The sequence below is a fragment of the Aedes aegypti genome, chromosome 3 (assembly GCF_002204515.2).
Source record: "Aedes aegypti strain LVP_AGWG chromosome 3, AaegL5.0 Primary Assembly, whole genome shotgun sequence".
NCBI lineage: Eukaryota > Metazoa > Arthropoda > Insecta > Diptera > Culicidae > Aedes > Aedes aegypti.
In genome coordinates this window covers 324,237,182-325,390,614 of record NC_035109.1, presented here as the reverse complement: position 1 = coordinate 325,390,614, position 1,153,433 = coordinate 324,237,182, and the positions used below count along the sequence as shown (strand labels likewise).

Sequence of the window (1,153,433 nt, the reverse complement as noted above, 5' to 3'; positions counted from 1 at the left end):
AACAGGATGTCCTGAAGATTCAGGCTTCTGTATTCAGTTTCACTTAATAAGTGTTTACCAAGTAATTGGAATCGCATTTGCGCAAAAACTGGACAGTTACATATCAGGTGATACGAAGTTCCATAATCGGAGTCACAACTATCACACACAAATGAGTCAGCACGCTGAATATTTGCCATGTGATAGTTGAGTCGGCAGTGGCCTGTCAACGCTCTGACCAAGAGACTGCAATTCTGCTTTGACAGATTTGTTAAATACTTCGCCACCTTTGGAGATGGCTCAGTAATATACAATTTTGTTTGACGACACGACTCCAAACTATTCCAATATTGCTTGTGCTGAGTTGCCGCCCAAGAGTTTATCTGAAGCTTCACCCAGCACTTCGAAATTGGAATAGCCGGCTCAGGGCCAATGAAGTCATGCGATGCTCCATCGCGAGCTAGCTCATCAGCCAATTCATTTCCAGCGATGGAAGAATGGCCAGGTACCCATACAAGGTTTACAGAGTTGACTGAATTCAGTTCTTCAATTTGAGTTCGACATGCGATAACAAGCTTCGACCTTGAGTTGACGGAAGCGAGAGCTTTTATAGCAGCCTGACTATCTGAACAGAAGTATATGACTTTACCCATTACGCGCTGTTGAAGTGCTGATTGCACTCCACACATAAGAGCAAATATTTCCGCCTGAAAAACGGTGCAGTTTCTACCAAGTGAGTAAAACTGATTCAGCCTTAGCTCACGAGAATATACTCCTGCACCAGCTCTACCTTCAAGAAGGGAGCCATCAGTGTAACATACTATATTGTTTGATATACTTCTTTCCAAATAGCCAGACGTCCACTCTTCCCGTGAAGGGAATTGTGTGGTAAATGTCCTGTAAGGAAAGTTACAAGCAATTGTGAGATCACTTGGAGCAAGGACAATTTTGTCCCAATTCACCAAAAGTGGAAACAACGAAGTGTGTGTAGATCTACGATTCACTGGATTTTTCTCCAGTAGATCCAGTACCCATAAACGGTAAGAGCAAGAAAGTGCTTCTTGTTTAAGATATATGTGTAGTGGCGCAACGTCGAAAAGGGCCTCGAGCGCTGCTGTGGGAGTTGTAGAGAACGCACCAGACATCGCCATCAAGCACATCCTTTGGAGATGGCCCAATTTTGATTGGATTGTTCTCACTTCGCCCTTTTGCCACATCCATATGCCAATATTGGTCGAACAACTGTTGTGTAAATCCATTTGATATATTTGGGTTTGAGGCCCCAAGCACAGACAAACAGACGTAACACTTAGAACAAATCCCGATCAAAATCATAGTCACGATGACATGTACGCCCAATGCTGAAATCGGTGTGTTTGGCCGATGGACCAACAGATGGCGTTAGTGTGTAAACGTCAAACGCGAACAAAAACTATGCGAGCGCTGCTGGTGGTGGATTGGCCACCTACCATATATTTGAATCGGCCGTTAAAAAGGTGGTCGATGGACATCGGTGAGAGTGTGACGTCTGTTTGTCTGTGCCCCAAGTTTTACCAAAGGTTCGCCGGCATTGACCGAAGGCCATACAAGCTTTTTTGACTCTGAAATCAATGTGAGCTGTCCATAAAAGTTTGGAATCTAGAATGACTCCGACATACTTTACTGATCAGTCACATTAATCTCAGTGCCAAAAAGACGTAAAGGTCGAATTCCATCGCGGTTTCGTCTTTCCAAAAAAAGAACAATAGATGTTTTATTCGGGTTAACCGAAAGGCCATATTGGCGACACCAATTCTCGACTACCTGAAGAGCACTTTGCATCAGGTCGAATAGGGTGCTTATGCACATACCAACTATCAGAGCTAGAAAGTCGTCGGCAAATCCATAAGTTGGAAAACCGCAATTATTGAGTTGCCTCAATAGCGTATCTGCTACGAGATTCCACAAAAGTGGTGACAAGACTCCCCCTTGGGGGCATCCGCAAACGCTCAATTTTCGAATCGCTGCTTGACGCAATGTCGAGAAGAGATGTCGGTTTTTGAGCATTTGATGAATCCAATTGGTAATCATTGTAGGTAGCCCATGGTTTCGTGCGGCTTCCAATATGGCATCGAAAGACACGTTATCAAAGGCACCATCAATATCCAAGAAAACACCCAAGCACGATTGCTTCTGAGCGAATGCTTTCTCGATATCGTATACAACTTTGTGTAAAAGAGTCACAGTGAACTTTCCAGATTGGTAAGCATGTTGATTCACATGAAGTGGCATGTTTGCCAAATAAACATCACGGATGTGATGATCGATAATGCGTTCCAGACATTTCAGAAGAAAAGAGGTCGGACTGATTGGTCTAAAACTCTTCGCTTCCTCATACGACGCACGTCCTCCTTTTGGGATAAACTTTACAGTAATATCACGCCAGGATTTGGGAATGTACCCGGTAGCAAAACTGCTTACAAGTAGCTTTTTCAAAACATGTTTGATAGACTCAAATCCCTTTTGGAGCAGAACAGGATAAATCCCATCCGCTCCTGGAGATTTGAAAGGAGCAAAACTGTTAAGTGCCCATTGAATCGATTCAGTAGTTACGATACTGCGAGCCGAGGCCAGAGACTCGTAACTACATGAAAAGACATCCGGGGAAGTGTGTATTGAATAAACATTCTAAAACTTCTTCATCGGAAGAAGTAAAGTCACCATTAGGTAAGCGAATTTCGTTCACTTGGAAATCCTTAGATTTTGCAAGAATTTTGTTCAACCGACTGACTTCACTCAAACTGGAAACATTTGTACAAAGGTTTTTCCAGCCGGATCGTTCAGCAGAACGAAGAGCCTTCTTGTAAGCCTTGCGAGCTGACTTGAACGACTCTGATCCAGCTGAACGGCGTCTGTTCCAACTCTTTCTACATTGTTTCCTGAGTCTAGTCAGATCGGAATTCCACCATGGGGTCCCTCTTGTAGTCTTTACAGAGCGCAGAGGACATGCTTCTTCAAAAGCTTCCATAATGTAGGATGTTGTAGTATCAACGGCATCATCCAGATCACTTGGATTTTCAATGGACGGAGAATATCCATGAAATTTGGTCGCAACCAATTCAATGTAGAGTTCCCAGTTTGTTGACCGGGGATTCCTAAAACGCAAAGTCTGCGCAGTTACATTTGAATGTTCAAAGAAGATGTAGCGATGATCAGATAATGATTCCTCATCTGATACATGCCAATTCGTCAACTCGTGACTGATTCTATTCGAGCAGAGCGTTATGTCTAACACTTCTTCTCTATTAGAAACCATGAAGGTTGGGCGATTGCCTATGTTAAGTAATCCAAGGTCTGTACTACTTAAGTATTCCATCAGACTGGAGCCTCTCAAATTGATATCCGAGCTGCCCCAGATGATGTGATGAGCATTGGCATCACTGCCCACAATCAGCGGAAGGCCTTTTGTTACGCAGTGTACGACAACTCGTTTGAAGTCATCCGTTGGGGATGGTTCATCATGTGGTAAATATACCGAACAATAGACGTATTTCCTTTTGAGGTCACCAACAGAAACATCGATTGTGACAGCACATACATCTCTGGTAGTTAACTCAGAAATGAGTGTAGCAACGATTGCTTTATTAACGAGCACGCATGCGCGGGGCATGGAGCGCGAGTTTGCCATTTCAAGCTTGCTAAAAGTAGCAAAAACTGGGTCCACAAGGTTACCTAGATAGAAGTTCCCTCTACGAAAGTAGGGTTCTTGAACTAGCGCCACTTGGGCTGCACCATTTTGCATGAGTCTGCAAAGATTGATCGTTGCTGTTCTTTTATGCTGAAGATTGATCTGAGCTAACCTAACCGTAGCCACTACCTAAACTAGGCAGGATTAAGCTTTTTGCAATCTCAGCACGAAAAAGACCAGCAACGAAAAAACCAGATCGGTATCTATTTAAAGTCGCCAAAGGCGAAAGAGCACAGAATACACTGTGTAAAACGCATAATGCGAATCCATATAGGTGATAATTTAAATTAAATGTCAACATATTCATAATCCCACCCTTATTAAGCCTCAAGATAGAGACTGAAGAAGGGCAGCCGATTATCTCGGAGAAACACAAGGTCTCCTGCACCATTGCTCCGGGTAGCACAGGAAGGACTCAATACTGTGGAGGGCGCCCTGGTACCCCACAGGCTCCGTTTGCGGTTAGGTTTTATTTAGACCCCCCTAACCATTCATTCTTAGGCACGGTACGCATCACACCATAAATTAGGGGTCACCTGTGAGGTGGACTTTTACCACCGGAACAGGCAATCCGTAGTGTTAATTCTTAGCCAGTTGAAACAACCGCTACCGACACTACACGGCTATCTAGGCTGCTCGGGAAAAGGAGGTTAATATTGATCATTAACTCCTGACGTGCCCAAGAAGCACAAATTTTTTACTTATGACGACAAAACTGAACGTTTGTTCAAAGTTGTCTTGAAAGGTCTCTCAAGTGACTATAAATCACCTGAAGAGATCAAAAATGGAATAAATGATTTACTTGGATTTTCCCCAGTCCAAGTAATCATTATGAAAAAGAGAACCCAATCTGGCATTGTTCGGAAAGGGCTTTCTCAAGAATTTTATTTAGTTCACTTTAACAAAAAAGAACTAAATAATATTAAAGCTTTAGAAAAAGCAAAACTTTTGTTTGATGTCCGTGTGACATGGGAACATTTCCAGAAACCTGGAGGAAATTACCAGAACCCCACTCAGTGCCGTCGGTGCCAAAAGTGGGGTCATGGTACAAAAAATTGTCGCATGGATGCTAAATGCATGATTTGCGGAGGTTCTTCTCACGCCAAAGACGTCTGTCCAGTGAAGGAAGATACCACCAAATTCATATGTTGTAATTGCGGGGCTAACCATAAGTCCAATTTTTGGAATTGTCCTTCACGCAAAAAGGTCATTGAGGCTCGTGCCAGGCAGATGAAAGATAATATCCGTTACGATAACGGTCGTTTCCGGAATTTGCCTGGTAGAGTATCGAACAATGCTCATTTTTCAGTTAACGATCGCTTGATCATGAATCATACCCATCAGGAAGATCATAATCATGCTCATTCACAAACTAATTTTAATCCGTCGGGTAGCCGTTCGAATCTTTCTATTTCGAATGTATCTACCCACGGTAAATCCTTTGCCGATATCGTAGCAGGAAATTTGAACTCCTCCCCTGTTCGATCCATGGGTACCCATTCTACTTGTTTCAAATCAAATGAAAAAAAAAACCCTACCGCCACAGGTAACTCCGCTTCTTCGTCTACCGGAAATTCCAATGGGAAATCATCAGATGATATGTCTGCCTCAGATTTTAATTTTCTAACTGAACAATTGAATCTAATGATTGATGCAATGTTCAAAGCCACCACTATGACTGAAGCAGTGCAAGTAGGTGTAAAATTTACAAATCAAATTGTTATTGGATTACGTTTTTCTAATGGATCCAAATAATAATTTAAATATTTTAAATTGGAATGCTCGTTCTCTGAATGGTAAAGAGGACGAGCTGTTCAATTTTCTTACGGTTAATAACGTGCATATAGCAGTTATTACCGAAACGTATTTAAAACCTGGATCTAAACTCAAAAGAGATCCTAACTTTTTTGTTTATCGTAATGATCGACTTGATGGGGCATGTGGGGGAGTTGCAATCATCATTCATAGGCGTATAAAACATCAACTGTTTTCATCATTTGAAACTAAAGTTTTTGAAACTTTAGGTGTTTCTGTTGAAACACAGTTTGGTAAATATACTTTCATAGCTGCCTATTTGCCTTTTCAATGCTCTGGGCAGCAAGTTAATTTGCTCCAAACTGACTTGCGTAAATTGACTCGCAATAAGTCAAAATTTTTTGTCATTGGTGACTTTAATGCCAAACATCGGTCATGGAATAATTCTCAAAGTAATTCCAACGGCAGAATTTTATTTGATGAGTGCTCTTCAGGATATTTCTCAATTCAATACCCTGATAGCCCCACATGTTTTTCCTCTTCTAGAAATCCATCTACGATTGATTTGGTCTTAACCGACTCTAGTCATCTTTGTAGCCAAATGATTACTCATGCTGATTTTGATTCTGATCATGTCCCTGTTACATTTCAAATATCCCAAGAAGCGATTCTCAATCCTATCAGCTCCACTTTCAATTATTTACGAGCCGACTCGAATATATACAAAACGTATGTTGACTCCAATCTTGATGTTAACATTTCTTTAGAAACTAAACTTGATATTGACAATGCAAATTCCATTGTTGAAGCCCGGAGCATTGCAATTCCAAAATGTGAAGTAAAATTTGAATCCGTGATTATAGACGATGATCTTAAACTCTTGATCCGTCTTAAAAACGTGAGGAGAAGGCAATTTCAACGCACTCGTGATCCTGCTATGAAAATTATATGGCAGGATTTGCAGAAAGAAATCAAGAAACGTTTTGCTCAATTAAGAAACAAAAATTTTGAAAATAAAATTTCTCAATTGGACCCTGGCTCTAAGCCCTTTTGGAAATTATCTAAAATCTTGAAAAACCCTCAGAAGCCAATACCGGCATTGAAAGAGGAAAACAAATTATTACTAACTAATTGCGAAAAAGCTCAAAAACTTGCTATGCAGTTTGAAAGTGCGCACAATTTTAATTTAGGACTTACTAGTCCAATTGAAAATGAAGTTACTCAGGAGTTCGAAAATATTCTCAATCAAGAGAACGTTTTCGAAAATGCCTGGGAGACTGATTTGGAAGAAGTGAGAACTATTATTAAAAAATTCAAAAACATGAAAGCTCCTGGCGATGATGGAATTTTCTACATCCTCATCAAGAAACTTCCAGAAAGTAGCTTATCATTTTTAGTTGATATATTTAACAAATGTTTTCAATTAGCATATTTTCCTGACAAATGGAAAAATGCTAAAGTTGTTCCAATTTTAAAACCAGACAAAAATCCTGCAGAAGCTTCTAGCTATCGTCCAATCAGTTTGCTTTCCTCCATCAGTAAACTTTTTGAAAAGGTTATTTTGAACAGAATGATGGCCCACATCAACGAGAATTCAATTTTTGCCAATGAACAGTTCGGATTCCGCCATGGACATTCGACCACTCATCAACTTTTACGTGTAACAAATTTGATCCGTTCCAACAAATCTGAAGGCTATTCGACAGTGTTTGGCATGAAGGTTTGATTGTAAAATTAAAAAACTTTAATTTTCCAACATACATTGTTAGAATAATTTAAAGTTATCTGTCAAATCGTAGACTTCAGGTTAATTATCAGAACTCCAGATCTGAAAGACTTCCTGTAAGAGCTGGTGTTCCTCAAGGCAGCATTTTGGGATCAATATTATACAATATTTTCACATCTGACTTACCTGAGCTACCTCAGGGATGTCAAAAATCTTTGTTTGCGGATGACACAGGCCTCTCCGCCAAAGGACGAAGCCTGCGTGTCATCTGTAGTCGATTGCAAAAAAGTTTGGATATTTTTTCTTCATACTTGCAAAAATGGAAGATTTCTCCTAATGCTTCCAAAACTCAACTAATAATATTCCCACATAAACCAAAAGCTCTTTATTTGAAACCTTCAAGTAGACATGTTGTCACGATGAGAGGGGTTCCAATAAATTGGTCAGATGAAGTTAAGTATCTAGGGCTCATGCTAGATAAGAATTTAACTTTCAAAAATCACATTGAGGGCATTCAAGCCAAATGTAACAAATATGTAAAATGTCTCTATCCCCTTATTAATAGAAAATCAAAACTTTGTCTTAAGAATAAGCTTTTGATATTCAAACAAATTTTCAGGCCAGCCATGTTGTATGCTGTACCAATATGGACTAGCTGTTGTAATACCAGGAAGAAAGCTCTGCAGAGAATTCAAAATAAAATTTTGAAAATGATTCTGAGGCTTCCTCCCTGGTATAGCACCAATGAGTTACATAGAATATCCAATGTTGAAACATTGGAACAAATGTCAAATACAATCATTAATAATTTCAGGCAAAAATCGTTACAATCTTCTATTGCCACGATTAATGCGTTATATGTTTAGGTTAAGTTAGGTTAAGTATATTAAAAACTTTTTTTTTTTCTCTTATAAGCAGGTGAAATCAACTCACCTGTAAAAAAAACTGAACTGCTACGGCAAATGAAATGTAATATGTTGTTAACAAAATGTTAATAAAATCGTAGATTTGTTTTACCAAATTAGGATGATAGTGTTGTCAAATAACACAGAACACCTAGATATAAGAAATGAATGTAATGTTTGGAATGATACTAATAAAGAAATTTAAAAAAAAAAAAAAAACTTGAAATATATAAGAGATAAAAGATCCGAAAATAATATCTAAAATTTACTCCTGGAATATTATTAGCATATCATATTTAGCTTTTATAAGATCTCACCAATATCAGCGAGCTATTCCTTAGATCTTCCAACATCAAATTTAGCTATGGCTCAGAAATTCAAGGAATAAAATTTTGATTTAATGGTCACAACTTTGCTTCTGCTCGGGTAGTGAGATAGTGTTGAATTAGAAAGATCGGTAAGCTACCAAAGAAGGAGATATTACTCGACAAAATACATATTGCCAAAAATACATATTGTTCACCACCTTGAAATGCAAAAGTTTATGACAATTATGAGTGTTAGAACTTTTCGGAGAACTGAGCTTTTCTGGGAAACGGGATTTTCGGCTGAGAACTGGTGTTGGGAAAACGACATTCGCGAAACCGCCATTCGAGGGAAAGTAGCAGAGCCAGATTATGCAATCCCAAGCTACATGTCTGTATGATTGAATACAAATCACTCAAGAACCTTGAAGCTCATTCTTTGATTTCCAAAAAGCAGCGTTATTAAGGAATTTCCTAAAAAAATTGTTACACTTCTCAATTTTTCAAATTCATACGTAAATTTTTCTAATATTTCATTACTTTAGTGCAAAATCCTCGTTTTAAACAGTTAATACAATCAATTGTGTATCAGAAGTAAACACATAGTTGTTCTTTTTCATTTTAGGTATTGTATGAATAATTATCTTATGAAGATCCGTATTTTGGAAATCCACCAAAATTTGGCATAAATATGGGAAAAGCAACGCAAAAAGTTAAGCAGAAGCATGTACGGATCAAGTTTCACTCTATTTAAAAAACTAATAATTGCTTGGAAAATAGATGAGTAAGACAATAAACTCTGAAATATTTCTAAAAACTGTTTGTTATGTAGTTATTTTTATTTGTTTACTACCGTCGATGGGGGTGACAATGGGTCTAGGGGGTGAGATTGGGTCAAAACGGAAAAATATGTTTTGTGAAATATTTCAGCTAATAACGCTGATATTACTAAAATAAATAATTCATATGTTAGGGAACATATTATTACACATAATTCATAACAATATACATTTTTAGGAATAGTAGTTTTTGTGTAGGGTAGAAGTACCAATTATGGCTATAGTACCAAATATGGCAATAGTGGGAACAAAAAGAGATTTTTCTTATTGTTTTTATAGAATATAACAGCTAATATTCACAGGAACGATAAACCTAATTGTTTTTTCTGATAACTAAGCCTTGATAAGAACATTCGTGCACATATGTTACCTTCTTAGCAGTTAGCTAAGGAACACCCGTCACGAAATTTATGTTTTCATCCGGTTAAACTGCTTCAACCGATAAATGTATGTTGGCTAGTGAGAACAAATCAACAAATTTAGCTGGTGAGCAACTAAATCTACTATTTTAAGTTGGAAATCGTGTTATCTCCACTATGTCGATAACTGGTACAAAGAGTGTATGAGAGCCCAATTATGGCGATACTCTGGAGGTGGTTTGTTTACATTTTTTGATCAGTAAAATAAAAGAAATAAAGCTATTTTACGGGTGACTTCCACGACGGGACGGTTCGGTAAGGCATTATCTTAATGTTTTGTACTCAATTACCTAGATTTTTCAATCACACGTTCGAAAACGTTCACTAGCGGGAGATGCTAATTTCATGGTAGAGAGGGGTTTTCAGCAATACTCGATTTTTGAATTTTCGCTCTTTTTTCGTTAAATTTAGGCGCTGGAAAGGCAATGTGAGTTCATTAATGCTTTTTTGTATCATATTTTGCATTTTCACTACATTTTGACTCCTCTTCGAAAATTCATTTTCTCCCATGAACCCATTGAAATAAATTGATTTAACATCTATTCAACACAATTTTTTTGGAAACATTTATGAGCAATCACTTTATTACTTATTAGCGTTGCATTATCATTCGCTCTGGAAGGCGTTTGACTTCATTTCGTGCAAATTTTCGATAGTCCATAATTGGTACACTTTTATGTCGAATGATAGGAACGCTATAGCCATAATTGGTACAAAGACAACGCTTTTTAAAACCAATTTTTAGAAGCTTTAAATTAATTTAGTACTAAAACTGTTTAATTCAACTGTTTTGTAAGGCTTAAAACTAGTAATTAACATCAACACGTCATGCTTACGTTTTGGAAACGCGGTTAAAATTTGATTTTAATGCATACTGTTGACATATTGCATCCATAATTGGTACACCTACCCTACTACAGCAATAAACTTACATGTTGAAACTAGATAAAATTTACAACATTAAATATCTCCTGTACAAAGTATCACGCATGTACTCTAGCCTCTATCGTTGTATTAGTAGAATGTTGAAAGTCTTTTCATTACACATCACAGGTATTTTCCGGAATCTGTTTGATTTTACCACAAAAAAATCATTTTTTTCGGTACGATGTCTAAAACATTGAAAATGGGGGTGGGATTGGGTCAAGCAAGAACGATAGTAATTGAAATTCCAAGTCCACTTTTTTGACATTTAACGGTGCCGGGTGTTCTCTTTTTTCATTAAGATGTGTTTATTCTTTCTGAATACAGCATCTCTGAAACATCAAACAAGTCTACTTGAGTATTCCGTGCATTGAATAACAATACAACGCATTTTGACAATTTCTCAAACCAGCAACTGTGTTTCGTGCGCAGCAACATCGTAAATTTTTATCAAAAGAGTGTTTTTTTTTTCTAAATTTGATTATTTATCAGTGTTTTCATATTATAAAAACATCTCACGGAAGTACAAATGACTTGGATTGCTGAAGTACTGAGATTATGACGTCAACTTCTGCCTGAAATTTATTGATCGTGGAATGTCGCACCGAAATTTAACTATTTGCGAAGGTTTAAAATAATCACTGTTTCAGTAAACCTTTGGGGAAACTGGATGGGCTTTATAGCAATGGGCATGAGACCTTGAAGACAATTTGAGGGAAAAACCAAGAAAATTTATGTAAACTTGACGATAGATGTTGGGTTTACATATTTTTTCTCATAGCTCTTCAATTTTCAGTATAATCTTGTTGGTGGGTTTATCATACTTGTGAAACATCTTAGATATCTTTTTGTCTTGTTTGCATCGTTTTTTGTCAATATTTTTCAGTTGTGAATGGTTCGAAATAATATTCTCAAAAACAAGTTATTTCAATTATAGTGACCCAATGTCACCCCCTCTATGGGGTGAGATTGGGTCATTTTTCATTCACTTGTGGTGCCGCTGTGAATAAATATTTGTCTTTAATTTTTTGAACAGTTGTTTATGTACCATCAAAGTGCATACACACCAAATTTGAGGTTTATAGGAGTTAAATTGCGAGAGTTATTCAAAAAATAAATCGCACATATCCCTTTTTGACCCATTGTCACCCCCAACGACGGTAGTGTTGAAAATTGTGTGCCAATTCTCCATTTCCTAAAATACGGGACAATTCGAACATTTTCCATAAATCGACGGGACAGCCCGTCGAGGGGATGAAAACGGTACTGTCCCGTTAAATACGGTACGTATGGTCAGCCTGAATTTCTCATCACTCATTTCTCACTCCTTACTCCTCATTTCTCACTTCTCACTCCTTATTTCTCATTCTTTAATTCTCAGTCCCCATTCCTCACACACACTCTTCATTCCCCACTCCTCATTTCTTACTCTTCATTTCTCACTTTTTATTCCTCATTCCTCCATTGTTCATTCTTCACTCCTCTTTTCTTACGTCTCTTTTCACTCCTCACACCTCATTCCTTACTAATCATTCCTAAATCCTTACTCATCATTCCTTATTGCTCACTTCTCACTCCTTGCTCCCAACGCATCACTCCTGATGCCTCATTCCTTACTCTGCATTTCACATTTCGCATTTCTCATTTTACACTCCTCATTCCTCATTTCCTCTCGGAGGAATTGATTTACCCTCTCGGGGAAATTGATTTATCCTCTCGGGGGAATTACTTTATCCTTTAGTTCCATTCCACAAATGATTCCAATATCAACCTATAATTTCTCATAACACTGGAATGCCAAACACAACAGAAAACACTTGAACACACACACGCTTGCGAACCTTTAAATCAGGCCTGCCCAACCTTTTTGGCTTTTTTTCGACATAAATGTTTGGTGCGTTCACAAGAATAGACCGATATGAATAAAATTAGTCTCAAATGAATGCTTGGTAGTATATTTGTCTAATCCATGCTGTCAATTTTTAATTTATGTCGAACTCTTTGCTACCGATGCAATTAAGCTCAAAAAATGATCCGGCCCGCAGGCCGAACTGATTTTTACCTTTGCTTGCATCGCTAGCAAAAAGTTTGATATCAATTTAAAAATTTCAGCATGGATTGGACAAACATACACCATGCTTTCATTTGTGACAAATTTTGTTCATATTGGTCAATTCTTGCGAACGCACCAACAATTTATGTCGAAAAAGAGCAAAAAATGTTAGGCAGGCCTGCATCAAATATAGTTTTTCCTCATCCAGCATTCGACTTAACATGAACGAAAAAAAACCGTTTCGATTGTCTTCAGTTTCTAGGCCGAGTCTTTAAATGTTTAGGATCGCAACACAACCACCAACTGTGTCATTGTAGTGTCTGGAGGGAGGAACCGGCGCAAGTCAATCTTTTACACTAAGCTAGAAGCATGATCTGTTTCGGTGAGGACGTAATGCCAAGAAGATGATAAAAACATAAAATAAGCCGTTGTTTTAAAGATTTACTTTATTATATTTAGATCGCTGCACTATTTGATTCCATTAAACTCTTCACTAAACTCTCTATTAAACACAACATACAGCATACGTCTTCTCTATCCTTAATATCTAAATCATTACAATCTAAGTTTTCCAAAAAGTTTCTCTGAAGCTACAACTGGGCAATTTCAAAACATTCACATCTATCATTTTGGCATTCTCGGTTTCAGTGGCACTGTTGATGAAGAGTAGATTTCGGTTATCCCGCGTTGGGGGAACGGGGGTATCTATGAGCATTCTTCTATTTCTCAGTATTGAGAGCGGTCAGTTCACGGTTGTACTCCGGCTCGGGAACCTCGCGCCTGAACACCGTCTTGTACAGGAAGGCAATGCTGAAAGCCGCCGTCAGTGGTCCAACCCAGTAGACCCAGTGAGCCGTCCAGTCGCCGTTCCACAGGACCGGTCCGAGGGATCGAGCCGGGTTCATACTGGCTCCGGTGTATGGTCCCTAGAAGGTAGAAGGTCGTTTCCAATTAGAACTTTACGGTCAGCGATTCAAGGAAATTTGTATTCTTACAGCAGCAACAGCCAAGCATCCGATGGTGAAACCGAACTTGAGTGGGACCGAATCGTGCAGTTTGGAGTTGCGAGGATCCCACACTCCACAGCACACCAGAACGAGGACACCGGTGGCGAGGAATTCGATTCCTACGGCTTGCGCTGTCGTGATTCCAGCGTTGGGCGTGGTCACACAGAATCCGGCGCCCTTCTCCAGAGCATCCATGAAAGCTACCGCCGGGGTGAGCATCTTGAGCATTCCGAAGCCCATGAAGGCTCCGATGCACTGGGCCGCAACGTATCCGAGAGCCATCTGTAAGAGTGCGTGGAGAGGTGTTAGATCCTGTGAATAAATATATATGCAATTTTTTACCTTAGTAGACACCATTTCATAGACCCAGGCCGCGGCCGTCACGGCGGGATTGATGTGACAACCGGAAACGCAACCGAACACCTGGACTAGAATCATGACCACCAGACCGAAGTTGATGCATAGCTCGAAGTGAGAAGGTACATGACCAAGGACGCCGACGCAACCCATGCATCCTAGCAATACTAGAAGGCCTGTTCCCACAAGCTCCGCCAGCAGGATCGAGATGGTGTCGAGCGTTGATTTCTTCATCGTTTACTCTGCAAATGAGAAGAGAAATTCTAAACTTAGCATCGACTAGAAGGAAATCAGTTGAAGTGACTAGACAGGGGTCAACTTTCGCGTAACCCGGTTTTCCGTATCATCTACGGAGTGACCACTCGGTGGATGAAGAAGATGATGCTAATCAAAACAAGCTAGTCGAACGATAGTAGTTACGCCATCTCGAATACTACACGCTTGGAACGCGGCGTAACGATGAAAAACAAAATTATCAGTGTCGGCCTTATCAATGCTTATGCCGGCTTGGCCGGTTGACGTGAAATGGAGTTCACCACCCATTGCAACTACCGATGTGTGTACGTAGGTAAATGATCTACCGTGAATCCATTTTCTAAAACAGGCGATTGCTTAATTGGACGTAGGGCCATCGTTGAAGTGGTAGCACCGATGACTGATAAAAGCGCCATCATATGATAAGTAGGTATATGCTGTTCAATCAAGGTCGTCCAGCCCGCGTGATTTAAGCTTCTTCACAGCTAGGCATTCGCGAAGAAGTGTTACGAAATCATTGAGTAATACCTGATCTTCGTGCAGAAGACCAAATCTTGTCATTATTTCACCTTCAAGTTCTGAATGCGCAAACTGCTTGGTAGCAGCAAACGCTTAGCTGATAACAACACAGCTAGACACACCGAGGTAGGAAAATTTGGAATTATAAAATGATAGAGCTCGGTTGTTGAATAAGTACTGAAGAAGCACTTTTTGAAGCAACTGAAATGATAACCGGATTATTGGCACCATAAAATTTGTGACTCCAGGTTCCAGAGTCGTAAAAAGGCATCCCGATTACGATTGCTTTATGGCTCTACTGTTGCCGAGATTTGGATTTTATTACCTACACCTCTATCAGATTTGTTTACCAGCAATTCTATGCGATACTCGTGGAAAATCTCACATTTGATTACTTTTTCATACAAACTTCAATCTCTTTGTGAATACTGTTGAACTTGTTGTTGTTGTTGTATGGCGAGTCATTTTGTAAAGACTCATTGAGAACTTTCTTCAAAAATGTATTTGGAACCTATTGGTTGTGCGTAATGATGAAGAATGTGTCAAAAAGAAGAAAAAGAAGAAGTATGGAGCCGCATAGCCTTCAACCCTCATATAACTATGTACTACAGGGTAATAAGGTGAAACAGTTTGGAATCAACTTCTAAGATTGCACTAAAACTTCTAAGGCACTAATCACGCGAAGGAAGCATCCAACAAGAGTGAACTTTTTATTTTGGCTTTGTGCACTAGCAGATAGCTTAAAATAAGAAGATCAGGAACGTTTGTCTACTATTTCTCCAGTTTTGTGCCTTTGAAAACGCGAGTAGGGTCGCAAGTCGGCCATTGTAACAGCCATCATTGGATTCCGAGATGTTTCATCATAAGAGTCATTGATGAAACTTCTAAGTTGTTCTTAGAAAAACAATTTTATTAAAATTTTCTCCCTTATGAAACTTTGTCCCAAACATCTGTTAACTATCAAGATTCTATTGTGAAAATTAAAAAAAATAATAAAAATGAGGTTTTTGTGAAATTTAAAATTTTAGTTGTATTTTAGATTTTTTCATGAAAAAAACGTTAAACATTTTTTCAGTGTGTATTTTTTTCTTGTAGGCCAAACGGTTCACTACAACTTCTTCATAGAGCATTATTCTCTATAATCAACAGTTTCGAATTAAGAATTTTTAAAATAAGTTGTATGTAAAAGTTTATAGGCCATATCAAAAAGTTAATCTCGAGTCAAAATGATCGATTTTTCTATGGAAAACACTTATTGTATCATAGCAAAATCATGTGCAATATTTACTGCAAATAGAAGATGGTCAAGTTCTGACCATTTACTGTGACTGACCGATTTGACATGGAATTTGTCTGGTTTATGTTCGAAGCTATGTTTTGTACAATTCACACATGTTCTGTGTGTAAACAATACACAGTAAACTGTACTTTCTAAATTGATCATTGGCGTAGCTAGGATTTTTTTTCTGGAGGGGGCCTAGGGGGGGGGGGGGCTCGCAAATTCTTGGTTTACAGAAGTGATGTCGGCCATAATAATCATTATTTTCACAAAAATCGATGATTGCATAGATTTTATATGTTTGATATTTTGTCTGACATTGCTGCAAATCATTGATATTTGTAAATTACAAATTTTACTTCATACATATCCCTTTTTCTGTCTAGTTCAGTAAAACTACCTTCATGATGTTTTCTTAAGAGATTACGATAAATAACCCTTGTGATTCTTCCATGAACTTTGGAGGTATTCAACCATGTGATTTTAAAAAAATCATTTTTCATGATTTTTTTCCATACTTTTTCAGTGCTTTCTCCAAGAAATCCTTAAGCAGTTTTCACGGAGTTCCTCTTGGAGTTCCCACGGCAAATTATTTCTAGGATCAGTAGTTATTATTCAGTACATTTTTCCTTATATTTATCTACGCTTTCGTAGCTTATTAAAAATCTCGAAGGATCTCTATTAAATTGCTTGAAAAAAAAAATCTTGAAAAACACCACCAGAGTATGTTTTAGAAATTGTTTTAGAAATTTCTACAGGGAGGACCTCAACATGTTTAGACATACAAATTGCAATTGTTAGTTAGAAATATTATCCAACTGTTCATGAATAGATTGTTTATGATTTTCTGGAATAACAGAGGTTTCCTAAGAAATTCTAGGAACTTCGCCACAATTATCTTCTAGGAACTTCGCAACAATTATTAAACAGTTTTCCCTAGTTTTCTTTGATTTTCTTCCTATATTTTCTCTTCAGATTCATTCAACAAATATTTTATCTCTCTGTAGTTCATCAAGGTTACTTGAAATATTCGCACCCAAAATTATCCAAGACTTCTTAAAAAATAAAACTTTAAATGATTTTTTCAGGTGCTACTCTAAGGATTACTCTCAATATTTTAGAAGCAATCAGACAAGATTTAATAAATGTTATTAGCGATTTTTCAAAGAAGTTCCCGCAGATCTATCCACATTTTTAGCAGAAAATTCTCTAGGTGTTTTTTTAGATTTCTCTTGGAATCAATTTGATGTTGCTTCCTGCATACCTTCAGAACTCTCTTAGAAATAATATTTTAAAACTATACAGTTACAACGAAAAACGTTCAGCTGTTTTTTTTTTTTCAAAAACTTTTCCGTGAAAATACTCAAGGGTTACCTGAACAATTTATTCAAGGATTTCTACAAAGAATTATATTGAGGAAACACAGCGATGTCGTCCTAGGATTTTTTAATTTATTTATTAGTCAGGCTTTCAGCCACAGACTAATCGTCCTAGGATTCTTCAGAAAAAAATTACCATTCATCTTATTAATTTCCAAAGATTTCTTCTTTTAAAAACATCCCGTTTTAGTGATTCTTCGGAGGATTTTTAGAGATACTTTTCAACAGATTTACTAAAGGATTTTGCAATTTATCCTTGAATTCCCTAAAAAAATCTCCAGAAATTCCATCAGGTATTAAGGTTCTATAAATCACCTTGTATTTTTCTCGAATATTTGTCTCAGGATTCTACATCTAGAAATCCATTCAATCCCAATTTCTGGACTCAAACTACTCCATGAATACCTCAATATTTTTTGGAGATACCTTTACAAATCACTTTACTAATCACCGATCCTAGAGTAACACATCCAAAAAATTAAGGAAGAACTTCTAAAGATATGTGATACAAAAATCTTGTTTCTTTTCTATGTTTTTTTTTCTCATATTGGACAATGATTGGCGTTATGATGGATGGAATTTTTACTGAAGGTATTTGTATCAAACACCTTAGACAATATTTTGCATGAATTCCGAAGTTTCATGATACTGTGGCGAATAGATTGAACTAGGAACCAATTTTTTATTACATGAAGATATTTCAAACAAACTTTGTTTTAGGGACTCCTTTTAAATATTGTAGTAGAACTGTAGAAGTTTAACGCGAAAATATTGGCGGTATTTTTTAAGAACATTACCAAAGATGTCTTATGGTAGAATTTGTAGAATTATGGTCGAATATGTAAGATTTTACTGAATTGGAATGTTAGAGGAAAATTTGCATTGCTTTAAAAATTTGTTGAGGAATTACCAATGGACCTTTTTCAGGACATGATTAACTTTCAGGAACCATAAGTATAAGAATTGTGCAATTTTTGTAATAAGAAAATATTTTTACCAGCAAAATGTTCAAGCAGGAAGATAACGAAAGATAAATGATTATTTATTATCCTTTCTCTAGAGATGAATGATTACAGGATGAATAAAAACCTCACTTATGAATTGTAAAAAAACAATATCTCAAGAAGTTTCATCATAAACTTTTTCAGAAATTATTCTTGAAATCTGGCAGAATTTCTTTATTTCCTGAGTTCTGCTAGTAAGCTTCTACGAATTCCGCCCTAGAATTACACAAGACTTCAATCCCAGAATATGTTCCTTTTTTCCAGTTAATTTGCCGGATGCTTTTCCACAGATTCCGTAATCGCTTTGCTGGTTCGGGAAGCAAAAGTATTACAGGGGTTATCACTAAAGATTCGAAGGCAAAAAATACTTTTTGAAGATAATTCTTGCATAATCCGAGGATTTGAAGTAGAATTTGAAAAGAAAAAGAAAAATTTCTGGAGAAATTTGTGACGTATTTAGGAAACATTTTCGAAGGACTTTTGATGATCTTCGTGAAAGAATTTGTAATGAAATTTGATGGAAAACTATTCGAAGAAATTCACAGATAAATTTATAGAACAACTTTCGGTTAAATATATTAGTGTAAGGCTTGACATAATCAATGAATTTTTGGAAGAAATGCGAGGGAAAATTTTTAAGTTTTGAAATAATAAGTTTAGTTTTAGATGACTCCAGGAGCATATTCCGGAATCAATTTTTCAATAAAAAGAAGTTATAGAAGAAATGGTTGTCCTCCATGAAGAATTCAAGTTGAAAGTATGAACAAATCTCACAAAATTATTTGACTTATTTCCAAGAGAAATGTAGCATTCGTTGAGAAATTTTTTATATTGAAATTCTTTCAGGAATAACACATTTTGCTACGAATCAGTTGGAAACTCAAATTTAAAACATAATACTTTTCCTTGTAAAAATGTAGTATAGAATTTCATTTTATTCATGCGAAATTACTCTAAAGAATTCAGCAAAATCAAAGAAATAATTCATTGGTCCAATAACATTGGTAGATTTTGTTGCACTTTTTCACATCAGATTAAATATTTGCCATCCATCTGAAGAAAATGTAGCCAGGTTGATTTTTTTTTTGAAAAAAATTGTCATGAATTCCTTAAGGCTTATCAGCCATAAAATTAATCCCACTATCTTTTGTCTATGAAATTTCCTTAGTAATTTTGCCAATTTTTTAGTCAAAGTCGGACATTTTACGAGTTTATGGATTTTTTATTGGATTTATCGAGTTTTTTCCACTACTGTTCTCACTGTTCAAAGTAAAAGAACGTAGCTACTGAAGAGTTATTTGTCAATAATAAGAGTCATGTAAATTGATTCAGAAGATTTTTCTGCACGTCAGATAATTTTTTTTTATTTTTACATATGTTTCCATCTAAAATTCTAAGGGGGGGCCTGGATGGTTCTGGGGGGGCTGGCCCCCCTGCACCCCCCTGTTCCTACGCCAATGAAATTGATACATTTTATCTTATGAAAGATGGAACGATTATTGCTACACGAACGCATTACGTATCGTTTTAGCATTTAGCATAACCCCACATCAAGGAGTCGACAGGCGCGTGGTGTGCGCAAGGGCATATCGATCGCAAGGTTCTTGGTTCGATTCCAGGTTGCCGTGAAAACTTTTATTTTATAATTTTGGTTTCATGAGGCATCTATGAATTTCAACCCGATTTCTTGTGGCGAATTAACATAAGGGATTCCTATGAATTTCGATAGTCCATTTGCCTACACGGAGAAATAACACTACCCAAAAAATGTGTCCTTTAAATCAAATTTGAGTAAACTGCATTTAGTTTTGACCCACGGTTGGGTTGTTTTGCCGCTCCCGCAACAGCAATGTTGTCAAAAACAAAGAGAGAGGCTACCATCCTGCGTCGAATGTCCATGGAATAATAATTGGGTTCTTTTGAATTTACCCAAATTTAAGTTGTTTTAACCCACTACGAAGACTTCGAAAGCTAACGCTGGATAGACATTTTTTGGCACTGAGTTCATTTTTTCGCTGTTGTTAAACGAAAACTACTTACTGAGAGCTAAATACCAGTGAACTATTAAATTTGTGTTTTCAAACGAAACCCACGGAATAGCCGAAATGAGTCAAAAAGTCACAGTCAAATTAAAAAATGTGAAGTCTAAGGTAGGTTGATTTGTGGTTCGGTGTAAGTGTAAACGTCACAACATCACAATATTTAAATTCAAGACTAACAATCGAAAAGGCCTCATCTCCAAAAAGTAAACAAAGAGATTAACGAAATATTGGGTGACATGAATAAAAAACGTTGAACTTTACTACATGTAGCATCTACTCAAAAACAAAATCCACAAAGTTAACTACACTTTGGTATGATAAAAAACTTTTCGAACATGTAGTACTTACCCGGTCAACAAGTCAGTGATTTTCGATAGCGATCGATATAGATTCGTTTTGAACCGTTAGCGATCGCCATCGTTGGTCAAAGATCTATAAAGAATTATGAAGACTGGTTGGTCGGGTACTACTTTCGAACATGAGCAGTGACTGAAGCTGCACGTTAAGAAATTTCCATTCAGAGTGCAGAATGTTTCTGCACGTAAAGAACAATCTATTCAGAGTGACGGCTAAAATTAATACAATCATGCATATGACGGAAATGCATGGAATCTAATCGATTACGCGACAATTTGCACAAAATCATGAAGGTGCTGTTTGACAAGATTTGTAGTGTAATTTTGCGATTAGTCTGGTACTCTCTTTATGTCTATGATTTTATGATGATGGTACATCAAAGAATTTTCTGAATGGTTTTCGGTCTTCGTCAACGCCAGTGATTGATGATTTTTTTAAATATTAGCTTAACATCTATGAAGAGATCTTGAGACTACAGCTATCAAATTAGGAATCACATATTTTCTAGCACCAGTACTGAGATTCTGCTAAAATTGCGGTAGAATTTTGATGCTCTCCGTATATTTTCTTAACAGCATGTTGAATTCCGGAAGTTCTAAGTGTTTATGTGATATTCTCGTTATTTTGGTGGGGTTTCTGATAGTATCCTTGGAATTTCTAGACCTTAGAATGTAGAGATTTTTATGGGAATTGTAGTGATTCAATAGGGTCCTAAAGCCCTGTCCCAATTTTAGTGCCAAACGCTTATGTTTAGGCCAATAACACATGTTTACTCAATTTTCTAATGTTTTCCTTTAGTTTGAGTTCAAAAAACATTGTTTTATGTTATTTTTGGATTTTGTCACACCCCTTGGCTTAAACTCAAATTATGGGTGTATTTTGTTTTCCGTGTCCCTTTCGAAATGTCAGATAGGAACAACCCCATTGGTTGCAGTGTTAAAACTAAAACCCCTGTGGTGTTTTTGTCGACTAACCGAACGTCAAACATGATCAAAAGTGTCAAGGTTCATTTATGGACCCAATTTTTTAAATTGAAGTTTAAACATAATATAGCCGTTTTTTGAGCGGGAAAAATTGCTAAAGTAATTACAATAACATGCTCTTTCGTGTTATTGAACAAAAACAAGATTTCATTAAACATTTTAGGACCCAGTAGTAGTCGTTAGAATTCAATGAGGATCTCTCCTAAAACTCCAGGGTTCTCTTTGAAATTATTAAAATTCTTATCGATTTCCCAAAAAATCCCATTGAAATCTATAAAATATGTACCGGCATTCAAAAGGTTTATGTTCTTACAGAAATACCGTCTCAAAGATACCCACAGAATTCCAAGAGATTAATATTCGGAATCCCATTCCCAGCCCAATTCTAGAGTTTTTACCAGATTCCTAATATTCCCGCAATATTCCTAGAATGGTATTTAAACCTCAAGAATTATCATAAAAAATCCGACATCCCTATCGGAATCTCAAAGTTCGTACAGGAATTCCGGAATTCAAAAGGAAATCTGAGTTGTCAGAATTTACACGTAAAATTCAGAATTACATTATCTGAATTCCTACCGACATCCTAAAATTCCTAGAAAATAACATAATTATCGTAATGGCAGAATTCACACGGATATTACAAATTTGCCACTGCCAGTAATCTTACCGGAATCTTAGCATTGGCGGGGCGAATGTTTTCGTAACCTCAGAATTCCTAAGCAAAACTCAAAATACCTTCCGAAATATCAAAACTCATATCGTTTTCCCATGATTTGTACTCAAAATTAAATTATTCCATTCAATTCCGCAATCTCAAAGCAAGTGTAGCAACCTCTGAAGCTAACTACCAGTAGCTTTGTAGTAAATGCTACCTTTATTCATAGCAATGCGTTGTTTGTAGTATGTTCGAAAGGTGTAGAAAGGAAAATGACACAACCATGTTCCACTCGTGTTCCACATATAGCGTTTACTACCGAGAATGTAGTAAACTCAACTTTACTACATTTTATTCATACGGCCCATTGTGTTGTCAAACAATAAATCAAGTTTATATTATGCATTTATGCATTGTATATTATTTTATCGTCCAAAAAATCGCTGAAAAAACTGATTTATAGCAATGTAAATTCATTACTTGGGCTTATTCTACGACTGGGGTGAGGTGACAATTGTCGGTGTCGTATAGCGAGGTGACAATTCTCGACTCGAGTGAAGTGACTCCCCATTTGATTTTCACGGCGAGTCACTTCACTCGAGTCGAGAATTGTCACCTCGCTATACGACACCGACAATTGTCACCTCACGCCAGTCGTAGAATAAGCCCAACTATTTCACCAAAAGCTATTGAGCCCTTTTGATTTGTGCCCATAGACACCGTTGACGCCTGACGTGAGTTGACGCCTTTGATGTGAGTTGACGCCTTCGTTTACTCTAACATGTGTTGAATTCTTCTTGTTGTGGCTTATTTAATCTTCGGATGTGGCCTTTCCAAAATCATTCAAAATTGACGATAAGAAAATTGAAGTGTAGAAGAGTGTTAAGTGATTGATTAAGTTACATGAGAATCTCTATAGCAAAGGAAGATTCGTTCGTTCGATTAAATACGTGATTTATTGAATCCATGAACATAATGAATTTGCTACGGGAGTTTGTTGTCAAGATTGAACTTTTTTTTTCATGCAATTTTAACCAAATCGTATGTTTATTAATAAGTCGTGAAGTATAGACAGGTTGAGACAGGTGGTATTAGGTAGTATGATACAAAATGCATCAGTCTACAAGAACCTGACCGAAAATTTGATTTTGTTCGCTGTAGAGCCAATCGCTATCATACACTCGTATATTACTCTCTTATACCCTCTCTTATTCAATTGTTCGTCTTGAATTTCTTTGATTGTAATAGCCTAAAACTAGGCAATTTGAATGTCCATGTCTCCAGATAGTTAAAGGTATCTTAGAAGAATTTCTACTCATATTTGAAGAGGATCCAGTATATTTTATTCAAAAACCTCAAAAAGCCCGGATACAATAAAAGAGTGATTTGATTTTTTTAATGACATTGCTTGAAACCAAGCGAAAATTTCTTAGACGAATCCTTAACAAAAATTTCAGAAAAAGACTTGAAAACTTTTCTGATAGATTTTCTACAATATCTAGGTCAAAATTTTTAATCACTAGCTGAATTCCTCGAAGCAATGCCTGGAGTAAATCCAATAGAAATTTGAGAAGGTATGGCATGTTCTATATCATTTGAGACGTTCATGTTCAAACCATTCTATTCATGATATACTTGGGATGTGCAACACTGTCTTGTATACCGTAATAATATTTTTCTTTAGTTTATAGATATTTAAAGATGATGTTGAACTATTTCATTTTCATTAAGGTCAGTTTTACTTACATATACACACAGATTTTAAAGGTGTATGCAAAACTGTTGAAAAAGTCAGTACTAAACAATCCGCTTGTGTTAAGCCTATATGCAAACTTTTAGTGCTAAAAATGTTGTGTAAGATTAAGTATGAACTACTGAACTCATTTTTAAATCGTACAGTTTTTTGTTTATAAAACCATACTTGCTCATTTCAGATGTGAAGCTTAGCTTAGCTTAGCTTAGCTTAGACTGACTACACATATCAATGGTTGCTATTCCGTGATTGACCGAAGTCAGTGAAAATGCACAAAGAATCAACTAGAAGTTCGGCTGGGATTGGCCATAATCTTCTTCAGTGTGCATAATTCAGTGCCTCTATTTATACAGGGTCAATAACGGCGCCGGCCACGTCCTTGTAGTCAGGTGGGATTGGGGGAAGGAATGTTAGTGTGTAACCTTTGCTATTTGGAGACCGTGTTTGCCTCTGTATCTCCACAAAGGTTACTAGGAAGGATGTTTGTTAATGGGGAGGATCGTTGGGTCAAAGGATTCACTTTGATAAGTGATTAGACCATGATAAATAGTTTTTTTTTGTCAAATATAAATATGCTTTTATGAAAATATAATATTTTCATTTGATATGAACAATTTCTATGTAAAGGAAAATTATGCCGACACTTAAGGTGATGAACCATTCAAAGTTTGTTGAACAAATATCTAAATGTAACATTCCTACAGCTGTCAGGACGAAAGCATGTGTTATTATATTTTACTTATTTGAAAAGAAACAAAAACTTGATTGGCTGGAACATCATAGAACACTCTTATTCTTATGCCGACACTTACAGTGGCGAACCATCCAAAGTTTGTTGAATAAAGTGAACCTTTCGCAAGTCTACACTTGTAGTGTCGAACCATTCAAAGTTTTTTTTTATAATTACAAAAATAAAGATAAAAAGAAAGGGGTGTTTTGAAAACAAAAAAATGTTAAACATAAATAATTCATGAATTAGAGTTTATGTCGACACTCACAGTGACGAACCATTCATAGTTTGTTGAAAAATCATATTTACGTCCTACCGTTGTATCGATTAAATGTGCAGTCATACATATTTTATAGATTAGAAATAGTAGCATGAAACGAGCTCACCAATTGATCCGTCATCCTTGACTGAGCAGCAACAATCCACATTCAGCTTAACTCGTTTGCTCGGCTATATAAAAGCACTCAGAGAAAATAGGCGCACGACCCGAGAGAGAAAACAACTGACGACTGCTCGGGCTTTCTTGACGCACTGCCAAGGAGCAATCGTCAAGGTCGAAGATCAAACAGAACTAACCGATCGCGGAACTTTTTCACTTCACTCGACCGACGCGCGACATGTTTGATCCTGCCCTCGTCACCCGCTCCCGCAGGAGCAAGCGTCAAGGTCGGAAGATCAAACAGAACTCATACTTGCTCATTTCAGATGTGAAGATTTAAAAAGTTTAATTTACCAATAAAATGGTCAAAAACTCGAGTTGTAAGAATTTAAAATCATTTTTAGATTCAGTAAATATGGAAATTTTGTATTTCAAACCTGTTTTGTTATATGGTGATCAATTTCGCTCCAAAGTGTCATTATTAATTTTTGATATTAAAATTAAATTTTATGAAATGTTTTAGGTGATTTAATACAAATTCGTTTACAGAAACCGATAGAGATCAATGAAGTACTAATTTCGTCAAAATAATTATTTGATTTCCAAAACTTAAAATAACAAAAAGTTGTAAAATAGTGATAAATATGCCCCCGGATTACGGTACCGATAGGAATTCTACTTCACTTACACTTCCGATCCTGGGTTATGCCACTCGTTTAAGGTTTGCTGCGTGGATCTCTCACAAAATGATGAGAAAATCTTCGACCTTGCTGCTTGCAATTGTAGAGACAGTTATTCACCACATTATACAATTGTTCAACTAATTCCAATCGCATGCCACACTTATCGCTTCCGTTACTAATTGGGGGCACATTTACCAGAGACTTTCATCTCTCGCGCTCGCGTAGAAGTCATAGAAAAACGGAAAGTGCATTCACGCAAAACGTTACCAACTGTCGCTCACAAAAAAGCATTAGGAATGCTGAATTCTTAATTCAGTTCTTCGAGACGACTAGTTGCATGCGTTAACAGAACCGGAACTATCAATCGATAAGACAAATAGACTAGTTATCAGTTACTAGCTACGCTGGATACCACCCAGCTACTGATCATCATCTGCATATTGATTGGATTGCCTGATTTGAAATCTGGAAATGAATCGTCATATATAATGTTACACAATACGAACTGAGGTGTTTCCATCGTCAAAAGACGTATTGATCGTAAAAAAGTGAATCACCCTAGATAATTGCGCCTATCTTGTGGTGGATTTTTTTTTTGCTGAACTTCTATTTGTTTGTACCGAGATGAATAATGAGATTTGATTCTAATTTGACAGCACTCTGCATTTCAGTCAGCACAATTATCTCCAGCTTCTCGATGCAATGTGTTACTAAAAGAGTAGTTTTGTATGTGAAACTGCCGCAATCTGACGGAGTGACGCAAGTCCCATTTTAAATTTTGGCTATTTAGTCGGAAATCAAAATTTCGCGACAAAAGTCCAAGTTTTATAATGAACAAAATTCAACCTAAAAGTAATAAAAATTTCTATATAAATAATAAAAATAAAAGGTATTTGTATAACACGAAATGGCTCAGAATCGGGCCAAACGATAACAGTTGAAATTGTGAAGGATTGCAACGTGTTTGTGCGTAGAATAAATTTAGGAAACTTTCCGTAAGAATTTTTTTAGAAAAGGAGATTTTTATGCAAAAGCTAGCTCATTAAAGTGAATTTTATTTGTAATTCCACTGTTGCGTAAGTGTTACTGAATCGGTAGCACCTTGTGACTTTCGAGATTAATTCCTCACATACTTCTCGCTTGCTCTAAAAGATAAGATGCGTGTACAGTTAGTACTACTCCGGACCGGTATGAATGACAGTCATGCGCCATCACTTCATATTTGCCGCGAGATTAAACAAGCAGTAGTGTGACAATTCCATCTGCCACCGTATGTAATCACAACGATGGAGAACAGCCCCATTTATAAATATGGCATGTGTGGCTTTCGTGTGATTTACTCTACTCACTTCTCCAGAGATTACGAAGATAATTATCGCCTGGATTGAAACGTTCTTTTATTATTCGCTGATTGGTGCATCGCACGAGTCCGTTTAATTGGGACCGTCTTGGGGCATTGCTATCACTACTGATCTCACGAGGGTAAAGCCGGTTCCAACCGGTCAAATTCTTGCATAGCTCATTGTATGTAGTTCGAGACGTGTATCGAAGAGATATCTACGATAAAGCAGCGTTGGGTGGATTTTAAAAATTCACCCTTGCCTACCGGTAATAAATTACACCGTATTTTACATTTCAGCCGGTTTCGAAGACTGCACTCCGTCCTTCGTAGCGCCTTGTCAACAATCGAGAATCGAGGAAAAATAATATTCAAAATAAAAGTCAACAAACGAATTAAGCGCTGTCAGGCCACAATCACGCCGTGCAAGTGTTCGACAACAGTAAGCGTAGGGACGAGGTTATCGTCGGTCACTGTCTTGGTAGCACTGTCAATCACTGCCTCCAAACGACTTCTCGAATTGATTCATCCGCATTTTACATCATCTGAACTGAATTTACGTTGGATTTGTCACAGTCTTGAATCAATTGTGACTCATTTACCTCAAAAGAATAAGATAAAAAAAAATCTAAATCTTAAAGTTAAAGCTTTTATCGTACCAATATAAGAAAACATTGATTTTTATCTATATCATTGATATTTTATTCGACATTTGTTTCAATGTTTCAACATTGAATATTCTACGTAACTCATTAGTGCTATACAAAGACAGAAGGATCAGAAACATTTTCAAAATTTTATTTTGAATCATCTGCCGAGCCTTATACCTGTTATTACAACAGCTAGTCCATATTGGTACGGCATTCAACATGGCTGGCCTGAAAATTTGTTTGAAGATTAAGAGATTGCTCTTAAGACAAAGTTTTGATTTTCTATTAATAAGTGGATAAAGACATTTTACATATTTGTTACATTTGGCTTTAATGCCCTCAATGTGATATTTGAAAGTTGAATTTTATTTAGTATGAGCCCTAGATACTTAGCTGACCAATTTATTGGTACTCCTCTCGTCGTGACAGCATGTCTACTTGAAGGTTTCACATAAAGAGCGTTTGGTTTATGTGGAAATATTACACGTTTTTGTCTCAAGCATGAAAATACCGCTATCTACTTAATTAAGGATTGCTGAATCCATTGCCGTTTTCACAAATATCACAGCACGTCTAGTTTTTGAGATATTGTCTGTTGAAAATTGCATGCAAGTTAGCTAGCTTGTATGGCAATTTATTTGCTTAATTTACAACAGAATTCAAAATTCATGCATTAAACATCATTTATCATAACAGTTCTTAATATTTTCGGTGTTTAAAAGTTATTTTTTGATGGTTTAGAAAAGTATTGTATTTTGCCATATAAGAGAAACGAAGAATTTTATCGATTTAATCAAAATTTAATCGTTCAATTTCCACCAAATTATATCTAAAATGAAAGTTCAAGTCCTGTTATGCATGTTTGGTAAATAAGATTACAAAAAATTTGATAAATCATACTTTAAATTGTATGTAAACATCAATAAAACCAGTGTTTTATACAACTTTGGCGACCTGTAGCTAAAAATTGTGACGTGCTGTAACGTTTCTGAGAACGGCATCACATTCAGCAATCCCAAATCTACTAGAGACACATAATTTGGTTCTTGAGACACGCAAAAATGTCATTTTTGTTACGCTGTGTTATTAGTTGAGGTTTGGAAACATTATGAGAAATCTTCCATTTTTGCAAGTATGAAGTAAATATATCTTTTTTTTTTAGAAATCTACTACAGATGACACGCAGGCTCGTCCTTTCTTACATTTTAGCCACGTTAGTGACAGTTTTAATTAGTTTTCTGAGAATAATTCTAAAGGGATTTAGTGAACACTAAACGAGTTATGGCTATGGCGAATACCGGTACACCCACCCTACAATAGCAATTCGACCAATTATCGCCATCGAAATAATCGAACGATTTCTGCAACAAAGGCCATGGTCGTGACGCACAATTCTGCAAAATTCTTCACCCAATTGGCATCCTTCATCAGTCATCGAGTCGTTAGTAAGTCACTTTACCGAGGCAACTGGCGCTTATCGGCCCCAAAAAGCGAAACAAGCAAGAAGCCTTGGTCATCGGTTGCTCGCTTATCTGGAATGCTACCTGTCGTCGACGTGATTGTTTTTCGGTTCAACCTTTGAACACGAAACGTAGTCGTCGTCTTCGCGTCGGGTAAAGGCTACTGGGCTGAAGGTGCCAAAAGTCCCTCCCAAAGACAATGCATGCCGGCGATTAGGGGAGGTGCGAACATGGAAGTGTGTCACGGTCAGTTCTGATAGGAAGACAGCAAACAGTAGGTGAGGAGATGTTTCGCGAATAACTAAGATTGCTTCGAAATATTGAATTACGATAAGTTACCTGACAGTTGTGTTTATCATATCTAGATAGGAATGTTCTCAATGTACCTTTTACTGATAAACCTCAATGATATTTTCAATTTCGGCCTATGGAAACAAGTTAGTTTCATTGGACTCTGGGAATCAGCAGTTTGGTGTCAATACTTTAAAAATCAAATTTAAAGTTTATAAATACTTGGAAGCGTATCCCAAGTACTTATAAGCTTTAAAGGTTTAAAACCTCGAATAAAACTTTTAGCGAAATTTTTCAGAATTATCAAGTTTGTTCCATACGTAGCATTAGGTTACATAACGTATCGAACGGAAAACGGAATACACTTTGCGCAGCGTATCTTTCTGGCTTTAGCTACTTTTGGGATACTGGGTTTGCCGTACAGTTGCCACTCGTCGCTCAAAGACGCGTGGTGTGCAGCTCATCCTCCAACGGTCCAGGCATCATGACCATAAAGTACCACCTGTCTAATCAGCGTTTCGTACATGGTACATTAGGTGCGGAGTTGAATCTTTTTCGACCGTAGTTCACGTCTACCGCAGAGCAGACAAACTGACTGGATCTCTTGAAAATCGTATCTCAACTGTTTAGCACAGCTATTTGTATGAGATTTTCGTGCGCAGTCTTTAACATCAGGCGTGAAAGTCCATCATCCTGGCGTAGTCCCCGGAGAAATTCGAACGCTCTGAAATGTTCGCCCGAGATCTTCACGCAGTTTTGCTCACCGTCCATCGGTGCTCTCATTAACCTTCCTTGTGCATTGGGGTCATTTTTGACCAATCGGCATGGTAAATAAGCTGTAACTTTGTAGAGAAAAAAGATATAAATCTGAAATTTTCTGACTTTTCATAACTTTTGAAAACGAAAATTTTCGTGCTAAAAGAAGCTTTCAGCGACTTCTAGGAGCGGCGCTACAAAAAAAGTGACACATTATGCATTAAGGGTCAAAAATGACCCATGGCTTTAAGGTGAAGATGAATCGAAGCCAAAGTTCAAATTTTCAAGAGCACGGATCTGACGAACCAAACATCCGTTTGAGCTGAAAACCTAATCGATTAGTCACCACCAGCTTGTGACCAATCGATTAAGTTTTCAGCTTAAACGGATGTTTGGTTCTCCAGATCCGTGCTCTTGAAAATTTGAACTTTGGCTTCGATTCATCTTCACCTTAAAACGCTCTCAAAAATTCATTTTTGAACCGATTTTCGTTCTTTTAGCTTTATATGAAAGATATGGAACTCTAGAATGGAACCCTGGAAATTGTTTGTCAGTATGCCCATTCTAGGCACAAGGGCACAAGGGAACCTGGAACCTGTTTCAGAAGGAACTGGCGTATATCATATTCAGCAGTTCATACACATGTATATAACGACGGTTCAAATTTCATGGTTTTTCATTCCGATTTACAAGAGCATCAAGAGGACCAACATTTAGCCGACATGATTTGGCCGGTATTTCGGAGTATTCCGGAACCGGTTCCGCTAGGGTGTGATGTGGACATTGTCAGACCATCATATAGTACCATAATGCGACGGCTCAAAATACATGATTTTTCATCCAGATGTAAATTACAGTGGGATTCCGTTTTTGGCAACAAAGTCGAAATTTTCAGTTGCCAAAAACGGAACCATGCCAAAATCGGAACCCATTTTTTTAATTATTTTTTTCAACTATTATTTTTTGAAAACATCATTAGAATGTTATTACATCATCCTTATGGAATCATAAGGCATCAGAACTTCGGAACGGTTTTGTTCAAAGCAAATTTCCGGAGGGGTGGACTATGCTATGAATCTATAACCACGTAATGTTGATTGTGGCAAACGTTCTACATAGTTTTTATCGCTTCAATGATTTTTTTAAAAGCTTTATTTACGCTATTTGTATGTATGGGTAATGTAAAATCAATAATCGCATAAGTGATCTTTGTTCAAGAATTGGACTTTTCCTTGAAACTTTGTGAGAATACAAAACAAAAAAGAAATGTATTACCGTATTCTTTCAATGACGTACTTATAAAACAAAGGCGATGGATATTACAAAACTTCATGAGTTTGTTTTTTTGTTTTCATAATTTAATGAAAATTAAAAATCAGTTAAACTTTTAGGCTCTGGCGTAAAATTTGACAAACTTTGGTGAGTTTAGAATAAATTTATTTTCTGATGAAGCATATCATCTCATAGAGAATGATTTGCAGTAGTCAAAAGCGCAAACATGAACAAGTACATTACAGGATAATGCTATGAAATCTCAAAAGCCTGATAAGAATCTTCGGGTGCTTGTGAGGAATCTACGCTAAAACTCTGAAGAATCTTAGTAAGAATCCACAGGATCCCGCTTAGATTTCTCAGGATCTTGCTTAGGGTTTCGCCTCGATATTGCTGAAAATTCTCAGGTCTCCGATGATAATTTTCAAAAATTCATTATTCCTAGGCTACCATTATCACTGGCCAAATTCTTCAAAAAACCTTTTCAAAATCTACAACATTTCGCCAGAACTACAGTATTTTGTGTAACTAGAATACTAGAAATCCATTATCTCGCTAGGATTTCACAGTACGCCCTAGAAATCTTAAGAGTTTATTGGGCATCAGATATTGGACATAATCTTGAATGGCCAATTATACATTCTCAGGATTCCGCAATAACCCTCAGTGTCCGTTAGGAACATGCAGACATCTTCAAGAATACGTTGAAATTTTTGAGAAGTTCCCTAAAACCAAGAAACTCCTAAGGTTTCTTCAGGGTAAGTTAGGAAACTCATAGACCCAATTCGTAAGGATCCTAATGATTAATTTATGAGCCCCATATTCTGGATTTGAAATATTGTATAGAATGTAGTCTCTTAACAAATCCAACGTATTACTAAATCTCTATCAAATATGGAACGTAGCTTTAAATAGTTGCTGCAGAAAGTTCAATATAGGGTGTTTTATATATTTTGGACAGAGCGTTAGGCGTATATAATTTGGCCACTTCCACTTGATTTTGCCGTAAATGTCCAAATTATATACACGTAACGGTCTGTCCAAAATATTTTGATCATCCTACACATTAATACTACAGACAAAACATTTAGACACACTCAATCGTATTTATCGCACATTTCACTGATGTTTTTGACAATAAAGTGATGTTTGGACTGTGTGCACATTTGTCATGGTGGCGGTATTAAACGGCACTTCGAAATAATAATGAAAAAATGAAATACAAAAAAGTGAGATGAAATTTATGATTAAAACTCTGTGTGAGTCATAGACTTCATGTTGCTTTTGTGTCAGTGCTTGTGCTTTGTTCAAGTGTTCCAAATCTGAAGAAAATTGGTTTTATTTAGTGTATCACCTACTGGCAGACTATTGTGGGCTGGTCATTCAGTACGAATGCCTAAAAAAAGAGGTTTTTTTCTAGTTGAGATACTAATGGAGATTAATGGCCTCATGGAACATTGCGAATGCATGACCAATGACCATATCGAAGTAAATAGGCGCGTACGAGATGCCTTAGTAGTTGGTGGGATTTGAGGAAATATCGGCGAAAATAGAGCTCTGGAATGATGTCGGTGTGTAGTTGACTTGCTATTCAAATGACTAAATCAACAGACACAATAATATTCACAAATATTTACAAATTTCAATGGTATTCAAAAATGTTGCCAAAAACGGATCCCTTTTGTTGCCAAAATCGGGGGGTGCCAAAAATGGAGCATGCCAAAAACGGAGCATGCCAAAAACGGAATCCCACTGTATCACCATGCCATATACCTGGCGTTACGCACCTAGTGGAACAGAGTCTGCTTCGCAGCATTTATCAACGGAGAGGTTTGCCATCTGACTATTTTTGCCTATGTTTATCGCTTGGCAAGCACGATGATATTGTATACCTGGGAAGTCGAAAAAATTTCCAACCCGAAAGGATCCTCGACCGGTGGGAATCGAACCCATGCCCATTAGTTTTATCTTACTGAAAAGCTGTTTACCGCTGGGCTCCCCAAACATAAAAATATTATATTATAATATCATTTCCATTACGGTTATATTAGAAAAAAAAAAGATTATACAGTCAACTATCCATAACTGGATTTTGAACGGATCAGAGAATAAGGGTGGTATACAGTAAAAACTAGAGTAACCTGACCAGTGGATTACAACAGAGTTGAAACAGATTTTGTTATTCCGTTAGCGCGTTTTTTCTAACAAAGTATGTTGTAATTTTTAATGGTTAGTAGTTAAAGAAATAAAAATTGTAACACAATTTACTCAAAACTAAACTGAACTGAAACAAAATATGTTATAATTTAAACAAAAGTGTAACTCATTATGTTTCGAATCAAACCCAAATATAACTCATTTTGTTATTTTCCATTACTGAATTATAGCAACATTTGTTATAAGCAATTGCTCTCACAAATTTTATGAAAAATGTGTTATAATTATGTTCTAACTAGTAACAAATTTGAAGCTTTTGTTATTATAACTGGTTTTGTTTCAATTATGTTTAAATTTCTTCTATGAATTCAAAGTACTTCTAGCAAAAATGAAACAAAATTTGATATTTGTAATAAATCTTGATATAATCGTGCTACAATATTGTTGTAATCCTCTAGTCGGTAGTAGATAAAATAACAAAAAATACAATACAATTTCCTCTATACTAAACAAAATTGAAACAAAATATAATATGATTTAAACTAAAATGTAACTTATTATAATCAAACAAAAATATAACTCAGTTTGTCATTATCCATAAATTAATTGTAACAAAATTTGTTATGTTTTTTACATGAATAAAAGTGCACATGTATTAGTAACTTCCCTCAGATTTTTTTTATCACGATTTGTTTTATAATTATGTTATAAATTTAAACAAATATGAAACAGCTTTTGTTATTATAACTGATTTTGTTTTAATTATGCAAGGACATTGTTACAACTCAACGTGCATGAGCAAAAATGAAATAAAATTTGATATTTGTAACAAATCTTGATGTAATTGTGATACAATTTTGTTGTAATCCACTGGTTGCATATTGTGCACGTGCTGCAGCCTTATGTGCAGGAGCCATAAGATCCAAGATAATCTCTACTGTAATCCTTACAGCAATTTTTCCATGGGTTCCATAAGCGGTTACCCTGAGATTTCTCCAAGAAACAAATTTTGTTCGCTACCAGACCGTTTCCGATAAAACTCCAGAAATACCAGCAATTCCATCAGGAATATTGGCAAAAGTACCTCCAGGGATTTTTCCAAGGATTATTTCAGGAATTTTTGCAGGGATATTTATATAGAGATTTTGCTAAAACATTTCCTGCGTCTAGAATCACATAACAAGATTGTGACATTTTGTAACAAAAGCTGTTAAAATAACAGAAGTTCATCTAACTTTGTCAAGATGGCTTTGTTCTTAACTTGTCACATTTTTTTGTATCAGATTAATTACATGACATTTGTTATATTTCTTACATTGCATGTGTAAGTTGGTTGTAAATAACATCTAAAGTTTTAAAATTTGCAATAATGTTGTTTTGTTATGGCAGGTCGGTAACACGTTTTGTAATCATATTGGTATAATTTTAATAGGATTTGTTATATTCTATATTTATTTGGTGTTAAATTTGTTATTCCAACTACTAACGGTATATGTTTTATAACAACTGGTCTTATAATAAAATCATATAAGAGCAAAACTGTCATAATCTGGTCGAGCACTCTTCTTAGCATTCCTCCAGGAATATTTCTACAAGGACTTATGCAGTGATGTCTCTAAGGCTTCCTCGAAGTTACAATACAACGATGTCTTGAAGCATTACTCCAGATATTTCTCCATTTGTTTCTCCAGAATATTCTCTGGTAGTCTTCTCGAGATTCTTCTACGAATTATTCCTGAGATTTCCTCCGGGATCGCTCCCGAAATTCTCCTGGAGAGATTCATCTAGAGATTCTACAATTAATAACTTCTTGAATTCCTATAGGGGTCCTCAATAGTTTACTTTAGGAATTCCCTCAGGCATGCATCCAGAAAATCGCTACATGAATTCTTCTAAGGATTTTTTTTATATAATCTTCCAGGAATTCCCCTTCAAATTTCTTTAGAGACTCGTTCTGGGCCTCCAAAAACTCCTCCGAGCAATTCTTCGAGAATCCTGTATAAATTCCTACATAGATTTACCCATGAATTCCTCCAGAGATTTCATCAAAATGAATAATAGTTCATCCTGAATTTCATCTGCGATTTTTTTAAAGATTCCTCTAGGAACTCCTTTTCTCAAGAAGATGTTTGAAAGAAAAATCCTAGATGAGCTCCTGAAAAGATTCCTAGAGCAATTTCTGGAGAAACCTTAAAAAAAAACACCTTCACGCAAATGCTTCCAGTGGACCTTTTGTCATTTGAAAGAAGCACCACACCAGACCACGGACTAGCATGCAACGCCTAATTTCACAATCGAAACACGTACCTGACGAAAAGTTTTCCTAACTGAAGCGGGAATCGAACCCGCACTCCTTGGTCGATGTGGATAAATGCGTTGAATTCTAGAAAAAAAATAGAACAATCCCTTGAAGAATCCCCGGAATGTATGAAGTAATTCTTGCAAGAGTCAATCGAGGGATTCCTAGAAGAATTCTCTAGAGGAATTTATGAAATAATCCCTGGAACATAAAAAATGCATTTTGGCTCCGCTGTTTTTGTTTTTTCAACGGCTTTTTTATAATAAAGACTGCGTAGGCGAAAAGCATATTTCATTTAAATGTGCAGTTGATTGTGTACCAGCTCATCCTTGGAAAATTTCTAGAATCATTAAGATTTTTTTAAAGCAATCCTTTGTGATATTCCTGATGAAAAAGCTGCAGGAATCCCTGTAGAGATTTTACTAGAGAAATCGCTGGATGAGCCTCTGGAGATACTCCTGTAGGAATTTCTAAAGGGCTTCTGGAGGATTTTTGTAGAATCCTTGGAGGTGTCTCACGACGAATGCTGGTAGAATTTGTAGAAAAATCCCTGAAAAAATCCCTGTAGCCCCTGTTTTGACTCTTCTGAAGAAATCCCTGGAATAATTCTTCAAGAAATCCCAGAAGAAATCTTTGGAGGATTCACAAAAATCCGAATGCAACTCTGTCAAAGCAAGCGGTGCCGCTCAACGTACCAAGCACCCTAGCCCCAACTAACAGGAGTGCCAATCGGCATATCATGATTGATGCCAGTGATATCCTGATTATGGCATACTGGTTGAAAATTTGTATTCCAGCGGAGTTGGAGAGCGGCTTTTAGAGGGACCCATAAGAGATGATCAACCAAAATAAACAACTTGCGGAATGTGAAGCAGAGGCTTCTGGACCTATCAGTAACCGGCTAAGGTTCCCGCCAAGAAAGGAGGCGATCAACATCAAATTAAGTGAGAACTGAATGGGCAAAAGCCTAGACACTGTGACTACGACAGGTACTAGCCGATCCAGCGCAACAGGTGAGATAATTGATGGCCTAGGACTAATCGATGCCATGGATCGCAATAGGAAGTACCTCCTGCAAATACATGTGGCTGTTGAGCAACTCGATGACATCACCGAGATTTGTTGAGAGCAAATGCAATATCAGCAAGGACTTGAAAACAAGTCTACCTAAATTGCAACAATTAGTCCTTGCTGCGATGCAGGATTACGAGAAAGCCAAGGTAGAAGGCACAATAGACACTAAGTCGTGAAAAATTGGCAGGCAATGGCAATGCGAATATATCTGATGTTAGTATTTGATACGCAATGCGAAAGAGGGGACCTTCTAAGGATGAAAACGTGGCGAAATGACTTATGATTGCTAAGGGAAAAGCGATATTCGCGGCCAGGAAAGCTGGCACGAAAGCCAAGCTGGAGGTCATGGAAACAGTGGAGAGGCCAACACCAATTCTAAGGTCAAGAAAGGCAAGAAAAAAAAGAGCTACAGGATAGTCCGAATCAAGCAGTGTATCCACAGGAACCACGGGCGCAAGGCAGTATCAACCCGTGGATACGAGCTGGAAAGAAGAAAATAAGGAGAAAATCGGAAACGGCAATCAAGGAGAGTCCTAAACCGAAAAAAGTGAAACGTAGGAACTTAGGCAAGGCGCTCGTTATCTAAACGGAGCTGGCGAAATATGCCGAGGTTCTGAAGCTGATGTGAAGCACGGAGAACTTAACGCCATCGGGCGCAGATGTGCGGAGCATAAGAATTGGTGAAATGATCCTAGTCATAAAAAACGCCAAGTAAAAGGGTGCAGCTTATAAGCAATTAGCACAAGAAGTACTTGGCGACGAGGTTGATGTAAGATCACTGACTGCAGAAGCGACTCTCCAGTGTAAAAATCTGAATGAGGTCACCGATGCAGTGGAGGTTTCGGTTGCCCTCAAAGAGCAGTGTGATATCGACGTAGTCAATGAGACCATCCATCTTAGAAAGGGCCCGCAGGGCACCCAGGTGGCGGCGATCAGGCTACCGGTTGCAGCGGCCACCAAAGCGAAGAACTTGGGCATACTCAAGGTAGGCTGATCGGTTTGCCGGCTGAGCATGCAACAGCATTCTAAAGTTTGCTTCAAGTGTTTCGGGAAGGGCCAAAAGTCATGGAATTGCAATGGCCCCGACAGAAGTAAGATGTGCAGAAAATGCGGCACCGAAGGCCTTAGGGCAAGCAATTGCAAGCAAACCGCTTAGTGCCTATTATGTGTCGACTTAATGGGTTGGAGCGGGCACAAACGGAGTATCAAAGCAGCCAAAACGAAAGTAACACAGTTAAATTTAAAGCACAATGATGCAGCCCAGCAGCTGCGTTGGCAGTCAGTCTCGGAAACTAAGACCGACGTGGTGTTAATATCGGACCCATACCGCATACCAGCTTACAACGAGAACTGGATGTTGGATAGGTCTCAACAGCTAGCAGCTACAGGGACGACAGGACGATGCCAAATCCAAGAAGTAGTTTCTATCTCAAATGACGGTTTCACGATAGCATAAATTAACGGCGTGTTCGATTGCAGCTGTTTCGCGCCCCAAGGTGGTCCATTGAGGAATTTCTCCACATGGTCGACAGGATGATAGCCGAACTAGCTAATCGACAGCCTGGAATCCTTGCCCGCATTAAATGTAGAGCTGGCAAATGTGGGTACAATGAGCATCTTCCGCAGAAATGGTACAGAATCGATTATCGACGTACCGTTCTGTAGTCCTAACCCTATAGGAATCATGAACTGGCACGTTGATGACAATTATACTAAAAGCGTTTCGCTATAGTATAATGCAGGACGGACGGAGGGCAGTGCGATGTAATTCGACCCAAGTTCGAGGTTGGAAAACAGCGCGCTTCGACGGCGAAGTATTTACTGAAGCCCTGAGGCGCGAACGGAATCCTCTGAACCTAAACGTTGAAGAGCTAGTTGCTATGGTATCACGAGCGTGCGATGCTTCCATGCCGAGAAAAAACCTTCTAGAAAGAACAGGCCGCTAGTGTACTGGTGGTGCGAATCAATTGCAAATCTTCCAGCAATCTGCCTTCGGGCTAGACGAAGAATGCAACGCGCACGCACAGAAGCACAGAGAGATGAATGCGGTTCAGCATTCAGAGTGGCGATTCTACCCCATTACCCCGAATCTCATTACCCCGAATGCCATTAACCCGAAGGTCATTACCCCGAATTCCAAAAGCCCGAACGACCCAACACCCCGAATGACATTACCCCGAATTCCAATATCATGGGGAAATGTCATCAATATCATCATGTTAAGATAATCGTAAATTCGGGGAAATAGCATTCGGGGTGATGGAATTCGGGGTAATGGTACATTCGGGGTAATGGAATTCGGGGTGATGGCATTCGGGGAAATGGCATTCGGGGTAATGGGGTAGAATCCAGAGTGGCAAAGTTTGCTCGCAGAAAGAAAATCAAGAGTCGAAAACGGGCATGCTTTAATAGTCTGTGCCCGAGTGCCAATTCGAGTCCGCGTTGGGTGAAACCTACAGAGTGGTAATGGCTAAGACCAAAGGTGCCATAGCGCCCCAAGAGAATTCACCTGAGTTTATGCAATCGATAATTGATGTACTCTTCCCGCAGCCTATGGCCCAGAGCTAGCAGAAGTCGTGAAATCATTCGCGTCAAATAAGGCACTGGGACCCGATGGTATACCGAATGTTGCCTTAAAAGCGGCAGTGAATGCGGATCCGGACATGTTCAGAACCACGATGCAACGCTGCATAGATCAAGGAATTTTCCCGGATGTATGGAAGCGACAGAAATTGGTGCTATTACCAAAGGCGGGGAAACCACTAGGGTTGATCCTTAACAGGCTAGTACCGTATACGGAAGGTGCGGACGGCCTGTCCAACAACCAGTTTGTATTCAGGAAAGGTAAATCTACTCTGGACGCTATCCAGTCGGTCGTACGGTCGTCGGTCGGTGGCAATCGAGCATAAAAGGAGTGGCAACCGTTACTGCGCGGTTGTCACTCTGGATGTGAAGAACGCGTTCAACAGCGCAAGCTGGGAAGCAGTAGCCCACACACTTCACCGCCTCAAGGTACCGGTGCAGTTGTGTAAGCTTCAAGAAAGCTATTTTGATGGTAGAATTCTACTGTATGATACAGAAGGGGGACAGAAAAGCGTTTGAATTACCGTGGGAGTACCTCAAAGTTCAATCCTGGGCCAGATGTTATGGAAAGCGATGTACGTACTGAGGCTGCCCCTTCCGACGGGTGTTAAGATTGTTGGCTTCGCCGACGATATCACCCTAGTGGTCTATGGCGAATCGATGGAGGAAGTAGAGTTGACAGCAGCGCACTCTATTTCCATAGGCCGTCACAAGTCTAAGATGATAGTGGTCAACAACCGCAAGTCAAAGCAACGGGTGCTCATCTTGGTAGGCGATTGCACCATAGAGTCTTAGCACTCCCTTAGGCATCTTTGGGTAATGCTCGAGGACAAACTCAGTTTCGCTAACAACGTTGAATATGCCTGTAAAAAGGCATCTACGGCTATAGTGGCGGTTTCGAGGATGATATCTAACAGCTCTGCTGCAATTGCCATCAAATGCAGGCTCCCGGCAGGCGTGGCGCTATTCAAACAGAAGTATGGAGGTCCAATCTGGTCAAAAGCGCTTAGAACGAGCAGAAACCTTAAGCGGTTGGAAAGCACGTACAGGATAATGTGCTTTAGAGTAGGAAGTGTATATCGGACGGTATCTAAAGAGGCCGTGTGCTTCATAGCCGAAGATGTTCAATGCTTCACCCAAAGAGATACTAGAGGTGTTCACAAAGCGTGTAAAAGCCAGTTGTCAGAGGTTGGCAGCAGGAATGGGATAACCCTACTAAAGGTAGATAGACCCATCGGCTAATACCAAATGTGTCAGATTGGTATAAAAGAAACCATGGAGAAGTGAATTTCCACCTGACGCAGTTTCTGTCAGGACTTTATTGCTAAAGGAAGTACCTGCATAAGTTCGGGTTCTTGGAATTTCCTACGTGCCGCCCCATTAAACACACGATCGTATATGATAGGCTATAAGAGTACAAGGGTGGAGGCGATATACATACAATTTGCATGCAGCCTTACATACGTACATACGCCATGTACGTATATCGCCTCTACGTTTGTACTCTTATGCGCTATCGTATACGAGTTTGTGTTTACTGGGCCAATTGTGCTGGTGTGGAGGAAACAGCGGAGCATGTCGTGTTCGATTGCCCGCGTTACATTGTTGTGAGAGATCACATGCTGGCTACATGTGGAAGGGACAATATAATCTAGAAAATGTGTACATATGCCGAGTGCTAGAATGCAGTAACTACGGCTGTCACTCACATTATGCTAAAATTGCTGACCTAAGAGTTGGCTGCAGAGTACTGGCCCTTTGTTCGAAAAATGATTCAACTCGAAAATACCTTTGACCGACCGGAGATTCAAATCCTCGTCCAGTGGCATGGTTCTGCAGAATAGCTGGCAGTTTCATGCTACATCTCTTTAGTTTTTGACGGATATTGGATCTAAATTTATCATCTATATTTGAAGATCAATTTCACTCTTGAACTTTTTCTCAACTTCAAATTTCGTATACTGAAATTATTTATGTTGAAACCCCCCTGTGGGCAATCACCTAAATCATTATGTATCTGCGAATATCCTACACTAGTTTCTTCCCCAGCATGAGTGATGATCGTTTTGGGAATTATTTCCCAGCCTATTTGGCTCATACTGACCCAAATTACGTTTGAACTGTGTTTGTCTGCAGCAAAGAGCGTCATCCTAATTTCTTCAGATCTTATTCGGTTTTGTTCCTTCGGATGTTTTAGGGTGTTGAAAAAAGACAAGCGTCAGCTGCTGTCACGAGCAAAGCGTTTCTTATGTTCGTTCGCTGCTGCTGCTGCGCCAGGAGAAAATAAACAACCTCATGGGCAACGCATTGAGAGTAGAAGATAAGATGCTTAAAAATATTCGCAAGCTGTCATATCCATCACCCGCTACAATTAACCTTCTTGCGTACGCTGGCTGCGGAGATTAAATAATATTTGAGGAGGAGCATTATTTTGGTTAGGAAGTAAATTATAATCATCACAATATTGCATAAAATAAGAAAACAGAACATTTCAAAAGTATCACTTTGGGCTTGTAGATGTTTTGCATATCGATTGCGTAACTTCACACACAATTTAAAATAAGCTATGATAATAAATCTTCGAGCTGTTTAGTAGAATGTCTATATAAAAAATTAAACCGAATTAAGTACTATTACTAAACCATTTAATTCCACTAGAGTTTATATCCTTTAACAGATACGCGCATTTCGACCTCAACTGTAAGGCCGTCTTCAGTGTCGTGTACTAGACTCGACTTGAAGACAACCATCGACGAAACTTTATCAATCACGTTTTCTACCAAATCGGGTAATGAATTACTTGGGAACCTCCTTGCTTCAGTTTTGCACTTTAGTTGTAATCGACCGTTTTTTCTGCATGTTATGGTATAAAATGGGCTTAGTAGCTTCAAAAATTTTTAACTTTCAAATATTACAACACTATTCTCAACTGCAAAAACAGATCCCACGGATCAGTCTCACATATTTCAGAGTACACAATTAATCATGTTGAATATAATGCAAAGCAGTACTTTGACATGGACAGTCTTTATCGATTACTGTTCTTAAACTTGGCACCTGGATACACTTTTCAATAATGTTTGAGTCGTTTGAGTAATTATTTGGTGAATATAGAATGTTTAAATATGTATGAGAATGTTGTATAAAATAAACAATTGACAAAGAATGTTCTCAGTTAACAAATGTAGCAAAAAATCACCTTTCACTTTACACATTCGACAAATATTTTAAAAAGGGCGTGTCATTGTAGTCACGCCTCCTCTAGTGATAATCAATCGATCAAGTTTTCGACGCAAAGCTATGCTTGATTCTCCAGATTAGTGTTTGTGAAAATTGGAGGCATAACCAAGTCGTGACAGTGAAAATGCAAGTCATCTAGCAAACTCCAAATAAACAAGTGTCGTAAGCGACGTCGGTAGCACGAGCTGCAAGATTTTACCGGTCTGAAGCCAAGTCCTGTCCAACGCACGGTAGTATCCCGAAATAGACAGAGACACTTCATGTGACGTCAAAAGTCGGGACCCATGCGGATAAACCGTTTGTCACCTCGCGCAACTAACGTCTCAACCGGACAAAACCAGAGAAACCGCAAAATTTTCTTCACTTTTTTTTGCCAAAGTAGGATGATAAGCGAAAAATCGATTTCAACCGAAATGTGGTGTGTTAAAAGTCGGTAGTGATAGTAGATAAGTATTAAATTAGTGAGAATCGTTTGAATTAGATACTCACGGCTAAACAGCAAACACAGTTCTGTTTGATTTAATATTCTCACGGGAAATTTTCAAACAAAGCGTCTGGTTCATCAGCGTAAACATGTGATAATTTAGATGATAAGATGCCATGGATGGTTGAGTATTTGTTTAGTTGTTAAACTAATTTTGCGCTTCTATTTGCGTCCTTAGCTACCAGTATCGGAGACCGAAGGCTCCTAAATTTTCCATCTAATTTTATATAAAAAACTGCACGCTTAAACGAAGTTACACAAAATTGAGTACGATTCGCACAAAATCGAGCTCTGTTGGATCAACACATCAGGTGTGTAGTTTTAACACATTCTGAAAAATTGTCTATGTTAATTTCTGGTTCAAGCATTCGTTATATCAGTGAATAGGTGTTACATTATGCGTTACAGGGTTACAGATTATTCTATCGATTTGGTGTAACAGTTTTTGTTAAAGTTAATACTGAACGAGAGAACATGTTGAATTTCCAAGCTCAATTTTCTAGATCAGTGCTGTGGAAGATTTGAACAGTATCTTAATTGCTTAAAGCTGAAATGTGTATTTTAACGCGCAGCTTTACAGATTATATTTGAGGGTATTAACCCCAAAGGGAAAGAGCCTTCCTTAGCCGAGAAGTTAAAGTCCGCGGCTACAAAGCAAAGCCATGCTGAAGGTGTCTGGGTTCGATTCCCGGTCGGTCAAGGATCTTTTCGTAATGAAAATTTCCTTGACTTCGCTGGGCATAAGTATCAAAAAAGCGCTTAGTTAATAATTGTGGAAGTGCTCATAACAACACTAAGCTGAGAAGCAGGCTCTGAAAAAGAAGATGGACCCCAAAGGGTTGTGGGTAACAATTAGAGGCTTTAAGGTGAAACATCTCGGAATCCAAAGATGGCCGTCACACGACTTGTGCCCCTACTCACGTTTCCAAAGGCAGAAAACTGAAGAAATAGTTAGCAAACGTTTCTGATCTTCTTATTTTAAGCTTTCTGCTAGTGCACAAAGCCAAAATAAAAAGTTCACTGTTGTTGGATGCTTTCTTCGCGAGATTTGTGCCTTTGAAGTTTCAGTATAATCTTAGAAATTGATTCCAAACTGTTTCACCTTAAAGTTTTTCCTAAGTTTTGCGAACTATGTCTTGTTAGATAAAAAAAAATCAACTAGAGCTATTGTTAGTAACATCAAACCAGTTAAGTTTTCTATTATAACCAGCTCATAATCCATTGTTTGTTACAGGTTTGATTTTGTGGAGTTGAATATCAGAATGGAGAAACAACCTCCAATGATACCGCACTATCGATCAATTTGATCAATCAAATAAGCGGGCAAGTCGGAGCACAAGCCCAATGCCAACGGACGGACCAGTGAACATCATTCTAGTAGGTACAACTTTAACCGCTCACCATAAGAGAGAATATGTGTACCCGCCCTAAGGTGTTAGCTTACCAATCCTACCAAGTAACCGCAAGTGGATTCATTCAACCATAACATTAATATGATCTACCTTGGTTCACAACACCTGTGTAATATGTTCTGCAACGATCAAATCCATATCAATTATACGATGGAGGTTTGAAAGGAAACAAATTTTATCATTTAAGGGATGGACTACACACGGGTTTCAAAAACTTTACAATTTACTGCATTTGCAAACTGTTTCGCTAGAAGTATCTTTAGTCGTTGATCTAATGTAATGTAAATTAAGTACTTTCGAACGAGTTAATTGGGAAATGTTGGGATAATTGGTGATAGAAAATCCGTCTTAAAATAAATCTTTCGGAGGTGAAATCGGCAATTGAAAAATTCATCTCGGGACCAACGGTTTTACTTCCCTTCCGAAGGAAGTCGTCACTGAAATTTTTCGTGACTATATCGGGGATGGGATTCGATCCCAGGTCCTCGGCGTGAGAGGCGGTGTCACCAGGTCCGTCCCCTTATTTTGAAACATGAGAAATATTCATAAAAAGCAAACAATAAATTGCCATATCGTGTCATTTGCTGAACGTACAATACCAGCCAGGAAGATCGAGTATCTAACCTCGGTGAAAACTTTGGTCGTATGCTAAAAGAGAACGGGGTGTTTGCTTCTGCAAGACCGGAGTGGCTCACAACATCTTCTGTTCCCCATGTCAGGGGCGGCTGATCATCGTCCGAGTGCCAGAGAAGGACTAAAGCTAAACTGTGTTCTATGGTCCTCCGAACATTTAGGGGGAATGGTCCTTCGGAATTTTAGGGAGTTGTAGTCAGGCCCTGCAAGCCACACGTGAAAAATCAAACAACGAATAATCAACGAGATAATACGAACCGGGACAATCGTCGAAGACCACAGCGACGTAAAGGGACAAGCGATTGGAAGCTGTAAATCTTTCAGCTTCATCGGGAGCACACGCATACTTGCCGATGTGCTGAAGGACCGCGGATTCGGAATCGTTGCGTTTCAGGAAGTGTGTTGAGAGCAACGTCGGGTACGTGGGACGGAGTTGACGGAATGATTGGTTCGACGAGGAATGTAGGCAAATTCTGGAGAAGAAAAATGCAGCGCGGGCGGTCATGCTGCAGCAAGGGACCCGGCAGAACGTGGAGCGTTATAGACGTAACCGGCAACAGCAGACCCGCCTCTTTCGGGAGAAAAAACGCCGCCTGGAGGAGACGGAGTGCGAGGAGATGGAACAGCTGTGCCGGTCTCAAGAAACGCGTAAGCTCTATCAGAAGCTCAACGCATCCCGCAACGGCTTCGTGCCGCGAGCCGAGATGTGCTGGGATAAGGATGGGAGCATTCTGACGGACGAGCGTGAGGTGATCGAAAGGTGGAAGCAGCACTTCGACGAGCACCTGAATGGCGCTGAGAGCACAGGCAATGATGGACGGGACAACGGAGGAAAAATTTTCGTCAGTTCTGCAAATGATGGAAACCAACCAGCCCCCACTTTGAGCGAGGTTAAGGATGCCATTCACCAGCTCAAGAACAATAAAGCTGCTGGTAAGGATGGTATCGGAGCTGAACTCATAAAGATGGGTCCGGAGAGGCTGGCCATTTGTCTGCACCGACTGATAGGCACAATCTGGTAAACAGAACAGCTACCGGAGGAGTGGAAGGAAGGGGTAATATGCCCCATCTACAAGAAAGGCGACAAGTTAGATTGTGAGAACTTTTGAGCGATCACAATTCTAAATGCGGCCTACAAAGTATTATCCCAGATCATCTTCCGTCGTCTGTCACTTGTAGTAAACGAGATCGTGGGAAGTCATCATATCAAGCCGACTCCGTTGACGGCCGATCGACAACGAACCAGATCTTTACTGTACGGCAAATCCTCCAAAAATGTCGTGAATACCAGGTACCAACGCATCACGTTTTCATCGATTTCAAGGCGGCATACGACAGTATCGACCGCGTAGAGCTACGGAAAATCATGGACGAGAACAGCTTTCCCGGGAAGCTCACAAGACTGATAAGAGCGACGACGGAAGGGGTGCAAAATTGTGTGAAGATTGAAGGCGAACATTCCAGTTCGTTTGAATCCCGCCGGGGACTACGACAAGGTGATGCACTTTCGTGCCTGTTGTTCAATATTCCGCTAGATGGCGTCATGCAGAGAGCTAGGGTTGATTTTCACGAAATCTAGTAAATTTGTTTGCTTCGCGGATGATATGGACATTGTCGGCGGAACATCTGAAAAGGTGGTAGATCTGTACACCGCCTGAAACGCGGGGCAGCAATAGTTGGACTGATGGTGAATGCGATCAAGGCAAAGTACATGCTAGCTGGTGGTGCCGAGTGCGACAGGGATCGCCTAGGTAGCAGTGTTACGATAGACGGGGATATGTTCGAGGTGGTCGACGAGTTCGTCTGCCTTGGATCCTTGCTGACGACTGACAATAACGTTAGCCGTGAAATTGGGAGGCGCATCATCAGTGCACTATTGTCTAGAAAGCGGTTTTACGCGGAAAGATGCATTTTAAGCTTTAGAATAAAACATTAGACGAAAACGGTCCTCTACAAAGTTGTTTGTATTAGTTAGGCCCTTTGTTTGGTGTCATTGAAAATAAGGGTGGTCCACATCTTCATTGAAATGGTATTACTAACTTTCTTATTTGAAGAAATCAGAGTATACATGCTTCAACAGAGTTGTAGACCATCCAAGTCCAAGCAACTTTACCAATGAAAGTTTTTTTGTTGCTCTCAAATTGACCGATTTAGAGCTATTTTCCTATAATGACATAGAAGTGGTCCAAGAAAAACTGGTTTTCTGCCTTCAGCGTTTTCAATTAAAATGCCTCATCAAAGTAGTCTACAAATCACTTTCAGAGCTTTGAAAATTGCGTAAATTGTTGGGTGAAGGAACTTATTATTTCTTTCCGTTTGGGAGTTATTGGTGTTTTTCTTGGAAAAACAAGCCTACTTTGATTGTGAATATCTCTGATTGGGGCAAACATGAAACATATCTTTTAACTGCATTCTATAGGCAAATAAAATTGTATATTATATCAAAAAACTGCAGATGTGTTATTTTTGTAACTCTAATGAAGTATCTTTGAAAATAAAGAATTTGTAGCTTAGCTTAGCTTAGGTTAGACTGACTACACATATCAATGGTTGCTATTCCGTGATTGACCGAAGTCAGTGAAAATGCACAAAGAATCAACTAGAAGTTCGGCTAGGATTGGCCATAATCTTCTTCAGTGTGCATAATTCAGTGCCTCTATTTATACAGGGTCAATAACGGCGCCGGCCACGTCCTTGCAGTCAGGTGGGATTGGGGGAAGGAATGTTAGTGTGTAACCTTTGCTATTTGGAGACCGTGTTTGCCTCTGAATCTCCACAAAGGTTACTGGGAGGGATGTTTGTTAATGGGAAGGATCGTTGGGTCACAGGATTCACTTTGATAAGCGATTAGACCATGATAAATAATTATTTGTGAGCTATAAATATGCTTATATGTAAATATAATATTTTCATTTGGTGTGAACAATATCTATGTAGAGAAAAATTATGCCGACACTTGAGGTGACGAACCTATCAAAGTTTGTTGAATAAAGTGAACCTTTCGCATGTCTACACTCGTAGTGTCGAACCATTCAAAGTTTTTTTTAATTACAAAAATAAAAGTAAAAGGAAAAAGGTGTTTTGAGAAAAAAAAAAAATTGGACGTTAATAATTTATGAATCAGAGTTTATGTCGACACTCACAGTGACGAACCATTCATAGTTTGTTGAAAAATCATATTTACGTCTCACCATTGTAACGATTAAAGGTGCAAGCATACATATTTCATAGATTAGATATAGTAGCATGAAACGAGCTCACCAATTGATCCGTCATCCTTGAGCAGCAACAATCCACTTTCAGCTTCACTCGTTTGCTCGGCTATACAAAAACACACAGAGAAAATAGGCGCGCGACCCGAGAGGGAAAACAACTGACGACTGCTCGGGCTTTCTTGACGCACTGCCAAGGAGCAAGCGTCAACGTCGAAAGATCAAAAAGAACTTATCGAACGCGGCACTTTTTCACTTTACTCGACCGATGCGCGACATGTTTGATCCTGCCTTCATCGCCGGCCCCCGCAGGAGCAAGCGTCAAGGTCGAAGGATCAAACACAACTCTATCTTTGAAAATAAAGAATTTGTATTACAAAAACTTCAATAATTTTTGAAATTAAACAGATATCAGCAATATTTTTGCATGAAAATTTGCGTTTTCTCATGTTCTAAAAGTCGTTTGTGGACTACTTTGACGAGAATTTAATATTAAACATACTAAAGTTAAAAAAATATTTTTCTTGGATCACCCTACATTGATTGAGGAAAAATGCTCTGAATTGGTCAAATTTTGAGCTGTAGGAAAACTCTTTTTGGCAAAGATGATTAAAATATGACGTTATATAATTTCGTTAAAGAGTATGTTCCATTACTTTTGCAAATTAAAAAGATGATCATATTATTTTTGTGATATTGTGGACCACCCTAATTTTATAAAACACTAAATACTACATTTTTAGAAACAGTTTTGTCTTTAATTTGTTTTTCATTAAATCAATTAACTCATTACACGTAGTAAAGTGGGTAAAATTATGAAAAAAAAATCCACGTGCTTGGCTGGGATTCGAACCCAGGACTTTTGTATTTGTTTTTCATGATCTAAATGCAAAATATTTATAAATGCATACACTATAACACCTTCAAAATAGATTTATTGACATATCTCATTTATTCCACTTTTCACGTCAAAGTAGTCTATGAAGGACTTTTAGAACTTAAGAAAACGCAAATTTTCATGCAAGAAGATTGTTGTTATCTCTTTTATTTCAAAAGCTATTGAAGTTTCTGTGACAAAAATAAAAAGTTTCAAATAAATTTTATAAGAGTTACAAAAATAACACATCTGTTGTTTTTCGATATGATATACAATTTTATTTTGCCTATTGAATGCTTTCAAAAATGTTTTTGTATGATTGCCTCATTTTGCGATATTCACAATTAAAGTAGGCTTGTTTTGTAAGAAAAACAACAATAACTCCCAAACGGAAAGAGATAACGAGTTTTTTCACTCACCACATTACGAAATTTTTAATGCTCTAAAAGTGATTCTTAGATTACTTTGGTGAAACATTTGAATTGAAAACGCTAGAGACAGAAAACCAGTTTTTCTTGGACGACTCTATGCATCAAAGAAAGTAGCTCAAAATCGGACAATTTTAGGGCTCCAAAAATTTTTTTTTTGGAAATGTGGCTTGAAACTATGATTTCTTCAAAAAAGAAAGTTAGTAATACTTTTTCAATGAAAATGTGGACCACCCTTATTTTCAATGACACCAAACAAAGGGTCCGAAGTTAATCTTCTCATACAAATATTTATAATTTTTGTACATTTCTGCAGGTCATATTCATTAAGCATCATTGCACAGATAACACCTTTTGCTACTATTGTTCAGCAAAAATAGAAACTTGAACATAACTCACGTTTCGCAGTTGCGGTGAGAGTTTGAGAAAGTTCATATATAGAAACTGTTATGCCTTGATTTTTAAACAACAACAATTGCTTAAATAACTTAAATTTAACAACAATTACTTAAATTTTTAAAACATTAACAATGTTACGAAAAAAGGTGTTGGCTTGAGAATCGCTATGTGACAGTTATGCTTTTTGGGCAGTGCTCTATGTATACGGAAATATTCATGAAGTGATTTCCATATGTTCAAAAAGATAACTGAATAATAAAATAAAAGAATAGTCTTTTAAACAATTTCTTTTGAACAATGCAATGTTTAGTAAGTCATGGAAAATTTTGCGGATTATGTTTAGAGGAATTGCGGAGAATGTACCCTGGTGAATTGCTGAGGACTTTCTAAATAAGAACAAAAAAAAAACATTTAAAAAAAAAGTGCAGAAATCGCTAGTGTAATTTTTAAAATATCTCAAGAAAAAAAATTAGGGATCATTAAAAATTTCTCTACAAATTTATCTTCCATTCCTCCTGAATAAATTTGATAAAGTCTTCAAATTATTTATGTTGAGATGTTTGGGAGAAGCATGAATTATAAGAGTTTGTTCACAAATTTCATAACGCCAAAAATGATCATTTTCAACACCCACCCACTTTCTCATAGCTCATTTTGTAAGAATATTTTGCAAATTTTGTTTGACCTGAGGGAGTCTTCAAGATGTTTCCCCCTTCAGAGTTATGAAATATGCGAATGGACCCTATAGGGTTTAATAGTTGGACACCAAGAGGTTTATAATGACTAGAGATATTTCCCTAGTAAATTGTTTGTCCCGGGATTTGGACAAAAATTGAAGTTTGTCCTGGGATACCTTAGATTGAAACTAGCATTTTCGTTGTAATGGTAGTTGAATTTCGACTATACAATGTTATTATAATTGGATTTAAAGAAAAAGTAACGTTTTAGGGTGACGATGGCGGTTATGGATCCTATGCGTATTATGAACCAAAACACAAAACCACTAAATCAACACTCGAAATAATGTCATTACTAAGAGTATCCATGTCCATCAAGAATTTTCAAATTCGAATCCGACCCAAACTTGTTGATTTAGGGTTCGCATCGGATTTTGGATTTGAAACCCAGAGACAACAAATTTTGGTGTTGGGTGCCAATATACAGCTGTTTAAACAGTTGTGCCAAAGAAAAAAAAACAGAAGGATATTACAACTGGGTCAATAATAAGTAACGCTGTCAGTGAGGTGGATACCTTGCAAATCAAATGGAAGCTTAATAATAGGAAATGTAAAAATCGTAAACATTCCTATAACACAGCGTAACAAAAATGACATTTTTGCGTGTCTCAAGAATCAAATTACGTGTCTCGAGTAGATTTTTGGTTGCTGAATCTGATGCCGTTTTCAGAAATGGTCCAGCACGTCACAATTTTTAGCTACAGGTCGCCAAAGTTGTATAAAACACTGGTTTTATTGATGTTTACATAAAATTTAAAGTATAATTTATAAAACTTTTTTGTGATCTAATCCACAAGCATGTAATTTTGCATCTCAACTTTCATTTTGGATGTAATTTGGTTGAAATCGCACGATTTAATTAAGATTATACCGATTTTTTCAACATGCTTACTGTCCCCATACAAAATTGTTCGATTCTATCATATGGGAAAATACAATACTTTTTTAAACCGTCAAAAAATAACTTTTTCGCATTGAAAGTACAATAAACTTTGTTGATAAGTATTGTTATGCATATAAAATTTGAATTCTGTGGCAAATTAAGCAAATTAGTTGCCTTACAAGCTGGCAAACTTGCATGCAAGTTGGCTAAAATAGTCAATTTTCGCATTTTCAACAGCCAATATCTCAAAAACTAGACGTGCTAAGATATTTTTGAAAACGAAAATGGATTCAGCAGCCCTTAATTGAATAAATAGCGGTATTTTGGTGCTTGAGACAAAAACGTGTTCCGCAGTGTAATGGGCACAGGTGGAGTCCATAATAGGAATAAGGGCTACGGTTTTTCAAATGCATATTTCGCTGGCATGATCGAATGATTTTTGTGTTAAAAATGCGTTCCATGAATTAACGGCATGATACTTGTTTTAATTATGAATCGTGGTTTACGGCCAACCAGTCGAGTGGAAGTTTAACAACTACCGAAAAGCTAAACATTACATATAATTTGCAATTGGATTAGATGGACAAATTGATGTGAAGATTTGCGAAAAAGTTACACGTCTTCTCAGTGAGAATCGAACTCACGACTCCCCGATCTCTAGTTGGGGCGCGTTAACCACTACGCCATGAGAGGACTCATGAACGCAGAAGTTAACCTGAATTCGATTTCAGCTCAATAATCACGTGGTCCTCTTTCGCAAAGTGCACCTCGTTCGGAAGAATTAGATGCCCATCCAAACACAACGCTTTCTATATATATCCAATGCCTAGCCCGAGAGCGCATTGTTTTTTAGATATAGGAATAGCACACTACACTAGCCAGCAACTGCGCTGGCTGAGGTTTCTATTGTGTGGGCTTCCAATGGGTCGCGACGTTCTCAAACGACCGGTTACGGAACATGAGTCCGTTGCTCGATAAATACTTGTTTTAATTATGAATCGTGGTTTACGGCCAACCAGCCGAGTGGAAGTTTAACAACTACCGAAAAGCTAAACATTACATATAATTTGCAATTGGATTAGATGGACAAATTGATGTGAAGATTTGCGAAAAAGTTACACGTCTTCTCAGTGAGAATCGAACTCACGACTCCCCGATCTCTAGTTGGGGCGCGTTAACCACTACGCCATGAGAGGACTCATGAACGCAGAAGTTAACCTGAATTCGATTTCAGCTCAATAATCACGTGGTCCTCTTTCGCAAAGTGCACCTCTTTCGGAAGAATTAGATGCCCATCCGTAGTGGTTAACGCGCCCCAACTAGAGATCGGGGAGTCGTGAGTTCGATTCTCACTGAGAAGACGTGTAACTTTTTCGCAAATCTTCACATCAATTTGTCCATCTAATCCAATTGCAAATTATATGTAATGTTTAGCTTTTCGGTAGTTGTTAAACTTCCACTCGGCTGGTTGGCCGTAAACCACGATTCATAATTAAAACAAGTATTTATCGAGCAACGGACTCATGTTCCGTAACCGGTCGTTTGAGAACGTCGCGACCCATTGGAAGCCCACACAATAGAAACCTCAGCCAGCGCAGTTGCTGGCTAGTGTAGTGTGCTATTCCTATATCTAAAAAACAATGCGCTCTCGGGCTAGGCATTGGATATATATAGAAAGCGTTGTGTTTGGATGGGCATCTAATTCTTCCGAAAGAGGTGCACTTTGCGAAAGAGGACCACGTGATTATTGAGCTGAAATCGAATTCAGGTTAACTTCTGCGTTCATGAGTCCTCTCATGGCGTAGTGGTTAACGCGCCCCAACTAGAGATCGGGGAGTCGTGAGTTCGATTCTCACTGAGAAGACGTGTAACTTTTTCGCAAATCTTCACATCAATTTGTCCATCTAATCCAATTGCAAATTATATGTAATGTTTAGCTTTTCGGTAGTTGTTAAACTTCCACTCGGCTGGTTGGCCGTAAACCACGATTCATAATTAAAACAAGTATTTATCGAGCAACGGACTCATGTTCCGTAACCGGTCGTTTGAGAACGTCGCGACCCATTGGAAGCCCACACAATAGAAACCTCAGCCAGCGCAGTTGCTGGCTAGTGTAGTGTGCTATTCCTATATCTAAAAAACAATGCGCTCTCGGGCTAGGCATTGGATATATATAGAAAGCGTTGTGTTTGGATGGGCATCTAATTCTTCCGAAAGAGGTGCACTTTGCGAAAGAGGACCACGTGATTATTGAGCTGAAATCGAATTCAGGTTAACTTCTGCGTTCATGAGTCCTCTCATGGCGTAGTGGTTAACGCGCCCCAACTAGAGATCGGGGAGTCGTGAGTTCGATTCTCACTGAGAAGACGTGTAACTTTTTCGCAAATCTTCACATCAATTTGTCCATCTAATCCAATTGCAAATTATATGTAATGTTTAGCTTTTCGGTAGTTGTTAAACTTCCACTCGGCTGGTTGGCCGTAAACCACGATTCATAATTAAAACAAGTATTTATCGAGCAACGGACTCATGTTCCGTAACCGGTCGTTTGAGAACGTCGCGACCCATTGGAAGCCCACACAATAGAAACCTCAGCCAGCGCAGTTGCTGGCTAGTGTAGTGTGCTATTCCTATATCTAAAAAACAATGCGCTCTCGGGCTAGGCATTGGATATATATAGAAAGCGTTGTGTTTGGATGGGCATCTAATTCTTCCGAAAGAGGTGCACTTTGCGAAAGAGGACCACGTGATTATTGAGCTGAAATCGAATTCAGGTTAACTTCTGCGTTCATGAGTCCTCTCATGGCGTAGTGGTTAACGCGCCCCAACTAGAGATCGGGGAGTCGTGAGTTCGATTCTCACTGAGAAGACGTGTAACTTTTTCGCAAATCTTCACATCAATTTGTCCATCTAATCCAATTGCAAATTATATGTAATGTTTAGCTTTTCGGTAGTTGTTAAACTTCCACTCGGCTGGTTGGCCGTAAACCACGATTCATAATTAAAACAAGTATTTATCGAGCAACGGACTCATGTTCCGTAACCGGTCGTTTGAGAACGTCGCGACCCATTGGAAGCCCACACAATAGAAACCTCAGCCAGCGCAGTTGCTGGCTAGTGTAGTGTGCTATTCCTATATCTAAAAAACAATGCGCTCTCGGGCTAGGCATTGGATATATATAGAAAGCGTTGTGTTTGGATGGGCATCTAATTCTTCCGAAAGAGGTGCACTTTGCGAAAGAGGACCACGTGATTATTGAGCTGAAATCGAATTCAGGTTAACTTCTGCGTTCATGAGTCCTCTCATGGCGTAGTGGTTAACGCGCCCCAACTAGAGATCGGGGAGTCGTGAGTTCGATTCTCACTGAGAAGACGTGTAACTTTTTCGCAAATCTTCACATCAATTTGTCCATCTAATCCAATTGCAAATTATATGTAATGTTTAGCTTTTCGGTAGTTGTTAAACTTCCACTCGGCTGGTTGGCCGTAAACCACGATTCATAATTAAAACAAGTATTTATCGAGCAACGGACTCATGTTCCGTAACCGGTCGTTTGAGAACGTCGCGACCCATTGGAAGCCCACACAATAGAAACCTCAGCCAGCGCAGTTGCTGGCTAGTGTAGTGTGCTATTCCTATATCTAAAAAACAATGCGCTCTCGGGCTAGGCATTGGATATATATAGAAAGCGTTGTGTTTGGATGGGCATCTAATTCTTCCGAAAGAGGTGCACTTTGCGAAAGAGGACCACGTGATTATTGAGCTGAAATCGAATTCAGGTTAACTTCTGCGTTCATGAGTCCTCTCATGGCGTAGTGGTTAACGCGCCCCAACTAGAGATCGGGGAGTCGTGAGTTCGATTCTCACTGAGAAGACGTGTAACTTTTTCGCAAATCTTCACATCAATTTGTCCATCTAATCCAATTGCAAATTATATGTAATGTTTAGCTTTTCGGTAGTTGTTAAACTTCCACTCGGCTGGTTGGCCGTAAACCACGATTCATAATTAAAACAAGTATTTATCGAGCAACGGACTCATGTTCCGTAACCGGTCGTTTGAGAACGTCGCGACCCATTGGAAGCCCACACAATAGAAACCTCAGCCAGCGCAGTTGCTGGCTAGTGTAGTGTGCTATTCCTATATCTAAAAAACAATGCGCTCTCGGGCTAGGCATTGGATATATATAGAAAGCGTTGTGTTTGGATGGGCATCTAATTCTTCCGAAAGAGGTGCACTTTGCGAAAGAGGACCACGTGATTATTGAGCTGAAATCGAATTCAGGTTAACTTCTGCGTTCATGAGTCCTCTCATGGCGTAGTGGTTAACGCGCCCCAACTAGAGATCGGGGAGTCGTGAGTTCGATTCTCACTGAGAAGACGTGTAACTTTTTCGCAAATCTTCACATCAATTTGTCCATCTAATCCAATTGCAAATTATATGTAATGTTTAGCTTTTCGGTAGTTGGCATGAAACTTGTTGACAGACTTCGAAAAGTAATGTGGCATCTATGTTATTATAGCAATGAATCTCAGCTACTAAACGGGCAATAAAAGCTTACTAGTAAAAGTTATAAGAACATCATATAATTGCGTATTTTATATATGAAACTTCTATTCTAATGAAGTTACTTAACGAAAAATATACGGGTATGTAAAAAGATTTTATCAATGTTTTGAGTCCTAAGAATGAAACAATTTGTTTCAGCAAATTAAAAAAATCAGAAATTGAAAAAAGTTTAAACACAGAACAGAGCCATTGAAGGTACTATAGTGGATCTTAGTTGAAGATATTGTTAAAGACAAAAGTAATAAATAACTTGGACGAGAAACGAAATTTTGTTTTATTTGTTTGGATGGCTTTGAAATTAACTTATTTGGATATCGAATAAAGCTTACATTAAAAAAAAATATTATTTTACATGAAAATTTTGTGGTTTTCATCAAGCTCTACGCTCATCCCGGGTACATCGGGATATCACGGGGTGTCATAATGTGAAACGTAGGGACGTCAGATTTTAAATCTCAGGTAAGTCGGATACAAGATTTAAAGTATTAAAACAAAATATTCGTTAGTTAGGGCATGGGGGCGCTATGGCACCCCTCTGTCTCCCTCTGGCTATATCCATGTGACTGGGTTCCACTCCCTGTACGATTTTTTTTGAATCTTCATTAACGAGATTTTTAGCCCTGGGATAGTTTATCTCAGGACCAACGGCTTCACTTCACTTCCGTAGTGAAGTTGTTAATATAACATTTTTTTTGTCATAAGGTCTTGATGAATCGAAGCTAGCTCGCAAAATTAGATGAGCACAAATCTGGAGTAGCGGATAAACATCCACACTAAAAGTCTGATCGATTGATCACCACCAGCGAGTTTTCAGCTTAAATGGATGCCTAGTTCTCCAGATTTGTGCTCTTGAAGACTAGAGATGTGTCTTCGATTCATCTTTATCATAAGTCATCCCGGGAATGAGATTTGATTCCAGGTCCTCGGGCATGATACGCGTCCTAGGTAGTTCCTGGAACGGTTTTGGGTCTTTTATTTCTGAAAGTTTTCTTTACTTCCTTGCATATATGAGTAACATAAAACATAAAGCTTAGCCAAAAAAGGGTCCCACCTTAGTCGAGTGGTTAGAGTCCAAGGCTACAAAGCAAAGCAATGCTGAAGGTGTCTAGGTTCGATTCTCAGTTGGTCCATGATCTTCTCGTATTGGAAATTTTTCTTGACTTCCCTGGGCATGGAGTATAATCGGTATAACTATGGAAGTGCTTATTAGAACAAAAAGCTGAGATGCAGGCTCAATTCCAGTGAGGATGTAATGCCAAGAAGATGAAAAAAAACTCACATAACAGTGGAATCGCCATCCCAGTGAGAATAACCCAAGATTTGTGTGTGTTGTGCCAAAAATTATACTCATATACCTTCAGCAGGGTTTTGTTTTGGTCGGAATTAGGAAAGGTCGATCTATTAAACCCATGTGCACATTTTGAAGCGCAGTTTATGTGTGGAATAACTGTTTTTATCAATCCAACAAATATCGTGGCTGATAAATGATATTTTGATAACAAAAAAGATTTACCTACGTCATAACGAATTATTAACCACAGATGATACGGTGAGACGCAGACCCTCTACAGCACCTAAGTTATTTCTTGCCAGAAACGGTAATTCCCTTCTCCTCACAAATTGCGGTGCGGATCTGATTGTTTATAGCAACAAGTTGATATTGAATTAAAAGTAATTATAAATTGCAATTATAAAGTATTACTCTGAATGAAGTTGGGCGGCAAATATTGGTTACACAATCATCTTGGTTTTGATGCTTCTTGCGGTTGCATCCAATCCTACACTAAAAATCACCGTCTGGTTCTCTAGATTTGTTATCACCATTGATATATAGAATCTATAAATTATGTATGAAATCGCTCTAGGGCGCAAAAAGTATTATCGATATACAACGTTGTTATTCATTGGAGGTCGCGCATATATTTAACGATGTCACGTTTAACGCCACCAAGCAACCAAAATCCACCGTTGGGCCATGGTTCAAGCGAAGAATTCCGCCGGTCATCGTCGGTTTGCCGTATTGACGTGTTTCTTTCTTAAACGCAGAATTATTTATTTTCCCGACCATTCACCGCTGACCGATATCTGAGCGAACAGGCGAGCCCGCGATAATCCACCAATGATCATATTAATCCACGCTAGCCCTGTTCGACATCGGTTCGGGGCGGACGCTCATTAACTGTGATCACCGCTGGCAGCAACATTGAAACTCACTTGCTATTAATTGATTCGGTGTCCTCAAGCGCAGGACAACAACCGTGTTAATGCAGTGGACAAATTTGAACAGCACTTCTCCGCAAACACGTTGGCTATGAACACACTCGACTTAACCAAACGGAACGCACTTATCTTGGAAACACACCTCGTACTGCTTCGCACTCACTCTTCCAAGTGTCTTAAATCGGATTCTTAAATGAAAAACTTATAAAATCACCTGCAGCTGTGTAGCTTTTCACAACAACAATATCACTGGTGGGAATTCTGGGCAGCGGAAGAATCCTGCGCGTCCTGCTTCAATCGCCGACGAGACAGCACTGCCTTCAAGGTTTGGCTTACCGTCCGAAGACATCTAGCGAAACAGAACTTCTTGACCAGCTGATTACACGGCGGCGCATTATCTGCGTTAGAGCAACCCTAGCGCATTACCGGTGGTGCTGATAGGGAAGCTTCCGTTGATTGTGAGCCGTCGTCCGCTTCAAACTTGTGTGCACTGCCTCTAGGCGCGATCCGAGCCGTTGCGTTTCTTGTAAGCTTAAAGGGACTCACGGTGTGTCTGAAATCGTAATTAGCGAAAAAAATGATTATCAATTCCGCATCAACTATTCGAAAGATACGGTATACGAGCTTCCTCTCAGTGAAATTGGAAATGTTGCATCAAGGAAAATTAAAGTGTTTACCTTCAGATATTCCACTAAATAGCTCGAAGATTCGTCACATAGATTAACAAAAAGAACATTTTTGTCTCAATATTAAAATCATTTGTATGGAGTATATTTGGGATTGCTGAATCTGATGCTTCTCTGAAGAATGTTTCAGCAGGAATGAATTAAAAAAAAAAAAGATGAAAGATATTTTACAAATATTTACAGTAAGGCCCGTGAAAAAACTACACGCTTTTTTGGACCATGATTCTTTTTTAATGCTTTTTAGTCAAGACCGTCATGACCCCTGAAATAGAGTTAATGAAGATATCTCACCAAGCATTGTGTTCGTTCAGGAAATATTTAGCAGAGAGTAGCAAAAATAAAAATCAGAAAAATGAAAGGAATTTCTTTGAAAAAAAAAAATAATTAATTTGTGCTGGAATTATTGATGTAACATGTAAAGTAGTTTTCGAATTAAATATTAGTGAAAACTAGCGGAAAGCTCTACCGCTAAAATTTCAAATTTCATTCATTGTATTGAGTTTCTTTTTTCACTAAAATATCGTTAGATATTTTTTAACGAATTCTTGAAGAAATTGCTTGCGAATATTTTCGGGATATGAATTTTCTCAAAGATATCATCAACTGATGTTTCTGATGAAAATACAATCGATACAATGGGGTACAATTTTATATTTTAGTTCTGTGGGATTTTCTGTAATATCCGTCAGAATGAAAAGAATGTCAAGCTTAGAGTTTGCGGAACCAGTGGAAAAAAAATCATTAGTGTTCAGTCCACAGCGCAGCGAACCGAAGAAGAAGCGCATGCAACGTAAGCCCCGCCCAAAAGGAAAACGATCGTCACCGTACGCTTTCGTTGCGTAACAAACAAATATAAATATGCTCTACCTGCTAGGACGAGCATCAGTTTCTTTGCGCAACTCGAAGAGAGCGGACAACAGCAGCAACATTAATAGCAGCAGTTACATCAGTGAAGCGAGAAGAAGTCGAGACATGCTGAAGAAAGTTATGTAATAGTTAAGTGAATAAGTAAAATGAACTAAAGAAGAAGCTTGTGTGTGGCGTTTTGTCTCGAGCCGAAATTTCCGTGGTCCGCCAGTCGCCTGCGTCTCCACCACAGTCCTTGTCAGCGGTATTTTGATGGTCGAAACAAAAACGTGTTCCGCAGTGTTGTTCTTTAATCGAGGAGTTCTTCTTGAGTTCTCTAAAAATCCCAAAAATTTTTATGGAAATATAGGAAACTTGTAAGAGTTCCTTCGGGAAAATAACTTAAGCGAAAGTTCCTCAAAACATATAATTTCTTTATAGGAATCACATTTAAAACATACCATAATGATTCGGTTGCAACGTATTGACAAACATCGATGTGAGAATTTTCGAGAAATTCATGGCAGAAGTATCCGGAGTAAAGTTAAAAAAAAACATTTTGAGAATTTTTCATGACAAATATTAGTTTAAATATGAAAAAAAACCTTGAAGAAATCATGTACGGAATCCTGGATATACATTGACAATAGCTCTGAATCTATATTTAGATATATTCTAAATGAAATCCTGAAGGATTTTTTAGAAATCATGTTTAAGAAAGTTCTAAGAAAAATATTCTTATCCGCGAAAATCCGTGAGCAAAATTGTAATATAAATCTGTGTAGGAATATTGATGACTGTTTGATATGAAGTTTGGTCAAGACAAATCTACGGATTTCAAGAAGATACTTTAAAGTTTTGTTCAATATTTTATTTTTGACACCTTATAAACCTTCTTGTATTTATATTATGACTCCTTATTTTTTCTATATATTATTTGTTTCTTCAATGATTGATGAAATATTGAAGATTTGCTTGTAAAAGGTTCCAAACAGATTAACTGAGAGACCCAAACGCAAAGGGGTGTAAGTGACATTTTTGTCGGTTTTGTGTTAAGTTGTTACAGTATTAAGATTAAGCCGACAAAATGCGCAAAAAATTCTCTGAGTGTAATGTTTATACCAATAAATGCAGAAATTATCTACAAGCGAAATATCTCTCACTGGTCAACACTAGAATACGCCCTACATGCGTGATTAGGTTCACACACTATTGAACCTTGACCATCTCAACCATGATCGAAACTCATTGGAGGCCCCGAACAATATACTTGATTGAACCTTTGTCGAAACTAGTGGTTGGTCGCATGAGACAAGAAACGACTGATATCAGTGCGGTTAAATTGTGCAAAAGTGCTGTTAAAATACTCCGTACATCACGGAACGTTGAGATTTAGCAGGTAATCCGTGTACACGATAATAAATCGCTAAAAAGGTATCTAATGTGCCTCCCATTGATCCATTAACAGCATTGGATAGATTGCATGAGAACCACGTGCACCAATCAGGGTGCAAATTCGGCCAAAAGGTGTAATAGAGGTAATGTAATGAAATATCACCGAATTGGCTCATTACTAATCGGGTTATTCTAAGCCTAGACTGCATGTCCGACAGCAGACCACATTTTTAGAGCCTCATTATAGTTGACAAATCTAGAACAACTACATGAGATAACCTTGGTTGTCGTAAACCTTTAGCACTATTGTAAATTCTATTGCGTGGTTTTAGCAGTGACAATAACAATTGGACAAGCTCTTGGCAGAACACCCAAGAACAAGCTCAGAAAGGTCTTCATCAGGTAAGCATAACCATCACAGCCGTTCCTGACATAGAGGGCCTTTTATTTGTAGGCGCCAACGCTCACGGAGTTTCAAGTTAGGAAGTTCTCAGGAAGTCCGGAAAGAGCTGCCACGGTCCAGGAGACTGAAGCGGAAGACGTCATCTCACATACCCTACACCAGAGGCCACAGAGGTTCAACCGCAAGCTCCAGTTGAGAGAGATCGGGGTCAAACTGCATCGCATAGAAAAGTCGCCAGCGACGACGACAAGGTGTGTGCACTCGAGCAAGCGACGCTACATGCGGAGAGGCAAATCGTCACGTCGCTATTGATGGTATGTCACAAGCCTTCGAGCTTGCAACACAGTAGTGCAACGATCATGTCACATCGCTCTTAGTGCGACGACTACGGTGCATCGGTGTGACAAAGTGCAATGGAGTGACAAGACGACGGCCTTCTTTGTCGCGCTACATAAGGACGTGCATGGATGAAGCTTGCCAATAGAAGGATGCATCGTATGCAGTGGAATGGGCCCCAACGATAACTTTAGTTAGGAGAGATAATAGCGCAGTTGTTAATTACACCTATCGTTTGTCTGGTGAGTTGCAAGCTTAGTGTCAATGATGATGTCGCGCTACACGATAAGTGTTCATCTGCAACAACCAGACAGCTCACCAATCCACCAGGAGGTGGATCGTGCTGAGTTGTTGAGTTGAAGGAGAGCGAAAGAAGGAAGGCGCAAAAGTCTGTTTGACAGCTCTGCAGAAAGCGCGTGCGCACGGAAAGAGCGCCAGTTCGGCTCGATTTGCAATGATCGGTTATTATTATTATTTTTCCGCTATTGAATATTCTATGGTTTGGTTGATCGATGTTAAAGTTTGTTTTAAAAGCAGCTCCACTTATTTTGAAACATGTTGCCGTGTACAATAGTAGACAACACAACTAATTTAATTAAAATAATTTGAAATTATAATTAGTACATAAACAAAAGGGGAAAAGCGTTTAGGCTGGTTGTGCATTACGATAAAATCTCTTAACTTTCGTGGGCTTCGTGGCCTTGCGGTTAGCGGCGTCAGTCGTTTAGGCGTATTGTGCCACGAAGTGTGGGTTCGATTCCCGCTCCAGTCGGTGGAAACTTTTCGTCAAACGAAAAATCCATCACTGGACTACTGGGTGTTTCGTGTTGTCCGTTGCCTAATGTTAGTGATCGTTCAGTCTGTGCAGCCTATGTGCTGAAGACGGTGTAAATTGTCTTTATAAGCAATGCTCGTTGATGGTTCTTGTGGAAGGATCAACATGTTCGGCTTAACGAATCTTATTTTAAATAATGATTAACATCACATGCAATTGATCAAAAAGGATGTGATTACAATAGACTTTTGATATTTTCAATTCTGAACCACCGCAAAAAAAAAATATTGGGAATCAAAATTCTCCTGAGAGGGATGATGTGGTGGAGGCTCATTCTAATTAATATTGTCGTTCAATTATGGGGATATACTATAACTGTTATTGTTCTATACATACTTATTTATTATAATTACCGGTAAATATTGATACAGCACAATTCAAGTAATTAAATATCAAATAGCAAACATAGATATGGTCGGTGTTCAGACAGACTGAACCAAGTGTTTTTTTCAATCGAGTAAGAAAAATGTACCCAAACATGTGAAACATCAAAATATTATAGATATTTACTGTAATAATGGAACTTATCTATTTGATGATACATTTGTATCAATATAACATGGAAGATTTAAAATTGATGGAGTTCTTTACGCATTCTAAGAGCTCCAAAATTCATCTAGTCTGGTCTGTCTAAACACTGACCATATGATCCTCAAAAACTCATGAGAATGGTATTTTACTCTTTGAACTGTTATTTAATTTGGATGTGCTTAAAAGATTTATAAATAAAATTTATTATTGATGTTACGAGCTGTGTCTGCAGTGAAACTTAATGCTACGACAAGAAATATATTTGAATCAAAGTATTTTTATGTATAAATCATATGAAAAAAAAAAATGTTCCAGGAATTACTCTAGAATTCTTTGGGAGCATCTCCCGGGATGCTCATGAATCCTTCAAATCATCGCACTCATGAATCCTTCAAATCATCGCTGGGATTGTTCTGAAAATCTTGAGATTATTTCTGAATTATCTTCCAGATATCGCTTTGGGATTCATCAAAAAAAAAAAAAAAACGTTACCATTCCGGTATTACTTCTGAGATTCTTTCGGATATCCCATTGCGATTCTTCTGGACATCTTTTTGAATTTTTTTTGCAGAACTCTGTATGTGATTTTGCGTGTATCTCCTTAAGGATTACTTTTGAAATCCAGGTAATTAAATTCTTTGAAATTCTTGAAAATTGTTTTCGAAATACTATGGAAGATTTTACCAAAAATCATGATGCAATTCATTTGGATATTTAAAGAGGATTTTATTAAAAAATGTACGACTCTACTAGAAATTCTTCGAGAATTCCTCCGAAAATAACTCTAGATTTTTTTCCGGAAATATTTCTGGTATTCTTATGAGAATGCCTCTGGTATTCTTCCGGAAATGACCTGAGATGCTTTCGGAAATCTTTCTGAAATTCTTCAAGAAATTCCACTGAGATTTTTACGCCAATATCTTTGAAATACTTCTGGGATTCTTCCAAAAATCCTGTTGGAATTTTTTTTCGGATATCTTTCTATTTTAAATTTTTCAATAAATTTTGCTGGGATTGTGCTGTAAAACCTGCTAAGATTCATCCAAAAATACGACTGTCATTCTTCCGGATATCATTTAAGAATTCTACCGAAAGTTTTCGTGAGATTCAACCGTAAATCGTTCTGGTATTTTCAGAAATTCCATTGAGATTCTTAAAAATATCCTTCTGAAAAAATTTCTGAGAAATGCTTTGGGAATATAGAAGGATTTCCAGAAGAATTCCAAGGCGATTTACAGAAACATCACTTCTGTATGAAGAATTTTCGTTAATATCTGAAATAATCCCATGAGAATTCTAAATCCAAATTACAGTGATATTCAAAAGAATCCCAGAAGCTATTTCGCCAGAATCCCTGAAAGATTTAAAGGAAATTCACAGACATCCAGAAGATTTCATGAATATTTTCCAGAATAATTCCGATGTCCAGATAAACTGCAGAAAGATTCACGGAATAATTTCAAACGGAATTTTCGGAACCATTTGAAAGTAACTTTTAGAAGATTCTCAGAAAAAGAAATCAGTAATCAAAGTAATCGAAAAAATTATTTCAAGCAATGCTCGTTGGTTCATGTCGAAGGATCAACATGTTCGGCTTAACGTATCTTATTTTAAATATTGAATGACACCACAAACAATTAAACTAGTATGTGATTACAATTCTGAATCACCGCAAAAAAAAAATATTGAGAATCACAATCCTTCTGAGAGGGATGATGTGGTGGATGCACATTCTAATTAAAATTGTCGTTCAATTATGGCGATAAATTAAAATTGTTACTGTTCCATAAATACTTATTTATTATAATTACTTGTAAATATTGATACAGCATAGAAAAAAGACATTGGTTCAGAAATTACTCCAGAATTCTTAGGAATTTCCCTCCTAGGATTCTTCCTTAAATCACTTATGAATCCTTCAAAACCTCTCTGGGATTTCTCTGGAAATCTTGAGATTAGGGAAAGTGTACTAGTTATGGCCATAGTGGGTCCCTATTTGGCCACATGTGAAATTTTGATAACTTTTACATTTTAAAGATTTTTGAATGCTTTAACATCAAGCTATATCTTAAATCTCACTACTACAACCAACAAAATTTTTCAAAATTTGAAGACATTAAAGTAATCACGTATGGCGAAATAGGGAACCACTATGTCCATAACTGGTACACTTACCCTATTTCTGATTTTTCTCTTCTGAAAATCACACAATACTCCCAGATATCGCTTTTGGACTCATCTAAAAAAAAATCGTTAGCGTTTTGTACTATATCTGAGATTCTTTCGGATATCCTTTGTGATTCTTCTGGACATCTTATTGGAATATTTGCATAAATCTGTATGTGAGTTTGCGTTTATCTCCTTAAGGATTACTTTTGAAATCCTGGAAATTAAATTCGAATCGAAATTCTCGAAGATTCTTTCGGAAATTCAATGGAAGATTCTAACAAAAACCCTGATGCAATTCTTCTGGATATTTTTAGAGGATTTTGCCAAAAAATGTACTACGACTCTACTACAAATTTGTCGAGAATTCCTCCGAAAATAACTCTGGCCATTTTCCGGAAATACTTCTGGGATTATTATGAGAATACCTCTGGTATTCTTTCGGAAATCACCTGAGATGCTTTCGGACTTCTTTAGAATACTTTCGAGGATGCTTCCGAAAATCTTTCTGAAATTATTCTAGAAATGCCACTGAGATTTTTACGTCCATATCTTGAAATTTGTCTGGGACTCTTCCAAAAATCCTGTAGGAAATCTTCCAGATATCTTTCTAGAATTCTTTCGGGAAGCCTTCTGGGATTCTTTCGAAAATCTTTCTGAGGATCCTTCAAATCCTTCTGTTAAGGATTCTTGCAGAAATTCTTCCCGTATTACCTCTAGAATCTGGGAGTATCCTGAATTTTTCAAGAAAACTGTTATTCTTTCGACTATCTCTCTAGGATTCTTTCGGAAATTCTTCTAAAATACCCCCAGATTTCTTTCTGTTATCCTGCTGGAGGACTTCAAAACATCTTTCAAAGATTCTTCCAGAAATTTTACTGGAATTTTTATAGAAATTCTGCTGGGATTCTTCCGTAAAACCTGCCGAAATTCATCCGGAAATACGACTGGAATTCTGCTTGAATGATAAGCATTCAAGAATTCCACCGGAAGTTTTTGTGGGATTCAACCGTAAATTGTTCTGGTATTTTGTTTAATTACATTGAGATTCTTAGGGAAAAATATACAGGATTCTTAAAAATATCCTTCTGAAAATTCTTCTGGAAATTGCTTTGGAATTAAAGGAGGATTTCCGGAAGAATCCCAGGTCGATTTACAGAAGAACCACAGAGAAATCACTAATATATTATCAGGGAGATTTCAAAAGAAATTATTTTAAGGATTCTCGCAAATTTCTGAAACAATCTCAGGAGAATTTCTAATGGATTTTGAATGTTTTTTACAGTGATATCCAAAAGAATCCCAGAAGTTATTTCGCAAGAATCCCTGAAGATTCAAAGAAAAGTCACAGACATCCAGACGATTTCATTAATATTTTCCAGAATAATTACGATGTCCAGAAGAGCTCCAGAAAGATTTACGGAATAATTTCAAATGGAATTTCCCGAACCATTTAAAAGTCACTTTCAAAAGATGCTCAGAAAAAGAAATCAGTAATCAAAGAATCTCATAGGTATTTTTTTTTAAAGTCCCAGTGGCTGTCCGGTAGTTTTCTTGGAGGATTTCCATTTGAACTCAAGAGGGATTTTCAGAAAATTCTGCCAAGGATTTAAGAAAATTTCCAAGGAAAATCAATGATAAATCTCGAAAAAAATCAAACACACTTCCTTATGAATTTCCAGAAGAATCACAGAGTTTTTTTTCTCAAAAAATCTTAGAAAAAATTCTAAAGAATCACGAAGGAATTTTTGGAAAAATTCTGGATATACAAAATTATCTCAGGCAGAAACAATAAAATCAATAGCAATAAATCTGTAAGAATATAAGAAGGATTTCTGTAAGAATATAAGGAGGATTTCCAAACAATTACAGAGGAATTTTCGGATGATTTCCATAAATAAAGATGAAAAAAAAACCACCGTCATCTGGAAGCTTCTTAGCAGGATTTTCGGAAGTATTCCACAGGGATTTCTGAGAGAATTCCATTGGGATTTACAAAAGAATTCCAGAGGAATTTCCGAAAGAATCCCGAGAATTTGCACGGAAGAAAGTGAAGTGAAATAATAGATTTTTTTAAATTATAGTCTCAGGCGTCAGTCCGAGAGTATTCCAGAATAATAGGTATGATCTAAGACATTTTTCGGAAAGAATCTCAAAGGGATTTTTGAAGAACTTTCAAAGAGTTTCACGGAAGAAATACTGAAGGATTACGAGGAAAATATCAGAATTTAAATAATAATTTCGATTGGATTCCCAGAAGAAATCCCGAGAAATTTTGTGAGAATCCCAGAATCCAGATTTTTAAAATAGATTCCATTACATTCCATTACGGCAGAATTCCAGAATTTTACAGCAAAATCCTGAAAGGATTTCCATAATAACCCAAGATGGGTTTCTGGGATAGTCCAATAGTGAAGTCCCAAGGAGGTTATTGGAAAAATCAGAGCGATCAAAGAAATAACTACATATAATAATTTCAGAAGGGTTTCTGAAAGAATCTCAGTGGATTTTCAAGATGTCCTCTAGCACCACAACTAATATATACTTATATATACAACTCAATACTTAATTATAAATTGCGTTAAGCTGAGTGTACGCCATCCAGTTTGGGGGCGGATTGACGGTATCGTAGTGGATTAAAAACAATTATAGGAGAACGTGTGGAAAATACATATGAACTGCGCAGAATACATTAGACCGATTTACCATTGCTGCGCACTTCTAAAAGTATTTTATTTTTATTAAAACGTTTGATAATAGTAGAACGACAATGATCATCAGTTGATTTTCCGCTACTGTTTTTTTTTTAAATCACAATTGTTATTTCTTTCCGTGCACGCGCTCGGGAAATGAATCTGGCCATGGTGCAACAACCGCGCTACATTCGATGAATCCTATGCGACAAAAATTGTCGGCGCTATCCGTCAAAATCACTCACCAAAGCGATTTTGGTGGATTTACCATCACAGCTAATGTTTAGCATTGAGAAGTAGTAATGTTCATGGACATGAGGCATCTGAGTGAATAGAAGCAAAACATGATAGGTCACTTTATTTCGTAGCTTTGATTCCTTACACTACCGATTTCCTTTGTTTGAGTCATTTTGTATGGTTCCCTCGGCGCTAGCTCACTACACGTAACGTGCACGCTCAAAAAAGAGTTCTGGAAAACGTGAACTATCAAAAATACACCATGAACTATCATCATATTATTCTTCTTCTTCTCTATGGCACTACGACCCAACTGGGACAAAGCGTGCTTCTTATCGGAAGGCCGATTTCTTTACCCCCGCTCAGGCCTTAAACCTAGTTCAATCATATGGGTAAACGTGGTTTACGGCTTTTTTTCCTCATCTATAGAGCCTTTAAACCACTGCTTCCATTATTTAGGAATATTGTGGTATGACCCATATTTTATTTGGTGCTCATCAAATATCATTTATTGTTGATTATTGATCTTTTAGATTTCTAAGGAGTTCGTCTACTAAAAAGACCACAGTAAGGGCGATAACACTCCTCCTTGAGGACATCCCTTAGTAGATTTATATCTATATTGCGCACCTCCTAGATCACCAGAAATTATCCGATCCTTGAGCATAGTCATAACCCATTCGATAACACTTTTATCCAAGCCCCTTGCTTCCATGGCTGAACTCATAGAGCTATAGAATGCATTATCGAATGCTCCTTCAACATCAACAAAAACAACCACGGCTATTTCTTTGGCTTCAAGAGATTTCTTGATTTTATTTAACAGCGACTGCAGCGCCGTAATGGTAGATTTACTTGATTGATACGCAAATTGGTTTTTACAAAGAGGCATTTATATTTAACTTGTTGACTTGATGAAGTCATCAATTATTTTCTCCATTGTCTTTAAAAGGACAGAGGAAAGGCTTATAGATCTAAAGGCTTTGGGAGTTGTTTTATCCTTTCTTCCAGCTTTTGGAATGAAAACAACTCGAACCTTTTGCCACGCTTTTGGAATATGTATATGAAAGCGCAAAACTTGCTTTGAATATTTCAGTTAAGAGCGGGTAAAACGTCTCTTTTCCTTGTTGCAGTAAGCCTGGGAAAATGTCATCTTTCCTGGCAGATTTGAAAGGCTGAAAAGAACTCAATGCCCATTCAACCCTCGAAGGCGTGAAGATTTTACAAGCTTTCTGATAGGCATTTATCGACCATACATGCCTTGCCTCATCTGAGATCTGTTCTTCATCCGAATATGGGATCGATGCAGGGAAATGAGTGCTCATCATTACTTCCAGTGTTTCAGAAGAGTCAACAGTATAACTGCCGTCTTCTTTTTCAAGGCTACCTAAACCATTTGAATGGTCTTTTGAAAGGACTTTGTGCAGCCTTGCAGCTGTAGGAGCGTTGTTGATGCTTTCACATACCCGTCTTCAGTCCTTACGTTTGGCATGCCTTAGTTCTCTGTTGTATTCTGTTAGGGCTTTTTTGTATTCAACCCAATCTAAATTGATCTTTGCTCTATTGAACAACCGCCTGGATTTCTTCCTCAATCCTGCTAGCTTGTCATTCCACCAAGGCACATCCCTGTTAGATGACCTTTGTTGAATAGGACAGCTAGCATGATAAGATGAGACCATTTGGTCAATGATCCCATTTGAGGCATTTTCCAGTTGTGAAACAGTCGTGAACTGTTCATCGTTATACGAATTCTTATTCGTTAAATGAAAACGGTAGAGATCCCAATTCGTGTTCTTTGGATTTCTAAAGTTTTCTGTTATTTCTGATCCAGCTTTAAAATCGAACCGAATATGTTTATGATCTGACAATGATTCTTCATCAGAAACATGCCAGTTTACAATCTTCTCCGATAGCAGGTCGCTACAGATCGTGAGATCAAAAACCTCTTGTCGGATAGAGTTTACAAAAGTAGGAGAATCCCCTCTATTACATATATCTATTTTGTTAGACGACATGTAGTTTAAAAGATCTTCTCTTCTTTTATTAATATCGGTGCTGCTCCAAATTGTATGATGGGAGCAATTCTCGCTGAAACCAGGCCGCCATCGGCACCCATCGTTAGAATTCCAATTTTATGGGTGGTCCTTTCGGTTTTCTCAAATTGGTGGACCCCTCGTACGTTAGCAACTAAACAGTTTGCGAAAAAGCCCATTTTTTGATAAATCTTGGGTATTTCTTTACGTGATATGTCTCATATTTCCCTTGGAACACATAGTAAACTTAGTGGCATCGTATAGAAAAAGGATATAGCTTTCATTGAAGTTAAAGAAATTTTGGCGGACATTTTGAATTTGGCCGCCATTTGTTAGAAAAATCATTTTTTCACCATTATCGCACCGCTAATTTTGAATTCTGAGATCCCCATCAGAAAGCTGAGCAAAATTGCGTAAGATAGTATACAGAAACTAGGTGAGCAATGATATTTACCCTATGAAATGAACGATTTTCTAAATCATGTTCTACGATTTTGACGTATATGGCGAGTGCAATCAATGCAAACATCATTTTTTGTACAACAAAGAAACAAGTATTCAATCGTTGGTGTATTTTTCGAGTCAGATGAAGAATAGGAGTATTATTTTGAGTGAAAAAATCTGGCGGCCATCTTGGATTTTTTAGGAGAATGAGTTTTCACCTTGAGAGTGCTATCAAGTTGAATATTAATGCTACCGTTACACTTACTCTTCTTGTTGTTCTTCTTTTTCCTGACGTTACGTTCCTACTAGAATAGAGACAGCTACCTGAATGATTATTCTGCATATCTTCGAATTAAAAAATAGCATTAATTCTTTCATTTATTTGGTTTTGAACCATTGGTAGAAATGAACAATTAGTTAAACAGCTGATATAAGATAAGATATAAAGAATCTGATTTTTTTTAACGGAGGCCTCAAAATTCAACATGATGAGCGCTGAGATGGTAAAAACATCATTCAACTGCTAAAAACCAAGATGGTTTCGAAATCTAAGATGGCCGCCGAATTCTCTAACCTTAAAATTATACACCTGCGTTTCGGCATTACGTCCACACTAGAACAACGCCCTTTATCTTTCAATTTTGTTATTTTTCACATGTATGTTGGGCGGTAGTCAGTGTTGTAAAAAACTCAATTTCTCACAACTCAGGCTTGAGATTTTTCATGCGTGAGTTGTCAATCATGCAACTCAGCAGTCAAAAAATCATGGATGAGTTGGCTCACCTTTTTAACTCATTGTCTCGTATTTCCACAGTTTACTCACACACGGCAATAATTTAGGGTGAAGAGTGAAAAATTGATGATTATTTTTTCACTAATAACGGTTTCAGACACACCGTGGAAACCAAAGTGCTCGAATGCACGCGCGTTTCGGCTTTTGAACCGGACGATGTAATGGTTCTAACACTTTGAAGATTTCCCGCAAACTGATCGATCGGTAAGTCCGACCAAGATCAGTGACTTTTCCACCGAGCGGTTTGTATATTTTCGATTTTCTATTTTGTACAAACAGTAAGTGATCGTGCGTCACATGTGTGTAAACCGGCGACGTGGAAAAATGATGGTCAAACACATGATCGATTTCCCCCGCGTAGTATACGATTCTTGATGCACTGGATATTTGGATGCTATTGGTTGTGGTTACCGGCGGAATCGAGGAAATCGTATGAGACTGATTATTTTTAGTGAATCGTGATGGCTTATGTAAGATTGGGAATGGGGTGTGGCGGGTAATGAAAGATTTGTACATACTTTGTTGTAATCGGTCAGATGAACTTGAATCAATCAATCAGCAAACCGTGCCAAAAAGTGTGGAGGAATAAAATTGCTTCAATTGGTTTGACGCTATTTACTTTCACTACATATCTATTATTATTGAACCGAGCGATACTGGGTGAAAAAGAAAACACTAAAATTATCGGAGGCCCTCTTAGCCTAGTGATATTGTTCGCGGCTACAAAGCAAAGCCATACTGAAAGTGTTTTGGTTCGATTTCAAGTTGGTCCAGGTTTTTCGTAATTTTCTAGACTTCTCTATGCATAGAGTATCATTGAATCTGCCATACGATATACGAATGCGAAAATAGAAATTTTGGCAAAGAAAACTCTCATTTAATAAAACAACCACAATAAAAATTAAAATAGTTCCAAGTCATCATTAGACATCTACACACTAGAAATCATGGAATGTCTGCAGAATGTGACATGTGATGTCAGCGAAACATTAAGCATTCTTGGATGGAAATTCACCCCAGTAATCAATTTGCCCCCGGATAACGATACTCATTTTTGAGAACGAAATGACTGAAGCTCATCAATTTATTAATTTATTTAATCTCAAATTCGATATAATTTCGGTAAAATTGTCCAACAAATAAGCATCAATAAAAACTAGGCAATCAGTCCAACCGCTAATTTCACACCAGCAAAAACTAGTTGAATATGTCAATAGATTCACGATCAACAGCTCTCATCAGTAAACTTAATTAATAAGATTGGCGAATTTTTGACGAATCATGCTGATTTGGTGGTCGAAGACATCACAATATTTGCTCATTTTGTTATAATTGATCGCTCCCCCATGGCAACTAATACTAATTTCAGCACTGCTCTGATTGGATAAGAAAAACAGCACCGTGTGGACTAATTTACCCACGAATGCTAATTGTGGGTCAAATTTTCGTTTGAAAATCAAATACCTGGGCGCATGCAATTTTTGTCACACTAGCGGAACCGCCTGATACTTTCATCATAAATGTCACATGTTTTCGTGGGATGTGAAGGCAGTCAAGCGTTTAGCAATAGCAATCAGCTGATGGGACCAACGTAACCTATATTCACAAATTAAACGTAAGAACCATAAGTATTTTAGAAATTATCTATATTTTTCATCCTAACAGCAAACATGATGTGTTATTTCGATAGACCATGAGTTTTAATCCTCACACGGATAAAAATCTGATCCCCACACCATGATTTACAAATCATGAAATTCATAAATTGGTTACGTCACAATATCAGGATAACAAATCATAGTTCAAGGAGTCATAACCATGATTCCTCATAAGAATAACATCCAGTGTGAAAACACTAAGCGGCGCACTTTGCTTCATCTCATTCGTATCGATCGCTCTTATTTCAAGATGACGAAGCGGTTGAGTGATAAAGTACGTGGCTAGCAATCGGAAGGTTCTTGGCTTGAATCTCAATATATGCTTTTTTAATTTTTTTTTTATTTTGTACATCATAAACGGATGCACGACTCAGCATTTTTGGCATTTGAATCATGATTCCGAGCAATCAGCAACATAAACCTAACGCGTGTGTTGCGTTACGTCAATCTGACTCATATCATGAGTCCAAATCATGGTGTATTTTCATAAGACGAAAACACACTAGAATCATGATATCATGAGTCATAGGCTTGTTTTTGGACTCTGATTTCTACCCGTGCACTTAAATCTCAGAGTGGACAATCCTTTATTCACACGTCATTCATCGTTAAACTAACAAAGCAAATTGACTAAGAGTTTTGCTCGTGGATTAACCATTTTTACATTTGCATATCTGATTGTAAGTACTAAGATATTCGATGCCCTTGATTCGAGAAATTTTTCACCCGATTATAAGATTCTAAGATTGGGTTGGGATTTATCACCCCCATTTCAAATGGTCGAATATTCGAGTAGTGCAGTTCTTCTGTGGCAAAAAATGAGGTTCTTTAATGTGATTCAGGATTTGAACATAAACCTGCGAAACATTATACAAATAATGCTGGACTGGAGAGCGTTACATGATATTTGAACGACCGCTTACAGACTATGTGATTACTGATAAGCCGTAAAATGTGGAGATGTGCTGTAAATGTAGTGGCTTATAATTAAGTCGTATTATTTTGGAAAGCTTCTTCTTCTTTCTGATGTTACGCTAGAACTGGGACAGAGCCTGCGGGCATCAAAAATAGTGGCTCAATGAGCACTTCCATAGTATCCAGTATTTTAACCTGAAAAGACCATCGACCAGTGGAGTTCGATCCCAATCTTGCGGGACAATATTAATAACTCGGTAACGGAGCATTTCCAGCATTTAGCAATTTACAAGTTGTTTGTAAAATTGTCCGCTTAGGCACCACAATCCAACTTTTTTACTGTGACGATCTAGAGACTTGGCATGTTTGGGAAAGTATTCCGATAAAATAAACAACTCTCTTCAAGGCATTTTAACAACAGCCTTGCCAGTTTTCGAGTTATAAGCAAAATTACCCAAATTAGCAAAAAAAAAAGTTTCTTTTTTCAATGAGTTTGACGTTTTTCTTTTGAACCATTTCAGATAATATTGTTTGCGGATAAAAACATAGCAAACATAAATACTAGGGGAAAATTTTTGCTCATAGGGTTTCGATATACTTCGTCGCAAGCGCATTATTCGTCGTATTAAACTTGAAATTTGGATATACGTACTTACCTACAATATAGATTCATTTTCCAAGTGTAATTTCGCGAAAGCTGTTATGGCTTGCCCACTTGTACACCAAAAATGCAATAAAACTACTGTATTTCGATAAATAACTTCAGTTCAATTATCCACTTTGTACTTTTTCACGGAAATCGTATGGACAAAGACGTACCGACCGAAATGTGATTAGCGATCGACTGAGCCATGCCACATTACGATTCATATCGGGTAACTGGGGGCAAAATGCGCCATATATGAAAGAAAGTTTTCTTAGCACATTATTATAAGCTCTTTTTAATCATTATCTCATAGACAAACATGTTTTCTATCAAATAGTAAAAAAGCCATCCATTTTCTTTTTTTGTAGGCAATAAGGCTGATACAAATATTAAATTTCTTTTATGTCTAAGAGCACTTGAAAAGTACGGGGGGGGGGGGGTTCAAAAAAATTAAAAAAAAAAGATATTTTTTCGAATTTTCAATTGTAACGATAGTTGTTGAACTTTTTTCATTCGTTCTCTGGATCATTATTGCTCTTTTGTTGCTGTACAAATGCAATCAAGGAGTAGTGCAGAGTGTATGTTACATAGTCAGCATTGCATTCTGTTTCTCTCACACATTAGTGCCCACGCTTTGACGGCTGATGCATTCGATTTTGGATGAGAGGAAAACATATTCAAACATAAATGATGATTGCAAACGCAATTAGCAGAGATTTGTTTTATCGCAAGGGGTACGCTTACTTCACAACGCAAATTGTCATCATTATTCCGGCATGGGAAAAATAAAATTGAATTATATTTCCTTGAGTTTATCTTTTTAAACCTCCAGATATCAATGTTTTGCCATAGCACACATGTTCATAATGTGCTTTTTGTTAACATCCCAACACAATGTTCCTTGATAAAGGTATAAAATCAGCGCTCGACACCCCATAATGTGTAGCGTATACTGCAGCGCAAGGCATTATCACTAACAGCAATAATCACCAGGTCCTAAGTTCCAGCCGCACTCAGCTCAGAAATACAAAAAAATGCACCAAACATTCATTCATTTGGGGCCCCCACAAGACTCTGGCCCCGGGGCCCCCACATTTGTAAATCCGGCCCTGCCACTCTCCATAACTCGATTGGCAAGGGACCATCGACTTATAGAATTATCGAGTTATAGAATATTCCAACAAAATAAAAACCAAAACTAAAGGAACAAATTTCTGAATTTCCAATACCGTGCTGCATCGAAATCCGGACGAGACCAATATCCGGAAATTGTAACAATTCGTTGCAATTAAATGGTAATTATGATTAAAATATAAATTTAATTATATGCAGCATCATTTCATATAATACAAAGGTCCTTTTATTGTTACAAGTGACGTAGTAGGCCGAGAGGTTAAATTGTAAAAAATCAAAAACAAACGGACGCTGTCAAGAAGTAGGGGAACTTACGTATTATCGGCCGATTTGTTCTCTTCGTCATGGGGGTTTTTATCGACCAAAACTTCTGAAATTCGGCAGTAAGATGCACTTATATGGTGAAAGTATTGGTGCATAATATGAGCCCAATATGTTTTAGAAAACCACCCAAGACGAAGAGAACAAAGCTGCCGAAAATATAACAAGTCACCCTACATCTTTTCGCAAGTGCTGAATAAATAGTTCAAATATAGTGGATCGACTGTTTGTCTCATTTTTGTTAATTCAACTATCCGTGCATCAGTTACTTCAGTAAAGTAGGTGTTAAAAAGGTAAGTTCAACAAGTTTTCCACGAAAAATTCATTAGAAATCTGATACAAATTGTATTTTGTTGATTATTCGTTGTGTCCGGATTGAAAACCAGATTATTATAATGTTTTCAAATCCGGACGCATGGCATACACCATTTTAACATGCGTACTGTTGCTTATTTTTGTATAGACAATGAACGGAACATCGTTGAACCAAGTAGTGGCCAAGGTGAGAGAAGGAGGCTCGATCCGCGGGATCGCAAAACGATTTGGGATTGCCAAAAGTACGTTGGAGGACAAACTGAAATCAAGATATTCCGGAAATCGGAAGGGCATACAACCTGTTCTTTCGAAGGACGACGAGCAAGCTATTGCTAACTACATCATCTCGAGCGCCGAGGCTGGATATCCGGTCAGTGAGAAAATGGTCGTTTTACAGGTGGGAGATTTCTTGAAATCTGTTGGGAAGACAGGAGTTTTCAAAAACCAGCTTCCTGGACGCGGATGGGTCAGACGTTTTTTACAACAACAACCAGAGTTATCCAAACGAACTAGCAACAGAAGAGAATGTAAGGAATTGGTTCCGTTCGGTTACCAAATATTTGGAATCCAAAAACGCGCTTGACGTTTTAGACCATCCGGAACGTGTATTTAATATAGATGAGAGCTCGTTTGCACTGGTCCCTAAAAACATCGCTCCGAAAGCCCTGAAGAATGTGCAATCACTTTCTTCAAATACTGAAAAAGAAAACTACACTGTTCTTATTTCTGGATCAGCTGCTGGTGAATTACCTCCTCCCTTAGTTTTGTTTCCCTACAAATCACGCATACCGACGAATGTTGTAAGAAGCGTCCCAAAAGGCTGGGGAAATGGCCATACCGATTCAGGTTGGATGAATACCCAAGCTTTTTATGATTTCGTCGTAAAAGTTTTTTATCCATGGACCAAACAAAAAAAATCTGCAATTTCCGATAATTCTTTTCGTGGATGGCCATTCTTCACATGCAACCTTTGATACCATTAATTTTTGTCGCGATAAAGGTATAATTCTGGTGTCTCTATTGCCCAATGCCACACATTTCCTGCATCCGTTGGATGTTGCTTTCTTTGCCCGATGAAAGCAATTTGGTAAGACGAGTTAAAAATGTGGCCGTTTGAAAACCAAGGCGCAATGATTGCTCGTTCCGAGTTCGCTCCTTTGCTCGAGAAAACCCTCGCTAACATGACAAATAAAACAGACGCATTGATCAACGGATTCCGCAAATGTGGTTTGTTTCCATTCAATCCAAACGCAATCGATTACAAAACCCTTCCAACACCGAAATCAGCACCTTCTACCTTAGTAGAAAACATTCCGAAAGAGTTGGAGCTTAGCAATGACCAGCCTATAAATCCATCACCTGAGAGCGCATCCAAGTTTCTCCAGATGCTAAACAACAAACTTTCCGAATCGCAGACAGAATCTTTCAACAACCAACGCAACCAGTTAGTATGGTCGGGCGATATAGAAGACACTAACTTATTCACGCTCTGGAGAAACTTGATGGACGAAGTTGAAGGTCCTCCCGAATATCTGATAATTGATTCTTCAGGATTAGACACTATTTTGGAGGGAGTTGGATGGAATTGCAACGACAAGGAATTAGGTAATAAGAATTTATTGTTTTCCCTTCATAATTATAATTTACATTTTCTCAGAAGACAATTTGCAACAAGATTTACCAACTGATGATACTGAAGATTTTGATAACGCTGTTTTAGTTGTCGATGATGCAAACACAACGAACGGCGAACCTACATCTGACGAACAAGATACAAAGGTTACCGTGTGCAGCGTAAACGGTAAATCACTGCAACTTCGTTTAAAAAACAATATACAAAACGTTGTTTAAAGGGCGAGAAGCCACTCAAATAAAGATAAATAATAATAATATTGTGTAATTTTTAGAGCTTATTGAAATGCATACTTATGAAATTTACAACCCAGAGGTTGCCGGGGAAAACTCTTGTTCAAATAGTTCTATTTTGTACCTTGAAGACGAAGAAACAATCAGCGGACAAAGTTTTGACGTCAATCGGAGCACACTGGACTATGTATGCAGCATAAACGGTAGCTTCATGTAGAATTTGTTTTAATTTTTACATTGTATTTAGGTGATGGAAATCGAGAGATTCTTGCTGATGAATCAATGGAAGAATAATCTCAGCTTCAACAAGATGAATGCGAATCATCCATTGCATCAGTATCTGTAAGCTTACCTAAAAAGCCAGGTAATACAAATCGTAAACGGCGGGCATTCCCAGCTGTTGCCACAAGTGACGAATGGATGGAAATGTACAAAGAAGAAGCAAATGAGAAAAGCGGCAAGAAGAATTAAAAAGAATGAAAATTGACGAAAGGCATTCAAAGCAGATACAAAGAGAACAGGGGAAATTGAGAAAAGTTGAAGAGAGACAGTTGAAACAAAAAGCTAAAATGGAAGAGATGATGAAGAAACAAATTTGCGCCAAAAATAGCGGTGGCACAAAGAACAAGAATATACCGAAATGATTTTTTATCTTAAGACTTGTATGAATAAATTATTTAATCTATTTCCCCAATTTCCTGTACATTATATTTATTCAACAAATTTATGGAATCTTAAAAAAACTCAACACCACTCAAACTTTGATGCCTCAAAATGAATAGCAGGTAATCCTTATCTTTTCAAGTGTTCTCTACATTAGGAATCTTCAGACATTTTGCCTCGCGAAGCACTTTTCATAATTAAAACGTTACGCGGAGCTTCTTAAGCACGACTCCGTTCGTAATCCATTAAATCCAACAAAAATCGATAATAGAGTATTTTGTTAGTACAATCTTTATAAATTAAAATTGCGTTTAAAAATGTTATGCCTATTGTTTAGCCTTTCGCTAGTTTTTTTACCTGTGTTGTTACAACATCACTATTGTTGGAACATTGATTTTAAAATCTGAGCATGTATTTTGTAGCAAAATATTCCTCATTTTGTTTATTTTGTAAAAAACAATAGGACTAGGTATAATTGCGCAAAAGAAATCTGAAAGACTAAAAACACTCGTGCATTTAAAAAAAAATGACTAATACAGATACATCGATTGATTAATTACCCTCATGACTATCGTCAAATAGATATTGATTTATCCATTTATGTTTAGTAGGTTTTACTTTTTTAATTTATACATTTAGCTGTTCTATCATAACATCTTGAAGTGAAGATAAATCGAAGAAACCTTTCACATTTTCAAAAGCACGAACAGCTTTTAACAATGTTCTTAGCTTTAAATTTGGTAAATTGGTCATAAGCAATGATAGAATATTGCTGCGTTTATTTGTTCTATTTGTTTGTCCTCTCGCAGATTCAAAGAGTGGCTAGATTTAGTACGCATTTTTTGCATAATTAATGATGGATTTTCAAACAAAAAGTTAAGATATTTTATACCATCAATAGAAGTATAGCAGACCACCAGCCAAGGCTTCGCGGAACACGGTCTAAAAAACAATGGTCCACAAATGTTCTCTACATTAAATAATAGTGTTGCAACAATCCTTGAAGTGATAACAGATTTGAGTACGTTTGTATTCACAGAAGAACATTCAAATTAATGACAATACAAAAATAATGTAAGTTCAAAACGTGTAGCAATCCAAGTGTCCGGATTTTGATTCAACGCAACCACAGTGTCCGGATTTAAAGACACGACAAGCTACTTCATTTATAATATTTTGCATAGATTTCGAAGCAATTCATATATTATTTGGTGTTTCACTGCAAGATTAAGCTTTAAGCTTCATGAATCATAATAATATTCAGCTTTTATTTCCCCAATGATTTTTATTAAAGCAAATTAAAATTATGATCAGCTTAAGCGTCCGGCTATTGATGCATCACGGTACATTTATGATCACTTCTGTGTGAAAGCAATATACAGTTAACTCTCCCTTACTCGATATTCCGTATCTCGATATCGAGTTAGAGAACCATAGTAAAAGTTGGTTTTCATGGCTAACTCGATGGTCCCTTAGATCGCAGTTGCACTAGTTTTGTGTTCTGTGACTCGATACCTCTCTAACTCGATGGTCCCTTCAATATCGAGTAAAGGAGAGTTACCTGTAATGTTGTTGGTAGTATTTTAAAACCTATTATTAGAGAACTTTTTTCGAAATGCTTGAAAAATTACTTCTACTTTGCTGGCAATCAATATTTTTATTTTCATCTTGTTTTCAACTCTTATCACGACTTGCAACACCTCCAAACAAGAATTAGTGCAAGTTTTCCCCAATAAAAAGAATGTTTAACAAAGACAAACGTACAAAATTATGCTCCATTGAACAAAAACTCGTTTAAATATCTCAGATTACCTTTGAATTAGTGGACTTACGCATTCAAAAGATGCATGCAGTTTAGCTATAGGAAACGAATGTTGAGCACAGATTTGACTGAGATTTTTTTTTCTGATAATAAAGGACAGGGAAGCACCGTAGTAGCAGTAGTTGTCGTCAAGGAAATCGGCTAAAACACAGAGGGAAGTCCCAGTTGAGCTTTTATATCATATCCTTGGGCAGATCAAAGATTGCCGGGTAAGCTTATATTGAATAAGTCAATGAAATTTATGATTTTTATTATCATATAGTATAATTTACACAGTCCTTAAAATTGAGCTGCATTCATAAACATGCACAATGTGTTCTTAAGTGTAAAATACAAACTTTTGTAAACTGTAATCGCTTACCGATAAGGTTTTCAATATCATCAATGAGAATAACTTAATCTAATTTATCACGATACTTAGTAACCTAATTTAAATATGAGCAGACTTTTTGTAGATCGACTTCCCAGTAGGTTTCATTGAATTTGTTCCAAACTTAGAAACGGTTTTGCTCCACAATATGAGCCTTCATCTCTTCCGGTGTCTTTGTGACCATTGCCGTTTGTTCATCTTGTGGAAGTTCTCGTCGGAAGACGTACTTGTAGATGAGAGGCATAACCATACCAGCCAATGGTGGTGCGATGAAGTATATCTACAAATTGAAATTTAAGATTTTTTTTATCAAAGTAACTTTCTTGAAGAATCTCACCCAAATTGACTTGTAGCTTCCGTTCCACACTGCAGGCGGCAGCGTTCTGGCCGGGTTCATACTCGCTCCGGTGTACGGTCCACCAGCGATGGAGATGCCGGCAACGATCAACGCAAACTTCACCGGAGTACCTTCTCCCATTTTGCTGTTTCGTGGGTCCCACAGACCGCAGCACGTCCAAACCAGGATTCCGGTTACGAAAAACTCCACTCCAAATGCTTCCATGACGCTGAGATCATCGTGCGGTGCAGTGACGCAAGCTCCGTTTCCGATTTCCATTGCTGCGGTGAAGTACTTCATTGGGGTAACGGCCATCAGTAAGCCGTACCCGCAAAGGCCTCCCAAGAATTGAGCGATCAGGTAGAGGATGAGCATCTATGGAAAACGCATGTTCATTAACAATAAACTTTCTAAGTCACTACAAACAGTTACTGGGGATGTTTTATTATAATAATAGATGAAAAAATCTTATTATTTTGTCGCTCAAATTTTGAATCGCAAACATAAATTTCTTCATTTTTCTAACTTTAACATAAATTTGTTCTACTAATGTGTGAGACATTACATGATTTGTATAAAAAACTTTTGATTATTACAAATAAAACCATGAGTTTCAGAGAGTTCTATTTTTAACATTTAAATGGTCTAATTACAAGGTCCGTAACTGTATACAAACTGCCGCAAAAACTCACCGGAACATTCAACAGTCCGTACACCAGTGCAGCAATCGACACGCTCGGATTGATGTGAGCACCGGAAACGTGACCGAATGTGATGATGGCCATCATAACTGTGAAGCCGAACCCGATGCCGCCGGAAACGTTTGTGGGTGTGTTCCCAAATCCGGTGACGCAGCACATGCAACCCAGGAACATGAGCGTCGCGGTGCCGCTAAATTCCGCCAAAAAGATTGACATCACATCCCGAGCGTTGTGACCGGTACCTGGAAGAAAGCCATAAAAATGAGAAATTTATTAGTACCCATTCGCCTGCATGCTCGCAACAAGCGGTACCAGAGCATTAGCTGGTATGGCCTTGGTGCGTGAAATTATCAGCTTCGTACTTCCAAGATAGTCCAACAGAGAAGCAAGACTCATTGTTTAGGTTTGTAATTGAAAAAACAATAAAAACTAATTTGCGACTATGGTTAAAAATGTTTTCTATTGACAACCAACGTGGTGGTCTGACTAATATGCATGAAAGTGTTCTACCAGCCGGAACTGAAAACAGAATCACGACTGAATTTTATTTCGTGGTATGTGTAAAACATGTCTGCGTTTGCGCGCTTCATTCGGCTGAACGCATCAAAACTTTTATTTATGGGGTGCTTTGTATTGAGTGACATCTGTACGTTGTTATGGAGTACAATGGAGTCACGTATAGATCTAATGCGTACGTATCGTGTTATCAACCTGTATTGCTTTGAGTGATAGGGAAATTCCTTATTAAAATTCATTAACGTTCATGAATCGACTGTTGTAACCATCATTATCATCATAGCAGTCGTAACTAGAGTTTTGGTCAATGCGGAGTAAGATTAGGGGACCCGTCAAACAGAGGTTTTAAAAATATGCCATTTATCATCGAACAATTTCTTTAAAGAATTTCCTTTTTTTCAACGAAATGTTGGAGGAATTTTTGAACACGTTTAATTGAGATAATGTTGATAAAATTCATGAAATAATTTCATATAAAATAACAGAAGAAATGCCTTGATGAATTATTTAAGGCCACCTGAGAATAAATTTGGATGGTTTTTCGGTAGATATTCATGAATGGTTTAAAAAAATTACAATAAATGTTATGGTTTAGTCAAATACACATTAAAGACCCCCATGTCCCTTGTAGTTGCCTAATATTTTATGGCTCATAAGGTAATCTAGAATGCCGTGGAAAGTGTACTGCGATCTGTCAAACTTGGGTACCATTTCCACTACCGAGGGACCTAATGCAGTACTAGAAGTGGTACCCAATCTGAGCCCGCGTGGGACGGACCTGGTTTAGTCATTGGAGGATGATGCCCGTCGAGGAATCATCAAAATATTGCCTAGAACAATGGATCATTGAAGATAGTTTTCGCATCAAACCCAAGACGCCACTGTATATGTGATTTAAAATTGTGACAGCATTGCTGTTCTGTCACACACAAGACTACGGTGGCGCTATCTATGCTTTCCATAGCGGCCGTTTTGGTTATTTTAATGACCCATTTCAACAGTACATTGGTATTCTTAATATCAGAAACACTGAAACCTTAAATTGTATCTAAAGCATCGTTTCCCAAACTTGGTTTTCGCGACCTCCCAACACCTCGTCACCTCGCATTTTGTTGAACGAGCAGTTTGGGAAGCGATGATCTAAAGAATTGATTTTGAGATAATGCAGATACAAATATTATGTCACTATGTTCCTTTAAAAATCGGATGTTTTAAAGGGATGAAAAAGGTTGTATTTTTCTGTTTAACGTTTATTTATTGTTGGTTATTATTATTACTATTATTATTATTAAATATTTATGAATTCAAAGCCGTAACCATACTCAACAATTCAAAAAAGATATCTGAGCCTAGTTAAGTATCTATACCAGGGCCGCGTTTTTTTATAAGAAGGCTTAGCACTCTCATGCATGCAATCGATTGAACAACAAGAATTAAAATAAATTACAAAAAATATCTGTAAAGGCCCCTCAAATGTGGAAGCCCAAAGGCGTCGTCCGGGCCCCATTTTACACCTAGATCTAAAGTACCGTAAATTCGGGTGAAATTGATCAGCTTTCACCGTTTTTCTGATCTGTTTTCTATAATTTTGTCGATTCCAATCAACTGAATGCAGGAAAACAAGTACGACGGTGAGCCTTATTGGCTCATGTAACGAAATTTACTAACAAATGTGATTTTGGTACTAAAAATTATCTCTAAAATAAAAAATCGGGGGATCCCATTTCGGGGTGAAATTTATCACTTCTCCTTCTTCTTTCTGACGTTACGTCCCAACTAAGACAAAGCCTGCTTCTCAGATTAGCGTTCTTATGAGCACTTCCACAGTTATTAACTGAGAGCTTTCTTTGCCGATTGACCATTTTTGCATGTGTATATCGTGTGGCAGGTACGAAGATACTCTATGCCCTGGGAATCGAGAAAATTTCCTTTACGAAAAGATCCTCGACCAGCGGGATTCGAACCCACGACCCTCAGCATGGTCATGCTGAATAGCTGCGCGTTTACCGCTACGGCTATTTGGGCCCCTTAAATTTATCACTTATCAAAACGATTATTGTTAGTTTTGAAAACAACTCTACTTACTAAATTTGGGCTCCCTGAATCTGAATATGCTTGCCAAATTCTTTACAATGCAATATTAACGGAGATAATTCATAATTAAATTTCAAAAGTACCGCGTAAAACGCCTAAATGTAGGCAATTTCTAAAGGAATTTTGAACTAACTAACAGAAATTCTATTATTTTAACCAAATGAGCGAATTGGTACGAATTTCGATTATATCATCTGTTTTGGGGAAATGTTTTAAGTATCCTCAAAAACTTTCACGCTGACACCATGTTCATATCCTTGTTTAGAAGTAGAAGTTTATGGAAGTCTGTCAATACCTCTTCTGCATCTGCATCTGCCATGATTCTGCATTTTCACAATATTTTCATAGAAATAAGCATTCTTCAACTTCTAAAACGTCACAACACACTATTTGACCATTGTTAAGACTAACAACGTTCGTTTACTACAGTTAACATTGATATCGGTGCTTTATTAGTAAGAAATATAATCGTGTGACACGGTGATCAATTTCAACCTACCGATCAATTTCACCCCAATTTACGGTACTAAAAATAAGGGATAATCAAGGGGGCCCTGTACATCGCTAATCCAAGTCTCCAGCAAAACTTATGCATGCCATGCTTATTTTCTCTCTGTGTTCTTACAAAATGTCAGTTGCCTACAATCTATGTCAAACTTTGATGCCATGTGAAATTCACACTGCGATTTTGAGGTCCCTAGGAGTACGGGGCCCGGTGCGGACAGCATCCCCTTAACTACGCTACTGAATCTTAGAAACTTCAAATTAGGTTTTTTCTTCTCTGATATCTATTTGATTGAAATAAGTACTTATGTTTCAGTTGGAGCATAGAACACATTGAACACATTTTCATATTCTTCTTTCTGGCGTTACGTCACAACTAGGCTTAGTGTTCTTATGAGCACTTCCACAGTTATTAACTGAGAGCTATCTATGCCAATCGACCATTTTTGCATGTGTATATCGTGTGGCAGGTACGAAGATACTATGCCCTGGGAAGTCGAGAAAATTTCCAACCCGAAAAGATCCTCGACCGGTGGGATTCGAACCCACGACCCTCAGCTTGGTCTTGCTGAATAGCTGCACGTTTACCGCTACGGCTATCTGGGCCCCATAAAACTTCCTTAATTTTGATTGAAAAAACCTGATTTCAAAAATTTTGAAGTCAATGATTGATTTTAGTTTTTTTTCAATCATAAACATTTTGCCACGTATGGCAATAAATTCAAAAGCTTTTTATTTCACATTTGAGAGTTTGAAATTGATTATATCTGCATTATCTACCAAAGCTCTCATAGGAAAAAAGTTAGCCATTTTTGAGGATTAACATTGGCTCTATCTCAGTACTTCTATCAGAGTTTTGTAATGTAATTTCATAGTTTTTGTCGAATGTAAAATGACCGTTGGTACCCTTAAAAGTCTCGAAAGTTACACATATATTTTTAAGCATCTTCGAAAAAACATACTCTTTAAATCAAATGAAAACATTAAATGGTCTTTGTTTCATTTTTTGAGAGATTCTCATATTTAGTTTAATTCGTAAAAAGCTAAATCTAGAAAACCCTTCAATAAAATAGCAATACTGACATGAGTAGCCACAATCCACTTTCAGCTTCATTTAACTGAGAAAGAATTCACTCTGGAGACGCAAGGAAAATAACGTTTTTACTTTTCATGCAACAAATCGCTCTGATGACACAAAACAAAAACACGAATGATTTGGTCTTCCACGACGCACTCCGCACTGCCCAGGAAAACGCGGAAACCGAAAAACAAACAATAACTCCGGCGGTTAAAAAACGAAACCGTTTGCTTGTACTTTCGAAGTGCACTCATAGATCCAACGGATCAAACACTACTGTCAAACTTTGTTTTTTGACTCGCACTCGCAAACTTCGCTTTTTTTACTCGCACTACTCAAATTTACAAACTTTAAAAGCAAATATAAAGTCTAATTCACATTTTAGTCACTTATACTACTTCTAAATCTTAATATTTTTGGTTCAAACGTTGAGGTTTCTTTTTTATGTAATTTGAATCCACAAGAACACACGAATTTTTGGTTTTGAGACATCGTATATCTATGTACAATAAAAATCATATATCTAAAAACAATTTTTTTTTTTGCCGGATCCTTCATTGATATGCAGATGAAATCTCAAAAATGAAAATAAATCATATTAATCGACAAATTAGATTTCGCTTCTCAGAATCGTATTAATCGTTTTTTCATTGAAACCTGTCAAAATAAACTGTTATATACGAGAACGAACTGAACACAGTCGTATTTAGAATTATGAAATCTTAAAAAACAACATAAATTATCTCTGAATCGTTTATTAAAAAGGCAAAATAATCGTTGTAGTCGTTAATGATATCGATAACGTGTTTCAGCAAAGTATAAATTATAATGCACAAAAATTATTGTCTCCACTGTAAAGCTCAAACTTTTGGTGATGTTGTATAACACAAACTTATAAGTAACATTCCAAACATTGCATTCATTTCTTATATCTTGGTGTTCTGTGTTAGACAACACTATCATCCTAATTTAGTATGACAAAATTAAGCTTTTATTAACATTTTGTTAGTATCATATTACATTTCAGTTGCCGTAGCTGTTAGGAATTTTTCAGGCTTTGGAAAATTTAACGATCATTGACACACGAGCCATAATTTCATCCCATTTATCCGCCTGCATTCATACATCACGCATGACATTTATCGTTCGTGGAAGATAACGAGCCATGAACGAAAACAAGACAGACACACACCACCTACTGTTTGGCGCCAATCATTGTGTGTCAACACTTGTAACTGTGGTGTACTTGTGAAAACATGTGCCCATGCGCAATATTTAAATTCGGTGCTAACACATAGCACCTACCAAATAGTTATGCTTACGCGCGCGAAAGACTGCATCGAACCGTCGCCCCATTGGGGGCACAGTTCGATTGCAATATGTTCGTTTGCTATGAGCCATCCACTTGATGGACTTTAATTGTCACGCGCTGACCAAAGCACAAATCACTCCAGAAGTCTTCCGATAGACCCTATGTAATTGTAAAATGTAGTGCGACACTTTTGAAGTGCTGGACGGGTATAAAATACCCCTGTCCAGCCAAATACAGTCAGTTGATTCCGATGGTCTCTGATCATCAACACTTACTTAAGCTTATTAATTAAGTAAAATATCACTGCCTGGAACGGGTCCACCACCAAGTCTACCAGTAGGCAAGTAGCCTACCTCATAACATTCGTTGACCCACTCTCATTCTGATCAAGAAACAGAGGCGTATATTTTTTTAATTTTCTGTACTATGTTTGCAACCTAATGGTCAATGGTCCAAAGGATTATAATTAGGCTTCTCTTTTTTATTTTCGACTTTTGCAGTCAGCTATTTTTACTTTTTAGAGGCAGTGTTGATCAGACTCATTTCCCCGAAATTCGAATTGTGAAGCCATGAACTGTTATAACTGTTCCATGTATTCCTGAGATGGAGGGGGAGGTGGTTGGGCTTGAGTGTTGCACATGGGATCCGACAGTTTCGATCTCGGTGGGCCGCAATTCAAGTTTCGGTGAAATGATTCGCACTCACTCACTCACTCATTTCATTTCACCGAAACTTGAATTGTGGCTCTCTGGGATCAAAATTGATCGATTTTGTGTGCAGTACTCAAGCTTAACCATCTGCTTTTCTATCTTAGGAGGATAGATCACGGTTGTAGTAGTTCGTGGCTTCGTAGTTCGGAAAATGTTATTTTCGGGGAAATGAGTCTAAACAACACTGTTTAGAGGAAAGGTATTCAATATCGGCAGATAGAGATATGTTTGCCAAATTAAGTGTAATTGTAATAACATTGTGCATTACCAGAAAATATGAAAATTATTACCAATTTTATGCAAAACATAAATCACCCGAATTGCTCGATACTGTAAAATCCAAACACTGGAATTTTTACAGGTGATTTCACCTGCTTATAAAATAAAAAATAACGCTTTTAGTTTACTTGACCTAACTTAACCTAAATACATAACGCATTAATCGTTACAATAGAAGATTACAACGATTTTTGTCTAAAATTATTAATTATTTTAATTGACATTTGTTCCAATGTTTTAAAATTGAATATTCTATGTAACTCATTGGTACTTTACTAGGAAGGAAAATTCAGAATCATTTTCAAAAATTTATTTTGAATCGTCTGCAGAGCTTTCTTCCTGGTATAACAATAGCTAGTCCATATTGGTACAGCATACAACATGGCAGGCCTGAAAATATGTTTGAAGATCAAAAGCTTGTTCTTAACACTTCAGTCGCCGCGCTGTTTTATTTTGTACAACACTGGTGAAAAAAGGTCGCTTTTCGCTCACAACAGCAGCGTGGTGGTTCTGAAGGTTGCGAACCGCGCGACGACGGGAAGGTTAAAACAAAGTTTAGATTTTCTGTTGATAAGTGGATACAGACATTTTATATATTTGTTACATTTGGCTTGAATGCCCTCAATGTAATTTTTGAAAGTGAAATTATTACCTAGCATAAGCTCTAGCTCACTTAACTTAATCTGACAAATTCATTGTAACCCCTCTCATCGTAACAACATGTCTACCCAGACAACCAGAATGTACGTATAAACAAATTACCTTTTGTGTTATGCGATGCATATATGTGCAAAGTTTCACGTATAAGATGTCGCGAAAAAGCCTTATGCGTACAAAAGTGGAGGCGATATACGTGCATATTTTATATGATGAAACATAACATGTAATGCGAGTGTGAAGATTTTCTTGCGAATAAGTCTGTACTCTTATGCGACTTAATTTATGATAACAAATTTTATTTGACAGCTGCTACGGATTGATCCGAATTACTATGTACAAATATACGGGACTAAATGGAGTGTACATATGAACTCATAAAATAGCGTTTTATGCGAGGAAATTCATCGATCAAACGATTTCATCCACCATGTAGTGTGGGAGTGATGCAGTCTGTACAAATAAGCGACTTTGTTCGTATATTGTTATGCGACTTCTGGTTATCTGGGTACCTGAAGGCTTCAAATAAAGAGCTTTTGTTTTATGTGAGAATATTATTAATTGAGTTTTGGAAACATTAGGAGAAATCTTCCATTTTTGCAAGTATGAAGAAAAAATATCCAAACTTTTTTGCAATCGACTACAGATGACACGCAGACTTCGTCCTTTGGCGGCCTGTGTCATCCACAAACAAGGATTTTTTACATCCCTGAGGTAACTCACGTAAGTCAGATGTGAAAATATTGTATAATATTGGTCCCAAAATGCTGCCTTGGGGAACACCAGCTCTTACAGGAAGTTTTTCAGATGGTGATAGGTCATTTGGCATAAAGTCGTTTGGCATAAAGCCGTTTGGCATAAAGTTGTTTGGCATAATGGTCATTTGGCATAAATTCGTTTGGCATAACGGTCGTTTGGCATAACGGTCGTTTGGCATAATGGTCGTTTGGCATAATGAGTCTGAAATCAAGAATTTGTTAAGATGACATTCGTTCACGCTTTTTTTGGAGTCATGATACAAAATGATACTTTATTCAACAACCTTCTATTATACATATGCTGTTTTTTGGAGCTATAATTTTTATTTTATTAAATATTACATTGTTTCCAAGTGACAAAAGGGTGGCAGCATTCGATAACACTGATGTGCTCAAGTTATCAGCGAATGGAGACATCGTTTACTGCAGTTACTTTGATGGGTTGTGCTACTTTTTCCTGAATGTCGGTTTCCCGACTGTCGTTTCCCCGAACGCCAGTTCTCCGAATATCCCGTTTCCCGAAAAGTTTTTAGCACTCATAATTGTCGTAACTTTATACATTTCACGGTGGTGAACAAACTGGCCATCTAATATGTGCACCACTTTTCAGGGAAACCGCTCATTCGGGGAAACGGCATTCAAGGAAAAGGGCATTCTGGGAATCGACATTTGGAGAAACACATTCGGAGAAAAGTAACACAAACACTTCGATGATTCTGAACGCAATTTTTTTTTTCAAAAAGACACCTACACGTTAATGCTTCCAGTGGGCATTTTGCCCTTTGAAGGAAGCACCACACTAGACAACGGACTAGCATGCAACGCCCAGTGGTAGTCGGAGAACATTCCTCACGAAAAGTTTTCCGGCCTGCAGCGGGAATCGAACCCACACACCTTAGCACGATGCGGCTAAATGTCTGGTGACACTAACCGCACGGCTACGAAGCCCACAAAGCTGGAGCTTTTATATTTTGCAAATAAATGTTCCCTTCTTTTATCAAGTAATTTTCATCAAGCGTTACGTCCAAACTGGGACAGAGCTTGATCTGCAGCGAAATATTCTATGAGCGTTCCCTTTATGAATTACAGCGAACTTCCTTTGCCAATTTACAATATTCAAATATGTATATCGCGACAAGCTCAAAGACACTCTTTGTTCGGAGATGTAGAAAAAAATAACATTCCGTAAAGATCTTCCTCCAGACCCGTCACGAGTTTTATTTAGTAATGCTATCCAATGTCACAACAATTTTTGACATTCATAGCTTGGAAAATCTCTGTTGAGAACCTACCAAAAATGTTTGCTATGGGCTCGGTGGTGTTGATATCAGTAAAAGTATCTTCAAATTTTTGTTTCTTAATTATGAAAAACGTTTCTTGATTTCTTTCTGCAAATCCTGCCATATACTTTTCATAGTAGGATCGCGAGTGCGTTGAATTTGCCTTCTCCTCACGTTTTTAAGACGGATCAAAAGTTTCAAGAGCATTGTCAATATCAAGTTTTGTTTGTAAAGAAATGTTAACATAAAGATTATTATCGATGTATGTTTCTCATATTTTCGATTCAGCTCAAAAACAATTTAAAGTGGAGCTGATAGGATTGCGAATCGCTTCTTGGGATGTTTGAAATGTAACAGGGACATGATCAGAATCAAAATCAGCATGAATAACCAGTTGGATTCAAAGGTGACTAGAGTCGGTTCAGACCAAATCAATCGTAGATGGTTTTCTAGAAGAGGAAAAACATGAAGGGCTATCAGGGTATCGAATTGAAAAATATCCTGAAAACACTAATCAAATAAAATTCTGCCGATGGAATTACTTTGCGAATTATTCTATGACCGATGTTTGTCGTTAAAGTCAACAATGACAAAATTTGCTGCCCAAAGCATTGAAATGGCAAATAGGCAGCTATGAAAGTATATTTACCAAGCTGTGTTTCAACAGAAACACCCAAAGCTTCAAAAACTTTAGTTCCACATGACAAAAACAGTTGATGTTTTATACGCCTCTGAATGATGATTGCCACTCCCAACATGCCCCAAAAGTTAGGATCTCTTTTGAGTTTGGATCCAGGTTTCAAATAAGTTTCAGTAATAAATTATATAAGTACGTTTTTACCTGTTAGAAAATTAAACAGCTCGTCCTCTTTACAATTCAAAGATCGAGCATTCCCATTTGTATCATTCGTGATCACCAAGTTGAGAGCTGCGCAGTTTCCTGATAACAAATTAATTATGACTCGAACACAGGCATCCGGTTTTGCGCATCCTTCAGCTATGTTAAATCCAGCCTAGCTGCACAAGCCTCTCCAAAGGATACTTCAAATTGGCTACTATATATCTCTCCGATTATTATTATCAGCAACAACGTGTCCCCGCCAAGGTGTACACATTTCCGAAGTGCCGAGATTTTTACGACACCTACCGAGCACTCTCGCGAAATGCCCATAAATCATGGTAAATACGACGCCGACTCAACAGGCAACAAACTCACCTGTTTGCCAGTGACAAACAGCATCGCAATGTAATCGTTGACTTTTAGCAAAGGACGTAGGATTACCGTGTTGAAGTGTCAATGAGCGAGACAACGCCAAGAATGAATAGAAAATTTCCCAGATAGGGTGATTCCCATGGATGTTGGCTGCTGCAAGCCACAATTGCGTCTGAACCGAACTACCGATCAATCATCGAATGGGGGGTGGCCGTGGGGTGATTTAATTCGACTGCCATTGACTACTCGTGGACGTAATCGACTGACGAAAATACCCTCTACAATTAGGATCATGCAGGTTGGAGCCGAATCGAACCGATCGATTACCAAACCCGTTATCGTATCGCCCCTTCGGCTGTCATTGACGTCCGAACGTCGGGTCGTCCACGTCCCTAGTGTAATTGTGGATGAGTTTGGGAAACAAGAGGCGCCTTCTCCGATAAGAAAAATCCTACCTCGCTCGATAATGTCAAAAACAAATCCGCCTCATCCCCGTCGACTCACTTCTAGTCGTTTATTGGAAGGGAAGCTCGATTTGATGATGAACTTTGTTTTGGTCGTTGATTCACTATGATGCGTAGCACTGCTATTCTACGCATAAAGGCCCAAACGCAATGATAGCGGAACGGCAACGGAATGCGGAACCGGTTCGCCAGCATGAACTACAACATGCTCGTCGACTTAATGTTGCGTTTGGATCCAAGTATCTATAATAACTGTATTACAATTGAAATTGTTAAAAAATTTGTTCGAATCCATTAGATAAAAGTGATTCAGTAACAATGCTAGTAGTAGTTAATTTTTGGGCATTTCTGTTATTGACATCCAAACGGCACGCACTGTAATAGTAGATGTGTTGGGAAAACAAGAAGCGCTTCCACCGATAAGACAAACCCTATCTCGCTCGATAATGTCAATAACGAATCCGCCTCATCCCCATCGACTCAGTTGTAGCCGTTTACATACGCTTATAGTACAAAAAGCTCGATTTGGCGATTAAACTTGTTTTCGATCGTTGTTGCACTCTATGATGATGCTGGTAGCACGTGTTCAAACAAACGTCTTCAAATGGGATTATGCACTTGAGCTTGCGTCAACAGCGTTTCAACAAGTGTGTATCAACTTTCTTTAAATCAATTTCATAACACACTCATCGCATGTCTTTCCCATGCGAGATTAGCTTCATACTAGCTCTCGGTATCATTCGCTATATCTCATTACATGTAATAACGATGTACATAACTCACAATAGCACAGTCCGGTCACGTATTCATTCGCCAAACAGAACTCCCGTCTCTTCCCGAAATTAGTTTCAATTGATGCTTTGTTATGACCGAAGCACACCTCCCCCACGGTGCGTATGGAACCGATATTACCGAAAATAAAATGTCCACCAATTAAGAGCCTACCACTCGGATATTGTATTGGAGTTTATCTTCTCCATGAATATGATTATATTTCATTAAGGGAATTGAAAGTTATCGTGGTTAGAATGTATAGGGCTATTTTGAAGGGATAATCACATGCTCAGGCCCGGATTTGGGGGGGGGGTGCCGAGGGGGCAAATGCCCCGGGCCCCCTGATGAAGGGGGCCCCCCGAGAAGTGAATACTGTTCAATGAATTATTTTTACATTAATGATTAAAGATTTTAAATTGAAAATACGAATCCGATACCATTTCTAACAGAGATATTATGACATGAGATTATGTTTTTTTTTTAAGTGAGTAGCTAATTCAATACGATGTTTGTCTCATTTTTCCAGTTCCAATGAAAATCCTCTCTGATGAAAATCATCAAGGTTATATCAAAAACTTTAAAACTTTTCGCGGGTTAATAATAGCAAGCTGTCGCAACTTTTTGAAGAGAAACTATCTAAATTACAGTGCTCTTTGTCCTGGAATGATCTTGAAAAGACGAAGATACTCGATAATTCGTGGATTTTCCTGATTTCGCTATCACGATACTGAAACAGCTATTCTATCTGAAATCCTACCGGAGTTTCGATATTTCCATATTCTTCTGTAGTCTTTTCCAGTTGTATTTGTATATATTTGTATTAATATTTTCTTTGTTTTCTTGTAATATGTCAAATTTTACTAAAAGCTTAGAATTAACTACAGGTTTGACCCAAATCCACATATTTCGTTTGATAATAGCAATATTCACTAAGAGTTTAGAATATATCATAATTTTGGCTATAATCGACAGAATTTTTATACAATTATATTTTCCCCGATTCTTAAATTATTAGCTTATAGATTATCAAGGTAATTTTGCTATGGTCTTTGCAGGATTTCCGCTTGAAAGGCTATTTACAGATACTAGAGCATCATCTGCAAGTTATCTAAGTGTCCATAGTTCTTCCAAACTGTTGTTAATATCGGGAACATTAAAATTGTAAAGCAAGTAACTAAGACTTTAGCCTTGGGCACTAGGCCATCCCTTATTTTTCGAAAATGCGAAATGTTTTTAGTTCGTTATTGTAAAGTGCTCGTTTTGGTAAGAAAAAAATCAGGTAAAATTTTGAAGTCCCTACGTGGACGCTAAGTAGTCCCCCAAAGGCCTTAAAGGTATCAGGTGTACATGAACCCCGTGCGCAAATCGAGCTCGCTGCTCTAGTGCACGCTTCGTGACTACGTTTGTTTTCTTTGTAGTTGTTGATTTTATGTCAGCGTGCACTGTAATAAAGATGTACAAAGTATAAAATATTATTTTAGTAAGTAAGTTCCCGTCAATTTGTCAAATTAGGTAAAAATAACCTTATTTTTCTTTATTGTCAACATTTACCCTACTACGTAGTACTGGCCAAACTAATAACTTATTTTAAACACTAAAAATCTATTGAACAAAGCTAGTTGATATAACATTCACAATTACAAAGGAAATAAACTTTTATGGTGACTATCAACGCGCACAGGAGAATGTGTAACTATTGGCTGTTTATACCTATGTAGCGTGCACTAGAGCAGCAAGCTCGATTGGCGCACGGGGTTCATGTACATGCTTTCCAAATATCTTATTTTCGTAATACTAAGCTTCCCGATCATTTTGTACCAAGGGCCCCCGTAAAGAGATCTGACCCGGGCCCCCCGAAGCCCAAATCCGACACTGCACATGCTTCATAATATTTCTTTAGCCAAGCCTCGAATTTCAAAGAACTTGAATCTAGAGAACCAGACAACCGTTCGGGTTGAAAATTTAATCGATTAATTACCACCAGCGCAAACGGCTGTTTGGTTCTCTAGATTTGTGCTCTTTAAAGTTCGAGGTTCGGCTTCGATGCATCTTCACTAGACTGATGCAAATTTTAAAGGTTTTGCTCCCCTATGCTTAAATGGTGTCAATTATGATGAAAATAATTTTCCCAAAATTTGAAGCAATTTAGAAGAAATTTGATTGTGAAGTTTGTGTGGAAATTATTATGGAAAAAGCAAACCTTTTGTGTTCAGTCCTCTAACTACTCATCATAACAATCTATGGAAAAGTGAACAAACTCTTCTCATGTGAAATCTTCCCAGCTACAACTTTGCCGAAGACTTCATATTGATGGGACGTACACTCCCGTGCATAAGTTTGGGTTCACCCCCTTAAAAACATACAAAAATGTTTTGTCCATATCTCTGTGATTACTCGTCCAATTGAAACTCTCTTAAGTTATTCTTAGGTCGTATTTTTTTTGGAAACATTTTTAAAATTTTGTGTACGTAATTTTTACTTAAAGTCGTGACATTTTTCAAAAAACGCACCGAAAAAACATGGCTAATTTTTTCAGCATTGGACAGACCAAAAATTTAAATCAATGTGTCATTAGAATCGTAATCTTAGGTATATTCTTTTAAAAGCGCTCACGAAATTTTGGTGAAAAAATCTGAAAACTATTTAAACTGAATGAAGCAGTCATTCAAGTCATTGTGCAAAAGTTTGAGTTCACCTGAACTTTCTTAAAACACGAATATTCTGTGAAATCTCAAACCAATCATGTACGCTACATCATTTGCGCTTGAAAAAGTTATGGACTATTAAAATCGGTTAAAAAATAGCAGAGATATTGACAAAAATATTTTTCGTGCGACTCAGGTGATCCCAAACTTTTGCATGATTTGCATCATACTAAGGGGTTTCTTAAAATACTTGCATTAAATCCTGCTGCAAAATTGTACAGGCTCCAGAGACTATGGTGGATTAAACATGCTCTTCAAGAATTTAGTTTCAGATTCTTCAAGAAGATTCGTGAAACTAATTGTCATAGTAATTTAATTTATTCTCCGGGTCTCCTGGAGGAATCTCTCTCCAAATTTTTCTAGAGATTTCTCTACCAATCCTCCCAAATATACTTTTAGCTGCTTAGAATAATTTCTCCAGAATGTGCCCCAGAAAATCCATTAGAACTTCAAAGCTACTACCTCCAGTAATTTCCTCAGAAATTATTATGATTGTTTTCCCAAAACTGTCCTAGAATTTCCTCTATATATTCCTCCAGATAAAATCATAGAAATTTCTAGAGGTATGTCAGGAGAATTTATTGATTGAATTTTAGAAGATGTTTTGCCCAGGAATCGGTGGGAATGTTTTGCGGGAAATCGGTGGGTGAATCAGTGGATAAAATATTGAACTTCCTAGGGATATCCGAGAAAAAATTCCTTGGAAAATAATTACTAAACGTACTCTTTCAGAAATTTCCGGAATAGGGTGCATAACCACTTGGGAACTTCCACGATTCACTTTGGCATGGGGGGTTTTCTCGGTTGAATTGTCTGAAACTTTGCAATAAGAAGCGCTTCAGTACGACGCATATTGTTGCCAAATATGAACTCGGTAGCTTTGAAAAAAAAAAACCCACTGCCGATGTGAATCAAAAGTGCCAAGAATTGGATCCGGCTCCCTAATATCTGAACGTATCTTAAATAATTTCTCATAAAATTTCTAGAGAAGATTATGAAGAAACATACACAATAATTGTCGTAATGTCTCGAAGTTTTCTCAAGAAACAGTCTTAAATCTTAGAGAAATATCTGATCTGATGGTATGAACAATTAAATTCTTATTTCCTGGCTTCTATATTTTGTTTCTTTGGTTCATGTTCGGGTTAGGGTCAGAGGCGCGTTTACATTGGATTGTGCGATATTCGCCAGAATAACATCCGCCAGAAAGTACCATATGCCAGAAAAACATTTGCCAGAATGTAACTTTCGCCAGAAAACCATTCGCCAGAAAGTACCATTCCCCAGAATAGGCCATCCCCTAGATTTTTTTAATTTTTTTTGCAGGAATATCTAGTTTGCAATTATAGGAGAAATAACCGAGGCAGACCGTTAAAACAAAAATTGTAAGATTATGGTCCCTTGAAGACTATCTCCAGTTGACTTAGTAAGCTACTAGTAGCACTCTAATTCTTGGACTGGGTACAAATGACTTCCTTGCTGTTTAAAAAAAGGCGACTTCTCAGGCATTCAATGATGAACATCAACAATTGTATTTTTATCAATATGAAATGAACAGACATCGGAGGGAGCGTAAAGCTAGAAAGAAGAAGAGCACACAACAGAATAACAATTTCATTCATTAAAAGCTGCTCCACTATGTATGAGAGATACTGCTAACTGATGTAAAGATTTGATATTCAGCATGACGGATAAAAAGGTGTTTTAATATAAGCTGTACAGGGAAATATGGTTTGAAAGACTTCACAAGAGATTTTCCTTTCTTTTCACCATAAGCTGTTCTTCGAAATTTTGTTACTTCTTAAAGACTAGATTATTAGATATTTACGATATTATGATATACGTTGCAACTATTATCGATAAGATATTATAGCATGAGATTTAATATTATGTTATAGTTAATAGCAAATTTAATATGATTTTTATCTGAATTTTTCAGTTTCAATTAAAATGGTATTTGATATATGTTTTACAAAGAATTATGGTTTGGAAGATTTCATAAGAGATTATTCCTTCTTTACATCATGAGCAGTTCTTTGAATTTTTGTTACTTAAGGACTAGATAAATAGTTATTTACGAATTTTTGATAAACGTTGCAACTTTTTTTGCCATCGCTACTCCAAGCCATATCAAGTAGCGATATGCAATTACTTTTTTGAATACTTTTTTCTTGTACTGCAATTTACGTAACTCATAATGCCGTGAATCGCAAACCAGTCCCATCTGTAAGAAGTAGGCATTGGGAAAATGAACAGTGAAGTTTACAAACTCGTTTTCCTTACGGAAATTTAAAAAAATCTTGGAGCTTGAAATATGTTTGAATCTCAATGAAATTTTTACAATTTGCCTTTTACTTTGATATCTTAGTAAGACTGATATGTAGTTACTTTTCATTATGGGACAATCCGACTTGGTGTTTTTTTTTTCTAATATTTCCGAATAAAATGTGTTATCGCGTTAGTTCAGATATTAACTAAATTTTGACGAAAATGCAGATGGGACTGACTTGCGATTCAGCATATCTCTAAAAACCGATAGTGCTACCCGAATGTCACTCCCTTGAATGTCCTTCGAACGCCAGCTACCGTATGACACTTTTCCCTGCAATCCATTCTCCAGAACGACCAGAGATTTGTATGGATCGTGGTATCTGGACAGAGTTTCCCCTATACCCCCTTAAATAACCACGTGGTTTAAAGGACGGCCTCAAAATAGATGCATTTCAAAATGAATAAAAACAATCTACAGTGACAGAATGGTAAACTAGAAAGAACGATAATGAAAAATTAAGTGAAGTAAGTTAGATGAAAATTTAAAGAACCGATGATGAAAAAGAAGGGTGTACATCATATGAACCGTTCATCACCTTGAAATGTATAAAGTTATGACAATTGTGAGTACCAAAAACTTTTCGGGGAAATAAACCACTTGCGAAAACGGTATATTCAGGAAACTGGCATTCGCAGAACTGGTGTTCGGGGAAACTACATTCGGAGTACTGATATTTGGGAGAAAGTAGCACAACCCCAATTTATTCAAAATTACCTGGTAGTTGTATGAGATATTCTGTGAAATATTTTATTCTCATAAAGAACAGCTTGTGGTAAAAAGGAAATGCAATTTTATTAAAGTAAAACTGCTTAAAATATTGTATCAAAACATCATTGGCAAAAATCTCGTAAAAGTTGTAGAATAACAGTTTTATATTGTCTCCGGTCTGTGCCCTAGCAAAAAGCTTAAAATAAGGTTATTCTTCTTCTTCTTTCTGGCATTACGTCCCTACTGGGACAGAGCCTGCTTCTCAGCTTAGTGTTCTTATGAGCACTTCCACAGTTATTAACTGAGAGCTTACTGTGCCAGTGACCATTTTTGCATGCGTATATCGTGTGGCAGGTACGAAGATACTCTATGCCCTGGGAAGTCGAGAAAATTTCCAACCCGAAAAGATCCTCGACCGGTGGGATTCGAACCCACGACCCTCAGCTTGGTCTTGCTGAATAGCTGCGCGTTTACCGCTACGGCTATCTGGGCCCTAAAATAAGGTTATACTTTTATCTATTTAGTGCTCTTGAAGGGCAATAATCGACTATTGTGACGGCCATCTTTGGATTCCGGGATGTTTCACCATGAATTAATTGATTAAATTTGAAAAGAAAAATAATTCTGGGAAACGGTACTTTCTGGCGAATGGTACATTCTGGCGAATGGTACATTCTGGCGAATGGTTTTCTGGTGGATGTCATTCTGGCGAATAGTTTTCTGGCAAATATCGCACAATAATAAAAAGGTTAACCCCATGGAATCCTAAGCTTGAAATTGAAAGTTACTATATTTAAGTGGCTCAAATGCAAGGGTTGCAAGTGACATTTTGGTCAATATTGAGTTGATTTGAAGAAATTCTACTGCTTCCAATCGTTCTAACGATATTTTTGCTCATCAGAAAAAATAACATAACACTCTTAGAAGACTGGCTTGTTTTTTGATCAACTCCCATACAATTTGTATAGAGTGAAAAAGAATTCAAAGTAATTTCCCTAAATGTTGGTTGTTGGTAACACCATTTTGCTCCCAACCCTCTGATTTTTATGCCAGACTATGAAAGCTTTTCGTCTTCACTTAGATAGCAGGGACAGAGTGCTTTTAAAATTGGAAATTGGAGACCTCTTGCTTGCAAAATAACAAAAGCAGACCTAAAAGCAACCAAGTGAGACCGAAAAGAGACCAACTAGGAATCAAGGGATCAACACGAAACCTAATAGGAGCCAGGCGATAGAAGACTGATTCCACGGAAATTTTCATTCAAGAATTATATAAGTTTTCAACTAAGGATTTCTCTAAGCTCCGGAGATTACTTCTAATAATTTGTACAGAAATTCCTCTAGTATTTATTTGAGACTTTTTTTTAAGAAAGCCGTCAAATTTTATTTTCAGGATTTCTTCCTAAAATGACTCCCGGAAAATGCTGAGCATATTTTTGCTGAAGAATAAATCCGTGAGGTATATTAAAAGTAAAAAATCCTTAAGTAACCTCTGATAAAACTGTGAAAATTTTAAAGTAGCCACAATAGGTTCTCTGAAACAACTCTTGGACTCTTGAGGAAGTTTTAGAAGGTTTTTTCTAAATAATTTGCTAAGATAATCGAAAAAAACAAATCAATCGAATATTAGGATAGTGTTCCGCAATATATATGAAACAAAATCGCAAAAAACATTGGATAGAATCTCAACGGAAACTTTTGTAGGAGTTATTGGAAAAAATGCTGCTGTATTAACTGGTGTGAAAATTTTAATAAACTTCCAAAGATTGAGAATTTTTTAAGGAACTTTTTTCCACTTGGATGAAGTGCTTGAGCAATTCCTAGAAAAAAATAGATTTGTTCGAAAAACCCCTTATGCAATTTTGGATTTCTGAGAGGAAACGTGGATGAATTCTTGAATGAATCCACAGGAATAGGCAGAAGAATTCTTGCAGGGTTTCTTGGAAAAAATGCTTAAGTTTTTTTTTTCGAAAACTGTAAAATAAACCTGTGAAATTCCTGTGGATTTTTCTGTGAATTTCCTCAGAAAAAAGAATCTGCAGGAATGTAACAACTGAAGAATTCGGTTGAAGTAAAAAAATATCTAGAGGAAATTCTAGGATAGTTTCGGAAAAAGAAAATCAAATAATACCTGAGGAAATTAGTGGCGGGGTAAAAGCATTGGAGTTCTCAAGAATATCCTGGCGCAAATTGCAGGAGGCCCTAAAAATATTCTAAATAAAATCATTATAATAATCTTGAAGCTTTTCCTCGGGGAATCTGAGACTAACGCGTTATAGTCTAGGAAGGTTTAAGTGGAGCCTGTTAAATTTTGCATCAGGATTCAATGCAAGCAAAACAATGAAAGAGAGGCTTTAGAGATATTTTAGTTATAATAGACACTGTAGAGACCTTCCATTGAAAATAGAGACTTTTTGGACTTTTATATTAAAATAGAGACCAGAAGGTGGATTCCGACACGTATTTTCTTCGAAGAGAATAAAATTTTCTCGCTGCTGAGTAATGGAAGAAATTTTATTCTCTTCGAAGAAATTGCTCGCCGGAATTCGTCTGCAGGTCTCTCACTACCAGTCCTGTTTTTAGGATGATGCATTGGATCAACTTTTGTTATAATGCATTTAAAGAAATATGAATATCCATCATTTTGTTTTCCTTATTGAATCAATTTTTGTGTATGTTTAAACACATTTGACAAAAATAGTCGAAACTGCTTGCCTTTGCATTGAAGTGCTAATCGCAACATTTTTCAGAAAAAAACAGGAATGTTTTGTTGAGCAAAATCTCCATCAAATAGTTTCTATGTATATTGAACAGATGATTAATGGTTAAATTGGTTTTTCAAGCGTTCTGCTGAACTTTTCTTCATTTTTTGTTAAGTCGTGGGTAGGAAAATCATCTGACTGTCCTACCCAGGTGTTTTTTGTGCGTAGTACATGTCATACCCACTTCCCGCGCCACTGTTTAAGGTAATAAATACCACTTCACCCTTTATTGGGTCATCCTGTTAACGATCAACATATTTCAAATTCATAATAAATCTTCGAACTGTTTAGTAGAATACTTATAAGTAGATGAAAAAAACGAATTTAGTACTATACCATTTAATACCACTAGAGTTTGTATCACTCGAGTCGAGTCTAGTACACGACACTGAAGACGGCCTTACAGTTGAGGTCGAAATACGCGTATCTGTCAAAGGATACAAACTCTAGTGGAATTAAATGGTATAGTACTAAATTCGGTTTTTTCATCTACTTATATTTCAAATTGCCATAATAATGAGTTTGGATTATTTTATTATCGGGGTACCTTAGTTACAATTGCAATCGGGGGGCGGGACGTTTCGCATAAATAGAATTATATGACTTCTTTAAAACCCTACATGTTCTTATATAAAACTACTTTATGCGAAACGGACCACTTATACCACCTTGATGTTTTAAGATAAGAACCCTAACGTTAACCACCCTAGTGGTGAATACAATCAATATTAATTATTTTATAATTTGGTTATTCTAATATTGGACCACCCTTACGTTGGGCAACGATGTTTGTTGAATAACACAGCGCAACAAAAATGACATTTTCGCGTGTCTCAAGAATCAAATTATGTGTCTCTAGTAGATTTGGGGTTGCTGAATGTGATGCCGTTTTCAGAAATTTTCCAGCACGTCATAATTTTTAGCTACAGGTCGCCAAAGTTGTATAAAACATTGGTTTTCTTGATGTTTACCTAAAATTTGAAGTATATTTTATCAAACTTTTTTGTGATCTTAGCCACCAAGCATGTAAAAGAGGACTTAAACTTTCGTTTTAGAAATATTTTGGTTGAAATTTCACGATTAAATTTAGATTAATCCGATTTTTTTAACATGCTTGCAGTCTCCATACGAAATTCTTCGTTACTCTTATATGGCAAAATACAATACTTCTCTAAACCATCAAAAAATAACTTTTCCGCATGAAAAGTATTATGAACTTTGATGATAAGTATTGTTATACACATAAATATTGAATTCTGTGGCAAATTAAGCAAATAATTTCCCTTACAAGCTGGCAAACTTGCATGCAAGTTGGCTGAAATAGTCATTTTTTGCATTTTCAACACCTAATATCTCAAAAACTAGACGTGCTATGATAATTCTGTAAACGGCAATGGATTTAGCAACCCTTAATTAAGTAAATAGAGGTATTTTGATGCTGGAGACAAAAACGTGTTCCGCAGTGTAATTAATCATAATTTTACACCTTATTGATTCTTCGTTATCATCACTCTAGATCACCCAAGTGTTATGTTTAATACCATGGTCAACAAATCCCCACCAAAACTTTAAGTGGCGTTTTCATACCTCTTGAGCAGCTACTTTCCTAATAATGTTTAATTTTCCAATGTCCATTTGGCAAGTGGTTTCATTTCAAGTGTTTCTACGAATATAAGTTGAAATCTCGCATAACCTATGACCTCGCCATAAAAGCCATTGGTAATCGAGTGTTTAGCGCGATGCCTTTAAGAAAATAAATGAATCACGAAGCAAACTGTCACCACTCTGGGAGAGAGAGGAAGATCTTCTCTTCAGCGTAGCTTTGTTAAACCTACAAACTTGATTACCATTGACTTTCAGAGCGAGATCATAAATTAAGCGAGAAATATTGGCAATCTACCGACGATTATGGAAGCTACACCCTGATCAAAACCCAATCAAGAACTCCCTACAAAACACTGTAACTTCTGATTTTCTCGATAACGTGAAAAGATGTGGTTACTAGATTGGTTTACAAATTGATGCACTTTCAGGGAATATTTTGTCTTATGAACTTATCCCTTCAAAATAGCCTAGAATCTTCAAATCACTCTAGCACTTGTTTGTCCAATTTAAATATTTTCAAATTCATGAAGGATGCTCGAATTCTATATCTTCTGAATAGTGGGTTCTGTATTGGTGAACATCTTCTTCTACGTCTTCTTCTTCTTCTTCTTCTTCTTTATGGTATTACTTCCCAATTGAGGCAGAGCCTGCTCCTCAGCTTAGTATTCTTATGAGCATTTCCACACTTATTAACCGAGAGCTTTTTTTGCCAGTTGACCATTTTTACATGTGTATGTCGAGTGGCAGGTACGAAGATATTGTATGCCTTGAGGAGTCGAGAAAATTTCGTTTACGAAAAGATCCTCGACCGCCAGGATTCGAACCCATGACCCTTGGCTTGGTCTTGCTGAACAGCTAGCTATCTGGCCATTTCATTCGTTAATAACAGTTTCAAACACACCGTGCCCTCAGACGACGGCAATAACAACAACCAATTAGATTGGCCCTCGCCCAAAATAAGTCTTCGCACGTTTTTATTTTTATCGACGTTTGGTTGGCCGCGATTCACGCGGTTCTGCGTCTTGTCCTCCACGTCGGTGGATCCTTACCCAGAAACGACTGGTTGCTTTTCCCAACGTCCGAAGGGGCCTGCTCTGCCGGCATCGGCAGATGGGAATCTTTGCCATTCTGATGATTTGTGGACATTTTAATTTCGCACGCTCGAAAACCGGTTGCTCTTGGAATGCACCGCACACTTTCTCGTTACCACCGCCGCACTACCGTTACCTTGCACGTAACGTTTCACCAATTGCAGTTCAAAGTCAAATTGTGGGAAGGTAAGTAGGTACTGCTTTTTAGTCAAATGACCAATTCCACGCGGGCTTACGAAGCGAAGGCACGACCGATTTGCGCGCCAGTGCGAGGCGAACTAACGATCGCAGATGGTACGCTTTGCCGAGGAAATTGGTTTTCCCCTCTTTACTAAGAGGCGTCGCGTCGCCGTCGTCGTCGTCGGCGTATTTGGCTGGCAAGACGCATGTTTTTACGTATCGGCGCGTGTATATGGGGAAGATGGGATCTGATGCTACATTGAAAATGAGGAAGTCTCATGCATATTTGACTCCGGAAACGTATTTAAGATGTTATCAATTTGAAATAAACAATTGTTTTTTGTGCTTTTCAGAGTGTTTAGCCTAAACTCACCTGTATTACTGTATGTAATTCGAATACGAATGACTCTTTGAGTTTGGATGATATTTATCTCCGTGGTTTATTCGAACCACATTCTCTATCTAGCATGAGGCATTGTGAGATTGTAGGCAGATGTGAAATCGGATGCAACGCATATCACAAAAGTGCGTAGATGCTTTGGTTGTTTTGTTTACAGATTGTGAATCAGATTACAGGGTGGTTTTTAGCTTCATCATACATAACATAGTCGAGTATCAATTCATTCTACTTTTCAACAAACGTTATGGGTCGTGGGTACGCATATAGAACTATACCCCATAAGCACTGGAAACTTTTGTTATATTAAAAAATTAAAAATATATTCCATTAGGTTTGCATTTCAGATAATTTGTAACATATCATATTTACAATTACACAGCGTAACAAAAATGACATTATTGCGTGTCTCATGGATCAAATTATGTGGCTCTAGTAGATTTGTGGTTGCTGTTTCTGATGCCGTTCTTAGAAATGTACCAGCACGTCACAATTTTTAGCTACAGGTCGTCAAAGTTGTATAAAAGACTGTTTTCATTGATGTTTGCATGTAAATTAAAGTATGTTTTCAAACTATTTTGTGATCTAATCCACCAAGCATGCAGTATAGGAGTAAAACTTTCATTTCAAATATAATTTTGTTGAAATTGCACGATAAAATTTATATTAAATTGGTTTTTCCTACATGCTTGCAGTCTCCATACAAAATTCTTCGTTTCTCTTATATGGTAAAATACAATACTTGTCTAAACCATTAAAATATAATTTATGACAATCGAAAGTATTATGAACTTCGTTGATAATAATTGTGGCCTTTTAAGCGAATAAATTGCCATACAAGCTAGCAAACTTGCATGCAAGTTGGCTGAAATAGCCAAATTTTGCATTTTCAACAGTCACTATCTCAAAAACGAGGCGTGCTTTGATATTTTTGAAAATTGCAATTAATTTAGCAACTCTTAATTCAGTAAATAGCGGTATTTTGGTGCTTGAGACAAAAATGTGTTCCGCTGTGTAATTGATAAGTAAGCTATTACATTCTGACCTATGCGTCTTCTTCTTCTTCTTCTTCTTCTTCTTGGCATTTACATCCTCACTGGGAAAAATCCTGCTTCTCAGCATAGTGTTCTGGCAGGTACGAGGATACTCTAAGGCCAGGGAACTCAAGGAACTATCTATTACGAAAAGATCCTGAACCGACTGGGAATCGAACCCAGACACCTTCAGCATAGCTACATATGCATATATATATATATATATATATATATATATATATATATATATATATATATATATATATATATATATATATATATATATATATATATATATATATATATATATATATATATATATATATATATATATATATATATATATATATATATATATATATATATATATATATATATATATATATATATATATATATATATATATATATATATATATATATATATATATATATATATATATATATATATATATATATATATATATATATATATATATATATATATATATATATATATATATATTACATATATACAGGGTGTTTGGTTCCATGTTTTTAATAATTTGAGGGTAGATAGGTCTCCATGAGATATGAAAAAGTGCCCATGGAACATAGGGTCGCAAATCACTGCTAAGTGAGTTATTCACGATTTTAAGATTTTCAACTTGTTCATCTTTGGAACCTCATATCTAATTAACTATGCGTCATACATTAAATCTCAGCGCATGAATCGAAAGCTTATGATCTAATCTATCTTAGTTTCTTGGACGTGATTTTTGTAGAAAATGATTCAAAGGCTCAAATTATGAAAAGTTTGCAAAAAGTGACGGAAAAATCAGCATTTTTCGGCGTATTTTTATGAATTTTATTAAAATTATCGTAATTAATGTTAAAAAAGTTCTTCTACAAAATATGCATTAACTTGTTAGCTACCAAAGTGTCTTTGAGAGCAAAAGTGTATCTCTTGTAGATTCGTCACAATATCATGTTGAAAGTTGTGCTTCAAAGAGCAAAAGAATCAAAAAAAATATCGGCTGATAACTCTATTCGTTCGTCCGTTCGTGTGTTGATGCCTCCGCGTGTGGATGAAGTGCTCGGAAACGACAGATGTCGGTCGTGCCGAAGCGAAGGGGAAATGAAATCGCTTCGCAACATGCGCCATTTGTTTCTTCTCTTTGCGGCGTTTGGTTTGCAAACAGTCGTATAAATAGATTTAGTGCGGTCGCCGCACGACCACCGCAGTAGCGAAAGTGTGTTCAAGACTGATCCTTTTAAATTCCTCGCACTAGTAGCTGAGCTACGGTGCAGAGCAGATGCGGGGTGCGCTTGCGCGTGTAGCGAGGACTCAATTTATGCATTTCTCGCCTATGACGTGGAAGTTTTGATGCATTTTGAAGGGTTTTAGGTCGTCTATTGATTACATAGAGGTGGACAAGGGAGAGTAGAATTTATGACGTGCCATTCACGCCGTTGTAAAAGTACAACACTACCAAGTAAACCTGGCCCGTGATACACAGCACGAGCGAGGTGAATTTTTAGGTTCAATAAAGTAATTTAGGTATCGCACTAATGCTCAGCGTGAACTGTTGGAGCAGCAGGATGAAATATCTCACAAAATTAGTGACCGTCTATCCTATAACAGCTTGGTTTTCTGTATAAGGTTGCTTACAAATTATGTTCAATAGATCAATAATCTCTCAGTTAACTATTTTTATAAAATTAAATAATAGACCTACATGTAAAATTTCATATAACTTGCAGTGTCGTATCCAGAAAATTGCTCAGGGGAGACGAACGACGCAAAAACGTGGATATTTTTACAAAAATTGGGATGGCTTAAGACGGTTCAACCACATCATTTTGTTTTTCTTTTATCCAGCAAAATAATAGAAAAACTGCATAAAGTTAAGAATTTCTTTTGAAATTGAGACTTTGGCAGTTTAATAGGTTCTTTGTGCAGTCACAACAATTAAAAGTCACAATTTGTAGATCAGTACTTTTCTTAAAAAAAGCCTTAAGCCTTGCAATGTTTGTAATACGAAATCAAATATTTTGAAAAAAAAAATCAAATAAATCATAAATTCCAACATTTTTACTTCATTATTGAAACAATTCATGATAGATTGAACGAAAACGACACAATTTCATCAAGCAGGTTGATGCGGTTCTTGTACTAGAATAATAAAATATAAATAAACCTTTTGTTATGCTCTAAATCAAATAGTAATAAGATCAGTATCCAAATATTTGTAGTTCAAAATTTCATTTTTTTTTCTCTCTCTCTGTTTAGTTACTGAGTCTTATTATTTTAAATTTGAATTAAAAACCAACAGAAGTGTTAATTTTGAACGATAACATTTGAAATATTTGCAGTTTGCTCTAATAGATGGAAAATTAGGAATCAAATTGAATATAATTTAACAATTAAATGTATTAAAATAAACTTAAAACAGTCTCAGTCACAATTAGAAATTGAAGCTCTTTCCAAACTTTAGTCAAGTTTTAATCATCAAGTTAACTGTAACTCTAGCGATGGCAAAATCATTTGAAATTTGACTCATGGAACATATTCAAGGCATAAATGTGTATGATTTTACACGAATTAAATTTAAAAAAAAAATACCTGCTGGAAACCCACCAAATATGAGAATATGTCATTTTTCAAACAAAACTAGTTTCATGTTATTTAAAGCTCCCACAGCAATTTACGGATGCTAATGGTCGTCACTATGACAAGCCTGTAAAATTTCGTGAAGAGAAATATCCTTCATCATTTTAGTAACAGAACCTCCGAATTGTCAACCCTCCAGGAGGGCGAAAATGTAAACACGACACGTAGCAAAAAAAATTTTGGGATGAACAATATTTCATTAATAGTATGTCTCACTATCAAGAACTTTGGTGATCACTAAAGCCTCTCACTAATTTGAATTTCAAATCCAAATGTTTAATTTTAAAAATAAAATTCAATTCACATATTCCAAACTGAATAAGCCAAACATGCTTTTAAGAGCATTTTTCGTATTTCAAGTAGTTTCACACCAAAATCTTACTCCAAAATCCACTAAGGTGGAGAGGGAGGGAGGGTTGACCCTCAAACACACCCCCTCCCACTGATCACTTGTTTTTGTTTTGTAGACAATATGATCTTAATTTTCTTTCTGGTGTTATGTCCCAACTGAGACAGAGCCCTGAGCAAAGTCCACGAGACCCCTCCCAGCTCTGAAATTCTTTGGAAATGAGCATGTAGCTTAAGGACAGCCATAAAAGCACTGCAATATTAAATAAATGAAAAAAACTCTAGTGGAATTAAATGGTATAGTACTACATTCGGGTTTTCTTTTAATTATAGGTATTCCACTAAACAGCTCGAAGATTTATTACACAATATTCTTAATTTTTCTCATGATCTCAATTAAATGCTTTTCACACAAAACAAAAGCATGATTACTGCATCCAGATGAAAATATTAATTAAGAAAATTTTCAAGAATCTATCTTGCAATTTCCAAGTTGTTCCAAGAATTTCTCCACAAATTTCTTCAGGAATTCTTTCAGTTAATGTTCTCAGGAATTTCCCAGGAATACCTTCAGACTGAGACCACTTGAGGAATCCTTTGTCGGCCAATACCAGGCTGGTTTTTGGGAGGGCCGATCCGACAACGAATCAGATATTACCAGATACATCTTGCAAATGAACTTAGATAAATTCTTGGAGTATAACTAGCAGACTCACCATCTGTTTGGATTGGAGACGAGGTGTCAATGTCGTGTGTGAATTTAGATGGAAGCAAGGAGACGCACTTTGGAATTCACTGTTCAACATTGCACTCCAGGGTGATATTAGGAGATCAGGCGAGCAAAGAAATAACACTATCATGACACGGTCACATCTTCTTCTTCTTCTTGACATTACGTCCTCACTGGGACAGAGCCTGATTCTCAGCTTAGTGTTCTTATGAGCACTACCATAGTAGTTAACTGAGAGCTTTCTTTGACAAAATTGCCATTGATACTTTATGCGCAGGGAAGTCAAGGAAATTTATAATTACGAAAAGATGCTGGACCAACCGGGAATCGAACCGAGACACCTTCAGCATGGCTTACTTTGTAGCCGCGGACTCTAACCACTCGGCTAAGGAAGGCCTGCGGTCACATATGGTCCTTGGTCTTGTGGACGATATCGGCCTTATTTAATTCGATCGCAGGTCAGTGGAGGAGGTTTTCGAGGCTCTGAAGAATCTGTATTATTAGGGATTACCCCTGATACTCCTTCAAGAATTATTTTATGAATTTCTCCAGGATTTTCTCCAGAAATTGTTTGGTAAATTCTGGCAATTTTTTTTTTTCAGGGATTTCTATGAGATACATCAAAGGATTCCTCTAGGAACTCCTCTAAAATTTCTTGGGGGATTTCGCGGATTACACCTAGTACTCCTTCTCTTAGGAATTCAACTAGGGATTTGTTCAGAATTTCCTCCAAAGATTTTAACAGGAATTCTTCCAAAGATTCTATCAGGAATACATCTTTGAATGCCTCCAGAAATATTTACAAGGATTTCTCGTAAAATACTTCTAGAGCTCCCTCCAGGAATTCCTTAATTTACATTCCTTCAGCATTTTCTCCAGAAATACCACCAAGAATACCTCCAAGAGTTTCTCTGAGGATTCCTCTAAAAATACGTCCAAGGTTTCCTCCACGATCTACACAAGAAATAACTTTAAAATTCTACTAAGAATAGCTCCAGGGATTCTTTAGGATTAACTTCATGGTTTCTTCCAGGAATACCTTCAGGTAGAGGAATATCTTTCAGGATTTGTCCATAAATTACTGCTCACTGGAATATCTCCGATGAATTGTTAGGAATACCGTCAGGGTTTTCTCTAGCAATCAAGAATATATCCATAGATTTTTTTTTTTCAAGAGTACCACTAGGGTTTTCTCTAGGATTCCTTCAGTTATAACCCGATGAATCCTCTAAAGCAGTGATTCCTAAAGTGGGCGAATTCGATTTTCAGGTCCAAGGGGGCGAAAATTTGTAAAACAGAAATTGGGGAGCGAAAATCTAGAAAAAGCTGACATGGGAGCAGTTGAAAATAATTACTTATAACCTTTGAAGAACACACTCAAGTACAACTATACAACAAGAAACTATTACTAATGCATCTGAAGGAGAATCAATTCTAAACTAAACCATTTTCATGATTTCCTTTATCTTAGACTGCTTAGAACTTTAAGCATGTTCCGTTTAAAATTATGATAGAAAATACTGAATGATTGTCAAAAACAAAATGTTTGTAATATGCATTCATTTTTTCCATATCATGTGAATGATCGGTATTTGAGATTTTCTCTGAATCGAAAAGATAAATCACTGATATCCTTGAGAACACAGATAACATGTTTTGAAAGTTCAAAACATTTATCTGAGAATTTTAAGAAATTATTCCAAATGTTCAATATTAAATACCAGGAACTTTTTTGTATGGAACTTTGAAATTAAAGACTGTTCATTTTATAAAATTGACACTTTGTGCATGCTGTAACTTTTTAATTTATTAATGAAATTTTAATCGAGTTTCTGTACATCGTTCGACTAGTATTTTACATTTGGAACAACGATTAGAACGGTCGATTTTTGGAGGTTATCAAAACCAATGATTGTTAAAAATTGGCTGAAAAATTCGACAATTTATATTTTTTATTTTCATAAAAGGCTTGTTCTTAGAAAACATCATCAATCAGAAGCCTGATGGTAAAAATCGAATTATTTTGGGAGCAACAATTTTACAGATATCATAAAATCATTTTTCCCCTATATTTTTTAGAGAAAAATATTTTAAATTTGAAAGGAACTGATATGATTAGATTGTTTTGGTTTAAATTACGTCCTGACGGAAGTGCTAATATAGTATTAATATGAAAAATAACTTAGGCCTTCACAGAGTTACTTATTAAGTCCCAATGTCACATTTAAAGCACAATAGAAACACAATTGCTTCATTCTTAGAAGACCATTCAAAGTACATTGACAATCATCAAATTCGGCAACACTGCTGTAATGAAGTGGATTCTATTTTTCACATATTGTTTTCATAATATGTTATTCTGAGATTACTTATCGAAATATTCGAAGAAAATCGTTAACAATTTGCTGTAGATCAATAGATATGCGTACAAAACAGAGTTGTTAACGTTAATCAACGATTAACGTCGTTTCGTTAATTCGTTGACGTTAATCTTAAACAGTTAACGAAGCATGCGTTGATTGCGTTGAAATACGAAGGAAAATAGGCAAAATAATAAACAAACAGACGTCATCTTATGCACCTATATTATTTTGATTCACGAAAATTTGAACTAGTATCCTTTGATAATGGGCATAGCGACGTACGGAAAGAAAATCAGGAATGAAAAAACTACAAGACTAAACTACCTATATCTGCATATTTGTAACATTCGACAAAAGTAGGCATTTAGTAAATGATATACCAAGTTTGCATTTCATTGCAGTATTGGAGGAAACTAAAATTTCAAAAAATCACTATGAATCCATAAGTGCTTATTTGAGGCTGAAATTTTGTACAACTCATGTTGCATATAGGAAGAGTAGTCAAAAAATAATTCTGATAGAAATTTTGTTGCTACTACATTATGAGGCTCATGTATAATCTCAATGTGACTGTAATGCGGTTACAATTGCCAATGTGACAAAACAACTATGCATTTTTTTTTTCTAATTTTATAGAACAATCTCATAGATTTCGGTAAGTTGATCGAAAGTATTTGTCATTTGATGACTCTCTCCGGTACAAACTCGAAATTTTCAAAAATGTCGAATGTGACAAATATGCAGCTATGGTACCCCCCATCGACGAAGATATCGACACATGGAGAGGATAATTATATGCAGAATAAAAGGACCGAAGGATTCATCGACAAAGGGTGAGATATCGAGATTTGGATAGTAGACTGTATAAAATACTGTTCAGTTAATCGTTTTTAATCATTGTCCGATAACCGGCAATATTAAGGGATATGCAAAACGAAGGCATTTTTTGGCATACATATGTGGTTCATAAATTAAATTGGCGATTCCAAAAAAATATTAGCCTAAAGGGGGCGGAAGTTAATAAAGTTTGGGAAACACTGCTCTAAGAAGTTCCTCCAAGAATTCCTTTAGGGTTTCATCCAACAATTTCCTTAGGAATCTCTCCGATGATTCCTTCCGGAGCTTCTTCATTGGTTTCTCCAGGAATTCTTCCAGAGTTTCTCCCTGTTTTTAAGAATAATTTCTTGGATTTCCTCTTGGAACTTCAAAGATGCCTTCAGGAGTCCTTCTTAGAATAATTTCAGGATATTTTTCATGATCTTTCCAAGAATTCTAATGGAGATTTCTATAGTGACCCCTTCAGGAATCATTCCAAAAAATCTTCCAGCAGTGTCTCCATGGATATTTTCAAAGGTTCTTCCAAATATACCACCAAACATTCCTTCAATAGAATTTCTAAGGTTTTCTTCAGTTATACCCGGAAACTCCTCTAGCAGTTTTTCGTTGAACTATTCCAGGAGCTCGATAAGAATTCTTGAAAAGATCATGAAAAATATCCTGAAATTATTCTACGAAGGACTCCTGAAGGCATCTTTGAAGTTCCAAGAGAAAATCCAAATCGTTATTCTTAAAAACAGGGAGAAACTCTGGAAGAATTCCTGAAGAAACCAATGGAGAAGCTCCGGATGGAATCCTTGGAGAGATTCCTAAGGAAATCGTTGGATGCAACCCTAAAGGAATTCTTGGAGGAACTTTTTAGAGGAATGCCTGCAGGAGTCACCGAAGAAAAGTTTAAACAGAATTCCAGAAAGACTCCCTGAAGGAAATCTTCATAGTTTACTTGGAGCAATCTTTTGAGATATTCATAAGGGTAGGATATTTCTGAAGAAATCTTTGAACGTTTTCCAGTATTTCATGGGTTTATAACTGACGGAATCCCTGGAGGTATTCCTAGAGAAAACCCTAGTGGTACTCTTGAAAAAAATCAATGGATATGTTATTGATTGCTAGAGAAAACTCTGATGGTTTTCCTAACAATTCATTGGAAATATTCCTGGAGGAAAAAATGAAAGTATTTCTGAAGGAATTTCTGCAGGAATCTCCGAAAGAATCACCGGAGGAGTTACAGGAGGTTACTAGACAGCTCCTATACAAATCCACGGAGAAATTGATAAAAATATCCTGAAGTTTATCCAGGAGGAACCCATGGTCAAATTTCAGGAGGAATCTAAGAAGCTATTGCTAGTGGAATCTTAGCAGTAATTTATGGTATTCCTGTAAGGAACCATGAAGTTAATCCTAAAGAATCCCTGGAGCTATTCTTAGTAGAGTTTTAAAGTTATTTCTTGTGTAGTTTGTGGAGGAAACCTTGGACGTATTTTAAGGGAATCCTTAGAGAAACTCTTGGAGGTATTCTTGGTGGTATTTCTGGAGGAAATGCTGAAGGAATGTAATTTAAGGAATTCCTGGAGGGAGCTCTGGAATTATTTTACGAAAAATCCTTGTAAATATTTTTCTGTATGAGTGAAGAACTAGTCATATGTGTTAAAATTCACGTTAATAAAGAAAAAAAAAAATGTAAATATTTCTGGAGGCATTCAAAGAGGTATTCCTGATAGAATCTTTGGAAGAATTCCTGTTAAAATCTTTGGAGGAAATTCTGAACAAATCCCTAGTTGAATTCCTAAGAGAAGGAGTGCTAGGTGTAATCCGCGAAATCCCCGAAGAAATTTAAGAGGAGTTCCTAGAGGAATCCTTTGATGTATCTCATAGAAAATCCCTGAAAAAAAAAAATTTGCCAGAATTTACCAAACAATTTCTGGAGAAAATCCTGGAGAAATTCATAAAATAATTCTTGAAGGAGTATCAGGGGTAATCCCTAATAATACAGATTCTTCAGAGCCTCGAAAACCTCCTCCACTGACCTGCGATCGAATTAAATAAGGCCGATATCGTCCACAAGACCAAGGAAGGTGTCTCGGTTCGATTCCCTGCGCATAAAGTATCATCGTACCTGCTACCCGATATACGAATGCGAAAATGGCAATTTTGTCAAAGAAAGCTCTCAGTTAACTACTATGGTAGTGCTCATAAGAACACTAAGCTGAGAATCAGGCTTTGTCCCAGTGAGGACGTAATGTCAAGAAGAAGAAGAAGATGTGACCGTGTCATGATAGTGTTATTTCTTTGCTCGCCTGATCTCCTAATATCACCCTGGAGTGCAATGTTGAACAGTGAATTCCAAAGTGCGTCTCCTTGCTTCCATCTAAATTCACACACGACATTGACACCTCGTCTCCAATCCAAACAGATGGTGAGTCTGCTAGTTATACTCCAAGAATTTATCTAAGTTCATTTGCAAGATGTATCTGGTAATATCTGATTCGTTGTCGGATCGGCCCTCCCAAAAACCAGCCTGGTATTGGCCGACAAAGGATTCCTCAAGTGGTCTCAGTCTGAAGGTATTCCTGGGAAATTCCTGAGAACATTAACTGAAAGAATTCCTGAAGAAATTTGTGGAGAAATTCTTGGAACAACTTGGAAATTGCAAGATAGATTCTTGAAAATTTTCTTAATTAATATTTTCATCTGGATGCAGTAATCATGCTTTTGTTTTGTGTGAAAAGCATTTAATTGAGATCATGAGAAAAATTAAGAATATTGTGTAATAAATCTTCGAGCTGTTTAGTGGAATACCTATAATTAAAAGAAAACCCGAATGTAGTACTATACCATTTAATTCCACTAGAGTTTTTTTCATTTATTTAATATTGCAGTGCTTTTATGGCTGTCCTTAAGCTACATGCTCATTTCCAAAGAATTTCAGAGCTGGGAGGGGTCTCGTGGACTTTGCTCAGGGCTCTGTCTCAGTTGGGACATAACACCAGAAAGAAAATTAAGATCATATTGTCTACAAAACAAAAACAAGTGATCAGTGGGAGGGGGTGTGTTTGAGGGTCAACCCTCCCTCCCTCTCCACCTTAGTGGATTTTGGAGTAAGATTTTGGTGTGAAACTACTTGAAATACGAAAAATGCTCTTAAAAGCATGTTTGGCTTATTCAGTTTGGAATATGTGAATTGAATTTTATTTTTAAAATTAAACATTTGGATTTGAAATTCAAATTAGTGAGAGGCTTTAGTGATCACCAAAGTTCTTGATAGTGAGACATACTATTAATGAAATATTGTTCATCCCAAAAATTTTTTTGCTACGTGTCGTGTTTACATTTTCGCCCTCCTGGAGGGTTGACAATTCGGAGGTTCTGTTACTAAAATGATGAAGGATATTTCTCTTCACGAAATTTTACAGGCTTGTCATAGTGACGACCATTAGCATCCGTAAATTGCTGTGGGAGCTTTAAATAACATGAAACTAGTTTTGTTTGAAAAATGACATATTCTCATATTTGGTGGGTTTCCAGCAGGTATTTTTTTTTAAATTTAATTCGTGTAAAATCATACACATTTATGCCTTGAATATGTTCCATGAGTCAAATTTCAAATGATTTTGCCATCGCTAGAGTTACAGTTAACTTGATGATTAAAACTTGACTAAAGTTTGGAAAGAGCTTCAATTTCTAATTGTGACTGAGACTGTTTTAAGTTTATTTTAATACATTTAATTGTTAAATTATATTCAATTTGATTCCTAATTTTCCATCTATTAGAGCAAACTGCAAATATTTCAAATGTTATCGTTCAAAATTAACACTTCTGTTGGTTTTTAATTCAAATTTAAAAAAATAAGACTCAGTAACTAAACAGAGAGAGAGAAAAAAAAAATGAAATTTTGAACTACAAATATTTGGATACTGATCTTATTACTATTTGATTTAGAGCATAACAAAAGGTTTATTTATATTTTATTATTCTAGTACAAGAACCGCATCAACCTGCTTGATGAAATTGTGTCGTTTTCGTTCAATCTATCATGAATTGTTTCAATAATGAAGTAAAAATGTTGGAATTTATGATTTATTTGATTTTTTTTTTTCAAAATATTTGATTTCGTATTACAAACATTGCAAGGCTTAAGGCTTTTTTTTAAGAAAAGTACTGATCTACAAATTGTGACTTTTAATTGTTGTGACTGCACAAAGAACCTATTAAACTGCCAAAGTCTCAATTTCAAAAGAAATTCTTAACTTTATGCAGTTTTTCTATTATTTTGCTGGATAAAAGAAAAACAAAATGATGTGGTTGAACCGTCTTAAGCCATCCCAATTTTTGTAAAAATATCCACGTTTTTGCGTCGTTCGTCTCCCCTGAGCAATTTTCTGGATACGACACTGCAAATTATATGAAATATTACATGTAGGTCTATTATTTAATTTTATAAAAATAGTCAACTGAGAGATTATTGATCAATTGAACATAATTTGTAAGCAACCTTATACAGAAAACCAAGCTGTTATAGGATAGACGGTCACTAATTTTGTGAGATATTTCATCCTGCTGCTCCAACAGTTCACGCTGAGCATTAGTGCGATACCTAAATTACTTTATTGAACCTAAAAATTCACCTCGCTCGTGCTGTGTATCACGGGCCAGGTTTACTTGGTAGTGTTGTACTTTTACAACGGCGTGAATGGCACGTCATAAATTCTACTCTCCCTTGTCCACCTCTATGTAATCAATAGACGACCTAAAACCCTTCAAAATGCATCAAAACTTCCACGTCATAGGCGAGAAATGCATAAATTGAGTCCTCGCTACACGCGCAAGCGCACCCCCCATCTGCTCTGCACCGTAGCTCAGCTACTAGTGCGAGGAATTTAAAAGGATCAGTCTTTATGAACACACTTTCGCTACTGCGGTGGTCGTGCGGCGACCGCACTAAATCTATTTATGCGACTGTTTGCAAACCAAACGCCGCAAAGAGAAGAAACAAATGGCGCATGTTGCGAAGCGATTTCATTTCCCCTTCGCTTCGGCACGACCGACATCTGTCGTTTCCGAGCACTTCATCCACACGCGGAGGCATCAACACACGAACGGACGAACGAATAGAGTTATCAGCCGATATTTTTTTTGATTCTTTTGCTCTTTGAAGCACAACTTTCAACATGATATTGTGACGAATCTACAAGAGATACACTTTTGCTCTCAAAGACACTTTGGTAGCTAACAAGTTAATGCATATTTTGTAGAAGAACTTTTTTAACATTAATTACGATAATTTTAATAAAATTCATAAAAATACGCCGAAAAATGCTGATTTTTCCGTCACTTTTTGCAAACTTTTCATAATTTGAGCCTTTGAATCATTTTCTACAAAAATCACGTCCAAGAAACTAAGATAGATTAGATCATAAGCTTTCGATTCATGCGCTGAGATTTAATGTATGACGCATAGTTAATTAGATATGAGGTTCCAAAGATGAACAAGTTGAAAATCTTAAAATCGTGAATAACTCACTTAGCAGTGATTTGCGACCCTATGTTCCATGGGCACTTTTTCATATCTCATGGAGACCTATCTACCCTCAAATTATTAAAAACATGGAACCAAACACCCTGTATATATATATATATATATATACTCTATATACTCTATATTTATATATATATATATATATATATATATATATATATATATATATATATATATATATATATATATATATATATATATATATATATATATATATATATATATATATATATATATATATATATATATATATATATATATATATATATATATATATTTATATATATATATACCCAATAGCAAATTGTTTTATCAATCTTTTTCGATTTCGATGATTGAATTACAATCAACTGTTCGTATCGTGTTGTAGGACACAAAATCAAAGCAAATGCGATCCAAAAGGAATCATCTAGCTAGCCATGAAAACCAACTTTGAATATGGTTCTCTTACTCAATATCGAAACACAGTATATCGAGTAAGGGAGAGTAATTTTAATTAGGAACAACAGATTTCGTTTACATCGTGTTTAAAAGTCATCAGGTCATGTTGACTGTGGTGTTGGTGTAGGACATGTACTACGCACAAAAACACCTGAGTAGGACAATCAAAGGATTGTCCTACCCACGATTAAAACTTACATGAAACTTCTTTAATCATTAGAAAAACAAATCAATTATGGCCATCCAATTCCTGTATCTATTCGAGATATACTGGGTACAAGATGTTATCATATACTTAAACTCTTATTTAGTTTTTTGAATGAAATCTCATATATTGTTTGATACTCGTGCTTTGTGTGTGTGTTTTTTTTTCTATTTTTATTTGCAGATGTGAAGATGGATTCTATTTTGGAAGACCCCCTCCCTCATCCTGGTTTGGAAATCACTTCATACTTCAGATAGCTTGGATTCATGTTGCAGTTTGTGGCTTTGTTATGGTATATCTTTGCCGTATGAGCCTTTAGTTATAAGATTTCTTTTTGTTTTGTAACGTTATATGAAAAGATGAAGAGGTTTTGTGCCTCTTTGAGAAAGATTTCGAAAGGAAATCACTCAAAGGGGTTTTCCCTCTTCCAAAATTTTTGTTAAAATAAATAAATAAATAAATAAATAATATCCCATGCATATTCTATAAACACTAAACTATCAATAGAATTGATAGATTTTCATACATAAATGTTTTTTTAGATTTTTATTTTTATTTCTTTTTATTTTGTTTTATACATATACATATTTTTGTTTTATTTCACAATGCTAGTTTGAATTACAAAATTTTTATAAAAAAATATTGAAAAAAAAAAATGTAGTGCAAGTGATGCATTTTGTTTTATTTTATGTGTCGTGATGTCGCATGGATTTGAAGTATGTTTTAGATTTTGCCGAGACATGGTAAAGTCAATAGTTTCGCAATGTTGATTGTAAATGCCCATCATTTGATTAAAAGACACATTTTTGGCATAATTTGTTCGATGACGATTTGTTTCTTTCTAAAGTTTTATCGGCTCTATCAGTCTTAAGGCAGCTAAAACGACTTTTGCTTCTACTTCTCCGACGTTTCGGGGTATATTTCGCCTTCTTCAAGGGCTTAGAAACTGCGCAGCCTCTAAAAACTTTAGAAAGAAATAAGTCATCACAGTCGCTAGCATGCACCAGATGATTTCTTAGTTGCCTAGAAGGAATGTAGAAATTTAATTTTGATAAGATTTCTGTAGAATCAATAAGTTGCGAAACGCCTCTTTCTTGATCTCAGGGCCGCTAGCAACCCGCACTAAAGAACACTTACCCTTTTGCATTTAAAAATTCTCAACCTGCAAATTAAGTTGATGCATGCAAAGAAAGTACGCGACTAACGGAATGGAATGTAATTTTTAACTATGAAACTTTCATTGAATTTGCTCACTGAAATTTTGGTCTTCACTCAACTCACGCTTTTACAGTTGCTATCCTCCTTCGTATCTGATTCCCAGAGGAATTATCTTCAGGAATTATCATAGTGTTTTTTTAGAATGATGGTATCCTATAGGAATCTCTCAAGAAATCCAATCCAATCCAAAGAATTTCTTCAGAATTTGCTCCAGAAAATCCATGAGAACTCCAAAGCAACTACATCCAGTAACTTCCTAAGGTATTAGTTTGATTAGAAAATTTTTTTTCCAAGACTATCCTACAATTTCCTCCAGATATTTTTTCCCAAATCCTTCATCCGTAGCCAAAAAATGGTAAATTCCATTTTTTTTTTTAAATAGCTTAAAGAATTTTTTAAGAAGTTCTGTAAGAACTCCTCTCTCTGTTCAGGTGGATTTTTTCATCCACGTTTCCTCACAGAAATCCAAAATTCCTTAAGGGATTCCTCGAACAAATCTTTTTTTGATTTTTGAATTTCAAAGTTCTTGAGTCCAATGATTTTCGTAAAAATTTCTTTTAGAAAATCCTGCAGAATACTATCCCAAGATTCGATTGATTTTATCTATGCAAGATTGACGGACTTTATCTACGAAATCTTCTAAAACATCTTCAAAACTACAGCAGTGATTTTAGAGATATTTGTTCATTGAGGATGACTTTAATAATTACACAGGTTTTATCAGAGGTTACTTTTGTTTTAAAATACCCAACGGTTTGATCTTTCTGAAAAAAAATCTTGACATTTCTTTGGAGACATTCTTGGAAGAATTCCCGAAAAAAATACTATCAAAACTTACTTTAGAAAATCTCATAGAATTAGTGGGAGAATTTCTGTAGAAATGTTAGGAACAATCTCTGGAGCAATTTCCGAAGGAATCTTCAGAGAAACCTTTAGTTGAAATCAAAGGAAATCCGTAGAAAAAATTCTGGAGAAGATATTTATTGCATTTGAGAAGTTGTTTTGCTCAGAAATCTTGAAGGATGGAATCACTGCATAATATCTTGGTGGAGTTTGGACTTTCTTAAAAATAAAATGAAGAATTTTTGGAGGAATCCCGATTATTTCTGAAATAATTTTAGAGGAATTCCATTTCTGAGGTTCTCCTTGGGAAAACCTAGGTTGAAATCGTGAAGTACCTTAAATGTAATTCTTGAAGAGATTCCCTAGGAATAATCGTGACGAAATTCTTTGGGAAATAATAACTATATGTACTCCTTTAGAAATTATAGTAATATCTGTATATACCTGAAATAATTTCTGATGAAATTCCTAAAACATACACGAGCAGTAATACTTGTCTTTATGTCACGAGGAATAAATACAAAACGTCATACCTGCCCTGATGGTAAGAATCAAACTCTTATCTCCTTGTTCCTATTAGTTTTCGTTTTGTTTTCTTAATTCATGTTCGGTATTTATCGGCCTCTTTTTGTATTCCTTTAAGGTCTTTTTAACAAGCAACAGCTCCGAAGACGCTCATGAATCACTTATGCTTCGTTTACTCGCGAGCACCAAAAATGCGAGTAAAACAGCACTCTGATACTAGCGAGCAATTTTTAAACGTAGGGGGATTAGGGGCATAATGAATACCCGGGGCGAAATGGACACCCCCTCAATCTCTGAGAATATGCATACTTCATCAATAGTTTATACACTGCATGAAATCTGTATTGCATTTGAAATGTTTGACGGTAGAAAAGTTTATCTTTTGCTTCAATTGTCCTTTGAAATTTGACTTTAAGTTTTTCTCTGCTTTCAATTGGCATATAAGCAAGGGTGGGGGAATTTAATTTTTGAGCAAAATAACAAACCCAGAAATGTTTCTTTTTTTCATTTTCCCCCGATACCTTTTTGTTAGCCTTGTTTTGGACCTAATTTTCAATCTCACTTTTCGGGCATATGATTTGATTTTTGTTACCATGAATTGTTACCACGTCGTACAAACATAAAACTTGAAAACTAGCCGGGAGTAATTTGGAAAAATGTCATGCTATGGTCTTAAAACAAGCATTTGCTTGATGTGTCCACTATGCCCCGAATTCCCCTATCTGTGCATACCATATTTTGGTATAATACCCTTATTCGATTGTGCTACTTTCCCCCGAATGTCATTTCACCGAATGCTAGTCCCCGAATGATTCTTTTCCTTGAAAAATGTTGCAGTTTAAAAAAGTGCAAGAATAGTCTTTAGTGAAAGGGCGCTGAACTAGAAAGAACGATCAGCAATCAAAAGAAGGATATATTTGATCATTCTCGATAAAACACATCTTCCCACAATGCTGAGGACGGTAAAACTCGAAAGAATTGCCAACCAAATAAAGAAGGGTGCATATCCGATGACCGGTTCTTTCACCACCTTGAAATACAAAAAGTTATGACAATTATGAATGCTAAACATTTTTCAGGGAACTGGGCTATTCGGGGAACTAGCATTCGGGAAACTGGCGTTCGAGGAACTGACATTCAGGAAAAAGTAGCACAACCCCCTTATTCGGTATTATTCAGTTGTTCTGGTATTGTTATAGTATTATTATGTCATTTGAAAATATTTTTTAAAAACAATTAAAACTGCATTTGAAAGTTATTGAGGACTGTTTAAGGTATTAAACTACTCTAAATCTGACAATTTTCCATCCGTTATGCACCTTGATGAAAATGTGGGTGACAAATCAGATTAAAATGCAATCTATAAGCCAATTTTTCCAAGAAATCTATATTACATTTTCAGAAGAATACAGCGATCGCAATTATTTTGTGTTTTATCCGGTGTGTACCGTTTTGATTCGAATTCCAGACAGCTTTAAATTCCGGACACTCTACTTTGTATGGGAAAGATTTCACTCGAAATGTTTCAAAATGGGCCGTTAAAAAGTTCCCAATTTGAAAGATGATTTTTATAAACATGTTACATAGCAATCCATGAAAATTTACAATGTTCAACTAGTTTTGACGTCTTTCTAACGGATTAGTGCATTTAGTTAATGATTCGACTATTCTAATTGTGTTTTTCATGAGCTGTCCGGAATTCGAATCAATGTGTCCGGAATAAGAAGCAAAAGTGTGGTTGTGTCCGGAATAAAAATCATGAAGAGGCCGAACATTTTTGTTGATTAAAGTGAATTAAAGCTGTGGAATCCAAATCTTCACCCAGCATTCGAAATTTAAGTGTTTTCAAGGCCTGATTACGCTAAAGTTGTATAGGGAACGATTCAATTTATATATGTTTCGATCAGTTGAAGTTCACTGAAGCCTTAAGTGTCCGTAATATGAATCAAAACGGTAATTTAATTGGTGTAAATTAAATTCATGTGCGGGAAATTTCAGTTTCTCTAATGAATCCCGGTCCGAACACGATGCCACCAATATTAAAAAAAAAAAAGCAGAAGAACTAACAGCGCTATTGTTTTGGCTTTTAAATAAATTCCTTGAATCCGGAATCTTCCAAAAATATGGGAAAGCTCCTTTTTAATGTCTATCTTCAAATCTGGCCGAAAATCTGACATACGTAATTATCGTGGTATTGCCATTATCTCTTGTATTCCAATACTTTTCGAGTCAATTGTCAACGAAAAATTATTTTTTTTGCTGGAATCCCTGCAGCGACAACTGTACTTCATCGAGCATCAAAAGCGTGAGTTGAGTGAAGACCAAAATTTCAGTGAGCAAATTCAATGAAAGTTTCATAGTTAAAAATTACATTCCATTCCGTTAGTCGCGTACTTTCTTTGCATGCATCAACTTAATTTGCAGGTTGAGAATTTTTAAATGCAAAAGGGTAAGTGTTCTTTAGTGCGGGTTGCTAGCGGCCCTGAGATCAAGAAAGAGGCGTTTCGCAACTTATTGATTCTACAGAAATCTTATCAAAATTAAATTTCTACATTCCTTCTAGGCAACTAAGAAATCATCTGGTGCATGCTAGCGACTGTGATGACTTATTTCTTTCTAAAGTTTTTAGAGGCTGCGCAGTTTCTAAACCCTTGAAGAAGGCGAAATATACGCCGAAACGTCGGAGAAGTAGAAGCAAAAGTCGTTTTAGCTGCCTTAAGACTGATAGAGCCGATAAAACTTTAGAAAGAAACAAGTCATCATCGAACAAATTATGCCAAAAATGGGTCTTTAAATCAAATGATGGTCATTTACAAACAACATTGCGAAACTATTGACTTTACCATGTCTCGGCAAAATCTAAAAACATACTTCGAATCCATGCGACATCGCAACACATAAAATAAAACAAAATGCATCACTTGCACTACATTTTTTTCTCAATAAATTTCGTAATTCATACTAGCATTGTGAAATAAAACAAAAATATGTATATGTATAAAACAAAATAAAAATAAAACTCTAAAAAAATATTTATATATGAAAATCTATCAATTCTATTGATACTTTAGTGTTTATAGAATATGCATGGGATATTATTTAAGGTATTCTACCTCGTATCTTCTTCTTCTTCTTCTTCTTGTCATTTTCGTCCTTACTGGGACAGAACCCGCTTCTCAGCGTAGTTTTCTTATGAGCACTTCAACAGTTATTAACTGAGAGCTTTTTTGCCTAAGTTGCCATTTTCGCATTCGTATATCGTGTGGCAGGTACGATGAATACCCAGGGAAGTCTAGGAAATTTCCATTACAAAAAGATCCTGGACCGACCGGGAATCGAACCCAGACACCTTCAGCATGGTTTTGCTTGGTGGCCGCGGACTCTAACCACTCGGATAAGGAAGGCCCCTCTACCTTTTATGCAAGGCTCATTCATACCTTATTCAGGTTGTAAGTATTGAAAATTATCTGGTATGCAATATCTAAGCTTGGTATTCGTCAGCAATTTTCTTCTCCTCGGACAGACAAGTTCGCTACTAACTATCGATCATAACATGACTATCAAAGACTGTGCCAGATACGTTGTGCATCCAGATATATACCCTAGAAATCCTGTGTTAGATCAACTACAACTATCAACGTAATATAAAATTCTAAAATTTACAGAACTGTGAAATTGTTCATTGTATAATACCCATTTTGTACTCAGAGGTGGGATCCAACTCGTAATGTTATACCAAAAAGAAAAAGAAGTGAGAGTAATTGTCTTTCATGTAGATCATATGAATTTATGCCACACATAAATGAAGCAATTTTATCTTAATTAGACCAAACCGGTTTATCAAATAAATGTTATCTTGCGATGTTTTACAACCTATTTAGGCTTCAATAATTGTTCTGCGAATTTGTTGTGTCTGGTTCATGAAGCAAGGGGCTTAAAGTAATCGCTCAATACACCGCAAATACCATGCTTCAAATAATCCCTACCAACGCCAAAACATTTTGCATAGTCCATCTAATATCCATTGACTTGTGCTGAGATTCTGTCATAGATTACTGGTTATCATTCCAAAGTAGAGCCCTCATCTAGCGATAAGAGCGCATGCGCGGCAATGAGTCTGGCAGTCAAAGGTCTTATTTGGGCGGATTTACAGCAATTGCTGGAGATAAGAAACGTACGGGTAGACGTGATCTAATGCTGGGTACAAAGTTAGGCTCGATCAAGAAAATGCTGGTTCAGTTTGGATACGCAAACTACGCACGAATGCAACGAAATATTACAAGCCTCGAATTAGCAGTCCGGTTTCCTAACGAAGTCAAGAGTTTTCTTTCTTTCTTGTATCTGGCGTAGTGTCTCAACTGGGACAGAACCTGCTTCTCAGATTAGTGAGCTGCACTTCCACAGTGATTAACTGAAAGCCATTTTTGCATGCGTATTTCGTGTGGCAGGAACGAAGTTACTCTAGACCCGTATATATAGAAATTTCCTTTACTTCTCGACCGTCGGAATTCGAACCCACGACCCTAAACTTGGTCTTGCTGAATAGCTGCGCCTTCACCGCTACGGCTATCTGGGCCCCTCAGCAGTCAACAGCCCTCTGAGAAAGAAATCAGCGACATAGCAATGTTCGAAATCGCATTTCGAGATAAATTAGGAAGATCCAGTTCCGAATTTCGGATAGCAATGCAAACGTACGTGTGAATTGTGTTGTGTGATAAAATATCCGATCGAGCGTGAACGAGCAATATGAACACGTCTGCGTGATCGCCGCTGAACGCCGCCATGCATCTCTTGTCATGTGTGCGACTTATTCGACGATAAAACGTGATAAGCGGCGGTGCCCAGCAGAGTGACGTTACGGAATGCTTAATTAGATGACGGCCATTGTCGCTGTTTGTTCTCACCAACGATTTACGATCTAGCAAATATTGGCGTAGCCAAAAAGTTATGGACACGATCTATGAGGAAGTTTATTAGAACAATGGATTTGTCGGTTGGTATGCATGGTAGATAGTATGCATGATAAGGAAATACATGATAATTGATAGTTTGTTACATAGGGGATGTTTGTGCATAGAATGCTATAAACCACAGGAAGATTTTAGATGCTTTTGTACAGCCGCAAATCGCAAATCAGTCCTATCTGTAAAAATAAGGCATTGAGAAAATGGACTGTGAAGTTTCCAAACTCGTTTTTCATACGAAATTTCAGAGGTTAGGAGCATGTTCAAATTTAAACGAAACTTTCACAATTTGCTTTTCACTACTTATATCCTTCTAAGAAAAATATAAAGATGAACAAATCACGGTTCATTTTTGTGTTACATGGTGCGGACATCTGTAGTGGGACCAAGCATTGCAGAATTAGCTCTCATTTGATTATAAAATTTTGAAAATGATTCTGAGGCTTCCTCCCTGGTATAGTACCAATGAGTTACATAGAATATCCAATGTTGAAACATTGGAACAAATGTCAAATAAAATCATTAATTATTTCAGGCAAAAATCGTTGCAATCTTGTCACGATTAATGCGTTATATGTTTGGGTTAACTTAGGTTAAGTAAATTAAAAACGTATTTTTTTTTCTCTTATAAGCAGGTTAAATTAACTCACCTTTAAAAAATCTGAACTGCTACGGCAAATGAAATGTAATATGTTGTTAACAAAATGTTAATAAAATCTTAAATTTGTTTTACCAAATTAGGATGATAATGTTTTCTAATAACACAGAACATCTAAATATAAGAAATGAAGCTAATGTTTGGAATGATACTAATAAAGAAATAAAAAAAAGCTCTCATTTGATTTTGAAGCATGATCAAAGCAAGCGATAAAAACATCCCATCTGTTGCGGTCTATGATCAGCAATGTATCGCAAGTTGTAACAAGTTTGATAAATATGAGCAGCGAACGAGAACCCCAAGGAGAGAGCGATGATAAAATTATTTTTTCTCGCTTGTTTACCGTTGGGGATAAGTGTTTTACTTTACTAACACGATAAACAATCCCAGAACTTTCGATAGAAATAGTGCTCCCCAGGTTTGGAGCTTATTTATAGGGGTTCTATCATGTACTGCTATCCCCCCGATCTGATCAAAGTTGTAGCAGTATACGATTAAGAGTCTCTCATAATGTGCAGCATATTATGATAGTTACAGAGAGCGATACGTGAGAGATTCTCTCAATTTTCTCAGGATTCAATCCCTGAGTGGGACTGATTTGCGGTTACTTTTCATTATGGGAAAATTTGACTTGCCGTTTTTCCTATTTTTCTTTTCCGAACAAAACTTATTATCTCATTGGTGCAGCTGAAAGAGTATTTGAAGATATGTTGAAAACTGAACTCAACTCAATTTTGACGAAAATGCAAATGAGATTGACTTGCGATTCACGGCAGTGTATAATATGAATCGAAACATCAACTAACTAGGGGGAGATCCTCAAGTACCAGACAGCAACCAATTCCGAACATCGTCGTACAAATGAGAATTCTACCCATTACCCCGAATTCCATCACCCCGAATGCTATTTCCCCGAACTTACAATTTCTTGTCATGATGACATTGATGACATTTCCCGATGATATGGGAATTCGGGATAATGCCATTCGGGTTAACGGCATTCGGGGTAATGGGATAGAATCAACAATAATTCTTCCTTGAAATATGTAAGCCTTTTGAAAAAGTAGAGATGTTTGAAAACTGATTACAAGTGTACGTAACGCCTTGAATTTAAACTTATTGTATTAATTTTGAATATGGAAAAATAGTTTGGCTTACGCAATCATAGTTTGAAAGTAGGAATGTAGTTTGCACCATTTGTGAACTAAATGTGGACAAACTACAATTCTGGTCAATAACCTCTTATTTTCCAGTTTCAAACAGCTTGATTTGTTACATGATACCTTTGCAATATTTGCACAAGTATCTTAAGATGTATTTATTATCATGGATTTCATTGCTCATGGTATCAAACATGCAATGGAAATAAGAAGATTGAACATGAAGAACAAAACCGTAAATTGTATTAGTTTACATCATATATAAAAGCGTTTTATGATAGACGTTTCACAGACTAGGTATAACCATAATTACGCTTGTATAAGTCGCAAATGCATTGTATTGGGCACAAAATACCATTCCTGGTTTAGAATCATCTAGCTATGTCCAATTTAACAGGATTCGAGACATTGACAAAATTAGAGACATTGTATCCGTTATTAGCTTTTAATACTGATCAATTTGGTACTAGGATATATCATGAAAATGAAATGTCAAAATTTATATTAGTATTTTAAAATTTATTTTTGTACGCTACAAAAATGATTACATTTATGAGTGACCGGTACTGGGGGATCCCCCTTAATTCCTATTCTTGTTTTTCTGTAATCCCTTCTACTTTCTATGAACTAGGCGACAGGTTTGTTCGTCACTGTTTGGTATATCTCCTCATCAGTAGCGTACCCAGAAAATCGGTTAGGAAGGATGGGGGGGGGGGATTGATGGACATTGATAAATGAGGTACCACTGAAAAGTATAATACTTTAATAACCTGATGAAACATTTATGTCTAAATAAGTTTCGTGGACGATATCCAGCTTTTTACGCTAGCATGCCATAATTTTTGAAACCCCCCTCATTGATGTATCTTGCATACATGATAATTTTTATGGCTAGATAAAAGTAAGCTTGGAATATACAAAAAAAAAATTACAAATGTTCTTCATTGTTACTATACACAAACATTGAAAATTTTCCTTGTTTTCTAGATTGATGAAGAACAATCAACAGCAACTGGCATGATCAAATACCAAAATGTGGTCGTCCACCAGGAGATCCGGCTATTGCGGATGATTCTGGTGTAAACAGTTTAGAGAATCTACTAACCCATAACAAGACATTGCCCTGGGTGCGGCTATTGCAGATCCTTACTGTTTCATTCTAATTTTGAACTTAAACGATTGCTTGTGTCGATATGTACAAGTAAAAAAGGATGAATTTTGCAAGAAATGTAATTAAAAAAAACTCTGACGGCATCATCACCGTCACCGTCTCAGCGTAGTGTTCTTATGAGCACTTCGACAGTTATTGACTGAGAGCTTTCTTTGCCAAATTTGCCATTTTCGCATTCGTATATCGTGTGGCAGGTACGATGATACTCAATGCCCAGGGAAGTCAAGGAAATTTTCCTTACGAAAAGATCCTGGACCGACCGGAAATCGAACGCAGACACCTTCAGCATGGTTTTGCTTTGTAGCCGTGGACTCTAACCACTCGGCTAAGGAAGGCCCCTTGGAATCCTTGGAGATCCTTGGAATATACTTTTTGAATTCCATAGAACATTTTTGGCAGAATCTTCTCAAAATATTTTGCAGACTTTTGATAAATCCTTTGAATGATTCAAGTTAAGATCTTTGTCAAAAATAAGTCTCCACGGCAGAAAATTAGACTTGAACTCCATTTTTTTAATAAATGCCTTTTTTAAATATTGCTATGTGCGTTTGAAATGCAAATATCAAATGCGAGAACACCAAACGCGGTCAGATTTTCAACAAGGAAGGCGAAGTCAAAAATTTATTTTATTCGCTAGGTTGGCGGTAATATGGATGAAGGCCCGTTAGACTGGATTTGCACGTCAAACGCAAACAGCAATATAAATGATAAAGAAAATATTTGTAGCGATTTTTTTCCATCGATCAGGGAGGGGCAAGGCATTGCCAAATTCTCTGAATGGTTTCTGGAGAAAGTTTGTTTTAACACAGTTATAAATAAATAAATGTTGAAACAATATACTTTCCTTTGTAGCATTCTAATTAATTTCAAGCTTTTTCCGCTGGTCAAGAGGAGGGGGGCCGCCCTCTCTGGCAACGCCCCTGAATGCTTCTATGGACCAGTATTGTCCTCGATGTCATGAAGCATAGAATATTATCTGGGTTAATATTTGCAATCGAAGGATGTGACCGGCTTTAAAATTAGAACAAATGATGCTAAATTAATTATCAATTCACAGAAGATAATGCAGTTAGCGCTATTTATCAACATGGCACTAATTATAAGATAAAACATTAAAGTTAAGTGATAATGATACAGGTGGCACTAGTGGAATTGGCTTTATGCACCTGTACTGGCACATACGAACAGTAAACGAAGAATGCCTAAAGCTGACTCATGGTCACTATTTCGTTGTCAGCCTTCGATATTTTGAAAATAACATCAAATCATGTTTTATGTTATGACCAGGTAATTTTTATGCAAAACTCATGTCATCTTCTTTTTCTTCTTGGCATTAAAATCTCCACTGGGACAGAGCCTGCTTCGCAGCTTAGTGTTCTTATCAGCACTTCCACAGTTGTTAAGTGAGAGCTTTCTCTGCCTAAATTGCCATTTTCGCATTTGTATATCGTGTGGCAGGTACGATTATACTATATGCCCAGGGAAGTCAAGGAAATTTCCATTACGAAAAGACCGGGAATCGAACCCAGACACTTTCAGCATGGCTTTGCTTTGTAGCCGTGGACTCAAACCACTCGGCTAAAGGAAGGCCCCCCACTCATGTCATGTCCGTGTAAATTAACTTTGACATATTACTGCAAGGGGATGCTGTCACGAGAACGCTGACATATTTCATGATACAATTACTAGTTGAAATCATAGAGCGTCTCTCTACTATTGGCGTAGCTAGGAGATATTTTTCTGGAGGGGGCGAATCTTGTTTTACGGTCGCAAATTTGATTGTTTGTTTGTTTGTGATTTTGTCTCATATCGCTAAACATCAATGATATTTGTAAAGTATCCATTCTTTGTCTGACCCAAAAAAAAAATTGTTCAAGAATTCTCCCGATGAGCTCACGAGTAATATCCAGCGTGATTCTTCTACGATTTTTTCAGGTATTCAACCATGTGCTTTTCAGAGATTCCTTCTTTGTTACATATTGTTAGTTTAAAATATCATCCAGCTGTCCTCAGCAATTTCTCAGAGAAGTTCTTCGCAAATGCAATTTGTTTAAAGATATTATTGTTTACCACTAGAAGTCGTCTAGCGAATCATCCGAAAAAATTACTATTCATGTATTTTTCACAGATTTTTTTATTTATACGGCACTACTAAAGAATTTGGCAATTCATGCGGGAACTTCCATAAACACATTCTCCAGATGTTCCAACCATTTATTAAACTATTCCATTTTTCTCAAATGTTTATCCCGGGATTCTTACAAAAATAACATATGGAAAACTATTCACTCATAATTTTTGGTTCAAAAACTACTATGAATATCTCAATAATTTGCTTAGATATTTCTTTACAAATTACTCTTCGAATCAGTTCATATCGTATTCATGTCAGATTTATAGAGTAACGCAAACAAATTGTTTTAAAATTACTTTTAAAGAGATTTGTTGGATTATTTCAACTTAAGATTAATTTGAAGAAAATAAATTCCTTTCGGAAAATGCACCGTAGAAGTTCTGAAACTTTTTGACGAAATTCTCAACGATATACCTCACAGAAAAGCTTGTGTGTTTTGTAAGATTTACTATAAACATTCTTGCTCTGCTTTTCTCGTCTTTTATAAAGGACAATGATTGGTGTTAGAAAGGATGGAATGATTACTGGTTATTTATATCAAACATTTTACAAAATGTTTTGATATTATGGCGAACAGATTGATGTTGGAACAATTTTGTCCTACTAGCAAAAATTCCACACAACCTTTTTTGAAAGGATTGTTTTTTTCATTATTGAAATATAACTGTAAATGTTCGATACGAAAATATTGATGGATTTTTTAAGATTATCTTACGGTAAAATTTAAACGCAAGATTTTACTGAATTTAAATTTTAGAAAACATTTTGGCATTACTTTTACAATTTGTTGAGGAATGATTAACAATTTTTATGAGAACTCTGCAACCTATAACCTATACCTTTTCTTCAATAGAGGTAATAATCTATAGAGAAAGAATGTCGCTGGCGTCGCTTCATAAGTTTCATCAGGATATTGTTTAGAAACTATCCTTGAAATTTTGCATTATTTCTTCCTTATTTCCCAGAAATGTTGTTAGGAATATCCTTACAAATATCTTTATGAATATCTTAATAAATCCGTTCCGGCTAAGTGTTTCACCATTGATTCCTTCAATGCCATGTTAAAATCAAAAATACAAATATTCTTGAAATTTTCCAACAAATTTCCGTTGAAGAGTGGGAGACAAGAATCATTTCAATATGATTTCAATATTGATCAATAATTTAGAAGTTGCTAGAATTTGCACTTCGAAAGTAAGCATAAAGTCCCATCTCTTAAATAAACGAAAACCCGAATTTAGTATTATACCATTTAATTCTGCTCGAATTTATACCCTTTCACAGATACGCGTATATTGACCTCAACTGTATCCCGAGCAAAATCGGATAACTGGATGATATCAAAGTGATAACAACTTCTATTATTACTGTTTGAAATTATGTTTTCGATGATAACCAAATTATTTTGAAATTATGTTATCGATGATAACCAAATGATGACAAAATTTGTTATCATTGCATCCGTCACAGACATTTATGATAATATGTTGATAACAACATATGTTATCACACATCTGTCCTATAAAATTTTAATGAAGTGTTTTTTGTTAAACAAAGTTGACTTTTTTGTCACACAAAATTTTGTAAAATTACTTGAAGCGTAAGTTTAATTCAAAACACTCATCTTTCAAAATTTTGCCTTGATTTATGACCATAAAATATAAAAATATATGATAATGCTAATTTAGTTATCAACTTGAACTCAGTGATAACATAATTTACAATTACTTTGATATTCGACAAACAAATTTGAGTTCCCATTTTTGTTATGTTGGCTGTTAATTCAGCCAAGGTGATAACAAAATCATTGATCAAATGATGATAACCAGGTAACAAGATTTGTAAACATTTTGCTATTCAACTTTGCTCGGGAAGGCCGTCTTCAGTGTCGTGTTCGGTTTTTCGTTTATGCATAGGTATTCCACTAAACACCTCGAAGATTTAGTACCCGTCCCATGTTCATGTGAATCGGAGTGCAATTCTTACCAGTTCCGATCAATCATGGAGTAGCCACCATTAACATGTGTAGTCAGTCTATGCTATGCTTTGGAAAGAACACTCTTAAAAATAACACTGCGGAACACGTTTTTGTCTCCAGCACCAAAATACCGCTATTCACTTAATTAAGCGGTGCTGAATCCATGGCCTTTTTCAGAAATATCATAGCACGTCTAGTTTTTGAGATATTGGCTGTTGAAAATGCAAAAAATGACTATTTCAGCCAACTTGCATGCAAGTTTGCCAGCTTGTAAGGTAATATATTGGCTTATTTTGCCACAGAATTCAAACTTTATGTATATAACAATACTTATCATCAAAGTTTGTAATACTTACGATGCGGAAAAGTTATTTTTTGATGGTTTAGACAATTGTTGTATTTTGCCATATAGAAGAAACAAAGAATTTTATATGGAGACTGCAAACATGTTGGAAAAATCGATTTAATCGAAATGTAATCGCGCAATTTCAATCAAATTATGTCCAAAATGGAAATTCAAGTTCTGTTTTGCATGTTTGGTGGATTAGATTACAAAAAAGTTTGATAAATTGTACTTTAAATTTCATGTAAACATCAATAAAACCAGTGTTTTATACAACTTTGGCGACCTGCAGCTAAAAATTGTGACGTGCTGGAACATTTCTGAGAATGGCACCAGATTTAGAAACCCCAAATCTACTAGAGACACATAACTTGATCCTTGAGACACGCAATAATGTCATTTTTGTTACGCTGTGTAATGAGTTTTACGGATGACGTAAATCTTATAATGCATTATTATTTATTGACTTAATCTGATATATGACAGAATTTTATGTCTCTTTTGATCTATCATAAATTTTAATTGTTCACTATCCTGTTTTTACAATAAACTTGGAAATTTATTTTATGTATTTATATTTCAATGTCAAAAGCTATGGAAATGTAACATAACACTAAATTTCATGTTTATTAAGGCGTAAAATTACACGATAATGGATTCTGATGACAGCACCATGCTAACCATCAAGTTTGTTTTCATACGTGGGCTGTGCAAGTCGTCGCGTGCAAAGTTTACTGGAAAACTTAGTTATATGCTATCAAAATTATGTTTATTTTGTGAACTATAGTGAATACGATTGGTCATATATCTCTCCATCGCTACACCGTACAAGTAAAGCCGTAGAAAACCCGCAATATTTTAAAAGTGCCGTTTCAAACCGAGAGGATTATGAACGAAAAGATGGTAACGATTTCATTTCTGCTGATGGGGATGGTACACAAATTATGTCACGCTAAATTTGAACTTTTTTGACCCCCTCCCCCCCTTTTGTCACGTTTTTTGTATGAGTCCTTCGAAATTTGTGTAACGCTTGTCACGCTTGGCATGACCCCCTCCCCCCCGGAGCGTGACGTAATTTGTGCATGACCCCATGTGTGATCTTTGACCAGACAGCGGCGGCAATGAAAATATGTATGTGAACAGTTTCATTTGTATCTAAATATATTAAGCAACAGTGCGTTTCAAATCACAAGATGATGAAGGAAGATAATAAATGTGTAAAAGCTGTTATCATCTTTAAATTGTGCCCGAATTAGCCACGAAATTGGCTCAGTGAGAGTGAAATTATTATTTCCTGATCTAGATGGAAATTGATGTGATCTTGAATGTTGCTTATTTAGCTCAGATCTGAATATTTAAGTACAAAAGTGCATCTCAGGTATTTTCAAAACACACATGACGTGGGAACAAGGTAAGTATTTCTTTTCTTCGAAAGTTTCAATTTGTCTATCAATGTGGCACCAAGGTCATCGTGTGAAGCAAAGTCCTCGTCGTGGATGAAAAATTAATACACGTCATGGCGTGGAAGTAAGTCTACGTAACTTACTTTTACATCATGGCGTGTATTTTTTTTTGGGTTGTGAAAACGATGTAATTTTAAAAACGGATGTAAATTTGTGTCAAAATGATCGCTTCTTTTATGTGCATCTAACAGGACTGAAATTTAAACGAAATTTTCTAAGAGTGAAGTAAAGAATCTTACATTTACATCTTGCGAACCCTTCTTCCTCCTTTCTACAATGACGTATTTTATGGATCGTCACCTAATCTCCCAGAAAAAATACCCCAAAGACTTTCGATTGATAAAAGAACGCAGCCAATGATATACTGTTCTGTCCAGTTGATTTATTGCCATCACTTGGATTAAGTGCCGTAGTAAAATTGTCGTAATAAGGAGCCTGACACAGATAACCTCTGCGTCGGACGTTATCGGAATCCCGTCATCGCAGTACTTATCTACAATTTCACCTGCCATTTTTTGGTGGACCATGATTTCGCTTCGCTACCTACCACCTCTACCTCTCTGTTTCCCAAAAACGAACAAAGTTTTCTGCTTATCTTAATCGGTGTGTATAATGCCTATCTACCATAGCTTAATAAGTCAGTACAAAGTCTGTGTGGAACAGAGTGCTCGTGAAAAATCCTATTTTATAGTCAAATAAATTTACGAAAGAACATCTTCAGTGCGGACAAATTCGACAAAACTCGACAACACTACAGTTATAAAAATGTCTTCTTGTTTCGTGATAAACAAAATCAACGAGGTGCATTCAAATGGTGCGCGCGAGTAACTGTTAAAACCTCTTATTTCTAGTTAGAAAATCACACCGATTTACTTTCTTCGGAAAAAGAACCTATCGTATGGGCTATCTTTGGTTGTGTGTCGAGCGTTTGATTCGTTAAGCCCCTCGTAAGAACCTCGATTCATTTCCAGATCTTCAAAATCATTGGATAGCTCGCGATCATCTTCTTCTAGTTCTTCGTCCTCTTCATGGGTATTGTTGTTTGATTTGATCATGGCCGATCGCTTGGATAGAACCGGTGATCGCTTGATCATTCCACGCTGCCGACTATCGATGGATCCTCCGTAGCCACTGTCTCGAACAGCGCATTCCTCATACTTGGAAGGTGCAGCCTTGTTTCGTCCGTTGATCTCCGGTACTGTGATAGCTGCTACCGAATTCAAGGCTTTCATGAGACCATGGGTCGTTGATGCACTGTTACTCGGAGTGAGTGGATTGATCGGCACTGTTTCGTCATAGAACCTAGCTGAGTTAAACTGATTTCCATTACTGATTGGTTTCTTGCTAGATTTATGATTATTATTTCCATCGTTTCGTCCATTTTCGGCTTTGTAGATGCTCTTGGAGCCCATTTCGCTGGGACTCATCTGAACGGTGCCAGTTCGGGGATCGAAATGCTTTTGCGATGCATCCTTAACCGTGGAATTGATCTTCTTTTCTGCTTTCTCCATAGCAGCCACTGAAGACACATGCCCAGGAACGGCTGTTCGAGACGCCGTTGAGGTCGGTGTCGCAGAACCGGAATCGTCCTCTTCCTCTTCTTCCATGATCACCGACGACTGGATCCAGTCCCTAATGCGGTTCTTCTTTGCAACTCGATCCACGGTGGTCTCGATTCCGCACTGAGCCAACGTCGACAGGAGTCGGTTCTTCTCCTCGACACTACTGTGAAAAGAATACATTGAAGGACATAACTCGTCCGGTTCGTTTTCGGCCATTTCCTTTTCGGCACTCTTGGCAAGCCATCGATCATCCAAGTACTTCTGCACATCGCTCAGCGTCTTCAACCTCCGGTCCGGTCGGGGATCGAGGAATTTCTTGAAAATTTTGCACGCCCTCGCCGACAGCAACTTGAACAGCTTCGGGCAGCGTTTCATTGGAAATGTGAGCGTTGCTTGGTGCCACTGTTGAAACCTACAAAAGGGGATGCGATTACAAGTCGAGTATTGGTCGACGGTTATAACGAAGGTTGATTACCTGTAGAACCTAGGATCATCCACGGAAGCCTTTTGCCATGGCAGACATCCCGTCAGGCATACGAAACATACAATACCAAATTGCCAAACGTCGTGTGCAGTATCAGTCCTACAAGAAACCATTTGTATCATCACCATAAACAATAAATTGATAGATTAAGTTCAACTTACTTGTATTTATCATCGGTTTTCACCGTCAGCACTTCCGGCGGACTGTACGGAAGCCATTCATTGCGTCGGAGCACTTCCTCGCCGACACGTCGCGACTCGCCAAAGTCGCACAGCTTGATGCGGGCAAAATCCGACCGGAAGACCAGCACGTTGTCCAGTTTGATGTCTCGGTGGATGAGTTCTCTGAAATGGACGTAAGATTATTTTTTGAATGTGTCCTCAGAAGTTTATTCATGAATTGTAACGACCGTTTTGTGAGGTACTAAACGCGGTTTAGTTCTAGCTGAGTAGGCCTGAAATCAGCTTGAGTTAGCTAGGGTAAAGATTTTCCAGGCACTTCCAGGATTTACTTTGGCATGGGTGTTTTTCTCGGCCGAAGTGTCATAATAAGAAGCATTTAAATACAACCTATAATGTGACCACTTGTGAGCTTAGTAACTTTTAAAACCCTCCCTGCCAAAGTGAATCAGAAGTGGCAAAAATAGGAACCAGCTTCCCATTGTGCACAATGGATCATTAAAATAACCAAAACGGCCGCTTTGGAAAGCATAGATAGCGCCACCGTAGCCTTGTGTGTTTGACAGCACAGCAATGCTGTCACAATGTAAAATCCCATATAGAGTGGCACCTTTATTTTGATGCGGTGAGCACCGTCAAAAGATATATTCAATGATCCATTATTGAAGTAGAAAGAATTCCGAGCTCTAATTTTTTTTTAAAGAAACGTTCAGGAAGATCATAAGAATTTCCACCAGAAATGATTTGGTATCATTCGCATTTTGTGAGCTGTACAAATTTCATGGTGATGCAGTCTTAAAAGTTTGTATGAGATCTGCGTTTTTTGTTTTTTTTTCTTACTTTATCTAAAGACAGCGATTCGGAACTGATTGTGCTACTTTTTCCCGAATGTCATTTCCCCGAATGTCGGCTCCCCGAACGCCAGTTCCCCGAATGACCCGTTTCCCCGAATGCCATTTCCTCCAATGACCCGTTTCCCCGAAAAGTGTAGCAGTTCAAAAAGATGCTATAATAGTTTTCAGTGGCAGGATGGTGAATGAGAAAGAACGATAAGCAATCAAAAGAAGGAGGTATTTAATCATTTTCGACTATACACATGTTGCCAAAAATGCTGAGGACGGTAAAACTCGTAAGAACCGTCAATCAAATAAAGAAGGGTGCATATCAGATGACCAGTACGTTCACCTCCCTGAAATGTATAAAGTTATGACAAATATGAGTGCCAAAAACTTTTCGGGGAAGTGGGTTATTCGGGGAAACGGGATATTCGGGGAACTGGCATTTGGGTAACTGGCGTTCGGGGAAACGACATTCGGGGAACCGACATTCGGGGAAAAGTAGCACAACCTTCGGAACTATACTCAAACTTTTAGATAATAAATACACATTCTTCAGCCATCGAGAATCGATTTGACTTCTTGAAAGGCTTTTGGAGAACTTTAAATCCTCTAATAGGTATAACGGAAAGTTGTTCTATAATGTCCGAGTGAATTCTTTGAGCATAAAATCGAAGAACAACCATAAGTTGATCCAAACAGTCGCTTGTATGGTAATTTGAAGTAGGGTAGTTATAGCCATAGTTATTCCCTAGTTTACCATATGTAATAGTTCAATAGTTTTAAAAATTTGAATTGTTTCGTGTATTTTAGTAGTTAGATATATGTATCTGTTTGTTAGAACAACAAAAAAGATTCGTAATGAGATAGTTATTTTAAATTTTAAATATGGCCAAGTAAGGAATTAGTCAGTAGTAAGGCCATAACTGGCACACTTTCTTTAGGTATTGAATTTTATCTAAATTTAACAATGGACTTGTAGCGAATCATTATTAAAAATATGTTTTCAACAAATTGTACACAGTAGACCAGCCGAATTCAGAGCTATTTTAACCTATTGTTTAAAAATACACAAGAGTTTTGTCAAAAATTCGTATTAAACCAAGCCACACTCTCTGTTTCCAATAGTACAAACCCAAGGAACAAAACAATAATTTATTCTTTAATATAATCGATTGGTTATTAGGGTTTTGAGTCATTTGGCCGGATGCCATTTGGTTGAATGGAGTTTGGCCGAACGCAACTTGGCTGAAGGAGTCATTTGGTCGAATACTTTTCGGCCGAAAGCCGTTTCGACGAAAAATTACACTAATGGGATACAAACAGCACATGAGACGCTATGAGAAATACGTTATGAATCAAATCGTGTTGAGTGCGACTGTGAATCTTCTAGGAGAAAGACATCCCTGTCTATGCTCATATTACTACTGACTGCTTAATGCAGATAAGTGGATAGAGCATCTGATAATTATACCTTTATTAATTGAGAGAATAGCCTATTTTTGACAGAAGGTACAATTTCTTATGGAAATATTAGAATTTATTATGTCGAAAATTACTATCACAGTTTGACTCGCTAGAAAAGCTATCATTGAAAGAAGGAGAAATATCAAACAGAGTATAAAATCCAATATGTTGTTAAAAGAAAAATCTTTGATTACAAGAAGGGATAATCTATGATATCAGTTTAAGCAGCAAAAGCAGCAGTTTAATTCAAATGTTAGTTGCTTTTACACCAACAGGGTCTGTAGGGATTTGAATGCTAAACTTGTTACCAACTCAGTTATTGGGTCACCAAGTGGCTCGGTAGCTTAGTTGGTAAAGCGCTCGTCTAGCATATAAGAGTCCTGGGTTCAAATCCCAGCCGAGCACGTGGATTTTTTTTTCAAAATTTCACCCATAATTTGTCCATCTTTACCACGCGTAATGAGTTAATTAATTTAATAACCATGCGGATTGGATTACCGAACAGCTCAATATAAGCGTCAATTTAATTTCAGTAAGGACCCGATTTTGTCAGCCCCTCGATGAATTTTAGGCTGACAAAATGGGGAACCCGACAAAATCGGGTCATTTTATTTTATTCCTGTTTTTCAAATTTTGACGTGTTACATTGTTACATGGACTTTTAAGAGGGCGATGGACATGGGCGTAACCAGCTTATTTTTATCAGGGGCTCCCCCTACCTTATATTGGTAATATCGATTACCTCTCAACACTCAATAAAATGCATTGCCATTGCCCCCTCTGGCCACGCCCATGCGTGCAGGACATCAAACATCATCATCAATTTCAATGAAAACGTGGTAAAACATGACGATAACAATTTTTTGAAAAATTTAAAATAGGCTGACAAAATCAGGTCAAAAAGCTGACAAAATCGGGTCAGTACTGTATAAGGAAATAACTGACGCAGAGCGGTAATGATCAATCATAAATTTAATCACGATTTGTGATTGAAAGCTGTGATTATTTTACTATGGAGAGGTTCAAAAGATTTTTGTATGTGAGTATTCGTTAATCATGAGTAATATTCATCATTACCTTGTGTATAACCCATTTTTAGCATACTTCAAGGCATTTAGTGCATGGGAGTTTAATCATTGACCAATGACTGATTAATAATTAATCAATGATTAATCATAAAGACAATGGTTGAATTACTTTGGGGATGCCTAGTACGGCTTGAAGTATGCAACGAATATGTCATACACTTGAAAATGATTAACTTCTCTTATGATTAAAAAAAATATAATTGGGAAAGGTTTTTGCATCATTAATCGTTTTATCATCAAATTTTTATCATGATTAACTTAACGCTCTGGTTGAAAGAAGTGAGTATCTTTGATTTTCCAGGTCGCACTTCTGAATCCTATTCTTCAGCATTGCTGGTAATCACATAAATTTTAAGTTCATAATTCGGCCAAATGACATGCAACTAAACGACCCATTCGGCTAGATGGCATTCGGTCAAACGACGCTCGACCAAATTGTCGGATACCAATTACTAGAAGCTGAGCTCAGTTCATCATTTTTTTAACCTTAACACTTGTCTGAAATATTGTTGCCCAATTAAACAAATTCTACAAACAAAACGTATGATGAAAATTTTATATAAAGGCCCAGTCTTCCGAAAAGTTTGTGGCAATCATAATTGTCATAACTCTATACAATTCAGTATTATGAACAAGCTTATCATCTGATTTGCACCCTTCTTTATTTGATTGCCGGTTCTTTTGAGTTTCACCGCCCTCAGCATTTTTTGCAACATGTGTATAGTCAGGAATGAACAAAAACCTCCTTTTTTGATTGCCTATCATTCTTTTTAGTTCACTTTCTTGCCCCTGAAGACAATTATAGCACTTATTTGAACTGTACCTCTTTTCGGGAAAAAGGGTCCTTCGGGGAACTGACATTCGGGGTAACGACATTCGGAAAAGTTGTACAATCTGATACAGAATTAGGAATATCTCACTACATGACACTCGCTTAGAACTGAACTAAACTTTCTACAATACATGTATTTTGCCGTGTTTAACCATCTTGTTTCGAATTAAAGGACGGAAGATCCAATAAAACTTCACTTGAGTGCCGAATTGTCATAGTTTTTGTTTGTAAATAGCAGAAAATCTTAGAAAACTTATAGATTTTTATTATTTTCGGTTGGAATTATAATTAGATTAATGTAATTAACTAACTTCGTGATTTTTGTTGGGAGCGTATAATTGATATATAGTGCAAAAAAAAATAATCCAGGTTTCAAACGGAGTTGCGACAATGAACAGGTACTCCGCGAAAAAAAATTAATTTTAAAAGTGCTCCGCGAGTAAAAAAGTCTAAAAAACCCTGCAGTAGAGTTTATTTTATTAAGAAAAACTATAAGGGTACATCCCTATGGGGTTGTACGAACTGGTGACGTAGGACCACGATGGTTTATGTAACTGAATTTGATGTCATTGCTGTTGCTCGTTTTGACTTCATACTGTTTTCAGTGCTCGAAACTTTCGTAAATATTAATGCACATAACGATTTGCAATTTGGTCAATCATTCGTCATATTTATCTATGAAAATGTGAAATTTCACTTCAGGATGTATGATCATTTTGAAATTATATTAATAACCTCCTCTGAAATATACAGTAGCATTGGAAAGAACAGTAGTGATTCAGTAGTAGATCCAGTCATCGCTTTGTAGTTCTTATGGTTTGAGAGAAATATTATACATTGCTTGGCAATGTAATAAATTAAGTCGGAAATATTACTCCGATAACTCTTTTACGCACATGTGGTGGCCCTAAAAAGAGCCAAAGGCTTTGTTAGCACGAATGCTGTCATAGATAAATGGCACTACAGCATGTTATCAGTTGATTGCCATGGTTAAACGAAAAATCCTCAATGCAATGCAATGAACAAGTTCTCTGCTTATACGACGAACCAGCTGAATGTTTCGTCGTGTGGATGGCACACATCAGCAACCGATATTGGACCACACGGCTGAAGTCGAAATCTTAAAATGTAGCTCAAGTTTGAAATCTTGAGCAATTTCACTAGCAGGACGCTTGATTTGCCTAATAATAGTGGTAATGGTGGCTAACAGGCTTGATTCTTGACTGCACCACAGATGATGAGTTTGATTTTGACGGCGCACTGGTTGCGTCCTTCTCGCCCGATGAGATTTGCGGTGCTGATGACGATGTGCGCTTCAACAAGCGGCTTTGGTCGATTTTCTTCAGCCATCTCGAACAAATTAGGGAATATTACACAATCAACTCTTTAAAACACATTTGTTGGCTCTGAAAAGGGCCGATTGAATTGTTGAATTTGCGTAACACGGACACACTTTGACGGCGCACTGGTTGCAATCCTCCTCGCCCGATGAGATTTGCGGTGCGGATGACGATGTGCGCTTCAACAAGCGGCTTTGGTCGATTTTCTTCAGCCATCTCGTACAAACAGCTTGCCTCTGGTAGCCAGAGGCTGAGCAGGTTTGGAGGAGCTCTTACCAGCTCGAAAGCGAAAACAGAATGAAACCGAATTCAACGAAGGAGGGATGCTTTATACCCTTAGAATAGCAGGTGATGCTCCTCCTTTCAAATTCTTCATTTTCTTATCTGGGAAATAGGCTATATGAAACTGATGTCTGGGTAAGGGATGTACAAGATTAGCATTATGCTATTATTGCATCCCGACGGCACTGCAGCAGCGTCCTCGGAAATATCCTCAAATTGCCGTATTGTCAATTATTCGTAATAAATCAATTATTGTATGATGCTATGAGATGAATTAAGAGATTATAGATTATAGAATCGAAGTGTTCTCATAAAATATGGCAAATCAAAGACACTGTCGGAAATTCCACTCTAGTTTACAATCGTTGTGAAATGTTGAGCACTCACCCCGACGGCACTGCAGCAGCGTCCACGAATAGTCAATTACTCATAACAAATTAAATTTTGTAAGAAGCTGCGAGATTGATTGAGAAATATAAGATCTAATAAGGTCGGAAATATTATTCCTTCAACTCTTTTCCACAAATTTGATGGTCCTGACAAGGTCCGATGGCAGATAAATAGCACTGCGGGAAGTTATCACTTGATTGCCATGGTCAAACTGGAAATCCTCAACGCAAACAGCAACAGCAACGGGTAGTGGATCCCCGGGCACAAGTCGAAATCTGGAAACGATGCTCACTCTTGGAATCTCGAGCGATTCCGACGCTCGATTTGCAGCAACTCCTCGGATCATCAACTCTGGGGGCTTCTGGTAATTGGCTCCTAACGGGCTTGCTTCTTGACCGCCGATGCTGAATTTATCACGGGTCGAAATCTGGGAGCGCGGATAAATTTGCGGCGGCGACGACGATGGCTTGGACGCTTCTCCGAGCAGCAGTAGTTTGCCGCTCGGAGAAGCGCCCAAGCCATCGTCATCGCCGCCGCAAATCAATCTTGCGTCTTCCTCTTTCGACGACACAAATTGGACTGTGACGCGGGTGCAAAAGTAAAGCGAGAATGACTCGCCCGATCGTGTTCACAGTCCGACCGCAAAAAGAAGACTGAGGGAAGAAGCAGGGACCCGTTTGCTTATATAGTGGGAAGCGACACCGTCGAAAAGTGCTCGAACGTGATTGGTTGGATAAGAAAGGGGTCAATATTTATCAAATTTTCAATAGTTTAACAACAAAATTCACTTATCGGATATATTACTAACGATGCGTAGATACATTTCTGATCGAATGGTACTAAAATCGTAATAATTGGTTCATAAACAACTGAGTTATTAACGTTCAAAATCTCCCCTAATTTCGTTACATGTCTCATTTTCCGTACTTCTAAAGTGCACCCCAATATAGAAAACAAAGACGTAGTCCTACGTCAAAACAGTAAGGTGGAGAGTTAGACATATTGTTGATAGCAGGACGGAAACGGGGGCAAACATATGACAAGAATAGATGAATATTCTCGACCGTCTACCGAATGTCTAAACAAACAGTCGCATATGGAAAAATATTGTCTTCAAAGTTATTCATAATATGACAATTGACAAGTTTATATGAAACGGAGTTTAGTATTCAGAACTATACTTGTAAACCAAAACAAATAAATAATTAAAAAAGCACTTTAGAAGATCCCAATCAACAAATCAGAAATTAAATGTAATGAAAAATGAAAATATGCAGATTAAACTGTCAAAGTTGAGCATTTTTCAATAATTTCAACATATATTCGATTATTGCTAAATCAAAATTCTACACTTCATTACGTTTCGACCATTTAACCCTAGCTTAATAATAATTTGATTCAATTCACAGAATTTCAGGGATTTGGAAAGCAAAAATCCTGGATCCCGGGATTTTTTCAAGTACGAAAAAACAAGACCCTCTATCTCAGTTATTAATTCAGGCATTTTTTTAGCAGTTTTTCGAAGAGGTCTATCAATAGAAATTTAACCAGTCGTTCCCCAGGAAAATATCCCACATAAACAAGGTACCTGATGTTTTTTTTGGAGTTTTTTTAAGCATTTCACCAGGCATTGGTCCAAGTCCACTAATAACACATCCAAAAATTCCTAAGAGATCATTCGAGAAATTGGAAGGAATCACAACAAGAATTCTTTCTTATATAGTAATTCTTCTTGAGATTCATTTGTTTCAAAATTTGTCTGCTTCTAAGGATGAAAAATGTTTTCTGAGAAAGCTTGTGACAATTATCTCCTTCAGTTGTTTGCTTGGAAATTTATCTGAATTTACACTATTAAATACTTCCTCAGAAATCTCGGATAACCAAAATTCATTCCAAACTGTATTTTATCCAAGAAACTTTCTTGGAATTTCTATTATTATTGATTTTATTTGCTAGACTTTCAGCTCGTGGCGGGTTTGACCAAGTAAAAAACAGCACTTCCATGAGATATTTTGGCATGAGGGTTTTCCCGAAATTTTGCAATGAGAAGCAATTCAACACGATAATTTGCAATTCAACATGTATAATTTGGCTAAATATGAGCTTAGTTGCATTCAAACAACCCCTTGATGAAGTGAATCGAAAGCTCCAAGAATAGATTCTGGCTTATATCCAGGAAATATTTCATGAGTTTATCGAGAGATTTTCATCTGAGTTTTCCCGAAAGTTCCATGAATTTATTTTAAAAGTATCTCTAGGAACTCCTCAGACTCCTCTCAAATTTTCTTTAATGATTGCTCAGAGTATATGTTCTTGGAGTATTGTTATCATTTACCATTCAGATTTGATTACAATAATATGATGTTCGATTTTGTAGATTTCAAAATTTAAGACGGTTAAGTTCTTCAACAAATTTTTGATGTTACCTTTAGCCCTTTGATAGTCGATATAACGTTTCAATCAAGGATTAATGTAGGAACAGGAACTCCTTTATGATCCGTTCAGGATTACATTGGAGAATTTTTAGAGTGAACCATTTAGCATAGAAACGTGTTGAATAAGGACGATTCATACAAAAACTGGTAGCATTATAAAGAAGTCATATAATTCTCAATATGCCAAACGTTCATTATATGAAACGTTCTTATGCAAAACGTGTTTATGCGAAACGTCTTTTTGTGAAATGACGCTTTATTCCTCCGTAAAATTCTCATATACGAAAACAAAAACAGAAAATCTACAGTACTCGGTTTTTGTCAGTAGAACTCATAAACCATTCCAGAGATATTTATTAAAGAAATTCCAAAATAATTCTTGAAGCTGTTTCTTTTGAATTGAACAAACTACTGTGGGTTCCGCCAGATGTATGTGCATATATGAAAAGGGTATAATTTTCAAAGACTATATTCTCAACATGGTTTCATGAAATGACTTCGCTTCAGAAGCATCAATATATTCCTAGAGAACTTCAAAAAGAATATGAAGGAATAAAATCTCAGAAGGAAAAATCTTTGGTAAAATTTCTTGGTAATTCACTAGTGCAGTGATTCCCAATCTTCATGAAGCTGCGAATTAAATTCCGTTCTAATGAAATGGCAACGTAAGATTTTATAATTTATACGATAAAATCAATACAGTTCAAAATTAGAAACAAATTGACCGACAACATTACAAAACTTTACCAGAATAGGAACGATGTTCACCAAGGAACATGGTTGGAAGTTTAGGAAAAACCTATCAAAGGTCTTGAATTGATTCAAAAGATAACCTTGGCAGACACACTCTATGATGACGTGTACAATCCAATCTAATGTACTATCTAACAGATCATGTGAAAAATTTGCCATGATCATCTGGAGCAAATGATCAGGGCTCCAGTCTAGTCTATCGAAAATCATTGCCAAATTTTATTGAGGAGCTTATCCATTTAAAATCTTGCAGATAGTAAATCCAGACCTCCCAAGTATTCATTTTATAATCTGAAGTCATTTCACAAGCTATTTACCCTATTCTAATGTTTAAGGTGCAAGAAAAAATGGCTCAAAAGTCAGAACTGAACAAGCAGTTTTCTCCTTTTGAAACAATAAATTGATGAAAATAAGAACACACAGCCTTTATATTTGGCACATAAAAGAGCTGTGTGTTTTTATTTTCTTCGATTTGTCTGTTCAAAAAGAGAAAACTGCTTCTTCGGTTTTGACTTTTGCACCATTTTTACTTGGGCCTTAATACTGCGTTCCGCAAGAGTCTGACCAATATTGTTGTTACTTTTGGAAGCTATTATGAATATTTTAAGAAATTTGCCAACCCCATCACCAATAGTCAATAATAGTGGGCCGTGAGAAGAATCCATGGCAAATCGGTCAAGTACCGTAAGTCGTTTTCTCTCATTTTATCTGATTTTCCGTGTAAATTTACTAATCTTATTGTACATGCGAACACGTCGGAGTTCTGAACGAATGAACAGTGAAAGGATATGCAAATACGTTGTCTCTTTCGGAAGCCAACTCGTGACTTACAAACACCATTCCATTTTTGTTGATATTTTTTAGGAAAAAATATTTGCATGTTTTGAAATGTGTTAGGGTAAATTGCCAATTATTGCACACCACCCAACTATTGCACACTTGCCAATATTCGGGTCGTGAAAAATTACACTGATGGCAATGAATTGAACCCCTAATATTTATACTAAACACAAGTGAATGCCGTGCACCCCCGCTAATTTGAACGGTACCTCATGCAAACCATCGGGGTCCATTTTTAATTTGAACATCTAGTCACCCTAGAAACGTGTTTCTGGTTACTTCTTTCATTGTTTTGTTTTGATTATGCGTTCCGTTCCACAGCGTTCCATCTCACTTCACTCCGTTCCATGAGCTAAATGACGTTTGAAACATTTTTAATCTGAACGATGTGCAAATTAGCGGGGTACAGATTAAAAGTGTTCAGATTAAATGTGGTCAAACCAACGGGGGTACCCGGTACTTCATTCCAGCTACCAACAGTTTGTTTCATAATGAAAAGTTAAAAATCATACACCTTAAGCGGAATTGAACGATCGTGTGCAGCGGTATTCAATTGGCACCAAAATTGTTACGCAAAGACTCAAATATTTCCTGCAATAATATAGCTTCTAGCGAAGTCAAATCTAAACGGATTTCAATATTTTTCAACGAAAATGGAGATTTATGTTATGATTTCATAATGCAAAGAGAAAGTACTAGATAACATGTTTTTTTATAAATTTTAAAGCGTTCATTAATTGACGTACTGCCAGCATCTGTAGTCTAATTTATTGGCTATGGAGTAAATGCCGCGAGGTATGCAATGTCCATTGTAACAGAATATAAACAAAACTGACAGAACAAAATGCAGTTTTGCACTCCTACTGGCTTTTTCTTTGATAAAATCATTATTTCACCGAATTATCATGCAAACTTATCGTAATTCGTTAAATTTATTGTTTGGAATGTTGTATCACGCCGTTTTCAATTACTCTAGCGAGTCAACTCCTCGCAAAAAGCAAATTTAAAGATGTGTGCAATAATAGGATGCGGATATTTTCGAAGTGTGCAATTATTGGGTTTTGGCAAGGGTTTGTGAATGTGGAAAAAAGTCAATCAAATCAATTAAAAGCACAAACATCGATGGGAAATCTTATTGCCGAATATATTTCCTGGTTTTGAGCAAAATTCAGTTTAAGTTTAAGGGATTCTGACATATTTGACAGCCACATTACTGATGCTGCTTCCAACGTGCAATAATTGGCTATTTACCCTTTATGTACACTGTAACTAGCTTCGTAAATTGAATCAATTCGTAAAATGAGGGTGTTACCCAAGTAACCACTAGCCCCAGTAGCGCAACCAGGATTTGGTTCTGGAGGGAGTTTTGATATCTTGAAGGTAATAATTTTTGGGAAAGTAGGAAGCCAGACCCCATTCTTGGCTCACTTCGGCAGTGGGGTTTTTTAAAAGCTAGAGCGCTCATATTTGGCCACAATAGGGTAACGGTCGTATTTTGGACCCCCTAAGGAAGTGATTTTAGTTTTTTGTCCCAATTAATTAATTGCACTGCGTAATTAAGTCAAAGAACATGCCAAAATGTAGAGAAAAATTTCCTCTATGAGATAAAAATGCCCAAACGGTCATGTAGGGTTCAAAAAACATCGAAAATAATTGAATTGTGAAGCACTGTTTTTCATTATTTTGGACACAACAGTACATTTTGGACAGTCAAAGTATATATTTTGGACCCCCGGCATTTTTTATCGTTTGGCGACAAAGTCCATGACACTGGTTGTATAACATGCTTGCCCATAGTTTAATCAATCGATTGACAATGAAAAACCAAAGAAATTCTACGCCTTTAGTTCAGAAATTTCAAAAAAAGTTTTTGTTTACATTTGAAAAATTTCTGACGGCTTTAATTTCTGTGTGTAACGTGTTTTAACGATTGCATGGATGAACCGATTAAATTAAATTAATTTCAGATAAAATAAACACATTTACTATGTACAAACGGTTCATGCAAGTGCGGAATAGTCCCATCTTTCCAAATGACATGCGAATTGAGTTGGTCTTTCGATTTAAACAGGTAAATTTGCAGGAAAGTGGGCCAGGAGGTCCAAAATATATTGGTTACCCTATGCATCGTACACGGGAAAAAATTCTGTGGTTAAAAATACTATTTTAGCTGACTACGCCCATTCTTGAAACTACCATGGAATTTCAGACCAATTTACTATGTTTACGGTACCGTAATTCGGGGTGTAGTTGATCAGTGGGGAGAAGTTGATCATTCCCGTAGCCACATGTATGAACTGCCAGGAGAGCTATTATCCGTTTTCAACTATCACAAGTTATGTCATATCGTGTTACCTGATAGCTGCTTTTGATGTTTCTGAATTCGGTTCGTCGTTCTAGATAGTTATACCATGGAAAAACAGATTTTTAAGAAAATGTTCGATGAACTGTTGAAGGCTTCTACCCCAAACATTCGACTATTGCCAAGGCTATATAAAGACACCATTTAAATAAACTGTTTCGTACATTCCATACATGTTCTGTAAACCGAGTTTTATATTTGCATTGAGGATAAAAACTCAATTTCAGAGATAAAAATGTTCTTTTTGTGAGCGAGTTGCTAATTTCAAAGAAAATTGCATACCCTCAGGCGTTTTATTTGGTGTATTCTGGATTTCACAACATTAAATTCTAAAATTGACCGACTTATCAACAAGTTGTAAGATTTTTGAGACTTGATTCGGGATCAGTGATCCCAAATTTAGTAAAAGCATATCTTTTTATTTAAGGAAACGTGTTACAGTAATTGATCAACTTCACCCCGGAATCAAAAATTCCATTTTTTGATTTCTAAAAAATGTTTTTGTTATTATGATAACAATTCGTAAAAACTTCGTTTGTATAATTCGATAAACATCCAACCAGTACAGATTTAAAAAATATTTGGATGAGAATACATGCATCCTACTAGGAATTAAAGAACAGAATCGCTCAAAAGTGATCAACTTCACCCCATTTCACGGTACATCCCACTACATTACTGATACATTTGACAAAAATAAATTACAACAATCTGATTTCGACTACAGACATGGTAAAAACAAGCGCATTTCTGGTCTGCTGAAAATTGCCGGTGCGAGCGCTTAAGTTAACCCCCTAAAATGGTAGTTATTACCGCACATTTTTTTGCGTGTACTGATGCGCTTCTTACACCAAAGTTTCAGACAATTCTACCGAGAAAAACCCCCCATGCCAAAGTGAATCAGGGAAGTGCCAAAAAGGTTCTGCACTAGGGTGCGGCTTATTTTTCAAAAGTTCTTAAAACCAAAAATTCGTGTGCTCTACTGAATGCAAATCACATTTAAAGAGAAACCTCAAAATCTGAGCCAGAAATATTAATATTTAGAGGTGGCGCAAGCGTCTTGAAGGTGAATTTTCAAGTTATAAAAAATGACTTTCAGTGAAGTATACATAACTTTGTTATTTTTCAACCGATTTTTAAATCTTTTAGCACCATTATCTTCAAAATTAAATTTATGACAACTTCGTAGAATATCAAATTTGTCTAAAATCAAAACTAGTTTTAGTTTAAAATACTTTTATCCAAATTTTTCCTCATTTTACTAAAAATTTCAACGTTGTTTGCTCATAACTTCTTAAATACTCAATCGATTCCGAATCTTTTAAAAATTTTTTGAAGCAAATTTAGTTGTTTTCAAACCTTTCATACAACACATTTTTCTAAAAAATGGTTTTGACTAAGTTATTCAACAAAAACTACCCAAAAACATGATTTTTTAATGAAAATATCAAATTTATTTGAACTATTTTAGTTTTTTCGCACAGGAAACTACATTTTTTTCTTTAAAACTTTATTTTATAAAGAATCTGGCCTTAATTACGAGTTAAATAGTGCATATATTTTTTAACATATGCAATCATATTTTTGTTTCAAAATTGTTTAATAAATGTTGCAAAGTCCTTCTCAAAGGTTTAACAAATGAGAAAAACCAGTTTCAGCTTTAGAGATAATATTTAACTGGCAAAAAATTGAAAAAACTGTCATTTTTCGTTGAAAAATCATGTTTTTGTGCAATTTTTTCTGAATAACATGGTCAAGGCATTTTTTTAGTGAAATGTGATGTATGAAAGGTTTGAAAACAATTGAAATAGCTTCAGAAGCATGTAAAAAGATTTGGAATCGGTTAAGTAATCATGAAGTTATGGTTAAACAAAGTTGAAATTTTTAGTAAAATGTGGAAAAATTTAGAATAAATTACTTTTAACTAAAACTTGTTTTGATTTCAGACAAATTTGATGTTCTACAAAGTTTTCATAAATTTAATTTTGAAGGTATTGATGCTAAAAGTTTTAAAATCGGTTGAAAAATAACAAAGTTATGTTTACTTCACTGAAAGTCATTTTTTATAACTTGAAAATTCACCTTCAAGACGCTTGCGCCACCTCTAAATGTTAATATTTTTGGCTCAGATTTTGAGGTTTCTCTTTTAATGTGATTTGCATTCAGTAGAACACACGAATTTTTGGTTTTGAGAACTTTTGAAAAATAAGTCGCCCCCTATTCTGCACCCTATGTTTCAACAAAAAAATGGGTTGTAGAGTTTTAGTATATTTTGTTTTGAATGTGCATACTTGGTCAAACTCATAAAACAAGATTAAAATACATAACGCGTGATAATGCTCAATCAGCCTTTACTTATCTGTGTTCGTTGAATATTTACCATAGCATTCGTTGTCGTCCCATGTTACAGTATTCGATATGCAGAAGGAGAAAGCATTATCTGCGTATTTTTTTAAAACTGATGAAACGATTCTCCGGAAATTCTATGCTCTGAAGGTCGGGAAAGTTTGCAATGTAATGAGCAAATTGAAAGATTATTTATGCTGCGGATGGGACCTTTTTCCCAATATATTTAAATGGATGACCAACTTCTGACACAAATGCTTCAGTTAAGTTTTCAGAAAAGGCAAAACAATATTATAGCCTTACAGCACTGAACAGAATAAATTGCCCACGGGTCGCTTTTCATATTAAAATATCAAATTTGGAGACCTGGGTCTTGGCTTCTAGTGGGCTTTTAGTAATTTGCACTGAAATTCATAAATAAGCTTTCACTCACTTCACATAATTTCACTCAGCAGAAAATTCATGATATTTCAAACACAAACTTTTTTGTCATCGTATGTTTCGCATCGTGTAAAAAATGTCTTAACTTTCACTTTGATTTTATTTGAATACAAAATTTTAACTAAATAATATAGTTCTAAAAGCAATTTCGCAAAATAGTGGAATGAACAGTTTTATTTTTGTGTTTTTGTTAAATTTGGAGATTTATTATTACTCAAAAGATTGATTTTTTAAAGCTGCGAATTTCCGGCTAACCTATGTATTTCCAAGTTAGGATGTAAATTTTAAGTCAATCCAAGTACTAGAAGCCGAGATCCAATCCTCCAAACTCGACCATTTTGATTTGATAAAACGACCAACTTGCACTATATTTTTTTCAGTACTATCTTATAGTACAAATTTGCAAATATTTTTGTTTTATTAACCTCTTCAGGGGTCTAAGAATTTAAAGAAAACATAGAATAAGAATCTTACTGTTAAAACCACTGAAACTCAGAGTGTTAATACGAGCCTAAATTTCTGATCCATAATTGTAGAATGTTAATGAACTACAGAAATATACAAGATAAGCCTTATATTTTTTGGCCTCGGGTGGGGGGGGGGATGGTTGGTGGTGACCCCCGAAACCCCCCCTTGGTTGCGCCACTGACTAGCCCGCTTATTCGCCTTTAAGAGCTTATATGCCTGTTATAGGGTTAGTATCGGGCATGCCAGCAGTATAGTAGCACTATATTAGCACCGAGGGCGAATTAAATTGCCAATTGGTTACTTGAGTAAGTTCGTAAAACTAGGTTTTGTCTTTTGGAATCTTCTTGTAAGGAATTCGTTTTTAATATTTCGAGAAATTATGCTTTTTCAGTTTCCTGGACAAATTATTCATTTATCTATTTGGTTCTTAATAGAGCTTAAATGTGTACAAGTTAAGGTCTTCCAAGAATTCCATGGAGTTTGAGATATGGTTCCCGTGAGTAAATGGAGATGAATTCATCATTTCTAAGTAGAAGAATATCTCACAATTCTTAACCCAAGATGATTGTTATATTTTGTCAAGATTCCTGTTTCGATAGCTAAGTGCGTACAACAGATATTCTAGTTCATCTAAAAACTTCATGGGATAAATACATTCAATCTACTGGTGGGCGTGGGCCTCGTGGCCGTGCGGTTAGTGTCGTCAGGCATTTAATCGCATCGTGTCATGTGATGCGGGTTCGATTCCCGCTTCAGCCTTTGAAACTTTTCGCCAGGAATGTTTCACGGTTGTGCCACTGGAGCATGCTTGTCCGTTGTCTAGTGTTAAGTTACAGTCTGTGCAGCTAAATGGCTGAAGACGATGTCCGTGTCTTTTAAAAAAAAATCTACTGGTGTGATAAGCAATCATTTGATGTTTTTTTTATATGGCACAAACCCCTAACCATTCATACAAATAAACATTGTATGGGCATTGTATGGCTAAGTGCCGATCGTCTTGGTCCTCCAAGGACTAAATGAAGTTCAGGCTTAAGGATCTACAAGCCTAAGCTGTTTTATTTTGATGGTTTTTAGTAATGGCATAGAATATTAACCCTTTAGATAACTAAACAGAGTAGGTATTGAATTGATTTGTGCGGATGTTCTTGGTCCTCCAAGGACTTCATCGTATTTAGGCCTTATGATCTATAAGCGTAACCAGAGAACTGTTTGTAGGTTTTTAATATGGCACAGACCCTTAGCCATTTACATAAGTAGGGGGTAGGTTCTATTTTAATTATGATCATTTAAACAAACATGTTTTTTGTCAAATAATAGAAACAGCTATAAATTTTAGCTCTTCTGGGGTTAATAAATCAATTTTCAAAAAATGCTCACTTAACTGCATATGTATTGTTTTGCGGGGTAAAACGCCGCACTTGAGTTCGGTGTTACTCCGTGCTGTAAACGTACGCACACAATCATGCTTGCTTATATGCTGCATACATCCGGGCGTTTGTTCAGATGGTATTGTTCAATGATAGTATACATGCTGATGCGAAAAATGTGCTTTTGTAAGATTCCAATTAACGCGTAACTTCAACGTGGCATTACGTTTGGTAGAATTTGAATTCTAACGGCTGTTTTGGTATTATGAAATAGGGATGGGCGTTTTGCCCTACGAGTTTATTAAAGTTTAGGTCCTTCAATAAGCTTTTTAAGAACAAATTTAATATATTTTTGTATGTAATACAAACTAGGACAGTGCACAACTTGGTTCTCGTCGATAGTTTCAGAAATTTGATTATTTTTCGACCTAAAAAATGGTCTTGAAAATCGCACAAAATTGCAACGAAAACAGCGAAAAACGTTTTTATACGTTTTTCTTCGATTTTATTCTGACAACAGTGCGCGTTGAAAACCAATCAAATTGCTTGCTGGTGGTGACTAATGGGATAGATTTTCAACGCGGAGCGTTATTTGGTTCTGAAGTCTTGTGCTCTTGAAAATTTAAGCGAACGACAGGGATAGAGTTTTCAAGTTTTTTTTTTCTTTTGTATCTCAATTTATTTAAATTGACACTTGTGTGTTTGAACTTTTGTTTTTTTTTCCAAATTGATAGTTAAATTCTTGATTTTTGAATCATAAGGGTTTAACTGCAGTGGTACATTTATTTTCGAGATGTTACTGCAATCTGGATCACTTATCCAAATATTACATTACACTGAAATGAGATTCTTAACCAGGTCATACATTCATTTCGTCAACAAATTTATTTTGATTGATTATCGGATCGTGCTGGATAACGATACATTTTATGATCGATCTGACCCAAATGGCAGCAAACCAGACCCACACATAACCACATCCGAGACTCGTAATGACGATAATTTAATTTTAGAATCAACAAGTGACTTACTGCCAGCCGAAATCTCATCACTTTCCCTGTTTTCTAAAACCCGGCACAACTCGCATCAAAGCAAATCAGATGCCACCATCGTCCGCCTCAGCCGGTTATTGCTGCTGGTCTTTCATGTACAGCGTAATAGCTCCTCGCTACGCTTCATCCTAAATGTCGCGATCAAATCGCGCTAATTACTCATGGCGAAGTCTAAATACTTACTTTTGATGCATATAATCGATGGCAGAGGCCAGCTGCCGGGCGACCCGTTTGGTATGCAGCTCGCCAATCCCACTGTCCGACACATTGGATGTCAAGTCGCCTGAAAGAAATGGGAGGAAGAACTGTGAATCTGGTTCTTGATTGATTTCTTACTATTGGAATGGATGAAACCTACCCAGAGGGGCGTACTCCTGGGTGAATACGTAGAATCCGGCCGTCTCGAACGCCACATCGTACGTCGTGACGATGTTCTTGTGGGCGCCCAGGTGTAAACTAAAGTGGAATTCTTTGTAGAAGTCTGTCAGCGATACGAACGGTTTGGGTAGCAGTTTGAGCACCATTTCGGTGTCGGTGGCCCGGTGCTCTACCAGGAGGATCTTGCCGAACCATCCCTCGCCGACGATCTGCAGGATGTCGAACTCATCCGACAGGGTGACCTTGTCCAGCTCGAACTCCCGGATCTTGTGGATGTTCCCGTTGGATTTTCGGCTGGCGACGGACATCGTTGCGGCATTTGTTGTTGAGGACGATGTTGAATTATGCTAGATCTGGAGCGTTGACTCTGGAGAAGGTGCGGCAAGCATTCCTGTAATGAGAGGAAAAGAATACAGGTTACAGCAATCGGTAAAACCGTAACTTGGAACTTTCAATTTATCTCATCTGATTACTATTTCAACCCAAGCTCACCCCAAATGATTGCACACATTCAAATTTCACATTGACTTCTATTTCGAGGACAAATTCAACAAATGACAAGCATCCTCAGATATGGAAAATGGCTATAGGGATGGTACACAAAATATGTCACGCTAATTTTTTTTTTACCTTCACATTTGGAGCACTCGTTAATTTTTCTTCTTCTTGGCATTACGTCGTCACTGGGACAGAGCATGCTCTCAGTTCAGTGTTCTTAAGAGCACTTCCACAGTTGTCTTTGCCTAAGTAGCTATTTTCGCATTCGTATATCGTGTGGCAGGTACGATGATACTTTATGCCCAGGGAAGTCAAGGAAATTTCCATTACGAAATGATCCTGGACCGACCGGGAATAGAACCCAGACACCTTCAGCATGGCTTTGCTTTGTTTTCTAACCGCTCGGCTAAGGAAAGGCTTTTAGTTTACATTATAAAACTTAAATTTCATATCATTGGGAATTTGTTGAATGAATATTAGTTAAATCTCATATAATAGATATTGGAATCCAAATCCAATCCAAATTAGTTTGATAAATGTATAAATCTAATCAGACTGCAATTAAAATGAATTCTAAACATCAGAATCCTTGCACTCATTGAATGCTTCCTTCCTTCCAAACAATACCGAAGACACTGATTGCACATTCCGGCCGACATCGGCCGCAAATCAGCTGTTCCGGCCACAATCCGACTGTTCTTCAGAGACCCACTCAGATATTCACTCACGCGAGCTGAGGTGCCCTTTTGCGTGAAAATTTCATGTGCTCATCACTATTTCATCGATGAGCCACCTGCAGCAGAAGGTATAAATGCCAAATCGCATTTGAACGTTTTGTCTTATATTACTTCCGCTACGGTTGAGTTCAGTCTTGTACCTGAAGAAGAACGGTGAAAATGCTGCCCAGACTTAAATGGCTGGTGCTGGTTTTGGTGGTGTGCAAATTAGGTCCCAGTCGAGGGGATGACTTTCCTTCTTTGATATCTGCCAATGCTTCGATTGGTGCGTTTCAGAGATTTATGATTGTAAATTTTAAGTACTCAACTGGTTTTATAATTGGTTACAGCGGTCATTTTGGATCGAGAATATCTGGATGCCCAATACGACGATATTTTGGAAGGAACCAAACGATTGTTCGAACGGATTTTGCGTGATAACTTTAGGAATGGTGGATTGATAGTAAAGTATTTTTCCTGGACCAGCATTAATTTGAGAAGAGGTTGATTTACGATATTTTATTCATTATGCTTTGATTTATAATGTGATATTATTTTGAATTGGTGGTAGATTTTACAGCAGTGCTATCAATTTCAAATTGTGAGAATACCTGGGATGTGTATAGGAATGCAGCCAAAGAAAATTTGGTCATAATGAGTATTACGGACTCGGATTGTCTTCGCCTACCACTGAATAACGCAATTATGGTGAGAATACATTTAAATTTTAGAAAGTTTTCGATAAACGCGAGTGATTCTTTTACTGTAGATTCCAAAAACGATTCCTACTGCCGGAACATTTGAAGAACTACCGCAGGTTATTATGGATATGAAAGCCATGAAAGCAATTGATTGGACTTCGGCAGTATTGCTTTATGATGAAAGTTTTGGTAAGTTGATTACTTTACGGGCGGAACATACTTTTTATTTGATATAGAAACCAAACAGAAAGTGACATTGGGGAAAAATATGAATACGGTGATCCACTTAAATACGCCTTTTTTGTGACGCATATGTATTTCTCTAGAAGAGAAAGACCTGTTCAATAATTTTTAGATTTGTAAAACGAATTATATTCGTTACACGTTAAAGATGGTGAGAAGTCAAACCATGTCGAAATCTGAACTCTTCGTATGAAAATGCTCACAGACATTATCTTGAATCGAGATCCCTCTATCAGATATCCATTTTTGAAGTGAAGTAAAACTCTCCGGTACAGGGTGACTTGTGGTGTTTTCGGCAGTGAATGAAATTATCGCGGAAATGAGACGAAGTTGTCGTCGCGACCGATAATTTAGTTAGTGCTATGACTATCGTCGTGACCGATAATTTCACTCCCAGATTTTCGGCAGAATTGTACTCTTCGTCGTGGGTGGGTTAGTAGTGTTTGATCCTTTGGTCGCGTTGCTTGCTCTTGCGAGGGCGAACGATGAACATTTGTTCGGCATACAATTCATTTATCGAATAATATCGTGAATCCAGTCAGGCGTGAATATATCAAGGATCGCATCATCAACTATAGATGACTCCCAGATCCTTACCTTATCCCACTAACCCAATATCCTTTCCATGACAACTATGGAGATGCAGAAGATTCTTCGGTCTCTAAAACCAATGGTTGTCTAACTAACATTCCTTCCCTTCCCCTATGACCGTAAGGACGTGGCCGGCGCCGTTATTGACTTCTAAAGTTTGAGCTCTCGATTTGTGCACATTGAAGAATGGTAAGCTAATCCCAAGCCCCATTCACTAAATCCCTCCCAAGCAGCACATATTGTTACAAGTAGCTTACAGCAACGGCTACTTAACATATTCAAAAGTTACAATATGATACATTTGCAACATGGAAAAATACTGCTATGTAACCGAAAAAGCGCAAAAAGTCGAGCCTTATGTAACTTGTTTGTTCGTTACATAAGAAGTTTACGAGCGACTGCTATGTAATTTATTGATTACGCATGGGTTTTCCTGCGACAAAATAAATGAAACGGCGTTGAAGTTGTTGTTATTTTTGACCGTTTTGGAACCGAACAACCATTTTAAAATTGAATGTCAATAAAAGTAATACGTATGATTTTCGAAAGCGTTATTATTCACAGGTACATATTGAATTTAACATGCCGATTTGAATTTGTGGTGAAATCAATCATTTAACGTGCTCAAAATTGACGCGCTCATAAAATAGATAATAATTTTATATTGAATAACACATGCAACCTGGATTGTTGAGATATAATTCCATTAGAACTGACACAAAAAAAAATCGAAATTGGCACTGTTACTCAAATCAGCATTGTTTTTGATTTAAATTTAATTGTTTGTGAAGATTGTGATTCCAAAATCACGTTGTTTCGTGTCTCGCAGTTGGATTTTCTGGGTTGCCTATCATAAATCGCCATATAATTTCATCTTGCTGCAGAAACACTTCCGAACAACTGTTTGAGGACAGCCAATCTAAAATGATGAAAACTATTGAAAAGCTGTTAGAGAGGCTGCAAATTGTAAATTCAACAATTTTAATTAATCACTGGAAAAATATCTATGAAAACAATAACTAGTCATAGAATAGTAAAGTTCTTATATCAAAATTCACAATACGTATGAAATTTTTTGGCATGTAGTGTTGACCACTGTCAGCAAGTTACTCGTTTGTTACACATTAGTTACCCTGAAAGCTTATGTTATTTTGAAACAGATGTGTAACTATACTGAAACTGCCAATAAAATCGAGAGGGATTCGCGATAAGGGCCTATCTGACAAATCAATAACAATGAGAAAATAACCAATGAAATTTTCATGTGCAATTTTTAATCCCAATTGGAGAAAATATACTCCAACTTTAACTATTTCACTTTAATACACATTTCATAAACCTAGTTCCAAAATCCCCATCAATACCACACACATCTCCTTCAATTTTCCTAGCTATTTCGTAATAAAAAAATATTATACAGTTTCGCCTTAAACGCACTCAAGAATGCCAGTATCGCCCAATGTTATGAGCCTGTAATCGATATTATTTTCAGTGTCGTCTATTACTTTTGCGCCGTGTTTTCATTCTGGTTTCAATTAAGCCCGCCATGTACGCCTTGTTTATGTTTTGTTTGCAGTGTCGCCGTTTACTCTCGCTGTGTTTTGATTTCGATTTCAGATGCGCCCATCACTTTGATAAACAAAAACACAGGCGTAATCAATACAGTGTGTGGTTTTGCATGAGGTGAAGTTTCGTCTTCTACAAATTTGCGTTTTTTGGATAGTTAAATTATCGAAAGGGGAAAAGTTCAAGTGCAGTGAATAGACAATCAAGCTACAATTTCACCGCTATAGTTTCCTAAATTGTGTACATTTTGTCAGTTTCGCCTAATTCGCGAATCTTTCTAGAAATACACAGCTGTCAATAGGGGAAGGGGTATTAAAATGAACACTTAAACGATATCGGCTTGCTTTTAATGGGAAAAACGATGAATTTGCGATAAATCATCAAATAATGTGCAAAAATCCCCTAAGCCAATTGACTGGAACCTTACAAAAGTATGAACATTAAATGCTCGAAAGAAGGCAAATTCTACTGGTGCTATAATAAAAGCGCAAGTCGCATGATCGATTTCTCTTCATCGATCCTCTATTCTGTGAATAAAGGTGACAAGATGCGGGTTTGTTAACAATTTTTCACTACAAGACGCTAGGAAGTAATGCAGTCTTGCGTCCTGAGGTGAAACAATGAATTGAATTTAGAAATTGATCAAATTGTGCCAATATAATATTAGGGACTGAGGGTAATATGCCCATGATGAGGAAAATAGCGATTAAGATGTGAAAAACATGTTATTTTTATTATAATCGTATATACAAATAAGTTCTCTATCAAATAGTAGAAACAACATCCATCCATTTGAGTATTTCTAGGGTTAATAAATCAATCAAAATACGCGTGCTTATGGGTCATCCATAAACCACGTAGTCATTTATTGGGGGAGGGGAGAGATTCTACCCAATGACCACGGTCAATACAAATTGTAAATTTTGTGTATGGATAAATGACTACTAGGGGGAAGGTGGGTCTAAAATTGGGAAGAAATAACCGCGTTGTTAATGGTAGCCCCTTGTGCATTTCTGTGCTGTCACTCCAATAGAGCTTAGTGACATTTGAACAGACATAGACTAGCATACGCTTGTCATACACAGCTTGTTTTTGTTTTCCTCAAAGAAACTTGCACACGCTTTCCAGACTCATCAAAATGCATATGGAAATATTACCCAATTTGAAAAATTTACACCCAGTTTCTGGATTTTTTTCGAGACTGAGTGCATATTGTTTTCCTCTAAGGTTCACAACTATATCTACACTAGGGCACCCATACCATTGGGCGTGATAACCATTATAGGGCCTAAGTAACATGAGTGATTTCTCTTCATCGATTCTTCATATATTCGTCATCAAACGTCAACATCCCACCGCAAAATCGCTAGTGTTTGGAGGGGATTTTAACCTCCAAATTGCCAAATAACCTCCAAATCATCACCTCCAAGTTAGTTCTAATTTCCTCCGTTATATGAAATATGCTGGCGCGTCGATCGTCGCAAGTTTATCGTTAAACAGTCAATAATGCATACCTACAGGCGTTTGTTCTGATGTTATTGTTCAATAATAGATACATGCTGATGCGAAAAAATACATTTGTAAGATTCTAATTTGCGCGTTACTTCGTGGCATTACGTTTGGTAGAATTCGAATTCAACAGCTGTTTTGGTGTTATGAAATAGGGGGGTGAGGGTTTTGCCCCTACGAGTTGATTAAAGTTTAGGTCCTTCGATAAGTTTTTCAAGGACAAAATTAAGATATTTATTGCACGTATTACAAACTACGTATTCACTGTCATAGTTTGCAATACGTGCAATAAATATGTTAAATTGACCATGTGGGTGGACCATGTGGGAGTTGAAATCCCAGAACAAATTTCAACAAAGAAGACAGCCACTGACTGCTGTCGTTTAAAAGTAATTAAGCATAACAAAACACAATCATTTACGAGATTGACTGTTTAACGAGAAACTTGCGACGATCGACGCGCCACAATAATTCGTGGACGGAGGGTATTAGAACTAAGTTGGATGATTTCGAAATTTTGAAGTAAACATCACCTCCAAACACTAGCGATTTTGCGGTGGAATGTTGACGTTTGATTACGAATTGTCTAGAGGACCCAAACACTTTAACGTTTAAAGATCTGATTTCGATGATTACGACATCGAAACTTCAACAGCCATTTTTCTGTTCAAAACTGAAAATGTGTTCACTATGTTTCGGTTGGAGCTTGGAGCTGCTTTTGAAAATTATCGAGTTGATGACGGATCCTGCCCCCTTAAACAAATTCTCGTCATTCTGTGTCATCGGCTCAAAGTTTGGCGTTCCCCACAAAAGTAGAAAAGAGAACATTACAAATGTAACTAGATGTTCTGTGATATGTCTACTCGCAGAAATTGTCCTTTATTTATTAATTTGTTTATTAATTATAACTAGTTCTATCGCACAACATCAGAGATGTTAATTAACGCAGCTACACGAATTAAGACTAAGACAGCTAAATTTTCACATACTTTCATCGTCATTAACATATTATGGAAATGTTCATTTTATGTTGGTGGTAAAATACACGAGCAAAACAAACATTTTTGTTTTTTTTATCACAGTCCTAAAAAAACATCTATGAATGATTATAATCCCTTCGAAAATAGTTCTAAAGGTTTCTGATTTGACATCATTTCATTACGATATTCACCTCATTGAAAAACCTCAACATCTCCGTGCCTAAAATTACATCAGTTTTAATTTTTGAACGTGGTTCTGACTTCAATTTATCTCCGTATTAACAAAAACACTCTTATTTATGCTCTAAATCATCCGTGCGTAAATTTTTTTTTTGAAATTTGTTGTTCATGCGTAACAAGTTCGGTGTTCATTTTACCATCCTGTTCATTTTTTCACCCCTTCCCCTATGACAAATGGTAAACAAACTTCATGCTGTTACACACATGTGACTTAGCAATCTGTATGTAACATAGCGTGTTATTTGTTTCTTTGCAACCACAGATTCAATTACAATGTAACTTATTCATTTTGACAGCTCTAGGTTAAGTTACATGCAAGTAAAACTGCAACACCTATGTAATGTAAACAAAGCGTAAGTTACAATGTAATAGTTTGGTAACCAATCATCAATAAGATATGCTACAAATTATCTGAAATGCAACGGTCATGTAATTTGTTTTATTTTTATAAAATATTGCATTTGTTACCAGTGCTACTTGGGCTGTGCAACTTCGATTGCTCTGGTCAAATGGAGTAGCAACTACGAATTATACGGTCATTTATGCTCTATGCTAATGCTCAATTGTTCTCTTCGCCGTGGGCGGTTTTCGTAAAGCTTTTGGTCTCTAAGTTGTTGATGCAAACTTTTAGCATATCAACGTATCTTTGATATTTGAACGACAAAAAGTTTAAGGGGTTGTGTGCAAGACACGACCGCAGTGTTGACGTTGGATAACCTTAAGCTGGTTCAAAAAGGATATGGTTTCGAAAATGGTCTTAATGAAGGTCCGATTATTTTGGGTGGTTTTACACATAGTTCAGTTTATCGCAGCATATTTCGATTACTTCAAAATTGGTTAGAATGAGATAGTGATATTTTTGTAAGAAATATGATTCAAAACAACTCATACTCTTGGAGGCCCTGAACATCTATAAGGGCCCATTCACAAATTTCATAACGCAGGGGGGGGGGGTTACGGTTCATACAAAAACAGAACAATATCAATACAAAAAGCGTCACAAGGGGGTGGGTGGGTGTCGAAAATGATCAATTTTAGCGTTATGAAATATATGAACAATCCCTAAGGGTACATCCCTATGGGGTTATACGAACTGGTGACGAAGGACCACGATGATTAATGTAACCGAATTTGATGTCGTTCTTGTTGCTCGTTTTGATTTCATACTGTTTTCAGTGTTCGAAACTTTCGTAAATATTTATGCATATAACGATTTTCAGCCAAGTGTACGTTTAATCATGTCCCAAATTTACATTATCTTTATCTGATGAACGTGAGTTCGTTTTGTATAAATTTTACAATTTGGTCAATCATTCGTCATATTTATCTATGAAAATGGGAAATTCCACTTCATAAAGAATATTCAACAAGTTTGAAACCTCGAGCTATTTCACAAGCCAAACGCTCGATTTGCCTAATAATAGTGGTAATGGTATGCAACGGGCTTGATTCTTGACTGCACCACAGATGATGAGTTTATCCAGAGCCGAAATCTGGAAGTGCAGGTCAATCTAAAAATCTTAAGCGATTTCACAAATCTGGGAAATGGGTATGTGCCAATAATGAGTTGGGTTAGAATTACTTGAAAATTGCGGAAAATGATAATGCGTGAGAAATTAGTCGAACATGAATAGTTGGAAGGGTTGACATTTACTAAATATTCAATGGTAAGCTATTGATAATCAATAGTTTTCTTTAGTATGAAGGAAAATTTCTGATCCATGGGTGCCAAAATGACGAAAATTGTTCAATGAGAATTTTTTTTCAAAAGCATTCTGAATGTGTCGCAATTTTGTTACATATGTTCTCATTAAATATGGCAAGTCTAAGAAGCTGTTGGAAATGCCACTCTATTTTACAATCGTTGTGAAATGTTGAGTACTCACCTCGACGGCACTGCAGCAGCGTCCGCGAATACAGTATCAAATTGTCGTGCCATCAATTATTCATGACAGATACAATTTTGTATAAAGCTGTGAGATTGATTGAGGAATATGAAATGTAATAAGGTCGGAAATATTTTTCTTTTAACTCTTTTCAACACATTTGATGGCCCTGAAAATAGCCGATGGCTTCGATGCTGTCACAGATGAATAGCACTGCGGGATGTTATCAGTTGATTGCCATGGTCAATTGGGGATTTTTCAACGCAAATATATAAATTTGAGCAAATTATTTGTTTAAACGACGAACCAGCTAAATGTTTCGTGGCGTGGATAGCGCACAACACCAACGGGTTGTGGATCACCGGGCATAAGTCTAAATCTGGAAACGATGCTCACTCTTGAAATCTTGAGCGATTTCACAAGTCCGACGCTCGATTAGCAGCAGCTCCTCGGATCAGCAACTCAGAGGGCTTCTGGTATTTTGTTTCTAACGGGTTTGCTTCTTGACCACCGATACTAAATTTACGATGGCTTGGGCGACGATGGCTTGGGCGCTTTTCTGAGCGGCAGTAGTTCGCCGCTCGGAGAAGCTCCAAAGCCATCGTCACCGCCGCCGCAAATCAACCTTGCGTCTTCCTTTTCCGACGACACAAATTGAACTGTGACGCGGGTGCAAAGGCAAAGCGAAAATGACTCACCCGACCGTGTTCACAGTCCGACCGCAAAAAGAAGACTGAGGGAAGAGGCAGGACCGGTGCGCTTTTATAGTGGGAAGCGATACCGCCAAAAATGTGCTTGAACGTGATTGGTTAGATAAGAAAGGGGTCAACGTATTACAATTTTTCAATAGTTTGTTGCCAATTATCAATACTGTCCTTCATTTGAATCAACGCGTAGATAAATTTCCGATCAATTGATGTATAAATATTGAAAATTTATCGATAAATGGTTGAGTAATCAGCGGTTAAAACCTGACCACTTCTCGTTACATACTCAATTTTCCGTTTCTTGGAATTGTACCCCCAACAACATATTGCCGAAGGACGGTATCCAACATCAAAAAATTTGGCTTAGGCCAGGAGTCGAGTCATTTCTTGGAAATACTTTCTCATGGGTTTATTAAAAGGGAAAAAGATTACTTGGGTTTTGATCTACTTCGTCGTAAGCGCTATTATTCGTCGTATCAAACTTAAAATGTTCCACTACGGCGGATATTCAAATCTACTTGCAACCAACAAAGGTATATTTTCCATGTGTAATTTTATGAAAGCTGTTTTGGTTCGTCGTTCACCGAAAATGCAATAAAACTACTTTATTGCGATAAATAACTTCAGTTCAATTAATCACTCTGCACTGTTTCACCAAAATCGCATGGACGAACACTATCCGAGCGAAATGCTTAGCGATTGACCGAGCAACACCGCTTTACGATACAAGTTTCTTCCCGCCCCCATGTGTGACTTACTTCACCGAGCATTTATTTTCACTATGCAAAACCTTCGCACTTCTTCTCTTCCACCGCGTATAATTGAGTATGTAAACTATGTTCAATCCGTGGTACTGAGAAAAACAAGCTTGTGCGCATCAGTGTGTGCGCGATGTTCGGCGTAGAAAATGGTTCATTTGATTGTGTTGTTTCCGCTACACTGTGAGCAGCTGTCGTGATTGTTCGGTCATAAGGAATTGTGTTTTTATGTTTGGGCTGAATTTAGTTGACGAACAATGAATTTTAAGGGGACACGGGAGACCGTGCTATTTTCCCTATCTTTTGTCTCACTCTAACAATTATCATCAAAACTTTGCCGAAGCAAATCTCGAGTTTTAGTGAACCGATGAAGCTGAAAATTTAATCGATTGTGCACTACATGTATAAAATATAGTGATAAATTTTTCACATCCATATATGGAGTGGTATTTGAGATCTGCTTCTTCAAATGGATAGGATGATTATAATGACGTCCCGTGCGGCCTTAAAGGAAATAAATATATTTCGTCATGATGAAGGAATGGAGAGAGATGCCTTCTTCTTCTTCTTCTTGGCATTAACGTCCCCACTGGGACAGAGCCTGCTTCTCAGCTTAGTGTTCTTATGAGCACTTCCACAGTTATTAACTGAGAGCTTTCTTTGCCAAAGTTGTCATTTTCGCATTCGTATATCGTGTGGCAGGTACGATGATACTCTATGCTCAGGGAAGTCAAGGAAATTTCCATTACGAATAGATCCTGGTCTCGACCGGGAATCGAACCCAGACACCTTCAGCATGGCTTTGCTTTGTAGCCGCGGACTCTAACCACTCGGCTAAGGAAGGCCCCAGAGAGATGCCTGTAGATCTATATATTCTAGTAAAACATTTTGTTATAGCGTTGATTTGTTGTACCTTGACCACTTACTATCCAGCTTTTTACGCTAGCTTGCCATAAATTGTGAATCACCCCCATTTTACCTTTCTTGCTTACACTATATTTTTTTATATCTAAATCGTAGCAAGCTTAGTGATATGAAAAGTATTGTAAATCGTCAACAGACGTCAGAAGTGCTTTCAGGAAATGAAAATGGAAATAATATTTATTTTTTAAATAAATTTTTACTCGTCTTTTTAGGTTGACGAGAGGCGGAAGCTAATAGCAACAAAGGGTTATGAATTGAAGAGCTTATTTCATTCGGAATTTTTCAGTGAACAATATAATTTCTGTAGATGCCACTGGAAGACGGAAGACAGACCTTTGCTTTTCGTTGACCTAACAATTACAGAGAGGATGTGGAGGAATTGGAAAAGGTTTTTTTTTATAGGCGCTCCGTGCTTGTGGCCACTACTGTGCCGGACTCTGTTGATCAGAGTTGGGGAAAAAATCTGAAATTCATTCTACAGTAGCTAAACAAAGCCAATCGCAGTCAGCGAAGCCAGTGAAACTCACGCTTATCGCTACTGTAGGCAAAGAGCCTTGAAAATTGTAAAAAACCCGTTGCTAAGGGCAATCCAAAATTACTGTAGAAAAATGTTCTATTTCCCGCTGCATTTCCCGCATTTAGAGCCTTCAATGACACTCACGAGGTAGAAAATTCATGCACCCAACATAGGCTACTTGATGAGATTCACGTTTTTGAACTACTGTACTGGGAAAGCCGCGTGATTTTCGCGAAATTCAAGCCTACTACTATTACCATTCCCAGCACTGCTGTTGATCTGTAGCTTCTTTATCGATACAGATCTATTTTCAACTTATCTATATTTACATGTAGTTTCACTCTCTCCTACTCTTTTACTCTCACACCGAGCAGGTAGGAGAGAGCTCTGCTATTAGTGAGGCTAGCTGCCTGCGAAGAGGGTCAGTTTGTCTCAGTCACCATCTGATACTGACGGAGGATGGATGTGCTCCCCAATGCACGGTCCTCCGTGAGGCGTCTTCTGGTGGCTGGACGGGTTTTTTTTTTCGTGGAGGGGCTGGGAATCGAACCCATGACCTTCCGCTTATGAAGCGAAAGCGTAACCTCAAGGCTACAGACCCCCCTTGGAAAACGTTATCATGATCGACATATGAAATTTGATGAATCATACAACTCCTCTAGATGTAAAGTTGTTCATTCCATCAAGCTTTAAACTGTTCTCTGTCGGTTATTACAATTGGCAATAGCAGAATCAATGAGAATGACTTATTTTTTAGGAACAGTGAAGGATGACCTCAAGTCTATCGATTTGTCTTAAAAAGGGTTAGATAGTCCTGATTAAATCGAATGTTCAACGACAGTCTTTGAAGCGTGTTGTGAACGCCCCAGAATTTATTTTGCGTTTGTCATTTGTTTTATGCAGTCATCGATATAACATTATTGAAACATGGAGCATTGGAGAACAGTATGGTAATATGGTTGACAACTAAACACATATTAAAAATATTCTTTACGATCTGTTTTGTAAGACTAAATTTGTATTACTTGTACTTACACCAAACAATAAGCGGACTGATTATGTGTATAAGAAAGATTAAAATCGAACAGTTTCCCTAAAACGAAAGGTCTGTAAAAGTCTTGAAATTCCAGGAATCTCAACGGAGGTTTGTCATACATTCATTAATTCCAATGGTTGGGGACGGATCTGGTGTAGTGGTTAGAACACACGCCTCTCACGCCGAGGACCTGGGATCAAATCCCATCCCCGAGATAGTCACTAAAAATTTCAGTGACGACTTCCTTCGGAAGGGAAGTAAAGCCGTTGGTCCCGAGATGAACTAGCCCAGGGCTAAAAATCTCGTTAATATTGATAGAAAAAAAATTCCAATGGTTTTATATGGGTTCTAACCTAAAACAGTGAAAGAGAAATATGTTATTGAGAATAGTTGAACTTATAAGAATAGAATTATATTACGGAACAGGCAAAACAAACGTGAAAAATTCTTGAGACTTAAATCACCGTCCACTAAGATCTAGCTATGAAGAGTGCAGGCAAAAAATGTCAAAATCGAATCACCCCGACATTCATCAAAACATCGGCATGTCATTCTGTAGTATCCGCAACTCGGAAATATATTCGGCTGATTGCACCATCAGCCAAATTATTCTTTCGCTGCTACGCACAACATCATCACTCCACAACAATATTCACTCAACTGAATCTTGTTACAAGCGTGTGCTAGAATAAGGGCGTAAGTCGCATGATCGATTTCTCTTCATCAATTTTCTGTTCTGTGAATAAAGGTGACACGATGCAAGTTTGTTAGTATTTTTTGCTTCAGATAGCTTGGCAGCGATACAATCTTGGGTCTTGAGGTGAAAAAAATCTAACAAACTTGCATCTTGTCATCTATATTCACAGGAGAGAGGATCCCATGGGTGGCTGTCTTGGTAGTGTCATTCTCAAAACACACCCAAGCCGTTCCCATAGGGGACGTTAGCCACAAGGAAGTGACGTTTCAAGTAATACTGTTTCATATGGTATGCCCTCTTCAACATCTAATCCAATTTCTCTCGCCGTTCACTTACGGTACCTATCCATCTAGTATTCATTGCTTTCTTCTCCATGCTCCCTCTTACTTCGAGCAAAATAGACCGATATGCCGATAAACAAATTCAAAATATAATTATCACGGTCGATATCTTTGTATGTAAAATGAAAAAAATAGCTGACATACGAAAGAAAGGGAAAAAATAATAGTTTTTGGTCGTATCAGTCACATTCAAAAAGTTTTCCAGGCACCTGGTTCCATCCTTTTGGTTAAATTGTCCATATTTCGGAAGTCTTCCAGACACCTGGTTCCCTCAGTAAGTGGCCATTAATTGTTTGGTTAAGCTTGCGACATATTAATTTTCAAGATTTTACAAATCAAGTATGTTGAGACTACTTATGTCAATCATTTTTGGTCGCATTGCCCGGACACCTGATTCCATTGGAAAATTGTCCCTAAATGGACAGATAATGAAACAAGGCTTGCAACATAACAATCTTCAAGATTTTACGAATAAAGTTTGTTGAGGACTATTTCAATTGTTTTTGGTCACATTGTCCACATTCTGGAAGTCTTCAAGACACTTGGTTCCCAGGAAAGTGGTCATACATGAACCGGTTATAGAGCACATAGTCTTTAACACATTTGATTCGTAAAATCTTGAAGATTGATATTTCGCAAGCCTTGCTTCATAATCGGTCCATACATGGTCACTTTCCTGAGGGAACCAGAGCCCGGAAGGCTTCCGGTATGTGGACAATGTGAACAAAAGTGTGGTTTGAAATGAGCTCATTCCGTGAGCATTTCCAAAACTACGTTTCTAAAGCATTTTGTAAGTGGAACATCATACGGGAAAAAACCTACCCACTGCACCACGGAATAACTACGGAACCATAAGGCCAATATCATATTCTGTATGACATATGGAAATTAAGGACGTGATCAGTTCCATTGAAGATTTACGGTTCCATTGAGTCGTTTACGAATGCTCAAAACGTATCAAGGGCTAATGATCCAATGAGATTGAGAGATCGATCTTAAGATTCCGTATGGAGCAAAACCGGAGTTTAGTTAAGTTTACTAAACTACTTGACTAGTATCTTGGATCTGGGCTTTTCCGACGGAAAATTCCGCAAAAAAAAAGAAGGGGATCATAAAAAGATTCTTTTGTAGCTATCTCGGTTCCAGGAAATCCATTTTGTTGAAAGGGTCATTTTACCAAAATGCCATAGAGCCAAAGGCAGTGTAGCCGAAAAATGACACAAGTGGGAAACTGAACCTATGGATAACATATCATAAACAAGGATGATATGAGCCATATGTTATGAATGAAACCGTGCAACTGTGGGTCTTCCAGGAGAATTGCCTATGTTAACATAACTTCCTGCAACTTTAATTAGATAAAGTATAGCCTATTTTTAGCGAATGTTAAATCTCCTATGAAAAGATTTGAATTCATAATGATTACAATAACTGTTACAGTTTTACTCGTAAAAAGGCTTATAATCAAAAGAAAAAAATCATTGCCATCCTGTATACTATACAGTGTATAGATTGAAAAAGCTGCTTGTAAATCCGGAAATTAAACGTAATCAAAGTGAAAAATCGAGTTGGATCAGAGCGGAACGCGTATACGACAAGTCGAGTCTAATACACGACACTGAAGACGGTCTTACAGTGGAGGTCGAAATACGCGTATCTGTCAAAGGATACAAACTCTAGTGGAATTAAATGGTATAGAGTAGGTGTACCTGTTATGGCCATAGTGGTTCCCTATTTCGCCATACGTGATAACTTGAATGTCTCAACATTTTGAAAAGTTTTTTTGTGTTTTAGCAGTAAGATATAGGATATATCTTGTTGTTACATTCGAAAAGATTAAAAATTTGAAAGTTATCCGAATTTTGCATATGGCCAAATAGGGTACCACTATGGCCATAACTGGTACACTTTCCCTAGTACTAAATTCGGTTTTTCATCTAATTAAGTTTGTACACTTTTCTGACTTGAGACTGTTTGAATAAGTTTTCGATACTTCTCTTTTTCTGATTGGATTGGATCTACGGATCTACCAACTACGCTCTCAACAATCAATCTCGCTAACAATTTCTTCTTCTCTGCAAAACCGATCGGATTTGCAGACAAACTTTTAAGTGAATCGCTTGATTGTCGCTATGTTAGTACTGTTTTTCAAATTTCAAATTATTATTAATCCTCAGCTACGAGTTGCTTTATCACCGGTAGTTCTTACGGAATATGCTAACAGATCCTTCGTTGCACAACCTGCGTACGTCCGATCACCTGTCGGATAGTCGACTGGTTTGCATCGATATCTGGTTTAACTACCAACGAATACCCTTTGAATAAACCGACCACGTATGATCTTACTCACCGTGTAAGATTGTTGTTCTCGAACTCCGATTTGCGGAACTTGCGTTGTTTTGGGTGGTTCATCACTGTAGAAGAGGCACCTGAATCCTAATACTGCTCCCCCATACGATAGAACAATCGACCCTCATGTGAAATAATTAGAAACGAACTGTTGAGAAAGCATCCATAAGTATCTAAGAAGCACAAAGCTGCACAAATCTGATCTATTTTGATAATATGTGTGAAAACATAAAGAAAAATCGATTTTGTGCTGATTATGCTTCATTTTTTCTCCAAAAGAGCTCGATATTATGTGACTTCATTTAAGCATTCATGCAAATCATAACTTAAATCAAACAAAATATTGACTTTTGGGTATAAACATTATTTAGTATTCAATCCGAAATCCGAAAAGTTCCTCACGTACCGTGAAGGACAATTCAACTGTTACATTTTCTATGAAATAATTAGCGTTTGCATAGAAGACATAAGCATAGAAAATATCGAAAAAGTGTAATGCACATTTTCTCTTTGTTAGATCGGGACATTATCGCCAGAAGTATCGTCGCCCTCTCCAAGGAATCCGAAGACGTCAGACCATTGTCGTTGTCACTGTTCCGAATTGAATCACATACACACATGTGGGAAAAGCGGAAAGCTATTCGAAAGGTGCTAGTAAATCTTCCAACGAGATACATAGGTGAAGACTTCCTTTAATTTCACATTGCAATCAGCTCAACATTTCTTCTCAATCCAGGAAGAAACTTCATTGCAATCATTACTACGCAAACCATGGAATTGGTCATGGAAATTGCCAAAGAGCTCCGAATGGTAACCCCACTGGCACAGTGGCTTTATGTAGTATCGGACACTTCGGCCGATAGGAATAACATTTCCGCCGTCCATCCAATCATCAGCGAAGGCGACAATATCGCATTTGTATACAATCTCCGGCGAAACGCCCAATCTTGCGAATCGCACATGCTGTGCTACGTAGAAAATCTGATTACATCGTTGGTCCATGGACTGTCCAAGTTGATTCGCGAAGAGAAAGCTGTCTACGGACAGATCGCCGACGAAGAATGGGAAGTCATCCGAATGACGAAGGCTGAACGGAAAGATGAGATACTTAAAATCATGAGAGTATTCAGCGAGAGATCGAATTTATCATAGACACGTGATACTGATGATGTTTGATTTTACAGAGTGACCTGATTGGAAAGGACAGCTGTAACGAGTGCTCAATGTGGAAAGTGGAAGCCGGTGAAACCTGGGGCTACACTTATCAATCGGCGGCGGATGAGCTCCTCACTGGAGTAATGAGCACCCACAGGAAACAGATCTCATTGCTGGACGTGGGATATTGGACGCCTCAGGATGGATTCATCATGCGAGATAATATGTTTCCTCACGTGGCGGATGGTTTTAGAGGCGTTCATCTGAATTTCTACAGCTACCATGTAAGCAAGTTTTTTTGATAGCGTTATATATGGATTTAAGATATTTTGTCAATTAGGCAGTGATCTTTTTGTAATGGGTTTCTTAACAAATTTACTATGAACAGAATCCACCGTGGCAGTTTGTGACATACAACGAGAGTGGGCATCTTTCGCTATCACGTGGTGTTGTTATGGACATTCTTACGGAGCTGTCAAGGAAGCTGAATTTCACGTTCAACATATTGATCTCCCAGACAAACTTGGAGTACATTGGCAATATGACCGATGATGCAAATAATACGGTAAGAATAAATGCTTTGTGTTGTTATAAGTTCATAGTACAAGAAGGTTGGTCTTTTAGATCAATAGAGATGCTCACAGTATAACAACGGACATTCCAAATGAAATATTGCGCTCACTGATGGACAATAAGGTAATTCAAGATTTTTTTTCAGAAGTGCTTGACCTAATGATTGGATTTCAATGTTCCAGATTCTTTTGGCAGCGGTCGGAGCTACAGTAAGTCCAAAGCAGAAGAAATACGTCAACTTTACGACGCCTATCAGCATTCAAACGTACAGTTTTATCGTGTCTAGACCAAAGTATGTACACGTAGAAAACGTAATTGATTTATTGAATATAATCCGTTCAATGTTTTACAGAGAATTAAGCCGAGTCTTTTTGTTCCTGTCGCCGTTTACGATTGATGTATGTATTCAATATATTTCATTGTCGTTTGGAATCACAAATAAATCTTCTATTGCCTTCTAGACGTGGTTATGTCTGTCAGCAACCGTGCTTCTCATGGGACCGTTTCTGTACGTCGTTAACCGCTTGAGCCCATTCTATGAGCACCACGGAAGATCCAATACGATTGGCTTGGGAAAGTTGTACAACTGCTTTTGGTATATCTACGGTGCTCTACTGCAACAAGGTAAGAATAGATGTACACTCTAGTAGACGAACATCTATAGACAATTGAGAGAAAAATAGACAGTTAATCTTATGAACGATCATTGTCCCAACATCATTCTACTGGCATATTTCTTATTATAGACATTATTTGCTCCAACTTTTTGTAGGATGGGTTATGGAAAATTATTTATCATTATTCTGTGCTCTGAGAGTATGGTTTCTTTCATCTGGACGTCTGTGTATGTATTATAAGTGCATCGTCGTAGCACTACTTCCACCACTTCAATCGCGACAAAGAAATCATCTTAATCGCTATACGATACATATGAAAAACATGATGAATTGACAATGAAAGTCCTTAGTTAAAAAATAAGGCAGAGCATTCGGTAAGAAGAAGATGTTGTGGAATCTCTTGCCGCAGTATTATAAACATGTTTTTGCTCTTCAGAACCTCCCAAAAGTTCACAAAAAACTGGTTGTTTCATCGATACTTTTCTACATAATAGAATATGGTTTTTCACAAGGTGTGAGCTAATAAGTAGTAACATTCATACATTCTACACTGTTCTTCATCTTCCGTGTTATGTCCCAACCAGGACAGAACCTTTTTCTCAGAAAAGAGTTTTTATGGACAATTCCACTTACTGAAAGTTTCCTTTGCCAATTGCCAGCATTAGGATACTTTATGCCCTGGGATATTGAGGGCATTCCCATTACGGTAAATGAATTACTCGACCAACCAGTAAAATTAGATGTAGGGTAAGTGACCCATTAGTTGTGGGTGTCCCTATAGTTGCGGTAGTGTCGTTTTCACTGATTCTATTGCATTAGCCACACAACCGACACTGCCAATCGACGTATTGGCTTGTTGTTACACGAAATAGTTGAAAAAGCGTTCAAATTGCTGTAAAACTGATGAAATATCAGTGAAATTGCTAAAACTTTCCTTACTCGTACCAAAAGTTGCGATAAAGTGTACCAATAGTGGAGGCATTATGTTTCACTGATATGCCGTTGGTTACTGCGATGAAATCATGTTTCTCATTAAGTCAATATTCGTTACTTCCCGCTACAACATTAATATGCACATGAATTTAAGCAGTTAATTGAAGTTCAATTTTGCATAGTACCTCCACTATTGGTACATCTACCCTAGTACCTAAGCGGCTTTGAAAGTTTTCAAAGTCATATTAGGGCATCCCAAGTTCTGGAGAATTATCAGTGGTTTCCAAGGCATCTCGAAGGGCTTCCGATAAGACCCAAAGCGGCTTTCAATGGGTATTACCGGTTTTTGGAAGTGTTGCCGTGAGGTTTTAAAGGGTTTTTAAAAATAAAAAGGAAATCCCAAAGGATTCTTAAGAAACTATTCGATGGTGTCTAGGATTTCTTATATATTGTTGAAAGTTTTCAAGTGGTTTAAAAATGCTTTGAGAGTTTCTCAGGGTTTCCTATGGAGTTCCTAGGTGTGTTTGAAGGAAAAACAGTATTTCAAAAGTATCATCCGAGATTCTGGAAAGAGTTCTCAACGAGATTTCAAGGGTTGCCAATAGATTATCGTCATATTTTCAATGCCTTGATAGGCCTTAATAACATTTTTGAAATGTGAACCCTCGAAAAATTCTTTATAATTTCAGGAAAACCGTTCGAAAACACTTGGTAACCTCTAAAATCAATTGAAAACATCTGAAACACTTGTTAGAATTCCTATAAACTTTTTTGAAACTCCTTGGGAATTACAAAATACCATGAAAACTTCTGGTAGCCACTTGATAATCCTTGAGAGTCTGTGGGAAAATTATAAATCCATGAAAACTTCTGAAATCCTCCTCAAGCGATACCCCTTAGAATGGTTTAGAAACCCCCTCTAACAAGGGAAGGTCACGATGGTGTTACACGGGGTTTCCAACCGGACTATTTTTGTTAGATTCTACATGTCGAAGTATGAAAAACCCCAAAGCCTTTCGGGTGATGGACCAATGGTGTAGCCAGGAAGGGCTCCGAAAGGATCGATACCTCCCCGAACAATAGGCCTTTTCATGTGACAGGTTTGTCAATGCATTTGTTTACATCGGTGAAGGACCGGTGCTAACGCGAGGCTGTCATTTCCATAAAAGAACTGTCAAAAAGCTTCCCGATCAGCTGATTTTGAACGTCATGTGAAAAGGCCTATGTCTCCTTTTGCATTGGGCACCCTACTGTAACCAAGATCAAGACAATACACTGTTCCTGCTCTTGTCCATCTTCTCACTCAAAATTCGAATAGACCACCGGAGTTCCACCAGAAATAAATCCATGATAATTTATCGGTACCATTGATCGGATCTCATCGTAGCCATTTATTCAACGATCGTCGAAGGATAACAATCACTGCGCCTTCATTCATTTCAAGTATCGATATTTGTGTGAGTGCAGTCATTTTCTCACCTGTCACTGGCAGTGTTTCCAGTTTAATGACGCTTTAAAATGGGCTACGTTTTTATAATCGACGGTCAATATTATGGAAACTTATTGCGCAGTAACCATGACCTTGTCTGAAGTGGTGTGCACTGTGCAGTGGCTTCTAGAGATGGGTAAAAAGAATCGGAGCCATTCAAAAGATCCGGATCACTCAAAAGAACGAGAGTCGGTTCATTTGATCAGCACGGATCAGAAAAAAAAGTGACCCGAAAAACAAACGAATCGATTCTTTTCTACTAATCTCCTTCGTTCCTTTCTTGGCTTTATTATAACGCTTGACACGTGCCTTGCTATGCGCGCCATGGCTCACATGCAAACACAGTTTGCTGCAACTTTGTACTCTCAGCATACACAATCAAAGAACCAATTTGTTCCGCCCACTTGCATATAGGCATTTGAAGATAGAGAGAAAAAGTGTACACTCGTGAGTATCTGGGGCGGAATGTAGAATGAGAGAGCGAAAGATACAAAACCACGGCGCGTGTTGCGCAACAGGGAGTAAACCGCTTTTTTTCCTTTCGCTCGGTTCAGCGAGCGATTCGGATCGGAGCCGTTTTGCTAATCTCTAGTGCCTTCTGTAAAGCAACTTTACATTACAAATGCGTTCCTTTGTGGTATATTTGCGGATATGCTTCTGCCTTAGGGTTTTGCTTGTTGGCCGAGTTGAAATTAGTTTCAAGGAGGATTAAACAATTTTTCTTCTGCTGTTCTTTCACCAGTTTCACGTCGTTTCCAGCTGAGGGATCGGAACACACCCAAGCGAACTCATGGTGAAGACTCCGTCGGCATAGATTCGTCTAACTAGAGTCCTCCAATGGTTTTCCAGTGGGATACAATCGGAAGATCGAGCAGGCCAGGGAAAACCTTCGATTTTCTTATCCTTAATCCACTTTATTGTCTCAGATTTTTTGTGGATTGATGTATTTTCTTGCTAAAAATCAAATGAATTCACGAAAAACGGCGTTTGAAGGAAATTGGGTTTAATTTCAGTACTTTAATGTAAACTTTGCTTTTCAGTTTACTATAAGTGAAGGCCTCGGCTACAGAACGCGTCCCAAACCATGTAACTTCCTCCTCCAAAATTTCGTATGTGAAAATGAATCTCTTTGTTCTTTAGATCACGCCAGTACGAATTTAAATCAGGACCATCGAGGTTAGCCTTCTTGTCATCACTGAAGATAACCTTTTGACAGAAAGATAAATATAGTTCAGAATTTCACACCGAAACCATAAAGCAGTTATATCTTAGAAAGCTTTATAATGTTCCAGTCCCGATCCATGTGTTCTGGTAAATTCGAGTTTTGATGTTTTGTGTTCCTGCTTCAGGCATTGTGCACGCACCATATAACAACGCATAACTTTGGGTTTTTACCAACACCTGCAGAATAGAGACGTTTAAATCAAGCTCAGCTTTGATTTGGCGATGGTATTTTTTCAAATTTTATGAGGCGTTGTTTATTCTTCTCTTGTCGTAACTTTTTAACTTCTCTTTTATTGTTTTCGGATACTTTTTAACATAGTTAGATCTTTTAAAAAATTTCCAATACGTAACACATTGTGAGCATTTGATTAATGCTCTTGTCAGTGTCTTAATACGCTAGTATTGCAGCTTTCTCTCGTTCTGTAAGATTATTTCCTTTTGTCATTGTTTCATATTGACGTTTAAACGAACATGGAACAACATTCATCCAACAATTGAAAGACCTTCTTAAATGAGCTGGACACTAAAAGATTCATTTACCTCTGCTGAGAGCTTCAAACCAGGCTATCAACATGGATGGAGACACCATCTTCTATGGTAACAGAGGGCTCGATTGGCTTGTCAGATGAATCGAGCCCAGAACATCCAGTCTACTGTCAATCGCTACAGTTGACCTATGTCCTATGTTTTAGGTGTGCTTCAAACTGAGCAGATTGAACAAAGATGCCAGATTATAATAAAAAAGCGCAACAAAAATTACATTTTTGAGTGTCTCAAGGATCAAATTATGTGTCTCTAGTAGATTTGGGGTTGCTGAATCTGATGCCGTTCTCAGAAATTTCCCAGCACGTCACAATTTTTAGCTACAGGTCGTCAAAGTTGTATAAAACATTAGTTTTATTGATATTTACCCGAAATTTGAAGTATATTTTATCAAACTTTTTTGTGATCTCATCTACCAAGCATGCAACATAGGACTTAAACTTTCGTTAAAGATATATTTTGGTTGAAGTTCACGAGTAAATTTAGAGTAAACCGATTTTTTTAACATGCTTGCATTCTCCATACCAAATTCTTCGTTTCTCTTATATGGCAAAATACAATACTTTTCTAAACTATCAAAAATACTTACTTTTCCGCATCTAAAGTATTATAAACTTTGATGATAAGTATTGTTATACACATAAAGTTTGAATTCTGTGGCAAATTAAGCAAATAAATTGCCTTACAAGCTGGAAAACTTGCATGCAAGTTGGCTGAAATAGTAATTTTTTGCATTTTCAACAACCAATATCTCAAAAACTAGACGTGCTATGATACTTCTGTAAACGGCAATGGATTCAGCAACCCTTAATTAAGTAAATAGAGGTTTTTTGATGCTAGAGACAAAAATGTGTTCCGCAGTGTGATCGGTTTGAAAGATTGCTATACTCAAAGAAAAAAAAAAAAACATAAAAAGAACTTTGCCGCAAGTTTTGTCTTTGAAGCATAGGTTATCTCATATCTTTTTGACGCAGTGTATACAAACTTTCAATTAAAATCAGTGCTAATATTGAGCATGAGCATGAGCATAGATGACCGTACAATTCGCAATTGCTACTCCGTGATTGACCAGAACAATCGAAGTTGCACAGGGAATTTATGAATGGGGCTTGGGATTAGCTTACCATTCTTCAATGTGCACAAATCGAGAGCTCAAATTTTAAAAGTCAATAACGGTGCCGACCGCGTCCTTACGATCATCGGGGAAGGGAAGGAATGTTAGTTAGACAACTGTTGTTACTAGAGACCGAGTATACCTCTGCATCTCCACAGTTGTCATGGAAAGGATATTGGATTAGTGGGATAAGGCAAAGATCTGGGAGTCACCAATGGTTTGTGATGCGATCCATGATATAATCACGCCTAATCGGATTCGCGAAATAACTCGAAAAACGCATTGCACCCCGAAAAAGTGTTCATCACTCGCCCACGTAAGAGCAAGTGACTCGATCAATAGATCAAACACCACTAACGATCCGCGGCGCTTTTTCATTTCACTACTTGACCTATGCTCAACATGTTTGATCCTGCCCTCGCCCCCGCAGAAGCAAGTGTCAAGGTCGGAAGATCAAACCATTCAATTAAAATCAGTGCAAATATTCATTAAAAAGTGTGAAGCATACTTTTTTTCCATTGGAAGTGTAAAGCTAATAATAAAAAATATATTTCTTTTTAAATTCACTTCTGGACCACCTCTCATATTGTTATGCTCTAAAACACTTTTCTTTGCACTGTTTACATTTACTGGTCAACAATTCCCCACCAAAATTTAAAATGATGTTTCTTACCCTTTATTTAAAGTACCATATTTCCAACATAGAGGTAAACATTTCAGAACCCTTTTGATAGTTGTTCAATTTAATTGTCTACTAAGCATACCACATGAAAATTTAAGTATCTGCTGATTTTTTTTCCGCAAGTAAGGTCCCGAAAACAAAAACCGGTCAAGAACTCCCCCCTTTCCCCTTTATCAGCCTGTGCATTTTATGATGCCTGAGTTGAAAATGGTTTATGGCTGCTCAATCGGAAATGGATTAGCAAACTGGTGAGCTCGTTTCATGTTTTTTTTTTCCATTCTAATGAGTAAAATATGGTAGCACACAATTTCGTCTTGACAACGATAGGAATGTTGCGTTTTTATTTTCGTTCAACAAACTTCGACTGGTTTGTCACTTCAAGTGTCAGCATTATTTTCTTTTTTTTTTTCATATATACTCAAACTATTAATTTACTAGCATATCCAACATATCATTGTTCATCATGGTCTAAGCTCTTTTCAACGTGATTCATGTGACTCAACGATATTCCCCATTTAAAATATCCCTTCTAGATACCTTTGTGGATATGCAGCGGTAAACTCGTTCTCCGAATAGAAAAAGTTCTCTTCTTCTTTCTGGCGTTACGTCCTCTCTGGGACAGCCTGCTTCTCAGCTTAGTGTTCTTATGAGCACTTCCACAGTTTTTAACTGAGAGCTTACTATGCCAATGCCCATTTTTGCATGTGTATATCGTGTGGCAGGTACGAAGATACTCTATGCCCTGGGAAGTCGAGAAAATTTCCAACCCGAAAAGATCCTCGACCGGTGGGATTCGAACCCACGACCCTCAGCTTGGTCATGCTGAACAGCTGCGCGTTTACCGCTACGGCTATCTGGGCCGAAAAAGTTACACTCTGATATTCCTTCCCCTAATCCTACAGGAGCGCATGGACGTAACCAGTGCCGTGATTGGCCCTGTAGGCATTGAATCATGCATATTGAAGAAGATTACTGACATCGGCCGATCACGGAATAGCAACCATTGATAGGTGTAGTCAGTCTAAGATAAGCCTTCGGTTCCAAAAACCAGCTTAGTTATGAAACCATAACAAAACCTGAAATGTTCCCAGACCAGGGACGAAAAAAATCATGCTCACTATACTCAATTCACTGACATTTGTGCCACCATCAAAGTAACCGCACCACCTCCAATATGATTATACCGATGAAGATGGCGCAAAAGTAGATGGGAAAAACAAACAACGATGCCCGTGTGTCGTTGGTGTTTTTGATTATCAGAAGCAGAAGAGTATCAGTTTTAGAAAATTGATTATCAATGAGGTTCATATTAATTAAAAAATATGCTGCTATACGGGTAATGAACGATCCGATGCACGGAATCGATTATATTGACGCGTCTTTAGTGTGTCTCGTTCTAAAATTACAACTTCCCGAAGCGGAATGTAAAAAAAAGTCAAACTGGTTAGAATGAATATCAATTTTTGTTTCCGATAATCACAAAGCGGTTGAGTAGCAGCAGGTTAAAAGGAAACTGACAATCTTGCGCAAGTGCTTTTCCAATCTTTGTTGTGTTGTCATGGTGAGGATAAAAACAAATAAAAATCAACGAAGATTGTACCCTGCAAGTATCAATGTAGGCGAGGGTAGATTGAGTATTTTCGTCCCTGTCCCAGACAGCCAGAATGTACACTGGTTATTCTGTCAGGTCATTTGCATTTGAATTACATGTGGAATAGAGTGACTAATAATTGTAACAAGGTGGCCCATAATAGTGTCAGTAGTGTACATAGAAAATACATTCCAGGTAAAGTTCAACATACGAAACTGCGGGTCCAGGGCAGCATTTATATTAAAAAATTGTTAGCTAAGTTTTATGAATAGCGATAAATATTACGAATATAATATTGCTGTTTGCGTTTGACGTGCAAACCTTGGCTAAACGCGCTTCAAATGCGGTAACACAAAGCAATCAAAGGATACTTGGCAACCAAGATGCAATGCACCGCCAACCTAGCAAAAAAAAATCAAACTTTGACATCGCCTTCCTTGTGAAAAATCTTACCGCGTTTGGTCTTCCCGCATTTGATATTTGCATTTCAAACGCACACAGCAATATTATAAAAGTGCAGTGTAGTTAGTGGATTCCTAACGGAATCATAATAGCATGAAAAACAGCGAAATTTCGAGCAGAAGTGGTATAGGGGGGGGGGGGGTTGCTACATAGCAAAGCCATGCTGAAGGTGTCTGGGTTCAATTCCCGGTCGGTCCAGGATCTTTTCGTAATTGAAATTTCCTTGGCTTCCCTGGGCATAAAGTATCATCGTACCTGCCACACAATATACGAATGCGAAAATGGCAAGTTTGGCAAAGAAAGCTCTCATTATTATTAGCTTTATTAAGGAGATTTTCAGCCCATGGCTGGTTCATCTCCAACAGAAAGCTCTAAGTTAATAACTGTGGAAGTGCTCATAAGAACACAACGCTGAGAAGGCGGCTCTGTCTCAGTGGGGACGTTAATGTCATGGAGAAGAAGAAGAAGGTATCTGGGGATCTTTAAAACTTCCCCGTTCAATTTTATGGAGTATTATCAGAATTCAGGGATTCCTAGAGAACTCCAGTGATTCATAGCAGAATACTGTGGATTTTAAGCAGTATACCGATTATTGCCAGGGTTTGATTGAGATTCATAGCAGGATTTCGTTCGGGACTGAGTTGTGTTTGATCCTTCGACCTTGACGCTTGCTCCTGCGGGGGCCGGCGATGAGGGCAGGATCAAACATGTCGCGCGTCGATCGAGTAAAGTGAAAAAGTGCCACTTTCGATTAGTTCCTTTGGATCTTCCGACGTTGACGCTTGCTCCTGGGCAATGCGTCAAGAAAGCCCGAGCAGTCGTCAGTTGTTTTCCCTCTCGGGTCGCCCACTTATTTTCTCTGAGTGCTTTTATATAGCCGAGCAAACGAGTGAAGCTGAAAGTGGATTGTTGCTGCTCAAGGATGACGGATCAATTGGTGAGCTCGTTTCATGCTACTGTTTCTAATCTATAAAATATGTATAACTTAACTTTTGATCGTTGCAACGGTGAGACGTAAATATGATTTTTCAAAAAAATATGAATGGTTCGTCACTGTGAGTGTCGACATAAACTCTGATTCATAAATTATTTATGTCTATTTTTTTTATCCAAAACACCTTCTTTGAATGGTTCGACACTTCAAGTGTAGACTTCCGAAAGGTTCACTTTATTCAACAAACTTTGAAAGGTTCGTCACTTCAAGTGTCGGCATAATTTTTCTCTACATAGATATTGTTCATATCAAATGAAAATATTATATTTACATATAAGCATGTTTATATCTCACAAATAATTATTTATCATGGTCTAATCGCTTATCAAAGTGAATCCTGTGACCCAACGATCCTTCCCATTAACAAACATCCCTCCCAGTAACCTTTGTGGAGATGCAGAGGCAAACGCGGTCTCCGAATAGCAAAGGTTACACAATAACATTCCTTCCCCTGCAAGGATGTGGCCGGCGTCGTTATTGACCATGTATAAATAGAGGCACTGAATTATGCAAACTGAAGAAGATTATGGCCAATCCCAGCCGAACTTCTAGTTGATTATTTGTGCATTTTCACTGACTTCGGTCAATCACGGAATAGCAACCACTGATATGTGTAGTCAGTCTAAGCTAAGCTAAGCATAGCAGGATTTCGTTCGGGACTTTCATTAACCGAGTGGTTAGAGTCCGCGGCTACAAAGCAAAGCCATGCTGAAGGTGTCTGGGTTCGACTCCCGGTCAGTCCAGGATCTTTTCGTAATGGAAATTTCCTTGACTTCCCTGGGCATAAAGTATCATCGTACCTACCACACGATATACAAATGCGAAAATGGCTCTCAGCTAATAACTGTGGCAGTGCTTATAAACACACGAAGCTGAGAAGCAGGCTCTGTCCCAGTGAGGATGTAATGCCAAAATAAGAAGAAGAAGTGGGATTCTGTTGCTTGGGGAAACTTCAACATTTTCGACGATTTCCCTGAGAAATTCAATAATTTTGTGCCAAATCTTAAGATGTTTTAGCCGTATCCTGTGAATTTCTACTACTATCTACTTTAACAACGGGAGCTTTTCGAAAAGTCATGATCATTATAATTAATATGTTTTCATTGCAGGTGGTTTGTATCTACCTTATGCTGATAGTGGGCGTATCATTATCGGAACCTGGTGGTTGGGTAAGTCCTTGCTGATATTTTTCTCAAAAATTTGTCATTGATACCTTCTACATCTCGTTTCAGTCGTGCTCGTTATTGTCACCACATACTGCGGCAATTTGGTCGCGTTTCTAACCTTCCCCAAGATTGCCATCCCGATAACTACTGTCAATCAACTGATCCGTAACGAGCAGGGAGTTTCGTGGAGCATCCGTCGGGGAACGTTCCTAGAACAGTTCCTGCTGGAAACAGACGATCCCAAATACATCAAGCTACACAACCATGCCGGCTATGTTTCGGAGGAATCGGAACAAATGGTGGAGAGAATTAGGACTGGTCGTCATGTGCACATCGATTGGAGAACCAACCTGAAGTATCTGATGAAGAAGGAATTTTTGAAGAATGACCGATGTGACTTTGCGTTGAGTGTGGACGAGTTCTTGGACGAGCAGATTGCGTTGGCCATGCCGAAGAATAGTCCCTATCTGGAGTTGATCAATGCGGAGCTCACAAAGATGCACCAGTTCGGGTTCATTCAGCGATGGTTGGGGAGCTATATGCCGAGTGAGGATAAGTGCTCGAATGCCAGGAAGAGTACCGAGGTGGAGAATCATACGGTGAACAACGACGATATGGCCGGGTCTTATTACGTGCTGGTGATTGGATTTTCTATGGGGCTTTTCATGTTCGTGTTGGAATACGGTTGGCGTTGGTATAAGAGATCTAAAGAAGAGACATTACAACCTTTCACTGAATGAAGAGCTAAGGACGGTGCTGAAGGAAGAGTTGCAACTGTGTGCAGTAAGAAGTTGGGAAAGTATTTGAAATTGATTGTAGTTTTAATAGTGGTAGTGCTTTTCTGCAAAACGTTTGTGGTTTCGATGTTGTAGGAGGTTCTAGAAAAATTGCACGACGCACGTTAAGATTGACAGCTCACGAAGACGGGAGTTGAAAACCATCGTTAACCCGACCAGTGATGGTGCTTCAAGTCAAAAAAGAGAATCCATTAGACCCGGCTGGTGGTTGACCGAATGAGCAAGTAAGGTACATTGACGTTATGCTTTAAATGCCATCTTCAGCTGAAAGTGAACGAAAATAGTCGGTTTAATATGTATAGCGCACAGAAGGAGATTCTGTCACCTGTTGAGCAACGACTGAATACGTCACGATGAGCGAGAAGATCTGCGTTCAAGCGGCCGGCGGCCGGTTATGCTTGTCATCAGCCGGAGATTTCCCATCCGGTGGGCGTCGACAAGAGGATGACATAATAGTAGGGAAAAATTTTCGCTGCATGAGAGAAAGAACGAAGAAATTCATTCTAGGATCAGCTGATGCTAACAGTTTCAAACCGATGAAAAAAAAAATCAGAGATGAAACATTAGAAGATTTGGTGTCACAGTATAAAGAAAAAAAAACAAAAAATAAATCGTCGTACTAATAACTAGAAAAATAATAAAAAAACTCAACACACGTTTGAGAATAATTTAACCGTCTCAGCGTTCTGCGATGACGATTGAAACATGTTTGGCTGGTGGCCACTTTAAGCCGCATACCCAAAAAGTGAGACGATATTACCAACACCGAAACAGTTTATTGTTGATAGAAAAATGACGTGAATCAGCATATCATCACGAATGCCAAGTAAACATCAGCTTCGTGATCTATTGTGTCTAATGAGACTATTCTTAGTATCCATTTGAAATATAATTAACACGGAGTGCACTTAGAGAGACGACAAAACAGTCATTCAAGAGAAACAATCTGAGTGTGACATGATTTGCAATGTTTTAGCTACAGAAAAAAAAAACACCAAATACATTTGTTTGCACAGGAAAATAATCATTTCAGAAGGCTATCCGATGACCCAGAGGCCATGAGAATTGCCCGGTATTGTTCTATTGGTAAACGTTTTATCGACACGAGCTTGCTGTTTCTGCTGAGACCATTAATTTTGTATATTTTTGCGCTACATCTGACGTGACGGCATGGAAGCATGTGGAAATCTGAGCATTCACAACTTTAGCTCATATCGAGGGATTGTGCTACTTTTTACCGAATATCGTTTTCCTGAACGTCACTTTCAAGAATGATACTTTTCCTCGAATAGTCACTTAATGATTCGTTACCCCGGAAAGTACAGCAGTTCAATGTGGTAAAAATGCGGAAACAAAGAAAAAAAGTTATGATTTCGTATTTCTCATGTTATGAAAATTCAGCATTTACAAAAGACATAGAATCGTGAATCATTTTGCTGTAACGCCAGCTGTAGAATGTAACGTTTCTGAATTTTTAGAGGGAGAAAAATGTCAACTTAAATAATCTAATCATGAATAAAATTAATTTGTGAAAACATAATTTATATAAATGGATTTAGTTTATGATTCTTATTTTTTACATGAAGAGTGGTGATTTCGGTCATTAAATTATGTAGCAGGATCTGCTATTATGGTTACACTACTTCATGAATTTAGATACCTGTTATTTATGATTTCGGTTTTGCTGATAAAAAGAGGCAAGTTGGGTCATGAAATCATGGAGCAAGAGATTGGTATCATAAACTCATTTCGTGAAAACAAACATTACATGTCAATTAATATTCCAGTTAAGTCAACCAAGTCCAAGTTAAGTCAACCTAACGAGTGCTACATCTCTAACAGGAACGCGAAGATTTGGTGGTTAGGTTTGTTATTTGGCTTTGTTAGAGAACACTTGAAAATATGGTAAAATTCGAAAAATCTCGTATTTTTCTCTCCACATAAGACAACATCACGAAGTTATAACTCTTCAGGTATTTTAAATAGTAATAAAAATAATACTTTTCAGATTTACGAAAGGGTAATTCCTATTTTTTTGGGTAGGCAACTTTAATTTTTGATTTATTCGTGTTTCTACGTAGATATAAGGATTTGTTTTTGACCATTTACAAATGAACCACGGCTGGAATCTGATTTTTAGTTCCAATATAAATTTTACATGCTTAAGTTCAAAATTTCAATTTGAATGAGTGATAATCCGAGCAATTATCATATCGTCGCTGATAAATATATTTTTTCAGATTTTTATTATTCGCACTTTCTGACATAGAACAAATTTTATAAACCAAAGTCACTTAAAAATAACGCGATTTGTACAAGACTGATAAAAGATGCTTAAAAAAAATGTTACGTAATCAACACATTAATAATTAAATAATTCATTAAAAAATCGCAATCTTCTCTTGTTGGGTACAGTAATCAAATGTGTATAAATCAGCTTTGTATTTTCACTAGTCTTGAAATCGTAGTATGGTGAAGTCGTGCCCATACTTTTTGGGACACCCTATATTCCATCGATAATTTTTTGTGAGATATTCGAAGAGGCTACTTTCGTCGAAAAACGATGTTTTTTTCCATTCCCGACGTTTCGGCCGATAGGTTTTGGCCTTTTTCAAGGGGTGTAAGGTCTATCGTCTCCCGTTATAAATTGATTATTCTCTTGTGATTGGCGACGGAGAGCGCTTTATCATGCCTGCGTTTTAATCTTTAGGTTTGACAACGGATTTTATATTACAACACAACACAACCCTGCAACGAAGAGGTTTCATAGAAATTTCCGAACGAAATTATAAAATAATTTGTACATACATTTTGAGAAGCACAAACATATCCTGAGATATTACTGAGGGCTTGTTGGAGAATTTCGAGTTTCTTCCAAGAATCATTTCTGAAATAAATTATTGGTTATTGAAGAAAATTCTTGAACAATCTAAAGAAAAACATATAGGTATTGTGATTTTCACGAATGATTAGACTTTCATGACGAAGTTAAGAAGCTGCCAATAATTTACTGACCGGTATATTTTAAAACACCATTTACCTTTCATCCTTGATTGCAGTCACTTTCAGCTGGCTTTGACACGAGTACACGACCAACTGGATTATTAGAACAATGAACAATGACAATGACTGGATTATGAGAACAATGACAATGACTGAGAACCAGTTGGTTTTGTTGTGTTAACAAGACCAGCTGGTGAGTCGTGGACAAAGAGAACATGATAAACACTGAGCCGGCCGGGGAAAACTGCCATGAACATCAGGATGATTGCATGGGCGACGGTGATCGAAAAAGGCGAAATCTGAGAAAGACGAAATTCAGATCACAAAGTCTAAGTGGTAAAAAAAATAGCAATAGTGGAAGATAAATGAAAACTTCCGGAAAGAATATCTGAAAAATTTAAGAAATTATCTTTTATCGGAATTCTTGACAAATTCTTTGAGGAAATCCTGGATGAATTTGTTTCAAGATAACCAAACAGATGCTTGGCAACAACTCTGATAATTTTGATTTTTCTCCGTCAACTCGGAAGGGGGGGGGGGGGGCATACGACCCTTTCCCGCCTCCCTCTGGCAGCACCCATGAATGTGGGAAAGGGTCTGAATGGATGATTCATTTAAAACTAACCCACAGTAGATCGAATATACATCTGCATCAACGCCAGTTCATGCGAGAAGGTTTAGATAAGGTAATTTTTATGGCAGAGATTGCTTTTTAATTAGCAAACTATCTATGATTCCTTGCCCGTCTCTGATTCTTGCGTTTGAGAGTGGAAATTATAAGCAAGTGGAAGATATAACTACAAAGTACGAGGAAAGGGACGGGCCTAGGTTTAAACCTATGACCTGCTGCTTACGATGCAGAAGCGGTAGTCATTAGATTACCAACCCGGCCCCGTAGTTCTTGATGAAAGCTCTAGTATTTTTTTTAAATGAAAATCCTAAAGTTTCTCATAACGCAATTGCTCTTTAGAACATGAGCACAACATATTATTCGCAACAAAGGAATTGATTACGAAAAAATTGCCTAGTGGAAAGCCAAGGCTCTGCTTCCTGCTCCCCTCACCCTCTCTTCTGAAAACGCCAGTGGTCCTCAGCTTAAGGTGAAGATGAATCGAAGACAACTTTTCTAATTTTCAAGAGCACGGATCTGGAGAACCAAACTTCCGTTAGAACTGAACACCTAATTGATTGGTCACCACCAGGTAGTGAGCAATCGATTAAGTTTTCAGCTTAAACGGAAGTTTGGTTCTCCAGATCCGTACTATTGAAAATTTGAAGTTTGGCCTTAATTACTAATTTTAGTGCTATAACAATTTGACGCAAGCTATGAAATAATGCTGTGAAGATTTTGAACAATTAAATTTCTCAATTTTAATTACATCTAGGTCATTCAGGAGCCTTCCTTGGCTAAGTGGTTAGAGTCCGCGGCTACAAAGCAAAGCCATGCTGAAGGTGTCTGGATTCGATTCCCGGTCGCTGCAGGGTCTTTTCGTTATGGAAATTTCCTTGACTTCCCTGGGCATAGAGTATAATCGTATCTGCCACGCGACATACGAATGCGAAAATGGCAACTTTGGCAAACAAAGCTCTCAGTTAATAACTGTGGAAGTGCTCATCGAACACTAAGCTGAGAAGCAGGCCCTGTCCCAGGGAGGACGTTCATGTCAAGAAGAAGAAGGTCATTCAGGAACGAGATAAAAATCACCAAGAACTTAAAGGTTTCTAGGCTGATGAATATGAGGACCTAAAACACAACACGACAATCATTCAAAAAGTCAATTAGATTCCTAAGAGATTTTCTGGAATCTCTATAGATTCTATCGATGAAAGGAACATGGAACATGGTGAATCTTGTAGGAACGAACACTGCAAAACTAAGAATCATTTATATCTATTTAAAATCAACCTTTAACTTAAACAGAGCTCCAAAACTTTCAAAAAGCTGCGATATATTCAAAAACATTTCTAATGATCTTCGAAATCTTAAATTATCCGTTAGGTCTAGGATAAATGTCAAATTTAGTCTCTGTGGGCTCCATCCCATTACCCCGAACGCCATTACCCCGAACGCCATCACCCCGAACGCCACTACCCCGAATGGGTCACTACCCCGAAAGCCATTACCCCGAATGGGTCATTACCCCGAACGCCACTACCCCAAATGAGCCATTACCCCGAATAGTATGAGATACAGTACAGTATCTTGTTTTGCGTGCAAAAATGCGTCTCTAATGCAGGCTGGTAATTAATGGCATGTAAAATTCGTCGGTAAAATGTTCATCATATATTTATTCTTTCGAAATATCTTGATGGCAACTATATTCCTCTCATTCTTTCTGAGACAGTGCCTGTTTATCAGCTCAGTGGGCACCTTCGCAATTCAAGGGTTCATTCACAAATTTCATTTCGCCAACAATTGCCATTTTTAACACCTACCCACCCCTCGTACTTTTTTGTATGCAAATTCTACATATTGTGAATAAGCTGTAATATTTTGAGGACAACCACCCACAAACTTTTTTGCTCCCTTCAGCGTTATGAAATTTGTGAATGGGCTTTAATAAAATAAGCCTTTTATTGACTTATAGGAATTCGAATCCATAACCCCCAATATGGTGTTGCTTAACAGATGCGTAATCACCGGTATTTGGACTTGTTGGTGGTGTTCATATTGCAATTTTGTTTTTGAACAAATATTTTTCTTTCTTGTCATAGCATCACGTTGTTACAGTGATCATTCACGTCATAGCTGCAAACATTTCACCAGAAATTTGACCTTCTTTTTTAAATAGGCTGTTCTTTCACGTTTTTGTTGGATAAGCTAGTCTCTAATATTTCCATAAAGAACAGCTTTTTATAAAGGAATATATCTTGAAGGCATTCACTAAAGTGATTCCTGCTATAATTCTAATCGGAAATTTTCCCATCCTTTTATCTTCTTGTATTAAAACAGACAGGTCTCTTATGGATTTACTCACCACTTTTCTGCCATCATCATTTCTTCATTATCTTGAAACAAAAAAATATTTTTTTTTGTGGTTATCTCACAGAAATTCAAATTAATGATCCCACAAATCAACAAAAGTTCTTACTGTAGCGTCAATCAGAGGCCACCGATTTTTCTAGCATGTACAAGTGTACAAGTGCGATAGCGGCACGGTCGTCTATTAGGTTGGTTTTTAGGCGGGTTCCATAGAACAACTTTTGCAGCGACTATCTCAGGGTGAACTTCCATTACCATCGTTTAGGAAACAAAATCTTTAAGAAGATCTTAATCTTGATGCCCGACACCTATAAAATGAGTGAAAGAAGTGGCTACCGACGTCCAATAAGAGACTTTACTACATCCTAATTTTGTACATATTATAGCTATCCTTCTTATAATAAATTCACCCTTCTTTTCGAAATAGGCTGTTCTTCAGAGCATTGCAATGTGGCTGTGTGAATCTTCCCAAAATTAGAGGACAAAACTTAGTGTGTAAAAATTATTTGCTGAACAACTAGCTGCTTTTTTATCTTCCAATATTTGAAAAATACATTTTTGAGCCAAACTCGTGAAATACGCAAAATGAATCGTACAATTATCTCCCCACTCTCTAACTAGAATATGTCTCGAAATGTTATCCATTCGGGGTAATGGCGTTCGGGGTAGTGACCCATTCGGGGTAGTGGCGTTCGGGGTAATGACCCATTCGGGGTAATGGCTTTCGGGGTAGTGGCGTTCGGGGTAGTGGCATTCGGGGTAGTGGCGTTCGGGGTAGTGTCATAGAATCGTCTCTGTGACCTCCCGAAATCATACCTTTTTGAGATTTAATGCCAGAATGAAAGAAAATGGAAGCACCCAGATTTTAGTTATAATTTTCGAGTCTGGGTTTTAATGCATATTTCAAAAAAGCAACCAATTTTCACAGGGACAATTTCATTCTTCAGGAAACATTAAACATGATTACATCAGACTCAGACAAATTTATTTATAGAAATCAATGATTCAAATCAGTCTCTTGTTCCATATGCTGTTTTCAAATTAACTTACTACTGCAGCAATCGCCGCCAACAAAAAAAAAAAAAAAAGAAAGACAATCCTCTCCAGATGCCATCGTTTCTCTTCGACAGGCCAGTTTTCATCTTCGGTGATGATGTGATCTTGACTAGCCTTCCTTAGCCGATTGGTTAGAGTCCGCAGCTACAAAGCAAAGCCATGCTGAAGGTGTCTGGGTTTGATTCCCGGTCGGTCCAGGATCTTTTCGTAATGGAAATGACTTCCCAGGGCATAGAGTATAATCGTACCTTAATACCTGCCACACGATATACGAATGCGAAAAATGGCAACTTTGGCAAAGAAAGCTCTCAGTTAATAACTGTGGAAGTGCTCATAAGAACACTAAGCTGAGAAGCAAGCTCTGTCCCAGTGAGGACGTTAATGTCAATAAGAAGATGATGTGATCTTAGATTGGTGGTATAAAGCGCTATGTGGGAGTTTTTATGCGATTCATGAAATCGATTGAAGACTCAAAATGATTGTAATACCCAAACTAGAAACGACAACGAACTGGAAGTTAATAAAGGGTAATTTATGGCTTAGGCACAATTCGACTGTTATCGGCAACACATCGTTTTTATTGGTACATGAACATTGGTATCACGAGGTATCGATTGCTGACGAGATTTCCGAGACTGGACAAACAATTTCCCTGAAGATGTTATCATTTCAAACGAGTTAGCATAAAGTATCGTCATGCCTCATATACGAAATACAAATTCAACAATGACAACCTTGACAGAGAAAGTCTTCAGTAAAAAACTTTGGATAAGCTCATCACATACTAAGCTGAGAAGCAGACTTTGTCCCAATGGAGACGTAATGCTGATTGTGTATGAACAAAAATATTAGAAGAAAAGAAGAAAGAACTTCTCTAATTTGAAGAAATGAAACATTGTAAATTACGTTTCTACCTATAGAAAACGCCAAATAGCTTGAGAAGTGCATTTCGCACCACATTCGCCTAAAGTAAACCAATTAATTTCCTCCTAGAAATGTTTCGACATACTCAAACCTACCTGTTTACAAGCTGTCCCTAGGCGTGCTCTGTTTTCCACCACCAATTGCTGCTGAGATCCGTTCAGCAGGAGGCCACGAATTTTCCACCACTACACAGATCACCGATTTTCCGAGAACCCACCCACACAAATGTAAGTCACTCACTCACTCGCTTTCTTCGTCACGTCTGCCAATTACCAATTCTAATTCAAATCGATCTGTGTTTTCGTTTTTTTTCTCTTCTCGTCTGGTCGCACTACGACGTCATCGATGCGATCACTATTCAATTTTCACAACCAAATGAAAGCCATCCGAACCGCCAACGGAACAATAATATTTTCGCTGAATAAACACCGTGTCGGTTTCCTTGTTTCTTAGCGAATCGCCACGCCGCCGCCGCCAAAGTCGATCATTAACACGGCTTTGGATTATTTTCCTTGGTGGAATTTATCACCGCACCCCGAAAAGCGCACACGCGAAGCACTTGTTTCGGATCACGGTATAATTGGACCGGGAACAATTTTCCCTGCAGTGTGAATATCAGGTTTCCTACTGTAATGCTTTTCGGGAGCAAAATTTCTGGTCCTCTTCAGCTGTTCCTAGTAGCCTCACAAATCTATCATCGCCAGTGGCATTCGTCGAAGCACAGGAAAAAAAGTAGGGGAACTTGGGGTAATATGCATTATTGGTTTCCTTAGGACAAGTGATGAAACGCTGTGAATGGTTAACATCCTGATAATTCTACACATTTTGAATAACTAAATAGGGAGATAGAACAATAATTTCGAAAAGCATGTTCTGATGTAGTTCTCCGATTGTTTCCAATGTCGTTTTTTGAGAGTTATAAATTGACATATTTTATAAGCCTTGGTCATTGAACAGATGTTTAGACACTGGGTAAAGGCCGCACGGGACGTCATCATAACCACCCTATTCATTTGGAGAAGCAAATCTCAAGAACCACTCCATATATCGATGAGAAAAATATATCACTATGATTCTTTATATGTAGTTCACAACCCAATAAATTTTCAGCTTCATCGGTTCACTAAAACGCGAAATTTGCTTCCACAAAGTTTTGATGATAATTGTTAGAGTTAGACAAGAGATAAGGAAAATAACACGGTCTCCCGTGTCACGTTAATTGCCGATGAGATAATTTAGCGAAATAACACGATGGTTCCTATTTTACCTAGAGTAAGGTGGGACAAAAGGTCGACCTTAGTGAAATAATCACCGTTATGTCAACACACTAAATTATGTTCATAAATTTGTCCAAAACAGTGTCAATTTTAATTTACCGTACAATAGGGTAACTTTGATAGTTCTTGTAAGACAATCTGATAATTTCCGTATTCTGTCTTAAATATCAATATTTTACATTTTAAAAACAAGTACTACGTTAACCAAAGGCTCATCCACATTCAAAACCATGGGTATGACAAGCTTTGGCAAAATCTTTTTTTTTTAAATTAAATTTAAATTGAAGGAATCCTAGACAGCATATTGAAAGTAACTGTTTACATGCTGATCATTAACACGAGACTGAGAAAGCTTCAAGGTTGTTAGTTAGATCAATTTCTTTAGTGATTTATTATTTGATCATAATTTATGTCATTTTTCGGTCCAGACAGATTTGACTAAAATTAGAACAAACTGCGAAACTTAGCAGCCAATGATATTACAAAACAACAAGATGCTGTGAATCTGTCTATTATTATTTTTCTTTACAGAGTTCAAACTAATCAAAACTACTCAATTCGCAGATTTCAAACTAATGAGAACTGTCGTGAATCGCAAGTCAATCCCATATGTAAAATATATGCATTGAGAAAATGTACCGAGAAGTTTTTGACGACAGATATCTTGAAAACTGATATCAACATCATATGACTTACGATTCATAACAGTAGTAGTATTTCTGGCGTGAATTCTGCCAGAAATTTTCCAAAAATATAAATCATGGGAAGCATGATCTACTCCATTTCTAGAAATTAATCAAGGAATATTTTGCAGAAATGTTTACGACAATTAAATCAAGAACTTCTAGGGAGTGTGCTTTGGGACTTCTGTAAGAATGGCACTAAAGATCGTCAATAGATTCTTCCGGGAATGACTCAAGAAATCCATCCAATAGCATCATCGGCCAACGTGAACAGCACTAAGATGCGTAAATTCAGTACACGATGCTCCCGGACATGGGTATATCCATGAATTGTTCCATCCATTCTTTAGAAATCGCTTGATGGTTCTTCATATATATATTCCAGTAATATGCAAAGACATATTTCCAGGAATGCTCATGCAATTAATCCAAGAATATCTACATCTGGCTGTAAAAATTCTGTAGCAATGATATCATTTCGTGTTGAATAATGGGCAAGACAATCCTTTGACTGTTCCACTCAGATATTTTCAAGCGTAAGACATGTCCTACCTGTCCTATCCACTTCCACCGCCACTGACGTTAACTAAGTTTACTGAGCTAACACCCATAACACTGCGGAACACGTTTTTGTCTCAAGCTCCAAAATACCGCTATTTACATAATTAAGGGTTGCTGAATCCAATGTCGTTTTTAGAAATATCATAGCATGTCTAGTTTTTGAGATATAGGCTGTTGAAAATGCAAAATTTGACTATTTCAGCCAACTTGCATACAAGTTTGCCATCTTGCATGGCAATTTATTTGCTTAATTTGCCACAAAAATGAAACTTCATGTGAATAACAATACTTATGAACAAAGTTTTTATTACTTTCGATGCTCAAAAGTTATTTTTCGATGGTTTAGAAAAGCATTGTATTTTGTCATATAAGAGAAACGAAGAATTTAGTATGGAGACTGAAAGCATGTTGAAAAAACCGGTTCAATCTAAATTCAATCATGCAATTTCATCCAAATTATATCTGAAATGAAAGTTAAAGTCATAGTTTTCATGCTTGGTGGATTAGATAATAACAACATTTGATTAATCATATTTAAAATTTCATGTAAACATCAATGAAAACAGTGTTTCATACAATTTTGGCGTCCTGTAGCTAAAAATTGTGACGTACTGGAATATTTCTGAGAACTGCATCGGATTCAGCAACTCCAAATCTACTCGAGAACCATAATTTGAACCTTGAGACAAGCAAAAATGTCATTTTTGTTACGCTATGTAATTTTACATATGTCGATTTTTTTTAAACATTTTTACCGAAGACGCCATCTTTATAAGTGGTAATGCCCCTGCAATATCCACAAAACAAAAGATTCATGTTCACTTGCGCCACCTGTTGTCAAAATCTTGAATCTCTCGGCTAGAATATGTATAGATCTGAAGCAACTGAAAAAAAAAATGCCGAAGATGTCTTCTCTCTCAATGATCAGGACCCTGAGAACTAAACAAAAGTTTTCTGCTAACTGCATGCCATGAACAATGATAGACTATCATTGATAGTCAGTCTGTAACTTTCTGAACATTTAGGTGGGAGTTAGGGACTTGTTTCATAGCGCCAGTTGGCTTGACCGATCCTTGGATCCGGTTTACCGGTTTCCAGTCAGCCTAAGGGAAGGTTGCCTAGGACGTGGCGGGAGTTCAATGCAGGGCTCTGTTGAACTCCCACTGAAACTCACAGTTCCGCATGCACGTCTTCGTAAAAGCGACCCGTACCGCTTTTAAACTACTTTAGCCCATCATTAGGAGTGCCACCCGGCGCATTAGAATCTAGGCCAGCGAGAACCTGATTATGGAAGACTGGCAGTATAAGAACATGGACACGACTACGGACCATGCATAGGACCCACGCTACAAAACTGACAGCCTTACTATTCTACACTCATAGTAAGGATAGATGACACCTCTTTGAAACGGCGATTGGGTTAATGGTACGGTTGCCCCCGTCGTCCCGTTAAAACCTTGGCAGGCCTCCAAGTACGTGCTAAACCCACCACCTTAGCAAGGTTTCGTTGGCACCACAGACATTCCATGTTTTCTAGTTTATAGATGTGTTGTGATGATTTTGAACTATATCATTTGTATAAGGGTCAGTTTTGCATAGAAATATTCACACCTTTTAAAGGTGTATACAATACAGTTGAAAATGTTGGTGCTAAACAACCCAATTCCACAGCAATTTGGCAATCGTGTGGATTTATTAATGTTTTATGACAGTTACGTGAATTCTATGATAGCTAGAGGCGACATTTAAAGTTGCTAGAAGATGATATTTTGTAAGTCAGCTCTTAGTTGTTTTTCAAAACCTTTCAGAGACAAACTATATAATTGAAATTTGGTGGCTACAAACACTTATTCCTGACGAAAAAACGACAGATTAATGTTCATTTTCATTGTTTCTGCGTATATTCTTCATAATAGCATACCCAAACTGCAAACTCTGTTGAATACTGCTTGGTTTCCATGAAAAGCGAAAAAATGCTGTTTTGCTTTATTCGTGTGATATAATTATACACTATATAGCCTCTTTCAGAGTGGGCCAACTAGTCACGTTCTAATCTACAAGAGGTTTTGGGGGATGCGACGAAGGCAACGGTGCCTTTATCGTGGTTTTATGGGCGTTTATTTAAAGCACCCTGGAAGTAATTCGTTAAACTAAAATTGTTACTTGGGAATCCACCGGTGCTATGCCAAATGCCTACTTTGAGTGATTAAAATGTTATGTAAGCTAAAGTATGAACTACTGAACTCGTTTTTGATATCATACAACATAGCAAATATAGTTTTTTGTGCTCGTAAAACCATTTATTTTCGAATATTATGCTAATTTTACAAAAAATTACCTACAAATAGGCGCATTAGGTAGATTTTCAAAATTTTCAATAATATGATGAAACACTCGAGTTGTAAAAATTTTGAATATCATTTTCGGTTTCAGGAGACTCAAATATTGTAAAAAGTTTTTTTTTAAATCTTACACCTGCTTTGTTATATGGTGATCAATTTCGCCCCACTGCACTATGGTCCAGAAAGCAGTTTTACGCGGAAAGATGCATTTTGAGCCTTAGAATGAAAAATTAGACGAAAACGGTCTTCTACAAAGTTGTTTGTATTAGTAAGGCCCTTTGTTTGGTGTTATTGAAAATTAGGGTGGTCCACGTTTTCATAGAAACGGTGTAACTAACTTTCTCATTTGTAGAAATAATATTATACATGCTTCGGAAAAGTTGTAGACAATTCAATTTCAAGCAACTTTGCCGAAAAAGCTTTTTCGTATCTCTTAAATTGACCGATTTAGAGCTATTTTCCTACGGTGACATAGGGTGGTCCGAGCAAAATTGGTTTTCTGGCTCTAGCGTTTTTAATTCTAATATCTCATCAACGTAGTCTATGAAACACTTATAGAGCTTAGAAAAATGCTTAATGTAGTGAGTTAGAAAGTCAATAACACCAAACAAAGGGCCTTACTAATACAAACAACTTTGTAGAAGACAGTTTTCGTCTAATATTTCATTCAAAGGCTCAAAAGGCATCTTTCCGCGTAAAACTGATTCCTAGACCACTGTGTACTGTGTCTTTTTTATTTTTGATATTAATACTATTTTTATAATATGTTAAATATTATAGGCCATTACATAAACTGATGAGGATTAATGGAGTACTAATTTTGTCGAAATTTATTTGACAATATTTGATTTCCGAAGGATAACACAAAGAAAAGTTGTAAAAAAGTGAGCAATTTGCCCCCGGATTACGGTACCGTAAAACGGGGTTACTTTGATAGTTTCTTCAAAGAAAACTTGAATATTTTTACATGCTGTTTCAAAGATTTACAATTTATACTTTTAAAACAAGTACTGGCATCCTAGCTATCGATTACAGTCGATAATTTGGCAAAAGATTCATTTTGAATGGATATATAATTTTTCATAAAATCGAAAGTTGGTTTTCTGTTTTGGGGTAACTTTGATAATGGAGTATGATTCGAACAAAATTGAATGAATAACGAACATTTGTAGGGCATTGCATACCTCTAGGCGTTTAACGTTACGGTTTACGGTACCACTCAATACCGTAAATTCGGGTTAAATTGATCAGTAGGGTGAAATTGATAACCGTGCCATGCGATTGTATTTCTTACTAATAGTGCACCAAAATCAATGCAATCGTTTACTATAGAACGGTGTTTGTTTTGTATATTGTGGAATTCTGTGTAGTGAAGTTTTTTGTATTAAAGAATGTTTATTTCCATGAGAATAACGTAAAATTCCAAAATCTTGTTTGGTGTAATATTGACAGACATCAATAAACTTCGAGTTCTAAAAAAGGATTCGGACATGGTGTAAGCCTGAAAGTTTGTGAGGATGCTTGAAATATATCTCCTAAACAGATTTCACCATCAAAACTCTTACACATTTGCTCGTTTTGTTGAAATAATTGAATTTCTACTGCATGTTAGGAAAATCCTTTGGAAATTGGCTACAATTAGGTGTTTTTCGTGATTTTCTTGAAATTTAATTATGGATTATTTCCATAAATATTGTCTTGTTAAGAATTTGGCAAGCATATTCGGATTCAGGAGGCCCAAATTAAGTATGTAGAGTTGATTTCAAAACTAACAATAATCTCATTCACAAGTGATCAATTTCACCACGAAATGGGATCACACGATTTTTTATTTTAGATATTATTTGTTACTAAATTTCGGTACAAGAGTCAATAAAACTCACCGTCGTACTTGTTTTTCTGCATTCAGTTGTATGGTATAGATTACATTTTAGAAACAGACCATTGAAATCGTGAAAAATGATCAATTTCACCCGAAATTACGGTACTTGTGTCATGTACGATTTAACTATCATCAGGTTGTGATGGGTTGTTCGATCTTTGAGTACATTTTGTAATTTATTTCCTAAAGCAACATGTAAGCTATTAATGGTTAATGGTTTTACAGATTTATTATGTTTGTTTCCAGTTGACTAGGGCCTGGAAAAATAAAGCAAATGTGTGTTTTTTTATTGCATACAAATTCAGAAGGGGCCCAGATAGCTGTAGCGGTAAACGCGCAGCTATTCAGCAAGACCAAGCTGAGGGTCGTGGGTTCGAATCCCACCGGTCGAGGGTCTTTTCGGGTTGGAAATTTTCTCGACTTCCCAGGGCATAGAGTATCTTCGTACCTGCCACACGATATACGCATGCAAAAATGGTCATTGGCATAGTAAGCTCTCAGTTAATAACTGTGGAAGTGCTCATAAGAACACTAAGCTGAGAAGCAGGCTCTGTCCCAGTGGGGACGTAACGCCAGAAAGAAGAAGAAATTCAGAAAACCGTGATTTCTGGGTACCGTAGAGAACAAATTTCGATCAAACAATGTTTAAACTTAATTTAATCTTATTGGCGTGTTGGACAAACTTTAAAGAATAGAATTAGCTTTCAAATGGTGGTAATAGCAAGTGATTTTCATTTATGAGTATTGAGTTATGATTTTTAAAACCTAAAAATAAGCATTAAACACATTTTGAAGCATAGTGAAATCTCATATGAGCTGAAAATTTGACCAGACATTGTTCTTAGCATGAGAATTCAGAATACTGGGCTATTTTCCCTTTGAAAGAAGCACCACACTAGACAACGGACTAGCAAGCAACGCCCAGTGGCACAGTCGGGTAACATTCCTCTCGAAAAGTTTTCGGCCTGGGGCGGGAATCGAGCCCACACTCCTTAGCACGATGCGGCTAAATGCCTCAGTGACACTAACTGCACGGCTACGAAGCCCGTGTTGGTTTTAGACATGCAAATTGTTATATTCGGACCAACTTCCACGGCATGACACAAAATAAAAAGTATTCTTTTCGTATTTTTCAATGTGAGAGCATTGCTAGGATGCTTTGAGCTGTATTAGTTTTGGCCCTAAGTGGGGTACAATTTTGGATGAGCAAGGCAAAACTTCGAGCCATGTCGCGGAAAAACTTGCAAGTTACCGAAAACCTTCATTAACTTTAACTTAAAATTTAGCGGAATATGTATGATCGTGCGAAAAATGTAACCAAAATTGCACGTTTTATCTTATTTATGCGAAAAACTGCTGTATTACAGGGTACCATAGAACGGAGCATCTTTGATAATGCGGGTAGCTTTGATAGTGCAGGACTTAGAATATACTTAACGAAAAAACATAATTTGGGTTGTAATGCATATTACGACTCAAACAAGACAATGGTTGCACAGTTAATTGTCAAGTTATAGGGGACCATTCAAATATTACGTAACGCAACAAAGGGAGGGAGGGAGTCTTACATAGCGTTACGATCCATACAAAAAATTAAAATTTTCCATACAAGAGCTGTTACGTGGGGGAGGGAGGGGGTCTAAAATTGGAAAATTTTGCGTTACGTAATATTTGAATGAACCCTAGGCAGTTCCCGCCTAAGGAATCTTGCTGTTATAAGGTTTTAAAGTTTTGAAGTTTACATGCACACGACTAAACAAGTGTCAAATATACAAATTGAAATTGTAACTGCGAAGAAAAACCACGTGCTCCGGTGGAAATCGATCCCACGACTCTCTCGTCGGGTAGGTACCGTCAAATGAAAGAATTGAACAAGGTAGCATTGCTTTTTCTTTCAGATTGATGATTGTTTTGATCGTATTTCACTGACTATTCAGAACGATCTGAAAACAATCATTATCATCGACTGAGAAAAAGCAGTGCTAACGTGTTAATTTTTTACATTCCTTGAAGCTCATCGTGTTGTTCTTGGAACACCAACAGCGGATTTACGAATGTGCTTCCTAATTACCTATTTTTTACAATTCATTTTCGTGAGATAAAAGGTATCTTTTAAACGGAATTGAGTTTTAGAAATGCATAGTCATCATGTTCTGGAAATTCAAAATCCGAAATTTTCATACAGGTATGTTTTTTAGGGAGAACACTCCCTAAAAATAGTGATTTTCTAGAACCTTGAAGCACAAACCGCAACCAAACTATGTTTAAACTTGCTCTAATCATAAAACCGTGTTCGAATTGTAGAATTGGATAAACTACTATGTAGAGGTATTTTTGATAAGTTTTAATGTTTCGTTCAGTAGTTATAAATTTTGTAATGACGTTTGTAACATTTGTTTTGCATTTAGGCTAGAAGCTAAGCTTTTGAAAAACTTTTGCCCTACTCGAACTTTTGCCTTATTTTACTCTACAATTTTCTGCTGAACTTCTTATTGTAGTCATTCGCACTCCATCTGTTGGGACAGAGCGATCTATCTCAAAGTAAACTTAAATTATAAAAGTATGGTTATTTGAAACTGTTTTCAACTAAGTTAGGCCCCAATTGAATCATTTTCTAAGCGAAATCCATCTATAATTTTTGATTTTTCTAAAGATAAAATGAACTATTAAATACCATGATGCATTATGCCCCTTTGTTTAAGTGCGTCTTGCCTTGATGTTGTGGTGCATTTGTTACAAGGGTGAGCACATATCAAATAGATTCGTATATTGAATTTATTCATGTTGTTTGACACTCATTTCCGCACACATTTTCTAACTGGCGCATTTTACCCCAGGTTCCTCTATCACCGTCGGAGCATCGTTAATTACCTTTCGTCCGAGTTTCAGCAGACTTGGGATAATGTGTACGTAGATATGTACGCCAAAAATTACGGCGGTTGTCTTGTTATTTCGGGTCTTGCACTCTTTTTCACTCTATCGCCGCTCGGCAAAGTCGGTATCTGCTGCCAGAGCTTGAAGCGATTCTAAAATTATATGGGTATGTGAAATTTTTCTTCACTGACTAGCTTCGGCTCCTTCGTATGTCACATTTTTCACATATTTTCACTCAAATCCAATCAACCGCGATCAAAGTTTTCTAGTTTCACATTGCACCGAATTCAATTGAATAACTCCAACGTTTGAAGTTCGGAAATGTATCTCCAGAAAACCACACTGTTTGAGCGTTTTCACCAGGACTGGGAAATTTTCCAAGAAAATGAAAAGCGAACCGACGGAGACGAGTTGAATGGGTCGAAGGGAAAATCTAGACTGCGCAAAGACTGTACCAGATGCGATCCGGAGCGGTGTTGGTGATCGTGAGTTCCCCAGAAGTAACATTCCCACTGTCGGATCGTTCTGCGCAGTGAAAAGCGATCGTTTGTGTTTTCCCTCTCGGCATAGTGGTTTGGGAAGTTATAATATTGAACGTAACATTTTTCTGTTTATTTTTATTAGGGCTCACGTGCCATTTAACATAAAAGAACCGAAATAATAATTTTAACCAACGATTTTGTGAATTTAAATTTTTTGAAAATTTTTTAGGCCCATTCAAGTTCTACAATAATGTGGTTCCAGGTATGCTTGCGGTTTGAATGACTTCGTTATAAATGCCCACAACTTACGATCAAATTCATCTTCTGTTCCACTGTGTACCGTTTAATGTGTGTGCTACATTTACATGAACTCGGCAGGATCTATTTATAAGGTGGCAGTTGATAGAACACTTGTCACACAGCAATAGTGTCTATGTGTATGGAACGGAGAGCATATTGTTTGGCAGAGCAGTACCAATGAACGAGTTGTGAGCTGGGAAATAAAACGATAAGCACCACAATAAACATTCATTACGAGTCGAGCCGGTGTCTGCGGCTGACAAAATGTGTTCAAAGAATTTGAAATTATGATTTTTGCGTGTTGGCATTGGCGAAATTCTTCTAAAAAAAAGGAAATGAAGTGCCGGATAAGTGTGAACTTAGGATACATCGACATAGTCATGTTACTGTCGAAAACAGATTTTCTCTCATGTTTTTAAGTCATTCAGAAATTTAACGCTCGCATAAATTATCAGCCTTTCGTTATGTGGTTGTTAGATTTGCCGCAGGCAGAAGGATATCATGAACAATTATTACGAGAAGGCACAACAATTTCAAGCTTAAAGCCGTCAAGCTTTAAGATACAAAGCTTAGTCTAGTAGTAATTGTTTTTACAACATTTACATTTAAATTTTGTATAAAGAGTAGTTTTTGGTCCGTTGAATCTGTTGCATGTTCCTTTGAGGGCGAGCGACGGAATCCGGATCAATTGTGTCTGGTTCGCATTTTTTCGGAAGAAAAAAAACGAAAACGGGTGCGCGGGTGAAAAAAAAAAGGATCGACGCGTCAGTAGTATTTAGTCCGTTGAATCTGTTACATGCTCCTTTGTGGGCGAGCGACGGAATTCGGATCGTGTCCGGTTCGCATAGTAACCGCACTATCGGTATCGATCATCCGTGTATATGTTCACGTATTAATTAAACCCTTCAGTCGTCGCGCGGTTTGCCACCGTCAGAACCACTACGCTGATGCTGTGTACGATAAGCGAGGTTTTTTCACCACTGTTGTCCAAATACAACAGCACGACGACTGAATTGTTAAAATTATATCTTTATCGTTTACCAAAACGAATTCTTTCCCATATCCAAACTCCCAGTGTTTTCTAGTGGAAGTGCAGAGGACTCCTCGGCTTCCATAAAGCAAGTAACACGTCAACATTTCCATCCCATTCCCAAATTGACCTGCATTCGGACACAGCTGGCGCCGGAATTGTTTGTTATAATAATGAGAGCACCAGTACTTACACATTGAAGATGCAACTGATCCTGAGTAGTATCTATTGGTTCCCTGTGTAAGTACAGCTGTTCTTGCAATAACGGAGTAGCAACTGCGGGCGGTCAATCATGCTCATGCTCATGCTCATATGCATTCAAGTTTTGTTTAAAGCATTCAAGACCCACAATGTCGTATCGCAACCTACCATCGGACTACACTTACCGTTCTCTTGTATACATTCCATTGTTTTCAGAAATCACCAGTTTGCAAGCACTGAAAGTCCCAATGCTTGTACCAAGCAATACCGTTGCCGAGTAAGTCCGAATGCAGGTAATTTACTTGACGGAAGCCGTTGAATCTGCTGCATTTCCTTGAAAAAACACCGCCAATACATTGGGAAAGGGTTGAATTATTTGGTTGGTAAACGACTTCCCTCTTTTTATTGTTTGCAAAATCGATTTCATTGAGACTGAACATGACACGTAAAGCAATTTAAATCACCATAATTTCTCCAGTTTGTTTGAAATGTAGTGAGCACAGATTGAAAATTTGAGAAAATCTTGTAATACCTAACAGAAAAAGTTTCTGAATTTCAATGATGTGTAAAATAAAGGTTACGGTTTATATTAAAAAATATCATAATTTTTTGCACAATTTTGGAAATTTAAATTAGATTTCTGTTAAACTTTGCTTAAAAATTATTGAATTTTACATGGTTGTGTAAGTGACCTTAAGGCAGTTGAAATATGCGTTTATTTTGATTCTCCAAATATGTATATATTCGCATGCTTTACATTATTCTCTAATGGTGCATCTTTCTGGTGTTTTGTCTCAACTGGGACAGAGCCTGCTACTCAGCTTAGTGTTCTTATGAGCACTTTCAGGGTTGATAACTGAGAGCTTTCTTTACCGATTAACCATTTTTGCATGTGTATAGAGCAAAAGGGTAAAAGTTCGAGTGTATTTTTCTGCAAACATAAGCTTACGGCTGATAGAAAGCAAATTATCGCTATTTTATGTTACAGTCAGTGAACTTTTGTCTTACAATACATTCGAACTCTATCGAAGTTTGTTTATGACAATCATATTCAAGACCATCATAACTTTAAATGGATAAATATTTTGAAACATGTTTGTTAAGCAAATTTGTGGCCAATATACTGAAGGTTCACAGTGTGATATCCATTTCCTTTCGACTGTTATAGTAGTTTCAAAAAGCGCAAAATCATCAATTTGCATGAGCGTAGCCGGGATGTCAATTCAAACATGATGGTGGGCCTTCCTTAGCCGAGTGGTTAGCGTCCACGGCTACAAAGCAAAGCCATGCTGAAGGTGTCTGGGTCCGATTCCCGATCGGTCCAGGATCTTTTCGTAATGGAAATTTCCTTGACTTCCCTGGGCATAGAGTATCATCGTACCTGCCACACGATATACGAATGCGAAAATGGCAACTTTGGCAAAGAAAACTTTCAGTTAATAACTGTGGAGGTGCTCATAAGAACACTAAGCTGAGAAGCAGGCTCTGTCCCAGTGATGACGTAATGCCAAGAAGAAGAGGAAGATGATAGTGATATTATTGGGAAAGCGACCTCAAAAGTTTATTTTCGATTTTACGCAAGACGATCGCACACTTTTTGCATGAATCGTTAAACTATCAAGGTCATGTACATCCTTTTTCTTTCACAATGAGGTAAATGGAGTCCGAGTCCACAACACGTCTTGATTTAATATGATGGTTGAGTAACAGCTCTATTGATCCATAGCCTGAAATAAGATATAAGAATTTTATACATTAAAAAAAAAACTTATTAAAATAGATTCCCACTTTATTTCTCCGAGGAATAACTCCCATATTTCTCCAGGAATCGATTCAAGATTTTTTTCAAAAAATTATTTCAAAAACCTCTCTACATTTTTTCTTGAGATTTTGTTGTGACATCGTCGAATTTTTCTTTCGGGCCTTGTTCCAGGCAGCTTATTTTTAATTTTGCCATAAATTCCTTATGAATCCCAAAAATAATTCTTCCACCGACCTTCGTCCTGCATCCTCTAGAGATTCGTAAAAAAAATCATACGAGGAATCATTCAAAAGTTCCAAATTCAGTAATTCCTTCGAAAGTTTTTTATTGCTTACCTTGTAGAAAAATCCTATACCTAACACCAAAAATCCAAGGATTTCATTCAGATCACAATTAATCCTACGAGATTTACAGAAGGTTTGCTTAAGAATTTGTTATAAAACATTATAAATAAATTCCTCCGGAATCCTTCTTATTACTACTTCAAGATCAATTTGAAAAAAAAAAAAAAAAGAAAAATCCGCCAGCATGCAGGGAAATCTACATTATATATCCCAAGAAATCACCCAGCAGTTTCTTACAGAATGCAGGAAGAAATATTCTGATAAATTTTCTTCAAATTCTACAGATAAATTTTTGACGTTTTTAGAGGTATTTATAAATTATTGTGTTTAACCTGAAGATAACATTAGTGAAGCCGTGAAAAAATCTCCAAAATAATTCCTTACACATCTTTGGTAGAATTCCTGTTCAAATTTTTGGATGAATTCTGAAAAACAAAATCATTTGACTTTTTTTTATAGGGAAATCGCAGTATAAATTCCTGGACAAACCAATACCTCAATTTCCAGAGTAATTCTTGATTTTTTTTCCGAATCAACAATCAATTTTCGGGGAAATTTTAAGAGAACTCCAGGGAGGATTAGTGGTTGTATGACATTTGCCAGAAAACCTTTACCCTTCTTTATATTATTGGCTAATCTTTATAATTGTACTGTGTGTTTCTGCCTGCAGTTAACAGAAGGAATGGAAGTAATGTAAACAAGGTTATGTCATCTCAATTTTAAATAATTACAGCTAAAAAAAATCAATATAGGACTGCTGTCAATAAAAATGTCTGTAAAAAGGATCTATGTAAAAAAAATGCAAATATCGGAAAATGGACAATCAATATATGTCCTCAAATTAAAAAAAAACTAAATTGAAAGTGATTCAATAATGGAATATTTACCATGACCTTCATCTAATTTTTCATTGAAGATTACTCGAGTGATTCCGAAAACATTAATCTTCATAACCAACTTGTTTCGTAGAGCAAGCGACAGAATATGAGAAACCAATATATGTGTGTTTTTTTGGTTTCCACCATTAATCATGGCCACGTAGCAGTCCTGCTAAGAATTTGAAAATATCTCCGGTTCCAGATAGCTAAAACTAGCAATCAGGGTAAACACTGAAAATTGAAGAGTTTTCCGGCACTTGTCGCCAATTTTGTAAAACTACTTTTAAACAATAAATAATGCGGTTCAAATTATTATTAAGAGTAAAACAGTTTAACGTTCTTTTCAAGGACTGAATAATGTATTCAAATATATGACCGAAAGAACATTGGATAGTCATTTGAGTTATATTGTTCCAATGATTATTGGCGCTAAACTGATCATATTTCAAACATAATTTTCCCTTCTTTCACTCAAAGGCTGTTCTTTTTAGTTGTTTTGCAATTTTTTTCCGCAAAGATACACTATTCATATTTCTGAAATTATTCAACTAAACTAATTCGTGTCAAACGTTTCAGCTTTTTTTTTTTGCATAAAATTGTATGCGAAGGATTTTAACAACATAGACTAAACATGTAAATAATGTGAAAGTTTACTACACAATGTTTCATGCTATAAGTGCAAATAATATGAGTATATTCAAGATACAAAAATGACAAATATCGAAAATTTCGGTAGACTTGAGGTGAAGATGCATCGAAGCCAAACCTCAAATTTTCAAGAGCATAAACCTCGAGAAGCAGCCAGCGGTTTAAGCTGAAAACTTTATCGATTGGTCACACGCTGGTGGTGACCAATCGATTAAATTTTCAGCTGGAATGGCTGTTTGGGTCTCTAGATTTGCGCTCTTGAAAATTTGAGGTTTGGCTTCGATGCATCTTCACAAATATGGCGATCAATTGATATCAAGGTTGAAAACGAATTACAAAAAATGATTCTGGGGAATGGTTTTCTGGCAAATGGTCCATTCTGGGGAATGGCTTTCTGGCGAATGGTACATTCTGGGGAATGGTTTTCTGGCAAAAATCATTCTGGCAAATTGATTCTGGCAAATGGTTTTCTGGCAAATGTCATACAATCGGATTAATATATTCTATTTCTTATTGAGAAATCTCTGTTGGAATTTATTTTTTAAACTTTTTAATTATTGATAAGTGCATGAGTTACTTTTTCGAGAATCAAATTCTGTTAGTATCCGTTATGATATCCTATTCATCGAGATAGTTTCATTTGAACTCAAAATCTGCTAGAACTGAATTTGCTTAAGTGAAAAAACGAAATTTTGGATGCTTGGGTTATCTCCTGGCCCTGAGATGAAACAATTCTTGTAAAATTGAAAGAATAACGTCTTGAAGAATTCTAAGATGAATTTCTGGGGAATATGTGGAGTTATCTCTTGTCAAATTCTTCGACGTCATCTTTGAAAAATTCCTGTAAGAATTCACTTGAAGATAACTTGACAGACCCTTGAAATAAGAGTTTTGAGTTTCATAACAGATTTTCGTCAGATTATTCTCAAGATAGTGTTTGCGGTCTGAAACTAAAGTCCTCGTATGATTTCTGAATAGGGAGCAATGGTTTATAAATATAAATGATGAAAGTAATCTTCAAGCAATTCAAACGGAATATCAATCCCCCCTACTAGCAGAATATTTTTTAAACCACAAAAAAAAGTTTCAGGCAAAAATCGTTACAATCTTCTTCTAAACCACAAAAAAAACGAAATCGCAATAACGTGTTTACTTTTTTCCACAAGTTTACAAAAATTCTCCTGCTTTTAGAATCTGTATCTTTTTTGAATCATTGGTCAGCTAAAAGCGACACCAACTTTAAAGTTACGTCAAACAATGTGAGAAATTCAATTCAGGTTCCATGAATTTTTGATGTAATTATCCACTGCTTTTGCAACTGTATTTGAGGCTTTTTTAAGACAAGTTATGACGCATGGTTGTTACGTTTCAATGCGATTTATAAATCTGAAAATAGATAAGGAGGATCAGTATATTCAGCTATCATATAAACAAATATTTTTAAACCCTGTTTAACAACGAAGCCCAAGGTGTTTTAATCAAAATAGCAGTACTAATTAATCTTTGATGAAAAGCTCCAGAAAATTAATTTAAAATATGAGACATATATGGGGAGAACCCCCAGTACTGGACAAAGCTGAAAAATTGAGAAATCATGATCCAATAAAGATGGTGTGTTAGAAGTAATGGAAGCTATTATAGAGAGTCATGTTTGCGTAGAATAACACATCCCTAAAATATGCATGCCTTTTTGAAAAAGTAGAGTTGTTTGAAAATCGGTAAAAGAATTACGTATCGCCTTAAATTTGAGCGTAATTTAATTTTTTTTTAATATGGCAAATAGTTTTGATCACGCAAGCATGATCGAATATAATCAAAGTTTCAAAGTATGAATGTATTCAATACCATATTTCAACTAAATGTGGACAAACTACAATTTTGTTCAAGCACCTTCTGTCCCCTAGTTTCGGGCAGCTTTATTTGCTACATGATATCAGTGTCTCGAAATACATTCATTTTCCATGGATTTCATCGATCATTGTATCAAAGATACAATAAAAATGAAAGAAGAATGAAAATTCAGAACAACACGTGAAATTTCTTGTTTTTCATCATATATGAAAAACCTCTTTGATGGACGACTTGCTGATTAAGTAAAACTCAAATAACTCATGTGAATGTTGCAAATTCATTGAATTGCCAGTAAAATACTAATCTTAGAGTAAAAACATTCCATGATATACAAATTTACAGAATTCGAGGCAATTCCAGTTCGTGTCCGGTATTGGGTGCCACTTTTTAGGATTGGTTAATTTGATACTAATATACATCATCAAAATGCAATGTCAAAATTCATAATTATATTATCATTTTTTTTATGCGCTACAAAAATGATAATATTTATCATAAATGGGCACCAAGACCGCATAAAATAAATAGTTTTTGAATTTTGAATTTATCCACTTAGGTGTCCGGTACTAGGAATCTGATGGCAGTAGGCAGCGCGCGCAAACGGATGGGTTGAAAATTGATCTGTCACGTTTTTATCGTCTCCGCAAATTATTAAATTCGGCTGGTGAAATGGCTGGTGCAGTTTTTTGATAAAAAGTGCCTACAGCGGAAATAAAACGGATTATTCTACACGCGTTCTGCTGGGCAGTGCTTTGTTAAAGCCCAAGCAGAAGCTGAAGATGCATCGACGCCGAACATTAGATTTTCGGGAGCGCGGATCGAGCTGAGGGCTTAATTTTCAGCTTTTCAGCTTGAACCGCTGTCTGGTTCTCTAGATTTGTGCTTTTGAAGGCAATCAAAGGCTTCGTTTCATCTTTACCAGAAAATTTTTTTTTCTCGTATTGGTTTGCACGCGTTTTGAGTGCAAATCGAGTTCACGTTTTCGCGTCCCCGTATTGCTATTGCGAAATGAACACGCTGATTAAAGTAGCTTTCAGCTGCTCAATCAAGGATTGGATGATCAATTTGGTGAGTTCGTTTCATGCTTTCATTTTAAAATTACGTGCATATTAAAAAATAAATATTGTTATCATGACAACGATGGGATTGTCACTTAAATAATTTGATTTAACGAAATATTAACAGTTCGTCATAGTAAGTGTCGACAGAGACTCTTGTAAATTAACATTAAAAATCCCAAACCTTTCCTTTTATTTGATAAAAAAATAAACTTTGAATGGTTCGACGCTAAAAGTATCGATTTACCATATGTTCACGTTGTATTTAGAGTATTGATAGGTGATTTTTTTTACTGAAGTTGCATGAATCGTATCACTTACCAATGTGAATCCTGATCATGCAGCTATGATCCCTCCCCACTAATAAAACTCATTCTCGTGACAACCATGGAGATGCAGAAGTGATCTCAGTCTCAAGTAACATTGGATGTCACACTAACATTCCTTTCCTTCTCCGATTCCCCGTAAGGACGTAGCCGGCGCCGTTACTGACTTTTCAATGTTTGGAGTTGTCGAAAGTGTACATTGAAGATAGATAGCTACTCCCAAGCTACATCTGTTGGTTCCTTGTGTAACTTCGATTGTTCAATCACGGAGTAGCAACTACGAATTTTACGGTCATCAATGTTTATGCTTATATGCTTATTAGGTATCCGATACTGGGAATCTCCCCCTACATTCTACCATAATTAGAAAAATTGCGCAACCCAAACTTTTGCACGATGACTTGAATGCCTGTGTCAATAATTTTGAATAGTTTTCAGAGTTTTTCGTTTAAATTTCGTAAGAGCTCTTCAAAGAATATAAGATTACGATTCTAATGTCACATTGATTTAAAATTTTGGTCGGTTCAATGCTGTGGAAATTAACGTGTTTTGCAGTTTTTTTTTTCAAAATTTCACTATAGTGGAAAATGTGGAAACAAAATTAAAAAAATGTTTTGGAAAAAAACCTACGGAGTTAGAATAACTCACTGCCGCCATAGAGAGTTTCAATTGGACGTGTAATCACAGAGATATGGACATGGACAAAACATACTTGTATGTTTTTAAGAGGTTGAATCCAAACTTTTGCACGGGAGTGTACTCAAAATATGGGTAAGTATTACCAAATCTTCTATAACCAGAAATATTTTTTGATGTTAGTTACAAAAATCGAACATTTTCCATAAATCTCATAGCAACCTTTTAACGTCAAGGTAAATTCAAGATACAAATGTTCTTCCAAAGATCGTTGAAAGCACAATCAGACAGCCTTGCTCTGGGACAACTAGTTATCTAATATATGTACGTGAATACGAAAACTATGCATCATTATATTTTCCAGGATTATATTTAGCTCAACCCTCCACGTCTACGTTTAATGAGACAATAAAGTTCCTAGCTGTGCTGCAAATAAAATAGTTCCGATTGGACAGACATGTGTGCGCAAATTAGATACTTGGCATAAACGAGGAAAACGTGCGTCCATTAGATGCGCAACAATGATAAACACATACAGTCAAAACATTTATCTATCATGTAAACACATCACATCCAGAGTGAAAAGTATCGCACGCAAAGCCGATGACGAAACCACTCAGCGCGAGAAAAAAAGAGAAAATATGGCTGTGACAAGTGGGGAAAACATAGCCACACATTTCTGGTCTAGGGAGCGAGCGTGTCTAGTCAGAGAAAAGTATAAACTTCCGCGAATTCACACCGTCGTGTTCGGACGGGTCAATGAAATACATAATGATGAGTAATATTTGGCGGTGGGTGGTCAATTTTTGAATATTTGAAGATGTTTAATATCTGTGTTGATCGCGTTATTGCTCCTTCAACCAGTAACAGCATAGACATGTTCACGTTACAAATAATTATTCACATGGGCGTTTCCGAGGAGGGCCAAGCGAAACCACTTCAGAGAAATCATGCTCAAGAAATCAACTGCACTGCCCAGAACTGCATATTTGTACCATTCGACACGAAGTATTACGAAGTACGCATTTTTTGGCAGTAAAGGAAGAAACTAAGATTTCTAAATATTATTGATAGCTCAACAATACTTATTTTAGACTGAAATTTTGAACAGCTAATATTGCATATTGGGCGGTTAGATAGAAAATAAATCTGATAGAAATTTCGTTACTACTACACAATGTATAACTGTTATGTGACAACAAAACTTCATATTGTTTTATTTGCCATCGAGTTGGTCAAAAGTATTAATATTTTGATGACGTTCCACAAATAAGCAATATACTCAATGTATGAATAAAAAGCATTCAGTGTGTCATTCGATCAAAAAGCTTCAGGCTATAAGCGAAGCTTCGTAAGCTACCGATATCTCGACGTATAGATGTCACAACAGTGTACAGTTGTTCGTTTCATTTTGCACTGTCCCTTAGTTGAAAGCTCACTGCGCGGCCAAATATATCGTGCGTCTCCATCATATCAGTGAAGTACGCGATACAGTGGAGCATCAGATGGGTGAATCCAAATTAACCAATCCAAAGGGCAAAGTCGTCTTCACCAGCAAATCAACACTCACCATAATTGGCAAACGATATTATACCACAATTTCCGGCGCACAAACAGTTGCCTAATGCTTGAGTGGATTCATCACTTCCACCTGCACAGATAAACTACTAATTTTGTTTATTCAATTATCCTAGACCAAACTTAGAAACCATTCGTCCTCTGAGAACATCGAATCCGTAGACGGCCATTGAGACTTGTGTTTTCGACAGCAGTCAATCGTTCGGTATGAACCGACATACCATGTTCGAATTGAATTATGGGCGAATGATTTGAGAAATCGATAGAAATGAGCCTCCGGGGGGTGCTTCTCGGATTTGTCGTCGGTTTCTACTGGTAACCAAGATGAGGAGAGGGGGAATTAACACTTCTCCTCATGTGTGACTTCTGTGCTAAGCAGTTGTTGAGACATATCTATGGGTTGCGAGAGTGAAGATCCGTTTTGTAGCAGGATGAGCCAATTAGGAGTTAGCATTTCGTTCTGGATAGGTACCGAATGAATGATGTCCGCTGTGGTTCGATAGAACTAGAAGCTATGACTGCCGTATGGTTCATCGATTGGCTTTATCGTTTTATGATTTCTGGTCTGTCGTCCGACGTTGAGCTTTTGTTTTCGATTGTTGGAGGAACAATGTCTGTCAAATGCAGTCACTGCAGTTGGGAGGATAAAATGAGTTAGAGGCAGTGTTATTGATTGTCTCATAAATACTGTGCACTGAGAATAGTAGATAATCCTGAAACAAACTTAATCGTAAGATTGCAATATTAAAATACAGTTTGTAAGTTTTTCACATCAGATTCAAAATTTATCGTCACACACTTATCTTCTTCTTTCTGGTGTTATATCCCACATGGGACAGAGCATGATTATCATCTATGAGCAGTTTCACGGCTTAATTGATCTTTTTGCACGTGAATATCGTTAGGCAGCCTAGGTATCATTGGCGGCTGAATAACAGTTTATTCAGCTTAGAAGAAGCTGTGTAAATAGCATTTTAGCTTAATAAGCTGTTATTCAGCCAGCAATGTTGCATGGGAGGAACGTTGATATTCTGGGATATTCTGATATTGAACGTTGATATTCTGGGAAACTAAGAAAATTTCCAACCCGAAACGATTCTCGACCGGTGGGAATTAAATACACGACCTTCAGCTTGGTCTTGCTGGATAGCTGGGCGATCACCGCTAGAGTTATCTGAGTCCTTTTACACACATATATTTGCAACTAAAAAACCCAATTTCTGCAATTATTCGTGATAGAACCATAAAAAACTGCACTTTCTTTGTCAACGAAGGTTTGACTAGACGAGCGCTTTCTAAAACTCATTAAAACGCGCATTGTTGGCGCGCAGGGAAAGTTGGTTACCCTAGATGAGCGAGACGTTGCTTTGAAAATATACAAGTAAAAATATTTAGTCGAAGAAAGATAGAATCGAGTCAATTCATATTCGAGAAATATATCCAAAGTAGGAATGTTTGAAACCAGATTATAAGGCACTGATAATTGTAAGTGTGAAGTACTGTTATATTATTAAAAATCAATAATAAAGATTTTTTTCAGTTCAAGCTGATCATCAAATTACATATATGCGTTTAGATTTGCGTTAAAGCAGAGTGCATTTATTATGGTTGAATCATCACAACACGCATATTTGAACATGGTTCATTCTCTAAATACTTTATATCACTATTCGGAGTAATACGAGGACCAACACTAAATAAATCGTATTGCTGTTGAACATTTACTACTAACTCGATTTTCTTCATCTTTAGAGGGTTTTATCTGAGTTATTTATTTATTGATTTGAATAAAATTTAACACGAATTCAAAAATAGAAATGGATTGAAAAAAGTGATTTTTGGCGAAATTTAATAAAAATTAAGTAATAGCTGCCATTTCGTCCCAGATTTCGAATATGGCTTGTAAACCAAACAATAGCTTATTTTTTTATGACACTTTACACCACAAGGGTGCATTCGTGTCGTACCAAACAATAGCGATTTCAAAGGTAAGAGTTGATCTTTTATCACTTAATAATACATGGAGGTCTTGAATCATAGAAGAATTGGTCGGTGTTCAGACAGACCGGACTAGATGATATTTTGGCGTTCTGAAGATTCTTTAAGGACTCCATAAATTCTGATTTTGTCGATGCTATTTTTATACAGATGCATCATCAAACACATAAGCTCCATTCTTAAAGCAAATGGAGCAAATATTTTGATGTTTCGAATGCCTGGGAGACGTTTTTCTGAAAACATTAAAAAAACACTTGGTCCAGTCTGTCTGAATACCGACCAATTGATCACCCTAAGACAAAAAATTGAGTGGTTTTCTTGGAAAATCACGTAAAAAAGTTGAGTGCTCGGAATATGAGTCATGTTCGGAATTTAAGACAAAACGGTAAAATTGTCTTGAGCAAGGTTATAGATTTAAACGAGATGAAGAAGCTTGCTGAACGCATTTCTTATGTATTTTCAGATGAATCGCAATATAATTTTTTGTTCAAATATTTTACTTCAGTCAAATCGTCATTACTTTGGATTCTTTGGTTGGTGAAATTACTCAAAAGTACATGTTAAAATTCAAGTTGTTTCTGAAGTTATGTCTGTGGTGGTAAGTATTGATCGGACACTGAGAAGACGATTACTACCGTTTTGTCTTAAATTCCAAGTATACTCATATTCCGAAAACTGATGTTTTGCACAGAGATTGCGTTGAAACGTTTAATTGAAACATATCAATAAATGTTCAAAAAAAAACTTTGCTGAGGGCTACATATGAAATGATTGGAAGTCAGGATAAATTGAAATTCATCATCATAAAGTGGGCATGCAGCATGTTTCACCAACTATTCGGCAGGAAAAAATCGTACTCCTGGCGGGAAGAATGGATCGAAATAATCCAGGCTACTATGTACTGCAGCAAAAAAGCAGTGTTGCTATGAAAGTAATTTAATGATTATCTCAGTATGATTTAGACTTTGAAATCAATAATAACCAACTATCCTTCAGTCTTATCATAATGTGGTCTTCGGCAAAGTTTTAGATAGGAAGATTTTACATGAGAAGAGTTTGTTCACATTTCCATAGATTGTTATGACCAGCAGTTAGAGAATTGAACACAAAACTTTTGCCTTTTGCATAGTTATTTCCATATAAGCTTCAAATGACGTGGACATAACCAAAGTTCTTCCGAATCACTTCAAATTTTAGGAGAATGATTTTCATCATAATTGACACCGTTAGGGGAGCAAAAACTTTAAAATTTGTATCATTCTAATGAACAGTCCTTACATCATTCTGTATGATTCTTCCGCGTTATTGACTTTTCAAAATATTTAACTTTCTAACGGTGGATGAAGTTTTTGACTCTATAACATAAATTATAATAAAACAAAACAGAAATGTGTGAACTTTTCATAATACTTATTTCGGACGCTTCCTCACTTTTGCCTCATATTACGGACACTTTGATTCTAATTCCGAGCAACTCATGGAAATCGTAAATAGAAAAGTCAAATCGTTCATTAAAATCGTCAATCCACTAAGGAGACGTCTATATCAGATGGGCATGATGAATGTTCATAGATGTCTATGGAAAATACTCATTAAAATGAGCATCGAAAATGAGAAAAATTGAAACATTTCGTGTGAAATGGTTGCCATACAAAACAGTGTCGGGAATTTGAAACTGTCCGTGATATGAGTCAAAACGGTACTTTGAACAAGCAAAATGAGTTATCAATTTGGGAGCAACTTGTGTTTTCGTGTTATGAATATCAGGACTGTCACTCTTTAGCACTCTACATCGAACCAGTGTTTAGCTTTCATTATTGACCAGTGCAATCACACGACAAGGATCACAGTTTCGAAGTGTGCCTTAAAGAAACATTAAGGGCTCTATTTTATAAGCCGAGTCGAACAAAAACGACTGGGCTGTCGATCAAAAATTTCGCTCAACTCGGCTCTGTCAATCGAGGTTATGTGCAGTTGTGACTGGATAGCCCATATTCGGTAATTTTTAAATTACTTTTGAGTTAATTAACTCATTACGCGTGGTAAAGATGGACAAATTATGGGTGAAATTGTTTTCTCTCCGTATTTCATTCGCTCCTCCTATTGTTGTCAGAGAGCCAAGAGCAAAAAAACCTAAAACCCGATAGCTAGTGCGTTAACTCAAATGTGAGTTAGTCACTGTATTGAAAGTTGAGTGGTTTTAGTGCTTTGAAGATTACGATTCACGCGTAAATGCTATAAACAATGAAGGCTTGTATGAAGAATGTAAATTAAAAAACGGCAAACCGAAGAATTCTTAATAGCATGATCGAGGAGGCTAATCGTGTTAGACAAAATGTAGCGCACCTCGTGGGTGAAAATTGTATTGAGAGAAGGTTTCAAGCAGGGAAAAAAATCATACTCACTATACTCACTACAATTAACTGATATTTATGGCACCATCAAAGTGACCCCACCACCACCAATATGATTGTACCAATGAATATGGCACAAAAGTAGGTGAAGAAAATCAACAACAATGCCCGTTTGTCGTTGGTTTTTTTTATCATCACGATCATATAAGTGTTAGTTTTAGAAAGCTGAGGATCAATGAGGTTCATGTGGATAATCAAAAATTAGCTGTCATACGGGTAGTGAGCGATCGGATGGATGGAATCGATAATATTGATACGTCTATATTGTGCGTTGTGCAAAAATTACAACTTCCGAAATGCAAATCAGTCATGCTGGCTCGAATGAACCTCATTATTTCGTTCCCGAATATCATTGAGTTTTAGTTCGTTAAGGGGAGTCTGACAGCCTTGTGGGAAACGCTTTGCCATTCTTTCTTGTGTTGTCAAGGTGAGAACAAAAACAAATCAAAATCAACTAAAATTCTACCAAGCGAGTTTTAATAAAAGAGAGGGTAGATTTATAATTTCGTCCCTGGTTTCAAGTACCGAATCCAAAGGTAGCATCCTTATGCTGCTTACCAAAGATCCAGTCAGAATGCGCCCTATTTCATCTAACATTCGTAAACCAACCGAAAAAAGCAGCGTGGCTCGTTAAAGAAATGAAAATGTATTCGATTAGAGATGGGAAAAGTATTAAAACTTCGATTGATGGTTGTGCTACTTTTCCCCGAATATCGGTTCCCCGAAAGTCGTTTCCCCGAACGCCAGTTCCTCGAATGCCATTTCCCCGAAAAGTTTTTGGAACTCATAATTGCCATATATTTATACAGTTCAGGGTGGTGAACGTACTGGTCATCTAATATGCAGCCTTCTTTATTTGGTTGACGGTTCTTACGAGTTTTACCGTCCTCAGCATTTTTGGCAACATGTGTATAACCCCGAAAATGATCAAATACCTCCATCTATTGATTGCTTATCGTTCTTTCTATTCACCACCTAGCCACTGAAAACTATTCCAGCACCTATTTGAACTGCTCCACTTTTCGGGAAACGGGTCATTCGGGGAAATGGCATTCGGGGAAACGGGTCATTCGGGGAACTGGCATTCGGGGAACCGACATTCGGGGAAACGACATTCGGGGAAAAGTAACACAATCTCGATTGATATGGCGGAACACCGACTTTTGAAAAAAAAAAAAAACTAATCCCACGTATTTGGGGGCGTTGTGTAGATTATGTTTTCGCTCCAGTAAAGAAGCGTTACTTGGAACAAACGTTAGCAATGCTCAATTCCCAGCATAAAACAATTAAGTTTACGCTTAATATGAAGATCGATGAAAAGCTACCCTTTCTCGAAATCATGATCAATAGAAATGACGATGATACGCTGGAGCTTGATATCTTCCGAAAACCTACATCAACCGAGAGGTACATACTTCCGCCTCTAACAATTTTGGTGTCCAGAAAAAAACTGCCTTTCATTCAATGGCTCCAATCACACAACAAATTGGCAAGAAGCTCATTAAAACAATCAGAAAACCATTACAATTGACCGCTTGGGAGTCAATGTTCGTCATAAATAGTCAGGAAAAAGTACTGTTTTATTGCTTTAGGTAGTTTTTAAATAAAAACTTCCAAGAGCACAGAGAATTCGTGTACGCACAGCACGAAGGTACGATGCGCACTGTGATACAACTTTCTTGTAATCTTCTAGTCGGGTTCTTTTGAGAAAAAAAAAAAGATTTTGCATTAAATATTATTGAAGTTGGTATTATCCACCGCCACCTTTGTATAATAAATGTGTTTTCATGTTATGGGTATCAGGTCCGTCACTCTTTGACACTCTGCACCGAACTAGTTATCAAGGTTTCGTCATTGATCAGTGTCGATCACGTATCGCGTTATAACGGTCACAGTTTCGTAGATATGACTAAAAACCTTAATTCTTCCCAACTGTTCATCGGCTGACAAGTGGTAAACCGAGCCAAATGCAACAATAAAAAAAGCAAGTGGTGGTCATTCCTGGGTTATTTCGGTGTTCAAAAAAAAATTAACTGGTCATTTAACTATTATTGAACTAGAAGAGTCACAGGTATTTAATATCATGAAAATTGAGGTGTCGCATGCCTAGCTTTGGTGCTGAAACTTAGTGGTTCCATAATACGGGATTTTCAGTGACCATTCCGGTGCTGTAAAAGAACCAGAACAACCATCCATTCATCCTTTTGGCAAAATAGATCCAAACATAAAAACATCCTAAAAAGTTGGACGCCATTAATTTAGTTTTGAGACATAAATCCTTGTAATTTCATTAAATTGTCCAGATTGGCTACTTTCCAGAACTCCAGGAACCGGTTCCGCATAGACCATACTGGACCGAAATTTTAGAGGATATGCTCTGGTTACTTGTTCTTTCTTGCAGAGATTTTTCATGCTAAACTATCCATCAAACGAATAGTACAGATGTGAATTATAAATACTATGGTGAAAACTTAATCTTCGGATGTTTTGGCCAAGGCTGGGTTGTACGGTTTCTTTCAAACTTCAATAAATAACCTTTGCGTTGTTGTTAAAACATGCTTTTGCATGAATTGATACTTCTTTTAGATGACCAGGAAATAAGCGGATTCTGAGGCCATTTCCGTTTATTCTGAAGACGAACATAAAAAACAGGAAAACCGATCAACTCAATTTATAATTTTATTCAAATTATTTCAATATTATTATTCTTATAATTTATTCATTCGTCATCATTTATTTTTGATATTAGTCATGACTTCATATGTGCTGTAATGATTTAAATACTGAAGGTATTGATTAACTTACCCAAAATAAAGAGCGTCTGAACAACTTTTCGGTATGTTTCAGAAGAAATTTGTGTAAAATGTCTCATTATTGAGTTTTTCCTTAATTTATATATTGGCAATGGACCCCGAATAGATATATTTTTTCAACACCATAGCCTAAGCTTTCTTTTGATGAGTGTTTTTGATGCTCTTATTTTGTTTCAATAATGCTCTTCTACTAAAGAGCATCGCAACAAATGACTATCTCAATTTTTATAATAAATAAACTTAACAACTTTTTTTTCTTTTAATACTTGAAGTAAAAACGGCAGCCCTTTTTGGGCTCTTCTCCTGGAAATTCATTTCCACTTCTACATTGTTACACTATAGGAGGAAACACCCCACTACGACCCAATAATGGGGAATAAATCTACAATGCACATAAACTTTGGATGGTTCGTCAGATAGAGAATATACTAGTGTATCTGTATTTCTGAATGGTTGTCTCATTGAGGTTAATCGTGTTTCAAACATTAATAACTTTTTGTAAAAGAAGAATACTGAGAATAACAAATCTCTCTTTCAAAACGTATATTTTGTATTTAAAGTGTTGAAGGTTAAAAAAGCATTGGAACCATTCTCTCCAGCACAGCACCAGACATTGGTAATAAGAATAGAATAGTGCATAAACATGAAATATAGAGTCATTTTTCCTTTTTATGAGAATTTAACACCATCACCCGAACTCCGGTCGGTGGTCGTCTGCACCTATAGAACTAGCGTAAAACCGTACGAGAAAGTGAACTCGATGATATTGGCGGATTTTCCAATCGAATGGCTTGTTCCTTTTAGTGCTGCTTTTCCGCTCTTTCGGGGGTGTGCAGACTAGCTTGAGCATGATCGGGACCTTTACCGCGCGAAAGTGAGACATTATAGCAATTCATAAAGAATAAATAACGAATTTATGTTCGATTCCGATGGTGAGCATGGTGAATCTCTAGGAGAGTGAATTTTTCAATCAGTGAAGTGCAGTGAAATGGTGCTGCTGTCTAGTAATCTCTGTCGTTTATCAATTTTATAACATTATAAATTGCTGGATTGGTTAATGAAGTGTTAGTGGACCGTAAAATTACATTACCTTGTTGTAGTGCCGAGAACTTAGCCACCATACAAAACGACTCCAAAATAAAGTAAATGTTGTGATAATTGCCTGATAAAGTCATCCCATAAAACTCACTTTACCGCAATGCAACGAACCAAAATCACATTTCACCACTTGCAATTCAAATTTTTCTCACCCGCCGTTGGGAAGGTTGCCAACTAAAAACGGGCCAGAAATCTACAGTTATTGTATAACAAAATAATTACCTTTTTGTTGCAACATCCCCCTCCGATTCTGTACCACACACTTTGCCTTCCAGTTTGTCAGAATGTATGCAACTCGGAGAAAAAAAGCACCCAATTTTCCTCTCTATCTATTTAGTGTTTTCGTTGTAAAGGCACCAAACATACACATCCGGGAAAGAAGAGTAGTTTTTTGGCCACTGTCCAAATAAAAACAAGTGAGTGTGCTATTCATTTTTGGACCACTCGACAGCTACCTTCCCGTCCCCTTCTAGGACGGTGTGGCTACTCTGAATACCCCAGATGATTGTTTGTGACAAAACTAGCGTGGAAAATGGAACTATTTTCATACCAGTTGTCACCTTTGCTGCCAACTGGGAAAAACACTTTCTGTGGATGAATGCTGATAAGTTTTTCCAGATTAGCTACAACGACCTAGTTTTTCCCTAGGATAAATATGCACTTCCAAGAAACGTAACTTTTGTTTAATTATTTCTTCTTCTTGGCATTAACGTCCTCACTGGGACAGAGCCTGCTAGTTAGCTTAGAGTTCTTATGAGCACTTCCACAGTTATTAACTGAGAGCTTTCTTTGCCAAAGTTGCCATTTTCGCATTCGTATATCGTGTGGCAGGTACGATGATACTCTATGCCCAGGGAAGTCAAGGAAATTTCAATTACGAATAGACCCTGGACCGACCGGGAATCGAACCCAGATACCTTCAGCATGGCTTTCCTTTATAGCCGCGGACTGTAACCACTCGACTAAGGAAGGCTCCTATTTCTTCTCCTCGGCGATTTCGGTAATCCTTCTTGGACACTGTTATGGGAAAAAACCTCTTAAGCTTTTATTACACAGTGCGTGCAATGCACGAACGTTCATTCAAAAACATTCGTTCAAAATTTGCGTGAACTGTTCGAGATTCGTTAGGAATAAACTGTTCGCCCACGGTTCGAGCAAACATGGCTGAGGTTCCATGACTGATGGTCGTAGAAACCAATATTTGGCTTACTTATTGATCATCGAAATGTTACACACTTAAATTATTTTACGGATTCCTGTGAAATCTCAACAGCTGAACAGTTCGGTGAAATAAATTAACGGAGTACTGTAAATTTTTACAGTATTCGGTAAAAAATCACCGTAATTGGTTAAATTCCGACGAAATACGGTTTTTTATTTCACCGAACTGTTCAGCTGTTGAGATTACGGTAAAATTCACCGTAGTGTGTTTAGTGTGTACTGCTGCTCTTGCTGTTATCGAAGCATATTATTAACAACCGACTTCCCTAAGTGAATCCTTCTTTATTTTCAGATATGAATTCAAAATATTTGCCAGGCATTTCTCACGGACCTTTGTAGGAGTGTTTTCGTGGAATTCTCCTACAAACCCTATCAAAAACCCTTCCAAAAATTCATGCAAGAATGCATTGGCTTGTCTTCAAGAACCACCCAATATAAATATCGATGAAATGTTTTCCTCACGATTTCTGGAAATTCCTTGAGGACATCGTCTGTTGCAGTATTTCCTCCCATACCGATATACAGATTGCATGCTCATATTTTTCAGTGTTAATTATGTGGCTTCGTAGCCGTGCGGTTAGCGGCGTCAGTCGTTTAGGCGTATTGTGCTTCGGAGGGTGGGTTCGATTCCCGCCCCAATCGGAGAAAACTTTTCATCAAATGAAAAATTCTTCACTGGTCCATTGGTCGTTCCGTGTGTCCGTTGTCTAATGTTAGTTATGTCTTATGTTAGTTAGTCTGTGCAGCCTATGGCTGAAGACGGTGTAAATTGTCTCTTTTTTTACTTACAGTTTTGCTTCCCAAAGATTTTACTGGGGAATTTACATATTTTATTACAATGTTCCAGGAATTTTCTAAATCGTAAATCATAATCGTAATCGTAATCGTAAATCGTAAATCGTCAAGACTCAATCCAAAACAAAAATCAAGATTTTCTGTAAAATCTAATATTTTTGCAAATTCTTGAAAGAATCTTTTTCATTTACAAAAAAATATATAATATAATAAGTACTAGTAAATCTCTGACCTTAATACACCTCATTCCTCCCAAATTATCTCGAAAAATCTCAAAACATTTTTAAAGTTTCCTCCAATGCTTTCCCTCGAAAGATTTCCTAATAAATGTGTCCGACTGTTCTATTAATCGTTGCTTAAGCTACTACTCATTAAAATTTTGAATTGGCGCTTATATTGAGCTGTTCGGTAATCCAATCCGCATGGTTATTAAATTAATTAACTCATTACGCGTGGTAAAGATGGATAAATTATGGGTGAAATTATGAAAAAATCCCCGTGCTCGGCTGGGACTTGAACCCAGGACTCTTGTATACTAGACGAGCGCTGAGATGGATGGATATGGGTTATGAAAGGGGTCCGCGTGGTCTGTAGAGATTGCTAAATTCTAAACTTGTAACCAACTCAGTTATTTGGTCACCAAGTGGCTCGGTAGCTTAGTCGGTAAAGCGCTCGTCTAGCATACACGAGTTCTGGGTTCAAGTCCCAGCCGAGCACGTGGATTTTTTTCATAATTTCACCCATAATTTGTCCATCTTTACCACGCGTAATGAGTTAATTAAAATTAAAAATTTGCTAATATTTTATAAAATTCTAGAGATTACTTTAAAAATTTGTTCTACCATCTATTAGGCTTATAAATAAAAATGTAATTGCTGATCCAGATTGTTTGAAATCAAAATCAAAGAAAACTTCCTTAGGGCACTTCTTTACATTTTTTAAAGTGTCTGTTCTGATTCCAAAATCATAAACTTCTCAGCATATATATCCGCAAATAAATCTACAATTGTTTCCTCGAAGCCTAAGGGGAATTCTTTGTTTCATTTGTACTCCCAGGAATTCTTTCGCTTCTTTCTCAACAAATTGTTCCATACAATCCTTGAAGATTTTTCAATATTTTCTCGAGATTCCTCAAACAATGTTTTCAGACGCATGTTAAATCGATTTTCATATCCCAATAATTTTTAAAGGATTTTTGTTTTAATTTCTGGATGAATAAATAGGAGTTGGAGGAAGTATTCGCTGGAAAATTTCTAGGAAGGACTCATAATAAATTCCTGGAGTCATCCACACAGATTTAACTTGATAAAAAAAAAACAAAGGAGAAATTTTGTTAGAACTGTTAAAACAACTCTTGGATGAAGACTACAAGAAATGAAGAAAACAAGTCCTGGGGGGATTTAATTTTTCTTTTTAATTTTGAGTTAATTACTATAAACATAAAAAATAAAAATCTGAATGGGTTCTTGCTGTAATACCGGAAAATAATGCATGAGAAATTTTGAGAAATTTTCCTTAAAAACTTTTTTTTCTCAAAAATCTTGTTGAAAAAAGTAAAAGTACAGGCCATTTACTTCCTGGAAGTATTCCTATTTATTGTTATTTTTATGTGAACGAATTATACAGTCAATTGAGGATCAGTTTATAATCATCAATCAAACTGAACCAAATAATTTAAAATTTGAATATTTAATATTCTGAAGTTCTAAGGCTTTTTTATCGAATGTTTTTGTTCAAGTGTCTTCGGGTTGTTCAAAAACTCTTTCAAACATTTCTTGAGATTATCTTTAAGAATTGTTTCCGGAAATTTAATCTAAAAATGCTTTCAAATTTCTATCAGAGTTTTTCAACAAACATTAAAACAACAAAATTCTTCCCGGAATTGTTAATATAATTCTTTAAGTGAATAAAATGGCCCCTAAAATTCATTGCAGGAGGAACTGATACATATCAAAAAATCATATGCAATGATACGACTGATCAAATTTCATGATTTTGTATTCAAATGTACAAGAGAATCAAGAGGACCAACAGTTAGACATAGCCGGGATATTCCGGAACCTGAACCATCTTATACCCCTTTCGGGACGAACCAGCACAAGACAGACTTTTCAGAAAAGTCTCATTTAGAGCGGGATCCACATATTCTTTCTCTCCGTCTTCAAATGTCTATAGTCATTGAGTTATATCAACACCTCATGACAAGTAGAATTTATTCGGGATGTTTTCTACATAGTGAGAGGAATTAGAATATAAAGGTGGAAAATCGTCCGTCCCGAAACTATAAATAGATACTAAAATAAAACGATAGCTCAAAATTCATGATTTTTTATTCAGATCTAAATAGATGCCATGACAAATATCACAAATAAATTTTTTACATCAGGATATCCGGAATTGTTTTCTAAATGAAAAATAAGTAAATATTAATAATAAAACCAAAAAATTCAAAAATTTTACCTAATAGTAAAGAAATATTTTATTTCTAATTATTTCGAAAACTCAACCTGTTGGGTAGTTTCAGTTTCGTAACGTTTCAACACTTATTGACAGCAGATTCTATTCAATGCTAGAAATTTATTTCAATAATTATTTTAAGTAAGTTGACATTTCACTATTCTCTAACACTCCCATGAACTATTCTTATTTTTTTTCTTGCTTTCACTCAATTTACACTGCTCATAAATTATTCTAATATAATTCTCATATAGCTTTATCCGTGTTGCTAGTTTCACTAAAAATTTAAAAAAAAAACCTCCACAACAAACTCCCACCCGTGAAACTGGTAACAGGTCGAATCTTTATGTTGACTCATTTCCTTATAGAACTCTTTCGCTGCTCATTGTTTGTACCCTAATTTGTTGATGTACGGTTCACTGCCACTCCATTGGATAGCAGATAGCATTTGCCGTACCATACTGACTTTCAACTGCTTTCTTCTTTGCACAGAAGTCTAACTTGACCTTTTCAATAGCCTTTTTGAAAGCTTTCCTAATTTTGATCAACCCTCGATTGTACTCTTTTTTTATACGCCTCTGCTCCCTTGCCTCTGCACCCTCCAAGATTTATTCTCCTCCTCCAACAGAATAAGGCTTCGCTCAATATCCTCCATAGTGGTCATATTCTCTGACAATAATGAATTAAAATAAAATATTTTCAGATTGAGCTGAGTGTAAAACGACTGCTACAAAAAAGAAGTTTTTATCTCGACCGATTCCGAACATTCTCAAAAATAAATATCGGACATAACCTCAAAGCCGATGTCGGATGTTGGAGAGACGACGATGACGGCCATCTGCGCCTGCGGAACGGCTTCCAAAGTGGACGAGCGGATGATTGGGTGCGACAACTGGGATCGCTGGTTCCATAAGCGCTGTGTTGTCGTTAGGGCAGCAGCGGAGAAGGAGAGCAAGTGGTTTTGTAAGGCCACCGAGTGTCAGCAGCAGTACAGTGAGTACTTAAAGAAAGTAGAGAAGCAGGGAAGGAAGAAGAAGAATAAGACAAATAAAGCGATAGGGGTTAATTCCGATAGGTCTAGTATCTAGGTCAGTCAATAATCCCGGTTCTGAGTTGGAAAAGCGAAAAAAGTTAGAAGAGGAACAGCAAGCAAAAGAAAGGGAAATATAAATTGAAATGATCTCATTAGAGAAGCAAATGGAGATGGAAAGGGCTTTGAAGGCGAAGAGGATGAGGTTGGAGAACGCCACCAGGGCAAAACAGCGAGAAGATGAGATGGGAGCTTCTGAAAAAGGCTTTGTCGGATTAAAAGAACCACATGGTGGAGTTGAAGAAGATGCGTGACTCGTTTGAAGCGAAAATGAGTAGTGTGCAGAAAGAAATGAAGCAACTACAAACGAAGCAAAAAGGAAGTCAGAAGAAGGAAAAGGTTTTAGGAACGCCTCTCAGGAACCCGGGTGAAACGATGCCGAGGCAGCTGAAGGATGAGAAAAAGAAAGAGAAGCTGGCGCAGTATCGTTGCGGGGAAGAATTGGACGATAGTGAGGGAGACTCCGAGAACGAAGAAGAAGACTGCAACTCGGAGGAAGAAGAATCAGAAGAAGAAAGTGAAGAAGATCGTTCGGAAAAAAAAGAAGAAGAGCAGATGAAGCAAGAGCGCGAAGTCGAAAGCGAAGAAAGAGGTCGCAAACGGGCTTGGGGCTGCAGCGCAGCATGCCGACGAAGATGCAGATGGCAGCGAGGAATGGAGTAACGAAGAAGTTACCGGTGTTAACCGGCAGACCGGAGGATTGGCCGCTGTTTATCGGTTCGTACGAGACATCCACTGAGGCGTGCGGATTTACGGACATCGAGAATTTAGTGCGTGAGGAAAGCTTGATAGGACAAGCGTTGGAAAGTGTTCGAGGGCAGCTACTATTTCTGAAATGCGTTCCGAAAGTGATTAGGAAACATCGGCAGCTATATGGTCGTTCAGAGCAACTTCTTCAGTGTCATCTGGAGAAAGTGCGCAAGCTAGAGCCGCCGAAAGCAGACAAGTTGGCGACCTTCATTCCTTTCGGGACAGCGGTTGAGCAGCTCTGTGAGCACTTGGAGGCAGCAGGTTTAAAGCAAAATCTAGTGAATCCGTTGTTGTTGTAGGACCTCGTAGTTAAGCTGCCGTCCAGCGATAAGCGCGAATGGGTACTATATAAGAAGAGAAAAAGGACAGTTACGCTTCGTACATTCACCAATTTTTTTGTCTGGTATCGAAGCCTGCGAAGCAAACGTGTCCACCGAGTTCAAACCGGAAGGAAATTCAGCTAGCTCCGGTTTCGAGAAAGGGAGTTTTCAGGAGCGAGGTGCTGTTTACAACCACAGCGCAACAGAGGCAGTCATAAATGAGCCGGCAACAATGATGTCCAGCAAGAATGCGTGCAAAGTGTGCAAGCGCACGGACCATAGCCTGAGATTTTTCCAGGATTTCAGGAGCATGACACCGGCGGATCGCGTGAACTTCGTGCGAAAATGGAAGCTGTGCGGCATGTGCCTAAATGATCACGGCAATGCAGAGTGGAGAGACATTATCCTTTAGTGCACGTCGGATCCGGATTATTCGTGATGAACGCTTACATCTGATTGAACAGCATCATTAAATAAAGAATGATTCCGGTAACGCAGTCTTTTCGTGACAAATCCGTAGCCACGAGGGAGCATCGGTCACAATGATCGAAAAGGAACTGGCTGAGAAGTTGGAAGCTGAGGGCATTCCGCAGAAGCTCGAAATCAGGTGGGCTGGAGATGTCCCGAGTAACACACATGTTATAATTGTGTATTATCAACTTATATATGACTAGTTTTGGTCATATATCAGTTTATAATGCACAATTATAACATGTGTGTTGCTGGGGGTTGCCCGTGTCGAGGAGGACTCGAAGTGAATAAGTCTGAAGATATCAGGACTGGGAGGAGCGCATCAGTTGCTGATGAATGAGGTGTGCACCGTTGGAGAGTTGGCGTTGCCTGAGCAATCGCTAGATGCTCACGAGATGGCAGAGCGAGACGACCACCTTCGGGACATACCGGTTATATCGTACAATAAAGGCCACCCAAGGATTCTTATCGGATTGAATAATCTTCATACGATGGCGCCAATCGATGCCAGGTTAGGTGGATCAAGAGAACCGATAGCGGTCAATTCACCTTTGGGGTGGACAATATACGGCCCAAGTAGTATAGTAGAATCGTCCGATACTCATGTTGTGGGTTAGTTTGAGCGAGATAGCCGGACTTTCGTTAATCAAGCATATGCGAAGTAGTAGTAGTGTTCTGGCGAAAGGTAGTCGACCAATGTAAGAGGAAAAAGTGGCTGGTAGGTAATTCTGGAGTAACCGGAGAACGGCAACTGGATTTATGAGGAGTTTTGACGGCACCGTGCTCTACCTGTTCGTTTACCGTCTGAAGTGAGAAGTGAGAGCATAGACAAAACAAGTAATACGCGTGACCGGTCAACTACGGTGGAAGGTCGTTGATGATGATGTATTGTCAAACGAAAAATACTAAACATAAACAAAAACAAACTTGTCGGCAGTAAGTTGATGTGGAGTTTGAGCATTTTTTTAACAAATTAATTAGTTTTCTGTGTGAATATATCACGAAAAAGAAGTAGGTGAGAACGGTAATTACCCCAAATGATTTATTCGTAAGTAATAAAAATCTATGTATAACAGAAAGGTCTTGTGATCAAAATCATTACCGATACCAATTCGCATCGTTGCAAAAGGGAAAAAGAGTGAACTATTTATTGTAAGTTTGAAATCAATTAGGGTGAGCTGTGTAATTAAAATAAGATATTTTCAGATTGAACTGAGCGTTAAACGACTGCTACAAAAAAAGAAGTTTTTATCTCGACCAATTCCGAACACAATCTTAACTGCAGTTCAGGAAACAGGTCAGATAGGGCTCCAATAAAACCTCCTGGGATTCTTCCAGAAATGCCTTCAAGAGTTCCTATGTTATGTTTTCCAGTGATTCCTTCAGGATTACCTCCAGTGACTTATTTTGAAATTGCTCAGAACTTTCTGCAGTAATGTCTCAAGTGACTGCTCCACAAATTCCTCCAGAGATTTTCTCATGAATTTTTCCAGGGATTCCTCAAAGACTATAATCAGGAATTTCTACATCAATTTCTCTAGAGGTTTCTTAAAAAAAAAACATAATCTCAATCGTACAATAATATTAGTTCCGATAGGGTCCTATTTCTTTACTCCAGAGATTACTCCAGAGATTTCTACAGGGATTCATTCAGCAATTTATCGAAATTCCAACAGGAATAGTTCCTGAGACTCCTTCAGGCATTCCACCAGAGCTTTTTCCAACAACTTCTTTGAAATTTTCTCCAAAGATGACTTCAAATCGTTACATAGGATGTTCCAAAAAATGTTGAAATGATTTTTTTCAGGAATCTCTCCAAATAGTCCTGCAATTGATTTCCTCAATGAAAAATCCCTGGAAGAATAATCAAGCAGTAATTCTAGTTGCGATTTCCCTGGAGGTTTCTCTGGGATAGTTCCTGGAGAAAACTCTTCGAGAATTCCTTGATGAATTCATAAACAAATTTTTAGTAGGATCCCAAAGGTGGCAAGTATCTTTGGAGGAATTCATAGAGGAATTCCATCAGAAATATCTGGAGTGTTCCTGGAGAAATTCTTGGGGATATCTTGGCATACAGGAGTATTCCTGGAAGAATCCTTGGGGGAGTCGTTTGCAGAATTTCTGAAGGAAACTCCAACAGAATACCATGAGAAATCGCTTAAGAATCCCTGAAATAATCTCAGGGGTAATCCTGCAGGATTAATTCCATGAGGAATTCCAGTTAAGATTCTCCTGGAGGAGTTTTTGGAAAGGAAAGTATTGGAAGCATTGCTATTGGAAATCCTTAGAAACCTTATTGCGAAATAGGAGCCCCCATTGAATCCCTGGAGGATTCCTCCATAAAATCCTGCGAGAATTTCTTAATATTTTCTATAAGTTCCTCTTGGGAATACTCCTGAATTCTTTCAAGTATTTCTTTAGGAATTTATCTGCGGATTTCTTCAAAAATTTCTTCATGGAAAGTAACATTCTTTTCTGGAAAAAATATTGAAGAAATCCCAGAAAAAATTCTTGTGATTATTTCTGATGAAATTCCTGAAGAAATTCATGATAGAATTTCTGGAAGGATTTCTTGGAAAGATCCCCGAAGGTATTTGTTGAGGTCCAGAACAATTCTCAAGATAAACTTCTAGGTAAAACCCTGAAGGATTTGTAAAAATTGTTGTGTAGATGTAAAAATCCTGAATGTATTTCCTTTAGCGATTTTGCTGAAACTATCTCTAGGACAATTGCAGGAGAAAACTCGTAAGGAATCTTTTAAAGGATTCGTCTACGTAATTACTTGTAGAATCCCTGGAGAAATTCCTAGAGGAATCCCTGGAAAAACCTTTGGAGACATCTTTGTATTTTTTTGGAGAAATGCTTGGGGAAGTCTGGAATTTCTGGAGGAATCTCTGAAAAATATCATGAGAAATTGGTTGAATATACCTGAAAGACTCCGAATTCCTGGAAAAATCTCTGAAAAAAATCATTGAGGAATTTTTAAGGATGTTTCAGGAGCAATCTTATTAAAAATATTACTAAAGGATTCTATGGAGGATTCACTGGAAGTGTTCCTTTTGGAACTTTGATAAATTTGTGGTAAAATCCATGAAGAAATCTTCGAAAAAAGAATTTGGAGAAATTTGGAGAAGTTATCTTTTAACACCAATGTTTCCATTATCAATCGGATCAAGACGAATGAATAATTTGCTTTCCTTTCATATACAACTCTACGGTGGTTATGTTATGCACGAATATGTTCCTACAAAATGTTTTCTTGTAGTTCGTGCACGTATTACACAGTTCGCGCAAATATTCGTGCAACTGGCACTCTATGTTCGTACATTGTACGCACTGTGTAATCGAAGCTTCAGAAAGCCAATATAAATATTCACTAAATACGGTTGCCACTACGATCAAAAGGAAGAGTGAATCTCTGAATTTAAAACTTCCATCCAAAAACGTGGGTTTCAAATCTGTCACTAAACGTGTCAAAAATGGAAGAAAGAACGTTTCTCCGGAGTGCGAGCTCTCCTCCAAGGGTGACATGGTTAATGTTAATAATTGCATCGAAATGAGAACTCAGTTCAATGCTTTACAAATTTTCCGAACATCAAATCGAAGCAGCTTCTAGCTGAGGAAACAAAGAGCGCCGCCAGTCGTGATCAGTTGTTCCAAATTTGTAGGATTTAGGCAGAAGATCTTGAACTCCATTCGGGTAATCAAGATTTTTTCCGAATGGCAAAGAAATGTCAAAAATCTGTGTTCCCTGCTCTATAGTCAACAGTTTTTGAATCAATTTATTCAAATTATACTAAATTCGTTCCAAAAACTCATTTTACCAAATCGTCCCAATTTGCAATAATGTATGTCCTAATGTGGGCACATTTTCCACCGAAATAGACAACTAACCCGTTCCCAGTATATTGTCACTCATTGTCCATCTGTTGGCCGTCGAAACCACAATCCACCAGACCCATGCTGCTTATTGGCTGCTTGTTGAAATGTTGCAAATAAATAAATGAACCAACCAAATGGTTCGTGAAAGCACACATCATCACGGGACGACGACGACGCATTCATTTGCAGAGCGCCATGGGAAAATTGACAGACCGTCCGTTATCGACTCTGCCACTGTACAGCGGTTCAAGTTTCAAAATTCGTTAAAAAAATTACGCTTTCCTAATATTTACAAATTCTTCACGTAAGTTTGAAGGCATTGAAATCAATTGCCTCCATTTGTCACATTTCGTAATTATGGCGGTGCCACTTGAATTTTTGATTATGTTTCAAAACTAAAACATGTTTGGTATTAAGGTTTTTCGTGCCAGATTTTAAGTCAATAGAACCTCTGTGATCTGGTGGACCAGAGTATAATCAACCGTTATGGCAATAGACTAGCAGATGCCGGAATGCGAATAATCTGGCCCCTAATTAGGGCATCAATTAGAAATGCAGTGGGACTGTCCGGCACAGGTGATGGGTCTGTCATTTTCCGATGGAGTTTCCCCGCTGCTGCTACAATCATCACTGCTGCCTGGAGGAACAGAGACTATTTTTCTGACGGTGGAAAATTCGGACACAATGTTCGCTAGTCAAACCCCCCGGGGAACGCAGCTAATTACGCCATCATTCAATACATTTCGAAACATTACGCATAATTGAGTACCTAGCCTAGCTCGGAATTGACGGTTTCGTCTGCGTCGGATGCGGTTTACCGATTCTGCAACAGAATGAATATGTCATGGTGGAAATTTAACACTCCATTTGCTCACTGATTAGCTAATTATATAACTTCATGGTTGCGGTCCTACAGGATGTACTCAGGATTCCAAATTTCCATCATCTTGGCCGGAGAGTATAGCTGATAGGACGACTAGCATGGCGATTATGATGGCAAGAATGCCAGTTGTGATGAGCAAGCACGATTTCTCATTCTGTCTGCACATGGTTGAGCTCTGAAATGTACTGAGAGTTATGGTTTTCAATCATATTATTACATGAATGTACGTACAATTCACAATTTTCGCCTGATTTTGCTGGAGTCATCCAAATAACTGAACTTTGTACCGACCGTCGCCAAAACAGCTAATGCAATAATGATGGTCACCAACAAAATTATAGCCACAAACCAGCTAACTCGTGCGAGACTTCTAGGGCCTATAAGTAGTGGCATAATTGTACTGGAACTCAAATTTAAGCCATATGCTACTTGGATTGAAGGAACAATTTCATATTTCTATTTTTTCTAATATATTTAGTGTACTTCTACTACTAAACGTTGGACTAGGTACCAAATTAAAGTGAAACTTTGTTTTCACAAGGGCAGTTGCATGCGAAATTAACGGATTTTGAAATATTCATTCATCATTTATTCAATTAACATCTTAACAAATAACACTTAATCCGCAATTTAACGCCACAATGTTTGGTTCTACCCACGCTCAACAGAACGTTGCGTTTTTGTTCCGCCCATCTAGATCTGCGCTCAACGTCTTCTTGTATCAAGTGGATCTGACACGAATACCTTCTTTGCAGGGCTACTATCTGGCATTCTTGCAACATGCCGTGCCCATCGTACCCTTCCAGCTTTGAATACTGGGTTCGCCGTAGAGTTGGACAAACTCTTGGTTCATTTTTCGACACACTCCGTTTTCCTGAACGGCGCACAGTGGCACACCTGCACACAGAGGTCGAACAAAACCTCAAATGCGTTCCTCATCACTTGAAAATGATAACTTATGAATAAAACGAACAAAGCTTCAAAAATGCCACTATTTTTTTAAGAAAGATTCTAGAAAAACAATTTTTGTAACAAGTAAAAACTTAACACCGCTAGCGCATGACGGCTCACCATAGTAGCATGTCCGAAAGAACTTGAAACTATTAAGAACCAGAGCTACAGGTCCAAAGCCCTGATAAAGGTGGATGGTTGTGATGGCTATGACCGTGGTCATCATGTAAAGAACAAGCGGACGATGCTGTATCGTGTCAGCATCGAGGAGGCAGCCCCTCTAGCACGATGTAGGTAGCGCAACCCTGGTTAGGTGGCCTATCGAAGACTCTTCACCAACCAAGAAAGGCAAAAGTAGAGCAAACGGATTGATTTAATGGCAACAGACCCGGCAACGAATAAAGGACAACGATTGGAAAGTTGGATCTTGAAACGTGAGAACTTTGAATGAACCCGCGCGTGTTGGGCTCCTGGCTCGTGAACTGCGGAATGTCGGCGTGAATGTGGCAGCTATCCAGGAAATACGCTGGCCGAGAACCGGAGAACGCGAATTCCGAGCGGTGGACCCCATCGCCAACACTTCATTCAAGTACCACATCTACTACAGCGGTGGCGACAGAGCAGAACGTGGAGTTGGCTTCATAGTGATTGGGAAGCAGATGAAGCGAATTATTCGGTGGAAACCGGTAAGCGACCGAAACCGTGTGTTGAGAATGAAGGGCAAGTTCTTCAACTACAGCCTGATCAGTTCTTCAACTACAGACCTTCGCTGCTGCTAGAGGGATGGCAATCAGCGAAGGTTACATACTTCGCGCGAAAGAATATCCGCAAACACACCTGGCGACACCCGAGTGGCGATGCCTGCTCCCAAATAGACCACGTGCTGGTTGATGGGCGACATTTCTCAGATGTCATTGATGTCAAGACCTTCCGAGGCTCTAATATCGACTCGGATCATTATCTCGTTGTAGCTAAAATTCGGGCGCGGTTATCCAGCGTCACGAGTTCCGCAACACACAGAACGCTACGCTTCAATATACAACGCTTGTCGACTGATGGGGTAGCTGCGCAGTACCGTCAGCAACTAGACGAGAAGTTGGGAAGAGTCAACGTTGCTGGAGACGTCGACAGCCTATGGGACCCTATCCACGAAGCTGTGACAACAACGGCGCGGGAAGTGATCGGCACTGGTCAACGACGAAGACGGAACGACTGGTTCGATGAAGAGTGCCAGAGGGTGACAGACATGAAGAATGCCGCCAGAAGCCGTATGCTTGTAGCCGGTACCCGACAGAACAGAGAGCCGAAGAAAAGCAAATCCACCGCAGAAAGAAAAGGCAGCACGAAGAAAGTGTGGTAGCTGACGCACAAGAAAGCATGAACCGGAATGATATGCGGAGATTTTATGCAACGGTCAATGGTGCGCGGCACAATACCGTACCAGTGCCCGCCATGTGCATTGATCGAGAAGGGAATTTGCTGACCGATAAAACGGCGGTGGCTTCCAGGTGGAAGGAGCACTTTCAGCAATTGTTGAACGGTGAGAATGGAAATGTAGCGAGGAACAGGATGAACATAGATGATGATGATCAAGCTGTGGACCCACCGACCATAGGAGAGGTTAAAAAGGCTATCAGCGAGCTGAAGAACTGTAAGGTTGCTGGGAAGGACGAGATCCCGGTCGAGCTTCTCAAGCACGGAAACGAGCAGCTTTACCATTCGATCCACCGAGTACTTCTGAAGGTATGGGAGGACGAAGAATTGCCCACCGGCTGGTTGGAAGGCATCATCCGCCCTATCTACAAGAAAGGGCACAGACTGGAGTGTGCCAATTACAGAGGAATTACCCTGCTGAATTCGGCGTACAAAATTCTGTCACGCATCCTGTTTAACAGACTGAGACCGCTCGAGGAGTCCTTCGTCGGCGAATACCAAGCTGGTTTTCGTAAGGGCCGTTCGACAACGGACCAGATATTTAGCTTGCGAATGATCCTAGACAAATTCCGGGAGTATAACTTGCAGACTCACCATCTGTTTATTGATTTCAAGGCGGCGTACGACTCAGTGAAAAGAAATGAGCTTTGGCAGATAATATCTGAAAATGGTTTTCCGGCGAAACTAATTAGGCTGATACGTGCTACGCTGGATGGTTCGAAATCAAAAGTTCGGATCGCAGACGAGGTGTCAACCTCGTTCGTGACATTAGACGGATTGAAGCAGGGAGACGCACTTTCGAATTTACTGTTCAACATTGCACTTGAGGGTGCTATTAGGAGATCTGGCGTGCAAAGAAATGGCACTATTATCACAAGGTCATACATGCTCCTTGGCTTTGCGGACGATATAGACCTGATTGGAATCGATCGCAGGTCAGTGGAAGAGGTCTTCGTGCCTCTGAAGAGGGAGACAGCGAGGATAGGCCTGACCATCAATTCTACCAAGACGAAGTACATGGTTGCAGGTAGAGATAGAGTCAGGCTTGGTGGTGTAGGTGCTGAGGTAGTGTTTGATGGGGATGTGTTTGAAGTTGTTGAAGAATTTGTTTACCTTGGAACACTTGTGACATCTGACAACGACGTTTCCCGCGAAGTGAAAAGACTGTTGCGGCTGCTAATAGGGCCTTTTACGGACTACGTAACCAGCTTAGGTCCCGCAGCTTGCAAACCGAAACAAAATTCGCCCTGTATAAAACATTGATTCTTCCGGTGGCTCTCTACGGGCACGAAGCGTGGACGTTGAAAGAATCAGACCGGAAAGCTCTCGGTGTTTTCGAGAGTAAAGTGCTGCGGACAATACTCGGTGGGAAACTCGAAAATGGTGTATGAATCACGAGTTGTATCAAGTGTACAAAGATGCGAATATTATCAATCGTGTCGTGACTTAGTGCGAATGTCGGAAGAAAGAATTGCGAAAATAATATTCAGCAGGGAACCAGGTAGAAGTCGGCGGCTTCGGGAAATACCACGAATACGCTGGCTGTACGCAGTGGAAGAGGACCTGGCGACCCTAAACGTTCGGGGTAACTGGAGAAGTTTCGCCCAAGACCGACGAAGATGGAGCTCTACAATACGCCCGGCAATGGCGTGATGCTACGCTGTAGCCATCAAGGTATCAAGGTAGGTAAAAACTTAACATGTTAAGGCGTGTTTGCTGTTAACAAGAAAAGTAATCGCCTATCTCGATGCGTGGAAAATTTCTGGCAAGAAGTAGTCAAGGAAAGCATTCTTCTTTGATCGCAGTACGCAGCTGAAAAGAAATCTCAATTCAAATAGAGCTCACTGTAGAAAATTTCTTGACCTTTTGGCGGATTTTGGTACAAAAACAACGTTACAGTCTTTGTATCAATCCAACATCGATCGCGCGTAAAAGCACGATGCCAGAGCCAGCTAAAATAATGTCACGCCAACGTGAGACCTCAGGAAGGGTGGTAGGTCATTTGGCGTAAAGTCGTTTGGCATAAAGCCGTTTGGCATTAAGTCGTTTGGCATAATGGTCGTTTGGCATAATAGTCGTTTGGCATAATAAGTCCGAAAACAAAAAATTCTCAATTTTTCGTTTTTACGTTTCTTTTGAATCTTTCTGATGACATCAGGCTTGTTTTGGAGTCAATTGATACAAAATGACACTCTATTCAACAATCATTGTCTCTTGAATAAATTTAAGCATATTAGGAAAGTTATTGCCAAAAGTATTTTATAATTTATCAAGAAATTACCCTTCTTACAAAAATTAATTCTTCTTTTGAGTTTCGCTCTTGGAACAAATTTTTGCACTGAAGATTTTTATATATTTAGCACAAATTTACCCTTCTTTTAATTGTTCTATTTTTATCCTAAATATGATGTAACCATAATTATAGGTATGAAAACTGTTGATCTAAAATTTCAATAAATTTCTCCTTCATTTATGCATAGGCTGTTCTTTGGAGTTTTATTTTTTAAGTATTTTTTGTTTCCAACTGACAAAAGGGCAGCAGTCGATAACATTGATCTGTTCAAATTATCAGCGAAAAGAAAACTGCGATTACTGCAGTTACTTCGATGGGTTGTGTTACTTTTCCCCAAATGTCGTTTCCCCGAACGCCAGTTCCCCGAATGCCAATTCCCCGAATATCCTGTTTCCTCGACTAGCCAACTTTCCTGGCTAGCCCACTTCCCCGAAAAGTTTTTAGCTCTCATAATTGTCGTAACTTAATACATTTCAGGGTGGTGAACGAACTGACCATCTTATATGCACCCTTCTTTATTTAATTGGCGGTTCTTTCGAGTTTTTCCGTCCTCAGCTTTTTTGCCAACATGTGCCGAGAATTACAGAATACTTCCTTTTTTTGACTGTTTATCGTTCTCTCTCGTCACTACTTTTCGGGAAAACCAGTCATTCGGGAAAATGGCATTCGGGGAAATGGCATTCGGGGAAAAGTAGCATAATCACTTCGATGATTCTAAACGCACTTTTTTATGTCTTTTCCTTTTATTGTGCCGCAATAATTTTTGGCGTCCATTCTTCTATTGGTTTAATAAAAAAAATTGTCTGTTTTAAAAATAGGTCGATCTTTATATTTATACTGTTTTAAATTTTATTATTTTGTAAAGCTAAACGTTAACAATTTTTATATTTTTCTGTTTTATGAATTCTTGCCAGATGTGTTGTTAGAATGATAATTACTTTAGAACCTGCCAATATTCATCATATACTTTTTTTGGGGCAATATTATTTCAATCACAAATTTTCCCTTCTCTCGATAATAACACCGTCTATTATCGAGAGAAGGGAAAATTTGTGATTGAAATAATATTGCCCCAAAAAAAGTATATGATGAATATTGGCAGGTTCTAAAGTAATTTGATGTACACTGCCAAAATTAGAATTTATATTGAACCGTCGAAAAGTTTTGCCACAAATATTTTCTTCTAGAGATGTGTTGTTCATTTGAGATATGCTGTGAAAAGATTTTTTGCGTTAGAGCCTTAAACATTTTAAACGAAAACTAATCTGCTCTTGTATATACGCCATTTTTGCATTTAGTCGCATCGATAGAACTTTGGATTAGAGCTTTTGATATTTGGCAAAAGTTATTTTCATCGAGTGTTACGTCCAAACTGGGACAAAGCTTGATCTGCAGCGAAATATTCTGTGAGCGTTTCCTTAAGGAATAATTGCGAACTTTCTTTGCCAATTTACTGTTTTAAATATGAATATCGTAACAAGCTCAAAAATACTCTATGTTCTGAGATGTAGAGACCCGTCACGACTTTTATTTAGTAATGCTCTCTATTGTCCCAACAATTTTTGAAATTCTTAGCTTGGGAAATCTCTGAACGAACACCACGCTTGTTTAGAACTAGCCAAAATTTAATAAAAAGCTTAAGAATTACCGATATTTATTTTAAGTCGATCATTATGCCAAATGACTGTTATGCCAAACGGGGTTCAATCCTCAGGAAGAGCAAAAGATGCTTCTGGAGGCACTCGGTGTGATGAATTTTGCGCAAAATTCTCCGTCGATATTCTTCTTGTTTCGAAGCCATCTCAATAATCATTGAACCGATTGTTATGAAATTTTGCACATGTAAACAATACAGTTATACCCAAATTTCCATCAATTTTAACCCACGGACAAAAAAGTTACACACGGATAAAAAAGATGCATTTGCCTTACACTATATTTCTTCGCATGTTTTAAATCTCGACAAGTCTAGTGAATATGTGATGGATATTTTTTTGACTGCGGGGAGAATATCTCTACGATTTTTGGGCAATAACTGGATATGGATGAGGATTTCCAGCATGGAGTATTCCGGCAAAACACTAAAATTGTGAGGGGTCTCTGTGGGTCTGAATAATCATTCTGAGCAGTCATCAAATTTCTATCCAGAATCTTTTGGTGGTTTCCTCTAGTTATTTTATTTTGATGTTTTTCCAGGAATCACTGGGTTATACTAGAGAGTCCAGAAAAAAATCTTCCTTGGATTCTTTCAGAAATTTTATCCATAACTCCTCTAGAAATTTTATCCACAGATTCAACCAGAAATTCCACCAGGGATAATCTTTCAGGCATACCATTAAATTATTCAGAATTTCCTTCATTGATTCCTTCAAAGATCAATCCAAAATCCATCTCAAATCATTACTTCAAGGGTCTATCAGATTTTTTTTACGAAAATTCCAAAAGGAATTTAATTATCAATTCCTTCCAGCATTTCTTGAAGCAATTTTCCAAGGAATCCACCAAGAATTACCTTAAGGAATGTTTTATGAACACCTTCACGAATCCCAGAACGAATTCACGTTTTGAATCCCAGGAGGAAATTCCTGATAAAGGGCGAACACGAAATTATTGCGACACATTCAACAGAGCATAACTTTTCTACCATTGGGTAAAAATCAACCAAATTTTGCACACTTTCTCATTGATGTGTATTGTTTACATACTGTCAAATTCGAAGTCGTGTTTTTCGATTCAACGAAAATGGAGGTGAACCAACGCGAGTCGAGAGAACAAATTCTTTCCAAACAAATGGAATTTCCTGACCTGTTGCACCGGCAGTTGGGAAACATTTTGAACATTCACCATTCAACCGTCTCCAGTGTGTTGAAGCGGTTCCAGGAGCGGTTGATGTTGGACCACGGCAAAGGAGCTGGAAGAAAACCGGGACCAGAGAACAAAAAGACGGAGGGAAATGCGAAGCGGATTATTAAAGCAAATCCCGACGTCTCAAGCCGTGATTTGGCTTAAAAGATCGGCATGTCGCAGAGGTACGTCCAGAACGCAAAGAAGAGAGCTAGATTACATACATACAAGGTACAGAAAACCGCGATGAGCGACAACAATCGACGGCTAAAACTCGAACACGGAAGCTCTACGAGAAGATGCTGACAAAATATGGCTGCTGTGTGATGGACGACGAAACGTATATAAAAGCCGATTTTAAGCAAATTCCGGGGTTGAAGTTTTTCACCGGCAAGAGCAAGTTCGATGTGGACGACAAATTTGATAAGAAGAAAATATCGAAGTTCACCTCCAAATATCTCATTTGGCAGGCCATCTGCTCTTGCGGACTGAGGAGTGAGCCTTTCATGACAAAGGGCACAGTAAACGGCGAGATCTACAAATCTGAGTGCCTCGAGTAACGCCTTTTGCCGTTCTTGCAGCAGCACGACGAAGCTCCGCTATTTTGGCCAGATTTGGCATCATGCCATTATTCTTAAAGTGTCCTGGAGTGGTATGAGGTTTTGTTCCAAAGGACATGAATCCGCCAAACTGTCCGGAGCTGCGCCCGGTGCAGCAGTAATGAAGCGGGAACTTCAGAAGAGGAAGAAGACAGTCAAAGACGAGAAGGACATGTTAAGAAAACGGAAAAAAAAAACTTAGAAACTGGTACCGGATGACACTGTAAAGACTTTGATGGAGGGCATCAAGCGAAAATGCCTTCAATTTTACACTCAAGGCTCCATCGATTAACTTTTCTTTTGAATTTTGAAGTCAATATATGTATAAAACTACCATAAAACTTTGGTTTGATTCTAAACATTATAAAAAAATTGGCATGACATTTTCGGTGTCGCAATAATTTCGTGTTGGATGATATACTGGTGATTTTCCAAATCACTGAAATCCTTAAAATAAATAGAGGTATTCCTGATAGCCTTAGTGAGTCCTTGGAGATATTCTGGGAGAAATTTCTTAAGGATAAATTAAATAAGGATTGATGGAATTCCTCGAGGAACCCCTGATATAATTTCTAAAGAAATTCCAGGTACCTTCTCCGAAGGAACTCCTGATGATATCCCTAAAGAAACCTCTAAAAAAATCCCTGTAGGAATTCTAGGTGCAACTCCTGATTGGAACTATTGATGTAATCCCTAGAAGAACTTCTTTGGTCTCTCTGTAGGAATTCCAAATTGAATCCGTATAGGAACTCCTGATGAAATCCAAACAAGAGTTCCTATTGAAAGACTCAGGAGAATTCCTGATGGAATCCCTACAGAAACTTTTGATAGAATCCCTGCAGAAATTCCAGGTGGATTATCAAAAAAATGCTAAAGAAATTCCTGAAGGAACTTCTGAGGTAATTCCCAGAAGAACTCCTGATGAAATTCCTAGAAGAACTTCTGATGTAATCCCTGGAAGAGTTCCAAATGGAATGACTGAAGAATCATTTGATCTGATCTCTAGATGAACTCCTGATGGAATTTCTATAGGAACTTGTGTTGAAATTTCTGAGAAAAATGCTAATAAAACTCTTGAAGAAATTCCTGATGGAATCCCGGAGGAATTCTTCATGCAATTTCTAAAAGAAATCTTGACGCATTTCCTTGAGCAACTCCTGAAAGAATTTCTGGAGGAATCTATGCATCATTCTCTGAATGAACTACTGATGAAATCTCTGGAGGAATTTCTGATAAGATTCCTGATGGAACTCCTGATATAGTCTCTAGAGAAACTTTTGTTAGAATCTCTTGAGGAATTCCTGGTAAAATCTCAGAAGAACAACTCTTGATGAAATCCCCAAAAGAACTCCGATGAATGCCCTAAATGTACTCCTAATAGAATCCTTGGAGGAATTTCTCAATATATTATTGAAGAAACTCCTGATGAAACCCCCAGAAGAATACTGATGGAAGCCCTTAAGATACTTCTGATAGAATCCCTAAGAAACTTTGTGATGGAATCTGGAGGAACTCCTGATGGAATCCTTGTTAGAATTCCTAAAGATACTCGTGAATGAACTCTAGGTGAAATCATTAAAATAATTCCCGATGAAATTTCTTAAAGAGCTCCTGATGGAATCCCTTTAGGAACTCCTGTTAAAATCCCTGGAGAAATTCCTAATAAGATTCCTGAAGGAACTTCTGTGGAATTTCTAGTGGAATTCCTCAAGATATCCCTAGAAGAAATTTCATTCTATAGGGATAGAAACCCTATAGAAACTCCTGAGGGAATCATTGGAGTAACTCCTGGTGAAATCCCTAGAAAGACACCATATAGAATCCCCTTAGAAAATCCAGATGAAATGCTGGAGGAATTGCTGATCAAATTGTTGATGGGAACTCCTGATAGAATCTCTCGAGAAACTCCTGACATTCCTGATAGTATCTCTTGAGGAATTCCAGATGAAATTTCAGAAGGAATTTTTGATGGAATCCTTGGAGGGTCTCCTGATGAAATCCCCATGGAAGCACTAAGGGTACTTTTGATAGAATCCTTGAAAGAATTTCTACAAATATTCTAAAAGGAACTCCTGATGAAATCATTTCACATTGGGCTAGACCGCAATATTAGGAGGAAAAAAATATTTTGACTATGAAGATAATTTTTTAGAACAAAAGTGTCTTCGGCAAAAATGTTACATATGGTGAGGACTACATTTTGACATTAAGTGATATTAGGGTGGTCCACAAAATACGGAAATATTTTTGCCAACTTTTATGCTTTACAAGTTAGCGTTTTGAAGTGTTGTAGAAAGTTGTTCTTTGTTCAATTTTGAACAACTTTGCCAAAGATGCCAGCTTTGAAAGTCTACTTAAGCCCTTGCTATGGCGTTCTCAATGATGCAAAGTAGGGTGGTCCATGAAAAATTGATATTTTGCCCATACCTTTTTATTTCTAATTTTATCAAAATTACGTCTTCTACAAAGTTAAAGAACTAGTAAAAACCCGCATTTTGGTGAAAGAATTAAGTGATTCTATTAAGAATTCGTTTATGAGATATGAATCAGCAAAATATCAATTTTTCATGGACCACCCAACCCTGCATCATTGAAAACGCCATAGCAAGGGCTGCAGTAGACTTACAAGGTTGGCGTCTTCGGCAAAGTTGATCAAAATTAAACAAAGAACGCTAAGTTGAAAAGCATAAACGTTGGCAAAAATATTTCTATATTTTGTTGGACCACCACTTAATGTCAAAATGTAGTCCTCACTATATGTAACGTTTATGCCGAAGACACTTTTGTTCTAAAAATCCATCATCAAAGTCAAAATATTTTTTCCTCCTAATATTGCGGTCTGGCCCAATGTGCATTGAAGGATCTCTTGATGAAATCCCGAGACGAACTTCTGATGAAATCCCTAGACGAACTCCTGAATCCATGGACATACTTCTGATGGAATTGCTAGAGGAGCTCCTGATGAAACCCAGATGCAATCTCCAAGAAACTCCTGATAGAATCTCCGGAAGAATTCCAGATAGAATCCGTGAAGGAATTTTTGATGAAATCCCCAGAAGAACTCTTGATGGAATCCCTAGAGGAACTTCCAATGAAATCCCTAGAAATTTTTTTATTCCTGATAAAATTCCTGGACAAAAACGTGTTTAATTTCTTAGAATAACTCCTGATCCCTAGAGATGGAATTCCTGTAGGAACTCCTGATGGAATCTTTAGAGGAAATTTTGTGATGAATTACTGGTGGAATCTTTGAAGGAATTCCTGGTGGAATCCTCACAGCTTCTGATGAAAACTTTTGAAGTTATCCTGCAGGAAACCCTGCAAAATCTTTTGAAGGAATCCTCTCTTGATGAAATCTGTTTATAGAAACAACTCACTCATTTGCTAGACAAGCTTCAATTTGACATGTTCGAGGGTAGTTTTCACTTCAATTTCTACCATAACGAAGTACATGCTGCAAATAAAGGCACAGGAGGCCTAGTAGTGTTGGTGCTGGCTGAAATAGGGTGGGTCTTTTAGTACACAATCCCATATAGTTGCTTTAGTGGCTTTCGAAGGCCGTATTGCTGTGAACCGTAGCAAAATAATTTTTGCTATGAAGTTCGGAAGCTAGTGTTTAATTACTATTGACTTACAGCTTTTCAACTTCTGTAGAGAGATAATTCACCAAAGAAAGCGCAAAAAATATCTAATTATCGGAAAACAACACTGCGAAGCGTGTTTCGCTTCCGGGTGGCATAGTACCATTCAAATCACCTTCTGCAATCGCAAAATTATAACTCGAAAATCATTCTTACACCAACACACATTATACTACGGATCACTAAAAACCTACCAGATTAACCATCTTCGCGTATATCAAGCTGTTATCGCAGCACTTTTCTTCTAAATTTATTGTCGAGTGGCATAGCACCATCAGCCATTTTGCTCTTTCGTCGGCCGAATCGAAAACAACGCGGAACCGAGATAAACGTGACAGTGAATTCAAAAACACAGCCGCTCACGCGCACAGCCTGCTACGATCATTCAGATGAGGCCGCAAAGGGGTGTAAATAATATTTTGGTCGGTATTACGGACAGCTTCAATTTCCGAGCACTCTCCTTTGCATGGAAAACATTTTACACATTTTTTTTTGGGATTTTGTTTCAATTTTTGCCGTTCAAAAGTTTTGACAAGGTTCATTTTAATAAGCATATTTTCTTTGATATGTATGCAAGTTTATAATGCCCAACTGCTCCAGACGACTCTTCAGTGGCTTGATGATTTTAATTGATAATTTGACTATAAGCGTCCGAAACAAGAAACGTAAAACAATCCACAAATTACTATTTATTTAAAACTAGTGATCACGGAAAACTTTGTCATCAAGTAGGCTATTGAAAAACGCTGTCAAAACTCCCATACAAAGTGACAGATTAGTTTCCTCCCTTTTTTCAACTGTTCCGAAAACCAATCTCAAATTTTCCCCTCATACAAAAACGTCGAAAGCTATGTGCAACAGTGAAAGAATCGAGCGAATTCGTTGAATTGTTCTCTAGCCACTTCGTGACATACAAACACCATTCCATTTTTATTTATATAGAAGATTATCCATGTTATAGAATCGTTACTCTCTATTCAAAAGTTAAGTGTTTTCAAGGCTGAATAACGTGAAGGGGTCACAGTGCATGCTTTATTTTTTATGCTTTTTGTATACTTCACTAGGCTTTAAGTGCCCGTAATATGAATCAAAACGGTTAGATATTCTTCTGTTTCAAATGGTATTTTAGGTGATTTGCTCGACCGAGAGAAAATAATACCATAACTCGTAGACAATTGGCTTGTTTTTCGACGCCTTTATAGAGCAATAACACCGCTAGCGCATGACGGCTCACCATAGTAGCATGTCCGAAAGAACTTGAAACTATTGAGAACCAGAGCTACAGGTCCAAAGCCCTGATAAAGGTTGATGGTTGTGATGGCTATGACCGTGGTCATCATGTACAGAACAAGCAGACGATGCTGCATCGTGTCAGCATCGAGGAGGCAGCCCCTCTAGCACGATGTAGGTAGCACAACCCTGGTTAGGTGGCCTATCGAAGACTCTTCACCAACCAAGAAAGGCAAAAGTAGAGCAAACGGATTGATTTTACGGCAACAGACCCGGCAACGAATAAAGGACAACGATTGGAAAGTTGGATCTTGGAACGTGAGAACTTTGAATGAACCCGCGCGTGTTGGGCTCCTGGCTCGTGAACTGCGGAATGTCGGCGTGAACGTGGCAGCTATCCAGGAAATACGCTGGCCGAGAACCGGAGAACGCGAATTCCGAGCGGTGGACCCCATCGCCAATACTTCATTCAAGTACCACATCTACTACAGCGGTGGCGACAGAGCAGAACGTGGGGTTGGCTTCATAGTGATTGGGAAGCAGATGAAGCGAATTATTCGGTGGAAACCGGTAAGCGACCGAATCTGTGTGTTGAGAATGAAGGGCAAGTTCTTCAACTACAGCCTGATCAGCATATATGCGCCAACGAACGATAAGCCCGATGACATGAAGGATGAGTTCTATGAGAGCCTGGATAAGGCCTGCGGAGAGTGCCCAAAACAAGACGTCAAGATAGTCATCGGCGACGCAAATGCGCAGATCGGGAAAGAAGATGTAGTAGACCCGTCATTGGAACGGAAAGCCTTCATTCCGTTACCAATGATAATGGCCTGCGGCTAGTAACCTTCGATGCTGCTAGAGGGATGACAATCAGCAGTACATACTTCGCGCGAAAGAATATCCGCAAACACACCTGGCGACACCCGAGTGGCTATGCCTGCTCCCAAATAGACCACGTGCTGGTTGATGGGCGACATTTCTCAGAAGTCATTGATGTCAGGACCTTCCGAGGCCCTAATATCGACTCGGATCATTATCTCGTTGTAGCTAAAATTCGGGCGCGGTTATCCAGCGTCACGAGTTCCGCAACACACAGAACGCTACGCTTCAATATACAACGCTTGTCGACTGATGGGGTAGCTGCGCAGTACCGTCAGCAACTAGACGAGAAGTTGGGAAGAGTCAACGTTGCTGGAGACGTCGACAGCCTGTGGGACCCTATCCACGAAGCTGTGACAACAACGGCGCGGGAAGTGATCGGCACTGGTCAACGACGAAGACGGAACGACTGGTTCGATGAAGAGTGCCAGAGGGTGACAGACATGAAGAATGTCGCCAGAAGCCGTATGCTTGTGGCCGGTACCCGACAGAACAGAGAGCGGTACAGGGCAGCGAGAGCCGAAGAAAAGCGAATCCACCGCAGAAAGAAAAGGCAGCACGAAGAAAGTGTGGTAGCTGACGCATAAGAAAGCATGAACCGGAATGAAATGCGGAGATTTTATGCAACGGTCAATGGTGCGCGGCACAATACCGTACCAGTGCCCGCCATGTGCAATGACCGAGAAGGGAATTTGCTGACCGATAAAACGGCGGTGGCTGCCAGGTGGAAGGAGCACTTTCAGCAATTGTTGAAAGGTGAAAATGGAAATGTAGTGAGGAACAGGATGAACAAAGATGATGACGATCAAGCTGTGGACCCACCGACCATAGGAGAGGTTAAAAAGGCTATCAGCGAGCTGATGAACTGTAAGGCTGCTGGGAAGAACGAGATCCCGGTCGAGCTTCTCAAGCACGGAAGCGAGCAGCTTTACCAGTCGATCCACCGAGTACTTCTGAAGGTATGGGAGGACGAAGAATTGCCCACCGGCTGGTTGGATGGCCTCATCCGCCCTATCTACAAGAAAGGGCACAGACTGGAGTGTGCCAATTACAGAGGAATTACCCTGCTGAATTCGGCGTACAAAATTTTGTCGCGCGTCCTGTTTAACAGACTGAAACCGCTCGAGGAGTCCTTCGTCGGCGAATACCAAGCTGGTTTTCGTGAGGGCCGTTCGACAACGGACCAGATGTTTAGCTTGAGAATGATCCTAGACAAATTCCGGGAGTATAACTTGCAGACTCACCATCTGATTATTGATTTCAAGGCGGAGTACGACTCAGTGAAAAGAAATGAGCTTTGGCAGATAATGTCTGAAAATGGTTTTCCGGCGAAACTAATTAGGCTGATACGTGCTACGCTGGATGGTTCAAAATCAAGTGTTCGGATCGCAGACGAGGTGTCAACCTCGTTTGTGACGTTAGACGGATTGAAGCAGACGCACTTTCGAATTTACTGTTCAATATTGCACTTGAGGAAGCTATTAGGAGATCTGGCGTGCAAAGAAATGGCACTATTATCACAAGGTCACACATGCTCCTTGGCTTTGCGGACGATATAGACCTGATTGGAATCGATCGCAGGTCAGTGGAAGAGGCCTTCGTGCCTCTGAAGAGGAAGACAGCGAGGATAGGCCTGACCATCAATTCTACCAAGACGAAGTACATGGTTGCAGGTAGAGATAGAGTCAGGCTTGGTGGTGTAAGTGCTGAGGTAGTGTTTGATGGGGATGTGTTTGAAGTTGTTGAAGAATTTGTTTACCTTGGAACACTTGTGACATGTGACAACGACGTTTCCCGCGAAGTGAAAAGACGTGTTGTGGCTGCTAATAGGGCCTTTTACGGACTACGTAACCAGCTTAGGTCCCGCAGCTTGCAAACCGAAACAAAATTCGCCCTGTATAAAACATTGATTCTTCCGGTGGCTCTCTACGGGCACGAAGCGTGGACGTTGAAAGAATCAGACCGGAAAGCTCTCGAGCGTAAAGTGCTGTGGACAATACTCGGTGGGAAACTCGAAAATGGTGTGCGGCGCAGACGCATGAATCACGAGTTGTATCAAGTGTACAAAGATGCGAATATTATCAATCGTGTAAAATACGGCAGACTTCAGTGGGCTGGTCACTTAGTGCGAATGTCGGAAGAAAGAATTGCGAAAATAATATTCAGCAGGGAACCAGGTAGAGGTCGGCGGCTTCGGGGAAGACCACGAATACGCTGGCTGTACGCAGTGGAAGAGGACCTGGCGACCCTAAACGTTCGGGGCAACTGGAGAAGTTTCGCCCAAGACCGACGAAGATGGAGCTCTACAATACGCCCGGCAATGGCGTGATGCTACGCTGTAGCCATCAAGGTATCAAGGTAGGTATAGAGCAATATTTAATAGAAAAAATAGTTTTCCATAGTTCCTAGTTCTTCCTACAAAATCAAGGTGAAAATCTGTTATGTGACTGAAAAATCTTAATGCTTACTTTATTATTAGATTTTATTCAAATCTCGATTACTTTTTCAATTCGACGTAAGTAACTTTCATACGGTTTTGAGGCAGTTAATTGAGAAGAATCCCAACCTTTCTTCTAAATCTGTTTTAAAATGAATCCCCTTTTAAACATTTTTTTACCGTGTATATCACTTAAATTTTGCATGCAATCAGCTCGCGTTAAAACACTAGGTAGTTCCTATCTTTTCCCACAAAAAAATGTATGACAAAATGTCAAGCCGTTTCAATCAGTTACTTACGACGTTTTTGTACCAGTGTAAAATCGACTTAAGTAGTGTTTTGTTTTGATTCGTGGTTAAGTCACTTTGTCTCTCCATACAACGGAGCGGGAAAGTAGCAATTAGGAAGCGAAAGTGGAGAATCTCACATTCGTCGTTTTGTAAATCCGGAAATTAAACGTTCTAAAAGTGAAAAATCGAGTTGGTTTAGAGCGGAACATGTAGAATTTCGTTTTCGAAACACGTAGGATTGGTTAAGTAAGTTTGTTAACTTTTCTGACTTGAGTCTGTTTGAATAAGTCTTCGAGAAATATTTATTCTCAGCCGATCGGCTATTGGTTCACTTACCCCAGTGTTTTAAAGGATTGTTTTCTTCAACTGTTTGCAGTTGATGAAGAATTTACACTTGGAACACTTCTGATAAGTGACAACAAAATTTCCGTGAAGTTAAAAGACGTATTGTAGTTGCAAATATGGATTGGGCTAACAGCTAAGCTTGCAAATTTTCAAAGCCTTATATAAGACATTGTCTTTCGGGAGACATGACACTACCGGGAGTTCTGGATTAAACATAGCGAGTTTTGGCACATAAGCTTGGTAGATAAGTAAGTAGATACAGTACTGTTGGATGTGATATTGACCTACGCTTCTGAACAACTTTGGCAAAAACCCACAATATTTTTTTTATAATAATTTAGCTTTATTTACACTTTTTTTATTCATTTTTATTCGCAGCACTCGTCGGTGTGCTTAATAGTAAATGGTCTACAAATTCAAAACTCATCGCGCCAAACTTGGCTTCGTATTTTTTCACCGAAATAGTTATTCTTAGAAAACGAGTTCCAACTTTTTGTGTGTTTTATTTTTATTCGATTATTAGTACAACTTGGTTCGATTACGTCATGTTTAGTTTTGTTTGTTAATAAATACCTCTAATGTTAGTATTGCGCTGCGTTACGATGATGATATTTTGTTTCGTTTTGTATGTCTCTATGATTTTTTGATAAATGCAATGTTTTTTTTCATATGGATGCAATATGTTCATATTTTGATTGTGATGATGCTTTTGATGTGATTCGTGAAATCTACAGCTAGGTACGTCTTCTATTACAATGATGACGATAAAAGTTGCAAATACTCTCTAGGTTGAGTTATTCTAGTGACTATTTCATTGCATTTCCGTGTACGGTTTTACGACCTGTTAGCTTGTAAAATTTATACAAAATCCCTCGAGTTATGGCAGTTGAACTTCCATGAGTGATTTATCATCTTGTTTCAAAAAGGTTCTTTCAAGGGTCATGATAGCTTTGTTGCGCTTTACAAAGGAAAATCCACCTACTTTAATCCTAAAATAAACTATCTACAAAAGGGCATCGTATTTTTACACAACACTCATCTTATACACGGTGGCTGATGAGCACAATTCAACCTATAAAACATATGGCTCTAAAACTGCTCTATGATATTCACTCTTAAAATAAGTTAATAAACTTCGATATTTTTCATTGATTGGTTACAACCTAGGATAATATGCATCGGTGTGTTGGTGTTTGGAAATGAGACTCAGAAAACCGCGTGGACGAACGCAAATCATTACAGCACGCAATTAAAGATATAGTGGCTTATCACATTAAACAATATCACAGGTACAATATAATATACAATGATTACGTTTTCTTCCTCGTCGCCCGATGTATGCTTCGTCACTGTCGATTTATGGTTAAAATCGGTGTAATTAAGTTGATTATGATAAAAATGAACGTTGTTTAATGATTCGCTGGGCAAAACGATTTTTCGATCTATGGGGGAGGGCTGCTGTGTCACGAATTCACTCATTAATCTCGATGATGCATTATTGATGGGCTTAATTGCTTGAGTGGCCGTTTTGGTGCAATCGATGAAAATTCAATTTGTTTCGATTGTTTGTCGGAATTGATGCGGCGGCTGGTATAATAGGATTCCATTGAGCTGCTAGTTAGTATTAAATTGGTAAATCGACGGATGAACCTTGGATTCTGGATATTTGAATCAATTTTCATTACGAATTCAGAAATTGTAGCTTGGAATTGACACAACGTTGAACTTGCAAGTCCACAAAAGTTGCTCATCATACTTTCTACAATCCCCTTGCACGTGCCAATTGAAGTGAGGCCAAGAAACGTTTCTAGTTTGATAGTATGTGCCGAATGAACACGCATAAATCAAGTTACACAAAATTGTGTACGATTCGTAAAAAATCGTGCTCTTCTGGTCCACTCCTGGGATTTCTTCTTCTTTCTTGAAATATATGTAAAACATAAAGAAGCTTCGCAGTATTAAGCATATCTGTGGGTCGTGAAGTGTGAATTTAAGGCAACAATCATTGCAAAATCGATTGCACCAACTTTTTGCGTCATTTGAAACCAAAATTTTTGAAACTTTATGTGTTTCTGTTGAATCACAGCTTAGTAAATATAATTTCATAGCTGTCTGTAAAATTTAAGTTTCAAATCCCACATTGAGGACATTCAAGCCAAATGTAACAAATATATAAAATATCCATATTCACTAATTGACAGAAAATCGAAACTTTGTCTTAAGCTTTTAATCTTCAAACAAAATTGTGTAACTTTATTTCACAGAGAACACCCTTCGCTAATTCCGTGCTCTGATTCCACATCCAGGTGGGGTCTCACGTGTCAATTTCGGTGTAATACGGACGTGGTTGCCGATATCTTTCTGCTTCCGAGTGCGTCCCCGCCCCCAAGCTGAAGGCAGATTTTCACGTACGGAGAAGATGAAAGCCAATAGAGAGAAAATGCTGTTGACTTTGTCACCGACCGGGAAGATTAAACTGGGGTAGAATTGGCTTCTGTGGGTAAAAACTGAAACTTGCTAAGACCTAACTGCCGCCACAATTTGGTATGCAAAGCGTGTTTGTCAAATGTGAGTCTGATACGTGTCTCCGAAATGGCACGGTGCACACGCCTGGGTCGACGACAAAGTAGATGTGGGCAGTGATCCACCTACAATTGAGTTAGGGAGCAGTGTCGGCTAATGGTTGGTAGATATGTAAAATTATTCTAGGACTTGAAGAATTTCATAGAAGTTTCGACATTTTTAATATATATGAGAATCCTTTACATACGCATGAATTTAGAAATTATTGGATTATTTGCTTTTGTTTTGAGAATAACTAATATTAGCTTCAAGGGGACTTTTCTTAGCTGAGTGGTTAGAGTTCGCAGCTAGAAAGCAAAGCCATGCTGAAGGTGTCTGGGTTCAATTACGGTTGGTCCAAGATCTTTTCGTAATGGGAATTTCCTTAACTTCCCTGGGTAAATAGTATTATCGTACCTACCACAGGATATACGAATGCGAAAATGCAACTTTGGCAAAGGAAGCTCTCAGTTAATAACTGTGGAACTGCTAATAAGAACACTAAGCTGAGAAGAAGGCTATGTCCCAGTGAAGACGTAATGCCAAGAAGAAGAAGGGTGGTCCTATTGGCATAAAAATTGGACAATGTAATACAATTTGGTTTAGATCAGGCATAAAGGACATCTTCCAAATTGTTAGCGGCTTCGAACTCTACCCGCAATCCTTTTCATCCACACACACTTCACATCTCCGCTGTAGGTCTACATGGTATTCATCCACAAAGTGCACGCCACTCTCCCGCTCCCTCATTAGTATTCATCTCCGATCCCCAATTTAATAGTTGCTCACCGAGCAGACCTGAATGCTTAATTCCCCGATATCAAATTGGCTGCCCTCGGTGCATGCCGTTACCGTTGCGATTTGCACATGTTTCCTCAAAGAAATTTCCTTTCGTACCGGAAGTTTCAACAACTATGCTAATAGGAAAGGATTCGACGACGGAAAGCTCCATTGACATTCCGCTCACGCCCAGACTTCCCGAATGGCTTTAGCTTTCGATTGAAATTAATTTCTAGCTACGCTCTGAGGGTCCAATCACGACAATACTTACCCGATTTTAAACAAATTTAGATAAATCACCTTCAAAGCTGAAAGGCGGCATTCTGTCTTCAAAACATGTTTCTTTAAGGGTGAGGCTTATTTTTTTTAAATCTCATTAGTCAATGTTCATGTACTCTTCTGAATTTAATACACAAAAAAAGAGAAACTTGAGCTAATATCTACTATTAAGATTAAGATGTGGTGCAAGCGACTTGAAGGAAATTTTTGTAATTTTTCAACCAATTTTGTATTTTTGATCCATTTTCTTCAAAATAAAATCTATAAAAAGTTTAAGAATTTAAAATAATGCAAAAACTGTTGTTACTGTCAAGTAGTATGTTTATACTAGAACTAACATATAGTTGAATAACTGTTTTGATTACTAGGTATCAGATATCAAAAGAGCGGATCCAAAGACACGTTGCCCACAAATTGGGAGATTTGTGCCATCACCATATTTAAGCCTATTCATCATCTACCCAATGAAATAGAAAAGGTAAGGGACAGATCGGAGGTAATAGGGGTGGAGTTCCTTTGAGAGAATCTCATAAGCGAAATTAGAGCATTAAGCTCCATACCACAATGCACAATGGTCCAGATAGCAAGTTTAGGCGGACATGAAATTTTCGACGTCATTCTGTGGTTTTAGAGTATAGGTTGCTTCCCAGAAGTGTCTCGAAATTAGTAGTGCTACAATTCGTACGAAAGGGATTTTTTCTCTGTACTAATCGCAATAGTGTCCTATACGCCAACTTTTTTATGTTAATAGATAGCAAGTTGGTATGTTCAGCAAAGTTGTAGCATATTTTAATACAAAAAACTTTGTAGAACAAACTTTTTCTCTATCTCTTATACTTTCTGAGATAATTGACTTTTTATATGAAGAAAATGAAGAAAATCATTTTTTCACTCATAAGTCATTTATTTACAAATTTTAGCAGCCTACTATGTTCTACAAAGTTTTTGGTACTGCTATATTCTACAACTTTGGTGAATATACCACAGTTGTATTTCTTCTCGTTTTTTTATTCTCTTCTTCTTCTTCTTCTTCTTCTTCCTGACGTAACGTCCCAAAGAAGATTTTAATTTAAAATCATGCCGTATTAAAAGTCATAAATGGTAATATGTAGCAAGAGTTGAGAGGCATTCAAATTATTTATCTTGAGTCTTTGATTTATGTATAGCAGTAATTATTACAGTAGTTAAAGTCGTATTGAAATCAGTCATAGTAACCATGTCAAAAAATACAATTGCGATTGCTACTCACATCAGATCCAGTGATCTCACTGACAAATCGTAGAATCGCACAGAAGCATTCGGAATTGCACGAAGAAGCGCAAGAATTATAGAAAAAGTTTTGAAAATTATGCTTTTAAACAAATATAGTACACTCTACAAAATCAAACAGGTGTTGATTATTTCATGCTGAATCGTGGCGGCCATGACTTTTGTGTGTTTTATAAAAAAGATGTCTAATTAATGTGTTTTAATTGCAAATCACCCGTCATTGAAAATAGTCTTAAAAATATATATAAACATAATATATTCACCAAATTTCACTCAAATACTCTTTAAGGAGTGTAGAGTCACGGTGTGACAGGTAGGTTCATTTTCAAGTGCATCTTTGCGAGTTATTTTGCCTGTAATACGGTATGATTTAAAATTAATATCTCCTACAATAAGAAAACCAGAAGAAACACAACTGGGGTATATTTTCCTAAGTTGTAGAATATAATAGTACCAAAAACTTTGTAGAACATAGTAGGCTGCTTAAATTTGAAAATAAATGACTTATGAGTGAAAAAATGATTTTCTTCATTTTTTTTATATAAAAAGTCAATTATCTCAGAAAGTATAAGATATAGAGAAAAAGTTTGTTCTACAAAGTTTTTTGTATTGAAATATGCTACAACTTTGCTGAATATACCAACTTGCTATCTACTAACATAAACAAGTTGGCGTATAGGACACTATTGCGATTAGTGCAGAGAAAAAATCCCTTTCGTACGAATTGTAGTACAACTAATTTCGAGACACTTCTGGGAAGCAACCTATACTCTATACTCTATACCTATACTGACGTCGAAAAGTTCATGTCCGCGTAAACTTGCTATCTGGACCACTGTGCAATGGGTTTGAACAGTGCCCTAACAAGGGAACTTAAAACGCATGAGCGGAAAGAGAGTTTAGAGCTCACCACCAGTGATGAAAAGTGTTAAACAGTTCTGCTGAACTGGAACAAAAATGAAACCAAACGCTCCCGAGCGTAAGAGCGTAAGAGTTTTCGACATGCGATAACAAGTCTGGATCTTGAGTTGGCCGAAGCACGAGCTTTTATAGCAGCCTGGCTATCGGAACAGAAATATATAACTCTACTTGCTGTTGAAGTGATGATTGCATCACACACACAAGAACAAGTATTCCTGCCGAAAAAAAAAACTGTTCAGTGTCTACCAAGTAACATATAGTAAAACTGATTCAGCCTTAGCTCACGAGAAAATACACCAGCACCAGGTATACCTTCAAGAAGGGAGCCATCAGTGTAACATAATAATCAGTGCGCATCGTACCTTCGTGCTGTGCGTACACGAATTCTCTCTGCTCTTGGAAGTTTTCTTAAAAACTACCTAAAGCAATAAAACAGTACTTTTCAGTGCTACAAAAACAGTACTTTTCAGTGCTATTTTTTTTTACTATTGATCCCTTTACGATCCTTGCTTGGACCCGTGCCTTTGATTTTTCGTTGGACCCGTTGGTGAAAGCTAGCGGTGGTAATCCTTCTTGGACACCGTCTTGGGAAAAAACCTCTTTAAGGTCACGTCTTCTTATTCACTAAACATGGTTGCAACAACAAATAAAAGGAAGGGTGAATCTCTGAATTCACAACTTCCTTCCAAAAAAGTGGGATTTAAAACTGTCACTAAACGTGGCAAGAATGGAAGAAAGGACGTTTCTCCGGAATGCGAACTTTCTTCCAAGGGTGAAATGAATAATTGTATCGAAGTGAGCAATCAGTTCGATGCTCTAGACAAATTTTCCGAACACCAAATCGAAGCAGCCTCTAGCCCAGGCTCTTTGATTCAAGTGAGGAAGCAAAGAGTGCCGCCTATCGTGGTCAGTTGTTCCGAATTTGCGGGATTTAGGCAGAAGATCTTGAACTCCATTAGAGGAATCAAGGTTTCCTTCCAAATTGCAAAGAAAGGAGACTGTCGCGTTTTGCCGGAAACTCTTAAAGATCGTGAACTTCTTCTCAGACATCTTGAAGAGAAGAAGCACACATTTTTTACTTATGACGACAAAACTGAACCACGGTGCTCCAATTACCGTTATTATCAAATAAAATATACCATTCAAACGGCAGTCAGCAGTTGATGCCTAACGTTGTTCTGTACCTCTGGGCTGATTTTGAAAAAAATCCTTAGTCAGAATTTTGAGTAACGCCCTTTTGAAGTTTATATGATAGAAATCACTTAAAATATGCCATTTTTACTTGTTTAAACAAAGAGATTATACAAAAAAATGTAGTTTTGATTTTTTATCTGGTTTTAGATATTGAAAAATATTTTTATAAAGAAAAATTCTAGACCGACATTTGAAAAGGGCCAATGCTGTTTAGTTATGACTTATCAACCAATACACGAACAATTATACAGTGATACCTCCATGAGTCGATGTTCCATGACTCGATATCGACTCATGGAACCATACTAAAAACAAAATTTCATGGTTACTATGATGGTCCCTAGAAGCAGCTTTCCAAAGGATTGCTGTTCCATTGCTCGATATTTCCATGAGTCGATGATCCCTTCAATATCGACTCATGGAGGTTTCTCTGTATCTAACAATCTAACGCCTGATAGTGATTTTAGGAAATTGTCCAAAGCATTCAAATATGAATGAATAATTCTTGGACAGGATATGCAGATACGCCCTTTTGAAGTGTATGGAAAGAATATTGCATGGTGAATTCCATTTCATCTATAATCAACGGTTAGGTGCATACATAATCATTACACCTCTGCGGTTGTTCTTATTTCATTCAATTTAGCAAGTCGCACAAAATTTACACGTACACATATTGTCTAGATTGACATTATAAAAGGGCCAAAGTATAATTGAAATATATACACATCAATATAGCTGAACATCAAAGTTGATCGCAACATTCGAACATAACATATCTGTATCTACATAATTCAATATTCTATATTCTATTCAATCCTATATAATTCTTTTCTATTCTAATCTGTTCTATTCTATTCAACTCTACTCTACTTAAATTTAAGTTCTGATTCTATTCTGATCCACCCTACTTGTTCTTATACATATTTTTACAAATGCCAATGTTGTAATCAACAACTGCGCGCAAAAGAATTGAACGATACACTTTCGATGTTTGTTCGACTTTATAGCGCTGACAGGTCTGTGAAACAGCGCTATGCACAGACTCCGACGCCAGCTCATTATGTCAGCCTAGTCCTCGACCAGTTGCATTGCAGAAGTCTTTTACTTTAAACATGGTGATATGATATTTCGAAGATTTTGTCAGACTCTGCTCTTCTCAGCTCTCGACAAACTTGTTCAAATTACCTTTAAAACGAGGATCCAGCTCAAATGAAAAGCATCTAATACAAAATGCTTAAGTTCCTTAAAATACATAAAAACTATCATATATAAGTTGAAACCCTTATGTTGGGGAACCGGGAATTACCTCCTTCGACTAGGTGGGATGGCTCCTCAGCACTCGACCGGGTGGTTGATGTGGGTGATGGGCAATTATTTGTTCTCATACAAATTCTTTCCAGCGGACGGTGGGGTTTGTGGGCACAAATTTCCTTTCATGTTCAATTAACTACACACTCGCGGCGGTTTGATTAAAACACTATATTTACGGAAACACAATACTACACGGACTACATTTATTCGCTTACAAGCTAACAATTTACACTTAATTCTAAACACGAAATTCACATATTAAAAGACCTTGCGGAGGCCCATCTGCGCGTGTGCGTTTGAGGGTAATGCCCGATATTAACTGCCGCAGATGGCTACGGATGGTCATCGGTTGACCAGTAATCTGATCTCAAAATGGTCGGGTCCAGCGAAAGAGTTAAGAGAATAAGATCTCTCCCTACATCCAACTCCGGAAGCATATTCACCACTGCAAAAACATACGGCAAACTCTCTAACGATCTCCTACTCGCATCTCACATGGCCCATCTAGCAACGTAGGTAGTTATACGACGAGTTGTTTACTACGTAGTCGATCTATAGAAGCAATTCTGCTACGCTGGCTCATCGACTGGCTGGTTAGCAGTTAATCTGTTATCCATACAAAGCTGATATCATGGGTGTAGCTAGAAAGGGTTAAGGCGACTACACGACACCTTATTTGGACTTACTGTGAAATAATAATTCAAATCTTCATTTTTATGGATCATATGAGAAGCACGCATTAGGAGTCAGAATCTGTGCAAAGCAATTTTTTACAGAGCTGGGAGCGCTTAAAAGCTGTACAAATATCGAAAGAGTACCGTTCAAATCTTTTGCGTTCAGTTGTTAATGTTTACAGTGTCCATTTGTAAAAATATGTATAAGAACAAGTAGGGTTGATCAGAGTAGAATAAATTTAAGTAGAGTATAATTGAATAGAATAGAACAGATAAGAATAGAAGTATGTATGTATGAATATATAATATAGATAAAGATAAGTGATGTTTGAGTGTTTTGGTAAACTTTGATACAGTCATTATTCAGCTATATTGAAATGTGTATATTTCAATTATACTTTGGTCCTTTTTCAATGTCAGTATAGATAACATGTGTACGTGTAAATTTGGTATCGTTCAAATATTACGTAACGAGGAGGTTCGGTAGTGTTACGGTTCACACATTTTCCATACAAAAGCTGTAACGTGGGGGAGGAAAGGGGGTCTTAAATTGGAAAATTCTGCGTTACATTTGAACACAAATTGAATCATTCCTTCTATGCAACTTGCTAAATTGAATGAAATAAGAAGAATCGCAAAATTGTAATGATTATGTATGCAACTAGCTAACCGTTGATTACAGATGGAGCAGAATCCACCATATCCCATATTCCATATTCTTTCCATACATTTCAAAAGGGCGTATCTGCATATCCTGTCCATGAATTTTTCATACAAATTTGAATGCTTTGGACAATTTCCTAAAATCACTATCAGGCGTTAGATTGTTAGATATAATTGTTCGTGTATTGGTTGATAAGTAATAACTAAACATAGCATTGGCCCTTTTCAAATGTCGGTCTAGAATTTTTTTTATGAAAATATTTTTTAATATCTAAAACTATATAAAAAATTAAAACTTCAAAATTTTATTATAATCTCTTTGTTGAAACAAGTTAAAGTGGTATATTTCGTGTGATTTCTATCATATAAACTTTAAAAGGGCGTAACTCAAAATTCTGACTAAGGATTTTTTCAAAAATCGGCCCAGAGGTGCAGAACAACGTTAGGAATCAACTGCTGACTGCCGTTTGAATGGTATATTTTATTTGATAATAACGGTAATTGGAGCACCGTGTGAACGTTTGTTCAAAGTTGTCTTGAAAGGTCTCTCAAGTGACTATAAGTCACCTGAAGAGATCAAAAATGGAATAAATGATTTACTTGGATTTTCCCCAGTCCAAGTAATCATTATGAAAAAGAGAACCCAATCTGGCATTGTTCGGAAAGGGCTTTCTCAAGAATATTATTTAGTTCATTTTAACAAAAAAGAACTAAATAATATTAAAGCTTAAGAAAAAGCAAGAATTATGTTCGATGTCCGTGTGACATGGGAACATTTCCAGAAACCTGGAGGAAATTACCAGAACCCCACTCAGTGCCGTCGGTGCCAAAAGTGGGGTCATGGTACAAAACATTGTCGCATGGATGCTAAATGCATGATTCGCGGAGGTTCTTCTCACGCTAAGGACGTCTGTCCTGTGAAAGAAGATACCAGAAAGTTTGAATGCGCCAATTGCAAGGGCCCTCATAAAGCTAACTTTTGGGAATGCCCTTCACGCAAGAGAGTCGTTGAGGCTCGTGCCAGGCAGATGAAGGATAATATCCGTTACGATAACGGCCGTTTCCGGAATTTGCCTGATAGAGTATCGAACAATGCTCATTTTTCAGTTAACGATCGCTTGATCATGAATTATACCCATCAGGAAGATCATAATCATGCTCATTCACAAACTAATTTTAATCCGTCGGGTAGCCGTTCGAATCTTTCAATTTCGAATGTATCTACCAACGGTAAATCCTTTGCCGATATCGTAGCAGGAAATTCGAACTCCTCCCCTGTTCGATCCATGGGTACCCATTCTACTTGTTTCAAATCAAATGAAAAAAACCCTACCGCCACAGGTAACTCCGCTTCTTCGTCTACCGGAAATTCTAATGGGAAATCACATGACATGTCTGCCTCTGATTTTAATTTTCTAACTGAACAATTGAATCTAATGATTGATGCAATGTTCAAAGCCACCACTATGACTGAAGCAGTCCAAGTAGGTGTAAAATTTACAAATCAAATTGTTATTGGATTACGTTTTTCTAATGGATCCAAATAATAATTTAAATATTTTGAATTGGAATGCTCGTTCTCTGAATGGTAAAGAGGACGAGCTGTTTAATTTTCTTACGGTTAATAACGTGCATATAGCAGTTATTACCGAAACGAGTTTAAAACCTGGATCTAAACTCAAAAGAGATCCTAATTTTTTTGTTTATCGTAATGATCGACTTGATGGGGCATGTGGGGGAGTTGCAATCTTCATTCATAGGCGTATAAAACATCAACTGTTTTCATCATTTGAAACTAAAGTTTTTGAAACTTTAGGTGTTTCTGTTGAAACACAGTTTGGTAAATATACTTTCATAGCTGCCTATTTGCCTTTTCAATGCTCTGGACAGCAAGTTAATTTGCTCAAAACTGACTTACGTAAATTGACTCGCAATAAGTCAAAAAAGTTTGTCATTGGTGACTTTAATGCCAAACATCGGTCATGGAATAATTCTCAAAGTAATTCCAACGGTAGAATTTTATTTGATGAGTGCTCTTCAGGATATTTCTCAATTAAATACCCTGATAGCCCCAAATGTTTTTCCTCTTCTAGAAATCCATCTACGATTGATTTGGTCTTAACCGACTCTAGTCATCTTTGTAGCCAACTGATTACTCATGCTGATTTTGATTCTGATCATGTCCTTGTTACATTTCAAATATCCCAAGAAGCGATTCTTCCTATCAGCTCCACTTTCAATTATTTACGAGCCGACTGGAATATATATAAAACGTATGTTGACTCTAATCTTGATGTTAACATTTCTTTAGAAACTAAACTTGATATTGACAATGCTCTTGAAACTTTAACAAATTCCATTGTTGAAGCCCGGAGCATTGCAATTCCAAAATGTGAAGTAAAATTTGAATCCGTGATTATAGACGATGATCTTAAACTCTTGATCCGTCTTAAAAACGTGAGGAGAAGGCAATTTCAACGCACTCGCGATCCTGCTATGAAAATTATATGGCAGGATTTGCAGAAAGAAATCAAAAAACGTTTTTCTCAATTAAGAAACAAAAATTTTGAAAATAAGATTTCTCAATTGAACCCTGGCTCTAAGCCCTTTTGGAAATTATCTAAAATCTTAAAAAAACCTCAGAAGCCAATACCGGCATTGAAAGAGGAAAACAAATTATTACTAACTAATTGCGAAAAAGCTCAAAAACTTGCTATGCAGTTTGAAAGTGCGCACAATTTTAATTTAGGACTCCAATTGAAAATGAAGTCACTCAGGAGTTCGAAAATATTCTCAATCAAGAGAACGTTTTCGAAAATGCCTGGGAGACTGATTTGGAAGAAGTGAGAACTATTATTAAAAAATTCAAAAACATGAAAGCTCCTGGCGATGATGGAATTTTCTACATCCTCATCAAGAAACTTCCAGAAAGTAGCTTATCATTTTTAGTTGACATATTTAACAAATGTTTTCAATTAGCATATTTTCCTGACAAATGGAAAAATGCTAAGGTTGTTCCAATTTTAAAACCAGACAAAAATCCTGCAGAAGCTTCTAGCTATCGTCCAATCAGTTTGCTTTCCTCCATCAGTAAACTTTTTGAAAAGGTTATTTTGAACAGAATGATGGCCCACATCAACGAAAATTCAATTTTTGCCAATGAACAGTTCGGATTCCGCCATGGACATTCGACCACTCATCAACTTTTACGTGTAACAAATTTGATCCGTTCCAACAAATCTGAAGGCTATTCTACTGGTCTTGCTCTTCTAGACATAGAAAAAGCTTTCGACAGTGTTTGGCATGAAGGTTTGATTGTAAAATTGAAAAACTTCAATTTTCCAACATACATTGTTAGAATAATTCAAAGTTATCTGTCAAATCGTACACTTCAGGTTAATTATCAGAACTCCAGATCTGAAAGACTTCCTGTAAGAGCTGGTGTTCCTCAAGGCAGCATTTTGGGACCAATATTATACAATATTTTCACATCTGACTTACCTGAGTTACCTCAGGGATGTCAAAAATCTTTGTTTGCGGATGACACAGGCCTCTCCGCCAAAGGTCGAAGCCTGCGTGTCATCTGTAGTCGATTGCAGAAAAGTTTGGATATGTTTTCTTCATACTTGCAAATATGGAAGATTTCTCCTAATGCTTCCAAAACTCAACTAATAATATTCCCACATAAACCAAAAGCTCTTTATTTGAAACCTTCAAGTAGACATGTTGTCACGATGAGAGGGGTTCCAATAAATTGGTCAGATGAAGTTAAGTATCTAGGGCTCATGCTAGATAAGAATTTAACTTTCAAAAATCACATTGAGGGCATTCAAGCCAAATGTAATAAATTTGTAAAATGTCTCTATCCCCTTATAAATAGAAAATCAAAACTTTGTCTTAAGAACAAGCTTTTGATATTCAAACAAATTTTCAGGCCAGCCATGTTGTATGCTGTACCAATATGGACTAGCTGTTGTAATACCAGGAAGAAAGCTCTGCAGAGAATTCAAAATAAAATTTTGAAAATGATTCTGAGGCTTCCTTCCTGGTATAGTACCGATGAGTTACATAGAATATCCAATGTTGAAACATTGGAACAAATGTCAAATAAAATAATCAATAATTTCAGGCAAAAATCGTTACAATCTTCTATTGTCACGATTAATGCGTTATATGTTTAGGTTAAGTTAGGTTAAGTATATTTAAAGCGTTTTTTTTCTCTTATAAGCAGGTGAAATCAACTCACCTGTAAAAAATCGGAACTGCTACGGCAAATGAAATGTTATATGTTGTTAACAAAATGTAAATAAAATCTTAAATTTGTTTTACCAAATTAGAATGATAGTGTTGTCTAATAACACAGAACACCTAGATATAAGTAATGAATGTAATGTTTGGAATGATACTAATAAAGAAATTTAAAAAAAAATGTACAATTTTGTTTGACCAAACGACTATTCCAGTATTATTTGTGCTTGAGTAGTGGCTCACCCCCTTGGAATTACAGTAGCTGACTCAGGGCTAATGAAGTCATGTGATGCTCCATTGCGAGCTAGCTCATCAACCAATTCATTTCTAGTGATGGAGGAATGGTCTGGTACCCATAAGAAGTTTAAAAAGTTGACTGAATTTGAATCCTTCATTTGTGTTCGACATGCGATAACAAGACTGGACCATGAGTTGGCCGAAGCAAGAGCTTTTATAGCAGCATGGCTATCGGAACAGAAGTATATAACTCTACCCATTACTCGCTGTGTCATTGGCCAGATCACCGCGCCATAAGCGCCATCTACTGTCGGTGCGTTACCCAACTTGTGCTGTCACAAATGACCTTCTCTTGTTCCGGCAATTAGAGTAAAGTGAAATTTATAGAATGAAGCACAGCTTTTTCCACATTGTTTCCTGAGTCTTGTCAGATTGGAATTCTTCACAGATTGCAGAGGACATGTTTCTTCAAAAGCTTCCATTATGTACGATGTTTTAGTATCAACGAGGGGGCTGACATGGGGTAGAGGTTAGAACACACGCCGAGGACCTGAATTCGAATACCATCCCAAAGAAAGTCACTTATGACATAAGAGTTATAGTGATGACTTCCTTCGAAAGAGAAGTAAAGTCGTTGGTCCCACGATGAACTAGTCCAGGATTTAAAAAACTTGTTAATATAAAATAGAAAAAAATATATCAACGGCATCATCCAAATCACTTGGATTTTCAATGGACGAAGACGAAGAGTATCCATAAAATTTGATCGCAACTAAATCAATATAGAGAGCCAGTTTGTTGACCGAATATTCCTAAATCGAAAAGTCTGCGAAATAACATGCAAATGTTCCAAGAAGATAAAGTGATGATCAGATAATGATTTCTCATCAGAACCATGTAATCGAGGTTTCCAAAATAATCACGTGTTTGAGTTGAGTTCAAGATTGCGGTTAATTGAATTACTGTGCCACCTGCCAAGATTGAGAAATTTAGTATTTAAGGGTAAGTAGCCCGTCATTCGTTTTGGCAACAATGATTACTTTTCAGCTCGTATTTCAATGTGATAAAACTCAGTCTTGATAGTTTATATTGACTTGATAACGTATCACTGTACGCGCTAACATGCATAAAGTATGCTGATACTTTTTCAGCTGTGTCTGTGTAAAACCAACTGATTCTCTTTGATTCAAAATCGTGAGATGATTTGGCAGCAATAATCAAAAACGCGTACAAATTTCAATGGCGGCCTACTTCGCCTTAAATAGATCATTTAAATTCAATGCTGGAGTTTGTATTGATATTTCCGAATCTATTGTATTATGTAACGAAAGTTATCATATTTAGTAGAAATTGATATTGACATTGCATAAACACAAAAGTTTTAATGTTTAGAATTTAACAGCCTGCGTGTCCGGTACTGAAGATGTGCTCCTACTAGTTTAAAGTTTAAAAAAATCGATATTTTCACAAACTTTTTATAAATTTGATTTTGAACAGAATGATGCTAAACTAATCGAAATTGGTTGAAAAATAACAATATTTTGTAAATTTTACTGAACATTCACCTTCAAATCGCTTAAACCACCCATAGATCTGAATAATTTCAGGTATAATTTTGAAGTTTCTCTTATAAAAAAGATTAGAATTCGGAAGAGTATACCAACTTTTGATTCTGAAAACATTCGAAAAACAAGCCGCACCCTACACCCCATGGAAAGATCTTATCATAAATACCACGCTACCGCACCAACTACGATTACGCAGCCCTCTGTAACCTAACTGAAAGAAAAAGGATTTACTCGTTCGTTCGTTCGCTACCAACGAGTGCCCATCACTATCAGCGAGAGAAGGAATAATTACATAGGAACGTTCGAGCGTCGCACGGCAACGGATCTCTACTTGACCTGAATCGGTTCCTCGTACAGGAAGGATCCCTCCTCGCTGCACGAGCAACACGTATCGTCCCCGTCGTCCTCGCAGTCATCCCTCCCGAGGCCGCAACCGTTGCTCAGCGTCGTCACCTCGCCGTCCGTGTCACAACTATAACTATTAAGCATTTTGTCGTTTTCAGTCTCTTCGTGTTCGCTGATCGTCTCCTGTTGCTGCTGCTGCTGTCCGTTCGGATGATTATGCTGATTGTGATGATGATTGTGATGATGATGATGATGCTGATGCTGATGTGGGTGATTATGGTGATAGTTTCCATTGAGGGCGTTTTCAATATTTACATGCACCTTGCGGGCGAACTTGGACCGCTGAGAGAATCCACCACTTCCGCTGCTTCCGGTGCCGGAACCGTCCGAAGAGCAGGTCCCATTGAAGCAGGTGCCATTCTCGTGCTCGGTGGAGTGCCCATTGCTGAGACTGACGCTGTGCAGCAGAGGAGGCCGATGCGGTTGGAGGTGGGACTCGGTGGAGCCCACACCCGGTGCTGTTCCTCCTCCGTGGGAGTAGGGCATGGCTTTCATGGGTTGATTGCCAGCACCACCACCTGGAAGTACGTCACAGCTACCGCATAATCTGTGGGAATATAAAGGAGATGTGCATTAAGTGAGATTTGATTGGATTCGTGGGGTGGTCAAATTTGGGCTGACATTATTGCTACTGATCAAATTGAAGCAATATTCATTTGAGGTTTGACCGAAAATATGTGTTAATAGATAATCGTAGCAAAACGGGATTATATTGTCTGTGCTTCATTGTATGCTTTACTTGATTGGAATGCGTGAAACTTTAACTTATAGAACAATTATCATCCAAGTTGTTGAAAATGTTTCCTTCAAAATGAAACATGATAGCAGCATTCTTCAAGCAGCTTCAATGCTGTAATATAGCGTATATTTTAGAACGAAGCCACATTTCAAATTTTCAAGAACACAAGTCTTGAGAACCAAACAGTGCTCCACGCTAAAAATTTATCCCCTTGGTCACCACCAGCAAGCAAACAATTTGATTGATTTTTAACGCGAACTGTTGTCAGATTCTCCAGTCTTGTGCTCTTGAAAATTCAAATTTTGACTTCGTTTTATAATCACCTTAATTTAATCAATAAATCTTACATTTCAGTGTTCGATTCCGTGCCTCTTCTGAAGATACACTTCCCACAGATTGTTTTATTCATATAGGCATTAAGCCACTTATCTTCGATTCCATCATAGCAGTGTTGCCAGTTTCACTACACCTAGCCATTGCTATCACAACACAAGTTTTTCCGGTGCTTTTCAAGAATCAAACTTGAACAAAAATTAATCGGTTGGAATCCTGAACAGAATTCGGTTAGATTCTTGAAAAGCATAAGGATGAAATCCTGAATAGTCGGATTCGGTTGGATTCCTGAGCAGGATTCGATTAAAATCCTGAAAAAGATTAGGTTTAAATCCTGAACAGAATTTGGTTGGAATTTCGAACAGAAATCGGTTGGAATCCTAAACAGGATTCGGTTGAAATCCTGAGCTGGATTCGGTTGGAATACTGAACTAGATTTGGTTGGAATCCTGCATAAGATTTTGTTGGAATCCTGGACAAGATTCTTTTGAAATCCTGGAGAGGATTCTGTTGGAATTCTGAACAAGATTCTGTTGGAATCTTGAAATGGATTTTGTTGGAAACCTAAACAGAATACTGCTGAAATCCTAAACAGGATTTTATTAGAATCTTGAACAGGATTCGGTAGGAATTCTGAACAAAATTCGGTCGTAATCCAGAGCAGTATTTTTTCGGAATTCTGAATGAAATTTTGCCTGATTTTTGGACGAGATTCTGTCGGAATTGTGAAGAAGATTACCTAGGTATTCTGAACAGAATTCTGTCAGAACCTGAACAGGATTATGTCGGAATCCTGAACAGGATTCTATCGAAATCAGGAAACAGGATTCTGTCGGAATCATAAGCAGGATTCTGTCGGAATCCTGAGCAGGATTATGTCGAAATCCTCAGAAGGGTTCTGTCGGAATTCTGAGCAGGATTCTGAATTTTGAATTTAATTCTGTCAGATTCATGAGCAAGATTCTGTCGGAATCCTGAACAGAATTCTATCGGAATCCTGAAAAGTACTCTGTCAGAATTCTGAACAAGACTCTGTCAGAATTCTGAACAAGACTCTGTCAGAAATTTGAACAAGACTCTGTCGGAATCCTGAGTAGGATTCTGTCGGAATCCTGAGCAGGATTCTGTGGGAAACCTGTGCAGAATTCTGGCGGAATCCTGAGAAGAATTCTGTCGGAATCCTGAACAGGATTATGTCGAAATCCTCAGAAGGGTTCTGTCGGAATTCTGAGCAGGATTCTGAATTTTGAATTTAATTCTGTCAGATTCATGAGCAAGATTCTGTCGGAATCCTGAACAGAATTCTATCGGAATCCTGAAAAGTACTCTGTCAGAATTCTGAACAAGACTCTGTCAGAATTCTGAACAAGACTCTGTCAGAAATTTGAACAAGACTCTGTCGGAATCCTGAGTAGGATTCTGTCGGAATCCTGAGCAGGATTCTGTTGGAATCCTGAGCAGGATTCTGTGGGAAACCTAAGCAGAATTTTGTCGGAATCCTGAACAGGGTTCTATCGGAATCCTGAACAGAATTCTATAGGAAAATCCTGAAAAGTACTCTGTCAGAATTCTGAACAAGACTCTGACGGAATCCTGAGCAGCATTCTGTCGAAATCCTGAAAAGGATTATGTCGGAATCCTGAGCAGGATTCTGTCGGAATCCTGAGCAGGATTCTGTCGGAATCCTGAACAGAATTCTATCGAAATCCTGAAAAGTACTCTGTTAGGATCCTGAACAATTCTCTGTCGGAATCCTGAACAGGATTCTGTCGAAATCCTGAGCAGGATTCTGTGGGAAACCTGTGCAGAATTCTGGCGGAATCCTGAGAAGAATTCTGTCGGAATCCTGAACAGGATTATGTTGGAATCCAGAACAGGGTTCTGTCGGAATCCTGAACAGAATTTTATCGGAAAATCCTGAAAAGTACTCTGTCAGAATTCTGAACAAAACTCTGTCGGAATCTTGAGCAGGATTCTGTCGGAATCCTGTACAGGATTCTTTTGAAATCCAAAACAGGATTATGTCGGAATCCTGAGCAGGATTCTGCCGAAATCCTGAACAGGATTCTGTCAGAATCCTGAGCAGAATTCTGTCGGAATCCTGAACAGAATTCTATCGGAATCCTGAAAAGTACTCTGTCAGAATTCTGAACAAGACTCTGTCAGAAATCTGAACAAGACTCTGTTGGAATCCTGAGTAGGATTCTGTCGAAATCCTGAGCAGGATTCTGTTGGAATCCTGTCGGAATTCTGAACAGGATTATGTTGGAATCCAGAACAGGGTTCTGTCGGAATCCTGAACAGAATTCTATCGAAAAATCCTGAAAAGTACTCTGTCAGAATTCTGAACAAAGACTCTGTCGGAATCCTGAGCAGCATTCTGTCGAAATCCTGAAAATGGTTATGTCGTAATCCTGAGCAGGATTCTGTCGGAATCCTGAAAATAATTCTATCGTAATCCTGAAAAGTACTCTGTTAGGATCCTGAACAATTCTCTGTCGGAATCCTGAACAGGATTCCGTCGGAATCCTGAGCAGGATTCTGTGGGAAACCTGAGCCTGAGAATTTTATCGGAAAATCCTGAAAAGTACTCTGTCAGAATTCTGAACAAGACTCTGTCGGAATCCTAAGCAGGATTCTGTCGGAATCCTGAACAGAATTCTATCGAAATCCTGAAAAGTACTCTGTCAGAACTCTGAACAAGACTCAGTCGGAATCCTCGACAGAATTTTGCCGTAAACCTGAGCAGGTTTCTGTCAGAATCTTGAGCAGAAATCTGTAGGAAACCTGAGCAGGATTCTGTCGAAATCTTGAGCAGATATCTGTCGGAAACCTGAGCAGGATTCTGTCACAGCCCTGAGTAAAAATTTTGTCGGAATCCTGATCAAAATTCTGTCGGAATCATGAGCAGGATTCTGTCTGATTCGTGAGCCGGAGTCTGTTCGAATCATTAGCAGGATTTTGTCGGAGTTCTGAACAGAATTCTGTCGGAACGATGAGCGACTTCTGTCGAAATCCTGAGCAGAATTCTGTTGGAATCATTTGCTAGATTCTGACAGAATCATGAGCAGGATTCAGCCAGAATCCTGAGCAGGATTCAGCCAGAATCCTGAGCAGGATTCTATCGGATTTCTGAGCATGGTTTTGTCGGAATCCTAAATATGAGTCCTGTCGGAATCCTGAACAGGATTCTGTCGGAATCCTGAACAGGATCCTGTCGGAATCATGAACAGGATTCTGATGGAATCCTGAACAGGATTCTGTTGGAATCCTGAACAGGATTCTGATGGAATCCTGAACAGAATTGTGACGGAATCCTGAACAGGGTTTTGTCGGTATCCTGAGCATGATTCTGTTGGAATCTTAAACTGAATTCTGAACAGGATTCTGTCGGAATCCTGAGCAGGATTATCTCCTTATAGATAGATTTAAATGTTATTCATATATCTATAAGAGATCACTGGGTACGCCTGTAGGCCTATACACTCTAATCTGTTTTTGCGACCGTTTTTTAAGACCGAAATTCAGAATAACGACCATTTTTATAAATGATCAATATCTAAACAAATATTCAAAATAGAGGGTCATGATGTTCAGCAAAATTGTTCAGTTGATTAAGGGCTAACATGTAGGGGTCATTGAAATGCGGAATTCTGAGAATATCGCAAAACAAAAGTTCCATGCTCACTAGCGCTGCCTGGTGGCAAAATTTTGAATCAAATATCTTTTATAATGATAGCCCTTAAGCTACTAAACTATTCCGTCGAAGACCCCATCTTTCTAATTGGTTGAGATCTTGAGATATCCGCAAAACAAAAAATTCGTGCTCACTAGCGCTGCCTGGTGAAGGTTGGGTGACAAAACGTCGAAAGGACAAAACGTCGAAGGGACAAAACATCGAAAGGACAAAACGTCGAAAAGTAAAAAAATTCACAGCATATTTCATCGACCCCGATGTGAAAAAAATAAGTCTGGAAAACAGTGTGGAAAATTCGACGTTTTCGACGTTTTTTCCCATTCGACGTTTTGGTATTCGACGTTTTGTCCCTAAACCATCTTTCTGAGTGGTCAGGATCCTGAGATAACCGCAAAACAAAACTTATATGCTCACTAGCGCCGCCTGGAGGCAAAATCTCGAATATCTTGGCTTGAATAATGATAGTCTTTGAGCTACTGAACAACTTTGTCGAAGACGCCATTTTTTAAAGTGGTCAGGATCTTGAACTATCCGCGAAACGAAAGTTTCTCAGATTAGTGTTCTTATGAGCATTTCCACAGTTATTAACTGAGATCTTTCTTTGCCGATTGATCATTTTTGCATGTGTATATCGTATGGCAGGTACGAAGATACTCTTATGCCCTGGGAATCGAGAAAATTTCCTTTACGAAAAGATCCTCGACCAGCGGGATTCGAACCTACGACCCTCAGCATGGTCATGCTGAATAGCTGCGCGTTTACCGCTACGGCTATCTGGCCCCACGATATACGGATGCGAAAATAGCAACTATGGCAAAGAAAGCTCTCAGTTAATAATTGTGAAAGTGCTCATAAGAACACTAAGCTGAGAAGCAGGCTCTGTCCCAGTGAGGACGTTAATACCGTGAAGAAGAAGAAGACCCCATATAATTGACTCTTTTGATACCAGTCGAGCAGTGCTACCATCTATTACCAAAATATGAAAACTTGAACGGCCAGTTTGGAAAGTTCTCAACCCATGCTTCAACTTTGACAAATATCTCGGATCAGTATATCCACAGCAAGACGTTGCATTTTTCAAAACATAATTATAACCCTGATTTTTTTTACGACCGATTCTTTTTACGACCACCAATCATAACGGTATTCAGAGGAGTTCTTGGATAACCTTAACGAATCTTTGAGCTCAATTCTTGACAGACCTTGTTTTATGAGCCTATTTGGGTATAAATATTATTGATTATTCTACTAAAAATTACTATTCATGCTTCTAGATATGAAAGACACAATTGAGTCCTGGATAACCTTAACAGTCGTTTGGTTCACAACATGACAGGGCATGTTGTTATGTGCCTATGGATCAATGCACGAGTTCACTAATTTGATGTTTGAGCGGTGCCGAATTCACTGGTTTCCATAGTCACATAAATAACACGACACCGCTAAAACGTCAAATTGTGAACCCGTGCATAGGTCCATAGACCGATGCACGAGTTCACTATCTGACGTTTGAGCGGAGCCGTGTTATTTATGTGACCATGGCAACGAGTGAATTCGGCACCGTTCAAACGTCAAAATCATGAACCCGTGCATTGGTCAATAGAGATATAAATTTCATACCAAACATAACCTATCACGCTTGTAGATCCAAAGAGCTGTGTCCCGTGGAGTTTGTGACAGACTTAGAACTCTTTGACAAATTTGTGTAAAAGCAGTTAAGATGTTGTACTTCGTGTGAACTATTTAAGAGTTCTCCAATAAATTGCTGAGGAATTCATTGAAATGCCTTAGAATAGTCTCTGTTAGAACATGTCGTTGTCTGGAAGAGTTCTTGGTATGAATCATGTCGAAAACCATGAGAGAATCTTTAAATAGCTGTGGGAGCACATTTGAAAGAATGCTAATCATAATCCACGGCGGAAATTCTTGAACAAATCTATCAAAAAAGCGTTCAAATTATCTCGCTAGAGGAATTTTCACATGAATCTAGAAGTCTTCAATTATTTACGGAGCAAATTTTGAGCAGCAGCCAAAACGCTGATCAAATTCGCAACTTTTTCCATTTATATAGTGATCATAGGTTTGTGACGAGTAGTATTTGTAAACGGGTTTCCACAATTTTGGGGATGATAGTCATTGAAACATCAACTCACCGTTTCTGATGCTGAATGTGCATCTCGGATGAGGGCGTCGCCAATGCGTGCCCCAGCTGGTGCTGTTGCTGCTGCTGTTGGTAGTCCAGAAAGTCCTGGTGGGCTTGCTGTTGCTGCTGGAACTGCTGGTACCGCTGGTGCTGTTGACTTCCACGGGATTGATTCGACGGACAGCAGGAAATTGAGGACGCGGACGAGGAACTTGGAAGTTTGAAGTGTTGAGGCGGTGGTAGTGGTGGACCCATTCCGGGTGGGTCGGCACTTTTTACCGGACTGTTGTAGATGTCGTCGTTGAAGTAGACCTCACTGGGGTTGGACCCGTTGGTGAGAGATGAAGCGGAATGTGGAGGATGCGGCAGATAGAGATGGGTCGGTGGTTGCGGCGGTTGAGATGTCGGTGGACTGCGGAGTTCGTTGCTACTGCTTCGGGAACCTCGTCCCAGGAGCGACGGATCTACGTATTGATATGAGTGGTGAGCGCTTATATGATGAAGTAAAATGGTTTTGCATATGATGGGTTAGCAAGGGGTGCAGGGAAGATAGAAACGAGAAAATTTTGGTTAGTTTTAAGATGTTCAAACAGTGAAGCAGGGTGGAAATTTGGAGCCGTGGGTTACTTACTTATAGCTGGTTGAAAGACCTGAACCACATCGAGAACCTTGGGAACTGGAGGTTCCGATTAGCTCCGAGGGGTACACGTGGTTCAAATGTAGGTGGTGGTCTAGAGCTTGCGGAATGGGTGGCGGGTGTTCCGGTGGAGGGGGTAGGAAGTCGATCCAGTTAGAGGGAGCTACAGAATAGTGTTGTCGAGCCATTAGTACCAATTAAGGGAAGCACACCAGGGAGTAAAGAACAAGCAGAATGTTTCGATGGAGCAGACTTACCTGTACTGTAGGGCATCGCGAATGGTTTCGGATGTCCAGGACCATAGGGAATGTCCGACCTCAAGCTAGAGTTGGCTGATGAATACGCTTCATGACCATTCTGGTTGGGATGACCATTCATGATCATTGTGGTTGCGTATGGCGAGGGATTGTCCGGAGACTGAAAAGATCACGGTTATTTATGGTCACTTAATTTTATAATTTCCAACCTACCTTTCTACAATTGTAGAACGAAACGATGTTCCGTGGATCAACTTCGGCGTAATCCGTTCCAACATCCGTGTAGTTGGAAGGGTTTTGCGAACTCTCCAGTAGCTTCATCTCACTCAAACCGGAGTCCTTATCGGTATCGGTTGATCTCCAACCTCGATCGATCCAGAGGCAATCTTTCCGCGTGAGGTTCAAGCTGGCCAAGTCTCCGCTGGTTATGACCGGCACTGTGACCATTGCCTTGCTCATATTCTGACGCTTTTTGATGAACACGACCACTCCAACTACCGTGAAGGTCAAAATGATCAACAGGGCGAGCACTACGAACACCATAAACCACGTTTCGTGCATGAAGTTGTGATGACGATAGCCTCCGATATCGCTGAGAGAGTTATGGGCCCTAGGAGGAGCTATTACGTGAGCTGGATCCATTATTAAGTATGCGGGCTTGGAGTACGGCCCGGCTCCGACTCGGTTGAAGGCAACAATCTGTGCTCGATATGTTGCACCGGTCGTCAGGTTGTTCAGCATAACCGAGGTCGTTGTCGAATTCAGGGTCATTGACGCGAGCGTCTTCGATGAGTTTCCCGCTTTGACCTGTGGAAATTCATAACTTGTCAACTCATCTTCAAGAAATTCCCCACATCTTCTGAAACTCACCTGAATTTTATACCCCAGCAGCACCCCATTCTGATGCTCCGCAGGCGGTGGAGACCACTTGACCCATCCGGCCGTCAAGTTCAGCATCCCCGTTTGAATGTTGACCGGAGCTGCCGTCGGAGCATCCTCAGCCGTTTGTACCACTTTGGAGTTGCTGGGTTGTCCCTCGACATTCTTGAAAAATGGCGTCAGGAAGAACTCGTACCGGGTGAACTTGTCCAGATTGGTGATGACGTGCATCTCGGCGGCGTTGTTCGGAATGGTTAGCATGCTATATTTCTGCGAGTTGGCGCCAAGGTCCCGATAGCGAACGTACAACCCTTCGATGTACTCCTCGGTGCTGGAGATGTGCAGTTGCCACTCGAGTCGAACGGATGTGGAGCTTATCGCGACGGCGTCGACCAGTTCCAGGATCTGCCGGAAAAAGAGAGAAGGAAGAATTCCGGGCGGTTAATGAAATGGAATTTATTCGGCAATTATTTAGCGTTTGATGAAGTGCGATTCCCCTGGGGGAAAAATCGGAAATTTATCGACGAATAATGAAACGAAATTTATTCTAGTCTGCATTATTTATGCGGAAATGAATGATCTGCTGGAAATGCAATTCTGGCCGGTTAATTAATTGATAATTATTTGCATTTGATTTCGTTGTTGAGTGCTTCGGATGCGGTAATCCCTCATTCAGCTGTGATGCTGTGGAAACTATTCAATGGATAGTGCTTGGTTTTGTTTATGGTCTACCAATGTGACTCTAGATGCATGGCAACGGTTTAGTTTATCTGAACTAGCGTGTGGTTTATGATTGCATTGATATGGATTGGAAAGTGATGAATTGATGAGTATGGGAACCGGGAACCATATTATTTTATGCCTGGCGTCATGGATAACATCACAGAAGGATGTTTCTGCAGCGAAAAGGTTTCAATAATAATATTGAATATTGCAAGCACCGACACTATTATGGTATTTATCCGGTAAATTTATTTTCAACTGGATAATGTTTCCACCTTCCAATTTTCAATTCACTCAAGCCAATCAAGGTCTATTGAACACCGAACTCTTGGTACAAGAATTTCAAATTCCGTTTGAGCATTTGCATATCTAGATTTTGTGTGTTCACTTAACTGCTAATATGTCCAAAGCAATTAGGTGTATTACGACGTAATGATCAGTTTAGATAGCTATGTAGTATGGGTACAGGTTGTAAAAATAGACCATCAATACAAGATCTTCCGTAGTTTGGGTTCAAACCACGGTCAAACTCTCAAGCCTCCAACGTCTAACTTTTCTTTAAAATGAACTTTAAAAAAATATAGACCAATTTTGGATCTATTGGTCTCAAGCAAACCACATACTCTTTAGGATTTATTATGTTCCAGAAGAAATGGCATTAGCCACTTGGTTCAAGAGTTATTCCGGATTCAAATGGGGTATATTCGCTCCAGAAATGATGATATACGTAGATTTTTCAAGATTAGCGGTAGGAAAATTGTTCTTTGTGTACTTTCTATAAGTAAAAAGCTGCCAGAAGGCCGAATCACATTGTTTCTCATTGATTCTGGCCATTTCGGACACCTGGTCATCTGACACCGGTTCCTGAATGTACTCGAAAACGACATTTTCTCAAACTCAAAGAATAGTATCGTGCGATGGCTCAAAATGCATGATTTTTTATGCTGAACATCATAGATATACAGTCGACTCTCCATAACTCGATATACAAGGGACCATCGACTTATAGAATTATCGAGTTACGGAATACACCGACAAAAAAATACAAAATCGAAGGAACAAATTTCTGTATTTCTATTACACATGTGATCACTTCTGTAAGAAAATAATTTTATTTTGTTGACAGTATTTTACAAAAAAATAATTGAAATCTTTTATCGAAATACTTGAAAAATCGCGTTTTTTACTGACTTTTTTTACAACTTGCAAGTTTTTATTCACCTTCAAACAAGAATTAGATCAAGTATTCCAAAATAAGAATGATTTTAAAATAAATATCGAGTTATGGAGAGAAATTTACCTCTCATGTAATATCGACTAGTAAAGATATCGAGTTATAGAAATATTGACTTATGGAGAGCACGATGTATGGGAAATGGAAGGGACCGACAAATCCATCGCGTTATAGAGTATATAGAGTCCACTGTATATAGTTATAGAGTCCACTGTAATGCCATAAATCAGTATGAGATTATGCCCACTTCAGGATACTTTCTTTAAGCTTTTTAGTTACAGAAAGTACACAATGAATAATTTTATTGCCGCTAATCTTGAAAAATCTACGTGAACCATCACTTCCGGAACGAATATACCCCATTTGAATCCGGAATAACTCCGGATCCATGTGGCCAATTCCAATTCTTCTATAATTATAAATCATGAAGAGTATGTGGTTTGTTTGAGACCAATAGATCCAAAAGCAGTCTATAATTGGCCAAATTATGATTTTTTAAAGTTCATATATACCTAGTGAAAAGTCAGACGTTATCCCAAGCAACCAAAAGTTCTGATATAACTTAACAATCGAATTCAGAAGTTCACATTTAGCGTAGGGCTAGTTCCGTGGAACTTTATTGCTGATTAATAAGATCAAATGTATTTCAACGGTACTTGATGCTCAAAGAAGTACCGATTATAATTTTAGAATCCTGAGAGTTCAATCAAAGTTCAAACTGAACTTCAATCGAACCTCCAAACACAGAGTTCGTTTGAAGTACAAACCGAACTTGACATGAACTTTTTTGTAACATGAGAAAAAATAGTACAAACTTGTTGATAAATCTATTTCAAGCGTGCGCTAGTCTTCTAATCTATTATCTGTAATTCAATTAAAGCACTTCACGACAGCTCCACAATTTAATGACTTCTTGGCCGTAACTAGATCTGCTCTACATAACAGCCGTACCTTATCTGCAGCGTACTGCCAGAAATTGTGGCGCATTTAATAACCCAAAGCAGTTTCATAATCACTTTTGTATAATAATTCATTGCTTAGTTTAGATATCTCCGTCACTACAAGACCAATTCCTTCATTAATATTCACCTTTCAATATATACCACACATAAGTAACTATGATTCTTCTGTCGAAAACTATTCAGTGTTTATGTATGGTATTTCACAGCGACTTGCTTTATTTTGTTTTATCTAAAATGTAATCAAAATTATAGCACATTGGGAATCAAAACAAACTGAGTAATGCCAAATTGTGAAGTTCACAAACAGTTCTACGTGAACTTTTTCAAATTTTCTAGTTCTGTTTGGATTAAAAGTGAACTCTTAATAGTACTTCAAGTTCAGAATAAGTTCCAAAAGGGAAAAGATAAAGCCTAGATTATGAAATTAGTATATCGAGGAAAAAAATGTATACTTTCGATACGCGTACATGCAGCAGTGGTAAGGACTCTTCATAAAATCCATACCATTCATTAAATCCCGTACCAATTAGGAATGATCTTCAAATGCTTGCTATGGCTATCCGGTAAGAATGTTTTTTTTTGCCAGTTCATCGAAGTTTATTTTTTGGCTTAACAACAGTCTGTTCAGTTGCGTAAGCGAACCAATTGTAAACTGAACTTCGGTTAATTGCTTAAAAAGTTAGCTGCTTAGAAAGTTCTTCATTGAATTTGAAATAGCTGATTAAGCCAAAGTTTGCCGTTTTTTCCGCACTTTTGGTTGCTTGGGTAGGGGTTTAGGAGTTAATAATTAATTAATTTCTTCATACATGGGCGTAGCCAGCAATTCCACCAGGAAAGGGCAAGCCACTTTAGAAGTCCACTCAGCGGAGCATCAAACACTGCTGCAGATCATCATCATACTAATACTGGTGGCCCAGATGATCATCAAGACGATGCGGAAGCGATGGCTGAAAAAGGGCATCAAAGCGGCTAAATCCATAGCTGCATTGGACTTGTGAAGTTCTTATAATACTAAATAATCTCATTAGTTAATGATTTATTATATGTTATGTATGAAAGCGTGAGTCGAATGACTATAGGTTAAAAACTCACGTAAATAAATAAATAAACAACAACAATAACTTTAGAAGTTTATTCATGAATTTCACTCAAAACGAACATCATACACAATCTCTGCATCCGTTTTGCAATGTATTAAGCTATTTCTTATTGCATTACTTCTGGTAAGTTTTATGGAACCCTGTCAAAAATTTTGCATGAATTTCATCAAAAATTATACCATTAATATCATTCTATAGATTCTTGATGAAACACATACAAGAATAAAAGTTAGTTAAGACAAATTTCTGAGAAAAAATCCAGATATTCTACTATTTCATAAAAAAAATCTTCATTGCACAACCTTCTAGAATTCTTTTATTATAAGATTTTTTCTTAGGTCATAAAAATTCTTACATAGATGATAAAGTATTTCCTCATGGATCTCTTCAGCAACTTCTCCAAAACAGTAACAATTCCTTCATGAAATATTTCAGAGCTTCTAGCAAAAATCTACCAAGGATTTCAACAAGGTTTTTTCTAACATCTCTTGAGCAACTTATGTAACTCTTGCATAAAAAATCACTTGAGGTATTTTCTCGTTAATCTTAGTCTTGAATATTTAGTAATTGTATATAATAATTTGCGGGAAGCTTTTTAATAAGTCCTTAGGACAGTTCCAGGAGAACTCAGGATATTTAATGTCATATCTGGAGTAATTCTCAGAAAAATCCGGCATGAAATGCAAAAAAAATATACAAAAATATTGAACTAAAACAAACTATCGGGGTACTCTGCAAAGAAGCTCGAAAGTATCCAAAACCTTTATAAAGCAAATTTATTAGTAGAATCCCTGGGAAAATTTCTTGTGGAATCCCTACCTAAGGCAATGCTTCCTAATTTCTAAGGAAATTATAGATCAAATCTTTGTAAGAGAGTCCTGGAACAATTCCTGTAGGAATACTTCGCCAAGCTGTTTCTGGTGGGATTTCTCCAAATGATCATATAGAATTGAGCTTGTTACAAATTCTGTAAAAATTCCCGAACAAAAATTAGTGACATTTCTGTGAAAATCTCTTTAAGGGTTCATAGAGAAGTTCCCTTAGGTATTTCTAAATACAGTTTTTGATAAATCTAAACTTGCATTTCATAAAGGAAATCGTTTTTTTTTAAGCGGATAGTTAACAGGAGCAACTTCTCAAGAAAAAAAAACTAAAAAAATCTTAAGAACAATAATCTGGACAAATTTAACAAGGAACAAAAAACAGAACTCCTCGAATGATTGCAGGAAGTATTTGAACCCTCGATTTGAATTCCGGGCGTAACTCGTGAGAGAGTGCATGAAAAACATTAGAAAGAATTTCAGAAGGTGCCATCTGAGATAAATACTTGGAGAAATCCCTTTAATCTGGTGGGTTTCCAAAGATGCATTCCAAGAAATACCTTGAGCTGACGACTCGTTGGTGATATTCCAAGTACTTTTTGGAACGATTTCAGGATATAAAGTGACTATCGAAGAAATTTCTTGAAGAAACGGAAGGAAAGCAAGAGGAATTCTAGATGGAAATCCTATGTAATATATAAAGCTTTCATTTATCATTTTAGGTGTTCTTCAGAAAATGTCTGGATAAATTCATTTCGAGTAGTTTTTTGGTAGATTCCCCCAATGATATATTGTGGACTTTTGATGAAATCTTCAAATGATTTCTAGTAAAATCTTTGACAGAAAATGAGGCAATGGTGCACTCTAAAACAATCTCCAGAAATCAACCAAGATGCAAGGGACCAGGGAGGGACGAGGCAACGCAAATTCTCTATCTGGCAGAAATCTGATTTTAAAACTACAAGCGCTAACTAAAAAGTTTTTCATGACGCAATTTTATATGAATATGCTAAAAACAATTTGTGGAAATTTAAACAATAAATTGTCCTTCGTAACAAGCTAGTTGATTTATTTTTTTTTATCAGCTGGGGGGTGGTAACGGCCTTCCCCTGCCCCTCTCTGGCTTCGTTCATAGCTCCATAATAAAGCTATTGAAGATTTTTTGAAAACCAATGAAAACCAAGCTGCTGCAATAGAACTTACCTGAAATAATTCGGGAAAAACCATCAGAAGTCCACAATGAATCTTGATAGAAGCTTGTTTAAAAATATTACTATGCCAGAATCTTGCCAGCAATTCTCAAAATAAATGCTCGCAGATGATTCTCAAATTAAATCCATTCAAGATTAATTCGTATTTTTTTAATGTTAACAATTTCTTTAAAATCCTCCACCATTTCTACAGAAGTTTTTTTTACGAATTTCCTTGACAGTTCTGACAGAAAATCTTCCAATCATCCTTTTTTTGTTTTGTAAAGCTTTGACAAGGATTTCAAATATGACTTCATCCAATTTTTACTTGGCTAATCCACAGTAATTCCCCTAAACTTTGTAATATAAATTATGTACATTTGGTAAATTATCTATTATGGATTTCAGCTACAATTATTTTCTTTCCTACCTGTTGATTTTAGAGGAAAACGATCAATGGAGTAGAGAAGCTGTACTGAACCGTTTGGGCTATAAGAACAGAATACACCTCGAAAGAATATTGTATTCGTTATAATAAAAAATTCAAAAATAAAATTTAAGGTGATTATAGAACGAAGCCACAACTCAAATTTTGAAGAACACAAGACTTGAGAACCAAACAGCGCTCCGCGTAAAAAATCTATCCCATTGGTCATCACCAGCAAGCAAGCAATTTGATTGGTTTTCAACGCAAACTGTTGTCAGATACTCTCGTCTTGTGCATTTGAAAATTCAAAGTTTGGCTTCGTTTTATAATCACCTTAAAGAATTAAAATTACGCAAACCTTATTAAGCATTTTCAGTCTATTTAACATATTTTTTCATATTAATTACTTTTATTTTATTTTTTTTTGCGTCTCTATTGCAGTAATCCTTAAAGAAAAGTATTCAGGAAAAATCTTTGGAGGGATCATTGAACACTCGGATAAACTGTAAAAGAAATTCAGAAATGAGAAATCTTTGAAGAAGTTAATGTTGAGGAATCTATGAACATTTTTAGCAGGCAATTATGGAACTTCAATAATTTTGTTATGAAGAGCTCGAGGTTAAACTCCTAAAGCAAACCTTTTTGTAATTTCTTGGCACAATTTTAGAATGAATGGCCCAAGAATTTCTTTAATTAAAAACAAGAACTATTCTTGAGGGATTTTTCATGCGAAATTTTCTGAATGAATACGTGGTGGGCATCTGCAGTATTCTATGAGAATTCCCTGGGAATTCTGGGAAAGTTTTTGGAAGAATCCCTGAATATATTTTTTTCGTATAGTTCAATTGGTTCACTACAACTTCTTCATAGTTCGTTTTTCTCTGAAAGTAATAGTTTCAGATCTAGATTTTTCCAAATTCAAAGATTTTTTCAAATTGTATGCAAAAACTCATAGACAATTTTTAAAAAGTTGGTCTTAAGTCGACCATTTTTGATTTATCTGTGGAAAACACTTATTCTATCATACTTGAACCATGTGTAAAATTTTAACCAAAACGAAGATTATCGAGCACGATTTTTGATATTTTCAACTCATTCTGGATGAAATTCGTTGGATTTAATGGAATGGAATGGGATAAAATGGGATAGAGAATAGGTTGGAGAATAGGATAGAGAATGGGATAGAGAATAGGTTGGAGAGTAGGATAGAGAATGGGATGAAGAATGGAATGGAGAATAGAATGAAGAGTGAGACGGAGATACGAATGGAGAATAGGATGGAGAATGGGATGGAATGGGATGGAGGAGGATGGAGAATAAGTGGGAAAGTAGAATGGAGAATAGGATTAAGAATTGGATGGATAATGGGATGGAGAATGGGATGAAAAATGAGATAGAGAATGGGATGGAGAATGGAACGGAGAATAGTATGGAGGAGGATGAAAATTGAGATGGAGAATGGGATGGATAATGAGATAGATAATGGGATAGAGAATGAGTTGGAAAATGGGATGAATAATGAAATGGAGAATCGGATAGAGAATGGGATGAAGAATGCGATGGAAAATAGGATGTAGAATGGGGTAGAGTATAAGTTGGAGAGTGGGATCGACAATGGGATGGCGAATAGGATGGAGTATGGGATGGAAAATGGGATGGAGAATTGGAAAGATAATGGGATAGAGAATAGGATGGAGAATGGGATGGAGAATGAGAAAGAGCATGAAAAGTACGTGAAATTTAAGCGTATAGATTTTTCATTAGATTAGTGCAATATTTTTTTTTTAAGACAGAATAAGTGTGGAATATGAATATTGTTGAATAACTCTCATCGAATTCGATCATTGCGATTCAACTAGATTTACACAGCATGCACAAACCTTTAAAACCAGAACAAACAAAAACCAATCTCACAAATCCATCCAATTTCCCCAAACTGTCATCCAGAAGCATCCCGACAGCCCTTTCCAACCGAAAAAAAAGCTCATCAATCTCCAACGTCATTTATCCCGAGGTGCGCTCTTCTAGCCACCCAAGAACAAACCAAGCATCCGAAAGCATTTTCGTTCCACTTCAGAACCGAACGCCCTTCTTCCTGTTCGAGTTTAATTTATTTCCTTTTAATTCGTCTAATTTCGTCTTCCATCACCCATCCACCCCGCTCAGTCATCCATTTTCCAAGGGTGCCATTTTTTGGCAGTGCAACTTCGACGGACGACAGTATAAATAATCCAGAATAATAAAGCCAGGACCCCGAGTCGGAGCATCTTCGGCGTGGGCAAAGAAACGATTCGTTACTCGAGGAAGACTAACAGGAGAAAAACTACGTTTCTTGCCTTCTTGACTTGCATTAGCTTTCATTAGCATAAAATGGGGATAACTCTTGCGAGACTTTGACTTTTTGCTGGTTTCAGTCAGGATCTGGGAGGACTTGAGGGTTTGAGGGAAACCAGCTATGGAAGAAGTCAGTGCATGAAAAACTAGCTGACTTAACCTTTGTGGGCCCAACGTCTGTTTTTTTGGGAATTTTAAATTCCTAAATCAGCCACGGGACGGGTGTTTATTAGTAAGGGAGGAAAAGATCTGGGAAAGCTTAGTATTCTTAAGAACACTTCCACAGTTATTAATTGAGAGCTTTCTTTGCCAAGGATGCCATTCGCTTTCGTATAATGTGTGGCAGGCACGATGACAGTTCATGTCCAAAGAGTTCGATGAAATTTCCATTACGAAAAGATCCTGGGCAAATTATATTTATTGAACTCAGATGAGATGCAGCCATTTCTGATCAGTGAATAATTTACTTGGAACAGGCAAGCTCCGTACAACCATGTCTCGTTCTCTTGTTCAATCCAGCAAAGTGGGATAAAATATTAGCTTCAATCCCCCGAGGAGAAATTTACTAACTTCCACCAACTCTTACCACAATGTTTGAGGGGGGGTGGTCGTTGGATGGCGGAATTCTGTTAATTTTCCCGGGAAATTGATTGGAAATTTTCTGCCTCGTCGACTGCTGCCGGGTCTTACCTTGCCATTGAGCACCATCCGAGCGGCTTCCAGTTCTTCCGGCATGGTGACGCCATCGTCTGCCGAAAGAGTCCGGATCAGGTTGGACAGCGGGGACGGAGCCGAGTAACCGTAAGCGTTTTCCGCCCGCACCACAAAGATGTACGATGTGGATGGTGAGAGGTTTGTGATCTGCGGTTTGGAATGAGAGGGGAGAAAGAGCCAAGTTTTAAGTTGAATTAGATTTGATTTGTGTATGTGGAGAGAATATTTATATTCGTTAGGATATCCTTGAAAAAGAAATCAAAGTCCGAAAAGTCATGGTTGTCAACCTCACGGTTTTTTTTTATCCTGAAATTTGTATCCGAAAACTGTAAAACTTTTGCACAAAACGTCAAAATATGTCAATTTTGATCAATAATGTCCTTTCTTCATAAATCGATTGAGCGGAACTTCCAAACTATTTTTCAGAAAGCTGATATAAGGTTGAAAACCATGACGTTCCGGACTTTGATCGGGACACCCTAATATGCATATCATACCGTGGCAGTGTTTCCAGGAACCCGAATTGCCCGGATCCATCCCTTCTTCTCATCTGGGCTGTAATATTCCACCAAGTAGCCACTGACGGGGTTGTTCCAGAGCTTCTCCTGTAGAGAATCTTCACCTCCGCCGCCGATTTTGGTCCACATGAGCGTAACGTTGCTGTTGGTGATGTTGACGGCTTTCGGAATGGATGGTGCCACCGGGAGTAACTCTGGACTGCCGGAACGAGGCAGCATGGTGGAGAGATTTTTCTCGACCTGGATGGAACAAACAAGAAAAAAATAGGTAAATTGGACATGGATTCAAACCGCAGTCATCGATTGCAGACATGGATGTTTGCATGTTGATATAAACTGAGATTTACCTGCAGGAATGCACTCCAAGATGTCTCTCCTTTTTCGGAATATGCGACACACGAGTACCAACCGGAGTCTTCTGGTTGAATGTCTGGAAGATACAAATAATTAACGTTATTAATTCGGACGTTATGATTGATGTTACATTGATATTCTGTTTTTTTTTTTCTAAGAGATCAGCATTAACTTCTCCTCTTGATAATAATGTGAAGCATCATATTAACTTATTCGAAACAGAAGCATGAAACGAGCTCACCAGCTGATATTCAATCCTAGATTGCGCTACATGAAGCTGTACAGCCCAACGCAGATATGCAAATAAAAAAAGTATAAGCTTGCTCAAACTTCACAAAGCGTACTGCAACTAGCTATGAAAGTTCCATACATTTACCAATCAGTGTTTCAATAGAAACACTTAAAGCTTACAAAACTTTCGTTTCGAAAACTGATGTTTGTCTATGAATCTTGCTAACAAATCTCCAGAGTACAATGTACACTGATTACCCTACGTTAAATTAATTGACGACAGTTTGTTTCATCCAAGCGAACGTCTCCGATTTTCGTTCTCCAATTTCTTCCTGAAACATTGTTTTGCGAAAACTCTTAGAAGCACCGCGCCAACAGTCTGTGGATTCCAAAGGCATTAACAAGATTACAGAAAGGCTTTACCATCGCGCTACGTCAATCGATACGCCGATCAAAGTTAAACCAACACGCAACCACATGCTATGAGAATCGTCTCTTGCTGTCAGCAACGACAACATCGCGGAATGGGACCGTATCGTGTAGCATGCAATCTATCCCGAACCCACTCGTAGGGACCTAGGTGAAAAATGCGCCGTAGGAATAAACACCCGCCCGCAATATCTTCAAGATAAAAGATATTTTAGTCCAATTCGATGATTTCATACGATTTATGTAAAAAAAATTTCAATTTCTACATTGGAAACATATAAAAAAGGTTTTTGTCAACTTTGGGAGTAACTAACGTTTCACAGAATGCGCCATACTTAATAGTTACTCGAAAACCATCGGTTAAATTCAAATTATGCCGCGAAAACGCAAACTCAAGCGAGAAATAAAACCGCATATTATCTGCAGCAAACTTAAGAATTTGGAAAACATGTAGCTGGATATTGCCATGTGAAAAATCCGTTGGAGACTGGGTGGCGCATTATACCCCTCTCTTTTGCAAATCGTTGGCTATAGTTTGATTTCTTTTAAAATTAATTTATTGGGTATGATTGATTCTGTTACTAGAAAATTCAAACCCAATTAGAATAACGTTTTCGAAATTTCGAAACCCAATTAGAATAACGTTCTCGGAGAAATTTACAGTTACGCTTAAGTTTTTTTTCTTAGATGGCGCATATTACCTTGTTTTCCCTTACCCAGCTATGCTAGCAATGATTCCCGCTAACGGTGCAGCTCATACACCGCCTTCACACCATCACTTTCCGATGCAAAACTTCAGCTGGGCTGGGATATGATTTGCACTTCTTGATATCTCACCTGACAGGCTGGCGCTTGCCATCCAATATCTATTCATAGTGCCTCAGCACAAGTGGAACCCGAAGCCTGTAACTAAAACATACGATCCTATGCTAGTCGAGAGAGCTGGTCGGACGGGATTTGTGGGTGGGTTTGCATCAGTGCACTGCACAATGGTCCGAATCAACAGCATAGCAGGAAAAAAACAGTTTAGGTTCAAATAGTCAAAACAAAAAAATGTTGAAAGACAAAACGTCGAAAGCAAACATGTCGAATCCCAACACTTCGATAGAGTCAAAACGTAGTAAGATGTCAATTTTCAACAGCAATTTGGAACAATTTTCCAGATTTTTTCTAACATTGTGTTCGATTAAATACACTTCAAATTAAATACAATTCTATTGAAACATTGTGAATTATTTACCCTTTACAATAATTCTTCCAAGCAATTTTCATTTTATTCCAGATCTTTCCTTTCAAAGTTAAGTCCATTTAACGTTTGGTCCCTTTGAAGTTTAGACCTTTCGATGTTTTCGCATTTGTTGTTTTTGTACTCGACATTTTGTCACCCAGCCATATTAGGAAATTATCAATAATATACAATATTTCAGTTTAGTAGTTTAAAATTAATGATGAGTAGAAATGTACAACTTAACAGCTGATAAATCAATCAAACAGAAATAGGAAAAACAAGACAATATTACCGTTCTGATTCAAATTCCGGACAGCTTCAAATTCCGGACACTCTACTTTGTATGGGAAAGGATTCACATGAAATGTTTCAAAATTTCCCGTTCAAAAGTTCACAACTTTCCGACACGATTTAATATGAATTTACCATAGCAATCCATGAAATTTTATAATTCGCGATAAATTTTGACGTTGCTCTAACGGATGAGAAAGTTTAATATATAATTTAACCATTTTAGTTTTGCTTTTCGTGGGCTGTCCGGAATTCGAAACAAAGTGTCCGCAATATGAAACAAAAGTGAGATTACACAGTTCGAATGAAACGTGTAAATTTCTGAGACATATAATGCACATAAATGGAGTGTGGAATGTCATGGATATTTACATGATATGTCATGTAAACTTCAATTATATGTGATGTAATCCAGCAGAATCCTGAGTGATTACATGACATATAGCACATTCTTACATGATTTCAGACTTAAATTTACATGACGATATGTTTACATCGCATGAATGAAATTTACATGACGTGTAATCTTCATTATTTTTAACTGTGTACGTCCGGAATAAGAATCATGGAAAGATCACTAATTTCAATTTATTTCAGGTAATTCAAGCTGTGAAATCCGAATCTTCGACCGCCATCCGAAAGATTAGTGCTTTGAAAGCATGATTTGAACGCAGAGGTATCATATATTATGTTTCAATTTATATGATTTTCGGACGGTTACACTATGCTCAGTCCTTAAGTGTCCGTAATATGAATCAAAACGGTATTTTTCTCAATTTAATCGAAAATTTTTCTCATAATGGTTTGATCGTATCCAACGAATTATAATAATAGATATATATTGGTGTCATAGATTCTTTAGAAAAAGAGTTTCTTAACATAATTTAAGCTAGTTTTACACTTTAGGTACAGAAAACAGTTTGTCATCATTGAACACTCGAAGGCCTTCATTGAAATTCGTCTAAAATTGAATTATGAACGATACCGTCTTTGGTCAACTTATGAAGCTTTACTGCAATATTCTTTTTCTTTGATTTATAAAGTTCAATCTTTTTGTGACATTGACCATTGTAGATTCCTATGTTTATTCCAAGTTATTCTAAGTAACAATTATTTCATATTTTCAATGATATTCCATATTGTTTGTGAATGTCACGAAAGGAGAACTACCGCGCCATCTGTTTTGAGCAATCGATGAATCACCCCCTGTTCGTCGATGAGATAAACGCCCAAAAGTGTGAGAAAGGGATTTACCAATGCAAGCACAATGGCGTTGTACCTTCTTTCGCCTCATCTTGGATATAAAAGATGGACTGACACAAGGTGAAGCCTCCTTTCTGCTACAACACCGTGTGACGTCATGGAAGTGGACTACCCAAAATACCGTGCAAGTTTTTTTTGAATTAGTGTGCTAAGAGTTAAGTTTGTAAAGTTGAATCATTAAGTGAGAATTGAATGAAATACAGTTTTATATCAAGTAAATCATGTGAGTTAGATGAATTTTCTCGCTGGGTTTCTCAAACTGTTAGTGTCTACTCCAGTTCAGGCCTGCTTTGTGACCGTTAGTGCCTGATTTCCAAAACGGTAGAACCGCTACTCTACACTGATCATCTTCTTCTTCTTCCATCTACACTGACCTAACACATATGTTTTCAACTTGCATACTTCCATGAACATGTGTTGAAAATTTAAAAAATTGAGATCTGAACGTAGCACATTCAATGAGAGGATTACGAATAACAGTGTCGCCATTTGGTTTTCAGTACTGACAAATTCTATCCAGAATGAGTCGAAAAAAATAAAAATCGTGCACGATAGTCTTCGATTTAGATTGAATTTTGCGCTTGTTTTTGGTCAATTTGACTGAAGAATAACATTTGAAAATGGCTTATAAATGTTGATTTTAGATAAAAATGTTCTATGAGAAAGTTATTGTGAACCATGTGGACTATAAGAAAAAAATTAACACTGAAAAAATATTTTATTAATTTTCTTAAAAAATCATACTTAAACCCAATTTTTAAGTTACAAAAATCCCATTCTAAATAATTTTAAAATTTTCACCACAGAATCTTGATAGAAAACAGATGCTTGGGACAAAGTTCCCCGATGAAGACATTTTTATTAAAAACGATTTTGTAAGAATAACTTTCGACCGATTTTCAAAATTTTGATTTTTTTTTTTTGTCAAAATAAATACGTTCTGATGATACAATAAGACTCTTGAAATTATTCTGAACCAAAATGAATATATGAATAATTACTCTAGAAGTATCGAGTTTAATGCAAAAAATATTACCTACATATTTGAAAAGGTCACTCTCATTAGTTATTCGCGATTCTAACAAAAAAAAATTCTCCACCATTGTCCCAACAACTGTTTACTATAAAGATTCTTCAATGAAAATTAAAAATAAATAAAAATGGGGATTTTGTGTAGTTAAAAAATTGTTTTATTGTTGAATTTTTCATGAAAAAAACATGAAATATTTTTTTAGTGTGTATTTTTTTTTCTTGTAGGCCAAACGGTTCACTAAAACTTCTTCATAGAACATTTTTATTTAAAATCAACAGCTTCGGAGTTAGAATTTTTTAAATAAGTTGCATGCAAAAATTTATAGGTCATTTTTAAAAGTTATTCTCGAGTCAAAATGATCGATTTTTCTATGGACAACACTTATTGTATCATACTAAAAGCATGTGCAAAATTTACTGCAAATCGAAGGTGGTCAAGATCTGTGACTGACCGATTTGACATGGAATTCGTCTAGTAGAAACTTTGTGTTTGAAAGGTTGTTTTCTGTACTTTTTGTTACTGGCGCCAACTGGTAGCATGAAAAATCATGCATCGCATCCTGAACTAAGGGTGGCGTACAGATCCTGTCGGTTGGCATTATTAGTAATTTAAAATGAGCAGATTCAAACACAATATAGGGTGCCGGTGCCATTAGTGGACTACCTAAGCTATAAAAAAAATCATAACAAAATAACGAAAAGCCTTAACAGAGATCTTCTGGCGTCAACAGAAAGATTTCAAACTCTACTATATGGGAAAAATATAAAAAGAGTAATAAAAATATTTTTTTAACATAAAATCGCTTGAGCCACTATTGGTACACGTGTTTCAGTAGTTGCGCTAGTGCTCCAGTAGTAGACAGTCGGGAATGATACAAGGCATTTTAAACAAAATGGTAAATTTTTACATAGGTTTAACATTTTTCCCTCGGAACAGCAACTAATATCTTTCGAATGAAGCATAAAGATCATCTCTGAGACTTTTCTTCATTTTTATACATCCATTTAAAAAACTGCATCCATCCGTTGATCCACTACTGGAACACGACGGCAACTATTGGTGCAAGGGAGCAATTTTTTATGCGTAATTTTAATTCTCTATATCACTTTTTGATAAAATTAGAAGCTGAAATTTGGCAAAGAATAAATTATATATAAAAAGGGCAATCTCTGAGTAAACAATAATATACTATTTGAAATATTTTCTCCACTGCTGGTAATCATTCAAATAAAAAAAAAACTGATGTCGCCGGTAGGATGCAAAAGACACATAAAAACGAGCATCACCAGTGGCACTGGAAGTGGGTAGGACAGGTAGGACATGTACTACGCACAAAAACACATGGGTAGGACAGTCAAAGGATTGTCCTTCCCACGATTAAAAAAAACAAGATTAGCAGAAATCTTGAGAAATAAATTAAACTATCAATAATCTGTTTAATATAAATACAAATACGATAAACGTCGTAGTTTTTCCATGCTGTTCTCATGCCTAATTAAGCGTAAAATGGTTTGTGCATGGCCCCGAAAAGTTTTGGCTTGTGAGAAGAACGATTGAAAATATTTATAGTGAAAATTCTGTAATAATTGTTACAAGAAACATCTTTGATCGTTAGAAAACCAAATGGAGCAATCCTCTATGACATTTCTGAAAAAATCAATTAATAGTTTCTCAAAAATATCGACGGCCAACCCTGTATAAGTTTTGGGACAAATTGCCGTGAGCTTTCCTGGAAATAAATTTGGAGAAGTTTCTGAAACATTCATGAAGAATTATCAGACGATTTTTGAAGAATTTTTGTATGAAGTAATGGATCGATCTAATATAAATCGCATATACAATCACCTTATTCACAGTGTGGCGAATAGAAAATCGCAAGAACTGGCAACGTGATAATCTCACTTAAACTGCTGACAACTGAGCAAAAAAATAAAGCCTACAAGTGACCTTCTTGTTTGAACTTTGAAAAAAATATTTTTTTGATGTCGATCAATCAATAAGTTTCATTAAGGTCAAATTTTGTCGAATATTTTTGAGCTGAAGTTTGATTCAATACCTATAAACTTTTGTCAATTTGTTCTTGTACGCGAATTATTATTTTATTAATCTTTGATTTAAATATACCTACAGTCACAATACTGACCACCGATTCAAGTACTCTCTACCTGTCAAGTTTGATTGGCTCTGATAGTTCTATCTGACTGTGAATAGAGTGACTGTAGTCACATCGTGTTACACACAGTACGTGTGGAATGGTGCTAGCGAATTCTGAACGTGCAATTATTCTTGATATAATCTATCAGAGTATCAGAATATTGACGATTTTCAGAGCAATTTCTACGGAACTCCCACAGCACACTCTCAAGATGTTTTTCTTTGTAGAATTGTGGAAGAATGTAAAACGAAATATACAATAGAGTTTCTAAGCGATGAAACATTTTTCAAGCGTCTTCAATTTCTTTTGAAAATTTTGGAATTAGTCTTGTTACTTCGTCACAAAGAAAAAAAAATAGTAAAAAATTGTACAGGCATTGAAAAAACATCCAGAGGCTATAACGGGCTCTTTAAGAATTTCGTCTCAGATCCGCCGAGGAAAAGCTTCAGGAATTATCAAAGTGATTTTTTTTTTAAATACTTTCATAGTCTTCCGCAGGGATCTCTCCACAAATTGTCTTATAGATATCTTTACCAATTCTTCCAAGGATTCTTTGAACGATTTTTCAAAAGATGCATAGAAGTATTTCTCCAGAATTTGCTCCAGGAAATCCTTGAAAACTCCATAGCTACTACCTCCAGTAATTTCCTCAGGTATTACTTTAATTCTTTTTCAAAACTTTCCTAGGATTTTCTCCAAATAGTTTTCACGAATCCATCAACAGAATTCTCCAGTTGCTACTCGAGGAGATTTTCCAAAGATTTGAACAAAATTTCTTCCGAATTTTTTTTCAAAAAACCCTGCCAGAATTCCTGCACCTGTTCATGTGGATTTCTTCACGAATTTACGCTTCCTCCAAGAAATCCAAAATTTATTGAGGGGTTCTTGGAACAAATCTAGTTTTTTTTCAGCAATTTTTCCTGCAGTTCATCCAAGTGCACAAAATATTTATCAACGTTTGTCTTACCCATGGTTTCGAACGTGGACGCGCCACTATATCACTGAATATAATTCTTGATTTCAGACTCATTATGCGAAACGACTGTTATGCCAAATGACCATTATGCCAAACGACTTTCTACCACACGACTTTTTGCTTAATGAAATATCACCGGAATTGTGATCACTACCAACCGTCCATGCATCGCGAGATAGGCAGATTTAAGGAAAAAAACAGTTTTCCTAACATAAAGTTTTTCTCGTTGTAAATTGAATTTTCTAGCGTGTCACCGAGGCATTTCGGCGCATCGTGCTAAGGAGCGTGGGTTCGATTCCCGCCTCAGGCCGAAAGCTTTTCGTGAGGAATGTTTTCCAACTGTGCCACTGGGCGTTGCATGCTAGTCCGTTGTCTAGTGTGGTGCTTCCTTCAAAGGGCAAATAGCCCACTGGAAGCATTAACGTGTAGTGTCTTTTAAAGTGAAAGTCACAATCATCCAAGAATTCAAAGAAGCTCAAAAAGCGAGTCAATTTTGTCTAATCAGTTCACTTTCAAATATCAAGAATTCCATATTGAAGGGCTCATGAGGCATTTCTCGCCACATCATTTTAGGAGGTGACAGCACTCTCTAAGAATATAAAAAAATGGATATTGGACCTTATCGAAAATATTATTCCTTTGTTTTTTCTTGTCTAATAACGAGGGAAAATTTGATAACATGTAAGAGAAGAATGTAAGAGAGAAAAATACATTATTTTTCATATTTCAATTATCAGATTGGATAATGTTAAATCCATTGTACAATGATATTTTCGTCTCAAATCAATTGTTCGAATTCTAGGAGAGTGCAGCCAACTCCAAATATAATGTAGCAAGAAACGCATCATGAGCTCTTTTTACATGAAATTTTCTTAAATTTAAAGTAAACTGGTTAGACTCGCGTATTGAGTTTCATTGAATTGAGATGATTGTGACTTTCACCTGATTAGTTTTGTTTGAAAATGACACGCAAAAATATGTTGACACAAAAAAAAGTTCTGTCAGATAAACTTTGAATTTTGAGAACCAATGTTTTTCAATGTAGGCCAGAAATGTTTTTTTTAGTATTTTTATTAGAATATTCAGACAATCATCTACAATCAATAATTTGTTTCAAGTTGACCACCAGAGTGAAATGCATCAAATCTTATATATTATTATTTGCTCACCTCAACGGTACTTTCTCATAAGTTAGCATTATAACGAACCCGTAATTCTACGTAAATATTTTATTTTTCATTCCATTTGGCTATCGGAATAGTAGTGAAACTATTCAGAATTCTTTTTGAAAGTCCTTGAATGTCTATTCTAATTTTCATGAGTGGAAAACATTGATTTCAGTTTTATACGAGGAAACAACGTTGACTTTTATTTTAAGGAAATTGCGGGCCCCCTTTTGCCCCTTATGACAAACTGTTTACATATGTGAAATTAAATGTCAAAAAATCATATATTTTACGATGTTGTTCTGAATGTTTATTCTTCTTGATTCTATTTCATGTTTGATACCTTGGTCGACGGAACCCATAAAAAATAAATGTATTTTGAGACAGTGGTGCAACAATTACAAAGATATCATATAACAAATCCAAACCGAAACTGGCGGATAGGAGGTGCTTTATCAAAAATTGTAATTTGTTCACATTTAGTTTAAATAAGATACGAAATTCATTCATACTTTCAAATAATGATTATGATCGATCATGCGTCATCCAAATTACTTTGCCATGATCAAAATAATTACGAATGAGCTTCAAACGTAAGTCGATACTTCAGCTTTTTAACGATTTTCGAACATATCTACTTTTTAAAAAAGGCATACATATTTCAAGGTGGGGTGTTTGATCCTTCGACCTTGACGCTTGCTCCTGCGGGGGCGGGCGATGAGGGCAGGATTAAACATGTCGCGCGTTGTTCACTTAGTGAAATGCAGAAAAGCACCGTGGATCGTTAGTTGTGTTTGATATATTGATCGCGTCGCTTGCTCTTTCGTGGGCGAGTGATGAACACTTATTCGGCGTACAATGCGATAATCGAATTATTTTGCCATACCGATTAGGCGTGATTATATCATGGATCGCATCACCAACCATTGGTGACTCCCAGATCTTTACCTTATCCCACTAACCCAATATCCTTTCCATGACAACTGTGGAGATGCAGAGGTATACTCGGTCTCTAGTAACAACGGTTGTCTAACTAACATTCCTTCCCTTCCCCGATGTCCGTAAGGACGTGGCCGGCCCGTTATTGACTTTGATATTTGAGCTCTCGATTTGTGCACATTGAATAATGGTGAGCTAATCCCAAGCCCCATTCATTAATTCCCTGTGCAACTTCGATTGCTCTGGTTAATCACGGAGTAGCAACTACGAATTGTACGGTCATCTTTGCTCATGCTCATGCTCATGCTCATACTCAAGGCATACATATTTCAAGGATGTGTTGTTCTACGCAAAGTTAGGTCTGCATAATAGCTTTCTTTTCTTCTAATACACCATCTTGATTAGACCATGATTTCTCAATTTTTCGACTTTGTCCGGTATTGGGTGCTGTCCAGTACTAGGGAAATTTTCGTGTTCGCGAGTAAGAGTCATTTTTTTGATTTTTCATAGTGAATATTTTTTATCGTAATACTTACACAAACCTTAATTATAGCTAAGTTTATACTTATTCCGGTTTAAGCAACAGAAAATTTATTTGAAATACCGTCGTCAGGGGTGACATTAGGCCAAAGCATAATCTGAAATATCTCAACAAGTATTGAGAATATTAATTTAATTTTTTATTGTAGTACTACTTGCAGCTACAATGAAAAAAAATAGATTCCTTGAGCTAATAGTTTAAATTTAATGAATGATTGAAAATAGCTTAACAGTTATGCCTTTTTAAATTGTCACTTCTAAGGTTTCTCAGGTACTATTCTGAAATCTCACATTCAAGCCAATCATAAAAACTGTTATTGGAAAGTTCTAGAAAATATGAGCGGCAGACGGTTCTCTTGAGTTATTCATTTAACGTATCAATTGTAGTTTGCTTGCCCCAATGTCACCCCTTTAAAGAGATGAGATTGGGCCAATTTTGACGATTAGTCACGATTCCCATTCAAAGGAAAATAAACGAATTTAAATTATTTGTTCAGCATTTGCAAATACAAAACATATGAACGTATACATATACGTATATACATATTCAGCAGAATATTTCAAGTCAAATTGCAAAAATGTTAAAAAAAAGAATGTACATGTTTATTCTACGACTCCACATCTTCACTTCAGACTCCTTTTGAATGCATCATGCAGAGGAATATGGAAAAATACAGCAATTGATAGCAAATTTTTAAACTCGTGTGACACACAGTTATATCGCAATTTTTCCTTTTAAAAGCCCGTTCTAACTACAAACAGAATGATTCAAAATTTAAACCCTCATAAGGACCATCATATCCAACTTTTATCTTAGAAGATGCAAAATTCAATTTAGAACAACTTCTCTCATGTAATCATAAGGCCAAAAGCAACGAGAACCAAATAAAACAGTTTTTATTTGCTTAGTTATCGATTCGAACCATTGTGCACTGCTCGGCTAAGACAATCGGAGCAATGGTGGCTTGTTATTTGCGAGCAGATTACCTCCGAAACTTTTGACGTCGAGTCAAGCCGGGGAGGGTGGCACCAGTTTGAGCTATTTGACATTTTCGAGAGGCAGACCAGAGAGGCGTTCTCGGGGGCTGAGTAGAGATATCGTAATCGACGACGATGACTTCAGTTTCTGCCGCCTAGCGCCGGGTGGCTGACTGGCAATCCCTCCCTATGAAGCCTAGAGCAAGTCTCATGGCATCATGCATATTGGAAATGCAAACATATTGGCGGTAGTTGTGGTAATTATTTGCCCGCGGGAACAGATAAACCATGCTCAATTTTTGATTAAAAGGCGGTGTATGCAATTTAGCAGACATGACGAGAATCGATTGGTATCTATCGCTGTGCAGTTTTAGAAACGATTAATTGCAGGCAGTTAACACTACGAAACGAGTCTAAATAATTAAGAACATCTTTGGTAAAAAAAATCAAATCAAAAAATGAAAAGCATTATAACGCATTTAAAACGATTTATGTTAATAAGACCGGATTTTTCTGTCAGAAGTTGGAAATAGTCAAATTTGTATCTTCTAGTTCATCTTGAAAACCCATTCCCAATCGGTTACCCCTTCACTAAATTGAATCGTTCACTCGCAAAGAGAAGTAATCCATTTCGGTCACTACAAGCCTGAAAAACTCACAGTAGAACGTTACAGACAACCCCTTCAGGAAATAGCAAAAAATGGATGACAATTTGTAAAATGCTTTCACATATCCAGGACTAACATGTTTCTTTTGCCATTCTGGAGTCACAATACAATACGCTGGAGGAAACGAAACTCTGCCTTCTCGTCTTGTAGCAAAAATGCTAATATTGTCACTTATTATGCATTCTGGTTTCGCAAATTTTCGGCATTCCCAGCCTACGTCTCCCAATACGGGGCACAAAATTGGAACAAGTCGAACATGTATTCCCCAGTTAGCAAATTATAACATCAGTACGCAGTCCAAGAATTTGTATTCGAGACATTTCGCATTGGCAACTTCTATTCCCAAACCACTTCTGGTCACGTCAGATGAATTTGAATCCGGAAGTTCTCGCGGAAAGGGGAACAAAACTGTGCTCCACACATGGTACTACCAGAGCACCATACCTAGCATACTACAAGAATGAGAGCTTTGGGATTGAGGACAATCATGAATAATACTGGAGATGCTTTGCACATGCTCTTTTGATATGATCAATAATTTCATTTATTTCCTTTAAAAAATTGATTGAATTTCTTTCCCAGCATTCCGATGAAATCCCTCTAAGAATTCCGATGAATCCATATTCAGGATTCCGATAAACGCTAGCTTAGTATTACAAGTTCAATCTCACATAAAATCCTGGTTGATCCCAGATCAGGAACTGGAATTCGAGAAATCTTCTTAGGATTCCAAATAAAATCCTTTTCAGGATTCCGAATTGAATCTCACTCAGGATTTCAAATGGAATTTCACTCAGGATTCTGATTCAAATTTCTCTCATATAACTACTATCATGGCATCCATTTTAGGATTCTGATGAAATATAACGATTATAATAATTTGCAAACTACAGTGCTCACACTGTTATGGGTCATCAAGTCACGATTATCAGTCACTGTGTTCCACATGCAATTCAAAAGTAAATAACCATTCTAGTGGGTGACCAACAATAGTGTAACCACTGTATGCTCTTACAAATATTTATTAAAATTACATTTTATCTTCATCGTCGAGGTTTTAGGCCTTTGTCGATTTCGTCTCTTTTCTACGACAAAAAGACTGTCTAGATGGGTTAACACATCAAACAGAAGGGTACACAGAGTCACGTTTAGCAATCCAAATATTCTTCTATCGGACAAACATCAAACGAACAGCCGTATCAATGTGTCGTTTGTCGATCCGCTTTCAAATTTCAAATGCTTCAGAATTCCATTTTACGATTATTGAATCGACTTCAAAAAGGGGATAAGCCAATGTACCATAAAATTGAATATGCTTTGCATCTTGCTTTTCATCGATAGTCTTTCACCAAACATCGAGTGAACCATAAAAAAATCGTGAGAATAAGCAGTAAACTAAAATTGCTTCACTCCCGTCTTAGAAACTTCCTATTTTCCTAGATTCCTCTTCGTTTATGACCCAATTCTTGTTCCAGATCACGATGATCGTCACAATCAGCAAATGACTTTCCTGTTTCTCCGGTGAGAATCTTTGGCTGCCTTCCAGCTAAATGACGCTTTTCTCTACAATGATGATGATGAAGATGACGACGACGACGACGACGACGACCGACTTCCACACAGAAGACGGTTTGATTGAATTCAAAGTGTGGCGACGAGGAAATTTTCTCGCACGTCGTTTGCATCCGGAATGACTTTGGCTTGTGCTCAGGCAGCTCGCTCAAGTGAAATATTCTACCGGTGAGATATGTCACGATACCTAGCGTAATCCGGGTGGTAGCAAAAGCCCTAGCAGGATATAGGGTTACCATTTTTGTGCTTACCGACATTTTTGACTCAACCAAAGAGAGCAGTACTGAGAACACTGAGTAGGAGAAGAGCACCAATTTTCGACCCTGTACTAATTGTTAACCCATTCATACGAATTTGGCTTATGTTGTATGAAAATTAAAAAATTGGCACTTCTTTTTAACGTATTAGGTTGGTAGTATATAAAACGGATTTGAAGGAATTAAAATCATTACGCGATTCCGTTACACGAAATTCATTTTGTATGAAATTTCTTGGGTAAATATTAAATATACTACCAATTAACCAGGCCGACAGATCTGCAAGCTAACTAGTGATCGCTTGAAGGTTCATGACCAACATTAATATTCATATAGGCTCATGAAAATATATTCCGCCAAGATTTGAGTTCAACTATCGTTAGAGGTTCTACAAGAACTTGTTTGAGTACAGATCTTCAGATCTACAAGCGTAACCAGTAATCATTCGTAGGATTAAGAACCAAGGTTGATGCCTATTGGGCTTACATATTTACACGCTACCAGAATTAGAGTTTAACGATTTTTTAAGGTTACCCAAGGACTACTTGGAGTATGGGTCATCAGATCTATAAGCGTACCTTGCAAACTAGGATGTACGTACAGGCTAATATGGTTAGGCTGTATGACGTTTTGAGTTTAACGACTATTCAAGGTAATCCAAAACCTCCAATAAGCACAGGTCTTCAGATCTACAAGGGTAACTAGTGATCTCTCGAAGGTTAATGAACATCATTTAAAACCATTAACGCTCGTGAAGTTATATTCTGTCAGATTTTGTGTACAACGGCAGTTCAAGATTATACAACAGCTTATTTAATATTTTTTAATAATGATTCGTGGTTTACGGCTACCCAGCCGAATGGAAATTTTAACAACTACCGGAAAACTAAACATTACATATATCTTGCTATTGGATTATATGGACAAATTGAAGTGAAACTTGCGAAAAAGTTACACGTCTTCTCGATGAAAATCGAACTCACGACTCCCTATTCACTAGACAGGACGCGTTACCCCTACACCCAGAGTGGACTCATGAACGCAGAAGATAACATGAATTCGATTTCAGGTCAACAATCACGTGGTCCTTTTTTGCAAAGCGTCCGTTTTCCGATAGAATGATAAGCATAAACAAGCATACTCACTGTATTATGATTTCTCATGTTTTTGGAGGGTGCCCTGCTAGAGGTGTCTGGTGATAATGATTGCCCTTATAATAATTCTCTTAATAAATCCAATCATTAACTACAACTCGTATAATGTCCAGCAAAATTATTTAAAAAATAGGCAAAATTAAGGAACTTCATAGACAAAGGATAGCTGGGATTTCTGGCGAAAAATAAGGCCCAATTCATTACATATCTTCCCGAGCAGAAGAAAATAACTTCTGAATACCAAACTAAGGTATTCCATACCAGATAATTTCCAATACTTACAACCTGAATGAGGTATGAATGAGCCCTGCATAAGAGGTAAAATACCTCAAATAATAACTCAAGCATATTCTACGAACACCAAACTGATAATTAGATCAGGTTTTGTAATACCTCAACAATACTTGATGGATTTTCATATAAAAGTGAAATTTTTCAATAGTAGTTCAATACCTCCAGCAGACCTCAATAGCTGTTCAATACCTCAATGAAGTATTTTTAATTGTTTTAAAGATTTTTTTCAATACCATTATAATACCAAATTGAGGTATTGACAACTGAACAATACCTAATTTCGGTATGATACCAAAACATGGTATGCATAAATTATTGGGGAGTTATTTGTTCCTCCTCGGGTTTTCAATGAGCTTCAGCCTGGTATCTGAGAGAAGTCCAAAAAAAACCGGCCAGTTTTATTCCAGCACTAAATTATTTGTTTGATTTCATTTTAATTTCTTTAAATAATTTCCAATGAATAAACTGATTGCTTGAACTCTAAGCTACGTTTTCAACAAAAAATTCAATTTCATCAATCATTCCTTCTATGTCTAGTTTTTATTCACAAATAAGTTCCCAGATTTAACTAAATTTTCTAAGTTCAAACTTTGCCTTCACAATACCTCCAAAAATTCATTGAATCTGTCAAATTCTTACACACAGTTTTCCCAATTAAAAAAATCAAGAGTAAAATAGATCAAAAATTGCGTCACAAATTCTCCTTTGTTTTTTTTTGTGAATTCTTCTTCAAATCCCCGGACTATACAGGAATTATCTACGAAAAGTGTTTGTGGAATCTTTCTTGCCCTCGAATCTTCTGAGGAAATTTGTCAAAAAATCCCAGACATACTTTTTTTCCAAAACCAGCATAGCGATACAGGGATCTGTAGAGAAACAGTTCGAAAAATGACAAAGCGCTTTATTAAGAATTTTTTGAAGAAATTTGTAAGGATCTTCCTTAAAATATTACTTTGGAAAAAGTTTAATCTATTCTGCCAATAATTTATATTGAATTCTTGCGCACTACCAAGACGGAATTCATAGAGGCTTTCTGGTAGAATACTTCGGTGGTAGGTCATTTGGCATAAAGTTGTTTGGCATAAAGTCGTTTGGCATAATGGTCATTTGGCATGAAGTCGTTTGGCATAATGGTCGTTTGACATAATAGTCGTTTGGCATAATGAGTCTGAAATCAATAATTTCTCAATTTTTCGTTTTTACGTTTCTATTGAATTTTTCTGATGACATCAGGAGTCAATTGATACAAAGTGACACTTTATTCAATAATCATTTGTTCTTGAATAAATTTAGGCAAATTAGGAAAGTTATTACCAATAGTATTTTATTATATATCCAGAAATTACCCTTCTTTTAAATATTAATTCTTCTTTTGAGTTTTGCTATTGGAACAAATTTGTGCACTGAAGATTTTTATATATTTAGCACAAATTTACACTTCTTTTAATTGTTCTTTTTTCAAAATATGATGTAACCATAATTATAGGTGTGAAACATGTTGATTTAAAATTTCATTCAATTTCTCCTTCTTTTATGCATAGACTATTCTTAGGAGTTATATTTTTGAAGTATTTATTGTTTCCAACTGAAAAAAGGGCAGCAATCGATCACATTCTGCTCAAATTATCACCGAAAAGAGAAATAGATTACTGCAGTTACTTCGATGGGTGGTGCTACTTTTCCCCGAATGTCGATTCCCCGAACGCCAGTCCCCTGAATGCCAGTTCCCCGACTAGCCCACTTCCCCGAAAAGTTTTTAGCACTCATAATTGTCGTAACTTTATACATTTCAGGGTGGTGAACGAACTTGCCATCTAATATGCACCCTTCTTTATTTAATTGGCGGTTCTTTCGAGTTTTACCGTCCTCAGCCTTTTTGCCAACATTTGTATAGCCGAGAATGACAGAATACTTCCTTCTTTTGACATATACTTTTTTGGGGCAAACGCGTGAACTCCTTTCGAAATATGCTGGAAAAAATATTATTTCAATCACAAATTTTTCCTTCTCTCGACAATAGACGATGTTTTTATGTAGACTTCCATTGAACCGTTGAAAAGTTTACCACCATTGTTTTCTTTTGACGATGTGTTGTTCATTTGAGCTATGCTGTGAAATGATTTTTTTGTGTTAGAGCCTTAAACATTTTAAACGAAAAATAATCTGCTCTCGTTAATTGGTTATTTTGATTAAGTCGCATTGATAGATCTTTGGATTAGAGCTTTTGATATTACGCAAAAAAAAATCCATTCTTTTATCAAGTAATTTTTATCGAGTGTTACGTCTGAACTGGAACAGATCTTGATCTGCAGCGAAATATTCTATGAGCGTTCCCTTGATGAATAACGAGCTTTCTTTGCCAATTTACTATTTTAAAATATGTATATCGCAACAAGCTCAAAGATACTCTATATTCTGAGATGTAATGACCCGTCATGAGTTTTATTTAGTAATGCTCTTTAATGTCACAACAATTTTTGAAATTCTTAGCTTGGAAAATCTCTGAAAGAAAACCTCGCTTGTTTAGAACCTACCATTTTTTTTTGCTATGGGCTCGGTGGTGTTGATCTCGGTAAAAGCTTAAAAAATGCCGATATTTATTTTAAGTCAACCATTATGCCAAATGACTATTATGCCAAACGGCCATTATGCCAAACGACCATTATGCCAAACGACTTTATTCCAAACGGGACAAAGCCTGCTTCTCAGCTTAGTGTTCTTATGAGCACTTCCACAGTTATTAACTGAGAGCTTTCTATGAAAATTGACCATTTTTGCATGTGTATATCGTGTGGCAGGTACGAAGATACTCTATGCCCTGGGAAGTCGAGAAAATTTCCAACCCAACAAGCTCCTCGACCGGTGGGATTCGAACCCACGACCCTCAGCTTGGTCTTGCTGAATAGCTGCGCGTTTACCGCTACGGCTATTTGGTAGAATACTGGGGAGTCCAGAAATCAAAGAAGTTGTTCTGCTAGATTTCAAGGATAATTTCTAAAGTACGTTCTAATGGGGCTTCTTGAGAATTTTTTCTTTTTTTTTAATTCATTAGAGAGATTTCAATTATCGTGTAATCATCAACCTCTAGGAATAAGATTATAAAACAATTACTCATTTTTATTTGGGCCATTATACATCTGTTGTTTTAAGCTACTTCAATATTTTGTTGTATCTCTTCCTTTCACATGACTTTTGCAACAGTTCTACCAAAATGGTTAAATATAATCCGTCCAAAAAAGTTTGTTTTGAATTTTTGTAAGTAGCAAGAAATTTATCAGTTCACCATAGTATCATGAAAATTCGGAGTTCATGCAAAAACTTCGCATATATAAGATACAAATACTTTCATTAAAAATTCCATTCTCATTTACGTAAATAATTGTCCATTAGAAGAGACAAAAACTAACAAGAATTTTTGTAGTAAATCCTACGAACACCACCTAACCTTCCCGGTGGGGTACATCGGTAGGATTTTATTCAAAAAGTTTCAGATATTCTACGATGAATTCTTGAACTTTCCGATAAGGGTAAGGTTTGTTTTTTCCAAATACAATTTCAGCTAAAATTTAAATGTATTTAGAACCCCTTCCAAAACTCTTAAATTTTATATAAATTCAGATATGGATATGGAGTATTTCGTAGAGTAAATTGTGAGAAACTCCTAAACAAATTTTGAGGTTTCCTGGAGAAGATTTGAACCAAATACGAAGAGTGGATAGATTTTTTCATATTATTTGTGGAAGAATCTCTGAACAAACACACGGAGAAATGTGGAGGAATTTTCTTAGAACCAGAAAGAATGAATTTCTGGAGATTTTTTTTTCGAGTGTGAATTTCAAAATACTTTAGTAAACCTGTTGAAAACTTCTTTTCGAAAATCCCTAGAAGATACGCTAATGTTGTTAAGGCATAGAAAAAATACCAATTCCGTAGCACTTATGAGGGTGTCACTGAGTCAGAGGCCTCTCGCTAAGTAAGTGCTTCATCAACATTTCCTTCCCCAATCTTAAGTAACGGTAAAAAGGGATTGGCCGGGAATAGCGACACAGGGATGAACCAGCATCGGGCTGAATTTCCCCATAATAAACAGTCAATCAAGTCAGTCAACTGTTTAAGATTAGATCAAGATTAACTCCCAAGCCTTGTTCCTGGAAGAAGTCTAGATGAGACGATCAAAGATTAAACATGAATAGAAAAAAAAAAACTGTTGGGACAATCGTTGAAGAATTTGTGGAAAGAATCCTTGTTAGGTGATAGTGAAGACGATATTGGTGATTATCAAACTATTTATGAATAAGTGGAAGATATTTTAATTTAACAATTAGAACTTATTTGTAATGATATCGTAGAGGGCTTTCATGGAGAAATGTTTGAAATTCGAAATTCTTCAAGAGATTCTTTTAACCATTCCATACACATTTTCTGATGAGATCAGAAAGTCATATAAGCTTCAAGAAAAAATCTGTTGAACAACTACTTCATAAGCAGAAGGTCATGGGTTCAATCCCAGGCCCGTCCCTTTCATCGTACTTTGTAGTTGTATCTTTCACTTGCTTCTATCTACTACTCTTAATATATCTATCACAGTTCATAGCATTTGCTAGAACCCGAGACGGATAGAAATAATCCGTTTCCCTACCCGACCAGACGGAAGAAACAAGATTATAACAGAATGTGTTCACCTGATATGATTTTTTTATATAACCAGTTGTTATAAAACATGTACCGTTAGTAGTTAAAATAACAAAAATTCTAACAAAATTTGCACCAAATTAAACTAAAATATAACAAACCCTGTTACAATTATATCAAAATTATTACAGAATGTGTTGCAAGGATGTTACAAAATAACAAAATTATTGCAAACTGTGTTACTGTTTATGACATCGGATGTTATTTGCAACAAACTTATAAATGCGATGTCAATAATATAACAAATTTTGTTATAAATTCGTTACTAAAAATATAACAAGTTGAGAACAAAGCCATCTGAATAACAAAATTTTATCAACATCTGTTATTTTTAACAACTGCTGATAGAAATGTGTTATAATCTTGTTATTTGGTTCTGGTCGGGTACGCTTCCATTCTTTCATAATTATAGCATGCCTTTCCTCACGCCTGATACATAGGCAGTCTGCTAACCAAACCAGCAAGCCTCTCTGCCATAAAAATAACCCCAGCCCTTTACCCTTCCCGCAAGAACTGGCGTAGACGCAGTGCTAAATACGGTCTACCGTGGGAGCCAGTTTAATGCATTATCAATTCCTCCCCCTTCCCTTCATTGGTCTGCATTCTGACGTGGCAGGCGCCATTATCGCCTAAACATCACCAGCACTTATACACTGAGGGTGTCTGTTAGTCCCAAGTAGTCAACTGGTTGGTTTCTTGTGTAAGTGCAGCCAATCAAGCTCAAGTTCAAGCTGAATAACAACTACTAATCCAGGAAAACTCAGTGAAAACTGGTAAAGTTTTTCTAGAACTTCTTGGAAAATGCACTGGAAAAGTACGGAAATCATTCATGAAGAAATTTCCCAATACCTGAAAAATTCGTGGAAGAATTACAAAGGTATATTCCTCATGAGACTTTTGAATGATTCTGGAATGATTTTATTTTACTGGATTAAACAAAAAATGAATATTTCTTGTAGTGAAAATTGAAAATAACAAGTATCAATATAAAATCAATACGAATTTATGCAAACTATTAAATTTGTGGAAATTTATGCAAACTACAAAATTTGTGAAAATTTTGACCGACATTACTTTGGTAAACCAATAATTTACTAGGCCCCTTGTAGAAAAAAAAACCTAGCTACGCCAATGATGGCGAAAATCAAGGGCCACGCCGATCGAAACGTGTGCGAACAAACGGAGAGTCATCTTCGAGGGTCCCCACACAACCAGAATGTACATATAACGAAATCACCTTTTATGCGCAAAGTTTCACGTATAAGGTGTCGCTAAAAGGCCTCATACACAAGTGGAGGCGATATACGTGCATATTTCATATGATGAAAAGTAGCATGCAATGCAAGTGTGTAGATTTTATTGCGAACTAATCCGTACTTTTATGCGACTTAATTTGTAATAGCAAAGTTGATTTGACAGCTGCTACGGATTGATCCTACTTACTCTGTATGTGTATGCGGGACGAAACGAAATGTACATATGAACCCATAAAAAATGTTTCATGCGAGGAAACTCGCCGGTTGAACGATTTTGCACACCATGAGGTGCGGGTGTGATACAATTTGTACAAATAAACGACTTTGTTCGTGAACTGACTTCTGGTTGTCTTGGTCCATTCCCAAAGTATGACCCTACACAATGCAGCCGGCAATGAAGAGGTAGGAAATGCCGAAGCTCGTTAGGTCTCCAACGATCAACAAGACTTCAGATTCGGACGGAATTCTTGCGTATCCAGATATGGTTGGAAAGGTTATGCAGAAATACCCGGACGGAGGTCAATTTCTAGAAATATGGAAAATTCAGAAACTGGTACTGTTGCCGAAGCCAGGGAAACCATCCGGGGATCCAGGATCATATAGGCCTCAGTAAACTCTTAGAACGGGCTGTTCTGAACTAGGTAATGAAATGCACATAAAGCGAAAACGGACTTCCAGAAAGGCAGTTTGAATTCCGGAAAGGAAGATCGACGGTGGACGCTATTTGGACGGTGCTGGAGAGTGCCGAGAAAGCATTGAAACAAAGGCGTAGAGGTGATCGTTACTGTGCCGTGGTCACGATAGATGCGAAGAACGCGTTCAACAGCGCCATGCCACAGCGCTGTACAGTTCCCAACTACTTATGCCAGATTTTGAAGAGTTACTTCCTAGGGTCATATCGCTGGAGCTACCCAAGATGGGTCGAGATCGTCGGCTACGTGGATGACGTTGTCCTAACGGTAATTAGTGAGACGCAGGAGGAAGATGAAATGCTGGCAACGAAGGCAAATGACGAGGTCGAAGGTTGGATGGAGGGAGTCAAGCTGAAGATTGCCCGCCACAAAAATAATGTTCTACTAGTTTACAACTGCAAAGCAGTCATGCACGCCGAGATCAACGTCGGGAACTATGGCACTGTAGCATCACAGCAAACGCTGAGATACCTGTTCGTAAAGCGAGACGATCGGCTGAATTTCAACAGTCACAGTCGATCATTCATGCGAGAAGGCGGTGCAGGCGAGCAATGCGATCAAAGAATTATGCTCAGCATAGGTGGTCCTAGAAGCAGTAAGATGCGTCTTCTGGCTGGCGTATCAACATCGCTACTAAAATGCGGTAAACCAGCCTGGGGCGCGGCGCTACAGACCAAACGGAGCGGTACTGGACTACATGATCGGAGGCGGCATGCGTATTGGCTGGGATGACACCGATCAGCATCATCCTGACCGAAGACATCGACTGCTATCAGCGAAGAGAAACCAGGCAGGCAAGGAAGTTGACAAGAATTCGCTCGCTGGCTAAGTGGCAGCAAGCATGGTTTGCCTCCGAGAAGGTTCACCCATAATCTATCGGCCTTAGAGAACAGAGAGCACGGAGAAGTTAAGTTCCACCTGTCACAGTCCCTGTCAGGTCACGGCTGCTTCAAGCAGTATCTGTATCGTGTCTTTTCACCATGTCCTGAGTGTATGGAGAATTGCCAGAACATGTTGCCTTCGACTACCTAAGGTTCAACATAGTACGAAACACGGTGGCGGCTGCTTTCGGTGGTATACAGAAAGATAAGCGATCCCGATCTTCGGAATGAAATGACCAACATGGGGATACAAACAATTTCTGGCTGACAGAGCAGCGAAACGAGACGCAGAGAGCAGCACTTGACGTTGGGTCGTCGGGGCACCGACCTCCCATTAGAATCGTCGAACCGACCTCGGCACTCGACGAGTCAGTCTGTGAGAGAGAACATAAAGGAGACTATCGGGCGCGATATGAGTAGGCTAGATGCTCCGTTGGGGACTAGACTAAGTAGAACGAGCGTACCGTAGAATCGGTAATAAGTGGTCGAGGCGCCTGCAAATCCGAAGTCACCCTTCAACCGGAATTGCACAACCGACCCTGACACTTGGCCGACCACCATCGAGTCTGAGTAGGCTAGATCCTTCACCGGGGACTAGCTAAATAGATCGCGAAACAGCATCGGCAAATGATCGACGATCGTGATCGACCACCGGAATTGCAAGAACGGCCCCGGCATCTGCTCGGATAGCATCGGGAGATCTTCGCCGCCGGGGAAATCTTCGTCAAAGTAGGATAGATCAACCGCTAGGGACTATTCTGAGTAGTCCGTAGCGAGTCACCGGCTTAAGTCGTCCGAACGCTAGTGAACCTGAAGCCATCCTACAACCGTAATCACTGGACCGACTTCGGCGCTATACCGGTCAATAACATAATATGAACAACGCGTAACGTTACCGGTTTTGGGAGATATTCCTCCTTCTGTGATCTCGCCATCGGAGTAGGCTAGCTTCACCGTCGTGAACTACGGTGAGTAGTATTGATCACGACGTCACGACGGACTGCCGGCCTTGGATCGTCGGGGCGCTTGCGAATCGGCAGTCACTCCTCAACCGGAATCGCAAGACCGCCCTCGGCCATTACGAGCAGGGGCAGCGCACCAACAAACACTGTAGCATATATCGTAATGGCTTAGGTGTAAGACTGGTCTCAAAACGTGAGTGACGTTGAAGAGACAAATTGCATCCAGAGCGAATAAAGCAAGAGGCTTGACGAAAAGGCGTAGAGGCATCAACAAGCCCTTCTCAGACCCCTGAAGTAATACAATGAGGTAGTTCCGGGGGGACTTCGGCCTTGTAGCCCAAGCCAAATAAAAGTGGTGCTTTTCTCAGAAAGGATTAAAAAGAATATTTCACGCAGAATTTCTTCACAAAAATACATTCGTTTGTCTCAAAACCCACAAGAACCCGAGTTTTCAAATCAAGGTTTAGAGGCAAGTTTTTTTAAATGTTGTCTCTCACTAATCACTTATTTCCAAAAACGGTAGAGATGTATGCTTATTTGGAGTATTCTCGAAACCTCGTTGGCGAAGGTTACTGTGATTAAGCTTAATAATAATAAAAAATAAAAATAATGCTTATAATTTCATGTGAGAATGTTCAACACATTTCAATTTGGTTATCAATTTTGAGAAATGCCTTGAAACATGTACACTAAATGCCATTTAGCACAAAAGAATAATTTGCAATTTTTAAAGGTTAAAAAAAGTACAGCTGGTAACCCTAAACCAGCACCAACCACACGATGAATAAAAAAGCCATCAAGATGCTATCGCGCTCCTCGAGTAGTGGGAAGGCAGAAGCGGGCTTATAGATTGTGTGGCGAAGAAAATCCTGAATAATTGCACCCGCTTACTCAAGTTGCAGAAATTAATTACGAACCGGAGTCATTTTTCAGTTTTCTGCAGCCCCCCAATTGACGAACGGTGAGAACAATGATGCTAGTTGGCAAGAAATATAACTGATAAAAATGAGAAATTAATCCCTCTCCCTTACCCGTTTTGTGGGTCCTTGCCAAGAACTTTTCCCGTCGGATTTCTGCTGATTGGCGGAGGAGTTTGGGATTGGGTGTGGGAAAAAATGGTTCCTTCCGGTTCAGCACAAGCGACGATGGTTCTTATCATTCTGCCATTTTTCAACACGCATTAAAAATAATCCTCATTGTTAGCGGTAATTACATTTTACGATGGTTGATAAACAGCTTACAGCAGCCAGACAGGCCGAAAGGAGGAATGAGGAAGGAAGAAGAATTGAAGAGTGGCAGGAAGTTTTAAGAAGCAAATCCAAAATGAATGATTAGGTTTTTGGTGGGGAGGAAAATTATAATTGCCTGCTGCGATAGAAGCTCCTCAAAAGTTTGAATACGACTAAGAAACAACAAAGAGCACATTTAACAAATAAGAATATCACTTAAAATATTATTACACCGGAATAAAACATTGTTTAGTATAGTATACGTCCCTAAATATTAGAAACATGTTTGATTGTGTTTTCTTCCTAAATAACTAATGTATTAAGAGCTGATTACGTGAAGGTCTTACGTTTTAGTATATGTGATAAAGGTTAGAATAAGGTAAAACTAACGAAGTTATGCGATAGTTTTCAAAATACCTAGAAACTTCAAAGAATGCAGTGTTTCAGATCTATAAACATTGAATTAAGATGAATCAAATGAAGGGATTCCAACTGGATTCCTAAGAGAGTATCTATTTTAAAGCTTGAGAGAGAACCATTTGGAGTGTTTTTAATTCGGAATACTAAGAAGGGCTCTGAGAAGGATTCCTTTCGCAATCCTGAAACAGAATTCATTCGGAATTCTGAAAAGGATTCCATTTGGATTCTAGAGAAGGATTTCACTCAAAATCCTTAGAAGGATTTCATTCGGAATTCTGAGATGTTTTTTATTTTTTAATCCTAAGAAGGGTTCCATTCGGAATCCTGAGAAAGATTGCATTCGGAACCCTGAGCAGAATTCCATTCGTAACTACACTGACATTGTTCTAAAATTTCACAGCATTTATCAAATGCCACCGTTCAAACTGTGATTACTCTACAAGTTAAGCTAAACCAGCCATTTGCGCTACATTGTGCAACAGTTTAACTAGTTAGCTGTTTACCGCAACAGAATCGCGTGCCTCGGAAACTGTTAGGCCAAAGTACACCGTCAACTTGACACACAAACAGCCAAATTACTGGTTCCGTCACTCGAAAACTGCCCATCGACATGGAAATACACCCTGCTGAACGTGGCACGAATCGAGCCCACGAAACGTACCGCTCTTGTTTCGATGAACCACTTGTTGCTGCTCTCTTGGCATTGATCTCCCCGTCAGTCAGCCAAGGCTGGTCATGCAAACCGGCAATTTCCGATCGAGACGGATTATAATGCTGGACCGATTAGGATAAGTTACTTACCGTCAATTTTCAACGTCCCGCCTTGGACGATGGAGAAGCGTGGCCCAAGGGCGGTTATGTCGGTGGCGTTCTTCTTCCAGTAGATTTTAGGACTAGTTGGGCCGGAACCGCGACAGGGAAGCATAGCTATGCTGCCTCGAGGGAGGGTCAGGTTGGATGGGACTTCTTGCAGCACCGGTGGAGGACTGCTGTCGAACGAGCTGGTGACCTGTAATGAGGGAGGATTACAAAGAAGAATGCAAGGTTATCTGAGGCTGAAATATTTTAGGCTACATTACTATATTTGATTGATACTAAAGTTATGTGTTGAATCTAATGTTGAGTGTTAATTGAGTTGAAAAACATAAGTTAATTTGTTGACTTTCTGGCACGATTGATCAATCCTTATGGAGTCACCAGAATTTGTTGATATACCTATACGTTGAACGAGCTTTTTTCACATCAGCTGAGCAAAATACATTAACGCGACATATATCAATAAAATATTCGATATTATATTTTGTTTTCGTTCTGCTATCATTTAATTTTTTTGTTTATACTTTTTTATATAATTATAAATAAAATTTGTTAGCGAGAGGTGAGCGACCCAGCGACATATTCCGGCGGTTCAAATCCCACGGGGTTAAGCGCAATTCCATTTATAGCACCATCCGTCGGTATCGGGAGACGGCCTCGGTCAAGGACCATGTGTGATCCGGGCGGCCGCGTTTGGCGAGGACGCCAGCAGCCATCAAGGATGTAAGTGAGCGGGTTCGCCGAAAAAATGGACCGCTCGATACGGAAGATCGCTGCTGGATGTGTAGATCGAAACTGCTCAAACTATCATGACGAAGGACCTGGGATACAAGCCGTGCAAGAAACGCAAGGTTCACGGAGTAACGGAGGCAACAACGAAAAAGAGGCTGGACAGGCTAAACTGTTGCACGCAGGACAGGAGTTGGAGTTTTCTGATGGGGAATTGTTTGTCTTGCAACAGCTGCATAGTCTCCAAAATTGCCGACGTTCGCCAGTATCCTTCATAATCGTCCCAAGCGCCGCGTCGGTGGTGGTTTGGGGGCCGTATCCAGGCGTGAGTAGCTGGTGTTTATCGAGAAAAACTTTACTATACTATACTATACTATAAGACCGCGGTTCTGGAGAAGATTGTGATCCCGGCACATCAGGACCTCTGCGGGAAGGATCGTTACGTCTTCCAACATGACAGTGCACCGGCTCACACGGCGAATATCGTCCAAGGTGGTGTCGAGAGAATTTGACTGATTTTCTCGATAAGACTTTGTGGGCTCCTTGCTCCCCGAACCTTAATCCCCTGGACTTGCATGTATGTTCGAACATATTGTCCAAGCAGAGCAAACATCAAGTGAGCACTATGGACCATTTTAAGAAGCTCATTTCCAAGATCTGGGACGAGATGCCGATGGACCAGGTGCGTGCCGCGAGCGATTCTTTTGGGAAACGTCTCAAGCTCGTTATAAAGCTCAAAGGTGTGTGCTCCCAGTTAATATGCCCTCAGGGTTCTTAACAAACATTGCTTCAATAGAAATTGACTTAGAAAATAATATCCTGCTTTTTTCATTTTTGAAACATTTTTAAAGTGTATTCGAACCTTTTGAATACCCTGTACATATTCTTCGGAACCATATCAAACTGTGCATAAAATTTCAAGGGGATGGTTCCGAAAGCATATTTTTAATAGTAAGTATCACTGTCCATTCTCTAATAGGTTCCAGGTGCCCTGGGGGAAGTGAGCAATATGGAACAATATCAATAATTCAAGATTTTTTGAAGGGATGCTTTCGAAAGCATTTCAAGAAGAACCAGATGCCATGATCATTCTATAGCAAGGTCCAGGTGCCCTAGAGAAAGTCCAGAATAGAACATGTTCGGAACCATTTAGATATGGGTATCGTCCTTCAATATTTTAATAGATGATGCTTTCGGAAGCATTTCCAGTACCACCGGATGCCATGATCACTCTGTAGTAGTTTCCAGGTCCCTTGGTGGAAGGGTCCATTATGGAAAATATACGAAACCATATCAATATGGGCAAATTTTGAGCAAGTAAAATGATTGATTTCACCGTAACTTGACGCTTACAGGAAGGGGTGGTAAAATGAACACCTTAAGGATATCTTATTATTTATAATAAACTAGTGGGCCCGGCAAACTTTGTCTTGCCATCAAGTAGGCAGTTGAAAAACGCTATGGAAATGACAGTTCCGTTCACGCTTGTTTTTCCGACTTTCCCGGTGAATATCCTGGGATTTTTATACACACAAACACGTCGGAACCCTTGAGGAACAAAACGGAGAAAGAATCATTCAAATTGGTTGACCCGTTCGGAAGCCATTTCGTGACATACAAACACCACTCCATTTTTATTTATATAGGGTAAAAGCACCGGTTTTGGCCAGCCTAAGAGAAAATGTCAATAAAAATTAATGGGAAGCCGTATTTATACTACAAATATGTCAAATGCAAGCTTTCAATCCATATAATCTGTGTGAATATCAAAACTGAGCTAAAACCATTTTTTCGCTTTGAAAATCCCGTTGGTCAATATAGGCCAACGGAACCAGTTTCAGCCAGAGATTTAACTTCGGTTCCTAAATTGGCCAACCGCATTGATTTCTCATAAGAGTGGTCAAATTAGGAATGCCCTGGCCAAATTAGGTGTATGGGAGTTAAAGTTATAAGGAAAATGAATTGTTTTACTTATGTTATGAATCAAAAAATCTGTTCAAAAGTTATAATTTTATATAAAATACAAAATCTAATGCACTGGAATCTACAGTGTATGCCGATAAAATCAACTAATTTTCTATTTAAAAAAATTAAACTCAAAAACTAAAAAAAAAACATATATTGCTGAAATTTTTACAGTTAAAGTTAAATTTTTCGGACTTTCAAGAAAAAATGAGAACAGCAATAGCATTTTTGGTCCCAAAGCCTTCAAAACACAAAAAAACGGAAATTTTTATTTATTTTTTCATGTAAAGAACAATTTTTGTGAAATTTTAAATTTTTCTTCAAAATTCAAAATCTTTAGCTTTCACTTCGTCCAAGAATATTGAAAATCAATCAAGCGGTTCAAAAGTTATGTTTTTTTTTCAAATAAAAATTTCGCAAAATCGCAATTTTTGCGGTCACCCAATTTTGGAAATGGTCACCATAATCAAAAAATCCAAAAACACGTGTATCCTTATTTCGGATAAGGAACAAAATAGCAAATTTTCATAGAATTCAGTGACCCACTAGATCGGTTTTTCATGGAATGGCTGCATATAAATAAGAATGGAATGGTGTTTGTATGTCACGAAATGGCTTGAGAACGGGCAAATGAACTCACGTGTTTGTGGAGAGGAAAAGTCAAAGAAAATTTCCTGAATTATTGAAAAAAGAAGTGAGAAAACTAATCTTAAAGCCTACTTATGACAGGACAAAGTTTTTCGGGACCGCTAGTACACTGTAACCGCAATTTACGAACTAGATCGGGGGTGCGCAAATTGAGTTGATGTGTAAATTGAACCAGTGCGTAAAACGAGGGAGCTTAGTTCGTAAAACGAGGTTTTGCCAATTTATCATTTCTATGTAGAAGAATGTCTCGCAATACTGGACCCTAGAAGATTGTTATATTTTTAAGAAGCGTTTGTATTGTCAGATCCAAGTTTTGGTAATTAAGTGAGTACAACATGTGTTCTAGTTCATCCAAAAACTTCCTGGAATATATACCTGCAATGTACTGGCATATTTAGCGATCCATTGATGTTTTTTTAATATGGCACAGGCCCTTATCTATTCATAGTAGTAAAATGAGTATTTTTATAATTTGTGCCGATGTCCTAGATCCTCCAAGACTCCATTGAATATACGTCCTAGGTTCTCCAAGGACTCCATTGAATATAGACCTTGGGATCTACGACCGTATTAAGAGATTAGAGGTTACTTTTCATTTACTCCACAAGCCCCTTACCATTCATGTGAGTAAACGGTGTATTGTTATAATTTGTGCGGATGTCCTAGGTCTTCCAAGGACTCCATTGAATATAGGCCTTGGGATCTACGACCGTAATAAGAGATTAGAGGTTACTTTTCATTTACTTCACAAGCCTCTGACCATTCATGTGAGTAAACGGTGTATTGTAATATTTTATGCGGATGTCCGTCGGACATCGATTTTCGTCATCCCCGAGTCGTGCCCGTTCTGAAAATACCCATATTGTATGGGTTTCCAACGGTTTTCCCAAACCAGAGGTCGCCATCTTGGATTCCAAAATGGCGTCGGACATCGATTTTCGTCATCCCCTAGTCATGCCCGTTCCAAAAATACCCATATTGTATGGGTTTCCACCGATTTTCCGAAACCGGAGGTCGTTATCTTGGATTCCAAAATGGCGTCGGACGTCGATCTTCGTCATCCCCTAGTCGTGCCCGTTCCAAAAATACCCATATTATATGGGTTTCCAACTATTTTCCCAAACCAGAGGTCGCCATCTTGGAAATGACGTCGGACATCGATTTTCGTCATCCCCTAGTCATGCCCGTTCCAAAAATCAGGGACGAAAAAAATCATGCTCACTATACTCAATTCACTGACATTTATGCCACCATCAAAGTAACCGCACCACCACCAATATGATTGCACCAATGAAGATGGCACAAAAGTAGATGAAAAAACAAACAACGATGCCCGTACGTCGCTGGTGTTTTTGATTATCAGAAGCAGATGAGTGTCAGTTTTAGAAAATTGATTATCATTGAGGTTCATACTAATTAAAAAATATGCTGCTTTACGGGTAATGAACCATCCGATGCACGGAATCGATGATGTTGACGCGTCTTTACTGTGCTTTGTGCAAAAATTACAACTTCCCGAAGCGGAATGTAAAAAAGTCAAGCTGTCCAGAATGAATATCATTTTTTGCTTCCGATGATCATAAAGCGGTTGAGTATCAGCAGGGTAAAAGGAAACTGACAATCTTGCGGCAAGCGCTTTGCCAATCTTTGTTGTGTTGTCAAGGCGAGGATAAAAACACATAAAAATCAACGAAGATTCTACCCAGCAAGTATCAATGTAGGCGAGGGTAGATTGAGTATTTTCGTCGTCGAAAAGTCAACACAAATGAAATTCCTTCGTGAAAACTGGTAGACCATAGAAGTCCACGATTATGTTTAGTTAATTCGGGCAGGAATGTGAATTATGTAAAATTTGCGTACCCTTTAATCAGAAAGTCTGTCGCTTCACTTCACATCTTCAAGTTCATTTTATTCGTCAAACTTTTTGCCACAAATTTATTCCATAATGTCCTCAAATCCAATATGAAAAACTATGAACTCTAATATAAATTCATTGGATATCACGATTTTTTTGCAAAATATTATGCAAAATATATGATAAAATAATTTTTTCCACAGCCAATAAGCATTCCAGTCAGAATAATCAAAAAATCCATCAATTTGAGCTAAATAATTTGTCAAAAGAGTTTTTGAAAAATCTTTCGTAATCCTTCAAATAAAACCAGATATTTTGTACAGTATATTTAATCTTACAGGGTAAATAATCATTTTTTTCTGAAAATTTTAGGTAATATTTTCCGATGAAGTTTTTAAATAATAAAAACCAGGGAAATTTTATGAAAATAACATAATTCGATCGAGAATTTTTCAACTGATTCGTTGGAAAGACGGAATTCCTTCTGAACTTTGTCCAGATATTTTGAAAGACCACCAACACTGAAGAAATTCTATCTGCAGTTTTCTGCGGAATTTCATATTGACCGAGATGAGCCAGCCTCGGACTGCAAATCTCGTTAGTCAAGATAATAATAATAATAAATAATAATTTCAGATTACATAAATAACTTTCAATTCTTGTTAACGAACTAAAGAGTTTCGTAAGTCAGCCATTCCATGAAAAACCGATCTAGTGGGTCTCCGAATTCCGTGCAAATTGACTATTTTGTTCCTTATCCGAAATAAGGATACACGTATTTTTGACGATTTTTTGACCGATTTTCAATCTTTTTGGACGAAATGAAGGCTAAAGATTTTGACTTTTCGGGAAAAATATAAAATTTCACAAAAATTGTGTTTTTTGCATGAAAAAACTCAATAGTTTCCGGTTTTTCGTGTTTTGAAGGCCTCGAGACCAAAGGGGCTATTGCTGCTCTCATTTTTTCTTAAAAGTTCAGAAAATTTTACGTAAACTGTCAAATTTTCAGCGATGTATGTGTTTTAGTTTTTGAAATATATTTTTTTGAAAATAAAAAATCAGTCATTTTTCAAAGGCACACACTGTAGATTAAGGGTATGCGAAATACCGAATGATTCCGTCAAACACGCTTCGAAACGAAATTCCGCGGAATTCCACGGAACTCATACAAGCGGAATTTTTTATTTCGTTTCGTCAAATTCTAAAAATATTCCCGCGGAAAATTGAAAACAAACGGAAAAAAACGGAATTTCGCGAAATTTCAAATTTAATTTCGAACAAAAACAGCAGAACACACGCTTCTACTTCTTTGTAGTATATCGCCCACACAAATGTAAAAAAGCCTTTTCGCAATATTCTAGCGGGACAAGAGTCCTCAATGTTGAGCATGAGCATGAGAACAGATGACTGTACAATTCGTAGTTGTTACTATACAATCGAAGTCGCACAGAGGTTTATGAATGGGGCTAGCGGTTAGCTTGCCAATCTCAATATGCACATATCGAAAGCTCACATTTTTTAAAGTCAATAGCGGCGCTGGTCATGCCCTAACGGTCATCGGGGAAGGAAAGGATTGAGAGTTGGACAACCATTGGTACTAGAGACCGAAGAATCTTGTGAATCTCCACAGTTGTCAGGGGAAGGATATTGGATTAGTTGGATAAGGTAAGGATCTGGGAGTCATCTAAGGCCGGTGATGCGATCCATGATATGTTCACGCCTATCAGAATTCACGACATAAATCGATAACAGAATTTTACGACAAACCATTTGTTATTTAGATTTGTACTCTTGAAATGTTGAGGTTAGCCCTCGATTCATTTTCATCTGGGGCCCATTCACAAATGTCATAACGCTTTAGGGGTGGGTGGGTTTCCTCGTAATGTTATGGCTCATACAAAATTTATAAAATATTCATACAAAAAGCGTTACGCAGGGGTGGGTGCGTATCCAAAATGGTCATTTTTGGCGTTATGAAATTTGTGAATAAACCCCTAGATTTGTTCACGCATCTCCCTGTTATAGCGTGGCATATTTTCTGCACGATTCGAAATTTAAAAAAAAAACATTTTTGGGGTTGTTTTATATTGACCACTTATTATTACAAGTATCAGATGCAATATACCGCAAGGCATTGATCTTAACTTTTACAGTACTGGGTACCGACATCAAAGTTTCGAAATTCAATAGTTTTGATCGATTTTGATGATTATTTTTAAGGAAAAATCACAAATCAGTTTTATTTTTTTATTCATGCATTAATTATTTTGAATTTGATGATGGTTCCGGATTTAGGTCCAAGTTTGTTGGGGTATTTAGGGTATTTTGAAATAAAAAAGGACAACAGTACTTTTTCCGATTTTTTGGCACATCTGAACAACGAGAAATCAATTGTCTAAACGAACATGGATGAACTTTTCAATCTAATTCGCAATTTCACAATGCTCTGTTGTCCAAAATCAGAACTTTTTTTTTAGATTTTTCGATTTTTTTTTAATACGTTTAAAATAGGTTCCCAATTTATTGATTATTTGATTTTGTAGGAGAAAAGCACTAATTCTCGACCCAGCACTAGTTTTCAAACCATTCATAGTTTGTAAAATTGGCTCAGAATTCGTGTAGGTTGAAAATATCTGTTTTTCCCCTAGTCAGTTTTAAACCGAGAATCTTAAAATGACATAATCTCAAAACTACTCAAAAATCCAATTCTCACAGAAGTCTTCAAGAAATTCCTTCACAGATTATTTCTCCCGTATTTGCTCAAGAAAATCATCAGAAATACCTCCAATAATTTTCACATGGATTACTCTAAGAAATTTCTTTCCGCCAGATTTTTCCATTTATTCTTCCAGCCATTTAGAGAGTGATACCTCTAAGCAATCATCAAAATTTTTCAGGAAATTGAATAGAAACTTCTTATTGAACTCGACCAGGAAGTCCTTGTTTAGTTCCTCCTGGAAATTATCTCTTGCAATTTATTACACTTGCAATTCTTCCAAATTTATCTCGATTGGATTTAATTAGTATGAGTATAATTCAGGAGCTCCTCGAAATTTAATGTAATTTAATAATTCCGCAAATACAACAGCAATTATTCCGGTAATTACTCCGTCTCCTCCTTTTCTTCTTCTTTGGCGTTATGGAATAGATCCTGTTTCTCAGACTTCTTATGAGTATTTATCGACTTCACATTCACTCTTATATACGTTCTCTCAAGGTACATAACATCACCACTGCATGATTTTTTGATACATTGTAAGGCATTTCTAAAAGTTAAATTCCTTTTGGGATTAACTCAACATTTTCAATATTGTTATCAATGTTTGCGACTACTTTTCGATCCACTTCATTATTGTAGCAATTTAAGAGCATCTGCTCACCTTGATCGTTATGAAATTTGTGAACGAGCTTTTATCAAACAAGACATAAGGTTTGTCAAACAAGACATGTAGGTTTGACCTTGAAAGTCAGAAAAGTTTCCAACTCGAAAAGATCCCAAACGGAACCGGGATTCAAACCTGTCACCCTCAGCATGGTTTGGCTTAATACCATTCACGCAACTGATTTTGCGCAGCAGTAAACAATTTATTCGTTTGATTTTTTCACAGTTTTATGAAATTAAAATTGAAATAAAAACAATCACATTTTTCTACAAAATTTTTAATGAGTGCGCAAGATTACGCCCTAGGGACACACATTATGGTGGGAACACGGTAATTCACTTGAGTATTTTCGACTGTTCTCATCGTCATAGAACATATCTGTCACTCAAATTGACTGAAGTTTAGTAGTAAGATGCACGTAACATTTAAAATATTTTGAGCCCGATGGGTTATAAAACAAACGCTTTCCTGGCAAATTGAATGATTTTTTCAAAAAATTAAGAAATCACCCAACGTGTATGTGGAAATTATCACTGCACAAAAAATTTCGCGGAATATTCAGAAAAAAAAAATCGTTTCGTTTCGAAACATTTCGTGAGGATTTGAATTCCGTATCGGTTTTACGGAATATTTCAATTATTCGTTTCGTTTCGCTACGAACAGTTTCGAAAATTCCGCATATCGTTTCGTTTCGTATCGTCATGGAAAATACTCATATCGCATACCCTTACTGTAGATCTCAGCGCATTAGATTTGTAATGTTTAAAAAAAATCATAATTTTTGAACAGCTCAACCGATTTCCAATCTTTTTTTGTGAAATGAAAGCTTAAGGTCTCAACTTTTCAGAAAAAATAGAAAAAATAGAAAAAATAGAAAACTTTGAAAAAAAAAATTTTTTTTCACGTTTAAACATATTTTTATCAGATTTTTCAATTTTGTCTGAATAGTTGAAATTTTAAGCTCTCATTCCATACAAAAAGATTGGAAATCGGTCAAGCTGTTCAAAAGTTATAATTTTTTTAAAACATCACAAATCTAATGCGCTGAGATCTACAGTGTGTGCCGATAAAAAATGACTGATTTTTTATTTTCAAAAAAATATATCTCAAAAACTAAAAAACATACATCGCTGAAAATTTGACAGTATACGTAAAATTTTCTGAACTTTCAAGAAAAAATGAGAACAGCGATAGCCCCTTTGGTCCCGAGGCCTTCAAATCATGGAAAAACGGAAACTATTGAGTTTTTTCATGTAAAAAACACAATTTTGGTGAAATTTTATATTTTTCCCGAAAAGTCAAAATCTTTAGCCTTCATTTCGTCCAAAAAGATTGAAAATCGGTCAAACGGTTCAAAAGTTATAATCTTTTTTAAAAATAAAAATTTTGCAAAATCGCAATTTTTCTGGTCACCCTATTTCGAAAATGGTCACCCTAATCCTCAAAAGTATACTGAAAATTATTTAGTAGTTTTAAAGGTTTGAATCTGGACACTGCAAATTAGGTTGAAAAGTTCACCCATGTTTGTTCGGGAAATCCGTTTCTCAATGAGCGAAATTTTATGCTTGCCTTATTTATTGGTTTCTTGCGATTTAGATGTGCCAAAAATCGGAAAAATATTGTTGTGGTTCATTTTGAATATCCTAGCAATCCAAACATATTCTGATCTAAATTCAAAAGCATCGTAAAAATCGTTTTTTCATTAATTATCAAAGGTTTGGGTTGTACAGAAATTATGCCATGCACGGAGACGAACCGGCCTTGGGTCGAAAGTCTATTTATTAAAGTCATAGAGAAGAGGTCTGCTCTGCCTATGAATAAACCTAGATTTATTTATCGATGTAAAATAATGTGCGCATCTGCCTCATCTATCTATCTATATAAATAAAAATGAAATGGTGTTTGTATGTCACGAAATGGCTTACGAACGGGTCAACGGATTTGGATGATTTCTTATCCGTTTTGTTCGTCAAGGGTTCCGACGTGTTTGTGTGTATAAAAATCCCAGGATATTCACCGGGAAAGTTGGAAAAACGAGATTGCACGGAACTGTCATTTGGTATGGGACGATTCATAACGTTTTTCAACAGCCTACTTGATGGCAAGACGAAGTTTGCCGGGATCACTAGTTTGAAATGAAAATAAACACAAATCCAAAGAACCAGACAGTGGTTCAAGCAGAAAACTTGATCAATTGGCCAGCGAGTGACTAATCTAACAAGTTTAGGGTAAGTGTTCCATTAGTTCTGGGTGTTTCTATAGTTGCGGTAGTGCTGTTTTCACCAATTTTATCACATTAGCCATAGAACCGACACTGCCAATCGACGTATTGGCTTGTTGATACACGGAATAGTTGAAAAGAGCGTTCAAAATGCTTTAAAGCTGATGAAATATCACTAAAATAGCTAAAACTTTTCTTGCTTGTACCAATAGTTGCGGTAAAATGTTCCTATAATGGAGGATCCCATAAGAAAACAACGATTACCGCAATTATAGGAACACAAATTAAAAATATACCGCAACTAAAGGAACAGTGTACCAATAGTGGAGGTATTATTTTTCACTTACATGCCGTGGGTTACTGCGATGAAACCATTTTTCTCATTAAGTCAATGGTCGTTACTTTTCGTGACAACATTAACATTTGCATTAATTGCGTTTCTTGAATCTAGGCGGATAAATAAAGTTCAATCGTGCTTAGTACCTCCACTATTGGTACATCTACCCTATAGCTTGAATGAACGTCTGGTGCCCTAGATTTGCGCACTTGATGATTTTAGGACATTTGTGTGCAGAAGATGTGGGCGGTATACTACATAAGAATAAAAGCGCAAAATTCTGTTTAATTCCGTTTGTGTTCAATTTTTCGTGGAAATAATTTTACAATTTGTATGAGTTCCTTGAAATTCCACAGAATTTTGTTTCGAAGCGTATTTGACGGAATCATTCGGTATTTCGCATACGCTTACAAAATAGAAATAGCCTAAAATGGCAAAGGGCTACAACTCTATCAAGTGAAATTGATTCCACGGTTCCGGGTCATTTCTCCGAATGCCATTTGGACAAATTCCATTTGGCCGAATGCCGTTTGGCCGAACGCCATTTGTCCGAAAAGGTCATTTGGACGAATGCCGTTTGGCCGAAATTGAAAGCAATTGTGAACTACAATAAGCTTGAATTTGTAATGGATTTCAATGCTGAATTTCAAAGAACAGTTTAGTAGAACATCCTAAACGTAGGCAATTATCACTTCTTCGCTGACGGTAATAGCTGCCACAGGTTTTCGCGTTGCATTTTTAGTAAGCGTTTGACTTGTGTGATGAAATTATCAAAAAACACTTCAAAGCATACCGTTGGTAACCCAGAGACGAACCAAACAACAGCTTAGAGAATAGACGCTAGTTCACCACTTCGTCCTGAATAAACGGATCGTAATAATTATTCTATTGGAGCACTGACATAGCGACAAACATTACATTTCGGAACATGATAAATATCTTTTCAAATTCAGATCAAGAGAATTCGTAGATTTATGAAATCAAATGATAATTTCTTTTCACGAAGTGAATATCCATTACTACGAATAATGAAATATATTGATGCAAATGAGATTTTTACAAAATTACGTGGATTACAGATGACGAGTAAAGTTTAGCACAATTACCTTATGTAAAAAATATGAAAAAAGGATTAAGATAAGTAAAAATAAACCCTAAAACATTTACATGAGTGACTTATCGTCTATATTTATGTTGTTGCTGCAAAACATGCGCTGAATAACTTGTGTTTGCTTTTAAGAGTTTTGGGTTGAGTGAAATGGTGTTATCAGTAATCGTCACATAACATTTTCCAACAGACTTCAACAATATACAGTCGAAGCTCGTTATAACGACAACATTTATAACGACAAAAGCTCTCTATAGCGACATTTTTCGGTCCCTTGAAAAACTTTTCGATGTCATAACTATTCTCTATAACGACTTTTCTCTATTGCGACGGTCCCTTGCGATGTCGTTATAACGCGATTCGACTGTAACTTCATTATTCAATGTCATGTCATGGAAAATTGATAATGCAGAAACTTTGATTTGCTCACCAAAAAACTGGATTGCTCATTAGCCGAGTTTCCATACAATGTAGTCAAGTTAGAAGGCTTGGATCTTGACTACTATAGAACCATAGCACTAGCACTGAAGTCGAAATTAAGACTACTATCGGGTTCAGAATAGATACCAACCACTTCCAGTACTACATCTGTTCCCTTTGTACACTTTTCACATCATCCAAGGTAAAATTTGTAAAATTCCTGGAGAGAATCACTGCAAGAGTGAAGCAGAACATTCTGGAAAACACGTACAAATGACCCATTTACAATTAAGAATTTGACGATAATGCTGGTATAATCACTGACGAGAAATAGGATAGAAACGCATTGAATATGTTTTCAATTAATAGTTGGATATCTATGTAGACGACACTGGAGATTTTTTTTTTAATTTCTTATCAATTTTTTGATAATTTTCTATTGGGTTGTTGTCAAAATGTTTGAAAATATTCCAGGAAAAGTCATGGGAAAACCAGCATCAATTTCATGAACAGTTATCTGAGGAAATCCTAAAAGAAATTTATCAAAGCTCGTGAGAAAGTTCTTGGAGAAACTGCTCAAGAAATGCAATCATAATTTCTCCGGAAATATTCCTGGTAAATGCACTAGATTTTCAATTAATTCATATTAACAATTTTATGTATTAAAGATTGAAATCAATAATTTATATTGTAGATAAGATTTAATATAAAACCGTGTAAATCTCAAAATACAGTCACTAAAAAAATGCATGCAAACTTCGAAAATTGTGAAGACCTTCCTTGAATCAATAATTTGCTGGACATCTCTCTCTAGCTCCTCAAAAAGAAACATTCTAGATAAGTCAATGCTAAATTACCTGGAGATAAGCTCTGCTAGTAGTTGATCCGGCAACGCTCAAGGCCGAACAGACAAAGTACCCGTCGTCTTCCTTCTGGGCTCCTCGGACTTGGAGGGAACCTTGACTGGAGATGTGAATGTTCCCGTAGGTATTGTTGGGGAACATCAGCGTTTGGGAGCCCTCCTTGGTCCAGAATACGGATGGCGGTGGATTACCGGAGGCCGTACACTTGAAGGTGGCCACTCCATTCAGGTTTGTCCGCTGATCCTGCGGTTTGATTATGAACGTTGGGGAAGCTGAAATAGAGGAAAGATATGCAAAAGTTGTAATGAATGTCTTCAGAGTGGAACATGAACATAAATAGCAACGAATTCCTTGCAACCTTCCAACCAGTCCCATTAGTCATCACCCATTGGGACGATGGTCAAACAAATGGCAGAACCAATTTCTCGATGTTCTACATCGTTTTTCGATCGGCGAGGAAATAAATGGTCAGTATGTGAACCTTCCGTAGTTCGATCGATTGTATCAACTTTTTTTTTTTTCCACCAGCATCGAGCACACCATAAAAGTTATAGTTTTCCAAGTTTTCACACAGAGACTCGGTCTGTTCGTACTTGTCGTCCACTATCAATAAATTATACCGAGACAGAGTCTGAATTTTTTGCCTTTGTCCTGGCCGATATTCTCGTCGGACAGTTTTGCTTTTTGTTACATCGTTGTTTCGCAACTTCCAGCATGAAAAAAAAGACACATGAAAGTGCACTGGTCGATGGGCAAACCGTCCAGGGATCTTTTCTCGGGGCTCTGGGTTGTTGCATTTGCCTGATGGCTGGCGCTTGCTTTTTTACGATGATTGGCCACTCTGGACTGGAGATCGGATGAAAGATGGCGAAAAAAGGGAGTCGTAAAAACATAAACGATGGATCTGTGGCGCTGACTGGGTTCAGATACTGAAACTTTTGATAGAGGCTGTATGTCGTCGATGCGGAAAAAGGAAGCTCCAATTGGAATGATATTGCAAGCTATTTGTAGTTTACGCGTGGTAGTAATAAATAGATCATACAAAATGTTGTTTTTAAGTACCTTTCACTTATTGGAATTTATGTTCAATCCAGCATTTAATTCACTAAATTTGGATAAATCAAAAACTTAAAGAGTATAAAAATTAAAAAAAAAACATTTTTTTAAATAAAAAAAAATCACGAAAAATATAAAAAATTACGTATTTAGAAGATTAGTAGAATTAACAAAATTTACAGAATAAATTATTTTAATTCAAATGTATGCTGGTATAAGCAGAGGTCGACTTTTGGATAAACCATATTGTTTCAAAGAGTCACATTATTAAAACCGAAAGCATATCCCAAATAAAGCAAAACCCCCCACTAATTTATTCCGAAAACTTTCCAAAAGTCAACGTTCGGTCGCCACTGTCAGTGCGGCGCACTCCATAAAAGGTAAAGGGATCAACAAAGTTTAGCCATGTTTTTGCTCCATTGAGATATCAGCAGGAAAGCATAAGCAAAACTTTGTCCAAGTAAAAAACTCTTATTCTTTCACCTTCCAGCTTCCTGCAATTGCAAACAATCGAAACGCAAGTCGCGCCCGGAGAAAAGGATAAACACGCGGCCGACAAAAAAGTTGTCAAAAAGGTAGCCAAGGAGGACAAAACACGAACCAGATAATGTCTGGCTGCCTGCCGTTGCTAGAGTAAAACGGGGCATAAGTTCAAATGAGGCAAAATCTTCTTGTTAAAATTCCTAGCTCAATTCAAAATAAATGTTATAATCGTCTTGGAGGTTCGAAAGCTGTTCTTGTAAAAGACTTTCACTCCAAAAGTCATAGAAATTTATACAGATTTGGAAAACTTATGGATAGTCGTTGGTTGTACAGGTTTTTTTTGTAAAAATGAACTGTTTATTTTTCTACAGATATGAGCTAACGGTAGGTATTTAGTTTACCTGCTATGAAAGTATCGATATTTTGTGTTTCAGTCAGAGAACTTTTGACCCACATAGTTCGTTCAAAACAATAAATTTTTAAACTGTTATAACTAAACATGGGCAAATAGTTTTACACAAGTTTGTTCAGGAGAATTGTATTGGCACAACAGAAAACTGTTTAGGTTTTTCTGGAGATATTGATTATGGTCAAACTTTTGCCCCAACGCACTCTATGCACCGAGAAGGGTACATACTACCGACAACCATTTAGTTGCTTCGGCTTTTTTTGCGACCCCTCCTCTCAGCACGACAGGCAACCGAAGTTCGGTCATTGTCCACTAGTAGAAGGAGTTGGACCATGGGTCGTGGATTGGGGAATGAGCAGCTTCGATTACGTACCGACAGTCAGTGTTTTTTTTTTCGCTGATGTCATGGCAGAATCTTTCTCGATTGGAAGCGAGTTTGGCAAACGGTAACAAGCAAATTAACAACTACCGATCGTGTCCTCCACCGAATCTGAACAGCTTTCAAGGGTGGATGAGTATGTTGATGGGGGGAGATTGTACACTTTCGATTGAAATGGGGGAATAATTGAGAAATAACCTTAAGCTCATCCTATAGTTTATAATTGGAAAATGAACTTATAAAATCTAATTATTTGAGTATCATTAGTATTTGTAAAACCTCAATATCAAAATCACAGTGTACCAAACCGAATTGGGCTCAGATTCCTGCACTGAAAACAAAAACAAGTCATGCAGCTGAGCCTTCAAGAACAGTTTGGACGTTGGAAATTGCAATTCCGTTGACACACGCTGCTTTCGATCGGTCGATGGTCGAGCATGTTCAAGTAGCATGGGTTGGATTCCTCTACCCTCAGAATGAAGGTTCATTTTCGAACAATTTAAGTTTCCTTATTGTCGGTGAGTGGAAACAAAAACAGTCCCCTCGAGGAATAACCTCCGTGATGCGTGCACACCATCGATAGCTTTGAACTGGACAACGTTTTTGGAATCAGATGAATTAAGTATTTGGATGTTTGATGTGTTACTGTCTTTCTAAGAGTGCAATTATAACCGCCGAGGGGTGGAATGAACGGGATAAATATTTCAATACTCATCGTTTTCTTTTCAGCAATCACGCATGCCCTATGGACAGTTCCCGTACAGACTGGTGGCCAAAAATATTTTCGCCATCTAATATCATTTTTATGTGATACAAATTTGATGGTTTATTTAAGGACATTTTTCCAATTGTACAAAGATGGCAGTCAATATGGCACCCGTCAACTCTCTCAGCTTTCTTTCCTCCAAACGCTTCCCCTCATCCATACTCTCCCACAGCCACTGAAAGCGTCCAAGAAAAATGTAAAATGTACCAACTAATCTGCTTAGAATGAGTATATTTTGCTACTCATATCAATACAGTGTATATTCTTTGCATCCGGACACATTATGGATCTCTACTATCAATATTTCCCTAGTTTTGTGAAGAATTAAAATCACTTCGCAAATGCACTAATTCTCTCACAACATTTGTACCCTTTCACAACACAAACTTTTTCCGTTTAAACCTGCTCTTCCACACATCGCAGCACTATGAAATCTTGATGGAATACTCTATATGTTCCACAATTTTGACTGGAGTTGTTTTTCAATGCGAAAAATTAATAATTCGTCACTTTTGTGCTCGAACAAACTATGCGTAAAAAGCTCTCACGGAATCGAATATATTACTCCGGTTTGTTTGTTTTGTGGCTGTCAGTCGGTTGTTGCTAGGGTTGTTGCTATGTATTTGAACAACATCCTAAGATCTCACTAAGATGTCACTACTACATATACTGCAAATATACTTAATTTATCTCACGAATACTACGAAATGCCTTACTGCAGACGCAGTGAACTTTCACCTTAAAAAAAAAACAAGGTTCCTAGACAAACCTTTGAATAGAGCCTATTGCGAAATCATTAGTTTTGTTACTGCAGTCCTCACATTTACCCGGGATTAACCCTTAAAAGGCGTAGACAACTTTTTTGCACTATTTTGCTTATATCTTTTGACTCAATTGATAAAATGTTGGAAGCCTTTCTGGTCATTTTGAATACAGGTGACCATTTCAAGTCCAGTTTCGGAACCTTGTTCTTCATTCCAAAAGACCTATTTATAAGAAAACAGGCATTTTGAGAGACATCAAATAACTCTGTTTTAGCAAATGCAAACTTTTAGAGGTAAAGATGGAACATTTTGGACTTATAGGGGCCATTTTGAGCTTTTTTCAGTAGTCCTGGTATTTGGTTTCAGAGTTTATAATCATATTTCCACATAAATGAAAACTTGAAGGCAATTCTCATCAAGAGAAATATAAATCCAGAGTTTCTGATGCATCCTCTTAGAATCCTCACAGAATTATCATCAATCATCATAGGTTTTCCATTGGATTCCTCTCAGGATTCGCTAAGATTTTTTGCGAGATTCTTATAAAAATAAATTTCTCGCAGGGTTCTCAACAAAATTATCTCAGAATTCCCTTCCGAATCCTCTCAGGTTTTTCATCAGAATCCAAATCAGAATTATTATCAGAGATCATCGAGATGCTAGTTAGAATCCTCGTTGAAATCTGGAATCATCCCATCAGAATCCTTTCAAAGTTTTCATTAGAATCCTCTGACAATTTTTATCAGAATCCTTTCAGGATTTTATCAGAATTGATGCCGAATTCTCATCATAAGCATTCCAGGAACCTTATCAGAATCCATTCAGGATTCTCATCAGAACCCTTTCAGAATGTTCATTTTTCCTAGATCATTATAATGCTCATTATTTTCATCATAATCTCTACAGATTCCACCCTTCCATAATTTTCACCAAAACCTTTCCAAGTTTTAATTCAGAATACTTGTAGGATTCTCATCAAAATCCTTCCAAGATAAATATTCGCAACAGAATCAACAAAAATCAAATTCTTGCTGTATTTTAATTAATTCTCAACAGAAATCTGTATGCTTTCTTATTATAATATTTAAAAGATTCTCATTAGAATTCTACCAGGATTTTCAGAAGAAACTTTCAATAATTGTCACCAAAAATTGTTCAAGATATACCGTCAAGATATTTCATTACAAGCCTTCTAGGATTCTTATCAGAACCCATTCAGGATTCTCTTTGGATTTTTTCTGCTCTTCTGCTTATTGGAATCGTTTAAGGATTCGAAGAACTCCTAGTGTAACAGTAATTTCAGAAAACAAAGCTTTGATCTTGGGAATTTTTTTTTATTATCGTACAAATTGGGCCGAAGGGTCTCAGATTTTCATGAAACTTTTTCCACAGGCAGGGCTCATGGATATATGAATAAAAAAAATTGAGAAAAATTCAGGGTCGCCTATTTTTCCGGAAAACTCAGGTGGAAATTTTTATATTTTCCCTTGACACTACTTACTTTGAAAAATCATAACTCAAGAACGAAGCATCGTAGAAACAAAGTTTTTATATGAAAATTTAAGCAAATTTTCTCAAAAATTCAAAAAAATATGAACTGGAAAAAGTTTTCCACAAAATTTTTCACCGTTGGGAAAATTTGTAAAGAAAAGCCGGAAAAACTATGCCCGAACTCGAGGAAAATTTTCAAAAAAATATTTTCGAGAAGGTAATTTTATAAGCTTTAATCACTGAAATTTTTGGAATGCACTTTTTTTTCGTTTTTGAGTTATGGCCAATTTTGTGAAAAATGTCCAGATGTGCCATATAAGACTTTTCTTTGAAAAATCATAACTCAAGAACGAAACATTGTAGAAACAAAGTTTTAAATGAAAATTTAAGCAAATTTTCTCAGAAATCCAAAAAAAAAATATGAACTGGAAAAAGTTTTCCACAAAATTTTCCACCGTTGGGAAAATTCGTAAAGAAAAGCCGGAAAAACTATGCCCGAACTCGTGGAAAATTTTCAAAAAAATATTTTCGAGAAGGTAATTTTATAAGCTTTTATCACTGAAATTTTTGGAATGCACTTTTTTTTCGTTTTTGAGTTATGGCCAATTTTGTGAAAAATGTCCAGATGTGCCATATAAGACTTTTCTTTAAAAAATCATAACTCAAGAACAAAACGTTGTAGAAACAAAGTTTTTATATGAAAGTTTAAGCAAATTTTCTCAGAAATCAAAAAAAAAAAATATGAACTGGAAAAAGTTTTCCACAAAATTTTCCACCGTTAGGGAAATTCATAAAGAAAAGCTGGAAAATCCATGCCCGAACTCGTGGAAAATTTTTATTAAAATATTTTTGAGAAGGAAACTTTATAAACTTCAATTCTAGTAACTTTTAGGATGTACTTTTTTTGTTCCTGAGTTATGGTCAATTTTGTAAAAAAAATGCAAAGATTTGCCATACATGCCTTTTCGTTTAAAAATCATGACTCAAGACTCATCATGACTTGTCGAACCGGTAATGGAGCACTTCACGCAAATTTTCATCTTTTCCGTAATCCACCGAACTCCATTCGAATGAAGCTTACTGATGAGGCCTTGGTTGATCGATCGTAGATTTGTCCTTACTAATTTGTGGCCGTCCAGTCCGAAGGGGTTACAGCATAAAGAATTGTATTCGTAATATTGAACTTCGTCCATTTCAACAGCTTCGGGAAAACTTTTTTCATTTTCCAAAAATTAATAACGAGGAATATACAGCTGATATACAACACTTGCACTTTCTCACTGCTCTTTGTTAGTTTTTGGTAAACTTATGATTCTCAAGCCATTTCAACGCTTTAAACTTGAATTGGTAAATACCGATTTGTCATATTGTCTACCCATTAATTTAACTGTCAATTTTGTAGTTACCTAACAGGAAAAAAATGCCTACATTCTGATTGAAGAAAACTTTGTTTCTATGTAGTTTCGTTCTTAAGAAATTTTGTTTATGAACTTATAAATTTGTAAATATATGGTTCAAACAGCTCACCCTAGCAATATTTGATCATGTTTTAGGAACGAAAAATGAGCGTATTGAAAAATATTGTAGGATTGGATCTTATTGATCGCTCTTTTCAAATATACTTTGTTTGAAAGCTGGAATAGCTAATCGGGTTTCCATTATTTGTTTTCATAAACAGTGAAAAATGTCCTGGGAAACTGATTCCATTTCAAAAATTTCATATTTTTGAGATAATTTGAATCCGATTCGACAAGTCATGATGAGTCTTGAGTTATGATATTTAAACGAAAAGGCATGTATGGCAAATCTTTGCATTTTTTACAAAATTGACCATAACTCAGGAACTCAAGAAAAGTACATCCTTAAAGTTACCAGAATTGAAGTTTATAAAGTTTCTTTATTAAAAATATTTTATTAAAAAATTTCCGCGAGTTCGGGCATAGATTTTCCAGCTTTTCTTTATGAATTTCCCCAACGGTGGAAAATTTCGAGGAAAACTTTTTCCAGTTCATATTTTTTTTGGATTTCTGAGAAAATTTGCTTAAATTTTCATATAAAAACTTTGTTTCTACAATGTTTCGTTCTTGAGTTATGATTTTTCAAAGAAAAGTCTTATATGGCACATCTGGACATTTTTCACAAAATTGGCCATAACTCAGAAACGAAAAAAAAGTGCATTCCAAAAATTTCAGTGATAAAAGCTTATAAAATTACCTTCTCGAAAATATTTTTTTTGAAAATTTTCCACGAGTTCGGGGATAGTTTTTCCGGCTTTTCTTTACGAATTTTCCCACCGGTGGAAAATTTTGTGGAAAACTTTTTCCAGTTCAGGTTTTTTTAGATTTTTGAGAAAATTTGCTTCAATTTTCATATAAAAACTTTGTTTCTACGATGCTTCGTTCTTGAGTTATGATTTTTCAAAGTAGTCAAGGGAAAACAAAAAATTTCCACCTGAGTTTTCCGGAAAAATAGGCGACCCTGAATTTTTCTCAATTTTTTTTATTCATATATCCATGAGCCCTGCCTGTGGAAAAAGTTTCATGAAAATCTGAGACCCTTCGGCCCAAACCCGTACGGTAATAAAAAAAACCCTTCTTCTGAAATCAAAAAGTAGCACTTTGTTACTAAATTTCCGGCGTAATGTTCGACCATATCCTTTATACACTTATTTTGCTTCTGATAGATTCAACTTCACACAACAGTTGATTTTATATTTCTCATGATAAGTATCCTACAAATTTGCATTTTTGTGCCACAAGATAATTTTTACTTAAAAAAATATGTGTTCCGACAATAAAACAGTGTTGTTTGATGTTTCGCATGTTTACGTGGTTTGTTTTCTAATAATAAAATTCGGTCTTTTGGAGCCTGAAAAGTGGTATTGAGATTGAATCTATATTAAAAATGAATAGAAAGGTTTCAAATGGGCATATTTTGCAGAATATAGGAAGCCCGATCCTATGCTTGGCCCTTTTGATTCACTTCGGCAGAGGGTTTTTTTGAAAGCTTACTTACTTACTTATTTGGCTTTACATCAATTATCTTAATAAAGCCTCGCCAACAATAATTCGCCAATTCACTCGGTTCAAGGCCGCTTCTCTCCATCCTCGACTGTGACCCACACTCTCCAGGTCCTGGTGCACCTGGTCAATCCACCTAGCTCGCTGCGCTCCACGCCTTCTTGTTCCAACCGGATTCGTAGCGAACACCATCTTTACAGGGTTGTTGTCCGGCATTCTTGCAACATGCCCTGCCCAGCGTATCCTTCCAGCTACAGCGTATTCTTGAAAGCTACAAAGCTCATATTTGGCCACAATATGCGACGCATCTTAACCCTTTGGGGCCTGATTTTTTCCAGGAACTATTAAACAGTTTTTTGAACGCCTTTCAATAGTTTTGGTGCTCAAAATTTTAAACATAACAAGAAATGATGACAAATATTTTTTTGGGAGGTGCTAGGTCTTCCAAACTGCTCTTGAGTTCATAACTTGAAGTCTATGCTTGTAATAACAACCTTGTTCATCATACAAGGTGATGAACTGTAATCTACCGTATATTTTGAACCTTCTGAGTGTTCAGCAAATATTATCAGATCATTTCGAATGTTCTAGATTATCTAACTTGTCGAGATGTTCAGTACATAAGATCTACAACGCGATGAGAGTCAGGATTTAGTGGTAATAAATTAAAAACCACGAAACGAAGCACTTCCGAAACATGGTGTATTCGACAAAGTTTCCAGTCATAATTAGCGACATCTATTGGGAAGCATCCATAAATTATGTCACGTAAAAATATACTATTTTCAACCCCCCTGCTTTTCACCTTTTGTTTGAGAACAATTTGTGAAAACGTCAGTAGAGTCTAAATGCGTAAACGAGTAGAAACACGTTTTGAATATATGTGTTTGTCGACGAATCTTCTTCTTTTTTCTTGGCATATCGTTCCCACTGGGAGGAAGCTGGCTTCTCAGCTTAGTGTTAGTTTAGCACTTCCACATTTATTACCTGAGATCTTTCTCAGCTAATGACTTTTTTGCATGGATATATCGTGTGGCAGGCATGCGCCCATACTCTGTACCCAAGGAAGTCAAGACTCTTTCCTTTACGAAAAGATCCGGTAATCGTCATACAAATCTCGAGCTCTACTTTTTTTTTGCAATCGTGCAACACGACTATCCGTGTAGAGGTGTCACTACTGTACTGTCACAGACAAACAGACGTAACACTCTTGAGAAGCTCATGGTACATGCGTTTAACGATGGATTTGAATTTCAGTGTTCAGTGAAGTTCAGTGAACCTGGTAGATTCTTCTTCTTCTTGGCGTAACGTCCCCACTGGGACAAAGCCTGCTCCTCAGCTTAGTGTTCTTTGAGTACTTCCACAGTGTGGCAGGCACGAAGATAAAGGGTGTCCACGATGAAATTGCCACACACAAAATTGATTCGCAAAATTCGATTTTTCATCCGATTGCCATCAAATTGTCAGGGATTGAGAAATAACTATTAAACTTCATTTTACCATTTTACTCGTATTTTATTAACAGTCCATACGGAAATGCCCGCACCTTGGCCTTTACCCCGGCCATAAGATTCTGCACAACCTGTGAATCAACCGTTTTTTGCATGTGAACCCATACTATCTTCAGTTCCTCGACTGTCTTCACTACCTTAGGTCGTTTACACACTTAATTTCCGAAATCGACTTCGGTGAAACGGATTGCCGAGAATCCAACAGCCGAAACTCGGTAAAATATTTGCTGAATCTCGGCAAAACTTTTACCGAGATTTCGGTAAACCATTACCGAATCTCGGCAACGTTTGCCGAAATCTCGGTAAAAAATTTGGTTTGCCGAGATTCGGTAAAATTTTAACGATATTTCGGTAAAAAGTTTACCGAGATTCGGCAATTTTTTTTACCGAAATCTCAGCTGTTGGATTCTCGGCAATCCGTTTGCTGAGGTCGGCAAAATAATTGTAGTGTGTAAGAAGGTGCTGCTTTATAATCGCCCAGTACTTCTCGATGGAGCGGAGCTCCGGAGTGTTGGAAGGGTTGAACATTTTCGGCACGAAATTGACCTTATTATCCGCATACCACTTCAGCACGTCCTTGGAGTAGTGGCATGAGGCCAAATCCGGCCAGAAGATTGTTGGGACGTTGTGGGCCTTCAGGAGAGGGAGCAGCCGCTTCTGGAGGCACTCTTTCATGTACACTTGTCCGTTCATCGTGTCCTAGGTCACGAAAGGTGCACTCCGCTTCCCGCACGAGCAGATGGCTTGCCACACCAGGAATTTCTTCGCAAATTTGGACCTCTTCTGAGTGCGGACATGCTCCGGAACGCTGAACTTATCCTTGGCCGTGAAAAACAGGTTGCCGGGGATCTGTTTGAAGTCGGCCTTCACATATGTTTCGTTGTCCATGAAAGTATGGGTTTACATGCAAAAAACGGTTGATTCACAGGTTGTGCAGAATCTCATGGCCGGGGTTGAGGCCAAGGTGCGGGTTGAGGTAAAATGAAGTTTAATAGTTATTTCTCAATCCCTGAAGTTTTGATGGCAATGGGATGAAAACTCGAATTTTGCGAATCAATTTTGTGTGTGGCAATTTCACCTCAGCATGGTCATGATGATTACCCGCGACATTACAGCTTCGTCTATGGGGGCCCTTTATAACCTGGTAGATTTTATAACTGAACTCTATTTAGCAAAAAAAAAACACTGCCACAAGGGCAGATTTGAAGTTCTAAGCTCCAGGATAGTTTGGAAAAGCTTTTGAGATTCTCAGAGGTCAATAGATTCCGTTTGAGTTGAAAATATTATTATTTGCAGCATTGCCAGATCTACGGAAATTTTCGTAGATCTACGGAATTGAGCACTTTCTACGGATCCGTAAGATAATTCTACGGAAAACGTATATTTTCTACAGAAAGCTACGGAAATTCTCATTATTCTACGGTAATTTACGGATTTTTCCAACGGAAATCTACGGAATTGCAATGCCGGGGATCTCTCCCCCGCTTATCACTTTTCGTCTACGGAATGATTTCCAAAGAAATCTGGCATCGCTGATTATTTCTAGCGCAAGCAACTACTGCTGTAAATTTCGAAAATTGAGCTTCGGGATAGTCTGAACGTCGTAGGATATCCCAGAACATGAAAAGGCATGTGAAGCAGCGTTTTTTTTGACATAAGAGGTATGTATTACCAAGTACGAACATCAATTGTATTTACAAAAGGCATTTAAGCTACTTTTATACTAATTATTCTATTTGTCAGACTTCTGCATGTTCAGGATGTTCTAGGTTGCCAAGTAGGACATTAAGGCATACTAATAAAATTTTTCCCTGACAGGGAAGTATATTTGCAAGGACTTTTCCGAAGACACTAAATTTTATTCATTGGTTCTTTTGATACAGCCATTTTCGGACTGCGGTCATAAATGACCGTGCCGGCCCCAAAGGGAAAACTTTGATCATTTTAGCGAGAAAAGTTACTGGAACAAGGGTAGACCTGAAGTTCTGAACTCCAGGGTAAATTGGAGGGCCTGGAATATCACCAACGTTCCTTGAAATTGGTCTATGAGAAGGTTCAGTGAACATGGTAGATTATATAACTTCACTCAGTTTAGAAAGAAAAATTACTGGAACAAGGGAAGACCTGTAGTTCTGAACTCCAGGGTAATTTGGAGGGCCTGGAATACTCCATACGTTCCTTGAAATATCTTTTTGATTCGTGAGAAAGCTCAGTGAACATTAAATAACTTCATCGTTTAGTAAGAAAAATTACTAGAGCAATTGTAGATCTGAATTTCTGAACTCCGGGGTAATCTGGGTGGCTCGGAATACCCCAAACGTTCCTTGAAACAGCTAATCGATCCGTGAGAAAATTCAGTGAACATGTTAGATTTTATATCTTCACTCAGTTTAGCGAGATAAATTACTTGAACAATTGTAGACCTGAAGTTCTGAACTCCAGGGTAATTTGGAGGGCCTGGAATATCCCAAACGTTCTTTGAAAGAGCTTATTGATCCATGAGATGGTTTAGTGAGCATGTTATATTATATAACTTCACTCAGTTTAATGAGATAAATTACTGAAACAAATGTAACCCTGAAGTTACGAACACTAGGGTAATTTGGAGGACCTAGAATACCCCAAACGTTCCTTGAATTAGCCTATTGATCCGTGACAAGGTTCAGTAAACTTGGTAAGTTATATATCTTTACTAAGTTTAGGAAGAAAAAAATACTGGAATAAGTGTAGACCTGAAGTTCTGAACTCCAGGGTAATTTGGAGGGCCTGGAATATCCCAAACTTTCCTTGAAATAGCTCTTGAGATTCTCAGAGGTTGGTAGATTCTATTTGAATTTGTAATGTTATTGTTTTTAACCCAAACAATTACTGTTACGGTTGTAGATTTCAAAGAGTGTGCTTCAGGACAGTTTGGACGTCCTAGAACATCCCAGGACATAGCAAAGCAAGTGAAATAGTGTTTTCGTTAAAAGAGTAATTCTTTATTATCTAGCCTGAACATCATTTATGTTCACAAACAGCATTTCACGCTTCGTATGTACTTATAGTTCAATTTTCCAAACTTCAGGATGTTCAGGATGTTCAATGTTGTCAATTAGATCATAAAGGCATATACTTCATATTTTTCTCTGATAAAAGAGTATATTTGGGACAACTTTGCCGAAAACAGTATATACATTTGTTCATTGGTTCTATTTTTACAGCCTTTTTTGTACTACGGTCATGTATGACCGCGCCGGCCCCAAAGAGTTAATGCAAGGTTTCTGATGAATCGGCTGAGAAAAAAATCCTATGCTAAAGTGAACCATGGAAGTGTCTCAGTGGTTCTTCACCCTATATGATTTGAGAATCATACTTGATTTAGGTTGCATATTAAGACATCCGATCTCCTGTCAATTGTTTATTATAATTCAAAAATGTTTAACATGAGCTCGCAAGACTTGATACATACTATAATACAGTATTACTATACCCGACCAACCAGTCTTCATAATTATTTATAGATCTTTAACCAACGATGGCGATCGCTAACGGTTCAAAACGAATCTATATCGATCGCTATCGAAAATCACTGACTGGTTGACCGGGTATTCATATATTTTCACAAAAATACATTCGAAATATATTGAAATTTTATCAAGAATCACAGGTGGAATATTAGGTGTACACTACATTTTTGGTCGTGTTCCGAATGGTCCTTCGATATACAAATATTTATTGCTGCACTTAATCACATTTAAACAATACTGTTTAAATTTTGAGATTTGATCCATTGAGTCAAAAGGTATAAGTAAAAAAGTGCAAAAACTCGTCCACGCCTTTTAACCTTCTAGTGGTCACGCGGTTTGTCACCGTCAGAACCACCTAGTGTTTGGATTTCACAAAAAAAAAATCAGTTCCCTTTAAATATTCACCCAAGAAGTTTTACAGATTCCTAGGAAATTTAATTGGAAGTAATCTTGAAAAAGACTGTTCAGGTTCTTTCTCCAGGGAGCCTTAAAACTATTGCTAAGATTTCTCCACTTTTTATATACTTGTAATTGAGTTCTCCACAGATTCCGGAAAAAATCCCTCAAATATACTAACGTAGTTTTCTTCAGGATCATCCATGATAAGGGATTGAATTCTGAGAAGATTAAGAATTTCTCTCACTAATCGCTCTCTGTAAAAACAGTTGCTTTCAACTAGAAACAGCACAATGAAAATGAAATTCTTGAAAAATGCTTTTTCAAATGGTTGAAATCCAATCGATCAATTTTACCACCCACAGAAATCGATTTATCCGCTACGTTCTTCGCAAATCCAAACCATCGTCAAACGGAACAAAGTACCAGCCAATCAACCAAGTTGAGTCCTCAATCCGAAAACGCTCTCAAGTTGATCATTTTTCACTTGCACATTGAAACTTTTTGGGGCATAGAAAATTCGTGCTAAAAGCTCAAAAAAAAAAAAGATTCCAGCCCTACGAAACTTGAATTGAACCAACCAGTAGCAGCCACAAGATTTACGACCTCCAAGACCCCATCAACCAGCAGAACTCTCCCACCGTGAGACAGAAGCAGTACCTATACCTAGATAGGAAAGCACCGAAAAGCATACGGAAATCCGCACATAGTACCCAGTGCAATGGACTTATCTTGTCTCACATTCGTTTCCGCCATGCTTGCGCCGAGATTCGGTCTCCTTTCAACAACAGTAAGGGACCACCAAATCTTCGCTCTAATTTATGGTGGCAGTCAACGCAGCGGGGAATGTGCCCAAGAAAAAAAAGCATATTCCTATGTTGAACTTTTTACAATTTTTCTGGTTGATACTCCGACTAGTGAGTGGGGGAAATCCTCGATAGTTCCATTTTAACCGGAAGAAATTGCATTTCAAACGAATAAAATGGCGAACAATCCGAATGTGCTTAGTCTGAGATTGCCCCGTAATGGACCTTTAATGATGCACATTTGTAATCTATCAGCGGTCGGGACACCGTGCCGCCCAAGTTGAAACGAAATTTGATGATGATGGCGTTTTGATAGTACGACGACGACGACGCACACTTTTCTTTTTTTACCTGGATCGGGTAAGTGCCTTGCTCCCCCACCGACACCCATTATCCTCCGTCACATTCTTTTAAGTGCTAGAATTAAGGGTATGCGATACACTTCTTTATGCCGAAACACGGAATTTGTACAATTGTTAAGTATGAAACTTAATAAGAATATATTTAGCTAAACTCAATACAAAAATATGAGTTAAATTTTTTGAAACAAAATAACTATTTCATTTTGTTTCGCGAAGTGATGTGAAATAGTTTAAAATTCATTTATTTACTACAAAGTGTACACTGTACAATACAAATTTTCATGTTAAACCCTATCCTCTCCTTAATTTTTGTGTTATCCTTAACCTCGGCCAAACCGCAAGTTGAACAGTTCCCAAAACTAACATAAATTACTAAGAAGGAATTATGAATTTGTAAAAATATCAATTTAATTCGGCTCCGTTATGCCTAGTGGCGCTTGAGCCTGTTACATAAACGTTTAAGTAAAAGAGCCGTTCTACCAGCCTCTTTTTCTGTTCATCGATTTCGAGGCAGCATACAATTCAGTGAAAATAAATTACCTGTGGCAAATAATATCTGAACATGGTTTTCCGGCGAAATTAGTTAGGCTGATACGTGCAACTCTGGATGGTTCAAAATCAAGTGTTCGGATTGTAGACGAGGTGTCAACCCGTTCGCGACGTTGGACTGATTGACTGGACTCGTACTATCGAACAAACTGTTTAACGTTGCACTCAAGGGCAGTGTGCACAATTCTTGAAGTATTACAGAACGATTCGAAATATCGCACACCCTTAGTTAGAATTTTCGTTTCACATTCTACTCTGAAGGGAGCGAAAAAAAAAAGAGATACGCTGGAAACGATTTCCATGATTTATGTGATGAATACACTTCAGGAAGGCGAAAAATTACGGTCGATTCGGATTTTTATGTGTGCGCGCTTTCACTCGTCCTTTTTTTGTGTGTCTGCTGACTCGCTATCAGCTCGACTGAAAGAGGATGTGATTTTTTTCTCTCGACGAGACGAGGCAATGACAACACACACATAACGAGGCAGGGCTTTTTTCCGGCGGAGATGAAAATGGTAATAAAGATGCGCTGAATTATTTCAATTTTCATGCTCGAGTGGGTCCGAGCTTGTGGACTGAGGAATTGGTTACTTTTTTTCTTGGTCATTACGGTCGTGACGTTTCCAGTGCCGGGTGAGGATATGGCGATGAATTTATGGGAACGTTTTTCCGGCTCCGGACCGGACCCACTTCGGAAGGGTTAGGGGACGGTAACGCCAGCAATGGCGAATGTTTAAATCATGTCCGTATTTCTGCTGAATGAGATATGCAGAAATCATGGGCATTTCGGGCAGGTATTATGAATGTGAATAATGCGCACTTTTGCCGAGTGAAAAAGTCTGTTCGTTGGAAATTTATGTGGTCGAAGATTCGACTAGCATTGAGTTCAATTCCAGTAATAATCACTTACAATGAGCGTAAGCATGCTGAATTTCTGGCAAAAACGGTGTTCCTTTGTCTCTGAGGGCAACCCAGCGATAAGCTCGATTGTAGTGAGAGGTGTAAGCGGCTCTTCCTTGAACTTACATCTATCTTGAAGGATTTCCAATTTGTGTACCTTCCCCAGTGTAGAAAATTGTCATTTTAAAATCGTTGATCGGTGGACTCTTTCACTTTTGGTTATATTTCATCTCCGATAACAACATAGTCGAGTATCAACAACTAAGGCACCGACGATGAGACTGAATGAAATCCAACAATCCTTCAACGGCATCTGCTGATTCAGAAGTAATCTGAAGCCGAAAGCATTACAGAGGTGGGAACACGGATTAGCAAACTTGATAAACTATATAGTCCTATGACCTTAAGTGCATGATGAGAATCTTCTTGCAAGAAGATTACAATCTTGAAAAAAATGTATCTGGAGAACAGTGTTTGGATTTCGATCAGAATAAGCCGATCGAACCATATTCGGAGAGTGTTACAGTTCGCGAACATTACAGTTTGTGGCACATCACATTCGGAGAGCCCTATGAATGTAAACATTCACTTTCTCGTTTGGTACGTGGCACGAGAGCGTTCAAGAGCAGCAACTCTCACAGACTGCAACCGTATCGAGTCGTTCGGGTGATTAATGTTTTGCGTAAAATTGGTTACAACTTGTCTATTTACTGATAATGCAGCCTTTAACAACCTAATTATAATCTATTAAACCATTGAACACCCGTTGCAAACATAGCACAGAAAATAAAAAATATTCGCCTCTGTTTCTTGATCAGCATGAGAGTGGGTCAGCGAATGTTACAAGTGTTGACACACAATGATCAGCGCCAAACAGTGGGTGGTATGTGTCTGTCTTGTTTTCGTTCATGGTTCGTTGTCTTCAACGAACGATGAATGTCATGTGTGTTGTATGAACGCAGGCGAATAAATAGGATGAAATTATGGCTCGTGTGTCAATGATCGTTAAATTTTCCAAAGCCTGCTGGAGAAGGAACGGATCGAGTTCAGGGATCAATACTCAAGCCCTTCCCTATGGGTAACGTCGCTTCAAAACCAATTCATTCGAACTTGTGATAATTCACCAACGAGCACTAGCGATCATGTTCGTCCTTGCAGATCACATTGCAAATGTTTGATGGGGTCATCGGCTAAATTTTCGCAACCTATTTTCCTCGTTCATGTACTGGAAGGAAACTCCACTGAAAGTAGGAAAGGTTTGTCTTCAAAGTGAACCTAAGGCTCTCATCGATTTACTACTAATCATGGAAGCCAATTACCATCTGTCATGGGACCAAGGATGCTACTATCAGTTAAGGAAACGGTAGCTGTAAGCTAACTACAAGCTACCAGCATTTTACAAGAAAGGGACGAATGCCGAAGGTCAAGTCCCTCTCAAATAACAACAACTTTACAAGGCAAAGACTAGTAGAAGGCTTTAAATGCGTCGTGCAAACCCTCAAACAATTCGTTCGAACGAGTACAAATAACTGTTATGAGTCAACAGGTAAGTGAGAGGAGGTATCATTCAGGAGAGAGTAGAATACTTTGGAGAAATTATCCAGCAGCCAAAGTTGAAGGCACAACCCTTGAAGGCTAGCTACACTTCAACGTACTCACACCATGTATTTAGGGGACGCGGCCATCGGATCATCTTCTGTACTTGCGAAATTCGCTGGAAAGATACAGTTGTCAGACATGGACTTACCTATGGACTTTGTCGGAACTGCTTAAGGGTGGAGCACCAAGCTAAGAAATTCCTATCGAAATATTACTGTGGAAACTGCAAGAACGTCACCATACTCTGTTCTACTCCCAGCAAGAGAAGGAAAGAGAAACCAAGGTTCCGGAAACAATGCTGGGAGCAACAAGCCATCTAATTCCAAGAACCAACAGGAATCACCTAATATCCACGTGGCTTATGTGCCGGACGACAAATTTGCAGTGTCCGCTGCAGCTCATTATCATCATCCAATATAGATTCTCTTAGCAATAGCAGTTTTGTAATAATCAAGGACGACGTAGGCAATTGTCATCTTGCTCGTGTAATACTGAATTGCGGCTCCGAGAGTTATCTCATTACAAAACGGGCGAGTTAACGGTTTCAAATCCATCGAAATCAGGTAGTTGCTCCAATGGCAGGGATTGGCAAAGCGGATATCAAGGCATGACAGTGACTGCAACCGGTTCTTCAGTCACGAGTTTCAAACTTTTCTCATGAATTTTGTTAATCCTTCCAAAGGCCCCAACAAATCTTCCAATAACCAACACAGATACAGATGCATGGACAAACCCAAGTGAAATCTAACTAGCGTATCCCACATTTTTCAAATCAAGTGTGCTTGATCTATATATCTGTTATTTCGAAAAAAGGAAATAGGAAACAACTACCAGCTTTAACTGCATCCGTGATAAGTATTTCTACAGCTCAATTCAAGGAATACGCGACCAATCAAAAAAGGGTGGAAGACGCTGTATCAAGAATGGGTGATTTGAAAGACACCGTATTCCAGCGCCTTCATGAAACCGAACGGAGACAGGCTTTGGATAGTTATTTGATACTTGATGGGCAACAATTCTTTGCAGTTGCGTTGAATCTACATCGAATGAAAAAACCTTCTCCATTCAATCCGGTCCTGGGCCAATCACTTCCAGTCGTCCTGAACATTAAGCGACCCTAAATCCTCCTCAACTACAAAAATCCATCTGGTGCACGGTCTACCACTGGAGCGATGACCTCTCCCTGATTCTTTGTTGAATGTTTGTTTGTGATGTTCCTCCGACATGCGAGCTACCTGCCTAGCCCACCGCAACCTGCCGTTTTCTATATTTTTAACAATATTCATTTCTCTATAGACTTAGTGTAACTCGTGATTCTTGCGACGCCACCAGATACCATTGTTCAATTTATCGCCGAGTATTGTTCGCAGCACTTCACATTTGAAGAGCTCAAAAGCTCTCCGGTCGCCCTCTCTCAACGTCCAAGATTGGTGGCTGTACAGAGCAACCGGAAGAATTAGAGTCTTGTACAACGCGAGTTTAGTATTCGATTGTAAGCTGTAGGACTTAAGCTGGCTGCGATGTCCATAAAAAGCCCTACTCGTAGCTGTAATATACCTTTTCATATCGCGAGTAACATCATTATCGCAAATCACTAGGGTTCCAAGGTACACAAATTCATCAATTACTTCAAAAATATCACAACCACTACTAACATCACCAGTGGGCCCACGATGTCTACCAGTGACCTTTAACTTTGTCTTTATAATAATAATAATGACCACAATTCACGTGTTCTCCCTGTTAAAAAGTACGTATGTCTCTTCCATGGCTTGCGGATCAATCCTGATTATATCGATATCGTCTGCAAAACCAAGGAGCATATAGGAAAGTGTGATGGATAGTGCCGTTCCTATGCACGCAAGCTCTCCATATTGCGCCTTCTAAAGCTATGTAAAACAATAGGTTTGAAAGTGCATCACATTGCTTCAATCAGTCTGAGGTTACGAAGAATGTTGAAATCTCATCCACCATCCGTATACTTGATTTCGATGCTTCCAACGTTGCACAAACCAATCTAATCATCTTCGCCGGAAAACCATGTTCCATCATTATTTCCCACAACTCGTTTCTTTTAAGTGAATCTTACGCCGCCTTGAACTCAATGAACAGCTGATGAGTCTACAAGTTGTACTCCCGAATTTATCGAGGGTCTATCGCAGGGTGAACATTGGATCCGACGTCGACCGGCCCTCGAGAAAACCAGGTTGGTGTTCTCCGACGAAGGACTCTTCAAGTGGTCTTCTTCTTCTTAGCATTACGTCCTAACTGGGACAAAGCCTACTTCTTAGCTTAGTGTTCTTATGAGCACTTCCACAGTTGTTAACTGAGAGCTTTCTTTGCCAAAGATGCCATTTCCGCATTCATATATCGTGTGGCAGGTACGATGATACTATATGCCCAGGGAAGTCAAGGAAATTTCCATTACGAAAAGATCCTGGACCGACCGGGAATCGAAACCAGACACCTTCAGCATGGATTTGATTTGTAGCAGCGGACTCTAATCACTCGGCTAAGGAGGGCCGATCTTAAATAGAATACGTGACATTATTTTGTACGCGGAATGGAGGAGCGTTATTCCTCGATGATTGGCGCACTCCAATCTATGCCCTTCTTTGAAAAGAGGACAAATAAGACCATCCACCCAGCTAGCAGGCAGTTCCCCAGACAACCAGAAGTCGAATAAAAGTTCACGTAGTAACTCGTTTATTCATACAAATCACATTAAATCAAGCAAGATACGTAAACCTTTTACAGTTTATGCTTAGGTGAGGACAAGGAGAAACAAAAGTTTAACTTTAGGAAATCTTCAACAATAGCAAAAAACATTGGTGTCTTAAAGCAATGTTTGTTAGATTACAGAGAATGTCTAAAACTATGCACTGTAGGTTTCAATCCGGGATAATAGATCATATCTGCGTAGGTGAAAAAAGGTGCAACTTCCGACTGAGCGAGTTTCTGACGAGTCGCTACCGGGAGGACGGACGCAAATCTCCGGAACGTTCGTAGTGTACCATTGACTTTAGCAGTGACGTCGTTCACCTGATGACGCCAAGTCAGGTTATTGTCCATATAAAGGCCGAGATTCTTGAAACTATCAGTTAATTCGATTACCTCGTTGCAGAAAACTATGTCAGACTGGGTAATGAAGTGAAGATGATGGCTTGAGTCTTCTTGGGATTTTTTCTGGCACATGTTGATCAAGTAGCGCTTGCAGTATGGAGGGCAGGAGTTGAGATTTCGTTTCAATGTTTTCAGATCTATAGAAAGACTCCCAGTCCTTGGTTTGAAAATCCGCCTGTAGACGAATGGGGTCAATTCTGCGAAGACTGCGAATCTTGGTGCAGACAGGAAAAGCTGGAGGCACTCGTATATCGGTGATTAGGTACACAGTTTCGTGGTCGGAAATGTCACTGGCAGATGACGTTTCGGCCCTTCGCATGGTCTGCGGTGAATCAGTAACCAGAAGATCGATCGTAGTTAAACTCCTCTTGGTAATGCGGGTTGCAGGTATGTTGAGAATGCTGAGATTAAAGGTTTGGTGGATCTTATTCAAGGATGTTGCATTGTGGCTCAGTCTATCATCCCTAATATTGATGTTGCAGTCGAAAACAATAAAGATTTGATCGAAAGCAAAGTCCAAAAGGTGTAGCAAAAGTTGCTCGTAAGTAGATGAAAAACCGAATTTAGTACTACACCATTTAATTCCACTAGAGTTTGTATCTTTTGACAGATACGCGTATTTCGACTTCAACTGTAAGGTCGTCTTCAGTGTCGTGTACTAGAGTCGACTTCCGCGTATCTATCAAAGGATACAAACTCTAGTGGAATTAAATGGCATAGCACTAAATTCGGTTTTTCATCTACTTATAGGTATTCCACTAAACAGCTGGAAGATTTATTATCAGTTTCTCGTAGTTGATGTCCGCAATACGAATCAGCCCGGAGATCCTTCGGAATTTCGGGAAGTATCCGCAGCGCCCTAGGAAACGATGCGGCCACCGTGTCAACTTTAATAGGGTTCCTAAAAGCTATCAAACTATACGGACAAATATGACCCAACACTACAAGCCATCTTAGTCCGGCTAAGTAGATGTCCACCGACAAAGTCGGCGGCTATAAGCAATTAGGTTATCAAATTTTTCAAAATAAGGAAGTTTCGCATTATGCGGTGCGCATTTACAATTAGGATATTTCAAATCAAGACTGTCTGTGGGTGTTACATGTAAAACAACGACAGGTCGAATGTCCAGTGAGTCATCTACAATAGCGTTACTCCGTATTTGGCGAGACCCCTTGGTTGGGCTCGAAAGAGGCACCCCTTAAGGGTCCTCTTCTTCTTTTTTGAGGCACCATTTCGGTGATCTCTTCTGACGAGTGTTGAACTAGCTTTAAGTTAAAAAACACTAAAATAAAGAAAGAAAAAAAAAAATAGTTGATGGCGAACATCTGACTGGCTGCAGACGGATTGTACACTACTACTGCACAGATCTTGAGATTTGTTTATTTTAATTGTCACGGCTAGAAATTCGAACCGCGAAGTGAAAGGTAGATCTGCATTGTGTGTTGATTTCAGGATGAGAGATGCTTTAATTCGTTTCTTCACGTTGTACATGACAACACTGCCGAAAGTTTTACTGCTGCGCCCTCGCTTAGATGGCAGACAGTGGCGAATCAAGTTGTAGCCGGGAATACGTACTTCATTTTTGTTTCTGTTAGTCCAAATAAATGGTAGTTCTGTTTATTAAGAAGAAGTTTGATACCTGTGGTTGTATATAACGAAGTCAATAAAAGAAAACTTTAAAAAATGCTATCGAGTAAAAAAAAGTTTGATGCATTTATGACGGTTTATTTGGACGTATTTGGCATCACTGATAGCAAAGATGGTTAAAAGGAAAAAGATGATCGACTCTTTATTTTGCCATACATTTTGCCGACGACACGCTATTCAAGTATCACTACTGCCATTTGTTGAGTCAAAAGCGCGTAAACATTATATTCAGCTAAATTTAAATCATCGTGCAATCAAAAACGAAAAGTGGAAGAAATCAAAACAAACACGCTTGAAAAATGTTACACAGAAGCGAGTACGACTCACATTACATCAGGCTCTTCTGAACCAACACAAAATTTGAGTAATTATTATACAAAAATTTTCATGTGCTGTTTTTTCTTCTTTTCCCACATTTTATGCCATTTAGAGATGATTGGCAATATCGGACATCCTCGTTTGAGTTGTGTACCTTTTTTCAAGCGTGAATATCATAAACGAACACTTCAACATCTGGTGTTCACTAGGAGAACGTTGCATATTAGTTGGCTTTTGACTCACCAGGGCGGAACTGTTCATGTCGCCTAGAAAAGATGGGAGTCGGTTATCTTTTTCCTTCTAACCATCTTTGCTGATAGTCTATATAACTGAAGATAGATGTGGAAAAATTAAAAAGAACGTTAGAGTGCGTTGGAGGAAGACAAATATACACGGTTCTCTAGTTAAAAAGAGAAAGCACGAGGTCAGGTGGCTGTTGCGAGCGTGTGATCTGAAGTGAGGCATTCTTTGGATAGATTTCAAGACGACCGGACGTGTTCGAAATAGCATTCGAATCAATTCTTTAGAATTGTGTTTTGTTCCAGAGCTAGGCGGATAAAATTGCAGAGTGGATTTGCGACAATACCGTGGTTTGAGTCCTCGAATGTTAAGGTGTGCTATACGCAGATTGGATGTAGACATAATGTACAATGGCCGTCAGCTTGGCGTGTAATTCTAGTTGTAACGAAGGAGGGGTTTGAGGAGCAAGCGTCGTAGAAAATAGAAGTTTGGGCTGCATCTTCGGAGGCGTTGGTGATTTGGATGAGATACTCAGCATCATCAATTGGGCAGTAGTACCTCTTTTGCTCAGGCAATCGAACGGACACTCGATCATTTCTAACGAACACAGAGTCGACGAGTTTCTGCTATTTTAGTCGGAGCGCACGATTACGAATCTGGAAAGTGTTGAGAGAAAGCACCTCATTTATCGTAAATCTGTACCTAATAGGATAACTTGTTCCCAAGACACACATTTTCGAATTATTATGCACCTCAAAGTACTTACTATGCACTGCATTTTTAGCTCTGCGATCAGCAAACAATGCGATGATGGTGGGAGTTACCGATCGGTCGGTCCATTTAGATGGCTTGGAGAGCACACGAAAGCACGATTGCAGCTGTGAGAGCAAATGTTTGGACCAAGAAATTGGATGATGTTTTCAACGATGGTTCTGACGTGTGTTGCACTGAACAGCTTGTTTGGCACTGTTTCCTTCTGTTTCCGTTATACTGCTGTGGGTCTTGTCGACCTGTTTTTTGTTAGTGGATTGAACGCATTTAAGTTGCAATTGCAACTTATTCATTTGGACGATGAGATCATGAACTCTTTATCGTCGCCTCCAGGCTTTCCAGAGATTGTTATTTTCGGGATCAGGTCGCTTCGGATGCAGAATTTTTCACGCTGATATCAAAAGTTTCCTAGATCAGGTACCAGTGCATCATTGATGCCGACACAGGAATTTTGAAACCATTGAAAGCAGCGGTCGCAGCAAATCTAGTCAATGTTCTCTTTAATGAATGTTCGAATCCTCTGAGCAGAATCTCAAATAGAGAAACTTTAAAGTAGATGGAGTACCGTGTACCTTTTAATTCCGCTCCTAAATGCTTATCTTTGACAGATACGCGTATTTCGACTACCACTTGCAGTCTTCTTCAGTGTCAGTTACTCGTATCCACTGAAGAAATCGTCGCATCTCTCTACCTTAAATACTAACACCAGATAAGTACCTACACAATCAAACTACCTAGGAAAAAATTTCGACAGGTCATGTCTTGGTCAAAAATTGAAAAGGGGATAATAATAATTATATTTCTTAGCCAAAGGCTGTGTAATCAAAATTCACTGCTACTCTTTTTAAATCCTCTTTTTCGGCAGTAAGTGTTGTCATACTTTTCCTATATTTATCCCTTGCCCTCGGAAATATGGAGTAGATTTGGTTTTCAGCAGTAGGAGTAGTCAGCTTAAATCTAGATTAGGATCAACAAAGGATAAAATTAATAAACTGAATAGAGCAGGAGTATATAAAATTTCATGTCCCCATTGTAATAAAATCTATATAGGACAAACAAAACGAACTCTAGAAATAAGATTCAAAGAACATATTGCTGAGGTAAAAAAAGCGGACAAGGAATTACAAAAGGGATTAGCGTATGATTTTAAATCAAAAGTGGCTGAACATGTTTTCCAGGATGGACATCAAATGACAAGCGATAACATAGACATCGTACGAAGCGTATCTTCATCTTGGAAACTAGACGTCGCTGAAAGTTTAGAAATTTACAAACAAAAGCCTTCACTACTTCTTAATAGGGATCAAGGAAACGGACAATCAAGGCTGTTTAAGTTTGTACCTAAGAAATATAAACGAGCTTGAATACATAGGTAGATAGTTAGGGATTTGTATAATTATTATTATCCCCTTTTCAATTTTTGACCAAGACATGACCTGTCGAAATTTTTTCCTAGGTAGTTTGATTGTGTAGGTACTTATCTGGTGTTAGTATTTAATGTAGAGAGATGCGACGATTTCTTCAGTGGATACGAGTAACTGACACTGAAGAAGACTGCAAGTGGTAGTCGAAATACGCGTATCTGTCAAAGATAAGCATTTAGGAGCGGAATTAAAAGGTACACGGTACTCCATCTACTTTAAAGTTTCTCTAGTCAATGTTGGTTTTTCATTTTGATTTCGATTTGGGCGGACTTGTTTTTCACCAGGTATTACAGATGTCGTTTACCATTGTTATATTATCATGACACAAGCTGCGATAATATCGAAATAATGCGGTTTGCATTTGGGCAAACGTCACCGGAGAAATATTCAGTTAGAGGTTATGTTCGCTCGCGAATTTTGTTACTAAGATTAACGTAAAAAATCTCACGGAACATCGAAAATCGGTTTTAAATTACTGTTGGACAGGTACAAATGAACCAAAAACTACTTTTTCGTAACGTAATTACAGAAAAAAGCATTCACAGTGTTGCCAAAAACGTACGTAGAAGGCCTTTTCGCGACATATTATAAATGAAATTTTGCACATGCAAAAACTCTAGGTGATTTCGTTATACGTATATTTTGGTTGTCTGGGTCTTCTTTCTCCCATATCCTTGGTAGTATATGGTGGCTTATTCGCTGTAGTGAGTGCTCACTGCCGTGCTTGAGAAGTTCGGCCTGGGCCATCCTTCCCGGCAGCCTTGTAGTTCTTCAGCTCCCTAATCGCTTACTTATCCTTATCTAGAAGTGCAGCCACCATCGTTGTATCTGTCAGTAAATCACCTTCACGGTCGTTGCACATGGTTGGGTAACAAAACGTTGAATGCCAAAACGTCAAAAAGGAAAAAAAATGAAAGAAAAGCAATTCCTTGAAAGAATGATTTTCTTCCGAAAGAATAAATAATTCATTATATGCCAAACGTTATTCATTCCACACGTCTTTCAATTTTTTTAAACCGTTAGACCGTTGCTTATGACGATGACGCTGACTTTCTCTGCACGCAATCGTTCTCTTCCATACAGTTTTGCGCCTCAGCTATCACATTTTCATCATACTCTTTTCTTCTTGCAATGGATTCACTTTTCGACTGATCTTGCTTCTTTGTACCGCTCTTTGTTTAGCCTGGTTCCAGACACTAACATCCAAAGTTTAGCAACGTTCTTCTCATTCGTCACCCTCTGACACTCCTTATCAAACCATCCGCTTCTGGGGCGTCTTTGAGCAGTACCTTTTTGGAGGTATTCAGCTGTAATTTCGTCTGCTGAGAAGCGCTGGATATTGAGTCCTATTGTTCGCTGTGGTCTTGAATTCGCTACAGTTGATAACCGGCGCTCGTATTTTACTGGCATCGAGGTAGTGATCCGAGTCAATGTTAGAACCCATAAAACTTCTAACATCGATAACATTTGAGAAATGTCGACCATCCACCAGAATATGGATTATCTGGTTGCAAATATCAACATTCGGGAGCCTTCAGGTGTGCTTCCGAATATCTTTACGTGCAAAATAGGTGCTTCTGATGGCCATCCCCCTGGCAGCAATGAAAGTCACTAGTCGTACGCCGTTGTTATTGGTAACGGAACGAAGGCTCTCCTTACCAATCATTGGATGGTAAAAGTCCTGAGCGTTTGCATCTCCGAAGGCATGTATACGGGTAATATGCCTGCAGATTGGAACAAACTAACCGAATTCCTCCTTCAAAACTTCTCTGAAATTCATCACTTCTCTTTCTGCGGTCGTCAATGAAAAGCACTCCCTAGAAATCGGAAATAAAAATCTGCAATAGAGTCTGCATACAAACTTAGTAGCTTTACAGTTATTTACTGAGTATTTTCTTTGAACTTCCATTCTGATAAGTTCCTTCAGCGGGCCAGATTCAACATGATCTAGCAGAATAGTAGCGCGTCTACCGTTACGACATTTGGAACCTATGTTCTTTGTTGTATCATTAAATTTCTTTGAACGATGTTTCCATTTTATCGTTTCCAAAGCTTTTTTACAACTTTATGAAATTTTGAAATATTCATCCCAAGCAGTACTTTTTATCGTGTGCGATGCAACATTGAATCAAATCCCTTTAAACTTATTCTGAACCGCAAGCAACAGAATCATAAGGCCCATTAACCTCAAATCGCGTCCCATTTGACGCAGATATACATTTAATAACCCACCCATCAGCAGAAAACGTGTCCTGCCCGACTCACCGCCATTTCCTCGTTGAAATGTTCTTACTCTCCGTCGTTGAGCCAACCTCCTTCCAAACGATATACCCAGCTATACCGAAACTGGTGCGACACAATCGTCATCATAATCATCATAATCTTCCGTTTTTCTTACACTTTTCTGCTCTAGTGTGTCTTACAATTCGGAAACATTCAGCGCAATAGTCATAGTCAACGCCAACGCCAACGCCATTAAACATATGTCACCACACATAGCATGGCAGATTGGAGAAGGTACCTTCCAATCCGGAAGCGATTTCCAAGAAGGGTAGCAAAGCTGACTTGAAGGAGGAAACTTTCTTAACGTTCTTGTGGATTATGCTAGGACTGACTGGGGAGTTGTAGGTGGCGTGTCTTATTGTGTCAGTGGAAACAGTTTTACCCACCATCAGCATCATGAATTACAAGTAAGTAATAAATTTCCTTCTGCCTCATCTGGGTTCACGTTCTATGCGATTGCTTTGGACAATGTTCTTGGACTGGGGATGATATTGATGATTTGTAAAGTTTTGACATTTGTTCAAAATTAACGAAATTGATAAAATTGGCAAAAAGACAAACTTTACGTCAATTTTGTTCATTAGGAATTTAAAAAAATTACAGAAATGTTATTTGATCATCTCTACCAAACAAACAGTCCGAGTAACAAAACACTTCAGGAACTATCCACAAACTCTGCCTTCGGTACGTGTGAATGACTAGTGTTTCGCTTCCTTCTTAGCAAACGGAGAAAGTCGCATCCATTCTTCGGATTGGACCTAGCGTGACTGTGCTTAACCAGCAAAAATCCACATCCACAACGGGAAAGGAAAAACTCTATCCTGGCCCCTTGCATTCCTTTATGTGATGTGTTATTTGTAGCAAATCATAAAATCTTACTAGGTTGCATGCTTTGCTCCCCAGCAGCTTGGCAAGAGCCAAGAACCACACAAAGATGGTCCACCGAAGAAAACGACCACCACATGCTACATCATTCGCGTGGCATTGCGGCTTCCCCGAGCCGAAAAGGGGGAAAACATAGTTCTATGCTCCGGGAAAAAAAGCCGGGACGCGTCTGAACAAATGTCCCATTAGCTATTAGATTATTGTTATCGTTGGGACGTGGCTCAACGGAGAAAGGAATGTGTCATAATGCAGTTGAATTGTGGTCGGTTGCAAAATTTTTGTCAGCTTTCCAGCAAAAGTCGAACTTCTCCGGAAGATGAGATTGGATTCGAACGTGGTCGGAATTCATGGCTTTGTGGTATGGTTTTTTGAAAATGTGATATGGCTGATGCCGAACTTGGTACTTACAGTTCACCACGAGTTGGGCCTTGGCGTTGATCTGCCCGACCGAGTTGTGCGCTTCGCAGATGTAGATGCCCTGATCATCCTGAGCCACGTTCTTGATGACCAAACTGCGGTCCTCTTCCAGAATCTCGGCCCGGCCGACCGGAATGTGCCCGTTTTCTTTCTTCCACAGAATCTGCGGGTGGGGATCGCCCCCCACGGTGCACTGGAACTGGACCCGTTGGCCAACCAGGACGGTAATGTCCGTCGGTTCGTTGATGAAGTATGGTTTCACTGAAATGGACCGAGAGAAGAAAACGAGACACGAATGATGATTGAATTCGCTGGAAAGCAGATTATGCGAATGTTGTTTGCAGTCTGATGAGATTATCCTACGAAGACGGAACGGAAAATGACTTGGACGTGGAAATGGTCCTTCACTCGTCAGGCCACATAATTCGATTGGCCACGGACTGCGGGCCTGCAATACCCGAAGGAGAACCACTGTTAAGGGAATTGATTTCCTTTTTCCATGCAGCAGTCATTATTCGCGATGCAAAAGAGTCGCTTGCCTAGGCTCCCCCATTTGGAGAAGAAAGGAACTTCCTCTTTGCGATTGATTCGATTAAGTCCCCTGGCAGGAAGTGCAGTGTTGCCATGAAAGCAATTGTTGAATTTTCCTTTTTTTCCAATATCCCACAAGGTTCTAACACCAACCCTTTGGCATCACTGCCCTTTTGATCCGAGAGCAGAACCAAGTCGAGTTGATGCCAGAAAAGAGATTGAAAGGATGTCAGCACGCGCTAGGCCAGCCCAAAGCCCAAGCCCAAGGAGCACAGTGTTGGAAGAGTTTGCGACGCACAGTCGACAGCAGTGGGAAGAAATATGCAAATCGAATTGTGAAAAGTGCTCTGTTTTGTGCTCGGCTCTAAAACTGCTTTCGATCCGACCCCCGGCAATGGTGGCACAAGGAGTATTGTTTCCTTGCGGTGGAAATGCATTGCGCTCGATGAATGGGGGAGTGATGGGATGGGTGGGTGTTGAGGTTGAATGGTTGATGGGAAATTTTGCGTTGTGGTTGAGCCCTGTCTTTGACAATTGGTTCGGAGCCGGAGAAATGCCAGGATAAGACCGGGGAAATTGTAGTTGATTGATTGAATTTTGACGATTGATTGAGTGAAGGATTTGAAGCTGCTCGACGAATGGGAATTTGAACGGAGAGACAATAGTTTGATGGAATGGGGTTTAAAGTACATATTTTGGAATCGTAAAGAAATATTGATTTTACTTGCCAATTTTTCAAACATATATCATATCTTCTGTTGTGCTTCAATACACTACTGCGTTTTGCAGTAAGGTACCGTGGGGTAAGTGGATACAGAAAAATCAAAAGTCAACTTTATTGTTATGTACAGCTAACGTGAATAATGCAATTCAAACTTTTTTTCTGTGGATAACAAATGAGGGACTAATATTCTTCAAATCGTCATTTATTTCGATTTTTCTGATTGTTATATATTCAGATAGAGGGACTTGAAAATTTGCGCCAAATGATCCACTTGCCCCAGCATGGTGGGGTAAGTGGATCACCAATAACAAACTATTGTTCTCAAAACAAATGTGGTGTAATTATGTATTGTACGAATGATATTACTATTGATCTTGTAATTAGTGCTAGTAGTGTCACATTTTAATACTTTGAAATTAAAAAGTATCTTTATTTAATCAAGATATATGTATATACATATTTTATACATCGATTCCCACTAATTCGAACAAAAATATATTGTAGCTAGAATAATTTGAAGAAAATTCATCCATTTATAGGCATAAGTTATATAGAAGTATTGTAGGATTATTCCTTATGATGTTTTGTAAAAACACTCGTAGTTTAAAAATATTAGTTACATTTACTTTTGAATAACAAACTGAAATCCTTTTTGTGTTAGTGTACGTGCAGTACTAGTTTTGCAATAGTATTAGTGTGGGCGTAAGAATATAACCTAAAACGAAGCAATGGTGCGAAAACATTCAACATATTCAAGTTTTAATGCTTAATATTGACGAATGATCCACTTACCCCACTGATACACTTCCCCCACTGTACCTTAAAGCTTTTGGATCATAAGTGTACATAAGAGCAGTTTATTCCATGCCTAACAAATCCACATGTCTACCAGCCTATTGATAATGCCAATAAAAATAGATGCTATTGCTCCTTAATCAATAATTTATAAACAAAATTACAGTCCCGTACAAAAGTTTGGGTTAACCCTCTAAAAAACATACAAAAGTGTTTAGTCCATATATCTGTGATTACACGTCCAATTGAAAATCTGTATGGAAGCATCCGAAAGGCAATGGGTTATTCTTACTTTGTAAGTATTTTTTCAAGGACATTTTTCTTATTTTGTTTACACAATTTTTACTTAGAGTTGTGACATTTTTCAAAAAACACTGGAAAAACCCTTGCAAAATTCATCAACATTGGATCGACCAAAATTTTAAATCAATGTGTCATTAGAATCGTAATCTCATATTCTGGGAAGAGCACTCACGAAATTTTGGCGGAAAAATCTAAAAACTATTAACAATCAATGAAACAGTCATTCAAGTCATCGTTCAAAAGTTTGGGATCACCCCTCAGTATGGTGTATCGTGCAAAACTTTGGGTTCCTCCACATGGCCTGGTCCAAAAACCCAAAACTGAGCGCCTATACTGTTTTCCGTTTAGCAATAATCTCATACAAATGTAGATAAATAATAGCGATAAAAGCACTCATAAATGCTAGAGAAGAAATATGCAATAGGGTCTTATTTTGGATACACAATCAGCGACAAAATGAAGTAATCAAATGTTATTCCCCCATACAAAATGCCCAAGTTAAGGCTGAGTAGCCCGTCATTCGTTTAAGTAGCAAAAATGACTTCGCTGCTTGCAATTTCAAAGTGATAAAACTCAGTCTTGATAGTTTATATTGGCTTGAAAAAGTATCACTGTACGCTCTAACATGCATAAAGTATGCTGATACTTTTTCAGCTGTGTCAGTGCAAAACCAACTGATTTTCTTTGATTCGAAATCGGGAAATAAATTAGCGACAATTATCAACGACGCGTACAAATTTCAATGACGGCCTACTTCGCCTTAAGGGTGTCTATGCCTTAACTAATAGCGGTACGAATTGGCTGACATTTGTATGATAAATGGTTGAAGCTACAATTAACATGACTTTTTTTCTTTTGTGATTACATGTAATTGCAGTTCGCATTCCAATTCCAACCAATTAGATACCAACACCAGAAGTTAAGATTCAGATCACCGAACTTGAACACATTTTTAAGGGCAAACAATATTTGTTTTCTTTTTAAATTTTAACAGCTTTCAACAATTTATAAAAAAAAAACTTGATATATAAAATCCTACTCATGGATGAATTGCATCTGTATAGTGATCAAGATCAAAATCATCCATGAGAGGAATTTAATATTTCAACGTTCAACTTTACGTCATCGTAATCATCATCATCATCGAAACTACAAAAGCAGTGTTTTTGTTCTAAACAAAAAAATATTCCATGAAAATGTGTTCACTGTGTTTCGGTTGCAGAATAGAATACAGTGAACACATTTTCCTGTAGATTTTCTTGATTTTGATCGAAAAAACTGCTTTTGAACATCCTAAAATAATGACGGATCCTGTCCCCTTAAGGTTTTTTTTATACATTCGACTCTCCACATTTCGATGTTCTACATCTCGATATCTCTCCCTATGTCGATGAATTTTTCGGTCCCTTCATTCTGCATACGTTTTCACTTTCCATTTCTCGATATCCTCCTTATCTCGATATCTCCCTTTATCGATGTGATTTTCGTTCCCAATTTTCTCTCCGTATGTCGATATGCCCATTATCAAAGGTTACTAGACTAGATTTTAGAGATTCAAAACAATTTGCGAAGACGAAATGACGTCTGTTTGTTTTCAATTTTCCTGGCAACGGAGTGATTTTAAATCTAGTATTCATTAAAAAATGGTTCTATGTCTCGATCTCTCCCTCTCTCGATGGTCCCTTCGATATCGAGATATGGAGAGGCGACGACTGTAAATTATTGAAAGCTGTTGTATCAGAAATCAATAACATAGGCCAAAAACAGTGGTTTTCAACCTATTTTGCTACATGTACCCTAGGGAGTGGCATATTTGTCGGAGGTTCTCAAAACAAAAAAAAAATAGGTGTTCTTCTGATCTCAAATCATATTAAAGTGAAACCTAAAAGTTTGAGCCACAACTATTATGATTTAGAAGTGGCGCAAGCGACTTCAAGGTGAATTTACAAATTTTAAAATGTAGCCTTCAGTAAAGTCTTTATTACTTTGTTATTATCCATCCAATTTTGAAACATATAGTCATCATTCTCTTAAAAATTAAATTGATGAAAAGTTTGTCGAACATCAAATTTATCTAAAACCGAAACTAATCTTATTCAATTGTAGCTTTCTTTAAATTCTGCTTCATTTTACTAAAAACACATCTTTGTTTGACCATAACTTGTGAATACTCAGCTGATCTCGTCACATGCCTCGAAGCAATTATAGTTGTATGTACAAAACATTTAATTAACTTTTTTTTAACTACGGCATAAAAAATCTACTCAAAAACATGATTTTATAGTGAAGAAAAATATATTTGGATTGTTTACATTTTTACGCCGGGAATAACGTATTTTCTTTTTAAATATACTTTATAAAGCATGTTGTTATAATCACGAGTATGATAGTGTTGAAATTTTGAGTAAATACAAATATACAGTCAAACCTCCATGAGTCGATGTTCCAATTCTTGATGTCGACTCTTGGAATCATACTCAAAACAAAATATATTGGTTACCATCTTCAACCAGCTTTCCAAAGCATTTCAGTTCCATGAGTCTATCTCTTCATTTGAGCTATGTATATTGATTCTGAAAGTTTTAACTAACACTGGACCCAAAAAATCATTTTTTTTTGTCTATTTTTTTACTTTAAGTTTTATGTGAATGTAGTCTCCAGAACAGTTGTAGAGAAAGTGAAGATTCACATTTTGCTGAACATTGCTATTTTGTAATTCTTGAAAGAGTTTTGACTGCAAAAGTTGCCCAATGTATGACCTTTCGAATACCGCTGATGAGTTACGGACATCTATAGATTTAATACTTTTTCACTTAAATTTGCTTACATCATCAAAATCACAAGAATTACAAACCTGCAATGTTCAGCAAAAATGTGTTTCTTTACTGCCTCTTCAACTATTGTGAAGACCACATTCACTTAAAAGTGAAAACAAAAAAGTCAAACAATAAAACTAATTTTTGGGTCCACCCTAAGTTAAAACTTTCAGAATCAATATACTTCCCAGACAACCAGAAGTCGCATAACATTTTACGAATAGAGTCGTTAACTCATACAAATTGCATCACATCCGCACAAAATAGTGAATGAAATCGTCTGAAAGATGTGTTTCCTCGCATAAAACGATATTTTATGAGTTCATATGTACTTTTTGTTTCGTTCCGTATACTCGTACAAAGTAAATCGGATCATTGCGTAGCAGCTGTCAAATAAATTTTGTTATTATAAATTAAGTCACATAATAGTACAAATTAGTTCGCAATAAAATCGACACACTCGCATTGTATGTCATTTTTCATCATATATGTACGTATATTGCCTCCACTTTTGTACGTATAAAGCCTTTTCACTTTGCAAATGTAAGCATCGCATAACGGAAAAGGTGGTTTCATTATACGTACATTCCGACTATCTGGGTTGGCTCAAATGAAGAGTTAGATCAAAAGTGTCTTAAACAAAAATGGTCAAAATAACATTTTCTAAAAGTTTGCAGAAGAACGCAGCAAAAAATTTCATCAAACAAAAAAGTATGAGTCAAAATTTAGACTTACATGAGGGCCACTCTTTTCAACTTCTTTCTTAGAAGGCGCAAAACTCAATTACGAATAACTTATCTGAAGACATCATACGTCTAAAATCGACGAGAAGAGAGAAAATACTTTTTTTCCTGCTGATTCGGAGCATTGTGGAATATGGAATGAAGAGTGAGGAATAAGCAGTGAGGAGTGAGGAATAGGTGGTAAATGACTGGACAATGCGTACCATTGGTACTTCGCGTACCTGCAGGTATAAAATAGACCCCATTTGTAATCCTTAGCCTCTTGTCCAGTAACTCCTATCCCTACCTTCCCGTGGTGCCGCCTGGGATACGAGTAACCGTAGGGAAGATCGGGTAACCAACCCTGGTGGAACCTTAGTCGTATGCTGACAGGGAAGGGGGGCTCCTCTTTTCTGAGGGTGTAGCTTATCAGAGCGTCTGTTCTCCATGTTAGGAGCGGCTGCTCATCGTCCTAGTGCCAGCGTGGGACTCTAAACAGTGCTGTGCACGATGATCCTCCGGCGAGACAGGGGGTTGGTGCAGGCCTTACAAGCCAGCCGTAAAAATCATCAGTACAGGAAGCATACAATGTAAATTCGGACCGGAACAATCGGCATAGACCCAGGCATCGAAAACGGACTAACGATTGGAAACTCGGATCATGGAACTGTAAGTCTCTCAATTTTTTGGGAAGTACCCGCATTCTTTCCAAATTATTGAGGGTCCGCAAGTTCGACATCGTAGCGCTGCAGGAGGTTTGCTGGAAAGGGTCGACGGTACATACGTATAGGGATGGTTATACCATCTACCAGAGCTGCGGCAACAGACATGAGCTGGGCACAGCTTTTATCGTGATGGGTGAAATACAGAGGCGCGTGATTGGGTGGTGGCCAATCGACAACAGAATGTGCAAGTTGAGGATCAAAGGCCGTTTCTTCAATATCAGCATAATCAACGTGCACAGCTCTCACCTAGCAAGTGACGATGACGATAAGGACGCTTTCTACGCGCAGCTGGAACGTGAATACGACGGCTGCCCAAGCCATGATGTCAAAATCGTTATCGGAGATCTCAACGCTCAGGTTGGCCAGGAGGAGGAATTTAGACCGATTATAGGGAAGTTCAGCGCTCACCAGCTTACGAACGAAAACGGCCGTAGACTGATTGATTTCGCCGCCTCCAAAAACATGGCCATACGTAGTACCTACTTCCAGCACAGCCTCCCGTTTCGGTACACCTGGAGATCACCCCAACAGACTGAATCACAAATCGACCACGTTTTGATTGATGGAAGACACTTCTTGGACATTATCGACGTCAGAACCTATCGCGGCGCAAACATCGATTCGGACCACTACCTTGTGACGGTTAAAGTGCGCCAACGACTCTCCGTTGTAAACAACAACAGGTACCGACGCCCACCCAATCTGGAGCGACTCAAGCAACCCGAAGTCGCAACTGAATACGCGCAAAGCCTTGAGGCAGCGTTGCCGGAAGAGGGAGAGCTCACCGAAGCCCCTCTTGAGGACTGCTGGAGTAGTCTCAAAGCAGCCATAAACAACGCAGTGGAAGGTGCCATTGGGTTCGTGGAAGCAAATCGACGGAACGGTTGGTTCGACGAGGAGTGTCAGACGGTTTTGGACGAGAAGAATGCAGCGCGGGCGATGCTGCTGCAACAAGGCACCCGTCAAAACGTGGAACGATACAAACAGAAGCGAAGACAGCAAACCCATCTATTCCGGGATAAAAAGCGCCGCCTGGAAGAGTTGGAGTGCGAAGAGATGGAGCAGTTGTATCGTTCTCAAGAAACACGTAAGTTCTAAAAGAAACTAAATGCATCCCGCAAAGGCTTTGTGCCGCGAGCCGAAATGTGCCGGGATAAGGATGGTGGTATCTTGACGGACGAACGTGAGGTGATTGAAAGGTGGAAGCAGCACTACGATGAACACCTAAACGGCGCAGAGGAGGAAGATCAAGACAGCAGGAGGAATGGCTTCATCAGTACGGATGAGGGAGACGTGCCAACTCCCACAATAGGTGAAGTTAAGGATGCTATCAAACAGCTCAAGAACAACAAAGCAGCTGGAAAGGATGGTATTGGAGCGGAACTTATTAAAATGGGCCCGGACAGGTTGGCCACTTGTCTGCACCGATTCATAGCCAGGATCTGGGATACAGAACAGCTACCGGAGGAGTGGAAGGAGGGAATAATATACCCAATATACAAAAAGGTGACAAGTTAGAATGTGAGAACTATCGAGCGATCACCATTCTTAACGCAGCCTATAAAGTGCTTTCCCAGATCATCTTCCGCCGTCTATCGCCACTGGAAAGCAGATTTGTGGGAAGTTATCAAGCCGGTATTGTGGACGGGCGATCGACGACAGACCAAATCTTTATGTTGCGGCAGATCCTCCAAAAGTGTCGCGAATATCAAGTCCCTACGCACCACCTATTCATCGATTTCAAAGCGGCCGCTATGGAAGATTATGGACGAGAATGGTTTTCCCAGGAAACTGACTAGACTGATCAAAGCAACGATGGATAGTGTACAGTGCTGTGTGAAGATATCGGGTGCTTTATCGGACCCGTTTGAAACACGCAAAGGACTTCGACAAGGCGATGGTCTTTCCTGCCTCCTGTTCAATATTGCGCTAGAAGGTGTTATGAAACGGGCGGGCTTCAACATGCGGGGCACGATCTTCAATAAATCCAGCCAGTTCATTTGTTTCGCTGACGACGTGGACATTGTCGGAAGAACGTTCCAGGTGGTTGCTGAACAGTATACTAGGCTGAAACGTGAAGCAGATCGGGTTGGATTGAAGGTAAATACGTCGAAGACGAAATATCTGCAGGCTGGAGGAACCGAGCGCGATAGAGCTCGCATAGGCAGACGCGTGACGATCGACGGGGATGAGTTCGAGGTTGTGGACGAATTCGTCTACCTCGGATCATTGATAATGTCGGATAACAACTGCAGCAGGGAAATTCGAAGACGTATCATCGCCGGAAGTCGTGCTTACTATGGACTCCACAAGACCTTGCGGTCTGGTAAACTTCACTTCCGTACTAAGTGTACCATGTACAAGACGCTAATAAGACCGGTAGTCCTCTACGGCCATGAGACGTGGACAATGCTCGAAGAGGACCTGCAAGCGCTAGGAGTTTTTGAACGACGTGTGCTTAGGACAATCTTCGGCGGAGTATGTGAGAACGGCGTATGGAGGAGAAGAATGAACCACGAGCTTGCGCAACTCTACGGTGAACCCAGTATCACGAAAGTCGCCAAAGCTGGAAGGGTACGATGGGCGGGACACGTTGTGAGAATGCCGGACAACAATCCCGCAAAAATGGTGTTCAACTCAAATCCGGCCGGTACAAGACGAAGGGGAGCGCAACGAGCTAGGTGGTTTGACCAAGTGGAGCAGGATCTTGGAAGTGTGGGGCGATCGAGGAATTGGAGGTTAGCAGCCATGGACCGAGTTAGTTGGCGTAACATTGTGGCGCAGGTCATGTCTTGAAGGACGAAGCGCCAGCAAAAGTAAAAGTAAGAGTGAGGAATGAAGAGTGAGGAGTGAGATGTGAGGGATGAGGAATGGCAATGGTTAGACAAAATTGATTTTATTATTGAGGAAGGTCCCAAACGGACCGAAACGTTGGACAAAATAAAATAACAGTTTTTAATTTTGTAAAGACTCAAAAGCCAATATACCATCAATATGCTTTCTTCGTGCATTTCATTTGAAAAACTCTGAAACTGTTGACTTTAGAGAAAAATGTTATATGAAGAAGTTGCAGTGAACCGTTTGATCTACAACAACAATTTCAAAAAATACACTGAAAAAATATTTCATTTTTTTCCATTAAAAATACTAAAATAAAACTTAAATTATTAATTACACAAACACCCCATTTTCATTAACAAACATGATTGAGACAAAGATACACGATGGAGAAATTTTCAATGAAAAAGTTTTTATATGAACAACTTATGATCGATTTTCTAAACTTTGTTTCTTTGTTAAAACAAATACATTCTGAGAATCTTGAAAATATTTTAAACCATAATGATCATCATGATCACTTCTCTAAGAGTATCCATTTTTGAATTACCTATATCAAGTATAATGCAAAAAAGAAATATTAACTGAATAATAAAATAGACCTTTTTATTCATTATCCGCGATTCTCCATAAAAAAAACAATGCGTTTACGAAAGTTTGGGTCATGTTTATATCCAATTACTCATTTTCGTGATTGAGAGTCGTGAATAACTTATAAAAATGGCATATTTTATTATTTAGTTATTATTTTTTGCGTTAAACTTGATATTATTCGAAAATGGCTTCTTTTAGGGAAGCGATCATGATAACCATTATGGTTTTGAATAATTTCTAGATTCCTCAGAACATTTTTATTCTGACAAAAAATCAAAATTTTTAAAATCGACGGAATGTTGCTCTTTGAAAATCTGTTTCCTATCGAAATCTGTTTCCTATGGTGAAAATTAAAAAAAATTAGAGATGGTTTTTTTTCAGTATATATTTCCAAACAAGAACAAGAATTCCAAACGATTTCCTACAATTTATTCATAGAAATTTGTTCTCTTAAATCAACAGTATCGCAGTCAGATTTTTTTTTGCATGCAAAAATGTATAGGCCAGTTTCAAAAGTTATTCTTGAATCAAAATGATCGATTTTTCTATGGACAACACTTATTCTACCATACCAAAAACATGTTCAAAATTTTATCCAAACCAAAGACTATCGAGCACAATTATTATATTTTCGACTCATTCTGGATGGAATTCATTTTACACAACAAATCAAATTAGATTAAGACGTAACATTCAACAACAAAGCAAAGCTGAAAACTCGCGTAGCTTTTTGAAGAGACCTATGTAACAATGAGAGATTCTCTCCCCTCTTGCTCTTTCTCAATCATAACAGTGCAATACTAAAGCTTTTGGGAAGTTTTTCAATAAAGATCAAAAGACTTGGATAGCGTTTCATGCATAAGACGAAACAAAAGAGGTTTATGTGGCTCAGTTATCGATTGAAGATAAAGTAAACAATAAGAGTTTATGAATGTTAGATTTATCTTTTTGAAAAGTTACATGAGAAAGCCTTCAGTTTTACTTAGAGGCTGTCGTGTTTTCACCACCTACATCCAAGGGACGCTATGAGTACTTTAGTCATACAGGAAACTTATCGAATTCCAACCAATCTTTACAAAGCAAGTTTGATTATCCAGTTGATGCATAACGACATGCGGTCTTTCTCCAAGATTTGTACGGATTAGAAGATGAACGAGGATGAATTGCGTTCCTGTGTTCGATATTTTGATGAATCATAAGTTAAGGCTTGTTTATGAAAACTGAAACCAGTTTTATATCATTTCAGTTTTATTGTACTGTACTGGAATGAGAATCTCAGATGTATGTACCTTGTTCGTCATAAATCAAATGCTTTTTTTGAGATTATTTGCTTCTGGAAACCATTTTAAATACTATTAAACTAATCACGGATTTCATTTCAATAAACTATGATTTGATGTCAACACGTAGATGAAAGTCGCGTTGTTAACCTCATTGAATCCTTTCTAAGATGGTGAGGTACATATGACACACGACACTATATGAATTGGTCGCATTGATTCTCATCCTTCTCGTGTCCAATTGAAGTATCAAGCATCCATTTATGCATTTATTTAATTACTGAACATGCTTTGCTAGTGAATAATCTAGCTCCTGACTTTATCGTTTTCTCGACTAAGGTACCAATCTTTCCATTTATTGTACCATAAATAATTAGTCCTCCCGACATTCCAAGGATAAAACTATTTCCCATCTGCATCTTCGTAATTTCTTCACATCATTCCAGCATAAGGTGATTCATTTCCCTTCTCTCCTTTCCCACCCACCACCACCAAACAATATTCTCTCGTGCCAACATGCTCTGTCACGGTCACGAATCCAAAATGTGCACTTTGTTGGACACGACTACTTGCTAAAACAGGGACCAACCAGGAACCATCGGGGCCCATGTATCCTCCCGTAGCAAATGAAATAACTTGCCTTCGTGTTAAATTAAATCCCATTAGCAACTAAGTGAACTCTTGCGCGTCTCAGTTCCTCCCACACGTACGGTTCCTCAGTCCAAAGGCAGTCAACCCCATTTTTGCATGCAATCATGTTGTAAACGTTGAGAGAGTTCCGAGATTCGTATGGAGGTTTTCCAGCTCGAAACGCAAATATGAATGACAATTTCTTATACAAATTATCAAAGCAAAAGATTCTAAAATAATTTAAATTTTTTCCAACACAAAACCCGTGCATTTGGTTTAAAGAAGTTTCGGAAAATAATACGTCAAAGTTATAGTGACGTCTTCCTTAGGAAGGCAAACGAAGTCGTTGAATGAGCAAGTCCAGGGATGAATATAACTAGCCCAAATCTGGAAAATAGAGATAAAAAATCATTTTATTCTGAAAAGATAACGTCTTCTCGATTTGCATTTTGAGCTGGATATGCTCGTTTTCAGTAGACAGTGGGGTCCATTGCTCTCTTCGGTCGCTGCGGATGCACTTCTTCTCAACATCTATTCATTACACTCCCATTGCATGGTCCATCTCCGATGCGATTCAGTCGTCGTCGTCGTCGTCCTCGCCCATCGTAGAAAGGTACCTTGTGTGTAATTAATAACATTCGGGTTGCCACCGCCTCCCGATTCTCTCCAGAATCTGGAAACAGAGACCGATTCTTGCTTCCTGCGCTGCAGCGCCAAAGACTTCGGGACCGGCCGGTAGTTGACTCTAGGAAGTCTGGGAATTTGCATTGTTCCCGAGCAGAAAAAGATGGTAAATTGAAAACCATATTAGGCTGATGTGCTAATATCCATCGTTTTAAGCTTTGATCAGCAGAACCTGCATTTTTTCCAGTATTGCAGTGAATGATGCTGATACAAACCAAACCGACTCCAAACTATTCCTTCTCAAGACGGCTTCGCATTGTGTAAAAGGAATATGATACATGTTTATCGTTTACTGGAAATAATACAATGAAATTATTACTTATCGTTGCCTGTATTCGTCGTATCTATTCTCATTTCGGTCGCTTTGAATTTTGATTCGTCCCACAACTAACGGCTTACTGTGATACAGTGAGTGGTCAGAATACACCACTTCAATGGTATAATAAAATGTTTAACCAAATTATTTAGATCTTCGGGCATTCCTCTCCACTTCAATAGCTTGATGAAATATGTAGTTTTTTTTTCTCAATTTCATTGGCCCTATCAAAATACAGCCCAAACATATAGGCACAATTACTTTTGACCAAACAAATGCATGACAACTCATAGTGCAGCGGAAACAATCACAACCAAAGGAGTCGTTTTCTACGCCGAACATAACGCACACATTGATACGTACAAGTTTTTTTCTCAGTCTGGACGGATGCAAAACTTTGTTTACGCTTTCAATCAGATACGGTTGTTGAGGTAATTTCCCAAAATTTTGTGAATTATAGAAGTTTTACGGCGTGTGATTGGGATGAAATCCTTCAGTGAAGATGTACAAAGGTTTTCCATAATATAAACAAGTACCCGGTGAAGTAAGTCACACAAGGGGCGGGAAGAAAATTAAATCGTAATGAGATGTGGCACAGTCGATCGCTAATCAGATTTCACTCAGTACGTCTTTATCCATGCGATTTCGATGATAAAGTGCAAGGTGAATAATTAAACTGAAGTTATTTATCAAAATACAGTAGTTGAATTTTTGGTATACCAGTGGACAAACAATAACAGCCTCCTCACTTGGAAAATGAATCTTTATTGGAGGTAAGTTCGAATATTCTCTGTAGTGGAAAAATTGAAGTTTGATACGACGAATAATAGCGCTTGTGACGAACTAAATCGAAACCCTATTGTTAATAAATCAAATACCAAAATATAATAGTATGCTCTCTATAAGGTGGAAATAAGAAGCAAAATACCGAAAATCAATACTAAAAATTTCTATTAATAACACAATTTTAAACGAATAGCGTATCTTTCAGTTGAATCTGTTATTAGTCTTCATCAGCTCTCTATACTTTACCATAATAGCAAATCAGAAATACCTAGATCGAGGTATGATAGCTTGTTTTTGTATGTGTTTGTTATAAATTTGTTATTTTCTTCCGATCGGTGCGGGCTACCTGCTCGAGGTCGGTCGGGTGCACTCCACCTAGTCGGTTTGCATTAAAGGAGCGACGACCGGAGCGACGGGAGATGCAGAGAGTGGCTACCGGCATTGAGTTGCTGAACGGGCAAGTTTATGGGTATATTTATATTATCAACCAAGTTTAGTACTTAGAGGGAAGGGAGACTATTAGTCTTCGGCTCGTTCTGGATGCTGGGAAGATTGGAGGTGCAGTTTTAGTCTCTGGGCGGTGATAGAACACGATTCTAATTTCAGTTTAAGATAATTTCTGAATTTCTTGAACATATATAAGAAAATTTAAACGATCTTACCTAGAAAATATTTTGTAAATTTTGTAAATATGTTTAACAATGATATCTCGTTATAAGCAATATTTAACAGAAACTATATATTCTTGGCCATACCTGCTACGAAAATTATTGATGCAGTACATAGTTTGGGCAATTCATAATAATAAGTTTTAGGAACTCTAGATAGAATTTGATTGGAAAAATAGTTCATAGATAATCTGGGTCATCCAAGAACTTCGTAAAATAAAGATCTTCAAATTTAAAAGCATATTTTTTATACATATATTGTAGAATTGTTAGTACAGTATATACTAGGAAAAGTATTAAAATGAATACAATATAAGCACTTTCGAGATCAAACTTCGAATTAAAAAAAAAAGTACTATTATGTGAATTTCGAAACATATTGACGACCATTGTAACGCCTCTGGCAAACATCCCTTAAATTGCGCCTTCTGCAAGTTCAGTCAACTCACTATCAATCAATCAGAATTCCAACCAAAGGAAACGTCCATTGCCACTGGCATTCGGATGGGTCGAAAGATCCCCATGTATGCAAAGCAGACCTCAAGTTTTCCTTTCTTTCAGAAAAAAATGACCATGTAATTGAGGCGGAGCTCCACACGTTTACTTTATATCTGCCCCAACCTCTTTCGGTCATTATCGTCGGAGATTCACGATTCGGAGCGGAGAGCACTGATGGCAACGCCTTCCATCCTTCCATGCCGTCCCCTCGAATACCGCAATACGTAAACGATGATGGATTTGAGCCCACGAAATGCACGCGAATATGATAAAAGTCTGATTTCATGGCATAAATCACCTCAGTGGCTTGCTGCATCAATCGGGACCACTCCCCGCTGCAGCGCTAAAGCGATTCAACGCGGTGCAAAACGGCAAACCGCATCATTCAATTACACCGTAAATATCGCTAGCGCTTGGATCAGTGCCCGGGTCCCATCGGAAAGATTTATCAGCGGGACTCGGTGCGTCATTACTTGGCACCTTATTTTATATGCACGCAAAACTTCGGGTCCCGAAGGCATTGGCGCAGTAGCAGGGGCCAGAATTCTGAAGATTACCCCCTTGTAACTTTCCAGATATTAAAGAAGCAATTGAATAAAAACATAATTATAATTTTAGAGGAAGTTATTCAGTATCGGCAGATAGAAATATGTTTTATGCTTGTTTTCAAGAGTATGCTTATAAATTTCTCGAAATGTTTCACTAGTTATTTTATCAAAAATTAAACAATTTCCCCCATGAACTCCTAAAATATTTTTCCGGAAAAAAACCTCTCTGTATTCCAATCCTTTAAGAAACTATTTCACAAATTTCATCAAAACGTCTTCCGTTAAGTGTATCAGTTGTGCTTCCTAAGTTGCTGCTAAGTTTTGTCAAGGTAATTCACCGGACATTCTAAGCTGTTACCAATACTTGTTTTTTTTTTTAAAGACACCTACACGTTAATGCTCCCAGTGGACGATTTGCCCTTTGAAGGAAGCACCACACTAGACAACGGACAAGCATGCAACGCCCAGTGGCACAATCGAAATACATTTCTAACGAAAAGTTTTCCAGACTGAAGCGGGAATCGAACCCACACCCCTTGACTCGATGCGGCTAAATGCTTGGTAACACTAACCGCACGGCCACGAAGCCCACAAAAAATCTAGTCAACATCTGCTAATATTTTATACGGAAAATTGTTATAAACAACTGTAGTTTGGCAAGAATTTTCAAAATGGGTTCAATTTCATACGAATAGTTCAAATTAATTTTTTCAGAAAAGTTTACATTGGGATTTCGCTGAAAATTTTGAAAGGTTTCTGACATGCACAACTTCAGGAATTTAACAGTTACGCCAACATAATTCCACCTAACTGTATGGCAAGAATGTTAAAAATTTATTGTTCCAGGATTTTGTTTCGGGACATTCTATTGATAACTCTAATCGAATAATGACAGAAATCATAACATTCTCATGAGTATTACAATTTATCAGATTTTGTTATAGTTATTTGAATAATGCTCGATTCCTATTATTATGTTTTCTTATTGCTTAAAATCTTTTTTATATGTGTTATTCATGAATCATGAAAATGGCAAAGGAATCTATGGAGAAATATTTGATTGAATAACTGCAAAAATGAGAAATTCACATTATATTTTTCCATAGGTATTGAGGAAAAAATCTTAAAAATCTTCTTTGAGATGTTTCTAAAGAAATTTTCTCAACATTTCTTACATCAGATATTCTAGAGAAAACATCCTTTTAAATATTTCTCTCTGGGATACCATTCTAAAGCAATTCATCAGCAGAGTTCAAACATCCTAGGAGGATCCAGAAGGTCAATGAAGGTATCCTGACAGATATATTGCTATAACTGACGATTGTCTCATAGTAATTTAAGATTAAGAACATAATAATAGAACTTCTATAAGAGGCACTATTTATAAAAATACTAAGATTCATAAAGAAAATATAATCAGATTTCCTTTAAGGGGAGAACCCCCAATGCCGGACAGCACCCAATACCGGACAAAGTCGAAACATTGAGAAATCATGGTCCAATCAAGATGGTGTATTAGTAGAAAAGAAAGCTATTATGTAGACTAACGTTTGCGTAGAATAACACATCCTTGAAATATGCATGCCTTTTTGAAAAAGTAGAAAAGTTTGAAAATCTTTAAAATATTGACGTATCCCCTTAATTTTGAGCCTATTTAGTAAATATTTTGAATTTGGAAAAATTGTTTGGATCCCGAAAGCATGATCGAACATAATCCTAATTTGAGCGTATAAATGTGTTTTGTATCATAATTGAACTAAATATGGACAAATCACAATTTTGGTCACTCAATAGGAAGAACGATGAACCAAAGAATCATGCCTTCCCCGGGAGTTGACATTAAAAGAAAACTGAAGGAGCACCTGATTTTGGCGTGGACAAGAAAATGGCATACGGAACGCAACCTGTTTCTACGTAAAATAAGGGATTCGACCGAAAAATGGAATGACAGATTGAATCAAAAGGAACAACGAATTATTTGGCATCTACGAGTTGGTCACACCCGTTTGACCCATCCTCACTACTTCTCCAATGAACAGCAACCACGATGCGAAATATGCTCAGTACGTCTTACGGTGGAACATATACTAGCTCAATGTCCTCAATACCAACCAGGCAGAGATGCTTTAGAGCTGAAGTACTCAATTCGGGATATCTTAAGCAACGATCGAGAAGAAGAAGAGAAATTGTTACTGTTTCTAAAACAAATTGGATTGTATGACAAAATTTGATTTTCTCTTTTTTTTTGCAGAGGTGAACCGACTTTGAAGTTGAAAACCTCTTTAATAAAGATAATAATAATAATAATAATAATAATTTTGGTCAGGCACCTCCTGTCCCTCAGTTTCGGACAGCTTGATTTGTTATGATATCTTTGTAATTATTGCATCAGTATCTCAAAATACTTTCATTATTCATGGGTTCCGTCGATCATGGTATTAAACATGCAATACAATTATAAAGAATGAACATTCAGAATAACATAGTAAAATGTGCTATTTTTCATCATAAATTAAAAGGTTTTTGATGGGCATCTTGCAAACTAATAAAAACTCAAATTATTGTTGTAAATGTTGCAAATGCATTGAATTGGTAATTATAAACTATTCCTATAGTGTACACATTCAATGATGTTCAAATTTGCAGAATTTGAGGTATTTCTAGATCGTGTCCGGTATTGGGTGCCACCTTTCAAGATCGATCAATTTGGTACTAAAGTTCATCATCAAAATGAAGTGTCAAAATTCGTATTTATATTTTCAAATTTATTTTTGTACACTATAAAAATGATAATATTTATAATAAATGGGTAACACGAGCCCATAAAATCAATATTTTTCGAATTATGAATTTAGTGGCTTAAGTGTCCGGTATTGGGGGATCTCCCCCTACAATTTATAAGAGATTTAATAAAAATAATATGTGTGTTCCATTTCAAAGTTTGAAATTTCTTCCCTTGGTATATTTTAAAAAATAACTAAGATTTCATCATAAAGACTGGCAAAATTTTGTCAAATATTCCCATATGATTTTTTTCACAAGAAATTAATAGCAATCTTCTTAAGAAGCTGAATTGAACTACAGTGGGATTCCGTTTTTGGCAACATGATCAAAATTTTCAATTGCTCAAAACGGAACCCATCGTTTATAATTTTATTTTCTAATAAGTGGAATAAAGAACAGCACCTTATGCTTATTGAACCATATGATGATCAGACTTCTGAACGGTTACTTCTAATCTTATTATTGTATGGCAGAATTTTGCTGTAAATGCATATACCCGAAGTGTTGTGTAACAACGATCCTTATCTACTTGTCATTACACAAATGTCTTCAGTGATGCTTTGCAAGCTATATCTGTACAATTTGTGAGTATATTTAATCTATATAAATAAAAATGGAATGGTGTTTGTATGTCACGAAATGGCTCCCAAGCGAGTCAACGGATTTGAACGATTGTTTTTCCATTTTGTTCGACAAGTATTCCGACGTGTTTGTGTGTATAAAAATCCCAGGATATTCACCGGGAAAGTAAGAAAAAACGAGTGTGAACGGAACTGTCATTTTGTAAAGGACGATTCATAGCGTTTTTCAACAGCCTACTTGATGGCAAGACGAAGTTTGCATGGACCAATTGTGTTAAATAGATATTCGCATAAGTGACCTTTATCTAAAAATTGTTTATGGAAGTATGATCCCATCACAGTAACGCAAACTGGAGGAACTTTCGAAAGAAAACAGCCCTAGCAAGAATAACTGAAAGATTTTCTGGAAGAATATTTTAGAGAGGGAGAGAAATTTCATAGCATTGAAGGCGATTTCTAACGAAGAGAAGGTAAAAGAATATTCCTAATATTATCAGAAAGAATCTCAAGGTAAATTCTTCAGCAAACTAGTAGACAGATATGATAGTTTTATGAAATAATTTTCTTCTGTAGTTGTGATGATAGCACTGTGTTTCAACATCAAAATTACAAAATCTATGACATTTGGTTGTATGACAGTTTGGACATTTTATCGAAAAGGTTTAATGCAACAAAAAGCATACGAAATTTGGTCTAACCGACATTTTGCGGAAAGGACATGTGGTCGAATCTAAACAGTATGGAAACAAAGTTTTACGTTTAGTAAGATTATCGACGTGAGGAGCGTTTTGTCGCTAATAGACAGAGTGATTAAATATTTGAAAAAAGTATCAGCCATTTTACCAACAAGCCATTCGCGGTTAGCAAAATATGGTTATTCAACAGCTGGTTATGACAGCTGGTTTACTGATTATCCAGCAAAGTACATTTTAATTTGCTGAATAATCAGCACTTGGTTATTTGTTTCTGTTTTAGCATTTCTTGCTCTTTTAAAACAATTTCAGGCCACCAGGTTCTGATTGATGCTAAATGTATGTAAAGTTCGTCAAAAGTACATAAAAAATGCTATTCCGTTACATGCAATAAACATTTATTTTCACAATAAAAAATAATCCAAAATTGTCTGCGCTTTGGGAGGTAAGAGTGAAGCCCCGTTGGCTGTTCCGGTATTGTTATCTAGAAAGAAACCCTTAAGATATTAATCAATAATTAATATTTCATCAAATATTGTACTTACTCAGATATTCTGAAAGATACTTAAAAAAAGTGCGACCAAAAGATTTTTCTCACAAACCTCCATGCTGATTTGCAAATGAAAGTGGGAGAAATTTCTTTCTCTTTTTTAAGTTTCTCGGTTGACAAGTACAACTGTTGCTGGAGTTCAGTAATTATTTTTACTGGTTAACGGCAAAATTTCTAATTGATTGCTGGTTATCAATCACCTGTCAAATAAATTACTGAAAATCAGTAAACCTGATGGTGTTGACAATTATTCAGCAAGTTAAATTGCTGAATTCCAGTAAACAGTTTCAGAAGTGCTGTACATCAGTAAAATGGTGTATTGCTGAATTGGTTTCAGCAAACAAAATTGCTGGAAGACTGGTCGAAAATTTGGTGTGTACGCTATTATCCCAACATATTGATCAACCTCTTTTATACGTGTCATGCTGCTTTTTCATACATGCTTGTTCTGCGAGTCAAGATAAGCTGAACTTGAATGGAAGCAAGCCGACTTTTGTCACCTCAGTCAACTCGTCTTCCTCTACCCGATACATAGAATAAACACAATTTTCTTGTTTAATTATTAAGAGCTTTATCGCAATCTCTGTCATTCACCCGAGACCAACAACACTGTCAGCGAAACGATATATTTGCTTGAGAAATGTTATTAAGCTGAAAGTCACAATGAGCCAATATGCCATAAGTCAGTGATTCCCAAAGTGGGCGAATTCGCCCCCTGGGGGCGATTTTCAGACTCAAGGAGCGAAAAATTCAGAAAGGGGGCGAAAAAGCTAACATGGGAGCATTTGAAAATAATTACTGATAACCTTTGGAGGACACACATCTGAAAGTTAATCAATACCAAACTCAAATATTTCTAGGACTATTTTACCATAGATTGTTATATCTCTAATCATGGCATTTTAAAATTATTTTAGACAACATTACATGATTGTAAACCACAACATATTTGAGTTATTCATTGAGCTTTTTGAATAAGATTTGAAAGTTAATCATTAGAAGATTTGGAAGTTAAAATTTCTGGCATTCAGCCTTTTCCAAAAAAATCTACAGTACCACTTGTGATGTTTTTAATCATTTTATTAACCAATTTTTGGAAAATTTAGCCTTCAAAATTCGCGTTCCAGCGATGCCAAAGCCAAAAAAAAAAACTCTATTTATAAATAGATTTGAAGAAATTTCAGAAATGCGTTGGATTTATCTTTCAAAAACGAAAAATTGCGAATAGAATCATTGCAGTTCACCCAAATATGACATATTCATGTAAAAATAAAAGGTTTTGGTTCAGTTTTGGAGAACTTCGCCCCCAACTACGTCACAAAGCGCCACATTATATTTGTTAAGTTGAAACTGGACCAAACTTTTGCAGACTAAATCAGTAGCCTGTAATGTACGCAAGATATTTTTAAAATCGATATTTCAATTTACAGTCCAGGCTACCGATATTTAAGAAAACAATTTTAAATGTACATTATAGTTATTGTATTATGATTCTTTGGATATGCGCGTCAAAGACATTTTTTGTCCTTATTTAAATATTTGAATCACATATCAGGGGGGCGATTCCAGATTCATATTGGCCTCAAGGGGGCGAAAGTTGAAAAAGTTTGGGAAGCACTGCCATAAGTAGAGTAACCGACACTTAACATTCACTTTGCCATACAAGTTTTCCTAACAGCATTTTTTTTCATGCCGTTTTAAGTCCGATTTCCGCATTCAAAAATCTTTCCTACGACCGTCTGCTTCGAGACCCGGAATTAAAGAAAGATCCTTACCAATCCCTCTGGATGTTGCCATCGAATGAAGATCAACATGAACAAAGAACGATGACATTAAAAAAATAATTTGAATAAACATCAATATTCGAAATATTGACATAACTTCAAATCACAAACAAATAAATGTAAGAAATTTTAAAAATATGACTGCAAAATTTATTCCGTTTTTCATACACTAACTGGTTTTATTATTCAACCATCTTCGAAAAACATAAAAAAATGACCAAATGAACTTTCAATAAACCATTTCGACGAATAGTTCTAAAGCCATTTGACCAAATGTTCAATCGACCACATGTCATAGATTCAACTTGACATGTCTGACCATGAAAGCAGACAAGCTGTGCCGTGTGGGATCGAAATCCTTACACCTTTGTATTAAATCTAAATACATACACTTTATACAAAACGCCTACTATTTGTATACAGTGTACGGATTTTGAGCCAGTACGGATTTCGATCCCGCACTGTACCACATCTGTAAATCAGTGATTTACATTAATTGTTCAACTATCGCAGACCGCCAGATTTAAGTGGGATTGTCACTCAGTGTGAATGTCTGGAAAAATGTATTGAAAATCTAGTAGAGATACACATAGATCGGTGGTTTCATTAAAGTTTGCGAATATATAACCATCCCGACTAAGGGTACAAAACAAAATTATATCAGCACATGTTATTATGTTATAAGGTTTTTTCGAACATAGGTTATAATAAACTTGATGCAGGATGTTGCTAAAATAACTAAAATTATAACAAAAAAAGTATGAATAGCAACATAAACATAACAAAATGTGTTTTAATTATAACAAACACATATCAAACCATGTTATAATGTTTGATACAAAGTATCAAAATTAAAATACTGTTCGATATACAATAATATTGTATATTATTAAAATGCATAAGTATCTATTTAGTTTTGTTATAAAGTTGTTCAAAATGAACAAAAAAAATATCTTGAAGGGAAATAACACACTATGTTACTTGTTTTTAATTATGATTCGTGGTTTACGGCTAACCAGCCGAGTGGAAGTTTAACGACTACCGAAAAGCTAAACATTACCTACATATAGTTTGCAATTGGATCAAATGGACAAATTGATGTGAAGATTTGCGAAAAAGTTACACGTCTTCTAAGTGAGAATCGAACTCACGACTCCCTGATCTCTAGTTGGGGCGCGTTATCCCTATGCCATGAGATGACTCATGAATGCAGAAGTTAACCTGAATTCGATTTCAGCTCAATAATCACGTGGTTCTTTTTCGCAAAGTGCACCTCTTTCGGAAGACTTAGATGCCCATCCAAACACAACGCTTTCTACATATAATCCAATGCCTAGCCCGAGAGCGCATTATTTTTTAGGTAATCCATTTGAACGAATCCTCGAAGAAACGCATTGAGCATTTTCTGAGAGAACTCCTGCAGTACTACTGAAAGAAGTATCTTTAGAATCATTTTTGAGAAGTTCTTAGAGTGGCTTTTAGACGCATCTCTGGTTTAGTTCTAAAAGACACAAAAACAATTAAAAAATAAATTCTGCTGAAAAAAATGCAAGGGTGGTTAGAAAAACTTCAAGAGAAAGACGTAGATGAGGTTTTACTCTTTTGGAAGAATCAATGTAGAGAAAATCATAAATTAGTGCATCAATATCAATTTTGAACAAATTTACATGCGGTATCATAAGGTGATATTTTTTTATGCATGTGAAAGATTATGAGATCTGTGCAATTGCTTCGGCAATTTTGGAAACAATTCTGAAGGAGCATCAAGAGGAATATGGATCTCCTATTAGCACACCATTTTTTCCAATGAACACAAATCAATACAACACAATACAAATAATAACGCATATAAATATTGATTGCAGTATGCATATTATGATAAATATCCGAAACTCAAACAGAATGAAAAACTGAACGAGTTATTGACTTGGTATTCATGTTATTTCATAAGCAAATTCTTGCCATTATTTTCTGTTAATATTCCTTATCTAATAAAAATTGTTAAGTCAAAAACAAGTTGAGACATCTATCATCCATCCGCTCGGAAAGAGCTATAAAAATGTTCATAACGTATTTTTTGGTATAAAATATGATAATGTTTACCTGTGAAACGATTAAAAATTGTTACATTTTTTATAAAAAAAAACAAGCGGTGTGTCTGATGAATTACTTTTTAAGCAATGGTTTCTTATTTAGTTAATCAATTCAGTAAAAATGTATAGTGAATTATAGTGTTTTTTTTTTCAAAAATCCTAAAGAAACTTCTTGGAAGAGTTCTTGTTGAAATTACCAAAAGAAATTTTTGAAAGTAAAATAAGGGGAAGCATGAAAAATTTTCTAAAGAATTCTGTTAGAGAATTCTGGAACCACCCTTTAGGAAATTTTCTTGGAAAAAAAAGATGAACAATTGACGAAAGTCGAAGAAGTATCTTTGGTGGTATTCCGGGAGAAGTCATTAGAGGAGATCCAAAGGAGGAAAGTCAAAGAAATTTCCAATACGAAAAGATTCTGTACCGACCGGGATTCGAAACCAGCCACCTTCAGCATGGCTTTGCTTTGAAGCCGCGGACTCTAACCACTCGGCTAAGGAAGGCCTTTTTAGAATGTTCTGATTAAATCTCCAGAGTAATCCTTAGCGGCTACCAACTTTTGAATTCGTCGAATTAATGCAGGTATCCTATATTCATGTTTTGACAAATTCAAGAAAAAAAAACACTGGCAGGATTCTTGAAAAAACCCTTGCAATTATTTCTCGATGAATCCCTAAAACAACGTTTGGAGTAGGTACTAAAGGATTTTTTGAAGCATTTGTTAGATAAATAAGTGCAGGAATTCGTGCAGAAACATATGAAAAAATTCCGACAGTGTATTTTAGGTTTATAGAAGAATTGCCGCAGGATTTTTTTTTTCTGAAGAAATTCCTGGATTATCTTTAATAAAACGATTGTTTTCATAATATACTGCAGGGAAAACTCCAAAGAAATAAATGAGAAAATATTTTGAATTCCTACATATTCCTGGAAAACAATCTAAAAATATCCGAAAAGGACTGGAAAAACAAATCTCAAATGAGTTTCTTAAAAAAACGCCAGAAGAATATCTGTGGAATTATTCATGGAGAAATTACTGTAGGATTTTCTAAAACAAACATATAAGAGAAAACTTTGAAAAAACTTATTTGGCAATAATTCCTGGGCATACTTGCAACTATTTTTTGAGGAATATATGATGTAACTCCTGTGAAAATTCCTTTGTAGTGTCCTGTAGGAATTCTTGGAGATATTTACGAGAATTTTGAGATCCATGTAGACTGGGTACTAAAGGAATCTCTGTAGAGTAGGCATTCTGAAGTAATATCTGAAGGAATTCGTACAGAAAGCTCTGAAAACGAGAAATCCGTGAAGATATTCCAGGAAAAATCCCTGAAGTATCTCTGGAAGGTTCCAAGATGCAGTTGATAGAGAAATTGAAGTCCCTAGATAAATCAGTAGAAGAATTATTGGGAAAAATCCTTAATGAATTTCTGTAAGAAGAAATTCCTTCCGGCTTGACGTAAAATGAATCAGCGCTAGAGAAAATAGCTCGATACACAATGATTTTTCTAATATTCATGGAAGAAGCAATGCCATGTAGTGAACTTATTCGTAGATTTCACGATCAAAATAGAATAGCTTCAAAACTATTGGTTTTAGATGTTTGGTGTCGTTGATGGAGTTTCTTGATATAAGAAAGGCGGCATCCACAAATAACGTAACGCTCTAGGGGGAGGAGGGGAGTATGCTCAAGCGTTACGACTCATACATAAATTCGAAATTTTCCATACAAAAAGCGTTACGGAGGGAGGGGAGGGGGTCAAAAAATTTCAATTTTAACGTTACGTAATAAATGGATGCTGCCAAAGGCGCTTTTCGATATTTTGAGTAAAATTTATCAATCCATCTAAAAGTGACATAAAAATATATTGTTTTAGAAAAAAAATAAGTTAGAGATTTCAGATAATTGACAAAGTTGTAGAGTATGTAGTTACAATCAACTTTGACGAATGCGCAAAATTTGTTTATATTCGTATTGATTTTCGTTTGTTTTCAGTACCTCTCACCACTTTTTTTTTGTACGTAACTTTTCGATTGATTTTTTCCATACTTTGCATAATCTACAAAGTTGTTTGGAAAAATAAAATTAATATTTTTGCTGATCGCAGAAAGCCTATACATATTGTTGAAAAGTAATAAACAAATTTATGTTAGATTTTAGTCCACTGTGAAACGAATTTAAGAAATTTCTAAATAAACTGTTGGTGGAATTCTAAGAAATTCATTGAAAAATTTTAAAGGCTGTTGAATGGAATAAGCGATTTGAAACGAAATAACTATAGATTCGAGGAAATCACTAAAAATCCACTTTAATTAAGTGATTCGTGAAAACCATAATTATTGCGACTTATATTATATCCGTGACACCAGAATATGACAGGCCCCCTTGGGCCCCCTTTCAGAGAAATATCGTAGCTACGCCAATGCCCATGCGACGCCAAAGGCAAACGGTTCGTCATTCAAATAATCAGTAGGGTACGGACCGTATTAATCGTTCGATCGCCAGCCGAAGCTTTGAAGCCCTCCGTAAGATCGTTGAAAGTGAATGTCCGATACGGGATCTCGTGACGAGAGTTTTGGACGCGCGCAATGGCCACTGGGCAGAAGCTATTCGGGTTGGATCGAAACTGAATCAGTAGGGCGTGCAAAATGTATTCGGTGATACGATCTGATTTATTGGATCTCACTGAAGCGTTATGTCTTCAGAGTAGGAATAAATTTTAAACTTTTGAGGAACAATCTGATCTCTCTGATCCAATATATTTTCCCAGTTTTCAAATGCTCATTGATGTATCGATTCAATCCCGAACCTCCCCGAAACTTAGAGAACTTCATTCATCAGTTTATAACTGTGGATGTGCTATAAGAACAGCTTTGAAGCAGGTTCTGTCCCAGTAGCGATGTTATGCTAAGAGGAAATTTGCATTTTCTCTTCAAAATATTTGAAATTTACGGGTTTGCGTTAAAGTGTGGTCGTTTCTTTTCTTTCGATTAGGTTGATCCACTGATGGAGTTCAAAATCTTCTGCCTTAGCCCATAATAATCGGACATTGGCGACATACTTTGTTTTCTCACTTAGATAGTTTCATTAGTTATTACTTCCTCAGTTTCAAACAATTCATTTCAACAATTTATTATCCTAGCAGCAATCAATCTTATTAATTCCGCACAGCATTCGAGTCGAACGATTGGACCAAAAAGTCACGAACTTCATCTCTTCCCGAGGAATGAACCGTTCCGTTCGCTAATGAACTCAAACAAAAGTCACATTTTATCACCCCTGCAAGCACAAGAAATACCCCCCACGTCAGATCCAACATAATCTTTGACTCGCCCCGATGTCAAATCAGCAGCAGCAGCAGCTGCATCATTGCTGCAATAAATATTTATCGCCACATCGCAGCTCCCCTCCTTCAGAGAAATCCCCGTCAAGTCAAGCGGCAGCAGCCAGGGCACGGCTTCGATAAAACAATAAACCAATCAGGAGTTGATTTCCGAAAAAGTGCCACACCTCCTCCTTGAGCCCAAACTTCAAGGAGGAAATTCTTGGAACACGTCCTTTCTTCGGCACTCGAGGGAGATGCTGTCGATGAACGGAGTCCTTTGTTGTCAATTGATTATCGCTGACTTCCTGATTTGGTTTTATTGCAGCTACTATCGGGGGGCGAAGAACGACGTGACATCTTTTGATTTTGGGCGGGACGTCTTTTTTTTTGGCGGATCAGAGAGTGCTGCTGAGCTGCAGAATTGGTAAAGTGTCGACAGAATGTGGTACTGAATTTTTATTTGTATTTATTTCTGTACACCCTTCCAAAGGCGGAAATTGCTGTTTACTGCTACTGCAGTTCGAGTGTTCAGAAGTTGAGGGTGGTTCAATCATGGACGGCAGAGCGAAGGCTCTTGAGACACAGTCACATAAATACTGCTGGATGTGTTTCGAAAATTGGGGAAGAATCATAAATCAAGTTGGATCGGTGCTTTGTTTCAGGCTGCTTTTGGTCACGAGCGTAGCAAGGAAGTCAATCGAACCCAATTATATTTATTATTCGCAGGTATTTCTGTTTAAAAACCGTGCTGCTTCAGATCTCCGGACGCTTCGAAATTAAGACTGTCGCCTTTTTAACAGTATTTTTGGACTATTCTTGCATAGGTTCCATAATCAGGACGTCTTTTACATTCCGGTGTCCGAGGACACCGCTAGCGAATGATCGCTCACCATAGTAGCATATCCGAAAGCACTTGAAAATATTGAGAACCAGAGCTACAGGTCCCTTATAAAGGTGGATTATGGGTATGATCGTGGTCATCATGTAAAAAGCAAACGGACAATGCAGTATCGTGTCAGCATCGAGGAGGCGGCCTCTCTAGCACGAAGTAGGTAGCGCAACCCTGGTTAGGTGGCCTTTCGAAGACTCATCCCTAACGAAGAAAGGCAAAAGTGGAGCAAACGGATTGATTTTACGGCAACAAATTAAGGACCAGGGTTGTTAACGTTGATCAACGATTAACGCCGTTTCGTTGATTCGTTGACGTTAGTTGTAACGATCAATGAATTTTGCGTTGATTTTTCGGAGCCGTTAATCAACGTTAACGTTAACGCTTGGCGTTGATTTAACGTTAACGGTCAACGTTAATTTTTTGCGTTAATTATGAACTTTGTACTTCAAATTTTCAGCAAATCCCAGAGTTTGTTTCTAGAATGATATGTAATGTAGCGAGAGGCAAGAAATAAAACAGCAAATAAGTTAAAAATAAATTTTCGGTTTATTTATCTGTTGTGCTCAGATTTTAATAAAAAAAACATGTAGTTTATTACATTTTCTTTTTCATAATGAGTGAACTTTTTTTTTAAATTCAGTCAAAGACAAAAGCTTGTATCCTGTTTTCCGTACAAAATTATCAACTTAGAGGCACTGTATCTCAGTTTAGTTCGAATTGCCATGAAATAAGAATTACAAACTATAAATAACCGGTTTTATTTTTAGTGAATTTATCACATTGCAGTCATTTTTTAAGAGTTTCAGAGGATTGTTCAAAGACAAAAGTAAGGAGCTGAGATTTTTTAATTCGATTACAAATGGTAAGGAGTCGGATCCTTTTCTTGGCACTTTAGATTCACTTCAGCAGTAGATTTTTGGAAGCTACTGAGCTCATATTTGACCACAAAATGATTCGCATTGAAGTGCTTCCTATTGCAAAGTTTCAGACGATTCGGCCGTGAAAAAAATCCATGCCAAAGTGGTTCATGGAAGTGCCTAATTGGTATGTTCTGCAAATTTACGTAACTTCTGAATGTGAACAACTGCGGTGAACTTTGGAGATCAACCACCCAGAATATATCGATTTTGAATTAGGTAAAAGAATCTTGAAAAAAGAAAGTTGCTTTTGTCTTTGATCAACCCTCTGGAACTCTTTGGTAAATGACTGCAATGCAATATAAGGAATTCGCTATAGATTTAACTTCAGGTCATTTGTAGTTCGGCATTCAAATTACAGTCAATTCGAACTACCAGAAGTTGAGGTCCCAAAACATAGGCATTTTGTATGGAAAAATAGTTTTTGGTTACTTACTTTTGCCACTGACTAGATGAATTAATTTTGCAGGAAATAGCTTCGTGACCACCAGATGATCGTGATTCAAGCTTATGCAACACTATTTTCATTTGCTTAGGTCTGGGATGTGAGCGGCAAGAATTTTCATTTGTCCTTATCCATGCAGTCATTCAACCATAAAATTTATGATCTGAAAACTCCTTTACTTCCCGGAAACCAGTGTCAAGTATTTGAAAATTTCCTCGGCGAAAAGACCACTTGGCGACATGAATCGGTAGATCTTCATTTTTCCCCCTTTCATCGTCATTGACAGATTTTGCAACGCGTCCGGATTTCTCTTCCATTCGTACAAAATTGATCTTGACCCTTGCTGCTTGCATCCTTTTATACCCGTAAACAAGGTTTTATTTTCAATTTCCTTGGTTACGGTATTTGCATGGAGACAACTTGTTTATCACCGTAGCGAAAATTTTCATTGCACACAGGTCACCCAGTAATCAACGATAAGATTAACGATACTTGTTTTAATTATGAATCGTGGTTTACGGCCAACCAGCCGAGTGGAAGTTTAACAACTACCGAAAAGCTAAACATTACATATAATTTGCAATTGGATTAGATGGACAAATTGATGTGAAAATTTGCGAAAAAGTTACACGTCTTCTCAGTGAGAATCGAACTCACGACTCCCCGATCTCTAGTTGGGGCGCGTTAACCACTACGCCATGAGAGGACTCATGAACGCAGAAGTTAACCTGAATTCGATTTCAGCTCAATAATCACGTGGTCCTCTTTCGCAAAGTGCACCTCTTTCGGAAGAATTAGATGCCCATCCAAACACAACGCTTTCTATATATATCCAATGCCTAGCCCGAGAGCGCATTGGCTAGTGTAGTGTGCTATTCCTATATCTAAAAAACAATGCGCTCTCGGGCTAGGCATTGGATATATATAGAAAGCGTTGTGTTTGGATGGGCATCTAATTCTTCCGAAAGAGGTGCACTTTGCGAAAAAGGACCACGTGATTATTGAGCTGAAATCGAATTCAGGTTAACTTCTGCGTTCATGAGTCCTCTCATGGCGTAGTGGTTAACGCGCCCCAACTAGAGATCGGGGAGTCGTGAGTTCGATTCTCACTGAGAAGACGTGTAACTTTTTCGCAAATCTTCACATCAATTTGTCCATCTAATCCAATTGCAAATTATATGTAATGTTTAGCTTTTCGGTAGTTGTTAAGATTAACGATGTTCGTTGACGTTAATTCAACGCAACCCGTTGACGCTAACGTTAACAAACATAAAAATCAACGAAACGCCGTTAACGTTGATCTCGAGAAAAACTAACGTTAACGGCGTTAATCGTTGATTAACGTTAACAACCCTGTTAAGGACTATGATCCGACTTTTCAGGATCTTAAAACATGAGAACTGTGAATGACGGGCGCGCGTTGGGCTCATGACTCGTGAACTGCGAAATGTCGGCGTGAACGTGGCAGCTACCTAGGAAATGCGTTGGCCCAAACCCAGAGAACGTGAGTTGCGAGCGATTGATCCCAACGCCACACTACTGCGGCGGCGACAGAGTAGAACAAATCTATGTGCGCCAACGCACGATGAGCCTGATAACAGATAAAGGATGAGATCTATGAGAACCTTGAAAAGGCATAGGAAGTGTGCCCAAAACAAGATGTCAAGATAATCGTCGGCGACGCAAATGCGCGGATTGGAAAATAAGATTTCTTCCGACTCGTCATTGGAACGGAAAGCCTAGAAGGATGGCAATCAGCGTAGGTACACACAAGAATATCCGTAAACATACCTGGCAACAGCTGAGTGGCGATGCCAGCTCCCAAATGACATTTCTAAGACGTCATGGATGTCAGAACCTTTTGATGCCCTAACGTCGACTCGGATAATTATCTCGTTGTAGCTAAAATTTGGGCGCGGTATGGTATTGGTATGACAAATGGGCAAAACTTGTGTGCAGAGTGATACAAAAGCTAAGAATAATGTTAACCGTAGGGAAACCAAGGCAGGAAATTGAAACTTACTATATTTAAGGGGCTCAAACGCAAATGGGCGTAAGTGACATTTTGGTCGGCCTTAAATTAAGTTGAGTTGAGGGAATTATATTGTTTCAAAGGAATTCAACGATATTTTCAGATGATTTTTCCGCTCAACTGAAAAAATAACATTATTCTAAGAAGACTGGCTTGTTTTTTGACTCCCATGCAATTTGTATAAAATGAAAAATTGCTAAAAAAAAATCAAAGTAAATTTTCTCACAACTAGGTTTTTGCTGTCGTTGCCACAAGACCAAGAATGTTTTTCGTCTTTACAGACTGGTGACGACTAAGTGCCTTCAAAATAAGATATTAGAGACCTTAAAAACGAGAACTTAAAAAAGGCCAACTAGAGGCCGAAAAGAGACCAAACAAGAAACAAGAAAAAAAAATGAAACCCAATATGAACCAGATGATAACAGTTCAATTCTTCCTAGCATCAAAGTAGACATTTCTCTATGACCTAAGATCTTTTTATAAAAAATCTTCATTTTCAGAATTTCATTAGAAACTTATTCAAGTATTTGCCCAAATGTTCAGATATTACTCGGGAAATTTTCAAAACAGTTCTTCTATCTATATTAATGAAAATGGAATGATGTTTGTACGTCACGAAATAACTTGAGAACGAGTCAACGGATTTACCTAATTCATTCACAGTTAGGGTCTTGTAGTGTTCCGACTCACTAAGTACAAAAAGTCGAAGAACTTCACCAGAAATTTGAGAAAAATAGAACACTTATGATGTAGAATTTTCTTTCACATTATCAAACAGCTGAGACAAAACAAGGTTTGTTGGGTAAACTAGTTGAATAATAATTTCTTAAGCAATGTCTTCCAAATTTTGTTTAGACACCTCAAAATTCAACTTGGATTTTTTCAAGGACATCCACAGACATGAAATTTCTCCAAAGATTATTTCAGAAATCATCTGAATTCTTCCTGAAAACTTACTTCATGAATGTACAAACTCCTCTAAGATTTTATCCAAGGATTTATCCATTCTTTCTCAGGCCAATCGTCCACGATTCTCGGTCAAAACGTCTTCTAAAATTCTGTCTTAAACTTCTTAAGAAATTTCCAGGGATTTCTTATGAAATTGTCTTACAGTATTGATATTAGATTTAAAATAAGGATTTCTTTGAACATACCTTTAGTAATTGTCTTAAGATTTTTTTTCTAAGATTTCAATAGAAATTCCTCCTTTTAAAAGTTGGTCAAATAATTCTTGATAGTTTTTTTATTCAGGAATTCTTCCAGGAAAATTGAAAAAAAAATGTAAATTGATAAAACTTATGTTAATTTTAAAACCACACAAAATGAACAACGATCTCTGAAAATAGCTGTCGTATTAACTGGAGTGACAACTTGAATAAAACATTTGAAGACTGTTTGAGAATAATTTTTTGAGAAACTTAAAAAAAAGAAAACTTCAGGAGTAACCCTTAGATGAAATACTGGAGAAATTTTTAGAAAAAAGTAGACTTTTACGAAGAAATCTTTGAGGAACTTCGGATTTCTTGGAAACGTGGATGAATTCTTGAAGTGAATAGTCGGAAGAATTCATATAGAGTTTCTTAAAAAAAATCCTCAAGCGACTTTTTCATTCAAAAACTCTGAAATAAACCTTTGTGGATTTCTTCGAAAGAAATCTTTTGATGATCTCCTTAAGTAGCAACTGAAGAATTCGGTTGAAGGATTAGTGAAAAAATATTTGGAGGAAACTCTAGGATAGTGTTGAAAAAAAAAATCAAAGTAATACCAGAGGAAATCACTGGGGGTAGTAGCTTTGGAGTTCTCAAGAATTTCGTGGAGCAAATTCCAGTGAAATTTTTTTAAGCATCCTTCAGAAAATCGCTGGAAGTGTTGGTAGAGAAATCTCTAAAAAAATCTGGAGAGATCCCTGTAGGAGACCCTAAAAGTGTTTTATTAAAATCATTATGATAATTCCACAAGATTCACAAGAAAACATATACTTTAGAACATTCATTGGATCAACTTTTGTTATCAGTCATTATAAAAAATGTGATTATTTCCTGTGCTGTGTGAGTTTTATAGGAGTTCCTCTGAAAATTGTCCAGAGATTCAGTAATGTTTTGATAGATTATATCAAAAGTGATCGCACGTTCAAAAATCGCTAGCACCATCACGATTGTACTGTGTATAGCACGATACTAAAAATTAATCCATTACTTCATCCAAAGATTCTCCAATGTTCTTCCGAAAACTCACTATGGATGTTCCAGAAAGTTCTCAAGAATTACTTGCAGGAAATCTTACGGCCAGAACTTACATAGAGCTGGCCGTGAATATTTTTTAAAACAAAAAAAAAAACATCAATTGATTTATTCAGAAACGATCTAAAGGTTTGTTCCATTATTTTTCTTAGCGGTAAAATAAGCTTCTTGTAGCAACTATTACACAATCCCTTGACTGTCCTACCCAAGTGCCATGTCCTACCTGTCCTACCCACTTTCCACGCCACTGTGTTATAAATATGTATGTAATAATTGGATACTAAGCTACCCCAATCATAGTAGTCTATGACTTAATCAACATCACTCCCGAATAAACTCTGAAACTGATAACACATCTTTTTCTCTCAAATATCAGAAGCAAAGTGACGAAAAATATTCCTGCGTAGCCTTGTCTTTATTGATGACATTTAAGGTGAAGATAAATCGAAGCCAAAATTCAAATTTTCAAGAGCACGGATCTGGAGAACCGAACACCCGTTTAAGCTGAAAACTTAATCGATTGGTCCCTACCAGCTAGTGACCAATCGATTAAGTTCTTAGCCTGAACCGATGTTCGGTTCTCCAGATTCGTGCTCTTGAAAATTTGAGGTTTGGCTTCGATTCATCTTCACCTTAAATTGCTTCCGAAACAAAAGAAGAGCACTTTAAAACATTAGGAATAGTTCTAGAGATGTTGAGTAGGTATTGAGCTGAACCTTTATAAATGTAAGATTGGTTCCAATGTAATCGATTATTTAGGATACACTATAGATAAATGGAGCAGGAAGCCAATAAAAACTCACATTGAGTCTATTTTCAATTTACCAAAAACAGCGAAAGATGTTCAAGAATTCTTAGGATTAACTAGTTATTTTAGGGAAATTACTTCGAAATTTTACATTAATAACCAGGTCATTGATAACGATTTAATAAAAAAATATGCAGAATTTGTTTTTTATGAAACAAAAGATTCAAGTTTTTGAAATGTTTAGAGATACATTACATTCATCGCCAGTTTAAGCTATCAACGATCCAAAAGCAGAAACGCAACTACTTTGTGATGCAAGCTCACATGATTTTGGTGCGATTTTCCTTAAAAACCAAAATAACGGAAATTACTACCCTGTAAGAATGAACATGGTTTACGGGCGAAACTAATTAGGCTGATACGTGGTACGCTAGATGGTTTGAAATCAAGTGTTCAAAATGCAAACGAGATGGCAACGCAACTTCGTTTGCGTTGTAAGACGGATTTAAACAGGGATTCGCAATTTCGAACATATTATTCAATATTGTACTCGAGGGTTCTATTAGAAGATCCGGTGCACACTGGGATAGATCGCTGTTTTGACGGTTTGAGGTTTGGTGTCTTCGACAAAGTATTTTGGAATAATTAGTACTACATTTTGACACATTTTGATTTGATCTAGATTTACACTTATTCTTCTTCTAGTTCTTCTTTTTCCTCACGTTACGTCCCTACTGGAACAGAGCCAGCCCTTCAGCTTAACTAATTTTAAAAACTAATTATCAAATAGGTTTTTTTAACACTTATTTGCTACCTGAATGATTCTTCTGCATATCTTCGAGTTGTAAAATAGCATTATTACTTTCATTTATTTGGTCTAAAACCATTGATACAAATGAACAATCAGTTGAACAGCTGAGATAAGATAAGAAAGATAGAATCTGTTTGTTTTTTTTTAACGGAGGCCTTATAATTCAACATGATGAGCACTGAGATGGTAAAAAATCATGCAACTGCTAAAAACCAAGATAGCGACGAAAGTCAAGATGGCCGCCAGTTTTTCTAACCTTGAAATTATACACCTGCCTTTCGGCATTACGTCCACTGCTTCCAAAACCTGCTTCTCATCATTCAATTTCGCTATTTTTCACATGCATGTTGGGCGGTACTAATAACGATACTTTATGACTTAGAAAATCAAGGAAATTTTTTGCTTCAAAATTTAAGACTTTCATTATAAATTAATGCCCCTTTGTCAATGTTTTACGTTAAAACTACAGATATTACCACAAGGCTTACTAATGTCCCGACACGCAATCTATAAACTTCATACAATGAACACTGATGCATAGGGTAAAAAAATGTTTGTTTAATACAATCAGTGTTTTTGACGGTTTTCATTTATTGAATTTATTTATTCATTATTACTGAATTCAAAGATATGTCGAAGAATTATTCTGTTGTCAGAAATTGCATTAAAAAGAAAATTCCTGTTTAATAACCTGGATTTATAACTAATAAAGCTGAGTATCAGGCTCCGTTGCAGTAGGGACGTTACGTCAGTAAAATGAAGAATAATAAGAAGAAGAGTATACGTAACCTTTTTTATTGGTAGCCTCTAAATTCGACATGCTGAGTGCTATCAAGGTGAAAAATTAATTCTTCTACCTAAAATCAAGATGGCGTCAAAATCCAAGATGGCCGCCAGATTTTTTCACTAAAAATAATATTCCTATTCTTTACTCGACTCGAATAAAACACCAAAGGTTGAAAACTTGTTTTTTGTTGTACAAAAAATTATGTTTGTATTGATTGCACTCGCCATATACGTCAAAATCGTATAACATGATTTAGAAAATCGTTCATTTGATAGGGTAAATACCATTGCTCACCTAGTTTTTGTAGCCTATCTTACGCAATTTTTCCTCGGCTTTCTGATGGTGATCTCAGAATTCAAAACTAGCGGTGCGCTAATGGTGAAAAATTGATTTTTCTAACAAAATTCAAGATGGCGGCCAAATTAAAAATGGCCGCCAAATTTTTTTTCAAGTTTAAATGAAAGCTATATCCTTTTTCTATACGATGCCATTAAGTTTGCAATGTGTTCCAAGCGAAATATGAGACATATTCCGTGAAGAAATACCCAAGATTTATCTAAAAATGGGCTTTTTCGCAAACTGTTCAGCTAGCTGGCGTACGAGGGGTCCACCAATTTGAGAAAACAGAAAGGACCACCCTTAAGTTTTATTGAAAACTAGCGATCAGTGACATAAAATTGGAATTCTAACGATGGGTGCCGATGGCGGCCTGGTTTCAGCGAGAATTGCTCACTATTGAAGATACGCTCACTGATGCCATAAAATCCTAAGCAAAAGATATTTCTGAAGAAATCGTTTAAATATTGATTGACGTTTTTTGAAGAAAAAATAATAAAGAAGTTTACTGGCAGATTTGAAAAAAAAAAAAAATGTCACAACTTAACACCAAAGAAGTTTCTAGAACAATTTTCTGAAACCTAGGGATTTTTTAGGAAAATTTCCCATTAAAACAGTTTTTGTAAACAATCTTAAACTTTTCCTGGCGCTACTGTCTTGGGCACCTTAAGGAACCTGTTGAAAGTCTTATCATTTCCCCTTCATTCAATTATACATCTTTCTTTTGAAGTGTACAGGGTGTCTGCAAATTATCCGTACAAACTTTGAAGACATGGCTCTATACAATCAAGCATAATAAATTCAATATTCTTGCATGGTTTTAAACATTGGCTTATTATATTCTTAAGAAGTAAGTTTGACACATTTCCGATTTCAAATAATTGCACAACCAACCCTTATGTATTGAGGTTTCTTAAAGGGAGCTGTTTTCCGAGCTTTATGACGTAAGAAAAATGTCCATACAACTCACTGGATTTGAACCGTACAATTTCCTATTTCCAGTCTAACTTGAAGCCACTAACCTGTAGATTGCTTCAAATAATAATAGGATATTTGGATACATCTCTTTTAAGTTTTAGGGATAACACATCTCCAGTATGACTAGCGGCCCTCAGGAAAAACGTTTCCCAAAAATTTAAATTTTCCTATCTCAGTAACAAGCATATATTTTGAATTTTTTTGAAGTTGTATTTAGTGTTTACATATAGATATATTATAAAAGAAACATGGACATTGATTTTTCATTGTTTTCAATGCGAGATCATTTTTCCAATATTTTGCTGTTCGGATAATTTGCGGACACCCTGTAATGTTGCAGTAACGAACATTTTTGAATCTCTTTTTTGTCATTTTCTCCATGTCTCCGTTTGGTTAAATAAGTCGTTGTTAAAAATCACGCTGGATTTCATCCCAGGTCTCCTGTCAATAAGCCATTTTACGAAGCTGATCAGATGATAGGAGACCTGGGATTAAAATTTTTTTTTTCAATCATCGTCGTCAGTTTTTGCGATGATGATGGTTGATGACTGTGCACATTTCTAGCGTAGCTTTTCATACAGACAAAAACATAAATGAAGAATAATTTTAAAAATGTTTCTGGTCACAAAAGTGCTTTTTTAAGTTAAAAATGGGTAACATAATGGTAGCTGATACAATAACTAGGTGTAATCTTGCAGTAACAAAAATTTTTGGATCTCCGTTTTGCCATTTTCTCCATGCCCCCGTTTGGTAAGATGAGACGTTGTTAAAAACTACACTGGATTTTATCAAAACAAAATCCCAGGTCTCCAGTCAATTCTGGACAAACATTTCAAAGGGGCACATCGACATTGGTAAACATTGGCTTTGCAAGCCGCTGTTGAGCCCAATTCAACTCGATCACGCTCACCAATACCACTTTCAGGAAGAGCTAACGCCAATCTTTCTGATAGTGGTGTTAGTTTGCGTGACTAAAAAGACCTCTTGAACCTTTTTCAAATGTTTATCGAGAAATGGCTTATGAACGCTGCAATTCTAACATTATGTGAGTGATGAGGTATTTTACGAAGCTGGTCAGATGACAGGAGAACTGGGATTAAAGTTTACCTTCTCAATCATCGTCATCAGTTTTTGCGAAAATGATGGTTGATGACTGTGCGCATTTCTAGCATAGCTTTTCACACAGGCGAAAACTTAAATGAAGAATATTTATTAAAATATTTCTGATCAAAATATTGCCTTTTTATGTGAAATATGGGTAACAAAGAGGTAGCTGATACAATAATGAGCCTTTTTTCAGAAACGTTGCTGTAGAGCCCTTTTTAGCCCGCCAACGCAAACAGACACCACTATCAGAAAGATTGGTGTTAGCACTTCCTGATAGTGGTATTGGTGAGCGTGATCGAGTTGAATTGGGCTCAACAGAGTCTTGAAAAGCCAATGTTTACCAATGTCGATGTACGTCTTTGAAATGTTTGTCCAGAATTTTGCAGTAACGAACATTTTGGATTTCTTTTTCGTTGTTTTCTCTATATCCATGTTTGGTAGGATGAGGCGTTGTTGAAAATCACGCTGGATTTTATCAAAACAAAGTCCCAGGTTTTCTGTAAATTGAAGCCGCAGCGACGATCAGCTGTTCCGAAACGTCTCGTAAAATGGCTTATACGATTCAAAACTGTATCGTTTACGAACGAGACCATTGCAAATTCGCGACGTTTCTTCAATGTTTGAATATTAATGAGCATGCATCGTGCTTCATAAGCTGGAAGAGGTAACCTTGTCCAACCTCATTTTCGAAGTGCAAACAACATAAATTGTTTTTGGACTAATTCTATACGATTTTCGTGAGTCAATGAAAATGGTAACCAAACTATGCAAAAGCATTCTTAAATTGATCTCACATATGTTATCTTCCATCTACCGTTTTGTCTCAAATTCCGAACAGACTCATATTCCGAACACTCGGTTTTTGTATGGCGATTGGGTTGAAATGTTTCGCTGAAATATATCACCAAATAACAAGGAAATGGCAGAAAATTGCAATTCAATTTAAACGTCTCCAATATAATTTATACCGCAGGAGCAGTGATAATTCTCTAGTTTGAGACCAGTAGAACAAGCTCAGATTAATTTATTTGCCAAATTATTTATTTGAATACGATTTATTCGTGCTGTTCAGAATTTGAATCAAGGTGTTTGGAATATGAGACAGAATGAACACAGTGTTCGGCATTTGAATCAAAATGTTGTTCCATACTTTCACGTAAAAACTATACTAAAACTAATAAAATCAACATTATTTTTGGTACACCCAACAGTTAACAGTTAGATTTTGCAAAGAAATTAAAATTTACACAAATATCAGCTAATTTATGCCAATCAGATGCATTTGAAGTACCTGTCGGCCTTAACTGTTTGGAATATGAGTCAAAACGGTATCTTCGTCTTATATATAAAAAAATGGAGTGGTGGTTGTATGTCACGAAATAGCATACGAATGGGTCAACGTATTGAAAACAAAACGGAGAACTTATCACGTTTTGTTCCTCAAGGGTTTCGACGTGTTTGTATGTATTGAAATACCAGGATATTCACCGGAAAAGTGAGGAAAACTGAGAGTAAACGGAACTGCCATTTTGTATGGTACAATTTCCAGACGTTTTTCAACAGCCTACTTGATGGCCAGATGAAGTTTGCCGGAACCACTAGTATATAATGTTTTTAAAGTGTATGGATCGTGAAACTTATAGCTAAATCGTTTTATAAATGCTAGCATCTTGTTTGCCTTGTTGATAATTGTATTATAGTCATCTGTATTAGTACAGCAATTTTAAACGATTTAAGTTATGAATCTTACTAGTACCAAAAACATTTCAGGGAAATCGGCTCTTTTGGGATTGCGAGAAACGGGAAATTTCGGGAAATGACTTTCGTGGAAAAGTATCCCAACCAAATAGAACACATCCTGCCTACACCCATTTTTCGCTGAGACAAAATCCACCGCCCAACAAAATACTTGGCAATTTTCTTTATCAAAGTTGCTGACGATAGCACTAGTGAAGGCGGATTATTACGTGTCAGCGTGTGGTTTCGGGTCATGTCCCAAACCCCCCTGCACCACCTTATCTTATGGGGCACTCGAAGGGACTTTCCCCTTGAGGAAACGCCACCGCATGGAAAATGAAGCATGAACACTCAAACCACTATCGCACTGCAGCAACATCAGCAAGAGAGGGAAAAGCAACATAGTTGTGGTTTTGTTTGGAAACTCGAACGGAATGTGCACCACAACACCACCGTTTGCTCTGTGTCTTTGTTCTAGACTCTCTAGAGGTATTCCCGGGAGAGAGCATCCTGAAGTGCAAGACAAGCGTTATCGATTCGCAAAACTTCTCTGTATCCCGAGCAGGAAAATAGTGACAGACGATTACCATATCATGGTATGGCAAAGCTATCTTACTGGTATTACAACAGCTAATCCATATCGGTACAGCATACAACATGGCTGGCCTGAGAATTTGTTTGAAAAGTCAAAAACTTGTTCTTAAGACTTAGTTTCGATTTCTGTCAATAAGGGGATACATATATTTTATAGTTGTTACATCTGGCTTAAATGTTCTCAATGAGATTTATGAAATTTATTTTTGTGAGCCTTAGATACTTAACTTCGTCTGACCAATTTTTTGGAACCCCTCTCATCGTGACTAAAAAGAGCTTTTGGTTTATGTGGGAATTTTATAAGCTGAGTTTTGGAAGCATTAGGAGAAATTTTCCATTTTTGCAAGTATGAAGAAAAAATATCCAAACTTTTTTGCAATCGACTACAGATGACACGCAAGCTTCGTCCTTTGGCGGAGAGGCCTGTGTCATCCGCAAACAAAGATTTTTAACATCCCTGAGGTAACTCTTACTTACCTGTGAAAATATTGTATAATATTGGTCCCAAAGGCTGCCTCGAGGAACACCAGCTCTTACAGGAAGTCTTTCAGACCTGGAGTTCTTATAATTAACCTGAAGTGTACGATTTGACAGATAACTATAAATTATTCTAACAATGTATGTCAGAAAATTAAAGTTTTTTTTTTCAAATTCACAGTTAAAACTACATGCAAAACACTGTCGAATGTCAAGAATAACAGGACCAATCATCCATATAATAACTAGTTCAAAACAAGTTAAGGTACCTATTGTACCTAAGTTTGGTAGTTTATAGTTATACGGTTACTATTTGCTTCTGATCGGGATGTGCACCTCACCTGGAAAGTTTCCAACACAAGGGTCCCTTCTGCAGAACGGAACATGATGCATTCCGATCCAATTTTCCCCGCGCATTTCAGCCCGAAACCCCCCTCATAGTAAACCGCTAATCTCCATCCTTCGAGCAAGCGGTGATAAAATACTTCGTTCGAGAAAGCGAACATCATCCTAGCGGGAATCGCATCGTCATCGCTCAAGTCAACGTCGGTCGTAAATCTTGGCCTGGGTAAAATTGTCTCTGCCATTGTCACGATAAATTTAGCTAAATTGTCTTAAATACCGAGCCTCGGCTGTCGAGAGTCTCACCGGAGCATGTTTTTCCCGTCGACGACTGACTGCGATTGCATATCGTTTTGCCGACGAAACGAATGGTGGTAGTCCTTGTTACCGACCGGGCGAAGGTGACGGCGCGACGGTAGCGACAAAGACTGAGCTTTTGCACCGCCAAGAAACTCACCCACCAGAGCCAAGGAGGAGCAGATGCAGATTAAGGTTGTTACCATTTCCATGATAATCGTCGACTGCCTGCGCGAGGAATTCCGTTCTTTGCTTTTCAAGCACGATTAAGAAGTGGGTGGATGAAGGGGAAGAGTCGGGAAGCGCCACCACTTGTGTCGTTCAGTTACAGATGCTTGCTCGGTGCTTTAATTTGTATTTATGTAGCTGCTGTCGCCGCTTGGTGCACGCTTTGTAAGTTCAACTGGGCTAAATGTAATGCTGCTTGCATGCAAATGCAGTTGTTGGGTAACTCTTATCCTTGGTTAGTGAGTTTTGTGCGTGCTTGGAAGAGAATGGACTTTTCCGAACTGCAACATGAGGGGTTTAATTAAATGAACACAAATTTAAACCTGAGGTATGCACCTGACGTTAAAGTGTTCATCTCAATTCGTCAAGCGTTTTGTTTCAAATTTCGGAAATGACTCATATTCCAAACACATGACTTTTCATAGCGAAATTTCTTCACATGATGATAAATTCTTCTATGATTTACTTTCTGCCTGTGCGTTGGGGTCATATAAACCTCAATTTCAAGTCGAGTCTAGTACACGACACTGAAAACGGCCTTACAGTTGAGTTCGAAATACGCGTATCTGTCAAAAGATACAAACTATAGTGGAATTAAATGGTATAGTACTAAATTCGGTTTAATATCTACTTAATTCAATTCAGTTTTATTTAAAAATCTAATAAAAATTAAAAAGGGTGGTGATTTATGGCGGGAAAGGGTTTTTAAAAAAACACGGTTAACAAACGTGTAACTTGGAAACTTTGGACGTTTGGGCCCGTTTGGACAACTATTTTTTCTTTATTAAAGATTTGCAACAGGGAAAGGGCTACTATGTTGCACAGTGGTTTGTTGGAAATTCCACCGGGTGATGGCACTCTCTCAGAAGACATCATTTTCTGATCCTCCGAATTGTAAAAAATGCATGGAAAATTTTCTGGAATTATGGAATTCGGAGGAACAGAAAATAATGTCTTCAGAGAGGTGGAATTTCGAACAAACCAATGTGCAACATAGTAGCCATTTTTCTGTTGCAAATCTTTACCGAAGAAAGTATAGAAAGTATAGTACGAGTTAGGGAGATATCGAGTTGTAGAACACAACATAATTAAACAAATACCAAAAAACTAAACATTACATATACTGTACAAATACTTAAGTTAGTTAGGCTCAGATACCTATTATGAAGATGTTGAGCGTAATTGAATTCAATTAAAATTCACTTCATGAATTCTGATTACCAATTAAATCCACCCAAGTAGACATGTGCGCCGAAATATTTTTAATCGGCGGTGGCCTGAGGGCATTTTTGTACCGGCGGCGGCGGCGTCATCGGCGTCACGCCGTTAACAAGCTTCGACGGCGGCGTACATCGGCGTGGAAAAAATTGGACATCAAAATGTTTGAATTGATGTTCTTTTTTCCGGCGTTACGTTCCTCATGGGATAGAACCTACTTCTTAGCTTAGTTTTCTGCAAACACTTTCACTGTTGTGAACTGAGAGTTTTCTTTGTCAAAGTTGCCATTTTCGTATTATTGTTTCGTGTGGCTGGTTCAATGATATTTTAGGGCTAAAAGGCATGGATATTTCCTCTTATATGAAAAAAAAAATCCTGAGCTAGCCGGGGATCGAACCCAGACACATTTCCAGTAGGCTAAGGAAACCCTCCAAGATACTCTTTATCCTGAAACTAGAAATAAATGAAACTAAACTGAATGTAGAGAAAATTACAAAAAAAATCTAGTTGTGGGATTCAAATTCACAATCCAAAACCTAAGATCATGCTGAATATATTCGCGTTTAGCGTTAGATAAATTTGGGTGCATGAATATAAACTACAATAAAAACTACGAAACAATTTTTGCACCATCACAATAATTCAAATAATACAGCGATTGAAATGGTTTTAGGATAAATTTATGATGAAATCCTTAAAAAAACTTATGGAAATATTCTTGGTAGTAAATTTTTGAAACATCCACTGATGAGATACTAATCGAATATATATGAAAAATATGAAATAAAAACTAAATATTCATTATTATTAATCTTCGGTCAAAATCTAAAAATAGTTCCTGGACGAATCCTTGGGAAAATGATTAAGAACCAGAAAAAAATACTCAAAGAATTAGAAAGAAACTCGCAAGAATATTTGGAGAAATTACCTCAGAAAAATGCGTATGATTTATCGGATAAATTGCGTAAGAAGAATGTTTAGATTTTTTTGCAGGACTTTTGGGAGAACTCTACGAAGAATTCTTTAACGAATGTTAGAAGAATTCACAAATCCTGAAAAAAGTCAAGGACTTTAACTGCAAAACAGTCACATTCGACATTTTTGACAAAATTGAGTTAATACCATTGAGAGTCATCAAATGATAAATACTTTCGATCAACTTACTGAAATCTGTGAGATTGTTCTAGAAAATTCGAAAAAATACCAAGTTGTTTTGTCACATTGGTAATTATAACCGCATAACAGTCACATTGAGATTATAAATGGGCCTCGTAATGTGATAGCAATAAAATTTCTATCAGAATTATTTTCTGACAATTCACTTAGTATGCGATATGAGTTGCACAAAATATCAGCCTGAAATAAGCACTTTTGAATTCCTGGTAATTTTTAGAAATTTTAGTTTCCTCCCATACTGCCGTAAAATGCACACTTGGTATTCAATTTACTCAATGCCTACTTTTGTCGAATGTTACAAATATGCAGTTATGGGCAGTTCAGGTGTATTGCCTAAAAAAGTATATTGAAGTATCCCTTAAAAATGGCTTGAGTAGTTCTTAGAGTGTCTCTTAAACAAATTTCTAAAGTTCTAAAAATTCTCGAAAGTTCTAAAAAAAATACAAACAAGATTTTTTTTTATTTCCCGTTAAAAAAAACTTGAAGAATACTTGGAATAGTAGTTTATGGAACAAGTTGCAGAATGATGGTTTTCAAAAATCAAGTTATGCAACGAGTTACGTACAACATTTTTTACAATTTTGTAGAAGACCACTTGAAAGTTTCGGAAATTATATCGGAATGCATTCACTATCATTTTACAATTTCTAAAAAAATGTTGTGTAATGATTCATAACGTAACTCAAAACAGTTGCGTAATGAGAAAGCGTTACGTAATGAATCATTACAGCACTGGTTTCAGTTGCGTAATTACTATTCCCGCACTGCATACTTCAGTGCAGGAAAGTAGGCCGTTTCATGACAGATTGGCGTGATGAAAAACAGCCTATTACGATGAGAAATTCAAAAAAAAAAACTTTTAGATAAAGACATAAAGTATTTTTAGAGGTTTCACTTTATTTGAAGGATTGATGTGGTGAAATTCATGAACTAGTGCATTATGATCATTTTAAAACAGATTTACATGCGGTATCATAGGCGAAATTTTGTTTAGGCACATAATAGGTGGAGAAATTTGTGAATTAGCTGCATGAATCCTGGAAACAATTTTGAAGGAGCTCTGAGAGGAATATCTAAAGTTCACGGAACTCCTATTAGCACACCCCTTTTCCACCAAATACAATACATTTTCGACGATTGAAATTAAGAAAGTCAAACTATATTAATTACACTATACATACCATGGACAATAACCGATTCTCGAGCGAGGATGAAAAACTGAACCAGTTATTGAATTGGCTATTATGTTATTTCATAAGCAAATTTTTGTTATCATTTGCTGTTGAAATTTGCTGTTTTCAAAAATCCTTTAAAAATTTTTTGAAAGAATACTTGTAGAAGTTACCAAAGGAATTTTTTAAAGTACAGTATGGCAAATTGTGGAGAATTTACTAGATAATTCTGGAACAACCTTTAAGTATTTTCATTGTAAAAAAAATTAGATGAACATTTAACGGGTAAAGTTGAAGAAGTATCCTCGGTGGAATTCCGGGAGAAGTCGACGGAGAAGATCCATGTGAAAATTTCTGGAGAAACTCTAGAAGAAATGTAGGTAGCCTAAACACGTAATCCTTTGAGAAATTCCAGACCGTTGGCAGGATTCTTGAAGGAATCCTTGCAATAATTTCTCGATAAATCCCTATGACAACGTTCGAAGAAATTACTAACGGAATTTTTAAAGTGTTACTTAAATAAACTATTGGTGGAATGAGTGCAGAAACATATGAAAAAATCCCGGAAGGGTTCTTTTTTTAGGTTTAAGCCCGATTTGCTGCTGAAAAGGAATCTTAAACAAAATTTCTTGACGATTCCTTGTAGAAATTTTCCACAGCGAAACCCGTTTGAACTTATATTTCTTTTCAACTGCGTACTGCAATAAGAAAAAAGCACTTCGTTGATCGATTCATCGCAGGAATTTCCCATGCATCAAGATAGGCCAAGAGATTACTTGTCAGCAGCAAATCGAGCTTTAAGCGAAGTATGCACTTCAACAGAAAAGTAATGGCCTATCTAGATGCATGTGAAATTTATTGCAAGAAATGCTCAAGAAATGCATTTTTCTTTGATCGCAGTACGCAGTTGAAAAAAAAGTCAATTCAAATGGAGCTCACTGTAGGAAATTTCTTGATCATTTTTTGAGCAGAAATTTTTACTTTTCTTGAGCGGAACAGCATACTTAGCTTTATAGAAGAATTCCAACAGGATTTTTTAAGGAATTCCTGTATTATCTTTTACAACACGATTGTTTTCAAAAAAGACTGTAAGGGAAATCTCTAGAGTAATTTATGAGAGAATATTTTGAAAGATTCCCACAGACTCCCGGAAAAAAATAAAAATTTCAGGAGGAACGCAAAAAGAAATTTCAAATCAGTTGCTTAATAAATGACAGAGGAATATTTATAAATTATTTAGGAAAATATCACTGGATGATTCCCTGAACAAATATATGAGAAAACGTTGAAAAAAAAACCTTTGACAATAATTTGTGCTTCAATTATTTGAGGAATATTTAATGGACATTCTATAAAGATTCCTTGGTAGAGTATTGGAGGAACTCATGGAGAAATATCAATTGATTTTTATCGAGGATTCTTTTGAAATCCGTTGAGTGGTTACTGAAGGAATCTCTGTAAGCATTATTAGAGTAATTACTGTTACTGATGCTATAGGCATTCTGAAGTAATATATGAAGGGATTCGTACAGGAAACTTTGAAAGAGTTCATGGAGAAACCTGTGAAAGTATTCCAGGATAAATCCTTGAATAATCTCTGGGAGTTTTAAAGATGGTGCTGATAGAGAAATTCTTGAAATCGCAAGAGAAATCCATAGAGAATTTCTTGGATAAATTCTTTGACGAATTTCTGTAAAAATCCCTATAAGAATTCTTTGGGCAACATTGAATTATTTTGCATAGGAAAGGTGTACCGGTATCCGCCATGTTCCAGTTATTCGCCACCCCGGATTATATACCGTCTTACGACATATACGGTTGTCAATTGTTTAGTGTTCGCTAAATTGCTTTAAAATGATACGGAAACATTCTTGGGAACCGCAAAATTTTCTCAGAAAATAATAGAAAAAAAAATCATTTTCCTTACAATTTTTGCTCCTTTGCACCTATTTTTCGCCATGGTGTTCCTGATCCGCCACCCTCCTTAAGAAATCAATGTAGGTGGCGAATTCAGGAACCGAAATTAAAATCGTGGCGAATACTGGTGCAAGTGGTCCGGTATTCGCCACCCCCATTTTTAATACAAAAAAAAAGTTTCTGATTTGTTTTTATATTTTCGCTGTTGAGCATGGATTGAAAGCTTTCGTTTAATGTTTTGACAGTAACCGAAGGTCGTTTGATTTATGTGTAAACAATATTTTTCCTTAGGGTGGCCAAACTAGGACACTTCCCCTAGCATTTTTTAAATTTAATTATCAAATTTTACGAGCTGAATTGTTTAACGGCGTGAAAATACAAAATCGGCGGCGAAGTGCTGATCGACGTATGGCGCGCCGCCGATGCTTCATTCGGCGTCGGCGTGACGTAAATTAGATCGGCGGCGGCGGCGTGGCGCGGCGGCGCACAGGTCTACACCCAAGTTTGTATACCTCAAAAAATCTGGAGCATAAATGAGCTTTGATCTTGTACATATTTTTTTACGATACGAAACAAGTTTATTTTTACAAATTTCAATTAATTTTTTTCCTTTGAACGGTGAAAACATTAATGTAACAATCTTCATGTTTTAAGGTTGTCCTTGGGGTCGTTGTTCAACGGGGTCCTTTGATTTTGAAAATGTTGATACCCTCCTGATGGGGTTGAACATAACAATAAATCTATTTTTCTCCTCTTCATTGTTTTTGAATTTTTGAGGGACATGCACCATGGCTACATGGAAGAAAAATAATATTTGTATCAAACCTATCTCAAAATCAATCTTTTAGAGATAACTACAGGTATTTCTCCAACATTTCGGCTGGAAAGTATATCAATGATTTGCCGAAATAATTTTAGGAAATATTCTTTCGATTCTACGGCGGGTTTCATTGAAAAATCCCCAATAGCATTTCCATCACATTTATTGTAAATCGAGATTCTTTCAGGTATTGTTTATCAATCATCCAAAAAATCTATAATAGCATATCCAAATTTATTCTCGTGTGGCCTTGGATAATTCATCAGTTTATTTCTTTAATAATTTCTCCCGGTAATTTATGTCAAATTATGGCATGGATTTAACAACTTTGTTTTAGTATTTCTAGTATTTCGTTGAAAAAACGAGAAAATAGTCCAAGAATTCGTTTAGAAATGCAAACTGAATTTTTGCAAAAAAAAATTACCTGGATTTCTTTAGAACCAATATTAGCAACAACCCGGATTTTTTCAAGAAATTTTCAAGATTTTTACAGAAATCATTGTAGGGATTTATCAAGAATTCAACTGAGGAGACTTCTGGGCATTCTCCACTGAAAACCACTGACGGGATTTCTTAGCTTACCCTTGGCCAAAAAAACCCTGTTGTTTTCCAAGTATTCCTTTACCAATAACTCCAGAGATTCTTCCACAAATTAATTTACTATTTTTCCCATCTGCTTATCGATTCTACAAGTTTTTTTTTTCAAGAATTTCTCTGTATATATTTGCAAAGTTTCTTCTAAGACTTCTTTTACAAGGAGTTTCTCAAACAATCTAAGAATTTAGGTATTTTCGTCAGAGTTCAAGAAAAAATATTTTCACTTCAGGGCAATCTCTGCATGTTTTTTTTTTAAAGAATATTCAAATATTTTCATCAAAAATATGAGTTTCGCTGGGAAATCCTCATAAAATAACATCTTTTATAAAATCAAACATTTCATCTCGATTGCCCCCAAGACCTGCATCAAAGAACATAACAAAGAATTTTCAGTTATTTTCGCAATACTAGAATCTTAGGAATTTGTTCACCATTTGTTCCTATAAATTGTTTAAATCTTTTGCACGAGTTCTAGAAGAGTTCAACTAGGAATGACCTAAGCACAAAGCTAAATAACGTACAACATACCGAAAGTAATTCAAGAATACCTATTAATATGTTTTTAAACAGAAACGTATAAAAGCAATTACTTCATAGATTTTTTTTCGGTTCAACTAGCAGCCCTCAGACTTCCACTGGCAGAATCCTGATCACGATCTCGTATAGGTGAATTTTAATCGGTAGAATGTTTTTGGCATTTTAAACACGAAATTTTCTTCCAAATGATAAACTTTTTCGGAAAAAATGTTGAAGATCCGTGTGAGTTTGGTAATGAAAGACATATTTTGTAAACCTCTATTTGAGGAGCCCCAAAATTTACCTCCACACCGGGCCCCAAAAAACTTTAGCTACGCCTCTGCTTCGCAATTGGATCAAATTAGACAAATTGATGTGAAAAAGTTACATGCCTTTTCGGTGAGAATCGAACTCACGATTCTCTGTTCACTAGATAGGGCGCGTGACCTCTACACCACGGGAGGACTCATGGACGCGGAAGTCAATCTGAATTCGATTTCAACTCAATAATCACGTTGTCCTCTTTCGCAAAGTGCACCCTTTTTTGGAAGAATTAGATACCCATCCAAACACAACGCATTTCTATTTTATATGCTATGCCTAGCCGAGAGCGCAATATTTATTAGGTATTGAAGGACCACACACTCCTGGCAAACGACGTGCTGGACGAGATTTGTAAGGGCTGGCTTCCAATGGGTCGGAACACAGATAATAGCTTTGAAAACCAGTTTATATTGGAATTATTTAATGAGAAATCGAGATATGAAATATCGAGTAGTAACATCTACTGTAAACCAAAGTCCACAGAGTTTATTACAATGTTGATATGAAAATAACTTTTCGAACATGTATTACTTTCTACTTTCAAACAAGAGCTTCTACTAAATATGTGTATTGATGTTGGTTTTCCATCTTTGCCAACAGTGTTGTAAGCAATCACGGCAGTCGACATGGATAAAATCGTTATCAGAATAAATTTATGAAGTAATTAAGAACTATTGGATAGATACCTAGCTTAAAAAAATCTGGAAAAAGGAATAAATTTCTTGAGATACCTCTAGAAAATGTTTCGGAGAATGTTCAAGAGAGATTTATGGAAGTTTAAAGGGAAAAATCCTACACAAAATGTGGACTTATGTACAAATAAGAATGCATTCACAGATGAAACTCTAGAGATATTCCTGAAGGAATTCCTTGAGCCTACAAGAATTCGTAGTGCATCACTGAAATAACACCGTGAATTATTCTCGTTGGGATTGTTCTTCCGATCCTGAAAAATACTTTAAATTTTCGAGTAATTTTTTATGTCTACTGTAGATTTTATTCGACCTTCTGCGACTTACGCCTCTGATTGATTAATGAGGGTTAATTGATGTAGTTTCTCTTTGAGGAATGATGTCCAAGTCATGCCTAAAATAAATAGAAACAATTTTTAAATATCACCATTGCACACCTATCTGGAAGGGACGATGAATGCATTCATCTCATTAGCATTTCAATTCAGAAAATTATGGTATCAAGCGTAAAAAGGTTGATGATTCAGCAGCATTATTACCGACGTATGATTCGACATTACTCTGGCTTATTCGTACCTCTGACTTCATGCATATGCGAGCCATTCAGGCCTCAGTCAAATAAAAGACCTTTGTTTAGATATTTTCGAAATCTACGTATGAGTTCGGCTATTTTTATCATAGCGAGAAAAAAAGACGATTGCCTTGAATTAAATGTAGTTATATTATTACCCATTATGAAAATTCCTAACGATCTAGTAAGACGAAATATGAATAGAGCTCATATTTGGCCACAATATGCGTCGTACTAAACTCATTCATTATTTTTTCTCTATCAATTATATTTTCACTCTAGAATTCCTTGCACAAGGTTTCCAAAAGATTTCTGAAAAATTCTCCAGATTGAATCAACAGTTGGACTTTAAGGGGCTTTTCCTGGTTCCTTTAACTTCTGAGAATTATCTACCATCGATGCAATCTGTTATTTCTTCAGGGAATGTTTCATTTTTTTTTTTATATTTCTTCAAGAATTATTTAAGTAATTCTCAAAATATTCACAATAGGTTCCTTATAGAAATAAGGTTATCTCCGAAACTTTCTCCAGCCATCTTCATTTTTCATTATTTGCATTTTTTCGTAACCAGTAGTTTGTTATGTTTTATGTTGTGCTATTTTTGTAAAGCAAAATGTATTACTCAAATCATATAACAGGTTTCCTGATTCCTTCCCGTGACCACCTTGGAGATGCAGAGGTGATCGTGGTCTCTCACAACAATGGGTGCTATATCAGTGGAAGTCGCGCCTACTATGGGCTCCAGAAGAAGCTGCGGTCGAGAAAGATTCACCCCTGCACCGAATGTACCATGTACAAAACGCTCCTAAGACCGGTGGTCCTCTATGGACATGAAGCATGGACCATGCTGGAAGAGGACCTGCAAGCAGTTGGAGTGTTCGAACGAAGGGTGCTTAGGACCATCTTTGGCGGTGTGCAGGAAAACGGTGTGTGGCGGCGGAGAATGAACCACGAGCTCCCTAGGCTCTACGGCGAACCCAGTATCCAGAAGATGGTGAAAGCCGGAAGGGTGCGCTGGGCAGGGCATGTTGCAGGACTACCGGACAACAATCCTGCAAAGATGGTGTTCGCGTCGAATCCGGTTAGCGAGCGAGGTAGCTTGATCAGGTGCGATCTGGTGAGCGTGGGCCAAAATCGAAGTTGGAGGAACACTGCCATGGACCGAGCAACTTGGCGTAACATCGTTAACGAGGTTTTATCAATTTAATTGATGTAACACCAACTAAATAAAATAAAAATAGAGATAACAGTATCAAAAACTTCCCGAAATACATAATTTTTTTTTCCCTCTAGGTTATGCTATTACTCACGTTTGTGAGTTTAATAACTATTGAGTCCTGGGCGACCATTCATGGATTTAGATACATTCAACGAATCTACTATTAGTAATTGAGTTAATTGAAAATTCAATAATTAATTGTATAAATAGTTCACCTCCGTTAACTGAATAAAGTTTGCTGTTTATATAATCACTTTCGACTCCTACTTACTCGCTGTAACCTATAATAATTAATTTCTTGGATTGACGAATTTTTTTGATCATAATATAATTCTAATCTTACCAACAATCAACTAATTTTATATTTTAAATTTCAATTCAACGTAATAATTTAAGTATTTCGAAATTAATTAAGGAAACACTAGGCAACACGATTGGCTCGCGTTCATCGTGTCTGTTTTTTTAAAATCAAGTGAGCAGATTTCATTACATTCATTTTTGTCAGACCTCTTTACACGATCTGTCAACCCTAACATGACATACGGGAATAAAATAAGACTATTTCGATCTAAACAAAAATATAACTCATTGTGTGATTTTTCATACACGAGTTTAAAAAATGTTATTTTTACTTGATATCAAGTATTAAACAAAATTGAGTTATAACTTTGATTTTAAATAGAGCAAATTTTCAATAGACTGTGTGATTATAACTAAGCTCATTTATTTTTTGTTATAATTTCTGCGATTTATACATTTATTTCTAGCAAAAATAAACAAATGTTGCTTCAAACAAATTTTGATATAATTATGATTCAATTGTATTGTAATCCACTGGTTGTGGAAGCACTTATAGTTACAGTAAAGTTACGTGAATGTCATCAGTATTGTTAAATTTTATTTGTTTAATTTGTATAATGTGTCTGATTGTTGAATATATTTTAGAAAATTAATGAACACTAAAAATTTGGCTAGGATCCATAAAAACAACCACCGGACAAAAAGCATAATAAATTTTTTTTAAGGTAGCAGTGATTTCCTTTGGAAAAGATTAGCAATACAATCGACACGTTCAAATCTTCTTGTTCTGATTGCCGTTAAGACTGGAACTGATAGAGATTTCCTTAGTATTCTGTGGGGTGATGTAGAATATTTTGTGAAGCATTTTTATGTAAAATGCTACTCGTAATTCTGTTATTAACCCGACAGAATCTTACTTGGGAGAACATGAAGATTTCAGTTAGGGTTCTTTGATAATTACGTCATGGATTTTTTTAGATTCCGTGAGAATTCTGCCCAAGATTCTATGAGAATTGTGTCTATGATTTCGTCAAAACATCATTCAAAATTAATCTTAAAAGCCTCTATGGAATATGAAAGAATGGTCTCGTGGAATTTTCAACAAAACTGCTAGTAATTCTATCAGAATGAAAGAAAAAAACATTGCCTCACCAGATTTTGTTATATTTTATATTGGCAAGATTTCTATCACAAACCTGCTGCCTCTGTCTCATTTTTCTGTGAAAATCATATCTTGAATTCCATGTGAGCCCTGCTACAAAATGTGACTCATTTTTTTCAAAGAATCTTTCCCAGGATTCTTGGAAAAATTCACGCCTCCGATATAAGCCTATCAATGTTATTACATTTGATTAATTAGAACTTTTTGAAACAATTCAAGTTTTCGATTAGCAAACGACGGGGTTGGTGGTCCAATGGCTACCGCTTCTGCTTCATAAGAAGAAGGTCATGCGTTCAATCCCAGGCCCGTCCCTTTCTGTTGTATCTTTCACTTACTTCTTATTTTCCACTCTCAATATCTCACAGCGGATCTATCACAGTTCATATCATTTGCTAGAACCAGAGACGGACAAAAAACATTTCCCTACGCTTCCATTCTTCCATCATTATAGCACACTTTTCCTTACGCCTGATACATAGGCAATCTGCTAACCAAACAGCAAGCCTCTCTGCCATAAAATTATACCAGCCCTACACCTTTCCGCATGAACTGGTGTAGATGCAGGGGTATATCCCGACTACTGTGGGAGCCAGTTTAATGCATAATCAATTCCTCCCCTTTCCAATCATTGGTCTGCACTGCACGTGGCAGGCGCCATTGTTTTCTAAAGATATATATATATATATAGCACTGAAGATGTCTGTTAGTTCCAAGCATTCATATGGTTGGTTCCTTGTGTAAGTGCAAGTTCAAGTTTTGTTTATCAAACAGTGAGGCTAGCCATAAAAGCGGAATGTTAATATACCACAAACTCTTCTTACGACCGGCGATATACCACAAACTCTTCTTATCGGCGGGTCGTAAAAAGAATCGGTCGTAAAAAAATCAGAATAATAATTATGTTTTTGAAAAATGCAACGTCTAGATGTGGAAACACTGATCCGAGTTATTCGGTTTTAGAATTTTCAAAAATAAGCATTTAAGTTTTCATATTCTGGTAAAAGATGGCAACACTGCTCGATTGTTATCAAAAGAGCCAATTATATGTGTGTGATATGCATATGTCAATAAATTTTAATGATAACGATACCGAATGTTCACCAAACTTGAAGGAATACCCACAACGCATGTAGATCACCTTTTCGTGGTGCGCTATGGGGTAATGATCTACCAGTGAACCCTAGTCCTGACTGCTTCAAACGAAGAGAACAGGATATTATAGTAATCAAAGGAACATTTTTAAGTCCTTGTTACATTTTTAAACCTGACAAGTCTCGGTTTTCCCAGTTGCCGAGAATGATCTTGAGACAGGTAAAAAATGAGTCGAATACAACAATCTGTTTTCTAATCTTTTATTTATTTAGTTCTTCAGTTTGAAGAAGTAATGACTAGGATTTTGATGCATGGACAATATCGGTGTAATTTCTTGGCTTTATCAAGGGATCCAATTTTGACTGATAGCGCGCCTGTGGAGAGTCTACCCACCAAATTCTCCAAAGGGTATAAATAGCGGAATCTTTCAATTAGAATTCTTTCCTGTGATCAAGTTAGGAATTTCAACTGTAAGAAAACCTAATACTTGATCACTTTTCAATAGTGATAAGGTAACACGACATGCACTAAACAAAGGATTGATTGATCAAATATTGATCGCAGTGGTTTATGTTCCGAACAGTAAAAAAGTTGAAGGAAGTGTTGCATACACTACAGTTGGCTGAAGCACAAATGTCAATGTGGCTGGCAACACTGTTTAAGAAGAATTGAAAAAAGAAGATCAAAACCATAAAGCTTGAGCGGAATAGAAAAATAGAATGCTTAGCAACATAGCAATACTCTTCAACTGTAATCTAGTTTTCCATAAGGGGTTCAAAATTTCGTCGTAGCTGGCAACACTGCTCAAGTAAAATTACACTACCAGGCAGTGGTAGTGTGCATGAAACTTTATCCATGCCAAGAGATTCGAGATTTTGCCGCCAAGTGGCGCTAGTGAGCATGAGCTTTTATTTTACGAATATATCAGGATCATTACCAATTAGAAATATGGCGTTTTTGGCAATGTTGCCCAGTAGCTCAAGAGAAATCATTATTTTAAGTCAATAGATTCAAGATTTTAACACCGCTAGCGCATGACGGCTCACCATAGTAGCATGTCCGAAAGAACTTGAAACTATTGAGAACCAGAGCTACAGGTCCAAAGCCCTGATAAAGGTGGATGGTTGTGATGGCTACGACCGTGGTCATCATGTAAAGAACAAGCGGACGATGCTGTATCGTGTCAGCATCGAGGAGGCAGCCCCTCTAGCACGATGTAGGTAGCGCAACCCTGGTTAGGTGGCTTATCGAAGACTCTTCACCAACCAAGAAAGGCAAAAGTAGAGCAAACAGATTGATTTTACGGCAACAGACCCGGCAACGAATAAAGGACAACGATTGGAAAGTTGGATCTTGGAACGTGAGAACTTTGAATGAACCCGCGCGTGTTGGGCTCCTGGCTCGTGAACTGCGGAATGTCGGCGTGAACGTGGCAGCAATCCAGGAAATACGCTGGCCGAGAACCGGAGAACGCGAATTCCGAGCGGTGGACCCCATCGCCAACACTTCATTCAAGTATCACATCTACTACAGCGGTGGCGACAGAGCAGAACGTGGAGTTGGCTTCATAGTGATTGGGAAGCAGATAAAGCGAATTATTCGGTGGAAACCGGTAAGCGACCGAATCTGTGTGTTGAGAATGAAGGGCAAGTTCTTCAACTACGGCCTGATCAGCATATATGCGCCAACGAACGATAAGCCCGATGACATGAAGGATGAGTTCTATGAGAGCCTGGATAAGGCCTACAGAGAGTGCCCAAAACAAGACGTCAAGATAGTCATCGGCGACGCAAATGCGCAGATCGGGAAAGAAGATTTTTTCCGACCCGTCATTAGAACGAAAAGCCTTCATTCCGTTACCAATGATAATGGCCTGCGGATAGTAACCTTCGCTGCTGCTAGAGGAATGGCAATAAGCAGTACATACTTCGCGCGAAAGAATATCCGAAAACACACCTGGCGACACCCGAGTGGCGATGCCTGCTCCCAAATAGACCACGTGCTGGTTGATGGGTGACATTTCTCAGATGTCATTGATGTCAGGACCTTCCGGGGCCCTAATATCGACTCGGATCATTATCTCGTTGTAGCTAAAATTCGGGCGCGGTTATCCAGCGTCACGAGTTCCGCAACACACAGAACGCTACGCTTCAAAATACAACGCTTGTCGACTGATGGGGTAGCTGCGCAGTACCGTCAGCAACTAGACGAGAAGTTGGGAAGAGTCAACGTTGGTGGAGACTTCGACAGCCTGTGGGACCCTATCCACGAAGCTGTGACAACAACGGCGCGGGAGGTGATCGGCACTGGTCAACGACGAAGATGGAACGACTGGTTCGATGAAGAGTGCCAGAGGGTGACAGACATGAAGAATGTCGCCAGAAGCCGTATGCTTGTGGCCGGTACCCGACAGAACAGAGAGCGGTACAGGACAGCGAGAGCTGAAGAAAAGCGAATCCACCGCAGAAAGAAAAGGCAGCACGAAGAAAGTGTGGTAGCTGACGCACAAGAAAGCATGAACCGGAATGATATGCGGAGATTTTATGCAACGGTCAATGGTGCGTGGCACAATACCGTACCAGTGCCCGCCATGTGCAATGACCGAGAAGGGAATTTGCTGACCGATAAAACGGCGGTGGCTGCCAGGTGGAAGGAGCACTTTCAGCAATTGTTGAACGGTGAGAATGGAAATGTAGCGAGGAACAGGATGAACATAGATGTTGACGATCAAGCTGTGGACCCACCGACCATAGGAGAGGTTAAAAAGGCTATCAGCGAGCTGAAGAACTGTATAGCTGCTGGGAAGGACGAGATCCCGGTCGAGCTTCTCAAGCACGGAAGCGAGCAGCTTTACCAGTCGATCCACCGAGTACTTCTGAAGGTAAGGGAGGACGAAGAATTGCCCACCGGCTGGTTGGATGATCTCATCCGCCCTATCTACAAGAAAGGGCACAGACTGGAGTGTGCCAATTACAGAGGAATTACCCTGCTGAATTCGGCGTACAAAATTCTGTCGCGCATCCTGTTTAACAGACTGAGACCGCTCGAGGAGCCCTTCGTCGGCGAATACCAAGCTGGTTTTCGTGAGGGCCGTTCGACAACGGACCAGATGTTTAGCTTGCGAATGATCCTAGACAAATTCCGGGAGTTTAACTTGCAGACTCACCATCTGTTTATTGATTTCAAGGCGGCGTACGACTCAGTGAAAAGAAATGAGCTTTGGCAGATAATGTCTGAAAATGGTTTTCCGGCGAAACTAATTAGGCTGATACGTGCTACGCTGGATGGTTCGAAATCAAGTGTTCGGATCGCAGACGAGGTGTCAACCTCGTTCGTGACGTTAGACGGATTGAAGCAGGGAGACGCACTTTCGAATTTACTGTTCAACATTGCACTTGAGGGTGCTATTAGGAGATCTGGCGTGCAAAGAAATGGCACTATTATCACAAGGTCGCACATGCTCCTTGGCTTTGCGGACGATATAGACCTGTTTGGAATCGATCGCAGGTCAGTGGAAGAGGCCTTCGTGCCTTTGAAGAGGGAGACAGCGAGGATAGGCCTGACCATCAATACTACCAAGACGAAGTACATGGTTGCAGGTAGAGATAGAGTCAGGCATGGTGGTGTAAGTGCTGAGGTAGTGTTTGATGGGGATGTGTTTGAAGTTGTTGAAGAATTTGTTTACCTTGGAACACTTGTGACATGTGACAACGACGTTTCCCGCGAAGTGAAAAGACGTGTTGCGGCTGCGAATAGGGCCTTTTACGGACTACGTAACCAGCTTAGGTCCCGCAGCTTGCAAACCGAAACAAAATTCGCCCTTTATAAAACATTGGTTCTTCCGGTGGCTCTCTATAATATTCAGCAGGGAACCAGGTAGAGGTTGGCAGCTTCGGGGAAGACCACGAATACGCTGGCTGTACGCAGTGGAAGAGGACCTGGCGACCCTAAACGTTCGGGGCAACTGGAGAAGTTTCGCCCAAGACCGACGAAGATGGAGCTCTACGATACGCCCGGCAATGGCGTGATGCTACGCTGTAGCCATCAAGGTATCAAGGTAGGTAGATTCAAGATTTTACCACCAGGTGGCGTTAGCGAGCATGAAACTTATGGTTTACAAATATCTCTGGATCTATGATCACATTCACTAAAATCTAATAGATTTAGCCTTGGTATGTTCTAACTGGGCCCTAATATGAGCCCAGATAGCCGTAGCGGTAAACGCGCAGCTATTCAGCATGACTAAGCTGAGGGTCGTGGGTTCGAATACCACCGGTCGAGGATCTTTTCGGGTTGGAAATTTTCTTGACTTCCCAGGGCATAGAGTATCTTGGTACCTGCCACACGATATACACATGCAAAAATGGTCATTGGCATAGTAAGCTCTCAGTTGATAACTGTGGAAGTGCTCATAAGAGCACTAAGCTGAGAAGCAGGCTCTGTCCCAGTGGGGACGTAACGCCAGAAAGAAGAAGAAGAAGAAGATGTTCTAACTTCATGTTAGTTGATTAGTTAACGAGTCAGATATGAAAATATTCTTCAAACTTTACGCAGGTGAGCTGTTGCCTCCGAGCCGTACGTTTCTAGTCAATAACGGAGTAGAATCCAGAAATGTATGGTCAACATTGCTAATACCCAAACTAACTCAAATTTTGAGAGGACATTCAGATTTTAAGCAAAAATAGAATGAGCGATGTTGAGAAAAAACGATGTTTCGAACCACTCTACACATATCCCAAGGCCCAGATAGCCGTAGCGGTAAACGCGCAGCTATTCAGGTCGAGGGTTTGAACCCCACTGGTCGAGGATCTTTTCAATTTTCTTGACTTCCCAGGGCATAGTTTATCTTCATGCTTGACACATGATATACACATGCAAATATAAGGCAATCCATGAGACAGCTGCGATCAGCTGTTTTTTTGTTTACCAAGAGCTGTTGACGTTTCGCGATCGGAGTGACCGTTCGATTACAAAGGAAAATGTAAAGCTCCGGCAGCACTCGCATGCTTTGTTTACTCATTCGTTTCGGTTGCATTCACACTTTTAGATGTCAGTCCTATCGCGGAAAGTCCTCATGGATAGCCTTATTGTAATTTGGCAAAGTAAGCTCTCAGGTAATAACTGTGAAAGTGCTCATAAGAACACTAAGCTGAGAAACCGGCTCTGTCCCGGTAGGTACAGAAATAAATAGAAGAAGAAGAATATATACCCTTGCACATAAATTCAGAAGAAACAAAATTGAGATCTCGAACAAGAAAAAAAACTTCTTAACAACTTGAAATCGAATATGTTACTAACGCATTGTTTTCGAATTAGTTCACATTCCATATTTCTCAAATCTCAATGACCTTAGTGAAAAGAACAGCTGCGTAGCGATGAAGTAACACTTATCACCCCAACAATTAAATTATCAACCTTTATTGATGCAACAATTAAATTCACTCTAAACTGTTCTGCCTTCTCGCATAGAGACGCATTCTTCAATTTGAAACCAGTTCCTAACTATCTCTCACATACTCAAAACAATCCATCGCAAATTGACCTTGCTACCAGTCGGCGGCCCTTCGACAATTAGAGCAATCGTGATAACGACTTCGGCATACCGAATGCACCACTTGCAAGTTGCAATGACACACATCGTGAATTGAGACATCAGATATTCTTCCCTACCTCGCCCTCACTCGAATGCAAGCTGTTACGTATCACTCACACGGGATGAATCCCCCCAGTGCCTTGCAGAAAACCAATTTTCTGGTCTTTTCCGTCAATTTCGAATTCGCACACCTTCCTGATCGACGGACGATATGACTCATACCGGAGCAGTCGATCCATACTACCGGACCGGACGATTGCTTCATATCCGAGTTGCAGTTCGATCCGGACTAGTAGCTGCTGCTGCTGCTGCTGCAATCCTGCACTGCACGGCGCGACACCAGCCAAGGCCCCTTCGATGATGACTGCTGCCGCCGAGTCGGAATGACGCATCTCATCAGCGATCGACACGAGCCAACACGAATCGCGCACAGTCCTCGCACTCAGGTGTGATTACCCGCTCGGCTCCGCTACAACACGTCGCAAAGTTGTTGCAATGCTAATTTGTTTGCTTTAGGGGAATTCGGGGTAAAACCGACACCCTAAGGTTATTGATAAAATTTATGTACTTTAGCTTGTTAAACGAACCCAAAATTGTTGTAGAATCACATATTGGTTATAAATCTATCAATCCTTGCAATCGCTGGATGATATATTAAGGTTATATAGTGATTTAAATCAAATTGATATTGCATCATTTTTAGGTGAGACAATTGAGAGTGCGGGTAAGATCGACACCCTGTTGGGGTAAAACCGACACATGCACTTTGAGTAAAATTTATACGTTGTAAACATCACCATCACATTTCATATTCGAAAGAATGCTTTAAACATGACTTTCGACATTTATGACCCCTTCCTCTGAAGGATCATACACATATTACGTAAATTATTGAGGAGAGGCCAAAGATCCACTAAATAAATGTGAAAATTTCAAATGTTCCATGCTAAGATTATAAAGTTGGGGTGAATACACATGGATATTATTAAATTTTGTTCATGTAATGTTTACGTAGATAAAGTTGTAGCGAATAATTAGTTGTGAAAATAAATACTGTTTTATTTTTACAAAACAGAAAAGTGTAATTATTTTTAGATAATAAAAACTTTCGAACCTCATGGTTTGTAAATAAATAATAAGATTAATTTATGTGAAAATATTTCAAATTCTGTTAATTCTTCAATTTTAAATGAGAAATTTTTCTTCAAGCTTCATCAAAGAAGTTGAAACGTGATAACATAAAAATGTTTTTTTAATACTTAATGATAGCTTGTAATAAGTTACATGGTATCATATTTTACATGTTAACAAGTTCGCCATCCATGAACTTCACTGGAATTCAAAAATAAAGACTCACATAAACTACAGAGATAGTCCTCCGATTAGAAAGATTTCCTGAAATTAGATTATGAAGCAAAGAAAGGTGTCGATTTTACCCCAAATGAAAGTGTCGATCTTACCCCGAGTGGACATTTATTTTTCAATAGCGTTTTCAGCTGTCGTAAAACCAAAAAATAATTTCTCCTTCATGTTGTATCAACGTAATAATAGTAAATGATGATGTAGACGCAGAACAAATAATGACATTTAAAAAAATTCACATGCGAAATAGTTAAAGAATAACAGCCAAATATTGCAACTGCTGTTGCTTCTATGTTATCCAATATGATTTTGTTGTTTATTTTGGCAGTTTATTGGTAGCGTAAGTTGTAATGTCATTCGAAACACAACATTTCACAAGTTAAGATAGAGCGTGGTGGAAACTGTATGAAAATCTGCTCAAAACATGAAAAATCAAAGGGTGTCGATCTTACCCACAGTGTCGGTTTTACCCTGACTTCCCCTACTGCTTAAATGTTTTGAAAATGAGTTGTTTGTTTGGTTTTATTGGAATTTTATTGCGCTTGTCATTCCGCTTGCTTTTCATCGTTTTCCGCCCCACCCTTTCGCGAGGGGGTGGATAATTATCAGTTCGCTTGGTCAATTAGCAACTAAACTGGAGCAGGTAGTTTTCTAGGCCCGCATTCCTCAGTCGATACGCAGCGGAACTGGTCGTCGTTCGGCTGTTACGCATTTTCCGTCGAAAGCAATCTTCGGTTCCGGAGACCGGAGACGAGGAATTCGACCGCGAGGACTCGTTCTGTTGAAGGTACCCAAAGGTATGCATATGAATAGCACGGTTCATTGAATCGAACTCGAAGACAGCTCGTCAAAAATGTTAATGATGGCACGCGAGTAATTGTCGCCGATTGGCCTTTGTTTTCGCATTGCAATCGAAGAATCATCGTCCGAGATCCGAGTGCGAATGTTTCATTTCAGAAGCCGGAGCGGCGGTTATGAGCCAGCCGATCGTGATGATGCGTGATTTTAATTTCCCTTTCGGAGATGACTGTGGTGCCTGTGGTTTTCCTCTCCGTGGGACCCCCTGACCCTCTCTTTGTCTATGCCCAGCAGCTCTAGTCAATCATCGGACGACGGTATTCTACTCGTGTTCGGTTCATTCACCGATTGTTTGCTGGTGCAATATGCAACATGCTTTCATTTACACATTTTTTTCGAGGCGGTGGGCAGTGGCGATTGTGGAAAAGGATAGTGCTCGTTGGGTAGTTCGCAAATGGTCAAAATTTAATATATGTGATTCGTATGTTTTGCACTATACCATTTAATTCTACTATAGCTTACGGCCGTCTACAATGTCGTGTACTAGACTCGTTTTGATAAGGATCTCTCCTAATATCCCTTTTTTATTTCTTTATTAGTATCATTCCAAATATTACATTCATTTCTTATATCTTGGTGTTCTGTGTTATTATACAATACAATCATCCTAATTTGGAAAAAAAAATAAGATTTTATTAGCACTTTGTTAACAAAATATTACATTTCATTTGCCGTAGCAGTCCAGATTTTTTTTTACAGATGGGTTGATTTCACCTGCTTGTAACAGAAAAAAACACGCTTTCAATTTACTTAACCTAACTTAACCTAAACATATAACGCATTTATCGTGGTAATAGAAGATTGTAACGATTTTTGCCTGAAATTATTCATTATTTTATTTATCATTTTTTCCAATGTTTCAACATTGGATAGGGAGGAAGCTACAGAATCATTTTCAAAATTTTATTTTGAATTCTCTGCAGAGCTTTCTTCCTGGTATGACAACAGATAGTCCATATTGGTACAGCATACAATATGGCTGACCTGAAAATTTGTTTGAATATTAAAAGCTTGTTCTTAAGACAAAGTTTTGATTTTATATTAATAAGGGAATAGAGACATTTTACATATTTGTTACATTTGGCTTCAATGCCCGCAATGTGATTTTTGAAAGTTAAATTCAAAAATTACCTTTTCAAAAAGTTTACTGATGGAGGAAAGCAAACTGATTGGACGATAGCTAGAAGCTTCTGCAGGATTTTTGTCTGGTTTTAAAATTGGAACAACCTTAGCATTTTCCATTTGTCAGGAAAATATGCTTATTGAAAACATTTGTTAAATATATCAACTAAAAATGATAAGCTACTTTCTGGAAGTTTCTTGATGAGGATGAGAAAATTCCATCATCGCCAGGAGCTTTCATGTTTTTGAATTTTTTAATAATAGTTCTCTCTGCTTCCAAATCAGTCTCCCAGGCATTTTCGAAAACGTTCTCTTGATTGATAATATTTTCTCAGGACACCTGATTTTCAATTGAACTAGTAAGTCCTAAATTTAAATTGTGCGCGCTTTCAAACTGCATAGCAAGTTTTTGAGCTTTTTCGCAATTAGTTAGTAATAATTTGTTTTCCTCTTTCAATGCCGGTATTGGCTTCTGAGGTTTTTTCAAAATTTATGATAATTTTCAAAAGGGCTTAGAGCCAGTGTCCAATTCAAAAATCTTATTTTCAAAATTTTTGTTTCTTAATTGTGCAAAACGTTTCTTGATTTCTTTCTGCTAATCCTGCCATATAATTTTCATAGCAGGATCGCGAGTGCGTTGAAATTGCCTTCTTCATATGTTTTTAAGACGTATCAAGAGTTTAAGATCATCGTCTATAATCACGGATTCAAATTTTACTTCACATTTTAGGATTGCAATGCTCCTGACTTCAACAATGGAATTTGTTAAGGTTTCAAGAGCATTGTCAATATCAAGTTTTGTTTGTTAATAAATGTTAACATCAAGATAAGAGTCAATATGTGTTTCATATATATTCCAGTCGGCTCGTAAATAATTGAAAGTGGAGCAGATAGGATTGAGAATCGCTTTATGGGAAATTCGAAATGTAACAGAGACATGATCAGAATCAAAATCAGCGTGAGTAACTATTTGGCTACAAAGATGGCTAGAGTCCGTTAAGACCAAGTCAATCGTAGAAGGATTTCTAGAAGAGGAAAAGCACGTAGGGCTGTCAGGGTATTGAATTGAGAAATATCCTGAAGAGCACTCATCGAATAAAATTCTGCCGTTGGAATTACTTTGAGAATTATTCCATGACCGATGTTTGGCATTAAAGTCACCAATGACAAAAAAATTTGACTTATTGCAAGTCAATTTACGCAAGTCAGTTTGGAGCAAATTAACTTGCTGTCCAGAGCATTGAAAAGGCAAATAGACAGCTATGAAAGTATATTTACCAAGATGTGTTACAACTGAAGCACCTAAAGTTTCAAAAAATTTAGTTTCAAATGACAAAAGTTGATGTTTTATACGCCTATGAATGATGATTGCAACTCCCCCATATGCCCCATCAAGTCGATCGTTACGATAAACAAAAAAGTTAGGATCTCTTTTGAGTTTAGTTCCAGGTTTTAAATACGTTTCGGCAATAACTGCTAAATGCACGTTATTAACCGTAAGAAAATTAAACAGCTCGTCCTTTTTACCATTCAGAGAACGAGCATTCCAATTTAAAATATTTAAATTATTATTTGGATCCATTAGAAAAACGTAATCCAATAACAATTTGATTTGTAAATTTTACACCTACTTGGACTGCTTCAGTCATAGTGGTGGCTTTGAACATTGCATCAATCATGAGATTCAATTGTTCAGTTAGAAAATTAAAATCAGAGGCAGACATATCACTTGAAGTGGGTACATTATCTGATGATTTTCCGTTAGAATTCCGGTAGACGAAAAGGCGGAGTAGAAGTTTCCTGTGGCGGCAGAGTTTTTTTTTTCATTTGATTTGAAACATTAAGAATGGGGTAGGAGTTCAAATTTCCTGCTACGATATCGGAAAAGGGTTTTCTGTGGGTAGATACATTCGAAATTAAAAGATTCGAACGGCTACCCGACGGATTAAAATTAGTTTGTGAATGAGCATGAATAATCATGCTGATGGGTACGATTCTTAATAAAGCATTGTTAACTGAAAAATGAGCATGGTTCGATACTTTACCAGGGACATTTCGGAAACGACCGTTGTCGTAACGGATATTATCATCCATCTGCCTGGCATGAGTCTCGATGACTCGCCTACGCGAAGGGCAAGCCCTAAAGTTTGACTTATGATTGCCCCCGCAATTTGCGCATTTGAACTTATCGGTATCCTTCACAGGACAGACGTTCTTGGCGTGAGAATAACCTCCGCAAATCATGCATTCAGCATCCATACGGCAAGTTCTAAGAGCACTTCCACAGTTATTAACTGAGAGCTTTCTTTGCCTAAATTGCCACTTTTGCATTCGATATCGTGTGGCAGGTACGATGATACTTGATGCCCAGCGAAGTCAAGGAAATTTCCATTATAAAAAGATCCTGGACCGACCAGGATTCGAACCCCGAACACCTTCAGCATGGCTTTACTTCGCAGCCGCGGACTCTAACCACTCGGCTAAGGAAGGCTATTCGTATATGCACTTTATTCATCAGTAAGCACTTTGAACAAGTACTAGTCTCGTTTACGTAGGTTAATTATTCAACTAATTAATCTTTTCACTATAATAAAATCATAATCCATCATCTAACGATCGTTAGACCACTGCATATTTGCATTTTACAACGATATCAACATCCCCGTCAATGACCGCCGCAAACTGTCGTCAACGCCAAATATGGTAATATTATATGGTAATATCACTCCAAAAATACCCACTGTGCCTCGCCGATGGACGATGCTCCACGATTACGTACTAATTCGAACATAGTATCGTATCAAGGAGGCTGCCCGTTAGCCCCGATCATCATTGCATTGGGGTGGTGGTGAATCATATCGACTCGTATTCGTAGTCGTCGTCGTCGTTGTCACCTTCGCGCTCACCTCACCATATATTTCCACGCTTCGTTCTGCCAGTTGGGTAAATCCAACAACAGTGCCAACAAGACCTGCTGCTAGGCTGCAAGTCGCTCGCAGGAGCAGTGAGGGTATGTGGTATGCAAATGTTTCTGATCGATGGGAAAGGAAACGGTGTAAGAAAATTTCTCAGACTGCAGATGACGAAACGAAACGAAATGTGGAAAAGTTACTGGCAGCTGAATACGAAGTTCGGTAGAATCGATGTACCAATTGCCGATTAACTAAGACAAAAATTTGTTTAAAATTGAATATTAAACCCACGGTATTATTTGTACGTAATCTGAAAGCTTTTACAGTCAACTCTCCATAGCTCGATATTGAAGGGACCATTGAGTTAGGGAGATATCATGTTACAGAATACAAGACCTTTGTAACTGCGATCCAAGGGGCCATCGAGGTAGCTATGAAAACCAACTGGTTCTTTTACTCAATATCGAGATGCAAAATATCGAGTAAAGAAGTGTTGACTGTACTAAAAATCATATTTCTATATTCAATATCGTTTGAGCCAGTGCCTATATAGGTCTATAGTAGCATTATTTCTAATTTATGATCCCATAGTAGCACTAGCTTTACAGCGCAAGCAAGACACGAATCAAAATCGTTATTTTATAAAACTCTTATATTTTTCTATTAAGAAGAGATCAAAAGCTTTCGAATGGCGTAAAAAAGAACTTAAATCATCTTTTATTCAGTTAAAAAATAGTTTCTCTTATTAGTGCTACTTAAGATACAATAGTGTTACAAAAGGTGCCGAAAAGCTCAAATTTCAATCAAAACTATTACTATCGATCATTTTTTGGTCATCAAATCAAGCTGTGAATCAACGGTACTTGGATTAATAGCTCCTGGCCATCATGGCAAAAGTATTTTGCAATAATTGTTATCAATACTGCTGAAACAAGTGAGGCCATAGTGGACCGTCTGGTAAGAAACACGCATCCTATGATCGGCTCGTTTACCGAAACGATTACCGATCGTTCAGCTGTTGAGATTTCGGTAATGAGATTACCGAGTTCGGTGATTTGATCTAAGTGTGTTTGTGTTCCTCATATTCAACTTTGACGAAAGTTTAACCCTTAAAACTCCGAGACGAACCTGGAATTTAAAAATGGTCTCAATTCGGAGACCAGTCGATCAATTAATTTGAATTAAACTTCAAAGTAAATGCGGTTAGTTGGTCTTACCATCCTTGGTCGCCACATACCCCTGACTCCACCCCTTTTTCTAGGTAACGGAAAAAGCGAGGACACGAAGGGTCCAAAATTGGCCTTAAACGGATATCTCAACATCCAAATGAGTTAAAAGTTTAGTGTCTTCGGCAAAGGTCTTCAGCAGATCAAAATAACTTTGGTAGCTGAATAACAGTTTATTTACTGAATAAAGACTGTATAAACAGCATTTTACCTGAATACGCTTTTATATAGCTTCCAACTTTTCTTGGATATCTGGCGATGAAAAATCTGATTGCGAATTCATCCGCTAGGTGGCGCTGGTGACAAATTTCATTCAATCATCTGTATCTCAAGATCCTTCTCAAGTAACCACTAGCCCGACAATTCACCTTTCAGGGCTTGTAGGGCTATTATACGGCTAATATAGGGCTTGTCTGCTGTGTAATAGCACTATAAGCTCAGGAAGGCGATTTAGTGGGCTAGTCATTACTTGAGTAATCAGCTAGATGGTTGGTTTATTTGGCAAAGATATCTAGCATATTTAGGGCTATCTGGAGGTGAAATATCTAATTGAGAATTTACCCGCTAGGTGGTGCTTGTTACAAATTTTCTTTATTAGCTCTTCATTCTTATTAGTTAGAAGGTTAGTATCTTCAATAAAGCTGTTCATAAATTTACAATTAGACTTTTCTCCTATGAGATAGCCCTAAATCTGCTGAATATCTTAGCCGAAAAAAACAATCTTAAGGAAGCTAATAAGAAACTTGAGGAAGTGAAGATTGAAGATTTCTTTTCACTAGCGCCTCCTAGAGAATGAATCCATTTTATCCAATCCAATTTTATCACCAGATTGCTCTTGATCTGCTGAACAGCTTTGCCGAAGACACTTACCTTCTAGCTGATAAGGATCTTGAGATACAGTTGATTGAACAAAATTTGTCAAAAGTGCACCCTAGCCTATGAGTTCCTTATCAGATTTTCCATTACCAGATAGCCCTTGATCTGCTGGATAACTTTTCTGAAGACACCAAACTTCTAGCTCATTTCGACGTTGAGATTCGTTTGACGCCAATTTAGGACTCATCACGTCCGCGATTCTTCCGTTACCTAGAAAAGGGGGAGGGTCAGGAGGGATGTCTTAACCGAGCATTGCAAGACCAACTTACCACATTTACTTTAAAATTTATTTCAAATTTATTGATCTACTGGTCTCCGAATTGTGGTCATTTAAAAATTCAAGGTTCGTCTCAGGATTTTAAGGGTAAGTCCTCTTCTGCATGCTCGATGGATTAGATTAATTAGAAGTTTGATGAATCATAAATGTTAGAGGTTTGATGAATCATACTTTAAGTTTCATGAAATCATTTATAAAACTAGTATTTTATACAACTGTGGCGACCAGGTAAATAATGTGACGTTTTGGAACATTTTTGAGAGCGGCATCGGATTCAGCAATTCCATACACATGATTCCATTCTTAAGACATGCTAAAACTTTATTTCAGTTACACTGCGTAGTCGTTGGACTTAAAATGAGTGAGCAAAATTTTTTTAGGGTATAATCCTTACTTATCAATTTTAAAGCGATCATTAAAAATTATTGTAGATCTAAAGGCCTTAACTAGAAATTTTAAAGATAATCTAAGAGCGCATTTAGAATCAAAACTTGGTTTACCATAACTGAACAACCTACTGAAACTACTGGTTTTTGACGACTGGTAATTCGGTAATAGAGTTCTCAGGTTCGACCAAATTAAAATACTGCTATTTTGTCTTGTCCATTTGTGTTGTTAATGGACCGAAATCCATTTGGGACTCCACAGATTATTCAATGATTAATTTAGACAAACATACAATTTAAACCGATTTTACAGATGTTTCGCCCAGTGTGATTCTGTGGATAAACTCAATATCCTGTGTGTATGAAATCTATTTGAACAAATATAACTTTTAAACTGACAAATTTCTAGCCACAATTCGTTAAAACAAACGGTGCAGGTATTACACCGACCTCCATAAAGCTCCTGCTGAAACTTAAACTCCGGATTTCAGTACCTAGCACTACTGGCATAGAAAAATACAATTTGCCTTAATTTCAAAACAATAAGTTGCATGAAATTGATAAGGTCAAAATATAGCAACCAGTTGCATTTATGTCGAACATTTTGAAGCCCCAAACTCTAAACAAGAAATAATCTTTTGTTAAAGCCATTGCGAATTATTACAATACAGTATTTTGTCCTTCTATTGTTAAATGGTATGGAGTTCAAAGGCGTGAGAAATCGTAACAACATAAATCCACCCTCTGGGGAATGGTTTTGCTTCTATTTGTGCAACACACACACGCATAAATATTTCACTATAAACTAATTTTACCCGAGCAACACACATGTTATAATTGTGTATTATCAATTTATATATGACTAATTTTGGTCATATATCAGTTGATAATGCACAATTATAACATGTGTGTTGCTGGGGTAAGCACCAGTTTGGCAAACAGTTGAAGCGATACACGCTAGAAAATTTACACCGAGATGAAATTCGCAGTATAATTTGTAGAAGTTCCATATTTTGTTGATAAAATGTAAGATCTCTCTTCACCCTCAGTAAAAATATTGAAACAAGCGCTGCTGCTTTTTAAAAGAACATGTTAAATCCTAAAAAAGAAAAACAATACCACCGTGTAAATTTTTAACATACACTCTGCTGAATTTTTCATGCGTGGTTGTTTTCGCACTGTCTAAAAAATAGAGAATTGTAAAACGTCGCGAGTTTATTATTTCTGCTCCTGCTAGTTTATAGTCGTTTTTTCATTGAAATGAAGAACATCTCATCTCACTAAAACCGGAACCAGAACTGCTGATATGTAATCTGATTCCAAGTTTGATCCCCATGAATCAGCATGTAATGTGCAATTGTTTTTTTTTTCTCTCTCTCTAGAAAAGAGCTGCCGTTTTTGTTTCGATCAGAACGATGATAAGCGGAGGAACCGGGACGGAGTGATGATGCCATGCAGCTTGGATTGCACCTTATATAACCAGAATTCCGTGCTCGTACATTACAATATTAGTGATTTAATAAATGAATAATGATAGTTTTATTTCTACAATTCCAGTGGATCATTTGCAATAGTGAATAATGAAACAAGTAGTTCGTGTGGGCTGGAATCATTTCAAACAAAAATGTTGTTACTAAAGTGATCACAAGTTATTTGTAATTCTATAGGTTTTATTAAAAATAAGTTTTTTCACACGTAATTACTTGTTTCATTATTTCTTCGAAGAAATATTCCCGTTCTTTTTTTAATGGTATAAATGTAATAGAACTGTCAGCATACGTTTAAAATACCATGAAGTACCATAAGCCAACAATGACACATACATTATTTTATTTTCATTTTTAAATATGGTTTAACAATTTTTCAACTGTTTGTCTAACATTAGATTGGCCAAAAAATGAATGGTTTACCTACCTTTGGCAAACCATCCACCACAAATTTTGTTCGAGAAAATCGTCATTTTTGAATGGTTACATAACTTCACTGCGTATAACCCATACTGTTGTTTGACCATTTACTTAACTGTCAAAACCGTTTGAGGTACCGTTTTGATTCATATTACGGACACTTAAGGCCTCAGTGAAGTATAACCCAGCTTAGACCATACAAAATAAATCATTCTGTATGATTTTTTAGCGTTATCGAGCGTCGGAAGCCCTTAACTTTCGGATGGTGGGTAAAGAATACGCGTCCGCAACTTGAATAATTTAAAATAAATCAAAACGTGTGGCCTTTTCATGATTCTTATTCCGGACGCTCCCTCACTTTTGCCTCATATTCCGGACGCTTTGATTCGAATTACGGACAGCTCACGGTAGACATTAATGGAACAGTCAAATCATCAATTGAAATCGTTCAACCACTTAAGAGACGTCTAAGGTAGTTGAGCATTATAAATTTGCAATGATATTTATGGAAAAAACCTAATAAAACGAGCCTCGAAAATGAGAACTTTTGGACGGCGAAAATTGAAACATTTCGTGTGAAATGTTTCCCATACAAACGAGAGTGTCCGGAATTTGAAGCTGTCCGTAATATGAATCAAAACGGTAGTGTCGGTTTATTGTTATTTTGAATGTTACAGGAAACGGGTTAGATATTGTCGATATTGCATAGTTTGGTAAATATTACCAGTACGGTTCCGGTTTATGCGGGTAGATTGATCACCATTGCTTTTTGGCTACTTTCTGATTTTGTTTGAGAGTTTGTTTTATCATGAGTGCTTGTTGTTGTGAGTTTTAAAACCTACCCAGAGTGTAAGAGTGTGTGTCTTTTACTTTCGCATGCTTATTTTTATCAGTTGTTCTGTTTCTTCTGATTGGTATTCTCCATGCAATGCAGGACGTCAGCATAAGCGACGTTCACAAGTTGTTTGTGTCCGTTCGTTTATTTTTCGTGTTTGGTGCATTGATTATGTGGCAGCTCTCCAAGAAGGTCAGCTGTGCTGTGTCCAGTATTTTCGCATCATCGAGTTCGAATGTGATGTTATTTCAGGCTGAACGTTACTATAGGACCCATGTAACAATAAAAGATTCTGTGCTCTTTCGCTCTTTTTCGACTGTAACAGTTTAATACAGAAGTTTTTAGAAAGTTTTTCACTATAGATCGAAAAATATTATCCTTATCTAGCGTGTCATACAAAAAAACGCGTAACAGAAGAGGTTATTGTGGCTCAGTTATTGATTAAAGGGAAGGTTAACAAGGAGAGCCTCTCAATTTTTGAGAGATTCTTTTGAAGAGTTTTAAGGTTATCATAACACGAGACTTAAGGTTACCATAACACAGGTATTATTTTGAAAAAAACTAAATCTACCTGTAGATTCATTCATAAATCAAAGCTTGAGATAAGTCGAAGAGTCCATAAAGAATTCGTCCATATTCTTTCAACATTAAAAAAACATTTTTACTCATAACTATAATTATTAATATAAACTATAACTATAACAATAACTATATGCTAATAGTTTATAAGCAGGCTCGAAAGAAAATCCTCCGTGAAACAAAAAATGATGAGATTTCGAAGTTTTTCTGAGGAGTGAAATTTGAACTGAAAAATTACAACACAATCATATATAAAATACAATCATCACACGATTCTAGCGAGAGTGCATCAAAATGCGAGGATTTTTTCTGGTACTCTTGCTGCTAAGCTCACCCTTACTTACACTATAAAAGTACTCTTGAGTGACCTGTCCAAACAAAATAGGCCTCGCTGAATTGTGATGGCACCCTTTTTATTTTTTTGATGGGTTTTTCCTCTATTGTATTTTGTGCTACATCTTCCATCCTAATTTTTTTGCCTCTCTGCTTAGTTTTTTTTTCGCACTCTCACTGCTCTAGATTATGTTACCGAACTCTGGTGATGCTGAGGAGTATTATCAAGCCTGGTTGCTAGATATAACTAAGACATCATGCAGATTTTCGATGGCTATGTTTCATTTTATGGTTTTAATACTATGTATTAAACTTGTTATAGGTTTTTACTGGTGCAAAATAACGGCAAATTTGATTTAACCGAAAATTATTTTTATTATTCTCAGGATACATGAAAATCCGGAAAAGAAGTTTCATGGAAAACAAATTAACAAAAAAATAAACACTTAAGAAATTGGGATAAGAAAACAATTATCGGTGAAACTTTTCTTCGTCACACAACATGTTTTGCATTTGTTTTTTTTTTTCGGTATCTAGCACGATATTTCACACAATTTTGGATTTGTTTTGTCTATTATCAGAAACATCCGTTGAAATTTCGCCAGCTTAACGAAGCAAAACGAGATCTAAAAAAATCTACCGTTACTCCGCGAAAATTTGTTTGATAACAGCATCATTCGAGATACCGCACACCCTTAAGGAGCAGCCACTCGGCGCGAGCTCACAGCTTCAGGGTTTTGTTTGGAATTAAGAATTACGCAAAGTGCCCGCGCCTCCCGATACAATCTTTTATATATGCGATTCGGCGGTGTCGATTTGTCATCACTAGTCAATCTCGGCTCAGCTGAGTAGGTTGTGTTTACCTAATACGGGTTGCGGGTGCCGTAGGTGGATTTCTGCCATTTTGGAGAAAAGAAGAGTGCAAGTCGGGAGCTGGAGAAAGTGAAGTCCTGGAAGAATGGGCGCCCTGAAAGGATTCGTCAAGTTCAACGGCTATACGGTGGCCGTTGCGTGCATAAACTACACGCTGACAAAAGTGTTGGCAACGAATATCGAGGGAAAGTTTGTGGAAGTTTTTTCCTGTAAGTTGTTTGAAGACTAACGCCGAGCAAGGACTAACGAAGAATCTTTTTTTTCTAGTTGTAAAAAGCTATCTAGCAACCGCGAGTCAACCCTCATCGATTTCATACTTGGCACTACTCATAGCAAGCATTACGCTATTCCTGGGCATATTCTGGGTAAGTAGTAGCACTCCTTCGTGGCATTTGCTGATCCCTAATACGTGATCTCACCCCCGCAGGAATGCAAAGCCCTAATGATCCCATTCATCGTTGCCTACATAAAGGTGCTAGACGACGAAACCGGTGGAACCTACAAAATGGCAACCGTGTGGGAGTTGCTTTTCTCAGTCTACACTGCAATAACGCTGATCATGCTGTTCTCGCTAGGACTCTGCACTTGTTTCCGCAGTAAGGATGATCAATCCAAAAAGAAACAACCCTCTTGGATATCCCAGTGCTGCTGGACTTTTTGGGGTTGTCGATGCTGTAGGCGAGGTCGAGAAGTGTACCCAACGCTAGACGCACACTCGCACTGTTCCTGCGAGACCTTGAATATCCGGACGGCCGGACCGAACGATAAGCACTATCATCGGGTGATATTTGTGTAGGCGGACACAGACGTGATGACGATGAAGACGGCAACGATGACGTTGGCTTTTGATGAAACATTATTTTTGTTAATCAGCTGCGCGATGACCAAAGAGTTGATGCCAATGAAGGTTCATGACACGCAACCAGGGAGAGGGTTGATCATCGAACGATGAACCAGCGATCTTGAACGGATCCTGGTATGACGAAAACGATTACTTTTCTTATGCGAGAGTCATTCCAGCTGGATGGGGGGAAGTGAGCGAGGGAAAAGTGACTGCAGGGGATTGCAGCCGAGTGAATCAAGTGAAACTAGTTGTGAGTGTGTACTCAGAAAACGAAAATAAGTGATAGAATGCCCTTAGTCAAAACGAAAATATAGTAGTGAATAAGTGAATCATTTTGTAGGTGAAATACTGATTTCCGTGAAATCTAGTCCTTTAAAAAGAAAGTGTCTATTTACATACATATCATAATTATTTATACGTACTGCCCAATTGCCTCATCAATTGAAATTTAACCGAAATTGTTATCTATTATTTAGGAGAATTTCAATAAATTTTCAATATCCCGGAGAAAGTCATTACCAAACCGTTTCTAACGGAGCCATCCCATTATCCTGAACGCCTTTATCTCGAATAGGTCAGTAGAAGACAGAAGACAGTGTAGTGGAAAAAAATGTTAACTTTAATATCATAGTCACAGCGACTGTGTTCAAAGTGCTGTTTATTTTTCGAAAGTTCCTAAAATCAAATTTCCGTGTGCTCTTCTACATTTAAATCACATACAAAGGGAATCCTCGCAGTTTGACGCAAACATATTTGGATCTAGAGTGACATGAGGGTGATTTTCATGTTATAAAATGAGGTGTTCAGTGAAGTTCACACAAATTTATTAGTTTTCAACTAATTTTAAAACATTACACACCGAAATATTTTTTAAATATTGTGAAACATCAAATTCGTTTAACATTAAAACTAAACAAGTTAAAAGTAGTTTTTTCCTGTTTTTTAAACTATTAAAATGAACTTTGTTTGACCGTAATCATAAAATGCTGATTCAATTTTAAATCTTTTAACGTGGTTTTGAAAATAATTTTGTGAATCAGTGTGAAACAAAATCATGTAGGATAGGTGTACCAGTTATGGACATAATGGTTCCCTATTTCGCCATACGTGATAATAACAAATGTTATCCGATTTTGAAGGTTTTTGTGCTAGTAATTAAGTTTTAATATACTAAAGTGTTGAAGGAATCTCGTCTTAATCAGATATACATAAACATTTTTGCTTCGATATAAATCAGGAATTGAGAAGATTTTTTGAAAGTTTTAAAAAATGAGAATTTCCAGTTACAGCCTTGCTATTTACGTTTAACTGCCAAAAAAACATGACATTTTCATTACAAAAAAAAATATGCTTCTGAATAATGTTTGTTAAATAAGTAGTTCAAAAGAACTTTCTAACTATATGCTTTATTCTCAATGCACAATGGTCCGAATCGACAATTTAGCAGAAAAAAAGTGATTTCTCCGTTCACGTTGATTTCAGACGTATGAAGTCTTCAGAAAAGTTAATTGTAATTAAGTTTTGAATCTTTAAAAAAGGATGAATAGGGTGGTCCTTAGTTAGGTTTTGATTTTGATCCAAACTATTTTGTTTGAGCTTATTCGATGTTGCGTTCTTCAGCAAACTTTGAGAAAATGTTATTATGAAAAACTTTGCCGGATACACTTTTCATCAAACTCTTAATTAGAGCACAAAAATTTTTGGTTCTGAGAACTTTTGAAAAATAAGTCGCACCGTAACGTCGGTGTACTATTTTCAGCTAAGTTTTGGATTTAAAATAGACCTACAACTTTTCGATGTATACCTTTCCATTTATTCGGAAATAGAAAATGTGAAAATGACACTACAGAGGGATTCGCTGGTTGGAACACGAGTTCTTTCCAACTAGCAAATCCAACCCGCTAGTTATGACAACTGACAGCTGGTGAAAATACTCCAGGCTCACGCATCTGGAGAGCAAATGTTGTATATGAGATGCTGTAGATTAGGTTAAAATCCACTGCTTTGATGAAGGCAGCCCGCCAATATCTTTAGAATATTGTGAGTTACTGGAAAATTCCAAGTTTGTAATGATATGGTGAAAAAATACGTTTTTACCATTTTTACAGCAAATTTTTCCTAATTTATGGGATTTTTTCTTCTTCTTGACATTAACGTCTCCACTGGGACAGAGCCGGCTACTCATCTTAGTGTTCTATTGAGCACTTCCACAGTTATTAACTGAGAGCTTTCTTTGCCCCTAAGTTGCCATTTTCGCATTTGTATATCGTGTGGCAGTTACGATGATACTCTATGCCCAGGGAAGTCAAGGAAATTTTCATTACAAAAAAATCCTGGACCGGCCGGGAATCGAACCCAGACACCTTCAGCATGGCTTTGCTTTGTAGCCGCGGACTCTAACCACTCGGCTAAGGAAGGCCCCAGGTATGGTATGGGATTTCTAATGCCGCTAAAATGAAATTTTTATTTTTTTATTTTTATGCCTATTACATTATCTAATTAATAAATTTTTGCATTATGCGTGAAATAATTTGATAATGGCTACTTCTAGCGAAGTGATCGTGATAATCATATCCGTTTAGAATTATTTCAAGTTTTTTATTGTATCATCAAAAATGATTTCAAAATATTTCTAAGTTGTCCGGTGTTGGGTGCTGTCCGGTACTGGGGGATCTCCCCATACGTTTTGATGATAAATAAAAATCATGAATTATTCTAAACCATACTGATTATCATAATCACCTCTCTAGAAGTAGCCATTCACGAGTTGTTTCAAGTTTTATGCAAACATTAGTTATTATATAGGTAAAAATAGACCATTTCCATTAGTTATTCGCAAATTTCAATCAAGAACAATAGGTTTTCAAGAGTATTGGGCATGATTCTCTCTACTTACTTATTTTTCTAGGTGTTGAATCGCGAATAACTAATGGAAATAGCTTATTTTATTGTTGGAATCATGAATTTTTGAAATAAATTTGATTTAACCCGAAAATGACTACTTCTAGAGAAGTGATTTTTAAAATAATTATGTTTTAATTTGATTTCAAAATTACTTTGAAATTTCAAAGTTCTGGCGAACGTTGTTCTTTAAAAAACTTTTTAATTAAGAATTCCATCATCATGAATTTTTGTCCCAAGCATCTGTTTCCGATGAAAATATATGGTGAACATTAAAAAACATTTAAAATGTTGAACTTCAAGATTTATTTTTAAATTTTTAATGATGGAAAATAAAATAATTTTCCATTGTATATTTTTTATTGAAGTAGGGTTCACTACAACTTCTCCATAGAACATTTTTCTCTAAACTCAACAGGACTGGAGCTATTTTTTCCGATAAAATTGCATGCAAAAACACATAGGACACACCTCTACCATATCGGAGTCATGTGTAAAATTCAATCTACATCGAAGATTCTTGAGCATGATTTTTAATTTGTTCTCATTCTAGGTGAAATTCGTCTATGGTCAATTTTGTTTTTAACAGAAACAGGAAAAATTTCAAAAAAAAATGCTTCTAACCAAAACTAGGTTTAGCGATATTGAAAAGTTTAAAATTTTATCATAAATTTATTTTTTAAGTGTAAGTTATAGTATTATAAAAGTCAATACAAAGAAATCCGCTGATTCTAAGCATATCTGTAAAATTTGAGTGTTTGAAATGCTTTTTAAGGGTAACTGTGAACAACTGAATTCTTTTTTAATATTAATGCTAACTCTCGAAAAACGTGTTCTTTCAACTTTAATTTTCCAACATACATAGTAAGAATAATCCAAACTTTGCTGCCAAATCGTATACTACAGTTTAATTACCATGATTCCAAGCCTGAAAAAATATCTGTAAGAGCTGATGTTACTCAAATACTGCCTGGGACCAACATTATACAATATTTTCACATCTGACCTGAGCTACCTCAGGGATGTTAGAAATCTCAGGGATGTCAGAAAAGAACTCAACTAATAATATTCCCACATAAACCAAAAGCTCTTTATTTGAAGCCTTCAAATAGACGTGTTGTCACAATGAGAGGGGTTCCCATAAATTGGTCAGATGAAGTTAAGTATCTAGGGCTCATGCTAGATAAGAATTTAACTTGCAGAAGGCATTCCAGCCAAATGTAACAAATATGTAAAATGTCTTTATTCCTTTCTTAATAGAAAATCAAAACTTTGTCTTAAGAACAAGCTTTTGATATTCAAACAAATTTTCAGGCCAGCCATGTTGTATGCTCTAGCAATATGGACTAGCTGTTGTAATACCAGGAAGAAAACTCTGCAAAGGATTCAAAATAAAATTTTGAAAATGATTCTGAAGCACCCTTCCTGGAGTCTTACTAATGAGTAACGTAGAACAATGTTAAAGCATTGGAACAAATATCAAAGAAAATTAATAATAGTTTCGTTACCTATGGCTTTTTGGGCGTTATCATAAACTATGCGAGATCTTAAAACAATATTCATTCGGGGTAATGGCGTTCAGGATAGTGTCATACACTCTTTCCAGCAAACCATTTAAAAATGCATTTTTCCTAAATCCCCTTGTCAACCACTGTTAAACTCGCCAATTAGTCACGGAATCTTAATGATTGGAATTAACCGAGAAAGGTTACCATTCCCCGTGACTCACGTACCAACTTAAGTTACGGTGGCGGGTGCTAAAACATGCACTTATACATATGTTACATTGCAGGTAGCTGCTTCGCGGGAGGACAGGTGTAAAGTTATTCCTAGCTCTAGGAAGCTTCCGCTGACTACCGCCCTCTCTCTAGAATGACAATTAGATTTCGTGCCGTCGTGACACTCGCACGGCTCGGGGGGAAGAATTCGTTTTGTTTTGATTTACATTCGAATGTTTAGGGAGGAGAGCTGATGCCGCGAGTGATTGATGGATGGTTGGCAGTGATTAAGTGCGAGATGTTTCTGGTGACGAATTGCTGTAATTGTGAATCGATGATTAAAGACGACTCAGATCGATGTAATGGTATAATCAAACGTTGTTGCGATTTAATTTTAGATTTACAGTTGAGGTCTGTGAACGAATGAATGAAAATTCTATAGTGTTTGTGTTTCTTGAAAACAACTGATTAATCCCTCTACCGGCAGCTTCAATGTTTACGGCTAAAATATACATTCAAATTGCGATAACTTTTTCGTTTCTCAATATTTTTGCACCATTTTTTACAAGATTGTGGAGATATCTGAAATTTTCGACATTACTCGAAGACGGGTCCACCAAATTGCTTCATTTTTTCACAACATAAGGTACAGTGGGGGAAGTGTATCAGTGGGGTAAGTGGATCATTTGTCAATATAAAGCATAAATACTTGAATATGTTGAAAGTTTTCGCACCATTGCCTCTTTTTAGGTTATATTCTTACGCCCACACTGATACTATTTCAAAACTGGTACTACACGTACACTAAAACAAGCAAACTTGTTAGCTGCAAAAAGTAATTAATTTGAAAATTGTTTTCCATCAATCAAAAATCCATTGTATCTCTGTCTAAAATCGAATTCGAATATTTTTTTCAACACATGGTAAGCATTTCAGTTCTAATTAAATGATTCACAATGAAAAATATGTAATTTATGTAAATAAATACAAATATATTGGACATGGTACACTTACCCCTAATTTTTAATGGGGTTGGGTAAGTGGATCAAGAATAATTATCATCTATTGGCAGACTGCTTACGTGAATTTTAATAAGCTTCAATACCGACAATGTAGTTTTCCTTTATTTTGTTCCGTTCCCAGCTAGAATTTGTCAAATTGACCATAGAAAATTTGAATGAATCCACCTAAAAGCTTTTTTAACCTTTCTGGTATAAAAAAATATAAAAAGAATAATAATTTCAAAACTTACACGAAACTTTTCGTGGTTTACCTAAGCTTAGTTGTAAAAGAGCAAAATATACTAATTTTCCAATCGAAAGCATAGTATCGTACCTTATTTGACCATATAAATTGTTCTAGACAGATGATACACATATATTCATAAATAAAATAGAAGGATTTAGGTTTGGTATTCAAAAGTAAATGTAACTAATATTTTAAACCAAGAGTGTTTTTCGAAAATATCGTTAGGAATAATCCTACAATTCTTCTGTATAAATTATGCGTATAAATGGATGAATTTACTCCAAATTTTGCTAGTTACAATGTTTTTTTGATCAAATTAGTATGAACTAATACATACATACTTTTTATTATATCTTGATTAAATAAAGATACTTTTTAATTTTAAGTATTGAAATGTAACATTACTAGCACTACGAGGGTAATATCATTCTTATTAAACATAATCACACTACATTTGTTTCGAGAACAGATTTTTATTAATGGTGATCCACTTACCACACCACGGTGGGGCAAGTGGATCATTTGTCGCAAATTTTCAAGTCCCTCTATCTGAATATATAACAATCAGAAAAATCGAAATAAATGACGATTTGAAGAATATTAGTCCCTCATTTGTTATCCACAGAAAAAAAGTTTGAATTGCATTATTCACGTTAGCTGTACATAACAATAAAGTTGACTTTTGATTTTTCTGTATCCACTTATCCCACGGTACCTTACTTGTATTAATCTATCATTCCGTGGAGTGAATATAAAAATACGATAAAAATTCAGTAGCCCGAGATATTTACGTGGGTTATGGCTACGCATCGGTCCCCCAAGGAATTTTGGAATATCTCCGGATCTAGATGACCAATTAACAATATTGACACATATTCTAAAACTAGACGTTTTTTTAAGGGTTTACGAAAAAATTGTGCAAAAATATCAAGAAACAAAAAAGTTATCACGATTTGAATATTTTTCAGCGGTAACAAATGAAGCTGCCGGTAGAGGGGTTAATGTAGATGTAATCAAGTCATAGTGCTTGATGTTTCCCTTCTTCTTCTCAGCTTAGTGTTCAATGAGCACAGTTAATAACTGAGAACTTATTGTTGCCAAAGTTACCTTTTTCGCATTTTTATATCGTGTGGCAGGTACGATTATACTCTATGCCCAAGAAAATCAAGGAAATTTCTATTATGAAAAGATAGTCTCTGATCTATTTTGGACTTAACGCATGAAAGAAAAGAAAAGATAACAGATGATTTCAATTCACTTTTGTGTGAAAATTTTTTAAATACAAGACGTCATACAACAACAGCGAAAAGGATCCAAAATTGGCCTTTTTGGAGTTCTATTTAAACTTATCACCGAGTATCCATAAATTTTGAACATGTTGCTTAATGCTGAAATAGCATTATTTGTATTATTCAGAAAAAAAACGAATTTTGGGAATCACACTTCCATGATATTGACGCTTTTTTGTACTATGGTATTTTTTGCAACGGAGATGTTGAAAAATTCCCAACTAACATTCACTCATTTAAGAAACACCATTATGGCAGTTTTATTCAGCATCATGTTTAATAACATTTTAATAATTTTCATGGCCAACCTTTGTTCAGGCGTTGTTCACACAAATTTGGAGAAACTTTAAAGCATGTCGTCGAATTCCAACTTTATTTTTCAGCTTTTAAAACGTTTTACAAGCATTTAGTTCAGCTTTTATACGACTGGTCCAAAAATAATCAAAAACAAATAAAAAACAAAAAAAAATATTTTTCAGGCGCTTCAATTAAAACGTAGTGTATACACTTTTCATAATATGACAATCATATTTACAAATCGCCTGGATACTGGATTCGAACTCGAGACCTTCCAATCGTCAGCGGTATGCCTTGCCATCTGCGCCATCCTAGAATTGATGAACGATTCGTCCAGTGCAAAATATAAACCTCTCATAGCTGAATATTGATCTTGTTTGAGCTTCTATTCGACATCGTCTAATCAACACATGGTACGCTAATCAACAACTGAACAAGCATATTATTCAGCTGCTGTTTAGTGCTGATCCAAGCTGAGTTCAGTCGGCTATTTTTAGCGCACAGTGAGAAAATTTATGTCAATGATGGTCAAAAACAATGTTCATTTACACAAAGTGAAATCAGTCTGAAATGATTAAGCTGAATATGCATCGCCTACGCGGCGGTTCGAGCTGAAAACCTAATCGATTGGTCACACGCTGGTGGTGACCAATCGATTTAGTTTTCAGCTTGAACGGATGTTTAGTTCTCTAGATTTATGTTCTTGAAAATTTGAGGTTTCGCTTCGATGCATCTTTACCTTAATCTAATTTCATAATAATTTTTAGTTTGTTCAAAACTTCAATTTCAATGATCCATTAACTTAAATTGAAATTCATTTATTTTATAAATTATATTTGTAATTATTAATTATATTATTGATTTGTATTTTTCATGAACCTATTATGAATATATTTAAATCATTTGAAGTGTTCTGAAGACTATGCGCCTGAATAGAAAAATGTTCGAATGTCTTGACGCGTGGGATTTTTTTCAGAAATGGCCAAGTAAATCATTTTTCTTAGATCACACTATTCAGTTGAGAAGAAATGTCATTTTAAATGTAGCTCGCTATTGATATTTATTTAATCAATTCTGTCAAACAAATGTCCACTTTTCTGGTACGGAACAACATCCCGAGCAAGCGAAAAAAGCTTAGCAATAGCTAATTATAATATGGATAGCAGAAAGTGATAATAACCTGAGAGATATAATATGTAAAAGATCTGGAAACGATAACTTAAATTAATTACATACAAAAATCAAACAAAATTTTGATGTTGTCTTCAGATCTTTTATGTCAATCAAGTCAATATCACGCTTTGTTTGTCAGTACTTCGCTCCTACTAGGAATACTTAGCTCAAATGTTTGTTTTTCAAAAAAATCCTACATTTCTGGAGGCTGACCATGTTTATTTTCTGAACGACTTTTCAAAAAGTTTTGAGAAAGCATAAGTTATAAGCTTTGAAATGCATTCGGAACTCAACACGCATTTCGAATATTTTGTCCATTTCATGAAATTTAGCTATAGTGTGATCGCTTTTAAAAGGCTTATTTATTACTGAACAATGTGTTTGTTAATCGTCATTTTGGCCTCTATTGGATCAACTGTTCTTATAATATACCGAAGCTGAATTAGGATTTTATAAGATACTTATTCAGCTCTTATTCATGCTTATGTTAAACATGTGGAAATAGCTGAAGTGCGATGCAAGTAAAACGTTATTTCATCTTCTGAATATCCTTTTATACATATACATTTGTTTAGTGGAATATTGGCTTTTTAATTGGGGGAAACATGTCTTGTTCAGCTCATTAGTAAAACAATATTGACTAGTCAAATGAGAATCTTTGGAAACGTTTAATAAGTGGCGATTCAACTTTTGTTCATTCTAATGCATAACGTTGAACATTGACCTAAGTTTGTGTTAAAAAAGCACCTTCTCAGCTCTTTATAGAGCAACATTTTTATTCAGCTGTCATTACCATTATTGAACAATAATTAAACATGCATGCTTGTTTGTGGTTCTGAATTGTTAGTTGGGTTGCGCTTATCGCAGTAACCAATCGATCGACAGTTAGACGGTTAAACTTTCGGTTGTCACGCGATTCACCGAAGTCAGAACTGCCACGCTGATGCTGTGTAAGACAAGTTGTATAACATAAAATAACATAAATGCAGAATAATAGTAGTGAATGCCGATTTTCATACAAAATGCTCAGCTTTGGCAAGCTGTAACTTTGTTTCCATATGAGCAATCGGCATGAAATTTTGGCAGTGAACTACAAATATACTCAATTACTATCACAAGATTTGAAAATTTTCACCCTATCGGCTAAGAAGTTAAGCACCAGGTGAAATCGCTCAAAATAATAGTAGTTTTTCTTTTGTAAATTTTTGTTCAGCAACAATTTGGCTTGTTTATACATTTATAGCTTGGGTGGAAATGGTTCGAACGATGAATGAAGAAATATTCAAAAACTCAAAATACAGCAGATATTTAAATTATTAAAACTTTTATTATTTTGAGTGATTTTACCTGGTGCTTAACTTTTTAACCGGTTGTGTGAAAAATTTCAAATATTGTGATAATAAAATTGAGTATATTTGTAGTTCACTGCCAAAATTTCATGCCGATTGCTCATATGGAAACAAAGTTACAGTATGCCAAAGTTGAGCATTTTGTATGAAAATCGGCTTTCACTACTATTATTCTGAACACAACTGTAACTACTGAAGAGAATTTTGTCAATAACAATAGTTATGTACTATGATTGAGAAGATTTTGCTTCATGTCAAATTGTTTTTTTTTATTATCATCAAAAATTCTGGGGGGCCTGGATGATCCTTGAGGAGGCAAGGCTCCCCTGCACCCCCCCCCCCCCCCCCCTGTTCCTACACTAATGTTAATGAGATTTTATTTTTATTTTGTTCCGTGTAATAAAAATTCGTCCGAATATTACAATATTCATGTTAAAAACAACATAACCAAAACTTTTCCAAACCTTCATCAATTTTCATTATATTTGGAGTGAAAGCCTCTCACTTGAGTAGCATTCAAACAATCATGACACATTGAGCAAAGGGGCCCACATAGCCGTAGCGGTAAACGCACAGCTATTCAGCAAGACCAAGCTGAGGGTCATGGGTTCGAATTCCACCGGTCGAGGATCTTTTCGGGTTGGAAATTTTCTCGACTTCCCAGAACATAGAGTATCTTCGTACCTGCCACACGATATACACATGCAAAAATGGTCATTGGCAAAGTAAGCTCTCAGTTAATAACTGTAGAAGTGCTCATAAGAACACTTAGCTGAGAAGCAGGCTCTGTCCCAGTGGGGACGTAACGCCAGAAAGAAGAAGAAACATTGAGCTAGAAATCTGAAAAATAAACTTTCGCCTCACTTACACTTTTGCCCCAATTTACTCTATATATTGTATGAACTGCCCATAACTGCATATTTGTAACATTCGACAAAAGTAGCCATTGAGTAAATGGGATACCAAGTCTGCATTTTATTGCAGTATGAGTGGGAACTGATGTTTCAAAAAATCATTAAGAATTCAAAAGTGCTTATATGAGGCTGAAATTTTGTACAACTCATATCACTTATTGGGTGAATAGTCAGAAAAAAATTCTAATAGAAATTTCGTTGCCACTGCATTATGAGGCTCATGTATAATCTCAATGTGACTGTTATGCGGTTACAATTGCCAATGTGACAAAACAACTTGGTATTTTTTTCGAATTTTCCAGAACAATCTCGCAGATTTTAGTAAGTGGATCGAAAGTATTTGTCATTCGATGACTCTTCCCGGTATTAACTTGAAATTGTCAAAAATGTCGAATGTGACTGTTATGCAGTTATGGGCAGTGAAGTAGAGTTGAGAAACTTGTTGACAATCTTGAAGAACCGTTCAAGGATACTACTACAACATACAATTAGAGGAAAAATAAGTTATTAAAGGGTCAGCCCATTAATAGTACTAAAACCCTACCAATCGTATTTTCCTCAGTAAATTCATTTCAGCAAACGGTAAAACCACTATTTGTGGTAGCATAAGTTGGAATTCACGATCGAAAGTATTCAAAACCGGTTTCGATCGAGATCTTTACCCAATCATGGGATCTTATCAATAACACCGGGATTCGCATCAGTCAAAAGTTTATGTTTTGATACAAATTGTTTACTATACAACAAAGTGGGAAAGTCTCGCGCCGACCTTATCAATTGTATCATAACAAACTAGCATTCGTAACGATCATGCTTGCTAATGGTATAAAAGCAATTCGACGCCGAAGCTTCAATCATCAGTTTTCTATCGTCACTCAACGTTTCAAGATGCAAAACATTTTCTCCCGTGCCAAGCGTCAAACCAGCTCCGGCTTGACCGGTGATTTGAAGCAGTTTCGAACCAAGGATCGAGCCTACCTTGGCTTCATCCAGAACCTTATATCGGCCCTCACCGAATCCGACGAAGTCTACGGAAACATCAAGGTTACCAAGCGCAAGGACGGCATCACCAAGGTCACCTTAAAGGACAGCTCCACGAACTCCCAAGTGGGATTCATCTACCGCAATCGGGACCTGTACATAGCTATAACCAAATTCTACCAAGTGGTGAAGGTACCGTTCTGCAAATCGGAAAACTGGGTGATTCATTGACACAACTCACCAAAATCGGCGACACATCCAAGCGGTCGCAAATCATGACCCAACATTTGGGTCCCTTTGTGGTGGCCTTTTCCGAAGCGATTCGTTTCCCCGTGGTGGCCAGAGAAATACAAGGAGCGATACGAAAAGCCGCCGGAACCGTGAGCCTGTCGAAAAATCTGGTTCGGCCGCTAAGTCTCGGTCATCCTTCCGAGAGGACATCGAACCATGTCTTCACCATGTACTCACTCCTGTTGAACTGGAGCAAACTATCGGATCGGGTACCCGCCTTCTACGGGAATCCCCCGAAGCAGATGCCGCCTCTGGTAGAGGGTCGCTACACCGTCAATTTGGAAAAGAATCAGCTGAACACCTTGCTGGGAGTGGCCAACTCGTATCGCTTCCAGAAGTTTACCATCGCTCCACGTGGAAAAAGGGATGTTACTTCGATGTTCGATAACTCGATTCATCGCAATGTGCCTTTGCTGGAGCAGGATATTAAATCTATTGATTACGAGGAAAATGTTCAACAGGCCTCTTCGTCACCTCCGATGGGTATGGCTTCGGTTACCCACAGTCCGGATGTTATCGGCGCTCTGCATCTGCTTACCGTTGGAATGCTGTACCTCTACGGGAAGAAGATGGGCGTACCTATGGGAAGCGCTCAACACTATGATGATCCGAGGGATGCGTTGGCCGTAGCTGTCGATATTACTGATCGCATTGGATGTTTCACGAGGAGCGCTGGGTTCGAGCCTGACGTTGGCTATGAAGAGGAAGTAATGCTGCAACGGGCAATTGCTAGAGCATTGATTCGTGGGGAAAGTTTGGAATCCGTTTTGAGTGCGTTTCTGGAACAGCACTTCTCAGAGGCAGTACATGGAAGTGGATCATTGGAAACCCTGAGAGAGCAGCTCATTCAGGCATTGGCTGCCGAAAGCGGATCGGTTCAAGGTGATGGAATCGCCGGAGAAGAATGTTTCAATTAAATTAAGTTTATGATTGTTTGTTTAAAAGGGTTATCAAGGTATAATATGTTCGGCAATACGCATATCAAATATACATTCCAAGTAAACTAATAGAATTTTCAATTATTATTTAAATAATTAGTAATTTATTTTGTTTATATTTTTAAACATGGAGTCTGCTTTTAAGCTTTGTGATCCCAAAGCACTTTTACTGAGAACTTTTCTCTCCAAACCTTGCCTATTTTGCATATGTAGATTCCTCTTGAAGTAGATACGACGATGCTTCAGGCCTAATCGGTGCAATCAAATGTTAAATAAGAATTTTTTTTTTCAGTTAGAAAATATCAGAAAATATCCTCACGATGTTTTCAACTAACCGAAATTTGCTTCGCTAATGGTAATATTTTGAGGGAGACTCGCGAAGAGGAAAACTATCAACGTCATGTGCAGCCCAGAGTCTTGTTTATGCTTAGCTTAGCTTAGACTGACTACACATGTCAATGTTTGCTATTCTGTGAATGACCGAAGTCAGCAAAGATGCTCAAAGAATCAACTAGAAGTTTGGCTCGGATGGACCATAATTTTCTTCAGTGTGCATAATTCAGTGCCGCTCTTGATACAAGGTCAATAACGGCGCCGGCCACGTCCTTGTAAGCATGTGGGATTGGGACCTTTGCTCTTCGGAGACCCTGTTTGACTCTGCATCTACACAAAGGTTACTGGGAGCAATGTTTGTTAATGGGAAGGATCGTTGGGTCACAGGATTTGCTTTGATAAGCGATTGAATCATGATATCCTTATTTGTAAGATATAAATACGATTTCAAGTATAAGAAAATAATGTCTTGAAGTGACGAACGGTTCAAAGTTTGTCAGATCAAATAGTCAAACGCACAGCTGTCAGGTCAGAAGCTTTTTTAATCACATGAAAAGAAAAAAAAACTCGACTGGCTGGACCATCAAGGAACACTCTTCATAGTGGCAAACCGTTCAAAGTTTGTTGAAAAAAGTAAAACAATTACAAATCTCATAGTGTTTTTTTTTTGAGTACAAAAAGAAACGGATGTTTTGACAAAAAAAAATGTAAAACATAAATAAAAGCATGAAACGAGCTCACCAATTCATCCTGCATCCTTGACTGAGTAGCCACAATCCATCGATCCATTAATGTGCATTGTTTTTGACAAAATATTCAGCGTGTATCGTGTAAACCGAGCATTCTCGTTTGCAATTTCACTTTCAAGGCACAAGGAAGGACGCAAAATTGGCGAAGATCATGAAATGTTTGAGTTTCATTCAAGGTTGCAAGCATTCCTGAATGCAATGAGACATTCTACACTTTTTATCGCTGAATATTTAGTTAAATTTCGTTTTAAATGACAAACATAATTGATTAGGGGCTGTCCATTAACCATGTGGTTATTTTTTGTGGACTTCCAGACACCCCACTATGGGCCAGAAATCAAAATTTCGCGCAAAAGTCCAAATCTTAATTTAATAAATGAATTTTTGAGATGAATTCCTTATTATTGAGAACATGTGTGATTGTTTAACACGTATCTTATTTGATTTACCACATTATTATATTGCACTTTATGGAGGTGAATTTTGTTTGAACTGAAATACGTGAATTTCAGCCTATCGTAAGAAATTTGGTTTGAGGGTAAAAATGGACAAATTATTGTGATTACATTTTTGACAAGAACATTTAGTGCATTTTACATGTATGATATGAATATAAAGTTAATATTAAATTTTATCATTAATTTTACAATACACCAGTAATTTTTACAATATTTTTACTATTTCACCCTAATAGTTAACCCATAACGCGGGTAGATCACCTTTTCGTGGTGCGTTATGGGGTAAAGATCAACCATTGAACCCTAGTTCTGACTGCTTCAAACGAAGAGAACAGGATATTATAGTAATCAAAGGAACAATGTTTAGTCCTTGTTACATTTTTAAACCTTGTTGAAAGTGACAAGTCTCGGTTTTCCCAGTTCTCGAGAATGATCTTGAGACAAGGGAAAAAATGAGTCGAATACAACAATTTGTTTTCTAATCTTTTATTTATTTAGTTTTCTACTTTGAAGAAGATGCATGGACAATATCGGTGTAATTTCTTTGCTTTATCAAGGGATCCAATTTAGACTGATAAAGGGGCGCGCCTGTGGAGAGTGTACCCATCACATTCTTCAAAGGGTATAAATAACGGAACCTTTCAATTAGAATCCTTTCCCATGATCAAGATAGGAATTACAACTGTAAGAAAACCGAATACTTTATCACTTCTCAATAGTGATAAGGTAACACGACATGCACTAAACAAAGGACACGGGATATACTACAATAGATCAAATATTGGTCGCAGTGGTTTATGTTCCGAACAGAAAAAACAAACAAGTTCGTTTCATTTTATTTAGTTAACATCTAAACAGATAACACTGAATCAACAATTTCACGCCACAATACTCGGTTTGTGGCCGCATCTCTCCGATACGCACTTGATCCGTTCACCTAGCTCGCTGCGGTCCACGCCCTCTTGTACCAACCGTATTCGAAGCGAACACCATCTTTGCATTATGCCCTGTCCATCGTATCCTTCTAGTTTGGCCACCTTCTGGATACTGGGTTCGCCGTAAAATTGGGCGAGCTCGAGGTTCATCCTTCGCCGCCACACACCGTTTTCCTGCACACCGCCGAAGATCGTCCAAAGCACCCGACGTTCGAAGACCTCCTCGAGCATCGTCCACGTTTCATGCCCGTAGAGGAATACCGGCCTTATAAGCGTTTTGTACATGGTACATTTGGTGCGGGCGTGAATCTGTTTTTGACCGCAGCTTCTTCTGGAGGCCATAGTAGGCCCGACTTCCACTGATGATGCGCCTCCGTATTTCACGACGCTATTGTCAGCCGTCAGCAAGGATCCAAGGTAGACGAACTCGTCGACCACATCGAACGTATCCCCGTCTATCGTAACACTGCTACCTAGGCGAGACCTGTCACGCTCGGCCGCACCAGCTAGCATGTACTTTGACTTGGTCGCATTCACCACCAGTCCAACTTTTACTGACTCGCGTTTCAGGCGGGTGTACAGGTCTACCACCTTTTCAAATGTTCGGCTGACAATGTTTATATCATCCGCGAAGCAAACAAATTGTCCGGATCTCGTTAAAATCGTACCCCGGCTGTTCAACCCGGCTCTCCGCATAACACCTTCCAGCACAATATTGAACAACAGGCACGAAAGTCCATCACCTTGTCGTAGTCCCCGGCGGGATCTGAACGAACTGGAGTGTTCGCCTGAAACCTTCACACAATTTTGCACGCCTTTCATCGTCGCCCTTATCAGTCTCGTGAGCTTCCCGGGAAAGCTGTTCTCGTCCATGATTTCCATAGCTCTACGTGGTCGATACTGTCGTATGCCGTCTAGAAATTGATGAAAAGGTGATGCGTTGGGACCTGGTATTCACGACATTTTTGGAGGATTTGCCGTACAGTAAAGATCTGGTCCGTTGTCGATCGGCCGTCAACGAAGCCGGCTTGATAACTTCCCACGAACTCGTTTACTACAGGTGACAGACAACGGAAGATGATCTGGGATAATACTTTGTAGGCTGCATTTAGAATGGTGATCGCTCAAAAGTTCTCACAATCTAACTTGTCACCTTTCTTGTAGATGGGGCATATTACCCATTCCTTCCATTCCTCCGGTAGCTGTTCTGTTTCCCAGATTGTGCCTATCAGCCGGTGTAGATAAATGGCCAGCCTCTCTAGGCCCATCTTGATGAGTTCAGCTCCGATACCATCCTTACCAGCAGCTTTATTGTTGTTGAGCTGGTGAATGGCATCCTTAACCTCCTTCAAAGTGGGGGCTGGTTGGTTTCCGTCGCCTGCAGTACCGACGAAGACATTTTCTCCCGGCGTTTTTTCTCCCGAAAGAGGCGGGTCTGCTGTTGCCGTTTCCGTCTATAACGTTCCACGTTCTGCCGGGTGCCTTGCTGCAGCATGACCGCCCGCGCTGCATTCTTCTCCTGCAAAAGCTGCTGGCACTCCTCGTTGAACCAATCGTTCCGTCGACTCCGTCCCACGTACTCGACGTTGCTCTCAGCTGCATCGTTTATGGCTGCTTTCACTGTTCTCCAGCAGTCCTCAAGAGGGGCTTCATCCAGCTCACCCTCTTCCGGTAATGCAGCCTCGAGGTGCTGCGCGTATGCAGCTGCGACATCCGGTTGCTTAAGCCGCTCTAGGTCATACCGGGGCGGTCGTCGGTACCGAACGTTGTTACCGACAGAAAGTTTTGGGCGCAGTTTGACCATCACCACATAGTGGTCGGAGTCGATGTTAGCGCCACGATAGGTCCTGACCTCGATAATGTCGGAGAAGTGCCGTTCGTCAATCAGACCGTGGTCGATTTGTGATTCTGTCTGCTAAGGTGATCTCCAGGTGTATCGGTATGGATAGCTGTGCTAGAAGTAGGTGCTACGAATGGCCATATTCTTGGAGGCGGCGAAATCAATTAGTCGTAGGCTGTTTTCGTTCGTCAGCCGGTGGGCGCTGAACTTTCCAATAATCGGTTTGAATTCCTCCTCCTGGCCAACCTAAGCGATTAGAACTCCTCTGATGATTTTGACGTCACTGCTTGGGCAGCTGTCGTACTCGCGTTCGAGCTGCGCGTAAAAAGCGTCTTTATCATCATCAGTGCTTGCGGAGTGAGGGCTGTGCACGTTTATTATGCTGAAGTTGAAGAACCGGTCTTTGAGCCCCAACTTGCACATTCTCTCATTAATTGGTCACCACTCGATCACGCGCCTCTGCATATCACCCATCACTATAAAAGCTGTTCCCAGCTCGTGAGTGTTGCCGCAGCTCTGGTAGATGGTATGGGTACTTCTAAACGTTCGCACCATTCATCCCTTCCAGGACACCTCCTGCAACACTACGATGCTGAATCCGCGGTCCTTCAGCACGTCGGCGAGTATGCGTGTGCTCCCGATGAAGTTGAGTGATTTACAGTTCCACGTACCGAGCTTCCAATCGCTAGTCCCTTTACGTCGCTGTGGTCTTCGCCGATTGTCCCGGTTCGTATTCTCTCGTTGATTATTCGTTGCTTGATGTTTTTACGGCTGGCTTGCAGGGCCTGACACCAACCCCTTAGATTTACGGTGGACCATTCCCCCTAAATGTTCGGAGGACCATAGTGCGCAGTTTAGCTTAGAGTCCTTCTCTGGCACTCAGACGATGATCAGCCGTCCCTGACATGGGGTACAGACGCTGTTGTGAGCCGCTCCTAACATGGAGTACAGACGCTCAAGGTTTGCAGAAGCAAAACCCCCTTCTCTGTCAGCATACGACCAAAGTTCCCACCGAGGGTTGGTTACCCGATCTCGTACCTCGGCCAGTACCGCGAGGAGGTAGGGGTAGGAGTTGCTGAGCAAGAGGCTACGGACCGCACAGAGGGGTCTATGTTATTCCTTCAGGTATGCGAGGTACAAATGGTACACCATGCCCAGCCATTTACCAACCCCAAATTCTCATAATCCTTACAAATATCCTCAGTTCAATTCAAGATGCATCATAGTTGTCCAAAACATGGCTTTTTTATAAGTTCTTAAGTTTTTATTACTTTTAGGTTGATATAATTTCATTTTAAAGATGTTCGAAATTTTATCGCGAAATTTTTATTTCTGGCCCATAGTCCAACCCTCTCTCTTCCCCCTCGAGAGCTTTTGTGCACACAAAAAAAATCAAATTTGTTTGGACCGTGACCATTGCCTAGACCCCCTCCCCCATAAATGACCACGTGGTTTTTAGACAACTCCTTACGTGCCAAATTTAAATGTAAATTTAGGATTTTTTTGCTGTCTAATAAACCAGTCAATCAGGAATCGTTAATCAATAGGGGATTTTAAGGCTATGTTAAGTGTCATACACTAGACTCCAATCCAGTCAAATATTCAAATTATATAACCTAAATTTTTATTCATGCTCATGTTTTCCTTTCCTCTTTATTCTTCTTCCTACTTTCTCAAATGTGTGTGTGGATTTACTAATCTGATTCTATCGAAAGTTATCGATAATTTTCGTCTCCGAGCTTGGTTAGTTCTTTTGAGTACTTAACGCATGCGCATGTTTAGTTGTCTTTGTTTGGTTGCTTACGGACCCTTTTTGGTTGCTGTGCTGAATGCCGTCGGCAAAGCAGAAGCGACGATAATATAGAAACGCAGGGCTAACAAAGCGACAGCAAAACGGAATTCCTGTTGCAGCGCATTGACGATGGTACGACAAACGACTTTTCGGTCTTACCAAATGACGATGTATTACGCAGTTAACGACGGTGGGGATCGTCAAAGGCTTGACTCTACGTAGTAAAAGAAAATGGTGTTGGCCGCTCTGTCGGAGAGGTTTGTTCTCTTTCGGCCGTAGATCGCTAGACGCAGATCCTAGATAAAAAGCCGTCGAACGGCTGTTCGACGCATTTAGCACACCGCGACACTAAACAATTATTCACACACTCTTGTCTCTTCCACGGTCCGACTAGTAGAAGTTATGAAAGTCCTCAGGTAAAGTGTGAGTTCACATTTTCGTGGACGGAAATGCGTAAAATTTCCGAAGTTATTTAACGATCTTTTCAAACGACGATTCTCATCATCTACGTATGAGAGCCAAGCTTGATATAAACTCCTCTGCGATCCAAAGATGAAGCGATTTTGGCAATTTTCTGTGTTTACTCCTCTTTACTGAAATCAAAATGTTCAACACAAATCCTCAAACGATTCGAGTGAGAGTTCCAAAACAAGGCGAGGATATGTTTTGGTACTCTCTCTCTCTCTCTCTCTTATCGCTAAGCTCACCTTTATTCACGCTTCACAAGAACTCTTGAGTGTTCCACCCGAACAACACATTGCTCGGGGAGTTGTGATGGCACTCTTTTTTTATGGAATTTTACTTTGTTGAGTTTTGTGCTGCATCTTCCTCGCTCATTTCGTTGCCCTTCTGCTTATTTTCGCTTCTTCGCAAAGAGGCAAAGGCAGCACGCTGCTCTAGAGCATGTCACCGAACTCTGATGATGTTGAGGAGTATTATCATGTCTGATGAGTATCGTCTATTTTTAGACTCCGATCTATTTTTAACGATTGTAAACGATCAGGTTTTAACTTTGAACCTTAGGCTGATTTGTGTTTGGTGGTGTAGAGTGTATGGCGACAGACACTTTATTTAATTTAGTATTTGTCAAATGCGACTTGTATGCATGTTTTTTATAAGGTTTAGAATAGGTGCATTTCATATTGGACTACGATATCTAATATTTATTACATATATTCAATTGAACTATTGACATTTAGGTAATTTTGACAATGAAAAAGATTATTTTTGAATGAAAAATTGATTAACTTGGAACTGCCATGAATCGCAAGTCACACCCATTTGCAAAAAGTAGGCATTGAGAAAATGGGCTGTGAAGTTTCCAAATTCATTTTCCATACGAATATTCAAACATTTCCAGAGGATTGTAACATGATCAAATCCCAATGAAACTTTCAGAGTTTTCTTTTCACTACGATAAAAATATAGAGATGATCAAAATACGGTTCATTCTTATGTGACATGGTACGGAGATCTGTAGTGGGACTGATATGCGGTTACTTTTCATAATAGGACAATTTGACTTGCTGTTTTTTCCTATTTTTTCCGAAAAAAAACATATCATTGCATTAGTGCAGCTGAAAGAGCATTGGAAGATATGTTGAAAACCGACCTTAACTCAATTTTGACGCAAATGCATAATTGGCTGCCCCTGAGGCTTAATAAGGGTAGTGTATTCTGTGCTTTTTCGCCTTTGGTGACTTTTAATAGATACAGATCTGGTTTTTTCGCTTCTGGTCTTTTTCGTGCTGAGATTGCAAAAAGCTTAATCTCGCCTAGTTTAGATAGTGGCTACGGTTAGGATAGCTCAGATCAGTCTTTTGCATAAAAGAACAGCAACCATCAATCTTTGCAAACACATGCAAAATGGTACAACCCAAGTGGCGCTAGTTCAAGAATCTTATTTTCGTAAGGGGAACTTCTATCTAGGTAACCTTGTGAACCCAGTTTTTGCTACTTTCCGTAAACATGAAATGGCAAACTCGCGCTCCATGCCTCGTGCATGCGTTCTCGTTAATAAAGCAATCATTGCTACACTCATTTCTGAATTAATTGCCAGGGATGTATATGTTGTCACAATCGATGTTTCTGTTGGTAACCTCAATAGGAAATACGTCTATCGTTCGGTATATTTACCACATGATGAGTCATCCCCAACGAAAGATTTCTAACAAGTTGTTCCATTTTGCGTAACAAAAAGCCATCTACTGATTGTGAGCAGTGATGCCAATGCTCATCACATTATCTGGGCAGCTTAGATATCAATTTGAGAGGCTCCAGTCTGATGGAATACTTAAGTAGTACAGATCTTGGATTACATAACATAGGCAATCGCCTAACCTTCATGGTATCGACTAGAGCAGAAGCGTTAGAATTAGTTGCGACCAATAAGAATGGATACTCTCCGTGAATTGAAAATACAAGTGATTTGGATGATGCCGTTGAACATACAACATCCTACTTTTTGGAAACTTTTGAAGAAGCGTGTTCTCTGTGGTCTGTGAATAGTACAAGACGGACCCCATAGTGAATATCCTAAGGACTGTTCATTTAAGAAAGTGGACACGTGTTTTTTACAGTAAACTGTTTATTTTCGAACAAATTCATAAGTTTACCTAAAATACATGGAAATCAACGTAATTTCGATCAAATTCACAGAAATTTGAACATTTATTGAGCATTGCTGGAGAATGCTCTTACTTTTCTTTTGATACCTCTTATAAAATTCTGCACAGCTTTTTACGGAACTTTTCGAACTGCTTTTTGAACTGCTAACCACATTTTCTTAAAAAAATCGATGGAGCTTGCTTCTCTTCCATCCTTCTTAAGATGCCGTTTGATTATTGCCCAATATGTTTCAATGAGGCGTAGTTCTGAGCAATTTGATGGATTCGGTCATTTTCCTACAAATTCGACTTATTCCTTCTTGAGCATCTCCAAAGTAGCTGAAGCATAGTGAGCCGATGCTAGGTCTGGCAAAAACAATGGAGGCATGGTATGCTTTCAGTAGATGGGCAGAAGCCATTTTTTAATGCATTCAGTTCTGTAATTTTCGCCGTTGATTGAACCCGTCGTGAAATATGTAGTACTTTCATACCGCAGGAGCAAATTGCTTGCCATACCAAATCATTTTTCCCAAATTTTTCTGTTGGGATGTATCGTACGTCGTCAGGAATATCTGTTTTGGCCACAGCGTTGAAAAAATTCAATTTGGACACTTCGCGATTTAAGCCAAATCTCGGAACGGCAGTTTTTCTGTACACCATTTGTGCAGAAAAAAAGTTGAGAGTCGCCATGTAAATTCGACCCATCGTTTAGAATTTATAATTTGTTTATGTCAACTTTTGTCTGCTGTCAAAATAAACACTTGAGATCACACTGAAACAAAATTTTATTTGTTTTTATGGAATTTTTACACCAAAATGCTAATATTTAGGTGTCCACTTTCTTAAATGAACAGTCCTTATCTGACTTGACTCAATGTAGAAAGAGTTGGAACAGACGCCGTTAAGCTGGATCAGAGTCGTTTAAGTCAGCTCGCAAGGTTTATAAAAAGGCTCTTCATTCTGCTGAACGATTCGGTTGGAAAAACGTTCGAACAAATGTTTCAAGTTTGAGCGAAGTTAGACGGTTGAACAAAACTTTGCAAAATATAAGGATTTCCAAGTGAACGAAATTAGCTCTCCTAATGGTGACTTTACTACTGATTCAGGGAAAGAAGTTTTAGATTATTTATCCAAACACGCTTTCCCGGATGAGTGAACAATTGTGAACATTTCGGACCATTATTCAAACACTTTGAAATAAAAAAGAGAAAATCCATTTTTTGGCTGTGAAAGAAACGACTCTTGGAAGATGCGGAGTTTGTTTTTATTTGGGGACCATTTATTACATACACTAATTCTTCAATCATCATATTTGGACCATCATAATCACTGGAAACAGAAATCTCCTGGGAAATTATCATTCAGTACCAATTCGTCGTTGTTCATGAATGCCTTAGAAAGTTGTGCTCGTAAAGTTTCCAGGGACCCACCATTTCCTGGCGCATCGGAATAGTGCTGCTCCATGAACGTACTCAAAACGTGTGCCACACTATGCCCGCCAATCAGCGCTCTGGCAATTTGCTTTTGCAGTTCAACATACTCTTCATACCCAACCTCAGTCTGAAAGTTACCACTTTTCCAGAAACATTTTATACGATCACTAATATCAACGGCTACGGCCATAGCTTCTCTCGGATCTTGAACACGTGAATCGTTTTCCATCTCTACTCGCATCTTCTTTTTGTATAGGTAAAACATTCCAACGTTAAGCAAATACAAGAAACCTATCAAATCCGGACTCTGAGTGACGGAGGCCACATCCGATGGAGGTGGTGTAGACGATTGTGACACGTCTCCTTCGAAAGTGACGTTTTTGGTCTGTTGATCCAGTTGAGCAGGTTCGAGATGCGACCAGTCAAACATTGCACTGAGATCTCGTTTGCTGCGAGAAACAGGAGCAACTACTATCTTTTCGAAGCACCTAGAGTTGGCCACTCCCAACAAGGCATTCAAATGGTCCTTGCCAACAATAATAGAAAAACGACCTTCTTCCAATACATAAGGATCATATTTCCCTGGTGAAATCCCGTACAAGTTGGGTATTGAAGCTGATATTTTACCCCATTTTGTAAGAGCCGTAAACAAGGTGATAACTTCATTCCTGTCGGATGGATGTCCAAGGCCAAGTTTAGGCACAATATTCATAGACAAGCTCACACTACCATCTGGTTTTAGGAGCTCCGATTGCACTTCTCTGGCCAAAACAGGGAATCGAATCGCTTCGGAGAACAGCACCACAAAAGGGCTCAAATGATTCCGCATGATGTCAAAGCGTTTACTTGTGTCGCCGACCAGGGTGAGCTGTTTGAGTGAATCGCTGAGTTTTACCATTTGGAATTTGGTCGCTCCTTTTTCAACCATTATATCGATGTAATTAAAAGAGTTGGACAACTGTACGGTATTTGCGGCGTTGATCACTTTTTTCCATTTGTCCGGAATTTGGTTCTTGAGGTCATTGTAGACTTCTTTGTCGATGTAGAACGTGTTCCCAACGACGAAACCCACAATGTACAGGTCCCGATTGCGGTAGATAAATCCAACCTCCGTGTTTGCTTTGCTGTCCTTGATGGTGACCTTGGTGATACCTTCCGTGCGCTTCGTTACCTTGACGCCACCGTAGGCTTCGTTGGACTCGGTAAACGCTGCTGTTAGACTCTGGATGAAGTTGAGGTAGGCTCCATTTTTGTTTCGGAATTGAATGATATCACCGATCAACCCGGAGGTGGCTTGACGTTTAGCACGACGAAATAAAGTAAGCATGGTGGTAGTACTAGTGAGCAGAATCTTGGACGATACAACACTGACGGTATGTCTAGTATAGCTCAGCTTTTATAATATTCACAAGCCTGTTATCTGCAAATGCTGATTGTTTCACTTATTTGAGAGAAGCAAAAAATCTTCGGGGTTTCCCCGGTAAACATTCAAAAATAGAAATGCATAATACTGATACTTTCACACATGGGGTTCTAGCAACTCGCTGGTATGAAACAACACTGTCCAAAGGCGCATACAGAGGTTAGCAGGTCGAAGTGGTGCCTCATTTCCTGGCTTGGCCGATTGTTTGAAATTGAGTACAGAAACATAAGGTCCGAGCTACAAACAAAAACATCACCTTGAATAATCCAAACCAGACAAAGTACAGTGTTATGCTTACCGTTAAAAAAAACAAATACTAATCATCAATTATTATCATCATTCATAGTAATCTAAGGTTAGCAGCATAACGTTTTTTCGTTTTTCCTTTAATAACCACCATATAAAAAACAAACTAGGGTAGGTGTACCAGTTGTGGCCATAGTGGTTCCCTGTTTCGCCATACGTGATATATCTAGAATGCCTTCACATTTAGAATAATCTTTTATGTTTTAGCAGTAAAATAAAGGATAAATCTTCATGTTAACACATTCAAAAATATTGAAAATGTAAAAGTTGTCCAAATTGTGCATATGGCCAAATAGGGAACCACTATGACCATAACTGGCACACTTTCCTTATAGTGTGCTGGTATTTAATTTTAATACTATGAATTATTAATGAAATTATTAATGATTATATTTGACATTTGTTCCAATGTTTCAACATTGGATACTCTATGAAACTCATTGGTACTACACCAGGGAGGAAGCCTCAGAATCATTTTCAAAATTTTATTTTGAATTCTCTGTAGAGCTTTCTTCCTGGTATTTCAACAGCTAATCCATATTGGTACAGCATACAACATGGCTGGCCTGAACATTTGTTTGAATATCAAAAGCTTGTTCTTAAGACAAAGATTTGATTTTCTATTAATAAGGGGATAGATACATATTACATATTTATTACATTTGGCTTGAATGCCTTCAATGGAATTTTTGCAAGTTAATTTCTTATCTAGTATGAGCTCTAGATTTAAAGACACTACACGTTAATGCTTCCAGTGGGCTGTTTGCCCTTTGAAGGAAGCACCACACTAGACAACGGACTAGCATGCAACGCCCAGTGGCACAGTCGGAAAACATTCCTTCCCGCCTGAGGCGGGAATCGAACCCACACTCCTTAGCACGATGCGGCTAAATGCCTCGGTGACACTAATCGCACGGCTACGAAGCCCACAAACTTAACTTCATCTGACCAATTAATTGGAACTCCTCTCATCGTGACAACATGTCTACTTGAAGGTTTCAAATAAAGAGCTTTTGATTGATTCCAAGCAACAGCACCAAAATTTGGTAAATTTTTTAATTCATTTTTTCCTATTGAGCTGAAACTTTGCACAGTTTTCCAGTTCCATCTAAATCGTCATTTTCCGATATCAAATCTTCAAGTTGAGTCACGACTAACTTTTCAAAAGGGTGTATGTGAAAATGGTTCAAAAATATTCAAAAAGCTGCACAGCAAAAACGGTTCGTTCGATTGTTAGACAACTAAAGAAACAAAGTTAGACAACTAAATAAAGATTCAAAAAAAAATACGCACAGTAAAAACAATTTTTTTTTGCATTAAAAAACATAATTTTTGACACAAAAACTCAAATATCTCTGTATCAATAACGAAAGCGAATAGCGGAACTTGGACAACAATCGGTAACCCGAGAACACGATTCGGACGGTCGGAATCTTTCTACCGGCGGAACACGCATTGAAAATACGGACAAACTTGTTTTCACGTGTTTATTACTCTTCTGTTCGAATACAAGTGGTTTCAATTATTTTTCTTCTCTTCGTAGATGATGCAAACAGTGTTGCCCGATACAGCAATAACGTTAGAAGATGCGTTGGTCGCACAGTGGTACAAATTTCAGCAAAAATCCCCAAACAATCTCAAAACCCTATCGGAATACCAACGTAATTTTTTGAGGGAAAACGGTCCATTATATTAGCTATCTACCATTAAAATTTGGTGATGGTAAACCAATAATTTCAAACATGTCACAATTTTCACATTTAGTAGAAAAAAAAAATTTTTTTTCGGTGTAAATTATTACGGGAACCGCAGTTTGTTGCTGATTTTATTGTTAAGGGCCTTGCGTAAATTAAACAAGTCGTTTTCATGTATTCATTAGTATTATGTATATTATATGTATAAATATTATGTATATGTATAAATATTATATGTATATGTATATATGTATAAATTAAAATGAATTAACAGATTACACGAAAATAAAATTTTATTTTACCAGGATATTTTTTTTTAGAGTATGGTCGATGAGTTTCTAAATGTTATATATAAACTTTAAAAGTTTTGGATTTGGGTATGCGTTATGAGATCATGAAAACATTTTATTAATACTTATTTATTTATTTATTGTTATTCAATTTTTTTACAATATCGAACACTTTTGCATCATTATCAGTACAGTTCGAGTATAGTTTTGCTTTAATTTTATTTTCTGACAATGGAATGAAACAGTGAAATTTTTGAGTTCCTTGGATCGTTTTCGCGTTATTATATTGCTCGCTGAGCTCTGATGCCGTTAATTCGTACTCTTCAGTAGTAGTAAAACAAAATGATAATTTTGTTAAATCTTCTTCTTTTCTGCGATTCGCCAAATCAAATAGTTCTTTTGCAGTTTTAATTGGATGCTCACGTTCTTTGGCTAAACTTGCTCTTGTGGCCATGCGCTTTATGGTTCCTCCAAAAGCATCACAAGGACCTTTGCCATGTGACGTAGCAAAGAAATGCCATTCTGCATCAATTCCGTACTTTGATTTAAATTGACATAGGCTCGAAAAATTCTTACGGTTTTTGTACTGCGATGCTGCTCCATCAGACATGAAATATATCTTTCTGATTTCTTTATCCTTATCAACGCGTAAAAAGTTAATCATTTTGGCAATGAACAAATTTACAGATACTGAGTCGTGTCTTAAATCTTCGGAAATTACAATAAAACTAAAATGTTCAATTTGCGTACTTCCATTGAAATAAATAACGAATGGATGAATTGTAGCTTGTTGTACGTTCCAGTGATGGGACTGCACTTCATCTTGCAATACAAAGCTATAGTTTTCAGAAAAATCACAAATGACTAAAAATTCACCATCTTGTAATGTATTTTTCGTATTTTTCAAAAAGCGGGATTGCTCTGTTTTAATAAAGTCGTGAGGAATTAAACTTTCTAATTTCAAGCAAAAAAATGACACAAACTCATCTACAGGTTTTACAATAGTTTCTAGGTCACACCTATCCGTGGTCATCCATTGCTCAAATGATAACTGATCAATATAATTTTCTTCAAACTCAGCGAATAAAGTATTTTCCAATGATGAAGAATCTGGACAATCCGAACAAGATCGTAGATAGCAATTTGATGTTGTATTTTCACACAAAAGACTACCAGTTAACATTTAGATATCCTTTGATAAATTGATTCTTTTCAAACTAAGTAAGATTAGGTTAATATTTTCGTGTGTTGTGCACACACAAACATTATGTGTTCCTGAATTGGATAGAAGCTTGCATTGCCTTGGACGAAGGCTTGCAAATGAGGAAAAACCTACCTTAATATTTTCGTTAATTTCCTTGAAGCGTGAATACGCTTCTTTCAAAGTAGTCATCATTAATCGTTTTTGGATTGCTTGACGCTTTCCATCTTTTTTTACAGATACATAATCTTTTTGGCCATTTGTCTCATCTGTTAATGAAGTACTCGACCTAGCATTTTTGGTTGCAAGACAGTTATTTTTGAATTGTTTTGCCTCTTTTGCTGTATTTCTATTGGTTTTGAACTCATCAATGGCGTCTTGAATAGACCACGAGCTTGGCAGCATCGACAAAATCAATAATTTTTCTTTCCTTGTCGTGGCTAGATTCGAGAACCTTTCCTTCATATTCATAATTACCTCATCGTAGTCTGTATTTTCCACACTCTCAGGTCCTAATTTGAAGAGGTTTCTTCGTACAGCTTCGTTGATTTCACGGTATTTTTTCTCGGGATAATTGACGTAACCCATCTTCGTCCATTTAATCGGAGTCACTTTTATTCCAGCTATCCCTTCGTTGAAGCGTTCGATGTTGACCTTCTGGATGCACTCATCTTCTGATTGATTTGTTGAAACAGATGTCTTCTGGTAACTCCTCAGTTGTTGTCGGTGCATCTAGTAATTCCTCAGTTATTGTTGTTTTCGAACTTCCTGCAACCTGATCCACCGATGATGTACATATTGCCCGTTTGTCAACGTTTAAACGGAAGGACGTACAAATGCGTAAATTTGTATTCAATGTAGACATTGGAGCATAACCAGCCGCTTTCAGTTTATCTATGGTGCTTTCGGTGAGATTTCGTAGCTCTTTCGAACACTTTTTTTCTGCAAACGGCCTGCAACAGTTGAGAAAGCGACTACTCATGTTGCTCGTTAGATTTTAATAAACAAAATCACTTTTGAGTTTTTACTGACTAGTTTGGTGTCGTTTGCTTGACTGAAGAAAAATTTTACAATTAAATCTTTTATAACCATAGTGGTAGTATATTTTTAGCTTTTTCGTGAGTATGTTCATGGTATGTACCTATCATGTTTTTGATGTTGTTGAAGTTACTCGCTTTCTCCCAAATATGATTAACAAAGTCTATTCTCTACCAAGGCGGGTCTATACCCAGGTGTAATCAGATTTTAACCTTGTGGAGAAAACCAGCGCCGAGAAAACCGACCTGCTTTACGTATACTAGATCACCTGGGTATAGACCCGCCTTGTTCTCTACGAGGTAAACTTTTTGCAGGTAAACTAGTCGTATACCTGTATAGAAAACTTTTTTTGTAGCTTTTGTCTTCAATATTAGATTTCTTATAGGTTTCATTTATCAAAAGGTTTCAACACTATTGAGAGAATTTTTCTTCAGTTACGTACCGTAAAACGGGGTAACTTTGATAGTTTTTTCGAAGAAAACTTGAATATTTATGCATGCTGTTTCAAAGAATTAGATATTATATTTTTAAAACAAGTACTGGCATCCTAGCAATCGATTGCAGTTGATAGATTGCCAAAAGATTTATTTTGAATGGATATATAATTTTTCATATAATCGAAAGTCGGTTTTCTGTTTTGGGGTAACTTTGATAATGGGGTATGCATCGAACAAAATTGAATGAATAACGAACATTTGTAGTGCATTGCATACCTCTAGGCGTTTAACGTTATATGGAAATTTCTGACTAAGATTACAAAAATGGTCCCAGTTTGTGAAAAGGCTATTCGCTAAGAGATTTGAGACCGTATTCAAGTTCTATGATAACTAGGCTGTCAAAGATAAGTGGCCAACTATTCAAAACTACATCAAATAGTGATCGTAGAACAGATTGTTTGTAAGCGTTTCGAAAATGCTAAAATCGTGTCAATTTTTAATATTCGTATAAAAAGCCTCAAATGTTCTTGATTCAAATGAAAACCACTCTTACATGAAGTGTCATACTAGTATTCTTTAATTGTGAATTCGTTTTGCTTAACTGATTAACAGAAATTATGATATTTCGTTTAGTATGTAGTAGGTTACCCACTATCAAAGCTACCCGCATTATCAAAGATACCCCGTTTTACGGTACAATAAAAAATATGACACTATCAAGACTTTAGATCACAACACTGGATCGCGTCTAACTTTCTAATAGATGCTATAATAGTTATGAATAATTAAATAAAATATCATGAAAACAACCTGTTAACCTCATGTGGTAACCTTAACAAAAAATTCAGCAACAAACTGCGGTCCTAAAAAAAATTAACAATGAAAAAAAAATTTCACTAAGTGTCAAATTTGTGAAATATTTGAAATGTCATAACTTTTTTGTTTATTGGCTTACCATCACCAAATTTTTGTGGTAGATAGCTAATATAATGGACCGTTTTCCCTCAAAAAATTACGTTGGTATTTCGATAGGGTTTTGAGATAGTTGAGTTTTTGTGACTAAAATGATGTTTTTTAATGCAAAAAAAAATTTTTTTTTTACTGTGTGTATTTTTTTTGGAATCTTTATTTAGTTGCCTAACTTTGTTTCTTTAGTTGTCTAACAATCGAACGAACCGTTTTTGCTGTGCAGCTTTTTGAATATTTTTGAACCATTTTCACATACACCCTTTTGAAAAGTTAGTCGTGACTCAACTTGAAGATTTGATATCGAAAAATGACGATTTAGATGGAACTGAAAAACTGTGCAAAGTTTCAGATATTTTTGAAATGGTCGATCAGAATCGACTTGCATGCCTCCGTGGAATCCCTCTTTTGGTATATGTGGGAATATGATTACAGGGCGGACTCGATTATCCGGAGACTCGATTATCCGGGGACTCGATTATCCGGGATTCGATGATCCGGAATTTTAGACTCGATTATCCGGAATTTTCTTTTCAATTTTTATGCATAAATCTGAGATAATTTGGTATTGCAATAAACAAAATGATTGATTTTGCAGTTTAGAACGTATTTAAGAAAAGGGGGGGTTAAAAAATTGTTTTTTTTTTTGTGTATGCTGATCAATTTTTTTTTTCATGTAAAGACCTCTACTGTTCCTAGAAATAATTTCTGGCTACGCCACCGCATCATATAAAAAATACAACGATAAAAGATAATATATAAGTTGTTTTATCAAAGATATCATTTTTTTAGTGATTCGATTATCCGGAGGATTTGATTATCTGGAGTGAAAAAAAAAATCGATACTCCTGATAATCGAGGCCACCCTGTAGATGAGTTTTGGAAGCATTAGGAGAAATCTTCCAACTTTGCAAGCATGAAGAAAAAATATCCAAACTTTTTTGCAATCGACTACAGATGACACGCAGGCTTCGTCCTTTGGCGGAGAGGCCTGTGTCATCCGCAAACTAGGATTTTTAACATCCCTGAGGTAACTCAGGTAAGTCAGATGTGAAAATATTGTATAATATTGGTCCCAAAATGCTGCCTTGAGGAACACCAGCTCTTACAGGAAGTCTTTCAGATCTGGAGTTCTGATAATCAACCTAAAGTGTACGATTTGACAGATAACTTTGAATGATTCTAAAAATGTAGGTTAGAAAATTAAAGGTTTTTAATTTTACGATCAAACAAAACCTTCATGCCAAACACTGTCGAATGCTTTTTCTATGTCTAGAAGAGCAAGACCAGTAGAATAGCCTTCAGATTTGTTGGAACGTATTAAATTTGTAACACGTAAAAGTTGATGAGTGGTCGAATGTTCATGGCGGAATCCGAAAAATGTTTAGGACTCATGAACGCAGAAGTTAACCTGAATTCGATTTCAGCTTAATAATCACGTGGTCCTTTTTCGCAAAGTGCACCTCTTTCGGAAGAATTAGATGCCCACCCAAACACAACGCTTTCTATTTATATCCAATGTCTAGCCCGAGAGCGCATTATTTTTTAGGTATTATTTTTTTTTAGAGATCGGGGAGTCGTGAGTTCGATTCTCACTTAGAAAACGTGTAACTTTTTCGCAAATCTTCACATAAATTTGTCCATCTAATCCAATTGCAAATTATATGTAATGTTTAGCTTTTCGGTTACAATGACTGTTTTATGTAAAAATTGTATTCTTTTCGTTTGTCTAAGTTATTTTTTGTTTGTTTCGAAATGTATATGTAAGATAATTTGTTAGTACGTTATCAGTCGAACAATTTAATCATATTTGCTGTATTGAATTTAAGTACTAGACAAATAAGTTAAACAGTCTGTACAGTTGAACTGAAGACGGTGAAATAATAAATAGTTAGTAATAATTCTTTCAATGCCGGTATTGGCTTCTAAGATTTTTTCAAAAATTTAAATATTTTCCAAAAGGGCTTTTGGACCCTCTCAATTGAGAAATTTTATTTTCAAAAATTTGTGTTAATTCTGCAAAACGTTTCTTGATTTCTTTCTGCAAATTCTGCCATATAATTTTCATAGCAGGATTGCGAGTGCGTTGAAATTGCCTTCTCCTCACGTTTTCAAGGCGGATCAAGAGTTTAAGATCATCGTCTATAATCACGGATTCGAGTTTTATTTCACATTTTGGAATTGCAATGCTCCTGGCTTCAACAATGGAATTGAATTGAGAAATATCCTGAAGAGCACTCATCAAATAAAATTCTGCCGTTGGAATTACTTTGAGAATTATTCCATGACCGATGTTTGGCGTTAAAGTTACCAATGACAAAAAAATGACTAATTGCGAGTAAATTTTTGCAAGTCAGTTTGGAACAAATTAACTTGCTGTCCAGAGCATTGAAAAGGCAAACAAATTTACGAAGCTGTGTTTCAACAGAAATACCTAAAGTTTCAAAAACATTAGTTTCAAATGACGAAAACAGTTGATGTTTTACACGCCTATGAATGATGATTGCAACTCACCCACATGCCCCATCAAGTCGATCATTATGAAAAAAAAAAAACAAAAAAGTTAGGATCTCTTTTGAGTTTAGATCCAGGTTTTATATATGTTTCTGTAATAACTGCTATATGCACGTTATTAACTTTAAGAAAATTAAACAGTTCGTCCTTTCACTATGGGCGATCAGGTGGCCAATAACCGAAAAAATGACTTGTTCTGATAGGTTTTTCTTGTACAACATTCCATAGTAAACACTTCTATTAAGTTATTCCCGGAATATCAGAACACGATCTTTTATATTTTAATTGATACAGTAGGTCAAAGTTAGAGTTTTCAAGAAAAATGAAGAATTCAGCATTCCAATTTTAAATATTTAAATTATTATTTAGATCCATTAGAAAAACGTAATCCAATAACAATTTGATAAGTAAATTTTACATCAACTTGGACTGCTTCAGTCATAGTGGTGGCTTCGCACATTGCATCAATCATTAGATTCAATTGTTCAGTTAGAAAATTAAAATCAGAGGCAGACATATCACTTGAAGTGGGTACATTATCTGATGATTTTCCATTAGAATTTTCGGTAGACGAAGAAGTGGAGTAGGAGTTACCTGTGGCGGTTGGGTTTTTTTTTCCATTTGATTTGAAACAAGTAGAAAGGGTACTCATAGTACGAATAGGGAAGGAGTTCAAATTACCTGCTACGATATCGGCAAAGGATTTTCCGTGGTAGATACATTCGAAATTGAAAGATTCGAACGGCTACCGGACGGATTAAAATTAATTTGTGAATGAGCATGATTATGATCTTCCTGATGGGTATGATTCATGATCAAGCGTTCGTTAACTGAAAAATGAGCATTGTTCGATACTCTACCAGGCAAATTCCGGAAACGACCGTTATCGTAACGGATATTATCTTTCATCTGCCTGGCACGAGCCTCAACGACTCTCTTGCGCGAAGGGCAATTCCAAAAATTTGACTTATGCTTACCCTTGTAATTGGCGCATAAGAACTTATCGGTATCTTCCTTCACTGGACAGACGTCCTTAGCATGAGAAGAACCTCCACAAATCATGCATTTAGCATCCATGCGACAATTTTTTGTACCATGATCCCACTTTTGGCACCGAAGGCACTGAGTGGGGTTCTGGTAATTTCCTCCAGGTTTCTGGAAATGCTCCCATGTTACACGGACATCGAACATAAGTTTTGCTTTTTCTTAAGCTTCAATATTATTTAGTTCTTTTTGTTTAAATGAACTAAATGATATTCTTGAGAAAGCCCTTCCCGGACCATTACTTTTTTTCATAATGATTACTTGGACTGGGGAAAATCCAAGTAAATCATTTATTCCATTTTTTAACTCTTCAGGTGATTTATAGTCACTTGAGAGACCTTTCAAGACGACTTTAAACAAACGTTCAGTTTTGTCGTCATAAGTAAAAAATGTGTGTTTCTTCTCTTCAAGATGTTTGAGAAGAAGTTCGCGATCTTTAAGAGTTTCCGGCAAAACGCGACAGTCTCCTTTCTTTGCGATTTGGAAGAAAACCTTGATTCGCCTAATGGAGTTCAAGATCTCCTGCCTAAATCCCCCAAATTCGGAACCACTGACCACGATAGGCGGCACTCTTTGCTTCCTCACTTGAATCAAAGAGCCTGGGCTAGAGGCTGCTTCGGTTTGGTGTTCGGAAAATTTGTCTAGAGCATTGAACTGATTGCTCAATTCGATACAATTATCAACATCATCCATTTCCATTCTTGCCACGTTTAGTGACAGTTTAGTTTAGTGGAACGTAAAGGGATCAATAGTAGAAAAAATAGTACTGAAAAGTACTGTTTTATTCAAAGATGGTTAGAAGGAAAAAGATAACCGACTCCCGTCTTTTCTAGGCGACACGAATAGCGCCGCTCTGTTGAGTCAAAAGCCAACTAACATACAACGTTATCCTAATGACCACCAGATGTTGAAGTGTTCGTTTATGACATACACGCTTGAAAAAAGGTACACAGCTCAAACGGGGATTTCCGATACTGCCAATCATCTCTAAATGTGAAAAAAAGAAGACAAAACAACATGAATACTTTTTAGTATGTGTAAAAATTACACAAATGTTATGTTGGTCGAGAAAATCCTGATTTTATGAGAGTCATACTCACTTCTGTTTAATAGTTCTTAATCGTGTTTGTTTTGATTTCTTCCACGTTTCGCTTTTTGATTGCACAATGATTTAAATTTAATTGAACATAATGTTCACGCGCTTTTCACTCAACAGATGGCAGCAGTGTTACTTGAATAGCGTGTCGTCGGCAAAATATATGGCAAAATAAAGAGTCGATCATCTTTTTCCTTTTGACCATCTTTGGTTTTAGTAGCACTGAAAAGTACCGTTTTATTGCTTTAGGTAGTTTTTAAGAAAACTCCCAAGAGCAGAGAGAATTCGTGTACGCACAGCACGAAGGTACGACGCGCACTGTGATTGTGAGTGGTGTTTTAGCATAAGTCACAGCAATAACTACGTGTTACTGATCTGATGGATTGTTCTTCTTCTTCTTCTTGGCATTACGTTTCCACTGGGACAAAGTCTGCTTTTCAGTTCTTATGAGCACTTCCACAGTTATTAACTGAGAGCTTTCTTTGCCTAAGTCGCCAATATACCTATCGTAATGCAGGTACGATGGTACTATATGCCCAGGGAAGTCAAGGAAATTTCCATTACGAAAAAATCCTGGACCGACGGAGAATCGAACCCAGATAACTTCAGCATGGCTTTGCTTTGTAGCCATTAATGATCTTTCCATGATTCTTATTCCAGACGCAACTTTTGCTCCATTTCACGGACACCATGTTTCGAATTCCGGACAGCTTACGAAAAGCAAAACTTAAATATTTAAATTATATATTAAACTCCCGCATTCGTAAGAGCAACGTCAAAACTAGTTGTGCATTATAAATTTTCATGAATTACTATTTAAGTTGGGAACTCTCGAACGAGAAATTTTCAACGGGAATTTTGTTCTATTGATCTGATTTTGAAGACTTACCAGGTAAGACGCCGCATGCAATTTACTTATTGAAGTTATTCCTCATGTACCAAACTCCCTTCACAAACCGTGAGAAGCGTGTAGTTAGGTTCCGGATATTTTGGAAATTACTCTAGAGCAACCATTACGAACACTGGGTAACCTGATTTTAAATCAAAATGTTTCATTAGGCTCCCTTTAGTCGAATACGAATCGCTCAATGGTTGCAGAAGCAGATGCATGGGCAAAAAATAGTCATTGAAATACACAAGGCAGTTCAATGCAGTGATGCATTTGAACGCGTTCAGTTTGCGTTCCAGTTCAATTTTTTGAACGGAGTGATCAAGTAGGCTTGCTCATTGTTCAGTTCAAACATTTGAACGCTAGAGAGCAGAAAATTGAACGCAGATGGTTTTGACAGATTTCACGGCATCTGAACGTGCCAAAGTTGTTTTGAAGCTGCTCAAAGCTAGAAATGCTATGCTTGTTATAGTTAAATGTAACTTATCATCAGTTTATGAAATATTTTCCAGGTATAAACCTAAACCCATGCTTTGATTACCGTTGTAATGCATTGCGTTCTGAACGGGCCGTTCGAGAGCAACGACAGGCCCTGTCTCGAGAGTTCAATGTTTACTGCGTTCTCGTTCAAAATTTGAACGCGCTCCGTTCATTTTTGGCTCGCGTTCAGTTCAAAATGCATCACTGGTTCAATGAATGGCGTATGGAGAGACGCAGATATTAACATGGTGACTCCAAAAACAGAACTGAACAGCGCTACTTTTCGGCACCGAAAAGAGTGCTGAAAAGTAGTAATTTTTAGCATTTGTTGTTCAGAAAAGTAGGCCGTTATGTTGTTCATTTCTTTGATATAAAGTATGCTTTTATACAACGTAATGGCAAAAATATATATTGTAATGCTATCAGTTGCAAAAAACATTCCTCTACGATGAGATTGGTCACTTCAAATAATCATTATCACTTTCAAATTCATATTCGCTCAACCACACTGTGAACAATAAAAGTGGGGTGAACGGGAAGCGAAGGCAAACATCGACACACCCTTGTATTTCGAGACAACCAGAATTTACGTTGAACTTATTAATCTTTTGCGTTATATGATGTGTGCAAAGTTGTGAAGTGCAATACTGAAGGCCATTTTCGTACTCAAGCAAATATCACCTTAAATTCCTTTTAAGAGTTCTCAGCGATTCATCCAAGTATTTTCGCAGAAGTATTTCCAAGAATTATTCCGTTAACGTTAACGTTGAAAAAATTGTAGTGACTCTAGAAGAAAATCCCAAATAAATAGCTGGACAATTTTTTGAAGAGTTCTTGGCGAAATGCACGATCTCTATGCACTTAACAAACCTCTGGAACTATTCTCAAGAGTATCACAAGAGAAGCTTCGGAAGAAATTATTTTTAGTAGGTGGAGGTTGGAGAGTTTCTATGGCTATGTTTGATAAAACTCTTGAATAAGTTATTAAAACATGTTTGTGCCTTAGGAAATCTACAGTATTGGAAAACACATTTGTAACTTTTTTTTTGTTGTTCCATACTCTATGGTCAACTTTGGAGGTGCTTAGATCTCATATTCATTTAGGCCGATTTAGCCTGATTTGAATGTGATTTTCACAGAACGTTAACTCTTCTACTACCAAGGGGGTGAAAACTTACGCCAACTACCAAGGGTCCAAACAAAGTTGAAGAAATTTATAGAGTGATCCATGACAAAAACTTAAAAAAATAACAGAAGTTATGTTTAAGGAAATATACTGAGAATATCTCAAAACATGTGTTGAAAGAATTTCAAAAGATGTTCTTAAAAAAACATAATCCTGGAATAATTAATGGAGTGTACTTTCTGAAGGAATTCAAAACGAAATACCTCAAGGTATCTGTTGAGCAATTCTAGAGTCATTACTTCATTTTTTCCTTAGGGGGATTTTCTGCCACCGAACAAATCCTCAAAAAAATCCTTGAACGGTTTGGATTCCGACCTGAATCCGTTGCTTAGTCGAGACATTGATATATATATATATCGCATTTTGCTTCCACTTTGCCCAGTAAAGTAGAGTGAGGAGGGGTTAACGTCATTCATAGTAGTCATTCATACAAGAGTTAGGAATAGTCATATGATGCGGAAATTATCATTTCGTGAGAAATTTCAGGTCGTTCGAAACCCCACCCCCTGCTGCCAAATAGAATAGGAAATTAAACAACTAAAACTCTTCATCGTCCACTCATGGTCCCGTTGAGAGTCGAAATTAATTAAATTTAGCAATGCCACTAAATTTGCATGCATACTTCAATTGTCCGTCATCATCCATGCAATGAATGAATGCTGAACCGCACAGCTCAATTAAAATTTTAATAAGAGTGCAACCTACTTTCCTCCAGCATCCTTCAGATTGTTATATTATCCATAACGGCATAACTGTCAAATACGGAACAAATTTGGCAGTACATTTCCACATGCCATTACATATTATTATATATATGACATAGCCATCTTATTCTTCCGAAAGAGGACTACGTAATTATTGAGTTAAAATCTAATTCAGGTTACCTTCTCCGTCCATAACTATATAGGAGTAACCCGCCCTATATAGTGAACAAAGAGTCGTGAGTTCGATTCTCACCGAAAAGACCTGTAACTTTTTCGCCAATTCCACTTCAATTTGTCTATATAATCCAATTGCTAAGTATATGTTATGTTCAGTTTCACGGTAGTTGTTCACAAATGTTTTTGATGAGAAAAGGTGTTTGTTCGAAAATCCATATAAGACAGTTATGCCGTTATGGGCAGTTTATAACAATTGTCTCGGTGGTATTTTCGGAACAAATCATCATCGACGGAAATGATTATTATGGAACCCAACCAAATACTGTCGATTTGTATTGATGGGTCAATGGTCCTGCCCAGCAGAATCGATCTGTAATCGTGTCGAGGAAAGGGGACAATTGCTCCCCAGAGAGAAAGAGAGGGCGGAATATTGGTCATTAACATTCGGCACAATGATGATGATGGTCCATTGTCCCTATATAACGACTGCGCTGATGGGGATATTTGCATAATTTAACGCTTCGAATCCTGATGGGAATAATGAACCGTTGGAAAAATGATCAATTATCGCTTACATTTGTGGTGTGCATTGAGCACTTAAGATTGGATAACCATCGATTGGTTCATAGGATGAATCGATGCAGTGCGCCCTAGTATTCAAGGAAAACACTATCCACAAAAAAACTTTTGTGAAATTATTGGAATACTTCGGTTAAAATTCTTAAAGTTTCAATAAATTTTTACTCAATGATTTTTATTAGACGGGGTTGATGGTCTTATGGCTACCGCTGCTCAAGGTAAACTCAATAATAAGCTACAATTTTTTCTCCGTGTACGCTTCCACATCATAATACGCCTTCCCTTGCGTCTGATACATAGGCAGTTTGGTAACCAAACAGCAAGCATCTCTGTCATAAAATTACCATCCCAACACCTTCCTGCATTAACTGGTGTAGATGCAGGGGTATATCCGGCCTACTGTGGAATGCAACATCAATTCCTCTTCCTTTCACTCATTGGTCTGCATTCTGACGTGACAGGCGCTATTGTTGCCTAAAAATAGAAGATCATCAGCACTTATACACTGAGGGTGTCTGTTAGTCGAAAGCAGTCATCTAGTTGGTTCCTTGTGTAAGTGCAGCTAATTTGGCGATACTTGAGTAGCAGCCACGAGTGGTCAATCTAGCTCGAGCACAAGCTCAATTATTAAAATTTTGTCAATTTTTACTCAATGATTTTCATTGGATTTCAACTGAAATGCCTATAAAAGCTGTTCCCAGCTAGTGTGTGTTGCCGCAGCTCTGGTAGATGGTATGGTAACCTCTAAACGTTCGCACCATTGATCCCTTTCAAGACACTTTCTGCAGTGCCACGATGCTGAATCCGCGGTCCTTCAGCACGTCGGCGAGTATGCGTGTGCTCCCGATGAAGTTGAGAGATTTACAGTTCCACGTAGGTGGACTGGTGGTAGTTAGCCCACGTTAAGAAAAACAGCGATTTTAGATGTGAAAAACATTATTTTATGCTTTTTTTTAATTATGGCCGGATAAACAAATATGTTTTCTTTCAAATAGTAGAAACAGCTTTTCCATTTTAGCTTTTCTAGGGTTAATAAATTAATTTAAAAAAAATGCTTGCTTAACTGCATATGTATTGTTTTGCGGGGTAAAAGGCCCCGCTTCAGTCCGGCGTTAGCCGTACTGTAAACGTACGCACACAATCATGCGTGTTTATAGGTTGCATACATCCGGGCGTTTGTTCAGATGTTATTGTTCAATAATAGTATACATGCTGATGCGAAAAATGTACATTTGTAAGGTTCCAAGTTGTGCGTAACTTCAACGTGGCATTGCGTTTAGTAGAATGTGAATTCAAACGGCTGTTTTGGTGTTATGCAATAGGGGTGGGCGTTTTGCCCCCAGAGTTGATTAAAGTTTAGGTCCTTCGATAAACTGTTTTAGGATAAATTTAACATATTTTTTGCATGGAACACAACCGAGCTTCCAATCGCTAGTCATTTTCCGTCGCTGTGGTCTTCGCCGATTGTCCCGGTTCGTAATCTCTCGTTGATTATTCATTGCTTGATTTTTTTACGGCTGGCTTGCAGAGCCTGACACCAACCCCCTAGATTTCCGGAGGACCATTTCCCCTAAATGTTCGGAGGGCCATAGTACACAGTTTAGCTTAGAGTCCTTCTCTGGCACTCGGACGATGACCAGCTGCCTCTGACATGGGGAACAGACGCTGTCATGAGCCGCTCCTAACATGGAGTACAGACGCTCAAGGTTTGCAGAAGCAAAAGCAAAGGCAAACCTCACCTTCCCTGTCAGCATACGACCCAAGTTCCCACCGGGGGTTGGTTACCCGATCTTCCCCAAGGTTACTCGTACCCCGGCCAGTACCGCGAGGAGGTAGGGATAGGAGTTGCTGGGCATGAGGCAAAGGACCGCACAAAGGGGTCTATTTTATTCCTACAGGTACGCGAGGTACCAATGGTACGCCATGCCCAGCTGTATCCACTTATTAACATTAAATCAAAACTTTAAATCAAACTTAAATCAAACTTTGTCAAGCTTTTGATATTCAAACAAATTTTCAAGCCAGCCATGTTGTATGCTATACCAATATGGACTAGCTGTTGTAATATCAGTAAGGAAGCTCTGTAAGGGATTCAAAATAAAAAAAATGAAAATGATTTTGAAGCCACCTTCCTGGTATAATACTGATGAGTTACATAGTCTATTCAATTTTGAGACATTGGAACAAATGTCGAATAAAATAATGAATAATTTTAGAAAAACATCGTAGCAATCTACTGTTTCTTCATACAAAGTGGAAAACTTGTCTGAAAAGAAAAATCAGTGTTTCAATCAAATTAAACAACAACCATTAACTAAAGAAGAATCAAAGATTCTATCACAGTTAAGTACATCCATTTCCATCGGAATTTTTCCAACGTAACACAACATCATCACCATCATCATCATCATCATCGTCGTCATGTTGCAAGTCGTAGGGGAAGTGGTGGTAAAATGAACAGGGGTGGTAAAATGAACACCGTGCCTTTTACCGAGAAAAAACAAATTTTGATGAATTTTCATCACGCACGGACGATTTAGAGCATAAATCTCAGTGTTCAAGTTGATACGTAGGTCAATTGAAGTGAAAATATCAACGAAATCTAAGATTTTAGAAAACCATGTTTGAAAATTAGAACTGACATAACTTTTAGCTCGGACGACTTGAGGTTTTTCAGTGAGGATAATATCGTTATGATAGGATGTCAAATCTGATACCTTTAGAATTCTTTTTGAATGGGTTACAATCATTAATGGATGTATTTTCGGTGGGGCAATGAAAATTTTCAGAAATATTTGTTTTGTCCACGTTTTTTGCATGGTGTTCATTTTACCACCAACCGCTGTTCATTTTACCCACATAGTGCAGGTAAAATGAACATTTGCATCGCTTTTTGATAGCGATGAAAACATGTGAAAATTTAGCTATTTTAGTCTGAATCCATGTCGCTGCTATAGATTACATACCTATTTTTGATGTTGTGCGATAGAACTAAACAAATTCCTCGTTTTTTTATCAGAAACAAGATGATTTCCTTAAGGTGTTCATTTTACCACCCCTTCCCCTATGGTGTCGTCGTTTCTTTCGAGGCGTACGAACGAGTCCTACGTCACTTTCCGGTTGTTACTGTTATTGCTGCGATTCTAATGTAATTAAGCTTTATTCGCTTACTTTATGGAGTGTGTTTAATTTGTTCCCGGCAGTAAAACGTCATTGCTATGGGAGGATGTCGCCAGAGAGTATACTGATTCTGGTTAGAACCTCAGCTTCTTCAATACCAAACAGAGTCGAGTACTGATGGAGTTGATGAGATTTCAGCTTTAATTGGTGGTGGATGGAAGGATTCCAAGTTGTTAGTGAGCTAAAGAAATAGAAACAGTATCATAAAGTATTGACAGTGAATGAAGTTCACAATTCATTCGAACTTTGTAAAACACTCATTCCCAAGCAATCCACCAAAATTACCAATTGCACCTGTTTCCATTTCATGCCTCGGAGAAAGGGCGTACACTAGCTCGACAGGCAATAAATTGCCCCACTTTTCCTACAGGAAGTACATTTGGGACCAAGTTTTCTATAGGGTAAGTGTTCCCTTAGTTGTGGGTGTTCCTATAGTTGCGGTAGTGCCGTTTCCACTGATTGTATTGCATTAGCCACAGAACCGACACTGCCAATCAACGTATTGGCTTGTTGATACACGGAATAATTGAAAACAGCGTTCAGATTGCTTTAAAACTGATGAAATATCACTAAAATTGCTAAAACTGTTCTTGCTTGTACCAATAGTTGCGGTAAAGTGTTCCTATAGTGGAGGATCCCATAAGAAAACAACGTATACCGCAACTATAGGAACACAAATTAAAAATATACCGCAACTAAAGGAACAGTGTACCAATAGTAGAGGTATTATTTTTCACTGACATAACGTGGATTACTACAATGAAATCATTTTTCTCATTATGTCAATGGTCGGTACTTCCCGTTACAACATCAACATGTGCATTAATTGTGCTTCTTGAATTATGGCGGTTAAATGAATTTCAATCGTGCTTAGTACCTCCACTATTGGTACATCTACCCTAGTGGCAACTAGCTTCCAACCTGCCTGCTTCTCGGTGTTGGCTGCTTTCTTTCAAGCGTTTCAATTTATAGCCACACAGTGTTGCTAAAATGTCAAAGCGCACTGGATTAATGTTGGGCGAATCCATTTCGGAGGTGCCAGCCTTGCAAGTGCTGCGATTAATCTTGTGCGGAACGGGAAGAAATATAGAACTTTTCTGCTTCTTCGTAGGTATGACCAGGCGAGTTTGAGAATCCAATTTTTGTGGTTTGGCCGATCGGAACAATTCCGGTTTTGTGGATGGCAATAAAATCAGGTTGACAGGTTCTGGAATGAGATGTCAACATTATCCATTTCACCCTTGGAAGAAAGTGCGCATTCGGGAGAAACGTCATTTCTTCCATTCTTACCACGATTAGTGATAGTTTTAAACTTGAAGACGTCCTTCTCATAAAACCCATGAATCTCATTTCAAACCACATCATCCAAGCGGCAATAAATCAGAATCGCGCATAAAATTTCCGAAGCCCATCAGGACCCCCTCGGGGCTTTCGTCGAGAAACAACAATTATCGTTACAACTTATTCATTCCCCCGTTCTTCCCTCAGTCAATTAACAAAACGCCACCGCCCCTCACACAACCTACCTTGCACGGTCAGCTTTCCGGAGCCGCTCTCTCTGGAGCCGACCATGTTCTGCGCGATGCACTGGTACCGGCCCTCGTCCGTCGGCCTCACGTCGCTAATCAGCAGATTGCCTCCGTCCACTATTCGAACTCGAGCCGGTTCCTTGCCCGATGCTGAGGCCGGCCGAAAGTCGTCCAGCTCCAGCATGATTTCGTCCTTCCGCCAGCTGATGGTGGGCTCGGGATTGCCCTTCGGGGCACCACATTCCAGCAGAGCCGTCTCGCCGGCGGCCACCCGAGTGTCTTTCGGTTCCACCCGAAACTCGTCGCGGAGCACTGGAACGAGAAGGCAAGTAACGATTCGTTAGTTGGTAACTCAAAAGGCCACAGGGATGGCATAAAGTGGTGCTGAAATTGAAATTGACATTCGTCGTCGTTTCGCTCGTTGATGTCGTCAGACACGACTGACATTTGTAGAAAACTAGATCACCGCAAGCACGATTCGTTCTGACAAAGTTCTACCTCGTTGCGGGTGCACTGCACTACTGAGGGCTGGTCGTTGGTCCGCCGACTGGCTACAACGACGAGGCAAGGAGCAGCACTCGGTTGTCGCATGTCGTGTATTAATTTGCATAATTATTTATTACAAGATGGAGCAATTCAGGGAGACACTTTCCGCGTTCTCAAGAGATGATTAAATTGAATAGGTATCTGTTTGCAAGAAGCATAGCGACGGAATTAGTTTCAGGTGGGTGCGAGTGGGTTGTGCAGCCTCATTGAAAATGTATATAAATATATATCTTTATCTCAATAGAGTACTGATAGAGTGCTGCTATGAATTTCCGGAAATTCGCCACTTCAACGGTATATTTGGACTATATTCCGATTTTCAACCCAGGATTCATGATTATGGTGTCTTCTACGTTTTTAATTTTTGACTAAATATTCACTTGGTTATACACTGTCAAGACTTTAGTACAATGAAAGTTCAAGGCTTTCCAAAAACCCCTTGAAATACACTGCCCATACTCGCAATACAGTCACATTAGAAAAATCAGCATGTCGAGAAAAACGCTTCCAAACATACCTGCAAATGTTTTGGTTTCTCCAGTGCTGAAAGTAGCTAATAGTAGTGGCATTACACAACACATTCTCATTGCAATACTATCATGTCTTTAACAACTAAAATACAGTCAAACTGATTGTAATTCATTTCCAAATATAAGATACAAACCAATGGGACTCGTTATCCGAGTATATCACTTACCAAACACAAATATACCCGCATACCAGTCCCATTACTTGGGTCTCGCTTACTTTGTTATCGCGCATCTTGACACATTTATATTCAAGTTGGCATAAGATTCCAAGACATTTCTCTTATTGCAACTGTTTCCTAGTGCTTGTATGTGTTAGTTATAAATGACCTTCGACATTATCAAGTAATATGGTGGTAACAGTGATAGTATTAAAGATTTTACTGTTCCGGTCGGCAAAATTTCAAAGTTGGTTGAATCCTGAGACGAGACTCGCGGAGACGGTCTTCTTTTTCTGCGATTGCTGAGTTTTTTTCTTATTCCACTCAGTGTTGATATCAATCATGCGCAAGCCGTTCAAACTTTCACATGACCATCTCAGCAAAAAGTTATTGCGCTTGCATCACACCGAATCATAAACGGCATTTTGAGTGAAATTTCATGCCAGCAAACGTAGCAGATATTATAAATAACTAGTCTTGTGTCTAGATTCATCAGCATCTATGGAAAATCTGCTCCGCTGACTAAGGTTTTAAATAGTAGTTTATTTTGAATACAATACTTTTCACTTTTTCAGCCATAGAAACGATGGGCTGCATTTGACGTTTCGTGACAGCGGGATCTGGGCTGCATATGACGTTGATATTTTTTCTCTTCGCGAGTCTCTCTCAGGTTGAATCCACCTGAAGCACGGGAATGATGGATTTGAATCATACCAAGGAATATAATAGATCAAGTTTTGGTCAGCCTGATGACGTCGAAGCTGTTGGCAGGGAATCGCAATATGTGGATATGTGGATAATCATGATGTGTGCCCGGAACCATCTGATTTCTTGGCATTAGATGTCGCAAATTCTCAGATTGACTATGAAAACCCTGTCGACGATGTCAGTTATGATATGTGAATGCTACGCTGGTCAAAAAGCCTCTCTTTTCATACAGTGTTTATAAGATGAATCTGTCGTAGATTTAGTTGACAAGTGAACGCAGAACAAAATTAGAGATATATGTATTATTGTCCTTGCTATTTTGCTTATTTTTTGCTTAGAAGCTCGCAAACACAAGCTTCTACAACTTATTGCAACAGATGAAAAACATTAATGTCTAGCAAGAGTAAATATTTTTCGTCAATAAACATAATTCTAAACAATGTAATATGTTTTATTTCCTATATCAATAGAATGAAAACGATACAAGATTACATAAACTTTAATAGAAGAAGGATAACTTCAGTTTCGCTGTAATCCACTAATGGGACTGTTATGCGGGTACTTTCAATATGGGACGCACATGATTTGGTATTTTTTTCGCTTTTTGTCCTACAAAATCTTAAACTATGCTTATACCCATACAGGTTCATATTATTAAGTTCTACCAAGTTTTAAGTTTGACGGCTAATTAAGCTTATCCAGTTATTTCTTGGAGTACAGGCCAACAGAGCTATAAGCATAACCATTAATATCTTTAAAACTTAACGAAAACATTCACAAGAAGACTTTTGGATATAAACCTTCAAATATACGAAGATTTATAAACAAAGATGATACCTATGCAGACTCAATTATTTATATTCTACCGATGTATTTGTACAACGACTATTATCCAAGAATTTGGAATACCTGTCGAAAGCGTACGATACAACCGGGAGACACAGCATACTACGGACATTAAAATCGTGGCAGATACGTGGACGTACAGTGCTGTTCTGAATAATAGCAGCGCATGTCTATTTTCATACAAAATGCTCAACTTTGACATGCTGTAGTTTTGTTCCCTTTCAAGCAATCGAGCTGAAATTTTCTCCACAGAACTACAAATATGATCAATTTTGTAACTACAAAATTTCAATTTTTTCTGAGTCCCTGCCGAAAAGTGAGACACTAGGTGAAATTTTTCGAAAAATAGCAGTTTTTCATTTTATAATTTTTCTTCTACAAATATTTTCAACATTTTCGGTTTAGGTGTAGGTTTGATAAGTAGGAGGAGATTGTTCCAATGGTAAGTGATATACAATTTAAAACTATAATGTCAAGTCGAAATTCAAATTTTTAAAACTGCTATTTTTTCGAACAATTTCACCTAGTATCTCACTTTCCGGCAGGGGCTTAGAAAATTTTGAAATTTTGTGTTTACAAAATTGGGCATATTTGTAGTTCTGTGGAGAAAATTTCAACTCGATTGCTTGAAAGGGAACAAAACTACAGCATGTCAAAGTTGAGCATTTTGTACGAAAATCGACATGCGCTGCTATTATTCAGAACAGCACTGTATGTTCAATATGAAGCAGAGCTTCCTTTCGGAACGAACATTCCAGGTGTCTGTCGGTAGTCACTTGTCCCACGAACATAAGCTGGAAATGGAGTTCCACAGGGCTCAGTACTGTCCGTGACGCTGTTTCTTATCGCGATGCAGCCGGTCTTTCGGGTAGTACCGAGTAGATATGAACAAAAAAAGATTCTAAACCGTTCAAAAGATTCGAATCACTCAAAAGAACGAATGATCCGTGACTCATTTTTGGAGCGAGTTGGTTCATTTGATCAGTACGGATCAGACAAAAAGTGACCCGGGAAAAAACGAAACGATTATTTTCCCGTATTCTTCTTCGTTCGTTTCTTGGCTTTATTATAACGCTTGACACGTGCCTTGCTTTGCGCGCCACGACACACATGCAAACACAGTTCGCTGTAGCTTCGCACTCTAAGCATATACAGTCAAACAACTAATTTGCTCTACCCACTTGCATACAGACAGAAGAAATAGAGAACAAGAGCCCACATGGACGGAAAAGTACAATATTGGTGGAGTATTTCTTGAGTTTCTGGGGAAGAATGTACAAACAATGAGAGAGCGAAAGATACGACGCATGTCGCGCTGTAGGGAGTGATCCGCTCATTTCCGTTCGCACCGGTTCAGTTCACTCTTTCTTTGAGAACCGCTGAGCCACTGAACCATTCAAGAGATTCGGTTCTCTAAAATGAGTGATTCGGATAGGATCCAATCACTATAATAAGCTGTTTTGCCCATCTCTATTCCAAATGGTGAAGAAAACGTTAGAATCTAGTCAACAGAAACTGCAGATGATCGGTGCCAATTTTCCTCGTGGAATTAAGTCAACCTTAATGCAAGTTGGCTCAGCGTTGATTACTGCGAAGTTGACCTACGGAATAGACTAGTGAGAGTATGATTCCTTGTTATACTAGTAAGAATCCTAAGGCTCCGGTTGGAATCTTTAGACATTTGGTGGTAATTTTGGTCGAAAAGCTAAACATTACATATAATTTGCAATTGGATTAGATGGACAAATTGATGTGAAGATTTGCGAAAAAGTTACACTTCTTCTCAGTGATAATGTTTAGCTTTTCGGTAGTTATTAAACTTCCACTCGGCTGGTTGTCCGTAAACCACGATTCATAATTAAAAACATCTATTTATCGAGCAACGGACTCATGTTCCGTAACCGGTCGTTTGAGAACGTCGCGACCCATTGGAAGCCCACACAATAGATACCTCAGCCAGCGCAGTTGCTGGCTAGTGTAGTGTGCTATTCCTATACCTAAAAAAAACAATGCGCTCTCGGGCTAGGCATTGGATATATATATAGAAAGCGTTGTGTTTGGATGGGCATCTAATTCTTCCGAAAGAGGTGCACTTTGCGAAAAAGGACCACGTGATTATTGAGCTGAAATCAAATTCAGGTTAATTTCTGCGTTCATGAGTCCTCTCATGGCGTAGTGGTAACGCGCCCCAACTAGAGATCGGGGAGTCGTGAGTTCGATTCTCACTGAGAAGACGTGTAACTTTTTCGCAAATCTTCACATCAATTTGTCCATCTAATCCAATTGCAAATTATATGTAATGTTTAGCTTTTCGGTAGGGTGCCGGTGCCATTAGTGGACTACCTAAGCTATAAAAAATCATAACAAAATAACGAAAAGCCTTAGCAGAGATCTTTTGGCGTCAACAGAAAGATTTCAACCTCTACTATACGGGAAAAATATAAAAAGAGTGATAAAACTATTTTTTTTAACATAAAATCGCTTGAGCCACTATTGGTACACGTGTTCCAGTAGTTGCGCTAGTGCTCCAGTAGTAGACGTTTCAGAATTATACAAGGAATTTTAAACAAAAAGGCAAATTTCTACACAGGTTTAACATTTTTCCCTTCGAACAGCAACTAATATCTTTTGAATGAAGCATTAGGAGCATCTCTGGGACTGTTCTTCATTTTTATACATTTTTATACATTTTTATACATTTCAAAAACTGCTTCCATCCGTTGATCCACTACTGGAACACGACGGCAACTATTGGTGCAAGGGAGCAAATTTTTTGCGTAAACTTAATTATTTATATGACTTTTTGATGAAATAAAAAGCTGAAATTTGGCAAATCGACTAAACTAGAGGCGATCTATCCACATGTCGTTTTTATCAAAAAAATGTTCGTTTTATTCCATAGTCCAATCTACTGGTACATTACAACCATTGGTACCGGCACCCTAGTTGTTAAACTTCCACTCGGCTGGTTAGCCGTAAACCACGATTCATAATTAAAAACAAGTATGGTAATTTTGGTGTCTTGGATGAGAAAAGGAAGATTCCTGTTTCATTGTGGCCTTCTTGTAATTTCTGGCATGCTGCTGAACATCCTGATCATTCAATGGGGACCTTACGGATTTTTGTGCGAACTTTTGGAACGTCAATGAACATCCTCACCTCCTCCTTGTAGAGATTCCAGGATTGAGGAGGTATGTTCAAATATTTATGGAAATTGTAGTGACTGCTGAAGGTAATCGTTAGAATTCACTGAAATTCCCCTCTGAACGATATTCGAAAGATTCTTATCTAAATCTCGAAGACTCCTGCCAGTATTCTTACACGAACCACTATTTTCCCTTTAAATCCCAAAGATTATCGAGTTTGAAAGGATTTGTACTAGAATTATAATTTTAACGAAATTACCAACATTCATAACCGATGGTAGAAATCCTACTGCAATCTTTATGATTCCAAATTGAAATACCAAAGACTCTGATTGGAGTTTCAAAGATTCCAACATGATTACGAAAGATTCATAACAAGAAGCTCTAGCATTCCACCAGAATCTCAAAAAGAGTCTCCTGGAGTCCCTGATGTTTTACCGGGCTCCTAAAATTCCAACAAGAGTCCCAAAACAACCATTGGAATTGATAATAAATCTTCGAGCTGTTTAGTGGAATACCTAGGGCCGTCTTCAGTTGAGATCCAAATACGCGTATCTGTCAAAGGATACAAATTCTAGTTGAATAAAATGGTATAATGCTAAATTCGGATTTTCATTTACTTAACTATTGGAATGCTAGAACTCTTACGAAAACTCCAGACTGGCTAATGGAATCCTAAAACTCCTTCAGAAATTTTGGAATGCCGTGTACAATCTCAAAGAATGCTACGCATGGTATTTCTTAACTTCAATTTGTTTACCGGCATATCGCTCTGTTTTGTCCAAAGTAACAGGGAGCAAGGAGAAGAAAGCAATGAAAACTTGACGGATAGGTACCGTAAGGGAATGGCGAGAGAAATTTGATTAGATGTTGAAGTGGGCATACCATACGAAACAGTATTACTTGAAACGTACCTTCCTTGTGGCTTAACGTGTTGTTCGAATAATACTACCAAGTAAGCCCTCTGAAGCTAATTACCAGTAGTTTGTAGTAAATGCTACTTTTATCCATATCAACTTGATGTTTGTGGTACGTTCGAAAACAATAGTAAAAAAAAAGACATGAACACGTTCCGCTTGTGTTCCACATATAGCATTTACTACTGAGAATGTAATAAACTCAACTTTACTACATTTTATTCATATGGCTCAACAAGTCATGATAGAGAAAAGAATGAGACATCCTTTATTCGATGCCGATCACTGTGTGCCACCACGAGTTACATTCGCTGACACTCTCTAATTCTGATCATGAAACATAAGCGACTCTGTGCTCTTGAACGCTCTGTCGTCACGTACCATGCGAGAGAATGAATATTAACATTCATAGTGCTCTCGGAATGCGATGTGCCACGAACAGGCATTGCAGAATTCGTTCTCAATTCATTTTGAAGAACGATCAAATCAAGCGAGGAAAAACATCGCATCTGTATCAGTCCATGATTGACCATGTTTCGCAAGTTGTAACACGCTTGATAAATAGCAGCAGCGAAAAAGAGTGATTATAAAACACATTTTTGTCGGTTATTTACCATTGGAGGGTAGATGTTTTACCCTACTGACCTGATAAACAATCTTCGAAAATAGACGATATACAGACTCTCATCATTTTCTGCGGATCATTATTGTTACAGAGAGCGATAAATCAGAGGTATAATTAGGGGCGTAATGAACTGAACTCTGAGAATATGCATACTTCATCAAAAATTCATACACTGCATGAAATCTGTATTGCATTTGAAATGTTTGACGGCATAAAAGTTTAATTTTTGCTTCCATTGTCCTTTGAAATTTGACTTAAAGTGTTTCTCAGTTTCAAATTGACACATAAACAAGGCCGTGGAAGAATCAAATTTTTGAGCCAAGTAACGAACCTAGGAAGGTTCTTTTTAGCTATTATGATTGAGGGAGATCCCCTTTACATATCGGAACGATTGACAGTCATTAAGTGTTCATTTTGCCCCGATACCTTTTTACCAGCGTTGTTTTAGACCCAATTTTCTCGCTTTTCTGACATATGATATAGTTTTTATTACCGTAATCCGGGGGCAAATTGATCACTTTTTTACAACTTTTTGTCATGATTTTCTTTGGAATTCGAAAATTGCAAAATTTATTTCGGTAAAATCAGTACTTCATTGATCTCTATCAGTTTATATAATCGATTTTTTATGAAATAAAATTTAACATTTCATAAAATTAGTTTTAATATAAAAAATTGAAAATGACACATTGGGGCTAAATTGATCACTCTATAATAAAGCATATTTTAGAAAGTAAAAATTTTCCTATCTACTAAATTTGGGTCTCCTGAATCTGAAAATGATATCAAAATTCTTACAAATCGTGTATATCTTTATTCTATTGCAAAATTAAACTTTGTAAATCTGCATAATACGCCAAAATGTATGCAATTTCCCTTGAAACAAGCACTTTATTCAACAAAAAATGGTTTTACGAGCAAAAAACTATTCTTGTAATACTGAACGATTTCAAAAATAAGTTCAGCAGTTCACACTGAAGCTAACAAAACATTTTTCACACTCAAAGTTTACATGCAGGCTTAGCACCAGCAGATTGTTTAGTGCCGATATTTCCAACAGCATTGCTAACACCTTCAAAAACTGTGAATATTTCTATGCAAATCTGACCCTAATAGAAATGAAACAGTTTAAAACCATCATTAGACATTTATAAACTAGAAAACATGGAATGTCTGTGATGGAAACGAAGTATTAAGCATCCTTGAAAGGAAATGCTTTTTGGTACCGACCCGATCAAATTCACCCCAGTGATCAATTTGCCCCCGGATTACGGTACCATCAATGAATGTAGCACGTCGTACTAACATCAAACATGAGAACTAGCCGGGGGTAAATTAAAAGCATGGCCATTTTATGACCTTAAAAAGAACATTTGCTTAACGTATCCATTATGCCCCTTATTCTCCTACTTTCAATTTTCTCAGAATTCAACCCATGGCACATTGGTTCAGAGTTCGAAAAACGTGCGTTTCTTAGTTTTCGATGTCTCAACGTGATTTGGGAAGGGTGGTGTATTCTAGAGAGGTGGAGGGTATTGCTTAAGCTTTATTTTGATATAAAAATAATTGTGATCTATACACCTAGCAATGCAGTGTGAAAATATTATTTTCAATATTTGCTCAAATCGAGTAGCAACTTTAGCAAAGTTGTAGATGATGATAATTGATTTTTTTTTCTTCTAAGGCACTATATTTGTACAAGCGTTTGTTCAAGAGTTACAAAGCATTTAGTATAAAATACTCCTAAAACCAGATTTTTATGGAAAAAAAATTCCGTAACGGTTTTAGAAAAAATGTCTCTTCTCATCTTCTTTCAAAGTTATTAAAAATTTTAATTAAAAATAGTCACTTTTTGTCTCAAAATATTCAATGATGTGTGGCAAAAAGCGGCAAACCAAACAACTTGTATCTGAAATATATTCTTGAAAGCTAACGACCAGGCATTGTTTCATTTTGTTCCGTCGTTTTCCAATACTCATTAGGAACTACTGTTTTTGACCCACTTAAAGCATTTTTATGAATAACTTCACAGAAAAAAAAATTAACACAGATTTTTGTACTTGAAAGTTATTTGTCGTTAAAGAGCATCTCTATATTACTCTTGAAACAACTGCCCTCACGAATAAAAATTGCCAAAGTAATAAAATCATGACACTTTCACTTATATCATAACATTATTTCAAAGGACCATCGTTTCAGTTCTCATTTTACTAGTTTTGTCATTTAACCCACACAAGTATATCGTCCACCATAGGATAATATTTTTATAATATGTTGCTGCGTATTAGTGTGGGTGAGCTGGAGAATGACAGCTGATTCCTAGAGAGCATTGGAACACGACGGAACAAAATGAAACAAAAAGTGACTATTTTTCAACTAAAACTTTGAAAAAAGGTGAGATAGAAAGTTGAATTCTTCGTGAGAAACAATGATTTTTCGATTGTTGACAAATTTCTAGAATAAACATTTTAGCTAAAACCGTTATGGAAAAAGTTATTTTTAAAAAATATGGTTTTAGGATACAAAATGCTCTGTAACTCTTGAATTAACGTTTATACAAAGTTGGTGTCTTGCAAAAATACCTACTTTCATTATCTACAAATTTGCTGAAGACTGCTACTAGATTTGAGCAAATATAGAAAGAAATAGATTTACACTGCACTGCTAGGGGAATAGATCACAATTATTTTTATATTAAAATAAAGCTTAAGAAATACCCTCCAACTCTTCTGAAATCACCTTCTTAAATCACGTAAAGACATCGAAAACTAAAAGACACATTTTTTCTCAGGTTCTGAACCACGAACCATGGCCACGAAGTGTTGTGATTCATGAACTGTTACAATCTCTAAATTTGGTTCGATCGACTTATTCGGATCAAAATCCAAACTCTGGTAACAGGTGATTCCACTATGTACATTACGATTCATTTACATCAATAGTGACCAAAGAGTAATAGGAAAATACGAAAAAACGTTTATTTAACAGGGTCAAGCGCCACTTGGCATAACGGAGCCGAATTCAATTGTTTTTTCGTATATCGCACAGTATTATAATTTTGATACTTTGTATCAAACATTATAATTTGGTTTGATATGTTTTTGATAGAATTAAAACACATTTTGTTATGTTTATGTTACTAGTCATACACTTTTTGTTATAATTTTAGTTATTTTAACAACATCCTGCATCAAGTTTGTAACAACCTTTGTTCGAAAAAAAACTTAAAACAAAATAACATATGCTGATATAATTTTGTTATGTACCCTTAGTCGGGTAACGGTACAAACAAACGTATTCCGAGGGGACAAGGTGGACAAATGAAATCAAAACAACCAAAACAGCGAGAATGGGAAATCAAACAATGACAGCAATTTGCTTTAAGAATTTGTAATGGATTTAAGATTTATAAACGATGCTACAAAAACAAAACTATGTTCTCCTGAAGAAAAATATAAAAAGCATATCCAGTTAACAAGAACCGAACAAAAAAAAAAACAGAATCACCAATGTTCATTAAACTTTTGCTGAAATTTATTCAGCTTGAATTGGGTCACCCTAAGCACACATTTGTCCGTAAGATGTGAAGAGATATTCAGCTTTAATTGTTTGGCTGACTACATCTACTGTACCGTAGTAAAGCAAAATGGAGCCGAGGAGAAGCTTCAAAGCTGAATGCTTGTATCGCACTGTATAGAACTCAATACTTACAGTTTTATGACTTAACGAATATTTTGATTGCGGCTACCATCTTGCAATTAGTTGAAATGTGTATAAAACCTCAGGGTGCACCTTTAAATCTGGTAAGCAATAATTGGTTGATGGTCATCACTGCCTAAGACGCCTCTTTAATGGTTTGCCTATTTCAAATAACGATTTGATTTTTATATTTATGATTTTCATGAGCTGTCTGGAATTCGAATCATAGTGCCTGGAATATGAAGCAAAAGTAAGGAAGCGTCATGAAAAGTCCACACATTTCTATTTATTTAAAATTGTTCATGTAGCGGAATCAAAATGTTTGCCCACCATTCGAAAGTTAAGTGTTTTGAAGGCTCTATAGCGCTGAGGAATCATACAAATTGATTTATTTTATATGCTTCCTGATGGGTTGAGGCCTTAAGTGTGCGTAAAATGAATCAAAACGGTACTATTATACTATTTAATGATGCCTCTAAGATAATAAGACCATCTTGTAACGAATGTTGAGGATTTTTATAGGTGTTCTCTACTGTCTATTCCAATACTCAAATGTAGTTAAATTATGCATTCAATTCCACACGGATGTTCAATAAATCAATTTAAAAATCACATCCCACTTGATTGGCAAACTGCAGCACCGGCAGGTTTCCGGCGACTTCCCGAAAGGTCTTTGACTGCACAATTTGCATTTTCTTGGCGCCTCCGTAGGCCGTGTGGGCCGTCTGAAGCAAACTGGCCGCATTCATCAACTGCACCACCAGACATGTCAAAAATGAGAAAAACACCATCGAGTAAAAGCATTAGGCTTGATCTTGGCAGCCACTTTTCTGGACTGCTGGTTCAATTGACTGTGGTCGTCGTCGTCGGCTCGGTTTTTTCTTGTGGTTTCTGTTTTGCAATTTGATGAATTCGATGTAACCGCAAATGAGATTCAGCTAGTCTCGTTTCAGCGGAATTTTATTCTCATCTCCCCGATTCAAGTCATTTAAGAGGTTTCAATTGTCAACTAATTGCTGACAAATGGTGAGCTCGTAACGTATTGTGACGTTCACCGCGTAACTCGATCGTGTCCTTCAACCGCCATGTTCCGCCAAGGTCCCTTCAAACGTCGGATGAGAAATTTCATTTGGCTCGACCGCAAAACTCGTCTAATGGTCGACACCTCCCTTATGGGAGGATATCAACTGTTACAGAGCGATAGGATAGAGAGGTATACTGTCAAGCCAGCAATAAATACAGAAAGATTACCGCGGTCGTCGTCTTCGTCGAACAGAGATGGAAAACCGGGTCACTTTCGTTACGTCCAATAAATTAAATTCATTTGAATAAACGACTCACCACAGAAAGTGGTTGGCGCTGGTTAATAATATGCTACGTTGAGGTGATGGGCTGAAGCTGGCCGCCGGTTATGACGACTTGTGGACAGAAAAAGTGCGGCGGCTTCAATTACATCTCCTAGAGAGCAGTGACATCCACTCACTTGTCAACTCAATTATGCCCGCGGTGAAAACTGTCAACTCCGCAAGGATATCGTTGGAAGAGATTATTGGAATTGAGTTATTTTGACAACTTGATATAGACAGAGCTCTCGAAACTACAAAAAATCCAGGAACCGATTTCAACAATTCCTGGGGGATTGTTTTGGAAAATGTTAGAACTTTCAATAGAAAATTTGAAAGCCTCTGGCTTATTTTCCATATTTTCCGGACAAATGGAAAAATGCCAAGGTTTTACCAATTTTAAAACCGGACAAAAAACCTGCAAAAACTTCAAGCTATCGTCCAATCAGCTTGCTTTCTTCCATGCTTGTGAAATCTAAATCATTCTTCTCGAGACAATTTCAGTCAAATCACTAGAAACCTTCGGTAACACTTGCCTTCGCTGCTCATCGTCAATTTGCATAAATAATCTCTTATTTAAAAACAATTATGCCTCCTCTGTCACAGGGAGGTACGCTTGCGCACACGACTTCTCGCTAGGGCTTCCGAAGCTAATGACACTCTCGTCTCGAAGGATCCAACCGAGGGCAATTTCTGTCTCAATCCAGAGATGGCGTTGCTGGTAGGGCCCTTAAGAAAGAAAGTGCCCCGAGTATAATAATTATACGGCACCGTAAAGTGAGGCGTCACAGTCAACCAAAGATTTTACAACTCTGGAACCTATCAAAAATCTATAGAGTAAGGTGGGGTTTCGAGTTCGATCCTAATGGAATACTCGTAAATACAAGAAAACTATAACAATTGATATTATATAAGGCTATTTGTGAAGTATAAATAAACCATCAATATTGGTTACAATTTTTCCGAACGAATCTGTGTCAAAATATTCTCCCAATTTTAAGTTACAACATTTTTGAAATATATTGTCATAAGCAAACTGTTGTTCCACCGGTGGGACTGGAGTTCGAATCTAGTCTGGGGTAAAAATTTGCTGATAGAATAACAAAATATGGATACTTTTATGACAGGACTTCCTTCTACCAGCCACAGACTGATGTGTGCTGAAAAATATTCACTTAAGGGGGCAGGATCCGTCATTGATTTCGAAATTTTCAAAAGCAGTTTTTTCGTTCAAAATCAAGTAAATTTACAGGAAAGTGTGTTCACTGTATTCTTTTCTTCAACCGAAACACAGTGAACACATTTTCGTCGAAAAATTGTCTGTTTTAAGCAGAATAACTGCTTTTGCGGTTTCGATGATGACGATGATTACGATGACGGAGCGTTGATCGCTGATTCTAAATTTAAACAGCACCACCACAACATTTATAAGATTTTGAACTGAGCAATCTTAAAAAGAAACTGTTACCCTACTTCCCTCTACGCGATGATAATGATGAGCCACCCCATTTCAGCCGAGTTCGGATCAAGTTCATGTTCGCATCCGATCAATTAGTTCGCATTGGCTCATGTGTTGCCTATGGTATGTGGAACGGTGTCAATTTTATGGTAATAGCAATGGTAATAGTCGTAAATTACAGGATTGTCTGCTGTCTCGCTGGTGCTTTGGAAAATTAGCCACATTTTTTTCCCGTGTGCTGCAGCCCATTCAAGCAGAGACACATCTTCATGTCACAATTTGTTAGTACCTATCGGAGATGGCGCATTGCTCCAGGTGACAGTAATTGGTTGTCGAGTTAAAAGCTTTTCCGGTTCGAAAAGAGTTACACGATGCTTCTAAGACCGTGATTATTAGAAAAAAAAAAATTTAAAATTGGTCAGATGAAGTTAAGTATCAAGGGCTCATGCGAGATAAAAATTTAACTTTCTAAAATCGTATTGAGGGCATTCAAGCCGAATGTAACAATTATGTAAAATGTCTGTATCCACTTTCTAATAGAAAATCAAAACTTTGTCTTAAGTACAAGTTTTTGGTCTTAAAACAAATTTTCTGACCAGTTATGTTATATGCTATACCAATATGGACTAGTTGTTGTAATACCGGAAAGAAAGCTCTGCAGAGGATTCAAAATAAAATTTTGAAAAGTATTCTGAAACTTTCTTCCTGGTAAAGTACTAATAAGTTACATAGAATATCCAATGTTTTAACAAGTGTCGAATAAAATTATAAATAATTCTGGACAAAAATCCTTTCGATTTTTATTGCCTCGATTATTTCGTTATATAGGTTAATTTAGTTTTTGTTAGTTGAAAGCGTTTTTATTCTCTTATAAGCAGGTGAAATAATTTCACTATTAAAAATTCTGAACTGCTATCGCATATGACGTGTAATATAATATTAACAAAATTTAATTAAATGATGATTTTAGTTTAACCAAACTGGGATCATAGTGTTTTCTAACACAGGACACCTAGATTTAAGAAATGAATGTAATGTTTGGAATAATACTAATAATACTAATTTAATAATTAAAAAAATCCATATAATTTGAGCAAACCAGTCATTTTCTATGGCTAAATTGCATTTGCAAAATTTGAAAACAAAGAAAGACTAGTTCTGAAGTAACGCCCTATCATGATATTGAATAAGAAATTTAAAGAATATCAGAGATATTTGCACATTTGCACAAAAGAAAATTGCACCTTTTTCGATTTTCCATACTAAATAATCAACATTTTAAGCCTAGATCTCAGCTACTTATGGACCGAATTGCATGAAATTTTTGCGGTAAGTATGATTTGAAATTCAATAGATATTTTCAAGTAATTTTTCCAATCATGCTTTGACTAAAGTAAAATTTTTGAATAAAAATTCAAAAAGATTAGTCCGAAAACACTAAAATTCTTCACAAAAAATGTCTCTAGCCAACTTGTTCATCTCATCTAATTCAACAATTTTTTTGAAGATACCATTAATATATTTCTTCAATTTTTTGTCTTATTTCAATTACTTAAATTTGTCACAATACTCACTTTAGTCAAACTACTTTTGGGCTCGTGATTGGAAAAATCTCTCACAAATATATGGTGAAATTCAGGTTTGATGTCCATAAATAGCTAAGATTTAATCCTCCAAAGTTGACCACTTTGTATGGAAAATCGAAAAAGTTTTGTTCAATCATGTATATGTTACAGAAGTTCTTCACAATTAACCAAATTTTCATAGACTCAACCGATATTAAACATCATGTTACTAAATTGGTTTGTGTAGCACATAATTCTGAAAAGTTTGAAGATCTCATGTACTTAATATGTAACGAGCAACTTATAAGTACAGTCATCTCTCTCTTACTCGATATTGAAGGGACCATCGAGTCAGGGAGGTATCGAGTTACAGAACCCAAAACCAGTGTATCTGCGATTCAAGGGACCATCGAGGTAGCCATCAATACCAACTTTTACTATGGTTCTCTAACTCTATATCGATATACGGAATATCGAGTAAGGGAGAGTTAACTGTACATGTTGTATAACAAAGAGCAAATATTCATAAAAATACAAGATCTTTATTTTCCTATTGAATCCCGTTTGATTGGTAATAAAAACTTTGGCAAGTCTCTCCTTTCTGGTGTTGATTTCCTGAACGAGTCCTTATTTTTTAAGTAATTCTTTATTCTTAATGATTTTAAGAAGGAATTTCTTCAAAAGCTTATGTTAGATAAAAAAATTAGAGGGGGTTGTGCGAAAGACACGATCGCTTGATGTTAACTACGCTATATTATTTGTTGCATGTTGATAGTTTCTGATTTCAATTTCATGACGATTTCTTCATAATGTAGATTTTCTTGACTTTCCAGGCATGATATGTCATCGTAACCACGATATTGTAAATCCAGATTAAATTTAGACCGAAGTACATAAGGGACATGTCGACATAAGGGTACATAAGGGACAATGTCGACGCCAAACTTCGCCGATGTTTTGACTGCCGAACTTCTAAATATCACTCAAATTGTCAATATAAGAATGGCAAAATTGAGAATGATTGCTGTGAAGAGAATCGCTGTAAACGAGCGTTGCGTCCTCCGCATTATACGTCCTACCCCAACCAAAGTACCTTAATACACAGGTACCGAATTCCCGCAAATGTTTTTGTATCACTGAGGAAAGAAAATAACTAGTAATGAAGTTTGCTTCATATTGTGTGGGAATATCACTTCTTCAAACGATTTTCAAGGAATTTAGACTTTAGACAACTAGTTTAACATAGTTATAGTATAATTACATTATTCTATTCGTTATCTACACCATAATAAGTTTGAAATATATTTCACGTGAGGTGGTTTTTACTTCAAACCAGTTCCAAACGCAAGATTATCAATTTTTTACACGTAGAGAATAGTTTAATAGAGCAAATTTTGTTGAGATATCGGACTACAGAATGAAAACAAAAGTATTTCATTACTAACGCGGAGCCATTTTCCAAGAATTCTGTACCTGTGTATTAAATTGCTTTGGTCCCAAACATAACTGAGAAGCGTGTTCAAACCAGGGCCGTACAATTTCATTTCATCGAAAGCATTTTCAGTACCCAGCTGACTGACTCAAGCTTGCCTTTCAATTTAAACACTACTGCTTCGTTTCAAACCGACAAACTTTTCCTCAAGCCTTTCCTTTCATCACAGCAAGCGTATTCTCTCCTTGCGTTCGTGCTGCTTGTGCATCGCGCGTCATGAATCGGAGCGTCACCGCAGCGAGCTGGCCTTTCAATCGGCAGTCTCTGGGTAGTCTCGGTAGTCTTTAGGAGATTATGCTAGATTTTTTAGAGTTAAATTTTAATTGCTTTGAGGATTTTAAATTTTTAAGAAAACGTCAGAGATGTTTAGGAATTTCTGAAAAAACTCAATACAGGAAGTTTTTCCAAGAGATTTTTCAAGAATTTTTACAACAATTTCACCATGGATTACTACAAGATTTTGATCAAGTATTCTTCCATGGATATCCCTATCAATGTCACGAGGGATTTCTTCTTTGAATTTCACCAGACGCTTTTCCAAGAAAAATGTTCAAGAATTGTCCCAGCACTTTCAACGAATTTCTACGAAAATACTTACCAAGTTGGTTTTCTTAACAATTTGCTTTTCTAAAAATATCAACTCGTCAAATTATTGTAAAACTTTGCTGAGATTGTCGAAAAAATACTTTAGAAATTTCAAAGATCAAATGAGCTTCCAAATGCAGAAATTTAGCATTTATGCAACTTCATGTTAAATTGATAAAAATGATCACAATGCACTTTGGACCGAATCGACAATTTAGCCGGAAAAAAGTATTTTCTCTGTTCACGTCGATTTTAGACGTTCGATGTCTTCAGAGAAGTTATTCGTAATTGAGTTTTGCACATTTTAAGAAAAAAGTTGATTAGGGTGGCTAAAATGTAGATCTGGCTAAAACCTACAACTTTGCTGAAGGTAGTACACCATTAACTTTAAAATCTTGTGAGTTACAAGCGAATTTTGAGTTTTTTATGTATATTTTTGAACTAAATTTTCTTAATTTACAAAAATTACGTTCTCACAATTTTTGCAGCAAAAGTTGCCTATTGCATGGCCTTTCAAATGCCACTGAAAGAAAAATTTTATCAAACCAACTCCATGAGTTATGGGCATCTCAAGATTTCATAGTTTTTCACTTAAATTTGCTTATAACTTCAAAATCACAAGAAATATAAACTTGCGATGTTCAGCAAAAATGTGTATCTTTACTTCCTCTGCAACTCTTCTGAAGACCACATTCACGTAAAACTGAAAATAAAAAAGTTAGACCAAAATAACTGATTTTTTGGGTCCACCCTAGGTTAAAACTTTCAAAATCAATTTGCTTAGCTCAAATGAAGAGTTAGATCAAAAGTGCCTTCGACAAAGTTGCTCAAAATAACATTTTCTAAAAGTTTGCAGAAGAGCGCAGCCGCAAATTTCATCAAACAAAAAAGTTTGAGGTCAAATTTGACCTTAAATGAGGGCCACCCTAATCAACTTTTTTCTTAAAATGTGCAAAACTCAATTACGAATAACTTCCCTAAAGACATCGAACGTCTAAAATCGACGTGAACAGAGAAAATACTTTTTTCCGGCTAAATTGTGGATTTGGTCCAGTGTGCAATGCTAAAAAGTTTGTGGATCACTTTACATTCTTTCCTTAAAATTGGTTTTCTTCTTTACATTTTTTTTCATTTCCTTCGGCAATTTTTCCTGAGAGTCGTTAGTGACCACTTTGAAATTCCCTCGAATCATTCCACCGCATATTTTCTTCAGGGATATTTCAAAACATGTTTTATTTTTGAATCACTCCGGGGAATTTTTCGGACACCACCATCAATTTTCATAAGGTATGCTCTTGAAATTAATTCCAGGAATCTTTTTTGTAAAACACATGTGATGCCCAAATCTCTAAGGAGTCTAGAAGGGGATCCTTTAAATATTCTTGCTATTTTTTCCAGGTTCTCGTTAAATTTCTTCAAGGGTTCTATCGGGACATTTCCAAAAGCATTTTTTTGAGGAAATTTCTTCCAGCTGTTTCATGGGTATTTCTCCAGTAAATCCGCCAAAGATGGTTAGTTAAAATCCTCATGCATCCACTTTTGGCGATCAGGTGGCCAGTAATCAAAATAGTGACTGTTTGTTGTACATATTTACTTGGTAAATACCTTTACAGTCAACTCTCCCTAACTCGATATTCAAGGGACCATCACCATGGAGGTACAGAACACATATATTTCAATTTTTAAAATTTGTTAAAATATATTCGCAATTGTAATGTTAACGTGAAAAATAGTAAAATTTCAACACATAAACCTATTTGACTCTACTTTAATAGCCTGATTTTTTTGAAATTTTGAATGGGTTGTGAACCTTTATTTTACCATAAGTATAATCATAAAATTCAGTTTCAAGAAATAAGTTATTATTTGGAGGATATTGGATATTTCTTATGAAAATATCGAGTTAGAGAGGTAAATTTGCATTGGAAACTAAAACAGATTGCATCGAGTTAGAGAACATCAAAGAAGAGAGGTATCGACTTACAGAAGGATCAAAGTACGCTAGATTGAAGGGACCGCGCATTTCATCGAGTTAGGGGATATATCGAGATCTAAAAAAGATCTTGCTCTTATGTTCCAGGAATCTCTTAATACAGCCAACTCATCTGTATTGAGAAATTCCTGGAACGTAAGAGCAAGGTCTTTTTAAATTTCATTGATACTATATCATAGTGTCATAGTGACGGTTTTTAAGGTGAAGATGAATCGAAGCCAAAGTTCAAATTTTCAAGAGCACGGATCTGGAGAACCAAACATCCGATTGAGCTGAAAACTTAATCGATTGGTCACTAGCTGGTGGTGACCAATCGATTAGGTTTTCAGCTCAAACGAATGTTTGATTCTCTAGATCCGTGCTCTTGAAAATTTGAACTTTGGCTTTCATTCATCTTCACCTTAAGAAAAATAGATAATTCAATACATCTACGAAAAAGACTACATAATCGTAAAATCTTATACATATCTTTATGCAGTGCTTGAAAGCTCATTAAAAATCAATCTCAGAAAAATGTTACTTAATACAAATTTGTAATTTAGTTTCGTTCAATTTAAGGACTACATAGTAAAACAAATATTCGTTTTCTATGGAAACTTTGCAAATCCCATAGTTTTTTGTACCTAGTTGTCCCAGGAGTAATTCTCGTTGAGACTGGTCCACTATTTACACTTGGTCTTTCAAAATGTTCAAAGAATCTGCATTCGGTTGGTCAAATTGATGGACCCCTCGGTAGTTATAATTAAAACATTTTTTGAGGACCCCTCGACAAATCTTGCTTCGCGCAAACAGTCATAATTCAAATTTCTTCAACAATCCCTTCACAATAATATGGATATGGCAAGTGAAATCAGAGACGCTTCATTTGCAAAAAATATAAATATTTGGAGGTCATATTGAATTAGACCGCCATATTGGATTTTATCGGAAAACTACCGAGGGGTCCATCAATTTTAACCATCGACAGAAGGTTTTGAACAAGTGATAATTTGAACATTTAAAAAGACCAAATGTAAATAGTGGTCCGGTCTCAACGTGAATAATTATATTTCAATATGATTCACATCATCATAACTATGTAAGTTCAAATATTTATAATGGTTTTCACAGCGTTATGCATCATTAGTAACAAACCTCATTAGGCAGGGTCCATTGATTACGTAACGCTGAAATAGGCTATTTACGACCCCCCTCTCCTTTCTCCGTATCACGTTTTGCCATATTAATTCTCAAATACTCATTTTTTGTTTCAGATCTAAGTAACATTTTCCGCTATCTAAAATCGACGTAATGTGTTGGTAAATGATTTAATTTTATTCACAAATTTATGAATTTAGATTTTTTGATTTTTACAACTTTCATTTTTGAACAACTCTATCCTTTTTTTATTTCTTGAATCCTCTTTTGAGTTCGAACGATATTTGACAATAATAAAAATTTGAGTTTTTGCTGTACTTTTGAAGATATAAATTTTTTTTTTCTGGAACATATGAAAATATTTAAATATTTTATTTTCCGTGTAACTAACGGAAAAATGATTTGAAATCATTTAAATTCCACAAGGCTCTTCAACTTTGATAGGTTGATGGCAAAACATATAAAATGTGCAAGTTTTTGTATTACACGTTAAATTAGACCCAGCCATTTATAGATTATAAAATAATACAATTTTTCAAACATTTTTCATATATACACAAATGTTTCAAAGTCGTATAAAACCTTCATAACATGCGTGTTTTGGCCCAAGGTTTGAGCCTAAAATAAAATCTTTTTGATTTCCGAGCAAAGAAAATAAAATACACAAAATTCCAAAAGGCGGTGTTAGGTATTGGAGGGTTAAAAATGTCTGTACAAAGTCATGTCAAGCTGTAGAATCTCGAAAATTTAAATTTGCAGTTATAATACTGAACTAGTAACCGCTTATGTGAGCTAAACTAAATAGTAATAATTGTTAAGTAAGACAAGTAAATCGAGCTATGATAGCGTGATGATGTTTTATTCAATGACATCAAATATACTGATATTCCTTAGAGTAAGGTGGGGCAAAAGTTCGACCTTAGTGGTATAATTAAAGTTTCCAGGGAAACAATAGCAGTTAAAACAAAACAAATACCATACAGTGAACCTTCAACATATTGGCTATAATTTTGCTGAACAAACTTGTGTCTAAATATTTACCCATTTTTAGTTATAACAGTTTCAAAATTTATTGTCTTATTCGAACTTTTGCCCCACCGGTGGGGCAAGAGTTCGAATCTAGTGTGGGGCAGAAGTTTGCTGGCTAAAACACTAAATATCGATCCTCTTATGACAGGCATACTTTACACCAGCCGTAAACTTAAGTTTACCGAAAAATACACACTAAATTTTCATCAAAAATTGCCCAAAATCGGGTTAATTGTAATATACTCAAAAATAGCAGTTTTTCGCAAAACTAAGTGGAAATGTAAAATTTTGGTGACAGGTTTTACACGATCAGACAAATTTAACTAAATTTGAAGATACTTTGTGGATTTTAGGCAATTTGAAAATTTTTCCGTGATTTTATACATGGGTCGAACTTTTGCCCCACTATGGGCCAAAAATTGTTTTCAAGCATTTATGCAAAATCTAATACACGTCAAAGCAACCTTATGATAGGCCTAGAAACGCCCTTACATAAAATATTGAAAAAGATTTTATCTTCAATTGGTTCCATGCAACGAAAGTTTGACCATAAATTACAATATTCACGTCGAAAAACAACAAATAGTCATAACTTTTCCAAACCTCAATCGATTTTTATGATATTTGGAGTAAAAGTCTCTTACTTGAATAGCATTCGAACCACAATGACATTTATAAGATTTGTTTTGAATTGAGCTAGAAATCTTAAAAAGAAACTCTTACCCCACTCGAACTTTTGCCCCACTTTACTCTACAGTTTATAATAATAATTGAATAGAACTGATTTCTGTCCATTAAATTTTTATACAAACTGAAATTACATTCATTAGGCTCATGAGAGTGAGACTAAATCAAAAAGATTAAAATCGAAAATAAAGTTTCAGCAAATCCTTCCTTGCTGGATGACAGCACACAATTGTAAGCTGATGTTATGGAGCCTAAGAAAATATTTAATGTGGGTGCTTTGTCTTTTGTCCAGTTCCAAATCCAGACTGTGAAAGGGTTTTCTTTTAAGGAAAAACATTTAAAAAAATATTGGTTTCGTAATGCGTTATAGCGCTTAAGCCAATAAAAAATACTAATTTTAAAAAGCTTTTGTAGCATGTTGAAGTTTGTCATTAACTGAATATGATTATTGGCGTTAGATGCATCAGCACTCTATATGAAATCATTGATTTTGATAACTAGGGTAGCTACCTCTCAAAAAACTGACATTATTTAACATTTTGTCGAAACTGATGTTGGCCCTTAGTAAACCGGGAATACCCCTGCATGTACGCCAGTTCATGCGGGAAGGTATAGGGGTAAGGTAGATTTGATGGCAGAGAGGCTTGCTTTGGGTTAGCGCAGACTTCTTATGTATCTGGCGTAAGCAAAGGCATGCTATGATGATGAAAGAATGGAATTGTAGGAAAACGTTTTTTCGTGCGTGTGTTTATTTTTTTAATTTGTCGGATATGCAGTAAAGGCTTAGCAAACGATTGATGTGCACAGATTTGTTGGATTTTTTTTTCTGCTAACAACGGTCTGGGAAGCACCGTGAGCCATCGAATTAAAATGAAGTCGTCAGGTAACTAGCAGTGACACCGAGCTTTCCAATGCTCGGTAATAATTTATGTTTCCAGATCTTACCTGCAATCTGAAGGGTCGCATTCCGACTGTTGACCGTTCCGGCTGCATTGCTCGCAACGCACCAGTAAACTCCGCCGTCCTGTTCCTTCTTGCTGTGGACGGTCCGCAGGAAGAACAACGATCCCGACGGAAGCAGCACGTGATTCGGAGTGAATTTGACCGGTTCGCCATCCTTGTACCACCGGATTTCCGGTTCGGGTTTGCCTTCCGCCTTGCAGTTCAACGTGACCGGGTCGTTTTTCGGCACCAACACATCGCTCGGGTGTTCCGTTATCCGGGGCGTCCGAAGTTGAGCTGAAACGAAGGGGAGAAGGAAGGTGGAGCCGAACGTTAGATTCAATGGGAAATTGCGCTTTCTGATGTGAGAAGATTATGTCTGGTCTGAATATGCAAATTAATAATCGAGTTCGGATGCCCGATAGAAGATGCATTTCACAACTGCCTCAGCAAACTGATATTGAACAAGTGTTGAACTATCATGAGATTGCCAATTGCAAAATCCAGCTTCATCACACGCGCATTATACCGAACGGAACGATGAAGCCCATGTTCAAACGACCGCTCATCGGCAGGTCTGTGAAACTGGTGATAACGTGTTAAAGGGTCCTGTCGGCTTAGGGAAAGTTGGATTGGAATCGATGTCTGCTCAAAGATGTGCTAACCACCATTAGTTTGTTCCTAGTTGGTATGACTTTGGATTGGATTGTTTGTGGGAAGAATATGCACATCATCAAGCAGTGGAGTGAAACATAAATGGGACATTTCCGATACGGAAGACGACTGTTGCAAACATTCAATAGCTGACTCATGAGGATAGGTTTTGAGCAAAACAGTTTAATGTATTTTCGTGAGCAAAGTTTTCTTGATTTTTCAGGGTATAGAATATGTGTGTACCTGCTACACGATATATGCAAAAATGGTCAAATGACAAAGAAAGCTCTCAGCTAATAACTGTGGAAGTGCTCATTAGAACGTTCAGCTGTGAAGTAGGCTAAGTTACAGATGGAACTTTATGCCGAAAAAAAGAAGAAGAAAACAACCTCAATTGTTCACAGAAGTTTTTAAGATTTTTATAAAACTTACAAGCATCACGAGTTTTCTAACTAAGAACTCATTTCAACCTCCCTCAGCTTGGTCTTGCTGAATTGCTGCGCGTTTACCGCTGCGGCTATCTGGACGTCAAAGTATTTATTAGTTGTTGGAACGGTCGCCAAAACGATGTCAAACAAATGTTCGTTTAAAGATGTTTAAATGAAATCGTATCGTGTCTGAATCCACCATCAGATGAATCATCGCATCCCTGCCATAAAACCGACCAATTTATGTTAAAATTTACATAATCCCACTAATTGAAGCACTTAAGCTCGATAAGGATCCCGCTAAATGCATAGCAAGATCAACAACACCAGTCACTCTCAATTAACCTTCACCTCATCCAGCCACGATCACTGTCCAAACCAACAACGAACAACAGCGCAAACCAAAATCCGACGTTTCCCGTCAATCCACGCTGCGATCGGTAAACACTCCCAATTGCGCATTGTTGGTTAAACCAATCACTCTCACCTCTTTCTTTTGCACCATACAAAACCATGCCTTCGTAAGCATTAACCACCACAATTGATCGGCGTATTTTCAGATCACCAAAAGCTACAACAGCAGCACCAACAAAAGACCCATCGAATTTGGTCATACCACATACCACTTTCCCGGTTAATTATGACTACTGAAACGGCTATTGGCGCCCCGATCCAGCCAGGGACCGCTCTCGGTGAACGAACACAGACCGAGCAAAACGAACCCATCGCTCATAATCCGACGGCGACGCACAGGGGTTCAGATTTTCAAAAAGCTGACAAATATTTAATTTTCGTACACGGTTTTGAGTTCAACAACAAAGTCAAACATTCAGCTATAAGCTAAGGCGACGTCTACAAATTACGCAATGCTCAAAGAGGGAGAGGGGTTAAATCTAGTAACTAGTGCTCTCATTTCGTTTTAATTATTTATTTAGTTAACATCTAAACGGATAACACTGAATTTCACTTCACAATACTCGACTCGTGGCCGCATCTCTCCATCCTCGGTTCTGCCCCACGCTCGCCAAATCGATACGCACTTGATCCGCACACCTAGCTCGCTGTTCTCCACGCCTTCTTGTACCAACCGGATCCAAAGCGAACACCATCTTTGCAGGGTTGCTGTCCGGGATTCTTACAACATCTTCTACCCATCGTATTCTTCCAGCTTAGGCCACCTTCTGGATTCTGGGTTCGCCGTTGAGTTGGGTGAGTTCGTGGTTCATCCTTCGCCGCCATACACCGGTTTCCCAAGCAGCACATATTGCCCAGTTAACACAAACTCGTATACGATGGTGCATAAGAGTACAAATATGGAGGCGATATACGTACATGCACCATTAGGCTGTATGCATAATGTACGTATATCGCCTCCACATTTGTACTCTTATATCCTATCATAAACGATCGTGTGTTTACTGGGTGTTACAAGTAGCTTACAGCAACGGCTACTTGACATATTCAATAGTTACAATATGATACATTTGCAACATGGAAAAATACTGCTATGTAACCGAAAAAGCGCAAAAAGTCTAGCCTTATGTAACTTGTTTGTTCGTTACATAAGAAGTTTGCAAGCGACTGCTATGTAATTTGTTGATTACGCATAAGTTTTCCTGCGACAAAATAAATGAAACGGCATTGAAGTTGTTGTTACTTTCTGACAGTTCTGGAACTGAACAACCATTTTAGAATTGAATGTCAGTAAAAGTAATACGTATGATTTTCGAACACGTAATTATTCACAAGTACATAATAGATTTAACATGCCGATTTGAATTTGTGGTGAAATCAATCATTTTACTTGCTCAAAATTGACGCGCTCATAAAATAGATAATAATTTGATATTGTTGAGATATTATTCCGTTAGAACTGACAAAAAAAATGGAAATTGACACTGTTACTCAAATCAGCAGTGTTTTTGATTTTAATAATTGTTTGTGAAGATTGTGATTCCAAAATCACGTTGTTTTGTGTCTCGGTGTTGGATTTTCTGGGTTGCCTATCATAAATCGCCATTTAATTTCATCTTGCTGCAGAAACACTTCCGAATAACTGTTTGAGGACAGCCAATCTAAATTGATGAAACTATTAAAAAGCTGTTAGAGAGGCTGCAAATTCTAAATTCAACAATTTTAATTAATCACTGGAAAAATATCTATGAAAACAATAACTAGTCATAAAATAGTAAAGTTCTTATATCAAAATTCACAATACCTACATATGAAAATTTTTGACATGTAGTGTTGACCACTGTCAGCAAGTTACTCGTTAGTTACACAATAGTTACCCAGAAATCTTATGTTATTTTGAAACTGATGTGTAACTATACTGAAACTGCCAATAAATTACACTGCTGTCAATAGGGGAAGGGGTTTAAAATGAACACCTAAACGATATAGTCTTAATGGGAAAAACGGTGAATTTGCGATAAATTATCAAATAATGTGCAAAAATCCCCTAAGCCAATTGACTGGAACCTTACAAAAGTATGATAATTAATTGCTCCGTCCAAGAAAGCACATGGTTTGTGACCAGGGTTGCCACTAGATTTTTGAAAATGTCTGGCGAGTTCAAAATAAAAAGTCTTGCAAAGTCTGGCAGACACCATTGTGTAGGTATACTACTAGACTCGATTAAACGGTAACAAAAATATATACAACATAGAACAAAATTGCATCATTTTTCATTTTCATTTCTAGGGTAAATATTATTTAAATTCTAAAATACCATCGCATAATAATCAAAGTCACTAGCATAACCCCTCTACTGCCATCATAATTTTTCTACCACAAAACAATATTTTATTCACGATGATTTTTTTTTGTTTTCCAATAGTTTAGCAGTTCTGAAAAACTCTTTTGTTTTTGAAATCTGTATCGCTGTTGAATCATTGGTCACTTGGTTTTAGAAATATTATGAATTTCTTTGGGGGAACGACATTCTCCATATAAAACTCCTTTGGCCGCCATTTTGTTTTTACTCAATTTATCAAAAAAAGGGCAAAACAATGTCAGGTTTCAAGAAGATTCTCTCAAAAAAAATCATAAACATCGGTTTAACTATCTTCAAGTAAACTTAAAATTACAAAATGATGTTTTTCGACGTTTTCAACATCTCTTTACGGCCAGAGTGGAACCAAACACATGAATACTCATTACTCAAAAACGATTGCACCAATTTGCTACATTTCTACACAACAGGCTCTCATAAAACTATTGTTTTGAAAGGGGAGTTTACCAGTCATAGGAAAAAATCTAAATCCTCCGTAATTAAAGTAAGTATGGCTACCCGTCGGTCTGTAAAGTCTGGCTGAATTTGAAAAAGTCTTGCGAAATGACTGGTTTGTCTTTTTGTCTTTTCCTCGATTAAAAGTCTTGCAGTGCCAGATTAATCTGGCATAATGGCAACCCTGTTTGTGACGTGCTCAAATGACTCAAATAGCTCGAAAGAAGGCAAATTCAAGCGTGTGCTATAATAAGGGCGCAAGTCGCATGATCGATTTCTCTTTATCGATCCTCTCTTCTGTGAATAAAGATGCGGAACAAGATGCGGGTTTGTTAATAATTTTTCACTACAAGACGCTAGGAAGTAATGCAATCTTGCGTCCTGAGGTGAAACAACGAATTGAATTTAGAAATTGTTCAATTTGTGCCAATATTAGGGACTGAGGGTAATATGCGCATTGTGTGGTACTGAATGAACATTGTCATAGATCTTGTCTTCCAACCCTGTTATGATGGTTGACAATCAAAAGCCTGTTGAAAGAACTCCGAGAATGTAACATCGGATCGGACATCAAACGATCTAGTAGGCATGGCACAACTTCGACGCCTCACTCCTATAGTAATGTCAGAATGGAATGCAAGGTTCTTTGTGGTGCTCCCGCTTGCCAACAACGATTCTGAGTTTCACATTTGGCGATCCTGCCAGGAGTTTTAAATAAATTTTTGTTTTTCCTGGAGAGCCTGGATTCGATAGCAAGCGGGAGTGTCCACTAGGAAATGTGTTTGTGTCGAGTGCTTCTTAAACCGCGTGTGAAAATATGTATTCAGAGTGATTGTGGAGTGAAGTTTGAATCTGATAAAAAGGCATCTGTAAGTAAACAGCAATGTGGTATTTCCTATAAATAATAGAAATCTGATTGAAGAGGAAATATGACATTAATATGCATTAGCCGCTTCACTACTCGCTGAAGCAGCAATGTTTCTCTCTGTTCTTGTTGTTGCTCTTATTGAACACCAGCATCACCTCAACTATTTGAGTTGCGCGATGCAGGCTTTCAAGTGAATATTTTGTTTTGCATTTGAATTCAAACAGATTGCTTCGATGGAAGTATTTGAATGTAATAGAAAGTGTTTCATCTATTTTATCCGATTTAAAGATTATGATCATTTCGAGCTGATTCATCTAAGTTATGAAGCAGAATGCGCAGCTTTTATCAGGGACCTATTTTCTGCTTAGGTTGAACGGAAAAAAGAATAACGTTAGGAACTGAACTATTTTTTTTGCAGAAGTCAATTGAACATATTCGTACAAAACGTGTATAAAAAAATATCGTATAATTAAGTATAATTTGTAAAATAATGTGATTTTGCAAAAGAAAAGTGAAGTGTTGAAGTTATTAGTGGTTTTCATGAATATTAATCAATTTGTATAACTTATCAATTAGTAATTTCAATCGAAAAAAACTCCCGTAACATTTATTAACTGTGCAAATTTCTATATAAATAATAATAAAACTTCGCTTTGGTTGTATGTGATCATTTCATCGTTTCTTCTGTGATGATACACACATTTCTATATCTTATCTCTTCTGCTTTCAAATAAAAACAAAATAATTTCAATAAAATAAAATAGAGTGAAAAATGAATGTAAGTGTGTGCAAATATTCCTAACCATGGGCGATTCTGAATTGGTGTTCCAAAAGTAGATTTTTCGTTCCAATTAATCGATTTTTTGATGTTGAAACAACATGAAATCCTAATACAAGGGATTTGATCTTATTTTGAGTCGTTGTTCTTGTAAATTTGCTTACGAGTGAAGAAATCGAATCGATTTGAATAAAATCGATACAAAGGACGAATCGAATTTTAATCGATTCAGTATTATCGATGTTTTGGTCATATTTGACCTATAATGCACATGATTGTTTTCTTTCCTATTTGCTTCAGTACATTGTGTATCCCGTAATGTTTAACGAACAAGTTAAGTGTGAAGCATACTGAATCGGTGAAATTTGTGAATTTTGTGTCGATAACTGGTGAGATCCAAACTATTCAAATCTACTTAATTCATTATTATTTCTAAATAAATGCCATGTTGAAAAAAAATAATAACATGTTTGAAAAAATATCCTTAACGCGACTGGTGGTTGCTATGAAAAAATGCCCTTAACACAATTGGTGTATGCAATGCAAAAAAAAAATGTCCTTAACGTGACTGGTGGTTGCAATTAAAAAAAATATTATTGCCGCGATTGGTGGTTGCATTTGGTTTGGTATTTGGTTGTCTTTAACGCGACAGATGGTTGCAATGAATATGTTATTAACTCGACTGGTGGTCGCATACTTGTTCCTAGCAATCAATGTTATTGATATTGCTAGCGCGACTGGAGGTCGCATATTTGTTCTAAGCAATGGTGGTGTATACTTAATACCGCGACTGGTGGTCGCATACTTGTTCATAGTAATCGCTATTGATGTTGTTAACTCGACTGGTGGTCGTATACTTGTTCCTAGCAAGTATTATTGATGTTGTAAGCTCGACTGGTGGTCGTATATTTGTTCTATGCAATGGTGGCGTACACTTGCTACCGCGACTGGTGGTCGCATACTTGTTCATAGTAACTGCTATTGATGTTGTTCACTCGACTGGTGGTCGTATACTTGTTCCTAGCAAGTATTATTGATATTGCTAGCGCGACTGGAGGTCGCATATTTGTTCATAGTAATCGCTATTGATGTTGTTAACTCGACTGGTGGTCGTATACTTGTTCCTAGCAAGTATTACTGATGTTGTAAGCTCGACTGGTGGTCGTATATTTGTTCTATGCAATGGTGGTGTACACTTGCTACCGCGACTGGTGGTCGCATACTTGTTCATAGTAACTGCTATTGATGTTGTTCACTCGACTGGTGGTCGTATACTTGTTCCTAGCAAGTATTATTGATGTTGTAAGCTCGACTGGTGGTCGTATATTTGTTCTATGCAATGGTGGTGTACACTTGCTACCGCGACTGGTGGTCGCATACTTGTTCATAGTAACTGCTATTGATGTTGTTCACTCGACTGGTGGTCGTATACTTGTTCCTAGCAAGTATTATTGATGTTGTAAGCTCGACTGGTGGTCGTATATTTGTTCTATGCAATGGTGGTGTACACTTGCTACCGCGACTGGTGGTCGCATACTTGTTCATAGTAACTGCTATTGATGTTGTTCACTCGACTGGTGGTCGTATACTTGATCCTAGCAAGTATTATTGATGTTGTAAGCTCGACTGGTGGTCGTATATTTGTTCTATGCAATGGTGGTGTACACTTGCTACCGCGACTGGTGGTCGCATACTTGTTCATAGTAACTGCTATTGATGTTGTTAACTCGACTGGTGGTCGTATATTTGCTATCGCGACAAGTGGTCACAAATTGGTTCCTAATAAAAGTGATGTCACATGCATGCGCGACTGTATCTATAGAATAAGATATGTAAGCCCAATGATGGCTAGTAACTTAGTAGATATGTTATATCAAAACAAGTAACAACAGTCAAACAAGTCTTTAAGTGAGTATTTCCGTGAAAGTACGGTGGATTGAATGTACAACAAGATGAAAGTCAAACACTGATGCTACTCTGTTGAACGCATATATGTCAGTTTATTAATAGCAATATTTTGTCCAAAATTCATCTTAGATATGTCATTTCATATAATTAGCTTGCCGTTTCTAATGTATGGAACGACATTCAACCGATCAATAATTTCAACGCCGTTCTGATTGCGTGGGTATTCTACAGCGGAAAAATGTTTCAAAGTCGCATGTACAAGTGAACAGTTGAAATATGAAACAGTATACATCGGTGAAGTTCTTAGCGATGTGAAATATACATCCTGAATTCCTGAAAGCTCTCGTGATGACGGAAACGATGTGAAAACTCATCACTTCAAACTTTTTTTTCCTGAGAAGAGGGAGGATGTGTGGTACTGAATGAACATTGTCATAGATCTTGTCTTCCAACCCTGTTATGATGGTTGACAATCAAAAGCCTGTTGAAAGAACTCCGAGAATGTAACATCGGATCGGACATCAAACGATCTAGTAGGCATGGCACAACTTCGACGCCTCACTCCTATAGTAATGTCAGAATGGAATGCAAGGTTCTTTGTGGTGCTCCCGCTTGCCAACAACGATTCTGAGTTTCACACGCATGATAAGGAAAATAGCGATTTAGATGTGAAAAACATGCTTTTTTATTATAATCGGATATGTTCTCTATCAAATAGTAGAAACAACATCCATCCATTTGAGTATTTCTAGGGTTAACAAATCAATTAAAAAAATGCGTGCTTATGGATGGGTCATCCATAAACCACGTAGTCATTTAGTGGGGGAGGGGAGAGATTCTGCCCAATGAACACGGTCCATACAAATTGTAAATTTTGTGTATGGACAGATGACTACTAGGGGGAAGGTTAGTCTAAAATTGGGAAAAAATAACCGCGTTGTTAATGGTAGCCCCTTGTGCATTTTTGTGCTGTCACTTCAATAGGGCCTAGCTAACATGAGTGATTTCTCTTAATCGATTCTGCATATATAATGCATACCTACAGGCGTTTGTTCTGATGTTATTGTTCAATGATAGATACATGCTGATGCAAAAATTTTACATTTGTAAGGTTCTAATTTGCGCGTTACTTCAGCGTGGCATTACGTTTGGTAGAATTTGAATCACAGAGAACAGACATGCAGGCTCGAACAAAATTCCATCAAAATCATGTGTAAGGGTTAGAATCAATCATCAGCGCCGCCAACGCAGAGAGCGCGACATACAAACTCGTTTCGACCACACGATGGCACTAGCGAACGTCAACATACATCGGCACACAAAGCAACGCTAGCGACAAGTGGCATTTTTTATTATGACACTAGCGCCAAAGTTTGACGACATACTTTGAAATGACCAGTACAAAGCTTTACACACGCTCACGATTAAAGATGAACGTCTGTTCTCTGTGTTTGAATTCAACAACTGTTTTGGTGTTATGGGGTGAGAGTTTTGCCCCCACGAGTTGATTAAAGTTTTGGTCCTTCGATAAGTTTTTCAAGGACAAATTTAACGTATTTATTGCACGTAATACAAACTATGACAGTGCATAAGTGGACCCTGTGGGAGTTGGAATCCCAGAACAAATTTGAACAAAGAAGACAGCCACTGACTGCTGTCGTCTAAAAGTACTTAAGCTTAACAAAACACAATCATTTACGGGATTGACTGTTTAACGAGAAACTTGCGACGATCGACGCGCCACAATAACTCGTGGACGGAGGGTATTAGAACTAAGATGGAGATGTTGATTCCGAAATTTTGAAGTAAACATCACCTCCAAACACTAGCGATTTTGCGGTGGAGTGTTGACGTTTGATTACGAATTGTCTAGAGGACCCAAACACTTTAACGTTCAAGGATCCGTCATTGTAATCATCGAAACTTAAACAGCCATTTTTCTTTTCAAAACTGAAACTTACTCGTCGAAAATGTGTTTACTGTATAATAAAATACAGTGAACACATGAATATATTCATGATTTTGAACGAAAAAAACTGCGTTTGACGGATAAAGATGTTAATTAACGTAGCGACACGAATTAAGACTAAGCAAGCTAAATTTTCACATACTTTCATCGTCATTAAAATATTATGGAAATGTTCACTTTATGTTGGTGGTAAAACACACGAGCAAAACAAACATTTTTGATTTTTTTTATCGCAATCCTAAAAACATCTATGAATGATTATAATTCCTTCGAAAACAGTTCTAAAGGTTTCTGCTTCGACATCCTATCATTACGATATTCACCTCATTGAAAAACCTCAACATTTCCGTGCCTAAAATTACATCACCGTATCAACAAAAACACTCTTATTTATGCTCTATATCATCCGTGCGTAATAAAAATTATTGAAATTTGTTGTTCATGCGTAACAAGTTTGGTGTTCATTTTACCATCCTGTGCATTTTTTCACCCCTTCCCCTATGACAAATGGTAAACAAACTTCATGCTGTTACACATATGTGACTTAGCAATCTGTATGTAACCTAGCGTGTTATTTGTTTCTTTGCAACCACAGATTCAATGTCAATGTAACTTATTCATTTTGACAGCTCTAGGTTAAGTTACATGCAAGTAATAATGCAACACCTATGTAATGTAAACAAAGCGTAAGTTACAATGTAATAGGTTAGTAACCAAAATTGAAAATCATCAATAAAATATGCTATAAATTATCTGAAATGCAACGGCAATGTAATTTGTTTTATTTTTCTAAAATATTGTTTCCAGTGCTACTTGGGTTCCTGCACACCGCCAAAGATCATCCTAAGCACCCGACTTTTGAAGACTCCTAGTGCTTGCAAGTCCTTCTCGAGCGTCGTCCACGTTTCATGCTCATAGAGGACTACCAGTCTTGTGAGCGTGTTGTACATGGTACATTTGGTGCGGGTGTGAATCTTTTTTGACCGCAGCTTCTTGTGGAGGCCATAGTAGGCCCGACTTCCACTGATGATGCGCTTCCGCATTTCCCAGCTAACGTTATTGTCAGCCGTCAGCAAGGATCCGAGGTAGACGAACTCGTCGACCAACTCGAACGATCCCCGTCTATCGTAACACTAACGTCGAACTGGAATGTTCGCCTGAAACCTTCACACAATTTTGCACACCCTCCATCGTCGCTCTTATCAGTCTCGTGAAAACAGTTCTCGTCCATGATTTTTCATAGCTCTACGCGATCGATACTATTGTATGCCGCCTTGAAATCGATGAAAAGGTGATACATTGGGACCTGATATTCCCGGCATTTTTGAGGGATTTTCCGTACAGTAAAGATCTGGTCCGTCAACGAAGTCGGCTTGTTAACTTCCCACGAACTATAGGTGACAGACGACGGAAGACGATCTGGGATAATACTTTGTAGGCCGCATTTAGAATGGTGATCGCTCGAAAGTTATCACAATCTAACTTGTCGCCTTTCTTGTAGATGAAGCATATTACTCCTTCTTTCCACTCCTCCGGTAGCTGTTCTGTTTCCCAGATAGTGGCTATCAGCCGATGCAGACAAATGGCCAGACTCTCCGGGCCCATCTTTATGAATTCAGCTCCGATATCACGCTTGTCCATCAAAATGCTCCCATCCTTATCCCTGCACATCTCGGCTCGCGGCACGAGACCGTTGCGGGATGCGTTGAGCTTCTGATAGAACTTGCGTGTTTCTTGAGACCGGCACAGCTGTTTCATCTCCTCACACTCCGTATCCTTCAGGCGGCGTTTTTTCTCCCGAAAGAGACGGTCTGCTGTTGCCGTTTCCGTCTATAACGTTCCACGTTCTGCCGGGTCCCTTGCTGCAGCATGACCGCCCTGGCTTGCAGGGCCTGACACCAACCCCCTTGATTTCCGGAGGACCATTCCCCCTAAATGTACGGAGGACCATAGTACGCAGTTTAGCTTAGAGTCCTTCTCTGGCACTTGGACGATGATCAGCCGCCCCCGATATGAGGAACAGGCGCTGTTGTGAGCCGCTCCTAACATGGAGTACAGACACTTCAGGTTTGTTGAAGCAAAAGCAAAAGCAACCACCCCCCCCCTACCCTGTCATGAAGCAATCGACCAAAGTTCCCACCGGGGGTTGGTTACCCGATCTTACCTAAGGTTACTCGTACCCCGGCCAGTACCACGAGGAGGTAGGGATAGGAGTTGCTGGGCAAGAGGCTAAGGACCACACAAATGGGTCTGCAGGCAGTGATGGAAAGTGGCGAACATTTCTTCTGAACTGGAACAAAAACAAAACTAAACGCTCCCGAGCGCCAGAGCACTGGTTTACTCGCATCTGTCGGCTCCCGAGTAACTGAAGCTAAAAGTGTTTCGCGAACGTGTTCGGAGCTGTTCAGAGTCATATTGTGCTTTTGGGAAAAAAGCTGCTTCCCCTCCGAGATTCATGGTTTCCAAGGGCTTTTGACTACAAACTAGTAGTTTACTGTCAATATGATGGTTATACAATTAATTTGTCTGTCAAAACCATAATAAATCACACCTTGCTCGGTTACTCGCGAGTAAACGCTCCCGAGCTTGTTGCTACTTCTTTTGACATATTCTCTCGAGCAGACGGGTGCGGACTTACTCACACCTAGCCAGTTCCCGAGTCTGTGATGTTTGTTATGCGTTGGTATACACTCGTGAGCTGCTTCATGATGCGAACTTTTCCAGCACTGCCTGCAAGTACGCGAGGTACCAATGAAACGCCATTCCCAGCCATTTACCAATCAACATCATGTAGAATCCCCAAAACAATTGTAGAAGTGTACCGCGTGTTCATCTAGCAATTCTTGCAGGAATTCATCCAAAAATTTCTCTGGGGATTCCTCCTAAAATTCCTCTAGGGATTAATCCCACAATTCCAACTACGATTCCTCTGAGAACTCCTCTTGGGGTTTCTCCTGGTGCTTCTCCAGGGATTCCTAGAATAGCTTCAAAGAATCCCTCTATGGTTTTTTGTATAAGTCCCTTCAGGGATTCTTTAAAATTTAAATTTAAATTTAAAGTTCAAATGATTCCCTTTAAGGATTCTTCCAGGAGTCCATTCAGGACTTCTTACAGAAGTCTCTTCAGAGATTCCTCGAGGAGTTCCTCCAGGAATTTCTTCTGGACTTTCTACAGGAATTTGTTAAGGATATCTTCTGGAAAATCCTCCAGAATATTCTTCACTCAATCCTTTCAAGGGTTCAGAATTACATCAGTGAAACCACCAGGAATGTCTTCAATGATTCCTTCAAGGATTCGCCTTTTTACTCCTTCAAGGCCTCGTTACATTTCAGGATTTCCTGAAGGTATTCCTCTCGGGATTAATCCGAGCATTCATCCAGGATATCCTCCACAATTTTTCTCCTGCTTCTTGCTTCCATGCATTTCCTCAAAGGATTTTTCCAGTGATTCCTACAGAAACACCTAAAGTGACTTTACCGGTATGGAAGTTCCCCAGGAATTATTCCAGCGACTTTTGAAAAAAAAAAATCAGTGAATCCTCCATAAACACCTCCAGGATATTCTTCAGAGGTTTCCTTCTCCAGAAACTTTTACAGCCTGTTCCTTAGGGATTTCTTTCTCCAGGGATTTCTCCAGGATCTCTTTCAGGGATTTTTCCAAGATATTCCAGGATTAAGAAATTTATCCAAGCAATCATCCACGGACTGATACAGAAATTCTTCCTGTGATTACTCTATAGATTTTTCTATTAATAAATCCAGGAGTATTTTTCCGAATCCTTTCCAGGGATTCCTTGATAAATTCTTCCAAGAATTCCTTCAGGAGTTCCTACAGCAATTGCTTTATGGGGTTTAGAGTAATTCAGATAGGGATTTTTCAACTCGTTCCTTCAAGGTATCCTCCAACTTCTTCCTGGAATTTCTCCAGGAATTCCTCCAGATTACCCTCCGAGCATGCAAGAGTTTTCGTTTGGGAGTCCTTCGTGATTTGAGCTCCTGAAGCATTTTCTGAAGGAACTCCTAGAGAAATCCTGAAAGAAATCCTGGAGGAATTCTCGGAGGAAGTCCTAAAAGAGTTCCTGAAAGAACTCCTGAAGGAAGTTCTGGAGGAATTGCTGAAGCAAATCTTGGAGAAATTCCTAAAGGAACTCCTGGAAGAACTCCTATAGAAATTCCTGGGGAATCCATAGAAGATTTCATGGACGAATCAATTATGGAATTCCTGACAAAATCCCTGGAGCAACTCGTGGAAGAATCCTTTAAGAGATACCAGGAGGTACTCCTGGAAGAACTCCTAAGGAATCTCTAGTGAAACTCCTGGAGTAATCCATCTAGGAACCCTTGGAGGAATTCCTGAACAAACTCTTGGAGGAATCCCTGAAGGAACTCATTGAAGAACCCCAGAAGCAATTTAGGGTGAAGTCCCTGAAGGAGCTGATGAAGGAATCTCTGGAACTTCTGAAAGAATTCTAAGACAAGTCCCTTCAAAAGCAGCTGGAAGTGTTTCTGTAGGAACTGCTGGAAGAATTCCTAAAAAAAAATCTCCAGAAAGAAACCCTGAAGGATCTCTTGGAAGAACTCCTGAATGAATCCATGAAGAAACTCATGGAGAAATTCCAGGAACCCAGGAGGAACTCTGGTAAAACTCCTTAGGAATCTCTAGCGGCAGAAGCAAATCTTGGAAAAATTCCTAAAGGAACTCCTGGAAGAATTCCTATAGAAATTCCTGGGGAATCCATAGAGGATTTCATGGACGAATCTATTATGGAATTCCTGACAAAATCCCTGGAGCTCGTGGAAGAATCCTTTAAGAGGAATCTCTAGTGAAACTCCTGGAGAAATCCATCTAGGAACCCTTGGAGGAATTCCTGAACAAACTCTTGGAGAAATCCCTGAAGGAACTCATTGAAGAATCCCAGAAGCAATCTATGGTGAAGTCCCTGAAGAAGCTGATGAAGGAATCTCTGGAACTTCTGAAAGAATTCTAAGACAAGTCCCTTCAAAAGCAGCTGGAAGTGTTTCTGTAGAAACTGCTGGAAGAATTCCTAAAAAAAAATCTCCAGAAAGAAACCCTGAAGGATCTCTTGGAAGAACTCCTGAATGAATCCATGAAGAAACTCATGGAGAAATTCCAGGAACCCAGGAGGAACTCTGGTAAAACTCCTTGGGAATCTCTAACGGCAGGAGGAATCTCTGGAGAAACTCCTGGCTGAATTCTTGGAGGAACCTTCTTCTTCTTTCTGGCGTTACGTCCCAATTGGGACAAAGCCTGCTTCTCAGATTAGTGTTCTTATGAGCACTTCCACAGTTATTAACTGAGAGCTTTCTTTGCCGCTTGACCATTTTTGCATGTGTATATCGTGTGACAGGTACGAAGATACTCTATGCCCTGGGAATCGAGAAAATTTCCTTTACGAAAAGATCCTCGACCAGCGGGATTTGAACCCACGACCCTCAGCATGGTCATGCTGAATAGCTGCGCGTTTACCGCTACGGCTATCTGGGCCCCTTGGAGGAACCTCTGGAGGTATATTTGGAGTTATTCCTGAAGGAATACTTAGAGGAACACCTGAAGGAATCCCTGAAAAAGCTCCCGGAGAAATTCCTGAATGAACTTCTGAATGAATTCCTTAATAAAATCCTGGAAGAATTAATGAAGGAATTTCTGGAGGAATCACTGGAGAAACTCCTGAAGCAATTCCTTAAGGAACTCCTGAAGAAATATTTGGAGGAATTCCCGGAGGAATATTTGAAGGAATACCTGGAGTAACCCCTGGAGAAAATCCTGGAAGAATCCCTGGAAAACTCCTGGAGGAATTTTTAGTGAACATTTGAAGGAACTCCTGAAAGAATCCTTGGAAGATTTCTGGAGAAATCCGTGGACAAATATTTGAAGGAATACTTAAAATAATCCCTGGAGAAACTCCTGGAGAATCTATGGAAATTTTCTGTAGAAATCCCTGGAGAAACTCCTGGAGTAATCCCTGATGGAATATTTGAAAGAAGAGCTGGAGTAATCCCTGGAGAAACTCCAGGAGTAATTCCTTGAGGAACTCCTGGAGAAATATTTGGAGGAATTCCTGGAGGAATATTTGAGGGAATACCTGGAGTAACTTCTGGAAAAACTTCTGGAGGAATACCTGGAATAATCCCTGGAGTAATCACTGGAGGAATCCCTGGAAGAACTCCTGGAATAATCCCTGAAGGAATTCCTGGAGGAATTCCTGAAGGACCTTCTGGATTAATTCCGGAAGAAATTCCTGGAGGAATTCAGAAAAAAAACCTGGAGGAATAAATGAAGTAATTCCTGGAGTTTTCCCTGGAGAAACTCCTGAAGTAATTTCATCAGGATTTTCTGGAGGAATATTTGGAGGAATTCCTGTAGGAATATTTGAAGGAATACCTGGGGTAATTCCTGCAGAAACTCCTGGAGGAAACCCTGGAGAAATTATTATGCAACTTTTGGAGGAATTCCTGAAGAAACTCCAGGAGGAATGCCTGGAGAAGCTCCTGAAGTAATTTCTTTAGAAACTCTTGGAGTAATATTTAAAGGATAACCTGTAGTAATCCCAGCAGAAAATCCTGGAAGAATCCTTGGAAAACTTCTTTAGAGAACTTTTGGAGGAACTCCTGGAGGAATATGTGGACGAATACCTGGAGAAACTCCTAGAGTAATCGCTCGAGAAGCTCAGGGAGTAATTCTTTAAGAAACTCCTGAAGAAATATTTGGAGGAATTCCTGGAGGCATATTTGAAGGAATACCCAAAAAAATCCCAGCAGAAATTCCTGGAGGAATCCCTGTAAATCCTGGAGAAATTCTTTAAGGAACTTTTGGAGGAATTCCTGAAGGAACTCCCGAAGGAATATTCGGAGGAATACCCGGAGAAACTCCTGGAGTAATTCCTCAAGGAGCTCCTGGAGGAATATTTGGAGAAATATCCTGGAGAAACTCCTGGAGGAATCCCTGGAAGATTCCTGGTTGAACCCTTAAGGAATTTTTAAGAACCTGCTGGATGAATACCTGAAAGAACTCCTGGAGTAATCTCTGAAGGAATTCCTGAAGGAACTTCTGGTTGAATTCCAGAAGAAACTTCTGGAGAAATTCCTGAAGAAAATCCTGAAGGAATAAATTAAGGAATTCCTGGAGGAATTCCTTGAGAAACTTCTGGAGTTTCTTACGGAAATCCTGGAAGAATATTTTAAGGAATACCTGGCGTAATCCCTGGAGTAATTCCTGGAGGACCTCCTGGAGGAATATTTGAAGCAATACCTGAAGCTCTGGAAAAAAACTCCTGGATATTGTTAATGTAATATATTCGGTATGAACCTTATTCATGATCTTTCAGAAGTTCTTGTTGCGCCTGTATCTACGAAGGCCTTTGCTCAAAGAAATTTTTAGATAACCGAAGACATTAGTTGATTTCTAACTTGATAGGACATATTTTGTTAAGCCTCAATCTTATTCATTGACATGATAAAGGTAGATTTGATGTCCTTAATTGAAAGGAGTACAAGGATAACCTAAGATAGGCCTTGAACTGAAAACATAAACGATCTAATTTGTTTAATCACACTTAAGCATAAATTATCATAGAAAAAGCTTTCGATAAGCACAGGTTACCTCTATAAATATGGATACCTATACTTGATTCCAAGAAGAGATATATAATAGACTCATGGAGAACGTAGTCACCAAGTTATTCCCTTAACTTGGCACAAGCTTAAACCCAGACAACCAGAATGTACGTATAACCAAATCACCTTTTGCGTTATGCGACGCTTATATGTGCAAAGTTTCACGTAAAAGATGTTGCGAAAGTGCCTTATACGTGCAAAAGTGGAGGTGATATATGTATATTTTTTATATGATGAAATATAACATGCAATGCGAGTGTGTGGATTTTCTTGCGAATTAGTGTGTATTCTTATGCGACTTAATTTATGATTACAAAGTTTATTTGACAGCTGCTACGGATTGATCCGACTTACTTTGTAAAAGTATACGGGACGAAACGGAATGTACATATGGACTCATAAAATAGCATTTTATGCGAGGAAACTCGTCGATCAAACGATTTCATCCACCATTTAGTGCGGGAGTGATGCAATTAGTACAAATAAACGACTTTGTTCGTACACTGATATGCGACTTCTGGTTGTCTGGGAATGTTCCGAGTGCAGTAATACCTCGATATAATGTAAATTTTACCTCGATATAACGTAATTTTTTTTTAGCTTCCTTTTGTTTTTAATTATTTTTGTTATTAAAGCATGAATTATAAAGTACAATGAACCTTCTTCAAGATTCAAACACCAACCAACACTAAATCAGAGCAATGCAAGCACTGAATACAGTCATGAATCGATATCTGGTGAGATATAAGTTCAATGTGAAAACCAACATTTTGTCATTGCTGTACATTTATATTTATCATTATTCTTTATTTTTGTTGCATTTACGCTCCCACTGGAACCAAGCCTGCTACTCATTTCAATTATCTTTGTAAACTTTGATAACTATTAATTTAGACTTTGCATTCCAAAAAACTAGATCGAACTCGGAATGGACTTGTGTGTTGACGGGCCACGCTACCATCGTCAATCAATTTAAGGTATATTTGATAATACTTTTTTTCTAAAAATGCCTAAGGAAATATTTTGCTAGTGCTTTAGGAGTTCCTTCAGATATTCTTTAAATGTTTTCTAAAAAAAATGTTTCTCCTGGAATTTCGTCACGGATTTTAACTAGAATCATTCCGGGGATGTCTCCAGAGATTCCTCCAATAATTTCTGCATGGATTTATCTTAAACCCTTCTGATAGTCATGTATCAAACTTGAAACATTTTTTTTAAATTCCGATAGGGATCCCCAAAAATTCCACTAGTTGCCCCTCCCGATATGCATGTATAAATACTTCTGAGATTTTTTCAGAAATTATTCCAGGGATTCTACCAGATGTTTTTTAAAACGATTTCAGGGATCCTTCAAGAGTTTTTAGGGACATTTGATCAGTATTGACTTAATGGATATGAAATCTACTGTGTCTTTGATCAAGAATTTCACCAAATAATTTCTCCTATATATAAAGTGGATTGAACTATGAATTCATTAAAACATTTCGCCTACAATACTTTTTTTCTCCGGAGTCTAGAGATTCATAATTTATTCCAGCAATTTTTTCCAGCAGCCCTTTTAAATGACAAACCAATGATATTCTTGGAATGCTTTAGAAGTTACTCCAAAAAATCGTATAGGTTTCAATCTTCTCGAAATATCTCCAGCAATTTCATTATGAGTTTCTGCAGATTTTTTACCAAATATTTATGCACGAACCATTATATGTACTACTGAAGTTTCTTCAAGGATTCTATGTGGAACGAAATCCTTCATTTGTTCTATCAGAAATTTCTTCAAGAAAAATCTCTGTTTTAAGTGAGTTCTCTTAAAGTATTTCTTAAAGTAATAAGAAATCTCTTATACGTTTATAGAAGAATTATTAGGGAATGTATTCTAAAATTCTGTCAAGAAATTATGAAAGGATTTGTTTTAAGAATTTTGCCACGAGTTCCATATAACAGCCAAAACTTTTTTAGAGATTTCAGAAAGATTTTATTCATGAATTTTATTTAAGGTTTCTGAGTTTTCAAGCATTATTGCAATAGAGACGAAACATTAAAAAAAGAAAAGAAATAAACACGGAAAAAATATTGAAAAAAATGTAAGAGAGACTGAAAATGCCTGCTAGGTCAATAACAACATTTTAGATCTATTTTCTCATCAAACAATACATGTTGAACAAAATTTAGAAAAGAAAATATTTTGCTTCGATATAACGTAACCTCGATATAACGTAACGAAAATAAAAATCAAGTTACGTTATAGACGGAATTCACGCCAACTCGACAAAGGGATTGGCAGCACCCCTTCAGAATTCAATGAAGCTTTCTGGGTGTGAAGACTATGTAACATTTGGAAAGGGTCAAAGTTTTTTTACTTTTTTTATAAACCCGTATAACTCGAAAACGGTAAGACCTACAAAAAAGTGTTGTATGGGGGGCTGTCGTGAAATTTCCTGACGTTTTAGAAAAAAATGTTGAAAAAATAAAAACACATTTTCTACACTGAAAAAAATATATGATTCAAAACTTAAGAGTCGATTTAAAAAAAAATGGCCATTTCAGATTTTGATCATCCTTAAGCAAAAAGTTTCGTAATTAAATTTACTAAAAGTCGTCCATACATTGCAAATTGGGCATATCTAAGGGAAAAAAGGTTTTCTAACAACGAATTTTTCAAGTCTGATTTTTCAAAACTGATTTTTTTTTCAAAGATTTTGTTCTAAACCGTCAAATATGATCGTGTTTTCAAGTGATAAATGAGTTTGAATCAGAAATAAATTGTATTTTTTATTGAGAATAGTTAAAAAACGGAATTATGCAGTGATTATGTTTTTTAAATGAAGGCAATCTATGGATTTCGCCTCTGCCTATGAGAAAATCAACTCCGTCTAACAATCCGACGGATTCTTATGGTTCGAAAGATTGCAAACATTGAAAAGGAACAACCTGATCCATAACCTGCGTTACAAGCCAGATGAATAATAAATAATGTTTGTATTGTTATCTACCTAAACTGTCCGTTAACGACCTGAGTTACTTAACAATCACCGCGTGAGTGTATAGAAAGATAGGTATTTAACTTATAATTGTCGTTCTACCTATGCATATAACTATTTAAGCTTGATGTCAATAAAACTCTTTTCATTTTATCTAAGTCATTTGTGAAAAGAAGTTAAAGATGGATCAACAAGATTTATCGCGCATTAAAATTTCGGGATGTTGCGCCGGTATAAACAATCCTAAGTGCAGGCGTAATAATAAATTGGAAAACGATAGTTTTATTATAATATCAGAAGTGTTGACCCATGATACAGTAGCAGTTCAGCTATTTATTTCAAAATTGATAAATTTTGTTAAACAAAAAATAAATTTGTCAAAAGTTATTTTTATGTCAGATGGAGCTGCAGCTCATTAAGAAAATAAAAAAAAAAATTGCCAGCTTATGTAATTTCAAGAAAATATATGGATTGGAAGCAGAATGACCTTTTTTTGCCACATCCCACGGCAAAGGCCCCTGTGACGCTATTGGTGGCACTCTCAAGCGAATGGCAAAAAAAGCAAGTCTTGCAAAAGACTATGGAAACACAATCGCAACTCCGCGAGAACTATTCGACTGGGCAGTGAAACAAACTGATACATGTATCACCAAATTAAATTTCTGTTCATATATCTAATGAAAAGTATGTTAAAATGTCAGAGGAATTGTTTGATAAGGTTAAAACTGTCCCTGGTACCCAAAAATATCATTGTTTTAGGCCTATTAGTGATACACAAATTGCAGCCAAACGGTATACCAATTCAGATGATGAACCAAAAATATTCAATTTATTCAGTAAAGCCCAAAAATAATGTAAATATTCATGTGCAGATACTACGTTTTAGGATATATAGCAATAATAAAAATAATGATGCATGATAAAAAAAACCACGACTTTTTTTTTATAAGCATTATATTGACCCTTTCCAGACACCTGTTAAGATTGGCTTTGACCAAATAAGAAATAAAATATTATTGTGATATCTTTCCAACCATTAAAAACCCATCGGATTGTTAGACGGAGTTCATTTTCTCATAAGCGGTTTGGTGCGAGATCAATTGTATTTGATTAAAAAAAAAACTCTGTATAATTCCGTTTTATTTCTTTTAACTACTCCCAATAAAACAAATATAATCTATTTTGTGATTAAAACTCATTTATCACTTCAAAATATGAGCATACTAGACTATTTAAAGCAAAATAAAAAAATATAAAAAAAAAATTTTGGACTTAAAAAATTCGTTGTTAGAAAAACTTGTTTCCGTAAAATATGCCCAATTTGCAATGTATGGACGACTTTTAGTAAATTTAATTACGAAACTTTTTGCTTAAGGATGATCAAAATCTGAAATGGCCGTTTTTTTTAAATCGACTTTAAAGTTTTGAATCATTGTTTTTTCGGTGTAGAAAATGTTTTTTTTATTTTTTCAATATTTTTTTCTAAAACTTCAGGAAATTTCACGATAGTCCCCCATACAACACTTTTTTGTAGGTCTTACCGTTTTCGAGTTATACGGGTTTATAAAAAAAGTAAAAAAAACTTTGACCCTTTCCAAATGTTAGTCTAGATCGATTTTGAAAATACAAAATATGCAAGTATCTTAGTTTCACATACTTTTGACATCCAGAAAGTTTCATTGAATTCTGAAGGGGTGCTGCCAATCGCGTGTCGAGTTGGCGTGAAATCCGTCTATATCGAGGTTTACTGTATATGAAACTTGCAGAAAAATTCTATATTAATAAATAAATGCATTAAAATTAATATATAAAATTCACGCAATATTATATAATGGAATTTACGTAAATAAAATTCACGTTAATGTAGATTTGGGTGCATCCGATAGTTAATTTGTGAAGAAAAATATTTGAATGAAAACACGATTTTTTCCTGGACCACTGTGCGCCGGCGACAAACACCCCATAAGAGCTCCCGTGGTCGTCGATCGCCGGCTGCGAAAAGTGGCAGCGAAGTATCAAAACAGACCCCGGGTCCTGCCGTTCGTCGGTTCGATCTTTCCTTTCGTAGTTCGTAGCATGACGGCGATGGGAAAAATTTCCCGTGCGTGAACGATTATGATAACGAACGCGTTGCTACCGGATGGATGCAATAATCGTGAAAAGTTTATGATTTGTACTATGAAGATTCCCATTTCCCAGTACCGTTTACCTTTAGCTTGGATGCAATCTGCTGATGTGAATGAATCACCGCTCGGTCGATGAAAACTTTCTTGCTCTTCGATCTCTATTGTACATACAAGGCATTTCAGCTTTGAAATTATCAGGATCTTGTCGGAGTTCATGAGCAAAATTTTGTCAGAATCCTGAAAAGGATACCTATGGAAACCTAAAAGTATCTGTCGGAATCATTAACAAAATTTTATCGGAATCCTTAACAGGATTCTATTGGAGTCCTTAACAAGATTCTGTCGAACTGACGGAAACCTGGAAAGGAAACTGTCGAAATCCTAAACAGGATTCTGTCGGAATCCTGAACAGCATTCTGCTGGAATCCTGAAAAAGTGTCTGTTGGAATCCTGGACAGAATTGTGTCGGAAACCTGAACAGTAACAACAATAGTTACAATTGACTCAATTCTCCAGACATGAAACCAATACCTTTCTTGACAAGACATAGTAAAAGATCAGATCATGGAGCCTGATCCTGCACCCCGATCTCGTACGTGTTTCCAATCCGCTCCGCTGCATTACGCTGCTACTGGGCGTTTCGACTCTGGGACCAAAGCAGTCATAAAACAACCGCGAAAACATGGGACCCCCACTGACGACGATTTCTTACCCGCAAGAAGAAGCATGGCGCTCTGCTTTGTAGACTTGCCTTCCACGTTCAGTGGCAACGCACGCACCCCGGCTGACTTATAATGGCTGGAGGTTAAATATGTTTAAACGCGGTAAGGCCGCTTAACGATAGCCGACGATTTGGTGGCGCAATCGTCGAACATATGGTCTGCTGGAGATATGGGGCGAAATGTGGTCCTAAATCCTGAATATCGCCGCGGTGAAAGGGGTTCTCATGGGGATACTTTGGAAATTTGAAGGGAAATTACGGGTGATTTCGGACGTCGGATTACTACACAGCAAGGGCCCAGGTGGAAAGTGTTATGGCGGTCTAATGGCGATCGATAAGTCACATCATGCGGCGGGCGCTACCTGACTTTACTGGGATATAGCTATAGGTCAGTGATTGAGCCGAAGAGGACGGACGAGGGGCGGTTCGTTGGGTATTGTGCGCAAGTCAAGAAGCTGGCTTTACATCTCTATCACGAGGCGGATTGTGGCCCCCTGCGGAGAGTCGGGTTTTGAAATCGATGGTTTTGGAATGTGCGACTAGATCGATTGGATAAGCATAGTTAGGTTGTTTTGACAGTTGTTTAGACGGGAGCGCTGGATAAGCACCGCGGAATAATTGATGGATATTGTTTAGCCATTGGCAAAAAGCTGATTAATGGCAGATACAAAGTGTCTTGATTCAACAGCTGGTTGCAGACAGTTTGAATACAAGTTGCTCAATCCTATGTTTGTATCATATGTATTTCCAAAATCAAAAGCTCAAAAAGTTAAAGTTAAACCAAAATTAAACCACCATTTTCTTGTGGGATTTAAATCAGAAACAAACTGTACACATCAGAACGAACTACGATTCGCCACTTTGCAAGTCTGCTGATATAAAAACTAAATCTTAATTTGTCACACACGGTCCCTACATCAAGTATCCCCATCACACTGCTGGAAGGAGCTTTTAGTGCTCTCTATGAGCAAACACACCCGAGTTAAACCGAACGTTATTCGGATTAGAGGTTTTTGAGGAGTACCACGTTGATACACTTGATGCAGGGACCATGACGATGGTGAATGTTCCCTTCCATGGCAACTGGCAACGACTACACGGTGCAGTTTATTGAATAAACAGATTAGATAATTAAATGAATGTTCTCGAAAGTTTAATCCCGTGTATCTGCGGCTTCGACCTCGGTCAAGACTTGACTAGATTTGTTCGTAGTCAATTTGGGTTTCGTGATTTCTGTCTGCAGAGGATTTTTACTACGATCGAACGACTCTTTTGAGTCCCTTCAGAATTATAAAGCTGAAACTAGAATAAGATTTGGTTATCGCCAATGTGGACACAAGTTGTTTTTATGGTGTCATAGATGATGATAAGATGCATCATAAAATTGAATCATTCATTACCATGTGAATGTGATGTTTAGCGAGCTGACAAGCAATGTATTACTGGCATATATGCCAATAGCGAAGTACATGGCTAATGTAAAACGTGAATCTCATGAAAGAACCTGAGAATATATTTGACTCGACTTCTAGTCTTCTGTACTAGTCGAGCCTAGTACACGACACTGACAATGGCCTTACAGTTGATGTCGATAGACGCGTACTGTAAAATGAGGAGTTGAGGCTCCCCCAAATCAACGTGTATTTTTAGCGACACTGTCAAAAAATCGCCGAAATTTCGTTGTAAAGTCGCTGCAACCATTCTTATATAGAAGCAACTAGACTTACGTGACGAAAATAGCGTCACTGTGGCTTATATAGGCTCATGAAACTATGAATGCAGCGAAACATCAGCAAAATCGTGACGATTGGTTGTCACTGTTGCCGTAAAGTCGCTTCGATTCGGGGGAGCCTTTAATGGCACGTGGGGTGCTAAGGGATTAAACTTCTCGATCAAGTTTAAGTTATAGAAACGCCGAAAGTTATATTATTTCAGTCATCTGAAATTCTTGATTTGTTCGGATGATTGTGAGCGGCATTTTGTGATAGTGTATGTTTATCAATATGAAATATTGTAGATTCTAGATATCGAAAACGTTTTAAAATAGTTTTGTCTAGCATGGGAAAATTCACTCACTCACCCGAATGCTACCGATAAGGTGAAACAGTTTGGAATAAACTTCTTAAATTCATCCAACAATAGTGCACTTTTTATTTTGGCTTTGTGCACTAGCAGAAAGCCTAAAATAAGAAGATCAGAAACGTTTGCAAACAATTTCTTCAATTAAGTGCTTTTGAAAACGTGAGTAGGGGCACAAGTCGGCCATTGTGCCGGCCATCTTTGGATTCCGAGATGTTTCACCATAAAATATCTGCATAGTATCTGCTGCCACCTGTTCTGTTCAGTGACTGCCGAAAGCTACTAGGGTGAGCGCGATCCCGGCGAATCGCAAACGATTGAGATAAACCGAAAATCAAAAGATTTACGGAGCGTAGAGAGAGCACCAATCCGCTCTTGAATGGAAGACACGAAATAACGCGTTCGCCATTCAATCATAGAATGCTTTCTGCGGAATGTACGGGTTTTGCGTACCCTGAATCATTTCGCCGGATTTATTCCCAGTCAGTGAACGCTCATCAGCTCTCAAACACGAATGTCACTCGTGCAGAAACGGAATGTAAGAATCATTCGCTACATCAATCGGATGCTTTCGGCACACTGAGTCGGTAGTGAATCGTTCTGTTGTCGTTTTTGTCTAACTTGTCTCTCGCGGAACGAGAGGAAAGCGCATTAGAAATTGAAACACTGAGCTTGTTTAGAGAAACGGCAACCTCGCTCTTGACTAAGTGTAGAAGTGAGCGAGAGAAACGCAATAATCGAGTAAACAGGAGAAGTGGATGAACTTGTCATTCATTTTTCTGTCAATTTCCATACAAAATCTACTTTTTCTCTGCTATAAATTCACTCTAATTGACCCACTTCCCCTAGCCTATGATTCCCAAGCTTGAGTTTTGTTCGAATTTATGAGCTCAGTACATTTATACACAAAACTAGGAAACAATATTGGGAAAAAATATGTGAGTCACGTAACGAAAAAAAATCATTTAAGTCACAATGAAGACGAAAACTTTTCAAATAATAATCTAGGGTTGGATTTATGATCATTTTTACGAGAAAAGCCTCGTTTTGAAAGTAAGTGGGGTGTTAAGGAATTATTCCTCACATTTTTCTAATTTACTGAACTCATTGGTTCTATGACAAAATACGTTTCAATAAACTTTTTTCTTGTTTCATGCATTAAAATAACAATATTATTATCAATAGGTACATTTTGTGAGTTACTGTATAAAGCTTAAAGTGGGTGATCACGAGCTATGCAGTACTGATAGAAAAATCAAGATAAAATCATATTATTATGGATTGGAACATTATTGAGAGAATGATTAAAACTGTTTTGTTTTGATATCGATAGGGCGTTCGTTTTAACTCTCATCTAGATACCAGTATAGGAAAAAAAAACTTAAAGTATTCGATATTTGTCGCTAAATAACAAACAATTTCTGAAAACGTCCGTCAGTGGCACATACGTCGACTATATGAACATTTGATGTTATTAAATCATTTAAAAGCTACATGAGCTCAATTCGCGCTACATGCTTGGAAACTTTTTCGATTGAGGACTTTTTCCAACTAGATGTTGCATACAAATCCGTCGTTGGTGATACTTCCTTTCAGTGTTTGAATTTTGATCCGAATATGCCGATCGAACCATATTCAGAGAGTGTAACCGTTCGTGAATCATAACAGTTCGTAGCGCATCGCAATCGGAGAGCTCTATGAATGTCAACATTCACTATCTCGTTTGGCTCGTGGCGCGAGAGCGTTCAAGAGCAGCAACTCTCACAGACTACAACAGTATCAAGCCATTCGGGTGTTTTATGTTTTGCATAAAATTGTTAATAACTTTCATATTTTCTGGCGTTTAACAATCTAATTATAATTTATTGGATCATCAAACAACCCTTTGGTTGTAAACATAGCACAGAAAATGGAAAATGTTCGTCTCGGTTTCTTGATTAGAGTAAGAGTGTATCAATGAATGTTACAAGTGGTGCCACGCAGTTTTCGGCACCAAACTGTGGGTGGTGTGTGTTTGACTTGTTTCCGTTCATGGCTTGATATCTTCCACGAACGAGAAATGTCATGCGTATTATATGAATGCAGGCGGATAAATAGGATGAAATTATGGCTCGTGTGTCCTTGATTGTTGAATTTTCCATAGCCTGCTTCCTTTACAAAGCAAAGCAGACGCTTTCTTTATTCAAACTAAGCACAGCTCCTAGGATTCGAAAACTGTAAATTGGCTGGTTATGATCCTATTGCATATCCGAACAAAAATCATCCAAAGATAATTCTACGAAGCACTGAAAGCTTGCCCTAAAATATAATGATATAGGATAATTTACGGCTTCGGCAGCATTCGGCTATTATTGGCAGCCAAATTTCAAATGCCGAATAAACAGATTTTTTCTATCAAAACACACCAATGAAAACATTCAGATGATTCTTTGTTCTGTCAGCTTCCTACTGACGAACTTTCTGAGATTGAACAAACAATTTCGCGAAGTATGTTGCTCACACGTGTTAAAACGTTTCCAAAAAGCTTTTAACAATTCTGTCCGTCTCAATCGATAGAGAACTGAGCAGTGCATTAATGTAAACAGACATTGATATTCTGCCCAGGATTCTAGTTCTAGAATCTGTTATAATGCTGTTGAACATTTTAAGAGAATTTTGCCCAGGATTAATCATGCACTGGTTTTGTGAAAACATAGATTAATTTTGTAATCCTGTTAAAAATCTGTGAAATTGCTGACAAGTATTATATACGAATTCTGCTCTGAGTTTTGTCAGAATCCCACATATTGAATGATGAATCTATGGTTTTGTGAGAATTATCTTCCAGATTCAGTGTTAACAATTAATAAATACTGCTTTTTGTTTGAAACCTTCTCCGAATCATGCGAATCAAACGCTCAGGTTTTTGTGAAAATGTACAATCTGACCTACAACTCTTGTGAAAGTTTGAGGGAATTCAAGTTTTGTTTTTTTGTCACTAAGTGAAAACTGAGCTTCTGAAATTGAAATACAAGCTAATTTTTTTTAATGGAAAACTGTTCTAACGGCAATTGTTATTCTGAAATGAAAAATGCATAGTATACGGCTACTGAACATCACTTTAGTTTTTAAATATGAAACTTACCTTTAAGCTCAACTTAGAAATAATGTAAAAGAAAAGGGAAATAATTGGACTTGGTATGCTCCAACTTCAAGATGGTAGAACAATCAATTGGTGTGATATACTGTAGTGTGAAAATGAAAAATCTTTTTATTGACATACAATTTTCATTACAAGCTAACTAAAATAAATGCAGATATCAAGAGAATCTAATGAGAAGCACATAAAAAATTGATCAAATAGGAAAGAATTGATTGTTTAGGATCCTCATTTGATGTAGAATGTAAGGATATCATATAATTGACATGGCGTGATTAAATCGAGTATAAAACCATGCTTATATCGAGCGTGATGAAATGAAGTGATATAATTGAGGAACTACTGCAATGTTGTAGTACTTTTAATTTCTAGCAACATTGTCAATTTTTTTTTTTGTAGCTCTTAAATTGACCCTTATGGAGTTTTTTTCCTAGTTGAACATTGGATGGTCCACAGAAAGTTGACTCTCTGCTCCAGCGTTTTCAACTCTCATATCTCATCAAAGTAGTTTATGAACCACTTTAAGAAATTTGAAAAATGTTTATGGTAAATTTCTGGAAAAAATATTTAGTGAGTGAACAAAATTTCTAGGGTAGGTGTACCAGTTATGGCCATAATGGTTTCTTATTTTGCCATACGTGATAATTCAAATGTTTTCAAATGTTTAATCATTTTGTGTGTTTAAGTACTTTGAAATCTAACTTGATGTTTAAACATTCAAGTGTGAAAGCTTTCGAATATTCACATATAGCCGAAAAGGGAACCACTGTAACCATAACTGGTACATTTTTTATCACTTTCCGTTTGGAAGTACCGAATTGTTGTTTATTTTTTTTGCAAAATCACGCTTAGGGTAGGTGTACCAGTTATGGACATAATGGTTCCCTATTTCGCCATACGTGATTATTTGATTATTTTCAAATTTTTGATCATTCTATGTGTTTTAGTAGTTTGATATCAAATGAATCTTGATGATAAAACATTCAAAAATATTCAAAATGTGAAAGTTTTCGAGAAAACTCGAGAAAACTACTATACTTATGGTCAAATAGGGAACCACTATAGCCATGACTGGTACACTTTCCCTACTTTGATTGTGAATATACCTGATTGGGCAGATGTACAAAATATCTTCTGACAACATTCGAAAGATAATCTTTAAGCATGAAAATGTGTGTATTACTATATTCTTAATGTCGCCTGTAGACTTGTAACAATATTTATTGCTCTCAATCATTTAAATTTATTTTCCTTTGGAATATTTGTTTAGAGAATTAACATTACTTTTACTGAATAATGGACACATGTGACAGTAGCTAGGAATTTTGGGTTTCACATCCAGATCGGGATTAGAACCATCACTAATAGACATTCACGAAATATCCTTATGACTTACGTCTCAAACTGCACGGACATGAAAAACACACATTAGCTTAGCTAAGGAAAAATATCGAAATTTCGTCAAGAATTTCATAACGATTTCCGTTGACAAGACATTTCTATGGTCTTGGATGATTAATCCAAAAAATGAACTATGAATTACTATACTAATTTTTCAACATATACCATCAGGAAATACTCAAGGAATCCATTCGGGAATTGCTTTTGGAAGCAATTTGTCATTAACGAAGCTTTCTCATATTTAGAGATAACTTGAGCCCAACCTCTCTCAAAATAAGTCGAAAAAACTGAAGGGAAAAAATTGATCAATCATATTTTTGACATCAGTTAGCAATTTAAAATTTTTATAGTAAAAAAAAACAGGTAAAAAAACGATCCAGAAGACGATTGAAAAAAGATCAATAATTAGCGCTAAAAATAAAGCTACAAAAATCACTGTTTTGAATTTTAATTTTATAGTCCTTACTTATGGTCTCCACAAATCACAAACACATATCGACATTTGTAGCGTTCCCTCTGTCTCTGGTGTATGCAACGTCACTCTCCGAGCCCAACGGGATGACAAGGTTACTTATAAAATGTCATAGGTCCTCAAGTCAATCCCATAAATATTCGTGTTGTTTAAGCTAGATTGCTTGGAGTCGACAGCTTGTCAAGTGATCTCTTAATGAATCTTGAAATTTATACAGGATTTTTTCAGGAAACTCTCCAGGGATTCCTTATTAAAGGTTTCCAGGTTTTTACAAAGTTTTCACAAGGATTTTTTTAAGGTTTCTCCGAAAAGTGTTTCCAGAGTTTTCTTCATTGAAGTGTGAGAAGTTCATTCGGTTATTCGTTCAGGATTATTTCATTGTTTTTTCTCTGGAATTACTTAACAAACATTCACGGGTTTTTGTCCAGAGAATTTATATAAGATTATTCTACAGTTGCAATTAAATAAAAACTTGCATATGATTTCGAAAGCATTCTGAGTAAAGTGAAGTTTTCGAAAAATATTCCAACATGCATTAGTAGACTTATTCAATGTTAACTATCGATTCGCACACTTTAAGTTAGTAGCCAGAATTCCAAATTTGATAGCCTATTTCTAAGAACTGGCGTTCCCCAAGGCTTCTAGGACAAATATTGCATAAATATACAGCCATTCCATATAAAAACGATCTAGTGGGTCACCGAATTCCGTGCAAATTTGCTATTTTGTTCCTTATCCGAAATAAGAATACACGTGTTTTTGGATTTTTTTGATAAGGAAGACCAGAACAATCGCGGCTTTGCAAAATTTACATTTAAAAAAAAAATTATAACTTTTGAACCGGTTGACTAATTTAATTTTCTTGGACAGAATGAAAACTTAAAATTTTGGCTTTTCAAAAAAATATAAAATTTCACAAAAATTGTTTTTACATGAAAAAAAATTTCCGTTTTTTCGTATTTTGAGAGCCTATGGACAGGGGCTATTGCTGTTCTCATTTTTTTTCTTGAAAGTTCAGAAAATTTTACCGTTTCTGTCAAATTTTCAGCTATGTATGTTTTTTAGTTCCTGAGATATATTTTTTTGAAAATAAAAAATCAGTCATTTTTTATCGGCACACATTGTAGGTCTAAAATGACTGTTTTTTCATTTTCAAAAAAAAAATATTCCAAAAACTAAAAAACATACATCGCTGAAAATTTGACAGTAAACGTATCATTTTCTGATGAGAGAAAAAATGGAAACTGCAATAGCCTTATTGTCCCCAGGCTTTCAAAACACGGAAAAACCGAAACTTTTTGTTTTTTTTTTCATGTAAAAAAAAACAACTACTTTAGCGATTCCTTTTCAGCAGCAAATTAGTCTTCAGACAAAAAAAAACAGCATACGTAGAGACTAGAGATTCTAAGCTAATGTTGTCAATCTAGAAAAGCTGCCAAGATTACTGCTGTGGATACAGTATTATCCCCTCTCGAAAATCCTCGATTCAATTCAGAGCTGAATTAAACTTAAACTAATTTAAGCTTAGCAAGCACCTTTCATAGAGAAAAAAAATCTTCCCCCAGGGGCACCCAAAACTACTATTTATTTTACTCCCAAATCCAATTTAAAACTTGCAATTTTATCATTTCAGTATCACACAATCATGCAACCGGCAATAAGCAGAAGTACCCCCAAAGTAGCTGCAGCGCAAAACAACCGGGAATCAAATCCCGCAAAACTTCTCCGTTTCCATTCCGGAATTTCACCAAGAAGATTCTTAGTCAGTTCCATCCTCGAACAGAAACGGTGCCAAAAGCGGGAAAACAAGACGACAACGAACGACCCAAAGACCAACCACCGAAAACAGGGGAAAAAGAACCACCCTACCACCCTTTTAAGCCCCACGAGGAAAAAATTCTCGCAAAAGCAGCAGCAGCAGTAGCAAAGGCTCGGGGAAAGTTTCCTCCTGGTTGAAAATAAAATTGAAAAATAATGGCCCTCGGTTTGAACTTTTGCGGCTCCGGTGCCGAGCACAAGCATTCTGGTTTGGCGTGACCACTTCCGTTTCCGTTTCGAGTTTTAGTTTTTTTTCCTGGAGAGGATTCCCTCTTAATTCTTTACCAGCACCACCAGAGAAGGAAGGTTGCGAGTTGAAAATCTTGTTTGGAAAAGCTCTTATTTAGTGTGTTCATTTTTCTTTTTTCTCTGAATGTGTGTAGTTCGAGAAGGAATGCGAACAATGGAACGAGTTGTGATTCCTGGAGGCTATACCTGAAAGGGCACAGTATAAAATAACGGTAACGGTTAATGGGGTATAAATTGGGAACCAAAATTTGAATAGCCCAAACCACATCATGCTATACATCAATCTTGAAGAATCTGATCGAATCTTATTGAAATCGGTTGAAAATTGTGGAAATTGGGGCCAAAAGATCACACAAATTTTGGTTGTGATAATTAGGTCAGGGACGCAAAGATTAATAACTTAAACTGATACAGATCATATTTCTAAGTGTGTCAATGCAAAGATTAAATTATAATAACTACTTTTTACTGTGTCTACAGAGAGAAAAATCCCCCGGAAATGGAATAAAATAAATTGCCACTTTTTTGTCGGCATGCCACACAGCGAGCCCATCGGAGCCATCCTTTGGCCTCTTCGCGCACTTTAGCAATAGGTACCTAGATGACGCTTTCTGCTGCACTTCCTTCACGTGTCTCGATGAAAGAAACGAGCGAAAGAGGATTATGTTCGCTGCTCGAGTGCCTTTTTCCCTCTGCCCCAAAAGCTGCTGCAAGTGCATTTTTATCAAGTTTGGAAATTTATTTCGCCAAAAGTGCTTTCCGAAAATTAAGTTTCGTCGAGAATAAATGTGCAATTGTGCTGTTCACCTGATCTTCTACAACGGTGACAGCATTAGCGACTGAGAGCACCACTTGCAGCCAGCGGAAACGTGTGCAACGAGTTGCAAAAGGGAGCAAGTGATCGGTTGGATGCCATGGTGGGGGTGGGAGTCAATCGACATAAAGAAAAAGGAAATCATTAAACGTGCTGTGCTGTTCTGCTGCTGCTCGAACTATTTTGCATAAACGATAATTCCCCGCACACCAGACGAGTGAATGCGAAATGCTTGTACCTCAGAAAAAAAGCTTTCAATTCATGTTCAAATCGTACGCCAAGTCACAGAGACAGTGCAGCAGATCAATAAGGATAAGTATCGATAATTGAGCGTTTAGAAATGCATAAATTCCCCGCTACCTCGGCCGCTTCACCAACCTGGAGGCGATGTCAACCAGGTCGCGCTGAGGGAATTCGTTTGTAAGCCCCTATACGGGAGGGAGGTGCAATATGTGTCCCCATACCCGATGCAAGTTCATTGAAGATCAATCAGTGTGGTGGCTTAAGCGAATGCGGGCACACGAGTTGACGGTGTTTCTTGTTCGGATGTTTTCAACAAAGATTCACAGTTATGAGTTCATTTATTTGGTTAACATCTAAACAGATAACACTGAATCAACAATTTCACGCCACAATATTCGGTTCGTGGCCGCATATCTCCATCCTCGGTTCTGCCCCACGCTCGCCAAATTGATACGCACTTGATCCGCCCACTTAGCTCGCTGCGATCCACGCCTTCTTGTACCAATCGGATCCGAAGCGAACAACTTCTTTGTAGGGTGACTGTCCGGCATTTTTGCAACATGCCCTGCCCATCGTATCCTTCCAGCTTTTGCCACCTTCTGGATACTGGGTTTGCCGTAGAGTTGGGCGAGCTCGTGGTTCATCCTTCGCCGCCATACAACGTTTTCCTGCACACCGCCGAAGATCGTCCTAAGCACACGACGTTCAAAGACTTCAAGTGCTTGCAAGTTCTCCTCGAGCATCATGCCCGTAGAGGACTATCGGCCTTATGAGCGTTTTGTACCGTTTTGACTCATATTCCGAACACTTAAGGCCAACAGTGACTTCAAATGCATCTGATTGGCATAAATTGGCAGATATTTGTGTAAATTTTAATTCCCTCGCAAAACCTAACTGTTAGCTGTTGGATGTACCGATAATAATGTTGATTTAATTAGTTTTAGTATTGTTTTTACGTTAAAGTATGATTCAAATGCCGAACACTTTGTTCATTTTGTCTCATATTCCGAACACCTTGACTCAAATTCCGAACAGCACGAATAAATCGTATTCAAATGAATAATTTTGCAAATCAATTTACTTAAGCTTGTTCTTCTGGTCTGAAACTAGAGAATCATTACTACTCCCGCGGTATAAATTATATTGGAGACGTTAAAATTGAATTGCAATTGACTGCCATTTCCTTGTTATTTGGTGACATATTTCAGCGAAACATTTCAACCAAATCGCCATACAAAAACCGAGTGTTCGGAATATGAGTCTGTTCGGAATTTGAGACAAAACGGTACATGGTTTATGCGGGTGTGAATCTCTTTTGGCCGAAGCTTCTTGTGGAGGCCATAGTTAGGCCCTTCCACTGATGATGCGCCTCCGTATTTCACGGCTAATGCTATTGTCAGCCGTCAGCAAGGATCCAAGGTAGACGAACTCGTCGACCACCTCGAACGTATCCCCGCCTATCGTAACACTGCTACCTAGGCGGGCCCTGTCGCGCTCGGCCCCACCAGCTAGCATGTACTTTGTCTTGGCCGCATTCACCACCACTCCAACTTTCGCTGCCTCGCGTTGCAGGCGGGTGTACAGGTCTGCCACCTTTTCAAATGTTCGGCCGACAATATCCATATCATCCATGAAGCTATGCGCTAAGCTAGCTCTACGTGGTCGATACTATCGTAAGTCGCCTTGAAATCGATGGAAAGGTGATGCGTTGAGACTTGAGATTCACGACATTTTGGAGGATTTGTCGTACAGTAAAGATCTGGTCCGTTGTCGATCAGCCGAAGCCAGCTTGATAAGTACCCACGAACTCGTTCACAACAAGTGACAGACGACGGAATATGGTCTGGGACAATACTTTGTAGACCGCATTCAGATTGGTGCTCGCTCGAAAGTTCTCACAATCTAACTGGTTCCCAGATTGTGCCTATCAGTCGGTGAAGACAAATGGTCAGCCTCTGAGGGCCCATCTTTATGAGTTCAGCTCCGATACCATCCTTTTCAGCAGCTTTATTGTTCTTCACTTGAGCAGGGGAATGGCATCCTTAACCTCCCTCAATCCTCATCTCCTCCATCCTCTTGATCCTCATTGCCTGCGCTTTCAGCGCCATTCAGGTGTTCGTCGAAGTGCTGCTTTCACATTTCAAATACCTCATGTTCTACCGTCAAGAAGCTCCCATCCTTATCCCTACACATCTCGGGCCAAGGCGCGAAGCCATTGCGGGATGCGTTGAACTTTCGATAGAACTTCTACGTTTCTTGAAACCGGCATAGCTGCTCCATGTCCTCGCACTCCGTCTACTACAAGTGGCGTTTTTTCTCCCGAAAGAAGGGTCTGCTATTACCGTTTCCGTCAAAAACGTTTCACCTTCTGCCAGGTTCATTGCTGCAGCATGACCACGCGTGCTTCATTCTTCTCCTCGTCGAACCAATCGTTCCATCGACTCCGTCCAACGTACCCAATGTTGCTGCCACTGTACTCCACTTTTTACTTTATTTAGCTTTACATCAATTATCTTGATAAAGCCTCGCCAACAATATTTCGCCAATTCACTCGGTTCATGGCCGCTTCTCTCCATCCTCGACTGTGACCCACGCTCTACAGGTCCTGGTGCACCTGGTCAATCCACCTAGCTCGCTGCGCCCCACGCCTTCTTGTTCCGACCGGATTCGTAGCGAACACGATCTTTACAGGGTTGTTGTCCGACATTCTTGCAACATGCCAGGCCCAGCGTATCCTTTCAGCTTTAGCTACCTTCACGATACTGGGTTCGCCGTAGAGTTGAGCGAGCTCGTGGTTCATCCTTCGCCGCCACACGCCGTTCTCATGCACACCGCCAAAGATCGTCCTTAGCACTCGCCGTTCCAAAACCCCAAGAGCTTGCAAGTCCTCCTCGAGCATAGTCCACGCCTCATGCTCATAGAGGACTATTGGTCTTATGAGCGTTTTGTACATCGTGCATTTGGTGCGGGGGTGAATCTTTCTTGACCGCAGTTCCTTCTGGAGCCCATAGTAGGCACGACTTCCGCTGATGATGCGCCTTCGTATTTCCCGACTAACATTGTTGTCAGCCGTCAACAAGGATCCGAGGTAGACGAACTCGTCCACCACCTCGAAGGTATCTCCGTCTATCGTAACACTGCTTCCTAGGCGGGCCCTGTCGCGCTCAGTTCCGCCAACCAGCATGTACTTTGTTTTCGACGCATTCACCATTAGCCCGACTCTTGTTGCTTTGCATTTCAGGCGAGCGATCAAATCTGCCACCGTTTCTAATTTTCTCTCAATAATATCCATGTCGTTCGCGAAGCAAACAAATTATCCGGATCTCGTGGAAATCGTGCCTCGACTGTTCAGTTCGGCTCTCCGCATGACGAAAATCCATCGCCCTGTCGTAGTCCCCGTCGAGACTCGAACGAACTGGAGTGTTTCCCCGAGATCTTCACGCATTTTTGCACACCTTCCATCGTTGCTCTGATCAATCTTGTGAGCTTCCCGGAAAAGCTGTTCTCGTCCATGATTTTCCATAGCTCTATGCGGTCGATACTATCGTATGCCGCCTTGAAATCGATGAACAAATGGTTCGTAGGGACCGGGTAACTTGCTCTTGCCGGTAAAAAACTACAAACCAGGAATTTGCTTAAAATCGGCTTTTATATACGTTTTGTTGTCCATCACACAGCAGCCATATTTTGTCAGCATCTTGTCGTAGAGCTTCCGTGCCCGAGTTTTAGCCGTCGATTGTTGCCGCTCATCGCGGTTTGGGAAGTTCTGTGCCTTGTATGTATGTATGTAGTCCAGCTCTCTTCTTTGCATTCTGGACGTAGCTCTGCGTCATGCCGATTTTTTTTAGCCAAATCACGGCTTGAGACGTTGGGGGATTTGCTTTAATCATCCGCTTCACTTTTCCCTCCGTCTTTTTGTTCTCCGGTCCCGGTTTTCTTCCAGCTCCTTTGCCGTAGTCCAACGTCAACTGCTTCTGGAATCACTTCAACACTCTGGAGAATGGTGAATGTTCAACATTTTTCCCAACTGCCGGTGCGACAGGTCAGGAAATTCCAGGTGTTTGAAAAGAATTTGTTCTCTCGACTAGCGTCGATTCACCTCCATTTTCGTTGAATCGAAAAACACGACTTTGAGTTTGACAGCATGTAAACAATACACATCAATGAGTAAGTGTGCAAAATTTCGTTGATTTTTACCCAATGGTAGAAAAGTTATGCCCTGTTGAATGTGTCGCAATAATTTCGTGTTCGCCCTTCATATTTTATGACACATCACTCAGGTATTGGTTCAGTTGCCATTATAATGTCCACGAATTTCATTCAAAACAGTGACTCATGTGGTGATCTTGTGAAATAAAAAATGTCTTAAAAAAATCATCTAGTGCACCAGACTTTATGGTCAGCGTCCTTGGGGGATGTCAACTTGGCCAGCCGCACGCTTCGGCACTGTCAATGACTCCATGAAATTAAGGTGAAGATAAATCGAAGCCAAATATCAAATTTTCAAAAGCACGAATCTGGAGAACCAAACATCCGATTAAGCTGAAAACTTAATCGATTGGTCCCTAGCTGGTGGTGAACAATCGATTAAGTTTTCTGTTTAAGCGGATGTATGGTTCTCCAGATTCGTGCTATTGAAAATTTGAGATTTGGCTTCGATTTATCTTCACTTTAACAACGCAATGCTGTAACTTCGCGGTCAATAGCTCCCGAACTACCTGTTTCGCTATACTTTCTGCAGAACTGTTACTGACGTCTGACCGGAGATTTCGATGCACATCAAAATATTGTCCATAGTTGAACAATCTTGGTATCTAAACGCTGGATCCGGTTCGAAGGACCAAAACACGTTCATCAACACTTTGGCCGGATCAAGTGGATTTCTTTTATTGAAAATTTTCCCTTTTAACATACACTCTCTACTGCTACAGATTATAATTCAACTATTACGTTCTTTTCTTAATTTAATTTTTTTTAGCGTTTAATATATACCCCTCCTTCTAGCACTAAACCGAATAGCGCTTTTTTACTAGCGCTGCCTTTCCTGTATGTTAAACTTAATTTCGGAAGTAGTGCGCTGTATAGATCATCAGACGATCTATACAGCGCACTGCTTCCGACATTAGGTTTAACATACAGGAAAGGCAGCGCTAGTAAAAAAGTGAAAGACGCTATTCGGTTTAGTTCTAGAAGGGGTATATATCAATGAAATATGAGTGTGCTTGTCTTTGTATGATTCCCTCTTGTGCTACCCTCTAAGTGCAATGTGAATACTACTTTTAGCTCCGTTTCTTAATTAGAAGCGACTAAACAATCGTTTTGAAAAAAAAAATCAAGCTATCACTGTTAGGAAACTTGATTTTTTTTCCTACGAATGAAGGTTGATGAAATCGATGGAAATTTCTCAATCAGCTAAACCCTGTACATTTCAAAATTAGCTGGAAGATTTGGATTGAATGAGGCGAAACCTCCGTCCATCCCTACGGACCGGAATTTGTTCAGCCAAAGGAGAAGAGAAGCAAACAACTGCTATGTGCTACCAGAGTTTGGCGTTGCGTCCCAACTGGGATAGAGCTTGATTCTTAGCTTAATTTTCAAGCAGCAATTCCATCATTTAATTAACGAAACATTTTGTATGTCTTGCGTGATAAATATGAAAATAAATATACGCCATGGAACGTCATGAAAATTTTCAATCTTACAAGATTTTAACCAGAGTTGTTGGCTGCGCGTTTACAGGTACGGCTGATTAGGGAACTCGAAGGATGGCATCATCAGTAAGAATTATGGCATACCTGCAATGAAGGAAAAGAAAGGGTAAAAAAACATTAATCATCTAGTAAATAAGATACTATTTTGAAAAGTGATTTAGAAAAGTGATCGATTTTTGCGAATTCTATTCCAAAGAACAGTAATAACAGTTCTTCAAGCTAATTCAATCTGCTAAAGATGTCTGTTTGCAATTTCTCATCGTAATAGGCTGTTTTTTTTATCACGTCAAACTGTCATGAAACGGCCTACTTTCCTGCACTGAAGTATGCAATGCGGGAATAGTCATTACGCAACTGAAACCAGTTCTATAATGATTCATTACGCTACGCTCCCTCATTACGCAACTGTTTTGAGCTGCGTAATAAATCATAACACAACAATTTTTCAGAAATTGTAAAATAATTATGAATGCATTCCGATATACAGTGGGGTTCCGTTTTTGGCATGCTCCGATTTTGGCACCCCCCGATTTTGGCAACAAAATGGATCCGTTTTTGGCAAAATTTTTCAATATCATTAAAATTTGTAAATTTTTGTAAATATTATCGTGTCTGTTGCTTTAGTCATTTGAATAGCATGTTAACTTCACACTGATTACATTTCAGAGCTCTATTTTCGTCGATATTTCTCCAAATCTCACCAACTACTAAGGACTCGCGTACGCGCTTATTTACTTCAGAAGGGTCATTGGCATTGGCAATAATGAGGCCAATAATCTCCACCAGTATCTCAACTAAAGACCAATCTCTTTTCTTAGGCATTCGAATTGAGTGACTAGCCCACTTGAGTCTGCCAGTAGGTGATACAATAAAAAACACTGTCAGATTTGGAACAGCTTGTTTGAACAAAGCACCAGCACCAACATAAGAGCAACAAAAAATCTATGACTCACACACAGTAACAATCATAAATTTTGTCTTATCTTGTTAGCTCACTGTCTTTATTATTATGGATTTACATAAATTGCGCATGTAAAAACACACCGCAATAATAGATATAAATATGTACAGCAAAATATCGTGTATCATACCTTTAAATAAATTTCATTAAATAACATGACTAACGCGGATAGTCCAAACTACAATTTATTTTCGATAATATCATTAGAGCGTGCGATAAATACGACTGAGAATGTTTTAACTTTTTGTCTGTGATATTGGTCTTTCTGCGTCAACTATTTAAAGCTACGTTCCCTCTTTTCTATAGACTCTGTAAGGCGTTAGATTTGTTAAGAGACGATCCAGAATTCTGTACAAGATTGTTAATCAACGGTACGGGCCTCAACATCATCAAAATGTTCCTTACGAGCTGAGTCTATGAGTTTCCTACCTGTTTTCTGAAGAATCCTTGTGGAACTTTTCAGAAATTTTAACGAATTCATGAGGATATCTACAGATTCAGAGTGGACACTGAGGGCTTCTTGAGGGATCCTTAGAGTGTATAATTGGTTATGGAGAATTATGTCCAAAATCTGGTGATTCCTAATAAACTCTAAGGCGTCCTGTAAATTTTAAGCGGGATAATGTGAATTTCTAGTAGTATTTTTTTATTATTTCCGGCGAAAGCTTGGCGATTTTGAAAAGGTCCCAGAGGAATTTGAGGTGTGCTAGTGGTAGGGGGCCCAGATATCCGTAGCGGTAAACGCGCAGCTATTCAGCATGACCATGCTGAGGGTCGTGAGTTCGAATCCCGCTGGTCGAGGATCTTTTCGTAATGGAAATTTTCTCGATGCCCAGGGCATAGAGTATCTTCGTACCTGCCACACGATATACACATGCAAAAATGGTCAATCGGCAAAGAAAGCTCTCAGTTAATAACTGTAGAAGTGCTCATAAGAACACTAAGCTGAGAAGCAGGCTTTGTCCCAGTTGGGACGTAACGCCAGAAAGAAGAAGAAGAAGTGGTAGCCTTATAATAATAAACTTTTATTTTTTTCATTGGAGACTTGAGAATTTTCAGCAACATCGCAGCGGAATTCCAAGCAGGAAAAACCTTAATAAGATCCTGAAAACTCTATGCAAGATCCTACGGATGCTTGGCAAGATGCTTCAGAGCTCAAGCGTTTTTTTTCTGTTGATTTCTTATGAGAAACTGAAGATTCCTTTAAGGTTCTTGAGGTTTCATAACAGGATCCTGTAAATTTCAGTTGATTTCATAAGGTAGGTGGAAAACATACATAAAGCTTAATTAAAAATTATTTCAAGTAAAAATTGAATTCTACAAAATAACAAGTCACATTTATGCATTATCGCATGTTTATGTTTGCTCTTTTAATGCAGTCAACCATTCATTATAAAATGCTTTACTTTATCAGAAACATATATTGAATGAGCAATTCTAAACTTACCGAATTTTTCAAAATTTTTCGCTTAAGTCCAAAAGTTAAACTGATTTTAAATGTTCATTTAATTAGGAAAAAAAAAACTCATGCCGTTTTGCAATACCCAGCGCTTTTGTTTCGTAAATACTTCTTTAAAAGAAAACAAAAATATTTGTTTCGTGTTCTTTCATAGTTTTAAGAAAATGTCCAGTTCTTCAATAAAAGTCACTTATGCGATTATTGGTTTTACAAGGCCCTCTTATACAAAAATAATACATAAAGCTTTTAAAAATAATTGAAGACGTTGAGGCGTATAAACGCCACTACAAAAACGTTTGCCAGATTTAACATGACGGGGCTATAGATTCATAGCATAGTATAACCCTTCGGAAAAATGCTTCGAAGTGAACCTTTTCGAAGTCTCAACGCTCTATGATTCCATAAAAATGATGTATTAACATAGTAATGATGTTTTCAAAATTAATAGTTGAAAAATAAAATTTGAAATATGGGTTCCGATTTTGGCAACTAAAAATTTCAACTTTGTTGCCAAAAACAGAATCCCACTGTAATTTATGATACCCACAAGTGGTCTTCTACGAAATTGCAAGATATTTTACAGATTGGTTCTACATAATATTAACCGCATAACTCTCCCATAGCCGTTTTTTTCGTATTATGTCCCAACCTGTGCCGATGTGGTAACGCAGATTCCTCCACTAACAAACCTATGACATTTTTTTCCACCTCGTGCAGGCCCGCATATATTCCATGCATTCGGGATCGACCTGCATCGTATGCCATGTGGTTGTCGTGGCCTATGTGCAGGGCTACCCATAACGCAACGCAAAAATCCTTACCCAAAGCCGAGGCCATAATTGTGCATTTATTAGCTATTGTTTCGCAGAAATGTCACCGCGCAAGCCGACCGTGTGTGTGGGTCCGTTCAGCGTTGTGCGTTATGGTGGAGCCCAAGTTCGGAGGATTCACCGCGAAGGCAAACGGCGATAAACAGTGGCGCATGGCTGGACATAATCTTAAAATTGAACTTAAACTTGTTTTTCATAGATTTCTTTACTATAAAATCTATATTTATTTTCTATCATTCAACTATTTTACAAAAGTTTTTTGATCAAATGTTTTTTTTTCGATTTAGATGCCATCTTAAATGAGTAAAAGTTATCAAAATTTGATTTCTTAAATTTCTCTAACTACTTCAAACAGCTGCATCTCAATTAAATTATCTCTATACAGTGATACCTCCCTGAGTCGATGTTCCATGACTCGATATCGACTCATGGAACCATACTAAAAATAAAATTTCATGGTTACTATGATGGTCCCTAGAAGCAGCTTTCCAAAGGATTGCTGTTCCATGACTCGATATTTCCATGAGTCGATGGTCCCTTCAATATCGACTCATGGAGGTTTCACTGTAAGTCTTATGTATAAAGTACGTTTCAATTCATCAATTTATGATATCCATACAGTATTTGAAAATAAAAACGTTAAGCTTGATTGGTCATAGATCAGCCAGATTAGCTGCACTTACAGAAAGAACCATCAGATCACTGCTTGGGACTAACAGACACCCTCAGTGTATAAGTGCTGTTGATTTTCTATTTTTAGGCAACAAAGGCACCTACCGCGTCAGAATGTAGACCCAACTAGGGGAATGGGAAGGAATTGATGTTCCATTAGAAGTTGACCCATAGTAGACCGGATGTACCAATGCATCTACGCCAGTTTTTGCGGGAAGGTATAGGTAAGGTATTTTTATGGCTGAAGGACTTGCTTTTTGGTTAGCAGACTGCCTATGTATCAAGCGTAAGGAAAGGTGTGCTATAATGATGGAAGAATGGAAGTGGTAGCGGAACAGTGGAAGATAGAATCAAATGAAAGATACAACTATTAAGAACCTGGGATCTAACCCACGACCTTCTGCTTGTAAAGCAGAAGCAGTAAATCGTTAATTTCAATAGTTGTTCAGTTCCATACTAATACTTTGAGGATCAAGTAAATTTGGTAAATTATTGTTTTCAATATATAAGGAGCAACATTGCGGTTTTGTTGGATTCTTGTATGCAGGTGTACCACTGTGGAGATGGTTGTCTTCGATTCTAATTAATTGCAACCACCCCCTTTTTCAATCCGTCGTCCGTCCGGGATCGGGTGTGAGGGTGAAGCTTTGAAGTTTGGAGACCCCCATCTCGCCAGCCTGCGCAGGGTTTATGATAATGGCTGCGTTTAATGTGCAGAATCACATAGGTATTATGTGTGTGCGCCGTTGCGCAGTATGCATCTGTTATTTCTCAATTTGTCGATACAATGGAAACCGGCTCGCCGCGGTAAACGGGCTTTGTATCGCCAAAGATGACGCCGTTGTTGTTAAAAGCAATCGTTTGTGCGCTAGGGTTTGCGTTTGCGCGTAGGAGTCCCGAGCAGCAGTTTATGATGGGGAAGATAGGTGCCTAAGATGTGAGGTGAGTCATTCCAGGTGCAATTAACTGTCGAGAAAGATTTGGAAACTTTCGAGTGAACATCAATTTATCATCAACAGATGGATTGTCCGGATTAAGCTTATTAAAATTTTATGACGTGTGATGCTATGAGTAACGGAAGTCACACGTTTGGGTGGTTCGAGAAATTTAACACCAAAGTATTCAAATACTTATCGGCATCGACGTAGAAACGGGTTTTTATGGGAGACGGATTTAATGTTTGTCACAATAATCATGACTTGCTCAAATTGAAGATTGAACGGATATGTGTTATTGTATGTCTATATGATTTCAGGGGACTTTTCGTCTTCTTGGGGCATAGAGTATCTCCGTGCAAAAATAGTCATTTGGTGGAGAAACTATCGAAGTACTCAAAAGAATGCTAAGCTGCGGGGTATTCCAGTACGAAGAAGAAGAATACCACAGGCTTGATTTAAGGATTTTGGAAGGGAATTTCCTATCACTCTTCCTACAGATATTCCGTCCTTCTTTTCTTTTACGTCCCATCTGCGACAGAGCCTGCTTCTCAGCTCTTATGAGCACTTCCACATGATCTAGGAACATTCTTTGCAAATTCACCATTTTGGCATTTCTATATCGTGTGGCGGGTACGAAGATAATCTATGCCCAGGGAAGTCGAGAAAATTTGATTTACGAAAATATCCTCGACGGGTGGGAGTCGAACCCACAAACTTTAGCTTGGTCTTGCTGAATAGCTTTGTGTTTACTACTACGGCTGTCTGGGGCGTAAAAAAATGAATGAAAAAAATGTATGAGCCGTTGAAAACACAATGAATCTTCATCTGTTTACTAGGCGCCTGACATAATCCTAATAGGTTTCTACCTATAAAGTAGAAGACGTTTGTAAAACTACAAGGCATGCAATATAGGATAATATCGATTCGGATATACAGTGGAAGTTTTCGGTCGCAATTTTTTCGCTTCGTGTAAATTTTCATTACGGCTGGTGCAAACGCGAAATGGCTGGTACAGGTGTATAACTTTACTAATCTAGCCGTATTTGTTTTATGTCGCGAGTTGATTAAAAGTGTAGAGTGAACTACGACTCAGGACCGTCGTGAGTTTGCAGATTTTTTTTTTAAGCTGTGCATGGAATTATTGAAATCTCATTGAAAATTATGAATTACAAAGCTGAAATTGTATGTTTTGTTGTGAAGTGCGTGTTGGTAATCTACATCAAAGAAAAACGTAATATGCTAAACAGAATTTTATGCTCGTGCTTCGAATCGTCGACGCTTTTGTTATTTGAACGCTCGAACGTCGCTCATTGCCATGTGAAATCATCAAGATTCAAAAGTGAAAAACTAATGTAAACCTGGAAAGTAACTATTGAAAACTTCAAGTCGATTGGTCCCCCGAATACCTGATGTTTGTGTTGCTAGATCGAACGCAGCCTTTTTATTGCTTTGGATTCGGTGAGATCTTTCATATTTGTACTCTAATAAAAGGTTTGCTCGCTGATAAATAGTCAGTGTTTTCAAGTCTCGTAATGACATGCAAAGGGTTCTATAAACTCTGATTTTTTACATCAATTTTAATTCAGATGCTTGAGCAAATATAATCATATCAAATATAATAATAATAATATCAACTGTTGCATATTTTTCTGAAGTCATCAACAAGCATGGTCCATGCTGACTCAGAGTCAATCAGTTGATTTAGTCATAACATATTATGACGGAGTACTAATCTGAATTCTATTGCGATTTGTGAATAACTATGTGCTTTGATTCGATACGGTTTGTAAAATAAAAAAAGGGGGTAAGGGAATTAACCTTAATATTTTTTTCTCGTTTCAGAGAGCGAGTAATGGCGCTTTAACCTAGGCTTCCGAGCCAGGACATAAGGGAGAAATACCTGTGTCCCATCCCTGAAAGAAGAGCACCCAATGGAGTGTGCATTAACATTCTTAGCAACGCCACTCCCAACGATTTAAACTTTTTCCCTGAAATGAGACGGTTGGTACGGTTGTCCCCGTTTCTTCCTTAAAACAATTCAAATACTTACGTCCATCATATTATTCATAAGTGGATAATCTGATAGCCGTGAACATTTGAGTTATCTTCAAACCCAAGTCTGCACAGTGGGCCTGGCCATTTTAATATTTGTATCATATCATCGATATGCTGCAAATATTAATGCTGACAAGAAAATACTAGAAGAAATTCCAGTATTTCCAGGATGCTCTTCAATATTGGCTGTGCAAGCGCTTAGAATAGAATAGAATAGAATATCGATTCGGATATACAGTCAACCCTCCATGAGTCGATACTGAAGGAACCATCGACTTATGGAAATATTGAGCCATGGAACAGCAATGCTATGGAAAGCCATCATAGTAACCATGAAATTTGATTTTTAATATGGTTCCATGAGTCGATATCGAGTCATGGAACATCAACTCATGGAGGTTTATCAGGTATCAGAAGGCCGGCTCCAGAGGCACGTTCCCCGCCATTTGGGAGATTTGTGCCATCGCCATACTTGAGCCTATTCTATCATCTACCCGATGGGAAAGGAAAGGGAAGGGAAAGATGGGAGGAAATAGGAGTGGGATTTCTCGAAGAGGGAAGATCGCATAAGCGAAATGAGAGCATGTAGCTCCATACCACAATGGGTTCGAACAGCGCCCTAAAAAGGGCACTGCAAAACGCATGAGCGTAAAGAGAGCCTATAGCTCATTACCACAGCGGGTAAGAATAACAGAATGTCCTGAAGATTCAGGCTTCTGAATTCAGTTTCACTTAATAGGTGTTTACCAAGTAATTGGAATCGCATTTGCGAAAAAACTGGACAGTTACATATCAGGTGATACGAAGTTCCATAATCGGAGTCACAACTTTCACACACAAATGAGTCAGCACGCTGAATATTTGCCATGTGATAGTTGAGTCGGCAGTGGCCTGTCAACGCTCTGACCAAGAGACTACAATTCTGCTTTGACAGATTTGTTAAATACTTCGCCACCCTTGGAGATGGTTCAGTAATGTACAATTTTGTTTGACGACATGACTCCAAACTATTCCAATATAGCTTGTGCTGAGTTGCCGCCCAAGAATTTATCTGAAGCTTCACCCAGCACTTCGAAATTGGAATAGTCGGCTCAGGGCCAATGAAGTCATGCGATGCTCCATCGCGAGCTAGCTCATCAGCCAATTCATTTCCAGCGATGGAAGAATGGCCAGGTACCCATACAAGGTTTACAGAGTTGACTGAATTCAGTTCCTCAATTTGAGTTCGACATGCGATAACAAGCTTCGACCTTGAGTTGGCCCAAGCAAGAGTTTTTATAGCAGCCTGACTATCTGACATATTTTACAAACAGCCAGACGTCCACTTCTCCTGTGAAGGGAGTTGTAAGGAACATTTCCTATAAGCAAAGTGACAAGCAATTGTGAGATCACTCGAAGTAAGGACAATTGTGTCCCAACTCACCGGAAGTGGAAACATCCGAATCACTAGGATTTCCAATGGACGGAGAGAATCCATGGAATTTGGTCACAACCAATTCACAGTGTATGTAGCGATGATCAGATAATGATTCATCATCTGATACATGCCAATTCGTCAACTTGTGACTGATTCTGTTCGAGAAGAGCATTATGTCTAACACTTCTTCTCTAGTAGAAACCATGAAGGTTGGGCGATTGCCTAAAATAAGTAATCCAAGATTTGAACTACTTAATCACTTTATCAGACTGGTGCTTCTCAAATTGATAGCTGAACTGCTCCAGATGATGTGGAGAGTATCAGCATCAATGCCCACAATCAACAGAAGGCCTCTTCATAGGCAGTGAACGACAACTCGTATGAAATCATCCATTGGGGATGGTTCATCATGTTGTAAATACACCACACAACGAAAGACGTATTTTCTATTGAGGTCACCAACAGAAATATCAATTGTGACAGCACATACATCTCTGGTTGTTAACTCAGAAATGAGTGTAGCAACGATAGCGCTATTTACGAGCACGCATGCACAAGGTATGGTACGCGAGTTTGCCATTTCATGTTTCTGAAAGTAACAACAACTGGGTCCACAAGGTTACCTAGATAAAAGTTCAAAAAAATAAGGTTTATGAACTAGCGCCATTTGAGCTGTAGCATTTGCATGTGTCTACAAAGATTGATCATTGCTGATATTTTATGCTGAAGATTGGTCAAACAAAGCTTTCCTAACCGTAGCCACTACCCAAACTAGGCAAGAATTAAGCTTTTCGAAATCTCAGAACGAAAAAAACCAGCAGCGAAAAAACCATATCGATATCTCTTAAAAGTCGCCAAAGGCGAAAAGCACAGAATACACTGTGTAATACGTATAATGCGAAACCAAAGAGGTGAAAATTTAAACTAAGTTACAACGTATTAATAATCCCACCCTTATTTAGCCTCAGGCTTGAGACTGAAGAAGGGCAGCCGATTATCTTGAAGAAACACAAAGTCACCTGCACCATTGCTCCGGGTAGCACAGGAAGGGCATAATACTGTAGAGGGTGCCCTGGTACTCCACAGGCTCCGTTTGTGGTTAGGTTTTATTTAGACCCCCCTAACCATTCATTCTTAGGCACGGTAAGCTTAAAGCCGCATGAATTAGGGGTCACCTGTGCGGTGGACTTCTACCACCGGAACAGGCAGTCCGTAGTGTTAATTCTTAGGCAATTGAAACAACCGCTACCGACACTACACGGCTATCTAGGCTGATCGGGAAAAGGAAGTTAACATTGATGATTAACTCCTGACGTATCCAAACAGCCCCAAAAAAAATGAAATTTGATTTTTAATATGGTTCCATGAGTCGATATCGAGTCATGGAACATCGACTCATGGAGGTTTAACTGTATGATTAAAAATATATTTTCTTTTGATTTTTTGTATTTTCAATAAAATATGTCACAAAATATGTCCAAAACACGTACCAACTTAAAGCGTTTAACTTCCTCTAGTGTATGCTATCAATACGATAATGTTCTATCTGAGGGGAGCAGTTTTTATGTTTCTTGCGTTTCCTTGAACAAACATCCGGGAATTATTCATATGTGGGTAGATGCTACCCAAAGTTTATATGAGAAAATTATGCATTATAAACAATACCATTTTATCTCAAATTCCGAACATGACTCTTATACCGAATACGCGACAATTCCTCAACTTTTAGATGTTGTTAAAATATCAGTTCTTACCTTTGAAATGACTCCTGTTCGGAATGTTAGTCATGTTCGATGTTTAAGACAAAACGGTATTATTTTTAGCATTAAATGAGAATAAGGATCCAAGCTTGTATTCGGTGGAAGTGTTTGAAATTTTTTTAATAAGGTTCTTCTGTGAAAGACACCATGATATCATGGTGAAAGTTTTCGCAATGAAATTGCAAATAATTACTTTGCATATTTTTGCTATCCAAGTAATTTTTAGCTCACCCCTCAATTTGTTTATTTATCATAGCTTTTGAAATAACGTTTTAATTTGTTGGATCGAATCAACAGTAGAAATTTATTTATCACTAGTGGTCCCGGCCAACTTCGTCTTGCCATCAAGTAAGCTGTTGAAAAATGTCATGGAACCTCCCATACAAAAAGACATATTAGTACTCGCCCGATTTACTAATTTTTCCGACACGAACACGTCGGACCGTTCAAGAACACAACAGTGAAAGAATTGTGCAAATCGGTTGTCCCGTTTTTAAGCCATTTCGTGACATACAAACACCACTCCATTTTTATTTATATAGATTAGAAAAAATAGTGTTACAGAAATAATCAGTTATTTTATGTGAAGGCAGAAACATTTGAAGACACCTAAATTTATTTAGGTACTAGAAGTCCCGACAAACTTCATCTTGCCATCAAGTAGGCTGTTGGAAAACATCATTGAACAGCTTATACAGAATGACAGTTCTTTTAATTTCGGTGGTTTTTTTTTCAACTTTCACGGTGAATACTTTTTTCATACACATTAACACGTCCGAGCTCTTAAAAAACATAATTAAAAGGAAAATTTCAAAATCCAATAGCCCGATCTCAAGACATTTCGTGACATACAAACACCATTCTATTTTTATTCAGGGAGCCGGATCCAATTGTTGGCACTTTTGATTCACTTCGGCAGTGAGTTTTTTTGAAAGCTACTAAGGTCATATTTAGCCACATTATGCGTCGTTCTAAAGTGCTTCTTATTGCAAAATTTCAGCAAATTCGGCCGAGAAAAACCCCCCATGCCAAAGTGAATCATGGAAGTGCCCAAGTAGCTCTGCACCCTATATAGAAGATACAGAAGAACATTTGTTTTTTTTTTCCTAGAGATCGTAATTTAATTTCCATGAATAGTTTTCACATTGAACAAATGGTAAAATTAGAGATAGGCAAAACGGCTCATTTTAGTGAACGGATCCGATCCGAATCACTCATTTTAGTGAACCGGATCTTTTGAACGGTTCAGTGGCTCAGCGACTCGCAAAAGAAGAGCGATCTGAACCGAGCAAACGGGAAAAAGAGCGATGTTTCTCTGTTGCGCGTCATGCGTCGTATCCTTCGCTCTCGCATTTGTCGTATACATTCTTTCTCCAACTCACGATCCTACTCGGCCGATTTCTGCTACCCGAGCCCAGAGGAAGAAGCAACATATGCTTTGCCATTCCCGTGGGCATTCCTCTATCTTTCGTCTGCTTGTATGCGAGTGGGCGGGGCAAATTAGTTGTTTGGTTCTGTATGCCGAGAGAGCGAAGCTGCAGTAAACTGTGGCGCGCAAAGCAAGGTACGTGTCAAGCGTTATAATAAAGCCGATATATAAACGAAGGAGAATAGAGGAAAGATTGATTCTTTTTTTTTCCTGGTCACCTTTCTTTCGGTCCACGCTGATCAAATGAACCGACTCTCACCAAAAAAGAGCCACGGATCACTCATTCTTCTGAGTGATCCGGATCTTTTGAACAGCTACGGTCATTTTTGCCTATCTCTAGTTAAAATATTCAAAGAAGTTTTTGATCACTCTAGCGACAAAATGATCAACGAAAAAAAGTCAAGCCATTTTTAATTTGAGTTCTTGCTTCACGCTCATAAATATAATAAAACTGGCATCCCAACGTTGCAAGCCACGTTTCAAACGAAAAGTGGAAAACTATGTTTGGCTTTCATTGATTGATGATTTCTTTGTTACAATGCAAAATGCCAGCTTGGGCAAAGATAACACAATTGTGAAAATGACCTAAGGAATCATTCAAATATTATCTAACTCATTATTTTCCAGTTTTAGACCCTCTCTCCCCCAAATAACAGCTTTAGTACGGAAAGGTTTATTTTTTTGTGAGATATGTAAAAGGGAAGACCCTTCCCTTTCCCATGTACGTAATATATGAACAACCTCCATGAACTTAAAACTGAGAATAATTCTCCGCCCCAGGGGAGATGTAATGTCAAGTAACTGAGGGTAACAGTTGAGTGGGCACCGTGGCCGAGCGGCTACTGGCATCACTCGTTTAGGTGTATTGTGCCACGCGATGTGGGTTCAATTTCCACTCTAGTCGGTGGAAACTTTTAGTCTAACAAAAACAATCATCATAAATGGAGGAAATAGGTGTAAATTGCCTTTTTTATAATGATTGTTTATAATATTACCCGATATCAAAACACACTTCATTGAACCAGTTTCCTAAATGCTGTTGTGGTGTTCTCATCTCAAATAATCACAGTCTTAAATGCTATTGTAGTGTTTATTATGCTGTGAAATATTTCTGAAGTTCCAGAACATTCTACGAATGTGAGGGTCATCTGAAAATCTCGAGTAGTGAATATTTGCAGTAGTGTGTATAAATATATTGTCGTATTTTTAGAAATGACAGTTGGAGTGGTCTTACATGTAAAAAATCATGTTGAAACATGTGTGGCAGCGTCCATTACGTAACGCTAAAATTGAAAATTTTGACCACCTCCCCCCTCCGCTCCGTAACGCTAGGACGGTAACTGTAGGACGCTAGGCAGCGATGCAATCTTGCGTCCTGCGGTGAAAAAATGCTGACAAACCCGCATCTTGACATCTTTATTCACAGAAGAGAGGATCGATGAAGAGAAATCAATCATGCGACTCACGCCCTTATTCTAGCACATGCTTGATTTGTTGTTTTTCGACTTGAATATTGTAATTTTTGGTCAAACTTTCGTAGCATGGAACCAAACAAAGATATTTTTTTAGTATTTAATGTAAGGGCGATTCTAGGCCTACCATAAGGATGCGTTGAGGTTTATTAGTTTTTGCATAAATTGCGAATGACAAATGGGCACTTTATTTTATGAAAATTTAGTGTGTATTTTTTGGCAAACATAAGTTTACGGCTGCTATAAAGTATGCCTGTCATGAAAGTATCAATATTTTGTGTTTTTGCCAGGGAACTTTTACCCCACACTAGATTCGATCTCTTGGTGGGGCAAAAGTTTGTTTAAGTCAATCAATTTTGAAACTGTATAACTAAAAGTGGGTAAATATTTTGACAGAAGTTTGTTCGTCAAAATTATAGCCAATATATTGCATCGGGTGTGTTGGGGATCATTACAAAAGTATAGCGTTTTTCAACAATTTCCTCTTCATATTTTTTTAAATGTACATATCAAATATCCAAAATTCCTTGCGAATTTTGGGATATTTATTCAGAGTTAAAAAATATGATTCGTACTTGATCGTTTGACTTTTTAACTCTCTTAGCTTCTGCCTAATATAAAATATATCTGTACAGATAACAACTCTTGGTGCACACCCCCCTACCTACACTAATGGTCATCTTGCCCACCTACTTGCAAATTTCTTCAACCCCCATGAAAATATGTTTGCAAAGTGCTTCAAAGCAGTAAACCGACGAATGATTCAACGCATCCACATCATAAATCATAATCCAATTCGCTAAAAATCAAACAGTGTCTTGAAACGAAGCAACAACATCTCGACAGATCCCAGCATGATCCCGGAAAGCGCGATGATCCACAAACCACGGGCTCACGACTCGCGCAGATGATATCCCGGCTGTCATCGAGCTCATTTGGCGCGTCGCTCTGCCCGACCGCTGTAAACCACACAGCAAAAAATAAGTTAATATTCGAAAATAAATCTTCGAGCTGTTTAGTGGAATACCTATCAATGAATGAAAACCGAATTGAGTACTATACCATTTAATTCCCCTAGAGTTTGTATCCTTTGACAGATACGCGTATTTCGACCTCCACTGTGAGGCCGTCTTTAGTGTCGTGTGGGGTCATCCAAAAATGACGTCCATCATTTGGGGGAGGAAGGGGGAGTCTACGAAAGTGTGACAGTGCATGTGTTAAGTATTGGAAAATCGTGACAGAGGGGGGAGCGGGAGTCTAGAAATCCTAAAAAAACGATGGACGTCATATTTGAATCTCCCCTGTAAGTACTAGACAAGACTTAGTCTAATTCAAGACACTGAAGACGGTCAAAATACAAGTATATGTCAAAGGACACCAATTCTAGTGGAACTGAATTGTATGGTGCTAAATTCGGTTTTTCATTCATTTATATTAATATCGACCGACGTAACTTTTGGCTAAGCAGCAATGATCGGACGTAAGTGAATTTGATCATATAAATTTTACAATATTATCTCTGTTGCTCAAAAAGTTTCGAGAATTGATCGACGAAAATGCCAAGAAACCCATACAGAGTAGCAACCCAAAACTGGTAGCATATTGAACTCACTTCCCACAGCATGATAAGATAATCGAGAGGTATCGAACGCGACACTTCCACGCTAGACCCAAATTCGAATCCCGGTTAAATTTTTATTGTTAGTTATTTTTCTCAAATTGATTTACGGACATGGGCTGGTTTTACACGTTTAAGATATGTAATATAGTAATTTTACACCAGAGCTGGTATCCAGCTAAAAGGACGTGATATTACAATTTATTTTTGCTGTGTACCCTTTTCTAAATTGGAACCGTGGGGCAAGGGCGGAAAACCATGGATCACGCTCGTATTTCGCATGTTTGACCGAGTGACGCTACCCTCATTCACTGCGCCGGGGCGACCCAGCCTGCCAGCAGTCGATGATGGTTGCCAATTATTGTTTTGGAACCGCTCTCTCACAGTCAGTGCTTCGCTTTTGACGATGATAAATTAATTGAAAATTCATTAAACGTGTTGCACGGGCGAGAGATGCCTTCGGCTTGCACAGTGCTTCCTGAGGCCAGAATTTGTGATCGTAATTGCTGTGGGCCCGAAAAGTTTGTTTCTGCCACCACACGATATACGAATGTGAAAATAGCAACTTAGGCAAAGAAAGCACTCATTTAATAACTGTGGAGGTACTCATTAAACATTGAACAAGCTGAGAAGCAGGATCTGTTCCAGTGAGAATGTAATGCCAAGAAAAAGAAGAAGTATGCCGCATTATCTTGTTTACAGATTACTTGGGATACTTATTACGCCGAGGACCTGGTTTGAAGGCTTCATACCTCCAACACCAATTTTTTTCGGATGAAAATCATTTTCAATCACGAATTTAGACCTCAGAAAGCACTGTGACCACGTTTGGATGTACCGGAATGTATTGGCCCTGGGACTGAGCGATGTACGGCGAGAAGTTGCTTTATGACATATAAGGCACACCCATCATCGCTTGCATCCCTGCATCGAACCCTTGGGTGACGATTGCAGGGAGAAGCACAGCAAGTTGTTGAATGATAATCAATTAGTCATACACCAGGCCGGCCGGCTGGCGGTGCGGGAGTAAATGGAATGATGGACTGACTGCTAATGGGAATTCAACAAACCTGTAATGGAGAAACGCGCCATCCACCGAAGGGACCGACGACAAGCGGATGGATGGAGGAACATGCACTCAATTATTAGTCCATTGGACATGGAGCCCTGACCTGCGGCAACACGACAGGACTTATTGATTGAAATGTACCCCCCGTAATGGAGTCCTCCGGAATCAATTAAGGAAGGCGTAGCTTTCTTGGACATGTTCAGATAACTCGTAAATTTTGATGAATGTGATTCCGGAGGATGTGATTGCAGAATGTTGCATGAAATGTAGGACATTATTGTTTCCAGCAGTTTCAAATTTGATATTTGACAAAGAGAAAATACCTAGAAATGCTTTAAATTAGAAACGGATAACGGAATATTCTAAATTGAGTTTGGGAGCATCTTTCCTTGAGGCAAGTATAAAGAAAATACACAAACTTTTTTGCAATCTACTACAGATGACACGAAGGCTCCATCATTTGGCGGCCAGTCTTGTGTCAATCGAAAACACAGATTTTTTAACATCCCTAGGTAACTCAGATAAGTTAGTTGTGAAAATATTGTACAATATTAGCATTGGCGTAGGAACAGGGAGAGCAGGTTCCTGATTTCTGAAAGTCCATCAGGCATTGCCCAACAAGATTTCAAAGCAATGCATAAAATTTATCCAAGTTTCAAATCCAGTTAAATCTTATATTACGAATTTTACCAGAAGGCATCGTTGACACCTATATTTTTGAGTTTAAATTATATAATTCTACTGCAATAGTTAAAAAGTCCCTCAAAAAAAATTGTTCAGAATTTCTGCAAGTTGGAGAAATTAATACTCCAATCTGTCCGCCATAGTATCATGAAACTTCAGAGTGCATGCAAAAAAAATGTAAGATGTTAGATACAATTACCTTCAATTAAAAATCATCCGTTTCGACGCCAGTTATTGCCGATTATAAAAGTCCATGAAAAAACAAGATTTTTTGTGATAAATTTTACAAAAGCCGCTTAAGATGTTTTGTGTGATTTATTGTCAGTAATTTTTATAAAAGTTTCAGAAATTTTCCGTTGAATTAAGTAAATATTATAAAACTCAATGTAAACTGAAATTATCCAACATTTTTTTAAGAAGTTCTTCAAAAAACTTTTTTTTTCTGTACCTTACTCTAGAAATCTGATATTTATTTAATATGGATATGGAGTGATTCGTAGAGCAATTTGTGAAGATATTTTTGAAAACATTTATTGAGGTATTACTGGAGTACGTTTTGGGCTAGAATGAAGAGTGGATGGATGTTTAGATGTTATTTATGAAATAATCCTGGGATTACCATCAACAGTAACTTCTTGATCTTGGTATTACTGGAGATTTTTTTTGAGAATTCGAAAAATTTGCAATCTTTTAGTAAATCTTTTTTTTTTTTGGAAAAATTCCCGGAAGAATTCCAAAAAAATCATTAAACGGGCAGGATCCGACATTAATTTTGGAATTTTAGAAAGCAGGTTTTTTTTTTCTAATTAGAAAAATACAACTTTGCCATGGAAAAATGTTCACTATATTTTATTCTGCTCAATCGAAACGCAGTGAACAAATTTTCATCAAACAAATTTCAGTTGTGAGCAGGAAACCTATGGCGGATTCTTGAACGTTCAATATTACGAAGCTCATTAAGAAAACTTAACTTAATCACTTGTTTGTGAATTCTTCAAAACGTTTCTTCTAATTACAATAAAACTTCGTGATTTTCACAACAAATATTTCCACGGATAAATCTACAATTGTTTCCAGGAGCCAATAGGAATTCTAAATTTCATAAACACTTCCAGAAATTCCTTAACTATTTTTTCTTTACATTCCTTGAAGATTTTCGATGGTTTCTTGGGTTTCTCCAAAAAATTTCTTTGACTTTATTATGAGATGAATTTCTGAGATTATGTTAAGAATTTCTTGATGAATTATTTTATTTTTTAGTCCAGGCATTTGCTTTAGTGAATTTGTAATAAAATGCTCTATGATTTTTTTTTTCAAAAATGTTAAAAAAAATTAAAAGAATTTTACAGGTCTGATGTTCGTTTACCTGGATTAGTTCTAGAAAGAATGTTTGCTGACATATTTTACGAATTTAAGTTATGAATCGGGAATTGGTTCGTAATTTCCAAAGGAAATTAGGAGTGGACGGGATATTCTCTGGGCGAATTCCGGAGAGGAACTATAGTGAATTTCTAGAGTTGTTGTAAGCCATTTGTTGAGGAAACCTGGGAGAAATTTTTGGATGAATAATTATAATAATTGAAGAAAAAGTTCCTGATATGATTCATTGAGAGATTCCTGAAGTATGAAAGTTAACTGCGAAATTTTGTTTTTTGTTTTATTTGAGTTAATTACTGGTAGCATCCAAGATAGAATTTCTAAACGGGTGCCACAAAAAATCCTGGAGGAATTCTAAAAAGAAAATAAGGAAAACATCCTTTAATCCTTCGACTAATTTAAGAAGGAAAGTATTTTGAAGGCATCATGGGATATCAAACTTTTTTTTGTGAAAAATAAAAATTAAGTCAATGAATTGTACAGCTTATTATAATCTACCAAACATTACAAAATAATTGAAAATTTCCAAAATTGTAGTAAAGTTTTCCAATTGAATTTTTTTGATAAACATTCTTCACATTCTATGGCTTTCTTCTTTTTCACGAGTTTTACTTGTAACCGTACTTAACCCATATCCGCCCAGCGTCCTAAAAATAGGACAGAAGCCCCGAACGCCCAGCGTCCTATAAATAGGACAGTACTTGTAGAGCAAATATCTTGCAAATAAAGAGGTTTAGGAGAAAACTGTCTTCTGCAAAGTTGATCACAGGACTGCTGACTTCCGCTTGGTAACTATTTTAATTCAGAATTAACTCACCAGGTGGCGCACAGACGCCAACAAATGTCGCATATATAAGCAACATATGAAACAACTTTCCAGCGTACAAATATTTGCTTCGTTTATATCTCAGTCCAGCGATGAGATACAAAATTGGTGTCTTCGACAAAGTTCAATAACTAAATAATACCTATTCGCATAGAACCTTACAAATTCGGAAAACACTCCCAAGATGGCGCTAGTGAGCCAAAACTTTATTTGCTTATATCTCAGCCCAGTTATGAGATACAAAAGTGGTGTCTTCGACAAAGTTAAACAACTAAATAATACTTATTTGCATAGAACCTTATAAATTTGGAAAACACTCCCAAGATGGCGCTAGTGAGCCAAAACTTTATTTGCTTATGAGATACAAAATTGATGTCTTCGACAAAGTTGATCAACTAAATGAAACATATTCGCCTAAAACGTTTTTAGTTCGGAATACACTCAAAAGATGGCGCTAGCGATCGAACATTTTGATTGTTTAAATCTTAGTTCAGTGATGAGATACAACATTGGTGTCTTCGACAAATGTGTTCAACTGAATGAGATCTATTCGCCCGAAAACTTATTACACCCGATTCTGTTTTTGCACGGATTTTTTTTACACGGCCGTGCAAAAAAAGTTTCCATACAAAATTTTTTGCCAAAACCTTATTTTTACATGAAACGTCGAGAAATGGTGTTACTTTTTTTACACGGTTTTTGAAATTTTGAACTGAAAACTTTTTTTGCACGGTACGCATCCCCCGTGCAAAAACAGAATCGGGTGTAGTTCGGAAAACTTTCACTAGATTGCGCTAGTCGGCAAATATATTATTTGCTTGTATCTCAGTTCTGTTATGAGATACAAAATTGTTGTCTTCGACAATGTTGAATAACTTAATGATACTTAGTCACATAAAACCTTATAACACTCACAAGATGGCGCTAGTGGGCAAAGATTTTATTAGCTAATATCTCAGTCAAGTGATTAGATACAAAGTTTGTGTCATGGACAATGTTGAACAACTAAATGAATCCTATTCGCCTAAAACCATATTAGTTCGGAAAACACTCACAAGGTGGCGCTAGTGGTCAAATATTTATTTTTTTTATTTCAGTCCAGCGATGGGACTAAAAAAATCACACTCTCGAATTTGGTATCTTCGTCAAAAGTGTTCAGCTGAATGGGATCTATTCGCCCAGAAACATAGTAGTTTAGAAAATTCTCCCATGGTGGCGCTAGTAGACAAACACATTATTTGCTTTTATCTCAATCTAGGGATTGGATACAAAGTTAGTGTTTTTGGCAAAGTTGGAGAACTGAATGAGACCTATTTGCCTGGAAACTTATTACTTTAGAAATCACCTAAATGTCACTACTGGGCACACATTTTTTTCGCTTATATATCAGTCCACTGATTAAATCCAAAGAAAGCTATTCGCCTAAAACCTTCTTAGTTCGGAAATCATTCTCATGATTGAAGTCCATGGATGAAAAAATTGATATCTTCGTAAACGATGATCAACTAGAGGAGATATTTTCGCAAAAAAAAACATATTAGCTGGGAATTGCTTTTATGTGCGAAACATCAAGGAAACAACCTATAAGAAATTGATCTGCCTAGATCAAAACAATGGATACTTACTATCGATTTGAGCAACAATCGCTTATTTCGGATGCAATGCTCCTTACATTTTTAGATGAACCTTGACACCATTTAGATCCTTTGATCTTTTGAAGGGAGTGAAGAACGAAAAAACCGACAAATTGACTTATCCATCCATGAACTGAACTCCAATGGTGAAGGGCGGCTGTCAAATGAGAGTAAAATTGAATAGCCGTCAACCTAAGTCCAGAACCAGTTTTATGACTTAAATGTGGAAAAGTAAAAATTATTATTCGCAAAATTACAGGTAATAAATGTGCTTGAAAGATATTGTTTGCAAGCAGTTATTTACTACGCGCTACTGCAGTGCGTTGTTGCCAATTTAATCAGAAAATGAATACTTAATTAAATTGATCACGCCTTCGCCATTGTTTGGTCGTAGTTTTGTATGGCTGTTTACCTTTTAGAACCAGCGACGCGTTGAGGTAGCACTAAAGAGCCTTCCTTGCTGAACTACTCGGTCCAAGAATTGTGACATTTGAGCGGACACGCTTCCGTATGCTCCCAAGGTATTCTGGCCAGCTCTAGTGTCAAAAATCTTGGACCGCGTGGATTCGGTTCTATCGGTGAATAAGACTATATGCATCAGTGATGCAGTAGCTTAAACGTTATAGCCTAATAATGTTGGCTTCAAATATTCACATCTGTAAAGCATGTAATAGTTGGAGTCCAATATTTGACTGTCATTGGACTGAAGGACTAACTTTTGATCAGCACTAACGAAATTCTGATAATGCGAAATATAAATTTCGGTCACTGTCAGATCAGAGTCACATTGTATACTAATAACTTGAACCAGAAAAAATATTTTGATGGTTATGTTTCCATTATCAGCTGGCAAGTTTTATATAATCTTTTTGAAGACTATTCTGAAACATTTGTAGGTTTTTTTTTTCTAAATCAAAATATTTGATGTGAGATTTTATTTTGTTTTTGGTATAAATGGCTTAAGTGTGCATTTTTGCACATGTACATGTATGGAAATGTATGTATGTCTGTATTTTACTTACGTGGTAGAGCAGAAAAGTGAATTGAAGTCACTAAATGATTTAGTTCTGGCATGCACCTTTCGCCTCTAGGCCTACCATAAGGATGCGTTGAGGTTTATTAGTTTTTGCATAAATTGCGAATGACAAATGGGCACTTTATTTTATGAAAATTTAGTGTGTATTTTTTGGCAAACATAAGTTTACGGCTGCTATAAAGTATGCCTGTCATGAAAGTATCAATATTTTGTGTTTTTGCCAGGGAACTTTTACCCCACACTAGATTCGATCTCTTGGTGGGGCAAAAGTTTGTTTAAGTCAATCAATTTTGAAACTGTATAACTAAAAGTGGGTAAATATTTTGACAGAAGTTTGTTCGTCAAAATTATAGCCAATATATTGCATCGGGTGTGTTGGGGATCATTACAAAAGTATAGCGTTTTTCAACAATTTCCTCTTCATATTTTTTTAAATGTACATATCAAATATCCAAAATTCCTTGCGAATTTTGGGATATTTATTCAGAGTTAAAAAATATGATTCGTACTTGATCGTTTGACTTTTTAACTCTCTTAGCTTCTGCCTAATATAAAATATATCTGTACAGATAACAACTCTTGGTGCACACCCCCCTACCTACACTAATGGTCATCTTGCCCACCTACTTGCAAATTTCTTCAACCCCCATGAAAATATGTTTGCAAAGTGCTTCAAAGCAGTAAACCGACGAATGATTCAACGCATCCACATCATAAATCATAATCCAATTCGCTAAAAATCAAACAGTGTCTTGAAACGAAGCAACAACATCTCGACAGATCCCAGCATGATCCCGGAAAGCGCGATGATCCACAAACCACGGGCTCACGACTCGCGCAGATGATATCCCGGCTGTCATCGAGCTCATTTGGCGCGTCGCTCTGCCCGACCGCTGTAAACCACACAGCAAAAAATAAGTTAATATTCGAAAATAAATCTTCGAGCTGTTTAGTGGAATACCTATCAATGAATGAAAACCGAATTGAGTACTATACCATTTAATTCCCCTAGAGTTTGTATCCTTTGACAGATACGCGTATTTCGACCTCCACTGTGAGGCCGTCTTTAGTGTCGTGTGGGGTCATCCAAAAATGACGTCCATCATTTGGGGGAGGAAGGGGGAGTCTACGAAAGTGTGACAGTGCATGTGTTAAGTATTGGAAAATCGTGACAGAGGGGGGAGCGGGAGTCTAGAAATCCTAAAAAAACGATGGACGTCATATTTGAATCTCCCCTGTAAGTACTAGACAAGACTTAGTCTAATTCAAGACACTGAAGACGGTCAAAATACAAGTATATGTCAAAGGACACCAATTCTAGTGGAACTGAATTGTATGGTGCTAAATTCGGTTTTTCATTCATTTATATTAATATCGACCGACGTAACTTTTGGCTAAGCAGCAATGATCGGACGTAAGTGAATTTGATCATATAAATTTTACAATATTATCTCTGTTGCTCAAAAAGTTTCGAGAATTGATCGACGAAAATGCCAAGAAACCCATACAGAGTAGCAACCCAAAACTGGTAGCATATTGAACTCACTTCCCACAGCATGATAAGATAATCGAGAGGTATCGAACGCGACACTTCCACGCTAGACCCAAATTCGAATCCCGGTTAAATTTTTATTGTTAGTTATTTTTCTCAAATTGATTTACGGACATGGGCTGGTTTTACACGTTTAAGATATGTAATATAGTAATTTTACACCAGAGCTGGTATCCAGCTAAAAGGACGTGATATTACAATTTATTTTTGCTGTGTACCCTTTTCTAAATTGGAACCGTGGGGCAAGGGCGGAAAACCATGGATCACGCTCGTATTTCGCATGTTTGACCGAGTGACGCTACCCTCATTCACTGCGCCGGGGCGACCCAGCATGCCAGCAGTCGATGATGGTTGCCAATTATTGTTTTGGAACCGCTCTCTCACAGTCAGTGCTTCGCTTTTGACGATGATAAATTAATTGAAAATTCATTAAACGTGTTGCACGGGCGAGAGATGCCTTCGGCTTGCACAGTGCTTCCTGAGGCCAGAATTTGTGATCGTAATTGCTGTGGGCCCGAAAAGTTTGTTTCTGCCACCACACGATATACGAATGTGAAAATAGCAACTTAGGCAAAGAAAGCACTCATTTAATAACTGTGGAGGTACTCATTAAACATTGAACAAGCTGAGAAGCAGGATCTGTTCCAGTGAGAATGTAATGCCAAGAAAAAGAAGAAGTATGCCGCATTATCTTGTTTACAGATTACTTGGGATACTTATTACGCCGAGGACCTGGTTTGAAGGCTTCATACCTCCAACACCAATTTTTTTCGGATGAAAATCATTTTCAATCACGAATTTAGACCTCAGAAAGCACTGTGACCACGTTTGGATGTACCGGAATGTATTGGCCCTGGGACTGAGCGATGTACGGCGAGAAGTTGCTTTATGACATATAAGGCACACCCATCATCGCTTGCATCCCTGCATCGAACCCTTGGGTGACGATTGCAGGGAGAAGCACAGCAAGTTGTTGAATGATAATCAATTAGTCATACACCAGGCCGGCCGGCTGGCGGTGCGGGAGTAAATGGAATGATGGACTGACTGCTAATGGGAATTCAACAAACCTGTAATGGAGAAACGCGCCATCCACCGAAGGGACCGACGACAAGCGGATGGATGGAGGAACATGCACTCAATTATTAGTCCATTGGACATGGAGCCCTGACCTGCGGCAACACGACAGGACTTATTGATTGAAATGTACCCCCCGTAATGGAGTCCTCCGGAATCAATTAAGGAAGGCGTAGCTTTCTTGGACATGTTCAGATAACTCGTAAATTTTGATGAATGTGATTCCGGAGGATGTGATTGCAGAATGTTGCATGAAATGTAGGACATTATTGTTTCCAGCAGTTTCAAATTTGATATTTGACAAAGAGAAAATACCTAGAAATGCTTTAAATTAGAAACGGATAACGGAATATTCTAAATTGAGTTTGGGAGCATCTTTCCTTGAGGCAAGTATAAAGAAAATACACAAACTTTTTTGCAATCTACTACAGATGACACGAAGGCTCCATCATTTGGCGGCCAGTCTTGTGTCAATCGAAAACACAGATTTTTTAACATCCCTAGGTAACTCAGATAAGTTAGTTGTGAAAATATTGTACAATATTAGCATTGGCGTAGGAACAGGGAGAGCAGGTTCCTGATTTCTGAAAGTCCATCAGGCATTGCCCAACAAGATTTCAAAGCAATGCATAAAATTTATCCAAGTTTCAAATCCAGTTAAATCTTATATTACGAATTTTACCAGAAGGCATCGTTGACACCTATATTTTTGAGTTTAAATTATATAATTCTACTGCAATAGTTAAAAAGTCCCTCAAAAAAAATTGTTCAGAATTTCTGCAAGTTGGAGAAATTAATACTCCAATCTGTCCGCCATAGTATCATGAAACTTCAGAGTGCATGCAAAAAAAATGTAAGATGTTAGATACAATTACCTTCAATTAAAAATCATCCGTTTCGACGCCAGTTATTGCCGATTATAAAAGTCCATGAAAAAACAAGATTTTTTGTGATAAATTTTACAAAAGCCGCTTAAGATGTTTTGTGTGATTTATTGTCAGTAATTTTTATAAAAGTTTCAGAAATTTTCCGTTGAATTAAGTAAATATTATAAAACTCAATGTAAACTGAAATTATCCAACATTTTTTTAAGAAGTTCTTCAAAAAACTTTTTTTTTCTGTACCTTACTCTAGAAATCTGATATTTATTTAATATGGATATGGAGTGATTCGTAGAGCAATTTGTGAAGATATTTTTGAAAACATTTATTGAGGTATTACTGGAGTACGTTTTGGGCTAGAATGAAGAGTGGATGGATGTTTAGATGTTATTTATGAAATAATCCTGGGATTACCATCAACAGTAACTTCTTGATCTTGGTATTACTGGAGATTTTTTTTGAGAATTCGAAAAATTTGCAATCTTTTAGTAAATCTTTTTTTTTTTTGGAAAAATTCCCGGAAGAATTCCAAAAAAATCATTAAACGGGCAGGATCCGACATTAATTTTGGAATTTTAGAAAGCAGGTTTTTTTTTTCTAATTAGAAAAATACAACTTTGCCATGGAAAAATGTTCACTATATTTTATTCTGCTCAATCGAAACGCAGTGAACAAATTTTCATCAAACAAATTTCAGTTGTGAGCAGGAAACCTATGGCGGATTCTTGAACGTTCAATATTACGAAGCTCATTAAGAAAACTTAACTTAATCACTTGTTTGTGAATTCTTCAAAACGTTTCTTCTAATTACAATAAAACTTCGTGATTTTCACAACAAATATTTCCACGGATAAATCTACAATTGTTTCCAGGAGCCAATAGGAATTCTAAATTTCATAAACACTTCCAGAAATTCCTTAACTATTTTTTCTTTACATTCCTTGAAGATTTTCGATGGTTTCTTGGGTTTCTCCAAAAAATTTCTTTGACTTTATTATGAGATGAATTTCTGAGATTATGTTAAGAATTTCTTGATGAATTATTTTATTTTTTAGTCCAGGCATTTGCTTTAGTGAATTTGTAATAAAATGCTCTATGATTTTTTTTTTCAAAAATGTTAAAAAAAATTAAAAGAATTTTACAGGTCTGATGTTCGTTTACCTGGATTAGTTCTAGAAAGAATGTTTGCTGACATATTTTACGAATTTAAGTTATGAATCGGGAATTGGTTCGTAATTTCCAAAGGAAATTAGGAGTGGACGGGATATTCTCTGGGCGAATTCCGGAGAGGAACTATAGTGAATTTCTAGAGTTGTTGTAAGCCATTTGTTGAGGAAACCTGGGAGAAATTTTTGGATGAATAATTATAATAATTGAAGAAAAAGTTCCTGATATGATTCATTGAGAGATTCCTGAAGTATGAAAGTTAACTGCGAAATTTTGTTTTTTGTTTTATTTGAGTTAATTACTGGTAGCATCCAAGATAGAATTTCTAAACGGGTGCCACAAAAAATCCTGGAGGAATTCTAAAAAGAAAATAAGGAAAACATCCTTTAATCCTTCGACTAATTTAAGAAGGAAAGTATTTTGAAGGCATCATGGGATATCAAACTTTTTTTTGTGAAAAATAAAAATTAAGTCAATGAATTGTACAGCTTATTATAATCTACCAAACATTACAAAATAATTGAAAATTTCCAAAATTGTAGTAAAGTTTTCCAATTGAATTTTTTTGATAAACATTCTTCACATTCTATGGCTTTCTTCTTTTTCACGAGTTTTACTTGTAACCGTACTTAACCCATATCCGCCCAGCGTCCTAAAAATAGGACAGAAGCCCCGAACGCCCAGCGTCCTATAAATAGGACAGTACTTGTAGAGCAAATATCTTGCAAATAAAGAGGTTTAGGAGAAAACTGTCTTCTGCAAAGTTGATCACAGGACTGCTGACTTCCGCTTGGTAACTATTTTAATTCAGAATTAACTCACCAGGTGGCGCACAGACGCCAACAAATGTCGCATATATAAGCAACATATGAAACAACTTTCCAGCGTACAAATATTTGCTTCGTTTATATCTCAGTCCAGCGATGAGATACAAAATTGGTGTCTTCGACAAAGTTCAATAACTAAATAATACCTATTCGCATAGAACCTTACAAATTCGGAAAACACTCCCAAGATGGCGCTAGTGAGCCAAAACTTTATTTGCTTATATCTCAGCCCAGTTATGAGATACAAAAGTGGTGTCTTCGACAAAGTTAAACAACTAAATAATACTTATTTGCATAGAACCTTATAAATTTGGAAAACACTCCCAAGATGGCGCTAGTGAGCCAAAACTTTATTTGCTTATGAGATACAAAATTGATGTCTTCGACAAAGTTGATCAACTAAATGAAACATATTCGCCTAAAACGTTTTTAGTTCGGAATACACTCAAAAGATGGCGCTAGCGATCGAACATTTTGATTGTTTAAATCTTAGTTCAGTGATGAGATACAACATTGGTGTCTTCGACAAATGTGTTCAACTGAATGAGATCTATTCGCCCGAAAACTTATTACACCCGATTCTGTTTTTGCACGGATTTTTTTTACACGGCCGTGCAAAAAAAGTTTCCATACAAAATTTTTTGCCAAAACCTTATTTTTACATGAAACGTCGAGAAATGGTGTTACTTTTTTTACACGGTTTTTGAAATTTTGAACTGAAAACTTTTTTTGCACGGTACGCATCCCCCGTGCAAAAACAGAATCGGGTGTAGTTCGGAAAACTTTCACTAGATTGCGCTAGTCGGCAAATATATTATTTGCTTGTATCTCAGTTCTGTTATGAGATACAAAATTGTTGTCTTCGACAATGTTGAATAACTTAATGATACTTAGTCACATAAAACCTTATAACACTCACAAGATGGCGCTAGTGGGCAAAGATTTTATTAGCTAATATCTCAGTCAAGTGATTAGATACAAAGTTTGTGTCATGGACAATGTTGAACAACTAAATGAATCCTATTCGCCTAAAACCATATTAGTTCGGAAAACACTCACAAGGTGGCGCTAGTGGTCAAATATTTATTTTTTTTATTTCAGTCCAGCGATGGGACTAAAAAAATCACACTCTCGAATTTGGTATCTTCGTCAAAAGTGTTCAGCTGAATGGGATCTATTCGCCCAGAAACATAGTAGTTTAGAAAATTCTCCCATGGTGGCGCTAGTAGACAAACACATTATTTGCTTTTATCTCAATCTAGGGATTGGATACAAAGTTAGTGTTTTTGGCAAAGTTGGAGAACTGAATGAGACCTATTTGCCTGGAAACTTATTACTTTAGAAATCACCTAAATGTCACTACTGGGCACACATTTTTTTCGCTTATATATCAGTCCACTGATTAAATCCAAAGAAAGCTATTCGCCTAAAACCTTCTTAGTTCGGAAATCATTCTCATGATTGAAGTCCATGGATGAAAAAATTGATATCTTCGTAAACGATGATCAACTAGAGGAGATATTTTCGCAAAAAAAAACATATTAGCTGGGAATTGCTTTTATGTGCGAAACATCAAGGAAACAACCTATAAGAAATTGATCTGCCTAGATCAAAACAATGGATACTTACTATCGATTTGAGCAACAATCGCTTATTTCGGATGCAATGCTCCTTACATTTTTAGATGAACCTTGACACCATTTAGATCCTTTGATCTTTTGAAGGGAGTGAAGAACGAAAAAACCGACAAATTGACTTATCCATCCATGAACTGAACTCCAATGGTGAAGGGCGGCTGTCAAATGAGAGTAAAATTGAATAGCCGTCAACCTAAGTCCAGAACCAGTTTTATGACTTAAATGTGGAAAAGTAAAAATTATTATTCGCAAAATTACAGGTAATAAATGTGCTTGAAAGATATTGTTTGCAAGCAGTTATTTACTACGCGCTACTGCAGTGCGTTGTTGCCAATTTAATCAGAAAATGAATACTTAATTAAATTGATCACGCCTTCGCCATTGTTTGGTCGTAGTTTTGTATGGCTGTTTACCTTTTAGAACCAGCGACGCGTTGAGGTAGCACTAAAGAGCCTTCCTTGCTGAACTACTCGGTCCAAGAATTGTGACATTTGAGCGGACACGCTTCCGTATGCTCCCAAGGTATTCTGGCCAGCTCTAGTGTCAAAAATCTTGGACCGCGTGGATTCGGTTCTATCGGTGAATAAGACTATATGCATCAGTGATGCAGTAGCTTAAACGTTATAGCCTAATAATGTTGGCTTCAAATATTCACATCTGTAAAGCATGTAATAGTTGGAGTCCAATATTTGACTGTCATTGGACTGAAGGACTAACTTTTGATCAGCACTAACGAAATTCTGATAATGCGAAATATAAATTTCGGTCACTGTCAGATCAGAGTCACATTGTATACTAATAACTTGAACCAGAAAAAATATTTTGATGGTTATGTTTCCATTATCAGCTGGCAAGTTTTATATAATCTTTTTGAAGACTATTCTGAAACATTTGTAGGTTTTTTTTTTCTAAATCAAAATATTTGATGTGAGATTTTATTTTGTTTTTGGTATAAATGGCTTAAGTGTGCATTTTTGCACATGTACATGTATGGAAATGTATGTATGTCTGTATTTTACTTACGTGGTAGAGCAGAAAAGTGAATTGAAGTCACTAAATGATTTAGTTCTGGCATGCACCTTTCGCCTCTGAAATTTTTAATCTTTATGTTGCAGTTTCTTTATCAGGGTACGTCCATAAATTACGTCACACAAAGTTTTGCCATATTCATCCTCCACAATTTTCCTTTGTATCACACTTTTTGTATGGATTCCAATTTGTGTATAAGTAGTCACGTTTCATTGTAACCCCCTCCTTCCTCTTCTGTACGTGACGTAATTTATGAATTACCCCTCACCAGCAGTTTTTTCCAACTTGTTTACATTGTAATGGGTAGAACTGCATGGAAATATATTTGAGTAATCTCGAAAATAAACTTATAGAACAGCTAGATATGGACGACACACTTTCAAGAATTTTTTTGGATCCCCACCATAGACTTGAAATTTTTTGGTGAAATAAGGTTTAATTTATGGGAATATGACTATGAGTAACAAAAACGGAGCTGAATTCCAATTGTGAGATACCTTGGGCGTTAACGGGTTAACCTTACTCAGTATATTCGTCTGAAAACTTCTTCAAAAATCCATGGACTTTTGTAATGTTTACACAAAGATACTTTCAAAAACTTCTCCAAACATTAATTGAGATTTTTTTTTCAAGGCTTGTCTCCAAAGATTTCTCTACTATTATCTGCAAATTTTTGACGTTGGATAACGTCTTACGGCAACATACTGGAGTACAATTTCGAAAAACGAAAAATCGCTCGCGTCACGAAAAGTGGTTAGATTTTGACTGTTAATAACTTACTAACGCCCGGATAGATTTTCAAGATTCTTGCACCAATCGATTGGAAATCTTTCTACGAATCTACTCCAACAATGAAAACTATTGATTCTCATGACTAAACTATTGAAAAATTGAGAAATATCGAAGCATGTCTTATTTTTCATAGAAAAGCACATTTTTCTTGTGTATTCCTGACACAGACATCATTGCGCGATATCTTAGCCACTTTCGTCATTCAAAGGGAAACGCCCCTTTCGGTCTTCTTCTTACTTCTCTCCATTTTCTCGTGTTCAGTCGAAGCCAATCAAATTCCACTTCAAGCGCACGCGCACGACCGCATTTTAATTAAATCGTCTTCGGTAATCTTTTGGTGTGTTTCTGTCTAAGAATGGAATGAAAACCCAGTTCGATCGATTGTGACTACCACCAACCGTCCTTTTCAGGACAACAATTTCATTTTGAAAGAGAGTTATGAGAATTTTACACCGTGAAGAGCGACATTACTGGTGAATGGATGTGATGGATTCATATTTCGGTCAGTCATTTGCATGCAATCTTTCATTAGCGTCAACATTAGTGCTTTTCGAGAATTACAGGGCCAAGAAATCAATTTTCCATCGCGCTCTTGCAGGGCAATCTTCGACATTGTGTGCATGAGAGATAAATTGGGGACGGCACTAGAATGAGGATCCCGGTTTGCCTCGCATTTAGCGATGATTGAATAATGCCGTTGTCGTCGTCGTCGCTAACCACATGCATGACAAAGCGATCAGTATCAACTTGTCGATTTGAAAGCTAAAACTTATCAGCAACAACTTCGTTGATGATTTGATTTGGTAAGAAATTGTCGATCGAAACCAAATAATCGCACAGAGAAGACTGCAAAAATACAACCGCCGCCCGACGGGAACCTATGTAAAACTTTGTTTGCCATTTCACTCCGTTGGAAAACTAATCATCCGAAATTTCAATTGGCAATTAAATAAATAAATTAATAATAATAGGTGAAATATCTCTAGCCGTAACTCTTTTACGTGGAATGCATTGTTGTGGCTCTGAAAAGGGCCGTTTTGCTTGTGTCCCAATTCAATTTAAACTCGTTCGTCACGGATACGACGAGCCAGCTAGAAGGCTTTCGGCATGATGGTCACACGCTTGGCGTGGATCGCGCACATGTTGGTAGCCTCAAAGATAGGCCTAGCTCGCTTCCTGCAGGGCCATGTCGGCCAAGCTCTGTAATCGCAGATCGGTCTTGAAGTCCTGAGCAATTTCACGGACCAGGCGCTGGAAAAACAATTTGTGGATCAGCAGCTCCGTCGAATTCTGGTAGCGGCGGATCTCACGCAGAGAGACCGTTCCTGGCTGATAGCGATACGGCTTCTTGACTCCTCCGGTGGCTGAGGCGCTCTAGCGAGCGACTTTCGTGGGGCCGCTTCCACCAGTGGACTTACGGGCAGTCTGCTTGGTAGAGCCATCGTCGTAGTGTTTTCTGGACGGATTGAAACAAATGAATGATTGAATGTGCGCGGCTGCCGGTCCCTTTTATGACCTTCTCTTGCGAGCGAGCGAGACGAACAGTGAACAGCGAGCGAGCAAGAAGAATTTATCCATTGCGTACCGCATAAAAGGAGTCGAGCCGGCGGCCAAGCATCAGTTTTGTTACAATCGTTGCCGAAGATAGACCGGACTCGGAAAAGGAAGCGCCAAGCGTCATCTCAAGGTTTTGCGTGACAACATCAATTGCATCATCACCAAATCACCGCCGTCTGGCTCGCCGTGGTGACGTCAAGCGTACCTTCGGTCTCATCTACGAGAAAACCCGCGGTGTGCTGAAGTCATCCAGAATTCTGTCGGCTACGCTCTGAAGTGGCAGGGCCGTACGCTGTACAGATTTTGAGGTTAAATCACCTCCATCACCGAGACCAGAATTCAAACCTAGCACTGAATCCATCAAACCTGAGCATAGAATGGCGATCGACGATATCCAAACCCAACCGTCCTTTTCAGGACGACAATTCAATTTTGAAAGAGTTTTGAAAATATTTCTACCATGAAGCGCAACAGTATTGGCAATTCTCACAGAAACAGAACTGTCGGTAAACTAAATAATAGTTACTCGATTCTCACAGTTCAATCGGCCCTTTTCAGGGCTAACAAATGTGTACTAAAGAGTTATTTGTGTTATATTTGCTAATGTGTTTACCACATTCTTGCTATAATTCATCTCTGATTGGTTATGAATAATTGACAAAACGACAATTTGAGAATGTTTCCGAAGACGCTGCTGCAGTGCTGTCGTAATGCAATATATTTTCTATTGTTAAGGAATGATTCAAATATTTTGAATTAATTGCTCCAAATTAACAATGATTAAGTATACACTTAAAAATCAATTCTTCAATATAACGGACTAAGCTTCTGAATACATGTAAAGTGATTATTTTGTATTAACACAAAATAATAACACACATGTCTTTAATAAATCAGAATTGACATGCAACAAATAGTGTGAAAATTATTTGGATTTTTAGCAGTAGAAATCTTTCATAAGTTCGTGACGGTCCCAAGCCAGGAAATAGAAGAGGCTAACGTTATCCAACGTCAACTTGGCGGTCGTATCTTGGAAACAACCTCTTACTTTTTTTTTCTATGGATTCTATTTTATATTTTATCGATTCTCTAGATGCTCATCCAATTTTACATCGCTTTACAATTCTCCCAAATTATCGCCAAAAATTCCTGCAGGATTTTTTTTTTTTTCAGAAACTCTTCAAGACCCCTTCAATTGTTCTTCCGAAAATTTAATAAGGACTTTAACAAAAAAAAACACGATTTCATTTCCGACTAGTTTACCCGATTAACTTTGTACTGCCACCCAGTAGGTCGTTTTATTATTCATATTTTTTATTAAATATCTATTCCTCCAAGGATTTCTATAAAGAATTTTTCAAGAAATTTCCCCTAACCTTATCTAGGAATTCCCTTAGGAAGAATTTTCAATCACAACCGTATTTTCTAAACCAGTCCCGATACAACTCCATTCCATTACTCCAGGACTTTTTTTTCCAAATATTTATATTTTTCCAGAGACTCCTTCTGTGATTTCTCCATTACTATTTCCAGAGATGTTTCTTGGTATTTCTTCATAAATTTGGCAATTCGTCAATGCAAAGCTACAGCTTTTCACCAGCAAAATCTCTACAGTGATTCTTCCAGAAATTTGTCCGAGCATACTCCAGGGATTATCCAAAGATAGACTCTATAGACGGCTCCAACAATTTCTTCACGAATTACACCAGATTACACCATTACACATTTTTCCAGATTTTCCTTAAGAAATTGTCCCAGAATTTTCTCTAAGGATTCCTTCATAAAATTCAACAGGGACCACTATTTTTTAGAGGTTCCTCTAGAGATTGCTCCTTAAATCCCTTCAAGTTTTTCTCCAGGAATTTATCTACGGATTTCTCCAAAAACTTCCTTCCGGGAAGAAGTTTCTGGAAAAATTATAGAAGGAGGAATTCTTGGAATTATTTCTGATGAAATTATGGAGGAATTCATGGTGCAATATCTGGAGGAATTTCTATAGGAATTCTTGAAAAGATCTCCGGTGATATTTTTTGAGGCTCAGAAAAATTCTCTGGATAAACTTCTAGGGAACCCTGATTTTTATTTTTTTTTTGAGTAATTCCTATAGCGATTTTGTTAATTGCTGAGAATTGCTGGTGAAAATTTTCGAGGAATCTCTTTAGGAATTCGTGAAGTTGTTACTTGTAAAACCTCAGAAAAAAAAACCCTGGTGGAGTCCCTGCAGAAATTCCAAATAGAATCTCTTGAGCAATCCGTGGAGAATCCCTGAACATTTCTCCGGAATAAATCCTGGATGAATTTTGAGAACACTACCTGAGGAATATCCTGGAAGTATCATCGAAGGAATATCTAAAGAAATATCTGGAGTTATCCCAAAAGAAGTTGTCCTGGTATAACCCCTTTGGACACACCCCTGAAAGGACCCCTGTAGATATTTTTCTGGAGGAGTCTCTAAAAAATATCTTGAGAAATCACTTGAAAATGCCTGAACGCATTCTGAAAATGTTCATAGAAGAATTTTATCAAAAATATCACCGAAGGACTCTATGGAGAAATCACTGGAGACTCGTTGTGAATTCTCTAGAGGAATGCCTGGAATAATCCTTGGAGAAATCCTTGGAGAAATCCTTGGGAGAAACCCTAAAAAAAACTCCAGGCAGAGTTTCTGAAGGTACCCCTGTAGTCCTATCTGATCCGGTCTGAAAAATCTGGTTGCGATCAAAAGTTCTTCGTGAAGGAATCTCTGGCAAAATCGTTGTATGCATCACTGTAAAGATTACCTTGATTAATTTTCAGGTACAATCCCTGGAGGAATCTTAAAAAAAACCTGGCGAACTCTCTGGAAGAGCCTCTGGGAAAATTCTTTTCCAACACCAATGGTTTCAATGACAAACTGACCAAGGCAAATGAATAATATTAAAAGTAACACATGTTAGAATCATTTTATGCATTTGGCAGGAAGCTTTGGAAAAATTTTGCTACCAAATTTTCAAGCAATTCTTGTAGAATTTTCTAGTGTTTTTCTAAAAGATTTTTTGAAGTTAAATTCCTTAAAAATTTATGAAAAACCTGAAAAGCAAAATTGTAAATAACTGCTGTTGTGGAAAAACAAATCCTTCCTTGGTAATCCTGAAAACAATTTTGGTAAGGCTCCTAGAATTTCTCTAATAATTTCTTACAACAATCCTCAGTTATAGAAAAAAATCCTTAAAAAAATATTAATGAACAACTTTAAAATTTATTCTAACAATTGGAATTTATATGTAAAAAGCACGTTGAAAACCTTCCAAGAGAAACGTTTATACGAATTTCCAAAACATACTCTGACGGAATTTTCCCAAATATTGTTTAAGCAATTTGATAGAAATTTTCTGGCGTGATCTCAGTTCTTAATATTTAATAATAATTACAACACCACGAAGGTGTCCCAAGAAGAAATTGGTGAAAACTGGTAAAGGAGTTCTCGGAGAAAGCACTGGAAAAATTCGGGCTTAATTCATGAAGAAATTACAAAGGAATACTTCGCGTGAGTTATTTAGAATAATTCTTGAAGGACTTTCTTCTTACTGGATTAGACGAAGAATTGAATAATATCACTGATGTGCAGCGATATGAGACAAAATCACAAACGAATACAATAAAGACAAATCTAAACGAATTACAAAACATGTGACAATCGTGATTATTGCGAATCGTGATTATATCGAAGTCTTTCAGACTTCAAGTTCTGATAGTTAACTTGAAGTTAATTTAGTTTTGCAATTAAGCCTTCATGTCAAATACTTTTGAATGTTTTTTTTATGTTTTCTACAATTTTCGAGGACGCAAAATTTTTGTGCAATGTTTCATCAGTGATAGTGAAGCGATAATAATATATTTGAGGAAAGACAACTTTTTCTGCTGAATGAAGATTGTTCGTAAATCGAAATGCTAGAGAAATATTATGAAGTGAAAAGCTGACTCGAAAAAAATCGCTGGGTTTGGAAGCAGATGATTCTGATTAACAGAACTTCATGCAGACGTGTCCTATTTTAATCATGGAAAAGTGCTTGGACTTACGTTTGGAGAAACAAGACGTCGAACATCAATTTGGTGAGAGAATTCCATTTGCTTATTTTAAAATGCTTGCTGTGAATAATTCAGTTCTAGTTCCATGGCAAATTTGTGTATAAATTTAGGAATTGTGGATAGGTAGGTATTTCACAGCGGAAATTTTTACCGAGACAGCATCACTTTTGCTACTTGCTCAGCCTCAATTTTGATTTTTGGCCATATATGAATGCCTATTCTTGCTCCTGTGTTTCCCATACATTGCATTGGTTCATACTGGGAATGGGATTTTTTTCTTTTCATTTCAGAGAGCGAGTAATGGCGCTTAAGCCAAGGCTCTTAAAGCCAAAGCATAAGGCAGAAATACCTATGTCCCATCCCAGGAATAGGAAAGTTCACTACGATGAAGTGCACCTTAACATTCTTAGCAAAGCCACTCCCAACGATTTTATCTATCCCCTGAAATGGAACGATTGTCCCCGTTTCTTGCTTCAAACATTTGTCTATCATATTAATCATAAGTGAATAATATGATCGCCGTCAATTTCTAAACGATCTTCAATACGAAGTCTGCACAGTGAGCCTGGCCATTTTAATATTTGTATCATATTACCGATTTGCTGCAAATATTAATGCTGATAAGAAAATACTGGAAGAAATTCCCGAAATCCCAGGATGCTTTTCAACATTGCCTGTGCAAGCGCTTAGATTATAATACATCATGTTCGGACTGTTCCTAGGACAAAATTGAACTTTCGTATGTGAACCAATTGTAAAAACGAACTTTTCAAAAACTTTACTGATACAGGAAAGTAATCTTATTGCACGTTTGCTAAAAGCTATGGAAGGATTTTTGTCCGGTTTTAAAATTGGCAACCTTTTCTTCTATATTCATTAACGAGATTTTTTAGCTTTAGGGTAGTTCATCTCGGGACAAACGGCTTTACTTCCCTTCCGAAGGAAGTCGTCACTATAAATTTTACGTCATAAGTAACCAACTCAGGGAACAGCCTTTTAATTTTTTTTTTTGTTTTTAGAAAACATTGATTATATATATCAACCAAAGTTTTATTATTCATTATTTCGTTAAAATGTGCTGCTTGAAATTACATTTTTATAATTAAAATCCACACTCAAACTTCACGAGATAATCAACTCTCAACCCGTTGACACGCAAAATGCGTTGCAAATGTGCTCACCGAAAATATCTCGACTGCCGCATAACTGCGTGCCAAACATCGGTGTTGATTAATCATAATAAATGCCAGCTTAATCGTTTCAAATGATCCCATCCAAGCTTTTCGCAGTTCATTCCCCGCGGTTCGAGTTGCAACTCTTTCGCATTCCACTGCTGGCAGAGCATGTTCCTCCTCTAGAGGTAATCTACCTCTACTCTAAGCCCATCATCGTCTGTCTTCCTTCGCCATTGCAGCATGTTGGGTGCATAAAAATTCTTCAAACAGTCGTTGATTCGCCACTGAAACGATATGACGGTGACGACGTCGTCGTCGACGACGGGAAGACAAATAAACACCATCAGCACATGATGCAGCAGTAGCATCTCGTTTGAAGTTCCGTTGCGTTCGAAAATGTTTATTTTCCGCTGCTTTCTTTCTAATTAATTTATTTTTGTATCACGTGCATCACGTCCCGTTTTCGGACGACCGGCGACGAAGCTTATGTTGGTGCCGACGGTAACACGCACTCTGACTGCTGCATCGCGGCGAACATACCGGTTGTGGGTGGGATTTCAGAGATCTTCGGTTTGATCTCTCTGAACGACAACGGCTCGCACATGATCTCCAAGAGCGGATGAGTCAGCGGTTCCGAAAAACAAATGTGCGTTGGCGAAAGGTGTCTACATGGAAGGAGCAAAGGTGACAAGGACTGTCGTCTTCGTCGACGTGATTTTGGGCGAGGAAAAACCATGTAACAGATATGCTGACACGGATCATTAGGTGGGCGTCGTCGTCGATGTTGTCGGAAGGAGGCGAGTTGACGTGTCGTCGGTTGATGACAAAACGATGATCAGTGTTTGATGAGGGGTAGCGATGTCAGTTCAATCACTGGGTAGAATCTTGACGGGGAACATGGAACGGTTTTCGACAGCATTGATTTACGTGGGATTGCATCAGTCTGTGCCAGGGAAATAGATGACGTACAGCTGATCTCGTTTTTAAAGTAGGGAAACTGATGGAGAGTTGTTTGGGAGATCCATAAATCATAGTTGGTTTCTTAACCGTTAACAAGCTGAAGATCGAATCAAGATTCAATGCAATCGGAACGAATATCCATGAATAGCGTTACAATCTCAACGCAATGATCTTCGGGATGGTAGCATTGCTAAGTAACACGCTCGTCGCGCATCGTACCTTCGTGCAGTGCGTACACACTACACAAATTATCTCTGCTCTTGGAAGTTTTTCACCTTAAACTACCTAAAGAAATGAAACAATACTTCAAACCTATTTGAATCCTGGATCCAAACTCAAAAAAGATCCAATCTTTTTTGTTTATAGTAATGATCGACTTGATGGAGCACGTGAGGGACTTGCAATCATCATACATAGACGTAAAAAAACATCAACTTTTTTCGTCATTTGAAACCGAAGTTTTTGAAACTTTGGGCACAGGCAAACAGACGTAATACTGACGAAATGTCCATCGACCACTCATTTAACGATCATTTCTAATTCGCCATGTTACAAATCTCACAACCAGAGGCGCGCGCATCGTTTTTCTTTGCGTTTGACGTTTCACACTACCGTAACCTGCCAGTCTTGTTGCACGAAACACCTTTCCGTGCAACATGCTCACCAGATGATGATGGTGTAAACTGGGCGATCTTGAAGAAATTTGTTCTAAGTATTACGTCTGTTTGTCTGTGCTTTGGGTGATTCTGTTGAAACACAGCTAGGTAAATAAACTTTCATAGCTGCCTATTAGCCGTTTAACCCGTATAGGCCTGAGTGAAACCAAAAATTCTAAAATCCTCACCGCTCAGCGAGTTCTTAATGGATTCAAATGATTTTTTGTCAGTATACTGGCACACATATCTAGTTTCTAGAAGTGGACAGAGGAACGCGGAAATATTCCAGTGGTCGGAGTTATTCCGGTGGATCACTGGGTCAGGTCGACTGAGAAGGGTACTCTGCGTTTGTGCCCCTGGAGGTAGGCAAATTTCAAGTCACAGATAATTTCCGGAATCGGTTATAATGTGGCCACTACATGACGGAATTTTAAGAAAATTGCATCAGTGTAAAGTGTTTGAGAAACGATTGAATTGGATAACTAAGAGTTTTGCATTTGATAAATCCTACATTAGGGCTGTTCAAAATTTAAAAATGTTCGAGAATCCAATCTCCCATATGTTTATTACCATCCTTACCATAAAAATAGTGTTCTGTGAAATTTTCAGCTTTTTAGGTGGTGATTTAAAGGTGGCCCAAAGCCAATGTAGGTATATATGGAAATTAGTATGGAGAAATTTAGAGATATGTTCCACACACGCTAGTACTGTAATGTAAGTACAAACTTATTATCCCATAGTAAAAGCTCATTCTTCAAACCATAATAAAGAAATTTGCTGAAGAGAGAAATTCAATCCGACGGAAAGCAGAAGAGTTATTCATGAGTTTGTTTGCTATTTTTTAGCGTAATATGGGATTATAGCCCTGCAAACATGTACAAAAATCCCAAACAAAATTAGCTCAAAAGGGATTTGTATCTTCAGCAACATCCTTCATTAAGGTTTGAAGAAAACGTTTTCAATATGGGATGATAAGTTTCTACTTACATTACAGTACTAGCGTGTTTGGAACATTTCTCAAAATTTCTCCATAGTAATTTCCATATAAACCTACATTGTATTTGGGCCACCTTTAAATCACCACCTAGAAAGCTGAAAATTTCAGAGAACACTATTTTTATGGTAAGAATAGTAAGGAACATATGGGAGATTGGATTCGCAAACATATTTAAATTTTGAACCGCGCTAATCCTACATAAGATCATTATCGGGTCCCGGGACGCTTCAAACTTACGATAAAATGGAAAATTTGTATCTGAACATATGTGTCAAGCTTATGGGAACGCATTTTAGGTTACAATTATGTTTGATTTCTACTTTTCGAGAATTGAAACGGTTTAGTATCCAACAAATCCATAGCCGGTTCTTCCGGGCATAAAGTACGAATGGCCACATCCGGTATAGTTTAAACGGTGCAAAACTCTTCATTTGTAATGTTGAATATCAGATCTTAGGGATTTATGCAAATTTAAATGATTGTCATTGCAAATAAATAAAAGTAACTTGGCATGTCCCAAAAAATTGCCCTTTTTTACCCGACTTGACCCGGTGACCCACCAGAATAACTCCGGCCACAGGAGTATTTCCGAGTTCCTCTGGCCACTTCTAGAAACTAGATATGTGGGCCAGTGAATTGACAAAAAATCATTTGAATCCGTCAAGAATTCTCTGAGCGGTGAAGGTATTTTTGCTTTCGCTCAGGCCTTTACGGGTTAAATATACTGAGCAGAAAATTAATTTGCTTTAAAATTACTTGCGGAAATTCCAATGGCAAAATTTTATTTGATGAGTTCTCACCAGGATATTTCTCAATTCAATACTCTGATAGCCCTAATAGCCCTAATCTTCTAAAAACTAACTCTAGTCTCTATTGCAACAGCTAGGATTTTTTTCTGGACGGAGCCTAGGAGGGGGCCTAGCAAATTCTTGTTTGACAGATATTGGTTATTGCATAGATATGTATTGATTTCATTTGTTTGTAATTTTGTCTCATATCGCTGCACGCCAATGATATTTGTAAATTTTAATTTTCACAATTCTTTGTCTAATCCAGTAAAAGAAATCCATCTCGAATTTATTCGTAGAACTCAAGAGAAATATCGTTTGTGATTTTTACACGAACTTTTCAAATATTAAACCGTGTACTTTGAGAGATTTTTCTGAGATTTTCTACGGAGATTTCTTCTTGAATTGTTTCCGTACTTTTATCAGTGCTTTCCCCAGGAACTCGTTTAACAGTTTTCACTGAGTTCCTACTGAGATTCTAATCGAGCATTATTCCCGGGATAAGAAGCTATTATTCCTAAAGTTTCGCTTTCGAATCTAGCCAGACATTTTTTCGAAGAACCCTTATCACATTGTTTAAAAATCTTTTGAAGAATTCCGCCTGAGAATGCTTTAGAAATTCTTTTAAACATTTCTCCTGGAAGACCCTTGAAGTAGTTGTTACATATAAATTCCAATTGTCACTTTAAAATAATATCCAGTTATTGATTTTTGATTTGTATATGATTTTGTGGAATAACTGAGGATTTCTTCGAGAAAAAGTACAAGAAATTCCAGGAGTCTCACAAAAATTGTCTTCTAGATCACCAACCAAGGACTGTTTCCACATTTTTTTAAAGGATTCACCAACAGTATTTCCAGCTTTGCCTTTGAAGTTCTTCCTAAAGTTTTTCCTCAGATTCAGACAACAAACTTTTCAGAAAATTTTTCGGGAATTATTCCAGTATTGCTTGAAAAAATCTCAGCAAAAACTATCCAGGACTTCCTGCAAAAACATTTTGATAATAGCGCTTGATGTTACTCTAGGGATTCCTCACAATATTCCCCAAGACTCTTATAAGCAATAAACCAAGATTTATTTGGGACAATGATCTAAGTAGTTTTTCAGTGAATTCTCTGCAAATCTATATGTAGTTTTAAACAGAAAATTCTCTAAAATTTTCTTCAGATTTCTCTAAAAATTTCTTCAGATTTCTCTAAAAATTAAATAGATTTTGCCGCACGGTGTGTTTCGTAGAACAAGTTTATTACAAAAAAATAGGTAAGTCTGAAACTTCTCCACAATAAAGTCTAGGTTTCTCGCGTTCATTTGCTGCTAAAACCAAAATAATCGGTCGGGGGGTCCAGAGTTTTTTTTTGTTTGATTTCGAGAGACTTGCACATATGTATGAATTTGCCTATCTATGTGTTAATGTACATTAGGGCGGTTCAAAATTAAAAATGGTATGTTATGGGTATGTTCCAAACACGCTTGTACTGTAATGTAAGTACAAACTTATTATCTCATTGTAAATGCTCATTCTTCAAACCATAATAAAGAAATTTGCTGAAAAGAGAAATTCAATTCGACAGATAGGAGAAGAGATATTCATGAGTTTGTTTGCTATTATTTAGCTTAACCCCTCTACCGGCAGCTTCATTTTTTCAGCACAAAAATATATTTGAATCGCGATAACTTTTTCGTTTCTCTATATTTTTCCACCATTTTTTCACAACTTCTCAAAAAACTCATCTACTTTTGGAATCTATGTTGGTATTGACCATTAGTCAACTGGTTTTAAAAATATTTCGGTGTTCCTTGGGGGACCGGCACTTCCCAAATAAAATTTCAATATGATGTTTTAAGAAGTTTTCAAGATCTCGTTACGGCTAGAGTGGTACCAAAAACATAAAAGCTCATTGCTCAAAAACAGTAACACCGATTTGTTTAATTTCTTCACAAAAGACTTTCATCAAAGTTTAGTTTTGAAAAGCGAATAACCGAATATGAGAAAAAATCTGTAGCCAGAGATAATTACGAGAGTTATGGCTATGCGTCGGTCCCCCAAGGAATTTTGGAATATCTCCGAATATAGATGACCAATGCTCAAAACCGATACAGATTCTGAAAATAAGAGAGTTTTTTGAGAAGTTGTGGAATTTTTTTTTTTCAAAAATATTAAGGAACAAAAAAGTTATCGCGATTTGAATATTTTGAAAAACTGAAGCTGACGGTAGAGGGGTTAATATTGGGTTATAGTACTGCAAACAAGTACAAAAATCCCAAACCCATTTTAGCCTCATGATGTTAGTTTCTGATCTTTTCATAAGCACTGTGCCATTAAGAAAATAACATTAAAATATAAGATTTGAAATTTCTCAAATACCATCCAAATTAGCGTATTTTTCAGCACCATGGGGCAAGTATATTACATGCCTTATAACAAGGTTTATCACATGCGAAGCCCTCTACTAGTTAATTCGAATAACTGAAATTGTGTTGTTTGAAAGGTGGATAAGTCACTTTTGTATCTAGGGGTCATGCACAAATTACGTCACGCTCCGAGGGGGGGAGGGGATTGAGCCATGCGTGACAAGCCATACAAAATTATCGGAGGACTCATACAGAAAGTGTGACAAAGGGGGGAGGGACTCGAAAAAATTGAAATTTAGCGTGACATAATTTGTGTACCATCCCCTACGAGTAAAAAGAGAAATCTCGCATAATTTATGATCTCGTCCTAAAAGCCATAGCTTGTTATTACTGAGCAAACGAATGGATTTACACTTTATTTCACAATGCTACGACGAAGAGAAGATCCTCCTCTGTCTCCCAGCGGTGACAGGTTTTTATTTTGGTCCGTTTATTTGCTTAATAACAACGAGCTACACACTCGGTTATCAATGGTTTTAAGGGTGAATATACATAGAAGCCAAACCTCTAAATTTCAAAAGCACAAGTCTAGAGTAGCATACAACCGGTAACTCACTGGTCACTCGCTGGTGGCGACTAATCAATAAAATGTTCAACGCAAAAGTTTGTCAGGTTCTCAAGATACAAATCTACAAACAAGCTCTTGAAAATTCGAGGTTTGATATCGATGCATCTTCACCTATTAAAAATATTTCCTAATAACTTCTTATATCATTATGACCAATTAAAGTACGATTTTCAAGGTTTTTCGTGGACAATAACTAAAATGACGTTTGAGACAGTTTTGCAATTATGCGTATATCATATGCCATATATGCTTATTACAGCTCTTTTGAGCAAGAACAACTTTACCTTCCAAGCCAAGGTGTTCCAATGGTTTGATCTTGCAGTTTGTCCCGTATCTATGTTCAACGCAATGTGTGTCGGTACAAAAACACATATCCATGAATACTTCACACAAAATAAAAAAAATGTTCTGGACCCCCCGACCGATTATTTTGATTTTGGTCGCAAATGAAAGAGCAAAGTCTAGTTGTTTTCAGTTCAAAATTTCAGACTTACCTATTTTTTGTAATAAAGTTACTCCACAAAGACACCGTGGCCGCATTCCTTCAAAAACCTTCCGAAAGTTATGTTTTAAAATTCTCTCAAAAATGCCCACCCTACCTTAGAAATTTTCAAATAATTCAAAAATTTCTAGTGAAATTCGTCCAACTGTATTTTTGTTTTTTAAACGTCATACGTTAAACATTTCCCAGCAATTTTGTCAGGAATTTCTCAAGAGAATTATATTATTGCATCTCCTAGAATGCTGTCCTCAGATTGTCCCAAATATACCAAAGATTCATCCAAGTACAATATTAGAGACTTTTTTCTTTAAACAGTACTAGCGATTCTTCTAGCGAGTGTTTGTCAACAGATTTATTAACTCTTCTTCTAACAAGGGGGTGAAAACTAGCGCCAACTACCAAGGGTTCAAAATAAGTTGGAGGTACAACTTTTAACATGTACAGTATTGGACAAAACATTTGCAACTTTTTCGATTTTCCATACAAAATGACCAACTTTGGTAAGCTAGATCTCAGATATTTATGGACCGATTTCAATGAAATTTTCACAGAACATCAGATATAACTTGAATAATTTTTTCAATCACAAGTTAATAAGTTATAACGGTTTAACTCAAGTGTAATTTTCGACGAAAAATTCAAAACAATAAAACAAAATTTAAAGCGATGACATGTAGTTTTTTCGATATTAATTTGCTTGTTTGAGTGTAGTCAACATGTTTGAGCAGACATTGAAATTTTTGATTACAGTCAAAATTTGTTTCACAAAAATATTACGAGAAACCCTATTTTTTGGACCCCTTTGCCTGTAACTTGAAATTCATGGCGATGACATATAGTTTTTTCGTCATGAAATTTATTGTAAAAGTCGAGTGAACATGTTTGAGTGAAAAAATAAATTTCCGATTACATTCAAAATTTATTTTACCCAGAAATGTATTTCTAAAATTTGTTCGTCCGTAAATAATACCTCAAAGGTATGACATTCTCGGCATGAATTTACTTGTATGAGACAAGCGAACATATTTTAGCAGAAATTGATATTTTTGATCACACTCAACATTTATTTTACCTGAAATATTAAACCTATTTCTTTAACCCGTTTGCCTATAACTCAAAATTTAAAACCACGATATTTATTTTTTTCGACATCAAATTGATTGTGAAAGTCAAGTGAACATGTTTGAGTGAAAAATGAATTTCCGATTACACTCAAAATGTATTTTACCAAGAAAACAAACAAAGAACGTAACTCCTGCGCTTTTTTATCTGTAAATCAAAATTGGAAGCTATGACATATTGTTTTTTTTTTTCGGCAGAGGTCAAGTGAATATTGTAGAGAAGAAAAAAAAAGACGGCACTCAAAATTGTTTTTACCTACTAAACAATATAAACAACTTATTTCCCGAGTTTGTTCGTCTCAAAGCTCGAAGCAAAAAGCTCAAAGCTATGGCATGTAATTTTTCGACATTTACAAATTACTCTACGAATCACTCCATATTCATATCCAATTTTTATCAGTTTTCTAGAGTAATGTATGTGTTTATAATGAAAACAAAAGTTTGGAAGAAATTTTAATGACATTTTTTTGATAATTTCGGCTTAAATTTTTATTCGAAAAAAAAAAACAATGACAAAATTCCTGTCGAAAAATTCAAAAATTACAATTTAAACTGAAGGTATTTGCAACTAATATCTTAGAAAATAATGGAAAAACCCTTCAACAAAAAATGAGTGATTATTTATTATCTTTTCTCTTGAGGTAAATGAATACAGGATAATGAACATCTCTCTAATAAATTAAACTGCAATTCTCAAAAAGTTCCACCAGAATCTGCTTTAGAAATTATCCTTCAAATCTAGTAGAATTCCTTCCTTGGCATCTGGATTCCCCAGAATTTAACCAGAAAGCCAATAGGAATTGTACAAGAACTATGTTTAAAGAAATGTTTTGAGGAAGATCCTTGAAATTATCTTAACAAATCCCTGTTTCCTTCACTGCAAAAGTAATCCTGTTGGTTTCGAACAAACTTACTCTGAACAGTTGAAAGCAAGAGGCATTTTGTAGACCCATTTTGTAGATAATCTTTTTGTAATCCTGGGATTTGAAGCATAATTTGGAATTTGATTATATTGAAATTCTTTAAGAAAAATCAAAAAGTATCTTCAAAAATTTTGCTGCAGATCTTTTGCAAACCAATTAAGTAATTTTTAGAATTATGAAAATTAAAACCTTAATATTGAAACATATGTTGTGATGCTAGGTAATCTAATCCGCATGGTTATTAAATCAAATTAAATTAATTAACTCATTACGCGTAATGAGTTATCCAATTTAAAACATAAGTTTTCTTGGAAAAATGTATTGAACAAAAATGAAACAAATTAAGGCTTAACCACTTAGCTAGGCTGAAATTATTAAAAAAAAAACAGTTGTTTAAGATTTTTTTAGTAATGTTGCCTATTTTTTCAATTAATTTTGTCGGACAATATACGAGTTATGGTTAATGAATGGATGTCCTTAATGAACTCTTATAAGGGAAATCCACTGCCGGACATCCTCCAAAAACGTGGGAAATCATAATACATTGAATATGCTGCTTTATCAAATATATTTTATTAACAATATGAGTCACTCTCATTGATTTTTGGCGACCCCCTTTTTGTGATTGTAGCACCACACAAGGCATACGTGGCAATCTAAACACTTAACATTCGAGCATATCAAAATGACACTTCATATCATATCTAGCGTAACACATGAAAAGTACCAAGCTAAAATATGAATGAACCTCTACAAAGTTTCAAAATAATTTGTACACATACAATAGAAGACCATTCTGTATTATTTACAAAATTATTTGCCTGAACATTGTAAAGACTTCAAAGAAGGGACAAATGAACAATCAAATTGAGAACTACGTAATTTAATAACCATGCTTCATAAGAGTTTGTAAATGAGGGCGTAAGTATCATCATCAACTCCTTTGCATTATATTGACACATATATGTTCCTTCGTATTGACTTCAAAACTAAAGGTCACTGAATCATTTGCCGTTATGAAAAAGGTCGACAGCATTATGTGTCGATTTTAGATAACTTGATAAGTTCCAGCTTGTAGGCTGATTGATGATTTACTGCAGAAATCTGTTTTTAAGTGATAAAGTATACGAAACAACATGTTAGGATTGATTTCGTTACTAGAAAGCTATTTTCCGATGATTTTGAAAACTATTGTTTTGTTGGCAATATAGGAGAAACGACGAATTTTGTATGAAGGCCAGTGTTACTAGACTCACACTCAAATCTCATTAATTGAGTTCTCCCTCGAAAGTAAACTCGTTTAAGATTTGCTCCGCAAAACTCACACATGGGATTTTGATGCACAACCACTTGATAGTTCACACACAGAGAAATCAGACTGCCCTAATATTAAATTCTTTAAACTCAAATTTGGGTGAACTGCATTTAGTTTTTACTCACGGTTGGGTTGTTTTGCCTCTCTCGCAACAGTAATGTTGTCAAAAACAGAGAGAGACACAACGATTTTGATTATATCCCTGTTACATTTCAAATATCCCATGAAGCGATTTTCATTCCATTCCACTTTGAATTATTTACGAGCTGACTGGAATACATATGGAACATAAATCAATAGTAATATTGATGTTGACTTTTCTTTACAAACCAAACTTGATTTTGACGATGCTCTCGAAACTTTAACGAATTCATTTTTTGAGGAAAGGGGCATAACAATACCAAAACTTAAGCAAAAATTCGAATTCATGGTTTTAGATGACGATCGCTTGAGTCGACTTTAAAACGTGAGGAGAAGGCAATTTTAATGCACTCGCGATCCTGCAATGAAAATTATATGGCAGGTTCTGCAAAAAGAAGTTGAAAAACAGTTTTCTTGATTAAAAAACAGAAATGATTAAATAAAATTTGTCAACTGGATTCTAGCTCTGAACCCTTTTGAAAATTATCTTGAATAAAAAAAAGGCAGAAACCAATTTCGGCATTGTAAGACGAAAACAAATAATTACTTACAAATTGCGAAAAAGTTCAAAAACTTGCTATGAAAACGGGCATAATTTTGATTTAGGACACACTAGTCTTATTGAAAATCAAATTACTAAGGACTTTGAAAGCATTCTGAATCAAGAGAACGTTTTCGAAAATTCCTGGGAGACTAATTTGGAAGAAGTGAAAGGTTTTATTGAAAAAATGAATAATATGAAAGCCCCTGGCGGTGTTGGAATTTTCTAAATTCTCATCATGAAACTTTGTTGATAAAAATGTTTTTCAGTTGTCCGAAGTTCTATAATTTTAGAACCGGACAAAAGTCTTGCCGAAGTCCGATTTGTTTGCTTTCCCCTTAAGAGAACTTTTTTAAAAATGTTCTGGTTTTAAGGATACTTAAAAACTAGTTTGAGCAACAGCGTCTGCCTCAGTTGAATCGTTAAGCCAGGAAAATAGAAATAAGTTCACTCTAAATTGAGTCGCTTCAAAACACGTTTCACCTAATGTATCACCATGGCACACAAACCGCCGGTATTTATCCAACCGGAGCAAATCCTTCTAACCGAATCAATTAAAATTAACAATCATTCCATGTTTACCGAAACCACATCCACTAATCTGTCCTAATTGAACACCACGTTCACTCGAGAGTAGGCGACATCGATTAAGCACCGAAAATCGATTAGTTTTAGTAAAGTGGGTGTACACAACACTAGAGTCCAATCTAATTAAGTTGAATCAGGCCTAAATTACTTTCAATGTATCGTCTCGATTAGAATTTCGACCACTTTGCTCATGAACAAAACTTACAAAGTTACACAACTATGTCCCACTTCGACTTTACTGACTTTCGAAATCCGTTTCAAAAAGTTGTTCATAAAATCAAATTTTTAAAAAATTTTCAAACAAATCTACCTCTTGATTTGTTTGAAGAAATTTTAAAAATTTGATTTTATGAACAACTTTTTGAAACAGATTTCGAAAGTCAGTAAAGTCGAAGTGGGACATAGTTGTGTAACTACAACTCTGTCTGCGTTTGCAGGACGAATAGAGGTAGATAAAATTACGATAATGAACGAGTGCGTAAGGAATTCATTAATTTCCGGCACGACAGTGTAGCATTCCGCATCGTTGTGGTAGGATCGAACGTGATTCGCTTGGCCAGGATTTCCCAGTTAAATATTCATGAAAAACATCCCTTGTTCTACAAACGCGGCAAAAGAGGTCCTTGATAGTCGTCGCAACAAAAATCAAACCGTGTTGGTTCGCACTCATTACGAAACCCTCCTACTTAGCATATGCTAATACGGTACCGTTGTTGAACTCATTAAAGGATGGTGGTGGTGCGTTTCTCGCGGCCATTCGGTTGGAATCCTATTTGTGTTCGTGTGTAAGCTCAACAACCACCATCATCGTTGCAGTCGATGGGAACGACAAAAGTGTGCCGTAAAATGTTAATGTTTATTAGGTTAAGCCACGTCACCTAACCGAACGACAACGGAAGAGCTGCCAAGCCTGTGATATCGATTCTCGATGGCGTGTTGGTCGGTTGCCAGAGTAGGTTTGTGGATTAGCCTGGATTAGGATGTGTTAAGTGTGGAATTAGAGCTTGAAGTAAACGGAATTGGGAGCTTGCTTTGTATTTTGCTTCCGTAGCGTCTTTTGGAATGGAAACAAAATTAGAACTGTTTTGAGATTCCATTCATCAATTTCCTTACTCCAGACACTAAGGGCAGTAGTTTATTTATAAGCCAGTTAACCATTATTTAGAAAAGACATTGTTTCAAAAATCCACGCTATGCATATATTGTTGAATTGACGGAGAAATATATTTAATGGTTAAAGTGCACACATTTTTGTGAATATCATTGAGGCACGTGACAAGGCGATTCTCAGGAGAGTGGAGGAGGATCCAGAGCTGAAGGAGCTGGGTGAAATCGTGGTGAGAACCAGGCGCACCCAGAAAGGTGATATGCTCTTTGAGCTCAAAAAAGATCCGTCGATTAGTTTGCCGGGAGCTCGTCGCGAAGTAGTTGGGCAATGAGACAAGCGTGAGAGCCTTATCCCAGGAGGCAGTGATCGAATATAGAGAACTGGACGAGATCACAACAGAAGACGACGTGAGGGGTGCACTGTTGTCTCAATGCAACCTGGAAGAAGCACCGCAGTTCATCCGGCTGAGGAGAACGTACGGGGGTATGCAAATAGCGACGATCCGATTACCAGTCGTAGCAGCCAAAAAACTCGTCGAGACTGGTAAGGTCAAGGTGGAATGGTCGGTTTGCCCGCTGAAACTGATCCCTCGGGAGACAAATTCGGTGGAGAGATGCTTCAGATGCATGGATTTCAGCCACCGGGCAATAAACTGCAAAGGCCCGGACAGGTCCGAGCACTGCGGGAAATGTGGTGAAAAAGGTCACGTTGACATGGACTGTCTGAAGACACCTAGGTGCATGCTGTGTAAGGTGGAGGAAGGTAACGTCCGTACAACGGGTGGCTTCGAATGGCCCAAATATCAGAAGGCGATGGCCGGGCAGTAATGATGATGAAGATAACACAGGCGAACCATTTTCGGGTGTACCTGTTACGCCAGATAAAAACGAGTAAAACAAACTGCTTCGAGAAGTTGTGCCGGGAAGCTGGCGCAAATCCCTGGGGCAACGCCTATCGAGTAGTGATGGCGAAGATCAAGGGCCCATTTACCCCAGCTGTAATGTTTCCCGACAAACTGAAGGCGATAGTGAACGGTCTTTTTCCTACGCGTGCTCCAACCGCGTGGCTGCCCACTCCGTACGCTGACGTAGATGAAGAAAATGCCGGTACACAAGTGTCAAACGCCGAGCTGATAACGGTTGCGAAAGGATTGAAGCTGAAGAAAGCTCCCGGACCAGATGGTATCCCTAACGTAGCGGTAAGGGCAGCAATCTTGGCGTTCCCAGACATATTCAGGACAGTGTTGCAGAAGTGTCTAGCGGAAGGCTGCTTCCCAGACAGATGGAAGGTACAGAAGCTGGTGTTGCTGCCAAAACCGGGAAAACCGCCAGGAGATCCTGCTTCATATAGACCAATATGCTTGCTGGATACTCTTGGCAAACTTCTGGAGAAGGTCATCCTCGGCAGGCTGACGATCTACACGGAAGGCGAGAACGGATTGTCGAAAAGGCAGTTCGGATTCCGTAAAAATACTTCGATGATGGATGCTATTCGGACAGTGCGCGGAGAAAGCGCCCAAGCAGAAGAGGTGAGGCAATCGATACTGCGCAGTGGTAACAATAGACGTCAAGAACGCGTTCAACAGTGCCAGTTGGGAGGCTATCGCCGCAACCTTACACAGAATGTGGGTTCCCGAATATCTGTGTAAAGTTCTGCAAAGTTACTTTCAGAACCGGGAACTTTGTCTACGATGTAGGAATCGCACATGACGTCGTTCTTGCGATAACTGGCAAGACTGAGGAGGAGGTGGAGATGCTGACGGTGGAGTCGCTAGACACCATTGAATCGTGGATGACTGGAGTCAAGTTGCAGTTGGCTCATCATAAAACAGAGGTGGTGCTGGTCACCAACTGCAAAGCAGTTCAGCAGTTGGTGATCAATGTCGGAGGACACGCAATCCCATCGAAACGCTATTTAAAGCACCTTGGAGTCATGGTCGACGACAGGCTTAACTTCAACAGCCGAATATACTATGCCTGCGAAAGCAGCTAACACCGTAGCTGGGATCATGCCCAACATTGGAGGACCAAGAAGCAGCACGAGGCATCTGCTGGCGACGTTCTTCTTCTTCTTCTTCTTCTTCTTTCTGGCGTTACGTCCCTACTGGGACAGAGCCTGCTTCTCAGCTTAGTGTTCTTATGAGCACTTCCACAGTTATTAACTGAGAGCTTACTATGCCAATGACCATTTTTGCATGTGTATATCGTGTGGCAGGTACGAAGATACTCTATGCCCTGGGAAGTCGAGAAAATTTCCAACCCGAAAAGATCCTCGACCGGTGGGATTCGAACCCACGACCCTCAGCTTGGTCTTGCTGAATAGCTGCGCGTTTACCGCTACGGCTATCTGGGCCCCGTTTTTCTCAGTATATTTTCTGCTGGCGACGTATCATAGTCTATACTGAGGTACGGAGTCCCGGCTTGGGCTGCAGCGTTGGGAACCAAACGTAACCGATAAGTATAAGCTGGTAGCTACATTCCGGCTCATGGCTATACGGCTGGCGAGTGCCTACCGCACTATATCAACGGAGGCGGTGTGCGTTATCGTCGGAATGATCCCCATCTGCATCACTCTGGCTGAAGACATCGCATGCTATCAACAAAGGGACACTAGGAATGTGAGGAAAACCATTAGGTTGGACATAATGGCCAGGTGGCAGCAGAAGTGGAGAAAGGAAGGTGGACCCACAGGCTCATTCCTAAGGTGCTTCCGGAAATAACAGCACAGATTCGGACACGCAGAATCTCCACATTGTCCGCCCTGTGCATATATCAAGAAGTCACGGAAGCATGTTATATTCGACTGCCCTCGATTCAGGGATATACGAAGCACAGGAGCAGTAGGGAAAGTTTTTTAGTGGTTAAGCGCGCCTCACATCGTGCCAACACACAACAGGACAGACTTTTGAAGCTTTTTTCAAGTTATTAAGGGGGCAGGACCCGTAATTGAGTTCGGAATTTTCAAAAGCAGTTTTTTCGTTCAACATCAAGAAAATTTACAGGAAAATGTGTTCAATGTATTCTATTCTCCAACCGAAACACAGCGAACGCATTTTTATCGAATAATTTTAAGTTTTGAACAGAGTAACTGCTTTTGAACTTTTGATGATGACGATAATTACGATGACGGAGCGTTGATCGGTAACTGAGAGCTTTCTTTGCCAAAGTTGCCATTTTCGCATTCGTATATACGGGGCCCAGATAGCCGTAGCGGTAAACGCGCAGCTATTCAGCATGACCATGCTGAGGGTCGTGGGTTCGAATCCCGCTGATCGAGGATCTTTTCGTAAAGGAAATTTTCTCGATTCCCAGGGCATAGAGTATCATCGTACCTGCCACACGATATACACATGCAAAAATGGTCAATCGGCAAAGAAAGCTCTCAGTTAATAACTGTGGAAGTGCTCATAAGAACACTAATCTGAGAAGCAGGCTTTGTCCCAGTTGGGACGTAATGCAAAAAAGAAGAAGAAGAAGATATACGTTTTGCAGGTACAATGATACTCTAAAATTTCCATAACGAAAAGATCCTGGACTGACTGGGAATTGAACCCAGAAACCTTCAGCATGGCTTTGCTAATTTAATGAACTGGATTTTATAAAAACAACGCAAGTATCGTTTCAAGGAGTAGCTTCGAATTAATTACTATGTTTACTAGGGAGTCGATGCCGGTTATGGACCCTTTGCGTATTATGGACCCCCTACAGAAAAACATAAAATTAACACTCAAAGCAACCTTATTCCTATGAAAATCCACCGGGGGAACTTCGATTGCATTGTTAGTCAGCAGTTTCAGGCAAAATATTTGGTTTGAAGCGCATAAATACAGATATTTGAACAGTTTTGTAAATGAAACCACACAAGAGGGTCCATAATACGCATTTCCAGGTGGGTCCATAATAGGCACGTCGGCAGCGAGCCGGATTACATGGGAATCAAATGGAGGGTCCATAATACGCAACGTCAAATTTGTAAACAATCCTATTATGGACCCCGGGAGGGTCCATAATAGGCATTCGGACAACAGTTTTCCAAATGTATGTTTCTTTGGGAAAATCGTATGATTTTGTATGTTGCATGGGTGTACTGTGAAGTAAAGACATTGAACTTGTTATTAGACTCTACAAAACGTATATCTGCCTGATATATAATTACGGAAAGGCGTCGAGAATGAATTTCAGCTACTAAGGGGTCCATTACTAGCATTGACACCCTATTTTAATCAACTTAGAACACCCAAAAATTTCGTAGTCAATTTGTAGAGATGACATTCTTTCTATTCCCACAAGTCTGATCGCTGACTGTTATGTGCAATCTGCCAAAGCGGCCAAAGCCAATGCATCAAACTAACAATGAATGCTCGTGTTACGAACCGTTTTGTCTCGCACCATCTGTGCCCACCACCTACTTACTTAACTGGACCGATTCCGTTGAAACGAGTTGAAATCTGATCCTGTTGCCTCGCCATCATAGCCAAGATGAACCTCCCCTCATCTGAGCAACAAGCTCAAAATCAGACCATAAATCTTCCCACGCCGAGTCGTGGCTACTTTCATCTGACAGTTGTTTCCGAGCCGAGCCGATCCGAAACTGACCACCACCGCCGCGAATTCATCTTTCACACGCGCGCGCTCGCACATTAGATTACAACAAATGATGCCGCTTAATCAGATTTATTGTGTATTTGAAACAAAAGTGAAAAATGACTCTCGTTCGCCCCCGACACACAAAAAATAGCGATCCGCCAGGCGATCATCCATAACCATAATAATAACAATCATCATCATCATCGGCAACCGTTCGGAGTTGAACTCACAGCAGCGGATCGAACGACACCTCCTCCACGCATCGCATCGGACCGAGCTGAGACCGAACTGGCCGCGGCGGACGACGACACGAAGATCGCGCGCTCTCGATTCGCACATGATTGGCGTTGATTTATTTATGAGCTCCTCCGCGCACTCCATTCCAAAATAACTAATAACAATAATAACGAGTGCTGCCCCACTACGGGGGGATAGGGGAGATGGTGCAACGGCATCCCAGCTAACTCCAAGTGCAAAAAGGAATGTTTACTTTGCGGTAGCACCGGTACAAATGTGCTCCGCCGAGTTCAGTCTGACCGAGGCGAGACGGCGAGGACCGACAGGAGGCAACGACTTTTTAGCTTATGATCTTTACTCGCACTGCTACTGGTCTACACTCTGGCAACACTCAGGTGCAAAAGTTTGAGGTCTCTCACGTTTCTCACAGAGAAACGATCAGAGAAACTTTATTTTAGCGCCAGCCGCTCAAAATTTGTATGGGATTTACTATGAGAAAACTTACTTTTGCAAAGAAAAATCGCCAGAGGTCACCCATTGACCTCTATAAAAATTCTGAACACAGATCTCGATAGGTTCTTCGATAAACAACATTGCCAAAGACTGCAAAGCAATCCAACGCTTGTGAAACAAGTTATTATACTTAGACTATTCGGAAATTTTGCCCGATTTTGTTATTATTTTTATTCCTTTACGTGTTAATCATCGTCGCCTTGTTAGAGAAGAACTAGCTATATGTTAAAATTCTCGTTAATAAAAAAATATATATATATATATATATATATATATATATATATATATATATATATATATATATATATATATATATATATATATATATATATATATATATATATATATATATATATATATATATATATATATATATATATATATATATATATATATATATATATATATATATATATATATATATATATATCTATATATATATATATATATATATATATATATATATATATATATATATATATATATATATATATATATATCGTCGCATTGCCAATAGGTTTTCACTGAATAACTTTTTTCACAAGTGTCGCATTGTTTCGTGGTCTTCGGCAATATTCTTCATCGTAAAAATAACTATCGATGTCTGTGTACAGAGGTCAATTAGTGACTTCTGGCGATTTTTCTTTGCAAAAGTAAGTTTTCCCATAGTAAATTCCATACAAACTTTGAACGGCTGGCGCTGAAATATAGTTTCTCCGATCGAGCTGAAATTTTGCACAGTTGTTATGGGACCTAAATGCAATCCAAAAAGTGGACTGGAGCGAGAATCTAAATTTTGTCCCACACCAATGTATACTATAATTTCTGCAAATAAGAAAGCTAGTTATAAAATTGTCATGAAAATGTGGACCACTATATTTACCAATAACACCAAGCAAAAGGCCTAAATAATACAAACAACTTTGTACAAGACCGTTTTCCTCAAATGTTGCATTCTGTAGCTCAAAATGCTTTTTTTCCGAGTAAAACAGCTTTTTGGACTATTGTGCAATGGTGGATTTAGTTGATCATCAGTAAAAATTTAATCTTTTCTTAAAATAAATATAATAAAATAGTGTTTAACAGGAATCATAACACTCTCTTTCTTGTTGTAGGTTATACTAATGTTACATATTTTGATAACTTTCAAATAAAAAAAATATGACAATAATAAATCTTCGAGCTGTTTAGTAGAATACCTATAAGTAGATGAAAAAACTGAATATGACGCTTCTGACAGCAATCGCAATTTTGGGACCAATTCAAATGGGGCTTTCTCCAGGAAAACCTGTAGAGATTCCTTTTAAAACATCTTCTCGAAGGTCTTCAACGATTTCTCCAGGAATTCGTCCGGAGATTCCTCCAAGGATTAAACCAGAAAATCCTTCAAGATTATCTCTACCGTAATCCTTACAGCGATTTTCCAGGGATTCCACCACTTTTGTTTGCCATGAGACATTTTAGACCGGTTCTGATAGGGCTCTAAGAATACTTTAAACAATTCCTTCAGGAATTCCTCCAAGTATTTGAAGGGATATTGCTACAGGCACTCCTTTAATTAGAGATTTTGCAAAGTGTTCCTGCAAGAATATCTTCAGTGATTCTTTAATAGATTCCTCCAGTAAAATCTTAAGTGAGATTCTTTTCGGAATTCCTACAGGGATTCCTCTAAGACCTATTTCAGGATTTTTTCAAAGGGATACTTCGTATTTTTTACGGAGATTTCTCCAGGTATTTCAAGCGAAAATCTTCCAGAGACTTCTCCAAAGATGCTTGCAGAGATATCTTCAAGGCATTCTCCAGTAATAGGGTACTAAAACCTTATTCTAATTTAAGTACCAGACACTTAAGTTAAGGCCAGAAACACATGTTTACTCAATTTTAAATGCATTCGTTAGTTTATAAACAAAAAAATATGTTTTCTGGTTTTTAAGATTTTGTCACACCCCTTGATTTAAACTCAAATTTTGGGTGTATTTTGTTTTCCGTGTCCCTCCCAAAATATCACACAGGGGTTGTGTTAAAAAGACCCCTGTGTCAAATTTCAAATTTCGACACATTTTTAAAACCAAAACATTAAATATGATAGAGCCGTTATTTGAGCGGGAAAATTTGCGAAGGTAGTAGCAAGGACACGCTCTGTCGTGTAACTTAATAAAAACAAGATTTTATCGTACATTTTAGAACCCTATTGTTCCAGATTCTCTTCAAGGATTGCTCAAAATATTTCTCTAGTGATTTCTCCAGAGGTAGTTCCGAGGATTCTTCCACGGATACATACAAAGATATCTCCAAGTAGTCCTCTCGAGATTCTACCAAAATTTATTCCGGGATCCTTTCACGACTCGCTTCAGGAATTCAACCAGGAAACCCAAGGAGTTTCACCAGGATTTCTTCTAGGCGTTGTACATCACACAAATTTGTCAAACGATTCCTCAAAATTTCTTCCAGGAATTGTCCAGAAATGTCTAAAAAATGTCTCCTCCAGAGATTTCATTTGTGATTTCTATAGACATTTTTCTATGGATTCCTCCAAGGATTATTCCCGGGATTTCCTCAGAAAAATCTGTACAGGGGATTCTTCCAGAAATGCCTCTAGGAGTTCTTCAGAAATTAACTTAGCTAATCCTTCCCATTGGATTTTCTCCAAAGACTCCTCTAGGAATTTCTCTATGATAATCTCTACAGGGATTCCTGCAGAGATTTGTCCAGTTTTTTTTTCAGCAATTTCTCCAAAGATTGCTCAAGAAAATCTCTAATGGTTTCCTCCAGAAGATGTTCCAGGAATGAGCTGGTGGAGAATCGACTGTATATTTCAATAAAGTATGCTCTTCGTCTACGCAGGCTTTATGATAAGAGGACTACAAAAAATGACTGCGTAGCCGAAAAGCATGTTTTATGTTCCAGGGATTTATCCAGGATTTTTACAAGGAATTTCATTAGGAATACCTCTAGATTATGTCTCCAGAGATTGCTCCAAGAATCCCTCCAGGAACTGAAACCTTGGAGGGCTTCTTTTTTTTATGAAATCCCTGGAGGAAGTCATGGGTGAGTTTTTGTATGGTTGTAGTGGCTTGCCTGGGAGAATTTTTGAAGGAAACTCTTGAGGAATCTCTTCAGGAATTTACGAAGTGATTCTTTTTAAATCCCTTGGTGAACTTTCGGGGGAACCTTTGGAAGAATTCCTGAAGCAATCCCTGGAGAAAATCTCATGAAAAATTTCTAAAAGAATCTCCAGTAGAATTTTTGAAGATATCACTTAGTGTAGCCTGAAAAAAGCTTTGAAAGGAACTGTTCAAAAATCCCTATTGAGATTTTCATGGAGGAGCCCTTAGAGGCGTTTATGAGAAAAAAAATGTAGGAGTAAATTTCTCCTTCAGAGATTCTTCCTCGCTTGAAGAATCATTGGAAGAATCTTTGAAAAAAATTCCTGGATGAATATCAGTAAAGATTTTACTGGAGGAATCTATGATGAAATCACTTTCATTCCGGCATTCCAGCAGAAACTCCTTCAGAAATGTTCCCTTAATATGGGAATATCCCTGCAAAAAATCCTGGAATAATCCTTAAAGGAATCCCAGGAGGAACTCCTGGTGAAATTCCTATCGGATCCGGTCTAGAAAGTCTGGAAGCGATAAAAAGTACTTCCTGGAGGAATATTTGACATCACCGCCAGGGAAAGCTCTGGAGAAATCGCAGTTAGAATTGCGATAGAGATTATTTCGGAGGACTTTATGGTAAAATCCCTGGAGGAACCTTCGAAAGAGTTCTTGGAGAAATCTCTGGAACAGTCTCGGGAGATAGCTTGAGAGGAATATTGAAGGAATTTTTAAAAGTTTTCTTGGAGGATTTACTGGAGCCCTATTTGACCTGGTCCTCAAATTTCGATTTATGTGAAAAGTTATGATTCGTCAGCGATAAAATGTCCTTTTACTTATAGGCAGGCCTGATAATACTCCTCAACATCATCAGAGTTAAGTGACATACTCAAAAGCATCGTGCTGCTTTTGCCTCTTTGCGAGGGACGGAAAAAATGCTAAGCAGAAATGCAACGAAAAATGAGCGAGGAAGATGTAGCACATAACACTACGGAGTAAAATTCCATAAAAATAATGGTCCCACAACTCCCCGATGACTGTCTTGTTTGGGCGGCACACTCAGTTCTTTTGAAGTGTGAGTAAAGGTGAGCATCACAACAAGAGAGAGAGAGACAGAGCACCTGAAAAATCGTCGTATTTTTTTGAACTCTCACTCAAATCGCTTGAGGATCTGTGTTGAAAATTTTGAGTTCAGTTTTTTCTACTCAGAAAAACGGCCAAATCGTCTATTTTTTGCATCCCAAAGGTATTTCTATCATCTGCGTATAGGTTGAAAACATGATTTATTACTTGATGAATGATGCCGATTCCTTATATTATGATTTTTTCGAGTATAATAATTTTATGTTATGTTATATAGCCGTAGCAGTAAACGTAGCAGATTTTCAGCAAGATCAAGCTGAGGGTCGTGTGTTTGAAGCGCATCGTCGATGTTCTTTTCGGATTGTTCTTATAAGGACACTTAGCTGAGAAGCAGGCTCTATCCCGGTTGCGGCGTAACGCCAGAAACCAGTGTTGATACGACTCACACTAAAATCTCAATCAATGAGCTAGTTCAAACTCATAAGAGATCTGCCTCAAATATCTCATGCTTGAGTTTTTCGTGCAAAATCTCTCAATCGTCATAGATGATTCAGAAATAATGTTAGCGTTAGCGTTAGCGTTAGCGTTAGCGTTAGCGTAGTTACGGTATACTTCGTAGATTGGATACTAGCAACATTCATGTTTCTTTTTAATAATCTCGTCCTGACTACTTTCAAGAACAAGGCAGGGGAGTATACCTTGTTCAAATCATAAACAAGAATACTAAAAGCATGAATATCGCTATTCCCGGCCACGCCCATCTTTACCGTAACTTGGGATAGGGGAAGGAAATGTTGATGTAGCACTTACTTAATGAGAGGCCACCGACTCAGCGACACCCTCATAAGTGCTACGGAGTTGGAGGTTGGGGAAGGTATATTGTCAGGATTCGCCTAGAAAGCTGGCGATAGACCATAAATATTTGTTGTTTAAGCGTTTTCAATTTAATCTTTTGAATGCCGGCAATCAAAAAAGAAAACAATAGCTTATTTATAGTATAAATAGTATTTCGCGAAATGCTTGTCGATTGTGCAGTAATATTTTTGCTCAATAACCAGTAAAAAGCAAAACCGATCCCTCCAGGGTCATCGGATTGTATAAAATAACGATACGCGTAAAAAAATATCACGCCTATTGAAAAACTGTACTGTGCCCATTGAAAAACTGTACTGGGTGGTACTGTATTTTTAGATAATCGAAAAACGAAAGGAAGCGCGTTCGAACTAAACACCCTGGGATAACACAGTCGGTTTTTCTGCTCAAAATTATACGAAAAGCAGAATCGATCCAGGGTCATCGAACGGTTAAAAAGCATCCACAACCGATTGTTAGTCGCGTAACACCCGCCCGGACAGAATGCGCAATCTGAACATAATTATCAAACTCCGAAAATAACATTTTCCGTTCAAGAAACGATCAGAAGTTCCACGACGCGGACAAAAACGATCCGGAAGGCTCACAAAAGAAAAAGTATCATACTGGAACAAACTCACCGGATTGATTCTCTAAATTTATGTGCTGCCTGTCACTTCCGGATGGTTCGGTGAACTTAGGGCAGCCAAAAACCAACAGTACTGAGGACACAAATCTAACAAATCACTTTTTCATTTTTCACTTTTCACTATTCCATTTCTAAATGTAAAAACTGTCCTGCTTGGGCTTTACGAAGCACTACCCAGCAAGACGCTCCAAAACAGGAAAAAAAACCTCCGGCGACGAAAACATGCGCGAAAACGTGAGCTAAATCTATCGGACTACGCAAAACCGAACTGTCCTGCTTGGGCTTCACGAAGCACTCATAGATGATTCAGAAATAATGTTCACAAAAACTCGTGAAAAACTAATGCTTTTGACTACGATATAGAGTACTACTAACAAGAAATCATTGCTTTGTGTGAGTAAACTGTGGAAATACGAGGCAATGAGTCAAATAGATGAGCCAAATCATCCGTGATTTCTTGACTGCTGAGTTGTGTGATTGTCAACTAGGGTGAGGCTTATTGAAATGAGCCCAGAACCAAAAATTCGTGTGCTCTTATGAATTCGAATCACATAATAGGAGAAACTTCAAAATTTTCAAGTTATAAAAAGTAACGTTCAGTGAAGTATATATAACTTTGTTGAACCAATTTTGAATCTTTACGCATCATTCCCTTCAAATTTAAATTAATAAAAAAATTGTAGCGAACCAAATTTGTCTAAAATCAAAACAAGTTTTGGTTAAGAGCAGTTTACTCCATTTTGCCTAATTTTACTAAAAACTGTATCTATGTTTAACCATTACTTCATGAATTCTTAACCAATTTCAAATATTTTAACATGCATTTGAATCTATTTAAATTGTTTTCAAACTGTTCATGCAATTCCACTTAAAATTGTTTTGACCAAGTTTTTCAACCGCAAAAAACATGATTTTTTTTACGAAAAATGGCAGTTTTTTTTTCAAATTTTTAACAGCTAAACATTATCTCTGACGCTGAAACTGAGTTTTCTCATTTGTTTAATCTTTGAAAAGGATTTTACAACAATTTTTAAATAATTTTGAAACAAAATATCTTCGCACATGATAAAAAATATATATGCACTATTCAACTCGTAATTAAAAAAGATGCTTCATAATCTTCAGTTTTATAGGAAAAATGCAATTTCCGGCAAAAAAAACTTTAATAATCCAAAGAAATTTGATTTTTTCATTTATAAATCATGTTTTTGGGTAGATTTTGTTGAACAGTCGAAATCTATTTTAGACAAATGTGTTGTATGGACAATTTAAAAACAACTAAATTTTGAAGCAAACATTCAAAACGATTTGGAACCGTTTGAGTATTTATAAAAGATTTGGAACCGGTTGAGTATTTATGGTCAGTAAAATGAGGAAAAATTTGGAGAACACTATTTTCAACTAAGACTAGTTTTGACATTAGACAAAGTTTTTATAAATTAAGTTTTGAAGAAAATTTAGTTCCAAAATTGGTTAGAAAATAACGAAGTTACGGTGACTGCACTGAAGGCTAGTGTTTAACACTTGAAAATTCACCTTCGAGACTCTTGCGTCACCTCTAAATCATAATATGCTTAGCTCAAACATTGAGGTTTATCTCTTAATGTGATTTGAATTCATAAGGGCACATCGACATTGGTAAACATTGACTTTGCAAGACGCTATTGAGCCCAATTCAACTCAATGACGCACACCAATACCACTATCAGGTAGTGCTAACGCCAATCTTTCTGATAGTGGTGTTAGTTTGCGTGGGCGGGCTGAAAAGGGCTCAACAGCAAAGTTTCAAAAAAAAGGCTCAAGACCTCTTGGGCCCTTTTCAAATGTTTGTCCAGATATGTTTGTTTTTTTTAGAATATTTGAAGAAAGTTGCAGTTGTATTCTGATAAATGACCTCGTAGAAGACACTTTACAAACGAGTTTGTGTATGATTTAGGTTGAAGCTCACTGGAACTTTTTTTTAAATCAATAATCAAAGTTACAAGTTTCTATTTCATCAATCGACGTGCAGATTCATCAAATTCGAAGTCAAAATAGGTGTGATTATCTCATCGAACATAGGCTGCAGAGCTACTTAGGCACTTCCATAATTCACTTTGACATGTTTTTTTTTCGGCCGAAGCGTCTGATATTTTGCAATAAGAAACACTTCAATACGACGCATTTTGTGGCCAAATATGAGCTCAAAAGCTTTCAAAGAGCCCCACTGCCGAAGTTAATATAGAATTCTAAAAATAGTATCCTACTTTTCCAGTCTTAAGCCATACTCTATTTTTCATTTTGATTGATAAAATTGGTTCCGTACTAGTTGAAAAAAATGTTGAAATAGGCAAAATTAATGTTTTTGCTTTTCCTAGTTATCGTACAAAAGTTTGATCGTCAGAAGATGATTCCAGGAATGCCACATGCAGTCCGAGGAAAAGGCATGTTTGGTCGAGTTACCGAGCATGAACCACGTTGATAGTACTTCCAGTAATTTAAATATGAAAACTAGGTCAATTAACATACCGAATGAGTGAGTCCCTCTGAATTGCTATAAAATAAGCAATACTGAATCTTTTGAATTTTTTTGATCATAGATGCAAGATAATTCTCTCGATCATTGATCAAAGAAAAGGGCAACAAATAGAGCCTCTAAATGTTAAATATGTCCATTTGAAATGTCACGCGAGATATGAACATGAGACGTTGGTACATTATTTTTTGGAGTAACCCAAAACATTCACACGTTGGTGTAGTGCAGTGTAGGTATACGAACGAACTCCACGCTCTGACGACGGACGCACCGATTATGGACGGCAGCCGGTGCTTCGCCAGAGAGCTCCACCACGGCGAAATCAAAACAACAGGATGGAGTTGTCAGAAATTTGTTAACAAGCATACTAAAAATTTCAACAGCAGTGCTGAACTCCACGACGTTCGGTCTGTTCTGTTGATTCCTCTGATCCGATTGGGGATGCGATGCGATGTGATGCATGGAGGACGCACATGCTCGGAGGTGTGAGTCGTTCATGCCGAGCGATGTGAATCGAGATCTGAAGATTTGCAATAAGGAGGCAATCACCATCAAGATTCGTATGCGATTGAAATAGCCGGTCTTCCGTCGGTCAAATGCGAGAATTAAGTTGTGAAGGGGGACCCCGATATGGTAGTGAACGAAAATATTTTCGATTTTATTATTTGAAGATGTGCCATTGCAGATATTGGCGGTGAAGAAACTGGGGAATTTCAAGTGTTTGCCTAACTCGTTTCAGATGGTGACGATGGTTGAAATATGGTAGCAAGTTTGTATTGGGGGAAAGGTGTTTTCATTCGTTTGTGTAGGCTGGTAATGCATGTGATTGCGATTATGTCACAAATCTTCTTATTCTTCTTTCTTGGAATTACGACCCCACTGGAACAGAGCCTGCTTCTCAGTTCTAATGAGAACTTCCACAGTTATTAACTGAGAGCTTTCTTTGCTAAAGTCAAGGAAATTTCCATTGTCACAAATCTTCTTCTATATAAATAAAAATGGTATGGTGATTGTATGTCACGAAATGGCTTGAGAACGGTTAAACTGATTTGACATTTTTTTCTCTGTTGCATTCATCCAGGGTTCCGACATGTTCGTGTGTAGAAAATGTTTAGAAAAGTTTTCGGAATAGTCGTGAAAACGTGAGAAAATTAATGCGTTTTTTTGTATGGGATATTGCATGTCATTTTTCAATAACCTTCTTGATGGATAGACGAAGCTTGCCGGGACCACTAGTGTCAAATAGTTTCTTATCACAATACTTGGAAAAAATTGTGGTAGATTGTGTGTCTCAACTTTTTTTAATTGTCGTAATTTTTGCTTTAATTAAGAGAAATGTCGAAGCTTAATGTAGCTGCTGTTTGTACTCAATATACATAGCTTAAGAATATAGTCGGTAAATTATAGGCTTGAATACTGCCAAATAAATGAAAAAACCAAGACGAAAAAGTATTTTTCGTCCCACGGTTTTGTCATTACTATATGATGTTTTTTCTGTACTTACTCTGTTGCAAAAATCGCCTCAAGCGATCTACACCAAAAAAGTCACATCTTTTAAGAGGTGAAATTCATCCTGCGCATCAACTTCTCCAAGATATTTCCGTTTCTGACCCGAAAGTAAACGTCGTACGTACCTGCGAATGAAGAGATAACCGCCGAGAAAGGCTGGAATTAGTAATTTCATTGATGGTAATCAAATTTTAGCTGCCTCGCTCCTCCGAAGCTGGCTGGCCTGGTATCAGATTATTAATAAACAACATTTTCTTCGCCACAAGCTCTCGCCTCCCCGTCCAATATTCTTCCCGTGGGTGGGGTCACCAATGCTGGAGAGATTTGAATAGAATGGAACTTTAGCATAATTAAGCAATTCTCCGATGGATGGTGTTTATTCAGCTGGGTCTGGGCGGACGCGTTGGTTTAGTTAGAACACAAAACTTCAAAGGCGACTCACGAAAAGTGGAATAGTCGCTCGCAGTACGTTGTGGGGTGTGGTTCTAAAATATGAATATTAGCATAATTTCGTAACGCAGTTGTTGATAAATTTATTCCGAGCTGAGTGTCTTTCCAGCGGGATGGTGAAATTGAGGCCGGAGTGTGAGAAAGGCAGCCGTTCGCCATTTAGCAGGAATGCGTTTGTTCGCACTTTTGATGAAATTGAGCATTTCGGGGGGTTGTTGAACAGCTATTTCTTACAGCTCCACACTCAATCACGGTTCAGCAAATTCAACACATTATACCCGAGAAAGAATGTATAACATGTACGTATCTATAGCATACCATTTTTTTGTATGCCATAATTGGGAGTTGTTCAGTAGTCAAGGTATTGATCATACTTCAAAAAGGGTTAAAAATATAGCGTTAGCGTTAGCGTAGTTATACTTCAAAAAGGGTTAAAAATATTGCCTTTAACTATCAATAATCCTAAAAGGTAACCTAAACTATACATGACTAAATTAAACTTAAAAATATATATATCTATATGACAACCGGTAAATTATAAAAAATATATTGCAATACCTGATGAAGGTATTAGTCTGATTTTCTTAGAAAATTCTTGAGATATACTTTTTGGTGTTTTATTTCTTATGCAGAACTGTTCAATACTTTGTGAAATAGCTTGTAAGTTTCGAATACTATCCGGTATTGTAAACCCTAATTTGGTATTCTTCATCAATGCTAATTTTCTCGGGTTCCATAATCTTGATCGGTATGTTTTTCGGGAACTGTTGACTAGCCATAATCTGCGGATCATCGGTGATTAGGCAAGTGATCACAGAAACAAATCGTCGTCAGAACTGGTTCCAGAGTCTCTGCACTTCAATCAACTGGCGGCCACGTTTTCACACTTTCGTCGAGAACTAACCATTGCCTCGAACGTGATCCTAAAAGAACGAAATGGGTATTTCAACATACGTACATACTTAACCCCTCTAAAACACACGACGATCGATCGCAGTTGATGGCGGCAGCTTGTCAACATCAAAACTTCATGCCGCGCTTGCAAGCGAATGATTGGATAGCGAGACAAGTGTGTCCATGGGCGTGGCCAGGGAATAGTGGGAGTGTGCCCCCATGGCCGGCGAAAAGTGAATTCGGAATGGACTACCTCGATATAAGGATTAGGGTAGATGTACTAATAGTGGAGGTACTAAGCACGATTGAACTTCATTTATCCGCCTAAATTGAAGAAGCGCAATTAATGCAAATGTTAATGTTGTCACGAAAAGTAACGACCTGGGAGGGAGGCACCGATACTACACACAAAATATGACACAAATTTATTTCAAACTGCAAGAAAAATCAAGCTTTCCAACGACAATCAAGTAGACTTGACGAAAATAGCTAGTTTTCTTTTGTAGTGTACTTTCGATCGTTCGGGACAAACTTGGAAAAAGGGCCAACGTTTTCTATGCATTTCATTTTCGTTTTTATTAGAAAAAGTAAAATGATGCGTATTTGAATACTTTATATTCGATCAAAATGAAAGGTGCTATCGTAACATTACTTTTGAATAAACATAAATAGTTTTTCAAGTAATTTTTGTCACATTTGATGAAATGCAAAAATATGTTTTGATCAATTACGCGCTTTTATAAAGTTTGTCCATTGTAATAAGAGATCTGGGCTCACAGTGACAGTTCGTGGCAGCAGAATCTCGGCTCACCTTGACGTACATAAATTTCGTATCGGTTTCTCCCTTCCAGGTAACGACCATTGACTTAATGAGAAAAATGATTTCATCGCAGTAACCCACGGCATGTCAGTGAAAAATAATACCTCCACTATTGGTACACTGTTCCTTTAGTTGCTGTATATTTTTAATTTGTGTTCCTATAGTTGCGGTAATCGTTGTTTTCTTATGGGATCCTCCACTATAGGAACACTTTACCGCAACTATTGGTACAGGCAAGAAAAGTTTCAGCAATTTTAGTGATATATTATCAGCTTTAAAGCATTTTGAACGCTCCTTTCAACTATTCCGTGTATCAACAAGCCAATACGTCGATTGGCAGTGTCGGTTCTGTGGCTAATGTGATAAAATTGGTGAAAACGGCACTACCGCAACTATAGGAACACCCACAACTAATGGAACACTTACCCTAACCCTCCAGCATTTTGATTTACATCAAATTTGGACATGCTGAACGAATGCCCAAAAAACGTACATTTATCGGTATGGTGTCTTTGGACAAACATTTTCAAATAATATGGCACATCAGGTGACCAGAACATTCAGTTCGGAATCCCACTACTGGTGACGCCGCAATTTTCAATTCTTTTATTTGACGATTTTCAAACACGGTGTCTTTGACAAAGTTGTAAATAAAATAAATTGAAAAAGTTTGCAAAATACACCAACTCTACATCTGGTCACCCTGCACGGTGTTCCAGAAAGTAGTTTTACGCGGAAAAATGCATTTTGAGCTTTAGAATGAAACATTAGACAAAAATGGTCTTCAACAAAGTTGTTTGTATACCATTTCTATGAAAATATGAACCACCCTAATTGTCAATGACACCAAAAAAGGGCCTTACTAATACAAACAACTTTGTAGAAGACCGATATTTTCTAACGTTTCATTATAAAGCTCAAGTTAAAAATGCATCTTTCCATGTAAAACTGCTTCCTGGCTCATAGTGCCCAGCCGAAATTGAAAGAAATCCAAAATGTTGTTTTATTCGTATATTTCGAAATTTGAAGTTTTTGATGGTTACAATGTTCTACAAAATGAGATAAATTGTCAAAATGCATAACTTTGTGGAAGAGAATAGGGTTATGAAACGCGAGCAAGAAAAAATATTACCAAATAAAATTAAAAAAAAATGGCAAATTTTCATACTTTAATAATTATTAGGGCAAATTTATTTATAAGGTTATTAGGGCAAATTGATGCAGATGAAACCTCCCTTGGTTGAATTATAACTAGTTGCATATTCTAACAGTTTCATCTGTATCCATGAGTATCTACACAAAAATGGCCATTGTCAACAGAAATAGACCAATAATTTTCTTACTTGTGTTTTAGCACCATATTAACTCCCCAAAAGTTGTATATTTTGCTATCTAAACCATTATACTACAAAGTGCTGAAATCGAAAACATAAAATTTTGAAAATATTCGGATAAAATGATATTTTAAAGTCCTTTTATGAAATTTCTTTGTATTTCAGTAGGGTGACCATATGGAGAGTTGGTATACGTAGCAAAAATTTTTCGAGTTCATACATTAACAACTTTGTCAAAAACACCATATTTGAGAATCTTTCACTATGTACCTCTCAAATACTGGCCTGATTTCATCATATTTTTTACATGCATTCCTGTGGGCTTGGGACAAAATCACAAGATATAACAAAACACATTATTCTCAAACAGTGGCTTTATTTATAACAACTCATAAACTTATCAATGCATTTTGCGAGAAAATCCAGTATGCATATCGTAAATACGTTTAAAAATCTTATGCGAAATTGAAGATTTTAAATTCCATTCAGGACTCTTCCAAACATACTCTAGTCTAGGATTTTCCAAAAAATTCCATCTTGTTTTTTCCAAAGCTGTTCCTCTTGATTTTTTGGAGAATTACACAGCGAACAAAATCACGTTATTTCAGAGTGTATCATGTTAAGCGATTTCTAATGGATTATTCAATTATAAACCCTACAAACACAACTTTTTCTTCAACTTTGCTAGAAAAATCTCCAATGTTGAATATAAAGTATCCTCTCTCGAAGAAGCAAGCAAAACGGCTCTATTGATATGATTTAACTTCGCCCGAGCCGTCAATCCATTCATGTGCATTATTTTCGACAGAATTTTTAACGTGCAATCGCATAAGTAGAGCGTTCTTGTTAGCAATTTCACTTTCAAGATGCAACTATCGCATAAGTTGTATGCAAGAACATGAAATATTTCAGGATCATTCAAATTTGCAAGCAGCCTTGAAAGCGATGAGGAAGTTTACATTATTTAACGTTGAGTATTTAATATTACTAACTTCGTTATTTTCTAACCAATTTTAAAACTTTGAGCACCATTTTCTTCAAAATTAAATTCATTGAAATTTTGTAGAATACCAAATTGGTCTAATATCAAAACTAGTGTTAGTTAAAAGTAGTTTACTCCAAATTTTTACTAATTTTACTTAAAAATCATCTTTGTTTGTCAGATTTATGGTGGTTATGAATACTCTACCGATTCCAAATCTTTTTACATTTTTCAGAAGCTAATTTTGTTATTTTCGAACTGTGTTTAAAGCGTAGCTAAAAAAAAAGGTTTTGGCTTTGTTACTCTCCAAAAACTTCCTAAGAATATAATTTTGCAGTAAAAAAATCAAATTTCTTTGCCGTAAATTAAATAATTACTATTTAGCTAATGTTAATGATGCATCCTGTTTAAATAACGAGATATAAAGTACATATATGCTTGACACATGCAAAGTTATTTGAAAATTGATGCTAAAACCTTACAAAAGGTTTAACAAATGAGAAAATCCAGTTCCAGCTTGAGATATAATGTTTAACTGGCAAACATAAAAAAACTGGAAGTTTTCGTTGAAAAATCATGTTTTCGAGCAATTTTTTGTTGTTAAATTACAAGATCAAAACATTTTTTTAGTGAAATTTGTTGTATACACAGTATTGAAACAACTGTATTAGCATCAAAATCGTGTGAAAAGATTTGGCATCGGTTGAGTGCTCATGAAGTTATGATGGCTTTTTAAGTAAAAATGAAGTAAACTACTTTTACCTAAAACTAGTTTTGAATTTAGACAAGTTCCGTGATTGACAAAGTTTTTATAAATTTTATAGTAATTTTGAAGAGATGGTAGATGCTAAAAGTTTCGAAATTTATTGGAAAATAACAAAGTTGTGTATACTTTACTGAAGTTCATTTTTAATAACGTGAAAATTCACCTTATTGTCACTTGCGTCACCTCTAAGTGTTAATATCTTTGACTCAAATTTTTTAATTTCCGCTTTTTATGATGGATTTGGAAGATTCCACGAATTTTTGATTTTGAGAACTTATCAAAAATAAGCCGTATTCAGTTATAACTCAATTTACATGGCATTCAGAAAATATACCGTGTCGTTTAAATTTAAGATTTTCCTAGAATATGTTTGGTTATTTCTCTGAAAATTTCCCTTTGAATTCTCTCTGGCATTCTGGCCGTTCTTTGAATATTTTTACAGCCGCGTTTTTTAAGATTTTTCCAGGGATTGCACTAGGCATTACATCGATGAATTTCTACATAAGTTCTTTCGGGAGATTATCGCTGTAGCTTACCCGAGCAATCATTGAGAAGTTCATTAGGAACCTATCATAGAGTCTATCCAACAATTTTTAAACAATACCATAACGAAAATTAATAAAAATATATATGCACTACTCCACTCGAAGTTATAACAACATGTTTCATTAACTTCAATTAATTACTTGTTTTTTAATTATGAATCTTGGTTTACGGCCAACCAGCCGAGTGGAAGTTTAACAACTACCGAAAAGCTAAACATTACATATAATTTGCAATTGGATTAGATGGACAAATTGATGTGAAGATTTGCGAAAAAGTTACACGTCTTCTCAGTGAGAATCGAACTCACGACTCCCTGATCTCTAGTTAGGGCGCGTTACTCCTACGCCATGAGAGGACTCATGGACGCAGAATTTAACCTGAATTCGATTTCAGCTCAATAATCACGTGGTCCTTTTTCGCAAAGTGCACCTCTTTCGGAAGAATTAGATGCCCATCCAAACACAACGCTTTCTATATATATCCAATGCCTAGCCCGAGAGCGCATTGTTTTTTAGGTATAGGAATAGCACACTACACTAGGACTCATGTTCCGTAACCGGTCATTTGAGAACGTCGCGACCCATTGGAAGCCCACACAATAGAAACCTCAGCCAGCGCAGTTGCTGGCTAGTGTAGTGTGTTATTCCTATACCTAAAAAACAATGCGCTCTCGGGCTAGGCATTGGATATATATAGAAAGCGTTGTGTTTGGTTGGGCATCTAATTCTTCCGAAAGAGGTGCACTTTGCGAAAAAGGACCACGTGATTATTGAGCTGAAATCAGGGATTGAATCCTGAGAAAATTGAGAGAATCGCTCACGTATCGCTCTCTGTAACTATCATAACATGCTGCACATTATGAGAGACTGTTTATCGTATACTGCTACAACTTTGATCAGATTGGGGGGATAGTAGTGTATGATAAAACCTCTCTAAACATGCTCCAAGCCTGGGGGACACTATTGCTATTGGAAGTTCGTGGATTGTTTATCGTGCCAGTAAAGAAAAACACCTATCCCCAACGGTAAACAAGCGAGTAAAATGGGGTTTATCATCGCTCTCTCTTTGGGGCTCTCGCTCACTGCTTCCATTTATCAGACTTGTTACACCTTGCGATACAATGACGATCGTGGACCGCAACAGATGGGATGCTTTTCTTTGCTTGCTTTGATCGTGCTTCATACTCAAATGAGAGCGAATTCTGCAAAGCCTGGCTGAAATCGAATTCAGGTTAACTTCTGCGTTCATGAGTCTTCTCATGGCGAAGTGGTAACGCGCCCCAACTAGAGATCGGGGAGTCGTGAGTTCGATTCTCACTGAGAAGACGTGTAACTTTTTCGCAAATCTTCACATCAATTTGTCCATCTAATCCAATTGCATATTATATGTAATGTTTAGCTTTTCGGTAATTGTTCAATTAATTACTAAATATATTATTTTCGACAAAAAAAAAACTTAAACGGTCCAAAAAAATATTTCTTCGCCAAAACATCATATTTTTGGGTAGTTTTTGTTGAAAAGCTAACAGATTTCAAATCAATATGATGCATTTGCAGTATTTAAGCAACTAAAAATGAAAAACGAAACATTCAATAAACTTCGAAATTGTATTAAAATGGTCGAAATGAAGTGAAGTTCGCGAAAAATTACACGACTCATTCGAAAATTTCATTTGGCACATTTTAATCCAATAGCAAAGTAGATGTAATGTTTAGTTTAGTCATTAAAACTTCCGTAAACGATTTATTATTATCATTTAAAAAACAACCTAAAATTGAAACTGATTTTGATGTTGCTACAAGTTTCAAAATTGATTGAAAAATAACAAAATTATGTAGACTTCACTGAAGGTCATATTTAAAAACTTGAAAATTCAACTTCAAGTCGGTGGCGCCATCTCCAAATCTAAACATCTTTGGCTGAAATTTTTAAGTTCCTTTGTTTATGTGATTCAAGTTCAGAAGAGCACACACATTTTTGGTTTTGTGGCGTTTTGAAAGATTGGCCGCACTCTACTGCATGGCCGAGAAACCACTTGACAATAAGTCTGGATGACACGAACATAATTACTATGATGTTGATTTTTTAAGGAATCTTTCAGAAAATGATCCAGTAATTTGTTTCAAAGCTCTTCTTCTAGGATTTCTTCAAATATTTCATCTTGACATCTTTTAAAACTCATATCAACATTTCTTCAATCGTTAATTCGGGAATGCTTCTGAAAGCCTCAGCATGACGGTTCGTTTTCGGGATGCCAAGAAGTTTCACGGTTCGCGTTGTGCGAGTGCGAAAAGATGGTCGCGATGGACTGGTGAGCTCGTTTCATGCTTATGATTACACTTTTTTTCATGACAGCGTTACTTTTATGTACTTTTCAAACACACTTTGCATGGTTCGTCAATATGAGTGTCGCAATTAATCCTGTTTTATATAATATCAGTATACATATATTTTCCTCTCTTCGTCATTACTAAAAACATCTTTTGAATGGTTCGACATTGATGATGCACAATGGTCGGAAAAAGTGAAGTTTGGCCAAAACTATTTTTATCGCCTTAATCGATGAAATACGTAATCTGAATATGTTATTTGGCGTTTTTGTTGTTTCAGAAGGGATTATTCACAAATAACGTAACTTTGAAAAAAATATTTTTTTTAATTAAAATTGTTATCAAACCGGGCTGAAAGCACAAATTTTGTTTATATTTGATTGAGTTTGATCAAAATGTGTATGAATAGTGGTTAAATAAATGTTAAATAAACTTTGTATGAAAAATATCGTCAAAATATATGTAAAATATTGAATTATTCAAATAGCTCTTGCTTGCAAATCAGCAAATTTCTGCAAAAAATTTAAAGGTTTTTTGTAAGATCTAAGGATGCTTTTTGATGTGCAATATTCGAAATGGCGGCGACATGACGCGACAAGAGTTGTTTTTCATATTCAAAATCACCAAAATTACTAAAATGTAACATTGAATAGTAATAAAACTTAAATCAAATATTTTTTTCCATCCTCATGCTCGATAAAAGTGTTGAACCATAAGCCTTCAGATAGTGGGTAACTTTGGGGAAATATTGCATTCCTAAATTATAAATTTTGTGCTTTATTTTATTGTTACATTTTTCAATTTTTTAACTTCAGCCTGTTTGCCGTCATAAAAATCATAGAAATATAAATTTTAGTTCAATTTCAATTAAGGATCATAATAATATAAGTTACATTTTTCAATTTTTTAACTTCAGCCTGTTTGCCGTCATAAAAATCATAGAAATTTGAATTTTAGTTCAATTTCAATTAAGGATCATAATAATATAACACATGAGGTATATTTTAAAATTAAAAAAATCATAAAAATCTCAAAAAAGTTTTTGGTAGTTTTGGCCGCCCCTTTATATGGAGCCCGACCATTGTGTGATGTTGACTTATTTTTAAAACTTTCTATATATATATATATAAATAAAATATAAAGATAAAAAAAAATATATTATATATATATATATATATATATATATATATATATATATATATATATATATATATATATATATATATATATATATATATATATATATATATATATATATATATATATATATATATATATATATATATATATATATATATATATATATATATATATATATATATATATATATATATATATATATATATATATATATATATATATATATATATATATATATATAGGGAAAGTGTACCAGTTATGGCCATAGTGGTTCCCTATTTGGCCATATGTGAAATTTTGATAACTTTCACATTTTAAATCTTTTTGAATGTTCTAACATCAAGATATATCTTAAATCTAACTACTACAACACACAAAAAATTTCAAAATTTGAAGACGCTAAAGTAATCACGTATGGCGAAATAGGGAACCACTATGTCCATAACTGGTACACTTACCCTATATATATAAATATATATTTTTTTTTTTTATCTCGAGACAAAATTGCAAAACGAAATTTAAGTAAGAGCCGTATTTTTCCTCCTTATCCATGGGTCGCATTACTGATTAAAGGTGACTTTCATATCTTTTCCTCCCTTACTAATACACACCTTCTCCGTGGTGATTGTGGAGATGCAGAGGTATGTTCGGTCTATAGAAGCAACAATTATTACACCCTAACATTCCTTTCCCATCTCAACTGACTGTAAGGGTTTGGCCGACGCTGTTTTTGATCAATAATATGAGATCTATTAAAATATGCGCTTCGAGAATATTTGGATCGAAGTGCAATTCTTACCAGTTCCGATCAATCACCATTGCCATGTAGTCAGTCTATGCTATGCTATGTTAAGTTAAGAATGTCTCAATATGTTAATCTAGAAATTTCCTAGGAATTTTTGTTTTTGGGATTCCATGAATAAATTGAGTAGGAATTTGTTTAATGTTACATAAGGATAAGATTCATAGAAGAATATTGCTCAAAATATTTCGTTTTGAATTCCATAACATGTAACTTCAGAAAATATTTCATTGTATTCTAAAGCAAGTACAGAAGAAGTTCTTGGTAAAGCTTCTGGAATTCTACAGTACGGTTTAGAATCAATTTTTGAAAAGGTCGATGGACAAAAGTTCGAAAATCAAAACGGTTGAAAAACGAAGGGTGGAAAGGAAAAAAGATTGAAAGGATGAAAGATTTGCTTTATGGGAAGTGCAGGCATTGCAGAATTCGCTCTTATTTGAGTAAGAAGCACGATCAAAGCAAGCAAAGTTGTTGCGTTCCACGATCGTCAATGTATTGCAAGTTGTAACAAGTCTGATAAATGGAAGCAGCGAACAAGAGCCCCAAAGAGAGAGCGATGATAAAATCCACTTTTCTCGCTTGTTAACCGTTGGGGGTAGAAGTGTTCCCTTCTCTAAAAAGATGTGGAAGTGTTTCCTTCTCTAAAACGATGTTCGATCTTTTGTTGTTCTTTGTGTTGGCTTTTTGTCATAGACTCAAGGAATTACAGCAGAAGCTTCTGAGAAAAAAAAATGTTATTATTTTGGAGAGATTTATAGAGCCATCCTTGGAGACAGTTTCGGTAGAATCTTGTAAGGAGTTCTATTAATCTGGGAAAATTGTCTAGATTGGATGGAAAACCCCTCAATAAATGTTTACCCCTTACAGAACTGGGTGCCAACATCGACGATTTAAATTTTTTAAATTAGTCATCGTTTGATCGATTTTTATTATACATTTGAATGCATGCATGCATTTTTAAATTTGGTAACAGTTTCAGATCTAAGCTCTAATTTGTTGGGGTCCCAGGGTATCTCTGAATAATAAAAATGGGTAATTGCAAAACACTTTATCAAAAATTTTGCAAATATCATTGTAAATTGATCTATTTTACAAAATACTTCACCGGTTTCAATTTTCAGACTCTTGCACACAATAGCGAAAAATAGTTCATATTTAGAGAATGTTCTCAGATCAATAATGTGAAAGTGCTCGCGAAATAGTAAGCTGATAAACAGGCTCTGATTTGGTTGGGACGTAATGCCCGAAGGAAGAGGAAGGATAAGAGATGATGTCAATTCACATGAAATTCAATCGGGTATGGTCGATTTGGATATACGATTGATTTGTCTTTCAAAACGAAACAAAATCACACCTTGTTCAGTAACTCGCGATTAAATGTTCGCGAACTTTTTGCTATTTCTTGTAGTATGTTCTCCCGAGCAGGCAGGGGCGATCTTACTCACACTAAGCCTGTTTGAGAGTCTCTCCCGTTTGTTTTGCGTTGGTTTACATTCGTGAGGTGCTTCGTGATGGGAATATTTCCACCACTGAACACGACAAGGGTAGAAAGGTTTTTAAAATCGACCATTTAGAGCCCTATTGGACATTTTTCGATGAGCTCAAAAATGGTGAGTTTCACTTTATAATTCATGACACGTTATTTCATCACTTCTGGGTGAAAAATTATGACCTATGAGCCATTGAAACGTATCAATGCATGATATTTTGGAAGTGTCTCTGTAGGATCCTAACTGAGACCAACGACCTTCCAGAAATGAACACAATAATGTCCAAACTGAGACAGGTAATATTATATCAAATAGTTCAATGTTCAATTAATTTTTGAAAGTTTTGATGAAGTTTCTCATGTATGATTTTACCTGAAAATCTCATCAAAATAGATCAAAAGATGACGAAACTAGAAAATTTTGAATCTTTGGTGTTGGCACTCAGTACTGTATAAGTTAAAGGCTCTTGAAAGAATATGTGATCTTATGTTTGGATAAATATTAGAATCTCAGAAGGATTATCAAGACTAATGTCTAAATGATTATTTTTGAAATATAAATGTTGGACGAGCTTAAGAAGATATTCCTGAAAAAACTTAAGATGGTTACTTAATAATAGTAGTTTCTTGGAAATTACCCTTAGGAGAAATCTGGGTGTATTTCCTCAAGCAATTCAAGAGGAAATACTTACAAGTATCTGTTAGGTATTTGTTCCTGGAGAAATCCTCAAAGCATTATGTAGGTAGAGGATTGTCTGCTGAATTTTTAGTAAAATTTGTGCTTTTGTAAAACCATCGATGGAATATCAAGAATATTTTAGTCCTACAAGATTCTCATATCACCGGAGAAATGTCTAATAGAATTCCTGGAGTAAACGCTCTAGGAATCTTAAAATAAAACTCTGAGGAATTTTTGATGAATTTCTTGGAGGAATATCGTAAAATTCTTTGTAAGATACTGACATAAGATCATATAATCTGGAGCTATGGCTGGACGAAACGCTATAGAAATTTCTCTTGGAAATGGACTTAGGTCAATTTGGGACCTCTTGGCCACCGATAAAATTTTCAGACGTTTTCCAATCCGTCAAAACTTTACCTTTCTAGTTTATAAATAGAGAATCTGGTGAATACTGCTTTTGAAGCTGTTTGAACTCCCCTAATGGAAATCCTGGCTACGCTCATGCTAGTGTGCCTGTTGTCTGATCTGAATGATACTTGTCAAGACGTTTTGGAGAACGGATTTAAGCCGTTTTGTCGAGTGTGTTTGTTGTTTGTTGATCTTATGCTATGGGTGGAGAATGTACAAACCGACGGCCGATCTATTGAAGCAGGTTTCACAAGTCGTCGAGCTTGGCGGCGGTATTGTCACGAAAAGGGGAATTAGTCGGGCATGACAGAAGTTAATCCGACAGGTTGCTGGTTCTACAGAGATCTATGCCTTTGGTTCGGCAAGAATGTTGTAACCAAGTGAAAGATAATCGTAGAAATTTTCAAGAGGTAGAAAATTACAATAATCCCACAAAATCGTCAACATCTCATCTCGACGAAACGCTTATCTTCAGTGACTCATCAGAATGGCACCGTGAAATTTGATTCCAATTATCTCCGTACCTGCAATCACAAATCAACCTTCCCTGGTGGAAATGGATGGGGGACATTGGATCCCGCCGAACGCTTCACGACGATTATATTGAAATTTATTTTATTTGCAATCATCTTCAAGTTACGGAGGTGACGTACGTACTTCATCTGGAAATGGTCATCGTCGTCGCCGTCGTCGCCGTTCGTTCATTGAATATTTGCATCCGGAGATTGAACGCCCTGTCATTTTGCTGTGTCATTTGACTCCTGCCATGGGAACGACAGTCAAATGAAATGCTGCCTTTCCTCACCGGGAGAAAGATATTATTCGTCAGCTTTCTTTAAGGTGGCGTTCGTCGTCAAACGTTTCTTAGTGCCCCGTTAGCGCTCTGTGCCATTCGACAATCCGGTTATGAATTGTGGGAATGTCTTCATCTCGGGTTGGTGCCTCTGCGACGTCTTCGACAGCACCGTGCCGTGGTTAACGAGTTCAAAAAGACAAATGACCCGCATCTAATCATCGTAATGGCCACAACTCGCCCGCGCGGAATTGAAAGGTTCAGTTGAGAAATAATCGGAAAATTGAACTGATTGACTTTGTAGCAAAGACCACATATGGGGGAACTAAAATGACGACCAAATGGTTTTTATTTCCGCTATTGTCAAAACAGAAGCTTATTGTTTGACAGCAATATTTGAACTACCAAGTATAGGAGGGTTTAAGCAAGGCTTAGAAAACAAAACGTTCGGTTTATTATTATTTTGCTCTTTGATCTCTTGTCTGTATGCCCTATTATTTTTTCAACGTTTTGTCTTCAGAGACCTTTAGTCGTGGTTTTTTTGTGTTTGATAGGTAATTTACCAATGTTTTTTTTATTAGATTACGTTTTTCTGAAAAGTTCAAATTTTTTTTTATGTTTTGAATTGGAATGCTTGTTCATTGAATAGTAGAGATCACCAGCTGTTTGGTTTTATAACAGCTAATAACATACATTTAGTAGTTATTACTGATACTTATTTGAAACCTGAATCCAAACTCGAAAAAGATCCAAAGTTTTTTGTTTATTGTAAACATTAACTTTTTTCGTCACTCAAAATCAAAGCTTTTGATACTTTGGGTTTTACTATTAAAAAACACCTTGGTAAATATAATTTCATAACTGCCTCTTTGCCTTTTCGATACACTGGTCAGCAAGTTAATTTGCTTCAAACTGGTTTGCTCATGGAATAGTTCGCAAAGCAATTCCAACAGCAGAATTTTATTTGATGAGTGCTCTTCAGAATATTTCTCAATTCAAAACCTTGATAGCCTAACTTGTTTATTCAAAGTTCACTGTGTAATACTTCAGTTACGGTCAATTTTCTCTATTTTAAGGGAGTACTGAAATTCAGCACTTAGGATTTCTCCCTCTAATCAACAGCCATCGTACCTTTTTCCAATCCCCATAAAAATGCCTTACACAATCATTCCATCCACGAGGGATCAAATGGGGGGCGTCACCGATTCATACATATTTCATCACATCCCCTTCAAAACTCAAACACCGTCAGAATGGCGTTAGGTAGCTCCGGAAAACACCATCAAATAAAACTCCCTCCGGCTCTCAGAACTCAGATTGATGATAGGGTCGAAAATGGGTCGAACGGAAACAAAGAAAAACACCCTCCAGGACTCTCCGCATGACTGTATGTTTGCAGATATACGTGAAAAGGCGCAGAAGAAAAACGCATTTTAATCTATCATCGTTACATGACAGATTTTTCGTTTCGGTTTCAGATTGGAAGTTTCGCCGTTTTTTTTTTCCCTGCTACGAATGGGTCCAGTTAACGTGGTCGGAAAAACGGCACCAATTTGCGATGACTTTGAACAAATTTACCCCCGTCTCTCGGTCGTCGTCGTCATCGTCAGCCCATCAGCAGCTTATTGTTGTTTGACCAAATGGTGATAAAATGTCTGATTTTCGATCGCAAAAACGAGCAGTCGGGAAGCTATCCCACAGTGGCGCATACCCGGACAAAATCTCGAAAATTGGAGTTCTTAAAATTGTCTCTCAATATAGTCAATAGATTTCTGTCTCTCAGATGAGCTGATTTTAGATTTTTGGCGCCAACATAAGTGAGAACAATCTTGACTTCCCTGGGCATAGAGTATCATCGTATCTGCCACACGATATACGAATGCGAAAATGGCAACTTTGGCAAAAAAATCTCTCAGTTAATAACTGTGGAAGTGCTCATAAGAACACTAAGCTGAGAAGCTGGCTTTGTCTCAGTGAGGACGTGATGCCAAGAAGAAGAAGAAGAAGAAGAGAATAAGTGAAAATAAGTAAGCAAAATCCGATTTCTTTGATTTCACCAGATGTAGTATATCTTGCTCACTTAATCTCAATAAAATGGTAGGGATTAGATGACATGGTAGTGAATCTTCATAATGATGTGAAATACGACTGCAGAAATATTAAGTTAACAAATGAAACAATCTTTTAGGGAGGAAAAATATTCATTGACATCATGCTTAAAACTTGGCATTTCATCCCGTTTCAACTTGCCCGGTGTATACTTGGCAAGTGAAAAAACAACTTTTGATGTACATTATTAGCTTTTGTGTTACGTACTTCTGATCAGGTCTGTTACACAACTCTCTTCGATAGTTAGGCAATTCTTTCAAGTTACCTAGTAAATACAAAATCGTCTACGAAGCGTACAAGAGTATAGAGCTGGATGTGATCTACTTACGTTTGTTTAATGCAAATGATTAATGTATGTAATGTATAATGCTTCAACTTTCACATTCTTACCCACAATTAAGTAATTCTGCGAAGAAAACTACTGTAGGAATTATTAAAGCAGTTAATACCAGAAAGCATCTCTACACTGCGGAACACGTTATTTTTCTCAAGCGCAAAAATACCGGTTTTATCTTCATCAAGGGTTGTTGAATCTCCCAAGTAACCACAAGCATTAAGGTATTACCGCATTTTAACTTTAATTGCTTTTATTCTGCAATATGCGTGCAGTAATGCTTTAATTCAATTTTATGAATGCAATGTAGCATCGCTTTATTTTAGCAATTAAATGTGATATACGGTCGCCATTCAATGCTTCATTGCATCATCTTACTCAATGCTTCATCGCAACAAAAACGGCAAGATTGCAATTCTCTATTTATCGTCAATCCTTCTCTCACTCAAACAAATAGACTATAGAAATACTTATAAAATAATAAATATCTCCCATGAAAATTAGCCACAAGAAATCGGGTTGAAATACGTAGATTTGTCTTATGAGAAACCAGAATTTGAAAACAAAAAAAAAACAACAACCTGGAATTGAACCAAAAACCTTACGATTGATAGGTCCGTGAGTACACCACACGCCTATCAACGACTCAACGTGCCGAGATGCTAAAACGATACATAAAACGTGAATATGAGCAACCGTTTTAGCCCCACACAATGAAATAACAAAACAAAATCTCAACAGCCGCGGTGAACTCGGAAGTGCAACAGTCTTGTCCATCAACTTATTGTGCACTTCACCGCAAATTGGACTATCACAAAATTTGTGGAAAGCAGAAAAAGTGTGATAAGCAAGGATGGAAAAAATCGTCTCTAGCGATCAACAAAACAGTATTGGAATGATCTAAGACGGCCATTACTCTCGCAGCAGCATGATTTCAACACCTCATTACGCGCACATAGAGCAGATATATGGAGCATCCGATGCACTGTTTGTCATGGGACAAAGGGTTTATCGGATATTGTTACAAGTAGCGATCAACTTGAATCATGCCGCATTCGCGCTATTATTGATCGCTAAACCAACGTCCGAATGGTTTTAGAATCACAAACAGCATATATGGAGGTGGATCATTAGGTAAAAGTGGAAAAATCCTCAAAATCATTAAACTTTTATTCGCGAACATTTAATCGCTTGCGCACGTGCAACACGATGCATTATTAGTGGAGCGTAGTTTGTTGCGATAACTTGACGACAAAAAGTTAATCGTTGTTGCTATGATCGCAGGATAAAGAACGCGAGGCTCCATGGATTTTGTCATGTTCACTAGATTTCCATCCTTGGTGATAAGGATCATCCCAACGTATTCGGTGCACTTGTTCCTTGAATCACAAGGAATAAGTGCACTTAAACACCATCATGATTCGACGTAACCCTGAATTTCTATCACATTTTGAAGGAGCTTACACAATTGGGACTGTCCAACTAATCGACAATATTTATCACTGGCAATGAAAGGGCGCTGCTTAAAGTTGCACAATTTTCCCGGCCAAGACATGCAGCATTCATGGTCCAGAGGACAGGCGCGACTAGCCATCGAAAACATCTCACAATTAATTTGGGTTCGCATCCCAGCAAAGGAAGGATTCAAAATACACATATGAATCATACCAACATAAATAGACAGACAAATAAGTTCGTAAGCAACCAACGAATACAATAATATTTTTGTGATTTTATTTTTGATCTTTAAATAATAGTTTCCTTCATGCATTAAATACACTTTGGCTAAAGCTTTTATACGGTACAGACAGTAACTATACTTTAGCAATTGCCAACATAGAGCTAGGAAATTTAGCCGTAATTACACTTCGATGGCGCCCTTTTTCACTTTAATACTGCATTAATGAGACATGTAATGCAAAACGACATATATGCCATATTGTATAGTAGAATATAAAGCTATATTGATGCAACTATATACAGCTGTACGGTTTTGTTTTCTGATGGAAATGAATGTTTTCACAATCGAAACTGAATTTGCTGCCAGTTAGAAAAAGTAATCGAAAAACGAAATAATTCATCTCTCAAGATTTACCTCTAAGAATCCCTGGACAACTTATCAAACAATTCCTGCACAACCTACCAACAAAATCTGCAGCAGTTCTTGTCAGATTTACCATGCCCTCACAGTTACGGATCATTTTGGCGTTTAGAATTGAATATCTCGCTCATACGTTGACGTATGACATATTTTCTAACATTGGAAACATTCACTCGATTATTGCGTTTCTCTCGCTCAATTCCACACGCAGTCAAGAGCGAGGTTGCCGTTTCTTCAACCAAACTGAGAGTTTCAATTTCTAATGCACTTTCTTCTTGTTCGCCGAGCAAAAAGTTAGACAAAAATGGCAACAGAATGATTCACTGTCGACTCCGTGTGCCGAAGGCATCCGATTGCTGTAGCGAGTGATTCTTAACATTCCGATTCCGCACGAGTGGCATTCGTGTTTGAGTGCTGACGAGCGTTCACTGACTGGGAATACATCCGGCTAAATGATTCAGTAAACGCGAAATCCGTACATCTCGCAGAAAGCATTCGGTGATTGAATGGCGAACGCGTTCTTTCGTGTTTCCCATTTAAGAGCGGATTGGTGCTCTCTTTGCTCCGTAAATCTTTTGATTTTCGGTCTATCTCAATCGTTTGCGATTCGTCGAGATTGCGCTCACCCTAGTAGCGTTCGGCAGTCACTGAACATTTGGGGGCAGAAGATACTTTGCAGATATTTTATCGGTAGCGTTCGGGTGAGTGTGTGAATTTTCCCATATTTATGGAATATCTCTTAGGATTCTTCAAACATTAACACCAACAGCTACATGAAGGATATAAGAATCTATTTCAGGACACCAACTTCATATAAGAATTTCTTCATGGATTTATTTAGAAACTTCTGCAAAATAGTGACATTGTATTCCACAGAAACTCTTTTTGGAATACCTTTAAGTATAGTTTGAAACAATTTCTCCGGAATTTCATCTAGACATCTCATTACTCCTCTAAAGAGTCTCCTGATTTTTTCCTGCAGAAGCTTATGGAATTCAAGCAGAAATTTTCCTCGAATTCTGTAGTTAGTTTTTTGGTATTGCTAAAAGAATTTATGGATAAATACAGTAAAACCTCAAGTATTAGATGATGTCTTGAAAAAATCTTTGAATTTTTTTCTGATGTATGTTTGGGAGAATTTCTGTTTGAATATTTGAAATTTTGACTTCTGCAAAAATAGTTAGTTTGCTCCTATTAAATTAATTCTTAAAATTCCAATACGATACGTTTCAGAGATGTAATTCCTATTCAAAATCAAATTATATCATATGATCTAGTTCAGAATGAGTTCTAAAAATATTTCTTTCTGGAAGAACCCTTGGAATTTTAAATAACATTTTTCGGGAAACTTTTAGAGAATTCCTCAAGGAATGGTAGGAGAAATCCTGACGTAGATTAAATTCTTGAAAAATTCTCTAGAGGAATCACAAAGAGTTGCCTGGAGAAATATGTACATAAACTGCATAAGCTGCCAAAAGTTTGTATGCAATACCTAGAGTATTTCTTTATTTAGAACAATGAAAGAAGAAATTCTCAAAAAATAACAAGAGAAATAACTAAAATTTCTAAACAAAGTAAAATGTTGAACTTTTTTTGAAGAAGCCTTAAAGGTATTTATGGGTAAATTTCAGGAAACAGTTAGAGGCAAATTACTTTACAAATTCCTAGCGCAATATCTTAGGTTAACCTTTTTTAAGACAATACTTGAAAATGTTCTTAGTGCAATTTCTAATTCAATGCTTGAAAAAATCTTAGAATTTCATCTAACTCTTCTTTAGATATTACTCCCGGTAATTTTTCTTTGTCTCTGCCATACATTTTCCATTTAAGGTTCTTCCATCGATTGATTCCTAGAGGAATTTCTCTGAATGAAATTCATACAAGAATTTTATTGAAGTTCCTTTCTTTGATATAAACATCTCGGAATGATTCTTTGAAATTATTTATGAAATATCTATGGATTTTTTTTTGAAAATCTAAGTAGTTTCTGGTGAAATTGTTCAGATTATTCACATAAAATTGTGTTTGGTGTAAAATCTTTAAAAAAATCAGAAACATAAATTGTAAAATTTCTGTACGAATCTCTGAGAAGAATATATGGAAGCAATTAATAAAAAAATATACGAAAGACTTCATTGAGGCGAAATATACAAGGCGAAATACAAATACAAGGCGAAGTTCTTGAAGCAATTAATAAAGGAATTGCTTATATACTTCTTATGTTTTGATGGGACGGACCTGGTGTAGTGGTTAGAACACACGCCTCTCACGCCGAGGACCTGGGATCGAATCCCATCCCCGAGATAGTCACTAAAAATTTCAGTGACGACTTCCTTCGGAAGGGAAGTAAAGCCGTTGGTCCCGAGATGAACTAGCCCAGGGCTAAAAATCTCGTTAATAAAGATAGAAAAAAAATTCTTTTGTTTTGAAGAAACTTTTGACAGGGTTACAAAGATGCATTCAAAAATACCTTGGGGTATTCGTTGAATAGGGTAAGTGTTCCCTTAGTTGTGGGTGTTCCTATAGTTGCGGTAGTGCCGTTTTCACTGATTTTATTACATTAGCCACAAAACCGACACTGCCAATCGACGTCTTGACTTGTTGATACACGGAATAGTTGAAAAGAGTGTTCAAATTGCTTTAAAACTGATGAAATATCACTAAAATTGCTAAAACTGTTCTTGCTTGTACCAATAGTTGCGGTAAAGTGTTCCTATAGTGGAGGATCCCATAAGAAAACAACGGATACCGCAACTATAAGAACACAAATTAGAAATTTACCTCACCTAAAGGAACAGTGTACCAATAGTGGAGGTATTATTTTTCACTGACATGCCGTGGATTACTGCGATGAAATATTTTTTTCTCATTAAGTCAATGGTCATTACTTCCCGTTACATCATTAACATGTACATTAATTGTGCTTCCTGAATTTGGGCGGTTAAATGAACTTCAATAGTGCTTAGTACCTCCACTATTGGTACATCTACCCTATATTGAAAGTATTCCGAGGAACGATTTCTGGATATAAATTCTGAAGTAGCTGTTCAAAATATTCCTTAAAGAACGCATAAAAATCAGCAAGGGAAATCTCAGGGGATCTGATCAAACTCCGTTATGCTCTCTTAGAATAATTCCTGGACGAATTTGTTGTATGATAACTTAGCAGATCTTTAGTATCATTCTTTCGAGTTCAATAATAGATTTTTGGTACATTCCTCTCGAGATATATTGCGGACTGTTAATAAAATCTTTGAATGATTTCTCGTAAGATTTTTGGTGGACTCCTACAATTTTTTGAACAAACTCAACGACCAGAGAGGGACGTGGCAACGCCAAATTCTGTGAAGATTAATTTTCATTTGGACTTTAAGAACTACAGAGCCGGTGTGAAGTTTCAGGCGATTCGGCCGAGAAAAACCCCCCATGCCGAAGAGGTTGATGGAAGTGTCCAAGTATCCAAAAAGTTTATCATTACGCAATATTATATAAATATGAAAGTTTGAAAACAATCTTTTAAGAATTAAAACAATATATAAATATTATATATAAATATATAAATTGTATCAATAAGAAATTTTAATTCATTTTTTCCGTCGACCAGGGGGGGGGGAGCAACGGCCCTCCCTTGCTTCTCCCCCTCTGGCTGCGCCCATGACCCGCTATGCAAGGAGCTATGGGCAGCATATCCTTGTAATTGAAGTTTCTGATACGTCAACAAAGTCCTTCACAAGCGTCTCGAAAGTTTTTCGTATCCGGAATTCTCCATGCAGAATATCCAACAATTTTTATTTTTCAGTTGACGATCGTTTGCTTAATTATTATACCCATCGGTTTAGGAAATCGTTAGAAACCTTCAAATTTGAATTTAAATAATCAAAGAAGTTCTTATGCTTATGTTTTCACACATCAATTTCTGTCAATCCCCCGCCCCTTAGAATGTTCTTCCTATGGTTAACCGTTGAAAATGTTCCATCTCAAATGGAAATACCCATTTTATCTCTTAATCAAAGAAAAATTCTAACACAAAATCATCAGGAAATGTACTTACTTCTAGTAATATAACTGTACAATTGAATCCAATTATTGATGCAAATTTCAAAGCCATCATTATTACTGAAGCAATTCAAGTTGGTATAAAATTGACTTATAAAAATTGAGTAATAAATAAAGTAATTAACGGATTAGGTTTCTCCAATCCATAGAGAAAATCCAAACTTTTCTGATCGACTTGGTGAAACATGTGGTGGAGTTGCTCTCATTATTCACAGGCGTATAATCATCATTTTTTTTTTCGTCATTTGAAACCGAAATTTTTGAAACTTTTGGTGTTGCTGTTAAAATACAGCTCGGTAGATACACTTTCACAGCTGCATATTTACCTTTTCAATGAACTGGTCAGCAAGTTAACTTGCTATTGTTTTATTGTTTTATTGTTTATAAACTGACTTGCTGATGTTGATACGCAATAAGTCAAACCTTTTTGTCATTGGTGACTTTAATGACAAACATCGCTCATAGAATGATTCGCAAAGAAATTCTGTCGGTATAATTTTATTTGATATGTGCTCTTCAGCGTATTTCTATCCTGATAGTCCCACTTGTTTTTCCTCTTCTAGACACCTCTAGTCACCTTTTAAGCCAACTGGTCACTCATGCTGATTTTGATTCTGATCATGTCCCTGTTACATTTCAAATATCCCATGAAGTGATTCTCAATCCTATCAGCTCCACCTTCAATGATTTTCGAGCCGACTGGAATATATATGAAACATATATTGACTCTAATCTTTATATTAACATTTCTTTACAAACAAAACTTGATATTAACAATGCTCCAGAAACTTTAACAAATTACATTGTTGAAGCCCGGAGCATTGCAATTCCAAAATGTGAAGTAAAATTTTAATCCGTGATTATAGACGATGATTTTAAACTCTTGATCCGTCTTAAAAACGTGAGAAGGCAATTTCAACGCACTCGCGATCCTGCTATGAAAATTATATGGCAGGATTTGTTGAAAGAAATTTAGAAACGATTTTTACAGTTAAGAAAAAAACATTTAGAAAATATTTTTTTTTTTCAATTGAACTCTGGCTCTAGACCCTTTTGGAAATTATCTAAAATTTTGGAAAAACCTCAGAAGCCAATACCGGCACTAAAAGAGGAAAACAAATTACTACTAACTAATTGCGAAAAATAAAAAATGGTAGAAAGTTTAAAAGTGCGCACAATTTCATTTTAGGACTTACTAGTACAATTGAAAATCAAGTTACTCAGGACTTCGAAAATAGTCTTAATCAAGAGAACCTTTTTTGGAATTTCCTTGGAGACTTATTTGGAAGAAATGAGAACTGTTATTAAAAAATTCAAAAATACGAAAGCTCCTGGCGATGATGGAATTTTCTACATCCTCATCAAGAAACTTCCAGAAAGTAGTTTATCATTCTTACTTGATATATTTAATGAATGTTTTCAGTAAGCATATTTTTCTGACAAATGGAAGTCGGCCAATCAGTTTGCTTTCCTCTATCAGAAAACATTTTTAAGAGGTCATTTCGAACAGAATGATGGTCCACATCAACGAAAATTAAATTTTTGCCAAAGAACAGTTTGGATTCCGCCATGGACATTCGACTACTCATCAACTTTTACGTGTAACAAATTTGATTCGTTCTCAAAAATCTGAAGGCCATTCTACTGGTCTTGCTCTTCTAGTCATAGAAAAAGCATCGACAGTGTTTGGCATGAAGGTTTCATTGTAAAATTAAAAAACTTTAATTTTCCAGTATACATTGCTAGAATAATTCAAAGTTGTCCGTCACATCGTACACTTCAGGTTAGTTATCAGAATTCCAAGTCTGAAAGACTTCCTGTATAAGCTAGTGTTCTTCAAGGCAGCCTTTTGGGACCAATATCATCATCATAAATATAAAACCCCAGAGTTGTCTGTCTGTCAGTAACGCTTTGAAAAATTTCACCGAAATATTTCATTGAGCGCTACGAGCACTGCAACAGCAGAATGTTCTAGAACTTTTGAAGAATTTGACAGCTTTTGATACACTACAACAGCATTTAAAGTTGTATAGTTATGAGATTAGAACATTACAACAGCATAGAGGAAACATGGTCATAGAAGTATGGTTGGAGCATAAATTTAGGCGATTTTTTTAGAAAGGTCATAAGGTACATCGGGCTGAATTGAAACGGGTGGAGCAAGACGAAATGCAAGTACCGTAATCCGGGGTATCATTGATCAGCGGGGTAACTTTGAGCGGAAAGATCCATCTTGTAAAAAGTTCGTATCGCCATTTATTGAAGGAACATTTTCAAATCATGAATGGTGCTTCTCTTTCTTATATTCATAAGCTAATGAAAGTACAAATACAAATACAAATACAAATAAGTTAATGAAAGTGAAGATTTTTGCGCAAATTGCGTTTACCTTATGCGTAAATTTGTCAACTTTTCGAAACAATGATTTCAATGGGTAAGGATGACGCTACCGAACATTCACGTCTCACATAAGTTCTGCAAACGATACGAGCAAGGAAAATGTAATTTTTACTAAAAATGGCATCGCCGAAAACGATTCCGTTGTCAAAACTTTCATAAGTATGCTCAATTAGGCAACGAATTACTGTTAAGAATATAGAATTCCCTTAGGAAATTGCCTACTTTTAGGCGTATTGCATGGTTCGTGGTGTTATTAATTTTAAAATTACTTAAAAAGTAAATGACTCGTAAACGTTTGGCCTTCATATTCGGTTTCGGGGGTGTGATTTAAGTAAGCAACGACAATTCCAATATTACCGAACATTGTTTACATAGGTGATCAATGTTACCCCATATCAGCTAAATCAAAAATTCACTTAAAACAGTTTTTTAAACATGCTTAAGTCTTTCAAAAAACAAAATGCAGTATATAGTCACGAGCTATGGGTGGCAGTACTTGTTTTAAAAATATAAAATTTGCTACATTTGCATTCTCAAACGAAATATTTAAGAAATATTCAAAAAAATGATCAATGTTACCTCGGATTACGGTATTTGAATTATAATTTACAAAGTATGATATAATTTTATAGTTATAATACCTGATACCTGATGATTTAATTTTATAGTGCAAGGCTTACTTTGCAAAGTTTATTTTCAACTTCCATATACAGTTGGAACGTGGTCAGCCACGTTGGGTAAGCTAGTTATACAATATTTTCTCATCTGACTTACCTGAGTTACTTCAGGGATGTCAAAAATCCTTGTTTGCGAATGACAAAGGCCTCCCCAGTAAACACAAACTCGTATACGATAGCGCATAAGAGTACAAATGTGGAGGCGATATACGTACATGCGCCATAAGACTGCGTGCAAGATGTACGTATATCGCCTCCACATTTGTACTCTTATATCCCATCATAAACGATGGTGTGTTTACTGGGTCTCCGCCAAAGGACGAAGCCTGCGTGTCATCTGTAGTAGATTGCAAAAAAGTTTGGATATTTTCTTCATACTTGCAAAAATGGAAGGTTTCCCTTCAATCGGTTTTGACCGACCTTTGTAGGAATGCGCTCCACTGTACATCCGTCCACTGCAGCCATCTCATTAGCACCGAAATCGCTCATTGGGAGGTGTTTTATGACTGACGCCTTCGCCCACAAGCAACTCGGAATCGCTTCGACAAGGGGTTCTCGCGGCGGATTCTTTGCGATCGCCAATTTGCGAACCAAATTGGCGCATCACGATCGATGCAAATTTTGACGTGGCTAAAGTTGTACAAGCAATAGCTGTCAGTCTGCCGGAGTTCGATCGTAAACTGTAGAACTTTATAGTTACAAATCTGCGCGGTGCGGTCAGTATACAAACATGTAGTAGACTGGCGAAACTTCCTCCAGCCCAAAAGAGTGACATAAATTTGTTCGAGTTTGAATTTTACGACTCGTTTCAGTTATGACGATGACGGCAATTAGAGAGCGAGAGCAACGTGCCGTTGCATCTTTCAAAGTTGGCGCAAAGCTGCTAAAATTCGACCGTTTGAGGTGGTGATTTATGTTACGATTTTGTTGTAAAGGTAGATTTGTTGAGCAACAAGAGAAGGTGTTGAGATTAACCGCAGGCAGTCGGTTGCGAGATATGTTAGCGGACTTAACCCCTATTTTTCCGTTCTTTTAGTCAATCCCATAGTTTTCATATTTGTTGTAGATCCATTGCGGTTTAGCACAAAAAAAACCTGTATGGTTTGCTCTAAAATTTTGCACACTGATTGTTTAAATGATTTTTCTTCAGCACATTCTAATTTTATATCGTCGAAAAGACTGAGGACAGAAATGTGTTTTTCTGTTTTTTTTTATGTTTCGTATAACTGTGATAAAATCAAATATTTCATAATTTTACCAGCATATTTCAGTTGTTTTTGTTCAGGTGCACCAGTTTGCCCTATAAGATTCGTAAAGTTTGTAAACTTTATGAAAAATTGTAAAATTTGTGAGTCTTATGAAAGATTTAAAGAAAAACTTTGCTGCCGCCGCTGTAGAATTGCATTTGTCTAGAAATTCTTATGAGTGGTAAAATGTTTAAAGAGAATACCACAGTTATACGAGACCTCGATTCGAACATCCTTCAGATAACAAGGCGGCATGCTGAGAATAAGACCATTATTCATATGTTTACCGATATTTTTCATAATGTCGTGAAGTCAACAAATGCCTCTAATACGTTTCCTTCGCTTTGTCACAGCGCAGAAGATTCGCCACGGTGACACACGATACCCCCGACTCGCACTTGCGACAGGCAGGCTGCTAGCTACAAATAATGGCCTCAAAGCGAAAAACCAACAGAACGAAGAATGTTCTGTTATTGTGTATGCTCATCTCATTGTCGAAGTGATTCCAAGATGCAGCGCTGGCAAAACTCCATCTTCCACATCTTCCCAGGCGCGGCGCTTGTATGACAACTGAACCGAGCGAGCAAATAAATACATCTTAAAATGGAGAACGGTTGTTTACAGTAATCTTTTATGAAAGAGTCCGAGAGTCGTCGTGAATGTGTCTTGTCGGGGCTCGGCTCTCTATGGGGGGAAGCCAACCACACTCGCACGTTCAGGACTCCCGCCGATTCGGTTCAGGTTCGTTGAATCCTTTCCACTCTGGGCACACGTACCGAGCGACTCGAGTTGAATGAATCCTCCTGAACTGAACCCATTCCAGCACCGAAGAAGCTTACCATTATTTATGGTGTTTCGTGCCGTGTTGGGAAAACGATGCCATGCCGTCATAACTCGTGTCTACACGAACGAAACGGATTCGGAAAGGAAAAGTTACCCCACCGATCTGGCCCAGCCCCCTATGCAGCGAATCAAAGCACCTGGCTGTCGACGAACTTGCTCCCACCTAGCTACAGTCACCTCACAGTTATGGATCAGTGTTGGATTACACTCTTCTGGATTCCTATGGAAATTGCCTACATTTGGGCGTTTCCACCGGTGCTCTTTTTTTGGTCCAGTTGTATGACAGTTTCCAAAAATAGAACAATTTTCATCCGCTTCCACCGCAGTTTGATCTAAATTCCATTTCAAATAATTTAACATCTGTCTAATGGTGAAGCAAATCTTAAACATTTTTGCGGCGATCTGTGATAATCAATACTACGATTACTGCTGGCTATCAAAAGAAAATGGATTTTCTCGAAGTCTGCAAGTTTTCTCGTATTCTGATGTGCATTTATGATCTCAGCTTCCAAAGTTGGACATCTTGCATATTCTAGATGAAAATTCATTTGGCGATAGGAATGTTTAGTTTTTCTATCCTATCAACAAAAACTGGGAAGAATAAATATAAACCATATCAGAGTAAAAACGCATTTCTCCAAGATTTTGTCAGGGAATTTATCAAGAAACATTATGCAGGCAATAATTCAGAGATATTTTTTTCGAAAACTCGTTTAGAAAATGCAGTAACTCATTCAATGATTTCTTCAAAAATTTCACCATAAACTTTGTCAGATATTTTTCAAAAATACTTCCAACGACACCTCCTGACACTTTTCTAATAATTCTTCCACAGATTCTTCGAGAGATTGTTACGCAAATTCTAAAAAGGGACTCCTCCGGCTGTTTCTCCAAAAAATGCCTCACTTTTTTATTCAGAAACTTTTTCATGGATTTCTTTACGACCATTTCTCAAAGAATTTGTGTTGGAAAATTCCACAACGAAATAATTCAGAGATTTTTTTTTCGAAAACTCTTCCAAGGTTTTCAATAGTTCCTTCACAAATTTCACCAAGATATAGTGCAGACTTTTTCCAGAAATTTCTCTACGGATTCTTAAGGAACCTCTCCGAGAACTCCACCTAGATTCCTCCAGAGTTCCACCAGGGATTCTTCCACGAATCCCTTCTACAAAGAACTCCACTAGGTACTACTCTTGAGAGTCCTGTAGAGATTTTTTTTGAAGAAATTTGTCCATCGATTCCCTCAGGAATTTCTTCAGAAGTTTCTTTAGGAATTTCTTCTGGAAGGAGCTTCAGGAAATAATTCAAAGATATTTTCGAAAACTTTTTGAGGCACTCCAGTGTTTCCTTGTAGGATTTCTTAAAAGATTTTACCAAATTATTCAGATGTTTTCCTCAAATTCCTTCAAAGGATACATGCAAAAACTTCTCCAGAATTTTTTCCTCAGATTCGACCAGAAACTCTTTCGATGATTCTTATAGTTTTAAACAGGGTTTCTCCAAGGGTTCCTCTAGGGGTCTATCAAGGATTTCTCCAGGATTGCCTCCTGCAATTTCTCCAGAAATACCTCTAGAAAATCCTTCAGGGCTTCGCAGGGAATTTCTCTAGGGAAGTTTCGCCGCAAAATAATTCAGAGATTCTTTCGAAAACTTCTTTCAAACATTTTGCCTTGACATATTTCAAATACTTTCCAGAAATTTTTCCAAGGATTTCTCCAGATACTTCTTCCCGACATTTGCCACAGATTTCTCCAGAGATTCTTCAAAGAAATCCCAAAAGAACTCCTCCGGGGTTCCATCAGGGAGTCCTGCAATTTCTCGAGGAATTCTTCTAGAGAATTCAGCGATTTTTCAAGGAATTTCTCTAGGCAAATTTCACCACTTAATAATTCGGAGATTTCTTCGGAAACATCTCCAGGAATTTCAATAATTCCTTCATTCCACCTCGACATAATTTAGATATTTTCCCGAAATTTCTCCAAAGTGTCTTTTCCCAAAGAGGATTCTCCAGAAATTTATCCTGGAATTTTTTCTGCGATTCCCTCAAGAATTTCTCCAACATCCATCTCGAAGATATCTCGAGGAAATTTTTTATTTTGCCAGGAAATGAACGATACTTTTGAAAACTTATTCGGGTATTCCTTTAATTCCTTCCTGGCTTTCTTCAAAGAATTCATCAAGAATTAATTGAAATATAACCCACCCGGAATTCCTCCAAAGAATACTCCAGAAATTCTACCAAAGATTGATCCAGAGATTCCGAAAATTCTCTTGGAGACTCCTCAAGGGATTCACCTAGGCTTTCTTCAGGGATTCAGCATGCAAATGTCTCCAGGGATAACACCACAGTGTTTCGCAAGATAATCTTTCAAGGATTTCTCAAGGAATTTCTCTCGGGAAATTTCATCACGAAATAATTCTCAGATTGGTTCGAAAACTCCTCCAAAGATTTCAGTAATTCTTTCAAAGATTTCACCTAGACCTAGGCATAATCAGATATTATCCAGAAATTTATGAACGGGTTCTTCCAGAGACTCCTCCAGAAATTTCTCCATGAATTCCTCCAGAGTTCCTCCAAAGATTCCTCCAAAAATTCCGTCTGCAATTTTTCTATTTAACAATTGCTTTAAAGAATTTCGCAAAAGGATTTCTCTAGAAATTTGTCATATAATTCCCAAAGAAATTCCTCCGAGAGCTCCTTCAGAGATTTCTAAACGAATTTCTCAAGTAACATTTCGCCAGGTAATAATTGAGAGATATTTTCGAATTGCAGTACTTTCTCCAAGAATTCCCTAAAAGTTTTCCCAGAAATTTTTCTAAAGAAACCTACAGTAATTCTTCCAAAGATTTCTTCAAAGAATTCTCGAAGTGATTTATTCACAGATTTCCTTCGGAATCCCCTTTAGAAATAATTCAGGCATTTAAGTAATTCATTCGAAGATTTCACCTGGCTATTTATCTGTTCAATTTCATCAAGGATTCACCAGTGATTCCTCCGAGTATTATCCATGACATTCCTTCAGAGTTCCTTAAGAGATTCCTCCAGGAATTCTTTCTGTAATTTTTTCCAGGGATTGCTCTACGAATTCTTTTAGGAATTTGTCCCAGGATTACCTCAGGAGATACTCCGGAAGCTCCTTCTGAGAGTTCTCAACGAATTTCTTTAGGAACATTTTAACAGGAAATGATTCAATGATTTTTTCAAAAACTCACCCAGAGAATAAAGTAAATCCTTCGGAGAATTTCTTTAAAAATTTATCTAAGAAATATTTAAGATATTTTCGAAAGGGTACACCTTTTCTACAAATTCTCCAGGAATTATCCCGAGAAATCCAAAGGGACTCCCCAGAGTTCCGGCACTTTTTTTTCTCAAGGATTTCTCCAGAGAACTCCTTTAACTCGTTCAGAAATTTGTCAAAGAATTGCTCTAGAGAAAATTCATCGATAAATAATAAAGAGATTGTTTTAAATCTCCTGCAGGAATTTCAGTAATTCCGCCATAGATTTCATCTTGACATTTTCCAGAAAATTGTTTAAGGATTTTCTTCAAAGACCCTTCCAGGTGTTCCTCTAAGAATTCTCTAGATGTTTTCAGAGGATTCCCGCAGGAATTTCTCCATAAGCTTCTTAATGTATTTCTCATGGAAATTCTCTAAGATCATTTTGGCAAGGAATAAGAGATATTTTTGAGAACTCCTACATGGATTCCAGTATTTCTTTCAAGAATTTCTTCAAGGATTTCACCATGAAATAAATTCAGACATTTTCCAGGAATTCCTCCAAGATTACCTTCGGAGAGTTTTCCGAGGATTGCCTCTGGGATTTCTCCCAGAGTTTCTCCAGTATTTCCGCCAAGGATTCCTTCAGTAAACACTCCACAGTTTCTCCATAAAATTACTTCAATGATTTCTCCAAAGAACGGTCTTCCTTGGAATTTCTCATTGTTTTTTTTAGGAATTCTTGTAGGGTTTCCTTTTCAATTTCTCCAAGGATTTATCAGATATTCTTTAGTGAATTCCACTTAAATCTCACCATAGAATTCCGTTGAAAATGATATGAACCGTGGTCTTTTACCAAACCCACCAGTGGAAATTTCAGTAATCCCACCAATAACCTCAGGAATCTAACAGATTTTTTTCTAGTAATTTTATCATGGATTTCTACAGAAATTACACCTGGGGTTCGTTCAGAAACCACACAAGCAATACCTTCATTATTTCTGCCAGTAATTCCTTAAGAAGTTCAGCCAGTAATTTCTTCAGGAATATCGCCAAAAATTCCTCGAGAAATTCCGGCAGTAAATCATTCAGGAATTCTTCCAGGAAAACTGCCAGAGGAATTTCACAAGATATTCTTCCTGGAAGTCACTCAAGGATTCCTACAGTAATTCACATAAGGATTCCACTATCAACTGTATCAGGGAAGTTCCATACGATATTCCTGAAGAAATTCTACCAGGCACTCCTCCAAAAATTTCACCAGGGATTCCTTAAGATGTTTTCCAGGAAATTCGCCAAGGTTTCCTTCAGTTATTATGCCAAAGATTGGTCCAATAATTTTACCTGGGATTACTTTGAGAATTCCGTCAGCGATTTTTTTTTTAATTATTCCATTGTTTCCACAGGAGCTCCAACATGAATTTCTCCTTGGATTCTTGTGAGAATTCCACCAGGAATTGCACCATGGAGTCTTCCAGGAATCCTTCAGAAATTTCACCAAAAATGCTTCAAAGGGCTTCCAAAAAAAAATCTGTTTAGCTGTTTCCAATAATTTACCCCCTCCAAATACCGCTCCTGGATATCTTTTATGGCCTTCTCAGAAATTTATGTTTGGATTTGTAAGAAATTCTCACAGGAAATTCTTCACGAATTCCTTCAGTTATACTTCCAAGGATATATTCAGAATGGCATTATGAATTCCCTTCAGGAATTCCTACATTTATTATTCAAGAGATTTCTCCAGGCAATATTAAATGGATTCTATCAGGATTTACTTTAAACGTTTTTCTAGAAATTGTAGATTTCTTCAGAAAAATTTCCGTCCAGCTTCCTCCAGGCAGTCCATCAGGGTTTCTTCAAAAGGTTATTAAACTACAAACTACATACCCGAGCAGACGCTCGATTTATTTTGTATCATTTTACCATATCACAGTCTAGCTAGGCTAATAATTTGAAATTACCGTTTAGAACCCGATTCCCTACCAGATGTTACACTTGAAAGATTCTGGCAGGAAATCTTCAAGCCGTTACTTCTATAATTTTTCTGAAGTTTCTGAGATTCCTTCAAAGTTTTCTTCAAGAACGACTTTTGAAATTCCCACATCAATTCCTCTAGGTCTAGGCAATTCTTCGGGAATTTTCCAAGTTATTGTATACATTCAGGAAGTCTTCAAGAAATTTCCCCAAGAATTTCTTCTGGGTTTCATACAGTTTCTCCACTGTAGCAATTTGCTACAGAAACCCTAGGATGAATAGATGACGGAAAACCCAAAAGTTTGGAGGAATCTGAAAAAAAAAATCATTCAGAAATCGTTTGGAAAATTATGAACAACAGTAGTACGTATAGGGCCTCATCTAAGGATACCGCTAAAAATTCCTCTAGAAACTCACCCACCAACTCTTGAAGGGATTTGATCAGAAACTCCATCCGATGAAGAGAAGATATTCCTCTATTTTCCAGTGGTGTTAATATTTATCTTGGTCCATTTGTTTGCTGAAACACAACGTGCTACTTGCTCGGCAACCAACGGCTTTTAGAGCGAAATCATAAGCTATGCGAGAAATGTACTGTGGCAGTAAATTTAACGCTTTTATACAAAACTGCAGATACAACGCAGCAAACGTTTCTGCCCATAACATCGATTCTGAAATCAACTCCAGAATCACATCTTCAACACAAACGACGCCGAATTTCAGTTGCTTTTGTAGTGTTCTCAAAATGTTGCGAAGAATGGAGCAAACCCGTATGACAGTTTTATTAATTTGAACCAGAACTGTTTGAAAATAAAATTTAGAACGTTCCAGTGGAGATGCTAAATTTTGGTTTAGTCTATTCAACTGTCAATACATAGAGCAACTTCACCGGTTTGGACCATAAAATTGACTATGGTCCAAATTAATATCAAAAAAAGACCTGTCAAAATTAAATAGATCAGTAAAAATAGACCAAACCCTACGCGCATGCACCGGTTTTTGTTTTGTTTTCGATCCATTCCGCATGTGAAATAGAACCAGGAAATTCCAAAGTTTATTGCCGAAAGCTAGAATTTGTCACCTGATATTTACTGATAAGTGGAAGAGCTGCTGCTGTGGAAGAATTTATGCAATAACTTCGGAGCGATTCCCGGTTTAACTTCCGAGGTATTGCTGAATGAAATTAAGAAAAACTGCTGGATAAAAACCAGGAGTATTTCGGGAAGCAAGGAATTTCGGAGGAATTTCGAAGAAATGCTACGACTCTTGATAAATTCCCGGAGGAACTCTGAAGGATTCTAGAACAATTCTTCGGAAGCCTAGCCTAGCAAACTCATGAGTGTTCCTGATGAATTACTGGAGGAACTTTTAAGAATTCCTAGAGAATATCCGAAAAAAAATCCTGGAAGAACAATGGATCAAATTTGAAGAAATTTCCATATTCAAAGATATTACTGGAGAAACTCCGAGAAATTTCTGGAGGAACTCCGATGAATTCCTGTAGGAGGAAATTCGAATGAATTACCAGTGGGGCTCCGAAGAAATTACCGGTAAAAGTTTTGAAAGAATTCCTAGAAGAGTATTTAGAGGAACACTGAAGTTCCGCCTAGAAAAATTTGGAAAGTATTCCAGGAGAAATTCCGAAGGAAATCCTGAAGAAACTTCCAAGCAAATCTTGGAGGAATTCCGAAGAAATTCTTGAAGGAATGCTCGGAGTAACTCTGAAGGAATTCTCGCAGGAACTCTGGAGGGATTCCCGGCACTCCGTAGGAATTGCTGGAAGAATTCTGAAAATATTCTTGGATGAATGTCCGAGGTTACTCTGAAAGAATTCCCGGTGAAACCCTGAAGGAATTTCTGGAGGAAGTCTCAAGGAATTCCTGGAAGATCTCTTAAGGGATTCCTGGAGGAACTCCGGACAAATTTCTGGAGGAATTCCGAAGAAATTCCTGAATAAACTCCGGAAGAATTGCCAGAGGAATTCATGGGGGAAATCCAAAAAAAAAAAACAATCCTGGTGGCACTTTGGAGGAATTCCTGAAAGAACTTAAAAAAAATCCAAAAGCAACTACGAGAGAAATCCAAAAAGATTCCCGGTGGAGCTCCGGAAATCGGAGGAAATGCTAGATAAAAACCAAAAGAATTGCTGAAAGTACTCCGGAGGAATTTCTAGGGCAACTCAGGGGGAATTACTGGTGAAGCTCAGAAGGAAGTCCCGAAGGAATTTCCGGAGGAACCTTGAAAAAGTTCCATGAGGAACTCTGTGCAAAATCCTAAAGATACTGCAGAGGAATTCCTGGAAGAATTCTTGACAATTTTTGGAGAAACTCTAAAGGCGTTCCTGGAGAAACTCCTGATTTGTTTCTGGAAGAATTCTGTGGTTATTGCTTTAGAAACTCCGGAGAAATTTCTGGAGAAACTATGGAGGATATTCGAAAGAATTGGAAAGAAATTATGGAAAGAATATTGGTGGATATTCAGAAGAAGTTCCGAGGAGTTGTTGGATGAAATCTCGAGGATTTACCGGAATAAATCAAGAGGAATTTGTGGAAGAACTTAAGAAAAATCCTAGCGGAACTCCGGAGGAACTCCACGAAGGATGAATTCTCGGAGGAAATCTAGAGTAAATTCCCGGAGAAACTCTTGAGAATGTTTTGAGGAACTTCGAAAGGATTTCCGGAGAAAATGTAGAGAGTTCTTGGAAGTAACTCGTGAAGAAATTTTAGAGTAAATTTAGAGGATTTCCAAAGAATAACAAGAACTAATGGAATGAGCAACCTTGGAGGAAATCTTAATAATTTCCCAGTGGAGCTCCAAAAGAATTCCAGGAGGAACTCCAAAGAAAATCTATGAGGAACTATTAATAAATTATTGTAGGACTTTCAGATAGACTCCTGCAGGGACTTCAAAGGAACTGCTGGAGAAATAATGCTTAGAGGAACTCCTGAAGGAAGCATGAAAGGAATCCCGGAGGAACTCTGAAGAATTTCCGGGAGAAATTTCAGGAGGAAATCCGAGGAATTGCTGGAGGAACTCTGAAAGACTTTCTGGAGGACCCATGAAGAAAACCAAAGAAATTCCCGGTGGAGCTCCGAAGTGATTCCCGTAGTAACTTTGACAGAATTCTTGGAGAAACTCTGGAAAAATTCTCGGTGCACTCAGAGGAACTCCCGGCTAAAAATCTAGAAGAATTCGTGAAGGAACTCTGGAGGAATTTCTAGAAGTACTCCAAAGGGATTTTTGAAGAGACTCTGAAGAAGTTCGTTGAGGAGGTTTCGGAGGAACTTTGGGGAAAATTCCTGGGGGAATTTTTGGAAAAAATCACCGGAAGAATTTCTAAAGGAAATCTCCGGATGAATTCCTGAAGCAAATGACCTCAGGAATTCTATGAGAAAATCCCAGGAGGAAGTTCTGGAGCAAATCCCCGGAAAACTTCCTGAAGGGAATCCCGAAAGAATTACTGTAAGAAACAGTGTTGATAGACTCATACTCAAATGTCAATCGATACGCTCTCCCGTGAGAGCAAACTCATTAGAGATCTGCTTCGCCAATCTCACGCTTGAGATTTTGATGCAAGATCAACTCAATCAACTCAAACCGTAAAAAATGATTCAGTCGCAAAACCCGTCAAAAACTCGTGAAACCCGCATATTTTTGTTTACGTTAGAGAGGATTACTATAATTTTACCAGACTAACAAGAAATTATTGCCGTGTGTGAATAAACTGTGGAAATACGAGACAATGAGTCAAAAAGGTGAACCAACTCATCCATGATTTTTTGACTGCTGAGTTGCGTGATTGACAACTCACGCATGAAAAATCTCAAGCGTGAGTTGTGAGAAATTCAGTTTTTCACAACACTGGTAAGAAATACCTGCAAAATTTTTCAAGAGGTAATCCACGGAGTGATTTCTGATCCCATGAGAAATTCATGCTTCAAATTTCCAAAGCACGAAATTCCGTAGAGAAATTCCTAGTGCAAATCCTTGGATGAATTCTATAAAAAAATCCACGAACAAATTCCTGGAGAGAAACTTTGGACGAATGTCTGAAATAAATCCTCAGATTCCTGGAGGAAATCGAAGGAGGAGTTCCTGGTGAAAACCAAATTTGGAACAGCGCAAATCTTGGTCCAAATCCGACAAAAAATGGACCAGGCAGTTAGCCTGTTCCAAAAAAAATAGACCAGAAGCTGGTAAAAAACAAAATTTGAATATCATTTGAAACACCGGTGCCAGCTCGATTTCCCCGTGAAATATTCATCTGAGTATCAAATTGATGCTTTCTGTAGTGGGTCCATAATACGCAAAGGGTTTATAATCGGCATTGACTCCCTACTGGTCATAATGTCAGAGGTATTGAAAATATTTTCTGAGAAGTCAATTCTCTTCCTAGATTTTGATTTGTCCATTTTTAATTTATTTTTGATATCTTTTAAGTTTCTTTTTGTTTTTTAGGCAATAGGGTTCTAATGTTCCTAAATTCGTTACCAACCCTGGATGAATAACTTTTGAAAAATGTCGAGAAATTGAACCGTTTAACGTGGAAATACTACAACTTTGAGGAATATGCAAGAAATCAGGAATATGCAGTTCCTTGTTGTACATCGTCACAATGATTTTTAATTAAAATTTTGTTCAGCGAAATGACCCCTAATTGTAGGGCGACTGCACACAGGATTCCTTTCCCTCGCGAAGCTGGAGCTCTGAGATGGAAAGTGTCGGACGGAACAAACACGTGTTTATGTGTTTGGAGAGCACTTCACGGGAACGCGGGGCTTCTAGCGCGCTTGAATAATGGGCTCAGGAGGATTCCTTTGTTACTTCGCGCTGAATAACGTGGCGTGACGAAAGGCACTCGCAAGCTTTCAACTCAGGCGCTACTGAGGCAGAACTTTGAGGCTTCAATCTCGCCATATTAAAGAAAAGTCATCACTTCCACGGGCCATACGCATATGGGTAATGCGTGGAACAATTTTCCCGAAAACTAGGTCAATCACGTACTTGAGCGAATTTGTCTATCATCGCCGCTCCGGGTGAAGAAGTTTTACAAACTCCACTTTTCTCCCGTCCAATCACCAGGAAGCAGAGGGAAGAGCACCTCGATGAAATAAGAATCTCATAAAACTTTCATCCAACTTTCCGGTTGAGAACGCATCATCGCTTTCTTTCGCCACGTATTCGATCGTAACAAGTTTTTTTACGGCTTTGAATAACAACTATTCGATACATTCTGAGAGCACGCACGTTTTATGAGCATTCCCACCGACATAACCGACATTTATGCGAACGCATCTTTCACACCATCCGTCTCTCTAAATATTATATTTCTGCTTTTCTCGGAAGTTTTTGGAATCACTCGACGAATCATTGAACTGGTTCTAATTTAAAGATATAAATAAATAAAATGGAGATTTATATAGTATACTTCTAAATTCAGCCCTAAATATTTGTCTTTTGACAAATACGCGTATTTCAAATAAATTGTATATATAATACAAATCACAAAAAAAAATTCTTCGAGACTTATGTCGAATTATCTTTCGTTTTTTTTTTACTTTTTCCTATGATTTTCAAGAACTGTTAAAAATACTGCTCATTTTTGAACAAGTTTTTTTTAACTATGTTCAAAGACTAGTTGAAAAAGACGGCCAAGTGACGTAATTGCGAATGTTTTATTTGTTACGGGTTTTCTCCCCATAATTACAATGAGAAATTTGTCTTTGCCAAGCTCATTAAATGTTGTACAAGACTAAACAAAAATATTTCATCGATTATATTTGTTAACCCAATGAATGTTGTAAAACTTTGTAAATCAGATATACATCCTTACATTCCTTATTGGGTGTTATTATCCTTGTGTTTTTCGCGAATCTTTAAAGTTGCACATCCTTTGATTTAAACGACGTACAAACATCAACCACTACATGTTTCAATTGATTTGCTGAAACATTTCTTGCATCATTCAGAACCGTTCAGAGCACATAGGACATGACCAATCAAAGCACAAACATAGTGATTGGAAGAGAATCAGAATCTATGCCACAGTATAAAAAAACGGCAATCGTTCAAACGAGCATAGCCAGTTTTACGCTCTAACAAACTAAACATTGGCATTGCCTTGCCATCAGAAGAATGAAGTTCTTACGGATCGTCTCATATCATCGAACTGAAGAGGCAAAAGCTTTCATCCCACATGCCATTGTCTCAGCTTTCGCCCACCCCACATTGAACTAACCCGAGTGAGATTGATTATGGCCGATATGCTAAGCACGTTTCTTCCGGAATCGAGATTGAGAAGCGCAAACATATAAATTCTTCACATCGCATCGTATCATCGAGGCTGAACTGACTGCTCGCATTTAGGATAAATCAGCCAGCTCGAGTCGTGGTCTTCATCGGGCTTCTCGAGTGGACCCTTTTTGAAGTTGGCTCCAAGAATGCTGAACGATGAAAAACAGATATAGGATCAATCTTTTTACGACTGATTTCCTCTCGGCTTTGAAAAACTATGAAATCGAGAGGCTCGGAAAACGGAGGGAAGTCTTCAAATGGTCTAGCAAACATTGTGCAACACAAGCCCGCGCTCCATGTCATGTAGAAGAAGGCAAAAAAAGCTTATCATCTTCTGCTCCGGGTTTCAGTCATAACAGTGATGGAATCTTCGGTTTGAGAGTGAGGCATACTAATTCAATCAAGATTAGAGCTCTGGCGTGGATCAAATACCATGAGCGATCTTTTGATTGGTTGGCTTTCGTGGTTTGAGGTGGCAGAGTTGATTTTCCGTAGAATGAAGAAAAACAATACAAACACCGAGAAATTTGATGAACTTAATAAGATAATAAAAGTGAAGAAATAAGAACCTATAACCATAAGAATAAATACAAGAAACAAAATAAAAAGTTCAAGGAACAAGTGAAAAATAAGGCAGAAAATATAATCGTATGACAGTAAACCAAATAACACAAATGAAAGAATACCACACTTTAAATGTCATTTATATTTCTCCCAAACACAAAAAGCAATGCAATAGTTTATCCAAGTGATGAGATCATCTCAGCAAGAGACACGTTTTCTGGTTGTAAAATAATCGAGCAAAACAAAAAAAAAGCTGCCCCTTTCCATAGTGAAATATTTTCACATTGTTGTGATTCCACTTGTCTGGCAATCGCTCTCGTATACTGGCGAAGTCGGTGCAGCAAAAGATCGAATCCGATATGCGGGTGTGAATATTGTCTGCATTTGTAACCCGTGGGAAAGCAAACAGCACGCTGTACCGACTTCAATGGTCACATAAAGCTTGGGCAGTAAAGAGCGCAAATATTTGTCAACTGGAGTTGTCCCATTCACACCTTGATGGTCGCGGTCGATAAGGGTAATTGTGAGACGTTTCCGACACTAAGGTGTAGGAAGATTGGGATTCGGATCCTACGTAGGGTTGAGGCCTCTTCGTTAGTGTTGTTCACGATCGTAAAGCAAAACTATGCTGAAGGTGCCTGAGTTCGGTTTCTGGTTTTGGTGTCCTTAGGATAAAAATTGACTTTCAAGACGCTATCGCATTTGATATGAGATTTAAAAATGGAAAAATTTCAACTTTGGCATCAGCAGTTAACTTAAAAACTTTTAAAATCTTTAGGTCTTTTTGAAGAATCTATGACATTTGGTCGAATAATGTTTCGTCGAAAGTACATTTGGTCGAATGAACATTTCGTCGAATGGACATTTGGTCGAAAAGAATTTAATTGATTTAAAAAGTGTACGCCATTTGTTGAAAAGACATTCAGTAGAGAATTTAATCGAAATTGTTTTTTTTTTTCAGGTTATTGAACAGATTCACATTTTGTCGTTACTACAGTGATTGAATGATTGAAAACGGGAAGTGCATATATGGTACTACTAGAACAACATGAGCGTGTGCAATAAGTCAGCTTTGTTGTTATTCTGAAACTTCTTGAATGAACTTCAAGCCATCATTATATGACAAGCGATATTTCGGGGATCCAGTTAATCGGACTCTCCCACAACATCGATTGACTCCTTGCGTTTTTAAGTTTCTTGCTGATATTTCACTCATTCAGGCTTCTTATAAGGAAGCAGTTAACTTTTATCACCTCATTCTCCTAACCATGTAAATAGAATAAATTTAACTATCTTTGACATTTCGAGGTGAAAAAACAGATCTATGTCCAACCGTTTCATGTCTGGTTACCACATTTAAAAATCTCAAGTCCAAAGACCGAGCTTTAAGACATGAAACTCAAAAATATTACTAGCAATCATACTGAAAGCAGTCGTTGAATAAAGATCAGCAGTTATGTAAAAATAACGATGACATTTTTAAAGAATTATGTACTCTTTAGAGCTTGATAATAAGCACCGAAAGTATTTGCTAGGCATTACTTCCAAGAATGATCATATTCTGGAAGAACAAGAAATTCACTTTTTCTATGTTCCTTACGTTGTAGTACTCTAGATTTAGGAAGCTGAATATGTTGGTTAACGTAGGAAAACTATTTCTACAGCATTTGAAACAATTTCATTTAGGATTCTACAAAATTAAGTAAAATAAAACCATGTTTAAATTCAAAACGGCTGAAAAATAATATAATTGACAAAAATAATTAACCTATACAGACAATGGCATATATTCTAACCATGTTGTAGAGCATAAATTTTGGAAAATATCCGGTTTAGTGCTATATCTGTTGGAAAAAAATATTTCCCAATAAACCATTACAAAATAATTTACTAAACAAATGTCTGGTCGACAAAATATTATTTGACTAGACGTTCCAAAGGCATTCGACCAAATGTCCTACAGCCTTTTTGAACGATTGCAATACGTAAGAACAGCATGAAAAATTTGAAAGCTTTGAAAACATTTAAACATTTACCTCAAGGTTGGGATGATCTTATATTCCAGGAGAGATTTCATGAGGTTTCCTGGAGACATCAACGAAGATATTCCAAAACATTCTGGTAGAATACCTGGAGCAATTCCGGGAATATTCCTGGAAATGTGTAAAGAGGAGTCTCTTCTGAAGGAATACCTGGTGGTAGTCCCGAAGTTAATCAGCGTATGTATTCATGAAGGAATTTCCGGAGATATTCCTGAAAGAATCCCCGGAAGTAATTGCTTGAGGGATTGCTAGAGAAATTGCTGGAGGTATTGCTGGAGGAACTACCAGGGGTTTCCTGAAAAATCTTCGGAGGTATTAAAGAATCCCCGGAGGTATTCTTGAGAAAATAGCTGAAGTTATTCTTGAAAGGATCACTGAGAGAATCCCCGGAGAAATTCCTGAAGGAGTCTTCGGAAGTATTCCTGAAAGAATCCCTGAAGGAAACCCCGGAGGTATTCCTGAAAGAATCCCAGGAAGTATACCTGAAGGAATGCTCGGAGGGGTGTGTAGGTCATTTGGCATAAAGTCATTTGGCATAAAGTCGTTTGGCATAATGGTCGTTTGGCATAAGGATGCATCCATTTATTACGTAATGCTGAAATTTGAAATTTTTGACCACCTCCCCCCCCTCTTCGTAACGCTTTTTGGATGAAAAATTTCAAATTTTTGTATGAGCCGTAACGCTTGAGCCTACCCCCCCTCCCCCTAGAGCGTTACGTAATTTGTGGATGCCGCCTAATGGTCGTTTGGCATAATAGTCGTTTGGCGTAATGAGTCTGAAACCAAGAATTTCCCAATTTTTCGTTTTTTAAGTATCTTTCTGATGACATCAGGCTTGTTTTGGAGTCTATTGATACAATATGACACTTTATTCAACAATCATTCGCTCTTGAATAAATTTAAGCATATTAGGTAATTATTGCCAATAGTATTTTACTATTTATCCAGAAATTACCCTTCTTTCAAATAATTCCTCTTTTGAGTTTCGCTATTGGAACAAATTTTTGCACTGAAGATTTTTATATATTTAGCACAAATTTACTCTTCTTTGAATTGTTCTATTTTTTTTCTAAATATGATGTAACCATACCTATGATTAGGTTTGAAAACTGTTGATTTAAAATGTCAATAAATTTCTCCTTCTTTTATGCATAGGCTGTTCTTTGGAGCTATATTTTTTAAGTATTTTTTTGTTACCAACTGACAAAAGGGACGCAATCGATTACATTGATCTGCTCAAATTATCAGCGAAAAGAGAAATCGATTACTGTAGTTACTTCGATAGGTTGTGCTATTGTTCCCCGAATTTCGGTTCCCCGAATGTCGTTTCCCGGAGCGCCAGTTCTCCGAATATCCCGTTTCTCCGACTAGCCCACTTCCCCGAAAAGTTTTTAGCCCTCATAATTGTCGTAACTTTATACATTTCAGGGTGGTAAACGAACTGACCATCTAATGCACCCTTTTTTATTTAAATGGCAGTTCTTTCGAGTTTTACCGTCCTCAGTATTTTTTCCAACATGTGTATAGCCGAGAATAACACAATACTTCTTTATTTTGACTGTTTATCGTTCTTTCTCGTCACCACTTTTCGGGGAAATCAGTCATTCGGCAATATGGCGTTCTGGGAAAAGTAGCACAATTGCTTCGATGATTCTGAACACACATTTTTATGTGTTTTCGTTTTATTATGCCGCAATAATTTTTGGCGTCCATTCTTCTATTGGTTCAAACTAAAATTTAAAATTTTGCCTTCTTTTAAAAATAAGCTGTTCTTTATATTTATACTGTTTTAAATTGATTATATAGTAAAGCTAAATATTAACCATGTTTATATTTTGCTGTTTTATCAATTCTTGCCAGATGTGTTGTTAGAATGATAATTACTTTAGAATCTGTCAATATTCAACATATACTTTTTTTGGGGCAGACGCGTGATCTCCTTCTGAGATATTCTGGAATAAATATCATTTTTTCCCTTATCTCGATAATAGACGATGTTTTTGATGTACACTTCCAGAATTAGAATTTATATTGAACCGTTGAAAAGTTTTGCCATTAATATATTTTTTAAAAGATGTGTTGTTTATTTGAGCTATGCCGTGAACTTTTTTTTTTTGCGTTAGAGCCTGAGCCTTAAACATTTTAATCGAAAAATAATCTGCTCTTTAATTCATATTTTTTTTTATAAAGTCGCATTAATAGATCTTTGGATTAAAGCTTTTGATATTTTTCAAAAAAAAAATCCATTCTTTTATCAAGTTATTTTCATCGAGTGTTACGTCCAAACTGGGACAGAGCTTGATGAATAACTGCGAACTTTCTTTACGAATTTTCTTTTTTTTACATATTTATATCGCAACAAGCTCAAAAATACTCTATGTTTTGAGATGTAGATACACGTCACGAGTTTTATTTAGTAATGCTCTCTAATGTCACAACAATTATTGAAATTCTTAGCTTGGAAAATCTCTGAACGAACATCGCGCTTGTTTAGAACCTACCAATTTTTTTTTGCTCTGGGCTCAATGGCGTTCATCTAGGTAAAAGCTCAAAAATACCGATATTTATTTAAGTCAATCATTATGCCAAGCGGCCATTATGCCAAATGACCATTATGCCAAACATCCTTTATGCCAAATGACCATTATGCCAAATGACTTTATGCCAAGCGGCTTTATGCCAAGCGACCTTATGCCAAACGACTTTATGCCAAACGGGGTACAATCGCTCGGAGATATTTCTGAAAGAGTTCCCGGATATATTCTTAATTAACCGGAGGTATTTCTGAAAGAGTTCCCGGAAATATTCTTAAAGGAATCCCCGGAGATATTTCTGAAGGAATCCTCGGAGGTATTCCTGAAAGAATCCTCGGAGGTATTCCTGAAGGAATCCTCGAAATTATGCCTGAGAAATCCTCGGAAGTCATCCTGAAGAATTGCGGAAAATCGGAGGTATTCCTGAACTAATCCTTGGAGGTATTTTTAAAGAAATCCGCGAAGATATTCCTGAAGGAATCCTCAGAGATATTCCTCAAGGAATTCTCGGAGGTATTCCTGAAGGATTCCTCGGAGGTATTCCTGAAGGCATCCTCGTAGTTATTCCTGAAGAATTACTCGGGGGTATTCTTGAAGGAATACCCGGAGGTATTCCTGAAAGAATTTCCAGAGGAATTCTTGAAGGAATCCCCGGAGATATTCCTTAAAGAAGCCCCGAAGGTATTTATGAAGAAATCCCCGAAGGTATTCCTTAAGTAATTCCTAAAGGAATCCTCGGAGGTCATCTTGAAGCATTTCCCGGAGATAGTGTTTCTGAAGGAATCCCCGGAGGTATTCCTGAAGTAATCCTCGGAGATATTTCTGAAGGAATCCTCGGAGGTATTCCTGAAGGAATACTTGGAGGTATTCCTGAAAGCATCTTCGTAGGTATTCTTGAAGGAATCCCCGGAGTTATTCTTGAAGGAATCCTCGGAGGTATTCTTGAAAGAATTTCCAGAGGAATTCTTGAAGGAATCCCCGGAGATATTCCTGAAAGAAGCCCCGAAGGTGTTTATGAAGCAATCCCCGGAGGTATTCCTTAAGTAATTCCTGAAGGAATGCTCGGAGGTCATCTTGAAGCAATTCCCGGAGGTATTCTTGAAGGAATCCTTGGAGGTATTCCTGAAAAAATCCCCGAAGATAATCCTGAAGAAATCCTCGGAGGTATTCCTGTAGGAATTCTCGGAGGTATTCCTGAAGGAATTCTCGGAGGTATTCCTGAAGAAATTCCTAAAAGTATTCCTGAAAAAATTCTCGGAGGATTTCCTGAAAGCATTCTCGGAGGCATTTCTGAAAGAATTCCCGTAGATATTCTTGAAGAAATCCCCGGAGATATTCCTGACGGAATCCTCTTAAGTATTCCTGAAGGAATCCCCAGAGATGTTCGTGAAGAAATCCCCGGAGGTATTTATGAAGGAATCCCCGGAGGTATTCTTAGAGCAATCTCCGTAGGTATTCCTGAAGGGATCCCCGGAGATATTCCAGAAGAAATCCCCGGAAGTGTTCCTTCAGGAAATATCGGAGGTGCGCTTGAACGAATCCCCGGAGGTATTCCTGAAGGTATCTCCGGAGATATTCCTGCAGGAATCCCCGAAGGTATTCTTGAAGCAATCTCCGTAGGTATTCGTGAATTAATCCGTGGAGGAATTTCTGAAGGAATCCCCGGAGGTATTCCTGATGGAATTCTCGAAGGTTTTCCTGAAGGAATCCTCGGAGGTCATCTTGAAGCAATTCCCGGAGGTATTCCTGAAGGAATCCCCGGAGTTATTTTTGAAGATGCCCGGAAGTATTGCTGAAGGAAATTTTGGATGTATTCCTGTAGGAATCCTCGGAGGTATTCCTGAAGGAATCCTCAGAGGTATTCATGAAGCAATCTCCGTAGGTATTCCTGAAGGAATTCTCGAAGGTATTTCTGAAGGAATCCTTGAAGGTCTTTCTGAAGAAATCCCCAAAGGTATTTCTGAAGGAATCCTTGGAGGTATAACTGAAGGAATCCCCGGAGGTATTCTTGAAGCAAACTCCGTAGGTATTCCTGAATTATTCCTTGGATGAATTTCTGAAGGAATCCCCGGAGGTATTCCTGATGGAATTCTCGAAGGTATTCCTGAAGAATCCTCGGAGATCATCTTGAAGCAATTCCCTGAAGTATTCCTGAAGGAATCCTTGGAGATATTTTTGAAGAAATTCCCGAAGGTATTTCTTAAGGAATTTTCGGAGGTATTCCTGAAGGAATCCTAGCAGGTCATCTTGAAGCAATTCCTGGAAGTATTCCTGAAGGAATCCCCGAATGTATTTTTGAATATTTCCGGAAGTATGAAATTTCGAATGTATTTCTGCAAGAATCCCTAGAGGTAGTCCTGAAGGAATCCACGTAGGTATTTGTGAAGGGATCCTTGGAGATATTCCTGAAGAAATCCCCGAAAGTATTCCGGAAGGAATCTTCGGAGGTAATCCTGAAGGAATCCTCGTAGGTATTCGTGAAGGAATCCTCGGAGGTATTCCCTAAAGAATACTCGGACGTCATATTGAGAAAATCCCCGAAGGAAATTCCTGGAAGTATTCCTGAAGGAATCCCCGGATGTATTTTTGAATATTTCCGGAAGTATGAAATTTCGAATGTATTTCTGCAAGAATCCCTAGAGGTAGTCCTGAAGGAATCCACGTAGGTATTTGTGAAGGAATCCCCGGAGATATTCCTGAAAAAAAAAAAATCGTCGGGAATCTGAAGGGATCTTCGTAGGTGTTCCTGAAGGAATCCTCGGAAGTATTCCTGAAGGAACGGCTAAAATATTAACGTCCCATGAAAAAATATAAAATTTCCATAAAAAATGCAAAATTTGTCAGTAAAGAAACAAGGGTAAAATCAACAGAAAAGTTAAAAATTTCCATAAATAAATAAAAACGTGCATAGAAAAAACAAAATTTTCCATAAATAAAAAAATTTTGAGCAATAAATAGATTCAAAAGTGCAGTAGAATCGACAATAATCTCACTAAAAATTATCGAATTTTCCATTTAAAAACCTCAAAATGTCCCTATTTTCTTCACAAAAAGCAAGAAATAATTATAAATTTTCCACAGAAAAAGCCAAAATTTGAAATATATAAATAATAATTCACCCACAATAAATCAAAAATTTCCATTCAAAAAATCAAAGATAGCGATAGCAGTAAATGCAAAGTTGCAATAAACAAACCCAACTGAGCAATTCAAAATGACAATCAATACATGAAAATGTTGTAGAAAATTCCAATATTTAAGTAAAACTTTCCATAAAAATAACGTAATTTTCCAATAATGAGTAATAATGTGTATAATGGATTTCATAAATTTTCAGTCAAACTGAAGCATTGTTTTCACAATTGGAGCTAATTAGTCGTCATATGTAGATGTAGTAATTGCATTTTAGAGTTCGATAATTAATTACGTAAGAATTTAGGGGAGGGGAGAGTGGGGAGATTGGCCGGGTTTGAAAAAAAAAATTCTTGCCATATAGAAAAAAATAAATGTTTCATATAAAAAATCATACATGGAGGGGAGGCGAGGTTTCGAAAAATCTCAAAAAAATGTTTTTTAATACACCCCATCGTTAGGCGCTACAATTTTAATTATTTCGGCAAAGTTGAAATGAAACATGAAGTGGGTGATGAGGTATAAAAGTAGCGTTACAGCATGCTCAACCATATTTGTAGTACTGAGACAACCCACTAGATCTAAAAATGAACCTATTGGAAAATACTTTGAAAAGCGTTATGTTCGTATGCAAATAAAAACAATATTTAGGAAAAAACTCATTAATCGAAGTATACATATTTCTGCAACTGCTGTGGGCAGTTACTTTACTGATGCTTAGTTTGTAAACACCAGTTCCCTGGCTGGTTGGGCATGAGAGCATAAGCTTCTACCATCAATGTAGTTGAACATAACCCAAGCAGTGACATAAGTGTTCCTAATATTGGAAGATTTGATATTCCATGTTCCATGTTTCATTTCAACTTTGCCAAAATAAGTAAAATTGTAGCGCCCAACAATGGGGTGTATTAAAAAACCTTTTTTTTTGTGATTTTTCGAGACCTCGCCTCCCCTCCATGTATGATTTTTTGTATGAAACATTGATTTTACCTATATGGCAAAAAATATTTTTTCAAACCCGGCCAATCTCCCCGCTCTCCCCTCCCCTAAATTTTTACGTGATCAATTATCGAACTCTAAAATGCAATTTCTACATCTACATACAGTATTGGACAAAACATTTGCAACTTTTTCGATTTTCCATACAAAATGACCAACTTTGGTAAGTTAGATTTCAGTTATTTATGGACCGATTCGAATGAAACTTTTACAGAACATCAGATGTAACTTGAATTTTAACATATATTTTTGAATAATTTTGCCAATCACGAGTTTATAAGTAATAACGATTTGACTAAAGTGTAATTTTCGACGAAAAATTCAAAACTTTTTATCTCAAAATCTGATAGCCTTACACAAAAACTGTCTTCAGCAAACTTATTCATCTCGTCAAAATCTACAACTTTGCTGAACATACGATGAAGCTATTCCTTCAATATGTTAAGTTATGTCAATTATGAAAAATCGTCAAGAAATTCACTTTAGTAAAACCGTTACTTCTTTTCAACTTGTAATTGGAAAAATCACTCAAAAATATATGTTTAAGTTCAAGTTATGTCTGATATACTTTGAAAATTTCATTCACATCGGATCATAAATAACTGAGATATAGTTTATCAAAGTTGGTCATTTTGTATGGAAAATCGAAAAAGTTGCAAATGTTTTGTCCAATACTGTATGTACGACGACTAACTAGCTCCAATTGTGAAAACAATGCTTCAGTTTGACTGAAATTTTATGAAATGCATTATACACATTACGTTATTTTTATGGAAAATTTTACTTAAATATTGAAATTTTCTACAACATTTTCATGTATTGATTGTCATTTTGAATTGCTCAGTTGGGTTTGTTTATTGCAACTTTGCATTTACTGCTATTGCTATCTTTGATTTTTTGAATGGAAATTTTTGATTTATTGTGGGCGAATTATTATTTATTTATTGCAAATTTTGGCTTTTTTTGTGGAAAATTTATAATTATTTCTTGCTTTTTGTGAAGAAAATAGGGACATTTTGAGGTTTTTAAATGGAAAATTCGATATTTTTTTAGTGAGATTATTGTCGATTCTACTGCACTTTTGAATCTGTTTATTGCTCAAATTTTTTTTATTTATGGAAAATTTTGTTTTTTCTATGCACTTCTTTATTTTTTTATGGAAATTTTTAACTTTTCTGTTGATTTTACCCTTGTTTCTTTACTGGCAAATTTTGCATTTTTTATGGAAATTTTATATTTTTTTATGGAACGATTAATTGTCTGCCCTGAAGGAACCCTCGGAGGTATTCTCAGAGGAATCCTTGGAGATATTTCTGAAGAAATCCTCGGAGGTATTCCTGAAGCAATCTTTGGGGGAACTGCTGAAGGGATCTTCGGAAGCATTCCTGAAGCATTCCCCGGAAGTATTTCTGAAGTTATCCCAGAAGTATTCTTTAAGGAATTGCTCCTGGGGGTATTTCTAAAGGAATCCCTGAAAGTTTTCCTGAAGTAAAAGTATTCCTGGAGAAGTCCCTGTTCATATTCTTGGCAAACTCTAGCAATATATCTTGAGAAATCTCAGAATTATTCGCAGAAGAATCGCTGAAAGTTTTTTCGAAGGAATATTTAAAGATATTTCAGAAGGAAAAATATGATTACAAAAAACGTTAATCTAAAATAAATAAAAGGAAGACAAAATTCAGCGTTTTTTTCCGAATTAAAGGTATTTTCGGAGTTATCATAGAAAGTATTCCTGCAGAACTTCGCAGTAGTATTTCTAGAGCAATTCAAGGAAGCATTTATGGGAGGAGACCTTTCGATAATCCTGAAACAAGACCTGGAAATATTTCTGGAGAAACAACTGAAACAATTTTGAAGGAATTAGGGAAGGGATTTTTGGAGAAATCATTTGAGGGATTTACAGAAAATTCCTCTGAAAAATTTGTACAATAATTCTCAAATGCATTTCTTGTTCAAGCTATTTGTGAATTTCTAAAATAAAAAGAATACAAGGATTCTAAGCAAATTCTAAGCCATCCTTGGAGAATTCCATTGAGCTATCCGTGCATAAATTTCTGGATGTACCTGAGGAATTCCTAGAGAAATCATTGGTCAAAATCTTGGAGACAATTTTTGGAGAATTCATTGAAGAAACTTCGAAAAATCATCTGTGGGATTGTCACTTAGAAGAGGCTCTAGAGAAGTTTCTTAAAACCCGTTGCAGAATCTTAAGAGTAATTCCCAGTAAATGGAGTACTTCTTAGGAAAAACAGGACACATTAATTTAAAAATTTCTGAAAATATTCCCTCAAAAATCGTCGAACGTACTTTTTGAAGGTTTCGGGTCATTTGGCCGAATGCCATTTGGCCGAATATCGTTTGGCTGAAATTGAAAACAATAGTGAACTACAGTTGGCATGCATTTGTAATGAATTTCAAACAATAGTTGATTCTTAGAGAAGGATAAATCATCATTGATATACAGCTCTAAAGTATTAGTTAAAGAAACAGTTAATGCTGAAAAAAGAACATCGTAAATGTAAGCAATTATTCCATTCTCCGCTAGTGATAATAGCTGCCAGTAGAGATTTTTGTATTGCTGGTGTAGTCAGTTTGTGCTGAGAAATATGTTTTTAATAAAACTCTTTATGTGCGTATTATAAGGAATAATCCCAATAAACTATGATGAGCGTATTAAAAGTCATAATTCCAAATAGCTAAGAAAAATATTAAATTATGTACGAACAGCCTATGATCACAAGAAAGAAAAATCTCTTATGAAAAATTAAGCAAGAATAATTCAAATAATTATTATATCAGTATAACTACAAAGAACTGTTGATGATTTAAAGAAGTTAAAATTCCCAATTAAAATATAAGCTTAATTATTGCCAATAGTAAAGGAACCTCTACAAATTGAAAGAATAGCCTATGGTTAAAAGAAGGAAAAAAATCTGATGAAAATCCCTCTAAACCCTAGCACACCGTTGGTAGCCCAGAAACGAACCAACGATCAGCTAAGAGTCTTGCACGAGTTCACAACTTCGTCCTCAATTAACCGATTGTTTTCATTATTCTCTTATAGCACTAATAAAGCGTCATGTTTGACGTTCGGCCACATAATAGAAATGAACAAATTATTTAGCTGATCAGTTATAAGGCCACAAGCAATTTTTTTTTGTAGTTCGGCCACCCAAATGGCATTCGGCCAAAAGACGTTCAGCCAAACGTCATTCGGCCAAATGGCCGGACACCCTCTTTGAATTATCTATCGAGGAATTAATGTTAAAAAAGGTTGAAAGTCTTGCGATAATCGCAAAATTTTCTGTAGTTGGCTTTCGTACACAAATCGTCCAGTTCCATCAGATCAAAAGATATTTGCCCAAGAGTCAAATCAATTACCCGTTTATCATTTCAGTCTCGATGACGTTCACAATTGCGACTAACATTGGGGTGACATGGCGTGTGACACGAAATGAATTCCGTCGCCTCTGCTTGATGAATCACGTCATTTCGAATGGAGTTTGCTGCTTCACACTAAGTCTTATTGATATCTACCAAATCTTTGCGTGCAACGCCTCTGAGGTTTCGGTTTTACAAGCGATAATTCAACTTCCGAAAAATTCGTCGTCTCCAACAATCGTGTGGGTAGTTTTGCCTCTCCGATAATTTACGACCGTGGCATTCCATTATCTCAACTCAATATAAATTATTACTTTCGAACGAGATGGTGCTTCACGGCCTATCACCCAGCTGGCATCTTGGTTAATTATATTTCTCCTCAAAAAAAAAAAGTTTGAGCTGGGAAACAATCCAGAACGGACACTTTCGCTCCCGTAGATCTATCCCGGCTTGGAATTTTATCGAGTTTGACAAGATTTATCGCTGCCCATCAACATAAAAAGGGGAAATGATTTTAATGGGTCGAAGTCGAAGATGTTCTGCCAGTCAGTAGCCCCGTTCTGCTTGCGAGGATATCGTCAGGGAATGTTATCACCAATTAAATCGTCAACGCTAGCGATTCGTGATTCGTGCTCGGCATATGGATGAATCGTCGAGGGTCACCCAATTTTCATATCAGCTCCGATTCGCTTGTTTCTCGTTGTTAGGCTAATCGGAAACCGGAGATCTCTTAATTGATTCACTGGTGAATATTTATGATTGCATGAGACGGCTGGCTTCAATCTTATCGCGTTATGTATTCCATGGTAATATGAGTTTGGTTTTTATGGAATGCTATCAAGAGATTGTCGGAACGGCCATCTGCTCAGATGGTATCCGATTTGAATTTTTCTCATGCAATTCAATCGCTGTGCGTGTGTTCATCGTCATCAAAATATTAATACCAATCCGTCGACGACATATGGATTTGAATCATGGCTCAGTATTGATTTTCCCAATTCTTCCCAATATGAATTGGAAGAGAGGCGTTAGGCTGCGTATGATGTGATGGCACGTCAACGAGATGGTCATAACATTCGGTTTTTACGAGCATCGCCGACGCAACGGTACATACGCGTGAAAGCAGATTCTGCGTGAATTGCAGTGGCGTAGAATGGTTTGTTCAGTGGCTGCCGAAGTGGTTAGTCGTCGAGCCGTACTAGAGGCCAAAAAGTTAGTCGTAAATTATGGGCTTGACGATGAAATTTACGACGCTGGGATATGTCCCAATTAAATGGCCATAAATGGAGGAGCCGTTTTGATGCTCGTTGGAGCTGTGTAGCTTGCAGGTTGCATGCATTGAAATGTCTTGCATGAATATTGTAAGAATTAGGCAAATTTTGACATCAAGTTTTGCTTTGTTTTAAAATATTCAGAGCAAACTAATTATGTGTACATATGATTTTATTAACGGGATTTTTATCCCTGGGATAGTCCATCTCGTGACCAACGGCCTTACTTCCCTTCCGAAGAAATTCGTCACTAGAACTGTTTTGTCGTAAGTGACTATCTCGGGAACGAGATTCAATCCCAGGTCCTCGTCGTAAGAGGCGTGAGTATTAACCACTATACCAGGTCTGTCATTAAAACCTCTCTAATTACGAAATTCAGCATAGTTCTCGGAAAAGCTTCTAAAAAAACCAAAAGATAGTTAAGCACAAAAAATATCCACAAGAATCACGATGAATATTTGTGGATGAATCACTGAATATTTTTGTACAGAATTGTTTTTGGAATTGAGATTATTTTTTTGTAGGTTGGCATGGGGGGCTACAGATTCACAATATATAAAAAAGTTAGAAATGGTTTTAAATAAATTATCTCCTGATGGATTGTTCTATACTTCAATATCAACATTTAAAATAGTTTCCAACAAAAACACAATACTACAGTTAACTCTCCCTTACTCGATATTCCGTATCTCGATATTGAGTTAGAGAACCATAGTAAAAGTTGGTTTTCATGGCCAGCTCAATGGTCCCTTGGAACGCAGTTGCACTGCTTTTGTGTTCTGTAACTCGATACCTCCCTAACTCGATGGTCCCTTCAATATCGAGTAAGGGAGAGATGACTGTAGATTAACATTCAAAAGTACCGTCGGTCGCAAATGTGATTGAAATGAGTTTTATTTTTAGAAATAGTGAATTTTATCTAAGATTATTGATTACACTCATCATTAGATGTGGTTTGCGAAAAAAAAGCATGCAATTTTGATTTGAAAAAATGCAAAAAAAAATCAAATATATCAAGAAGCACACAAAAAACTAATATACGTCAACAATATGAAATTAATGTTTGGAATACGTAAAATAATTGAGGTCCGAGGACCTCACACTTCGACCCGTTAAGTGTGTTCAAATACACCTCAAACATCAAATTACCGGCTGGCAGCTGTCTGCGACTGCGATCTGATTCCAGTAACCTGTCACTTTTTGTTTCCCTCCGAGAGTGCTTCGAGAAGTGTTTGGAGGCGTCAGCGATCAATTAGGTTGCAGTTCAAACATGTTCTCGTTCACCGTTTGTACCAGCGGGCTTCACCCTGACATCGATCGTGTGCCAGTCGAAAACCACCCACAAACCAAGTTTGTATGAGGGTAGAGGAGCACGGGGTAATATGCGCCCTCTAAGGAAAACTCCTTGCTTAGCCGAGGAGTTAGAGTCCGTGGCTAGACAACAAAGCCATGCTGAAGGTGTCTGGGTTCAATTCCAGGTCGGTCCAGGATATTTTTGTAATGGAAATTGGGCATAGAGTATCATCGTACTTGCCACACGATATACGAATGCAAAAATGGCAACTTTGGCAAAGAAAGCTGTCAGTTAATAACTGTTGAAGTGCTCATAAGAACGCTAATCTGAGAAGCTGGCTCACGTCATTTACTCCAGAGATTGCAAAATTGTTTTGATTTTTTTTTATTGTTTTATGTGGAAGTTTAAATATATTTTTCCTAGACGTTTAAATTGATAGAATTTTTATATGAAATGATCGAATTTTAATTTACTTTATGTCATGGAAATACTGCGGTGGCGTTTTTTTCCCGCATAGCACATTTTACTCCTAGTTCCCCAACAGGAATGGGGGTCATAAAGGTAAAGGCAAGGCGGCAACTGTTTTTCCAGTGTCAGTTGGAGCTTAAAAGCATTCTGCTATCCCACACACAGGGCGCATGCACTCAGGCTCTCAGACGGGCGGCAGGTAGGCAGGTATCAATCGCATCGATCGATTCATCGATCTACTGATCCGATCGTAAAGTACTTTCGACTCCGGTTATCTGTGCACGGGATGTGGGCGTCGCGTCTGCTGGATTTGAAACATGAAACCGCTTCTTGCGATCCTGGTGCGTTTCATAAACATCACGTATCTCATCGCAATCCGTCCGATGGACGGACGGCGGCCGACTTAAGTCGTTAAGTTACACCTTGAAAGTACGCCTGTTAGACAGTCTCCTCACTAGTACCGTAATTTTGGGTGAAATTGAGCATAAGAGCAATTCTCGCTGAAACCAGGCCGCCATCGGCACCCATCGTTAGAATTCCGATTTTATGTCACTGATCGCTAGTTTTCGATAAAACTTAAGGGTGGTCCTTTCGGTTTTCTCATATTGGTGGACCCCTCGCACGCCAGCTAGCTAAACAGTTTGCGAAAAAGCCCATTTTTTGATAAATCTTGGGTATTTCTTCACGTGATATGTCCCATATTTCCCTTGGAACACATAGCAGACTTAGTGGCATCGTATAGAGAAAGGATATAGCTTTCATTTGAAGTTAAAAAAAATTTGGCGGCCATTTTGAATTTGGCCGCCATCTTGGATTTTGTTAGAAAAATCGTTTTTTCACCATTAGCGCACCGCTAGTTTTCAATTCTGAGATCACCATCAGAAAGCTGAGGAAAAATTGCGTAAGATAGGCTACAGAAACTAGGTGAGCAATGGTATTTACCCTATGATATGAACGATTTTCTAAGTCATGTTCTACGATTTTGACGTATACGGCGAGTGCAATCAATGCAAACATCATTTTTTGTTCAACAAAGAAACAATTTTTCAATCGTTGGTATTTTATTAGAGTCGAGAGAAGAATAAGAACATTATTTTGAGTGATAAAATCTGGCGGCCATATTGGATTTTGACGCCGTCTTGATTTTAAGTAGTGAAATTACCTTTTCACTTAATAGCACTCAGCATGTCGAATTTAGAGGCTACCAAGGTTACGTAAACTCTTCTTCTTCTTCTTATTATTATTATTCTTCATTTTCCTGTCGTTATGTCCCTACCGGAACCGAGCCTGATACTCAACTTTGTAAGTTGTGTTATAAATACAGGTTATTGAATAGGAATTTTCTTATATAATGCGATTTTTCATACCAGAATAATTCTTCGACATATCTTTGAATTCAGGAATTATGTATAAATAAATTCAATGAATGAAAACTGTCATAAACATTGATTGAAATAAACAAACATTTTTTTACCATATGCATTTTAGTCATTGAATGAAGTTCATAAATTGCGCGTTGGGACATTAGTAAGTCTTGTCGAAATATCTAGTTTTAACGTAAAACATTGCCAAACGTGCATTTACTTATAATGGAAATCTTAAATTTTTAAGAAAAAAAAAATCTTTGATTTTCTGAACCATAAAGTATCGTTTTTACTACCGCCTAACATGCATGTGAAAATAGCTAAATTGAAAAATGAGAAGCAGGCTTTGTTCTAATGTGGATGTAATGCCGAAACGCAGGTGTATCATTTTGAGATTGGAAAATGTCGCGACCATCTTGGATTTCGACACTATCTTAGATTTTAGCAGTTGAATGATTTTTTGCCATCTCTGCGTTCATCATGCTGAATTTTGAGGCCTCCGTAAAAAAAAAACAATCAGATTCTTTCTTTCTTACCTTATATCAGCTGTTTAACCGATTGTTAATTTCTATCAATGGCTTAGACCAAATAATTAATGCTATTTTTCAATTCGAAGATATGCAGAACAATCATTCAGGTAATAAATAAGCGTTAAAAAATCCTATTTGATCATTCGTTTTTGAAGCTAGTTGTGCTGAGGGGCTGGCTCTGATCCAGTAGGGACGTAGCGACAGGAAAAAGTAGAACAAGAAGAAAAGTAAGTGTAATGGTAGTGTTAGTCCCGCTACGTCTATAGTTCGTCGAGCTCCACATTCCCCAACATCGACCACGCCTGATGACCTCTAGAAGGATTGTTTCATCTGCGAGAAACGTCATGCATGGTAGATGAGAACAAGAGAAATCTAAAGCGAGAACAAATTGAAGTGACTGTGATGACATGCAAATCGTCCTTAAAGCTATTGTAGCGTAAAATTTCTAAATTGAGAACAAGTGAATTATTAACAACTATCTTGATTACCTTAAATGCTATTAAAGACTAAGTGAAATTATTAAGCTACTTATAAGTACATGCAAGTAACTTAAACAACTAAAGGCTAAAGTAATATCCCTATCAATGTTAATTTTCTTTACAGTATCGATAATGAATTATTAGTATAGTAACATGCATAAAATTGAATTCGCATCCATTAATCAAAAACAATTATAAATAAGGGTGAGATGAACAAATTAATGAATTAATGACAAGTACTGAAAATGATTCAATTTGATACTTCTACCTTAACAGAAAACAAAAACTACATATGCTGAACTATTGAATTGGATATCTAAATTTAACATAATAAGCCAGATAAAAGGTGAGCAGATAAATTATTTCGTGCATATTAGATATATGAAGCCAACTCTTGTTACAGGACGAATTATATGTCTATAGACAGAAAAAGTCATATTTGGACGGTTGAGCGGTAACGAATTACTACAAGTAAGAGTAACATTATTTAAAGGATCATCACACACTAAAATTATACTGTTTCACAGGAATTTTGTAATTTATCATCCGTATTACCCATCAATAAATTGACAGAATTGACGATTCGTTTATTACCGCCCAACAGGTAGCATTAATATTCAACATGTTGAGTGCTATCAAGGTGAACAATCGTTCTACTACTCAAAACCAAGATGGCGTCAAAATCCAAGATGGCTGCCAATTTTTTCACTCAAAATAATACTCCTATCCTCCATCTCACTCGAGCAATACACCAACTATTGAAAACTTGTTTTATTGTTGTACAAAAAATGATGTTTGCATTGATTGCAATGGCCATATACGTCAAAATCGTAGAACATGACTTAGAAAATCGTTCATTTCATAGGGTAAATACCATTTCTCACCTAGTATCTGTAGCCTATCTTACGCAATTTTTCCTCAGCTTTCTGATGGTGATCTCAGAATTGAAAACTAGCGGTGCGCTAATGGTGAAAAAACGATTTTTCTAACAAAATCCAAGATGGCGATTTTTTTTAACTTCAAATGAAAGCTATATCCTTTCTCTATACGATGCCACTAAGTTTGCTATGTGTTCCAAGGGAAATATGAGACATATCACGTGAAGAAATACCCAAGATTTATCAAAAAATGGGCTTTTTCGCAAACTGTTTAGCTGGCTGGCGTACGAGGGGTCCACCAATTTGAGAAAACCGAAAGGACCACCCTTAAGTTTTATTGAAAACTAGCGATCAGTGACATAAAATTGGAATTCTAACGATGGGTGCCGATGGCGGCCTGGTTTCAGCGAGAATTGCTCATACTTAATAATCTTCCAGGAATTCCTCTTCATTGAAGAGTCTTCAAATTTGACCTGGGATGCCTCATAAAGCACCTTCAGAAATAACTCTAAAGATTTCTCCCACATTTCAAGCGAAATTAATCCTGCAGTTCCTCCAAAAAACTTCTCATGTATTTTTCATAGTAAAACCTTCATGGCTTCTTCAATAGTTCATCTTAGAAATTCACTTACGAAATCCTTCGAAAGTTCCTGAAGAGCTCAAGAGCTCTTTCAGAGAACTTTGTGGGAGTTCATCATGAAGTACTTTAAAACTAAATCAAGTTTCATCAGATGTTACTTTGACATTTCTTTCTGAAATATCTTCCTGATTTTTGAAAAAAGAAAACACCAGTAATTTCTGAAAAAAAAATCCTTGATCACTTTCTGGAGATATTCCTGAAAAATGACTGGGGAAATTCTTTGAAGACATCTTTGGGATTTTTTTCTATAATTTCTAGAATTATTCCTGAAGGAGTCTAAGTAACAGTCACTGGAGTAATTCCTGAAGGAATTCTCTGGTTGACATCTGAACGATAATTTTGAAGTAAATTCTAGAACATCCCTGGAAAAATAATAGTTGAAATCTCGAAGAGGTTGCAAACAAGAATCTTGAAGGAAGTTTTAAGAAAGTGATGGTAAAATAATTGGATACATTCCTTGAACATTTATGATTTTCTTGAAAAATCTCTGTTGGAATCTCTGAGGTACTTTCTATGATTACTCGTAGAAAAATTCTACGTTGAGTTTTAGATGGTCTAAAATGAAATCCTTCGGAATTCCGTGAAAATCACAAAATGAGCTGCTGAAGAAAACATTGGAGTTCATTTGGTAATTTATTTTAAACAAATGTATCGATCTGAAAGGCATTTCTGTCATCAGGAATTACATTATCAATCCCGACTCAAAAACACAAAATTGAGGAAATGTCCAATTTTCTTAGAATAGTTAATGAAAGCTGGAATGAATCATTGCTTCCCAGCGCTACTTTACCAGCTAATATTTCCACTTCCATGTCAATTAACTGGAAGTCCTCTCGATAATTTTATGTTTCTGAACAAAAATTAAGAAAAAAACTGTATGCCCATTAATTGACATTTTTTCCATTAAACTATCACAACAACATATCAACATTAGTTCAATCACTTTAGTCATAATTCTACAAAAGCTTTTTGTTCAATGTTTATTTCAACAGTCGGTTTCACATTAGCATCTTACATTTAGACGACGTCGATCCTAATTTTGAGGGCGCCTTAATCGAACTCCGCACCGGACCCCAAAAACCCTTGTTACGCCACTGCGTAGCTGCAGTGATTGATTTCTCTTTGTCGCTTACACACTTAAACAGACTATGAGTTCGGTAAACGAAATCATCGAAACCGATCCGTAATTCATAAAAATATTGATGTTTCGGTAAATGAACTGATTTTGACAGTACGTCATAAACAAAATTACTGAATTTCGGTAAACAGTGGTAAAAATTTACCGGAAATCTTGTAAATCTATGATATCACTGAAGTCTGTAAAATATTCCACTGACAATTCGGTAATCAATGAGTTAGACTGCCGACAGCTCAGTAACCTGGCCTGATCGAAACGTTAAAACAAAACTTGCAATTCACCTGTGAAGTTCAAATAAAGGTTTTATCCAGCATTCTAAAAAAAACAATTATTTTAAAGATTTAGTGTGGATGCTGTTATTATAGTAAGGTAAATGAAGCAAAAGATCATATTGAGTATATTATTTAAAATCGTTTATAACCTTCCTTGACGTCCATCTGCATCTGCTTCTTCTGCAGCACTACACCAAGATTCCACGGTATAACTAAATTTTCTCCATTTGTATGAATTCGACGTATGCAGCTTCGGAATGTCCCCATTGATTGCCAAACCAAGTGACAATAATGATTTAAAAACTTATCTGTTAATAAAGTGTAGTGGAATAAACATATATGAATGTTATTTTTCTTGTTAAAACAATCATCCTGGAGAAAATCGCTAGTCCGAAGCTACAGATTTTTATATCATGTATCGGAATAGACTGCGAAATGATGATCCCATGTGTTTTGGGGTAATCGAATTCAGTTCGCCTTCGAGCGTCGGGGTCTCTCAAGAGGCTCCGCAACTTGTAGGTTGAAGCGCCCATCTAGCGAATAGGGAGTCGTGGGTTCGATCCCTACCGGAGCACGTGGTTTCTTTTCGCAGTTTCAATTTCAATTTGTACATTTGACACGTGTTTCGTCGTGTACATGTAAACTTCAAAACGTCAAAATCTTATAACAGCAAGTTTCCTAAGGCGGGATTGCCTACAACTTGATCATTAATTAACTGTGTAATTACATGCAGTGTCGTTCAAATCATCTTTAGGTATGGATTCGTTTTACTTAACTGATTATCAGAAATTTAAATTATTTCGTTTAGTTTGTTGTGGGTCCCGCACTATCAAACTTCTGCATTTTCAAAGATACCTCATTTTACGGTACTTGTATTTCCCAATCACCTTTGGTTCACGAGGGGGCGTGAAAGGTGGAAAGTGCAATTGCTTGTTTGCCAACAAATGGTTGTTTTTTGATCAAAGCAAATAAAAAAAAACTTGCTGCTCATTCCAAAGTTTCGAGCTTAATTTTCGGAAGGTAATTAACAGCTAAATGAGCTCATTGTGTTTGAAAGATCCCACGATCCCGAAAAGCTAAAATAGCCCAAAAACTATGGTGCTGTCGCGAGGGGAGATTAATTACCGTTGCACAGTGGCGCATGGCCGGACAAAACCTCAAAAATTCATGTTCTCAAAATCACTCCTCAATATTTTTTATAGATTTCTATACTATTGAGCGACAATTTCTCAAAATTTGATATTGATCTGTTCTGTTTTCGATTTTTGACAGCGTCGTAAGTGTGGGAAAGTCAGCAAAATTGGACTGTTCGAAATTCATCAAATATGATTCACCTAGCAAACTTCAAACAGCTGTATCTCAACGAAATCATGACCGATTTAAGCTCAATAGGTTCCATTTGAAAGCGTAGTTATAAGCCTTAGTTTTGGCTATAATAATATGAATTTTAACTATTCGAGTTGTTATTTGTAGCAAACAAAGTTTAAAACAATCTTTCTCCAAAATTTTGTTAAATTTTCAAAACTTCGTTCGTTTTATGTGAAGTGTTTCGGGAAAATGAGTCACCCACTATGAAGCAGCAAATCATCCATACTTTCAAACGTGCTATAGTTTTTCTTGCCCCTTTTTGCCCCTAGAGGAGAAAATTCCATTTTAATTTTTCATTATAATTTATCGATTTTATCATTCAAATCTATATAATTTATCATATTCCGTTTGAAACTTTAGTGGAATTACTAAAAGGAAGTTAAATTTGTACCTCTAGTTCAGGTTTATGCACAAATTTCTGTATTACAACAAAAGAATTTGAAGTAATAGCCTTTTTATACGATTGGATGAAAAAACTTAATAAGGACCAATTTCACTAGAAAATCAAATTTTCAATTTAACTGTTATTTCCAACGGGATGATATCAGGTATCCAAGATAATTAATAGATCACCATTATCAAGCAATTTGAGACGTATTTGAGGTTTTGTCCGACCTTTGTGTGAACGACCGCCACTGTGCGTTGTGTAAAAAGTTCCGCCCAATGATCGAGGGGTGCGGGAGGGGAAGTGATAGTTTCCCAAAAGACAATTTTTCTTCCTAGCGGGGGTCTTTCGTTGCTGCTGCCGTTGACGGACAATGTGGCTACCGCCCAGCTGACCCAAGTCGCTTAATATCTGGGACGAAAAAAAAGTTTGTCCAACCAGCAGAAACGTCCAGTGGAACGTTAATGGTGCCGTTAATGATGATGAAGATGACGCTCAAAAAGCGGTGGCGGAGAATTTGGAGTTTGCTCATCGCGGGCAAAACTGTTTAGCTTTCGGTGTTTCGCTGAAGGTAAATATAATTTATTATGAGACACGTTCCGTTCGGTCGTCTTATGGTCAAAACTTCTGACCGCAAAGGTGTTGGTGCTAAATTTTTAAGGATATGGGTTTTATTATTCGATTAGTGTGGGTGGAATTTAAAAGATCTGGACAGACAGACATTTGTTTTGTGGTCAAATTAAATCAGCAGGTGCTCGCATACACGTCATTCAGGTTACTGCCGATATTTAGAGCCGTACGGTATGAAATTCAATTGAAATTGCAATAAAACGCCACAAATATTTTCGTCGATCATATATAGACATTGCATCTCCTTATCTCTAACCACTAATTATCACAATTTTGTATATGTGTATAAAATACCTAATTAAAATAAATCAATTCAACTTGTGGAATTCAATCTCGTGCTAATAAAAACATTTAACTTTTTTGTTTTAACAATCTTCAAAATTAAAATGTTTAGTGCATGAATCAAACATTTGACTGTTTTGTGACTTTTCTTAAAAATTTAATCAAAATCCATCTGATCCAATCTGCATGCAAGTAGACTGAAATAGATATATACTGCATTTTCAACCGTTTATAAAGCCTGTCCACGATAAATTTCGGACACGGATGGCGGGTGTACCACAGAAAGTTCGAGAATTTTACAGAAAGAAGGATTAACATCCTTGTCAACTGTTTATTTTGTAGATATAACTCTTTTATTCTGAAATAAACAATTGTTTTTGTTGAATTATGAGTAACTTTTTTTTGCTGCCATTATTTGGGTGTCCGAAATTTAACGTGGACAGGCTTTATATTAGAAACAAGACGTGTTATGCTGTTTTTGAAAACGGCAAGAGATGAGTTGTCGCTTGTGTATTTACAGAAGTATCGAAATGGAATACAGCGTATTTTGAAAATAATCGCTTTTTTGCTGCTCAAAGCTGACCATTTCAGTTCCCATTAGAAACAAAGGTTACTAGCTGCATATTCCAAATTTACCACTCAAGTCATTGTACTTTGCAATTAATTTTACTTCACTCAAAACACCATAAAAATTCCGCCATTTTTATGACCTTGACCAAAGCTTCCTTCGCCAAGTCATGACTCGGACATTAGTCGACAGCGACCTAGTAAAATCCCCACTAGTTTACTGACGGTCGTTCATCAAGTCAGCAAGATGAGAAATCAACCACCGTTCGGTTCAAGTAGTCTCCCTTCTCTGTGTTGGAAGAAAAGCGTTCCGACACTTTTGGCTCATTATTCGCCTGGGTTGATTTTTCGCGAGCTCGCCCGAAAGACGGTTCAACTCCGGAAAAATGAGACGAAACGAAATAAATTTCGTTATGCTTGTGTTATAAAATTTATTACAGTAATAATCGCAATTTATGGTGGCAACTCTTCCCGTGAAGACAGAGTGTCTATCCGCAGAGAGAGAAAGCAGCAGTTTTACACTGAGCTAAGAGTACTTAGGTTCTCCATTAATTTTGACTGATGATTCAACAAATCCACAGAAATTCAGCTTTAACAAATTGGTAACATAAATTCCTACCGAAATCATAAGTCAAACTTCAAATTTTAACAAAAGTCATCACGACACCCATCGTAATTATTTCTTCTGAAATTGTTAAGCACTTTTGCCTCAGTGTACCGTTGCTTCAAACGGTAGCGCGCGCACTCTCTCCGCTTTGGAACGGGTTTCTAATTTTTCCCGTAATTAAACTGCATAACTCATCTCGTTCTATTCTCGGTTATGGCTTTCGAAGCGAAGAACCAAGACGATGACTGCTTTGCTATATGACAGCGAACAAGGAAACCGTGTGCCGGAGAGTTGGTTCATTTTCCGGAACAGTGATCTCGAGTTATCTACGGGGACTACGGGGACGGTTTCCGGAAAAAGATCTAATTCGAGACCTGGTCCAATAGTGAAATGGTGAAATGCAGCTTCGGGAGCAGTAGCTGCATGTGCATGGGAGGAAAATTCTGCACTAATGCAGCTCTGCCATAAACTCTCGCTCGTTTTACGACGACAGTGGCAGTCATGAGCGTAGTTAGAAGTATTTTTACGAGAATTTTTCTAAATATTTTCAAAAATGTTAAATAAATAGGGGGAGATCCCCCAGTACCGGACACTTAAGCCGATAAATTCATTTTTCAAAAACTAATGATTTTATGCTGTCTTGGTGCCCATTTATAACAAATATTACCACTTTTGTAGCGCACAAAAAAAAATTAAAAAAAAAAAATATGAATTTTGACATTGCATTTTGATGATATGTTTAAGTACCAAATTGACCTGTCATTAAAGGTGGACACGATCTGTAAATGCCTCGAAGTCTGTAAATTTGTATATTATTGAACGTTTTTAGTCTATGAAAAGTTTTCCATAGCCAATTCAATGCATTTGTAACATTCACAAGAGTAATTTAAGTTTCACTTAGTATGCAAGTTGGTCATCAAAAATCTTCTTCCATATATGATAAAAAACATCACATTTTATGTGTTGCTCTGAATTTTCATTCTTCTGATTTTTATTGCATCTTTGATACCGTGATCGATGAAATCCATGAAAAATAAATGTATTTTGAGACAGTGGTGCGAAAATTAAAAAGATATCTTGTAAACAATCAAGCTGTCCGAAACTGGGGGATAGGAGGTGCTGGACCAAAATTGTAGTTTGACCATATTTAGTTCAAGTATGGTACAAAATACATTCATACTTTCAAATTGTGATTATATTTGATCATGCTTGCGTGATCCAAATTATTTTGCTGTATTCAAAATAACTACTAACTACACACTCAATCACGATTTGCTTGTTCGGTAATTTTTTATACTGGGTACGAATTGTAAATCATAAAAAATACCGAACTTTCAGCTTTTTGACTGAAAACTTCTGAGGTTCAGTAATAATTTTTACTTTTTACTGAACTACGGTAGCTGTCCGACCCAATTTTGCAACATTACCGAACAGGCCGAAAAGTCAGTAAAAACAATTACCGACTATTCAGTAGTTGATGTTTTTTTACTGACTTGTCGTCAAAATAAAATCAAAACAAACTGATGCGCATGCGGGAAAGTGTCAAATGAGAATCTCCTGCTGTAGAATCGACCGGCGCCGGAAGACACGGCTATTGCAACCAAACTTTTCCTGCGCCTATTTTGCGCTTTCTCGTGGTAAGTAGTCGAAATTTAGTGAGAAAATCAACCATTTTAAGCAGCCAAAAGGCTTAGCACGATTTTAACTGCTTACGTTGGAAAATTCGGTTGGTTTCCATACAGGAGGTAAATTCATCTGCATCATTGAGTTTGCCTCTTGTGGCTTTAGGACATTTGGTCGAAAGACATTTGGTCGAATGACGTTTGGTCGAATGACGTTTGGTCGAATGACATTTAGTCGAAAGTACATTTGGTCGAATGGACATTTGGTCGAATGGACGTTTGGTCGAATGACTTTAGAAAATTTCGTCGAAACTTTATTTAGTAATGGTTGATTGAAAAATCGATCAATTCAGCAGAACCAAAATCAAGCTAGAATTTTTGCTCAATGGATGATCTCAAGTTTATTTTGGGCAAACATTTTTTTCATCTGAAGTCAAATACGAATATTTATACATGATAAATATTACCTACGCTTTGCAACGTGGTAAATGCTTAAAGGCTGTAGCATAATTACATTTTCCAGGCAAAAATTGTATATATAGACGCTAGAACATATACTACTAGCGTCTATATATGATAAATTATTCTTGATAATGTTATTCATCTGCAGCCTTTTTGAATTTGAAAACGGGACGTTTTGTTTCATCCAATTTTGTAGAAGTTCAAAAATATTTATGCTCAACTTTGAATCATTATGTTGAGTTTATTATTCTTTCAAAATATCATCATTCTTTGTAAACAAAAACCTCCTAAATGTTTGTGTCTTGCAGTTATTGAAATATTAAACATTGTTGTATTTATTATTCCTTCAAAATGTCATCGTTCTTTACATAAAACTGCTGATATTTATCTAATGGCAATGTGACTTAGGGTAAGAATTTAAAATTTGGGAACCAGAACTGATACAGATGTACATTGAAAAATTGCGTCATCTTGAATTGTCTGCATATAATGTACTTTTATAGCAATTATATTTCCAACAATTTTGATGAATTGAACTAAAAGTAGTACCTATATAATTCGTTTTCCTACTAATTGTTATGATTGTGACTTCAAGCTACATTACATTTCTTGGGTAAACGCGTGGATTTGAAAACGGTGTCGATGAATTCAATTGATAATAAGTTGATAAGTTCAATCGAAAATAATCAAACAAGAGAATTGTGTTAATCTTGTGTATTGTGTGAGGTAAGACGAGTTGACCTATGTAACAAGTTGATTTGCCTTCATTTGATATCAGCTTGTCGCGATTCATCCGACTCGCAGAATAAGCTTGAATAAGAAAAATTACATCAAGTAACGCCCCCAACGCAAGAAGTTGAGCTTGTGGGGGAGTCTGTGTTATCAACTGAAATTCCATTATTATGCATGTCGCATATTGAAGCTTTGAAGTTTGTCTAAGAAATACCAATACACCAATGCAGGTTTCTTGCAGTCTATCATGTTGTATCAGCATATGCAACCTCTAGTAATAGGACTATACAGACCGTCACCTTTGTCAATAATTTTATCACTGAGTTTTATCGTCAAAACTACACTCTGTAAAATAAACTGAAAAATCCCTATTCGACTAAATTTTCAACTAAAAACCCTTTTAACAAAATATCATATGCTTCTATGAGCAATAAAATTATTTTCGACCAAATGTCCATTCGACGAAATGTCCTTTCGACCAAATGTACTTTCGACTAAATGTCATTCGACCAAACGTCATTCGACTAAATGTCATTCGACCAAATGTCATAGATTTGCCTCTTGTATGCAAAATAACCAAATAATGATTTTGTCACACATTTTTCGATTACTTCCACTGAGATATATGCATACCGTAGAAGTTTATTCGTACGAAAAATGCATGTCGATGTTCATGATCATGTCGATTGGGTTTTAATTTGTATTGATTTCTGAAAAAAAAAAACAGTATCCGGAGAAGCAAAGCATGAAGCATGGGAAACTTGAAAGCCAGTTAAAACGCTCAATAATTTTACTGACTAAGTCAGTTATTTCCATCAATCAAAACATATTTTGGATTACTGGGTTTTTTCGGTAATCGTAAAAATTACCGGAAAAACCGTAGTTCCAAAACCCAGTAAAATTTTACTGGGGTCGGTAATCTGAATTGGCTGTGTAGGTTCAAATTTAGGGCGATACGTTAAATTTTCAACAGTTTTCAAACATCTCAATTTTTTAAAAAAGGCATGCATATTTCAAGGATGTGTTATTCTGTGCAATCATTACTCTCTATAAGAGCTTTCTTTTCTACTAATACACCATCTTCATTAGATCACAATTTCTCAATTTCTCCGACTTTGGCCGGTATTGGGTGCTGTCCGGCACTGGGGGATCTCCCCCTAATTTAAAGATTCCTCTTAAAATCAGTTTCACTTTTGATTGTTAGGTAGTGTTCGTTAAGATTACATCACAGCAAATTGAAATATTTCAAAAGGATCTTGCCAGTATTTGTTTAAAAATCCACAAATAGCATCTCAACGCAATTCTTTGCATTTTATTAGAAAATTCATAAGGGAATCCCTCTCAAGCTTGAAACATTTAAGGAATTTTTCTTCTATTTACTCAGGATTTTTATTTGGCATTTTCTCCAGGAAGATGATAGACATTGGTAAAGTGATGAATCTTAAATACTTTATACTTCAGGAAGAGTTCTTTCAGTTTTCAAGGAGGTGTCCAATACTTACTGAAGGAAATAACTTTTCCAGACTTCAGAAGATTCATACGGACTCCATGAGGAGTCCTATCTGGACTCCAGGAGAAATCCTATCCGGACTCCAGGGTTGCAACCCCAGCAACACACTTGTTATAATTGTGTATTATCAACTGGTATTTGACCAAAATTAGTCATATATTAGTTGATAATACACAATTATAACATGTGTGTTGCTCGGGAAAACGACCAGGAAGGAGCGTCCAACATAGCTCTGCTCCTCACAAGCCCCTACCACACACTTCCACGGGTTTAACGATAACAAAGTCCACCATCTAAGGATTGCGTACTTAGCTGGTAATGCAACCTGGGCACTGTTGTCCTTTTGACATCAGCTAGAGTGAGGGGGTGCCATGTGAGAGCTTGGGATTCTTGCCTTTTCCAAGCAAAATTCCTCTAGTGGAGAATCTAGTGGAGGAACCGAAGACGCGATAGTGTTCGCAAGGAGCGGAAAGATGCAGAGATCGCCAGTAATACCACAGATGGTAGCAGCCAGCACTAGCAGATGCAGCACACTGAGTGAGCCACCGGGAATCTAGCGGGATGCAGGCTTCCTGCGTCAAGTGTTCACATCAAAGTCGGGAAGTAGCACCGCTCAAGACAACCGGCAGCATGAGAAGTCGGTGCTGTCGGAAGTAAATAATAAGGTCAATGAACTCTATGAGTTCGTCAAGACGAAAAACAACTTCCACCTCAGGATCAAACAGCTGGTGACGAGCATCAAGTCCGCCGTTACAGCCGCAGAACGCGGACAAAAGGAATTGCGGATTAAAGCGGAGAATGCCGAAAAGGCATTAATTTCGGTGCATGCAACAGCCGTTTCACAGGAGACGCCTACGAGCAATCCGACCACCCGCTCGGAAAAAAGAACGAGGGACACACCAGGAGAACAGGAAGATCCCAAAAAGCAGCGAAGCGATAATGAGTGCGTCAGCGAGCAGAACGGCAGTGAATGGCGCACCGTAAAAGGCCAAAAGGAGAAGAATAGAAAGAGAAAGGAACCGAAGGCGGAAGAAAAACGACGGTCACCTCGTGCCTCCATTGAGGCAAGTGACAAGACAAGCTAGGTGGCGATTGTGAGGAGATTGAGGGAGGATCCAGAGCTGAAGGAGCTGGGTGAAAACGTGGTGAGAACCAGGCGCACCCAGAAAGGTGATATGCTCTTCGAGCCCAAAAAAGATCCGTCGATCAAAAGTTCAGCCTGCTGGGAGCTCGTCGCGTAGTCGCTGGGCAACGAGGCAAGTGTGAGAGCCTTATCCCAGGAGGCAGTGATCAAATGTAGAGAACTCGACGAGATCACAGCAGCAGACGACGTGAGCGGTGAACTGTTGTCTCAATGCAACCTGAAAAAAGCACCGCAGTCCATCCGGCTGAGGAGAGCGTACGGGGGTATGCAAATAGCGACGATCCGATTACGAGTCGCAGCAGCCAAAAAACTCGCCGAGAAAAAGGTCACGTTGACAGGGACTGTCTGAAGACACGTAGGTGCATGCTATACAAAGCGGAGGACGGTAACGCCCATACGTCGGGTGGCTTCAAATGTCCTAAATATCAGAAGGCGAAGGCAGAGCAGTAATGATGATGAAGGTAACGCAGGTGAACCTCAATCATTTTGACGCCGCACAACAACTGTTGTGGCAGTTGACAACGGAAACAAAGTACGACGTTGAGATCATTGCAGAACCGTATCGGGTTCCTCCCGATAACGGCAATTGGGTAGCAGACAGAGCAAAGATGACGGCAATCCAAGTAATGGGCCAATTCTCTATCCAAGAAGTAGTCGAACGCCTATATGAGGGTTTTGAGATCGTTAAAATTAATGGAGTCTTCGTGTGTAGCTGTTACGCCCCCCGAGGTGGACACTGGAGCAATACACCCAGATGTTGGATGTGTTAACCGACAAACTGATCGGTCGAACGCCGGTTATAATCGAAGGAGACTTCAATGGCTTGGGCCGTGGAGTGGGGTAGCAGTCTGACCAACGCGAGAGGTTACAGTTTGCTGGAAGCTCTAGCGAAGCTCGACGTAAGGCTGTGCAACGACGGTCTCGCTAGCACGTTTCACAAAGACGGTAGGGAATGCAGCCCGTCGCTGATCACCAATATGAACGGGGGAGTTTGCGAAGAATACACCTACAGTGACCATCAGCGATCCTTTACTGCGTTGGCCAGGGAATATGTGCACTATGGCAGAGGAGGAATGGAGAACGTAGCTGGAAGACGAAGCACTTCGACAAGGATCTTTTCGTCGAAGCACTCCGAGCAGTAAGCGATGCTCCAAACATGGATGCATGAGAGCTGACAGAAGCGTTGGCGAGAGCGTGTGACGCAACTATGCCGAGAAAATTGGAGCCAAGGAATCAATGGCGTCCTGCATACTGGTGGAACGACAGACTCAGCACCCTTCGCGCAGCCTGCTTAAGAGCCAGAAGACGCGTGCAGAGAGCTAGATCCTGGCTTCGGCGTGGAAGAGCGTAAAGTGACCTACCGACTGGCTAGAGCCGCGTTCAAACGGGAAATAGCGATAAGTAAAACGAACCGCTACAAGAAGTTGTGCCGGGAAGCTGACGCAAATCGCTGGGCCACCGCTATCGAGTAGTGATGGCGAAGATCAAGGGCGCAGTTACCCCAGCCGAAACGTGCCCCGACAAACTGAAGGCGATAGTGGACGGTCCCTTTCCTACGCGTGCTCCCACCGCGTGGCCGCCCACACCGTACGCTGACGTAGATGAAGAAAATGTCGGTATCCAAGTGTCTAATACCGAGCTGAAAACGATTGCGAAAGGATTGAAGCTGAATAAAGCTCCCGGTCCAGATGGTATTCCCAAAGTAGTGCTAAGGGTAGCAACCTTGGCGTTCCCAGACATATTCAGAACAGCGTTGCAGAAGTGTCTAGCGGAAGGCTGCTTCCCAGACTGATGGTAGGTGCAGAAGCTGGTGTTACTGCCAAAACCGGGAAAACCGCCAGGAGATCCTGCTTCATATAGACCAACATGCTTGCTAGACATTCTTAGCAAACTTCTGGAGAAGGTCATCCTCGACAGGCTGACGATCTACACGGAAAGCGAGAACGGATTGTCGAAAAAGCAGTTCGGATTCCGTAAAGGAACGGATTACAATTGGTCATACTTGGTCGAATACTGTGGAATATGATGTATAATGGAGTGCTAATCTTGACATTGCCGAACGAAGTCGAGATCGTCGGGTTCGCAGTCGACAACGTTCTTGCGATAGCTGGCTAAACTGCGGAGGAGGTGGAGATACTGACGGCGAAATCGCTAGACACCATTGAATCGTGGATGATTGGAGTCAAGCTGCAGTTTGCTCATCAAAAAAACGGAGTTGATGCTGGTCAGCAACTGCAAGGCGGTTAAGCAGTTCGAGATCAACGTCGGAGGGCACGCAATCCCATCGAAGTGCTCTCTAAAGCACTTTGGAGTAATGGTCGACGACAGGCTGAACTTCAACAGCCACGTAGACTATGCCTGCGAAACGGCAGCGAAAGCAGCTAACACCGTAGCTAGGATCATGCCAAACATTGGAGGACCAATAAGCAGCACAAGCGTCTTCTGGCGACCGTATCATCGTCTATTCTGAGGTACGGAGTCCCGGCTTGGGCTGCAGCGTTGGGAACCAAACGTAACCGAGATAAGCTGGCTGGTACGTTCCGGCTCATAGCTATACGGGTAGCGAGTGCCTACCGCACTATACCATCGGAAGCAGTGTGCGTTATCGCCGGAATGATCTCCATCTGCATCACTCTTGCTGAGGACATCGCATGCTACTAGGAAAGGGACACTAGGAATGTGAGGAATACCATTAGGTTGGGCACAATGGCCAGGTGGCAGCAGAAGTGGAATAACTCGGAGAGAGGAAGGTGGACTCACAGGCTCATTCCTAACGTGTCGGTGTAGACGACTAGAAAGCATGGAGAAGTTAACTTCTTCCTGACCCTGTTTCCATCAGGTCATGGATGCATCCGGAAATATCTGCACAGATTCGGACACGCAGAATCTCCACATTGTCCGGCCTGTCCAAATATCGAGGAGACACCGGAGCATGTTATATTCGACTGCCCTCAATTCAGGGATATACGAAGCGAGATGATGCCAGAAACCGCAAGCGTCCTAAGTCCGGAGAACATCGTGCAGAACATGTGCCAGCATGAAAACACTTGGAATGCGGTGAACAGGGGAATAACGGCGATAGTGTCGTTGCTGCAAAGGAGATGGCGTAAAACCTAGAGAGCTCCGGGTCGCGATCGGAGTAGGCTAGATCCTCCGTCGGGGACTAGACCGAGTAGAACGGGCGTAGCGTAGTATCGGTTAATAGTCATCGGGGCGCCTGCAAACCGGAAATCATCCTCCAACAGGAACTGCAGAACCGACCCTGGCACTTGGCCGACCAACGTTGAGTCGGAGTAGGCTGAGTCCACCGCAGGGGTCTAGCTGAGCAATTCGCGAAATAGCACCGGCAAATGGTCGTCGGGGCGCCTGTGAACCGGAAGTTTCCCACCGCGGAATCGCAGGACCGACCTCGGCATCTGCCCGGATAGCATCGGTTCGGGAGATCTTCCGCCGCTGGGGAAATCTTCGTCGGAGTAGGTTAGATACACCGCCGGGGATTACTCTGAGTAGTACGTAGCGTATCACCGGCTTGAATCGTCGAAGAGTCAGCGAACCGGAAGCCATTCTCCAACCGGAATCGCTGGACTGACTTCGGCACTCCACCGACCAGTATCGGAGCATGAAGAAGCGCGTAGCCGGAGTAGGCTAGCATCGATCGTCACAAAAAAAAGTTTTGGGTCGTCGGGCGCCAGTGAACCGGAAGTCTTCCTTCAACCGGAATCGCTGGACCGATCTCGGCATCCAACTGGTCAACCAGGAGAGCTCGAACAGCAGCAGCGGAGAACGAAACGTCGTAGAGCAACAAAGTGCACATGAGCGTCCAGAAGAAGTTAAACATGGCTCTGACGTGGACGTGAGGCCAGCTCAAGGGAAGTATGCGTTGTCGCACAGAATGCTGTCCAAAGCCCCATCGAGATCTTCAACCGCCAATTGGGCAAAACGAGTAGTCGCAGAGACACCATAGGAATGTCGTAGTGAGCAGCGTTTTTGACGACATTAAGCTCCAACAGCGAACTAGCAGAACAGTTAGAGGCTGAGATTGACGAAGTGCATGAGCACAGCCCTCCTCCGATGAAGTTGCCTGATGTAGTTCCGGGGGGGATCGTGGCACAGGAGCAGTAGGGAAAGTTGTTTAGTGGTTAACACCTAACGGGAGTCCAACACCGTGCCAACACACAACAGGCCCGGGTTTTGAAGCTTTTTTGTACCCTACTGTAAATAAAAAAAATAGAGGGAGTCCTACCCAGATTCTTGGAGGAGTCCTACTCAGGATTACAGTAGGAGTCCAACCCGAACTCCAAAAGGGTCCTATCTGGACTCTAGAAGAAATTATATCCGGACTCCAGGAAGAGTTCTATCAGGACTCTGAGAGGAGTCCTATCTGAACTCTAGAAGAAGTTCTATCCGGACTCTATAAAAGTTCTACCCAGACTCCAAGAGAAGTCCTATCCAAACTCCAGGAGGAGTCCTATCCGTATTCTAGGAGGAGCAGAAAAGTCTTATTCGGACTCCAGAAGAGTCCTATTCGGACTCTAAGAGGAGTCCTATCTGGACTCTAGAAGTAGTTCTATCCGGACTCTATAAAAGTCCTACCCGGACTCCAGGAGAAGTCCTATCCAAACTCCAGGAGGAGTCCTATCCGAATTCTAGGAGGAGCCCTACCAGGTTTCCAGGAGAAGTCCTACCAGAACTCCAGAAGAGTCCTATTCGGACTCCAGAAGAGTCCTATTCGGACTCCAGAAGAGTCCTATTCGGACTCCAAGAGGAGTCCTATCCAAACTCCGGAAAAAGTTCTATCCGTACTCCAAAAGGAGTCCTATCTGGACTCCAGCAGAGTCCTATCTGGACTCCAGAAGAAGTTCTATTCAGATTCCAGAAATCCTAGCCAAACTCCAGGAGGAGTCCTACCCGGATTCCAGGAGGAGTCCTATCTGGACTCTAGAAGTAGTTCTATCCGGACTCTATAAAAGTCCTACCCGGACTCCAGGAGAAGTCCTATCCGGACTCCAGGAGGAGTCCTATCCGGATTCTAGGAGGAGCCCTACCAGGTTTCCAGGAGAAGTCTTACCCGGACTCCAGCAGAGTCCTATCTGGACTCCAGAAGAAGTGCTATTCAGATTCCAGAAATCCTAGCCAAACTCCAGGAGGAGTCCTACCTGGATTCCAGGAGGAGTCCTACCCGGACGCCAGGAGGAATTCTACCCGAACTCCAGAAGAGTCCTATGTGGATTCTAGAAGAAATTCTATCCAGACTCCAGAAGGAGTCCTATCCGGACTCCAGAGGAGTCCTATCCGGACTCCAAGAAGAGTCCTATCCGGATTCTAGGAGGAGTCTTACCCGGATTCCAGAAGGAGTCCTACCTGGACTCCAGAAGAGTCCTATCTGGACTCCAGAAGAAGTTCTATCCAGATTCCAGAAGTAATCCTATCTAAACTCCAAGGGGAGTCCTACCCGGACTCCAGTAGGATTATTAACCTTTCAGTCGTCGCGTGATTGACCACCGTCAGGACCACCACGCTGCTGTTGTGCTCGAAAAGCGAGGTTTTTTCACCAGTGTTGTACAAAATACAACAGCGCGACGACTGAAGTGTTAACCAGACTTGGACAGGGGTTGGGCTCCTGGAGTAGTTCTATCCAAACTCCTGCAAGAGTCCTATTTGAACTCCAGGAGAAGCCTTCCTTAGCCGAGTGGTTAGAGTCTGCGGCTACAAAGCAAAGTCATGCTGAAATTGTCTGGGTTCTATTCCCGGTCGGTCCAGGATCTTTTCGTCATGGAAATTACCTTGGCTTTCCACGGCATAGAGTAGCATCGTACCTGCCACACGATATATGAATTCGAAAATGACAACGTTGGCAAAGAAAGCTCTCAGTTAATAACTGTGGAATTGCTCATAAGAACACTAAGCTGAGAAGCAGGCTCTGGCCCAGTGAGGACGTAAAATGACAAGAAGAAGAAGAGGAGCAGTTTTATGATAAAATCCTGAGGATTTATCTATTTGTTCTTGAAGAAATCCTTCAAAAATGAAGTCTACACGATGTCTAAATTTTGAAGTTTCTACAAGATAGAAAGCTAGAAGTATTATTCTGGAGATGCCTGCGGATAGAATGGAACGTTTTCATTTTGTGGGAAATTGATGGAGCCCTTCTCTTTCAGAAACCTTGATACGCCCCTGCTGGCAGTTGAACTTTCTATGACCTACCGGATCTCAGAGCACCATCAGTGCCAGTACAAGTCCCTCACACAATGTGAAACAAAACATCAGGTTCAGAAATGACAGTTGCATCGCAGTCACTACATATTGTATGTGCCACTACTGCGGCGAAGGAGTAACCAGAAACGTAATGTGAAAGCTCAACGACGACGCTGATGATGGTGTGTAACACCTTTTTAATTAAGAGATTTATCATATTTTAACGCCTCATTAGTGTAATTAGCGCATTGTCGGAGACCCGACCCGACTTGGATGGAAAAGAAATGAAATGGTCGATGGCAGTCTGGATCGAGCTGGGGGGGAGGGGGACGATTACGATGTGACGGTTTTATGGCGTAGTAGGGACCTAAAACTGCATCAGCTCCGTAATAGAACTAGAACCTTCAGCTGGGGTCTGATGACGACGGCGACGACGACGACGATGACGATGAAGGCGACGGTGTGGAGAATGCAGTCATGCTCAGGTGTTGCGATATCCGAGGATAATGGAGGTAATTTTCCGCTTTTACAACCTGCATTGTTCCAGGGTTCGGTGAACAACGAGTTTGAGTGCGCGACAAAAACGTTAAATTATTTAGTTTGTACCCTACATGTAATTAACAACTTCGAGTCTGACAATTTACAGTTTTATGACTGATGTAAAACTATTTATTAGACAGTTTCACAAAAATCAAAATTTCTGGGATTCAACCAGTCACCCCCAAGTCCTAGTTGCAATACTAAAACAAACTACCAGACAAATTTTCATCCAATTTGGAGAAGATTAGGAGGTGCCTCAAGTCGAAATTGTGTTTTTTGGCTATTTTTTACATTCAAAAAATTCTACCGAAAATTTGGAAAAATGAAAATCAAAATAAATACCACTGGTTGAACGTATTATTAGTACTTTACAACTTCTGAGAACACTGTATGCCGATAAGAGATGGTTTTGACCTCATAAAATTGATTTCTGTTCATGAAAGTACCTGTAAAACATACATTTCTCTACAGTTTTTGTTCTACGAGATTCTTAACCTCATGCCTAATCATAAAAGTTCAATCGTAGTATCATTCTTTTGTCATTCCTGAACATTATTGTGGTACATCATTTTTGTCTCCGAATCACAGATAAATTGTAAAAAATCGTTGGAAATACGACATTCCTCATTCCCCTGCATTTAGAGCTGCTGCCAAATGGCGCAATTGCTGACATGTTACAAAATTTAACATAGTAGCTTTGCTTTTTCAATGATGGATGATGATTGAAGAAAACATCTAGCAAATGTCATCAACGCAGTCGTGCTTCAAACAACATTCGCATTTGATGTCAAGCAATTACATATGTGATATAGCCCCGAGGTCAAGCTTCTCGACTACTGATCTTGAGGATCAGAGTTTGATTACGCGAGTTCATTTAGAGTGTTCTTTTTTTTCCAATGGACCAAATGACTTGAGGCCAACAAATTTCATCAAGATTTATTGTTCAAAAGTGTATCTTGTGACTGAATCTTAATCAATAGAACTCACAAAAATCTCCCACTCCTAAGTGAATGAAAAGGAATGCTCAAGTAGTGATTTGCGCCTTTAGTCCTTTTTCTATGCTGCATATAATAAACATTGGTTTCACTCGAAAAAAAGAATCAAACTCTGATCCTCAAGATCGGTAGTCGAGAAGCTTGACTTCGGAGCTATATCACATATGAAATTGCTTGGCATCAAATGAGAATGTTGTTTGAAACACGACTGCTTTGATGACATTTGCTAGATGTTTTCTTCAATCATCATCCATCATTGAAAAAGCAAAGCTACTATGTTCAATTTTGTAACATGTCAGCAATTGCGCCATTTGGCAGCACTGCCCATAACTGCAAAACAGTCACATTCGACATTTTTGACAAAATGGAGTTAATACCATGGAGAGTCATCAAATGATAAATACTTTCGATCAATTTACTGAAATCTGTGAGATTGTTCTAGAAAATTCGAAAAAAATACCAAGTTGTTTTGTCACATTGGTAATTATAACCGCATAACAGTCACATTGAGATTATAAATGAGCCTCGTAATGTGATAGCAATGAAATTTCTATCAAAATTATTTTCTGACAATTCACCTAGTATGCGATATGATTTGTACAAAATATCAGCCTCAAATAAGCACTTTTGAGTTCCTGGTAATTTTTAGAAGTTTTAGTTTCTTCCCATACTGCCATAAAATGCAAACTTGGTATTCCATTTACTCAATGCCTACTTTTGTCGAATGTTACAAATATGCAGTTATGGGCAGAGCAGCTCTAAATGCAGGGGAATGAGGAATGTCGTATTTCCAACGATTTTTTACAATTTATCTGTAATTCGGAGACAAAAATGATGTACTACAATAATGTTCATAAATGACAAAGGAATGATACTACGATTGAACTCTTACGATTAGGCATGAGGTTAAGAATCTCGTTGAACAAAAACTGTAGAGCAATGTATGTTTTACAGGTACTTTCATGAACAGAAATCAATTTTATGAGGTCAAAACCATCTCTTATCGGCATACAGTGTTCTCAGAAGTTGTAAAGTACTAATAATACGTTCAACCAGTGGTATTTATTTTGATATTCATTTTTCCAAATTTTCGGTAGAATTTTTTGAATGTAAAAAATAGCCAAAAAACACAATTTCGACTTGAGGCACCTCCTAATCTTCTCCAAATTGGATGAAAATTTGTCTGGTAGTTTGTTTTAGTATTGCAACTAGGACTTGGGGGTGACTGGTTGAATCCCAGAAATTTTGATTTTTGTGAAACTGTCTACTATTTATAGCTATTTATAACTATTCATTGCTATTTTTATCTTGATGACGATGAATTTAATCACACTTACGGTTTCTAATATGCAACCTAGCAGAGCCTGAGCAAAATACCTGAAACGAAACAAATGAAGCTAGGATTAGATTATTTCATTTATACAAATCTGAAATTAGGTCAACGGATTTAGTGAATATGAGTTATCTCAAAAATAAAAATATTTAAATAGACATTTTTTTAGGCCACGATCTGAACAATTGCTACTACTTCCAGCGTCAATAATAGCTTTGAAGACGTTCAAATTGAGTTGCAACAAAATCCCCATACGAAATCGAGAATTCGGAATGTGTCTATTTTGGAATTTGAGACATGATTCATCGGAGATTTCATGCCAAGTAGAAAAACCGTCATGCTCCTATTGAACACTTCAAGCTGTTCATTGTAACGAATCGGCTTCAATTCTGAGCAAATAAACCACTTTATCCGACAAATCCAAAATTTAAGCACCAAATTATCTCTAACCAAACACCCCCACACCGTTATCCTTTAATAAATTCCGAGCATCATCTCTCGTACCACCTTCAAATTCCAACCCTCATTTCCGAAAGCCGACGCCTTAATTATCGCATTCAAAACCCTTTTCCGGGCTCGGCAACCGTTCTTATCGCTTCCCGCTCCCCCCTTTGCGCACACCACCCTTTTAAAGAATCCAAGGCAACAGCAGTGAACCAGGGTGACAGCACGGTAGACAACAGCAAGCAGCAACATCCTCATCAGCTAAGCTCGGCATCATCGGCCCGACATTGCGGTGGTAGACGGGCAGATTTAGAGAAATTAAACCGTATAAAAATATGACAGGCTCGAAGAAAAATTGCTCTATTTGCAATGCAAACCCCTTTTCCGGCAGCCGCCGATGAACGCAGCCCGCCCCACCTTCAACGATATGATCTTAGTCAAGGGGAGGGAGGGCAATGAAGGCTGCGTGGCATGGTGGTGGGCGGGAATCAACATTGTTACACAGCGGCGGCGGCTTCGTAGGCTACGAAAGGTTCCATTGTTGGGATGTTTGACTGTTGCTAGAAGAGCACAGCTTCAATGAAAACGGAGTGACGTGCGATCGCTTCCAGTTCTGGCAACAACGGAAGCTCGGGTTTCGACGTTCGACCGCAGCGATGCCAGATTTTCAAGGCATCGAGTGCGTAGGTTGAAATTTTATGAAACTTTACTTTGGTCCCAAATAGCCGTAGCGATAAACGTGACGGGGTTGGTGGTCTGATGGCTACCGCTTCTGCTTCATAAGCAGAAGGTCATGGGTTCAATCCCAGGCCCGTCCCTTCCCTCGTACTTTGTAGTTGTATATCTCTCACTTGCTTCTGACTTCCATTCTAATCTATCACACTCAAACTATTCGTTCATAGCAAACGCTAGAACCAGAGACGGACGTTTCTCTAACGCTTCCATTCTTCCACGCGCATGGCTTTCCTTACGCCTGACACACTACTTTGTACTACACTGTAACCTCAATTTACGAACTAGATCGGGGGTGCGCAAATTGAGTTGGTGCGTAAATTGAATCAGTGCGTAAAACGAGGGAGCTCAGTTCGTAAAACGAGGGTTAGCCAATTTATCGTTTCTATGTAGAAGAATGTCTCACAATACTGAACCCTAGAAGATTGTTATATTTTTAAGAAGCTGTTGTATTGTCGAATCCAAGTTTTGGTAATTAAGTGAGTACAACATGTGTTCTAGTTCATCCAAAACCTTCCTGGAATATATACCTGCAATGTCCTGGCATATTTAGCGATCCTTTTATGTTTTTTTGATATGGCACAGGCCCTTATCTATTCATAGTAGTAAAATGAGTATTTTTATAATTTGTGCCGATGTCCTAGGTTCTCCAAAGACTCCATTGAATATAGGCCTTGGGATCTACGACCGTAATAAGAGATTAGAGGTTACTTTCGAATTACTCCACAGGCCCCAAACCATTAATGTGAGTAAACGGTGTATTGTAATAATTTGTGTGGATTTCCTAGGTCCTCCAAGGACTCCATTGAATATAGGCCTTGGGATCTACGACCGTAATAAGAGATTAGAGGTTACTTTTCAATTACTCCACAGGCCCCTAATCATTCATGTGAGTAAACGGTGTATTGTAATAATCTGTGCGGATGTCCTAGGTCCTCCAAGGACTCCATTGAATATAGGCCTTGGGATCTACGATCGTAATAAGAGGTAAAAGGTTACTTTTCATTTACTACACAAGCCCCTAACCATTCATATGAGTAAACGGTGTATTGTAATAATTTATGCGGATGTCCTAGGTCCTTCAAGGACTCCATTGAATATAGGCCTTGGGATCTACGACCGTAATAAGAGATTAGAGGCTACTTTTCATTTACTCCATAAGCCTCTAACCACCCATGTGAGTAAACCGTGTATTGTTATAATTTGTGTGGATGTCCTAGGTCCTCCAAGATCTATATCGAATATAGATCTTAGGATCTACAAGCGTAACCAATTATCAATAGATGCTTTTTTGATATGGCACAGGCTTTTATCTATATGTATCAGTAAAATGAGTATTGTAATAATTTGTACCGATATCCTAGGTCCACCAAAGGCTTCATTGAATAGAGGCCTTTGAATCTACAAACGTGATCAATGGCCTATAGGTAGTTTTTAAATATGGCACAGTCTCTTAACCATTCAATTAAGTCAACGGAATATTTTATTGATTTATGCGGATGTTTTTGGTCCTCCAAGGACTCCATTGAATAAAAGCCTTTGGATCTAATTTCTATGTAGAAGAATGTCTCACAATTCTGGACCCTAGAAGATTGTTATATTTTTAAGAAGCGTTTGTATTGTCAGATCCAAGTTTTGGTAATTAAGTGAGTACAACATGTGTTCTAGTTCATCCAAAAACTTCCTGGAATATATACCTGCAATGTCTTGGCATATTTAGCGATCCTTTTATGTTTTTTTAATATGGCACAGGCCCTTATCTATTCATAGTAGTAAAATGAGTATTTTTATAATTTGTGCCGATGTCCTAGGTCCTCCAAGGATTAGAGGTTACTTTCCAATTACTCCACAGGCCCCAAACCATTCATGTGAGTAAACGGTGTATTGTAATAATTTGTGTGGATTTCGTAGGTCCGCCTTGGGATCTACGACCGTAATAAGAGATTAGAGGGCACTTTTCATTTTCTCCACAGGCCCCTAACCATTCATGTGAGTAAACGGTGTATTGTAATAATTTGTGCGGATGTCCTAGGTCCTCCAAGGACTCCATTGAATATAGGCCTTGGGATTTACGACCGTAATAAGAGATTAGAGGTTACTTTTCATTTACTACACAAGCCCCTAACCATTCATGTGAGTAAACGGTGTATTGTAATAATTTATGCGGATGTCCTAGGTCCTTCAAGGACTCCATTGAATATAGGCCTTGGGATCTACGACCGTAATAAGAGATTAGAGGCTACTTTTCATTTACTCCATAAGCCTCTAACCACCCATGTGAGTAAACCGTGTATTGTTATAATTTGTGTGGATGTCCTAGGTCCTCCAAGATCTATATCGAATATAGATCTTAGGATCTACAAGCGTAACCAATTATCAATAGATGCTTTTTTGATATGGCACAGGCTTTTATCTATATGTATCAGTAAAATGAGTATTGTAATAATTTGTACCGATATCCTAGGTCCACCAAAGGCTTCATTGAATAGAGGCCTTTGAATCTACAAACGTGATCAATGGCCTATAGGTAGTTTTTAAATATGGCACAGTCTCTTAACCATTCAATTAAGTCAACGGAATATTTTATTGATTTATGCGGATGTTTTTGGTCCTCCAAGGACTCCATTGAATAAAAGCCTTTGGATCTAATTTCTATGTAGAAGAATGTCTCACAATTCTGGACCCTAGAAGATTGTTATATTTTTAAGAAGCGTTTGTATTGTCAGATCCAAGTTTTGGTAATTAAGTGAGTACAACATGTGTTCTAGTTCATCCAAAAACTTCCTGGAATATATACCTGCAATGTCTTGGCATATTTAGCGATCCTTTTATGTTTTTTTAATATGGCACAGGCCCTTATCTATTCATAGTAGTAAAATGAGTATTTTTATAATTTGTGCCGATGTCCTAGGTCCTCCAAGGATTAGAGGTTACTTTCCAATTACTCCACAGGCCCCAAACCATTCATGTGAGTAAACGGTGTATTGTAATAATTTGTGTGGATTTCGTAGGTCCGCCTTGGGATCTACGACCGTAATAAGAGATTAGAGGGCACTTTTCATTTTCTCCACAGGCCCCTAACCATTCATGTGAGTAAACGGTGTATTGTAATAATTTGTGCGGATGTCCTAGGTCCTCCAAGGACTCCATTGAATATAGGCCTTGGGATCTACGACCGTAATAAGAGATTAGAGGTTACTTTTCATTTACTCCACAAGCCTCTAACCACCCATGTGAGTAAACCGTGTATTGTTATAATTTGTGTGGATGTCCTAGGTCCTCCAAGATCTATATCGAATATAGGTCTTAGGATCTACAAGCGTAACCAATTATCAATAGATGCTTTTTTGATATGGCACAGGCCCTTATCTATATGTATCAGTAAAATGAGTATTGTAATAATTTGTACCGATATCCTAGGTCCACCAAAGACTTCATTGAATAGAGGCCTTTGAATCTACAAACGTGATCAATGGTCTATAGGTAGTTTTTAAATATGGCACAGTCTCTTAACCATTCAATTAAGTCAACGGAATATTTTATTGATTTATGCGGATGTTTTTAGTCCTCCAAGGACTCCATTGAATAAAAGCCTGGATCTAAGGCCATAATAAGTGATTACAGGTATGTTCCGTTTTTATCACGTTCCGATTTTGTCACGCTCCGATTTTGTCACGTTCCGATTTCATCAACAAATTATTCCGTTTTTATCAACACACAAAAATTGTTTTTTTTTTTTAATTTCAAAATGTTTAGAATGTAAAATAAATACTTATTTTGAAGCAATTTAAATGCTTTTCAATAGCCTCAGAGTTGAATTTTCAACATTTTGTTAATGTTGAGCACCTACGATGTAGGTGTCAAGTCATATACGATTCAATAAGGTTTGACTCCTTCTTATCCACTAATCAATTGGAGTTTTCAAACTTAGCATGGTCTGTTGGACAAGATTAACCCATCCTTCATCAATCGAGAGTTGCTCTGGCCACGTCCTAGCAACAACTTGAATTTATGATTTGTTGAATACGTACCTAAGAGAGTTACAGAGACCTCTACTATTTCTTATTTAACATGGCTTCAAAGAATTTTGTATGAAAATTTGACAGACATAGGGACTGTCCTTCAATTACGTAAAACAATTTTGATGGTTTTTCGAACCTTCTTTTTTTGTCTGAAAATATCAATGAAAATAATAAAAAATAATGTGTATGGCACGTAAGATATCTCAAACCCCTTCCTCTCCCCCATAATCCCTTACGTGGTTAATGGACGATGCCATAGATTTTTTATAAAGGATGCACTTGAGAATGAGCTCAAGAATGTTTGGGAAACGGCAAGAGACATGATCAAGTTTATTTTATTTTTGATGAGACTGTCGTCCCCGTCACATTTTAGACATTATCTTCTATCTCTTAAAGTCGATATCCCACGTCATGCATGTTACCATCCCAAATTTACTGGGATCTTGATCTTTGAGCAGACATGAACCCCTTCCCCACATGGAGACTTAAAGGTTACTTAAGAGCCTTATACCAACAGCCATACGCTTATTCATGAAACTTTACAAAAGAGTTTCTTACCAAAAAGTTCTAATTTGGTGATGCTTGTCTAGAGTTTTTACACTTTTGTGCCTTTGATTAACTTATTAATAAATAGAAAATGGAATGGTTTTTGCACAGACAAACAGAGATAACATTCTAATTATTTTCATCGCACAGCAAAACAGTGCACAATTCTAATATTTGGTAGTTGGCCGACGAGCCACTTGTGGCGCTCGTATCACTTTTGTTCGAGATTGACGTTTGCCCACTACCACCACTTAGTTCGCGGTTGGCCAAATGAAGTATTTTTAGCATAAGGCTATCCATGAGGATTTTCCGAGATAGGACTGACAGCTAAAAGTGTGCATGCAACCGAAACGGAAGGGTAAACAAAACTTAAGAGTGTTATCAGAGCTTAACATTTTCCTTTGTAATCGAACGGTCACTCCGACCACGAAACGTCAAAATCTCGTGGTAAACAAAAAACCAGCTGATCGCAGCTGTCTCATGGATTGCCTTATTGGGTATGGTCACGTGACTATGTTTTGAATTGATAATTGTTCTAGCTGTTACGTCTGTTTGTCTGTGGTTTTTGTATGTCACGAAAGGGGTCAAGAACGGACTGATAGACTTACATGATTATTTCACTGTCGCATTGGTCAAGTGTTCCGACGTGTTTGAGTGAAGGAAACGATTTGGAAAATTCTCTGGATTAACTGGAAAAACAACTGAAAACTAATCTGTCGTTTTGTATGGAAGATTGCATGCAATTTTTCAGCAGCCTACTTAATGGCAAAACGAAGTTTGACGGGACTAGCAGTATTTAACTAAGGGATGCGAACTGGAAATCAACAAGCAGCTAGGCTGCTGTCAAGCTAAAATATTCGTAAAAATGATTCCAAAATGCCTAGAAATGTATGGTCATGATTTCATCACGCTTAAAAATGTTGTACAATTTATTTAACACAAAGTTCGCCAGCTGTTAAAAAAGTGGTACTTAGTTCAAATTATGTATACTGCCGTGAATCGCAAGTCAGTCCCATCTGTAAAAAGTAGAAAATGGGCTGTGAAATTTTCAAACTCGTTTTCCTATTTGTATGTAAAATTCCAGAGGATTGGAACATGTTACAATCTTAATGAAACTTTCACAACTATTGAAACTATTTCTCAATTGGGATATAATTCCAAAAAGAAGAAGAAGAAGCAGAAGGATGAGGATGAACAGTGGGAAAAAAAAGATGTTTCTTGTTTAATCTTCCGTTAAAAAAATAACAAAGATCAGCTTGACTCACTTCCTTGTAGTTATTTTCACAAATATGATGCACATGATACATAGGACATTTATGTGATTATCGTTTTAAAATTATATATTATATTTATTGAAATTCTAACCAAGAAAACTAAAACTATTGATGATTCATTACAAACTCATATTGATTGATAGGAGTCTGCAATCAATTTTCATTAAGAACCTAAAACAATGAACAATCTAAATGCTCCTTACAGCTCTTAAACATCAATACTGCGCGTTTAAATGATGAAAATGTGTATTGTCCTAACAAAACTGCAATTTTGTTTTCAAATTTGTAAAATATTTTGTCTATGAAAATTATTCCGTTTTTGTCACGGTTCCGTTTTTATCAACTGAAAATTGCCGATCGTGTTGATAAAAACGGAATATACCTGTATAAGATAGTTTTCAAATACTCCAAAGTCCCATTACCATTTCTGTGGGTAAACGGTATGAATTTGTGGGGATGTCCTTGGTCCTATAAAATCTCTATCGAATATGGGCGTTAGGATATACGTGCGTAACCAATCATCAATAGATAGTTCTTCAATATTGCAAAGGCATTCCATATTTGCAAACGAAGTGTTGTATTGAGTTGTGTCGATGTTTTTGTACTTCCGTGGACTCCACGATATATAGACCTGAGTATCTACAAACTTAAGCAGTTGAACATTGATGATACTTATTTATAGCATAAAATATAAACTCTTAAGGCTAAGTAGCCCGTTATTCGGTTTGGTAGCCTTGTTGATTTTCCAGATTGCAATTTCACAGTGATAAAACTCAGTCATCTTAAGTAATATTGATTCATAAAAGTATCACTTACATATAGAAAATATGCTGATACATTTTCAGCAATGTCAGTGCAAAACCTAGTGATTTTCTTTAATTCGCATTCGTGAGACGTTTTGGCCACAATCATCGATGCCCACCACAAATTTCAATGACGGCCTACTTCGCCTTAATATAAGCAAATGGATCAATGATCTTACTGATCTGTACTGATGTTCATGAATTTACTTTGTTAAACAAGTGACGTCTATTGAATTTGCGTAAAAACAGACTTCGTTGATTGAGGTTTAGGTGAATTTAATTTAAAAATGGCGTCAGACATCGATTTTCGTCAACAATATTCTCCAAACGTAGGTCACCATCTTGGATTCCAAAATTGCGTCAGACATCGATTTTCGTCATCTCCTCGTCGTGCCCGTTCTGAAAATACCCATATTGCATGGGTTTCCAACGATATTATCCAACCGGAGGTCACTATCTTGGATTTCAAAATGGCGTCGGACATCGCTTTTCTTCATCCCCTCGTCGTGTCCATTCCGAAAATACCTATAATGCATGAGTTTCCAACGATTTTTTCATACCAGGGGTTGCCATGTTGGATTCCAAAATGGCGTCGGATATCGTTTTTCGTCATCTACTCGCCGTGCTCGTTCCGAAAATACCCATTAGAGTGGCTCAAAAAATCGTTTTTGCTCCACACCACTCATTCGATTCTAGATCAAATTCTGGGTGTCCTCCCAATATTGAGTTCATTTGGATGAAAATTGAGACTGCACAAGCCCTTTAAAGTTTATATGGGAATTACTATGAGAAAAGCAACGAATTCATTTAATCGGTCATAGTGTTTGCCCATGTGCTCTTGGGGATTAGAGCTACGTTGATAATGTGAGATACATTCATTAGCTACAACTTTGCCGAAGACCGTTTTCAAATCGGACGCCTCAGTAATTAGTTATTGATTTATATCCAGTCGCAAATTCTTCAGCAGTGCTTATTTAACTTCTTAACAGGCAACATTGCTGCATCTGGCGCGAAAGATAGCACGCACAAATCATGGCTACTATGTTTTACTACATATATCCAGTGATGCCTACAGAACAGCCCAATAATTATAGCCAAAGTTTCACAACTCATTCAAAAATCAATAACTAATTACTGGGGCGTCCGATTTAAAAATGGTCTTCGGCAAAGTTGTAGCTGACTATTGTATCTCACAGTATAAACGTAGTCTAATCCCCAAGATCACATGGGCTAACAATATGACCGATTAAACGAGTTGCTTGCTTTTCTAATAGTAATTCCCATATAAACTTTAAAGGGCTTGTGCAGTCTCAGTTTTCATTTGAATGAGCTCAAATTTTGGGAGGACGCTCAGAATTTGATCTAGAATCGAAAGAGTGGTGTGGAGCAAAAACGATTTTTTGAACCACTCTAATACCCATATTGCATGAATTTCAAACGGTTTTCCCAAACCAGAGGTCGCCATCTTTGATTCCAAAATGGCGTCGGACATCGATTTTCGTCATCTCCTAGTCGTGCCCGTTCCAAAAACACCCATATTGTATGGGTTTCCACCGATTTTCCCAAACCAGAGGTCACCACCTTTGATTTCAAAATGGCGTCGAACATCGATTTTCGTCATCCCCTAGTCGTGCCCGCTCCAAAAATACCCATATTGTATGGGTTTCCAACGATTTTCCCAAACCAGAGGTCGCCATCTTGGATTCCAAAATGGCGTCGGACATCGATTTTCGTCATCCCCTAGTCGTGCCCGCTCCAAAAATACCCATATTGTATGGGTTTCCACCGATTTTCCCAAACCAGAGATCGCCATCTTCGATTCCAAAATGACGTCGGAATTCGATTTTCGTCATCTCCTTGTCGTGCCCGTTCCGAAAATACCCATATTGTATGGGTTTTCAACGATTTTCCCAAACCAGAGGTCACCACCTTTGATTTCAAAATGGCGTCGAACATCGATTTTCGTCATCCCCTAGTCGTGCCCGCTCCAAAAATACCCATATTGTAGGGGTTTCCAACGATTTTCCCAAACCAGAGGTCGCCATCTTGGATTCCAAAATGGCGTCGGACATCGATTTTGTTCATCCCCTAGTCGTGCCCGTTCCAAATATACCCATATTGTTAGGGTTTTCAACGGTTTTCCTAAACCGGAGGTCAATGATTTCCCACAGAATTGTCAAAACTCTCAATTTACGCACTGCGTAAAAAAAAGTGACTTAAATTGAGTTTACTTCGTAAAAAAAGTGACTTAAATTGAGCTAACGTAAAAAAAGACTTCGTAAATTGAGGTTTTAGTGTACTATGTAATGGAACCGTTTAGCCCCTCCTTACTGCTAAAGGATTACACTAAAATTTCCACAGTAGCTGCTGGGAGTCAAAATGAACGAATCTGCAGTGCGTTAGTTAAGATTTTGGTAAGTTCATTTTTTTTTTTCATATAAAAAGAGGCCATGCAGCATGCATTAAAAGTTCGCAGATCTGGCATCGCTGGTTTCGATGCTCAATCTAGAACAGAACATCAGCCGGCGTTGTTTCCCACCCACGGAAGTTGGTTCCCTGCGGCTTCGGTCACCGGTCGAGTCGAGGCCCAGACACGGTAATGAAATGCGCTGCTGTGCTCAGAAGGGGTTTGCAACTTTAAAGAACGCTGTTTGGTGACACAAGACTGGGCGGAACTTTTGTTGAGAAACCACTGGTCCACTGCGGAAGGGTTAGCGAAGAATAGCGCAACCGACGACGACGACGACGACGACGGAAGGCAAACTGCAATGGGGGAGTGTTTGTATTTCATTCATTTAAAATTAAAATCAAACACAACAAACGATGAAACTTTTAGCACCCGTTCGGTGTTGGCTGCTGTGTTCAGTCGTTTACTACCAACATTAAGTCAGCCGCCACAGATGGACGACGGAGAGAGGAACGTAGAATGACAACCGGAGGGACTTCTTCGGAATAATGGGAACGGTCTTAGTTAGGCGAGTTGGAAATGTTGCGGGTGGATTTTGGCCAGAACCGTTATGAGCGGTGTTTTCCTCGTTTGATTAAAATGTTATGAGAATTCTGTTGCCGGCGGTGGTGGGGATGGTGGTTGTGTTTGAATCAGAAAGTGAAGGAATTTCATAGACTTCATCCAATGAACTGACTCAAATCGATTTCGACACTGACAAGAAACGAGACCTGCTAATGGATTCAACTCTAGCTGGAGTAGCCTCAACGCGCCTCTACCGAACGATGCACTTGAGCGAAAGTCATCGCATTTGCATAAAAGCTCGCACAAGGTGCAAATTGCATCTGCGGCACCAACTCGACCACTCGGCTAGGCTGGAAAGCCGTAGTCGCGACTCGCCGGATGGAATCCCCTCAAGGGTGACAGGCCACCAGCGTTCAGCGTCGAGTCGTGTCTTCAATTAGATAAGTTCTCTGGTGCATGGTTGGCCGTTGCAGCCTATATTCGTGATCATGGGTGTAAGCAAAGCTGGTGGCCTTGGAAGAATTTTTGGAACCTAACCTAACTTAATCTCTTTTCAACTAAAATTCCTCAGAGGGAAACATTTTTGAAGAGCGTTGATTGTAAATAAAATATTTGCATATCGAGAGTGATCCAATTTGCTAACTTTGAAACTGATAAAAATCCTAACTACACCCATGTTAGCGAACGAGATAGTGAAACTCCATTCGAACTTTCCTCACCTTTTCCTCTCGGGAGACAGACCGGCAACGGCGAACGGCGATGGCGACAGTTTTCGCTCATTCAATCGTACACTTTGTCATTTTCATTAACTCGAAACGTGCAGCTTCAATTTTCGTGACAAGTCGTTAGCACCTTCCCTGGGCGAACTCCCGATGGAACATTGCTTCATGACGTGATCTGCCAATTTGGAATCGTGCTTGCTATGAACTACCTCGCAAAAGCAACAACGGCCGGTTGTCATACTCTGTTAGAGTTTATCGTCATACCAGAGGAATACGCAGTCCCAGGACTAGCTAAGTTCGATCATAGCTCAAAACTCCTCCTTCTGGAGCTGTGTCTGGTATGCTGATAAGGTGCAACCGTCAGTAAATATGTATAACACACAGAGGTCCACATACGTGGAGTCTGCGAGGCAGTGGCACGAACACTTCATGATTCATCATCGCGACAGCACTAATGTCGTCGCTGGCTGGGACGTGACTTCGAAATTGAACAGGAAACTTTTCGACCACCCGGACTTTCAACCCCCTTTAGAGACTGACCAGCTTCTAAACTTTGTAGGCTCACAACAGAATCAAATGTAGCATTCGTGGTAGACGGCAGGAAACACTATCCATAAATGAAGCGTGCCTTCAGGAATTTGCAAAACTCTGTCCTTCTCGGCCGGAGTCACAGAATGGCTACCGAATGTCTCCACTCTGGAGTGGGTAATGAAAAAATAACACATTTTGTATTCGGTAGACTATCCGATGGTCTTCATCAACTCTAGACTATTTGGTCATTCTACGTTGGTAGGGTGCAATCGCACTGGAGGGTTCTGATTTAGACATACACAGTACTGCCCAAGCCCATATTTGCATGGTCGGCGACCACCATCACTATCGTTGCTCGAAAATGCGTTTTTGTATTCCGATCTGTATCATTGAACCTCTCAATAACCTGTCGGTCAAATAATATGTACATTTGCTAAAGAGTGACTTTCAAAAATTGACTGAAGGAAACTTTCTGATTACTTTCTTCTTCTTGTCATCTGAAAACAAGTCATAAGTCATTTTATTCGTCCAATCATTGAGTTTGATGAACAATGAACCTATGCACGGGTTCACTATTTGACATTTCAGTGGTGCCGTGTTATTTATGTGACCATGGAAACCAGTGAATTCGGCACCGCTCAAACCTCAAATTAATGAACTCGTGCATCGGTTCATTATATGAATGAATTGACGTAAACACCATGTCACTATCATAGCAACCTTGTCAATACGCTAAACTATCCGAACAAACACTTTGGAATTTTTCTTCAGATAAGATGGTATATGTGCGGTGTATTTACTTATGTCATTTCGTTTCCTCTAGTAATAAAAATATTCCAGAACAAATGAGAGTTGTTTGCATGTCCAATAAGTGTATTATTTGGTAAAGAATCAATACCAAGGAATATTAATAAAAAAAAGTTTATTAATCGATGATCATGCTATAAACAAAGACAATATTCAAACGACAATCTCTAAGATTATATCTTAATTTCTGCTCCTTGTCTAAGCAATATGATTGAGATCAGATGAACAAGACATATAATAAGAGATATTGATCGCAGTTTTCAATATTCTCAGGTTTATCTACCTGAATTTCGAGCGAAATCATAAGTTGTTGATGGTCTGTGTGATTTGTACATACACACTAATAGTACTAAGAAAACTTATAAAATTAGAGTCTGGATGTAATAGGTAGTCTGAATAATCAAAGAGTTCCCTGTAGCTGCTCCGGGATCCCCTTCTGAAGGTAGCAAGCTTGTGATAATCATTCAACGACCGATCAAAAACGATCAACTGATGGAGCATACACTTCGTAGTTGCTACTTCATGATAATTAAGGATAAGTGCTGTAAACATTCGACATTTTTCGCGACCTTCGTTTTGCATCCATGGTCAGCAGTCAAATTATATCTCTACACTCATCCGCTACCGTCAACTCTCACACACACCTCGACCGGTAGAAGGAACATCGAAAAATGCGAAAAAAAAACTGTGAAATGAACGTCGTCTGACACGATGACATTTTCATGAATCATGAATTGTACATAGATTTCAGAATCGTCCGATCATGAGCAACAAGAATAACTCAATCTTTCTAGTAATTTCGAATGCGACGCACATAAAATGCAGCTCTTATTACAAAAGCTGATAGATAAAAACAAAACCGTGCCGTTCACTGGAGACACCATCGTGGTCTGCTAAATTCAATTGACATTTTGCTTTCGTACGTTTGTTGGATCGCTCTTGTTGTGAATGATGAAGACAAAAGCTGTCAAATGTCAACGAAAACGTTTCCATTACAGCAATTGCTAATAACACTGATCAGGATAGTGATAGCTTTATATAGGGGAAGGAATGTTCATTAGATGCCATTGTTACTTGAAAACTGAAGCATCTCCTGCATTTCCCACAGCTACTCTTGGAATAGGGACTTCCTTAGTCGAGTGGTTAGAGTCCGCCGCTACAAAGCAAATCCATGCTGAAGGTGTCTGGATTCGATTTCCGGTCGATCCAGGATCTTTTCGTAATGGAAATTTCCTTGACTTCCCTTGGCATAGAGTATCATTTTACCTGTCACACGATATAAGAATGCGAAAATGGTAAGATAATGATTGTGGAAATGCTCATTGAACACTAAGCTGAGAAGCAGTCTCTGTCCTAATAAAGACGTTATGCCACGAATCAGAAAAGAAACACTTGGGAGTAGGAGTGTTTTTTAGCGATCGATAAGGTATTCGACTGTATGTATATCAATGTGGTAAGCAGTTAAGTCGATTTATTCAGTTATAGCTATAGAAGAACTGATGATGTTTGCGTCATAATGACGCAGAGAGAAAGATAAAGATAGCTATTAGGAAGAATGGTACAAATATGGGAAAGGAACGGGCCTGAGATTGAACCCACGACCCCGTCTAATGGAAGGTAGCAAACTTGTGATAACCATTGACCATTAATGTGACGATGCCAAGCTGCCAAACCTCGAGTTTTGAGTGTTTGTTTTTTTTTTGCCATGAATCGCAAGTCAGTCCTATCTGTAAAAGTAGGCATTGAGAAAATGGGCTGTGAAGTTTTCAAAATCGTTTTCCATACGAAATTTAAAAAAATCCAGAGGATTGGAACATGTTCAAATTTTAATGAAATTTTCACAACTTGCTTTCCACTACGATATCTTTCCGAGAAAAACATAAAGATGATCAAAATAAGTTTCATTTTTGTGTTACAAGGGGTGGAAATCTGTAGTGGGAACTGATAAGAGGTTACTTTTCATGATGGTACAATTTCACTTGCTGTTTTTTTCTTATTCTTTCCGAACAAATCATATTATTTCATTAGTGCTGCCGATAGATTTTCAGCACGAAAGGTTGTCTGATCATCTAGATTTGTGCTCTTGGAGCTTTTCAAGAAACCGGCAGGGTTATGTGCTAATTTCCATCGTATTAAGCTTTGATCAGTGAATGGTGCTGTTACAAACCGGTGCCTCTTTCCCAAAGAGGATTTCAAATTGTGGAACAATAATTATTGGAAATAATGCAATGAAATTATCCCTTGCCTATATCCGTCATATTCATTTTTATTTTGGTCGCAATCAGCTTTCATTCGTCGCACAACTAACGGTTCACTGTGATATGGTGAGTGGTCAAAACACAATACTACAACGTTATAATAAAATATTTAGATCCGCGGATATCCCCCTTCATTCTATCAGCATGATGATATATGTGGATTTCCTTTAAAATTCACTGGCCCTATCAAAATACAGCCCAATCATATGAGCACAATTGCTTTTGACTGATAAAATGCACGACAGCTCACAGTGTTGCGAAAACTAACTTTCACACCACAATTCAAGAAACCATTTTCTACGCCGAATATCATGCACGCATTGATGCGCAAAAGTTTTATTTTTTCTCAATTCGAAATATGGAAAACTTTGTTAACGTTCTCAATTATATGCGATTTCGGCTAAAAAAATGCAAAGTGGATCATTGAACGGAAGTTATTTATCAAAATACAGTACACACTATGTCTGAACTAGATGATTATGAAAATTTAATGTATATCGAGTTTTTTTTTCTCGCTAGAGTTGCACAGGTTATCAAAAAACATCTAGAAGTTTACAAGATAAGTCTCAAATTTATGGAAACTTTTTGATAGCAGACGTATTCAAGAAATTGGTATCCTAGCGGTTCTACAAAAAAGCCGCAATCTATAACCCATCAAAAATTTATTATGAATTCTTGGGAGCCCAAGGAAACTTCTGCAAATCGCTTGAAAACACCGGAAAATTGCTGGATTTCCTTTGAAAACCCCTGATAATCCTTTAGAAACTTATCGGAAAACCGTTCCTTGTGAACTTCTGAAACCCAATTGGCATGCTTATGAAAAAAAAATCTTCTGTGCACCTCTTTGAACCCATTAGGACGATGATGGTACCTTGGGAAAATCTTTATAAACTCCCAGAGAATCCCTGACGAATGTTCGTGTTTCTGTCTTATTTTAAAATGTGTATGAACCCCATTGGAACATTTAGTAGCATCTAGAAATGCTTCAAGAACGTCTAGAGGACTTTGGTATTTATCGGATATTCTCCGAGTTCATACTGGGTATATCTGATAAACCTTATATATCAACTCTAAGATATCGTGGGTACTTCCTGGAAGCCTTTGTGTTCCGCTTGAAGAGTTCTGGGAACCTTAAAAAATCATTAAAAATCCTTTGGTGTCTTTTCCACTTTCAGGAACCTTAAAAAAATAAAATATACTGGAAATAGAATAAAATGTATTCAATTTAAGAGAATCGATGAAAACTGCTTGCTGAATTCTGAGATTGCTTAGAGTAGTAACTTACCAGAAACGTTCTGGGAACCTCTGAAACTCGATTTGTTATTTTTTGGAAAACCTTTGTACACAGATTAAACTCATTCGAATCCCTAGAAGTGATTGAGAAATAATTGGGAGCTCCTATCTTAAAAGCCCTAGGAATTTTTGGTTATTTTAAGCGAATCTTTATCTATTGATTCTTTCAAGTATATTATTCGTCTTATTTTTTTGCATTGCGTGCCGGGTATGCTTGTCTGCTTGTGAAAATGAATGTAATATTAAACATTTCACCGTTAAGCCATTTCGCACCTAATATCCCGGAAAAAGGCTCCTTGTTCCCGTAATTTCGTTCCCCAAATCACGATTTTAACAAGGAAAAAACGCAAAAAAATGAGACACACAAATCCTCATAAAAAACCTTCATCCCAAAGTGCGAACGAGGGGATACTTTCAACTTTTTTTTAATTGAGTCCGTGGCGTCCGACTTGCCGACCAACCAGAAACCACCATCCTGCTGCGATAAGGTTTGCTCCACCACCAGCACCAGGAAAAAAAATGGAGAAAATGTCATCCCACATCCGGCCTGATCTGAACCGTCTCGCTAGGGATACACACACATACTAAGTATGGGTATGTGACTCCGAACAGAAGGGCATAACTGAATGAAAAACTCAATAATATTATCGACTATTACTAATATAACAGTTTGTTATACCGTAAAACGGGGTAACTTTGATAGTTTTTTCGAAGAAAACTTGAATATTTATGCATGCTGTTTCAAAGAATAATAATTTATATTTTTAAAACAAGTACTGGCATCCTAGCTATCGATTGCAGTTGATAGATTTCAAAAAGATTTATTATGAATGGATATATAATTTTTCATATAATCGAAAGTTGGTTTTCTGTTTTGGGGTAACTTTGATAATGGAGTATGAATCGAACAAAATTGAATGAATATCGAACATTTGTAGGGCATTGCATACCTCTAGGCGTTTAACGTTATATGGAAATTTCTGACTTAGATTACAAAAATGGTCCCAGTTTGTGAAAATGCTATTCGCTAAGAGATTTGAGACCGTATTCAAGTTCTATGATAACTAGACTGTCAAAGATAAGTGGCCAACTATTCAAAACTACATCAGATAGTGATCGTAGAACAGATTGTTTGTAAGCGTTTCGAAAATGCTAAAATTGTGTCAATTTTTTATATTCGTATAAAAAGCCTCAAATGCACTTGATTCCAATGAAAACAGCTTTGACATGAAGTGTCATACTAATATTTTTTACTTTTGCATTTGTTTTGCTTAACTGATTTACAGATACTTCGTTATTTCGTTTAATATGTTGTGGGTCTCGCACTATCAAAGTTACCCGCATTATCAAAGTTACCCCGTTTTACGGTATTTAGATATTTTGGAAAAAACATGATTTAAGAACACTATACAACTATAGAAAAAAAAGAAAGACAAAAGGTCAAAAGCCGAAAGGTCGTGAAAAAAATTTCTTTTTTGAAAACAAGATTTTTTGAAACTGTTGTGCCTCTTTTTACTCTTTGGCAATTGTTTTGTATGATAGCTATGGTTGCTATAATTTTGTAATTTCTTACTGATCGGAACCGGAGCAAAAAACCACCAAACATCGTCCGTAAGGACGGACTACAAGTTCCGGCTTCGGTTGAACCCTTCTCGCCATTCTCGGGAGTCCAGAAGCGGAAGTGACGGTGGTGGTGCCGAGGTTGATCGTAAATCAAATTATTTTCCCGTTTTGGTGCCGGTTAACCTTGGTTTCACTTTTCCGGTGGTGGCAAAACGATGGATGGGTCCGATCCGAGCCCACCACGCACCGTGCCAGACGGACTAAAAAGATACGAGGGACAAAGTTTAAAGCCACTGCACACACAGTTACAAACGTTTGTGGCTTTGCGGGAGGCTAACTTTAATGGTTTGGCTAAATTTTACAATCACATAAAACGACGGGATTTGTACTGAACTAATTGAATTACGAATGTAGAAGTTGGGATCGGAAATTTGCCCGTCTGCATCGGTAAGTGATAATTGTTTCTAACACCATCCCATCTTGCAAAGTTTGAATAACTTAGGTAAATTTTTTTTCTTTTAAATATGAAATTAATATATTTTTTGAAAATATGAACATTGAAAGATGTGATTTTTTTCAAAACAACCGTATAAAGAAAAATAACTAACTTTTCAAAATCTTTAATATTTTCCAAAATTTTTGATATTTCAGCTATTCCATAAAAAACCGATCTAGTGGGTCATCAAATTCCGTGAAAATTTGCTATTTTGTTCCTTATCCGAAATAAGGATACACCTGTTTTGGATTTTTTTGATTAGAGTGACCATTTTCGAAATAGGGTGACCAGAAAAATCGCGACTTTGCAAAATTTTTATTTAAATATATAACACATTTATTTTTATTTGTTTTTTTTTCGAAAAGTTGAAATTCTAGGCATTTATTCTATAAAAAAAGATTGCAAGTCGGTTGAGCTGTTTAAAAGTTAAACAAAAGATTTTTTTTAAATAAAAACAATGTGTGCCGATAAAAAACGACTGATTTTTAATTTCCAAAAAAAAAATCTCAAAAACTGAAAAGCATACATCGCTGAAATTTTGACAGTAAACGTAAAATTTGCTGAACTTTCAAGAAAAAATGAGAAAATAGAAATAGCCCCTTTTGTCCCGAGGCCTTCGAAAACGAAAAAACGTAAATTTTTGATTTTTTTTATGTCAAAAACCAATTTTTGTGAAATTTTATATTTTTCTTGAAAAGCAAAAACTTAAGCTTCCATTTGGCTAAGAAAATTGAAAATCGGTCATGCGGTCCAAAAGTTATGTTTTTTTAAATAAAAATTTTGCAAAGTCGCGATTTTTCTGGTCACCTTTTTTCGGAAATGGTGACCCTAATAAAAAAACATCCAAAAACGCGTGTATTCTTATTTCAGATAAGGAACAAAATAGCAAATTTTCATGGAATTCAGTGACCCACTAGATCGGTTGTTCATGGAATGGCTGATTTTCAAGATTTTTCAAAAATTTTCAAGGACAGTCAAATATAAATTTTGAAAATATTCAAGGACAATCCCTTTACAATTATTCTTTTTATATTTTACGATTGTTTAAGATATTTGAATAACTTCAATAGTTCTTAAGAACAACAAAATTTTTAATTTTTCAATTCTCAACTTTTTTAATATAAGAATATACAAATTAACTTTTGTATTTTTTTATCAGTAAGAATTTCATGTTTATTTGAGTTTGGCATTTCGTCCACTTTGTCCGACTCGACAGAATCACACATAATAAAAACTAATCGCAAATCTCTCACATTGCTTTCCTCTCCATTCCCATTTTTTATTTCATTGTATCACTGTCGCATGGCGCTGCCGCTGCTGCTCCCCGATTTGCGAGGGGTGATGAATAGAGACATTCTCACACACTGTTTTCTGGACTGCAACAACCCGACAGGTCGCTGGTTTTAGCTCTCTTTTTTCCCGCTGATTCAATTCAAACAATGGGATTATAAATCTCGCGGTTGACGCTTTTTTCCTCTTTCACGGTCGGTTTGATATCACGCTGTTTGGTGTGTAAAGCCTTGGGTTCGATAGCCAACGGGAGCAACATAGTATCTATGGAGTATGGAGCCGACAAGATTGTATCGAATCGCTTTGCCGAGTACCATTAGGCTAATATTATCCGCATTGACAACGGAATCGGAACGAGAGCCGTTCAGGGCTTATTACTTTCACCTTCGGAAGGAATTTCGAAGCTTGGACGATGGGAACGCACTATCGGTGGAATGGTGTAATCCGGAGTTGAACGATGTCAATCATGTCGATAAGTGAAAGAGATGGTTTGGCGTTGCGTTGTGGGAACTCTGATATGATTTGATGGGATGGCCGATATTGGATTGCATTGCACTAAAATGGATAAACATAATCAAAAACAGGAGTCTTCGTTAGCCGAGTGGATAGAGGCTGCGCTAAAGCCATGCTAAAGTTGTCTGGGTTCGATTCTCGGTTGATCCAAGATCTGTTCGTAATAGAAATTTCTTTGACTTCCCTGGACATAGAGTATCATTGTACTTGCCACACGATATACGAATGCAAAAATGGCAACTTTGGCAAAGAAAGCTTTCAGTTAATAACTGTGGAAGTGCTCATTGAACACTTAGCTGAGAAGCAGGCTCTGTCCCAATGATAACGTAATGCCTAGAAGAGGAGAAGAAGAACCAAAAAGCAGTTGTATTATAAGCCTAAGACACAAGAGCACAAGGCACACTCATGGAAATGAAATTTCTCTATTTTTGCATGACCCTTTATCTCTTTGATTTACGATTTGAGTAACGTTGAGTAATTTGAGTAACATTCTTGTTTTACAGAAGTTATGTCAGCCGCAATAATCACGATTTCTACAAATTTCGTTGATTGCATAGATTTGCATTGATTTTATTTTTTATTGATATTGTCTCATATCGCTACGTATCAGTGGTTTTTGTAAGTTTCACTTTTTACTACGGAAAATATTCATATTTTGCCAAGTCTAGTGAAAAAACCCTTCAAGAATTCTTCCAAAGAGCTCACGATGAATATCCCTCGTGATTATTCCACAAATTGTTAAGGTCGTCAAACATGTACTTTGAAGAGTATTCCCAGAAAATTTTCACGGGGTTTCGCTATGGTTTTTTCCGTACTTTTTCAGTGCTTTCTCCAAGAATTCTTTAGCTATTTTTCACTCCTGGAATTCCCACGTAAAACCATTCCTGAGATTAGTAGTAGTAGTTATTATTCAGCAGATTTTACCTGAACTTTCTTAAGGCTTTCTGACCTTACAACAAAATTTCTTTAAGAATCTCTTTCGAATTGCTTAAAAATTTTCTCCAAGAATTATGCCAGAGAATGCTTTACCATTTCTCAAGAAAGATACCACTATGTACTTATGACATAGAAATTCCAATTGTTAGTTTAGAATATCATCCAGTTGTTCATTTATTATTTTATTAGGATTTTCTGGAGTAACTGAGGATTTCTCCATGGAATAGTTCAAGAAAACATTAAATGATTCTTTCAGATGTTACTCCTAATATACTATAAAAATATTAACTAATCACTCAAAACCCATATCAAATTTATTTCAGATTCATAGAGCAACACACACTTAGGTTTTGAAAAACTACCAAAGAAAAATGTTGGGTTATTTCGGATTAAACTAAATTTGGAAAAATTAACTGAATTTCTGTCGGAAAAAATAAGAAAAATAATAATAAGAAAGTAGATGAAAAAAAACAAATTTAGTACTATACCATTTAATTCCACTAGAGTTTGTATCCTTTGACAGATACGCGTATTTCGGCCTCAACTGTAAGGTCGTCTTCAGTGTCGTGTACTAGACTGTACTCGAGTCTAGTACACGACACTGAAGACGGCCTTACAGTTGAGGTCGAAATACGCGTATCTGTCAAAGGATACAAACTCTAGTGGAATTAAATGGTATAGTACTAAATTCAGTTTTTTCATCTACTTATAGGTATTCTACTAAACAGCTCGGATATTTATTATCAATAATAAGAAAGTTTTTGACGATACTCCTGACCATATACCCAGTGCCGGGTTTGGGCTTCGGAATGCCCGGGTCTGATGTCTAGACGGGTCGGGTGCCCCCTTGGTACAAAATGTTCGGAAACGCCTAGGAAAGTTTAATACCGTGTACACCCGTTAATTTGATCACATTTAATCTGAACACTTTTTTAATTTGTACCCCGTTAATTTGCACATCGTTGAGATTAACAATGGTACAAACGTCATTCAGCTCATGGAATACAGTAAAGTGAAATGGAATGCTGTGGAACGGAACGCAGAACCAAAACAAAACTGCCAAAGGGGTTAACAGAAGTACAATTTGCTGTTGTTCGAAGGGTGGCTAGGAGTTCAAAGTAAAAATAAACCCCAATGGTTTGCATGAGGTACCGTTCAAAAAAGCGAGGGTGCACGGTATAAAAAACATAATAGAGTTTCCAATTTTCTCAGGATTTGATTTCCCGGAAACCGGGAAATGCAGTTGGCATTTCCCGGGAAATCCCGGGATCCCGAGAAAATCTTAAAAACGTTAAAATAAAGCAAATTTGATGGTATTTCTATAATAAATTATTCGTATTTTATGTATATAATCGAATCTCCATAACTCGATATCCAAGGGTCGATGGTCCCTCATAGAATTATCGAATTTTAGAATATAACGACACAGAAAATCCCAAAATCGAAGGAACAAATTTCTATATTTCCAATACATGTATGATCACTTCTGTAAGAAAGCAATAATATTTTGTTGATAGTATCTTAAAAGGTATTATTTGAAATTTTCATTAGAAATGCTCGAAAAACCACGTTAGTTTTACCTACAATATTTCTTTTGATATCATATTTATCCAACTTTTATTAGAAATTACAAGTATTTATTCACCTCTTAATAATAATTAGACTAAGTTTTCCCGAATACGAAGGATTTTAAAATAGATATTAAGTTATGGAGGGAAATTTACCTCTCACGTGACATCGACTAGTGGAGATATTGAGTTATAGAAATATCGACTTATGCTAAGATAAGATCGGACACCTGGCTTCTTTAAGTTGTTCTTCTTTTCATTCATTAGCCCAGTTGTGAATTTTCCACCCTTGCATGTTACGTTAAACAGTGTTGCCATTTGTATGGAAGACGGTACACTATTTCACAAAAAATATTTCCTAATTATTATTTATTTTTTAATTGTGGTGATTATGTGAATTATAGTGTATCTCTTCTTCTTGGTATTACGTCCTCACTGGGACAGAGCCTGCTTCTCAGCTTAGTGTTCAATGAGCACTTCCACAGTTATTAACTGAGAGCTTCTATTGCCAAAGTGGCCATTTTCGGATTTGGATTGAGATTCCCTTTAAGTCCTTTAACACTTCAGTCGTCGCGCTGTTGTATTTTGTACAACACTGTTGAAAAAACCTCGCTTTTCGTTCACAACGGCAGCGTGGTGATTCTGACGGTAACAAACCGCGCGACGACTGAAAGGTTAAAAAACACTCAGGGCAAGTACAAAACGAACTAATTGAAGCCCAATACGACCAATCTAACACTGCACAATCTGCATCCGGCTGTCAGCTTAAAAAACGGTATGTCCTTCTCATTTTTCACGCAAATCTTAATCCACTCATTACGCACTTTCGGGTCCTTCGGGAACCGATAAAAATGGTGCTCCGGGTGAGATTTCCTGCTCCGTATACAGTTTAACGCTTTGCACTTAATTTCGATCTGTTTCACTTTTTTGTTAGGTTTACATCGGTCGGCTACGAACTTTTATGCACAACCGCAAAAAAAAAAATTACGACCCAACATAGTAATCCGGCAACACGGGCAAAACCAAAACAAACGCATCCGATGGTAACTTTTCACACGCAGCAACACAATCGCAGACATCAAATTCAACCAATCAGCGACTGGATCACAAACTGGATTCAATTTTATTCCCAGTTGTCCTATCTTTATCTTAGGACTTATGAAGAGCACGGTGTGTGGAAATTTTAAGCGATTCGAAAATCCATCGGGTTACAAATTACAGTGAAACCTCCATGAGTCGATATTGAAGGGACCATCGACTCATGGAAATATCGAGTCATGGAACAGAAATCTTTTGGAAAGCTGCTTCTAGGGACCATCATAGTAATCATGAAATCATGAAATTTTGTTTTTAGTACGGTTCCATGAGTCGATATCGAGTCATGGAACATCGACTCATGGAGGTATCACTGTATATCGAGTTATAGAATATCAAGTTGTGGAGAGTCGACTGTATTTATTCTACCGGTAGAATTGTATAGTTATTTCTCATTTTTGTGAGTAATATAATTTAATTCAATTTAATCTGTTGGCTTCATTTTAAGCGCTATGCTTTAAAACCAGTCCATGTCCAGTTCGACAAATCGTATGATGATGATGATTATTTAGCCACCATCAGCGCAAGGATTACCTATGGCTGCAGAATCATACCGGGATGGAATGATCTACCTGATGGTTTGTTGTAGCAGGGCTAGTTAATATCTTTGAAGACCTTTGGAAGACAACACTAAGGCTGTATTCTTATGATAAAAGGCTGGCGACCCCACGCACTTTCATCCAGTCAACAGTTCAATTAACTCCCTTAGGCTACCCCTCCCCAATACCCAACATATAGTAATATATCATATATAGTGTTATTAAAGTATCTTACCTCTTTGTACCCATGTTCGATTTGTGTCCAGTACACAAATTATATGATTACTTTCCCCCATGAAATGAAAAACGGCGGAGTAATCATGAGGATAATCCTCACATGTTTCATGGAATGTTTAAAAGCAATTGGTCATCGATTGTGCAGTTTGTCGCTTCTGAGTTTAGAGCATTATCCGCACTCGAGCACCAATGGCCCTCAAGCAATCACAAACCATGTGAGATTCAATTGAAACAAACTCACCGGATACACCTTTCAGCTGAAACGTCTCCTTATCTGTGAACCATTTAAGAAGGATGATGAGCGACCCACGATCCATCGGGTACTGTCGATACTTAGTTGCAATAACTCCATAATAGAGCGGTTTACAAATCACATCCAGAATTGAACGAATTACACAAATTGCTTGAACTATTCGTCATGTTTCTATACTAGGCAAAATAAAACAATTTTCAGAAAATTGACGGAGCAAAACATTTTTGCTTCCGTTTTTAATCACCGCACACTTCGATGTTCGACAAATCGTATGATGCTCGAATAATATTTACCATCATAGAAACAATTCCTTCAAGCACAAGAATAAAAATCAACTAGAGTCTTGCATTGAAAATTGTGATTGTTACATCCATGAAAACTTAATAAGCCTACCCAATTCATAGAAAATGTCCCTCGAAAAATCTTTCATTTTGTATAGCATGTATATCTTTTTTTGTTTTTTTTTTTTAATATATCGTCGAGAAGATATCTATTTTATGTGCAACCGAAAAATAACAAATCAACATCGAAATATAATTAGTGATCTAGTGAGATCATTGGTAAGAATAATATGAAAAGTAAATTGTGCGGAGGTTTTCGTTTGAAAATGGATGGTAAATTCCTTTTTTTAATTAAACTACACGGAAATCAAGGAAATCCCGAGAAAAACTCCCGGGAAAAGGGAAATTAAATTGCCATTTACCGGGAAATTCCGAGATCCCGGGACATGATAAGAACGTGAAAAGAATGCATAATTTGATAAAATTTTCTTTTTTAAATTATGTATATTCCATGAATATTTATTTTATACCAGTAAATCTATACGGTGATTTCTCTTTTTTCGTCAAAAATTTATTCGTGCACCTCAAAAAAAGTTTGATTTCGTTTTAAAAGATAAACTTTAAAACAAGAAAGTTTATATCATTAATCAAAATTTCATGTTGAGCATATTCTCGACAAACCGTATGAAGTTCAAATAGTATTTATCAACATTGAATCAATTTTTTCAAGATGTGATAGAAACCAACTAGAATTTAATGTTGCAAATTGTGACTATTACATCTATGAAAATTTCATAAGCGTACTCAATGCATGGAGAAGATCCCTCCAAAAATCTTTCATTTTGTATAGCATATTATCTTTATTGAGAAAAAAAAAATTGATTACGAAAAGCAATAAATTACATTCAAATTATAACTAATGATCTAGTGGGGTCATTGATAAGAATGGCATGAAAAGTAAGTTGTGCTTTGGTTTTGTTTGAAAATAAACGGTCAATGCTTTTTTCAATAGAAATACCCAAGATTTATGGAAATCCTGGGAAACACGGGAATCCAGGGAAACAGAAAATCGTTTCCCTGGAAACGGGGAATTCGTGAAATTCCATTTCCCGGGAAATGTTCCCGGGATTAGAAACTCTAGTTTCAAAAACACTTTTCATAGACAATTATTTTGAATCAGAATTGAAAAAAAACTTAGAAGAATTTCTTACGTGGATTCGTGATGTATTTAAGAAATATTTCTGAAAGACTTTTGATGTACTTCGTTTGAGAATTTGTAATATTTTTTTGGTAAAATTATGTGATGCAACTCACAGAGAAATACCTCAGTACAATATTTAACAGAATTAATAAATTCTTATAAATTCTTTGCGGGACGTTTTTTGTAGAACTGTCTTGTAACGCGTTGCTGGATTACGATGCAGCTGCTTAAACTCTTCCATATGTTGTCCATGTTTTTATCCCGGAACAGATGCCTTTGCTTGTTTTGTCTATCGTTCCAAATTTAACGGGTATCTTGCTGCAGCATCATCGCCTGCGCTGCTTTCTTCACATCGTAGAAGAATGTGGGCCCCAAATCACATATTCTCACGTCAAAAATCAGAATCGCACACGCAGCGAACTGGACTATCGAAATTCATACATTTTGCGTTATGAAAGATGGAACGGTTATCGCAATACGAACGCTTTATGTATCGTTTTAGCATCATTAATCACCAAGGTGTCAATAGGCGCGGGGTGTACGGACGAGCCTATCGATCACAAGGTCCTTGGTTCGATTCCAGGTTGCCGCGAAAACTATTTTTGTATTTAAATTTCGATTTCATAAGGTAAATTCATGAATTTCAACCCGATTCCTTGTGGCGAATTTTCATAAGGGCGTTTATGTTTATCGATAGTCCATTTGCCTGAGTGCGTTATATGCCAAATTCAAATATATAAATGTTAACACAAATTGTATATAATTCTGCACTACAAACTGTGTTGACAACATTCCATGCTGAAAATAGTATAATCTAGAATCGCGTCAAGTTGTATGAACGGACAGATCATATATCAATCCAGGTTAGCATCAGATAATATCGCAATAACGTAGCAAAACTCTTGCCACCCGAGGTTGGTATCCTCTGGCAGTGGGCTTCAAAAAATAACAAAGCGTGTGTCGCTGTATAGGATACTTGATTTCATGTTTGCAAATAATCGTCTTCCTATCATGAAGCAGTTGATGGTGTAGTGGTATGGTATCGAGTTGGAGATCCAAAGGTCCTGTGTTCAAGACTGGATGGAATTTTTTTTTTAATTTTCATCGAAATTTTGTGGCATCGTATTGCTGATAACGGAAAGTCCGAAAAAGTCGTACGAAGTGCGTATATGGCCTCCACTTTGTATATAGCCTTTTCATGCATTTTATACGAGTGAATTGATTCATAAATAATTGATGGGGCCTAGATAGCCGTAGCGGTAAACGCGCAGCTATTCAGCAAGACCAAGCTGAGGGTCGTGGGTTCGAATCCCACCGGTCGAGGATCTTCTCGGGTTGGAAATTTTCTCGACTTCCCAGGGCATAGAGTATCTTCGTATCTGCCACACGATATACGCATGCAAAAAATGGTCATTGGCATAGTAAGCTCTCAGTTAATAACTGTGGAAGTGCTCATAAGAACACTAAGCTGAGAAGCAGGATCTGTTCCAGTGGGGACGTAACGCCAGAAAGGAGGATAATGATGTATAGTGAAAATTATACCATCCGAAATGTTGACTGGGGTTCCATACTGTACCGTGGCCGGCGTCAGTACCGAATGTTGTTTGCAACGGACAATCTCCAGCGTGCTCTAACCATCACAAGGTAGAGTTGCAAAGCTATGGTGCAACGCTCCACACATCAAGGAATCTTCCCGATTGTATGGAAGCGACAGAAACTGATGCTACTACCGAAGGCGGGGAGACTGCCAGGCAGGCTTCTTCGTTGCTCTTGATTTACCATCTTTCTCCCTCTTTCAACGATCAACTAAAAAAGAGAAGCGATTCTACCCACACATAAACTGAGCTTCCGCACTCTGCGGGATGAAGCGTTTACACGTTTGTGTTTGCTTATTTTCATCCCCACAGTTGTGAAGAGTTTGTTTCGACAACCTCAGCGCTACAAAGAGAAAGAGATAGGTTTTCCTCATTCTCAGTTCAGGGGAGAGATTTTTTCCCATTTCTCAGTTCGAGGAAGAGTATTTTCAGACAGCTCTTCGTTGTCTCTTGCGTTGACGGAGCAACCAACTTCAGTTCATCTCAAAAGCAATGATGATGTGTTCGCAGCAAGCAAGAGTTATCAAATGAAAGATGTGCATTTGGCTAGAGCCAACGTTCCTCTCCACTCTCTCAGCCACGGATTATACAATGCACATCGAATGCTGACTTATAATTGTGGTGAGCAAGGGTGGAGTGCGGCTGTCAAATGGGAGTAAAATTAAAAAGCCGCCAACCTAAGTCCAGAACCAGTTTTAAGGCTTAACGCGGAAAAGTAAAAAATATTATTCGCAAAATTCCAGGTAATCAATGCACTTGTAAGATTTTGTTTGCAAGCAGTTATTTGCTACGTGCTACTGCAGTGCGCTGTTGGCAATTTGATCAGCAAATTCGGCTTAATTCCCAAAATGGATGTTTTCTAGAAAATTGATTACGCCTTCACCATTGTTTGGTCGGAATTTTGTATGGTTGTTTACTTTTTAGAACCAGCGACACGTTGGGGTAGCAGTAAAGAGCCGCCAGTTCCACCCTTGGTGGTGAGCGTACGAGTTTTCTCCATTATCCGATCAAGATGAGCAAAATGAAGCCTGCTGCCAGGTAACCCGTCTCTGGCGAATGGATGGAGGAAGTAGAGTTGATAGCAGCGCCCTCTATCTTCATATATGAGGAATGGATGAGCTCTAGGAAACTAGGACTGTCCCATCACAAGACTGAGGTGGTGTTCGTCAACAACAAAGGTTTAAATTGACTTTTGTGCCACGAAAGGTCCCGACGTCGATAATTTTTGAGAAGTGTCTACCATCAATCTCAATCTATCAATCTCAAATCATGATCGATTTGTGATTCAGTGTGTTGAGGTCATCTCCAGGTGTACCGATAGGTCAGGCTGTGTTGGGAGTACGTACTACACAGAAAAAAAAATATTTAAATTTCAATGTAGTGTAATCTGAGGCATATAGTAAAAATAAAAACAAATTCGTTCATTGTTACGGTATTTAGTTTAATTTTCAACTAAAGATACTTCAATGCTACATGATCGTGTCAATTTAAAGCGCATTTGATTGAAAAATAAGCGATTTATCGTTTACAATTCAGTTTATTTTGATGCTCCAAATATGTGCATGAAAACAAACTTAAATTTACAACATATTTTTAGCTGTGTATGAAAAACATTTTTCTGGCAGCGTAATCTGTGAGTCCAAAATTATTGCTCTAGCAACAGCAATTCACCAAACCAGAGTCAACAGAATAATTTTGAACTCTCTTGAATTTCTCGTGATTTTTTAAACTATTCCCTGGATGCCAAAGAATGTTTGGCAGAAGAATTCTTTCAAAAAACGCATCATAAAACTCGTCTTGAATTTCTACACGCGCATGTGTTCTTCATTTCCACTCGAGAAAATGTGTCTGCTCTTTGCTTTCCTCACGCCAACGAAGGTACGAGAAGCTGTCGAGTCATATGGAAAAGTTCTAAATGAGCTCCCCTAAAAAGCCTGCCACGACCCTTTTCCTAAAACCATACGAATGGTGGGTTGTTTTGTGCGAGCGTTTCGGAACGTTGATTTCCCTCCCCAAAACGCTGACATTCATTCCCACTCACTCGCATGACGACGCGCGACCGGTGGTAGTTTCTGAACAACAACAAAAAAAACGGATGATGGCAATAGCAATAGCAATTTTGCTACACATTTGCACCTTCTTTTTGTCGTCCTGGCTGGGTTCCGTGCGTACTCATATTGTTCTCCCAGCGGTTCATTCGACGAGAGAAGGAAAAAGTTTTTCCAACCTTTCAACCGCTGCTGCACATAGGAGTAATGGGTGCGATTTCTGGTCATAAGTCTAAGAGGCAGTGCATTGTGAGGGTCTAAGTTACGGGATCGTTTTCGCGCGAATCTATGACAAAAGGTCGAAAGACAAAAGGTTTCTTCAATTGAGGATGAATTATCAACTGGTGAGCTCGTTCCATACTTATGCAGCCATTCAGTGAAAAACTGATCTCCGAATTCCGTGAAAATTTGCTTTTTTGTTCCTCATCCGAAATAAGAATACACGTGTTTTTGAGCTTTTTGATTAGGGTGACCATTTCCGAAGTAGGGTAACCAGAAAAATCGCAATTTTGCAAAATTTTTATTTAAAAATATATAACTTTTGAACCGTTCGACCGATTTTTAATCTTTTTGGACATAATGAAAGCTCAAGATTTTGAATTTTCAGGAAAAATATAAAATTTCACAGATATTGTTTTTTACATGAAAAAAAATCTATAATTTCCGTTTTTTCGTGTTTTGAAGGCCTCGGGACCATAGCCCCTTTGCTGTTCTCATTTTTTTGTCAGGAGGTTTTACGTTTACTGTAAAATTTTTAGCGATGTCTGTTTTTCAGTTTTTGAGATATATTTTTTCAAAAATAAAAAATCAGTCGTTTTTCATCGGCACACACTGTAGGTCTCAATGCATTAGATTTTTTCATTTAAATAAAAATCATAGCTTTAGAACAGCTCAATCAATTTCCAATCTTTTTTATGGATGCAAGCTTAAGATTTCAATATTTTCATAATGTATTGATTAAAATCTTAACATTCATAATTTAAAAATGATTTTATACATTTTGACCACGAAAATGATCCTTTTACTCCTATACGTACAGCTGCTGAATGGGTGCTGCGTGGCGTCGAGCTCATGGTGGCACGCCGTTTTCCCGGCTTTGGTAATTGTTTTGAGAAAGCTTCATAATACCCTACCGCGCCACAACCCGAAACCCATCGTAGTGCTTCCCCACCGACGTTTCATGGATCAGAGACCAAGGCTCGAGTTTCTGTTTTTGAGGAGCTTGGAGTGGGGAGCAAATTATGAACATATAAAAGCATATTATGGCAAATAGGGAAGCAAGAGTTTCGTTCTATGCATGGCTTTTTTTGCCCTCTTGCGGAATTATCCCATTCAGAATGTGATCCAATTTTCGGGAGTGGAATGAAGGGTGGCGTGCTTCACGGCGATGTTGCAAAATGTTAGTGTTCGCAGATGCTTAAATTGTATTTAAGAAGCCATCATACTTGTGTATTGAGCAGAACAAAAATATACACAATTTCATGATGGATTGATTTAACTTAAATTTTGATATTATAGTGAGTAACTCTTTGGTATAACGAATATCGGTTTTTTTTATTAGTTTCATTAAAAACATAATATTCATTTCTTATATCTAGGTTTGTTTTGTTATAAAACACTATGACCCTTTTTTGGTAAAACTAAAATAAGCATTTATAACTATTTTGTTAACAATATATTACATTTCATTTGCCGTAGCAGTTCAGAATTGTTATATGTGCGTTAGTTTCACCTGCTATAAGAGGACAAGATAGGGGCCCAGATAGCCGTAGCGGTAAACGCGCAGCTATTCAGCATGACCATGCTGAGGGTCGTGGGTTCGAATCCCGCTGGTCGAGGATCTTTTCGTAAAGGAAATTTTCTCGATTCCCAGGGCATAAGAGTATCTTCGTACCTGCCACACGATATACACATGCAAAAATGGTCAATCGGCAAAGAAAGCTCTCAGTTAATAACTGTGGAAGGGCTCATAAGAACACTAATCTGAGAAGCAGGCTTTGTCCCAGTTGGGGCGTAACGCCAGAAAGAAGAAGAAGAAGAGGACAAAACGCTTTCAATTTACTCAAACTAACTTATCCTAGATACCTATATAACGCATTTATCGAGGCAATAGAAGACCGCAACATCTTTTTTTAATTTTTAATAATTTTATTTGACATTTTTTCCAATGTTTCAACATTGGATATTATATGTAAATCATTAGTTCTATACCGGAAAGGTAGCTTCAGGATTTTAATTTCCATTAAGTTATATCAAAGTTAGGGAGCTGGGTCCTATTCTTGGCACTTTTGATTGACTCTGGCAGTGGGGTTTTTTAAAACTACTGAGCTCATATATGGCAGCAATGTGCGTTGTATTAAAATGCTTATTATTGCAAAGTTTTTGACAATTCGGCCCAGAAAAACCCTCCATGCCAAAATGAATCATGGAAATGTCCAAGTAGCTCTGCACTAGGGCGATTCAAAATTTAAAAATGTACGAAAGTCCAATCTCCCATACGCTCCTTACCGTCATTACCATAACAATATTGTTCTATGAAATTTTCAGCTTTTTCGGTGGAGATTTAAAGGTGACCCAAACATAATGTAGGTTTATATGAAAATTACTATGGAGAAATTTTGAGAAATGTTCCAAACACGCTACTTCTGTAATGTTAGTACAAACTTATCATCCCACAGTGATAATTCATTCTTCAATGAAGTATGTTGCTGAAAAAACAAATCTTTTTTGAGCTATTTTTGTTTGAGATTTTTGTAGGTGTTTGCAGGGCTATAATCCCGTATGAAGCTGAATAGTAGCAAACAAACTCATGAATATCACCTCTCCTATCCATCGGATTGAATTTCTCTTTTGAGCAATATCATTTTTAAGGTTTGAAGAATGAGTTTCTATTATGGGATGATAAGTTTGTACTCAGATTTCAGTATTAACGTTTTTGAAACATTTTTCAAAATTTTTAATAGTAATTTCCATATGAACCTACTCTGTCCTTGGACCACTTTCAAATCACCACCTAGAAAACTGAAAATTTCACAGAACATTATTTTCATGATAAGGATGGTGTAGAAAATATGGGAGATTTTATTTTCAAACTTTTTTTTTTATTTTGAACCACCCTACTCAACACCTTACGTTGTATCGAAGCAGAAAATAATAATAAATCTTTGCAGCATAGCATAGCATAGCATAGACTGACTGTACATGTCAATGGTTGCTACTCCGTGATTGATCGGAACTGGTAAGAATTGCACTGGGATCCAAATGAATAAGGGATGGGAGTTTCCGCTTACTCTCGAAGTGCAATTTTAGCAGATCTAATATTATTGATCAATAACGGCGCCGGCCAAGTCCTTACAGTCAGTTGGGATGGGGAAGGAATGTTAGGGTGTAATGATTGTTGCTTCTAGAGACCGAGAATACCTCTGCATCTCCACAATCACCACGGGAAGGGTGTTTATTAGTGGGGGAGGAAAAGATCTGGGAGTCACCTTTGGTCGGTGATGCGATCCATGGACAAGGGGGAAATATACGACTTACATTTAAAACTAGTTTTGTATTTTTGTCTCGAGAAGTTTTTAGTAGTAGATTCAAAAAAAAAAAAAAAAACGTCAACATCTATAATATCGAACAATTCAAAAGAATTTTTTATTAATAGCGAAAACTGAGAATTACATTATATATTTTAAATCATATGAAACAGCAATAATGCCGACACTTGTAGTGACGAACCATACATAGTTTGTTTGAAAATTACATATGAGTATTACTGTGCATTTTTGTCTCGAGCTGGTAGAATTTTTAAAAAATACGTCAACATTCACAATGTCGAACATTTCAAAAGATATTTTTAATAATGTAAAAAAGAGAAAAATATATGTATATTGAAATTGTGTAAAACAAGCATAATGCCGACACTTATAGTGACGAACCAAACAAAGTTTGTTTTAATATTACACAAAAGTTACACTTTCAAGAAAAAATGTGTTATCATAAGCATGAAACGAACTCACCAGTTGGTAATCCATCCTCGACTGAACACAAATATCTCTTCGCAACACAGTGCGAACAGAAAAACTTCTTGGCGTCCCGAAAACAAACCGTTTTCACGAAGCAAGACGCGCGAAAACAGGGAAAAAAGAAGTTCTCCGACGACGAAAACACGCGCGAAACCGAGAACAAAACCTATCCGTCGACGCAACAACGATCCATCCTGCTTGGGCTTCACGAAGCACTACCCAGCAAGACGATTGAAAACAGGGGAAACAATTTTCTCCGACGACGAAAACACGCTCGAAACCGAGAACAAAACCTATCCGACGACGCAACAACGATCCATCCTGCTTGGGCTTCACGAAGCACTACCCAGCAAGACGCTTGAAAACAGAGGAAAAAAAAATTCTCCATCGACGAAAACACGCGCGAAACCGAGAACAAAACCTATCCGACGACGCAACAACGATCCATCCTGCTTGGGCTTCACGAAGCACTACCCAGCAAGACGCTTGAAAACAGAGGAAAAAAAAATTCTCCATCGACGAAAACACGCGCGAAACCGAGAACAAAACCTATCCGTCGACGCAACAACGATCCATCCTGCTTGGGCTTCACGAAGCACTACCCAGCAAGACGATTGAAAACAGGGGAAACAATTTTCTCCGACGACGAAAACACGCTCGAAACCGAGAACAAAACCTATCCGACGACGCAACAACGATCCATCCTGCTTGGGCTTCACGAAGCACTACCCAGCAAGACGCTTGAAAACAGAGGAAAAAAAAAATTCTCCATCGACGAAAACACGCGCGAAACCGAGAACAAAACCTATCCGACGACGCAACAACGATCCATCCTGCTTGGGCTTCACGAAGCACTACCCAGCAAGACGCTTGAAAACAGAGGAAAAAAAATTCTCCATCGACGAAAACACGCGCGAAACCGAGAACAAAACCTATCCGACGACGCAACAACGATCCATCCTGCTTGGGCTTCACGAAGCACTACCCAGCAAGACGCTTGAAAACAGAGGAAAAAAAAAAAATTCTCCATCGACGAAAACACGCGCGAAACCGAGAACAAAACCTATCCGACGACGCAACAACGATCCATCCTGCTTGGGCTTCACGAAGCACTACCCAGCAAGACGCTTGAAAACAGAGGAAAAAAAAATTCTCCATCGACGAAAACACGCGCGAAACCGAGAACAAAACCTATCCGACGACGCAACAACGATCCATCCTGCTTGGGCTTCACGAAGCACTACCCAGCAAGACGCTTGAAAACAGAGGAAAAAAAAATTCTCCATCGACGAAAACACGCGCGAAACCGAGAACAAAACCTATCCGACGACGCAACAACGATCCATCCTGCTTGGGCTTCACGAAGCACTCCAGAAAATAATAATAAATCTTTGAGTGGAATTAGTCATAGCACCGAGTAAGTCAAATGAAAATTAGTATCTTTTGTAATTATTCAATCAAAATGAATAAATTTTAGGGCCTGAAGAAGGTCCCACCAAGAACCGAAACGTTGGCGAAGATTTTTAAATATTCAATCAACGCAAAGGTTTTCTATACTGAATAGCCGAAAAATGCCCTCGAACAATACAATCAGTCGAATCAACTGCGTCAACATTTCAAATTTTGTTTATTTACTTTTTCATTAATCAAAAAACTCACTGAAAAAACTTGGCTAATTTTCTCAGTTTAATATCGACTACTAAAACGACAAAAACAAACAAAACTAGCAAAATTTTGGCACAAAAATCTTAACATTCTTTAATAATAATAGAACAACCATTTAAATTATCATACAAAAGCTTGGGTTTACTTAATACGCATGCAAATCTATTTTTGTTATTATCTCTGCCGTTTCCCGAACAATTTAAATAGTCTATGGCATATTTCGATGTAAATATTAGGGCATACATAATTTGTATGTGATGACACAGAAAATTCGTGTTTTATGTAAGTTCGAATGACCTCAACATTTCAAATACGATGGCATACTATTTTTGACAACACTATCGAAATCTTAAGTTGCATCGGTACTGTGCCAAAATTCGAACCCATTTTTTCATATTATAATTTTTTTTATTTCGTAATAATTTGTGTGGAATAACAATACAGATAAATGGAGTGCTTTGCGAAAGCCCAAGCTGTCCGATTCGTGTTTAGCTCGCTCGGAGCGATTTTTTTTCAGTTAGCACTTCATTCACGCGCCATTGGATTGATTTTGTATCCCTGCTTAAGCGTGTTGACGCTGAGATTGTGACTGTTCAGTCGAGGATGAATTAGACGAATTCCATCCCGAATGAGTCGAAAAAAAATAAAAATCGTGCTCGATAGTCTTCGATATGGATTAAATTTCGCACATGTTTTTGGTATGGTAGAATAAGTGTTTTCCATAGAAAAAATGATCATTTTGACTAAAGTGTAACTTTTGAAAATGGCCTATGAATTTTTGCATACAACTTATTTGAAAAATTCTAATTTCGAAACCGTTGATTTTATAGAAAAATTTTCTATGAAGAAAATTTTTCTATAAAATCAACTATAGGACTATGTGAAAAAATATACACTTAAAAAATATTTTATTTATTTTCATTAAAAATTCAACAATAAAACTTAAATTTTAAGTTACACAAAAACCCTATTTCTAAAATTTTTTAAATTTTCACCATATAATCTTGATAGTAAAAAGAGGTTTGGGACAAAATTTCATGATGGAGAAATTTTTAATAAAAAAGTTTTTCTAAGAACAACTTTTGGTCGATTTTCAAAATTTTGAATTTATGTCAAAATAAATGCGTTCTGATGATACAGTAAGCATCTTGAAATGATTCTAAGCCATAATGATTATATGGATAATTTCTCTAGAAGTAGCCATTTTCGAATTATATCGAGTTTAATTCAAAAAATATTGTTTAAATATTTAAATAGGAAAATCACATTGATTTTTGATGATAGTGGTCAAATTAGGTATACAGCGGTAAACATTTCAGAAAAAATAAATTGTGCCCATTAGTTATTGAACGAAGTTGGACGAGTTTTTCGGTCAAATGAATTAACTAAGCACTATTATGTGAATGATGTTCGCTAACACAAAATGATTTACACCGATTGGCTTTGTAGAACAGCGTTTATTTCACTATGTCTACAATGAGCGCAATGACCAAAACAGTGATTTACCCTAATTTAAGTATTAGACAGTTTCACAAAAATCAAAATTTCTGGGATTCAACGAGTCACCCCCTTGTCCTAGCTGCAATACTAAAACAAACTACCAGTCAAATTTTCATCCAATTTGGAGAAGATTAGGAGGTGCCTCAAGTCGAATTTGTGTTTTTTGGCTATTTTTTACATTCAAAAAATTCTAACGAGAATTTTGAAAAACGAAAATCAAAATAAATACCACTTGTTGAACGCATTATTAGTACTTCACAACTTCTGAGAACACTGTATGCCGATTAGAGATGGTTTTGACCTCATAAAATTGATTTCTGTTCATTAAAGTACCTGTAAAACATACATTTCTCTACAGTTTTTGTTCTACAAGATTCTTAACCTCATGCCTAATCATAAAAGTTCAACCGTAGTATCATTTCTTTGTTATTTCTGAACATTATTGTAGTACATCATTTTTGTATCCGAATTACAGATAACCTGTAAAAAATCGTCGGAAATACGACATTCCTCATTCCCCTGCATTTAGAGCTGCTGCCAAATGGCGCAATTGCTGACATGCTACAAAATTTAACATAGTAGCTTTGCTGTTTCAATGATGGATGATGATTGAAGAAAACAGCTATCAAATGTCATCAACGCAGTCGTGTTTCAAACAACATTCGCATTTGATGCCAAGCAATTACATATGTGATATAGCCCCGAGGTCAAGCTTCTCGACTACCGATCTTGAGGATCGGAGTTCAATTATGATTCTTTTTTTCGAGTTAAACCAATTATTTTTACAGAGACGAATGCCCCGTCAGGGCAAAGTATCATAAAAAGAAAAAAAAAAGTGAAACCAATGTTTATTATATGCAGCATAGAAAAAGGACTAAAGGCGCAAATCACTACTTTCTCTTCATTCACTTAGAAGTGGGAGATTTTTGTGATTAAGACTCAGACACAAGATGCACTTTTGAACAATGAATCGTGATGAAATTTTTTGGCCTCAGGTCATTTGGTTCATGGCAAAAAACAACACTCTAAATGAACTCCGGTAATCAAACTCTGATCCTCAAGATCAGTAGTCGAGAAGCTTAACCTCGTGGCTATATCACATATGTAATTGCTTGGCATCAAATGCGAATGTTGTTTGAAACACGACTGCGTTGATGACATTTGATAGCTGTTTTCTTCAATCATCATCCATCATTGAAAAAGCAAAGCTACTATGTTCAATTTTGTAACATGTCAGCAATTGCGCCATTTGGCAGCAGCTCTAAATGCAGGGGAATGAGGAATGTCGTATATCCGACGATTTTTTACAATTTATCTGTAATACGGATACAAAAATGATGTACTACAATAATGTTCGGAAATAACAAAGGAATGATACTACGGTTGAACTTTTATGATTAAGCATGAGGTTAAGAATCTTGTAGAACAAAAACTGTAGAGGAATGTATGTTTCGCAGGTACTTTAATGAACAGAAATCAATTTTATGAGGTCAAAACCATCTCTAATCGGCATACAGTGTTCTCAGAAGTTATAAAGTACTAATAATACGTTCAACTTGTGGTATTTATTTTGATTTTCGTTTTTCCAAAATCTCGTTAGAATTTTTTGAATGTAAAAAATAGCCAAAAAAATCAAATTCGACTTGAGGCACCTCCTAATCTTCTCCAAATTGGATGAAAATTTGCCTGGTATTTTGTTTTAGTATTGCAGCTAGGACAAGGGGGTGACTGGTTGAATCCCAGACATTTTGTTTTTTGTGAAACTGTCTATTAAGTATGCACCATGTTCTGATGAATAGAAAAATCTATCAAAACAAGTTTTTTCTCAACAAGAAATCTAACCTTAAGACCAGTTTTTATCGGGACCACCGGCTCAACTTCACTATTTTTATAACCTCAACATGATAAGTTACTATTGGGAAATAGAGTTTGATACCAGGTCATCCTTCCATCAGGGGTCATTTTTACAATAGTTTATCGTCTGCAAAACCTAGATCATGTCCGACCACGTTCTGTACGTCTGCTCACAGCTTCTGAAACCTACAAGAGTAGTATTTTAATTTGTGAGCCACAGTTTTTGGGGGCTTTTTCCCTCATTATTTTTTTTGAACAGTATTTTTTAAGTTGTGGGTTACGTTCTAATTACTGAAACACAGCTTTGAACTCTTCAAACCTGTCATAAATGTGACAACGGTTCAGAATGCTATACACAAATTTGAAACGTGAAAATCATGACAACACACTTAAATTATTTAACCATGATCCGTAAATTTCACCGTAAGCTCAACAGCTGACCAGTTTAGTAAAATAAAACATAGTAATTCTGTCGAATTTTTCCTGTAAAATAATTTAAGTGTGTAATAATGTCAATTCTTTCCAACTTAAGCAAACACCTAATTTTGAATAAATTAAATTCAATTATACTGAGATGATCATTCCATTACTTTGAGATTTAACTTTCAGGGAGTTCGTTAACTTTTGAATAGAATATCGTAAGTGATGATTATTTGGCCTAACACAACAGGTTGGCCCTACACAGTTAAAAATAATGAAGATTACACGTCATGTAAACTTCATTTATGCGATGTAAACATGATGTCATGTAAATTTAGGTCTGAAATCATGTAAAAATATGTTATATGTCATGTAATCACATAGAATCCTGCTGGATTACATGACATATAATTGAAGTTTACATGACATATCATGTAAATATCCATGATATTCCACGCTCCAATTATGTGCATTATATGTCTCAGAAAATTACACGTTTCGTTCGAACTGTGTATTCAAAGTAATTTCTATACAAACTTGAAGGTAATTGTGAAACTGAACGTACCTCGAATAATTTGAAGAGTACAAATGTAGAAATCCAAAAAACGCTAAGCGCTGAAAATGTGGTTAGTGTCCTGACATACCGAACTAAACGATATTTTGGCGTTCTGAAAATACATTAGGGACTCCATCAATTCTGATTTCTTCGAACCTATTTTGAAACAGATGTATAATCAAATAGATGAGTTCCATTCGTACTGCAAATAATGCAAATATTTTGATATTTTGAATTCCTAGGGTACGCTTTTCTGAAACCATTAGAAAAACACTTGATCCAGTCTGTATGAACACTAATTATTTGATGGACTGATATCACCAGAAAGCAAAATTTCCACGTGAAAGATGGTAAGGTTCTTTAGATTTGTGCTCTTGAAAATTCGAAGTATTGCTTCGTTTTATAATAATCTTAAAATCATAGACTTCATAATTTGCATCAGTCTTGTATATCTTTTCCATGTGCTTGAAAAAAGAACAAGACAAATAAAATGCGCACGACATAAAAGCTTTAAAAATATTAAGTTTTTAAGAACAATGATAACCGCCGTCGACCGAGTGTAGCGAGAAAACCAAATTTCTTTAACTAAAATTTGAACACGTCGAACAATGTCATTAATAATTTTCTATCCTGATTTCCCTGCCATGCTCCTCCCCTTCAAAATATTTGTATTAGGATTTCTAGTGGAATGTTTGGCAGTAAATGGTGTGACTAAAAGAATATATTTTATTTTTTCTTGGTGAATTTTTCCAGCAAACTTTATTGGAATCTATCATTTTCTTCTTGGCACTACGTCATCATTGGGACAGAGCCTGTTTCACAGCTTAGTGTTCAATGAGCACTTCGACAGTTATTAACTGAAAGCTTTCTTTGACAAAGTTGCCATTTTTGATATACGAATGTGAGTATATCATGAGGCAGGTACGATACTCTTTGCCCAGGGATGTCACTGAAATTTCCATTATGAAAAGATCCTGGACCGATCGGGAATCGAACCCAGTTACCTTCAGCATGACTTTGCTGTGTAGCCGGGGACTCTAACCTCTCGGGTAAAGGAGGCCCCTCTTGTAATTAAAGTAAAATTTGTAAAATGTGTGATTTTTGTAATAAAATCTTGACTTAACCTTGCCGACTAGGGTAAACTAAAATTTAGAGATCTAATATTAAGGTTGCCCAAAATGTTTCATGGAATTGAAAAGCCCTTGAACGCATACTTAAAATTCCAAGAAAGGCATATATAATATGAAATAATTATAGAATCGAGCGGATTTTTCGGAATTTCACCAAATTCAAAGCATAATTAGAGATCGTCCCTAGCCGCAAATGAACATTTATCAACTTCCTGTAAAACTCATCTCCCTTCGCAAAACTCACTAATCACCCATCCAAATCCGGACGACGCCGTTCTGATCGCATCTCATACTCCTCCCTTCCAGCTCGGGTGGCCACAACGGCTTATCTTCGACGCCGGCTTCACCGTCGTCTTTGGCGTCATCCTAACGTACACTACAGCCGCTTGGATGCCCTAATTAGGTTAAGTTCAGCGTAACGCCATCGCATCTTAGTCGTCGGAAATGAAAAGATCTTCCTCCCTCGCCAATCCGGTTCCAGAGGGACCTTATCAGATTATCTCCCTGCTCCGACGTTTTTAGCTGTCGCCGTCTCTGGATTTCAGTGCCAATTTTACTTCAGCTCCGTCCCGGCAAACGACATTATGACTACGACGGCGACGGAGCATTAGTTTAACAATGTAGCAAACTTTTGCCATCACTTCTGGTGTTTGTGCGTGTTACTTTCCTTTGTATTGGGTAAGCAGGCAACTTGGCCGAAGAAAAAGATCCGACAGTACTGGGATCCGTTTTTCTCGAAACAAACATGGAGGAAAGTCCTCCGGCCCAGCAGCAGCAGTGGGAGAAGAAAATGAGGATGTCACATTTATTTCATTATTAAATCCGACAGCTCCCGGGAATCCAACCGGTCCGTAGATCCTGATGGCCAGGGCCCGAAGTTTAAAAGCAAAAGTTTTTTACGACTCCGCCTGGATGCGAACATGGATGCTTCTTATCTCCGGGTGCCCATCTGGGACTGGGTCTGGGAGAGAAAATACGAGCAAAAAGTGTGGCAATGATGTTTGACAGCGATGACGACTAGCCATTCAGATTGTGAGCGGGATAAAAGAACTCTTTAATCGATTGTTTGATGCGATAGTTGTCGTAAAAAGGGATCTTCTTCGGAATCGCAGAGCGGTTGTTGTAATAAAAGTTAGTTTTGAAACATATTTGATTGTGGGATAAGGTTATGCCTGCTGTTATCTGGCGAAGACCTGGATAATGGCGTATGATAGTGCGACAAGTTTTGAACATTCAATTATCTACAAATTCAGCTAGGGTATGCACCATTTAAACTTCAGAGCACATAAAACGGGACACTAAATCTTGAATTTTTTTCTTAGTGCGATTGAAGGACACGTTTAGGCTCGTTTGTCTGGAATCCAAAAAAATGACCAATCAATCAGGGTATTGCCCAAATAGTTCTTTACCCTATCAACCGATTGTTCATTCTCCGTTTAGGCGCCATCCGCCAATCGAACAAAATGAATCTTTCCATGTGCAAACACCGCGAGTTATCGCGATTCTGCCACTAATTGGGTCCCCGATGGACGTTCTCTCCTCCCTCACCATCACCGCCGATTCAAAGCCGTGTTCAAAAATCAATAAAAAATATTAAAAATAATCCCTCCGGCCGATCCTGCCCACATTAAGCAAATAACACGCTAATTGCCACCCAATTTGCGTACATGTACACAGCAATTAACACCCGACCGCAATCAACCATTGCTAAATCGAACAATCCGTTGAAGGCTGGGAATTCGTCGAGTGTAAGGCTGGATTGGTCCGTTCGTTGACGACGATGATCGAAAGGATGACGACGGCGACCGTTTAATGCGATTACACAGTTTAATACTGAGACCGCCTTTAATTACTGCTTTATGATAATCAAATGGCGGAGTTTTATTGCCAATTCATAATCGAAAGCAAGCTATTGCTACCCAGTAGCAATAGCTTTGAACGTGCGGGGCTACCCATTACCGGAGGTTAAAGGTTTCTGCTGTTATGATGATGAAATGGGCAAACTTTGCTAATCGTGTGCGCCCAGAACATTGAGTAACCCGATAAAGGCGCAAGTCGTCGGCACGGGGCACTTCCGAGTCATCAGAAGCAGTCGAGACCGCCCATAAGAAGTAATAAATGTCGATCATTACAATTTCATTAGCAAGTGAAGGGGCGGTGGTCGTCTTGGTTCCGATTCTACATCGCGTGGCAGAAAAGGCAAGTTTTATGGGTTGTAGTTTGTTGAGAATGATGCGCTAGCAGCAAGGGAATATTAAATATCAGCAGTAGATAGCGGTTCCTAAATTATCTTGTAACGATCGTTAAAGAGAGTACGCGTGAGTGACCCGAGCATTGAGAGAAACTGGGTGCCACGTTATGGCACTTGACGACTTTGTTAGCTTGGGTTTCAGCGACTTTGACAGCAATCGTTTATGGGATTCTACTTTCTAGTAAAGATCAGAGACATAAGGAGATCCTCCAGTAGGTAACTGACATTTGAACCGTTAAAACTCATAATTCGTTCGGTTCATTTCTTATTCTATAATATTATATATTATATGAATCAAAATCCAAGGAAGAATCACCTTCCAGAAGAATTAGAGAAGAACCATCAGGTCCTCAATTGACAGACTTACGACTTTCGGAACTCCCAGAAATTCTAAAAGGACTTGTTCTTCGGCATTTCTTAAAACGCTTCCATTATGTTTTCTAGCAATTCCTCCAGGTATTAACCCTGAGACTCTTTTGAGTCTTAGTGCAACATTTCCGAGGTAACCTAATGCAAACACAATTCCAACTTAGGATTCCTGAAAGCACACGTCCATACCGTGGTGCATCAATATCCGGACGCACAGGAAGGCACAAAACTTCAACCGCCGTTTTTGCTAAGTTTTTTAAATATTCAATTAAAATCTATGTATCTAGCGAACGGTTTTATGCCAGATTTAAGTAAAATTGATAGCATTTCCGACAAAAGTTGAGATTTCAACATGAAAAATAGTTAAACAATTAGGGATGTCATGTCCTTAAATCCGGACACCTGTGGTAAATCATGTCTATTAATCCGAACACTTTTGGAACATGGAATAGTAAAAAAGTATCACGTAATTTGTTTTATTGTGAAGTTTAATTAACTTTACTAAACTTTAATACAGTTTATGAAATGTATGAATAATTTATGATTTGGTTACCTGAACTGAAACGCCACAAGATGAACTTCTTAACAAAGTCGTGATGACATTTTTTGGCATCAAGTCATTTGGTCTATGGCAAAAACAACACTCAAATTATACTACTGTAATCAAACTCCGATCCTCAAGACCGGCAGTCGAGAAGCTTGACATCAGGACTATATCACATATGTATCTGCTATCTGGGGTCCACGATCCGACGATTTTTTACAATTTATCTGTAATTCGGATACGAAAATGATGTAGGGGGGCTGGGGGCAAGAAGGACACCTTAAGATATATAGGTTCAAATCATGGTTGATTAGCACAATTTTTGAAGATTATTGCCGTGTAGGGGCAAGCTCTTGTTCTAAATGATGTTTTCGATAGATTTCAAAAATATAAGAAACACATGATGATTTGAGATTTTTGGAAATATCCCTTCTTATGATGTTTTTAAACGAGGCACGGGGCAAGAGTGCCACACGTATGGGGCAAGAAGACCACCAGAGCAAAATGCCACAAATTGTGTATATTATCATTTCCCCGCCTAAACGATAAATTCTAAAGTAAGAAAAGATTAAAACTAAGGGATAAAAGTTGACTTATAGTTAAAAAGTAATTTTACGAAATTAATTTAGTTCTCATCTTATTTGACTGTAACAACAATAGTAACATTTTTCAGAAACCATTTTGAATGTCCAAAATGGTTTTTTTGTTTTATTTAGTAGGAAACATTTATTTAATGCAAAATTAAACAAGAAAAATAAAAGTTCATTTGATTTTATATGAGAAAATTGCGGTGCCCCTCTTGCCCCATAAGACATACTGTTTTTATACATGTAAAACTCAATGTCAAAAGGACTTTTTCAAAAAAAAAAATCCGTACAGCTATATTAAACAATTGAAAATCATCAATACTGTGCGGAAAAATCAATATGTTTTGTATTTATTGGGAGTCAAACCTTGTTTTCCAGGACATAAAGTGTCTTCGTACTGCCACACGATATGCAAAAATGGTCAATTGGCAAAGAAAGCTCTCAGTTAATAACTGTGGAAGTGCTCATAAAAAAACTAATATGAGAAGCAGGCTTTGTCCCAGTTGGGACGTAACGCTAGAAAGAAGAAGACCTTGTTTTCCAGTATTACATTCTTATAATATTTCGCATTTTTCGCGTTGGTGAGTTAAAGACATTTTCCTATTTTTTTGTACTAAACATTTTTAACTGTAATATTTACACAACCCTCAATTAGAACTCAATTTATTCTTATCCTGAGTTTAACATCAAAAAATTGATTTGAACTACGTTAAATTAGAGGTGGCACTATTGCCCCGGGTGTCGCTTTTGCCCCATACCCCCCTATTACAATAATTTTCATAATAGGCAAAGGAATGATACTACGGTTGAATTTTAATGATTAAACATGAGGTTAAGAATCTCGTAAAACAAAAACTGTAGAGAAATGTTTGTTTTACAAGTACGTTGACGAACAGAAATCAATTTTATGAGCTCAAAATCATTTCCAATCGGCATACAGTGTTCTCAAAAGTTGTAAAGTACTAATAACACGTTCAACTAGTAGTATTTATTTTGATTTTCGTTTTCCAAATTCTCGTTAGAATGTTTTGAATGTAAAATATAGCCAAAAAACACAAATTCGACTTGACCAGCCTATTACTTCTTCTTCTTCTTGGCATTAATGTCCTCACTGGGACAGAGTCGGCTTCTCAGCTTAGTGTTCTTATGAGCACTTCTACAGTTATTAACCGAGAGCTTTCTTTGCCTAAGTTACCATTTTCGCATTCGTATATCGTGTGGCCGGTGCGATGATACTTTATGCCCAGGGAAGTCAAGGAAATTTCCATTACAAAAATATCCTGGACCGACCGATATTACAAAAATATCCTGGAATCGAACCCAGACACCTTCAGCATGGCTTTGCTTTGTAGCCGCGGACTCTAACCACTCCACTAAGGAAGGCCCCTATTAATCTTCTCCAAATTGGATGAAAATTTGTCTGGTAGTTTGTTCTAGTATTGCAATAAGGACTAGGAGGTAACTGGTTGAATCCCAGACATTTCGATTTTTGTGAAATGATCTTATGTTCATAGTAGAACATATAAACTAAAATTAACATGTAAGCATTAAATTTTACCATTAATGGATGAAAATTAAGAGAGTGTCCGGATATTGGTACTTACCGGATTTTGATTCACCACGGTACTAGAAAAATAAACCTTATTTGGATTCCGATAGTCCAGTTCAAAATTTGGAGCTACGCCCTTTTCAGTTTGAACGTTTTTTTTTCTTACTACGGCTATACAGTGGGATTCCGTTTTTGGCAACAAAGTTGAAATTTTCAGTTGCCAAAAACGGAAACCATATTTCAAATTTTATTTTTCAAGTATTGGTTTTGAAAAAATCATTACAATGTTAATACATCATTTTTATGGAATTATAAGGCGTTGAGACTTCGAAAAGGTTCACTTCGAAGCATTTTCCCGAAGGGTTATACTATGCTATGAATCTATAGCCCCGTAATGTTAAATCTGGCAAACATTTTTCTGGTGGCGTTATTACGCCTTAACGTCTTCAGTTATTTTTCAGTAGCTTTATGTACATTTTTTGTATAAGAGGGCCTTGTAAAACCAATAATCGCACAAGTGACTTATATTGAAGAGCTGGACATTTTCTTAAAACTATAAAAGAACACGATTTTTTTTTTGTTTTCTTTCAAAGACGTATTTGTGAATCAAAAGCGCTGGGTATTGCAAAACGGCATGAACTGTTTTTTTCTAATTAAATGACCATTTAAAATCAGTTTAACTTTTGGACCGTAAAATTTAAAAAATGCGATAAGTTTAGAATTGCTCCTTCAATTTATGTTTCTGATGAAGTAAAGCAATTTATAATGCATGGTTGACTGCATCAAAAGGGCAAACGTAATCATGAGATAATGCATAAATGTGACTTGCAATTCTGTAGAATTTAATTTTTACTTGAAATATTTTTTAATTGAGCTTGATATATGTTTTACACCTACCTTATGAAATCAGCTGAAATTTACAGGATCCTGTTATGAATCCTCAAGAACCTTATAGGAATCTTCAGGTTCTTATAAAAAATCTACAGAAAAAACGCTTGATCTCTGATGCATCTTGCCAAGCATCCGTAGGATCGCATAGAGTTCTTAGGATCTTGTTAAGGGATTTGCTAGGAGTTAACATCTTGGAATTCCGCTGCGATGTTGCTGAACAAGCCTCTCTCAAGTCTCCGATGAAAAATTTAAAAGTTTATTATTATTAGGCTACCACTAGCATACCGCAAATTCCTCTAGGAACCTTTCACAAAATCCCCAAGTTTTCGCCGGAAATATTAAAAATACTAATAGAAATTCTCATTATCCCACTTAAAATTTACAGGACGCCCTAGAGTTTATTAGGAATCACCAGATTTTGGATATAATCCTCAAAAACCAATTATACACTCTAAGGTTCTCTCAACAAGCCCTTAGTGTCCACTTGGAATCTGCAGATATCCTCATGAATTCGTTAAAATTTCTGAAAAGTCCCACAAGAACCAAGAATCCCTTAAGGATTCTCCTGGTTACAGTTAGGATACTCATAGACTCAGCTCGTAATGAAAATTTTGATGATAATGAGACCCGTATCCTAGATTAACAATCTTGTACAGAATTCTGAATCGTCTCTTAACAAATCTAATGCCTTACAGAGTCTATACAAACGAAGGAACGTAGCTTTAAATTGTTGACGCAGAAAGATCAATATACACACCAATACCACAGACAAAAAGGTAAAACACTCTCAGTCATATTTATCGCACGCTTCAATGATATTATTGAAAATAAATTGTAGTTTGGACTGTATTCGCATTTGTCATGTTATTTAATGAAATTTATTAAAAGTTATGATACACGACATCTTGCTGTACATATTTGTATCTATTATTGCGGTGTGTTTTTACATGCGCAATGTATGTAAAACCATAATAATAAAGACAGTAAGCCAAAAAGATGAGACAAAATTTATGATTGTAACTCTGTGTGAGTCTTAGATTTTTTGTTTCTCTTAAATTAAAAACTCCAGCACCGACGAGTTTTTAATTTTAGCACCTACTGACAGACTCAAGTGGGCTGGTCACTCAATATGAATGCCTAAGAAAAGAGATTGGTCTTTAGTTGACATACTGGTAGAAATTGTTGGCCTCCTGAAACGTTGGCAATGACCAATTAACATTCTGAAATAAAGAAGCGCGTACGCGAGTCCTTAGTAGTTGGTGAGATTTGAGGAAATATCGACGAAAATGGAGCTCTGGAATGTAATCGGTGTGGAGTTGACATGCTTTTTAAATGACTAAAGCAACAGACACGATAATATTTACAAAAATTTACAAATTTTAATGGTATTGAAAAATGTTGCCAAAAACGGATCCATTTTGTTGCCAAAATCGGGGGGTGCCAAAATCGGAGCATGCCAAAAACGGAATCTCACTGTATTTGCACAAACTATAAGCAGAGTGTTCATCCCGGGACAAAATATCCCTGGATTTAACAAGTTTCGGGATTTCCCGTTTTCCGGGATATAATTTCTGACGTCCCGGGAATCCCGGAATTCCCTGCATAGATGTAAAATGTAATACCACTTAATTTCAAGGCAAAGTTATTAATGGTATGCGATATTTCGAACGATTCTATCAAATGCCGTTCGAAACGAAATTCTGCAGAATTCCACGGAATCCTTAAAGGCAAAATTTATATTTTCTGATTCCGTTCTGTTTCGCCACATTGAAAATATTTCGTTTAATTGATCCCAAGAAAAAAACAGCGGGAAATAAATATTTCATTGTTACTGAAAATGTAATAAAATGTATTGGGAGGTCATGAAGTCATACAAAGATAAGAGATATGATAATCTGTTATTCAAAAATCCTACGGCAAACGTAAAACTTTTTTTTGGCGAATACTAGTTGCTCGTAAATACGGAACCAGTGTTTTGGATTCGGGGCTATTCCGAGCACTTGATTTTATAATAATATTGAGTCATCAAAGACGCCGTTCTTAAGCTTTTTTTGCTCATCAGTGAGACAAATTCATGTTAGAGATAATTTCGGATTCGACTCATGCATCTTTACCAAAAAAAGGTTTCGTCAGTGCTAGAAATTCCGCGTATGGTTTCGTTTCGTTTCAACATGAAAAAAAAAACAATTTCGCAATGCATGAATGGAAACTCATTCTTCAAATCATAATAAAAAATGTTGCTAAAGAGAGCAATCAATCCGACGGATGGGAGAAGAGACATTTTTGAATTTGTTTGCAAAAAATTGGCTCCATATGGGGTTTAAGACCTGCCCGAGAAAATTACAAAAGAAGCGCTACATCGGTTTAGACTGTCGAAAATACATAAATTCCCCTATGGCATTTTAAAACAACAATTTTCTTAATTGTAAAAACATAATATTGTAGAAATTCCAATTAATTATAAACACTTGTTTTACGGAAAATCTGAGTTTTCCAAAACTCTTAAAAAATGGCAGTTTTTTACTGTTTCTGGTGATAATTCATAAACAGTTTACATTTTAACACGACTGTTTTTCACAAAAGTATGCTCTTAGGTGACCGGCCATTTGGCTTTGAGTTGAAACAAACTGTGTTGATAGAAATTATTGAGAGGTTTCTTTTGAATCTCTGGGAAAAGTTATAAACAAACTCTGAGATGTTCCATAATAATTTATATATTGTTTAGAAATACACTACTAGTATAACGAATGAATCATATTAATTTATATTTGTGAGTTATTAAAATTCTCATTCATTTAGTTGTTTGATTTGATACATTTACTTTGTTTTATTTGAAATGATAGCTCAACTTTGCAAAATATGTATTTTTTATTTAAACTTTTATATCATTTGTGTCTCTAACTTTGTTGCAACCCCGAGTTTGCTATTTTTCTTTGGATCTGAAACAGTTTTGTAATTCTATTCGGGCAGTATCCGAATATTAGAGGTAATTTTTAATGTTATTTGAAATTGTTTTACGTCTTCTTCTTCTTTGCAGAAGATTCAAGTTGTCTATTATACAATTGGTTTTTGTACTTCCGTAGCCGAGTGGTTAGAGTCCGCGGCTACAAGGCAATGCCATGCTGAAGGTGTCTGGGTTCGATTCCCGGTAGGTCCACGATCTTTTCTTACTGGAAATTTCCTTGATTTCCCTGAGAATAGAGTATCACCATGCCTGCCACACGATATACGAATGCGAAAGTGGCAACTTTGGCAAAGAAAGCTCTCAGTTTATAACTGTGGAAGTGCTTATAAGAACACTAAGCTGAGTAGCAGGCTCTACCCCAGTAAGGACGTAAATGCCAAGAAGAAGGAGATGCTGAATATTGCATGCGCTCTTACATCTTTGAAGTAAAATTGCATACGAGAATGCTCTGTTTACACAAGTATAATTCAGTCAAAAATTGATCGGTGCCCAGTAAAAAAATCATAATTTTATATGGCACGTAAAATTATACGATTGTCATGTAAAACGTATGTAAATCAACACAACACAACACAATCCTAATTTTATATGGCACGTAAAATTATACGATTGTCATGTAAAACGAGTCATAACTAAGTATTCATCGATAAATAATATTAACTGTCTCATTGCATACAGGAATGCTTGCAATCTTGAGCAAGACATTTCATAATCTTGCATCCAACATTCGCCAAAATTGCGTGCTCTTGCATCTTGAATGCAACATTGCAAAAGAGAATGCTTGGTTTACATAAATATACACGGAACCATATATCAACACAACTTTGACTTTTTTTTGAGTCAATTCGACTCTTCCGAGGGAGAGGTGGCTTTCGTTTGACAACAGCGAAAAAAATAATTCAGTGCAAAAAAATCTATCCAGCTTAAATTTGAAAGCCTACTTTGTTAACTACGGAGGTTAGTGGGTTGAAACAACTTAAAGTTAGACACGAAAGAACTCAAATTTGGCTTATTCCATTGAACATCGACGCTGGATCGGTGCGTTTATCTCTGTTTTTGGCAACATTGCTGTTGCGAGAGAGTCAAAACAACCCAACCGTGGGTAAAGCAAAAAATCATAAAAACTGAGCAGTTTGCTTGCAACATTATTTGGGAGAAGATGCTTCGCGTTCAATATTAAGGATTTTGTTAACATGATTCAGGTTTAAATTACGTTATGCACCCCACAGACGCTCAGACGGTTTGACCAACATTGACACCGCCCCCCAGGTTGATGCTCATGTTGCTGCTATGTTTGACCGTGTGTGATGCTGCTTGACGAACCAATTTGACAGTTTGTGAAACCGAGTTTGATTTTGCCTAAACCACCGGTGGGCGGAGCCAAATGTTTGACGAACCGATCGTACCGTCTGTAGGGATGTTGCACAAACATCGACGTCATCATGTCGAATTGAAGCTTCGACGTCCCATGAACTGCCGATGCAGATGGCTGGAAAGTCAAAACGCGTAAATTTACGCATCGTCGGTGCCATATTGTGATGTATCAAGTGCGCGCTCTTGAATTGTTTCTATTTATTTCACAATCGTTTCCAACAATCTCTAACCGTTTTCTTTAGAAAATTCACCAGGGATTCTTTAATTATTCCTCAACAATTTTTTCAAGAAATATTTTCAGAGTATCCACCAGCAGTTTACCTGTGATTCAAAAAATCCATCCAGGGATTGTATCAGGATGTGTACTACAGGGATTCCAACAGGAATTTTACCAGGAAATTCTCCAGGAAATCGTCTTGGAATATCTTTAGAAATTTTACCAAAATTTCTTCATGATTTCACCAGGTGTTCCTCCAGAAATTTAACCAAGATTTTGTCCAGTGATTTAACAAGAAATTCCTGTAAGAATTCCTTTATGAATTCCGTCCCGTCGAAGTTCACCTGGAATTCCTCATGGGATTCAATCAGGATTCCATCAGTGATTCCTCTGAGAATCAGGAGTTATTCTTCTTTTTCTTGACATTACGTTCTCACTGGGACAGAGCCCGCTTCTCAGCTTAGTGTTCAATGAGCACTTCCACAGTTTTTAACTGAGAGCTTTCTTTGCCAAAGTTGCCATTTTCGTATTCGTATATCGTGTGGCTGGTACGATGATACTCTATGCCCAGGGATGTCAAGGAAAATTCCATTACAAAAAGATCCTAGACCGACCGAAACCTTCAGCATGGCTTTGCTTTGTAGCCGCGCAAGAATCAGGAGTTATTTTAGGAAATTTAACACGATTTCCATCAGGAGAACTTCTAAAGGTTCAACCATTAATTTCACAAAGGATTCATTCAGGGATTTTATCAGGACTTCCTCTATGGATTCCATCGGAAGTTTCTCTTGGAATTCCATCAAGAGTTTTTCTGGAGATTTCATCAGATGTTCGTCTAGAGATTCCATCAGGAATTCTTTCAGGGATTCCATCTGAAATTCCTCCAGAGATTCGATCAGAAGTTCTCTCAGGCATTGCACCTGGAACTCAACTAGGAATTTCATCAGAAGTTTCTCCAGGGATTCTATCAGGAGATATTTCAGAGAAACCACCTGGAATTCCTCCTTGGACTCTGTCAGTAGTTGCTCTAGGGATTCCATTAGAACTCTTTCAGGGATTCTTTCAGAAGTACCTTTAGGGCTTTCATCAGAGTTCTTCTGGAAATTTCATCAGGAGTTCCTCAAGTGATTCCATCAAGATTTGCTTCGGAGATTTCACCTGGAATTCTCCACGAGAGGATTTCATCTAGGGATTCTATCAGGAGTTCTATCCGGAAATTTATCAGGAATTCTTCCAGAGATTTCATCAGGAGTTCCTAAAGGGAGTCCCTCCAATGATTAAGAGCTCCTTCAAGAATATCTATAGATATATTTTCCAAGGATTCCATCAGGAGTTCCTCCAGGTATTTCATCATGAGTTCCTTCGGCGATTGCAACTAGAACTCCTCCAGGAATTTCATCAGGAATACCTCTAGCAATTCCAATAGATTTCATCAGCAGTTCCTACAGAAATTCCATCTGGAATTCTTCCAGAGATTCTATCAGAGGTTCCTCTAGGGATTCCATTCAACAATATATTTAGGATTTCCTCCAAGGATTTCATCAGGAGTTTCTTCAGGAGTTCTCAAAGGATTCCATCGAGAGTTTTTTCTGAGATTTGACCCGGAATTCCTCATGAGATTTCATAAGGAGTTCCCCTAGAGATCACATCAGGAGTTCTTCGAGGAATTCCATCAATACTTCTTCTAGGAATATCATAAAGAGTTCATATTTGGATTCAGTCTGGAGTTCCTTCAGGAAACTTATCAGGAATTCCTCCAGAAAGTTCATGAGGAGTTCATCTAGAGATTTCATCAGGAGTCCATTCAATAATTCTATCAGGAGTTCCTCCAATAATATCTTTAGATTCCTCCAAGGATTCCATCAAGAGTTCCTCCAGGGATTCTATCAGGAATTTCAATAGGGATTTTATCAGGAGTAGCTTTAGGGCTACCTTTACAGTTCTTCTGAGGATTTCATCAGGAGTTCCTCCAGGAATCCGATCAAGAGTTCCTTCAGAGATTCCAGCTAGCATTTCTTCCGAGATTCTATTGGGAGTTCCTCCAGAATTTATATCAGGAGTTCCTCTACAAAATCCATCAGGATTTTCTCAAGGGATGTCATAAGGAATTTCTCTAGGCATTCTATCAGGAGTTCCATCAGGAATTTTATCAGTCATTCCTCCAGGGATTTCATAAGGAGTTCCTCCAACGATTTCATCTGGAGTTCTTGCAAGAATATCTTTAGGAATTTCTACAAGGGGGGTTCCATCAGGAGTTTCTCCGGATTCCATCAGGAATTACTTCAGGAATCGTCATTAAATTCTTTAGAAATTTTAACAGGAGTTCCCTTAGAGATTCCATCAGGAGTTCCTCTAGAGATTATATCAGAAGTTTATTCAGAGATTTCACCAGGATCCTTCAGGGATTACATCAGTAGTTTCTTCTAGGGATAACATCAGGATCTCTTCTGGGATTTACATCAGGAGTTCCTTTAGGGATTTCAAGAAGATTTACTTCTGGGGTTTCATTAGCATTTTCTTTAGACATTCCACCTAAAATTCCTTCTGGGATTCCATCAAGAGATTTTGTAGGGATTTCATCAGGAGTTCCCCTGAGTCTTTCAATAGGAGTTCCGAAGGGAATCCAGCAGCAGTTCTTCTAAGGATTTTAATTTCTGAAAATAATCCATGAAGAAATTTCTAAAGTAATCCTATCACCAAAGAAATCAATGGAGAAATTCCCAGAGAATTTCATGGTCTTCTTCTTCTTTCTGGCGTTACGTCCCAACTGGGAGAAAGCCTGCTTGTCAGATTAGTGTTCTTATGAGCACTTCCACAGTTATTAACTGAGAGCTTTCTTTGCCGATTGACCATTCTTGCATGTGTATATCGTGTGGCAGGTACGAAGATACTCTTATGCCCTGGGAATCGAGAAAATTCCCTTTACGAAAAGATCCTCGACCAGCGGGATTCGAACCCACGACCTTCAGCATGGTCATGCTGGATAGCTGCGCGTTTACCGCTACGGCTATCTGGGCCCCGTTATTTCATGGTGAGATTCCTTAATATATTTCTGGAAGAACTTTTAGAGCAATCCCTGAAGGAGTTTCTGAAAGATTCTATAAGGTAATTCCTGATAGATTTTTTGAAAAAAAAAAATCCTTCAAGAAATATTGGATGGAATTGACCAATATATTCCTTCAGGAATCCTTGGAGAAACTTATATTAGATTGTTGAAGTAATTCCTGCAAAAAATCCCAGGACGAATGCCTCATAGCGTCCCTTCAGAGATACAAGGAAGAATCTTTGGAGGAAACACTGGTAAAGTTTATAAAAGAATTTATTGAAGATTCCCTAGAGGAATACCGAAGGATAAACTGAGGGATCCTCTCAAAACATTGCGAGTGGAATCTCTAAAGAAATTCCTGCCGATATCCCGTGTACAAAGTTTTGATGAATTCTTTTGCAGTATTTCTCTTGGAATCTTTGAAGGCTTTCTGGTGGAATCCTTGGAGGAACTTGATTAATCCTTGGATTAGTTGTAGGTGGTATCTGTATAGAAATGCCTGAAGTTTCGCTGGAGGAATTCTTAAATAAATCTTTGGAGGATTTTTTGGTGAAATTCTTGAAGGAAGCATTGGATGAAGTATTTGTATAGATCCCTGGAGAAATCTGTTGAAAAATAACTAGAAATTCCTGGTGGATTTTCTGAAGTAACTCCTTCTTCTTCTTTCTGGCGTTACGTCCCCACTGGGACAGAGCCTGCTTCTCAGCTTAGTGTTCTTATGAGCACTTCCACAGTTATTCACTGAGAGCTTACTATGCCAATGACCATTTTTGCATGTGTATATCGTGTGGCAGGTACGAAGATACTCTATGCCCTGGGAAGTCGAGAAAATTTCCAACCCGAAAAGATCCTCGACCGGTGGGATTCGAACCCACGACCCTCAGCTTGGTCATGCTGAATAGCTGCGCGTTTACCGCTACGGCTATCTGGGCCCCTGAAGTAACTCCTTGTGGAATTTAAGGAGTAGTCATAGGAGCAAGCCTCTAAAAAAGTCCTGGTGAAATCCTTGGGAGAATTTCTGGTGATGAATTATGAGTATCTGAAAGAATTCGTGATGTGATTTGTTACCGTGATGGAATCCTTGGAACCAATTTCTAGAGAAATTTCTAAAGAAATTTTTGAAAAAAATGTTTTAAAAATCTCTGCAGGAATTCTAGGAGGCAGCCTTGGAGTTAGCCCTAAAGAATTACTGAAGAAATTCCTGGAGGATATTTTGACAGATCTTTGAAGGAATCAATGGAGGAAATCCACAATAATTTGTAGAAGAACCTCTGAAAGAATCCGTGGAAAAATTCCCCCTGAAGGTATGCCTGAAGAATGTTCCCCGTAGGAATTTCGTGGTAGGAAAAACTTTTGGTGGAATCCTTAGTATAACTTATGGATTCCTGGAAAAACTTCAAGCTTAGCTTAGCTTAGCTTAGACTGACTACACATATCAATGGTTGCTATTCCGTGATTGACCGAAGTCAGTGAAAATGCACAAAGAATCAACTAGAAGTTCGGCTGGGATTGGCCATAATCTTCTTCAGTGTGCATAATTCAGTGCCTTTATTTATACAAGGTCAATAACGGCGCCGGCCACGTCCTTGCAGTCAGGTGGGATTGGAGGAAGGAATGTTAGTGTGTAACCTTTGCTATTTGGAGACCGTGTTTGTCTCTGCATCTCCACAAAGGTTACTGGGAAGGATGTTTGTTAATGGGGAGGATCGTTGGGTCACAGGATACACTTTGATAAGCGATTAGACCATTAATTTGACGCGAGCAAAGGATCAAGGATTCCTGGAAAAACTTCAAAGCAGAATAACTAGAAGAAACCACTTAAAGATTCTGGATAGAATATTTGAAAAAAAAAAAACCCTTAGCCATTCCATATCAATGACTGCTCAGAATATTTCCTGAAAGAGACCCCTCGTGATTTCAGAGTTTTTCCGGAATATTTCGTGCGAATTATAACTGCAATTCCTCATGAATATTCATTTCTTCCGGTACTTAAATGTTGAAAGTGCTTCTCTTCCTTACTGCGATTATTGCCAGAAAATCGCTAAAAGATTCTCTCTCACAGCCACAGCATTCGAAAAAAAACAGCAATCACATATTCACTAGACTTTCGGCAAGTCTAAAAATATGCGAAGAAATATCGTGTTACTGCAACTAACTTTGACAGTCGGTCAAACGGTTGTATCAACATAAATCGGTTTGACTAACTTGGGGGTGGAGTCAATGTTGGTCAAACCGTCTGAGCGTCTGTGGGCTGCATTACGTGTATATCCAAGAGTTTTTGATTTGTAGTTCGGTCATTTTAGTGCATCATTTACGACAAAATTTTCAGTGTGGATCATGTGAACGGAATTGTTTATCTTGGAACATTCCTTCAGAGAAGACATGTTACGCACAATATTTAAGATTTTTTAGCAGTGCAGAGCTTGCATTATAATCACCGTGTTTGTACGAATATTCAAATTTAAACATCCTCTACAAACAATTGAAGCGTTTCATATCCCAGTCGATTCCACTAATACTCCCTGCAATTTTCCAACACTACAATTTGCTCGATTGGAAATTGGATAGCATAAACTCGTATGGTCCCAGCTGTGCCTAAACGCATATACACATTTATTACAGCTCATTTCCAAGTTTGCACTGAACTCATTCGAGCTTTCCCCGGCATAAAACTAATTGAACCGCAACACAATATTTGCATGCGGTAAAAGCCCACCATTGCCTTACGATCTGTCTGGTTGCAGAGGGAGAGCCTCTCATAGAACGAAACCGGCCACATTCAATGCTACGCTTAATAATTAACAATGTAATTATAAATTATGTGTCTAGTTTTCTAATTAGATTACGGCGCATAACACATAACCTGAGCGAGTGCAACTAGAATCCGTTCCGGAGGAAATGGCACACCACTCTCCATTTCGATTTTATGCCCAGCAACAACAACAGCAACAAACGATGAGGATCCTGGTTGCTTTTGATGCCGGGAAGCTTTGCACATTATTCAGAGCTTCATAGCTCAATGGCTGCCCTGCCCATGCTGGCGCCTTATCCCTCTCTCCCTCTTGGCGCTTATCTTGCACTGGATTCTAAACCGTTTACCCGAAAACTTATTACCCGAATGCCGTTTACCAGAACGGAATATGTCAATTAATCAAGTTATCTAAAAGAAAAGCTCCTGAAAATGTCTTGAACGTCATATTTTTTGAATGTGTGTTGACTCCATGAGTTATTTTTATTACAATTACGATCAAAAGGGTTGTTGATCGATAATGTCGCATTCGGATAACGGTCATTCGGGCATTTGTTATAAAATCCTCGCAGTGGGTCTCGGCGCTGGCTGCTGAGCCGGTGGATAATAATATTAATGAAAGCGCGCGCGGCCGCGTGTTCGGAAACATCTCCGGGGCTAGAATCCGTAATGATGAAGCTGAATGTGCAACTAGCCAACTGGAACCAGCTAGCTGCAGAGGAGATGAAAGGACGCTTTCGGGGCTGACTCCGGGGCATTCCAATTAACTTGCTACAAGTGTTGATGGAATGTTTACAAATTATGCACATTTTCACAGGACGGCGGCGGCGATGGCTTCCGGGGATTGCCGGAGCCAGTTGTGAAAGTTTTGGTCCCGATTGTAAAACTTAGAGCACAACACACTAGCGCCGGAGTACTGCTGGTGTGCCAATCGATTTCGATTCAGCTCTAAAGCTTTTCTATCCATCAGCAAGGTGGAGAAGGGGGATCACAACATCATAGGCGTAAATAAGGGAGGAGCCTAGTTGGGAAATAACGTCCATGGCCCCCAAAATCCGTTTTCTATTCACGCCCATGCACACCACCCTCCACGTAGAAGCACCTGTGTGTGCTCGCAGAACTGTATGTGTGCAACATGTAATTTTCGCGCCGCCAACTTCGGCCGTAATAAACACATGTTCTATCCTGAGAGAGACTCGCGAAGAGGAAAAATATCAACGTCATATGCAGCCCAGATTCCCCTCTCACGAAACGTCAAATGCAGCCCACCGTTTTTATGGCTGAAAAAGTGAAAAGTATTGTGTTCAAAGTAAACTGTTATTAAAAACCTCAGTCGGCGGAGCAGTTTTTTCCAAAGTTGCTGATAAATCTAAGCAGAAGATTAATTATTTCTAATGTCTGCTACGTTTGCTGGCATAAAATTTCACTCAAATGGCTATTTATGATTCGATGTGATGCAAACTTAATCATTTTTTGCTGAGAGGGTCATGTGAGGATTTGAACAGAATGCGCATAATTGGTATGCGCATGCGCATAATTGGTATGCACAAAGTGGAATAAGAAAAAAACTCAGCAATCACAGAAAAAGAAGACCGTCTTCGCGAGTCTCGTCTCAGGTTCTATCGTGACCGGATCAGACCGGGGGGCCAGGAATATCTACGTGCGGCGGCGAGCGATAGCCATCGAACGCCGGACACAACAGAACAGGCACAGGTCATAACATTTTTCAATCCAATTTGTCCCGAAGCATGAATGCTCGGCAGTCGCGGGCGGCGACAATGTTGTGACACTTCGATAAGGTCAATCCCCACCGAATTGTGTCGTCGTTGAGAGGTGTTCGTTCCCGTTCGATAAGGGGGGAATCGACCGACATGCAAGCCATTCCATGATACACATACAACCTCTGCATTATTTGACTTTTGTTCTGTTGAACGTGTTGTCTCGGTTGTCGGATGGTGTGAAACCTTTAGGTAAGATACAATCCCAACAATGCATATTGTATGAGACTGGTGGAGTATCATCGGAACCCTATCAAATGGATGTTCGTCCGCCACCGTCTGACTGACTGACTGACTGAATGAATGTTTTCGATCTAAAAAAGATGCGTGTCTAATTTGTTCTTCGGTCGAGAGTCACGTTTCACGATGCAAGTACCCAGTGGTAAAACATGCAATTGCAAACAAATAGGGGAGCAATGAGATTGCTAACAGTGAAGATGAACAAAATATGGCGGACTTCGTATCCGGATATCAGTGTTTTTTATCCGGTTGCTTTGAATATAGATTCTGACGTAGGATAGGTTTAGTAAGTGAAAGTATGAAACATAAATGCCTTTTGAGATATATTTGAACATTTTCCAATAATAATCTCCACGAATCCTTTCCGTTATTCCTCCTACAATTTGTTCAGAGGTAGCTCCAATAAAAATTGCACATATTTTTTTAGAGAATCTGAAGAAGATATTTCGGGAATCAATTAAAGTATTCCTTCATGACTAGTAGTTAACTTAGTTAACTAGAATTTTAGAGCATTACTTCAGACATTGCTTCTGTAATTAATCCAGTGATGGTTTCAAAATTACAAAGAGAAAATTCAAGTACTTCTTTCACATGCTCCATTGGACATCTCCAAAGATGTTTCAAAATGAATCCCTCCAAACACTCCTTCCCGATTTTGTTTCAGCCATTCTTGAGAATATTTCTTCAAGAATAGCTTCAAACGTTTCCGGAAGGTTGGCACTGGAAAAGATTCCTGTAGGTTCTTCTTCTTGGGGCTGCGTCACACAAAAAAAATCCGTTCTCGTATCCGTGAACAGCAAGCGTGAACTCGTCAACAAGCAAAAATAACACCGTGAACTAGATCATGCATATGAGATCGTTCATGGTAGTTCACGGTGTATTTTTGACAGTTCACGTTTTCCAGAACGCTTTTTTGAGCGTGCAGAAATGCCTTTGGTATGTAACTTTCGGTGGGTTGTAATGGATTTTTTTGGAAATTCTCCAGGCGATAATGAGAAATGATTGTAAATGTTTTCAGATATTTCTGTATGTGTTCTTCAATTGATTAATTCTGGAATTTCTTCAAAGATTCCTTGAAAATCATCCAGGACACTCTTCAGTATACAAATCTTCATACATTATTTTCCTGCATCATCTTGCAGAGGCACAGTGGCTCACATAGCCGTAAGACCAGAGGTGTGTTTTTTCAGCCAGATCATATTGAGCGTCGTGGATGTGAATCCCACCTATCTAGGATCTTTCGAAAAGGATAGTTTTTTGACTTCTCAAGGCGTTAGGATATTTCCGTGCTTGTCACACGACGAACTGACAAATACAAGAAACATCAATTGGATCTGTGGAAGCATGCTCCATCCTAGTGGAAACGAAACGTCAGAAAGAAGAAAATCATCCTTCAGAGATATCTTAAGGAATTGCATTTGAAATACCATGGTGCTGTATCAGGTATCCGTGACTCACGGACCGTGAGAATCCTACACGAATTTCTACAGAAATTTATTCTGTAACCACTCATGAATTGCACAAGGAATTCCGTCTGGATGTGTTTTCCGGCATACACCACTGAATGCCTTACAATTACAATCGCCTACATAAATTAATCAACGTAAAGTTCTATCATTTCTATAATAATACAACCAAGTATTCCTCCAATAATTGCTTTAGAATTTTCTCCGGGAATTCTAAATGGATTCCTCCATAGAACTCATACAATTCTGCGGGGAATTTCGTTGAGATTTTCTTTAGGGGTTTCTTCAGAAATTATTTCATGGATTCCTGAGGTAATGTCTCCAAGATTTTTCCTTGAATTTTAATATGCGACCATGAGAGCTGCTCATGGTTTTTCATTAGGAATACCTCAAAACAATTCTTTAAGACTTTCTCCAAAAATCGATCTTGAAAATTTTCCATAGATTTTCTTTTTTGTATTCCTTAGAAATTAGTCCTGTGATCGATTTAGTTTCTCCTGTGGTAACTATTTCAGAAATAGTTTTTCGAGATTTCTATACAATTTCATCCACAAATTTTCACAAATACATCCAGAGATTCCTGTAATATTTTCTCAGAAGCCTCTCCCACACTTTCTAAAATTTCTACGGAAATGACGTGAGTTACTCCTGTGAACTCCAGGTTTTCTGGTCTATACCAGGAGTCCCAAAAAAGCAACCTGCAGGAATTTTTCCACGTGTAAATTCCAAAATTTCCACCATTCCAACGGGATTTCATCGAGACTCCCAAGTTAGTTCATTTAGTATGTAATCATTTCATAGATAACACTGTCTCTTCATTGCACAAGTAACCCTTAAATGGATTCATCCATTAATCTCTTATTAGAAAGAAATCTACTGTGTTAGACTTTGTAAAAATCAGTACTTTGCAGTATTACTTTTTATAACCGTTGAACCCATTTCGATCTCTCGCATCAATTTGCTTCACTTTTCTACAGCAGATTCTTATCAAAGTATTGTCTTTAAACGTTAAAAAGCAAACGTGTTTAAAAAATCTGTGCCCTGAAATATTTACATCGGTTACGACTTATGCTTCCTTACCAGTGGATAAGGACAGAGTGTTACTCAGTTAGCGCATTTTTCCTAACAAAATATGTTATAATTTTGGCTGATTAGGTGTTACAATAACAAAAATTATAACACAATTTCTTCTACATTAAACAAAATTGATACAAATTATGTTATTATTTAAACAAAAATGTAACTTATTATGATTTATAGAGAACAAAAAAATAACCCATTTTGTTATATTCCATAACAGATTTAATTTTTTTTTGTTATTTTCTTTACATGAATAAAAGCCCACGTGAATAAGCAATTGCTCTTAAATTTTTTTTTATAACAAATTGTGTTATAATTATGAAACAAATTTTAAACACCCTGTGTTATTATATGTGATTTTGTTTTTATTATGTAATAAATTCTCCCATCTACTCAAAGCGCTTCTAACGAAAATGAAAAAAAAAATGTTGTTTTTAACTGATCTTATTATAGGTAATTGTGATACACTCCAACCTCTTTTTACGACCCTTTTTTTACCGACGGTTCTTTTTCCGACCACTTTTTTACGACCGAAACTCAGATTAACGACCTTTTTTATAAATGATCATTATCTTAAAAAGTATTCAAAATAGAGGATCATGATGTTCAGCAAAATTGTTCAGTAGTTCAAGGGCTAACATATGGTGGTCATTCAATTGCGGAATTCTGCCACTAAGCGGCGCTAGTGAGCATAGAACTTTTGTTTTGCGGATAGCTCAGGATCCTGACCACTTAGAAAGATGGCGTCTTCGACTAAGTTGTTCAGTAGATCAAGGACTATCATTATAAACGTTATTAAAATCAAAATTTTGCCACCAGGCGGCGCTAGCGGATGTCTCAGGATCCTGGCCAATTAAAAAGATGGCGTCTTCGGCAAAGTTATTCAGTAGCTCAAGGACTATCATTATTCTAGCCAAGAGATTCGAGATTTTGCCACCAGGCGGCGCTAGTGAGTATAGAATTTTTGTTTTGCGGATGGCTCAGAATCCTAGCCACTTAGAAAGATGGCGTCTTCAGCAAAGTTATTCAGTAGCTCAAAGACTATCATTATTCTAGCCAAGAGATTCGAGACTTTGCCACCAGGCGGTGCTAGTGAGCATAGAATTTTTGTTTTGCGGATAGCTCAGAATCCTAGCCACTTAGAAAAATGGCGTCTTCGGCAAAGTTATTCAGTAGCTCAAGGACTATCATTATTCTAGCCAAGAGATTCGAGATTTTGCCACCAGGCGACGCTAGTGAGCATAGATTTCTTGTTTTCAGGATACCTCAGGATCCTGACCACTTAGAAAGATGTCGCCTTCAACAACTTTTCCGAAGACTCCATCTTTCTAAGTGGTCAGGATTCTGACCTATCCGCAAAATAAACATTCTATGCTCACTTGTGCTGTCTGGTGGCAAAATCTCGAATCTCTTGGCTAGAATAATGATAGTCCTTGAGCTACTGAATAACTTTGCCGAAGACGCCATCTTTCTAAGTGACTAGGATTCTGAGCTATCCGCAAAACAAAAATTTTATGCTCACTAGCGCCACCTGGTGGCCAAATCTCGAAACTCTTGGCTAGAATAATAATAGTCCTTGAGCTACTGAACAACTTTGCTGAAGACGCCATCTCTCTAAGTGGCCAGGATCCTGAGATATCCACAAAACAAATATTCTATGCTCACTAGCGCCGCCTGGTGGCAAAATTTCGAATCTCAAAACTTTTATAATGATAGCGCTTGAGCTACTGAACAAATTTGCCGAAGACGCCTTCCTTCTAAGTGGCCAGGATCCTGAGATATCCGCAAAACAAACATTCTATGCTCACTAGCGCCACCTGGTGGCAAAATCTCGAATTTCATAACTTTTATAATGATAGCGCTTGAGCTACTGAACAACTTTGTCGAAGACGCCAACTTTCTAAGTGGCCAGGATCCTGAGATATCCGAAAAACAAAAGTTTCATGGTCACTAGCGCCGCCTGGTGGCAAAATTTTGAATCTCATAGCTTTTATAATGATAATTTTGGTATTTGCATATCACACCCCCATAAAATTGGCTCTTTTGATAACAATCGAGCAGTGTTGTCATCTATTACCAAAATATGAAAACTTGACCGGCTATTTTGGAAAGTTCTCAACCCATGCTTCAACTTTGCCGAATATTTCGTATCAGTATTTCCGCATCTAGACGTTGCATTTTTCAAGATCATAATTATAACCCTGATTTTTTTTACGACCGATTTTTTTTTACGACCCCCCGATAACGGTCATAAAAAGAGGTTGGGGTGTATAATTTTGTTGAAATCCGCTACTAGGGCTGATCCCCCAAAACTATGAAACATCTCCGGAACAAAATGACCACTACTGATTAAATCGACAAAGATTCTTAAACTAGAAAAACTAGGGCTTTCGAGATAAAGACCACAAGAGAAAGATAGCGCAATAGTTTCTTCTTAAGTTATATATTGAACTTAAGTTATCTACTTTGCTCTTGTTCACAGTTGATCAGCAGAAGTTTTCTCATTTTATTATGTACTAGTGGTCCCGGCAAACGTTGTCTCGCTATAAAGTAGGCTGTTGCAAAAAACTAAGCAAAGACTCGTACAAAATGGCAGTTCTGTTCACTCCAGTTTTTTTTTTCGATTTCCTTCTCTATATCCTGTATTTTTTATGGACACAAACACGTCGGAACACTTTAGGAACATAATTATGGAAACATTTTCAATATCCGATAGCTCGTTTTCATGCCATTTCGTGACATACAAACACCATTCCATTTTTTATTTATATAGATGAGTAAAGGCATCTAACTTCAAATATCTTGTGAATGGAAGCTTTAATTAAAAAACTATTTGGTAGACGTGATAGCCATCATCATCACGCACGACCGGTACCAAAAAATTTTTCGAAAATAGTTCCCAATTTCGAAAAATAATTCGTTAGATGCATTTCGCCATACAAATATTTTTCGGGTTACCTTTAGCGATTTTTCGTGCATAGACATTAGCGCATGTGCGTTGCGATGCGGCGAGTATTGAATCAGGGCATGCATGTAACCCATTGAGACGACGACGAAGCACGTATCAAATGTACAAATTGAAATTGAAACTGCGAAAAGAAACCACGTGCTCCGGTTGGGATCGAACTCACGACTCCCTATTCGCTATATGTGCGCTTCAACCTTCAAGCTGCAGAGCCCCTTGAGAGACCCCGACGCTCGAAGGCGAACTGAACTCGATTACCCCAAAGCACATGGGATCATCATTTCGCAGTCTAAACTTCGTTCGGATATATGAGATGTATGTTTGACACATACATCGTCTTGTACATGTATACATTAAGGTGAAACAATTTGGAATCAACTTCTAAGACTGCACTATAACTTCAAAGGCACAAATCTCGCGAAGAAAGCATCCCACAACAGTGCACTTTTTTATTTTGGCTTTGGGCACTAGCAGAAAGCTTAAAATAAGAAGATCAGGAACGTTTGCCAACTATTTTGCAGTTTTGTGCCTTTGAAAACGTGAGTAGGGGTAAAAGTCGGCCATTGTGCCGGCCATCTTTAGATTCCGAGATGTTTCACCTTAAAGCGTAAATGTATACATATACACGTTTAAAGTAAGAAAGGTCGAATATATTTTGGAAAATTCGTGGAATGACATTTGGTTGAATGATGCTTGGTCAAACAACAATAAATTCGAAAGCTTATTTTAAAATGATTTATTGATAAAATGACTGCCAGAAATGCAACTTTTGCACAATGGTTTGAACTTCATAAACGATTTAATCCTATTTTTAAACTTCATACAACTATTTGCTTGTGATCTGATGATAAATGAATCTTTTACAAGTTGTTTTCTTTTGCATATTGACTGGAATATTTCGATATTTTGATTTCATCATTCTTTCAGATTATCATCATTCTTTGGGAAACTACTCAACAAGTTATTATTACTTAACGATGTGAACATGGTTTAAGCATTTATTATGATTTAAAAAATTCATCGTTCATCTTAATGAACTGCTAATCTTCATCTGAAGGAAACTTTTGGAGAAAAAGCTCGGGATATTTTGTTGAATTTTTGGATGTTGGCAAGATTTTAGAATGCGTAAATCAAACTTAAAACGGCAGAAAAAAGCCGAAGTTAATTTCAAATGTTAACAATAAAAAACTCTTTTCTACTGACGGTGCTGCTGGCATCGGGTAAATGACAGATTTTGAACCGATTTTCCACGACAATCTACCACTCACAAAGCGATACCTTACTGGATAATTTCCACACCACATCGAGGTAATCTAAAATCCAATAACCACCTGAATCCAAACTGCTTCAAATCGCCATAAAATCCTAGCGCTAAACAAGGTATGTTCATGCTGAACCCATTGGCTTCAGGCTGGTGCTCCATCGAACCATAATAGACGACAACGAAGGCGGCCACCATCCGTTGCTTAATTTACTTACACGATCCGGTTGACATTTTCATCGCAATTGTCATGAAGTTATGCGCCACACACAATGAGCTCCGGAGCAGGTCGTGCCGGCACACAGTGGTCCAGATTTTGAAAATATGATAATAAATTCGCATTCTCAATATTTTAGTTTTATTAGCCATGACATTTTTTTTGAAAAAGATTTGTAATTGAAGACCCTTTTTTGGGCAAGGTCGCGTAGTAGCAAAATAGTTTTCGTAGAACAAATTCGCGGTTTTGAATACATTTTTAGACTCTCAACCATATTAAAAAAAACTAATCGGAACTGGTAAGAATTGCACTACGATTCAAATGAATAAGGGTTTTTCCACTTACTCTCGAGGTGCACATTTTAGCAGCTCTCATAATATTGATCAATACCGGCACCGGTCAAGTCCTTACAGTCAGTTGGGAAGGGGAAGGAATGTTAGGTTGTCATGGATGATTATTGCTTCTAAGGACCAAGAATACCTCTGCATTTCCACAATCACAACAGAAAAAGTGGTTATTAGTGTGCGAGAAAACGGATCTGTAAGTCACCTTCGGTCGGTGATGTGATCCTTGGAGCAGGAGGAAAAATACGACTCCTACTTAAACTAGTATCACTGTAAAATATAATAGTAGATGTTGGTAGGAGATTAAATAAGTGCCTCGACATTCATAATGTAGAACCAATCAAATGTTATTTTTAGTTATAACAAAAAAATATGACTATATTAAAACTATATGAAACAGGAATGCGGAGTTATGTCGATAGTTGTAGTGACGAACCTTCCAAAGTTTGTTTGAAAATAACATAAATGTAACGTTTCCGAGATAAGCAAAATAACCATAGGCATAAAACAAGCTCACCAGTCGACAATCCATCCTCGACTGAACACGAATATCTTTTCCAACTCGCACAACGCGAACCAAACACGATTGGTCTTGATTCCGTCGCTTACACCACAGCCGAGGAAAGTAATTATTACGGTATAAGAAGTTGCCCTTTAATCATTGAACATACCTACATTATTCACTGTTATATTAATAAAAACAATTGAGGGCATATGAAAATAAATATTCTTCTGGAAATGCTGATGCTAGTTTTGAAGCAAAAAATAGGGTTTTTGGACTTAATTAGCGGCCAAACGTTCTCGTGTGTTCACTTAGTTATCTGATATTTAAGGTTAATGTTTATCCATATTATTCAATTCAAACATGTCCAACATTGGGTTATTGCCAGCTTTTCGATAAACTGTACCTCTGCACGATATCCACTTCTACGACTACGACTCCAACCTCGACGACGACAGTTGTTGCCCACCCTCAGGATACACAGTTGCATTCCGAGCAAACATTTGCTTTACCGATAATTACAGAAATTTAATTTCATCTTCCTCGAGGGGGGTTGCACTGAGGAGGCAGGGCGGGACACATCGGACCATGGGGATGAGGGAGTTTTAGCAAAGGTTTCCTGTGTTTCCCTCCCCCCCCCGGTTCGTGCAGATATTTTGTTTGGATGCATGCCCTTTATTATGCCGGTTGTTGGGTCTGGTGACGATGTATTTGCATTCAGTTCTCCACCCAAACACAGGATTTCACACGATTTTCCGGAGGGGGTTCCGTGCGGGCACATTTGCACAACTCACGCATTCAACATGGTGGAATCCGGGCGACTGGCTGGGATCCATGAATTGTCTGTTTTTAGGAATCCAACCCTGGGAGCCAGTCACTGCCGAGTATAGTAGGGGTGCATAGGGTAAAAGGCACCTCTTAAATGTCTTTGACATTAGCCACTTATAAGTGAAAAATATATATTGATGGAATTTTGTGATTTGTTGACACCCTGAGAATGTGACATATATTAAATCACTGACCTCGAGAATTATTAACAAATTCTGAAAAGACGATTCTAATGTAACATTCATGACAATTTTGCTTGTAATTTGAAATGCGATAAATTTTAGTAATGTGTAAGGCTTGTTGTAATTAATGATCGTGGTTTATGGCTAACCATCCGAGTGGAAGTTTAACAACTACCGAAAAACTAAAAATTACATATACTTTGCAAATGGATTAAATGAACAAATTGATGCAAAATTTGCGAAAAAGTTACACGTCTTCTCGGTGAGAATCGAACTCACGACTCCCTGTTCTCTAGATAGGGCGCGTTACCCCTACGCCACGAGAGGACCCATGGACGCAGAAGTTATCCTGAAGTCGATTTCAGCTTAATAATCAAGTGCAAAGTCCAATGATGATACGGATGCTCAGGGCGTAGCCAGATTTCCATCAGGGGGAGGGTATGGAAAAATTTCAATCGGACGCAGTTGGCGCCGTTTACGTTTGTTATAATAGTGAGAGCACCCTTACTTACACATTGAAGATGCTACTGATCCTGAGTACCGTCTATTGGTTCCCTGTGTAAGTAGAGCTGCACAGTCAATCTTGCTCATTCTTATGCTCATTTTAACAATTATTCCTTAAACTGCTACATTTTACTCCAAGCCCCCCTAGTCTGCTTTAAAGCCTTGCACCCCGTCGTCCTTCCCGTCTCCCCAGCGGGACCACCTTCCAATTATGTAGCGACCTGGGGCGCGTTCACCGGGCAACCAAAAGTGCTGTAAATAGCAGCTCTTTACGATCGGCAATATTCACGGGTATAGTATTTTAATTAAAAAGCTGAAACATACACCACTCACTCTCTCTGGGCAATGAGTTGCGCTGCGTTGGTTGTGCTTGTGCACCGCTGCCAATAAAAGGAGTATCGCTACGGGCCACGCTTTAATTGTCGTCGTCGTTGTCGCTGATAGGTAGGTAAAGGTAGGCTCCAGTTTCAACAGCCCGTTGCAAATCGGAAGCACTCCCACCATATTGCAACCTTTCATGCAACCGAAACAACACGCACACGGCTTGCAGAATGCAGGCGAGAGGATAAGCAGGTGGGAGAGGGCGCCAATGACAATGACTGCGACAGCCAGAAGCGCAAATATGATTCCCGGTTTTGAATTTAATGAGCCGATGAGTGTGTACCGCTCCATGCTTTTTAAGCGCAGTTTGATATACAATTACAATATGTAACGTTGTTAACTTTACAAGAACCAATTTTACTTTGTGTTATCCTGTGTACAGATCGTTAAAGTTTAAATTTAATGTAGGTAGTTGAATTCCGAGAAAGATTGGACCGGATTCAAAAACCTTCATGTGTCTATATTTTGAAAGTTGTTCTGCTTAGAATGGAGCCTGATCCTCAGTTCAACCCAACTTCTCTACTAGCAGCATCATTTTTTTCACAACAACATATTTGAATCGCGATAATTTTGTATCTTTCGATATTTTCTTTCTCAAGTTCTCAAAAACACTTCTTCTTTTGGAATCTGTAGTCATCTAAATTCGGAGATATTACGAAATTCCTGGGAAAACCGACGCCCAGCCATAACCCTCATAAATATTTGAGGCTACAGATTTTTTCTCATGTTCTATCCAGTTTTCAAAACATTACTTTGATGAAAGTCTGTTGTGAAAAAATGAAGCGATTTGGTGGCACGGTTTTTGAGAAACGAGCATTTCTGTACTGAGGTACTACTCTGCCGTATCTTAAAAACTTCAAAAAACATCATAATGTAATATTAAGATTTCTTGGAGCCAACTCAACCGACTTGTATTTTTTTTAGAGAAGCTCCTTACTATCACACATTGACAATATTTTTTTCATAAATCTACAAAAACAAAATGGCGGTCGGAGAAATTTTATATGGTGAGTGTTGGTCCCTCAAGGAACACCGGAATATCTTCAAATCAATGATCAATATTAACGCAGTTTCTTCGAGAAATTGTGAAAAAACGGATCAAAAACCGCCTGATACGTCAAACGTCATCGAGTCACCAAAAATCCTGCGCAGGTACGCGGAAACCTTGTTCATGGACATGATAGTTTCCCTTATTACCCGTTACCGTAATTCAGTCCAACCCGAATGAGTCAGATATTTAATATTTAAATACAGTGTAGGGTAGGTGTAACAGTTATGGCCATAGTGGTTCCCTATTTCGCCATACGTGATATCTTGAATGCCATCACATTTTAAAAAATCTTTTGTGTTTTAGCAGTAAAGTAAAGGATCAATCTTGATGTTAAAACGTTCAAAAAGATTAAAAATCTAAAAGTTTTCCAAATTTTGCATATGGCCAAATAGGGAACCACTATGGCTATAATTGGTACACTTTCCCTAGTTGAAGTTCCGATAGACAATTGATTTCTCCGTTTAGGGCAATTTCGAGAGAATTCACCCCTTTACATCCGTTTCTGTAGTTTCGTTCCTAGTAGATTGGCTTGTCGGACTTCCAAACTCCATTAATTCCGGTCTTCAGGGTACAGCGTGACGTTAAAAGGTTTGTCGAGGTAAGAGGTGTCAGTTTGTTGAAGTCGTTCACGAATCCCTTGAGGAAAAGTCTCAAAAGCGGTCGGGCAAAATTTAAAACGACCGGTAGTCTCTCGGTTTTCGAGAGTGGCGCTTAAGCTACCGAGTTTAGCAAAACCTCGTGGATTTCAAACGGTTACAATCCTGCTCTGCATAGAGATGTCAAAATCTCAACTAATCGATCAATTTAAAATCGATTACAGTCTAAGGATGCCGATTATCGATATCAATTAATCGACCAGTAGTAACTGGATGATCGAAATAATCGAGATTTTTTTCTGTAGAAACCGAGTTTGTACTGCTATAATCACTGTGTTATCCTCAAGTTGCTCACAATTTACCAAAATTCAATTAAAAATCAGTTTTACGAATGAACATACAGTGAATCCACAATTAAGAATCACCTACAATTTATGAATCAGCTGCCTTTAAAGGACAAAATAACAGTAAAAAAAAGCACAAAACATCACGGAAACATTTTCGCTTATAATTTATTTTGAGTAAAATTGTTTACGTGATGTTTTGTGTTGATTTTTGTTGTTATTTTGTCATTTAAAGTCAGCTGATTCATAAATTGTGGACGATTCTTAATTGTGGACCCACTGTACTCGAAGAAATTTATCGCAAGATCAAAATAAATTTTCAAACCCTGAAGACAAGGTAATGTTTCATACATTGTGCTTTGATTTTCTCTATTTTTTTCACACTATGTTAATTTTCAGTATACCTATTATGGATAAATTGGCTTACATTTATACCGTGTTATTGAGCAGTAAAAATCCTGCAGCAAACCCTTCCCGTTTTCTTTTTTTTTTTTGCAAGATTTCATTAATTTAATAATTCAAATTTCAAGACACTTCTAAACTTACTATCACTAGAACTTACCCATTAATGCAGAACATACATAATCCCCGAGTTTTGTAGGAAACCCCGGCTAGGCTACCTTTGATATTTCCATTACTTCTTCTTCTTTCTGGCATTAACGTCCCTACTGGGACAGAGCCTGCTTCTCAGATTAGTGTTCATATGAGCTCTTCCACAGTTATTAACTGAGAGCTTGCTGTGCCAATGACCATTTTTGCATGCGTATATCGTGTGGCAGGTACGGATATTTCCATTAATAATATTAAAAATTGAACCGAAATAATGCAAACACCTTAAATAATACATATATTGTTGACTGAGTAGTTAGCAGGTACAGGTTGGACTCAATTATCCGGAGTATCTATTTTTTTCACTTCGGTTAATCGAATCCTCCGGATAATCGAATCACTAAGAAAAAAAAAAGAAATCTTCGAAAAAAACTTAAATATTATCTTTTTTTATTGTTTTATTTATATAATGCGATGGAGTAGCCAGAGATTATTTCTCGGAACAGTAGGGATCTTTACACGAAAAAAAAAAAAAAAATGATCAGCATACACAAAAAAAAACACTTTTTTAATCCCCCCCTTTTCTTAAATACGTTCATATCTGCATATTGTACATTGCAATACCAAATTATCTCAGGTTTATGCACAAAAATTAAAAAACAAGAACATCAAAAAACAAATTCCGGATAATCGAGTCAAAAATTCCGGTTAATCGAATCCTGGATAATCGAGTCTCCGGATAATCGAGTCCGACCTGTAATTGTTATAATGCGAGTCAATATTTTTGTGAAGCTATCGATGCTTTGCTTGCCTTTTTATTTCATTTTGTTCTTTAATCAAATTTATTATGAGGTACAATCCTTTTCTGCTCAGGCTGAGACTACGCTATTAGAAATTGACCAGGATAAGCTACAACAAATTTTAAAATTTTGTGAACTTATTTTTGGATTTCGGATTGCAGTTGCAATCAAAAGCGTTGATAATTTTAGTTCATCGCAGACGTTTCGATCCTATGGTTTGGATCTTCTTCAGGGCTTGAAGTTAACCAACTAGTTAGATGCCGTAACCTTACGCGGAAATAATATTTTGTGTATTCACAATTTGGAGTTTGTGAAATAGAGTACATGAACATGCCGGAGTCTTGGACAAATGCCTCAGTGAAAAACTATGCAAATCCATTGACTCGTTAATATGCCAACTACCACAGCAACTTGAGAATAGGAACTTGGAAGATCTTCTGTTTGCAAAATGAAGATAAAAAAAGAGATCGAATAGAGATCGAAATGAGACAAACAAAAGAATATAACAAACATTAGGAAAACAAAAAGAAAAACTCCAGAGATTCCTTCTATGTTCAGTAATTCCTTCAGACATTATTTAGGTAATTTTCTTAGGAAGTTTTCAAGATATTTACAGGCATTCTTCCAGAGATGTCTTAAGAGAAATTTATCAGAAATCGTTGGTAAAACTTTTGAGCACACATTCTGGGTCTGATTACTCAAGTAATCTTTAACTAACTATTGTTAATTCAAAAGGAAACTTCCTGAACGAAGAAATTACTGAAATAATCTCAAAGGAATTTGCAAAGAAATCCATGAGGGAATTCCTGAAGTAATAGCTTAAAACACAACATGAAAACATATTACTTTTAGAGTTTTCATGGAATCCCTAAAGACATGTACAGAATTTTTTGAGCTACATATATATTCATGAGAAAATTCTCGCAATCTTATTTCAGGAGTAGTTTTTGGATTCATCTGTAGAGAGATCCATATCACGTTGACTATCATACAGGCGTATCTGCAGTGATAAATTCCTCTTCGTCGATTTTCTCATTTCATTACTACACAAAACTCAAAAATCGAAATATTTTATGGTGCAGTACGCTGAAGGATGATGAGTACTTTTAATTGGGTCAAAAACAGTCGTCCGACCAAGTTTAAAGTTACAGAGAAAATCGATGAGGAGAAATCGATTACAACAGTTACATCCTTATGATATTCAACGCGAGAAATATATTAATCTAGGAACATTTTATGATCCTTACTGTGGAGCGCAAATCATATGAACGGTAATACAAATTTGTAGCGTAAGAGGAGCATTAAAAGGTTAAGAAAATGAACATTTGAAGGTTTAGCGGCTATAAGATTAAGTTTTATTCTTAGAAATTCACCTAGGGTATTGTCAGAATTCTGCATCCGATGGACAATTTTCCATATGAAACATAAATTTATAAATATTGTTGAAGTTTATCAATGATTTCGGAAAACAGGATAAATCCGCGAATATCACAAAATATACAATCAATAGGTGTTGCGGCCAGGATGTCTTTCCCTACGTTGTGTTATTTGGTGGTAATGAACGGACAAAGACTCAAACGCACTTTCTTTCAATACTGCTAATTTATTACCACCGAGGGGCAGCATGACTCGTAGTACGGAATAAAGATATGCATTGTGCTGTGCACTTTGCATACGTTACAATGAAGTGAAAAGAATGATGCGCCACAGCATTACATCACGATGCCCGATAGCTAGTTTTGGGCTGTTACGAGAAACAGTAAAACAATCGATGAATGGCAGTAGGCTGCTGCTATACAGTAGCGTTGTTACGGGAGACGCCAACTGCGATGCGAGATCGAACAATAGGGTTTTATGCTTTTGACGGAATTCGTGAAAACCGTGGTTATTGATATGAATTTTACAATCCTTGAAATCAACTAGGTGTCTTCAAAGATCATGAATAATGATCTATCGATAGACAGTGAAACTATGTGTGACGCCATTTTTTTTTATTTGCACCGACGATCTTGAAAACGACAACTTTGGATAAACCCACAGAGAATATCTGAACAAGTATTCGCTAAGATCTATAAGCAAATTTCGTGGTTTAAGAATTGTCAGCGTATTATTTTTCTCGAACAAAACACAATGTTTTGGAAGCAAACATCACAGTACAGTATGGCCCATAAAAAAAATGAGAAAATTGCATGAACGTGGATTTAGCATCCAGAAGCGTTATTTTCAATGTTTTTGTGAGTGAATATAATTTCTGATTACTGTAGTATATTCTGACATAACTTTGCTATCTAAGACAATTTTTGTCACATTTTGCTGTATTGCTGTCCTAAATTATGATATAATACAAAGTGGTTTAATGGTTTTGTCCACTCAAAGTTAGAAACAGCGTCTGATTGTCGTATACTCTGATGATAAACTTTAAAACCTCAAAAATCACAATTTATCGTTGAAAATATTGTTTTTTATTTTTACTATCAGAGGATGGAGGATGGAGGAGTTCTTAGAGTGTTTTTCATAGTCACAATAAAATATTTTGCCAGGGTCATAGTTTTGCGGGCATTTGCATCTAATGGGTTTTATGTGCATTTATCTTTTGATAAAGTTTAATAAAAAATAAATACGGAAGTCTGTAACATTTTTTTGAGGAAGAAATTTGAGACTTCGGTTAGAGAAAACTTATATCAATACTACCTCATAGGTTTTAAGCAAAACAGAGCTGCTTATCATACTTATATGAAGGTTCAACCACGGCTCTCCAAAATGAGCCGTTATTTTTGAAGATATGTTTAAGTCTCCAATGATCCAGGTATGAACGCATTCTATAATTTTATATGGGCGAATGCTGGAGACAAGGTCTATGAAGAATCTCACCCCATCGTCGATATTTTAGAAGCTTCCATCACAAAGACATTGAACTCAATGACCGCATGATAAAATTTGAAAGTATGCTTCCAATTCCTCTCTAGTGAGGTAAAAGTAATAGATAAAAATCATGTCCAAAGCGAAAATCTGTGTCTCAATGGATTAAACATTACAAAAAATGTTTAACATTTATGTTTTGTTCACATTTTCCTTAGAAAAACTATTATAAAACAAGATATGACAATTTTCGCATTTTTTATGGGCCATACTGTAGCTTGAATATAATATTTTCTTGCTTTGATCGTCAAATAATCGATGTCAGCCAATCGATTATTGAACGAGACAGGTATTTCTGAAAAGTTCATCGATTGATGAAGCGATTAATCGATTAGTTGAAATAATTGATTAGTTTGCGATATTCCTAGCAACGCACAATCTGGTAAATAGAACCAGCTACTGGTGAAGTGGAAGGATGAGGTAATATGCTTCATCTACAAGAAAGACGATTGGCAAGACATTTCCGCGCGAAGGTGTAATATGGAGAATCGGACTGATTAGCAAGGGTACGATTTCCACGAGATCCAGTCAATTTGTTCGCTTTGCGGATGACATGGACACTGTCGGCCAAATATTTGAAAGGGTGGCAGACCTGTACATCCGCCTGAAACGCAAGGCAGCAAAAGTCGGACTGGTGGTGAATGTAATAAGCAGGGTTGGGAAAAATCTCTCTCTACAGCTGAGGGGTGCGGTCTCGAACATTTTGGTCATTCAATTTGAACACATATTTTTCTACCAGTGCTAACCGTTGTTTGTTAGGTTGTCTCGCAGGAAACCATTTTCAAGATGCAAACTTAAAATACTTCACACAAAGCTTTTGCAATTTGATGCTGGTAATAAGTGCAATAAATCAGCTGAATCAGAAAGTTTCTGACCGTTCGTTATTTAAAATTATATATTACAAAAGTTCTGAAAAACTTGCTCATCAATAAGACCAAGTAAACGTTTTTTCAACAGTTGGTACTTTTTGTGACACATATTTAAAATGTATACCAGTTTTTAGCGTGATGAAGTAATGGCGATTGTGCGATATTTGCCAGAAAACCATTCGCCAGAAAACTATTCGCCAGAATGACATCTGCCAGAAAACCATTCGCCAGAATGTATCATTTACCAGAAAACCATTTACCAGAATGTACCATTCGCCAGAAAGTACCATTCCCCAGAATTATTTTTTTTGTCGATACTGATCATGAAATATCTCGGAATCCACACACTTTTCACATCTTCTAAAGCACTAAATTGAACTAATAGTACGGTAACTATCTCGTTCTTCTCATTTCAAGCTTTCTGCTAGTGCACAGAGCGAAGACAATATAGCACTGTTATTCTACATCTCTTGCGAGAATTTTGCCTATGAGGTTTTGAAAAAATATTCTAAGCTGCTTGCATTGCATTTCCTTTTACCGCGAGCTGTTCTTCATCAGAATATTGTATTGTACAGAATTTTTCGTACAACTACCATATAATTTTTGCTTTTCAATGGGCAGTTTATTTGGGTTGTGCTATTTTCTCCCGAATATCGATACCCCGAATGTCTTTTACCCGAACATCAGTTCCGCAAATGACAGTTCTCAGAGTACCCCGTTTTTTTCAAGTGGCCTATTTGCTTGAAAATATTTTGGCACTCATAATTATCATAACTTATTGTATATTTCAGGGGATGAACGATTCATATGACATGCACCCTTCTTTTTTGATCAGCGGTTCTTTAAAGTTTCTCCGAACTTAGCATTTTTTCTTATTTTATTTATCGTACTTTCTAGTTCACCACTCTTTCTTTGAAGATTGTTTCTTTTCCATTTGAACTGCATCCATTTTAAGGCCGTCCATGGGCAACGTGGTCGTTCAAGGGGGGTAAAAGTGCATGGTTCTATCCTAATACCACGATCCATACAAATTTCGGGTCATTCGGGAGAATGGATTGCAGGGAAAAGTGTCATTCGAGTAACTGACGTTCGGTGAAATGCTATTCGAGAAAACAACATTCGAGTAAAAATAGACCAGAAGGTCTATTTAAATTTCAGTACATAAAAAAGTATTCAAAAAAGAGCCATTACCTACCGCTACTTGATACAGTCGACTCTCTACATCTCGATGTTCTACATTTCGATATCTCTCCCTATGTCGATGCTTGCTTCGGTCCCTTCATTCTGCATACGATTTCTCTCTCCATATCTCGATATCCTCCTTATGTCGATATCTCCATATCTCAATGTGTTCCTGTTGATATTTTGTTCCCAATTTTCTCTCTATATGTCGATATGAACATTATCAAAGGTTACTAGACCAGATTTAAGCGATTCAGAACAATTTGAAAACTCGAAATGAAGTTTGTTTGCTTATTATTTTCCTAGTAACGGAGTGATTTTCAATCTTGTGTTCATCATGTTCTTTGTCTCGATCTCTCCCTATCTCGATGGTCCCTTTGGTATCGAGATGTGGAGAGGTGACTGTATAGTTCTTGACAAATAAGAATTCTCCATTCTCCATGTAGAGCACTGTTTCCCAAACTTTTTTGACTTTCGCCCCCTTGAGGCCAACAAATTTTTGAAATCGCCCCCCCTGATATGGTTTTGAAATTTTCAATTTGATTTCAACCGTGGTTTTCTGATGGATCATCAATTTAGGGAGCTATCGACTTACAGGACATAAAATCAGCTTAATTGCAAACCAAGAGACCATCGAGTAAGCCTTGAGAACCAACTTTTACTATGGTTCTTCAACTCGATATCGAGTAATAAATTTTTACGACTTCAAAATGTCCAAACCTTTGAAAAAACATTAGAAAATCCTGAAAGTTGTTTGTACCTTTCTCACTCTAACATAATTTGAAAAGGATTTTTCGTTGAAAAAATCCAGATTGCTTTCTGCAGCTTTCAAGGTTTCAATCCGATATTTCTTCAAACCTTTTTTAGTTACATGATTTACGTCTTTGGTAATTGATGACTTTAATGTTGGCACTTAATTATCGCTGGTCAAATTTTCTGAAATTAGTTCATAAAAAAGTGTGTACTAATGATTAAAATGATCGTAACAAAATATCAAATCAAATTGTATTGAAAACTTTGCCTTTGTGGAAACGGATATCAAATATCGTAAAATAAGCTGTCCAAATCTAAAGTTTTTTTTATAAATAGTACATCAAAAGCAATCAAAATGAGCTTGATAAAAGGTACAAACAAATATGTATAGAGGAAAAGCTAAATGGATAATCAACTAATCTTTACATTATTAGAGTATAATCCTCTATTGACTTGGGTGTCTTCTACTTTGTTAAGTATCGTTATTCTCAGTCTGTCACACTTTCGCCCCCTTTCTAGTTTTTTCGCCCCCCAAATTCCATTTTACAAATTTTCGCCCCCTTGGACCTGAAAAACGCGCCCAGGGGGGCGAATTCGCCCACTTTGGGAATCACTGATGTAGAGGATGTTCTTATTAATTTTACAACTGTCTTTTTTATCTGAAAGCTCCTGAAAGTTGTTATAGTAAATGCAACTTTCGTTTGTGAGTGGAGGCAATAATTACTCCACCGAACAGACGGCAGAAAAAGTTGCAATGTATATCGAAATCTTGTAAATATCCAATGAACTAGCCCTTAAGAAGCAACACAACTTTAAAGAACAGTCTATGATGAAAAGAAGGGAGAACCACTTGCGAAATATTCCAAACCATAATTCCCTGTGAAACTTAATATTATTAATAAAAAAAAAATAATTGAAACTAAAAAGAACAGAAAGACAATTTTATAATTAGTATGTAGTTAACTAATTATAAAATAACATAATCCCATGCTATAACATTTGTATTACAAAAGTTGCTACGTATATTGAAATCTCGTAAACATTCAATGAATAAGTCCATAGCAACAAAACTTTGATGAACAGCTTACGCTGAAAAGAAGGGCGAATCTCTTGTGAATTCTACCAAACCATAATACCATTTTACAGGGACAACATATATTCAAAAAAAAAAACCTTACTTTATTATCCGTCATGCTGAAAATCAAATCATTACATCAGAAAGCAATATCTTTTATATATAGTGGAGCAGCTTTTAATGAATGCAATTTTTATTCTATTGTATACTTTCTTCTTTCTAGTTCCACGGTCCCTCAGGATTAAGTGTTGCCTTTTCAATTAATAAAGCTTCAATTGTTGATGTTGATCGTTGAATGCTCGAGAAATCGATATTTTTTACAATATGTACCTAGTCCAACAATTAGAATACTAGAACCACAATACTCAAAACGGATATTCGAAGCTAGCTCACGAAGTCAACTGGAGATGGTGTCCACTGTACTTTTTTGAGTATAATAACAAAAATAACCTCACAACTTTTTTTAACGTTCTGGCTCGATTTTTTCTCCTACAATTGCAAACTTGATTTATCTGAAAAAAACAAACAATCTAGGGGATGGTCAATTCTGGGGAATGGTACATTCTGGCGAATGGTGCTTTCTGGCAAATGGTTTTCTGGCATATGGTACTTTCTGGCGAATGTCATTCTGGCGAATAGTTTTCTGGCGAAAGGTTTTCTGGCAAATATCGCACAATCAGTAATGGCTACACATTCCTAGGCATACTTGGATCATTTTGATGAAAATGTTAGCTTGACAGCAGCCTGGCTGCTTGTTGATATCCAGTTCGCACCCCCTAGCTCTACAGTAGCCAATTAGAGCAAATCACAGTCAGCAAAGACAAAGTAGGGCAAAATGGTCCAAAATGCCACTTTAAGGATTTGTGTCGTTTTTTCCTAATGAGATCCACATTTTAACGCCATTCGAAGTCCTAACAGTAACTTTACAATATTTGCTACCTACCATCATGAAAACATTTCCCAAATTTGAGTTTTTTAACGGGTTTAAATCGTGTAGAAAAGTTGGTTGAAAAATGGGGGTGGTTCAAAATGACCAAATGGATGGGGTAGAATGCCATTTAGTATGGAGAACTACTAGTTAGCAACCATGTTTCTCCATGAGTTTGCTCTGTGGTATGGAAACGCTTATTCCTTTATGAAATCATCGGAAAACCTTAATGTTTAGGCAAAAAAGGGAAAAATGTTGAATTTCACCGGAAAATTGAGGAAAAATCTATAAGTTTATGTCCAAGGGTTGTGGCGGCAACTCTTAGCTAAACATATTTTAACTTCGTTTGGCAAAGAATACAAATTGAAACGATCTAGGAATGATTTAATGACGTGGGCCATTTTACCCCATCAGTGCGTCTTGGACCATGTTCCCCTACATGCCAGTGGGCGCAGCCGAGCGCGACAGGATGAGTAGTTTGACGATAAATGGGGAAATATATAAAGAAGGAAGTAGTGAACAATAGATAAGTTCTAGGTGGTCGACGAGTTCGTCTACCTTGGATCGTTGCTGATGGCTGATAATAACGTAAGCCGTGAAATACGGAGACGCATCATCAGTGGAAGTCGGGCGCACAATGGGTCTTAGAAAAAGCTGCGGTCAGAATAGATTAACCCCGCACCAAATGTACCAAGTGTAAAATGCTAATTAGACCGGTAGTCCTTTACGGGCATGAAACGTTGACTATGCTCGAGAAGTACCAGCAAACTCATAGGTTTTTTGAACGCCGACTTCTATGGACGATCTTTGGCCTGGTACAGGAAAACTCTACGGCGAATCCAGTATCCAGAAGGTTGCTAAAGCTGGAAGGGTATGATGGGCAGGGCATGTTGCCAAAATTTCGAACTGCAACCCAAGATGGTGTTCGCTTCGAATCCAGTTGGTATAAGAAGGCATTGGTTCCTTCTGTATAATTCCAACGGCATTATACAAGTCACATACAAGTATCGTTGGACGGATAGTATCCATTAACTTTAGCCGCAGCCAATTCAATATAGTGTTCTCTGTTTTTTTGACCGGGGATTCTTTAAACGTACAGTCTGTACAATTATCTTCAAGTAGTCAAAGTATTATAATATTTTTTCACCAGACACATGCCAATTTTCCAACTCGTGTCTGATTGACGGACAACTTGTAGATCTCGATAATCATTCATTTAAGATACAAGCAAGCATTAAGCTGCATCACATCATCGAGGGTCACCTGTAAAAAAGATGTTTTACCATAGGAACAAGCACCCGAAGTGTAATATTTAAACAGTCGAAACAACTGATACTGACTCTTCACAGCAAAAACAGTCAACCTTTATTGATAACTTCTAACGTGCCAATCAACCTGTTTACAGCTGCGAATGTACTTAAAGTGCACTTAACAGAGAAGCAGGCTCTGTCTCAGTGGAGGTGTAATGCCAAGACAAAACGAAAATTCACCACAAACTATTTGTTTTAAGACAGCAAAATGCTTCGAACCTTAATATCCACCCTCGTATCCAAACCAAATATGTTTGAAAGTCGTCAAGTGTAGGGTATCCAACATCGTCCCTGTCCATCAATAGGCATGCAATGGAAAATCGAAACAGCCCAACTACGACACTCAACATAAACCGCTTTTATAAACCCTAAAGAGGGATTCCTTCTCAGCAGTACTATAATACGCCCCCATCTCAACAAACATGGCTCTCGATCAAATAGCTTTCATGTACACACGCTACCGCACTTCGCAACCAGTAGTTTCACAACGGTGGGGGACCTAAACTGGAGCCATAAACGTCCGAATTCCCGGCCCGTAAAACGGGTGGCCAATAAAACTGGATAAATATTGGTCTCCCATATTAAATACTTGCCTGCAGGCGTCAAATTGAACCAATTAAGACTTCTTTGAATTGGAATTGTTTTTTCGAGGTTGAGGAATCGAACTGAATTCGTACTGACAACAAACCACACGTAATGTCTCAATCGGTAATCCGCGCAGAGATGAATTCTACGATCCCCGCTTTCGGAGAAGTCGATCGTGATTTGCAAACGGCCGTAAAACTGTTCGCTGACCACAAATGGGCGTTTGAATTGTACGAAGGAATCGTCGCCCGCCTTGTGGAGGCGTATTTGACCGGAGAGCCCAGGGGCCAAACACGACCTGCAATAAAAATGTTTCAATTTAACCGGGTGGTGTTCGAACTCGAACCGATATTGATGGTCGAGACAAAGCTCGAGCAGATATTTTGTAATCAAAACATTAGTTTTTCACGTTCCATATTGGCGGGTGGCAGCAGACGATTTGGCCGAGCTTTGTCTTGCCATGATCGGATACGATTGAAATGTCTTTTGCGTGGTGAATGGGCGATCTAGAGTCGAATGGGACAGGGCGGGGATCGAATCAACACGTGACAAATGTTGCCACGAGAACCCGGGAGGCTACTCGTGAGACACGCGTTTTTTCCTAACAGCTGACGGCTATCTGGGGTACATATTATATTGGAAGTACACAGGGAAGGTGACCATTATTTGTAACAAAACCACTTTGCGTAATGGTCTGGAAAGTGTCGAAAGTAAGCTTTAAATTGAATATGATCACTGTGTCCAATCGAAAATGATTTATTAGGCCTAGGGTGTTGTGATAATGTTTATGCGCTTGACGTATTCTAGTAAGATTTATGATTGCTACTGAAGGTGAGTGAATGGCACGGCATTTCGCTTTTATTCAGATTAGAATACCAATTTCTTGTGTCTGTATGATAGTGACCAGGTATCAGTTTCTGATGCAATATTGTTGGCAGTTTTAAATATCTGCCTTCAGTTCGCATGAAATTTTGTTTTGCAGCGGAATGCATTGTTTAATTTTGTGTAACAGTTTTTCATAACAATTTTTAAAAAGCGCTACAGAGTTCTGTTTGATTCTTCGACCTTAACGCTTGCTCCTGCGGAGGTGGGCGACGGGGGCAGGATCAAACATGTCGCGCGTCGGTCGATCGGTAGTAAAATGAAAAAGCGCCGCCGATCGTTAGTAGTGTTTGATCTATTGATCGTGTCGCTTGCACTTGCGTGGGCGAATGACGAACACTTGTTCGGCGTACAATGCGATAATCGAATAATATCGCGAATCCGATTAGGCGTGATTATATAATGGATCGCATCACCAAATCTTTGTGACTCCCAGATCTCTACCTTATCCCACTAACCCAATATCCTTTCCATGACAACTGTGGAGATGCAGAGGTATACTCGGTCTCTAGTAACAACGGTTGTCTGACTAACATTCCTTCCCTTCTCCGATAACCGTAAGGACGTGGCCGGAGCCATTATTGACTTTTAATGCTTGAGCTCTCAATTTGTGCACATTGAAGAATGGTAAGCTAATCGCAAGTCCATTAATTAATTCCCTGTGCAACTTCGATTGTTCTGGTCAATCACGGAGTAGTAACTACGAATTGTACGGTGATTCATGCTCATGATAACACTAAAACATGAAACAGCATTTTGTGGATCTCATATCCTGCGTAATTTTTCAAAAGAATCTATGTAAACATAAGATATTCTATCCCCTCTCGATCTAAATTTCGATTCGATTATAAAAGTGCATGTTCCCGCCGATACGATCCGGTAGAAAATAATTAATACGAGAGAGAGATATGTTGTAGTTCACGATTTGTTTCAGACTGATTTGTACAACGTAATGGTGTCATATTTATACTCCGCTCTTCCTTATTGAACTTGTATAGAATTTTCCAGAAGTGTCTTGTTGTATACAATAATGAGTTGAAAGATAACGGTTATACAATTTATGGAATGAATCTTCTGGAACTGTCAAACAATGCAAAGATGAACAATAACAATGTTTGTTCAATGTTGTGATCTGGAATGATCGAAATGGTAAATGAATGCTCTGATGAAACCTTTAATTTTTTTCTCATGTTTTGTTGTTTTGTTTCAGGTATGCTCGTTGGTATGGTATACTTTACAGGTAAGTAATTTCAGTAGTGAAAAGTGGTGAATTTGAAGTGTTTGTGGCCGGGAGCATGAGGTATGCTCCGTCCACTGGTGCACTGTGTTTTATTTTCTCGATTTCATGCGCTTTTCGAATAGCGCCCAAACCATTGATTTTAGCGATATAGTTTGTTCGGAGAAGTTTCTTGGTGTATTAAAGCGCATCTTTTGATGCAAAAAGTTTTGTGATCAATCCACCTAGCAGTGAGATAGAATTTTTTTTTTCAAAACATTTAGATAGACATATGGTGTCTTCGGCAAAGTTGTAGAATTGGCTATTTGAAACAACTTTGTCCAAGACACGATTTTTCTATCTCTTATACTTTTTGAGATATATGCCGTTGTATTTGAATAGTCCCTAAAAATCATATTTCTTATCATAAGTTTTTTCCAATATTTTTAACATTTTTTGTGTTTTTTACAAAGTTGTTTGTCATGGAAAAACCCGTGTTTTTGCTGAAAATATCATCACCTTATCTTTTGAAGCAACAAAGTTATTCATAAATAACTCTTTTTAAAGGGTAGTTTAGGCCTCTATAACTGGCTTCGGCGCAAAATGGCGCAGACAACTCTTACAAATCATGAAAGTACCATATCTCCCCTTTCAGCAGTTGATAAAAACTTTTGTCTATAAGCGTCTTTGCATGGGTTTTTACTATCAAACAAATTATAATAGATGGCAACCCAGCTCGATTGTTATCAACAGAGCCAATTATATGGAGTTGTGATATGCAGATACCAATAAATTTTAAAGATAACGATACTGAATGTTCACCAAAGTTGAAGGAAGTGTTGCATGCCATACAGTCGGCCGAAGCACAAATGTCATGTGTCTGGCAGCACTGTTTAAGAAGAATAAAGAAAATATGAAAATCATAAAACTTGAGCGGAATAAAAAAAAATAATGCTTAGTAACATAGCCATACTCTTCATCTCTAATCCAGTTTTTCATGAAAAGGTTCAAAGTTTTGTCGTAGCTGGCAACACTGCTCATGTAAAATTTCTTTATCATGTAGTGCTAGTGTGCATGCGGATATCTCAGGATCTTGGCCACTTACAAAGATGGAGTCTTCATCAAAGTTGTTCAGCAGCTAAAGGGCTATCATTATTTTAGTTAAGAGATTCGAGATGTTTTCAGCAGACAGCGCAAGTGAGCATAAAAAAACGAGCTTACCATCCATCCTCGACTGAAGGCGAATATCTTTTCGCACACCCACAATGCGAATCAAACACGATCAATCTTGATTCCGTCGCTCACCACACAGGAGCATGCAACCGCATCAAAAGACCACACACTACTCTACAAGAGGTTTACGACATATTTCTTGCATAAACTCCAATAATATCCTAGAAGATTCAAAACAGAATATTCTGTGAGATCTCCTTTTTTTTGAGTAGATTTCCCTTTGGAATAACAGAAATAATAATGTGAAATCTTGGTAGATAAATATTTAAATTTTAAATGAATTCCTAGGAAGATGACCAGGCTCCTACAATACTAATTTCTGACCTGAGTACAGAATGAGTTTTCGAAAATTTTGTTGAGTCATGTCTGTCGTGGACTTTTTTGAGGGCTTGGGAAGGGTTTCGGCTTATGTCTATGAAATGTCATATTTTCAAAACTTTATATTGACCTCTAAAGGGAAAACTTCAAATTCGGTTCACGTTGCTCGTGAATAAATTTGAGTGCTTTTTATTATAAAAACACAGAATCTGATTTTATTCAGATTTTTCTTCCGTTATTAGAAAAAAAATCAAGTATTTAATTCCAGAACCAAACCTTTCAACTTACTTTGTAGTCAGCCATTCCAAAAAAAAAAACCGATCTATTGGATCACCAAATTTCGCAAAAATTTGCTATTTTCTTCCTTATCCAAAATAAGGATACACGTATTTTTGGATTGTTTTTGATTAGGGTGACCATTTCCGAAATCAGATGACCAGAAAAATCGCGACTTTGCAAAAAAAAAAATTTTTTAAAGAAATTATAACTTCTGAACCGCTGGACCGATTTTCAATTTACTTGAACGAAATGAAAGCTAATGATTTTGACTATTGGAGAAAAATGTAAAAAATCATAAAAAAAATGGGTTTTACAATAAAAATATCATATGTTTCCGTTTTTTCGTGTTTTGGAGACCTCGGGACCAAAGGGGCTATTGCTGTTCTAATATTTTCTTGAAATTTCTGAAAATTATACGTTTACTGTCGAATTTTCAACGCTGTATGATTTTTAGTTTCTGAGTTTTTTTTTTTTTTAATCAAAATTTTATTCGCACACACTTTAGGTCTCAGCAGAATAGATTTTTTTATTCAAAACAAATCATAACTTTTGAACAGCTCAACCGATTTCCATTTTTTTATGGAATGAAAGCTTAAGATCAACTTCTCAGAAAAAATATAAAACTCTGAAAAAAAACTTATTTTTACATGAAAAATATAAAAAATTTCCTAAAAAATAGAAATTTTTATATATTTTCATGTAAAAAAGAGTTTTATATTTTTTTTCTGAAAAGTTGAATTTGAAGCATTCATTCCATAAATTGGAAATAAGAATTCCATAAACTTCCTTAAGGTGAAGATGAATAGAAGCCAAAGTTCAAATTTTCAAGAGCACGGATCTGGAGAACCAAACATCCGTTTGAGCTGAAAACCTAATCGATTGATCACCACCAGCTTGTGACCAATCGATTAAGTTTTCAGTTTAAATGGATGTTTGGTTCTCCAGATCCGTGCTCTTGAAAATTTGAACTTTGGCTTCGATTTATCTTCTTCTTAAAAACTAGAATTTTTTATATATTTTCATGTAAAATAGAGTTTTTTTATGAATTTTTATGAAAAGTTGGAATTTTAAGCATTTATCCCATAAATTGGAAATCGGTTGAGCTTTTCAAAAGTTATGATTTTTTTTTTAATAAAAAATCCAATGTGCTGAGACTTACAGTGTGTGCCGATAAAAAAATGACTGATTTTTTATTTTAAAAAAATATATCAAAAAAACTAAAAAACATACCGCGATGAAAATTCGACAATTAACGTAAAATTTTCTGAAATTAAAAAAAAAATGGTACCGAAGCCTTCAAAACGCAAAAAAAAACGGAAATTTTTGATATTTTTACATGTGAAATTTTATATTTTATTTGAATAGACAAAATCTTTAGCTTTCATTTTGTCCAAGAAAATTGGAAATCGGTCAAGCGGTTCAAAGGTTATAATTTATTACGAAATAAAAATTTTGCACAGTCGCGCTTTTTCTGGTCACCCTATTTCGGAAATGGTCACCCTAATTAAAAGAAAACCCAAAAATACGTGTATCCTTATTTCGGATTAGGAACAAAAAAGCAAAAAGCAGCAGAATTCGGTGACCCACTAGATCGGTTTTTCATGGAATGACTGAGCTGTATATATTCATCACTTTGTCCTAGAGTTTGGCCAATAAAAAAAAGCGAAAATTGTTTGAACGTAAATTTAGCATCCACAAGCGTTATTTTCATTATTTTTGTGAGATGTCAAAAAAAACCATACGTGACCGCTTTAAATTTTGTTTTATTGTTGAATTTTTGAAAATGAATGCGTTTTTCAAAAAACTAGGAAGTGCCTTTTGCTTTATAACTTTGGGTAGAAGCATCTAATTCAAAATTCTAAATGGAACATCAATCTTAAATAGGGTCCAGTTCCATTGCTGAAATTTTTTGGAATATCGCTTCGAAAACGACGGAGATATGCATGGTTAAAGTTGGACTTTGGACTTTTTGTGGGGTTTGGATGTACAGGTGTTAAATAATAAATACAAAACTCAATAAAGCATTTTGAGGATGAAGTTGGTTAGACACTAGCTTATAGATTTTCAACAAAATAGACCCGTCTTTCACACTTTTATGAACACTCAGAAACACGGGTAGTCACAGAATGACTATTTTTAGTAATATATGATTATTTTCTATCTGCCTCTTTTTCATCCTGGAGGGAATTTTATTCCTATTTGTCAATTCGCCTGGGTTGAAGCATCGCTGAACTTCAACCCAGGCGAAATGACATTTAGTGTAGAAATTCACAGCAGAATGAAAGAGAAGCAGATAGAAAATAGTCATTAATGCATAAACTTTAGCAATTCTGTGACTATTTTTATTTCTGAGTGAAGGTTCAACTATGACTCTCCAGAATGAGTCGTTTAGTCTATAATATGTTTAAGTCTCCATCGCCCCAGGTATGAGTCCACTCTATCATTTGACATGGGGGAATGCTCCAGACAAGGCCTGTGAAGATTCTCTTCCAATCCCTCTGTGGTAAAGACAAAGTCACCGATTAAAATCACCTTCTTCTTCTTTCTGGCGTTATGTCCCCACTGGGACAGAGCCTGCTTCTCAGCTTAGTGTTCTTATGAGCACTTCCACAGTTATTAACTGAGAGCTTACTATGCCAATGACCATTTTTGCATGTGTATATCGTGTGGCAGGTACGAAGATACTCTATGCCCTGGGAAGTCGAGAAAATTTCCAACCCGAAAAGATCCTCGACCGGTGGGATTCGAACCCATGACCCTCAGCTTGGTCAAGCTGAATAGCTGCGCGTTTACCGCTACGGCTATCTGGGCCAAAAAAAAAATCATGTCTAAAGCAAAAAAAAAACAGAAACCAAACATATTGAACAATACAAATAATGTATGACATTTTTGTTTTGTTTTCATTTTATATAAATAAACTACCATAAAACATGATATGACGATTTTCGTATTATAAATGGACCACTCCTAATCAATCTCAGCAAAAAAAAAATAGTACTAGAGCCATACAAGAAATCGTATTCTACACTTCCATTCTTTTATCACTACAACACACTTTTCCTCACGCCTGGTACATAGGCAACCAGCTTACTAAAGAAAGTCTGCCTGCCATAAATCACCTAACCCTTTATACCAAGATACACCAGTATGAACTCGCGTAGATGCAGTAGGATATACGGTCTCAAGTGGGCTAAGTAAATGCCGCATGAATTCCCTCCCCCTTCTCTTCGTTGATCTGATACCTGGCGAGGCAGGTAATGTCTTAATCCAAACATTCCCTGCACCAACATACTAAAAACGCTTTTTTGTCTCAAGCACTATTTTTTTATTCCTTGTGTAAATACAGCTGATTTGGCAAGCAATACTGAACTGGCAACCACGGCGTCAAACTCAATCTCATACTTCTTGCGCTTATATACATTTTAAATAGATTCAACAATCCTTTTATCACTTGTGATCCCTCACAAAGAAAATCTTCAATTGGAGGATTCAATATAATGGAAAACGCTCGACCTAGGAAGATTTTAAAACGAACTTCTTATTCTTCTCTCTGGCGTTACGTCTCAACTGCAAGGAAAAATTCTATGCCCAGGGATATCAAGAAAATGTCTAATAAGAAAAGATCTTCGACCCTATGACTCTTAGCTTAGATCCTGCTTCTCTGCTTAGTGTTCTTATGAGCACTTCCACAGTTATTAACTGAGAGCTTTCTTTGCCGAAGCTGCCATTTTTGCATTCGTAAATCGTGAGGCAAGTACGATGATACGTCTTCAGCATGGCTTTTCTTTGTAGCCGCGGACTCTAACCATTTGGCTAAGGAAGGCCCCTTCCTCTTCCTGTCGATACTTTAATTAAAATTTTGACTACCAAAGATTTGACGATGACAGGTTCAGGTGGGCCGCCAAATTCCGTGATGTTGGCCGCAACCTTGGAAACCCTTGATCGAAAGCTTCCGATTAAAATTCGATAGATTTAAAAGTAGCCATATTCATAAACTTCTAATAAAATTTTTCATATCATTCAACCAGTGTTCACCAGACACCCACTTCTTCATCAAGACAAATACGACTTAAAACCCATTTCCTGTGTGCTACTGAAAAACGAAACAAACGTTCGAAACTGAAACCCATTAATCAAACCCAATTCGGAAATTAATTTCGTCCAACAAAAGTCTTCGGGCCCGTTCGACCCACTCATGAAAAAATTGAGCATTATGGTTTAGCACAGACCCCTAAAGCTGGATCGTTGCCAATGTTCGCGTGTTTGTAATCGTCGTCGTCGTCGCACACAAAACAAAACCAGAATAAGATCATCACCACCGCCCGACGAACAGGCAGAGATCGTGTTAAGTGTTTTGTTAACTCCTTACTCTGGCTGACCGACCATACACTTCCGTGAAAAAGTTTCTGGTCACTAGTTTATGGACCTGCAAAAAAATTGTTTATATCTCTGTGGTTACGCTAATAATGCCATGGTCAAAAGGCAATAACATCTTGGGTATTTCGAGCCATATATAAACTTGTTTATTCAATTTTTTTCCTGATTTTGTCTCAGCTTTCAAAATTTCCACTTGAAAATAACATAATTTTCTTACTTTTACATGTTTTTATAAAGTTCTAGTGATCCCGAATTTTTCCGCGGTGATTTGAATGACCATTTCAAATTATTTTTAGATTTTGCCTACAAATTTTATGGAGTACTCTTCAAACAATAGAAAATTACGGTTTCGGTATTGAAATTAATTTTAGTTGATTCAATGTTGAGAAGATTAGTCATGTTCCCAGTGTAATTTTTGAAAACACTTTTGTACGGTTTTTAGGGAGTGACCCGAAACTTTTGTACAACGATGTACATATATGCAAGCTCAGGTATTGCGGTGGGAGCATTGAAGCATATATGTTGCAACTTGCCAAACGGCGTGCAGCGCGTGATTCGAAATATGATAATCGCTTTTTGAACGCCTTCGAGGCGCATCGTCGTCGTTGTCGGCATTTGTTCAGAACCATCTCCCTCTGTGAGACCCTCATTCGTGAGTGGGTGTATTTTTTTCGGAATACCCTGGCCGACATTGGTAACACTAGGCGATACTGGTTTCCGCATTTTAACGATTTGCGATGAACTCATTAGATTTTTGGGCTTGAGTTTTGGATTCATTAGGTTCTGAACTTTTTTTCAGATTTTTTTTTAACACGTTCAGTTTTTGAGGAAAATGGTATTCATATTTACAAATTATAATATTCTTATGTACATTTATCGTCTTTGTACCACAATAATTTATAACATCTTCTTATCAAAATTAATGCTAAAAATGTATTATTTATACGCACTTTGAAAAGCTTATACAAGCTTTCAAAGTTTTTGTATTACGTGAGTTTTTCCTTTGCTCGATTTCCCTGTGATTAAAAAAAAATAAAAAAAAACTTTAAATGTAATTCTGTGAGAAATCACACTGCAAAGAATTTTATGGAAGTGAATAAGTCAATCGAATTCTATTAATTTCATCTCAAAAATGAATTTCGGCAATAGCAGATCAAATCGACTGTTGTGCAACATAAATTTAAATTCCCGTGAAAATATGAAAAAAAATAATAAAAAAAATCTTAAAATTAGCACGTGATGCAATTCTGAGAAAAGTTTAGAAAACAGTGGTCCAAATTCTTCTGATTTTGTCCCCTAGTGTCTAACAAGTCGGGAAACAAATGCGCCTAATTTTACTTCATAATGAGTCCAATCGTTGGCGCGATTTCGCGAAAACAAAACCTCTCGGCTTTGCTTTTCCTCCGGGTCGTCCGGAAAGTGTGAAAGTATTTTATGTGAAACGCTTTCAATTAACGTCTTACCCACGATTTTTCGATCACCATCGCGCTCTCGGTTCTTTGCCACTTTTTGATTCAATTTAGGCGCGGGTCGAAATCTTCAGCGGGCGTAATTAAATCTTGGGCAGTCAGTCGTTCTACCCGTGAAGGATCTTGCTATTCGCAATAACATACCTGTGAAAGAGAAAAGAAAAAATAAGATGAGAAACACGAAATTAATGCTCACCATTCTGGAGTCGAGTCAAAAGATTGATAAAGCTGGGAAGCTGCCTTTTTGCTCGAGAAGTACACTGAAATTTCAATTTATGCAATGGGTAGGGGCAGGTTCTCACTGATAAAAGCCTAACACACCCTAATAGTTGTTGCGTGAAGTTAAAACTCAATAATATAGATCCCTGTGATCACTGATTACCTGTAGAAATCTAATTTTAAGCAAATAAAAGCAGCGTAAATGAAGCTTTCATTGTATAAGTAAGAGTTTTACGCTTTTTTGGCACCATAAATTTTAATTGCTATCGAACCGCGCGGCGCTCAGGAGGTTGATGGGGGGGAAACAAGTCGTGAGCCATTTTTACGAGTCTACATGCTGCCGAAGGTTGGTTAAGCCGAATTTGTTAGCCGGTTGGAATCCGGCTCTAGCTCCAGCCCAACAGGATCGTTATTTTGAGTTTCAATGGAGGACAATTTAAATTTTTGCAAACAACGAGCAACAACGAAAACGGAGACATCAGAAGGCACGGAGCGGTCGTCTTTTGCCTATACAAACGAGCGTGGAGTTGTTAAAAAGCTGGAAAACAAATCATGAACCGTTTCCGGAATGGCGACGGTGCTTCGCTGGCTTCGGAAAATTAAAAGTGAATGGCAGCAGTTGAGGGTTGCCGGGGATAGTAAAACGGTGAACGCTGCCGGAGGGTTGTAAAATGTGCTTTGTTTTGTGGCTTGTTATGTGCTCCAGAGGGAGGTGCTTTTGTCGAAAATTAAGTACATGTTTGTAGTAAAAATTTCGAAACCAAGTGCAGCAGCTGTGAAATAACTGCCTTGGGAAAACATCTTTTGCAGTCATTGCTGTTAAGAATGAAAACTCTCATTCAGTTTTATATCAGAACTAGAAAGAGACTTTCCTGAAGCAACAAGATAACTCAATATTCATCATGATCAAAACCTTAGCGAATCCTGCTCAGGATTCAGAGATAATCCTGATCAGGATTCTGATAGAATCCTGCATTCTGAGAGAATCCTGCTCAGGATTCTGAAAGAAACCTGCTCAAGATTCTGAGAGAATCCTGCTCTGGGTTTTGGGCAAATTCTGCTCAGGATTCAGAGCAAATCCTGTTCAGGATTCTGGGAATATCCTTCTCAGGATTCTGAGAGAAACCTGCTCAGGATTCTGAGAGAATCCTGCCCAGGATTATGAGAGAATCATGCCCAGGATTATGAGAAAATCCTGCCCATGATTCTGAGAGAATCCTGCTCAGAATCCTGAGCAGGATTCTCTCAGAATCCTGAGCAGGATTCTCTCAGAATCCTGAGCAGGATTCTCTCAGAATCCTGAGCAGGATTCTCTCAGAATCCTGAGCAGGATTCTCTCAGAATCCTGAGCAGGATTCTCTCAGAATCCTGAGCAGGATTCTCTCAGTATCCTGAGCAGGATTCTCTCAGTATCCTGAGCAGGATTCTCTCAGTATCCTGAGCAGGATTCTCTCAGAATCCTGAGAAGGATTCTCTCCTGAGAATCCTGAGCAGGATTCTCTCAGAATCCTGAGCAGGATTCTCTCAGTATCCTGAGCAGGATTCTCTCAGAATCCTGAGAAGGATTCTCTCAAAATCCTGAGACGGATTCTCTCAGAATCCTGAGAAGGATTCTCTCAGAATCCTGAGCAGGATTCTCTCAGAATCCTGAGCAGGATTCTCTCAGAATCCTGAGCAGGATTCTCTCAGAATCCTGAGCAGGATTCTCTCAGAATCCTGAGCAGGATTCTCTCAGAATCCTGAGCAGGATTCTCTCAGAATCCTGAGCAGGATTCTCTCAGAATCCTGAGCAGGATTCTCTCAGAATCCTGAGCAGGATTCTCTCAGAATCCTGAGCAGGATTCTCTCAGAATCCTGAGCAGGATTCTCTCAGAATCCTGAGCAGGATTCTCTCAGAATCCTGAGCAGGATTCTCTCAGAATCCTGAGCAGGATTCTCTCAGAATCCTGAGCAGGATTCTCTCAGAATCCTGAGCAGGATTCTCTCAGAATCCTGAGCAGGATTCTCTCAGAATCCTGAGCAGGATTCTCTCAGAATCCTGAGCAGGATTCTCTCAGAATCCTGAGCAGGATTCTCTCAGAATCCTGAGCAGGATTCTCTCAGAATCCTGAGCAGGATTCTCTCAGAATCCTGAGCAGGATTCTCTCAGAATCCTGAGCAGGATTCTCTCAGAATCCTGAGCAGGATTCTCTCAGAATCCTGAGCAGGATTCTCTCAGAATCCTGAGCAGGATTCTCTCAGAATCCTGAGCAGGATTCTCTCAGAATCCTGAGCAGGATTCTCTCAGAATCCTGAGCAGGATTCTCTCAGAATCCTGAGCAGGATTCTCTCAGAATCCTGAGCAGGATTCTCTCAGAATCCTGAGCAGGATTCTCTCAGAATCCTGAGCAGGATTCTCTCAGAATCCTGAGCAGGATTCTCTCAGAATCCTGAGCAGGATTCTCTCAGAATCCTGAGCAGGATTCTCTCAGAATCCTGAGCAGGATTCTCTCAGAATCCTGAGCAGGATTCTCTCAGAATCCTGAGCAGGATTCTCTCAGAATCCTGAGCAGGATTCTCTCAGAATCCTGAGCAGGATTCTCTCAGAATCCTGAGCAGGATTCTCTCAGAATCCTGAGCAGGATTCTCTCAGAATCCTGAGCAGGATTCTCTCAGAATCCTGAGCAGGATTCTCTCAGAATCCTGAGCAGGATTCTCTCAGAATCCTGAGCAGGATTCTCTCAGAATCCTGAGCAGGATTCTCTCAGAATCCTGAGCAGGATTCTCTCAGAATCCTGAGCAGGATTCTCTCAGAATCCTGAGCAGGATTCTCTCAGAATCCTGAGCAGGATTCTCTCAGAATCCTGAGCAGGATTCTCTCAGAATCCTGAGCAGGATTCTCTCAGAATCCTGAGCAGGATTCTCTCAGAATCCTGAGCAGGATTCTCTCAGAATCCTGAGCAGGATTCTCTCAGAATCCTGAGCAGGATTCTCTCAGAATCCTGAGCAGGATTCTCTCAGAATCCTGAGCAGGATTCTCTCAGAATCCTGAGCAGGATTCTCTCAGAATCCTGAGCAGGATTCTCTCAGAATCCTGAGCAGGATTCTCTCAGGATACTGAGCAGGATTCTCTCAGGATACTGAGCAGGATTCTCTCAGAATCCTGAGCAGGATTCTCTCAGAATCCTGAGAAGAATTCTCTCAGAAGCATGGGCAGGATTTTCTCATAATCCTGGGCAGGATTCTCTCAGAACCCTGAGCAGGATTCTCTCAGAATCCTGGGCAGGATTCTCTCAGAATCCTGGGCAGGATTCTCTCAGAATCCTGGGCAGGATTCTCTCAGAATCCTGGGCAGGATTCTCTCAGAATCCTGGGCAGGATTCTCTCAGAATCCTGGGCAGGATTCTCTCAGAATCCTGGGCAGGATTCTCTCAGAATCCTGGGCAGGATTCTCTCAGAATCCTGGGCAGGATTCTCTCAGAATCCTGGGCAGGATTCTCTCAGAATCCTGAGACGGATCGGATTCTCTCAGAATCCTGAGACGGATTCTCTCAGAATCCTGAGACGGATTCTCTCAGAATCCTGAGAAGGATTCTCTCAGAATCCTGAGAAGGATTCTCTCAGAATCCTGAGAAGGATTCTCTCAGAATCCTGAGAAGGATTCTCTCAGAATCCTGAGAAGGATTCTCTCAGAATCCTGAGAAGGATTCTCTCAGAATCCTGAGAAGGATTCTCTCAGAATCCTGAGAAGGATTCTCTCAGAATCCTGAGAAGGATTCTCTCAGAATCCTGAGAAGGATTCTCTCAGAATCCTGAGAAGGATTCTCTCAGAATCCTGAGAAGGATTCTCTCAGAATCCTGAGAAGGATTCTCTCAGAATCCTGAGAAGGATTCTCTCAGAATCCTGAGAAGGATTCTCTCAGAATCCTGAGAAGGATTCTCTCAGAATCCTGAGAAGGATTCTCTCAGAATCCTGAGAAGGATTCTCTCAGAATCCTGAGAAGGATTCTCTCAGAATCCTGAGAAGGATTCTCTCAGAATCCTGAGAAGGATTCTCTCAGAATCCTGAGAAGGATTCTCTCAGAATCCTGAGAAGGATTTTCTCAGAATCCTGAGAAGGATTCTCTCAGAATCCTGAGAAGGATTCTCTCAAAATCCTGAGACGGATTCTCTCAGAATCCTGAGAAGGATTCTCTCAGAATCCTGAGAAGGATTCTCTCAGAATCCTGAGCAGGATTCTCTCAGAATCCTGAGCAGGATTCTCTCAGAATCCTGAGAAGGATTCTCTCAGAATCCTGAGAAGGATTCTCTCAGAATCCTGAGAAGGATTCTCTCAGAATCCTGAGAAGGATTCTCTCAGAATCCTGAGAAGGATTCTCTCAGAATCCTGAGAAGGATTCTCTCAAAATCCTGAGAAGGATTCTCTCAGAATCCTGAGAAGGATTCTCTCAGAATCCTGAGAAGGATTCTCTCAGAATCCTGAGAAGGATTCTCTCAGAATCCTGAGAAGGATTCTCTCAGAATCCTGAGAAGGATTCTCTCAGAATCCTGAGCAGGATTCTCTCAGAATCCTGAGCAGGATTCTCTCAGAATCCTGAGCAGGATTCTCTCAGAATCCTGAGCAGGATTCTCTCAGAATCCTGAGCAGGATTCTCTCAGAATCCTGAGCAGGATTCTCTCAGAATCCTGAGCAGGATTCTCTCAGAATCCTGAGCAGGATTCTCTCAGAATCCTGAGCAGGATTCTCTCAGAATCCTGAGCAGGATTCTCTCAGAATCCTGAGCAGGATTCTCTCAGAATCCTGAGAAGGATTCTCTCAGAATCCTGAGAAGGATTCTCTTAGAATCCTGAGCAGGATTCTCTCAGAATCCTGAGCAGGATTCTCTCAGAATCCTGAGCAGGATTCTCTCAGAATCCTGAGCAGGATTCTCTCAGAATCCTGAGCAGGATTCTCTCAGAATCCTGAGCAGGATTCTCTCAGAATCCTGAGCAGGATTCTCTCAGAATCCTGAGCAGGATTCTCTCAGAATCCTGAGCAGGATTCTCTCAGAATCCTGAGCAGGATTCTCTCAGAATCCTGAGCAGGATTCTCTCAGAATCCTGAGCAGGATTCTCTCAAAATCCTGAGCAGGATTCTCTCAGAATCCTGAGCAGGATTCTCTCAGAATCCTGAGCAGGATTCTCTCAGAATCCTGAGCAGGATTCTCTCAGAATCCTGAGCAGGATTCTCTCAGAATCCTGAGCAGGATTCTCTCAGAATCCTGAGCAGGATTCTCTCAGAATCCTGAGAAGGATTCTCTCAGAATCCTGAGAAGGATTCTCTCAGAATCCTGAGAAGGATTCTCTCAGAATCCTGAGAAGGATTCTCTCAGAATCCTGAGAAGGATTCTCTCAGAATCCTGAAAAGGATTCTCTCAGAATCCTGAGAAGGATTCTCTCAGAATCCTGAGAAGGATTCTCTTAGAATCCTGAGAAGGATTCTCTCAGAATCCTGAGAAGGATTCTCTCAGAATCCTGAGCAGGATTCTCTCAGAATCCTGAGCAGGATTCTCTCAGAATCCTGAGCAGGATTCTCTCAGAATCCTGAGCAGGATTCTCTCAGAATCCTGAGCAGGATTCTCTCAGAATCCTGAACAGGATTCTCTCAGAATCCTGAACAGGATTCTCTCAGAATCCTGAACAGGATTCTCTCAGAATCCTGAACAGGATTCTCTCAGAATCCTGAACAGGATTCTCTCAGAATCCTGAACAGGATTCTCTCAGAATCCTGAACAGGATTCTCTCAGAATCCTGAACAGGATTCTCTCAGAATCCTGAACAGGATTCTCTCAGAATCCTGAACAGGATTCTCTCAGAATCCTGAACAGGATTCTCTCAGGATTCTCTCTTTAGTTATCTTCTCAGGATTCTGAGAGAATCCTGCCCAGGAGAATCCTGCCCAGGATTCTGAGAGAATCCTGCCTAGGATTCTGAGAGAATCCTGCCCAGGATTTTGAGAGAATCCTGCCTAGGATTCTGAGCGAATCCTGCCCAGGATTCTGAGCGAATCCTGCCCAGGATTCTGAGCGAATCCTGCCCAGGATTCTGAGCGAATCCTGCCCAGGATTTTGAGAGAATCCTGCTCAGGGTTCTGAGAGAATCCTGCTTAGGAATCTGAGAGAATCCTGCTCAGGAATCTAAGAGAATCTTGCTCAGGATTCTGAGTGAATCCTGCTCAGGATTCTGAGAGAATCCTGCTCAGGATTCTGAGAGAATCCTGCTCAAGATTCTGAGAGAAATCAATATCAGGATTATGAAAGAATCCTGCTCAGCATTCTGAGAGAATCCTGCTCAGGATTCTGAGAGAAAACTGCTCATGATTCTAAGAGAAACCTGCTCAGGATTCTGAGAGAATCCTGCTCAGGATTCTGAGAGAATCCTTCTCCGGATTCTGAGCGAATCCTGCTCAGGATTCTGAGCGAATTCTGCTGAGGATTCTGAGAAAATCCAGCCCAGAATTCTGAGAGAATCCTGCCCAGGACTCTGAGAGAATCCTGCTTAGGATTCTGAGAGAATCCTGCTCATGAATCTAAGAGAATCCTGTTCAGGAATCTGAGAAAATCCTGCTCAGGATTCTGAGAAAATCCTGCTCAGGATTCTGAAAGAATGCTGCTCTGCATTCTGAGAGAAACCTGCTCAGGATTCAGAAAGAAACCTACTCAGGATTCTAAAAAAAACCTTCTCAGGATTCTGAGAGAAACTTGCTCAGGATTCTGAGAGAATCCTGCTCAGGATTCTGAGAGAATTCTCAGGAATTGAGAGGATTCTGAGCGATTCCTGCTCAGGATTCTGAGCGATTCCTGCTCAGGATTCTGAGCGAATCCTGCTCCGGATTCTGAGCGAATCCTGCTCCGGATTCTGAGCGAATCCTGCTCAGGATTCTGAGCGAATTTTGCTGAGGATTCTGAGAAAATCGAGCCCAGAATTCTGAGAGAATCTTGCCCAGGACTCTGAGAGAATCCTGCTTAGGATTCTGAGAGAATTCTGCTCAGGATTCTGAGTGCTTCATGTTCAACACTTTTAACAAATCTTGTTAAGGATTCTGAGTCTCACTTGAAAAAAACTTACAACAATCTTATGGTTATGGGGCGATCCATTAATTATGTAAGACAATTTTCGGGGTCTTTCAACCCCCCCTCCCCCCATGGTAAGATTTTTTGTATGAAAATTAAAAATAAATTGTATGGCGCGTAAGAAATCTCAAACCCCCCCTCCCCCCATAAACCCTTACATAATTAATGGACAGGCCCTATTTGATTTTTCTCGTTTTCGTCACAGTGTCACTTCTCAGTTCCTACGAAACGTCACGTGGCGGCGTCTGTTTTTAGAAGCTCCTATGATTACAAACCTTATATAAAGTTTTCATTTCTTCCGGTCTATGCATCGTTTTTATGATTCGTTCCCGACCGTAGACGTTGTCAAGCCAAAACATAAGAAGTTTTTACGATTCCGATCATAAAATTAAAATTTCGCTGATTGATGGCTTTCGCATGTGAGCATTGCACTAGCTGCGTTGTGGTGACGATTTTACTATTATTGCGGAAATATTTTCCGCTGATTGATATTTGATATGTTGACGACGAAAATGACGGAAAACAAGATTGATATTCCATTATTTTGCAATTGTTTATACAAAAAATCAGAACCGTCTAACGTTTGAGACGGTATCGATTTATTGTATGGGCTTCCTCATACAGAAGAACGCCAGAACTTTACCCAATCTGAGAAAATAAACAACACATTCACCGTGATTGGGAGGAAACCCGAAAACAAAAACATAAGAAAAAAACCTGAAGGGAAACTCATGAGAAACCTGGTGAACAGTTACCAGAAACTTGGAAAGAAGCCGGGGCCAAGAAATTTATTCGATCATAAAGTTAAATTAGAATTGAGGCCATTCAATTCTATGCCATGGAAACGGAATGGGACGCAGTTCTGATGTGATATGGTGCTTGCTGACAGGAAGATATTTCGGTTGTGAGAAACGGCGAGAAGACTTGAAAATGGATTGCAATTGGTTTTATCGAGACTTTCCGTTAAGGTTTTCAATTTTGCGAAACACACGTGAAACACAATATTGCATACCGAATGTGGTTGCAATAAGTAATTACAATTTATTATCCAATCTTTCGCTGGGCAGCAAAATAAAGTCATAAATTTATGAATCGACAATCTGTCCCGAATGTCACATTTTCTCATCTAAATTTGGAACCAGAAATCAATACTTCAGAGCCGTTTCAACGCGTGAAAGTCGCCCAGATCAGATGACAGTCTCGTTTAATTGATGGCTCTATCTGACAGCCAGGGCGGAAGAGTGCAGCAGCAGCAGCAGCAGAGTCGCCACGTCAACTTATTGGAAACGCATTCCCATGGCACTTTTTCTCTCTCCCCAATCGATACAAAGTAATAACGCGGACACGGTTAATGGAAGATATTGAGCACACGTCTCTGGCGCGCGAAGATAATCTACGATCGAGACCAGCGGATTTAGTTTCACAACCAGCTGCGTTAAACCCGCGGAGGATGATGTCATATCGTGGCATCTACCAGCAAACCATCTGGGTGTCCCTGTGTTTGAGGACACGAAAAAAGAAAAAAAGGTTGTACGTCTTCCACATTCAACAAGCAGCAAGAGTAAGGTGGCCCATTTTCATAAGAGAATATAACACACACCCCCTTTTTTCATTTAGATTCCCTCATTCATTTAAGTATTTAGTTGACATATAAACAGATAACACTGAATCAACAATTTGAAGCCACAATACTCGGTTCGTGGCCGCATCTCTCCATCCTCGGTTCTGCCATACGCTCGTCAAATCGATGCGCACTTGATCCGCCCCACATAGCTTGCTGCGCTCCACGCCTTCTTGTACCAACCGACTCCGATGCGAACACCATATTTTCAGGGTTGCTGTCCGGCATTCTTGCAACATGCCCTGTCCATCGTAGCCTTCCAGCTTTGGCTGCTTTCTGGATACTGGGTTCGCCGTAGAGTTGAGCGAGCTCGTGGTTCATCCTTCGCCGCCACACACCGTTTCCCTGCACACCGCCGAAGATCGTCCTAAGCACCCGACGTTCAAAGACTCCAAGTGCTTGCAGGTCCTCCTCGAGCATCGTCCACGTTTTATGCCCGTAGAGGACTCCCGGCCTTGAGCGTTTTGTATATGGTACATTTGGTGCGGGGTAGGGTTGCAAAATGGTGATTGACAATAAGGAAGGAGCGTCCCACATAGCTCTGGTCCTCACAAGCCTCTACCTTACGCTTCCACGAGTGAAACGATAACAAAGACCGCCAGCTAAGTAGCTGATAGTGCAACCTGAGCAGTGTTGTCCTTCTGACATCAGCTAGAGTGTGGGGGTGCGTCCCGAGCATCTGTTCACCAGGACGTGCGGCTGAAACAGCCTCTGTTCTGGTATCCAGCGGCTGAGTATGAAATGTTGTATCACGTCAACTAACCTATGGTGGTAGCCCCATCAACGTAATGTAGCTAGCGCGACCCCGGTAAGGTGGCATACCTAATTTCTCACGCACCACGCAAAAAGGAGAAAGAACCAACCTGTCAACGAAATATGGACTATGAATGGAAACTTGGTAGACGTTAAATGAACCCGGGCGAGCAGCCTTTGGAAAATTTAACGATCATTGACACACGAGCCAAAATTTTAACACATTTATCCGCCTGCATTCACACAACACGCATGACATTCACCGTTCGTGAAATATAACGAACCACAAAAGGAAAAAGACAGACATACACACCTCACTGTTGGCCGCCGATCACTGTGTGTCACCACGTGTTATATTCGCTGACCCACTCTCGTTCTGATCCATAAACAGAGGCGAATATTTTCCATTTTCTGTGTTATATTTGCAACCAAAGTGGTGTTCTGGATCATCGAACACCATAATTAATTATTATTAAGTTGTTTAAGGTTGCATTTCCAGAAAATATGGAAGTTATTAGTTATTATACGCAAAACATACATCACCCGAATGGCTCGATACCGTTGTAGTCTGTGAGAGTTACTGCTCTTGAACGCTCTCTCGACACGTACCAAGCGAAAGAGTGAATATAAACATTCATGGGGCTTTTCGATCGAATGTGCCATGAACTGTGATGGTTCGTGAACTGTTACACTCTATGAATATGGTTCGATCGGCTTATTCGGATCGAAATCCAAACACTTCGGGCGAGTAAGCCTTTTTGCTCGTGAACTGCAGGAGGTTGCGTTGATTCCGGACGGTTGATCTCATCACCAACACTACGTTCAAATATAACATCTACCACAGCGGCGGCGATAAGGCAGAACATGGAGTCGGTTTCATAGTGATCGGGAAGGAGATGAAACGCGTTATGAAGTGGAAACCGATTAGCGAGCGAATCTGAGTACCTACTGAGAATACGGGGCAAATTCTTCAACTACAGCCTGATCAACATCTATGCACCGTCGAACGATAAACCTGATGACGTGAAGAGCGAGTTTTATGAAGGCCTTGACAAGATCTATGGAGAGCGCCCAAAACACGACGTGAAAGTCGTTATCGGAGATGCAAACGCGCAGGTTGGAAGAGAGGACTTTTCCTGTTTAATCATCGGTAAGGACAGCCTTCATTCTGTTACCAGTGACAACGACCTACGACTAGTGACTTTCGCTGCTGCCAGGGGCCATCCGCAGCACTTACTTTGCACGCAAAGATATTCGGAAGCACGGTGATATTTGTAACCAGATAGACCATATTCTGGTGAATGACCGACATTTCTCAGATGTCATCGATGTTAGGAGTTTTAGGGCTGCTAACATTGACTCGGATCACTACCTAGTTGTAAAATTCGAGTGCGGTTATCAACTGTAGCCAACTCAAGACCACAGCGAACAATGCGATTCAATTTCCAGCGCTTCTCAGCAGACCGTGTTACAGCTGAATACCACCAAAAGCTGGACGAGCGGATGAGTGAGATCAATGTGAACGAAAACCTCAACAATCTATGGAATGCAATCCATGGAGTGGTGAGTGAATCAGCGGGAGAAGTGATAGGTACTGCTCGAAGATGCCCTAGAAGCGGATGGTTCGACGAGGAGTATCAGAGAATAACGGATGAGAAAAACGTGGCCTGGCGTCGGATGTTAGTGTCTAGAACTAGGCCGAACAGAGAGCGGTACAAGGAGGCAAAAATTGAGTATGATAAGAATGTGATAGCCGAGGCGCAAAACTGTATGGAACAGAACGATATGTGACTGTTCGTTGATGTTCTAAAACTATCAATATCACTTGCAAGTTATCAATATCACTTTGATTTGACAACCAACAGCAGTGATACGATATCGCACTCTTGATCATACTCACTGCAGAGTAAATGATCACGTGGTAAATATCCATGCTTTTAATGTTTTTCAGTGACCAACAAATATTTTCAATCTCTCTGCAGCACTGTCAAAAATATCATTCTGATAAATTGCCATTTTATTTACTTAATTTAAGGCTAAACTTAACACATCAATGATATTCATAGTCTATCGCCATCAATGCACTGAGTGATGGAGTAGACAGCATGATTTTGATGTGATATAGATTGATCCGAATTGTACCGAATTGTATTGCGGCCTGTACAAATCAGCAAATTTTAAGCGTTGATAGTGACAGCGAGCAACTCTGCAATTTGTTGGCAGATAAAAGGATGGTGGCTGCCAAGTGGAGAGAAAACTTCGAATCGTTACTGAATGGAAGGAACAACGGAGAACAGAATAAACGATGGTCAAGCTGTGGAGCCTCCATCACTAGATGAGGTTAAGAAGACGAAGGAGCTGAAGAACAACAAGGCTGCTGGGAACCGAACTTCTCAAGCACGATAGTGAGCAGCTGCATAGAATGATTCACCATATACAACTAAAGATATGGGAGAAAGAAGAACTGCCTGCTAGCTCGATGGATGGCCTCATTTACTCTCTCTTCAAAAAAGGCATAGATTGTAGTGCGCTAATAACCGACCCAGTAAACACAAACTCGTATACGATTGCGCATAAGAGTACAAAAGTTGAGGCGATATTCGCTCATGCGCCATTAGGCTGTACGCTAAATGTGCGTATATCGCCTTCACATTTGTACTCTTATATCTCATCTTACACGGTAGTCTGTTTGCTTGGTAGGAATAACGCTCCTAAACTCGGCGTACAAAAAAATGTCACGTATTCTGTTCAACAGATTTAGACCGCTTGAAGAGTTCTTCGGAATATCCTTCCTTCCTGATTTTCGTGTTTATCCTGTGACAGATCCTCGATAAATTTCAGGAGTACAACTTGCAGACTCATCATCTGTTCATTGATTTCAAGGCGGGCGTACGACTCAGTGAAAAGAAACGAGTTGTGAGAAATAATTATGAAACATGGTGTTCCGGCGAAGCCGAATAGATTTCTTCCTGCAACATTGGAAGGATCGAAATCAAGTGTGCAGGTAGCGGATGCGATTTCAACCTCCTTTGTAAGCTTAGAAGGATTGAAGCAAGAAGATACGCTTCGAACCTTTTGTTGAACATTCCCTCCAAGGACCTATTAGGAGCAGGAACGCGTCCACGTTCAAGACCATGGGTAGGACACACGTTGGCAAATATTTTGTGAACAGTGAAGCTAAGAAAATTTTTAAACCTATGGATTCCTAAACTGGAAATTGAAAGTTACAATACTTAAGGAGCTCAAACGGAAAGGGTACCAGTTGTTACCACAATACTGCTTTCCGTCTTTATAGGGCTGCTCTCGACTTCGGAAATTTCTAAAGGTGTATATTTAGTTATTATTTCCTAAGGAACTTTTTACGAATGTTCCTAGGGAATTTCTCCAAGAATGTGGCTTTGTCTACTTAAAGAATTCAGCCTGGGTAAGGAGTACTACAAGGGGCCCAGATAGCCGTAGCGGTAAACGCGCAGCTATTCAGCATGACCAAGCTGAGGGTCGTGGGTTCGAATCCCACCGGTCGAGGATCTTTTCGGGTTGGAAATTTTCTCGACTTCCCAGGGCATAGAGTATCTTCGTACCTGCCACACGATATACAGCTTAGCTTAGCTTAGCTTAGACTGACTACACATATCAATGGTTGCTATTCCGTGATTGACCGGAGTCAGTGAAAATGCACAAAGAATCAACTAGAAGATCGGCTGGGATTGGCCATAATCTTCTTCAGTGTGCATAATTCAGTGCCTCTATTTATACATGGTCAATAACGGCGCCGGCCACGTCCTTGCAGTCAGGTGGGATTGGGGGAAGGAATGTTAGTGTGTAACCTTTGCTATTTGGAGACCGTGTTTGCCTCTGCATCTCCACAAAGGTTACTGGGAGGGATGTTTGTTAATGGGGAGGATCGTTGGGTCACAGGATTCACTTTGATAAGCGATTAGACCATGATAAATAATTATTGGTGAGATATAAACATGCTTATATGTAAATATTATTTTTTCATTTGATATGAACAATATCTATGTAGAGAAAAATTATGCCGACACTTGACGTGACGAACCTTTCAAAGTTTGTTGAATAAAGTGAACCTCTCGCAAGTTTACACTCGTAGTGTCGAACCATTCAAAGTTTTTTTTTAATTACAAAAATAAAGGTAAAAGGAAAAAGGTGTTTTGAAAAAATAAAATTAGACATTAATAATTTATGAATCAGAGTTTATGTCGACACTCACAGTGACGAACCTTTCATAGTTTGTTGAAAAATCATATTTACGTCTCACCGTTGTAACGATTTAAGGTGCAGTCATACATATTTTATAGATTAGAAATAGTAGCATTAAACGAGCTCACCAATTGATCCGTCATCCTTGAGCAGCAACAATCCACTTTCAGCTTCACTCATTTGATCGGCTATATAAAAGCACTCAGAGAAAATAGGCGCACGACCCGAGAGGGAAAACAACTGACGACTGCTCGGGCTTTCTTGCTGCACTGCCCAGGAGCAAGTGTCAACTTCGAAAGATCAAAAAGAACTAATCGAACGCGCCACTTTTTCACTTTACCCGACCGATCGCGTGACATGTTTGATCCTGCCCTCATCGCCGGCCCCCGTAGGAGCAAGCGTCAAGGTCGAAGGATCAAACACAACTAAACGATCACGCCACTTTTTCACTTTCACTCGACCGACGCGCGACATGTTTGATCCTGCCCTCATCGCCGGCCCCCGTAGGAGCAAGCGTCAAGGTCGAAGGATCAAACACAACTAAACGATCACGCCACTTTTTCACTTTCACTCGACCGACGCGCGACATGTTTGATCCTGCCCTCATCGCCGGCCCCCGTAGGAGCAAGCGTCAAGGTCGAAGGATCAAACACAACTAAACGATCACGCCACTTTTTCACTTTCACTCGACCGACGCGCGACATGTTTGATCCTGCCCTCATCGCCGGCCCCCGTAGGAGCAAGCGTCAAGGTCGAAGGATCAAACACAACTCCGTACCTGCCACACGATATACACATGCAAAAATGGTCATTGGCATAGTAAGCTCTCAGTGAATAACTGTGGAAGTGCTCATAAGAACTGCTGAGAAGCAGGCTCTGTCCCAGTGGGGACGTAATGCCAGAAAGAAGAAGAAGAAGGAGTACTACATAAATAAAATCTCTCCAAAAATTATTTCGGAAATCATCGTTAGCGAAACGTAGTCATTCGCATACACTGACACACCGGATGGATGGCGATACTTACATGCATGGATAACATAGTGGATGGTGTCAACCGCCGAGTCAGCAGATTTATATTATAAAAAGGTAGTGACCGCGTGGCTCGTTCTCTTTTTTCCTGAAGGCGTCTGATCAACTACCGGTGGTAGAGGTATAGTGTAGTGAATAAAGTGGTTGTAAATTAGAATTAAAGTTTTTAAAAAGTTGAAGAAGTTCCTGCCGAACTTAAGTGGTGTCAGAAGTGGGATCGTGAAGGTGTTAAAATAGAGGAAACAGTCCCGCCGCACGATCGAGAAAACCCGGATGCAGACTTCAAGACTGTAAGTAGAAACTAATTAATCCTATTTTTCAAACCAATACTTTTAAAAATTCATATTATACAATGCCTGAAACCAGGGCTTCGGAAATGGAGGCGCTTCGAGCTGAAATTGAACAGCTCAAAGCGTTGATGACGATCGGGAATAGCAGCAAATTCTGCATTCCCGATCCAATCAAAAATTTGTCGGAATTTTCCGGCAACAAGAAGGAACTGTCGAGCTGGCTACGCGAAGTGGATGAGCTTTACGACATGTTCAAAATAAAGGGCGCGAATGGACAGCCCGACTCACTAAGCTCTATGTATTTAAGAGCAATAAAAAATAAAGTACAAGGAGATGCCCGCGCGATTCTATGCGCAAATGGCGATCCCGATACCATCTATGGTATCAAACAAATTTTGATCGAACAATATGGTGACCACCGAGACTTTGCGACCAATGTGTCGTCGTTATTCAATTTACGGCGAGGTGACAAAAGCCACCTCAGGTTTTACAACGATTGCAAAGACATCAACACAAGACTTAAAGCAAATTTGTTGTCGAATCCTCTATCCGTTCGACAAATTATAGATGTTTTAAGTGTAACTAGATATTTAGATAACATTGGGGAACCTTTAGCTTCCATAATAAGACAATCGAAGCCAAATACGTTGGAAGAAGCATACGAAGCCGTATCCATAAATCAAAACGCAGAAATTAGAACGAAGCCTATTAAATTTCATTCACAGTCCAGACCTCATAACGACCCTAAAAGCAGCGGCTCATATAATAACAATAACGGCAAAACAAATCCAAACGCGAGTAAATTTGTTTATAAAAAACAAGTGCAACAGCATAAACCTCGGGCAGAATACAATACTAACGAGATCGACGTGGCTAATGAATACGACGATGACAACGATGATGACGACAACGATGACAATGTGACAAACAGTGAAGTGCATAGTGATGATTCAAATTTTTTAGAAGAAGAGCGTCAGCAGGCAGCAACGTAAACAATTTTATACCTTACATTAATTACCAGACAAATAAAGGAGTGCTTAAATTCTTAATCGATACGGGCGCAAATAAATCTTACATTAGTCCGGAACATGTGCACAGGACCAAAATAACGGATCGGCCCGCAATAGTAACGAACAAAAATGGTAAATTTATCATCGACAAAATGGTCCACATAAATATTTTCCCCAGAGTATCCAATGAAAAGCTTCCTTTTCACGTTTTTAAATTTCACGAATATTTCGACGGCCTCATTGGCTACGAAAACTTAGCAGCAATGAAAGCCAAAATAGACTCAGGCAATCATCAACTGTTGATAAGAAACATTCAGTATCCACTTTCAAAATATTATCCACGTTCATGGAACTTCCACGAACAAACGGAGGAGCTAGCTGAGATATGTACCACCTCCGATGGGACATTTCTCATTGAGAACGAGTTAAACCTAACGACCGGTGTTACGTTACAACCTGGTTTATATGCAGCTAAAAATAATCGTGCCACAGTGCATTTATTCAGTACCAAGCGTGCTAAACTGAACGAAATTAAACCGCTCGAAAATGAACGCTATTTCCTTAATCAACACGAAACGTGTCCGCGACTGAACTTCCCAGCGGATCACCTAAGCAGAGAAGAAGTCAAACTCTTAGCTAAGACTCTACAACCATATAAAAGCATTTTTTATCAAGAAGGACAAAAATTAGATTTCACACATCAAGTAAAACATAAAATTGAAACTACCGACAGCAATCCGATCCACCAGCGAACCTACAAATATCCATACCATTTGAGAGAAATAGTAAGTGACCATATACAAACAATGTTAGAGTCCGGTATTATACGAGAATCGTCTTCTGCTTGGACCTCCCCCATTTGGGTCGTCCCGAAGAAAGCAGACAATTCAGGTGTGAAGAAGTACCGCATAGTTGTTGACTATAGGAAATTAAATAAAGTCACGCCTGCGGATCGTTACCCAATACCCGAGATAAGTGAAATACTAGATCGCTTAGGCAAGGCGCAATATTTTTCTGTGCTTGATTTAGCCAGCGGATTCCATCAAATAGAGGTAGAACCAGCTGACATTCCAAAGACAGCATTTAATGTTGACAATGGAAAATATGAATTCGTGAGAATGCCGTTCGGGTTAAAGAATGCGCCCGCGACATTCCAGCGTCTCATGGACTCTGTGTTACGTAAACACTTGGGAGTAAGATGTTTCGTCTATATGGACGACATCATTATATTCTCTAGTTCATTGGAAGAACATATGAAAGATATTCAGAAAGTTTTGAAAACTCTCAAAGAAGCAAATTTGAAAATACAATGTGACAAGTCGGAATTCCTTCGAAAGGAAGTAGAATTCCTTGGACACGTTGTAACCACGGAAGGGGTTAAACCTAACCCAAAAAAGGTAGAGGCAGTTGAAAATTGGCCTCTCCCGAAAACACCAAAAGAACTTAAATCGTTCTTAGGAACTATTTCATATTATAGACGTTTTATACCAGGTTTTGCGCAAATTGCAAAACCAATGACTAGTATGCTTCGGGGGAAAAACAAACTTATCGTTTCTACTCCGGAATATGAGGAAGCATTTGCAAAATTAAAGGAAATTATGAGCTCTAAACTTCTATTAATCTATCCCGATTTCGATAAGCCGTTTATTCTAACAACGGACGCGTCGAATTACGCCATTGGAGCCGTTTTAACTCAACTGGTAGACGGACACGAAAGACCGATTGCGTACCTTTCGCGCACCCTATCGAAAGCGGAGGAAAAGTACTCCGCTACAGCAAAAGAGCTCTTGGCCATATATTTCGCAGCAAAAAAGTTTCGGCCATATCTGTATGGTAAGAAATTTACTATTTATACAGATCATGAACCGCTAACCAAAGAAATCAAACTGACTGATGCTACAGGTCGAGTAACTCGCCAACGATTGTATCTAGAGCAGTTCGATTTCGAGTTAATTTATAAAAAAGGAAAACAAAACGTGGTAGCAGATGGATTGTCCAGAATACCACGGGTTGATGAAGTGAATCTTCAAACAGTACTTGAAAATGAGCTTTTCGAAAACGACCCTATTTACGGACCGGAAATCATTAATAAATTCAAAAATCAACTCATTATGCATATATCCCAAGACAAGAAAAAATCCCCTCACATATTTTATTCCGTATTTTCAGGTTTTAGCAGACACATATTTCACCAGGAAGAATACACTGAGGACCAGCTGTTGCAAATTTTAAAAAAATATTTAGCTCCCGGAATGACAAACGGAATCTTTGCCCATCCGTCGGTTGCAAAATTGTGCTTCAAAATCATAAATGACAATTTTAAAGGGATGAAAGTTCAATTTTGCAACCTGAAATTACCAGATTTAATAACCAAAAAAGACCAAGACGAATTTGTTCGTAAAACGCACAACTTTAACCATAGAAGTTGGAAGCTTAATTACGAAGAACTTCGTCAATCAGTCTTTTTCCCGGATATGATATCGATTGTTAAGAACTTCGCGAAAAATTGCCAAGACTGTAAATTTGCCAAATACGAACGGCATCCATTTAAAATTCCAATCACGCGAAGAACATATGAGAAACCTTTAGAGAATATCTTTATAGACGTATACGTCAAGGAAGGAGAGAAGTTCTTAACAGTCATCGATTCATTTTCTAAATTTGCACAACTTTACAAAATCAGTAGCGAAACAAGCGAAGAGTTAATCGAAACTCTCATTAAATACTTCAAAACGTTTGGAATACCAAAATTGATCACTTGTGATCAAGCTACATCATTTCGGAGCCAAAATTTCAAAACCTTTTTGGAAGAAAACGGTGTTGCCGTTCACTATGCTAGTAGCAGCAATAGTAATGGCATCATCGAGAGGTTCCATAACACCCTCCTAGAGATGTTTATGGCAAACCGAAGCAAAATCAATAACCTAACTCTGTACCAAGGACTTTCACTTATAACAGCACTGTATAACGACGCAAAGCATACAACAACGAATCTCACACCAAGACAAATAATCTTCGGAAATTCGACTTCACTAGACTTGAAGGACATAAACATGATGAAACAACAAATAATACAAACTGCCAAAGACAATATTGCCAGAATAGCTACCAGACATAATTCAAAAATAGTAGAAACGGACAAAGACTATCAAGACATCAAAAACAAAGAAATTCTTGCCAAAACTAAAGCCAAACCATCTCCATATAGCAATAGATATAGACTGGTCGAGGTAAAGGAACAGAATGACAAAACAATTACCGACACAACGGACATCAAAATTCATAAGAAAAATTTAAAACTCTAATGGGATTGACGAGGTATGTTGCTTTTTCTGACTTTATTTCAGACTATGTTTCCTATTCTGGACATCTACAGCTTGGACAGACATCCGCATTTACGACCTGACTAATAATCCCATAGCAATCATACCTCTCGGACAGGCCAGGATTAGTAACAGTTATATCAGAGTAATTCATCCCGTAAATTTAACAGCCATAAAAGATGCTATAGATTTGTTTGACTATGTAACTAAAAATTCTGATTTAAATAATTCACTTTTCGATCAAGTTATTAGAAAAAAGATAAATAAAATACACTTAACGTTCAACAGAATTGTACCTCAAAACAGATTCAAGAGATGGGAATCACTCGGTAGGGCGTGGAAATACGTATCAGGCAGTCCTGATGCGGACGATTTGAAAGTCATTAACTCAACAATCAATTCTTTAGTAACTGAAAATAATAATCAAATACACATTAATAATGTATTCGAGAAAAGAATGAGAAACCTTACAAGAACATTCAATCTTCTGATAGATAACGAGCAAAAATTAGAAAATGTTACATTTAAAAGCTTCGATTCACTTAATTTTGTATTCGAACTTGATGAACTATTGTATTACCTAGAAGTTGTCGAGGAATCCATTACATTGGCGAGAAGCAGCATCCCAAACAGTCGCATCATTCACGAACGGGAACTGGAAGCCATACAAAGAATCCTCAACGGCAATGGCTTTGGACTTGACTCGGTTGACAGTATTTTGAACATCGCCAGTGCTTACGTAATGTTCAACAAAGACACATTCATATACATACTGAAAATACCCAGAATCAAAAACGTACCGTACACACTCAGCTTCGTTGAACCAGTAATTGCAGAAGGTTACCGCATTCATTTACCAAAACCATTTTACCTGAAAGGGAAAACTTCATTCATCTCACAAAGCCCATGTTCTAAGTTAAAAGCTCTCTTCGTGTGTTCCAATACCAATTTAGAACCACTCACAGAATGTATGCAACAACTAATCTCCGGAGAGACAGCTGATTGCCCCATGGAACGAATCTATGGAGATAAAACTATACGAAAAGTTAACGATGGCAATATTGTTATTCACGGAGACAACATCACCCTGAGGTCCAACTGTTCAACCACCCGATTCCTTAGTGGATCATACCTCATTCAGCATTCAAACTGTATGTTAAACCTGGACGATGAGGAGTACACAAGTACTAACCTGGAAATACAACCGTTCACACCGGTTACCACAATCAAGGTAAATCCGACCAATGTGATAAACCATATCCCGTTGGAACATTTACAGGAACTACATTTAGAGCATCGGAACCAAATAGATCACCTCAACCTAACAACGGAAAATATACATTGGAAACTAAACATCTTTGGGTGGATAGTTTCCGCTTCAGCAACAACGTTACTGGTCTTCATACTGGGTACAATCATAACCATAGTCTTCAAGCTTTTCATTTTCAAAACAGTCTTTGCACCGAACATGCGAGAAGGAACCAAGGAAAATAGCAGTTCAACCGAGGCGCATCCTGAGTCGAGAAGCATACCGCTTATCCCGCAGCAATAGAGGAAGCCGAGGACGGCTTCTAACTAGAAGGGGAGCCGTTAGCGAAACGTAGTCATTCGCATACACTGACACACCGGATGGATGGCGATACTTACATGCATGGATAACATAGTGGATGGTGTCAACCGCCGAGTCAGCAGATTTATATTATAAAAAGGTAGTGACCGCGTGGCTCGTTCTCTTTTTTCCTGAAGGCGTCTGATCAACTACCGGTGGTAGAGGTATAGTGTAGTGAATAAAGTGGTTGTAAATTAGAATTAAAGTTTTTAAAAAGTTGAAGAAGTTCCTGCCGAACTTAAGTCATAAAAATTCTTCCAAAAAATCTTTGAGGAATTTTTCAAGAAAGTCTAAGTTCCTCAAAATATAATTTTTTCCTATTTTTTACATTCCTAGTCAGAACATTTACTTAAATTTCAATCAATAACTTCTCCAGGATTTTTTTAGGATTTCCTGTGAAATTGTCTTTCAGGTTTTACATAAGATTCTAATCGGAATTTTATATTAGATACCTTCTGCAATTGCTCCATTGATTCTTTCATAGATTTGTACAGAAATTCCTCCACTAGTTGTCTAAAGTAAAACCTTAAAGGTTTTTTTTTTCAGGAATGTCTACAGGGAAATGCCAATAAATTTTGTTTGAAAAATATATCCGTGAGGTATTTTTGAATAAAATCCTAAAGTAACCTCTGATCAAATCTGTGTAAGATTTAAAGTCATCCTTGGATCTCTGACGAAAACTCCTGGACTTTAAAGAAAGTTTTAGAAGATTTCATAGATAATTTTTCAATAATAACAATAAAAAATTATAATACAATAATCTAAAATAAAAATCAATCGAATCTCGGGATAGTATTTCGCAGGATTATCTAAAGGAATTTTTCAAAAAACATTGGACAGAATCTTGAAAGAAATTGCACAGAAATGATTGGAGAAATTATTGGGAAAATTTCTGTAGTATTTACTGATGTAATAAAATTGAATAGACTTTTGAAGATCACATGGGAAAGTTTTGAGAAGTATTTGGAAAAAAAATGCTGGGGTAATAATTGGATTGAATGGTGAAGACTACTTGGGTGAAATGCTGGAGAAAAACCTAGAGGAATTCCTGGGTCCCTGGGAGCAAAAGGGGAAGAATTCTTGAAGGATTCCTCATGAGCAGGTGGAGGAATACTTGCAGGGTCTCATGAAAAAAATACTTAAACTATATTTTCAAAAACTCTGGAATAATTTTTTGTTCAGGAGAAATTCTTTTGAAATCTTTGGAAGATCTCCTATAGTAATAACTGGAGAATTTGGTTGAAGGATTGATAAACAAATATCTAGAGGAAATTTTAGAATAGTTTTGGAAATATATCAAAATTAAACCTGAAGAAATTACTAGAGGTTGTAGCTTTGGAGTTCTTATAGATTTTCTGGAGCAAATTTTAGAGAAATGCTTCTAATCATGCTTTGTAAATCGCTAGAATAATTTCTGGGAAAGTTTGCAGATAAATCTCTAGAAGAATTCCAGGAGAGACTCTGAAAGCGTTATACATAAAATTAATATGATAATTTCTGAAGTTTTTCCTCGGGGAATCTGAGACGAAATTCTTGAAGAGCCTGTTGAACCCGGTATAGTCTCTGAAGGTTTCTCTGGAGCCTGTGCAATTTTGCATCAGGATTCAATGCAATCAGAATCAGAAAAAAAGAGTCTTTAAAGACCATTTTGGTCAAAACAAAGATTTTAGAGACCTTCCATTAAAGTAGAGTTTTTTGAAGACTTGTATTAAAATAGATAGCAGATAATGTCAGTGGAAATTTGTCGAAATTATTTTTCAAGAATCGACTAAGAACTACTTCCAGAAGCAATCTACGACAATTCTGAATCAGCCAAGAACTTCATGACACTCAGAAAGGTCTATAGGAATTGCTCTAAAAATCGTCAAGAGGTTGCTTTGATAGATTATATCGAGAGTGATCGCACGTTTAGAAATCGCTAGCATCATCACACTTTTACTTTGTACAACACGATACGACCGATCGTAGATTCGTAGATTAATCCATAGCTTCTCCAAAGAATCTTCATGAACCTTCTGATAATTCGCTATGGATGTTCCAAAAACTTCTCAAGAATTACTTCCAGAAATGTACACGGCAATTTGTACCAGAGCATAATACACAGCGTTAGTTCTCAGTAAGAATAAGTACGACGTTGATCGGGATTGTGTGTATATTAAACAGATGATAAATAGTTTAATTTATTTTTCAATCTTTTTGCTGATCCTGTTATATGATCTATGTTATATGTCGTATTTTTTTGCAGGAATGCTTCCATCTATACTTTCCAAGCTTTCGAAAAAAAATCCTTTAATTATTCCTGAATGAATGCCTGGTGGAGTTCATAGACGAATCCCAGGGCGAAATTCCACAGAAAACTTAAAGAATATACGGTGAAACGATTAGAAGAACAGCTCAAAGTTTTTATTAAATCCTAATATTTTGCTTATCTTGCTACAGACTCGTCTGCTATTTACATACTTCTTTAGTGTCGAATGCTCTGTCATAATATTATCAAATATTATGGATCTAAGGGAATGTACTCATCTTACTATTTTTTAAAATACTTACTTTTTATTTTTCGTTTCTGCAAAGTAAAGGAAAGTATTAAAAATGGAAAATTTATTCTTATGTTAGCTAAGAGCTGCTAAAAATATTGATAGACCAAGAATTTGTAAATTGGTACTGGAGAAAGCATTTCTCCTAAAGAATTTTAGAATGCAATCTGACAGAATTAGTATCTTCGGAATTTTCGAAAATTATTGACAAATTTTTAAAATAAAATTTTACAAGATTATCTAGAGAAACTCTGAATATTAATTTTAAGAATTCCTAAATTCCGGTTTAATTCCTATCCCATGATGTTCTTGGATGATACACTTGAAGAACTCGGAAATTTCTTACACATGTTAAAAAAAATCAGAGAAACTTTTGGACAATCTTCGAAGGAGACGTTGGAGAAATTGCTCATGGATTTTTTATAAAAATTGCGGAAAGCTACAAATTTTTGAGGTTTTATAAATTTAAAATATATTCCTTAAAATCATGAAGAAAAAAGAAAATAACAAAAAATCCATGAAAATGATATTATTTATGAAAATCTGATAATTGTGACGGATTTTCTATCCTTAACACGCTTAGACTCCGTCTAGGCTTCCTCCAGAAAAAAAAAAACCCTAGCTATGCCAATGGTTAGATCCCCATAACACGATAAACAATCCCCGAACACCCGATAGCAGTAGTGTCCTTCAGATTTGGAGCTTGCTAAGAGGGGTTTTATCAGGGTTGCAGAGAATGATAAGTGAAGGATTCTCTCAATTTTCACAGGATTCAATTCCTGATATAGTATAGTGATTTGTTCGATTTCCTCCATACAAATTTCAAGCTAATTTAACCCCGTTTGAGTTAACGGATTTCGCTCAAATGTTTGTTGTAGTTTCTGAGGGTAATTATTATTATTTATCATTATTTAAGTGACTTTTCGCTTTGGATGTGTTCACTACACAAACTTCTGGCGGCCTAAATGAACAAATTTGGGGGTGTAACGTAAGATGTTTGTAATTTGATCAATAAACAGGGTAATAAAAAATATAAATTTCGCCTTGCTATAAGAACTAATAATATGTCTTCAATAAACTTGGGGCTGCTTAAACGGTTGTCACAATCAAAAATGTTCCAGAGCTTTGTATTAGAGCGGTTCCACGCGAAATCGTCCATAAAATGCTGAAATCTGACATGTACCATTCCGATTTGGATGAAACTGCGCAGATGTATTAAGTATATGAGACGAAAATTATCTCATATAATTGGGGATCGTTTAGCATCGAGAGTAACTTCTGATAAGGGCGTATGTATTTTTGGCACCACCATTTAAAAAAAATTGTACCTCGGAAACCGTTTGTTATAGAGAAATAGTGTCTGAGGAGGGATGGTAGACAATCAAATAGGCTTTGTAAAAAAAAATATACGCTGAAAAAAAATAGTTTTATTTTCATGAAAAAATCGAAATTAAACCTTAAAACACAAATTGCAAAAAATAGGTATCTTCGATTTTTTTCAAATTTTTTCTGTAAAATTTCAATGTAAAACCGGATGTTTTAAGCACAGTTTTAACATGGAGCAATCTAAAATAAAAAAGGTTTTCTAAGAGCAACTTTTGGTGCATTTCTGAAAATTCAATTCAATCAACGTTTTGATGCTGTAATATGATTCTTCATCCAAAAACAATTCAAAATGCTGATAACAATGATCTTCCTAAAACTAGCCGTTTCAAAGATATTTAGGATTCAATTATATTAAGGACTGCTCATTTTATAAAGTGGACACTTTGTTTATGCTATATCTTTTTTATTTATTGATAAAATCGTAATCGGTTTTCTGTGTATCTTTGACCTATTATTCTAAAATGCTATGAAAATATAAAATCTTTGAAAATGCTTTTGGTTGAAGAGCTAAATAGTTTTTTCAAAAACTCTTAAAAAAAGCTGTCCGTCAAAGTTTAACATTATTTTTCGCAAAACAAAAATCCTTATTTTTATGAACAAATTGTATGTTTGTATCCTTTACTATTCTACTAAAGGTAAAGCTTTAAAAATATCAATTATATTCCACCATTCTATGACAAGAGGTTACTTTAGTGATTTACCCATTTATGGCCAAATTTGCTGATACACCATCCTTTCACTCCCAGCAAAAGAGAAAAGTAAAAAGCGTGTTCAAAACTAGTTTGGATTACTAAAGAAACTATAGGGAAAGTGTACCAGCTATGGCCATAGTGATTCCCTATTTGGCCATATGTGAAATTTTGATAACTTTTACATTTTAAATCTTTTTGAATGTTTTAACTTCAAGATATATCGTAAATCTAACTACTACAACATACAAAAGTTTTCAAAATTTGAAGACATTGAAGTTATCACGTACGGCGAAATAGGGAACCACTATGTCCATAACTCGTACACTTACCCTATTAGTATAAACGAATCGTGAGATTAAACCACAGTCTTAAGTATAAATTTTACTGTTTATGGTAGTTTTACTAAAAAGTCTTATACTTTTAAAATCATGTACGCATATTTATCGATCTACAGCAAATTGTAAACAGTTTTCTCCGAATTTTTCAATTGGTAATCTCAGAATAACATATTATGAAAATAATATGTGGAAAATAAAATCGATTTTATTACAGCAGTGCACTATGGTCCAGGAATCAGTTTTACGCGGAAAGATGCATTTTGAGCTTTAGAATGAAACATTAGACAAAAACGGTCTTCTACAAAGTTGTTTGTATTAGTTAAGCCCTTTGTTTGGTGTTATTGAAAATTAGGGTGGACCACATTTTCATAGAAATTGTGTAACTAACTTTCTTATTTGTAGAAATTATATTATACATGCTTCAGCAAAGTTGTAGACCATTTAATTTCAAGCAACTTTGCCAAAAAAAAATTTTTTGTATCTCTTAAATTGACCGATTTAGAGCTTTTTTCATACGGTGACATAGGGTGGTCCGAACAAAACTGATTTTCTTGCTCTAGAGTTTCCAATTCAAATTTCTCATCAAAGTTGTCTAAGAAACACTTTTAGAGCTTTAAAAAATGCGTAATTTGGTGAGTGAAGAAACTCGCTATCTCCTTCCGTTTAGGAGTTATTGTTGTTTTTCTCTCAAAAATATGCCTACTTCGATTGTGAATATCTCTGATTGGGGCAAACATAAAAAATATCTTTTGACGGCATTCAACAGACAAAATAAAATTGTATATTATATCAGAAAATTACAGATGTGTTATTTTTGTAACTCTAATAAACCGTCTTGAAAGTCAAATATTTTTTATCACAAAAACTTTAATAACTTTTGAATCAAAATAGATATCAACAATCTTTTTGCATGAAAATTTGCGTTTTGTTAAGTTCTAAAAGTTGTTCATAAACAACTTTGATGAGAAAATAATATTAAAAAAAACTAGAGTTGAAAAACTTATTTTTGTTGGACCACCCTGCGATGATTAGGAAAAAATGCTCTAGATTGGTCAAATTTTGAGCTACAGAAAAATTTTTTTTGGCAAAGTTGATCAAAATTTCAAGTTCTACCACTTTGCCTAAGAACATATACCAGTATTTTTGCAAATGAAAAAGTTGATTGTATGATATGTGTGATATTGTGGACCACCCTAGTTTAAATGACACAGTATGTTAGCTTACATTTTAAGAAACAATTTTGTAGTAGATCATTTTTGTCTAAAATTTCATTTTCATGCTCAAAATGTAAAATAATAAAGAAATACATACTATGAAAATCTTCAAAATAGTTTTAGAGCCTTATCTTTCTTACTTCGGATTTCTCGTCAAAGCGGTCTATGAACGACTTCAAGAACTTAACAAAACGCAAATTTTCATGCAAAAATATTGATGATATCTATTTTAGTTCAAAAGATATTAAAGCTTTTCTGCTTAAAATCCTTTGTTTTTCAAGGCATATTATTAGAGTTACAAAAAAAACACATCTGTAATTTTTTGATATAACATACAATTTTATTTTGTCTTTTGAATGCCGTCAAAAGATATTTTTTATGTTTGCCCCAATCAGAGATATTCATAATCAAAGTAGGCATGTTTTTGAGAGAAAAACAACAATAACTCCTAAACGGAAGGAGATAGCGAGTTTCTTCACTCACCAAATTACGCATTTTTCAAAGCTCTAAAAGTGTTTCTTAGATTACTTTGATGAGAAATTTGAATTGAAAACTCTAGAGCCAGAAAACCAGTTTTGTTCGGACCACCCTATGTCACCGTAGGAAAAAAGCTCTAAATCGGTCAATTTAAGAGATACAAAAAATTTTTTTTTGGCAAAGTTGCTTGAAATTGAATGGTCTACAACTTTGCTGAAGCATGTATAATATAATTTCTACAAATAAGAAAGTTAGTTACACAATTTCTATGAAAATGTGGTCCACCCTAATTTTCAATAACACCAAACAAAGGGCTTAACTAATACAAACAACTTTGTAGAAGACCGTTTTTGTCTAATGTTTCATTCTAAAGCTCAAAATGCATCTTTCCGCGTAAAACTGATTCCTGGACCACTGTGCAGTGTTGCCAATTTTGATGATTGTCAATGTACTTTGATAGGTCTTCTAAAAATAAAGCAATTGTGTTTCTGTTGTGCTTTGAATGTGACGTGGGGACTTACTAAGTAACTCTATGAAGGCGTAAGTTATTTTTCATATTAATACTATATTAGGACTTCCGTCAGGACGTACTTTTACACAAAAATTCTACTCATATCAATTCCCATCAAATTAAAAAAAAAAATCTTTAAAAATATACGGGAAAATTGATTTTATTATATCTGTAAAATTGTTGCTCCAAAAATAACTTGATTTTTTCCATCAGGCTTCTGATTGATGATGCTTTCGAAGAACAAGCCTTTTTTGAAAATAGAAAATATAAATTATCGAATTTTCCAGCCAATTTCTTACAATCATTGATATTGATAACCTCAAAAAAATCGACCGATCTAATCGTTGTTTCATATTCGTGTGAAATTTAATTATTTTGGAGAATTTTTATTATCACAACATTGTACAATACTAGTCGAACGATGTGCAAAAAACCGATTGAAATTTCATTGATTAATAAGAAAGATACAGCATGCACAAGGTGTCCACTTTATAAAATGAACAGTCCTTACGCCCGTTCCATATGTTACTCCAGATGCTCCACCAACAATGTTGCGTTCATCTCTTTCCACATTAATATCCCATGTTTTATAGGCAGTTTCAACGTGGTGCAATTTTATTTTTTTTCAGTGTATATTTTTTTTACAAAGCCTATTTGATTGTTCACCATCCCTCCTCAGACACTTTTTCTCTATAACAAACGGTTTCCGAGGTACATTTTTTTTAAATAATTAAATTGATTGAAAAGTTTATGATTTGATGACTTTCCACAGTACCAATTGTCAAAATTTTCGGATATGACAAATATGCAGTTATGGACAGGTGCAGCCTTCGGGGGTGGGACATTTCGCATAAAGACGTTTCGCATATAGACGTTTGGCATAATGAACATTTGGCATAATGAGATTCATACGCCTTCTTTGAAATGCTACCTGTTCATGTATGAAACTGCTTTTTGCGAAACGTCCATTATGCCAATCGTCCGTATGCGAAACGTCCTTATGCGAAACGTCTTTATGCGAAATGGGTCACCCCCTTTTCAATGACAAAAGTATTGGAATCTTTGTTGATACGTATGGGGCTGTCCATTAATTATGTAAGGGTTTATGGGGGGAGGGGGGTTTTGGGATTTCTTACGCGCCATACAATTTATTTTTAATTTTTATACAAAAAATCTTACCATGGGGGGAGGGGGGTTGAAAAACCCTGAAAATTGTCTTACGTAATTAATGGATCGCCCCTATTGTGTAGGAACTAACAACTGATATCTGTGGTAAATTGAGCACATAAATTTGCATACAAGCTTTTGAACTTGCGTAAAAATTCACTGAAGTCGACATGTAATGCATTTTCAACCTCAAATTAATTAAATATCTGATATATGTGTTTGAGAAAAAAGCTTGTTGCACTTTGTTATGGGTCACCCTATCCAAAAGTAATCCCTTGAAAAAAGTTGAAAAAGTGCCTGAACTCCCACGCCTTGCAAGAGACAAACGCGACGAAGTGACAAACGCACGTGACACCCAACGAGGAAGGATGCTTTCCAGTATCCATGGTGATGGCGCGTACCATTCTGCATCCTGAACCTTTAGGAGATTATCCCGACTGGCTGGCTGGCTGGTGGAATTCGTCGTCGTGGGGCAATAAAATTGAATAAGGAACTGGGCAAATGCGTAGACAGGAAACGAATTTTTCACTCGATTGATTTTCACCCCTCGTCAAAAGTAGGCAGACGTGAGGGTACGCGTATGTAAATAACAACAGTTTTCTTTGGGTTTTGTGTTGAAGATGCTGATAAAGAAAAGGTAGAGAAACGTTCAAGATTTTTTTAGACTCATGAGTCTGAAGGAAGATTCATTCAGAATCCTAGAAGGATTTGTGTGGAATCCTTTACGGGGTACGCTCAGAATCCTAATCTAGATTCACTCAGAATCCTGAAGAGGATTCGTTCAGAATCCTGAACTGGATAAGTTCGTTCAGAGTCCTGAGCAGGATTCACTTAGAATTCTGAGTAGGATTCGTTAAGAATCCCCAGCAGTATTCGTTCATACTTCTTAGCAGTATTCATTGGCGTATAAAAAGTTGAGCTTTTGCTGCTGGTTGAAGATTGTGCGTAAATTGAAGAGCTGGAGAAATTTGATGAAGTGGTAAAAGCTGACCCGAAAAAAATCGCTGGATTTGGAAGCAGATGATCCTGATCGACAAGACAGATTTCCTATTTTATTCATCGAGAACTGCTTGGACTTACGATTAAAGAAAGAAGATGTTGTACATCAATTTGGTGAGAGAATTCCATTTGATTATGTTTAACTGTGAACAAGTCATTCTAGCTTCATGACTAATTTGTGTATGGATTTAACCGTGGATAAGTAATTCACAGCGGTATTTTTTTCGACACAGAATGACTTTTGCAAGCTTCAATTTATTTTTTTAGCCATGGGCATTCATTAGCCAATAAGCATTCATAGCCTATTTTTGCTCCTGTGTTTTCCAAACATTGATTTGTTTCTTAATGGGGAATAGGAATGTTTTCTTTTCTTTTCATTTCAGAGAGCGAGTAATGGCGCTTAAGCCAAGGCTCTAGAGCCAGGGCATAAGGCAGAAATACCTATGTCCCATCCCAGGAATAGTGCACTACAATGGAGTGCACCCTAACATTCTTAGCAAAGCCACTCCCAACGATTTTATCTATCCCCTGCAATGAAACGGTTGGTACGGTTGTCCCCGTTTCTTCCTTCAAACAGATTAGGAATTTTCGTCTATCATATTATTCATGAGTGAATAATCTGATCGCCGCCAGTTTCTAAACTATCTTCAATACAAAGTCTGCACAGTGGGCCTGGCCATTTTAATATTTGTATCATATTACCGATTTGCTGCAAATATTAATGCTGACAAGAAAATACTGGAAGAAATTTCGGAATTTCCAGGATGCTTTTCAACATTGGCTGTGCAAGCGCTTAGAATAGAATAGAATAGAATACTTCTTAGCAGTATTCATTCAAAATCATCAGCAGGACTTCTAAACAAGTCATCTTCAGCTAGATTTGTTCAGACTCCAAAGAGTGGGATTCCTTCAGATACCTGATCAAAATTTGTTAATAATGCAGGAATCAATCTGGATCCTGAATAGGATCAGATCGAAATCCTGAGCAGAATTCAATCCGATTCCTTAGAAGGATTCGATTTAGAATCTGACCAAAACTTGAAGAATTCAGATTACAAGAGCACGATTTGCTCAGAATTCTGAGAAGGATTCCCTCAGATTTCTGAACAGAAGTATCCTGAGCAGGGTTCACTCAAATTCAGACAATATCTCTGATTCTCGTTTTTGGGCTATTTGAGCTGAGATCGATTTATTAATCCTTTGAACAAATTAATCTTGATGCAAACAGAAAGGTTTCTGTTGAATACATTTTGTTCTCTTCAGATCACATCGATCGAAACAAGATTTTTCCAGTATCTGTGCGCCACATGCTTGAACATAAATATACAAAAAAAAAGCTTCTCAAGCAATCCAGACCACTTTGTTAGTGTCACAAAATGTCACTTATTAGCTAATGGAGCGTTTCTGGGTGGTTATGTTTTTATGAATTTAGTCCACACTTCGAACATCTGTTCCCTTCTAACCCGAGTTGTTTTCATAGTTTGATAACTGAATAAGGAAACCGTAAGTCACGCACTTACAAAAACTCCCCCACATTTAAAGGCGTTTCATCACTTCCTTCGTTTTTTCAGTTGAATCCAACTCCATATGTTAGTCTCCGCATCACGAAATGACACAAATCCATCGGAGGTCATGCCAGGGCAATACATTTTGCTTAATAAATTCCTCAACGCATCTGTCGCCGACGAAACATTGTGTATTGAAGATCTTCTTCTGCTGCGTGCAATCGATGCACCCCCGCTTCCTCTGATGTGTAATGGAGAATTCTTGTAGTCATTGAATTGCACCGCAGCGCAGTCATCCAATTTGCGTTTACAATTCTCCCCAACGCAACGCCACGAGTGGCTAAAGTTCTGGTGGTCCCACATGTCTTTCCAAACCAGCGCTCCATCCTAACACACTTGTTTGTAATATACGAGATTGAATTTATGTATTTATGAAATTGGATACAATAAAAAGAGTTGCCTTCGTCCGTCGTCTGGGTACGTCTTCTCCTCCGTTTAGAGGCGGCTATTAAATCGGGCGGCATGGCACAGGGAACAGATCTCCAATCCCTAGAGGAGGACTCGCCATGCACGGTGATCTCCAAGCCGTTATTATCTGAAAAACGTAGGGCCCATTTAGAAATTACGCCCTTTTGATAGAATTAGCTCAAAATCCAAATAAACATATTGAATTTTACACGGTTTTACATTTACTTCATCATAATAAGAAAAACGCCATCAAACCTTGGTTCTGATTTTACTGATATTTTTGATTAAAGAGAAATTAAACAAAGATGGCCTCTCAATGTAAGATAGGTCATTTTGAAAAGTTGCGCGAAAATTACTATAAGAAAATATTGAGTACGTTTCGAAAAATTCCATCTGGACATATTAAGATTATGTTTTTACTGTATTATTATAATTTATTGTCTTATGTCATCGGCAATAAAAATCGACTTGTAGATTTGATAAAGATTTTTTCGACTAATAACGGTCTGGAGAGAACCCTGTCGATCCGATTTCTTAGACCCAAGGAATCATAAATTTCGACTTGGAGTGCGTCTGCTGTAGCAAGCTTAAGCAGAAAAAGGCGACAAAGGCCTGGTCTATCATCGCACACAGTGACTGTTTAGCAGTTTGTAACTCCGATCGTATTTCTCGCACAACTTAACCAGAGAGAGAGTGGGCCCAATGTCATCGAGAACGCCCAGCAGTGAATGGTGGTAATTGCCCGACTTGGGTACTTAGCGATATGAAAAACAACTCCAACTTTCCTCAGCTTCGTAAGTTGCCGAGCGCTATCAACCGCAAAGTTCAGAAGAAGAAGAGCAACCATGAGTCGCCGTTAAATTTATTGGATTACCAAAGTGGAATGCTTGTAAGCGACTCATTTTCCATTTGTCGCGTTGAAATGTTATGCCCCGAGGCCGCCCACCGCCCCTGTCCCCTCTTAGTGTTCTGAACCAAGTGTCATAAATCCTGCCGAGAGTGTCATAAATTCGAGCCCGGAGAATCAGCGCCCTTGTTTGTCCGTGTTTTAGGCCTCTTTTGGTGAAGTGTCAAGAGTTGAGGCTGGAGAAGTTTCCGGTATTTGGTTTCGGGGCAGTGGTAGAGGTCTATGTGGCGAAGGTCTGGTGCCCCCAGGGATCCAATTCAATTGGGACAGATGAATCAATTTTAAAGTGGGTAATCAAGATGTCGTACACAAAGTTGAGAGAGTTGTAAATTTTAATTTGGACCTGCTGCATGGGATGGGAATGGAAGAAATGCAACTAATTATGGTTTCCTTCTGCAAAGATCTGGAATTTGTCGAAGCATAGAATGTAAAGACTATTAAGCGGCTTAAATCTTATTTTTTTATGAAGTAATGAAAACTTATTGATAAATTACAATACAATTTTACGATTCCAACAGATTTTTTTAAACCACATGAAAATAGTTAGGGAATAAATACCAGTATTTTTCAGAGTACAATACCGTTTCAAAGACAATCCAAATCTGGGTTCTGCACATCAACATCAGGATTCTTTGATTTTGTTCTCATAACTGTTTATGATTTTAATCAAATAATCATTGGCGTAGCTAGGATTTTTTCTGGAGGGGGCCTAGGGGAGGCCTAGCAAATACTTGTTTTTAAAAAGTACTGTCAACAGCAATAATCCTACTTACTTTCACAAATTTCGTAATTTCAACGGATTTTTATTTATTTATTATTTTGTTTTATTTCAAGGCACATCAGTGATATTTGTTATTTACAATTTTCACAACGGAAAAGATTCATTCTTTTTGTAATCCAGTCAAGATTTCAAGAAAAAAAACTAACAAGGAATGTTCTTTGTGATTCTTCCACGGATTTCGCAAGTACTTAAACATGTGCTTTGAAGTGATTTCTCTGAGAATTCATACGGAGATTTATTCATGAATTGTTTTCGTAGTTTTCAGTGCTGTCTTAAAGAACTTATTTATTAGTTTTAACTGAGTTTGTCCTGGGATTCCAACGGAAAATCATTTCCAGGCTTTTTGTCTCACCAGAAAATTTCTCGAACAAATTGGATTAAAAAAATCTCTTGAAGAATTCCGCCAGAGAATGCATTAGAAATTCTTTTGATGATTTCTCCTGGAAAGTCCTCTACGGACTTATTACATATACATTCCAATTGTAAGTTTGAATAATCCTCCAGCAGTTCATTTATAATTTGTTAAGGATTGTTAGAAATTACTTAGAATTTCTCCAATAAATGGTACAAAAAAATCTAGGAGTCTCACCAAAAATGTCTTCAAGATCACTTAGTTAGTAATCCCCCTCAATATTTTTTTTTATTTTTTCAAAAATTTCAACTCTAACATTCCTAGGAAGTTCCTAGCGGAATACGTTCAACTGTTCTTTCACTCTTCCGCGAAAATCCTCAAATTAGTTCAAGAATTTCTAAAAAAAATTATATTATTGTTTCCCTAAGATTCTTCCGAAAAATTTACCAGAGATTATTTCAAGTATTTTCCAGAGATTTCTTTACATTTTCTTTACCAAATGGGAATTTTCAAAGAAAGTTTTCTTCAAAGTTACAATTCCATCAAGTATTTCTTCGGGCTCTAGAAATAACTCCAATTTTTTTCAAATGGTAATCTCAGGATTCTTCCATAAATAACATTTAAAAATGTATCCGCTATCCATATTAATTTTTTTCAGTGATTGCTTTACAAACTCCTCCTACGAATCACTCCATAATAAATAAACATACAAAAAAAAAATGAAAGAACTTTTCTGGTATTTTTTTTTTAAATAATTGCAGAATTTCTGAAATTTGTTGACAATGTATTTCAGTGAAAAAATGTCCATGCAGGATTTACTACAGAAAATCTATAACAGTCTAACTTCTATAACAGAAAATGATGGGTGATAAAATGGATGGAATTTCAACTGAAAGTATTTGTAACTAAAATCTTACATAACATTTTGTATGAACTCGACAGTTTCACGATACTATGTTGAACATATTAATGTAGAGCCCATTTCCCTAACTTTAAAAATTCCAAGCAAACTTTTTTAAAGGGTGAATTATCGATTATTTTGTAGTACTGTAGAAATTTAACGCGAAAATATTGCCGGTATTTTTTTAAGAACATTACGGAAGATATATTGTGGTAAAATTCGTAATGTAAGATTTTAATGAATTTAAATCTTTGGATAAACTTTGCATTACTATGAAAATTTGTTGAGGAATTCCTGATGGGCTTTGAGAAATCCAAAACCATACGTATAAGAATTCTGCATTTTTTTAAACTATCATAATTAACCTTTTTATAGATTCTTTGAAATTTTGTTTTTTGTAGTATGGAAAGATTTTTGTACGAAGTTCCTTAAAGCGTCATGGGAAGGAAGGAGAAACAACAAATTGTTGAAGCAGGTAGAACAATAGATGGGCAATGGTACAATGAAAATTACCTCTCTAATGAATTATCAAATAAAACAAATTTCTCAAGAAGTTCCATCAGAATCTTCTTTGGAAATTGTCTTTGGAATCTATCCTTCCTTGACTTCGTGTTTTCTGGAATTCTGCCAAAAAGCCTCCTGAAATTCCGCCCTCGTATCGCTGAAAAATGCAAACCAAAAATATGAATTCTACCAAAATATAGTAAAATTATTTCTGAAGAAGTTTTTTAAAGGAAGATCAATACAAATGTCTTTATGAAAATCTAAATAAATCCTCACTCCCTTCCCTATTATTTCGCTACATGGTTCTCTACAGGTTTCTTTACCGCTATGCTTATTTTGGAAGCAAAAATTTCCTGGAGTTTTTCAACTGATTTCCTCCGAAGATTCGCAGGCAAGCGACATTCCAAAAACAATTTTCTTTTCAATTGTTGAATACTCCCCGGAGCAAAATTTCTAGAAAAGGAAAACATAAGAGAATTTTTGACGCAATTTTTAATGTATTTTAGAAATATTTCTCAAGGGCTTTTGATAAACTTCGTGAAAGAAATAGTGATCATTTTTTTGGGAAAACCATTTGAAGGAACAAAAGAATTTCTTATACAACTTTCAGCGAAATATCCTAGTATAAGATTTGACAGAATCAATTATTTTTAGAGGAATGCTGTACTTTGTAAAGATTAGGTAACATTTTTTTGTAAATCTGGGATTATATTCCGGAATCAGTTTTCTAATGAATAGTAGACATAGAATGAATGTCCATCAGGAGGAAATTGCTTTGAAAGTATGAACAAGTCCCACAGTATTACTCGACTAATTTTCAAGAGATTTTCAAAATTTCTGAAGCCACCTTTCAATATTTCTTCAAGAATTTCATCATACTCAAATTTCATAAAGAATGTCGAAAAGTTTTTTGGAAAATTTTAGAAAACTTGGCCATGCCGAAATGTTTTAAAAGTCAAACCTTATTTTTCGACAAAAATTCCCGCTATGTACTGTCTGAGAAATTGCTTTAGTAATTTTGTATATTTTTGTAATTTTTTTTCGGACATTACCTTGAGCAGGGTATCCCCCAAAAACATGAGAAATTATAATGCAGTGAATATGCTGCTTTATGCTGAAACAGCATTTATTTGGATTGTTAAAAAAAATACGAATTTTGGGAATCCAATTTCCCGGATGTTGCCTTTTTTTGTACCACGATATTTTTTGCAACGGAAATGTCGAAAAATTGCGCTTATCGCAAACAAAAGAAGCTATTTCTAACAAATAACCATTCAATCGACGGCCGGACGGTTAAGATTTCGGTTTTCGCGCGATTCACCGAAGTCAGAATCGCCACGCTGATGTTGTATAAGGCAAACGAGGTTTCATCACTATAGATGTTCAACATAAAATAACGTTACTATAGAAGAGATTTTTGTCAATAACAAGAGTCATGTACATTTAATCATAAGATTTCGCTTCATGTTAAATAGTTTTTGTTTAAATTTACATTTTTATTATCATCAAAATTTTCTGGAGGGGGGCCTGGATGATTTTGGAGGGAGCCAGGCCCCCCTTTTCCTACGCCAATGCAAATAATTCACTCAGAGGTATGAGTAAATCTGCATCGGAGAAATCATACTCAAAATGTGGAGCAAATACTCGCTCTAAAAGAATAAATCCCTTCCAGGACTCTAAGCGAATTTGGGCAACATATTGAGCGAATCCAATTTAGATTTTTGAATGAATATTACTGCAAAACCTGTTCAGAATTCAAATCGATTCCTGTTCAGCATTTGGAGCAAATCCAGTTCATGATCTAATCGAATTTTGCAGATCTGAGCGAGCAATGTTCAGGATTCGGAATAAGCCCTGATTAGGATGCAGAGAAATTACTCATGAGCACACTCAGAAAATTTTGCTTAAAAATCAGAAGATATCCTATTTGAAATTCTCATCAAAATCCGCTCATGATTTAGATAAAATCTTATATAGAGTGCATAGCAAAAGCGTCTGCAGAATTCTAAGCAAATCCTGCTCAAAATTTTAAAAACATATTATTCAATACTAGTGGTCCCGGTAAACTTCGTCTTGCCATCAAGTAGGCTGTTGAGAAACGCCATGAAACGCCCCGTGCAAAATGGAAGCTCCATTCACTCCTGTTTTTCCAACTTTCCCGTTAAATATCCTTTACTCTTTATATACACAAACACGTCGGAACACTTAAAGAACATAACTATGGAAGAATTTTCTAAATCCGATAGCCAGTTCTCAAGCCATTTCGTGACATACAAACACCATTCCATTTTTATTTATATAGATTATGAAACAAAATTCATTGGAATCAGAGCAATCTAAAGATTTAACTCCTGCTAACAATTCTTTTCAAAGCCTGCTCAAAATTTGATTCGAACTCTGCTCATGAGTCGAAGTGACTCCTGACCAAGATTTTGAGCTTATCCAAGATACAAAACGCATCGTGCTCAGGATTGGAAGTTAAGAGCGAATCCTGCTCAGGATTGGCAACGAATGTTGCAAAGGATTTCAAATGAATCTATCTCAGAATAAGAAGCGTATCCTGCTAAGGGTTTGCACAGAGCAGGGCTCACTCAGAATCTCGAGAAAGATACGTTAAGAATCCATAGCAGAATTCGCTCATAATTCTGAGCATAATTAACACCGAGCTTTGAGCCTTATTTTCTCAGAAATCTGAGCATAGTTTTCTCAGAAATTTGGGCATAAATGCTCAAAAATCTGAGCATAAGTTGGCTTAGAACCCTGTGCAGAATACAAGTCAGACTCTCCCAGAAACCCTGAGTTGGGTTCTTGAGTAGGGTTCTCTCAAAATCTTGAGTGTCTTTATAATCTCCAGAGCGAGGTTCACTCACAATCTTTGTTTAAACAGATTCCCGAGTAGGATCCGCTCAGAATGCTGAACAAAATTCGTTTACAATACCGTGTCTGATCAGAATCCTGAGCAGAATTTATTCAGAGTATCGAATAAGATATTTTTGAGGAACTTCTTCAAAACATATATCAGGTATAATCCCAGCATTAGCTTCTGCTTTTCCATAAATTAACAATGCTTTTCGTTTATTTAGACATGTATAAATTCCTTGAAGGACCTCTGAGGTTTCAAAGGATTCCTTGTATAAAAAATATCAAATTTCTGGATAAATTACTTTAGAAGTTTCTAACAGTAAATTTCGAAAAATCTTCATAAAACTTTCTCAAGGATCCTTTGAAGGCATTTTTGGGAGAATCCAAACCAAGGAACTATACAAGCAAGTGCTATAGACTTACAATGCCTTGTGAAGTGGTTGTGTTTGCTTGGCCGAGCCATTTTGAACAAGAACTCATTACAGAGAACAGCCCGGAACCCCTTATCGATTTCACATTCCAACCACAATCCGACCCCAATTTCTACCTTCGTTAGTAGGCATTTCAGCAATCTTCATAGCTCTTCCAACTCCCAGCTCACCCTGCTTCTCCCGTGGGGTGATTCCGTGCCAGTTACCCGTTAGTCCCTTATCTTGAACTTGATCTTGGCCCTAGGTTCCGATTGCCATTACTTATTTGCGCTCTCACTGTAGATGCCCGTTGTTGGTCGTTTGGTCGGTACAATGTCTACACTCAGACGGGAGATAGAGCCGACAAAACAGCCAAACATTTTTCCACGTCGCAGTAAAATCACCCCCTGCAGGACGAAGAATCCCCCATCAAAACGGAGTGGGCAACGAATTCGTCCTGCCGACGAGGGAAAGAAATATCATTAAACTCATTTTTCGTGGTACTCCCTCAGCCAATTTTCATTCCTGGTTGGCTCTGTGGGGAATGGTGCCTTTTTTTTTTGCTCAGAACTAGCATGCAATCGTCATCTCCACCGAAAGCAAAATTGTACAGACCAACCATCAAGTTCTCGCATTTCGTTCCGTTGGGGGGGCCGACGTCGCGTTGCACAGTGTTTTGGTTGGCCGAAATCTTGAACTTAATTCAGTAGCGCCTTTGAACGTAAGTTTTCTTTATATCAAACTAAAATTTTCGAAAAAAATAGCGCACAAATTAAATTGCTAGTAAATAAATTTCGCAAGATTTCCACTGGCGGTACTGTAAAATTGTAATTATGGCCTTTAAATATGGTGTGTTCAGCTAAGTTGTACATAATTTGAATAAAACATTTGCCGAATTATTCAATTATCAAACCACATTAACAAAATACAAAGGTATTTTAGAAACGATTTACTTAAACTAGTTTTTATCAAATATTCTAAAAATGCAAGTTTTCGGGAACAGCAATGTTTTGCCAAATTTCGTAAACTATCAAAAGTAATTCCACTTTCTGGAAGTCACGGTGGAATACAACACCTTAAGATATAACCTTTAGGTTGCAATGTTGCTAAAATATAAATCCATATTTAATTATTAAAGCTACAAAATCGGTTGTCATTACACATTACCCAAAATTGTTACTCAAAAATAAAAAGTTTTCATTAATCTAAGATAAAAATTGATATTTCTCGCGCATTTTCGCAGATTCTACTAAATCTAACTACAATTGACATGTACATTTGTGATATACAGGGGATAGGCAAAATGATTGTGTCGGTGTCCGGTTGCCAATATGCATGACCAAGCAAGTTCCTGAAACTAGATCAAATTTGCCGTCGACTGCTTCCGGATGCATTAAATTTCATCAATTTTTCATAACGCTCTAAGCATTTTAATTTAAGCAAAATTTTGTCTATCTCAATCATTTTGCCTATCCCTTGTATTTCAAGTTGTTCGGACAAGCAACGCAGAATTCTATCTCTACCACCACTATCACCATCTACATAATTTTAGCCATCATTCGTCAGTATTATACACAACGTAGGACATATCGTACTGTGCAGTATCTAGTTAATGAAAATATAACCGTTTTTAAGTGTTTCACTCCGGAGAAGAAATGTAGATATTAGACCCTCGTCAATCTACTACTTGCGTGATCACAAGTTATTCCGTAAGGTAATATATCAGTCGAATTATTGCTCCACAAATTCATCTAAAATTGACCCACTTTTGACCTTAAATTGAGAAAACTAACACAGCTCAAAGCATCTTTACAATAGGCTTCCCAGACAATCAAAATGTACACCTGGATACTTTACATGTGCAAAATTTGACATATAAGATGTCGCGATATTACGCGATATGTGCATATATTATGTGATGTATAATAGCTTACAATTTGAGTTTATAAATTTTCTTCCGAACTAACCTGTGATCTTATGCGACTAAACTTATGATAACAAATGTTGCTGCTAATGATTGATTCAACTTTCTTCGTACGAGTGTACGGGACGAAACAAAATGTACAAATGAACTCAGAAAAAAACCGTTTTATGAGATGAAACTCATCAATCTGACGATTTTGTCCGCGGTGGTTTGCGGCTTTGATGTAATTTGTATGAATTTATGAGTTATTACGTGAACTTTTATGCGATTTCTGGTTGTCTGGGTTAGCTACGTCCTACCACAAAAAATCGAACAAGATTTTTTTTTCTATTTTGTTCCTTGCGATGGAAGTTGGACCGAAAAATAAAACTTTCGAATCAAAAACAACAAATAGTTACAACGATTGATGAAATATCGGCAACCCAGTCTTTTCTGTTAAAAACGAGTTTTATTATTTAACCCGACGTTTCGACGCTGGTATGGCGTCTTCTTCAGGAGACACAACTTTAGCAAATCTCAATAGACTTCTATAATTTCTGGAGAAATGTTTCTTACTTGAATAGCATTCGAACCACCTTAACATTCATATCATTTGTTCTGAATTGAGCTAAACATCTTAAAAATACACTTCTTCCTCACTCGAACCTTCGTTCTATTCGATATCGACAAATGAAAACTGAACCATGGAGATCTTCCATGGACAATAGAAGCAGACTTCCATTGACATCAGAAGGACAGGCCAAGGAAGTAGGAGAAGATGGTTCAAAATTTTATGGCTGTACGCCTGTAATTTCTTGTTGATGTTAGATTGGAATTTTAGTCTTGAAGAAAATAAAAACGGTTCAAAATGCCAATTTAAGTTTAACTTGAAACTTTTAACGTAACACAGTAGATTACAATATTTCCTATTGCTAAATCATTTTTTTTTTTCAGAAAAACGGTTTATTTCACGAAAAAAAATAGATTTTAATGAAACATTATAAAAAAAGTACTAGTCCAAAAAGCCAAATGAACAAAAAAAATGCACCACAACAAATTTTAGTACGTATAAAAAAAGGTGGTAGAACAAATTAAAATATTTAGGTAACTGATAATTGTCATGCACTGTTAGATTGTCATTGTGTTGTAGGGGTGCTGTGATGTTTTTTTTTTTTCGATATTCGAGTTCGAGTGGAAAGAGGAGGGGTGAGATTTAGTGATTTTTCTTACACAGATGAGTTACTTAACCCGTATCCGACCGGGCTAAGAAAAAAAAATCAAAAAATTCTCGTAAAGCTATTTTCTATCCAATTTGCAAACTTCTTTCAATATATGAAATCCAAACTCTTCTATTTTCCTATGCTGGGGAAAGTGGTCCAAAATTTTGCCTGTGGCCGGAGTTATTCCGGTGTCCTCCTGGGTCAAGTCGGGTAAAAATATGATCAACTTCCTTTCCTGAACAGTTTTATAGTACTAAACTGTCATTCAACTACTCAAGTTTTGTAGGAATAGTCAATCAAGCAACATGAAAGATATTCAAGTGATTTAAGGAGTCACTTTCATGGAAGTTTCCATGAAAATCTAAAATATGCCTTCCGGAAGATCCGAAACATCCGTAAAAGTGGTCAAATCATTAAAAATGACTTGGAAGGCCGCGGTTTTCTTCAATCTCACTAGTTTTCAACATACATGGACATAAACAATGCTTTGAGTGCATAAGACCCTGTATGGCCATTGGGGGGCTCACCGGAAGATCCAAAACATCCGTAAAAGTCCCAACCGGGCCAACATAGACTTCATTGGTCGGAACAGAACGATCCATTCCAAAATAAACTACAATCATAAAAGTTAGGTCATTTGAAGTCTTTACTAACGTATTTATTGTATCATCGTGTATATCGTGTTTTAACGATGAATAAAATTACGTTGAAAACATTGTGCATCATGCCCCTTTATTTAGCCGCTTTGAATCAATCATAATTCACGCAAAAGTAGTGTAAGAAAAAAGTTAATTTTTCCAATAATCTAGAGCAGGGGAAACCCAACCCAAAAAGATTCGTGTATCAAAACACTACATACATACATGTTGTTTAATGTTAATTTCGGCACATCTTCCTTAAGTAGTGCATATTACCCCAGGCCCCCTACTGTTCAACATGGCTCCATCCCATTACCCCGAACGTCATTACCCCGAACGCCACTACCCCGAATGAGCCATTATCCCGAATAGTATGAGATACAGTGCAGTTTCTTGTTTTGCGGGCAAAAATGCGTCTCTAATGTAAACTGGTAATTAGTAATGCGTAAAATTCGTCGGTAAAATGTTTATAATATATTTCCCTTCTCTGATATGCCAGCTATGCTTTCGAATTTTTTTGTTGGCAACTATCTTCTTCTTTTTCTTTCTGGGACAGTGCCTGTTTATCAGCTCAGTGGGCACATTCGAAGTTGAAGGGTTCATTCACAAATTTTATAACGCCAAAAACTGCCATTTTTGACACCTACCCACCAGCTCCATCCCATTACCCCGAACGCCACTACCCCGAATGGGCAGGGCTGGTAGCAAAAAGTGGTACCGAAAAAAGTTATTTTAGTGACCAGATTTGAGAAATAAGTGACCAAAAAGTTACTTTCAATTCTCGAAAAAGTGACCAAAAGTGACTTGAAAATCAAACCGTAATCAGTTTTATGTCAATTACATTATATTATTTAACGACCAATATTCAATATGATAAGGAATATTCAATATGATCTACTGCAGGTAGTAGGTCTAGTTGAGAAATTTTCATTGAACTTCCAAAATTTCAAGGTATTGCCTACAATTTTTTCAAACAGAAAAATTTACATTTACGTAAATAATCCGTTTTAGCACATTTTGAATCTTTTCGAAAATTTATGTCTTTTTCATCACACAAGTATTTTATATTGTACATTTTTTTTCCTTACTTTTTTTATTTGTAAAGCACTTCGTGCACTTGGCTACACTTGGCATAGTTGAAAAAAGTGACTTTTTGACGAAAAAAGTGACTTTTTGAGTTGAAAAGTTGAAGCCTTTAAAGAGATTTAAAAGTGACTGGCTTAAAAAAGTGACCAAGTCACTAAAAAATAACATGCTACTTCCTTGCGAATGGGTCATTACCCCGAACGCCACTACCCCGAATAAGCCACTACCCCAAATAGTATGAAATACAGGCAAGTATCTAGCTCGTGAGCAAAAGCGTCTCTAATGTAAACTGGTAATTAGTAGTGCGTAAAATTCGCCAGTAAAATGTTCATAATATATTGTCCCTTCTTTTATGCAGTCAGTGACAAAAGTTAGTAACCAAATGCTGTTTTTCCATACAAATTGCCCATGTTTGAGGTGCTGTATCTCAGCTTCTGGTAGTCCGAATTGGCTGAAATTTGGATGACGAACTACAAATTATCACATTGCAGTCATTTTCCATAGAGTTTCAGAGGGTTGTTCAAAGACAAAAGTAAGTAACCGAGAGACTTTTTTTATTTAATTTGAAAACGGTAAGTTGTGGGAAGTTGATCTGTTTCACAAAGTTGTTTGATTTCAGAAGTCACACAACTTTGCAGAACACACCAACTTCCCAAGACTTACCGTTTTTGAATTAAATAAAAAAGTCTCTTGGTTACTTACCTTTGTCTTTGAACAACCTTCTGAATCTCTTTGGAAAATGACTGCAATGTGATAATTCCTTTACAGGCGAAACTTCAAGTTATTTGTAGTTCGTCATCAAAATTTCAGCCAATTCGGAGTACAAGAAACTAAGATACAGCACCCCAAACATGAGCATTTTTTTTAAATAAGCCTATTATTGACTGAGGGCTTTCCTTGTCAATTTACCATTCTTGTACATGTGCCTCTATGCCCAGGGACGCCAAAGATATGTTCAATGCATAAGATCCGCGACCGGAGGAATTCCGAAACCCTCAATATGGTCTTGCTGAACAGCTGCGTGACCACCGGTATTTGGACTTCTTGATGGTGTTCATATTTCAATTTTGTTTTTAAACAAACATTTTCCTTTCTCTTGAATATAGGTTGTGCCAAAGCATCACGTTGTTACAGTGGTCATTCACGTCATAGGTGCAAACATTTCACTAGAAATTACGCCTTCTTTCTTGAATAGACTGTGCATTCAAGTATTCATTTAATAAGCTAATCACTACTATTTCCACATAGAACAGTTTTTTTAAAGGAATATATCCTGAAGGCATTATCTAAAGTGAATCCTGCTATAATTCTTATCAGAAATTTTCCCTTCTTTTATTTTTTTTTTTTGTATTAAAACAGACAGGTCTCTTATGGATTTGCTCACCACTTTTCTGCCATCATGATTTCTTCATTGTCTTGAATCAAAAAAGAATTGTGATTATCTCATCGAAATTTAAATAAATGACCCCACAAATCAACGAAAGTTTTTACTGTAGCGGCAGTCAGAACCCGCCGTTTTTTTTTAACATGTACAATTGTATTAACGTTTCCTTCCTAAAACGGAACGATTGTCTATCAGGTTGGTATTAGAACAACACTTGCAGTGACTATCTCAGGGTGATCTTCCATCACCATCGTTTACGAAACAAAGTCTTCAAAGAGTATGGAGATGAGTAAAGGAAGTGGTTACCGACGTCCAATAAGAGACTTTACTACATCCTAATTTTGTGCATATTATAGCTATCCTTTTCATTATAAATTCACCCTTCTTTTGGAAATAGGATGTTCTTCAGAGCATTGCAATGTGGCTGTGTTAATCTCACCAAAATTAGAGGAAAAATCCAAACAAAACTAAGTATGAAAAATATAGGGTAAGTGTACCAGTTTTGGCCACCCTAACGAAAAATATTGTTTATTTATAAATCAAAAGACCTTTGGTTACTGTCTGGACATTAAACGAAAGCTTTCAATCCATGCTCAGCAGGGAAAATATAAAAACTAATCAGAAACTTTGTTTTTGTATTAAAAATGGTGGTGGCGAATACTGGACCACTTGCACCAGTATTCGCCACGATTTTAATTTCGGTTCCTGAATTCGCCACTTACGTTGATTTCTTATGGAGGGTGGCGAATTCAGGAACAGGTGGCGAAAAATAGGTGCAAAGGAGCAAAAAGTTTAAGGAAAATGATTTTTTTTCTATTATTTTCTGAGAAAATTTTGCGGTTTCCAAGAATGTTTCCGTATCATCTCAAAGCAATTTAGCAAACACTAAACAATTGGCAACCATATATGAAGTAAAACGGTATAAAATCTGGGGTGGCGAATAACTGGTACATGGCGAATACCGGTACACCTTCCCTATTTGATAAAAAAAACTAGCTGCTTTTTTATCTTCTGATGATTGAAAAATATATAGTTGAGCCAAGCTCGTTAAACACTCATAAGGAATTGTACAATTATCTCCCCACTCTCTAACTAGCATAAGCCTCCAAATGTTATGCATTCGGGGTAATGACGTTCGGGGTAATAACCCATTCGGGGTAACGGCGTTCGGGGTAGTGTCATAGAGTCGTTCACATTGCACTCGCTATTAGAATACCTGGCGTGCAGAAAAACAGCAACTGTGCCTCAGAAAAGGAAGACAATCCGAATAGGCTTGGCCATTAATTCTTTTAAATTCTTAATTTTTTAATTTTTAATTTTTAATTGCTATTTCCGGTGACTTTCTAAAATTCGAATCGTGGACGATGAAAGAGGTGAACCACGTGAAGTGCTGCGTAATATGCTGCGAATATCTTCTGGCAATCTTCAGAGGGCTGGCCACTTAGATTTTTTGTTATTTTAAGCTCAAATGTGTTTTTTGTTCAAATGTCGGAAGAAATAATTGTGAAAATAACATTCATCTGGGGATTAGATAGAAGTCAGCAATTTCATAGAAGGCAAATACGCTGGCTATACGTATTAGAAGAGGAAACCCTAAACGTTCGGGAAATTGGAGAAGTTTTACAAGATGGAGTTCTAAAACGCTGCGCTGTTACCGTCAATGTACAACTTTGTCAAAGATACCATATTTAAAGATCGTCGTCTCAGATATTTCAATTTTTTTTCAAGTGTCACCGGGGGCAAGGATGGTAAATGAAATTTGCCGCTAATATATTTATTACGCGTTGCAAGAAAAATTTTGATACCTGGAAAATCCAGAGCTACTGATCTCTAAAATTTCCCACCATAATTATCAGTCACCGATGACTTTGAAGCTGATTATTGCTTCTATTTTGTAGTCAACGTCACCGTGTATTCTATAAATTCGACGGATTTGGTTGAATCCATCGGTTTTCATATGAACCTTATCCGAAAATACTAAGCCATGCAAATGTCACAGCTTCAGTACTCATGAATGAACTGCATCACTACGCACTGCAGTTCATATGCTGTTAATTCAATTGCTTAATCAAAATTTTAGTTGTTGTCTGTCTTTGTAAGAAATGCTCTGAAAGAAAATTCCTTAATACAACTACCTACATGTGAAACACCTAGATGGACGCGTGGATAGAAATTCTGTTCATAGAGGAAACAGCTGGGAATCGTTTTTAATAGGCATCAGTGGCAATCCCCCATGTAAAGTGCGGTTTCGAACTGGATTGATCTCGAACGTGGTTTATCCGAATAAATAGAGGTCCGTAATTTACGATTTTTAAGCATCTACGAAACATTCGTCTCCATCATAAGTTTGAATTTTGCAAAATTTTGGTCTAATAGCTTTCTACACTTCACCATCTGTTTCGTTGTAGACTGTCAACGAGTCGGATCATGCTTAAAACTGCAATGCCTACTGTGGTTGATTTGCTCTGTGCGGGGATTGCTCGCTGCGCGTTATTTCCGCGAAGCAATCCAAATTTTATTATTATTTTTATTACATTTTTTTTTAAATTTCATGCGAGGACACCATTCAAAGAAAATTACGTTTAAAGATGCTAGTGCATAAAGTTCATGTTTTCGGCCAACCGAAACTCGGTGCGTTGGTCGCCCTCGCTCGCAAATGCCCTGCCAAAGAGAGTGTGCATATCCTTTTCTAATGCTCTTCATCACGTGACAAGAATAGATGAGAAGGTACTTCTAGAATGGCATGGCGGTGTCCTTCCCTCAACACTGACTGCACTATGTCTGAAGAAAAGGTGTTGTTGTTTGTGGGTAGCGTCATTTGAAAGGACCCTTCTTTGCACATTGTCCTGGTCCCGGTGTTGGTCATTGAGGTGAGGCAGCCGAGAATGGAGGAAAGGGGAAAAGCAATTTTCCGAACCTGTTACAAAGTACGCGAACTGCCATTGCACGACTGCACAGGGAAAACCTCCCGCTAGAAATAAATACTTTGTTTCTCTTTCTGGAGCTGTTTTCTGGTTCTTTGAGGAGTCCTTTTTGTGACTGCGACCTCTAGTCAGCCAACTACCTATCATCAAGGGACTCCATAGCGAATCGGCAACGATGAAGGTTGGAAGAAATTTGCTGGTATGCGAGTAATGAAAACCGTCTGTCGTTGTGCAGCAGCAAAGCGGGACTCCGAGCCAAATCTCTTTTGTGTGAAAAATGTTACAACCATCGCCACGCGGCACTGGGACTGTTACGCTCCACACCGTTACGAATGATGTCGGCGAGATTGTACTCCTCGGGTGGGTGGAAAAATGACAAAAGGGATGGAGCTTTTGTTTTTCGCTCAGCAACTTTCAGTGAGGGCTCTCCTCCGGGAGACAGGTGAAAAATGACATCCTTTGCAAAGGAGTGCGCTCTAGAAATGTTCATTGCCCTTGGCTGAGTGGTTTAAAGGGGATGCACTATTCAGTGGAATGTTGCTTGAAATTCTGAGAAAGGGAAATACAAAGGAAATTAGTTAAAAGAAATATAACAAAATGCACTCAGCATCCTGAGAAGGATTTGCATTCAGAATCAAGAAGGAGTCTTGAAAAGGATTCTGCTCAGGATTCTGGATGTATCCTCTTCAGGTTTCTGGATGAATCCTGCTCTGGATTTCGGTGTGAGTCAGGATTCGGGATGAATATTGTTCAGGGCTCTGGATGAATCCTGTTCAATATTTTAGATGAATCCTGTTAAGGATTATGAATGAATCCTGTTCGGGATTGTGGATGGAATTGATCCTGTTCATGATTCTTGATGAATCCTATTGAGGCTTCTAGATTAATCCTGTATAGAATTCTGGATGAATCCTGTTCAGGATTTTGGGGTGAATCCTGTTCAGGATCAGGATGACTCCTGTTCAGGATTCTGGACGAATCCTGTTCATGATTTTGGATGAATCCTGCTCAAGATTCTGCATGAATCCTACTGAGGTTTGTGGTTGAATACTACTCAGGATTGTGAATGACTCTGGTTTAGCTTGATCCGCTCAATAGCCTGAAGAACCTATATATCATGAATTATTTTGTTTTTGAATAAATGGAAATTTGATGGAAAGTGAAATAATTACAAAACATAATCAATAGCACCAATCGTAATTTTCATATATCGTATATCAAACAGGACATCCATTTGAAGCAATATGGATGAGGAGAGTGAAATTGCGAACTCCTTATCACTAACATACTGTTGATAGAGGGATTTTCCTTAAACCCCACTCATTGAGACATCCTTTTGTATGATGAAATGACCGGTAGATCGGTGACCAGTATCTAGGTTATAATTTTTGGAATGCTTTAGGTAAACCTTTAATAACAGCAAAGAACTGAAACTATCAACTGGATAACATCATATGAAACGGACAGTCTACTGTCTAACGGCTGTGTCATGCAACAATGATTGGTTACCCTTACATACATACATACATACAAATGGAAATTTGATGGAAAGACACATAATCATCATCGGAATTAGAAACATATTTACCCAAAATCACTAACAGAAACACTATAACCAATTTTATCTTCACGTTTCATACTCGGTGTCACCACAACTGCGAGCCTCTCATTTCGGAATAAAACTTTGTCCCTTCACATGCAACGCTTCAAACGAAGCCTCATTGACACACAAAACAGTCTTAATGAAAATTACCCAAATTAAGCTTCACCGAAGCCCATTTTCCAACTCGTCTCAGAAACAAGTTTCACCGCACCATGATAACAGGGCTTCCCACGACAGAGTGACGAATCAAACGAGCCGAAGCAAAAAAAAAAACGCGAAACGGAAGTCCTTCAAACTGAAAAACAATTTCAAATGAATGGACCCGGCTTTCGGGTGGAATTTCGGTGATTCTTTTAAAATGGGCGGCCGCGCGCGAAAAAGCCGGTCCTAATTATGTGCTTCACGAATGGCTTTGCGCTCGAGCACGAATGATAATTTTTATGCTGATTGTGTTCGGTTTGGTTCTAATGAACTTGTGTCATTTGTTCGAAAATAATTATGATTGTTATGCGTTGAGGAATTTTTCTCTTTTGCTTCGCGAAACTTGATTCGTTTGAAGTCTTGAACACATCTGAAGGGAGAACGAATCTTCCCGTTAGCTCGCATGGGGGAATCTTCATTTCGGTCACGAACAACAGTATAAACTGTTATTATCGGGAAACCTTTCTATCCCTTCTAAGCCACTTCATTCGAAGCACTCAGGAGCTCAGCAGCACAACACATGTGGACCATTCGATACCCGGAAATGGCTATTTAATGGGATAACGTCCTTATCCTGATAGAAGAAAAAGAATATTAAATTGTCGCAAAGACTTTAACGACCGGGCTTCAGTTCGTAATTGAATTTCGGTTCCGTCGTTGTTAATTTCATCTTCGTCTCTCATTTCTTCATTTGCTGCCCTCGAAATTCTCGGGATAGTTTTCCCCTTTTTGTCGTAAATTGCCTTCCACCAAAAACCAGAAGCACAAAATAGACCCCTGCGCCATCACCGATCCATTTGATAAATTTATTCAGTTTGATAAATGATTCAGTTTGAAAAATTTTATGAAAGCTTTTCAGAAAACTCTCAAAAAATCTTCTTCTTCTTGGCATGACGTCCTCACTGGGGCAGAGCCTTCTTCTCAGCTTAGTATACAACAACCATTTCCACAGTTATAAACTGAGAGCTTTCTTTGACAAAGTTGCCATTTTCGCATTCGTATATCGTGTGGCAGGTACGATGATATTCTGCTCAGGGAAGCCAAGGATATAACGAAAAGATCCTGGATTGACCGGGAATCGAACCCAGACACCTTCAGCATGGCTTTGCTTTGTAGCCGCGGACTCTAACCGCTCGGCTAAGGAAGACCCTTTTTTAAATGTTTGAAAATTATTTCGTTCAATTTAAAATCAAAATCGGCGCTGAGGTCTATCCCAAATATCTTCATCAAGGAAATCCCATATTTATCATTATTTACTTTATGTCATAATAAAAGGCAAAAACTTTCCGATTCCGACCCTTCCCTGGTCCGATTGAACTTTCTGACCGCTGCTGGGAAATGCTCCTGTTCCTGCCGCCCATCATCATCCGATTGCAAAAAGGCAGCACACTGAATGGAAAAATGAGGGCACAACTAGCTAAATGGCCAGTGGAAATCCTTATTCCCATTTCCATCCCCATTTTCCCCATACTTTGCCACGCCACATCGGGACAGAAAACGCACAAATTGAAAAAGTGCCCTCTCGGTTCAGCTCTTTGCCTTCTAACAGAACCATCACCGTCATCATCATCATGGGAGGGATCCCTTCCAGCTGCTGGATATGGATGTGGGATCGTGTAAAAGTCTGAGCAAGCTACCGAAGCGTAGAGCCCCGTTCGGATGCAGGTTTACAGTTTATGAAAAAGTTTTCCTTCCCTTATTTATGTCGGACGGAATTATCTCCCGGGAAATTTTCCCGCTCTGGTTCGTTCCCGGGTGGGCTTAGCGAGAGCTTCGGTCAAGTTTGGTGTGCCTCGAGCTGGAGCAGCAGCCAAAGTTGATCCCAAGCGGAATCGATTGGCTGAAAGCGCACAAAGTTCCGGCAGGAAGTTGATAGAGCTGTGAGATGATCGACTGTGGGCTGAGCTGGATCCTGGATGCTCGTTTAATCAACTTTTTAAACTCACTACACTATTGAAAATTAAAAATATGAAAGCCCCTGGCGACATAAGACACCTTTACATAAGATATGAGTGGAATGTTTGCATTGAATGTGTGATTATAGTTCATCCTTTTTTTATCTGATGTGAATCAATTCCCTTTCAATACACTTAGCTAAACAAGAAAAGCAAAAACGTCATAAAACTACAATACCGTTTCGACCCATTGCACAATTTCTCCATTGACTGGTATACGATACGCTTCCTAAAAGTTGACCTCATCCGACAAGGGAAACTTTTCCGCCCAAACTGTTTTTCCGCTTATCGACCTGCGCTAGACCAAATGGATGGAACGACAACAACGTTCGATCGAACGCCACAGCTCAGGAGCAGGAAAAGCGTACTCATACACTTTGGCATTGGCCATTATCGAATGTTTTATTTCCGCCCCGCCTTTCGCCTCCGCCAGGCTTCATAACGTCTGTTGGGGTGTTCTTGCACTTCGAATGGGAATCGGTTAAAATCTAGCAAAAGCAAAAGCGAAAGTTTTTGCCTTTCTACGTGAACGCGCCTCTCGCCATTGGAAGTCCAGGCAGGATACTACACACCGGAATGCTCCGGTCTCACTTCGACAGATGACCCGAGTGTTGGGATGGAAGAATATTGAAGCGAAAGCTGTCTCAAGAGACGTGGAAATTCTGTCAGAAGCGTAACGAATCTTGCAAACGGATTAGGCCGCTTGTAAGAATGAGGATAAGAGAATCTAACTGGTTGAACGCGATGTGAGCGAAAGGTGGAAGTATCACTTCGATGAACACCTGAAAGAACCAACTAGTTTCAGTTTGGAGGAAGGTTAGGATACCAATCAACAGCTCAAGAGCAACTACACTCATTAAAATGGGCCCGGAGCAGCACACCATTTATCTGCATCGGTTCATAACTATAATCTGGGAAACTTATTGTAAATGTTCCTTCCACAGAAGTGCTAAATTTGCCATCTACAAGAAAGTCGATAAGTTGCAGTGTGAGAACTTTTGAGAGTGTCCATTCTAAATCCATGGGAAAGTTTCTGAAGATATTCGAATGGATGAGTCAATAGAAAAACTCTTAAGGGATAATATGAAGGAAATCGTGAAGGAATGTCAGAAGAAGATTCTGAACGGATTCATAGAAACGAAGTTAAAAATATTCCTAGAGGTAACATTTTCCAAAAACTTGGTACTGCCTAAAAACCTGAACATAGCCAAGTAGTAAACCGATAAGTCTTCAGTTTTTCCAAGTAAGAAGTTTAACAAACAATACCAGTTTGACTGCCCATGCTGGAATAGTCGACTCACTATAGTTTTCAGCATGCGAACGAACGCTATGTGAACGAACGGAGAATCCTCAAGCTATGCTGTAAGACATCTCCAAAAATAATAGTTAAAAATCCTCTTCGAGTCTAGCGCACGATACTGAAGACGGCCTTACATTTGAATTTATGAGCTTCATATTAAAATACATCCAAAATTCGTCCGCTAAAGGTTGGGAATCGTTTTCACTTGCTTTCAAAATATTTTCAGCTTTCTTTTGTAAACCTTTATAGATCTTTTCAGGATACTTTTAGGGGACTTTTCTTTATGTTCGCGATGCTTCCATTTTACTTCTGTAGTACTTGCTAAATCCTTGCTTTAATATAATTATGTTACAGCATTTCAAACTTTGGGTAGAACCACTCCAGAGATACTCTTCAATTTATTATTCTGTGCTTTCAATTCAATATTCAATCGAAAACCATTCTTTTTATCTCTTTTTTTATTTAAGGATTTTCTGCCGTAGGCAGGTTCATCCCAAGTCCAGTAGACAAACCGAGCCAGAAGATGTCGTTTGGAAAACAGCTACTAAGTATTTTAGCTTAAATCTAGAGTTTTCACAGAGTTTATCGCAAAGTCATTAAAAGTTAATAAAATCGAAATAAAAATCACATAACCACGCCTGAGAGTAGCTAAGGGACTTCCACACATTGACTATAATTCTGAACAAACAAAACCCAAAGTGCTCAAAAAGTAAAGACTATCATATAGCGGGGTAACTAAAGCAAAACATTAAATAAGGCTGCCTAAAGCTTAAATTTTAAAGTATAATCCGACATCTTTGACGAAAGATTTCAACGTGGCTACAGAAGATAGGTCGCCTTGAAGGGCGTCTCGAATGATTGCTGGAATGCCATACATCTGTCTTGAATGTTCGTACTGAGGGCATACGCAAATGACGTACTCGACTAAATTATTTGTGCTGCAGACCTCACAGAACCGGTGGAAAGGTGCCCCTCCTAGGTTGTGAAAAACCCTCGTATGACCAGTTCTTAACCTGGAGATTAGTTTTTGATCCTTTATTGATTCTAGGTCCGTCCAAGCATCAACGCTTTGTTTCGTTTTCCGTAGGTAGGCTCCCCGTGAGTTAGTCCATTCTACCTGCCATGCTCGGCGCACTGTTGATTTTACCCAATGTCGGATGTCGGCCAGGGGTACCATTGTTGTATACCGGCGGCCAGTGAAACCGGATCCTGCTAGGTGATCGACTGTGTTATTATCCGGAATGCCACAGTGCCCTGGAACCCACATGATGATGACCCCGGGTGATGCATGTCTGATTATTCCCTGAATCCACGGATGACAGGGAGCTTCCGATAGAAGGGCGAAGTAGCAACTTGTTGAATCGGTAATTATGACTATCTGGCGAGTGATTGGTGAAAAAAATCGAACATTATCTCGGATGACTGATGCTTACCGCGAGTTCGTCGTCCGCGATGCCTATTCCAACCCTTTGCGCCGAGAGAAAGCCATGGCTGTATCTGTATAGCGCCGCTGATGTGCTGCATAATTTTCCCGTAGAACTTCGGCGACGGAATGTCGCAGCCACGTCAACGAGTCTCTTGTCCTGAAGTTGTCTTTTATTCTGCCATCGAATTTAAGGGATGAGCGGCGCTATTCATCAGTGGACCAGAAATTATCGTACTCTTCTAGCAGGCAGGTTCTTCTCTGCAAAGGCGGCCACCTTCGTTCAAAGTGTCGCAGTAATTAAGTAACGGAATGGGAGAAGGCCGGCCTCGACACAGGCTGCGTTGACCGGAGTCGAGGGGAGGAGACCCGAAACTATCCTAACGTAGCGGTTATAGATGGGAGATAGTGTTCCAATGAGTCTACTTATCGCTAAGAAAGTGGTTTCAAGACTGTAAAACAACCAACTATCAATTAGCGCTGAAACGACACGGAACCGAATAGTCTCCAGAGAGATTTTATTAAGTTCAGGCGGCTACAAAAGTTGGATCTGACTACTTCACAGTAGGGCTTGAAAGATAGACTGCGATCGAACATAACCCCAAGGATTTTTGCTGTTTTACGAAGAGGGATAGCTTGGTTGTTGATTACGATAGGGAGCCCAATGACCCTATGCCCAGATGGACATATGTGGCATCGAATTCTTTTAGATGCCGACAGAGGTAGCCCATTTGGCCACTCGAGAGACAGCTGCTTGTGCTTTGGGCTACGATTGTTGGCCCAGATATTACGATGACTATATCGCATAGACGAAAATCTGCAATCCGGTTGGCAGATTATCGAATACCCCGTCCATCATAACTAGTAATAGGTTTACCGGTATGATTGATCCCTGTGGTACGCCGGTTTCTTCATTAAAGATGGTGTACTTTGCAACCCCTATAACCACCCTAAAGGATCGGTTGGGAGAAAGTTCATTGTGAAGTGCAGTATGTTGCTGGCTCGGCCCCAGTTGGCTAGTTTTTCTAGGACAAATGGTGTCCAAGCCCGGTAAAATGCCTTGGAGATGTTCAGAGAGATTATCTCAGTACGATGGTTCCTATCACTTGCATCTTTCAGCACTTTGCCGAGAGCTGCAAAGTAGGTATTTGTGCCCTAACCATGTCGTAAAGCGTGCTGCCGGTGATCGAGTAGACCGTGTTGCTGTAGATGGTGTGTTAGCCGGCGGTTCACCATTCGCTCTACTAATTTCCCTGGTCCCTCCAGTTTCTTTAGCATTGAGTAGCCGATGTTGCTCGCAGACACATTTAAACTTTAAATATGATAGCTTTCTTAATCTCCGGGGACCACCAACGGAGAGCCTTACGGCCTGGTGTGTTGGGAATTGATACGCTTGTCACTTGGACCGGGATAGCCGAAAACCCAGATATGCTACTTGGTTGAAGAATACTAATCGATGCGCAGATGTTGTTGTTATAGGCGGCCTAATCCGCCTGGTCATGTTACCAGCGGGGTCGTCTAGTGGTGGCAGGAGTCTCGGCGGCTACTGAGATTTGCAAAGGTGATGATCACTTCCGCACTGATCCGAGTTGGCATTCCAGTGACAACGCCGGACCCCTGACCGGGTAACAACTGAAACATAGTTTGCTGTTGAGTAGTAGACATTAAAAATGTTCGAGAGCCATCATTAAAAATAGCGAGACCACTGTACTCGAAGAGGTCAAGTAACATAATGCTTCTTACGTCGGAGCGGGAACCGCCCCATGCCGGATGGTGGGCGTTAAGGTCCCCGACTACCATTCTTGTTTCTGGAAGCTGACGGATGAATTTCTCTGCAATTCCACGCAGGTAAGGAATATTTCCGCATGGTAGATACAGGCAAGCTACGGATATTGTAAAACCCTCATGAAGCTTAGCTCCGACAACTGGAAGTTGAGAGTCAATGTCCCAAAAGGTGCACGGGAAGGACTTTAAAACCCCGATAGCGATAGAACGGCGGATGTTACTTTCTCGTTTCAAGGTCCACATGTATCTGCTTGATTGTTACACGGTTGACTTCCTGGAGGAAGCCGGAAGCCGTTCATGTTCCGGGAAAATTGTTCTGGCGATCTTTAAGGCTAAGTAGCCCGTCATTCGTTTTATCAGCAATGAAAACTTTGCTGCTTAAAATTTCAAAGTGTTAAAACTCAATCTTGATAGTTTATATTGGCTTGAAAAAGTATCACAGTACGCGCTAACATGCATTAAGTATGCTGACATTTTTTCAGCTGTGTCATTGTAACACCAACTGATTTTCTTTGATTCGAAATCGTAAGATGAATTGGTAGCAATCATCAACGACGCGTATAAATTTCAATGACGGATTACTTCGCCTTGAGATTTCCAGAATTCACTCAGAAAATCTTTCTCCAGTGGAAATTTGATCCAATTTCGCTATATTAGGTACAAGATCTTGGTAAACCCCAATCTAGAGCATCCTCTCCCTACAATCGAGGAGCTGTTTGCGAATATCACCGGTGGAGAGAAATTCTCGAAGTTAGATCTATCCCAGGCATATTTGCAACTTGAGGTGGATCCAGATCCGCTGGCAATTCTGTCGCTGAGCATACACTTTGAGCTGTAACGGCCGACGTGGTTTATGTACGGCGTGAACTCCGCTCCTGCAATATGGCAACGATTAATGGAAGTAGTGCTAAACGGAATATCGGGAATGACAGTTTTTTTTTGGACAATACACGCGTGACAGGTCCGAATGACGAAGTACATTTGCAACGACTTGAAGAAGTGCTTAAACGCTTGAGCAGCTTCGGCATGCGAATTGAGTTGGACAAGTGCGTTTTCTTCGCGGACCAAACAGAATATAGTGGTCACTAGCCTGAGACATAGTTATATGAAAAATTTGGATTCTCGCTCCAGTCCACTTTTTGGATTGCATTTAGGTCCCATAACAACTGTGCAAAATTTCAGTTCGATCGAAGAAACTATATTTTAGCGCCCAAGTTTGTATGGCATTTACTAAGGGGAAAACTTACTTTTACAAAGAAAAATCGCCAGAGATCGCCCATTGTCCCCTATAAAAATTCTGAACTCAGATCTCGATAGGTATTTTTACGATGAACAACATTGCCGAAGACTGCAAAGCAATCCGATGCTTGTGAAAAAAGTTATTAAGCATAGACTATTCGGAAATTTTGCCCGATTTTGTTATTATTGTTATTCCTTTACGTGTTAATCAACGTCACCTTGCCAATAGGTTTTCATTGAATAACTTTTTTCACAAGTGTCGGATTGTTTCGCGGTCTTCGGCAATATTCTTCATCGTAAAAATACCTATCGAGGTCTATGTTCAGAATTTTTATAGAGGACAATGGGCGACCTCTGGCGATTTTTCTTTGTAAAAGTATGTTTTCCTATAGTAAATCCCATACAAACTTTGAACGGCTGGCGCTAAAAAAAAAAGAAAAAACGATCAACTGATGGAACATACACTTCGTAGTTGCTACTTTGTGATCAATCAGGATAGTGATATTGCACAGGGAACCACTCAGATGAAGCTTGGGTTTTAGCTTATTTTCCATCTTCAATGTACAATCTCACTACCCTTGATATTTCTCGATTAATAACGGCGCCGGCCACGTCCTTATGCCCACCGGGGAGAGGAAGGAAGTTAATTAGTTAGCCGTTGTAACTAGAAAACCGGAGAATCTCCTGCATTTCCCACAGCTACCTTGGAAGTAGGAGTGTTTTGCTAGTGATGTATGAGGTATTCGACCGTATGGATACCACTGTGGTAAGCGGTTAAGTCGATACATTCAATTCTAGCGATAGATAGAACTTATGATGTTTACGCCATGATGACGCAGAAGGATAGTGAAAGACAGCTATTAGGAAGAGTGTTACAAATATATGAAAGGGACGGGCCTGGGATTGAACCCACGACTTTCTGCTTGCAAATCAGAAGCGATACCCATTAGACCACCAACCCCGTCGCTTTGAACGGCTAGCGCTAAAATATAGTTTCTCCGATCGAGCTGAAATTTTGCACAGTTGTTATGGGACCTAAATGCAATTTAAAAAGTGGACTGGAGCGATAATCTAAATTTTGTCCCACACTAGGTCACGTTGTCGACCGTCACGGTAAACAAAAAGTCCGAAAGAAGATCGAAGCGGTGCAGAATATGCCCATTCCCGAAAACAAGTAACAGGTTCGTTCGTTCGTCGGTTTAGTGAACTACTACAGACGTTTACATCCTAATCTGAGCGTGATGATTTATCCGCTGAATCGGCTATTGCGGAACGACTGTGAAGCCGTGCGAACAAGCTTTCACGCATTTTCACGGTTTCCGTTGCGGCCGGAAAACGTCGTAGAAGAAGTCGATATTGGAAACGAGTATTATCGGAGCCTGTCACCGTTGAGGACTTGGCCAAGAGAACCGTGGCGGATGATTCGGTCGAGGTGCTGCTTCAGGGTCTGCGAAACGGAAAGACAGTGAAGGTGAAAGATCGATTCGGTATCGATCAGAACGAATTCTCATCATCAGCAAAGGGTGCATTATGTGCGGTTTTCAGGTCAACATTCCTCCAGGGTTTCGTACAAAGGTACTCAACGAATTGCATTTCACTCACTTCGGAAGCACCCGGCTGAAGGCACTTGCCAGAGACTACCTTTGGTGGGAACGAATTGACAAGGATATTGAAGATCTGGTGAGTAAGTTGTTCTTCCTGTAAGGGTTCACGTCCAAATCAGCGCCATTGCACTGCTGGGAACCTACTATCCAACCATTTGAACAAGTACATGTTCATTTTGCTGGGCCGTTCATTGGCGAATATTGTATCGTTTTTGTCGACGCCTTCACAAAATGGCCGGAGGTGAAAATTCTACGGGACATAAACACTACTACGACTGTCAACGCCTGTAGAGAGTTCTTTGCGATTTACGGAATACCTTGAATTCTGGTCAGCGAGCCTGGGTTGCAGTTTACCTCCTGGGTGAGATTCAATGATTTCTGCAGTTCAACGGCATTTTCCACAAAATGGATGCACCGTACCATCCGGTCGTCGGACCAACGTAAGGTCAGGTAGGTCGTAAGGTTCATTCAGACCGTCAAAAACAGCCCTGAAATGTTACAAATCAAGAATACACGTGGAACTCTGCAGCATTCTCTAGACTTACTGGTAGACAATCCACTCGACAACCCGAAAGTCTTTTTCCACGATGCTTTTAATCGAAAAATTCGTTCCCGTCCAAATTCGATGCTGTCTGGTCCGGCATACTCGGAGAAGATTTGGAAATACTTTCGTGGGATAGAGAAGCTTGGGAAATTGCACTACATGGTGCAGTTGAACGACAATCGTGCATGGAAGCGTCATATCGACCAACCACGAGAAGTGCGACCGTACTTACCCGCTAGTCGAAACCTATGAGAGATTCCAGATTACCTAACGTCCCTCAACAGCCCGCTGGTGTTTCGAACTGTATAAGAGTAAGTTTAAGAGTCGTATCAGCCTCGGTGTTGATTTCACCTCGATAACCTTCGACAACTTCGATCACACCACTTGGGCTCACAAGGTGACCGCCGATAACGACACCAGCAGAGAAATCCAAGGACATATTGTAGCTGGAAATCATGCTTACTTTGGACTCCGCAGAACTCTTCGATCGAGCAAAGCTTGTCATCGCACGTACTTAACCATCTACAAGACGCTGATTGGACCGGTACTCCTCTATAAACACGAAACATAGGTCCTATGTGCAAAGGGTCAACACGCTCTTAAAAATTAAAAGTAATGAATGTAATAATGTGTACATCTATTGTTGAAGTTGTTTTAAGCTAGTTAATTAGTAATCAAGATGTCAATTAATGAAGACTGATATACCGATACGACTGCTGGGCCGATATTAACTAAGTGTCCCAAAATAGGAACATAAGAACTTCATGTCAGAAAAGCGAAACCAAAATGGGACTGAAATGTTTTATGTTTTACTTTATTTTATTATGATTCCTCGTTTTAATATGGATTTTTCAGAGAATCCAACAAGACATATCTCAAAGCGTCTTTTTAAAAATTTATGTTGGGATTCCTTTCGTCAAAAATTACAACATGTGCGTTCGTCAAAAATTACAACATGTGTTCAATGGTTTTCTTCAGAAATATATTCAAAATGTTATTCAGCTATCTGCTTAAAGTTCCTTTCGGCTATTAGATAGAAGATTTCATAGACCGGAGTTCATTGAGCGTTTTGTTCACAAACTTTCCAAGGCAATTCTCTAAAGTTTTGTGTTCGAGATAACTTGAAGAATTCAACCAGATTACCAATTATACCCTTAGAACTTTTTTTGGCACCCTATGAAATTTTCGCAAAAAAGTCCTCAATTTTTTTACAGAATTTCTCTATAAATGAGTGTAAAGAGATGCAAACAAACTCCTACAAGGCAAATTGATTGAATTTATTACGAAGTTTGTGGAAGAATTCTTAATAGATTTTGGGAAATAATGCATGGAAAATTTTTTGAAGCAATTCCTAGGATAATTTGTGGGGTCATTGTTGAAGGATTGATTCTGAAAACGACTAGAAGTATATCCGAAAAACTGCCATGAGAACTTAAATCCTAGAATAAACCTTTGTTTCCAGGAAAAAAATAATGAAGGTATATTTTCAAGGTGCCTCAGAGTACCAACTAAAGAAATCAATACACACTTTTTGGAAAGGATCTTTCTAGGAAATGCTGTAAGAATTGCTGTGAGAATTTTCATCGTAATTCCATATTGGACTGCAGAAGGATTTTCTGGAGCAAATTTTGAAGGAATTTCTTATCGCATGTATTGAGAATTCATTAAACAAAAATTCAAGATTTTTCCAAGATTCCTGGGATAATTGCTTGAAGAATTTTTAAAGAAATTTCTGAAGGGATCTCTGGAGAAGTGTTCTTACGTATTTTTGAGAAAAGTTTCGAAAAATTCCTGAATATTTTTCACAAATGATATATGAACCTAAGGAATCGTCGCACAATAATATCTGGAACTTCAAAAATTTACATCAAGATTCATTGCATTGCGAAAAAAGGAAAAAGGGGCTATAGCTACTGTTTGCGTAAATAAGGGAATTTGACTTTAAAGACACATGTTCGCGCTGCGGTACTTTTCAAGAATGTATAAAATATTATGTACAAGTACGCTTTCCGGCTTGGTTCAAGTCAAAATAAAATGTTTCCAAACTTTTCCTGACTTTCTCAGATTTAAGTTATGGAGGGACACCGGATGTTTGATAATTAACAGAACAATGTATTTTGAATCCAAAAAAATAATGTTGTGTATAAAGATACTGTTCTATAATTTTGAAAAAAAGAGCTATCTTTATCAAAAGCATCCAGTAGGTCCCCTCAAAACCTGATTTTATTTGCCTGTATACATTTTAGTTTGGTCAAAACTTATTTTATACTGCTATGATAAATTTTAACCGTGACTTTGGGCCCCCCTAGAACCCGCACCCAACGCACCACCCTAGCTACGCTACAGCGTGTAGATGGCGGATGAACCTGCTGGGAGAACCAACAATCATCGCCCCTAGCAAAAATTGTGAGGTTGCGGTGAGCCAGAATATCGGTCAGAAACCCGGTGAAAATGGTTCTCGAAAACAATCCAAACGGCACAAGACAACGTGGTGCGCTGCGAGGCATAATGGGTCGATTAGAAAGTGGAAGATCTGTAGACTCTGCGCAGAATGCGTGGCTGGTGACGGATAACCATGAACCGAGTCGAATGGAGAAGCCTTTTCTTTTGGAGATATTTTCAGTAGTGAATTGTCTGATAAAATATGATTTTGATAATTTTAAATGAATTGCTAATTCATTTGTATCAAATGTATTTCTTTGCAATAAAGTTTTAACCAGAATCGATAAAAATGTTTGTTCAGACTGATATCGCAAAACATTTTTTTATAATAACTGAAGTCATTTTTTTTTGTATTTCATCACACTCGGGCCCCAGCAACCATAAAGCAAAAAGTCAAACAGTCTACAGAATCCGACGACGTCGCCCGGTTCCGTTCAGCCAACCGAGGTCCAATATTAGCGATCGAAAGCGAGCGTACGGCAAAATATGAGCCCCCACTTTGGGAAGAATCTTTTTTCCCGTTTTGCGAAAGTTTTGCTCCTACCATCGCCTGCGCCCCCGCACCCGCCCAAACAAACGTGGATGGCTGTGATTGGAAAACGGATCGAATCGAGAGGCAATGAATGCAAGCTATTTTTCATTAAGTTTTGAAAAATTCAATCTCATTTCAGGACTTTTTAATGAAATTTCTTGCTGCTGGTTGGCTTTCTTTCGACTTGCAGCACGGGAGAACACGTGCTCACCGGAATCGACGTTAAAAGTTTCATTTTACTTTTTACGGTTTCTGATGTAAGATGATTGTTTTGTTAGACTTAGGCGGGATTGTTCTACCGATTTCTGCTGTAATTCGGAATTTGAAAGATGAGAAAGTTTCCAAAATGGATCAATTTCTTTTGTAATTCTCATAAAATGATATTACGTTTTAAGATCTATTCCCCTTAAGGATCATATAGATGTGCTATTTCAACATTTATTTTAATTCTTTATTATTTAAAATTGAATTATTACATTCATTTCAAATCAAAAATCCTGCTGAAGCTCATAGCTATCGTCCATCAGTTGCTTTCCTCCATCAGTAAACTTTTTGAACAGATTTACGAAAGTTCAATCTTGATCAATGAACAGAATTCTGACATGGACATTCGACCACTCATCCACTTTTACGTGTAACAAATTTGATTCGTTCCAACAAATCTGAAGGCTATTCTACTGGTCTTGCTCTTCTAGACATAGTAAAAGCTTTCGACAGTGTTTGGCATGATGGTTTGATCTAATTTTCCAACATACATTGTTAGAATAATTCAAAGTTGTCTGTCAAATCGTACAATTATGGTAGAATATTAGAACTCCAGGTCTGAATGACTTCCTGTAAGAGCTGGTGTTCCTCAAAACAGCATTTTGGGACCAATATTATACAATATTGTCACATCTGACTTACCTGAGTTATCTCAGGGATGTCAATTTTTTTTGTTTGCGGATGACACAAGCCTCTCCGCCAAAGGACAAAGCCTGCGTGTCATCTGTAGTAGATTGCAAGAGAGTTCAGATATTTTTTCTTCATACTGGCAAAAATGGGAGATTTCTCCTAATGATTCCAAAACTGAACTTTTAATATGCCAAATTAGAAGCTAAAAAGCAGTTTTTCAGATTCTAGTGTGGGAAATTTTGATTCATATGACATGTTTATTTGTGGCTATGAATTGTTAGCAGGGACATCTTCTGATGGCTCCCCTCTACAATTTTTAAGAATGTGCTCAAAGAATGGAACTTATTCGGTCGTTAAAATTGCCATTTAATCTTCAAGTCAGGATGCAAGTCCTTTCAATTGCACATTTGAACGATCAAGTTCCGAACTGATTTTAACGATCCTGTTCGTTTAGTTATCCCTTAATTTACGACAAATCGCTGGCAGCGTACTTAAGCACTGCATCTCTAATTACCCTCCTAAAATTGGATGCCTGGGATGGGATGGGAATCCCATTTCGTCTTAACGCCGTTCTTGTCGTCGTCGTCGCGATTCGACGCGTCTTGGTCCTCTGGTGCTTAAATGCAATATTTGCGCCCATTAAAAACTAAACGAGTTAAAATGACACCTTTGCACTAAGGGAGAATCTTCCTGGCGGTGTTCGGATCCCAACTAATTGAGATCAAAGTCGGTCTCTGACAGGAGACCCAGAAATTAAATTACTATTAAAACGTTCCACGGTGACGGCAGAAGGCGAAGGACAACGTTTCGCGATGATGAAAAAGCGTTCTCGAGTTTCGCCGTCTCGAGGCTGGGGAGATGCATCTCAAGAATGCTTCTGGGCTGGGCTGGGTCCAGACGGCCGTGTCCAAGTTCGCGTTTCGCTCTTTGAAGAACCGGGGGACCCACTAATGAATTTACTTAAGTTTACTACCGGCACTGACTGTCGAGCAACCGTTCGAACCGTGATAAGCGAGAGCTTTAGGAGGGGTGTCGTTACTTTTTTACGAATGTCGTTTTACCGAACGCCAGTTTCCTGAACCCAAACAAATATTGCCTTTTTATTGCTTTTTGATTTTTTAAGCGTTCCATTTTGTCACTAAAGACTGTTCATGCTTCTGTTTGAGCGACATCATTTTTCGGATATTTTGAAGATGCAAAGGTATTCTCGGTCTCTAGAACTAACAATCACTACACACTAACATTCCTTCTCCATTTCAATTGACCGTAAGGACTTGGCCGACGCCGTTATTGATCAATAATAGGAGATCTGCTAAAATGTATTCGAGAATAAGTGGAATCTCCCATCCCTTATTCATATGGATCGAAGTGCAATTCTTACCAGTTCCGATCAAACTCCGTGATTGCAACAACTATTGACATTTACAGTCACTCTATGCTATGCAACGCTACATAATTTTTCGTGAATTTGGGGCATTCGTGAAACTGAACTTCGCGGAAATTGCATTCGGGGAAACAACATTCGGGTAGAAGTAGCATACCCCTTCGGAGGGTGTGTAAGTGGAGACAAACCCTGCGCTCTGGATGACCTGGTTCGCGGAATAAAAAGACACTTATCTGCATAAAATTATCTGATATTAAAGCGCTCAGGAGCGAACATGAAGTGTTAGCCGGATTCTTTGCATCGGGTTTTGTGGGAATGCTTGACGGCTTTCTTTTCTTTTGTCCATTATTGTTGATTCAGAGGCGGGTGTTTTACGAATGTAGTCTCGTTACCCGCATTTTTTTCGCATCGAGGATGTCGTTTTGCATAATTTCGGTCTTAAATTTTTTAACAATACTTATTTGCGCATTTCTACGGTTACGGTTCTCATTAGGTTACGAATGATTAAACAAGTGAGGCTGAAAGGAAAGTAGTAGGAAATTATGCAAAAAATAAATTATTAAATCACTGAATCACCATCTTTATGTTAAACTTAAATAAACTAGTATCAACAATCATACGTGTTTTGACGAACATCGTTCTTTGTAGTCTATAGTTTTTTTTTACAATAGCAGTGCATGTCAGTTTTCATACAAAACGCTCAACTTTGGTATGCTCTAGTTTTGTTCCTTATCCAGCAGTGTTTGGATTTTGATCTGAGTAACCCAATCGAACCCTATTCAGAAAGTGTAAAATTTCGTGAACCACAACAGTTCGTGGCACATTAAAATCGGAGAGCCCTATGAATGTTGATATTGGCTCTCTCGTTTGGTACGTGCGAGAAAGCGTTCAAAAGCAGCAACTATCGCAAACTCCAATGGTATCGAGCCATTCGGGTTTTTTAAGTTTTGCATAAAATTGGTAATAAGTTTCATATTTTCGGGTAATGCAACCTTAAACAACTTAATTATAATCAATTGGACCATCAAATACCCCTTTTATTGCAAACATAGCACAGCAAATGGAAAATATTGTCCTCTGTTTCTAGATCAGAATGATAGTGTGTCAGCGAATGTTACAAGTGGTGACACAAAGATCGACGCCAAAAAGTGGGTGGTGTGTGTCGGTATTTTTTTCTTTCGTGGCTGTTTATTTTCCACGAACGATACATGTCATAGGTGCTGTGTGAATGCAGGCAGATAAATCAGACAAAAATATGGCTCGTGTGTCAATAATCGGTAAACTTTCCAAAGCCTGCTATCTAGCAATCGATCTGATATTTTTTCCATAGAACTACAAATATATTCAATATTGTACCACAAAATTTCTTTTCATCTGCCGGTAGATTTAGTTTTAATTTGTTTTCTACAACTATTTAAATCATTATCCGTTTGGGTATAAGTTTGTTGATTGATTTCATCAAACATTAAGTGATATGAAATTTGAAAATATAATGTTAAGCAGAAACTCAGAATTTCGCTTATTCAACGTATTGAAATTCGAAAAAGTTATAGATAAACTTCAGAATGAACTTTATCTACAAGATAATTGTGTCACGAGGATTTGTTAGAGGAAAATACCCAATGTATTTCAAGGCTTTCTCCAACATAACGTAGATGGCTTTACAAGTTTTTTTTTTTGACAACAAACTTAGAAAAGATCACCTCTACAAACAGCTTAAAACTAAAAATAAACTGTTGTTGACAGTTGAATGAAAAAGCTGAGAAGATTATCTATAGATCAATTTACAGCATTATGCATTGTAATAAATAATATTTAAATCAAAATTTATTGAAAGTTCCAAAGATTCTCATTTAACCTGTCAATTTTTTTTTACTAATGACCTGTTTTTTTTCCTTTTTAGAAGCCAGTATTAAACTAAAAATGTACACTACCCGTCATAAATACTGACTCACTAAAATAAGTACTGCAACACCCAGTTGAATATTGAATCACCCCCATAAAGTTTAGGATCACCTCAAAAAAGGTAGATTTACATTGCTATATCTCGAGATCCCCATGGTATGCAAAAAATCGACCTTCAACAAAGTTGTTCGGCGGATCAAGGACATCCGGAAGGCAAACAGTTTGGTTCGCAATTTTCCCGATAGGTAATGCTAAAGAGCATTTGCAGTGCAAAACTAGAAAGGTCGAGTCTTCGAGAAAGTTGTTCAGAGTGTCATTGACATTTGGAAAGCAGACCTTTTAATTAAAAAAATCCGATTGGTGCCATAAGAAAGCTTGAGGATTTCAAGAGATATAAAATCTTCTGACCCATATGAGATAGAAAATTGGAGTCTTTAATATACAATGATTTAAACCCGAATATCAAAATTGAATCAATGGAATATGAAGTGAATCTCGATTTTGAAGAGAATTCATAAAGAAGGATTTAGAATTGAAGAGATTAACTAAACCCATATCCGTCCAGCGTCCTAAAAATAGGACAGAAGCCCCGAACGCCCAGCGTCCTATAAATAGGACAGTACTTGTAGTGCAAATATCTTGAAAATAAAGAGGTTTAGGAGAAAACTGTCTTCTGCAAAGTTGATCACAGGACTACTGACTTCCACTTGGTATCTATTTTAATTCAGAATTAACTCACCAGGTGGCTCACAGACGCCAACAAATGTCGCATATATAAACAACATATGAAAAAACTTTCCAGCGTACAAATATTTGATTCGTTTATATCTCAGTCCAGCGATGAGATACAAAATTGGTGTCTTCGACAAAGTTGAACAACTAAATAATACCTATTCGCATAGAACCTTACAAATTCGGAAAACACTCCCAAGATGGCGCTAGTGAGCCAAAACTTTATTTGCTTATATCTTAGTCCAGTTATGAGATACAAAAATGGTGTCTTCGACAAAATTGAACAACTAAATAATACTTATTCGCAAAGAACCATATAAATTCGGAAAACTCTCCCAAGATGGCGCTAGTGAGCCAAAACTGTATTTGCTTATATCTTAGTCCAGTTATGAGATACAAAATTGGTGTCTTCGATAAAGTTGATCGTCTAAATGAGAACTATTCGTCTTAAACCTTATTTGTTCGGAAAACACTCAAATGATGGCGCTAATGGTCGAACATTTTGATTGTTTATATCTCAGTTCAGTGATGATATGCAATGTTGTTGTCTTCGACAAATGTGTTTAACTGAATGAAATCTAGTCACCCGAAAGCTTATTAGTTGGGAAAACACTCACTAGATGGCACTAGTGAGCAGAGATTTATTTGCTTGTATCTCAGTCCAGTTATCAGATACAAAATTGATGTCTTCGACAAAGTTGATCAACTAAATGAGACCTATTCGCCTAAAACCTTTTTAGTTCGGAATACACTCAAAAGATGGCGCTAGCGATCGAACATTTTGATTGTTTATATCTCAGTTCAGTGATGAGATACAACATTGGTGTCTTCGACAATTGTGTTCAACTGAATGGGATCTTTTCGCCCAAAAACTTTCACTAGATTGCGCTAGTGGGCAAATATTGTATTTGCTTGCATCTCAGTTCTGTTATGAGATACAAAATTGTTGTTTTCGAGAATGTTGAACAACTAAATGACACTAAGTAACATAAAACCTTATAACACTCACAAGATGGAGCTAGTGGGCAAAGATTTTATTTGCTGTTATCTCAGTCAAGTGATTAGATACAAAGTTTGTGTCATGGACAATGTTGAACAACTACAGTACTGACCCGATTTTGTCAGCCCCCGATTTTGTCTGCCCCCGATTTTGTCTACCCCCGATTTTGTCAGCTTTTTGACCCGATTTTGTCAGCCTATTTTGAATCTGTCAAAAAAAGTGTTATCGGCATGTTTTACCACGTTTACATTAAAATTGATGATGATGTTTGATGTCATGCACGCATGGGCGTAGCCAGAGGGGGCAATGGCAATGCCTTTTATTAAGTGTTAAAAATCGATATTACCAATATAAGGGAGGGGGAGCCCCTGATAAAAAAAACTGACTACTCCCGTGTCCATCGCCCTCTTAAAAGTCCATGTAACCATGTAGCACCTCAAAATTTGAAAAATAGGAACAAAATAAAATGACCCGATTTTGTCAGGTTCCCTGTTTTGTCAGCCTAAAATTCATCGAGGGGCTGACAAAATCGGGTCCTTACTGTAAACGAATCCTATTCGTCTAAAACCATATTAGTTCGGAAAACACTCATAAGGTGGTGCTAGTGGTCAAATATTTAATTTTTTTCATATCAGTCCATCGATGAGACTGAAAAAATCGAACTCTCGAAATTGGTATCTTCGACAAAAGTGTTCAACTAAATAGGATCTATTCGCCCAGAAACAAAGAAGTTTGGAAATTTTTCCCAAGATGGCGCTAGTAGACAAATATATTTGCTGTTATCTCAATCTAGAGATTGGATACAAAGTTAGTGTTTTTGACAAAGTTGGAGAACTGAATGAGACCTATTCGCCTGGAAATGTATTACTTCGGAAATCACCTAAATGGCACTACCGAGCACACATTTTATTCGCTTATATATCAGTCCACTGATTAAATCCAAAGAAAGTTATTCGCCTAAAACCTTCTTAGTTCGGAAGTCATTCTCATGATGACGCTAGTCGACAACCCAAGTAATCATAAGCACTAATAATAAGCCCTTAATCAGCATCATAGATGCGTACATGCCTTATAATAGTACCACAAATGCTTACACACCTTATAACAGCACTTCCGCTGCATAGAAACCCTATTACAGCCTCATTAATGCTTCTAAGCCTGATGCATACAGGCATTAAATAAGCACTATATTGGCTTTATATTCGAATACAGGGCATGTTTAAATGCCATCCAGTGTTTTGACAGATATAACACGTGCTTTGTGTTTGCATATAGTGGTAAGAGGGAGTCAAACATAAATCTTCTCACTACTAAAATTGCAGGTTTTATGACGGGGAAAAGTGATGGTTTAAATTGGTCACTTTTCTTTCCAATACTATTCATTTTATGTGGCCGTAGGAGCAAAGGAGCAACTCAACAATACGGGTGTCGCAGGTTCGATACGCGAAAAGGAGGAATTTCATCATCATAAACGAGGATCAAAATGTGGCAATTGCAAGTCCTTAAAAGGATGAAAACTACCCAAACGAATACGTCTGATACGGAGAAGTACTATCTGTATAATTTTATTATATTTTTTGCATACTATTAGAGGTTTCCGTATTCATTCATTCATTTATTTACCTCGTGTACCAGTTGCTTGGCCGCATACGCGAAAGCTCTCTGGCTGCGTACGCGAAAGCACAAAATATTCGCCTTAAAAACCTAGCGAAAACAACTGACGTTTCTCACGTGGTCTTATATCAGCATTAGTGGTGCAGAGAAGCACGATTATATCTTGGATCTATAATGGCACGCTATTTCGCCTTTTCTGGCATTATAATAGCATTATATGCGTGTATAAAACTGACATGCATCAAATGATTACCCTATATGCGCATATAATGCTGTTACCGTGCCGCATTATCGTGCTTACTGGTTACTTGGGAAATGATTTATTCGCCTATATTGAAGTTCAGTGATAAAAAATTTGGTGTCTTCGAAAACGGTGATCAACTAAAGCAGATATTTTCGCAAAAAAAAAAACATATTAGCTGGGAAATGCTTTTATGTGCGAAACAAGAAATTAGTCTGCCTAGATCAAAACAATGGATACTTACTATCGATTCGAGTAACAATCGCCTATTTCGGATGCAATGTTCCCTTACATTTTTAGATGAACCTTTACACCATTTAGATCTTTTGATTTTTTGAAGGGATTGAAATGATGAAAATGAGAGTAAATTGAATAGCCGCCAACCTAAGTCCAGAACCAGTTTATGACTTAAACGTGGAAAAGTAAAAATTATTATTCGCAAAATTACGGGTAATAAATGCGCTTGAAAGATATTGTTTGCAAGCAGTTATTTACTACGCGCTACTGCAGTGCGTTGTTGCTAATTTAATCATAAAATTCTACTTAATTCCCAAAATGAATGTTTTTGAGAAAATTGATAACGCCTTCACCATTGTTTGGTCGTAGCTTTTATGGCTGTTTACTTTTTAGAACCAGCGACGCGTTGAGGTAGCAGTAAATAGCCTTTCTTGCTGAACTCACTCGGTCCGAGAATTGTGACATTCGAGCGGGCACGCTTCAGTATGCTTCCCAGGTATTCTGGTCAGCTCTAGTGTCAAAAATCTTGGACCGCGTGGATTCGGTTCTATCGGTGAATAAGACTATATGCATCAGTGATGCAGTACTTTCAACGTTATAGTCTAATAATGTTGGCTTCAAATATATCTGTAAAGCATGTAATAGTTGGAGTCCAATATTTGACTGTCATTGGACTGAAAGACTAACTTTTGAGTAGCACTAACGAAATTCTGATATTGCCAAATATGTATTTCGATCACTGTCAGATCCGAGTCACATTGTATACTAATAACTTGAACCAGAAAAAATATTTTGATAGTTATGTTTCCATTATCAGCTGGCAAGATTTATATAATCTTTTTGAAGACTATTCTGAAACATTCTGTAGGTTTTTTTTTCTAAATCAAAATATTTGATGTAAGATTTTATTTTGTTTTTGGTATAAATGGTTTAAGTGTGTATAATTGTACATGTACATTAGAGTGGTTCAAAAAATCGTTTTTGCTCCACACCGCCCATTCGATCCTAGACCAAATTCTGAGTGTCCTCCTGAAATTTGAGCTCATTCGGATGAAAACTGAGACTGCACAAGCCCTTTGAAGTTTATATGGGAAAAGCAAGCAGATCGGTCATAGTGTTTGCCCATGTGCTCTTGGGTATTAGAACTACATTGATACTGTGAGATACAATAGCTACAACATTGCCGAAGACCGTTTTTAAATCGGGCGCCCCAGTAATTAGTAATTAGTAATTGGTGAAAGTTTTGGAGATTTCTCCTCATGGTTGTTGCAAATTGAATTTACAAGTAACGTGATGTCACACACTTTTATTGCGATTCTCATAGCAGAGGTTAGTATGATGTATAGTAAAAAATTGGAAAGTGCAAATAATTATAATAATTCTGCTGCATATTTTCAAAGTTTAGCTCATCACATACCTTAATTTGACCTTTTCTGAAAGGTTCTATGACATATCCCGGAAATCTATTTCCCGGAATGCCGTTTCCCGGAATCTATTTCCCGAAATGACCGATTTCCCGGAAACCCATTTCCCGGAATGCCACATCCCGGAATGCACCAAAAATAAACTTTCGTGGATCTTGTTTTTTTGCGGATTGAATGTCGGAACTGAACGGATTACAAAAGCCCTAATAAGGAGTGTATCGAAAAGTAGTCGCAAACATTCAAAACGGTATATCTCAGGGCATAGTTTATCTTTTTAAAAGCTTTTTTCACGCAAATCTTCATCATGTCATCAAATATTGAAGCAACTAAAAAATTATTGAATAATATGCAGCCTTAATATAAATACAACAAAGTTTATAAAGCATAGAAAATAAAATCTTGCACAAAATTACATTTTTGAAGTGTCTTCTGAAGATTCGATGATTTGTATTGAACAAAATGTATATCAAACAAAATAGGAGGAAAAGCTTATTCTATCGGAAAACATGTTTACTTCACACAGCACGTGAAACGGATTTCAAAAAAATAAATTATTGCTCTAAAAAAGTCCAATTATTGGAATAAGGTCGGTTTTAGAGAGCCACTTTTGTATAATCAACTTTTGAAGTTCTGTCATTTACAGCGGTAATTATATATATTGTTCTGTGTAATTTTCAGCCTTTTAAATGGAGATTTGAAGATGGCGCAGAGACGATATAGGTTTATATGAAAATTACTATGAGGAAATTTTGTACCATGGTCTGAACACGTTAGTCGTGAAATATAAATACAAACTTATAATGTTATAATGAAATCTTATTCCTTAACCATCTCTAAAGTAATTTGCTGCAAAAACAAATTATTAAGTTTTTTTTATTTTTGACGTTGATTATTTTGATTATACTTGAATACCTTTCCGGGAAATGGTATAGAACCATTCTGAAATGTTATCGAGAAGTTAAAGGATTCTATACCATTATCCGAAATGCAATCTACCGGAAGACCACTTACTGGAATGTACCATTACCCGGAAAAACCATTTACCGAAATGTACCGTTACCCGGAAGGCCTAATCTTCCATTTTCGATCAGTAAATTTGTATACAATTTTTATTCTGTTTCATAAATGATCAGCACAAATTATGTCACGCTAACCATGGACAATACTGACTCCTTCGGTTTCCATAAACACTTTTTTCAAAAGACATTTCCAAACATTACAGGCAAGGATAGAAAGAATGAAAAGACATATTTTTGTTATACATATTTTATGCCAAAAATTAACCAGGTCAATAAAAATCGAAAAAATCGTCTAAAAAATAAGGCATAGTGCATTTGAGTTAATGGACCATCCCAGCATTCAAAAGTGTTTGGAGTTATGATGGTTTTCCTATCTTTTAAGTAAAATAGTTTGGAATCCAATTTTAATATTGTATTTAAATATAAAAAGACACTGCTCTTCCAAGGGAAGCGACATACAACAGTGTAATTCTCATTTTAGCTTTTTGGCTTGAGGAAAGCTAAAAAATCAAGACGAAACTAAGAGTGCCTTTATGATCGAGAGTAGGGGCACTATTCGTCAATGTGACGACCATCTTAGGATTCCGAAATATTGAACCTCAATAGATCTACTTTTCCTTCGAATTTGCTTGATTGTGCTTTTTTACTCTTAATGTCTGTATCTCGTATTCAATGCCAGGTTTATAAACTAGAAAGAACAATAAGCAATCATGTGAAGGAGATATTTGATCATTTTCGAAAAAACACATTTTGCCTAAAATGCCGAGATCGGTGGAACTCGAAAGAACCGCCAACCAAATAAAGAAGGGTAAATATCAGTTGGCGCGAAATGGACATCCGGTGAATTGACACTCGGCGAAAAGTAGCACAACCAATCGTATTGGAAATTCTAATCATTGCTTATTTCTTAACATTTGGACACTTGGAGAACCAACGGTCGAATTTTAAAAGGAAAGTTACAAAGTTGTAGCCAAATTTAGCCAGTTCAGCCAAGACAAGCTGCAAAGATCATTTGAAAGAACAGCCTATTTTTAAAAGAAGGGTGAATCATTTATGAAATGCAAACATAGGAAGATGGTGCATATTGACATGATCAAGTATGAAGATATCTTAGACTCATCTTCGATGCTTGTGTATTTATTTTGAAGGAAGAACCTCTCCTATCCATTATTAAAAGGACGTTCATGAAAAATATCAATAAATGGAGAATTTCTGGTAAATGGTCCTTCTGGGTAATGCTTTTCCGGGAAATGGGTTTCCGGTCAATGGTCTTCCGGTAAATTGCATTCCGAGTAACGGTTTTCCGGGTAATGTCGAAGAACCAAGTTGAAGATCATATCAACAATAGGTATAAATTAAAGCATGACTCAATATCCAACATTAGGGGTCATCCGTACATTACGCTCTTTACGAGAGGGAACAGCGAAACGTGAAGATCCATACCAAATTAGATAAGTAAAAGCTTCTAAAAAAACAGCATTCAAATTGGCTGAGTTGTCGCCAAGAAATAAAATGAAATAGGATATGATGATTTATTTTAATTTTCAAGATCCTAATTCGGCCAGTGATGTACCCCAAAAAGACTCATTTCTCAGAAAAAGTTCATTATTTCATTCGCTTCATTTTTTCACAACAGATTCTCAACAAAGTATTGTTTTGAAAAGCAAATATCCCAACATGAGAAAAAATCTGTAGCTTAAGGTTTTTAAGTGGGTTAAAGCTCCGGGTCAGTATTTCAAGTAATTTCATAATACTTTCCCAGAATCCAGATGACCAAGCATCAAAATCGACACGAGTTCTAGAGGTAGGAACGTTTTTTGAGAACTTGTGAAAAAATGTTGTACAAAAAAAAGTTGTAATAAAGTGACGCTTCCAATTGATGGGTAAAGCGTATGTAATCTACGAAGTACTCCTTCACCTCGCAGTGCAAATTTCTCTAGAGAATTTTTCAGGAGTTTATCCTGGAATTCTTCTTGAGAATCCCTAATGAATTCCGTCACAAGACTCATCTTCTTACAATCAAAAAGCAAACAGTAAATTCCATATAGTTTTCAAAATAGTGATAGCAATATTTTTTCTAGTTGATTCATCATGCATGCCCAAAACTTTTAGCTCAAAATGCATTCTGATGCGCACATCCAGTGAAGATAAAAAAAACCTAAAACCTCAATTTACGAAGTCTTTTTTTACGCTACCTCAATTTAAGTCACTTTTTTGCGAAGTAACTCAATTTAAGTCACTTTTTTTACGCAGTGCGTAAATTGAGTTTAGACGATTATGTGGGAAATTATTGACCTCCGATTGGGGAAAACCATTGGAAACCCATGTAATATGGGTATTTTCGGAAGGGGCACGACGAGGGGATGACGAAAATCGATGTCCGACGCCATTTTGGAATCTAAGATGGCGACCTCTGGTTGGGGAAAATCGTTAGAAACCTATGAATTATGGGTATTTTCGGAACAGGCACGACGAAGGGATGACGAAAATCGATGTCTGACGCTATTTTGGAATTCTAGATGGCGACCTCTGGTTTGGAAAAATCGTTGGAAACTCATGCATTACGGGTATTTTTGGAACGGGCACAACGAGAGGATGACGAAAATCGACTCAATCCAACACTTCGTTTACTAATATGGATAGTAAGAGTCTTTGCAATAGTGAAGAACTTCTATTGATGATTGGTTACGCTTGTATATCCTAATGCCCCTATTTGAAAGAGATCTTAGAGGACCAAGAACATCCGCACATATTAATACAATACACCGTTTACCCACAGGAATGGTTAGGAGCCTTTGGAGTATTTGAAAACTAACCTCTAATCTCTTATTACAGTCGTAGATCCCAAGGCCTATATTCAATGGAGTCCTTGGAGGACCTAGGACATTGGCACCAATTATAAAAATACTCATTTTACTACTATGAATAGATAAGGACCTGTGCCATATCAAAAAAAAAACATTAAAGGATCGTTAAATACGCTAGTACATTGCAGGTATATAATCCAGGACGTTTTTGGATGAACTAGGACACCTGTTGTACTCACTTAGTTACCAAAACTTGGATCTGACAATACAAATGCTTCTTAAAATATAACATTCTTCTAGGGCAGTGTTGCTCAGACTCATTTCCCCGAAAATAACATTTTCCGAACTACGAAGCCACGAACTACTACAACCATGCTCTATCCTCCTAAGATAGAAAATCAGATGGTCAAGCTTGAGTACTGCACACAAAATCGATCAATTTTGATCCCAGAGAGCCACAATTCAAGTTTCGGTGAAATAAAATGAGTGAGTGAGTGAGTGCGAATCATTTCACCGAAACTTGAATTGCGGCCCACCGAGATCGAAACTGTCGGATCCCATGTGCAAAACACAAGTCCAACCACCTCCTCCTCCATCTCAGGAATACAACGCACAGTTATAACAGTTCATGGCTTCACAATTCGAATTTCGGGGAAATGAGTCTGGTCAACACTGTTCTAGGGTCCAGTATTGTGAGACATTCTTATACATAGAAATGATAAACTGATCTCCGTTAACTCATGAAGAATCATATGCCCAAACTTCAAAGAGTTCTTGGAAGACCTTAACTTGCACACATTCTAGCCTGATTAAGAACCCAATGTATTAATAATATGTTGATGATACTAAAAGAGCACATTTTTTTTCTAAATAATATAAATTAATTTCATAAAGTAGACTCCAAACTGCAAAACCTCGTTTAACGAACTGAGCTCCCTCGTTTACGCACTGATTCAATTTACGCACCAACTCAATTTACGCACCCCCGATCTAGTTCGTAAATTGAGGTTACAGTGTATCAATCATGTGATTAATATTGCACAAAGTGCGGTAATACATCAGCATGTCTACCAAAAACAACGGGATCACTTTTATTACTTTACAAATCGAGTAGCAAGCTTACCTTTTGAAACATGGCAAAGCGCCAGTCCGATGACAAGCACCGTTCGCCAGACGGTATCCATCGCGTTCCTCTAACGTCTATTCCCCCAAGAAAATCTGCTTATCTGCTTCCCAGCGGTCGAGGCAATCATGCACCACACCTCACCATTTATTGCCCGTTTCCGCGGAAACGTTAAGATCACTTCCCGATTTCACACCTGCTTCGTCGCCGTATCGCTTTCGCACAATTCACCTCTCCCGCAGCACTTAATTCTCCGAGTTATTCCACTTCGCCTTCTGCTACAGCGCCTTCGCGCTTCATTCAGCTAACAATAATTATCACCATTATGTTGGCAGCCGGCCAGAATAAATAAAGACCACGCTCCGCATCGCGCCTTCTGATCGTTGCGTTGCTTTTGCTGCACTCGACTCTTCTTCGTCCACTGCCTTCGTTCTAATATACACTCTTGATCCGCTTTGTGCTTGGCCTTTTGATCGCGCGTCAGAAATCGTGATTCACCATCCTCCTCTCTTTACACACATGTTACGGTTCATGAAGCTCGAAACGAAAAAAAAAAACCGAGAGTGTTATTTAATTGTGACGGTGTAGCGTTTTGGATTTGAATAAATTTGTTTACTCCGGACGGGGGTTTGGCTGCAATTTGACCGATCCCGGTTTCGTGTCGTCTCCTGCGAGGGGTGTTGGTTTTGGGTTTTCACTTTTCTCGTTTGCTTGTTACTTTTGATGTTTCCACAGTGTTTGAAGTGCACTTCACTGCTCAACTGGTTTCTGGTAGAGGGAGGTTTGGAGTGTTGGAACCGTTTTTTGGCAGTGGGTATTGCTGCGAAGGAGAACGAAACAACAAATGGGTATGAATAAGAGTTTAATTATATTGGTTTTAGGTTTTGTTTGAAGCAATGAAAAACAGTACTGTTAGGAGGGAAATAGAGAACATAATTAAAATTTTCGCGATACATGGAGCTATGGATGCTGAAACATAATATTAAGGTCATATTATTAAATAATCCATGGTCAGCATAAAACTATAACAAGTAATACGATCAAAATGCATCATTCATGCATTTCTAAGATATCTGGCATCAAAAAAAAAATCGATTTCGGAAATTTCATGTACCTTTATTTTTCATGGGTCAAAAAAACCAAACTTTGACCGCTTTGAGGGTCCACTTAACGAAGGCCGATTGAGCTCAAATTATGCATGGGGACTTTTTTCGAGGGGACAACACTTTTGAGCACTACCATTTTTTGAAATTCGATGGCAAAATTTTTCCCATACATTCCATTGGCACCCTACTAGATATGTATGCCAGTCTACTGATAAGAAATCATTTTAATCCATTAAGAATTCGCTGAGCGGTGAGGGTTTTAGAATTTTTGCTTTCGCTCAGGCCTATACGGGTTAAATGACAAAATTACTCGTTTTTGTTAAATATTCTTAATACAAAAACTTCGGTCGAATATTTGGAATTTTTTGTTCGAGACGCAAGCTAGAGATATCTGATTTAAAACCCTTAAATGCAGGTCGATTCACTCTTCTGATAGTTCTCAATTGTAGAAATGGCTAATAAGGATCTAGCAAATCAGTCCAAATATTGTCTAGCCCCCAAGAAGGTTAATGTAACGTGAAGATAATAGCCTCCAGACGTGACGAAAGGTTCCTATTTTGATTGAAAAATATCCGAAAACAGGTAAACATCTTCCACGTCCTGGCAGAAATCTCCTTGGAACGTGACGTGTGAGTCGGTGTCTGGCTTTCATCTTCTTATCATCATACCTGGTTCGAAGCATATCAATGGAAGAAGACCAAATTGGCATCCAAGGATTTCCCCAGAAGGCAACCGACAGCAGATTGGAAATGATTGCGACGTCTTGAACCACCCCATACCCTTTGGCAGCCGAAGGTGAAAGACGTAACCCAGCATTATCAATCGGGCCAATTTCAGTCCGGAAGGCAATTCCGATGAAATCGATACCAATAGATGATATGAGAGTAATTTTCCTGCAAACCTTCATCAGAGGTGATTATCTTAACAAGGATCAAATTTCGGGTGTCTGACGTTAAATTATATATTTTTTATTAAGGAATTAATCATTCCGGAACAACAGCTGCTGCAAATTGTCCGAACGATCATAAAATGCTAAATACCTGTATCTGTACACCGCGATGAGACGCTCCGGATTGTGGGTCAGCCAAATTGAGGCCCACGCGTCATGTGTTCTGCTCACTTGATACGGGTGGACGATATGCTAATAAAAAGTCACTAATTGAAATTAAAATTCCTATAGCGCCACACCAGTTGTGGCCATACCTAATGCGGAACAAAAGCGTTAAAACAAATTTTGTTTTGTTATGCAGATAGGAGTAGATTTACGCTTGCGATAAATGAGGTCGGGGGTCTCATGCACGAGTTGGCATTCTGTAGGAACAAGCATTTTGGGGTTTGTTTGTAAAGGGTGCCATGTCCGAATAACGGTTCTGTCTGGTACATCATTTTGTGAAGTTCAAATATTGGCTGAAGGCTGTAACTGAGAATTTTTAACGGATTTATCTTCTCATCATACTTCCATAACAGGTTGAACTTTTGAGCCAGCAGCTCAATGTTACGCTAGAGCCGGATTTAATAGCCAGAAGAAGGTTTTCAACAGATCCAGTCAACTTGTTTACTTCGCGGATGATAAGCACATTTATGATAACTCATTAAATACGGATGACCATCGATTGCGGAAATGGGGCACACAACGGACTCCAGAAGAATCATTCCTGGACCATCGGTACCATGTACAAAACGCTCAGAGGACCGGTAGTTCTTTTAGAACCTTAAGCTGAGTAGCAGGATACCCACAGTAAGGATTGAGTCCTGCTAGATTGAGGATATAAGTAGAAAAAACTCAATCTGCATCTAAAGTTCAGCTACTCAAACCACTAAACAGTCTTCTAAAGACCGGTAAACATCTTGTCGATCCGCATACGAGCTGCTCACAAAAGGTCCCTACATCTTTAAAAACCACTTCAATCAATTTCCTCTCTCGTCGTCTCGTCAAAGCGATTGTTAACCCTTTTCTTAACAACAATTCAGTTTAGAAACAGTGGCTTTTCGTTTATGACAGCACTGATTTTCGATTTGATTGTAGGTGTTTCTGTATCTTACGAAGAACAGTATGATTGCAAGTTCTTCAAGGTTATACTTGATTTGATGTGAGTTAACTATACAAATCCTTCAAAAATTGAATAAGTGGAAAATGTCAATCTTGGAATTTAAATTAAGGATGTTACACCAAGCAACCAATTGCACGAAATGAAAAACGTGAACATTTCGTGAACCATTAGTATTGATTGAAATCAGTTCAAACAGCACTTCTAGTGTTGAAAAAGGACTGTTTTCCTGACGAAAAGAACCTTTTGTCCTCTAGATTTTTTTTTTGGGATTCAATGTTCTGGCATTTGACGTTTTGTATTTCGACATTTTGTCCTAAAGTCAGATTCCAATTACAAAATATGTTATTTCCAAAAAGTTTGTTCCTCAATTAAAAAAACGTGTTTAATCTCTTGCTTTCAATTGTTCTCCTTTTTTCAACTAAATTTCAAAGTTCCTCGCCACAAACGGGAAGCCACTGTTCTCACACAGAGGTACGTAAATCGTGCCTCAGCAACCGGCATCCTCCATATTACTCCCCCTCGATCCTCCCAGTGGTAGAGGTTTATTTGATAACATTAGATGAATTCATTGCATGTTCTATTATTGTTATTATTATTATTATAGCTTGTTATGCCCGTCATCTCCGCCTTCGTCGAAGTGAGTCCTCCTTCGCTGGTGCTGCTTCTAGCTCTCGATGTATGCGGGGGCGAAGACGATGACGACGAAACTCGAGTTTTGATTGAGATGACGGGTTTTGAATAGAGCGGCAAACAACATCCACCGCGCATCCATTTTCCACTCTCGATAGGGCTGTTGCTGCCGAAGAGTACCGTGAAATCGGGTGAAATTGATCAGCTTTACACATGATTTTATATCTTATAAATAGAATACCAGTACCAATATCAATGTATCTTGTGGTAAATGATTGTTTTTTGTTACTTATATTTTTAATTTATTTATTCAGTGCGTATCAATAGTCTAGGCAGAGAAGTCGTCGCGTTTTTCTACTCGGACTATTTATCATAGCAAAGCGTCTGGTTTTATTACCAAAACCGTACAGTTTGGACCTTTCTGGCCGCTAGAATCGGTTCCACTTGGGATATATCAAGTTTACGATCAGCGACCATATCGCGTGGTGAAGCTACCAGCCCAAACAACCAGAAGTCGCATAAAACATCACGTAATAACTCGTTTATTCATACATATGGGTCAGATGCAACCACGTGTTTACGTGGAGAAAATCGTCAGATTGATAAGTTTCCTCGCATAACACTTTTTTTTTTGAGTTCATTTTTACATTTTGTTTCGTCCCTTACACTTGTACAAAGTAAGTCAAATCAATCCGTAGCAGCTGTCAAATCAGCAGAATGAAAGGTGGGGAGGGTTGAACAGGTGGGAGGGTGTTACTCGTGGTAACTTGAGTGTAACTGAGGAATCTTGGACAAATCTCAATTTTACGCAATGGAGAAAAGTTCCTGTAGAAAACGATGATTATATCGATTTATATTTAATATTACCTTCTTCAAAAATATTTCGAGCAATTTTTCTTCAAGTAGGGGAAGAGCTCCAATTTTTGACCCATCTCCAGTTTTCGATACATGCAAACGATTTTAGATTACTCTTTATGGAAAAATTCCTGTAACGGCTAAAGCGTTTTCAACTCCATGAGAAGTTTCATCATTATTCTCCTGGTAGATATAGATTAATACACTTAACTGCTTTAGTTCAATAATAATAGATAGAGTTTATTTTTTCCTGAATATTGATAGGAATTCCTCTAAAGAGACCATTGCCAAATATCCTTCTTGTAAATTCTGCCTCACGCAGTATTTATTAAATTCATAACAAAATTTATACATTTACATAGGACATCCCGAGAAAATTCCTTCATGTAGCTCTGTCGCAATCCTATAAACATTTTTTCAGAACTGTGAATACTTATTTTGGTTTTATTTGAAAAGTTCTCAGCCTGAGGTGCTTTATCTCTTGCACCCGCTCGTGCACTAATGATTCTACCCCATTACCCTGAATCCCATTACCCCGAATGCCATTAACCCGAACGCCATTAACCGGAATTCCAAAACCCCGAACAACCCATGGGAAAATGTCATCAATATCATCATGTCAAGATAATTGTAAATTCGGGGAAATAGCATTCGGGGTGATGGAATTCGGGGTAATGGTACATTCTGGATAATAGAATTCGGGTTGACGGCATTCGGGGTAATGGGGTGGAATCGATGTACTGAACGTCAACTGCATTTTCGTGTGTCCGAAGTTATGTTAAAGGTGATGTTGTATGGAAGTAAAATATCGGATGCCCAAACGTAGGGTCGATGTACCAATAGCCGCATAGCTAAGAACAAATATTCGTATAAAATCGAAAAATAAAGCCTGCGAAATTATTTTTACATCATCTGAAAGCTTTTTATCTTGGCTTTGTGGAAAAATTATGACACATACGAAAACTCATGTTTTTGTATTTATTATGGCTTGTGCCACTATAGGAACACATGTCCCTATAGTAGCACTATTCCTAATTTCTGTTCCTATAGTAGCACTAGCCTCACGGAATAGGCAAAACACAAATCAAAACCGTATTTTTACAAAACTTTTATATTTTTCCTTTGAAGTGTGGATCAAAAGCGTTCGATTGATGTAAAAAAGTTCCTAATTTATCAACTATTTTGTTTAATAACAAAATAATTTCTCTTAGTAGTGCTACTATAGGAACAATAGGTTAACTATAGGTGCAAGGGAGCTAAAATTTTAAGCAAAACTATTTATTTCGATCATTTTTTGAACAAAATCGAGCTGTGTGTCAATGGTACTTAGATAAACAGCTACTGATCTTCATGTCAAAAATTATTTTGCTACGATTACCAGCGAAACGGCCGTAAAAAGCCACTAGTGCGACTATAGGGGACCGTCCACTAAGGGAACACCGACCCTAATTGCTAGAAATGCATCATAATCCTGAAATTCCTATGGGAATTCTTAAAGAATGTGTCATTGATAGAAAGCAGAAATCGATTATGGATTTACCGTCAAACGGGGCTTCTTTTGACATTATTTCCAAATTCTTTAACTTTGAGGATTTGTAACTCTTAGAATTATGGATAGATATTGATAATTCTTGCTTATATTTAAGTTGTATATGTACGTAACAAATGTGTAAAATATGAGGCAAATCCATCAAGAAATAACAAAAATGCTTGAATAGCGAAAAAAGTGTGTCCTTCAAGACAAAAATGGGGCTACTTTGGACATTTTCATAATTTGATAATGAAATGATTTTTCCTTATAACTGTCAAACTAATTCTATTAATAATCGTCCATTGTGATGTTATTGAACGTTTTTCATTGATAAACATAATTTAGAAAATTGCAAAGCTAGAAACAGTTACACACATATAACAAATGTCAACGAAACATGCCATTCACTATTTTCAGTTTGCAGTTTGAAACTTAAACTTTCAACTTCCTCTTAAATGTAACTATCAGTTTCGAATGCTTGATTTTTAAGTTGACATAAACGAACGATCTAACTACTAGGTACTGCGATGATTGATGAGTTATGTACAAAAACTGTTTTCTTTTTCTATTCTTACTATTATATGAACGATATGTAGAAGGATCACATTAACCCCTCTACCGGCAGCTTCGTTTTTTACCGCAGGAAAAAAAATCAAATCGCTATAACTTTTTTATTTCTCAGTATTTTTGCACCATTTTTTCACAAGTACTCAAAAAACTCTTCTAGTTTAAGAATCCGTTTCGATATTGATGATTGGTGATCTGGTTTCAAAGATATTCCAATGTTCCTTGGGGGACCAACATTTTCCATATAAAATGTCTTAGGCGGCCATTTTGTTTTACGTCAACTTATTGAAAAAATAAAATGTGGGCTGTACAATGCTATGTAATAAGGAGCTACTCTGAAAAAATCATTCAAATTGGTTAAGTATTTTAAGAGATATCTGAAAATTACGATATGACGTTTTTTTATGTTTACAAGATCTTCATTTGGCCAGCGTGGTACCAGCAACATAAATGCTCATTACTCAAAGACGACTGCATCAAATTGCTTAATTTTTTCACAACATACTCTCATTAATGTATGTATCCGAAGAGTGAATATCCGAATACGATAAGAATTCTGTAGCGTGAAATTTATACTTGGGTTATGGTTATACGTCGGTCCCCCAAGGAATTTTGGAATATCTCTGGATCCAGAGGACCAATGATCAATGTTGACACAGATTCCAATACTAGAAAGTTTTTTTTTTTTGAAAACTTGTGAAAAAATGGTTCAAAAATACCGAGAAACAAAAAAGTTATAACGATTTGAATTTTTTTCTTGCGGTAAAAAATGAAGTTGCCGGTAGAGGGGTTAATATCAGTAACTAATTTAATACCAGTAAGTAATTTTCATTAAAAACGCAATCAATGAATTAAAGTTTTGCAAGATCGTAAAGAAGTAAGTTTGCTTTTGTAATATGCTTTTAGCTTATTGGCAGTTTAGAGCTGGCTTATGAGTAGTTTATTTTAAGCATTTGAAAGATGCAATTGTTTTGTACTGCAAATTCATATTAAATATGACGGATTTTTTTAGAGATAATGTTGTGAACTTGTCATTGGTACGTCTTGAAATATGTGCGTTTTATGTCTATTCACTTAAACAAACATTTATTTTATTATTTTAACGTTGTAAAATATACAAACTAAAACATTATAATAAAATAAAAGTCATAAAAATAAGACCTTTGATCAATTATTTTAATAAAGCAACAATTTTAAGCAAACCAAATCACAATATTTTCATGCAACATGTCTATCTGATAGTTTTGTGATGCTCCCAATAAGTCTCCACGACATAGGTAAAATTCAAACAATGATTGCATAGCCAATGTTTTATACCTTGTGAATATTCATTCGGACTTTTTTGAAATGTTTTCTTGTTTATCCTGTTATTGTTGATGTTGTTCCAAAAAAAAATCGTGCCCAGTGGTAGAGCATACATTGGTTAAAAAAAGTACACAAAATTGCTCAGATTAATATTTAGGCTGCTAATAAATACATAAGGTGAGTGTTCAAAGTAGCCCCTGGAATCAAAAGTAGCCCCGTCCGGCGGTACTTAATTAGGATATATTGTGCGGGATCAAAATCCGTACACCTAAGAAATGAAACTTAACCCATCGATTTCAAAATGCCTACTATTTGTTCGAGGTGTACGGATTTTGAACCTGTACAAATTTTGGCCCCCCTCTTTAATTTCTTCTGATTATAAATTAAACTGCTGGAGTTATTTTAACGGACATTTTAAAACACTGAATTAGTGTTAAACTTGCATATAATCACAACTCATACATCCAACCGAGATATTTTCACGGTTCGCAGTTCATCCTAATATAATATCATCAGTTACATCCTCCCACCTGTTTAACCTACCCAACCTTACATTCCTATGCGTTCTTTCTTCTTTATCTTATTCTTCTTTGCTCTTTGTTCCATTCCACTAGCATAGGAGTCCCTAGTTATTCGGGTTCATAGTCATCATCCAGCGTAACCTATTCAAGGGCCAAAAATCGCATGCATAAAAGATATTTGGTCAACTATCATCTAAAGGAGTGAAGATATCGCAATTTTGAGGTGATTTATTGACCTTAAGAGTCCTACATTCACCGAAACAAGCTGAAAAGCATTCCAAAGTTTTACAGAGTTCACTAAAATGGGAAAACTGCACTAACGCCCTTTGCGCCACCTATAAAAAAACAAAAATTCTCTTATTTTCGCAGGATGTTATTTTGTGACCGATGATCCTTTTCCACTTTGTAAATTCTTACTACGAAAGATGTTGGGAAATAAGCCCCACCCTAACCATGCAGTCAGCGCCTGAGACATCATCTCAATTAGAGAGATGCCCTCAACGTCAAGAAAAAGTTATTACCATAACCGACAAAGCGAAACTTCAGGTAGAAGATCATTCGCGTCGAACAAAGCGCCTTCAGAACGCTTCACCAGAGAGCAGAAGTCCACTTGCAAATGCTCTTAAAACCAGCTACATTGGAAACCGACTTGGATCCAATAATTGAATATGATGAAGAAGTGGTGGATAGCTCTGATGACGAGACCCTAAAAGGTGAACACGAAATTATTGCGACATCGAAAATGTCATGCCAATTTTCTTATAATGTTTAGAATCAAACCAAAATTTTAGGGTAGTTTTATACATATATTTACTTCAAAAATCAAAAGAAAAGTTAATTGATGAAGCCTTGAGTGTAAAATTGAAGGCATTTTCGTTTGATGCCCTTCATCAAAGTCCTTACAGTGTCATCCGGTACCAGCTTCTCAGTTTTTTATTTTCATTTTCTTAACATGTCCTCCTCGTCTTCGACTGTCATCTTGCTCTTCCGAAGTTCCCGCTTCATTATTGCCCAGTATTGCTCCACCGGGCGCAGCTCCGGACAGTTTGGCGGATCCATGTCCTTTGGAACAAAATGGACAAAATTGGCCTCATGCCACTCCAGGAAACTTTTAGAATAGTGGCACGATGCCAAATCTGGCCAATATAGCGGAGTATGTAGTCCAGCTCTCTTATTTGCATTCTGCACGTAGCTCTACGACATGCCGATCTTTTTAGCCACGGCTTGAGACGTTGGGATTTGCTTTAATCATCCGCTTCACCTTTCCCTCCGTCTTTTTGTTCTCCGGTCCCGGTTTTCTTCCAGCTCATTTGCCGTGGTCCAACGTCAACCGCTCCTGAAATCACTTCAACACTCTGACGGTTGACGAATCGGACGGCCAAAATCAAACGAGTTTGATTTTGCTCAAACAACCGGTGGGCGGACCCGAATGTTTGACCAACTGATCATACTGTATGTAGGGATGTTGCACGAACATCGACGTCAGCATGTCAAATTGAAGCTCCAACGCACTATGAACTGCCGATGCAGATGGGTGGAAAGCCAAAATGCGTGAAATTACGCAGCGTCGGTGCCACGGTGATCTATCAAATGTGCGCTCTTGAGTTGCTTCTATATATTTCACTAGCATTTCCAACAATCTCTATCCGTTTTCTCAAGGGATTGGTTGATTATTCTTCAAGCAATTTTTACAAAACTATCTTCAGAGAATTCATCAGCAGTTTTACCTGTGATTCCATCAAAAGTTCAACAAGCAATTTCTTCAGGGATTATACCAGGAATTCCTACAGGGATTTTATCAGGAATTTTACCAGAAATTATCCCAAGTAATCCTCTTGGAATAATTTAGGGATTGTACCAAAATCTTTCATGCATTGCACCTGGAACTCATCAAGGGATTCTTAGGGGTACCTTTTGCAGTTCCATCAGAAGATTCCCCAGGGATTCCATCAGCAGTACTTTCAGAGATTCCACCAGGAATTTTTCCACGGATTCTATCAGGAGTTTCTCTAGGGATTCCATCAACAGTTCTTCTTGGAATTTCACTAGAAGTTCCTCTAATTATTCCATCAGGAGTTCCTTCAAGAATATCTTTAGGTATTCCTCTAAGGATTTCATCAGGAGTACCTCCAGGGATTCCACCAGGAGTTGTTATAGGGATTCTATCAGGAGTACCTTCACCTGGAATTTCTCAAATGATTTTATCAGGAGTTCCTCTAGAGATTATATCAGGAGTTCCTCGAGGAATTCCATCAATATTTTTTCTGGAGATATCATCGGGGATTCAAGGATTCCATCAGAAATTTTTCAAGGGATTTTACCAAGGGTTCCCCCAATGATTTCATTTGGATCTTCAAGAATATCTTTAGAAATTGCTACAAGGATTGCATCAAGAGTTTCTACCAGGAGTAGCTGTGGGAATTACATCAGGTGTTGTTTTAGGGATTTCAAGAAGAGCTCCTTTAGGAATTTCATTAGTATTTTCTTTAGATATTTCACCTGGAATTCTTCCTGGGGTTCTATCAAAAATTTCTGTTGGTTCCATCAGGAGTTCCTCCAGGGTGTCCATTACGAGTTTTTTCAGAGATTCTACCTGGAAGTTCTACAGGAATGTTATCAAGAGTTTATCTTATGATTCCATCAGGAATTACTCCAAGGATTACACCCAGGCATTGCAGAATTCGCTCTCATTTGAGTATGAAGCACGATCAAAGCAAGCAAAGAAAAACATCCCAGCTGTTGCGGGTTACGATCGTCATTGTATCGCAAGGTGTAACAAGTCTGATAAATGGAAGCAGTGAGCGAGAGCCCTAAAGCGAGAGCGATGATAAAATCCATTGTTCTCTCTTGTTTACCGTTGGAGGTAGGTGTTTTTCTTTACTGGTACGATAAACAATCCAAGAATTTCCAATAGCAATAGTGTCCAGTGTTCCAGGGAATTGTCTAGAGAATTCTTCAAGAGACATCTAGGAACTCTTCAAGGTAGTCCTCACGGAATTCCTTAAGGGATTTCTCGCGGAATTAATCAAAAGATGCCTTCCGAAATTTTTGAAGGGATTAATCTCAAGGAATTCCACCCAGAATATCTCCAAGGATTCTCGAGGGTTATCAGGAATTCTTCCAGGGATTTTATCAGAAATTTCTTTTAAGGATTTCATCACCAGAATTACTCATGAGATTTTTCTAGAATTTCTCGAAGGATTCGACGCGGATTTCCTCAAAGAATCAATCCCTCAAGGGATTCTCGCGAAATAACTCCAAGGAACTCCTGGGGGTTTTAGGCGAATCCTCAAGTGATTTTACCAAAAATTTCTGTTGAAAAATTTCACCTGTAATTTGGGAATCCACCAGTGTATCATCCAGTGATTCTATCAGGAGTTCCTCCTGAGATTCAAAACCAGAATTCCTTCAGGATTTCCTCTGAGAATTCTACCATAGGTTCCTCCGGGGATTCTGCCAAGATGAACTCTAATGATCCCAGAACGATTTCTTATGGTATTTGACCACAATTTCCTATAAAGATTCCACCAGTAATTTCTCCAGAGACTTTACCAGTGTTTTCTCTAATTATTTCACCTGTAATTTTTTGCGAGAGAAGTTTTTAAGGGATTTCACAAGGTTTTCTTCTAGGGTTAACACTGAGAATATTACCAGAGTTTCGCTAGAATTTCCACTAGAAAAATTCAACAGAGATTCGCCAGAAGTTCAACCATAAACTACTTTAAAGGTTTTACTAGGATTTTACTTTAGGGTTTTCAGAAATTCTTCCAGGAAATTAACTGATATTTACTCAGAGGATTATACAAAACATTTCTCTGAATGGCTTCAGGTTGAATCCCTAAAATAGACCTGAAAGATTTTTTTTGTTGTAAATTTCTGAAAAAAAAATCCATGGATTAATTTCTTGAGAAATCCTTGGAGGAATCACCAAAGAAATCACTGGAGAAATTTCCAAATGCCTCGTAGGGTCCCTTCAGAGATACAAAGAAGAATCTTTAGAGGAAACACTGGTGGAATTCATAAATGAGTTTATTGAAGATTCCCTAGAAGAAAACCGGACTTTAACCTGGGGGAACCTCTCAGAAAACTCAAATTTTGGGTATATTTTGTTTTCCGCGTCCCTTCCGAAATGTCAGATAGGAACCACCCCAGTGTTAAAACTTAAACCCTGTGGTATTTTGAATGTCAAACATGACCAAAAGTGTCAAGGTTCATATTTGGAACCATTTTTGAAATCAAAGTTTAAGTATGTTATACCCTTTATTTGAGCAGGAAAAATTGCTTAAATAGTTGCAATAATATGCTATTTTGCATTATCAAATAAAAGCAAGAATTCATTGAAAATTTAAGTTAATTTCTTGGTAGGGATTTCTTGAGTATTTTTTTAAAGAATTCTTAGTGGAATTCCTGTTGGAATAGCAGAAAAAAATCCTGATATAATCTGTCTTGAAATGCCTGAAGTTTCACTGGAGAAATTCTTAAATAAAGATTTGGATGATTATTTTGGTGGAATATTTGAAGGAAGCATTTAATGTATCACTGAACAAATCCATCGGGAAGTTTTTGTATAAATCCCTGGAGAAATATTTAGAAAAAATACTAGAAAGAATCGCTGGAGAAATTCCTGGTGGTATTTCTGAAGCAACTTCGTGTGGATTTTAAGGAGGGATACTAGGAGGAAGCCCTTAAAAAGTCCTGGTTAAATCCTTGGGGGAATTTCTGATGATGAATTTCTTGAGGAATCCCTTGAGAAGTATTTGAAAGAACTCGTGATATGATTCCTGGGTAACGAGTGATGGAATCCTTGGAATAAACGTTTAAAGGAATTCCTGAAGGAATCTTTGAATAAATTGATATAACAATCTCTGGAGAAATTCTGTGAGGCTGCCTTGGAGTCAACCCTGAAGAATTACTGAAGAAATTACTTGAAGAATTTTCTGGATAGATCTTTGAAGGAATCCACAAAAATTTGCAGAGGAACCTTTAAAGGAATCCTTGGAAGAATGCCACCTGAAGGTATGCCTGAAGAATTTTCCCCGGAGGAATTTTTGGTTGAATCTCTGGAATTCCAGGAACATTTTGTTTTGGTGGACTCCTTAGTATAATCCATGGATTCCTGGAAAAATTCCAAAGTAGAATAGCAAGAGGAAACCACTAAAAGATTCTGGATAGAAAACGATGACTGGTCAGAATATTCCCCTGAAGAGACCCCTCATAATTTCAGAGTTTTGCCGGAATACTTCGTGCGAATTATAACTGGAATTCCTCATCGATATCCATTTCTTCCGGTACTTAAATGTAGAAAGTTCTGCTCTTCCTTGTTACGATTATTGCAAAAAAAAAATTGTAGAAATGCTCTCCCCCACAGCCACACAATTCGAAAAAGTAAAAAATAAATATTCACTATACTTGCCGAGATCATTCGAAACATGCGAAGAAATATCGTGTTGCTGCAACCAACCTTGACAGTCGGTCAAACGGTTGCATCAACATAAATCTTTTTGACTAACTTGGGGGCGGAGTCAATGTTGGTCAAACCGTTTGAGCGTCTGTGGGCTGCATAACATCGACATCACCCTAGATGAACTTCCATGGGCTCTCGACAAAGAACGAGGAGTATCAATAGATGCCGATTCAATAGGGTACACTTTTCTTCAACGCCTCCTGCCAGCGAAACCGAACTGTCAGGATTCAGCCAATCTCTCTCACCAGCTGCATGGCAAGTTGTTTGAACGCATCATAAACCGCCGTTTGATAACGGTGCCAAAATATAGTGCACAGCTTGACAAGCGCCGGCACGTCTTCAGTGTGGAACGTAGCATCGACACCTACTTTGCCGAGTTGGAAAAATCGCTGCCATCTATCGACGAGCACTGCCTCATAGCTTCTTTCGATCTATCAAACGCGTATGGCACGACCTGGCGGCACGGAATATTGCAGACCTTGAAATCATGATGGATACGTGGTGATAAACATCTTGCAATGTTTTCTCTCGGAACGAACATTTCAGGTGGCAGTAGGAGGACAGCTGTTCCAAAAACAGTACTGGAGAATGGTGTACATCAAGGTTTAGTGTTATCTGTAACACTGTTCCTCGTCGCGGTGCAGCCCATCTTCCGTGTTTTACCGGCTGGAGTCGACGATATTCTACTCGTTGTCAGGCTTGATAGAAACTCCTCAGCGAGGCAAAGAGGAGGCGATTTTGCCGTTTTTCTGAGGATAAAAAACTGAACTCAAAATTTTCAACACAGATCCTCAAGCGATTCGAGTGAGAATGCAAGAAAACGTGAGGATTTTTTCAGGTACTCTCTTGTTGCGACGCTCACCCGAACAAACAGTCCTCGGGAAGTTGGGAGAGCACCCTTTTTTGATGGAATTTTACTCTGTTGTGTTTTGTGCTTCATCTTCCTCGCTCATTTTTCGTTGCCTCTCTGCTTAGCATTTTTTCGCTCCCTCGCAAAGAGGCAAAGGCAGCACGCTGCTCTAGACCTAGAGTATGTCACCGAACTCTGACGATGTTGAGGAGAATTATCAAGCCTGCTCGTTGTACGAAGAGCAAAAACCAAAAGGCTACACACACGCTGTGAAAGCAGTCGACAAGTGGTCAAAAAGCGTAGGGTTTACCAAATCGGTGACAAAGTCGCACATATTCTATTTGACGGATCGCTGTTTCAAAGACCAACCGTCTTAGGATCCCTGGATCGAACTTCAGTAGTTCAAGCTACATTTCCAAGCGACGTACAGCCTTTCGAAAGAATGCAGCGCCCTTTTCGCTGAAGCATACGCCATGAAAATGGCAGTTTCAATTCCAAATGTTCAGCATTCCCCCACCATTCCAGCACATTTTGGATCTGTCTGGCCTGTTGCAAGCGCCTGCCTGGTTTCCAAAGCTTAAGTATTTGAAACATTTTTCTGCTTGCTTGTTCAATCGCGGAGCGACTCTCAATTGACATCTCGACCATCCAATCGACACTTTGTCTGCCTCCAATACCTTGTTCGCAGGGGTCATCAGCAGACGTATGATCGCTGTCTATGTACCTCCATACACGTTCCTGAATCGGATCGCCATTTGCACATCGCCTAAGTTACACTGTGACTTGAGTGCACCACACAGCTCATCTTATGACGTTATTTCGTCCAGATCTCTGGAGACAAGTACAATCTCCGGGCATAAGGCCTTCACTTCTGTCTTACAGCCCAGCGATTGAGCCAGGTGCTCCTGAATAACCGAGCATGTCACCCTTTTGGGTACGTTTTGCTTTGACCACGTTTTCGCTCAGATCCCTTAACATTGGGTCTTCTCTGATACTTTTGAGAGGCGCTGCGTACGTCGTAGCATCATTGGCCTTGAAGAGTACGATGTCCCTCTTTGCCGGCATCTGCCGAGGTAGAGACTTCTCTTGCTTCTTCTGCTCCTTTTTTGTATCTCCGTCCGCTTTTGCTGGTTTTTCTCCCTTCTGCCAACGACTTTTCTCCACTCATTCTCCCGTGGAGTGGCGTTCGTATTGCGCATCTCTCTTGTAGCGGCGTCCTTAGTATCTTGGCGCGTCTGCTTCTTGGGTCTACCTGGTCTTCCATCTCCCGGCGAGGTTCTGCTTCTCTTTAGAATCATGAAAACTGGTGTGTTTTGCACACCCACTGACCTCTTTTTCGTCCGCTTATCCGATATGACAGCGAGACCAGTTTTAGCCGTCCCCAATGCGCACTCCGCTGTTTCGACTCTTACCACTGCCATATCGTACTCTTTCGGCTTCGTACGATCATAAGCCTTATCTCCTTGTGGACGTTGTTCTTATTGTCCTGTGTCCTCTGCAAGGCACTTCGCCACTACTACCTTTGATTTTTGTGGAACTACGTTTAACCCACTGCAATTTGAATTTTGTGGTGCTGCGTCTTCTGTCGTTGCTGCTACAGCTGTTACCGTAGTTACTCCTGTTGCTACTGTTGCAACTGTTGCGACTGGTTCTTCTACTGCTCGTTGGATGTGACCTCGGTGAACCACTTCTTGTGAAGGGACTCGCCACATTTACTACGTTGTTGTTGTTATCTCCTATCATGCTGTAGAGTTCCTCTCCGAACCGCCATCTCTCTCCGTAAAAAGTAGTCGCCCTCGTGATGCCATGATTTTCTATGCAAGCAGTAAGGCCATGCTAAGGTTGTCAAGGTCCCTTATGGGATACCATGTTCAGAGCCGGATCGGCGTTAGTCAGGAATTTGCATCTGAGTCTACTTCCACCGACTAAAGTGGCGAGTTTTGAACGTATTCGGAGGCCTTGCAAGGTTTTATCGGGACGGAGCCGTTTCCGAGCGGTGTCATCCATTTTTACTAGGATAGTTGAATAGCACGGCTATCAGCTTTTTTGCGCCAAGTTACATATAGCATTCAGAGATTCAATCCGGGTACGTATGCAGCCAGTATACCATAATTAAGACCTCATTGGCATCGGTCTTAATGTGTCGGTTGGCACTCCTGATGATGGGCCAGTGCTTTGAAAGCGGCACTAGTCGCTTATACGTAGCTGCTTTTAGACCTGTGTTTTTTTTTAGAGATGCAACAGAGCCAAACATTGAATCCCCGCCACGTCACCTAAGCAGATTCCGCATGGGTTGAATGAAATTCAGAATCCTGGTTCCAGGGCCCGGACGCTCTCCGAGAGAAATGCCGGTGGTGATGGTTTTCCATAGTGATCCTCGCAGACTGGACGAACCGCCAGCAGGCCTTGGAAGAGGGCAACCGGCCATAGCAACTCCCCTCCCAGGAGAAGACGCTTTAAGATCCGTCAAAGAAGCGATACGTCGATGTTGGCAAAACCAGTGACACGGTAAAAGAGATGTGAAACTTCGTGAGATCAAACACGATACGTTCAGAAGGAAAGACCAAGATAACGCGACAGATCAGCGTGCCTTAACTAGGCTGAGAATGATTGTCCGACATTTCCCCGAAAACCATTTCCCCGAATGATTTCTTACCGAAGGATTTTCTCCCGAATATCATTTTCCCGAATGAACTGTTTCCCCGAATGTACCGTTTCCCAGAAAGCTTTTTCCGAAGACATTTTTTATTTATTTAAAAAAAAATATCGGTGAAGGTAGCATCCACAAATTACGTAACGCTCTAGGGAGAGGGAGGAGTAGACTCAAACGTTACGGCTCAAACAAAAAAAATAAAATTTTTCATACAAATACACAATAAATGGACGCTGCCTAAGACTATATTCAGCAAGCTTGATAATCGCTTCAAACGAATGATTCTCTTATGAATGATTTGAATCTAAAAACGAAAGATTAGATATTTGGAGTAAGTATTCAAATTTTATTATGCTAAGATTTGTAATTAAAATACATAAAATGTTTCGAAAGAACATTCAAGAGATGATCAAATCTGACGCTTAATGTTGTTTGTTCGAACATAATTCATCTTAATATTATCTAGCTGAACGGGCAAAGGCAGAATAATGAAATATAGTTTGACTAGTTAAAAACAGTTTGCAGGATTCAAAGACGTGACCCTAATGAGATCTTTACTGCATGAAAACTTAGAGAGAATAAAGGAGTCACTAATGTCGTCTTCATTTTTAGGAACTGGATCAGTGATCAACACATAAACAAACCAACGTCAAGGAAATTGTAGCTCGGTCGCACCTGAATCGGATTCGAATTTTAACTGTGAGTCAGAGCGACCAGTTACAAGTTTTGCCAGTTCCAACCTAGGCTCAAAAAAGAAATTCGACATTAGTTGATTTGGGTCGCAGTTGACAGTTCAGCACACCTTGTCCAGGCTATCATTTGATCATTATTTCCACGTTAGTAGATTGCGTTTCTTAAAACATTAGCTGCTAATGATGCTAATTATTAGCAGATGTGTTTTTAAACTACAACTGAGAAGGTGAAAGGCTTGTTTTCAATTTCATAAGAATCTCTTCTTTAGAACATAGGTTGTTCTACTTTATATTACTGGTCTAATAATCATTGGCATCAAAATAGTTGATAATTTCAAAACTCTCACCTTCTTATCATCGTTGGCAGTTCTTTAAAGCTTTACTGGTTTTATATTGTTCTGCTTGCAGCTCCTACTGATTTCATCATACATTTTCCCTTCTTTTATTTGAAGGCTGTTCTTCATAGATATCTATATCAATATAAATTAACAGAACAACTAAAACTTTAATCAGATTTTTTCTGGTAATTACATGCTATTAGTTCAAATGTAATTGTGAGAACGAATACTATTTTTTCTGTTTAATTAGTGATTATTTAAATGTTAAGTATTCATCACTAACATTTTCTCTGTATTTAACGTTTTCCAAGACATAGAAAACATATTTTTATCTGGAAAACTAATATTGATTGTCAGGGGGAGAAGAAAGACTAGAAGAAAGACTCAAGATTTAATTATGTAGTGCAAGATATAAAAGATTATAAGGATCATTGGTTTCACTGTAGCTAGTCACTAAGTATAATGAAATTACGTTTAACCTAGTGGACATATGGCACGAAGACATTTGGCCAAATAAGGCATCATTGTGTAATAATGCAAAACAATGTAAAAGAACAGCCTTTTATTGAAAGAAGGGAAATTTAAGATTATCAGCTAAGTGTTACTGAATATTGGAACAGTATAAATATAAAGAACAGCCTATTATTCTAAAAAGGCAAAACTAAGCCGAATGTTAATTTGTTCAATTGTTTATAAGTCAAATATATATACTCCAAGGACACCGCATCAAATGAAACTGCCTATCATGTGCTCGCTTTTTTCATCATGGTATCACAACAATTAATCTAAGTTGTTTTGAGTCAAATGCTTGTGGCATATTATTTTGAACATCTGTAACTTTAAACACATGGATTTATATTGAAAAAAAAAATCAATCGATTTTCGTCTAATCTTACATCAGCTAACACGTTAAATACTTTTTGGCAGCAGGAACATGGATAGCTTTCAGTATGTCATTTACATTACGATTTTTTCGGGGAAATGGTATGTTCGGGAAAATAATTTTCGGGGAAATAGTTCATTCGGGAAGACGTCATTCGAGGAAATTGCATTCGGAGAAATGGTTTTCGGGGAAATGTCGGACAATCGCTGAGAATAGGACACACGAGGCTGGAGTGCGCTTGCTCAAGAAGGAAATTCCACCCAAATGCGAATGCTGTGGGACAGTTGAAGACGTCCGGCACTCAATTTTGGAATGCCGAAAGTATGAAGCGAAGCGAAGAGTGAACCAAATCAATGAAGATAGCCTACAGGACACACAAGCTAATGAGAAGATTGTCCGACATTTCCCCGAAAACCATTTTCCCGAACGCAATTTCCTCGAATGACGTTTTCCCGAATGAACTATTCCCCGAAAATTATTTTCCCGAATGTTTCATTTCCCCGAAAAAATCATAATGTAACTGTCAAACTGAAAGCTATTCCTGATTCTGCTGCCAAAAGGTATTGAACGTGCTAGCTGATGTACAACTTTAATTTCTTATGTGATAGCCTGATGAAAAAAACGAACACATGATAGGCAGTTTCATTGGAAGCGGTATCTTTGGAGAATAGAAATTTGGCTTATGGACAATTGACCGAAAATTCAGCTTAGTTTTGCCTTCTTAGAATAAAAGGCTGTTCTTTGTATTTATATTGTTCCAATATTTAGTGGCACTCAACTAATAATATTACAATTTGGATTTTTCCTTCTTTTAGTAATAAATTGTTCTTTCACATTGTTTCACATTATCACGCAAAGATGTCTTATTCGATCAAACGTCTTCATGCCATATGAGTAAACGTAATTTCATTATACTAAGTGACAGTAGCTACTCTGAGACCATTGGTCCTTAGAATCTATTATGTATTGCACTACATAATTGAATATCGATACTTCCTTCTAGATACTTTTAAAAGCCAGCATGATTTTCTGACAACCAATATCAATTTTCCAGATATTTTTTATTTTTTATTTCTTGGAGAGAATTTTTTTTCCGAAACGTTCTTAAATTTGTCATCTAGTCGGAAACTTCAAATGCAGTGAGCTTGTTAGTTATGAATATTGAAAATGCTAATAATCACTATTTAAAAAACGCATTTTTGAAAAAAACATTATCAAGAGAAGATCGAAGGCATTGCAAATGTTGGATTAAATATTGGAATCTGTAGTATTCATTTATTCATTCATTCGATATTGACAATTGAAGTAATAGCATTTTATTACCTGAAAAAAAAATCTTATTTTAGTTTCAGTAACTCTGTTAATTTTGATTGATATATTTATCTATAAAGAACAGCCTTCTTATAAAAGAAGGGTTAATTTCTGATGAAATCAGTAGCAATTGCAAGTAGAACAATATTTACACAGCAAAGCTTCAAAGAACTGCTAGGCGAGACTAGCTTTTAAATTATCAACTATTTTGATGCCAATGATTATTTGACCAGTAATATAAGGAAGAACAACCTATGTTCTAAAGAAAGGAAATTTAGACAATTGAAAAAATATCTGATTATGTTTGAAGAAACACTAACGCGGTACTAATGATCAAATGACAGTCTAGACAGGGTGTGCTGAACTGTCCGATGCAACTCAAATCAATTCATTTATTGTTTCAAGGTTCTCATGCAGTGAAGATCTCATTCGGGTCACGTCTTTCAATCCTGCAAACTGTTTTCAACAAGTCAAACTTTATTTCATAATTCTGCCCTTGCTAGTTCAGCTACATGTTATTGCGATGAATTATGTTCAGACAAACGACATTCTTCTACTTCTTCTTGGCATTAACGTCCCCACTGGAACAGAGCCGGCTACTCAGCGTAGTGTTCTAAGAGCACTTCCACAGTTATTAACTGAGAGCTTTCTTTGTCAAAGTTACCATTTTCACATTCGTATATCGTGTGGCAGGTACGATTATACTCTATGCCCAGGGAACTCAAGGAAATTTACATTATGAAAAGATCCTGGATCAACCGGGAATCGAACCCAGATACCTTCAGCATGACTGTGCTTTGTATCCGCGGACTCTAAACACACGGCTAAGAAAGGCTTCAAACGACTTTAAGCCCATGCCCATTTGTTCATCTCTTGAATATTCTTTCAAAACATGCTTTTATTCATTTTATTCTCTTTTACAGAGAAATGTTTCATGCAAGAGAAAACCGTTGCAACAAATAATAGTGAAGGTCCAACTAATAATTCTACAGATAAAGCACGCAAATTGTTTCGAAAAATAGCTTGAAATATCCTAAAGTTCATTTCAATTGAGTCATGTACCAAAAATTATTACACTTGACAGTTAAAGTTAGCCATAACCCTAGACACAAAACGAACGTATCATTTTCCCCTGAAGAAGACGCCATACCAGCGTCGAAACGTCAGGTTAAATAATAAAACTCGTTTTTAACAAAAAAAGATGCTGTTGCCGATATTTCATCAATCATTGAAAATAAAGTCGAACTCTCAATAGAAAACACAGTAATGGCTATTCTCCTCATGCCCAGAAATTTTATAACCGCCCCCAAATTGATTTCAAATAAACCATTTACAAAAACGGAATCTGCTACTTGTTGTTTGGTGAGCCAACACTAACGATTCTTAGCAAAATAAAATTTTAATACTGAACATAACATATTTTTAAAAGCAGAACTGCCGATAAAAACTGTTATCGATTTATAATGCAAATATCTCATCTTTCGTTTTCATTTCAAATCATTCATAAGAGAATCATTCGTTTGCAGCGATTACCAAACTTGCTGAATATGTCTGTTACACCGATAATTGAAACAAAAACAAATGAAAAATGTCATTGGAAAAAGCTTTCGGGGAAATAGTACCTTCGGGGAAACAGTTCATTCGGGGAAATGGTTCTCGGGAGAAAATCCTTCGGGAAGAAATCATTCGGGGAAATGGTTTTCGGGGAAAAGTCGGACAATCAATGAGGACGTTAAGGAAAGTATGTTACAGAAGTATCTATACGATACTGTTTTATTGAAAATCTCCAGAGTAACATTATTGCAATGAGTTTGAAAATTTGAGAATTCGATGCCCAACGTGAAAAATTAAACTAGAAATTGTAGGACATGGTGTAAAGTGTCGGTAATAAATAAAAAAAAAGAACTCCAAGTCTGAACGACTTCCTGTAAGAGCTGTGTTCCTGAAGGCAGCATTTCGTGGCCAATATCATACAATATGTTTACTTCTTACTTAACTGAGTTACCTCAATGATGTATATATGTTTGAGGATGACACAGGCCTCTCCGCGAAAGGTCGAACCCTGCGTGTCATCTGTAGTAGATGGCAAAAAAAAGTTTGGATATTTTTTCTTCATAGTTGCAAAAATGGAAGATTTTTCCTAATACTTCTAATACTCAACTTAAGATATTCCCAAATAAACCAAAAGTTCTTTACTTGAAACCTTAAAGCAGACATGTTGCCACGATGAGAGGATTTTTTAAAAAATGGTCAGATGAAGATAAGTATTTATGACTCATGCTAGATAAAAATTTATCTTTCAAAAATCCCATTGAGGGCATTCAAGACAAATGTAACAAATATATGAAAAGTCTGTATATACTCATTAATAGAAAATAGATTCTCTGTATAAAGAACGAGCTTTTGATCTTCAAACAATTTATCAGGCCGGCCATGTTGTATGCTGTACCAATATGGACTAGCTGTTGTAATATTAAGAAGAAAACTCTGCAGAGGATTCACTAAAACTTTGAATATTATTCTGGAGCTCCCACACAAGCAAACAAAGTTGATTTTTTTTTTATATTTTATAGATAAATTTTAACTTTTGAGTACACATTGATAACATTAAGAAGTGATCAATTCCACCTCGGATTACGGTACCTAACTCTACATCGGGTTTTCGGTCGCCCGTTCGTTCGCCGGTGGAACATATCAGTCAGTTGAGGGCACACATATGCATGCCAGCAGCAGCAGCATGCACCCCTTGTCGTCCTCCTCGAGTCGCGTCGTGTCGTCAAACTGACTGATCGGAAGCGCGCACATCGCGATATGGAACTCCACACGGAGAATGAACAAATAAAGAAATAAAAGGGTTAATGGCCTTTTGTTCGACTTCGGGGAGAGTACACAGTCGAGAGGTCGGTTTCGAACTGACATTGTGTGATGGTCGGCGAGGGAGAGGAGCGGAGGAGTGAGTTGTAGGTGAATGTGTGTTTTTAACATAAATAAACATAATTTACTCATAAGCTTCGATGTATGATGCGTTTTCGAACCGATATGTGGAGAGGAGTCCCAGGAACGAGGCGATGGTTGTGGTTAAGTTGTGGTGAAACCGTACCAAGAAAACCGTCAATGAATGTTTATTTTATTGGTAAATTTGAGGTATGGTTATTATGGGATTTTTTTACGAGTTGGTTTCTATTCCCAGTGATGGATGGCTTGAGTGGGTGGATGTAATGAGTCAATTTGATATGCGTTTGGGTTCATAGTTTGAATAGGTTTTTGATGCTCTGGATATTTCTCTACGCTAGGATTTCAATATTTAAAAGAATTTTAGCAACGAATTTTGAACCGAAAATTTTCAGATATTGATATAAATTTCACCCATAAACATGATGTGCAAATTGGCCTTCTTCCCACGTTTTATGGACCGATCAATAGTTTGAGATCATCGTCTATAATCACGGATTTAAATTTTATTTCAGATTTTGGTATTTCAATTTCCCTGGCTTCAGCAATGCAATTTGTTCAAGATTCGAGAGCATTGTTAATATCAAGTTTTGTTTGCAAAGATACATTGAAAGTGGAGCTGATAGAATTGAGAATCGTTTCATGAGATATTTGAAATGTAGCATGGACATGATCGGAATCAAAATCAGCGTGCGTAACCAGTTGGCTACAAAAGTGACTAGAGTCGGTTAAGACCAAATCAATCGTAGAAGGGATTCTAGAAAGGAAAAAACAAGTAGGGATATCAGTGTATGAAATTGAGAAATATCCTAAAGAACACTCAGACAAAATTCTTCCGTTGGAATTGCTTTGCAACGATGTGTGGCATTAAAGTCACCAAACACAAAAAACTTTGAATCATCGAGAATCTCTTTCTGCAAACCAGTTCAAGCAAATGAAATAGCTGCCCAGTGCATTAAAAAACCAAAAAGGTGATATTAAAGTATGATTACCGAGCCTTGATTCAACAGAGACATCCAAAGTTTAAAAAAAAACTTTGATTTCAATTTACGCCTACACGGAGATATATTTTTACCTATTTTTTTAAGTTTACTTTTCCCAAAATTAAGTATATCGATTATAGTTTCAACCCAAAATCTCTCGGTTTTCTCTTTCTCCCACATCATTCATATATGAATTCCGTTTCATATATGAATGATGATAGCAATTACACCACATGCTTTATCCAGGCGCTTAAATAAAACTATCGATAGTGTGTACAGAAATTAATGATCTGAAAATAGATCACTGAACTTACCGACTATTTACTTTTTTTACAATGTAGTGAAATATCTAACGAAATATATAAAAAATTCTTGCGAATTAGGGTAAGGGCTGCAAAATGGTGAGTGAACGGAGTCCTCACAAGTTCCTACCTCATGCTTCCACGGGTCGACGACAAATGACCGCCAGCTACGAGTTGCGTGCTAAGATGGTAGTGCAGCCTGGGTCCTGTAGTCCTTCTGACTTCAGCTAGATTAAGGAGGTACGTCCACCGAGCGTCTGTTCACCAAGGAGGTGCGGCTCAAACAGCGTCTGTCTGGCATCCAGCGGCTGAATAAAAAATGCTCTTCCCCGGAAGCTACACCTAAGATGGCAGCCCCGTCACGGCGGATAGGGAACCTTAGGCTAACAACCTACTGTCCCCGAAACAGATTACGAAAGATTACGAACTGATTTAACGGCAACGACTTTTAGCGCGAAACAACGGACACGAATTGGAACATGGAACGTACTAATCCTAGCCCAGCAGGGTAAACTGGCACAACTCGCCAATGATGCGTGTCGCATGAAGCTGGAGATCCTAGGACTGAGCGAAGTCCGTTGGCCAAACCTTGGAGAACACAGAATACCATCGGGACAGATTCTGCTATATTCTGGCCTGGAGTTGGCTTTCTGCTCAGCGCCTAAGCTTACACCGCGCTTATGAAGTGGGAGCCTATAAATGAGAGAATAATCGTCGTCAGATTTAGAACACGGGTCCGAAACCTTACCATAGTCCAATGTTATGCGCCAACCGATGCTGCCGAATTGCAGGACAAAGAGAACTTTTACAGTCAACACAATGCTGTCGTGGATAAGATTCCGAAGGGTGATATCAAGATCTACATGGACGACTTCAATGCGAAGATCGGATCCGACAACTCGAGCTATGAGCCCGTCATGGGACGCCATGGTCTCGGAGAAATGAGCAAAAACGGAGAGCTGTTGGCAGAGTTTTGCGGCAATAACGACAAGGTGATCAGGGATCGCTCTTCTCCCATCGTCCGGTTCACAAGGTCACGTGGGTCTCCTGTGACGGCTTTACCGAAAATCAAATTGACCACATCTGTATCAGCCGAAAGTGGAAACGGAGCCTTCTTGATGCGCGGAATAAACGTAGCGCTGACATCGCATCCGACCATCACCTTGTCATCGGCGAGGTGCGTCTGCGCATTGCACGGATTCGTCGACAGGAGGAAAGAGTCGGACGTCGATTTAACACACGCCAACTGGAAGATGCCACAGTGAATAGGTCCTTCGTCGAAGAACTGGAGACTCGTGCTGCTAATATTTTGGAAGGTGGCAGCGTAGAAGAGCAATGGACCGCCATCAAGAATGCCTTAATCAGATAGAGGAGCGGAGAGAAGCCAAAGCCGCAATAGAGCGGGCGAAAACCAGAGGAGCCAAGGCACTTTCCCGTCAACGATACTCGGCTATAGAAAGGGAAGTTAAGCGCTCATGTAGGCGGGACAAACGAGCGTGGGCGGACTCCCTTGCTGATGAAGGTGAGAAAGCCGCAGCAACCGGCGACATTCGTCTTCTCTACGATATCTCACGACGCCTTAGCGGGGCAAATATGAATACGTTGATGCCCGTGAAAGACACGACTTAACCAACCCCACTGACCAGCTAAAACGCTGGTTTGAGCACTTCGAACAACTTTTCCAAGTGTCAACCCGGCCGCCAACACCTCAGCATGATCCGTCTAGGGTTCGGTGTATTAGTCGCGTTAACACCGAAGCTCCATCTCTGCATGAGAAACAGCTATCCAAAGTATGAAATCCAACAAAGCCCCTGGGGTCGATCGCATATCAGCAGAGATGCTCAAAGCAGACCCCACAATATCCGCTTAACTGTTGCATCAACTATTCCGCAATATCTGGGACACCGCGACTTTTCCGGCCGACTGGATGCAAGGCGTGTAGGTGAAGGTACCCAAAAAGGGTGACCTCACTGTATGCGATAATTGGCGGGGCAGCTTTCGACCGACTCAATCACGAAAATATGTGGGGTGCCCTGAGACGCAAGGGTGTTCCTGAGAAAATTATCGGCCTCATCGAAGCGCAGTACGAGGACTTTACGTGGAGACTATTGCACAACGGGGTCTTGTCTGAACCCATCCGGGTTGTAGCTGGAGTGAGGCAAGGATGTATACTATCACCACTACTGTTCCTCATCGTAATTGATGAGATTCTGATAGGCGCCATTGACCGTGAACAAAACCGTGGGCTGCTGTGGCAGCCTATTGCTATGGAGCACTTAAATGATCTCGATTTGGCTGATGATGTTGCTGTACTAGCTCAACGGCGCTCTGATATGCAGAGTAAGCTAGACGATCTTGCCGAACGCTCCTCAGCGGCAGGTCTCAACATCAATGTCAACAAGACCAAATCGTTGGATGTAAACACGGCCGGCCCTTCCAGCTTTACAGTAGCCGGGAAACAGTGGAGAACGTCGAAAACTTCCAATATCTTGGTAGCCAACTGGCGTCTGACGGAGGTACCAAGATCGACATAGGTGCACGGATCAAGAAGACGAGGGCTGCTTTTGCGAGCCTCAGAAATATGTGGAAGAACAGTCAGATTAGTCAACGCACCAAAATTCGAATATTCAATTACAATGTCAAATCTGTGCTGTTATACGCCAGTGAAATGTGGTGTGTATTAACGGAGAACACTCAACGGCTGCAGGTGTTCATCAACAGATGCCTGCGGTATATAATTCGGGCATGGTGGCCACACAACTGGATTTCTAATGCTGACCTCCATCGTCGGTGCCACCAGCAACCGATACAAACCGAAATTCAACAACGAAAGTGGGGGTGGGTCGTCGGAAACGTAATCTGCAAACAAACGCTGGAATGGAATCCAGCAGGACATCACAGCAGAGTCAGACCCAGAGGACCATGACGGCGCAGCCTCAACAAAAAAAAAAAAAAAAAAAAGTCGACGGCAATTTGATCTGGCCGCAGATCAAGGCGATAGCTGGTAATCGCCCAGGATGGAAATCGTTTACGTCGGCCCTATGCACCAGAATGGGTGCCCAGGACCCATAAGTAAGTAAGTAAGTAAGTTCCCTTAGTTGTGGGTGTTCCTATAGTTGCGATAGTGCCGTTTCCACTAATTTAATTATTTTAACCACCGAACCGACACTGCCAATCGACGTATTGGCTTGAAATACACGGAATAGTTGAAAAAAGCGTTCAAATTCCTTCAAAACTGATGAAATATAACTAACATTGCTAAAACTTTTTTTACTTGTACCAATAGTTGCGGTAAAGTGTTCCACACACACAAATTAAAAGTATACCGCAACTAAAAAAACAGTGTACCAATAGTGGAGGTATTATTTTTCTCTGACATGCCGTGGATTACTGCGATGAAATCATTATTCTCATTAAGTCAATGGTCGTCACTTCCCCTTAGAACCTGAATATGTACAATAATTGCGTTTCTTGAATTTAGGCGGTTAAATGAAGTTCAATCGTGCTTAGTACCTCCACTGTTGGTAGATTTACCCTATAACAAATTTGAAATACGATACTTTAAAACAGATGTGTTGCTAAACCTGTAATCACCCAACATTAGTTCCATTTTCCAATTCATCTTATTTTCCTCAAGATTCTTTCAGAAAATAGAAGCCCCAAACATCACAAATCATATTGTGATAGGCCCGAACCTATCGCTCGAAAGTGTCTAGGCGGAGCATATCCGTTTTCTTTGTTCCGCTTCTTCAAAAACGCCCTTCGAAAGTCGACCGTGTCTCAGAATAGCTCTTATCTTAACAGGTTGCTCCGTTTTCGTCAACATCCGAACTCGAATGTTGTGTTGAAATGCTGAAATGCTGGAAAAAGGTCCCATTATCCGCTTATCTTGGGCGCCTTTCCGCCCACCCAACTCAGAAAGGTGATTTTCCGCTTTTACAGCAGGAACATCAAATACGATGACTTGCTTCCGGTGCGTGCCCTATTTCCATTCTTTGCCTCCGCTCTTGCAGAACGGGGATCCATCCTTTTCCTCCCCTAAACCCATGCAAATCTCCTCTGTCAGCGTGAGATCTTTTTAAAAGGCAGTCCCATCGTTTGGCTCCCCGAATCTCTCTTGCGCCAACCACATGGACCCCAAAAGCCGAGAATCGTGTGTTCTAGATATAGGTAGTTACTTTAATAAAATTATAATATATGTGTGAGTCGTGATACATAAATTTCGTCGGATTCTGGATCTCATTGCGCTGCGACGGTGGCCAGACTTCACTGCAGGCAACTATCGGACACATACACGAATGAACGAACCCACGTCTCCATAACGTGCTCTACTTGGGGTATTATTTATTAGAGCATAAATGTATACATGAACTAACTTTTAACATTCACGGCTTTTTTCTTCTGTTGTTTGTTCCTTGTTCGGTCTCTTGCACCTTCCGACGACCAGTCGCTCAGTGGCGCGTGGCCACCGAACCTTCCTAAAATTGCTTGATTACATTTTTATAGGTTTCTATACTATTGGATATAGCCGAGTGATTAGAGTCCGCGACTTCAAAGCAAAGCCATGCAGAAAGTGTCTGAGATCGATTCCCGCTCTTTTCGTAATGAAAAATTTCTTGGCTTCCCTGGGCACAGAGTATAATCGTACTTGCCACACGATATACGAAGGCGAAAATGGCAACATTGGCAGAGAAAGCTCTCAGTTAATAACTGTGGATAGTGCTCACACAAAGATTTGATTGGAAATCATTCAAAGGCCTTGTTAAAGGTTCGCAATATATGTATGTTCAAATGATAAATACCACCAAACATCAATTATGTAGCTCAAAAGGTTCACACTAAGCATCTGCCGAGTTATCTTAAATCGAATTGGTGTTCAGACAGACTAGAATAGTCGATATTTTGGACTTGTAAAGATAAGGCAAACACCGCGTCAATTTTTCCGATGGTGTTGTGATACAGATTCTTCATCGAATAGATAAGTTCCATTACCGCTGCAAATAATGCAAATATTTCGTTACTCTAAATGTTTGGAGAATGTTTTGATGAAATCACTTGGTCCAGTCTGTCTGAACACCGACCAATTCATCAAGGAATTCTTCAAGAATTCGTCAAAAAAAATGACACGAGATAGCTGAATTTCTCCGACAAGTCGGCAGCAAAAAAAATTGTCATTAACACACATAGAGTAGCATCATGAATTGTATCAAGAGTTCTAGCACGGAACTTACTGAATTCCTGAAAGTATGCATTTAAGAATGCACTTTCTGGATATCTTCTGCATATTACTTGAGAAATTATTTCATGCATTCTTTCCATAACTTGGTCAGGAGTTATGCCAAATATTCCGCTTTAGGAATGATATATTTTTAGAAATTGCTTGAGGATTTTTTTTTCTTTTACTTCTTGTAAATTCATCAAGTTTATTCATTTCTTCCTAGTTGTTCCTCATATCAGTGGTGTTATTAGTCGCCTGGATTTTACAGACTATCAGTAACGGTGACGAAAAATAAAAAAGTTTTCGTCACTGCCTCAGCTCAGCGCAACCAATGACACTCTACTACCAGCAACCAAGCTCCTCGTAGCGACGAAAAATATTTGCCGTTTCTCTCTACCTGTGTTTTCGTTGAACACGTTCAGCTTCAATGGATCATTAAAATAACCAAAACGGCCGCTGAGGAAAGCATAGATAGCGCCGCCGTAGCCTTGTGTGTTTGACAGAACAGCAATGCTGTCACATTGTTAAATCCCATATACAGTGGCGCCTTTGTTTTGATGCGGTTAGCACTTGCAAAAACTATCTTCAATGATCCATAGAAAGGCAGACAACTAATCGGTACCAATGGATTATTGAAGGTAGTTTTTGTCAATGCTCACCACATCAAAACAAAGGCGCCACTGTATATGGGAATTAATATTGTGACAGCATTGGTGTTCTGTCAAACACACAAGGCTACGGTGGCGCTATCAATGCTTATCATAGCGGCTGTTTTGATTAATTCAATGATCCATTGAATGGCCGACCAAAAAAGGAACTCGCAAAAAAAACATCAGAACGCTTCCAGAGTTTAGCAAAAAGAACCTATGAAATACCGGTAGCACGCGCCTGCCATCAGGACTAACACAACTTCTTGAGAGAAAGCTTGCCCAATTGCCAATACAAGACTCCTTTATGGCTAGTAGATCGTAGCTTAGACTCTCTTTGTCTGCAATTGAGCGGTGACGATTATTTATGTTGGTGCGCAGGGGTGACGCGAAAAGTGACGAAAAATATTACTCTTTTAAAAAATATTATAATATTACAATCTTTTACGCACTGATTTTTTTTCGTCGTCGGTCAGTGACGAAACCAATGGTTATCAACCCTGATTCCTTTTACAGTGCTTTTAAATATCAACATTTTGAGGAAAATAAATGCTTTTTTAAGGTTTTGAAGTATTGACACAGAACAGATAGGAAAGATGACAACAAAAACAGCTGCCAAAATATACGCGAACACTAGCGCACCTGGTGGCGGCGGGCAAGCTTTTTACACTGTAAAGTTTTCGAAAAATGTACTGAATTAGACAAGAAAACTCGTCTAAATATTTTTTGAGATCTCTACTCCAAGGTTGTTGTAAAAGAAAGGTAATCTCCAGAAAAAGTGGAATGTTTTCATTTAGTCTAAGTCTAAGTCTATCGATAGATGGTTTTGAATTTCCTCCCTGTTTTAGTAATAAGATCGTACAATAGTTTATAGAATTGAATTTAAATATGAATGAGATAAATGTTCGTTAAATCATTTTTTAGATCTTTCATGAATATCATTACCTTTAATTTAAGTGGGCAGGATCCGTCATTGATTTCGGAATTTTCAAAAGCAGTTTTTTCGTTCTAAAGCCTGATTTGCTGCTTACAAGTAATTTCTCGGCCTATCTTGATGCATGGAAAATTTCTGCAAGGAATCGATCAAGAATGCGCTTTTTTCTGATCGCAGTACGCAGTTGAAAAGAAATGTCAGTTCAAATGCACGATGTACAAATATTAAGAAGGTGATATATTCCAAAAACTGACAGCTACTTGACGACGTCATTCCTATCCACCTCGAACAAATTTCTTAAAAAAATGATCTAGTGGTCCGGAAGGTATATAGTACGATAGGAGTGACGTCACATGTTTACAATGAAACTTGATATTTACATCAGTAAAGAGCCTGCCTTGTTAATTTTTATGCCGTGTTCAAATGGGAATCGCTGTAGAAAAATTTCTCCAAGGAATCGGCGAGAAATTTCTTTAGCGATTCCTTTTCAGTAGCAAATCAGGCTTAAATCAAGAAAATTATCAGGAAAATGTGTTCACTGTATTCTATTCTCCAACCGAAATACAGTGAACACATTTTCATCGAATAATTTTTAGTTTTTAACAGAAAAACTGCTTTTGAAGTTTCGATGATGGTGAAGATTTCGATGACGGAGCCTTGAACGTTAATCTGCAATTTTTCCGGAAATTTAAATTGCAGTTACTGAACACAAAATGGTCAAGTTTGGAAGCATAGACCTCGGCTTCTAGTGCTCCAATTAACTTGAAATTTTAATCGTAGCTCAGACATAACTTTTCCTGAAATAAAATTCACTATTTTTATACACATTGTTGTTCAGTTATTGCAAAAATAACATTTAGCAAAAACGGCATATAATTTTTTGAAAACAAGCAATTTTACTGTAAAATTTTATTACCAAACATGTAATTATCAACAAATGTATCATATTTGCAGAGGAGGATTTATTGCCATTTTCGTCTTAATTTGTGTTTTGTTATAACTCAAAAAAAAAAAATTTTTTTTGTGTGTTGCTGTAAATTTCCAACTAAGCGATTGTCAAGTTATTTACAAACTGTGGTGAAAACTTCAGGTCAAACGAAGCACTAGTAGCCTTCAAACTTGACAATTGTGTAGTATTGTATTAAGAAAATAATACCATGCAAATTTCACACAATATTCCAGATTTGGAATTTATTTTTCTTATACAACAATGTGTGTAGTAAGTTATTTAACAATTTGAACATAACTTTCGATAACATTTCCTCCACTTTTTCGGGTCTTTCTTTTCTTTGATGATCAGACTAAGAAGAGAGTAAAGGAAGATTTCTTTAAAACTTACATTTTTTAAATTAAAAATAAATGGTAGGTGACCTTAACGATTGGTGTATTTGTTCAAGAGTCTCCAGATTTTTTTTGCGATTTAGAGGATTTTGAACAAAAAAAAACTTCTCCTCATCAGGTCTATTGATTTTTAATTCGACTATTTGAATATGTAGAGTAGTTATTCGGTTAATATAGTGATACTTGGGATGTCGGGTCAGCAATTGTACGTAAATTCACCAAAAACTATATTCTAAACTTTTTCTTATATTGTCTCTTGACACGAAACATTTTGACGTTTGATCGGCCTGCTGGTTTACTGAACTAGGCTCATGTTCATCCATGTTAATATCAGTTATACAAACAATAATTATTCTGTACATATTGAGAAAAAAAATGAAGTGGAGTTAGTTTTAGAGTTGGTGATCATTATGATACAACCACAAATCATATTAGAAATATCGGATTAGTTTGGTATCTACGCTCAACATTGCGGTTAAAGGCTGGGTTCCTACTGACAAGAAAAGGAATCGCCTATTTCGATGCGTGGAAAAATTTTTCCCCAGAAATGGTCAAGAAAATCACATTTTTGATCCCAGTACGCAATTGAGAAAAGAAATGTCATTTCAAAGGGGGCTCCCTGTAGGAAATTTCTTGACCCATTCAGTCAGGGAAGCGAAACAGCATACTTAGCTTAAGACGCCTAATCGGTTCGATATAATTCCGCACTTCGACCCGCATTTTTTAAGAAATTCGTGGAAATAAATTACCAACGATTAGTATAAATTCCATTTAATAAACTACAGAGACAACAACTAATAAATGCACTATTTGTTTTTAATTTTGGAGAACGCACTCTGGTAGAATACCAGAATTAGGTAATCGTTTCTCGTCACTGGCTATGAATCAAAAGTCAGCCATCAATTGTCCTCTGGATAGCAAATCTGATGCGCTATATAAGGTGCCATGACAGGCGCTGAGTCTGAGGATTTGGAGAAAAATCTTTTTCATGCATTTTAAACTAATGGTGCCGGTGCAAAATAAAATTGTATTCATTTATATCAATGAAACATAATAACATAACACCACGATAAATTAATCAACCTTGCACTCGTCTAAAAACTTGCACAACAGACTGACAGCTATTTTTTCTGCTTTACTTACATCATAGCAAACCTTTGGTGGAAAACAATAAAGAAAACTCAACTCATAGGAATGAATGAATAATGTCAACCACATCCTTCACGAGAGTGTTAATGCGATCGTGATGGAAGAGCCGCTGCGTGTTTCATTGTACTATACATGAAATTTGAAATGCGTTCATGTATTTCCATGTGAATTGGCTTTAATTCGAACGAAATTTTGTTTGATGATTGCTCATGCTTGAATGGTTGATGCTTGAGCATTACACGATGGAAGAAAAAGGTGCACATGATTGAATTTAACGTTTATTTTTCGATAACAAATTCATTCACCGTGCCGCAAGGGGCTGAAGAAGGTTGGTAGTTGTTGGTTCATGTGAAAAACTCCGGTCTTACATATAGCATGTAACCAGTTGCCATACCATGTTTCTACACTTTCCCAATCCAAAAGGATGTGAAAGCCAATTATCAGGGGAAAACTGTTTATATTTGTAATGCTTAAAGTTTCGGGCAATTGTTGACAAATGTTCCGATTTAGGTTCAAGGCTTACTGTGATGGCAGATCAATAATGTCTATATAACGTCAAACAAATTATACGAGCAAAGGAAACCATTTTAGACGAAATTAATGTCAATATCCTGCACTCTAAATTCCGATGGGGCAAACAATGTTTTTTTCGCCTACTCTTCTACGTATTTCCTCGTATTCTAGCCGAAAATGGCTTTTTGTTCTAAGATGGCTATCTGTTCTGTGGTATTGATGTACACCACGAAACACGTGTCAAATGTACAAATTGAAATTGAAACTGCAAAAAGAAATTATTTTCTCTGGAGGGGATGTAACCAATTTTATTAATTTTTCTTCTGGAAGTTTTATAGAATTTACATCAAACTCAATTTATATGATCATTTTGAGAAATTCCATCAGAAATTGCTGAAATTATCGAGAGATTCCTATAGGAATTATTGTTGCAACTTTACAAAGATTTGATCAGAAATTTCACTAGAGACTAGAGAACATTGCCTAACGCAGAAAAGAACTAGGGAGTATTGCTCCAGGAGTATTTGAAAGTAATCTGCCTTAAATAGTTTTTTGGATTTTATCCTAGGAATTTCCCTAGAAATATATTTTAAGCTTCTTTAAACAAGTTTGCTGAATAGCTCCAGTTTTGTATCGGAATTTGTTTGGGGACAACCACCGTTTATTTATTCGAGTATTCCTCCCCAGATCATTCTAGGAATTACTTGAGGTATCATAAAAAGATCCTTATACAATTTCAGCAGAAATTCCAGCAAAAGTTTAGGGATTTTATTATAGATTCTCGAAAATTTAATCTAGGAGTTTTCCTTCGAACTCTGCAGTTCCCCAAGAATTCAAAAACTTTCAAGAGGGCCTTCGGAAAAAAAATAAAGAAATTAATCAGAACCTCAATGGATATATAGTACTGGATATAATATAGTATGCATGGACCGTTTTTTTTTTTCATACAAAAAGGTCAAGTTTGGAGGTCTACTTGTAGTTGTCCGATAGACCTAAAATTTTCACCGCAGCTCATAAATGACACAAATGAACTTCATTCAATTGAACCATCACAGTCTTTGAAACACACACTTTTGAGTTACATAGATGACACGATTTTGTAAGCACCTTTTTCAAATCGATTTCCAGCTGTCATTCAAAATATAAACAAGTTTTTAAAATTATGTCTTCCTTATATTATGCATATTCATAACACTTTGAACTGGATTTAGAAAGATTTAGAAATAAATTGATTACGAAACGGTGAGAGCAAAAAGTTCTCCGCAAAAAGGGGCTGACAAAATCAGTATTTACTGTATTAATAATGTCCCATTTTGCAAAAAAAAAAGAAAAAAAAAATTGTTTTGGAAATATTTTGAAAACAATCGGTTTGACTATCAATTGTTATTCTACAAACTAATTGTGCCAATTTCCCCCAAATGTCATTCCCCTTATACCCACTTTGTCGAATTCCAGTTACATGAATACCTCGTCTCCCCAAATAGCCCATTTCCTCGAAAAGTTTTTGGTACTCTTAACGTTAACACTTCTCGACAAGAATCCGTCATCGTAATCATTGAAATTTCAAAAGCAGTTTTTGGATTCAAAACTAAAATTTATTCGATGTGTTCACTGTGTTTCGGAATACAGTGAACACTTTTTCGTGTAAATCTTCTTGCTTTGGAACGAAAAAACTAGTTTTGCAAATTATCAAACAAATGAAGAGTATGATTTGATTAAAGTTGCAGAATTGCATGTAGAATAAATCGACTTTATCATTTTGCGTGCAGTCGCCATACTTCAATTATTTCATATGGCAAAATACAATACTTTTCTAAATAGTAAAACAAGTGTTTGAGCTCGAAAGTATTAATTTTATTGATAAGTATTGTATAACACATTAAGTTAGAATTCTGTCACCGTTTCATCTAATAAGCTTGCATGCAAGTTGGCATTTTATGCTACCAATATTTCAAAAACTTGACGTGAAATGATACTTTTGAAAATAAAGGCGGATTCCAAATCCATTATTTGCACGGATATCAAAACCTTCAAATGAATACATTCACATAATTTTTTGATATGTTAGCTTGACACTGATACAATTTTCAAGACAGCACAAACCACGGATGATTTTGAGTTGTCGAAAAATTGGATTAACCCGCAATTCATATGGGAAGGGTTGCCGAAGAAAAAGTAGCTGCCGACAATAGGCACACCGACATAAGAAATTCGTAGCATTATTAAAACGTTCGCAAATAGAGGATTAGACAGCGTAAGAACAGAAAGGCACGTCAGTTGTATGTGAATGTCCAAAAAAATTACAAAAGAAATGGCTTAGACTGCCGAGAATATGTAAATTCCCCTATCTTATCTATCAGTTTATGTTCAATATTACGTATTTTATTTAAATTTAATGCACAAACAGCATTTTAATTTTACAATATACGTCATCTGGACAAAATTAGTCAAAAAAACATTATTTTGTATTTTTATGAGGATAACTTCGAACAAGGTGTCTAGGTTCGATTCACAGTCGGTCCAGGATCTTTTCGTAATGGAAAATTCTTCGACTTCCCTGTACATTGAGTATCATCGTACCTGCCACGTGATATACGAATGCGAAAATAGCAACTTTGGCACGGAAAGCTCTCAGTTAATAACTGTGGAAGTGCTCATTGAGCTGAGAAGCAGGCTTTGTCCCAGTGAGAACGTAATGCCAAGAAGAAGACGAAGAACTTTGCACAGTCGGCAAGGGTGATAAAATATCGTTTCCAATCGATTCGAGGCAATATCTAGGTTTTATTCGACCATTATATAAAGGCGCACCACTGTGACTCGTATTGAACCATACTCGCTCGAGGGGGATGCTTTTCGGGGTTCACTATGCTTTGGCCTTTCCATGGAATAACCAAGCGGACGACGACAGCGAGTGCTTCTTCTTCTTCTTTCTGGCGTTACGTCCCAACTGGGACAAAGCCTGCTTCTCAGCTTAGTGTTCCTATGAGCACTTCCACAGTTATTAACTGAGAGCTTTCTATGCCAATTGACCATTTTTGCATGTGTATATCGTCGTGTGGCAGGTACGATGATACTTTATGCCCTGGGAAGTCGAGAAAATTTCCAACCCGAAAAGATCCTCGACCGGTGGGATTCGAACCCACGACCCTCAGCTTGGTCTTGCTGAATAGCTGCGCGTTTACCGCTACGGCTATCTGGGCCCCTGAGCCAGCGAGTGCTTATTAAGACAATTTTACCGGAGTCCGGGACCCTTTCGACTAACGACCATGACTATGACGACAACGACGACAGTCAGGTACTGAAACTCAGAAATAATGAATCGAGAATGTATTTCAAAAGGGGGGGAAAGCTTTCCTTTGTCGAGCGCGAGGCTTTTCCCCCCGTCAAGTCAAGTTATGACATGTGTGTGTGTTATTATGATTACTGTGGCCGGAGGTTTGTTATGTCGTCCTGTCAGTGTGCACAGTGAAGGGCTTGCGAGTTAATTAAGGTAAACATGTGGGGACAGCGTCGTGGGATAGGACCGTGATTGATGGTTTCAATCACGAGCACTGGGGAGAAGGTGGTTACCATTTATTTAATGTTAGATATATGCATTCAATTTCGAGAATGGAATTCTCTGCTTGCATAGATTCCTTACTTTAAGCTGTTTCGCTAATACGAATCGGTAACGATTCGTGATAGGGAAATAATTGATGTTTGAATTGATTTCAAGTGTACACCCAATTTCTTACGATTATATCTTACGATATAATGCCAAGGTTGTACCAAATAATTTTGCAGAAGCTTTTAGATGTCGGCCAGTCAGCTTGCTCTCCTCCATCATTAAACATTTAAAAAAAAGTCATTTTGAACAGAATGATGGTCCACATCGACGAAAATTCAGTTTTTGAGAATCAATAGTTCGTATTCCGTCATGGACATTTGACCACTCATCAGCTATTACGCGTAACAAATTTGATTCGTTCCAACAAATCTGAAAACTATTCTACAGTTATTGCTCTTCTAGATATAGGAAAAATAATCGACAGTGTTTGGCATGAAATATTGATTGTAAAATAAAAAAAAAACTTTTATTTTCCAACATACATTGTAAGAATAATCCAAAGTTATCTGTCAAATCGTAAATTTAAGGTTGGTTATCAGATGTTCAAGTCTGAGAGACTTATTGTAAGAGGTGGTGTTCCTCAAGACAACAATTTGCGACCAATATTATGGAATATTTTCACATCTGACTCACCTTAGTTACATCAGGGATGTCATAAATTGTTTGCAAATGGTACAGACCACTCCGCTAAATAACGAAGCCTACGTGTCATCTGTAGTAGATTACAAGAAAGTTTGGATATTTTTTCTTCATACTTGCAAAACTCAACTTATAATATTCCCACATAAATCACAATCTCTTTATTTGAAACCTTCAAGTTAACATGCTGTCACGATGAGAGGGGTTCCAATAAATTGGTTAGATGAAGTTAAGTATCTAGGACTTATGCTAGATAAAAATTTACCTTTAAAAATCCAATTGAGGGCATTTAAGTCAAATGTAATACATATACAAATTGTTCAAAACTGTCTTAAGAACAAGGATTTGACCTTCGAAAAAATTGTCTTGCTATGCATGTTGTATGCAACACTGCTCATCACAGTCCATACTGTACCTGGTGAAAACGTAAAAGACGACTTTTTGATCATCAAGAAACCCCTTCTTAGAGAATTACTTTCTCTCCACATGACCTTCGCCAGTGTCATCAACCGCGCTAAAGAACGTGTCGTCATTCGCATATAATCCACCTTGTAGAACTTTGAAACGACATTTTACCATCATCAACTCATCCACGTTTTACAAGACCCAATAAAACATCCTTTTGTGGATAAAATTTTATGCATCCACCCGCTCGTCCTTCAGCCATCCATGTCTTGGCCTCGTATCAGCCAACAACTTCCATGAAGTCATAAAATTTAATTTGACTCTTTTCGTCACACAAACTCATCTCTCGCTTCAACCCATGGAACAGACCTCAGGATCGCACATTCCAGAGTCCGACCCTGCTCGTCCTCCTCCTCCTCTTTTTAGCTAAGTGGTGACAAATGTCCCGCCAATCTCATCGCGGAACATCGCGTAGATGGCTCGCATCTCACGTCTAAGTACTATCATTACCTGGCCTCGAGTGAATCCATCTTTTCGACTCGGCCCTCAGCCAGTGTCCAACTCTTGAGCAGGTCGTAAAAAAGTGCCGGAGTTCATAAAAGAAGTGTTTCCTTATCTGATCGTCTGTAATCCAAGCATCGCCACCACCATCATCATCACCATTCTCATTCGCACAGCCATCGTCATCCTCAATAGCCGTGGTCTTCATCTTTGGTTTTTGTGCAAACTATTGTAGAGTAAGGTGGGTCAAAACATCCTTTTTGAGATTTTTACCCGTATTAAAGTGTTATACAAAAACAATATAAAGTATTGTAACAATACTATTTAAGACATTTAAAAAAAAATATTACCACTTAAAAGAATGATCAAAACACTGTAAAACAATTGTTTCAATGATTTTCAAATAATTTAAAACTATTCAATCATATTTCATGCATTGTTTTGAATGGTTATTCACTGTTCTGTTTACAATATGTTTTATGGTGGAATTAAGTTTTTATGTAATAATGCTTTATTGTTCTACAAAAGACAAATCAGCGCTGGGAATGGTAATAGTAGTAGGCTTGAATTTCGCGAAAATCACGTGGTTTTCCCAGTACAGTAGTTCAAAAACGTGAATCTCATCAAGTAGCCTATGTTGGGTGTACGAATTTTCTAAATCGTTAGTGTCATTGAAGGCTCTAAATGCGGGAAATGCAGCGGGAAATAGAACATTGTTGTTGGTTCCACTTAGGTCGAGATTTCACCCCACCTCACTCTATACGCAAGTTCCGCGCTGGCGATGGAACGGAACGATCCGATTTTTTACGATTATTGACTCTAAAGTTGCTTCCCCGGGCTTTTGTTCCGCGCGCCCGAGTGATAAGAACGGGGTAATATTTAAATTTAATCTCTTTTCAAGCACTCCATTGCTTCTTCCTTCTGTGCCGGTTCGGTTCGGTTCCGAAATGGGAGTTTGCAACAGAAGAAATGCAGTTTCGGTTCACTTCACGGTCATGTTTTATGAGCTCTTTCCGCGTGATTGTCGATGAGCGATAAGTGAGTGCGGCGCACGAGCGACCAAGCCATTGATGCTGCGCGGAGCAGGGCTAGCAGCGACTGCGTGTCAAGCATGGGAAAATTCAATCACCGAACGTTACCGATTAAAAATAGCAAAGTATCTGCTGCCACCGGAAGTTGAGTGACAGACGAACGCTGCTAGGGTGAACGCAATCAATAGAAATATTAGTAGTAGAACGCTAGAAGCGCTATTCTCACAAAACTGATTTTAATTATTATTATAAGGTATTATGGTATTATGGTTTTTCATTGTTTGTTCAACACCATGTCGTTTTTATAATGTGGTATAATTCCGGACGTTCGGAGACGGTTTTACATTAAACATGTTTTTTCACAGAGAAAATATAAAAGCGTACTTTATTGCGCGACGGTTTGATCGAGAGTGTTTTACAAAAGTCGAAACGGAAGTTTGCCCTAGCTTCTGATGGAGAGCTAGCCGGATGTGCGCGAACGCAGACTTGTCAAAATGACAGCTACACTGACAAAAAATCCTAGGAGTATTACTCTACACGGGGGTTAGGACTGTGCGCTCAAGGTTGCTACAGCACGTCCATCCTGACACTACTGTCGGCCGCGACAGTTCTTCGAAACATCGACTTAATCTATCGAATCTGCTGCGTATTCAGTTCAATTTGCAGATTTTGATACGATTTACTCACTGAAATTCATCATCTAAGTACTCGACTCATTCGTATTCGATTTCTGAGTCTGAAAAATCATTGACTTTATCATTATCGGCCTTTTGGTGAAGTCTCATGTTTATGGGATCGAATATGCCTTCAAAACGGCGGTTGTACTATTGGTATTCATCTAGGTCGGAGATCAGATAACGGTTGCGATCAAGAACCTTTCTGACAACGTATGGCCCTTTAAATTTAGGCTGCAATTTGCCCCTAACTCCTACTTGTTTCACATTACGAATCGAGACAAGATCGCCTTCGCAGTAACGAGTACGAACTTTGCAACGTATATCGTACTGCTGTTTGTTGTAATCCTGCAGCTTACTAATCGATCGCGATGCGTTGTCTCGGATTTCTGTCAAATTCCGATCGTTTTTCGACTTCAGCCCATCTACGTATTCAGTTAAACCATCCGAAACGTAACGCTTCTGCAGAACACCGAATAGCAATCGCGAAGGTATATCACCGATAGAACGATTCAGCGTATTGTTGAGCAAAAATTCAGCATTAACGAGTACCGTATCCCATGATTGATTACGAGTTTCGACGAGTTTACTAAGCAAAGGAACAAGAGTCCGATTGTAGCGTTCTATTTGGCCGTTAGCCTGTGGACTCGCTGTCGCCACAAGCTGATGTCGAAAACCATGGTCGCTCGAAAACGTCTTAAACAAATCTGAGGTAAATGCGCTACCTCTGTCCGACACGATCACTTCTGGTGTCGAATATGCAATGAAGTATGACTTCAAATGTTTCATCGTTTCGTGTGTGTTTGTTGTCTTCGTCGGATACAACTTTAGAAATTTGGTGTACGCGTCGACTACCGCTAGAATATGCTCGTTCTTGCCTTTCATTTTGTCCAACGGTCCTAAATGATCGATATGGAGCGTTGCAAACGGTTTGTTAGACTTATCAACGAGATGTAACGGACCATCTAATCTTTTCTGCTTCGGATTAAACGAAATGCAGGTGACACATCTTGCGATATGGTCCTTCAACTTCGCTCTCAAACCGGAAAACCAATACGAACGTTTGATCAATTCGCTGACTTTGTCGATTCCGAAATGACCAAGATTATCGTGATACTTGAAGATTACCGAATCTTCCATGTTCTCCAGGACGTACAAAAGAAGACGGTTCTTGTATTTACGGAATAGCAAGTTATCGCGTATTTCGTAGTCCTTACTTTCCGCCAATTCCAAGTCGGATTTAATTTTCACGATTCGCGGGTCTTTTATTTGATTCACGTATAACGCGTTTTCGAAAACATTACTCGATTCGTCCGTTTCTTCGATTACGAGGCAATACATACGTGCTGCATTTTGGTACCGGAACGATGTTCGATCGTGTAATCGAATTGTTCCAAGAAGAGCGCCCAACGTGCAATCTACGGATCCACGTCCTTCTTATCTAACGTCGCTTTGAGAGAATTACAATCTGTCACGATCGTAAAGTGGATACCGAACAGATAAACGCGGAAACGTTGTAGGCTATAAACGATAGCCAACGTCTCAAGCTCGAATGAATGAAGTACCGATTCGGCCGCTATATTTTTACGCGAGAAAACATCGTTGGATAGAATTGATTGTCGTACGTTTGGCGTTGTACGAGAATACCGCCGAAACCATTTGATGAATGTTAAAAACTGGTTTCGAAATCAAATCTTTCTTAAGCTTGTCGAAAGATTCGAAATGCTTCGCCTCGAATTCAAACCCGGATCCACGTCGATTTTGTAATTCGTATAACGGGCTCGCGATGTGAACGGTAAATGAATTAACGAAAATAGCTCATCAACCCTAGAAAACGTAGAAGTGCTTTATCGTTTGTCGGTACGGGGAAATTACTCACGTTTTCAATGTGTCGATCACTCGGACGGATCTGGTTAAACGTAACGTAATAACCAAGAAACTCAACGCCGGTTTTAAGAAAAGAACATTTCTTCACGTTTAGCTCGATGTGATTATCGGAAAGGGTACGGAAAGGCTCGCCAACAAATCAAAATGTTCTCTAACGGTCACAGAGCTGACCAGAATATCATCAATAAACACGACGATCTCGCCTGAATCAACGAACTCTTTCAATACCTTCATTACGTAGCGCGCGAATATTGACGGGGAATTTGTATACCCAAACGGCAATTTGTTGAACTCGTACTGTCCTTCTTCCGTCACGAACGATAGGTACTTTTTAGAATTTTCCGCTATGTCTACATGGTAAGATCCATTCTTCATATCTAGTGACGTAAAATATTTACGACCCTGCAACTTCGCGATTTGATCTTCTATGATCGGCAAAGGAAAATGATTCCGCTCTACCAACTTATTTAACGGTTTGAAATTAACGCAAAGGCGATATTCGCCACTCTTTTTACGAGTTAAGACCATGCGACTAGAATACGGAGATTCGCTCTCACGGATGATACCGTTCGTCATCATTTCCTGTGCGATTTTATTCTGCTGCTTACGTTCGTAATCACTAAGACGTAGAGGAGTCGCATTGTAGTAACGATCTTCTCTCAACTTAATCTCCACGAAGTGCTTAATCAAAGGCTCACGAGGTTTTTCACGGTTCAAATATTCACGCTTGAAAAGCTCGTAAGCCTCTCCACTTAACGCTCTAGTCTCGACTGTATCACCGATGTCGAGCTCATCATTCGCATCGACGAACAAAATAAATACTAGCATCTACTACGTCGCCATCAAAAACATTCCTCATCGCTTCAATATCATACGAACAATTGGGAAGTAAAGTTAATCCGCGGAAACCATTGTCTTGAAGAAATCTTCGTCCCACAATCAAATCAACTTTCATAGTGTTGTCAGTAACTACCGTTAAGTTAGCAACATAAACTGACGCATCAATCTAAATCGATGTCGAGTACGCTCCTAGTATCTGTATCTTCGAATCATTTACACCTACTAGGTCCCTATCGTTTGCCCTGCTAAGCTCAATGCCTTCTGGAATACAAGATTGCTTGATCAAACTCACCGGACAACCTGAATCCGCCAACGCCTGCATCGCCTTTAATCGTCCGCCAACGATGACGTTACACGCCACCATCGAGTTGGGATTCACCTCGAGAAACTTTCCATCGGCCGCCGGTTCCGGTTCACCCTGCTTGCTGATCGGATACGCCGTGTTGTCGCCGCTCGCTTCGGGTATCTGGCTGTTCGCCGGTTCGTTATTCGGTTGCTGACGTTCGCCTTGATTCCGCTTGAAACAATGCTGTTCGTCGTGTCCCACTTTCCGACACAATGAACACCTTGGACGTCGTTGCGGTTGAGGACAATTAATCGAAATGTGTCCCGTTCCATGGCAATTAAAACATTCGTCACTTCGCTTGCTCGCACTCACCGGGCTACTGGACGACTTGCTATCCTCCAGTTGCTTCTTCGGGGTCGGATTACTCACTTGCTGCTTTTGGCTGTAGCTCCTGGGCGGGAAACTACGACGTTTGCACAATTCCATATTCGATTCACAGTACCGGATCTGTTCCAACAACTCATAAATATTGTCGTACTGCCGGGTTGCGATGCTGGAGTAGAGCACATCGTACGATAATCCACTAATCACGTACTTGATAATCGCCGCACTACTCAGCTTGCCTTTCTGTCCTAACGTATTTATGCGGAAAACGTAATTGTCGTAGGATTCCTTGGAGTCCTTCACGCACCGAGACAGCTTCCGGTGAACATCCGCTTCATCCTCACGATCCGGGAAAGGCAGCAAAATCGTCTGCTTGAAATCCTTCCACGTCAAAATACTCTGCCTTGCACCGTGAAACCACTGATGAGCAGCACCCGCTAGACGGCACGTTGCGTACAACAAAGTCGATTTGTCACTCCATAAATAAAGCTCTGGATAATGATCGATGGAATTAATCCACTCCGTGACGCCACAGCCTTCTCGAAAAACAGGAATCAATTGTTTCAACTCCTCCGGATGTAAGAATCTTTCACCGCGCGCTTGGTTGGCATCGTCGACATCGCCGTCGTCATTGTCGTCGTTCCGTTATACACCGGCACGTTCGCCTCCGTTCGTGCTTCGGAACGACGCTTCCCTTTTGGCATGTTTCCCGCTTGTTTCTCTTTCGGTTCGCTAATCGAACCGCTGCTACCTCCGGACGCTGGTGTTAGGCCTGCGCCCCCCGTTTTCGATGAAGTTCACGCCGATTTCGCTTAACGGAACATTCCGCTGATGGATTCCTATTTGCGCTTCGGAATCCGTGGTTTTCCTGCCGAAATTCTCGACCGATTTCACTCGCGCCGCAATCAGGATGATTGTACGGCAATCAGCAAGATGGAGAGCTAGCCGGATGTGCGCGAACGCAGACTTGTCAAAATGACAGCTACACTGACAAAAAAAGCCTAGGAGTATGGACCAATGCACGAGTTCAGTCGTTGACGTTTAAGCGGTGCCATATTATTTACGTTACCAGCTAGCTAGTGAATACGGCACCGCTCAAATGTCAAATTAGTGAACTCGTGCAAAGGTCCATTACTCTTATAGAAATATTAGAAGTAGAACGCTAATGGCGCTGTTCTCACAAAACTGAATTAGTTTATTATCACCTTTAACTGTATCTTTTCATTGTTTGTTCGATGCCATGTTGTAGTGGATGATTTTAAAATTTATTTGACACTTTGAGGACCGGTACTCAAGCTGTCAGCGCTTGTCAAACTAGATGTTGGTAACACGAACAGTAGCGACATTAGCATTCTTAGGTTAATGTTTCTACTATTACTCTACACGGGAGTTAGGACTGTGCGCTCAAGGTTGCTACAATAATTAATTTGATACTTTGATTCCCGGTACTCACGCTGTCAGTTCGTGACAAACGAGATGTTGGTAACACGAAAAGCAGCGACATTAGCATTCTTAGGTTAATGCTTCTACTGCGCAATCCCGACGCATCGCTTACGATTGAGATAACCCGAAAATCGAAAGACTCACAGAGCGGAGAGAGAACCAATTCGCTCTTAAGCTAGGTATGCTTTTCCGCTCAAGAAAAGTAAAAATTTCTGCTCAAGAAATGGTCAAGAAATTTCCTACAGTGAGCTCCATTTGAATTGACATTTCTATTCAACTGCGTACTGCGATCAAAGAAAAATGCTTTTCTTGAGCATTTCTTGCAAGAAATTTCCCACGCATCGAGATAGGCGATTACTTTTCTGTTGAAGTGCATACTTCGCTTTAATCTGAAGACACATAAGAACGCCTTCCCCATTAAATCACTGAATGCATCCAACTGAATGTACGGATTTCACGTTCACTGAATCATTCTGCCGGGTGTATTCCCAATCATTACTCAAATACGAATGCTACTTCAGCGGGATCGGCAAAACAGTCTCTATAGTAACTTCGGTGGTTGTAAATCAATTTGTTATAGACCATTTTGATTGAAGCAAAGTTTTTAGAAACCTAATAAACTCATAAATAAAAGACTCGCACTGAAATAGTGACTAAAAAGTGACTTGCTACCAACCCTGCGCGAAGCATTCAACCTTCGGGGTCAGAAATTTAATTTGCAGCCGCTCTGCATCCAACGGACGAAGATCGGCATCGGATTCGGCAGCCAGGTTTCGACGGGCCGGAATTTGCCTTCTGGGTGGTTTGGTTGGTTATGGTGGCACTAACTGTCCGGGTAGTAACGAATGGCTGTGACTGTCAGTCAGATGATAATGAACAGGTTCACCCGATGGCGAGCTCTCGGAGTCAAGAAAAGGGCTTCTCGTATAGCAGCAAATCAGCACTCAATGGAGGACGGACGGAATGAGTTATGGCAGTTAGTCAAAAATCATTTCCAAAACTGGAATATTTTATGTGTGTGGTTGCAGTTTGTTATTGCCACTGACTGCTGATTGCGGCGGCGGCGATGGTGCTGCCCTAAAGGGGTATGTAAATTGGCTCTGCTACGAGAGGACGGCGAGTGGCGTTTTTATGGATGTAACGGTTTTATAGACGGTTACAGCGCCTGGGTAGATCAGGGAGCACTTCAGTGTGAAATAGTTTCTTAACGCTGAATTTTTATGTTATGGTTGAAGGGTGGAAGTCTGTACATTCGAACCATACCACATTTTCGTGTTGGAATGTAAGAGGCTACGAGTGAGTAGCCCAACTAGACGTAGTGGTAAACGCGCAGGTATATAGTAAGACCAAGTTGGGGGTCGCTGGCTCGAATCCCGCTAGTCACGAATATTTTTGGGTTGTACATTTTCTCTACTTCTTATTGGACATAGTGTTTCTTCATGCTAGTCACGCAGAAAATACCTGACCTTGACCTTAATGGCTACAGCGTAACGTTATGCCATTGCCGGGCATATTATAGACCTTCATCTTCGTCGGTCTTGGGTGATACTTCACCAGTTGCCCCGAACGTTTAGGGTCGCCAGTTTCTCTTCCACTGTACACAGCCTTCCACGAGCTCACCGACCTCTACCTGGTTCCATGCTGAATATTTTTTTCGCAATTCTTTCTTCTGACATTCGCACTAAGTAACCAGCCTACTGATGTCTACCTATATATGGCTTTGGGACCAATGCAGTGGTATGTACAAAGGTCTCTACAGAGGTCTCCATAGAGATCTCCACTGGGCTTTCATAAAGATCTTCGCAGATGTGTGAATGAAGTTTTCATAAGAGTCATCAAAAAAGTCTGCAAAAAATGTATTTGTATGTATGTCTCCACAAAAATCATCATAACCAAGGACCTTTCGGGCATATGAGGCATCCCTCTATGATTTTAAGGACGTACCTGGTGCCAATAGGGTGCAGGACCACTTGGGCACTTTCATGGTTCACTTTGGGTTGGGGGGTTTTTTCTTGACCGAATTGCAATAAGAAGCGCATCAGTACGACGCATATTGTAGCCAAATATAAACTTGAAAAAAAAAAACACTTGCGAAGGGAATAAAAAGTGCCAATCATAGAATCTGGCTCCTTATTAGTTTTATTACGATGAGCTCTCGAACTATCTAGGGCTTAAATGTTTGAAACCTTTGAATCAGTCTTTATTATCTTGATGTTTAAAATTAAATGCATACAAATACTAATAAATGATACAATGTGCACTTGAAGAAACAGCAAAATTAATTCCAAAAACAGTGATAGAAAATAAATCTCTAATTATTTAACTACATACTTTACTATTCTTTGCAGATAATACCGAAAACACCCTCAATTGTCACCGATTTGAGAAACCTGTGCCAAACGATCAAACCAATAACAGTCCCATTCTCCAAGTAATTCTTGCCATCGAAGACAGTTTTTTTTATTTTTTTTTTAAAAGACACTACACGTTAATGCTTCCAGTGGGCTAGTTGCCCTTTGAAGGAAGCACCACACTAGACAACGGACTAGCATGCAACACCCAGTGGCACAGTCGGAAAACATTCCTCTCGAAAAGTTTTTCGGCCTGAGGCGGGAATCGAACCCACACTCCTTAGCACGATGCGACTAAATGCCTCGGTGACACTAACCGCACGGCCGAAGCCCACAGTTGTTGAGGCCGTAACCTTTTGATAAACAATCGCATAAATTTTCCTCAGACTCGCATTGCCAGCAAAACCACCAGAACCCATCGCCATATCGCACAGTGCTTCGTCCCTTGGACAAAAGTCAAAAAATCAACTTTCATATTCGAAAGAATCAAGTAGGCCATGATGTTGACATATGTTTTGAGCGTGTAATACAAATACTAGAAAGTTCGTGCGCTTATCAAAACAAACCAAAACACCACGTGTTGACAAGTGGTTTCATCGTTATATATAATTCATTGTTTTTGTGTCAATCAAATCCCTTTTTAATACGCTCTATTCCCATACTAATCACATTTTCAAAGCGAAAGCCGTTAAGGATCGTGTTGAAACTAGTAAGTAGGAGTCATTCCGTTTAATTTTCTGTGATATATTTTAAAAATTGCAGAAAACGATGCTTTTGAACAATAAGCTCTTTAATACAGAAGAAAATTAAAACTCCTATCTTCTTCTAGCCCATACAAAAAAGTACCTCAAAGTACCTTTCTGAAATCCACTTTAAAATAAAATTTGAAATATTTTTCAAATTCTGAAAGTGATTCCAGCTGCATATGTTTGCCGATTGTATGTCATTTTATGATTTTTAGGTTATGCTGCCACAATCATCAATAAAGATTGTTTCAAGCAATGGTATTCTGCCAATCCACGTATTCGCAAAAATCATGTTGTGAATTTCATGTACGGTTGTTATAGCAATGATTCTTTTTCCCAGATATTTGAAAACAAGCTAAACTGTCCATAAAAGCATAACTGTCCCATATGGATTTTCGATCCAACACCTTTTTTCGTCGCAACATCCATGTTTTAATACATACCTTACAATGCATATGAAAATTAACACAATTTGTTCGAAAAAGTTGTGGAAAAATATGAAGTTGATGCAGTTCCATATTGAAAAATAAAGGCATAACAGTCTCTATATAAACTTTTGACTTAAATAGCAACTGCAAAACGTGAATTGTGTTCAAGTTTATATTTTTTGCTGACCAATATAAGCAAAAAGAGTTATTCGTGCGATTGTGTTAAATGAATATTGCATGTAGAAATGTACTATAAAATTATGAACATTTGTATGAGAAGAATAAACTCAAACTTTGAGCGTTATTTTCTCAATGCCTACTAATTCAATATGGGGCAGTTATGCCTTTAGGGGCAGTAAAAACGTTTAGTAAATTTTATTGCTACAAAATACACCAAAATGGGCTAAATATTGAAGATCATACGATATTTTTGTGAAACAAAACTCCGACTGATTAGCATAGCCAGTTTTGCTTCCGCGCAAACAGAAAATTGACGATGCAGAGTTTTCCAATTCGGCTATAAAGGCTGGCATGGGAAGGCCTTTTATACCGTTCAATGAATGTTCATAAAAAACCTATATATACACTTAATTTGTTTCACCGAGGCCGGTAAAATAAATTGCCGAGAACCCAACAGCTGAGATCTCGGCGAAAATCTCGGTAAAAGTTCAAAGTGCCAAACACCACTGCAAAATTAAAAACTCATCCGGCTGTCAAAATTTGCTGAGCAGATCGGCAAAGCTCTGCCGAAATTTTCGGCATATTTTTACCGAAATTCTGAAAATGTTTATTGTTGTTTTTTATAGGTATACGAGTAAAATGATCATAAATGAAAACTTTTTTATTTGAGTTTTTCAACAAAATAAAAATATTCTCGAAGCGACGCAGCCAGTGTTGATGCTAGCTGCAAGGCAATAGCAAAAATCCTCCGAATGCCACAGAATAATTTTCGCATCGCGTTTGGACCTTCATTAAGTGCTCGGAATACAATTGTATGTGAAAAGAGAAGTGTAATTGAAACGAAAGTCATCACTGCTCCAATTAACTTTTAATAAAAACAAAAAATATTTAACGAAATTCGTTTCCAATAACTTACATGACCAATCAGGCTTTCCTTTTGTTGATTGCACGTGTTCTAGCATTTTGACAGATGCACTTCGCCAAATCTCGGTAAACTCATTCGTTTGCCGAATGCTGTAGCAAAATAAAATACTGAATTTCGGTAAAACATATAAATAACCGATTTTCGGCACTTCACATCTGCCAACTTTGATCAAGTGTCAAATTTCAACGAGATCTCAGTAAATTTGTGATTTACCGGCTGAGTTCGTTAATTTGCTTTACCGAACTCAAATTCGATAATTAAGTGTGTATATCTTATCAACAATAATGAACCTGAAGAGCTCGCGTTCGTAGCCTATGTATCAAATTGTTTCTAATAATCATCAAACAGAAACCCACGACATTTCAACTTTCTTTGTACAAAAGAAGATAATGATTCGATTGATATGTTTTTGGATGATTAATAGCTAGTAAATGAATTGTATTGCTAATAAAAATAAATTTTATGTAACCTTTTTTATTGGGTTTGATTTTAGTCATTGGAATAATCCGTGCTTTAATATGTTAATAAAAATTTGGTTATTGAGACACTTTTACATTTACGCATACCACATACATCGTTTATGCAAACGACTCAAGTACTTTTTCATGCGTTTTTATTTTAAACATTAATTCAAAATCGAGCACTGTTCTATGGTGTCAAATGTAAAACGTGGCGTATAAGCCACTTATGCCATTACTGATGTAATATGTGTCATTCATGCCAATAATGAGATTTTTTGTGTATAACGACTTTCTCCTCAACTTCGTAGGGCAAAACCGCATAAAACATCCAGTTCTGACTTTTGTCCCCAAGTGCCATACGTTCGAAGCACTGTGTATCGTGTCATCGATGGCGTTAGTTACCATCGGAAGGGCGGACGGCGCCTTCTCGTCATTGATCTGCACAACGCGTACCCATTTGGTCACGGTGCCCCACTAGACCGACGTGATGAGTCAAAACGTAGTACAGGACTTAATTTCGGAGGTCATTCTGTATCTTTGTGTCAACTAAAAAAATCCTCAGGAGGAATCTTGGGAAGTTTCAAAATATTCCATATTATAATAATATGATACAGAATGTATCATGTGTACTCAGAGGCTAATGTTATTTAGCGAAATAAATGCGGCAGACTTCTGTGGGCTAGTCACTTAGTTTAAATCTAAAAAAAAATGAAAAATATATTCAACAAAAAATGTTTCACTTTCATCAACAACAAAATTAACATTATATTGATAATTTTTTTTTACCAGCAACATAGAAAACAACATTAAACTAAACTTAGACCAGTAAATCCTGTGAAAAACATACTTAAATAAAGTTGTGGTAAGTTAAAAGTCTAATTATAATAACGATTATACATTCTAATTGTAAAAAGCGTGGACAACTTTTTGGGCGTTTTCGGAGTTTGTAAGAATTGTTTTTAGAGTTTTTTTGTTGACCCGAAAGTGCAATAATTTTTTCATAAATTGAGCTCCTTATTCAGTTTTGATGGATTAATGTTTAATAATACCGGTCTCGCGGGGCACCTTGACGGGTTGCTCTTGGTGTGTACCCGGTTCCAAGGTGCCCGCTGGAATGTGGTCGTAAATGTCATCCTAAATAATGACAACGGCGACGAAGACGATGATGATGATGACGGTGCGGTGGGAGGCTGGTTGGAGGTCATCAAAGACTGCCAGTGACGTCCGTTTTAGTGAAAGAAACCGATTGTGAAGCGTAGCGGTCCCATGGGGGCCTCCTTTCAATATGGCATCATCCAAAAAGGGGACTCGCAGAAGAAAGTGTTGCGGTAATTGATTTTTAATAAGATTCGTGAGCGGAGATAGCCGCGGGTGATCTGTGGACTGTTTTTAAAAGTGTGGGGAGGTGGAGGTTAATGGGCCATTTGTGTAATTTGTTTTTTGACAGTTATGGATTGGGAATGTGAGAGAATAGTTTACTATATGACACAACATAGTAGCAAAAAGCAACATTGTGTTCTGAATTCATGTCCAGTACTGCTTACTATTATAGGTATTAATCCAATGTTGTTTAGAGAAATTCTGAAAACTCGACCAAGATTAACACCTTTTAGGATATTTTCTCAAAAAATCGGCTTCTAAGTTCGTTTTTTTTTCAAAATTTTAGATTAATTCCAATTAGAGGCCAAATGAGAAAGTTTATTTTGAATTTTTGTTTTGTTTCTTAAAATAGTTGTTTTTCAATTTCCTTTGGCAAATCCTGCCATTTCATTTACGTAGAAGAATCGCGAGTTGTTTGAAATTACTTTTTCCTCACGTTTTTTAAGACGGATCAATAGTTTAAGATCATTGTTTATAATCACAGTTTCGAATTTTGCTTCTCATTTTGATAGCAAAACGCCCCTTGGAATTCGTTAAAGTTTCGAGAGCATTCTCAAAATCAAGTTTTGGTTGCAGAGATAAAAAAAAAAAATTTCAATGCTTTTGGTTGTATCATAAACTTCATCAGTTTACGATGCGCACTGCCATTTTGCTCATCTAATTGCTCAACTTATAATAATCTTAATCTCTTTTTTTTTCAACTTTCCGACTTAATCATTCAATGTCAATAACTTGTCACCCAAGAAACCAAACCGATATCTTCGGAACCTGATTCAAATCAGGTCATCACTCTTTCCTTCAGCTGTAGATCCCATTACCTCTATTCTCCACCCCACTTGTCATCTCAGCCAACAACACGTGGTCGATTAGCAGCGTTGAAAGGCTGCTGTCTTCGAGAACGGAATAGTTTCACACGCACACCCAATCTAAATATGCGTCGTCAACTGAATCTGCTCCAAATCGATTCCCAAATTTTGAAACGCACAAAAACAAAACACACTTCTTTTTCCGTTTGACTCTCGGGGCTCGGCTCTACATTTGATGCAACAACGTCGTCTCTGAAGCCGTAGTCAGTGGTAGGTTCTCGTCGTTCGACAAAACTTTATTTATCTTATTTTCGATCGGTCTTGTTCGTGATGGCTCTCTGGATTCATCCAACCTCCACCAACCAACCTCTTCTCTTCCAGTAGAATCCTTCTTCTTTTTTCCGGCGTATCGTCTCAAGTGGGCCAGAGCCTGTTTCTCAGCTTAATGTTCTTATGGACATTTCTCAGAGCTGAGAGCTTTCTTTGCTAATTACGCATTTTTGCATTCCGTGGGAAGACGAGAAAATTTTCTTTACGGAAGTTCCTCGATCGGTGGGATTCGAGCCCACTACCCTCAGCATGATCTTCTTGAATAGCTGCGCGTTTACCACTGTGGCTATTTGGGCCCCAGTCGAGTCATTCATCAGCCTCTACTAATAGACTGGGGCTTCCATGCTCAGCTTCTTTCGAAACATGGAGACACCACTCCATAATAAATATTTAAAAGTGTCTTGTTTCGGTCCTAGCTCATATGTACGTAAGTTTGTGCATCCCGAGAGCAGAGAGCATCGAAAATAGCACTTTTCCAAGCGTTCTTCGTGTCTTCATGTTTTTTTTTTTCGTTCTGACGATGATTGTGTTTGCAGTGCATTTCGGAGACTGATGAATGGAGGGCATATGTTAAATGTTTTATGGTTTCTCACACTCACATGTCTAGCTGCAGAGGAGGATGTTCGGTTTCTAAGTACAGTTTTTTAAAAGTAGATATCTTCTGGAATTCAAAAAGTGATTAAACAGAAAATTTATTTATGTTCGAAGTTTGGACAAAATCACAAATAAATTCTTATACAAATTTGAAAACCTATAAACCTAAGTATGAACTGACTGAACATAAATTTGTCATCGTTTAATGGATTTTGCTGAAATTTGTGGAAAAAAATATCACAAATGAGTTTTTGCATATTGGTAACCGTTGTGCCTTTGGTAATCGAGTGTAAAGCTCGTTGTTTTGAGGATATTGAATTGGCTGAGATAAAAAAATATTTTCTTCATCGTAGTGTTATTAAATAACGTGTCAATCCATTCGTTTGCTCAGTAACAACTAGCTACACACTTGGTTACCAATGGCTTTTACGGCGAGATCATAAATTAAGTGAGAGGTTTTTCCTTTACTAAAACATTAAAACAAATAATGCAGGGACGATTTCTGATTCAGATTCATATATTTTCACCCCCAGAAAATTTGAGTAAACTCTGTGAACTCTAAGAAAAGAGGAGGGATCCCAAATAGTCGTAGCGCGAAACACGCAGCTATTCATCAAGACCAAGCTGAGGGTCATGAGTTCAAATCCCACCGTTCGAGGATCTTAACGTAAAGGAAATTCTCTCAAATCATGGAGTATCGTACTTACCACACGATAGACACATGAAAAAATGATCAATAGGCGAACAAAGCTCTCAGTTAATAACTGTGGAAGTGCTTATAAGAACACTTAATTAACTGAGTAGTATGCTCTGTCCCAGATGGGACGTAACGCCAGAGAGAAGAAGAAGGGAAACGGTTCTTTTTACATTTTCGACCAGGGGTGGCGCTATAATCGATAAAATTCTTTCGTTAGTGAGTCTGCAGTCTGTTTTTTTTTATTGATTGGAAAAAAAACTTCAAATCTATAAACAAAGAGCTTCCACATCCACACATCCATATCGAAAAAGTAGTTGGGACCATTTTTTCATATATTTGGTCGATTTACTCCACACAAAAATCTTAATTATAGGATTTCGCTCAAATTTTCACTGTTGCTTCTGAGGCTTCAGTTATCATAACTTTGATATTTCAAGAGATGAATTTTATGCTATGATAGCCAGTTAATACATGGTATGGTAAAATAACTCTATATTGTAATTTTCACCTTCTTTGAAAAAATAAATGCTCTTGTGAGTTTGCAGCGAATGAATCACAAACATCTCCTACTCGATGCTCATTTAGATCGAATTGTCTTGGTATAAACGTTATGATTTGACAAACTGTAAACTCAAAACCATAGCTCATGCTAGAAAGAAGGTGAAAAGCACCGCCCACAGTGGGACATGTGTGTTTGTGCTGAAACCATTGGGTTTAGAGTTTCGACATGTTCTACAAAGTTTCATCATTTGCTTAGTACTTCATTTAGACACTGAAAAAATTCCACTTGAGATGATATACACTGAGAATAAAATAACTTTTTTATTTATTGTCAAAATTGAAAACTGTCTAAGAAAGTATTGTAGGCGACATCATTTCATGAAAGTTTGTCGAAGACTGAAAAGCTCTATCTCTTACACTGATAAAGTTAGGGGTCATATTTTCTCCATAACTTCTGAATTTGAATTTCTCCATTTTTAAAATGTTCTACAATATTTGAGGTGCTGTAAAAATGTGCATTTTGTGCTGAAGACACTCTTCATTTTGAAGATTGACGAACGATTTTCTGATTTTTTCAAATCAAGTTTACGTGTACATATCTTGTAAAGTTGCAAGTAGTAGCAGCTAATTTTAGCATCCTGCTGTTTCTTAACTTATACCCTTTTAATTTACAGTCAGGTCTCCTATTAGACACATGGTTGGGGGGCGTTATAGGAATCCGCGTTATAGGGGACGCAGGGCATATGGGATTTCATCACTTTGGGATGTTGTTGAATATCTCGTATGCCAAAAGAGATAGCACAGTACAGTCTTCGGTGAATGGGTTATGGTTTAAAATGGTTTCAAGATTCTTATTGTATCATCAATACGTACTTATTTTGACAAAAAATCGAATTTTAGAATATCGATCAAAAGCTGTCCTTATAAAATCTTTTTTTTTTTTTTTAATTTCTCCATCATGAAACTTTGTCCCAATCATCCGTTTCTTATCAAAATTCTATGGTGAAAATTGAAAAAAATATTTAAAATGGTTATGTGTAATCTAAAATTTCTGTTTAGTTTTTGAATTTTTCATGAAAAAAAAAATAAAACATTTTTTCAGTGTATACAGTTAACTCTCTCTTACTCGATATTCCGTATCTCGATATCGAGTTAGAGAACCATAGTAAAAGTTGGTTTTCATGGCTAACTCGATGGTCCCTTGGAACGCAGTTGCACTGCTTTTGTGTTCTGTAACTCGATACCTCCCTAACTCGATGGTCCCTTCAATATCGAGTAAGGGAGAGATGACTGTATTTTTGTCTTGTGCCAAAAAGTTCGCTACAATTTCTTCATTAAACATTTTCGCTAAAATCAAAAGTCAACATAATATATAATATTGCATGTAAAAACTTAATGGCCATTTTCAAAAGTTATTCTAGAGTCAAAATTATCGATTTTTCTAACGAAAACACTTATTCTGACATACGGAAAACTTGTGCAAATCGAAGATGGTCGAGTTTAGTGACTGATCGATTTGACATTCATCATCTCAACTTCCAAAGTTGAACATCTTGCATATTCTAGATGAAAATTCATTGGGCGATAGGGATGTTTTGATTTCTACCATATCAACAATATCTGGGAAGAGTAAATATAAACTATATCAAAGTAAAAACGCACTTCTCGAAGGTTTTGTCAGGAAATTCACCACTTTTCCAGAGAATGCAATAACTCCTACAATTATTTTTTCAAAAACTTCACCAGGAAATATGGCAAAACACCTCCAGAGAATCCTCTAAGAGTTCTTCCTCGAGAGATTGTTGAGAGAATTCTACAAAGGGACTCCTCCAGGATTCCAACAGGAATTTCTCCTGCTACTTCTCCAAAGAGTTCCACATTTTTTTATTCAGAAACTCCATCAAGAATTTCTACACGACCATTTATCAAGGAATTTGTGTTGGAAAATTCCACCACAAAATAATTCAGAGATTTTTTCGAAAACTCTTCCAAGGATTTCAATAATTCCTTCAACTAGAGTTAGTGCAGAAATTTTCCAGAAATTTATCCACGGACTCTTCCGGGGGCCTCTCCGAGTACTCTACCTAGATTTCCTCCAGAGTTCCGCCTGGGATTCTTCCAAGAATTCCTTCTACAAAGAATTTCACTAAGGAATCCTCATGAAAGTTCTGTTGAGATTTTTTAAGGAATTTATCCATCGATTCCCTCAGGAATTTCTTCAGAAGTTCCTTCAGGAATTTCTCAAAGATCTCTTGGGACATATTGACCGGAAGTAATTCAAAGATATTTTTGACAAGTTCTTCAGGTACTCCAGTGTTTCCTTGAAAGATTTCACCAAGAAATAATTCAGATATTTATCACAAAGACACGTCCATAAATTTCTCCACAGATTCGACCAAAAATTCTTCCAATGATTCTCATAGTAATTTCTCCAGGGTACTACCAAGAATAATTTTAATATAATTCACCTGGAATTCCTCTAAAGAGTAATCCAGAAATTCTGCCTAAGATTCATCCAGGTAATCTTTCGAAAATTCCCATGGAGACTAATCTAGGTATTTACCCAGGCTTCCTCCATGAATTCCTCATGCAAATGTCTCCAGAGATACCTGCTCCAGAGATACCTTCCTCAAGAAAATCCTTCATGGAAAGGAATTTCTCTAGGGAAAGTTCGCCACGAAATAATTCAGAGATTGTTTCGAAAACTCCTCCAAGGATTCAGTTAGTCTTTCAAAGATTTTGCCTAGACCTAGACATAATTCAGATATTTTCCAAAAATTTCTCACCGTGTTCTTCCAGATACTCCTCTAGAAGATTCTCCTAGAATTCCTCCAGAGTTTCTCCAAAGACTCCTCCATTAATTCCATCTGCAATTTCTCTATTTTGCAATTGCTCTAAAGAATTTCTCAAAAGGATTCCTCTAGGAATTTGTCCTAGGATTCCGTCAGATATTCCTCCAAGAGCTCCTTCAGAGGTTTCTAAACGAATTTCTGTAGTAACATTTCCCCAGGTACAATTTCAGAGATATTTTCGAAAACTTCTTCAAAGATTAAATACTTTCTCCAAGTTTTTTTTCCTAAAAAGTTTTCTCCGAGAAATATTTCAGATATTTTACAGAAATTCTTCTCACGAAACCTCCAGTAATTCTTCCAAAGATGTCTTCAATGAATTCTCAAAGGGACTCCTTAACCGATTTCCTTCAAAAAAGCATGGGAAAATTCACTCATTCAGCCGAACGCTAACGATAAAAAATAGCAAGATTTCTGCTTTGCTTTCATTAAGAGATTTTTTTTCAACAATGTCTCCATGAAATATTTTAGATATTTTCCAAAAGGGTACACCTGAGACTTTAACAGGATTTCTCCAGAAATTTTAAGGAGAAACCTCAAAGGTTCCAGGATTTTTTCAGGAATCCTTCCACAGAATTCCTTTAACTCCTTCAGAAATTTGTCAAAGAATTGCTCTAGGGAAATTACACCACTCAATAATAAAAAGTACCGTTTTGATTCATATTACGGACACTTAAGGCTCTAGTCCAGTACAATTAATCGGAACGCATATAAATTCAATCGTTCTTTATGAAACTTTGGCATAATCAGGCCTTGCAAACACCTTAATTTCTAAAGGTGGATGAAGATTCGAACTCCACATCTTAAATTCACTCCAATAAATAGAAATGTAATAGAAATTCATGATTTTTATTCCGGACACAACCACACTTCTGCTTCATATTTCGGACACTTTGATTCGAATTCCGGACAGCTCTTGAAAAACACAATTAGAATGTATTTAAATTATTTTTTTTTCTATCTTCGAAATGTTAAGCCCTGGGCTAGTTCATCTCGGGACCAACGGCTTTACTTCACTTCCGAAGTAAGTCGTCACTGAAATTTTTAGTGACGATCCCGGGTCCTCGGCGTGAGAGGCGTGTGTTCTAACTACTACACCAGGTCCGCCCCCGTCAAATTAATTACTAAACACACTAAGCTGTTAAAAAGACGTCAAATCTTTTCCATACAAAGTAGAGTGTCCGGAATTTAGAGCTGTCCGGGATTGTTTTTAATTTCTCCATAGATGTCAACTTGACATTTTCCAGAAATGTCTTCAAGGATTTTCTCCAAAGGCTCTGGCAGAATTGCGAGAATTCTATAGATTTTTTTTAAGGATTCCCTCAGGAATTGCTCCAAAAGCTACTTGATGTATTTCTCATGGAATTTCTCTAAGATCATTTCGACAAGGAATAATAGATATAGACTTCTACATGGATTCCAGTATTTCTTTCTGGGATGTCTCCCAGATTTTCCCAGTAATTCCAAAGAAATTATCCCAGAGTTTTATCAATAATTGTTGCAATAAACGCTCCACAATTTCTCCAGAAAATTACTTTAATGATTCCTTCAAAGAACGGTTTTCCTCATAGTTCCTCAATGTAATTCTTGAAAGACTTCCTTCAAAAATTTCTTCAAGGATTTTACAATATATTCTTTAATGAATTTCACATACCATTCCGCTGAAAATTGTTTAAACCGTGGTTTTTTGCCAAACCCCCCAATGATAACTTCAGTAATTCCACCAAAAACTTAAGGAACTCGAACGGAAATTTTTCCAGCATTTTCATCATGAATCCTTCCAGAAATAACACCTGGGGTTCTTTCAGAAACTACTCCAACAATACCTCCGTTATATCAGCCAGTTATTAAATTTCAGAAATTCTGCCAAAAATTCCTCGACAAAATCCGCCAGTAATTCCTTCAAGAATTCTTCCAGGAAAACTGCACAAGATTTCTCCAGGAATCCCATAAGGTATTCTTCCAGGAAGTCACTCAAGGATTCCTACAGCAATCCACATAAGCATTTCACTATCAATTGTATCAGCGATTCCTCCAGAAGTTCTACCACATATTCCTGAAGAAATTCTAAAAATTTTCACCGGGGGTAACTTAAGATATTTTCCAGGAAATTCGCCAAGGCTTCCTTCAGTAATTCTGTCAAGGATTGGTCCAGCAATTTTACCTGAGATTGCTTTAAGAATTACGTCAGTGATTTTTTTTAATCTTTTCTGGTTTCAACAGAAGTTCCACCAGAAATTGCAACAGGAATTTTTCCATCGATTCTTTTGAGAGTTTTACCAGGCATTGCTCCAGGAATAGCACCGGGTAGGCCTTTAGGAATGCGGCTAGTGATTCCTTCGGAAATTTCACCAAAAATGATGCCAAGGGTTTCGACAAAAAAAATCTGTTCTGATTTTTCCAGTAATTTACCCCTTCCAGATACCGCTCCTGGATATCTGCTATGGTCTTTTCAGAAAATTATATTTGGATTTTCCAGGATTTTTCAGAGGAACTTTCCTTCCTTCAATAATTCCAAGGATACCTTCAGAAAACGTCTATCTAAATTCCATTACTACATTACTTCTTTAAGAGACTTTTGCAGGCAATATTCAATCGATTCTATCAGGATTTACTCCAAACATTCCTCCAGAAATTGTGGATTCCCTAATAAAATCATAGTCTCAGCTATTAATCTTAATTAACCGTTTAGAACCCGATTTCCTACCAGATGTTATACTTAAAAGATTCTGCTAGGAAATCTTCAAGCTGTTACTTCTATAATCTTTCAGAAGTTTCTGAGTTCCTGAGATTCCTTCTAAATGTACCTTTATATTTTTGTGCAAGAACTACTTTTGAAATTCCCACATTATTTCCTGTACGCAATTTCCCAAGTTCGGAAATTTCCCAAGTTCAAAAAGTCTTAAAGAAATTTCCCCAGGAATTTCTCCTAAGTTTCATACCATGATTCTTTGAAAAAAATTCTCGTGAGATTCTTTTAAGAATACATTTATGATTTCTTTAGGGTATTCTTTTTCATAGTTCAATTTCTTCTATTAGGAATAAATAATAAGCCAAAATTTTCTTCTGATATTTAACAAAAAGAATAACTCCTTGGATTCTTCCAGAATTTCATCCGAGAATTTGCCAAAACATTTCGCATGTATCAAAATGTTTTTAAAGGATAATTTCCAGGATTTTTTTGAGTTCTAATCACAACGTATTCTGAGAGACTAAGAGGAAACTCTAACAGAAATTCGTACATAATTTTTTTATAGAAATTTCTCTTGAAAATCTGTCAGAAATTGCTTCAAAAATACCTTTGAGATTACTTCTCCTGGGAGACAACCCAGAGGAATTATAAAAGAGGCTCTTGGATGCTTCCCTGCATTGGTTCTGGAGGTAAATACTGCATAAGGAACGATCAGTGTATATAATTATGTATATACATAGTATTTGTAAGACTTTTTGAAAATTTCATCTGATTCATTTCAATCATTACATGGTAATAGAAAAGATTATGAAATTTTGAAAAAATTGAAGGGTGTCCAACACAGTGAAGGTTATATCACTTTAGATTCTTCACCTTAAAGACGGTCTCACGAAATATTTGCGACAGCATTCCAAATCCGCTCCGATATCGTCTTTAAAAGATGCATTCATTACCTGAAACGAGAAAATGAAAAATTCATTAGGTGGCACAGTCTGTAACTCAAATTTATTTCTCTGCAAGCGATCCTAAAATTTCCAATTTTCCACTTCACTTCCCGTTAACGAGAATCTCGCGCAAAGCCTAGGATCCACCCATTTCATCTAGGATTTTTATTCCTGCCGAGCAGATAAAACCAACCAGGATCCAAATTCATCTCCCCTTCTCATCTCGCTACAGAGACTCGACAACCACCAATGAAATGGAGATGGTGTCAAATCAAATTAAGAATTTAGTCTGTTTATATTGGCATCGGGCGCATCAGCAACTCACTTCGCTGTCATCCGAAAGGAGCAGCTGCAGGGCAAACGGAGGAGCATCGAGTGAAGAGAAGAAAATTAGATTGAAGAGGCTCGTCCCGTTTCTTGAGTGAGTGAGGGGCCTGCCCGTAAAACTCCATCCAAAATGTTTTGTTGGGATGTTTTTCTAAACTTAATCCTAAAGATGAGGGTGGCGTTTTGTCGTCGAAAACTGGCGGGGAAGCGAATTGTACTCACAGGCTGATAAGACGATTAGATTGCGGGATATAAAGCTGGAAGGAACGGAATTGAAGAATAACAAGAGCTGGTGTTATGAGTAAATTAGGGAAATGAAAGCAGTGGGGGATTTTAGAAGGGATCTTGAAAACAAAATTCAGTTTTAAAGTAATGTTAGGAAATATTAATTCATGCTTTCGAAGACATTAACAGGATACTCTCAAAATCCTCAGCAGCATTATGTTTGATTTCTGTTGAAATACATCTGGCAGAATCCCGAACCCTTAACAAGATTCTGATCAAATCCTTGTCTAATTCTGAGTGAGACCTGAACAGGATTCTTTTCGAATTCTGAACAGTTAGAATTCTGAACAGTACGAATCCTGAACAGGAATCTGTTCGAATCCTGATTCTGTTTGAATCCTGAACAGGATTCTGTTCGATTCCTGAACAGGATTCTGTTCTAATTCTGAACAGGATTCTGTTCGAATCCTGAACAGGATTCTGTTCGAATCCTGAACAGGATTCTGTTCGAATCCTGAACAGGATTCTGTTCGAATCCTGAACAGGATTCTGTTCGATTCCTGAACAGGATTCTGTTCGAATCCTAAACAGGATTCTGTTCGATTCCTGAACAGGATTCTGTTCGAATCCTAAACAGGATTCTGTTCGAATCCTAAACAGGATTCTGTTCGAATCCTGAACAGGATTCTGTTCGAATCCTGAACAGGATTCTGTTCGAATCCTGAACAGGATTCTGTTCGAATCCTGAACAGGATTCTGTTCGAATCCTGAACAGGATTCTGTTCGAATCCTGAACAGGATTCTGTTCGAATCCTGAACAGGATTCTGTTCGAATCCTGAACAGGATTCTGTTCGAATCCTGAACAGGATTCTGTTCGAATCCTGAACAGGATTCTGTTCGAATCCTGAACAGGATTCTGTTCGAATCCTGAACAGGATTCTGTTCGAATCCTGAACAGGATTCTGTTCGAATCCTGAACAGGATTCTGTTCGAATCCTGAACAGGATTCTGTTCGAATCCTGAACAGGATTCTGTTCGAATCCTGAACAGGATTCTGTTCGAATCCTGAACAGGATTCTGTTCGATACCTGAACAGGATTCTGTTCGAATCCTGAACAGGATTCTGTTCGATACCTGAACAGGATTCTGTTCGAATCCTGAACAGGATTCTGTTCGAATCCTAAACAGGATTCTGTTCGAATCCTAAACAGGATTCTGTTCGAATCCTAAACAGGATTCTGTTCGAATCCTGAACAGGATTCTGTTCGAATCCTGAACAGGATTCTGTTCGAATCCTGAACAGGATTCTGTTCGAATCCTGAACAGGATTCTGTTCGAATCCTGAACAGGATTCTGTTCGAATCCTGAACAGGATTCTGTTCGAATCCTGAACAGGATTCTGTTCGAATCCTGAACAGGATTCTGTTCGAATCCTGAACAGGATTCTGTTCGAATCCTGAACAGGATTCTATTCGAATCCTGAACAGGATTCTTTTCGAATCCTGAACAGGATTCTGTTCGAATCCTGAACAGGATTCTGTTCGAATCCTGAACAGGATTCTGTTCGAATCCTGAACAGGATTCTGTTCGAATCCTGAACAGGATTCTGTTCGAATCCTGAACAGGATTCTGTTCGAATCCTGAACAGGATTCTGTTCGATTCCTGAACAGGATTCTGTTCGAATCCTGAACAGGATTCTGTCGGAATCCTGAACAGAATTCTGTCGGAATCCTGAACAGGATTCTGTCGGAATCCTGAAAAGATTTTCAACAGAATCCTGTTCAGGATTCCTACAGCATCCGAATCCGGATTTCGTCATTTTTTGTCGATTCGAATTTTTTGTCGATTCTGACAAAATCCTGGTCAGGATTCCGACAGAATCCTGTACAGTATTCTGTCGGAATCCTAACCAGTATTCTGTCGGATTCCTGACAAGGATTCTGTCGGAATCCTGTCAAGGATTCTGTCGGAATCCTGACCAGAATTTTGTCGGAATCCTGACCAGGATTTTGTCCAAATCCTGAACAGGATTCTTTCGGAATAAGGACTTTTCATTTTATAAAGTGGACACCTTGTTTATGCTATATATTTTTTATTTATTGATGAAATCGTAAACGGTTTTCTGTGTATCATTCAACTATTATTCTACAATGTTATGAAAATACAGAAACTTACAAAATGCTTTCGGTTGAAGAACTAAATAGTTTTTGCAAAAACTCCTAAGAAAAACTGTTCGTCAAGTTTAAGCATTATTTTTCGCATGAAAAAAATCCTAAATTTAATGAACAAATTGTATGTTGGTATCCTTTACTATTCAACTTAAGGTAGAGCTTTTAAAACATCAATAATATTCCATCAGTTCCTGACGCTGAGTCACTTTAGTGATCTATTCCTTATGGTCAAATTTGCTGATACACCATCTTTTTACTACCAGCAAAATGTAAAGTAATAAGCGCGTTCAAAACTGGTTTAGATTACTAAAGAAACTATATATGTATAAAAAAAAGCAAAATCTTGAGTTTTAACCGCATTCTTGGGTACCAAATTTACTCTTTATGGTCGTTTTATTGAAAAATCCCATATTTTCAAAATTATATACGCATGTTTATCGATCTAGAGCAAACTGTAAGCGTTTTTCTCAAAATATTTTGATAGGTAGTCTCAGAATAACACATTCTGAAAATAATACATGCAAAATAAATTTGATTTCATTCAAGCAGTGTTCCCAATCTTGATGATTGTCATTGTGCTTTGAGTGGTCTTCTGAAAATAAATTATTTGTTTTTCTATTGTGCTTAAAATAGGACGTGGGGACTAAATCAGCAACTCTATGAAGGCGTAAGTTATTTTTATTATAAATACTATATTATTACTTCCGTCTGAACGTACTTTAAACCTTAAAATTCTACTCATATCAGTTCCATTTAAATTTAAGATATTTTTCTTTAAAAAAAATTGATAAAAAATGATTTTATGATATCTGCAAAATTGCTTCTCCAAAAATAACTTGATATTTTTTAGCAAGCTTCTAATTGATGATGCTTTCTAAGTACAACCATTTTTTGAAAATAAAATATATAAATTGTCTAATTTTCCTGCCGATTTTTAATAATCCTTGATTTTGATAACCTCCAATAATCGACCGTTCTAAACGTTGTGCCTTATTAGTGTGAAATCATATTATTTTGGTAACTTTTTTATTACCACAGCATTGTACAATATTAGTCGAACGATGTACAGAAAACCGATTTCGAATTCATTGATAAATTAAAAAGATATTGCATGTCCAAAGTGTCCACTTTATAAAATGAACAGTCCTTACTTAGAAGGATTCTGTCGGCATCCTGAACAGGATTCTGTTGAAATCCTGAATAGAATTCTGTCGAAATCCTGAACAGGATTCTGACGAAATCCTGAACAGGATTCCGTCAAAATGTTCGGATTCGGATTCTGTAGGAATCCTGAACTGGATTTTGTAGAAATCCTAACCAGGATTCTGTCGGAATCCTGAACAGGATTCTGTCGGCATCCTGAACAGAATTCTGTCGGCATCCTGAACATGATTCTGTCGAAATCCTGACCAAGATTCTTTTGGAATTCTGAACAGGATTCTGTCAAAATCTTCGGACTCGGATTCTGTAGGAATCCTGAACAGGATTCTGTAGGAATCCTAACAAGGATTCTGTCGGAATCCTGACCAGGATTCTGTCAGAATCCTGTCGAGGATTCTGTCTGAATCCTGACCAGGATTTTGTCGGAATCCTGACCAGGATTTTGTCGAAATCCTGACCAAGATTCTTTTGGAATTCTGAGAAGGATTCTGTCGAAATCCTGAATTGGATTCTGTCGGAATCCTGAACAGGATTCTGTCGGAATCCTGAAGAGGATTCTGTCGGAATCCTGAACAGCATTCTGTAGGAATCCTGAACAGCATTCTGTAGGAATCCTGAACAGGATTCCATCGGAGTCTTGAACAGGATTCTGTTGGAACCCTTAACAGGATTCTGTCTGGTGAAATTTTGAACAGGGTTCAGTCGGAATCTTGAGCAGGATGCTGTTGGAGTCCTGACCAGGATTTTGTCGGAATCCTGCACAGGATTCTGTCAGAATCCTGAACAGGATTCTGTCGGAATCCTTAACAGGAGTCTTGAATATGATTCTGTCGGAATCCTGAGCAGGTTTCTGGCTCCATCCAGAACAGGATTCTATTGGAATCTTAATAGGATTCTGTCGGAATCCTGAACCGAAGTTTGTTGGAATTTCTAAGCAGGATTTTATTTAAATCCTGAACTGGATTCTTTTGGAATTCTGAACAGGATTCTGTCGGAATCCTAAGCAGGATTCTGTCGGAATCCAAAACAGCATTCTGTCGTAACTTTGAACAGGATTCTGCCAGAATCCTGAACAGGTTTCTGTTGTAATCATGAACAGGGTTCTGTCGGAAAATGTTTGAATTTCTAACAGGATTCTGTTCGAATCTTGAACAGGCAGTTAAATTTTGCAGATTTTAGCGATTTGTGTGAACAAAGGACTTGGTTCGATCCTAAACATGAATTTGTTCCTGAATCTTATGGTATTCAAACCTTCTTATCGAAGAACTTCTCTAGCCTTAGTTTCTGATTTCAAATCCAGCTTTTTTCCAGCAACTTGAACCAACCAAACTAGTCCCTCATTTCGTGCTCGATCCGACCGGGAGCGGTAAAAAAGTGATTAACCGAATTAACATCGCAATTAACATTTACCGAGTTTGAACTTTGCACATAACAATCGAACCCTCACGACCTTATCCTCTTTCGGTCGTCATCCCGCTCAACTCGTTAACTCTCTTCTTTGGCCCCCACCACATCAAAGTCATGCTTTCCTCGGCGAAGTTGCATCATTAGACGACGACAACACTCACTTTCTTTCACCATCCATCCCAGGGAATGGCTGACTGTCGTCGATCACCACCATATCACGCCGCTGCTACTGCTGCTGCTGCTGCTGTTCGCCTTAACCGTATTGGACTCGGAAGACCCCCGACTACACGTGTGCTTGATGCCCGCCCTCCACCAGAAGCTCCATTCGCCAATCTGCCAGTGTTTAATGGTAACAAAAGAGTTTGCCACGGATGACAAAAAAAAATGGAACATGCTACAACATCGTCATGGTCGTCATCATCCCCAGTCACTATGGGTCAGAAATCAAAAATTGGCTACAAAAGTTAAAATAACTTTACACTTCGAAAAAACTAATATAACACATGACGAACTTTTTTGTTTATCATAGAGATTGCCTGGATTTGCTATCCTCATTCACAGGCGTATAAAACATCAACTTTTTTGTCATTTGAAACCAAAGTTTTTGAAACTTTGGGTATTTTTGTTGAAACATGGCTTGATGAATATACTTTCATAGCTGCCTATTTATCTTTTCAAAGCCCTGGGCAACAAGTTAATTTGCTTCGAAATGACTTGAGTAAATTGACTTGCAATAAGTCCAATTTTTTTGTCATTGGTGACTTTATTGCCAAATATCGCTCATGGAATAATTAGCAAAGCAATTCCACCAGAGGATGAACCCTGCGTGTCATCTGTAGTAGCTTTAAAAAAAGTTTGGATGTTTTTTTTTTTAGATTGTTCTAATTAAGAATTTAATGTTCACTATTAATTAATGTTCACTATTAATGTGCCGGGAATTTCGTCCTGAAATTTCTATTTCTGTCCCATAGTGCCAGCGCGGAAAACTTTTCCTTCTTCCCGAAGCTTCTTCGCCAAGCTTTTCCACTGTTCTGGTACGTGAGAGTTTGGTGAAAGATAGTTATGACATGAACTAGAGGACTGGATCTGAACCCGCGTTGCCTTTGTCCGTAATACGATCCCCGAAGACCGACTTCAGTTCACGGGGCATGGATTCAAACTGCGCGAGAGTGCCCGTACAGTAGTCGCTGAAGAGCTTCGCCGTTATTTACTCCGGGAACATTAAGTTGAGCGTACCGAATTCACGTCGTCCGTGTACGATGGGAGACGAAACGAACCGGGCGATTGGGGATAAAAGCTTGTTAAAAGTTGTTTGTGTACAGTAATTTTTTTTTTCGGACACAAAGAAAAATGTTTGAATGCTTCCTGACAAACGAGCTCGCTGGGAGATTTTGGCGGGTTTGTTCAGAGAAATGGTTTCTCATGGAGCATTGTCGTCATCGATCAGATAAGTACATTGAACAGGGGAAAAATATTGACTTGTCATTTCTTAAGCTACTGGCATTTTGTATAAAGCTTATTTCACTGATCTTATTTTATCAACAACGCATCATTGCTTTTTTTAGCGAATATCTGAAATAGGTTGAGTATTCATGAAGTTATGATCAAACAAAGTGGATTTTTTTTTAGTAAAATGGGGAAGAACTAAGAGAAAACTATTAATAATTAATTTACTCTAATTTACTTATAATTTTTGCGTTCTTAAAGTTTGAAAATTGGTTAGTAAATAACAAAATTATGTAGACTTCACTGATGGTCATATTTTATGACATAAAAATTCACCTTCTTTCACAATTGTCATAATTTTTGGTAAGAACAGAATTCTGTTTAAGATTCTGAAGAAATTGTGTTTAGAATACTGAAAAAATACCCTCACAAAATATGCTTCAGAATTCCAGTAGGTTGTAAATGTTTAATAAAATTGATTAACAAATTTCCATTTCGATCATAAAACTATAATCTACCATCGTTTATCACACACGAAAATCGCCAAAACCCTGATTGCAATCCGGCATGAAAGTGACGCACTTATTTCATCAATCGCTCGGAAACCTTTCGATCGAATTTGACCACACCACCTCAACCAGCCAAATAGTAGCCAGCATGATTCAACAGAAACCGATCGAAATAATCCAATTAATAGAGGCAAACTTCGCTTCGCCGTCATAGAATCCGAACAGAAAGGTGGGAAGAGTGGGAGGTAGTTTGGAGCTCAACCCATTTCTTCTATGAGGGACTTTGACTTGGGCACATATGGCTCCCGGTTCCCGGGACTTTTTAGGGGACTAGCCCGTTTTGGCGTGAATCTGCTAGAGGGGCCCTGTAATTAGAGTATTTTAACTAAATAACAGCACACCCTCGTCGACTCCCTTCTGGGTTCGCGATGGGATCGCAGGAAGAAACTGCCCAGTCATGCTGTTGCTGGCTGCTGCTGCTGCTGCTTTTGGGTGGATTCGGTTTGGGAACCGGGCCGCCAGCAGGAAACTAACGGTGATCTGTGTCCGCTGCGGGTTTTGTTCCCGTGGACAACTTTTAGATACCGTTGGATGGGGCTTCTTTGGACTTTATTTCAACTTTCTTTAACTTTCTTTTAACTCTTTAAGCATCATAAATTTTTTTTAGAACTTTTCACCCGAAATCATAAAAAATAATGAGATATCATCGACCATATAGCGCCCCATAAGATATCAATTGAAAATTCTAACCTGTACCAATAGGGTGGGGCTTATTTCCAAAAATCTTCCGTAGTCAGTATTTACAAAGTGGAAAATGATCATCGGTCCCAAAATAACATCCTGTGAAAAAATGAGATTTTTTGGTGAAGGTTTAGAGGTGGCGCAAAGGGCGTATGTGCAGTTTTCCCATTTTAGGGAACTCTGAAAAATTTTGGTATGCTTTTCAGCTTGTTTTGGTGATTTTAGGACCCTTAAGGGCAAAAAATCCCATCAAAATTGCGATATCTCCACTCCATTAGATGATATTTGACGAAATATATTTTATGCATGCGATTTTTGGCCCTTGAATAGGTTACGCTGACTGACTACTATGAACCCGAATAAGCACATTAATAGCTGGGGAGGATTCCTATGCTTGTAGAATGAAACAAAGAGCAAAGAAGAATGAGAGAAAGAACCAAGAACACAGAAGAATGTAAGGTGGGGTAGGTTAAACAGGTGGGAGGGTGTAACTGATGATATTATATTAGAATCAACTACGGAACCGTGAAAATATCTCGGTTGGATGTATGAGATGTGATTATATGCAAGTTTAACACTAATGTAGTATTTTAGAATGTCCGTTTGATATAACTCCAGCAATTGCTTTTATAATCTGAAAGAAATAACAGCCCCCTCTGTTATCCATACAGGCTCAAAATTCGTACATTTCGTACAAATAGAGGGTGTTTTTTATGAAGTGGAAGGGTTTAGATTCATTTCTTAGGTGTTCGGATTTTGATCCCGCACAATATATCCTTATTAGGTAAATCTATAAACAATTTCTGCTTTCTAGCAATAACACTTCCTCTTAGAATTTCTACACAGGAATATCTGAATTAAGATGCCATTTCAGCAATTAATTGCGTTTGGGCTTCCAATACTTCACTTTTGCCACCACACCTTCAACACAACTTCGGACAAACGAAAATGCAGTTGAAGTTTAATACATCGTTCTATTTGAAATCGATGTATATAAACAACAGCAGAAGGAAAAAATCGGTAGTCAAAATTCAAATTAGTGCACGAACTTCTATAAGGTGCAAGAGATAAAGCACTTCTGGTTGAAAACCTCTCAAATAAAACCAAAAATAAGTCTTCACAGTTCTGAAACATATTTTGTTTAGGAATTGCGACAGAGCTACATGAAGGAATTTCACTGGATGTCCAATGTATATATTAATATTTGTATAAATTGATTATGAACTTAATAGATATTACGTGAGGCTGAATTTCCAGGATGTATATTTTTCAACGATCCCTTTCGATAAATTGCCATCATCATTCAGGAAAATAAACACAACCAATCGATTATTTAACTAAAGCAGTAACGTGGACATTAGACTGATGCAAATTTTGAAGTTTTTGCTCCCCTATGCTTAAACGGTGTCAATTATGATGAAAATCATTCTCCCAAAATTTGAAGTGATTTGGAAGAAATTTGGTTGTGCACACGCCATTTGAAGTTTATAAGGAAATTACTATGGAAAAGCCAAACCTTTTGTGTTCAGTCTTCTATCTGCTCGTCATAATAATATATGAAAAAGCGAACACACTCTTCCCATGTAAAATCTTCCCAGCTACAACTTTGCCGAAGACCACATTTTGTTGAGACGTAAGGATAATTTGTTATTCTTGATTCCAAAGTCTAAACCATGCTGAGATGATCATGCAATTACTTTCAGAGCAACACTGCTTTTTTGCTGTAGAACATAGTAGCCTGGATTACTTTGATCTATTCTTCCCGCCAGGAGCACCACTGTTGCCTGCCGAATAGTTGGTGAAGCTTACTGAAGGCAAACCCACTTTATGATGATGAATAACAATTTTTCCTGACGTCCGCCGAGATGAACTAGCCCAGGGCTAAAAATCTCGTTAATAAAGTCAAACCAACCTGACGTCCAATCAAAATGTGGTCTTCGGCAAAGTTGTAGCTGGAAGAATTTCACATGAGAAGAGTGTGTTCACTTTTCCATAAAATATTATAACAAAGAGATAGAGGGCTGAACACAAAAGGTTGGCGATTTCCATAGTAATCTCCATATAACTTCAAATGGCGTGTGCACAGTCAAATTTCTTTCAAATCATTTAAAATTTTGGGAGGATGCTTTTTACCATAATTAAAATCGTTTAAGCATAGGGGAGCAAGTATTTCGAAATTTGCATCACTCTAGTGGACATGCATTTATCTATATCTTACAAGAGAATAATGATGAAACTTCGCATGGAGTTGAGGACATTTTAGCCGTTACTGCAATTTTTCCATAAAGATTAATCTAAAATCGTATGCATGGGTCGAAAACTAGAGATTGTTCAAAAATTGGAGCTCTTCCCCTACTTGAAGAAACATTGTTCGAAATATTTCTGAACTAGATAATATTAAATAGAAGTCAATATAATCATCGTTTTCTACTGGAACTTTTCTAAATTGCGTAAAACTGAGATTTTTCAAGATTCCTCAGTTACACTCAAGATATCACTAGTTTCACCGTCCCACCTGTTTAACCCACCCCACCTTACATTATTCTGTGTTCTTTGTTCTTTCTCTCATTCTTCTTTGCTCTTTATTCCATTCTACTAGCATAGGAATTCTCCTCCGCTGTTCATATGCTTATTCGGGCTCATAGTAATCAGTCAGCGTAACCTATTCAAGGGCCAAAAATCGCATGCATAAAATATATTTCGTCAAATATCATCTAAAGGAGTGGAGATATCGCAATTTTGAGGTGATTTTTTGCCCTTAAGGGTCCCAAAATCACCAAAACAAGCTGAAAAGCATACCAAAATGGGAAAACTGCACATACGCCCTTTGCGTCACCTCTAAACCTTCACCAAAAAATCTCATTTTTTCACAGGATGTTATTTTGGGACCGATGATCATTTTCCACTTTGTAAATGCTGACTACGGAAGATTTTTGGAAGTAAGCCCCACCCTACTGTACCAAGGCTCTGGAGTATTATTATTGTTATTTATCTTTATTTGAGTGGCTTTTCGCCCTTGGCGAGTTCGCCGCTTACGCTCTGGAGTAATATTAACTTACTTCATATGAAACTTTTTGAGATCAGTAGCATATTACCGCCCTGTAGGAAATCAATCGAAATCTATGAGCTGTATTAACACCCTAGAGTAATTTCTCCTCATCTATCGGCTTGTAGAACATCGATTGAAATTTCCATGTTTATCAACGCCCGGGAGTAATTTAACCTTAGGGGTCGTCCATTAATTAGGTAAGGGTTTATGGGGGGAGGGGGGGTTTGAGATTTCTTACGCGCCATACAAATTATTTTTAATTTTCATACAAAAAATCTTACTATGGGGGGAGGGGGGGTGTAAAAACCGCCAAAATTGTCTTACGTAATTAATGGATCGCCCCTTAATCCACGTAGATCAAAATTGAAAATTCCAAGCTTTCAACGCTCTGGATAATTTTACTTTGTCTCATATAGATCCATTGTTTTTAACGCCCTGTAGAACATCAATTGAAAATTCAAGCTTTATCAACGCCTTGGAGTAATTTGACCTCATCTTATGCAGAACAAGTGCATCTTTACAACGTGTTGGACATCAATATAAAATTGCAAACTTTATCAACGCCCTGGAGTGATTTGACCTCCCAGCAAACATTTTCACGGAACAAGAGTTGAATCAACCACTTTAAAACGTATTTCAGCTGAATAAATTGTTATTCAGCTTCTAATGTCTGTTGGGCTTGTCTTACAAGTGCACCTCAATGTTCTGTATTGATTGAAAATTTCAAGCTGTAAAAACGCCCTGGAATAATTTGGCTTTGTCTCATAGAGATCAGCTGCCTCTTAACGCCCTGACATCATTTCAAGCACCTCTTGATCTCATTACATGTAGATCAGGTACATCTCAACGCCCTATAGGATATCAATTGAATCAACGCCCTCGAGTAATTTGAGCTTGCCTCTTAATGCCCTGTAGGACATTATTTAAATATTTCAAGCTTTATCAACACTCTGGAGACAAAGTAAATCATCCGGTCGTCGCCGGAGATTTTTTTTTTTCCTGTTTTGGAGCGTCTTGCTGGGTAGGTATTTGGGAAGGCCCAAGCAAGACGGTTTGTTTTTGGGACGCCAAGAAGTTTTGCTCTTTTTGACATTATTAAAAATTATCCTTTGTATTGTTCGGCATTGTGAATGTTGACGTATTTTCTAAAACTTCTACCATATCGAGACAAAATGCACAGTCATACTCATATGTAATTTTCAAAAAAACTATGTATGGTTCGTCACTACAAGTGTCGGCATTATTCCTGTTTCATATAATTTAAAATATATACATGAAATTTTCAGTTTTCGTCATTAATAAAAACGTCTTTTGAATTGTTCGACATTATAGCATTTTTTTTTTTTTGTTGGGATTTGAACCACTGCGACCATTAAGTCCATATTATTATAGAACAAGTGCATCTTTACGCACTGTAGGACATCAATATAATATTCCAAGCTTATCAACGCCCTGGAGTGATTTGACCTTGTTCCATATAAATCAGCTGCATCTTAACGCCCTGTAGGACAAATATCAATATGCTCAGGTGCACCACACAGATCTGTTTTGATTGAAAATTGCAAGCTATATCGACACCCTGGAGTAATTCGACCTTGTTTAATACAGATCAGCTGCATCGTAATGCCCTGTAGGACATCAATCGAAAATTCCATGCTGTATCAACGTCCTTGTTTCAACGACGGAGAACCTCAAATTTTACGACGACAGGGCTGGATTTGCATAGTAATACTAAGGCGTGTAAAATCATTAATTTTATCATGATTCTCAGCACACGATGTTTTATGAAGTGAAAAATAATTGTTTCGTAAGATTCTTAACTTTTTGTGTGATGAAATGTCTACAGCTAATTATGGTATTATAGACTTCCGAGCTTCTCTTAGTTTCTGACAAATGAATATTTATTCAATGCTATTCAATGCAATGATGATTATCTTCCAGACTGTTTTATTCAAGCTAGATATTATATGCATTTGTATTTTTAACATTCTCTTAATGATTTTCCCTTTTTCAAATATTAAACAGTTCTTCAGGGCTAACTAATACATGGACTTATATGCTTCATAGGAGATTTACCCTTCTTTATATAATAGGCTGTTCTTTAAAATTGTACTGAAAAGTGTGTTGCTGCCTGCAGTAAACAGAACAAATGAAAGTTATAAACACAATATTGTAACATCTCAGTTTTATATAATTACAGTGGTTAAAATAAAAAAAAAACAGGTGGTGTAAAAAAGTCTGCAAAGAGGATCAAACTGAATAAAACAATCAGGAATAAACAATGCCTGTCTTCAAATGAAGAAGCTATATTAAAAGTGAGTCGATCAAAATTATCCCAGCTGCATTTGGAAGCACGCATATAGATTAGCATTATAGCGTTCATTCACTTTATGTCTGTGCTGTTCCTTACATACGTTTTTAACACTTCAGTCGTCGCGCTGTTGTATTTTGTACAACACTGTTGAAAAACCTCGTTTTTCGTTCACAACAGCAGCGCACAGTGGTTCCGTTTGTTCTACGAAGCGGTCATAAATCATTTTACTCAATATCCAATGATAAATACCATCAGAAATTGCCATAATTATTAATTTTGACTGTTAAAACTTCATCGAGGTTGATGTCGTTATTGATATCACTTCAAAAATTCTAATTAGGATGCGGAGATCATATTGCGAATGCTCTGTTATATGAATTATTAAATGTGCAAAAAACTGACTTTCAATCATCTCTCATTCTGTGTCCAAGATTAACAAAGGTATATAATATTTTATTGATAAGTACCAGTAAATCTATAGATTGAAAGCAATATATTAGGATTATTATTGTCGAACTTGAGAAAATTCCCCTCACAGAGTTGCTTCACATGCTCAGAAGCCTACTTTTTGGTATGTGGACGTAAAAAGCTAATGAACACTTTTCTAAGTGCCAAAGATGTACATACCAAACAAATACTTGACATACTTATTAATTGATAATACCAATTTCACATCAAATCTTTGCCAAAACCAAATAACGAACATGTAACTTAATGTAATTAACCTTAAGTTTCAAATATTTACAACAGAAAAATAACTTTTGAATTATTTGGTAATATTTTGTTACTTCTTAATATTTTTTATTCTCACAATTTTATTTTTTTAGCACTGTATATAAAGATGCTGAAATGTCGTTGAATATCATGTTTTGATGCTCAAAATCAAAACAATAACAATTTCATGTCATTCCTCCCACACTTTGGGAAGCCATATCATACAAATTAGAATGGCTATTGTGCCAATACTAATGTAATAGGATTTTATTGTCTCAGCGCTCTCACTAAAACTACTTGTTAAATCAATATACAATGTTGCATGTGCATTCATATCGAATTGAAGTGTGAGTAGTGAAAAATTAATTATTTTGTATATTCATTCCAGTTAGCCACCAATATACTGGTATGTAATCAATTCTATGAATATTTTTAACACTGCCTCTATTGGTAAAAACTCTCAACTTTGAAGGCACGCTGCTAACTTATTTGCAAATATTTGCAGCTAGAACCTTCACAGGTTCATTTTCCTACCTAAACATGATCATTTGGTGGCAAAAGTTTGAATAAATGTGATTAAGAACATATTCAAAAACGTACTTCAAATAAAGTGATGTAGTTACTAAGTGAGTATATTTCTATCGTCATTAATCACATGAATACAGACTCCTAGATGCCAAATAATACTCTGAAACGTATCGGAAGTGATAGATATACATTTGTACTCATGTTCTGTAATCTTAACTGATTAAAAAATCATTTGATTCTGATTTGCGAAGACAATGAACAAAGTGCTGAAATTGTTCATTTTTTAACGTATTTTTCACATATGAAAAATACACTCAATCATTCATAGCCTTACTATGTACATCATACAGGAACGTCTATAATATTCCTGTTTTTACATTCTTGAGATCATAATTGATCCATTAAAGGTAAATGAATGACAACAAAGACATTTTGTTTTTCGATTTATGACCTATGGGCGGTACCACTGTGCAGCGTGGTGGTTCTGAAGGTGGCAAACCGCGCGACGACTGAAAGGTTAAATTTTCCATTGACCTTCCAGCGCAATTAGTTTCAGTAAGAATCATTGCGTTTATCATTAGCAGTTGATCGGAGGCAAATAAGCGCTGCAGCATTTCCAGATTGGAGACGTAAATTTGTGGTTTTGCGAACGAACAGAACTACCATCTCTCTTGATCTTTTGCTCCTCCGGAAATTCACGTGTTCTCTGGAGCTCATAAATTTCGGCTAAATGATGAACCGACAAAAAGTTTTTTAAAACATCAGATTTTTCCCTAATCCGCTTTTTAAACGGTCTCGATATCCATACATCCATCCATGTATGTTTGACAAACTTCTCATCCAAAACCTGCAGCTTGTTTATCAGGAAAAGGCTAGGAAATTTTCGTTATTATTAGGAGACCTTCAAGGAGTTAAACTCCTTGTATGTTTTCTAATTAGAAAACTACAACTTAGAAGAACATTACTTTTATTACAACTTACTGGTCCGGTGTTTGTTTATTCCAATGTTGAGTACCAACAACATATTAGATTATAAACAATGTTCTCCAGGGGAGGGAGGGGAGTTTGACCCTTGGTTGTGCCACTGGTAATTATTATAATTACGAGTTCACTTGGTGCTTATATTTTTAGCCGTTACTGTTACTGTCAAATTTTGTGATTATGAAATTGAGGATATTTGTACTTCTTTGCCAAAATTTCATGCCGATTGCTCATAGGGAAACATTGCAGCATGTCAAAGTCGAGCATTTTGTACGAAATTCGTCTCTCACTACTATTATTCTGAACACAACTGTATTTCCCTTAGTTTGGTCTAGCTTAAGAGCTGCGTGTTTATCGCTACGGCTATCTTGGCCTCACAAACATAAATTATTATATCCGGAAACCCATAATCATTCCCGTTAGGTCAAATCATAGAAAAAATGATAATATAACAAATCGGCATCATTCGACAAATCATTATTCATGTTTTGAACCTCTAAGTAGAATGACGTTTTATCGCTTACGAAGTTTTGGCCGCAAACGCAATTTGGAGACCAGTTCAAATACAGCTCCAGGAATTCACTAGCCATTTCTACAGACATTCTTCCAGAGATTTCTATAGAAATTCTTTCGAGCATTCCTCCAGGGATTGTACCAGAAATTCCTAAAGATAATCTCTACTGTAATCCCTACAGCGATTTCTCTAGGAATTCCCCTAGGGATTTCGCCAGAGAAACCTCCGAGAATTCCTCAGGGCAGTTCTCCAGAGAGAACAAGGCTCCAGGAATACCTTCAGCAATTTTGTCAGGTGATCCTCCAGAGACTCCTCCACAGATTTTTCCAGGAATTTCTGCAGAAAAATCGCTACAAGGTTTAGAGAGGAGTTTCTCCAGTGATTCCTCCTCGAGTATAATCTTTACTGGGATTGCTCCAGGAATTTGTCCAAGAATTTCTTTGGGAACTACTCAAGCTCCAGGGATTCTTTCAAAGACTTTTTCAAATGTTTTCTCCTGATATTCTTATTAAGCTTCGTCCAGAAATCTTTCCAGAGACTCCAAAAGGAAAATCTCTACAAACATTATTGGCTTTATCCAGGTATCTTGAAGAATTACACCTGTTTAATTTTCTGCCTTCATTAATTTCTGCCGAAAATCTTCGGAGCATACTCACAAAAATTGACCCAGGTCGGCCGCTCGAGATTCCTCCATAAATTATTCAGAAGTTTTCTTTAGGGATTCCTCCAGGAATTCCACCAGAAATTTCTTCAGAGTTTCCGGAAGAAAATCCTCCAGGGATTCTACAAGATTTGTTATCAGAGATATCTCTATTAAATTCACTACATGATATACTCCAAGGATTTTTCCTCATAGGATTCGGAATTCTTCGAGAATTTTTTTTTAGAGAATCGTTATTCCTGTACAAATCCCTTAGAGTACCTACAGGGATTCCTCTAAGGATCGAGGAACTACTTTGCCAAAGAAACTTATGAAAATCCCCTGAATGAACTTCTGAAGGAATCTCTGGAGGGTTGGGTGACAGAACGTCGAGAGACAAAACGTCGAAAAGACAAAACGTCGAAAGGGCAAATCGTCGAAAAGAAAGAAATTGAAGGAATTGAAATTTCTTGGAAGTATGATTTTCTTCCGAATGAATAAATAAATTATTTTGTGCCAAACGTTATTCATATCATGTAATAATGATCCCGATATGATTAAAATAAGTCTGGCAAACAATGATAAAAATTCACCGCTTTCGACGTTTTGTCTTTTTTGACGTTTTGGGATTCGACATTTTGCCATATGACGTTTTGTCTTTCAACATTTAGTCCCTAAACCTCTCTGAAGAAATTCTATGAGCCATCCCTGGAGGAACCTCTTGAAAAATTTCATTAGGAAGTCTTTAGAGTAATCCCTAGATATCTAGAATCTAGATCTCTAGGAAAAAAAATGCAGAGATTCCTCTGAGATTTTTTTTCCAGGAATTGCTCAAGGAAATCCTATATTGAATAAGTTTTTGAAAAGCCCCTTGGTTAATTCCTGGGGAATTCTTTGAGCCATCCCTTGAGGAACCTCCAGAAAAAAATTTCATGAAGTAATCCTAAGAGTACTATCTGGGAGAATCCCTAGCGGAATCCTTGCCAAATCCTTGGAAGATTCCTTGGAAATTCTTCGAGAAAAATCTTGCAGGTGTGTCTGGATGAATATCCGAGAAAATCTCTGGAGAAATTTCTGAAGAAATCACTGGACATTTTTTTTTTCTTCTTCTTCTTATCATTAAGTCCTCACTGGGCAGAGGCTGCTTCTAAGCTTAGTGTTTTAATGAGCACTTCCACAGTTATTAACTGAGAGCTTTCTATGCCAAAGTTGCCATTTCTGCAGTCATATATCGTGTAGCAAGTACGATGATAATCTATGCACAGGGAAGTCTAAGAAATTTCCATTACGAAAAAATCCTTGACCGACCGGGAATCGAACCCGTACACGTTCAGCATGGCTTTGCTTTATAGCTGCGGACTCTAACCACTCGGTTAAGGAAGGCCTAAGGAAAAACTTGGCTAAGGAAGGCTAAGGAAAAACTTTTATAGGAACTAATATTGTGATTTTCTGGAGTGCTGTTTGGAGAAATTCCTGAAAGAATCGCAGGGTAAAACTTTAAAGGAATTCCTGGAGAGATTTTCCAAGAAGAATCCCTGGAATTCCTGGATCGCTGAATGAATCAATGAAAGGTTTCCTGAGCTCATTGACGAAGGGATCCCTAGAGGAATCCCTGGAAAAAATCCTGGAGTAATCCTTGAAGGAATCCCTGGAAGAATCACTGCGAAGATTATGCATTCCCCCCGCATAATCTTTGCAGAGATATTTCTGGAGAAATTCATGGATGAACCTTGAAGAAATTTCTCCAGGGATTACATTGAGATCATTTCTACCTAACTTCATCTAGGAAAATCCCTTTATGGATCCCTCAAGGTATTTCTCCTGAAATTTCCCCATGGATTCATGGGGAAATTTCTGGAGGAATCCATGAAGGGATTTTCCTAGAGGAAGCTTGGTATAAATATTCTTAATGTAATCACATGGTTAATCTTTGAAGGAATTTCTACAGAAATGAATTCCCGGGGAATTCCAAATTTCTGAGGGAATCCAATTTCCTCTGGAAATTCCTGTAGGAATCTCTCAAACAAAATTCGTGAAGCGATTTCTGGTAGAACCCCTGGAGGAATTTCTGATGGAAACCATAGAAAATTTGCTGATGTATTTCTTGAAGCTATCCATGGAGCCCGGAAGAGGATTACCTGTGGATATCCCTGAATTTATTTTTGGTGGAATTCATGGAGAAATTTCTTATGAAATATTCAGAGAAATCCTTAAAAATATTGTTCTAGTGCAATCCCTGCAGAAAAAACTTGGAGATATCTTTTCAAGCATCCCAATAGAGTTTTTTCAGGATGAATCCTTTAAGGAGTCTCTGGAGGAATCTCTGAAAGAACATAAGGATAAATCGCTTAAAGAATTCTTGGAGGAATGTCTGGAAAGATTCCTGGAAAAATCGTTGGAGAAGTTCTTGGAGGAATCCCAGTAAACATATTACTTGGGAAAGCTATGAAAGATTCACTGGATGTATTTTTGCAGAAACTGATTAAAAGTTCCTCCCGGAGGAATTCTTGGAGGAATCACTGTTATTATCTATAGTTGAATCCCCGGAGAAATCGCTGTAAAGATTACTGAGCATGAGCATGAGCATAGCTGACCGTGCAATTCGTAGCTGCTACTCCGTGAATGACCAGAACAATCGAAATTGCACAGAGATTTAATGAATGGGGTTTAACTTTAACTGATTAACTTACCATTATCAATGTGCTCAAATCGAGAGCCCAAGTTTTAAGTCAATAAAGGCGCTGGCCACGTCCTCACGGTCATCGGGGAAGATAAGGAATGTTAGTAAGACAACCGTTGTTACTAGAGACCAAGAACACCTCTGCATCTCCACAGTTGTCATGGAAATGATATTGTGTTAGTGGAATAAGGTAGAGATCTGGGAGTCACCAATGCTTGGTGATGCGATCCATGATATATTCGCGCCTGACCGGATTTGCGATTCGATTCGATATTAGCATTGTATGCCGAACAAGTGTTCATCTCTCGCCCACGCAAGAGCAAGCAACGCGATCAACAGATCAAACACTACCAACGATCCGCGGCGCTTTTTCATTTCACAACGCGAACGATGCGCGAAATGTTTGATCCTTCCCTTATCGCCCACCCCCGCAGGAGCAAGCCTCAAGGTTGAAGGAAGTGTTTGGTCCTTTCCAAATTGCTGTAGAGATTACCGTAGATTATCTGGAAGCAATTTCTAGTAAATCTCTTGAGGAATCACCTCAGGAACCACCAGCAAAACCAAGTGAATTTATGTTTCGTAGATTTAATCCAGTAAAATAAAATCGAGAAAAAAGTTCAATAGGTCATATTGTAAGCTTGACGTTTTGATACGTAATGATTTTTTTTTTCTATTTATTTACTCTTCTGAATTGATTGGGTTGGTGGTCCAATGGCTACCGTTTCTGATTCATAAGCAGAAGGTCATGGGTTCCCAGGCCCGTCCATTTCCTCGTACTTTATAGTTGTATATTTCACTTGATTCTGTCTACTCTTAATATATCACAGTTGATCTATCACAGCTCATAGCATTTGTTAGAACCCGAGACGGACAGATAAAAAACCGTTTCCCTACGCTTCCATTTTTTCATCATTATAGCACGCCAAAAAGCATGCCTCTCTGCCATAAAATTTATACCAGCCCCTACACCTTCCCGCATGAACTGGCGTAGACGCAGTGATATCTACGGTCTACTGTGGAAGCCAATTTAATGCATTATCAATTCTCCATCCCTTCCTCTCATTGATCTGTATTCTGACTTGGCAGGCGCCATTGTTGCCTAAAAATAGAAAATCACCAGCACTTATACACTGAGAGTGTCTGTTAATCCCAAGCAGGCATCTGGTTGGTTCCACGGGTGGCCAATCAAGCTCAAGCTCTAGCTATTTATTTATCCTCCTGAATATTGTCTTGATTTTATCTCGATTGTTTTGCGTATCTTTTACAAAATAAAAAAAAAACAAACATTTCATGATAAAATAAAAATGTAAAACTTAGACTTTTTACCAATGATATTTATAAAAAAAAAAAACAAAAAAATTAACATCAAACTATCATAAATGTAAAGCAACATAACAATTAGATAGTTTTTTTTATGCTTTCAATAACTTTTTATGCTCTGAGAAAAATTGAAACAATGTATACAAAACATGATAACAATTTTTTTGAACTCGTATTTTTTTTTATTTTACTTTGAACTATTTTTTGTTTATCTTGTATTTTGGGAAATTTGTATTCTGGGTTATTAATCATAAATTGATTAATGAAAGTGCCGAAGATACAATATTACTCCGTATAATCAAAAGTAGCCCCGCCTTACGGTATCATTTTTTTCGGACGGGCTGTGTTTACACGGGTTTCGTCAAAATTGATGGTTTACGCGAGAACGCGCATAAATGGCGATTAGACGGTGTCCGTTCGATGCTGGTTGGTTGGTGTTTGACTTTCATTTCGATTTTGCCGGATTTGGACGAGTCACGGCGTCGATGGGCTTGGGGTTTGCGAGGATTGGCGGCCTTTAATCGGTTTTCTTGATATTTAGGTTATTTGTGTCAGCAGGTTCGATCTGCGGGTGTTAGAAGATGACTGAGCTGTTTTTTTATTGTGGGATTCGCTAACACCTTTTGGCGATTATTACGAAACGTCCTCCATTTAATAAAAAAAAACTACTCCATTTACTGGCTTGCTTCAAAGCATTTTGTAGCATACTTTTGTAATTTTGCCCGACATCGGCGATCTCCGCCCCCACCATCATCGCTTTGCCGCCTTTACGGAGGATTGGCATGACAAGCGTAAAACGACAGCAGCGCAGATTTAAGTGCAAAATTTACAGGAATTTCGTGCTCTCAAATCTGGATTCAATTCATTCCATCCGGTTGGTACGCGATTTTCCCCTTGCCTTGCTCTGAATACTTAGGAGCAGTAGCGCAGTAGCAACATCTGTTTCATCATCATCAACATCATCGTCGTCCAGCCAAACTCACGCCAGCCGCCGACGACGCACAGTGGCCGCATTCCGCACAAATGATGGTCAAAAGTTCTAATAATGCTCATATAAATAAAAACCCATAGTTTATAGACAAAACATGATGAGTGAAAGCAAGGAAAAATATCAGTAAAAGGATTTGTCCACTTCGTGTCTTGACTTTTGGCCAGCTTTGGGCCATTGTGCGACGGGTTGCTTCCAGTCATGATCCCAAGGTACCACGAGTTCGCGAAAGGTCGGAAACCCCGTTTCGGTGCACAAGAAACGCGACGGGGAGTTGATTTAATATTTCGCCCTCGGCGGATTTCGTTACTCGAGGGAGGAGATTAATTACGGAGTGATTAAATCGTAATCATAACATCTCATCGCTTCGAGCCGGGAGGCTGCCAGCGGGTGCGCAAGATGCAAACTGTTAGAAATTTAATTGCAAAAGATTTGGTTTGACTTGATAGTTTGGGTTGACAAAGGATTTAGAAATGTACAAGCATAAGCTATGACGCGGTGATATTGATCACTCATAATTTCACACAAACTCTATTTTTTGTGAGATTCTGAGCAGAGAAAAATAAATGCATAATGACTGTGATTCAATTTTTTTAAAATAAGGCGAATTATTTCTACAATGAGCGAGTGAGGGCGCATAAGCCCAGGCTTTAGAACAAGGACATACGGAAAAAAATACCCATGTCCCTTCCTACAAAAACGACAAACAACAATGGAGTGCGCATTAACTTTCTTAGCAACGCCATTTCCAACGATTTTACCTATCTCCTTAAATGGAACGGTTGGTACAGTTATCCTCGTCTCTTTCCTCACAATATTTCAAAATTTCCTGTCTATTATGTTATTCATTCGTGAATTAACTTCAAACCCCAAGTCTGCACAGTGGGCCTGGCTATTTTAATATTGGTTTCAAATCATTGATATGCTGCAAATATCAATGCTGGCAAGAAAATACTGGAAGAAATTTAAGTATTTCCAGGATGCTTTTCAGTATTGGCTGTGCAAGTACTCAGAATAAAATAGAATGAAGCGAATTAATTCGACAATAGAAGCTTTCTTTCCTTCTATCTTCTTTATTCCTTTAAGTATTCAAATCATTATCAATGTTAGCTTCCACCAACAAAAAATCGAAGACACGGGTTCCCAACATGGATCGAAAAGGGATCAATCAAGTTGCAGTGAAATGAATTGTGTACACACAGTTTGAGAGACCGTTACCCTTATCTTTGGGGTTCATTTAAAAACTAATAGCTAAAGTTATAATAAATAATGACAATTCGAGCAGAACCTCTTCCTCCATAACCATTGAGTTGCAGTAGGGATCTCTTGCAAGTTTCATAATTATCGAACTATTTGTCTCTACCAGGAATTTAATCCAATGTAGTAGAACTTCTAAAACATTAACAATAAGAATGATAAAAAATGCCCTGTGTGTGCAGTTCTGTTTGCTTTGTTAATTTACAGAGTAACAACTACGTATTGTATTGCTATACTCAATGATATAATATTACTCATGCTCAAAAATGTAGTTGCCTTCAAATTCCTGTTCACAAAAGAACTAAAAACAACTTCATCCTTTGTCCACAAAAGTAGGACAACAAAAATAAATTTAAATTGCTATTCGGATCCCCATACATCCTCACCGAAAACTGCATTCGCTCAGAAATCGATATCCCAGAAGTGACTCCGATGCATATCAGGACAGAATAAAAAAAAACTTTTCACTCCACTACCGGCCTCAGTTCAATTCATGAATGCATTCATAATATGCGGTGCGGTGCGATGCGGTGAATCCACAATTTTATTGCCCCAGATTTCCATGATGGAGCAATAAAATTAAATTAGAACTCTAGAGAGGAATTATTGCCTTGGCCATCGTCTTTTCATTCACTATACCTGTATGTGTGTGCGTCTTCTGAGCAGAGGATTCAATTGCATTTTCCGCCTACCTTGGAGCAAATGGCCAGCAGCAGCAGTAGTGGGACACCCGCAAAAGCGATTAGACTTTCAATAAACGATTTTGCTGATCTGGCCGATGATGTCTTTGAGGCAACAGCGAGCGTGTCGCACCGCACCTAATCTCAAGATGTTGGGTGCGGTCGCGGAAGCGGATTTCGAGACCCTCCACAGGAACCACAGCCATGGGCGTATCCAGAGTGTTTCCTGACCAAAGGGAATAATCCGAGATCAACTATTTTGCCACAAAAAAAAGCTAACTGAAGTTTGATTTATTCGTAGACTGGCAACTAGACAAAAATTTCAGAGTCCTCCAAAAAGTAAAATTTTTGTCAAAGACGTACAAGGAACAAATTTCGTAGACTAAACCTTCAAAGCCAATGTCGACAAGAAGGGAAGACAGCATATTCGAAGTGCTTTGACGGGTTGTAGGACATTTCCCAGTGTTTTTATAGATCTTTAAAGACTTCTTACTTTTTAAAGATGTATACAAACGAAACATATTTGGTTTTGTAAAGTTTTTTGTCGCTAAAATTGTACTTACCGAATTGACTCGAATTCCCAGAAGCTTTGAATCCCGGACATCGACGTCAATTCACCCAAAATATTATTTAATCAAAATCATATATGGGATGGGAAGGTTTTGGCTTAAGACTACGGCCCATATAAATTTCAAAACGTTTGTATTTACAATAGATCACGCAGGGGGAATGAGATGGTCTTTAAAATCCAAAATAAATGAGTACGTGATTCATGGCCCAACACGACCAGCATTTTAAGGGGAAAATGCTGTTTAAAAGCTGTTTAACATGATTGTTTCATTTTTCCCCGAAATTCAATTCCCCGAATGCCAGCACTCCAAATGACTTGTTTCACCGTAAGCCATTTTTCCCGAATGACCCGTTTCCTTGAAAAGCGATGCAGATTAAACAGGTACCAGAATAGACTTGAGGAACTGAGTGCTTAACTAGAATGAATGATAGGCAATCAATAGAAGGGAATTTTATAGATTATAAGGTCATTCTAGACTAAACACATCTTGCCATAAATGTTGAGGACGTTGAAACTCAGAAGAATCGCCAACCAAGTAAAGGAGAGTGCATATCAGATGAGCGGTTCGTTCCCCACCTTGAAACACCAAGAGTTATGAAAATTGAGTTAAAACTTTTGGGAGAACTGGGCTATTTGGGAAAAAAGGGTATTCAGGGAGCCGACGTTCGGAGAAACGACATACCGGGAAAAGCAGCAAGACTAGTTAAGATAAGCTGCTCGTACATATGTGATAACATGTTTTAAGATCAAGCTTGACCCAAACTGTCCAATTAGTTTTGTTTACATAGTTATTCTTCCTTATTTTTAAATTGGCTGTTCTTTCTAATTGCATTTTGACAAGGTGATTCGTTTTAGTGTAGTATTTGTTCAGCCATTCCATGAAAAAGCGATCTAGTGGGCTACCGAATTCAGTAAAAATTTGCTGTTTTGTTCCTTACCTGAAATAAGGATACACGTGTTTTTGGATTTTTGTTTTTCGAAATGGGGTCCCCAGATAGTTCAAGACTTTGCAAAATTTATACTTTTTAAAAAACCATAACTTTTGAACTTTTGAAAAATTTCTGGTTCTTAAGAAATGTTTTATATTTTTTCATGTGAAAAAATGTTTTTTTTTTTTCAGAGTTTTATAATTTTTCTGAAAATTTAAAATTTTATGTTTTCACTTCATAAAAAAAGATTGGGAATCAGTTGAGCTGCTCAAAAGTTATGATTTTTTTTAATAAAAAATCTTATGCGCTGAGACTTACAGTGTGTGTTGATAAAAAATGATTGATTTTTCATTTTCAAAAAAATATATATCAAAAACTAAAATACATACATCGCTGAAAATTTGAAAGTAAACGTGAATTTTCTGAACTTTCAAGAAAAAAATAGAACAGCAATACTCCTTTGGTACCAAGGCCTTCCAAACATAAAAAAACGGAAGGTTTTAATTTTTTTTCATGTGAAAAACTATTTTTTGGGGAATTTTATATTCACAAAATAAATGGATATTTTTTTTTTGCTTTCATTGCATATTCTCTCTTCTTTCAAACATTGACTATTCTCCTTAGGTTTATTTTCTTCGTAATCATGAAGAATAATGAAACATAAATACAGTTGAAAATTTCCCTTGTCTTTGATAATTTCCTTTTACAGCAAACTACTACTGCGAAAATTTAAGCAGCATACATCAACGAGGGGTTAAATGAGCTTGAAGGATGTAAAGAGAAAGTCATTCAAATATATAAAAATTGTCCATACGGTTCTAAATATATGTCCGACCATAGGTGGCGCTGTATTTGATGAATTTCTTGATTTATTGACGTAAAGAGTCTCCATTTAATAAATTAAAGACAGCAACAAACAGAAAGTATTGTCGTTAAAAAAACGAAAATATTTTACCTCTGAAAACTAAAGTTTGGCTTTCCCCGAATTTTCCAGTTAAATGTGTTCACTATTTATTATTTACCATTTAGGGTAGGTGTACCAATTATGGATGCAATATGTCAACAGTAGTGATAAACATCAAGTTTTCACCGCGTTTCTAAAACGTAAGCATGACTTGTTGGTGTCAATTACTAGTTTAAAACCTTGCGAATCTGTTGAATTAAACAGTTTTAGTACTAAATTGACTTTGAGCTGCTAAAAATTGATTTTAAAAAGCGTTGTCTTTGTACCAATTATGGCAATAGCGTTCCTAGCATTCGACATAAAAGTGAACCAATTATGGACTATCGAATATTTGCACGAAATGAATTCAAACGCCATCCAGAGCGAATGATAATGCAACGCTTATATGTAATGAAGTGATTGCTCATAAAACTTTCCAAAAATTTTGTGTTAAATAGATTTTAAATCAATTTATTGCAATGGGTTCATGGGAGAAAATTAATTTTCGAAAAGGAGTCGAAATGTAGTGTAAATGAAAATTATGATACAAAACAGCATTAATGATCTCACATTACCTTTCCAGTGTCTAATTTTAACAAAAAAAAGAGGGAAAATTCAAAAATCGAGTGTCGCTGAAAACCCTTCTATACCATGAAATTAGCATCTTCCGCTTGCGAACGTTTTCGAACGTGTGATTGAAAAATCTTAGTAATTGGGTACAAAACACGCAGATAATGCCTTACCAAACCGTCCCGTCGTGGAAGTAACCCGTGAAATAGCTTTACTTTTTTTATTTCACTGATCAAAAAATGTAAACAAACCGCCTCCAGAGTATTGCCATAATTGGGCTCTCATACACTCTTTGTACCATTTATCGACATAGTGGAAATAACACGATTTCCAACTTAAAACAGAAGATTTGTTTGCACACCAGCTACATTTATTCATTTATTCTCACTAGGCATCATACATTCATCGGTTGAAGCAGTTTTTCCGGATGAAAACATACATTTCGTAACGGGTGTCCCTTAGCAAACTGCTAAGAAGGTGACATAAATGTGAGGTAAAATTTTCAAATGTTCATTTTTCGAAGCTTATGGCACGAATGTTCTTTTCAAGGTTTAGTTACCACCAAAAACAAATAGTTTTATCATTTCTGTGAATATTAGCCGTTATATTCTAGTGAAACATTAATAAAAATCTCTTTTTGTTCCCACTATTGCCATAATTGGTACTTCAACCCTACCTGGATTTTAATGGCCTAAAAATCTCTAATTATTATTTTTTTCTGGGGAATGTCCCATTCTGGAGAATGGCGTTCTGGGAAATGTCGTAAAATTTGTTGTCGAAACTCACCCCTATCACCGAACCGAAGCGAGTGTCCATCCCATACGGCAGACACATCAGCAATCAGCTGCGCCTAAAGCTAAGGTAATCCGGAATCGATTTGGTATTTTTCCAGCAGAGACAACCAGCTTAAGACATCGTTATGCTCTACCAAAGATCCGGTTAACAATCTGAAAAAAAGCTGGTCTTTACAAAATCAATTGTACTCACTTAAACTAAAGCCTGTCCACGATAAATTTCGGACACGGATGGCGGGTGTACCACAGAAAGTTCGAGAATTTTACAGAAAGAAGGATTAACATCCTTGTCAACTGTTTATTTTGTAGATATAACTCTTTTATTCTGAAATAAACAATTGTTTTTGTTGAATTATGAGTAACTTTTTTTTGCTGCCATTATTTGGGTGTCCGAAATTTAACGTGGACAGGCTTTAGGTCAGCAAAGGAATGATTCACGATTTCAAATCTAAGGTTGTAGAACATGTCTTTACAGAAGGCCATACAATTATGACGGCGGATATCAAAATTTTGCGAAATGTTTCTTCACCTTGGAAATTGAAGGTGGCTGTTAGTCTAGACATTTGCAAACAGACGCTACTTAACATAGATCAAGGCATCGGCAATACATGGCTTTTTAACTTGATGCCTACTAATCGTTCCCATGACGCACACAGCTCTTAAATTTTAAGATTCTATTAAATAGGGAAGGGAATTATGACTAAACCTAGTTTAAATATATACTTTAGTACTAAATTCAGTTTTCATTGATTTTTATAAACTTTTAATCTCTAGCTTCGATTTTTGCTGAACTTTCTAGTTTCAGGTAGGAGTAAACTTGTATTAAATTTTTTCATTAATAAAATTATGCTTTGTAACAATGATAACGGATTTAGATTGTACCACTCATTAGAACTCAACTCGATAAAAAAGATCATAAGATAAACATCCGCAACAGTCGTAAGTTAAAGTTTCAAATATACTAATTGGAGCAAAAATAATTTAAAAAAATGTTAAATTTAAATGCTCCAGTTCACCTAGCAATCCAGATTAGATTGGCTTTGTAATGTGTTACAGCTCCTGAGCCTATGAAAATTGTGAAAAATAATATGCGACATGTAATTGCAATTTGTCGTTGATAATTCTGGAACATGATGAACGGCATTAAAATGCTTCTTTTTTTTTAAATAATGCTTACTGTGGTTACGCCGCAAAAAAAAAGGGCATAACTTAAAATGTTGTTGAAATTCGCACAGAGATTATAAAAATAATTTTAAAAACGTACATTTTATTTTATAAGTACGGCACATGAAAAACCGTTTGTATAACTTTGATTTTCTTTGAATGTATGAACTCACACAATGAAAAGGGAGTAATTTCAAAAGAAGCCATACGACGGTGTCCAAATGCCGTTTGGTTGAACGTCATTTGGCCGAATGTCATGTGGTCTATCGGGTCATTTGGCCGAATTACGAACAAAAATAATCAAATTTTCTCAACGTAGGGCTCATAAAAGTGGTTCAATAACTGATCAGCTAATTTGTTGGTTTTTATGATGTGGCGGGACAATATTTTTGTCACTATTTAAGTGTTCCAAGAGAATGATTAAATCGATCCGTTAATTCAGGACGAATTTGTGAACTCCACCCATCTCCTCAAAACTCTGTGCTGATGGTTGGTTTGTCTCTGAGTTACCAACGGTGTGCTATGGTTCAAAGTGTTTCTGAACTATTTCATCATTTAGAAGAATATTATATTGCTGTTTGCGTTTGACGTGCAAATCTTGTTCAAATGCGTTCCAAACGCGGTTTCTTTAACTAACACTAAGGAGTAAATTATTTGTATATCTATGATAATTTATCCTATTTGAAGAATAAATTGCTCTTTGAAATGCAGCTGAGAAATTCATTACAAATGCATGCTAACTGTTGTTCACTAATGTTTTTAATTTCGGACAAATGACCCTTTCAGCCAAATGGCGCTCGGTCAAACACCATTCGGCCAAATAACCCGGAATCTAGACATGTAGCTTGGCCATGAGACGATTGGTGAACAAAGCTTTGATGGAGATTTTATTCTGATAATAGCGGTTCAGGGAGCACCGTGTCCAAGTATTCGTCTGAGACTTTCCTCTACTTTACTTACAGGGATTCTATTGAACATACTACATTAATTCATTCTAGACATATTCGTTCAATCTTGTTCTGGAAAAATACCCCAAATGCGTAAAAGAATAATTTAGGTAATTTCCATGAATCAATTGAATCAAATTTCAATCTACTTCACGCACACTTTTATACATATATGTTTCTTTCTTAGTCCGGATAGAAGATTTCGCTTTGAATAGTTGAGTTACTCCAAAAAATACCCACCAAAAATATCATCTATGAAAATTTTTGATCAAAAGCAACTTGTGATTAGACGAAACATATATCATATTGTTCTGCAAATTTTACAGAAATCATATTAGCTTTCAGAGTGTTCTAAGCAATGCCTTCAAGATTTTCACAAAGAAACTTGGATACAAAGATACTAAGTTCCAGAAGTTTTCATGGAATAATTTATCTAGAACAAAAAATATAACACTGCAAACATACTTTTTAAGGACAACTTAAAAATTTGTCAAAGCATCAAACAAGGAGATAATTAGGAAATTCCAAAAAATCATTTGATTAATCCACCAGCTTTGTCTTTGAAGATTATTGATACATTTGAAGAGATCTTTTTTGGACAATTTTCTTAATCTTCTTGAATTCCTCCAATAACTTTCAGTTATTTACAATAAGAACCATGAGTACACATGATTTCTCCAGGAAATTGACAGAATAAATCAGGTAATTGTGGGTTCTCTTTGAATGTATTTTTAAACTTGTACATAAACTACTCTAGAAAATTTTGTTTGTGAATTCTTTGGGGTTCTCCTTAGTACTAATTATAAGAATCCTATAGGAATTCTCACGGAGATTTCTGAGGCATAATCCAGCATTTAAATGAGATGTTTTTTTTTTCAAATTTTTTACTAGGTATCAGTTGAAGTTTTATCTGGAGATAAAATTTTTGGATAAAAATGTCCAAAATTTGTGAAATTAATTCCTGCAATTTTTATAGAGATTCGTCCAATATTTTGTTAATTCCTTCCACTCTTAACCAGAAGATTCTTCAAATAATTCATCCAGTGCTTGTTTCACGTTTTAGTGGTAAGAATTTCTCCAAGATTTTTTCGTTCTGAAGGAAATTCATTAAACAATCAAGTTTATCGTGTTCTGCAAATAGGCCAGGTACATGAAGACATTTTAAAAGAAATATTCTTAGAAGAATTCCTAGACAAATTATTAGAGGGAAACATAACAATTTTTATGGATTATTTCTAGAAAAAAAAAAACAAAACCAATGGACAGCTGGACCGTTATATTGAGAATACAATGAATAATTTATTGTTATATTTTAGAAGAGATATCAGGAATTATATTCGAAGAAACATCCTTGGGGTGTTCCAAAAAATTGAACCGATTGGATGAATTTTAGTTGAAATAATTAAAAAAAAAACCTTGAACCTTGAAATGAACCTGAAAAAAAAATCGGTGGTGTCTCTAGTACAATCCTTAGAAGGATTTCAGGTTAACTTCGTGAAAACATTTGAGAGGAAACGTTTCGAAACATATGCAGATAATTGTTGGGAGACTATTGAAGGAGTCGTAAATGGGATCATTAAACAACTACTTAGTGGAATGCTTAGAAAATCTCCTGAAATGTATGGTGCCAGTGGGAATTCCCATAAGAACCTCTTCATGAATTTTGAAATAAATAGATGGAAGAAATCCTGTCGGATTTCTAAGAGTAATGTTATAAAAAACTTTTCAAAGCATAAAAGGCAGTCTTTCTGTTTAAAATTGAAATTGCACTTAGGTTTCTTTTTTTTCACAATTGTGAAATTTGTGAAAAATGAACCGTGTTAATTCTGAAATCCGTGTGAAAAACTTGTGTTAATTCCAAATTCCGTGCAAAATAAGTACCGTGTAAATTCCGAAAGGCGTGTAAAAAAAGCCGTGTAAAACGAAAACGTGCAAAATAAAACCGTGTAAAAAAAACTTTAGTGTAATTTGATGAAAATATGTTCTCTGTATTTGGAAACTGGAATCATTATATTACACAAAGGAATAAAAATAACCGTTTCGCGTGTCTCAAGGATCAAACCATGCGTTTTCAATAAATTTGAGTCTGCAGAATCTGTTAACGCCATTAGATATGTTTCAGCACGTCACGATTCTATGGTAAATAGTCAAAATTGTGTAGAGTACAGATTTGATTGATGCTTAAATGAAATTTAAGCTATCATTTATTGATATTGTTGTTATTATCTCGTATAGGCCTGAATGAAAGCAAAAATTCTGAAACCCTCACCGCTCAGCGAATTTTTAATGGATTCAAATGATTTTTCGTCAGTATACAGGCACACATATCTAGTTTCTAGAAGTGGACAGAGGAACGCGGAAATGTTCTTGTGGCCAGAGTTATACCGGAGGATCACTGGGTCAGGTCGGGTGAGAAGGATACTGTGGGTTTGTGCCCCTGAAGGTAGGTAAATTTCAAGTCACAGATATTTTTTTTTGACCAGTTTTGGGACCCGGGACGACTCAAACTTATGACAAAGTTGTCAATTTGTATCTGAACATCTGTGCCAAGCTTATGGGAACGCATTTTTAGTGCATAATTATGTTTGATTTCTGCTTTTCGAGAGTTGAAACGGTTTAGTATCCATCAAATCTACAGCCGGTTCTTTCGGGCATAACGTCCGAATGGCCACATCCGGTATATTTTAAACGGTGCAAAACTATTCATTTATAATGTTGAATATCAGATCTTAATGATTTCGGCAAATTAAAATGATTATCATTGCAAATAAATAAAGGTAACTTGGCATGTCCCTAAAAATAGCCCTTTGATCCAGTTACCCACCGTAATAATTCCGGCCACAGGAATATTTCCGAGGTCCTCTGGCAACTTCCAGAAACTAGATATGTGGGCCAGTGAACTGACAAAAAATCATTTGAATCCGTTAAGAATTCGCTGAGTGGTGAGGGTTTCAGTATTTTTGTTTTCAATCAGGCCTATACGGGTTAAATTTGTAATTAATTGAGCATGCAAAATAAGACTTAAACTTAGCTTGCTGTAATTGCACAATTTATCAATCAATTAAATTTATCTAATTTTTTAACATGCTCGCAGCCTCCATACAACACTCGTCGTTGTTAGTCATATACCGTTTTGACTTAAATTCCGAACACTTAAGGTGACTTAAGTGACTTCAAATACATGCACAGGTCAACCGATATTTATGGAAATTTTAATTTTTCCGCAAACTCTAACTGTTAGCTGTTGGGTGAGCCGATAAATTCTTTCATTTAAACTTGTTCAGTATTGTTTTTTGCGTTAAAGTTTGAAACATGATTTTGATTCAAATGCCGAACACTGTGTTCATTCTGTCTCATATTCCGAACACCTTGATTCAAATTCCGAACAGCACGAATAAGTCAAATTCGAATTAACATTTTCGCAATCAAATTCATCTGAGCTAGTTATACTGGCTTCGAACTAGTGAATCATTACAACTCCCGAGGTATAAAATAGATTGAAATACGTTGTTCCGTACGGAACGAGCCGTAAACATGTCCGACTCAAAGTATGTCCGAATGAGGCCCCTTCTCGACCCACCCTGACTATGCCACTGAGTGCACGAGTATCAACAGTGAGCGTGAGTACCATGTGAGTTACCAACAGGAACTCAAGTGCCGTGAGTTCCCTATGTGTGATGTATCCCCGACGAGAGTTCCAGTGAGTTCCGTCAGTGAGTGCTGTTCCAGAAACTTCGAGAATGAGTACCTTCGAGAATGAGAACCGTCGAAACTTCTAGAAACCGAACGCACTGATATAAATACGCGACCGCTCCACCCTGGGAGTTAGTCTTGTTTTAACCTCCGCGAGTATACCATCGAAAGTAACCAAAAGTGAAAGTACAGTGAACAGTAGTGAATAGTGAATAGTGTAGTGTAGTGCAATAAAGTGTACTGTGGACTAGCAGAATCACTGGTGTTGTTCCTTTCATTCCGAAAAATACAGTCCACCCCGACCCGACTGGAGTTGGCCACGGTTTATCGCGCCATCAGGGGGTGAGATTTGGCCAAAAATTCGTAAATCTTCATTTATTTTTGAACAAATTTCGTCATTTGACTTGATGTGTTCGCCTGAATTTAAAAAAATAATGTGTATTCTCATTACAAATTCTGAACAAATAATTGAAATTTGGTTATTTTCCTTTAAATTGGAGACGTTAAATTTGCCCAAATTAAACATAGGAAACCCTTATGAAAATTCGCCACAAGAAAAAAGAATTGAAATTCATAAATTTACGTTATAGAACCAAATTTGAAAACAAAAATGTATTTCACGGCAACCTCAGGCAGGCATCAAAATTATTTGATAGACGATGATACTATCATCTATCTGATGGACAACTGATACTACCAGTTCAGCCAGATGATACTATCACTTCTTGTCTATCCTGATAGTATCACTGAGAGAATGGTTTCTATCAGAGATTGAGGATAGAGTGATAGTATCCCTATCCCAAAGAATTCTCATGATGATACTATCAGTACAACATCTCTCAAATAACAAGGATAGAGGTTCTATCTTTATTATTTGATAATATTATGGAATAAAAATTGTTGGACGATGGTTATAGAAAATTAACTAAATTCCATATTTAGCAATACAAGGTGGCGGCTTCAGGAGTATAAGAATTGTTGGAAACCCATGCAATATGGGTATTTTCGGAACGGGCACGATAAGGATAAGACGAAAATCGATATCCGACGCCATTTTGAAATCCAAGATGGCGGCCTCCGGATTAGTAAAATCATTGAAAACCCGTGCAATATGGGCATTTTCGGAACGGGCGCGACAAGGAGATGACGGAAATCGATGTCCGACGCCATTTTGAAATCCAATATTTCGGCCTCTGGTTTGGTAAAATAATTTAAAACTCATGCAATACAGGTATGTTCCGTTTTTGTCACGTTCCGAATTCTTTCACAATTTATTCCGTTTTTGTCAACACAAATATATTAATTTATTCCGTTTTTATCAACACAAATATATTGAAAAATGTATTTTTTGGAATGTTAAGAAAGTAGACGAAAAACTTATTTTGAAGCAAGCCATATGTTTTTCAGATGTCTCAGGGTTGAATTTTCGACATTATGGTAGTATTTATCTCTTGTAACGTAGGTATTAATTCCTATACAGGTCGGACTCGATTATCCGGAGTATCGATTTTTTTTTCACTCCAGATAATCGAATCCTCCGGATAATCTAATCACTAAAAGAAAAATTATAACTCGCGATAAAAGAACCTAAATATTATCTTTTTTCGTTATTATATTTATATGATGCAGTGGCGTATCCAGAAATTATTTTTAAGGAACATTAGGGTTCCTGATAAGAATAAATTATTTCAAATTTATGCATAAAAACTGAAAAATAAGAATATCAAAAAACGAATTCCAGACGAGCCTAAAATTCAGGATAATCGAATCCCGGATAATCGAGTCTCCGGATAATCGAGTCCGACCTGTCCCATTCAATGAGGGGTGCCTTCTTCTCGTCTGCTATCCGAACAGTCCCAGAATGTTCAAGCTTGACTAGGGCTACTAGACAAGATCGATACATCTTTCTACAGTCGAGACTTGTTTTGGCCATTTCCAAGCAACAGCTAGGGATTGTAATTACAGTCATACCTCGATATAACGTAACTCAATATAACATGAACAATAACATGATTTATGAATGATTTATGATTTCCGTCATCCCCTCATCGTGCCCGTTCCGGAAATACCCATATTGCATGGTTTTCAATGATTTTACCAAACCGGAGGCCGTCATCTTGGATTTCAAAATGGCGTCGCACATCGATTTCTGTTATCCTCTCATCGCACGCATTGGATAGGTTTTCAACGATTCTCCTTAACCGGAGGCCGCCATCTTGGATTTCAAAATGGCGTCGGACATCGATTGCCGTCATTCCCTCGTCGTGCCCGTTCCGAAAACATCCATGAGAACATACCTTGAATTATTTTTATTGGCTTTTGCCATTATGCGCAAGATTTTGGTTTCAGTATTTGTATCAATGATAGGATAGATAGGGATGGCTATAGAATTTTTGCAAATAGTATATTTTTCCCCAAAGATAGATGATAAAGATATGCTTGCTCCATCAGTGATGAAAAATGCTGATAGTATCTCCGTTCGTCTATCAATTGATAGAGATAATATAGTCTATCTTCTATCCATCATTTTTCAAGAAGTGATAGTATCTCTATCACGACCCATAGTGATAGTATCATTTGATAGTTTCAAAAGATAGACGTGATAATGGTAAATGAGAGGGATGAATTTGAAGCCTGTTACCTGGAATCGAACCAAGAATCTTGCGATCGATAGGCTCGAGCGCACTCCCCTCGTCTATCGACGCCTTGATGTGGGGTGATGCTAAAACGATACATAAAGCTTTCGTATTGCAATAATCGTTCCATCTTTCTGAAGACAAAATGTATGAATTTCTATAGTCCAGCTCGCCGCATGTAGAATTGATACGCAATAAGAACAAATCAAGAGAACGGAACGAAAAAATGTTTGAGCTGCAACGTTTGAGCCTACTCCCCCTCCCTCTAGAGCGTTACGTAATTTGTGGACGGCGCCTTAGTCTGCACAAATTTAGTGGCATTGTGTATTCAATGTGACTCTCAGCTATACTATTTATAACTGCAATGCTGTTCTCAGTGTAGTATGTATTTTTCTGCATTGGCCCTTTCAACGAGTAGAACATAATGAGTGACGTTCAATTTCAAGCATTGTCAACAAATACGAAAAGTTACCAATACAAAACCTAATTTTTGTACAATTTTGGATTGCCGAAGAGAACAATTTTGTTGCCGACAATAGTAATTGCATTGCCGATAAAAGAACTAGTGCCTCGTGACTTTGGTGAGGAAAAATAGATGATTTGGAGAACAAAATAGTGTTTTGTGCATAATAATTAATAGATGAAGTGTGCTCAAGTGTAGTTCAGGTGTCTCCTGATAATTGTTGTGCTTTGTTGTTGTGTATAATTGCCTTCTTAAAAGTTCAGCTGCTTAGGCTGCCGACAATACGTAAGTTCCCCTACTATGCAGATCTGTGTCTCGTTTGAGCTTGAACTCTTGCAGCATGATTAGAGTTTCACCGATGGTTTCTTAACAATCACGTCATATGTTCCAAAGGATGCCAAAGTCGTGTTTAAAATTTTCAATTTTTTTTATATCAAAACTGGGAAATGTATGAAAATATTTGATATTAAAACCTTGGAGGTAGCGTTTCAAACTCTACCTTACACATATTATGAAAAATGTGGAGTCCTGCATAATATTTTACTTAACGCAAGAATTCAGAATAGTGTACCGTTTTGTTTTAAATTCCGAACAGACTCATACTCCGAACACTCGATTTTTGTATGGCGATGTTGTTGAAAAGTTTCGCTGAAATATGGCATCAAATAACCAGGAAATGGCAACCAACTACAATTCAATTTAATCATCTTCCAATCTTTTTAATACTTCAGGAATAGTGATGATAATCAAGTTCGATGTCAGTTAAACTAGCTTAGATGAATTTATTTGCGAAATTGTTCATTTGAATACGATTTATACGTGCTGTTCAGATATTGAATCAAGGTGTTCGAAATATGAGACAGAATGAACACAGTGTTCGACATTTGAATCAAAATGTTGTTCCATACTTTTACGTAGAAACAATGATAAAACTAATCAAATCAACATAATTATTGGTACACCTAACAGCTAGCAGTTAGACTTTGCGATGAAATTAAAATTTACGCAGTGCGCATCGTACCTTCGTGCTGTGCGTACACGAATTCTCTCTGCTCTTGGAAGTTTTCTTAAAAACTACCTAAAGCAATAAAACAGTACTTTTCAGTGCTACAAAAACAGTACTTTTCAGTGTTAAAATTAAAAACGGTACTTTTCAGTGCTACTAAAACAGTACTTTTCAGTACTATTTTTTCTACTATTGATCCCTTTACGATCCTTGTTTGGACCCGTGCCTTCGATTTTTCGTTGGACCCGTTGGCGAAAGCTAGCGGTGGTAATCCTACTTGGACACCGTCTTGGGAAAAAACCTTTCGAAGGTCACGTCTTCTTTCGTTTATTAATTAAACATGGTATCAACAACAAACAAAAGGAAGGGTGAATCTCTGAATTCACTACTTCCTTCCAAAAAAGTGGGTTTTAAAACTGTCACTACACGTGGCAAGAATGGAAGAAAGGACGCTTCCCCGGAATGCGAAGTTTCTTCCAAGGGTGAAATGAATAATTGTATCGAAATGAGCAATCAGTTCGATGCTCTAGACAAATTTTCCGAACACCAAATCGAAGCAGCCTCTAGCCCAGGCTCTCTGATTCAAGTGAGGAAGCAAAGAGTGCCGCCTATCGTGGTCAGTTGTTCCGAATTTGGGGGATTTAGGCAGGAGATCTTGAACTCCATTAGGGGAATCAAGGTTTCCTTCCAAATCGCAAAGAAAGGAGACTGTCGCGTTTTGCCGGAAACTCTTAAAGATCGTGAGCTTCTTCTCAAACATCTTGAAGAGAAGAAGCACAAATTTTTTACTTATGACGACAAAACTGAACGTTTGTTCAAAGTTGTCTTGAAAGGTCTCTCAAGTGACTATAAATCACCTGAAGAGATCAAAAATGGAATAAATGATTTACTTGGATTTTCCCCAGTCCAAGTAATCATTATGAAAAAGAGAACCCAATCTGGCATTGTTCGGAAAGGGCTTTCTCAAGAATTTTATTTAGTTCACTTTAACAAAAAAGAACTAAATAATATTAAAGCTTTAGAAAAAGCAAAACTTTTGTTTGATGTCCGTGTGACATGGGAACATTTCCAGAAACCTGGAGGAAATTACCAGAACCCCACTCAGTGCCGTCGGTGCCAAAAGTGGGGTCATGGTACAAAAAATTGTCGCATGGATGCTAAATGCATGATTTGCGGAGGCTCTTCTCACGCCAAAGACGTCTGTCCAGTGAAGGAAGATACCACAAAATTCATATGTTGTAATTGCGGGGCTAACCATAAGTCCAATTTTTGGAATTGTCCTTCACGCAAAAAGGTCATTGAGGCTCGTGCCAGGCAGATGAAAGATAATATCCGTTACGATAACGGTCGTTTCCGGAATTTGCCTGGTAGAGTATCGAACAATGCTCATTTTTCAGTTAACGATCGCTTGATCATGAATCATACCCATCAGGAAGATCATAATCATGCTCATTCACAAAATAATTTTATTCCGTCGGGTAGCCGTTCGAATCTTTCTATTTCGAATGTATCTACCCACGGTAAATCCTTTGCCGATATCGTAGCAGGAAATTCGAACTCCTCCCCTGTTCGATCCATGGGTACCCATTCTACTTGTTTCAAATCAAATGGAAAAAACCCTACCGCCACAGGTAACTCCGCTTCTTCGTCTACCGGAAATTCCAATGGGAAATCACATGACATGTCTGCCTCTGATTTTAATTTTCTAACTGAACAATTGAATCTAATGATTGATGCAATGTTCAAAGCCACCACTATGACTGAAGCAGTCCAAGTAGGTGTAAAATTTACAAATCAAATTGTTATTGGATTACGTTTTTCTAATGGATCCAAATAATAATTTAAATATTTTAAATTGGAATGCTCGTTCTCTGAATGGTAAAGAGGACGAGCTGTTTAATTTTCTTACGGTTAATAACGTGCATATAGCAGTTATTACCGAAACGTATTTAAAACCTGGATCTAAACTCAAAAGAAATCCTAACTTTTTTGTTTATCGTAATGATCGACTTGATGGGGCATGTGGGGGAGTTGCAATCATCATTCATAGGCGTATAAAACATCAACTGTTTTCATCATTTGAAACTAAAGTTTTTGAAACTTTAGGTGTTTCTGTTGAAACACAGTTTGGTAAATATACTTTCATAGCTGCCTATTTGCCTTTTCAATGCTCTGGGCAGCAAGTTAATTTGCTCCAAACTGACTTGCGTAAATTGACTCGCAATAAGTCAAATTTTTTTGTCATTGGTGACTTTAATGCCAAACATCGGTCATGGAATAATTCTCAAAGTAATTCCAACGGCAGAATTTTATTTGATGAGTGCTCTTCAGGATATTTCTCAATTCAATACCCTTATAGCCCCACATGTTTTTCCTCTTCTAGAAATCCATCTAGTATTGATTTGGTCTTAACCGACTCTAGTCATCTTTGTAGCCAACTGATTACTCATGCTGATTTTGATTCTGATCATGTCCCTGTTACATTTCAAATATCCCAAGAAGCGATTCTCAATCCTATCAGCTCCACTTTCAATTATTTACGAGCCGACTGGAATATATATAAAACGTATGTTGACTCCAATCTTGATGTTAACATTTCTTTAGAAACCAAACTTGATATTGACAATGCTCTTGAAACTTTAACAAATTCTATTGTTGAAGCCCGGAGCATTGCAATTCCAAAATGTGAAGTAAAATTTGAATCCGTGATTATAGACGATGATCTTAAACTCTTGATCCGTCTTAAAAACGTGAGGAGAAGGCAATTTCAACGCACTCGCGATCCTGCTATGAAAATTATATGGCAGGATTTGCAGAAAGAAATCAAGAAACGTTTTGCTCAATTAAGAAACAAAAATTTTGAAAATAAAATTTCTCAATTGGACCCTGGCTCTAAGCCCTTTTGGAAATTATCGAAAATCTTGAAAAAACCTCAGAAGCCAATACCGGCATTGAAAGAGGAAAACATATTATTACTAACTAATTGCGAAAAAGCTCAAAAACTTGCTATGCAGTTTGAAAGTGCGCACAATTTTAATTTAGGACTTACTAGTCCAATTGAAAATGAAGTTACTCAGGAGTTCGAAAATATTCTCAATCAAGAGAACGTTTTCGAAAATGCCTGGGAGACTGATTTGGAAGAAGTGAGAACTATTATTAAAAAATTCAAAAACATGAAAGCTCCTGGCGATGATGGAATTTTCTACATCCTCATCAAGAAACTTCCAGAAAGTAGCTTATCATTTTTAGTTAATATATTTAACAAATGTTTTCAATTAGCATATTTTCCTGACAAATGGAAAAATGCTAAGGTTGTTCCAATTTTAAAACCAGACAAAAATCCTGCAGAAGCTTCTAGCTATCGTCCAATCAGTTTGCTTTCCTCCATCAGTAAACTTTTTGAAAAGGTTATTTTGAACAGAATGATGGCCCACATCAACGAAAATTCAATTTTTGCCAATGAACAGTTCGGATTCCGCCATGGACATTCGACCACTCATCAACTTTTACGTGTAACAAATTTGATCCGTTCCAACAAATCTGAAGGCTATTCTACTGGTCTTGCTCTTCTAGACATAGAAAAAGCATTCGACAGTGTTTGGCATGAAGGTTTGATTGTAAAATTAAAAAACTTTAATTTTCCAACATACATTGTTAGAATAATTCAAAGTTATCTGTCAAATCGTACACTTCAGGTTAATTATCAGAACTCCAGATCTGAAAGACTTCCTGTAAGAGCTGGTGTTCCTCAAGGCAGCATTTTGGGACCAATATTATACAATATTTTCACATCTGACTTACCTGAGCTACCTCAGGGATGTCAAAAATCTTTATTTGCGGATGACACAGGCCTCTCCGCCAAAGGACGAAGCCTGCGTGTCATCTGTAGTCGATTGCAAAAAAGTTTGGATATTTTTTCTTCATACTTGCAAAAATGGAAGATTTCTCCTAATGCTTCCAAAACTCAACTAATAATATTCCCACATAAACCAAAAGCTCTTTATTTGAAACCTTCAAGTAGACATGTTGTCACGATGAGAGGGGTTCCAATAAATTGGTCAGATGAAGTTAAGTATCTAGGGCTCATGCTAGATAAGAATTTAACTTTCAAAAATCACATTGAGGGCATTCAAGCCAAATGTAATAAATATGTAAAATGTCTCTATCCCCTTATTAATAGAAAATCAAAACTTTGTCTTAAGAACAAGCTGTTGATATTCAAACAAATTTTCAGGCCAGCCATGTTGTATGCTGTACCAATATGGACTAGCTGTTGTAATACCAGGAAGAAAGCTCTGCAGAGAATTCAAAATAAAATTTTGAAAATGATTCTGAGGCTTCCTCCCTGGTATAGTACCAATGAGTTACATAGAATATCCAATGTTGAAACATTGGAACAAATGTCAAATAAAATAATTAATAATTTCAGGCAAAAATCGTTACAATCTTCTATTGCCACGATTAATGCGTTATATGTTTAGGTTAAGTTAGGTTAAGTATATTAAAAACATTTTTTTTTTTCTCTTATAAGCAGGTGAAATCAACTCACCTGTAAAAAAAAAAAACTGAACTGCTACGGCAAATGAAATGTAATATGTTGTTAACAAAATGTTAATTAAATCTTAAATTTGTTTTACCAAATTAGGATGATAGTGTTGTCAAATAACACAGAACACCTAGATATAAGAAATGAATGTAATGTTTGGAATGATACTAATAAAGAAATTTAAAAAAAAAAAAAAAAAAAAAAAAAAAAAAAAAAAAAAAAAAAAAAAAAAAAAAAAAAAAAAAAATTACGCAAATATCAGCCAATTTATGCCAATTAGAGGCTTTTGCCAACAGTAACGCCTTAAGTGTTCGGAATATGAGTCAAAACCGTATGGAGGCTGCCAAAAATCTTCTTTTTCCGCGTAATATATGTGAATTCACTTTAGAGATAACTTGAAAATGCAAATCCTTGCTACACCCCTGGACACAGCCGCCCGCCGACGTCACGCTTGGCTAATTAATGCTGGGCCCCTTTGGCGCTTCATTTGCTGAGGGGCGAGAATCTATCTAGGAATCGGAATCGCAAGCCTAAGCCGCGCCGTCGCAGATTTAATTCAATTCACAGTTAGTGGCATGGCTTCTGGCAGCATCGAGCAGGACCACCGACCGCCACCCGGGGCAGATATTTGTGAGTGTACGGCGCTCATAAAAATGACAAGTCAGCTCCCGAAGACGATTTATGGAGCGAAGAAAACCGAGAGGAATAAATTGCTTCCAGATGAGCTTGCAGGATCGCATTTGAAGTGGTGGCGGTTTAATTAATATTGATAGGTTTTAATCTTGAGGGGCTGGTTCGTCGAATAACTGTTCTTATTCTAGGTTTGTTAGGCTAAAAGTTAATTGAATAAAATATTAGTTTTAATTCAGGTGCATTTCATCGTCAAACTTATACCATTGAATGTATTTTCAGTGTATATCTATATTCCGAACACTTTGTTTAAAATTCCGAACAACAAAGGTCAGCGCTGCGAATTCTCGAAATCAATTGATTTTTTGACATTGAACAAAGTCTACCACTCAATTTCTAGCATATCTTCTTCTTCTTGGCATTACGTCCACACTGGGACAGAGCCTGCTACTCAAATAAGTGTTCTTATGAGCACTTCCACAGTTATTAACTGAGAGCTTTCTTTGCCAAAGTTGCCATTTTCGCGCTCGTATATCGTGTGGCAGGTACGATGATACTCTATGCCCAGGGAAGTCAAGAAAATTTCCATTACGAAAAGATCCTGGACTGACCGGGAATCGCACCTAGATACCATCAGCATGGCATTGCTTTGTAGCCGTGGACTCTAACCACTCGGCTAAGAAAGGTCCCTAGCTTATTTTGAATGCAAAACTGAGGAGCGCCATTGAATTTGTGTTATGTGTTTCCGATGTACAGTCGACATTAGTGACACTTAAACCGACAATGACTTTACATCACTGAACCGACATAAACCAACATTGGTCCATTTAACTTGAGATACAAACGACCGTTAATTTCCTAATTGATGTATTTCAATGAAATGTTTCAACCAAATTTCCATAAAAATTTCTATTATTTGAAATATAAGTCATTTCAAAATTTGATACAATAAGGTACTAGACGAATATATCAGTTGCCAGTCTACTGACTGTCTCACTGCGGGTGTCCCAAACCGGTTTATCTAACTCAAGATGCTTGCAATGCTACACGATTATTATTATTAGGATTATGCAAATTTGATCTCACAAGATCTTAAGCATTTCACCAACGGTAGATCGTGATATGCTAAATGTTTGTACTCATCCAATAAATTATAACTACCATGCCCACACAGTTACGGATCACCCACAGTGACGGATCACTTTAGCGTTCAACATCGGATAACTCGCTCAAAACATAAACGTTGACGTAAAACATATTTTTCCCATGTTATACTATTTGTCTTCTACCATTTGTAATGTTAAGCACAACATTCAACCGCTAAATAAAGGTGTTTTTGACAAATGTTTAGTTGGTACCACACAGCTATCATTATATGGTCGTTTTCTGTAAGAAGTGCCGTCAGCATCCATAAGCTCCCACAGGTTGTAAATTTCAAATGTTATAGCATGTTTTATGCTCGTTCGCTTTGATTTAGTATGAATTCATCTTTGAAAAACATTTTACTTGAATTTTTATTCAAAATACCGAATATTAGCACTTCTAACCAGTGATCCATAATATGGACCAGGAAATGATTGTTTACCACGGTTATGGATCACTTCCAAAGAATGTAGATTTCTGCTATTTTATGCATTGGATTCGACATTTTTAGACAACAGCACTAAGGATAAAACTAATAAAACATCAAGGTTTGTAAATTTCATATTTTAGCAGACAAAAATGGGTGGAAAACTTGGTGTGGAGCGGAAACAGTTCATGTCTCAGTTACTACAATGCAGTATCACAATAAAAAGGGCATTTTACCCTTGTTTCCAGCTCTAACACTGCTATTTTTTGCAGTAATATATGAAACATTGTTAACTTTCGCCATACCATGCAATACAGATGCATTGAGTTGAAAATCTCTTGATTTTGTGCACTGATCCGTAATATGTCATAATTTGATCCATAATATGAAAATTGATCCATAATATGGTTTTCAGGAACCGACACAATTTTTAATTTTTATGCAATCCTATGTAAATATTACACCCAAAACAGTTTACTAATCGAAGTTCCATTTTGAAACGATTCGATTCGTGCTTTTAAATTACAATTTTACGTTTTTCATGTCGTTTTATTGAATTTTATAGGTTGGACTCCACACTATTTGATCCATAACTGTGGGGTCATGGTATATCTTAATTTACTCATCCTCAATCCGTAGCCTTTCCATCATCATGTTAAACGGTCTTACCACACGCACACAAACATATCATCTTCCGAACCAGAAGCAAACCTCAGCTGCGCCAGCAGAGATTAGCCCTAATCCACAGAGCTCCGGAATAAATCAAGGGGAAGAAAGAACGAGCGTACAAATTTGGCAATTTACTCCTCCGGAAATTCACTTGTTTGTTCAAGGGCTTAAACCCTGCCACGCCAAAAACAGCCAGCAGTGCGATGCGTCTCATGCATATAATAAAGCTTATCCTTGCCAAACCCCTGCGCGTCCTCCGGAGTTCTTCCAGAGCAATTTACGGACCGAGGCTACTCGCTAGGAATATTGATATGTTGTTCGCCATACAACGTGATTGCGATGCTGCTGCTTCTGCTGATACTCCGTAAAGCCAAGAAGACCGAAGGACGAACAATATTTTCGTTTAATTTCCTCGTGCAAGGCAGATCGTAAACGGATTATAAAGTTAGACTAGCAAATTGCGAGTCTTGTTTCCGTATGTGCGTTTGGCGAGTACGACTGACTTTGGGTTGTTTATTTTCGAATGTATTTTTTTATTTTTCTACCCTATCTGACTAGAAGTGGCGTATGTCGAAATAAAATAAAAATATGACGCTTATGAATAATGCGATGATGCGTAAGGGGAGCCCCCGAGAGGCGCCGACATTTGCCGTAATATTCGAACTTTTTTGGGGTCAGTATCACGGTGGTGGTGGTGTTGTTTGTGCAAGTAATCCGACATAGGACGGGAAAAGGCACACAACCAAAGCGCAATGCAGTCAAAATATATTAAATTTTTAAAGCATCCTAGGCGGAAAGTGTGTCGAAAGGGTTCTTCAGGAGGAAAAAAATGGCCCCTCTGTGTTGATTGCGGAAGGGTTGGGAAATTGAGACATTTCAATAAAAGATTACGACTTGGAAGCTGTTTGGCTAATGTAGAAGTCATGTTTCGGAAATTGAGCTTGCCGTGCACTGAGAGAAAGGATGACCTAGAAAGCGGTGCAAAAAGAATTTAGAATGTTTTTTTTTATGTGGTACATTTAGTAAATAGTCCGAGGTTGATTGTTATCTTGGCCACTAAAATAATATGACCTACGTTTGAATAGAACAAAACAAAAGAGATCGGGATAAATTGATTTTAAGCAAATAGCTGACGTAGGCATTTTTATCCCCAAATAAAAATAAGGCAATTCATTGAACTCATGTTAGTGCAACGGTTTTGAATACAGAACTGTAATATTTACGTGAATGAACATCCATTTTCACTTCCTTCGTGATTGCTTCCCAATAGTTTCATATGTAACTAATCAAAAATTAGAAATACTTTTGAACCTGAATGCAATTTTTGGATTGCTCATGAGATATGATAACAAATGTTGATTTGACAGCTGCTACGGATTGATTCGACTTAGAGTAAGGAGGGACAAAAGTTCGACCATTGTGGTATAATCAAAGTTTCTAGAAAAGCAATAGAAGTTTGAACAAAATAAATACCATACAGTGACCCTTCAACATATTGGCTATAATTTTGCTGGAAAAACTTGTGTCAAAATATTTACCAATTTTTACTTATGACGAATTTTATGTCAAATGGGTCAGTCACAGAACTCGACCATCTTCGATTAACAGTAAATTTTGCACAAATTTTTGCTATGATACAATAAGTGTTTTCCATAGAAAAATCGATCATTTTCACTCGAGAATAACTTTTGAAAATGGCTTATACATTTTTGCATACATCTTAACATCTGATAATCTATACAGCGCACTATTCCGACATTAGGTTTAACTTATAGGAAAGGCAGCGCTAGTAAAAAAGCGGGACGCGCTATTCGGTTTAGTGCTAGAAGGGGTATATTTTTGCAAATTTTCACCATATATTCTTGATAGTAAACAGATGTTTGGGACAAAACTTTAAGCCGATTTTCAAAATTTTGATTTTTTGTCAAAATAAATACGTTCTGGTGATACAACAAGAATCTTAAAATAATTCTGAACCATAATGAATATTTGGATACTTTCTCTAAAAGTAGTCATTTTTTTAATTCGAGTTTCTCTATCAATAATAATACGTTTTCAAGAGTAAAGACCATATATCATTCGACTTACTTATTTTCCTTCATGGAGAATCGCGAATAACTAATGAAAATGGCCTATTTTAATATTTAAAATTTATTTTTTTTATTTTTTCGGCTGCTGGGTACGTCAGAAGTTAATCATCAATATTAACCTCCTTTTCCCGAGCAGCCTAGATAGCCGCGTAGTGTCGGTAGCGGTTGTTTCAACTGGCTAAGAATTAACACTACGGACTGCCTGTTCCGGTGGTAAAAGTCCACCTCACAGGTGACCCCTAATTTATGATGTGATGCGTACCGTGCCTAAGAATGAATGGTTAGGGGGGTCTAAATAAAACCTAACCGCTAACGGAGCCTGTGGGGTACCAGGGCGCCCTCCTTAGTATTGAGTCCTTCCTGTGCTACCCGGAGCAATGGTGCAGGTGACCTTGTGTTTCTCCGAGATAATCGGCTGCCCTTCTTCAGTCTCTATCCTGAGGCTTAATAAGGGTGGGATTATGAATATGTTGACATTTAATTTAAATTATCACCTATATGGATTCGCATTATGCGTTTTACACAGTGTATTCTGTGCTCTTTCGCCTTTGGCGACTTTTAATAGGTACCGATCTTGTTTTTTCGTTGCTGGTTTTTTTCGTGTTGAGATTGCAAAAAGCTTAATCCTGCCCAGTTTGGGTAGTGGCTACGGTTAGGTTAGCTCAGATCAATCTTCAGCATAAAAGAACAGCAACGATCAATCTTTGCAGACTCATGCAAAATGGTGCAGCCCAAGTGGCGCTAGTTCAAGAACCCAACTTTCGTAGAGGGAACTTCTATATAGGTAACCCTGTGGACCCAGTTTTTGCTACTTTTAGCAAACTTGAAATGGCAAACTCGCGCTCTATGCCCCGCGCATGCGTGCTCGTTAATAAAGCAATCGTTGCTACACTCATTTCTGAGTTAACTACCAGAGATGTATGTGCTGTCACAATCGATGTTTCTGTTGGTGACCTCAACAGGAAATACGTATATTGTTCGGTCTATTTACCACTCACCACCAGACTCAGGAAACAATGTAGAAGGAGTTGGAACAGACGCCATTCAGCTGGATCAGAGTCGTTCAAGTCGGCTCGCAAGGCTTACAAGAAGGCTCTTCGTTCTGCTGAACAATCCGGCTGGAAAAACCTTTGTACAAATGTTTCCAGTTTGAGTGAAGTCAGTCGGCTGAACAAAATCCTTGCAAAATCTAAGGATTTCCAAGTGAACGAAATTCGCTTACCTAATGGTGACTTTACTTCTTCCGATGAAGAAGTTTTAGAATGTTTATTCAATACACACTTCCCCGGATGTGTGGACATAGCATCTACGGATGAACCAAATGTCTTTTCATGTAGTTACGAGTCTCTGGCCTCGGCTCGCAGTATCGTAACTACTGAATCGATTCAATGGGCACTTAATAGTTTTGCTCCTTTCAAATCTCCAGGAGCGGATGGGATTTATCCTGTTCTGCTCCAAAAGGGGTTTGAGTTTATCAAACATGTTTTGAAAAAGCTACTTGTAAGCAGTTTTGCTACCGGGTATATTCCCAGATCCTGGCGTGATATTACTGTAAAGTTTATCCCGAAAGGAGGACGTGCGTCGTATGAGGAAGCGAAGAGTTTTAGACCAATCAGTCTGACCTCTTTTCTTCTGAAATGTCTGGAACGCATTATTGATCATCACATCCGTGATGTTTATTTGGCAAACATGCCTCTTCATGTGAATCAACATGCTTACCAATCTGGAAAGTCCACTGTGACTCTTTTACACAAAGTTGTATACGATATCGAGAAAGCATTCGCTCAGAAGCAATCCTGCTTGGGTGTTTTCTTGGATATTGAGGGTGCCTTTGATAACGTGTCTTTCGATGCCATATTGGAAGCCGCGCGAAACCATGGGCTACCTACAATGATTACCAATTGGATTCATCAAATGCTCAAAAACCGACATCTCTTCTCGACATTGCGTCAAGCAGCGATTCGAAAATTGAGTGTTTGCGGATGCCCCCAAGGGGGAGTCTTGTCACCACTTTTGTGGAATCTCGTAGCAGATACGCTATTGAGGCAACTCAATAATTGCGGTTTTCCAACTTATGGATTTGCCGACGACTATCTAGCTCTGATAGTTGGTATGTGCATAAGCACCCTATTCGACCTGATGCAAAGTGCTCTTCAGGTAGTCGAGAGTTGGTGTCGCCAATATGGCCTTTCGGTTAACCCGAATAAAACATCTATTGTTCTTTTTACAGAAAGACGAAACCGCGATGGAATTCGACCTTTACGTCTTTTTGGCACTGAGATTAATGTGACTGATCAAGTAAAGTATGTCGGAGTCATTCTAGATTCCAAACTTTTATGGACAGCTCACATTGATTTCAGAGTCAAAAAGGCTTGCATGGCCTTCGGTCAATGCCGGCGAGCCTTTGGGAAAACTTGGGGCCTCAAACCCAAACATATCAAATGGATTTACACAACAGTTGTTCGACCAATATTGGCATATGGATGTTTTGTGTGGTGGCAAAAGGGCGAAGTGAGAACAATCCAATCAAAATTGGGCCATCTCCAAAGGATGTGTTTGATGGCGATGTCTGGTGCGTTCTCTACAACTCCCACAGCAGTGCTCGAGGCCCTTTTCGACGTTGCGCCACTACACATATATCTTAAAGAAGAAGCACTTTCTTGCTGTTACCGTTTATGGGTACTGGATCTACTGGAGAAAAATCCAGTGAATTGTAGATCTACACACACTTCGTTGTTTCCACTTTTGGTGAATTGGGACAAAATTGTCCTTGCTCCAAGTGATCTCACAATGGCTTGTCACTTTCCTTACAGGACATTTATCACACACGTCTGGCTATTTGGAAAGAAGTATATCTAACAATATAGTATGTTACACTGATGGCTCCCTTCTTGAAGGTAGAGCGGGTGCTGGTGTATATTCTCGTGAGCTACGGCTGGATCAGTTTTACTCACTTGTTACAAACTGCACCGTTTTTCAGGCGGAAATATTTGCTCTTATGTGTGGAGTGCAATCAGCACTTCAACAGCGCGTAAAGGGGTAAATCATATACTTCCGTTCAGATAGTCAGACGGCTATAAAAGCTCTAGCTTCGGCCAACTCAAGTTGGAGCTTATTATTGCATGACAAACTCAAAATCAATCAAAAAAGTATCATACAAAATATTTCCGATCATGAGAATTCTATTTATGTATAATTTAAATTACGTCAATAGAGGTTTCAGTGTATCAGATTTTATTACGTTTCAAATAACTTTTTAAAATTGCTGAACTTATCTTTGAAGCTTATCATACATTGAACGGAGAGCTCAAACACACTGAAAATCCTCCCAGTATATCATATTCTTCCTTCTATTGTGAACCAGACAGTTACTCCATTCGAATGAAACCACATCCTGTTCGTTCGATGTTTTGAATTGTTCCCTGAATAGATCCGCTGTGTTTGAATTTTCCCCAATCCCCATTGATTTATATGATCCCTCTGACGATTATCCTTTCCAGGCACTACTGGCTCACTGCTGCTGGACTATGAGCTATTCATTTTCATGCTGTACTCCACTTCGCAGTCCATCGTTATACGGTTTTATTTGCATATTTTTTTCTATTCCCCCCATTATTTCCGTCTGAATTTCTTCTTGTCGTAAAAAATTCCACCTGACCAATGAACGTGTATCGGGCATATTACAGCTGCATGGATCCAGTTGATATTTCGGACCGATGTCCAACGAAATTTTATGCTCCCAACGAGGACGGATACCATCCGACCGAGGCACGTGAGTCCATTCGCTCTAAAAAGGGAAATAAATTTTCAGGACTTTTCCAGGGGAAACACGTGGATCATCATACCAGCTGAATCCCTCCCTCCTGTCAGCTGCCCAGCTAACATTAGTACCATCATCGCATCGCCCCCACAACCCAACGAGGATTCGATATCAATTTCCAATGTACTACACCTTTTTATACGATTTGCCCCGTTTGTAATCGTAAAACAACCGGTAGCGACAACAACAACTTCGACGGTTGGAAATTGAAACGGGATAGAGTAAGGCAATCCTAAAACTGAAAAGTTTTGCCCAGTCTTTAATCCATATCGTCTAGCCGGTTTTATGGCCGCTGCAACCCGGCAGATACATGGAACTCCGACGAAGTCCATCGGGAAACCAGCAGGGGTTCGCTACTTTGGAATGGTGTTGTACAACTTCATTCCGTTTGTAGCTAGCTACCCGAGAATTGCCAGTGTAACGATAATTATAATTCCAGATCTAGATTAGAAATTATGAGGTATTATCGTGTTGCCGTTGCCTGTTATTGGATTTGTTTGCTGCGGAAGAGGCGGGCAAAGTTTATGTTAATGGGGGGGCTTTCGGTTGTTGCAGTTACGACCTGACGACGGAAGAACGTGCGGGTCTCTGAAGTGCGTGTGCCGAAGAATGTTCGTTTGATGGGCTTTTTATGGCTGTGCAGGTTTTCTGGCAGAATTATGATGGTACAATATTTGTAAGGAATAGGAACATTTAATAACACAAATTGTCATAATAAATCTTCGAGCTGTTTAGTACAATACCTATAAGTAGATGCAAAAACCGAATTTAGTACTTTACCACTTAATTCCACTAGAGTTTGTATCCTTTGACAGATTCGCGTATTTCGGCCTCAACTGTAAGGCCGTCTTCAGTGTTGTGTATTCGACTTGACTAGTCGACTAGTCGAGTCTAGTACACGACACTGAAGACGGCCTTACAGTTGAGGTCGAAATACGCGTATCCGTCAAAGGATACAAACTCTAGTGAATTAAATGGTATAGTACTAAATTCGGTTTTTTCATCTACAAATGGTCAGTTATTCCAAATTTGAGTTGTAGTAAAACATGCAGTAGCCCAATAAATTAAAAATTTCAAAAAATTTTAAATTTTCATTAAATTTTGAACAACATGGATAACACAAAAGCAATAACCATCAGAATACAAATCTTAACATTTAGCTATCGTTTAACTCAAAATAGAACCAATTTTTTTTTATTTACCGTAATGATTGACTGGATGGAGCATGTTGTGGAGTTGCCAGCAACAATCAAATCTTTTGATCCTTCTTAAAAAATTCGAAACAGCAATATCGACGCATTCGCGATCCTGCCATGAAAATTGTATGGCAGGATCTCCAAAAAGAAATTAAATAACATTTTTCTTAATTCAGAAAAAAAAATTAAAATAAAATTTCCCGATTGAATAGAAAATGAAAAAGAAATCTAAAGTTATTTGTCAAATCGTACACTTTAGGTCGTACAACTCCAAGTCTGAAAGATTTACTGTAAGAGCTGGTGTTCTTCGAGGCAGCCTTTTTTGACCAATATTATTCAATATGGTCACATCTGATACAGGCCTCTCCGTCAGAGGACGAAGCCTTTATGAGTGGCTAGTAGATCAGTAGGTATATTTTGTTCTATCATCTCTCATGCAAAATTATCAGCACCATTTTTTTTGACTACTTTAGTAAACAGGCATCTTTAAAATTTTTATAGGTTAAGTTTGATAAGCGATATCCGGAATAACACATTATTTGTTAGTTTTTTGGAAGAATTTCTGAAACAATTCATAACGCAATTCCTTTCATATGTCTTGAAACATTTTTTTTGCAGAGTTCTGGTAGAAGAATCCATGGTAGAACTTCTGGAGAAAAAATCATAGAAGCATCCTCAAAAAAGTACCTCAAAGCACTGCTAAGGACGCTCCGGAAGAACTCCCAGATTCAATTTGTGGAGTGAATACTAGTCTTTTATTCAAAAAAAAATCTTGGAGATCTAAACGAAAATATTTGGAGGCATAAAAATAGTAAAATGAGCGAGAATTCCTACAAAAAAAAATGAAAAACTATCAACCCTTATCAAATTGACGTATGCTTTGAAAAATTCATAAATAAATTCATTAGAATGCAATCCTTGGCAAAAACCTTTGGAGTTTCATAATATTTTTTGGCAGATTTTTCGTAAGTTGCATAGTGACCTATTCACAGAACCTGCGAATGGTACGTACTTTAGCAGGAGTCTGATCTTATGATGGACTCCAAAAATCTTCAAGATCTGTCATAACTCAATATCTTAGAAAGCTATTCAGCAATTGGCAAAAACGCTTTGAGTTAATAACTGTAGAAGTGTTCGTAAGAATACTGCTGAACTGACAACCTATCTTAGTGGAGACGTAACTGAAAATGGAAGAAGATGTATACACAGAACATGTATTAAACGTATAAATAAAAGTTGAAATTGCAAAAAAAAAATACCAGCTTCGGTGGGAATCGCACCCACGGCACCCGTTCAAGCTAAATGACCTTTCAACCTACAAGCTGTGGTGCCCCTTTAGAGACCTCAAAGCTCGGAGGTGAACTGAATTTTATTACCCCAAAGCATTCGCTGTCTTACCGACAGTAAATGTCATTTAAAGCTCTGTTAAAACCATCACAAAACTAATCACTACAACAACCTATTTGATCGATTCGAATGTCATCGCTAAGAGAAATGCAGAAACCTGAGATAATTTATAGCAAGCGTCAAACGTTAATACCACAATCACTGAGATTCTCACTGAGAAGACGTGTAAATTTTTCGCTAAACTTCACATACATTTGTCCATTTCATTCAATTGCAAAGTATATGTAATGTTTAGCTTTTCGGTAGTTGTTAAACCACAATCAAGTCAAATCTGGTCCCTGGCAAGTTTCTGATGGAGGTTTTGGTAACTTTACTGGAGGTTTCCAATGATAACCCTGGAAGGGTTCTGATGAATATTCTGGAACAAATCTTAATCCTGGATAAATCGTAATGAGAATCCTTGAAGTATTGTGATGAAAATTCTGATTTCTGCATTGTTTTTGATGAGAAACCTGGACATTTTTGATGATAATCCAGGAAGGATTATAATGAGCATACTGATTAAGCATAAGAAGGATGACAATGAGACTCTTCGAAAGATACTGATGAGAAATTTGGAAGATGTTGATGAGAATGATGAGAATTCTGTAAAAATTCTAAGGAGAATTCTGGAAGAATATGATGGGAGTCCTGGAACGATTCTGTTGAGAATCCAAGAAAAACTATGGTGACAATTATGAAATCATTCTGATGATCATCCTGGGAAAATGCTGATGAGAACATTCTCAAGCTTTGAACCTCTTCGGAGTGAGCTTTTTATAAAAACACGCCTGCATGTTCATAAATTACCGCGTCGCTAAGGTGACTAACGACTTTTCAAAAGCTATGTTATGTGAGAGACTAGTTTCAAGAAAAACCTTTGGGGAAAAGTCATACGTCACATAGCAGATTTGATTAGGGTTAGAAATAGTTTAGGATCACCATTGTTGATTGAAGAGTGATCCTGGGCGATGATTTCTCACTGAAGTAATAAGAATCATCAAGCATAGAAGGAGCTGGGCGACGATCTGATTAAGAGTAGTGGCAACACGAAGACTACAGAGAGCCTAAGTTATGACTTCAGATCCTTAGTACCCAGTACTAAGTTAGTACTAATTCTTATCAAGCCTAGGAAGGAGCCAATGGTTGACATCTGGCCTCAATTGATCATACGGTGGCTCCAAAGCATTAATCATTGTCATCTCATCAATGACGTCATCTCACATGGAACATTCGATGAACATTGACAATATATGCTATGAACACTTCCCACCGAAGCAACTAAGGCATTTCATGAAAATCTCCACGAAAACACCTTCAAGGGCAAAGGAATCCAAGAATTAATGAAGTTAAGACTATGAAACGTAATCCTCCCATGTACATATTGTAAATATTATATTAGCTGGTTAGTACCGACCTACGGTAATTCTATTAATTGTACCTTAAAATAAGATTTATTAGCAATTAAACTCACTCACAATTTCCATTAATAGTTTAGCCCATGTTTTCGTTTTTCAATGTTGTTCTCATCCTAGTTGCATTTTGTCCAAGTTTTGATCACCGTTCTTGGTCGTACAGTGCTTCTTTATTGACAGGTTTGTTTTCGTCCTACTACGCGGCGTTTTGCATCCCAAACATCGTAGCATAGTTGTTCTTCTTTGTCGATAGCATTTGTATTCGTGATCCGTCATTGTTTTTGAATGAAGTAAATCGTCCAGTCCATCCTTTTGATTATTTTCACCTTCCATTGTCCAATTCGAAGTACTTCTAAGTCATTCTGTTAGCAGCATCGATCCATCGCCAGAATCAGTTCCAATTAGAATCCTCTCCCATGCCTATTCTACAGTTGAGCAGTTGTTTGGTTACCTAAAATGAGAAAACAAATCCTCCTGCAGTTTTTTTTCCAAATTGATAAATTTCGCACCAACTTTTTGTCCAACTTGCATTATTTCATATTGTTTCACATTTTGCTTGTTCGTTTGACGTTCGTGTTTAGTCTTGTTCCGTTACGTTGGCAGCGCTCGAGCGGGTGAGTTACACTTAGAGTTTTCAATTTTCCCGGGATTTGACTTCCCGGGAAACGGGAAATAAAATTGTCATTTCCCGGGAATTCCCGGGATCCCGGGAAATCCATAAAACCTGTAAATCAAGCTAATTTGATGGAGTTCTTTGATTTTTTTTGTATTTAATGTATATTATATTTTAGAACGGTAAATTGGCACGATTATTTCTCTTATTTGTGAGTTTCTCCAAAAATATCTGTTGGCTTCGTTTTTTGATAGTTGAAGTTTATCAGGTCAAATCATCGTAGATTCAAATAATACTTGCCAACATTTAGGAGTCTATTTTCTAAATCGATCCATTTTATGCAACTCGTCTGCAGTCACTGTCAGGCATACATATTTCAGAAGTCACCCATCGACTACCATATTAATCCTGTCACATAGAGTGGACAACTGTCGAATAATTCGAGTGACAGATTCGCGTCGAGCGAAATTTTTGGTCGACAGTGACTCCAGTCCAGTCGTTTTTGATCGACTCGACTTATAAAATCAATCATTTCGAACACTATAATAAAAACCAATAAGAGTCTTTCGTTTAAAATTGTGACAGTTACATTTAATAGAAACCGTAAGCGAGATGGATCAACGAGGTCCGAGCTCGTATAGAATGCAACAAAAATATAGAAATCATAAAAAGTCTATGAACCTACTCAAATCATGGAATAAATCTCTTGAATGTTCCTTTATATTTATTGTATTGCATATGAACTTTCTTGGAAAAACATATCGTCAAATATGCATCTATTAATAACTATTCGATTACAAAAAACACCAATAAACATCAAAATATAATTAATAATCTACTGAGGACATTTGTTGGTATGATATGAAATGTAAATTGTGCGTTAGTTTACTTGAATATAGATGCTCAATTCTTGATTGAGACAGAGCTTCCCGGGAAATACGGGAATCCCGGGAAACAGAAAATCATTTCCCGGGAAACGGGAATCCCGGGAAATCTCATTTCCCGGGAAATGTTGCCGGGATTGAAAACCCTAGTTACACTGAACGAAATCACCCGCCATGAATTGAATGATATTTGCCTCATCCGAGCCCCATACCTATTTTCAGACGCAATCAAGATGATTTTCATCCTCTACAAAATCGTTGGACCGTTGGACGGCTTTTTATTTAGGATCGAAATATAGCAATGTACGGCCCAAGCTCGGCACATTGCATCAACTCGCTTAACGCTGCTCGTGGACAGGCCACATGTAAAGCCTCCGACGATCCCCATCGTCTACAACTGCATCATCCGTCACCGACGCATGTGATTACCAGCGTGTCACGCTTCATCATCATCATAAAATCCAAACGTCGCAGTTCGTTGCCGTATTTGGGGTGATTGTCGCAATACCACCATCGTCAATGTGCTGAATCCGGAATCCTGCTTTGCCGTCGCATTCTTCATCCGGCACTTCTGCTTTACCGGCGGCTTTCATCCCAGCATCTGAAAGGGCCCGTGAGTAAAAACCAAAGACAAACTAATCATGCGCATGCGTTAAGCATCCAAACAACTAATCGAGCTCGAAGAGAGGAAAATGTCGATAAAAGTAGAGTAGAAAATCCACACATACATAGGAGAAAGCTAGGAAGATAAATGAAGAGGGGAAAGGAACACGTAAATATGAATAAAAACCTAGGTTATAAAATTTGAATTAATAACCAAAGTTTTTTATGTTACCTTCACAAATTATGTATTTTTGTAGCATGTTAGAGCTTTCTCTGTAACAATTTTTGGTCTTAGATATTTCTCACGTGTCGCTTCGTCCTACCTGTTTTTTTTTTGTACGTCAGGATAGACTGCCTAGGAAATCAGTCTCTCCACTCACGTGTCTGAAGCGGACAGATAATAAGTGAGTTCTTCCAGTGATGATACTCGTGAGCAGTGTCTTTGTTTGTCGTTAGAACGACGATCAGCAACAACTATTTTTTGATAATCGCTTCTGTAAATGAGAAATCTTGATTCACTATACCTTTTGAGTTTTCTGTATCGTTTCCTAGATTGCTATTTGAACTCTTATAAAACAATCGCGCCCTGAGGTTGGGTTTCTTGCCAGGCAAACATAACTCGACAGACGGTTCTCTTCGGTGGTGGTGCTAAAGCCGTCTGTTTTTTTGAGCCAGGGAACGGAACAGGAGACGAAAAACTTTTAGCCGCATTTTACGTGCTACACAGGAAGGAATTTTGATGAGTGTCTCAAGAGGATTGTGATGAGATTTTTGGGATGATTCAGATAAGTATCTGGAGATGGTTTTGACAATAATTCTGAGAAGATTCCGATGAGAATCATAGAACGAATCCTCAGATCTGATGAGAATCCTGAAAAAGGTTGTGATGAGAAATTTGAAAAGATTCTGATGAGAAACCTGAAGAGAGTCTTGTAATGATTCCAATGAGAATTCAGGGGGAAATTCTAATGAGAATCAGGAGATTTGTGATGAGAATCGTAGATAGATTCTGACGTGAATTCTTCAAGAAGTCGTATATAAACCTCGTGGTCATTTGTGGAGGGACAGAGGATCTTACCAACGACCACAGTCCGTTTAAATTTTGAAAATTATGTGTGGACAAATGACCACGAGGAGGGAGGGGCTTTTTGAAATCCCAAAAAATGACCTTGTGGTTAATGGACAGCCCCTTAGGATGCTGATGAGAGTCGTAGAATAATTCTGTTGAGAATCAAAGAAAAATTATGATGAGATTTCTGATTATTTTTTTTTTTTTTTTTTTCGATGATGTCCTCGGTAAATTTGGATGGCAAACCTAAGCCAGTTGTGAAAAGAATCCGGAGATGAAAATTTCAAGAGAATCCTGATGAGATTTTTTAGATGATCCAGATAGGAATATGAGATGTTTTTTCATATTAATTCTGAGAAGATTCTGATGAGAAATTAGAAAAGATTCTGATGAGAATAGGGAGAAGATTCTGATAAGAAACCTGAAGAGAGTCTTGGAACAATTCTGATGAGAATTATGGGGAAATTCTAATAAGAATCAGGATAAATTTCTGATGAGAACCATAGAAGGATTCTTATGAGACTCATAGAAGGATTCTGATGGGAACCCTAGAAGGATTCTGATAGAAATTCTGTAAGAATTCTGGGAATAATCCGGGAAAGATACTGATGAGAGTTCCGGAACAATTCTGTTGAGAATCCAAGAAAGATTATGATCAGAATTCTAAAATTAATCTGATGGTCACCCTATGAAGGTTATAATGAGAAACCTGAAAAGATTGTGATGACAATCCGGAGAGAATTTTGATGAGAATAACAAGAGATTCATATAAGAATCTGGAGGTGATTTAGATAATAATTCTAAGAAGATCCTCTCCTGACATTTGATGAGAATCTTGTGCAAGGTTGTGATGATACATTTGAGAAAAATCTGATGACAGTTTTCTAAACATTCTGATGAGAATCAAGGGGAACTTCTTATGAGAATCAGAATATTGAGGATCTTTAAAGGGTTTTAATGAGAATGCCGAGATGATTCTGATGAGAAATCTAAGAGGATTCATGAGAAATTCTCTCGAGGATTCTCATTGGAATCAAAATTTCAAAAACAAAGCATTGATCTTCTGAAGTTATGAAGTGAAGCTATTTCTATGAAAATTATCAAGAATGTTAAAGAATTCCAGATGGCATCTTCCAGGACTCTGATGGGAATTAACTATGCATGGTTTTCTGCAGTTTCCCCAGTGCAACTAGTTTCCTCCAAACTTCAACTTTTATGCCTCAAGCAGAACGACCGTAATCAACTGCGGAAGAATTTCGTTAATTTAATGGAAAAAATCACACAAAAAGCATCAATTTCCGTAGAGGCTCGTATATTCACGAGTCAGAATTGTTCCCTCATTCGACGACGACGACGACGATGACTTTCCGCACAACTGTTTGTGTATGTGTAAAGAATCTAGAATGTCTGCCGCGTAAATGTTTATTCTTGCTCGTTGCCAAATCAACGAACTAGGGAACGAACGATACTCTTAACTAACGTTATTTTCATCGTCGTAACCGCCTTCGACAGAGACCAAGACGACGATGAAGGCGTCTTCGTCTGGTGGAGTGAACTAAAAGCACAACCCATCCAAGCCAACCCAAGAACCAGCAATCACAAAGCCATCGTTCGTCGTTGGGTTAGTGGTTGGGACTTTTCCCCTGCAGCAGCCTAGAGCCCTTGCCATCGCTGACGGCTCCCAGAATGGCAATGATGCCAGCCACTAGCATACATGCACTGGAAAGATATTTTCGTATTTTTTTTTTAATGAGCATTTCCTAAAACAAGAATGCGGACATATATAACTAATTTCAATCACCATACATAATATTTGTATTTGACCCAAACTTGTGATTCAGCAACTTCATGCAGTGATGACAGACTCACACTCAAATCTCAATCAATGAGCTCTTCTGCGAGAGCAAACTCATAAGATATATACTTCGAAAACCTCATGCTTGAGTTGTTCGTGCAAAATCACTCAATCCACCAAAAACTTTAAATCATAAAGCCCGTCAAAAACTCGTGAATACCGAATGTTATTGTTAACGTTAGGAAGGATTACTATAATTCTACCAGGCTAACAAGAAATCATTGCTTAATGTAAGTAATTTGTATAAATACGAGACAATCAGTCGAGCAGGTGAGTCAACTCATCCATGATTTTTTGACTGCTGAGTATGAAAAATTTCAATCGTGAGTAATAAGAATTTGAGTTTCTCACAACACTGAATTTATGAAATTTTCGTTACACATACGCTTTATTTCGAATTTCGAAGGTTCGAAATCGTTCAATTTCGTTACATAAAACGAAATGTATTTTCAGTGTACTGTGACGCTGAGGACGACGACGACTGTGAGAACGAGGAAAATCGTCCTAGTGTACGTTTTCATTTTCATTCATAATATTAAGTGAGCTTATTTCCTGATCCTGCCTTGCCTTGCCTGGCTTCCTCGGCAATGCAATGTAGGTTTTTTCCTGAGGGGGATTGCCAGCGGTGGGGAGGGGGACTGTAGAAAAATGAGGCCAGGACGGAATCGAGCGAAGGAAACGGAAATGGCGGTGGGCTGTGGTGGTGACAGGAATGACAGTGACGGACTTTGCAGGTCCTTGGTTGATTCCCTCCGGTGCGGGAGGCTTTGACCGATGAGAGTTTTGGCTTTGGACGCACTGTGCGGAAGGCTACCGATTTATTATGATGGAGGTGAGGTTGGATGACCAAAACTGATAATAAAAACAATTGATAATATCTTTTTTTTATGAACTTCATTTGAATTAGAAAAGTATTCCAGAAGAAACTTTATTATCAGGAACTTTTTCCGCTAGAAAGTGAAGCTATGTTTAGGAGGTCTAGGTTTATGTCAGAAAAGTTAAAGTATCTTTTCGGGTAAGAAATTTAAATACCATTAAGTAAGGTAATCAGCTATGTCGACAAAAAAAATGGGAGAATGGCTTACCACATTTCAACAGTAGATACAATTAGAACCAATCGTTTAGATTACCTGTAAATATATAAAGGAGAATATACTAGTATAAAACATACACATTGCGTCAATTATTTTCAATTAATACATCAACTCCAAAACTAGAGGACAAACCGTACAAACCCATCCCCAATAATAAAACACATAAATTGAAAACTTCACACGATTTTCTCTCCATGGCGAAACCCCGTTCATTAAGCGATCTCGGTTGCTCAATTTAATCAAACCGTTTCCCAGTTTTTCCATTGCCGCTAATTTATTTGCTTGTAAATTGAAAAACGACTCCCCTCCGCTCGCTCGCCATATTATCACAGGCGACACCGACGACGCATCTCCTCCACTGATGGTGCTGCATCAGTGCCTAAGTAAGGGGAACCTAACGCGACTTCACATTCAACTACGTCACATCATCAGGAAGCCGTCATCACCAACTGAGCGGGCTATAATTGATTTCATAAACGAAATTTATACATCAAAAGAAAGTGATACACTCTAAATTGGTTACAGCCCCCCCCCCTCTCTTTCGGGCGACCAACATCTGCTGGAGGGGAAATGGGTCGGCTGAACCCAGAGATAGCGAACCAGAACTGAAATTAAAATCCATGCATTACCGGAGACACCGAAGAGCAATCGAAAGAGTGAATGTTTTAATTATGGAATTCAATAAACTGGATCACTGAGCTGCACGAGGTTTGATGGCCGCGCGCACGGTGTTCCATTAACCGCAATAATTAAAAAAATAGTCATCAAAACCTAAAACGACAGTTTTTTTAAACAAATGTTCTACATCTATGGACTGCTATTTAAAAAAATCGATGGACGATATTTGAAATGATAGATTTCAATGCGGATAATCGATAATCGTTTTCAATTTTATTTATCCAATCAAATACTTATCTTTTTTTTTTGTTAGCTCAAGCATAATTAGGCATTACGGAGCCGATTTAAGTTTACATTTACAAATAAAAACCATTTTATGAAGTAACAATCTTAATAGTTTGAAATTTTTTATGTATCGTTTATTGCGGGGACCCTTTAATAAGTTTTGACATTTGCTTTACGTTGCATTGTCTGTTCGCCTCGAAGAATGCCTACAGGCCCGAACTGCCCATAATTGCATAACTGTTTCATATGGATTTTCGAACCAACACACACTTTTTCTCTTAGAATCATTCATGTTTTCATATGGTCGGTATTCAGACAAACTGGAACAAGTGCTTTATCATAGTAAATATAAAAATATTTGCATTATTTGCTGTGATAATGGAACTTATATGTTTAATGTCACGTTTATATCATAATAACATCGGAATGATTAGAATTGATGGAGTGCCTAACATATCTTTAGAACGCCATAATATCACCTAGTCCGGTCTGTCTGAACACCGACCATATATACTTTACAACGCATATAAAAATGAACACACTTTGTTCGAAAATATTGTGACAAAATATGATGCATGAGCATTGATGATAGTTCAATTCGCAATTGCAACTCTGTGATTGACTAGAGCAATCAAACTTGCACAAGGAATTAAAAGATGGAGCTTTGGAGTAGTTTATCATCTTTAGTGTACGAGATTTCCAAACATTACAGAGTAAATAACGGCGCTGGCCACGTTCTTACGATCATCGGAGAAGGGAAGGAATGTTAGCGGGATATCCATTGTTACTTAAGACTGAGTACCGTTTTGATTCACATTACGGACGGCTTCAAATTCCGGACACTGTACTTTGTAAGGGAAACATTTCACACGAATTGTTTCAAGTTTTGCTGTTCAAAAATTCTCACTTTCGAGGCTCGTTTTAGTTAACAAAATGATCATAGATATCAATGAAAATTTATAATGCTCAGCTGCCTGAAACGCTTCTTTAGTGATTTGCCGATCTCAATTAATGATTTGACTTTTCTATCTATGATTTTCATGTGCTGTCCGGAATTTGAATCAAAGTGTCTGGAATATGAGGCAAAAGTAAGGAAGCGTCCGGAATAAGAATCATGAAAAGCCAACACATTTCTATTTATTTAAAATTATTCATGTTGCGGAATCAAAATCTTCACCCACCATTCGAAAGTTAATTGTTTCGAAGGCTAGATTACGCGGCACTCTTGTTTTCTCAATGACTATTTTGTCCATTCAGAACAATTATGCTTCAATGGGTAGTAATGCTTACGTATGTTTTTTTTTCTGGTTTTGAGTGTTTTGCTCGGCCCTACTCCGACAAGCAATAAAATTAAAGTACATATACAGTGATACTTTGATCAGTTGGTATTGATGTGACCACCAACTCATGGAACCGAAATCCTTCGTATATCATAGTAACCATTGAACTTTGGTTTTAGTGTGCTTCCATGAGTCAATTCGAGTCATAGAAAATCGACTCATGGAGGTTGTGTGTTGGAAGCAGCGAATATCATTAAAACTCATAGGCAATGAAACTGAAACAACTAGAATATACTGACAGAATATACTGGTTTTGGATTAAATAGATGCAAAAACTCGAAATAATAAATAACAGTTAATTATTGATTGACAATATGAAATAAGGATGACGGTAAGACGAATCACTCTCTTTCGTTTTAGTGAAATTCAAACTCAAGACTTGTGTATTCTATACCAGCGCTCAAACCATCTAGGCCAAAAGAGAAACATAACAACACAGTCATGAATCACTTTTTTTTAGGTTTTACTTATGTTAGGATTAAATATCAAATTAAGGTTCAACTTAAGACTAACATATACCTACTTTTGTGTTAAAAAGTGGATGTTAACAGTTTTCAAGTGTTTTTTTTTTTCTTTTTTAGGCAAGACTGTCAAGAATAAAGTATACAAAAACCGAATTTCATGGTTAAGTTTGGAGATCTACATCTCTGCTACCAGGAAACTATGAAAACATATCGTGATTTTGTACAACACTCTTGGTTTTGCGAATATCTCAGGAGTCTGGCCACTTAGAAAGTCGACGTCTTCGGCAAAATTTTTCGGTAACACAAGGGCTATCATTATTTTAGCCAAGAAATTCGGGATTTTGCAACAAGGCGGCGCTAGTGAGCATGAAACTTTTGTATCGCAGATCTCGGTATGCTGACCACTTAGTAAGATGGCGTCTTCGGCAAGAGTGTTCGGTAACTCAAGGACTATCATTGTTTCAGCTAGTTGATACAAAATTTTGCCAGCAGGCGGCGCTAGTGAGCATAAAACATTTATTTCGCAAATATCTCAGGAGCCTGATCACTTAGTAAGATGGCGTCTTCAGCAGAGTTAATCAATAGCTTAAATTCTATCTCTGTTTAAGCCCTAAAATTCGAAATTTTGTAAAAGCATGATAGTCTCTGAGCTTCTGAATAACTTTGCCGAAGGTGTCTGTCTAAAAATTCAAGATCCTGCAGTATCCGCGAACCAAAAATTTCATGCTCACTAGCGCCGCCTGGTGGCAAAATATCCAATTTCTTGGCTCAAATAATAATCGCCCTTGAGCTACTGAACTACTTTGTCGAAGACACTATCTTTCAAAGAGGTCAGGCTGCTGAGATATCTGCAAACAAAAGTTTCATGCTCACTAGCGCCGCCTAGTGGCAAAATTTTGAATCAACTGGCTCGAACAATGATAGTCCTTGACTTACTAAACAACTTTGCTGAAAACGCCAACCTTCTAAATGGTCAGGATCCTGAAATATCTGCAAATCAAATGTAAAACTTCCATGCCCACTAGTGCCACCTAGCAATCATATTCCGAATTAAATGAGTTACCATCCCATAGCGCTTCATCTCCAGATCAACTTTACTGAAGACTCCAAGTTTCTATATTATCTGGATTTTGAGATATACCGATTTCTAACTGTGGTTTATTCGAACCATATATAGCGCGTTCATTGTTATGCGACTTCCATGTACATTTGTTGATTTTACCGTATTATAAAGGGCCATACTGTGAATTAAAACTTTCGAGTATTGTTCTTAAGAAGATTCTTGAGAAATACATTTTGGTTTGGTGTCGATATATATCTTTGTTACAAAATGGTAGCATATAAATCACAATTGTTGTACAAAGTACAACAGCGCGACAAGCCGAAGGATCCGCAATGATTTTTTATTCTTACCAAATATTTTTAGAAGCATGCCTTATACTAAATTTTCACATTTAAGAAATCTTTTCCATTTTTCCCAAATAGGTTTTTTTTCAATAACTTTGAAATCCGTGGATGTTCTTTAATTTATTTCTCACTCATAAACTTCAAGCTATTTATGTGGTTTGAATGTAAGGTCAATTGATTTACATAAGACTGTGATATAAATCTCCATTGGATATATTTTATGAATATTTATTTTTACTGTACTACTCTCTAAAACAAAGTTAAATCTTACTCTTAATAAATAAATTATTATTAGTAAATCTTACTCTTATTAACATCCTGAGTGTGATTTTACTACATCTTCTTCTTTCTTCTTTCTGGCGTAACGTTCCAACTGGGACAGAGCCTGCTTCTCAGATTAGTGTTCTTATGAGCACTTCCACAGTTATTAACTGAGAGCTTTCTTTGCCGATTGACCATTTTTGCATGTGTATATCGTGTGGCAGGTACGAAGATACTCTATGCCCTGAGAATAGAGAAAATTTCCTTTACGAAAAGATCTTCGACCAGCGGGATTCGAACCCACGACCCTCAGCATGGTCATATTGAATAGCTGCGCGTTTACCGCTACGGCTATCTGGGCCCCCGAAAAAAAAATACATGAAAAATCTAATTTGAACTTAAGCATCTTTAGCTGTCATCTACTATCTTAAAGAAGAAGGAATCAGCACAGGATCAGTTATTTGAGAATGTATCAAAATTATACACATGATTTTGACGGAAAAAATCTTAAAATCTGGAAGCTTTCCACAAAAATAACTGTCTTTGGCTAGGTTCATTTTGTCTAAGTGTACAATTTCACTGAAGATACTGTGATGTCAGGTCCGTCCCACTCGGGCTCAGATTGAGTACCACTTCTAGTACTGCATTTGGTCCCTCGGTAGTGCAAAAGGTACCCAAGTTTGACAGATCGCAGTACACTTTTCACGGCATTCTAGATTACCTAATGAGCCATAAAATTTTGGGCAACTGCAAGGGACATGAAGGTCTTTAATTTGTCTTTGGTGATGCTGTTCAATCAATGTTTTGAGTTATGTCAATTATCAATATTTGTCGAAAAATCACTTGAATTAAACCGTTACTGCTTTTGAGCTCTCGTATGAAGAAAACAGTGGAACGTATATGTTGGAATTCAAGTTATTTATAAAATGCTGTGAATGTTTCATACGAATCGGTATATGGATAACAAAGATCTTCAAAAATAATCATTTTATGTGGAAATACGAAGAGCTTCAAATATGTTGTCCAATACTGTAAATCCATTCACTTTGTACAAAATGCGGAGAAATTCATACAAACGCATAATGTGAAAGCTATGACAAAAGGTCAAAGGACAAAAGGTCGAAAGGACAAAAGGTTGAAGATCCAATTGACCCGTTTCGCATAAAGGCGTTTGGCATAATTTCTCATAAAGCAGTTTCTTATAAAAACAGGTAGCATTTTAAAGAAGGCATATAATTCTCTTTATGCGGCACGTCCATTATGCGAAACGTCAACCCATAAAATAATGCGAAACGTCTCACACCCAGAATTGCCGTAGAAATGTCTTGGAAAATTTTGCGATTAACCAGGTAATTTCGGTGCAGAGAAAAACACTTCAAAATTTTTTGCTGTTCATTCATTTGTTGTCTAGAAATAGATTAGGAAAATAGAACAACCTCACTAAATATAAAATCAGGCAGTTTCTTGTCAAATGTGTTCAATAAAATCGATTTAAAAAGGAGGATAATTATTTTTTTTAATATGACTGATAACAGAACAGATTCAATGAATGATCCTAAGGACAGGACTGTTAGTACGTTTCTTTTAAGATAATTGGTCTCTATTTCAATGCAAGTCTTTTAATAGTTTTTTTTTAATGGAGTGTTAATGTTTCTTTTTTAACAAAAAAAGATCTCTCAAGTCTTGTTTTTACTCATTCTGTTTGCATTGAATCCAGATGTACAATTCAGGCTCCAAAACAACCTTTGAAGAACTATAACGGTTCCAACAAGCTCTTCAAGAATTTTGTCTTAGATTCTCAGAGAAAAAGCTTAAAGAATGTTAAAAAAAATCTACTTTGCCAAGGAATTTCTTTAGCATTTCATACAAGAATTACTCCTGCAGTTTCTCGAAACATTTCTTTACAAGTTTCTCAAAAAATACTTAAGTAATCTTCTAAAGCTTATTTAAGTTTTCACACCAGTTAATCCTACAGCATTTTATTTCTAATTGTGCTTATTCTGCGTGACGTGTGAGTCGAGACGAGTGGCTAACACCTCGAGTGACGTGAGATGGACTAATGTTAATCCTTTGGGAGCGAGTCGACAATTGTCACCTCATTCGACACGAATCATCTTACACGCCACGCAGAATAAGCACCAATAATTCCTCCGATCACTCCTAAACGAATTTATATTCAAATTGTGTCCCATGATTTTCGATAAATTTCTTTACATTACATTGTTCATTAAGAGTAGCTTTGAAACTTACTCAAATTTTATCAAAGGTTATTTTAATTTTTTTTTTAAATACCTTACAGATTTTTTTAAGAAATACTCCACGGGTTTAATTTTCAGAAAAAAAATTCTTGGCATTTTCTATTAGATATTGCTGAAAGAATAAAAAAAATGTAATGTTTACTTGAAATACTTTCAAGGAATTACTAGAGGAATTTCTGTATAAATCTTGAAAAAAATCTCTGAGGCAATTTCTAAAGGTATCTTTAGATGTTGAAAACTTGTAATAATCCCGGAGAACAATTGTATCCCCTGGAATTTCTGAAGAAGTTAAACATTCAATTTAAGAAGACTCAAGGTATTTTTGGGGGAATTCAGATGATTTCTGAAACAGTCTTTGAATAAATTTAATTTCAGTGATTCTCTCCAGGAAAATGCGGGTTGAAATCTTAAGGTGTCTTAAAGAAAATTAGAATTAGAAATTAGAAATTCCTGGAGTAATATGTGAACATTTTGGCAAAAACCTGAATAAATTTCTGAAAGTCATACAGTAATACTAGACGTAATGTCACGTAAAATTCTAAAAAAAAGAGTTTAAGATCTTAGAGAGATGTCTGCTCTGATGCTATGAAGAACCAAACTCTTACCTTTTGTATCCTGTTAGGTTTCGGTTTGTTTTCTTGGTTCATGTTTGCTCTCTTTTCAGCCTCTTCTTGTTTCCTTTTAGGTCTCTTTTTTCACGCAATCTGTAGTCTTATATCTTATTATATGCGTTAATGTGTTTACTGGGAGGCCTTTAATTTCCTATTCTTAAGGCACTCAGTCGCTACCAGCCCTTTAAAAACTAAGAGCTTTCTTAGTCTTGTGGCAACGACAGGAGAGGGGTTTCAATGACAAAAAACTATGTTTCATGGTTTCGAACGTGGACGTACCTATGGTACTGCGATTTCATATTTTCTGAATGTTTTCGATAGAAAGTATTTGTATTTTATTTGACTTTCACACCATGGACATTGGAGCAATACCTTCATATTGATAAGGTTTATTGCATCACAGACAGAAGCGTTCTGTGAATTCTCCAACTGCTCTTGAATGCTTAACATTAGGTTATAAATAATCAATCAAAACATTTGAATTTTTTTGTTTTTTATTTTTGTTTTCATACGAAATGGTCTAATTTGTAAGACTTGATCTATGTTATTTATGCATATATGATAGCTTTTTCGTTTGGCTTTCAAAAGACTAAAAGTTATCTAACGAACTTTTATGAATTGTCATAACTTAATGTTCTCTTAAGTCAACCTTAAACCACGTTGTCGTTTCTTATTATCAAACTTAAAACTATCGATTTCGTTTAAGAAAATATAGGGGCCTCCCTTAGCCGAGCGGTCAGAGTCCGCGGCTACAAAGCAAATCCATGCTGAAGGTGTCTGGGTTCAATTCCCGGTTGGTCCAGGATCTTTTCGTATAGGAAATTTCCTTGACTTCCCTGGGCATAGAGTATAATCGTACCTGCCACACGATATACGAATGCGAAAATGGCAACTTTGGCAAAGAAAGCTCTCAGTTGATAACTGTGGAAGTGCTGATAAAGAACACTACGCTGAGAAGCAAACTTTGTCCCAGTGAGGACGTTAATGCCAAGAAGAAGAAGAAGTTAAGAAAATATCTGTAATCATATAAATAATCCTTAAGTATATACTATCAGTCGGAAGAAAACATAGACAATTCGCAAAGATTTGAAAAAACACAAAATAAAAAGTTCTGTGCATCTCAATTAAGATATTATTTGCACAGAACGGCAAAGGTTACACAGCGTAACAAAAATGACACTTTCGCGTGTCTCAAGGATCAAATTATGTGTCTCTAGTAGATTTTGGGTCGCTGAATCTGATGCCGTTCTCAGAAATGTTCCAGCACGTCACAATTTTTAGCTACAGGTCGCCAAAGTTGTATAAAACACTGGTTTTATTGATGTTTACATGAAATTTAAAGTATGATTTATCAAACTTTTTTGTGATATAATCTACCAAACATGCTAAATAGGACTTGAACTTTCAATTTAGATACAAATCAGTTGAAATTTTACGATAAAATTTAGGTTACATCTATTTTTTTCAACATGCAAACATGTCTTCATATAAAATTCTTCGTTTCTCTTATATGGCATAATACAATACTTTTCTGAACCACCAAAAAATAACATTTTACCATCGAAAATATTATGAACTTCATTGATAATTATTGTTCTATGCATAAAGTTTGAATTCTGTAACAAATTGAGCAAACAAATAGCCGTACAAGTTGGAAATCTTGCATGCAAGTTGGCTGAAACAGTCAAATTTAGCATTTTCAACCGTCAATATCTCAAAAACTAGACAAGCAAAAACTGTAGCAACCCTTAATTTAGTAAATAGCGGTATTTTGGTTCTTGAGACAAAACCGTGTTCCGCAGTGTTATTATAACAAACACATTCCCTTAAAAGAATGCCTTCAAAACTGCGTTAGACGTAGCCCATGGCTGGTTCCTAGAGAAAATCTTGATCTGATGAAAACTCCGTTGGATCCAAGAAAAATTCTTTATGACAGAAATGATATCTCGCCACAAAAAATGTGATTGCTTACTTGCTAAAATATGTTACCTAAATTATCTTACCTATATTTGATGGATGCTTTTGCCAAGAATATCGGCAAAAACTAAACGAAAATCTGCACAAAAATATTGAACGACCTTGCAGTATATGCATCCATCAAAGATCTCGCCATGATTTCATTAAGGATCTCACTAAATCGCTAATAATGGCTAAATAGTCTAAATAACAAATGCTGTTGATCTGCTGAAATCCATAAAAAAATCTCGTCAAGGAACTCATAATTCTCGTACTAGACAAGTAAGTAATCCAATAATCATATCAACACCTCCAGGAATTCTTACTGTAGCAAACATAGCCCCGTTTCCCGTTAGGATTCTGGCAAAGATCTCATCAAGAATTTGGTATGAATCTTAATAAAAAAAAATCTATCAAGCTGCTCATATAAATTTATCAAGCATCTTATCAAGAACCTTACAAGGGTTTCCTAAGCATTCTTCTAATAAAAATTCAGGTAGCTCAATGATGTTCCCTAAGATTTCCTTTGAATATGTTCAATATCTTAGGCCAGAAATTCACATATTTTTTAGAAAAGACTGCCAAAGATCTCTCTGAGAATCCAACAACAAAAATATTAAAAAATTAACTAAGAGTAATGAATTGATGCGTTCAATCTATGTTTATCCGAAAGACTCGCAGTTAATTTTGAAGCTTTTTAATATAATATGCAATAATGTACCAACGTTTATTTCTGAAAGTATAAACATTTTTAAAATGATATTCTAAACTGCCGAAAAGGAAAACGTGACGTTGGCGTAGCTAGGATTTTTTTCTGGAGGGGGCCTAGGAGGGGCCCAAAAAATACTTGTTTCACAGAAGTAATGTCGGTCACAATAATCACAATTTTCTCAAATTTCGTAGCTTTACCAGAATTGTATTAATTTTATTTGTTTATTATTTTGTCTCATTTCGCGGCACATCAGCGATATTTGTAACCCAGGTTTCGAACCCATGATAATCCGCTTATCAAAGCGAACGTGAATCTAATTACGCCACGGACCCCCCTTATGCTTGTACTTGTCAGTGCTTTCTCCACAGTGCGCATCGTACCTTCGTGCTGTGCGTACACGAATTCTCTCTGCTCTTGGAAGTTTTCTTAAAAACTACCTAAAGCAATAAAACAGTACTTTTCAGTGCTACAAAAACAGTACTTTTCAGTGCTAAAATTAAAAACGGTACTTTTCAGTGCTACTAAAACAGTACTTTTCAGTACTATTTTTCTACTATTGATCCCTTTACGATCCTTGTTTGGACCCGTGCCTTCGATTTTTCGTTGGACCCGTTGGCGAAAGCTAGCGGTGGTAATCCTTCTTGGACACCGTCTTGGGAAAAAACCTTTCGAAGGTCACGTCTTCTTTCGTTTATTAATTAAACATGGTATCAACAACAAACAAAAGGAAGGGTGAATCTCTGAATTCACTACTTCCTTCCAAAAAAGTGGGTTTTAAAACTGTCACTACACGTGGCAAGAATGGAAGAAAGGACGCTTCCCCGGAATGCGAAGTTTCTTCCAAGGGTGAAATGAATAATTGTATTGAAATGAGCAATCAGTTCGATGCTCTAGACAAATTTTCCGAACACCAAATCGAAGCAGCCTCTAGCCCAGGCTCTTTGATTCAAGTGAGGAAGCAAAGAGTGCCGCCTATCGTGGTCAGTTGTTCCGAATTTGGGGGATTTAGGCAGGAGATCTTGAACTCCATTAGGGGAATCAAGGTTTCCTTCCAAATCGCAAAGAAAGGAGACTGTCGCGTTTTGCCGGAAACTCTTAAAGATCGCGAACTTCTTCTCAGATATCTTGAAGAGAAGAAGCACAAATTTTTTACTTATGACGACAAAACTGAACGTTTGTTCAAAGTTGTCTTGAAAGGTCTCTCAAGTGACTATAAGTCACCTGAAGAGATCAAAAATGGAATAAAAGATTTACTTGGATTTTCCCCAGTCCAAGTAATCATTATGAAAAAGAGAACCCAATCTGGCATTGTTCGGAAAGGGCTTTCTCAAGAATATTATTTAGTTCACTTTAACAAAAAAGAACTAAATAATATTAAAGCTTTAGAAAAAGCTAAACTTATGTTCGATGTCCGTGTGACGTGGGAACATTTCCAGAAACCTGGAGGAAATTACCAGAACCCCACTCAGTGCCGTCGGTGCCAAAAGTGGGGTCATGGTACAAAAAATTGTCGCATGGATGCTAAATGCATGATTTGCGGAGGTTCTTCTCACGCTAAGGACGACTGTCCTGTGAAAGAAGATACCAGAAAATTTCAATGCGCCAATTGCAAGGGCCCTCACAAAGCTAACTTTTGGGAATGCATTTCACGCAAAAGAGTCGTTGAAGCTCGTGCCAAGCAGATGAAGGATAATATCCGTTACGATAACGGTCGTTTCCGGAATTTGCCTGGTAGAGTATCGAACAATGCTCATTTTTCAGTTAACGATCGCTTGATTAGGAATCATACCCACCAGGAAGATCATAATCATGCTCATTCACAAACAAATTTTAATCCGTCGGGTAACCGTTCGAATCTTTCAATTTCGAATGTATCTACCCACGGTAAATCCTTTGCCGATATCGTAGCAGGTAATTTGAACTCTTCCCCTGTTCGTTCCATGAGTACCCATTCTACTTGTTTCAAATCAAATGGAAAAAACCCTACCGCCACAGGTAACTCCTACCCCGCTTCTTCGTCTACCGAAAATTCCAATGGGAAATCATCAGATGATATGTCTGCCTCTGATTTTAATTTTCTAACTGAACAATTGAATCTAATGATTGATGCAATGTTCAAAGCCACCACTATGACTGAAGCAGTCCAAGTAGGTGTAAAATTTACAAATAAAATTGTTATTGGATTACGTTTTTCTAATGGATCCAAATAATAATTTAAATATTTTAAATTGGAATGCTCGTTCTCTGAATGGTAAAGAGGACGAGCTGTTTAATTTTCTTACAGCTAATAACGTGCATATAGCAGTTATTACCGAAACTTATTTAAAACCTGGATCCAAATTTAAAAAAGATCCTAACTTTTTTGTTTATCGTAATGATCGACTTGATGGGGCATGTGGGGGAGTTGCAATCATCATTCATAGGCGTATAAAACATCAACTGTTTTCGTCATTTGAAACTAAAGTTTTTGAAACTTTAGGTGTTTCTGTTGAAACACAGTTTGGTAAATATACTTTCATAGCTGCCTATTTGCCTTTTCAATGCTCTGGACAGCAAGTTAATTGGCTTCAAACTGACTTGCGAAAATTAACTCGCAATAAGTCAAAATTTTTTGTCATTGGTGACTTTAATGCCAAACATCGGTCATGGAATAATTCTCAAAGTAATTCCAACGGCAGAATTTTATTTGATGAGTGCTCTTCAGGATATTTCTCAATTCAATACCCTGATAGCCCTACATGTTTTTCCTCTTCTAGAAATCCATCTACGATTGACTTGGTCTTAACCGACTCTAGTCATCTTTGTAGCCAATTAGTTACTCATGCTGATTTTGATTCTGATCATGTCCCTGTTACATTTCAAATATCGCATGAAGCGATTCTCAATCCTATCAGCTCCACTTTCAATTATTTACGAGCCGACTGGAATATATATGAAACGTATGTTGACTCTAATCTTGATGTTAACATTTCTTTAGAAACTAAACTTGATATTGACAATGCTCTTGAAACTTTAACAAATTCCATTGTTGAAGCCAGAAACATTGCAATTCCAAAATGTGAAGTAAAATTTGAATCCGTGGTTATAGACGATGATCTTAAACTCTTGATCCGTCTTAAAAACGTGAGGAGAAGGCAATTTCAACGCACTCGTGATCCTGCTATGAAAATTATATGGCAGGATTTGCAGAAAGAAATCAAGAAACGTTTTGCAGATTTAAGAAACAAAAATTTTGAAAATAAAATTTCTCAATTGGACCCCGGCTCTAAGCCCTTTTGGAAATTATCTAAAATCTTGAAAAAACCTCAGAAGCCTATACCGGCATTGAAAGAGGAAAACAAATTATTACTAACTAATTGCGAAAAAGCTCAAAAACTTGCTATGCAGTTTGAAAGTGCGCACAATTTTAATTTAGGACTTACTAGTCCAATTGAAAATGAAGTTACTCAGGAGTTCGAAAATATTCTCAATCAAGAGAACGTTTTCGAAAATGCCTGGGAGACTGATTTGGAAGAAGTGAGAACTATTATTAAAAAATTCAAAAATATGAAAGCTCCTGGCGATGATGGAATTTTCTACATCCTCATCAAGAAACTTCCAGAAAGTAGCTTATCATTTTTAGTTGATATATTTAACAAATGTTTTCAATTAACATATTTTCCTGACAAATGGAAAAATGCTAAGGTTGTTCCAATTTTAAAACCAGACAAAAATCCTGCAGAAGCTTCTAGCTATCGTCCAATCAGTTTGCTTTCCTCCATCAGTAAACTTTTTGGAAAGGTTATTTTGAACAGAATGATGGCCCACATCAACGAGAATTCAATTTTTGCCAATGAACAGTTCGGATTCCGCCATGGACATTCGACCACTCATCAACTTTTACGTGTAACAAATTTGATCCGTTCCAACAAATCTGAAGGCTACTCTACTGGTCTTGCTCTTCTGGACATAGAAAAAGCATTCGACAGTGTTTGGCATGAAGGTTTGATTGTAAAATTGAAAAACTTTAATTTTCCAACATACATTGTTAGAATAATTCAAAGTTATCTGTCAAATCGTACACTTCAGGTTAATTATCAGAACTCCAGATCTGAAAGACTTCCTGTAAGAGCTGGTGTTCCCCAAGGCAGCATTTTGGGACCAATATTATACAATATTTTCACATCTGACTTACCTGAGTTACCTCAGGGATGTCAAAAATCTTTGTTTGCGGATGACACAGGCCTCTCCGCCAAAGGACGAAGCCTGCGTGTCATCTGTAGTCGATTGCAAAAAAGTTTGGATATTTTTTCTTCATACTTGCAAAAATGGAAGATTTCTCCTAATGTTGGAAGCAACTCAACTAATAATATTCCCACATAAACCAAAAGCTCTTTATTTGAAACCTTCAAGTAGACATGTTGTCACGATGAGAGGGGTTCCAATAAATTGGTCAGATGAAGTTAAGTATCTAGGACTCATGCTAGATAAGAATTTAACTTTCAAAAATCACATTGAGGGCATTCAAGCCAAATGTAACAAATATGTAAAATGTCTCTATCCCCTTATTAATAGAAAATCAAAACTTTGTCTTAAGAACAAGCTTTTGATATTCAAACAAATTTTCAGGCCAGCCATGTTGTATGCTGTACCAATATGGACTAGCTGTTGTAATACCAGGAAGAAAGCTCTGCAGAGAATTCAAAATAAAATTTTGAAAATGATTCTGAGGCTTCCTCCCTGGTATAGTACCAATGAGTTACATAGGATATCCAATGTTGAAACATTGGAACAAATGTCAAATAAAATAATCAATAATTTCAGGCAAAAATCGTTACAATCTTCTATTGCCACGATTAATGCGTTATATGTTTAGGTTAAGTTAGGTTAAGTATATTAAAAACTTTTTTTTTTCTCTTATAAGCAGGTGAAATCAACTCACCTGTAAAAAATCTGAACTGCTACGGCAAATGAAATGTAATATGTTGTTAACAAAATGTTAATAAAATCTTAGATTTGTTTTACCAAATTAGGATGATAGTGTTGTTTAATAACACAGAACACCTAGATATAAGAAATAATGAATGTAATGTTTGGAATGATACTAATAAAGAAATTTAAAAAAAAAAAAAAAAAAAAAAAAAAAAAAAAAAAAAAAAAAAAAAAGTGCTTTCTCCACGAACTCCTTTACCGGTTTCCACTGAGTTCATCCTGGGATTCTCACGAAAAATCGTTCCCAGACTTATCAGAAAATTACTCTATCAAATTGTTAAAAAAAACACTTGAAAAATTCCGCCAGAGAATGCATTAGAAAATATTTTAATAATTTCTCCTGGCAGGCCCTCTACGAACTTATTACATATAAATTCCAATTGTTAGTTTAAAGTATCCTCCAGTTGTCAATTGAAATTTTGTTTAGGGTTTTCAGGAATAACTGAGAATTTCTTCAAAAAATAGTACAAAAAATTCTATGACTCTCACCAAAAATGTTTTCAAGATAAACAAGCAATGATTCATTCCACGTATTCTTCAGAGAGTTCATCAACAGTTCTTCCCACTTTGCTTTCGAAGTTCTTCCTATTTTTTCTGCAGGATTGTTAAATACCGCAGTGAAAATTATCCGGACTTCCTGCTAAATAATCAAATGATCAGGTGTTACGCTAAGAATTCCTCGTAATATTTCACAAGAATTCAATTGGGAAAATTATATTCATGATATTTCAGAGAAATTCTCCGCAGATGTATCTGCATTTTTTCCACAGATATTTTTTCAGATTTCTCTAAAATCAAGGAGCAATATCCGGCATTCTTTCAAAACTCTCTCTAAAATATTTTTGTATGTTTTCAAAAATGCTTAATTAAGAATTTTTTTTAAAGAATTCTAACATTCCTATAAACTACTTAGCGAAATACTTTCAATTGTTCTTTCGAAAACTCTTCCACGAAAATACTCAAAAATTCCCCGAGAAATTTGTTCAGGGGTTGCTCAGAGAATTATATTATTGTTTTCCTAAGATTCTTCCGAAAAATTTACCAGAAAATTATCTGAGTATTAGCCAGAGATTTTTTTCTTTAAACTGCTCTAACGATGCTTTTCGGAATTTTTGAAGACATTTTTCATCAGATTTAGTTAGATTTTGCAATTTATGCTTGAACTTCTTGAAAATTTCTTCGGAAATTCCATAAAATATTCTTTTAGTGTCTAGAGTTAACTCTAATTGTTTCTGAGTGGTAATCTTAAGATTTTTCCGTAAATAAAATTTAAAAATTATCCACTCTTAATTTTTTGGTTCAAAAACTACTCCAGGAATATAACAATATTTTTAGGGATTGCTTTACAAATTCCTCTACGAATCACCCCATATCAGATTTCTAGAGAAACACATGCAAAAAAGGTTTGAAAGTGCTTTGTTGGTAATCTTTTGAATAATTATAGCATAAACATAATTCGGAAAAAATAAAGAATTCCTGTCGTTAAATTCAAGAATCGACAATGTACCCCACAGAAAAGTTAAGTGGTCCTTGTAGGATTTACTACAAAAAATCTTGTTTTTTATCTTCGTCTTTTATAATAGAAAATTATTGGTGTTACGGATGGAACTTTTACTGAAAGCATTTGTAACTAAAATCTTAGATAATATTTTGTATCTACTCCGAAGTTTCATGATACTATGGTGAACATATTGATGTAGAAATATTTATTTTCCTACGTTCACAAATTCAAAACACACTATTTTGAAGGGTCTATTATTATGTAATACTGTAAGAGTTTAACGCGAAAACATTGCCGGTATGTTTTTAGAACATTACCGAAGATGTACCATACGTATAAAAATTCAAAACTCCTACAATTTACCTTTTTTTTAATTCTTTAAAATATTGCTTTTTTTGGAGTATGGAAAGATTTCTGTACGAAGTTCCTCAAAACGTCATGCGAAGGAAGGAGAAACAAATAAAAGGTTGAAGCAGGTAGAGCAATAGATAGTTAATGGTAAAATGAAAGATAAAAGATTATGTACAAACTTTTCTCTAGAGGTAAATTAGTTAAAACCTCTCTAATGGATTGACAAATAAAATAAATTTATCAAGAAGTTGCATCAGAATCTTCTTTAGAAATTATTCTGAAATATATCCTTCCTTGACTTGGTTTTCTAGAATTCTGCCAGCGAGCCTCTAGAAATTCCGCCCTAGTGGATTCTACCAATAATTGATAATGCATTATTTCCAAAGAAGTGTTTAAAGGAAGATCAATACAAATTTCTGTACTCTCCACTTCTCAGTTATTTTGCTACATATTTCTCTACAGATTCCTGAACCGCTATGTTAATTTTGGAAGCAAAACTTTTTCTGGGGTTTTCAACAAATTTCCTCTGAAGAATTCGCAAACAAGCGACATTTAAAAAACATTTTTTTTTTCAATTCTTGGATAATCCGGAGATTTGAAGCGAAATTTCTATAAAAAGATAAAATAGAAGAATGTTTGATGCATTTTTTATGTATTTTGGAAGTATTTGTTAGGGTCTTTTGATGAACTTTGCGGAAGAATTTGTAATAAAATTTATGAAGGGATTCGTAGAAGAATTTCAATCAACGAAATATCTCAGTATTGGATTTGGCAGGATCAATGATTTTTGAGAAATTGAGAGAAAAAACTGATCTTGTGAAAGATTTAGTAACATTTTTTAGGTTAATCCGGGAACATACACCGGAATCAATTTGCTAATAAAAAATAGACATCCAAAGAATGAATGTCAACAAGGAGGAATTCGCAATGAAAATATGAACACGTCCCACAATATTATTTGACTAATTTACAAAAGATTTTCAAACGTTCTGAAACTACCCTTTAATATTCCTCGAGGGATTTGATTATACTCAAATTCTATAAAGAATATCTAAGTTATTAAAAATGCTACAAATCTGTTGGAAATTATTCAAATTAAAATTTATGAAGTAATAAGTTTTCTTGGAAAAACATAGTTTAAGCGTTATTTTGTTACATATTTTCACATCATCAAAATAAAACTTGGATACGCGAAAATTCCTTGAAAGTTATGCCACAGTTTTCAACAAATATTTCCACTAATCTTAGAAATCTTGTCTTTTTCCAATTATTTTTTCGGACATTATACGAGTTGGAGTTAATGTATGGATGCTGTTTTATGCTGAAACAGTATTATTTGGGTTTGGAAATTTTGGGAATTGAATTCCCAGGATTTTGAAGGATCGACAGGAACAGTTAAGCTATCGGTTGTCGCGCAATTCACCCAAGTCAAAACCATCACGCTGCTGCTATGTGAGACAAGCGAGGTTTCCTCAATTGACTTGTACAACATAAGAAAACGTAACTACTGAAGAGATTTTTGTCAATAACCATGACTTTTGTTATTGACAAAAATCTCGGTTTTTCAATTTTAACCGAGACTCAGCTAACAAATTGTCCGGTTGCTTAGCAACGAAGCACGATTAATCGATACTCGGCTTCTATTTCCTGAGATCCCAGGAAATTTGTTTGCCGAGTTCTCGGCTGTGCTGATCTCGGTCAAAATTAGCCGAGTCTCGGAATTCTAAATTAAGTGTGTAGTTACATTGATTCTGAAGATTTAGCTGCGTATTAATTTGTTGTGTTTTTTTATTATCATCAAAAATTCTGGGGGGGGCCTGGATGATTTTGAAGGGGGCCAGGCCACCCGCCCCCCTGTTCCTACGCCAATGAAAACGTCGTGAGTTCCAATTACAGGGCATAGAATATCTTCACGCTTGTCCAACGATATTCGAAAATAAAAATGATCAATTAGCAAAAAAAGGTCTCAGTTTATAGCTGAGCTTGTATAAGAACACTACGCTGAGAAGCACTCTGCCCCAGTTATGCCATGATTAAGAGGAAGATTATAATTATAAAATTAGATCGGCTCCGTAATGTCTCATAGCACTCGAGCCTTATTATTTAAGGCCCAATAATCCACCATTCAATCATCAGCAATCATTGAATGGTAGAGGTTTTTAAAGAAGAGTTTTTTTCGATTGGTTCCAAAGGTGTCCAGATAATAAAAAGAGAAACAAACATACTATAGCATTTGGTAGTTTTTTAGATAACAACGGCAAATGACGCACCGCGCAGCGTAAAGTATCACCCCGAAAGAAATACATCCACTTTCCGAGTCCGGGGCAACATACGGCGTTGACGTTATTAACGATGATGGTTGACATTTATTCGCATAACCAGTGCCTTTGTCTCCCTCGCATCCCTTTGGAAGAGTTCACACCGAAATGCGAACCATATCCATAGCTCTCAAATCCATACCAAAACGGGAAGGGAGCTGCCATAGTTCGCTGCAGTGCAAAAGATCCACGGCTGATTTCCGAGAAGTCATTTAGATCAATTATGGTGGGTTTTGTTGCGATGCTGCTACTGCTGGATTCTGTTCTGCTGCTACCGACGTCGATGACGACGAGACACTTGCTCCCTGCTGATATTCTTTCCGCTGCACTTGGTCAAGGGTAGATGTATCAATTAAGGCAATTGTGGGAACAAAAAGAGGTTTAAAATAATAGTCCATAATTGGTAAACTTTTGTGTCGAATACCAAGAACACTATTGCCACAATTAATACAAAAACAAGGATTTTGAAATCAGTTTTCAGAATTTTCAAGTAAACTTCACACTTTAACTGTAAATTTCGTCTGATTCGCAAGCCATTTAACTACTAATTAGCATAAACAATTCATGTTTGCGTCTTACTTTCATTCATACTGTTGACAAATTGCAACCATAATTGGGTCATCTACCCTATGTGCGATTCTACAGAGAGGAAGCACAACCATTCGTCCGGATTCTGTTGCTGATGACAACGCAGTTGCTGACGACGATGATGATGCTGATGATGCGACCCACTGAATTATGCTCAATTTGAAATATGTGCCGTTTAGCAGTGAGCGAACAGAAAACAGAGGGAATACGGGTGGTAGCAATTTATGAATGTACGCCATGCTTTATGAACGGTTTCCATGTTGTTAGGAGCATTTTAGTTAAGAGACTAGTGGACCACCGACAATGCAGTGCCGGAGGGTGCAGGATTGCAAGGCGAATGCTGGCTAAGTGCTGGTAGATTATGGTTGCCATTAGGAAGCAGCTGGGACAATTTTTACGCTGCTTAGTTTTTGCTGGGAGATGATTTTTGCATTATAGGGAGAAGATGTGTAAAAGCATATGAATTGAGCGGTTTGACAATTTAGTCAGACCTTGAAACTTTATGGGGCACCTCTGGTGGAATCCCAGAAAAAAAAATCAATAAAATTTCGGCAGTAAATTGTTTCCTATTCCTGAGTTCCACAAATCTCTGGCATCGGCTCTGATTCCGAACGCCAAACCAAATCTGTGAACACCATTCTCCCAAAAATCAAATTTTCTACCATCAATCCCCAGTTCAATCAACGATGACGTTGACAACGATCGTGCCAATTTGTAACGCCCAATGTCGCACCCTACTGACCGGTCGCTGGAATTGAATAAAAATGCCAGTTTCCAATTAATTTGACTGGTGATAAATGGTCTCAGCCCTCCCCACCAAGGCATCGTCGAATGGGTGGTATAGGAACAAAACATCATTCCTTTCCCAATAAATCCAATCCACTCATCGACAGCCGCAGCCAAAGAAATCAATATTTGAGGTACTCGAGAGGGTCACAATGAGTCGTTAAGGTCAACCCCGCGAGGTTGGCGAGCTGGCGAAAATTTAAACAAATTGTTTTACTACTTCATCACGACTTTCAAATTAGGCTTTGCTTCCACGTTTGGACAGCAGACGACCATGTGGACATGAATGGGGCCGGCCAGCCTGCCGGTTGTCTTATTAGGTTGCCTATCAAAGGCAATCGAGTGACTTCATTCAAATGACTATCTCCATCAAGCGGCCGAGTGAATGGATGGACGAGAAGTCCGCTGATTGTGGCATGTTAAGGTACCACCACGCACGCAGTCCAGCTGAGAAATGGACCAAACCTTTTAGACTCGCATCACTCGCACGCAGTCGGAGACTTTTGTATATGATGGGGAACAAATTTCACGAAAAACGTTTCAATTAACAACGATTAAAAAAGCGCGTTCGGATCTCGTTTTGACGACGGCCCGGTGCCCAACGAGACATTGACTGACAGCGGTGCACTTAATCGTCTGGTCTGGTTTAGAGGGTTGTGCGATATTCGGTGCTTGGGCAACGAAGAGGCAGAAGGAGGGTTGTTTAGAAGCACAGTTGTAGTTTACTCATTTTAAATCGCCATACAAATTGAGTCACAATCAAAATTTAAAAAAAAAATTGGTTCAAAACTATGTTTTTTAAAACGCATTTTAAGTTAATATTGGATTTGGAATGCAGGGAGTGAAATTATCGGTCATAACGATTATCATAAGCCTATCGCTCAAACCGATTTTTTGAAAGAATGAGACCTGCGACAATATTAAATCTGTCCAGCATTGCGAGAGTTTGTTCTCACGAGATCTGCATCAGCGTATTTATAAGGTAAAAAGGTGTAATACGACGTAAAAAAGTACAATACTTTTTCTCTAAACGGTCCAAATCTTGGCGTTTCAAAACAAACCGGGCAATATGCCACTCCTGATAAAATAAGTTCCACAGAAATGTTTCCAAGTAAAATAACACCACTTGCCAGCTTAAAAGGGTTCAATAGCAATCGTTTTCCGGTAAAAGTTTTTGTAATAAGTACAAAAGTGAAACACGGGCTTCGTTTACTACGAGGCTTGCTTATCGGACCCTACATGTTACGCCAAAAAGCTGATTTTCGATATTTTGGGTATTTCCATTTGTTTTTTTATACTTCTCAAAGATCAAATATGCGTAACATCATTTTTTCGCAGATATTTACGATATGTTATCATATTACGTGTTAAAGAAGCATCAATCCCTTGAAAATTCTCTCCCCTTTTCGTTCAGATAGTGTGGTCATGTAGTTATAGTGTGCGCGCACTGAAATCGTTTTTGTTTTTAAGTTCGAAACCCATCGGTGGCAATATTTTTTGTTATTTGCCTTGTGATAATTATCTCGATAAGTTTCGAGGCGATAAAGTTGGATGAGATAAAATGATCGGATCTTGACTTATCGACAGTTGACTTGACTATGATCAATAGTTATTTTCGTCTTACGATAATTTCATTCACCGGGAACGACCCAGCAAATTTTATTTCCTAATGAGCTGTCATTTTGTGAATTAAAACGCCATTTTGCCTAAAGATTTAAATATTTTTATTTAAAAATCATATCAAAATTGAGGAATTGAAGTGCAACAATATTGCGTCATACTAAAGCAGTTTGGAGCACGCTACACAACCTGTTGCGGGAACAAAGAGGCACTTCGGGACTGAAATCATTTGAGCAGCTCGCAACTCGGGGGCGTTGGTGCGAATCAGCTAAAAACTGTAATAATTTGTTTCAAATAATAGTTTCTACCTCAATGTTCATGTAGTGTAAGTTTAACAATGTTGATAATCTGTGATAGGTTTAGGTTTAGTTCACGTAGATTTCATTTTGGTTTGATATTGTTAAGTTAGTTTAATTCAACACTTAGTTAGTTATTTCACTCATTAGTATAACTCGATACCGTGGTGAATCAAAATCCGGACGGTATTAATATCCGGACACTCTGATTGTATTTATCAAATTAAATATAAAATCAAACAATAAATGTAGGCTTGTAATTTACATTCATAGCTTTCAATATTGCTCTACATTTTAATTCATTTTTCCATCTAGTATTCCTTTGCAATCAAATATAAAAAATAAAAACAAATAAGCAGCACCAGTTGAACGTCGTTTCTCCAGAGCATCGAATCCATTGGTGAAGAGTTTTCGACAAGAACGTCAGCTACTCTCGACTGACGTTGAAGCTAATTAATCATACAATTTTAATATTGTCCGTGTCTGAAAAGTGTTCGGAATGATAGTTTTAATGTGTAGTGCACGAAAAAGTGGGAACATTTGTGCAAAAAAGCATTTGTGATGTGAAAATAGGCTGCCTCGAACGCTGTCCGGATTTATAGGCCAGTGATCATAAACCCGGACGTTTCGTAAAAACCTTATATTTATCGAGCTTTTGGAAAACATTTTATTGCGATTTGAAACAAAACTGTATAATAACAGAACAAAAAGTGTAACTAATTAGCAGACAAAATATTTACGCAGGAGAAGTAAAAATATTGAGGATCATTTCAGTGAATCCAAAATGCAGGCTGTTGGCATGGAGTGCAGGTAAAACAATAGTCATTTTACTCAACGTTTTGGCCTTCCATGTATGTTTAAGCACACGAATACATCAAATTCTATTATATTGAAGATTGTAGGTTTAAGTTATGTGTCTTTTATTACTTTTTCATATGTATTGTCTACCCAAACGCTTCTGTCCGGATTTCGATTCAAAAGCGTCCGGCATTTCGGTGCATGTGTCCGGACTTAAGAACACGACATGCTTCATTAATTTAACGTTTTTCGTGTTTAACTTGCATTTTTAATTATATTTTTTTGTCCATGATTCAAAGTTTAGACGAGTATCTATGTGAATAATAATAACACTTATACTAGATCTGGCAGAAACATATTTGAAGTAGCGTTTGAACTTTTGGTGTTGCTTAAGTGTCCGGGTAATGATGCATCACGGTAACGAACTAGCCGAGTCATTATTCTTATCTCTCTATGGATGACATTTATCAACCTTTTTCCTATCGGGGTGACGTTTCGCGACAGTGCTGGCAGCAACACAACCTGTAACTCTTTCATCACTAAACCTAAGATAATAAATAATAAAATTGAATCCAGTTTATGATCCAGTCGCTGATTGGTTGAATTTGATGTCTGGGAGTGTGTAGCTGCGTGTGGAAAGTTACCACATGATGCGTTTGTTCTGGTTTTGCCCGTGTTGCCGGATTACTATATTGGGTCGTTATTTTTTTTGCGGTTATGCATAAAAGTTCGTAGCCGACTGATGTAAACCCAACAAAAAAGTGAAACGAAATCAGATCGGAATGAATAAAAAAATTGAAACTGTATGTTGCAAAACTACAAGTAATAGTAACATTTCCAGGAGAAGACGGCACAAGGCGAAGTGACAGAACTTTTGCCTTCGATAGATATGTCTTTTTCTTCTTCTTTTTGGCATTACGTCCTCACTAGGACAGAGCCTACTTCTCAGCTAAGTGTTCACTGAACACTTCCACAGTTATTAATTATGAGCTTTCTATGCCAAAGTTGCCATTTTCGCATTCGTATATCGTGTGGCAGATAAGATGATACTCTATGCTCAGGGAAGTCAAGAAAATTTCGATTACGAAAAGATCCTGGACCGACCGAGAATCGAACCCAGAACCCTTCAGCATGGCTTTGTTTTGTAGCCGTGGACTCTAACCACTTGGCTAAGGAAGGCCCTATAAATATTTCTTTCTGTATTTCTTTATGATTTGCAATCGGATGTGGACGGACTAGCCCCGCTAGGATCTGCGTGGTCTTAGCGGACTAGCTCTTTAACAAATTTCCTTTCCCTGGGCATAGAGTATTATCGCACCTGCCACACGATATACGTATGCGAAAAGGGAAACTTTGGCAATAAAAGCTCTCAGTTAATAACTGTGGAAGTGATCATTGAACACTAAGCTGAGAAACAGGCTCTGTCCCAGTGAGGACGTAATGTCAAGAAGAAGAATACACTATAATTCACCTAATCAATACAATTAAGAAATAAATAATAATTAGGAATATTTTTTTGTGAAATAGTGTACCGTCTTCCATGCAAATGGCAACACTGTTTTTACGTAACACGCAAGGGTGGAAAATTCACAACTGGGCTCATGGATGAAAAGAAGAACAACTAAAAGAAGTCAGGTGTCCGATCTTATCTTAGCACTAAACAACCCAGTCGCTTCGTACAGAATCAAAATATAAGAAATTCTTTGAGAAATATATGAATTCGATTTCAAACGTTCCCAGCCTTTCAAAAAATTGTTTTTTTCTTTTCTGATTTTCTTTTTCCGTTACGTCAGTTGAAAGATGAGTTGAAAGTGCAGAACTTTTCGTAATGAGCATTGGCGTAGCTTGATTTTTTTTTTTCTGGAGGGCACCTACTATCAAAGTCTTGTTTTTTAGAATTAATGTTGGTCACAACAATCAAAATTTCCAAAAATAAATAGGGATTTGCATAGATTCGTATTGTTTTTAATTTGTTTGTGATTATGTTTCAGATCACTGCACATCAGTGATATATGTAAATTGTAATTTTCACTAAGGAAAATATTCATTCTTTGTCTAATCCAGTGAAACCATCCTCCAAAAATTCTTCCAAAGAACTCACCAGGAACACCCAAGTAATAACTAACATGCAAATTCATCCTTTGGGTTTATTATCCATTATACGGCGAATATAGGGAAAGTCAGCTATATAACAGTAATATATTAGCACGTAGAGCGAATTATAGCGCTATTTGGTTACTTGGAAATCCCTTATAAGTTTACGATCTTTTCAGGTATTAACCATGTGCTTTTCAGAGATTCCCCTCATTCCTTCATGAGTAATTTCCGTACTTTTTTTATGTTATCTTCAAAAACCAGGTTCCTTCTGGGTTCCCAAGGAAAATTATTCCCGGGATTAGAAGTTATTATTCTGTCTTCAGGAAGAAATTTTTCTACAAACTCTTCAATGAATTCACCAATACTTTTCTCAACTTTTCCTTTAAGATTCTTCCTAAAATTTCTCTCCAGATTCGTTCAACAGTTTTTCGAAAGATCGCATGGAAATTCTTCAAGTGTTGCTTGAACTATCCATGACTTCCTGTAATCGATAATTAAATGGTTTTCCAGGTGCTGGCCAAGGGATTGTAATATATTCCAATATTCCAAACGATTCTCATGAGCAACTAAACAGGATACAATTAGGAAAATGCCCTTAGCGATTTCTGATAGAAGTTCTCTATCGGAACTTTTTTCGCAGAATATTTTCTGAGTCTTTCTTTATATTTCTCTCTCAGGAATAATATTTAAAAAATGCTGTCTATGCAATTAAAAAAAAACGATGTTCCTCTAAAACTTCTAGAAAAATACGTTTAATTTTTTTTTTTTCAATAGCTTTAAGGCGAAAATACTCAAATATATCCAAGCAATTTCTTCAGTGATTTTTCACTGATTTATAACTGTTTCTCCTAGAATGTCGTCTTTGGATTCTTCCATAAATTTCATCAGAGATACAAGTTTACATACATTGTTCGAGCGGTAACGAACTAGGGGAAGAAATAATTTTCACAAATGTAGAAACGTTTTAATTAACGGTTTATTTCAGACTGATTTGACCTTTGTCAACCGCGTGTTATTTATACTGCTCGTTTACAATAAGCGTGTGGAATTTTCCATTGGTTCAATACTCTATTGTTGCCCTATTTATTATTAGCGTGTTTGCGAAAGCAAAGTGTAACCTAGCCTGAATCTTCGAACATTCTAGCATACTGTCAAAACAATCAAAAGCAAAACAAAAACAATAGGTAGTTCTAGTGTGTTCTAAAGGCATAAAGGTAAGTATGATTTCAAAAGATTTACCCGAGCAGAAGAAAATAACTACTGAATACCAAATTGAGGTATTCCATACCAGATAATTTTTATTACTTACAACCTGAATGAGGCATGAATGAGCCCTGCATAAGAGGTAAAATACCTCAAATAATACCTTCTGCATATTCCACAAATACCAAGCTGATACTTAGATCAGGTATTGTAATACCTAAATAATACTTGATGGATTTTCATATAAAAGTGAAATTTTTCAATACTAGTTCAATACCTCCAGCAGTCCTCAATAGCTGTCGAATACCAAAATGAAGTATTTTTAATTGTTTTAAACATTTTTTTCAAATACCATTTTAATACCAAAATGAGGTATTGATAACTGAACAATACCTAATTCTGGTATGATACCAAAATATGGTATGCATAAGTTATTGGCGAGTTATTCTTTCCTCCTCGGGTAATGTTCTTTTTCTACTTTTAGGTATTTCTAGATGGGTCCAGGTGAAAATGTAGTGAGTATGTAGTGTTGTGGTGTGTTTGTGCCAGTGATGGAAAGTGGCGAACATTTCTGCTGAAATGGAACAAAAACAAAACCAAACGCTCCCGAGCGTCAGAGCACTGGTTTACTCGCATCCGTCGTGCTCCAGAGTAACCGGAGCTAAAAGTGATTCGCGAACGTGTTCGGAGCTGTTCAGAGTCAATTGTGTTTTTGGGGAAAAAGCTGCTTCCCCTCCCAGATTTATGATTTCCAAGGGTTTTTGACTACAAACTAGTAGTTTACTGTTGACTTGATGGTTATGCAATTAATTTGTCTGTCAACACCATAATAAATCACAACTTGCTCGGTTACTCGCGAGTAAACGATCCCGAGTTTGTTGCTACTTCTTTTGACATGTTCTCCCGAGCAGGCGGGTGCGGACTTACTCACACCTAGCCAGTTCGCGAGCCTGTGATGTTTGTTATGCGTTGGTATACACTCGTGAGCTGCTTCGTGATGCGATCTTTTCCAGCACTGGTTTGTGCAGCCTCAAAAAAATTTTGCTGATGCTATATTTCGACTGGGAAGGTGCTACAAGCATTTTAATTTTTCTGAAATTTTGACACTTAACAGCACTGCTGTTAAGTATCACCGAGTAAGACCGACTTGCGACACTGATGAAGCGATTCTTCTCACTGTCACTAGTCGAAGCTATATTTCATGTGCGCACTTCGTCATTCGAGCAACTTCAATGTTGTTTTGCTATTGAAATTTCTTTTTAATTTTGGAGAATTTCGGGAAATAAGTGTGGTTGATTAGTTAAGTGTATATCCCTCTATGATTCCAGCGATATAAATAACAATCATACCAAATAATGAACTCAAAATTTACAAGTTTATGATTCCGTCATATGTCGTAATGAAAAAAAAATTTCTATCATTGTCACGTTATCCGATGACAGTGAAGGAAAATCATCTTCAACGTCAACATATTTGTTTCCTCCTCATTTTGCGGTCTGGCCCAACAATTTGAATAGTTTCAAAAATATTGCAACAAATCTGTCAAAAACAGCTATCAAAATTTGGAATATCTTAAAAATTTTAAACATTTTCAGTTTTCTGGGAAATATGTAGTTTTGAGTCGTGCAGTTAAGTCATGCGAATCCATATGAAAAAAACTGAAGCTTAATTATAGAAAAAATATATGCTGAAATATAAAACTATGGTCGATTTTGTTGGTCTTCTCCACACCAGGTTTAATTTATGCCATCCATATCTAAAACAACTTGAAATGTTTTGAAAAGATCTGTTATGAATAAAGCCATATTTTTCGTGAAAAATTATCGAAGAAATTACTTTAGTTATTCTCACTGTGAATCGACGAAGTTTCGAATGAGGTCATGTTAATTGCAAAAGAAGAAATTCTAGGATGATTCTGAAGGGCACTCAGTAGAATATATCAGTGAAGTGTAGTGAAACCACAGGACTAATTCAAAATCCTTGAAGAGAATTGCTTGGAACCGTTACCTTAAAAAATCAAGGTATCGTAGAAGGGATTTCTAGTACAGTTCACAATAGAATCTATTCCATATCCTGGTGAAGTTACTTGATTAAATACTCAGTAGAATATATCAGACATAAAACTACTGGAGAAATTTATAATCCATGCAACGAATTCCTTGGAACAGCTCCTGAACATGAGCTTTAAGCGAAACTGTTGGATTAATCCCTAGTGGAATTCGTAAAGATACTTGAACCATTTCTTAGAGGAACTTTTGGAGAAATTTTTGACTAAATTCCTCGAAGAATCCTTATGCAAATTCAAGAAAACTGTTGAAAATTCTATTAAAACTCTATAGGGTATCTTTGACAAAATGTCTAGAAGAACTATCGCAAGAATCTATTTAAAAATTTCTGGTGGAATCCCTGAAAATATTGTTAAAAGTATACCTAGCAGTGTTCAAGGATGAATACAAACAGAAACGTCTAGTGCAATTGCAGGGGACATACCTGGTGAAACTTATCAAAGAAGCGCTGGAATTCTTTGAAAAAATCCTGGAGAAATGCTTATGGAGTGCCTAAAATGATCTCGCAGGAAACCCTGTAGATGTGCAGGGAAGAATCCATGCTGGTTTACAGAATGAATTCGTGAAGCAATTTTACGAGGATGCTCTGGAATCCATCCTCGGAAAGGCTCCAAATGTGATCCAAGGACAGAATCAAGGAGCATGCATCACCTTTTTTGCTGTACATATAGCGTTATGCGAATAGTAAACTGTAGAAAAAATAGATTCTTACTAAAGTTCTCATAAAACACTGAATATGAATAGCAGTAGCAAGGATTGATTCCAGTGAGAACGTAAATGTTACCTAGATTAAGAAGAATAATGTTTCATATACAAATGTACAGCAATTAGGCAGCTCAGAATACGTTCCCATTTGATTTAGAAGCACGATCAAAGCAGGCGAAGAAAAACATTCCATCTGTATCGGTCCATGACCAGTAATGATTCGCAAGTTTGATAGATAACAGCAGCGAACGAGAGCCCCAAAGAGAGAGCGATGAGAGAGTAAGACTGTCCTCCAGGCTTCGAACTTGTTTAGATGGATTTCATTAAGCACACTTATCATCTCGAACCAATCAAAGCTGTAGCAGTAGATGATAAGCAGACTTTCATGATGTGTTGCGGATCATGATTGTTACAGAAAGCGATAAGTGAGAGATACTCTCAGTTGTGTCAAAATTCAATCCCTGACAGCAATGAGAATGTTAGGTTTAACAAATATAGATTGCGATTTTCAATGCTTCCAGTCATGGTAAGAGCTGATATCGGCCTTTCTTGGTATTTGATTACTTTTTGTATCTCTAGAATTTATTTTACGTGTTTTTTTAACTAAGACAAGCAAAAATGTAACGTTCAATAAAAGTTGGGTTACATCGAGGTACGACTGCACTGAAATAAATTTTATTGTAGAAACTACTGAATCCATGGTAAAATTAAGAACTGCACCAACGATTTTTTGTTGATTTAACCAGAGTTGTAGTAGTTTGACTAGAAACATTCTTGCTTTGAGAAGTTTAGCATCATACTTTTGACTACACTGTGTTGTACGGTGGGTATCACGGATTGAAATACAATGCTTTGTAGTGGATGCTACTATGGACATAGTCAAATTTACTGCACTGCTCAGTGATTTTCACCAGGTTATAGTAAACTTAACAGATTTTTGTGGTCGGTTGAAAATCGTTGGTGCAGTTCTTAATTCTACCATGGATTCGGTAGATTATACAACAAAATTTGTTTGCGTGTGTTTTCCCTCAGAAGACTTTTGATTCATTTTAAAATATATTGGAATATCGCCCAACCTTGCAAACAACCTCCAAAAACAAGGGATATTCACATGTATGCCGTTGAACAAAACGTCTCCGTCGAACCGCGTGCGTTGTTTGCTGTAATGGAAACCGCGCCGCGTGGCTCAATCTCGACGTTTGAATTTGTGAGCCGGGACCACCATCGCCGCCGCGTCAAATCTTGTGAACGATTCTGTTTCTTCGCAGCGACCCGCCAGCCAGCATTTCACGCCACGAGCGGGGTACGCATTTGGAGCCCTTACGGCATTCAAAGCCATCAATTATCCAACCATGCTCACATTTGAATGACCCCATCCTGGTCGAAGCTGTGGCGACGCAATCCGAAATTTCAGGAAAGATACCAAACACCACACTCCAAGTCGGCGGCAGCAGCGGTAGTCGATCAAGTTCAATGCACATATCAAATAACCAATTAAAGCAGGGGCTTTTCGTCATTTGGTGAGGTAGCTCTCTGGGCATTCGACGAGGGTGCCCTTCGACTCCACCGCCCTGAGGAGTTTTCGAGCGGGCACGAAACGGTGGGCAAACGGTAATAATTAAGCCATAAATCAATAAATCTTCCGAATAATTGGAGTCGGTCGTTTCGGTTCGTTCGATTTGTATGGCCCGGCGGTGAGGCTTCCCGTTGTTTGTTAGGAATGGGAGTTTTTGAAATACAAATCACACTCGTTTGGTTCGGATACTCGGCTTTCAAGGGCTTGATGGCCCGGCGGGTATACCGTTGCAGCTTAATCAGCTGGACAGCGGCTATAAATACCCCAAGCGGATTAATGAAGTCGTCCGAGGGGTTTCACCAATGTGGGGCTCTAGGAATGACAAATTGAACGATGTATCTGAAATTTGGAAGGTTTTATGAGGATGTATGTATTTTGGATAAGCTATTCAACTTTCCAGATGCAATAGGAAATGTTGCACGTTGTATATAAGGAATTATTAATGACCAATATATTTTAAAAATATTTTGTTGTTCCATTTTTTTGCGTAAAATCTTAAATCAGAAATAAATCCTAAATAATAATTAGTAACACAACGTAACAAAAATGACATTTTTACGTGTCTTAAGGATCAAATTATGTGTCTCTAGTAGATTTAAGGTTGCTGTATCTGATGCCGTTCCACAGTGATTCCTCTCCATACAAAAGACGGGAAAAAAGTCTTGAAATAGATATCTCATATTCTTATAAAGTTTCTTTACTCTGATTGACTAGATTGTTCATGTTTTGGAACTATTTATCATTATAATCATACCCGTTTTTAATTGATTTCTTAGTATATCAGAATTTTATATTATCAACATGTGATTTGGCTTCGTTAGGCTAAACGGCATTTGAGCCCAGCTAGTTAATTGATCGAAAATGGAATATTTCAGTTTCGTTATATTAATATCTTATGAAAAGATTTTAAAACAAATATGCCTTTTGATTGACACCCAAACAAAAGTATTCATTACACTCATTAATATATTACCGTACTCAGGTTTGTCACATTTAATCCGGTTAGTCAAACGACAGAAAACCTATGTTGCGCAAGTTTTCGCAAGATGATTTACCGAAACTTCATCGAAAAATCTTCAATTAAAGACTAGTGTCATATGTGTGCAAGTGTGTGCTCATATTTGAAATCTAAACTGAATTTCATTTGGTTCTCTCCATACATTTTACAAAGGAGTAAAACATACAATTACGTCGGTTGTGTACTTCAAAATGCTCTGAAAACATCAATTTTTACTCAATATTTATAAAATTTTGGAAAAAGACAACTCATTTATCGTAGAAAAAATATTTTGGAAATAAATAGTGCAAGTCAGTTTTTCGTCTATTTTCCGCTCTCGCATCACTATGCGTCACAATTTTTAAGTACAGGTCGCCAAAGATGCATAAAACACTGATTTCATTGATGTTTACATAAAATTTACACAATGGTTTTTAATTTTTTTTTTGATCTTATCCACCGGGCATGCAAAATAGGACTTTAACTTTCATTTAAGAAATAGTTTGGTTGAAATTGCACGGTTAAATTTAGATGAAATCAATTTTTTCAACATGACTGCAGTCTCCATACAAAATTCTTCGTTTCTCTTATATGGCGAAATACAATACTTTTCTGAACCAACAAGCATCGAAAGTATTCTGAACTTTGTTGATAAGTATTGTTATACACATAAAGTTAGAGTTCTGAGGCAAATTTAGCAAAAAAAATTGCCATACAAGCTGGCAAACTTACATTCAAGTTGGCTGAAATAGTCAAATTTAGCATATTCAACAGTCGATATCTCAAAAACGAGACGTGCTTTAAAATTTCTGAAAATGGCAATGGATTCAGCAACCCTCAATTAAATAAATAGTGGTATTTTGATCCTTGAGACAAAACCGTATTCCGCAGTGTAATTTGACAATTCATGAAACAAAGCAGTCTGAAATTGATACCAAAAGAAAGAAAAATAGACAACATGTAGAATCTCATACATAGGTATAATCCAATAGGGCGATGCAAAATTTAAAAATGTTTGAAAATCCAATCTCCCATATCTTTATTACCTTCCTTACTATAAAAACAGTGTTCTGTGAAATTTTTAGCTCTTCTGAAACTTACATTCTTGGATTGAATGCTTGTGCAATTCCAGGGTGAAATTCCTAGAAGCTTTTTTGGGAAGAAAGGAATTCTGTTAGATTTCAAGAATAGTTTCTGAAGAATATTATGATTTTTTTTTTCTGTTCGGAACATAAACCACTGCGACCAATAGTTGATCTATTGTAGTATATCCCGTGTCCTTTGTGTAGTGCATGTCGTTTTACTTTGTCACTATCGAGAAGTGATAAAGCATTCGGTTTTATTACAGTTGTAATTCCTAACTTGATCACAGGAAAGGATTCTAACTGAAAGGTTCCTACCCTTCGAAGAGTGTGGAGCATGCACTCTCCACAGGCGCGCCCCTTTATCAGGCAAAATCGGATCCCTCGATAAAGCCAAGAAATTACACCGATATTGTCCATGCATCAGAATCCTAGTCCTTACTTCTTCAAACTAGAGAACGAAATAAATAAAAGATTAGAAAACAAATTGTTGAATTCGACTCATTTTTTTCCATGTCTCAAGATCATTCTCGGCAACTGGGAAAACCGAGACTTGTCACTTTCAGCAAGGTTTAAAATGTAACAAGGACTGAAAGTGTTCCTTTGATTACTATAACATCCTGTTCTCTTCGTTTGAAGCAGTCAGGACTAGGGTTCACTGGTAGATCTTTACCCCATAACGCACCACGAAAAGGTGATCTACCCGCGTTATGGGTCAAGAATATTATGATGGAACTTCTTGGTATTTGTTTTTTCGACTCATTAGAGAGGTATTTTATTTATTCAGTGATCATTTATCTCTTTTAGAAACCATCACTTATTTTTCAGTGTTCCATTGTTACTCTGTAGATTTTTATGGAGCTTCAACATATTGTTGTTAATTTCTGTCATTTTCTGTTCATATTCCAAAAATTTGCACAACTTTCATACCCTTGATTCCTGAAAGTCCAGCTTTGTGAAGGTTCATTAGGAATTCCTCAACAAATTTTCAAAATAATGCAAACTTCATTCAAAAATTAAATTTAATAAAATGTTACATAACGAATTTTACCATAAGACAAATTTATTAATGATCTTAAAAAATACCGCCAATATTTTCGCGATAAACCTCTAAAATTATACCACTTTTAGCAAAAACAGACCCTCTAAAAAAAGTTTATTTGGAATTTCCGCAAATAGCAAAAAAATGGTTTCTATTTCAATCTGTTTGCTACAGTATAATGAAACTTCGGAGTTCATGCAAAATATTTTCTGAGATGTTTGATACAAATACCTTCAGTAAACATTCCATCCGTCTTACACAAATAATTACTTATTATAAAATAACGAGGAAAGGGAAAAACTTTCCTTTAGGTAAACCTAAAATAAAACTTTTCGTCAAAAGCTTTCAGACATTCTGAGTTGAATTTTGAAATTTTCCGTAGTTTATTTATTATTTCTGAATTCAATATAGAGTAAAGTGGGGCAAAAGTTCGAGTGGGGTAAGAGTTTCTTTTTAAGATTTCCAGCTCAATTCAAAACAAATCTTATAAATGTCATGGTGGTTCGAATGCTATTCAAGTAAGAGACTTTCAATCCAAATATCATAAAAAAGGATTGAGATTTGGAAAAGTTATGGCTATTTGTTGTTTTTTGACGTGAATATTGTAATTTTTGGTCAAACTTTCGTTGCATGGAACCAATTGAAGATAAAATCTTTTTCAATATTTTATGTAAGGGCGTTTCTAGGCCTATCATAAGGTTGCTTTGAGTTGTATTAGTTTTTGCATAGATGCTTGAAAACAATTTTTGGCCCATAGTGGGGCAAAAGTTCGAATCAGCGGGGCAGAAGTTCGACCCATGTATAAAATCACGGAAAAATTTGCAAATTGCCTTAAATTTACATATTATCTTCAAATTCTGTTAAATTTGTCTGATCGTGTGAAAATTGTCACCAAAATTTTACATTTCCACAAAGTTTTATGAAAAACTGCTATTTTTGAGTATATTACAATTAACCCGGTTTTGGGCAAGTTTTTGATGGAAATTTAGTGTGTATTTTTCGTCAAACTTGAGTTTACGGCTGGTGTAAAGTATGCCTATCATAAAAGGATCGATATTTTGTGTTTTAGCCAGCGAACTTTTGCCCCACACTAGATTCGAACTCTTGCCCCACCGGTGGGGCAAAAGTTCGAATAAGACAATTAATTTTGAAACTGTTATAACTAAAAATGGGTAAATATTTTGACACAAGTTTGGTCAGCAAAATTATAGCCAATATATTGACGGTTCACTGTATGGTATTTGTTTTGTTTTAACTGCTATTGTTTTCCTGGAAACTTTGATTATACCACTAAGGTCGAACTTTTGCCCCACCTTACTCTAAGCTAAAATTATCCAACACATTTCTGAAGAAGAGCTCCCAAAACTCTCAGGCAGTGTTGCGATGGATCTTCTTCGCGAACGATAACCTATTAATCTTCGCGATCCAACATTCGCCAAAATTCATTTTTCATTTTTGCGTCACAAAAGGCATCGCAAAAAGTGAACGGATGTAACTCTGAAGAAGCAAAATGAACACACCGATAAGTTGCTCGCGAAGCCCTTCCACTCGTAGGATTAATTTATCCACGCTGTTCATTCCCGCGATTCATTGCATTGCAAGGTTGCTTCTTATAGCAAAGTCATACACAGCCCAACAAAAGCACACTTAAAGTGCAAAGCACGAGCGTGGCTGGGTTCTGCTGGCTATGGCTTGGAGTTCGACCGCTCTTTAGCTAATTGCGCAACAATTTCCTGGCAATTCTTAGGTACAATGTTGTTCAAAAAACATGATAGGTCTGGGAGATTACAGGTTTTCTATCATTTAAATAAACTACAGTAGGTACATGCGAATATATTTTCTTTTTCAAATTAATAAATCAATCAATAACGCGTATGACAACCACGTACCGGCTTGTTGCGAGACCACATGAAGATGATCGAAGTGAATATTTTCCTGCTCTTCGCGAAGCAGGCAGCCTGGATCGTACCGTTCACATTACCAAGCGATGGAAAATCACCTGATGATAGCGTCGGGAGAAACAGCGATCCAAAAATTGAACACGAACGAATGAAGCACCCGAGCGGTTGTTCGGGTTTATTCGCAGATTCTGTTTTGATGCCTAGCAAAATTCATCGTGCCTCGTGTTTCCGATCGCTGTTCAGCAACATTGCTCTCAGGTAACACATACACTTTAGGAATCTGATATCTAAATAACATATGGATATGGAGTGATTCGTAAAGTAATTTGTGAAAAATATTGAAACATTCTTGTAGTAGTTTTCGGACCATTAATAGAGCGTGAATAGATTTCTGGAAGAATCCCGGGACAAACATTTGAAACAAATCACAGGATGATTTTTGAAAAGTTCAAGAATGAATTTCTAAATCATTTAGTAAATCTGTTGAAAAAATTCTTTGAAAAATCCCCAGAAGAAAGACTAGTGCTGTTTAAAGAAAGAAATCTCCGGAAAATAATTGGATGATTAGTAAATTTTTCGGAAGAATCCCAGGGCAGTGCTGTAAACATTCGACACTTTATGCGACGTTCGTTTTGTTGCGAAGGTCAGAAGTCATTTGATTTCTTTGCATTCATCTGCTACCGTCACCTCTCACACACAGCACGAACGATGAAATGAACAACGAGGAACACCAAAAACTGCCAATCGACTGTCGTCTGAATTGATGACATTTGCATAAATCATATGTTTTGCATAGAATTGTGATATATCAGATCATTAACAACATGAACAGATCTTGATGCTTGAAAATGCTTGATCTAGCTAGTTACGTTGAATATGACACACATACAGCGACAGCAGCGCATATTACGAAAAATGACAGAAACAAACAAAACCGTAGCGCTTTCTAGTGAAGCAATCCCAATCAGGGGCATTCAATTGACATTTTTCTTTCCGACATTCGTTTGATCGCTCGTGTTGCGAATGTTAAAGGGAAGCGCTGCCGAATATCACTAAATCGTGTCAACTACCGCGATTGCCAACTACACTATCCCAGGGGAAACAATATTATAATTCTGTGAAGAAATCCCTGAACAAAATTTGCTCAGTTAGCCTTTTAGTATTTTGCGGAAGAGTTTTTTTCAAACCAATTGAACGTAACTATTCCGCTAAAAACTATATAAAAATGTTTTTCTGTTTCACGTGGGCATTTTTGAAGAAATTTAAAAATAATATTTTAAGAGTGTTTTGAAGGAATGCAGGAAGCAACATCGAATTGAGGGTAAGAGAAATCTACAGAAACAAATGAAGGTAGATATCGCGGGAACTTCTTTGAGTAATTGCTGAGAACATTTTCCCAAATGAATCCTGTTTAATTGCTTATGAAAATCTTGTACAATATTGGGAGAAATTCTAAACGTAACACCTAAAACAATAATTTAATGTTTTATTTCTGCAAGAAGTCTTGGATATTTTTTGCTGTGAATTTTTCAAGCAATCCTTGAAGAAAATCCGAGAGTTTTTCTGAAATATTTGTTGAAGGAATCTTAAGAGAAGCTTTAGGAATAAAATCAAAGGAAAAGTTCGAATAACTGTTATAAACTGGTGAATTTTGAGGCAAGAACCCTTGCTTGGTGATCTTGAAGATAATTGTGGAGAAACCTTCAATAAATACTGAACATCTCGAATAACCTATCAAGGAACAACTGGATGATATTTTGAAGTAATAGTTGCAATATTACTCCTTCCTACAGTAATGTTTGAAAGAATTTCCAAAGGATTTCCTGCCGGATTTTTTCAAGAATCTATATTAGGCAATTTGATGAAAATCCGACGAGAATTTTTGTTTTCTTGGTGAGCTGAGAAAACCAAGAGAAACTTCAGGAGAAATTTATTGAATCATCACTAGTAAGCCCGGGAATTGTTTTCCGTGGGAATCCCAGGAGAAACTCAGTAAAAACTGGAAAAGGAGTTCTTGAAAAAGCACTGAAAAAACTCAAGAAGAAATCCCCGTGGGAATTTTCAGAGGAATCCGCACAAGGTACAATACCTGGAATGTTCGTAGAAGAATTACAAGGGTATTAATCGTGAGTTCTTCGGAAAAATTCATGAAGTATTTTTTGGTTGCTGGATTAGACAAAGAAGGAATATTTTGAAATTTAAAATTCACCCATATCATTCATGTGTAGCGATGTTAGACTAAATAACAAACAAAAAAATGTATGCAAACTAAGAAATTTGTAAAAATCATGATTATTGCGACCGACATTACTTCTATAAAGAAAAAAATTGCTAGGCCCCTCTAGGCCCCTTTAAAAAAAATCCTAGCTACGCCAATGATAGCAAGTATATTTTATAACATAGATGTTGCGACGAAAAAAGGTGTTGGTTCGAAAACCCTTATGGGATGTTATGCTTGAATATCTTTTCCTCCTTTTTCTTTGAATTTTAGCTAATTTCATCATTATGGTTTGAAACATAAGTTTTCACCATGAAATGATAAGTTTGTACTTACATTCCTGTACCAACATGTTAAGAACATTATTTAAAATTTCTCCATAGTAATTTTCATATAAACCTACTTTGTCTTTGGGCCATCTTTAAATGACCACCAAAAAGAGCTGACAATTACGCAGAACACTAGTTTTTATGGTAAGGATGGTAAAAAAGATAAACGCAGAGGCGTCGCGTCCACATGGGCACTGCACAGGTGGCAACTCGTTTATCCTAACCACCTACAAAATGTACTACTTTTGAAGCACAATTCAATAATTCTGGTAATAAAATTTAGCCCATTCCAAAAGGGTCCTAAAGCCCTGTCCCAATTTTAGTACTAAACGCTTATGTTTTGGCCAGAAATACATGTTTACTCAATTTTTAAATGATTTTCGTTGATTCAGGTGCAAACACATGGTTTGCGATTTTTAAGATTTTGTCACACTTCTTGGTTTAAACCTAAATTTTGGGTATATTTTGTTTTCCGAGGCCCTTCCAAAATGTTGGAAAATCCCAGTGTTAAAACTAAATGCCCTGTGGCATTTGTGTCGACAAAGTGAACATCAAACATGGTCAAAAGTGTCAAGGTTCATATTTGGAATCATAATTCAAAATAAACTTTAAATATGCTATAGCCGTCATTATAGCTGGTAAAAATGCTGAAATAGTTACAAAAACATGATCTTTCGTATTATTGAATAAAAACAAGAATCCATTAGACCATTTTAGGACCCAATTATCTCTATCATCGATAGCTTGCAACGCAATTTTTACCTGTGCACGTTGCTGCTGTGACGATGAAAACCAACGCGTGCACTCTCATCGGAAAACACGTTGCCTTGTATCGTACCGATAATGTCAGTGTGTAAGTAGCCAAAGCGTTAACTCTGGTCGGTGCCCAGTTTCGATCAGTGCGAGCGTGCAGATGGAGAAACAAGAGAGAAATCAGTCAACGAGAGAGGTCCATTTTGTTGCTCTCTTTCAGCCTTCGCGCTTTCAGCATCACCACGCTTGTGGTGTGAAGTGCAGGGGTGATTTTTCAAGCAGTTGTCGGTAGGAAGTTTTTTCCAAGTTGGCACCATGGTTGGCACTCAGTAAGTACTCACGCTGTTGTTTTTTGTTGTTTGTTGGTTAAATACCTCGCTTTTAACATACAGCATTAGCGTGGTAATACTTACGATCGTCAATCAGATGACAACAAGAAAATTAACTTAAGAGCTGTCGCGCCCAATGTCATATATAACAGGTCCAGCTCTTAGTATGTGTTTGCTTGTATTAGTCACGATAAAGATGTAAACAAAACGATCAGCTGATGCTGACGACAAGGCTGCGAAAAATGTTGTTCGCAGCTTTCCAAACGTGACGTCATCTTCGGCTACTTCGTGAACTTTCAGCTCGCCGAAGTTGGCATTGCACAACTACCACTTCAAAACTGATATCACAAACACTAATTTGATGTTCGACCGCAGCTCTAAAAACCCCACATCGGGTCGCGCCCTCCGTCATCGCCAGCATCTTCACGATGGTTTTTTTTTAATCAAGTAAACATATTTCGATATTTTTTTCGAGATGCACTTAAAAAAGTGTTAATTTTTGCATTAAAATGAAAAAAAAAGTACTGATATTTACTGAACAGTTTTTCTATTCGCCCTATTTTACGGTATGTGGTCTATGATCACAGTCCTGTATTGCAATCTTGTACCGGCCGGATTTGAGCTGAACACCATTTTTGCGGGATTGTTGTCCGGCATTCTCACAACGTGTCCCGCCCATCGTACCCTTCCAGCTTTGGCGACTTTCGTGATACTGGGTTCACCGTAGAGTTGCGCAAGCTCGTGGTTCATTCTTCTCCTCCATACGCCGTTCTCACATACTCCACCGAAGATCGTCCTAAGCATACGTCGAATGAAAACTATTCTATGAAATTAAACATTGCTTAAAAACCTGCTATGACTGTTCTATAATCGTTTTGGAAGCATTTAATTTTTGTCCCGAAATCCCGGGATTTCTTAAAATAAAATCCCGTTTCCCGGGATTTTTTCAAAGTCCGGGAAACAATACCCTCTAATAAGAATCTAACGTTTTTGAACTTACTTCACAAATTTACTCCTTCCACATCTTTGAAGCTTACTTCCCGTTCAGGAAACTCACTGCCCATCCCAGCTGTTCCATCCCGTTCTTCACGATACAACTGTTCAAAATTAACCTTCATAGTGCAACGGCGGAACAAATGGTCCTTCCAAAACCTCCTTCTTCATCTCAATTCGTCTTCAACACGCGTTTCCTTAGCCCCTATTCAGCACCAGGAGAACGAAGAAAAAATAAAGAATTCGACGTAATTAACCAATTCCACGAGTTCATTGACACGATTTCACGCTCCTGCACATTTTCTTCGTCGTCGTCCCTTTTGTTGATGGTTGGAAATTCGAAAAAGGACCCCTCCGTCGTTAATCGCGTTGCCGTAGTTTCCCCTGACGATTGTGCGTTGCTCGGCTCCGAACTTCGCTCAATAATTCCGTTTCCCGCGTTGCATGTATGCGTTTCGTATGTAGGTAATGCGAGAAGTTGGCGCGTGCCTTCCGATGTGTGTTGTTCCATGAATTGCTTCCCATTCCGAATCGCAAGCAGGTACCGATAATGTACCGAATCGGATGATGTTTATTACCTTCATGTGCGTCGTCTTCGATGACCGACGACGACGACGACAAAGCCCGACGATCACGGAGATGAAATCCGAGTCTCGTTCGAGACTCCCCGTGCTGTCTCGTGTTTGCAGCAGTGCCCGAGAATCAATCGTTTCTCCTTAGCACGGTGTGAAGAGATTAATATCGGAGTGTCTCATTTCAATTGATCGGTCGTTTGTTTCGCATTTCGGGGCAGCATTGGCAGGGGAAGTTGATCGCCACGTCTCCAATTTCCGACGACGACGATGAAGAGCAAGGCGCGCAATGGCAGAGGCTTATCTCCAGCGGGAGATCTAAATTAATTCCCAGACAGGACGGGGCTATAGTCGTCGGAACAGAGCCCGAAGTGCACTTCAATCGACGCAATTCCACTGTCGATTCAATTGTTCTGGCCATCTGTTGCCTGCTGCTGTTGCTGCTGGCTGGTTCTGGAATAGAATGAAAGTGAAATTGCAACGCCACGCCATTTCCGCTGATAAAGATCGGAGAGTTTGAATGAACAACAGCCGTAGATCACAACAATTTTCGGGTCTCTCCAGCCTACCAGCATCCGTTCTCGATTACTTACAATGCCTACACAGCAAAAAATAAATTGTAATTGTAAGTCCATCTGCCATGACATTTTTATTTGTGTTTAGAGCTGAAAATGTATTTCCAATAGGGTAGATATGAAAACAGTTATCTTACATCGAGCGATTTCGTTTACGTTAAGAGCGGATGAGTAATCTTGAAATGGATAATTAGAATTGAAGTCTGCCAATTCTGCATTATTTTTTGCTGTGTAGCATACAGTAGGAAGGGCATTCCGTCAACTCGGAGAGAATCAGGGCGCGTCGCACACGAATGGAGAAAGCCGAAAAAGCATTAATTTGAAGCGCATGGAACAGCTGCTGGCAACGTATAATATACCGAAACGTCTGATGCTGACTCGTAGAGATTTTTCACCCTCTGTCACCCTCGGTCGGATCACAGGACCAAAACCGAAAAAAAATCACCGTCAAGAATTTATGTACACACATCCGAGCCAATGCACGCATAATGTATGTTCGGTAGAAGGTAGTTGTGCTGTAGTTACGGTGATATCCCGTCGACATCCCCGGTATGCGTCGGCTCATATCCCACTTTTTATTATTCTTTGGGATATTTCACTTCCACTTTTTCGTTTTGGTCCCAACTTTGCCACACATTTTCCTCGGGTTTGATTTGTGGATTTGCACCCTCCGTCGAATGTGCTGACGCCCATTAGGGGCCACGGGCTGACTCGACTGGTATGAAATTCAATATTGTTTGCCTGTTGGTAGTTAGTCGGGCCATTTGTTTCCGAAAATCAATGTCAAGGGGGCCCACGTCTTGTCACGGGCGACAGGGTATTGAACAGTTTGTTGTATGCAGGAGAAGGAAAGCGATATGAGCAACACGTTAAAATCTGGGATCAGTGAAATTTTTCACTGTTCAAGGAATGAAAAAGTTGCAGACGACCTTTTTATATCACGAAGAAAAGTATGGCAGCTTGAAGAAAGAAATTCCTTAAAAAAATCCTCAGAAATTCCTTAAAAAGTTACCTCAGAAATTTCTCCAAGAGATCCTTCAGGAATTCCTCAAGGAGTTTCTTCAAGAATTCCTCCATGAATTCCTTCAGGAACTCCTCCAGGAGATTCATGATTTTTTCAGAGAACCTAAAGGAATACTTCCAAGAGTTCCTCCAGAATGTTTTTAAAAATTCTTTCTGGAATTTCTCTTGGAGGTCCTAGAGGAGAAATTACAGGAGGAATATTTGGTAGAATTCCTGGATGAATATTGGAGCAATATCTGGAGGAACTCCTGCATTAATCGATGGAGAATCTCCTGAAGAAATACCTGAAAGAGCTCCTGGAATAATTTCTTGAGGTACATTGGGAGGAATATCTGAAGGAACTCCTGGAGGAATATCTGAAGGGATTCCTCCAAGGAATTATTCCAGGAGTTCTTTCAGGTCAGATTCTCTATCGATTACTTCAAGAGTTGCTCCAGGCATTGCTCCAAATATTCATCCAGGAATTCTTCCAAATATTCCTCCTGTAATTTCTCCAGGAGTTCCTCCAGGGATTCTTCCAGGAGTTCGTACAAAGATTCACCCAGGAGTTTCTCCAAGCATTCTTCCAGGGTTTCTTTCAGGATTTCCTCTAGGCATTCCTTCAGGAGTTCCTCCAGAGATTTCTCCAGGAGTTCCTTCAGAAATTCCTCCAAGAGTTCTTCCAGGGATTCCTCAAGAAGTTCTTCCGAATATTCCTCCAGGAGTTCCTCTATTGATTCTTAAAAATGCTCCTCCAGCGATTCTTCCAGAAATTCCTCAAGGGATTCCGCAAGGAATTTCTCCAAAAGGTCCATCAGGAATTATGCCAAGAGTTGCTTCAGGAATTGCTCCAGAAGATCTTTTGAGAATTCCTCCAGGATCTTCAGGAACTTCTCCAGAAGTTCCTTCAGGAATTCCTCCATAAGTTCTGCCAGGGAATACTCCAGCAGTTCCTCCAGGGATTCCTCCAGGATTTGCTTCAGGAATTCCTCGAGGAGTTCCTTCAGGAATTCCTCGAGGAGTTCCTTCAGGAATTTCTCCAGGAATTTCTTGATGAATGACTCCAGTAATTAATTTAAGAATTCCTCCAGGAGTTCTTCCAGAGATTCCTTCAAGAGTTCCTCCAGGGATCCCTCATAGAGTTTCTTAAGAATTCTTCTTGGAGTTCCTTCAGGAAATCCTCTAAGAGAAGCTTCAAGGTTTCCCATAAGAGTTAGTTCTTCCAGGAGTTCCTCCTGGTATACCTTAAGTCTGTCATAAGTTTCTCAAGGAATTTTCTAAAGAGTTCCTTTGTAGATTCCTCTAGGAGTTCCTTCAGGGATTCATCCTGAAAATTCTTCAGGAATTATTCCAGGAGTTCCAGTAGTTCTTTGAGGGATTCCTCTTAGGATTCTTCCAGGAGTTTCTTCAGAGATTGCTCCAGAAGATCCTCCAGAGATTTCGTATTGTTTTCCTTCAAGGATTCCTCCATTAGTTTTTTTCTGAAATCCCTTCAAGAGTTTCTCCAGGGATTCTATTAAAAATTCCATCTGGAATTCACCCGTGGACCTCCTAACGAATTCCTTGAAGAATTCTTCCGGAAAATCCTACAGGAATCTACGAGGAAACTCCCGTAGAAATGCTTGAAGAAATCTTTCAATCGACTTAAACAGGGATCATTCCAGACATTTCGCAAGATTTTCTCAGGAATTTCTCCAAGCAGTCCCCCGGAAAATCCCCCACACATTTCTTTCAGTATTCCTGTATGATATTCTGAAGGATTTCCTGATGGTAAAGAGGAAATCCTGAAGGAATCCCTGGAAAAAAAAAATTCGCATTTGAGGAATATAATCTAGAGAAATTCCCGGAAGAATACCTGGATTAAATGTTTGAGGACGAATTCTGGGTAAAGCATGTCTAAACAAAAAAAAATATTTGAGGAATCCCGGAGTGAAAAAGTGGAAAAATCTCCAAACAAATTGCTGAAAAAGCAGTAGAGGATTGCGTGGAGAATATCATGAAGAATCCTCGAAAAAAATCGCAAAAAGAAACTTTAAAAATGTCCTGTCCATGACGTTCAGGAGCACCACGCGCATTCGATTGAAACTGTCAAAGTTCGGGTGCATTAGTTGCGCGACCGGTTGATCCGGTGGTTACCTGAAAAGTAAGAAAGGAACATAAAGTTAGTTCATTTTGTAACTTCAAACAAGATAGACAAGATAGTAATCCTAGAAGTCATGGAGGAACCCTTCCTGCGATTAAAAAGGGATTCATCCAAGCATTTTGCAAGTTATTTCTCAAAGGAATTTCTCTTACGTATCCTGGAAGACTCCATGATAAAATTCTTTAAAAAAAATTCTCAAGGATTCCTTAAAAAACGTCTGGGTATATTTCTGGAAAGATCCATGGAGGAATTATTGGAGGAATCCTTGAAGGAATAAGTGGGAGAATCTCTAAACGAATTACTTAAAAGCCCCAAGGGGAATTCCTGTAGGAATCCTTGAAAGAATTTATGAATAAATCCCATGAAAGGGTTTGTAAAAATACTCCTGAAACTATAACTAGCATTGTCTCTGGAGTAATCACTATAAGAACTTCTGTATGAATCCGTGGATGAATATCGTGGAAGAAACCCTGAAAAAAATCTTGGAGTAAATCCCTGAAGAATATACTGTTGGAGTTTCTAGAGGAATTCCTGGAGAAGGAAATTACTGAAGATTATCCTGGAGAAATCTCTTAAGGAATTCCAGCAAGATTACCGGGAGGAATGACTTATCCCTGGAAGTAATCATGTAAAAAACACCGAAAAAATAACTTTAGGTGTTTCTGGAGGAATCATTGAAACACTTTGGAGGAAATGAAAGATATCCTGGATGAATCATCGGAGTTATTCCGAGAGAGATACCTTTAGGAAATCCTGAAATAATTTCAGAAGGAATTCTTAGAGAAAATAATAGGCGAATCCCTGAAGTAATGACTGTAGAAATCCCTGGCGCTATCATCGACTCAATTTTGGCAAAAATCCTTGAAGGATGCCCTGAAGAATATTCTGGAGGATTTCCCAGAAGATCTCCTTATGAATTTTTGGAGAAAGTCCTGAAGAAAGTCCAGAAGGAATTTCTTGGAGGATCTGCTGGAGGAATCCTTGAAGAGACTCCTGGAAGAAGTCCTGAAGAGGAGTAAAGAGGGGTTAAATTCATTCAACAATCCCTGAAGAGATTCCTAGAGGAATCCATAAAGGTATTCCAGTAATCTCTGGAGAATTTCCGAAGTAAACCCTGGAGAAATGCCCGAAGAAATCTTAGTAGGAATCTTTGGTGTAATTCTCGAAGGAATCCTCAGAGGAATTCTAGAAGGAATTGTTTGACGAACTGCCAGAGGAATCTCCGTATACAAATTCTCGTAGGAATCTTTGAAGCAACTTCAGTAGCAATCTTTGAAGGGATTCTGTTTGAAATTTCACTAGTTTGAAGGAATTTACGAAAGCAGTATAAGAAAAATTCCGGTAGACATTTCTCGATGGACTCCTTAAGGAATACTCAGAGCGTTTCCCATAAGGATTTCACGAAGAAATGTCTGTTGAAATCAGTTAGGGAATTATTGAGTCCAATTGTAAATTCCCGAAAGTATTTTTCAAGAAATTTTATGCTATTCCATTTCCATTGGTTAAAAATTGCAACAGGAAATTACTTCGTAAATTATTTTAAGAGTTTGTCGATAATTTTCTCCGGTTATTTTTCATAATGCCTTCATTTTTTTAAGGATTCATGCAAATGAAAAATGCAGCTTTAAACATTTACAAATTATTGCAGGTATTCTTCCACGATTCATCTATTACAGGCTCTAGATCAAAAAATGACTGTACAAACACTCATATTGTTTTGGATTCCACTCAAAAATTACTGCAATAAATCATTTCAAGAATATTTTTGTAACCATTCTTACAGAAATAATCAGTTTGTTCCAAAATTTCGTCGGAAATTTTCTAAGGTTCTTTCCTGCACAAATGCCTAAAAGTATTATTCAAATGTTATGAATTGCTTTCACTACTGGGCTGCGAAGTGCGGCTTCATAAGTGCGAAAATGCAAACAAAAGTGCGAGAATGCATCGAATCATGTTGGTGTCTTCAGAGCACTTGTTCTTTGGATTGCGAATAATAAGCCCGCTGATGACACCGACCCGATTTTATGCAATCGCGCACTTTCATCAGCGTTTCCGCACTTGTAAAAACTTCTGCGAGAGTCCAGTTGTGAAAGAAATGCTCAATATTATCTGCTGGTATGCCAAGAAAAAAGGTAGGAAGCAGCAGTAGCGTAGCTAGGGGGGTGCGGTGGGTTCGGTTCGCACCGGACCCCGAATTACTAGGGGCACCGAAATCATGGTGAAAACTTCTCATATAAAACAAAATTAAGTTTTTAACAAAACATTATGTATAGAGTCAGGTCAAATCAGGTTTTGAGGGAACCTGGATTGGTAACCCTATATCATCCAGCGTATTGATAAAGAATATAAACGCTGTAGAACAGTACTTTTTAACAGAACAGAACAGCTTTTATGCCATAAGTTCATAGACTTTCATCTTCAGGAATTCTTCCAGAGATCCCTTAAGAAAATGTTATAGAGATTTCTCTTGCATAAATAAAAATGGAATGCTGTTTGTATGTCACGAAATGGCTTGAGAACAGGTTCACGGATTTTCACGATTCTTTCACTGTTCCATTCGTCTAAGGCTCCGTTTCACCTTCCGTGTTTGTAAAAAAAATAGTAATTGTGTAAATCTTTCGAGAAAGCTTGGAAAATCAAGAAACAAAAATTTGAAATTTCCTAAAGGGATTTTTTGAGTAGCCTATTGGCTAATACAACGTTTGCCGGGACAACTAGCCCTCAAATGATTTCTCAATATATGCCTAGTGGAGTTCCTTCGGACTTTGCTACAGGAAATTGTTTAGCAGTTTAACAACGGAATAACGTCGAAAACTCTTCCAGAAATTCTTACAGGATTCCCTTGAAAGGTTTCATTCAGAAATTCTTGTACCGATTTCTCTTAGTTGAGAAATTACACTGAGTTGTCTAGAAAATATTTCAGCACAAAATTTCCAAGAAAGTAACAAAAGTTCATTCCAGCATTGAAAAAAATCGTGTAAAATGATTTTTTAGAAATTATACAGGGATTCCTCGAAGAGCTTTCATGGCCATTTTTTAGAAATACTTCCAGTTGTTTTCAAAACCAAGCTTTCAAAACTTTCCCCACAGATTTTTCTAGAGATTGCTCCAAAAATCCTTTCAGGGATTATTCCACAAAAATATTAGAAATTTTTCCAGAATTTTCACAATAAATTCAACCAGGGATTCCTCAAAAATTTCTCCAGAAATTGGGAGCTCTTTAAAAGCAGTCTTTTAAATATAATAGAATATTTTTGAAATGCCTACAGATATGGTTTAAAATTACAAAATGCTAAATCAATTATTCCTGTATTTTCTCCAAGAGTTCCACTCAAGGAATCTGGAGAGTAGCATCTGTGGGCGGTCCATAATGCTTTTGCTCATGCTCAATTCATGAGAGATCTGGAGCTTTTTGAAATGCTTCTTGCTTGTAGGAATTTATCATGTTTGTCATCAACAATATCTTTTAATTCCATCCAATTCCCAATTTGCTTTGCATCTTCTTGGACAAATTTCTAGAGAAAACTTGTGAGAATGCTTTGAGGACATCTTTGATAATGTTTTTAAGGGTATCCTTAAAAAAGAGGGTATCGGTGGAAAAAAATGAGGTCGAATTTCTCAAGGTATAGTCACACCACAGTAATGGATCCACTAAGTATCATTTTTCAGAACATTTTGGGAATACACCTTAAAATTAACGATTATTTACCAAAAAGTGCTGACTTCTATCTACATTTCAAACGTTGTCTATCCCACAGATGAATCCTTATTGAAATGTTCTTCCATTCTATTGCGCTTCAACATCTAAGTTTCTATACCATAAATGGTCAATATAGATTTTAATCTGTAAACTCAATGGCATTTCAATTTACATAATGACAGCTCATCCTGAAGTAAAATATGTCGACTGCCCATAAACGCATAATTGTCCCATGTGAATAGGAAATCCAGCAAACATGGGGTTGACATGCGTTTATGGGCAGTCGAGGGATGATTCAAAAGTGATTTCCACACTAATTACATGAGCCTTTTAAACATATTTCCAGGGTACGAAAACTTTTGAAAACTTTGGATTTGGCAAAAATCTGACTACCCCTAAACAACCCAATTAATAGTGGAATCAGAGCACATAGGGAGAGATCCCCCAATACCGGATACCAGAGCCGATAAATTCATAATTCCAAAATGATTGATTTAATGCTATCTTGTCAGCCATTTGTAATAACTATTAGGGTGCCGGTACCAATGGTTGTAATGTACTGCAGTAGATTGGACTATGGAATAAAACGTAAATATTTTTCGATGAAAACGACATGCGGTTTCTTTGGTGGATAGATCGCATCTAGTTTAGTCGACTTGCCAAATTTCAGCTTTTTATCTTACCAAAAACTTATATAAATAATTAAGTTTTCACAAAAAATTAGCTCCCTTGCACCAATAGCTGCCGTCGTGATCCAGTAGTGGATTGATAAATGGAAGGAACACGCTATGTCTAAACCAGCAGATCATGCAAATCGAATATAACTCGGATTTTTTGACGTTGGATAACGTCTTACGGCAACATATGGGGGTACAATTCAGAAAAACGAAAAATTGAGCATGTAACGAAAAATGGTCAGGTTTTGACCGCTAATAACTCAGTCATTTATCGATAGATTTTCAATATTTATCCATGAATCGATTGGAAATTTATCTACGCGTCGATCCAAATGGAGGACACTATTGATTATTAGCAACAAACTATTGAAATATCGTAAAACGTTGACCCCTTTCTTATCTAACCAATCACGTTCAAGCACATTTTTCGGTTCCGCTTCCCACTATAAAAGCGCACCGCACCCTGCTTCTTCCCTCATTCTTCTTTTTGCCGTCTGACTGTGAACACGGTCGGCGAGCAAATTTCGAGAGTCATTCGCGTCCTCAGTTCAGTTTTCAATAGGACGCGAATACAACACGCATTAGAACCGAAGAACCACGCATTTCGGAGCCGCAGCAACTGAAGCCGCTCATTTGAGTGCACCAGCCAGCATAATCGTTTTCGGCCAGAAATCGTCGCTACCAGCCAGTGCTCCACTGTCATTGCCATGCGGGAGGCTAGCGCGGTCATTCTGGTTCATTAGATCGAGCGGCACAGCCGTCACCGTCCGTGTAATATTCCCTAATTTGTACGAGATGGCTGAAGAAAATCGACCAAAGCCGCTTGTTGAAGCGCACATCGTCATCCGCACCGCAAATCTCATCGGGCGAAGCAGATTGAAACCAGTGCGCCGTCAAAATGTGTCCGTGTTACGCAAATTCAACAACTCAATCGGCACTTTTCAGAGCCAACAAATGTGTTTTAAAGAGTTATTTGTATAATATTCCCTAATGTGTTTACCACATACTTGCTATAATCTCATAATTCATCTCATAGCATCATACAATAATTGATTTATTACGAATAAGCCTATTTCCCAGATAAGAAAACGAAGAATATGAAAGGAGGAGCATCATCTGCTATTCTAAGGGTATAAAGCATCCCTCCTTCGCTGAATCTGGTTTCATTCTGTTTTTGCTTTCGAGCTGGTAAGAGCTCCTCCAAACCTGCTCAGCTCCTCGCCACCAGAGGCAAGCTGCTGTACGAGATGGCTGAAGAAAATCGACCAAAGCCGCTTGTTGAAGCGCACATCGTCATCCGCACCGCAAATCTCATCGAACGAGGAGGATTGAAACCAGTGCGCCGTCAAAATGTGTCCGTGTTACGCAAATTCAACAACTCAATCGGCCCTTTTGAGAGCCAACAAATGTGTTTTAAAGAGTTATTTGTATAATATTCCCTAATGTGTTTACCACATACTTGCTATAATCTCTTAATTCATCTCATAGCATCATACAATAATTGATTTATTACGAATAATTGACAATACGGCAATTTGAGGCTGTTTCCGAGGATGCTGCTGCAGTGCCGTCGGGTTGCAATAACAGCATAATGTTAATCTGTACTTCCCTTACCCAGACATCAGTTTCATATAGCCTATTTCCCAGATAAGAAAACGAAGAATATGAAAGGAGGAGCATCATCTGCTATTCTAAGGGTATAAAGCATCCCTCCTTCGCTGAATCTGGTTTCATTCTGTTTTTGCTTTCGAGCTGGTAAGAGCTCCTCCAAACCTGCTCAGCTCCTCGCCACCAGAGGCAAGCTGTTGTACGAGATGGCTGAAGAAAATCGACCAAAGCCGCTTGTTGAAGCGCACATCGTCATCCGCACCGCAAATCTCATCGAACGAGGAGGATTGAAACCAGTGCGCCGTCAAAATGTGTCCGTTTTACGCAAATTCAACAACTCAATCGGCCCTTTTGAGAGCCAACAAATGTGTTTTAAAGAGTTATTTGTATAATATTCCCTAATGTGTTTACCACATACTTGCTATAATCTCTTAATTCATCTCATAGCATCATACAATAATTGATTTATTACGAATAATTGACAATACGGCAATTTGAGGCTGTTTCCGAGGATGCTGCTGCAGTGCCGTCGGGTTGCAATAACAGCATAATGCTAATCTGTACTTCCCTTACCCAGACATCAGTTTCATATAGCCTATTTCCCAGATAAGAAAACGAAGAATATGAAAGGAGGAGCATCATCTGCTATTCTAAGGGTATAAAGCATCCCTCCTTCGTTGAATCTGGTTTCATTCTGTTTTCGCTTTCGAGCTGGTAAGAGCTCCTCCAAACCTGCTCAGCTCCTCGCTACCAGAGGCAAGCTGTTGTACGAGATGGCTGAAGAAAATCGACCAAAGCCGCTTGTTGAAGCGCACATCGTCATCCGTATCGCAAATCTCATCGGGCGAGGAGGATTGAAACCAGTGCGCCGTCAAAATGTGTCCGTGTTGCGCAAATTCAACAATTCAATCGGCCCTTTTCAGAGCCAAAAAATGTGTTTTAAAGAGTTATTTGTATAATATTCCCTAATGTGTTTACCACATACTTGCTATAATCTCTTAATTCATCTCATTTCATCATACAATAATTTATTAATTACGAATAATTGACAATACGGCAATTTGAAGCTGTTTCCGAGGACGCAGCGTAGTTAACGTCATGCAATCGGGTCTTGTACACAGCCCCCTCTGATTTTTGTTTAGAAATAAAAATAAATTAAAATATAAGTTGTATGGCGCGTGAGAAATCTGAAACCCCCTTCCCCCATGAACCTTTATGTAATAATGGATGGCCCCTAAGGGTATTATTTCCATCTATTAAATGTAAGGACTAAAGAAAATGATTATCTCTGGGATAACGGTCGCATTTCCCAAGTGATCTATTTCATTCATAATTTTCTTGTCAATTATCGCAGTCATGATCATTGATTAGTTGCGAGTTTGGTGATGCATTCCCTATTACGGACATCATTTTCATACTACAAACAGATCACCCAAAACTCTTTCTCTGTTTATTCCTAGTGAGTAGTCAAAAGAGTGCTTTTGAATATTTCGAAAGTTTTTACGCGTGTAGTGGTTTTGTGAAATCAATACAAGTGAAATGTCGCATATGATGACAAAGTACAAGCGTGAATCCCGGAAGCGTGCGAAGGAGCTGCAACCGGAAAATTCATCGAAGAAGGCTAAAACCGTTGCTGAGCGGGTTCGGTGTCATCGAGCGGCTAAAGGTAGAGCGTCCTCAACCGCTGGTTGGGACGCTGGAGAAGGGCCTTCAACTCGAGGTAGGAAGTCTTGAATAGGGAAAGTGTACCAGTTATGGTCATTGTGATTCCCCATTTGGCCATATGAGAAATTACGATAACTTTTACATTCATTAGCTTTTTGAATGTTTTAACATCAAGATACATCCTTTACCTTACTCCTAAACCACACAAAACTTTAAAAAATGTGAATAAATTCAAGTTTTCACGTATGGCGAAATAGGGAACCACTATGGCCATAACTGGTACACTTACCCTAGTTATTATTTAAGAATATTCTCTCAATTATCGAGAAGAAAAGTCTCTCAATCATCGTGATGTTTTCGTTTCACGATCGTAGTTTATCTATGATGATTCACCTCTTAAATTAATTCATGTTATGTTTAATTTTATATGCGCATAACTTCCACAGATATTAACTGAGAACTTTCTTTGCAAATTGACCATTTTTGCATGTGTGAGACGTGATGTGAGAAGTCGAGAAAATTTTATAAAATGATCTTCGTCCTGCGGGATTTGATCCCATGACTCTCATAGTCTTGCTGAATAGCTGCGCATGTATCGGTATGGCTATTTATGCCTCAAAAAGCTGTGTATTGCACAATTTCAATTTAAACATTACTCTATTAGTGAATTTATTTTAAATCAGCAAATTAATTTATTTTATTTGTTTTATATGATATTGTCAGTTGTCATTACATCTCAAAATGGGTCAAAGCCTGCTTCTCAGCTTGGTGTTTTCATGGGCGCTTCCTCTGTAATTAACATAGGGTTATATTTACCAATTGTTTATATCGTGTGGCAAGCACTAAATACTGTATGTCTTGAGAAGTCGAAAACATATTCAACTCGAAAAGATGCTCGACTGCCAAGATTCGTTTTAGGTACGTGTTAACTACACACGCATACTGTGAAAGCAGCGCCTATTACGAAAAATGACAGAAACAAACAAAACCGTAGCGAAATTGTCGGGGTCAGTGTCATTCAATTGACATTTTTCTTTCCGACAGCCGTTTAATCGTGTCGTGAATGTTTAAGGGAAGCGCTGCCGAATATCAGTGAAAACGTGTTGAATACCGTGATTGATTACAACACGGATTATACCACTTACTCCCATTAGCCGTTGATAGCTTTCAATTAATCAGCTATTCGAGTAATTTCGAAATCAAATATTCAAGAAGATGCGGCTTGTTTTGTCTGCATCGTATAACATCGTTTCTTAACAATTGCTTTAAATTTTATCATTTTTATTATACTGTCAAAAACTGTGTCTAAAAGTTATTCCCCTATCACGTTCTACTCGAGGAGAATTCAACACCACTCGTACGATTCCCGTACGTACCCCATCACCACGTCATGTTCGAGAACAATTAAACGTCGGTGATATTCCAGTGGTGCTTGACGCATTTGATGATTCCTCATCGTATCCCATGGAAGAAGAAGCCAACGATGTTCCTGTTATCCCGGAAGAAGACGATGGCGATGATCGGTATGAAAATGAGGATCCTTTGCTGTATTTAACTCAGGGTGAACCCAACTTGGACCGTGCTGATCGAGAATTCGATAAACGTTTCATAGAAAACGAGTTCGGCTATGCCTGTGACGTGTGTGCACGAATTTGGTTTCAGAATGATCTGAAACCAATCAGTAATGCCGATGGTGCCGTGTTGTTGGCGGCGAACTATTTCGAAACTGTTGAAGGATTCTCAGCGTGTCTTACTTGTCGAAGCAGCTTGAAACGTGGCCTGATCCCTACACTGTCCCAGACGAATGGCTTTACATATCCAAAATTTCCGTCAAATCTGCCTCCGCTTGATCCGATCACCACCAGACTGGTTTCACCAAGAATCTGCTTTATGCAGCTGCGCCGTCTTCGGCATGCAGCAGGTTTGTAGTTTATAGTGGTATTTTTATTTATAGATATATTTTATTCATTTCCCTGTATAATTTTTGTGAAATAGGTAGTTTGGCCATTATTGGTCAAATTATCAACGTTCCGGTGGATGTGTCTGCGATGGTGAAGGAGCTTCCTCGGCAGCTTGACGACGACTGTGCATTCAATGTGTGTATCAAGAAGCACATGATACACAAGTCAAGCTATTTGTCCGGGTACGTCAAGAAAGGTACGGTTAAGGCCTGGCTTAACTACCTTGTCGCCACACCGCTGTATAGGCGAAACGGCATTACGTTTAGTGAAGAACACTTGGCGGCCATCGAGCCAGTGCAGCAACTTGGAATACCCCAAACGGCAAATACATCTTTCGATTTGGAGGTTATCGACGCATCGAACGAGGTTGAGCTTCTCATTGGTCAACAGCATACCCTGTTGTGGAATGAGGACAAATGTCTCGAAATTGCGCCAGGCCAGAACAGAAATCCACTATCCATCATCTATGATGAATTTGCGGAAGAGTTGTCCTTCCCGGACATATATCTGGGATATCCAAGATCCTTCAATCCTGAAGTTCGCGTAACGCCATTCATGATGGCTACTAGCGAAATAAGACGCCGTGATCGACGAGGAGCAAAGCCGGAGCATATCCTTTTCATGGCGATGAAGATCATGCGCTTGCGAGTTTCCGAGGGATTGAAGAACACTTTCAAATGCATGGGTACGGCCAACATAACTCGCGCTCAGCTGCAAGACCGGGAGTTTTTGGAGACATGTATCGAGCGTAATCTGTCCTTCCTTAAATCCATCCCTAACTCGATCCAGTACTGGCAGCAAAGGAAGCGGGATGTCTTTGCCATGATCCGCCAGTTGGGGAAGCCAACCATGTTCCTCACATTGAGCGCAAATGAAATTCGTTGGCCGCATTTGCTCACCGTACTGCACAAGCTGTCAAATGGGTCCAGTGACGCCGGTGTAGCAAATATCATGCAGCAGCTGACTGCGCTACAGCGTGCTACCCTCGTAAGCGAGGATCCCGTGACCTGTTGTGTATATTTTAACAAACTGGTGAATGTGATCATGCAGCTGCTCTCGTCCACACGATACAGTCCATTTGGGAAGTACTATGTTGTTGATTATTTCAAACGCATAGAATTCCAGCACCGTGGCAGTCCGCACGCTCACATTCTTCTCTGGTTGGCTAACGATCCTCGGGAAGACATGTCAGAGAATATGCCTGCCACTGTTCAACTGATCGACATGCTCTGCTCCGTCCGTGCAGATGACCTAACTGAAACTTATGGCAATCAGGTAAATTGAAAGTATCTATAGTGTGATGAGTGATTTCTTATGAGTATAATGTTTTCTAGGTCCACAAACATACGTTTACTTGCTTCAAACGCAATGATAAGCGGTGCCGGTTCAATATACCATATTGGCCGATGGATCAGACCAGGATACTACTCCCGATCACAACAGGAGATGGCCGACTTGATCAGTTGCGCAGAGCTGCTGTGAGCATGCGGGATGCTCTCGAAACCAAGGCATACGATAGTATGGAAGCGTTTCTTGTTGACCGCAACTGCACGTACGAGTATTATCTTGACGTGATCCGTTCCTCGATTCGGCGACCGACAGTCATGCTGAAACGCTCTATGTCAGAACTCTGGACCAACCCTTTCAATCCCTGGATTGGTAAGATTATGCGCTCCAACATGGACCTGCAGTTTGTCTTGGAGGAGTTCTCGTGTGCTGCTTATGTCGTTGAGTATGTCAACAAAACAAACAGGGGCATAAGCAGTTTACACCGCGAGCTGATAAAGCTGCAGGAAGAGCATCCCGATCACGACTATAATGGATTGCTGAAGAAAGTTAGCATCAAAATGCTCAACAGCGTGGAAATGTCCGCCCAAGAAGCTGCGTGGTATTTGCTCAGGCAACCGATGTCGGAAGCTAGCCGTAAGGTACTATTTTGTTTGTTACATATTGGTGCAGGTCATGCTAATTCTCACTTATTTTATCTTATAGGTGGAATTCATTCCGACGATGTGGCCACATGAGCGGATCAAGTCGCGGAAACGGACGAAGCAAATGGACGAAGAAGAACTCGAAGAAGACTCCACCGATGTTTGGACCCTCAACATTATACAACGCTATGAAGCGCGTGAAGGCATGGACGAGGTGTGCTTGGCGGATTTTGCAGCACTTTATACGGAGGAAAGAAGGGCGAAGAATACGTACAAGATACGCAGATTTCCCCGTATATTGCGTTGGTGTGGATACAACATGTCGGAACTGGTTGAGTACAAACGGGAGATGGTGCTGCTCTTTCTGCCATTCAGAAATGAAGTCTGCGATGTACTCGATCGCAATAAGTTTCTCATGTTGTATGAAGACAACGAGGCTGCTATACTCGCCAAACACAAGGAGTACGACTGCGAGCTGAACCTGGACCAGGTCGTAGCCGAGTATATCCGTCTGTCTGATGAAGATGACGTACAGCAAGAGGTTGCTAACAAGAAGCGCGATGAGTACGTTCGCACCATCAGCATGGAGCCGAACGATGACGACATAAATAACTTGCCCAATGGACCCATGGCGGCAGTTGTCAAGCAGCGTGCAAACGTCATGTCCAAGCAGGAGTACTGTGAGATGGTACGTGCAACAAATGCGGAGCAACGTGATTTGATTTTGCACATCATTCACAGTTTGCACAGCTTCGATGACAGTATCAAACCCGTGCAGATATTCTTCACAGGCCCGGCAGGTTGTGGCAAGACGTTCACTTTGCGAATACTCATGGAGACCATAAACCGCTTTAGCCAAGCACACAATTCCCAGAATAATTCGTATGTTGCTTGCGCATCAACTGGGAAAGCAGCTGTGGCTATCGGAGGAACTACAGTGCATTCCGCCTTTCGGATCACAATGTCTCGGAGGCAAAGTTCAAAGCTAAGCTTTGAGTCATTGCAGTTGTACCGCAACGCTTTCGCAAACGTGAAAGCTATCATCATCGACGAAACCAGCATGCTTGGTGCTGATGTTTTGAACACCGTCCACGTTCGACTCCAGGAAATCACCGGGAATTATGATGATCCGTTTGGTGGAATGCAGATTGTATTTTGCGGTGATCTTCGTCAGCTACCTCCAGTAAACGCACGTCCAGTCTTCAAGCCGAGTGTCAACTCAATGCACGGTGCCGTCTTATGGCAGTCTCTCGAGTTCTACCCGTTGGTCCAGGTAATGCGACAAACCAATGAGCAATTCTCCACCATCCTTACCAAAATCGGTAATGGAGAGCAGTTGTCTCCGGACGAAGTCGTCATCATTGAGAGCAGATTCCGTACAGCGGAGTGGTGTCAGCAACACGTGCCGCGTGCAATCCGCTTGTTCCATCGAAACGTCGACGTGGAGCGATACAATTCCATCGCATTGGTGGATAGGGAGGCAGCTGAATGCACGGCGGATGACATTTATTCCGGTTTCAAGGACAACTCTCAGCTGGCTGGTGCTCGCACAAAGGTGCATAAGATGAGTGTAGCAGAGACTGGTTGCCTACCGTACCTACTACGGCTTGCTGTGGGTACTCCGTACATGTTGACGACCAATGTCGACGTTGAAGACGGAATCGTTAACGGTGCGATCGGAGAACTAATGTTCGTCGAACGCGACGAAGACGATACTCAGCAGCAGATCACTAGGTTGTGGATAAAATTTGAGAACGACTCCATTGGAAGAATGTTGAGAGTGAAGGCCAGACCACTGGTATACTCCAAGCCTGGTGTTCTGAAAGCTGAGTGGACCCCAATCGCCAAGCGATCAGCGAACATTAGCCTCAATGGTGGAGTTAAGTGCAAGAGGGTTCAATTTCCGGTGGTGAGCGCTTGTGCCCTTACTGTACACAAATCGCAAGGAGGCACCTTCTCATATCTGCACCTAGATTTGGTCTCAGATCGATCTCAAGCGACTACCATGGGAGGGTCATGTCTGGATCTGACGTTCACCCGGAACATTCGCGTACAGTGCAAGAGATACTGTGCGTATTTCTCATACCACCGACCGATACTCTCAGTGCTTGAGATTTGAACGGTCTGCCAATTGAGAATCTCGGCCTGCCTCCAGTTGAGCTCTGCTTTATTATCCCCCCGTCGTTGACTTCGTTCTCACTCCGTCCATCAATACGCTTTCTTCATGATGTTTCGTGACCCGCGATTCAAGGCTCAACTATCTGGTAAATAGACTTCTAGGCTAAGATGTACGAAATATCTAATTCTTTTCGTTTTCTTTTACATCGTTCAGCGTTAACAATGAAACATTGTCCAGTAAATTGTTTCCATCGACAACTATTCCTGCTGCCAGTGCATCTCTGACGGTAGAGTGTCGGCTTTCCTCCCGTTTTGCTGTGCCTGGTTTTGAAATCTCCAACCTTTCTTTCTTTGTCAAATCCTTGCATCGTGAGAGAAGACGTTTCGTAACCCGCGATTCAAGGCTCGATAATCTGGTAAATGTGATTTGATGGTTTGAGGTTTGCATAATATGTAATTCGTTTCATTCTCTTCCAAATCGTTCAGCACCAACAGTGGAACATCGTCCATTCGAAGGTTTCATAAACTGCATTTGAGCTCTGCCTAGTGCACAGTCTGTTTCTGTGACGAAGTTCCGATTGATTTTGGATATCAAATCATGGCCACCAACCTATCGCAACATTATGCTTGATTCTTCTGTTGATGCGCTCTTCAAAATATCGTGGATGTTTTGCAACCCGTGATAAAAGGCTCAACCATCTGGTAAACATAATTTAACGCAAAACTTTACAAAATATATAATTCTTTTCTCCCACTCTTTCAGAGTCAACAACGAATCCGTCCTGTCGAGTCATCTGATGGGCCTCGACCATCCTTCGGTCACACCGTCAACATCATCTTTCACAACAAACGGCCTTTTTCAAGGCCACCAACATTTCGATAAAGAGTTAGTTAAACGATATTTCCTATTATATGTATCACAAATATCACTTTAATCCTCCACATCGACCATCGAGAATGATGGTTTTGGTAAAATTGAAAATAGGTACCTGTGGCTAAATCTATATATGCACTCAATTTAAAGAAAAGATCGTCAAATTTCGGCTTGTGAGAGTTGTCAGGGTTGGACAAGTTTTATACTCTTTATACCATTGGTTTCCCTAACATAGACATCAAATCAATATATCCAGCCAATTAATGAACCAACTAACGTTATCCAACGTCAACTTGGCGGTCGTATCTCGGAAACAACCTCTTACTTTTTCAACTAGAGTTCAGTATTTGGGTTATATTTTTATAATCGGAAGGATTCAAATTATTCCATCGGTGAAATTTTTCCCATACATTTTGAATGGGCTGAAATGTGTAGGAAAACGTGATTTTCATTGGTTTTCATAGTCTTTATTTGAAAAATTAGCTAAAAAGTGAGAAAAATCAAAATTTCATCGATGGAATATTTTAAAACCTACCGATTATGAAAATATAACCCAATTACTGAACCCAAGTGGAAAGAAAAATCCGAGGTACATTCGATTTGCATAATCTGCTGGTTTAGACATAGCGTGTGGAAGCAGTTTTTTCAAATGGATGCATAAAAATGAAGAATAGTCCCAGAGATGATCTTTATGCTTCATTCGATAGAAGTTGCTGCTCCGAGGGAAAAATTTTATACCTGTGTAAAAATTAACTACATTGTTTAAAATACCTTGTGTACCAATAGTGGCTCAAGCAATTTTGTGTTCAAAACATAATTTTATTTTTGTTTTTTATATTTTTTCCCTGAAACCTTTTGATTGCCGCCAAAAGAACTCTGTTAAAACTTTTCGTTAATATGTTATTTTTTTTTTGCTTCGGTAGTCCACTATTGATTATTTCAAGGATTTGTTGTTCCATCCAGGCTTGATAAAAACTCCTCGGCGATGCAAAAATGAGGCGATTTTGCCTGAGTTTTTCTGAGGAGTAAAAACTGAACTCAAAATTTTCAACACGGATGCTTAAGCGATTCAAGTAAGAGTGTAATAAATGCGAAGATTCTTTCTGGCACTTTCTCTCTCTAGATACGATGCTCACCTTTACTCACGTTTCAAAAGCACTCTTGAGTGTCCGAACAAGACATTCCTCGGGGAGTTGTGATGGCACTCTTTTTTGATAAAATTTTACTGCTGCATCTTCCTCGCTCATTTTTCGTTGCCTCTTTGCTTAGCATTTTTCGCTCCCTCGCAAAGAGGCAGAGGCAGCACGCTGCTCTAGAGTATGTTACCGAACCCTTTTGTATACAAAATACAATTGTTTTGGAAGCGATGGGAATATGATAGGCAAACAGTTTCAACACTAAATAAATCGCACTCGCTCTGCGCGTGTGTGTAGTATCCATGAGATGGATGGATGTGGGTTATGAAAAGAGTGTGTGGAGATTTGAATTTGAAACTTGAAACTATCTGAGCTATTGGGTCACCAAGTGGCAGGGTAGCTTAGTTGGTAAAGCGCTCGTCCTGGGCTCAAATCCCAGCCGAGCACGTGGATTTTTTTCATAATTTCACCCATAATTGACATTGAACAATCAGATGAAAATGTCATTGAGTATTTAAGGGAAACCATCAACATTGAAAATTCCACACTCAAATGTGTCAAACTTGTTCCACGTAATAATAACATTAATGAACTGTCCTTTGTATCTTTCCAGTTATCAGTGTCAGAAGATTTAGTGTCAGTAATTCATGATCCGTTTTATTGGCCAGAAGGCGTAGAGATTCGTGATTTCCAATCAAAAATCGTGAATCCTTCGAATCGTGTGGTCTCGATTTGATTAGCGTAAGTAATACCAACACAAATGTACTATCTGTTTCAAGTTCTGCTCCTTCAAATTTTTCACATTACAATGAACTAATCTATGAATCAAGAAGCAAATTACATTACCCTGATTACCACAGTTTAAAACTTTCATTAGGAAAACACTCTAGAAACTTCAAAAAAAACGGGTTACATAATGCAAGAAGCTTGGTCAGTAACATTGAAAATTACCGTACATATTTTGAAAATTCGAAATTGAATGTGATGACTGTTGTTGAAACTTGACTGAAATCAACACACACTAATAAAACAGTTGAACTGGGTAACTACGTAATAGTTAGATCTGATCGACGAAGTAAAATAAAGACACGAGGTGGAGGTGATGCGTTCTATTTTAAAAAGAGTATTAAATATTCAGAGTGTTAAGTCAGACAAAAATACCGAGATTGATTACTTATTCCTCAAACTAAAGCAGGCAAACTTAGTTTGTGGTGTTGTGTATAGGCCTCCAGACGTAACTTTCTCAAAACTAGATGAACTTTTCACGCTTTTGTCTGAATTTTCCTCCATCGAGCCTAATATTATAATAATGGGCGATTTCAATATAAACCTAAATGTATATGTACCATCTGAAACCTTAAAGTTTTATGACCATCTAACTGCATTATCTCTCAAGTTGATTGCTACTCACCCAAAATATCACAAACCAGATTCTTCGTCAACAATTGATATTTTTTCTGGCAACTTTACTAACAATGTTAATAATGTTTATCAATCATCTAAAGGTGGAATTAGTGATCACGATTTCATTTGTCTTGAATATAAATTGATTATAAATTTAAATCCAAAAAATTATTGGACACCAGAGTACCACAAAATTGCATCCATTTCTTTCATTTCACATCTTCGTAACATTTTTTCAACTATGTGTACCAATGCACAAATATCAATGACAAACTCCGTTGCTTTAATGAAAATGATTATGAAAATGATTATTAATCCGAATAGTCCTTGGATTAACAATCAAATTGATCGATTATTTAGGAATCGGTCGGAGGCTTATGAATGCTGGAAGAGAGATAAAAATAATACTCTGAAATGAAATAATTTTAAATGTCTTCGTAACGTTGCCCATCGCGAAGTGAAGCGTACAAAACGGGAATTTTTCGCCTCAAAATTAAGATGCGATCTTCCTGCGAGACAGTTCTAGAAAAATACCAAACGCCTCGGATTGATACAAGCCAACACGACAATGGGTGGAGGTGATGTCTGTGCTGATTCATAAAACACATTTTTCGTTTCACATAACGTTCCAGTCTCTTTTAATCCAAATGCAAATCTAACAGAACTAGAACTACATTTTTCTCTCCGATGTGTTACTACTGATGAAGTTTTTAAAGTGTTTACAACAGTTTCATGTGAAGCTGTTGGAAATCACAATTTTCCATTAGGCATTCTGAAATCTTCTTTGTGTACTACGGTTCCGTATATCTCTGACATTTTTAATTGCATTATCACTACAGCTGAATTCCCCATCGACTGGAAAGTTGCTAAGGTCATACCAATCGGAAAGATCGATAATCCCTTAACAGAAAAAGATTACCGACCCATTAGTATTTTCTGCGCTCTCACGAAAATTTTCGAATGTCTTATTTCAAATCAACTTAATGAATATCTGACACAGCTAAACATTTTATGCCAAACGAACAAAATTGCCAAATCTCCTCTGGTTCAAGTTGGAGAAGATAAAATTGTTCATTCGGAAGTGGTTAAAAACCTAGGCTGCCTACTAGGGTGCGGCTTATTTTTCAAAAGTTCTCAAAACCAAAAATTCGTATGCTCTACTGAATTCTTATCACATTAAAAGAGAAACCTCAAAATATAGCCAAAAATATTAACATTTAGAGGTGGCACAAGCGTCTTGAATGTGAATTTTCAAGTTATGAAAAATGACCTTCAGTGAAATAAACATAACTTTGTTATTTTTCAACCGATTTTGGAACTTTTGGCATAAATAGCTTCAAAATTAAATGTGTAAGAACTTTGTAGAACAACGAATTTATCTAAAATCAAAACTAGTCTTAGTTAAAAATACTTTTATCCAAATTTTTCCTCATTTTACTAAAAAAATCATTTTTGTTTGACCATAACTTCATAATTACTCAATCGATTCCGAATCTTTCTTCATGTTTTTGAAGCAAATTTATTTGTTTTTAAATTGTTCATACAACACTTTTTTCTAAAAAATGGTTTTGACATAATAATTCAACAAAAACTACCCAAAAACATGATTTTTCAATGAAAAAATCAAATTTTTATTGATTATTTAAGTTTTTTTCGCCGTAAATTGCATTTTTTCTATTAAACTCAAATTTATAAAGCATCTTGCCTTAATTACGAGTTGAATAGTGCATATATATTTTTACATACGCAAAAATATTTTTGTTGCAGAATTATTTCAAAATTGTTGCAAAGTCACTCACAAAGGTTAAAAAAAAATGAGAAAAATCAGTTTCAGCTTTAGAGATAATATTTAACTGGCAAATAATTAAAAAAAACTGGCATTTTTCGTTAAAAAATCATGTTTTTGTTCAGTTTTTGTTGAAAAACTTGGTCAAGACATTTTTTTTTGAAAATGTGATGTATGAAAGGTTTGAAACCAATTGAATTAGCTTCAAAATCATATAAAAAGATTTGAAATCGGTTGAGTAATCATGAAGTTATGGTCAAACAAAGTTGAAATTCTTAGAAAAATGAGGAAATTTTTTGAATAAATTACTTATAACTAGAACTATTTTTGATTTTAGACAAATTTGATGAAAAAATCGGTTGAAAAATAACAAAGTTATGATTACTTCACTAAAGGTCATTTTTCATAACCTGAAAATTTACCTTCAAGACGCTTGCGCCACCTCTAAATTTCAATATTTTTGGCTCAGATTTTGAGGTTTCTCTTTTAATGTGATTAAAATTCAGTAGATCATACGAATTTTTGGTTTTGAGAACTTTTGAAAAATAAGCCGCACCCTACTGCCTACTCATGGATTCAAACGTAAATTGGAATGCTCAAGTAACCTCTGTATGCAATAAAGTTTATAATGCTTTGCACTCTCTAAGACATTGCACACCACAGCATACCCGAATTTAACTCATCAGATCACTTATAGTTCCCCTATTTGATTACGGTGACATTTGGTTTGGGACCATTTCTAAGAAAAACTTAAATAAATTGAATTTAGTTTCTAATGCTGCCACCAGATACGCATTTAATCTAAAAAAATATGAGCATATTTCTAATTACAAAAATGCGATTCTTGGGTGTTATTTCTTTAGCCACCTTAAACTCATAATGTGCCTTCAAACTTACAAGATTTTAAATAATCCTCCGCAATATTTGCAACACTTCTTTAATTTTGCTAGATCTACACGAACATCTTTGCTGAATGTGCCTCGATGCTCTACAAACTACATAAAAGAATCGTTTCGACATCGTTCTGCAAGGAGTTGCAGAAATGAAAGGAACTTATTTTCTTTTAAAAGTAAAGTTACTATTTTCATTTCTAATGAGCAGAATGTACATTGGTCTTAGGTATAACTTATTTTAGATCATCATAGTAGCATATGCTTTGAAAATCATCACCTATTGATTTTATATGCTGTTATTGTATTAATAAATAAATAAATAAAACAAAATAATTTTTCCATCTCTACCACGAGTAATGAGTTAATAATTTAATTATTTGAAAGTTATGTATTCATAACAATTGCCATGGTAAAATGCAAAATACATCTACGTTAACTATTCTGAGCTTTGTGCGTACAAAAAAGCCCAAATTTCAATTTGATGTTATTTCACACCCATTTATTCACGGATATCTGTTGTGCCGATAACACAATGAACGATTCAAGCTTCAAAATGCTTAGTTTTTAGTAAAAGGGATAATTCTTCTGCAGAGATGTAAAAATATGTTTGAAGATTCGTTGAAACACTATTGAAACTTTAAAGTTCCTTCCACCAAGTAGTAACAGAACCACTGTCGTATAGTCATCGCGCGCGGTTTGCGCATTCCAGTTTTGCATCCCCTCGAGCGCAATCATGTGTTGCAAATCTGGTACGGTTTTTAAAAGCTAATTTACAATTCGTTCAACAATCGGGCGAGCCCCATCGACATCCATTGAACTCTTATGGCACTTTGGCACCGCAAAGTACCTACACTGCACTTCTCTCTTTCTCTCTGTCTATGCGAAGTGGCTGCCTTCTGTTTGTTGTTACTGGTGTGGTTCGAACCAATCTTATTTATTATGCCAACACACAAACTCATCGACGACCATAGCGCAGCAGAAGAGAAGCATCGGCGAAGTTTTCGAAGTTGGTCTGCTGTGCTGTGGTCTCGTCGTCCCTAAGAGAGAGAGGTCAGTATATTTCCAGGCTAAGTAAATAATCTTGTTTGCATAAAATTACAGTGATTGCCTCTTAGACGGATATTTTCGGTTCCCTTCTGCTGCTGCTATCTTGGGCCGTTGCTTCTCATCTGTATTCGTGCGAAAAGTGGATCTTAACAAAGCGGCTCCACAATACTTATTGCCGGGCTTGGGCCGCGCAACGGATTCAGCTGAGCAAATCTTCTGAAGGGCCGTTTCCACGCTCGATGGCCATTGTTCTGGTTTTAAAGATGGGGCTTTACCGGAGTTCGGTAACGAAAAGTATTGACGTCGTTGTGCATACGGATCAGATTGGTAACTCACAATTCATGAGCGATTCGGAATCACTCAGCTAGTGTCTTGTATTTATGAACAAACCAATTGACCTGCAGGGTGGATGAATCGCTCTTCTCCGAGTGCTCGATTCCGCGAATTACAACTAAGGAACGCGCATTTGATCTACATTCGGATGGAAGCATCTCGCTTGACAGAGCAAAATTATGCTTCTCTCGCTTATTGGCCGCAACATAACCTCAGCTCTACTGAGAAATCCCTCGCTCCATGCAATACCTCACCGCCTCACTTACAGACCAGCATCGATCGACATAAATCCATATACTTAGCGTATCGACTGCCAGCTTTGCTCTGCTGTAACGTAGTGTGTACTCTACAATCATTCGATTATTATATTAATTATGAATCTCCCATCGACTGGGCCGCTGTTTATAAACATTCTGCATTTGTCTTGCGCATTTCGTTTTCCACTCGCATTCTGCGCGCATAATTGGTTTGCTAAGGGTCTGGAAGCGCACTTTGAAGTTTCACGCTCATCAGCAGTGATCGCGGCACCCAGAAAGAGAGAGAAAGAAATGATGAGACACGGAATTTGCTCCAATTTTCTGCGAATAAAGAGGTTTCACAGAACGTGCCGCTCGGATAAATGATGTTTAGTGATCGAACCAATGTATAGACAGATTATACATTCCGTAATGTTTAAAAGGTGGTGAATTCAGTTTGAAAATCCAAGTCAAACGTTTTTATCAGACATACTCCTAACAGAGACATCGAGCTCTTAATCCATCTACTTTAACGTGTAACGAATTTTATTCATTTAAACAAATCTGAAGACTCTCGCCAACTCGACAAAGGGATTGGCAGTACCCCTTCAGAATTCAATGAAACTTTCTGGGTGTGAAGACTATGTGAAACTAAGATACTTTACATACTTTTTTTCAAAATCGATCTAGACTAACATTTGGAAAGGGTCAAAGTTTTTTTTTTACTTTTTTTATAAACCCGTATAACTCGAAAACGATAGGATCTACAAAAAAGTGTTGTATGGGGGACTGTCGTGAAATGTCCTGACGTTTTAGTAAAAAATATAAAAAAAAAAATAAAAACACATTTGCTACACTGAAAAAAAAAAATATTCAAAACTTCAAAGTCGATTTAAAAAAAAACGGATTTTGATCATCCTTAAGCAAAAAGTTTCGTAATTTAATTTACTAAAAGTCGTTCATACATTGCAAATCGGGCATATTAAAGGGAAAAAAGTTTTTCTAACTTCAAATTTTTGAAGTCCCAAACTGAAATTTATTTTTTTAAAGATTTGGTTTTAAACCGTCAAATATGATTGTGTTTTCAAGTGATAAATGAGTTTGAATAAGAAAATAGATTGTATTTTTTATTGAGAATAGTTAAAAAATGGAATTATACAGTGATTATGTTTTTTTAAATGCAGGCAATCAATGGACTTCGCTTCTGCCTATGAGAAAATCAACTCCGTCTAATAATCCGACGGATTTTTATGGTTTGAAAGGTATCACAACAGTATTGCAAACATTGAAAAGTAACAACCTTATCCATACCCCATTAAATTCTCGTCTAGAAAAAGTTTTGTGAAAAAAAAACTTCCTAAACGTACTTGCGTTAAACGCCAGATTAATAAGAAATAATGAATATGTTTGTATTGTTATCTACCTAAAAAAAGTTGATAAGCTCATAACTCATGATTTTATTTGCAAATAACAGTCTGCTTTTCTTCGAAATAAAAAATACTCCTTAAAACAAGGTTAAATACTGGTAATTAGCGACTTTTCTGAAAATCATAACGCTGCTCAAGGATATCACTGGAATAATTCCCAAGCAACGATACACCAATTCTAGATTTACCATAAAAAAGATAATAAATTGGAAAATGTTAGTTTTATTATAATATCAGATCCATGACACAGTAGCAGTTCAGCTATTTATTTCAAAATTGATAAATTTTGTTAAACAAATCAAAAGTTATTTTTAAGTCAGATGGAGCTGCAGCTCATTATAAAAATAAAAAAAAATTGTCAGCTTATGTAATTTCAAGAAAATACATAGATTGGAAGCAGAGTGTCACTTTTTTGCCACATCCCACGGCAAAGGTCCCTGTGACGCTATTGGTGGCACTCTCAAGCGAATAGCAAAAAGAGCAAGTCTTGCCAAATACTATGGAAACACAATCGCAACTTCGCGAGAACTGGGCAGTGAAACAAACTGATACATGTATCACCAAATTAATTTTCTGTTATATATCTAATGAACAATATGTTAAAATGTCAGAGGAATTGGTGGAATTTTTTGATAAGGTTAAAACTGTCCCTGGTACCCATAAATATCATTGTTTTATGCCTATTAGTGATACACAAATTGAAGCCAAACGGTATACCAATTCAGAGGATAAACCAAAAATATTCAATTTATTCAGTAAAGCCAAAAAAATAATGTAAATATTCATGTGCAGATACTACGTTTTAGGATATAAAGCAATAATAAAAATAAAAACAAACCACGACTTTTTTCATAAGCATAATATTGACCCTTTCCAGACACCTGGCTTTGACCAAATAAGAAATTAAATATTATTAATTAAAAAAAAACTCTGTATAATTTCGTTTTATTTCTTTTAACTACTCTCAATAAAACAAATATGATCTATTGTGTGATTAAAACTCATTTATCACTTGAAAATATGATCATTCTAGACTATTTGAAGCGAAATAAAAATAAAATAAAAAAAATCATTTTGGACTTAAAAAAATCGATGTTAAAAATACATTTTTTCTCTAAAATATGCCCAATTTGCAATGTATGGACGACTTTTAGTAATTTAATTACAAAACTTTTTGCTTAAGGATGATCAAAATCTGAAGCGGCCGTTTTTTTTTTAAATCGCCTTAAAAGTTTTGATTTTTTTTTTTTTTTCAATGTAGAAAATGTTTTTTATTTTTTCAATTTTTTCCTTAAACGTCAGGAAATTTCACGACAGTCCCCCATACAACACTTTTTTGTAGGTCTTACCGTTTTTGAGTTATACGGGTTTATAAAAAAAGTAAATAAAAACTTTGACCCTTTCCAAATGTTAGTCTAGAAAAAACAAAATATGCAAAGTATCCTAGTTTCACATACTTTTGACATCCACAAAGTTTCATTGATATCTGAAGGGGTACTGCCAATCGCGTGTCTTATATTGCTCTTCTAGGCATAGAAAAAGTATTCGACAGTGTTTCGCATGGAGGTTTGTGTCTGTGTTAGAGTCTGTGTGTCATCTGAAGTAGATTGCAGGAAAGTTTGGAGATATTTTCTTCATACTTGCAAAAATTTAAGATTTCTCCTAATGCTTCCAAAACTCAACTAATAATATTCCCACATAAGCCAAAAGCTCTTTACTTGAAACCTTCTAGTGGATATGTGGTTACGTGAGAGGCGTTCCAATAAATTTGTCAGATGAAGTATCTTGGGTCCATGGAATATAAAAATCACATTGAGGGCATTCAAGCCAAATTTAACAAATATATGAAAAATCTGTATCCATTTATGAACAGAAAATCGGAAATTTGTCTAAAGAAGCTTTCGATATTCAAACAAATAATCAGGCCAGCTATGTTGTATGCTGTACCAATACGGACTAGCTGTTGTAATACCACGAAGAAAGCTTTGCAGAGAAATCAAAATATAATTTTGAAAATGATTCTGAAGCTTCCTTCCTGGTATAATACCAATGAGTTACATAGAATATTCAATGTTGAAACATTGGAACAAAGGTCAAATAAAATAATTAATAATTTCAAGCAAAAATCGCAACAATCTTCTATTGCCACGATTAATGCGTTATATATTTAGGATAAGTTAGGTTAAGTAAATTGAAAACATGATTTTTTTTCTCTTATAAGCAGGTGAAATCAACTCACCTGTAAACAATCTGAACTTCTACGGCATATGAAATGTAATATATTGTTAACAAAATGTTAATAAAATTCTAAATTTGTTTTACCCAATTAGGATGATAGTGTCGTCTAATAACACAGAACACCTAGATATAAGAAATGAATGTTATGTTTGGAATGATACTAATAAAGAAATTTGGAAAAAAATGGAAGGACGATTTGTTGACAAGTTTGTTTAGGTTGAAAAATGCTTTCAATTAAACATTTTAGAACCCAATGTGGCGGCCTAGAAAACAAGATAGTGACTTCCAGTTCATGTAATTAAGATAGAATGATTATTTCTACAAGCTTTTCCAGGTTGAAAATTGCTTTCAATTGAACATTTTGGAATTCAAGATGGCAGCCCAAAAATTAAGAAGGCAACTTACAGTTCATGACAAGTATTTTATCTGAAGACCTTGATCGTAAAGGAAGCATGATTTTCTCTACAAGTTTGTTCAAGTTGAAAATTGCTTTCAATTGTACATTTTGGAATCTCAAATGGCGGCCTAGAGAACAAGCCAGCTATTCAGCTGAAATGAGTTGTCTAAACTGCATTTTAGCAGAATAAGCTGTTGATCAACTACAAGTGTTACTTGGAAAGAAGGTGACTTTCGGTTCATGAGAATTATTGTATCTCAAGATCCTGATTATAACGGAAGAATGATTATATCTACAAGTATGTCCAGATTGAATATTGCTTTCTATTGAACATTATGGAATCCAAGATGGCGGCCTAGAAAACAAGATGGCGACTTTCGGTCCATGAAAATTATTGTATTCAAAAATTCAAAATGATCAGAATTTGCATGATGATTTCTATAAGATTTTTTTCTACAAGTTTGTCCAGGTTGAAGTTTGCTTTCAATTGAACATTTTGGAATCCAGTATGGCGACCTAGGGATCAAGATGGCGACTTCCGGTTGATGAAAATTGATGTTTTTAAAGATCTTGATCATTTAGAATGATGATTTTTCTACAAGTTTGTTGTAAATTTTCACCAATTGTAAAACACTTGAATCGATGGTGTTGTAACACCAATCCCTTTCGCCAAACCAAATTAATGTGCAAAACACGTTCCCAAAACCTTTCTCCATGAAATTAATAGCGATTACTTCATTTTCTGATATCAGAAATCCATTTCGAGCACAAAATTTCCAAAAAAAGAACCTGTTTATCAACATGTCACGCACTCACCAGAAAAGTGAGATTTGACATGATAGGCAAACTAGTTCTACTAGTAATGCATACACGGAGAACAAAATATAGTGTTCGTAATTATTTTTCCGGTCAAATAAACAATATTCATAGAAACATAACTATAAACATTTGACTTTATATTGTAGGATATAACTACACCTCATAGTTTTTTTTTCTCTCAGTTTGATAGCTTAGACCAGTGTTTCCCAAACTATTTTGTACTATCGCCCCCTTTAGGAGGCTAATTTTTTTTCACCCCCCTATGTTGGACGTTTTATTCTCGGATAAAAGTAGAATAAAAATCATTGTTTTTGTCGGTTGGAATTTTGAACAAAACACATATATTTCTTAATTCAATGCGAGGGGTGAATTTGATGATCTTTAGTAAGCTTAATTACATCAGGTTCTATGGTAGTTAGTAGTAAACGCAGGTCACCTCTCTCCACGATATCCAGCCGGTTTCGCTTTTTAGTAATAAGGTCCATCACCACACTGAATCCTCGCTCTACTAGGTAAGACGATGGAAATGCGATCAAAAATTGTTGAGCCTTTTTCCAGAGTTCAGGATACAAGCTCTGAATTTTTTCCTGCATCCAAAAACTATGGTATCCCATTTTATACTTAGGCTTAAGTTCTTCACTGAAGCTCAATTCTATCATTTCTTCTTGAAGGCTGATTTCATTAACTCCAAATGTTTCGAAAGGATCAATGATCCAATTTGGTATTTCTAATTCAAGAATATCCGTAAAGCGTTGTTTGAAATCTTGACGTAACAAATTAAAATGACCACAGAAAGTTTGAATACAACTGACATTAATTTAAGTTGTTTGATGAATTTTCAGCAAAGCGGGAAACTGACGAAATTCTCTCCGGCCCAAATTTTGTTCATAACATTTCAACTTTCCCGAAAAACTGGAAATAGTTGATTTTGTTGTAATCAAGTCCAGATCATAACCCTGTAACGACAAATTCATTTCGTTAAATTTAGAAAACAGATCCGTGAGATACGCTATATCTGTACGGGATTTTTGGAGATTTTTTTTCAATGCTTGATCTTTATCATTCAAAAATTTAAGAACTGAATCGAAAAGATCAGAATAGCGCGTCAAACAATTCCCTCTGGACAGCCATCGTACTTCTGTGTGTAGCAATAATCGGCTGAAGGTTTCATCGTTATCTTGACAATGTTTCGCGAAAAGTCTGCTGTTAAGTGCATTGCTGTCTTGATTCTGTTCTGACGATGAATCACACAATGTACTGTTAACATATTTGGAATTGCTTTTCTCAAATATGAAAGGACTCCGCGGTGGCGACCAATCATAGCTGGTGCTCCATTGGTTGCTATTGATACAACGTTATCGAATGGAATTTCCTTTTCATTGAAAAATTGCTCCAATGTGTGATAAATGGCTTCTCCTTTCGTAGTGGTTTCCAAATATCTCGCAAAAAGAAGCTCCTGATGAAGTTTTCTTTGATGAGCATATCTTACATAAGATAAGAGCAAAGCCTCTCCACCTATTGAGAAAAAGGAAGGGTTGAGTCGTTAAATTTTTAGCTTAAGTTATTAGTAGTACCGTAAAATCGGGTGTAATTGATCAGAGGGGTGAAATTGATCATCGTATCACACGATTTTATTTATTCGTAATGGAGCACAAATATCAATGTGATGAAATGAACTTATTTGTCGTAACTATTGTCGAATTGTGTGTTGTGAAGTTTTTTTTGCGTTATAGAATGTGTATTACTATGAAAATGATGTAAAATTTTAAAATCATGCACGGTGCAGTATTGACAAACACCTATGAACTTCTATTTCTAAGCAAGGATTTGAACATGGTATAAACCTAAAAGTTTGTGAGGATGCTTGAGATATACCCCTAAACCAGATTTTATTACCAAAACACGTACCAATTAGCTCAAATGGTTTAAATAATTGAATTTCTGTTAGATATCGCTAAATTTCGTAGGAAATTGCATACATTTAGGCGTTTGCCGCGTAATTCTTGAAATTTAATTGTTCGTTATTTATATAAATATTGCATTGTTATGAACTTGACAAGCATATTCGGATTCAGAGAGCTCACATTTTTCAGGTAGAGTTGTTTTGAAAACTGACAATAATGGTATTGACAAGTGATTAATTTCACCCCGAAATGAGATCCTCTGATTTTTTATTTTAGAGATATTTGTTAACACTAAAATTACATTTGTTAGAAAATTTCAGTACATGAGTCGATGAGGCTCACCTTCGTACTTGTTTTCCTGCATTTAGTTGTGTGGCATTGTTAACATTATAGAAAACAGACTAGAAAAACCGTGAAAAATGATCAATTTCACCCGAAATCACGGTACCGGGGAGAGTTGATTCATCAACTTGCAAAGCAAAAACGTTTGTTTTCAAAATGATACAAAGGGTATCAGGTATCAGAAGGCCGGCTCCAGAGGCACGTTCCCCGCCATTTGGGAAATTTGTGCCATCGCCATATTTGAGCCTATTTTATCATCTACCCGATGAGAGAGGAAAGGGAAGGGAAAGATGGGAGGAAATAGGAGTGGGGTCCCTTGAAGAGGGAAGATCGCATAAGCGAAATGAGAGCATGTAGCTCCATACCACAATGGATTCGAACAGCGCCCTAAAAAGGGCACTGCAAAACGCATGAGCGTAAAGAGAGCCTATAGCTCATTACCACAGCGGGTTAAGAATGACAGAATGTCCTGAAGATTCAGGCTTCTGAATTCAGTTTCACTTAATAAGTGTTTAACAAGTAACTGGAATCGTTACAGTTACATATCAGGTGATACGAAGTTCCATAATCGGAGTCACAACTATCACACACAAATGAGTCAGCACGCTGAATATTTGCCATGTGATAGTTGAGTCGACAGTGGCCTGTCAACGCTCTGACCAAGAGACTGCAATTCTGCTTTGACAGATTTGTTAAATACTTCGCCACCCTTGGAGATGGCTCAGTAATGTACAATTTTGTTTGACGACACGACTCCAAACTATTCCAATATTGCTTGTGCTGAGTTGCCGCCCAAGATTTATTCTGAAGCTTCACCCAGCACTTCGAAATTGGAATGGCCAATGAAGTCATGCGATGCTCCATCGCGAGATAGCTCATCAGCCAATTCATTTCCAGCGATGGAAGAATGGCCAGGTACCCATACAAGGTTTACAGAGTTGACTGAATTCAGTTCCTCAATTTGAGTTCGACATGCGATAACAAGCTTCGACCTTGAGTTGGCCGAAGCAAGAGCTTTTATAGCAGCCTGACTATCTGACATACTTTACAAACAGCCAGACGTCCACTTCTCCTGTAAAGGGAATTGTGTAGAAAATTTCCTATAAGCAAAGTGACAAGCAATTGTGAGATCACTCGAAGTAAGGACAATTGTGTCCCAACTCACCGGAAGTGGAAACATCCGAATCACTAGGATTTCCAATGGACGGAGAGAATCCATGGAATTTGGTCACAACCAATTCCCAGTGTATGTAGCGATGATCAGATAATAATTCATCAACTTGTGGCTACGGTTAGGATAGCTTTGTTAGACCAATCTTCAGCATAAAATATCAGCAATGATCAATCTTTGAAGACTCATGCAAAAGCTACAGCTCAAATGGCGCTAGTTCAAAAACCTTACTTTTGTGAACTTTGATCTAGGTAACCTTGTGGACCCAGTTTTTGCTACTTTCAGAAACATGCAATGGCAAACTCGCGTGCCATGCCTCGTGCATGCGTGCTCGTAAATAGCGCTATCGTTGCTACACTCATTTCTGAGTTAACAACCAGAGATGTATGTGCTGTCACAATTGATATTTCTGTTGGTGACCTCAATAGGAAATACGTCTTTCGTTGTGTGGTGTATTTACCACATGATGAACCATCCCCAATGGATGATTTCAAACGAATTGTCGTTCACTGCCTATGAAGAGGTCTTCTGCTGATTGTGGGCATTGATGCTGATACTCATCACATCATCTGGAGCAGTTCTGCTATCAATTTGAGAAGCTTCAGTCTGATAAAGTGCTTAAGTAGTTCAAATCTTGGATTACTTATTTTAGGCAATCGCCCAACCTTCATGGTTTCTACTAGAGAAGAAGTGTTAGACATAACGCTCTTCTCGAACAGAATCAGTCACAAGTTGACGAATTGGCTGATTCTGTTCGAGAAGAGCGTTATGTCTAACACTTCTTCTCTAGTAGAAACCATGAAGGTTGGGCGATTGCCTAAAATAAGTAATCCAAGATTTGAACTACTTAAGCACTTTATCAGACTGAAGCTTCTCAAATTGATAGCAGAACTGCTCCAGATGATGTGATGAGTATCAGCATCAATGCCCACAATCAGCAGAAGACCTCTTCATAGGCAGTGAACGACAATTCGTTTGAAATCATCCATTGGGGATGGTTCATCATGTGGTAAATACACCACACAACGAAAGACGTATTTCCTATTGAGGTCACCAACAGAAATATCAATTGTGACAGCACATACATCTCTGGTTGTTAACTCAGAAATGAGTGTAGCAACGATAGCGCTATTTACGAGCACACATGCACGAGGCATGGCACGCGAGTTTGCCATTGCATGTTTCTGAAAGTAGCAAAAACTGGGTCCACAAGGTTACCTAGATAAAAGTTCACAAAAGTAAGGTTTTTGAACTAGCGCCATTTGAGCTGTAGCTTTTGCATGAGTCTTCAAAGATTGATCATTGCTGATATTTTATGCTGAAGATTGGTCTAACAAAGCTATCCTAACCGTAGCCACTACCCAAACTAGGAAGGATTAAGCTTTTCGCAATCTCAGAACGAAAAATAAAACCAGCAGCGAAAAAAAACATATCGGTATCTCTTAAGAGTCGCCAAAGGCGAAAAGCACAGAATACACTGTGTAAAACGCATAATGCGAAACCAAAGAGGTGAAAATTTAAACTAAGTTACAACGTATTAATAACCCCACCCTTATTTAGCCTCAGGCTTGAGACTGAAGAAGGGCAGCCGATTATCTCGGAGAAACACAAGGTCACCTGCACCATTGCTCCGGGTAGCACAGGAAGGGTATAATACTGTAGAGGGCGCCCTGGTACTCCACAGGCTTCGTTTGCGGTTAGGTTTTATTTAGACCCCCCTAACCATTTATTCTTAGGCACGGTAAGCTTAAAGCCGCATGAATTAGGGGTCACCTGTTAGGTGGACTTTTACCACCGGAACAGGCAGTCCGTAGTGTTAATTCTTAGCCAATTGAAACAACCGCTACCGACACTACGCGGCTATCTAGGCTGATCGGGAAAAGGAAGTTAACATTGATGATTAACTCCTGACGTGCCCAAACAGCCCCGTATTTGTTAACACTAAAATGACATTTGTTAGAAAATTTCAGTACATGAGTCGATGAGGCTCACCTTCGTACTTGTTTTCCTGCATTTAGTTGTATGGCATTGTTAACATTATAGAAAACAGAATAGAAAAACCGTGAAAAATGATCAATTTCACCCGAAATCACGGTACCGGGGAGAGTTGATTCATCAAGTTGCAAAGCAAAAACGTTTGTTTTCAAAATGCTACAAAGGGTATCCTCTACGTTTGTGGACATTTCATCAATACGTCTTTGTACTGTGTTGTTGCTTAGCAGAATTCTTTTGAGAACATCTTGTGAAGAAAGGTGTAATACAGAACGCAGAACTTCGCCTACAGCTGGTAAAATCAAATCCTCGCCTATGGTGTGCGGCTTTCCAGTTTTAGTTTTTGTAGAGAGGAGAATATCGTCGGGACGGTAGATTGCTTTCTTTGGAGTTCGCGAAGATGCTAGAAATACGCCAAATCCTTATTCTTCTTATCAGCGTGGTTCCGAAAAAAGTGATCCTCTAATCTGGATGGTTTCATAGCTTCATTGCTGAAAGTTTTCTGACACAACAGACACGTTGGCATACTACCGTTGTTTGGCGATGCAATAAAACCGATTCTTAAGTAATCCACGCTGTACTGGCGGCATTTGTTTTGAAGGTCTTTCATTGTAAAATCTGTGAATAATGGGATGTCCAAATTCCAAAAACAGTAACGAATATTATTGGTTTACTCACCTACACAATCAGTAGTTAAAATCTTTGGGCTTTAGTTTATACATCTTCAGGAGCAACAGCGAAATTTTTCGTGGCTATTAAATTTTCACCATAATAATCGTTGTCAATTGTCCATATGTAATACAAGTTAGAAGACCCTAATTGTATAACAAAAGATTTCAACCTTTGCTATGTCTGGTGCTCACTCCTGTGCGAAAATGTTCGTGTACGTACAAGGTGAATATCATGCACTGCGATATATCTGATGCTCAGTTGATAGTCAAAGCAAGAGAATGAGTGACCGGTAAGCAAAATGTTCAAGGTGAGGGATGGATATCTCTACACATGTGTTGGTAATCAATTTATAAATTGGTTGAGGAAGTTCATATTACCTGCCGTTACTGTCAAAATTGAACAGTAGTGCAAATCCAAAAGTAGAAAAAAAATGTATGTATGCATTACTCTCCCTTCACCAACTCTATCGCAATTAGCACAAATTTGGCAATCTCTTCGGTCTTCCACTTCGTCTGCCAAGTAAACAGTATTTAGCAGTACATAAATGTTTACACATCTCAAACACCATTCCATTGTCGCCTATCACAGACTATCTACAGTAGATTCGAGACGTTAGGCCTACGCCAGAGAATTGATTGCCGCCCCGTGTGCACCAAAAGACCCAATTAGCTACGCAGTCACGTGTCCTTGTTCGCAACCATAAATCGTTTCGTTTTGTTTCCCCTTCCGTGCTCATCACGCGATCGATTCAGTATCGTTTTTCGAAATGAATCCGTAACGGGTGGGTTCATCTACAGACAACCCTCGTTTGGGTTGGTTATCTCTTCGATTGTAGCTACCATTACTGATTGGATTGGAATCAAGCGGCTCTAAGCGTCATTTTAGCTTAGAATCGGCTCGGAACGCATTTCACTCCGGTGTGTGGCGAGCTGTCTATGATAAACACAGTGATACACAGTAAAAAGTATGTAATGTATTCTTGACTATTTATCAGAAGTCGGACGTAAGTGAATCGAACACATTTTCCATTTTCAAATAATATTTTGCTCAAACCGTAATCGAATACGATTGACGAAAATGCCAAAAAACCCGTGTCGAGTAACGACAAAAAAAATGTAACAAATTAAATTCACTTACTTTAGCGTTTTTTGTAAATTTCTCAAACTGGTTCTATTGATTGCTAGACCCCAATTTTCAGATGATGCCAACTTGTTTCCTACCTTTAATATGTGTAATTGTAGTTCACATTTGCGCCGGGACTGATTTGCAACTATTTGCAAAATTACGTTTCAATGTCTTTTTCACTGTGTACAAGCAAACCCCACACTTTCGCCGCGAGCATTACTCGCTAATAGGGCACCGACATCGTGCCAGCGCCAAATCCCTGGCGGAGGTAATCCCTATTAAAATATTTGATAATTGATAACATCTTGCTCTCGCTTCGGGCCCTTTTGCGATTCGGTTCGGCGCGGTACAGTGTCGTCAGATGGTTGTGGTGCCCTTCGGCCAGGGACCGAGGAGAGGGTGTTTGAAATATCAACGCCACGTGCTTCGGTCGACACGGGTTGAGGAGAATGGGACAATGTCACGACACTCGTTTGGCGCCTTCATGCTCTGAGGGCGCTCTTTAAGAGGGAATGGCAGCACGTGCGTGCTTTCTTCTGGGGAATCTCTTCGAAACATTGACCAAAAGGTGTTCACTGAAGGTTCGGTCAATTGAACTTCAACACTGTTAGGACAGCTTTAAACTTTAAAGAATTAACAGAAATCATATTTTTCCTTCTTTTGTTATAGGGCATTCTTCTGAAGGCATTATTTTGGCGAAAAAATTGTGCACCTATCTTTTGTTCTTGATTTTGTACTGTCAAATATAGAAGCTAAGTCAATATGACCCATCCCGCCTGAAAGGGAGGGAATGACAGCACGTGCGTGCTTCCACGTTGGGAAACAATAACCAAAAAGTATTGAAGGGTTCGGTCGATCAAACCGCCTGGAAAGACACCGACTCGCAAACGGACAAATGTTTTGACAATCGGTGGTCATTTGCGCGCACCGCGGGAAAGTCACGTCCCGGGACAATTAGCATCAATGAGTCAGCCAGCAGGCTGCCGTGACTTTGCGCTGTCTGTCATCAACAAATCTGCATAAGAATAGAGGTGTCTCAAGAAGCCACACAAAAGCCTGAAGATGGTGACGGCGACAACGACAACGACGATGGACAAAAGTCACACTCCGGTTGGCTGCTTCACATTTATGCTCGCACTCGAAGAATGACCATCCACAGCGCGGTGCGGTTCAAGAGCATTTTGGTTTACAAAAGAATTCAAGATTTCTTCCTCCACTTCCAGCAAATGACGATCGCTCTCAACCCAGAGGGGGACTTCTCGTTTCAAACCGGTTCGAATTATAATACACTCGTATAAAGTGACCGCAGTTTTCAGAGGCTCGTTTGGAACCCGTGGAGTGATGGCTGGGAAGACGGTTCAAGACCGACAAATGCTGCCTGATGGAATCGTTCTTGGACCCTCAAGCTCAAACGGGAACGGAGGAGATTATGGGAACAGAGCTGGGACAGGGGGACACTACAGTGAAACCTCCATGAGTCGATATTGAAGGGACCATCGACTCATGGAAATATCGAGTCATGGAACATCAATTCTTTGGAAAGCTGCTTCTAGGGACCATCATAGTAACCATGAAATTATGTTTTTAGTATGGTTCCATGAGTCGATATCGAGTCATGGAACAATCGACTCATGGAGGTATCACTGTATTTAAGTGTAATCTACATGTTGTAATGATATGGCCAATGCATGCGAATGAGTTGAATGCTTCTTTAACGAGAAGGGTTCTGGATCAGTTTTTTTTTGTACTTTGTTGAGAAGATCTGAACTCTGGAAAGAGGTTGCTTGTCAAAACCAAAACTAAAACCACTGGGAGATAGATGAGGATCTTCAAGGTAGCCTTGTGGAATGATGTGTGAATCTATTCGATTTCTCAGTAACAACATGCTACACACTTAGTTACCAATGGCTTTTAGGGCTAGATCATATGGTCGGCGTTAAGTCAGAGTGGACCAAGTGAAATTTATGATATTTTGAGTAAAATGGGCTTAAGGTCTAATGATTTGTAATTTTTAAACTCGTTAAAATTTTGATTCAATATTTCTACACATATTTGTGTTACTTTCAAACAATATAGTGTGAAGTGACAATCATTAAAAATCATAATCCAAACCTATGATAGAACGATTTTTTGATAGACTATGTGTACTTGGTCCACTCTGACTGAACTAAAAACCACCGTTCAGTGAATTGGTTCACTCTGACTGAACAGTTTCCAGGAAAATGACAATCATTTAATGCAGACATGGTCAAACTGGGTGCATATCGCAATGGTAATCTGTTTATCGATTATCAAGACCCTTCGACACCAGTATCGTAAATTCTTCAATAAACCATATCATCAATCCCGAAATCAGTGGGATTATGATAGCTTGTAAATTAAGGTTTTGCAGGGTTCATGGCATTGAAAACCAGAAATGTTCAAATATGCGTTTAGTCAGAGTGAATTAAGTGAAAATCTTGAGTACCGACCAAAATATACTGGTCCAATAAGTGAATTCTAGGACATTCCATACATACACCATAGAATTGCCATAAACTTCTAACGGACTCTAAAATTGACTCAAAAATTGCAATAATCAGTCAGTTTATTGCATTTCAACACTTGATCCGCTCTGTCTGCACATAAATTGTTGCAATTTCTGACCACCCATCCAAATATAGTAAAAGGTCAACAATCAAAATCAAACGCATCGAATTAAGTTAAGGACTGTTCATTTTATAAAGTGGACACCTTGTTTATGCTATATCTTTTTTATTTATTGATGAAATCGTAAACGGTTTTCTGAGTATCGTTCAACTATTATTCTACAATGTTATGAAAATACAGAAACTTACAAAATGCTTTCGGTTGAAGAACTAAATAGTTTTTGCAAAAACTCCTAAGAAAAACTGTTTGTCAAGTTTAAGCATTATTTTTCGCATGAAAAAAATCCTAAATTTAATGAACAAATTGTATGTTGGTATCCTTTACTATTCAACTTAAGGTAGAGCTTTTAAAACATCAATAATATTCCATCAGTTCCTGACACTGAGTCACTTTAGTGATCTATTCCTTATGGTCAAATTTGCTGATACACCATCTTTTTACTACCAGCAAAAAAGTAAAGTAATAAGCGTGTTCAAAACTGGTTTAGATTACTAAAGAAACTATATATGTATAAAAAAAAGCAAAATCTTGAGTTTTAACCGCATTCTTGGGTACCAAATTTACTCTTTATGGTCGTTTTATTGAAAAATCCCATACTTTTAAAATTATATACGCATGTTTATCGATCTAGAGCAAACTGTAAGCGTTTTTCTCAAAATATTTTGATAGGTAGTCTCAGAATAACACATTCTGAAAATAATACATGCAAAATAAATTTGATTTAATTCAAGCAGTGTTCCCAATCTTGATGATTGTCATTGTGCTTTAAGTGGTCTTCTGAAAATAAATTATTTGTTTTTCTATTGTGTTTAAAATATGACGTGGGACTAAATCAGCTACTCTATGAAGGCGTAAGTTATTTTTATTATAAATACTATATTATTACTTCCGTCTGGACGTACTTTAAACCTTAAAATTCTACTCATATCAGTTCCATTTAAATTTAAGATATTTTTCTTTAAAAAAAATTGATAAAAAATGATTTTATGATATCTGCAAAATTGCTTCACCAAAAATAACTTGATATTTTTAAGCAAGCTTCTAATTGATGATGCTCTCTAAGTACAACCATTTTTTGGAAATAAAAAATATAAATTGTCGAATTTTCCTGCCGATTTTTAATAATCCTTGATTTTGATAACCTCCAAAAATCGACCGTTCTAAACGTTGTGCCTTATTAGTGTGAAATCATATTATTTTGGTAACTTTTTTATTACCACAGCATTGTACAATATTAGTCGAACGATGTACAGAAAACCGATTTCGATTTCATTGATAAATTAAAAAGATATTGCATGTTCAAAGTGTCCACTTTATAAAATGAACAGTCCTTATATTTATGAATTTCTGTTGATGGATGTGTAGAAGAATCATTCGATGTCGAAAAATCGGACAAATCTCTTGAAATGTTTTTCAGATCTTCGTATTCCTCAGTGCGCTGATCATTTTCGCTGTTATGGTGAAAAGCACTTGGTCCACTCTGACTGCATACTTTAATCGATTTTTATTGATCATCCAAAGTAAATTTATTACATATCTCACGCAGTTTACAGTATTCGTCATATCTGATCTCAGTGAAATGGAGGTAAGGTAATTTCGCGTCTAATGAAAGAATAATCCATTTTTCTCATGTTTTGTACTTGGTCCCCTCTGACTTAACGCCGACCATATATTAAGCGAGATTTATTGGATATTATAATAGATATTATATATTTTGTAACTACAGCTGATCTGGAAATACTGGACTTGCAACCATGGGCGGCCAAGACCTGATACTGCTTTTAAAGTGCCCCTGGATACTACGTAACAACGTTACAATGAGCAAAACAAGCAGTAGGAAGCTAGTGCAATTTTACTTCTTCGACTAAAACTCACGTAAATAAATAAATAAACAAACAAACAAAACTTCTTCGACAGATAGGAGATGTAGAAATTGGTCTTGCAATTTCCTCATTAATTCTTTTTGAATTTTTCCAAGGATGTTTGCAGTAAATTCAGATTTTTGGAATTCGTTGAGCAATTTCGTCTGTATGTTAGAATATCCATGTGAAAAGATTCTATGGCGATTCCGTTGAAAATTTCTATAGGAAATGTAGATTCTTTTTAGAATTTTTAGAAAATTCCTCATGGAATTAATGGAAAATTATTAGAAAAAACAAGGAGAAAAATATTTTGAGAAATCATTTAGAAAATCTTGTAAAAATACTATTGACAGCATTCCTGCAAATAAGCCTTGGATGAATACCGATTGTTATTACTGAAGAAATTCAAAAGGAATTATTGGAGTTGAGAAATTGGATATATAGTTAGTTGTTCTCTTAGAAAAAATATCAGTGTATTTCAGGAAAAACATTGAGAATTTTTGGAAGGGAGGAATCTATGAGACTTGTGTTTTAAAGCAAAACATATGATAGAATACATTGAGAAGTTTCTGGACAAAGTTGATGAAGACTGAAAAATAACCGAAGTGAAAAATAAAAACAAATCATGGAGAAATTTCAACAAGAATCCTGTATTCCTGAAGTATTTTTCCGGATGCTTTAGGATGCCTGGAGAAATTCGTGAGTTATTTCTGGAAGTAAAACTGGTGGAATATATTTTGGGAAATACAAAGAGGAACTGCATGAAATCATTTTATACCGTGGCCAGGTTTAGATTGCCGGTCAATCTAGTTTAACGTTCCATGCAAAAAAGTGCATAGATTGTGTTTAATGATCGTTTTAAATTTGCGAATGAGCTTTTGAGGTAGCTTGAATGAAGCGTCATTCTTGAATCTCTTAACAATTTCAATCAAAAAATCTGTGCTTTTGCTGAAGATTGAAATTCAAAAGATGGCTGGGGGAGATTTTTTGATTAATTTATTATTTTTGTCATCTGAAACATCTGAAAACGCATACATTGTTTTATCGTTTGACGTAAACACCAGGTTAATGTCATAGCAACCTTGTTTATAAGCTAAACTATTCGAATCAACACCTTGAAAACTGTTTTTTTTTTTTTTTTTTTTTGATAAGTTGATGTATGCAGTGATCCATTTGAACGCGTTCAGTTTGCGTTCCAGTTCAAACGAACGAGGGATCAAGTATTAAAAATATTGAAGCAGTTCAAAAATTTGAATCCGTTCGAGCTGAAAATTGAACACGTAATGAAAACTGTCGTCATGGCAGACACACGACATATTTCAATGCGGAAGTTTTACAAAGATGTTAAGAGGAAAATAACCATCATCGTTTTGCAAATTTTCAAACCCAGTTTTTTGCTCAAATTCGAAGCAATGAAAATCTATCATTGCATTACACTTGCTATCTATAATGCAATGATAGATTTTCATTGGGATTTCTTTAAAATTGAATAGAAAAAACTGGTTTTAAATTTTTGATGGTTGCTGATAATTGAATGATGAATTCTAGAGCCTTAATATACATTTAAGGTTCCATATATTTGTAATGGTATGAATTCAATATGTTCTGAGGTAGTTTTTTTTTCAGATTTTAACTTCAATGTGAATTTTGAAAAGAACGGGCCTCTCAGTTCATGAGCAGGTGCAGAATCTTGCACGAGTTCTTATTGTGGTATGCTGCTCACGGGGCAGAACAACGGACAGGACAAGGAAAATATTTATTTCCAAGTGATGTACGCTGTAGAAATTAACGTTGCTTCCAAAACTGACTGACAAAACAAATGATTTTTTGGATAGGAGACATAATACCTCACTGATGCGTAAAACATTCAACAAAATGTTGAAAAGAGGAAAAGGGTCATCAAATACCGCGATTCAACGCAATATATACAATTGCCAGAAAGTAGCACTAGCACAACATGAGCCGTACAGTCGAAAATCAGGAGCAACTTAGGGCAAACCGACCAGAAAGTGGGTACCAAAATGCGAAGTACCAAAAACGATGTGAGGAAGAGCCGAAATGTATGCAGGGTGACAGCCGTGTCAGTCCTCTGGTAGACCCCCATTGCTGGATATTCTTGGTAAGCTTTTCTTTTCTTTTCCAATAATAAACGTAAACACGAATTGTCTATTATGCTGATTGTTCGACAATAGACGGCGGGCTAAACGTGGAGAATGTGTTCAAACAGAAGAGTAGACTAGAGTTGGGTAAAGTTCTGAGATTCACACTACAGTAGGCAACCGTAGCAAATCACAGTCAGCGAAGCCAGTGAAACTCACGCCTATCGCTGCTGTAGGCAAAATGCCTTGAAAATAGCAAAACACTCGATACTAAGTGCAACACAAAACTACTTTAGAAAAATGTCCAAATTTGATGTAAAATAAGCCTAAAAGTTTCGAAAAGCTGCAACTCATCGTACATTGAAAGCTCTTTAACTGTCCCAAGCTCATATTAGCTAGGCACTAACGAATCAAAGAATTTCATTCATGCACTACAAACACTTGGTCCGACTTCAAGCTGTTGGCCGATTGAACCGATGTTCATTCCATTACTTTTATTGTTATGAGAATTACGGCAGCTTGACACCTGACCACGTTTGGTCATTTTCATCAGAGTTTTATTAGTTTCAATGTTATCCGGAAATTTTGCACGTATGTGTCAACTTCCTAGCAAACCGTAAACGATGAACCATGTTATGAGCAACGAAAAAAAAAACTGAACCAACTTCCTTCTTCTCCGTCGTCATGTGAGAATAGGGCGAAATTCGATTTACCAGCTTTATGGCACCCAAAGCAACAACAACAACCGACACCGAATGTCGCTGCTCCCTATAAAACACCAGGTTCCATCATCAGACACCTTTATTCTCCCCTGGAAACCACAAGAACACGGTAAGAGAATTTTCATGTACTTACTTCGGGAGAGTGCAATTTTCCGACCCCCAGTGCCGTCCGGTTCCAGGATTCAGCGTAGATATAACCCAAGCCCAAGAGGAAGTCATTGCATTTCAGATATTGAAACGGGGGAAAAAAACGGACCGGCACAACATTGAAATACAAACAGACCGACGACCAGACTCTCGAAAGGCGAGCAATGTTGAAAGCAAAAGTGTCTGCATGACTTTTGTATACCCTCTCCCTTCCCAGGTCTGGACGATGTCTGTTGCCCTGACTCTGGATGAACTAGGGTGAGAGATGGTATCTCGACCAAAGGATAACAACAAACTTGTATTTTAATGATATCAAATCTGTTAGAAGAAATACAAGGTTTATAAGTATTTTGTTAGAAGTCTTTTCAGATTAGGCTATTGAACATACATAAAACACAATTTGTTAGAATTACCGAGGCTGTTTCAAATTTGCTTTGACTTAAAACATAACTATAGCAAAAATTTTATAATCAGAAAGTATTTTAGCAAATTCAGTAATATATCTGTTATAATTTACTGTTCGGGATATGGTGATGATGCTGCCGTTGCATCGCACTTGGTTTTCGTGTCCTTCCAGACTCGGAACTGTTTGGGTTTGTTAGAGCAGTAAATATGTTTCGTCTGCTCTCAGGGCCGATATGCGGATACCAGGTCGGAAAAAACACAGCCGCCACCCGAATTTCCTTCTAATGGGGCAGAATGTTATTTCAAGACCGAAACAGTTATTATTTGCCTGGGTTGCGTTTTTACCCCGTGGTGAAATTTAGTGGCGGAACGGCTGAAAGCCGGGGCTAGTGATGCTTATTCTGGTGTATTCTGGGCAATTTTACGTCGTTGCATGGTAATTGATAGTCATAATTGTTGGGATCAGAAAATTGTTAAAACATAATCGGATGGACCACGGTCCATACAAATTTATTTTTTTGTTTGTGGACAAAAGATCACGAGAGGGGAGGAGAAGGTCTGAAAAGTCAAAAAATGACCACATGGATAATGGATGACCCCTTATGACTCATTGTAAAACGATTCTCAGGAATTGCAAACAAATTTTGTACACTGAATACTCCAGTTATGTATCTTCTTGACGAAAACTTAATCCTTCGTGTTGATCTATTAATTGTCTTCTTGAAGTCCCAAATTCTCTGGATTCTGAACCTATGTCGATTTATACAGGTAACCAGTGATCATGGAAAGCTTTATCACAACAGTTTATAGTTATCGCAGGATCAACTACTTGTGCTCTCTTATGTTTTGACTTCAAAGTCTGCCTCTAGGTATGCAAGTATTTATTTGAGTGAGGACTTAAGATCTAGGCGCGGTAAATGGCTGGGCATGGCGTACCATTGGTACCTCGCGTACCTGCAGGAATAAAATAGACCCCTTTGTGCGGTCCTTAGCCTCTTGCCCAGCAACTCCTATTCCTACCTCCTCGTGGTACTGGCCGGGGTACGCAAGTTGAGGCTCAAAGGCCGGTTCTTCAATTTCAGCATAATAAACGTGCACAGCCCTCACTCCGGAAGCACTGATGATGATAAAGACGCATTTTACGCGCAGCTCGAACGAGAGTACGACAGCTGCCCAAGCCATGACGTCAAAATCATCATAGGAGATTTAAACGCTCAGGTTGGCCAGGAGGAGGAGTTCAGACCGACTATTGGAAAGTTCAGCGCCCACCGGCTGACGAACTAAAACGGCTTACGAATAATTTATTTCGCCGCCTCTAAGAATATGGCCATCCGTACCACCTATTTCCAGCACAGCCTTCCATACCGATATACCTGGAGATCGTCACAGCAGACAGAATCACAAATCGACCACGTTCTGATTGATGGACGGCACTTCTCCGACATTATCGACGTCAGCACCTATCGTGGCGCTAACATCGACTCTCTGGTTAAACTGCGCCCAAAACTCTCCGTCGTTAACAACGTACGGTACCGACGGCCGCCCCGGTATGACCTAGAGCGGCTCAAGCAACCGGATGTCGTGGCGGCATACGCGCAGCACCTCGAGGCTGCATTACCGGAAGAGGGTGAGCTGGATGAAGCCCCTCTTGAGGACTGCTGGAGAATAGTGAAGGCAGCCATCAACAATGCAGCTGAGAGTAACGTCGGGTACGTAGGACGGAGTCGACGGAACGATTGGTTCGACGAGGTTGCTAGGCAGTTTCTGGAGAATAAGAACGCAGCGCGAGCGGTAATGCTGCAGCAAGGGACCCGGCAGAACGTGGAACGTTATAGACGGAAACGGCAACAGCAGACTCGCCACTTTCGGGAGAAGAACGGCATCTGGAGGAGACGGAGGGCGAGAAAATGGAACAGCGGTGCCGATCTCAAGAAACACGTAAGTTCTATCAGAAGCTCAACGCATCCTGCAACGGCTTCATGCCGCGAGCCGAGATGTGCAGGGATAAGAATGGGAGCATCTTAACGGACGAGCATGAGGTGATGGAAAAGTGAGAACTTTCGAGCGATCACCATTCTAAATGCAGCCTACAAAGTATTATCCCTGATCATCTTCCGTCGTCTGTCACCTGTAGTAAACGAGTTCATGGGAAGTTATCAAGCCGGCTTCGTTGACGGCCGATCGACAATGAACCAGATCTTTCAAAAATGTCGTGAATACCAGGTCCCAACGCATCACCTTTTCATCGATTTCAAGGCGGCATACGATAGTATCAACCGCGTAAAGCTATGGAAAATCATGGACGAGAACAGCTTTCCCGGGAAGCTCACAAGACTGATAAGAGCGACGATGGAAGGTGTGCAAAATTGTGTGAAGGTTTCAGGCGAACATTCCAGTTCGTTTGGATCCCGCCGGGGACTACGACAAGGTGATGGACTTTCGTGCCTGTTGTTCAATATTGCACTAGAAGGTGTTATGCGGAGAGCCGGGCTCAACAGCCGGGGTACGATTTTTACGATATCCAGGATGAAGAGATGCGGCCACGAACCGAGTAATGTGGCGTAAAATTGTTGATTCAGTGTTATCTGTTTAGATGTTAACTAAATAAATTAAATGAAATGAAGTTCTTGAAAGTGTACATTGAAGATGGAAAGCTACTCCCAAGCAACATCTTTTGATTCGTTGTATAACTTCGATTGTTCTGGTCAATCACGGAGTAGCAACAACGAATTGTACGATCATCAATAGTTATGTTATTGAATCCGCGAGGAAGCTTTTATATGAAAAATAGTTAACAAATTGGACCAAGACGGTTTTTGGACTCCGCTTTCTTAACTGTGAAAGCGTTTGCTTATTATTATATATTCTTCTATTCTTATTGCTTCAATATGAGCCAGAAATCCAGCATGTAACATCCCTAAAAACCCCTACACTAACGACAACTCGCCCATATTCACGAAAGCGTAACCAACTACTGCGCGGCTGCTACATCGGCTTCTGGCTAATGGAATCCTGTGTCGGTTCCACCCCTCCATCCTCACACCAAGAATGTTGATCGGAAAAAGCGGAACCAGAAAGAAATTCCCCAGCCGATAGGATGGTGGTGGTTTTACAGCTTCCCCCACATAAGCAAATCACACCGTAACGGGCCACAGCATCAACAGCGAAAAGTTTTCCATCTTCTGCAGCAGGGAACCCTAATTCGAACTTGCACGTGAAACAAGCAGTTCACTGGCAAATAAAATGCTAAATTAATCCGACCGAAGTTCTGTACGGCGTATTCTCACCAAGACAACGGGGAACCGAGCCCATCTGGGATATAGGGGGAGCATTGTAATGCGTTTACCTTCTAGCCACGAAAACATTTGCTGATGAATGAGTTTGCTGTGTGGGATGCGTTTCTGAATCTGAAGGCACTGTTCTCTATGGCAATGCCGGAAGATGGTGAGCACAGGATTTATTTTTAATGAACTTGAAATTTTCTTCGGAAGGCAACGTACATAAATTGAGAAATCTAATTTATGAAACCAGAAGTAGAGTCCTTTCACGGCTTTGGAGTTTGAGGACGTTTAAGATGAATAGTAATGTTAGAATAAACTTGTGAGCATCACTAGTTTCTAGATCAAGTGCGCATCGTACCTTCGTGTTGTGCGTACACAAATTCTCTCTGCTCTTGGAAGTTTTATAAAAAATACCTAAAGCAATAAAACAGTACTTTTTCAGTGCTACAAAAACAGTACTTTTCAGTACTATTTTTTTCTACTATTGATCCCTTTACGATCTTTGTTTGGACCCGTGCCTTCGATTTTTTGTTGGACCCGTTGGCGAAAGCTAGCGGTGGTAATCCTTCTTGGACACCGTCTTGGAAAAAAAAACCTATATTTCCTATAACAGCATGTGTTTCTCAAGGGTGCATTTTGGCACCAATATTGTACAATATTTTTACATCTGACTATCTGAACTACCTCAGGGATATCAAAAATCTTTTATTGCCGATGACATAGGCCACTCCGCTAAAGGACGAAGCCTGCGTGTTATCTGTAGTAGATTGCAAAAAAGTTTGGATGTTTTTTCTTCATACTAACTAAAATGTCACATTTCTCATTCAAAAGGTTGGATCTCATTAACCCAAACCATCAATAAGATAACTATTAATCTTTTGAAGGTTGGAGAGTAAAATTTTCACATGACAAGGATGATTTGTTTGTTCAACTCACAGCTTACGCGACTCGCGACTTCATCATCATTAAATAACCACAAACAAACCTCCTAGCACTTTACCAAACGATGCTGGTGCCATTTGCTTCTCCAACACTTGCTATTAGGTATGACACCTCAGGCAACCTAATCGACCTCCCAAAACATAACCAAACCCCGTCTAGCGAGCTATAAAGCCTTCTTTTGGAATGATTTCACATGAAACACACCTTCGGTCACTAGCCAGCCGGCCCAAAACCGCACAAATTGATGTGTTAAAATGTGTCCAAGTTCCCATTCACACCCAAAAACTGTATGTACAGTGCGATGGTGTAGTGTCAATGTTGGAAACGATTCGAAGAAAACGACGATTCGGTGATGTCAATATGCTTCGTTCGAACATCGCTGTAATGCACTGTCTCGCAGTGGTCGCACTCCATGCAAATTCTGGTGAAGAGTATATTTCTCACTCAATACATTCAAAAACGCAGACATGCCATGAATTTTGTAGGCAATTTGATGAAAATGGTCGCTGAACACACATATTTTCAAAATTCATTTTTCGACGCTTGTCCAACTTTGGACCACTGTGTGTCTGTTAGTACAACTAACACCTAGTGTCCCATCAAGCAGCTCATTGCATTGCCGCTCAGCTATGTATTGGCGGCAATGGCACTTTCGGGTGAGCCCCCCGGGGGCAAACAAAACTAACAACGCCGAAAAGAGCCGCGCGCGCGCGACACACACATTATCTAAGACATCAATCAAAAAGCACTGTAACCACTTAGCATCCCTCCTGACCCCCACTGACGTCGCGTCTCTCTTTGCCCTTTTGGTTGCACCTTACCGGCAAAAACTATCAGTTTAAATCGACTGGCTGCCATGGGCGGGGGTAGGGGGTACCGTTTCATTTCAGATATAGTTTAGTTAAAATTGTAAAATAAAATTTAGATTAAATCGATTTTTTCAACATGTCTTAATACAAATATCTTCATTTATCTTATATGACAAAACACAATACTTTTCCAAACCACCAAAAAATCACTTTTGAGCATCGAAAGTATTATGAACTTTGTTCAAAAGTACTGTTATACACATGAAGTTTGAACTCTGTGGCAAATTAGGCAAATAAATTTCCATACAAGCTGGCAAACTCAATTGCATGCAAGTTTACCAGCTTGTATGGGATTTTATTTGATTAATTTGTCACAGAGTTCAAACGTCATGTGTATAACAATACTTATCAACAAAATTCATAATTTATCGTTAAAATAATCAAAATTTGTATCTTCAACAGTCAAAATCTCAAAATCTAGACTTGATATGATATATTTTGGAAATGGCAATAGATTCAACAATCTTTAATCAAGTAAATAGCAGTGTTTTGGTGCTTGAGAACGTGTTTTGCAGTGTAATCTGTAAGGCATCTCAGAAGGTTTCTGTCGAAAATGTAACATTTTATCATATTAGATCAAGTTTATCCAGAAATTCTGCGAAGAATCCGTTAAGAAATCTCTTTAGAGAAAGCTTCTCCTATTTAGACATATTTTTGAGATAATTAAAGTAGTTTCTCCAATAACTACTCCAGGATTTTTCTATAAAACGTTACATCGAGTTCTCCAGCGAGTCTTTTGCAACACTAAATTTTAAATTTTCTGAGAATGCCTAATAACACTTCTCCTGTGATTCATTCATAAATTACTTCTAAAGTGTTTTGAAATTATTCTGATGAAACTACTTTTCCAAAACTTCACAAAGAAAAGCTGGTTAAATTGCCCCAGTAATTCTTACAAATAACACACAAAGAACATCCTTTGCGTATTATGGCCCTCCTACAGAAAAACATAAAATTAAGACTCAAAGCAACCAAATTCCTATGAAAATCCACCGGGGAAACATCGATTACATTGTTAGTCAGCAATTTCAGGCAATATATTTCAGTTGAGGCATATAAATACAGGTATTTGAACAGCTTTGTAAATTAAACCACACAAGTTCTTGCGCTCTATGTATAGCTCTTTATTCTTTTGAATATTGCATAGGATCTTTTGGAGGCATTTTGTTGCACGCAATTTTGCACTGTGTTTGTGTACATCAGGGTTTCCCAACCGGTGGTCCGCGGACCCCTAGGGGGCCGTGACGACTTCCCAAGGGGTCCGCGAAGCCATTGAAAATAAGGATCTATTTTTCTCGATTGTTGAATAAATGTAAATAATTGTTTACCTAGTATTAGTTTTGCCAGAAAAATTTATTCTTGGGTTGAAGATTTTTGATACCGAGTAACCCCTTTGCTTTGACCGCTTTGAATCTGAAAACTTTTCAATTTGACCTTCGCTAATTTTCACATCGTTCTTTTGATTTCATTTGGTTCAAACGTCATTTAGCTCATGGAACGCAGTGAAGTGAATATGAACGTTATGAAATGGGACGCAAAATCAGAACAAAACAGTCAATGAGGTGACCAGAAACACATTTTTTCGTTTTGCGAAGGGTAACTCGGAATTCAAATTAAAAGTGAACCCCAATGGTTTGCATCAGGTATCGTTCAAATTAGCGGGGGTGCACGGTATTTGAAATACAGATTTTCGCAATGTAATCGTTTTAACAACTCAAATATTTTTAAAAATACTTACAATGTCATTTTGTCAATAAGAGCTTGAACAATAGATTAAGATAGTTTCTGTAGGAATCCATAGGTATTTTTTGGAATATTTTCGGTTAAATCCTAGGCAGCTTTTCTACCGTCCTAGCGAGCGAGATCTTCGAATAATTCCTCGGGACCCTGCCAATTGTAGACAGGATTGAATAAAAAATGAATAAAAAATCTAACCTTTTTCCACACAAATTATCACGATGTTTAGTGAGATTTTTGACTGATATACGACATAGTGATTTTTGGTACATTTATGCGAAGATTGTGAACAAATATCTGGTTTTTGAGAATTCCTGGCTGAATTTTTGACAATTTTTCCACAATGTCAATAATTGGCTCTAAAGATGCTTATAATCAGGTGGTTTGTTTTTGAGTTTGGCAAGATATTCTCGGATTTCTGATGAATCATTTGAGGGATACCCTGAGAAAATTTTCAATTAGCTGCAGGAATATCCTTAACGAATTGTTGGTGAGATATCTGTTGGGATGTTGCCAAGTAGGGAGGAGTATCTTATTTTTAGTGCTTTTGTCAGAGGTTATGCTTAAAGCTACAAACAAAGCTCACATTTTGCAACATCTATTCTTGAAAAGTGCATTTTTCTGCCGAGTTTTAGAGAACTTTACCGAGAAAACCTCCAATGCCAGAGCGAATCATAGAGGTGCCTTATTAATTATTTGCAATTTTGGAGTTTTTTCAAGATCTTTTAGGAACGATATCTTAGCTCAGTTTTAATGGACTTATCCAATCCATCACAGCAGAAATCTTGCATTATCTGTGGTAGATAGCTAGCGTAATTTTAAGCTACAGAATACATGTTAAATCATCCTGAGATCTTCGACAAGCTTCCATAAACATTGATTTTATGAACAGTTCTCTTTGGGGGTCCACGAGGTGTTTGTAGATCCTCAAAGGGGGTCGCAGCTTCAAAAAGGTTGAGAACCACTGGTGTACATGTAACTTAACAATATGTACAGAACTGTCAAGAAAATGAGAAAGCAAACAATAACAAAGAATTCTGGACAAAAAGAGAAAAGGGCACAGCGACTTTGGTAAACAATGACTTTGAAAAACGGCCATTTTGGAGGTTTTTCGATCGGTAATCGATGCACGTGTAGTGTCGAAAATTGTTAAATTGTCGCGTACAAAGTTTTTAATTCCAAGGGGAAATTGCGGAAAAGTGTTGAATCGGATAAGTTCTTTCTGGATTGAGTGGAATCTGGTTGGAAGGAGTCGGATTTGGCACGTATTTTGCAGGTCCTTTTCGGATTGCATCGCCGCCCTAGTTGGTAGCCGCTGGACCGCTGGACCTGACCGCCTTCCTCCTCTCTTCGTCAAAAACTGTGCTGACTCGCTTACTGTTCCTGCGACTATTCTCTTCAACCGTTCATTGTCCGAAGGAACATTCCCGTGCGTTTGGAAAAATGCTGCTATTACTCCCATACACAAATCGGGTGATATGAACAACGTCGAAAACTACCGTGGCATCTCCATTCTAAGTTGTCTGCCAAAAGCTTTTGAAAGCCTCATTCACGATTCCCTCTACCCTCACGTGCAACACATCATCTCTGAGTTCCAACATGGCTTTGTGAAAAAACGGTCAACAACTTCAAATTTAATGTCGTATGTGTCTTCGTTGGTGAAAGCGATGGAGAAGCGCCAACAAATCGACGCGGTCTATATTGACTTTACGAAAGCATTTGATAGAGTACAGCACTCACTGTCGGTGAAAAAATTAGATAAAATGGGTCTGCCCTCTTGGTTGACACGATGGATACTCTCGTACCTCACCGAACGCAGCGCTCATGTACGTATTGCTGGTGTAAGTTTCGATCCCTTTGAAATTACATCAGGCGTCCCCAGGGGAGCCACCTGGGTCCGCTGTTTTTTGTGCTGTTTGTCAACGACCTTTGCGAAGTTATTAAATCCCAAAAACTAATGTTCGCGGACGATTTGAAATTATTTCGTGTGGTTTCATCGTTGACTGATTGTTGCGCTTTGCAAGCTGATATTGACGCCTTGGTGAGATGGTGCATGCTGAATGGAATGGAAGTGAATGTTCAAAAATGTTGCGTCATCACTTTTAGCCGAAAGAGGAATGTGATTGACTTCGGATACAGAATGTCGGCAACTAATATCACCTGAGTCAACACCGTATAAGGACCTCGGGGTTCTATTGGACAGCAAATTGAATTTCGCTCAGCACATAGCTGCAACAACTGCCAAGGCATCTGCGGTACTTGGATTTATCAAACGCAACACTCAGGAGTTTGAAGATGTCTACTGCCTGAAGTCTCTCTACTGCTCGTTAGTACGAAGTATTCTGGAATACGGCGTACTTGTTTGGGCGGCATACCATACCACCCAAACCAACCGGATTGAACGAATTCAGCGCAACTTTATTCGTTACGCGCTCCGTCGGCTACCATGGACTGATCCAGTTCGACTTCCACCGTACGAGCATTGATGCGCCTTGGTTCATCTAGAAACTTTGGCTTGCAGGAGGGTTTTGTTTCAACGCTTGTTCGTGTTTGACATCTTAAGTAACAACGTAGACTGCTCAGTGCTGTTGACCAACATCAATTTAAATGTGCCCGCTAGAACTACTCGACAAGCTGATTTTCTCCGGTTCCCTGTGCATCGTACTTTGTTTGGAAAGAACAATCCGTTCTATGTTTTTTGTCGTCGTTTTAATGAAGTATCTGACAGATTTGATTTTAATATATCTAAGTTAACATTCAAAAGAAGTATTAGTTCATAAGTATCAGTCTGTGCGACTTGTTCGAAGACATGTAATAAATAAATAAATAAATAAATTATACACGGCGAAAAAGACGAAACTGGACGAAGGAAACCTGCGGATCTACGAACGGAAAAACATGAACCAAACCATAGCGTTTATAAGAGGGGTGCCGCTCAGCTTGGAGGAGGGGGAATTGTTGGAGAACATCGAGAGAGAGAGAGAGAGAGAGAGAGAAGAAACAAGGAACTGAGTCGAAGGACATCAAGTGTCGAACAGGATCCAAGTGTACGGCTGCAGCTTTAGGGCAGAACTGTACAGTGCAAGAACTGCTGGAGAGACGGACACGGAGCCAAGTTCTGCACATCCAGAACTCGCTGCGCCGCATGTGAAGGAGGACATGAAGTGTCAGCCTGCGACAAGCACACGAAGAACAAGAAAATTTGCGTTGCGATGAAGGAAAAACAAATTCCCTTCAATCAAGCGGAATCTTTTTACCTAAGGACGGAGAATCGGTTTGAAATACTGCAGGAAGAAGGTGAAGCCAACCCGTTCCCGAGACTCGGCGATGATCTATCAAACAGCTTCGCGCTACAGGACACCACAGCGAAATCGATCTACCAGCACAACCAACAGGCGAGAGAAAGACCGAGAATGGCAAACAAGGGAGTCCTACGAAGACGAACCCTGCACCTCACAAGAGGATCGCTACACCCGGAGCTGCCGGTGCCCGGAAAACCCCATAAAGGCTACAGACTTCGAGCGACTCATGGCGCTAAAGGATCTGAATGCTAAGGTCGCGCAAAGAGTTCAAGTAACCGAGTCAGAGCTGGACAGAGACCAACTGCTGATAGAAATCAGCGAATTATCGAGGAAAACTCTCTTCATCCACAACAAACCACCAGAATCAACCTCAACCAGCACAGTGGAGTGTAAAAGGTTGAAATCCTGCAGCATAATATACAAAGCCTGAGACCAACAGAAACACAAAAAGAACTCAGCCACTTTCTCGGCGAGAATTCCATCAAAGTAGCCCTGCTGCAGGAAACATGGCTTAAAAAAGACGAACCATTCAGACTCCAGCAGGCGGAGGAGATAGGAGGTGAAATCATCATCGTTGGAGACTTAAATGGCCATCACAGGTCGTGAGATCCCTTGTCACCTACTTGCCCCAAAGGACATGCGGCTGGAACCCTCAAAATTCATCCTACTCAATGACGACTCCCCTACCTGTATCGCGGCATTGAACCACAGGACACCAGCGATAGATCTCGCCATGGTCACAGCCGGCACAATACATGGAATGTAATTTCACAAGAATTCGGAAGCAGTTATAGGGAGCGAGATTCCAGTAGCCAAAGGAACAAATAATTCGCGTGAACAAGTTGAAGGTAGCCGATGCGATGAACAAATTGAAACCACAATATATGTACGACCGAGCTGAAATGCAGGCCATTTTCGAGAAAAGCATAGCAGAAGCCAGTTTCGTAGTCAAAGACAAGAAGGCAAACGACCTAAAACGCTGGTGGTCAAAGAAGATAGAAGAGGCCTACCAAGCAAAACGGCGGTCGCTACGAGAGTACAACAGATCAAAGACTCTCACAAACCAACTTAGCTTGCAGAAGACTAGAGCAAAACTGAAGAGGCTCATCCGCAAAACCAAAAGGGCATACTGCGACGAATTAACCGAAGCAATCGACAAGGGAACACCGACATATCAGCTGTGGAACACAATAAAAGGCCTCGACACGGCGCTAACCCAGCCGTCTTAAGGAAGCCGGAGATTACTAGGAAGGACGCTGAGGAATTCACGGCACATTACTACGATCACAAACTTAAGTGGGTGAGAAAACCTACTTCTGAAACTCTCCCGAACCTCAAAGAATACGAAATGGCTTTTTCAGAGGAAGAGATTCTAGGGGCGTTGTACAAAAGGAAAAACCACTCCGCACCTGGAGAAGATGACATTGACATTGGACGGACATGCATGCCAAAGTAGGAGAGATGTTAAACGAAGTATTTGTCACAGAGGACATCCCTGAAAGATGGCGTACAACACTCATAAAACCAATCCCCAAGAACAAGGGTAACCATCTAGACCCAAGCTCCTGTCGCCCCATCGCCCTTACGAATATGTGTCTCAAGCTAATCAACTCAGCGGTCAACGGAAGGTTGATTGAGATCGCGGAATAGTAGTTTACGGAATAAGTTGCAGAATGATGATTTTTACAGCACGAGTCGTAAATTTATCCTACGAGGCTTGCCGAGTAGGATAATTACGACAAGTGCTGTAAAAATCGAGTTCTGCAACGAGTTGCGTACAACATTTTTTGCAATTTCGTAGAAGACCACTTGAGGGTACCAGGAATTATATCGGATTGCATTCACCATTAATTTACAATTTCTGAAAAATTGTTGTGTTATGATTCATAACGCAACTCAAAACAGTTGCGTTATGAGAAAGCGTTGCATAATGGATCATCACCTCACTGGTTTAAGTTGCGTAATGACTATTCCCACACTGCATACTTCAGTGCAGGAAAGTAGGCCGTTTCATGACAGATTGGCGTGATGAAAAACAGCCTATTACGAAGAGAAATTGCAAAAATAATAAACCTTCATCCGTCGCTTTCCTTCGGGTTTTGGAAAAACTGCTCCGCTCAAAGCTGCGTTAACTATGATGTAAATGGCGGGGGTCCAAAATATATACTTTGAAGGTACAAAATGTACATGGATGTCCGAAATAATGAAAAACAATTGTATTATTTTTATCGTGTATAGGACAATACATGACCATGTGAGCATTTTTATCATACAGAGGAAGTTATTCTCTTTATTGAATTGGTTATGTTATGCAATTAATAAATTGGGACAAAAATCCAAAATCACTTCCTTAGAGGACTCAAATTATCCTAGTAAGGCTGCCATTTAGATGCTTTTTTCTAAGAATTTAATGTAGGAATCCTTCCTCGAGTACTATTATGTACTTCTCAGAAGCTTCACCAAAAAATTAGAGAGTTTGGAAATTTTAGCGGTTTTTTTAAAGAAATCTATGAATTCAACTAGGTATTCCTCGTAGTGTTTAATTTTGATTTACGCCAGGGAGCTAAATCATGCGCAATAGATTTCTCCCATAATCAATTCTGCGATTTATCTTAATATTTAAACTGGAGCTATTCAAAAAATATTCTAGAAATAATTGCATATATTTTACAGGAATCCATCCAATGCTGTCTTCAGCACTTTTTTATTTATCGATGATTACCTTTACGATGTAATTTACAACACACTCACAAATACGATGTCAAAAATATAACAAATGTTGTTTTAAATATGCTATTAAAAACATAACAAGTTGAGCTTTCTTGATAACAAAATTATATAAACTTCTGTTATTTTTAGAAACTGTTGATAGAAATGTGTTATAATCTAATTGTGTGCTACAAGTCGGGTTCACATTTAAATCGATTTTTATGGGGCTTTTTGGAAAATTTTTGTTGTCATTTTAAAGGAGTTTATAATAAAATTATTACAGTATGACAATATGGTAGAAATTTCGGTTATCAGAGATAATTTATTGAATCCTGTGAGTAGTTTTTTGTGTTGATTATCTGAATAAATTTCTAACGAAAATTTCAAAAGGATTGATTAACGTTTTCTCATAGACAGTTCTGAATGAACGTTAGGGGAAATTTTTGGATTATTTTTACTGAAAATGTTTAGACCTTTTTCATGGAAAAGAGACAGAGATAGAAATCATAGATAGAATTAATGGAATATTAATGGCAGAGTAATAAAAAAAACACCAGGAGTTATATTTTTTAAGAAAACACAAGACAAAAAAATGAATTTTAAAAAATGAATTGTTTCTCGAGTAAATATGAGGTAAATGTATTCCTAAAACAATAATAAAAGGAATTCCGAGCGTTGTTCCCGGGGAAATTCAAGAGAATATAGTTGAAAGAATATGTTCGGAAATTAATGGTTGAATTTCAAGGAGCAGCTATATCGAATCCTTGTTTTACTCAACACTGCCATGTACAAAGGTGGTAACGACTGATTGTCTAAAAAATAGCAAGTTTGGAGATCACTCTGAAAAAAAAGAAAACACGAACCAAAAGAGACAGCAACCAGCAAAACAAAACGGAGGCAAGCAGGAACCAAGTGAAAGGAGTTTTCATAAGGATTACGCTATTCTAACAAGGCATTCCTCCAATGATATCTACAAGATTTTTCATTTGTCGTGATATTACAAGTAATACAAGCTCGTATTTATTCATGATTCTTCCAGTTTCTCCAGTAATTCAGGAATTCGTTCAAAGTTTCCTTCCGAGAATTTTGAAAAAAAATCAGCACTCTGGAAATCTTTCGCGGAATTCTTCAAAAATTTCGTTCAAGATACCTTTGAGAATTCAGTCGGGAATGTTTCCAAGTTCCCCGGAAAAAACTCTAGAAAATCCACCAGAAATTCCTCCAAAGATTATCTCAAAAATTTCTCGAGAGAATTCAAAGTCCTATAGGAATTTATTAAATGATTATTTCAACGATTTCCTTAGAATATGAACCAAAATTGACGTTTTGAGATTATAAACAATTTTTTTCTAAAAATAGCTTCTTAAGTTACTCCAGAGATCACTCCGAAGATTTCATCGGGAATACCTTCAGAAATTCTTTGAAATATATTCTAAAAAAATCCTCATAGGAAAAATCTTCGAATTCTTGCTAGGATGTCTTCTGGGAATATTCAAGGTTTTATCAGATGTTGTTTGAGAAATGCTTGAAGAAATCTTGGAAATGTTTGTAATGAAAATTCTAAAACGTTCCTTGAGGAAATTTCTCCGGACAATGCTGACTACCATCAGCAAGGATTCTGAAAGCATTTCTTAACTCTTGAAGGTCAGATAAATAGCAAATCGAATATCTGGATGATAAACTGCAGGATTTTTCAAAGAAACTCCCCTAAGAACATCAAATGGAATCCCTAAAGAAATTTGTTTCACTGTTGTAAGATTTCACGTTCCACGAATGATATACTAAAGAATCAATACAGATTACTCGAGTAATCTCTTTTAATGATTTATGTATATTTCGAAATTTTGGATACGATTTTTACTATGGTAAATAGCATTCTCCTAGAGTTTGAAGTGATTCGGACGAAATTTGACTGTGCACACGCCGTTTGAAGTTTATATGGAGATTACCATGGAAAACGCCAACCTTTTGTACTCAGCTCTCGATCTTTTCGTCATAATATTTTATGAAAAAGTGAACAAACTCTTCTCAGGTGGAATCTTCCTAGCTGCACCTTTGCCGAAGATCACATTTTGATTGGACGTCAGGATAAATTGATACTCATCATCATAAAGTGAACTTGTATGTAGTATTCTTCACCTGAGATGCACCACCAACTGTTCGGCAGGCAACAGGCAGGTGCTCCTGACGGGAAGCATAGATCAAAGTAATCCAGGCTGCTATGTTCTACAGCAAAAAGCAGTGTTGCTCTAAAAGTAATTGAATGATCATATCAGCATGATTTAGACTTTGTTATCAAAAATAAAAAAATATGCTTACGACCTATCAAAATGTGGTGTTCGGCAAAGTTGTAGCTGGGAAGATTTCACATGAGAAGATTTTGTTCACTTATCCACAGATTATAAGAGGAGCAGTTAGAAAGCTGAACTCAAATGGTTTGCCTTTCCCTTAGTAAGTTTTATATAAATTTCAAATTGTGTGTGCAGAACCAAATTTCTTCCAAATCATTTCAAATTTTGGGAGAATGGTTTTCATCACAATTGACATCGTTTAAGCATAGGGTTGCAAAAACTTCAAAATTTGCATCAATCATGCTCAAGCTCAGGAAAATCTATATAAATAAAACTATGAGGCCACACGTCCACCTCCCTTATGGAAATCCTGGCTACGTCCATGCTATCTGCCGAATATGTGTAGCCGCAAACAAGAGAGCCCCAGCAATTAAAAGCATTTTTATGACTGATACATGCGCCCTCTTCCCCAGTCCCTTCCACGTATCGTCTGGGATCTTCTTCGAAAAAAAAAAGTCTCACCTTCATCGACGACTCGCCAAGTGTGCTGCCATGCAGTTAACCATCAAACAGTTGGATATCTCCTCAGCCGGTCTCCTTTAAAAATCCTATAATTTTTGCATCAACACCTCTTCTTTTTTCGCAGAAATCAGACCAACATTGTTGATTTCCATTAACGCTTCTTGCATCGACACTTCCTCCAATGAATGGTATCATTCCATTTCTTCTTCGCTGGCGATTATCGAAATCAAACTCGAATGATATAATGGCACTGAAAACATCGATTCACTTTGTGTCGAAAAGCTCATAAATCGTCGCTACAAACACAACCGGAGGTTATCGTCGAAAACCGGGTTGATTTACGAGGCTCTACACCGTGGCGCTTCCTCCGTAGCTTCCCAATAATGTGATTTTGGGATTCAGGACCCGAGATTACACCTCATCCTTCGTGCGAGATAAAACACACAATTCGGACTCCGAAACAAACGAACAATCGGGCGTGGTTTGTTTGAACACCATTCGATCCGGGAGATTCACTTTCAACGGAACTTCTTCCTCCTGCATCACTTCTCTTCGCCCAACGAAGATCTTCCCGAGAATCGAACCACTAAACACATTCGTAGACACTCACGGAAGATGCTGATCTGCTTTTTGCTGCCTTCCTTCTTTAGGTTCCTTCGCTTCTAGCTTGCATGTCAAGACGGCATAAATTTATGCTTGAATCTCACTTTCCGGGACCGACCGACGACGTTCGAAGCTGTTGTCGTTCTTGGAACCGCCGAGGCCCTCCTTTCCTTCCTTCGGGCTTCCGTTCGCCAAGATCCCCAGCCCTCTTCAGCGGGCGCACATTGCCACTAATCTCTTCCCGTAATTAAATCATTAGCGCACTGCACAAACCGACGACCCGCGTGCGCTATTAATATCTCCGAAACTTGACGCGCCCGCGATGCACTTTGAATCGCTGACGTCGTTCACTCCGAAGTTCTATTTTTGAACCCACTCTAAGGCCGAACTCCCGCTGGCAACCCTATAACCGCCCTTCGCACGCCAAAAAGGATTCTCAAAACGCATGCCCCAGCGCCATCTATCCACCCTCCTGCTGTCACCCCGTGCGTTCCCTTGCGCCTGTCAGGATCATCCGTCACTGTACGACGGCACGCACCGAAGGGATATCTATCTCCTAGCTGTTCGCCTGCAAGTACAAAGGTATTCGACGCGACGCGACGCAACGCTTCCGTATGTCCGTGTGCGCGGTTGTTTATGCTACGGCGGCGAGCACTGAACTGAAGCGTGAGATGGCCTCGGCCGCTGGATGCCGGCGAGTGACGCGACGCCCCCGCGAGAGAATCCCCGAGCTGGAGCGGAAAATGTTTCGTTAAGTTGCCGCGGCGGATTCTCTCGCTCCGACTTGGACGGTATCGTCTGTATCGCAGGCTTGCGGCGAGCACAACAGAGAGGAAGTGCATCTCTTGCGTTGGTTCTTGGTTCGAAGCCGCGGCGCCTCGGTCCGTTGCATTTATGCTTTTTATGTTGCTTTCTATGCTGTTTTGTTTACCTTCTCCGTAGATTTGAAGCGTTTGGCGCAGAGAGTGAGGCAACCGTTTGTAGCATTGAGAATATGTTGCATGCGATACTTGTACTGCGAGAGAGTGTTTCGAGCAAACCGAGAAAATGTCGTACGACATTTTTGAACTACTGTCTTGTAAAAGCTTGATATCGCAATCAAAAATACCTTCAATGGAACAAGAAAATGTAGAATGTTTAATTGTCAGTCACGTAGGGGAACTGTAGGTAGTTTGCACATAGGGGGCAAAACGATGAGTTTTAGGATGCTTTTTTTCACCCTAGATCATAGAAAATGGATAAAAATGCTTCTCTTAATATATTTTTATGGATTTTTTCTCAAGAAAATCGTATACGTTTTTACGTGTGCACTGTCATAGTTTGGATTAGGGGTACCGGGGGCAGTATGGACACCCGGGGCAGAATGGACACCCCCTGTATCTTCGCATATGCGAATAATTTTACACTTTAGATGCAAACAATATTTCAGTTGCCTGTCGAAAGAGTAAGTTGTTCACTATAATTTCAGAAAAAATGTTTTATACATTGATTTTGAACCAAAAAATGGAGCATGATTTTATTGGGTTTATAAATTATAACATTCACACCTCACCAAATAAGGTTTCAGAGGCAAATGACTGCAATTTGACCGAAAATGTAGCTCTTGACTGAATCTTCAATTATTTATGTTAAATTCAAAAATATAGTAGATTTTTTTCTGCTACTTTGAGACACTGAAAAACTTATATGAAAATTTCCTGTACTGTTGGGGCAATATGGACACCGAGTGACAAAGTAGAGCTAACACTTTAAAGAAAAAGAAATGTAACTTCATACACAAAACTATCCAAAAACAATTAAGCATGCAATGCAATAATTATGATTCGGAACCACAAATCGGTTGAAAATCGTCAGTTCGGTATTAAAACTAATCTGGAGGCAATATTTAAGGCATCACTACGAAAAATGTCGTAAATTGGTTTTAATCATGTTTTCAGTGGCACAGTGATCTATCGCTATGGTTTCCTGAATGTGTACTTCATTTTTCGAGGTTTGGGAATGATCGTGAGACAATTTCCCTATAAACGTTAAGGCAGGGCTGCCCAACGTACGGCCCGCGGGCCGCATCCGGCCCGCGACCTCATTTTGTGCGGCCCGCGTAAGGTTAGAACATTCTTCTCATATTTGGCCCGTTAACTCTTTTACCAATCCGAAATTAGGACATACCAATATTAACCGTTGTAGTTTTCTATTTAGTTTCAAGCTAGTATTTTAGCTGTGTAATTGTTAATATTTTTTTTGAAATCTTATTAACTAGCTGATTTTATGAATAATTCAAATTCGTAATTTTTAATTCTGGGTGTATTGCAGCTAGATGCTAAGAAGATTCGATTGCAGTTTTTGTAATGGTAATTCTACACATAAATCTGTCTTGAGGGTATAATTTGAGGTTCGTAATTTAAAAAAAACGATATTTTATTGGTATATTACAACAAACATGACTTCCTTCAACATTCAATAAATATAGCCTGAACGAAACTTATTGCCTGAAGCCTAATTTTTAAAACATAATTTAGTAACACTAAATCAAAGACTCATACTCACACAGAATTTAAAACAAAAATTATTTTACTGTGATTCACACAGAATACATGGTATGATTATAAAAAAGAGAGGCTTTTAACAAAATCTTGATCAGGATTTTGATGAATTTTTGACACGTCTCTCACGGATAACACAGACAGGATTCTCACAAAATCTCAAACAAGATTTCATAGACTTGTAGTCAGGATTTTCAACGAATTTAATACATAATTTTCTAGCAGCCTAAAAAAGGTTACAAATTACCACTTTAAGAGATAATAATAGAATTTTGAGATGGCTTCTTTCGAAATACTGGTTTGCATTCTCAAAGTTTTCAAGGTATGATTTCGTAATGATTATTACATGAGATTCTGGAGGAATCATAGGCATGATTCTTTTTGAATCCTGGAAATTCTAACAAAGATATTCGTGAAAGCTTGAATAGGATTTAAAAACATTCTGATTCATTCTAATAATACTACGTCAGATTCTGACATATGATTTTTATGTGCATTATTCTCACAGGATCAAAAATTTCTAGGGTTGATTCTTCAAAGTATTCTGAACCAAATTATTACATTGCTTTTAAAGGGACTCACACACTCAGCAGCAAGTATCTGTTTTTGAGTGAAATTCGCTTCATTCACTTATTTTTGTGTCAGATTTCATGAACTTCATTTACTAACTTTTGTTAAACTTCATGCAAATATTTGTGCTTTTAAGGTGAAGATGAATCGAAGCCAAAGTTCAAATTTTCAAGAGCACGGATCTGGAGAACCAAGCATCCGTTTAAGCTGAAAACTTAATCGATTGGTCATCAGCTGGTGGTGACCAATCGATTAGGTTTTCAGCTCAAATGGATGTTTGGTTCTCCAGATTCGTGCTCTTGAAAATTTGAACTTTGGCTTCGATTCATCTTCACCTTAAGAATGTGGCCCGCCACACAAAATTGTTTCTGCGATTTGGCCCGCGGTTCAAAAAGGTTGGGCAGGCCTGCGTTAAGGTGTCCATACTGCCCCATGGGGGTGTCCACTTTGCCCCGCTAGCTTGATGGTGACTACCAAATATAAGCTTTTTTTAAAACCATTTTTGCAAACAAAATTTTTTTTACATTGAAAACTGTATAATATTCGTGTCTTTACAGTCAAAATAGGAAAATTCCTTAGGGTGTCCATACTGCCCCGTGTTCCCCTACATGCAAGAAATATGTTAAACTTGTCCTTAAAAGCTAATTGAAGGGCCTAAACTTTAATCAACTCGTGAAGGGCAAAACGCCAACCCCTATTTCATAACACCAAAATAGCCGTTTGAATTCAAATTCTACCAAACGTAACGGCACGTTGAAGTTACGCGCAAATAGGACGATATTCAAAACTTAAAAGGCAATAGATGGCTCTTTTTCGGTGGTAGAGTAAAGTGGGGCAAAAGTTCGAGTGGGGCAAGAGTTTCTTTTTAAGATTTCTGACTCAAATAAAATCAAAACTTAGAAATGTCATGGTGGTTCGAATGCCATTTAAGTAAAAGACTTTCACTCCAAATATCATAAAAATCGATTGAGATTTGGAAAAGTTATGGCTATTTGTTGTTTTTCGACGTAAATATTGTAATATTTGGTCAAACTTTCGATGCATGGAACCAAATGAAGATGAAATATTTTTCAATATTTTATGTAAGGGCGTTTCTAGGCCTATAATAAGGATGCTTTGACGTGTATTAGTTTTTCCATAAATAGTTGGAATCAATTTTTGGCCCATAGCGGGGCAAAAGTTCAAATCTGCGGGGCAAAAGTTCGACCCATGTATAAACCCACGGGAAATTTTTCAAATTTCCTGAAATCTACATATTATCTTCAAATTTGGCGAAATTTGCCTGATCGTGCGAAAAATGTCACAAAAATTTTACATTTTCACTTAGTTTTGCGAAAAACTGCTATTTTTTGGGTGTATTACAATTAACCCTGTTTTGGGCATTTTTTGATGAAAATTTAGTGTGTTTTTTTCGTCAAACATAAGTTTACGGCTGGTATAAAGTATGCCTGGCATAAAAGTATTGATATTTTGTGTTTTAGCCAACGAACTTTTGCCCCACACTAGATTCGAACTTTTGCCCCACCGGTGGGGCAAAAGTTCGAATAAGACAATCAATTTTGAAACTGTTATAACTAAAAATGGGTAAATATTTTGACACAAGTTTGTTCAGCAAAGTTATAGCCAATATGTTGAAGGTTCGCTGTATGGTATTTGTTTTGTTTCATCTGCTATTATTTTCCTGGAAACTTTGATTATACCACTAAGGTCGAACTTTTGCCCCACCTTACTCTACTAAAAACGAAATCCTGAAACAAACAAAGCACCATGGAAGATGAACTAAACACAAAAAGCAATGAATTCACATTACACTAGATTTCTAATCACTACTTTTGACGTTAACTAAGTCTTACGGCAATATACTGGGTGTCAATAGAAAATCTAAAATTTTGCGACCGTCACGAAATTATGTAAGATTTAGAATACTATTAACTCAGCCGTTTATCGGTAGATTTTCAATATTTTCCCACCAATTGGTCGGAAATGTATACAACATTTTACTGAAATGGAGAAAACTTTTGATTTTCGACGATAGACTGTCGAAAATTGGGAAAATGTCGGTCCCTTTCTTACGCAACCAAACCCACGATTCTTTTGGGTTGGCAAGTAAACTATAAAAGCAGACCGATTTCTGCTTCTTTGCTCATTCTTCTTTTGACGTTAACTACGGACTCTATGACACTACCCCAAACGCCACTACCCCGAATGTCACTACCCCGAACGCCATTACCCCGAAAGCCATTACCCCGAATGGGTCACTACCCCGAACGCCATTACCCCGAATGCATAACATTTTGAGGCTTATGCTAGTTAGAGAGTGGGGAGATAATTGTACGATTCCTTATGAGTATTTAACGAGTTTAGCTCAACTATGTATTTTTCAAATATCAGAAGATAAAAGAGCAGCTAGTTTTTTAGCAAATATTTTTTTCATACTAAGTTTTCTTTGGATTTGTCCTCTAATTTTGGTGAGATTCGCTCAGCCACATTGGAAAGCTCTGAAGAACAGCCTTTTCAAAAAAGAAGGGTGAATTTATTATGAAAAGGATAGCTATAATATGCACAAAATTAGGATGTAGTAACGTCTCTTATTGGAAATCGGTACCCACTTCTTTTACTCATTTTAGTAGGTGTCAGGATACTAGCATTAAGATCTCCGTAAAGATTTTGTTTCGTAAACGATGGCGATGGATGATCACCCTGAGATAGTCACTGCAAGTGTTGTTCTATGGAACACGCTTAAAGACAACCTGATAGACAATCGTTCCGCTATAGCTAGGAAACAGGGATGTGCATTTTCGAAAGCATTTTGTGAAACACGAAGGTTTGGTTGCATCGTCTCGATGGTGACGAACAACTGCGTCGCTTTGTTCTTCTTTCACCACTGATTCGTTTCGTTACCTGATTGAAAGCAGCGAACAAGAAAGGTGAAATGAAAGAGAAAAAATTTCGTTTCATTTGATTTCATTGAAATCTATCAAAATGTTTTCAAATTGGAGTTTACCTATTTTTGCTATAGTAATGTATATAACTTGTTAAGTAATAAATTAAGATAGAGAAAGTATGCGGGCCACACCACGTCGTTCATTTGAATTAAGCTGCTCCTAAAGTTAGAGACTACCGATAGGCCTATTCACATGACGTCTCAAATCAGCTGATCGGGAAGCACTATGACAGTTCTTCTATGAAAATGACAGGCCCATGTTAGCACCGGTCCTGCACCGATGTAAACAAATGCATAGGCGGATCTGTCACATGAAAAGGCCTATTGAAAGACCAGCTCGCTCCGGTGAGGCTCTGATATATGACGCGCGACGCACAGGCAGCACGAAAGAAATGAGAGACTACGCTTGCTACGATGAAAGGAAATGTTTGTTGGATTGAAACGAAACAGTAGAGTTTCAATCGAAAGGGAAGCTTGAGTCAGTCAGTTGGGGATTGAAAATGCTTTCAATGAAGTGAAAATGGACGGCCCTGCTAGGAAACGTTAATACACTTGTACATATTAGAAAAAACGGCGGCCTCTGATTGCCGCTACAGTTAAAAACTTGGCGGATCATATGTATTGAACGTTTCCTTAGCGTCCCTGGGCATAGAGGCACATGTACAAGAATGGTAAATTGACAAGGAATGCTCTCAGTCAATAAAAGGCTTATTTTATAAAAAGCCCATTCACAAATTTCATAACCCTGAAGGAGGCAAAAAATGTTGTGTGTGGTTGTCTTCAAAATGTTACAGCCCATACACAATATGTAGAATTTCCATACAAAAATGGTATGAGGGGGTGGGTAGGTGTCAAAAATGGCAATTTTTGGCGTTATGAAATTTGTGAATGAACCCTTGAACTACGAAAGTGCCCACTGAGCTGATAAACAGGCACTGTCTCAGAAAGAATGAGAGGAAGATAGTTGCCAACAAGATATTTTGAAAGAATAACTGACATATAAAAGAAGGGAAAATATATGATGAATATTTTACCGACGAATTTTACGCGCCATTAATTACCAGCTTTCATTAGGCGGCATCCACAAATTACGTAACGCTCTAGGGGGAAGGGGGGGAGTAGGCTCAAGCGTTGCGGCACATGCAAAAATTTGAAATTTTTCATACAAAAAGCGTTACGGAGAGGGGAGGGGGTCAAAAATTCCCAATTTTAGCGTTACGTAATTAATGGATGCTGCCTTAGAGACGCATTTTTGCCCGCAAATTAAGATACTGCACTATATCTCATACTATTCGGGGTAGTGGCGTTCGGGGTAATGACCCATTCGGGGTAGTGGCGTTCGGGGTAATGGCGTTCGGGGTAATGGAATGGAGCCTAACTACGTCTTACGGCAATATACTGGGTGTCAATTGAAAATCTATGGTTTTGCGACCGTTACGATATTATGTTAGAGTTTGAACTAAAGGAAGGCTGCAACTTTGACAATCGACTAAAATTCAAATGCAGAAAATCACTTGGCGTAGTTAACGTCATGCGGTCGTGTCTACCCCCTCTGATTTTTTGATGCGGTTCAATAATTGCAAGTAATTCACGTTTTTCATTATTTTCAATACGTTTTGACAGTTCTCCGACTATGTACCATTCTTCCATGCGCTTGTGTTGAAAATTTGAGAATTTTGAGAATCCAGCGTAGCGCGATCAGTGGTTGGAATACAAACAACAGTGCACTATGGGCCAGAGACGCAATCTGGCGGGACAAAATTAATAACTCGATAACGAAGCGTTTTCGGTATTTGGTGTCTTCGGCAAAGTTTTTTGTAACAACGAGGACCATCTACTGACATAAACGGATAGTTCGTAAATCGTCCGCATAGATGGCACCACAATCTAACTTTTTAATGACTTACTGACGTTCTAGAGACTTGGCATATTCGGCAAAGTTGTTCATTTTGATAAAATAAACAACTCTCTTCAAGACGTCAAAATTCCACAGCCTACTGTTTTCGAGTTATTGGAAAAGTTAGAGAAAATTAGTGAAAAAACGATTTTTGTCACCGAATTTGACATTTTTCCTAAGAACCATGTTATATAATATTTTTTGCTGATAAACGCAAGCTTTGGTGGAAAAATTTTTATAATACGACGCATAAAACTTAAGAAAACATGAAAAACTTGAAAAATAGAGCAATTTTTGAACCTTAATATCTCTAAAAGCGCAAAAAACGCTAGCTCAAATTTCCAGGCAGCATAGAGCAATACTTGATGAAACGGATGTTAAAATTCCAGAGAGGTATATTTTGGTGTTTTTGAGATTTTTTGATTTTCTTACGATTTTCTTTTCATTACGCGATTAATATTTTCGTGGCAAATATTTTAGTGTATTTTAAAATTAGCGAAAAAATATATATTATTATTTCATGAAATTATTATATCTGCTCACAGTACAAGCTGGCTTTGGATTTCATCTCGAATTCGTTGTTACAATTTTCCGGAAGCTCAAAATTTAAGCAAATCCGTTGATTAAACACATATTTAAGGTTTAACAACTTAACAGTTCTCAAAATCGAAAGAAACCCCAAATTGATACCTTTGATCTGTATACTCTGTTTCGAAACATCCAAGAATCAACGCTCTTTCCGCTTTGAAACAAATATAAAAGCTCCGGACAAGAGATCGTGCGCTCTGAAATTTTAGTATTTAGAGATATCGACATGAATATGCTTTAAAATTTGATTTTTTGTGTTAAAAGTAAGTTACTCACCTCGAACCATGATGACAACAATTAACTGATGCATGATCATGGCATACTATACCATTTGAATTATTTAGGAAAAAAAAATATGTACCCAGTTTTAATCTACATTTTCATCTACATTACTCGATATCAACTCAAGGATCTGCTCTTAAACTGAATTTCATGGCTACTATGATGGCTTTTTCAAACAGTTTTTCGAAAGTTTTTGTTCCACGACTCGTTATTTCTTAAAGTCGATCGTCCCTTCAGATTCCTCATGGAAACTAACTATATTGGAGTAATATAATCGTTGTAAAAAAATGAAATATCTCAAAAACACCAAAATATACCTCTCTGGAATTTTGACATCCGTTTCATCAAGTATTGCTCTATGTTGCCTGAAAATTTAAGCTTGCGATTTTTTGCGCTTTTGGAGATATTTATGTTAAAAAATTGCTCTATATTTCAAGTTTTTCATAGTTTCTTAATTTTTGTTCGTCGTTTTATTAAAATTTTTCCACCAGAGCTTGCGTTTGTTAAATATTTATCAGCAAAAAATATTATATGACATGATTCTTAGGGAAAATGTCAAATTCGGTGACAAAAATCGTTTTTTCACTAATTTTCTCTAATTTTGCCAATAACTCGAAAACAGTAGGCTGTGGAATTTTGACGTCTTCGAGAGAGTTGTTTATTTTATCAAAATGAACAACTTTGCCGAACATGCCAAGTCTCTAGAACGTCACAGTAAAAAGTTAGGTTGTGGCGCCACCTATGCGGACTATTTACGAACTATCCCTTTATGTCAGTAGATGGTCTTCGTTGTTACAAAAACTTTGCCGAAGACACCAAATACCGGAAACGCTTCGTTACCGAGTTATTAATTTTGTCCCGCCAGATTGCGTCCCTGGCCCATAGTGCAGTGTCGTCGCTCGGCGGCCAGTGGGAGAAACTGGATGTTAGAAAGGTTGTTGTATGTACTTTTTGCCGCTGACGCCAACTGTTAGCGTTTAAGAACGAAATAAACAGACGTTACCCTATTGAAACCTAACAAATGCCCATTTCTCGCATCAGCATGTAAACTAATATTGAACAATAACATCTGAACAAACGCCCGGATGTATGCGACATATAAGCAAGTATGATTGTGTACGTACTGCTGTAAAGGGTTCATTCAAATATTACATAACGCAACATTTGCCAATTTTGGACCCCCTTCCTCCGCCACGTAACAGCTTTTGTATGGAAATTTTAAAATTTTTGTATGAACCGTAACACTATCTCAGACGCCCTTCCTACCCCTGTTGCGTTACGTAATATTTGAACAATCCCTAACTGTAACGCCGAACTCAAGCGGGGCGTTTGACCCTGCAAAACAACACATATGCAGTTAAGCAAGCATTTTTTTAATTGATTTGTAAACCCCATAAAAACTAAAATGAGTAGCTGTTTCTACTTTTTGATAGAAAACATGTTTGTTTATCCAACCATAATTTGAAAAGAACATATAATAATGTTTTTCTTATCTAAAACCGCTGTTTTCCTTAACATGGACAAATTACTCCCAGTTCCCCTACCAACGGAGCTAGGAAACGTAAAACTATTGCCTATTGCATGGTGACGTCATCATAAAAAACGCTCTCTTTCTCTCCTTTGAGAAATCTGAAAACAACGGTGCCAGAACCTGTCAAAGTTGACAGAAACTGACACCATTGTTTTCAAGTTTTGTTTAAGAGCGAAGGAGAAAGAATTTCGCTGTGAAATGAACTATTGTCATTTTCGTTTTTGAACCTACTTGCTAACCTGACTCCAGAATGAAAAAAAAATGGTTTTCAGGTTCATCTGTCAAACGATATGTTGGTGTGGTGTGCATCACGCGGTGTTGTCCTGCGAGCTGTCAAACGTTGTTGTGCGAAACTATTTTTGTTCAAACTGTGTTTTTTGCAGCTTTTGCCCGCGCTAACAGAAAATACTTGGGATATTATATATTTTCGCGTATCCTTGTCGAAAACTAATCGCAGATTGCGCAAATCTCTAAACTATCATCTCAGCTGTTGCTTATTTCATGCGAAATTTTCGTCGATACCAGTGTTGCCACATTTCTATCTGTACCGAAGGCTCAAAAATCTTTTTTATCTGTACCAGAGGTTCTAAAAATCTGTACCACATCCAACATAAATTGCTGAAAGAACTCTTAAAATACTAATAAACTGTGAAATTTAACATAGTTTTTATGGAAATAATTTCTTTTATATAACGACAACAGCACAGGCTAAATGTTTTTGGACAGACGCGAATAATTCTTTATCCCTGATGAAGATCCAAATTGGGATCGAAACGTTGGAGCCAAGAAAATAAATTCGTGAGCCCTTTATAAGACTGCAAGCCAAAATCGAATTCTTTGAAATAATTTCACTTGTAATATAATTATTATTCAATCTTTTGGTAATCGTTTATTTCAATTATAGTTTGATGAAAATGAGTTCCAAATGAATCCATTTTTTTTGGATTTTGTGTCACAAAATTGTCAATTCCAAAATCTGTACCAATCTGTACTTTTTCGTGAAAATCTGTAATCTGTACCGTACAGAATCTGTACCAAAAACAATCATAAAATCTGTACCTTTCCAGATAAATCTGTACTTGTGGCAACACTGGTCGATACTGAAGTAAAATGATTTTGTACTTAATTTACATAAATCAGGCATACTCAACCCTTTTGAACCGCAAGCCAAACCACAGAATCAATTTTGTACGGTGGTCCAAATCTTTTGATGCACAGTAAAATTGCGTAAAATCTAACGATAGTCAGTAAATGGTGCATTTTGACGTTAACTACGTCTTACTGCAATATACTGGGTGTCAATTGAAAATCTAAAATACCGTCACGAAATTATGTAAGATTTTGAACGCTAACAGCTCAGTCATTTATCGATAGATTTTCAATATTTTTCTACTAATCGGTCGGAAATGTATACAACAATTTCGAATGGAGAAAACTATTGATTATTGACAATGAACTATTGAAAATTGGGAAAATGTCGACCCCTTTCTTACACAACCAATCACGTGCAAGCAGTTTTCCACGCTTCTTTTGCGTTCCGCTTCGCACTATAAAAGCAGACCGATTCCTGCTTCTTCGCTCTTTCTTCTTTTTGCCATCAGACTGTGAACATGGTCGGCGAGCAAGTCTCGAGTGCCTTTCGCATTCTCAGCTCAGTTTTCAATGGGACGCGAATGGAACAACACGCTTTTCGGAGCAGCCGCAACCAAAGCCGCTTGTTGAAGTGCCCATCGTCATCGTCACCGCAAACCTCATCGGGCGAGGAGGATTTCAACCAGTGCGCCATCAAAATGTGTCCGTGTTACGCAAATTCAACAATTCAATCGGTTCTTTTCAGGGCCAACAAAAGTGTTTAAAGAGTTATACATCATACAATAACCGATATATGACGAATAATTGACAATACGGCAATTTGAGCATGTTTCCGAGGACGCTGCTGCAGTGCCGTTGGGATGCAATATATTTTCTATTGTTAAGGAATGATTCAAATATAACGTAACGCAAAATTTGCCAGTTTTAGTCCCCTTTAGTTCCCCCACGTAATGGAAGATTTTGAATGTTTATATGGACCGTAACACTACGGAAGAACATCTCCCTCCCCCTGTTGCGTTACGTAATATTTGAACGATCCCTTATAAAGCCTGAAGTCATCGCTGCGTTCACATGTTTTCCAATTTCCGTTATGATGCGCCGTCAATGCCAAAGCCAAGATAAAATTATGCCTAATATCGCATGATGAAAATTCTTCTTCTTCACAGCAATAAAAATAATCTCCATTAATAATGTCTATGATAAACTCTAGTAGAGGAGGAGCCATCATTTTCATTTGAAGCACCAGAGATGACGAAGCCAGGAGGTGTCGCCACGAAGAAACGCGTGAGCTTCGATCGTAGAAATCTTTCTACGATCAAGAAGAAGGCACGCCAACGTAGTTACATCCTCGTTACTATCACGTACGGAAGAGTCTAACAAGACGAGGTTACAAAACGGCCCTTTTCAGGACCACCAAGTGCTATTTTTACTGGACACTAAAGAGCTATTTTGAGTAGTATTTCTTATTAAATATATAACAATCACCTCTTTTAACGATTTTTTGTCAAATCAAAAGTTTCACTACCCAAGCTTAAGTATGAGCAGAAACGTTAACATGCGTATGTTTCGTACGCTCATGCTTTCCAGATGTTGTGTGAACGCAGTATACAATTCTTGGTTTTGGATTAATTTCAGGTAGTAATGCATTCACAAACACAGACATCGAAACAACATACCAAGCAGTCGGAAGATTGCGAACTTATCTCTCATACCGGCAAATAGTGTGTACATTGCGAAGTAGTGATTATCACGATGGAAGACGAACCGAGTACGCAAGAGGTCATCGACTTGTTGGAGATAGTTAGAGCCATCGAGCACAGTAAATCCGCTTGTTGCTTGATGGGCTTAAACGTTCGAAGCCTATTGGTGCATGCATCCAACCTAGCAGCCTATCCCATCATGAAGATGACTGATATCTTGGCCTTATCCGAAACTGGCAGCCCTTCAGAGGTTAAAGGAGTTACCTGCGCCGCCAAGGCCAAGCGTATTATGCTAGAGCTGCCGGTGTAGCAATACATCAAAACAACTCTGCGTCTACCTTTGCCTTACCGCACACGATCCAGCAAGTTTGTACCAGTCATGATGTGGAACTGGGCCGTTCAGACCATTATGGTAATATCTGCGCTGTAGAGATAACTATAATGGGCCAGCGAACGATTCTGTTTTGCGTGTTTATTGAGCCGAATACCATAACGAAGCAAAAGATGTTCTTCATGACGCGGAATTTATTCGAGTATCAGAAGGAGAACAGACCAATGATCGTGACAGGAAATTTAAATATCGATCTTACCAACCAGGAAAATATCGGGTTTGTGGATTTCATGGAGAAGTACCTGAAACTCAAACTATCCCTCTAAGCCAACCAATCTTAGCGGCTCTTGTGTCGATATAAAGTTCACGCGCAACATTCGTGTGGAATCCAAAAGTTATTATTCTTGTTTCTTCTTTCATCGACCGATTCTTTCGGTGCTACAGTGTTACGTCAAACAAACAGCCCTTTTCAGGGCCACTGAATTCTTTAAAGAGAGTTATTAACCATTGATAAATTGCATTACACAAAGAAACAAAACTACAAACATATATATATCTTAAATTCACAAACCATTACATTCTGAATTATAACTAAAGGAAGGTTGCAATTATGACATTTGTATTATAAATGCAGCAAATTACATGGCGTACACACTCAGCTCAAATCACCGAAGTCGGTAATTCGTTTACCGAAATCTCAACAGCTGAACGTTCGGTGATTCGTTCGGTAAACGAATAGATTACAGACCATTCGGTAATTTGGATATCGCTGCTCAGCTGTCAAAGCAACCGAATCTTCGGTAACCGTTTACCGAAGAACGGTAATGCTGGTGCTCACGGTTTCTCTCTCGGAATCTCACATTTTCACTGAGGAAAAGAACCGAATTTGACATAGTTTTCGAATCACAAATCTTTATTTTATCTAACAAATAATAAACATTTTACATTTGCATTCAACCTTCTTCGGAGAAACAGAAATAAGTAATCGCTGGATCACCCAAAACAAGAAGAGGGGCGTTGCGATGATTTTTATTCGAAACGATGCCGGTGTCAGCGTAATAGAAAACAATGCATTCAGTAGCACACAAAAACTGCCGTTGCTGATATCTGGAATGCAAATTGTTTTGATAGTTAATAAATAAAACATGCATAGACTCGATTGACCTACCTCCATCGCTATAATATATGCACTGCTTTTCAATTTAGTAAATTAATATCGAATTAGCACCAACGGCAATTCAACGATAACAGACAAAAATCCTTGATGGTTCAACGCTGTCGAATAGCCAACAACCGATGTCGGTAATCTCTGAACATGATTACCGAAATTTCAGTACAATATTTCACAGTTTTCGGTAACATTGAAGATTCACAGATCCGTCGGTAAAAAAGTTGACTGATAAACCATGATTCACCGAAACTCAGTAATTTCAGTGATGACGCGCTGTCAAAAAGTGGCCGAAACGTCGGTATTTTGAAGATTTACCGATCAGTTTCAGTAATTTTATTTACCGTACACTCACAGTCTGTTTAAGTGTGCAGTTAACGTCATGTGGTCGTGTCTTGTACACAACCCCTACTGATTTTTTTTCTCGTCTTCAATAGTCAATGAGTTATTCTAGAGCGTTAACGAACAGCAAAAGCAATTTGATCACAAGCGTGAAAAATCGTCCGTCCCGAAAGGATACTCCCAACCCTACGTAAATTGATTATATGAAAAATTATATATCCATTCAAAATTAATCTTTTGGCAATCTATCAACTGCAATCGATAGCTAGGATGGATTCTATGACACTACCCCGAACGCCACTACCCCGAATGCCACTACCCCGAAAGCCATTACCCCGAATGGGTCATTACCCCGAACGCCACTACCCCGAATGGGTCACTACCCCGAACGCCATTACCCCGAATGCATAAAATTTGTAACTTATTCTAGTGAGAGAGTGGGAGATAATTGTACGATTCCTTATGAGTATTTATCGAGTTTGGCTCAACAATTTATATTTTAAACATTAGAAGATATAAAAGCAGCTAGTTTTTTAACTAATAATTTTTGAATTCTAAGTTTTATTTCGATTTGTCCTCTAATTTTGGTGAGATTCACACAGCCACATTGCAATGCTCTGAAGAACAGCCTATTTCGAAAAGAAGGGTGAATTTATTATGCAAAGGATAGCTATAATATGCACAAAATTAGGATGTAGTAAAGTTTCTTATTGGACGTCGGAACCCACTTCCTTTACTCATTGTAGGTGTCGGGCTACTAGCACTAAGATCTCTTTAAAGATTTTGTTTCGTAAACGGTGGTAATGAAAGATCACCCTGAGATAATCGCTGCAAGTGTTCGTCTATGGAACCCGCTTAAAAACCAACCTGATAGACAACCGTTCCACTAGAGCAAGGAAACGGTAATACACTTGTACATATTAGAAAAACAGCGGCCTTTGATTGCCGCTACAGTAAAAACTTTCGTTGGTTTGTGGGATCATTAATTTAAATTTCGATGAGATAATCACAATTTTTCCGATTCTGCACAATGAAGAAATGATGATGACAGCAAAGCGGTGAGCAAATTCATAAGAGACCTGTCTGTTTCAATACAAGAAGATGAAAGAAAGGGAAAATTACTGATTAGAATTATAGGAGGATTCACTGGAGTGAATGTCTTCAGGATATATTCCTTCAAAAAAAGCTGTTCTATATGGAAATATTAATGACTAGCTTGTCTAACGAAAACTTGAAAGAACAGCCTATTTAAGAAAGAAGGGGAAATTTCTGGTGAAATGTTTGCAGCTATGACGTGAATGATCACTGTAACAATGTGATATGTAACAATATGATATGTCATATCATGCTATGACACAACATATATACACAAGAAAGGAAAATATTTGCTTTAAAACAAAATTGAAATATGGACACCACCAAGAAGTTCAAAAATCTGTGTTCACGCAGCTGTTCAGCAAGACCATATTAAGGATTATGGGTTCAATTTCCTCCAGTGGTGGATCTTATGCATTGAGCATTTCCTTGACGTTCTATGCCCAGGGACAATAGAACTTGTACAATAATGGTAAGTTAACAAGGAGAGCTCTCAGTCAATAAACGGCTTATTTTATCAAAAGCCCATTCACAAATTTCGTAACGCTGAAGGGGACAAAAAATGTTGTCCATACAAAAAGTGGTACGAACGGGTGGGTAGGTGTCAAAAATAGAAAATTTTGGCGTTATGAAATTTGTAAATGAACCCTTGAACTGCGAAAGTGCCCACTGGGCTGATAAAAAGCTACCGTCTCCAAAAGAATAAGAAGAGTTGCCAACAATATATTTCGAAAGAAGAGCTGACATAAAAAAGAAGGGAAAATATATGATGACCATTTTACCGACGAATATTACGCGCCATTAATTACCAGTTTTCATTAGAGACGCATTTTTGCCCGCAAAACAATATGTTTCACTGTATCTCCTACTATTCGGGGTAATGGCTCATTCGGGGTAGTGGCGTTCGGGGTAATGACCCATTCGGGGTAATGGCTTTCGGGGTAGTGACCCTTTCGGGGTAGTGGCATTCGGGGTAGTGGCGTTCGGGGTAATGGCGTTCGGGGTAATGGGATGGAGCCCTAGGATGTCAGTACTTGGTATAAAAATATAAATTATAATTCTTTGAAACAGCATGCATATATATTCTTCGGAAAAACTATCAAAGTTACCCCGTTTTACGGTACCACAAATTAGATTGGAACTGCTATGAAACATTATAAATGTTGCTTGGACTCAGAAGTGAAACGAGACTTTAAGATATCATTGAGTCATAACATTTCAAAGCTTTTAATGCACTTGCGTTCGATTATTGGAACAGATTAAAGTTGTGCGTACATTTTAAATTATCATTGAACAAAAACTGAAACATTTTTAGATCCAAATTCACGACTATTGTATTGTTGATAAGCACCATCACACGTTTCCGACACTATCAGATGCGTTCAAATCTAGAATGGTCTATATTTTTTGGAACTTTTATAATCAGAAAAAACGGTTTTAGACAAAATGGGCGTATACAGCTATGTTTGTTACTTAAAAAAAAGTCGAATTGGAAGGAATTGATTTGAAAATGAATGAGCAATTAATCCAAGTTAGGTTTTTATGTCTTTAAAAAAAACAATCAATAGCAAAAACTTACGGATCCACTCAAACGACCAATTAATTAGTCTCCTGAAACATCGTTCGAGGGATATCCCTGCATGCTACTGCACATCGGTCAAAGCACCTCGGTTGTTGTTTGATTCATTTGCAGAAGAACGAACTCATGATTTGTCTCAAAATAATATTCACCGCTAAAGAGCTCTTCCATTACGCATTCATTTACTTAAGACTGCAAAATCGCCTAAATGTATGCTTTTACTATAGAAAATGGGCCTTTTTCTTATGCTGTTGTAGGTTTCCAGAATTTAAATGGCTGTTGTAGTGTTCCGTTTGTCGTGAAACATTTCAGTGCTTTACTGGCAGACAGAAAACTTTGGAATTCAAGATGTACCTATATGATAATAAGGCTATCCAATAATTACGTATGGGTTTATGGAGGAGGGTTGAAATTTCTTACGCACCATACTTATTCTTTGCGTTTTTACAACAACTTGGATCGACGTGAAAAAAGTACTGTAATCCGGGGTAACATTGATCATTTTTTCGGATATTTCCTGAAAATTATATTTGGAAATGCACATGTCGTCAACTTCTATATTTAAAAAAACATGTACTGGCACTCATTGCTCGTACTTATATACTGTATTTTGTTTTCTTAATGATTTGGAAAAATGGGGTAACATTGATCACCCATGTAAACAACGCAAGGGGATATTGGAAATGTCGTTACTTACTAAAATCATAATCCCTGATGCCGAATATGAAAGCCGAACGCTATCAAGTCATAATCTTTTTGAGTTATTAAAATTAGAAACATCTTGAATAAAGGAATATGCCTAAAAGTAGGCAATTTCCTAAGGAAGTTCTGTATTATTTATAGTTATTTTTAAATGCAGAAACTCCTTCAAGGGCATACCTTCCCAAGAATTTTTAAAATTTCTCCAGCAACTCCTCCAGACTTCCTCTGGGAAATCCTCCAGAGCACCGCTGGGAATTGCTACAGTGTTCCTTAATAATATAACGATAATATTCCTTCAGAGTTACTCCGAGTATTCCACCGAAAGTCCTCAACGATTTGCGTAGAAGTTTCTTCAAGAATTCCGTCGGAGTTTCTCTAGGAGTTCTTGAAAAGGCCAAAAACTGATAAAAATTAGACTTTCTCAAGGAATATTATCAGAAATGATTTCAGGTGTTTTCCCAAAGATTCAAACATTATATGTATCAACCATTTCACTTTAAATGTTTCCAATATTTACCTGCACCGCGGTGTCAGATTATGAATCCGGTTTTTGATGTCCTCCACGTTGGCCTCTAAGCCATGCCTTTGCAGGATTGTCTGCATCTCTTGGTATACGTGGTTGTTTCTCCGGGTTCCTCGGAGCTCATCAATTTTATCAGCCCCTAAATCAATGAGCAAGCCGATGTCTTCTGTAGACTAATGCACCAATAATGATTTTTTTTCTCAGCTTTGGTGAAGTTTCTCTCGATGCTCCCATTGTTTTTTTTCTGGTTCCATTTTAATACAATTGCGATCTGAAAATAAGTGACAAATTTATTTCAACTCAACGAAGTAGGCTGAATAGAATAAGAGTCCTTAAATCCCGTTGCCCAGAGACATACCTGGGACCCTACCTATATCACGTCTAGTTTATGAGATATTGACTGTTGAAAATGCAATTTTTTTTTTAAGCTAACTTGCACGCAAGTTTGCCAGCTTGTGTTGCAACTTATTTGCTTAATTATCCACAAAATTCATGATTCTTTCGATGGTAAAAAGTTATTTTTTGGTGGTTCAGAAAAGTATCGTATATTGCCATATAAAAGAAACTATGAATTTTGTATGGGGACTGCAAGCATGTTGAAAAAATCGAATTCTTCTAAATGTTATGGTGAAATTTCAACTAAATGTTATCTAAATTGAAAGTTTATGTCCTATTTTGCATGCTTGGTGGATAAATTCACAATAAAAATTTGATAAATCATACTTAAAATTTCATGAAACCAGTGTTTTATACAACTTTGACAACCTGTATGTAAAAAGTGCTGGAACGTTTCTGAGAACACATAATTCTGGAGATCCTTCAGACACGCAAAAATATATTTTTTGCTACGCGCTTATTCATGACTGTGGGACGACTGTACTGAAATTCAATTGCAAAAAATTACACACTTTCGTGTCTTGTAGATTTACTATTCCTTGGAGTTAGGTTTCTGAGCAGTTTTGCAGTTATTAACTAAGAACTTTCTTTTCCAAAATCGTAACTATTTACAGTCCAATCTCTTTTGGAATCGCCTGTATTCTATGTAGTGAACTGTCCCCCACAATGTTTCACGTGGGGAGCTCATGAACTGTCGCCACGCGGATGCCACAACCTTAAGTAATCCCACTCGAGCCCACAGCATATTTCATCAATCTGTCAATTGCAACTAATTAGGCTCTTCTGCATATCTATTTATTTCCAGCAATATTTGCCTTGGATCACTTGCAGTGTCCGACGTCCAAGTCTCAAAGTCCCAGTCGGTGCACAGTGTCGCCAGCAAATCTCCTCCCGACAAATGAGTGGGAATCACCAACAAGATTTTTGCATTTTAGCTTGCGTCAACCGCGGAGCTTACGGAGTCTGGCAGGCGAATGCCACAGTAGCTCAATAGTGCTAAAAATTTCAATTGTGATTATGAGCCATGTTCGGAATTTGAGTTGAAACGGTACAATTTTATTTGAATCAGTTAAAAACTAACTGTCCAAGTTATCATTTTGTATGTAAAATTGAACAAACAATACAAATGTATTCTACCATACTGCATATCCCTATTATAAGTCCAAAACAATAAATAGTCTTAAAAAATATAAATCCATACTGCTTGAATATGGTATAAAATATGTAAAATATTCAATTTGAGCCATTTAAAAAGGAATTTGACGTTTTGGCCAATAAACCACTGTGGAATGGGACGATCGGATCGATCGATCGTTGGCGATCGCCGTGTCGATGGCGTCTGCGCTGCCAACCAACGCGACGAGACAGCCTATCGCGGAACGGTTGTCTATAATTTTTTGCATGGGTGCAGCCGGTGTCTGGTGGTAGCATTTTTATTTTCGCATTCACCGTTTACTTTTTGCTGGTTGAACGTAGGGACAAGTTGTTCCAGTAGGTTGCAGTGGCAAAAGAAATATATTGTGCTGCTGTTTTATCGATCTTCCTCGAATGCGTACTGGTTGAAGATCATTTGTCAAACGCTACGCAACGATACGTCGTCACTGCAGCTGCGGAATGTTGGATTATCTTTTATCGGGATTGTTTCACAATATTTCAAGATAGAGTCACTATCACTATCAAGTAGGGGTACAATAAAGCTTGAGTGGCAAAAGAAGTAGAAATCTTCTCAGATTGATGAAGCCTTGAAACTTTCAACGGTAGTGCCAATTTGCTGATTAGAAGTTTGGATTTCGAGAGTCATTCGTAGACAGTGAAAAAATATCGGCAACCGAGAAAAAACTTAAATTCATTCTAAAATACCGCGTTAAATTCAATAAAAAGTAGTGCAAAAGATGGCTCTTCTGCCGGGAAATTCAGTGCAATAGTTCGCAACACCTAAAAGTTATAAATCGTCGCGAAAAACGCAAAAATCGGAAGAGGGGCGTCGTCGTCGAAAATTTGGTGGCCGCCGCGACATCGAGTTCAGTTCGGAGTACGCACACACGCAAATCGACTCAACTACAACAGAAAAAATCCTCGTCGGATTAGAAGCGTGAAGATAAGGGCGGTATACAGTTAGAACAGAAAATAAACGATCTTTGAAGCGGAAAAAAAAACACTTAATATTGTTAAGCTGTGAAAACGTAGATCAAAAGAAAAAGTGGAACTATCATAAGGGAAGACAAATAATTTTATAATAGATTTAATACAATAGAGAAAAATAAAACCATTGTTAAACCATGGAGTCTGAAGGGACGGATTGTTGGAGAATCCGGAGAATAATAGACAGCCGGAAACAAGCTAACGGTAGAGTTACCAGGCAGCAATCAAAAAAGGACAAGCTGAATGAAACACAAGCCAAGGAAAAAGAAGGAACACAACACTCTTCGAAAATTTCATGTAAATTTCAATCCACTTAGATGCACATAAAAGAAGCGAATCATTTGACATAAATTTACATCCGATCTGAAAATTACATGACCACACCAAGCCAAAAAAAAATACACGACATGACGTAAAAGTAAGATGCAATGATCTACTTTCACGCCATGCCGTGTATTCGTTTTTGTGTGCGGCAGGACTAAGAACGGTGCAATAAAATTGAAAGTGATGATCGAGGCGACGGTCTTTGCGTTTTATTGGCAAACTGTTTAAGATATTCCGAAGAAAAGAAATGCTTACCATTGATTCGGCGAAATTTTTCACCCTTTATTTATATCGGTTCTTGCACTTGAAACAATGTTGCAGTCTGTATTGATATCCATTTCACCAAAGTGTCAGCCAAACACCACATATGATTTGATCTGGGGGATGATACGGTATCACTGGTGCAATAAGCTAGCAATTTTCGCACGAAATCAAGACGGAAACAGCAGTTACACTTTCATGCAATTAATTTTCAAGCATTGATTATATTCATCTGGATACCAATGCACCATATCGCATGATTTTATAGCAGCATCTTTGCCAAGGACGCGCATTAGCTAACACGGAATTGTAACGGCACTAATTCGGCAAATAACCACGCAGTTCATTGTCCAGCATAAGACCAACTTAAGAAAACATAACACTGGTTCGGTGATCCTTGCGACTTGCCTTTAAACATAGCGGTAAACGCATATTTTACAGCGTTCTGCCAGATTTTTTTTTTCAACTTCACTCGGGATGACTTACTTTGAATGCGTTTGAAAACAGACTTGACTATTTTTTGTTAGCATGGCGGTGTCATCGGCGATCATGTAAATTTACGCTTCAAAAATCTTAAAATTGAGTCATTCGCTAAACCTTTATAGCTTGACATATCTAAATTTGAAGTCGTTCAATTTATTACTGATGTTGCTGTAAAAATAGTTTATCAAGTAATTAGATTTTATGATGCATCGAATAAAACATAAAATTAGGTCATATTTCCGTTTGAGTCGATAAATAATTAAGTGTTATAAGGTTTACGTCACACGTAAAACTCATTATTTTTAAGAGTGAAGTGGATGCTACCATTGCGCTTCCAAAGACGGACGTCACAACGGTAGTGCTGGAGCTGATTGACGTGAACACGCACCACCCCAATCACCCATGTCATGTGGAAAAATTTCTTAAGGTGAAAGGCTTCAACGACTTTTCGGAGATCCGACATCTGGGGAAATTCAGATTCAAGATCAAAACCAAAAACGAACAGCTGATGAGAAAGCTGAAACTGGCGGAAGGCAACCTGCGAATATACGAACCCAAGAGCAAAAACCGAAAAATCCTATTTGCTCGAGGAGTTCCGCTGAGTTTCGAGGAGGAGGAAATGATGGATAACATGGAACCAAAGACTGAAGAAAAGAGGAGACAACAACGATTTGGTGGACATCTACAACGTGAAAGTGACAGTTGAAGGGGAACAAATACCGGACAAAGTAAGGATCTACAGCTTCTTCTTTAGACCGGAGTTATACATATTTCCTATCAGGCAATGCAGCAACTGCTGATGATACGGTCACAGAGCGCAAAGCTGCACCTCCAGAACGCGTTCCTAGCTGTCTGCAACAAAACAGTAAGGTGTCCTAACTGCAAAAGAGCTCACAAAGCAAACGATCCTGAATGCCCGGAAATGCAGTGACGAAAAAACATCCAATCAGCCATGAAGGAAAAGCAAATACCATACAGCCAAGCAGAATCCCACTTCTCGAGACTAGAGAATCGGTTTGATTTGTTGTCCGAAGAAGAGACAGACTCGTTCCCAACACTCGGAGAGAAAGTTCTAATCAACAAAACGAATCACACCAGAAAACGAGCAGTTAGCATACTCAGTCAATCTTCCAGCAGACTCAACGAAGGACAAATAAGACCAACGCAAGCCAACGAAGATCAAAACACTTTCCAGTACAATGATCTAGGACCCTGGAACAACACGCCCCAACAGATGCCCAACAGAGACATCAGATGTCCAGATAACCCGAGCAGAAGAAAATAACTACTGAATACCAAATTAAGGTATTCCATACCAGATAATTTCCAATACTTACAACCTGCATTAGGTATGAATGAGCCCTGCATAAGAGGTAAAATACCTCAAATAATACCTTCTGCATATTCTACAAATACCAAGCTGATAATTAGATCAGGTATTGCAATACCTAAATAATACTTGATGGATTTTCATATAAAAGTGAAATTTTTCAATAATAGTTCAATACCTCCAGCAGTCCTCAACACCTATCGAATACCAAAATGAAGTATTTTTAATTGTTTTAATTATATTTTCAAATACCATTATAATACCAAAAAAAGGTATTGATAACTGAACCATACCTAATTGGGGTATGATACCAAAATATGGTATGCATAAGTTATTGCCGAGTTATTCTTTCCTCCTCGGGAACCCACTCAAAGCAACCGAGCTAGAAATATTCATTTCTTGGCTGCGGCAAGGATTCTTAGCAGAAACACGAGTGAAGCGATGGCTGATAGCCCTCAAAAATCTACAAGTCAAGATAGCTCAAAAGATCCAAATCGCCAACTCGGAAATAGAGAGAGACCAACTGCTGATCGAGATGGGACAAGACATCCAGCACATCATTGAGGAAAATGACAGTCTTCTACAAAACGTTGCCAGAACCAACCAGAGCCAGTACAGTGGTGTGTAAAACCTTGAGACACCTGCAACACAACGTACAGAGTCTGCGCCCCGTCGAAACGAGGGAGGAGCGAGCTCACTTTCTTGCGGAGAACTCTGTAAAAGCCGCACTGCTACAGGAAATAAAGCTCCGAAAAGATGAAGCATTCAAACTAGCCCACTACAGATTCGAGTCTATAAGAATGAGCCAGGGTATGGTGGCGCTGGTATTCTCGTCCACGAATCGCTTGATTACGGGAGACTAGTGTTCGAAGATCTATCACCTATCGAGGCAGTAGGAGTAAAAATATCAAGAGGATTCGATTTAATCACCCTAATCTCCATATACGATCCATCGGGGCAAGAGTTGTGCCGAGAAGCCATTGCGAAAATTAAGAAATTGTTTGAGCAAGTCGAGGAAACCGAAGGAGAAACACTAATCGGAGGCGACTTTAACGGACACCATTACACCTGGGGCAGGCTCTCTCCTAAATTCTGCAAAGGAAACGCCATCAACACTGCACTCGAAAGCTCCAGATTCATCCTACTCAATGACGGATCGGCCACCTGCACCACGTCACTGAAAAACATCAGTACGGAGATCGACATCAGTCTAGCAACAGTGGAATTAACTGCAAAATCCATATGGGAAGTAGGAGATAGAAGGCGAAATCCCTGTGGTAGAGAAAAGAACAATCCGTGTCAACAAACAAAGGGTGGTGGAAGCAATCAACAAAATTAAACCGCAATATCTGTACAATCCTGCTGAAATGTTAGCCGTTTTAGATGAGAGCATCAAGAAAGTAAGCTTTGTCGTTGAAGACAAGAAAACGAACTACCACGGAAGAAATAAATCAAGCATACAAAACGAAAAGAAATCTACTACAACAGATCCAAAACCCTAACGAACCAACTTAAACTACAAAAAGGAAGAGCAATCCTCAAAAGGCTCATACGCAAAGCTAAAAAAGCATAGGGTAACGGTCGTATTTTGGATCCCCTAAGGAAGTGATTTTAGTTTTTTGTCCCTATTAATTAATTGCACAGCGTAACCAAGTCAAAGAACATGCCAACATGTAGAGAAAAACTTCCTTTACAAGATAAAAATGCCCAAACGATCATGTAAGATCCAGAAAACGTCGAAAATAATTGAATTTTGATGTACTGCTTTTCATTATTTTGGACACACCAATACATTTTGGACCCTCAAGGTATATATTTTGGACCCCCGGTGTTTTTTATCGTTTGGCGACAAAGATCACGACACTGGTTGTATAATATGCTTGCCCATAGTCTAATCAATCGATTGACAATGGAAAACCGAAGAAATTCTACACTGTTAGTCCAGAAATTGAAAAAAAGTTTTTGTTTACACTTGAAAAATTTCTGACGGCTTTAAATTCGGTGTGTAACGTGTTGTAACGGTTGTATGGATGCACCGATTAAATTAAATTAATTTCAGATAAAATAAACACATTTCCTATGTACAAATGGTTGATGCAAGTATGGAATAGTCCTATCTTTCTAAATAGCATGCGAATTGAGTTGGTCTTTCGATTTAAACTTGGAAATTTGAAGGAAATGGACCAGGGGGTCCAAAATATATAGAGATCCAAAATATATTGGTTACCCTATTGCGCAGAGCTATCGGCAACTATAGACGAGACGACTTCCACAAATCAGCAGTGGAACATTATAAAAGCAATAAACACGGCGCTGACCCAATCGGCCAAAAGAAGAGCAGAGTTATCGGAAAACGAAGCAGAGGATTATATGGCACACTACTATGACGATATATTTAGACGAAAGACGAAACCAGCGACGAAGACCCTTCCAGACCTCAAAATATATGAAATGGCCTTATCAGCTGAAGAGATCCTAGCGCCGCTTCGAAAAAGGAAACGACACTCTGCGCCAGGAGAGGATGGGATGTCTTACGACATCTTGAAACGTCTAAGATTGGACATCCAGGTTAATATCAGCGAGATGCTCAACGAAGTCTTCGTGACCGAGTAGATTCCTGAACAATGGCGAACAACCCTTGTAAAACCTATCCCCAAAAATAAGGGCAACCCATCGGATCCGAGTTCCTATCGACCCATAGCACTCATAAACGTCTGCTTAAAGCTAATCAAGTCGGCAATCAACGGAAGATTGATCGAAATCGCGGATATAAAAAACCTTCACCCTCGTCTCTCATTTGGATATCGAAAAAACTGGTCTGCCAAAAATGCATGAACTTTTGGTGAATCGAATAAAAGATATTCAGCAGGACGGAGGACACCCCATCGTCGTTTTTCTCGACATGTACCACGCTTTCGATTCGGTCAACCTGCAAACACTATTGAATATCCTCCAGGAACTAAACATTCCGGAAAAACTCATATCATGACTCCACAGTGTGGAGTCCACACCTACCTCTACTACCGAAAAATAAAAATAAAAACCCCAGAAGGAGATGTACAAAGAGAAATCAGCGAAGGACTACTCCTGGGTTGTCCCCTTTAACCTATCCTGTTTAACCTCTACACCAGTAAGTTGCACCAAATCCAACTAGCAGGCTGTGAGCTGGTACAATTCGCGGATAATTTCACTGTGGTGATAGCAGGCAGGAACCCAGAAGAGGCAGCTGAGCGGGCCAACACCTTCCTGGCACTACTTTGCAACGAACTGGACTCTCTGGACCTCTAAATCAACGTCTCCAAATCTGTGGCCATTTCGTTTACAAGGAAGGACACCAAAGAAGTCGGAATAAGCATAGGCCAAGAAAAAATCGAAATAAACAATACACACCGATACCTACCTGGGGTCGGTGCTGGGAATGGTAATAGTAGTAGGCTGAATTTCGCGAAAATCACGTGGCTCTCTTAGTACAGTAGTTCAAAAACGTGAATCTCATCAAGTAGCCTATGTTGGGTACATGAATTTCTCTAAATCATTAGTGTCATTGAAGGCTCTAATTGCGGGAATAGTAGTTTACGAAACAAGTTGCAGAATGATGATTTTTACAGCACGAGTGGTAAATTTATCCTACGAGGCTTGCCGAGTAGGATAATTGCGACGAGTGCTGTAAAAATCGAGTTCTGCAACGAGTTACGTACAACATTTTTTGCAATTTCGTCGAAGGCCACTTGAGAGCATCAGAAATTATATCGGAATGCACTCACCATTATTTTACAATTTCTGAAAAATTGTTGTGTAATGATTCATTACGCAACTCAAAACAGTTGCGTAATGAGAAAGCGTTGCGTAATGAATCATTACAGCACTGATTTCAGTTGCGTAATGACTATTCCCGCTCTGCATACTTCAGTGCAGGAAAGTAGGCCGTTTTATGACAGATAGGCGTGATGAAAAACAGCCTATTACGATGACAAATTGCAAAAATAGAACATTTTTCTACAGTAATTTTGGGTTGCCATTAGCAACGGGTGTTTTGCTATTTTCAAGGCTTTTTGCCTACAGCAGCGATGGGCGTGAGTTTCACTGGCTCCACTGACTGTGATTGGCTTTATTTGGCTACTGTAGAGTGAATTTCAGATTTTTTCCCAACCCTGCCTGGGGTACAAAGTGAATAAAACCCTAACGCACAGAAAACACATAGACGAGATGAAGAGTAAAGCAATGGAGAAAATGAAAATCATCAAACTGCTAGGGGATGGTACACAAATTATGTCACGCTAAATTTCAAATTTTTGACCCCTCCCCCCCCCCCCTTTGTCACGTTTTTTGTATGAGTCTTTCCAAATATTTGTAAGACTTGTCACGCTTGGCTTGACCCCTCCCCCCTCGGAGCGTGACATAATTTGTGCATGACCCCAAAGTAGGAGGAACAGTAGTGCCAATCCGGGCACACTCATCAAGGTAGGAAACGCGATCGTCCGCAGCAGGCTAGGATCGCAAATCTACGGAAACGCTGCGAAAACAAACTTACAGAAGCTCCAAATGATTCAAAACAGCTACCTCCGTATTGCGATGCGATTCTTGAAGTCCACACCAATCCATGTAATTCTCGCCGAAACGGGACAAACACCGCTGGACACCAGACGGGAATGGCTCACACTCAAAGCAGTACCGGAAGGCTCCTTCCATAAAAATCAGCTCCAACAGTTTATCGGGAGAGGCATAGCATCCAACTCAGGAAATGGCACATTCATAACAGAAATTGCTACGAAGTACAACTACATAGTAGCCCAACTTCATCTGAAAGATCCGGGAATAGCATCCACCGATACTCGGAACGTAACATCTCAAGATACATCAAACTAAACCTCTACGGTGGACAGAGCCAAAAAGCAGAACGGAGCCAGGAATTCTGGAAGCAGAAGTTCCTCGAAGTAAAAAACGACTATCAGGAATTCAACCATCGGTATACTGACACGTCGAAAACCACTTCAGGAACAGCCCTCGCCGTTTATGACACCTCTGATCACCAAGTGGTTGTAGAAAAAATAAACTCCAATTACTCAATCACAAACGCGGAATTACTAGCCATCTGGACAGCCATCCAAATGATACATTTGAAGAACTACAAGAACATTGTAATATTCACTGACTCCAAGCGAGCGAGTCAGACTATATTGAACAGAACCGAAACCGAAGACAGCTTCTTAGCCTGGAGAATACGCAAATCGATTAAGGCTCAAGAATCCATCATTCAATCATCAGCAATCATCAAAAACGAAAAACCAGTTTTTTCGTTCAAATTTAAAGAAATCCCCATGAAAATCTATCATTGCTATCCAGAAAGCAAGTGTAATGCAATGATAGATTTTCTTGAACATTGCTTAAATTTTGAGCTAAAAAACTGGTTTTGAAAATTTATAAAACGATGATGGTTATTTTCCTCTTAAGGCGTAGTAGGTCGTCATTGAAATTTGTATGCATCGTTGATGATTGTTGCTAAATCATGTATGAATGACAAATTGATGAAAATCAGATGGTAGTGCAATGATATAGCTGAAAAAGTATCAGCATACTTTCAGCATGTAAGCGCATATAGTGGTACTTTTCCGTATCAATATCAACTATGAGGACTGAGTTTTATCACTTTGAAATTGCAAGCTAAAATATCAATATGGCTGCCAAAACGAATGACGGGCTACTTAGCCTTAAAGAGGACAGATTCCGGTTCATAGCCTTGCAGTGGGTGCCCAGCCACCAAGGCATTCCTGGAACGAAAATTTCAGACGAAGAAGCGACGAGAACAACACAAGGCCCCCAAACTACTTTCAACTCCCTGACTCTGTCCGATGCCATCTACTTTAGCTAAGACAGAGAACGAAGAAGATTGGAAGGAAAACTAAAAAAAAATCTGAAGAAAAGGGAATCTGGCACTTCAACCTGATGCAAGAACCATCTAGGAAAATCTGATTCGAAAGACTAGAACTAAACACGGAAGAGAAAATTATCATTGGTCGGATAAGAACGAACCACACAAACACCAAGGAAAGGAGGTACAAATGGGGAATCGAAATAAATGACGACTGCGAATGGTGCGAAGAAACAGAGGACATCATCTTGTATGACTGTCCAAAATATAATGTGGAATGATCCGAGTTCTCGGGTTGGTAAATGGCTGGACATGGCGTACCATTGGTACCTCGCGTACCTAAAGGAATAAGACCCCTCTGTGCGGTCCTAAGCCTCTTGCCCAGCAACTCCTATCCCTACCTCCTCGCGGTACTGGCCGGGGTACGAGTAACCTTAGGGAAGATCGGGTAACCAACCCCCGGTGGGAACTTTGGTCGTATGCTGACAGGGAAGGGGGGGTTTGCTTTTGCTTCTGCAAACCTTGAGCGTCTGAACTCAATGTTAGGAGCGGCTCACAACAGCGTCTGTTCCCCATGTCAAGGGCGGCTGATTATCGTCCGAGTGCCAGAAAAGGACTCTAAGCTAAACTGCGCACTATGATCCTCTGAACATTTAGGGGGAATGGTCCTCCGGAAATCTAAGGGGTTGGTGTCAGGCCCTGCAAGCCAGCCGTTAAAACATCAAGCAACGAATAATCAACGAGAGAATACGAACCGGCACAATCGGCGAAGACTACAGCGACGTAAAGGGACTAGCGATTGGAAGCTCGGTACGTGGAACTGTAAATCTCTCAACTTCATCGGGAGCACACGCATACTCGCCGACGTGCTGAAGGACCGTGGATTCGGCATCGTAGCGTTGCAGAAAGTGTGTTGGAAGGGTTCAATGGTGCGAACGTTTAGAGATAATCATACCATCTACCAGAGCTGAGGCAACACACACGAGCTGGGAACAGCTTTCATAGTGATGGGTGATATGCAGAGACGCGTGATCGGGTGGTGGCCGATCAATGAGAGAATGTGCAAGTTGAGGCTCAAAGGCCGGTTCTTCAACTTCAGCATAATAAACGTGCACAGCCCTCACTCCGGAAGCACTGATGATGATAAAGACGCTTTCTACGCGCAGCTCGAACGCGAGTACGACCGCTGCCCATGCCATGACGTCAAAATCATCATAGGAGATTTGAACGCTCTGGTTGGTCAGGAATTCAAATCGACTATTGGAAAGTTCAGCGCCCACCGGCTGACGAAAGAAAACGGCTTATGACTGATTGATTTTGCCGCCTCCAAGAATATGACCATTCGTAGCACCTACTTCCAGCACAGCCTTCCATACCGATACACATGGAGATCACCACAGACAGAATCACAAATCGACCACGTTCTGATTGATGCATGGCACTTCTCCGACATTATCGACGTCAGGACCTATCGTGGCGCTAACATCGACTCTGACCACTATCTGGTGATGGTCAAACTGTGCCCAAAACTCTCTGTCGTCAACAATGTACGGTACTGACGGCCGCCCCGGTATGACCTAGAGCGGCTCAAGCAACGGGATGTCACAGCGGCATACGCGCAGCACCTCGAGGCTGCATTACCGGAAAAAGGTGAGCTGGATGAAGCCCCTCTTGAGGACTGCTGGAGAACAGTGAAAGCAGCCATCAACAATGCGCCTGAGAGCAACGTCGGGTACGCGGGACGGAGTCGACGAAACGATTGGTTCGACGAGGAATGTAGGCAGATTCTGGAGGAGAAAAACGCAGCGCGGGCGGTCATGCTGCAGCAAGGGACCCGGCAGAACGTGGAACGTTATAGACGGAAACGGCAACAGCAGATCCGCCTCTTTCGGGAGAAAAAACGCCACCTTTTAGGAGACGGAGTGCGAGGAGATGGAACAGCTGTGCCGGTCTCAAGAAACACGCAAGTTCTATTAGAAACTCAACGCATCCCGCAACGGCTTCGTGCCGCGTAGAGCTATGGAAAATCATGGACGAGAACAGCTTTCTCGGAAAGCTCACGAGACTGATAAGAGCGACGATGGAAGGTGTGCAAGGTTTCAGGCGAACACTCCAGTTCGTTTGGATCCCGCCGGGGACTACTACAAGGTGATAGACTTTCGTGCCTGTTGTTCAATATTGCGCTAGAAGGTGTTATGCGGAGAGCCGGGCTCAACAGCCGGGGTACGATTTTTACGAGATCCGGACAATTTGTTTGCTTCGCGGATGATATGGACATTGTCGGCCGAACATTTGAAAAAGTGGCAGACCTGTACACCCGCCTGTAACGCGAGGCAGCGAAAGTTGGATTGGTGGTGAATTCGTCCAAAACAAAGTACATGCTAGCTGGTTGGGCCGAGCGCGACAGGGCTCGCCTAGGTAGCAGTGTTACGATAGACGGCGATACGTTTGAGATGGTCGATGAGTTCGTCTACCTTGGATCCTTGCTGACGGCTGATAATAACGTTAGCCGTGAAATACGGAGGCGCATCATCAGTGGAAGTCGGGCCTACTATGGCCTCCAGAAGAAGCTGCGGTCAAAAAAGATTCACGCCCGCATCAAATGTACGATGTACAAAACGCTCATAAGGCCGGTAGTCCTCTACGGGCATGGAACGTGGACGATGCTCGAGGAGGACCTGCAAGCACTTGGAGTCTTCGAACGTCGGGTGCTTAGGACGATCTTTGGCGGTGTGCAGGAAAACGGTGTGTGGCGGCGAAGGATGGACCACGAGCTCGCCCAACTCTACGGCGAACCCAGTATCCAGAAGGTGCCAAAGCTGAAAGGATATGATAGGCAGGGCATGTTACAAGAATGCCGGACAGAAATTCTCCAAAGATGAAGGCGTGAAGCGCAGCGAGCTAGGTGGGCGGATCAAGTGCGTATCGATTTGGCGAGCGTGGGGCAGAACCGAGGATGGAGAAATGCGGACACGAACCGATTACTTATTGTGGCGTGAAATTGTTGATTCAGTGTTATCTGTTTAGATGTTTACTTAATAAATGAGGTATCACTGTATAACTAACATTTTGTTCATAACTTTCTACGATTCAGCCACATTGGTTCTAAATTTTACTTCCGTTAACGGGTCCTTATGAGGTTCGAGAGTGGATCAAAAGGTCTAAAATAGCCCTGAGAAGTACTGTTTTATTGCTGTAGGCAGTTTCAAAACGTTCATGAGCAGAATAATAATTGTGTACGCACAACAAGAGAGTACGATGCGCACACTATGCTTATATACCAAAGGATTTGTAGCCTCCGGCATAAGGTACCGTTTTGATTCATATTACGGACAGTTTCAAATTCCGGACACTCTACTTTGTATGGGAAACATTTCACGTGAAATTTTTCAATTTTTGCTGTTCAAAAGTTCTCAATTTCAAGGCTCGATTTAGTAAACTTTTTCCATAAATATCTTTGAAAATTTATAATGCCCAACTACCTTAGATGTCTCTTTGGTGGTTTAACGATTTCGATTGATGATTTGACTGTTCCATTAATGATTATCATGAGCTGTCCGGAATTCGATTCAAAGTGTCCGGAATATGAGGCAAAAGTGAGGAAGCGTCCGGAATAAGAATCATGAATAGGCCACACATTTTGATTTATTTAAAATTAATGAAATTGCGGAAGCGTATTCTTCACCCACCGTTCGAAAGTAAAGGGCTTCCGACGCTCGATAGCGCTAAGGAATCATACAGAATGATTTATTTTGTATGCTCTATGCTGGGTTATATTTCCCTGAGTCCTTAAGTGTCCGTAATATGAATCAAAACGGTACTCATTTCATTGAAATGAAACGAGAGAGGGTAGACGCTTTTCTGTTCAAGCTCAACGGAAATTTAGCACCAATTTGCATTGATTTGGCAGAGGAAACAATTAAGTCTGGATGCAATTTGCCCTCCTACATCCTGTGTCTGCTCTGAGATCTGATCTTTTGTTTCAGCCAGGGGCCGTTATCATTTACCCACAGCTTATGGACCTCAAATGTCGCCCACCGCACATCGAGCCTTGACACGTACCGAACCCCAGACGATTCACGCAAGCCAAACATTTGTGTTCCCCGTGATGACAGCGGCTGCTGACAGGTATTAGTTGTTTGCTTAATTTGCTCCTACGATATTTATTCGTTCGGGGTTTTCTTCCGCTGGGAACAAGCCAAGCCTAATAGACCCTGACGAGGGCAACGGTGAAGATGAAATTTTCTCCTCGCCTTATGGTGACAACGGCGATGATGGTGACGAAGGTGACAGGGACACGTACAAGCTGTGATTTTGTTGCCACTGTCATCGGATTTGCAATTGGACTGAAGTTTTCCTGTGGATTCCTAGCAAAGAATAAGCCAAAGATTACGGACAGAACGTGAAGGAAGTATAGTCAAGGTGGGTAAACTCCAGTGGCAGGCTAACAGCAGCAGTAACGTTACACCCGGGATACGGCCGTCAAGTTTCGCAAAAGAATAAAATTAATTGTCAGGAGATTTGTCGATTCCCTGTTGGGCCTGTCATGTGAGGACGACGACAAAACGAAGGTGTCAGAACGCGCCATGAATGAGCTTTACGCATGTGGGAAGGTTGTTCTCGTTGCACTGAAGAAAATGTGGCAATACTTTGCCTAACTACTACTGAATTTTGGATTTTAATTTAATTTAATATAATTCCTTAGCAAAACACTCAAATTGTAATTTCACGCTACAAAGAATACAAACTCTTTTTTTACAAAAGGTAAATCTGCAAACAGGCGCTTAAGAAGATAACTCAGGGAGTGCCGCACCAACGACGATCCACTAAAACTATCCCATGCACTTTACTTGAACAATTCTTGTCGTATACAGTGTGTACAGACATTACCCTCGGCATCAGACCAGCTTACGGTACTTCTTCAGGGAAGAACTAGTGCATATAGCTCTTAACACATGTAGCAGAAGTAGCCTAGGCAAACTGCTTCTCCTAGCCGATTTACACAATGTTACGAAGACCAGCTTCGGCAGGGCTAATCCTCTGCAACAAACTCTTGGTCGGCGTGTCATTCATTTATTTTTTTAGTTCACATATAAACAAATAACACTGAATCAACAATTTCACGCCACGCCGTCATCGAGGTTTCTCTATTTTTTGGTTGAAAGTATAATCGATATACTTAATTTTGGGTAAATAAAACTCAAAATTTAGATTTAAACTTTTCCCAGTGTAAGAACCTCTTGAAAACCCTTACGGATTCCAGATGCAGAGATAAACAACAATAACCAAACACAGTTGATGGATCAGAATTATTTTTTCCGTGCGACTACTCCATATTAGCAGCTAACACGACTTGCGACAAACGACCGAAAGCTTCCAAATGCTTTCCAGAAACTAGCTCCTCTCCCAGCAGTTGCCGTCACCCGAGCAGGCGAAAATTAGCATTGACCACACAAAGAACAAAAAAAAAAGATCTGCTTGTAAACTACGATTGCATTACACAACCCAAAGCATATCCGTCGTAGTCGTCGGATCCAAACCCACATGTCTCTCATTCTTGGCTGGTTGCCATCACCTCCTGGGAGCTGGAATATATATGGAAGGACCCGCGCACAGTGGCCCAAAGCTGGCCAAAAGTCAAAAAAATAAAGTTTGCAAATTCCTTCTTGAATATATTTTCTTGATTTCTTCAGTATTGAATAACAATTCCCCAAAGTTTCAGATCGATCGGTGTACATTTCGATTTTTCACAGCATGTGACCTGGAGAGATGTCAGCTGAAATTGACCCTTTTGAATTCTTCAAATTTCGTGAAGGTTGTTCTATAGAAATTGCAGTTTCTGTACTAAATCATGACCAAACCTTTCTCAACCGGTCTCATTCGAAAGAATATACCTTAAGCTTTGTTTTGAAGATATTTTAAACCATATTTGACATGTTTACCATTTGAGAATGTCAAGAAGTGTGTAACATAGAGCTCCTTAAAAAATAAGTCATTTTTTCAAAGGTAGTGCAAGATATCTGGGAAACGCTCTAAAATGATCAATTACCCCTCAATGTGTAGCAAATATCCCATAGTTTTCGATGTACTATGGCTTCAGTTGCGCTTTTTTGCGCCAAGATAAGAAAAATTATTTTTAGTTACACTACGAATCAGCCCATTAGACCATCATACTTGATATAAATATCGCATTTTTTACCTTTATAAGCTCCCGAATAGATTCAAAAACCATCTTGAGCTTGCCCACGATATTTAACTTCAAATTGGCATCAAAAGAATGACGTTTCATTTGATTTTGATCTGGATACGGATTTCATTGATTGAATTACAAAAATGTGCTATTTTAAACAAATTCTGTCAAATGTACCGGAAATATCGATTTTCTGTTTCAGCGACTATTTCTATCAAATTACCTCTAAAAATCATGTTTTGTCAAATATTTAGCATTTTTAAACGTTTTGAGTGAGAATTGTACTTTTGGCCAGCATTTGTATGGGATGCGGCCACTGTGCCGCGTGGAGCTGGAGACGATTTGGTGGAACCCTTCGCGCGGGCGACACCACCGAACAAACAAGACAAAGTGCAAATCGACGTGTGGTACACAGCCTAGGCAATAAATATAAAATTATTGGACATTGCTTTTCGCTTTATTGACCCCCGCCCTACCCCATTCTTTTGTCCTTCCCTTCCCTGCTTGAGAAGTTCGCCGTTGTTGATCATCAGCACCTATATCATTGCCACCTTGTCTTGGGCCCAGCGATGCCAGATTGTCAGGGCATCGATCAACTAATACACATTTTATTAGTATAAGTAAGAATACATGTAACATATGCAGCAATCAAGATTAGTGTAGTAGGGCAACTTTTGAATTAAAAAGATAGAGAAAAATTAGCTAATTGGCTTGAGTTAGCATCGATTGTTTCAAATTCGGTAAAAACGGAAAAACTTGAATTTCAATTCCACAAACTGTAGAATATCTCACAAGATGGGTATGAATTCAAAATAAGCTGAATATTTGGGAGGATGCTGGAGATTGGAGGAGGAATAGTTTCGATATAAATTGTTGATAGGACAAAATTTTTGCAAAGATGTTTTCAGTAATTCAAAACTAGTTTGCAAATTTTGAGAGTAGGGCACTATTCAACTAATATCGGCCATCAAAATTATGACGTCAAATCCACAGTACTTTTCTATCAAATAACTCGCTGATAAGTTTCCGAGACAGAACAAACAATTTCGCCAAAGATCTTCTTCTTCTTCTTTCTGGCGTTACGTCCCCACTGGGACAGAGCCTGATTCTCAGATTAGTGTTCTAATGAGCACTTCCACAGTTATTAACTGAGAGAAGAAAACGAGGCTGCTGAAAACTCGCCTAGATGTTTTTTTAACTAGATGTTACTTTTAAACAATTCCCACTTTTTGCAGGATGTTTATCCTACGGTTTCTCAAGGTGTTCATTTGGGATTCGCCCAAATATTTACTAGGACACCTTTCAGAATTTATCAAGTAATTTTCCAAAAAGTCCTCCAATTATTTAACTTGGAATTTTTCTAGATGACTCATTTAACAATTCCGGTAAAGATATTTCCAGAAATTTTCAGGAGGAATCCTAAAGCAACTTACACGAGCATATACCCAAGAACAAACTGTTTTTTTCTGCGATTTCTTTAGAGATTTCTACATATTTCTCTGAAGTAACCTTACAGTTTCTTTCAGAAACTGTTTCAAAGTTTCAATAATGCATTCCCGACAGGAAAAAAAATCTTCAAATAGTTTTCAAGAATAACATTTAGAGAAATGAGTTAATGGTGCATTTTTTGTAGAAATCAATGTAAGAATGCTCAAAGAAATATCAAGAGCAATGTCAGACGTAAATTTGAAAATATCCCTGTGGGAATCCCGCATGTACACGCTCAAAAAAGAGTTCTGGAAAACGTGAACTGTGAAAAATACACCGTGTACTACCATCATCGTTCTCGGAACTTGGCAACATGTTCACAAAAAAAAACATGATCTAGTTCACGGTGTATTTTTACTTGTTGACGAGTTCACGTCTGCTGTTCACGGAGTAACCTTTGGAGGAATTCTGACTAGAGTACCTAATATAATTCATAGGAAAATTCTTGTATAAACATGATGGTATTTTTTCAAACTACAGACGATAATCGTTGAAAAATGCAAGGCTATACTCCCTGAATTATCCTTGATGGAATTCTTTAAGAAATATCTAAAGAAATCTATTAAGAAAAGCTTAGAGAAGTTCCTGAAGGTATCTTCGGAGAATCTCCTGTAGTAACTCAGATGAAAAGTGATAAGGAATGAGTAGAGAGAAGTATTTGAAGGAGTTCTCAAAAATGCTCAAAGGAACTTTTCAAACATTTTCGTGAGTTTATGAGTAAAAAAAAACCTTGGACAAATAACATCCTAGCAGAGGTCCCTAGAAGAGTCTTCGCACAAATTCATGAACTAAACTCTGAAGATATGTCTAATGAAAAAAAATGACCCTAAGAGAAATCGATGAATGGTTTGAAACTTTTGGAAGAATCCCTGATATGTAATGTGTCCCAGAAAGTATGGACACGACTTCTCCATACTGCCATTTCAAGGCTACTGCAGATGAAATTATGATTTTCTCACATTTTGTTTTTCCACCCATCAAGAGTTAATTTTGAACTTTGGTCGATATATTTCACTGTAAGTTTTAAATGGCGATACTATTCTTAGATCTACCTCAAACTAAATCATTGATTTATTTCTGTCATTTCTATGAGACTTGTATAAAATATGTGCTAATTCAGAAGGTACTAATCTAAAAAAAAAATTGTTGAAAATACATTATTTATCGATTTTAGTCTACTTGTATACAAGTTTCCCAACTTGTATGCAGCTTATTGTGCTATGCCAAATTTAATACATAAATCAATTTTTAATAAAGGTGCTAAACAAAGTTTTTTTTTTCAATAATTAAGTTACTTAAGAATTATCTTTTAGATTTAGGGTAGGTGTACCCTATTTCGCCATACGTGATTACTTTAATGTCTTCAAATTTTGAAAATGTTTGTTTGTTATATCAGTTAGATTTAAGATATATCTTGATGTTAAAACATTCAAAAAGATTAAAAATATGAAAGTTATCAAAATATTACATATGGTCAAATAGGAAACCACTATGGCCATAACTGGTACACTTTCCAAAACTGAAAAATATTCTACTGGCCATATAGAAAAATTGACGAATTTTGACTGGAGGTAGCAAATATGACAATTAAATTGCTGTTAATTCTGGCAATTTCAATCAAACTATTTCTCACAGAAAAAAATCCTAGTTTATATTTCAATCAAACATCAATACAACCAATGTTTTCTAATACAACCAATGTTTTCTATAAATTTGACGAAACATATAATTTGATGTTTGTTTGAGACACATAAAAAGATTATTTTTGTTCCTCTGTATTATTAACCAGAATACCACATATTCGAATCAAAATTTCTTACTTAACTATATAAATCGAATATAATAGAATTTGCATAGAAACAAAAAATCGATTCCAGCTATGGTCAAATGAAAATGGTAAGAAGCACTGGTTATAAGCTTCTAGTTATCGTCCAATCAGTTTGCTTTCCTCCATCAGTAAACTTTTTGAAAAGGTCATTTTGAACAGAATGATGGTCCACATCAACGAAACTTCAATTTTTGCCAATAAACAGTTCGGATTTCCGCCATGGACATTCGACCACTCATCAACTTTAACGTGTAACAAATTCGATCAGCTCCAAAAAATCTGAAGGCTATTCTACTGGTCTAGCTCTTCTCGACATAGAAAAAGCATTTGACAGTGTTTTTCATGAAGGCTTGATCGTAATTAAAAAACTTTAGTTTTCCAACATACATTGTAAGAATAATTCAAAGTTATCTGTCAAATCGTACACTTCAGGTTAATTCTCAGAACTCTAGGTCAGAAAGACTTCCTTTAAGAGCTGGTATTCCCCAAGGCAGCATTTTGTGACCAATATTATACAATATTTTCACATCTGACTTACCTGGGTTACCTCAGGGATGTCAAAAATCTTTGTTTACGGATGACACAGGCCTCTCCGCCAAAGGACGAAGCCTGCGTGTCATCTGTAGTCGATTGCAAAAAAGTTTGGATATTTTTCATTCATACTTGCAAAAATGGAAGATTACTCCTAATGCTTTCAAAACTCAACTAATAATATTCCCACATAAACCAAAAGCTCTTTATTTGGAACCTTCAAGTGGACATGTGGTCACGATGAGAGGGGTTCCAATAAATAGGTCAGATGAAGTTAAGTTTCTAGGGCTCATGCTAGATAAGAATTTAACTTTCAAAAATCACATTGAGGGCATTCAAACCAAATGTAACAAATATGTAAAATGTCTCTATGCCCTTATGAATAGAAAATCAAAACTTTGTCTTAAGAACAAGGTTTTGATATTCAAACAACTTTTCAGGCCAGCCATGTTGTATGCTGTACCAATATGGACTAGCTGTTGTAATACACCCCAACCTCTTTTTACGACCGTTATCGGGGGGTCGTAAAAAAAATCGGTCGTAAAAAAAAAATCAGGGTTATAATTATGTTTTTGAAAAATGCTACGTCTAGATGCGGAAATACTGATTCGACATATTCGGCAAAGTTGAAGCATGGGTTGAGAACTTTCCAAAATGGCCGTTCAAGTTTTCATATTTTGATAATAGATGGCAACACTGCTCGATTGTTATCAAAAGAGCCAATTTTATGGGGGTGTGATATGCAAATACCAAAATTTTTTAAAGATAACGATACCGAATGTTCACCAAAGTTGAAGGAAGTGTTGCGTGCCATACAGTCGGTCGAATCACAAATGTTCATGTGGCTGGCAACACTGTTTAAGAAGAATAAAGTAAAGATTAAAACCATCAAACTTGAGCGGAACAGAAAAATATAATGCTTAGTAACATAGCAATACTCTTGCAGAGTAACTCTTCAACTGTAATCCAGTTTTTTATGAAGGGTTCAAAATTTTTTTTGTAGCTGGCAACACTGCTTAAGTGAAATTGCGCCACCAGGCAGTGCAAGTGTGCATGCAACTATTGTTTTGCGGATATCTCAGGATCCTGACCATTTAGAAAGATGGCGTCTTCGACAAAGTTGTTCAGTAGCTCAAGCGCTATCATTATAAAAGTTATGAGATTCGAAATTTTGCCACCAGGCGGCGCTAGTGAGCATGAAACTTTTAAGTAGATGAAAAAACCGAATTTAGTACTATACCATTTAATTCCACTAGAGTTTGTATCCTTTGACAGATACGCGTATTTCGACCTCAACTGTAAGGTCGTCTTCAGTGTACTAGACTCGACTTACACTGAACACTGACACTGAAGACGACCTTACAGTTGAGGTCGAAATACGCGTATCTGTCAAAGGATACAAACTCTAGTGGAGTTAAATGGTATAGTACTAAATTAGGATTTTTCATCTACTTATAGGTATTCTACTAAACAGCTCGAAGATTTAGTATGAAACTTTTGTTTTGCGGTTATCTTAGGATACTAGCCACTTAGAAAGATGGCGCCTTCGGCAAAGTTGTTCAGTAGCTTAAGCGCTATCATAATAAAAGTTATGAGATTCAAAATTTTGCCACCAGGCGGCGCTAGTGATCATAGAATTTTTGTTTTGCGCTGAGCTCAAGATCCTGGCCACTTAGAAAGATGGCGTCTTCGGCAAAGTTGTTCAGTAGCTCAAGGACTATCATTATTCTAGCCAAAAGATTCGAGATTTGGCCACCAGGCGGCGCTAGTGAGCATAGAATGTTTGTTTGCCGGATAGCTCAGGATCCTGACTGCCGAAGACACCATCTTTCTAAGAGGTCAGGATCCTGAGCTATCCGCAAAACAAACATTCTATGCTCACTAGCGCTGCCTGGTGGCAAAATCTCGAATCTCTTGGTTAGAATAATGATAGTCCTTGAGCTACTGAACAACTTTGTCGAAGACGCCATCTTTCTAAGTGGTCAGGATCCTGAGCTATCCGCAAAACAAAAGTTCTATGCTCACTAGCGCTGCCTAGTGGCAGAATTCCGCAATTGAATGACCACCATATGTTAGCCCTTGAACTACTGAACAAATTTGCTGAACATCATGATCCTCTATTTTGAATGATGTTGATGTTCTAAAACCAAAATTTATGAAACATGTAGAGTAAAAGCACCGGAGCCGTATTCATACTACAAATAAGTTAAATGCAAGCTTTCAATCCATAATATGTATGTAAAATATTGAAACTGAGCTAAATCCATTTTTTCGTTTTGAAAATCTCGTTAGTCAATATAGGTCACCAGTACCAGTTTCGGTCAGGGATTTACCTTCGGTTCCTTAATTGGCCAATCAAATTGGTTTCTTATGAAAGTGGCCAAATTAGGAGAACCCTAGCCAAATTAGGTGTATGGTTTCTTATATTTTGAATCAATTTGGACGAGTAAATGAATGTGAATGTGATCTACTGAATACAAAAGCACAGGAAAACAGACGTCACACTCTCATAATTGTCCATCGACCACCTTTTTTACGATCGATTCAAATATATTGTAGGTGGTCAATCCACCAACCGCAGCGCTCGCACCGTTTTTGTTCGTGTTTGACGTTAGCGCACTACTGCCATCTATTGGCCCATCGACTAAACACACCGATTTCAGCATTGGGCGTACATGTTCTCTCGACTATGATTTTCATCGCGTTTAGTTACATCTGTTTGTCTGTGACAATAGGTTCCAAGATGATTGGCTTTGTAAAACGGTGTATAATCCACTATGGCTACACTTGGCGTATGGCCAAAACCGAAGCTTCTATCCTTTCCGGTTATTTGATCAAACAAAATTATTAAAGGTTGCAATAGTTATACCCTGAAGAAAACTATAAAATTATTTGTTTGCTAGGAAAAGTACTATGATTCTCGTTATTAAATTTGTTCCATTACTTTTCATGTGCACCCTGTAGCGACATATTTTCGAAAAGGCAAAAAAGAAATCACGCTGAATTTTCTGAAAAAAAAAATTAGAGATTGCTGTATAACCAAGAATTCTAGGTAGAAATATTGCTAGTGAAATTTCTTATTTAGCTTCTTAAATGTTTAAACAAAAATTGTCGGTTAATCCTTAAACAATCTATTAACCCTATTAAAAAATTCTAATTGAATTTTAAAACATTTTGCCAGTTCTTCACTTAGGAATTTCTAATGTATTTAATAGAACATTTCATAGAAGCTAATACAGATTTTTTGACGTAATGTGCGATCAAATTCGTCAATGATTCTTCATTGTCTGTGTTGATCGATTTCTCGTCATCGTTTCTCCTTTTGCATTATTGCAGAAAAATGATTCACTTTTTGTCAAATGATTTTGTGCTGTAGGGTAAACATGCACCACCTCTTGCTTCATAAACAAGAAACATTAAACATTTCTTAACCCGTATAGGCCCGACTGAAAGAAAAATTACTAAAAATCACCGCTCAGCGAATACTTAACGGATTTCAATTATTTTTTGTCAGTATACTCGTACATATATCTATTTTCTAAAAAGGGTCAAAGGATCTCGGGAATGTTCATGTGGCCGGAGTTATTGCGGTGGATCACTGGGTCAGGTCGGGTGACAAGGGTTCGGTGCTTCTGTGCCCCTGGATGTAGGCAAATTTGAAGTCACACACAATTTAATTCCGTAGATCTACGGAAATTTCCGTAGATCTGGCATCACTGAACTTCTGCCACCCCTCACTCGGGCGTGGGATATCCCTCTGATCTGTTCACGCCGTGGTCCCCTTGCACGACCAACGGTGAATTTATCCGAAAGCGAGCGCGTGGACTTGATTGAAGGAATTTCGCCCGACAATCGACACTTTTCTGCGCCCCCTTTGGGAGTACACGACGGCGACCAGACCAGACCACCATCAGCCGTTAGTCGTCGGGTGTCGCTTTCTGAGTAATTGCGATTGTTGTACCTTAGAAAGGGTACTACTTGCTTAGATCGCAAACCAATTGCCACTGTCCGGAGCGTAGATTTTGCACAAACCTTTGGACATCGTGTTTCACACAAATGCTCGCTGCTTGTCTCTTTGGTTTCTGGTCTCTGGAGGCTGCCGCTAGGTGCAAAGTGGGACCTTACATCTACCTCCATCTGTAGGTGAGGTGCCTTTCGCTAAGTGTGGCATTAAAAAGTGCGAAGGCGAAAAATGTCGCGACAGTTCTTCGATCGTCGTCGCCGAAGTCGTCATTCCTCGATGCTGCCGCCTTTGCAAATTAATGCAACGAGACAATGATTCGCTATTTGCGGAACGACTGCCTTGTTGGATCGTCGTAATTTCGATGCAATTGCATTGAATTTATTGAAGTTTGATGAGGTGATTTAGTTAAGGTTTGAGACAACAATTTGAATTTGTTGAATAGTCGTTACCTGTTACGCTTCGTTATCTTCGTGAATTGAAGTTTAATGGGAGGTTTATCAAATCGTTATCCTAATTAAATATTCATAATAAATAATGTTCAATAAAGGATAAATCTGCTCGAACTCGATATATGCTCGAATTTTTAGAGTAGGGTCATTAGTCACTAAATCAGTTATCTTCGAATGATTAGTGATAAACAAAGTCCTTATCAGTGGGATGTAACACTAGATAAAGAGGATGTGTTAAGGCGCCAATACGAAAAGCCAGTCCCTCAGTTATGTCGCTGCTACTGTAGAGATTCGGATCTAGAAATACAAAACACAACCGTCCAAGGTGCTATCTCTTCAAAACCACTGCCCAAACCACCTCTGGATCAGTCGACCGGATCAATGCGCTGCACGCTGTAATGTTTTATCGCGCCTCTTGTTCCACAATGTATCGTTCAGTCTCGGAAAATTATTATGCTTATTAATTTGAAATTTAAATACAGGTTTTTATGTGTCGATATCCCCCCAGTGCCAGTCAGTGTCTGCTGCTTTTGAATCCACGCACCGTTCCATGATCGTCGTCGTCCGTCCCACGTCGTCATCAATTGGGATGTAATGCACTGACGATGCTGCTTCTGCAGCCGAAATGAATGTTGGAAGTGCACCAGCTATCGAATACAGACTCCACTAAGGGAAAACACCTATTTTCAACAATCAATGTGATAGCTAATACCTTGCGTTACGGTTCGCCTAGCAGTTCTGTTTCGTCTGGTCGATGATAGAATTGGTTCACATTGAATACACGCTTCCAAGAATTAGGAGCCGAATTGGATCCGAGGCCGTCCATAAACTACGTGGTCATTTTTAAAAGTTCTAGATTGCCCCTCTCCCTCGTAGTTTTTTGTCCATTCAAAAATCTTATTATTTGTATGTACCGCGGTCCTAGGCCAGACCCCTCCCCCACAATGGTTCGAAGGCGGTCAAAACCTCAAAAATCAAAGATAATTTTTACGAACGGTACACGCTATGTCTGAGCCAGCGGATTATAAAAATCAAATGTACCGTAAAACGGGGTAACTTTGATAATGCGGGTAACTTTGATAGTGCGAGACCCACAACATACTACACGATATAATAAAGTTTCTGTTAATCAGTTAAGCAAAACGAATGCAAAAGTGACACATGACACATCATGTCGTTGGAATCAAGTACATTTGAGGATTTGTATGCAAATATTAAAAATTTGTAAGATTTTAGCATTTCTGAAACGCTTACAAACAATCAGTTCTACGATCACTATTCAATGAAGTCATAATAAGTTCGTCACTTATTCTTGGCAGCCTGGTTATAGTAGAACATGAATTCCGTCTGAAATCTCTTAGCGAAAACCATTTTTGCAAACTGGAACCTTTTTTGTAATCTAAGTAAGAAATTTCCATACAGCGTTAAACGCCTAGAGGTATGCAACGCCCTATAAATGTTCCGTAATTTATTCAATTTTGTTCGATTTGTACTCCATTATCAAAGTTACCCCAAAACAGAAAACCGACTTTTGATTATATGAAAAATTATATATCCATTTAGAATAAATCTTTTGGCAATCTGTCAACTGCAATCGATAGCTTGGATGCCAGTACTTGTTTTATAAATATAAATTATAATTCTTGGTAACATCATGCATAAATATTCAAGTTTTCTTCGAAAAAAACTATCAAAGTTACCCCGTTTTACGATACATCGGATTTTTTCTCGCTAAAGATCAGTACTCGGTCCATATTTTCATAATCGGAAAGTTTCAAAATATTTTATCGGTGAATTTTTTTCCGTACATTTTGTATGGGCAGATTTGGGTCACAAAACGGGATTTCTATAGATTTTAGTATGAAAAATAGCTTAAAAGTAGAAAAAATCAAAATTTCACCGATAGAATATTTTAAAACCTTCTGATTATGAAAACCTAGACCAAATACTAATCTCTAGCGAGAAAAAAAACTGATGTACATTCGATTTTTATAATCTTCTGGTTCAGATCTAGCGTGCGGTATAATATTTTTCGACTTCTGTTTCTGTTTTAATCCATAGTTTAATGCAGATTCATTGGATTTTGAATTTTAAACAGCTCTTTAAGTGGACCTTGGAGATATTTTTTTTAAGAAAATTTATTTATGCGTACAACAATTCACCAGCTATTTATGAATCAAAAGAAGGTTCACACCGCAATTTTATCTCCAGAGAAGTTGTTTGAATATCATTTATCAAACAGTAGTCATAGACAGACGATCATATTTTCAATTTCTCATACAAATACAATATAAGCAAAATCCAATGAAGCAGTAAGGTGGCATCCACAAATTACACAGCGTAACAAAAATGACATTTTGGCGTGTCTCAAGAACCAAATTATGTGTCTCTAGTAGATTTGGGGTTGCTGAATCTGGTGCCATTCTCAGAAATATTCCAGCACGTCACAATTTTTAGCTACAGGTCGCCAAAGTTGTATAAAACACTGTTTTTATTAATGTTTACATGAAATTTAAAGTACAATTTATCAAACTTTTTTGTAATCTAATCCACCAAACATGCAAAGTAGAACTTGAACTTTCATTTCAGACATAATTTGATTGAAATTGCACGATTAAATTTCGATTAAATCGATTTTTTCAACATGCTTGCAGTTTCCATACAAAATTCTTCGTTTCTTCTATATGGCAAAATACATCAATTCTCTAAACCATAAAAAAATAACTTTTCCGTATCGAAAGTATTACAAACTTTAATGATAAGTATTGTTATACACATAAAGTTTGAATTCTGTGGCAAATTAAGCCAATATATTACCTTACAAGCTGACAAACTTGCATGCAAGTTGGCTGAAATAGTCATTTTTTGCATTTTCAACAGTCGATATCTCAAAAACTAGACGTGCTATGATATTTCTGAAAACGGCAATGGATTCAGCAACCCTTAATTAAGTGAATAGCGGTATTTTGGTGCTGGAGACAAAAACGTGTTCCGCAGTGTTATGTAACGCTCTAGGGGGAGGGGTGGAGTTCAAGCGTTACGGGTCATACAAAAATCGAAATTTTTCATTCAAAAATTGTTATGGAGGGGGGGGGGGGTGAACAATTTCAAGTTTTAGCGTTACGTAATAAATGGACGCTGCCAAAACTAAATAATTTCAAAAGGGTCTTTAAACTTAATCCTGTGCGAGAGAGCTCCCCTAGCTCATCATGAACTTTTTAAGGCACATAACTTTTGTCGGCAGTGCGCATCGTAACTTTGTGCTTTGCGTACACGAATTTTGCTATGCTCTTGGAAGTTTTATAAACTACCTAAAGCAATAAAACAGCACTTTTGAGTGAGCTTGAGCTTGATTGGCCGCCCGGGTTGCTACTGCAGTATCGCCAGATCAGCTGCACTTACACAAAGAACCAACCGAATGACTGCTTGGGACTAACAGACACCCTCAAAATATAAGTGCTGGTGATCTTCTATTTTCAGGCAACAATGGCGCCTGCCACGTCCGAATGCAGACCAATGAGGGGAAGGGGAAGGAGTTGATGATGCATTAAACTGGCTCCCACGTAGACCGTATAAACCACTGCGTCTACGCCAGTTCATGCGGGAGTGTATGGGTTGGAGGACAGGCATGGCAGAGAGGTTTGCTCTTTGGTTAGCCGACTGCTTATATATCAGGCTAAGGGAAATGCGTGCTATAATGCTCATAGAGTGAAGCGTAGGGAAACGGTTTCTTGTCTGTTTCTGGTTCTAGGTTTTGCAATGAACGAGTAGGATGTGAATGTGATAGACAGAGAGTGGAAGATAGAAGCAACTGAAAGATACAACTACAAAGTACGAGGAATGGGACGGGCCTGGGATTGAACCCATGATTGCATATGAAGCAGAAGCGATAGCCATTGGACCACCAACCCCGTCTGGTCAATAAAACAGTACTTTTGAGTGCTCCAAAAACAGTACTTTTCAGTACTTTTTTTCTACTATTGATCCCTTTACGATCCTCGTTTATACTCGCGCCTTAGATCTTTTGTTGGATCCGTTAGCGAAAGCTAGGAGTGGTGGTCCTTCTTGGACACCGGTTTAGAAAAAAATCTCTTAGAAGGTCACTTCTTCTTTCGTTTATCCACTGAACATGGTTGCAACTACAAACAAAACGAAGGGTGAATCTCTGAATTCAAAATTTCTGTGGGGTCATGACACAAAACATTGCCGCATGGATGCTAATGCATGATTTGCGGAGGTTCTTCTCACGCTAAGGACTTCTGTCCAGTAAAGGATGATACCACCAAGTTTATATGCTCGAATTGCGGGGCCAATCATAAGTCAAATTTTTAGGATAGCCCTTCACGGAGGAGAGTCGTTGAGGCTCGTGCCAGGCAGATGAAAGATAATATCGTCGTTTCCGGAATTTCCCTGGTAGAGTATCGAACAATGCTCATTTTTCAGTTAACGATCGCTTGATCATGAATCATACCCATCATGAAGATCACAATCATGCTCATTCACAAACTAATTTTCTTCCGTCGGGTAGCCGTTCGAATCTTTCAATTTCGAATGTATCTACTCACGGAAAATCCTTTGCCGATATCGTAGCAGGTAATTTGAACTCCTCCCCTATTCATACTTTGAGTACCCATTCTACTTGTTTCAAATCGAATGGAAAAAAAACCCTACCGCCACAGGTAACTACTCCGCCTCTTCGTCTACCGCAAATTCTAACGGGAAATCATCAGACAATGTACCCACTTCAAGTGATATGTCTGCCTCAGATTATAATTTTCTAACTGAACAATTGAATCTAATGATTGATGCAATGTTCAAAGCCACCACTATGACTGAAGCAGTCCAAGTAGGTGTAAAATTTACTAATCAAAGGGTGCATGACTTTAGGCATAAGTATGATAGGCATAAATACGATAGGCATAGACGTTAGGTATAATTTTCAAAATGAAATCGTTTATTGGAAATGTGTACTGATTCTTTCATAATTGTGAAGGGCATCAAAGATCAAAAGTATGTCCTTTGAAATGCGATTGCCTTGCATTCATCCCAGAATTGTGAATCCTTCGAGGTCAATTTATAGGACGAAACTATATTAAACGATCTGCATTATGATGCTGTGCAGGGCCTTCATTAGCTTTCTGGCAAGTTCAGCGACCATAAAGCAAAGCCATACACACTTAATTCAGAATGCTGAATATCGGCTAATTTTAACCGAGATCCGCACAGCCGAGTAGTCGGCAAACAAATTTCCTGGGATCTCAGCAAATAAAAGCCGAGTATCAGTAAATCGTGCTTCGTTGCTAAGCAACCGGACAATTTGTTAGCTGAGTCTCGGTTAAAATCGGGAAACCGAGATTCGCACAGCCGAGCTCGTGAAAAAAAATCTAAGTGTGTAGTTCGTTTCCTAGTCGATCCAGGATCTTTTCGTTTTCTTCACTTTCCTGGCCATGAAGCAAAATCGTGTATCGTGTACAAATTAGAAAGCAAAATGGCTACTTTTGCAAAGCAATCTTTTGGTTAAAAGCTGTGGAAGTGCTAGAACACTAAGAGAAAAATTTGTTTTGGGGAGTAATGTCAAAAATAAGAACGACGCTGTACATGACCTGCTGCTCATCTTCTGGGTTTGGTTCTACACATATAACTGGCAAATTTTTCATAAGAGATTATCCCTTCTTTAAATTAAAGGCTACTCTTTATACTTATAATGTCTACAAAATTTTTGGAGTTATTGCTGCTAATGTCTTAACCAGAAAATTTCCCTTCTTCTATAAATAAGCTGTTCGTTCGAGACATTAATGTAATAAGTGCTCTTAATATTTCCACCATACATTTTCTCTTCTTTGAATCAAAGGCTCTTCTTTATACTTATACGATTAATTTAATGACTGGAGGAAAAAGCTGTTTGAGAAATCATCTTCTTCCAATAATATGTTGTTATTTGTATTATTGTTGTTATTCTATTTATTGAAAGTGTAGATGAAAATAATTCCATCATAAATTTTCGTTTCCAATGGCTGTTGAATGATTACGTGGTACACTGGGTAAACATATAAGTTGTAGGAGCTATATGCAACTACTCGAGTACTAACACCTATTTCCCTTCTTTAGAATAAACGTAATTATGTTACAGAAATATAACAAAAAATGACATATACTCACTAAAATAAACATCTTTAGAAACGAATGATACTTAGATTGCACATCGCTAATATAAATTCATGCTTACGAAAATGGATCGAGCTGGGTTTAAGAATGATAACAATGACCATGGCAACAATTTTCTTCCATATCTGTCATTCGGTTCATTGTCAAATTTCATAAAACCGAAAATAGTCATTTAATACTCATTTAATACCAGCCAATCAATCCATCCCTTCTTAACGCTTTTAATATGAACTGATTTAAGAGCTGTTACACCTTAAAGACACCCACCCACCCCATCAGCGAAATGGAATTTGTAAATGAACCCGAACAATTTTAGATATAAGACGAGTTTCAAATGACACCCGCGCAAGTTATTTTATGCCAAACGTCCATTATACCTAACGTATTTTATGCCTAACGTCCTTATGCCTAACGTCTTTATGCCTAATGGGGTAAACTCCTAACCAAATTGTTATTAGATTACGTTTTTCTAATGAATCAAAATAATTATTTAAATATTTTAAATTGGAATGCTCGTTCTCTGAATGGTAAAGAGGACAAGCTGTTTAATTTTCTTACAGATAATAACGTGCAAATAGCAATTATTACTGAAACGTAGTTGAAATCTGGATCCAAGGTCAGAAGAAATCCAAACTTTTTTGTGTATCGTAATGCTCGACTTGATGGGGCATGTGGGGGAGTTGCAATTATCATTCATAGGAGTATAAAACATCAACTGTTTTCGTCATTTGAAACTAATGTTTTGAATCTTTAAGTGTTTCTGTTGAACCACAGCTTGGTAAATATACTTTCATAGCTGCCTATTTGCCTTTTTAATGCTCTGGACAGCAAGTTAATTTGCTCCAAACTGACTTGCGAAAATTGACTCGCAATAAGTCAAATATTTTTGTCATTGGTGACTTTAATGCCAAACATTGATGCAAATTTATGAGTGCTCTTCAGGATATTTCTCAATTAATACCCTGATAGCCCCACATGTTTTTCCTCTTCTAGAAATCCATCTACGAATGATTTGGTCTTAACCGACTCTAGTCATCTTTGCAGCCAATTAGTTACTCATGCTGATTTTGAATCTGATAATGTCCCTGTTACGTTTCAAATATCCCATGAAGCGATTCTCAATCCTAGCAGCTCCACTTTCAATTATTTACGAACCGACTGGAATATATATGAAACGTGTGTTGACTCTAATCTTGATGTTAACATTTCTTTAGAAACTAAACTTGATATTGACAATGCTCTTGAAACTTTAACAAATTCCATTGTTGAAGCCAGGAGCACTGCAATTCCAAATGGGAAGTAAAATTTGAATCCATGATTATAGACGATGATCTTAAACTCTTGATCCGCCTTAAAAACGTGAGAAGAAGGCGATTTCAACGCACTCGCGATCCTGCTATGAAAATTATATGGCATGATCTGCAGAAAGAAATCAAGAAACGATTTGCACAATTAAGAACCAAAAACTTTGAAAATAAGATTTCTCAATTGGAAGCTGGCTCTAAGCCCTTTTGGAAATTATCTAAAATTTTGAAAAAACCTCAGAAGCCAATACCGGCATTGAGGAGGCTAACAAACTATTACTAACTAATTGCGAAAAAGCTCAAAAACTTGCTATGCAGTTTGAAAGCGCGCACAGTTTTTATTTAGGACTTACTAGTACAATTGAAAATCAAGTTACTCAGTACTTCGAAAATATTCTCAATCAGATAACGTTTTCGAAAACGCCTGGGAGACTGATTTGGAAGAAGTGAGAACTATTATTAAAAAAATCAAAAATATGAAAGCTCCTGGCGATGATGGAATTTTCTAAATCCTCATCACGAAACTTCCAGAAAGTAGCTTATCATTTTTAGTTGATATATTTAACAAATGTTTTCAATTAGCATATTTTCCCTGACAAATGGAAAATTGCTAAGGTTGTTCCAATTTTAAAACCAGACACAAATCCTGCAGAAGCTTCTAGCTATCGTCCAATCAGTTTGCTTTCCTCCATCAGTAAACACTTTGAAAAGGTTATTTTGAACAGAATGATGGCCCACATCAACGAGAATTCAATTTTTGCCAATGAACAGTTCGGATTCCGCCATGGACATTCGACCACTCATCAACTTTTACGTGTAACAAATTTGATCCGTTCCAACAAATCTGAAGGCTACTCTACTGGTCTTGCTCTTCTAGACATAGAAAAAGCATTCGACAGTGTTTGGCATGAAGGTTTGATTGTAAAATTAAAAAACTTTAATTTTCCAACATACATTGTTAGAATAATTCAAAGTTATCTGTCAAATCGTACACCTGAGTTACCCCAGGGATGTCAAAAATCTTTGTTTGCGGATGACACAGGCCTCTCCGCCAAAGGACGAAGCTTGCGTGTCATCTGTAGTCGATTGCAACAAAGTTTGGATATATTTTCCTAATATGCAATAATGGAAGATTTCTTCTTAATCTTCCAAAACTCAACTTATAATATTCCCACATTGACTTAACGCTCTTTATTTGAAACCTTCAAGTAGACATGTTGTCACAATGAGAGGGGTTCCAATAAATTGGTCAGATGGAGTTAAGTATCTAGGTTAAGTATCATCGTGGGCATTCAAGATTTTCTGATCCTCAGAATTATATATACAGCCATTAAAAAAATGAGCGAAACAAACAAACTAAATGTTGACCCCAGAAAACATACAAAGGGTTAAAAGTACCTAATCAGTTTTGCTGAGTTTCACTTTGATTCTGTATAGCTGGTTATATCGCGTTTAGTCTTATCTCTAATTTCAATAAACAAACCGGTTCGGCATCATTCTCTTTCTTTGCAACAATTGCAATTGCCCATTGCACGGTGACGGCATCAGAAAATCGCTCTCTTTCTCTCCTTTGGGAAATCTGTTGTTTTCAAGTTTTGTTGAAGAGCGAAAGAGAGCGCATTTTGCCGTAAAATGAACTATGCACTGGTTGACGAATGCATTGATTCTAATTCAAAACTCAAATTACTCATACCAACATAAGGTAAACTGGTGAAAAACACCCCTTCCTACGGAAAAAAATACTCAATCGTCGCAATAAATACATATACCTACTTCTCACATGTTTTTTTTTCCTAACGTCAAGTTTAATTAATTAGTCAAACTCGGCTGGCATATTTTCTGGTTATCTGAAAATGGTACAAATCGCCCTTAGATAAAAGTTCCAATCTTGAGGTTTCCTATCTACCCGGGCAATGTGCCCCTCCAATTGAAAAGAGTTGTACAGTGCCGAAAAAATGTCGTTTACTAGTAAAAATATGTGTAGATAGTATATAAGCTTCATTAACAATATAAAGTGCGTTTTGGAATTGCTAATAATTTTTTGTATTGCCCAAATACGTTTGTGCGTAATATGCTTTTCTCACCTATATTTGAGATAACCCTTGAAAATAAAGTGGGACGTTTTGCTCCGTTGGGGCATACTACACCGAGTTACCCTTTCAGATTTTTGCATGACTCAAACACTACACTGCAAAGATGTGTGATACCAGTTCAGTGGAGTGGCCCATAATAATCAAACTTTAAAAAATTTGAAACTAATGTGAAAATTTTAGTGATATCGGAGGGCTAAACGCGCTTGAAATTTGATGGCGCTAGATATAGATGGACCATAGATCATAGATGGCGCTCTTCTTCTAGTTTCTTACTATCCAATATTCTTCTTCTAATCTTCTATATTAATAAGAAATATCACAATAGCTTCTGAAGGGGTCTCAACGGACAAATTTGGGGGGTGTTACTTAAGATTTTCACGGTTTGATTTTTCTCCTATAAAAATGGGCCACCTTGCTGTAGAGTGTTTACTGAGGATAATTGAAAACGTACAGTTATTCTATCATCTGGGACGCTAATTGCTACCGCGCTCAAACTTAAAAAAAAACGGGACACCGATTAGCGCAATAATCCAGGTGCACTACTTTACGGCTTTTGGTTAGAATACTACCAACCAAATTTCGACAAAATCGGCACTTAGTTGACCTCTGTCAGTGTACATAATTGTTTTTTTTACATAAATGGATTCAGCAGTTTTACCGTTCATCGTCCTATAAACCGCAAAGTACAAGTTCATCCTACTTGGAAGGATTGCTGTATGACAAAACGCGGTTCTGTCACGTTTAGAAGAATGAGCAATACGATCGTTAAATTGCTCATCGTCATTCTGCGTAGGGGATTGGAACCAGCAATAGATGCTTCGATGTCATGTGCGCATACATCAAAACTTCCATTTACTTAATTCCATTCTCGTAATACTACGTAAACGAAATGTTCATGCAATTGAGGCTTTTCATATTTAGTTTGGCACATACTCCTAGACCTATTATATTTGCAGTTTAACTACAGGACTTCCACATGCTTCTCCAATGGCGTTAATGAATTTATTTGTAGATTAACTCCACTAAAGGTGGATGGACCCCTCGGTTAATACCAAATGTGTCACCCGCACCAGCAGCGAAAGATCAGAAACCATTGAAATTGTTACTTGGGATAGTATCGCACGTAGACCTGGAGACCTGTACTCAAAGAAGATTTTGGATAACTTTAAATAATAGTTGAACGCAAAAATGTAAAACCTAACTTTATGACATTTGTGGGTATTCTCCTATGTTGTTGTGTTCTGAAGCGAAACTCATTACGAATATAAGATATACAGTTCAAGAAGTAATTGGGTAACCTTAAACAGTCCTTGAACTCAAATCTTGGTAGAGTATAATTGAATAAGCCCGTATACGCTACCCGCCGGAATCCTTACCTTCTACAAAGTTGCGGTCTTCGGCAAAGTTGTTCAGCAGCCTTATGGCGTTTATTTGACGATATTTTTAACGCAGTTTTGATGCTACGTGCATGTTATTTGTAAATCCCGACTATTTAGAAAGTTCGTGTCTTCAGAAAAGTTGTTAAGAACCTTGAAAGCAATTTGAAGCAGCACTGTTTTGTTGTCAATTTGGCCGCTACGTGGCGCTAAGGTGCACATAATTTGGTCTTATTCCAGTAGATTCTAGTTCATGATCCTGAGCTTCTTGAAAGTTCTTGTTTTCGGCCTAGTTGTTCAGAAGCATGAAAGCAATTTGAGGCAGCCCTGTTTCGTTAGCAATTTTGCCGCTACGTGGCGCTAGTGTGCAAGTAATTTGGTCATGTTCTAGAAAGCTCTAGCTCGTGATTCTGGTCACCTAGAGAACTCATGTCTTCAGCAAAGTTGTTTGAAAGCTTGAAATCAGTTTGAGACAGCTTTGTTTTGTTAGTAAGTTTGCTGTTAGCACCACAGCATGTAAAATATAGTTTTGATAGAAATAACAAAATATCCTAATAGAAATATGTTTGAACCACGAATGTTTAGCAGAACATATGTTTCTACAAACTTGCACACCTAAGAAAAAAAATCGAAACATGGTGAAATATTACAAAATACAATGAAAAATAATGTAATTGTTTGTTTTCAAAATATTCAAATATCAAATTTTCCAAATACCATACCATGTTTCTTCAAATTGTTTTTGAACAACTTTCTAGGTCGGGATCATGAATATGGAATAAGACCAAGGTCGCATGCACACTAGCGCCACGTAGCGGAAGAATTTCTAAATAAACAGTGCTCTCTCAAATTGCTTTCAAGCTTCTGAATAACTTTGCTGAAGTCCCGAACTTCCTAGGTGTTAAGGATCATGAGCTAGAGCCTACTGGAATATGACCAAATAACTGTCACGAAACGATCAAATTGATCGTAGAAGTTGAGTTAATATAGCAAAAAGGTAATAGCGAAATCTTGATTACACTTAAAATTACACTTAATTTTTTTTACCCAGAAAACTAAGAAAAATACTGTTTCATGAGCCTGTTTAAAGCATGGGCTATAAAGCAAAATTCAAAGCGATGAAATTAAGCTTTTTAGACATACATTTCTTTATAGCTGTTAAGCAAACAAATTTGAGAAAAAAAAATAAAATGTTTGATAACACTCAACATTTATTTAACTTGAAACTGTGATAATCATAGTTTTCAAGTTAAATAATGTTTGTGTGTGATCGAAAATTTATTTTTTTCCTAAACATGTTCACTTAACTCCTTTAAAAAATTTACCTTTAAAAAAACTTAATGTCATAGCTTCGAATTTCCATTTACAGGCAAACAGTTACATGAAATATTGTTGTTTGTAGTTTCTTAGATAAGGTACAGTGGGGGAAGTGTACCAGTGGGGTAAATGGATCATTCGTCAATATTAAGCATAAATACTTGAATATGTTGAATGTTTTCGCACCATTGCATCGTTTTAGGAAATTTTCTTACGTCCACACTGATACTATTGCAAAACTGGTACTACACGTACACTAACACAAGCAAACTTGGTAGCTGCAAAAATTGATTAATTTCAAAATTGTTTTCCATCAATCAAAAATCCATGGTATCTGTATCTAAAATCGAATCCTATTAGTTTTTTCGACACATGGTGAGCATTTCAGTTCTAATTGCATGAATCACAATGAAAAATACCGTCAAACGGGGCTTCTTTTGACATTATTTGCACATTCTTCAACTTTGAGGATTTGTAACTCTTAGAATTATGGATGAATATTGATGATTCTTGCATATATTTAAGTTGTATATGTAAGTAACAAATGTGCAAAATATGAGGCAAATCCATCAAGGAATAACAAAAATGCTTGAATAACGAAAAAAACGTGTCCTTCAAGACAAAAAGGGGCTACTTTGGACATTTTCACAATTTGATAATGAAATGATCGTTCTTTATAAATTTCAAACTGGTTTTATAGATTATCGTCCATTGTGGTGTTATTGAACGTTTTTTCAATGATAAACATAATTTAGAATAATTGCAAAGCAAAGCTCGAAACAATTACACATATATAACAAATTTCAGCGAAACACTATTTTCAATTTGTAGTATGAGACTTAAACTTTCAACTTCCCCCTGAATGGTTGAATTTTTAAGTTGACATAAACAAATGATGTAACTACTAGGTACTGCGATGATTGATGAGTTATGTACAAAAACTGTATTTTTCTATTCTTACTGTTATATGAACGATGTGCAGAAGGATCACATTAATACCTGTTAGTAATTTTCATTATAAACGCAATGAACCTATAAATCAAAGCTGGTAGAGAAGTAAAAGAATGCTTTTATAATATGCTTTTAGCTTCTTAGCAGTTTAGAGTTGGCTTGAAAGTAGTTTATTTTAGCAATTGAAGAATGCAATTGTTATGTACTGCAAATTCATTTGAAATACGACGGAAAATATTTTTTTAGTTATTATGTTGTGAACTTGTCATTGGTACGTATTAAAATATGTGTGTTTTATATCTGTTCACGATTCCAAATATTCATTTTATTTTTTTTTATGTAGTAAAATATATGAACTATAATATTATAATAAAATGAAGGTCGTAAAAATAAGACCTTTGATCAAGTATTTTAATAAAACAACAATTTTAAGCAAAACAAATGTCAAGATTTTTATGAAACATGACGATTCGATAGTTTTGTGGTGCTCCCAATAACTTTCCACGACATGGGAAAAATTCATACAATGTTTGCATAGCCAATGTTTTATACCTTGTGAATGTTTATTCGGACTTTTTTAAAATGTTTTCTTGTTTATCCTGTTATTGTTGATGTTGTTCCAAAAACAAATCATGCCTAGTGGTAGAGCTTACATTGGTTAATAAAAGTGCTGAAGACACAAAATTTCTCAGATTAATATTTACGCTGCAAATAAATACAAAAGGTGAATGTCCAAAGTAGCCCCGTCCGACGGTATGTGATTATTATAAATAAATACAGATATATTCTACATGGTACCCTTACCCCTACTTTTTAATGGGGTGGGGTAAGTGGATCAAGTATTATTATCATTTATTGGCAGACTGCTTACGATAATTTTAAAATGTTTTAATATTCGAAAATGTTGTTTTCCTTCTTTTGTTTCATTCCTAGCTTAAATTTGCCAGATTGACCATAGAGAATTTGAATTAATCCACCTAAAAGTTTTTTTGACCTTTCCAAAAAATACTTTGGATCACGCAAGCATGATCAAACATAATCCTAATTTGATAGTATGAATGTATTTTGTATCATAATTAAACTAAATATGAACAAATTACAATTTTCGTTAAGCACCTCCTGTCCCTCAGTTTCGGACAGCTTGATATGTTGTATGATATCTTTGTAATTATTTCGTCAGTGTCTCAAAATACTTTCATTTTTCATGGGTTTCGTCGATCATGGTATCAAACATGCAATAAAATTAAGAAGAATGATTATTCAGAACAACATCGTAAAATGTATTTTTCATCATATATGAAAGAGGTTTTTGATAGGCATCTTGCAAACTAAGAAAAACTCAAATTATTCTTGTAAATGTTGCAAATGCCTTTAATTAGTAATTATAAACTATTACTATAGTATATACATTCAATAATGTTCAAATTTACAGAATTCGAGGCATTTCCATATCCGGTATTCAAGATCGATCAATTCGGTACTAAAATACATCATCAAAATGCAATGCCAAAATTCATATTTATATTTTCAAATTTATTTTTATACACTATAAAAATGATTATATTTATCATAAATGGGTAACACGAGCCCATAAAATCAATATTTTTCCAATTATGGATTTAGTGGCTTAAGTGTTCGGTACTGGGGGATTTCCCCCTACCTACACTTTTTTTCCAGCGACACATCACCACGGTGCTCCACTGGCCGTTATTATCAGAAAAAAAATCTCCATCAAATCTGTGCTCACCAGCAATTTTCTATGGCTAAGCTGCATGTCTGGGCAAAATTTAACAAAAAAAATCGTAGGGCCCATTTTTAAGTTACGCTCTTTTGATTGTATTAGTCCACAAATTCACAGGAAATCTGCGATATTTAAACGGGGTTTCATTGACCATGGTTATAAAAAGATGTATATTTGGAAAATCTAGTGTTATGTTGGTTCGTTTAGTTATTTGTATCCCTCCGGGTTGAGTTTTTATTGAGAAAATAGACAAAATTTGAAGTTACGCATTTTTTTAGGTGTAACCAGGCATTGCAGAATTCGCTCTCATTTGAGTATGAAGCACGATCAAAGCAAGCAAAGAAAAACATCCCATCTGTTGCGGTCCACGATATCGCAAGGTATAACAAGTCTGATAAATGGAAGCAGCGAGCGAGAGCCCCAAAGAGAGAGCGATGATAATTTTTCTCGCTTGTTTACCGTTGGGGATAGGTGTTTTTCTTTACTGGCACGATAAACAATCTACGAACTTCCAATATCAGTAGTGTCCCCCTCCCCCAGGCTTGGAGCATGTTTAGAGGGGTTTTATCATGCACTACTATCCCCTCAATCTGATCAAAGTTGTAGCAGTATACGATAAACAGTCTCTCATAATGTGCAGCATGTTATGATAGTTACAGAGAGCGATACGTGAGAGATTCTCTCAATTTTCTCAGGATTCAATCCCTGGGTGTAACCATTAAAAACACTAATTTTATATAGATTTATTAGGCATGATAGTGCTGTTAGTATTTTCCATTCTTTTTTTTCAATGACACATTAAGGCTCAAGCGCTATATGGCATTACGAGAAAACCTCAATACTTGAAATACGCTTAAGAAAAGTAATATCAGTTATTACAATACTGACCCGATTTTGTCAGCCCTCGATTTTGTCTGCCCCCGATTTTGTCTACCCCCGATTTTGTCAGCTTTTTGACACGATTTTGTCAGCCTATTTTAAATTTGTCAAAAAATTGTTATCGTCATGTTTTACCACGTTTACATTAAAATTGATGATGATGTTTGATGTCATGCACACATGGGCGTAGCAAGATGGGGCAATGGCAATGCCTTTTATTAAGTGTTAAAAATTGATATTACCAATACAAGGGAGGGTGGAGCCCCTGATCAAAAAAAAAAATGGCTACGCTCATGTCCATCACCCTTTTAAAAGTCCATTGAATCATGTAACACGTCAAAATTTGAAAAACAGGAACAAAATAAATTGACCCGATTTTGTCAGGTTCCCCATTTTGTCAGCCTAAAATTCATCAAGGGGCTGACAAAATCGGGTCCTTACTGTATTTGGTTTGATTTAATTTAAAATCATAACACTTGCTGAGCTTAATTTTACATTTCTACCTTTAAAATCACTGATTTTCATTTCCCCGAATGTCATTAAGCCGAGTGTTATCACCCTGACGCACCATTAGGATGAATGCTATTGTCCCGAATATATAATTACCTTGAATGACGTTATCCCGTGATAATGCAATTAGAAGTTATGCCATTCTAGGAACTGGAGCTCGAGGTGATGGTCTTCAGGTTTATGGTATTCGGGGAAATAGAATTCGAAGTTATATTTCAAAAAGATGTGTAAAGTACGGTAAGAACAGAGTTGTTTATGGATTCTGCGTAACTTCCAATTTTGGTTACAAAAAATCATAAATTGTTCTGTGGCCCTGTTGGTTACCGGCTGGTCCACTTAAAACAACATGATTTGAATCCTATACAAACTGAAGATTTCTATGTACACTATCATTTTTTGTGAAGTTATGACTCATCAGCTGCTATAACCAGTAAAGATAACCAATCATGACTTGGGAGCTTTACAAACTTTTCCAATCTGTCGAAGACAAACATTTAAAACAAAGCTCTGCAAATGTTATGATATTTAGTTCCATTGAAACATGTAATAGTGAATGTTCTACACTTTGTGTCATTTTCTTCCATTTTATATCGCTGCTTTCAACGTCCTTATTTTCATTTCATTCGATACACTGCAACACATAACCAAATATTCAAGTCCGAAAGTATTCTATGACGTTTATTTTCCATTCTATATACAACAATAGTTGGACTTAAAATAATGTGAATCAGTGGCGCGGGAAGTGGGTAGGACAGGTATGACATGTACTACGCACAAAAACACCTGGCTAGGACGATTGTGCTACTTTTCCCCGAATGTCGTTTCCCCGAATACCAGTTCCCCGAATGACCCGTTTCCCCGAATGCCATTTCCCCGAATGACCCGTTTCCCCGAAAAGTGGAGCAGTTCAAATAGGTGCTGGAATAGTTTTCAGTGGCAAGGTGGTGAATAGAAAGAACGATAAGCAATCAAAAGAAGGAGGTATTTGGTCATTTTCGGGGCTATACACATGTTGCCAAAAATGCTGAGAACGGTAAAACTCGTAAGAACCGCCAACAAAATAAAGAAGGGTGCATATTAGATGACCAGTACGTTCACCACCCTGAAATGTATAAATATATGACAATCATGAGTTCCAAAAACTTTTCGGGGAAGTGGGTTATTCGGGGAAACGGGATATTCGGGGAACTGGCATTCGGGGAACTGGCGTTCGGGGAAACGACCTTCGGGGAACCGACATTCGGGGAAAAGTAGCACAACCGGCTAGGACAGTCAAAGGATTGTCCTACCCACGATTAAACAAAAAAAAAAACTTCAGTGCAAAGAAAAAATAACTACACAAATTCACAGAATGTTTGCTGTTCTACCTTTTGTTATCTAAAAATATATGAGGAAATTAAAACAACCTCACTGGTTGTAAAGGCAAGCTTTTTGGCCTATTTTTGTCAAATTTGTTGAATAAAATTGGCATAAAAGGATATACATATAAAAGATATAAATATTTTTCGATATGAATGATAACAAAGCATGGTTTAATGAAAGATACAAACGACAGGATTTGTAGTAGGTTTATTTACAGAGACTTGGTCTCTTTTTCAATGCAAGTTTCTAAAAAGTTTATATTTTTATTTTTTTAGTCAAATAAGCATTTTTTTTCCTTATTCTGCTTGCATTGGGTCCTGATGCATAATTGTACAAGCTCCAAATGAACCTTAAGAGAATATAATGGGTTCAAGAGCCTCTTCAAGAAATTTGCCTCAGATTCCCCGAGGAAATGCTTCAGGAATTCTTCTTCTTCTTCTTGGCATTACGTTCTCACTGGGACAGAGCCTGCTTCTCAGCTTAGTGTTATTATGAACACTTCCACAGTTATTAACTGAGAGCTTTCTTTGCCTAAGTTGCCATTTTCGCATTCGTATATCGTGTGGCAGGTAGGACGATACTTTATGCCCAGGGAAGTCAAGGAAATTTCAATTACGAAAAGATCCTGGACCGACCGGGAATCGAACCCAGATACCTTCAGCATGGCTTTGCTTTGTAGCCGCGGACTCTAATCACTCGGCTAAGGAAGGCCCCAGCTTCAGGAATTATCATAGTGATTTTATTTGAAATACTTTCTCCTACAGGGTTCTTTTTAAGAATTTCTTGCAAAGATTTCTCTACCAATTCTCTTATTAACTCTTCCAGCGATATTTTAAAGGATGCTTAGAAGTATTTCTACAAAATTCGCTCCAAAAATCTTTGAAAAATCCAAAGCTACTACTTTCAGTAATTTCCTCATTTAAAATTTGTTTTCCAAACTATCTTAGAATTTCCTCCAGATATTTTTCACAACTCCTTAAACCAAATTCTCCAGTTGTTACTCATGGAGATTTTTAAAAAAACTTCTACAAAATTTCTTCCGCGGAAATTCACAAAGGTTTATTTCAGAGAGTACAGATAAAATAGCTTAAGAGTTTTTTTTTACAAGAATCCCTGCAAGAATTTCTTCAAATGTTTATGTGGATTCCATCAAGAACCCATCCTCCCAGAAATCCAAAATTCCTTGAGGGATTCTTCGGAAAAATCTATTGTTTCGAGCGATTTTTTCAGCATTTCATCCAAGTATGACCCCTGCAGTTTTACATAACATTACTTAAAAAGTATCTCAAAAAATTCCCATTTAATCTTCAAAAAATTATCACCACCAGTTTATACTACAGATTTTTTATTCCAGTAAATCCTCCAATCATTCCGATACAATTTTTTATAGAGATTTTTTCCAATGTTTTTCGAGAAATTTCTTCAGAAATTATGCGGAATACAATCCAGAAATTCAATTGATTATTTTAGTTATCTTTGCAAATTATCAAGGATTTTTTTTAAAACTTCCTCAAAAGAGTGACTTTAAAATTTACCCTAGTTTTATCAACGGGTTCTCTCTTTGGAAATACCTTACGGATTTATTTTTAAGAAAAAAATCTTGGCATTTCCCTGGAGACATTCCTGGAAGAATTTTGGATTTTCTTTTTACTTGAGACATATTTGAGAAAATCTCAACGAACAACTTGAGTAATCTCTGTAAAAATCTTAGAAGGAATCTTTGGATCAATTGCTGAAGGTATCTTTAGAGAAATCCCTCGTTAAAATCTTTTTATTTTGTCTTTGTTTTTTTTTTATAAATCCTAATAGACAATTTTAAAGAAAATGCCTAGAATTTTCTGGAGAAATTATTGATTGAATTTTAGAGGATGTTTGGCCGGGAGTCTTAGAAAATGTCCCAGGGAAAAATTTCTCAAAGAATTTTTGACGGAATTCAGATGGTTTTAGAAACAATCTCTGAAGAAATTCCATTTCTGTTGTTTTCCTTGGGAAAATTCAGGTTGAATTTGAGGTATCCTTAAAAAGTCTTGAAGAAATTCCTTTGCAAATAATCACTAAATGAATTCCTTTAGAAATCTCCGATGCAATATCTGAACATTTGGGCAAACACTTTCTGATGAAATTCCTGGAGAGCCTCTGAATATAGTAACTTTTAATTTCTATTCCAGGGTTAAAATTGTTCTTTGATTCACTGTGCACAAAATATTTGCGAACCTTTGTCCTACCCATGGTTTCGAGCGTGGCCGCGCCTCTGATGTGAATCATGAGTACATTATATTGTTCTGTGTGCTACAAAACTTAATTTGATTTCTTAAAGGAATTAGCTCCGTAATGCCTTATCGCGAATGAGCCCATGAAAAATCTGTTAACTGAGAAGGACTTTTGCGGCATGTACTACAATGCATAATGAGTATTCTGAGAATAAGTGTTTTAATGGTTGCACTTTCAAAAGGGCTTAACTTCAAAGTTTGTTGATCTTTTCATGCAAAATTCCGTCCTGATGTTACAAATAACTATATAAACCTGCTTTGATTCAAATTTGGATGGTGCAGTTTTTCGGATAATCACGGCCAATGAAGACCCAACTAAATTTCTCAGATTTCTGTTATCTTCTACAATTAAAAGGGCGTAACTCCAAAACGGGCCCTGTGATTTTTTTAGAATTGATTATTTTTTATTTGGAATGACATGGAACCGTTTTTATAATATGTTTTCTATCAACCATAGCCAAGCAGGTTAAAAAAATAAACAAACAATTAATTGAATAAAATGACTAAACGAGAGAGCGGTTTTTCAGTTGGCTTAAGAAAGCTGCGGGGCAAGAAGGGCACTCCCTCAATTACAATTTTTTCAACTATTGATGGTTTCTCATTGATTCCATTGTATATTCTGCATCAAGATATAAATTTAAAATTTTGTTTGAGTAGAAAATTCTTGAATAATTCTAGTTGAAAATGGATTACTCATTAATTTTACTAGAAATGGAAGGAAATTATGAGAAATGTCTGTATAACCATTTTATGAATACAAGCTAACAAACAGATTTAATAAAGCTAAAGCATGTTGTCCAAGCATTGTTAAGCGTATTTGAACTTAAAAAAAAAACTCATTTCCATAAGGGGTGCTTATCTTGCCCCAACTTGTACAAATTACTTAAGTAAAGTAATGTACTGTAATATTTGTTTGATGATTGTTTTTCTTTATGTACCAAAAAACTCTCCAAGAAGCTTGAAATGTTGACTGAGAACCAAAAATTTGGTCAAAATACTGTTAGACGACAATATATTTATTTTGTTCTGGCCATTTGTCATAAGATAAATCAATGTTTTTCTTAATTTATGATAATTTATTCATATTTTCTAATCCCTATTATTTCTATTAACTTTAATCAAGGATTGTAATTGGATGAACCTCATTTCAACGGTGTATAACAATATATCATTGTAATTCATTCAGTCAGTCTAAAAATTGAGGGCCGCTCATCCTGCCCCGTCCTCCCTTATATATAAGTATAAATTTCAATTCACCGATAAAATCTCAGTAGCACGCTAATGTGCGCTCTTCCCTATCCATACATCCATAATCCATACATCTACAAACGGTCGATAAAACACGCTCGACACTCATCGAAAGCGCACTTAGTTTTAGCACCGACGGCATTAGCTTGCAGTATCGCGATGGGTGTGCGTCATCTGGATACGTTAATTCGCAAAAAGGTCGAAAACGGGTGCTTCAAAGTGAACATTGAACATGAAATTCGGTGCGATTTGGTAAGATTTCACACGTGATAGTACAATTTAACGGTTTTAACCTCCGCAGGGAATACTACCGTAAAGCTTCGACGACAGTTGGGAAGGCTTCTCCACCACCACCGCCCGTGTTAGTCATCGATGTGTTTGCTTTGAGTGGTGAGCTAGACTCGATAGATTTCAATTCGCTTATCTACGGTGCGCGCTTCAATGTTGGATTCTGGATTATTGATCGATTCTTGCGGAAATTGAAATCGCTTGGAGTCTCGTTGGAGTTTTTCATGGATGGTAGTGTGCAAGACTTCAAGGTACGAACTTGGTGCGAGCGTAGAGACAGGGATTACCAAGACGCAATCGCAATAATAAATGCCGTTGATGAAGGTGTAGATATTGAGACAATACTTACGACCGTGGGAGCGCCAGGATGTGGCTACGCTCTGGAATATCTCGCCGAAATGCATGGTAGATTGACGGTGTCCTTGGAAAGGGAATGCGACCAAGAATTGGCTGCATTCGCAAGCAAAGTCAACGCTTTGGCGATCATCTCCAATGACTCGGATTTCCTCATCTACGAAGGAAACTGGAGGTATTGGTCGTCGAGAGATCTCGATATCGACACCTTGGAAACGCTAGAATACAATCGCCATGCTTTGTTACAGTATTTGGGATTGACCTTCGCCCAAATGCCCTTGTTTGCCACTCTCTGTGGAAACGACATTGTGAAGCTTGAAGAACTAAAACGCTTTCATTTCAGTCTAGGTCAATACTGTCACAAAATGACCAATGTCGCTAAATTTGTCCAACCACAAGACCCGAATAATTTACAGAATATTCTAGAAAAAGTTTTTGGACCTCACAACCGTTCCGGGAAGGATCGCTTCTGGATGAGTTTGCAATTTTACAAAACGGTGAGTGATGATTGTATTTCCACCACATTACCCTTCTTATACATTCTTCCTTCCACAGGACTTTGTAACCAGTTCCAATGACGACCCAGTAGAAGAAATTCTCCTGAAGCATCCGAACCCATTCGTGTACCAACTTTGGCACAAACAGCCGCACGTCGTTTCGTTAGGACTAGTTGACATGCGCAGTACCGAATTGGGAAAACAAGTACCCTCACTAGTCCTTCGCATACTGCTGCGCACCGCTGGGATCATCGTGTTGAGCCGTCAGAAGGGACGGAAGATCTACATCCAGGCATTCGTCATCAAATTAACCCACGAATCCAACCACCGGATACAACGTTTCCCGGTGCAGTTCCCAAGTTTCACTGATCCTCCAACTCTCATGGAACTCTTCTCTACGGATCCATTCGTCATGGCGAACCTCGAGAATACGAAGCTACTCCTACTCAGCTGGATCGTGTCAGATCGGTTGGACTATCGACGACTCAGACCGATATTGAGACCCCTGCTGCCCACCGTTGTCACCCTGTACCACTTGGTGGAAAATCGGATCCTGCAGTTGTTCGAAGCCGATCTGTTGCTTCAGGTGGCATACGATGTGGTCACGGAGACGTATGATCCCAAATCATTGGAGTTCCCAACCACGGTAGAAAGCCGCCCGTTTAGGTTGGCGTTCATCTTTAGAATCATGTACCGTTTCGTTGCCATTGCAATGAATTCCATTGGTTTGAACTTACGGGGCTTTCGGGAGGACCCTCCATTCGACGGAGTACTTTTTCATACGAAATACCGGACGTGGGACAAGTCGGAAGCAGATTTGGGGAAAATCGCGCAATGGCGGATTTATACAACAATTTCTCAATGAAAAAAGTAATGCTTTTGATTTCAACACCGATGTTTCTTACATTTTTATCGATTTAATAAAATTGACGCTTGTTTTCTCAAGCGCAATATGTTTTATTTCTTGAGCAACTAGGATACCTACCTTACTTTACCTTAGCTTATCGTCCTGAGCACCCGGCGTTCAAAACTTGAAGTTTCACTTACGATTTGTAATCTTTGAGCATAGTCCACGATTTATTCCCGTCGAGGTTCATCGATTCGATTGTTAACCTTAACTCTCCGCATGATATCTTCAAGTGCAACATTGAACAGCAAGCACGAAGGTTCATCACCCTGTCGTAGTTTCCGGCAAGATTCTAACAAACTGGAATGCTCGCCCTGATTTTTGACGCAGTTTTGAACACCCTTCATCGTTGCTGTAATCAAATTTGTGAGCTAACTGGGTAAGCTGTTCTCGTTCTTGGACTTCCATACAAACTATAGTGTACATAGATAAACAGAAACTCTCACCTACCCGGCTATCTGGGGAGCACATGGGGCTTAGGCTCTGTGGCTCTCACTTACGGTCTACTACGGTTTATTACTCAACGGTCTACTGCGGATGCACCACAATGTTGTATGTAATGTGACGGCTATGAGAAGCAGTTTGCCTAGACTTTTTCTTCTGGATGTGTTAAAGTGCTATATGCAATAGCCTCTCCTCGAAGTAATAGCATCAAGTGGTTCCGAAGAGAAATCAGTGTGAATCCAAGAGTAATGTGTTTTCTGTAAACCTCAGTTCACAGCATGGGTAGATTTCAGGTCGTCGGTGATACGACATAACACCCGCATTCCTTGAATTATCTTCTCACAATTCGGGTTGCAGATCATCTGCTAATGAAAAGCATGATGCACAAATGTAAAAATGATTAAATGATTAGTAAAACTCTAATTAAATGCTTGAGTAGCTTAGAAGCAGATCCTACCCTAGTTGGGACATAATTCCAGCAAAGGAGGATAATTAGTCCTTGAAATTGAAATCAGTCGAAACCAACAGTCAGATAAAACTTTAATGCATATTCCTAAAACAGCAAAACTTCAAAAAAAGGAAAATCCTTTGTAAAAAAAGACAACTGAAATGCCCATAAACACTATAAAGGATGAAGAACAGCCGATATTTATGAGAAAGCAACATTTCAATTGAGAAAAAAACAGGCAAGATGCAAATGTGAAATCTATGAGGAACAGCCGATGTTTAAAAGAAGGAAAAATCATATAATGTATCAAATAAAAAGCTAATAATAATTACTCTATGCATTGGAGTATCATATAATAATAACAACCAACGTTCAGAAAATAAATCTTTTGTTTGAATTCAAATTATTGCTTCAAATGGTAGTTCCAAGGAACAGCTATCATTTGAGAGAAGGAAAAACTTTACGTTAGGGGGAGAGTGAGAGTAGGCTCATGCGTTATGGCTCATACAAAAAATTGAAATTTTTCATTTTTCTATGCGTTATGGACGAGGGGCATAAAATTCCAATTTTAGCATTACGTAATAAATGGACGCTTATTACCCACTTGCAAATTTTGCGTCTTTCAAATAATTTTAAGCCGTAACCTTTTTTGTTTCTTTCAATTGTGATAATACTGGGAAATTACCTTCAATGTCATTCTGTCGGCTTACATAGCAAGCCAGAGATGATTACCTAACGCTGATCCGTTCCAGTTCAATTCAGTGTAATCTTGAAAATAGTTTAATTCTTGGCGAATTTTGCCTCTAAAAATTTCTCAGAACTTTGTTGGTTATTGGAAGTAGTGAACAAATCAAGTTTTTAACAGCTTTTACAAAAACCATTCGCGGAAGTCTTGTGAATTATTCATTAAATTTTCAAGTTAAATTTCCGATCGTTTTTTGTCGTCTTCGGTAGATTTCGGCGAAGATTCCTCATCGATATCTGACAAAGCTGTCGAAGATTTCCTGCCGAAACTTTTGAAAAGTTCTCCCCACAGCAGAATATAGCAGAGCATAGAAGCCCATTAGCAAGTCTCTTAAAATATTCAATGCAGAACATCCAGAGCTGACAATTTCTGATGAAATCTTCAATTGGGTCCTAAAATTTTTAATAAAAACTTATTTTCATTAAATAACATGGTAGGGCGTGTTCTTGTTACTATTTTCTCAAATACCAGCTATATCATATTTATACTTCAATTTAAGAAATGGGTTCAAATTTGAACCTTGGCACTTTTGATCATGTTTGACGTTCACTTAGTCGACAAAAACGCCACAGGGGCTCAAGTTTTGAACACTGGGGTTGTTCCTATCTGACATTTCAGAAGGAAAACAAAATACACCCGAAATTTAAATATTAACCATGTGGTGTAACAAAATGTCATAAATCAGGAAAAAATGTTTTTTGACCAACGAAATGCGTTTAAACATTGAGTAAATATGTGTTTCTGGCCTAAACTTAAACGTTTGGTACTAAAATTGGGACAGGGCTTTAGGACTCTATTGACTCCTGGGAATATTTTTATTGAGAAGCTAGTGGGATTTGGAATTTGAAACATGTAAATTATTCTTTTCACTTTTGTTTCACGTCGGCAGGACATTTTGAAAGCTACTGAGCCCATATTTAGGCTAAAATGCGTTGTTTTGAAGAAACGTTTTAATTGCAAAGTTTCGGCCGAGAAAAAATCAAGATTTTGTCTCAAGATTTCTTTACTCTATTCTAAAACCGAACATAATTGCGATTTACTGCAGAGTTTCAGACCTTCGAATGGAGAAAAATCCACAATGTTAAAGTGAAAGATGAAGGCTCCCAAGTTTATCATACTTGCCCTGGATTATTTTTTGTTGGATTTTGTCAACATTGATAATGAAGGTTCCTTATCATACTTTCGAAAATATGCTAGTAGTCAGAAATCTACATTCAATTATTAGTAATCTCTTCCAAGCAGGATTCTTGCATTTGGTCAATTGCATTTGATTTCAAGAACATTCACCTTTGAGGGTCCGCGAGACATTTATAAAGCATCAAAGGGGGTCACAGCACCGGAAAGGTTGAGAACCACTGACTTAAAGGATGATCCTCAACTCTTAAAGGTAGATCGTACTTAGCACTGTAACTTCGCCGAAGACAGTACTGTGCTATCTCTTAACGCATACGAAATGTTCAACAACACCCCCAATGTATTGAAATCCCATAAGCCCTGGGTCTCCTGTAACGCAGATTCCTATAACGCTCCCCAACCATGTGTCTAATAGGAGACCTGACTGTATATTTACTAAATCTGCCAATCCAGTACCAGTGATGGAAAGTGGCGAACATTTCTGCTGAACTGGAACAAAAACCAAATCAAACGCTCCCGAGTGTCAGAGCGCTGGTTTACTCGCATCTATTGTGCTCCCGAGTAATTGAAGCTAAAAGTGATTCGTGAACGTATTCGGAGTTGTTCAGAGTCATATTGTACTATTGGGAAAAAAGCTGCTTCGCCTCCGAGATAGTAGTAGTTTACTGTCGATTTGATATGATATGATGGTTCTACAATTAATTTCACGGTGCCTCTGGTAGAAAACATTAATATAAAAAAATCAGTATCGCTGAAACACCCACCAAATGAAATAGTATGATACAATGAATCGCTTGTACCATATGATGACAACTCAATCGAACCGTAGAAGGCCATGACAAATATTTCTGGACAAACATTTAAAAAGGGCTGGAGAGGTCTTGATCCTTTTTTCAGAAACGTTGCTGTTGATCCCTTTTTAGCTCGCCCATGCAAACTATTGCGGGAGATGTGAACAAACGGTTTCGGACCGACTCTTCTTAGCAGGCCAATTTTCTGTTAAGCCAGCTAAAAGGCTAAAATATCATATTTATTAAAATTATCTATACAAATATACATTGAACTTACAAATTCGGTAACCTACTCAGGAAGACAATTACTTCCATCCTAGCTGAAAGACATCTCCACACTAGATCTACGATATGCTTCGTGACAGTATTGTTCTGCTTATATAGTTGCGGTATAGACAGTGGTTCTCAAACAGTGTTCTAATTTCTCATACGCAAATTTGCGTAACACAAACTAACACCACTATCAGAAAGATTAGTGTTAGTTCTTCCTGATACTAGTATTGGTGAACGTGATCGAGTTGAATTGGGTTCAACAGCATCTTACAAAGCCATTGTTCACCAATGTCGATGTGCCCTTTTTAAATGTTTGCCCAGATTTCCATAAAACAAGCTTGTTTTTTTTGGCAGTGTTGCTGTTCAGTTGATTATAAATTCAGTAAATAGTAAAATTGTATATTTTTAATCAAAATTTATTTATTTATACAAAACTAAAATGGTTGTAAATAGTATTTAAAATTAAAAAAAAAAATGTTTGAAGATTTGAAAGATTTTCAATTATAACCCTTATTTAGATTCAGTTGTATGCTACCGTCTTAAAATTCAAATATATTTTCATAAGGTAATGCTTTTTACGATTAGTAATAAACAAAGCGTTTGAGAAAACATTTACTCATGGATCATTACATTACAAATGGTTTCACAGATTGCACAAACAACTAAATTGGCATCAATAGTAGGGAAATCGGCGCTGCATTGCTTAAGTTGTCGCGTTCTAAGGTGGTATAGCAAAAAAATGGTGATTATGTCGCGTGATAAGTTTATAAATTCATTGTTTTTGGTCATTGGTTTGATGATTAGAGGTATGCCTGTTAATAATTACAATAAATATATCCCAATTTCACACCTATTAATAAATATATATTTAAGCTTCACTCTGTCAGGAGACCTGAAACAAGAAACCAAAAAGCCTCGAATACAATCGTTCGAAGATTTGCGTATTGTGTTTAAAGAATATGTGTCTGCATCTGTTATCAGCAATAGTGGTTGATATTATTGAACAGCACATTTTTCACGACATCAGGATCAAAGTCTGGTATTGTCCTACAAAATACCGAGCTTGCACGTTTATTCGTTCAGTAACCAATTTAATTTTTTGAATAAAGCACTGTATAAATATAAACACAATTTAAAATCTACCACTCGAAGCATATAATGATGTGAGAACAACAATCTCACCAAAACTAAAGGCAAAACGTAGTAGACACAGTAATGCCAATTGAATTGGTTGTTTGTCGAATCTACATGGTTTACCACCCAATGTACAACATAAAAAAAAGTAAGAGGTTGTTTCCGAGTACGACCGCCAAGTTGACGTTGGATAACGTTAGCTTCTTCTATTTCCTGATTTAGGACCGTCACGAACTTATGAAAGATTTACCTAGAAATCTAAAAATCTAATCAATTTTCAAACTATTTGTTGCATGTCAATTCTGATCTATTATGGATATTGAGTGTTATTATTTGGTTGGTTCGGTTAACACTTCAACACCGATAGAACCGGTCGATGGAAGAAGAAGCATGAGCGGTAACTTTTGCTCTCCAAAAAAATATACCGGTTGAACATTAGGTCCATTCATGATCCACTAAGATTGGTTGCTTTAGTGGATTCCGAAGCCAGTTTGAGGTTGAGGTTCTTGTCCATGAAGTCCGCTAACTCTGTGTACTCCTCTTTGCTCAAATCGATGTTGAAGTTACCTGTCACGATGATTGGCATGCCCAAGCAACCAAAAGTACGGACAAAATAGCATGTTTGAGCTTAATCAGCAGATCAAAAAATCATGAAGAGCATTCTATACAGCCCACTTTTTAAGTAATCAATCGAACTCTAGTTCACAATAAGTTCAGTCACGGGACTGTAAAGAATACAATTCAGCTCATAAAGAAACGTGAATAAAATAATCAAAATATTTTTTCATTATGCACTGTTTTTTATTCAATTTATTTCTAATGAGACAGCATAGCTTTGGCTTGGCGAAAGTGTTTTTTGTTAGGGATGGTACACAAATTATGTCACGCTAAATTTCGACTTTTTCGACCCCCTTCCCCCCCCCCCCCCCCCATTGTCACGTTTTTTGTATGATACCTTCTAAAATTTTGTAAGGCTTGTCATGCTTGGCTTGACCTCCTCCCCCCTTTGAGCGTGACGTAATTTGTGCATGACCCCTTATAAGTTATAGTTTTATAAATTATCTATGGATAATTACTCCTTCTGAGATTAGAACCCAAGTCCTCTTCGTTGAAATCGGATACCATACTGCTGCTCCATGTGCGCGTTTTGGTATGGTACATAATTTTACTTGATATGATGATTTCCTATAGTTGTGTTTCTAAAAATAGAACTCGCGAACTTTGAATTCTCTTGGAAAACAACCCCAGAACCAAATTTCTACTTGAAAGTTCAGATAAGTATACGTGGAACTGAATTGAGAACTTTGTTCTGATAGCTTTCTTAGGACCTTCAAATCAGCCATAAAGTTCTAACGAACTTAATCTGAACCGTGTTTGAACTTCTAAGTTCGCTCATCAAGTAAAATACGAACTTTTGGTTGCTTGGGTGGTCTCCTTTTGATTCTCGAAGAAGTTCCGCGCCATGAAGAACTTCTTCTGCTTCATTGTGGTATCCGGAGAAATGTAGAGGCAAACCAGTAGTGCCCGACAATTCATTATAGTGATATCGGCAGCGCAAATATCACCATAATCATCTGACAAGCCCAGCTCTACATCATAACAGGTGCAGAGATTGCAAATCTTATGCGCCACAGCAATCGTTGTTGTTGGCGGTGAAATCGATCAGGACTTCTTCCGATCTGCGATTCCAGAGCATGACCGTCATGGCCCTGCAGGAAGCGAGCGTGGCCTAACTAGTCAGTTTGTTTGAGGATACCAACCTGTACGCGATCCACGCCAAGCGTGTCTCCATCATGCCGAAGTACATCCAGCTGGCTCGTCGTATCCGTGGCGAACGCGCTTTAATTACATTGATGCACAATTTCAAACAACAACCATTTGCAGGGCCACAATTGATTAATTAATTTATTAAGTTATCAATTGTAATTTCGAATGATAAGTTTTCAACGGAGATAAATGGCAAACAAAGTTTTATCTAGGTTCCCAAAAAATCTGAATCAATCACATCCAATCACCAGTAATGTCGCTCTTCACGGTGGAAAATTCTCACAACTCTTTCAAAATGAAATGGTCGTCCTGAAAAGGACGGTTGGGGCTAGTCACCGTCGATCAAACTGGGTTGTCAATCCATTGTTAGACAGAAACACACCAAAAGATTACCAAAGACGATTAAATCGAAATGCGGTCAGTAATTTTGTGCTTCCTTGTTTTCGTTGGTTTTCTCACTCCTTCGACGGCAATTTTCAAGACGCGTGCTCCACGAATTTGATGGTCTAGCTGGATGCCCATGGCCATGATGAGCGATTTCACGGAACCCGCAGCATTTAGCTTGGGTTGGGAATAAACAAAGGCAGAAGCAGCGGCAGCGACGAATGTGTAAAATTTATTCCGACAGGAGTTCTTCTCCAATTGCTGGTCGACGATTGACTGATGTGCGCGGGGCTCATTGAAGCTTGGTTGGTTTCGACTGAACACGATAGAATAAAGAGGAGTAAGAAGAAGACCGAAAGGGGCGTGTCCCTTTGCATGACGAAAGTGGCTAAGATATCGAGCAATGATGTCTGTGCTAGGAAAACACAAGAAAAATGTGCTTTTCTATGGAAAATAAGACATGCCTTGATATATATCAATTTTTCAAAAGTTTATTCATGAAAATTAATAGTTTTAATCATTGGAGTCGATTCGTAGAAAGATTTCTAATATTCAATGGTTAGCTATTGATAATCAATAGTTATCTTTAGTATGAAGGAAAATTTCTGATCCATGGATGCCAAAATGATGAAAATTGTTCAATGAGAATTCCTTTTCAGAAGCATTCTAAATATGTCGCAATTTTGTTACATATGTTATCATAATATATGGCAAGTCTAAGAAGCTGTTGGAAATGCCACTGTATTTAACAACCGTTGTGAAATGTTGAACACTCACCCCGACGGCACTGCAGCTACGTCCGCGAATACAGTATCAAATTGTCGTGCTATCAATTATTCATGACAAATTAATTTTTGTATGAAGCTGTGAGATTGATTGAGAAATATAAGATGTAATAAGGTTGGAAATATTATTCTTTTAACTCTTTTCAACACTTTTGATGGCCCTGAAAAGCGCCGATTTGCTTATACGACAAACCAGCTAAATGTTTCGTGACGTGGATGGCGCACAAGACCAGCGGGTTGTGGATCACCGGGCAAAAGTCGGAATCTGGAAACGGAGCTCATTCTTGACATCTTGTGCGATTTCGCCAATCCGACGCTCGATTAGCAGCAGCTCCTCGGATCAGCAACTGCGGTATTTCGTTCCTAGCGGGCTTGCTTCTTGACCACCGAAACTGAATTTATTACGAGTCGAAATCTGCAAGCGCGGATAAATTTTCGGCGGCGATGACGATGGTTTGGGCGCTTCTCTAAGCGGCAGTAGTTCGCCGCTCGGAGAAGCGCCCAAGCCATCGGCATCGCCGCCGCAAATCAAGCTTGCGTCTTCCTCTTCCGACGACACACACTGAACGAAAACTCCGGTCGCACATTGAATGATTTGTAATTCACAGGATCATAAAACATTATATTCCTCATTTTGAATGACTTTGAAGGAATATGATGTATCCACTGTCTGTTGAACAAAAATCATCCAATTCGGAGATGAACTTTAGATCATAATAGAATGGTATTAGGCAGCTAATTGAACAATGGTAACACGAATGAATAGCATGCAACTTATGACGGATTTTAATATCTCCCTTGTCTCAAACCGAAAATCATTCAATTACTGTCTGAAGTATCAGATGAAAAGGGGATGGTCAAATGTCAAAACAATCTTCTAAATCTAAACGTAAACATGGTGACGGCAGCGTGGTTTTCCAAGCGTTTCTGGGTGAATTTTACAGGTAATTGCACATGGAATCCTACATTAGCCTCTTTTGTATCATTTATTTAACACTTCTTAATGGTATCTACCAATCACAGGTCGCAAATCTGCAAGTATTTGGAGGTCATACAATGTATTCGGTAGGTTGGCATCTGTTCCTGAAGACTGGTAAATAATATATTTGATAACCTCGTTAACGAAATAACTAACAATGTACATTCACCAACAATGCTCTGAAGTTGTTTATTTTTTATTTGAATTCTTTTAAATTATTAATTACAATGGAATGGGGATTGCTTACATGCATGTATGATGATCATTCAATTTGAGGCATCTATTCGAAGGATAAAAATCATTCCAAGACTGGATGATTTTCATTCGGAGTGATTTGTAAACAGATGATTTTCGCGCAGATGAAAATCATCTTGATTGTGTCTGAAAATAGGTATGG

At 37.7% G+C, this 1,153,433-nt stretch overlaps 9 protein-coding genes, 2 long non-coding RNA genes and 1 other non-coding gene across 24 annotated transcripts; 8 read left to right on the top strand and 4 right to left on the bottom strand.

Moving 5' to 3' along the window:
- Window positions 1-13,060: 13,060 nt before the first annotated feature.
- LOC5565804 (aquaporin) lies at window positions 13,061-59,356 on the bottom strand. Of its 3 annotated transcripts, none has more exons than XM_001650120.2 (4): window positions 59,206-59,356; window positions 13,982-14,238; window positions 13,628-13,921; window positions 13,061-13,558 (listed from the first exon to the last, which is right to left on the bottom strand). In XM_001650120.2, exons 2-4 carry the CDS (start codon window positions 14,228-14,230, stop codon window positions 13,352-13,354), a joined length of 750 nt encoding a protein of 249 aa, XP_001650170.2. In that variant the 5' UTR covers window positions 14,231-14,238; window positions 59,206-59,356; the 3' UTR covers window positions 13,061-13,351. The 3 variants fall into 3 exon arrangements, with proteins under 3 accessions (XP_001650170.2, XP_001650169.2, XP_021705033.1); XM_001650119.2 differs by having other exon boundaries at window positions 13,126-13,558; window positions 58,986-59,307; XM_021849341.1 differs by lacking the exon at window positions 59,206-59,356 and adding an exon at window positions 26,023-26,326 and having other exon boundaries at window positions 13,126-13,558.
- Window positions 59,357-61,714: 2,358 nt separating this feature from the next.
- LOC110677993 lies at window positions 61,715-83,177 on the top strand. The gene is made up of 3 exons (XR_002501369.1): window positions 61,715-61,922; window positions 61,992-62,061; window positions 83,093-83,177. It is a non-coding gene; the product is annotated as an uncharacterized LOC110677993 (long non-coding RNA).
- LOC110677992 lies at window positions 78,521-80,641 on the top strand. Its single transcript, XM_021850275.1, has 4 exons — window positions 78,521-78,983; window positions 79,036-79,179; window positions 79,286-79,431; window positions 79,492-80,641. Exons 1-4 carry the CDS (start codon window positions 78,560-78,562, stop codon window positions 79,588-79,590), a joined length of 813 nt encoding a protein of 270 aa, XP_021705967.1. The 5' UTR covers window positions 78,521-78,559; the 3' UTR covers window positions 79,591-80,641.
- On the bottom strand, window positions 81,945-106,265 carry LOC5565801 (aquaporin AQPAn.G). 3 transcript variants are annotated; one of them, XM_021850273.1, is made up of 4 exons: window positions 83,500-83,612; window positions 83,129-83,379; window positions 82,437-82,811; window positions 81,945-82,379 (listed from the first exon to the last, which is right to left on the bottom strand). In XM_021850273.1, exons 1-4 carry the CDS (start codon window positions 83,531-83,533, stop codon window positions 82,224-82,226), a joined length of 816 nt encoding a protein of 271 aa, XP_021705965.1. In that variant the 5' UTR covers window positions 83,534-83,612; the 3' UTR covers window positions 81,945-82,223. The 3 variants fall into 3 exon arrangements, with proteins under 3 accessions (XP_021705965.1, XP_021705966.1, XP_001650168.2); XM_021850274.1 differs by lacking the exon at window positions 83,500-83,612 and adding an exon at window positions 83,450-83,471; XM_001650118.2 differs by lacking the exon at window positions 83,500-83,612 and adding an exon at window positions 105,937-106,265 and having other exon boundaries at window positions 81,972-82,379.
- A 31,251-nt stretch (window positions 106,266-137,516) lies between these two features.
- Window positions 137,517-205,699, bottom strand: LOC5565800 (CBL-interacting protein kinase 18). Of its 7 annotated transcripts, none has more exons than XM_021849526.1 (7): window positions 205,243-205,699; window positions 195,722-196,459; window positions 158,042-158,452; window positions 157,867-157,966; window positions 139,367-139,549; window positions 139,197-139,304; window positions 137,517-139,133 (listed from the first exon to the last, which is right to left on the bottom strand). In XM_021849526.1, exons 3-7 carry the CDS (start codon window positions 158,367-158,369, stop codon window positions 138,029-138,031), a joined length of 1,824 nt encoding a protein of 607 aa, XP_021705218.1. In that variant the 5' UTR covers window positions 158,370-158,452; window positions 195,722-196,459; window positions 205,243-205,699; the 3' UTR covers window positions 137,517-138,028. The 7 variants fall into 7 exon arrangements, with proteins under 7 accessions (XP_021705218.1, XP_021705217.1, XP_021705219.1 ...); XM_021849525.1 differs by having other exon boundaries at window positions 195,722-196,415; XM_021849527.1 differs by having other exon boundaries at window positions 195,722-196,227.
- Window positions 159,213-187,756, top strand: LOC5565799 (ionotropic receptor 93a). The gene is made up of 14 exons (XM_021849523.1): window positions 159,213-159,561; window positions 159,626-159,778; window positions 159,847-159,983; window positions 160,045-160,165; window positions 174,838-174,999; window positions 175,057-175,442; window positions 175,505-175,759; window positions 175,864-176,040; window positions 176,100-176,171; window positions 176,231-176,340; window positions 176,401-176,446; window positions 176,510-176,672; window positions 186,807-186,866; window positions 186,930-187,756. The coding sequence occupies exons 1-14, from the start codon at window positions 159,456-159,458 to the stop codon at window positions 187,601-187,603; spliced, it is 2,622 nt and encodes an 873-aa protein (XP_021705215.1). The 5' UTR covers window positions 159,213-159,455; the 3' UTR covers window positions 187,604-187,756.
- Window positions 205,700-268,806: 63,107 nt separating the features above from the next.
- Window positions 268,807-1,077,412, bottom strand: LOC5565802 (protein sax-3). 3 transcript variants are annotated; one of them, XM_021853934.1, is made up of 16 exons: window positions 1,076,149-1,077,412; window positions 851,245-852,064; window positions 499,794-500,087; window positions 476,381-476,695; window positions 357,402-357,671; window positions 328,296-328,573; window positions 314,758-314,965; window positions 288,644-288,726; window positions 288,276-288,536; window positions 287,755-287,925; window positions 278,265-278,678; window positions 277,608-278,201; window positions 277,395-277,554; window positions 277,132-277,300; window positions 276,511-276,990; window positions 268,807-270,135 (listed from the first exon to the last, which is right to left on the bottom strand). In XM_021853934.1, exons 2-16 carry the CDS (start codon window positions 851,303-851,305, stop codon window positions 269,511-269,513), a joined length of 4,383 nt encoding a protein of 1,460 aa, XP_021709626.1. In that variant the 5' UTR covers window positions 851,306-852,064; window positions 1,076,149-1,077,412; the 3' UTR covers window positions 268,807-269,510. The 3 variants fall into 3 exon arrangements, with proteins under 3 accessions (XP_021709626.1, XP_021709627.1, XP_021709628.1); XM_021853935.1 differs by lacking the exon at window positions 277,132-277,300 and having other exon boundaries at window positions 276,511-276,964; XM_021853936.1 differs by lacking the exons at window positions 499,794-500,087; window positions 851,245-852,064; window positions 1,076,149-1,077,412 and adding an exon at window positions 476,785-476,914.
- On the top strand, window positions 431,498-432,912 carry LOC5565798. Its single transcript, XM_001650115.2, has 3 exons — window positions 431,498-431,770; window positions 431,829-431,926; window positions 431,989-432,912. The coding sequence occupies exons 1-3, from the start codon at window positions 431,647-431,649 to the stop codon at window positions 432,355-432,357; spliced, it is 591 nt and encodes a 196-aa protein (XP_001650165.1). The 5' UTR covers window positions 431,498-431,646; the 3' UTR covers window positions 432,358-432,912.
- On the top strand, window positions 610,719-610,791 carry Trnas-aga. The gene has a single exon. It is a non-coding gene; the product is annotated as a tRNA-Ser (tRNA).
- Window positions 788,777-795,297, top strand: LOC110679413. Its single transcript, XM_021853937.1, has 3 exons — window positions 788,777-788,959; window positions 789,013-789,128; window positions 793,486-795,297. The coding sequence occupies exons 2-3, from the start codon at window positions 789,112-789,114 to the stop codon at window positions 795,011-795,013; spliced, it is 1,545 nt and encodes a 514-aa protein (XP_021709629.1). The 5' UTR covers window positions 788,777-788,959; window positions 789,013-789,111; the 3' UTR covers window positions 795,014-795,297.
- LOC110679414 lies at window positions 1,039,250-1,041,049 on the top strand. Its single transcript, XR_002502468.1, has 2 exons — window positions 1,039,250-1,039,958; window positions 1,040,024-1,041,049. It is a non-coding gene; the product is annotated as an uncharacterized LOC110679414 (long non-coding RNA).
- Window positions 1,077,413-1,142,187: 64,775 nt separating the features above from the next.
- LOC5565797 (constitutive coactivator of PPAR-gamma-like protein 1) lies at window positions 1,142,188-1,144,191 on the top strand. Its single transcript, XM_001650112.2, has 3 exons — window positions 1,142,188-1,142,348; window positions 1,142,408-1,143,245; window positions 1,143,304-1,144,191. The coding sequence occupies exons 1-3, from the start codon at window positions 1,142,266-1,142,268 to the stop codon at window positions 1,144,108-1,144,110; spliced, it is 1,728 nt and encodes a 575-aa protein (XP_001650162.2). The 5' UTR covers window positions 1,142,188-1,142,265; the 3' UTR covers window positions 1,144,111-1,144,191.
- Window positions 1,144,192-1,153,433: the final 9,242 nt, after the last annotated feature.

Coding starts and splice junctions, on each gene's coding strand:
- LOC5565800 (XM_021849526.1), bottom strand. CDS start 158,369: ATGTCCGTCGCCAGCCGAAAATCCAACGGGAACATCCACAAGATCCGG. Junction 139,550..157,866: donor ATCGATTATATGCATCAAAA/GTAAGTATTTAG, acceptor CGTCCATTTCAG/AGAACTCATCCACCGAGACA. Junction 139,134..139,196: donor GATGATCCTAGGTTCTACAG/GTAATCAACCTT, acceptor CCCCTTTTGTAG/GTTTCAACAGTGGCACCAAG.
- LOC5565799 (XM_021849523.1), top strand. CDS start 159,456: ATGCTGCCCAGACTTAAATGGCTGGTGCTGGTTTTGGTGGTGTGCAAA. Junction 159,779..159,846: donor CAGCATTAATTTGAGAAGAG/GTTGATTTACGA, acceptor AATTGGTGGTAG/ATTTTACAGCAGTGCTATCA. Junction 186,867..186,929: donor TATCGGAACCTGGTGGTTGG/GTAAGTCCTTGC, acceptor ATCTCGTTTCAG/TCGTGCTCGTTATTGTCACC.
- LOC5565801 (XM_001650118.2), bottom strand. CDS start 106,033: ATGTCCACAAATCATCAGAATGGCAAAGATTCCCATCTGCCGATGCCG. Junction 83,380..105,936: donor AAGCAACCAGTCGTTTCTGG/GTAAGGATCCAC, acceptor GCTTTCTTCCAG/GTACCGGTCACAACGCTCGG. Junction 82,812..83,128: donor ACGGACTGTTGAATGTTCCG/GTGAGTTTTTGC, acceptor CGTTTTCCATAG/ATGCTCATCCTCTACCTGAT.
- LOC5565797 (XM_001650112.2), top strand. CDS start 1,142,266: ATGGGTGTGCGTCATCTGGATACGTTAATTCGCAAAAAGGTCGAAAAC. Junction 1,142,349..1,142,407: donor AACATTGAACATGAAATTCG/GTGCGATTTGGT, acceptor TAACCTCCGCAG/GGAATACTACCGTAAAGCTT. Junction 1,143,246..1,143,303: donor GTTTGCAATTTTACAAAACG/GTGAGTGATGAT, acceptor TTCCTTCCACAG/GACTTTGTAACCAGTTCCAA.
- LOC5565802 (XM_021853934.1), bottom strand. CDS start 851,305: ATGGATACCGTCTGGCGAACGGTGCTTGTCATCGGACTGGCGCTTTGC. Junction 328,574..357,401: donor GGCCCAACTCGTGGTGAACT/GTAAGTACCAAG, acceptor CCTCTATTTCAG/CTTCCCCAACGTTCATAATC. Junction 277,555..277,607: donor CGTTCTACAATTGTAGAAAG/GTAGGTTGGAAA, acceptor TGATCTTTTCAG/TCTCCGGACAATCCCTCGCC.
- LOC5565798 (XM_001650115.2), top strand. CDS start 431,647: ATGGGCGCCCTGAAAGGATTCGTCAAGTTCAACGGCTATACGGTGGCC. Junction 431,771..431,828: donor GTTTGTGGAAGTTTTTTCCT/GTAAGTTGTTTG, acceptor TTTTTTTTCTAG/TTGTAAAAAGCTATCTAGCA. Junction 431,927..431,988: donor TATTCCTGGGCATATTCTGG/GTAAGTAGTAGC, acceptor TCACCCCCGCAG/GAATGCAAAGCCCTAATGAT.
- LOC110677992 (XM_021850275.1), top strand. CDS start 78,560: ATGACAAATAAAACAGACGCATTGATCAACGGATTCCGCAAATGTGGT. Junction 79,180..79,285: donor TACCGTGTGCAGCGTAAACG/GTAAATCACTGC, acceptor TGTAATTTTTAG/AGCTTATTGAAATGCATACT. Junction 79,432..79,491: donor ATCGGAGCACACTGGACTAT/GTATGCAGCATA, acceptor CATTGTATTTAG/GTGATGGAAATCGAGAGATT.
- LOC5565804 (XM_001650120.2), bottom strand. CDS start 14,230: ATGAAGAAATCAACGCTCGACACCATCTCGATCCTGCTGGCGGAGCTT. Junction 13,922..13,981: donor ATGAAATGGTGTCTACTAAG/GTAAAAAATTGC, acceptor GCACTCTTACAG/ATGGCTCTCGGATACGTTGC. Junction 13,559..13,627: donor GATGCTTGGCTGTTGCTGCT/GTAAGAATACAA, acceptor TCTACCTTCTAG/GGACCATACACCGGAGCCAG.